Source organism: Pelophylax lessonae, assembly GCF_965119305.1.
Source record: "Pelophylax lessonae genome assembly, chromosome: 4".
NCBI lineage: Eukaryota > Metazoa > Chordata > Amphibia > Anura > Ranidae > Pelophylax > Pelophylax lessonae.
Genome location: NC_138771.1, coordinates 324,129,177 through 325,282,609, shown reverse-complemented (window position 1 = coordinate 325,282,609; position 1,153,433 = coordinate 324,129,177). Strand labels below are relative to the sequence as shown.

Genomic DNA, 1,153,433 nt, shown 5'->3' with positions numbered 1-1,153,433 from the left:
ATGGTCACCAGGGTGGACATGAATTCGGAGGGTCCCGCAGCCTCTGAGAGTGGGTCCGGTGGTGACACATGCTCTGAGGGTTCCATTGAACTGCCTGGGATCACAAGATTTTGAAAAAATAAAAATAATATAAAATAAATAATAATAAATAAAAAATGTGTTCCACCACTTTAAATATGGCACTACAGGTCCCAGCTAACGCTACAGCAGGAAAGAGGGGTAGCATGCACCCCTGGAGACTCACCACACCATCACAGAGTGAGAGTCAGCAGCATCAGTCAGCCTGTTCCATGCCCTTCTCAGAGGAATTAGAACAGCCGTGTCACCACTAGAGGCCCCCACCACACACCGCTCCATATGACTACAGAAAAAGGGCCGCCCATAAACTTCTATGGAAGTCTCGAGAACATGGCCGCCAAGTGCAATAGAATGAGGCTACAATAACATGGCAGTGCAAACATATTAGTCAGCAAGGGGGGGCTTACCAGGGACCCCCAATCCAGACAAAAAAAGTCCTATATGCCATGGGAACCGCCCCACTGCGCTCCCAGCCCCTACCAGTCACAGCTCCCCATACACATTCATCACCACCAGCATTGCCTCCAGTTGGGGGGGGGGGATTAGCATGGAGGCCCTTTTTTGAAATAGTGTACCAGAGGGGTCAGATGGTCTCAGGAGGGACCGACCACCCAAAGTTTCCCCAGAGGAGAAAAAAGGGGAAACAAGTTACTCACCACACCTTTAGAGACCGTGTGGGCCCCACTCCAGGCAGAACACCTCCCTATCTTGGTATGGGGGAAGCTGTGGGCCAGGGGTACGCTGCAACTCAGGCCACAACCCAGTCGTGTTTGCTCTTGCGAGGTGTTCCACTCGCTGCCCAACCCCCATCTAGTGGGGCTATGTCGTGGCTGACTAAGAGTGGAACAGGCCAGACTGGGTGGACCATAAGGATTTACAATATCCAGTGCATAACCCAGTCTGGCAGTTGAACAGCTTGATTGTAGAAGGAAAAAAATCAAAAGGGAAAAAATGTTGTTTAAAATTGAGAAAAAATGTCAGGACCAGAGATCCCAGCAGGGAGCTAGGTCCTTACTCCTACTAGGCAGAAAAAAACTGACGTCCTAGAGCAGAAAGTGGGAGTATACCCCCTGGGACTGCCCATGGGCGTGGTCAAAGTCTTGTTAACTTTTGTTAACCCTTTTCCAACGTTCAATGAAGATATGAAGGTGTGTCTATCAATGAACGAAAGAGAAAATAGATCTTGCTCTATTTTTTCAATTGCAGCACACTGTAACACACAGAGCCCAATAGCATAGTTTGGGTTTGGCGCAATTAACAATGAATAGCAGTGCATGGCAACACATACATACTGTGCAATGCAGAGCCATGTGTGCATTAGAACTCGGAATGAGCTTTGAGTTCAAGTCGAACGTAAGTTTGACTTGAACATTGGTTGTTTGCTCATTTGTCGTATGATGAACAAATGGGCTTCTTCACAGAAACTTTGAGTTCCTGCATTATCATGGACCTCTGATTCCAATAAATCACCTTGCTGGCCAGGGGATTTGAACCCACAACCATCTCAATTGCAAGCCTAGCATTCTATCACCTATGCCACTGTCAAGCCTGCTTAGGTTGGACACACTCTCTCTAACATTTATCTCATCCACTGTGTTTAGGGTAAGATAGAAGTTAGTTAGTTAGGCAGGGAGAATGTGTTCCGCCTAAGCCTGCTTGACGGTGGCGTAGGTGGTAGAATACCAGGCTTGCAATTGTGAGGTTGTGGGTTTGAATCCCTTGGCCAGCGGTTGATTTATAAGTGGAATTCTACAGTTAATAATACATTGCTGGCAGGGAGAGAGATCAGATAGTGCAGTGTATACCACAAAGTTATATATATATATATATATATATATATATATATATATATAGGCACTTCAGTTTAAGTCAGTATTGCTGAAAGAAAATGGCGTGTAGTCCCCCCCCCAGTCCATAGCAGGCCCCAAGCCAAAATTTAAAAAAAATGGTGTGGGGTTCCCCCTAAAATCCATACCAGACCCTTATCTGAGCACACAACCTGGCTGGCCAGGATGGGGGTGGGAGCAAACAAGCCCCCCCTCCTGAACCATACCAGGCCATGTGCCCTCAACATGGGGGGGTGGGTGCTTTAAGGGCAGGGGGGCTCTGCCCCCCCACCCCAAAGCACCTTGCCCCCCATGTTGATGGGGACAGGGGTCTCTTCCCAACAACCCTGGGTTGTGGGGGTCTGCCTTATCGCAATCTGGAAGCCCCCTTTAGAAAGGGGGCCCCCAGATTCTGGCCCCCCTATGTGAATGGATATCAGGTATATCATCGTACCCCTACCCATTTACCAAAAAAGTGTACAAAAAAAATAAAGACAAAAGCCAGTTTTGGACGGGATCTGGGGGGCCCCCATGTTAAGGGGGGCTTCCAGATTCCTGTAAGCCTCCCCCCACAGACCCCCACAACCACAGCCCAGGGTTGTGGGTAAGAGACCACTGTCCCCATCAAAATGAGGGCAAGGTGCTTTGGGGTGGGGTGGGCAGAGCCCCCCTGCCCAAAAGCACCTTCCCCCCATGTTTAGGGCATGTGGCCTGGTATGGTTCAGGAGGGGGGGCGCTCGCTCGCCCCCACCCCCATCCTGGCTAGCCAGGCTGTGTGCCCATATAAGGGTCTGGTATTGATTGTAGGGGGAACCCCACGCCATTTTTTTATTTTGACGTGGGGTTTATTTGGGGGGGGGGCATGCCGTTTTTTAATTTCTTTTATCTTTATCGCCGGGAGCCGACAATACATTACAGCCGCAAGCAAGTTTAAACTACATTTTCTCCTTTAGAAATGTCAGTATTGCTGCAGCGGGCTACATACATTGCACAAATGTGCCACATTACAAGCACATCAAAGGGGCCCCCCAGGCACGATATTTAAAGGAATTTTTCATTTTTATTGTTTCATTTTAAGCATTATTAAAATCACTGCTCATGTAAAAACTATCTTTTTTAAAAAAAGAAAAATTGCATTGATTCATGAACCCCAGGGCAGTACCCAGGTCCCCATACACTTTTTTGGGACAATAACTTGCATTTAAGCCTTTAAAATTAGGACTTTTGATTTTTCATGTTCGTGTCCCATAGACTTTAATGGAGTTCACATGTTCGCAAGAACATTTCCCCTGTTCGAGATGTTCTGGTGCGAATTGAGCAGGGGGTTGTTCGGCTCATCATCACTAATTAGAACATACATTGTGTTGTAATGTTGTGAAGCCCTAAGATAATAAAGAATTATCCATTACAAATAAACACTTTATATTCGTGGAAAGTTTCCTTAAATACAGCTAGATTTTCCTTTATTACTTATATATTTATTTCAAGTTTTCAGTTGGGATAATGTGTGTGTGTGTGTGTGTGCATGGGCACACATATATCTAATTTAATATACTGTATATGAATATATATGTGTACATATATCGACATACAGTATAAGTGTAGGTACACATACACATGCACCATTTGTTGCCATTCTCAGCTAACACAACACAAGAGTATGCTTGGACATGAAACATTTCTGCAAATTTCTATTAAATTAATTTAACAGACTGAAACAAATAATCCCTAGAATGTGACATGTAGAAACGTTTGAAAACTCTTCCATTTTGAGCCACTATTGTTATTTGTTTAGGGGTTTCAGATTGTAGTTAACTTGCTAGTCTAAGTAAGGTGAATAATTACTATAAATTAATTTTTATGAACCTTAGAACCAATCAAGGTGTTTTGTATTCACCCAACAGCTATGGTTTTCTTCAAGCAACTGCGTGGGGATCTGAAAATTATTAATATTATTATACAGGACACTGCTCATTAGAGCTCTCAATCTAAAAGAAAAATAAAATAACTGACCATTACAAAGAAAAAGAAGAATACTATAAAAATCCATCTGCAGTTTTCTCTGCCCAAATTATCAGAAATGGAGTTTAGGACAAATTTGAAATAGAACAATTTTAAATTAGAGAGAATGAAAAAAAAATACCCATGTCACTGCAAAAGACATGCGGGAAGGTTTAGTGGTTATAGAAATAGTAGCGCAGCTGTGCCTTTTACATCATTACTTGTACAAGGATGATCTTCAAGGTGGATTAATCAGCAGGACACTATACCTGCAATTTCATCACTATAGCCCATTTGGAAGTATTTAACACAGCACTAAAATAGGCTAGTGGTCTTTTGGAACACTTGGAAGTATTGTGATCTAAAAAAAAAAAAGAAAACAAGTGCTGAACTATCTGGCTTCAATTGTCAAAGGTATTGTTGGAGAAAAAAAAGTAAATAATACTTTACCAACTGTTAACTTTAAAAAAGAGGATCATTTATTCTTCAAATATATGTGCAGCCAGTGGCACAGTAATTATTTTGTGGGTAGAGGACATACTTGAGGTTATGTCAATAAATTCTGAAAAGAGGTTGGGTATTCCAATAAGGCAATTATTGAAAGCACACCCAAAAAAACAAACATGAACTACATCAAGAAATACAATCTTATGGTTTTGGATTGGCTTTTTACAAATCATAGTTTCAATATACATAATTGAAACTCTGTAGATATTATCTCAAACGTGCAATGGATGTATGTTAATGTAAGAACCATTTTGGACTAGGATCATTCTTCAAGAAAGATTAGAACAAATTTGTTAAGCAGAAAAAAAATATTCTGGAAGGTATTTACAGAACACATTTAAAAATTGGGATTTGTGGCAAAAATAATGTTACCTATTTGTAAGCTACAGGATGTCTAAGCTTTTGCACATATCACATGCTTATTTTGTCTGGTCCAATAATTTCAGCAAATATGACATAACTGTATAAATGTTGTATACTCAAAGTGACAAGCCCTCTTTGAAGTTTGTGTCAGATGGTCAGATGGTGTCTGAGCTTACATAGGGTTGAGGGCCACTATGCATGGGCACTGCCTCGTTACTTGTTCTCTTATACCAAAATGTCTCAAGCTTTGATGGCTTATTCAAGAGATGTGAGAAATATAAAACTTTCAACAGTGCATTTAACTCTCTGGCATGTTTTTTTTTTTTTTTTTTTAAAGCCACCAGTACAACTGACTATTTAAAATATGCAAATCTATGCAAAGATGTTCAATAAATATTTTAACTCAATGATGACTTTGTGATGTGTTCTGTGAAGATTTATGCCATGGGTAAGCCATGCTCAACTTGGTAGGAATCTATTTGCAGCGCTAAGGTAACAGTTTGGGCTGGACTGGTTGGGTATTCATGTCATGCAATTACAGTGCAGCCAATACCTGTGGAGTGGGGAAATTGCAACCAGTTTTGGTCAGAAATGAGTGATAGCCTAGGTAAAGGGATTGTAAAGGCAGGTTTTTCTTTATCTTAATGCAATCTATGCTTTAGGATAAAACAACTTTCTGTGAGCAGTAGGCCTCTCATCCCCCCTAATACATACCTGAGCCAATCTTTATCCAGCGATGTTGCAGGAGTTTCTCAGCTGCCTGGGACTAACCTCCTCATTGGCTGAGGCAGCAGCGTGACGTGATTGGCTCCCATTGCTGTCAATCAAAGTCAGTCAGCCAATCAGGAGGGAGAGGGGTCGAGTGTGGTAAAGGTTCCATGTCTGAATGGACAGAGGAAGCTGTGACTCAGCTCGGGTGACCCCATAGCAAGCTGCTTGCTGTTGGGGAACTCAACAGGAGGGAAGGGCCAGGAGCACGCAAGACCCAAGAAGCCGAGGATCTTGGCTACCCTGTGCAAAACCAAGTACTACACAGTCGAGGTAAGTATACTGTGTTTGTTATTTTTTTTTTAAAAATCTCTTAGTTTACTTTGGGGGAAATGACAGACCGCACACAGGCAAAACATACAAACCTATCACCTCTACTGCATACAATGAGTTCTGTCACCCTAAATAAAATACTCAATTTAATATGCCTCTTACAGAGACCAGTTGATAAGTAAGGAACCAAGGCTTAGAATTTTTTTACATTTAGGAGGTCAGCTGACGTATACTAGCAAATAACTGATTACAAGAAAATGTTTTAGAGGCTACTGGTAGTAGGCAGAAAGTGATGTATCTTCACATCCATGCTATTTGTATAATGCAATGTAATCACTCCAGAGAAGAAATGCTTGTTTTCATTGAATCAATAGGGTGAACGTTGTTGATTGAAACTCTGGTTCTCTACTCATTAATAGAAGCTGAGGATAAACATGTGGTACGCTTTTTTTTCACATTATCTCCATCCCTTTTCTGTTACCACTATTTACATTTATTGGAGTATTCTAATACTATTTATCAAGCTGCCTGCTGTTAACACCTAATTTACAATCTTTAATTAGATTGCACAGGGATGGTGCATGGTAAGAAGAATTAGACTGTTGCATTTGAATTTCAGTAAAATATATTGCAATGCTGCTAAACTCTAATCATGATATATTTTTTAAATGCTTACTGTATAATGCACTATATTACTTGTGTTAATGGTAATGTCGATTTTTTTTTTTTTTTTTTTAATATTGAGTAAATTGCCCATTTTTTTTTTTTTTATAAGAGCATGAAGCTGAGAAATCTGCAAGAAAATATTTTAAATGGCAAAGAATTGCATAAAAAGAGAAAATAGGCAAAAACAAAAGGAAAAATAGGTGACATTGTAGTAACATTGGCAGAAAAGGTGAATATAGCAGCGAAATAAAAGATCCTTTTCTAGTTTTCCTCCTTCAGAATGATAAGATTATGGCAGCTCAGACATCCTGAAAGAAGCCTCAAAATATAGCAGATTATGGAGCGGGTGAAAAGTTTTTCATAAGGTTATAAGTAGGACCAAATCAATTACAGAACAGATTGAAGATGCCACGGTATTGAAAAGCAACAGAAAAAATAGCTTCAGCTTAATCTAAAAAAAGACTGAAAATAGAGATGTTAGCAAGAAAGAACATTACTAAAAAGAACTATGGGGTTGATCTACTAAAGGCAAATATACTGTGCACTACAAGTGCAGTTGCATCAAATCTTAGTAAATGAGGTAAAGCTTCACTTTGCAAAGAATACTCAATCACATGCAAGGAAAATAAAAAAAAGCAAAAGAAGTTCTTGAAGGATGCGGCAGTGGTGGCAATGGCAGGAGGTAAGTGTTTATGGGTGGTGGTGGGCGTGTTGTAAGTGTACAGGGCAACCTTTACATTAATCCTGTGAATGCATTAGGGTAAAAAAAAGCTTATCCCTTGGTATTACTTTAAGCAGCTATGGAAGACTGCAAGAGGTGCACATGTATAGGGTAATCATTACACATGGTTTTTTAAAGGCAGAGTATCAAAGAAGCTGTTTGCATAAGACTCTTCCGCTCTGATTGAAACATTTTAAGGATGGTCTGAGTAGAGGAGGCAAGAAAGCTTTATGAATGATGGCTCTGACTCATTTAGCGAGAAGTATTAATCAAAGCTTGGGCTATTGAGCTCTGTAAACATCAAGGTTTTTCATTAAAGCAGATAGGGATAGTTTTCTAATATATGTGAAAATTAAATTGTTGCACCACCTGCTCTTTGGAATGTAATATCGTATACACATGCAATATTCCGTGTTAAACTTACAAAAAGATTTCATGTTACCTTTTTAATCCTGGTTGTAATAAATAAAAAAGGAAACATATGCAAAAACATATGCAAAAAAAAAAAAAAAAACCTTTTTATGTTTCCCTGCAATTCCTACAACCTACAAGAGAATATACAAGGCAACAAAACCTGAATTCATGATATTATAAACCCCACTAATCTAACCAAATCATTATCATGGCAATTTTGTTGAGCTCCGCCTTAACGTTCTCCAATATTCTGTATTGCCTACTCTCTTACTTTTTGCCACCACAAGCACAGAAGATTGCTCTTTACAAGAGGGATGATGGTTGTTCTAGTCAGACATAGGATTTAAATGTTTCCCTTAAGGGTATAAAGAAATTCATGAAAATATGTGTTTTAATTTAATCTAATTTTTTCAACCCTCACTTTGGTTATTGTAATTTTTCATTTGAAAAACTTGTCATTGATTGGAAGAAAAACAAAAACAACCCTTAAAGCATATTCAGTATTTTGAGAATGGACTTCTACATGTAAACAGCTGCCATGGACTCTCACAGCGGGATATGCAGAAATGATTACATGGATCATCAAAGTCTTTTTTTTTTTCTTTTTTTTTTTAAACCAAAATTTATTGGATTTTCAACATATGACCAAGTATAATAACAGTCATACAATAAACAAAATGGATAGAACAAGATCATCATGACACTCAAAACAACCTTGAGCTTCAACAGGTGCATGTCCATCAGGATAAGTTCAGTAAACTGGGGGGAGGGAATGGGGAAAGGAAGGAGAAGAAGGAATGGGGGGGAGGGGTGGGGGAAGATGCAGAGGGGGTGGAAAGGTAAAATCCCCAACATGACTAATGTTTACTAAGACCATACTCAGCATGTCATATACTTTAGGAATTCGACAAATCAGCAACAGGGAACCTTGAATGATAAAGTTGCATACCGTCAATACTCATACCCTGGACATGTTTACACAGGTACCAATGAAAAGAAAGAAAAGATAAGAAAATAGAAATAATGTATCATATTATACTCATCAGAGGGGCCGTACGTCGGGATACAGAATAGAGGGGCATGTACTGCGTCCGAGAGTCTGATAAGAAGAGAGGACCGTGAAGATGCTGAGTGTCATAAACTATCCACCAAGCGCCTTGTGCGGAGGTGACTAATTCATCTTCATATTAGTCACAGAGAATATCGTGTAAGCTGAGACCAAAAGGTGGCTCAATGGCTGGTGGGAGTAAGGCAAGGTGGTAGCAGGACAGAGGGTCTTAAAGGAGCGTCAAGCATGCATTATTTGGCTGTAGAAGTTGAATTAGCAGTTTTAACATCCAAGGTCTCTCTTGCGTACAGTTGTTGCAGTCCCATTTGCACGTCTTTCAAGGCAGGGGGAGTAGGTTGGATCCATTTGGAGAGAATGGCTCTCCTGGCAATCATATAGCAGGTTGTCAACCAAGATTTATGAGCCGCAATGACCAGACAATGCCCTCTAGTGCATGTTTCAAGCAACACATCAAAGTTCCCAAAAAGAAGAAGGTAAGGGTTATCGTGAGGGGTCAGGCCCGTTACAGAAGCTACATATGATTCCACTGTATTCCAGAAGGAGTGAACTGGAGAACAGAACCAAAGTCTGTGTGCTAGAGACGGCTTGGGCGTTGCACAGAGTTGGCATCAAGTAGAGGAGGCCTGTGAGCCGTTACGCGTGTATGGAACATAACCGCGATGCATAATTTTGTACTGTTGTTCTCTCCAGAATTCGTTGGTAACAAATTTGCGGGTGGTTAGGTAACCAGCTAACAGTAAGTTGCGAGCCTCTGGGTTCGGGAAGTCCTTGTCCCATGGTGTAGAAGGAAACGAGGAGTTGCAGATTGAAGGAAAGGAGAGAAGCCTCTTGTATATATATCCAATATCTTGTGTAGATTTAGGTCATGAAGCGTGGACACTAGAGTTCGTTTGAAGCGTGTATGCCTATGGGGGCATGACTTGGCTAAAAAACTGACAGCTTGAAGTATACCAAGAGTGTGACCTTTAGGTAGCTGAAAGCGGTGTAGAACCTCAGATGTAGGTAAGGGTATACCCGAGTCCCGATCAAAGAGTTGTACAAAACTGTGAAGACCGAAATCCTGCCAGGTGCTGAACGGCAACAGTTGATAAGCTTGTGGGAATAGGGGATGACCCCTGATGGGTAGGTGTGGGGACATTGCTGGAGAAGCATGCATTTTCCGAGAGAATTCCCACCAGGTAATAGTGGTGTCCCTGAGTAAGATGTTATTTTTGAGATGAGTGGGGAAGGCTCTGAGGGGACAGTGAAGAAGCGCCGCTAGATCATAAGGGCTACAATCTGTGATTCTAAGGCATAATTCGAGTACCTAGAAGTTTTGCCAATCCAATCCAGCCCCACTCTGAGTATGCATGCAAGATTGTATAGGCGAGCGTTTGGGAGAGCCACCCCGCCCGCCCCCCTCGGCAGATATAATTTCTGTAGGGCTATGCGCGGCCTCCTGCCCGGCCATAGAAAGACGGAGACCGCTTTGTTAAGTCATTGAATGTCTTTGTATTTAAGCAGCAATGGTGTTGTTTGGAGAGGGTAGAGAAGTTTTGTGAAGCCCACCATCTTATACAAGTGACACCTGCCGAAGAGGGAGATGGGGAGACCCGCCCAAGTCTCCAATGCAGATATCATTTTGGATATCATGGAGGGAAAGTTAAGTTGGTAAATTGACGAGGGGGTCTGACCGATTTTGATCCCTAAATGTGATATAGTCCTTGGCAATAGCAAAATGCGGTGAAGAGTGCCACGGGTTATGTGCGGCACGAAGGAGGGGCAAAATTTAGCTCTTTGTGTAATTCATTTTAAGTCCCGAACATAGACGGAATTCCTCAAAGATGTGATGCACCAATTGAGAGTCATTCGGCGGATCTGATGTAAAGATCAGTATATCGTCCGCAAAAAGTGCTATACGTAACTCCGAATCGCCGACAGTGATGCCGTGTAAGTCAGGGTGTTGTAGGATGAATCTGGCCAGGGGTTCGAGAGCTAAGTTGAACAGGAGAGGGAATAATGGGCAACCCTGCCTAGTGCCTCGATGAAGTGTGAAGGGGGCCGAGACATGACCATTAGCCACAATATTCGCCGTTGGGTTAGTATACATTGCTTTGATAAGGTGGATAAATGGGCCCTGGAACCCGAAACGTTGTAGAACCAGTTGAAGCCAACCAATAGCCACCCTATCAAAAGCTTTTTCCGTATCAAGGGAAATAATTGCCATATCTGCGGAGCGGTGTTGTTGAGACATTTCCAGAGCCAGAAGAACCTTTCTGATGTTAGCGGCAGCAGATCTACCAGCGGTAAAACCTGTTTGGGCAGGGTTGATCAGGGTTGGCATTATTGGAGTTAGCCGATTAGCTATGATTTTAGATAGGATCTTCCCATCTAAGTTCAGAAGGGAGATAGGTCGATAAGAGACCGGTACAGTAGGATCTTTCCCTGGCTTTGGAATCAACTTAACATGTGCCTGAAGGCCAGTCGGGAAGTAGGGATGGCCATCAAGGATGTGCTGGTAGAGTGTTTGAAGTGTCGGAGCAATGGTGTCCGCCGAGGCTTTATAGAAATCAGAAGAGAATCCATCAGGGCCTGGTGCTTTCCCCGGGGGCAAGTGAGTTATAGTAGTCAGGATTTCCTCAAGCTGTATCGGGGCGTTAAGTGCTGTAAGAAGGTGGTCGTCAATAGTGGGCAATTGTATCCGTCTAACCAGGAGACTGAGGCCTTTTCATCCGAGGCTCCGCATTGTATAGGTCAGTGTAAAAACTAGCAAGGATGTTGGCAATCTCCGTGGGTGAAGTGGTGGTCGCCCCCTAGTCAGTTTTTAGTGCCACAATACGAGTGGGGGTGAAGGGGCCTTTACATAGTTTGGCCAGCAATTTGCCCGGTTTATTGCCGAATTTATGGTATTTTAAATCTTGTATAGAGGAATACATTCTCTTCTGCGTAGCCGCCCAAGCGTCAAAAGCCGCTTTAGCTTCTAGCCATTTCTGCCGGTTAGAGTGGTTATTGGACCGTGACAGCTCTGACTGAGCTAATCTCAAGTTTGTACTGGCTTCTGCATAAGCCTGCCTGATGGTTCTCTTACGGCCAGCTGCGTAGGAGAGGATCCTACCTCGCAACACAGCTTTCCCCGTTTCCCAAAAAAGGTTGGGGTCAGAGGTATGGGCTGTATTGGTTTCCGAAAATTCCCGCCATGTTTCATCAATTATGGAAGCCAGGTGGGGGTCCTGAGCCAAAAAGGACGGAAATCTCCATGCACTCGCCGGCACTTGAGAAGAAGGGTCCAGAAGCGACAGCGAGATAGGAGCATGGTCCAAAATCGGCAACTCATGTATCGCAGAGTCGGTGATCATAGTTTGTAGTGAAGGGTTAATGAAAAAGTAATCAATTCGTGAGAGGGAGTTGTGCGGATTGGAAAAAAAAAGAATACTCTCTACCCACAGGGTACATTAGCCACCAGATATCTGTCAATTTAAGGTTGAGTACAAATTGGGACAGGTGAGTCGGACTAGTCAAGGAGCAGGAGGGTGTAGTAGGAGTTGGGCATGATCTATCTTCCCCTACTTCCATTACTGAATTAAAGTCGCCAGCCAAAACGAGTGGCATATGGAGGAATGGGACCACTTGAGACGCCAGGGACTGAAAGTAATGTTTTGTGGGCGAATTGGGAGCATAAGTCGTGGCAATCGCCCATTCCCGGTGACCGAGTGAAAGTGTGACATCCAAGAACCGTCCGTCAGTGTCTGGGTGTGTGGAAGTGATTTTACAGGATAAGTGTTTATGTATAAGAATCATAACTCCGGCCTTGCCTTTAATGGCAGGGGAACCCAGTACCTGGCCAACCCACAACTTACGCATTCTCAGAAAGTCCTGCGCGGAGAGATGTGTCTCCTGCAAGACAGCAATATCGGCTTTCAACCGTTTTAGATGGCGAAGCACCGCCATTCGTTTATTGGGGGAGCGAAGGCCCTTAACATTCCAAGAAATGATCTGGATCATTTAGGCATGAGGGTGAGTGGTGAAATAGCTGATAATGTACATATTTGTGTACCTGTGTGTAGAGGTACGTTGTAGTAAGGTTCGTGGGGAAATATGATGCAAAAATAGGTCATGTCGTGGGATGGGGAGGAGGAGGGAGGTGAGTAGTGGAATGGCAAAACCTGTACAAGTATTACAGCAAAACAAAATTCCAAAACCTTACACTGGCGTGTCCAAGGGAGCACGTACTTCACTTCTTCCCACATGTGATCTACCGTCTACTACGGCGCTACCGGGGAAGGACAAATGAAACCCGAGCGGTGAGCCGCTCCCCCACTTACTGTTAGGTGGTGGCCGGCAGCAGGACAAGCGATAATACTATGAAGTCGACAGAGTGTGACTTTGTCCCGCTCATGATGGGTTGATCGTTCAGTGGCAGCGCCTTAGTAGTAAACATGAACAGAGCTGTAAAAGAAAAAAGAAAAAAAAACAAGAAAGAGCAAACCAGTAACGTTAAGGGAACATTACACGGATTACCTGAGGATATATCTCAATATGTTGTATAATAGAGGGAAGTGCGATTACGTAAACAGAGGGGGACCCTTTGAGCAACCTGATGATTTAAGCAGAGGTCCATCATTTTGGAGCGGTAGTGCAGAGCAGGTTACAAGAAAACCATCTTGGGCCCCTATAGGAGAATAAGAAAAGCAATAGGTAAAACAGTTGAAAATGCGACGGCGTGTCGCAGCCCATTCTGAAATATCGTAATCGCAAACTATGCGTTCACATGAAATTTAGGCGGGTTTGTGTTTTCCGGAGAGATCAGTAATGCGCAGCTTCTTTGCCGGATCCCCACGGGGGCTACGTTGATCCCTGGGGTACTGTTGTCTGGCAGAAGAGGTCATGGGCGGTGCAGAGGTGTCCATAGGTATGCGGAGGTTAGAATTAAGGTATTCCCAGGCTTCTTCCGGGTGGTGAAGGATTTGGACTGACCAGATGGATCCGTGAAACACAACGTGGCAGGGTATGCCAGAGTAAATTTAATGCCCTGTTGATAGAGGGTGTTGCAAACAGGTTGCAGAGCTTTGCGATGGCGGGAAACTTCTTGGGAATAATCTGCGAAAATCAAGAGTTTATGGCCGTCCAATTGCAGCGATTTGGAGTTACGGTAAGATTTTAGCAAGTTATTCCTGTCAGTGTAATTAAGGTACTTCACGATCACCGGGCGCCGATCATTTGATGGGGGACCCACCCGGTGGGCTCTTTCCATCACACACTGGTTAGTGACACACAGGGCCTGAGGTAAACGATGTGCGCATATATCCACTAGCGAGTCCGCGCCATAAGTCTCCGGAAGGCCTATTATGCGCAGATTATTTCTGCGGAACCTGTTTTCCAGGTCATCAACCTTCTCTAATAGGTACTGCTGTGTTTGTTTAATTTGAAGCTCTGCATGAAATGAGGCTTGGGTCTCCTCTTCAATTTCAGAGACTCTGCTCTCCAAGTCTGTGAGACGCAGGGCATGTTCCCCAATGTCTTTTCTAATTTGAGCTATCCCCACTGCCATAGCTCTGTCCACAACCGCTGTTATGGTAGGGGATAGCAGCGCTGCCACAGCCTGGGCAATGCCTGCATATTGATCCAGAGATGCAGCGAGGTTAGTTTCGTGTAGTACCGCTGTGTTCAGTGAGGTGGACATAGGGGGAGGCTGGCTGTGTGTCAGTGAGGGAGCTGGAGGAAGATGGAATAGAGATCGCAGCGGAGGCAGCAAGGGCCGGTCCGAGGCGCAGAAATTTGTCCATCAGGTGTTTCCCCTTGTCCCCGGTAAGTGTGGGGGGGGTCGCTGACTCACCGCTTCTGGTGATTTGCTGAATTTATATGCGATGGAGCCCGGAGCCGCCGCTTCCTGCTCCCTCACATCTGGCGCTGGAAGTGGAACAGAATCAAAGTCTTTTTTTACATCGGAGAGGGTTTGTAGCACATGCTTTAAGATTAGACTTTCTGCTGTCATAGAGAAACAGGTTCAAGAATGTGGGATATATTGGCAAATTTAACAACCATGAAAATATCATATACTAAATTGTTGAGTTGGGGATGAGCAACACATGGTAGCTCAAGCTCAACAATATCCAAGCTAAAGTGACTGATACTTAGCAATAAAGGATACCAAGATGTAAAAGCAGCCTGGGGATATGTGTAACCCAGTCCTTTGCTAATATGTGCAATTAACTTTGAGCTATGCTTAGAGCAGATGGAACAGACTTTTCAAAAATTGCTGAGAGGATTCACTGAGCCCTACAAGTGATACACTTCTATTTATTTAGGCCCCTTTCACATGGGCGGATGGAATAGAGCTTTAAGCTGCGGATAGATGAAGTTATCTACTGCAGCTAAACTGAGACAATGCCTTCCTATGACTCTATTAACACACAGCGTTTAGCAGCGGTTTCGTTTCATACAATTTTGTACGTTTAGAAAAAATACATTTTACTGCGTTCAGAACTAATTTATTGCAGCTATCTGAACATAATCATTGGTAATCGCAGTGCACTGTTTCAGATGTGGATAGCAATGGCAACAAAAGACAGAACGACAGGGAGCACATCTGAATTACAAGGTATACCTGGGAATGACAAAGGAAGTTGAAGAAGAGAGTGTATAGAGAGAGGAGCAATGGCGGCCCATGATATCTCTCATGAGGCCTGTCACGGACCCTACTATTTCTTTTGTCTTCCCTGCACCCCCAGGACTTTGCCATTTCCCCAGCATGGGATTTTCCTCCCCCCTGACCACTCACTCCATTGCCTGCCCCCCCTTGTGCTGTCCTTCTCCCCTCCCCAGCCAGGTGCCTGGAAGTCTGCTTCTCCGCCTTCACGCTCACTGTGGACAATGAACACATTCCTTGTGTGGGCTCAAGTAGAGCGGGGTGGGGCTGGTTGCTGGGGCAACTGGACGCCAGGCTGGGAGTTGCCTGGCCACCTGCTGGGACACAAGTCCTAAGATATTTAGCTGAGTGTGAGTGAGAGTCCCTCCTGTGTGTTGTTCATCTTTGCTGTTTGGAAGAGTGTGTGTCCCTGAGCTGCGGCCAGAGAACACAGAATCCCATATTGGTTCCTGCGGGCCTCTTCAAACCTGCCTGCCAACCTGGATTTTGGATTTACCCTGTCCCTTCCTACAACCTGGATTTAGGATTCATCCTGTACCTGCCTGCTGGTGAATGGATTAACACTGGGCCTACCAGAACTCTGCCTGGACTTTGTCACCTCATTGTTTGCCCTGCTCCGTGTGTGGCCCAATCCCTCGCTGGCCAGGACTTTGTCCATTCTATCGGGAGCCCCCTGTTACGGACTACCCCTGTTATCTGGAACTCTGTCCTACCCACGTTGGATCTGACCCTGGGCACCTTTGTTTGGCCCCTTTCTTTGTGAGCTTACCCACTACCAATCAATAAAAGGCTTTGTTGGCACTCCTGCTCTCCGTGTGTGTTCTGTCCCACCTACACTTCCGTCACAAGGCCATAAAAGTTTTGGTGCAGGACCGACCAGAGATTTGGGACCCTGAATGCCCAGGATACTCCGAGAGAGTCATGAAGAGGTTGAAATGGGAGGAGGTATACCGATTTCTGACTTCAAACTGGGAAAATATGTCTGCAAGTTAACAGGAGAACCGAGGTGAGTGGATTGATGAAATGTGTGGCAGTGCAGGGGTACACATACCGTACATGGGATCAGTTGCCTATAGCAACCATACCTAAAAAATAGCAAATGCAGTTTTCTAGAGTAAATTGTTTTCTTTGGTCAATTATTAGTGCTCCATCCATTATGTTTGTCATATGTTTAATTTTTTTTTTCAATGAAATATATTGCAGGAAATTAGATTTGTACAGGATGGAGGTCCCTACGTGACCGCTACAAGAAGGAACTCAATGAAGAGAGGTCTGCAGAGAGAAGTGGTGCACCTTCAACATGTTGTAGGCCTAACCCCCACGCAGAGGCTTTGTCATTTTTGAGGCGCACCACTGAAATGCGACCATAAGTTTATTTTGTTTTTTTGTTTTGTTTTTTTTTTTATCCAAGAAACTGCAGAAATTGTCAATCTTTTTAATTGTACCTTACTTTTTGCTTTGTTTATGTATAATATTGCCCTCTACTATCGTCAGCAGCAATCATTGCTTTAGCATATTATTCCTACAATTACTTCTTATGCAGAGAATAATCTGAGCGATATTTTGAAAGTTCCCTCGGCTGCTACAGGCTAATCATGTAGCTTACGCTTGACATGATTCTAATACATAATGTAAACACTGAAAGAACTATATAGAGACATTATCCATGAATCTTTGAATGCTATTATTTTTAACTAGAGCCGTCTCAAGCATCCCCACAAGAGCAAAGCGTGGAAGTATGTCATCAGACAATGGAATTAAAGCTGAAGCAAACCAAGAGACAAATGCAGAACCAGTTTCTCCTGATGAAAATCAACCACCCACTCAAGCACCAGTGGTATGTTTCTTTCAAAGTGTCACATATTGTCATGTCACAACATCCATCTGCAAACTACTTATTGCTGACACCTTTAAAAATGGCAGATGGTGTTAGTGCAGTGACATATTTGTAGAAAAGCTTTATCTGTATTCTCATTCTACTTACAGGCAAATATTGATAGGAGAATCCAGTCAAGTTCCACCACCCGTCAAACACGCGGTACTCATTAAGAGCCCCCTTTTGAAGAATATTTTGATCACTTACTTGAAGAAATGAGAAACCATTCTCAAACCTCTACCTCAAAAGATGATGATGAATTCCTCAAGATCTCGAACCCTGGTGTTTTGTTTTGCAGAATGTTACTGTCTGTAATCAGGGAGGTCCCTCTTGATAAGCCTACTGAGGTCAAGCGTGATATATATGCATATATTATGTATATAGTTTGCAATGAGCAATGCCCATTTCTTAGATTTCAGCCCTGGTGATTGGGTTTTAATACACCAAGTGGCTCTTTTACAAAATCACTGCCCGTCCATCATTACCATAACAGTACACCTGCCATGAGCCCTTACTCAGGATCCCCACCAATGTACACACCCTTCCCATCTTATCAGGGTTTTCAAAGAATGCATGAACAGCCAAACTCCTTATTATCCACCCTCCTCTTTATCTTCCCAATCTGAATCATCCATAGATGTGGGCAGGGAACAAAGCTATTCTTCCCTGCATTCTCCTTACCCGGTTTATGAAAGTTTTTAGTTTTGTTTATAGCTTCTAATTTGTTATTTATATGGCTGTTTTATTTTTATCTTGTGGTTTAATCTGACCTTTGCTGTAATCAGATATATCCAAACTCCTGTAGATTCTTATGTATGCTATCCCCACTAAAGACAGGTTTTCATCGTGGCATGGTCAAACTGCTTCAACTTTACCTTTTCAACTCCCCCCCCCATCCCCTTTATGTCCTCAGCTCCTGCCATCTTGTCTTCACACAGCCTGCTAAAACAGAATGTGTCCAGGTAAGATGAATGACAGTATACTTTTCACAATCCTGATAAATATTATATATGTACAAAGGTTGAGACATGATCCGAAATGTAGTGGTGCCACATCCCATAAAATAAGTGAACGGAAATTAGGGAGAAAGAAAAAGAACAGTAACCCCCAAGGATAGTAGGACTTTGTAGGCATCCACTGATTAATCTCACAGAAAACATACAATCTTAAGTAGTATAAATACAGACAAAATGTATTGATATAAAATTACATAAAAACCATCACAAAGATGAATATGCACAACTGTGCAATAGTATGCTCCTAAACCAAAAGAACCCATATGTGGTCTGACAAATAACAGGTTCTGTGTCTGAAGACCATAAATATGGTCGACCACCTGTGCCTGGATCAACAGGGTTCTAATGTGCAAGAATACCCAAGGAATCGCTACACGTTTCGCTATGCAGCTTCTTCAGGGCATTCCATTGGAACTAGGAGACATAGCATAATGAGTATATATTCTGTAGTATACAAAAATATTCATAAAAAAAACACAATATTCATTGAATAATGAAATCCTGATAAATCTTGCCAAACCAAATACAGATTTTTTTTCTTTTCGGAAATGAAGTGGAGGAGATGAAGGAGAGGTTACCAACACAAAATCACAACACACAATTTAATGACACATCTTACATGGGGGCATCTCTCAGCAAGAGGTTGGACACAGTTTAAAGTTTTTCAAGTTTTTTTTTTTTTAATTTACGTTTTTTCTAGCAATATTTGTGGCCACTGTAAGCCCTGTATGTGCCATTCAGTACACATAGTACTACACAGTGGTTGGTAATAAAGTTGTGATTTATGCAAGGGATTTATTGCGACTCATGATATCACACCTGCAATAAGGAGTCAAAAAAGTGTTGTATACTTGAAACTGAAAAACTTTTTTCTTTTACATGCAAGCATCAGAGTATTGCATTTTGAAGACCTAAGGTCCTTTTTCTTTGGTTACCAAGTTTGATACTTGTTTACATAAAGCAAACATAAAAATAAATCCAATATAATTCGACAAAGGTGTTGACTCTTTGTTATGTTATTAAGAAATGTATTAATAGAATAGTATCTACAGAAATGTAACTAAAAAGTAAATATGGTCAAAATTATAAAATGGTACAACAGTGGTAATTACAAGTTTACAACAGGGGAAAACTCTACAACAAAAAAAATGATATAAAGTTATTTTACCACGGAACCTGTTATCATCAGAAAGGAAGCAGTCCAGAAAATGTTTTTGTATCTGGAGGGCATTATTACTGGGACGAGTGCCAGTCTGATGACCTTGGGGCTCATTTGAGATTATTTCTGGAGATTCACTTGGCACATTCTTCTTTATCCTTAAAAAGTTATGTAGAGCACAGCATGCCAAAACTACATTCACCACATGCTCAACATCCAGGTGCATTGATGTTAATAAAACACGCCATTTCTATGTATATTCCAAAAGCACACTCCACTGTTCGGCGGGCTCTACTCAGTCAATAATTAAAAATGCGATTCCTGGAATCAGAGCCATGCCTCGTGTAGGGCCTGAGGAGGTAGGTGGATAAAGCAAATACCTCATCTTGCTACAACTACTAGAGGCAGATCGGGACCAGCAGCACTAGACAGAGGCCTTGATTGTGGCATGTCAAATTCCTTATATTGAAAATGCTGACCCATCACAGAATTAAGAAATATTCTAGAATCTCCAGAACTTCCATATGCCCCAACATCCACCATTTTAAATTTCATGTTGGCATCACTGAGTCCCAGCAGAACAATTGAGAAATACTTTTTGTAGTTAAAGAAGCGGGAACCAGAATTAGGTGGCTTGATGAGACTGATGAAACGGACTTGTTTACCATGGTGAAACCAGCAACCAGTGGCAAGGAACCTGCAATTAAATAATTGAGAAAAAATTAGAAATTTGAAGATAGATAATTATGCATATATTTTTTAAGCATCTGTTCAACATATCGAAAACCTACCTTAAAGTCACTAACAGCCATTCTTCCGCACTTATGCTTCTTCTCATGTTGGCTTGCCTTCGGTTCAGACGTCCTCTTACAAGGTCTAGTAACTGATCAAACGGCTCGGATCCCACTGAAGGTCCAACCATATTAGTGGGTGATTTCCAGCTTGGTGATATACCACCTCACTCCACCTCTGTGTCTTTTTTAGGGATCAGCCCCCACCTAAAGCAAAGGCTAAAAAGAAAATTCATAGAAGAGGATGTAGAGGAGGAAGGCACAAACACAAAAATAGGAGCCAAGGTGCGCAAACTATAAAATTATTTAATCTATCATCACAGGCCCTCACGCCTGCTGATGAAGCCCTACTCAGCAGAGGTCTTTCTTTTTCACCCACCACATATCCCAACTCTTTCCTCCTATTTAAAGATCTTAATCAATTTGTCAGAAAATTGACCCTCAATAGACACTTCAACATTAAGTCCAAGAAGGACTTGAGCAATACACCCCTCCTGGACAAGGACATACCCACTAGCACCTCTGATACTGAACTGCTTACCATTGAGGATGATGTTTTTAGCTTATATGAGGTTGATCCTGACCCCGATGACCCTGACCTCAACCTATACTTGTACACACAACACTTACAGACATCTCCCCCTGTCAAGCACACCAATCTATATCCCCCGTCAGTTTTCTATCCTACTAGGTCCAAAGGCCCGTATATTGAGTCTTTTTACAGAATGGTGTTTTCTGATCTCCAGCAGCTATGTCATCAGCCCTCTAATACTAAGAAATTAATTCACCACAACCTTACCCGCAACGAAACCCTTTCCCTTAAAAAATTTACCGACAATACAGATTTGGTCATTAAACCGGCCGACAAGGGTGGAGCTATAGTCATCCAGGACAGGGCCGATTACATCAGGGAAGCCCTCAGACTCTTGTCTGACACAAACACCTACGTCAAGCTAACCAAGGATCCGCTCCCCACCTTTAGATTAGAGGTGGAGTCTTTGATCTGTAACGCAGTTAGAGATAAAGTCCTTGATACCAAAGAAGCCGCTTTTCTTAAAAAGGAATACTACCATACACCTTATTTCTATCACCTTCCCAAGGTACATAAAGACCCCCTCTGCCCACCTGGTAGACCTATCGTTGCTGCCATGGATAGCATCACCAGCGGATTGTCACAGTACATTGATGTATTTTTGCAGCCACTCGCCCAGTCCCTGCAGTCTTATATCAGAGACTCTATCCACCTATTGGAGCTCTTAGCCCCATACTCTTGGGCGGATAGCTATCTTTGGTTGTCCCTGGACGTTAATTCCCTTTATACGTCCATCCCCCATGACATAGGTCTGCGGGCGACACAACACTTTTTATTAAAAGATCCTATGCTCAATAACCAACAAGCCACCTTTATCCTTGATGCCACCGATTTTTGTCTTAGGCATAACTACTTCTGTTTTAATGGCGACTTCTACCTTCAGACCCATGGTACCGCAATGGGCGCTAACTTTGCACCCTCCTACGCTAACCTGACCATGGGTTTCTGGGAAGAATCCTTCATTTGGCACAACAACCCCTTTGCTCAATATCTAGTTTTTTACGGCCGTTACATAGACGATATCATCATCATCTGGGACGGTCCTCCATCCTCGATTGATGATTTTGTCATCCACTGCAACACCAATGATTTCGGTCTCACCTTTACTTCTGTTTGTGATGCGGTTCATCTAGCCTTCCTGGACCTCGAGCTGGGTAGTGAAGGAACTTCCATTTTTGCCCGGAACTACACCAAGCCCACCGCTGGCAACTCGTACCTACACTATAGTAGTTGTCATCATCCCCAGTGGGTAAACAATATACCTAAAGGGCAGTTCTGTCGCCTTAGACAGAACTGTACCAGGGATATAGATTACATCACACAGAGTGATGCTTTGAGAGCCAAGTTTAGGGATAAGGGTTACCCTGACCAATTGGTAAATCAAGCTTACACCACCTTCCTGCCTGGTAAACCCCCCAAAAATACAGCTAAATATGATGAATCCACTCCGAGGTTCATCACCAGATTTCACTGCCGCTACAGGAAAATGGAATCCATACTACAGAAACACTGGAACATTTTATTACAGGACCCCCATCTTTTACCCAGTTTAGGTCACAAACCTAGAGTTACTTACCGTAGGGCTCCCACCCTAAAAAACAAAATTGCACCCAGTCGTCTCAAAACTAAAAAAGTCCATAATCCACTATGCCTCATTCCCTTAAAGGGCATGTATCGATGTAACAAGCCTTTATGTAAAACATGTGCCTTTGTGCGACATGGTAAAAAACAGTTCACCCATGAGAATAAGACTTACCGTTTGGAAGAATTCTACAACTGTTCTACTGATTACGTGATCTACTGCCTGACCTGTCCCTGTGGACTACTCTATGTTGGTCGCACCATCCGCCCACTACGGCAACGATTTGGTCGCCATCGCAGGTTTGTGGAGGAGGGTTGTGACCAACATAGCGTACCACGCCATTTCCTCGAGTTCCACAACAAGTCCACATCAGGATTGGAGGTTTGGGTAATAGAGTCTATCCCCAAACTTCCATCTGAGGCCGAACGATTTGCCAAATTATGCCAACGAGAGACATTTTGGATCTATACCCTGGATTCACTTTCACCCAAGGGTTTAAACGAAGAGCTAGATGTTAACACCATATTATGATTAGAGCCGATGTATGTCTTTTTACCTTGTTAAATAACCATTTTGTTTTTTTTTTTTTTTTTTTTTTTTCAATGCGATTTCATTTGTATGCGATTTTTTTTTTTTTTTTTTGTGTTTATTTTCTTATTGCCGCTTTAAGTATTGTGGTCCCACTGTCCAGCCCATTTACAATGGCCACTTTAAGTCCATCTGTATCCACCCAGCTTGAGTGCTGGCTTCCTATAAACTTGTTCAGCTCTTCTGTGTCATGCCACTGCACTTGAGAAAGGAGCGCGCACGCCCTGTGAGGCTACTGCGCACGCTCGGAAACGCGTTGTGCGTTTGGCTGCTGGATCTGTCACGCTGGGCTCCCCTATCTGTTGGCGCCGGATGTACTGAGGAGCAGGGCGCCCTTCTGAAGCCGACAGCCATTCTACCTAACGGTCTCTCGGCTCACCAGGTGTCTCCCTGAGGAACAGAACACCTTCCTGAAGCTGCTGACCATCCTACTATCTGGTCTCTTGGCTCTCCAGACATCTCCCTCCTTCAGCATCCCCTGCACCATCTCTTGGAGCTACTAACATCCAGCCGTGGACCCCTGTGTTCCTGCAGACCACCTAACAGATGAGCTATTTTATACTGTTTTAAATGTGAGCAGTTTTCCTGTACCTGCATTACCCTTTTAATTAAACTGATAACACTTAGAGGCGCTCTGCTTTTTGTTTTTATTTTCACTTTCAGAGCTGACTTCTCTCTGCAGCTGAGCTGGCCCTGAGTGTAATCTATTTCAGCCATCAACTACACCAGATTAATGACTATACATGAACTGCATACCCCATGATGCTATATAGGTATGTGTGATGCGCCAACTCTTATTCTGCTTGTTCATGTGCTTATTGAAGTTTGTTTTTGTTGTGCTGCTGACACTTTGCCTTTTTAGACATCCTAGCATGTCAGTCTGTATTTATTTGTTCATGTACCCATGCTTATTGCGGTTGATCTTTTAACTTAATGTTTTAATGTTTTAATCTATCTGTACCTAATATTTGTTTTTTTTTTTTTTTTTTGTTTCTTTCATTTTAATTCATATATATATATATATATATATATATATATATATATATATATAAAAAACACTTTTTTTTTTTTTTTTTTTTATTATTTTTTTTTTTTTTTTTTCTTTTTGCCATGGATTTTCTAAATAATTTGGAACTCCATAAATATGAGATCCTAGATACTCTGTTCTCCACGTTACCATCTGACCTTTTTCATAATTCTGTACAATTGCCCAAACCCACTCGTTACACGCTGTGTGGTAAATTTAAGAAACTTGAGAGACTCTTTCACACGGCTAACACTCACTGGTGGGATAGCTTTTTTCTCAAAAAATACGTAGAAGACAAAATTACACCTAGAGGTCTCCGTATTTTAAAATCCTGTTCATTCTTAGATCCAGCACATACCAAAGATTGGGAGGGCATTGCTGATTTCTGTACCTCCAAATTCATGAATGTCATCATTAGTCAACGCTGCATCAAATATGAAGACGCTGTGCATCACATTCAGATGTTGGTTGAGGATATTCTGTCCTTCAACCAATCTGTTCCCTCCTCATGGTCCGACACCCTCCAAAAGAATACACGGAAAAAAGAGGACAACATGATCCGCACAAAGCTAGGCAAATTCAAACGCGATCTGGGTGATTACCAACATAATAAGGTTTTTTCCTGGAAGCAACATCCTTTAATAACCCCCCTCATGGATCTTCCTTCTTTCCCCCCTCCCCACCACCCAGTCCCTGGTCCTCTTCACCCTCCCATTTGCCCTCCCCCTCTATCCACTGCTCATAGAAACCCGCCACCATACCCCAACAATAAGACCAGAAAGACCCCCCTACGAAAACAACTAACACCAGGACTTCCAAAGAGTCTATTTGTTCCAAAACAGAAAAAAGTAGGCACTAATATTGCAAGCATGTCAGGTGGGTTGGCCACACACAAGGTGAGCACCTCTCCCCCTACTGCCACTACCCATAGAGGGAATACACCCCTCAACAAAACATCCTCAATGCCCACCAGTCAGCAATGCATCCCACCTAATCCTCCGACTGGCCCCCCTCCATGCACCACCCAGTTAGTCCCTCTCCCGTCTGCAGACAATATAAGCCAAGACCCCCACTCACTTAATGAGAACACTGGCTCAGATCCCACTGAAGGTCCAACCATATTAGTGGGTGATTTCCAGCTTGGTGATATACCACCTCACTCCACCTCTGTGTCTTTTTTAGGGATCAGCCCCCACCTAAAGCAAAGGCTAAAAAGAAAATTCATAGAAGAGGATGTAGAGGAGGAAGGCACAAACACAAAAATAGGAGCCAAGGTGCGCAAACTATAAAATTATTTAATCTATCATCACAGGCCCTCACGCCTGCTGATGAAGCCCTACTCAGCAGAGGTCTTTCTTTTTCACCCACCACATATCCCAACTCTTTCCTCCTATTTAAAGATCTTAATCAATTTGTCAGAAAATTGACCCTCAATAGACACTTCAACATTAAGTCCAAGAAGGACTTGAGCAATACACCCCTCCTGGACAAGGACATACCCACTAGCACCTCTGATACTGAACTGCTTACCATTGAGGATGATGTTTTTAGCTTATATGAGGTTGATCCTGACCCCGATGACCCTGACCTCAACCTATACTTGTACACACAACACTTACAGACATCTCCCCCTGTCAAGCACACCAATCTATATCCCCCGTCAGTTTTCTATCCTACTAGGTCCAAAGGCCCGTATATTGAGTCTTTTTACAGAATGGTGTTTTCTGATCTCCAGCAGCTATGTCATCAGCCCTCTAATACTAAGAAATTAATTCACCACAACCTTACCCGCAACGAAACCCTTTCCCTTAAAAAATTTACCGACAATACAGATTTGGTCATTAAACCGGCCGACAAGGGTGGAGCTATAGTCATCCAGGACAGGGCCGATTACATCAGGGAAGCCCTCAGACTCTTGTCTGACACAAACACCTACGTCAAGCTAACCAAGGATCCGCTCCCCACCTTTAGATTAGAGGTGGAGTCTTTGATCTGTAACGCAGTTAGAGATAAAGTCCTTGATACCAAAGAAGCCGCTTTTCTTAAAAAGGAATACTACCATACACCTTATTTCTATCACCTTCCCAAGGTACATAAAGACCCCCTCTGCCCACCTGGTAGACCTATCGTTGCTGCCATGGATAGCATCACCAGCGGATTGTCACAGTACATTGATGTATTTTTGCAGCCACTCGCCCAGTCCCTGCAGTCTTATATCAGAGACTCTATCCACCTATTGGAGCTCTTAGCCCCATACTCTTGGGCGGATAGCTATCTTTGGTTGTCCCTGGACGTTAATTCCCTTTATACGTCCATCCCCCATGACATAGGTCTGCGGGCGACACAACACTTTTTATTAAAAGATCCTATGCTCAATAACCAACAAGCCACCTTTATCCTTGATGCCACCGATTTTTGTCTTAGGCATAACTACTTCTGTTTTAATGGCGACTTCTACCTTCAGACCCATGGTACCGCAATGGGCGCTAACTTTGCACCCTCCTACGCTAACCTGACCATGGGTTTCTGGGAAGAATCCTTCATTTGGCACAACAACCCCTTTGCTCAATATCTAGTTTTTTACGGCCGTTACATAGACGATATCATCATCATCTGGGACGGTCCTCCATCCTCGATTGATGATTTTGTCATCCACTGCAACACCAATGATTTCGGTCTCACCTTTACTTCTGTTTGTGATGCGGTTCATCTAGCCTTCCTGGACCTCGAGCTGGGTAGTGAAGGAACTTCCATTTTTGCCCGGAACTACACCAAGCCCACCGCTGGCAACTCGTACCTACACTATAGTAGTTGTCATCATCCCCAGTGGGTAAACAATATACCTAAAGGGCAGTTCTGTTGCCTTAGACAGAACTGTACCAGGGATATAGATTACATCACACAGAGTGATGCTTTGAGAGCCAAGTTTAGGGATAAGGGTTACCCTGACCAATTGGTCAATCAAGCTTACACCACCTTCCTGCCTGGTAAACCCCCCAAAAATACAGCTAAATATGATGAATCCACTCCGAGGTTCATCACCAGATTCCACTGCCGCTACAGGAAAATGGAATCCATACTACAGAAACACTGGAACATTTTATTACAGGACCCCCATCTTTTACCCAGTTTAGGTCACAAACCTAGAGTTACTTACCGTAGGGCTCCCACCCTAAAAAACAAAATTGCACCCAGTCGTCTCAAAACTAAAAAAGTCCATAATCCACTATGCCTCATTCCCTTAAAGGGCATGTATCGATGTAACAAGCCTTTATGTAAAACATGTGCCTTTGTGCGACATGGTAAAAAACAGTTCACCCATGAGAATAAGACTTACCGTTTGGAAGAATTCTACAACTGTTCTACTGATTACGTGATCTACTGCCTGACCTGTCCCTGTGGACTACTCTATGTTGGTCGCACCATCCGCCCACTACGGCAACGATTTGGTCGCCATCGCAGGTTTGTGGAGGAGGGTTGTGACCAACATAGCGTACCACGCCATTTCCTCGAGTTCCACAACAAGTCCACATCAGGATTGGAGGTTTGGGTAATAGAGTCTATCCCCAAACTTCCATCTGAGGCCGAACGATTTGCCAAATTATGCCAACGAGAGACATTTTGGATCTATACCCTGGATTCACTTTCACCCAAGGGTTTAAACGAAGAGCTAGATGTTAACACCATATTATGATTAGAGCCGATGTATGTCTTTTTACCTTGTTAAATAACCATTTTGTTTTTTTTGTTTTTTTTTTTTTTTTTTTTTCAATGCGATTTCATTTGTATGCGATTTTTTTTTTTTTTTTTTATTTTTTTTTTTTTTTTGTGTTTATTTTCTTATTGCCGCTTTAAGTATTGTGGTCCCACTGTCCAGCCCATTTACAATGGCCACTTTAAGTCCATCTGTATCCACCCAGCTTGAGTGCTGGCTTCCTATAAACTTGTTCAGCTCTTCTGTGTCATGCCACTGCACTTGAGAAAGGAGCGCGCACGCCCTGTGAGGCTACTGCACACGCTCGGAAACGCGTTGTGCGTTTGGCTGCTGGATCTGTCACGCTGGGCTCCCCTATCTGTTGGCGCCGGATGTACTGAGGAGCAGGGCGCCCTTCTGAAGCCGACAGCCATTCTACCTAACGGTCTCTCGGCTCACCAGGTGTCTCCCTGAGGAACAGAACACCTTCCTGAAGCTGCTGACCATCCTACTATCTGGTCTCTTGGCTCTCCAGACATCTCCCTCCTTCAGCATCCCCTGCACCATCTCTTGGAGCTACTAACATCCAGCCGTGGACCCCTGTGTTCCTGCAGACCACCTAACAGATGAGCTATTTTATACTGTTTTAAATGTGAGCAGTTTTCCTGTACCTGCATTACCCTTTTAATTAAACTGATAACACTTAGAGGCGCTCTGCTTTTTGTTTTTATAGTAACTGATCAAAGGTTGTCGCTGACATCCTAGTAAAATTGTAGAACTTGTCTTGGTGAGTACGCAGTTCTCCAAACATGAGGGCAAAGTAGCCAATAGATGGATGCTGGGAGGTCAAGGGATGTACCCAGTAAAGACAAAGTCTCCTCCGCTGAATCAGACCCATCTGTCTCCTTCTTTTCATTCTCATAAGCAGCAATATGGGCATTTATAATCAGATGTCTTCCGTAATCCACAATCAATGCTCACACTTCAACAAGGATTCAAGCCCTCTCAATGAACAAAGAAACAGGCACTGAACAAAGACACAGGAATTGTGTGGGCAGAAATGCACTATGGGTAGTCAAGGGACAAAAAATAAACATAGTTGCTATGGAAATTACAAAAATTGTTCCACCGCAGCTAAACGCATGTAAACGCAAGTAATCGTAATGTACACCGCAAGTGATTGTTGTGCTTGGAGTCTTGGGATTTCAACATAGCAAAAACATGCTTTTACCAACGGCAGAACAACCGCCCGTGTGAAGAGGCCTTAAGGTACTTATATAGTGTTGTCAATGTACGCAGCACTATATATATATATATATATATATATATACATACTGTACATTCAGATCAGTTCCTGCTCTCAAGAAGCTTAGAGTCTAAGGTCCCTAACACACATACACATACTAGGGCCAATTTAGACAGGAGCCAATTAGCCTACCAGCATGTCTTTAGAGTGTGGGAGAAAACCCACGCAGGCACAGGCAGAACATGCAACCTCCACACAGGTAATGCTGTGGTTGGAATTTGAACGGATGACCCTAGTGCTGCCAGGCCGAGGTGCTAACCACTTAGCCACTGTGCTGCCCACTTCTACTGTAAATGCCCATATAATCTAACTTCCAAAGATGTTGAAAACCAAGAGGATAATACTATTTCTCATCAGCTTGGTTGGTATGTACTTTAAAGTGGAACAAAACCCTTCTATCCTTTACAGTATTTACCAAGGAAGCTGCCATCTTAGCCTTTGTTTGATCAGCAGTTGCCATAATGCTGCACATATGACCAGTTATGATACAAGCCATTTGTTAGCTAGTCAGCTCAGTTGAGGGCACAAACATTTGTGTCAGTTATCATTCATCTGTATTTCTGTTTCTAGCAACAGTTAAGTTCCGCAGTCCACATTTAAATCAGCAGAATTGTAGGTCCTTTCTGTTCCTAAAAGGGGACTATTTGAAACTGATTACTACTTAATTTGGGACGCAAGGAGAGCTAAATGAATCCCTTGCAGTGCTGAGCTGCAGTGACCATTTTTGGGGAAGATCATGAACAATGCTCAGCCCTGGGGTTGGCCATTTTGGGTAAGTCAATATGTAGGCTGGATGGATTATGATTAGCCAAAGCAGGACACAGAGCAAGGGATATGGACTATTGTGCATGTTGGGAATGACAAGAGCCTGCTGGGAGGAATTGAGACTTGTATGAGATGTAGTCCCAGAGCAGACTGAGCCTATGTATCATATACTGATTAACAGGGAAATGGTGTAATACAGACTGACAAGCTGTAATATTAGCATTGCCTCTTAGGCAGGTCCATCCCTAGTAAAAAGGCTCCGAGGTCATAATTAGGACCATTGACCTTATATCAATGATATATCCTATTTTGCTATTGTTTTAGTTATTTGTGTGAGGGACTATTGGCATTTCCCTTTTTGTGGTTATTGTAGTATTGAATATATTATTGCACTAAGCATCACCTCTTCAGCCCGGGTGTGTCAGAGACTGCAGTGCTGCTTACAATCATGAAAACAGGGGACCCAAAAAAACAGCGACTCCTTTGGGGGTAATCCCCAAAACACCCCTCTCGATTGTTCCTTTCCTTACCTGCTGGGCTGCATGCTTGGATAAGGGTCTGGTAAGGATTTTTTTTTTTTTATTTTGGTTCCCCCTTTAAAATCTATAATAGACCCGAAGGGCCTGGTAAGGCCTGGAGGGGGACCTCCACGTTTTTTTTTTTTTTACATTTTTCTATTGCTGGCAATGGTATTGTATTGCCGGGAATTTAAATGTAATTTCATTAATTTCTTTTTTTTTTTACATGTTAGTTTTGCTGTAGTAGATTCTATCCACGGTACAGATGTGCCACTTTACATGCAGACTAAGGACTGGGACCCCATCAGGCACTATATTTAAAGGAATTTTTCATTTTTATTGTTTCACCTTAGGCATCATTAACCACTTCCCGCAAACTCATGTAGCTCTACGTCAGCTTCAAGAAGTGGTTGTACCGGGGTGATGCCTGCAGCTAGAGGCATCATCCCGGTACCATCTTTTAAAGTCGGCGGTCAGCTTTCAGGTGGTATGGGCCGATGTGGCTCGGTAGCCACTCGGTCATTACACCAGCGAGTGGGAGGGGATGCCCCCCTCCCGCCGCCTTCCGCGGCTCTGCCCCGGTCTCCCCTCCCACCGAGAGACACGAGCAACCCAACTCCGCTGGCTGGTTGGAGTCCCAATCAAAGCTGGATTCAGCTTCGATCGGGTCATCCGATGATGTAACCCGGAAGCGGCATCTATGACGTCACGTCCGGGTTACTCAGAGGCTAAAGGCGCTGAATTTAAAAAAGTGACAGTATTCAAAAATGCAGTTTTCGGCATTTTGAATACATTGAAGTGCAGTGGAGGGGTCTGGGATCTTTTAGACCCCGATCCCTCCATAAAGAGTACCTGTCACTGCCTATTGCTGTCACAAGGGATGTTTACATTGCTTGTGACAGCAATTAAAGTGATCAGTTTTTTTGTTTTTTTTTTAAACCTGTGTTAAAATTAAAAAAAGAAATAACTCTAATAGGAAAAAAAATGTAAAGCGCCCCCTGTCGCCATGAGCTCACGCACAAAAGAAAACGTATACAGAAGTTGCGCCCGCAAATTAAAGTGCTGTTCAAATCACACATATGAGGTAAAAAAAAAGAGCTACTCTGTAACTCTAAACTGGTAACCAGTAAAAATGTTTAAAGTGTCGCCTATGGAGATTTTTATTGACCGTAGTTTGTCGCCATTCCGTGGGTGTTCACAATTTTAAACCATAACATATTAGGTATTTACTCAGCGTGACATCATCTTTCACAATATACAAAAAAAAATGGGCTAACTTTACTGTTTAGTTTTTTTAAATGCAGTGAAATGTATTCTTTCCAAAAAAATGGCGTTTGAAAGACCACTGCGCAAATAACGCGTGACAAAAAATATTGCAACGACCGCCATTTTATTCTCCAGAGTCTTTGCTAAAAAAAAATATATATATAATGTTTGGGGGTTCTAAGTAATTTTCTAGCAAAAATACAGATTTGAACTTGTAAACAACACATGTCAGAAATGGGCTCGGTCCAGAAGTGGTTAAAATCACTGCTCCTGTAAAAATTATCTTTTAAAAAAAAATGTTTTGCATTGATACATGTCCCCCAGGGCAGTATCCGGAACCCCATACCCTTTTGATGGCCAATAACTTGCATATAAGCCTCCAAAATTGGGACTTTTACATTTTCAAGTTCGGGTCCTATAGACTTTAAAGTGATTGTAAAGTCTCGTGTTTAAAAAAAAAAAAATAACAAACATGTTATACTTAGTTCCTCTGTGCAGTTGGTTTTGCACAGAGCAGCCAAGATCCTCCTCTTCTTGGGTTGCTCTTTGCTGATCCTGGCCTCCCCTCCTGTTGAGTGCCCCCACAGGTGGTAGCTTGCTATGGGGGCACCAGAGCTGAGCTGCAGCTCCATGTGTCCATTCAGACACAGAGCTGCCATTCAGCCCCACCCCCTCTCTCTCCTGATTGGCTAACTGACTTTAATTGACAGCAGCGGGAGCAAATGGCGCTGCTGCTGTGTCTCAGCCAATCAGGAGGGAGGGCCGCCGAGCGACTCATGGACATCACTGGATAGAAATGGGGCTCAGGAAAGTATTAGGGGGTGCTGGGGCGGCTTCTACACACAGGCAGCTTTTTATCTTAATGCATATAATGCATTAAGATAAAAAACCTTCTGCCTTTACAACTCTTTTATTAGGGTTCGCCGTTCCAGTAAGAACCATTTGTTTGCTCGGGAGTTCTGATGCAAACTGAACAGGGGGGTGTTTGGCCCATCCTCCTTGTATGAGGAGTCTTGATTCTCCTCTGACTGTCCTATGAGGCTGCATGACTCCTGACCCTCTGTCTGGACAGTACTGATTGGCCCTGTGCGGATCACATGCACCCTTCCAAAAAAAAAAAACCCCAAAAAACTCTCTAGTAGTACACACCAAACTGAGCATGTGCAGAGTGCCTCCATTGTCCTCTTTTATCAGCAGAAGGATTGGGGACAGTAAAAGAAGGGAAGGATCAGAGAAGACTGGATCAAATAGCCTTTTTACACAAAGGTTCCACAGGTAAGTATAACAAGCATGCTTTACTGCATATACTGTATATACTGTATATATACAGACTTTTAATGTTGTGGGTTTAGTAACACTTTAGGAATATTTAAATAATCTAATGTCAATAGACTGTTCTCAGGTTAACATAATGTGTGAACCTTGAAAATATGTAGTGAGATTTTAATTGTTCCTACTGTCATCTAAATGGAGGTTACTTTATATTAGCATTCTAGGCTAACTTTACTGTTCAAGCCAGCATTAATTAGTTAGAACTTTTGTTCCTCTTAGGAGAAAACTGAAAGATCTTCTGCACCACTCATTCTGTTCTTGCATTGATAGCTTATTATTAGGGATGGGCAAACAGTTGGGCCAAACATTTGCCTGTTCGGTCATTCGCTAAACGCCCTAATTCGCAGAGTTCGCCCCGACGAAAACCCTGCAATACACTGAGCACTGCACAGTGCATTCTGCTTCCTGATTAAGTAAATCAGTATATGCTGGTTGTTGAAGAGAAGGACCGGGAAGCCGATCGCAGCGTCCTTAACAACCGATGAGTCATCAGCTGTCAAATTCAATGGGTTTCCCCACTGACAGTTGAATTAAAAAATTGGCGATAAAAAAAAAAAAGAAAAAAAAAAAAGAGTGGGGCCCCCCCAGTCCATGCTAGACCCTTTTAAAAAGACGGTGTGGTATACCCCTTAAAACCCATACCAGACCCTTATCCGGGCATGCAGCCTGGCAGCTCAGGAAGGGGGGGGCGAATGAGCAAGCGACCTCCCCTGAACCATACCAGGCCACATGCCCTCACCATGGAGGGGTGGGTGCTTTGGGACAGGGGGGACTCTCCCCCTCCACCCCAAACCACCTTGCCCCCATGTTGATGAGGACAAGGGCCTCTTACTGACAACCCTGGGCTGTGGTTGTCGGGGTCTGCGAGTGGGGGGGCTTATTCGAATCTGGAAGCCCCCTTTAACTAGGAGGCCTCCTTGTTGAACCAAGGAGGTTTTCTTTTCTTTAGAAATGTATTTTTTGCTGTAGCATGTTCTATGCATGCTACAGATGTGCCATTTTACAGGTACGTTAAGGGGACTCCCCAGGCACTATATTTAAAGCAAAGTTCCACTCAAAAGTTAGGGAGCAGAAGTTCTCCCCCTCTCTCCCTGCAATCTTCTGTGACACGTCACAGGTCCCAGAAGATTGCCTGTCCACTCAGGACGTTTAGCGCGACTCGCGCATGGACCTACACACCCAACTGTGAAGCCGCAAGCTGTCGCAGCCAGATGCCCACAGTAGTGATGCCGGCGCCACGGGCAATAGAGGGAGAAAACCAAGGCTCCAGCCGGCCACATCGCATGACCGTGGGACAGGTGAGTGCGGGTTTATTTAAAGTCAGCTGCTACACTTTTTGTAGCTACTGGCTTTTAACTACCTCAATACTGGGCACTTAAACCCCCTTCCTTCCCAGACCAATTTTCAGCTTTTAGCGCTGTTGCATTTTGAATGACAATTGCGCGGTCATGCAACACTGTACCTAAACCAAATTGATGTCATTTTTTCCCCACAAATAGAGCTTTCTTTTGGTGGTATTTGATCACCGCCAGGTTTTTTCTTTTTTGGTGCACAAATAAAAAAGACCGAAAATTTTGAAAAAAAAAAAAGTTTTTTTGTTTAGGTTATAAAATTTTGTAAATAGATAAGTTTTTTCCTGCACTGATGAGCACTGATGATGCCGCACTGACAGGCACTGATGAGGAGACACTGATGGGGTGGCACTGATGGGGTGGCACTGATAGGGTGGCACTGATATGCAGCACTGATGGGCACTGATAGGTAGCACTGATATGCAGCACTGATGGGCACTGATATGTGGCACTGATAGATAGCACTGATATGCAGAATTGGTGGGCACTGATAGGCAGCGCTGATGGGCACTGATAGGCAGCACTGATGGGCACTGATGGGTGGCACTGATGGGCACTGATAGGCGGCACTGATGGGCACTGATGGGTGGCACTGATGGGCGGCACTGATCGGCACTGATGGGGGGCACTGATGGGCACTGATAGGCAGCACTGGTGGGCAATAATGGGCACTGGTGGGCGGCACTGATAGATGGCAATAACGGGCACTGGTGGGCAGCACTGATAGATGGCATTGGTGGGCAGCACTGATAGGGGGGCACCACTGGCAGGCTCTCTGAGCCCTGTTTGCCATCCCTGGTGGTCATGGTGGGCATCCCTGGTGGTCATGGGTGGGCATCCCTGGTGGCTCTAGTGGCATCCCCTCCCCCCAGGGCTGCACTGGTAATCAATCATCTGATTACCAGCACAGACCCCCCCTGTGATCAGTGAGTAATTAGAAATACTCACTGATCACCCCCCCCCGGCTGCAGAATCGATCCTCTGATCTTCTCCTCACTGACAGGATCTGTCAGGAGGAGAAGAGATCAATGCCGTTACAACGGCTGTATTGACATTACATGACGGATGTGATTGGTCACAGCCGTCATGTGATCAGGAGGGCCAATCACAGGGCCCTCCTGCCGAGTCTTGTTGCTCTGTGTCCTAGGGACACAGGCACATCGAGATCGCGCCGCTGCGCATGCCCGCAGCGGCGCGATCTCTCTCCTTCCGAAGGACGTTCCGGAACGTCCATTCAGAAGGACGAGACTCCCACCCGGCCGTATATGTACTATGGCCCGGGTGGGAGGTGGTTAATAAACACAAAAACCAGTGGAACTCCACTTTAAAGGAATTTCTCATTTTTGTTGTTGCATAATTAAAATTAAAGCTCCTGAAAAAATTATCTTTTTTTTTTGTTTTGAACATGTCCCCCAGAGCAGTACCCAGACCCCCATGCCCCTTTTATGGCCAATTAATTGTATATAAGCTTTCAAAATAGGCACTTTTGATTTTTCCTGTTGGGCTCCCATAGACTTAACCGTTCGGGTTAGAGCATTTCCCCTGTTCAGGAGTTCTGCTGCAAATTGAACAGGGGGGTGCTCAGCCCATCCTTTCTTATTATTATCATGTTATTTTATTAATACTCTAGTCAGAAATAATTTATATACATATAATAATGAATACCAATGTTTACTTACATGGAAATCCTTTCTCCTTCCCATGTTAGATATTCTTGCAACGTATTTGAAGGTGCATGATTGGCTGCACATACAAAAATGAATGTAGCTAGCATATTACAAGGCTTTTGTTTTTCTATTCTGGTGTCATGATTTCTGTTGTTCTAGACCCAGGAATTCCCATATGGGAGTGCAGGAGTCAAATACTCAATTTCTGTGTATTGATTTATTTTTGTTGTTGAAGTGCAGACAAATGTATTCTGTGTCGCCTCTGTAACCATTCAGCATCATTTGGAATGTCAGAAAGTCATGTCAGGATCAGAACGAAGTGCATTGCTCCTGTACATTTATCACTATCTCCATTCTCCCAGGACCAGCCTGTCCACTATAATTGAAGAAAAGAAGAAATAAATAGTACTGACTTGGTATCCATCACCTTCCTATAAACCACAGCAAGCAACAGTTGCTGAAGTCAACTGTGCTAAACTTCAGCAATGCATTTTTAGTCATATTCCTGTTCTAGAATAAATACAAAAAAATAACTGATGTTTCAGATTAAAGCTAAATTCCAGGCAAACAGCTGAAGACACAGATGTAAATAAAGAGAGATGTTTTACCTGCCAAATATTTTTTTTTTTGCCTGTCCATCCTGGCAAAGCAGTAGACGGAGTTGCTCATCTCACTGCTCTCTCCTCTTATCGGCATGCTCCTGCACTCTGGCACAACTGATTGACTTCTTTTGCTTCTTTGCCGTCTCTGTTCTTTTATACAGGCACTGCAAAACTCTGATACATAGTCAAATTCAGATATCTAGGCTCACCTTGTTTAAAGTACAGAGACCGTGCAAGCGGATATGAAAGAAGAGCAGGAGGACTGGCAAAGCTGAAGCTGGCAGATCCAGGAACCAGGCCAAAGGTCAGGGAAGGAGGCAGTAAGTGAATCCAGAGAGAGAGAGAGAGAGAGAGAGAGAGAGCCAAAGTTGGGATGTGAATGCAGACCACAGAGCATGCAAGGAACCAGATAGGGTCACAAAAATTGCAGTAATAAGTAGGATCACAGGAAGTCATGAACTAGGAACAAAGACCGCAGCTAAGGCGCAGAGAACCTGGGGCTAGGGATAATCTTTGGTTAGGGCATTGGAGCTGATTTGAGCATACTTAAATAATGTGGAATATTGGGAGGCTGAGCAGAAGTTACCAAGGAGCAAAGTATTTTCATCAGCAGGGGCACCAGAAAAAACACAGCAGTTAGGATTTAAGGACAAATACATAGTTACATAGTAGTTGAGGTTGAATAAAGACAATAGTCCATGCAGTTCAACCTGTGTAGGTGTGTGTGGACGTATTATTTTCCCATACCCCTGAATATTGTGATCTTTTGGGATGTACATCAAAGAGTCTTTTAAAAGTAGCCATACTCCCCACAGTTACCACCATTTGTGGAAGAGATTTCCACAATCTTATTGCCCTTACTGTAAAAAAAAGCCTTACACAGCCTAAGGTTAAATCGCTTCTCCTCTAATCGCATTGTGTGGCAACATGTCCTCTTACATTCCTTAGGACTGAATATTTTTTTTTTTCTATGCTGAGATCACCATTGAGGTATTTGTAAATCGCTATCATGTCCCCTCTCAGGCGTCTCTTCTCCAGGGAGAATAAATCAAGCGATTGTAAACGCTCCGCATAATTAAGGCCCTCCAATCCCCTAATAAGTTTAGTTGCCCTTCTCTGGACTCTTTCCAGTTTCAACACATCCTTTCTGAGGATTGGCGACCAGAACTGGACAGAGTACTCCAGATGCGGCCATGGCTGGTATATAGCTTTATCTCTAGAATAAATCCCCTTCCTTATGCATGCTAATATTCTGTCGGCTTTGGCAGCTGCAGCTTGACATCTCATGCTATTGGTTAGTCTATCTTCTACTAAGACTCCCAGATCTTTCTCCATTCTCGATTCCCCTAGAGGTAAGTGCAGTACCTTACATTTCTCCACATTAAACCTCATTTGCACAATGTTGCCCACTCTGTTATTTTGTTCAGGTCATTCTGTAAGATTTCTATATCTTGATGAGAAGTTATTGCCCTGCTTATGTTTGTGTCATCCGCAAAAACTGAGATTGAGCTAATGATCCCATCCTCAATGCTATTTATGAATAAATTGAACAAAATTGGTCCCAGGACTGAGCCTTGGGGGACCCCATTTACCACTCTGAGTACGACCAGTCTGAGTACGCAATATTTATCACCACTCTTTGGACACGCCCCTTTAACCAATTTTCTATCCAAGAACAAACCTTGTGGTTGATGCTTGCAGACCTTAGTTTGTAGATTAAGCGTTTGTGGGGAACTGTAACGAATGCCTTAGCAAAATCAAGATACACCACATCCACAGGTCTCCCCCTATCTAGCTCACAGCTCACCTCCTCATAGAATGTTAATAGATTAGTTTGACAAGAACGTCCTTTTGTAAACCTGTACTGATTACTACTGATGATACTGTTGACTTTAGCAAATTCTTGAATATAGTCCCTTATCATCCCTTCCAGTAATTTACATACTATTGACGTCAGGCTGACCGGCCTATAATTTCCCGAGATATGCCTCTGCCCTTTTTTAAATATTGGTTACACATTGGCTTTCCTCCAGTCACCTGGTACAGCTCCTGTCAAAATGCTATCTGCAGAGATCAGGAACAGCGGTCTAGATATAACCTTACTGAGTTCTTTGAGTACTCTCGGATGCCCGCCACCCGGTCCTGGTGATTTATTTGTGTAAATGTTATCAAGCCTTTTAATGATTTCACTCTGTTAGCCATAGCGGCAAGTCCTGTGATTTGCTGCTAACCATACAGTCATGGTCAGTATACCCTTCCTTTTCCTGTGTAAAGACTGTGGAGAAGAAAGCATTTAGCACTTGCCTTCTCTGTGTCCTCTGTAACCATCCTCCCATCATCGTTAATTATGTGTGCAACGTGCTCTGACCTCGCTTTTTTGCTATCAATATATTTAAAGAATTTCTTTGGGTTCTTTTTACTTTCCTCTGTTATTTGTCTCTCGAAGTCGATTTAAGCCTTCTTGATTTTGTTTTTAAATTTCTTATTTGATTCTTTGTATTGGTGGAAAGCCGATAATGTCCCTCCCGATTTATATTTCTTAAAGGCCATTTTTTTCTCTAATAAGCTTTTTACATTACGGTTTAGCCACTCTGGTTTGACCTTGGCTCTTCTAAATTTCCCGTAGGAATGCACTGTGAGATGCTTTTGTTTAATATGTTCCTAAAGCATTTCCATTTTTTCTCCGTGGTCAGTGTTCCTAGGTTTTGGTCCCAGTTTATTTTCTCAATTGTTGAGCACAGTTGAGGAAAGTTTGCCCTTCTGAAGTTTAGGGTTCTTATGTTCCCCTCTTGCCTTGCTATCTTGTGATTTACGCTAAATGTGATCATTCCGTGATCGCTAGAACCCAAGTTGTCCCGGACTCCTACATCTGTGATTAGATCTGGGTCATTTGTAATTAATAGATCTAGCAATGCATTCTTTATAGTAGGAGAATCCACCAACTGAGACATGAAGTTGTCCTGTAAGACATTCATGAAATGACGGGCCTTTAGTAAGTGGGCAGTCCCCTCTTCCCAGTCAATGTCGGGATAATAGAAGTCCCCCAATATGATGACTTGCCCCAGCTTTGATGCGTTACCCAACTGTGATAGAAATTCCAGCTCTACATCCTCCCTTTGGTTGGGCGGCCTATAGCATACCCCCACTATTACTTTCCCCCTTACTTCTTCCCTATTGAGTTCTACCCACACAGATTCCACCTCCGCACTCGTTCCTTCCATAATGTCACTCCCCTCTACCATCCTTACATTATTTTTGACATAGAGACATACCCCTCCACCTCTATTTCCTTCCCTGTCCTTACGATACACAGAATACTCTTAAATATTGGCCAGCCAGTCGTGTGAGGGGTCGAACCAAGTTTCTGTTATTCCCACAAGGTCTATGTCCTCCTCATGTACTAACAGTTCCTATTCATCCATTTTGTTAGTTAGACTTCTGAAATTTGCGTATACCTATTCCTAGTGTTGTAGAAGTGGATAGTGGTTTATACTTAAGTTTATTCCTGCTTGGTTTGTGGTTTGTCCGCAAATTCCCCCCAGTGGTTGTCGTTACAGTTGTATTGTTGCTGCTGACTCCCATAATACCTTCTGTCCTTTTCTCCCTACTAACTGACTCTACCTCTGAGCCCTCCGCCCCAACACCTAGTTTAAAAGCCCCTCCAACTTTGTGGTCATCTTTCTCCCCAATAGAGCTGTACCATCTCCATTAGGGGCAGCCCATCCTTACTAGAGAGCCAGTAGCCGACTGAGAAGTCAGCCCAGTTCTCCAAGAACCCAAACCCCTCCTTCCTACACCAGTTCCTCAGCCACTTGTTCAGTTCCCTAAGCTCCTTCTGCCTCTCTGGTGTGGCTCGAGGTACAGGCAGTATTTTAGAGAAAACCAACCTTGGAGGTCTTTTACTCAATCTATTCCCTAAGTCCCTAAAATCATTTTTTAGGATCCTCCACCTTCCTCTTACTTTGTCATTGGTGCCTATATGCGCCATGACCACTGGGTCTTCCACAGCCCCGCCCAATAATCTGTCCACCCGATCCGCGATGTGCCAAACTCGAGCGCCCAGTAAACAACAAACTGTTTGGCGACCATGATCATTTTGACAGATTGCCCTCTCTGTCCTCTTGATAATTGTGTCCCCTAGTACCACTACCTGTCTAACGGTTCCTGAGTCTCTGTCCCCCTCCTTCCTGGAGCCGCCGATCCCTGGCAGCTAGGGGAGGGAGCCTGCTCCAGCACTGCCACCCCTGAGCTGATATCCCCATCATTGTGCAACATGGCATATTAGTTGAGGTGTACTAACTCAGGACTGGCCTCCCTTGCACTCTTCCCTCTTCCCCTCCTTCTAACTGTCACCCAACTGCCTATCTCCTGCTCCTGAGTCTCCACGTCTCCACCCTCCTCTACGCTGGCCCCCACCAGCACCTGCTGGGAAATGTCCAAGATCCTTTCCAGGTTGTTGATGCTACGCAGTTTTGCCACCTTGTTTTCTAGATCTAGGATCAGTGCTTCCAGAGAAACAAGTCGCTCAAATCTTACATAGCAGTATTCGCTGTAGATTGGTTCATCAAGGAACGCATACATGCAGCAAGAAGTGCACTGAGTGGCATTACAAGCTTGTGGAACCACACGTGGCAGATGCTCTGCAGCTGATCTGTGACAATACCTTTCTGCACTAACCCTTCACAAACAGAAAGGTGCTTGCAACATTGATAGGATTGTAAGCGGCATATTAAATAAACAAACATGCATAGAACTGCTTTAATGAAAACAACCAAAACCAATATTGGATTAAAACGGGCCACTGCATGGTTTATTGGTTTTATTTTTTCAAACCATTTTATTTACAATCATAACTTTTCTTCATACCAATAACTTAAATATTTTAAATTGAATAACAAATTCAGCTTAGTCACTTATGCCCCCTATGATCCAATCTTGTTCTTATATAAGGTTCGAAGACCATTCTGGAATGTTCTGGGAGGTCACCTGACCTTGACTGACCTATCCCTTACTGACTTACTGACCTTCCAGAATATTCCTGTACATGTGACCTCAACTGACCTGTCACAATAAGCCCCATTGAAAACCATTAAAAAAAAAGAGGCTTGTTATGACACCGCCGTGTTGCCACGGGCAAAAAGGGGGGCCTATAAAAGGCTAGCCCCTTTTTCCTGCCAATCTCTTGGTTCTGTATAAGGAATAAGTGGAGTTCTACAGATTAGAAAGCCTATTCTGTGCATTGTTTAGTTTAGTTGGTTCCTGCCTATGTTATCTGGACCCGCCTCCCTCCTCCTCCCCTGCAATTAATTTTTGCTTAAAGCGGTTGTAAACTACAGCTGTTGTAAAAAAAAAAAAAAAAACAGCTGCAAGGCAATGACATAATGTGCTAGTATGCATTGTATACTAACACAATATGAAATACTCACCTTGGAATGAAGCCCTCCAGCGCTGTACTGTTACTGCTGAGAGGGATAACATCTTCCCCCAGTCTTTCTTCCTGGTTCATGCACTCTTGCTATGTGTCTGGCCAGAGCCGCGATGACATTACTCCCGTGAATGTGCGTGGGTCCTCCATTTTGGCACAAAGCTCTGAAGGTATGACGGACTCTTAGAGCACATGCGCCAGTGACGTAATTGGCTGCAGCCATGGTGGTATCTCCTAAACGGTGCACGTTTCGGAGATATTCATTTTACCTACAGTAAGTCTTATTATAGGCTTACCTGTAGGTAAAAATGACCAAGGGGATTTACTACAAAGTATTTATGTTTATGTAAAGCACCCCGGGAACCATGCTGGATGGCATTCAGACTGTGCCTGCATTAAAGTCATGCTCAGAGCAAGCCATGCATCGAGATTCCACTATTATGTTTGTTGCCCTAAGGCTTCCACCACTGGAGCCTACTGGCATACAACCTTTGGTTCTCCCCCATAAAATCACCCTGTGCTGGAATCACCACTTTTAGCAAAACATTTTCTCTGCACCATTGTCACTTATAGGCTCAAATTTATAGTGTATAATGGTAAAGGCTATTTAAAGCCAACACTTTCTTTCCCATTTTAGATAGAGTAGGGGGTGATTATAATATATGTACTGCTGTAAAAATCATTTTAGTAACCTAGTGTAAAAGCAAAATTGGTTTCTTTTTTATTGTCTGTTGCAAAAATGATGCCTTGCTAGAACCCACATTTAAATAAGAGGGCCAGACCAGCACCCAAATGCAGCAAGTGTCACAGGCAAAATATAACTAGCATGAAACCCTTTAAATAGTATCCACGGCAACAGCCCAGCATGGAGTGAAGGATTTTCTTAAAGCTCCTCGAGTGATTACCATATTTTGATCTATTCATCCAAAAAAAGCAAACATCAGATCAAAGAGTGTGTCCTTCCCTGGCATGGCACCATCCCTAGGACAGACCTTTCCCTCTCAACAGGTGCAGTGGAAGTTTACAATGGTAAGAGTACACAGAGGGATATAAAAAATAGGAAACACATATAGCTAAATTTATTTGCATCTACTTAATTCTATCTGTTACATACAATGCCTTCTGGAAAACATTTATAAATTCATATCTGCTGCATTCAGCAATATTAAACCCAAATTATAAGCAGATGTAGCACTACCCCCAAAGGATCTGCTGGTTAAGATGGATCCCCTGTAGCTGACTTCAAAGACCTCAGCCCCCCTGACACACCAGGCTGAGTACTCAAACACACACTTTAACAGAGAAATCAATGAAAGTGACATTACTACCCAGCTCTAATGCTATTTTTAAACAACGCAAGTACCAGACCATTTAGTAAAACAAGCTAAATATATTGTCAAAAAATAAAATAAATAAAAGTTGGCAATGGTAAGGGGTGAAATGAATAACAATAGTAGTAATACATTTAAAATACAGAATAATTGCAGGTAACTGGGCCCAGGTTTCCCAACCAGATTAAACTGTAACAAGGTCATCCAAAGTATCATAAAGGGCAGCTAGGAATGGATATTATCAACCCCTTGGAGGCTATGCTGCCTTAGGCCCTGAAGTGTCTTTGCTAGGTCCAAGTCTGTCTGCAGGATTTAAGTGTATCATAATGTAAAAAAAATGGTTAGAGTCTATGGAAATATTAGAAAGCAGAGAGGAATAACCTTCAGCTGAGGAAAAAAAAAAAATATATAGTTATTTCTACGGGCGTGATTGGGGCCCATATGGTGGTGCACTAGTTATGATTAGAGTTGAGCGGACACCTGGATGTCCGTGTTCGGCGGGTTTGGCCGAACTTTAAAAAAAAGTCCGGGTCCGTGTCCCAGACTTTTGCCGAACTTTTCCCGGACACCGAACCCCATTGAAGTCAATGGGGACCCGAACTTTCAGGCACTAAAATGGCTCTAAAACACCAAAGGAAAGGGCTAGAGTGCTGCAAATGGCAGCAAAACGTAGTTAAGAGCATGGCAAGTGCTCTGCAAACAAATGTGGATAGGGAAATAACTTAAAACAACAAAAAAAAACAGAAAAATAAAACAATGTTCTTCATCTCTGAAGGACGAGGCCCATATGGAGTAGGAGGGAGGTTGAGGTGGTGGTGGATGTGGCGGTGTCATAGGCGTGCGCACAGGGTGTGCCGGGTGTACCTGGGCACACCCTAATCACCTAGGGCACATTAGCATTATCGCTCTGTTTGCCAGTGAGGAGATGGGAAAGATCTCCCTCGGACCTGCTCTGCTCTATTTCACTTTGCCAGCAGAGAGAGTAATGTATCGGGGCCACGTACATGTAGGCAAACACATGCATGTGTATTTAAACTTTGGGGTGCACACCCTAATGCAATAGGCTGCGCACACCTATGGGCGGTGTAGGTGGAAGCGGCGGTGGAGGAGGAGGACGAGGTAGCCAACACTGCTTCTTTTCACAAATTTTAAATGCGGGTACACCCCAAAAGAGTGAGAAAGAGCAAAAATGGAACAATGGGTGGGTAAGGTCGGTATCCATCGCTATTCTGCACAAGGTACGGAAAAGTCCCGTGGGATCCATGCCTGGTTCATTTTAATGAACGTGAGCTTGTCCACATTGTCTCTGGACAGGCGGCTGCGCTTGTCTGTTATAACGCCCCCAGCCGTGCTAAATACCCGTTCAGATAATACACTGGCTGCAGGGCACGCCAGCACCTCCAAGGCATAAACGGCAAGCTCAGGCCATGTGCCCAATTTGGAGACCCAGAAGTTGAAGGGGGCAGACCCGTCATTCACTACATGTAGGCGTGTGCACACATACTGCTCCACCATGTTGGTAAAATGCTGCCTCCTGCTAAGACGTTCCATCTGAGCTGCTGGTGCTGCTGTTTGTTGTGGCGTGCTGACAAAGCTTTTCCACATTTTGGCCATGCTAACCCTGCCTTCTGAGGTGCTGGCGGTGCCCTGGTTGCGTTGGCGACCTCTTCCTCCTCCTCCTCCTCTGCCTTGTGCTTCCACTGTGGCCCCGCTGTCAGGTGGGAATGCCAGCAGCATCGCGTCTACCAGCGTGCGCTTGTACTCGCGCATCTTGCGATCGCGCTCCAGTGAGTGAATTAAGGATGGTACGTTGTCCTTGTAACGGGGATCCAGCAGCGTGGCCACCCAGTAATCAGCACAAGTTAGAATGTGGGCAACTCGGCGGTCGTTGTGGAGACACTGCAGCATGTAATCGCTCATGTGTGCCAGGCTGCCCAGAGGCAACGAAAGGCTGTCCTCTGTGGGAGGTGTTTCGTCCGTGTCCTCTGTATCCCCCCATCCAAGCACCAGTGATGGCCATGAGCTGGCCTGGGTGCCACCCTGCTGTGAACATGGTTCCATCTCCTCCTCCAGCTCCTCCTCCTCATCCTCCTCATCCTCCAGAACTGTGCCCCTGCTGGACAATTGTGTCCCTGGCGTTTGTGTGTGCAGGAACCCACCCTCGGAGCCCCTTGCGAATGACTGCCCTGAAAGCCTTGGAAATGTTACCTCCTCATCCTCCTCCTCCTCCTCATCCTGTGCCACATCCTCTTCCATCATCGCCCGAATTGTTTTTTCAAGGAGGCATAGAAGTGGGATAGTTAAGCTGAGAATGGCGTCATCGGCACTGGCCATGTTGGTGGAGTACTCAAAACAGCGCAACAAGGCACACAGGTCTCGCATGGAGGCCCAGTTATTGGTGGTGAAGTGGTGCTGTTCCGCAGAGCGACTCACGCGTGCGTGCTGCAGCTGAAACTCCACTATGGCCTGCTGCTGCTCGCACAGTCTTTGCAGCATGTGCAAGGTGGAGTTCCACCTTGTGGGCCCGTCACATATGAGGCGGTGAGCGGGAAGGCCGAAGTTACGCTGCAGCGCTGACAGGCGAGCAGCAGCAGGGTGAGAACGCCGAAAGTGCGCACAGACGGCCCGCACTTTCTGCAGCAGCTCTGACATATCGAGGTAGTTTTTAAGGAAACCTCTGCACCACCAAATTCAGCACATGCGCCAGGCAAGGGATGTGCGTCAAACCGGCTAGGCCCAGAGCTGCTATGAGATTTCGCCCGTTATCGCACACCACCAGGCCGGGCTTGAGGCTCGCTGGCAGCAACCACTCATTTGTCTGCTGTTCCATGCTCCTCCACAACTCCTGCGCGGTGTGTGGTTTGTCCCCCAAACAGGCAAGTTGTAAAACTGCCTGCTGTCGTTTACCCCTGGCCGTGCTGAAGTTGGTGGTGAAGGTGTTACGCTGTCCGGATGAGGAGGCGGTAGAGGATGAGGAAGCGGAGTAGGAGGAGTTAGGAACAGGAGGCAAACTGAAGCGCCCTGCAATCCTCGGTGGTGGAAGGACATGCGCCAAATTGCTATCCGCCTCAGGCCCATCCGCCACTGCATTTACCCAGTGTGCCGTTAGGGAGATATAACGCCCCTGACCGTGCTTACTGGTCCACGTATCGGTAGTTAGGTGGACCTTGGCACAGATGGCGTTGCGCAGTGCACACCTGATTTTTTTTCCCCCACTTGGTTGTGCAGGGAAGGGATGGCTTGCCTGGAAAAGTAGTGGCGGCTGACGTACTGTGGGACAGCCACCGACATAAGGTTTTTAAAACTGTGCGTCTCCACCAGACGGAATGACAGCATTTCAAAGGCCAATAATTTTGAAATGCTGGCATTCAGGGCCAGGAATCGCGGGTGGGTAGGGGGGTACTTCCTCTTCCTCTCAAGTGTTTGGGATATGGAAAGCTGAACGCTTCCACGGGACATTGTGGAGATGGTTGGTGACCCAGGTGGTGGTGTTGCTGACAGATCGTCTGTTTGCGGGGTGGCAGGTGCCGGTATCACTACAGATGTGGCTGGAGCGGCCGAGACTGCAGCAGAAGAGGAAGCAGGATGAGCCAGAGACGTTTCTTGGTTTTGAAGGTGTCTACTCCACTGCAGCTCGTGCTTTGCACTTAGATGCCTGATCATGCAGGTTGTGCTCAGGTTGAGAAGGTTTATGCCTCGCTTAAGGCTCTGATTGCACAGGGTGCAAACCACTCGTTTCCTGTCATCAGCACATTTTCTAAAGAACTTCCACGCTAGAGAACTCCTTTGAGCTGACTTTGGTGCGCTCGTTCCCTTGCTGCGTTGGGCAGTAGCGGGCGTAGTGTCTAGGGCACGGCCGCTCCGCTTCTGCACCCTGCTCCCTCTTCTGCTGTGCTGGTGGCTCTGTGCGACCACCGCCTCTTCCTCCAAACTACTCAGGTCACCTGCATGACGTTTATTCCATGTGGGGTCGAGGACCTCATCGTCCTCCACATCATCTTCCACCCAGTCTTCACCCCTGCCCTCCTTGTCGGTCTCCACAATGCTGAACGCCACAGCAGTTGGCACCTGCGTTTCGTCATCATCGGAGACGTGCTGCGATGGTCCTTGCATGTACTCATCTTGGGAAATAAGTGGTTGGGCATCGCTGCACTCAATCTCTTCAACTTCTGGGGCAGGGCTAGGTGGATGGCCCTGGGAAACCCTGCTGACAGAGTCCTCAAAAAGAAGAAGAGACTGTTGTATGGATTGGGGCTCAGACTGCTTGCCTGATTTCCAAGGGGGTGTGGTGAAAGACGGTTGAACATTGGCTGCAGGTGCCAACTCTGACCTTTCTGCAGTAGACTGGGTGGGAGACAATGTGAAGGAACTGGAGGCACTGTCAGCAACCCAATCTACCATCGCCTGTACTTCTTCAGGCCTCATCACGTCTAGAGGCGCATGATGCCCTATCAAATACTGATGCAGGTTCTGTCGCCTACTCACACTTGTGGAAGGTGTTTCACTTGTGCGTGTAGCTGGCACAGATCGACCACGTCCTCTCCTTGCAACAGGAGCTCTACCAGCAGCACCACGACCCAGGCCACGGCCCCTATTTGACGGTCTCCTCATATTTCTGTAATTTATGATCTTGACCTAGAAAGGTGTTTATTGAATAGCGGAACAAAAGAACAACAGTATCGCACGGGTGTATCTCACAGTCAAATATGCAAACTATGCCGCAATTTAATGTTTTTTACTCCAAAAGGGTGTATATTGAATAGCGGAATAGGAAAAAGGATAAAAAAACGGTGTATCTCACACGTACAAACACAGACTAGGCCCCGATTCAAATTTTTTGTACCCTAAAGGGAGGATGAGGAAGAGGAGTAGGAGGAGTTGGGAACAGGAGGCAAACTGAAGCGCCCTGCAATCCTCTGCGGTAGAAGGAGATGCGCCAAACCAATTTAAAAAGGTGTATCTCACATGTACCGGTACAGACTATCCCGCAATTTAATTTTTTACACTCAAACAAGGTGTATATTGAATAGCGGAATAGGACAAATTTTACAAAACGGTGTATCTCACACGTACAAACACCAACTAGGCCCTGATTACAATTTTTTGTACCCTAAAGGCAGGATGAGGAAGAGGAGTAGGAGGAGTTGGGAACAGGAGGCAAACTGAAGCGCCTTGCAATCCTCGGCGGTAGAAGGAGATGCGCCAAACCAATTTAAAAAGGTGTATCTCACATGTACCGGTACAGACTATCCCGCAATTTAATTTTTGACACTCAAACAGGGTGTATATTGAATAGCGGAATAGGACAAATTTTACAAAACGGTGTATCTCACACGTACAAACACCAACTAGGCCCCGATTACAATTTTTTGTACCCTAAAGGCAGGATGAGGAAGAGGAGTAGGAGGAGTTGGGAACAGGAGGCAAACTGAAGCGCCCTGCAATCCTCGGCGGTAGAAGGAGATGCGCCAAACCAATTTAAAAAGGTGTATCTCACATGTACCGGTACAGACTATCCCACAATTTAATTTTTTACACTCAAACAGGGTGTATATTGAATAGCGGAATAGGACAAATTTTACAAAACGGTGTATCTCACACGTACAAACACCAACTAGGCCCCGATTACAATTTTTTGTACCCTAAAGGCAGGATGAGGAAGAGGAGTAGGAGGAGTTGGGAACAGGAGGCAAACTGAAGCGCCCTGCAATCCTCGGCGGTAGAAGGAGATGCGCCAAACAAATTTAAAAAGGTGTATCTCACATGTACCGGTACAGACTATCCCACAATTTAATTTTTTACACTCAAAGAGGGTGTATATTGAATAGGGGAATAGGACAAATTTTACAAAACGGTGTATCTCACACGTACAAACACAAACTAGGCCCCGATTACAATTTTTTCTACCCTAAAGGCAGGATGAGGAGTAGGAGGAGTTCGTAACAGGCAGGAGGCAGACTGAAGCACCCTCAAATCCTCGGCAGTATGAGATGCGCCCCAAAAATTGGAAAGGTGTATCTCACACGTACCAACACAGACTATCACGCAATTTAATTGTTTATACCCAAAGGTTTTGATTAAATAGCGGAATAGAAAATATGATCCAAAAAAAAGTGTATGTATATCACACGTACACAACCACACTAGGCCCCAATTACTATTGTTTGTACCCCTAAAGGCAGGATGAGGAGTAGGAGGAGTTTGGAACAGGCAGCACCCTCAAATCTTTAGAAGTATGAGATGAACCCCAAAAACTTGAAAAGGTTGATCTCACACGTACCAACACAGACTATCCCGCAATTTAATTGATCCCCAAAGGTTTTTATTGAATAGCGGAATAGGAAATATGATCAAAAAAAGTGTATGTATATCACACGTACACAACCACACTAGGCCCCAATTACTATTGTTTGTACCCCTTAAAGGCTGGATGAGGAGTAGGGGGGTGTATGGAACAGGCAGCACCCTCAAATCTTCAGAAGTATGAGATGAACCCCAAAAACTTGGAAAGGTGTATCTCACACGTACCAACACAGACTATCCCCCAATTTAACTGATCCCCAAAGGTTTTTGATTAAATAGCGGAATAGAAAATATGATCAAAAAAAGTGTATGTATATCACACGTACACAACCACACTAGGCCCCAATTACTATTGTTTGTACCCCTAAAAGGCTCGATGAGGAGTAGGGGGGAGTATGGAACAGGCAGCACCCTCAAATCTTCAGAAGTATGAGATGAACCCCAAAAACTTGGAAAGGTGGATCTCTCTCACACGTACCAACACAGACTATCCCCCAATTTAACTGATCCCCAAAGGTTTTTGATTAAATAGCGGAATAGAAAATATGATAAAAAAAAGTGTATGTATATCACACGTACACAACCACACTAGGCCCCAATTACTATTGTTTGTACCCCTAAAAGGCTGGATGAGGAGTAGGGGGGAGTATGGAACAGGCAGCACCCTCAAATCTTCAGAAGTATGAGATGAACCCCAAAAACTTGGAAAGGTGGATCTCTCTCACACGTACCAACACAGACTATCCCCCAATTTAACTGATCCCCAAAGGTTTTTGATTAAATAGCGGAATAGAAAATATGATCAAAAAAAGTGTATGTATATCACACGTACACAACCACACTAGGCCCCAATTACTATTGTTTGTACCCCTAAAAGGCTGGATGAGGAGTAGGGGGAGTAAGGAACAGGCAGCACCCTCAAATCTTCAGAAGTATGAGATGAACCCCAAAAACTTGGAAAGATGGATCTCACACGTACCAACACAGACTATCCCGCAATTTAATTGATCCCCAAAGGTTTTTATTGAATAGCGGAATAGGAAATATGATCAAAAAAGTGTATGTATCTCACACGTACACAACCACGCTAGGCCCCAATTACTATTGTTTGTACACCTTAAAGGCTGGATGAGGAGTAGGGGGGTGTATGGAACAGGCAGCACCCTCAAATCTTCAGAAGTATGAGATGAACCCCAAAAACTTTGAAAGGTGGATCTCTCTCACACGTACCAACACAGACTATCCCCCAATTTAACTGATCCCCAAAGGTTTTTGATTAAATAGCGGAATAGAAAATATGATCAAAAAAAGTGTATGTATATCACACGTACACAACCACACTAGGCCCCAATTACTATTGTTTGTACCCCTAAAAGGCTGGATGAGGAGTAGGGGGGGAGTATGGAACAGGCAGCACCCTCAAATCTTCAGAAGTATGAGATGAACCCCAAAAACTTGGAAAGGTGGATCTCTCTCACACGTACCAACACAGACTATCCCCCAATTTAACTGATCCCCAAAGGTTTTTGATTAAATAGCGGAATAGAAAATATGATCAAAAAAAGTCTATGTATATCACACGTACACAACCACACTAGGCCCCAATTACTATTGTTTGTACCCCTAAAAGGCTGGATGAGGAGTAGGGGGGAGTATGGAACAGGCAGCACCCTCAAATCTTCAGAAGTATGAGATGAACCCCAAAAACCCCAAATATCATTCAGCTCTGCTGCAGGCCACAACTTAATTTTTTTTAACCCAAGGCTGTATATTGAATAGTGAGATAGAAAAAAAGTGTATGATTTTTGAAACCACCCAATATTAGCACATGTGAACTGAACACAGCAGTGTATGATCAGTCACTCAGCACAGCACAGCTGAAGGAAAAACGCTGCACACAGTGACTGATAGAAAAATACTTTTCTCCCTCCTCCTCAGTGGGCAAAAAAGATTGTGTTCACTGCACCCCAAAAAGATTGTGTTCACTGTACCCCAAAAAGATTGCGTTCACTGCACCCCAAAAAGATTGTGTTCACTGCACCCCAAAAAGATTGCATTCACTGCACCCCAAAAAGATTGCGTTCACTGCACCCCAAAAAGATTGTGTTCACTGCACCCCAAAAAGATTGTGTTCACTGCAGCCCACACACAGCAAAATGGATGTGGACCACTGACACCTGCCTATCTCCTATCCCACACCACACAGCAATATCGATTGTAGTTTGTAGAACACACTTTCCCTAAAAATCAGCAGACTCTATCCCTAACAGGATTGATAAGATCGTAGATCGGGTGACTGCAAACCCCACCCCACACAGCAATATCGATTGTAGTTTGTAGAACACACTTTCCCTAAAAATCAGCAGACTCTATCCCTAACAGGATTGATAAGATCGTAGATCGGGTGACTGCAAACCCCACCCCACACAGCAATATCGATTGTAGTTTGTAGAACACACTTTCCCTAAAAATCAGCAGACTCTATCCCTAACAGGATTGATAAGATCGTAGATCGGGTGACTGCAAACCCCACCCCACACAGCAATGTCGATTGTAGTTTGTAGAACGCACTGTCCCTAAAATCAGCAGACTCTCTCCCTAAAATGCCTACAACTCGCCCTGCCTAACACACTCCGACCTGTCCCTCAATTCTATCCGGACACAAATGTTTTTTTTTTCCTGTCTGTCCCTAATCAGCAGCCAGCATGTTGATGTGTGCTCTCTCCCTGATCTAAACAGCAGAATGACGCCGCAGCGGCGCTGCCTCGAACTTATAAAGACTTGGTCACATGCTTCAGACGGCCAATCACAGCTACTGATACATTTGCAGGCATGGCTGGGATGGCTTAGGCACACCAGTTAAACGCTTGTTGATTGGCTGTTGAAAGCCCGCCATGAAAAGCGCGCCAAAGCATGCAAAACCCGGAAATAAAACGACCGAACACGGATTTTTACCCGAATATACAGTAAAGTGTTCGTGTCCGTGTTCGGGTAAAAAAAATCCAATTATTCGGTACGAACATGAATAATACAGTCCGTGTTCGCTCAACCCTAGTTATGATGCTTTGTGACTTTGAGATACCCCCAGTTTAGGGAGCTGAAGACTTGATGAATAGTTCTGGCAGGAGAAACTTGAACAAGGTTTAACAGTAATAAAAGGGGTCAGTAGAAAGTGCAAATAAATAATAGAGTAATCCAGGACAGGTTAAATGACATTTCTCAGTGGTGTACAGCATAAATATGGTAGTGTCTAAGGAGAAAAGTGGTAAATTGTGTAACTTGAGTCTTGCTTACTTCTGTGGTGCAAAGTGTTTGGTGAGTTGGCAACCGTCTCACCAATTCTGCACTTCCGTGGAGGATACCGGTGGTGGAGGTGCCCCTTGTGGAACAATGGCATGAGCTCCAGTGAAGCCACTCTGTATGGCTGCAGTCGCAGATGATGACCAGTAAGCCCGCCCTGTAAGGCTGTAGAGTGTACTGGAGCTCAGCATTCACCCTAGATGTCTGCTACTTTCCTGGACAGGAAGTGTTAACTACCCCTTTACTCCTCTTTAGTCTCTTAGTCCTCTGGGATCTGTAGTTCTGTAGCTGATCAGTATAATATAGTTCTCTTTCCACGGGAATACACATCACAGTAATCCAACTCCTCTCCCCCTTGTCTCTGGGGGAGCTGTGGCTGCAAGAGGGAGTACTCTGAGGGAAAAGATAGTAAAAGTGTCCTTATATACAGCTGCTGCACTGTATCCCTCTGTGCAGTGGCAGCAGGGGGCAAGTGAGGGGTAAACAGCCCGCAGCCAGAGAGTCTCCTCCAGATTTCTCACTACCTGCATCAGCGGGGGAGGGAGAATGGGGGGTCGCATAGAGCAGCTGGCAACCGCCTACAGAGATATCAAGGGAGCAGATAAATGCAGCTTGTATCACCAAATGTATTTTCTTTAACAGGTGTAGCACCCTCCCAGTTAGTGTAGGTTGTTAGGCAAATTCAGTCTGAAGGCTGGAGCAGAGTGTTTTTGGAACCTGGGGTTGAGCCCTGCCACAGGAGTTCCCTGTCTGAGGGGCTCTGCCTCTCTGGGAACTCTGCTGGAGGTCATTAGGGGCCCTGCTATAATCGTATAATATAAGTTTGGGTGCCCTTTATTCTACAGTCTGGGATTTCCCCCTTACAGTCTGGAGAGCTCACTGGAGAATACCCGGTGGAGGGTGCAGGGTGCAGGGTGCAGGGCAGAGTGTCCAGTGGTCCTGTGAGTCTGTGTTTATCCCACCGAAGAGTGCTCAGGGGATATCAGAAGGAGGCAAATGATAACCTTGTGGCATTGTGAGGTCTGACCTAATGCTGTGTCCTAGAGACTGTGTGCATTTATCAGTTCTACATAGAAGCAAGTCTCAGGCATTCTCCTAGCAAGTAATGAACTGTGTGGAAGGTCTCTGTCAGAATAGTGAGAAGAGAGGTGTGCTTTGTTGATTTTGTTCCTTTGGGGTATCTCATGTCTTCTTAATACCCGTTAAAGTCCAACTAAGGTCTGGTAACTGGACAATCAAAACCAGCAGCTGAGTTTATGATAAAGACCAAAAAAAGAGAAGTGGTGCAGCGCTAAATAATAAATGACAAAAGACCATTGAAAAGTCCACATCCATTAAGTTATTCCCAGAGGGTTTCATATGATAGAGTGCAGCTTATAACAGTGTACAGAGGCCACCACTGACACCCAATTACACAGCCTCTTATCATCCAATCATGACCCTCACTACAAAGGTCTGAACCAGCGGTATATGTATCTCCAGCGGGCCCTTGGACTGCCCGCAACCTCTCTCCTCCTCTCAAGAGATCTCCCCAGGACTTAGATGACTGATATACATAGTATAGCACATTTGCTGGGACACTTAGGAAGTCTTTGATCATATATACTTACAATTATTATCATTTTGCACCATTAGTACACCTATTGGAACACCTAAGGAGCTTTGAATGGTTAATATTAATAATTTTATAGTAAGAGGTATATTCTTTATGCACATGGAAAGGAATAGGCGCAGCAACATTTATTATTATTATTATTTTTTTTTTTTTGGGGGGATAAGCATTGTTTGCTGCCACTCATTGATCACTATAGGGAACATTATTATATAGGCCAGAACAGGTAGCGTGGGATAACACACTTTCTCTCTAACCCTACTTGTATTCCAAACCAAAATTCCATGACTACATAATCCAAAATCGGAGAATAGTTTCCTGTAAAAGTCATGTACCTATAAAGGGTCCTGTCCTCATGACTACTCCCTTTCTATGTACTAATACATGATTAATACCTTATTGTTATTATTATAAATTCTGATAATCCTAAGAAATAATGCCGTAAAACCTAAAAATGTGAGAATATATTGAGATTAAAAATACTATCATTAAGGTATCTTTTTTCTCCACATCACCAGAAGCAGGATATACAAGCAGTTACAGTACAGTGACCAAGATCTGACACAGAAATTACTTTTACCATCTTTATGGATTAACGAAAGTTCATTTGGGGTCAAATGCTGCTATAAGAAGGGTACGACAGAAGCTCGCTTCTTTAATGAAAAATCCTTAGCAGACATCTGTTGCAGTACACACAGTTTGCTGTAGCTGATGAGGTTTCATTACTAGTTGGCTTCACAGTATGACATCATCTACTGTTTAACGAAACCCTGGGGCCTTTCTCTAATTTAAAAAAAAAAAGGTGACATCAGTCTGATTTATGCCCTTTGCATGGTAAATATCATGGTTTTAGGAATAATCAGTTGTCAATCACAATAATATCAGGGGGCACACGCATGTATTTTATTGTGTAATGAACCGTACCTGTTCTAAATGATGATATACAAGCTGTCATGACTGCATATGTTCTCAGTCAATCTAATCTTGCAGATTAACTCATGAGTCGTCTATAAATAAAATGTAATAACTCGCCAATCATAATTTTCTGTGGAGCTTTTGTATGTAAAATATAATAACTTTGTGCGATTATACAAGGCCTTTATACAGTATCTTACAAAAGTGAGTACACCCCTCACATTTTTGTAAATATTTTATTATATATTTTATTTTAATAAAATATTTTATTATATTTTTTAAATACACCCTTAAGTAAAAATGTCAAAACTGGGCCCAAAGTGTCAATATTTTGTGTGGCCACCATTATTTTCCAGCACTGTCTTAACCTTCTTGGAGTTCACCAGAGCTTCACAGGTTGCCACTGGAGTCCTCTTCCACTCCTCCATGACAACATCGCAGAGCTGGTGGTGCGCTCCCCCTATTCCTTTTTAGCCACTACTGTTGAACTACTGTTATGGAATGTGGATGTAGTTGGCAGTAACTATCATCAATACCAATGCCAATTTTCTCTATAATGACACACTGATGAACTGTGCAAAGTTAGGTTTAATAGAATTTCCACAATTCCTACTATGTTGGAGTTGTATTTTTCAAAAGTGATTACAGGGATGCATGAGAATATTCCAATCTGTTAGACCAAATATGTCTAGGCTAGGCAGGCGAATGGATTATATTAGATCACCTACTAGATATATGTATCCAATTTTTATAATATTTGGTTTCTATCAAATCATAATTTCATTCTGTTCAATAATATGTTGGTTGACAGATTGCAGTGATTACACAGATGCATGAGAAGATTCCAATCTGTTAGACCAAATATGTCTTGGCTATAATGTCTCGCAGGCAAATTAATAATTTTAGATCATCTAAGCCAGCCCTCAAAATTTCTACTCGCCTGCTCGCATTTGGCGAGTGGAAATAAGGTTAGGGCGAGTGTGGAGCAGCATTGGGGGGGGGGCAATTCTCCTCCCAGCGATTGGCCAGGAAACTGTGAGGATGGGAGAGGAGAGGAAGAGGAGAGATGGCCAGATCACACAGAGCGAGGATCTACCGCTGTGACACAGCTTGGATCTGAAGCACTGACCGCTGTAAAACAAAGCTCTGCCTCCTGGACCAGCTCCTATAATAGACAGCATACTGTTCCAATGCTAGGAAACTGAAGTAATGTGACGTGTATTATAGGAGCTGGTCCAGGAGGCGGGACTTTGTTTGACAATGGCCGGCATTTCAGATCCAAGCTGTGTCTCAGCAGGAGATCCCCACTCTGTGGGATATGGCCAGCTCTCCTCCCAATACCTCCCCATGATCCCCAGTGATAGGCTGCATTAATGGGCACTGATGGGCACTTATAAGCTGCATTGATGGGCACTGATTGGCTGCAGTGATGCGCACTGATAGGCTGCATTTATGGGCACTGATGAGGCTGCACTGATGGGCACTGATAAGGCTGCATCGATGGGCACTGGTGAGGCTGCATCAATGGGCACTGGTGAGGCTGCATTGCTGGGCAATGATTAATAAGGCTACACTGAAGGGCACCGATGAGGCTGCATTGATCGGCACCGATGAGACTGCAATGATGGGCACCGATGAGGCTGCACTGATTGGCACCGATGAGGCTGCACTGATGGGCTCTGATGAGGCTGCACTGATGGGCACTGATGAGGCTGCACTGATGGGCACTGATAAGCTGCATTTATGGGCATTGATGGGCACTGATGACAACTAAAGTTGTTGTTAATATTTATTTTTGTAACTTAATTCTGCATAAAACTTTTAACAGTGTAATTTCATGAGATATTTTATGAGGGCCTGTTTAGAGGTGGATTTAGGGGGGGCGGGCGGGGCAGGGTATAGCTTGAGTGTGGCAACCGGTGGCGAGTTTAAGCCGACAGACACAAATGCCGCTGGGTCTTGTAGTTTTCCATTCACAAAGAACTGTGAATGAGTGATGTGGCCTGGTGGGGGTGGAGCCCAGCTTGGCTATATTTAAAAAAAATTTTGACAGCTAGCAGGGGGAGAAGATTCCTGCTGGTTGTTAGAGTGGAAGATCGAGGTGGAGCTGGGGTCGGTCCATTCGTAACATGTTATATATGGATGTAGCATGTAATACGTAATGAAAGGTGAACTTTTCCTTTAAATCCTAAGTAAAACAAAAAATCAACACAAGGGACATTATTTACTTCTAGTGAGAGGTATCCTTAGTGCCACTGTGTCCTCCTTTTGCTGAAATCTTACTCCTTCAATGCCCCACCCCCACCATAATCTTTATGTGTGGTGGGGGTTGACAGTCACTCATCAAGAGGGGGGCAGACCTATCAATTATCTGTTCAACTTGTATTCATAGGCTTGTTTCATTTATGGAAACTGTAGTAACAACTTCTATGATTGGAGCAGCTGGGCAGAAAAGGCAAGCATAGTTGGGAACTCAATGAGTGCCTGTCACAGCCAATTAATAATGTTTACTAAGCCATCTAGTTGCTGATTTTATTTCAGTCATTTATAAACGGTACTGAGTAAAAACCAGGCCACGACCCACCTTTTAAAGACGTTCCCTGGTAAAAAAAAAAGGTGGTTATCTGTGCTATTTTATCAACTTCTTGGAACACTTAAACAGTGTTTTGATTAGTTGTTGGGGAGGCTTTGTACTGGTTTTGCGCAAGCATCTCAAAGCATACAAAAAAAAAAAAAAAAATTTACATAAGCAAAAAAAAAGTTGTAGAAGCATTTCAAATCGCCGGTAATGACAACGAGTAGATTCAGAGATAGAAGCAACTGAATTTATATGCAAATGTTGACTTCTGGAAAATTAAAACTTGGCACTTCCTCCTAAGCTTCCATAGGCTGCCCATGAAATAAAAGGAGTAGTCTCGATACTGTGAGAGAGTTCATATTAACAGTTAAAAGTTCAATAACATATCAGGTGTCCAAGGACAGATGTAAAATTTGTTAATACTGTGCATTTGCGCAAGGGCTATCTAGGACGTAGGGGCCCATTTATCCTAGAAGATGGACAGATAGTTGCTGGGACCCCCAATGGCTGACCTGAACATTACTCATTTGTAGAACAGAGGAGAAGAGGGAGTCATTCTTCAAAATGCTGTGGCCATGCTCCTGGCTTGTAATATCCAACTGCTATTGGGCATTGGGCATTGGGCACCTCCATCATTCTCTTTTTGTCGAGCACTGAGACATGCAGAAATCTTCTCTCATTTCCTTTTAATGCTATTTGGATTGGAAATGAAGATAGTGATTAATATTTTACCTTAATTGCATATCATCAATCAATAGATAATCAGAGCACCACAAAGACTACTCTGCGTCTTCATCTATCTATTTTTTATTGTCTAGCCCAGGGATTCCCAAACTACGACCCTGCAGCTATTCAGGAACTACAATTTCCATCATGCCTAGTCATGTATATGACTGCCAGAGTTTTACAAAGCCTCATGGGATGTGTAGTTCTGCAAAACTGCAGGGCCATAGTTTGGGAATCCCTGGTCTTGCCTAAATGTCTAGCATCTATCAGTCCGATTATACATAGGAAATAGTGTTTGTACATAGAATTTTTTCTTGCCTAGGTGTTGGTTTCCACCACTTCAGGTTTAAAAAGTGAATAGTGACCTCTGCTTTTTTTTTTTTTTTTTTTTTTTTCATTATAGGCTTAATTTGAAGTACCCATGTTTGTGAAAGGTTTACTTTAAGGTTTACTCTACTATTAGCCAATTGTTCATTTTCTCCTAATCCCCTTCTGAAAGCTTAGCCTCGCCCAGGTATTATAAAGTTCTCTGAATGTTTATTAAAAACAAAAGTTATACCCAACTTTGTTGTGTATAAGCATAATCTCCAGCTGCACAGTTATTTACTGAAAGGATCATACATGATTAAAAAACTGCCATGTTTGTATAATTAGCTCAAACTGTGAACAAAAGTATGTTATTCATTTCCATGCTTGCCATCCACACACTGATTACTGAGTATTATGAAACATTGAGTTTTGGAGCATAGTTGTTCCTCTTTCACTGTTCCATAGGGAACACAGATTACAATTAAAACACAGTTTCTGTTTTTGATGATCACGAGGTGTCCTGTGATCACATTTGAAGTTTGCAACCACCTTCGATCAGAATTAAATTTTTTCTTTTCAAGTTTTGTATTTTGGTTTCAGGAGGAAAAACAAATATGTCACTTGGTTATCTTAGCTGATCTGTATGCAAACAGCTACAATCCAGAGATAAAATACATATATGGGACCTGTTTTACCTGTCAAAGAATGTGGGGAAAAGGGGATAGCAGTTTCAAGGCCCCCCCTTTTCCTCATGGTACCACTGCAGCTAGAAGGAGTTTCAAGTCTCCCCCTCAGGTGAGGGCGTGGTCTCTGGGGGAGTCTTGCACCTGATAGGTTAGGAAGGGAGAAAATGATAGAAACCGCTAGAAGCCGCCAGGGGGCTTATAAATAGGGGGTCATGACTGGAATTTGCGCCAGACGTCGTGGGAAAAAGACAAGCGGCGGAGCCCAGGTAAGAGAGCGTTTCTGTCATACCCAGTGCCACACACTGCGGCAAGCATGAAGACACTGCTTCGGCAACTTATTGAAAGGGCTGGGGCTGAAGGTGGAGAAGTCTGGCTGTGGTGGTGTTTGAACTCACCGGCGGGTCAAGATGACGCGAGTGAAGGCGACGGGGGACCCGGTGCGGAACTTCAACCTGCTGAAGAGACTAGAAGAGGCGCAGGCAGCGGAGCTGAGTCCATAGTGAATGAAGAAGAGCTGGAGGTGACAGAGCGACATGGAGGAGTGGCGAGGGGAAGAGCCGCGGAAGATGCGAGGCCGGACCGGAGGCGGAGAGTTCCAAGGAAGCCTTACAGCCCGCCTGCCCCACCTAGAAGAGCGGGTGAGAGAGGTACTGCAGCATCTTCTGGAAAAAGAGGAAGGAGCAGTGAGAGAAAGGCAGGGGAGAAGCAAAGATCAGGCAAGTCCCGCCAGGATGCAGCGCCCTAAGCAAGATGCAGAATTAGGACAGGTCGTGGGTTCGATCCCAGGCTATGTCAGGAGCAAGGCAAAAAGAGAAGAGATGGCTGATGTATCCACTGCAATGGATGAGCATGAAAGTTTAAGCGCTGGTGAGTGTGGGAGTTAGGTGTGCTGTCCTCTCTGTCCTCAACACTTTTGTAACTATCCGCAGCTCCCACAAAAAATATTAGCAGGCAATGCAGTGAAGATTTAGCGTCAGTATGGGTGGGTAATGCTGGGACAGAGCATTTTAAAAAAGAAGTGGGATTAGCAGTTGACTCACCAGCATCAGGCATAGGTAGGGAATTTATGCCTTGTATACTTTCGCCGCTAGCTTTTCATGTTGGTGCTAATACAAAAGAAAGGATCTGGTGGCAGGAGTATATTGAAATTCTTTCTTTACTTCCCAATCAAAAAGAGTATTATTATAAATTTGAAAAAGAAAAAAGTGATGAGGATAAAAAAAGGCCAGTCACTAGGTCATTCAATAATTGGCTTCAAGCCTCTGTTATTTTCTCAAGTATTATGTGTGAGAGACTCAAATATATATATAAACTTAGACACCAACTGTCAAGTCCAAATATCTTTGCGCTTTAGGAGGAGTCAGTCACTTGACTGCTATAATGTGGAAACACTGCTGCTACTTAAACAAATACTGGATAATATTTGGAAGTACAAAAATGGAAAAGAAGTAGCGCATAAAATCACTATTAGATGACTTAAAGTGTAAAAAGCATGCTTGTCAAAGATACTGCTTGATGAACACTCAAAAACATATAAAGAAAAGCAATGTCCTTAAAGTCCATAAATCCAGGAGTGCGTGAAGTATATAAATGGATCACCATCCACCACCAGGTGTCACACCGATAGATAGCAGAAATGGCAACTCACCAGAAAACGATGCTCAAGTGTTCTCACACCAGAGCAAACTGAGCAGGGATACCATACAGATGTAGGGAATACACGCATGGAAGACCAGAGTCTCTTCACCACTGCCGCATAAAAGTGTCCTTCACACACTTTCCTCAATGTAATGGTATTATGGAGAAAGAGAAGGGCTCCAAATAGTGAAGTACCATCAAAACACTTGCTTTATTAAAACATAAAAATTTTGCACTCACATGTAAAAGCATATGGGTAGGCATTGAATGTCATATCTCCAGTCAAAGATGACGCCTCCAGTTGAAGTCGGACATGACGAAACCGGTCGGGGCGTGACCTGACGACACATCCGACATCACGTGACACGGCAGAGGAGCTACCCGGAAGGGACTGGGCTGGCGTGGAGTTAGCCCAGTACACTGGACGAGATAGGCTTCCTCTTTGACCGGAGATATGACATTCAATGCCTACCCATATGCTTTTACATGTGAGTGCAAAATTTTTATGTTTTAATAAAGCAAGTGTTTTGATGGTACTTCACTATTTGGAGCCCTTCTCTTTCTCCATAATACCATTACATTGAGGAAAGTGTGTGAAGGATACTTTTATGCGGCAGTGGTGAAGAGACTCTGGTCTTCCATGCGTGTATTCCCTACATCTGTATGGTATCCCTGCTCAGTTTGCTCTGGTGTGAGAACACTTGAGCATCGTTTTCTGGTGAGTTGCCATTTCTGCTATCTATCGGTGTGACACCTGGTGGTGGATGGTGATCCATTTATATACTTCACGCACTCCTGGATTTATGGACTTTAAGGACTTTAAGGACATTGCTTTTCTTTATATGTTTTTGAGTGTTCATCAAGCAGTATCTTTGACAAGCATGCTTTTTACACTTTAAGTCATCTAATAGTGATTTTATGCGCTACTTCTTTTCCAATTATGTGTGAGAGGTTTCCCGAAAATAGCACAGGCTTATTTAAACACATAGACATAATATTGGAAGCGTACAAACAATTTGGTGGGTTGTCTTGGTATTTATATGATGAAGCTTAGGTTATAATTTGGATCTTCCTAAAGCTGAGTTTCGCGTATGGTGGTATGGTAATCATGGTATGCAATGGACTTATTTTACGTGAAACATTTATGATTCCTGGCCTACTCCTCAGTCCCTTATTTTCCATTTGGCTGATAATGACATTGGTTGCCTAAAGACTTTAGACATTATTGCACAGATCAAGATTACCTTGTCATGCATCCATTCTGTTCTGCCCAGTACTGTCCTGGTCTTTTCTGAGATCATTCCACGCTTAAAGTGGCTGGAATGATCTAAACTTAAGAATTTTAAATAAGATATGTAAATGTATGAATAGGTCTGTGGCAAAATTAATGTTTAGTTTACATGGTATTTCATTCCGTCATGTTGACCTGAAAGGTGGGCTAAATGGATTTTATAGATCTGGTTATATTCATCTGTCTGAAATTACATTAGACAATTTCAGACAGATGGTCCGGGTGGGGGTGCCAGGCTCATTGTGAATGAGCCTGGAATTTGGGCTGTAAACGCTATGTTACTGTTACTATTGGCTATGTAGATACAGTATACTGTAATATTTGTGTCATTTAAATATAAATATAATAGTTTTTCACATTTGTATTAAATTATTTTTAATTGTCTATAATAAGAGCCGCAGCCATTAAGTTCCAAAATGGTTTTGGTGTTGAATTATTATTATTATTTTATATGGCAATGTATTTCATTGTTCTGCCTATGGTCCTATATAAAGTGGAGGCGGGGCAAGCAATTGTCCCATGCCCTCAACCTATGGGAAAATCTCCAAAAGGCATCAAATTACAGATTAGACATTCTTATAATATGTCAACAAAAGTTAGATTTTATTTCCATCATTGACACTTTCAAAATAACAGAAAACAAAAAAATGGTGTCTGCAAAAGTTTGGGCACCCTGCAGAGTTAATATCTTGTACTGCCCCCTTTTGCAAGTATCACAGCTTGTAAACGCTTTTTGTAGCCAGCCAAGAGTCTTTCAATTCTTATTTGAGGTATCTTTGCCCATTCTTCCTTACAAAAGTCTTCCAGTTCTTTGAGATTTCTGGGCTGTCTGTCACGCACTGCTCTTTTAAGGTCTATCCATAGATTTTCAATTATTTTGAGGTCAGGAGAATGTGAAGGCCATGGCAAAACCTTCAGTTTACGCCTCTTGATGTAATCCCCTGTGGATTTCAAGGTGTGTTTAGGATCATTATCCATTTATAGAAGCCATCCTCTCTTTAACTTCAGCTTTTTCATAGATGGCATCAAGTTACCATCCAAAATTTGCTGAAATTTTATTGAATCCATTTTTCCTTCTACTCGTGAGATGTTCCCTGTGCCAATGGCTGCAATACAACCCTAAAGCTTGATTGATCCACCCCCATGCTTAACAGTTGGACAGAGGTTCTTTTCATTAAATTCTGCACCCCTTCTTCTCCAAACGTAACTTTGCTCATTCCCGCCAAAAAGTTAAATTTTAACCTCATCGGTCCACAGAACTTGTTTCCAAAATGCATCAGGCTTGTCTATATGTTCATTTGCAAAGTTCAAACGCTGATTTTTGTGGTGAGGACATAGAAGAGGTTTTCTTCTGGTGACTCTTCCATGAAGACCATATTTGTACAAGTATCTCTTTATAGTGGAATAGTGTACCACAACTCCAGTGTCTGCCAGATCTTTCTGGAGGGATCGTGCAGTCAAATATTGGTTTTGAATTGTTTTTCTCACAATCCTGCGAACTGTTCTGTCTGATATTTTTCTTGGTCTTCCAGATCTTGCTTTAACTTCCACTGTTCCTGATGACTGCCATTTCTTAATTACATTCTGAACAGAGGATATTGACATCTGAAAACGCTTTGCTATCTTCTTATAGCCTTCTCCAGCTTTGTGAGCGTCAACTATTTTCAGTTTCAGTTTTCTAAACAACTGCTTAGAAGATCCCATGGTGCTGATTATTGGGGCAAGGTCAGATGAGTCTGGGCATTTAAAACCTTTGAGATTGACATCACCTGGTCTTCCCAGACGATGATTAAGAACAATCCATGACACTGGCAGGTCTCAGCCTTGCAAAGGGGCAGTGCATGCTATAAATTCTGCAGGGTGCCCAAACTTTTGCAGACGCCATTTTTTTGTTTTCTGTAATTTTGAAAGTGTCAATGATGGAAGTAAAATCTAACTTTTGTTGACATATTATAAGAATGTCTAATCTGTAATTTGATTCCTTTTGGAGATTTTTCCATCTTTCCTTGGCTTCTTTATGCACATTAATACAAATTTTTACCTGGGGTGCCCAAACTTTCGATCCCCACTGTATATATCAAATACATTGCAATGATAAATCCAATGGCTCATAAGCTCTTTCATAAATAATCAGTAATCCGTATCCTGATAAATCTTCATATTTTTTTGGCTCTACGCATTTCATGAAGTTATCATCCACTCTTCAGGAGCTTGGTACAAATTTTCTGTAAATATGGACTGGTTTAAGCTCAAAAAATCTCATATAAATACAATAAGTCGCGCTAAATTGATACAAAACAATATAAATTGTCCAACAAAAGTCCCAAATAGTGAATGTGAGTAAATGGAGAAAATAATTGAAAATCTTGATCAGCACACAAGCAAACTGGATTCCCTTAGGAAATGTGCTTACCAGACAGGCAATTCAAAATCGCAAAATTCATATGCCAAGATGACTTGATTGCGTAAAGTTTCAACGTTGAGGTACTCGATGTGAAAGTGTCATAAATCATATAAAAAAGAAAGAACACTCCATAGCGTAATACCGTACAATAATGTTATTCAAAAAGCAAATTCCACCACCACATAAAGGTGTGAGTATCCGTCACCAGTTGTGAAACTGCTTACCAGAAGGATGTATATCACAGACATAGATATCTATCCCAGTGATGAGAAAGGAGAAAGAACCACCACCGACCATATAGCCTCTTACCAGATTGAAAAGTATGATTTGCAGAATTCAGAGATAAAAAGGTTTCAGGTACATCTGATCATCAAACGTCCCAAATAGTGAACGTGGATAAATAAATATTGATAATCTTGATCAGCACACACAGCAATCTACAGTCCCATAGGAAATGTGCTTACCAGACAGGCACTCAAAAATAGCAAAATTCATATGCCAAGGTAAATTTCATATGCCCAGGAGACTTGATTGCGTGAAGTTCCAGATTGAATATAAGATCAGCAGAGTTCAGATGTGATCCGAGTCTGTCTAATCACCAGCGTGACACCCAAAGACACCATAAGCCTCTTACCAGACCACAAATAAGATGCACAAATGTAGTCTCTCTATGCGCTCCCCCAACGTAAAGACAGGTAACCTCAGGGACCCAAATGATGCCGATGGATGTAGCCAATATGAATCTCAGTGACCAGGGTATTGCCAATGGATGGAGCCCGACCAGCCCGGACAAAGAGAAAAGGCGCGCTGACTTCATCCCCGGAAGCGTATTGAGGGAGTGGATGCGCTTTGCCGTCCGGCCGGCGGCTCCACATCCCTTCGTGACTGTATCTACTAATCGCTTGTAAGTGCATTTCTTTTAACAATAAAGTGGTGTTTGAAGTTTTTACACTATTTGCGCCTTTTCTCTTTGTCCGGATCAGATGTACCTGAAACCTTTTTATCTCTGAATTCTGCTAATCATACTTTTCAATCTGGTAAGAGGCTATATGGTCGGTGGTGGTTCTTTCTCCTTTCTCATCACTGGGATAGATATCTATGTCTGTGATATACATCCTTCTGGTAAGCAGTTTCACAACTGGTGACGGATACTCACACCTTTATGTGGTGGTGGAATTTGCTTTTTGAAAAACATTATTGTACGGTATCACGCTATGGAGTGTTCTTTCTTTCTTATATGATTTATGACACTTTCACATCGAGTACCTCAACGTTGAAACTTCACGCAATCAAGTCACCTTGGCATGTGAATTTTGCGATTTTGAATTGCCTGTCTGGTAAGCACATTTCCTAAGGGAATCCAGTTTGCTTGTGTGCTGATCAAGATTTTCAACTATTTTCTCCATTTACTCACGTTCACTATTTGGGACTTTTGTTGGACAATTTATATTGTTTTGTATCAATTTAGCGCGACTTATTGTATTTATATTGATTTGAGGGTGTGGTCACACTTGAAGTCGCTGCTTCACTAATTTTTCTTTTACCTTTAGAGCAGTTGTTACCCCCTTTTTTTTCAAAAAATCTCATATGGATAAGGAAACACACCGATAAGTTCCCTCAAAAATGTCAAAAGTCTAGAGTTCTGATACTAACATATAAAAAACAACAGAGAAAGTCGCATCGTCTCCCTTTGCTGAGTGCACTGTGTGGATGTACGCCTGATCCGGGGCTGAGGCAGGTAAACGCCACTTAGTCCAAATGGGGGAGGGGGGGAGAGAGAGGAGGGAAAAAAACTAGACAGAAGAAATAGAGGAACCAGTGATTTCAGCACATCAGTGACCAAGTAATCTAATCAAGGAGATAAAGTTTAAATATAAATGTGTCCATATTTCTTATTAAAGTCTTATTCGTTGAGTCTTTTTCAGATATTGGTGTTGTGTGTGATATAAAAAGGTGGGAGGACATTAGTAGAAAATACCTATATACCAAGTGCAGCATAACTTAGATCCAGGAAGCAGACCAAAAAAAAACAGAGTGCAGAGCATGGAAAAAGTGAAAATGCTATGGTTCCATAATGTTTCTACATGTTGGACTTTGTAATGTCTTTTGTACTTGTTCAAGTAAAGTTTGAAACTTTGTTCCTGACTAAAAGGGGTGTAATGCAATTAACTGGCACCATTCCATAGTTCAGGTCACTAAGGTATGAAGATCTCATTACAAGAGTAAAACAGTGTAAAGACACAGGGGTTGCCAAGGGTAAGATAAGCAACAAACAGCCTGTTGTTAAGTGTGTGCCTGAGATGGGATAGCCTCTTGCAGTAGGGAGTTCTTGTCAGCATTCCCTCCATGATTGGCCTTTCTGCCATAGCAATAGGAGCAGACTCATGCCGCAGAGTTCCCCAACCTGCCCAAGTACAGAAGAGATAAGTAAAGGGAAATGCATGTATGGAGTCTGCACTATGTGCACAGCATGACCCTATACTATTACTGGCAGTGATGTAGTGGTGGTATGCTGGACAAATAGATGTGGATAAGGCTCAGCGTGTCCCTCCTAAATGCAAGCTAGAAAGGAAATTGTAATCGGGACCCAAGAGTTGACTGGAGAACAGTTACAGTGCAAGTGTACACAGTGCACATTCAACTATAAAAGCAGAGACACGCCTTAAGGGCAAGTACACCCCCATGATGGCTTAAGCCTTTTCCCAGGGCATTAATGAAATTGGCACAGAAAAAAAAAGGTACCCCATGAAATCGGCACAGAAAAAAAGGTACCCCATGTAAAGTAAAGTGATCCTGTTGCAGGTTTCTAGCATAGCCCAGAAGAACCCACCCTGGGGTAGGCCTCTCATGTGACCCTTGCTTAGCGCCAAAAAGGAAGGAAACATAGGGAACATGATGACCACCTGTCATGGTCTTACCTTCTTGCTGCTCTCCTTCGTTTGACATGTGCTGGCGGCCATCTTGGTTTCTGGGTTTCTTGTAGCCTCCCACCCTGCGTCTCCTCCTTTCCACTGGGAGGAGCTGGATGCCTAGCTCATATATATAGGAGGTCTGTGGCTTCAGTTCCCTGCTTGGTCCTCCTGTGTTCACATGCTTCTAAGACTGCTGCTGCTTCTGGTTCCTGTTCCTGGCTTCGTCTGACTACCCTGCTGGTTCCTGATCCTGACTTCGTCTGACTACCCTGCTGGTTCCTGTTCCTGGCTTCGTCTGACTACCCTGCTGGTTCCTGACCCCTGGCTTCGCAAAAGACTCTGCATCAGTTTCGCCATCCGTTTGGACTTTTGCTTTACAGCTTGTTTTTAAATAAAGCTTTCTATTTTCACTTATCTGTTGTTGTACGTCTGGTTCATGGTTCCGTGACATTAGGACCAAGCCATGAATTCTGACGGTACAGGGCCATCCTCGCTACCCACGCTGGTTGCCAGACTTGATCAGCAGGATCACCTGTTGGGTCGGTTCGCCGTGGCGTTGCAAACCCTGCTTGAACGCACGGTACCACAGGCCATGAATTCTGACGGTACAGGGCCATCCTCACTACCCTCGCTGGTTGCCAGACTTGATCAGCAGGATCACCTGTTGGGTCAGTTCGCCGTGGCGTTGCAAACCCTGCTTGAACGCACGGCTCATTTCTCTCCCGTTGCCGATGGGTCGGTTGTCGCTCCTGGGCCCGCTCCTACTGCCGCTCCGGTTGTTGCGCCAGAGTCTACCCCGACACCTGTTGTTGCGCCTGCGGTGTTTCGGGGTATGTCCGGTTCTGCCCCCCTTCCACAGCGCTTTGGGGGAGAGCCAACTCAGTGCCGAGGTTTCCTTAACCAGGTGGGCATTTATTTCGAGTTGCTGCCACATGCCTTTCCTACTGAGAGATCAAAGGTGGGCTTCTTAATCTCGCTGCTCTCGGACAAGGCCTTGGCCTGGGCCAGCCCTTTATGGGAGAACAACAATCCGGTGGTTGCCGAGTTTTCCGGTTTTGTTGCTTCTCTTCGGAAGGTATTCGATGTGCCGGCTCGTGCTGCCTCTGCTGCGAAGCTCCTTATGTCCATCAGACAGGGTTCACGACCGTAGCTGAATACGCCATTGAGTTTCGTACCCTGGCAGCAGAGGTGGGCTGGAATAATGAGGCTCTGGTCGCTGCTTTCTCTCATGGTCTCTCGGATGCCTTGAAGGATGAGGTTGCAGCTAAGGACCTACCAGTGGAGCTCGAGTCTCTTATTTCTTTCCTGATTTTGATTGACACCAGACTCAGGGAGAGACCTTCCTTTAAGGAGAGTCTGCGGAGGCCTCCTAACAGATTGGCGCCTACCTTTGTTGTCCCACCCGTGCCTCCCTCTCCTCCCACGCCTCCTGGGGATGACTTGTCTGGGGGTGAACCCATGCAGCTGGGGTTTGCTCGCCTGTCCGAGGGGGAGAAGGTACTCCGGAGACGCGAGGGCCGATGCATGTACTGTGGTCTCGGTGGGCATTTTCGGTTGGCATGTCCGAACCGTCCGGGAAACGCTCGCACCTGAGATCCTGTCGGGGGCAGATCTTGGGTGGAGTCTCCTCGTCCCCGGTTTCCCGTGTTGACAAACCACTGATCACTGTTGTCCTCTCCTGGGTCGGGGGCTCGGTGACGACCCAGGCGTTGGTGGACTCTGGTGCTGGTGGTTTGTTCATTGATAGTGTGTTCGCTGCCGCCAATTCCATTCCTCTGCAGGCTCGAGGTTCTCCTCTGGCTCTTGAGGCGATAGACGGCAGACCCCTTCTGCCGCCACACGTGACTCATGAGACCCTTCCAGTGGGGTTAGCCATTGGTGCCGTCCACAGAGAGTCGGTCTGCTTCCAGGTTATTTCGTCTCCACACTACTCGGTGGTCTTGGGGTACCCCTGGCTCCAGAAGCATAATCCGATTTTCGATTGGAGATCGGCCGAGATCCTCTCGTGGTCACCGCAGTGTGGGGCTAGTTGCATCCATGGGCCTGTCAAGTTGCTGTGTACTTCCTCGGACTCTCTGTTGCCCCCTGAATACGAGGAGTACCGGGATGTATTCGATAAGGTGCGCGCGGTTGCCCTACCTCCGCACCGCCCATACGATTGTGCCATCGAGTTACAATCTGGTGCCGTTCCTCCTCGTGGCAAAGACTATCCACTGTCGGTAGCGGAGAATGAGGCCATGGAGGAGTACGTGAGGGAGGCGCTTTCACGCGGACACATTCGCAAATCCTCGTCCCCGGCAGGGGCTGGATTTTTCTTTGTGAAAAAGAAGGGCGGTGAGTTGAGGCCTTGCATCGATTACAGGGGTCTCAATCGTCGCATCACGATCAAGAACGCTTACCCGATACCCTTGATTTCCGAGCTGTTCGATCGCCTTAAAGGGGCCACGGTCTTTACCAAACTCGACCTGAGGGCGGCATATAACCTCGTAAGGATCAAGGCGGGCGATGAGTGGAAGACCGCGTTTAACACCAGGACCGGTCATTATGAATCCTTGGTTATGCCCTTTGGGCTGTGCAATGCGCCCGCAGTCTTTCAGGAATTCATCAACGATGTTTTCCGTGACCTGTTGCAGCAGTGTGTGGTGGTCTATTTGGATGACATCTTGGTATATTCTGAGTCCATGGAGACCCACATTCTGGATGTCAAACGAGTGTTGCAACGGTTACGAGAGAACAAGCTGTTCGGTAAGCTTGAGAAATGCGAATTTCACCGATCCCAGGTAACCTTCTTAGGTTACATCATTTCCGCTGAGGGGTTCTCCATGGATCCTGAGAAGGTTTCGGCTGTCTTACAGTGGCCCCAGCCCAGTGGTCTTCGCTCCCTGCAGCGCTTTTTGGGCTTCGCCAATTATTATCGGAAGTTCATCAGGGACTTTTCCATGCTAGCCAAGCCTCTCACGGATCTGACCAGGAAGGGCAGTAATTCCCAGGTCTGGCCGCCCGAGGCCATCCGAGCTTTTGAGGCTCTAAAGTCCGCCTTTGTGTCAGCTCCGATTCTGTCGCATCCCAACCCTGGGTTGCCCTTTGTCCTCGAGGTGGACGCGTCTGAGACGGGAGTAGGCGCCCTTCTGTCTCAGCGTAGAACACCAGAGGGTCCTCTGCTTCCTTGTGGGTTTTACTCCCGGAAACTGTCTTCCGCGGAGTGCAACTACCAGATTGGTGACAGGGAGTTATTGGCCATCGTGCAGGCTCTTAAAGAATGGAGGCACTTGCTCGAGGGTTCGGTGGTTCCGGTCCTCATCCTGACGGACCACAAGAATCTGACCTACCTCTCTGAGGCCAAGAGATTGACACCATGTCAGGCCAGATGGGCTCTGTTCTTGTCACGTTTTAATTACGTGGTCTCCTACTTACCCGGTTCCAAGAACATCAGGGCGGATGCCTTATCACGGCAGTACTCCGACCTGTCCAGGGAGGAGTTGATTCCGACTTCGGTCATACCTCCGAATCAGATCCTGGCCGCCATTCGCACCAGCCTGACCTCTCCCCTGGGTGAGCAGATTTTGGCGGCTCAATCTGGTGCTCCCTCTGGGAGACCCAACGGCAAATGTTTTGTGCCTGAGGAGTTGCGCACTCGGTTTTTGCGAACCTACCATAACTCCAAGACCGCGGGGCATCCTGGAAAGAATCAGCTGTCCTGGGCTGTTTCACGTCTGTTCTGGTGGCCTTCCCTACGTTCCGACATCGCCGCATATGTAGCGGCATGCTCCGTTTGTGCCCAGAGTAAGTCTCCTCGACACCTTCCGTTGGGCCTTCTGCAACCCTTAGCCACCGGGGAGCGCCCATGGTCACACCTGGGGATGGATTTCATTGTGGACCTCCCTGCATCCCGAGGCCATACGGTCATTCTCATGATTGTGGATCGGTTTTCCAAAATGTGCCACTGTGTTCCTCTCAAGAAGTTACCCTCTGCACAGGAGTTGGCCACGATTTTTGCCAGGGAGGTCTTCCGGTTGCACGGTTTGCCCAAGGAGATTGTGTCGGATCGGGGGAGTCAGTTTGTGTCCAGGTTCTGGCGCGCCTTTTGCTCCCAGTTGGGGATTCATCTCTCCTTCTCCTCGGCCTACCACCCTCAGTCCAATGGGGCCGCAGAACGATCCAATCAGGCCTTGGAGCAATTCCTTCGTTGCTATGTCTCCGATCACCAAGACAATTGGGTTGACCTCCTGCCTTGGGCTGAGTTTGCCAGGAACACGGCGGTGAACTCTTCCTCTGGGACGTCTCCCTTCATGGCCAACTATGGGTTCCAACCTGCCGTGTTACCGGAGGTATTCTCTCCCCAGGATATTCCGGCTGTGGAGGATCACCTTTCCGTCCTACGTGCTTCTTGGGTACAGATCCAGAGGTCCCTTGAGGTCTCTGCGCAGCGCCAGAGACTCCAGGCTGATCGCAGACGAGCGCCTGCTCCTTCCTACCAGGCCGGAGACCGTGTATGGTTGTCCACCCGCAACCTCAACCTTCGAGTGCCCACTCCCAAGCTGGCGCCTCGCTTTGTTGGTCCCTTCCGAGTGCTTCGCAGGGTAAACCCGGTAGCCTATGCCCTTGCGCTTCCTCCTGGCATGCGGATCTCCAACGTGTTTCATGTCTCCCTGTTGAAGCCACTGGTGTGTAATCGTTTCACTTCCTCGGTTCCTCTGCCTCGTCCGGTCCGAGTGGGCAATCGTGAGGAGTATGAGGTGAGCAATATCCTGGACTCACGCCTGGTCCGCGGTCGGGTGCAGTTTTTGGTTCATTGGCGTGGTTATGGTCCAGAGGAGCGTTCCTGGGTTCCCTCCGCAGATGTCCATGCTCCTGCCTTGCTCCGAGCCTTCCATGCACGCTTCCCTCAGAAACCGTTCTTTACTCCGCGGAGGAGGGGCCCTTGAGGGGGAGGTACTGTCATGGTCTTACCTTCTTGCTGCTCTCCTTCGTTTGACATGTGCTGGCGGCCATCTTGGTTTCTGGGTTTCTTGTAGCCTCCCACCCTGCGGCTCCTCCTTCCCACTGGGAGGAGCTGGATGCCTAGCTCATATATATAGGAGGTCTGTGGCTTCAGTTCCCTGCTTGGTCCTCCTGTGTTCACATGCTTCTAAGACTGCTGCTGCTTCTGGTTCCTGTTCCTGGCTTCGTCTGACTACCCTGCTGGTTCCTGATCCTGGCTTTGTCTGACTACCCTGCTGGTTCCTGTTCCTGGCTTCGTCTGACTACCCTGCTGGTTCCTGACCCCTGGCTTCGCAAAAGACTCTGCATCAGTTTCGCCATCCGTTTGGACTTTTGCTTTACAGCTTGTTTTTAAATAAAGCTTTCTATTTTCACTTATCTGTTGTTGTACGTCTGGTTCATGGTTCCGTGACACCACCCCACAGCTCTACCAGCCTCCACTTCCAACAAGTTAATTATCACATATGCTGGTACGACTACTGAATACCTGGAAAAGGCAAAGTAAGGAAAAAAGGAGAGACTCTTATAAATATCTGAGGAGACATTTTTTCTAAAGGGTAATTGCATTTTATTAAATCTTGTAAGAGAGATATTGTTTGTCTGAAGAACTACTCCGTAGGGTAAAATACCCCCTTTTCTCTTTTTTTTTTTTTATCTCCCATATACGGGGGAGATTGGGGCAAAGGGGGTTATAAACGGGGAAGCAGTGAAGGATGGAAGCGTACCACGATGGAATCATTCTTTCCCTAGTATCAGCTGACTGCTGAGGGGCAAATTACTGCTCCTAGGAGGGAAAGTGATCTCTAAAAAAATAAAAAAAAGGTGTAACCTAGGACTCACACCGTGGATTAATAATCCCCCCCCCGAGACTGCGTTACTGGTCACTCCGGAAAAAAACATTGCTAAAAATATAGGAGAGAACCCCACAAAAGACTCTACGGGACACTCCTCTAAAGATTGCCCCTTTAGAATTTCCATCATATAAACTCTATAAACTGGGTATATTCTCCTATGGATTAAAAGACTAGGGTTCTTTCATAGGCAACTCCCTAAAGACTGGAGGAGGATATCCAGACATAATCTCCAAGGGAACTCATTGGATTCTAGGGGGTCAAGTCAGCCCTGAGCGAAACAGCAAGAGTACAGATATAATCAATAGCCTTATACAAAAGGAACCAATATGTCTAAAATTAAGAACAAACAGACAAAGGAGACGACAGGGAAACCTGCAAAAATTACGGCCAGCCCTGGGACTATCAAAATGTACATGACCCAGGAAGGGAAAGGACAAAATGGAACATCTGAAGACCAACCAGTGGTAAGATTAAAACAAACCAGTGATGGAAACAAAAAGACTAAAGGAACAAAGGCATCAGGAGAACTAGGAGAGGAGAGCCTAGAACTATCCAGAGAGAGCACACAAATAATAGAGGACAATGATCCTGTGAAGGAAGAAGACCTAAGAGGGAAGGACCAACCCCCGACAAAATCAGAAATGATGGAAATGTTCTCGAATCTGGATAGATCAATTAAAACCGAAATGGCCACTCTATATAGAGACCTGGGTCATACACTGATAAGAGTAGAGGAAACTGAAACGAAGATAAATACCCATGGGAAAAAGTTATCTAAATTAAAAGAACAAATGAAGAAACTGCAATTAGAACAGAGGAATATTCTATACAAGATGGAGGACCAAGAGAATAGAAATAGAAGGAAGAATCTGCGGATCAGAGGATTACCGGAAAAAGACAAAGAAGAAAAATTACAGCAAATGCTTGAAAGCGTATTTAATCCGATTCTTGGAAATCCTACAACAGATAAAATAGAATTCGAAAGAGTACACAGAATACGGAAACCTCTAAACGCCCCGAAAGAAAAACCAAGAGACGTGATAGCGAGATTTCATAAATACGAAGTGAGAGCGCAAATCTGGGAAAAAATGAGAGATAGACCATTAATGAGATATGAGGGAGAAGATCTACAAATTTTTCCAGACCTCTCATAGGAAACACTTAATAGAAAACGTATTTTAAAACCGGTGGTGGAAGAGTTAAAGAAGCAAAATATACAGTACTTTTGGAGCCACCCGCCAGGACTGGGAGTGCGAAGAGAAGGAAAGACGGCTATATTGAGGTTCCCAGAAGATATTCCAACCTTCTGTGAGACGTTAAAGATACCAGAACTAGATATCCCAGGATGGTCAGACCAAGGAAATCTCGAGGAAGAATCAGAGGAAGAAACTCTGTGGTAGGAGAAGATAAAGAAAGACATGAAAACTAAAGAAAAAAGAAATTAAGAGCAAGAGAGTAGACTGTGGGAGTTACGAGTGAGGGAGGGTGGGGGGGTGCGAGGGAGGGTGGAGGAGGTAGGAGGGGAAAATAATCAGAAATCTAAAAAGGACGGCCCCATGGCAGGTTAGCAGGCAGAATCCTTTCTCCCCAATTATGGGAAGGAAGGAAGGGAAGGGCGAGCAAGGGCAGAGCTCAACCCTGGGAGAATGTCGATTGAAATGGAGGGGGGGTAAATCGACTACCCTAGTAAAGGGGAAAGAGAGAACTAGGGCCCCACTAGGATGGAGAATGGGAGAGGGGGGGGGAGGGAAGAGGAGGGGGGGAGGGGAGGGAGGGAAGGGGGGAAGTAGGAAAAACAACAATAAGAAAGTACCCTGCCCACAAAATCAAATACTTCTCGCACCTAAAGTGGGAACATACTCTTGGAGATATAACCCCAGGCAAACCTAGTAAATGAAAATGAGTGTAGTAAATTATTTATCATATAATGTACGAGGAATGAATTCACCCATAAAGAGACAAAAAATCTTAGGGGAAATTAAGTACCTAAAAGCAGATGTAATATTCTTACAGGAGACCCATATTATGCATGAATCAAATATCAGACTGTATTCCCCTAACCACCCTACTTGGTTTTACGCAGACACATTTAAAAAAAAATCAAGTGGTGTAGCTATTGTCCTCGCTAGAGGGACTAGATTTATCCTAGAAGACAGGTTAGCCGACCCGGAGGGTAGATATCTCTTCCTGAAGGGGATGTTAAATGGAGAAGAGGTTACATTAGTAAACATCTATAGCCCCAATGAAGGACAAATTGCCTTCCTGGGAAAGATCCTAGGGAAACTAACAAACTTTAAGAAAGGAGGGGTGATCTTAGCCAGGGACCTCAACCTGAGCCTCGACCCAAAAATGGATAATACATCACGATACCAAAGGTGCTCGAATCATCAGACTAAGGAACTCAGGACAAAATTATATCAGAACCAACTAGCAGATATTTGGAGAATACTTAATCCTAAAGAGAGAGATTATACTTATTATTCAAGTATACACAAGACTTATTCCAGAATAGATTATTTTCTTATAGAACACCGATGGATCGAGAAAGTTTCAGAGGCAAGGGTTGGGATTAGGACCTGGTCAGATCACTCCCCCATCTCAGTAAAAATAAAAATGGGTAAAGAACTATCAAGAAGGTCCACTTGGAAAATAAATGAGGAATTGATTAGAGACAAAAAATGGGGTAAGGAAATAGAAAAAGAACTGGAATTTTACTTTCAAATGAACGATATTGAGGAAACATCTAAAAATATTATATGGGAAGCACAAAAAGCATACATGCGGGGTATATTCATTTCAAAAGGAGTTCAAAGGGAAAAAGAAAGATCGAAAAAAAAGATAGATTAATGAGAGAGATATACGATTTAGAACAAAAACAAAAAAAAAACAATAACAACAACAATAAATAAAAAAGATCTATCCCCCCTGTTAGAAAGGAAAAAAGAAGACCTAAAAGAACTATTAGAACATGAAATTAGACAAGAATTTAATAAAGTAGCGAGAGAGAGAAATATGTGGAGGGTAAAAAGATTGGAAAAAATCTGGCAAGAATTCTTAAAAAAAAAAATCAATAAACTTCATACACAAAATCAGAAATAGAGGTGGGGACTTGGTCCACTCATCCACTGAGATAGCAGGGGAGTTCCAAAAATATTACGGTAATTTATACGCGGTAGGGGGGGTTGGTAAACAAGAAGACAACCCTGATAGAGAAGAGAAGATAAAAAACTACTTGGAAAACGCAAGAATGAAAAAAATAGAGAAGGAAAAAATAACACTCCTTGAGGCACCAATTACGGAGCAAGAAATAGAAAAAGCTATAAAAGACACTCCAGTAGGTAAAAGCCCAGGACCCGACGGCTTCACTATCAGTTATTATAAATAATATAAAGATCTTTTAATCCCAAGGTTAAGGGGGTATATGAACGGCCTGGGCTCCCAATTTGATATGAGTAGAGAGGCACTCCTAGCTTTGATTATAGTTATCTTAAAAGAAGAGAAAGACCCAACGTTGTGCTCAAGTTATAGGCCGATTTCTCTCTCGAACGCCGACACCAAGTTGTTTACAAAAATACTAGCAACTAGGATGAAAGGGTTGTTGGAGGACTGGATCCACGACGACCAGGCGGGCTTTACACCTGGTAGACAGGGGAAAGACAATGGGATTAGAACAATCCTATTGATAGATCAAATGTTAAGAAACAGAGACTCAAGTCTCAACTGGGAGTTCATGTTAAGAACCCTAGAGGAAATGGGCATTGGTCCTAGAATGATGGCATGGATCGGTACATTGTACAGTCGACCATCAGCAAAAATAAAAATAAATGGGACAATGTCCGAATCGTTTGACATGTACAACGGAACAAGACAGGGATGCCCCCTGTCTCCAATGTTGTTTGTGATTTCTTTGGAACCCCTGCTGGCAACAATAAGAGAATGCCCGGATATTAAAGGGGTGGTAGTTGGGGGGGGGGGTAGAGCACAAAGTGGCGGTGTTTGCCGACGACCTGTTACTTTACGTCTCCAACCCAAGGATCTCCCTGCCAAACATAATTAAAATCTTTAAGCAATATGGAGAACTCTCAAATTTAAAAATTAATCAAACAAAGTCAGAAATATTAAGTATAAAAATGAGCACTCAAGAGAGAATTGGGCTAAAAACTGAATTTCCTTTAATCCCAAGAGCTACATCATGGATGGGTAGAATAAATGTAATAAAAATGACGATCCTCCCAAAAATCTCATATAAGTTCCAAATGATACCAATACAGATTCCAGAAGCATTTTTTAAGACACTAAAGGCACTAATAACTAAGTTTGTTTGGAAACATAAAAAACCAAGAATAAAATACACAACACTAAGTAGAAGTAAAAATGAGGCGGGACTGGCACTACCAGACATTAAAAAATATTACCAAGCTTCAATTCTTACACGGGTGATGGAATGGGGGAAAAAAGAAAGTAGGAAAAATTGGGTTAAAATTGAAGACACTATAAGTGGTACAAAATTAGGTAAAATTATTTGGATTCCACCAAAATATAGAGAATTGAAAAATGACACACACATTATTACACGACAAGCACTAAAAATGTGGGACCTAACATATAATAGAGTAAAATGGGAGTACAACTCACCACTAATACCACTACAGGATACAAAATTTTTCGCACCAGGAGTAGGAAAAGAACACGGAAACTGGTTAGGAGAAGGAGACATAAGATTAAAAGACATAATGGAGAAGAGAAAAATACATACTTTATCTGAGCTTAAAACAAAGAAAATTAATTGGAACTTAGATGAGTGGAGGTATCGTCATCTTAGACATTTTGTAGCATCTCTCCCCCATCCAATAAGAGAAATAAATTATCTTAATCCATACGAAAAAATATGCACATCCGAAAAAAATAAGAATAACATCTCAAATATATATAAAATTCTGAATAAGGCCGAGCAGCAGGTAGTCTCCCTAATGGTGGAGAAATGGGAGAGCGAACTAGGAGCTCAAAGGGAGGGACTCCAGTAGGATAAATGCATAAGGTTGGCCCATAATTCCGCGATAGATATCAGTACGGCGGGAATGAATTACAAATTGCTCTCCAGATGGTATAAAACCCCCGACAAAGTGGGGAGATACCATCTGGAGACTTCAAAATTCTGCTGGAGAGGATGTAAGGTAATGGGTACAATGGCACACATTTGGTGGGATTGTCCAAAAATCAAGAAATATTGGAAGGAGGTACTTTCATTAATTAAAAGAATTACCAACATAGAGGTTAAAGAAGATCCATGGACATGTCTCTTCCATGGGACGACAATGTCGATTAAACATTACAAAAAAACTTTAACCCCCAATTTGTTAAATTCAGCGAAAAGTTTAATACCATTATATTGGAAGAAAACAGAAGCTCCTTCATATAAAGAATGGATTGTACGGGTGGAGAAAACAAGAAAATTAGAACTACTAAGACCCTGGGGAGAACAGGAGTATGAAAATAGAGTTGAGATTTGGGAGGTATGGCAAGATTATAAAAAGGAGAATCAAGGGTTCATAAATTGATTTCCGGAATGGGGAGGAGGGGCGGGGGAAAAAAACAAGATCGTTATATGCACATAGTTATATCCTCCCAATTACGGGAGAGATTGTATTAATAAATTTTGTATGTTGAAAATCTTTAATAAAGAAATAAAAAAAAAAAAAAAGAGATGTCCCGAACTGTTCGCCGGCGGAGAGTTCCCGGCGAACATCTCTTATTCGCGTCCTCCGCTGCGGGCGAACATATGCAATGTTCGGTCTGCCCCCTCTACTTCATCATTGAGGCAAACTTTGACCCTGTACCTCACAGTCAGCAGACACATTCCAGCCAATCAGCATACCCTCCCTCCCACACCCTCCCACCTCCTATAAAAAAGCAAGGGCAGCATCCATCTTAGATCATTCTGAAGCAGTGTGTTAGTGAGAGCAGGGAGAGTGCTGCTGCTGTTAATAGCTAGGGACAGTTAGTCAGTGTTCTCGGTCCACTCCTGCTGTAAGGACAGCATCCTGACAGCACCCCAAAAAGCCCTTTTTAGGGCTGGTATTTGAGTAATTTTTATATATAAATATATATATATATATATATATATTGTCCCCAAAAAGCCCTTTTTAGGGCTGGTATTTGAGTAATTTATATATATATATATATATATATATATATATATATATATATATATATATTGTGCAGTTGCCTGCCCGCCGTGTGTGAGAGGCCACAGACCCACCACAGACTGCACACTACACTCATTTCGGGTGGCACAGGCACAGTACCTTGCAGTTTAAAAAATATTTTTTTTTTTCCTCTGTCATAATTGCAGTGAGTGTCAGGTCCACAGAGTGTACTGTGCCCACTGCAGTGCCCACCACTGATATATATACGGTGGCACAGCAACTTGCAAATTAAAAATATATATATTTTTTTTATAATTGCAGTTGCCTGGCCTGCCAGTGACTGTCAGGTCCACAGAGTGTACTGTGCCCACTGCAGTGCCCACCACTCATATATACGGTGGCACAGCAGCTTGCAAATTAAAAATATATATATTTTTTTAAAATTGCAGTTGCCTGGCCTGCCATTGACTGTCAGGTCCACAGAGTGTACTGTGCCCACTGCAGTGCCCACCATTCATATATACGGTGGCACAGCAGCTTGCAAATTAAAAATATATATATTTTTTTATAATTGCAGTTGCCTGGCCTGCCAGTGACTGTCAGGTCCACAGAGTGTACTGTGCCCACTGCAGTGCCCACCACTGATATATATATACGGTGGCACAGCAGTTTGCAAATTAAAAATATACATATTTTTTTAAAATTGCAGTTGCCTGGCCTGCCAGTGACTGTCAGGTCCACAGAGTGTACTGTGCCCACTGCAGTGCCCACCACTCATATATACGGTGGCACAGCAGCTTGCAAATTAAAAATATATATATTTTTTTATAATTGCAGTTGCCTGGCCTGCCAGTGACTGTCAGGTCCACAGAGTGTACTGTGCCCACTGCAGTGCCCACCATTCATATATACGGTGGCACAGCAGCTTGCAAATTAAAAATATATTTTTTTTTTTATAATTGCAGTTGCCTGGCCTGCCAGTGACTGTCAGGTCCACAGAGTGTACTGTGCCCACTGCAGTGCCCACCACTCATATATACGGTGGCACAGCAGCTTGCAAATTAAAAATATATATATTTTTTATAATTGCAGTTGCCTGGCCTGCCAGTGACTGTCAGGTCCACAGAGGGTACTGTGCCCACTGCAGTGCCCACCACTCATATATACGGTGGCATAGCAGCTTGCACGCATAGTATCACAAATCTAAAAGAAAATGACAGGCAGAGGCAGGACACCCCGCAGGGGCCGTCGTGGTCGTGGTGCTGTGATTTCCTTTGGCCCTAGAATAATGCCCAGTGTTCAGAAGCCACGTACCCTGAACTCAAAAAATTCTGAGGACATAGTTGACTGGCTTACACAGGACACCCAATCTTCTACAGCTTCCGCTCGGAACCTTAATGCACCATCCTCCTCCAGCTCAGCTTCGGGCACCTCTCAATTTACCACTCGCCCGCCCGCCCGCCGGCACCACCACCAACACTAGCACCACAGCCGCTTCACTTGATCTGTCAGAGGAGTTATTTACACATCAGTTGGAAGAAATAAGTGATGCGCAACCATTAGTGCCAGAGGATGTAGATAACAGGGGATATGTCTCAGTCAGGCAGCATTATACACATGGACGTACATTGTGATGATGATGATGATGATGTTGTACCTGCTGCTGCTGCCTTTGCTGAGTTGTCAAGTCAAGCGGCTGATGATGACGATGTGTCCGTGGATGTCACCTGGGTGCCTGCAGAAGAAGAGGGGGGAAGTTCAGATGGGGAGACAGAGAGGAGGAGGAGACGAGTTGGAAGCAGGGGGAGGTCATCGCAAGGAGCTAGTGGCACAGTCAGACAGCATGTATCGGCACCCGGGGTCAGCAAAGCTCAGCAGTGTGGCATTTTTTTTGTGTGTCTGCCTCTGATAGCAGCGATGCCATTTGCAACCTGTGCCAAAAGAAACTGAGTCGTGGGAAGTCCAACACCCACCTAGGTACAACTGCTTTGCGAAGGCACATGATCTCACATCACAAACGCGTATGGGATCAACACATGAGTAAAAGCAGCACACAAACTCAAAGCCACCATCCTCCTCCTGGTCCAGCATCTTCAGCCACGTCAACCACTGCTGTCCTCCTTGCCCCCTATCAACAACCCGCCAGTGCCGCCACTCCACCTCTCACCTTCAGCAGTTCCTGCTCATCTGCCCACAGTCAGGTGTCTGTCAAGGAAATGTTTGAGCGTAAGAAGCCAATCTCACAGAGTCACCCCCTTGCCCGGCGTCTGACAGCTGGCTTGTCGGAACTCTTTGCCCGCCAGCTTTTACCATACAAGCTGGTGGAGTCTGAGGCCTTCAAAAAATTTGTCGCTATTGGGACACCGCAGTGAAAGGTACCCGGCCGAAAAAAATTTTCACAAAAGGCAATCCCCAACCTGTACTCTGTTGTGGAAAAGTCAGTCATGTCATGTCTGGCACACAGTGTTGGGGCAAGGGTCCATCTGACCACTGATAGCTGGTCTGCAAAGCACGGTCAGGGCAGGTATATCACTTACACTGCGCATTGGGTAAACCTGCTGGCGGTTGCCAAGCATGGAATGCGTGGCTCTGCAGTGGAATTGGTGACACCGCCACGAATTGCAGGCAGGCCTGCTGCCACCTCCTCTACTCCTCCTACTCCATCCTCTTTGCTAACCTCCTCGGCTGAGTCCTCTTCTGCTGTTGCGTCTTGCTCCACACCAACTGCACCCCCCCTGCTCCCCAGGGGCTATTCCACATGCCGGATGTGACAGTGTCATGCTATCTTGGGGTTGACTTGCCTGAAAGCAGAGAGTCACACCGGACCAGCACTACTGTCCGCCCTGAACGCACAGGTGGATCAGTGGCTGACCCCGCATCAACTGGAGATCGGCAAAGTGGTGTGTGACAACGGAAGCAATTTGTTGGCGGCATTGAATTTGGGCAAGTTGACACATGTGCCGTGCATGGCACATGTGTTGAATCTGATTGTACAACGCTTTGTGCATAAGTACCCAGGCTTACAGGACGTCCTCAAGCAGGCCAGGAAGGTGTGTGGCCATTTCAGGCATTCCTACACGGCCATGGCGCACTTTTCAGATATTCAGTGGCAAAACAACATGCCAGTGAGGCGCTTGATTTGCGACAGCCCAACACGTTGGAATTCAACACTCCTGATGTTCGACCGCCTGCTCCAACAAGAAAAATCGGTCAACGAGTATTTGTATGACCGGGGTGCTAGGACAGCCTCTGCGGAGCTGGGTATTTTTTTGCTACGTTACTGGACGCTCATGCGCAATGCCTTTAGGCTCATGCGTCCTTTTGAGGAGGTGACAAACCTAGTCAGTGGCACCGAAGGCACCATCAGCGACATTATCCCATATGTTTTCTTCCTGGAGCGTGCCTGCGAAGAGTGCTGGATCAGGCCGTAGATGAGCGTTATGAGGAAGAGTTGTGGTCACCATCACAACCAGAAACAGCCTTACCATCGCTTGCTGGACCTGCGGCAACGCTGGAAGAGGAGTCTGAGGAAGAGGAGTCAGAGGAGGAATGTGGCTTTGAGGAGGAGGAAGACCAACCACAGCAGGCATCCCAGGGTGCTTGTTGTCACCTATCTGGTACCCGTGGTGTTGTACGTGGCTAGGGGGAAGAACACACCTTCAATGACATCAGTGAGGATGAGGAATTGGACATGAGTAGCTCGGCATCCAACCTTGTGCAAATGGGGTCTTTCATGCTGTCATGCCTGTTGAGGGACCCTCGTATAAAAAGGCTGAAGGAGAACGACCTGTACTGGGTGGCCACACTACTAGACCCCCGGTATAAGCAGAAAGTGTCTGATATGTTACCGAATTACCAGCAGCTACAAAATAAGTTAAAAAGTATGCTTTACACAGCGTATAAGGGTGATGTCACAGCACAACGGGAATCTAACAGGGGAAGAGGTGAAAGTAATCCTCCTCCTACCACAACCACGCCTGGCAAGGACAGGACGCTTTACAGACGTCTTGTTGATGGAGGACATACGGAGCTTTTTAAGTCCTACGCATCGCCACAGCCCTTCAGGGTCCACCCTCAGAGAACGACTCGACCGACAGGTAGCAGACTACCTTGCCTTAACTGCAGATATCGACACTCTGAGGAGCGATGAACCCCTTGACTACTGGGTGTGCAGGCTTGACCTGTGGCCTGAGCTATCCCAATTTGCGATAGAACTTCTGGCCTGCCCCGCTTCAAGTGTCCTGTCAGAAAGGACCTTCAGCGCAGCAGGAGGTATTGTCACTGAGAAGAGAAGTCGCCTAGGTCAAAAAAGTCTAGATTACCTCACCTTTATTAAGATGAATGAGGCGTGGATCCCGAAGGGACTGACAGTGGGGGATGCATTTGACTAAAAAAGGCCTGATGAGATGCCTTGGGCTAAAAATGGTCCACTCGCTGCTGTATTTAATCTCTGCATGCCGGATGACTTACGTGACTTCTCCGCCACCAACTACGGTTCAAGCCGCAATGTTTTAGTGAACTTTCTACCTGGAAAACCTCAATTTTTCCGGCCGCTGCTACAGCAGCGGCTGCAACAATACCTACTTTTTCAGGCATGTGTACATGCCTAATTTTTCTGGCCTCTGGTGCTACACTGTGGCTGCAAAAAACAAAACACAAAAAAAAGGCACATACATGTGTCAATTCCCCTTCGTGATCGTTACCTTGTTGTGGTGAAGGGGCTTGCGTATCACAATGAAGTGATCACCTCTAGGAGTGTGTTGGCAATGTTGGCACACCCCAGATGATAAGGTCATTGCTTCATTGTGAACAGACCAAAAGCGATCCGCTGGATAATTTTTCATACAAAAAAACATTAATTTTCTTTATGATCATCTTGGGTGATCATTAAAGCCTACTAGGCCAACAATGGGCCCAAACTGCAGAATCATTGTTTTCTGGGTCACTTAATTGTCACTGAACTACCTCAGCACGACCATAGGCTTTGAAAAACCGCCATCGCCTGCAATCTCCCAAACGTGTGCATGAGCACAGTCATCACTACAGCAAGATTGACGCATAGAGGAATAAAATTTATGCCATGAGTGTGTCAACTATTGACAACTCTTTGCGGTTGTCTAAAATCTATTCCCTGATAGGGGACGTAACAGGGATTAAACTGATAAGAATAGTACCACTTAACACACCACTCATATAGGATGGCACAGTACATTGCAAGGCGCACGCGCAGTGCACAAAATTGGAAGTAAGAGGACAGACCAACCATCCTTTTCCATCTCCCGGTTCCTAAAATCTATTCCGTACACAGGCCCCTGATAGGGGGCGTAACGTAACAGGGATTAAACTGATAAGAACAGATTTTTTTAATTAAAAAAAAAGGACAGCCTCTGCGGAGCTGGGTATTTGTTGGCTGTGTTACTGAATGCTCATGCACAATGGCTGTAGGCTCATGCGTCCTTTTGCGGAGGTGACAAACCTGGTCAGTCAAACCCAAGGCAACATCATCGACCTCATCCCATATGCGTTTTTTCTGGAGCTTGCCCTGCGAAGAGTGCTGGATCAGGCCGTAGATGAGCATGAAGAGGAAGAGTTGTGGTCCCCATCACCACCAGAAGCAGCCTTGTCGTTGTCGATTGCTGCACCTGTGGCAACGCAGAGAGAGGAGTCTGAAGAAGAGAAGTCAGAGGAGGAAGGTGGCTTTGAGGAGGTGGAAGACCAACCACAGCAGGCGTCCCAGGGGGCTTGTTGTCACCTTTCGGGGACCCTTGGTGTTGTACGTGGCTGGGTGGAGGAAGAGACCTTCAATGACGTCAGTGAGGACAAGGAACTGTACATGGCTAGCTTGGTATCCAACCTTGTGCAAATGGGGAGTTTGCGGTTGTGCAAATGGACTGACTGACTGTTAAACGGAGAGTTTGGTCTGTCACAGTTTGGTCTGTCACTGTGAAGTGGGCGTAACCCTTACACTACCTGATCAATACAACATCATACCTGATCGTATACACTTTACACACACTGGATGTTTTAAAGCACGTTATTCCAAACAATTTAGGAATGTTAGGCGATTTATGCCCTTTATGGATTAAAACCCGACTCTGCGTCAACTACGTAATTTTCCATGGGAGTTTTGCCATGGATCCCCCTCCGGCATGCCACAGTCCAGGTGTTAGTCCCCTGGAAACAACTTTTCCATCACTATTGTGGCCAGAAAGAGTCCCTGTGGGTTTTAAAATTCGCCTGCCTATTGAAGTCTATGGCGGTTCGCCCGGTTCGCCGGTTCCCGAACATTCGCAGAGGTTCGCGTTCGCAGTTCGCGAACGGCAAATTTTAGGTTCGCGAAGTCACTACTGGCCATACACTGAATGAAATTTGTCAGCTTTAGCAGAGACTGACCAACTTCGGATCAGTGTGTGGCTGTCTCTCCTCATTTAGAAAACATGCTGTAAAAATGTTCTCGGTCAGCGATCAAAGTATTCTCTCAGCAGCGGGAGCTGATTTTTCCTTTCACCTCTTTTGTGTGGATGGAGGAATAAAAAAAAAAAGCTAATAGTATATGGCCAGCTTTACAGATCTTGTCCCTTCTACAGCATGTGATTGTTCAGTTAAAGAAGAAGCAGCAGCTCAATGAGCTCATCTATTTGTCATGCTTTGGCACTCTGCTCTCTGGCTCTTGTTAGCACAGGAACATTGCAGCACAAATGTTCCCTTGTGCTTCTTTTTACTCTCCTGGTCTGGGCTTTTTAGTACAGAGGATTGCAATTACCAAGTGAAATGATGGTACCTAAACTGTTTGCATTTAAAACATACATTTAACTGTGCATTACTGCTCCATGAATTCAGTGTTAACTTTGTTTTCCCTGATATGAGCCTGGCTTTCAGACATCTGGCCTTGTTTATTTGGCTTTTGCTTTATTGTGTTTATTTATTTATCTATGGTCTTTGCCTATGAATAGGCATTATTCTCTAAAATTAGCCTTCTATCTCTTAGCTTTTCCAGCCTTTGTTTTCTCTGTAGCAAATAGTCCTATTTCTAGAAATCACACCAGCCCATCTGCTTGTATGCTCAGTGTTGCACATATTGAAAGTACACATTAAAATTAAAGCTGAATTCCAGAAAGCCATTTTGTAAAATGTGCTGAATTACTAGGGAGGGCATAAGTCCAAAAATATGAATGCCACCTCATGGACTTATCTTGTTCATTTACACTGCCACAGGTCCAGAAATGTCACAAGAATTGTTGAATGTGTTTATGTATCTGAAAAATGCTATGGTTGTAGCGCCTGTACTGGGCCTCCAACATTATGGAAAAATGTTTTGTGTTTATGCAAGGGACAATTGTAAGACCATAGCAGGTGTACTTGCCCAGGAGTATGGTGGTAAACTTTGCCCTATAGTTTTTTTTCTCAGAGATGGTTTCAGTCCAGGACTAAGGCATACCTGAAGTGACTCCAAGCATAACCATCTTGTGTGATGGTACTGGGGATGGCCACATCATATACCCTAGGTAGGCCCCAGTTTTAAATGGGTTACTGGGATTAAAGGGTGTGTTACACCACAATATGATTGTATAGACATAATATATCAGGACACGTCTCCAGGGGATGTGTCCTCCATAGCCATAGAAGGAGCAGAGGATGTTTCTGTAGATGATTCCTGCTCCAGGCCAAAAGATCACACATTGTTAGAAGCTACAAACGCATGCTACAGAACAGGTTTTAAGGAATTGGGTGATGATTTAGAAAAAGTTGAGAATTACCTTTTTCTAAAAGAGGGGAGCTCTTGTATGTATCCCCGCAGCTAGCGCCCCCACTATTTATTGCCTAGTATTATGGAATAGGACACAGGGGGTGGGAAAGAACATATGAAGTATTACTGAGTTTTTTTTTTTTTATATTTGCAGGCATCTCCAATACCCATCAACCCCATTCACACATCTACAAATAGGTTTTCACATATAGGCCCAAAGCAGGGAAGAAATAAAACTTCCTTTTAGTCAATAGTGGACGGGTTCAGCAGATAAGTGGAAGCTTTTAAGACCACAAAAGGGAGATGCCCACACGGTGGCACACATTCTTAGTCAGGAGATTATTCCTGGATGGGGGTGCCTGCTTTGAATTAGTTCTAATAATGGTCCAGCTTTCATATCAAAAAGATGCCAGGAACCAGTTAAAATCCTGAAAATAGATTGTCACAGAGTTCAGGTATAGTGGAAAGGATGAATAAGACAAGTTGAGAAAAGAGTAATTGAAATTTTGAATCAAGTGGAACGAAAAGTTGCTCGCACCTTTCTTTTCTCTTCACAGGTACCAACCCATTCCTTGAAGGAGGGAGATGAAGTAGTGATCAAGCTGTCACCAGGACCGCCGTTCTGACTGAGCACAGCCCCACCTGGATCCACGCCACCCGAGTGAAGCTGGTACGGAAGGGATCGGAGCCAGAGGAGCCAGAGGAACCAGAGGAACCAGAGCCAAGAGAGGGGGTGCTAACGGGGGCAGAAAGCCCTGACCCCGAACAGGATAGGCAAGAAAAGGGGGTAGTAACGGGGGCAGAAAGCCCTGACCCTGTAGAAAATGACTTTCCTAATCTCACCAGATAATGCTGGCTCCTGATAATGCTGACCTCGTCTTCAGTATTTTTCCTTGTATGGACTATAACTAACTGTATATATCACCCAGCGGATCTGGTGCCCCTTGGAAGAATTTCACCAGCCCAGATATAGTATCCGAGACACCTCAGAAAAGGAATAAAAGAGCCCTGTCCCATAGTTCACCCTCCCAGGTAGCCAACACGCAAACAAATGGCATGACATAACTTTGGTGTAATTCCTCTAACACACAAGTAGCTACTTTTATATTGCCTTATGAAGCAATACTCCCTGGTAGTGATGATACCATAGGGTATAATGATAGGAGATTAGGCCCACAAACTGTATTTATATGTGTCACGGACAAATGTTGGGGAGACAGTTGTGACTATTGGGGATCAGTAGGTTGGAACATGGAAGACGATTGGGAGAACAAATCTACTACTAGCAAGGATAAAAATGGAAAGATATTTATAAGCAGAATGATAATTGTTAAATATCATGTTCCCGAGCAATTTAGATTAGCTACTCCAGAAGATAGTGGAACTTGCGTTTTGGGCATCTGGTGGATATCAGGGTACATTAGCTTCAGAAAGCCTTTTTAACTAAAAGACATGTATGGCTCTTCTGAGTGGCCATCACAGGTACAAGAGATGAATCCTTTAAGGCCCCGTGTGCAGAGTTTGGGAGAAATGGTAGCTATAGCAAATCCCATCTTTGAGGATACTATGCCCATAGAGACAGGGTTCTCTGATGTAAACCTAGGGTTAGAATGGATGAGGTATAGTGCTAGCTCACATAACATGTCAGATTGCTATGTCTGTGGAGGAGCTAGGCCGCACTTGGGTACGGTATCCCTTAACATTCCTGAGAATGTAGAAACTTGTTTTCTTAGCCTCTATATCAATACCTCTAGTAACCATTCTAGCTGTGAAACATGAAAAAAGGAATATCCCATCATCGCTGAAAAATCTAGGCCCACTGGGTCTATCACCATTTACCTAGGTAATTATACATGTTACTTCAGACATAGTGGTGGGGGCAGGTATTTAGAGAACTTTACAGAGGGATATTGCTCCACCTACAGGTCCACTAAAATAGAGAATCAAACAATGTCTCTGGGAGACATTTACTGGATATGTGGAGATATGAAAATAAGCACTAGGCTGCCTTTGATGTGGACAGGAGAGTGTGCCCTTGCCAAAGTGATAAGGCCCCTACACATATTTACTGAAAATGACAAAAAAACATATCAGATTAAGGGGAACACTAGAACTACATGAAAAGAGAAAGGCTCCCATAGGAAGTTTTGACCCACATATATATATATATATATATATATATATATAGATGCCATTGGGGCCCCAAGAGGGGTCCCAAATGAGTTAAAGGCGAGAAACCGGGTTAAAGCCGGTTTTGAGTTCTTTATCTCTCCCTTTGTCACCATAAATAAAAATGTAGATTGGATAAATTATATCTATTATAATAATCAGCAGAGATTTGTTAACTATACAAGGGATGCCCTAAAGGGCATAGCAGAACAACTAGAAGCCACTTCCCAGGTGGCATTCCAGAACAGAATGGCTCTGGATATAATCCTTGCAGAAAAAGATGGTGCCTGTGTGTATATTGATAAAGTAGATGGATGCTGTACTTACATTCCTGGTAATACTAGCCCCAATGGTAAGGTCACTCTGGCCATTCTGTGGAACTAAAGAAGAATTCTGGAATTGACAACCCTTGGGATCAGTATTTTGGATGGTTTAATAGTTGGAAACAAGCCTTAGTGCAGCTAGGAATTATCATTGTTATTATATTTGTTATAATCTGTGTCATAATACTTTGTGTAGTCACGATCATATGAGTAATGGGTAACAATAAGGAGGGACACATACTTTTAACATTTTAGGCCAATTTGTTTTCTGCTACATATTTTTGGTAAAAAAAATCCCGATAAATGTTTTTTGATTGGTTTGTGCAAAAGTTATCGCGTTTACTAACTACGGGAAAGATTTATGTCATTTTTATTGTTTTTTTTTTACTATTAATGGCAGCGATCTGTGATTTTTAGCGGGACTGCGACATTGCGGCGCAAAGATCGGACCCCTAACTGACATTTTTGACCAGTGACATTACTATAGTAATCAGTGCTAAAAATATGCACTGTTACTGTAATAATGACACTCACAAGGAAGGAGTTAACCCTATGGGTGATCAATGGGTTAAATGTATGCCTCATGCTTACTGAGGTATGTAGGGGAGGGGGTTCTGTGACAGAGAAAGAGATTGCAGGCTCAGCTATGCTGAATCCTGTGATCTCCTCCTGTCTGTAACTCCGAAGATCCGCCTGCTTTGTTTACATAAGCAGGTGGGTCTTCTCACCATTTCCCCGACTCCCGCTGTTTCTAAACACAGTGGGAGCGAGCCTCCAGCAGCACGTGGGTGCCGCCAAAATCACTAAGAGTGCAGCGACATAGGTCTACGTCGTTGGACCCAGGGGTGCCGCACTACCGCAGTAGGATTACTATGAGCAGTCGGCAAGTGGTTAACTGTGAGTGGTTAATATTTATTATAATAAATCTATGCATATGACTACACTATGAGGAGCAATTATTTTATTTCCACATATATATATCCGTTTAATGGTGGAATCGTGCCTTTACGATCTGCAAGTGGATCCATTTAAAGTGGAATATTGAATATCTCTCCGGGATCCTCACTGAGCCTTTTATGACAGAGGATTATATTCATCATGCTTCTATGGATCTCTGTAATGGGGGTCTATATCCTCTGGTAAGCGGCTGTGTGATTGCGTGCTGGTGAAGGCTTTTCCACTGAATCTCAGATCTACTTCCACCTACCTTTACATGGTTCCTTCATTATGGACTTTGGCTTTTAATAAATTATTTTTAGCGCTGCACCCCTTTTCTTTGTATCACTAGAAGCTGCTATGCCTGCTACTCCCCTCTCCTGGTCCAATCACAGTGAGCTTTGTACTATGTGAATCCATTCACAGACTACAAAGTCTTCTGTGAATGAACAGCAGAGAAGAGGGGTGGGCAAAACTGCTGTGTGTGAGAAGACAGCCTTCCACAGTGCTGAGAGTGTAGCAATAGCTGTATCCTCAGCACTCAAAAAAACTGTCAATTGTAATTAGAAGAGATAAGTCCAAAAGGTGGCATGCACCTTGTTGCACTTAACGCGTAGTAAACCAGCAGATTTTACAAAGCGGCTAAGTTTTTGGAATTCAGCTTTAAACTCTAAAAAAAAACACTAAAAGTAAACTCTGTTAATTTTTTTTACCTCTTTTACAAATTGTGCAGGTTTAATTTCAAATATTGCCTTTTTAGCCTCCACGATTTTGCCTCACATGTCTTACCAAGTCTTATGCCTTTTGGACTGTGCAATATTTACAATTCTCCTAGGAAAATCCTACCTAGAAGAAGGATATAAAAAAACACTGTGTTGTCTAACAGGAGTTACAGTAAAAGATGCAGCTAGGATGGCTTCTATTACTTAAGGGCAAGGAAGCAAAACAGTGGAAATTTTGTATATACTGTTTTGACTTAAGAAATACTCAGTATCAAGGCTTCAGCAATGGAAGGTACTGCCACCGCAGAGGAAAGCAAAGCACAAAGACAGCACTTACAACAGGGAACACACCTCATAGCTTAAAGGTGGAGTCCTTCACTGGGTGCTCTGGCTCAAATGGCCTCCAGCCATTGAAAACATAGCTCCAAGAAAGATGTAGCCAGCAACACCAGAATCCCTTGAAAATCTTTATTTGCTACATAAAGGTCAAGATTAAAAACAGCTGACGCATTTCGGCATACAGTCTTGTTCACAGCATATTTACAAAAGGAATGACTGAACATTTATACTACATACCTCATATGAGGAAGAGCAGTGTCAATAAAACAATTTTCAATAAAAAAAAATGGTAGATGACAGAAAAATTGTTTTGATATGCTGAATGTTTTCATAGTATTGTAAGCCCACATCTAATATGGAAATAATCCAGTCCTGCATTTTTCTGTCATCTGGCAGTTTTTTATTTTAATTGAAGAATTGTTAGGATTAACTTCACCTCCTGGTGGTACTGTGCTGCTCTGGGCTGATTGCTGCAGTTCAAGTGTCCACCAACAGGTGTCTCCCAGGAGCCCACAGGCTGTAATGATCACTTACTCCTGTGTTTAGCTGCCAGGTAGCTATTTAGGGCTGCTCTTCCCTTTCCCCAGTGCATCAATAGTCTGATTGCCTCCTTCTTGCCAGAGCCTTGTTCCTGAGATCCTGATCTATCCTGCACCCTACCCTGCTTCCTTGCTCTTGTTTCCCCTCTTCCTTGCTTCCCTGTTACCCGTGTTCCTTATACTGTAAATATTTGTAGATAGTCAGTTCTTAGGTTCTTTAGTTATTTTTTTCTTTGGGGTTGGTTCTTATTTGCTAGAGTTACCTATGTTCATTGTTTGCTGTCTATGCTTGTTTGTGTTTTCCACTGTAAATAAATCTCACTTTAAAAGATGGTTGGTCTCAGTTTCCTTGTGTAGATACACATATCTGGTCTCCCTAGCTGCTGAATCCTGACAATAATTGTTTTATTGACACTGCTTTTCCTCATATGAGGTATGTAGTATATACCGTATTTTGCGCCGTATAAGACGCACCGGCATATAAGACGCACCCAATTTTAAAGGAGGAAAATCTAGAAAAAAAGATTCTGAACCAAATACTGCACTAAAATATTTTATATCAACAGGTGATGGTATAGGCATGGCATAGGCATGGTACAGGCATGGCACAGGTGAGGGTACAGGCATGGCACAGGTGGTGGTTTAGGCATGGCACAGGTGGTGGTTTAGGCTTGGCACAGGTGGTGGTTTAGGCATGGCACAGGTGGTGGTTTAGGCATGACACAGGTGGTGGTTTAGGCATGGCACAGCTGGTGGTACAGGCATTGCACAGGTGGTGGTACAGGCATGGCACAGGTCGGCTCACTTACCTGCTCTCCTGGGCTGCCTGCGAGACGTCCACGGCGCTCTCCTCTCGTCCTCTTCTTCTGACGGTGGCGGGATTCCTGGAACCATCCACGGGGCTGCTCCTCTCGTCCTCTTCTGTCTTCGTTCTTTGACGGCGGCTCTCTCGGTCCGGCGGGAAGGAGATCGGGCGGTGACGGTGCGTGACTGACGCACGCACCGGCACCGCCCCCATTGGACGTCAGGACTCAGCACAGGCAGCAGGAAAAATGTGTATTTGCCGTATAAGACGCACCAACTTTTCCCCCCCAGTTTTGGGGAAGAAAAAGTGCGTCTTATACGGCGAAAAATACTGCATATGTTCTGACATTTAATTTGTGAATATGCTGTGAGCAAGGCTGTATTCCGAAACGCGTCAACTGTTTTTAATCTTGACCTTTATGTAGCAAACAAAGATTTTTTTTATGGGATTCTGGAGTTGCCAGTTACATCTACACAGCATCTGAGCACCACAAATTAAAAACGCAATTTAATTCATTTTTTAATATTCAAAGCAAACTCACCCATCCATTAATGACTCCATGCTTTCTTTGTCTTTTTTTTTTTTTCTTTTTAAATCACTTTGAAAAACACCTCCCTAGCATTTCTTAAGTAAGGGCTGATGATTCATGTACAATTTATTTCCTGAAAGAATTAGTACTTAGTAACACACTACTGCTGAATGCATTATGAATATTACTGTATGTAATGTCAGGAGTATCAGTGCTGATTGATACCTGACTTTCTTACAGAAAAAAATGAGCAGACGGTCCTCTTCTAATTGTAGAAATGCATACCAACTAACTGATAGCCACAACAATTATGGAGTTTATAAATGTTTATATTTAAACCAAGGTCATCTGAGTTCTTCTGAACACAAAGCTTTTATCAGCTCCGAATTATGAACATTACCTATTAGTTACTAAGGGCCAGTTGATTGGTCCAAACCCAGAAACTGGTTCACTGGAACTAGAGAAAAAGGAAATCTGTACAAAATTTAAACAGGCCTCACTTTCATCTTCATTTTATGTTTAGCAAGAATTCATATTGGCTTACTATAAACTACAACTCCACTTTTGTGCTTATATACTTTTATTAATCGAATCCTTAAGGCTCAGTTCATACTTCTGCGACATGAGATCCGATTTGTGAGACCCCAAGTTGCATGACATATCAAATTCAATATTTCCGCATGAAAGCCTTCTTAACTGATGCTACAGATGTCATTCCTACTTTAGAAAATGTTCCTGCACTACTTTGCTCAGACTTAAGTGTGATTTCAGCCCTTGTACAGGCTCCTAAATAACATCCAAGTCCGATCAAGTCGGAAGAAAGTCACAGGGCAAAGTCGCAGGCAAAGTCGTACGATTTTGCATGTCGCAGTAGTGTGAACCAAAACCTTAAATTGTTCCTAAACTCACAACAGTAAAATCAGTGTGTATATGCAGTAAAGCATGCTTGTTATACTCACTGTGGAACCTAAGGGGTTAAACCTCTACATTGTGTAAAAAGGCTGTTTGATCCTCTCTTCTCTGATCCTCCCCTTCTTTCACAGTGCCCAATCCATCTCCTGATAAGACAGAACCCTTGGAGGCACTCTGCACATGCTCAGTTTGGTGTGTATTGCTAGAGAGTTTTTTTTTTTTTTTTCTTGGGAGTTTGCATGTGATCAGCACAGGGCCAATCAGCACTGTCCAAAGAGAGAGTAGGAAGAATTTTTATTCTACCCTGGCTGTCCTATGAGGCTGCAGGGCCCTTGACCCTGACAGAGGGTCAGGGGCCCTGCAGCCTCATAGGGCAGCCAGGGTAGAATAAAAACTCCTCCTACAAGCTTTACTAGGAACTGATACAAATCACAAGACTGCTATATACTGCTGATGAGGATATTTTAGCAGTTTATATTTACTAAAATAATTGCATTTCCATATTCTGTGTACTGTAGGAGATCGGATATAGTGAATGCAGGCTCCTGGGTTTAGTAACACTTTAATGGCATTTGGGTGTTGGGGCTGTTAAATGTGACTTTATTTATTCATTACCAATTGACAGAAACATTAAATTGCATTTACATTTTCAGCTGGCTAATCATTCCAGTTTGTTTAAGGATGTCTTTCATAGCTATTCCTACCAAGTATATGTCCAATTGTAACCCTAATCTTTTGAAACCATAGATCTCAGCTGACAGTTAAGACAGCTGTATATGTGAGAACTACGTACCACAGCTGTATTTTCCCAAAATCGAATAATTATTCCTATTGGACAAATTTATTTTATACCAGTTCTTTTCCTATTCACACTCATATTAACAATATCAGTTATTATGTAAAGGAATGTGTATTTTCTTATTACTTGTTTGTATAATATACCAAAGTATCAGTGGAATCAGTCCAAAGGAAGACAGCCAGGTTTGGCTTCTGGGATTGTTACATGTCATGCTTTATGTCAGCTTAATAATATCAGTGAACAAACCAGAGGCTTAATAAAAATCAATAATTAGGTTATATATATAATTAATTTACACACTCCAATTTAATCTGAGATTCTATTTCATTAGCTATCTCTACATACACCTGTAATTCATTTTGTCTGTTAATGTTGAGGACAGTTCATTTATTTGTATCTTGGTTGTTACCATACTTCATGGTATAATGTATAGTACATACATGTGAAGTAGAAATTTATACTGCAGAACATCTACACATATTTAGTATTTCATCCAAAGAAGAACAATAGAGTCCTTATTTTTGCATTAAAAAAAGGCTGTTCCCAAAAAAACAAAAATGCATGTTTGCCTTTTTTTTCTTTTGACTAAAAAGACTACAACAATAATGTACATTTAAAATATCCATAAACCCAGTCACTAACATTTAATATAAATGTTAAAATTTTTAGGAATTTCAAAAATAGATTTTAAATATATTAACACTATTTTTGAATAGTTTAATACATATTAAAAACTAGCTTTTTATTAATATGGTACCTCTAGATCCTGCCATGAAGGTCTTTTTTCAGGCTCTTCCTGTTACAGGGTGTCAACTCTCTGTCCTTATCTTGCATTTATGCACACACATTTAACAAGCATAGTCCACTATTTATTCCATCAGCAAATGTACCTTAAAAATGCCACATAGCCACCCTTGGAATACATGTACAGTATGTGACTGGAAAGAGGTTATATGTAGTGCTACCCCTGTAGATACACTGGTATTAACTGGTTGTTCCCTAAAAGCAGAGGCTGCATGTGTATTTTTAAGATTTATTACTTGGGGAAACGTTAACAGGAAAGGAGTTAGGGCATTGGATACTTCAAAACGATTTGTACTTAGCAATTAGAGGACAGTCTTCTCCTTTAGGCTGGTTTCACACAGGCACTGTCTTGCTGTTCTCTATGGTACCGACTGTACGTTTCCATTTGACTATCATCTGATCCACTGTTTTTGAAGGCAGGATCGGATTGGATGCCGGCAGGTATCAGCTACTCCACAGATTGCCATAGATGATCCGATCTGGTCCACCAGAAAATTTGACAGGCAGACCTGATTGGACAGCCCGTGTAAAACCAGCCTAAGCATTTGTCGGTGTTGGACAGACTAATGGTTCCCAGCTGGAGACCATGAGGCAGGTTTCTGAGCAGCCTAAGACCTCACATCTGAACACCATGAGGCAAGTCTCTTTGGCATCTGGCTACCTGGTGCCAAAGCACAATTGTTGGTTTTGAGTAAGATCTCTAGAACACTACAAAGTCACAGGGATCAATCTAGGATCCTTACTCACAAGTCCTCGGAACAGCTGCCACCTTTGAGCTTCCTCCAGACATGGTCCAGTTAGTGAGACATTTCTTCACCAGACTAGATCCCTTATGGTGATCTTCTGCAATCAGCTTCAGGCCTCTAAACAACTGCATAGTCCATGGGCTGCCTGAAGGCAGCAGTCCCTCAGGCTCTGGATCCCTCTTGTGAAGATAGAACCTAGCTCTCCAGTACTTCAGACTATTTATCACCTTTCTAGCCCCCTGCTGAACACTCCTCTCCAGGGATTGGCTGGAGCATGATACATATCCAGGCTGTTTTCTTTTTTTTTTTTTTTTGCATCTCCCTCCATATCGTCTGGAAGCTTCTTCCAGAGGCAAGGGGAGCAATTGAACTCCCACCTTTTGAAATCCTGAATAGACCAGGACAAAAGAGCACTGCACCCTTAACCTCACTGGTGGTCTGATTATGTCAGAATTTTTTTTATCTCAGAGTGGTACATTGTTTTGCATGGAAATCTGTTCTTTTATGATTTAGGGCTGTAATTCTTAGGAATATCTCACTTAAATCTGTCCAAACAAGAGTCTAGTAGACATCCCGGGTATGACAACATTTGAATTACAAAATTATAAATTATAATATAATAATAATACATTTAAATAAAATGTCAACTTTGATCACTGGTTCCCACTTTCTGCATCTTGAAAACATCTGATGCGTAGCCAATTGTTGCTCTTTGTACCGGTTTGTCTCAGTAACTATTTTTTCAATAACCTCATTGGTCAGAAATAATTGTAGCTATGCCATGGGGTTGTCATGGTCAACGTCAACTTTCATACCAGGTGCTCCAGTAAATGGGAATCTTGGGGGCGCTGCCTGATCCGTACCGCAGTCAATAGAGCACCAAATTTTCACATCACTGAGCTCAGTCGCAGAATCGTCGCTGTTGTCACTTTCAGTACCTGATGACAAATTTTCCCACAAATCACTATCGCTCAGTTCTTCAAATAATTCAGATTCATTGTTGCTGTTTTCCAGTTCTTCTAAAAGCGCTTTTGAGCTAAAAGAACGCTTTTTGGACGCCATGGACTTTCCCAATTTTCCAGGCACAAAGAACCGCAAAAAGTACAGGCAGGGCAGTGGAAAAGTCACTAGGTGAAAAGCTGGGGTAAAATGGCTTGATACAAAGTTGTAATCCTAACAGATTACACTGTATCAATGTCATTTGTTTTATTTATTTTTTAAATTTCCCACCGCTTCTACCCTCTGTGTCGCGGTACTCGCAGGGAAGAGAACCGGAAGACAGGTGCCGGCATCGGACAGATCACACAGCGGGAGGATGGCTGGAGGATGGCGGGGGAGGACAGCAGGGGATCGTAGTGGAAGGTAAGTGTAATTGTGGGGTAATCCCACGTGTGGCTCGGGGTTACCTCTTTTTGCCCTGTATATTAACCCTGAGCCACACTCGGGAATACTGCCAGGGAGGTTAATTACAGAAGGAGCCCAAAACAAAATTTACCTAGCATTCTATGCTAGGAGGGTTCTACATGTAGTAGCAGCAGCAGGAAGATACAACAAAAGCTAGAAATTGTTTATGACACATATTGGTTTAACAAACTAAATGTCATTCAGCTGGGGTACATCTATTTACTGCATAAAAAATATTTTCTGGGTCACTGAAACCTAATGTGTGTGAAAAAGAACAATATATATACAGTATCTCACAAAAGTGAGTGCACCCCTCACATTTTTGTAAATATTTTATTATATCTTTTCACGTGACAACACTGAAGAAATGACACTTTGCTACAATTTAAAGTAGTGAGTGTACAGCTTGTATAACAGTGTAAATTTTCTGTCCCCTCAAAATAACTCAACACACAGCCATTATTGTCTAAACCGCTGGTAACAAAGGTGAGTACACCCCTAAGTGGGCCCAATGAGCCATTTTCCCTTCCCAGCGTCATGTGACTGGTTAGTGATACAAGGTCTCAGATGCGAATGGGGAGCAGGTGTGTTCAATTTGGTGTTATCGCTCTCACTCTCTCATACTGGTTACTGGAAGTTCAAAATGGCACCTCATGGCAAAGAACTCTGAGGATCTGAAAAAAAGAGTTGTTGCTCTACATAAAGATGGCCTAGGCTATAAGAAGATTCCCAAGACCCTGAATGTGAGCTGCAGCATGGTGGCCAAGACAATACAGTGGTTTAACAGGACAGGTTCCACTCTGAACAGGCTTCGCCATGGTCGACCAAAGAAGTTGTGTGCACATGCTCAACGTCCTATCGAGAGGTTGTCTTTGGGAAATAGACGTATAGAGTGCTGCAGAGGTTGAAGAGGTGGGGGGGGTCAGCCTGCCAGTGCTCAGACCATACGCCGCACACTGCATCAAATTGGTCTGCATGGCTGACTTCCCAGAAGGAAGCCTCTTCTAAAGATGATGCATAAGAAAGCCCGCAAATAGTTTGCTGAGACAAGCAGACTAAGGTTATGGATAGCTGGAATCATGTCCTGTGGTCTGTTGAGACCAAGATAGACTTATTTGGTTCAGACGGTGCCAATCGCGTGTGGCAGCAATCAGGTGAGGAGTACAAAGACAAGTGTGTCTTGCCTACAGTCAAGCATGGTAGTAGGAGTGTCATTGTCTGGGGCTGCATGAGTGCTGTCAGCACTGGGGAGCTACAGTTCATTGAGGGAACCATGAATGCCAACATGTCCGGTGACATACTAAAGCAGAGCATGATCCCCTCCCTTCAGAAACTGGGCTGTAGGGCAGTATTCCAACATGATAATGACCCCAAACACACCTCCAAGACAACCACTGCCTTGCTAAAGAAGCTGAGGGTAAAGGTGATGGACTGGTCAAGCATTTCTCCAGACTTAAATCCTATTGAGCATCTGTGGGGCATCTTGAAACCAAAGGGGGAGGAGCGCAAGGTCTCTAACAACCACCAGCTCCGTGATGTCGTCATGGAGGAGTGGAAGAGGACTCCAGTGGCAACCTGTGAAGCTCTGGTGAACTCCATGCCCAAGAGGGTTAAGGCAGTGCTGGAAATGTATGGTGGTCACACAAAATATTGACACTTTGGGCCCAATTTGGACATTTTCAGTTAGGAGTGTATTCACTTTTGTTGCCAGCAGTTTCAGACATTAATGGCTGTGTGTTGAGTTATTTTGAGGGGACAGCAAATTTACACTGTTAAACAAGCTGTGCACTCATTACTTTACATTGCAGGAAAGTATCATTTCTGCAGTGTTGTCACATGAAAAGATATAATAAAATAGTTACAAAAATGTGAGGGGTGTACTCACTTTTGTGAGATACAGTGTGTGTGTGTGTGTATATATATATATATATATATATATATATATATATATAATTCTGTCTTTCTAAATGAGAAAGCCAAGCAATGGTTGTCTATATTTTGACTTTTTCAGCCTATCTGAAAATTTCAAAAGGGCTATGTGTGCAGAAGAGAGAGGGAGGGGTGTGTCTCCTCTGTGACTCGCACGGTTGTGTGTGTGTGATTTGAGCTCCTGCTGTTGAGATCTTTTCAGAATATTTACTGCAAAGGAATAATGCCATCCTGTGGTAAATATAAAATATTCATATTCAATATGAATATTTATCTGAATACATTTTTAGTGTTTAACATATTAAAACATATTATATATTCCCTATTTTTCCAATTGCTCTGACCTTTACTTAGATAGTCAGTTGCATGTGGGTCAATGGTCAAGTCCTACTCAGCCACTAAAGCAAGTGAAGAGAAGTAATAATAAGAATATGCAAAGCTAGCACAACTAGGTAATTAGCAAATTCCTGTCAATGTCTGCATGGCGAAACGTATCAAAAAAGACACAGTTGCTGTGGTTAGACACTGAAAAGAAAACTGCTTTTGATTTTTTAGTTTGCGCCCATTGAGTTATGTGAATATTTTACTAAAAATACGAAAATGGGCTATTGCAGGATGCATGATGCCTGTTGTACATATAGAGATACTTTTTTAGTGGTTCTAACCTCCAAAAAGGAAAAAGAAAAGATTGTTTCATGTTTCCTTAACTACAAAGATGATCCTGAACGCTCACAACATCCCCTGCACCTCTGCCGCCCACAGTTATGTTGCTGATTATGTAAAGCTGAGGGCCAAAGGAGCAGTGCTGCAAGAGAAAGCCAGGAGACTGAAGGGAGGATTGATTTGTTATGACAATGGAGTGTTGAAAATCCCAAGTATTAGCATTAAATGAAAAGCCACTGCACTTGCCCCTCATTGCAGGTTGGTAGTATTTAATCACTAAGAACACCCAGTGAGCAGCTGTTTGCAGCTTTGACAGTAGTTTAGTAGCTGGGACCTTGAAGCCTCCAAGCAGCTGACCAAGAGGGGTCTGAGTGCTAAGACTCCTGCTGGTCTGTATTGGTAGTTAGCAGTAAACAGCCTGTCCAATTTCTTGTTGCAATAAGAAAACCCCTTCAATATATTAACAGAAAACCCATAGGCTATTCTTGAGTAATATTTTATGTGCAGTCTCAGGTAACAAATTGAGAGATTGAGTACACTGGAGAAATAATTATTTATTGATCCAATCCAAAGCTACTCATGAATAAGAGTTGGCAACCAGAAGATTCAGCCATAAGGTTAACATTCTTACCATTTGACATATCTCAGGGGGAGCATAATGAGAGCCAGGAGGTGTCCACAGAGGTTGCACATTGCTACCAGGCAAATGACTTTTAATAGCAGACTATATGTGATGAATAATGTGAGCACTTTTAGGAAAAGTTGTAAAAACCCAAAGTCACATATTAAACAGCTCTATGCAGTGATAAGTGAAGGACTTCATATATGCATGTGGTGATATGCCTGTTTCTTTATGGATATACCATTTTTTTTTTATACTTTTCCCTTTAATTAGTATTTGTCTCCTCTAAGCTGGTACTTGCTTGAAACTTCCATGTTTATAGCAGCAAACAGAAGTGAGACTTTCCATAATAATAATAATAAAAGGATAAACCTTGCCAGCCAATCAGCAATGTTGTTGTTGTTCTGACTAAATTATAGAATGGAAAAATTATAATATTATAATATTATATATAATATATAATATATAATAATTATATAATTTAATAGGTTGGTCATGAAGCTCATTGAGTTATGGTCCCTAATTGGTCTTTAAACTATAAAAAGTGTGTAATGATTCTAATCCCTAGTGCATGCTATTGGTTCCTTCATTTTATATATCACTACTGTTCTTTGCAGAGACTTTTAATAATTGAATAAATATACTCAATAAGTCTATGAACAACAAATCTCATGTCATTTAATAAATGGACATTTTCTTTTCAATGTGGGGATATTGTAATATACAATGTTACAGATTATTACATGTCTAAAACTGTAGAAATCCTTGCTAGTGTTTGACTTAGAGAGTGAACTGTACTGCCATATGTAGCAAGTGGTACATTGTCAGTAAACCGCAAGACATAGTCCCCCTGGTATTTACAAGTCGCTAGTGCCAAAAACATGTGCTTTGCCAACAAATCCTGTTACTGTGTAAGGAATTACAAACATGTCAGATTGTGTAAAAGTATAAAAATCTGTCATGCATTACTTTAGTCTGTAAAAAAATGATTACATTTCTTTAAAGCTCAAGTTTATTCTGCTTATGTTTTGCCCTTCTTGGTTCCCTCTTTGACAAACTATTACATTTCTAAGGTCATTGGGTCTCTGTGCTTCTCTATACAATGCAGGCACATACTCACTGGTGGGAGGCCTAGGGCAGTACATAGCTTCCCGAAAATATCTCAGCACCCTGCCTTAGTACTCCCCTAAAGATCCCCCAGCCTTGATACAAGCAGTGGGTTGGTTCTGCTAAGTCCCTGATTTCTACTTCGGGCCCTTTTTTTAATTTTAATGAAAATAATTGTGGCAGTAGAAGTCTATACAACTGCCATTTGCAACAGATTAATCCATTCATCACAAAGTAAGGACCTGAAGTAGAAAGTGCACAAACAGTAACAACTGAGCTAACAGTACCACTGTGGTTGTAGGTGGCATGCAGGGTGGTGCTGCGGTAATAACACACTTAGTCCAAGTGCGAGGAAAGAACTTGTATTAAAATAACCCAAAGACAGTTCACAAATAACCTAGTGAAAAGGCAGCCCAGCTGGGAACACTAACAGGTCCAACAGTTTGTAGCGAACAGATTTCATCCGAACTGACAGCACCTGTTGAGAGGAGCAAGATGCGGCCTCTGTGTCTTGTACCCAAGCAAGAAGATGTCCAGGGAAGTTGTGAGCCCTACGCTTTCCCTCAAGCACCTTTCCCTGCTGTTAGTTCAGGCCCTACCATGTGGGATACCTGTTACTACTCTACCCACTCGCAAAATGTCCACAAAACTTGGGAGCCATGGCCTTAAAAAGGCTCTACCTGACCCAAAATGGCTGCTAGAGTCACATGGGGCAGCAGCATCCAATATGATAGCTTCCCTAGTGCCCCAGGAAACCAAAGAGGAATCGTGTTCCTCTTGAGTTCCTTTTCAACTGCAGTGCTGCTGTAGAAGATCGCCACCTGCAGTGGAAAAAGTAGACAGCATCTGCCTACATGCTACCAGCACAGTTCAAGGAGAGTTGTATATCAAAGGTAGGTGTATTTAGCACATTACACTTACATTCCATTATCTGTTCTCACAGCAATTTCATGGAGCTCTCCTTTAACATTGAAAAAGTTGCCATCTGTTCTTAATGTATATGGGTGCTCTGATATTTATCTGATTGTTCATCCAATATTTAATAGTGTTTGAAACTGGAACTGTCCATTTGTAAATATGTAATTAACCACCTGAGGCTGGGTTCTTCCCACAGTCTGCAGGTGACTCATTCCCCACCTCTCCAGTTTGAAATTCTCTTCAGAATTGATCAAACATACTGTCGTTTTTCTGGGTATCTGCTGGCAGATAGTCAGCATGGCCACACTAGTAACACCCTGTCCAAATCTGCTAGTCCATCATTCCTTTATGTGAGTGTTTTTTTTAATAATAATATGAACTTTAAAAATACTATGTTATGGGATCTGTTCTTTAGTTGCTTTCATTTTTATTACAAGTTTGATTTAGGATTGCTGCATAACCAGGATAATGGAGTGTATTATAGCTGTGTGTCAGCCAGGCGTAGCAGTGGTGGGACCGTTTTGGGGCACAGTTTTATTTGCTGTGTGGGCACCCGATTTTCCAATAATGTAGATTGCAAGATAAATTTATATATTGGGACTTTTACTCATTGTTTTGCACACCATTATCATTTTTATGTACATGAGTTCCAGGTTATGATAAGGTCATTAATTTTTCGTTTGGCACAATTCACTTTATTTAAAGAGATAACATGCCTATTTATGTTTGCATATTTAAAAAACATGTGCAGAATGAAAAATTGTGTTTAGTTTCTGATCGATGCATTAAGTTACTGATTTTGTTTCATTTAATTTGTAACAAAATGGGGTTAGTTTCATTTCATTTACGGTATTTGTTTTCTACAGAATTCAAATTGTTCAATGCATTTTAAATTCCAATTGAAAATTAGAATTTCGGAAAATGGCTATATTCTTTCTATTTTATTCTATTATATTCTATAATAAATTGAAATTCAAAATTCAAATTTCAGAAGACAGCTATATTCTTTATATTTTTTTCTATTCAATGCAAAAATCAAATTTCCGAAGACAGCTATATTCGTTCTATCTTATTCCATTTTATTTGAAAATCGAAATTAAAATTTTGAATTTAAGAAGATGGCTAAATTCTTTCTGTTTTATTTTATTCTATTCTATTCCATTCTATTTTTTTCTTTTTATGTATATTCTTTTCGAGTTTATTCTATTATATTTGAAATGTTATAATTGTAAAACAGCTAAATTCTTTCTATTCCATTTTATTCAGAATTAAAATTTGAATTTCAAAATTTGAATTTCGGAAGAAGGTTATATTATCTCTATTTTATTCTATTCAAAATTTTATTTTCAGAAGACAGCTATATTCTTTCTATTTTATTCTATTCGAAATTCGAAATTTGAATTTCAGAAGATGGCTATGTTCTTTATATTTAATTCTATTCTTGTCTGTTCTTTCTATTTCTTTATTTTTCATATATATATTCTATTATATTCTTTTATTTTCTACTCACTTATTTTTATTTTTTATTTTTATTATATTCCATTCCTTTCTGTTCTATTCTATTCTATTTTATTCTGTTTTATTCTATACAATTATTTCTAGTCTATTCTTTTCTATTCTATTCTATAAAGCAGCCTAAGTAGGATTTATCTTATTTCATTTTTATGGCTTATTGTATTTTTTTGCAATATGCTTCCATTTTGAATTTAAATTTGTTTTCTAATTCAAATTTATTTTCCAATTTGAATTCAAATGCATTTTCAAATTTAAGTTTGAATTGAATTTGGATAATCTGAGAATTTTTCTAAGAATTACAGTCAGCAATGGGCAATCTCTAAAGAACTTAGGTCACCAACGAAACCAGTAATACATGAGTCTTTCTCCCATTTTATCTAGTGGTGGTGCTATCTATGTCCTCCTATGATGGATGGACTCAGACTCTTACTTTTACACATGGTATGAAGCCTTTATGATTTGAGTTTCTGTTTGAGTATGGGGGGCTATTGTATATTTGCCTCTACTTTTGTAACCTGCTTAATGGGCTCCTAGCTAATTAGCTTGACATCTGAGCCATGTATATAAAGTCTTGGTGGTCCCTGTAGAAATCTGCATGTGGATATTCGAGGACTACTAATGAAAGTTTAAATCAACCTTGAGATTGGTTGATGATGTGCCAATTGTACAAGCCATGTATGCACACATCTATGCCCTACATATAAGGTCTTGATGCTCCCTGTAGAAACCTGCACGTGGACATTTGTATACTACTAGTGACAGGTTAAATCCACCTGGAGACTGGATAATGTTGCACCTACTACCATATACAGTTTTCTGGATAACAGCATTCATAGATTGGCTATGTCAACTCGATGTACTGGTTTTAACCTTTTAAAGTGCTACATCCTCTGGATGATATATTACTCTAATTTAGCCATGGAAGAAATGCATGGTAATCACAATATGTATATAGAATATACATCACGGCTTTGCAGTGGTTTACCGGGGCTATGGCTAAAGCTATCAGCCAAACCCCGATATTTTTTTTTTCAGCCAGCAATTCTCTTTTTTCAGAAAAGCAATATGAGCGGCTGATTAGCCACTGGATCACTTTTAGAAGTAGCGGAAGGGGCTGTTCTTACCTGCGAGAAACAATCTGACAGTTTGCAAGAAACAATCTGACGCTGTTCACAGAGGTGAGGAGAGACCAGATCATTTCTCCCCATCTTTATGATCTAGGAGGACCATAGCAACGTTATGACGTCACTTCCAGGCTTTTTTTAAGCATTAAATCAATGGGGTTTTTTTTATCTTTTGCTTTCAAAGGTCTTATAAACCCCAGATCTCTCCATAAAGAGGATCTGACATCCTTATTTCTATTACAAGGGAGGAATGTTTACATTCTTTGTAATAGGAATAAAAGTGATTAAAAAAAATTAAAGGGACAGTGTAAAAGAAAAAAAAAATTGTATGTAAATCGCCCCATCCCTCCGTGCTCACGCGCAGAAACAAACGTAAGTCACGGTGTTCGCACCGAATGTGAGGTATCATGAGAGCAATAATTCTAATGCTAGACCTCCACTGTAACTCTAAACAGGTAACCTGTAAATATTTTTAGGTATCACAGTTTGTTGCCATTCCACGAGCGTGTCCAATTTTAAAGCATGACATGTTAGGTATCTATTTACTTGGCATAACATCATCTTTTATATTTTACCAAAATATTTGGTTATATATGTATTGTGTTTTTTTGCATAAAAATTCAATAAAGTGTATTACCTAAAAAAATGCATTTGAAAAACCGCTGCACAAATGCTGTGTGGCATAAAAAATGTCAGCGTTCATCATTTTATTCTCTAGGGTCTATGCTTAAAAACAAATGACATAATGTTTGGGGGTTCTAAGTAATTTTCTAGCAAAAAATACAGACTTGGTCCTTAAAATGGATGTGAAGTGCTTGACCCCATTCATACAATTTGAACTAGGCACATATATCTGTAGTGTTTACTTATCTCTCTTCAAAGCCCTACGTCTCGTGTTTTCCTGCTGCTCTGTTCCTCTGTTATCAGCATGATAACTTCTGACAAGTTCTCTGACACAGGAGGTAAAAGCAGCTGGAAATTTGTGTCAGGGTGGGTGCAAAGAGATAAATTAGCAGGCAGCTGGTCTATTCACAGCACGGCTCTGCATGTTTCTTCCATCCTCTGCCTATGTGGAGGGGGGGGGGGTGCCTTTCTCCCAATCAGGTCACACGCAGTGTATGCCAAGACTCCACACCCAGTGCTGGAACAGGAAGAAAAAAATGTAACATGATGTTCATTTTCTAAACAGTGTAGAAAGCTGAAGACAGCAGATATACAAATAAAACTTATCTAGGGAGATTTGTTTCATCTCTGTGTATCATCTGAGGTTGTTCAATTCACTGGGTATATGTGAGGGTTTACATCCACTTTAAATGGGCATATTGTTGATTTGCCACGCTTTTGGTGCCCTAGTGGTTGTAGGATTAACCATTTCACTCACAGAGCCTTTTAGCCACTTCAATACTGGGCACTTTTACCCCCTTCCTGCCCAGGCCAAGTTTCAGCTTTCAACACTGTTGCACAATTGCACAGTAATGCAAACTGTACCCATATGAAATTTGTATCATTTTGTTCAAACAACTAGAGCTTTGTTGTGGTGGTTTTTAATCACCACTGGGTTTTTCATTTTTTTGCTAAATAAACAAAATAAAAACTAACATTTTGAAAATATTTTTTTTTTCTTACTTTCTGTTATACAATTATGCAAATAAATAATTATTCTTCATAAACTTAAGCCAAAATGTATTCAGCTACATTTCATTGGTGAAAATAACCCAAATCAGTATATATTATTTAGTCTGTAGGAAAGTTATAGAGTCCACAAACTATAGGATATATCTGAAAATTGATCAATCCTGATGTACTGATGGCCATTCTCAATCCTTTAGGCCCAAAAATAGTATGATAACCCCCCAAATTACCCCTTTTTGCAAAGTAGACAGTCCAAGGTATTTAGTAAGAGGCATAGTGAGTTTTTTAAAGTTGTACTTTTTTGTCATAATTTTTTGGAATTTTAAGAAATGAAAAAAAAAATGTCTCAATTTTTTTTCGTACATACTGTCACTAGTGCAGTACAGCGTCATCATATAACTGGGGTTGTGATCAGGGATATTGACTGGTGACAGTACCAAAAAAAAGTAATTGGTCACAGTGGTCACATGGTACTGACAGTGAGTCGGTACACTGGCTAAGGAACTGTTGCTATTTTGAGAGGTTACCACTACTATTGTTATATATGATTATTATACTCTTATCTGTATATTTGATATACGTTTTTTGATGAATCAATTTATACTGTAGGGTGTATTTATAAATGTTTTGAAAATTGTTTTGGAAGAATCTTAGATTTTAGTAGGTACAGTAAACCCCCCTCCATTGCGGGGGTTACGTTCCGTACCCACCCGCGAAAAGTGAAAATCCACAAAATAGAAAAACTCTATTAAAATACACTGTAGGCGTGTTTTTTTTTACTGTCACTGTACTTTTAAAAGCATTTTAAGGTCTTTAAATACACTTTTAAAACAATAGAAACTCATTTAAACACATAAAAGATACTGAGAGACATAGCAAGAGCTATGGAAAACACAAAAATATTTAATTTTCAATGATTTATATAGTAAAATAACATTACAGAAAAAAACGCAATAAACCGGGACCACAAAAACAGAACCGCGACGGAGCGGGGGTTTACTGTATAGCTTTGTTTTTAATTTATTTGTATCTGTGTGTCTTTATACTTTCTATGAAATAAAATGTATTTATTTATTATACAGTTAGCTGCACACGCCTGGGTTGTGTGGCATATTACATAGTTACATAGTTACATAGTTACATAGTTAGTGAGGCTGAAAAAAGACACAAGTCCATCCAGTTCAACCTATGATGTGTGTGTGTGTTTGCTTTTAACCGTACATTGTATACCCCTGTATGTTGTGGTCTTTAAGGTGTCCATCCAATAGTTTTTTGAAACTATCAATGCTCCCCGCTGATACGACTGCTTGCGGAAGAGAATTCCACATCCTTACCGCTCTTACAGTGAAGAACCCCTTACACACTTAAGGTTAAACCGCCTTTCCTCAAGTTTTAGTGAGTGGCCACGTGTCTTATTGTATCTCCTTTCTCTGAATAGTTTGTTCCTTATGCTAGGGTCGCCAGTACAGTATTTGTACATTGATATCATATCCCCCCTCAATCGTCTCTTCTCCAGAGTTCAGTGCTTGTAGTCTTTCCTCATAGCTGATGTCCTCCATTCCCCTAATTATTTTTGTTGCCCTTCTCTGGACTTTCTCCAGTTCCAGCACATCCTTCCTGAGGACCGGTGCCCAGAACTGGACAGCATACTCCAGATGTGGCCGGACCAGAGTCTTGTAGAGTGGAAGAATAATCTCTTTATTTCTGGAGTGAATCCCCTTTTTTATACAACCCAGTATTCTGTTGGCTTTGCTTGCGGCGGCTTGGCATTGCATGCCACTTCCAAGCCTGTTGTCTACCAGTACCCCCAGGTCCCTTTCCATCCTAGACTCACCCAGAGGTTCCCCCCCTAGTGAGTAGCTTGCTTTCTGGTTTCTGGCCCCCAAGTGCATTACTTTACATTTTTCTACATTAAATCTCATCTGCCATGTAGTTGCCGACCCCGTTATTTTGTTCAGGTCTGCTTGCAAGATTTCCACATCCTGCATAGAAGATATTGGCATGCCTAATTTAGTATCATCTGCAAATACTGAGATTGTACTCGATATCCCCTCCTCTAGATCATTTATGAATAAATTAAACAGGATTGGTCCCAGGACAGAACCCTGGGGGACCCCACTTTCCACACCCGCCCAATCAGAGTACTCCCCATTACTCACCACCCTCTGGACTCTCCCCTGGAGCCAGTTCTCTATCCAGGTACTCACCCTATGGTCCATACCTATCTTCCTTAGTTTGTACAGTAAGCATTTGTGGGGAACGGTGTCAAAGGCCTTTGCAAAGTCCAGATACACCACATCCACAGGCTTACCTTTATCTAAGTGGCCGCTCACTTCATCGTAGAAGGTTAATAGATTGGTTTGGCATGAACGATTTTTCATGAAATCATATTGCATGTGACTCGCACAGGAAACATTTCTGCGCAAATCACATGCGATGTCTATGTGGTGTGATTTGAGCCATTCATTTTGTATGGCTCAAATTGCACTGCATTCACACAAAAAAGGTGCAGGACCGTTTTAAAGGCTTTGAATTCTGTCTTCTTCTGTTCTCTTTCAAATGCCTTTTAATGCATTGACATACCTCCTTAGACCCAGTGGGGGAGATTTACCAAAACTGATGCACACAGAATCTGGTGCAGCTGTGCATAATAACCAATCAGCTTCTAGATGTTATTGTCAAAGCTTAATTGAACAAGCTGAAGTTAGAAGCTGATCTTTACTATGCACAGTTGCACCAGATTCTGTGTGCACCAGTTTTAGTACATCCCCCCCAGTCTGTCCTGACAGATGCTTCTCCAGTCTTTTGAAGTGTAATGCCCCGTACACACGTGCAGATTATCTGCAGACTTTTGTCAGCAGACTTACCTTTTCTATGTAGTGCAAGGGCCTGCCGGATTGCATACAAATTGAAAGTGTTTAGGTTTGACCTCATATTATATGGTTTTGGTAAGTCTGCAGACAAAAGTCTGCAGATAATCTGCACGTGTGTATGGGGCATAAGAAGACAATGACTTTCCTGTCTCTGTGAATAACTAACACTGACTGAGGAAACATGGAAGAAGTGGGGAGGGTCTAGCTAAGACAAAAACCAACTAGTACTAAACAGCATACCTCCAAACTGTCCCGGATTCCACAGGGTAGGTCCAGGCTGCATCCCGGAGGGGAAGGCTGGAACAAGTTCCCAGCTCCCCTAACCTAATTTGCATGCAGGCGACAGGGAGAGATTCAGGCTACTGCAGTGGCGGCTGGCAGGGGACCAAAGACAGGGAAATCAGTGCACCATGTAGGAGATGCAGGGGGATTTCAGAGCCGGGACAAGCAGATGGGGTGCACCATGCAAGCGTCTTATATACCACTAAGTGCCCTGGGTTCAGACTGCATTCTACAGTTACTAACAGTTCCCTGCAGCAGTGCTTCACCAAGCAGCTAGAGTGATCACCTTGGTGAGCACAGCCTCGTGGATGCTGCACACACAGAACAGTCCTGCCTTGAGGCTCAGGTGAGCAAAGAGGAAAGCAGGGCATGGAGAGGATCAGAGGAGGGATTGGGATGCAGAGATTAGCACAAAGAGTGGGGTGTAAAAGTAAGCCAAGAGGGGATTTTGGGTGTGGTGATGAGCAGAGGAGGGGGGGGGGGGTCTGAGGTGCAGAGGGGAGTTTAGGGTACAGAGATGAGAAGAGGAAGGGATTGCAGGGTGGGAGGTGGTGCAAAAGTGAGCAGGGGGGGTTGGAGGTCCAGGGCGGTATTAGGGTGTAGCGTTTAGCAGAGACAGTGGGGTGCAACAGTGAGCAGAGAGGGAAACAGGGGTTAGGAGAAGGGGTGGAGTTGTGGTGCAAAGGTGAGTGTAGAAATAAGCAGAGTAGAGGTGCAGAAATGATCAGTGAGGGAGGTTTGGGGAACAGAGGTTAGCACAGGGCTGGGGGTTTTGGGTGCAGAGTTTAGTAGAGAAGGGGGTTTTGGGTGTAAAGGCAAGCAGATGGAGGTGCAGAGGCAAGCAGAGTGGGCATAGGGGGAACAGAGGTTAAAAGAGGGGGAGGGCTTGTGGTGCATAAGTTAGTGGGGTGGGAGTGCAGCTGTAAGCAAAAAGAGGGGTTGGGGTGCAACTTTTCCCCCAGAAATCATACTCCCAAAGGGAGTACAGGGAGGAGGGCAGAGTATACAGAGAGGAGGCAATGTGTACAGGGACAGGTTTTAGTTTGAAAAGGGAGTGGGAGCAGTTATAAAGCCATGCCCAATATTGAGCATAACTTAACCAAACACACTTTTGCCACAGCTCGCCACAGGCGTGTCGCAGGTTGCTGTCTCCTTAATGTGTCCCTCATTCTCAAGTCCAGAAGTTAGAAGGTATGCTAAACAGGAGGGGAGGACAGGGGAACATACCAAAACCACATTAGTAAACAAGCTGTAGTGGCCTAAAAGCGCCATTAGATGTCAACATACTGCAGAAAATTGATAACCTCATGCAGAATAATACAAGACAAAAAATACATGAAAGAGGTGCAGTACAATATTGCTATGCAATATAATCTAGATAATGTTTATAATTATTATTATTATACAGGATTTATATAGCACCAACATTTTACACAGCACTTTACAAAATAAAACCGTAAAACATATTACAAATATCCTTCAGTATGCTTTTTCTAAAGCAACATTCTAAATAGCAAATAGAAAGTGTAGAAAAAGACTTGGAGAAGATTTTTCACTAAGAGATAATAGGTAATACCCCATGTAGTTTGATTCAAGGGATCTTGATGTACTTTGTAGCTCTGCACTTTAATGATCCAGTATGGTATAGGATGAGCCTTGCAGAGCATCCATTTAGGAGATGGTGAGTCATCAGTGTATAAGAATTACGCTCCTACACCGTGGAATTCAGTAAAAAGCTCCTAAGGACTTTTTATTCTTCAAAGTAACTGATTGCTGGAGCGTGCATGCTTCAACATACATTCACCACAATCTGACAACTAAAATATTACATCATTGCAAAACGCTGCTACTATATGTGTGGGCTGTCAATGAAGCTTTGCTAGTCTTTTGCAACTTCTAAATTAAGTACTTTAGTGTTCTTGTCAAGCAGTTTAGAAGATTGTTATTTGTACAACCTAAGTAATAGACTCCCCTGGATACAATTAGCACTACTATGATTTTCCAGAGAAAAAAAAAGGATTTATACAGCACCACACCACTTTGTGTCTAACCCAAAAATAAAAATAGAATATATTACAGTTTAGCAGCCTTTAGATGAGGTGGCTGCATTTTTTTTCTTTTTTCAGGCTTTTTTTCCCCTGGTACACTCATTTCTTAATTGTATCTATGCTGGGAACCATGTTTGTTACCCAGGCTGGACTTCAGATATACAGTGCCTTGCGAAAGTATTCGGCCCCCTTGAACTTTTCGACCTTTTGCCACATTTCAGGCTTCAAACGTAAAGATATAAAACTGTCATTTTTTGTGAAGAATCAACAAAAAGTGGGACACAATCATGAAGTGGAATGAAATTTATTGGATATTTCAAACTTTTTTAACAAATAAAAAACTGAAAAATTGGGCGTGCAAAATTATTCAGCCCCTTTACTTTCAGTGCAGCAAACTCTCTCCAGAAGTTCAGTGAGGATCTCTGAATGATCCAATGTTGACCTAAATGACTAATGATGATAAATAGAATCCACCTGTGTGTAATCAAGTCTCCGTATAAATGCACCTGCACTGTGATAGTCTCAGAGGTCCGTTTAAAGCGCAGAGAGCATCATGAAGAACAAGGAACACACCAAGCAGGTCCGAGATACTGTTGTGGAGAAGTTTAAAGCTGGATTTGGATACAAAAAGATTTCCCAAGCTTTAAACATCCCAAGGAGCACTGTGCAAGCGATAATATTGAAATGGAAGGAGTATCAGACCACTGCAAATCTATGAAGACCTGGCCGTCCCTCTAAACTTTCAGCTCATACAAGGAGAAGACTGATCAGAGATGCAGCCAAGAGGCCCATGATCCCTCTGGATGAACTGCAGAGATCTACAGCTGAGGTGGAAGACTCTGTCCATAGGACAACAATCAGTCGTATACTGCACAAATCTGGCCTTTATGGAAGAGTGGCAAGAAGAAAGCCATTTCTTAAAGATATCCATAAAAGTGTCATTTAAAGTTTGCCACAAGCCACCTGGGAGACACACCAAATTATGTGGAAGAAGGTGCTCTGGTCAGATGAAACCAAAATCAAACTTTTTGGCAACAATGCAAAATGTTATGTTTGGCGTAAAAGCAACACAGCTCATCACCTTGAACACACCATCCCCACTGTCAAACATGGTGGTGGCAGCATCATGGTTTGGGCCTGCTTTTCTTCAGCAGGGACAGGGAAGATGGTTAAAATTGATGGGAAGATGGATGGAGCCAAATACAGGACCATTCTGGAAGAAAACCTGATGGAGTCTGCAAAAGACCTGAGACTGGGACGGAGATTTATCTTCCAACAAGACAATGATCCAAAACATAAAGCAAATTCTACAATGGAATGGTTCACAAATAAACATATCCAGGTGTTAGAATGGCCAAGTCAAAGTCCAGACCTGAATCCAATCGAGAATCTGTGTAAAGAACTGAAAACTGCTGTTCACAAACGCTCTCCATCCAACCTCACTGTGTTTGAGCTGTTTTGTAAGGAGGAATGGGCAAAAATTTCAGTCTCTCGATGTGCAAAACTGATAGAGACATACCCCAAGCGACTTACAGCTGTAATCTCAGCAAAAGGTGGCGCTACAAAGTATTAACTTAAGGGGGCTGAATAATTTTGCACGCCCAATTTTTCAGTTTTTTATTTGTTAAAAAAGTTTGAAATATCCAATAAATTCCGTTCCACTTCATGATTGTGTCCCACTTGTTGATTCTTCACAAAAAATTACAGTTTTATATCTTTATGTTTGAAGCCTGAAATGTGGCAAAAGGTCAAAAAGTTCAAGGGGGCCGAATACTTTCGCAAGGCACTGTATTTATCTAGCACCCTCTATTGTGTGATAAAAGTAATGATAGAGTTTAAAGTAGGTAAATTAAGTTTAGCTCAGGGCTAAGCCTTGGCTATGGAATCTGGGTCAGGATTCAGTGAAGTTCAGGGCTAGATGACTTATCCCTGATGCTCCACTTGTGCCTCCCCCTGTTTCTGAGAATTTTCTTGAGCTAATGGGCAAGGGTTAGGAGGAGCTGCTTTGAATACTTATGAGGCCTTAGCCAATCCCCAGTAGTGGGCTGGCAGGGGGCAGAGCTTACAGTTCATTGAGTGAACCATGAATGCCAACTTGTACTGTGACATACTGAAGCAGAGTATGATGCCCTCCCTTTGGAGACTGGGCCGCATGGCAGTATTCCAACATAATAACCACCCCAAACACACCTCCAGGACGACCACTGCCTCGCTAAAGAAGCTGAGGGTAAATAAAGGTGAAGGACTGGCAAAGCATTTCTCTAGACCTAAACCATATTAAGCATATGTGGGGCATCCTCAAATGGAAGGTGGAGGAGTGCAAGGTCTCTAACATTCACCAGCTCTGTGATGTCGTCATGGAGGAGTGGAAGAGGATTCAAATGGCAACCTGTGAAACTCTGGTGAACTCCATGCCCAAGAGGGTTAAGGCAATGCTGGAAAATAATGGTGGCCACACAAAATATTGATACTTTGGGCCCAATTTGGACATTTTCACTTAGGGGTGTACTCACTTTTGGTTCCAGTGGTTTAGACATTAATGGCTGTGTGTTGAGTTATTTTGAGGGGACAGAAAATTTACACTGTTATACAAGCTGTACACTCACTACTTTTCATTGTAGCAAAGTGTCATTTCTTCAGTGTTGTCACATGAAAACATATAATAAAATGTTTACAAAAATTTGAGGGGTGTACTCACTTTTGTGAGATACTGTGTATATATATATATATATATATATATATATATATATATATATATATATATATATATATAATGATTGGGGGTTCTAAGTAATTTTCTAGCAGCAATTATTGATTTTTACTTGTATATAACTAGTGTTGGAAAAAGGCCCTGTTGTACGTTTTCTTCTGCATTGAGAGCAATTTTCAGGCATTTTCAGGTGTTTTTATTTGAACATTTTTTCACTCCCATATACAAACGTTTTAGGAGTGTTCGTATCTGGGAACTGTTTTTGTTTTACTAATTTTTAGATGTGATGGCTGCATTTGTTTTCATTTGTAGGCTTTCTTTTTTTTTTGTTTTCACCCGTTAATGTAGCCAGTAAGTCTGTTGTTTTTTAAAAGAACAAGCAGTCCTGAAGATGAAGCAGTTGCAGGGTTGAGACAAATCGTTTACTGCTGATAGGGGTGCTTACAATGATCAACTTTTATTCATTTATTTAAAATCCAAAAGGAAAAAAATGTTCACTGTAAATGCTTATAAAGGATTAGCCAGAGTTCCCTCCAGACTGATAATGCTGCCATCCAGAGGTGCCCCTATGCTCCTTCATCCAGAGTTGGGGCTCATACAGGAGGCGAGTTACTGGCCAGATCACCAGGTGAAAACAGGGGGGGAGCCTAAAAAAACAAAAGCAGCAACCACATCAATGATCAGTAAAAAGCAATATATTCGATATTTGGTTTATTATCTTGTAGCACTACCCTCTTAAGGGCCATTGGATTTTAAGGTTCCCTGCCCCTGCACAGCCAGGCAACACACATTTTCCACTCTCAGGCAGACACAAGAAACAGTCCATGGGCTTGGTTTTAGGATTTATTAGGGAATTCAACTTGACAGGGTAAAGGAGTTATGGGATGCCCAACTTGACTCGAAGAAAAACAAAATGAGGACAACTTCCTTTTCTAGCATACTGCAAATGACCGATACTTGACTATATTCCCTCAGGAACAGCAATGGTCTTTGACAAAAGTAATTGAGTGGATATTTAGCAAAGTCCTAACTTGTAGGAGCTCTTGGTCCCATTAGTGAAAAGTACCAGCCCACCTGGCTATGGTATCTGATCCCAAGGCAAGGGATTGGGTAAGCAATAAACTGTTCCCTGAAGACTTGCCAAGAACTTGCATCTAGCAGACTTCTCTCTTATAGGCCTTGGGAGTGTAGAAGTGCTCACATTGTCCCTGGAAATCCTGCTGCTTCAGAATAGATTACTGTACAGTCCTCCTGCTGTTCAGGTCCTTCTATGCAATCCAGGATCTCTCAGAAGATATGGCAGGGTAGTGATGTACCCTCTGTCCTTCTTAGCTCTCAGCTCCCACCCTGGAGGCAGAGCCCTCTTCAGCCCAGGGGCCCCCTCCCTGGCTAAACGACACAGCTTCCTTCCTCCGTCTTCCATCTGACTCCCCCTTGCTGGCCAGGATCCAAAATATTTATGAGCCTGTCTGACTGCCCTGGCAAGCCTCCCCCCTGGAGATTGGTTTGACTCACATAAATATTCAGATCCCTGCCTCTATACTCCCACCCACTTGCTTCTAGAAGTTTCCATGAAACCTCCAGAACCAGGGGGAGGCAATAGAGGGATGGTCTGTAGAGCTTTCCAGCCTGACCTGCATCTGAACCATGACCCAATGAACAGACTCATCCAACTACTTTGAGTCAAGTAAATTTTCGTACATCTTTTATAGCCCTAGAGGGTGCTACAACCTCTTTAAGGATTGGTAAGCTGCAAGATATTACATTTTTGTTTTGGGGTTTAATACCTCTTTAATGTGCATCTGTTTAGAGTAGAAATCTGTCATATATTCAGCAATAAATCTGTCTTTGAACTTTGCAAACTGTTGCTTTGGCTGCCCAGGTCTGTAAAACTGTTGCAGAGACTTTGCTAAAGAAGAGTCTGATTTGTGACTAATTGTGTTGCTAATTTGAATAATTGCCCCCCTATGTATGGAGTGTCTTTTTATCTGACTCTTAATTATTTACAATTTATGGTAGACCTCATAATCTGATTTATTGGCATGCACTGCATTCCTGGTCAGACACTAGAAGAATTTCCTGTGTAATGGAGAGGTCCACCCTACTTTCAGCAGAGTAGGAGAAGATGAAGCTAATGTGATTTGAATCTCAACTGTGATCTTACTGAGCTCCAGTGCCTCTACCTCTATCCATTGGAGTCTTTGCAATATACCCAGTGCTTCCAGGTATTGGGGAGCCCCTAACTCTTGCCAGAGTACAGTGCTCAGCCCTGAGATACCAATTGCTGACCTAAAACAAGTTTACAAATCATTATTGTTGGGCACAATGGGACCTCATTTACTGAGTGTTGGCTCTTGGTCAATGACTCAAACGAATAAAGCCAATAAGCCCAGACAGCTAGAATTTTCATTTCAGCAGCTGTTTTTCTTTAACTACAGGTTTACCTTATGGAAACCTGCTTAAAATCTGCTCATGTGAGAAAGAAGATTGTGTGTTGACAAACGGCCCTCAAAGGTGCTAGAAAACCTTGTTGTTTTTTTTCTGCTGAAAATGTCAGATATTTGCCTTAGGCTAGCGCACAAATAAAAAGGAAAAGAAGCTTAGTTTGTTCCTAGGACCTACATCTAAGTTATAGCAATGGTAAAGTATGTTTTTGTATAGTATTTTTCTTATCCAAAATGAGAAGGAAAGACAGTTAATTCTAAAATGATATATTCTGCATTTTGAGGATTTAATCTCTTTTTCATGTGCTTGTTTTACAGGGATTATGTTGTAGAATGTCTTGTACTGTATGCTTGTAGATATACAGTTGAGTAAAATATGTGAATATAATGTACCAAAGGGGAACCTAGAGTGTTTTGAGGCTTAAGTGGCCTTTCTACAAATTGATGCCTTATTATTAACCTATTAAAGGAAAGAAGAGACATCCTTCCTATTTATTTGACCTTAGCAGCTGACTTATGAAAATGGAGAAAATTAAAGTGAAAGGGTTGCAATGTAGTAGAGTTTCATAAACAAACAGACTACTTCCTTATACAGTAAGACCACAGTGGTGAGGAATTGTCATCTTAAGCATCCAGTGATGTCATCTGACACAATAATTTGCTGGCCAGGAATCTCCAGCCATTTAAAAAAAGAGCATGGTCATATTTGTTCAATGATGTCAGCCCCCATGCCTGCTTTTTTGTTTACATTGCACATGACCGCTTAGGGAGCTGTCATTAGTCGCGAGGAGAACAACCAGTGCGCCAGGTCGGCAGGATTGATTGGATTTATTTTTCAGCTTTTGGCAGGTGTCCTTTATCATGAATGACAGGGGGTCAGATATCTGGGGCCCATTATCTGGGGATGTCCAGATTTCATTAGGTTCCCCACACAACTTATGGGAATCTGGAGAGGGCATGGATGGTGGCTGACATCACTGACCAAATAGGGCCATGGAAATGGACCAATATGACTATGGCTATATCTGGTGAGTGATGTCAGTCACCATCTCCTTTCTTTACATCCCACATGACAGCTCAGGTAGATGTCATTAGCTGTGGAGGGTACAATGGGTGTGGCCAGGTTGCCAGGACCAGCAGGATTTATAGATGGGGGGGGGGGTCAAATACTGGGGGTCTTTATCCTAAATAGGGCTTTCAGATTTCCAAAGGACACCCCTACAACCACTGGGACAGGGTTGTAGGGGAGGGGCCCTTGTCCTTATTGACATGGGCCCCCTTCATGTTGAGGGCATTTGGCCTGGTATAGTTGAGGAGGTGGGCTTTCCCCCTGTGCTAGCCTGCACGATTACTTGCTCAGTTTGGGGCCTGGATATAGTTTCTATCTTTGGCATGCTAGATTTTAAATTCTAATCTTATTGCATTATTATTAATATTTTGCTTAGAGCCTGCAAAGCATTGCAACCTTGGTCAGTAGATTGCATGTGCAATGTTTAGGCTCCTGCAGATTATTTCTCCAGCTCAGGTCAGCATCGAGGTATGGACCTTTGGCACCTTTGTTTTATTTACATCTATGAGTCCCTCTGCCACAGAGTAAGATGGAACTCAGTCTTTATTTACAGATCCTCTGAATGAATGATGCAGCTGTGCAGGCGGAGCCAAGTAACAGCATATCAAGTTCAGATTGCATTAAGCAGGTGTTTCACCAAGGAGAAGTGATGCTTTAATTTAGACAGTGGGCTGAGGTGCAGGAAACATGCAGCTGGGTTCTGTTCTAGGGACAAATTAGTGAGATCATAAATCAGGACAAAGACATCTTGCTAAAAGGGATGGACGTGACCTTAAAAATGTTGAATATAATGCCTTTCGCCATGCCACATCTCTAGCAGTTGGGGCTAAAATCTGGGAACATGCAGTGTAATCTACCACCGGGCTAGGAGCTTGTAACCTGATTCCTGTAACCTTAAAGAAATGAACGACTTATGCGTAAAAAAAAAAAAAAATAATAATTTCTAGTTGTTCAGTAGTCAGGTGTAGATCTAAATCCTTTTCCCACTCAGCAAAGAATCAGAGAGGAGGAGGAGAAGTTTCATCAAAGGAGAAGTCAACGTGACATGAGCCACAGAGAGGTTTTACCTAAGAGGAATAGCAGAGATGCAACTATATTCAAAATACGTGGGTGGTAGAAACGGGGCTTGTTGATGTGAAATGGGGAGTAGATAGTGACTGGATTAGTAAGCCTGCCAAGTGAGGGGAGGGCAAGCATGGACTAGATGTATATGACAGATTTCTAGCTTCCCTTATTCCAAAAGTCTTGTAATCTTAATTTGCCAACCATTGCAACCTGGTGCCGAGGAGAACCAGGGGGAATTCTGGGTTCCTGAGTACAGGCAACATCAAAGAGTCCAGTCCTGAGTTGGTTATCGCTGGAGAGGTCATGAAAGTGATTTTATAAGCGGTACCCAGGATAGGTTGGTCTCGTACCGAGGTTGGACAGGTGTTCCTCAGCGAAGAGATAGCTTTTAGGCCTTGTTCACACCTGAACGTATTCAAGCTCGTAAAGCGCTCATCTATGAAGTCTCAAAATGCCCAAAAAGCAAAATCCCAGTCATTTCAATTGCCCCTGTTCACATCTGAGTGTTTTGTTGCCTGTTGCCTGAAGCAAAAAGCCTGAAGCTCAAAAAAGTACATGAGTTTTTTTGGCAGATTACCAGCATTTTTGATAGATGTTAATGACTGCCTCCAAACACCTTTAAAAAAACACCTGAAAAAATCCAGAAAAAACACCCGAAAAAAGCCCCAAAAAAGCCTGAAAAAAGCCCGAAAAATGCCTGAAAAGGATACGCTCAGTTGGGAATAGAGCCATAGGGTACCAGGAGACATAGCCTATTCAAGAGAAACCCGGCTCTTGCAGGTAGCATGTTTACACCAATCTAATATTCTCGCCTAGGTGGCTTAATGGTAACGAACAGGATCTGGGAAACCAAGTCCTTCTAATTGTTTGGGTAATCTAAGTATGTCAGTTTTAACTCTAGGGGGACAGCCAGCCCAAAGAAATCATATCAACCAGTGGCGGCTGGTGCTCAACATTTTTTGGGGGGGCGCAAACAGAAAAATGTAAAAGGCATTGCTTTGCGGCAAAAAACACTGTAAAAAATTGCGTGACTTTGAGGTCACAAAAGTGTGAAAGGGGCCTTCAGTAATCAAGGTGTAGTGTTCCCCCTTCAATGCAGACAGACCAGCGTTGCCCTTTCAATGCAGACAGACCAGGGTGCCCCATTCAATGCAGAATGACCAGCGTGCCCCCTTCCAATGCAGAATGACCAGCGTGCCCCCTTTCAATGCAAACAGAGCAGCGTGCCCCCTTTAAATGCAGACAGAGCAGCGTGCCCCCTTCAATACAGACAGACCAGCGTGCCCACTTTCAATGCAGAATGACCAGCGTGCCCCCTTTGAATGCAGAATGACCAGCGTGCCCCCTTTGAATGCAGAGAGAGATCAGTGTGCCCCCATTCAATGCAGAGAGAGATCAGTGTGCCCCCTTTAATGCAGAGAGGGATTAGTGTGCCCCCTTTAATGCAGAGAGAGATCAGTGTGCTCCCTTTAATGCAGAGAGAGATCAGTGTGCCCCCTTGAATGCAGAGAGAGATCAGTGTTCCCCCTTCAATGCAGAGAGAGATCAGTGTGCCCCCTTTAATGCAGAGAGAGATCAGTGTGCCCCCTTTAATGCAGAGAGAGATCAGTGTGCCCCCTTCAATGCAGAGAGCGATCAGTGTGCCCCCTCTAATGTAGAGAGAGATCAGTCAGGACTCTTCTATTCCTGCAGCCATGTGACTGGTGATTATTTTTGCTCTATCCCAAACAAAGGATCATGAGTGGTACAGGAAAATTAGCCAACAGGCGTCACCTGACAGCAAAGAACTTGATTTTCTGTGGCTGGATGTACATTAGGCATACACAGGATACAGAAGTAAGTGCCGGCCAGTACAGGCCCCAAAAATTAGCCAACAGGCATTCACCTGACAGCAAAGAACTTGGTATTCTGTGGCTGGAGGTACATTAGGCATTCACAGGATAAATAGGTGTCGGCCATTACAGGCCCCAGAAATTAGGCATTCAACGGACATAAAAGGCCTTTTACCTAAGACAGGGACCATGAATTGTTATGGGTGGTGGCGGATATTTGTGGGCTGTCATGAGGAATTTGAATCAAACATGGTCTACTGGTCACATGTGTTGAATTCCTCCGAGATCCATGCCTCATTCATTTATATAAATGTGAGGTAGTCAACACTGTCATGAGCTATCGGTCACGATCCCCCCTGCTGCGCTGAACGTCCTTTCGGACAGGACACAGGATGAGGGGCAAGCCAACAGTTCCATTGCAAATTCTGCAATCTCTGGCCAGAGATCAAGCCTGCCCAGCCAGTAGTCCAGGGGTTCATCACTTCTCAGAGCGTCCAAATCCGCCGTTAACCCAATGTAGTCGGACACCTGTCGGTCTAGGCGTTCCCTGATGCTGGATCCGGAGAACAGCTGTGGATGGGTCGGCAGAAAGATTGATCTCATATCAGAAGTGACCAACACATCTTCAAACCGCCCTCTTCTTGCAGGCACTGTTGGTATGCTACCTGCAACTGTTTCTCTGGGAGTGGAAATTCCTCTGCCAGCACACGCAAAAGAAGAATGCAACATTTCCCGAAGCAAGGCCTGGAAGTGCTGCATTCTGACCGCCCTCTGTGATGGTGGTAACATTTCTGCCATTTTTTGTTTGTACCGGGGGTCTAAGTACGTTGCCACCCAGTACAGGTCCTTGCCCTTTATGCTTTTTATACGGGGTCCCTCTTAAAACACTGGAGCATGAAGGCCCCCATTTGCACTAAACTGTAAGCGATGTAGGGGCCTGGCTCCTGCTCATCATCCAAGATAATGTCGTCCTCGTTCTCCTCCCCCCATCCACGGACAACACCAGGGATCCCAGAAAGGTTTAAAGCATGCTCTTCTTGCTCCTCCTCATCCGCCCCGGCACCATCCTCCTCTGACTCCTCTTCAGACTCCTGTAGTTGACTTGTCTCATATGGAGTAGCCCCCCCTGGGAATTCATCCAGCATTGCAACTTCCTCATCTTCCTGCTCCTTGATGGCTTGATCAACGACACAACGCAATGCACGCTCCAGAAAGAAGGCGTAAGGTACGATGTCATTGATGGTGCCCTGGCTGCGACTGACCAGTTTGGTGATCTCATCAAATGGCCACAGAAGTCTGCATGCGTCGCGCATGAGCAGTCACTGGCGCTGTGAAAAAAACCCAAGCTCCCCAGAACCTTTCCTGCAACAGAGTTCGTACAGGTAGTCGTTAACTGCACGTTTCTGCTGGAGCAGCCTATCAAGCATATACAAGGTTGAGTTCCATTGCGTTGGGCAGTCACAATAAAGACGTCTGTTGGGCAGGTTGTGTCACCGCTGAATGTCAGCAAGGCGAGCCATGGCTGTGTAAGATCTTCTGAAAAGGGCCGAGATTTTCCTGGCCTGTCGCAAGATGGCCTGGACCCCCTGGGTATTTGACAACGAATTGCTGCACGACCAAGTTCAGGACGTGTGCCGTGCATGGCATGTGTGTAATTTTGCCCTGCTTCAGCGTGCTCAGCAGATTGGCACCGTTGTCGCACACCACTTTACCAACTGTCAAATTGAGCGGTGTTAGCCACTGATCTGCCTGTGAACGCAAAGCTGAAATGAGTGCAGAACCAGTGTGGCTCTTGGCTTCCAGGCACAACAGACGCAGCACAGCATGGCAACGTCTCACCTGGCATGTCAAATAGCTTCTGGGGATCTTGGGCGGCGCAGCGGAAGAGAAGGAGTCAGCCAAGGAGGAGAGGGAGGATGGTGGAGGAGAAGAAGAGGCAGGCCTGTATGGTAAAACCAAATCTACATGGGTGCCACGGGTTACATGCTTGACGGTCTTCAGAAGGTTCACCCAGTGGGCAGTAAATGTTATATACCTTCCCTGCCCGTGTTAGCTAGACCAAGTGTCTGTGGTCAGATGTATCTTGGCACCGACAGATATACATTCACTTGCCGCTGAACATGGCCATATAGCTCTGGGATGCCCTTCTGCGAGAAATATTTCCTTCTTGGGACCTTCCATTGTGGTGTTCCAATGGCCACCAATTTTCTAAAGGCCTCTGAGTCCACCAGTTTATAAGGCAGTAGTTGGCGGTTCCGACAAGCCAGCGGTCAACCGTCTTTATTTTTTTACGCTCCAACATTTGGGCCACAGAAGCCTGCCTTTTTCTAGAAAAACCTGAGGACGGCATGATGGAAGGTGGAGTGGAGGACAATTGTGAGGAGAGAGGAGAAGGATAAGAGGCTGGATGGTGAGAGCTTGGAGTGTGGCTTTGTGGGTTCTGACAGCGATAGTCCCTAGGTGAGTGTTGGGCTTACCGCGACTTATGCGTTGACTGCCAAGGCTGCAGATGGCAACACTATTGTCAGCAGCAGACAGGTTAAAAAAAGCCCACACTGCGGAGCCATGTGCCGGAGTCCTGGGAGCGCCAGATGTGACCGTACATGGTTGATGGCTCGCTCCTGATACATTACCAGTCTGGTTTGTCCCTCCTGTGCAATGTAAGTTCGGCCTGCTTTTCCTCCCTATCTTCTGGTCCATCTCTCCCTATTGAACTCCCCTCCTCTTCCTCCCTTGTGGGCACCCACGTGACGTCCAAAATCTCGGAATAGGTAGCAACAGTGGGGACCAACCTCCTTGAACTGATCTGGGTACTGTCGTCAGACTGCCGAGTGGCGGCTGTTACTACCTTCTCTTCCTGATCCGATGCCAACAGTGGCTGCACATCGCAAATGTCTTGTGATGGATCGGAAAATAATTCCTGTGACTAAAGCGGAGGGTACATGGTTTTGTTGGTGGTGTTGGTGGTGGTGTCTTTGCGGGTGCACACAGCAGAGAGTGAAGAGGGTGCAGAGAGAGAGGATGAGGAGGGTGCAGAAGAGGAAGGCTGAGTGACCCACTCAACCAAGTCTGGTGCGCCCTTTGACATAATCGAATGCACCTTCTGCAACTTCCCACTTTGGCTCCGGCCTGGGGCTCCTGCCCTACCCCTACCACCCCTGCCTCTTCCTCTGCCTGTCATTTTTTAGATGACCCTGTGACAAAAGTCTCTAGAGAGGCGCAGTTAATGTGGAAGAAGGTATATAACAATCTGTTGTTTTGGGGGGGGGGGGGCAGGGGCACTGGTTTATCACACTAGTTATGAAAAATATTTTCTAGTAACTTTTTTCACTGTGTGTAGCAGAGTTAACGCAGCGAAAGGGGCAACATTTGCAGTACCCAAAAATACTATTATGAAAGTATAACACCCTGCTTTAATCTGTCGTTTTGGGGGGCCACTGTTTTATCACACCAGTTATGAAAAATATTTTCTAGTAACTTTTGTCACTGTGTGTAGCAGAGTTAACGCAGCGAAAGAGGCAAAATGTCTGCAGTACCCAAAAACACTATTATGAAAGTATAACACCCCACTTCAATCTATCGTTTTGGGGGGCCACTGGTTTATCACACCAGTTATGAAAAATATTTTCTAGTAACTTTTGTCACTGTGTGTAGCAGAGTTAACGCACCGAAAGAGGCAACATTTCTGCAGTACCCAAAAACACTATTATGAAAGTATAACACCCCACTTCAATCTGTAGTTTTGGGGGGCCACTGGTTTATCACACCAGTTATGAAAAATATTTTATAGTAACTTTTGTCATTGTGTGTAGCAGAGTTAACGCAGCAAAAGAGGCAAAATTTCTGCAGTACCCAAAAACACTAAGGAGGTGGGGAGGGGTATGTCTGTATATTAAGAACAATGTACAGGTAAATATGAGCGATGATAATAATAGTGGAGGTAGAATCCCTACGGGTAGAACTTCAAAGGGAAGGCACAATGGGAAAAGTAATATTGGGCGTATACTATGGACCCCCCCAACCAGAGGGAGGAGGGGGAGGAGGACCTCCTTTCACAGATTGGATTGGCGAGGATGGGAAATGCCATGATAATGGGGGACTTTAATTATCCAGATATAGACTGGGCAGAAGGAACCGCACATTCATCCAAGGCTTGGCAGTTCCTAAATGTTTTGCAGGACAATTTCATGGGTCAGATTGTGAACGTACCGACAAGAAACAATGCAGTACTAGACCTACTGATTACTAACAATACAGACCTGATCACGGATATAGAAATACGGGGCAACTTAGGAAGCAGTGACCATAGGTCAATTAGTTTCAGTATTAATCATAGTAATAGGAAACACAAGGGTATTATAAGGACACTGAATTTCAAAAGAGTCAATTTCCCTAAACTGCGCTCTTTGCTAGAAAATATCAAATGGGATAGAACCCTGGGAACAAAGAACACGAAGGAAAAATGGGAGTGCTTCAAGAGCATACTCAACAAAGGGATTGGCCAGTGCATTCCAAAGGGGAATAAATTTAAAAGAGCAAAAGTAAACCCTGGGTGGCTAAACTCCAACATAAAAATGCATATTAATACTAAAGAGAATGCCTTCAAAAAATTAAATAAAAGAAAATAAAGTGCAGCGCTATAAAATTACAAAAAGTGCATAAAATCATTCACATTAAAATGTATAAAATGCACAATAAAAAGCATGTGGATCATAAATCATAAAGTCCTTAAAAGCTGATTTCCAAAGTGAAAAGCAGGAATAATTAAAACCACACTGCAAACGTGACTCCTCCACCACAGATAATACAGCCTCTCACCTCCTGTATTCGACCACTAGGGGTCACAACACTTTGTATCAGTATCAATATGGAGACAGCCAGAAGATCTGTATATCCAGGATCCAACAGGTTCTCAGAAACTCATGTATGGCAATCCGGAAAAGATAAATAAAACGATCTAATGCTCTCCGCTTAATTAAGGACATTTATTAAAGTAAAAAATAAAGCATCACACTCACAAGCAAGGCACTGTCACAGTGCCAGATGAAAGCGAAAGTGCAGACATGTGTTCTAGGATCTCAGAGAGCTGCGGGTGACGTCAGACTCCTTCCCCCGTATGCATTACGTCAATAGGCATGACTTCCTCAGCAGGGGTAAGGAGGGAGACTGCACTCGCTCATTATAAAGGCGTCTCATAGCAACCAGAAGCCAGGTCATTACAAAGCAGGAAGTGAAGGGGAATGGAAATCCTCCGCCCCCTTCAACCAAGGACAAGCCCAGCTTCCTGTAGACACAGGAAATAAGAATAACAGAGCTGAACAGCAGTGCTCAGAGGAAATATACAACACGGATTAACCCCTGAAGCTCCGTTGCAGCTCACCATTAGTGACTAAATAAATTATGGCAATATAATTGGAAATGCCCGAATAATTCACTGCCTAACATAGACAGTCGAGCAAAATATTAAAATAAATATCCAATTTAAAACCAATATAAAATCGGTATATGACAACAGCCGCAGCTCTCCGATTGGAACATCATACAGATTAAAAACATATACATATAAAACCTGCGCATAGAGAAATACATATATGTATAAATATAAATATAAAACATACAATATGCATGACCTACATGATACATGCAATAAAATTCCAAAAGAAAAACTGAATAATAAATAAAACAGATCTATTAACTATTAGAGATAAAACAATTCAAATCAAAATCGGCTTTTAAACCTCCTGGTGACAGCACATGCGTCCGATAAATCCAGAAGGATTCTCTGCGACTCAATTGTCGCACGAAATTCCCACCCCTCCAATGATGGGCTGTTTTTTCAATGCCCCAAAATTTTAAACTGGTAGGGTTGCAATTGTGGCGTTTCTTAAAGTGTCTCGACACGCTATGATTAGTCTTTCCTTTCCTGATCTTACTCATATGCTCACCTATGCGTACATGGAGCGGTCTAGTAGTTCTACCCACGTATTGCAACCCACACCCACACTGGAGCATATAAGCTACACCCCGTGTGGTGCAGGTGACAAAATATTTTATTACGTGGGTCTCATGAGTGGCAGTAGCAATAAACTCCTTTCTCCTTTTTAGATTTGCTTTAGAAGTCTTGCAAGCGGCACATCTGCCATAAGCGTAAAACCCCTTTAAATCTGGGAACAACCTGTTCTCAGCTCTAGACGGGGGGTCAACAACCCCAGGTGCTAAGCGATCCCTGAGAGTCGGAGCCCTCCTATAAATGAACTTAGGTCGTTCTGGAAGGGCGGGGCCTAAAATACGATCGCTTTTTAATATGGGCCAATGTTTAGCTACAATGCCCTCAAACTTTTTAAACTGGACATTATAGTCCAGAACCAGACTGAATTCATTGTTGGCAGGTGTCCTTTGCGTTCCAGCAAGGACTACCTCCCTATTCACTGAGCTGACCTTCACTATTTCATTATCAATAAGTGCCGGATCATAACCCTTCTCAAGAACCCTCTTAGTAAGTACTTGCGACTGAGACCGGAAATCCTCTTCCGAGGAGCAGTTGCACTTAATGCGCATGAATTGCCCTCTCGGGATATTACATAGCCACAGATGGTGATGGCAGCTGTTCTTAGGTATGTAGGAGTTCCGGTCCGTCGGCTTGAAATAGGAGGTTTTAGGGCTCCATTTTCCTTAAATATCTCCAGATCCAAAAACACAATTTTTTGAATCGCTAACATTCCATGTTAACTTAATGTTTTTGATATTGGCATCAAGCCTCTGCATAAATCATTCCAAACTGGACATATCACCCTTCCATACCAAGACCAGATCGTCTATATAACGACGATAGCAGCTTAACTGGGGGGGGGGCGGTTAGCAAAAATGGCTTCCTCCTCCCAGTGTGACATAAAGATCTGTCGAATCCTGCAGAGTATTCAAGGAGTTTGACTAAATTTGAAGGATATTGCTGGAGAGAAGGAGCGCTGTCATACACGCTTTCTTTACTATACAGTTTACTATTGTCCCCGCTGGATAACTCTTCTTTGCCTTGGTTGACCAAATGGGCATCTGATCTACACCGCACCTTTACACCATCACAAATACAGAATATGATTTCGTTGGCTTTTAAAACGTCTATCTGCACTAAAATTCAAGAGACCAACTTTAAGGTATTGACCAGGTGGTATTACACACGTATCAGCGAACTGCTGGCGATGCGGGGGAGAGGATGAAACGATACTTCATATTTTCTGGTCTTGCCCGAAACTCTTAGGATATTGGTCTGAGGTTAAATCTATTGTTCAAAAATTTACGGAATATCCTATTCAGGAGGATCCGGCTTTCTTTTTGCTTCACTTATCAGACATTCCCATACAGAGATATGAGAAATCAGTGGTGCGTCATTTGGTTAACGGGGGGAAAGGCTTGTATCCCTGCGTTATTGAAAAGTCAATGCCCTCCTATGATAAAAGACTGGCTACGTAGGGTAGAGGCTATTAATAAAATGGAAGATTTGGTGCTGACATCACATTGCAAACGAGGACTGTATAGTGAGATTTGGGAGCTCTGGAACACCTTTATTTTGTCAGATGAGGGGGCCAATTTGTTGCGTTCGTGAGTGGAGATGAGGGAGAGACCCCCATGGTCAGAGATGGTGAGGGGAAAAGAAAAAATCTTTAATTTTTTTTAAAAAAATTCTCTTCTCTTTTTCCTTTTAGTTGTTGGTTGTTTTCGGCGTTTGTTTGTTTGTTGTTTGTTTGTTTGTTTTAATTAAACGGGGTAATAAGGACTAGACGGGTAAGCTAAGGGTTGTCTTAATGCTCGAAGTGATTATAGGTGGTGGGAAGGTATATAAATTTAATAACTTAAGAGACCTCCCCGTGGGGATACACGGTGGGGGGGGGGGGGGGGGTTAGGATTGGAGCTGCCTTTAACGTATGCCGGACCTTTTCTGTTGTTACAACTGGACCGTTATGTATTTATTTATTTGATTCGCTGTAAACCCCTTTTTGTGTTTCGAAAAAAAGAATAAAAGATATATTTGAAAAAAAAATAAAAATATAAACAAAATGTCCAAAAGGGAAAGAATTAAAAGGGATGTTTTATTTTAAATTGTAATGATCCAAACTGTTTTTACTTTTATCTTTATCTACGTATGCATCTATCTATATTCTGATTAGTATCTGATTCTATATATTATCCTATGTGGTGATATTCCATGTTTGATAAATGTGAGGGATTTTTTATATTTTATTATTTTCTTAGGATTCCATTTTTGTTTCCTCCAAATGTGTTAATATGCTGCTTTCTGACAAAAATCGTCTTGTTGTTACTTTTCTACATAAAATTGTTTATTAATTTAATGTTTCTTGAATGGTTTTAAAAAAAAAAAAAAATTTTTTTTTGGTAAGGAAAAGGTATTAAAGTAGGTGAGGGGAGATTTAGTTAAAACCTATATAAATCTAAGATCAATTCCTACTTCTATGTATAAAAGGTTCTTTCTGGAAGGAATAAAAAATATGTAAAATATGTGCATTTGCGATTTTGCACATATTTAATATATTGGAATTTATTGCTGTAATTTTTATTGATTTACATTTCATTCTTTATCACTGAATGCACAGAGCACTTTTTAGAAGCACGTAGAAGAAGCACTAAACAATTTCAGCATTTAATATTTTTATTATTTTTTCAACAAAGTCACATGATACTTATCAAGCACTTTATATTTATTTTACATACAATAAAATATAGTTTGGAATATATGTAACAGGATTGTATGAATTTTATACACAGATCATTGATTTTAGAGGTGAATTATTACACACAAGCACTTTTACATTTTGTAACACCCCGAAGCGCATCACAACCCCCCTTATCAGTATCTTACAAAACTGTTTCATAGTACCAGTTCCTGTGGTGCAGCATTAGGGTGGCTGGAAGAATCCAAGATAGCGCAGGAACCATATATTAAATATATACTGTTAAATAACACCCCGCTTCAATATGTGCTATTGGGGGGCCACTGGTCTATCACACCAGTTGTTCAAAAAATTGGCCAGGGAGTTTGGCACTGTTTGTATCAGAGTTAACACAGCAAAAGAGGCAATATTGTTGCAGGACACAAATACACTTGTAAAAGTATACTCAGATAACACCCCACTTCAATATGTGGTATTGGGGTGCCACTGGTTTATCACACCAGTTGTTCAAAAAATTGGCCAGTGAGTTTGGCACTGTGTGTGCCAGACTTCACTCAGCAAAAGAGGCAATATTGTTGCAGGACACAAATACACTTGAAAAAGTTTACTCAGATAACACCCCACTTTAATATGTGGCATTGGGGGGGAGCATTGGTGTAGTACACCAGTTCAAAAAATTGGCCAGTGAGTTTGGCACTGTGTGTGCCAGACTTCACTCAGAAAACTAGGCAATATTGTTGCATTACACAAATACACTTGAAAAAGTTTACTCAGATAACACCCCACTTCAATATGTGGCATTGGGGGGGGGGGGGGCAATTGGTCTATCACACCAGTTATAATACATTATAAGTGCTTTTGTCACCGTGTGTAGTGTTGCTGCAGAAACGCTCAGTCTCACCACCACACCTGTCACAATGCTGCACAGTGCACAATAATAGTACTAATCCACTATAATATGCTTTCTACAAAGTATATTATACTGTGGATTACCCCCCCCCCCCCCTTTTAGTGCACTGCACAGCAATACCAAAAACAATTGCAGCCCTTTACATGACTTTTGTGGACATTAATAGAGCAATTTTAGTGTGACTGCAGCCGATCTCTAACTGCCCCTAAAGCAACCACTGGATACCTGGCCCTTTAGTAAAGAGACTGTAATAGACCCTAAAATGACATTGGAGCATTTTAAATGACTTTTGTGGACATTGTCAAAGCGATTTCTGTGTGACTGCAGCCGATCTCTAACTGCCCCTAAAGCAACCACAAGATACCTGCCTCTATAGTAAAGAGACAGTAATAGACCCTATAATGACATTGGAGCATTTTAAATGACTTTTCTGGACATTGACAAAGCGATTTCTGTGTGACTGCAGCCAATCTCTAACTGCCCCTAAAGCAAGCACAGGATACCTCTCCCTAAGCTCAAAAGATACTAGACCTATACCGAAATACCAGCCCTGAAAAGGACTTTTGTGGATCTTCACAGCGCTATATGTGTCTAGCAAGCTCTCCCTGATGAGCAAAGCAGACCTCTGCCTACACTGGCAGAAAGCAGAATGTGAAATGGCCGCTAGATCGGGTCTATTTATAGGGTAGGGGGACTGTCTATATGCTGGAATGTTTCAATTGGCTGTCCCGTTCCACCTGACGGCTGTGTCATGGGTCAAAGTTCTTCTGAATGTAAAAGAAAATGGCGACGCGGACATATTCGCGAACATCGGCAAAAGTCCGACTTTTTGCGAATTTGCGAACAAGCAAAATTCGCCGCAAACCGACCGAACCAACCGCCGGGCGAACCGCAAGGCCATCTCTAGTCAGCACATGTCACTTTGTTCAAAATAATCATTTTTAGCATAGTGAAGTCACTTTATTGTATGAACATAGTGTTTATTAATTATTGGTTTTTATGCATGAGTTAAAGCACATTGTAATTGTTTATCTATATATATATATATATATATATATATATATATATATATATATATACATATACATATATATATATATATATATATATATACATATATATATATATATATATATATATACATATATATATATATATATATATATATATATATAAAAATCGTAGTACAGTCACTTTAACTCTCAAAAGCATAATGAGCTCCCTCCAGTGGTCAACACTAGAAGGACATTATAACAGGCACTTAGTTACCATTGTATGCAAAAAGAGCTGTTTTCAAAATGATATATATATATATATATATCTGTATATATCTATATATAAATATAAATAAATATATATATATTTTTTTTTATATTTGGGATCTAAAGTTTTGGTTGCCGAAGGCTATAGTGATTAATGGTTTGGGAATTAGATTATTACAAAAATTTGGAGTATTCTTCATTGGCTCTTGATTACCCATTGTTTTTCATTGTGTATAACAGGGGTCTCCAAACTTTACAGAGCGCCAGTTTACTGCGGATGCATTTCTAAATATATAAAATATACTGTCTCTTGATAACTAATATTTAGATATAGCATACCTCCCAACTGTCCCTGATTTCGAGGGACTGTCCCTGATTTGGAACAAAGTTCCTCTGTCCCTCTTTCCTCCTCATTTTTCCCTCATTATGGTCTGATCTATTTGGTTGTATATAAAATGCACTTTTTATCTATCAAAAAGTGTTTCCCAGCGCTAAACTTTTCATCCAATTTCTAATTGGTGCATTTGTACATTTTAAAAGCCAGTATATGCAGTAAGGGTATAGTAAGAGTAAAAAAAAGTACTTGTGGGTTTAATCAATCATTTTTTTGTACAATTCTCTTTTAAGGGGGAGGGCAGGGGGTGTGTCCTATGCCTACATACTTTTGCTAATAGGTATCCCTCCTTCCTTTTTCATAATGTTGGGAGGTATGGCTATAGTAACGCCAGGTGTTGTTTATCCAGCAAATATCTGATTGCCGCCTGGGAGATCAGGAAGGAATTTTTTCCCGCTAAAACAAATTGGAACATGCTTTAGTGAGGTTTATTGCCTTCCTCTGGATCATCTGTGGGTATAGGGTTGTGTGATTGAGGTTCTCTATTTGCATGTTTCTTTCTATTGGTTAAACTAGATGTGCTTTTGCCTTTTTTTTTCAGCCTAACTATGAAACTATGTAGCATATGTTCCCATCATTTGGATAAAATTTCTCTCACTTTCTGTTGTGTCTCTGAGATGGGAAGTGAAGGGAAATACCCTTTTTTTAATTATTATTTTATCAAAAAGCAAACAAAATGTTGGTTATAGATACACTATCTACATACCCTGTCTATTAACCACTTAAATAAAGGCCACTTCCACCCCCTCCCTGCCCAGGCCAATTTTCAGCTTTCAGCGCTGTCACACTTTGAATGACAATTGCGCGGACATGCAATGCTGCACCCAAATGAAAATCTTATCATTTTTTTTCACACAAATTGAGTTTTCTTGTGATGATATTTAATCACAGCTGGATTTTTTTATTTTTTACTAAAAAAAAAGAAAATAGAAAATTTTGAAAAAAATAAGTTTTTCTGTCAGTAAATTTTGTAAATAAGTAATTTTTCTCCTTCACTGATGTGCGCTGATGAGGCGACACTGATGGGCATCAATGGGCTGCACTGATGGGCACTGATGGGCACTGATGAGGTGGCACTTATGGGCACTGATGAGGTGGCACTGAAGGGCACTGATTAGGTGGCACTGATGAGGTGGCACTAATATGCCACACTGATAGGTGGCACTGATGGGCACTGATAGGTGACACTGATGGGCACTGGTGGATGGCACTAATGGGCACTGACTGTCGGCACTGATGGGCACTGATGGGTAGCACTGGTGGGCACTGATAGGCAGCACTGGTGGGTACACATGGACGGCACTGGTGGAAACTGATGCGACGCACTGATGGGCAGCACAGATTAGTAGGCACTGACAGGCACTGACTGGCGTCACTAGTGGGCACTGAATGGGTGCACTGATTGGCACTGATTGAGTTAACTGATGTGCCATCTTTGATGTCATTCTTGTGCCTTTATTTTACTGTATTGTAATCAGGGCACTGATCATCAGTGCCCTGATTACTTGTCTTGTACTCCCCTTCGAGGAGGAGCCGCTGTTCAGCTCTCCTCGCCACACACTTTGATAGTGTGTGGCGAGGAGAGTCGAAAAACGGCACCTCCTCATTTACATGTGACTGGCTGTGATTGGATACAGCCGATCACACGGGTAAAGAGCCACGTCATTGGCTCTTTACTAAGATCGGGGTCCTAGGACACGGCTTAGCCACGATCGCCACACTGTGCGCCCCCACGGGTGCGTGAGAGCTGCCATTCTGGAGCACCATCATATGACGTCGTCCCAGAACGAGAGCCGCACCGCTCTGCCATCATACCTGATTAGCCACTACAAAAACTCCTTTTTTGAATCATTAGGGCTTTCTATCAATAGACACTTTATGCTTGTCTGTAAACATGTATCGCATTAAACTGGCCATTCCTAAATCAAAATTTGTCCGGTTTAGCATGGGCTGCCCATGAATTTTGATCCATGCATCGGCAGGGAGTTGTACAGAAGTTGATTTACTGATCGACTTCTGTATAGTCGCCCTGTCGGACTTTCCCCGCTCACAGTGCTGCAGGCTATAGACTGTGTATTCTGATGGAGGGGGAGTCTTCCCACTGTCAGAATACAATAGGGCAGTGGGCAGGATTTCCCCATCTACCTCGAATCTGTTTGGTGCGGCAATCGAGTTGGTTTTTAGTCATTCAACAGGCTGGTTGAATAAAAAAACTGATCCTTGTATGGGTTGTCTTAGGCTCCATGCATACACAAACATCTCTAAAACACACAGATTATCTGTCACTTTTCTTGCCCAGTTTGCCATGACCCCATCTATATCCTGTGATCACCTAATTAGGCTTTATTCTACTTGTGCAGTTTACCTCTGGACTGGATGCTTCAAGATAAGTACAAACACCATTATAAATAAATGAACAGATGTACAGTACTAGTGCTATAGCGAGCAGCATGTTCATTATCAAAGTAAAAAGTTCTAGTATAATTATACAGTGCCGCATGTACTTTATTAGTGCATAGATAATTACAGATTGGAGGCATATAATAAACTTCTTGGCATACACTGTACTAATACATAAATAGACATTTCTGGATGGCATAGATAAAAAAAATACTGCTGTAATCAGGGAAATACAATTTTGTACCATAAATTAAGGAAAATGACTTCCCGTGTGTGTGTTTCAACCATGCATGAATGCAAAACTAACCAGCATTGAAGTAATGTAAGTGTGATCTAAGTGTATATTTATTAATTTCTGCTCTAAGCATTCTAAATAATTTTGATATGATTTTTACGTATCATGGTTGCAACTGCAATGTGTTTTATACCATAAACCAATGAATTGCACTTAATTTTGTAAATTGAGGTAAGGTTAAGAGACAGAATAATTATTCTGCTTTTAGATTCGCAAGCTAGATGAGATGCTGAAAAGGTCACTTAAAGGGTAACTCCACTTTGGGGAAAAAAATAGCAAATAAAGAAAAAATAATATAGCGTATAAAATTGCCGCACAAGTTATATTGTAATTGAATGTTATTAAAATGTACTTTTCCTTCAATCTGCAGCCACTGTAATTTTCTGAAGGCCACCTGGAGGTGTTCTGTACTGACCACTCCCCAGAGACATCAGTTCCTGCTTGTGTGATTGGCTCACTGATTTTCCCAGAAGTCTATACTAAGATACAAGTCAGATTTCTGGCATCCCCTGTAACAAAAATGTCATTTTTGGTGAGATACTCCTAATAGGAACATGTCTAAAGGGATGCAGAGCCCTGCAGGTGCCACAGCTGACAGATAATTATGAAAACACTCCCATTAGACCCACTCAGAGGAACAAACAATGATTTCTTTAGTATAGCAAAAGGTAGGAATCTGCAACAAAGTTTGTTAAAATCCTTGCAATGTACAGAGATCACCCAGAGGGGAATGTGTTTTTTCTCAACAAAAGTGGAGTTAGCCTTTAAAGTCAGTGTTAATTTTGACATCGAATTTTGATTTAGTTATAGTCTTTTGACTAAAATGCCATTTTATTTTTAGTCCCATTTTAATCATTGTATTTTAGTAGACTAAAGTCGCCAGTACATTTTAGTCGAATAAAATAATTTTAGTCAAGCAAATTCTAATGTGTATAGTTAAATTGTAGTGCACTATTTAAGCATTTTTATAGAATTTCCAAACTCATTATTTACTCCTGGAGTAAAAAAATCTAATATCATGTTATTATTTATGGTATTAAGGTTTGAACAAACTGACAGATACAGATTTAGCCACTCTGGATGGTCTGAGGAGGCCTGTAATGCTGCAGAGTGCTCTGGACGGTGGTCTGAGGAGGCCTGTAATGCTGCAGAGTGCTCTGGACGGTGGTCTGAGGAGGCCTGTAATTCTGCAGAATGCTGGATGGTGGTCTCACGTCTAAGGGATGGCCTGTATTACACAGTGCCCTGGATGCCACTGCCAGTGGTCAGAGGAGCCCTGTAATGCACACACAGTGCTCTGGACAGATGGTGGTCTGAGGGGAGGCCTCACCTCAGGCCTGCTGTAATTGTAATGTATACTACACACTCACAGTGGGTGCTATATCTTCTCTCTGCTCTGGAAGTGGGCGGTCATCGTGAGTCGGGACTCGGGGGTGGGACTCTTGTTGGGACTCTGGAGGCCTGGCTGTAATGCACAGTGCTATTCTGGTCTATGGCAGTTGTACTTGTCATGGTGTGAGAATCAGAGGCCTGTAATGCTGGCTGCACACATTTGCTTGTTTGCTGCGAGCGGAAGCAAGCGGAGCTTCATGGAAACCGGAAGTTCACGTGGGTAAACGTCTCTGCCTCATATTTTTGTTTCGTTTTTATTTGTTAACGAAAACGGAATTGATTTTCGGCATAGTTTTCATCACTGTAAAAATGGTGCTAATGAAAATGTTGACGAAAATGTTTTCGTTGACGAAATAACACTGCTTAAAGTATCATCTTGTGTAGAACACTCCTGCTAGGCTGCTAGGATCTTGGTAATGCAAATTTAGTTTTTGGCTCTCCTGTAGTCAGCAGAGCACTGATTGCTTTAGGCTGCTCTGGGTTCTTTAGACTGCTAGTCTGGCTGCTTTATCCAGTTTCTGGAACTTTCCAGAATATAGTGGGGAGAAGAGTCAGATAGGCAACCCGAATATTTATGCAGCCCCAGCAATCCTTGGAGAAGTGTTTCCAGATGGTGGCTAGGGAGTGTATAAAAAGTCTGGAGCCCAAAGGCCTAGGTTCTTGTCCAGGAGGAGAGGTTCCCAGCCAGGGAGGGCTCTCTGCTGTCCTGGCTGCATTGCTGAAGGTCCATCCTGCTTATCTGAATACCAGCCAATGCTGAGGCGGCCTGCTCAGCCGCAAACCCTTTCAGGGACCAAAGATGGGTACCACTGAACACCTGCCTTGAGAGTTCACGGGGAGAGCCTGTCTGGAAACATTTGCATTATGTTCTGGAAAAACACTGTGAGTAGTGACGCAAAGGGGGAAAGAATTCTCAGGGACTGTCGCTTTTATCACCCCTACTGCTCAAAGTACACGGCTTGCCTGGCTTAGGTCATTGCTATCGTTGCACCAGTACTGTACTTAATGTTCCACTGCCTGAGGGACTATTCAACAGAGTTACTACAAGGAAGAGTATCCTCACTGTTCCAGTTAGTAATGTTAGTAATCCCACAGCTCCCTGAACCCATCTAAGTTAATACTGCAAGAAAGCTTTTAAACAGGCGACCCTTATCAACTTTGTTTCCTGAATCGGAGCATGAAGATGCTGTTTGTCTTTCTGCTGCACTACATAGTTACATAGTAGTTGAGGTTGAATAAAGACAACAATCCATCCAGTTCAACCTGTGTAGGTGTGTGTGTGTGTGTCAGTGACGTGATCATTTCCCATAACCCTGAATGTTGTGATCTGTGAGATGCATGTCCAAGAGTCTTTAAAAGTAGCCATACTCCCCACAGCTACCACCAATTGTGGAAGAGAGTTTCACATTCTCATCGCCCTTACAGTGAAAAACCCTTTACGCAGCTTAAGGTTAAACCGCCTCTCCTAGTTTTTTTCCTGTGCTGGGATCACCATTGAGGTATTTGTAAATCGCTATCATGTCCCCTGTCAGGCATTTCCTCGCCAGGGGGAATAAATAAGGCACTTTTAATCGCTCCTTGTAATTAAGGTCCTCTAATCCCCTAATTAGTTTAGTTGCCCTTGACATTGCATTACATGCTTGACATTGCATGCTAGTCTATCTTCTACTAGAACCTCCAGATCTTTCTCCATCCTGGATTGCCCCAGAGGTTCCCCCCCAGAGCATAATTTGCCTTTTGTTTTTAGCCCCAAGTGCAATACCCTACATTTCTCTACATTAAACCTCATTTGCCATGTAGTTGCCCACTCTGTTATTTTGTTCAGGTAATTCTGTAAGATTTCTATATCTTGAATATCTTGATGAGAAGTTATTGCCCTACCTATTTTTATGTCATCCGCGAAAACTGAGATTGAGCTAATAATCCCGTCCACTATGTTATTAATGAATAAATTAAAAAACAAAAAGGAAAGGTTAGGACTTTGAGTAAGGCATAGGACTGAATCTGATTGTAAGACACAAAAATGTAAAGTATAAAGTACAATATCAAATTTATTGAGTACAGCAGATAGTAAAAATGCATAAAGTCACATACATAAATGATAATAGTATGACAAAGTCATGTTAAAAATATACAATGTATCAATAATCTACTTTCATAGTGAAATGAGACAATGGTAAAGGACAGACACATGTACAATTATATAAAAAATATAATTTCATGACGATTTCATCCTGTAATTCTCTACGCGTTTTGTGTTTCCACACTCTTCAGGAGCAGAAGCAATTGGTTATCTACCAAAAAATGATGTACATGTCAGAAAAAATATGACAAAAGTGTCTAGCAGTGTCATCGCCTGATAAGGGCAATGTCTATCACGATGAATGATTTTATTACAAAATTATATGAATCGTCGCCACATGGGGCTTAATGAATGGGGGTCCTCTGAGACCGTCTAACCCGGGAGCTGTGGAAGCACTGCCATGTGGATATGGGGATTGAAGCAAAGATGTGAAACAAAACCATCTCCATTAGAGGAAAACCACAGCCTCAGCTAAACGTCCAATATGGTCCTGGAATTGTATATATTGAAATGAGTATGTACATATACAAAAAAAAAGTATAGATATCATGGAGTATAGATGTATTAGCTGAATACCTTGCATGGTGAGGCTGGGGGTAAATTCCAAAACCAGGAGGGAAAAGAAAGGAGAGAGAACTATACAGAAAGTCTGTGCGTAGGGTAAGTATATGCACCATACTGTGGTGATGGGAACTGAGAAAAATAAATTAAGTGCAGTGAACGTGAGTAGAAAATACCCAAGAAAGATCACTGGTGTAGCAAGCAAAAAGAGAGTAACGAAGTGATAAAGAAGGGGGTGAAGTAGCAATGGATGTGAAGGTGACCTAAACCCAAGACACCCCCATGGGGTTAAAGAGTGAAAGAAAATACACATGAGGAAGTCAAGTGACAAATAACATGGGGAGATTACCTTATGTAAGAAAGTAGTATCGTGGGAATGGTCAGAAAACAAATGTGCATCCAAGAAGTGCCCAGCAAGAGTCCCCAATTGAGTAGGTACATATATACCCCCTCAAACTCACGCCAGATATGCTCCCAGCGTCATGCAGCAGTTCATGGGAGGGGGTGCACGCCAATCCTGTAAGAGAACCCGACAGGCATATGGCGCCAAAACTCCCGCATGAATGAATGCTGATGGAAATGTCAGCGTGCCGGAGACACGACACCACGGTAGTGGCGTCACGTCCGGCACGAATGGGGTGTGGCGCTGATGTGCTGCGGCCGCAACCCGCCCACATCATATCCCCGTCACCAAAGGAAGGAGAAGGGAGTGAGCAGAGAGCGGCAGGGGCGCTTTGCTGCTCCCGGAACAAGGGAGCAAAAGGACCCTCCATTCCTTCATGGTCAAATAAGGCTGAAGCCAGGAATCAATGTCAGGATCATATCACAATGAATGTAAAAAAAAAAAAAAAAAATCTATATATGTGTGTGTAAACAACAAATGAATAAAAATATAAAAAATATGTACTTGCGGACCCAAATGTGAAATAGGGCCAGCCCCTGGATGTCATTGGACATCAAACAAGTAACAGGGTACAATCGGGATAGGTCAAATGCCTCCATCCCTGGGACATATATATATATATATATATATATATATATATATATATATATACATACAGTATGTGGAGGGAAGAGGAGTTTGGGACTTTGAATGAGGTTACAACAAACAGTTGTACCTCCATCCCTATAGTCGAAAACAAAAAGGAGAGGTTGGGACTTTGAGTGAGGCATAGGACTGAATCTGATTGTAAAACACAATAATGTAAAGTATAAAGTACAATATCAAATTTATTGAGTACAGCAGATAGTAAAAATGCATAGTCACACATACATAAATGATAATAGTATGACCAAGACATGTTAAAAATATACAATGTATCAATAATCTACTTTCATAGTGAAATGAGACAATGGTAAAGGACAGACATATGTACAATTATATAAAAAATATAATTTCATGACAATTTCATCCTGTAATTCTCTACGTGTTTTGTGTTTCCACACTCTTCAGGAGCAGAAGCACCAAAAAATTATGTAATGTAATGAATAAATTGAACAAAATTGGTCCCAGGACTGAGCCTTGGGGGACCCCACTTACCACTTGGCACTCCAGACCAGTCTGAGTATGCATTATTTATCACCACCCTTTGGACACGCCCATGTAACCAGTTTTCTATCCAAGAACAAACCTTGTCGTCAATGCCTGCAGACCTTAGTTTGTAGATTAAGCCTTTGTGGGGAACTGTGTCAAATGCCTTAGCAAAATCCAGATACACCACATCCACAGGTCTCCTATCTAGCTCACATCTCATTCCTCACTAGTGGGACTAGAACATGGGATATCAGCAGCAACAATCAAGGGTAGCACTTCAGCCAGTAAAATGCGGGCGCTTTTCTCCTGTCAGTAAATGCCAGTGACAGGAAAAAGTTGCCAGTAAAAAATGTGGCTGTGATGCTCGGCTCGAAACTGCGCTGTGCAGTTGAGGTTCAGAGCTGGCATATAACATCCACTTGCCTTTTCTACAGTGTGTTCAGGCAGTGGAGGTGATGGATGGAGGTGGTCCCTGAGTGTGTCATGTGATGTCATGGTGCAAAGGAGCCGAGCGGAGCGGCCAGAGTCTCGTGTATGTGTCTGTGGGACAGGAGAAAGGCAAGCTGGGAGTGGGACTGTCAGTGCTGTTTAGACTGGAGTGGACTGAAGGGACCACCTGGCATGGAGAGTGTCACTGTGACTCAGGAGGGGACATGTTGTGTCGGTGAAGTGTCGTCATCATCTGTGCTGCTGCACACTGCTGTCAGTGTCCCCGTGAGAGTCAGTTTCATGCGTGTGTGCCTACCCATTCTAATTTTTTGCCCTCCTAAGTCCTGTCCCTGAGTTACTTCATTTCTATATCAAAATTAAAGAAGAAATATGTTTTTTCCCTTAATATCTACTTAAATCACATTGCTAATTGCTTATTGTGCTTCTTTGTAGCCTAAATACTTACATTTGCAGTTAAAACTGTAATTTTGTAACTTTTGGAGATGCCAGTAAAAACTTGGCTGTGCCAGGAAATTTTGGGTGTCATGTCAGTAAATTTCAATCTATTAGGTTGGCAACACTGCGCTTCACTTAAACCATAGTAAAGATGGTTGTTTCTGTAACTCCCATAATTTGATGGGTTAGGTGGTGTCGGAGGGACTGCACATGTTACATTCTGAGCCTGTTTTCTGCTATATCAAGAGCTTCTATACATAGGTATTTGTTGATGTCAAAACCTATTTTCTACCAGTACAACTCAATTGGAATGCAAAAACAGCTTGATACAGCTTAATGTAGCTCAGAAGGTAGTTGAGAAGGAGGTCAAAAGCACCTTTGAAAGAACTCCAAAGGACATTAGAAGCATCTCAAACTGTCCTCAAGTGCAAGCTGAAGGCAAACAGCTTGCTGTGCTATTGGAAAAGCAGCAAAACAAAAGTGCTTTATTTTTTATGAAATTCTAACATTTTGCTGCCCCCCTGTGTTCATCATCACTTCCTGTATGGTCATTGATTATTATATTATTTTTCCCAGCATTGAAAATACCTTTTTTTTTTTTGCGTCCCAGACTTCCGCATTACCTTGCCACGGCGAGGTACATCATGTCCGGCTGCCCATTGGCTCCTGGGATATGAGTGTCATCTATCCCAGCAGTCAATGCGTCTCTGCCGCTATGGCAACCTAAACACAATTAAAGCACTGCACATGCGCAAGGTCGGGAAGTACATTTACTAAACCGACATGTTATATTAATGCAAATTGATATGGGATTCACTGGAAACATGTTTAAAAAAAAAAGTCGAAAAACTCAGCTTTAATGATTAGTGAACTAGGCAAAGTTTGGTTTACTGGACTTCATTAAACCCAGTGGGAAGTTTGCAAACACCAATTCTAACCCCGAACCCCATTGAAGTCTATGAGAACCAAATCTTCCAGGGTTTTTTTCTGGCTTTTTTTCCAGGGTAATTTGCAAGTTTTTGCTAAAAAGAAGGTAAGGGTAGCTGGATACTGGCATGTGGGATGTGTACTAATGCAAAATGTTTTTTGTAAATATCATTCAGCAGGGAGAGGGCAATTTATATGGCTTAAAAGGAAAAAATAAAAATACATAAATCCTTCAAATAACAAGCTTTGGGGATGCTTTAAGCCTTGCACATGAAGTTGTGGAGCAGTCCTATATATTCATTTAGGAGTGACATTGTTTGTTTACAGACAGCAGCCAGGGATTTGTCATTCAGTGGCAGCAGCACCACTGCTGCTAAACCACAGATAGCCTGCTTACCTCTGTTGGTCTATTAATAAATAAAACAGGGGAACTGTCATTTAGCAGCAGTAGCATCACTATTGCAGAATTACAGATCAGAAGCTGGCTGGGGATCAGTTTTTTAGTGGCAGATCAGATTTGATCAATTATATCCCCCAGTACCCCCGTTGGTTTTTTTTAGATACACAAAACCAGACAAGGGTTTTTAATCTTTGACAGAACTACCAGCATGTTAATCTCATCAGATGCCAGATATTTCAAATACTGCTCCTGGCGAGATCGGGCGACACACTCCACAATCATATCTTAGGTGCTGGCTCAGCATAACTCCACCGAAGCAATCATTTGTTCCAGCAAGATGGAAAATAATAATATTCCTTAACCACTTCCTGCAAAATCACGTACCTGTAAGTCATTCTAAGGAAGAGGTTGTAGCGTGGTGATGCCTGCAGCTAGAGGCATCACCCCAGTACCGTTTTTTGGAGCTGATGGTCGGCATTCAGGTGATAACAACCAATGCGGCTAAGCAGCTGCTCGGCTGCTATCACAAGCTTTCACTGCTTTGCCCAAGTCTCCCATCCCACCAGAAAACCCAAGCGACCAGGCGGCACGTCTAGCGGCTGGCTGGAGACCCGAACTAAGCCAGAATCAGCATCGATTAGGTCTATGATGTAGTAACCTGGAAACTATGTAACACCGTCACTTCCGGTTTACTTAACAGCCAACGGCGCCAATTTTAAAGAATCCACAGTATTCAAAAAAATGCAGATTTTGGCGTTCTGAAGTGCAGAGGAGGGTTTTGGGGTCTTTTAGACCCCAGATCCCTCCATAAAGAGTACCTGTCACTGCCTATTACCATTACAAGGGATGTTTACATTCCTTGTGACAGAAATAAAAGTAAAATGCTTGCATAAGTCCAATTTACAAATGTAAACAGTGTTCAAATCACACATGTGCAATATCGCCGCGATCGTTAGAGCAAGAGCAACATTTCTAGCAAAAGACCTCCTCTGTAACTTTAAATTGGTAACTGTTAAAAAATGTTAAAGAGTCGCTTATGGAGATTGTTTATGTACTGTTGTTTGTTGCCATTCCATGAGTGCGTACAATTTTAAAGCGTAACATGTTAGGTATCTATTTACTCGGCATACCCAAATATGGCTAGTTTGTTCACACATTTGTCAAACTGTAAACAGGCTGGGTTTGGGTCAAACACATGTCCAACCAGAGCCCAAACGTGTTTCAAAAATAGTTAGCAAATGTAAAGTGATGTAAAGTAGATGTAAATCTAACAAATTCCTCCCATGAGCAAAACCACCGAGCGCGTATTTATAAACAGGTTGAAATCATAAGGAAACAAAAATTCACCAAAAAAGTGTGCACAGGTATGCAATACCTTATAAATAAAGTCTATAAACATGGCATTTTAGAAAATATATATTAAAAGAAAATGCATAAAAAATACTTGCTTTAGTCCTGAGTTCTGTCCAATTTCTGTTTCCTGTCACTGAAGTCTCTTCACAGAGGGAAAGCTCAGGATCTTAATTCTCACAAAATGACCCTACAGCCCTATAGAGAAGTGTGTTCTCAAAAGAATTGGGAGCTTCAACTTTCCCAGGATCCTGCAAGACCCACTGACATTTCCCTTGACTAGGCAAGCTAGCCAGAACCCTGGGAGTATTTTTCACATTTTCTCCCAAAGTGTCTTTTTTTCATATGTGCTATAAAAGCAGGGGGTTGCTTCAGAGCTTAGTAAATCAGGTAAACCTTCACTTTGCAAAGAAAACCCAATCACATGCCAGGGAAATTAAAAAAAACAGCATTTTTGCTTGCACACGATTGGATGATAGAAGTCAGCAGAGCTCCTGCATATTTGCTACGCTCTGGAGCAACTTCACTTGCAGAGTGCAACTGCATTTTGTGAAGTGCACAATCTGTTTCGCTTTAGTCAATCCACCCCAAAGATCTGGTATGCATGTGGCGGGGCTCTACCCATTTTTTTTTAACCCCCCTAGCGGTATTCCCGAGTGTGGCTCGGGGTTGACTTTCAGTACCAAAAGGGGTGACCCCGAGCCACACTCGGGATTACCCCGCAATGTTACTCCCCTTCCCTGCTATCCCCCGCCATCCTCCCCAGCGTCCTCACACTCTCTCCCCGCTCTGTGCACGGCCGATTGCCGGCACTTGCCTTCCGGTTCTCTTCCCTGTGAGTGTTGCGACGCAGGGGGGTGGAACCGGCGGCAAATTCAAAAGTGTAAAAATACTAAATGACATCACACAAAGCTGTGATCCTAACAGATCACACTGTATCATGCCATTTCACCAAAGGATTGCACCTGGTGACTTTATGCTTTGTGCCTGGAAAATTTTGAACGACCATGGCATCCAAAAAGCCTTCTTTTTGCGCAAAAGCGCTTTTAGACAAACTGGAAAACTGCAACGGTGAAACTAAGTTACTTGAAGAACTGAGCGATAGTGATTCGTGGGAAAATTCGTCATCAGGTACAGAAAGTGACAACGATGATTCTGATGTCTCTTTCTGGCACAGCAGGGGAAAAATTCCTTCCTGATCCCCCAAGAGACAAGTGGATATTCCCTGGATTAACATTATCTATAAATATTAGTGTAACAAGGTTTCCAGGCCTGTGGCCTGATGTGGGTCTGCCATTGTTACCGGTTACCTCTCCAGCCCATGTGAGCTGCGATCCTGGGTGTGAGAACTGAGACATTGACAACTTCGGCATCTTTGTTTTGTGGTTTTATTTTAGATAAGGGGATGGGAGAAGGGAATGAGTGGGATACTCCTTAGGCTCAACTAAATACACTTGGGACTTTATCCAAGAAAAATGTCTGTTAACTCTGCCTTAAGGCCAGTCGACGCTAGCCAACGCTCACTGACTCTCAGAACACACTGTAACTTGATAGAAATGCTGAATCCTCGATTTTAAGTTCAGAAGATCCAGGACTGTGGATTATAGAACTACTGACACTGCGGTACTGCAAAGTCACTGACTACTTTCCCCCCAGTCTTGCACTGGCTTGAGGTAGTTTGTTGTAGGTTACTGTATGGCTGCAACTCTCAACTGACACTCTGTACAATTCAGGGCCCAAACTGCAGGTGCCCCCTTTAACCTTGAACTCTTCGGAGTTCACTGACTGTTTACCCCCTCTGTAACTTCAGGGTCCTCAACCTAGGTACCCCCTTTTCCTCAGCTAGCTGACACTAGATCCCAGAACCTCTTCCGGAGTGGTCCCCTCTGGCTCTTGGCAGACCCCCAGGGGCAATCTTCAGTAACCTTGACCTGTGTAGGCTTTCCTGGGACTGAACCCCTCTCGCTCTCCGCAGGTTCTCGGCACACCAGATCCTCTCAGCTCACCTCAGCACTCTCTGAATTCCCAGGCGACATCCCGAGACATCCACTTCCTCAGACAGGAAGAGAGACAGCAGCTCTCTCCCTCCTGGGACTCCCGCCAAAGACACCATGTCACGCACTTTTCCCAAACTTATATCCACTCTCAGAATCCTTTGCGGCATAATCTGCCTCCTGGGGTAGTTACAAGCTTGAATGTGTCCCCTGATTGGGCTTCCTCCACTACCCTATGAGAAGCCTCTCATAGGAGACAGTGGGGAGACCTCCCCCTCAGCAAACACATCTGGAACCCATGACACCCTAACTAACAATAATCACGGCCCTGCTGTTAGGCAGGCAAGGTCCACTATACATTTACCTAGCGACTTTGCACCTGGTGGCTTTGTGCTTTGTGCCTGGAAAATTTTGAACGACCATGGCATCCAAAAAGCGTTCTTTTTGCGCAAAAGCGCTATTAGACAAATTGGAAAACTGCAACGGCGAAACTAAGTTACTTGAAGAACTGAGCGATAGCGGTTCTACACCCACCCCACACCAAAATAAGTCAGGTCCCTCTGACTCTGAGGCAACCGCCTCCTATCAAAATTCTGCCAAAAAAATCAGGAGTATCCCACAAACCTGGAAAACGGGAAAATGGAAAAATGAATTTACAAATAAATTAGCATGACAAAATATATCTTTACACTCTGCTGTACATGTATGATACACAGTTTAAGGTGCATGGTAACTGATGCACCCACCACCAAATGAACTCACTTGGTGGAGAACAACAAAGAAAAATGTGATGCGAATATCCTGAATATCTCTAAGGTGGTCCCACCTATATAGAGAAAAAGGAAGCAAAAGTTAGTCAACTACGTCATATATGAAATACAAGCCTAACTATCTGAACAGTTGAATGGAAAGATACTCCTTCATTGAACGCAAGGGCGACCTTTCCATTCCCTCCCTGACTGCCTCTGACAACCAGTGTCTTGACACGCTGGCGTCCTCCTTTATCTGGAAGAGTTTGTCCCCTAACACTAACTGTCTGGACAGAGTTCTTTTTGTTGAAGTGAAGTACAGCACCCTCTGCCGTCCTTCCAAGCACTTCAGTGAGGAAACAGGACAGGTCACAGTCTCTCATGACCTACAGTCCTGCTGAGGCAGGGAAACATCACAGGGGTCCAGCAGGGCACCCCTCACCAAAGTTCTCGGACACTTGAATTCTGTAGCAACATCTTCATCTGTAAAGACTGTGGATGAAGTCCCACACAGCTATTTGTAATCAATAAAAAGGTCCTGGCCAGATGGCCCAAGGGACCTAGCACACAAAAATCATTTCCCAGAAGACCTGGACCCGATGGTCCCAAAAGGTCTGACATTACAGCACTCGACTTTTCCAAGGACCCTGGCCCGATGGCCCAAGGGGTTGATTTTAAACTTCAAACAGCATCACATCACTTTAAAAGTTTCCTTGGTCAGTTGTGGTAGCCAGCCGGCCACACAAATGTTTTCTTATTCCTGCATCTCCTCTATTAAATGGGTTGACAATCCTCAAATGTAGTACTCAGGGTGGGGCACTTGAACATACTCCCCTTGCTCATTTTTGACCCGGTTGAACCAGGTATGTCTGGACCCATCTGGGCGACAGACCTCCATTCTATCTATATAGATGGAGTGCCCGTAATACCACTGGACTTTCACTTTGTTGAACTTCTTCTTTAGTCTCTCTTCTGGAGAGTCCTGGTAGGGCTTCGGGACAAATAGAAAGTGCCAGACTAGTTCATCACACCATAAATCCCGGAATTTTTCTACCAGAAGCATTACCTCCCTGGGGGCATAATGGGTTATTAATGTCGTACTCCAGTGCAACTTTCTTCTGCATCTACCGTTGCATCCTGGACAACCGGGGGAGGGTCCTCCTGTTTCCTCTCCCTGGTGGAGAAAATGGAGTACATACCCTCTGTATCATTTCCTCATGCGCTGTGTTCTGGTCTCTGACCCTGGCAATGTTCTCCGGTGGGGTGAGGTCTGGGACTCTTACAACATAGGCGTCGCAGAACCCCAATTTCTGTGCAAGTTCCCCACTCTCAATAGCCTCCTTGGCTTCCTGGTCTACAGGCATAGTCACTTCGGGACCTGGGGAGCTGCTCCCAGCCTCTGACCCTCATTCCCACTCGGTCTCATCAATCGATCCCCACTCCTCCATGCCGTCTTCAAATGATCCGTACTTCATATAGAATGATGGGGAATTGACTCTAACAGGGCATCTCCCACCCTCACTGCTGGTGCTGGAAGAGGACACCTGGGTGACTTCTGTCTTGACAGTCTGTGGAACAGTAATACCGTAGGGGCAGATCCCATTAGGGCCCTTGCTGTAGGCATCTCTGGCCACTCTCCTACAGTTTGGGTGGACACGGATCCCCTCCCTATGGAGCTCTGCGGCCGAACTCCCATCCTGCAGACCGTAGGCCCACCAACTGCTGGCAGGGCCTCTAGCTGCATCATCAGCCTGAACATGCCCCTTCCTGCTCCGCGGAGGAACTTTGACTCATTCCCCGTCACCTCCTGGGTGAGGCCGGTCTCCCACATAACAGTAAGCTTCCTGGGACAGCCCTCGCCCTTCTCTGCCCTGAGCAGCAGATCACCACATTGCCCACATTGAACCCACACCTGCACTTTCAGAGTAATGGTGGTACACTGGGGACATACCACTCCAAGGAACTCTCAACCTCCTCCTGTGCACAACGTGAGTCCGCCGTCCGGCACCATCCGGATACCAGTATCCCAGACTAGGGGGGGATGGGGCTGTTGGATCTGATCCGGGCTTTGCTCCGCAGGGTTTTCACCCATGGTGGCAGTAATAGTGGGAACACTCTTCGCTCCTCTGATGAACGACATGCCTCCTTCTCCTACACGTGTCTCCCGCACGGCCGCACCCGAAGGAGGGGATATTAATAGAGTCCCCTGGATCACTCCTGATTGGCCAGAGGTTCCCACTATCTCCACCCTTTCGCCATATTGGGCGGTTACTCCTCTCACTGGGCAAACCTGCACGTGGCGCGCTTTCCCACGCGGTACTGTAACTCTTCCCCTGCCATGCTGCTTCGCTGCAAACCTTTGGGAAGTAGCTGCAAAGTGGATTGTGTCACTTGCTAGACACACATCCACCTATCTCAATTGCACTGGGGCCTCCACTGCGCTTTTCCTGACTGAAGCCAGCTGTCCCTTCCTGCTCAGCAAGAGTAGCATCCCGATGCCGGTTGCACAGCTGATACTCCTCTTCCTTGCCACACACGTGCAATTCTACTCTTCCATACTGGCTCCGGGACTAGCCCCACTGCCCTTCTAGGCATGGCCGACTACCATCCCCACAGTATGTGTGCAGCAACTATAAAGAATAAATGTCCCCTGTCAAATGCCTGGTCAACATCCTTCCACATAGCATGCACAATCACCAGGACCCTGGCACCTCTCTTCCCATGCCCCTGGCCTCCATCTTCACCGTCCACACTAAGACCTCCGGCATCCACTTCTCTGTCCTCGCCAGGATCTTTGACGCCATCTTCACTGCCCACCCTGGGACTTCTCACTGTTAAGCAGTTGCAGCATTCATACATTCGGACACACTTTCCTCCTGCTCTACATTTTCTGATAGCAGAATACATTTTAAAGTTCATATGAAAAGTCTTGGTCACATTACAATCCCTTTTGGAGCATTTTCGTTGCCACAAACATCCTTCCATGTGGAAGCAACTTCAACCCACTCTCCCTGCCTCCCGCAGTTGCAGTCTCACACCCGGCCTGACGCTTGAATAGCAGTTCCGGACACAAAAATTTACTTTTTGGACGTTTCTTTTTGCATTTGCCAAGGGCAACTGGCCCAATAACTAATGGCAAAATCCCGGACGAGCCCCCAAATGTAGCAACTTTCCAGGCCTGTGGCCTGATGTGGGTCTGCCATTGTTACCGGTTACCTCTCCAGCCTATGTGAGCTGCGACCCTGGGTGTGAGAACTGAGACATGGACAACTCCGGCATCTTTGTTTTGTGGATTTATTGTAGATAAAGGGATGGGAGAAGGGAATGAGTGGGATACTCCTTAGGCTCAACTAAACACACTTGTGACTTTATCCAAGAAAAATGTCTGTTAATGCTGCCTTGACGCCAGCTGACACTAGCCAACGCTCACTGACTCTCAGAACACACTGTAACTTGATAGAAGTGCTGAATCCTCGACTTTAAGTCCAGAAGATCCAGGACTGTGGATTATAGAACTACTGACACTGCAGTACTGCAAAGTTACTGACTACTTTCCCCCCAGCCTTGCACTGGCTTGAGGTAGTTTGTTTTAGGTTCCTGTATGGCTGCAACTCTCAACTGACACTCTGTACAATTCAGGGCCCAAACTTCAGGGGCCCCCTTTAACCTTGAACTCTTCGGGGTTCACTGACTGTTTACCCCCCTCCTTAGCTTCAGGGTTCTCAACCTAGGTACCCCCTTTTCCTCAGCTAGCTGACACTAGATCCCAGAGCCTCTTCCGGAGTGGCCCCCTCTGACTCTTGGCAGACCCCCAGGGGCAATCCTCAATACTCACGACCTGTGCAGGTTTTCCTGGGACTGGACCCCTCTCGCTCTCCGCAGGTTCTCGGAACACCGGATCCCCTCAGCTCACCTCAGCACTCTCTCGATTCCCAGGTGACATCCTGAGACATCCACTTCCTCAGACAGGAGGAGAGACAGCCGTTCTCTCCCTCCTGGGACTCTGCTCCCGCCAAAGACACCGTGTCACACACTTTCCCAAAACTTATATCCATTCCCAGAATCCTTTGTGGCATAATCTGCCTCCTGGGGTAGCTACAAGCTTGAATGTGTCCCCTGATTGGGCTTCCTCCACTACCCTATGAGAAGCCTCTCATAGGAGCCAGTGGGGAGACTTCCCCCTCAGCAAACACATCTGGAGCCCATGACACCCTAACTAGCAGAAATCACAGCCCTGCTGTTAGGCAGGCAAGGCCCAATATATATTTACCTAGCACCTACCTGTAGGGTGCTACACCAGTATCTAGTTATATTATATGTATCTAGGAATTAATCCAGTCCTTTCTTAACCACTTGCCGACCGCCGCACGACTATCTACGTGGGCGGTCAGCCCCTCACAGGCAAAGTGACGTAGGTCTACGTCGCTCGCCTGTGAGGGTTTAGGGAGCGAGCGCGCGCCGCCGGAGGCGCGCTCCCGCTCCCGCGTGGTCACGGACCCCCCCGCGCGCGTGACCGGCGGACCCGATCGCCGCCGGCCACTCTGCGATCGGCGGGGGAGAGGGAGATAGTCAGGCAGCTTGTGTAAACAAGCTGCCTGTCATTCTCCTCTCTGTATGAGAGCTGATCACATGGATCTACTATGTAGATCCATTGATCACTCCTCATACAGTTGAAGCCACAGCCAATCACAGTTAGAATCACGCCCCTAGGGACACACACAGCCCCTCCCTCTCAAATAAAGTTAACCCCTTCACTACCAGTGCATTTTTACAGTAACAGTGCATATGTATAGCACTGATTACTGTAGAAATGTCACTGGTAACCCCAAAAGTGTCAAAAATGTCAGTCAAGGGTCCGATCTGTCCGCCGCAATGTCGCAGTACCGCAAAAAAAATCGCAGATCGCCGCCATTACGCGTTAAAAAAAAAAACAACAAAAATGACAAAAATCTTTCCCTTTGTTAGTAAACGCAATAACTTTTGCGCAAACCAATCAAAATACGCTTTTTGCAATTTTTTTTACCAAACATAGGTAGCATAAAACAAATTGGCCGAAAATATTAAAAAATTTTGATTTTTACATTTTTTTTTGGGGGAATTTCATATAAAAAAAAGGGAAAAATATTGCTATTTTTGCAAAATTTACGCTCTTTTTTTGTTTATAGCGCGTGATCAAAAAATCGCACAGGTGATCAAATACCACCAAAAGAAAGCTCTGTTTGTGGGAAAAAAAGGACGCCAAATTCGTTTCGGTACAGCGTCGCACGACCGCGCAATTGTCCGTTAAAGTCACGCAGTGCCGAATCGCAAAATGCCCTCTGGTCGTTTAGCAGCCAAATCCTCCGGGGCTTAAGTGGTTAAAACATTCTACTGAGCTCCCTAGAACCAGCTCTTGACGGAGTCTATACCACATCTTCACAGCTCTTAGTGTGAAAGAGCCTTCCTGTATTTGGAGATAGATAAAATCTATTTTCCTCAAGACGTAAAGAGTGCCCCCCCATCCTCTGTGAGGACCTTAAAGTGAATAACTCAACACAAAGTTCACTATATGGACCACTTATGTATTTTCACATGTTGATCATATCCCCCTTAAATCTCCTCCTCGAGAGAATTAATTCAGTTCCTCTAATCTTTCCTCTATTCCTTTAATCAGTTTGGTTGCCCTTCTCTGAACTCTCTAGTTGACCAATATCCTTTTTATGAACTGGTGCCCAAAACTGAACTGCATATTCCAGAATCCAGATGAGGTCTTATTATTGATTTGTACAGGGGCAAAATGATATCTCTCTCTGCAGTCTATACTTCTCAATACAAGAAAGGATTTTACTCACTTTGGAAACTGCAGCTTAGCTTTGCTTGCCATTAAGCTTATGATCTACCAGAACCCCCAGATCCTTCATCGTTGACTTCCCCAGCTGTTCTCCTCCTAGTATGTATGATGCATGCACGTTTTTAGCCCCCAAGTGCATAACTCTACATTTATCAACATCAAACCTCATTTGCTACACAGCTGCCCAATGAAACAGTGCATTTCACATGCTGGGTGAATGTACATAGAAATTACCCCCCCCCCCCCAAAAAAAAGAAAATCCTCAGTAGGCTTTGTTACAGCAAATGTAACATTTTACAAAGAAAAAAAATATATACAATTTAAATGTCTTCTACGTCATATTTCATTGCCATTTAAAAAAAAAAAACACCCTCCAATGTCACCCAAAATACAAAAAAAGACTGCTATATACAAGGATACAAGTGCAGCACAGAAAGTAATTCAAAAGTGGGTATACATTTTTTAACTTACATAGGTCATTAAAATTTCACATGTTGGTAGAGTAACCCTTCTTCTACAGTAACTATTTTTCTTTTTCATTGCAGTTAAATAATGGATTCCAAGCAGAAGCAACATGCTGTCACTAACTCCTTGACAAAGGAAGGGTGCAGGCTGTCATCCACAGATGGCTACAGAATGCTTACAGAGATGACACCATTGACAAGAGCAATGTTCACAAATGGATGAAAAAGTGTAATGACAGGAAAGCCAGCATTGAAGATAAACCACTCAGTGGGAAAGCATCAACTGCAACCACTGACGCAAATTGTCAGCAAGTGGGCCAATTGATTTCCATGGACAGTTGAGTCACAGTTGAGTCACAATGTGTGAGCTTGCTGTACAAACTGTACTGTTATCGCAATGCCATAAATAAGATTGTACTTAGGGTATGAGAAAATGTGTGCAAAGTGGGTACCTCAGCAGTTGACACCAGTTTTAAAAGAGAGAAGGGTGGACGTCTGCTCTGATCTAATATAAGCATTGGAAGCTAATGAAATAAAGACACTTTTTTGCCGATCTGGTGACAGGGCCCTCAGATTTCCACTTGCTCAATTCAATGAAGGATAGTCTTCAGGGACAATTTGATTTGATGACAAGAGTGAGGTGGCTGTGAAGATACAGCAGTGCACTCCTGAATTTTTTCAAAGAAGATTCAAGAGTTGGGTTCATTATGGCATTGCTTGTGATGGAGATTATGTTGAGTAGCACTTTTGTATAGAGGTAGAGTTACTCTACCGACATATGAAATTTGAATGATGTAAGTTAAAGTGTTACTAAACCCAGGATCCTGCAATCACTATATCTGGTCTCACACAGTACACAGAACATGGAAAGGCAATAGTTTTAGTAATGTAACCCAAAAGTGCAGCGCTAACATAAATAAATTGCAATTGATACGTTTCAAAATTCAAAAGGGGAGTGGTGTCCAAATTAATGAATACAGTCCCACATAAATATTGTAGAAATTTGAAAAGAAAAAAAGAAAAAAAGGGAGGAGGGGAATAGTGTCCAAATTAATGAATACAGTCCCACAAAAAAAATAAGTGTAAATGCTGTAGGTCCACATGCAGGATATTCAAGACAAGGAAGAAGCCTCTTTCCAATAACACCAAGGGGAAGTGTGAGAAGGGGACACCTCTGTGTGCGGGTATAGAAACAGAGGCCCATAGCGTAATCCCGTAAAATAAGGCAATATTTATTTAGACAAAAGGCTACTCACACGTTACAGATGAAAAACAGGCATATACAAGCTGATCCTGGGTGAAAACAAGAATCAATGCAGCCGGCTTCGACGCCCAGACGACGTCTTTTGATGACGAAACGTTGGCGACTCCAGACGTAACATCAACACGCCCCCTATACGAAGCCGGCTGCATTGATTCTTGTATGCTGTTTGGGAGATTTGCGGGACGCCGCGGTTTTCACCCAGGATCAGCTTGTATATGCCTGTTTTTCATCTGTAACGTGTGAGTAGCCTTTTGTCTAAATAAATATTGCCTTATTTTACGGGATTACGCTATGGGCCTCTGTTTCTTTTCCTGCATATCCACCTACACTTGTTGGAGTAATTGAGGAGGATCAAGCCTGCCACCCATTTACTATACTCGATATATCAACTTGCCTGGAGAGGCTGCCCCTTCCTAAAAACTGAGTTCTGAAGTGCCTGAGTCTGACAACTTCTGACCACACTAGTTTAAATTACTAGCTGGGAGAGGCTGTCTCATTTATTTGAGCAGCCACTGAGTTCTGGTAAGCTGCTTGCTATACCCGCACACAGAGGTGTCCCCTTCTCACACTTCCCCTTGGTGTTATTGGAAAGAGGCTTCTTCCTTGTCTTGAATATCCTGCATGTGGACCTACAGCATTTACACTTATTTTTTTTGTGGGACTGTATTCATTAATTTGGACACTATTCCCCTCCCCCCTTTTTTTCTTTTTTTCTTTTCAAATTTCTACAATATTTATGTGGGACTGTATTGATTTTGTGCTAGCTGCTTATATTTCTATTTTATCACTGATTTTATTGTCACATTAGCGCGGAAATTCTTCTTATTAAATTTGTAATAGTTTTAGTAAATAAAAACTGATAAATACCTTTTCTTATCAGCAGGTTAGAGCAGTCTTGTAAAATCCTATCAGTATCCAGCAAAGCACTGGTTAAAGCTTTTAGGAGGTATTTTTCTTTCTCCCCTGATTGTCCTATGTGGCTGCAGGACCCCTGATCTTCTGTCTGGACAGTCCTGATTGGTCCTGTACTGAATACATGTACTCTACCAAGAAACAAACAAAAGAAAAAAAAAACTCTGTAGCAATATACACTTGGGCTTCGTTCACATGTGGGCGTAGCGGATCACGGGCAGAATCTCTGCGATTCTGCCCGCGATCCGGAATAATTGCAAATCGCGGGACGCCTGTGCGATGCCCGTGATTTGCAATGGTACCCCAAACACTGTGCGATGTTGCCGCGATTTCCGCCTGCCGAATGGCGGTAACATCGCTCAAACAGAATCGCGGGACGCATGACGCACAAAAGAAGCTCCTGTACTTTTTCTATGCGTCCCGCAATTCTGTTTGCGCGATGTTACCGCTGTTCGGCAGGCGGAAATCGCGGCAACATCGCACAGCGTTTGGGGTGCCATTGGAAATCACGTGCATTTGAACAGGCGTCCCGCGATTTGCAATGATTCCGGATCGCGGGCAGAATCGCGGTGATTCTGCCCATGATCCACTACGCCCACATGTGAACGTAGCCTAAACTATGCATGTGCAGAGTGCCCCAAGGCTCTGTACTATCAGGAGACGGATTGGGGACTGTGGAAGAAGGAGAGGATCAGAGAAGACAGACTCAAACAGCCTTTTTACACAATGTGGAGGATTAACCCCTTTGGTTCCACACTAAGTATAACAAGCATGCTTTACTGCATATACTGTACACACTGGTTTTGCTGTTGTGAGTTTAGTAACACTTGAATAAAAAAAATAAATAAATAAAACATTTGCATCTTTTCTGTAGAGCCTTTGTATTTTTGGGGAACTTTAGAGGAATCTGAGTGTTTTTCTTTTAAACATCAGTAATTTAAAAGCACTGCTCCCTGCCAAATTGATTTTTTTTTTATATATTTTATGTACTGGTACATGTTACCCATGGCAGTAACCACACCCATGTTTTTTTTTGACAATCCTTTGCCTATTAGAACAGAAAAATGGCATTTTTGATTTGACAGTTTCGGCTCCCATAGATTTAATGAGGCTAGGGTTTAGGGTTTGGCAGCTGAACCTCTTTGAAGTTCACCAAACCTTGCTGGAACCTAACCTAGAGCAGTTTGGCTCATTCCTAATGGTGATTAGTGCCTCTGCTCTTGAAATGCCTCGGCGGTGAGCTGCAGTGTCTGGAATTGGGAGCATGTGAAACACAAGGGAAGGAGGATTACATTCAGTAAGGCTCCATTCACACCTGAGCGTATCGTTTTCAGGCGTTTTCTTGGGCTTTTTTTCAGGCGTTTTTTTTTTACGGGCTTTTTACGGGCGTTTTTTTCTGGCTTTTTCATGCGTTTTTTGCAGGTGTTTGTAGGCAGGCATTGACATCTAACAAAAACGCTGGTAATCAGCCAAAAAAGAAGCTCATGTACTTTCTTGAGCTTCAGGAGACGATACGCTCATATGGGAACAGGGGCCATTGAAATGAATGGGATTTTGCTTGTTGGGCGTTTTGACACTTCAGAGATGAGCATTTTACGAGCTGAAATACGCTCAGGTGTGAACAGGGCCTCAGAAAAGATAAAGAAAGTTCTTTTTTACTTTATGAGGCTACTTTATCACATAGTAATTAGCTTTTGAACTTTAGTTTAGTCTATCACACAGGAGCCTTAAAGCCTAAATGTTTTAACTAATGTTAAATAGCGAGTTTGGACCAAGCTGGTCGAAACTAATTTTTTCCTCCACTGACTCATGCAGAGACTGTTAGCACTGTATGTAGCACAAAAAGAATGTTTCACAAAATATTGGCATTTTTTTTAGGCCCCATGCACACGGGGCGTTTTTAACGCCGCTGTAAGCAGCGTCAGACGTTTTCCTCTTGCAGCCTAAAAACGCCCCTCCATGTTATTCTATGGCCTCATGCACACAAAGACGTTTTTAAGCTGTAAGTGGCCTAAGCGTTTTTCAGCTGCAACAAGAACCCACGGCCTGCGCGTTCTGAGGCCCAGCGTTAGAGCGTTAAAAGCGCTTGACGCTATTTAATGCTATTTAACGTTTTTATCGGCGTTTTCCAGCGTCCGGCGTTATTAAGCTGTAGAAATTTTCAGAAATGTGATTGGTCACTGTAATGGAGTAAAAACACAGGAAATGCATTTTTACATTTCCCAAGTGTCCTTTGCTCAGCCGTGTAGGTGGGTGGGTGTGTCTGTGTGGACATACAGGAGAGAGGGACAATGGCTGCTGACATAGGTCAGACAGAGCTTATCTCTGCAGTTGAGGCCCATCCAGAGCTGTGGGATGTCTCCCATCCCTTCTATAGTGACAGGATTACAAAATCAAAAACCTGGATGGATATATCTGAAGCCCTAACACCAGGCTGGGACCGATTGAGCACCGCAGAGAAGAAGGAAAGAAGTACGTTTTTCAGAAATGCATGACTTGTGTGCTGTATAATTACAAAGAATGCATATTTTAACCTTACTTCACTTTTCTTCTTAGGCAAAATTTTCCAAAAGAGGTGGAAGTCCCTGCGTGATCGGGTCAGGAGGGATCTGACAGAGGAGGAAAAAGCTAACACAAGTGGTGCAGCTGCCTCCCACAAAAGAAGACACGTGTACCACAACCACCTGGCATTCCTGCGTCAAGCAATGATAGCCAGCAGTAGAGAGTAAGTCGCACATACTGTATTTTTGACTTACATATAGGGGTGCTCAGAGCATCGTTTTCTGTGAATGTATTGCTATTCTGCAGCCATTTTTTTTTACATATTTTTCAGGACAACATCTAATATTGCGGACCTGACTCAGGATGCTAGTCAGGAGGTGGTTGAAGAACCAGAGGACAGACCCCCCAGTGCTGCCACTGAAAACAGTGACATGACGATCCAATCCAGTGGATCTCATGTCTGCGATGAATCCACAATACAGGTTAGTGTCTGTCTAGTCTGTCTGCCATTCTTTTCTTCATTGTATGTATGTGACAAACTGAACCTTTTTCTTTCTTAACAGGAATCCAGGGACCAGGAATGTGTTGTGGAAGAAATTCCCGATAGTGGTGTGGGGCGTGGCCGTGGCGAGGTACCCGTTCGTGGCAACGAGGTATGTGTGCGTGGCCGTGGCGCTGTGCGTGGCCGTGGCCGCAATCAGCGTCAGAGGGGTGGCGGTATTGTCCCTCAAAACGAGGACGGGGTGTTAGCGTTGCTGCAGGAAGTGCGGCAGGAGAGGCGCAGTGGGGATGTGTTCCTCGATCCTGGCAACTCACGCGCCGCCTTCTGCCGTGCTGCATACTACATCCTGGAGGACATTGGGGGACCTGAAGAAAAGCTTTGTATGGATCGTGTGCTCGCCATCATGACACAATATAGGCATGCAAAACTAAGTGGTGGCCCGCCACCATCAAACGATCCATTCAACACTTTTCTTGATCCCCCAATGCCCTCTGTGACCTCAGCAACGCTAACACCCCACTTTCAATGCCGCCCCCCTCCGCAACGCCACCTACCTACCTTGTCCCCTCCGCAACGCCACCCAACACCTGTCTTGTCCACGCCCTCCTATTTCCCACCCCACTCCTCTATTGATTTCTCCCAACCACCTACCCAGTACCCGCCACCAAACTTACCTGGACCCCCTTACCACCATGAGGTTGCGCAGGAACGACATGTCCAAGCCACCCACTCGCATCCTGACATCAGCTATCCACGTTCGAAGTCACCGCGGTCAAGCCAGGATGATCAGTCAGGATACACCTACCAGCATTTGTGATTTTTTTCTTTTTTTTGTGTTTATTTGAATAAAAACCTTTTTTTGAAATGATATTTTGCCTCATTTTTTTTTTAAAGTTGTATGTTGAAATAGAAGTACATCTGCACAGGCCATTGGGCTGGCACACACTTGCCACATGCAGAAGGAAACCCCCCTCCTTCTTCTGCATGTGGCAAGTGTATGCACAGGCCATTGGGCTGGCACACACTTGCCACATGCAGAAGGAAACCCCCCTCCTTCTTCTGCATGTGGCAAGTGTATGCACAAGCCATTGGGCTGGCACACACTTGCCACATGCAGAAGGAAACCCCCCTCCTTCTTCTGCATGTGGCAAGTGTATGCACAGACCAGGGCTGGCACACACTTGCCACATGCAGAAGGAAACCCCTCTCCTTCTTCTGCATGTGGCAAGTGTATGCACAGGCCATTGGGCTGGCACACACTTGCCACATGCAGAAGGAAACCCCCCTCCTTCTTCTGCATGTGGCAAGTGTATGCACAGGCCATTGGGCTGGCACACACTTGCCACATGCAGAAGGAAACCCCCCTCCTTCTTCTGCATGTGGCAAGTGTATGCACAGGCCATTGGGCTGGCACACACTTGCCACATGCAGAAGGAAACCCCCCTCCTTCTTCTGCATGTGGCAAGTGTATGCACAGGCCATTGGGCTGGCACACACTTGCCACATGCAGAAGGAAACCCCCCTCCTTCTTCTGCATGTGGCAAGTGTATGCACAGACCAGGGCTGGCACACACTTGCCACATGCAGAAGGAAACCCCCCTCCTTCTTCTGCATGTGGCAAGTGTATGCACAGGCCATTGGGCTGGCACACACTTGCCACATGCAGAAGGAAACCCCCCTCCTTCTTCTGCATGTGGCAAGTGTATACACAGGCCATTGGGCTGGCACACACTTGCCACATGCAGAAGGAAACCCCCCTCCTTCTTCTGCATGTGGCAAGTGTATGCACAGACCAGGGCTGGCACACACTTGCCACATGCAGAAGGAAACCCCCCTCCTTCTTCTGCATGTGGCAAGTGTATGCACAGGCCATTGGGCTGGCACACACTTGCCACATGCAGAAGGAAACCCCCCTCCTTCTTCTGCATGTGGCAAGTGTATGCACAGGCCATTGGGCTGGCACACACTTGCCACATGCAGAAGGAAACCCCCCTCCTTCTTCTGCATGTGGCAAGTGTATGCACAGACCAGGGCTGGCACACACTTGCCACATGCAGAAGGAAACCCCCCTCCTTCTTCTGCATGTGGCAAGTGTATGCACAGGCCATTGGGCTGGCACACACTTGCCACATGCAGAAGGAAACCCCCCTCCTTCTTCTGCATGTGGCAAGTGTATGCACAGGCCATTGGGCTGGCACACACTTGCCACATGCAACATTGAACTGGAACAATGGAAGCATGATAGACATCAAAAGAACTGACATACATGTTTAATAAAAGCTGTATGTGAAGATATCACAAAGTTTACAAGATGAATGATTTTAGACAAAATTATCCTGCCATGCCACTTCCCCATCAGGCGAGACAAAGAAATCCGCAAACTTATCTCTGATGGTCATGACTCGTGCTGTTGTTCGTAAGTCCATAAACTGCACGCGGTGCATGGGGTTACGTGGCTCTGGTTCAACGCTGCTCCTGTCGCTTCTCCTTAGGAAATTGTGCAAAACACAGCAGGCCAGGACAACCTTGGTGGCATTGTCAACATCCAGTTGCATACATGACAGCAAAACCCTCCATTTTGCTGAGCACACACCAAACGCACACTCCACAACACGACGAGCTCGGCTCAGCCGATAATTGAATATACGTTTGGTGTGACTCAGTCCATAGCCACTGTATGGCCTCATCAGATTTTCTGCCAGTCCAAATGCTTCGTCGGCCACCATGACCAATGGCAAGCTTGGTTCCTCAGTACACGGTAGCGGCCTGCTTGTTGGTATGTTGAGTCGTCCTTCGTGTAGCCGACGTCCAAAGGCCGATTCTCGAAAGATGCGGGCATCACCCTGGCTGCCATATGCTCCTACATCAACAGCAAGGAATTGAAGATGGGCATCAGACAATGCCAGGAGTACCACAGAAAAATATTTCTTGTAGTTAAAGTATGCAGAGCCGGAATGGGGGGGGCTTCTTCACCCTGATGTGTTTTCCATCAAGGGCACCGATACAGTTGGGGAACTGGGTTTTCTCCCAAAATTCGTCGACAACTGCTTCCCACATCTCTTCAGTCGGCTCCTTCAACTGCTCCCATATTGCCGCACATGTCTCCTTAACAATTTTGGCCACCGTGGAGACACCTAGCAGAAAATAGTGGTGTAAGGAGACAAAGCTTTGGCCAGTAGCAAGAAACCTAAAATAAAAATAAAAAATGATTACATATTACATCTATCTTTCAAAAATACATTGAAAATGTTTTAACTAGGACCTCACCACCTAACCCTCTTAACCCAAGTACTAACCCTATACAAAACACCCACAAATGATTTCACTTACCGAAGTGTCACAAGCAGCCTTTCCTCCGGTGACACACTGCTTCGCATGTTCGTGTCCATCCTGGATAGCCTTGGCCTGAGCTTCTCCAGCAGGTCATCGAAAAGCGGAACGGACATACGTGAGAAGTTGTACCACTTGTCCGGATACATGCGGAGTTGGGTGTACATGGTGGTAAAGTACCCCACGGACAGACGCTGCAACATGACAGGATGCACCCAGAACCTTCGCCGTCTGCTCCTCTCATTCTCCTCCTCCAACTGTCTCCTTCTACGCATCCTTCTCAAGATGATGAGCAGGATCGCCTCATCAACCTTCTGCATAACAGGATCCATGACTCAGAAATGCAAAAAATACTCCGAAAATACAAGAAACACTCTCAACTGATCTGAAAATGCTCTCTTCTCTCTCTCTCTCCTACCAAAATGGCTTCCACACATTGCATTGTGGTTATTTTGGGTGTGGAAAATGGAGGAGTACTGATTTTTTAAAAAAACGCTATTTAGCGCTGACGCGGCTTAACGCGGCTTAACGCTCATTAACATAATTTGAGAAACGCTGTTTAACGCGCGTTTTTAACGCCGGTTTTTCCCGTCGTTATAACTAGCTTGGACGTACGTTTTTTTGAACGCCCCGTGTGCATGGGGCCTTAAAGTTAAATTGGGATTGTATTATTTAGCTATTTTACATACAGATATACAGTATCAGTGTCTATTTACAAACATTTAGCATAACTATTTTCGAGTGAATTCAGCATTTGATTGTTAATTCCCCATAATTCTCTTTAGCCACTTCTGGACTGGAAGGTTTTACCCCCTTAATGACCAGGCCATTTTTTGCGATTCGGCACTTCGTTAATTTAACAGACAATTGCACGGTCGCCTGACGCTGTACCTAAATAAAATTGATGTCCTTTTTTCCCACAAATAGAGCTTTCTTTTGGTGGTATTTGAATACCTGTGCAATTTTTATTTTTTGCGCTATAAACAAAAAAAGAGCGACAATTCTCAAAAAAAAACCCAAAAAACAATATTTCTCACTTTCTGCTATATAGCATTGCCAATAAAAAAAAAAAAAAAAATAATGTTTTCATCATTTTAGGCAAATTTGTATTCTGTTACATATTTTTGGTAAAAAAAATCCCAATAAGCGTATTTTGATTGGTTTGCTCAAAAGCTATCACGTCTACAAACTAGAGAAAAGATTTATGTCATTTTTATTTATTTATTTATTTTTTTACTAGTAATGGCAGTGATCTGCGATTTTTACCATGCCTGTGACATTGCGGCGGACAGATCGGACCCCTAACTGACATTTTGGACTCTTTTGGGGGGGACCAGTGACATTACTACAGTAATCAGTGCTAAAAATATGCAGTTACTGTACAATGACACTGGCAGGGAAGGGGTTAACCCAGGGGTGATCAAAAGGTTAAGTGTGAGCCTAGGGAGTGTTTTCTAACTATGAGGGTGATGGGCTTGTGGAATAAACACAGAGACCTGTGATCCTCAATAGGAGGAACACAGGCGCTCTGTGTTCATTCCAGAGAGAACAATGGCCTGCTGTATTTTCAACAGCAGACCGTCGCTCTCTCTCCATGGGGAACGACCGCGGGTGCCCGGCGGTAATCGCAGCCACCGGCCCCATGGATCAGCTTCCCTGCTGCCTAATGGGAGAGCGAGTGCGCCTCCAGCGGCGCGCGCACCTCCAGGAGCGCTCCCAGGAACCGACGTATAGGTACGTCGGTTCGCGCAGCCTTGCCAGCCTGCCGCAGTATATCTGCGGCGGGTGGTCGGCAAGTGCCTAGAATTGTAACCGTGTATCTCCAGTTATAAAGATATGTGTATTTCCTATGCTTTTCGGCTCCATCTAGTGGCCATACTGTGACATTTTGCTACTGCCCATTTTAGGACAACATTTGTTCGGAAGGGAAATAGCCTAAAGAACAGCGTTTGCCAATTTGCACAGGAGAAATGTGCACTAAGATTCATTGGATGAATGACTATGCATTTTTTTTTTTATAAATAGAACACACATATATATATAAAGACGTATTTAATACCACTGATAAAACGAAAGTGATTTGCTGTCACAAATAAGTGATTTTAGTTTCCATCAGTTATTGCTCCTCAGTGCTCGGCACTATGTTACTAAATTAGTGTAAATACACATTTTAAACTTAGTCCCTGAATTCCAATTTACAATACAGCTATATAAAGCAAAGGGCATCACACACCGGATTGTATGCATGAACATTTAAAAAACGAAGATATAAAAAAGTTAAGTTAAACAATGACAAATCTATGTAAACGAAACTGGAGATGTAAGCAAACAGAACATTCTTTCATGAACAAGGCATCATATTGACTTAAAGATAACTATTGCACAAATATTGTATTGCTATGACTAATGTATATGTGGCTAACATATGATAGAATTCAGTATTTTCATTCCTTTCTTCACACTTGTGTTTTAATATTTTCCTCCATATTTACACGCTGATCAAGCTTAGGCTCCGTTCCCATATTGATGTCCTGGATCGAGGGCAGAATCACCACGATTCTGCCTGCGACCCTGAATTACTGCAAATTGCAGGTCGCCCACACGATTACCATCTTTTCCAATGGCACCCCAAAGGTGGCGCAATTTTGCTGCCATTGTCGCCCCAAGAATAATGGTAAAATCGCGCAAAAGAATAGCGGGACTCCTGTCGCCCTAAAGAAGATCTTGTACTTCTTTTGGGCGACAGGCTTCCAGCGATTCTATTTGCGCGATTTTACCACAATTCATCAGGTGGCAATCGCAGCAAAATCGCGCCACATTGGGGGTGTCATTGGAAGTGACGGGAATCGTATGGGCATTCTGCAATTTCCCGTGATTTGGGATCGCGGATAGAATCGGGGCCATTATGGGCCAATATGTGAATGGAGCCTACTTGCAAAAGTCACAATGGCAAGCAATGGGACAACTTATAACACTGCTATGGGTGTTTACAATATTTATCGCTATTCCTGTGGTTTAAAGTAAAGTTGTATGTTTAATTTGATATTAAATGGTTTGTACGGGCCAAGCAGACCCAAGCCAACGTTTTCTAGTACATAACTATGCTGTATCTGGGTGTGCTATAATATACTGCAGTAGGATTTGTAACATATAGTATGTGGTGCAGTGTTTCAGCAGCAATATAGGTGACTACCCGTCTGCTGCCAGAATTAGTCGGGCTAAATGCTCCTCTGCCATGCGGGAAAAGCCTATAATTTTCATCAATTCATTCAAGTCTTTCACTGATTTGCTAAAGTGGAAAGGTGGGCGAATGACATCATACTTCCCACCTTGGCCAGTCAGAGGAAGCCTTGCATTTACTGATAAAAATACAGCCGTCAGGTGGCGTTTGTCTTCACCATCCTAACATTGACTGCTCAAGTCCTGAAGAAAGGGGGTGGGCTATTTACCCCCAAAAGGCCTTGCCTGTTATTGATGCATTTAACCATTAAGTGAGATGAACTTTTGTATTATGTGCTCCTCAGTACACATAAAGGATATTTGAATTGCTTCCATAATAAAGCATGGCAAATTATCTTTCCTTAAAAATAAATTTCTTTCCTTAAAATAGATTATAAATATATATATATATATATATATATATATATATATATACACACAGGGGTCAAGTCCTGGAAAATAAAGTGTGGGAACTCACCCAAGATTACCACACCCAACCTCATAAATAAAAAAAGTGTGTGTTCGTGTATACCGTATATACCTCTCTGTCTCTCATGTCTCTCTCTCTCATGTCTCTCTCATGTCTCTCTCTCTCTCTTATGTCTCTCTCTCTCATGTCTCTCTCTCTCTCTCATGTCTCTCTCTCTCTAATCTCTCTCTCATGTCTCTCTCTCATGTCTCTCTCTCTCTCATGTCTCTCTAATGTCTCTCCTCTCAGTCGTGTCTCTCTCCTCTCATGTCTCTCTCCTCTCATGTCTCTCTCCTCTCTGTCATGTCTCTCTCCTCTCATGTCTCTCTCCTCTCATGTCTCTCTCTTCACATGTCTCTCTCCTCTCATGTCTCTCTCTTCATATGTCTCTCTCTTCACATGTCTGTCTCCTCATGTCTCTCTCTCTCTTGTCCTCTCATGTCTCTCTCTCTCTTGTCCTCTCATGTCTCTCTCTCTTGTGTCTCTCTCTCCTCATATGTCTCTCTCCTCTCATGTCTCTCTCCTCTCATGTCTCTCTCCTCTCATATCTCTCTCCTCACATGTCTCTCTCTTCACATGTCTCTCTCCTCTCATGTCTCTCTCTTCACATGTCTCTCTCTTCACATGTCTGTCTCCTCATGTCTCTCTCTCTCTTGTCCTCTCATGTCTCTCTCTCTTGTCCTCTCATGTCTCTCTCTCTTGTGTCTCTCTCTCCTCATGTCTCTCTCCTCTCGTGTCTCTCTCCTCTCATGTCTCTCTCCTCTCATGTCTCTCTCCTCTCATGTCTCTCTCTTCACATGTCTCTCTCTTCACGTGTCTCTCTGTTCACATGTCTTTCTCTCTCATGTCCTCGTATGTCTCTCTCTTGTCCTCTCATGTCTCTCTCTCTTGTCCTCTCATGTCTCTCTCTTTCTCTTGTCCTCGTATGTCTCTCTCTCTTGTCCTCTCATGTCTCTCTATCTCTCTTGTCCTCTCATGTCTCTCTCTCTTGTCCTCTCATGTCTCTCTCTCTTGTCCTCTCATGTCTCTCTCTCTCTCTCTTGTCCTCTCATGTCTCTCTCTCTTGTCCTCTCATGTCTCTCTCTCTTGTCCTCTCATGTCTCTCTCTCTTGTCCTCTCATGTCTCTCTCTCATGTCCGCTCATGTCTCTCTCTCTTGTCCTCTCATGTCTCTCTCTCTTGTCCTCTCATGTCTCTCTCTCTTGTCCTCTCATGTCTCTCTCTCCTGTCCTCTCATGTCTCTCTCTCTTGTCCTCTCATGTCTCTCTCTCTTGTCCTCTCATGTCTCTCTCTCTTGTCCTCTCATGTCTCTCTCTCTCTTGTCCTCTCATGTCTCTCTCTCTTGTCCTCTCATGTCTCTCTCTCTCTTGTCCTCTCATGTCTCTCTCTCCTGTCCTCTCATGTCTCTCTCTCTTGTCCTCTCATGTCTCTCTCTCTTGTCCTCTCATGTCTCTCTCTCTCTTGTCCTCTCATGTCTCTCTTTCTTGTTCTCTCGTGTCTCTGTCCTCTCATGTCTCTCTCTCTTGTCCTCTCATGTCTCTCTCTCTTGTCCTCTCATGTCTCTCTCTCTTGTCCTCTCATGTCTCTCTTTCTTGTTCTCTCGTGTCTCTGTCCTCTCATGTCTCTCTCTCTTGTCCTCTCATGTCTCTCTCTTGTCCTCTCATGTCTCTCTCTCTTGTCCTCTCATGTCTCTCTTTCTTGTTCTCTCGTGTCTCTGTCCTCTCATGTCTCTCCTTACCTCCCTCCCTCCCATCTGCAGAGTCGATTTTTCCTCTATGGCTCCTATGCCCTGTCACAGGTGGAGTACATTTGATATCACTCCACCTGTGACAGAAGCCGGCGCTATACAGGAAGCATCTGCTCTGCTTCCTGTAGTGCCTCCGGCTATGTTTACAGCGATGCTCGGGGATGGCGGGTTGGGGACCCGCAATCTGGGCTTACCGACCTGCCATCCCAGAGCAGGAGGTGGCGCTGGGATCGTGTCGGGGCTCGGGGGGAACGGGAACGGCGTTCCTGTTGTAGAATAAGTACAGGGACGCCGTTCCCATGCGTTCCCGCAGGACTCGAGCCCAGTATATATGTATACACACACTGTATTGTAAAAAGTATTGGGATGCCTGCCTTTAGACGAACGTCTTTCACACGGCCGTTCAGTTTTTTTTATCCGCTTTTTTTTTTTTTTTTCTACACGGAGCGCTGACATCCGCAATCCCATAGACATTCATTATGTCCGTAAATCATCCGCAAACGGATGGGGTGATTTACGGACATACGGAACGTCCGTATGAAAGAGCCCTAATGTTCTTAGTCCATAGGATTCAATATTAAGTTGGCCCACCTTTTGCAAGGTATAACAGCTTCAACTCTTCTGGGAAGGCTGTCCACAAGATTTAGGAGTGTGTTTATGGGAATGTTTGACCATTCTTCAAGAAAAACATTTGTAAGTCCTGGCACTGATGTTGAACGAGAAGGCAGTCTCCACCCTAATTCATCCCAAAGGTGCTCTTTCAGGTTGAGATCAGGACCCTTTGCAGGCCAGTCAAGTTCCACCACCCCAAACTCACTCATCCATTATGGACCTTGCTTTGTGCACTGGTGTGCAGCCATGTTGAAACAGGAAGGGACCATCCCCAAACTGTTCCCACAAAGTTGGGAGCATGAAATTGTTCAAATATTCTTGGTATGCGACGGCTTAAGAGTTCCCTTCGCTGGAACTAAGGGGTCAAGCCCAACTCCTGAAAAACTACCCCACACCATAATCCTCCCTCCACCAAATGATTTGTACCAGTGCACAAAGCAAGGTCCATAAAGACATGGATGAGCGAGTTTGGGTTGGAGGAACTTGACTGGCCTGCACAGAGTCCTGACCTCCACCCGATAGAACACCTTTGGGATGAATTAGAGCAGAGACAACAAGCCATGCCTTCTCATCCAACATCAGTGTTTGACGTCATAAATGCACTTCTGGAAGAATGGTTAAACATTCTCATAGACATACTCCTAAACCTTGTGGACAGCCGTCCCAGAAGAGTTGAGGCTGTTATAGCTGCAAAGGGTGGGCTAACTCATTATTGTGCCCTACGAACTAAGATTGGGTGCCATTAAAGTTCATGTGGGTGTAAAGGCAGGCGTCCCAATACTTTTGGTAATATAGTGTGTGTATATATATATATATATATATACACACACAGTACTGTGCAAAAGTTTTAGGCAGGCCTAAAGAAATGCTGTATAGCAAGAATGTTTTCAAAAATACATATTTTAATTGGTTATTTTTTATCCATTTACAAAATGCAAAGTAGCGAGATAACAGAAGAAATATCTAAGGTAAATCAATATTTGGTGCGACTACCCTTTGGCTTCAAACCAACATCAATTTTTCTAGGTACAATTGTAGAGAGTTTTTGAAATAACTTGGTAGGTAATTTGTTCCAAACATCAGGAGGATTTAATCACTGATCTTCTGTGGATGTAGGCTGCCTCACATCCTTCTGTTTTTTCAAGTAATCCCAGAAAGACTTGTTGTGATCAGGACTCTGTGGGGGCCAAACCATCACTTCCAGGACTCCTTGTTCTTCTTTACGCTGAAGATAATTCTTAATGACATTGGTTGTATGTTTGGGTTGTTGCAGAATACATTTGGGGCCAGTCACCTGCCTTCCTGATGGTATGGCATAATGGATAAGTATCCATCTGTGTTTTTCAGCATTGAGGACAAAAAATGTATACATTGAAATATGACACATCATCTTTCTGATGCAATGGGACAAACACTGTGCACTGGCATAATATTAGCAAAACATAATGTCATAGACTTAAAAAACTCAAAATGATAAATGTATGATCGACTTATGTGGCTCCTAGAGTCCCTAATTGCTGGGAGTTCCCAACATCAAGGCCATCACCTAGTAATCCATTATCTGGCCATGTTCAAGAGCTGGAATCCTGCAGAAATAGATTTATTTTGATCAGATACCCCAGCCTTCTCTGTCCCTTGTGACTTTAGTCGCTCATGCCTTCGCTTCTCTGTCCGCAGCATTTAAGGTTGTGTAGGGATGTGCTTTTGGGTCGAACCCCTTCCTCAACCCCCTGGATTTCACTCCATTTTACGCTTGATCTACTGTTATAATGTCTTAATAAATTGGATGGATTTCAATTATTTATCCAAATAACTAAGCCAATAGTATTTACATTTACTTGAATACTCAGATGTTTTAACACATTGTATAACCCCAATAGGGTTCGCGCTGACCAAAAGAGCAACAACCTTTTTTTTTTTGTGGATTCCAGAAGGCAGTCATTATAAAACATTTCTAAATATTTTATTTTTTTTTAATGAAAAACTAGCCTTTAAGAGCCGGTTCACACTGGGGTGACCTGGTCGCCTGACAAGTCGACGTGGGTCGCCTGCCATAGATTAGCACAGGACCCGTTCTAATAGGAGCGACACAAGTCGCTCCGACTTAGAAAAAGGGTCCTGAGCTACTTTGGGGCGACCTGGAGCGACCTGCATTGACTTCAATGATATGAAGTCCATGCATGCCGCTCCGAGGTCGCGGTGCGAGCTGCGCACCGCGACTTCACAGGTCGCCCTGGCAAGTCGGGTCGCGCCTATGTGAACCGGCTCTTACTTTTGAAAACGAATTTGTAGCCTTCAGAATGTAGGTGTAATTACACTTTTGTATTAACTACTGTTCTCCAAAAACCTTGTTTTCTAATCAGTGCTTGGTTGTGTAGCACACCTTAGCAGCGTTTCAATGACACCTCTACTAAAAAAGACCACATGTTCAACTCACTTACTTTTCCAATCCAGTTTGGCCATTATCTTTTTAAAATGTTACCAGAGGAACATATAAGCCTATACAAATGACTTACCTGTACTTCCTGCGGTATTTGCCCCCTAAAGTAAGTATAGTCTCCCGCAAAGCAGTTCGGAATAGAAATATTGAGCTATGCAATGTCTATCTTCAAGTGAGGCAGTTTAGTATCAGAGATGTTCAGTGCACACAACAAGAAACAAATATATCTGCCACTTTGAAGCTTCTCCAGTGTGAACCGAGCCTAAGTGTCATGAATTATTTGTACTATTTACTTCATAGAGTATGTATCATGAAAGTCATTAGGTGAAGTAACCAGAATTTTTCAAAACATGAACCGTATTATAGAGTGTGGCCTCTCTGTAGGCTTATTCCAGTGAATTTCAATGCATAAATTATATGAATACACCAAGGAGTCCCTGGCTTACAAATGCCCTCTTCCACATTGTTGCATTTAGATATTGCACACATTAGGTCATGTATGGGCTGCATACATTTTGCCATCCTATCGGGGAGGAAATAAAAATGTATTTGCATAGATAGTAATTGTTTCCGGCAGCAAAAAAATATTTTAGTATCTTAAATTAATTTTCCATTTAGAACTTTTTTCTAACATCAGGAATGAAAAGCATATATACCAAATTAAAATATAAAATAGTAAAGGACAATTTAAAAAAAAAAAAAAACGAACTAAATGAATATGTAAATACATTAAATATTTACAATAGTAAAATAAATACAAAAATTGAATATTTTTAAAAGTTACAATGCAATTTTAAGACAATATGAAGTTATTAGAAATATAATTGCTATCATTTAACCAAAATTGCTAAATGCATATTAATACATATTAAATACATTTTTGCACAGAAAGGAACCAAATCACAGAGGGATTTAGAGTCACATTTAATCTTTTTATGTATGCAATCCATCAGAAATCTCCAAGGGCCATGTTAAACTATGATCTCTAGCCTCAGTACTAACCCCAAGCCATACTTAGCAGGAAAGCTGGCCTCCAACAAAGTGAAGTACTTGGTCATCCAATGGCATTGTACTGACCTTCTTCTAAGTAGCTCACTTACTTCCATTCATTTTTTGTTCAGCGAAAATCTAGAACTGCAGACAAAGAACAGCAATGTCCTTTAAAGAACAGGACAACATTAATCAGACAGTATTGTTTCCAGTCTTCAACGTATACATATGCATGAGGTTTGCAACAATAAATAGATTTTCATCTATACTTATTTGTTTTAACCACAGAAAGCCCTTTCAAATACAAATATGTCCTCAATAAACACCCAAGAAATCATACAGCTTCAAATTGAACTTTGCAAATCAAATTCAGCAAAGTTTGTACTCTACCCCAGTCGTATGCCAACTGCTTTTTGCCCAGGTTGGGTCAAATTTTTAAAATCCATTGGAATATAGAGGAGGATGCTTTACATTTAACAAGTAAATGTCCTCAGACTGGAAAATTTAAATGGGACACATGATGAAAAATACAGAAGCAGGGGTTACCTTCATGTAGGACCGCATGTCAGCAGATAAGTAGATAAACATGGCCCTACCCTTCTTGCCTCCTGAGTTCTACTATTGTTCAGATAGGTCCACCATCACAGTGAAGGACCAATGGGAATTCTTAGGTCTCCCTCAGGATTCTATTGGTTTCATGTAAAATGGAGAATGTCTTTCAAGACTGAACTACTGACTAATAACTTTCTAAATAACTACTGTAAGCTCCAGTTCCAAACTTTGATTGCACAGCTTGCATTCACCAGAATTTACTATGTGTTTAAACCCAAAGTAAAACCAGGTTATAAACACATCTGTTATATGGCAGTCAAAGGCAAATATTGTACATTGTACATACAGTAGTTTCTTTATAGAGAACTTTAAGACAAACCCTTAAACAATATTGACATTCACTTGTCTGTACCTATGGACTGTGCTTTGAGTCTTATCTGAGAAGAGCTCCTTAAAATGTTTGTTTTGTTATAAAAGGAGACCTGTAAAGATAGAGGGGCTACATTTAGGCTGCATTCCCACATGGGCGTTTTGAATCGCTGGCTATTCTGCCCGCGATTCTAAAACACCCAGGTGTAAATGACAAATCGCACAACGCACATTTCAGATGCCGTTCATTTGAATGGCACCTAAAAATCGCTGCGCTGTTCTGCCGCGATTGTTGTAATGATAAATAGTGCTCCAATTGTGGCAAACCGCATCGTGTGCAGCATGTTGCCCAAAAGAAGCTCCTTAACTTTTTTTGGGCGAAAAGCTTCACGCAATGCAGTTTGCTGCGATTGCAGTGCGATTTATCATGCGACTATCGCGGCAGAACCGCACTGCATTTTTAGGTGCCATTCAAATGAGTAGAAACTGATTTCTGAAAAAAAAAAAAAAAAAGAAACTGAAATGTGCCTTGCGCGATTTATCGCAGACAGAATCCCGGCTATTTTGCCCATAATTCAAAATGTTTAAACTAGGAATTGCAGATAACAACTACAATCCAAGCAGCGCAATATTCCTATTTGAACACTAAAGTGCATCCGTGCTACTCAATACATAAATAATAATTAAATGTGCTGTATATTCGCATATACTAAATTTGCCAAATATAAGTGATACAATTATAAATATGATATTGAATTATGATAAAGTGCATACAAATATAAAAGGAATGTGCAAAAATAAAATGCTTCAGTGCTCTGTGCAAAAACTGTCCAAAAAGTAAATAGTCCAGGCAACTTGTGCCTTAACGAACGAAAGCATCCATGTGATATATCCAAATCATGCAGGTGATAGGAAATTAGTGGTGGTGGGAACCTTCAAACACCTACAGAGTGTGGGAGAAATAAAGGCTTACCAGGAGGTTGTGGATCCCTGTTACCATATGGGGATCATACAGCGCTCAAGATATATCCAGACTCAGAGTCCACTGTACCAGATCTCCTTCTCATCAGGATCTCCTCATAGTGTGGTATGTTGGTATATTAATTCAAGTTTATTTAAAATAAATATATAAAAACAGCCACAAGGGCATCATCCAGCTACTGTGCTGCTGTGTATACAGTACACATATTATACGACCTTACAGCCATGCGTACTATTGCTGTTCATGATCTCCTGCTCCTACACTTCAAGCTGTCTACTCCAGGAAGTAGGTAAACCGCTGTGCGTTCCACAGCAAGGTCGAAGATCAAGGCAGCGTGCGCGTCAGCTTGATGCATTTCGTCACCCCGTTGACGTCTTCGGAAGCTCAATGATTCCAAATGCCTATGGGTGAATGCAGCCTTACTGACTTGCTTTAAAAGGCTGCAGAATTTAGGCCTGTCATTCTGACTTTTTTTTAGGAAATAGTTTGAACCTTAAAGTGGAGTTCCGGCCTCAAAACCGATAAAATAGATTTTGGGCCATCCGCTTGCTGAGGGCAACCTGAAAAAGAAATGGATACTGGCAATTTTTTTTTGGTCACTTACCTTATTATAGAAGAAAATATACTTACCTTCCTTCCACTTCCTCCCTCTGTGGCCGCGGCCCGCGCCGTCACTTCCGGTTTGCGATGATTCCTGGGAGCTGAATGTCATCGCTCCCAGGAATCAATGCGCCTGCACTTCCGGTGCAGGCGCAGCATTCACTGCTAAACAGCTTCTGGGCATGCCCAGAAGCTGTGCAGAGATGACACGCCTGCACCGGAAGTGACGATCGGGGCCGGTGCAGGGCATTGTGGGACTCCGATGTCACAAAAGAGGACACGAAGAGGGACGCTGCGGCTTCAGCTGCCCACACCTGAGATGGCAGCGCTGGAGAAGAAATTTTCAAGGTAAGTATTTCTTCTTACAGGTAAGTGCGACCCGGGATAGTTCAGAGGCTATCTATTATGGAATGTACTAGCCCTGACTGTCCTGGGGGTATTTTTAGCTCAAATTGACCCCCGAGGCCGGAACTCCGCCTTAAGTCAGGTTCTTATCACTGTTTGTATCTCTTTGACATTTTTTCCCCCACATGTGCCAGGGTTCCCTGAAATTATAGTGAGTCTAATTGCTTTCAGACCATTTGCAGGAGGGCAAGAACATTTGAGGAGAAACTTTTTTTTATGGTTCATTTGACAAAATCCATAAGCCACTCAAGATCAACTTCATGTACCCTCCAGCCAATAGATGGTAATGGTATATATGCTTAGTGGGACAAAATAACAAGCTTTATACATACACATACCTGTATCATGGGATCAAATCAGAACTTTAAGTGTGCCATCACAGACAAGAAAAAAAAAACAAAAACAAAATAAAAGTGCACCTCCTCATTATTTTATCTTTTGGTGCCTCTGTGTACTTTTCATAATCTGCAGAAAATATGTGACCATAGACAAGTGACCATAGTCTTCATAACTATTAGGACCCATTCATTCAGTGTTTTGATAGGATAACATTAACCACTTGCCGCCCACCCATGGTAGTTGTACTGCAAGTGGGCGGTAGCTGCAGGCCGAGCAACATACTGGTACATTGCAACCTTTCTTCTGGGCTTGGGACACACATACACAGGCTTCCTACCAACCTGTGCTGGGATTGAACACAACACGAGTTTGGCAGCTGATTTCAGCTAATGATTTTGGCTGAAGTCAGCTGATCGGCTGTGGCCAATCACACACAGAGCACAGAGTTCTGTGTTTACAAAAACACTGTTTACAAAAGCACTGTTCACTATATTAGTGTCACTATTGATGTAAGTTATTTAGCTAGCACCAGATTGTCCGCCACACTATCACAGTCCCACTATAAGTCATTGATCACCGCTATTACTAATGTAGTGTCAAAACTACGTAAATTCTAGTATATACTGTATACAATAATTTGTAGACGCTATAACTTTTATATAAACCAATTATTATACACTTATTCGTTTTTGTTTTTTTTTACCAAAAACACACGAAGGAGAATACATTTTAATTTAACGAAGAAGTTACTTTTTTTTTTTTTATTGGATATGTTTTATAACAGAATGTAGAAAATATTGTTTTTTTTCTCCAACGTTGTAGTCTTTTTTTCATTTAAATCACGAAAAATAAAAAACACATTGGTGATCCACTACTACCAAAAGAAAGCTCTATTTTTGTAAAAAAGATAAAAAGTTCACTTGCATACAGTGTTGTATGACCGTGCCCAGGGCTGAATAGCAAAAAATGCCCTGGTCAAAAAAATACCCTGGTCATGAAGGGGGTAGAAATATCCGGCGGTTAATGTGCATTTTGTTACCACAACATAACACCACAACAATGCAGGGTATGTGTGTTCTAGAGCACTACAGTTGCATACTACTGTATTATTTACCACAATATGGTATACGGTGTAGTAAATTGTGATAAAATGTGCACTTTACCATGCAATACCTTAATGGATCTATCAAAATGGAGCCTTACTGCTTGGTCTAGCTAAGAAGAGACAGTTCACTGAAAACACTCCCAGGCCAGTATATCTAAGGCAAGCATTATAGGTTAAAACCACCCTCTGTCTGCCTACTGTATATGAACACAGAGGGTGAAGGTTTCAAGGTGATGTTTTGATTTAAAACTTAATTTCCTTTTGGACAGCACAGAGTACAAAAAATGTACAGAGCCAATGAGAGTGGATCTGTACTGTGTGATTGCTGCGACCACAAAATATAAACAATGACTGCAATTAGCAGTTGACTCACTTTTTCACTCTTACACAGAAATCAGTTGTGAGAGAAAAGGGAGAGATTCACTTCTAATCTTAGCCAGCACCAGTACTAGCGCCAGCCAGAACCAGCACTGTTTAGTAACATCCTCCATTCTGTACCAGTGCCAGCTAGAACCAGTGAAAGTCAGTGCCAGTGCCATCCAGTACTACTGTCATGCAGTACCAGCGTCAACGAGAACCAGAGCCTGTACAGCAGTGTACTTTTAGCAAAAATATTGTTTTGATAAAAATCAGATGGCCTTAAAAATTAGTAGCACCTTCTTTTTATGCTACTGATCATGTGCTTTCAGAAAATGTATGGTATGGGGGGATCTTTTATAAACTCTGAAAGCTTTAAGAGAAAAATAAAAAAACAAAAAGTTGCAAAAATGGTCTGGCCACGAGAGTTTAAAAGTGGAACACAGAGCCTGGCATTAAAAGGGTTACATTTATAAAGAAATATTGTTTATTTGCAATGTATTTTAACAGAAACAAAAGGAAACAGAAAAGTCCAGGAAATAACAGAAAATAGGAAAATTCTATACATAGTAAAAACAAAAAAATTAAAAAAGGGTGATTAAACACAACCAAATGAAAGCTCTGTCTGTTTAAAAAAAATGATATAGAGTTCATGTGGGTATAGTGTTGCATGACTAAGTAATTGTAAGCCAAACTTAACAGCCCTAAAAAGTGAAAAATGGCCTGCAAGGAAGGGAGTCGTCAAGTGCTTAAACAAGGTTTTCCTATACTATCCTATCACTACTTTTACATATGAGCCATAATTCACCAAACCTGTGGCTAAACTAAAAGTATAGTGGATACTCCCATGCTATCACTTTAAGTGGGATATGGTGTTGATAAATGACTAGCTGCTGCAGGCACAGATTAGCTTATCCGCGGCTAACGTGACAGTTGACGGTGATCCCCTGATGAAGTCCTGTGGGTGTGACGTAATGCGTAGGGTGTGAGCGGAGGCATATCGGAAATGGCACCAGCGGTATTATGAGTTAGGCGCTTGTGGATTATATGCACTGTCATTGCATTTAAAGGGGAGTAAAAAGATGTTTTTAACCTGAATAAACCTTTTGAAAACATTAATACACTATGGGGAGTCAATTTTATATATGCATTTAAATCTTGACTGGCATCAAGAGAGAGTACCCAGGATTACCATAGAGGAGACACATTTACCATAGAGATCCAGTAGCCGGGGAAGTTCACTAGAGGACCCCTAGAGGTGAGCATAGAGAAATTAATCATCAGATTGAGACAACTACTATATGCTGTAACCTTACAGCAGTAAGGTGAGAGGCTAGAGAGCACAGAGGTGTCACAACAGTGGAAAGACTAGACACCACATATAATTTAATTTCCTTGAATGGTGAAGGGACACACCATTGATCTAAAGCAGGGATATGTAAACTGTGGCCCTCCAGATGTTGCAGAACTACAATTACCATGAGGCATAGCAAGACTCTGACACCCACAAGCATGACACCCAGAGGCAGAGGCATGATGGGACTTGTAGTTTTGCTACAGCTAGAGGTCCACAGTTTGCATATCCCTGACCTAAAGGATCACAGTAGATTGCACTTGTTGATTTTTATGGACCCATTTAGTTCACTATTTATTGTTAATTTCATGTTGTCCACATCAGTCACAGAATATTGGTAGATGAGTTATATGTTTTTTATATTTATTTGTGGTATTTGCACCTTTTTATTATTATATACTGCATCAATATACATCAGCAATATTAGGCAAAACATGTATGTGAGTATATGAACTGTTTAGGTTTCTAAATATTTATTTGCGGAGCTGCACATTATCACATCACCATTGTCTGCACATTCACATATCAGCACCAATAAGTATTGTTTCAGTACATTTCACGTAACTTTTATAGAATTACTCTAACAGCGCAGCACCAATGTTCCATCTAGTAAACTAAAAGTAAAGAGCTAAAATCCCAAGGAGCTAGCATAAATGTTCATCTTATTTTGTTACAATTTATATGAGAAAAAGAATTAGGGACTTTTGAGGTACCAGAAAGAGTCATAAATTGGATACAGTATAATAAAGTTAATAGTTTAGGCAGTCATAAAATAGTGCATAATCAAGTCTGATGCAACAAGACTCACACATAGTAAAACACTACACTACCATACTCATATTCCCCAGGTTGTTTGTCTATTATTCCAAGTAATGAGAACACTGTCTTCCAAAAGTCGATTTACAGCATAATCGGAACATTATTGGAGAAAGATGAGCAATGGACCATACGCGTTTCGTTGATTTACAACCACTCCAAGAGGTGCTTGTGGGTAAACAGTCTAACGTGTACAATACAAAATTATAAATTATTACAAATATCAATATTTTATACAAACTTAAGTACAAATGTCTTAAAACCTTATGTTTTCTTACGCGCAAGATAAAAACCATCCAGGTGTAATCATGTGGAGATAAGCATTTACAAGGCAGGAATAAATGGAAGCACTGCCAGGGACCACAGGAGAACACAACACCGAAGATCTAGATATATTTATTTAAACATTATTTCTATTTAATAGGGTTTTTAAATAAGCAGATAGATCGAGTACCCTCACACATAACTATGTACAATTTCATCAATCATGTAAAACTCGTCTCTACCTAAGGAAGAGTAATTGGCCCTAAATAGTCCACTGGAAATAAACACTTGGAAGAACACTTTAAACAAAGTAAGTGTATGTGAAACTTTGTATATTACAACCTTTCGGAGTCTTCCAGAAGCTTCAAGTGAAACTACATCCAACTAAATCCTAAAATAGATAGTCAGTCAAATATATATCTGAACTCACTAAAAGGGTTTCCCAATTAAACAGAAATGGAAATATTAATGCCCAACTGGTAAGTGTCTGTTCCCCTCATTGTTGTCCTGCAATCATTTGTGATCAAGGCAAAGAGTCCTTGTTGGGATGTATCTCCCTTATATGTTGCCAGCGTGTGCTGGAGCCCTACACAGTGGTTTCCCAGTGTCAGGGCAGATTTAGACCTTGGCGTGCCCGGGGCACTTTAAGTTCTGGGGGCCTCTCAAACACAGAGTCGGTTTACATTCTCAATGACCATCATACATTTTCAAAATGCATGACACATCATTCTGAGGTCATGCGTGCACACATACACACGCAGTCATAGCGTGGTTTACTTGAGCTACCAACATTTTTTAAGATACATTTAATAAAAGGATTTTTTTTAAATATATATATATATATATATATATATATATATATATATATATATATAAATAATTATTTTATTATTATATATTTTATATAATTTTTATATTGTTTTAAATTATTTTTTATAGAAGGGAGCCCCTTCTGTCCAGGGGCCAGGGCAGTTGCCCTTTTTGCCACTTTTTTAAATCCGGCATTGCCTAGGGTGTTCCATCTGTGACATCTTGTTATGGCATAATTATACCCCTGTACCACCCAGAGACCTTGATGGTCCTGGCAGTACAGATTAGGGGCCACCCTTGCTGCCATCCCACAGTTCCTGGCCATTGCAAATCTAATGTTTGCATTATATAGGCAGGTAGTAGGCTACATAGATTCAGTGGTAGCAGGATTGTAATATCTCAATGTATGTGGGATTTAGACTCAGAAGTAAAATTCCACTGGACAAAACGTAAAGGCCGAAGCCTTAGCACTTATATCACACTGTTGTATTGGGTCCTGATCAGCGGTCATGTATGTGAGTTTTACTTGCTGAAATTCCTTGTTTGAATGCTTTTTTGTTGCCCAGATGTTTTAATAAATAATACTGCACCATGGTCCATGGGCGTCCGCAGAACTTTTTTCGGGGGGGGCAACATTTTAAGGTCACCCATGCTCCATCCTTTTTCAACAGTGTCATTATACTTATTTTGAGCATTTATTTTTAAAGAGCAAACAGCAGCATTTATTTTTAAAGCATTTGTTAACCTGAAAAAAAAAAAAAAATGATCCTGTTCCCTTAAAGCATGGTATACAGCGCATTGCTGTATAATTTGGCCACTTCTATCACCTAAAATACCTGGCTGATCCTGCCTGGCTATGTCCTCCCCTCTGAGCCCTGACACTGTGGTCAGTTTACGTGCCTCCGTCATCCTGTGTGCCCCTGTGTTTTGTAAAAATAAGCCATTCTTTACAAATTTTCATAACGCCACTCACCGCTCACGTGACCCAACACCTCTCTCCTCCTCTCCCCCTCCTCCCGACTGACATCAGGGAGGAATCCTCGGCCTGGCCCGCTGCAGGTAGCTGTCAGACGGGGAGAGGAGAGAGCTGACGGGTCACGTGAGTGACACTTGACCCTCTTAAAACTGGTAAAGAGCGGCTTATTTTTTTAAAACACAGACACCAGGGCACACAGGATTAATAAACAGACCAGACAGGATGGTATAAAGTGGCTTAAAGTGGAGTTCCAGCCTTTTCTGTGTTTATTAAAGGTCAGCAGCTACAAAAAGTGTAGCTGCTGACTTTTAATAAACACACACTCACCTGTCCCCCGGTCCAGCGATGCGGCCGCCCGAAGCTTTGATCCTCTCCCTCTGGTCTCAGTGGCGCCGGTATCACTGGTGTGGGCACCCGGCTGTGACAGTTTGTGGCTTCACAGCCGGGTACGCACTGCGCATGCGCGAGTTGCGCTGCATGTCTTGATTGGCCGGCAATCTTCTGGGACCTCTGACATGTCCCAGAAGATTACAGGGAGGGAGGGGGAGAGGAGAACTTCCCCTCAGGGCGCCGCGGCGCTCCGAGCGGAAGTGGGAGCGGGTATTTGTCAAAACTAGGTACCCGCTCCCCCCCCCCCAAAAAAAATTACATGCCAAATGTGGCATGTCAGGAGGTTAAGACTACCTAAAGCAGAAGTTCCATTTTTGGGTGGAACTCCGCTTTAAAAATCATTTGAAAGGGGAACTTGAGATTCCAGGGGGGGGGGGGCATTTGCCCCCCCTTGCCCCTACCTGCGGATGCCCTTGCCATGGTCCTGCTTTGTGTTCTTTGTGTGTGAGCCTTACAGAACAGCCGCTTGTGCTTGTATATACCACTGGGATCAGTTGGAACTGTCGCATGTTGCATCCTCACTGAGTGAGAAGGGGAAAGCAGCTGCAGGAGATCAGTGTGCTATGTTGTGCACTTGCTGCTTTTATTTCTGGTGAGTGCTCAATTCACCTAGTGGTGTGGTATGTCCATATACAGGATTTAGTGGCAGAAGATTATTAATACATTTTTACCTGCATTTGGGTTTGCGCATTGTTTAGAGGCATTTATGGGATTTTTTTCTTGTGCATTGTTATAGACATTTTTTTGTAATTTATGCAGTACATAAGTATGTCTGTGAATTATTGAGTTATATTACGATTTGTTTCATATTGCCCATTATTGTGTATTTTGTGTGGTATTACTAAATATTTGTTGACATTTTTTTGCACTTTGAGCACTTTAGAAATTATGCATTGTTCATTTTCTATGATATATTTTTAAATGATAGGCACTGTAATTACATCTCTACAAATAGGGAAAATAAATTACTTTTGAGTTGCTTTGACTTTCTTCCGTGTTGCTCATGATTAGCTTTTGAACTCCAAGTTGCTACTGATTTGCTTTGAGCTGCTTTTTGTTTGCTTTTATTTCCTTCTGTATTTCTTTTACCTTGATTTGTAGGTGACGATAAATTATCAAATTATCATAAAATGATCGTTTATGGTCAATGATTTTACCCAGGAATTCCCTGGAGTCAGATAAGGTTTGAAAATGAAAGTGACAGCTCAGCTCTTATGCTGCGATTCTTGTTACAGGGTTGATTCTGCTCGGTAAGAGTGTTCTGTAGAATAGAACTACCACACAATGGCTTTTAGGTTCATACCATTGTTTTGTTCCACTTTAACCACTTAAGGACCAAGCCTATTTCTGACACATGTCGTTTACAAGTTAAAATCTGTATTTTTTGCTAGAAAATGACTTATAACCCCCAAACATTATATATATATATATATATATATATATATATATACATTTTCTTCGGTGTGTGAGCACATGGGGACGGCGGCGCTTTAAATGTTTTTCTTTTTTTTTTCACTGTTCCTTAAAAAAAAAAAATCTGATCACTTTTATTGATGTAACAAGGACTGTAAATATCCCTTGTGACAGTATTAGGCAGTGACAGGTACTCTTTTTGGAAGGGGGTGTGTGTGATCCCTGCGCTGTCTGAGGTGGCCAGAGACTCCCTGCTGCAGCGCCACTGGGACTGATACTAAAGCAGTAAATGATATAATTCAAAGGGTAGTGGTGCGCTTCAGGGATTGGCTCTAATGGATCTCTATTTGGGTTGGTGGCAGTGATGTGTACAATTCTTGCTTTAAAGGTGCTCCGCGTGATAAATATAATATTTATGTTTTTAGGTGATGAAAGTGCAGGTGTATTAATCAAATCAGTCAATATCAAGGTTTTCTTAAAATAAATAAATATATGAGTACGGTGTGTATCAATGGATAAATAAATAAATAAATAAATATCAGAGTGCTACTTCTTTACCAGTGATATCAATAAATAAATTATATAAATCCAGTGTTGGTCTTCAATCTGATTCATAAACAGTAAAACACATATATATTGTGCTCAAAATAAAGTGCTACATGCAATTTTCTATTAAAACGGTGCTAGAAAAGATGTCTGTGAATAATTCAATTGTAATTCTTCAGATATAAATATTTAAATGAAATAGTCCAAAAGAAAAAAATTATATAGAGAACATCCAAAATAGCTTGTGTGAATACGTTCCTCGCTTATATCCGTGCTTCACTCATGCAATTAAGTGACTAAGATCTCCTTCACCTTGTGTGTCACCTCTGAGTGCTCTAGCCTCTCACCTTATAGGCAAGATCAATTTGCCTTTGGTATCTATCCAAGCTCAACGATAGACTCAATTTCTCTCAATCCAGGTCCTTTCTTACTTAGTGGAGCTGCTTTCTTGGATCCCTCTAAATGTTTGTCTTGATCGTTTTTTGTACTATCCTCTTTGTCCGATCTTTAGTGTGCCAGCAACTTTGTTTTTATAAGTCCTCCAGGACAGCCTGATTGCCACCCTTGTTTTATGATGTTTTGTTTAGAGTTTGTCCTTTGGTTCTTGTTTTAAAACAAGAACCAAAGGACAAACTCTAAACAAAACATCATAAAACAAGGGTGGCAATCAGGCTGTCCTGGAGGACTTATAAAAACAAAGTTGCTGGCACACTAAAGATCGGACAAAGAGGATAGTACAAAAAACGATCAAGACAAACATTTAGAGGGATCCAAGAAAGCAGCTCCACTAAGTAAGAAAGGACCTGGATTGAGAGAAATTGAGTCTATCGTTGAGCTTGGATAGATACCAAAGGCAAATTGATCTTGCCTATAAGGTGAGAGGCTAGAGCACTCAGAGGTGACACACAAGGTGAAGGAGATCTTAGTCACTTAATTGCATGAGTGAAGCACGGATATAAGCGAGGAACGTATTCACACAAGCTATTTTGGATGTTCTCTATATAATTTTTTTCTTTTGGACTATTTCATTTAAATATTTATATCTGAAGAATTACAATTGAATTATTCACAGACATCTTTTCTAGCACCGTTTTAATAGAAAATTGCATGTAGCACTTTATTTTGAGCACAATATATATGTGTTTTACTGTTTATGAATCAGATTGAAGACCAACACTGGATTTATATAATTTATTTATTGATATCACTGGTAAAGAAGTAGCACTCTGATATTTATTTATTTATTTATTTATCCATTGATACACACCGTACTCATATATTTATTTATTTTAAGAAAACCTTGATATTGACTGATTTGATTAATACACCTGCACTTTCATCACCTAAAAACATAAATATTATATTTATCACGCGGAGCACCTTTAAAGCAAGAATTGTACACATCACTGCCACCAACCCAAATAGAGATCCATTAGAGCCAATCCCTGAAGCGCACCACTACCCTTTGAATTATACTCTTTTTGGAAGGATCAGGTGTCTAAAGGACCCCAAATCCCTCCTTTGCACTTAAAAGCTTTAAAAATGCCAAAATCAGCATTTTTAAATACTGACATTTTTTTTTAAACCGGCACCATTGGCGGCAGAAAAACGAAAGTAACATTGTGACGTTGCTTCCGGGTTACTTCATCGGAGACCCGATCAAAGCCGAATTACAGCTTTGTTCGGGACTCTGACCAGCCGGCGAACGTGCCAGCTGGTTGCTCAGGTCTCTTGTGGGACATAGTGGCAGAAGGGGGAGGGCAGGGATGTCTCCTCCCGCTCCCTGTGATAACAGTCGAGCAGCTGCTGAGCCACATCAGTTATTATCATTAGAAAGCCGACTGCCGGCTCTAAAAAACAGTACTGGGGTAATGCCCTTATCTGCAGGTCCTCTTGTAGGGGGCCCCAGCACACAGGGAGCCCACATAGGGAGGGGGAATCGTGATGAACGACATTCACAGAAATCTTCCTCCAGCTGCTGAAAGCTGATCTCTCTCCCTGCTGCCAGCTTTTATCTGCTGAGAAAAAGACAGTTGCCACTCACTAATCCCCCTCCCTGCGTGCCCCCCCCTCCCAGCCCTGGCTCTAATGTTAGCTCTGCTAGGTGAGTTTGTTAACTCTGTAACTTTGTTTCTCTCCCTGCAGTTCTTCCCATACTCCTTGTCCCAGCCTGAATATTTTTTTCATCTCTCTCCCCCATTGCTCTGTCTTCCTGACACAGTCACAGCTGATCAGCTGCATTCCTATGGGGTGAAGAATTTACTGCTACACTGGTTCCATTCCTGCCTGTTATCTTGTTTAAAAGTTTAGTGTGCTTTATGTAGCTGGGCTTTCCACTCCTCTCCCCCAGACTGCTTCCTGATCCTGATGATATGCAACTTTCCTGGCAGTCTCCATGGCAGCCTACGTGTGTGTTAACCCCGCCTCCACTCCAAGGGTATAGGACCCCCCTCCCATACATTTCAGCTATCAGGTACAGCAGGTGTTCCTTTTTTGTCCTCCTCCAAGGACCTACAATTCTGATGTCTTACTTTGTCCGGCTTACCTCAGGATACTTTGGATGGTGTCTGCATGTCCAGGGCCAAGCCACGGGCGGGTGAGTGACATTTAAAATTCCCCAGCTCTCTGCGGTTGACTGAAGCTTGGCCGGCATTCTCTGACAGGGTCTGAAGATTCTCATTACAGCTCTTCATGGCAGCGGTATTTGTGACTTATGTTTACTTTGTATGTGTCTTTCTCTATCGCTGTGCAGCGTTTCTTGTAGCCCCAATGGCGCTGGAACGCTTCTTGAGCTCCAGCAATCCTTCCTCTTCCTCCTCTGCTGTCTGCGGCCAATCGGTGGACGCTTCGTGGTCCTGCACATGCGCAGTGCGTTGCGAACGAAGCCGAGGCTTGGTTCGCGCATGCGCACTAGCGGTCGCGGACGCATCACCGCTGACGTCATTCTGGCGGGGGATTTAAACAGCTGTCAGTTCCCCTGTACTTTGGGAAGTACTGTGGGTGTTGCGGCAGCTTCCCTGTGTCTCTGGATTCCTTGCTACAGGTAGGTGCAACGGATGCTTGACTTGCAGAGGGGGGGATGGATTGTTGCTACCTTACACTATATCACTATATTGTCCTGGTGTCTGATGTTTATTACCTTTCTTTATCAGTCTGGTTGTTTGGCCTGAAGTATGGATCCTGCGTCACCGCCCTCCTGTGGCCAGCCCTCTCATAACAGGTGGGTGCTGGCATTTTCAAGGGGGGGCTGGGAAGGGCTAGCTGGTCCCTGTTTCATGGCTAAATCCAGTGTCTCCCCGATTTTCTCTTTTTCCATCAGCTCTTCCAGGCCTGGTTTATCTCAGGAAAGAGACCCTGTCAGATCACGTGGGAGTTCATCCTCCAGATCAAAGCGCCATGAATCTCCATCAGGGAGTAGGCAGCAGGGGAGACGCTCTAATTCCTCCCCCAGACACCATAAACAACGTCAGAGTCACCGCACACACCAGAGAGCTTGTTGGGGTTGTGGGGCGCATGTCCCGGAGGACAAGTCCCTATGTTTTGCTCAGGCAGCCGGTGAGAGGGAGCCCGAGGACCACAGATTGGAATCCCTGGTAAAGAGGATAGTGCAACAGTCCCTGAAAGAATGGGGTACGGTCCCAGCACTTGGTCCCGCTACATCTAGTTCTCCAGCTGAAGCGCCGGAAGATCAAGGCCCCTCTCAACCGAGCATTACTTCTGCAAAATCATCTGACAGTGATTCGGAAGAAGAAGGGGCAGTAGACGGCTTTGAGTTTGCCCTGGTTTCACCCCTGGTCAGAGCCATTAAGGAAGCTCTAAAATGGGAGGATCCTGTGTCTCCCCAGAAAAAACAGCGGAAGTTCTTCAAGCACCTTGGCAAGGAGCGCATTAACTTCCCTTCCCTCTCTGAATTACAAGAAGTGATTACTGAGGAATGGAGTAAGGGGAATGGTAAGTCTTCCCTATCCTCCAAACTTGGGAAACTATATCCCTTCAAACCTGAAGATGTCGCTCGTCTGGAGTCTGCTCCCCTTGTGGATGCTGCAGTCACAAGATTGGCAAAGCATGTTACTCTACCCCTGGATGATGCGGTTTCCTTCAGAGATCCCATGGACAGGAAAATAGATTTAGACCTGAAGAGAATCTATGTTACGGCCGGAGCGGCCTGCAAACCTGTGATGGCATTAGCAACGATGTCTAAAGCCATGGAAGTCTGGGTGTCTGATATTGAGACCAAACTTGGGAGCACCTCGGAAGAAGCTGTGGAGAGCTCTCCTATTCATGAACTCAAGTTGGCTTCAGTGTTTCTAGGAGAAGCATCTATTGATGTTCTGCGCCTTTTGTCCAGATCAATGTTATCATCAGTGACGGCAAAAAGGGCCTTATGGCTCCGTCCCTGGCTTGCTGATCCAGCCTCCAAACAGGCGTGGTGCAAGATCCCTTTCGAGGGTACTTCCCTTTTCGGAAATAAATTGGACAGCGCCATTGCAAAGGCCGCTGGCGGAAAGTCGGTTTTCCTTCCGCAAGATAAATGCCTATTTGGCCAGAAGAAGCCTCAACCTAGGAGGCAATACACTGAGAGATCAAGAGATGCCCGCTCTTACAAACCTACTAGAGACTTTCGGAGAAATTGGAGAGGAGGCCAATCTTCTTCTCGAAGATCATCCAAGAATCCAGCTCCTGCTGGACAAGAATCCACTAAATCTTTTTGAGATTGGGCCCGTTCAGACATGCCAGGTGGGGGCACGTCTTCTGCATTTTCAGCGTGTCTGGACGGCCTCAATCACGGACTTTTGGACCGTCAAGACGGTCTCTATAGGCCACAAATGGTCTTTTCTGGCAGATGCGGTTCCACGGTTCATTCCAACTCGCTTGCCCTGTCTAGAAGAGAGAAGAAAAGTCTTGCTCGTTTATGTAAATGCTTTGGTGGCTCAAGGAGCAGTAATTCTGGTTCCAGAGCAGGAAAAATTTTAGGGTGTTTACTCACCCCTCTTCTTGGTCCAGAAGAAGAACGGAGCTTGTAGGCCCGTTATAGACCTCACATATCTGAACAAGTTCACAAAGAACAAAAAATTCTAAATGGAAACTCTCTCCACCATTCAGAAGGCAGTACTGCCAGGGGACTGGCTCGCCTCAATAGATCTGAAAGATGCGTACTTTCATGTACCTGTGGCAGTCGACTTTCACAAATATCTCCGCTTCTGTGTTCTGAACCGACATCTTCAATTCATTTGTCTACCTTTCGGCCTCTCTACCTCGCCCAGAGTGTTCTCCAAAGTTCTCCTGGCTGTAGTGGCCCTCATATGGTTAAAAGGAATACGTCTACATCATTACCTAGACGATCTTCTGCTGCTGTCTCAAGACAAAGATCAGTTATTGGCACACAGAGATCAGGTCATATTGACCCTCAAAGAATTTGGCTGGCTGTTGAACTTACAAAAGAGCCAGCTGGAGCTCACTCAGCGCCTAGTCTATCTCGGGGCGCAATTCAACACCATCGAGAATTCAATCTCTCTCCCATTAGAGAAGATACCGGTGGTGCGGGAGAGAATCCTTCCAGCCCTTTCTTCCTCCTGGCTGAAAGCCTCTCAGTGCCTCAAAATCATTGGCACCATGGTGTTCACGGCTCCGATGGTCAAATGGGCTCTTTGGCGTATGAGGCCTTTCCAGAAAGGCCTCCTACAACAGTGGAACCCGGAAGAGGGGGAGCAATACATTCACATCTCCTCCAGCATGAGATTCAGTCTTCTTTGGTGGCTGCAACGCAAGAATCTGCTCAACTGCCACTCTGATTCCAGTCTCATGGACCGTAATCACAACAGACGTCAGCAACTCGGGTTAGGGGGCTCATTGTCTGTCGGAAATAGCCCAAGGAAAATGGTCTTCTCAGAGACACACGCCAGTCTCCAATATACTGGAGCTCTGGGCGGAATATCAGGCCCTTCGCTCCTTTCAACACCTGGTGGAAGGGAAATCGGTAATGATTCGGATGGACAACACCATGGCAGTGTCTTATGTGAAGAGACAAGGTGGGACACGGAGTCTCTCTCTATTACGAGAATTAGACCCAATTATGTCTTGGGCTCAGGCTCATCTAGTCCATATCTCAGCAGTGTACATTCCAGGTCCTCAGAATGTTCAAGCAGATTTCCTGTCCAGGGTCCAGTTGAACCACAACGAGTGGTCTCTCCATGTGGAGTCGTTCAAATGGATCCTATCATTGGGAGTGTCTCCCGAAGTCGACCTGTTCGCCTCTTCTTGCAACCACAAGTTGGAGAAGTATGTCATGAGAGGCAGGTGCCATCAGGCCTATGGGACGGATGCGCTAACCGACAGGTGGGAGTTCAACAGGGCATATGCCTTTCCTCCAGTACCCATCATTCTCAAATTCCTGCAGAGACTTCAAGCGGAAGATGTAGAGATAGTGATGGTGGCGCCTTTCTGGCCAAACAGGCCATGGTTTCCATTACTCCTACAACTAAGTTACCGGGACCCGATCCCTCTTCCCCTCAGACCAGACCTGCTCCTACAGGGAATGTCAGTACACCCCTGTCCTGCAATACTCCGGTTGACGGTCTTGTTCTTGAGAGGGAAAGGTTGGAATCGCTCGGCTGCCCACCTACAGCCATTTTCACCTTAATGAATGCTAGACGACCGAGTACAAATAAGGTATACTGCAGAATCTGGTCAAGATTCATGAAGTCTGCATATCCAGAAGGTATGTCTTCCTCGGTTCCTGGGATTCAAGAAATACTAAGTTTTCTTCAGGCTGCCTTAGATATGCCCCTTTCAGTAGCAACTCTAAGAGTCCAAATATCGGCATTATCTGCCTTCTCTGGGATCATGTGGGCTCAACACCCACTTATTCAACAGTTCTTTAAAAGAGCAGCTAGGCTCAAACCTCAAAGAAAACCTAGGTTTCCAAAATGGGACCTTCCTCTTATCCTAAATGCCTTCTCAAAAACAGGCATAGAATCCTCTTCTTCTATCAAGGACCTGACCATCCGGACTGTCTTCCTGGTAGCCATCACTTCGGCTAAAAGGGTCTCTGAAATAAGTTCCCTCAGCTATAGAGAACCATTCCTGACTTTCTTCCCAGATCGGGTAGTGCTGATACCCATGCTGAATTAAAATCCGAAAGTCACCTCATTGTTTCACCAGAACCAGGAGATCGTCCTGCCTACTTTTCGGTCTTCTGATGAATCTAATCCTCATCCGTTGGATGTAGGAGCGTCCTTAAAAGTTTATCTTCAAGCAACTGCACCATTCAGGCAGTCTGACAACCTCTTTATCCTGTTCTGGGGGAAGAACAGAGGTAAACGTGCTTCATCCAGAACTATTGCATCATGGATAGTGGCGGCTATCCAACAGGCCTATAGAGCAGAGGGTTTGGCTCCCCCAGAGGCGGTGACGGCGCACTCTACAAGGAGTATTTCTACGTCCTGGGCGGCCTCGCGACACGTGGCTCCAGATATGATTGTCAGAGCGGCTTCATGGTCTTCGGTCAATACTTTTATGACCCACTATTGTGTGGAGCCTGCTTCTCTGTCTTCAGTTAATTTTGGTTTAACTGTTTTGTCTGTAAATAGCATGAATTAAAGTTTCTTTGCTAAAGTATTCCCACCCGTGTGGCGTGAGCTAGTTATTTCCCACACGTAGGCTGCCATGGAGACTGCCAGGAAAACGGAAAATTCCTATCAAATACTTACCGTAATTTTCCTTTCCTGATTTCCTGAATCTCCATGGCAGCCGGAGTTCCCACCCTCTCGTCTTGGATTCGGCTAAGATATGGAACACCTGCTGTACCTGAGAGCTGAAATTTATGGGAGGGGGGTCCTATACCCTTGGAGTGGAGGCCGGGTTAACCCACACGTAGGCTGCCATGGAGACTATCAGGAAAGGAAAATTACGGTAAGTATTTGATAAGAATTTTCTGTTTTGCTTCTTCTCCCCTACACTGTCAGTTCCCTCTGCATTTATGTATAATCTCTTTTTATTTAACCATTTACTAACTGATCTGGCAGTAGTAAATTCTATTTTTTATCTTGTATCTACAGGTAATCCTATAATAGGGCTTACCTGTAGGTACAGAGAATATCTCCTAAATGTAGCAGCTGGTGATAGCACCGGCGCATGTGCACTGCGCCCTCAATGGATGACATACAATCCATTAAGAGAGCCGTGCTGTGACCATGACGCCCACGCACATGCATGTGAGTTACATCATCGTAGTTTAGCCAAATGACTGGAGCCCAAGAAACCAGAGAGAAGACCAGACGAAGATGGAATCCCTCTTAGTAGTGACAGCACACCACTGGAGAGATCTGTTTTTTAGGTTAGAAAAATACAATTAGGGGCTCATTTACACAGGTACTCTGGCTGTGTGAAGGAGCCACCTGTCATTCTATGGGGATGCAGCGCCTGTAGGAACACAGCCGCAGGCCCATATTGGACAGGTGTGCAGGTGAGTGGCCCCCAAATGTACACTGTCTGTTTACGGGCCGCACACCTGCATCCCCAAGCCTATCAAATTTGGACCTGCAGCTGTGTTCATATAGCTCCAGATGGCTCAAGCCACATAAATGAACCATTGATTCACACTGTACAGACCACAGCACCCATGTGCATGAGCCCCAACACCTCCCCCACACTCACTCAGATTTATTTATCAACTCAGTTTCATCTTTTAGATTTAGCGGGAATTCTGTGAGTTATGTTGTATTTGTGTCTGCTATGAAAGATTTTATTGTATTTTTATCAAAATTTAGCTTTAATATTTTTTTTTTGGGGGGGGGGGCTGTCATGTAGTCTGTACGGGCCCCCTGATTTCTATCAGCAGCCCTGGCTGAAGGCATCACCCCGGTACAACCACTTCTTCAAGACAACGAACAGGTAGGTTGGTTTGCGAGAAGTGCACCTGGAATCCAACTTTTTTTAAAAAAATTGTCAGACATTAATGCACACTGATATAGATATCAGTTTCATATGAAAAGCTATCAGATTCCCACAGCGCACACTAATTCATTGTGTGCATTGCAGTACAGTGTATTAATTTAAAATACAACAAAAACTCTGCTTACCTATAACTATTTTATAAATCCTTAACCAGCAGCTGTAGAAATAACAAGTAGATATTAAATATGAATAGATTTTAATCCTTAATCTCCCACTTTGGGAGAAGGTATACTGTGGAAATTTTTAAAGATTGTGAAACCAAATATCTACTCTTATTTATATCTAAGATATATCTAAGATATTAATTCCTATACCTTCCTTTCCAAACTTCTGGACCGATGATTACATTTTGTTTTTTGCTAATGCTTTGATCACACTAATTTTGCTAATGCTTTGATCACACTATCAATATTCCTTATTTTCTCCTACCCTTTTAACTGTGAATAGACATCTACAAATTGATTGGATGGTTGTTAGAGATTTAAAATGGATATATTGGTCAGACCACTATGTTTATACTGAGATATAGGGTCACTATTCCTAGATTTATGATAAATATTTCCTAATGTTAGGTTTCAATGTGAATTTCTGTATACTGATATAACTGTTAAATGTATTAAGTGCTTTCCTGGGGGCATTTTTATTCCCCAGCTCTAGAACTCTAAGTTCTTCTTTGGTAAGTGCACTATTGTTTAACCACTTCAGCTCCGAAAGGTTTTACCCCCTTAAAGCGGAGTTCCGGGCACAAAAACTATATTTTTTTTTGTGCCCCTCCGCTAAGTAGACCTCACCTGAAAAGGAATTGGATAGTTATTTTTTTTTTTGTTTACTTACCTTGTAATTGAAGATCGAAGATACTCACCTCAGAGTACTTCCTCCCTCGGAGCCGCGGCTCACCCCGTCACTTCCTGTCTCGCTATGATTCCTGGGAGCTGAAAGTCATAGCTCCCAGGAATCAATGCGACGGCGCCGGCCCTGCTCGTCATTTCCGGGCGACGCACCGGAAGTGACGAGAGGGGCCGGTGCAGGCGCATTCTGGGACAAGAAGACGCGGAAGAAGACACAGAAGAGGACCGCGCCGGCTTCAGCTGCCCACAAGAGAGATGGAAACGTTGTGGAAGAAATTTTATAAGTGAGTATTTCTTCTAAAAGGTAAGTGCGAACCGGGACAGATCAGAGGCTAGCCATTGTGGAATGTGCTAGCCCTGACTGTCCCGGGGGTATGTTTAGTAAAAAATGACTTCTGTGCCCGGAACTCCGCTTTAATGACCACTTTTTGCGATTAGGCACAGTGTTACTTTAATGAAAAATTGCGCGATCGTGTGACGCTGTACCCAAAAACAATTGATGTCCTTTTTTCCCCCACAAATAGAGCTTTCTTTTGGTGGTTTGTGATCACCTCTGCGGTTTTTAGATTTTGCGCTATAAACAAAAAAAGAGGGACAATTTTGAAAAAGACACAATATATTTTACTTTCTGCTATAAAACATTCCCAATAAAAAAAATTAAAAAATCTATTTTTTTATAATTTTAGGCCAATTTGTATTCTGCTACATATTTTTGGTAAAAAAAAATCCCAAACAGCGTATTTTAATTGGTTTGCGCAAAAGTTATAGCATTTACAAACTACGGATAGATTTTTGGACTTTTTTGTTTTTGTTTTGTTTTTATTAGTAATGGCGGCGATCAGCAATTTTTAGCGGGACTGCGACATTGTGGCAGACAGATCGGACCCATAACTGACATTTTTTACACTTTTTGGAGACCAGTGACATTAATACAGTAATCAGTGCTAAATAATATGCACTGTTACTGTATAAATGACACTGGCAGGGAAGGGGTTAACACTGGGTGTGATCAAAGGGGTTAATGCATGCCTAACTGTGCTTACTGACTTGGGGGGGGGGGGGGCTCTGTGATAGGCACAGAGAGATCAGTGATTCAGCTTAGCTGAAACCCCTGATCTCTCCCTGCCTGTGTGACAGAAGGCTCACCTGCTTTGTTTACATAAGCAGACGGGTCTTCTGTCAGTTTCTCTGACAATCGTGGGAGGCCGGTGGCGATCACCGCTGTTCCTCCCACGGCCTGGCTCCCACCGTGTCTTAACACAGCAGGAGCGCAGCTCTGGCGGCACGCGCCGCCAAGACTGCGTGCACAAAATCAGGTAGATCTACGTGATTTTGCGCAGCCGAGTCTCCCTGCCACAGTAAATCTGCACGGGGCGATTTATTCTTTCTGCCTCCTCGCATCTCCTCCTCCTGATTTCTCTCTCCATCTGTGTCGAGTTCCTCAGTCTAATCCCTACTGTTTTCCTCCTCTGATCCTGTTGGGTCCCCATTAATTTGGGATCCCATAGTTGTCCTCACAGGTACCCTTCTGAGGTCTCCTGTTTGTTTCCCATCTCCTCCAATTCTGTGGTTCCCTAAACATAATATACCTCCTAAAAAAATGTGGATTTGGAGTGTTCTTTGGTGAGCAACCATCTATAAAAGGTTTAAATGATATATCTAGATAGTAATTCCCTCCATTGTTGGAGGAGCTGTTGCTGTCTCCAGCAATAATATAGTTAACACAATTGCATTTATGTTCACTACTTTTGTTTTTTCACTGTTAATTGATTATGGTTACACTGCCACCCTGTGACCACTGTGTTAAATCCACTAATTTTCTGTGATCCCTTTTTGCATGATGTCACTTCCTTTCTCCCTTATTGGGATTTCCTGTATTGTTCCTTCAAGATGCCCATTAGGGCTTGAAAAGAAACATTCCTTTTGACCATAAACACTGCAAATTTCAACATTTACTGCATCATATTGTTTACCTCAACCCTTCTGCATGTAATGTATGCCAAGAGCTTGGTGAGTTCAACTATCTGATGAAGAATGTCCACAATCATTGTCTCTGCTACATTCAGGCCAGGCATAGAAGTCTACGGAAGGGAAAAGTCACTATTACAACAAATGGAGTCAGAATAAACAGCCCCCTCCCCACTGAATGAATCTTTCCCTTTTAAATTATCTTGGTTGTCCTCTCTTCTGTTCTTCACCCAATCTCTATTATCTCTAACTACCAAAGCACCCCCATTCTTCTCTGGGCCCAACAGGGATTATGTTTGTTGGCAACTGGAGAGAAAACCTGAGAAAAGTGAGGAGATTGTAGACTCCTGGAGAGAAAAGTGCGGAGTCTACAATCTCCTCACTTTTCCCATAGACTTGTCATTTGGAAACCTGTCTTTTTTTTTTTTTTTAACATGAGGCATCTCTAATTTATTTCTTAATCTTCCCTATCTAGTGTAGTGAGAAAGTCCTGTCATTTCTTAGATAAGTCTGTATAGTCAAATAATTCCCTAAATTCCTTTTTCTCCTAAATCTTGACTTCTAATTTTGTTTTTCTTTCTTTCTTCCTTTTCTGTATAAGTACAGCATAAACTTCCTCTTACAATTCTTTAAAAAAAAACAAAAGAACATTCCTCTAGATTTTTTATTTTTTTTTGAACAATAACATTTTTATTGAGATATGTCTTTTACATAAAATAACATACTCATTTTAGCATTAATATACATGAAAAGTGAGAATAAAATAAACAAAATGCAAAAAGAAAACAAAAAAGGGGGGTAACTGCCGGTTCACACTGTTCCGACTTGTCAGGTGACTTGGTCGCCTGACAAGTAGCGGTCCATGCTGTGCAATGGAACCGTTCTAATAGGAGCGACTCAAGCCGCTTCCGACTTAGAAAAAGGTTCCTGCACCTTTTTTTTTGCAAAGTCGGAGCGACTTGCCTTGACTTCCATTATGTGAAGTCGTTGCAAGCCGCGCCGAAGTTGCGGTGCACGGGAGACGGCATTGGTCGCCTGAAGTCGGGTCGGATCAGTGTGAACTGACACTAATGGTATAATGAGCATTGAAGGTGACATGGATAGGATTTTCTTTTTTTTTTTTTTTATCATTAATGACATCATTGGGATATTTGTCTTGGATTTATTCCTTCCTTAAGATACTTTTGTAGTGTAACCATATCCCTTCATGTTCTCATCTGTTTATCCAAAACAAGCTTCAGTTGCTTCAATGTTTCTTCTAAATCCTTAGGTCTGCAACCCTTCGGCATAGCATTGAAGACGTTATCAATAATAATAACTCTAGTGCTCATATACTCAATGGATCCATTGTTTGCAAAATCCACCGTGAAGTGCAATAGTGTCCAAAATGTGCAAAATCAATGAATGGAATATTAAATCAAAGACTACAAAGTTAACAGGTATCAGGTACAGAATTGCAACATCTCCAAAAAAAAAGTCCTGGCACTCAGGGGGATAATGGGAGGAAAAGACTCCTGCAAATAAAAGGATATAGGGAACAAAATGCTCTGGGAATTCGAGGGGGATATGGGAAGGAAAAGGCGTTTGGACTCCGGGGCATATAGAGTGGAAAAGGCTTTGGGACTCAGGGGGATTTGGAAACAAAAATGTTTTGGGACCCTAGGGAGGTGAGGCGAAAAAGACTCTGAAACTCAAAGGGATATAAGGAGAAGGTCACTGAGACTTAAAGGTTTACCTTAATGTGTCCGTCTTCAGCTGTTCTCCTTTTTTCCCCACTTTCACAGGCTTTGCTTCACAGGCATTGGCTCCTGCTGCCGTCAGTCAAATCCTGTGACAAGTAGGCAGGGGGCAGGGCAGAGGCTACGAGCCAGGCCTTCTCATCCGACATCTGTGCCTGACATCATAAATGCACTTCTGAAATATTTGTTACACATTCCCATTGACACACTCCTAAACCATGTGGACAGCCTTCCCAGAAGAGTTGAAGCTGTTATAGCATCAAGGGGTGGGCTAACTCAATATGGAACCCTACAGTCTAACACTGGGGTGCCATTAAAGTTCCTTGTGTGTGTAAAGGCAGGCATACAAATATTTTTGACAATATAATAGAGTATATAAGGAAAAAATGTCTCTGGGACTCAAGGGGATATAGGGGGGAAAAAAGGCTCTTGGACCCTTGGGGATACAGAGAGGAAAAGCCTCTAGGTTTCGGAGGGATAGGATAAAAAAAAGGCTCTGAATAACAGGAAATATATACGAAAGAAAGGTCTCTGGGATTCAAGGGGATATAAAGGAAAAAAGTCTCTTGGACCCTTGGGGATACAGAGAGGAAAAGCCACTAGGATTCGGAGGGATAGGATGAAAAAGGCTCTGAATCTCAGGAAATGTATACGAAAGAAAGGTCTCCGGGACTCATGGGGATATAGAGGAAAAAAGGCTCTTGGACCCTTGGGGATACAGAGAGGAAAAGCCTCTAGGATTCGGAGGGATAGGATGAAAAAGGCTCTGAATCTCAGGAAATGTATACGAAAGAAAGGTCTCCGGGACTCATGGGGATATAGAGGAAAAAAGGCTCTTGGACCCTTGGGGATACAGAGAGGAAAAGCCTCTAAGATTCGGAGGGATAGGATAAAAAAGGCTCGGAATAACAGGAAATATATACGAAAGAAAGGTCTCTGGGATTCAAGGGGATATAAAGGAAAAAAGGCTCTTGGACCCTTGGGGACACAGAGAGGAAAAGCCTCTAGGATCTGGAGGGATAGGATAAAAAAGGCTCTGAATAACAGGTAATATATACGAAAGAAAGGTCTCTGGGATTAAAGGGGATATAAAGGAAAAAAGGCTCTTGGACCCTTGGGGATACAGAGAGGAAAAGCCTCTAGGATTCAGAGGGATAGGATGAAAAAGGCTCTGAATCTCAGGAAATGTATACGAAATAAAGGTCTCCGGGACTCATGGGGATATAGAGGGAAAAAGGCTCTTGGACCCTTGGGGATACAGAGAGGAAATGTATACGAAAGAAAGGTCTCTGGGACTCATGGGGATATAGAGGAAAAAAGGCTCTTGGACCCTTGGGAATACAGAGAGGAAAAGCCGGAGGGAGAGGATGAAAAGGGCTCTGAATATCAGGAAATATATACGAAAGAAAGGTCTCTGGGACTCAAGGAGATATAAGAAGTAAAAGGCACTTGGGTTTGAGGTGATAAAGGTAAGGAAAGGGCTCTGAGAATAAAGAGGATTTTAGGGAGAAAAAGGCTTTGGGATTCAGGAAGAAAGGATGGAAAATTATTTAGGATGCAAGAGGGGATATAGTGAGGAAAGACTCAAGGGGGATATAGGGAGAAAAAACTCTGGGACTCAGAAGGATATAGGGAATAAATGGCTTTAGGACTGGGGGATATAAGGAGGAAATAGCTCTGGCACTAAGGGCCAGTTCACACCATTAAAACGCAGTCCGGATGTGTTCCCGATGCTTTTCTGCATGCGCGTTTTTGATGCGTTTTTGGTGCGCTTTTGATGCAGTCCAGTGCATTTTTCCCCCCTCTTTTTTCTTAACCTTAAATAAGGTCATGTGTGTTCCTGTGCATTTTTGGTGCGTTTAGGTGTTTTCCAGTGCATAATCTATGCGTTTTACAGCATTTCAGTACAGTCCAGTGCATAAAAAAAATGCAGCATGTTCTACTTTTTTTTTTTCTGGAACTGGAACGTGCTGGAACTGGAAGCTCTGGTGTGAACTATGCCTTCAGAAACCATATAACCTACTTTCCATGTGTTTTTGATGCAGAAAAAACGCACTGGACTGCATGTGGTGTGAACTGTCCCTTAATAGGTTAAATGAGCTTGTGAGGAACACAAAGCACCCTTTCACCACCAAACTGCTTTTCTTAGTGCTTCTATCACCTATGCACACTTTGATTTGACAAGATACTTTGCAAATAGTCCAGTTGGTATAACGATAGCTTCATTTTAAAGGATCGATCCAAATATAGATTACTATTATTAGGTGTGCATTATAAATGAAGCGCTGCTTCTAATTTTAGATTAGTACCTTCATCAATAGAGCCACACGTTTTGTTATATTGCCCTATAGCCATGCACCTAATGATTAACTAGTCTCGGGGATTTTGCTGCATATGACCTCTGCACAGCGTACATTAACCCCTTTTCCTTGACTTCACAGGAGAAAAAAAACGGAGAGCTTTATTTGACATTTAGCCTAGGGCAGGGAGAAGATTGGTAATTAGTTTGGAAGCAGCAAAGGTCATTAGAGAGGTGAGGATGATGCGCTGGACTGGCTGTCAGTGTACTGCTGCGCTCGCCCCGTAGTGTAATGCAGCGCTGTACTCGCTGTCAGTGTACTGCTGCGCTCGCCCCGTAGTGTAATGCAGCGCTGTACTCGCTGTCAGAGTACTGCTGCGCTCGCCCCGTAGTGTACTGCTGCGCTTTACTCGTTGTCAGTGTAATGCTGCGCTGTAGAGGTCCGATCCTCGTCCTGTGCTGCAAGCATCCCATTGGCTCGCTCTCTCAATGAATGTGTATACAAGGCAGAGCTGAGCAGTGTGCTCACTAAGTGCTCAGCACAGACAACGTCTGCACTTCCCAGGTAGCTCCACTTGCTGCGAAGCTGTAGACACATCTGAAAACTTCCAGGCTAGAGGAAAACTATACTGGGGCTAACATGGACAGGAATGAGCCTTATATATGGAATAACTGAGACTGCAAAGGGAAGGAGCATCATCATCCTCTGGATCCAAAGGGCATCCCATCATTTTGTGTTTCTGGATGCAGGACTAAGAATGAGGACTGTGATCAGCAAGTGGTAATCCTAACATGCATTTAGGACTTCCCTCTGCACCCTCACTGCAATGGTAAGAATCATATCCCTTGTGTTATACTGTATATACCTTCTGTTTGATATTTCTGCTGGCTGCCTGTCAAAACTGCAGCATCTTCTGTCACCCATGTAAAGGAGATCTTGTGTATCTGTCTGCAATATAGCCTTTATACAGAATTTGTACTGTAAAATCTACTTTATTTCATTTCCCTTTAAAATACAACTAAGGCTGGCCATACATTATAAAATGTTCTTGTACAATTTTCCCATATATAATACAAAGCACTTTCAATTTGAATGTAATCAAGCAAGCTCTTGCACTCAGTGCTGGGACAAGGTTATCCAGTGCCCAGGGCGAAGATGCCAAATTGTGCCCCCTCCCCTTCCCTCAGGGTTAGGGTCAGAGCGCCCCTATCCATGCAATAAACCATTATGCTCAGGGCAGCTGTCCCTTCTGCCCTGCTTGCACTACATAGTTGAAGGTAAATCTAAAGGAAATTGGACAAGAAAATTGTATAATGTATGGCCAGCTTAAGTCAACAAAATGTAGCCTGGAGCCATAGGGTGGTGGTATGTGGGTATTGGAGCACAGAGAAGCAAAAGTCATTACCTAAAGCAACCGGTCTGGTTTGGACTCTATGACATACTGCAGGTATGGAATTTGATAAGTTGCTCTGGGCAACACATTACTTTTCTCTACTGCAATTTTTAGAACTCAGATACAACATAGCAAAATGTACTTTTTTTTCAGTAGGTAGAAGTGGTGGTAATACTCCAATATGCCTCTGATCACTGGCACTGGCCATGTGTTTGTGAGCTGTTAAGGCAACTTTATAGCTTTTTATAGTAACACAGTTTGTGCTTAAACTAAGATCTTGTGCCAGTGATTAAAAAAAAAAAAAAAAAAAAGAAGGCGGAATTCAAGAACCTTTATATCTCTGCAGTGAAATCTCTAAAAGCATCTGGTGTCAGGGTCTGTGTCACTGGATAAATAGCTAGAAACCAGCTGAGTATCAGCAGGAGTCAAATCTATGGGAAAAGAGACGTAATGAGCTTCTCTAGTTCTTCAGCAGCAAATGTAGGATATAATTATATATATGTATATATATATATATATATATATATATATATATATATACATATATATATATATATTATACACATACATATGTATACACACATATATATATTATAATATATATATATATATATATATATATATATATAAATATATATATATATATATATATATATATATATAAATATATATAAAATTAAATTAAAATAGAGACATGTGGTAATCAGGTGACACAAATAGCCATCTATATGCTATAACGGAAAAGCAAAATGATCCGCTCAGCTTATATAAGTACAGCACTGTTTCTGGGTAAGACAGGATGGAAGTTCCAGTATTACATGCTTGTTTCTCAAGGTTAAGCAAATTATCAGTGTGTGTGAACTGTAGTTTCTTTAAAACAGGTCCTTCTTTTCTACAAAGTAATAAAATGCAAACTACTCAACCTCTTTAAAACAGAAAACACCTGCAGACTTAGCAGATAGTGGAAAGCGCAATGAAAATGTGCAAATTGCAGTCACTCATGGCAACCAATCAAAATTCCCTTGATTGTAGTTACACCACTTATGAGATGATTTTGGATTCTTTTCTTTTGGTTGCCAGATTTTACACCGCATGATCTTGGATCTTTGCACTATACCTTAATGAGCCCAATATTGTTTAAAGGGAGTTTGTCAGAATAGAAATAGGAGAGCCATCATCGCTGTAATGAAAGTCCAATTTTTAGGGTTGTCATCCTTATCATTCCTTTACTTTTGAGTGAGCTATGAACCTAAAACAAGTCAGGTGCAAATTGGATGTACCCAGTGTTTCCAAAATCCAATTTCACTAACAGATCACAGATTTCCTTATACAGGTACCTGTAATTAAAAAAGAAAAAATGTGTAAAAGAGTTCCTATGTAAAGCAAAGTATGCTGGTCTAAGTTTGAAATAGGTTATTGGAGGGACAGACCCTCTATCACAACCAACACTCAGTGTTCCTCAATCCTATTCAGTTTTCCATCTTTTTAGGCATACAACTCTCTCTCTCTCTTTTGTAATACAGTAATCCCCCGCTCCATCGCGGTTCAGTTTTTGCGGTCCCGGTAATTCGCGTTTTTTTTTGTAATGTTATTTTACTATATAAATCATTAAAAATGAAAGATTTTTGTGTTTTTCATAGCTCTTGCTCTGTCTCTTAGTATCTTTTATGTGTTTAAATAAGTTTCTATTGTTTTAAAAGTGTGTTTAAAGACCTTAAAATGCTTCTACACGTACAGTGACAGTAAAATAAACATGCCTACAATGCATTTTAATAGGGTTTTTCTATTTCGCGGAATTTCACTTTTCGCGGCTGGGTCCGGAACGTAACCCCCGCAATGGAGGGGGGTTTACTGCATATATATATATATATATACAGATGGTCCCCAGGTTACAAACAAGATAGAAGATAGGGTCTGTAGGTTTGTTCTTAGGTTGAATATATTTCTCAACAGGTACATTTTTTAAGCTTAGCTCCAGCCAAAAAAAAAAACTGTTTACGTTTTTTTGGATAGCATAGGGAAGGGGTTAACACCCCTGTAATGTTAGTTTTGCTGTCTATGTCCCCGTTCAGAAGATTTCACCTCACTTTCTACCCCCGTGACAATTGGATTTTGAAAATTTTGTGTTGTTGTGGAAACAAGGATTGGTGATAAAACTTCATTGGAGACACCTTTTTCCTATGAGAACTCTTATAGGAGTGAATTTCCATTCCTAGGGATAGATTTCCTCTTACTTCTTGTTGTCTCCCTCTTTAAGTAGGAGTCGTTAGTAAGTTGGATGTTTGTAACCCAGGGACCACCTGTATATATATATATATATATATGTGTATATGTATATGTGAATGTACAATGTATATGTAAAGCGCTGCGTAAATTGACAGTGCTACATAAGTACCTGAAATATATATATATATCTATATATATATATATATATATATATATATATATATATATATATATATATATAGATATATATATAGAAATAAAGGTACTATTTAATTGCTTTGTTATAGTTCATTAAAATTCTATTTACCTTTCAGATTATGACAATTGTTCTTGTTAATATAAAGAAGAACTGGTATAAAAAATAAAAAAACTGGTGGGTCTAAATGTTCATTGTTTGCACATTATACTCCGTATGGTAGAGGAAGTGTGCTTTAGTAAGTTTTACAGTGAAAGCTTTCCCTTTGCTCTATATCAGAAAGTTTGGAGGTATGCTACAAATAAATGAATATGATGTACTAATTCACCATTATAGCAAAAAACTTAAAAAGAAGACACAATGGGGGAGAATTACTAAAACTGGTGCACACAGAATCTGGTGTGGCTATGCATAGTAACCACAGCTGCACCAGATTTTGCACTCTCCAATTTTAGTAAATCAACCCCAATATTATTACCAGATTGTTAACAGTCATTTCTTCTTCAGGAGTGGGAATACAGTTTTACCTACATTCACACTAAAGTCACTAGGAGGTTTTTCAAGTCCACTCCAATTGCAATAGGTGGCAGTGAGTGTTTACAATCCTGTTGTTGTTGGTTAATATCACATCGGAACCAGTGTACCCGTATAGGTCAGTCCACCAAAAACAGATATTTCAGCTCTTGTTCGATGATAGAACGTTAAACCACATACTGGTTCCTTCAGTCTGTTGTGGACACTGGTGGGAAGATCCCTGTTTTAAATGTTAAGGATTTACACAGTTGACCTGGCCATTATGAAGGGGGTTCTGCATTCCACAATTGATTTTTTTAAATTATTTTCCCATTAAAGAGAATACAACATGATGAGTGGGAACAAGTAAAGGTAACTAGAAACACCCAAAAAGTCTAAAGGTGGGAAAAGAAGAGAGATATCGTAGCTGGATTCTAAGTCATTTGGTTACTTGATGGAAAAGCCTTTTTATTTTTCATGCACACTTTTCACAATCAACTGGCAATATTATTTTGCATTTCAACAGATTCTAAACTAAAAGAAAAATTAGAATTTTAGCACAATAGGCACACACCTTCACATACAAACTGACTGCAGCAAATATTCAAATGATTTAGTGTGTGTAGTATATGGTCCCTAATGCCCCATACACACGTGCAGATTATCTGCAGACTTTTGTCTGCAGACTTACCTTTTCTATGTAGTGCAAGGGCCTGCCGGATTGCATACAAATTGAAAGTGTTTAGGTTTGACCTCATATTATATGGTTTTGGTAAGTCTGCAGACAAAAGTCTGCAGATAATCTGCACGTGTGTATGGGGCATTAGTTGAGCTACATAAGAATACATTTGCTTCTCTCTATCAAGGGTATCAAATTAAATTACATTGCGGGCTGCATCTGCGATACGCTTGCCTTTAATGGGCCGGTTGTATTTGTACGACTATAAAAATGTATCTACTCTTTATCTTTATAAATAATTGCCTCTACATTTGCTTGTTACTGGTTTCAGCAATAACTTAAGACTTAAGCTGTGAAGGGCAGGTGCACATTGGCATGGAACCCACTCACACTCCTGTAGCAGAGACGTGTCTCTCCGCAGCTGCATAGAGAAGCACAGGATCTGGCAGAGGAGTTCTGTCCTCCTCTCTGCTGTTGTCTCCTGAGACAAGGTGGAGGTGGATACATGGTGATGCCGCAGGTATAGGAGAGGTGTGAGAGCCACATGAAATGGCCTGGCAGGCTGGATTCAGCACAAGGGCCTTGCGTTTGACACATGTTGTACACGAAAATGTAAATTAAAATGTGCATACCAATGCAAGTGTTTGTAATATATGTAGGGTGTGTGTTTCCTGGTGCCACTGTTGTATGTTATTTTTTGCTGGTGTCACAAGGTTCTGTATGCATAAAAAGTGACTATTTATTGGTAGGATGTGAATTTTATAAGACACTGCAAAACCAAACCTTCTCATACACACAGGTGTTATTTGGCATACAGCATAAATTGTGGGCATATTTCTATGACTATCGGCTGACTTCATTCAGCTAGTCTAGGCTCGGGAAAGATCCTGACTATATAGTCCGGATCCACCCAGAAGCCTGGGCTGGCACATGGCTCAGCCTCTCAGTGATCTGCTGAGAGCCTGAGCCAGCCCCTCCCTCCCTCTTCATAGCCCAGCGCTTCAGTAAATGCTGGAGGGGAAAGCAGAGAGCCGCTGACTGACAGTCACGGCTCTCTGTTCAGAGCGGAGGGGGAGAACTGATCAATCAGCTTTGTTTAAGCTCTCACTGCAGAGCCAAGGGGGGACAGACGTTGCATTTATCTAGGTAAATATGATTGTTTTTTTTTTTTAAATCCCAAATTTCTCTTTTAATAATGAATAACTGTATGCTCCTGTACACTGGTTTATGCCACTACTTGCATAAACCCAAGCAAACTGTCTGCGTCCAGGGTTGTACGCCCATACATTTGTGTGAGTTTACGCAAGCAGTGCCATATAACCACTTAAGCTGCAAACAGCCTTCATTACTGTGGTCAGCTGTACATGGCAGTTGTGTATCCTGGGAGCAGAGCGATACCCACAATTTATGTTAAGTAGCCTCATGCTTCTATGTGCAAGGTGTTGGTGAACTAAAGTATGTCAGTCAATGTAAAGTGACTAGATGCATTAATTTCACGTCCTAGTTCTCCTTGACCATACTGTCACATGCCTTTTGGAACACCCCGGGAGTCCTGAAATAAGGGGCTCTCCAATACACAGGAGTCAACACTGGTAGCATAAAGGGCTGGCCTGCCTCCTCCCATATCCCCATTGGTCACAAAAGTGATCCTTCATACTGAGGTACAAATAGGGAGGTATTTGGGAGGATTTGCAAGCCCCTAACATTACCAGGAGGTATTGAAGTTTGTAAATGTGAGGTTTTTTGACCCTTTAGGCACCTTTAGGCACATTATACTTGTGCTCACTTGACTTTTTTTGCCATGTGTTGTTAATTTGTACAGCCCCTTGAATAACTGTCTATCTGTAGATCTACGAAATTAAAGAGAATTTTTTTTTTCACGTACCTTGCTGGAGATTACATAGCTACTGATCTTTTGCCAAAGTTTGAAGCCAATGCTAGGTTTGGGGAGGAAGCATTTTGGCCATTGTTAGCAATATAAATCAATAAGGCTTACGTTTTCAGTGCCATTTTATGTACTGTTTTACTTTTGTCACAAGTTGTTCTTGTACGTACAACAAATAGTCTCTCCTAAGCGGATCTACCTGTACACTTAATCCTCTGTTTAGTACCACTTGCACTCTTTCATCATGGTACTTCCTGTTTTGTAGACTTTTCAGGGTTTCAGTATGGAGTAGTGTCCACTTGTATTGTTTTACAGCCAACTATTCACATTATATTAGGTTTATTTTTGGTTATAACATTGATGTGTATACAATTTGACTAGCTGACTTTTCCCTATAGTTATGGACACTGGCATGCTTTTTCTGCTACAAGAAATATCTGATTAAATATAGTTGTCATGTACACCGACATGAAGGATGCTTACATGGGCTTTAGTAAATGCTTTCTTCCTTACCAATGTTTCATTATACAATAAAAAATGAGTTTTGTTTCTTGTTACTTAAAGCTGAACTCCAGGCAACGAGCTAAGCACACAGATGAAAAACATAAAAGAGAGCTGTTTTACTTGGAAAAAATATTTTTATTTATACAGTGCTGACAATTTATGCAGTGCTTTACATATTGTACATTCACATCAGTCCTGCCCTCAAGGAGCTTACAATCTAAGGTCCTTACTTCATAATAGGGCCAATTTAGAGAGGAGCCAGTTACCTACCAGCATATCTTCGAAGCGTGGGAAGAAACCAACACAAGCACAGGGAGAATATGTAAACTCCATATAGGTGGTGTCCTCCTGGTTGTGATTCAAACAAAGGACCCTAGTGCTATTGATTTGGATTTGGACCAGAACAGTCCGAAAATATATATATATCTGCTCCTTCCTAATGTCATTTGCACGCAAATGAATCAACCAAGCTGACACAGACAGTTCAGTCAAAAAGTTCATTCATTTTAATTGATCCTCTTTTGTCCTTATAAAGACTGAGGAAAATCCATTACAGGAAATAGTCATATATAATACGTATAAGCTAGCGATTGGAGTATCTATGTATCTAAGATTTTCTTCCAGGATATGACAGCCTTCTCTTTTGAGTGGAGTCTCTCTCTGGAGGCGCCATCTTGCTTCTCCGAAGGGAGGGGTGATCTAACAATCATTTTTGAGTAAGGAACAAAATGCAGCTGTAACATATATATACACACAGAGTATGCATCTTAAACTGAGATAGGCATTTCACTTTAACCATCAATTTCAGGATTACATCCATTAAATTATAAGAAAGAAACGCTAACTGTTAAGCCACTATGCTATCCATTTGTATTTCTGTCTATCTAGGTTGGAGTTTTTTACCGCTCTGCTACATAGCAGATCCCTGTCTGACGTGGGGAAAGGGGGAGACTTGATTTTTGTCTGCTGCAGTTCAGTACTGCTTGCAGGTCTCCTCTCCACTCCCACCCTCTGACTGGACAGCAGCAGACTGATGAACTCATCTCTCTGTCACACTGCTCTCTCCTTTTCTCTATACATGCTTCTTCCACTGGAACACAACTGATGTGTGCTGGGAGACTGCATATATTCTGTGAATACACTGAACTCAGGGTCTTTTCCTGGAGAGGACTAGTCCAGCCTGGAGGTCACACTGCCCTCCCAGCATTGCTGCTATGTCTGCTGTTGTGAGGTCTCAGATGGGTGACCTGAGGGCCTGGATGCTGGGACCCTGGAACTAAAGAGAATTGACTGAGGGGGCTGTCTGCTGAAGATCTGGGCTGAAATCATTAAAGTAAGCTGTTGATTGGAAGTTGGAATGAGACAACCAGCTGTCCTTGGGCCTTGAGTGAGTACAGACACTTTGAGATATTTTGGGAACCTATGTGCTTTTACCACCCCTCTGGTGCTAGAGATTTAGCCGCGGGTCAAGCTAGTCGTCTACTTAAAGGGACTCTTCTCTTGTGGCTCTAAGAAAGAAATTTATATTTACTACTACTTCTATCTTAAAGCTGAAGTGTACTGTTTGCTACAACAAGCATGGACTTTAATATAGCTTGTTCTGGAGAATAACTAAGTCCTCAAGTTGTACATAGTTCTTGTTTTTGAAGTATCCCTTTCAATCCCCTCAACCCTATCCAAGTTCTCCAAAAATAAAAACAGCACCCCTAGACTGGTCATAGAAGAAAAATATGAATAAGCCTGTGGCGAAGCCCTGTAGAGTATTCCTGTGGGTCCTTAGGGAGTAGTGCTACACGTATATAGCACCATCAATTTATACAAAGTTTTACATATATATTGTAAATTCACATCAGTCCCTAACCTTAAAGGAGCTTACAATCTAAGGTCACTAACTCACATTCATACTTACACATACTAGGGCCAATTTAGACCGGAGCCAATTAACCTACTGGCATGTTTTTGCAGTGTTGGAGAAAATCAGAGTACCCAGGGGAAACCCAGGCAGGCACAGGGAGAACATGCAAACTCAATGGTTGGGATTCAAACCGACGACCCTGGTGATAGGTGGAAGTGCTAACCAGTTAACCACTGTGCTACAAATAGAAGTGTCATTTGAGCTATGTCGTATTTGAAACAAATATAATATTTGTAGCTTTCCTGCCTTAGATGTAGCTGTTTTTTTCACTTTTATTCCTTTATTTTTAGCTAGTGATTCTGCTTGGTTGCTTAGCTTGGTACAGAAAATTAGGAACTAAAATAATTTTTTGCAGTTGCATATATCGAACAAATATAACAAAAAACAGCAAATTAAAATATTGATTGTTTTTATACACTTTACTCCAAAAACTAACCTTTAAAATGATTCCTTCATACACTTCCCGCTAACTTTACCTTGCAGTGTTGCATTCTGAAGAATAAGGCTGGCAATACACCGGTAGAATTTTGTTTGAAAATTTTCATTTTTAGAACGTTTGTTTGATTTTCTAATAGTAGGATCAAATTGATGTACATTTTTGACCATAGTGAAAAAGGAGCATGGTGGAATTTTTTTTTCTTTAATACCAAATTCTAACCGTGAATGTGGATTTAATTTGGGAAAAATTATATATATTGTAACAAAACCTGTTTATTATGTCTGGCATTCTATTTAAAATCTACATGAAATTCTAAGGGTTATCAAACTCAATTAGTTGACTTAATGATGGGAAGAAAGAAGGGTCTGATGAACTGATTTTTTACACAAACGTTTGATCGAAAATCTAGCTCTATGGCCAGATGAGGCTCTGTTTACACTGGTGAATTTTCAGATGTGACATGTGTCGCACAGAATCGCATGTCAATCGAAATCACATTGTTTTCAATGGTGCCCATTCACATCAATGCAACTCAGCACAGTGCGATTTCGGAAAAGGTTCCTGTACTACTTTGGTGTGATTCCAGCATGATTTTGGCCCCATAGAATATACAAACCACATCCAAGTTGTACTACATAATTGCATCTAAATTGGATCGCAGCTGTGTAATGTTTGATCGAAAATCTAGCTCTATGGCCAGATGAGGCTCTGTTTACACTGGTGAATTTTCAGATGTGACATGTGTCGCACAGAATCGCATGTCAATCGAAATCACATTGTTTTCAATGGTGCCCATTCACATCAATGCAACTCAGCACAGTGCGATTTCGGAAAAGGTTCCTGTACTACTTTGGTGTGATTCCAGCATGATTTTGGCCCCATAGAATATACAAACCACATCCAAGTTGTACTACATAATTGCATCTAAATTGGATCGCAGCTGTGTAAACCTTAAAGAGGTTCTAAAGGATCAAGGTTTTTTACCTTCATGCATTCCATGCATGAAGGTAAAAAACCTTCTCTGTGCAGCAGCCCCTCAGCCCTCCTAATACTTACCAGAGCCCCATCGTGACCCAACATTGTGAATGAGAGCCTCGGCTCTCTCCGGGGACTCTCCCTCCTCACTGGCTGAGCCAGTGGCTCCTGCTGCTGTCAATCAAAGCCAGTGAGCCAATAAGGGGAGATGGGGGGCAGGGCTGTGCCACAGCTTTGTGTGTGAATGGACATACAGGGCAGTGGCTTGGGTGCCCCCGCAGCAAGCTGCTTGCTGTGGGGGCACTCAACAGGAGGGAGGAGCCTGGAGCACCAGCAGTAACTCAAGAAGGGCAGGATTGGGGCTGCCCTGTGTAAAACCAAGGCGCAGAGCAGGTAAGTGTAACAGGTTTGTTATTTAAAAAAAAAATGCCTTTAATATCACTTTAAGATTAAATAGCTCTGAAATCAAAGTCTTAGAGGAAAACACTTTGTCAAATCACACAGTTGATTTGCAGCACATGCGTATATCCTGCACTATAGTCAGCTAAAATCAGACCCTCGTTCATCTCTGCTGTAGAAAGACCTGACAGCATTAGGGAATTGTGACCAGCCAGTCAGCAACCTGTGTGCTTGACAAAATGAGTTGGACTTAACACGCATTACCCTCTCATTCAAAATAACATTATCAATTCTTAGTATATAATAGCAGGATAGGAATTATAAATACAGGCAGACTGTCTGATTGAATTGCTCATTGAACACTTTGAAATGATTAAAACTGGAGTTCATACATTATTTCTAATTCATATTCCTCCGGTGGATAATAAGCTGATTTGCAGTTTATGGAATTTAATGTTGGTTCTGAATTTCAATGGCATTAATGCATATATTAAAACTGTCAATGCAATATTTGCTAGTGAGTTACAGATATCAGCTGGTCTTCTTCAGTTCATATTGAGAAGATAGTACTTTGGGCTCTTTAGTTTTCCTTCTTTGCTTATAAAAAAGATAGATAAATCATATCATTCAGATTACTTTATCTGAGCCAAGATGTAATGTATCCACCCCTACCCTGTTATTGCACAGTAAGGGTGAAGCAGCACACAATGATGAGCTCATTTCTCTGTCACTTTGCTTTCTCCTCCTATCAGCATGCTCTTTATCAACACATAAACTAATTGGCTACTTGTACTGCCTCTTCCTCTCACACTCTAAATAGCCATCACTAAATAGGAGACCGTTATGTGGACCCAAATCCAGTGATAGTCCTATCCCAACTTGGCGGTCAGCAAGCCAATCCCCAGCACATGTTCTCCTCCTCCTTTGCAGTCATTGATTGCTAGAATTGCTGGTATCCTAACAATCAAAGATGCCACATGTTTGCCCTGCCCCTAGCATCACTGGAGGATGGAATTGGAACTTCCTTGTATCCAGACCTGCAGCCTGCTTTGTTTCCTGGCTTCTATCCTCTACCTGATGCTAAAAGATACAGTGGGCACTATGATGGGGGCACTCTGATAGGAACATCTGATGTAAGTGGCACACTGATGGGGACACCTATTGTAAGAGGGCACTCAGATAGGGAAACCTGAAGTCAGTGGGCATAGTGATGGGGTACCTGATGTAAGGGAGCACTGTGATAGGGACACCCAATGTAAGGGGCATTCTTATGGGGACACCTATTGTAAGAGGGCACTTTCATAGGGAAACCTAATGTAAGGTAGGGCACAGTGATGAGGATACCTTATGTAAGGGGCAATGTGATGGGGGACATCTGATGTAAGAGGCACCATGATGGCTAGACTTAATTTAAGGGCGTACTATGATAGGGACACCTGATGTAGGGGAGTACTGTATTGAGGGTCTTTTTGTTAAAGTGGTAGTAAGCTTCGCTTTTTATCTTGTACTTACAAGTAAGCCAATAATAAGGCTTACCTGTAGATACAGTGAATGTCTCCTAAACATGCAATGTGTATAAGCTGATGGAGTCAACGACGCATGCACACTGCACTTTCAATGGACGGCACACACGGCCATTTGAATGGCCGGAGCTGGTGAACACTGAAGGAGGATCGGGTGAATATTTAATCCCTGTCAGTGGTGACCAGAGTTGTATAAAGTACTCGAAACCCATACTTGAGTAAAAGTACAAGTGCTCGATCAAAAAGTGACTTGAGTAGAAGTGGAAGTGCTCAATCAAAAAGTGACTTGAGTAGAAGTACTAAAGTATTCAACATTTTTTGTACTTAAGTATTGCAAGTAGTTTTTTAAAAAATTTTGCTACTCAAGTACTGAAAGTAAAAGTACAAGTAATGTAGTTATTAAAGAAAGAAGTCAAAAGTTTGAACATCATATTGGTTTTTATTATTTCAAATGCAGCTTTTATTTATACATACAGTAGCATTTATTTTCATATGCGCTGATAATACACATGTTTTGAGCTTCATGAAACCTGCCATCTACTGTTCTGGCAGTGGTAATTTTTATAATTGTAACGAGTAACTATGCAGCACAAAAAAAAAAATATTGGAGTAGAAGTATTGAAATCATCGAAAAAATGTAGTGAAGTAAAAGTGGAAGTAGGAGAAAAAAATTCTACTCTAGGAAAGTACAGATACCGCCTTTCGGTACTTAAGTACAGTAGTGAAGTAGTTCTACTTAGTTACTATACATCTCTGATGGTGATTGGTGACAGCATGCCTCTGGAAGGATCCGTTTTATAGGTAAGTCTGACATAATGTACTAGTATGCAATATATACTAGCACATTATGGGGTTGATTTATTATAACAGATAGACTGTGCACTTTGCAAAATGCAGTTGTACTCCACAAGTGCATTTGCCCCACAGCGTATTAAATGAGGTGAAGCTTTACTTTATAAAGAGTACTCAATCAAGAGCAAAGAAAAAAAAAACAGATTTTTTGCTTGCACGTGATTAGATGATGAACTTCTGCTCATTTACTAAGCTCTGGAGCAACTTGCAAATGGCAGTGTATTTGCCTTTAGTAAATAAGCCCCTATGACTTAACTTTAATAAAAACACAATAGCTACATATACAGTACTGTGCAAACATTTAAAGCAGGTGTGAAGAAATGCTGTAAAATAAGAATGCTTTAAAAATACAGTGCGTATGAAAAGTATTCAGACCCCCTTAAATTTTTCACTCTTTGTTATATTGCAGCCATTTGCTAAAATCATTTAAGTTCATTCTTCTTCCTCATGAATGTACACATAGCACCCCATACTGACAGAAAAACACAGAATTGTTGACATTGTTGCAGATTTATTAAAAAAGAAAAACTGAAATATCACATGGTCCTAAGTATTCAGACCCTTTGCTCAGTATTTAGCAGAAGCCCCTTTTGATCTAATACAGCCAGGAGTCTTTTTGGGAAAGATGCAACAAGTCTTTCACACCTGGATTTGGGGATCCTCTGCCATTCCTCCTTGCAGATCCTCTCCAGTTCTGTCAGGTTGGATGGTAAACATTGGTGGACAGCCATTTTTAGGTCTCTCCAGAGATGCTCAATTGGGTTTAAGTCAGGGCTCTGGCTGGGCCATTCAAGAACAGTCACAGAGTTGTTGTGAAGCCACTCCTTCGTTATTTTAGCTGTGTGCTTAGGGTCATTGTCTTGTTGGAAGGTAAACCTTCGGCCCAGTCTGAGGTCCAGAGCACTCTGGAGAAGGTTTTTGTCCAGGATATCCCTGTACTTGGCCGCATTCATCTTTCCCTCAATTGCAACCAGTCGTCTTGTCCCTGCAGCTGAAAAACACCCCACAGCATGATGCTGCCACCACCATGCTTCACTGTTGGGACTGTATTGGATAGGTGATGAGCAGTGCCTGGTTTTTTCCACACATACCGCTTTGAATTAAGGCTAAAAAGTTCTATTTTGGTCTCATCAGACCAGAGAATCTTATTTCTCACCATCTTGGAGTCCTTCAGGTGTTTTTTAGCAAACTCCATGCGGGCTTTCATGTGTCTTACACTGAGGAGAGGCTTCCGTCGGGCCACTCTGCCATAAAGCCCCGACTGGTGGAGGGCTGCAGTGATGGTTGACTTTCTACAACTTTCTCCCATCTCCTGACTGCATCTCTGGAGCTCAGCCACAGTGATCTTTGGGTTCTTCTTTACCTCTCTCACCAAGGCTCTTCTCCCCCGATAGCTCAGTTTGGCCGGACGGCCAGCTCTAGGAAGGGTTCTGGTCGTCCCAAACGTCTTCCATTTGAGGATTATGGAGGCCACTGTGCTCTTAGGAACCTTAAGTGCAGCAGAAATCTTTTTGTAACCTTGGCCAGATCTGTGCCTTGCCACAATTCTGTCTCTGAGCTTTTCAGGCAGTTCCTTTGACCTCATGATTCTCATTTGCTCTGACATGCATTGTGATCTGGAAGGTCTTATATAGACAGGTGTGTGGCTTTCCTAATCAAGTCCAATCAGTATAATCAAACACAGCTGGACTCAAATGAAGGTGTAGAACCATCTCAAGGATGATCAGAAGAAATGGAAAGCACCTGAGTTAAATATATGAGTGTCACAGCAAAGGGTCTGAATACTTAGGACCATGTGATATTTCAGTTTTTCTTTTTTAATAAATCTGCAACAATGTCAACAATTCTGTGTTTTTCCGTCAATATGGGGAGCTGTGTGTACATTCATAAGGAAGAAGAATGAACTTAAATGATTTTAGCAAATGGCGGCAATATAACAAAGAGTGAAAAATTTAAGGGGGTCTGAATACTTTTCGTACCCACTGTATATATTTTAATTGTTTATTTTTATCAATTTACAAACTGCAAGGTGGGAGAATAGAAATAAAATCTATATCAAATCAATATTTGGTGTGACTACTGTTTGGCTTCAAACCACCATCGATTCTTACACTTGCACATTTTGAACACTTGCACAAAGGCATCAATTTTGTATGATAAGAGTCAGGTGTATAACTAACCAAATACTGTATAACAAGCAGGTACAAATGATCATCAATTCAATATGTAGCTTGAAGCATAGTTATTACCTGAAAAAGAAACAGCTGTGTGGGAGGCTTAAACCTTAGTGAGGAACAGCCAAACTCTGCTGCTAAGGGGAGGTTGTGGAATACCGCTTCATGTCACAGGTTATACACCATGGCAAGACTGAACATACAAGGTAGTTATACTGCATCAGCAAGGTCTCTGTCAGGGAAAAATTTCAAAGCATACTTCAAGATATGCTGTTCAAGCCCTTTTAAAGAAGTAAAAACATATGGGCAATGTTGAAGACCATAGATGCAGGGGTCGGCCAAAGCAGCAGATGAAAGACACAATATGGTTACTTCCCTTTAACATTGGAAGATATCCAGTACTGCCATTAGCACAGAACTGGGGGAAATCAGTGGGACCCAGGCACAGCAATCTACTGTCCAGGTAGTGGTTTGGCCAGAAGTGGTCTTCATGAAAGAATTGTGGCCAAAAACCATACTTTTGACAACTATGCACAAAAACATGAGAACTGGGGTGCAGAAAAATGGCAGCAGGTGCTCTGGACTAGTGAGTCAAAATGTTAAATATTTGGCTATACTAGGAGGCAGTTGCTTGCCAAAGGGTTGTAAAGCAGTACAATGAGTGTCTGCAGGCAACCATGAAGCATGACGGAGTGTCCTTGCAATATTAGGGCTGCATTTCTGGAGTTAAATATTTGGTCATGCGGCAAAAGCCTTCATTCCACTTCACTAGAACTCCCAAACTACCCCTTCGACAAAGGAATGGGCTGACAAAGTCAAACTGCTTTATGAAATGGAAGAAATTGTAGCCATTAAGAAATAAAATGATATTGTTTTTCATAAAATATGGAGACCTTGGACAGAGTTTATACTGTCTGATGCTTATTCAAACCTCATCACCCATTAGACGATTTGTTGGAATTTGAGTACTACTTTTATAGACAAACTGGACTCTATTTCCTTCACCCCCTGTCCCTCCCTCACCACACACATCCTCAATCCCACATCCCATGCTCTTTATTCTCGCATCTTTATCTCGTTTCTAGGCCCCTTGGTGTGGACTTCTCTGGGTCCATACCTTATACATGTTACAATGGTCTCTTGTGATGTATATCTAGGTTTTAGTATATGGTTTGTACTGGATGGCTTTTGCCTACTTTTTCTGATGCCTGGATGTATTTCATTATAGTTTTATTATGTCACATTTGACAAGCTATTTCATTGTTGCTAATGTTTGCTTAATTAATCTCAATAAAGCTCTTTATTGCAAAAAAAAAAATATTTGGTCAGGATGGATCAATGGTGTCCTCAATGCTGAGAAATACAGGCAGATAATTATCCATCATGCCATATCATCAGGGAAGCGTGTGATTGGCCCCAAATTTATTATGAAGCAGGACAATGACACCAAACATACAGCCAATGTCATTAAGAACTACCTTTAGCAGTGTCCTGGAAGTGATGGTTTGGCCCAAACGGAACCCTGATCTCAACATCATTGAGCCTGTCTGGAATTACATGAAGAGACAGAAGGATATGAGTCAGCCTACATCCACAGAAGAGCTGTGTTTAGATATCTAAGATAGTTGGAACAACCTACCTGCCGAGTTCCTTCAAAAACTGTGTGCAAGTGTACCTAGAAGAAGTAATGCTGTTTTGAAGGCAAAGAGTGGTCACACCAAATATTGATTTGATTTGAATTTCTCTTCTATTCATTTATTTTTTTTACTCGTTTTGTTCATTGATAAAAATAAATGATAAATACTTCTATTTCTGAAACGATTAATAATTCTTTATCTGAAAGCTTTCCTAAACCTTTGCACATTAGTGTATACTATCATAGCACAGCATAGCACAAACATGAGATTCAGCTCTCTGCTGGAATAAAATGTTACTGATTAGACCTCCTTGAATTTTATTTCAATACCCATGCTCTAAATTCTGCTATATCGTGTAACAAGTGGCTGCTTACAAGTCAAACTCAGATACTTACAGCTGAAAATAAATTCACTGATGCAGTGAACAAAAAATATTTTTTTTTTATGTCTACCTAGAGTTCAACTCCACACAGTTCACAGATGCATGTACACTATTGTATATGTCATAATACCATTGCTTTTATTTTGTGATCCAGCTATCTGCTAAAGCAAGGCTATATCTGTCCCATTGATGATTTGTATCTGCAAAGCAGCATAATCCCACTACAAACAGATTCAATTTGATCACCTTTAGCCCAATGTTCCCCACTGAGATCATTTATCTCTGCTGAAGGCTGAAGTCAGAACTCACGGACACCTTGCTGAGCAGAGAAGGTATTTAGGTGTTCATTTCCATCAAAATGCTAAAAAAAACAACAGTTTGATAGAGATAAAAGGAGTCATGCAATCATTCCTGGAAGATAGCAACTGTTTGTTTATAGCACAAATAGACCCTAGAATAAGGTGTCCTATAGCCTGTATACCATGAAAGTAGCGTTCCAGGAAAACAGCTAAATGCACAGTTGAAATAAACATTTTTTTTATTGTTTTTACCTGAAAACGAACCATAGTTTCACAACGCCAATACAGCTAGGTAGGTGACAACAAACGTTTTTTCTACTTTAGTCATTTACATTCTTATGTTACCACTCCATGTCAAGCCTTATCACTGTACATTAAGTCAGGATCATCACCTCTGTCTGGAAAGCAGGGAGCTGATCCAGGAAGCAATAATGCTAAGCGAGAGGAGGGTAACCGAGTAGTGATCGCCCCGACTAACAGAGGTATGTGTCATGATAATGGCTTCTTAAAATTGGGAAGCCTTTGGTCGCTAAAGTGTCTAAATAACCAAAGCTTTTCTTTTTAGTTTTGGATAGAGTAGGGAAAGGCTAAAACTCCAGCAAGTTTACTTTTTGTTACTTGCGTCACCTACATCTTCATAGCTCTTCTTTACCTTCACCAGAGATGCAACAGGAAGTAAAAGGAAATCTCATTTAGATGAGGAGCATTCCCCACATGGCCAACAAGAAGACATACGGAGATCAGAGCCTACTATACGTAAACACTTTCCCAGGACTCACAGCTGCTGCCTATCAACATCAGTTAGAAGATGTGGCCTGCAAAATCAATTTGAAGATATGGCAGGTGTACAATATCTGCCCTTGGGACATACATCTGTGCGGGTGCTTTACTTAATCTCCAGTGCATAACTAATTAATGTCTATGGGTGGCTGTGTGCAGCACCTGCTGGTCCCAGAAAAGTCTTCAAGAAAGCTTTGGCCGTGTGTATAAACCATTTGACATTTGTTACTAGTGCAGGTATCTCTATTAGAAGATCTCCTGTCATCTTCTTGCGTTTTGGTGACATCTTCAAAAGTTTGGCTTTTCCATCACTTTCTGTTTTGGAGGTAAGGGTCACAAGTACCAATGGAGAGGGGTGAAGCTTCCTAAATAGCAATGAAAACCTGACAGGGGGCTCTAATCTTCCCCCACTCTATTTAAAGAAGCTAACTGAAGAAAATGGTTTTAGCTCTAGATACACTTTAAACTTCCTAGCGGTATTCCCGAGCGTGACTCGGGGTTAGATTTTAGAGCCAAAAGCGGTAACCCCGAGCCACACTCGGGGTAGTGCTGGGAAGATCGCTGGATCCTGGTGGGGTTTTACTTACCTTTTCTCCGGGATCCAGCGAAGAATGCGGGCGGTATGCGGCGGCGGAGCTTCCTCCCGATCGTCTGCGAGCCCCGGCTTCCGTCTCCGGCGACGTGACACCCCCCGGCGGCAAATTCAAATGTAAAAACACACCAAACACACTGATACCATTCAAAATAAAAAAAAAATTCACATTACATTGTGCCCTTTCCTGCAGTTTTACTGTACTTTTTATATATATATATATATATATATGTAATTCTTGTGAATGAGCAGCCCAAACCAACTGTGTATATATAAAAATATATATATATATATATATATAAATAATATATGTATATATATATATATATATATATATACACACACACACATACATACACACACATAGATATATATATATATATATATATATATATATATAATAAATGTATACAGTTGGTTTGGGCTGCTCATTCACAAGAATTACATGCAGAATAATGGTACCGCTTTCAGCACCTAAAATCCAAAAGAATCATACCGCCAGGGAGATTAAGAAAGTATACATATATTTATTTAGCTATTTATCTTGAGTTCCACTTGTGGTGGGCTTTTTGGTTTTTGTTGCCTATGTTACTATGGCTTAAAGGATTATATTATCTCAACTGATGAATGTTCAATACACTTCAAAAGCTTCTTAACAAACTATGTGTGATATACTCTTATATAGTGAGTGCAGCTGCATTACCTTGGAGGTCAATGGTTCTGTAATGTGCTATATAATAATTGAATTTTTCCTCAGCACATAGATAAAGGTCCATCAAACAGTGAGATAATTGAGAGACAGAGAATCGAAGAAAAATCAATGTCGCATCATTTAAAGTGAGGCTTTCAATATGAAGATTTCTGTTGAGTTTGGAGAGACAAAATGGGGAGAATTCATATAGGGTGTCAGAGACAAGTTTATGGATTTGTTAGAGTCTAGCACTGAGGTTGGATTGTCCATACTTTCATAGAATCACAGCTGGGATATCTGATGCTGTTCTCTTATACATGTTAATAATTAAAGTGTCATTGCCCTTACCTGGTAATAGATAAATTATATTAATAAAGTGATGTCAGCACCCGATATAAATATCAGCAGCGTGCAATTAGTGCCAATATACCAACACTAGTGTGAATATAAAAAAGAGGAATTGCAGCGCTATAAACAAACAAAAATAATATCTACAAAAGTAATAAATCTCAAATCATAATAAAGTGTCCATCATTGAATCCACGTGAACAAACAAAGTTTCAAATCACAATAATGTGTCCATAATTCCAGTGAAAAAAAGGATTCCAAAGTTGCCCAGTGCGTGATAAAAGTTCAGGTGTCTCCCATGGTGTCTTGCCTTCACCAAACAGTTAAAATGCAAACTCACCAGAAGGTATTGCTGTCTATATTATAGGACAGCAATCTCATGTAGGATATGGAAATCTCTGTTGAGACTGACCAAACCGGTGGCAATCCCGCACATAAAGATGAAGTCAGCAAAGAGCCCAGTGGAATAATTTATCTATCGGGCATGAGAAAGAAATAGATTTTCATTGTGTAGTATTTAATTAAGCCAAAAACATATTAAAATAAAACCACGGTATGACTGGAGCTCACATTAAAAACTAAAACATCAGTACATATGCAGAAAACACTGGTAGTAAGGATAATAGAAGGTCCATAAAGTACATAAAAATGACCAATACACCTACTGTTAGTGCCGCCAACCTAGACCTTTGATGGCGGCGGGACCTCAGGCATAAATCTCTGCTCAATGGCCGTTTCACGCCAAGTGCATTATCAGGAGCTCAGAGAATATAGCCTTTGGTGTTATATATATATATATATATATATATATATATATATATATATATATATATATATATGTAGTCCTCAGCTTATGCTGGATTTCCTTGATTGGGGACATAAAACACATAAAATACAGCAAAACATCACTTCCTGTTTCGCCGTCATCTTATTGGCGTAATTTCCGGTGTCAGTGTCATATTGCTGTAAACCAGCAACATGACATACGGTCTGGAGCCATTTTCTAGAGAACTATGATGGCGGTTTTTTTATCCCATAGCTCAATTCTATACAGTAGCATAAAAAAAAAAGGGCCAGACTGTCACAATTATAATAAGAAGCTTCTGTTACAAAAAAATCTGACCGTTATGTTAAAAGCGAACTCGCAAAATGTCGCTTCCAGTTTCGCCGCCATCTTAGTGACGTAATTTCCGGTGTCCGTGTCATGTTGCTATGCAGCACCATGACATCCTGCCCAGCGCTATTTTATAGAAGACCATCGCGGTGGTTTAACCCTCTCACAGCTACATTATAGTTATAAGAACAATCTATCAAAAGGGGACAAACATGTTAAATTTAAAACATACTGTATGTCAAAAATAAAATATTTATATATTTCTGTGTACAATCTAGTGTTATATAAGGCCTGTATATATTCACATAACTAATCTCTACAGAAGAGTACTATGTGCAGATATACAATATAAAATTAAAAAAATACAAAAGTATAAAAAATATATATATATATAAAAAAAAATTTAAATTTTTTTACCGTCCTCAGGAATATAAGGGAGGTCTAACAGTAAACTGGATGAGATGTCAAATGTTACCAGATTAGCTCAACTGATGTCTATAAAAGAGTTGACATCCCACTCCACATTCAGCCCCAGAGGGATGTAACATTTTATGTCATATAACCATTTCATCTCTAGCTTGGAAATCTCGCTAGTATGGAGATATCCCCTCCAATGGGGTTTTAATTTGGCTATGCCTATAAATTTGAGGGAACTTAGATCCCTCCCATGGCAGGTTCTATATTGAGCAGATAAGCTATGATGTCTATTACCTTTTCTTATGTTATATACATGTTCACGTAGTATAGCTCCTGGTAGTCCTGCCCACATATTGTTTTTGACAAGGGCATTCCAGGAGATACACTACGTATCTCCACGGGAGGGATCCCCCGTTGGCACCTGTCGTGTTGCTGGTTTACAGCAATATGACACGGACACCGGAAATTACATGAATAAGATTGGCGTGAAACAGGAATTGATGTTTCGCCGTGCTTTATGTCCCCAATCAAGGAAATCCAGCATAAGGTGAGGACTACATACATATACATATATATATATATATATATATATATATATATATATATATATATATATATATATATATATATATAGCGAACACCACAGGCTAGACTCTCTGATCTCCTGATGATGCGCTTGGTGCAAAATGGCCATTGAGCAGAGATATATGTTTAGGTCCAGCCGCCATTCTAGGTCTAGTTTGGCAGCACTCTCAGTAAGTGTATTGGACTTTTTATGCACTTTATGGACCTCCTATTATCTTTACTACCAGTGTTTTCTGCATATGTATTGGTGTTTTAGATTTTTATGTGAGTTTCAGTCTTACCGTGGTTTTATTTTAATAGGTTTTTGGCTTAATTAAATACTACACAATGAAAATCTATTTCTTTCTCATGCCTGATGATTTATTCCATTGAACTCTTTGCTGATTTCATCTTTATGTGCAGGAGTGCCAGCGGTTTGGTCAGTCTCAACAGAGATTTCTATATCCTACACGAGACTGCTGTCCTATAATAAAGACAGCGATACCTTCTGGTGAGTTTGCATTTTAACTGTTTGGTGAAGGCAAGACACCATAGGTGACACCTGAAATTTTATCACGCACTGGGCAACTTTTGATTTATTTTTTTCACTGGAGTTATGGATACTTTATTGTGATTTGAAACTTTGTTTGCTTGGATTCAATGATGGACACTTTATGATTTGAGATTTATTACTTTTGTAAAAATTCTTTTTGTAATAGGGGAATACTTACACTGTTAGGCTAGTCATAGGTGGCTCAAATTTTGGCACTTTTCAGCTTAGTGTTAGGTGAACTGTCCAGGCCGAGCAAAAGTTCGACCCGAACATCGCCTGTTCGCGGACACCAAAATTTCATGTATGTCCGGCCCCCTTGTGATGTCACCAATCCAGCACGCACTGGTCGGTGATGTCACGAGGGGGGTGGGGTCACCAGGTGACATGATCAGGTGTCCTTGTCTCTTACCTATTTAGGAACTGTTAGATGGCAGAGGAAGCATTCGGTGGTCTGCCGTCGACGAGTGTGAAGCCTTATTTTTTTTCTTGTTTTGAATCCAGGGATGCAGCGGGTGTCGTGACTGAAGATTGATCTACATCAGAGGACAATGTTTTTTATTGTTTATTATTTATTTTTTTATTTAATAAAGGACCCTGCAGTTTTTTTGGTGAATGAGTAGGGGTAAAAAGTACCCCATTCTCATTCCCATGGGGGGCGGGATCTGGGGAATCTTCCAGATTCCGATAAGCCCCCTGCCTGAAGACCCTCCCAACCACCATCCAGGGTTGTCAGGAAGAGGCCCTTGTCCATATCAACATGGGAACAAGGTACTTTGGAGGGCCCTGTCCCAGAGCACCTACCCCCCCCCCCTCATGTTGAGGGCATATGGCCTGGTATGGTTCGCTTTTTTTAAAACATTTTGGCATGATATGGACAGGAGATTTTATTCCTTATTTTTTTAAATAGCCAGGTGCCGGTAATTGGTAATTGCGACTGCGAGTCAATTTAAATGTGATTTTTGCTGCAGCAGGTTCTATACATGCTACAGATGTGCTACTTTACAGGCAGACTAATGAGACCCCCATGTATATATTTAGAGGAATTTTTCATTTATACTGTTTCACTTGAAGCCTCATTAAAATAACTGCTCCTTTAGAAACAATTGTTTAAAAAATAAAACTTGTTATGGCCAATAACTTGCATAAAAGCCTACAAAATGGGGACTTTTGATTTCTTATGTTCGGCTCCCAAAGACTTCAATGGAGTTCCTGGTTTGGGGCAGATTTCCCGAACAGGGGGGTGTTCGGCCCATCTCTATTTCTGCTGAATCTGGCAAAATGTAAGCCAAGGGTAGCTCTTCAATTGAAGCCAAGGGTAGCTCTTCAAACACGTCGAAAATTATTTATCGGCAGAGCTACGACTGCATCCTATCAGATATAGTCACTTTCAGCAATGCTATTGTATTCAGGTGACCTGGACTGATAAGGATACCTAAATACAACACCTACCAATAGAGATTCCCCCCATTGACACTGTTTGATGTGGATGGGGGGTTTTATTGATTTTTCCTTTATCATCCCCCTGGCTGATTCAAAGAATGTGTATGGCTAGATTTAGCTTAGGCCTGGGCTACACTAGTAATTACTTTTTTTTTTGCTACTGAGAAATTTAACAGCTTGTTTAAAGTAATCTTATTAGTACAAAGTACAACAAAAAACTTGTGTGGGTTATCTCATTAGCATCACATTGATTTTAATGCTCTGAGGTGAATGCCTGAAAGTAGTTACATCTAGTATCCAAGAGATTTAATTGCCTGTGTTGTCCTCTAACCCTAATAGGCCTTGATGACTATAGTAGAGTACTATAATTGTAATGCAGTGTCTGTCATTATAAGGATGTCTATACAATAAGAGATTGTTGGACAACACAAATGACTGAATTGCACAAAAATCCCGTTATGAATAGTAGCCTTACAATGTAGTAGAACCGGGTTCAAGGACACTATCTTCCTGCAGTCTGTACATCTTCTTATGTAAATGTACTTCAAGCGCTTGAAATGTTTCCTTTGTCAAAAAATATGAGTAGCTAAGGAGCCAGCGTTAAACATTCTCAATTTATTCATTGCTTCATCATTCTGATTTAATCTGGCTTCAGCCCATTGGTCCAATATTGTGTACTATACTTGAGACATTGTAATCTCCCTTTAGTGGAGGGGGGGGGGGTTGCTGCACACAGAAGACTTTTTATCTTAATGCATGATGTTGATCAGCTGAAACCTGCTGACAAATTTATGCTGCGTCCGATAACATCAAGGGTCAGCAGGGGGTGTGTGCATGCACACCCATAAACGAGGAAGTTCACTGAGACGTACAGGTAGGTCGCAGTGCCTGGCTGTGCCACCCACTCACAATAAATGTATTGTGAATGGGTAACAAGTGGTAAAAAAAGTACACATATAGGTGGGTGGAGTGAGGAAAAGCTCTCCTTTGTTGTAGGCTAGGGGGCCCATCTTACTGTATGATCTTACATACGTTCATGTTCAGAATGGCTTTTGTACTATGTAAAGAGTGGTGTCATTTGTTAGCACTACAGTATATGAGTAAGTTAAATAGTGAGTCTGAGCATGAAGACCAGCTGTTCTCTGATGAGAAGAAAGCAGGAGGCCAACTGACAAGTATGTAATACAAAATGTGCCTGTTGGGTGCAGCTGAGATCCCATTATTCGGAGACCAATTATGACATCCTCTCACGTAGGGCGACCATGAAGTCATTTTTCAGACTGAGATGTTGTTGACCAGTAATACATTTTCAAAAGCTTGTTCTTGAAGATTTTGGCCAAATGCCAAATTAAGTATAGTTTAACTTTTTAGACATGTATTGTTCACTTATGTTCACAGCATGACTCATTTGGTGTAGCAAATTCATTTATAAACCTAGTGCAAAATGTCTTTCATTCAGCCAACTGACAAGCTGTCAATGGAAGGTTTGCAGAGAACCTTTTAGCTGTTGGACCTCGTTCACATGGGGCGTACAAAAGCATATACTATACCATGGAGGGCTGTGTTTATTTGCGGGGGATTCACATACAGGCAGTCCCACTGATGTCAGTTGGGACACAACAGCTGCATGGGCACAGCCGCTGCTCCCATTTTTACATCCATGTGGGTGCTTGTGCATGCTTTCGAACTTACACACCTATACCTACATGGATCTCAAGTTGGGAGCAGTGGCTGTGTCTGTGCAGCCTCTGGATCCCAAATGGAAATTAATGGGACTGCCTGCACAGGGCAGCACAGAACACCTGTGCATCCCCATGTGGGTAAACATGGCCCCCCCATGGGTATACACTTTAGTAGGGTGTCTTATAAGAATTTATCTGTTGCTTAACCACTTTGAGCATGATTACATTGCCCGTATTTGGACTCAGGAGTACAGCTATGATGTTGCCATTGAGCTGAGCCATCTATATGGGCAATTCTTTCAGAATGCTCAAAAAGAGCAAAAAAGGGACCAAAGTCCACAACAGACTTAGCGGCAACTAGTCTAAATATTCCTTAACCTCCCTGGCGGTATTATTCTTTCTGATTTTAGGTGCTGAAAGTGGTACAATTATGTTGCATGTAATTCTTAAGAGTGAGCAGCCCAAACCAACTATTTACATATGATTTTTTTTTTTACTGTGCGTTCTTCTTTATAACATCTCGGGTATGATAAAGTTTGAAACACAAAATCATAAATTATAATATAATAAATTACTATAAATAAGTTAAAGTATGTATGAATATATATATATATATATATATATATATATATATATATATATATATATATATATATACAGTAAAACCTTGGTTTGAGAGTAACTTGGTTTAAGAGCGCTTTGCAAGACAAGCAAAATTTTCTAATGAGTTTTGACTTGGTTTACAAGCGATGTCTTGATATACAAGTAGCCTCAAGTCACAGCTGAGTATAAAAGAGAAGAGAGGCACCTCTAAGTGTAGCAATATGGTTAAATTTAATGAAGGTACAACATTTAGCAACTCACATGGTTGATGATTGGAACAGGCACATCTAAGGATGCAGGCATGCAGGCTAAAGCTGTCCACATAGACCATCTTCCACACCACCATCTACGTCATCCCGTCCATGCTGCCCCTTGCTTTCAGATCGCTTTACTCCAGGGTGGTCTTCCCGGTCAGGATTACAGACTGGCAGCCGGCGGTGCAGAAGATGGTCTATGTGGATAGCTTTACCCCGGATGCCTGCATACTTAGATGTGCCTGTTTTATTCATCAACCATGTGAGTTTCTAAATGTTGAACATTCATTAAATGGAACCATATTGCTCACTTAGAGGCGCCTCTCTTCTCTTTGATACTCTGTAGCTCCTGCTGGATTTTGCTTCTAATCCCCTTGTGGAAGCGGCTATTTGTGGATGGACATTTTATGGTTATATAACCTATCGCAATGCTATAATCTTTTTATATGGACTATAAACTGAAGGACTTATGAATAAATGGTTGTGGAACGAATCATCTGAGTTTCCATTATTTCTTATGGGGAAATTTGCTTTGATATAAGAGTGCTTTGGATTACAAGCATGTTTCCGGAACTAATTATGCTCGCATACCAAGGTTTTACTGTATACGCATATATATATATATATATATATATATATAAAGTACAGCAAAACTGCAGAAAAGGGCACTGGGGGGCAATCTAATGTGAATTTATTTTATTTTGTAATGTATCAGTGTGTTTGGTGTGTTTTACTTTTGAATTTGCCGCCGGTTCCATCCCCCTGCGAGCGTCATGTTGCAGGAGATGGTAGCCGGGGCACAGAGAGCATCGGGAGGAAGATCTGCCCCCGCATACATCGCTGGATCCCAGTGACAAGGTAAGTAACCCCTCTATCAGGATCCAGCGATGCTTCTGGCGGTACACTGAGTGTGGCTCGGGGTTACCGCTTTTGGCACTGAAGCCACTCTCGGGAATACCGCTAGGAAGGTTAAAAGTAACCTGTACTAAGAGATATATTTAGCCTGCCAATCTTGCTTTTTAAAGTACAGTAGGCTGCTTGTCCTGTTGATTTAATCTGTGTCTTCAAAGTGAAACAAGTACAGATATCAGGATTTCTGATCCCACTCACCATGCCAGTTGCAGGTCAGTAAATTAAACTAATGTAGCCAGAGACTCAGCATTACAGCCAGGCAACTAGCATTTTCAGAAGTAGTTCAGCAATGGCAGCATCTGAAATTTCTCAGCTCTCTCAAATGTCAGAAATAATGAAGCTTCTATTCATGACTTGTTTTTAATGTGCAGACCCAGAGCTCTTTATTTCAACTTTTCTTCTCCCTCTGACAAATCTCCAAACTAGAACAAGTGTGTTAATGTATAAAGGCACCTGATCTCCTCAAGCTTGATCCTGGACACTGGGGACTGGCTCACACTGATGCAGTTTAGATGCAACTTGGGTCACACTGAATCGCATGACAGTGGAAATAACATTGCTTCCAATGGTGCCCGTCCACACCAATGCAGCTAAGCTGTGATGCGACTTTGGGTAAGGGTCCTGTGCTAGTTGCAGTGTGATTTGTGTTCCATATACACTATATTATCAAAAGTATTGGAAATGCCAGCACTTACATGTACATGAACTTTAATGGCATCCCAGTCTTAGTCCGTAGGGTTCGATATTGAGTTGGTCCACCCTTTGGAGCTATAACAGCTTCAGCTCTTCTGGGAAGGCTGTCCACAAGGTTTAGGAGTGTGTTTATGGGAATTTTTGACCATTCTTCTAGAATCGCATTTGTGAGGTCAGGCACTAATGTTGACATTAAAGCCTGGCTCGCAGTCTCCACTCTAATTCATCCCAACGGTGTTCTGTTGAGGTCAGGACTCAATGCAGGCCAGTCAAGTTCCTCCACCCCAAACTCGCTCATCTATGACTTTATGGACCTTGCTTTGTGCACTGGTCCAGATCATTGAGTGGAGTGCGGAGCATGATGTAGGGTTGGGCCTGGCCCCTTAGTTCGAGTGAAAGAAACTCTTAAGGCATCAGCATACCAAGACAATTTGGACAATTTTATTCTCCCAACTTTCTGGAAACAGTTTGGGGATGGCCCCTTCCTGTTCCAACGTGACTGTGCACCAGTGCACAAAGCAAGGTCCATAAAGACATGGATGAGCGAGTTTGGGGTGGAGGAACTTGACTGGTCTGCACAGAATCCTGAACTCAACCCGTTAGAACACCTTTGGAAAGGATTAGAGTGGAGAATGTGAGCCAGTCCGACTCGTCCACATCAGTGCTTGATCTCACAAATGATCAAAGAAGAATGGAAGAATGATCAAACATTCCCATAGACACACTCCTAAACCTTGTGGACAGCCTTCCTAGAAGAGTTGAAGCTGTTATAGCTGCAAAGGGTGGGCCAACTCAATATTAAACCCTACGGACTAAGGCTGGGATGCCATTAAAGTTCATGTGCATGTAAAGGCAGGTGTTACAATACTTTTGGTAATATAGTGTACTCCAATGGAAACACATCAAAATCACATCTACATGCATTTTTTGATGTATTTTTGTGTACAATTTGTGCTGGTTGTTAAGAGCCGTCACTCACAGCAGGGATGAGTCATCTCAGCTATCAGCAGGGGATTTCCTGCTGACATCAGGATGTAAACAAAAGAGCCAGTATTTTAAAATAAAAATAGCGTGAGCCCCCCCCCAATCCATTAATGGATTGACTCGCCCCCTATGATGTCAAGCAGCAGGGTCTCTGCGGAGCTTCATAGCGGCAGGGTCAATCAGTGATGTCACCGTATGACCCCACCCCTTTGTTTACTTAGTGGCAGTGGGAAGCGTTGCTGTCATTTGGCGAGTGTCAAGTGATAGGGGCGGTCATGTTCTGTTTTTTTTTATTTTTTTTTTATACTTGTTGTGCTGAGACATTGGAAGAGCAGATATGGACACCGGGACAGGATGAATCTCCCCAATAAGGATGCAGTAAAAAATATATATATCAGATACCACTCTATACAAAACTAACAGAGAGGTTTTGGCTCAGAGTTCAACGCTAAATAGACAGAGACAACCATATAATGTGACGACAAGCAAAGTTTTAAGCAGCGTAGTAGAGACGTTGCGGAAGTGTCAGAGTGAGCTGCCTCTTTAATATGAACTTGCTATTCCATTTTATTACTTGTTAAGATAGAAGACTAATAAACTGGCGGCACCTTTCTGCCTTGGCTGTCTGGCATCACAAGTGAAAGAAAATGGCATCACTTGACTTCTTGGCATTTCTGGAAAGCATCATGCTTCCATTAACCTCCTCACAGTCTGTGTACTGAAAATGTTTTGACTCGTATGGAAATCAGCTCTTCTGAATACATGTATTTCAAATAAACAAATTAAAAAAAAGAAAAACCTGTTGTTATAGTGATTTTATCATTTTAGAGGTGATAAAAGCAAACCATATAACAAGATACGTGTGGATAATGTCAATATACATAGAAATTTGACAGATGGAACAGAATCTTTATGACACTATGGGGGAGATTTACTGAAACTGGTGCACACAGAATGTAGTGCAGCTATGCAAAGTAACCAATCAGCTTTCAGGTTTTATTGTCAAAGCTTAGTTGAACAAGCTGAAGTTAAAGGCTGATTGGTTACTATTCACAGCTGCACCAGATTCAGTGTGCCCCAGCTTCAGTAAATCTCCCTCTAAGCCTCGGTTCACACTGAGGGCGGGTTTGAAATTGCGCCGAACTCGCACAATTTCAAACCGGCATTTTCAGTCAGACTTTAGGGACGATTTTACAGACATCTGGGCAGTTTCCTGCCCAGATGTCTATTGAAATTGCCCCCCAATGTCGTCAAAAGTAGTACAGAAATGAATTTTGGGAATCAATGCGGCCCCACGAAGTCGATGTTGCACTGATTTGGACAGCGCTTTTGGATTGCATTGCATTGCATATATGTCAAATCGCATGTCAAATCAGCCCAATGTGAATATGGGCTAAGGGTTCTATTTATAAATATTTTCAACCAAGATTCACACAATTTTCACCTAAGGTTCCTGTATTTTCTACATTTGTGTAACTGAATTCAGTTGGAAAAATGTGTGAATCCTGGTTGAAGTGGTACTTTAGGTAAGAAAAAAAGTTGTGAAACAGGTAGGATTTTAAATGCAGAAGAGGCAGACTATAAGGCCCCTTTCACACGGATCGGACCATATTGCGATCCGCTCCGGCACTTTTTTTTTTTTTTCACGGACACGGATGACATTTGTGTCATCCGGTCCGTATGTCCGCATATCATCCCATCCATTTGCGGATATATCATAATGTATGTATATCATAATGCATGGCTATGGGATTGCGGATGTAAGCGGATGACACCGCTGACATCCGATTTTGCGTCCTTTCCGTTTTTTAAACGGAAGAAAAAAATAGGGTTCTGTTCCATTCCAAAAAACGTAACAGAACTGAAAGGACGCAAATCGGATGTCAGCGGATGGTCATTGACATGCATTATGTCCATATATCACCCGCAAATGGATGGGGTGATATACGGACATACGGAACGCCCGTGTGAAAGGGGCCTAAGGTCTCTTCTTGAAATTTCTTAGCTGTGCAGCTCAGTGCACAATTTTGGCAATGTCAAGCCTACTGAACTTTTGCGCAAGCACAAGGAGTGACGTCACCTTGGCCCGGCAAATAAAAATGGCTGGAGATCGGTACCTGGAAGCCTCCCAACTGAAGATGACAGCGGCCCTGACAGTGCAGCGTTGGAGTGAATTGAAGTATAGTTCCGCTTTAAAGTGTTTCTTACCCTAACATTTTATATTCCTGATACCATTCCATCAGATTTCATGTACTAGTAAGAAAAAGTATCCTGTCCTCTTTGTATTGCTTCCTTTGTGTGAAATCCCTGATGTTCCTGCCAGTCCCTCTGCTTTCCTATTAAAAAATGACCACACTAAGCAGGAGAACATATAGTGGACAGTTCTCTAGTAGGGATGATCGAACATTTCGGAATTCAGCAACCAGAACTGACCAAAATGCAATGGGACAGGAACTGGGCTTTAAAAGCCCGTGATTGGACCAGAACCATCAGTAAAAGCCAATTAAGGGGGCAGGAGAATGCTAGGAATGTGATTGGAGTGACTAGGGGGTCCAGAGGCCAATCATTAGTGAATACGCCCCCCAGTATATAAGATAGCCCCAGCAAATTCCTAGCATTGTAATACAGGGACATGGAAGAGAGTGGAAGCAGTTCTGTTACTTCTGCTTCAAAGTGTCATTTAGCAATTATTAGTGTGAGGAAAGGGATATCTAGTGTAGTTAGGGTACTATTTTCCACTATAGTTAGATTTAATAATCTAGTTTCTGTAGGGAAAGTGTTAAGTGTAAGGGGACCGTAGTGTAGTGTAGGGTTAACTGACTCTGACTGCTATGGCAGGGTGACAAAACTCTTCCATGTCAGGGTGACCGCTATAGAGAAAAGATTGTTTCTCTTAGAACACTTACAGAACCGGATAGTGGCTTCGCCCCTGTCACCCTGCTTTTTGTTGCAGGCGTTTATAGGGCTTTTTTGAGGACATGTTTGGAGTCAGGCATGACATCTGAACTTCTGTGTAGGGGTATATATACACACACACATGTATGTATATATACACATATACATATATAGGTGTGAAAGTTGCAGAAACCTATGCTTGTGCTAATGAAATAATTAACACCCATATGGCTTCTCTGCTATAACACCTATATGTGTGTATGTGTATAAATACATATAAGTGTGTGTGTATATATACCCCTATACAGAAGTTCAGATGTTTTGCCTGCCTCCAAAGACCCCAAAAAAATGCCAAAAAAAACGCCTGCTGCGAAAACACACCTGGGCGTTTTTGTAGCTGGCGTTTTTTTGGGTATTTTTTGGGCGTCTTTGGAGGCAGGCATAACATCAGAACTTCTGTGTAGGGGTATATATACACACACACATGTATGTATATATACACATACACACATATAGGTGTGGAAATGGCAGAAACCTATGCTTGCGCTAATGAAATAATTAACACCCATACGGCTTCTCTGCTATAACACCTATATGTGTGTATGTGTATAAATACATATAAGCGTGTGTGTATATATACCCCTATACAGAAGTTCAGATGTTTTGCCTGCCTCCAAAGACCCCAAAAAAATGCCCAAAAAAAACACCTGCTGCAAAAACACACCTGGGCGTTTTTGTAGCTGGCGTTTTTTTGGGTATTTTTTGGGCGTCTTTGGAGGCAGGCATAACATCAGAACTTCTGTGTAGGGGTATATATATACACACACACACATATAGGTGTGAAAATAGCAGAAACCTATGCTTGCGCTAATGAAATAATTAACACCCATATGGCTTCTCTGCTATAACACCTATATGTGTGTATGTGTATGAATACATATAAGTGTGTGTGTATATATATATATATACCCCTATACAGAAGTTCAAATGCTATGCTTGCCTCCAAAGATCCCCACAAATGCCCAAAAAAAAACGCCTGCAATAACACACCTGGGCGTTTTTTTTGGCGCAGGCGTTTTTTTGGGCATTTTTGGGGGGTCTTTGGAGGCAGGCAAAACATCTGAAATTCTGTATAGGGGTATATATACACACACACTTATATGTATTTATACACATACACACATATAGGTGTTATAGCAGAGAAGCCATATGGGTGTTAATTATTTCATTAGCGCAAGCATAGGTTTCTGCTACTTTCACACCTATATATGTGTATGTGTATATATACATACATGTGTGTGTGTATATATACCCCTACACAGAAGTTCTGATGTTATGCCTGCCTCCAAAGATGCCCAAAAAATGCCCAAAAAAACTCCAGCTACAAAAACGCCCAGGTGTGTTTTTGCAGCAGGCGTTTTTTTGGGGAATTTTTTTGGGGTCTTCGGAGGCAGGCAAAACATCTAAACTTCTGTATAGGGGTATATATACACACACGCTTATATGTATTTATACACATACACACATATAGGTGTTATAGCAGAGAAGCCATATGGGTGTTAATTATTTCATTAGCGCAAGCATAGGTTTCTGCTATTTTCACACCTATATGTGTGTATGTGTATATATACATACATGTGTGTGTGTGTATATATACCCCTACACAGAAGTTCTGATGTTATGCCTGCCTCCAAAGAAGCCCAAAAAATGCCCAAAAAATGCCAGCTACAAAAACGCCCAGGTGTGTTTTTGGAGCAGGCGTTTTTTTGGGCATTTTTTTGGGGTCTTTGGAGGCAGGCAAAACATCTGAACTTCTATATAGGGGTATATATACACACACACTTATATGTATTTATACACATACACACATATAGGTGTTATAGAGAAGCCATATGGGTGTTATAGAGAAGCCATATGGGTGTTAATTATTTCATTAGCGCAAGCATAGGTTTCTGCTACTTTCACACCTATATATGTGTATATATACATACATGTGTGTGTGTATATATACCCCTACACAGAAGTTCTGATGTTATGCCCGCCTCCAATAAACCCCAAAAAATGCCCAAAAAAACGCCAGCTACAAAACCGGCAAGGTGTGAAAATAGCGGAGCCATATGCCTGTTCTATTGCAATTCTAATACAAACAAACTTTTTTTCTGGTTCTGGGCATGCTACAGAGCTGAAACTTCACAGGTACAATTTTTAGACCCCCCAGACACTAAATCCAAAGAAATCTCATTTTTTTTTTCAATAATTTTTTCAATAATTGGCTCTCTATCAAAAATGACAATTTTTAGAACTTTTTTGTGTGATTAATAGTCCCTGGGGCATGACCCAGAACCCTAGGCACTTTTTAGGGGCATTTATTGGGTTTTAGGGCTTCAAAATTGTGTTTTTTGATTACCGAAGTTTGGGTCCCATTGATTTCAATGGGGTTCTGAAATCCGGGCCGAACTTTCGGGAAGTTCGGGTGTTCTGGACGAACCAAACTTTTGAAAAGTTCGATCATCCCTATTCTCTAGCTGTGCTGGGAACTAAGCCTGCTCTCCAATGATCAGACTTGTCCTGATTCATCCCCCCCCCCCTCCCACTGCATAGCCTTTCACTGGCAAGCTCAGTGCCCTGTTGCTTCTCCTCTCCCTGCTTTTATGCAGCTGAGAACAGAGGGAAAGCAGGGAATCGAATCACATACAAAAAGGGGAAAAAAGTATTGATAATGTTTTTTTTTTTAATATCTTTACACAAATGTTTTGCCTTTCATTTCCATTTGAAACTGAACGGGCTGTTTTACAAGGTGATCATTTACAATCACTTTAAGAGCTACAATAGCACAGTGGGTAGGATTCCTCTATCCACCTCGATTGTGTTGATGGGGGAATCCAATTGTTTTTTTTTTTTTTTTATCAGCCCTTTGGCTGATAAAAAACCTGATCCATCTTTGGCCAGTTTGACTCAAGTGATTAATGGATTGCATAGTCAACTTCTGAAATAGTAAAGTGGAGGTAACACCAAAAGTGTAGTTTGTTAGTACAATGTCTATCCAACTAAATACTGTAAATATTTATGGGGCTTTATTTGGACTGTTTAGTCACTCTGCCCTCACCTAATATTTACTCCGGTCACATGAGACCATTTTGAGTTACTGCGAAGTTTATAATGTTTAATTTGTCCTGCTTCCTCTCTGTATAGCAGTCTTACTAGGCAGATCATAAGCAGTGCACTACCATTGACAGGGCAATTGAATATACAGCCTGGGACAGCCTTTCTGGGCTTCATCACACTGTCACACAACCAGACAACCAGATGGCTTTTTGGGTTATGCATCTGAAGGTGACAAAAGTGTGAAGTTGCTGAACAGCATTTAACACATCAGATAACCCCATGTTTATTATACATCCCTATACAGCTTTCAGTCACAAGATCTTATTTTTTTACAAAATAATTTTAAAATTAAAATTCATTTATTAACCGCTTTCGGACCGCCCGCCGCAGAAATACTGCGGCAGGCTGGCCCTCTTGCGCAAACCACCGTAGGTATACGTTGGTCGCGCGCCTGCAGCCAGGAGGCGAGCGCGAACTCCGATGCACGGGGCAGGCAGCTCCAATTGCCGCCTGACACCGGCGATCGTTTCCTGCTTAGAGAGAAGAACAGTCAGCTGTTGTAAACACAGCTGACTGTTCTTCTCTCTGGAACGATCCCAGAGCTCCTGTGATCCTTCCATAAAGGATCACAGGTCTCTGTGATCAATTCACAAGCCATGCCCCCATACAGTTAGAAACACACCTCTAGGTACACATTTAACCCTTTGATTGCCCCTGGGTTAACCACTTCCCTGCCAATGGCATTATTACAGCAACAGTGCATATTTTTTAGAGTCACTGGTCCCCCCAAAAGTGTCAAAAATGTCAGTTAGGGGTCCAATCTCTCTGCCGCAATGTCGCAGTCCCGTAAAAGTCGCAGATCGCCAACATTACTAGTAAAAAAAGAAAAAAAACAATAATGACAAATCTTTCCTGTAGTTAGTAGACTCGATAACTTTTGCGCAAACCAATCAAAATACGCTTATTGCAATTTTTTTTTTACCAAAAATATGTAGCAGAAAACAAATTGGCCTAAAATGTTTAAAAAAATTTATTTTTAAATTCGTTTTTTTGGGAATGTTATATAGCAGAATGTGAAAATTATTTTGGATTACCCACCCTGTCACCTTTCAGATTTCCCCTGCTTGTCATTTGCTTTGGCCCCCCTGCTGAACTGATGGGGCCATAGAATGCATCAAGATAAAAAAAAAAAAACCTTCTGACATTACAACTTCTTCAGGGCCAGTTCACACCAAATGCAGTCCAGTGCGTTTTTTTTTTTTTTTTCTGCATCAAAAACCTATATCTAATAGGATATATGGTTTCCAATGGCATAGTTCACACCAGTGCTTGCAGTTTCAGTGTGTTCCAGCACTAGAAAAAAAATAGAACATGCTGCATTTTTCCTGCACAGGACTTTACTAGAATGCTGTAAAGCGCATCAAAAGTGCACTGGAACGCACCAGAACACACCTACAAGCACCAAAGGCGTACTGGAACACACATGTCTTTACTTAGGGTTAAGAAAAAAGAAGGTAGAAAAATGCATTGGACTGCATCAAAAACACACCAAAAATACATTAAAAAATGCACTGGAACGCATCTAAAACCCGCAGGCAGAAAAGCATCTGGAACGCATCCGGACTGCGATTCGATGGTGTGAACTGGCCCTCAAAACGGAGTTTCAGGCTAAAACACAACTATGTCTTGAAAAATAGACTCTACCCCCACTCGTTTTTTGGTATAGTTTTTTTTTTTTGTTTTTTGTTTTGTACCTATTTTGATGTCTTCAAGCTGTAATTCTGTCACACCTCTCCGCGGCGAGGTACATCATTTCCTCTTTTGCATCGGATCCTAGGCTTGCTATGTCATCAATCCCAGGAGTCAATGGTCAAACACCCCCCCCCCCCCCCCCACGCAGCTATGGAAACCTTGGTGACATAAAGTGGGGCTGTGCTTCCTTTTCACTGCACATGCGCGAGATTGGGTAGCCAGCAGGCACCTAATCCCAAAAGAGAGACCCAGTGGGCTTCAGATGCCCAGAGTCAGGATGGCTGCGCTATGTATAAGGAGATCCAAGTAAGCAAACAATGCTGCACCACTAACAAAAAGGGGACACTTTGGAGTATAGCTAATTGGTAAAGATCGAGCAGTGACTGTCACAGGTGTAGTTTTTTATATATATATATATATATATATATATATATATATATATATATATATATATATATATGATATAAGCTATCTATCTATCTATCTATCTATCTATCTATCTATCTATCTATCTATCTATCTATCTATCTATCTATCTATCTATCTATCTATCTATCTATCTATCTATCTATCTATCTATCTATCTATCTATCTATCTATCTATCTATCTATCTATCTATCTATCTATCTATCTATCTATCTATCTATCTATCTTTCTATCTCTATATATATCTATATAGATATATATACAGAGAGAGAGAGAGAGATAGATAGATAGATAGATAGATAGATATATCTGTATATATATATTGTAAGCTCTAACAAGCAGGGTCCTCTGATTCCTACTGTATTAAAGTGTATTGTATTTGTACTGTCTACCCTCGAGTTGTAAAGTGCTGCGTAAACTGTCGGCGCTATATAAATACTATATAATAATAATAATAATATATATATATATATATATATATATATATATATATATATATATATATATATATATATATATATATATATATATATGTAGATAGATAGATAGATAGATAGATAGATAGATAGATAGATAGATAGATAGATAGATAGATAGATAGATAGATAGATAGATAGATAGAAAGATAGATAAAAACGGCTGGAACTCTGCTTTAAAGTAGAAGATGCTGTTTACTTACTAAGAATAGCAGGCTTTATGGCTCTGTAATTTTTAATATACTTATCAAAAACAGGATGTAGGAAACCAATATGGGATAAAGGTTGTATATAAGCACTTCCTTCTATTATATATTTCTATTTAAAATAAAAATGGAATAGCTTTCCCTTAGTATTTTCTAGGCTATAATCTCCCACGCAGTCTTTTATTTTGATTCCCTTTCTGATTTGTGGCTTTTACTAGAGCATCTTAGCAGTACTACGTGGTCTCAGCATGCCTTGATGAAAAGCAGTCTGGTGCTGTGTTTCCCATGGGAAGTATCAATGTTGGTGTATAGCCAGTGTCTTGTAGTGGACAGGAGAACAGAGGTGCAGTGTTCTATCTGAATTGTAGGCAATAAAGGTGACTTCCTGAAAAGACTACATGCAGTTGCTCTGCAGTGTTTGTGACATTGCTTATCCGTACCAGCTAACCCCTGAGGCTCGCATGCATCCAACTCTTTGATTTGAAAAGTACTGGCATATGGCAATGCCCAGATGCTGCTTCTGTAACAAGTACAAACACTGTCGCACAAATGCCATGGCTCCCTAGTGTCCAATATACGTTGTAGCAATTCACTTGGCAGGTGAGGTGATTTAAAGAACAAACCATGGCACCTTATGCAGTTTGCATTATGTAACCCTTCTTTTTTTTTATTTATTTTTTTATAGTATCTGGAATACAGCAAGATGTTTCCTAATGCAACTGAAAAGAGGACATGATAATAAAAGATCATATTTACTTTAAGGGTGTTGTTAGAAACATAGGTGACAATACTACTTTCCAGGGCATGTTGTTGCCGGGCAACCATATCTCTACGCCTTGACAGAATTAAGATTTAGGTTATTTTTCTACCTTACACAGAGGAAGACTGCCAAGCTTTCTGTGTTTTCTGAAGCATTATCTGTTCTGTATGCAAAGTGAAATCTGTGATCATGCCTACGTTTTTGGTGGCTTTTTGCCACTTAGGACTTCATGTGATCTCCAGGCAAAACTCCAGGCAAAATTGAAAATGAAACCTTGAAAAGTATAGGGCTCACATCCTTCCTGTGAAGTAGTTCCGTTTTTTTTCATCCGGACATTGCTTGAGTGCTCCTGTCCATCCTGGTTTGTTTTTGTGTGTAATTGGTGATCCTGGAGCGCGCCTACTGGTGATGCTGGAACACCATCCTTGCTGCTTCTCGTGTGTAGAAATCCTCATGTAAAAAGAAGTTTCTTATAGCCAGCAATCAGATCAAAGCCTACTTTGGACATCTAAATGTGACTCGTGATGAAGGAAACAGAGAGAAAAAGAGGAACTTGCACAGCCCAGGAAGTACACTCCTACAGATCATGTATAGAAATGTATGTGATTATTATGCAGGACATTACACAGAACAAAATTTAAAGAGGCGTACCAACCCCCCCACCCCCCAAGTTAAAAGTTAGAAGCTACAAATACTGTAGCTGCTGACTTTTACTAGTAGGGCACTTACCTGTCCAGGCATCCAGCAATGTCCTCACCTGAGCCTACAGATCATGTATAGAAATGTATAGAAATGTATGTGATTATTATGCAGGACATTACACAGAACAAATTTAAAGAGGAGTACCACCCCCCACCCCACCCCCCCAAGTTAAAAGTCAGCAGCTACAAATACTGTAGCTGCTGACTTTTAGTAGTAGGGCACTTACCTGTCCAGGCATCCAGCAATGTACTCACCTGAGCCGATTCTTAAATAGGCTTTTGGGTGCTGGCACTACTCTCTTGGTTAAGGGAAACTGTCAGTGAAGCCTTGCGACTCCACACTTGGTTTCCGACTGCGAATTTGTCAATGTGCCAGCTGGGGGAGGGGGGACTGAACAGGAAGTGGAGCGGGTACCTGTCAAAACCAGGTACCCACGGAGCTTCCTTTTTTGGGTGGAGCTCCACTTTAAAGTTGTTCTACAGTCATTTTTTTCACTAAATTAAAAAAAGGTGATATGCTTACTTGCTCTGTGCAAGGGTATCGCACAAAACAGCCCAGAAATCCCTCTTCTGGGGTTCCCCACCTGTGCCTCTTTTCTGTGCGCCACCATAGGAAGTCACTTTCTATGGTTGGACATGTGCAGAAGTGCTGCTGAGCCAGGCTGTGTGCATCTATAAACACACAGAGCATCTCTCCCAACTTTTTGAGATGGGAACGAGGGACACCTATTAGCAAATGTATGTAGACATAGGGCACACCCCCTTCCATGCCCTCTTTAAAGGAGATATATATTAAAAAGAAGACCCAGATAAACCCACAAGTGCTTTTTTACCACTACTGTTCCTTTATATTGGCTTTTTGAAATTTACAAATGCAGAAATTTAGAAATTGGATTAAAGGTTTAGCACTGGAAAACACTTTTTTGAAAGATAAATAGTGCATTTTATATACAACTATATAGATCAGACCAAAATGAGGGACGAATGAGGGGGAAAGAGGGACAGAGGGACTTTGTTCCAAATCAGGGACAGTTGGGAGCTTCGAGTGTCTTGGCCTGCCTCCTGATCCCTCCTCACAGGGTTTGTGATAATGGCTCTTGCTGTTCTCAGCCAAGCTTATGAGAGCAAAGAGAGGGAAGAGAACTGCACAGGGGCACAGCGCTCAATCAATACAGGATTCAAGTAAGTATTTGGGGGAAATGAATAGCAACTGGAAGGTTTTTACCTGAATGTATAGACTTTAGAACCACTTTAACCACTTCCCGTCCACCATACGTACGTCTGCAATGATGGGTATATAATTGTTTAGGGCCAGCGATTCTGCACAAGGTTAATGGAGGCCCCTTGACCCCATCATCTAGGGAAAGGGAGCCTTGTCTGTTGGAAACTTGGCAGCTATGTGGGCGTTCTGATAAACGGGGAATTTAGGTGAATTCAACGGGATTGGCCATCAAGGCACGAGGTGATGGGGTGGAGCCTGAACTCTAGAAAAAGGGGCTACGCAAGGGCATGTTCCACCACTCTGAGGAGATTCTGACGTCACAAGTGTTGCCCGCCCATTGCGAATTTGTCACAGCTTTGTTGGCGGTTTTACCTTGCCATCGATGGGTATTCCTTTATGGGCCATGCCCTCAAGTTTAAATCTTGGATCAGTTTAATGCCTGTCTCGCACTGATGGTGGAGACAGGCCTATTAGACTATCTGTGTTTGTTATGATGCTCACGGTATAGACTGTGACTGGCATCGTTATGTGGTAATTTAATATTGTTACAGTTGAATAATAATAAAGTTCAATAAAGCTGTGGCCTTGCCCTAATTCCAACTTAAACAAGTCTGTGTTTCTTTTCTGGTAGGCAAGGTCTTGTGTTTGTAGTAACTGGTTAGAATGGGCCTAAGCTTATCAGCAGTCAAGTGTTCCAAGCAACTATACAGCCACTCAATCACTTTTACAGGCGGAGAAAGGAGATTACCTCCGCGGCCACACCAAGTGGTCGGGGAGCCTGGTACTACCACTGCTTGGTGTACTGGGGGGAGGAGAGAGGAAGAAGGTACATCTATACCTGCCTTCCCTCTGTGATGTGAGAAAACAGAAGCTTGTAAAGCATCTGATCAAGCTGATCTTGGTTTGATCAGAGGCTCTGGAGGCCAGAGGAGACCCCAGATCTCTCCAAAAAAGCCTTGTCAGGGCCCATACTATCACAAGGGATGTTGTCCATGATAGTAATAAAGTTCAATCCCAAAAAATAAAGGTACAGTGTAAAAAAAAAAAATGTTTTAAATGTATAGAACCCTCGCGCTTAAGTATAAATACGTACAAATGCAAACTCGTACGTAGGTCCCACACGCAAAATCACACACATGTAAGGTATTACTGAGAAAAAGTAAAAGCAATAATTCTAATGCCGGACCTCCTGTGTATTTCTAAACCGGTAACCTCTATAAAAACTCTACTTTGAAAATATCACTCATGGAGATTTGAATGTGCCATAGTTTGGAGCCTTTCCACGGATGTATGCAGTTTTAAAGTGTGTCATGTTGGGTATCTATTTACTCGGTGTAACTTCATCTTTTGTGAGTTACCAAAAATTTACTAACATTGTGTTTGTGTGCACTAAAATTAATTTCAGTGTATTTTTTGCTGAAAATTTGCATTTGATAAACCACTACGCAAATATCATGCAACATTCATAAAAAATTGCAACCATTTTATTCTCCAAGGCCTCTGCTTAAAAAAATATATAATGTTTGGGGATTTTTAGTAGTATTTTAGGGGGAAAAAAATGCTGATTTTTACAGAGAAATGTCAAAATTCGCCCAGAAGCAGTTTAACCGCTTGCCGACCGCCGCACGACTATTTACTGCAGCGGTCAGCCCCTCACAGGCAAAGCGACGTAGGGCTACATCGCTAGCCTGTGAGGCTCTAGGGAGAGAGCGCACGCCCCCAGAGGCGCGCTCCTGCACGGTCACGGACCCCCCCCCCCGCGCGTGTGCCGTGGGCACTCACGATCGTCTGTTACACCGGAAGAAAGGCAGGCGGCTAATGTAAACAAAGCCGCCTGTCATTCTTCCCTGTGTAAGAATGGAGATCACACGGTTCTACTATGTAGGACTGTTGATCTCTGTTCTTACACTAGAAGCCACATCCAATCACAGTTAGAATCACGCCCCTAGGGACACACTTAACCCCTCCCTCTCAAAAAAAAGTTAACCCCTTCACTGCCAGTGTCATTTTTACAGAAACAGTGCATATATATAGCACTGATTACTGTAGTAATGTCACTGGTAACCCCAAAAGTGTCACAAATGTCAGTCAAGGGTCCGATCTGTCCGCCGCAATGTCGCAGTCCCGCAAAAAAAATCGCAGATCGCCGCCATTACTCGTTAAAAAAAAAAAACAACAAAAATGACAAAAATCTTTCCCTTAGTTAGTAAACGCAATAACTTTTGCGCAAACCAATCAAAATACGCTTTTTGCGATTTTTTTTTACCAAACATATGTAGCATAAAACAAATGGCCTAAAATGTTAAAAAAATTTGATTTTTACATTTTTTTGGGAGGGAATTTCATATAAAAAAAAATGTGAAAAATATTGTTATTTTTGCAAAATTGACGTTCTTTTTTTGTTTATAGCGCATGATCAAAAAATCGCACAGGTGATCAAATACCACCAAAAGAAAGCTCTCTTTTTGGGAAAAAAAGGACGTCAAATTCGTTTAGCTACAGCGTCGCACGACCGCGCAATTGTCTGTTAAAGTCACGTAGTGCCGAATCGCAAAATAGGCCCTGGTCAGGAAGGGGGTAAAATCTTCCGGGGGTTAAGTGGTTAAAGCCAGATTCTAGTTTTTTTTTTTTTTTTGCATTTACATGCGTTTATGTGCATTGCGTTAAAATGCAGACAAGTTGCATAACATAACGTAATGTGAACTGCGGGTATAGGATTGTGTATATGGGTTTGTATGGTTGGGTTTTCTTTGCTGTTTTTTGTTTTTTTTATTGGTTGAGCCAGATGGACTTGTTTTTTTTTTTTTTTTTTTTTTTTTTAAACCTGACTAACTTTGTAACTAGATAAGGCACATAGAACATTTTTCTAGGTACCATTGCAATGACCTGCATCAATTTGATGTGAAAAAATACAGTGAACTTTCTGACTTCAGTGCAGTTGTAGCATTTACTGTGTAGCTACAGTAGCCCGCTGAATACTTTCACTTGTTGCCTGTACTGTAATTGCTCTTTAATACTGGTATCCATGCAGTAAATTACATTGTATTTATCTCTCTGTGTTCTTTGTAAATATTTTATTGTGTCCTGGAGGTATCTAGGCTCCTGGCATTAGACATTAGTAAAACTTTGAAGTTGCATCACCCTTATGCAGCATTTATGGTTATAAATCAACTTGTTTATAGTTGTCCGTTGATCCAAATGAAAGCCAGCCTTCCTATTAAAAGAAAGGACAGGTCTGTCTACTATGCGGGAAATGGTTTCCACCAGAGCTCATGTATAGCAATCAAGTTAAAGCAGAAGGGAGGAGGCCCCGAAAATGGAACCAATGTGTGGTCAGAAGAGACACCTGTTTAATAAAAAAAGGTGCTTCCAAATGGTTTCTTCAGGAAGGTCAATATTAATTGATCATAAGAACAGGTTAATAACACACCATCGATGTGTTTTGTGGCTCTTTAGTGGCCTTTTTGTCAGGAAGAAGTGTACAGTACAGTAATAGGTAGGATCTCGGGGTATTCCTTTAGTCCAGAGTACCATAAGGTTTATTGATGGGCATCTCTGCTGCTTATCACGCATTGGTTCCATTTTGAGGCCTCAACCTATGTATCATTGTTTACCACAACCTTAGGTTCGGTTCACATATATGCGTATCAGAGGCGTTTTGAACTGCATCCAATTCGCATAATATGTGAGCCGGACCAGCTTGCAATGGAGTTGGTTCACCCATGTCTGGGACGGCCTCAGTCCATTTTTGAAAAGAGTCCTGTGCGATTTTAAGTCTGGTTTAGGTGCGAATTTGTACTTGAAATCGCACCTGAATCACACCTGAATGGGTGAACAAAGCTGCACCATACTCCTTTTAAACTCTAACTGCAAACCGCAGCCTGACATGTGTGACCCTAGCCTTAGTGTAAGCCAGGAACCATTCGGTAAACCCAGACAAACACCCAAATTCTGCATGAAGACATTCATATTCTCTGCATGTGCTAAAATAGGTTACTTAACCCTTGGATATATATCCAGGCTACCGTATGAATGTGAGCATACATCTACCACACTTTTTGCAATCATTTCCATACATGAATAGCTAAACAGTACATTTAAGATTGGCATTCAAAATGTGTCTGTTTCAGCAGTTATTGACTTTTGTCAAATAGACACCCTGGAAAGCTTTTGTCGATCAGCAGATGCATCCCCTGATCACTGTATCCTTACAGCAGTGGTGGAACCACCAGGGTCACAAAGGTCGCACTTGTGACCGGACCCTGGTGTTTCGCCACTGTCTGAGGGCCCCAGCAGGGTTGTTCGCTGCAGGGCTCTGAGCTGAGAGCATCTCGCTCATACATCCCAGAGTCTACACTGGTGCACATTATGAATGTGAGTAGCTCATTGTTTAGTCATTAAATTTTAAAAAGATTTCAGCACTATCTAGTTTTTTTCCTTCATATGATTTCAACGTTGCACCAGAGGGAGAGATATCCCATAGAGGATCATTAGGGCAAAAAAACACCAAAGCTCCTAAACTCAACTTTAGAAGCTCTAGTGTAGGCTAGTGAGTGTACATGAAGCCTTAAATTGTTTTTTTTTTTTTTTTACTGTGTTCGTCTGCCCCTTGTAATGTCCTACATGAGCTCCGAACCCCCCCCCCCCCTTACCACTCCCCCCTTCCATTCAGAGGCGTAACTAGAGCCTTCAGGGCCCCGATGCAAGAAACCATGAAGGCCCCCCCCAGATCCCTGGCCGGGGGCCCTTCCCTTCAAGCCCAGGGCTCTTCCCACTAATCCTGGGGCTCTTTATTCTCGTTGCATGGCCTTTTATTACGGTCCCGCAGCAGGATCCTTTCACAAGTTCTGCAGTGGGCTCCCTTCCTGCAATCTTGGGGCCTCCCCACAGTGGTGCAATGCCAGGGCCCGGTCGCAAGTGTGACTTTTGCAATCCTGGAAGTTCACCCACTGGTTTGCTACTGGGCCCCCTGGAGCATGGGGCCCGGTAGCAATCGCAACCCCTGCAACCCCTGTAGTTACGCCCCTGCTTCCATTTGTTTGGAACAAGCAGTGCACATTAGTCATGTGCACTGTTCCATGCACACTACAATACCATAGTCTCTAGCTCAACTTGGGAGTGAACAAGAGATTGTAGCTTTTGTGACTATGTTCCTGCATACAGCGGACCAAAATAGGCAACAGCAGCAAAAAAAAAAATGTAATTTGGTAGCGTTGGAGGAGGCTGAAAGCAATTTAAGGTCCTATCACACCAGTTGCAATGCAGCAGTTGGTGTGCAGTGTGGTCCAGGTGAACCAGTGCAATGGGTTTTTTCTTTTTTACAAACTTTACATAGCGACATTTCATAGAGTTCTATCAGTCAGCGTGAAGTGACCTGCTTTGTACTGGAAAAAAGTACTGCACCCATTACTGTTTTTCAGCGCACACCACCTGCACACCATCACAAAACAGTGGTGTGACTTGGCCACACTGGAAACATTGAATAGCCACCACCGTCCTACCACACTTGGTGTGAATAGATCCAATAAACACATGGTTCAATAGATTTCTTCTTTTTTTTTTTTTTTTTTTAAACCAGAGTCTCGTTTCACATTAAGCCATTGGATCATCATAGCGGCCAACATGGTTCAATAGATTTCTTCTTTTTTTTTTTTTTTTTTTTAAACCAGAGTCTCGTTTCACATTAAGCCATTGGATCATCTTAGCGGCCAACATGGTTCAATAGATTTCTTCTTTTTTTTTTTTTTTTACACCAGAGTTTAGTTTCACATTAAGCCAAGCCATTGGATCATCATGGTGGCCAGGATGGTTCAATAGATTTATTCTTCTTTTTTTTTTTTTCTTTTTTAAAACCAGAGTTTAGTTTCACATTAAGCCATTGGATCATCATTGCGGCCAACATGGTTCAATAGATTTCTTTTTTTTTAACCAGAGTTTAGTGTCACATTAAGCCAATGAATCATCATGGTGGCCAGGCCACAATCATTTTCAGAATAAGGAATAAGAGGTTAGCAATAGTAGTCTGCATATTCTCCAACTACTGTTTTCCTTGAGCAATCTAAAAATAGAGGCAATATAAGTCATTCCACAAAAAAAAAAAAAAAGCAGAACAACTTGCTCATAATGAATTCCGTAAAGCAAACGATTGCTTTTAACTAAACTTTCAGGAAAAACAAAAGAGCTGTTCTGATCCTGCGATGAAGATGCCTAGCACAGTCTAGAGCTGTAGGGTATCTGTCATTATATTTATGTTCGTTGTCATGGCAACTAGGATCATTTAAACATTGAGCAATGGAAGCAAGCAGGCTAATTGGTCACTTTCACTTTATGTTTCTGGTAGAGGGTCTATCCTTTCGCCCTTTCTTTTTTCACACGCTCTCCTATGTAAAACCTTTTCCTCTTCTGTTTCTGCTCAGCAATGACAGGATTTTGCACATATGCATAATTAGGGATTTCGAACAGATCAGCAAAGGGCTGCTGGTTACAGTTGTAGAAACGTTAGTCTCTGATTTACTGTGACACCAAGAATTTTTTTTTTCCATGCACATGGTAATTATATACAATTATGTAAATGTTAGGTGTTGTTGTAACCTATTTATGCATACTTAGCAATGTTGGGGCATTGAGAAGTAAGAGTACTTTTTATTTATTTTTTTCTTTGGACAAATGGTGGTGGGATTAACTGTGGGACATGTGGAACAAGACTGATAATTGGGGCTAACTGATTGTCGGAAATTCATTTTTCGAAACAGGTTCCATAAGAAAAAAACATGTTGATGGTCCCAAAACAATGGCATGCTTATAATTGAGGTCCCAGAAAATGATATACATAAAAAAAAAAAAATGCATCCAAACATAAAAAAGAACACTTATAAGCTAGATCCTAGTTAAAGTACAATTTCAGAATTCCCAGTCCACTGTCTATCCACCTCTATGTCTGTCTGTCTGTCTGTCTATCTATCTATCTATCTATCTATCTATCTGTCTGTCTGTCTGTCTGTCTGTCTGTCTGTCTGTCTGTCTGTCTGTCTGTCTGTCTGTCTGTCTGTCTGTCTGTCTGTCTGTCTGTCTGTCTGTCTAACTGTCTGTCTATCTGTCTGTCTGTCTATCTGTCTGTCTGTCTATCTGTCTGTCTATCTGTCTGTCTAACTGTCTGTCTGTCTGTCTGTCTGTCTGTCTGTCTAACTGTCTGTCTATCTGTCTGTCTGTCTATCTGTCTGTCTGTCTAACTGTCTGTCTGTCTGTCTAACTGTCTATATATGTTTTCTATCCATGTGTGGTTGCAATCCTTTTAATTTACTAACCTGAATACCAACCAGGAGATTCTAGTAAAATAAAAATTTCAGGTATGGCATTTTTTTACATAGTTACACTGGACCAATGTAGCTATGTATATACCATACCCATGTAATCGTTCTATTAGCTAGAAATTGCATTTTACCAACTGAGAAAATGCAAAGTTTCTGAATGGCACCTGTTCCCAGCAGCCGACTGGACCCAGACTGTAAAAAAATGCCATACCTAGAATTCTTCATGAAAGTCCAACTCCAAGCTCAAGATCCCTAATCCCCCCCCCCCTCCTCCCCGCTGCTCTTCCCGTTTCATCCAGTGTGGCATAATTCCATTTAGAAGAATGAGGACATCCTTTGGTGGAATGGGATTACTGGATTACTGTGGTGGACAGCACACGATAGAAAAAGTTGAGTATTGTAGCCAGATCAGTTTTAAACACTAGCTGCAGCTCCTTTCTCTTAAAAAAAAAAAAAAAGCCCGGAGTTGGCCTTTAAAGTGAATCCATCATATACTGCTTGAGGCAATGTCACAGCACTATAAAGCAGAATGCGACACCGCAGGTAAAGAAGTTTACATTATAAATGTATGCTGCCATTGTCAGGAAACAGCATTGGATGTACAGTGACATCTAAGCAGTTTTTGTTTCTGGCAGGTTCCGTTTAATGTCTGTGAAAAAAAAAAAACAAGTAGAAAGATCTATCTGTCTGACTATCTATCTATATCTAATATATATATCCTTTCTAAATTACAAAGGTGGAATAAGTATGCTATTTAGGAATTCAAGCTCTACCTCCTCTTTCTGTGTTTGTTTGTGCCAATGATTTAGAAGGCATTAAAGCCACTAGATTACAATGACAGATGGGTGCAACAATGGTTGCTTTTGTACTTCCCTAATGCAGGTTTCCTTTAAAGATTAATTTAAATTTATACTTTTCATTATTCTTAGTACAGGTCTCCTTTAAATGAGCAGGGCATTGGAACGCATACCAAGACTTAACCATTAAAGACGTCAATGCGGAGTGAAGCCAGCAGGCACACTTTCACATTGGCAACACAAGTTATTTGTTATACAGTCAGTTGACATTAACAAAGCAGAAGATCAAAAATACAGTACTGCACAAGGCTGACTACAATAAGCGTAAAATGTTACATAATACTATAGTACTGTACTTAATCGATAGAGAGTACTATGCAAGTGCCAATTCATTTATTGCAACATCTTAAAGGGATTCAAAAGTCTCATGTATTGTTAGGACAGGATCACTGTGAACTTCATCAGGATTAGCCATCTTTGTATTGATATGTAGCCGCCTATGTATTGGCATGAGAGAGCGGGATCAGAAATAGGATGGTCACGGCTTGCATATCATTTTAGCTGCCTACTGTATGTCTCAGGATCTACTGATCATTTTATTATGATGTTTTCACTAAAGGTAACCCCATCATATGTATTTTTTATCATATTCTCTGTTTTAATTACTGAGGTTTAGATATTTTGTTACTTGTAGTTAGGGAATTGCTGCATGTCCAAGGATGCTTATCTTAGTGACATCTACTGTATGTAAGTAGAGGGTTCATGTTTTGCACATGTAAAGGTTGCCAGTATACTGTATGTTATGTATTACCATTTTGAATGTGTATGTACCATGGATGTACAAAGAAGCTGAAGAGCTCATCATTATTGCAGAATTGCAGAAATAGTGGAAATCTGCTGGTTTTTGCTGCCTTTCCGTGTGGTAACAGCAGTGCTGTATCGTGGCCTAGGCCTACAAGTCCCAGGCCTGGGGCGGAACATTGCAGGGGGGCAGCAAAAAAGCTAAGTGTGAAACTTGTATTTGGGATTTGGGACTGTTACCCAGTGGTGTATTTAGGTTTTGTGCTGCTCTAGGCCTAACTAAACTTGGGCACCCCTAATTTAAATATGACCCACCCCTTCCTGTAAAGGCCACACCCTTTTCTGTTTATGACCCACCTTTTCATCTGTAAACCACAGACCACAACCACAGTCTATTAGTGCCCATCAGTGCAGCCTCATCAGTTTCCATAAGTTCAGCTTCATCAGTACCCATCAGTACAGCCTTATCAGTGCTCATCAGTGCAGCCTCATTACTGCCCATCAGTGCAGCCTCATCAGTGCGGCATATCAGTGCAGCCTCATAAGTGGCCATCAGTACAGCCCCATCACTGGCAACCAGTGCAGCCTCTCAGTGCCCATTAGTGCAGCCTATCAGGGCATCATATCAGTGCGAATCAGTGATGCCTTATCAGTGCAGCCCTATCAGTGCAGCTTATCAGTCCTGCCTCATCAGTGGCCATCAGTGCAGTCTATTAGTGCCCATCAGTGCAACATATTAGTGCCCATCAGGGCAGCATATCAGTGCAGCCCCATCAGCTTTTTTGCTGCCCCCCTGCAAAGTGCTGCCCTATGCCTGGGCCTTGTTGGGGAATGCCCCAGGTGCAGATGAGTGGCCTCATACAGATAATAGCTATCTGCTGGGCTCACACACAACGGTTCTGATCCTGGCCCGAACGCACCTAAGCTCTTTACCCATATGAAGGAGCATGTGATTTTCTCCCAGAATGAATGCGTCTAGGCCTTAGCAGCCATTTGTCATGTAAAGGCACAGTCACTTGATAAGGAGGGAAAAGAAGCTACCCCATGTAAGCTCTGACACCATCCAAAAAGGAGGAAAAAGTTACTCTATGTAAGCTCTAACACCATCCAACAAGGAGAAGGAAGATTTTACTCCATGTAATCTTGTAAGCAGGTGCCTCCAAAGGGTTTACTGCATTGTGTATGTGTATTTTATATATGTTTTTTATTATTTTGAATTCTTGAGTTTGAATGTCTTGGTAAAACTGCATTGTAATGTGAATGAATTGCACTGTTTAGTTGTCTGTGCTTAGCTGAGGTAGTACTCCTTCAAAGGTAAAGATTATCTCTGCTGGCCAGGTTTTCTGGGCTTTTTGGGGAACTACTGCCCTCTTCTGGGGCAGTCACATAAAAAGAGAAGGAACCACCTCTATTGAGTGCTGAAGAAATTAGGATGACTTTTCAATGTCTCCCCATTTAAGGAACTGAATGCTGCTAAGGAGGTGAACTACTTTGGCACTTAGATGAAGTCACGTGATCCTGACGTAACGTGTAGGACGTGAGCAGAGACAGTGCAGAACGGAAGACTATATTGTCGTTGCTAAAAACTACTGTACAAGTGTCAACTGCGTAAGCAGTCAGCCGAGTGGGTAGTGGTGACTTGGCAAAGGCGACGAAGGCCCTGGTAGTGAAGTAGCTTTTGTGCTTAGGTTTCTTCCCTAGCAATCAGAACCCTAATATTGGGTCTGATATCATGGCACGGGGCATCCTAGGGACCCAGCCTGAGAGAAGATGGAGTGAGGCCTTAGAAAAGAGTAAGCAGGTTACTGGGCTGGTAGAGTCTGGTACAGGCTCAGTGGTAATGGCCTAGAAATGCTCAACAACTAAAGTGAGAGAAGAGTTATGAAGTGTAATAAAGAACTTTTTTTTAGTGCATAGAGTGTAATGAGGAACTGATATTTGAACAATATAAAGAGTACAGAAGTTAGGCCACGGATTACAAGGAATTAATTATGTATACTTGTGAAGAAGCATCGCTTTTAATTTGGAGTGCTGCCTTAAATGCCAGCCTTTCATTGTACAGCAGCCTCAGCCCGCGTTTTGGAGGGGGGGGGGGGGGATAGTAGGCACAAAGGCAACGTATCTCAGTTTTATATACACTATATTACCAAAAGTATTGGGACGCCTGCCTTTACATGCACGTGAACTTTATTAGCACCCCAGTCTTAGTCCGTAGGGTTCACTATTGAGTTGGCCCACCCTTTGCAGCTATAACAGCTTCAACACTTCTGGGAAGACTGTCCACAAAGTTTAGGAGTGTATCTATGGGCATTTTTGTGAGGTCAGGCACTGATGTTGCATGAGAGGGCCTTGCTCAAAGTCAGCGCTCTAATTCATCCCAAAGGTGTTCTATTGGGTTGAGGTCAGGACTCAAGTGCCATCCATGTCTTCATGTACATGAGTTTATTAGGTGCTATTTTATGTTTGAGGTTTGGAGCTCTTCTGTGACTTTGGGTTTCTTTTGGATGGTTTCTTGGAGGTGTGAATCTTGGAGGAGGATGGATCAGTGTTTCTGGAGGATGGATTCCGTTTTATGTTTGTTATGGAAACATGTTATGAATCTGACTGATATGTCATTTTCTCTGGTTGGTGTTTTATATTGTTTCCCATATAAGTAATGGAAATAAGCTGATTCTACTAAGTCATCAGGGTATCCTTTGTCTGTGAATTATCTCTTGAGGAGGGTACTTTGTACCGCCTTTTGGGGGCACTAGCAAGTGCTTTCTTTGGGTCTTTACTTGGCCACAGTAAGCCCCATTCACAAGCTCTGACACCATCCAACAAGATCGCTTTCTGCATGCTTTTTCTGGTCAGGTGCAGAGAACTTAAGCAAGGAACAGCCCGGCCACTAGCATTTTTAGTTATGTCAGCCCTCCTTTTACTGATAGATTTCCCTAGGCATGATAGTTGAGTGGTAGGCTTTTAGTTCTGCAAACATTGTAGATGTAGACTCTTTCTTATCTTGGTTCCTCAATGACACAATTTCTGGACTGCCCAGACAATGCTGTGTATATTATGAACCCTGATTATGCAAGTGCAAGAATTTACTGTTTGGAGACACAGCAAGGTTACATCTTGTAACAGTTTATGACATTGTTTGGTTGCCAACAACCATTGGATCCAAAATGAATCATGATGCATTGCGTTGTGAGTGGTGGAAGAATGATGTATTAAATCACCAAGACAGTGAAACACATGAGCCAGAACAAGGATTTTACTTCCTTAACAAAACACTGATTAACCACTTCTGGACTGGAAGAATTTCCCCCTTAATGACCAGGCTATTTTTTGCGATTCGGCACTGTGTTACTTTAACGGACAATTACACATTCGTGCGACGCTGTATTCAAATAAAATTGATGTCCTTTTTTCCCACAAATAGAGCTTTCTTTTGGGGGTATTTGATCACCTGTGCAATTTTTATTTTTTGTGCTATAAATAAAAAAAAGAGCGACAATTCTGGAAAAAAATATATTTTTTTACGTTCTGCTGTATAACTTTCCCAATAAAAATGTAAAAATCTATTTTTTTCATCATTTAGGCCAATTTGTTTTCTGCTACATATTTTTGGTAAAAAGAAAATCCCAATAAGCATATTTTGATTGGTTTGCGCAAAAGTTATCGCGTCTACAAACTATTTTTATTTATTTATTTATTTATTTTACTAGGATGTGCTTTAGCCTGCCATGGCCAGCAGTCGGGCTTAAAGGGGAACCAAACCCTCCGATCCTTTACAGCCGAAGAAGCTGTCATCCTTATCCTCTGTTTTATCAGCAGTTGCCATGATGTTGCACATTTGATTGATTATGTCACCAGCTATTTGATGGCTTGACAGTTCGGATGGGAACACAACCAACTGTGACAGCCATGATTCACGGCATTTTAAATCTAGGGGTTTAGTTCCAATTTAAAGTGATACTAAACACACACTGTTTAATCTACATTAGTTCTTCTCTTTCTGTATGCTAATGATGGTACTGTAATTATTTAAATAAAAAAAAAAAATCTAAGTACATTTTTTTCTAATTGATATGCAGCTAACAAATGACCCAGCTCTTTCCCAGCCTGTCTGTAAGGAGGAGCTTCTAGTCATCTGCTGCTGGTCACATGTTTAAAATAAAAAATAAACAGCCTTTGGAATACGGAGTAAAAATAATTAGTTTATATCAATAAACTGTTTTAAATTGTCATGCAAATATATATTTGAAATCAAATATTAATTTTTTTGGGCAGTAACATGGTGTGGGTGGATTTCTGCTATTCACAGGCATGTCAGTCTGTGTCCAGTCTGTGTCTTAGAATAACAGGGAGATGAAGCCTCCATCAATCAAGATGTAATATAACACCCCCATTTTAGCTAGTTAGTGGGCATGGAGGAGGAAAGAGTGAGTGGACTGTCATTTACCACTGTGTATATGCCTACATACACTATATTCACTATATTACCAAAAGTATTGGGACACCTGCCTTTACACTCACATGAACTTTAATTGCATCCCAGTCTTGGACTGTAGGGTTCAATACTGAGTTGGCCCACCCTTTGCCACTATAACAGCTTCAACTCTTATGGAAAGGCTGTTCACAAGGTTTAGAAGTGTGTGTTGTTTGACCATTCTTTCAGAAGAACATTTGTGAGGTCAGGCACTGATGTTGGACAAGAAGGCCTGACTTTCATAGCGGCTCCTGGCGATCACGTAGAGGGGCGATCAGGTAGAGCGAGAGGAGGAGAGGAGAGAGAGAGCTGACCAGTCATGTGATCGCCTGAAACTTCTCTGAAATACGGTAAAGGCGGCATTTTTTTTTTAAACACAGAGACAGGAGCACTTGTAATCAGGGTACAGAGAGGATTATAGAGAATCATAAAAGTTATTTTAGCAGCAGGACGGGAGGGCGCGGGCACTGACAAAGGAGGAGACAGGCAGGGAGGAGAGGGGGGAAAAGACAGAGGAGAGCACAGAGGAGAACAGCAGAGCTGCGGATGATGGAGGCACGTAACCTGACCACAGTTGTTAAGGCTCAGCAGCCATGTTACACTGTGGTCAGTTTACAGAGGGGAGGGTAGAAACTGGCAGGATCTTCTGTTTTTTGTTTTTTAGGTGATACAGGGGGCCAAGTTACACAGCACAATCACTGTGCTGTATAGCTGTATAACATGCTTTAACGGAACAGGATCTTTTATTCTTTTTTTTTGGGGGGGGGGGGATAATCAATGCTTTATGGGGTCAGCATACCAAGACATTTTAGACAATTTAATTTTCCCAACTTTGTGGGCACAGTTCGGAGATGGCCCCTTCCTGTTCCAACATGACTGCACACCAGTGCACAAAGCAAGGTCCATAAAGACATTGATGAGCAAGTTTGGGGGGATGGAACTTGACTGGCCTGCACAGAGTCCTGACGTCAGCCCGATAGAAAGAACACCTTTGGGATGAATTAGAGCAGAGTCTACAAGCAAACATCAGTGCCTGACCTAACAAATGTCCTTCTAGAAGAATGGTCAAACATTCCCATAAACACACTCCTAAGCCTCATGGACAGCCTTCCCAGAAGAGTTGAATCTGTTATAACTGCAAAGGGTAGGCCAACTCAATATTGAACCCTAAAGACTAAGACTGAGATTCCATTAAAGTTCATGTGCGTGTAAGGTCGGTGTCCCAATACTTTTGGTAATATAGTATATCTGGGTTAATGTCACAAGGGCATGTTTCATCACACCCTCGTAACTTTATTAGAGGGTGTGACGAAACATGTCAGGGAGGGTCCTATGATGTAATGGTGTCTAATCGGAAATGTTGCTGGATTGCTGGAAATAGGTGATGCTGAGGTTTAGCCTTAAGGGGTCACTGTACCCAAATATTGTGGCAAAAGTTCAAAGTGGTGCACTGCTGTCTGAGTGCACCTATCTTGTGAGTGTACATATTTTAATCTTTTTAACTAAGGGATTTTGTGTTATAATAGTAGAGCACTATGCTATTTTTTTTTTTTTTTTTTAAACGGAGGAGCAAGCGAGGGCTGCATATTAGCAGTGATTCACACAGGAGCCAGAAAAGAGATCCCCAGGAGGAAGAGAGTGATGCAGCCCTGGGAATAGACCCCTTAAAGGGGTAGGCTCATTTGACCTATTGACCTATTGCCTACCCTAATAGGTTCACAAGTTCAGGTAAAAGCAGGTAATGAAGGGTGGTGGAACTCACTTATTGTCTCCAAAGATTGTGATGTAACTTTATTTAATTACGGTGTATTGCCTCCTCCTTTTGTTTGGACATTAACCCTTTCCTTTCTTTTTGCTTTCATTTGAGCTCAAACACTCAGATTCTGCATCATGTCCCTTTAAAATTCTCCTTCTCCTCCACATGTTTTCTGACAGCTGAAGCTTGGTGAAACTTGAAAAAATACTGGAGTGCCAGGCTGTTGAGTGGTTGGGAGCAGCTGGTTCAGACTGTGAGAGACTGAAAAAATGTTTATGAATTGATAATTTGGCTACTTTGGTTCGACAACCTATGGTTGTGTTAGTTATTGTACGTTTTATTCTGACATAAAGTAAGATATTGATTTTAAGTCTGATGGAAATTGCTACTGCACTAGATAACTAGATAAAATATCACGCATAGAGCACTTCAGCTGCTGATTCTAAGGCATGCGTCTGAACGCGTTATTGCACTTTCCTGTATGCTCTTTCCAGATGCTGTTCTTTCCTTAGTAAGTGTTCTAGATCAGGTTTTAAGGTCTGAGATCCCTGCGAGACCAAGCATAGTCTCTCTGTATTCTCGCAGGCCCTCAAGGGTAGGTTACCCTTCATTGCCAAACACAAACATATCTGTAAGGCTCTCCCACAGCAATCCAGGGTTGCCAAAGTCATATCCCTCCAGAGAGAATTCTGAGGTCTTTCCTAAATAGAGCACTAAGACCTCATTCGCTTGGGATTTTAGTATAATCTACAGCAAGAATTTAGCTAGTCCTTGCAGCTAGAATTAGAAGTGGACGTAGATAGTAGCAGTCTTTGGTCTCCATGTCGGCTTTTCATGTGACAACACTGAAGAAATGACCCTTTGCTACAATGTAAAGCAGTGAGTATGCAGCTTGTATAACAGTGTACATTTGCTGTCCCTTCAAAACAACTCAACACACAGCTATTAATGTCTAAACTGTTGGCATCAAAAGTGAGTACATCCCTAGGTGAAAATGTCTAAATTGGGCTCAATTAGCTATTTTCCCTCCCAGTGTCATGTGACTCGTTAGTGTTACAACGTCTCAGGCGTGAATGGGGAGCAGGTGTGTTAAATTTGGTGTTATCGCCCTCACTCTCTCATACTGGTCACTGGAAGTTCAACATGGCACCTCATGGCAAAGAACTCTGAAAATGAGCTGCAGCACGGTGGTCAAGACCATACAGCGGTTTAACAGGACAGGTTCCACTGAGAACAGGCCTCGCAATGGTCGACCAAAGAAGTTGAGTGCACGTGCTCAGCGTCATATCCTGAGGTTGTCTTTGGGAAATTGACGTATGAATGCTTCCAGCATTGCTGAAGAGGTTAAAGGGGTGTGGGGGTCAGCCTGTCAGTGCTCCGCCTATATGCCGCACACTGCATCAAATTGGTCTGCATGCCTGTCGTCCCAGAAGGAAGCCTCTTCTAAAGATGATGCACAAGAAAGCCCACAAACAGTTTGCTGATGACAAGCAGACTAAGGACTTGGATTACTGGAACCATGTCTTGTGGTCTGATAAGACCAAGATAAAGTTATTTGGTTCAGATGGTGTCAAGCGTGTGTGGCGGGAGTACAAAGACAAGTGTGTCTTGCCTACAGCCAAGCATGGTGGTAGGAGCGTCATGGTCTGGGGCTGCATGAGTGCTGCCGGCACTGGGGGGCTACAGTTCATTGAGGGATCCATGAATTCCAACATGTACTGTGATATACTGGAGCAGAGCATAATCCCATCACTTTAGAGACAGGGCCACAGGGCAGTATTCCAACATGATAATGACCCCAAACACACCTCCAAGAAGACCATTGCCTTGCTAAAGAAGCTGAGGGTAAAGGTGATGGACTGGCCAGGCATGTCTCCAGACCTAAATCCTATTAAGTATCTGTGGAACATCCTCAAACGGAAGGTGGAGGAGTGCAAGGTCTCTAACATCCACCCACTCTATGATGTCGTCATGGAGGAGTGGAAGAGGACTCCAGTGACAACCTGTGAAGCTCTGGTGAACTCCATGCCCAAGAAGGTTAAGGCAGTGCTGGAAAATAATGGTGGCCACACCAAATATTGACACTTTGGGCAATCTTGACTTAGGGACATTTTGATTTAGGGACATTTTGACTTAAGGGTGTACTCACCTTTGTTTCAAGCGGTTTAGACATTAATGGCTGTGTGTGGAGTTATTTTGAGGGGACAGCAAATTTACACTGTTATACAAGCTGTACACTCACTACTTTACATTGTAGCAAAGTGTCATTTCTTCAGTGTTGTCACATAAAAGATATAATAAAATATTTACACAAATGTGAGGGGTGTACTCACTTTTGTGGGATACTGTAACTTTAAATTGACACCCCCAGCGATTTACAGATTTCAGTGTGAACCACTGTGCAATTCTGGTGTGATGCAGGAACCGGCACTGATTCACAGGGTTTCCCGCATTGCACCAGTGTGAACTGGGACTCCATCATGATTTGGCCACTACCCTTTACTTCAACTTTTATCTTTTTGTCACAGCTCGGTGTGAGGCTGAGATGGCAAACGGCTACATCATACAGAACTGTGATTTGTTAATTGCTTTGTCAAACTTTGGAAAATCATTTTCATTTCATAATAAACAGGACAAACCACAGAACAAAATGTATGCACTGTATCTACAGTAACTCCAGTTGTTTCAAAACTGTGACTTTTTCTATATACTTTTATACTAAATATAAAAAATCACAACTCCAAATAACCTTTTTTTTGTCCTAAATATAAATTGTATTACTTTACAATTACAGATAGAAGCAACGTTTTTGGCTCATAGCTGAAATGTAAACATATGGGGTGAACTGGAATGTAAGCTGAACTGGGTACCTAATAAGAGCTTAGCTTAGCCTTGAACTTATCGATCCTGGTTGTATCTATGTTGAACTTAAAGCGGTTGTAAACCTACATGGACCACCAGACTCCGCTGTGGGAGCTGACATGATCCCTTGGCATCTCTTCCAGGTTCGGCGGCTCCGGCGCTGTGATTGGCCAGAGCTGCGATGACGTCACTGCCGCGCATGCTCGTGGTAGTCATTTTCCGGCAAGCTCCCGGCAAGGAAAGCTGAAGGTCCGCCGGACCTTTAGAACGCATGCGCCGCTCGTGTGAGCGGCTGCATGCAGTGCAAATATCTCCTAAACCGTGCCTTATTATAGGCTTACCTGTAGTTAAAAGTGGAAAAAAGCGGTATACTACCGCTTTAAAATGATACTAAAGTCTCGTTTTTTTTTTTTTTTTTTCTTTAAAAATAACAGACGTGTTATACTTACCTCCTCTGTGTAATAGTTTTGAACAGAGAGCATCCCCGATCCTCCTCTTTTTAGGTCCCCCGTCAGTGCTCCTGGCTCTTCCCTCCTTTTGAGTGCCCTTACAGCAAGCAGCTTGCTATGTGGGCACCTGAGCTAAGCCACTGCACTGTGCGCCCCCTCTCTCACTCCATTGGCTAACTGACTTTGATTGATAGCAGCGGGAGCCAATGGCGCCGCTTCAGCCAATCAGGAGGGAGAGTTTAGGACGGCTGAGGCACTCATGTACATCGCTGGATAGAAATGGGGCTCAGGTAAGTTTTAGGGGGGCTGCTGCACACTGAAGGTTTTTTATCCTAATGAATAAAATGCATTAGGATAAAAAAAACCCTTCTGCCTTTACAACCACTTTAACTGCTTGCCGACCGCCTGTTGCAGATATACTGTAGCAGGCTGGCTCGGCTGCGCGAACCGACGTATGGGTATGGAGCCCGCGTGCCCACCCCTATTAGGTAGCAGAAAAGCCGATCCATGGGACCGGTGGCTGCGATTGCCGCCGGGCACCTGCAATCGCTCCCTGCTGAGAGAGAACGGCGGTCTGCTGTTTCAAACAGGAATGAACACAGAGAGCCTGTGATCCTCCTATTTAGGAACACAGGTCTCTGTGTTAATTCCACACGTCTATCCCCAATACAGTTAGAAAACACCCCCTAGGCTCACACTTTTTTTTTATTATGTTTTTTATTGTTTTAATCAAGTTATACAAAAAACACCATATAAAAAAAGAGATGCAATTATTTTATAACATTTATAACATTTGTTTATATAACTCCAGCCTTATTCCCTCCCTAGGCACACACTCAACCCTTTGATCACCCCTGAGTTAACCCCTTCCCTGCCAGTGTCATTAGTACAGTAACAGTGCATATTTTTAGCACTGATTACTGTAGTAATGTCACTGGTCCCCCCAAAAGTGTAAAAAATGTCAGTTAGGGGGTCCGATCTGTCTGCCGCAATGTTGCAGTCCCACTAAAAATCGCTGATCGTTGCCATTACTAGTAAAAAAATAAATAAATAAATAAAAATGACATAAATCTTTCCCCTAGTTTGTAGACACGATAACTTTTGCGCAAACCAATCATAATATGCTTATTGAGATTTTTTTCTTTTCAACCAAAAATATGTAGCAGAAAACAAAATGATGAAAAAATTAGATTTTTAATTTTTTTTTTTAATTGGGAATGTTTTATATATATATATATATATATATATATATATATATATATATATATATATATATATATATATATCAGAATGTGAAATCTATTTATATATATATTTTTTCAGAATTGTCAGTCTTTTTTTGTTTATAGTGCAAAAAATAAAAATCGCACAGGTGATCAAATACCACCAAAAGAAAGCTCTATTTGTGGGAAAAAAAAGGACATAAATTTTATTTGGGTACAGCATCGCACGACTGCGCAATTGTCTGTTAAAGTAACGCAGTGCCACATTGCACAAAAAGGCCTGATCATTAAGGGGGCAAAACCTTCTGGTCCAGAAGTGGTTAAAGGTCCTACTAGATAGTTTCAGTAGGGATGTCAGTGCTGTAACTTGAATTGTGGTACTTTCTCCTTTGATCTATTTATCCTATGTAAATACTGTGTTAGAGCAGAACTAATGCCAAATATGACTTTATAGATCTGGTATTCTATGAAACAGTTACAAAAAAGTACTGACATACGGTACTTAGTCAAAGGAAAAGAATGATCTAAGAAAGTTTGTTAGTTTTTCTAATGATTAGTGGGGTAAAATGGACGTATGTATTTTGAACAGGAAAACTTGAAGGAGCAAGATGGAAATTTTTTCTCAGAATAATTTCTAACAGTGTATGTGGTTTTAGTTTGGAAAAACCCATTCCTTCCAAAATAAAAAAAAACAAAAAACAAACTATTTTGAACAAGATTTTTAAATGTACTGAGAATTTTCATACAAATATTCATTCAAAGTTCTATCCATCTATGGCCAGCTTTACCTATCAGCTAGTGCAGATTTGACCCCCATTATGGAGACTTGTTCTCTTTAATTAGCCTCATCACCAAAGTCCCAGGAAATAACAGTGAGGATAAATCCAAAATCTGAAGTTTCCACAGCAATAAAAGATCTTCCAATGAATACACTTGATCCCTTGACAACTGACACATTGGAAAGATATCCAAATGCTATTGTAATGACATTTATGGTAAAAGTGACTGAGTTTACACATACTTTAAAGAGGAAGTAAAGCCTAAAGAATAATTTGTACCTATAGGTAAGCCTATAATAAGGCTTACCTATAGGTACTGTAAATATCTTCTAAACATGTACTGTTTAGGAGATATTTACATTGCATGTGCCGATGATGTCATCAGCGCATGCGCTCTGAAGGAACAGCCACCGTGCCATTCCTTCAGATAACTGTGCCGTAAATGAAGTCATCGCAGCTCTAGCCTGTCACACATTCTGAGTTCGCAGAGCCAGAAGGAAGACCTGGAGAAAATGGACGCTGCCTCCAGCAACTACATTGCATCACTGGAGGGCTTTGTTTTCAGGTAAGTTTCACATAATGTGTTAGCATGCGATGCATACAAGCACCTTATGCCTTTACCTTGCAGGTCCTAAAAAAAAAAAAGTAACCAGTGGTTTACAACCGCATTAAAAGTAATAGTAAGTAATTAGTAAGTAATTTGTTTAAAAATAGTAAACACTTACAGTTACACTTACCTTCTTTGTGCAAACGATTTGCACAGAAAAGCCCCGATCCTCCTCTTCTTGGGTCCCTTGCCAGAGCTTCTGGTTACACCTCCTCGCTGAGTGTCCCCCGTAGCAAGCCACTTGCTATGGGGCACTCGTGTGTGCTCACTTCTTAGCCCTGTTTTGAGTGTCTATAAGACACGCAGAGTGAGACTTGGCCCCACCCTTCGCTCCCTCCCCACTGGCTCTGATTGCCAGCAGCAGGACCCAATGTAACGCTCCTGCGTTTTACGTATGATGTGGATTTTCAGCTGCAGAAATATTCCACTTCAGTAGTCATGTAGAGAAACGCTGAGACACCATTCCCAACTCTCAATGACTCATCATGTGTGGATGATCTCAATTCAGCAAGTAATATTCAATAAGATGTTTCCTAGAGTGACTTATGTATATAGTAACACAGTGATGATAGGCTGAAGAGACAGGTTGGGTAGAGATGGTAGATGACAGACACTTGAAAGGAAATGTTCTTGAAAGTAAGATAGTAGCAGATGGGATGCAGATAGGTTTAGCAATCATGTATGGTAGCAGATGACAGAGTAGCAGGTGGACATACAAGAGAGATCAACCCAGTGCAAGAACAGGTGGTAGTAGGCTCAAGAGCTAGCAATCTTAGATAATGCAGATGTAGTAATAGTCCTAAGTATGCAGAGCTAGATAGTGTAAGCTTTAGTATAAAGGTTATAGAGGTTTCCCCTGTGGGGTACTTATCACTAATAGCAATGTAGCAGAGGAGAGGTTCGGCAAGAGCGGATGATCCGGTAGCGGGGTACAGGGATCAGCGCAGCGTGGTTCCGACAGCGAGGTATGCTTGCAAGCATGTGAGCTTCAAGACAGGTTAGCATCAAGGCACAAAGCAGTTTGAACGAACACATGTGAGTGAGAGCTGGCGATCTAAATAGCCATCCAGTCCGGCGCTCAGTGATGACAGCATCAGTCTTAAAGGTGTATGCGCACCTTACCAAAAGAGAATGGTGGGGCGCATACACTTATGAAAGAGTAATTAGGGTACCCAAAGGTACCAGAACATTACACCCAACAGCTGTATCTGAGCTAATATCTGGGCTAATTCTGTAGCTGTGCTAATTCCCGGGAATCCAGGATTCCCTGGAAGAAGTCACGAAGCACGTGACGTAACACGTAGGGCAGAGACAGAGCATACCCGGAAGCGGAAGTGACGTCCATACCAACACGAGCTGAACACTCGTATTACTGCCGATTACAGAGATTCTTATATGTGAGTTTTTAATGCTTCTTTCTTAATAAAATATTCAAATTACTACACCATGAGAGGGTTTTCTTTATCCCCACCTCTAAGAGAAAGTATAGATGAAACAGTGTAATTAGTGATTACCATACATAGTGGCAGGAGCTGTATCGGATGGGCTATCTGTATCCAGGACTCTCCAGAGAGGCCTATTACAAGAAAAAAAGAGGTGAGAGGCTAGTGAGCACTGGGTTGGTGGTACTCTGATGAAGATACCATCACTTACCTCTAGACATCTATTGATGGTGAAGGGGTTCACCAAATACATCCCACAGGATATTCACTTTCATATTGATTTTCTTTATTTATTCATCTATTATTTACTTTGGGGCATTTTTCTTCCACTGAGTATATTGATTCAGTTTCTGGCACGGTTATACGTGGATTGATCACTGTTGGATATTCACATTATCATTGATACACTAACATATGGACACTTAACACTTGGTTGGACTATCGCATTTTTTTGTTATACACGTTGGATATTTGAGCACATGAATATGTTTATTATTTATTATATGTATTTTCTTATAATGGATACACTATTTTAGTATATCACCTAACACACAGGTATCTATATATACTTTTCTAGCTACACCTAGCTCTATATCTGTAAGAGGTAGCGCTTCACTATATTGAACACTGTATTAGGGGACGACTGCAGGGGAGTCTACATGCAGAAGGTTTATTACCTTACTGCATAGAATCTGCCTTTAAAACCACTTTATGTGTCAAAGTCAAAGCAACATGCTATAGCTAGAAACCATGTAAACTTTTATTTAATTACATTTCAAATATCACAAAGCAATGACATGACAAATAATGTGTAAAAAGCCAACCTGTAAACGTTCCAAGAGTCACAAGGTATGCATCACTTTAAAGAAAATGTATTCAAACTGCATAGCACTTCTATCTTGTTTTTTCTCCATGTTTCTCTCATTATGGTTTTACTTTTCTTTAAATGTGTTAATATACAGTACGTGGCGTGCAGATTTTTCCTGCCCTTCTTTGAGAGCTGTAGTACGATTATTAAGCCTTGGTTCACATTTATGCGGTGCGGAAAACCCTGCACCGCATTCAAATAGTACTGCCCTTGCAATCTGGCACTTGTGTCAGTGCAATCCTAATTACACCCCAAACAAAGGTTGCAAATGCAGTGCGTTTGCCCACACAGGATCGCATGGTAAAAAAGTACTATGCGTTCCGGTTGCAGTGTGGTTTCAAATTTGGTGCATGCCTGACTTTGGTGCGATGCAGTGCAATATGAGCCCTTTCAAAATGAATAGACTCAAATCGCACTGTACTAAATCGCATGTGAATTGAACAGGAATGACTGTGATTCCTGTGGGATTCACATTCCGTTCATAGTGTGAACCAAGGCTAAAGGTCTTGCCAGTTTGAAAAATATTTTATTTGCTGATGTCTTCAGACACGGGGACATATGCATGGAGGGTGACATCAGTCTTCTCATGCATGCTCCTTGGGAAAATAAATACCTATTAGGCTCCATTCACATCTAGGCATTTTTGGGCGATTTTCTGCTCTAATCCTCAGCTCTAAAAACATCCAACAAGACAAATCCTATTCATTTCAATGGCCTCTGTTCACATCTGAGCGTTCTGTCACCTTAAGCAAAACGCACGTCGCTCAAAAAAGTACACAAGCTTCTTTTTTGGCAGATTTCAGGCGTTTTACTGCTCTTCATTGATCACTTGTCAATTCAAAATGCCTGCACAAAAACGCTGCAAAAACACAAAAAAAAAAAAGCCACAATGTACAAATTTACAAATTACCCCCTCCCTGTACACGCTGCTCCCTCCTGTACATATTACCTCCTCCCTGTACACACTTCCCCCTCCAGTAAATATTACTCCTTCCCTGTGCACACTGCCCCCCAATGTACATATTACCCCCTCCTTGTACACACTTCCCCCTCCTGTACATATTTACTCCTTCCCTGTGCACACTGCCCCCCAAAGTACATATTACCCCCTCCTTGTACACACTTCCCCCTCCTGTACATATTACCTCCTCCCTGTACACACTTCCCCCTCCAGTAAATATTACTCCTTCCCTGTGCACACTGCCCCCCAATGTACATATTACCCCCTCCTTGTACACACTTCCCCCTCCTGTACATATTACCTCCTCCCTGTACACACTTCCCCCTCCAGTACATATTACTCCTTCCCTGTGCACACTGCCCCCCAATGTACATATTACCCCCTCCTTGTACACAGTTCCCCCTCCTGTACATATTACCTCCTCCCTGTACACACTTCCCCCTCCTGTACATATTACCCCCTCCCTGTGCACACTGCCCCCTCCAGTACATATTACTCCTTCCCTGTGCACACTGCCCCCCAAAGTACATATTACCCCCTCCTTGTACACACTTCCCCCTCCTGTACATATTACCTCCTCCCTGTACACACTTCCCCCTCCAGTAAATATTACTCCTTCCCTGTGCACACTGCCCCCCAATGTACATATTACCCCCTCCTTGTACACACTTCCCCCTCCTGTACATATTACCTCCTCCCTGTACACACTTCCCCCTCCAGTACATATTACTCCTTCCCTGTGCACACTGCCCCCCAATGTACATATTACCCCCTCCTTGTACACAGTTCCCCCTCCTGTACATATTACCTCCTCCCTGTACACACTTCCCCCTCCTGTACATATTACCCCCTCCCTGTGCACACTGCCCCCTCCAGTACATATTACTCCTTCCCTGTGCACACTGCCCCCCAAAGTACATATTACCCCCTCCTTGTACACACTTCCCCCTCCTGTACATATTACCTCCTCCCTGTACACACTTCCCCCTCCTGTACATATTACCCCCTCCCTGTGCACACTGCCCCCTCCAGTACATATTACTCCTTCCCTGTGCACACTGCCCCCCAAAGTGCGTATTACCCCCACCTTGTACACACTTCCCCCTCCTGTACATATTACCCCCTCCCTGTGCACACTGCCCCCTCCAGTACATATTACTCCCTCCCTGTGCACACTGCCCCCAAAAGTACATATTACCCGACCCCCCACCCCCGTACACACTGGCCCTTCATGTACACACTGCCCCCTCCAGGCCATATTACCCCCTCCCTGTACACACTGCCCACTCCTGTACATATTACCCCCTCCCTGTGCACACTGCCCTCTCCAGTACATATTACTCCCTCCCTGTGCGCACTGCCCCCCCAAAGTACATATTACCCACCCCCATACACACTGGCCCTTCAGGTACACACTGCCCCCTCCAGTACATAATACCCCCTCCCTGTACACACTACCCCCTCCTGTACATATTACTCCCTCCTGTACATATTACCCCCTCCCTGTGCAGACTGCCCGATCCAGTACATATTAATCCACCCCCGTACACACTGCCCCGTCCTGTACCTATTACCCCCTCGGTGTACATACTGCCCCCTCCTGTACATATTACCCCCCTCCTTGTACACACTGCCCCTAATGTACATAATACCCCCTCCCTGTACACACTGCCCCTAATGTACATAATACCGCCTCCCTGTACACATTGCCCCAAATGTACATAGTACCCCCTTTCTGTACTCACTGCCCCCTCCAGTACATATTACTCCCTCCCTGTACACAATGCCCCCTCCTGTACATATTACCCCCTCTCTGTACACACTGCCCCCTCCTGTACATATTACCCGACCCCCCACCCCCGTACACACTGCCCCCTCCTTTACATATTACCCCCTCTCTGTACACAATGCCCCTTCCTGTACATATTACCCCCTCCCTGTACACAATGCCCCTTCCTGTACATATTACCCTCTCCCTGTACACAAATCCCCCTCCTGTACATATTACCCCCTCACTGTACAATGCCCCCTCCTGTACATATTACCCTCTCACTGTACACAATGCCCCCTGCTGTACAAATTTCCCCCTCCCTGTACACACTGCTCCCTCCTGTACATATTACCCCCTCCCTGTACACAATGCCCCCTCCTGTACATATTGCCCCCTCCCTGTACACAATGCCCCTTCCTGTACATATTACCCCCTCCCTGTACACAATGCCCCTTCCTGTACATATTACCCTCTCCCTGTACACAATGCCCCCTCCTGTACATATTACCCCCTCACTGTACAATGCCCCCTCCTGTACATATTACCCTCTCACTATACACAATGCCCCCTCCTGTACAAATTACCCCCTCCCTGTACACACTGCTCCCTCCTGTACATATTACCCCCTCCCTGTACACAATGCCCCCTCCTGTAAATATTACCCCCTCTTGTACATATTACCCCCTCCCTGTACACAATGCCCCCTCCTGTAAATATTACCCCCTCCTGTACATATTACCCACTCACTGTACACAATGCCCTCTCCTGTACATATCTCCCTCCCTGAATTTATATCCTCAGTCCCTGTCTCAGTCTCCAAAGTGAGACATCAGGGGTCTGTTTGGATCCCTGATATTTCACCAAAGTCCACCCCAACAACAAAAAAATTAAAATAATTAAAAAATTAAAAATATGTAAAACAAATAAATGTAAAATATAATTTAAAATGAAGGGCTCATTTACACTCGTTCTCTGTTGTAAATAAGTACCGGTAGTTTACTTGTGGGGCTGAAGCTGCCTACTCTATGAGAACGCAGCTGCCGTATAAACACTGCCATAGGCCCTAATTTGACAGGTGTGCAGGTTCTGGTGAGTGGCCTCAAATGCACACGGTCTGTGTTCGGGGCAATACACCTGCATCCACACACCTGTCAAATTAGGACCTGCGGCTGTGTTTGTACAGCTACCCATAGGTTAATGAAGCCTGACTTCACACAGCTCCAGCCACATTAAAAAACACTGCTTAACACTGTAAAGTACCCAGCACCCAAGTGAATGAGCCCCAAGACCTCATTCACACAGAGAGCTTTATTTAACTCACTACACTTTTATCTTTTAGTTTTACAGTAGCAGGTATTTGTAAGTTATGTTGTGTTTGTGTCCGCTAATAATGACTTTATGTATTTTTAGCCAAAGTATTGTTTTGCTTTGTTGGGAGGGGGGCTGTTAGGTAGGTTGTATGGGACCCTGTGGTGTCTTTCAGCAGCCCTGCCCACAATGGCTAGCTTTTATTTACTTAAGTAAAACCTTTATCCTTAAAGGAAAACAAAATCAGTGCCGGTTCATACTAGGTCGCTCCGACTTAGGGGGCGACCTGTGAAGTCGCGTGCAGCGCGACTTCGGCGCGACTTGCACGGACTTCATAAAATGAATGTCTATGCAAGTCACCTCCAGGTCGCCCCAAAGTAGTACAGGACCCTTTTTCTAAGTCGGAGCGACTTGTGTCGCTCCTATTAGAACGGCTCCTGTATTACACAATGGGAGCGTGACGGACCGCGACTTGTCAGGCTGACCAAGTCGCGTTCCAAGTCGGATCAGTGTGAACCGACACTAAAAAATGGTAGCTGGAGATTTAATTTGTTAGTTACTTATGTAAATCTATTAGTCCATCTAGCACTACCCTCTTCAGACTGCATTGCTGTCCAAGGGTGACTCTTGTACTCCTCTGTAGATAGAGGAGCCACCCTAGAACAGGAAGTGTGTTACCAGAACACCAAGTGAAAATAAAGGAAAAAAAAAAAGAATGCAGTAAAAAGCAATATATTACATTTTTGGGGGTTTCATACCAGTTTAATGAATAAGCCATTTATTGTTGCTCAAATGTACGTCTGGCATTCTATAAGATGGACCTAGTACATAGCGTTCATTGAGCATAACAAATATTTAGAGGCAAAGTTAAGCATGGTCTAAGTTCAAAGGCATTTACCTGCTTCTGTGCCATCTGACAGAATGTACATAATTATCCAGTAATGAGGCAGACTCACTGGGGAAATGCTGTGACAGAACAGCAGGGCTCAGGATAATGACCCACAATTGCACAATTCCTACTTCCCAATGGGAAAGCCAGTGCATGCTCTCTTTAACCCTGCTGATACTGCCAAATATTGACACAAACAAATACTATTGCTAAAGAATAAATATGTCTCTATGAAAAAACAGACTTCTTTTTAGTTAAAAAGGAAGTAAAGTCTAGAAAAACGTTTTCTTTTTGTTTACCTGCACAGTAAATGCATAATGTGCTAGTATGCAATACATACTAGCACATTATGTAACACTTACCTACAAACGAAGTCTGCGTCGTCCCCGCTGGAGGCCACATCCATCTTCGCCCGTCTTCCTTCTGGATCTGTGGACTCTGGCTCTGCTAGTGGCTATTGCTAGAGAGTTTTTTTTTTCTTGGGAGAGTGCATGTGATTATTATTATTATGATTATTTTTATAAAAGTACATATATCATACTCACAAAGGAGATAAAATAACAGGCAAAATAAAAGTGTAGTTCCACCGGAAATCTCCACTCAGCATAGTCCTCTAGTACAAGCAGTGGAATGTAAATGTCCAAATGTAGGTGACGCATTTCGAGGGTGCCCCCCCCTTCTTCAGAGTCCTGCATCCTGATAGGACAGCTAGTGCATTTTGAAAACTCCTCCTACAAGCTATAACCAGGTACTGAGAGAAGTCACAAGACTGCTATAACTGCTGATGAGAAAAGGTATTTAGCAGTTTATATTTATTAAAATAATTGCATTTCCATGTTCTGTGTACTGTGAGAGACCAGATATAGTGAATGCAGGCTCCTGGGTTTAGTAACACTTATCCTATAAAATATTATTCATAATATTTTATACTTATACCTCAGCATTTGGCTCATGCTTGTGCAATATTTTATTTTTCTTTAATCTATAGCATATAAAGCAGTGTTACAGTTTTTAAACTCATATAGTTTTTTTCCTGTCTATTTACTAGTGAAATGAGAGGGTTTGGCACCTGTTATTTAAAGTGTAACTTTACTCTCTCAATCATCATATTCTCTTGTTTTAAACTTTTTATATATATATATATATATATATATATATATATATATATATATATATATATATATTTCTTCATTTGCTTCCTGGTTTCTGGCCTATGCCAAAATGATGTCATATATCTCAGGAGTCTTCTTGAGCATTTTTTTCTTTCATCTGGAAGGGAGAACGATGGGCTTTCTCAGCTAAGCACACCCTCCTGCCTGCATACCTGAGTTAAATCGGCGTTCTACCCAAAAGCGGAACTTCCACTTTAAGCACTCCACATTTGGCATTGAGGTTTTTATTTTTTGTGTGTGTGGGGGGGGGGTACCTAGTTTTGACAGGTATCCACTTCCACTTCCGCTCGGGTCACCTAGGCGGCTCGAACGGAAGTTCTCCTCTCCCCCTCTTCTGGGACACGTCAGAGGCCCGGCCGCTTATGAAGTACAGAGCGATTCGTGCATGTGCCATGCGCACTGGCTGTGAATCTGCAAGCTGTCACAGCCGGGTGCCCACACTTGTAATGCCAGCTCCGGGGGTGAGAGAGAAGAGCGAAGATTTGGCCTCATCGCTGGATCGTGGGACAGGTGAGCGTGTGTATATTAAAAGTCAGCAGCTACACTTTTTGTAGCTGCTGACTTTTAATAAACATAAAAAGAGTGGAACTCCACTGTAAGGGCAGATGGCTTCTAGGAAGTCAATGCTGTATGAATCATCTGCCCTTATGGAAGAAAGCCGTGGCTAGATATGCTGGGGGGGGGGTTCAAAGTAATTTCTCAACAAAATAAAGCATGGAGACATGGGTGGATGGGTGAGCTTGCTTTGAATACTGAAAATGATTTAAATAGCATTTATGGTTTGTGATGCTTAGATACAGTTTAGTTCCGCTTTAAGTTCCAGACAGAAACTGTGTACTGCAAATGCAATTGATGTTATGGTTTGATTTGACCCTTCCTGGGTAATAATAAAGTTATATTTGCAAAAAAAGAAATCTGCATTGGTCTGGATTTGTACACTACAAATAATTATTTACGATGGCTGAGCAAAGCAAAATTAGTGCAGACATTGAAAGGCTAAAAAAGGTTACTTTAATTATTGAATGACATATTTTTACAGGTAATATAATTCCCTATAAAATGTCTGATCTATTGTTCCCTTTTTAGCTTACAGAATCTTACATTATTTTCTTGTATAGTTTTGTTGTCGCTAAACTATCATGCAGTGAATGGGCTAATTACTGTTGTAGTAGCATCACAGGTTTCATGCTACAGTTCAGACATGTCACTTCATTCTATGTTATTTTAACTGCATGTGTTAGTAAAAATGTAAATGAACTTTAAAGTATAATGCATCAATAGGAACCTCCTGGTGTGTGTATATTGTTAACCACTTCTGGACCAGAATGTTTTCCCTCTTAATGACCAGGCCATTTTTTTGCGATACGGCACTGCGATAATTTAACTGACAATTGCGTGGCCGTGCAGCGCTGTACCCAAATAATATTGATGTGCTTTTTCCCCCCCCCACAAATAGAGCTTTTTTTTGGTGGTATTTGATCACCTGTGCGATTTTTATTTTTTGCCCTAGAAACAAAAAAATAGCGACAATTCTGAAAAAAAAATCTATTTTTTTCATAATTTTAGGCCAATTTGCATTCTGCTACATGTTTTTGGTAAAAAAAAAAAAAAAAAATATCAATAAGAGTATATTGATTGGTTTGAGCAAAAGTTATCACATCTACAAACTAGCGGAAAGATTTATGTCATTTTTATTATTTTATTTTTTTTCTACTAGTGCCATTTTTAGCGGGACTGCGACATTGCGGCAGACAGATCGGACACCTAACTGACATTTTTGACACTTTTGGGGGGACCAGTGACATTACTACAGTAATCAATGCTAAATATATGCACTGCTACTGTACTAATGACACTGGCAGGGAAGAGGTTAACACCAGGGGCGATCAAACGGTTAAATGTGCCCCTAGGGGGTGATTTCTAACTGTGTGGGGGAAAGACTTATGGAATGAACACAGGGACCCATGTTCCTAAATAGGAGGAACACAGGAGCCCTGTATTCATTGCTGACAGAACAGCGGTCTGCTGTGTGCACAACGGCAGACCGCCATTCTTTCTCAACGGGGAGCGATCACTGGTGTCCGGAGGCAATCACGGCCGCCGGCCCCGCAGATCAGCCCCCCCCCTTCCCTACGAGCGCTCCCGCGAAGGGACGTATGGGTACGTTGTTTAGCGGGAATCCGCCGATCTGACGCAGTATATGTACCGCGGCTGGTCGACAAGTGGTTAACAAAGTAATATTTATTGCACACTGACATTCTAAATGAAATCATACTTTATGGGCATCTTTGTTCAGATTACCTTACAGTTCATATAGATGTCAAGAGTTCAATTATTTATTGCATAAGGAATCGTAGGTAAACATGTTAAGGCTTGTACCGGCCTCTCAACCCAGTCAAGGCAACTGTGCAATAGAATGAGGACTGTGACGCCAATGCCAACAGTGAATGTTGTTCCAAGCACTCCTCTGCATTGCTCTTTTGCCTCAGTGATTTGTGATTGCTATCCAATCTGCCAACGGACCCCTGGCCTCTATTCTACTAGTTATTCCTTTTAATTTTCTTCTGTAGATTTCAGCCTGACATCAAAGTCGTATGAGCTAGTATCCCCATTGAGGAAAAACTGTGACCATATTTGACCCCCAACATGTTGCATATTAGCAGAGGTGAATCACCCACCAGGCAACCCAGGCAAGGCTTTAAGGCCCAGTGGTTATCCAGTGGACTCAGCTACAACCTTCATGTTCCTGGTGTGAAGCAGGGGGATAGTGCAGTTGGTCAAATCTGTGCACATGCCTGTCATTCCACAAGGAAGGGTATACTTGTAGTGTCTGGTGTCTGATGGGGCCTCCCTGAGTCTATTCCAATCCTTATCAATGTCAGTTAATATTTGGCACACCCTGCATGGTAAATGGGTAAGGGTTATTTGATAAAGGACTGGCACGCTATTTAGACTCCCCTCTAGTGCTTCTGACTCTTAGCAAGTAGACCCTTCACTGGGCCCCAATCACACTTGGCGATTTGAAATTCATTTTTAATGGCAACCCAAACACGGTGCAAATTTCCAGCAATTTTAGCACAACAGAATCACAGCAATCACAGCAATCACAGCAAAATGCACATTTATGAATCTCACGAAACTCATCACCCAAAAAGGTGCATGAGTTTCTTTTGTGTGACAAACTCAAGTGAGCGGGCTGCCCTATGCATGTGTAGCAGGATTTCCAGCCTTTGTGCTGGATGTGGGTCTGCCAGGGTTACTGCTAGTAACAACAGCACATTTAAGCATGTTCTCCAAGTGTGAGCACTGAGACAAGAAACAGTCCAGCATCTTTGTTTTTTGAATTTATTTTTGGAACTTGGTTGGGAGAAAGGAATGAGTGGGATACTCCTCTGGCTCGACTATACACAATAGAATGCTACTCTTGACGCTGACTTAACACTGGCTGAATGCCGGTCAACGCCCGTTGGCGCTTGTTAACACTGACTTGCTGTCTGTGAACTTGAACTGACTTCTGACACTTCCTTGTGAATCAAAAGTCCTTTGTACTGCTCCCTGTAGCCTTCCTGGCTGTGGTAGCTATTTGTAAGCACTGCAGCAACTCTTAACACTTCAGGGCCCACACTGGCACCCTCTCTCACTGAATTATCTTCAGAGTTTAGACTCATGCACCCCCTTTCTAAGCTTCCTCCTGGTTAGCTGGCTCCTGGATCCATCTGACCTCCTGGAGTGGTCTCCTATCCTAGGCAGACCCCGGGGCAGTTCACATTACTCACGACCCTGCTTTGCTGGAAACTCCAACCCCAACAGCTCCACACGGTCTTCAGCACACTGGATTCCTCTCTGCAGCTCAGCTCAACCTTCTGTCCTCTAGGCCGACCGCCAAGGACACCTTTCCTCTCACCAAGAGGAGGAGAGACAGACGTCACCCTCCTCCTGGGACTCTGCTTCCCACCAAAAACACCCTGTCATGTGCTCCTCTCAGACTTATATCCCCCTACCCGGATGCATTGCGGCAGAATCTGCTCTCTGGGATGGATACAAGCCCTGGTGTGCTATTGGTCAGGTTTCCTCCACTGTCCAATGAGAGCCCTTATTGGATACAGTGGGGAGACTCCCCAAATCAACAGTCACACCTGAGAACACATGACAGCCTGACTGAATAATTGGACCCTGCTGATAAGCAGACAAGGTCTCCCCTATAGGTTACCTAGCACCTACCTAGGAGAGTGCTTCACATGGCATGTGGAAACACGTGGAAATTATACTAGAAAAATTGTGAGGGGGAAGATGGGTTTCTGCTACGTGAAATATGAACTGAGCCTTATTTTTGACCCTATTTTGACAGTCAACAAAAATACTAAAATCACAGACATTGTCTGAGACTTCTTCATTCTGCACATATTTTATAAATATCTCCCTTTGATGGGTGGTTGGTACCTTTTCTATGTGCAAATATGAACACCTATCCTATTAATGAGGATATAAATTAGTCTTACTTTCTGGCATTGCTAACACTCTAATTAAAAGGGATATATTTGTGGTAAAGGTTATGGCGATTCCCAAACTTTGTGCAAACCATGGCCAGAGTTTAGGGTTTTAGGCTCTGCCCCTTACTGAATTCCCATATCATGCATTCCCTACACCAGGGATCCTCAAAACAATGGCTCACTAGCTATTGCAGAACTACACATCCCATGAGACATTGTAAAATTCTGACATTCACAGACATGACTAGGCATGATGGGAATTGTAGTTTCTCAATAGCTGGAGGGCCATAGTTTGAAGACCCTTGCCCTAAACTGTGCTGTTTATCATCAAACTTACAACTTACATTCATGGCTCTTTCATCCTCCAAAGATCGCATATTGGAGTGCAGCCAGTAGAGTGACACTCATGCAATTGCTGAGGTAAACCTTGTGAAGCTGCAACATCACTAAGAAAGTTTAAAAATGAAGAAGGGGTTTTGGTATCTGAGCAAGTTTCAACTTTCTGAAAGAAAACACATACATATTCAATTTGGGGACAAAGTGGTGGATATGGGTGATGAAGGAGCATAGAAAAGGTCCATTTTGACTTTTTATGGAGTCTGATGTCATGCAAATCTTTTTTTCTCTAGTCCTAGCAAAATATGGATTGGCTTTAAATATTATATCTATTGTGCATTGCAGATTGTAGCTGTGTGAAAATGCATCCCTTTGCAACTGAGTCCTAAATAAGAAAAAGGGTTTGCAGTATCAGATTTTTCTAAAGAGTATGCATGTATCCAAATGAGTAGGCATGTGCACTGGATCTGGCAAATAGCACAACATAGTTAGTGAACATTAAAGCCTACGTTTACCTAATAAAAATACTGAGGAACATTACTTACCTTCAGTGTGATGTGTCCCTTGTATATCTGTATCCTAATTCAGTAAAAATCTTCCTCCTCCAATGCCCCCCCCCCCCACCCCTGCCACTGTAATCTTCCAGTTCAGCAGGGATTAATAGGCTCTCATCAAGAGTGCCCAGCTATGCCTGCCTTCTCTGCCCAGCTCCTCCATTCTTAGAAGCTGGTACAATAGCTTCTATGAATGAAACACCATCTATATATGGAGATGATTGAAAGGTCTCCTACCTCCATTTATAGATCCTGTGTCATTCATAGAAGCTGTAGTACATCTTCTATAGATAGAGGAGCTAGGCGGAATGGCGGGTATAGTCAAACACTCTTGTTGAGTGCCTGTGACAGCTCCTCTGTTCGGGTCATCGAATGAGGAAGATTACTACTGAAATAGAAGATAGAAGCACAAGGAACATATCTTAGGTAAACTCAGGCTTTAGGCCTTATACATAGGGGCGTATGCCTGTGCAAGGGTCATGTTTGCTCAAGTTGGGATGCAGAGATGTTTCGTGCATCCCCGTGTAGGCAGTCTTATTGTGTTAATTGGGACACAATCATTGCATTGACACAGTTATTGCTCCGTGCCAATGCAGGTGTAAATGCAGAGAGTGGCCTGAAAATGGGGCCTTAAATTAAGATGACCAGATTTTTAAAATGAAATCCGGGGACATATTTTTTTTTATATTGGCAAATGGCACAGGACTGCATAATGCACACAGCACTGGGCATAGGACTGCATAATACACAGAGCGCTGGGCACAGGACTGCATAATACACAAAGCACTGGGCACAGGACTGCATAATACACAGAGCTCTGGGCACAGGACTACATAATACACAGATCGTTGGGTTCGAGACTGCATAATACACAATACGCTGGGTACAGGACTGCATAATACACAGATCACTGGGCACAGGACTACATAATACACAGAGCGCTGGGCACAAGACTGCATAATACACAGAGCTCTGGCACAGGACTACATAATACACAGAGCGTTGGGTTCGGGACTGCATAATACACAGAGCACTGGGAAAAAGACTGCATATTACACAGACCGCTGGGTTGTGAACTGCATAATACACAGAGCTTTGGGTACAGGACCACATAATACACAGAGCACTGGGCACAGGACTACATATTACACAGACTGCTGGGTTGTGGACTGCATAATACACAGAGCTTTGGGTACAGGACCAAATAATACACAGAGCACTGGGCACAGGACTGCATAATACAAAGAGCGCTGGGCACAGGACTGTATAATACACAAAGTTCTGGGCACAGGACTACATAATATACAGGAGGTGTTAGGCATAGAGTGCAGGGTTCAGAGGTTTGCTATGCACAGAGGACACTTCTGCCCCCACATTCATAGCTCACCTCTGCACCACAGATTATCTCTGCAGCCTCCTCTTAGCCCTTCCCCCAAAAAAGCTAAACTCTCCATCTCTCCATGCAGCTGCATCAGCTCTGACCCCTGCTCCCCCATTGCCCTCACCTGTGTACAAACAGACCCCCCCCCCCCATCTGCTCACCTCCCGGTCTCAGCCTTCCACACAGTCAATTTTTGGCTCTGCCTCTCCTCCACTGAACAGCATTAGGAGTGGCAGTGAGATCGTTAATCAGGGGATATTGGCTTCCGAGCTACCAGGCTGGGATGCCCTGTCTACGTAAATCTAGCCCTGAATCTGGGGACAAAACAGGGACAGACTTAATCTGGGGACAGTGTCCTCAATCCGGGGACGTCTGGTCACCCTACCATAAATTCACAGTAATATTGCTGATTATTAGAAGCTCCCCATGCACTAGCGGTCAACAGAAGCAGAATATAAGTCTAGTGTAGCCTTTCTCCACCTTTTTATCCAAAGGGAAGCCTTAAAATAATTTTCAGGGTTCAGGGAACCCCTGCTAAAATAAATTCATTGGGAATCACTGGGAAAATGCTCCTTACATTATTAGTTAGTTGGAAGAATGCCCCCTTACAGTTGTAGTCAGTTTACCACCTTATAGCTGCTAAAAAAACCTGTTTCTTATGCTCTGCCAAGTACATTATGCCTGGAACTATGCAGGCACTTTTAGAAGAAAGGTCAATCAGCTACAGCTCAAAGAACCCCAAGGAACCTCTGCAGGAGCCCTGGTTGAGAATGGCTGTTCTAGGGATTGTCCTATGATATCAACTCTTAGAAGTTTAAAGCCTCATCTACATTTTCCATTTTGGAAATATACTATATTGAAGAGCAAAACTCATGAAAACCTAGGTTTTTGGTTCCCCACATGTGTTCATGAATAAAACATAGAAATGTATTAATCAATATATGACATTTTTTATCATAATCATATATATTTTTAAGTATGTAAACTATGTGCTCACAGCATTAAAGTGTTTGTAACTTTAAAAAAAAAAAGAAAAGAAAAAAAAGGACCCTGTTCCCTTAACCCATGAGTACTTATGCTGTGTAATTTGGCCCCCTGTGTAATCTAAAATACCTGGCTGATCCTGGCTGGTTCGGCCCTCCTCTTTGTATACTGACAACGGTTTATCATGACTGCTGAGCCCTGACACTGTGGTCAGTTTATGTGCCTCTATCATCCACAGCTCTCCTCTGTCCTCCTCTCCGCCCTCCTCCCTGCCTGTCAGTTTGTAACAGTGCGGCTCTGCTCCCCATCCCTTCCCTTGCTGCTGCTAAAGTAGTTTGGTTATATTCCAACAATTGCCTGTTAGATAATGATATGTGCCCCACTATATGTGCTGTATAAAAAAAAAAAAAAATAGATTTCTACCTTATTTCAGAGCACCACTCATGTGACCGCCCGCCTCTCGCCCATTTATTTATTTTTTTTGAGTGCCTTTCTTTAGTTGGACCTCTTTTGACCCCTTTGGGAAGCCTTAGCACTTCTGTTACTTGATCTACCTTAGCCATATTTCAGTCAGTGCATTTGGCTATCGATCCAGAGGAAGAGCCCCTGACCTCAAATCAAGTCAGATATTTAGTGTACTGCCTGATTGGATACATGCATGGTAGGCGAGATGATACATAAAAAAATTCAAACATTGATTAGTGCATGCATGCATTTTCTACTTATGTTATTAATAACACAAATGTACAGGCAAAAAATTTGGGGGAGCATACCCATGTATTTCCAAAGCTGCTGCAGCTATGAACCAAAAGACATGTATATTAAAAAAGAATAGCGCGCAAATGCAAAAGAAATTACTACCAAATCTGAAGAGAGTCCATAAATAAAAATGGGGGTTTGGTCCCACCATATGGCCATATCGTGCTCAAGCCCACTACTGCGTCAAAGTACCCCATTATCAGTGGGTCCTACACTATCCATGAAAAAGAGATGAATCCAGCCCTTCTAACCCTTGGAGACAACACTCCTTGCTGGGAAAAATGTGCAAATGCACTACAGGGGACTCCTCCTATATCCATTTGATGGTGGACACTGATTGAGTACAGGTGTATGTGGGGGTTGGGGAGGGCTGCTCAACCTCGATAGTCTGGTCAGACCGAATACATAATAAACAGGCAAAAAATTTGGGGGAGCATACCCATGTATTTCCAAAGCTGCTGCAGCTATGAACCAAAAGACATGTATATTAAAAAAGAATAGCGCGCAAATGCAAAAGAAATTACTACCAAATCTGAAGAGAGTCCATAAATAAAAATGGGGGTTTGGTCCCACCATATGGCCATATCGTGCTCAAGCCCACTACTGCGTCAAAGTACCCCATTATCAGTGGGTCCTACACTATCCATGAAAAAGAGATGAATCCAGCCCTTCTAACCCTTGGAGACAACACTCCTTGCTGGGAAAAATGTGCAAATGCACTACAGGGGACTCCTCCTATATCCATTTGATGGTGGACACTGATTGAGTACAGGTGTATGTGGGGGGTGGGGAGGGCTGCTCAACCTCGATAGTCTGGTCAGACCGAATACATAATAAACAGGCAAAAAATTTGGGGGAGCATACCCATGTATTTCCAAAGCTGCTGCAGCTATGAACCAAAAGACATGTATATTAAAAAAGAATAGCGCGCAAATGCAAAAGAAATTACTACCAAATCTGAAGAGAGTCCATAAATAAAAATGGGGGTTTGGTCCCACCATATGGCCATATCGTGCTCAAGCCCACTACTGCGTCAAAGTACCCCATTATCAGTGGGTCCTACACTATCCATGAAAAAGAGATGAATCCAGCCCTTCTAACCCTTGGAGACAACACTCCTTGCTGGGAAAAATGTGCAAATGCACTACAGGGGACTCCTCCTATATCCATTTGATGGTGGACACTGATTGAGTACAGGTGTATGTGGGGGGTGGGGAGGGCTGCTCAACCTCGATAGTCTGGTCAGACCGAATACATAATAAACAGGCAAAAAATTTGGGGGAGCATACCCATGTATTTCCAAAGCTGCTGCAGCTATGAACCAAGAGACATGTATATTAAAAAAGAATAGCGCGCAAATGCAAAAGAAATTACTACCAAATCTGAAGAGAGTCCATAAATAAAAATGGGGGTTTGGTCCCACCATATGGCCATATCGTGCTCAAGCCCACTACTGCGTCAAAGTACCCCATTATCAGTGGGTCCTACACTATCCATGAAAAAGAGATGAATCCAGCCCTTCTAACCCTTGGAGACAACACTCCTTGCTGGGAAAAATGTGCAAATGCACTACAGGGGACTCCTCCTATATCCATTTGATGGTGGACACTGATTGAGTACAGGTGTATGTGGGGGGTGGGGAGGGCTGCTCAACCTCGATAGTCTGGTCAGACCGAATACATAATAAACAGGCAAAAAATTTGGGGGAGCATACCCATGTATTTCCAAAGCTGCTGCAGCTATGAACCAAAAGACATGTATATTAAAAAAGAATAGCGCGCAAATGCAAAAGAAATTACTACCAAATCTGAAGAGAGTCCATAAATAAAAATGGGGGTTTGGTCCCACCATATGGCCATATCGTGCTCAAGCCCACTACTGCGTCAAAGTACCCCATTATCAGTGGGTCCTACACTATCCATGAAAAAGAGATGAATCCAGCCCTTCTAACCCTTGGAGACAACACTCCTTGCTGGGAAAAATGTGCAAATGCACTACAGGGGACTCCTCCTATATGCATTTGATGGTGGACACTGATTGAGTACAGGTGTATGTGGGGGGTGGGGAGGGCTGCTCAACCTCGATAGTCTGGTCAGACCGAATACATAATAAACAGGCAAAAAATTTGGGGGAGCATACCCATGTATTTCCAAAGCTGCTGCAGCTATGAACCAAAAGACATGTATATTAAAAAAGAATAGCGCGCAAATGCAAAAGAAATTACTACCAAATCTGAAGAGAGTCCATAAATAAAAATGGGGGTTTGGTCCCACCATATGGCCATATCGTGCTCAAGCCCACTACTGCGTCAAAGTACCCCATTATCAGTGGGTCCTACACTATGCATGAAAAAGAGATGAATCCAGCCCTTCTAACCCTTGGAGACAACACTCCTTGCTGGGAAAAATGTGCAAATGCACTACAGGGGACTCCTCCTATATCCATTTGATGGTGGACACTGATTGAGTACAGGTGTATGTGGGGGGTGGGGAGGGCTGCTCAACCTCGATAGTCTGGTCAGACCGAATACATAATAAACAGGCAAAAAATTTGGGGGAGCATACCCATGTATTTCCAAAGCTGCTGCAGCTATGAACCAAAAGACATGTATATTAAAAAAGAATAGCGCGCAAATGCAAAAGAAATTACTACCAAATCTGAAGAGAGTCCATAAATAAAAATGGGGGTTTGGTCCCACCATATGGCCATATCGTGCTCAAGCCCACTACTGCGTCAAAGTACCCCATTATCAGTGGGTCCTACACTATCCATGAAAAAGAGATGAATCCAGCCCTTCTAACCCTTGGAGACAACACTCCTTGCTGGGAAAAATGTGCAAATGCACTACAGGGGACTCCTCCTATATCCATTTGATGGTGGACACTGATTGAGTACAGGTGTATGTGGGGGGTGGGGAGGGCTGCTCAACCTCGATAGTCTGGTCAGACCGAATACATAATAAACAGGCAAAAAATTTGGGGGAGCATACCCATGTATTTCCAAAGCTGCTGCAGCTATGAACCAAAAGACATGTATATTAAAAAAGAATAGCGCGCAAATGCAAAAGAAATTACTACCAAATCTGAAGAGAGTCCATAAATAAAAATGGGGGTTTGGTCCCACCATATGGCCATATCGTGCTCAAGCCCACTACTGCGTCAAAGTACCCCATTATCAGTGGGTCCTACACTATCCATGAAAAAGAGATGAATCCAGCCCTTCTAACCCTTGGAGACAACACTCCTTGCTGGGAAAAATGTGCAAATGCACTACAGGGGACTCCTCCTATATCCATTTGATGGTGGACACTGATTGAGTACAGGTGTATGTGGGGGGTGGGGAGGGCTGCTCAACCTCGATAGTCTGGTCAGGCCGAATACATAATAAACAGGCAAAAAATTTGGGGGAGCATACCCATGTATTTCCAAAGCTGCTGCAGCTATGAACCAAAAGACATGTATATTAAAAAAGAATAGCGCGCAAATGCAAAAGAAATTACTACCAAATCTGAAGAGAGTCCATAAATAAAAATGGGGGTTTGGTCCCACCATATGGCCATATCGTGCTCAAGCCCACTACTGCGTCAAAGTACCCCATTATCAGTGGGTCCTACACTATCAGCTTTGGAAATACATGGGTATGCTCCCCCAAATTTTTTGCCTGTTTATTATGTATTCGGTCTGACCAGACTATCGAGGTTGAGCAGCCCTCCCCACCCCCCACACACACCTGTACTCAATCAGTGTCCACCATCAAGTGGATATAGGAGGAGTCCCCTGTAGTGCATTTGCACATCTCTCCCAGCAAGGAGTATTGTCTCCAAGGGTTAGAAGGGCTGGATTCATCTCTTTTTCATGGATAGTGTAGGACCCACTGATAATGGGGTACTTTGACGCAGTAGTGGGCTTGAGCACGATATGGCCATATGGTGGGACCAAACCCCCATTTTTATTTATGGACTCTCTTCAGATTTGGTAGTAATTTCTTTCGCATTTGCGCGCTATTCTTTTTTAATATACATGTCTTTTGGTTCATAGCTGCAGCAGCTTTGGAAATACATGGGTATGCTCCCCCAAATTTTTTGCCTGTTTATTATGTATTCGGTCTGACCAGACTATCGAGGTTGAGCAGCCCTCCCCACCCCCCACACACACCTGTACTCAATCAGTGTCCACCATCAAGTGGATATAGGAGGAGTCCCCTGTAGTGCATTTGCACATCTCTCCCAGCAAGGAGTATTGTCTCCAAGGGTTAGAAGGGCTGGATTCATCTCTTTTTCATGGATAGTGTAGGACCCACTGATAATGGGGTACTTTGACGCAGTAGTGGGCTTGAGCACGATATGGCCATATGGTGGGACCAAACCCCCATTTTTATTTATGGACTCTCTTCAGATTTGGTAGTAATTTCTTTTGCATTTGCGCGCTATTCTTTTTTAATAACACAAATGTACATGTTCTTGTTTAAAGTGTCTTTTAAATAACACAAAAAAATGTAAAGCTTCCGCTGTCTGAATTTTATTCACTTTGGCTGCTCATTTATTTTTTAACTGAGGTCATGGCTACCATCCAGTAGAAAAGCTGACGTGGGAGAAATGTAATTGCTGTAAGTTTTTATTTCTTATCAAATTCAGCCTTGTTTTGACAGAGGGTAAAAGCAGTGACATTCCCTGTAGTCTGTGATCATGCTCTGATTGCTCAGCAGTGCAAGTAAGGGCTATTACCATGGTACAAAGTAATCATCAAACGTTGTGCACTGAATTTGGGACTGATGGCCTAAGAAACTCTCTAGACCACATTCCCCCTATGTTAATTTTTATACAGAAAAAGGCAGCATAGCTGTTTGAATGTCTGCCAATGCTGAGCTTTTATAATGTATACAGTAGCTTCTTAATACAAAACTAAACTGTAAATCTGGCTATAGATGGATCGAAAATCAGCCAGTTCAGCAAGGACCGGCCGATGTTCCATTTATCTTTTTCCATTCCTGCTCGAGAGAAGCCAATCTAATGATCACCTCACTCAAACGGGAATGTCCGTAAAAATATTTCTACAAACATTTGTACAAAAATGTTGTATATATCGATGATTGGATGAATGTTATTCAAAAGTACTTCAAAACGTAGTTTGCTTTTAACATTGATTGAACATCAGTTTTAGAATAAATGTAACTTGCAGAAAGAAAGCCACATACTGTATACTGTGTAGCAGAGCATCCCAGACGGAGCCTGGGAAAATCCCGTTCAGGGTTTATAGATCTCCCAGGTTCCTCTCATATACATTTGGATCTCTGATACAGGGTGCAGTGCAGGGTTTACTCCTCTCCCCACTGGCAATTTAATCTCACCTGGAACCTGTAGCCAGAGCTCTCGGCCTGAGGATCAGACAAGTCCTGTCTGGGAAAGCTGAAAGGTTGGTAAAAGCTAACTAGCTGTGGAGGCTTACAACACAGTACAGCACCTGTGAATAGACTTGTATATAGCACCAGTAAACACTGCACTGTTTGTCACTACCTCACTGGATTTGATATCTGTGCCTGAGAGACTGCTTACCCCTTATGTATCGGCTACCTATCCTCAGCTCACAACTGTTAGACATTTGTTTGCTTGTTCAGCTTCTGTTATCACTGTGGTCCAAAATGAACACTAATTTGAGTCCACTAATAATTTGAAAATGTAGTGAATGCTCTTAAAATGATAAATTTCAGAAGAAATTCTACTAGTGTATGGCCAGCTTAAAGTGGTTCTAAAGTCAGAAGGTTTTTTTTTATTTATTTGTTTCCATAAATTTTTATTTTTTTAATTTATTTTTTCATAAAAAGAGCAGAAGTTTTATTTTTACCTTAATGCATTCTATGCATTAGGGTAAAAACCTCCCCCAGAACCACCCCTTATACATACCTGAGCCCAATCTCATTTCAATTATGCGCACATGAGATAAGGGCTCTCTCTCCTCACTGGCTCAGACACAGCCAGTGAGGAGGGGAAAGGGGGGCATGACTAATCCATGCTCTGTGTGTCTTAGACACACAGGAACTGCTCGAGAGCAAGCATGCACACACAAGTGCCCCAAAAGTAAGCAGTTTGCTCTTGGGGGGAGGAGCCAGGAGTGCTGGCGAGGGACCTCAGAAGAGGAGGATCGGGGCTGCTCTGTGCAAAACCATTGCCCAGAGCAGGTAAGTATAACATGTTTGTCATTTTTAAAAAAATAAAAAAAATGCGCCCATGGAATTACTGTAAGTGTTCTCTTTGAATGATTCAGAAGCATTGAAGCCAGGAGGTCAACATTACAACTAGGAAAATTTCATTTTTAAAAGGAGGTCAACATGGGAAGCTCTCATGAGTCTCTAAAGCAATGTAACTGAATTATGCAGCACACCCAATTTAGCAAAATACTCTTAAAAATACATTTAGTTAAAAACATTTAATATAGGAAATAACAAAAAGGTCACTAACTATTCACCTTTTAAATGCAGCAAAACTTGAATTCCAATTCACTGGACATCCTCGTATATACCAACAATTAAAGATTGGCTGGCAAAGGTAAACAGTATATATTATATGGAAGAAACCCTGGGCATGCAAAAAGAGTCCACCACCAGATTTCACAAAACATGGAGCAATTGGCTTTTGTTCACCTTGTCTGAAGAATATGAAACTATAAATAAATAGGAGCTGCATGGCTCACTAGAGTATCATCACTCTCACTTATCCACATTACACCTCTGTTGGATTGCTGGCTCACTCATTTGAGAACTTGTATGTAGAGAACATACTTACGACACCAGTAGCATATTTCCCTTATATATTGATATTATCATATTATCAACATTACATTGTCCCTTACCTATGTGTTATTTATAACTCATATTAATGAGGCCATTTATGATATTTGATTTTATTTCATTTGGATTTTGTTTATGTATTTTATTCCACCTTTTTTCATACCATATTTTTTTTCTTCTTTATTTTTTTCTTTCCTATCCACAATCAAAACTCATGCACTCTAACCATTACTCTCAGAAATATCTTGTGCTTATATACGTTGTTAGTATTTGTGTTTGTATACACTTTTGTTGTACAAGTTATATATTACCTTATATAATGTAACATTTTTACTTACTTTTAATAAAGATCTATTGTGGAAAAAGAAAAAAAACATTTTAGCCTATGAATTGTGACCTAGGATGCAATACTCTATGAGATCAAGAATAGGAAGCATCGCATAATCTGGCACTATGATGTACATACAGGAAAGAGAAAGCTGCTTCATTAGTTTGCCTGGCAACCAACACCTCTTGCACCGTTAAAGGAAACCTAAAAAATTAAAGCAAAGAAACAAACCAAAAAAAATACACCAGGTAAAACAAGTATAGTTCAATAAGCTTATATCTAGAGTAAAACAGCCTAAAGCTTGGGAGTTCAGTGACTTCTTCTTTCCTATGCTGTGATCATCATATTTTGCTGAGTTGTTCAGGTGTTTTACAAAAAAAGGTCTAAGAAAATCTCTTGTGACAATAAAACACAATTCTTAGCTAAACCTTTGCCTGGTTCTCTGCTGGCTTATGTTTCTTTGGATAGCTTAGCTCCAAGCGTGTTGGAAGGCTGAAATCACAGCGAGAGAATAGATCCACTCTGTCTTCTAGAATTCTAGTGGATTTTCATTGTAGATGCACATTGTTCCTTTTTTCTGACATTGGTCAAATGCCGGAGACAGCTACTGAATTAATTCTGACAGCTGCGGGAGTTCAGGCAAATATGATCAATCCAACAGCAAGCAGGTATGATGTGATGCATAATTTGTTCTGTGCACACGACTTGCTATGTAGCTGCTCCAAACATAATCACATGGGTTCCTGTGGTTGCTAACTGTACAACTAGGTCAATCAGTTAGGGACATAAATAATTATAGCAAAAAGTACAGGAAGGAGATGAAAGCACAGTGCCAGTCAACAAGTAATAATAATCAGAAAGCTGATAATGTAATCCAGCAAACACCAGCAAAACATGCTGCAATTTTCTGCAGCTCACAGGATGGAACCGCAGAGGTGTTGCTGTGCAGAAACCTGAGTAGAGTGTACACTTCCAAAAAATAAAAAAAAAATCCAAGACACTGGTTGTTAGTGGTTGCATTCCCCTTCTAAAATCCCACAAGGGGAGAGAAAAACAACAGGGGCAATGGTCACCATAGTGTAGTATTAAAAAGCAAACACTTTACTAAAACATAGTAGGTTGCACTCACAAGAGCAAGACAGGTGGAAATGACAAGATTCACAGTGTGGCCATGAGGAAAGCTGACATGTGAAATGCGTCAACTGTCTGTGGCTCATCTGCTGTGTTACATCCGATTCATGTAAGCAATAAAAATATATGTCATATAAAAAATGAATACAGTAAACCAATGTCTAAAACCAGTATATGGTGCAATGTACAAATGCCCAATAATAAATATTAATAAATAAATATACATTAATATGGTGAATAAGTGCAGAAATTGGTGGCAGTGACCGTATCAATTATGAATAAAATCTAGTATAAAAAATATATATGTAATGTGACCATATAAATATATAAGTGAATATTATATAAAAAACAGTTGGTAAATTAATGGAAAAATATTGTGAACGGAAATAAACGTGAAAGCACTAGCCACTTTGCTAGGTGTAGCCAATTGGGATTGACAGAAAATATATAATAAAGTGAATAAGTGAAAAAATAGTGGGCTATATATTATATACACATATGTGGTGCATATAATTACAATAAAAATTCCATAGGAAGTTCACAAAAAATATATATTAAATGTGAAACGACATCTTATTAAATTTGTGAAAGTCCATAAACAAGTGGATAAAATTCCAGGGAGATTGAAAAAGGGTGAATCCCGAGGTGGTCCGAAGAACGCGGGTGCTGGGTGAGGAAACCAGTGCTCCCCTCTTATAACTTCCCGCACTCACCAGAGGGCGGCACCCTGTAGGGGTAACCAGTGTATAAGGTATTAGAATAAGCCCCTCAGCCAGGTCGCGCACTCCACTCTCGTCAGGTTAAACACATTTGCACTCTCCCATAGGTAAATATTATGGACGATAAATCCTCATATGTATAGTGCATCCATCAACAGTATGGGCAGATTCCAGACAGTGCAAGGAAGAAAAACTCCATATAGTGAAGTACTGTATAAAACTATTTGTTTATTAAATAAAAATATAAAGTACTCACATTTAAAAGCAATGAACTATGCACGCAGGTAATAGGGACCGCAAACCCCTCGTGTAGCGGTAATTTCCGGGACGCTGTGCGTTCCAGCGACCGGATCTGCGTCTCACTCAGGGGGAACTGACGTAGCTACGCTCATTTTTTGACATACCACATCTTATTTATTTCCTTTCACTGATTGTGATATAACACCTGGCAGCGCCAAATTACCTCCCCATTCACCATATTTATGAATATAGCTTCACACTATATTTTGAGGTAGGCAGCAGTCATTTTTTCATTTATCCATTAGCGCGGAATTCTTTATTTTATATAAATAATAATATATATTTTATCCTTCATATGCTGGAGTGCAGTCAAACCTTTTTGTACGATGGATTTGCTCAGACTGCGGACTGGACCTGCACCTAGTCTTTGAAGGGTGGATCTCTCTCACCTGAAGTGGCGTACACCCTGTTCTTTCCTGAAAGCTGGCATGTGACAGCCATAGTGATGGTGTTGGGCACTGGGTGTCGCTGTATAGAAACTAGGACTCATCCGTCCAATCAGAAATCGGCTGCGATGAAAGGAAGCATACTTCTCTGCCTGGAGCTGACGTCACTCAATGAGCGTGCACAGTCAATGAATGCATTTCTAGGCATAGCTGCCTCTTCATCAACAACCCTTCTAAAACCCAGACAGATCGTTTCGGCTTGCAGTTGGTGTGAACATACCATATGCTCAGATTCACACTAATGAAGCCCATGAATGTGGTCATGAAATGTGCCATAAAAAGTGTGCCTTGCTTGCAGTCCTGCTCAGTGTAAATGGCACCATAAACATAGCAAGCAAGATGTTCATTTTTGCTTGCAAAAAACCATATGACAAAGTAGACTTGTGCAATTTCTTTAGTTACTAACTAATTTTCGGACGAAATTCGGCATATTCGTTTATTCACGACATCCGAATGAACTAATGACTTTTTTGATGAATGCGTACAAATAAAGAATCACTGAGACGAAAATCCAAAAGAACAAAAATACGAAACAATAAAAGACAATTCGACCTAAGAGTTTACCAATTACATTCGGATCATTTTGTTTTTCGTATATTCATTCTTTATGACTATTCGTTGCTGAATATAAAGAAGTAATTTATGAATGCATTTGTATTCATATTCCTTTTGGATATATATGGATTAATTCGATTTTTGGATGGGCAGTATTATCTGTGGCCAATGAGCTTGTCCCTTAGTCCAGACAGGGTGTGGTGGGCCGGTGGCAATGTTTTGTTGGATTTGTGAGTAAACGTATAAAAGTAAAATATCCAAACTAACAAAGGTTACAAACGATTACAAATACAACCACCACTGTTCGAATGAACGAAGGGTCCGAGCCTGATGTAATGAATGCTGTATCCAAACGAATGGAACGTAACAAATACGAATGCACTCAAAGTTACAAAGTAACTAATGCCGCATCTAAAAAATGAAAAATAATGCATCCAAAGTTAGGAACAAACTGAAGTAACGAACGCCACATCTAAATTAATGCAATGGTGTGAACATGAATGCATCTGAAGTTATTAATGATTTGCACTAACGAATGCAGATCATAGCGAATGAGCCGATAAACAAAAAAAAAGAAACAAACAAAGAACATTTTTCGGTAGTGAACATGTCTATGACAAACATAGTAAAATGGATGCCTAAAAACACTCAATGCTCAAAAAGACACTTGCGCTTCTTTGCAACATTTGTAGCAAATAGAGCAGCCAATTGAAATGAATCAGCTGCCCTACGCGTAAAGCACGACAATGTGCAAGAGCGTTGATATGCACCAGTGTAGAGCGAATTAGGGCTAAAGGTCATGTCGGGACTAATGCCATACAGGAGAGTGCTTAAGCTGGTGCTGTGTTGCCAACCGTCAGTATTTTTACTGGCAGCCAGTAAAAAATTAGCATTTTACTCCTGCCAGTAAATGCCAGTGACAGGAAAAGGTTACCAGTAAAAAATATGGCTGTGATGCTCAGCATGCTCAGTTCTGGTCTGGAGCCGACTGAGACCATCTGAGTCACTGCTACAGTGTGTTTGGGTGGCACCAGCAGGGGGCAGGTCTAGCGGGGGCGGTGCCTTAGTGTGTTGTGTGATGTCATAGTGCAAGGGAGCTGAGTAGAGTGGCCAGAGCCTTGTGTGCAGGTCTGCAGGAGGGGAGCAAGGCAAGGTGGGAGCAGGACTGTTAGTGCTGTTTGGAATAGAGTAGACTGGCCTCCTGAGTCCTGTCTCTGAGCTACTTACTATATCGAATATAAAATCAGAAATATGTTTTTTTTTTTCTTAATATCTACCTTAAATCGCATTGCTAAATGCATATTGTACTTGTTTGTAGCCTAAACAATTACATTTGCACTTAAACCGGTAATTTTGTAACATTTGTAAATGCCAGGGTGTGCCAGTAAATTTTGGGTGTCGTATCAGTAAATTTCTATCTGGTAGGTTGGCAACACTGGGCTGGTGTTAGATAGCACAGAAGTGCTGAGAAGGGCTGAAGATTTACTGTAACAGTCTGTATACAGTGGGGATTATATCAAATGGTTGTTGCTTGGGTGTTCTGACCCAATAATCTTTCTCTAAAAGTGGATATAATGCAACTTTTTGTTTCTCTTTCTATTACCCACGAATAAAAAAAACTGTGCCAAATCTGGAGGTGTTGCAGATGTTCCAAATCTATATGATCAAAAGCATTACACAATACCAAAACCAAAACTTTGTCAGTTCACTTAGCTTGAGCTGTCCAATTTATAACCAGATTAACTTTAAACAAGGTTTGAACAACCTCACTATCTAATAATTTTATGATAATTACTTTCACACATGTATTGTATTTTAAAGATAAAACATGATTGAATTTTTATAATATTAACACATTACATAATATGTAACAGAGATTCCGCACAGATTAAAATTGATTAATCTAAAACACAAATTAAAGGACAGGTAATACAAAAGAAAAATCTACCCTGTCAAGTGGAACGTTTTTTCCCATCTACCATACAAAGCAGGACTGACTGACTCTATTCTCAGAAGGTAAGGAGACAGTGCAAGTAGCAGATAATTCAATTAAGATGAAGATTAAGTCACTAGCTTGATGTTCATATGGTTGACCATACTGATAGTGTCTTTTAATTCTATCCACACTGCTGCATTAACATTGATAATTGAAGCAATGACCGATCTTATGGAAGTGCTGTCGTGGACAATTAAATTAGTAAAGATACAGGGTTTTAAAGCTTTGGCAGTATCAATATGAATACATGTGGCAAACACATGCTCATGGAGGTTAATGAACATGTAGAGAATTGAATTTATATAGGCTGCATCATAGTAATATAGGCAGGGTAATAGTTTATTACTTATATATCTAATTATAATTTATCAATTATAGGAGGTTACAGGGATGTTAAAGGATCAATAGTCCTGGAAAAAAGCAGAAGCATTGCATTAGAAGTATAATTTTTTTCTTACATCTTATACTTGTTTGCTGCATGAGTGACAATCTAATTTCTTCAAATGCATTAGCACATGTTATTTTTTAATCCCTAAAACTGAAATATTGGCTGATAATTATTAAGATAATTTAATAATACACCGTCCACTGTGTAACAGCCAATATCAAGCAATTAGAGTTTGTCTATACTGACCTGACTATGGATAACTGATTAGATGTTTTAGGTTACTGCAAATAACAATGTCTCTTTGCTGTTTTAGAATAGATAAACCCACGAAAATTGCGATTTAGTTTTCTCATTATGTGTGTTCCTGTTGAGAAAGTCTTTGGATTTTTTATTTTTTTTTATTTTAAAGGCTAAGAACCTAAAATAAATCATGGCTTTGGAAAATTATTAGTAATAAAGCACACATTAGCCGCTCATAGTGGCCAGTTTTGGGTAGGTTTGGTTAACATAGCAGGTGGTTGTACAGATGTTGAAAAACTAGGGTGATTCTAAACTGAATGTAGCCGGGTTTGATTTGCTGAAATGAGTATCATTCCAGTGTTCCACTGGAATTGGAGTTGGAAGTTGATGTTTTATAGTCCTGCCTGTGTAGTCTTGGCATTTGTCTTTTTAGCCCGAGTAGGAGGAATTGGGAAGATCTGACGTCTGTGTGTTTGAATCAAGGTGGTTATTGAAGGTAGAGTGGAGTGTAAAACTCTTTTAGGTTGGGTTATGGCCAACATGCTTTAGTGTGCATGTTTTTAGGAGTATCTGACAACTTAAGGTGAGTGTAAGGTGCTGTAAATTTGTCAGAGGTAAGCAAGGATGCTTCCTTACCTGTCTAGCTCGGATATTTGCTTTTCAATTCATCGGAATGTCCACTGCGGACCAATACCATTTTTGTAAATTATTCAAAGGCAATTTTGCTAACTCTAATCTCTCTTGTCAGGTGACTGCTACCTAGAAAAATATCTGTCCCATTCTTCAACTCCTAAGCAAGGACTGTGCTTTGGTTCAGCGGTTAAACAGTAAAATTCCATCCCCTGTGTGGATTAAATTACTTTTCTCTAGTTTACAACAGAGTTTAAAACCTGCATAGTGGGGTTGATTTACTAAAACTGAGGAGTGCAAAATCTGGTGCAGCTGTGCATGGTAGCCAATCAGCTTCTAACTTTAGCCTGTTCAATTAAGCCTGGCAGAGCTGTACCAAATTTTGCACTCTCCAGTTTTAGTATATCAGCCCTAGTGTGTGCGAAACAAGGACCGTGTTTATCTTGTGATGGAAGTGCTGGATAATTTACTAAAAGGTAATGAAAACTATGCTATCGATCACAGGTCTGTATGTCAAAATAGACTTGGTATATGTTTGACATATGTGATTAGTTTCCTTGGTGAAAAATAGCACTGAAACCTCTATCACACACTAGATGGTTTATGTCAGCTATTGGCTAAAATACTGAATCACTACAGAAGAGAACACTTAGTAGTTTTATCTTGTCTTAAAGTAAACCTGTTCTTTGCCTATGACGAGTAATACAGGAGAGCCACTTTATCACCTACCCTTGTGGCAGAAAATATTTACCTTCCCTTCACTCCATCACTGCTCCATTCATCAATGTAGCATGAAGAAGAAGCCCTACTGTATGTACATTATCTCACAAAAGTGAGTACACCCCTCACATTTTTGTAAATATTATATTATATCTTTTCATGTGACAACACTGAAGAAATTACACTTTGCTACAATGTAAAGTAGTGAGTGTACAGCCTGTATTACAGTGTCAATTAGATTTCCCCTCAAAATAACTCAACACACGGCCATTACTGTCTAAACCGATGGCAACAATAGTGAGTACACCCCTAAGTGAAAATGTCAAAATTGGCCCAGCACTGCCTTAACCCTCTTGGGCATGGAGTTCACCAGAGCTTCATAGGTTGCCACTGGAGTCCTCTTCTACTCCTCCATGACGAAATCATGGAGCTGGTGAATGTAAGGGACCTTGCGCTCCTCCACCTTCAGTTTGAGGATGCCCCACAGATGCTTAATAGGGTTTGGGTCTTGAGACATGCTTGGCCAGTCCATCGAATTGGCTTCAGCTTCTGTAGCAAGGCAGTGGTCATCTTCGAGGTGTGTTTGGGGTCATTATCATGTTGGAATACTGCCCTGCGGCCCAGTCTCCGAAGGGAGGGGATCATGCTCTGCTTCAGTATGTCACAGTACATGTATATATTGGTGTGATTCTCGCGCTGTCCTGAGAGATACCCTTGAAGCACGGTACTCCCCCCCTTAATCCTATGTCACAGTACATATTGGCATTCATGGTTCCCTCAATGAACTGCAGCTCCCCAGTGCCAACAGCACTCATGCAGCCCCAGACCATGACACTCCCACTACCATGCTTGACTGTAGGCAAGACACGCTTGTCTTTGTACTCCTCACCTGGTTTCTGCCACACACGCTTGACACCATCTGAACCAAATAAGTTTATCTTTATCTCATCAGACCACAGAATATGGTTCCAGTAATTCATGTCCTTGGTCTTCTTGTCTTCAGCAAACTGTTTGCGGGCTTTCTTGTGCATCATCTTTAGAAAAGGCTTCCTTCTGGGATAGCAGCCATGCAGACCAATTCGATGCAGTGTGCGGTGTATCTGAGCACTAACAGGCTGACCCCCCAGCCCTTCAACCTTGGCAGCATTGCTGGCAGCACTCATACTTCCATTTCCCAAAGATATGGATATGACGCTGAGCATGTGCACTCAGCTTCTTTGATCGACCATGGTAAGACCTGTTCTGAGTGGAACCTGCCCGGTTAAACCGCTGTATGGTATTGGCCACCGTGCTGCAGCTCAGTTCCAGGGTCTTGGCAATCTTCTTATAGTCTAGCCCATCTTTATGCAGAGCAACAATTCTTTTTTTCAGATCCTCAGAGAGTTCTTTGCCATGAGGTACCATGTGGAACTTCCAATGACCAGTATGAGAAAGTGAGAGCGATAACACCAAATTTAACACACCCGATTCCCATTCACACATGAGACCTTGTAGCAATACGAGTCACATGACATCGGGGGGGGGGGCTAATTGGGCCCTATTTTGACATTTTAACTTAGGGGTGTACTCACTTTTGTTGCCAGCGGTTTAGACATTAATGGCTGCGTGTTGAGTTGTTTTGAGGGGACAGCAAATTTACACTGTTATACAAGCTGTACACTCACTACTTTACATTGTAGCAAAGTGTCATTTCTTCAGTGTTGTCACATAAAAAGATATAATAAAATATTTACAAAAATGTAAGGGGTGTACTCGCTTTTGTGAGATACTGTATAAACTAGGCAGTTACACAAGTTACACATTCTATGCATTTTATTAGGCTGAATTTACAGAGCAAAACTATTTTACTAAAATTTGCACTGAATGTTGAAACCTCTACCGAAATTTCCATGTCCTACTTGTTCATGGAAGTTTCCTCTTTCTTATTTAGTCTTGGAATTTATCTTTTATATGGAGAGTTCTATTGGCTTTCTATTTTTAACACACTTAAGAAAAATGTATGCCTGCTTTTAGAACACTCCTTATTAACTTTGAATTGCTCAACTATATTATTTTGAATATTGAGGTCATTGATTGGGTATTTCTTTTTCATTGTGATCAAATTTGTTAGTGATAAAAAAAAAAAAAAACATCCAGCTGGTACAATAAATAAACAAAATAATTTTAAAAATGTATAGTAGTTTTTCTTTTGTCTTTTAAAGACCAGAAAGTGGAATCTGAGAACTGGACTCAGAAACGGAAACACTATTAAATCATCTACATGTTTTAGAGGTCTGCTTGTTTAACTTCCAGTCAACAATTGAGGCTATTAACGTTTACTGCAAAGCTTTGTGGATATTAGAGGCACTTTGCTGTTCACTCGTGTTATAAATCTGTGGCCAATTGACTTAGTCACAAGTATAGCAATCTTTGGGCCAAACAGTTTTATGCAGAATCAAAAGATTTAGTAGAAATAAACAAAGTATGGTGATTGTTCAAGGATGAAGGGGGTTAAGGTAATTCCAATACGTTTATTATTTTTGAACAAGTGATTTAGTTGTCTGATACATAGTTGATTCAAGCAGATGTAATTTAAAGGGATTTTAAGGGCAGAAGGTTTTTTTCTTTTATCCTAATGCATTCTATGCATTAAGATAAAAAAAAACCTTCTGTGTGCAGCAACCCCCTTCAGCCCCCCTATCACTTACCTGAGCCCATATTTATCCACCGATGTTGCAGTGTCTCAGCTGCCTGGGACAGCAACACGGCGTGATTGTCTCATACTGCTGTCAATCAAAGTCAGTCAGCCAACCAGGAGAGAGAGGGGCAGGCCTGGGTCCCGGTTCCCTGGTCAGAATGGACACAAGGAGCTGTGGCTCGCCTCGGGTACCCCCATAGCAAGCTTCTTTCTGTGTGGGCACTCAACAGGAGGGAGGGGCCAGGAGCACACCAGAAGAGGGACCCAAGCAAATAATGCTTTCCTATGGGGAGGTCAGCCGGCAGGGGAGACCTAATGCGCATGCGTGGCAAAGGAGAGTAGGCAGAGCCTGACCCAGCACCGAGGTAAGTCACTGAAGAGGTTTTAACCCCTTCAGCAACTTGGGGTGTGAGGGAGAGAGGAGCACTTAACGAAACATACAATTTGAACTATGTTTTATCAGGTTCATTTATAAAAGTGTGAATTTGGGGGAATCAAAGTGAGCATCACAATAGTCAAATGGGGGTAAACAACAAATTTCAACCAATTGCCAGATTGTGATGTCCCATCATGGGCTGAGCATATGGGGGGTGGCAATTTTTATTTTTCCTAGGGCGGCAAAAATACTTGCACCAGAGCGCTCCCGCAAACTGGCATACAGGTACGGCGGTTCGCGCAGCCGAGCCAGCCTGCCACAGTATATCTGCGGCGTGGACGGTTGGCAAGCAGTTATGATGTATGTCCAGGCATTAACCAACTCATCCCAAAAACTTCTCTTTTCCACTATAGAGCATGTCCCAGCATTATTCTCCCTTTTACCTTGATCCTGCATTTAATACTCCCTGTGACATCACCACCAGGCTTGTAAAATGCTTGCAGGGACAGCCGCTGGCAGGTAATTTCCTATTAACATAGGCAAATCTCCAGAACTACATCACCCAAGAGCTTTTCTCCTGCACAGTGTGTGGGCAGGAGTGAGACATAAAGAGAGCGTGTCAGAGCCTGGATTTGAACCCAGAACCTCTGCTGTGTCAGACAATGCCTCTTTCTGAGCCACCTGGAATGCTGGACAGCTACTTGGACAATTTCCAATGTCTCTGCACTTCCTGTTTGACAGATTATTGTGCACTCTTCAATCAGTATCTCACTGTCTTTCTGCTACCGTCCATATTTTTTTCCTAGCATTTGTTATTGTTATTGACCCTTTGCTTGTTCCTCAACTACGCTTCTGCCAGATTCCAACCTGCGACTACTGGTTGTTTTCCTGACTACGCTTTGGCTCGATCCTTCCCTGCTTATCCGCTACTGGTCCCCGGCTTCCTCACCTCCTGGGATCCTGAGGGCCGCAACATGCAGAAAAGCCATCTCCACCATCAAGAGCTCTGGTGAACACTGAATAGTACTTCGATTCCGCATCTCAGTTGATCCCACATCATCCACCAGGGTGACTTGCCTGTGTACCTATCCTGTTATTTGGTGATAGTCCCAGTAATGCTATAGTAACTGGTCTTCGAGCCTGACCACTGATCATGACACAAGGATTGATGGAGTTATGTAGAGTGGCAGGCAAGGTTGACAATCAAGGTTGGGATTTCAATAAGTTAGGACCACATTGGCAGGTCAGGAAGTACTTGCATCATTCTTATTAGGATAAAACATGGGAAAATGTGCATGTATTGCAAAGATATATTACATATTTTTTGCCCTGACAAACTTTTTAACTTACCTGAAAAAAGTTTTGGATTGCACAAGCAAACCACACTACCCTATAGAAACCCACACACATTCAGTAAATTCAGCCCCTGCTGTCTACACAGAAATCCATACTCTTTCTTTCTTTCAGGAACCATTTAAGGAAAATTAGACACTAGAACCACATATACTGAAATTTATCTAGAAAGAGGAAATGGATAATTATATTATTAAAATGATTTTTGTCTTGGTACCATACTAAGGTGGCCCTAAACAGCCTACTACTGTATTTATTTGAAGTATTCCTGATTTGAACATAGCTTGCATCAATTGCATCAATCAAAAGACTGTGTTTTTTATCTCATTGGAAGCACAATAATATTTAGAAAAACAAAATGGATCATTCCATTATTGCTTTTGACAATCAAGCGATTTCAACGCTAATTAGAACCACATACAGTAGATTAACTTTTATTTGAGAAAGAGAAAATAGATAGTTCTACCATTTAAAACATTGTCTTCCTAATGCCAAATTGAGGCAACAATCTGCTATTTACAATCAATTCTTACAATTTGACCATTGTGTATGATAATCCGCCATTTCTGTGCTAATTAGGAGCATACAATAAGCATCTCTGTGCTCCTTATGCTCAAAAATGTCCGTTTTCCATGGAAGGTACAGCAAGAATAGAGTACCAAATGTGCATTATTTTGCATTGTTGCCTAAGTATTTTATCATGATAGTCTACCAACAGTTTAAAGGGAAATTATAATAGTTTTGGTTACACTTCACTTGTTATTTTTTAATTATACATTGTAGATTTTTATTTCATAATTCTGCTGGAAAACTGCAATTGTCATCAGTTATGTCTGACACCTACTGAATCTGTGGTATATATTTTGACCTTCTAAAATGACTTTAGGTAACTAGTCTACTCCCACCCCCCCCCCCCCTACACACACACTCCAAACTGCATTAAATAGTGGGCATGGTCAATTTTCACTAACAGTAGGAGGCTTTTAGAGACCAGGAGTACATTATGTACAGAGTGCAAAGCTCGGGGGGGGGGGGGGGTTGAGGGTTTACAAATACAGTGCAGAGTTTGGGGGTGCGTCACATATATAGTGCAGAGTTCAGCATTCTTCCACAACTGCTTACCTCTGCATTCCCCATCCACATGGGGAGATCATCCAGTGGGGTTGTCTGAATCTGCACTGCACCCCGGTCACCTGCATCTCCCTTGTCCCCATCCTGCACTCAGTGAGAGACACTAAGGAGATCAGATCTGTGGGAGTTGTTTGGAGACAATGTGTCACTTGTAAACACAGAAGCTGGACTTTTGGGTTTACAAGTGATAGTGGTGAGAAGAAAGCAGAGTACCTCACCCAAAGATGGTGGAACTGAGTTCCACCAAGTTCCAGCTGAAAAAAAAGCCCTGAGTCTACTTAGATGATACAGTATGCTTACAGAGTACACCATACACACTGATGTTTACTCACAAGTGATTTATAATAAGTCAAGGTAACACATTTGAACCTATTTTTTATGGCTGTGCACAGAGTTTGTTCTAACAAAACTAAACAATTACGCATGATGGTGACAGCTCTGCAAATTAACTACATATATAACTGTAAGGCAAAGACTTTTCAAATAAACATTTTGCTTAGATTGTGTGTAGGATCATCCTGTAATACTTCTTTCTACATTCTTTTAACTCTCTATATTGAAAAGAGAAGAGGAACGAATAATACATATAATTTTTGCTGTTAAATAGGCTGTGGCTGTATTCTAGAAACTGACTTTTAGCAGGGTTTGCTCTGATTAATTTGCTGGCAACATTAAAACAACTATTTAAAAAGGTCTATCAGCATATGGAAAGTAGTGGTAATGGTACTTGTATGATTCTGCATAAAGGTTCTTTAAACATCATGTCTAACCACCCAAACATTCATTAGTTTGTCACCTAGAGCTATAAAAGACATATAACAGGGTACAGTGTTAAATATACATTGGTCACATTGACTGCATCCACACATAGGTGTGAGTCTAATTTGAAGATCCTGGGACCCAGATTTGCCCCACCATCTCAGCAACATTCCCAGAATTTCTAAACCTGTAAATGTGCAGCCATGTATAGTGTATATTTTATTCAAAATTCACACACTAAAATAACAGCATTAGAGCAGAAAAAAAGATTTGTATAAATAAATGTTTAAACCCTTTCCAAAAAGCTAGGTTCCAAAAATTTTAAAGTAATAATACAAAAAAGGGTGGTATCTATCCCTAAAAATATAGTGAAAAGTCAACAGAGGGACAAGGGGGGAATTGGGACTATGCAATGTCAAATAAAGAAAAATGTAACAGAGAGTAGAAATGTAAATATTGGAAATTAATATTCTAAAAAAGATTTTTTATTTATACAAAATGCAAAAAAATACATCAATGAAAGATCATTGTTGGGTAAGAAAAAAACCACGAAAGCATACAAGAGGACATTAATGTATATATACGGGAAGGCCCCTGATAAAAATACAAATGCAGATGTCGAAAGTAGTGGACACAGAAGCACCGACGCATTTCAACCTGAAGTCTTCTTCTGAGGGTAGATGTCCACTTTACAGAGTTATCTACAACAATTATATCAAAAGAGATAATGACCATACAAGCATTTAAATAGAAAATAAAGCAACAATACTAAAGCAAAATACAACATCCCATCAAACACTACTTACAGTGAATAAATCAACATATAAAAATAAATCTGTAAAAATGGTCAGGAAACCAACTGTGTGTCAGAGACTCCAAAAGGACCTTAACGGGATGACCTTAAACCTCAGGGTTCCCAAAACCGCACAAGGGATCAAGGAGCAAAAAGGCGACAGGGTCTCAAATTCGGCAAATGTAAATGTAAAAATTACACACACAAAAAAATTATATATTGTAGTCCACAAAGGAGGCACCATAGGTGTCCCAAATAAAAGTGCCCCAAATATGAACCAAAACCTCTATGAAAAAAAAAAATGCAACAAAGATGTCCCAAATAGAAGCCAAAGCCTCTATAAGGAGAAAAATAAATAAGTAAATACAAGAGAGAGGTAAACTCTTTTAGACCTGTAATTAGACCACACAGCAAAAGTGAGTCTTCCCCTAGTAGGGAAAGAATGTGACTGAAAGTTTCAGAACTGGTATATAAGGATACACTGAAGTTTCACATGGAAAAAAAAGCCAATCCGATTGTGAGAATGTTAAAACCACATACCTGTAGTATAGTAGCCTGATTGCCCAATCATGGAGACAGGCTTCTCTCCAAGTATCCCCAGCCGACCTCTCCACATCCCGGTGCAGTAGCAACCAGCATCAAATCCGGAATCCAGATCAGCGAAGGGCGAAAACGAGGCTTGGTTTCGTGACTGCCAACAGGAAGTACACAAACCACCATGATGGAAAAAGGCAGGAGGTGGAGAGCGGCGCCAACACGAATAACCTGTGTAAAAACAGTGATCAAAGACCAGTGTTCCACATGTGCATCAAAAGGGGCCCAAGGGGGCTCCACATGATGTTAAGGTGCCCCTACCAAAGAAGGGCTACACGTGCCAGGTGCAATAAAGGGGACACTGCATCATCCTAGAGAGCCCATCAAATCCAGGACACACAGCTGTTACAGAGGAAAAACTGATAAACATATCAATTTATATATATATATATGTAAATACATAATATAGATATATAGTAAAAATAATCAATAAACCCCCCAAAAAAAGAAAGGGGGATTCACATGAGATGTTCAGAACGGCAACAAATGAACCCTTCTAAGAACAGTCTATAGATAAGAATTTAATTAAGGCCAGGGGGACGGGTAGCCCTAAGAGTGTATATCCAACAGGATTCTTTCTGTAGAAGAAGTTCATTCCAATCACCCCCCCCCCCCCCCCTGGAATCAGGGGTGATGATTTCCAAAGCCCAAAAGAGCAAATGAGGCACATGATAGTTATGGGTATGGGCTATATGCCTACCTATAGTGGTATAAATATCTCCAATTTCAGCTGCCTGTATGTGTTTAAAAGAAATGGATTATTCAGCGCTATGATCAAATGGATGAGGAAGCAGCTATGCGCCAGGATAAGCCAAACCTAACAATACCTATAATAGACAATAAAAGGAAAAATAGTGCAGCGCTAAACATAAACAGTGCATATAAACATTAAAATGTATAAAATGCATAAAAAGAGTCCAAGAAGTCCTTAAAGATGGCAAATCTCCAGTGGGAGAAAGGTAGGTTTAATACACCACTGCAACCGTGATTCCTCCACCACAGATAATACAGCCTCTCACCTCCTGCATTCGACCACCAGGGGTAACTAAGCTTATTCAGTAATAGAAGATAGCCAAAGGACCAACCGAGCAGCGATCTCCAAGATTCTCAGGATTCCAAAGGACTCATATTCAGATATCCAGAAAAATAAATAGAGGGAGATCTAATGCTCTCAGTTTGATATTGCATTTATTAAACAAGCATAAAAAGAATTGCACTCACATAGACGGCACTGTCACAGTGCTCACATGCAGGCATGGGTTCAGATCATCGGAGCGCCGCGGATGATGTCAGACTCCTCCCCCCGCGATCCAGATCAACGTATATAACACCCAATATGGAGCAATCTAGAAAATGGTTAGGTTTGTGTTTGAAATTATTGGGTAGAATATGAGAGTCCACATTCCTCACATATTGGCACCATTGGCAAGAATTGCACGAATAGGTGCCGCAAGTTGGTATCGAAGTCATAGCAGATGGAGAGAAATTACTAGATACCAATTTATCTTTAATGGAGGGGATATAGAGGAGTGGGGGGGGGGATAATTTTAGCAATCTTGGCATCAGACTGGAGCAAATGCCAGTATTTGGAAATGTGTTTCTTAACTAAGACATGTTGAGTATTATAGGAAGTAATGATTCTAAAAGGTGGTTGAGTAGAAGATATACAATTTGTAGACTTGCTTATTAGGAGTCCAGTACGAGGTTGTAAAAAAGCCCAGTTATAAGCCTTATGTAAACATGTTTTGGAATAACCTCTAGCTAGTAAACGGTCTTTAAGTTGTGCAGCTGCCCATTTAAACTTCATATCATCACTACAGTTCCCGCAAAGCCGTATGTATTGAGAATAAGGGATAGACTGAAGAAGGGGCTTCGGGTGAAAACTATCAGCTCAGAGGATGGTATTGCCTGCAGAGGGTTTGCGTTATAGATCACTCATCAACATACCCTCTGTTGTAATCTCAATCAATACATCCAAAAATTAGACCCTATAAGAGTCAAACGACATGGTAAACGTAAGATTGTAGCAATTAGGGTTCATCGAATCAAAACAGCGATGAAGTAAATCAGCTGGGCCGTCCCGCAGCAGGAAAATATCATCTATGTAACAAAGTCATAAAAGAAGTGGACATCTACCCCCAGAAGAAGACTTCAGGTTGAAACGCGTCTGTGCTTCTGTGTCCACTACTTTCGGTATCTGTATTTGAATTTATATCAGGAGCCTTCCAGAATATATACATTAATGTCCTCTTGTATGCTTTCATGGTTTTTTATCGTACCCAACAATGATCTTTCATTGATGTATTTTACTGCTTTTTGTATAAATAAAATATCTTTTTTAGAATATTAATTTCCAATATTTACATTTCTACTCCCTCTTACATTCTTTATTTGACATTGCATAGTCCCAATTCCTGCCTCGTCCCTCTGTGGACTTTTAACTAAATGTTTAAACCCGGTATTGAAATATATATATATATAGAAAAGTAACCACCCACATGGGTGAAAAAAGTGCTGCTCGCCCCAAAATATATATAACAAAAAAACAAAAAGGGCTCCCAAGGGCTTTCGGGCAGCAAAAAAAATCAAACTGATATGAAAATATATATGTAGAAAGAGATTCTTTGGTATTAATACAAAAAGATATTTAATAAAAAATTCAACATAACTGAGTTAAAACATGAGCTATGGCATACACAACCTCTAACAAAGAGATTGTTTTTATGGCAGAAAACACATTTGTACATGGAAATTTTCAACTTATTATTACTGCCAGAAAGAACCCCAACGCGTTTCGATTTGGATAATCAAAATCTTCCTCAGGGGGATGAGGACATCTAGATTATAAAACACATCAAATTTAAGCATTTGCATAAGAGAAGCATGTATAACATATTGGGGAATGTCGCAAATTATTTGTATACCCCTATGGGAATGTATACTGTCTCAATGGGAATGTTTGACCCTTCTTCCAGAAGCGCATTTGTGAGGTCAGGCACTGATATTGGACGAGAAGGCCTGGCTCGCAGTCTCCACTATTTATTTATCCCAAAGTTTTTTTATCGGGTTGAAGTCAGACTTCTGTGCAGGCCAGTCAAGTTCCTCCACCCGAAACTCTCTCATCCATGTCTTTATGGACCTTGCTTTGTGTGTGCACTGTAGTGCAGTCATGTTGGAGCAGGAAGGGGTCATCCCCAAACTGTTCCCACAAAGTTGGGAGCATGAAATTGTCCAAAATGTCTTGGTATGCCTACACCTTAAGAGTTCCCTTCACTGGAACTTAGGGGCCAAGCTCAATCCCTGAAAAACAACCGCACACCATAATCACCTCCTCCACCAAATAATTTGGACCAGTGCACAAAGCAAGGTCCATAAAGACATAGATGAGTGAGTTTAGGGAGGAGGAACTTGACTGACCTGCACAGAGTCCTGACCTCAATCTGATAGAACACCTTTGGGATGAATTTGATCGGAGACTTCGAGCCAACACCAGTGCCAGACCTCACAAATGTGCTTCTGGAAGAATGGTCAAACATTCACATAGGCCCACTCCTATACATTGTGGACAGCCTTCCGAGAAAGAGTTGAAGGTGTTATAGCTGCAAAGTTCATGTGTGTGTAAAGGCAGGAATCCCAATACTTATGACAATATAGTGTACATAAATTACGAGGCCTTTGAGCAAACCGCGTTACAAATTCTTACCTACTTCTGCTTTGTTGATATAAGTGCACTTGCTCAAAGTAGATAATAAACAAAAAAAGTCTTTCTATGATAACATGAGCATGTGGGAAACGCTGCTTCCCTGAAATTTCTGTAGGTAGTATGCAAACACCATTGACCACTGTTTTACCGAAGATGAAAGGCCAACTGCAGTAAACCCAATCCCATTCATGAGGATGTCTAAAATGTTACCTTAGGCTCTGTGCAGGCTGCCAGCAATATCAATACAAGCAGGTGAATGAGAATTCTGGAAATCTGTGATTAGACTACTGTTGTCATGCCTGCATAAAAGTAAAAATTTCAATTTTTGGGGGTTTTTGAAAATAGTAGCTGGCTTCAAACTAAAATAGAACGGCAACTGTGAATAGCTTTAAATACAAAATAATCTTTATTTAGTTGTTTAATGGAAGTGAAGTTTATTTTTATTTTATTTTTATTGAATAAAATGAAAAAGTCATACAGCAGATATGAAAAACATATCAAACATTAAATGTAAAATATTGAAACATACAATATAAAGTTTGACAATTGCATAACAAAGTGTCAAGTTTTCAAAAAAAGTTTGACAATTGCATAACAATAATGTCAGGGAAGCAGCGTTTCCCACATGCTCATGTTATCATAGACAGACTTTTTTTGTTTATTATCTACTTTGAGCAAGTGCACTTATATCATATCCAACATACATTAGAAATCCCGAAGGTGGAGATCAAACAAGATTAAGAAACTGAGAAGCAATTTGAACTAAATCGAAACTTTATGTATGGAAACCCCAGGTTGCATTAATGAATGAACATATGTATAGAGTCAGAAAAAGGAACATTACAACTGGGTTAGTTGAGTAGGAATTTAAGCGAGTAGTCTATTACAAAGAGGAATTGTGGGAATCGTGGTTAATCTCGCTGAAACAGGTATAAATGGTATGAACGTTCGAGTCGAAGTATGGGTGAGTATAGGACCGAACCTATACGGGAGGATGGGTGAGGATATAAGAGAAGAAAATGGATATAAAGAGACACTGTAAATTAGTAACTAAGTTTTGCTGTATGCGAAAGTGTAGAGGGGAGAGAAGGGGCCCAGCTGCAAGAACTGGTCCCGAATCCTCTCTCCACTCCTAAAGAATTAGCAAATTATGTGAGCGAAAAGGTAGGGAAAGAGAGAGAGGAAGGGATGGAGGGAAGTAGAGGGTGGGGGAAAGGGGTGGGGGGGAAAAGGGTGGGGAAGAGGGATTATAGCTTGACTTGGCCTCTGTCCCGTCCATATATGTTCTGAAAAGAGAGTTTAAGAAAAAAAAGGAAACAACGGGAATAAGGTCCCAGGGGAGGATGAATATTTGAATAATCAGGAAATGTTTCAAGAGGGGGAGGGTCTTTCGTGCTGGGAAGACTCTCACTTTCTACCCTTGTTTAGGGGTGAGAGCGTTCTCCCAAATAGGGTTAGGAAGGAGTAGGGATCAGACCCAAAGTGCTCGTAGCAGTAAAGCGCTATGTGAATGGGTTAAGATGTGTTGCACAGGTTGCAGTCTATAAGTTGGGAGAGAATATCAGGGGGAATATAATATATCAGTTTAATAAGGAGTTGTAGGTACTAGAGGAAGTGAAGGTGGACCATGTGTCCCAGATACGGGCAAATTTGGCAGTTGAGTCGTGTGCAATCGCAATCAATTATTTTTTAGCTTTTAGCTGTGAACTTGTCCCTGTAAATCAATGAAAAATAAAACAATGCATATGGCTTGCTAGTGAATTATGAATGCTACACATTTTACTTACAATTAACCTTGTATTATGAAATCATGGCCAAGGACTTACATGTTTATCCTGGATGATACCCTAATTTATTCATTAATACATAAATTGAAAAGTGGTTCCTGAAAGAAAAATGTAACAATCCTTTTCAGTGCCAGGCTGGTTGTCAATAGTTAAAGTGGAACTTTAATCAGGTAATTAAAGTATAACTTAAAGTGATTGTAAAGTCTCGTTTTTTTATTTTTAATAACAAACATGTCATACTTACCTCCTCTGTGCAGTTGGTTTTTAGCACAGAGCAACCCGGATTCTCCTTTTCTCAGGTCCCTCTTGCTGCTCCTGGCCCCTCCCTCCTGTCGAGTTCCCCCACCGCAAGCAGCTTGCTATGGGGCACCCGAGCCGAGCTACAGCTCCATGTGTCCATTCAGTCCATTCAGACATGGAGCTACCGTTCGCCCTTCTCTCCCCTGATTGGCTAACTTACTTGACAGCCACGGGAGATAATGGCACAGCGGCTGTGTCTCAGCCAATCAGGAAGGAGAATCCTGGACAGCCGAGGGACTCATAGACATCGCTGGACAGAGATGGGGTTCAGGTAAGTATTAGGGGGTGCTGGGGAGGCTGCTGCACACATAAGGCTTTTTATCCTAATGCATAGAATGCATTAAGATAAAAAACCTTCTGACTTTACAACTTCTTTAAGGCAAAACTTATTTTTTTTTTTTTTTGAATAGAGCAGAGAGGGATTAGAACATCTGTCAGTTTTTATTGCTCTGTGCCCCCGTTAAGACACCCTTTACATTTGTCCTATTTACCATTATCATTGAAAGTTAAAGTAGAATTTTAAAAGGAAACTCCACATTTTGGGTTGTCCCCAGAAAAGTAATAGAGGGGAAATCTTCCAATGAGGACACTAATTCTGGTGACCTGGGGGTCCCCAAGAAATTAACTTAATTTGCAGGTATTTCTCCTCACTTCCTGTTTGGCTATGGAGCAGGAAGTGAAGGGAAATATCCGCAATGGGACAGAGATGGCGAAAAAAAAATCGAATAGGGGTTATAGCCCTCCCTTGCTTTATCCAAAATGGAAAAAAAAAGTTTTGCCCATAGTTCTACTTTAAGTCTTGATACAGCTTACAAACTTTAACCCTTTCAAGCCTAAGCCTTTTTCTGACACTTTTTAATTAAGGTAAAATCAGTATTTTTTGCTTGAAAATTAATTAGAACCCCCAAACATTATATATATATATATATATATATATATATATATATATATATATATATATATATACATTTTTTTTTTTTTTTTTTTTTTAGCATTTAGCAGAGACCCTAGAGAATAAAATTGTTATTGTTGCAATATTGTATGTCACACTGTATTTGCGCGACGGTCTTTCAAATGCATTTTTTTTAAAGAAATACATTTTCGAGATTTAAAAAAAAAAAACAAAACAGTAAAGTTAGCCCAATATTTTGTATAACGTGAAAGATTATGTTACGCAGAGTAAATGGATACCCAACATGTCATGCTTTAGGATTGCGCACAATGGAATGGCGACAGAATTCGGTACTTAAAAATCTCCGTAGGCGACGCTTTAAAATTTTTTACCGGATATCTGTTTCAATTTACAGAGGGGTTCTAGTGCTAGAATTATTGCTCTTGCTCTAACGATCTCGACGATAACTCACATGTGTGGTTTGAACACTGTTTATATTTGTGGGCACGACTTACATATGTGTTCACTTTTGTGCATCAGCACGGAAGGATGAAGAGCTTCAAATTTTTTTTTTTGTTTTTATTAATTAATTTTTATTTTTACACTGTACATTTTTTATCACTTTTATTGCTGTCACAAGGAAAGTAAACATTGCTTGTGACAGTAATAGGTAGTGACAGGTACTCTTTATGGAGGGATCTGGGGTCTATAAGAGCATTTAAAATGCCAAGTTTGGCTGTTTTGAATATCGTAATTTTTTTTTAAATTTGGCGCCTTTAAGTGATGTCATGACATTGCTTCAGGGTTACTAGATCCAAGACCTGATCAAAGCCAATTCCGGATTTGTCTCTTGCCAGCCAGTGAGATGGGAGACCCAGGCAGAGTGGTGGAGGGCTGCAGGAGGGGGGGACATCCCCTCCGGCTGCTTGTGATAATGGCCGAGCGGCTAATTAGCCACATCGGTTGTTATCCCAAGAAAGACGGCTGACCGCTCTAGAAAACGGAACTGGGGTAATGATTGCAGCTGCAAGCATCACCCCAGTACAACCCCTTGAAGTCGAAGGATGCATATTTGTGTTACATTGGTGTGAAGAGGTTGAATTAAAATTAAATGGTTACACTCATAATTGCAAAAAATCCCACAAAAAACTTTAGTCAGATAATTAAGTCCCAATAGATCACTTCAGGCCCTTTTGTAGGTGTAGTTATATAAAACATTAAACATAGGTGCCTATACTGTTTATAATCCAGCAATGCTCTGTCCCACCCTGCTCTGAACATGCTCAGTTGCTCTCTATTCCCGGCACTGAACCTAAAAATAGAGCTACTAGAAGCCAATCAGCTGACAGCTTTAAGATTTACTGTTGCTGAATGGGAAGAAAGCAACAGGAATGACACAGACTGTGTGGAGGGAAACATAGATTAGGGAGGGAGAAAAAAAAAGCAGGAGAGGTAACAGGACAAACTCTGCTGCCAGGGAGACACAAAAGAGTTCCTCTGTATCTGAGGCACCACATACAACCAAAAACTAGAAATGTACATATTTTAGTTACAGAAAATGAAATACAGTTTTTGAGACCAAGGAGAAAGGGAGAGATTCCAATATGGAAGTGACTAATCTGGGCTTCAACAAAATGGCGGCCTCTAGCAAGGAGAAACAGGAGGAATGCTGGAGACAATTTACAGCACACCCTAAGTTTGGTAACATAATTATTCATGTGGAATCTGCTAAATAGTGTTAAAAAAACATAATTGTTATCAAACTGCTATGGTTAATATTTCGCTTTAATCTGAAGATATTTTTTTTTTCTAAGTTAGTAAAAATAATTAGGGATAAGGAAATGGATATCAGTCAAATTCATTTGGCAGCAAATTTACAAATCTTGTTTTTTGCTGTAGTGGAAAAGTTTCAGTTTGTTTACTTTACCTTTTTAAGTGAAATTTGTTTGAAAAATAAAATATAATGTTAATATTTTGTGTGTTTCGATTGTTTCTGGCTGTACTTAGAGTAGTTTAATTTATTTCATATAGTGTTATTTGCACCTGGATTTTTTTATCCCTTTTTCTGTACTTCATCATTATTTGTATACTCTCGCATTTTTTTTTTTATGAAAAAAAAAGGAAAATGAGGCTCACAAGGATTTGTTTATGACATGGTCACAGGTCCAGAAAAATTAAAATCAGTTTCTGTAACAATCAGAAGCCCTTTAAAGCTCATTGCACCCTTAACAGCTAACAAAAAGGACTATCATTTCGCCTTTACCAATTACTCCAAAACATTTAGCCAAAATGGTGAAATTTCCCTGAATCTCATTTTTGCTCATCCTTAAAAATAAAAGACAGTAATAAAGTAAAATGTGACAGAGGATGTAAAATTGACAGAGGTTGTAACCTTTATCCTCCCTATCAAAGGGTAAAAAAAAAAAAAGAAATTTAGCCAGACTTTAAAGTGTATTTCCACTTTTGTAGTCAAATTTTTGTTCCTAGTAATTTTTTAAAATGTTTCTAACTTTTTAGATGTTTGTGAGGAAAAGGAATTATGACTGACTTCAAGCATTTCTCAGCTAGCTTAGAATAATATGTTGCAATAGCTGTGCTGGGGACCAGCTAAATCCAGTTCTCATTGCAAAAACTGCAAAAATTTGCAATTTATTTTTTACGCTTTGCTTTTTGAATAGGGACATGTTACAATATAGTAGGTAGTATCTCAATTTGGCTGCAAGAGAGGAAATACGCTTTAAGTGAGGTTTTATCTTTACACTTTTAACATACTCCTGGCGCTGTAAAATAGATTAAAGTATTTTATAGCCGTGTAAGTACAACTTCCTTTTTAAGACTGGGAGCAACAGTAACACAGATGATCTAAAAAATGAATAGCCCCATATTGAAATCTAACTAGTCCTATAGGTAACATCATAATAATGTATAAATTGCTACAAAATTATTAGCAGAAAACTAAAATGAGTAGTAATTTAAGAATTGCTCAGAAATATTAAATTATCTTGAATTTAAAAATGTAATTGATAATTAGAAACTGATAAGTACACTGCTAGTATTACTCATAATCATCCTTACATAATTTGTTCTAAAAATAATGCACATGGTAATCAAATAAGCAATTAGAGATGCTAAAGCAATTACATTCAAAGATAGTGATAGTACATGATACCATGACACTTCCATTAAGTATAGAGTAATTTGTACTCACATGAAACTCAGCAGTACCTAGGCTTATCGGTATGTGAAAGTCAACAAAAAAAAAAGAAAATCTTTGTCCCCTACACACACATCCAGACTTTGGGGGAAAAAGGTAATGCAGCAATGGTTCTCATGATGCTGAAAATATATTGTAGACCTAAAATATACCTATACTCAAAAAGTTATTTGCTATCTTAACTACTTGACGACCAGCCGCCATACTACTTATACTGCTGCAGGTCAGGACAGCTAGTGGGGGGGGGGTGCGCACCCGCCGATTGGCCACAGATTGAGCCAATCATGCGACCACGATTGCCGCTAGGCACCCACAATAGCTCCCCACGGAGACAGAACGGTTGTTCTGTCAGTAATGAACACAGGGATCCTGTGTTCCTCCTATTTAGGAACACATGTCTCTGTGTTCATCCAGCAAGCCCATCCCCCACACAGTTAGAAAGCACCCCTTAGGGACATTTAACCCTTTAATTGCCCTTGGTGTTAACCCCTTCCCTGCCAGTGTCCTTAGTACAGTAACAGTGCATATTTTTAGCACTGATTACTGTAGTAATGTCACTGGTCTCCCCAAAAGTGTCAAAAATGTCATTTAGGGGTCCAATTTGTCCGCCGTAATGTCGCAGTCCCGCTAAAAAATGCAGATCACCGCCATTACTAGTAAAAAATAAATAAATAAAAAATTACATAAATCTTTCCCCTAGTTTGTAGACGTGATAACTTTTGCTCAAACCAATCAATGTACACTTATTGGGATTTTTTTTTTATCAAAAATATGTAGCAGAATACATATTGGCCTAAAATGATGAAAAAATTAGATTTTTAAAATGTATTTGTTGGGAATGTTTTTTAGCAGAAAGTTTTATATATATATATATATATATATATATATATATATATATATATTCAGATTTGTCACTCTTTTTTTGTTTATAGTGCAAAATATAAAAATCGCAGAGGTGATCAAATACCACCAAAAAGCTCTATTTGTGGAATAAAAAGGACATCAATTTTATGTGGGTACAGCGTCGCACGACCACGCAATGTAAGTTAAGTTAATGCAGTGCTGTATCACAAAAAATGGCCTTGTCATTAAGGGGGTAAAACCTTCCGGTCCAGAAGTGGTTAAGGGCATTATCTAGTTAAGTTTATTGTGGCTAAGCGGTTCTTTAAAAAGGCTATATGTACTTTGAATTCTTCATGAGAACTTGCCGTGCACTTCCTAAAACATGATGTTACCTAAGTACTCCTGAGTACTCCTGAGCCATAACCCATGCCTGGGCTGCAGCCGCTCAAGCTGGCCCATTCATCTGTACAAAAGGCCGACAACCCAGTATTGAAATCTCTAAAATCTTCAAAAATAAATAGATAAAAGGACCTGATACTGAGAAAGATTGATGCGTTTCAGCTCGGGTGGGCTTTGATCATAAAATTATGACTAAAGCCTACCTGGGCTGAAACGTGTTAACCTTGGAAACCTGAGCTTTCAATACTTGATACACACATACCTTTAGTCTCAAAGCTGCATATCTGCAGTGTAATGTTATCTAAAGAATATTCTTGTCACTTCCACCTCTAACGCCTTTTCCACTGATCAGTACGGTTCAATTCGGTACGGTACGCAATTTTTGCCAATTCCATTGTCAAAAGTTGTGAATGGTACCCTAATTCCGAACCGTACCGTACCACTTTTTTGGGACCCTTTTTTTGGGGTAACAAGCACATTAGTAAGGTACCAATAGGGTGGAGCTACACTGTTGAGGTACTGCTAAGCTGAGGTACTGTTGGCGATGGAAACGCAAGCCTGATCAAGGTGTACCATTCCGAACCGTACTGAACTGTACCGAACCGAACTGTACCGCTTAGTGGAAACGAGGCATAACTGCTGCTATTTTTATGATTTTTGGTTCCTTTCCCAGTGACTGTTGATTATGTAATTTATTTGCTGCCCATAGTCTTTGTGAGGGTCTGCTAGGAAGTTGTGCTTGAGGACTTACACCTTATAGTTCTTTAATCTTCAACTTATTACATTTTATTGATCTGTGCTTCCTTCACCTCTCCTGCTTCCTATTGATCATCCCCCCACCAGTCCTTAGTCCTCCATTAATCAGTCTTTTAGACAGTCTATCAGTAAAATAATAACCTAAAGCATTGTATGGCAAATGTATAGGAAGAAAGCCACTGCACACCAGAGGGATCATTGGTGGCACATTTATTAGGAAGGATATCCACAAGCTTGACATTGACAGTTATTGTCTAGGACCATCCTTTTATACGCTTTGCATCTCTACGGCTATGCCCTATGGGTGAAAAGCATTAGGGGGCAGTCCTATACAAGAGCTGTTGATTATAAGATTGTGGATATCCTTCCTAATAAATGTGGACATCATAGATCCCTTTGCTGTGTGGTGGCTTTCTTCTTAGCACTTGATCTGTGAATGAAGATTACTCTTATAACCTTGGCACCCAGGTTTAAAGCGACAGTGAGGAGGAGCGTCCTGGAGCGGAGAATTATATGTCCAAGCATTCATATCTCAAAGTATGTTAACATAAAAATATCACTTCTGCAGCGTAAATTAACACAGCTTTTTGAGTTATAGCTGTTTGAAATATATATTAATATGACTTTATTATTTGAATTGAAAGTTGCTTTGCTGTCAGATGTTGTTCAAAGACCAGGTGTAGTGTAGCAACAGTAAATGTATAAATGAAAAAAAAGGACTTTACAGAAGAATATTATGATTTAAAAAAAACTTTCAGCCTGAAGAGATTAAGTCCTTAAACTGAGCAATAGCTTGTAATGTTATAACCCAGAAAAAGAGAGAGTAAAGTGATTGTAAAGTCTTTTTTTTTTTCTTAAATAACAAACATGTTATACTTACCTGCTCTATGCAGTTGGTTTTGCACAAAGCAGGCCGGATCATCCTCTTCTTGGGTCCCTCTTCGGCTCTCCTGGCCCCTCCCTCCTGTTGAGTGCCCCCATAGCAAGCAGCCGAGTAACAGCTCCCTGCGTTCATTCAGACACAGAGCTGTGGCCCGCCCCCTCTCTCTCCTGATTGGCTGAATGACTTTGATTGACAGCAGCTGGAGCCAATCGTGCCGTGCTGCTGTCTCAGCCAATGAGGAGGGGAGTCCCAGGCAGCTTAGACACCCCTGCAACATTGCTGGATAATGATAGGCTCAGGTAAGTTTTGGGGGCTAGGGAGAGCTGCTGCACATAGAAAGTATTTTTTTTATCTTAATGCATAGAATGCATTAGGATAAAAAAAAACCTTCTGCCTTTACAATCCCTAAGTTGATTGTCCAACAGCTACATGTACAGTATGTCATTGTGGGAGATGATATTAAAATTAAAAAGTCCCCTTATCAAGATCCATTTGCAGTGCTTTCTGACTTTTCTTTTTATAGGACTCTTGTCATAAGAGAAATACCTGTAGTACTACTGTATAATTGAATTCAGAAAATGGTAGTTGCTATGCTGTTAAATAGATGATCTATCTTTTTATATAGGGAATCACTGAGCAAAACAAGTATGTAACTAGAATTGTTTTAAGCTTAGTAACACTGACTCACTAAGTAGTAATTCCAAGGAATTAACTTGACAGACAGACAGCCATTATCTTCAAAAGGAGGTTAGGAATAGCAGCACAATTGTATTACTTTTGACAGCTGCAAGGAGCTCCTGGTAATGTTCCCCCTGGGGGGCATTACAGAAAAATGCTATGGGTTTGGGACACCACAGGGTTTCACTGACATGTGACCACTCCAGGTATTGCTTTTTCTTTTAGAGGCTTCTTGGACAAGCCTGTTGGCTAGTCCACAGCAATAATCATACTGGCCAGAAGTAATGCACTTGGATCTTTTTATTTATTGTTCATTAACTTACTTGCATTACACAGATAGGTTTATTTTTTTACTCATAGTGATGGGGGATGCAGGTTTATCAGCCCTGATGTCAGGGAGAGAATTTGTGACTTTCAGGTGTTTTCCCCTTCCCAATCGGGGGGGCTGTCTTCTGTAGAGCCCTCACCAAGTACTTGGAAGACCTTCTTCGACAAGTCCTTAAAGAGAGGGATCCTGCTTGGCTTTGGCCTAGGTGGACTAGAGTACCTTGGCCCTGTCAGGAGCTTTGGACGATGGTGGGGATCAGAGGTTGAGGAAACCCTTCCTTTTTGGATATTGGTCTTTTATTGTACCCTTGTGCATTTTTCCTAGTTCATCTTTTTTTTTTTCACAGGCTTTTAAAAAGTACTGCACTGTGGAGCTCTGTTAAATTTAAATTGCCAGTTAAAGCGGTAGTATACCGCTTTTTGCGACTTTTAACTACAGGTAAGCCTATAATAAGGCTTACCTGTAGTTACAATTAATATCTCCTAAACCTGCACGGTTTAGGAGATATTTGCACTGCATGCAGCCGTTCTCGCATGCGGCGCATGCGCTCTGAAGGTCTGGCGGATCTTCAGCGTTCCTCGCCGGGAACTTGCCGAAAAATGACTCCCACGCACATGCCCGAGAGTGACGTCATTGCGGCTCCGGCCAATCACAGCGCCGGAGCCGCCGAACCAGGAAGAGACGCCGAGGGATCATGTCAGCTCCCACAGCGGTGTCCGGGGGTCCGTGTCGGGGCTTCGTTCTAAGGTAAGTTTTTCATAATGAGCTAGTATGCGATGCATACTAGCTTATTATGCCTTTGTCTTGCAGGGTTTTGTTTTTTTTAGGTATACTCCCAAGTATGTTTTTCTCATTTCTGCTGATGTTTTTCAAATTTCTTTTTAATCCTTTAAAAGTTATCAGAAGTAGATAAAGCAGCTTGTAAGCATAAAATACTTCCATGTATATATTGAATTGTACTGATCCTGGCTGTGTCACCGTCAAATACAGAATAGGTAAAAAATGGTTGGGTGCCTGAGAAGACAACTTTATCTTGATCCTCGCGCACTAATGAATGATCCAGTGTCACTCACTTGTGTATGCTAGTTTACAGTCACCATCCCCTTCTTTTTTATCTGTGTTCATTTCTGTCATTGTCAGGGAAGGATAGACAGGTTATGTACCCAGCCATTGATGCTAATGTCTTGGGAGGCAAGATACAAGAACTAGAAATGCATTTTGACCATGCAATCTCTACAATTTTAGAAGATTTGTCAAATAATTGAGGATGTGCTTTATGATGCCCATGCATACCTCAATAAAAGATTTATTTATTTTTGATTGATCTCCTATGATGAAATAATCAATCTATAATCAAAACCCATGCACTCAATATGTCCCCACACAGGGAAGTGGATCTCAATTGATAGTTTAGGCGAGATCATAACTTACAACCAAAAGTTATTGATTGCATCTCCATTTTTACTTGTAATTTCATAATCTAATTGACAAAATGAGATTGTATTCATGAACAAAGTATCTCAGTGCTGCCATTCGATGCAAAACAGTCAACAATTATCCACCCTGGCAGACACAGTTTGACCATATCCATTCTACATTGAGTTTAAATCGTAAGGCACGTTATGCCTATTCAATTGTTTGCAGATTTCATTGTTTAAGTTTAATTACACATTAGTCAGATAATAAAACCGAAGCGTGTATGGCCACCTTCAAAAAGCACAGTAGTTTGTAGCAAAAAAAATAAATACTTGCAATGAGATTATTATTAATACCGTTTGTTGTTTACACCTGGGAAAAATTATTACAAGAATGAAATAACTTAGGTTTACACCGCCTTTGAATTTTTGATGAATGCAGAACATTGTAACCTATAAAGTTATTGATTTCAAATCCCCTTTGGTCTGATTGTTTTAATGTAACAATACAAAAACTTGCAATGAAAATGACTTATGCTGTGCTGATTTAGTTGCGCAATAAAAACAAGAAAAATGAAAGCTGTTTTTTTTGTAAATTAACTATTGCGTTTGCTGTAAGGGATTTTGCAGCTTTCAGATTTAGGTTCCCAGAATGTAATTGAAGTGAGTTTATACTTTTTTCAGTTATGGCTGGTGTGGGGAAAGGTTAGAGCCCCTGTCAGTTTTTATTTTGTATCTGAGGCTCTGTTAGAGAGATTTTCTTTCACTTTCTGTTCTGGGAGAAACTTTGTATTGGACAGAAAGAAAGGAAAAATTTACAAGAGGGAAACAGACAACAACAAGAAACTGACAGGGCCTTTCTCCACTTAAAGTGGTCCTAAACCAAAAACAAACATTTAAATTCAACTTACCAATAAGATGTATTAACTGCATTTTTTTTTCATTTTTTTTCATTCAGCCAGTATGCCAGAGAAATGTCTTAATGTCTAAACAATTATTTTAATTAGCTAAAGTGATTGAGTAATTCATTGATGAACCACAGTGCCTCCAATATAAAAATAATTTATATAAATGAATTAGGATGACTTTAATAATTATTTCTGAGTTATTTTGCCATGCATAAATTCCTTGAATAATACAATAAAATCAGTGTAAGTTTATAGGCTGTAGACTTTGAAAAATAAATTAACCACTTCTGGACCTTAATGACCAGGCCATTTTTTTCGATATTTCACTGCGTTACTTTAACTGAAAAGTTTGCGGTCGTGCAACGCTGTACCCAAACAAAATTTATGTCTTTTTTTCCCACAAATAGAGATTTCTTTTGGTGGTATTTGATCCCCTCTGCGGTTTTTATTTTTTGCGCTATAAACAAAAAAAGAGCAATAATTCTGAAAAAAAAAACAATATTTTTCACTTTCTGCTATAAAACATTCCCAATAAAAAGATGTAAAAAATAAAACATTTTCATCATTTAGGCTACATATTTTTGGTAAAAAAAAAAAAAAATCCTAAAAAGCGTATATTGATTGGTTTGCACAAAATTTATCGCGTCTACACTAGGGAAAAAATGTATGTAACTTTTATTCCTTTTTTTTCTTTTTTACTTGTAATGGCGGCGATCAGTGATTTTTAGCAGGACTGCGACATTGCTGCGGACAGATAGGACACCTAATTAACATTTTTTACACTTTTATTTTTTTTGGGGGGGGGGGGGGCAGTGACATTACTATAGTAATCAGTGCTAAAAATATGCACTGTTACTGTAATAATGACACTAGCAGGGAAGGGGTTAACACCAGGGACGCTCAAAGGGTTAAATGTGGGGATGGGCTTCCTGCATGAACACAGAGACCTGTGTTCCTAAATAAGAGGAACTCATGATCCCTGTGTTTACAACGGCAGATTGCAGCTTTGTCTCCACGGGGAGCGATCGCGGGGGCTCCGCGGCAATCTCAGCCGCCAGACCCTCTATTTGGCTCAGCCTGTAGCCAATCAGTATATGCGCACCCCCAGAAAGTGGTCCAGCGAAACGACGTACAGTTAAGTCGTTTTGCGGGACAGAGCTGACCTGCCGCAGTATATGTACTGCTGGCGATCAGAAAGTGGTTAATATTTATTTACAAAAAAAATCACTTTACAAACAGCAGTCGGATTAGGAGGTTTACACAGACACTAAATTACCTTCACAATAAATTGCTTTAGACATTCCGCTAAAACTTTGGTATATTTGTTTGATTAAACTAAATAATCAGTTTCCCCTTATAGACAGCATAACCAATGATAACTACCTGGCAGATAATAATCTGTGTTTTATGTATTCCAACTGTTATGGTTTTGCAGAAAGCATAATTGTTAAAATAGGTAAAAGTGTTTCGCCAAGACGGACAAAAAAAAAAATAACAAAAATACATGTTTAAAAAATTACCTAACGCTAGTGGTTATGTTATTGTGAACCCATGGTGTGTATGTGAGCCATTCAGGCTGCAAGGACTTAGGTAGGTAGGAGATAGTCCTGTGCCTACTACTGTGAGTGCTGGCCGGGAAGGAGCCTGCCCACACTCCAGACAATGGTAGATAAGAGCTGAAGGTCCTGGGAGCCGCTGTTTGTGAATTTTGTTATGTTATCATGGGAGAATTACTGAGTTATGGCAAGGATTATTGCAATTGGCTTATTTATTAAGGCAAAAAAAAATCACAAAGAAACAAATATATTATATTTACCCTCCAAGTATATCAGGTAGGCTCTGAAATGACTGTGGACCATATTCTCTCACAAGATGACTGCCAATACGTGGGTGTGGTTTGTCTTCCTCAAAATGGCATCTAGCGAAGTTGTAGCTGCGTGCTCTGGCTTCAAGGAAATGTGTCAGAAGATGAGTCTCTGCATTTTCAATGAGATGCGTGAAGATTCCCAGTAGATGATGGACATCTGTTCTCATGATGAGGTGTGTGTTGTCTCTTGATGATGAAGTGTGTCCTAGATAAGGCAGTGTTATCCAAAGTGTTTATCCCCCTGTCACGTGACTCGCTATTTTTATTTAGTGGCAAATAATATACTAAATAAAACTCCAGAAACCTAACCCAAAAGGTGTGATCTTCTTTCCTATTGGTGGATCAATTATGTCTTTATACAAGCATTAGCTCTCTTGGCCACCCGGTGGCCCGCCGAGCCACACTGACTATCACACTAATGTATCATCATGAGTTGTAGATATAGTCATTTTTAGCATGGGTTCCCTGAGACCAGAAAGTTATTTCAAGGGTTCCTTTGTGTTAAAAAGTTTGAAAAAGGCTGGGCTACACATTTACATGTGTACGTGTTTAGGCACGTTTATACACGCTTATACAAGCTTCACCCTTTCACATCTAAGGGTAAAACAAATCGGAATATCTAAGCTCAATTTTGCAACTTTGATATGTGTTAGTAAAACTGTACGTATTGTCACAACTACTTAGTGTATCTAGATGGATTATACCTTATTTTTTCAGGAAAAATTGGGCTTTCTTTATGTGGTCAATGGTAATGGATAGCTCCTGTTTTTTTTTATCATCAAACGAAAACTGCCCAAAATGGTAAAAAAAATTTTTTTTTTTTTTTTTTCAATTTAGCTGTTTATTTCTTGCTATTATCATAATTTACCAACAAAGAACAACCAAAAATGAATTTTCCTGCTCCTCATGATTGCAGCGATACCACATATATGTATGTTAGTTGTCGTTTGTACCCCTGGTACAGCCCAGAAAGTATGGTGCGCTTTTATTTTTAGTTTTTTTTTTTATCCTACCTAAAATACACTGACGCTGACTCTAACTGATACTGATACCAATTAAATATTTTTTTTTTTTAAATTCCACCTAAAATATGCTGACCATGACCTTTGACCCTGAGCTTGGCCCTAACAATTACCCTGGCAACCTTAAGTGCCGGTTCACATTATTGCGGCTGCGGAGATCGCATGTAATTCGGAGCGCACTGCTCCTTCATTACATGCGATCTCATGTGCGGATGCAAATTCAGCCATACACTTTGTATGGCTGAATTCGCACTGTATCCGCACCAAAGACGCACAGGACCCTTTTTTTCAGCCGCATCAGGATCGGATCGCACAGTGGTTCACACTTGCGCAATCCGATCCTGTGTGAACTGTCAGATCGCACTGCGATATGCGATCAAACTGGGGGTATCGTTAAAATTTAATTGACACCCCCTGCGTATCGCATATGGCAGTGTGAACTGCCAGATGTGCGGATGCGATGCGAGAACAGGCTGCGAATTCGCAGCCTTCCCGCATCGCACAAGTGTGAACCGAGCCTGATCTTGTTATTTTTTCCCTCATTTTTAATTTATTTTTTTATTCTTTATTTTTAACTTTTTTTTGTTTTATGTTTTTTTGGTTTGTTTACAATTCCTCTGCTGCAAGAAGAGGAAGATACAATGTATTTTTCTCTTCATTCAGAAGAGGAAGGAAACCCACAGGCGGGCTCACAGTGACTGCTCACTGTGATAGCCAATCAGATTCTATCACAGCGATCAGGTGACCCAGAACTGACAGTCCTGGGTCCCAATCATTCGTACGAGATGCGGAGTTCTCGGCGAGAGTCCAGTCTCAGTGCTCGTAGCATGCTGGGCGGCGCACTCCCAGCACAAAAGGAGATGCGCATATATGTGGCCCCACCAAAAATGGCCCACTTCCATGAGGCTTCCATGAGGCCATGTGTGGTCAGCACAGAAGGGTTAAGCACATTTAAGCACGATCTCACGCAAAATCTGCAGAACTGTGTGTACTTGGAAACAGAGGTATCTTTTTTTTTTTTCTGTATATCAAAATGCATAGCACATGCAGATAGGCACAGCTGTGGGCTTATTGATTACTACAGTGCTGCATTTAGATGCTGTATTTTTTTTGCCCGTTTGAATGAGCCCTTACACAAAATGATATACGTTGAAAATCTACATTAAACAAGGTATTTGACATACTGTATGTGAGCCATTGAAACATCATTGATCTCCTTTCTTATATTAGTGCATAGAAATGCTTTGCTGCTGTCAGATCTATTTACCGCCTGTGAGATAATGGATTAAGTAAGTTCTGCAACTCCCCTCTCCTGATTAAGAGCATTGTCTGAGTTTACACTGACACATCATTTTTGATTTCCAACTAAATGTGAAGTTGTATTCTGTGAAATGATTGCTAGGTAACTGATCACAGTTGGCTTATACACATGTGCTAAAGACTAGAACTGGCTCTCCAAATGAATAGTGTTTTTAGTATAATACCAAATATGATTGTTTAGGCTGTCAGCTGTCATGCCACACTATTCTGTTCAATTAGATGTCCGATATAAGCATACTCTGACTTCTTAAGCATAATGTCAAGATATCAGTGTGAATTTCATTACCCAGCATCTGGTGACAGCTCACAGGATGTAATCATTATTGTGGTCATGAATCATGTGTTGAGCGAACACGGACTGTATTATTCGTGTTCGTACCGAATAATTGGATTTTTTGTACCCGAACACGGACACGGACACTTTACTGTATGTTCGGGTAAAAATCCGTGTTCGGTCGTTTTATTTCCGGGTTTTGCATGCTTTGGCGCTCTTTTCATGGCGGGCTTTCAACAGCCAATCAACAATCGTTTAACTGGTGTGCCTTAAGCCATCCCAGCCATGCCTGCAAATGTCTCAGTAGCTGTGATTGGCCGTCTGAAGCATGTGACCAAGTCTTTATAAGTTCGAGGCAGCCGCAGCGGCGTCATTATGCTGCTTAGATTCAGGGACAGAGCACACATCAACGTGCTGGCTGCTGATTAGGGAAAGATAGGCAGGAAAAAACCATTTGTGTCCGGATAGAATTGAGGGACAGGTCGGAGTGTTTAGGCAGGGCGAGTTGTAGGCATTTTAGGGATAGAGTCTGCTGAATTATATAGGGTCAGTGTCTTCTACAAACTACAATCGATATTGCTGTGTGGGGGGTGGGGTCTGCACTCAATCCTGATCTACGATCTCTTCTCAATCCTGTTAGGGACAGAGTCTGCTGAATTTTAGGGAAACTGTGTTCTACAAACTACAATCGATATTGCTGTGTGGTGTGGGATTGGAGATAGGCAGGTGTCAGTGATCCACATCCATTTTTCTGTGTGTGAGCTGCAGTGAACACAATCTTTTTGGGCTGCAGTGAACACAATCTTTTTGGGCTGCAGTGAACACAATCTTTTTGGGCTGCAGTGAACACAATCTTTTTGGGCTGCAGTGAACACAATCTTTTTGGGCTGCAGTGAACACAATCTTTTTGGGGTGCAGTGAACAAAATCTTTTTGGGGTGCAGTGAACACAATCCTTTTTGGTGTGCAGTGAACACAATCTTTGTGGGGTGCAGTGAACAAAATCCTTTGTGGGGTGCAGTGAACACAATCTTTTTGGGGTGCAGTGAACAAAATCCTTTTTGGGGTGCAGTGAACAACATCCTTTTTGGGGTGCAGTGAACACAATCTTTTTGGGGTGCAGTGAACAAAATCCTTTGTGGGGTGCAGTGAACACAATCTTTTTGGGGTGCAGTGAACACAATCTTTTTGGGGTGGAGTGAACAACATCCTTTTTGGGGTGCAGTGAACAAAATCCTTTTTGGGGTGCAGTGAACAAAATCATTTTTGGGGTGCAGTGAACACAATCTTTTTGGGGTGCAGTGAACACAATCTTTGTGGGGTGCAGTGAACACAATCTTTTTGGGGTGGAGTGAACAACATCCTTTTTGGGGTGCAGTGAACAACATCCTTTTTGGGGTGCAGTGAACACAATCTTTTTGGGGTGCAGTGAACACAATCTTTGTGGGGTACAGTGAACACAATCTTTGTGGGGTGCAGTGAACACAATCTTTGGGGGGTACAGTGAACACAATCTTTGTGAGGTGCAGTGAACACAATCTTTGTGGGGTGCAGTGAACACAATCATTGTGGGGTGCAGTGAACTCAATCTTTGTGGGGTACAGTGAACACAATCTCATACTGAAGGTTTGAGGGTGCTGCCTGTTCCATACTCCCCCTACTCCTCATCTAGCCTTTTAGGGGTACAAACAATAGTAATTGGGGCCTAGTGTGGTTGTGTACGTGTGATATACATACACTTTTTTGGGATCATATTTTCTATTCCGCTATTTAATCAAAAACCTCTGGGGATCAGTTAAATTGGGGGATAGTCTGTGTTGGTACGTGTGAGAGAGATCCACCTTTCCAAGTTGTTGGGGTTCATCTCATACTTCTGAAGGTTTGAGGGTGCTGCCTGTTCCATACTCCCCCTACTCCTAGCCTTTTAGGGGTACAAACAATAGTAATTGGGGCCTAGTGTGGTTGTGTACGTGTGATATACATACACTTTTTTGGGATCATATTTTCTATTCCGCTATTTAATCAAAAACCTCTGGGGATCAGTTAAATTGGGGGATAGTCTGTGTTGGTACGTGTGAGAGAGATCCACCTTTCCAAGTTGTTGGGGTTCATCTCATACTTCTGAAGGTTTGAGGGTGCTGCCTGTTCCATACTCCCCCTACTCCTAGCCTTTTAGGGGTACAAACAATAGTAATTGGGGCCTAGTGTGGTTGTGTACGTGTGATATACATACACTTTTTTGGGATCATATTTTCTATTCCGCTATTTAATCAAAAACCTTTGGGGATCAGTTAAATTGGGGGATAGTCTGTGTTGGTACGTGTGAGAGAGATCCACCTTTCCAAGTTGTTGAGGTTCATCTCATACTTCTGAAGGTTTGAGGGTGCTGCCTGTTCCATACTCCCCCTACTCCTAGCCTTTTAGGGGTACAAACAATAGTAATTGGGGCCTAGTGTGGTTGTGTACGTGTGATATACATACACTTTTTTGGGATCATATTTTCTATTCCGCTATTTAATCAAAAACCTTTGGGGATCAGTTAAATTGGGGGATAGTCTGTGTTGGTACGTGTGAGAGAGATCCACCTTTCCAAGTTGTTGGGGTTCATCTCATACTTCTGAAGGTTTGAGGGTGCTGCCTGTTCCATACTCCCCCTACTCCTAGCCTTTTAGGGGTACAAACAATAGTAATTGGGGCCTAGTGTGGTTGTGTACGTGTGATATACATACACTTTTTTGGGATCATATTTTCTATTCCGCTATTTAATCAAAAACCTTTGGGGATCAGTTAAATTGGGGGATAGTCTGTGTTGGTACGTGTGAGAGAGATCCACCTTTCCAAGTTGTTGAGGTTCATCTCATACTTCTGAAGGTTTGAGGGTGCTGCCTGTTCCATACTCCCCCTACTCCTAGCCTTTTAGGGGTACAAACAATAGTAATTGGGGCCTAGTGTGGTTGTGTACGTGTGATATACATACACTTTTTTGGGATCATATTTTCTATTCCGCTATTTAATCAAAAACCTTTGGGGATCAGTTAAATTGGGGGATAGTCTGTGTTGGTACGTGTGAGAGAGATCCACCTTTCCAAGTTGTTGGGGTTCATCTCATACTTCTGAAGGTTTGAGGGTGCTGCCTGTTACATACTCCCCCTACTCCTAGCCTTTTAGGGGTACAAACAATAGTAATTGGGGCCTAGTGTGGTTGTGTACGTGTGATATACATACACTTTTTTGGGATCATATTTTCTATTCCGCTATTTAATCAAAAACCTTTGGGGATCAGTTAAATTGGGGGATAGTCTGTGTTGGTACGTGTGAGAGAGATCCACCTTTCCAAGTTGTTGAGGTTCATCTCATACTTCTGAAGGTTTGAGGGTGCTGCCTGTTCCATACTCCCCCTACTCCTAGCCTTTTAGGGGTACAAACAATAGTAATTGGGGCCTAGTGTGGTTGTGTACGTGTGATATACATACACTTTTTTGGGATCATATTTTCTATTCCGCTATTTAATCAAAAACCTTTGGGGATCAGTTAAATTGGGGGATAGTCTGTGTTGGTACGTGTGAGAGAGATCCACCTTTCCAAGTTGTTGGGGTTCATCTCATACTTCTGAAGGTTTGAGGGTGCTGCCTGTTCCATACCCCCCCTACTCCTCATCTAGCCTTTTAGGGGTACAAACAATAGTAATTGGGGCCTAGTGTGGTTGTGTACGTGCGAGATACATACACTTTTTTTGATCATATTTCCTATTCCGCTATTCAATAAAAACCTTTGAGGATCAATTGAATTGCGGGATAGTCTGTGTCGGTACGTGTGAGAGAGATCCACCTTTCCAAGTTGTTGGGGTTCATCTCATACTTCTGAAGGTTTGAGGGTGCTGCCTGTTCCATACCCCCCCTACTCCTCATCTAGCCTTTTAGGGGTACAAACAATAGTAATTGGGGCCTAGTGTGGTTGTGTACGTGCGAGATACATACACTTTTTTTGATCATATTTCCTATTCCGCTATTCAATAAAAACCTTTGAGGATCAATTGAATTGCGGGATAGTCTGTGTCGGTACGTGTGAGAGAGATCCACCTTTCCAAGTTGTTGGGGTTCATCTCATACTTCTGAAGGTTTGAGGGTGCTGCCTGTTCCATACCCCCCCTACTCCTCATCTAGCCTTTTAGGGGTACAAACAATAGTAATTGGGGCCTAGTGTGGTTGTGTACGTGCGAGATACATACACTTTTTTTGATCATATTTCCTATTCCGCTATTCAATAAAAACCTTTGAGGATCAATTGAATTGCGGGATAGTCTGTGTCGGTACGTGTGAGAGAGATCCACCTTTCCAAGTTGTTGGGGTTCATCTCATACTTCTGAAGGTTTGAGGGTGCTGCCTGTTCCATACCCCCCCTACTCCTCATCTAGCCTTTTAGGGGTACAAACAATAGTAATTGGGGCCTAGTGTGGTTGTGTACGTGCGAGATACATACACTTTTTTTGATCATATTTCCTATTCCGCTATTCAATAAAAACCTTTGAGGATCAATTGAATTGCGGGATAGTCTGTGTCGGTACGTGTGAGAGAGATCCACCTTTCCAAGTTGTTGGGGTTCATCTCATACTTCTGAAGGTTTGAGGGTGCTGCCTGTTCCATACCCCCCCTACTCCTCATCTAGCCTTTTAGGGGTACAAACAATAGTAATTGGGGCCTAGTGTGGTTGTGTACGTGCGAGATACATACACTTTTTTTGATCATATTTCCTATTCCGCTATTCAATAAAAACCTTTGAGGATCAATTGAATTGCGGGATAGTCTGTGTCGGTACGTGTGAGAGAGATCCACCTTTCCAAGTTGTTGGGGTTCATCTCATACTTCTGAAGGTTTGAGGGTGCTGCCTGTTCCATACTCCCCCTACTCCTCATCTAGCCTTTTAGGGGTACAAACAATAGTAATTGGGGCCTAGTGTGGTTGTGTACGTGTGATATACATACACTTTTTTTGGATCATATTTTCTATTCCGCTATTTAATTTAACTGGGCCTCCATGCGAGACCTGTGTGCCTTGTTGCGCTGTTTTGAGTACTCCACCAACATGGCCAGTGGCAATGACGCCGTTCTCAGCTTAACTATCCCACTTCTATGCCTCCTTGAAAAAACAATTCGGGCGATGATGGAAGAGGATGTGGCACAGGATGAGGAGGAGGAGGAGGATGAAGAGGTAACATTTCCAAGGCTTTCAGGGCAGTCATTCGCAAGGGGCTCCGAGGGTGGGTTCCTGCACACACAAACGCCAGGGACGCAATTGTCCAGCAGGGGCACAGTTCTGGAGGATGAGGAGGAGGAGGAGCTGGAGGAGGAGATGGAACCATGTTCACAGCAGGGTGGCACCCAGGCCAGCTCATGGCCATCACTGGTGCGTGGCTGGGGGGATACAGAGGACACGGACCATACACCTCCCACAGAGGACAGCCTTTCGTTGCCTCTGGGCAGCCTGGCACACATGAGCGATTACATGCTGCAGTGTCTCCACAACGACCGCCGAGTTGCCCACATTCTAACTTGTGCTGATTACTGGGTGGCCACGCTGCTGGATCCCCGTTACAAGGACAACGTACCGTCCTTAATTCACTCACTGGAGCGCGATCGCAAGATGCGCGAGTACAAGCGCACGCTGGTAGACGCCATGCTGCTGGCATTCCCATCTGACAGCGGGGCCACAGTGGAAGCACAAGGCAGAGGAGGAGGAGGAGGAGGTCGCCAACGCAACCAGGGCACCGCCAGCACCTCAGAAGGCAGGGTTAGCATGGCCGAAATGTGGAAAAGCTTTGTCAGCACGCCACAACAAACAGCAGCACCAGCAGCTCAGATGGAACGTCTTAGCAGGAGGCAGCATTTTACCAACATGGTGGAGCAGTATGTGTGCACACGCCTACATGTAGTGAATGACGGGTCTGCCCCCTTCAACTTCTGGGTCTCCAAATTGGGCACATGGCCTGAGCTTGCCCTTTACGCCTTGGAGGTGCTGGCGTGCCCTGCAGCCAGTGTATTATCTGAACGGGTATTTAGCACGGCTGGGGGCGTTATAACAGACAAGCGCAGCCGCCTGTCCAGAGACAATGTGGACAAGCTCACGTTCATTAAAATGAACCAGGCATGGATCCCACGGGACTTTTCCGTACCTTATGCAGAATAGCAATGGATACCGACCTTACCCACCCATTGTTCCATTTTTGCTCTTTCTCACTCTTTTGGGGTGTACCCTCATTTAAAATTTGTGAAAAGAAGCAGTGTTGGCTACCTCGTCCTCCTCCTCAGGGCCAGATTAATGTAGGGGCTATTGGAGCTGCAGCTCCAGGCCCCTACCTTTTATATAGGCCCCGGGTTGGCCATATTCACTGTTACCGCTCTTCTGTCACTTGTAAACACAGAAGTCTGGCTTCTATGCTCGCTTCCCCAGGCAGCACCCTCAGAACCTCCCCACACAGCGTGAAGGCCGGACAAGGAGGGACAGTTGGCGATGCATGGATGTGTTTATGGGCTTCAGAGACAGCATCCCATGTTGAATTAGGCATGCATGGCTGCACCCTTCCTCCTCTGGGTGCATGGCAAGGCACGGCCCTAAGGCCCTTCAAAATCCTCAGCACCAAGCCCATGATGCTGTTAATCCGGCCCTGGTCCTCCTCCACCGCCGCTTCCACCTACACCGCCCATAGGTGTGCGCAGCCTATTGCATTAAGGTGTGCACCCCAAAGTTGAAATACACATGCATGTGTTTGCCAGCAGGGAGAGTAATGTATCGGGGCCATGTACCTGTAGGCAAGGAGAAATAGAGCAGAGCAGGTCCCAGGGAGATCTTTCCCATCTCCTCACTGGCAATGCTATGTGCCCTAGGTGATTAGGGTGTGCCCAGGCACACCCAGCACACCCTGTGCGCACGCCTATGTCACCGCCACATCCACCACCACCTTAACCTCCCTCCTACTCCATATGGGCCTCGTCCTTCAGAGATGAAGAAGAACATTGTTTTATTTTTCTGTTTTTTTTTGTTGTTTTAAGTTATTTCCCTATCCACATTTGTTTGCAGAGCACTTGCCATGCTCTTAATTACGTTTTGCTGCCATTTGCAGCACTCTAGCCCTTTCCTTTGGTGTTTTAGAGCCATTTTAGTGCCTTAAAGTTCGGGTCCCCATTGACTTCAATGGGGTTCGGTGTCCGGGAAAAGTTCGGTAAAAGTCCGGGACACGGACCCGGACTTTTTTTTAAAGTTCGGCCGAACCCGTCGAACACGGACATCTAGGTGTTCGCTCAACCCTAGTCATGATAGAAGCAGAAAAATATATATCATGGATTTTTCCCCTTTGGGATGAATTAAGGCGGAGACTGCGAGCCAGGCCTTTTCATCCAACATCAGTGCCTGACCCTGAGGAGTTTTTAAAAATACACTAAAAAGTTGGTGTTTTTTCATCTGCACTGAGTTTGTCCCTAACAGAAGTGAGTTTTGGTTCGGTCCAAACACAAACTTGGACCAAACCTTAGCTGTTCGGGCATTGGGATGATCATGTGGTGTGGGGGTTCCCCATTAAGACCCTCATCTAGGATAAGGGTATGAACGGAATCCCTTGTCTTTCTGTTTACTTGCAAATCAAAGTGGCTAGGAGCTGTCATTTTGCCAACAAAAAATACATTTTTTTTGCTGTTGTAGGAGGTATGCATTGCACAAGTCTGCCAATTTACAGGCAGGCTTAGGGCATCCCCCAGTCATGTTATTTTTATATTTCAATCTGTTTATTGAGTTTTCCGCATGTACAGAGGAAGAAAACTACATTGTTCAACCCAAAGAGGGCTCATAAGTAAAAAATACAAGAACATATAAAAGATAACAATAGTCAGTACAAAGGTAAGGCTCAAGACAGCATTCGGCAGTTTCTAGCTGTTTCTTACCCACTAGTAGAGTAAAGAACTAAACATTCCACACCACAAAAATAAACTTAAAGTAGTCCTGATAGACCAACCATCATTTTGGGCATCAAAAGTTCTGCAACATTGTACCCATTAGTGCTTATAGGAATAGAAAAGAAAAGAGAAAAGTGAGGTTGCCAAGAATAACGAGGAGGACTTTCTCCCAGGTCCCCTTAGTGTGGTTAAAGGTATCTAATCCAGGGGTCCCAGGTCTTATCAAATTTGGTGTTAATATTCTGGGGGGTACATGTAAGGTTACCAGTTGTAATCCAGTTTAATTTTTAATGGACATAGTCCATGTGCACCATAGCCAAATAGTCCATTTAGGAATGGCAGTGTCTAATTTCTGGAACCAGGCCATTTCTGGAGATCTGTGAATATTTGTGCCCGTAACTGACTAGAGGAAGGTAAAATCTTTTTATCCAAAATCTGGATACTTTGGGACATTACCACCAGACATGGTGCATGGTAAGTACTCTGATGACCGCAATGTCTTCATTTGAGCGATCATGGTCAGCACTAGATACCATTGTAAAAGAGTTTTATAATTTGATTCTATCAGGGTTGTATTGATAGAGACTTTAACCACCTCAATACAGGGCACTTAAACCCCCTTCATTCCCAGACCAATTTTCAGCTTTTAGTGCTGTTGCATTTTGAATAACAATTGCGCGGTCATGCAACACTGTACCTAAACCAAATTTGTGTCATTTTTTTCCCCACAAATAGAGATTTCTTTTGGTGGTATTTGATCACTGCCAGATTTTTTCTTTTTTGGTGCACAAATAAAAAAAGACCGAAAAGTTTGAAAAAAAAGTTTTTTTTGTTTAGGTTATAAAACTTTGTAAATGGATACGTTTTTTCCTGCACTGATGAGCACTGATGATGCCGCACTGACAGGCACTGATGAGGAGACACTGATGGGGTGGCACTGATGGGGTGGCACTGATGGGGTGGCACTGATATGCAGCACTGATGGGCACTGATAGGTAGCACTGATACGCAGCACTGATGGGCACTGATATGTGGCACTGATAGATAGCACTGATATGCAGCATTGGTGGGCACTGATAGGCAGCGCTGATGGGCACTGATAGGCAGCACTGATGGGGACTGATTGGCGGCACTGATGGGCACTGATAGGCGGCACTGATGGGCACTGATAGGTGGCACTGATGGGCGGGACTGATCGGCACTGATGGGGGGCACTGATGGGCACTGATAGGCAGCACTGGTGGGCAATAATGGGCACTGGTGGGCGGCACTGATAGATGGCAATAACGGGCACTGGTGGGCAGCACTGATAGATGGCATTGGTGGGCAGCACTGATAGGGGGGCACCACTGGCAGGCTCTCTGAGCCCTGTTTGCCATCCCTGGTGGCCATGGTGGGCATCCCTGGTGGTCATGGGTGGGCATCCCTGGTGGCTCTAGTGGCACCCCCTCCCCCCAGGGCTGCACTGGTAATCAATCATCTGATTACCAGCACAGACCCCCCCCTGTGATCAGTGAGTAATCAGAAATACTCACTGATCACCCCGGCTGCAGAATCGATCCTCTGCTCTTCTCCTCACTGACAGGATCTGTCAGGAGGAGAAGAGATCGAAGCCGTTACAACGGCTGTATTGACATTACATGACGGCTGTGATTGGACACAGCCGTCATGTGATCAGGAGGGCCAATCACAGGGCCCTCCTGCCGAGTCTTGTTGCTCTGTGTCCTAGGGATATATCTACAATGGCCCGGGTGGGAGGTGGTTAATAAGGGTTACATATGGATATCTAGCTCTTTTACCTTGCCAAAGGTAGGAGGTGATAAGCTTCTTAAGAGCAGCAAAAAAGGAGGCCAGGACAGCTATTCGTAATGCTCTGAACACAGATAATTTTGGGGAGTAGGAGCATCTTGAATGCAGCCAGCCTGCCGGACCCAGACAAATAGAACCTAGCCAATCTGTCAAGTTCCTGTCTAGGGTTGCATAGTAGAGGTCCATAATTAGTTTGGTATAATTGTTATATGGGGATAGTGAGCTCTATACCTCTACATATGTCATAGATGAGGAAGACCACCTAAAGGGAAATTGTGCATGTAGAGTGTCAACTGTTCGAGTAGCCAAACCCATACTAAGCATAGTGGACATAGATTCATTAAAGCGGAGTTCCGGGCACAGAAACCATTTTTCAATAAACATACCCCCGGGACAGTCAGGGCTAGCACATTCCACCATGGCTAGCCTCTGATCTGTCCCAGTTCGCACTTACCTGCAAGAAGAAATACTTACTTATAAAATTTCTTCCACAGCGTTTCCATCTCTCTTGTGGGCAGCTGAAGCCGGCGCGATCCTCTTTCGCGTCTTCTTCCGCATCCTCTTCTCCCAGAATGCGCCTGCACCGGCCCCTCTCGTCACTTCCGGTGCATCGCCCCGGAAGTGACGAGCAAGGCCGGTGCCGTCGCATTGATTCCTGGGAGCGATGACGTTCAGCTCCCAGTAATCATTGCAAGCCCGGAAGCGACGGAGGAGCCGCGGCACAGAGGGAGGAAGTGAAGAATAGGTGAGTATCTTCGATCTACAATTACAAGGTGAGTACAAAAAAAAAAAAAAACCTAACTATCCAATTCTGTTTCAGGTGAAGGTGAACAAGCGGACGGGCACAAAAAAAAAAAGATTGATTTTGTGCCCGGAACTCCGCTTTAATATTATAGTATGAAACAGAACTAAATTCTTGTTGAATGGAACAAGCCTCTTTCAGAGAACAAGCCGGGCCTGTGAGTGTCAGGATTACGTTGCCTGCAAATACCGCTATTTTGTGTTTCTAGCCCTGTATCCAAGCTCCCCAGACAGAACCCCAGTTCCTGTGCCAGAGGTTCCATTAACACTGATAGAGAACTTGGATAGATTGTTGGCAATATCCTGCCATTCCGGTTAGTTGAAACTCTAATTTAGATTAGTTTGATTAGCAAGTTATATACTATAGAGACTTGTCCCTTCACCAAGAACCTAGACTAGCAGTATATTTCCAACAATGTCAAAGTCGGGGGGGCTGTCATGGGGCCAAAATTTGACTCCGACATAGGACAAAAGTTGAGTACATTGAAAAGTTTCATGGGGGGGGGGGGCTTTGCAGGGCCGCTTGATAATGAGCTAGAGTGTATAATTTGCACCACCGAGAAAGTCCCTTATGCATAAATGCTCTTATTCATCCACCATTGTAAACAAGATGGTCTCAGACCTGGTTCAAACTTCAGGTTACCAAAAACAGGAGCTGGGGGGTATGTGAAGAAGCAAGGGGTCTTCTGGCTTTATGCCTGTCCCAGAAAGATAAGAAGAAGGACGTGGTAGGACATAGGATAGGAGGACGCAACCTGCTATGCATCCGCATGTGCCAATAGAGCAAGGAGAGCAAGAAAGAGCTTTAATAATTACCCAATGAGGTGCTGGGCCTTTGGCTGTGGTAAAGGCTAGCTGAGCAATTTGGACTGTATTTTTAGTATTTCACTTTCATAGTTACATAGTAGGTGAGGTTGAATAAAGACAATAGTCCATCCAGTTCAACCTGTGTAGGTGTGTGTGGCCGTAATCATCTCTCATACCCCTGAATGGTCTGATCCTTGAGATGTACGTCTAAGAGTCTTTTGAAAGCCACCATACTTCCTGCAGAAACCACCTCTTGTGGTAGAGAATTCCACAATCTTGTAGCCCGCACAGTAAAGAACCCCCCACGTTGCCTGAGGTTAAAACGCTTCTCCTCTAATCGCATTGTATGCCCTCGAGTCCTCATGCAATCCTTTCGACTGAATAGCTTTTTTCTATGCTGAGATCACCATTGAGATATCTATAAATTACCATCATGTCCCCTCTCAGGCGTCTCTTCTCCAGGGAGAATAAATCAAGTGATTTCTCTTCATAAATAAGGTCCTCCAATCCCCTAATTAGTTTAGTTACCCTTCTCTGGACTCTCTCCAGCTCCAACACATCCCTCCTGAGGACTGGCGACCAGAACTGGACAGAATACTCCAGATGTGGTCGGACCAGAGTTTTATAAAGTGGAAGGATTATAGTTTTATCTCTGGAATACATCCCTTTCAGTTTTGTTAAAGCAGAACTCAATCTTTAAAGGGATGTTCCGCTGATTGTCCTCCTCCCTCTTTCACGTTTGGCAGTTTTTTTTGAGCGGGTATTTCTGGCAGGTAACATTTAAAAATATGCTCTACCAGCATGTTTCCTTAAGGCCCGTACACATGATAATAAAATTGGCAATAAAATTTCATACGGCAAACGTTTTGCCGTTTTTTGGACAGCCGATTATAAATCTACGTACCACAAAAGCTGAATGTGCAGGCTATAAAAATTTTAATCGTACGTGAACGCGCAATGTCCGATTTTTCCTTTAATTAGTACAGTTTTCATTTGAAAAAAAATTGTAAAAGCAAGACTAGTCATGCTCAGAAACACATACAAAACAATTCAACACATTACATCACTTCTGAAGTTGAATTCTGTCGTAGGAGAATTTTCGTATGAAAGTAACACTTCAATTTTGATTTGAGACTAGCATGCAACAAAAAAGGGATCAAAATCCGTCTGATAATCTGATCATGTGTATAAGGCTTTAGTAAGAGGGCTGCTAATAACGCACCTCGACCCTGTGTGTATTAGATCTTTCAATATAATACAATATAATATATACAATATATAATACAATCAGCCCTATCTCTCTCTCTCCCTCAGTGGAAGCTCAAGGTTAATAGTTTCAGATTTCAAACCATACAATCCCTCAATTGACCAGTAACCCAATCTGACAATGTTAGTTTAATATTGTCACATTGGGTTACTAGTCAGTTGAGGTATTGTAAGGTTTGAGATCTGAAACTATTAACACTGAGGTTCCACTGAGGGAGAGAGAGAGCGCTGATTGAAGTAATGTTGAGATTTCCGGCAGGTACCCGCTCCCACTTTTACTCGGATCTCCTAACCAATCACTGCAGGAGAGGAGCTTTTGAGCAGAAAAAACACTTGATGTGCATTAACGCTTGAGGGTTCATTCATTCCAGTAGCCAGAATAAATTAATATTCTGCCCAATGGAATCCGTTAACGTTGGACACATCTAAACAGACCTAAATGCATGTGCAATATGGAGCTTTAGGCATTTATTTTAAGCAGCTTTTTCCTTCCAGCAGTAAAAGGCGTTCAAAGGAGAAAATCAAATGCCCAGGAAACATTTGGATATTCCTTGGATCAACTACCCGTGGTGTTATTATCTATAAATGTTAATAATTTCTATAAATTGTCATTTTCAGAAAATTACCGCCTCTAAATATAGAGCTTCTTTATATTTCTTTTTACAAGCATTTTCACATATTCTTAGAAAAATCGCAAAAGCACAAATTACTTCTAACAATGCTTTTCCACGTACAATGTACATTTCCTAAATTTAAACAATAAAGAAATATATTATAAGGAGACCTTTTCATTACCTTGCCATTTATACTGCTCTCTGTGTATCAAATACCATGACATTTCCCACGTATACATCAATTTGATTTTAAAATAATGAATGGTTGTGTTGTAAAGAATTGGAAACTGGTCATTCATCAGAGGTTTTTACGCAGCTTATAGGAGATTTCATCTGCTATTAAACTTTATGCTTAGCTGTAAGCATTTGAATCCAAATATGTACATGAAAAGTAAACTACCAATATTCATACAGTCAGTAAATTGATTTGATGTCTTTTACCTGGTATCCGGATAATAGGAGCTGAAATTGTTTCCAACTAAATGTTGCCTTCAATGGTTCCTCTTCCCCCTCCTCATCAGTATGCTAATTGAATTTTTTAAATAAAACCTTTCTGTTTCTAAATTATACCTGATTTAAGACTCTTTAAGGTCTTTGTGCTTCTCTATGTAATTCTCTATGTAAATCCTGGCTGATAGGAGGCACTGGTAGGGTGGTACACATAGCTTCCCAAAAACAGGAATCTGTGGTAATGCCTATAAATTATGCTGAACCTCCATGATTGAAAGAACTAAAATCTAATGAATGAAATTGGTGGGCCAAAGGGCATTAAGGTAAAGGTCTTTATGATGATGGATGTCCCCCAGCCAGAAAATTTATCTGATTAGCTGCAGCTTCTACCAGAGTGAGCAATTTTAGTATAAGAAAGGAGCCTATACAATTGTGCAAGACTGAAGATGAGGATGGTGGAATAGGGAGGTGTGAAAGAATGCAATTCCAAATTTTGAACCACAAGGATTTGGATTATAAGGTACAGTGGCGGCTGGTGTATTGGGGGCGCAGGGGCGCTGCCCCCCCTATCCATGCATCCGACCCCCTAATCTACATGCAGGGGCACCGGACGCATGGAGTTCAATGGGGCTTTTTTTTTTTTTTAGCCATGTGATTAGAGCCAGAGGTTCTAATAGGCTTAAAAAAAAGGGTGGGCTCGGGTGAGTCCCGAGTCCACCCAGTTGTGTGACAATAGCGAATGAAAATTCGCTATTGTCACATGGATCCTCCTCCTGGCCAATCAAGAAGCGGATCGTGAGACCCGTTTCCTGATTGGCCGAAATTTGAAGCTATGCCATTGGGCATGGAGGAGGAGGGAGGAGACACTGAAGACCAAGAAGGGAAGAAGCCGAAGTTGCTGCCCCCCACTGCACTTGTCCAGATGTCACGTCCAGGCAGGGTAAATGAGCCGGGGGGTGTATGTTGCGGTCCGTCTACCGCCCCCCCCCCCCCCCCCCCACGGCCCATGGAGCACCAGTCACCACTGATAAGGTACTTTATTTTTTTTTTGGGACTCCAAGGGTTTTAAACAGGAGTGCATTTAAAGCTGAAATTATCCTTACCTTCCTACCTTTCTTACCTCTACCTTCCATCCTGGGGCGGGTGATGTCATGGTCCCTTTGGCGAGATCCTGGGAACAATTAAGGATCTACTTATAAAAAGTTTGCTTTGCATTTGTCTCAGCATTCATGCAAAAGCCATGAATAATTCCTATAACATTGGTAATTAGTGTGAAATGTCAGTGTCTCTTTGTTGTCTTTTGCAGAGTAAATGTCACATTCGATCACTAGAAAAAAAAACCTTAGGAACATTCGACCAGAAGAGTTATAATATTCGGCTGATAGAGAAAATAGCCTAACACTATAGGATAAAAGTATTTGACCAGTAGAGGAAATATGAGGGAGACCTCTGCTCGGTTGCTCTGTATACAAAGTGTATGTAGATTACTTTTTTGGTCACTCTGTTATTTCACTTAGGTAATCTGTGAAGGGATTCAGTCAGGTACACAAAACAATTGAATTCTGTCCACAATTTTGTATCAATTTTGTATAGCAGTTTATTTGTATTTACATATATCTACATGATTACTTGTACCTTTTATTTTTGTTATTAGATCGTGTGCTTAATGATGTATTTATATAGTTTATTCATTTAAATAGAGCTGTACATGATAACTAGTGCGTGTATATTTGTATAATAATATGTGCTCAGCTATCTCTGTGTATAACTTTGAATTCTGCTATTTGTATACATAGTGCATAAATTAAGATATATATATATATATATATATATATTATTTATTTATTTATTTATTTTTAATTGCCTTTAATAGTGGGGAAAAAAATCCATATATAATATTAGTGAGAAGGTTATTACAGACAAGCAGCACAGAGAAACGCTGTTGTTTCCTGGGAGAAACTGATGATAGAGGCAAAAACCAGAAACTGTACCAGGAAAATAAAAATGGATGACAATATTGATTATCTGTTTAAGGTAATAAATAAAATACCTCCAAACAATAATGGCAGTAAACTGTGTGAAAAATACAGTGGAAATATGGTAAGATTTGTCATTAGCAATAACATTTTTAATATTGTTAAAACATTAAATGTGCTATCAACACCTCAATGCAGTGTCTAATTGGGCGACCATGTGACAAATAGAGTTTAATGTTAATAAATGTAAAGTTATGCACTTGGGGGCTAATAATATGCATTCATCATACATACTAGGCGGAGTAGAACTGGGGGAATCCATAATGGAGAAGGATCTGGGTGTTCTGGTAGATCCTAAGCTTAATATTAGCATGCATTTCAAGCTGCGTTTTCCAAAGCAAGCAAAGTCCTTTCTTGTATTAAGAGAGGTATGAACTCAAGAAAGAGAGATATCATTTTGCCCCTGTACAAATCATTAGTAAGACCTCATCTGGAATATGCAGTTCAGTTTTGGGCATCAGTTCTCAAAAAGGATATCGGGGAACTGGAGAAAGTGCAGAGAAGGGCAACCAAACTGATAAGAGGCATGGAGGAGCTAAGCTATGAGAAAATATTAGAGTAACTGAATTTATTCTTTCTTGAGAAGAAGAGGTTAAGGGGGGATATGATCAACATGTACAAATACATAAGTTGTCCATATAGTGAACTTGATGTTGAGTTATTCACTTTAAGGACATCACAGAGGACAAGGGGGCACTCTTTACGTCTAAAGGAAAAGCGATTTCATCCCCAAATATGGAAAGGTTTCTTCACCGTAAAAGCTGTGAATATGTGGAATAGACTCCCTCCAGAGGTGGTTCTGGCAAGCTCAGCAGATTGCTTCAAAAAAGGCCTGGATTATTTCCTAAATAAACATAATATAACTGGGTACTAACTATAGGTAAAGTTGATCCAGGGAATATCCGATTGCCTCTAGGGGGATCAGTAAAGAATTTTTTCCCCTGCTGGAGCAAATTGGATAATGCTTTGCTGGGGTTTTTTTGTCTTTCTTTTTTGCCTTTCTTTTGTCTTGGATCAAATGTGGGTATAGAATTATGCATATAGGATTGTGTGGTTGTTTTTTTTAATTGGTTAAACTAGATGGACTGGTGTCATTTTCCAACCTGACTATGTAACTATGTAACATACATTGCACTTAGAGTTGATCCTAAAATTTGGATGACCTTAGATACACACAGAATTTCATGGATTCAAATGTCCTAGTTAAATTGAGGTGTTATTTATTGCAGTTTAGAATAAAGAAAAAAAAAAACTATGAGGATAAAGCAACCAAAAGCTTATTTAAAGGCTGCTTCTGTTGTTGCCTGGGCACCCTTAGTATGACTGCTAGTGTCACCATATCCCACCCTTCTATCTTAGCATACCTGGTATAAGGAAATTAATCATATATGGCCCAGTGATTTCATCCAAAAGGGTTACCAGCAGTAACACACTTTTCTGGCGCTTGGTTCAGATTCCTATTGAATTCAATGAGAAGGATTGCTAGTTCTGGAATGAAACATTTGATTGGAGCACAGTTAATTCAACTCATCTCTAATTTTGATGTTGGATTAGCAAAGATGGCGCCTATAAAATACATTAACTCGTACTTGGTGTATTCACTGTTGTGTGAAAAACAATGTGCAAAGTAAAGTGAGGCACAGCAACTGTCAGCTTTCTGTGGTAGTCCCTTGTAGAACACAAACCCAGGGTTCTCCACGGAGCTTAAGCCTCAGCCTGCTTCTTCACCTGTGCCCCTGATGGTGAGGATGGATATGCAGTAGGCTGGAACCAGGTCACAGCCCCAGGTGCGCCATAGATATGGAGACCACTAGCGTATGCAGAGTACAGATGGCAGGAGACAGAAAAGGATCTGGGAAATGGGCCGATGTCAGACAAACACAAATGGAAGATGTAGCCAGGATTGGTACAGACACTGAATACACAAAACTTTAGGCAAACGAGCTCAGAGAACTAGGAAGTTGCTCAGGCAACGCAAGACTGCACTGTGCATGCCTTATATGGTAATAGCAAACCAAGAGGTGGGCAAGAAAGTGAAAAAGGGAAGGAAATCAAAACCCACAGTTCAGCAGACGATGCTCATAGGTGACCACAGCAGAAAAACAGCACATGTGAAAAGAATCAGAGGCCTAACTGAACTACTGCAGCAAGAAACTGCAGGCTAAACTGTGACACAACCAATCAGAAATTATCTTTTTCTTTTTTAGTCTAAGTAGACAAAACAGTTAGATGGTGAAAATCATTTTTTTCATTCAGCATATTATCATTGAATTTTGCACTGCCCTATCACTAAAATATGCTTTTTTGTTATAGCCTGCAAAGTGTCAAAGACCCGGTACAATTGTTGGTATTATTTGTGTACTCACAGTGAATATTTTTGTATTCAGTAACGTCTGGAAGTCTGGTATTCGCAAATTCAAGAAAACATAATAAATCCAGGGGTTAATTACATGGTTTGACCTATTAAATCCCATTGTCTGCTTTTTACTTGCATCAGAGCTAGAAGTTCTCTGGTTGCTATGCTATGTAAGTCTTAATTTCAAAATGTGTTATTTTAAAAAGGGAAAGCAAAAATTTGACTTTAACTCTAATACCAAAAATGCAGGCAATTTAGGATTTGTATTGCTTTGCATTCTGTTTATACCCAGAATCTGCTGTGCTGACCTTTACTACCATGATGCAGATATTTTGTTGGACAGTGTGGAAAGTGGTCAGGAAAATAAATCTATCTCATTAGTCGAGAAAACTATATTTTCACGAAGTAAATTGACTCAGTACATTTCCGTTGACCTTTTTAAGACCAAGCAGTAAATTCATACACCCAAATGAATCTAGAGGAATGTGATAATTTTAGAACTTAATATTTAGGAACAGAAAACTTTGGCTGATTGTGCAAACTTATATTGGTTGTCAAACATTGTCTGCCAATCAGAGCATAGTTCAGTTTATTTATAATAAATCTCTGTTGGTCTGCTGATTCTTTTATTTATATATTTATTTTTTTAATTATTTGGTTATACTTTTTATTTACTTATTTTTTATTTTATTTGTTTATTTATTTATTTATAATTTTTTTTGGGGGGGGGGGTTAAAATTCTTTATTAGTGATTTTAAAGAAGATACAGTTGTTGTGCATTAAATACAAGAGAATGTGAACTGTAAATATTGTAACTTACTGGCCACAACCGATACATATTCAGGTGGATCCCAAAGATTGACTTGTCAGTAAAACTCTAGACACCAAGAAAGGGGAAAGCATTCAGTTTGTTCTTTCTTCCAGTAGACAGAGGGATAAAAATGGTGGGACCCCCCCCCCCTTTCAAGTCACCTTTTCTAAAAGATTGAGGAGGGATAAGACTTGCATCTGTTAACAAGTAAAGGGTAATTTGGGTAGAAGCTTACTCCTGCATAAATGCACTGCCTACCATTCAGCTTAGTAAGTAAACAAGGTTATATGGGATTGGGAGGTGTGCCCTTTTTGAAGTTAATCTAAACTTAATCATTAAAATCTCCAGTACATTTTTATTTCGTTTTAATACCATTTCAAACATTGTTTTCAATCTTTTTTGTTCTGCAGCTTTCAATAAAAGAATACTTGGTAAATCTGCCATTAAGGTCCTTGTTCAGGCATTTCCTAGAATGGCAACTGTCTACCAGTTATGCTTCTGTGCCTCCACCCTGTGATATGTGCCCCTGGTGGATATGCACATACATGCCACACATGCGTTGGCATGGTCCACTGTTGTCATTAGCATAAAGCCAAGTTCAGAGCAATAATGTGCAGCCAGTGCTGGAGAGCAGCAATGTGGTTAGGAAGTAGCAGAAATTAGCTGGAGGAAATCAGTGGTAATTAGATACAAAAAAAGGACGAATACGGTGAACATTGTATTTCTTTCTGAACACAAGGCAATTGTTATGATTCAGAGTCAGATAGCATCCAGTTAGGGATTACATCTACTTTTACTTTAATTTCCACCACTATAATGCCATATACATGGCAGTGTTCTGGCATGTTCAGCTCTTTAAACCAGTTTTTGCATGTGAAAGTAATCAAATAATTAGTGCAATATACCAGTATCTCAGCCTTTTAGATATAAATACAGGTATATGAAAACTGGTGTTATGTTGCTTTGTTTGACTATGTTTGAAATCTTGTTGGATTTCATTGAAATGACATACAGATAACACATAATTGTAGCCTTAAATTTTTTTTGCGGATACTTTTATTTACCGGGTAGAAACACTTTTTGTATTAAATCTACTTACTTATTTGTCCCTACTCTGTCTATGCAAGTATTTTTTTGTCATCTACATAAAACCTCATACAGAACCAAATGGCAGAGAGCAAGATGTTTCCCACTGGGCACAGCATCCAATATAAGGTAGGCTTCATCTAAGGAAATAAGCATTATTAAATTATACAAAGCTGATTATTTTGCTTTCCTGCTTTACTCCCCTTCTCAGAAACCTTTTTAGTGCTTTGGTTTAAAGGGTACAAATTAAATATATCTGTGTCCAGTTATGATGAAGGAGAAAGGGTAGAGATGTTCATTTTTTTTTCTTGATATTTGTATCATAGATTATGACTGTTATAAAAAGAAACATTTAAAAACCCTGCTGGTAGAATAATCATTAAATGGAAAACATTCTGTGTTATTCCATGATCAGTTGCATATTTAAGGCATGCGGAACCCATTTATGAAAGATTAGGAATTTTTTAGTTAAGACTCATAAAATGTATTATGCAGTCAATGAAAGTATTATTACTAAGTTGCCCCTTAATAAAACCACCACCCTATTGAGTGCAGACAGGCTGGAGTAAGACTTACCTGCATAAAAGAAAAGGGTTGTGACATGGGACATTATATGAGGCTCATACATAGATGTGCCTCCATCCCTATGTCTGAGAAAGACCAAAAAGAGAAGTTTGGGACTTTATATGAGGTGTGCATCCACCCGTAGGTGTACTTCATGGACATGTTATACATGTACAAAAAGAGGATAAACGTATAATGGAATCAGTTATTTATTGGAATCTATAGGTGGATAGTAACATTGAATGTAATAAATATATCCACTAAATCAGCTATGTCCAAACTATGGCCCTCCAGCTGTTCAGGAACTACAATTCCCATCATGCCTGTGAATGTCAGAGATTTACAATGCCTCATGGGAATTGTAGTTCCTGAACAGCTGGAGGGTCGTAGTTTGGACACCCCTGCACTAAATTGAGCATTATAGAATACAATCTCTGTGGTTTTTATGATGTAACATCTATATTTCTGTACATATATCAATTTTTGTCCATCATGTATATTTATTATTCCATTTACTTATCAGTGTTTTTATTGTGCCATGGCTCTACCATATCACCTATGTACCTAAGATATTTTTTGAACGCTCTAAATATGGCATTCAATGTTGCTATCCATCTATAGATTCCAATAAATAACTGATTCCATTATACGTTTATCCTCTGGAGTTAGACTTACCTTACCTTTAGCACCGATCCAGAGATCTCACTACTGAAAAAGTCGCAGCCAGTTCCTATTCATTCTCTTTATTCTTCATGTTGGCTGCACCCCTATTCTTTCTGTATAGGTAACTATGCTTGTGTTTGTCTCCAATACAAGAAGAATGTAAATACCCAATTTCTTGCTACCCAATGCTGCCAAAAGCAGCTCTATTGGGAAGAATATGCCTCTAGAAATCTCTTAAAAAATTCACAACTCTGGGAGTATCAATTACCTGGTCCCCTGCTGTGCTCAGTTGTTCCTCCCACTGACCCTCACATCCCTATAAGACATACTAGTGATGTAGAGATGAGTGGTAGGAACCACTGAGCGCAGTGGGGAATGCTATCTGCATTCCTGGAAATGTTGGCTTCAGAACCAACATCAAGCAGTGAGTTATTTTCAACAGAGTGATAATCAGCCACACGGGTGGATCAGGCATGAGAATTTGCATTCTTCTTTTCAAACAGAGCTTTTTGTGGAATTTATTTACTCGACAGGCTCATTAAAGAAAAGGCTGGCAAAGAGCAATAGTGTATTTCAAAAAATGTTGTTTAACCTCCCTGGCGGTATGATTCTTTTGGATTTTAGGTGCTAAAAGCGGTACCATTATTTTGCATGAAATTCTTGTGAATGAGCAGCCCAAACCAACTGTATACATTATATATATATATATATATATATATATATACATATATTATGTATATATATATATATATATATATATATATATATATATAAATATATATATATATATATATATATATATATATATATATATATATATATATAATGTATACAGTTGGTTTGGGCTTCTCATTCACAAGAATTATGTATATATATATATATATATATATATACGTGTGTATATATATATATATATATATACATATATATATATATACGTATATATATATATATATATATATATATATATATATATATATATATATATATATATATATATATATATATATATATATACGTATATATATATATATATATATATATATATATGTATATATATATATATATATATATATATATATATATACATATATATGTATATATATATATATATATATATATATATATATATATATATATATATACACATATATTTACATAAAAAGTACAGTAAAACTGCAGGAAAGGGCACTGGGGGGCAATGTAATGTGATTTTTTTTATTTTGAATGGTATCAGTGTGTTTGGTGTGTTTTACATTCAAATTTGCTGCCGGTTCCACCCCCCCGGCGGACGTCACGTCGCCAGGGATGGAAGCTCCGCCGCCGCATACCGCCCGCATTCTTCGCTGGATCCCGGAGAAAAGGTAAGTAAAACCTCTACCAGGATCCAGCGATCTTCCTAGCGCTACCCCGAGTGTGGCTCGGGGTTACCGCTTTTGGCTCTAAAATCTAACCCCGAGTCACGCTCGGGAATACCGCTAGGAAGGTTAAAGCAAAAGTGGACATTTTTTATTAAATAAAGAAATATCATAAGACTGCTCCCCTCCCCTCATGAAGTTTTGCTATCTTAATTTTGGGCCTGCGTGACAAGTCCACAAGTGAAAGTAGTTGTAAGACCTGGTTCACAGCTATGCATTTTTTTGTGTGTTTTCAGTTTTGCAGAAACACACTACAGTCCATTTAACATGGTTTCCTATGGGTTACGTTCACATCTGTGCATTTTATGGAAAAGGTCGAGGACGTTTTTTAGGTTTTTGGTTCCATAGTCTTTAATGGACCAAAAAATGCATATTGAAAAATGCAAATAACACCTGGAATATGCAAACTGCAACCTGCATAGGCGTCAACCAGGCCCAAAGTCTAAATGTTTTTTTTTTTTTTTTTTTACCTTAATGCATTCTCTGCATTATTTGTAAAAAACCCTTACAAATCCTCCCCCCTCCCCAAATATTTACCTGTCCAGAGTCCTATCTGTATCCAACACTGTGCCTGAGAACTCTCTCTCCTAACAGGTCTCAAATTTAGTATATCTGGATGAGAATGCTTGGAGGCAAAGGTGTGCTTTCTGATCACATGGTTGGAAGCTGCTGATCGTAATATATCAGGAGCTGTCCATGACAGCCTAATTACTGTATTGGGAGCATGCAATAAGCATCATGGATGCATATGTGAAGCCTACTCGCCCAGCCCACTCGCACAACCAGCCCAAACGGGTAAATGTTTTACAGTTAGTGTCTCACTGGTGGAGATTTCACTTTGATCTTTATTATTATAATAACAGTTTAAAGAGATGACACTAAACTTTAAAAAAATCTGTTCAACTATGCATTCAAAACTCAGTAAAAGTACCTTCTATTGCTCTCAGCTTTTTCCAAATCTACAAATGCTTTTTTCCGCTGCTGTGATCTGACCTACTGTTAGAGGTTGGCTATGATTGTTCTGCATGGTCCCAGTGTAGGAATGTAGCCACCATTTCTTGTTCACTGCTGAGATGCACTATGGATTGTGGGGTTTGTAATGTGCAGAGAGTACATGACTGAAACTAATGGGCACTGCTTGTTCCAGAAAAGGAGAGGTTCAGAAGCTTTCAAAGGATGTTAGAAGGAGGCAGAAAAACACAGGAAGAAATTACTTCTTGAAAAATAGATTACAGGGCCATTATTTTTTGGAGAATAGGAATATTGTTTAGTGTCACTTTGCTGCTGAACTCTAGGCAAACAACTACGGTAAGTATGCAGATGAAATGCATATATTGGGGGCTGTTTTACCTGCAAAAGTATTTGTATTTTCGTCCATTCTCTCCTAAGATTTATACAGTCCTCTCTGGCTGGTAGAGATTAAAGTGGTTGTACGCTATGCATGCATGAAGCTAAAAAACCTTCTGTGTGCAGCAGCCCCCCTAATACTTACCTGAGCCCCCTCTCAATGCAGCAATGTCCATGAGAACCTTGGCTCTCTGCTGACTCTCCCTCTTTATTAGTATTTGGCAGCAACGGGAGCCATCAGCTGCCAATCACAGCCAGTGAGCCAATCAGGAGAAGGAGGGGGTGGGGCCGAGCCACAGTTCCATGTGTGAATGGATACACAGAGCCATGCCCCAGGAGCATGCCTGCTTGGGTGCCCCCACAGCAGGAAGGAGGGGTTAGGAGCACTGGCGTGGGACCCAAGAAGAGGAGGATCCATGCTGCTCTGTGCAAAACCATTGCACAGAGCAGGTACCTATAACATGTTTGTTATTTTAATGTAAATATAATGAGGGTTTAGTAACACTTTAACAATCTTTTTGATGCTGCAAGCAATAAACACTATAGATCCTTTTCTATCCCCAGCCTGTGACTTCACAGCAACATCGATCAACACATCCCTCCCCAGTTAACATACCTCTACTAACAGAAGATCTTTCCATATCTTTCAAGCCCCCCACTCACAGCTTATTTCCAGCCAACACCCCCTTTTGCCTGCATGTACTGTGCCCACACCCAAACTCATAGCACATTTGCTCCTCACCTGGCCCCTGTGCACATTCCACCCCAGTCACCACACCCCTACTCAAAGCATGCCTCTTCTGCTCACAGTGCACACTCATCTGCTACTTATAGCGCACATATTCCTACCCTCACAGTGCACCACCTTTTTCCCCAAGCACTGCAAATCCCTCATTCAGCACATCTCTACTACCGGCATGCCTCTGTCCTGTTTATAGTGCACCCTATCACTCCCCACTGACAGCACATCTGTACTCGTTTACCCCAGTGCACACCATCTCATACTCTACTAATGGACAGCTCTTGCCAGCTGCTAGACCAATTGACAATGCATAACTCACCAGCCATCTACCACCCCCCCCTTCTCCATTCCCTACAACTAATTCCCCACTTCCATCAAGAACAACCTATCGCTCATGTCCTCTCCTTTACATAAATCTTGCTGTCGTATGCTCTTCACTCATTTTACATACTGCCTGTCATCATACCCTTTGCTCTCCTTTCTTGTACATAGTGTCCAATGTCATACACTCTGCTCTTCTCTCCTGCACATACCATCCACCGTCATGCCCTTTGCAGTTTTTTTTGACTGGGCTGCCATTGTGTTGATCTTGAAATCATCAGAGCTGTGTTTGCCTAATTTTCTTTGTTAGGAACGCACTTATGGTAAGTGCATTTCCTGAGTGCGGTGGAGGGCACTTGGTGTTGAAGATTATTTTCCTGTAATACTACATGGTTGAGAAAATGTAAGGATCGTACACGATTGGACTTTTTTGCCATCACATACATTATTATTGTATTTGTTTTTTATTTTTATTTTTTGTTATTTATTTCCGTTTGCATGTTTTATTTTCACAATGCTCACATAAGGCTTTCTAGATTGTTCATTTATTGGTTATAATCAGCGCGATTCTGTTGATATATTTATATTACTGAGGCTTGATTTATATATGGCTGCTGATTATAATTGTTTTCTACAATTTTACATTAGGGTCATTTTTTATTTTAGCGCGGAGGGATTTTATTCATTTTCATACTGCTTCACTTACTTTCGGCTGTTATATACTTCTTACTCCTGCACATACTGGTCATCAGCATACCCTCTCAAATCCTCTCCTGCACATGGCCACCCATGTCATACCCTCCACACTGTTCTTCTGCACATCTAAAACAATTAATACATGTTTTTTTTAGTGTTATACTCAGCCTTGGCTTTAAAAGAACAGGCACACCTTTCCTAGTATAAATAAATAAAAAAAAAATTGAATGATGTATTAACAAATGCAGAGATAGATAAACTGTGTTTTTTATAACCGCCTGGAGTTCAGCTTTACAACAGAAAATCTATTTAACAGTTCTTTAGTAAATTATCTCCTTATTGTAATCTTACTCTGCAAAAATAAGTGAGATATTTACAGCCATATAAAATGTCTTTCTTACTGGAAGGTACTACTTACACACAATAAATTACTACAATGAAAGGTATAAGGTTGTATTTGTTATGCTTTATCATGTGATCCTCATAGTATAAACATCTCTGTGCTCAGCGAAAGTAAACCTCAAAAAAGGTGCAGTTTAGCTGTCTAACATGCCTGCAGGCATCAATACTTTTTACTTTCATATTCTAGAGTAAAGAAAGAAAGGGAGACAATAGAAAATTGTGATTGATTCCTAGCACAGCTACATATATATATATATATATATATATATATATATATATTTTTTTTTGTGAGTTCTTTTTTTGTGAGTTCTCGGATGTCCTTTTCAAAGAATTCACTTTATTTTCTCCCTTCCTTTTTTACCTTTTCTTATTTTTTTTCTTTTTTCCTTTATCTAATTTTTTTTTTCTTCCACTTTTTTCCTGTTCTTTCCTTTCTTTCAAGTGTGTCTTTTTTTTTCTTTTCTTTTCTTTTCTTTTTTTCTTTTCTTTTCTTTTCTTTTATTTACTTTTCTTTTTCTTTTCTTTTCTTTTCTTTCCTATTCTTCTTTTCTTTTCTTTTCTATTGTTATTTTCTTTTCTTTTCTATTCTTCTTTCCTTTTCTTTTCTTATCTCTTTCTGATACCAGAGACAGCCATTAGAGCTTTACATCATCAAAGAGACCATGTTGATTGGTACGATACTGGCAGTTTGTAGTGTCCACTATCAATAGTGTATACCAGGTTCAGATTCAGTTGGATCCGCTGGTGTGCTTACTGGGCGGCTTGGATGAAACGCTATACCATCCACATGTTCTTGTGGCTCTACTCAGACTTCTATACTTAGCCAAAAAGCTGATCGCTAGAGTGTGGATGTCTTCCAACCCCCCCACTGGTGCGCAGTGGATCCAATCTGTCAATTCTATTCTGATACGTGAAAAACACACTCATTATCACAGAAAAGCGTATATGGGGCTCCTGGTTGGCTTCCCCGGCGGTAGCTCCTCCTCAACTTGTCTTAAATCTTTTGCTTATGTATTGGATAGAATGCTTTTGGCAGCGAACTGTTAGCAGCAACAAGTGTTTGGTGGCTTTTATTGTTCTTACTTTTTATGTCCTTTTCACTGATGTGTATGGAATGGCAATGCTGCTCTTTCTTTTCTGTTGAGTTCAATTTGTTCTGGACAACATTGTATTTCGGAATCCTGTATGGTTGTGTATTTTACTTTATGTATTTCTTGTGCAATGTTTTATTGACTTATGCCATGTCAATAAAGTTATTTTTTCTGATTAACAAAAAAAGAGACCATGTTGCTGCAGAAACTGTCCCACGGCTGGCAAGGTGGAATGAAATAAAACTGCAAAAATCAGCACTATAATTCTGGATTGTAGCTGCAGAGATGTACAAAGAAGATTAATTAGAATAGCTAAATGAAGTTTACCATTTTTGGTGCTTTTTTTTTTTTTTTGTCTTGTGATATGCCATATCATTTCAAATGTCACCAGGAGAGGTACATATTATTTCCCCACCCCAATGGGTGGCCTTTGAAGAATCTCCGTTGCATTCAGCAGTAGTAATGGCATTCCAGACCCCAAGCCACCAACTGTCAAAATGTTCACATTGCCTCTTACTATACACAAAGAAAAATGAAAATAATTTTAAACCAAATATAACCTTTAAATACAAAAATCGAGCTACCACAACATGGGCTAGCAGAAACGTGCCAAAAGATCGCAGTCTCTCTATTATGTATGCTCATGACCACTATTCCACCTTGCCTTCTAGCATCACTCTGTTATATTTAGGTCTGATAATTATGTTTTTAGACTGAAAAGTACTGTAATTTGAACTTATAAAATGCATACCACCTTTTTAATTACATAGCAGTCAATTTTCTGCTTGAAAAAACAAACAGTCCTCATACAAACTGGACTGATATTACCTAGCTAGAGAAATATTTGAAAGCGGCAGACAAACTCTGAACCACCCTTATGAATCTGGCATTCCTATGTGGAGAAGCTGTGTCATTTTAACAACATAAATGCAGCAGTATATCTATTAAGATGTCCTCTAGGTAGCTCAGCCCTTGCCAAATCACAACAGCAATTGTAATTTAATGTCAATATGAACTGTAATTAAAACAAGTATTACTCGACCCTTTCTCATCTTTTATTCTGTTTGTATGCACTAAATTAATTTAAATGTATTTTTTTTATTGAAAATATAGATTTGATAAAAAGTAGTATAAATATAGTGTGACATAAAAAATTGCAACTGCCATCATTTTTTTTTCTACAGGGCCTATGCTTTTTAAAAATATAGTATGTTTTGGGGGTTTTTGTATAATAAGAATAAAAATAATAATAATAATATTAATAATCTATTGACCTAAAATGTACACATTGACATGCATGCACAAAGTGTGCATGCATACTGCTCCAGCTGTGCAAGGGAACTGCAGCAAAAATGTATTGGTTTTGTTCTGGATAGATTAAAGAACTACTATAGCCAAGTTTCACTGCAGACTGTGTCTCCTTCGAGTAGTTCATTCACTACTTTCACCCTTGGTGGTACAAAGGAAAGCAAGGAAGTAAATTTAGTAGGGAGTACAAAGATGACTGAGGTATAAATACTTTGCATGGTATTGATAAAAATGCTGTCATTGCTGTCTGTGTGGCATTCTCAACAGTGACAACCTCCATATTGCTTTCATGACACGTTTTCTTTAAGCTGTGTTCCATAGTAATGGCCCTGTCAGATGTATTGGATAATAGATAAATCTCCCCACGGAACTCGTAAGATTAAGCATCTACTACCCCACACTGCATTGCCAATGTTGGTTAGATATACAGAGAGTTTAAAAATAGTCAGTAAATTTAAAAATTGGAAAGGTTGTCAAACTATTCACTGTTTAATAAATATACTGACAGCACCTTGTCTTTATAGAGGCATTTAGCTGGAGGTAGTGTTTAATATTTTATTCTCTGCCCTATGGTCACCAAAAATGAAAATAGGCAAACAATAAAATGGAGCAGTACAATTATTTTAATAGTTGTTTCTGTATGTCCTTAGCTTAGTCAGTAGGATATTTAAAGATTGTATCCATACATTGAAAATGCATTGAAAATTTAGTGTTTGATGGAACTTAACTTCATGAAGCACAAACCAGTTGTTTCACTGCTATTACTGTTAATGTTATTGTAGCACCCTCCTAGATAGGTGCTAGGCAGGTAAAATATAGTTTGCTCTGTATGCTTATCAGGGGAGCCTGATCAGTAGTTAGGCCTGCTCAGTTGCTCAGTGTGCAATTCGTGTGGGCTGAGGGAGTGTCCCCACTGTATCCAATGAAAATGTTTTTTGGACAGTGGAGGAAACCTGGCCAATGACGCCCAGGCTCTTGTAATGCCCCATACACACGTGCAGATTATCTGCAGACTTTTGTCTGCAGACTTACCAAAACCATATAATATGAGGTCAAACCTAAACACTTTCAATTTGTATGCAATCCGGCAGGCCCTGGCACTACATAGAAAAGGTAAGTCTGCAGACAAAAGTCTGCAGATAATCTGCACTTGTGTACGGGGCATAACTGTCCCAGTGGGTTGGCACAGAGAGAAGTGCATCCTGGAATATGGTATAAAAGCCAAGACCACATGAGGCAGGGGGTCTTTGGGTGGGAATGCAGGTCCCGGAAGGAGGATGATGGCTGTCTCTCCTTCTGTAGTTATGGATGGGGTCACAGGCAGTCGGCCTGGTGAACCAGACAGTGTGGCTGAACCCAGAGGTCCTGGAGATGCTGACTAAAGGATTTGAGGCTGAAGTAAATCTGGAAAAACAGTGTTTGTGAGTACAGAGGAACTTCCCCAGGGGTCTGCCTAGGAAGGGGACCACACCTTGGACGGGTGTCAGCACACAGACAGAGAGTGAAGTGGGGTGCCAAGTTTAAAACCCTGAAGAGAATTTCAAACAAGAACACTTAAAATACCTTCACCTTAGTAGCAGAGCGAAGCAGCGGCCTTGCCACACTCTAAAGTCAGTTGTCCTCAATATTGTAAATAGTTGTCAGTTGGAGTATCCCACTCATCCCTTCTCCTATCCAAGTTCTCAATAAAAACACAAAAACAACATCCCCTGGACTGATTATTGACTGAGCTAAGTACTTAAAGTACTAATTTACTGCTATCAGTTGCTAAGGGTAACCCAGGGGAATTCATAAAGTGTAATTTTCAGCAGTCCCATAGGGGGCAGAACTACATTATGAATTACATATTATTTATCTGTACTCCTAATCAATACTATCTCAAAATGCATAATTTCACTTTTGTATCAAAGTGAGAAAGTGCTTTGACCACATTGGCCATTCTTTCGGTTTCAGGAACCTATGGCGGATGCCTACTTTGTCTTCCCCTACCTCTTGGCGCACTACAGAAAAAGGTAAGACAGAGGCTGTGGTCAGAGGTCTAGTAGGAGTAGGAAGCGAAAAGGCAAAACAAGCAGCAGATGAACAATACTCCATAAAGGAACTGGGGAGGTCCAGAGCTTTAAGTGTTATACAAAGAAAATTTGCAATAACATCAAATGATAACTTAACACAATTTTACACAGTTGCAACATGCAGGAAATGTTTGACTCTTAGTGGATCACAGCCATTTGGAGTCCTTTGGTTATCCCTCCCTTATGCACAATATAATCACACTTTTCTTTAAGCCAGATGATAACAGTCTCAGCAGATCATCAGCGGTGTGGCTTAACCCTGTAGATAACCCTTTACACACACGAACAATAGCTGCCACCATTTGTTTAAATGGAAACACACGCAATTCTTTGTATCTGTTCTAACAAATCCAACCTTTAGGAAATGTCTCTGACACTCTCACTGTCCATTGACAGGAAGGTAACAGACTTTAAAATATGGAACACCCTTCAAAGTTACAAGGATTTTCTAAATTATGTTTAGAGCAGGGTTATCCAACCTTTTGACCTCCCTGGACCACATTGGAAGAGGAGGAATCGTCTTGGGCCACACATAAAATACACTAACTATAAGGATAGCTTATGAACAGAAAATGTCAGACAGATCACAAATAAAGTAGTTGTAAACCTTGCTAGTATCAACACCAAGCTGAAATGGACTGTGAGTTTTGTTCTTTAAATAAACTTGCCTATACAACACTGTTCAGCCTCATACCTGCAGGCTACGTGATCTCTCTCGGTTCCACAGCGATGCAAGGACCTGCCGGTGGGTGTGTCTATTGTCCGGGCAGTTAGGTCAGTACCAGAAGTCTGGCAGAGAAAGGAAAATGATGAGAGAGAGAGAAAGGGAGGGGGAAGGGAAAATGCCAGTAGATCCTGGAAATGGGGATTTAAATGTGCCCAAAATACCAAGAAACCAAAAATAAAAAATACAAAAAGAGGAGGTTCCCCTAATTGGGACTTTTCAGGCACATAGAAATTTGAAAACTTGTATAGTGCAAACAATAATTTTATTAGATATAAAAATGAAAACAAGTTTTTGGATAAAAACATGTACAAGCATTGAACAGATAGGGAGGAAACCCATACACTAGAACCTAGCAACCCGACATGTTTCGAAGATATATACTTTCTCCTTCTTCAGGGGTAGTTCATAATGGTACTAGGGTTAATCCTATCTGGACTTTACATGCTTGTAGAGAGATAAAAACATCTGGTTGATCTTGATCTGACTGGCGGTGTATATAGAGGTTTAGTTGTGATTTAATCAGATATGTGGAACCACAGTGAGTGAGGTCAAACGGGTGCCCCCAAATACATAGCCATCTGAAGTCCTAAATGTAGGAAGCCAGGAGTGGTGCCATGCAAATTTTCCTCCAATGTAGTTTTGGCAATCTTAAAATGGTTCAATAGGTGTTTGGTCGTCCTCTCCAGCCAGCAACCAGCAACAAATATACACAAATTCTATTCAATAATACAAAGGATAAAATAACAGTTAAGAATAACATGTCAGAATCATTGTCCGTTGAGCATCACATCATATGGCAGGTGGATTGATGCGTTTCCCTTAAAGGAATGAGCTTCTTCAGGATCCAAATGCGTATGCACCTTCACACAGTAAAACCCTTAGCATAGACCAATCTATTGCATGGGTGACAAGGTCTTGAATTATAAAGTAGGTTTGGCTGCATAATATAACCATAAAGAGGAGGAATGTACCTCCAAAAGAGCAACTCTGCCTATTCTAGGAAGAAGGGGACTTTACCCTTCTTTATGGACCAACGGCAGTTGAATTTGGGTAGTTTCATTCATTTGCACACTTGGATTGCTCCAAAAACCATGATTGATGCTATTATACTCTTTTGGCTGTGACTTATATTAAAATATGAACATTAGGCATCCTGATTGCTTATTTTAGACATTCAAATAACTATTTAATTGAGGAATCTGTATATAAAAATGTAAAATGGCTAAAAAACAAAAGCAAGTTAAAAACTAGTTCCACCATGTTACCTTTAAAACCTGAATACAAACATTGTGTCCTCAATTTGCATGGTAAATTTTACCTTGAATGTATGACATTTAGATATCAGTCTATTAAACCTGGTAAGATTTATTGTTAGTAACAAATAATGACTGCAGCTTTCAATTTATTTTGAGCAAGTCCTTTGCTTAGAAAAATCCCATACAGTTAATATACAATATTGGTTCTTGAAAAATGCATGTTTTTCATACAATGGCCAATAGTATGTGAGGGAATAAGTATATAGGACTAGTTCACATTAGCGGCAGCATCCCTCTAATAAAGTGATTTGTGGTGGATCACTTCACCACCTGTTTTAACCCTGAAATGCCTGTATTACAGCACTGCAACATTGTACATTATAACAGTTGCAGGGCAGTTGTGGCACAACTGAATTGGTTGTGTTTGGCAGTGCTACTGCCCACCGAATGCAACATGGGTCTATAATTTTTGCCCTAGGCTACGAAGCAAAGTATCATGGCCACAGTTTCTGTATAGCCACCATTGAAACTAAAAGGGGAATTTGAGGCCCGCGGCTCAACTGCCTATTTTTACAGTTCCCTGGTCATCCGTGTGAAGGAGCCCAGCTTGTGCTGTTGCGGTTTCTTTTTACAATCATATATTGTTTCAGTGATTCATTTGTGATAAATAGCTGTTTTCTTAGTAACATAGTCTACCTGAAAATGTGTTATCTTTGAAAGTATAATTGTTGGCTCCGAACCTTCTCCTTAAAGTGAATCCGTTTCTAGGCTATGAAAATTCAACTATTTCTTATCGGAACTCCAGAGAAAGTTTACAAACTTCCCTTGCAGTGGAGCTCTTCTCACACTACAAATGTTAAATACTTAAATATTATTTGTCTAGGGTAAATTTAAATGCAGTTTTATATACCTTATCACTCCCGCACAGTTTCTCCTCTCCAGTCCACTGGATTTTCTTCATCACCTTCTAGGTCACAGGCACTGACTTCATCATGTACAATGCAGTATCAGCAGTCCTACATTGTAAGTGAGGACACAGTGGGCCTGCTGGCACCCTGAACATGAGAGGGGAAAGTGACGGAGAACCTAAGTAAACCTGTTTAATGGTACCCTAGACAAAAACAATAATTTAACCCTTGCAGTGAAGGGGAGCCTCAGTGCAGGGAAAGTTTGGAATTTTTGGAGATTCGTTAATAGTAAATGAGCTGCAGGCTCTGTGGGTCAGCTCATTCTCAACATTTGCAGCAGAAGCATTGAAGTCATTAAAGTCATTATTTCAGCAGCTCAGCCCTCCTTGTAGCAGTGCCAGTGACTAGTTAGCCTTCTGATTTCTAGTTTTCTAATAAAGCCTTCTGTATTTCTTTCTGCTGACCCCAAGTCATTACTGTATCCTGTTGTGATGTAGATGTCAGCAGGAGGAACCAGAAAGCATTACTGGGCCTCAGAAATCTAACATACCTTGAAATACTGAACTCTGAGAGGTCTTCAGGGTACAATTTCTCTTCCAGACAGCAGTTTTTGGTGACACAAGAGGCAGGAGAACCGAGCATTGTCTTTCTCCCATTGTCGTCAGTGCACAGCGCACGTGATAAAAATGGATGTAACCCAGAGAAAATGGGGTAATAGCTTAAGCTAATGGGTGAGAGTGTTGTTGGAACACTGCAAATCTAGCAGAAGAATTGATGGGGGAATAGTAGAAGGACTTCTGAAAGAATTTATCATATCATCTGCAGCTCAGGAAATTTGCTGCCATAGGCTCTGCAAAGATCCATGGGCTGCACAATTCAGCATGAACTCTACATATTTTGAATTTTAATTTATAAAATTCTATAAAACAATTATTACTAAGCGTTTTATATTGAATTATACTTTGCACATTACATGCTATAATGGAAAGTCTTAGGTTTGATGGCACAGAAGTATTAGTCTGGACTGCCCTGTGTGTGTACCTGATAACATAGTTTGTATGGTGCCAAATAGTTATCCACATGGAGGGTCAGTCTATGAATGGTGCATGAAGTCTGTCTAGTACAGTGTTTCTCAACTCCGGTCCTTAGAGCACACTAACAGGCCAGGTTTCCAAGAAAACTGAAATTCATCACAGGTGATATCATTTGCTGCTCAGTGATTGCAGTATTCTAGTGTGCATCTCCTCAAGGTAATACTTAAAATCTGGCCTGTTAGTGTGCCCTGAGGATCGGAGTTGAGAAACACTGGTCTAGTATGTCAGGACATGTGGGCACAAGGATTTGAGTGCAAAAAAAGGCAAAAAACGAAATTTCACTCTATATGCCTATGTCATCAATTATCCCTACAACATATTCTTAAAAAAAAAATGTTGCCTGCTCCTTTCCATGTCCTGCACACCTTACCTACCCCCTAAAATGTACTCTCTGTAAATCCAAGATAGTTGAAATGAAAAAAAAAAACTCAGCACAAGGGACAGTACTTCCTATTAAGACAATGTGTCCCATCTGCTGCTGGCTCCTGCATTCCTTGAAATTATCCTTTGTTGACCCCCCCCCCCCCTTACCACCAATGCCTTAATATTCTATTGCCAAGGGGGTTCATAGAACTGAAAGAGCTGTGACAGGCACTCATCAAGACCGCCTTCCCTTTCTACCCAGCCCCTCCATTCATAGAAGCCATACTATCACTTCTGTGAATGAAATGTGATCTATGAATGGAGGATGGGTGGATAAATGAAAGTTCCCTTCCATCCAAAGTTCATGTTTCATTTAAAGAAGCGATAATTGAGTGCATTTCTCAGCGGCCTCAGCTCTATGAGTCCCAGCTGACCCTGAAGATTATGGCAGTGGGGGTAGGAGGGCATCAGAGGACAAAGATTTTAAGGAATGCAGGAGCCAGCAGCACAAGATTATTAGAAAGTAATTCCCCTTGCGCTAATTTTGTTTTCTTTTTACTTAATCTAAACTTTAAAACTTAACCTACCCTAATTTTTTTAAATATTTTTTTATTTAACAATACAAACTATTTTCTCATTACAGCTTGCTTATTATTTTCTCAGCAAGGAAAAACACTTGTAATAAATATTTGTGGTGACTACTGAAAAAATAAAATGATCATGTTGTACGCTTATCACAAATTACATGGTTCTGTCTCTTTCTTATTTTCAGTAACCTACAGCAACCAATATATCAGTTTTTTCAATGTACTATAGTTAGCATAATAATTAGTTGATTGTTGCACGGATGACAGTACATCACTGATTTTGGACTATGACCTGTTGTAGTAAAAAAAAGTTTACATAAATGCTGCGTAAGGTTATAAGTTGATGCTAAAGTCCTATGCTGCCTTTGCATTGCATAGCCAGGATTAGGGATGGCCTGTGTGTTCGACTTGAACATCAGCTGTTTGTGTGTTCGCTGAACACACGAACAAATGGGGCGATCGGCGGGAAGTTTGCCCGCCAATTAGTGCCCCATAATGCACTGCACTCTTGCAGTGCATTGATTGCTGATGATTGGCCAAAGCATGCACCTGACCTGTATGCTTTGCCCAACCACACTACAATGTACTGTGAGAGTCATGATTGGCCAAAGGATTTGGCCAATCATGGCTCGGGCTAAGTCCACGCCCCACACTATATAAGGCTGCTGCCTACTCAACAGCCGTGTATAGTGTGTGACAATAGAGATTAGGAAGGTAGTTAGTAGTTAGTGGATAGTGTGTTTAGACAGTTTATTGCAGTCAGTTCAGTGTAGAGGCAGAGACCCCCCCTTCCCCAAAGCACCCACCCCCCTTATGTTTAGAGCATGTGGCCTTGTATGGTTCAGGAGGCTCACTCGCCCCCCCCTTTCCTGTCCTGACAGGCTGCATGCTCAGGACAGGGTCCAGTATGGATTTTTTTTGGGGGGGGCCCACGCCATTTATTCAATTTGATTTTATCTGTATTACCAGGAGCCGGCAATAAATTACAGCCGCGAGCAAGTTTAAATTACATTTTTTTTCTTTAGAAATGTCAGTATTGCTGCAGCAGGCCCCATACCTCGTACAGATGTGCCACGTTACCATACCTCGTACAGATGTGCCACTTTACCATACCTCGTACAGATACGGCAGGCACAATATTTAAAGGAATTTTTCATTTTTATTGTTTCACTTTAGACATCATTAAAATCATTGCTCCTTTAAAAAGGATCGTCTTAAAAAAAATTTTTTTGCATTGATACATGTCCCCCAGTGCAGTACCCAGGTCTCCATACACTTTTTATTGCAATAATTTGCATATAAGCTTTAAGAATGAGGACTTTTGATTTTTAATGTTCGTATCCCATAAACTTTTATAGAGTTTGCATGTTCGCTAGAACTTTTTCCCTGTTTGAAATGTTCTGGTGCAAACTGAACAGGGGGGTGTTTGGCCCATCCCTAGCCAGGATATACAGTATCTCACAAAAGTGAGTACAACCCTCACATTTTTCTAAATATTTTATTATATATCTTTTTATGTGATAACACTGAAGAAATGACACTTTGCTACAATGTAATGTAGTGAGTGTACGGCTTGTAGAAGAGTGTAAATTTGCTGTCCCTTCAAAATAACTCAACACACAGCCATTAATGTCTAAACTGTTGGCAACAAAAGTGACTAAAACCCTAAGTGAAAATGTCCAAATTGGGCCCAATTAGCCATTTTCCCTCCCTGGTGTCATGTGACTCATTAGTGTTACAAGGTTTCAGGTGTAAATGGGGAGCGGGTGTGTTAAATTTGGTGTTATTGATCTCACTCTCTCATACTGGTCACTGGAAGTTCAACATGGCACCTCATGGCAAAGAACTCTCTGAGCATCAGAAAAAAAGAATTGTTGCTCTGCATAAAGATAGCCTAGGCTATAAGAAGACTGCCAAGATCCTGAAACTGAGTTGCAGTACGTTGGCCAAGACCATACAGCGGTTTAACAGGACAGGTTCCACTAAGAACAGGCCTCCCCATGGTCGACCAGAGTGCACATGCTCAGCATCATATCCAGAGGTTGTCTTTGGGAAACAGACGTATGAGTGCTGCTGGCATTGCTGCAGAGGTTAAAATGGTGGGGGATCAGTCTGTCCGTGTTTAGACCATACGCCGCACACTGCATCAAATTGATCTGCATGTCTGTCATCCCAGAGGGAAACCTCTTCTAAAGATGATGCACAAGAAAGCCTGCAAACAGCTTGCTGAAGACAAGAAGACTAAGGATTACTGGAACATGTCCTGTGGTCTAATGAGACCAAGATAAACGTATTTGGTTCAGATGGTGTCAAGCATGTGTGGCCGCAACCAGTTGAGGAGAGCAAAGACAAGTGTGTGTTGCCTACAGTCAATCGTGGTGGGAGTGTCATGGTCTGGGGCTGCATGAGTGCTGCTGGCACTGGAGAGCTACAGTTCATTCAAGGGAACCTTGAATGCCAACATGTACTGTGACATACTGAGGCAGAGCATGATCCCCTCCCTTCAGAGACTGAGCCTCAGGGCAGTATTCCAACGAGATAACGCCCACAAACACAGCTCCAAGATGACCACTACCTTGCTAAAGAAGCTGAGGGTAAAGGTGATGAACTGGCCAAGCATGTCTCCAGACCTAAACCCTATTGGGCATCTGTGGGGCATCCTTAAATGGAAAGTGGAGGAGCGCAAGGTGGTTGATGTCGTCAAGGAGGAGTGGAAGAGGACTCCAGTGGCAACCTGTAAAGCTCTGGTGAACTCCATGCCCAAGAGGGTTAGGGCAGTGCTGGAAAATAATGGTGGCCACACAAAATATTGACACTTTAAGCCCAATTTGGACATTTCCACTTAGGGGTGTACTCACTTTTGTTGTCAGTGGTTTAGACATTAATGGCTGTGTATATATCATAGGTAAAAAGGCGCTGGTAATCTGAATATATCACGTGTTATAAAAATTAATAGGTGATTTAAAGTGTAATATATGTGATTAAAAATTGCTACAAATATATATATGATCTACTATTGGTGCAATTAGCAAAGAAAAGTGCATACCAGTGCAATTTCAATTCAGAAGTGTTTGTGCTTCTCAAAGTAAATTAATCCACAAAGGTGTGGATCAGTGAACCAATAAATAGATATATAAAGAATTCCATACAAAAATCACATAAGAATATATAAAAATATAAATATATAAATGTGCTCCAAGTAGTGTTTAAAAATCCAGGCAATAGCATGCAATCAAAATTGTGCTTGGTGGATTCTTATTAATCCCTTCACAGTGCTCCAGGTGCTGGGATGTGACAACCGTCAATTAAGAAGTGCTTGTGCTTCTCAAAGTAAATTAATCCACAAAGGTGTGGATCAGTGAACCAATAAATAAATATATAAAGAATTCCATACAAAAATCACATAAGGATATATAAAAAAATCACATAAGAATATATAAAAAAGTATAAATATATAAATGTGCTCCAAGTAGTGTTTAAAAGTCCAAGCAATAGCATGCAATCAAAATTGTGCTTGGTGAATTCTTATTAATCCATTCACAGTGCTCCAGGTGCTGGGATGTGACAACCGTGGCCTCTTACCAGCTAGCAGCAGGTCACAAGGACCCCCAACGCCTGTGATCCCTTTATTGGGTGGATCAGACCTCTCCTCGATTGCTTAGATCTCTGGCTCCTATATTACTCGAGTTGGACCATGTAGTCCCCCCATACACATAAAGATATAGAAGAACAAATAGCCTCCAATAGTGAAATACTGTTTTATTCTCCAAAAAACATACACTATAAGGTGACAATTAGCCTCTTACTATTTGTTGTGCCCTCCTGGCACTGGGCAATTCGGCAGTACAAAATCGTTTTTTTGGGTCTTAGGAAGATATTCTCCGGGGATCTGCAGCACCCTGTATCTCCTTTCCCCCTTTCTTTGTATTGCAGCGGTGGATGTGTATCCCAGCCTCTGTTCCGAATGCCTCTGTGTGTTACTTCCGGGTTAGCATTGACCACAATGCATTTCGCTTAACGAGCGTCCTCAGGCTGCCTGAGGACGCTCGTTAAGCGAAATGCATTGTGGTCAATGCTAACCCGGAAGTAACACACAGAGGCATTCGGAACAGAGGCTGGGATACACATCCACCGCTGCAATACAAAGAAAGGGGGAAAGGAGATACAGGGTGCTGCAGATCCCCGGAGAATATCTTCCTAAGACCCAAAAAAACGATTTTGTACTGCCGAATTGCCCAGTGCCAGGAGGGCACAACAAATAGTAAGAGGCTAATTGTCACCTTATAGTGTATGTTTTTTGGAGAATAAAACAGTATTTCACTATTGGAGGCTATTTGTTCTTCTATATCTTTATGTGTATGGGGGGACTACATGGTCCAACTCGAGTAATATAGGAGCCAGAGATCTAAGCAATCGAGGAGAGGTCTGATCCACCCAATAAAGGGATCACAGGCGTTGGGGGTCCTTGTGACCTGCTGCTAGCTGGTAAGAGGCCACGGTTGTCACATCCCAGCACCTGGAGCACTGTGAATGGATTAATAAGAATTCACCAAGCACAATTTTGATTGCATGCTATTGCTTGGACTTTTAAACACTACTTGGAGCACATTTATATATTTATACTTTTTTATATATTCTTATGTGATTTTTTTATATATCCTTATGTGATTTTTGTATGGAATTCTTTATATATTTATTTATTGGTTCACTGATCCACACCTTTGTGGATTAATTTACTTTGAGAAGCACAAGCACTTCTTAATTGACGGTTGTCACATCCCAGCACCTGGAGCACTGTGAAGGGATTAATAAGAATCCACCAAGCACAATTTTGATTGCATGCTATTGCCTGGATTTTTAAACACTACTTGGAGCACATTTATATATTTATATTTTTATATATTCTTATGTGATTTTTGTATGGAATTCTTTATATATCTATTTATTGGTTCACTGATCCACACCTTTGTGGATTAATTTACTTTGAGAAGCACAAACACTTCTGAATTGAAATTGCACTGGTATGCACTTTTCTTTGCTAATTGCACCAATAGTAGATCATATATATATTTGTAGCAATTTTTAATCACATATATTACACTTTAAATCACCTATTAATTTTTATAACACGTGATATATTAAGATTACCAGCGCCTTTTTACCTATGATATATACCTATTTATTGTTTTATTACAATTAAAAGGGCAGCAGGTTCAACAATCTTTTATTTAAAGGGCCAGGCGCCTTTTCTTTTCTTTTTATTAATGGCTGTGTGTTGGGTTATTTTGAGTGGACAACACATTTACACCATTATACAAGCTGTACACTCACTATTTTACATTGTAGCAAAGTGCCATTTCTTCAGTGTTGTCACATGAAAAGATATAATAAAATATTTGCAAAAATGTGAAGGGTGTACTCACTTTTGTGTATTTAGCTGATTGTATTGACCACAAAGGTGTACAGGCACAGCTGCAAATAATGGGATATTTTCTCTTTCACAGGCTTCACAATAGACTCATTCTTATACTTATTGTTACACAGCCATGTATGTAGTCATGTTCAATAGTTCAAACATGAGAGCAATTCTGCAGTACTGGCTGAAATCCATTTCATACATAGATCCACCTTATTTACTTTCAGGGTACTTATAAATCATTACTTCCATTAGGATATTTTTAGCATAATGTATCTGTAGTGTATTGTTTCCTTGTTTTAATAACTAAATGAGTGATTTTATTGCTTTTGATTTGGATGGATTCCCAGCAAGGTAGTGGTGAATGATGACTAGTATGGCAGAGTCAGGTTTTACAAAACAATATTCTATTTATTCACCTTTGTCTGTATTTCTTAAGTTGATCCAATTTTGCCATCTGACAACAAACAGAAATTACTTTTGGTTTGCTTATGCTCTCAACTGACCCCAAACTGACTTTATGGTTGGTTATGGATACTGCTTGTCTTTTATAACCCTAATTCATTCCATTGCAGAGCTCTCCCTAGCAGAATATCGAGCTGTGTAATTTGCAATGAATGAATCTCTGGCTTTATGCTTCGGCAAGAGAAATCTTTCTGTTTCATTCTCAGCAATGTATTTTACAAAATGTCTTTGTAATGATCATGGCAGGTGGGTGAACTCAGGAGATAAGCCATCAAGCTTGAATGCTGGAGAATATACAGTAACAAACTGATTGGTGGTTCATGCCTTCAGCATGGATATACGGGGGATTTATTACATTTTTAGTGAAGTAACCCTTACATTGAAAGATTATTATTCATGTTAATAAATATCAGTTCACAGTTTTCCAAGACTGTCTTCATTCTCCATGACAAACTCTCTATATCAGGGATTCCCAAACTACGCCCTGTAGTTGTTCAGGAACTACAATTCCCATCATTGCCTAGTCATTAGCGGTCGACCAATTATCGGCAAAGCCGATATATCGAGGGCCGATATGCACTTTGCCCGATATATCGGAATCGCACTTTTAAATTAACCAATATTGCCGATATTTCGGGAAAGTGCTTGTACCAAGGAGATGCCTGCAGCTAGAGGCATCACCCCAGTACTGGTGTCCATAGCCGATGGTCGGCTGTCTTGTAATGACAACCGATGTGGCTGAGAAGCCGCTCGGCTGTCATTCCAAGGAGCGGGAGGGGACGCCCCCCCCCTCCCGCTGCCTTACACGGCTCGCCTGGGTCTCCTGTCCCCCCGGGAGACCCAGGCATCCTACCTTCACCGCCGCCATCTGACCGGGTCTCCATTACTTTGAATTTGGCACCGCCGAGTACCCGGAAGTGATGTCATGACATGACATCACTTCGGGGTACTGGCGGCGCCAAATTAAAATACTTACAGCATTCAAAACAGCCAAACTTGGCGTTTTGAATGCTTTTAAGTGCAGAGGAGGGGTTTGGGGTCTTTTTGACCCCCAGATCCCTCCACCACAGTACCTGTAGACATTAAAAAAAGAAATAAAAATTTTAATGTCTGAAAATATCGGCCAATATCGGCCGATACCGATATCCGATGACCAAAATATCGGTAATGGTATCGCCGGTAAAAAAAACGATATTGGTCTACTAATACTAGTCATGTATGTGAATGTCCGAGTTTTACAATCCCTCATGGGATGTGTAGTTCTGCAACAGATGCAGGGCCGTAGTTTGAGGATCCCTGCTTTATATTATATTACAGTTTTGGTCAATCTCATTTTATTGATTTTTCAGGGATGATGGAGGGTTCAAAATGTCAGAAAAAAAAGGGGGGGGGGGGTATACAAGAGGTATATTTGTACGGCATAATACATCAACACTAAAAAGATAGCCATTGATACCAAAACTTGTCACATGAGTGTAATGCAGCCACCACATATGGAAAATGAAGGCAGCAGCAAATCCTGGCTGTACATATCAAGATGCCTGTAGGCTTTCAGGTATAGGATGTATGATAATAGGAATACTTCTGGGAAGTATAAAGAGGTGAGGATCCCAAGCTATCAGAGGTAGTACCGCCACAGCAGCCATTGACCATTGAAAGTTTGGCCACACTTCATGAGAGACTCCTATAGTTCACAAATATTTGTCTCTGGATTCAGTTTTGTGATATCTTACAATTTACCTGTCATATACTTCATATACTACTGACACAGTCATTTTTAGGCTAAAATATAATGCAACGTTTGAACCTTATGGCACTGCAATATGCTAGGAATGCTAGGAAATGTTTCTACATCAACAAGGTGTCTATCCCTGAATGGGTGAGTATCATTAATAAATAAGTCAATAATGTGTGGCTAATGCCAATATAATAAATTAAATGCAAAATTATCCTTTAAATAAATATCTTATTAAATAAATACCATACCATGTGTTATAAAGTGCTCAGTGATAGAAAACTCATTATCATGAATATATAAGTCCAAGCAAATATCCAAAACATATCCAAAAACATTATAAGTTATAAAGTGCTATGTATTAATGCCATTAAGCTCATTAGTGTAAACATATAATTAATGTCAATATTAAAGTGTCCAGTGCTCGGTGACAATGAATAAATTAATAATCCTGTTCATGCAAAAAGTGCTCTGTGCTTGTCTGCTGTCTTACACCAGAGATGATTAAAGTGCTCAGTGCTCAAATTTCGGGGTGCTCCCCTCTCAGTCCCCTACTCACCGGACTGTAAGAGGGTTCAAGCCTTATAAGCAAAAAAACACTGGCCAGGATCCCAGGAAATCACCAGATTATCAGCACCTCAGAACAATCTCCTCACCAATTGATTGCAGCAGTTTCCAATAAAGAATCATCCAGGAATAGATTCACCATAAAATTCAAATGGAGAGAGACCTCATCGTGCAGTATTATCAACTTTATTAAAAAACAATTAAGATTGCACTTACAGCGTATCAAATCACAATATGCGGTAACAGCTCCTATCTCGGGGACGCCGATCTTTCCTCAGCGTTCCACCCGCTCGTACCGGAAGTGACGTAGTGCGTGAGAGTAACGGCTTGACGCGTTTCGCTCTGCCAATCAGAGCATTCTTAAAAGCGATTACGTCAGCCTCACGCACTGCTATATATATCCCAGCTACACCCATTGTTAGCAAATGGATTGCAGTGATCTGGCGGAACCGGAAGCTTACTCGCCTCCATATTGGTACACCTTACTCAATATTCTCCCTATTGGCACCACCATCTTAGTACACCATTATATGTCGGCATTAATATGACCCAAATACAGAGTCAAAAGCAAAAACAAAAACAAAAGCTGGCATTGTTAAAAACAAAGTGATGTCACTAATTGTTAACCCCATATGGCCTATAATGTTGATTGTCCCTCCAAATAAGTTGCCATTCCTATTAATAATACCTAACATCGTAAAAGATTCATTACCATAATATTGTTCCTATTTACTTCATATGTATAAATAAACATAACTATTACCTAATAAATACATACATAGTTACATGAATGAAGATTAATATAAATACACAATAATTTATATGGGTATCAAATATATATATTACATAAATTAATTTTAAATATTAAACAGCACCTCTCATTAGTTATTATTTAAGCATTATATACTACATAAATTAATTAGCATCTCTCATTGTCATACAATTTAATCCTGATTCCTCAATTTCATATTAAATCCATCAATCCAATTGAATTCAAATCCATTAAAATAATAAGTATTAATTTGTGTTAAAATTTAAGATTTTTTATAACATTTCTAAAAATTATTTATGATACAATTCATATCGAGTTCTACATTTAAACCTGCAGGCGCCATACATTTTAATTTTTGTATCCATTTCGTCTCATTTTGGGATATGGGCCTTTTCATATGAGTACCTCTCCAGTGAGGATTAATCTTATCTAACCCACAGAAAGTCAATTTACTGGGGTCTCTATTGTGACAAAGTCTAAAATGGTTAGAGAGGCTGTGGTTATGAAAACCTTTCCTTATAATATTTAAATGCTCTCTGAGCCTTACCTTCAATTGCCTGGTGGTACGGCCTACATATTGAAGGCCGCACTCACATTCTAGTAGGTAGGTCATATGTGTATCCCTGTTGTTAAAACCTAACACAGGAAAAAAGGGAACTGACATAGAAATGTTTTAGAAAAATACAAAATACAATATTAATAATTTTATTTACTATATTTTATATTTTTGTAATAAATTTGAGCTACCTATATGTTGGTGTCAGATCTCTATTTTCCTGTCTTTTTTTTAGTCAATTCTAGGGGTGCTGTTTGGGTAGGGCACAGCATGTCATCAACTGCATGGGAAATCCTGGGACCATTGTTTTTGTTTAGTATGCCTATCCCTGTTGTGTATATCTTGCAAGTATGCTTTAACGTGAACCCGTGCTTTTAACACATAAAGAAAAACAACAGCTTCATCCTAATTAAAACCTCCCCTGTGGTATATACTTACCTTCTTTCCACCCCCTCCCTTCTTGAAAAGTCTTGTGTAAGTGTTTAGATGAAACTTGCACATGGTTAGTGGCTGTCCCTGTGAGAGCACTGTGCTTTGAAAATGTAGGGGGAAATAACAGGTTCAAATTAACCACTTGCCGATCGATTTACTGCGACAGGCTGGCTCAACTGCGCGAACCGACGTTGGTCACGCGCGTGGTGCTGGGGGGGGGGGGGGCGAGCGTGCCTCTAGGCAAATGAGAGTGCCGATGCAAGAGGCCAGCAGCCAAAATTGCTGCTGGCCACCCACGATCGCTCCCCGCTAAGAGAGAAGAACGGTCAGCTGTTGTAAACACAGCTGACTGTTCTTCTCCCTGAAATGATCACAGAGCATCTGTGATCCTTCTATACAGTATAGGATCACAGGTCTCTATGCTCATTTCACAAACCCCTCCCCCCACAGTGAGTAAACATTCCCCTAGGCTCACATTTAACCCTTTGATCACCCACTATGTTAACCCCTTCCCTGCCAGTGTCATTATTACAGTAACAGTGCACATTTGTATCACTGATTACTGTAGTAATGTCATTGGTCCCCCCAAAAGTGTCAAAAATGTCAGTTAGGGGTCTGATCTATCCGCCACAATGTTGCAGTCCCGCTAAAAATTACAGATCGCCGCCATTACTAGTAAAAAAAATAAAATAAAAACGTTTGCGCAAACCAATCAATTTTTTTACCAAAAATTTACAGATTTTTATTTTTTTTTTTTACAATAAATATGTAAATATGTAGCAGAATACAAATTGGCCTAAAAGGATGAAAAATTTAGATTTTTTAATTTTTTGGGGAATGCTATATAGCAGAATGTAAAAACTATTGTTTTTTTTTTTCAGAACTGTCACTCTTTCTTTGTTTATAGCGCAAAAAATAAAAATCGCAGAGGTGATCAAATACCAAAAGAAAGCTCTATTTGTGGGGAAAAAAGGACATCAATTTTATTTCAGTACAGTGTCGCACGAACACACAATTTTCCGATAAAGTAAAACAGTGACAAATCGCAAAACATGGCCTGGTCATTTAGGGGGCAAATCCTTTCCGGTCCAGAACTAGTTAATTTAGACCTCCCCTGTGGCAGATACTTACCTTCCTTCCACCCCCTCCCTTCTCTAAAAGTCTTGTGTAAGTGTTGAGTTGAAGCTTGCACATGGTTAGTGACTGTCCCTGTGACAGCATTCTGCTTTGAAAGTGTAGGGGGAATTAACAGGTTCAAATTAATTTAGACCCCCCCCCCCATGGCAGATACTTACCTTCCTTTCATCCCCTCCCTCCTAGAAAAGTGTTGAGTTGAAACTTACACAGGGCAAATGGCTCCCCCGTGACAGCGCTGTCACATGGAGTGGGTCAAATGCTCTTTTATATCCAAAAGTTAAAGAGTATTTTTTGGCAACAGGGGAGCAAAGAAAAGGTAAGTGTATGCTGGTGATGGGGGTATTATCGTCATCGAAAACCTGTTGCTTTGACCTGAATGGGAAAGTACAAGCTTAATTAAAGCCAAAAATACAAATAGGTCTTAAACAAAAGACCAATTCTCTCTCCCCCCCCCTCATTTTTGGATGAATTTTTTTTTCTATTTATTTTGTATCTTATCCGGAGTACAAAGATGTACTTCGGCAAGGTACTTAATTTCCCCATCTGCATCGGCCCCTTCTCCTTTCCCCCAAACTGCCTTCTCTGACCTGTGTGTGTCCCAGAAGACAAAGGGGCCATTCAGAAAGCGCAGCGCGTCTTGCGCATGCACACTAGGAAATCGGCTGTGAAGCCTGCCGGTTTCCCTGTTGCAATGGCGGCACCTGCACCCGAGGAGATGGACTCGGCTTTGGGGGGGCCGACATCACGGGATCCCTGGACAGATACGTCCTTATTTTAAAAGTCAGCAGCTACAGTATTTGTAGCTGATAACTTTTAATTGTTTTTTTTTTTTTGAGGCTGGAACTCTGCTTTAAGGTATACTGTATTAGTAGACTTTATACTTAAATTTTTTATTTGACTGGACAATATTTGGACATGGGACTTCTGACACCATTTATAACTCTATACAAAGTACAAATGTAACCGTGGCACATTAAAAATAAGAACGGGGATGGTTTGATTTGTTCTGTTGCTTAGTAGAGAAAAATAATTAGAAATAATCTCCTTTTCTACCTTCCGTTAAAAATAAACAATACAAATATCAATCTTTTATTTATTTTTTTTTTCATTTTACAAAGTACTTGCTTCATATATCCCTTTTATTTTTTTAAAACTTTTTTTAAGGTTGGCTTGCCATTTTATTTTACTCTTTTTAACTATAAAATAGAACCATGATGAAAAGGAGAGGAGACAAACAGAGACCTTGACATTGTGAGTAAGCCTCCAAATCACATTACCATGGCTGACTGTCACTTGAAAAATATATCTATAGTTTCATGGAACTTTAAACTGATATAAATGTTCTTTATATAACAATAAATTCCATAATCTGTATTCATGTTAGAACACTGTAGAACTTTAATGCCTGCTTCATTTTATTATGTTTTCTTTTTTTTTTTCTTCTTTATGTTTTTCATGTCACAAGCTGTATTGCTACCAATTTTCCATTTAGCATTCAAAAAAAGGGGGGGGGGGTGGTCTAGCTGAAATAGTTGGGTGTGATATCCCTGGTGACACCGCAAGTATAGCGGTCCTTCCCCTGGCTCTACGACATGGGCAGAAAAAAAGCTATACTGGAAGGCACCAGTAGACAAAAAGAGAGCCTTTTGAGGATGGATAATGAAACCACAGGGTCACGAGTTGGTCAAATAGAATGTTTTTTATTGGTGTAAATAATACACAGTTTTAGACTATGGTTCAAGCAGAGGAGTACAGAGGTGTGGATAGTGCAAATAAGGGGGTATATAGACTAACATTTGTGGTGTAACCAACGTAGTGAGAGGTGGTAAAAATAATCAAGTCATGTGATAAACAATACGATACAGTAAGATGTATAAGTTTACATATAGATTGCAATGAATCAAAGAGTACAGTACAATAAGATGTATAAGGCTGGCCATACATGTTCAACTTTTGTTGTACAATTTTCTGTTAGATCCACCACAAACAACATAATGTGAGGTCAAAGCTAAACAACACTTTCACCTGTATCCAATTAGGCATGCCTTCGTACTACATACTTGAAGGTAAATTTCAAGAAAATTGTACAGAAAATTGTATGAAAATTGTATCATGTATGGCCAGCCTAAGTTACATATAGATTGCAATGAATCAATCGGACATCTGTTGGGGGGGATGGTACTGGTAGAGAGATCCCTCAGGCTTAGTGCCTAGAAAAAACTGTGTGGATAATCGGTATGAAGGGGGAACATAGGTAACCAGTGTCAATGACAGGACTATGGTATCCACGGGCTGGAAGTGCCAGAGGTTGGAAAAGATACACTGGATTTCCAATGAGCAGTGTAGTATCATTATGTTTTTCATGTCACAAGCTGTATTGCTACCAATTTTCCATTTACGGATACATTTCATTATAGATGGCAATTTCTTAAAATTCACACCAGTGGTGATTTGGTCTTCCACCATGTGTTTGGAAGGTTTGCTTCCACCCGTCTTTTTGTTTTTGTTTTTTTTGTTATGTTTTATGCTGATACCAGCCTATGCCTTTCACCATTGTTGGGTGCTTCAACAGAAAGATAAAAGTTAATGGGAAAAAAAATAAAAAAAAAATGGATGTAAGAGCAAATTTTTGGGATCTTAAGGGGATCCTTAATCAGTAATGTATAGTCCCAAAACTTTGCTTATCTATGTGATCATACAATAAAAGAAGCATTGCACTGTATCTTATCCATGTTATGCACAATTACTAGTTGCAGCTGTTATAGAACCCTAATTACTATAGTGTTAATTGGAGGTACATGATGGCTATATACTACCGATTTTTTGTACAGGGCACGCTTTGAGTTTGGAGGGGGAGAATCCCATTTTCATGAACCCACCGAATACTAAAGGGCACACAGGTTGTTGTTAGAATAGGGAAAAGAAAGCTTACACACCTGTATGCTCCAGCTTCAGTGATGCCATTCAATATACTTGGGGGCTTGAAAGCATGGGATGAAACTGTGCTTATTTCAAATATTTTAAATGTTGAAAAAAATAAGAAAACGCAAATTGCATTATGTATACTGGTGGGAAAAGCAATTTTTAGATATCTACTGGCGGTAAATCAGCCAGTAACCTTGAACGGGTTGATTCAGTCAACTCTAAATATAAATAATAATGTCTTCATCTCAATACAAGGCAAAAGATTGACAAGTTCCCACACAGGAGGTCAAAAGAAAAAAAACATTTTTTGATCAAATAAATTGAAATAGATATACAGTAAGTAACAAAATAAAAGTAGCTAGAGAGAAGATGATATACTAGGGGTCATCATAACTTGATAGTAACTGGTAACACAAATGAAAAATACATTATATATAATTCTTTCAGTACATTTGACTTGGTTTGTCTAAAATTAACTCTGTCTCTCTATCTCTCTTTTTCATGTATGCTTTAATTACCCATAATATTGTTTATTTTTTCTCATATGGATAACATCAAAAGGTTTTTTTTTTTTTTTTTACATGAACTAACAATGCGTATTATAGTTTCTTTGCAAGGTTCCATGCAAATAAATTGTATCAGAGCCTATTACCTATCCCTTTCATCCTTTTTCCCAACAGATATATAATTATTGAAAGCTTGCAGAATACTAGGTACTAAATAATCTATGTAAAGCAATCTTCTACATGTTTCTAAAAGAGAACCATTATAGCTAGCTTGAGAAATAGTTTCACAACACTGTATTTATCTAATCTGTGCACAGCGTATTCCATTCCACCATAGGATTTTACTTGATATTCACTGTTGGTTTGTTAAAAATAAAATAGAGAACAGCTTTTTTTTTCTAAAGGTATTTGAAAGACAAAAGAAATCAATTTTTAGTTTCCCTTGCTCTATTAAAAGTTGCTTTAAAGTATATAATTAATTATTGCGTTTCTCAAGTTATATTTCCCATTTACAAATCATGAAATGTAGGAAGCCCTACTTACAAATAAGGAACTGATTGTGCTTGCAGGAAAATATTAAAAGCTGCAAAAAAAAAAAAAAAATGTCCACATACGCAAAAAAGCTTACATTTTTATTTGACATATGTATTATAAAAGTCTCCTTTACATCAGTGTAACATATACTGTACTGTATATAATCATACAACCTTTTGCACCATATTTGGGAAAATGGTACATATTATTAACTACCCAAGCAGAGTAGTGCCCATCTATGTTAACACATTTCATGGTCCCACAGTTTCTTCAGGACCGAGCCATACATGACATACTTTTTTTTTTAATAGGTGTTAACGTTTTTGCATAAACACATGCAGATAAACAGTGAACAAAGGCACCAGTCAAAACATACAAATTTGGTATATAAGGCAAATATAAATACAGCTTCAGGAGTAAACCTAAGCATTTACACACCCATGGAATTTGCATAGCCCACAATAAGGGGGGAAAGGGCAATGGGGCGACCATACTAAAAAGCTGTGGGTGCCAAAGACTCCTGTACACATCCACACATTTACTGCATGAAATACTTTAATTACAAAAGATTGATCCAATATTATAATGCTGCATCAGCGTTTTGGTGCAGTTTTAAAGGGTAGCTACACTTGTCAATCAGACCTAACAATCACACAGAAAAGAAGTAAAACATCAAAAGAAAAAGTAAAGTATGGTTGCACCAATGAGACCCTGCCAGTACCTCTCAGGGGCATCTATGGCTCTTTCAACATGTGGGGGAATCCCAAATGTGTATACTGAAGTTCCAAGAAACAATTACAAGGAGGATACATGTTGTACTATATAGCCACTACATTACACCAAGACCAGATAATATATAGACCAAACCAGGTATAACGCATTACAAACATACCACTAAGGAATACATATGGTGGAATGTGTTTATTCTTTGTTTATTACTTCCATTAAGTTTCAACCTGGACTTTGGTGTCAAAGGGAGTTTAATAATAACAATAACTATAAATGCACCTTCAATGTCAAAATGCAGCACAAAGAGAAATATTAAAAATACACAAATCCTTAAAATAACATGCTTTGAGGATGCTCTAAACCTGGATGTGAAGTTATGGAGAAGTATGATGTACTATTTGAATAGTGGGATTGGTTGTTTACAAACAGTGGACGGGGATCAGCCAAATAGGGATTAACGACCTTCGGGAGCATCCCCACCCAAGCTATATAAATACAAATCGAAAGCCAGCGCTAAAATATATCAATCCAAGATCAGAGTCTGTAGGCTATTATGAACTTTCGCCAGATCTAAAGACCCTTCATACATATGGGTCAAATCCTGATTAATGAATCAATAAGTGTTTCTTCTCCTTATTTCATCATCTTCCACTCTTTCTTAGACTATGGTTCCATCCAATACAAAAACTATCACAAAAAATGTGTGTATATATATATATATATGTATATATATATATATAGTGTTAGTGTAGTATGCTTCAATAGCATCACAATCATCAACCAAATATTATCCAAAATGGGGTAGAAGGGTAAGAGAGACCTCAAATTCCCCGCATCAAGAGGTACTCAATGGGATAAAGGGAAGGGGAATGGGAGTTGTTTCTGGATTTTTGGGTACCGGTATCTACTGATTATAAATTAGTATAACATATAGTATAAAAAATATCTTTATTCCATATAAAATTAAACACACGGACATACATAGTGACAAAGAGTGTAGTATAGTGTATGTCCATTTTGGATATTGTCTATTATCTGGAAGTTGGTACCCTTTACAAGTCAACTATTTTTAGGCTTTCAATATTATCAACCAAATATTGTTCTGCTCACATTATGTAAGTGTATTAGTGTCAGGAATTAGCCAGTGCTCTTGGTGATATTCACTCCCCTTTGTATCTTCCACTCTTACCAAACACAAACCCAAACATTCGGCTGACATATCACATATTCTTCTCATCCAAGTTCAAAATCAGTGTTGAAGATAAGAAAAAAACAAAAATCAAAAATAGTGTAATATCGTCCGCTTGTAACAATAACATTCCATAAATCAAAATGCTCAGATTTTAAGTAAATCTTTGTTTAATGCATAAAGAAACCATCAACATCACATGTGTTCAATCTCCACACCTCCGTGCATCCCCATGTGAATTAGTGCACCTTAAGGACCATATACCCACTGTTGTAAGGGCTGTAAATGTACACTTAGTATAATCCCATATTTTCACCAATCTCTTGTCTCCAATATTTCTCAAGAGTATAGTAAGTAACAACATGCAAAAGACATTAAAAAAGGACCAAAGTGCAGCATATACATCTCAAAAACATTTATTGTATAAAAATATGCTTACATGCAGGAAATAAAAACATAAAACCAAATAAATCCCAAATTTAAGAGGGCCAACAGGGTATCCACAACATTGGTGATGAGATGCCTTGATAGGCAGGGAGGCTTTGCAAGGCATCCTATAAATTTTGAAGTCATGTGGTCTGCTATGGTTCATTCAATGTCCTTCCCCCCCTTTCCTGGCTGTGTGCCTGGATAAGGGCTGTTCCTAATTCTTCAGAAGGCCACCATTTTTGTTTTAAATGTATTGAAATATTAATAAATTAAAAAAGTAAAAAGAAGTTTATGAAATATTCCTAGCCAAAAACGTCCATGCATACTCTAAATTGAGACAACTATGGAATCCTTGGTCATCTTGGTACGAGGCGTTTACCAAAAGGTAAAGAGTCTACGACTATGACATGCAGTCCCTCTCCCCCCCCCCCCCCCCCTCTCAACCCTTCCCTCCTCTCCTCTCCTCTCCCTTACTTTACCTCTCCCTATTATCCAACTCAACCCTATAAATACCTTAATGCACAGGGTTACTTCGACTGGTTTTCTGTTTCGATTGAATGAATCTCATATCTCGTCTTATACGGAATCAATAATGTTACTGTTTACGCATTTTCATTGATGTAAATACTGAAATGTGACTCTATCACAATGTAACCTGTTATGTTTTCCCTTGCAAATGCTCAATAAAAAAGATTGAAACGTAAAAAAAAAAAAAAAAAGAAGAGAGACTGCGCACATCCAAAAAAAGTCAAAAGTGAATAAAAACACCCACATCGTGAATAAAGTCATTTATGAGGAAAAAATAAACACTCTCCACTTGTAAATCCAACATCAATCATGTCATCCAGCTTTTTAGATCATGCTGATCTGCTGATGCAATGACCTGCTGCCTGACAATGTACACCCACTGCTGTTCCTGGTACAAATGACAAATCCCCAATGTCACCCAGGATCCCTGGCCCATTTGTTTAAAAACAGAAGCCATCAGAGATGTGTCATTTAGAGGTAGCACTGATTATGATCCTAAGCCGGAAAATACATTTATTTCACCTGCTTTAGATACATATTGTATCCACCAAGCTTCTTTGCTTTAATTTTTTTTTAGTGAATATTATTTTATGCAGTTGCAAACTGCCTGTGGTGCCTCCATCCTCTAGCAAACAGCTTCTTACAATTTCACACAGCGCATTATAAACAAGTTTGGCATTTTTAAAACATTTATACATAGATCAAATATATTTTTTACATTTGCCTGGAGATCTCTTTTAACTCAATAAACAGATTTATTCAAGTTTAATTTGTTACAATATCTTTTTGAGGTTGCTCATCTAAGATGGAAAATGATCCTTTTTTTTGCTATTGCTTTTTCAAATATTTGAAAATAGATGAGTAAAGTCTTCGAATATTAGATCATATATTATGCACCACTCTTTTCTGTAATATTCTTCTAACAGGAGCTACAGTTATTAAAGGAACAAAATGTATGTTCCATAAAAATAAAATCTACAAATGGTTCCTGATGAGGGGTACATGTGATAAATGCACTATACATTTATTGGTATTATCGCTCCAAAACCTAACAACACATACCGTTATCTTCTGAACTTTATTTGCCTACAAGGAAATCTGCTGCACTCCACACAGATAATATTTACCATGGTTATATTCCAAGGAAGATTTGCTTTGCTTGAAACTGGGAAACATTCAGCCTGTGCTCAATAACAAATGTCAGCTGTTCTTTCCTGATAATTGATATAAATTCAGCCTGTAATTATGGCTCATGCATGAAAAAACTTCCTGGTGAATGTGTTTATTTTGCATTTATATATATCAATTAAATTTGCATTTAAAAAAGTATGACATTTAGAAAAACAGTTTACACTTATTTAAAGCTATAATTTATTTGCCGACTGGTTCTATCTATCTATCTATCTATCTATCTATCTATCTATCTATCTATCTATCTATCTATCTATCTATCTATCTATCTATCTATCTATCTATCTATCTATCTATCTATCTATCTATCTATCTATCTATCTATCTATCTATCTATCTATCTATCTATCTATCTATCTATCTATCTATCTATCTATCTATCTATCTATCTATCTATCTATCTATCTATCTATCTATCTATCTATCTATCTATCTATCTATCTATCTATCTATCTATCTTATTCAGTGAACAAGGTTTAATGTGAATAGATGTAAACATCTTTGTGAAAATGCATAATATGTTGGTGATATGATAATGCTAAACAATACAATAAAGATGACCTTCAGTCATTTTTTCATCTTTCCATCTGTTAAATCTTCTGCCCTTGTTGTTTTAACTTTGGATAGTAAAACATTATTTTTCCGCCAGTAAATACCTTATACAGCCCACTTCTTCTTTCTTGTCTGGTATTTTGTCTAGGCTAATGACATCATGCACAGCTCTCTCTCCAACTCTCATGAGGGGGGGCTGGATGAAGGTGGAGATAACAGGAAACTGCAGAGATCCATGTGTATTCATCCTGAGAAGAGAAATGTGCAGACAAGCAGTGGTGTTAGTGCGTCTGTGTATATGTGAATGTGTATATGTGTGTATGTATAAATGTGTGTGTGTGTGTATATATACAGTATGTGTGTGTGTGTGTGTGTCTGTGTGCCTCTGTGTAAATCCGGGACGTGAACAGGCAGTAGCTTCAGCTGCCCACAGTTAAAATGGTTGCAGCCAGACTTAATGGAAGGAGATTTCTGCAGCATATTTGGCAAGTACAGAATCACAGTATATATAAAATAATATGCAGAGTGGTTGGAGGGAAGCTTCAGAATAGCAAAGATGTTTTTATTACAAATTATGTGAGCAGACTGCAGTTCCTCTTTAATAACAATGCATCAGGGTAGCTGGCTAAGTAATGATGGTCTCCTTAAATTTAGTTTTGCCTGACTTGAATGAAAGGCAGATTAAATTTAACTGTGGAGCCCTACTGTTTACCTGTAACACTGGGAAATACAACTGGTGACCTTTTTGGATACCTACACATACTACACTATGAAGTGCTTTCCTCTTCTTATATATGCCTGAGAACCATTAGGGATCTAAAATAAAATATTCTTTGCTGAAAACTGGCTGAGACCTTTGGATGGTAATACTGCTAAGGCTGGATGCAGATGATACCCTCTCTCTCCTTATCAGGGTCTGTTGGATGTTCAGAAAAGCGATTGAGATCTCTATAATTTAAGATCCAGAATTTCTGGTAAGAGGTGTGTTTTTTTTTTGTTGGAATGGCCTTCCTATGAGACCCCTTTCATGTTGTGTTTGCTGTTCTTTTTACAGCGATAAATCACTGGGATACTCACTATCCAATTGGACTGATTTTAGTGGATTTATATAAACTATATTTAATAATATGCAACAGATATTCAGCGCAAAGACAAACCTATCAAACATTTAATTGCAAGCTAAGCAATAAAAAGGTCAACACAATACCTCTATAACACATACAAATCAAAATAGTGCAGTGCAAAAAAATACATCAATAAAGAGAGAAGCATAATGTCCATGTAAAGGGAATCATCCTCCTCAAAGATCAGCTGCTGTATGATAAACTGCTTAGCACAGTGCATCCAGCCTCTTCACCTTCACCTCCACCTCCACCTCCACTGTCTGCTCACCTCCTACGTGCGACCCATAGGATCTATCGACGCATTCCTACAATTGGGGGTATTAAGTCTTCTCTGACCTGTCTATGGCCCAGTCGATGATTCCTCCATGCATTTAAAAATAAAAGGACATCTAATGCTCTCCGTAATATACACAGCATTTATTAAAAGTGAAAATAAAACTTACAAATGTGGCACTTGTTCCAAGTACCCAGTGTTTTTAATGTGGAAGGCGGAGTGCCACTTTATTTTTATTAAATGTTGTTTTTGTATCTATTGGTCTGGACAGAGCTACTGCGGTGTGCATTGGACCGGGCTCCCAGGGTTCCAAATGGTCCTATGTGTTTTAGCGATCTTGTTCCTTTCCAGTTTGCTGCCTGTTATTTTGAGTCTTAGTTCCGACGTCTGGTTTCCATGGTGCCAGAGAGTCTATTTACAGAGGCAGGTTGACTGTGCAGCTTAATTCATGATGATGAAGTCCCACCCAGGGACGTAACGTATACAGGGGTGGAGCTATGAAGACCATCTTTCGAATATACGGTTGTATCGAGTGCTCACGATATGCACTTGGAACAAGTGCCACATTTTTAAGTTTTATTTTCACTTTTAATAAATGCTGTGTATTTTACGGAGAGCACTAGATGTCCTTATATTTTTTTAAATGCACAGAGGAATCATCCGGGCAGAAGAATTAATACCCCCAATTGTGGGAATGCATTAATAGAATGGGTCGCATGTGGGAGGTGAGCAGATAGTGGAGGTGAAGTTGAAGAGGCTGGATGCACTGTGCCACTTGCATGTCCCCTGAGCACTTTATCACACAGTGACTGATATACACTATATTACCAAAAGTATTGTGACACCTGCCTTTACACGCGGATGAACTTTAGTAGCATCCCTGTCTTAGTCCGTAGGGTTCAATATTGAGTTGGCCCACCCTTTTCAGCTATAACAGCTTCAACTTTTCTGGGAAGGCTGTTCACAAGGATTATGAGTGTGTCTATGGGAATGTTTGACCATTCTTCCAGAAGTGCATTTGTGAGGTCAGGCACTGATGAGGACGAGAAGGCCTGGTTTGCAGTGTCGGCTCTAAGTCATCCCAAAGGTGTTCTATCGGGTTGAGGTCAGGACTCTGTGCAGGCCAGTCAAGTTCCTCCACCCCAAACTTGCTCATCCATTTCTTTATTAGCCTTGCTTTGTGCACTGGTGCGTAGTCACGTTGGAACAGAAAGGGGGCCATCCCCAAACTGTTCCCACAAAGTTGGGAGCATGAAATTGTCTAAAATGTCTTGGTATGCTGACATTAATATTTCTCTTCACTGGAACTAGGGGGCCAAGCCCAACCCCTGAAAAACAACCCAACGCCATAATCCCCCCTCCACTAAATGATTTGGACCAGTGAACAAACAAGGTCCATAAAGACATGCATGAGTGAATTTGGGGTGGATGAACCTGACCGGCCTGCACAGAGTCCTGACCTAACCCGATAGAACACTTTTGGGATGAATTAGAGTGCAAACTGCGAGCCAGGCCTTCTCGTCCACATCTAGAAGAATAGTCAAACACTCCTATAGACACACTCCTAAACCTTGTGAAAAGCCTTTTCAGAAGAGTTGAAGCTGTATTAGCTGCAAAAGGTGGGCCAACTCAATATTAAACCCTACAGACTAATACTGGGATGCCATGAAAGTTCATGTGAGTATAAATGCAGACGTCCCAATACTTTTGATAATATTGTGTATGTTAATCGCTAAGATGGACTTTCATATAAACAATTGGTTGATAATGCACTTTATTTACAGTATCTCACAAAAGTGAGTACACCCCTCACATTTTTGTAAATATTTTATTCTATCTTTTCATGTGACAACACGGAAGAAATTACACTTTGCTACAATGTAAAGTAGTGAGTGTACAGCTTGTATAACAGTGTAAATTTGCTATCCCTTTAAAAATAACTCAACACACTATCATTAATGTCTAAACCACTGGCAACAAAAGTGAGTACAACCCTAACGGCAACAAAAGTGAGTACACCCCTAACTGAAAATGCCGAAACTGGGCCCAAAGTATCAATATTTTGTGTGGCCACCATTATTTTCCATCATTGCCTTAACCCTCTTGGGCATGGAGTTCACCAGAGCTTCACAGGTTGCCACTGGAGTCCTCTTCCACTTCTCCATGACAACATCACGCAGCTGGTGGATGTTAGAGTCCTTGCGCTCCTCCACCTTCCATTTGAGGATGCCCCGCAGATGCTCAATAGGGTTTAGGTCTGGAGACATGCTTGGCCGGTCTATCGCCTTTACCTTCAGCTTCTTTATCAAGGCAGTGGTTGTCTTGGATGTGTGTTTGGGGTTGTGATCATGTTGGAATACTGCCCTGGGGCCCTGCCTCCAAATGGAGGGGATCATGCTCTGCTTCAGTATGTCACAGTACATGTTGGCATTCATAGTTCTCTCAATGAACTGTAGCTCCCCAGTGCCGGCAGCACTCATGCAGCCTCAGACCATGACACTCCCACCACCATGCTTGGCTGTAGGCAAGACTCACTTGTCTTTGTACTCCTCACCTGATTGCCACCACACACACTTGACACCATCTGAGCAAAATACATTTATTTTGGTCTCATCAGACTACAGGACATGGTTCCAGTAATCCATGCCCTTAGTCTGCTGGTCTTCAGCAAACTTTTTGCAGGCTTTCTTGTGCATCATCGTTAGAACAGGCTTCTTTCTGGGACAACAGCCATGCAGACCCATTTGATGCAGTGTGCAGCGTATGGTTTAAGCACTGACAGGCTGACCCCCCACCCCTTCAACCTCTGCAGCAATGCTGGCAGCACTCATACATCTATTTCCCAAAGACAACCTCTGGATATGACGCTGGGCACGTGCACTCAGCTTCTTTGGTCGACTATGGCAAGGTCTGTTCTGAGTGGAACCTGTCCTGTTAAACCGCTGTATGATCTCGGCCACCGTGCTGCAGCTCAGTTTCAGGGTCTTGGCAATCTTCTTACAGCCTAGGCCAGCTTTATGTAGAGCAACAATTCTTTTTTTCAGATCCTCAGAGATTTCTTTGCCATGAGGTGCCATGTTGAACTTTTTGAACTTCCAGTTACCAGTATGAGAGAGTAAGAGCGATAACACAAATTTAACACATCTGCTCCCCATTCACACCTGAGACCTTGTAACACTAACAAGTCACATGACACCAGGGAGGGAAAATGGCTAATTGGTCCCAATTTGGACTTTTCACTTAGGGGTGCACTCACTTATGTTGCCAGCGGTTTAGACAATACTGGCTGTGTGTTGAGTTATTTTGAGGGGACAGCAAATTGACACTGTTATACAAGCTGTACATTCACTACTTTACATTGTAGCCAAGTGTCATTCCTTCAGTGTGGTCACATGAAAATATCTAATAAATTATGTGAGATACTGTATGTTTTTATTTTTTAATAACATTAGATGCATTTGTAAATATAATATACCGTATTTGTTGATCACGCAGAGAAGGACATCAAGTCACTTTTAAACAATTTGAGTCATGTATTCGGACCTATTGGGTTGTGGCTCCCATATTTTGATTATATGATACATATTTTTGATTTGTTTGTTTGATTTTTCCTGTTTTTTTGTATAGGATAATTTTGAAGGTGGGATAAGCGCAGGATTGTTAGATAAAACTTTTTAGATCCCGGCTCCTGGTGCTCAAAATGATTGAACGGTCTGCGAAATTTGCATGACAAGCTAGAGCATCACTATTAAAATTTAGAGTTTGCAGGTTTGAAGTTTTGGACACTTCCAATTACTTTAAGTACTCTTTACTACAGTAAGATATTTCTCACCATGCTGGAAAAAAATTTTGACAACCAGACATTTAGTTTTTCCCTTTACTTTTTGGATAAAGACTAGAAATGAATGTTACTTTGATTACTGGTTTATTTCCCAGGAAGGGAATCTTCTCTGTTCACAGAGGCCCTGTCTTGGGCAGAGGCACTGCCAGCTTTATTATCAAACCCACTTCCACTTAGTTAATGGTCTGGTTTTCATAATTACCTACAGGTTTTCTGCAATATACTGTTTGGGAAGTGTCAATTCTAGTACCCCTCCCCCCCCCCCAAGAGTTTCACAATGATATAAAATCATTCTAAATTCATTAAACTAATGAATGTAAAATTACTGTTTTCCACTTTCTGCTTTTTTTAGGCACTGTTAATGTCACCCTGGCCTCACAGCTGCATCCTGGGAAGTGCATGTCACATGTCCCGGGAAGCAGACCCAGAGTTCCAGGAAGTAAAGGGAGACAGTTTCATATGTCCTTAGTAAACAAAGCCACCATGTGAAGAATGGGAGGAAAAGAAAAATAGGGTATGCAAAGAATAAAAACCTTCAATTATCTATAAATATCTGTTGCATTTGTTTGTGGCTTTTTCACACTTGACTAAATTTCTAACGTGTAACAAACGCGCCTATAGCATTAGAATGGAAGTTAAACACGCGTTAATGAGCTTTAGTATGGGCATTGGACTGGCATTTTGCAAGCATTAAGGACGAGTTTAAAATGCTCCCCAAATGCCCCATGGGCAGTTTTGAAGTGTTTGATGAGCGTTAAGGCGCGTTAAAACTGCTCCACAAATGCCTATTCCATTACAGGTAATAAACGAATCTTAATGGCCCAAAACCGCACTGCAACTGCCTGCCTGAACGTTTGCAAAATGTTACCATAGACTTGATTGGGAGGCGTCAAAAGGCTTCAAATACCTCTTGAATCGTCACGAGGCTTCCATTTGGAAGCAACACGATGCTAACGCTTCATGTTTTGATATTGTGAAAAGCCCCATCTGCTGTCCATTTTATCATTTGCATAGGCTTTTTTAACGGCTCTCAAATGCCTGCTTTTAATGTAAGTGTGAACTTACCCTAAAGGTGTCTTTATTGTAATTTTTATGATAAGGATGAAGTTCCTGTTTAATCCCTTGAGGTGACTTCTTTATTGTGACTTCTGTGATTGGCTCCACAGTGGTTACACGATTAGGAGCCCATCCCACTAGCTCCCAATCAGAGGCCTTGATAAAGCTGTCTCATGATGCAACCTGTGGCCACATATGCATGACAGCTAGGGGTTAAATCCCATTTTTCTTGTTTTGTCTATGCATTACGTGGTTGGCAAGAGGTTAAAAGATTTAACAAGAAGAACTCAATAAATAGACATATTTTGTTTTTGAATCAACACTTTAAAATGTAAGCACTTCTTCAACACCTGTCACACTCTTTCTGCAATCTCGCCGTCACAGTTCCATCGGTTTCTGGCATTAAGCCTCTCTCGGGATTCAGTGTGTATCCATCCAGTTAGAAAGTGAAATGAAGCCCGTTCTTCAGTTACTGTGTCACCAAGTTATATTTTTACTGCGTGATATAAGAATGAGGGCATCATCATAAAAGAAACCAGTGTGCCAGTTGGCTATTGCTGATGAAAGTCCCTGCTTCCACTTTTCATTAAATAGGGACGCGCACACATTAGAGTCACTCTGAGTAAGGAGTCTACCCTGAAAGCAAAGCTAGACATTCACTCATAGACTTTTTTTTTGTTTAGCCTTTTGGCTGAGCGAAAGAATTTCTAATCGGTTCCAATGTCCATGCTTCAAACTGCATGTATGGACAAATCTCCTTTGCTGGCCCTGTATTCTTATAGCAGGCTCCAGAGTTTGTCAGATCACCCAAACAGTGCCTGCATTTGTTTGGAGGCACGCACTGCTCAGCCAACATCTCTCCTCCTGGCTTCTTCAACAAAAGTCAATTGTTGGCTCAAATTTCAGAGAGTCCAGCTTGAATCAGCTAAACATGGAGGCTTTGATGGCAGCCTTAAAGAGGTTCTGAATTCAAAATGTTTTTGATTTTACCTTAACCACTTGCCGCCCATAGGCCATCATACGACGTCCTGGACTTTGAGTGGAGATATCTGAATGATGACCACAGCTACAGGCATCATCCAGATATCTTTTTTTTTTTTTTTTTCAGCCGGAAATTTTCTCACATGTAAAAGCCATCATAGAGGCTGTTTAGCTGCTTGATGGCTTTTACAGGCAGCGGAAAGGGGACCAGTCTCTCCAGTGCAATTGGGGAGCCGGAGAATAAATCTGCCGGCGGCAGCGGTTTAGAGCAGGCAGCGAACCTGATAGTCCCCGGCCATATATATGACCCTCAAATATCACTCCCAGCTATGGCAGATGTAAACACTGCCAATTTTTTTGCTGGAAAGCCTGAGATTATATATATTTTTTTTTTATCCTAGCCTTTCCAGCATAAAGGAGAGATGTGGGGACTTATAGACTCCAGATTTCTCCATAAAGAGGACCTGTCACGCCTATTCCTATTATAAGAGATGTTTACATTCCTTGTAATAGTAAAAAAAATTATCAAAAAATAGAAAAATTAAAGGGAAATGTAAAAACATAAAAGTAAAATAAACAATACATTTTTTTTTTTAAAGCGCCCCCAACCCCTCATGCTCACACGCATAAGTGAACACATACTTCGGTCATGCCCAGATTTGTAAACGGCGTTCAAACCACACATGTGAGGTATCGCCACAAATGTTAGAGTGGGAACGATAATTCTAGCACAAGACCTCCTCTGTATCTCTAAACTGGTAACCTGTAAACATTTTTAGAGCATCTCTATTTTATATATAAAATGTGGGGGTTCCAAGTAATTTTTCCAGCAAAAAAAAACACAGATTTTTACATATATGAGAAAAATGTCAGAACTGGCCCATAGGCAAGTGCTTAAAGTGGTTGTAAACCCAAAATGTAAAAAAAAAAAAAAAAAAAAAAACACCTGCAAGACAAAGGCATAATGAGCTAGTATGCATCGCATACTAGCTCATTATGTATTACTTACCTTAGAACGAAGCCCCGACACGGACCACCGGACATCGCTGCAGGCGCTGCCATGATCCCTCGCCGTCTCTTCAGGGTTCGGCGGCTCCGGCGCTGTGATTGGCCGCAGCTGCGATGACGTCACTCACGCGCATGTGTGCGGGAGTGATTTTCCGGCAAGCTCCCTGCAAGCAAAACTGAAGGTCCCCCCGGACCTTCAGAGCGCATTCGCGACTCGCGTGAGCGGCTGCATGCACTGCAAATATCTCCTAAACCGTGCCGGTTTAGGAGATATTAATTGTACCTACAGGTAAGCCTTATTATAGGCTTACCTGTAGGTAAAAGTGTAAAAAAGCATTATACTACCGCTTTAATACATTTTCAGCATTAAAGGTAGAAAAACACCCACCTCCCTGTCCTTCACCCCCCCCCCCCCATCCGCCAATAAACACCTACCTGGCTTTATCACCGCTCCAATTCTGTCTCTGGGTCCAGCACCACTCCCATCAGGAGACGCTGAGGACAGTGGAGTCATAGGCTACTGCTGTACCCCTCAAATTGCTTTGATGATGGAGCGGGGGCATAGCTTACCGGCACTGTCACAGGAACCAGTGGGAATGCACATGCACAGCTTGCTACAGGAGGCCCTCCAAGGAGGGAGCAGCCAACAGCACAGATGGGGACTGCCAGAAGAGGAGGCAAGCAAGGTAAGAATAACTTTTTTTATTAAAAAAACTGTGCCTTTAGTATCACTTTAAGAATCAGTTTCAAGGTAAACATATATATGTTTATATGTACACTGCTCAAAAAAAATGAAAGGAACTCTTTGATAACACATCAGATCTTAATGTGGAAAAATATCATGCTGGATATCTATACTGTTATGGACTGGGTAATGTGTTAGGAATGAAAGCATGCCAAATGGTTTGATGGAAATGAAAATTATCAAGCTACAGAGGGCTGAATTTAAAGACACCCTAGAAATCAAAGGAAAAAATCATGCAGAAGGCTAGTCCATTTTGCTAAAATGTCATTGCAGCAACTCAAAATGGTACTTAGTATTTTGTATGGCCCCAAATGCTTGTATGCATGCCTGACAATGTTGGTGAATGTTCCTAATGAGACTATGGATGGTGCTCTTTGGTATTTCCTCCCTGATCTGAAACAGGGCATCACTGAGCTCCTGAACAGACTGAGGTGCAACCTGGCAGCGTCGGATGAACCAAAACATAATGTCCCAGAGGTGTTATATTGGATTTAGCTCAGGCGAGCGTGGTGGCCATTCAATGGTGTAAATTCCTTCATCCTCCAGGAACTGGCTGAATACTCTCACCACATGAGGCCAGGCATTGTGCACCAGGAGGAACCCAGGACCCACTGCACCAGTATAGGATCTGACAATGGGACCAATGATTTCATCCTGATACCTAATGGCAGTCAGCGTGCCATTGTCTAGCCTGTAGAGGTCTGTGGGTCTCTCCATGAATATGCCTCCCCAGACCATCACGGACACACCAGCAAGCTGGTCATGCTGAACGATGTTACAGGCAGCATAACATTCTCCACGGCTTCTCCAGACCCTTTCATGTCTGTCACATGTGCTCATGGTGAACCTGCTCTCATCTGTTAAACGCACAGCGAGTCAGTGGCAGACCTGCCAATTCTGGTGTTCAATGGCAAATGCCAATCGAGCTCCATGGTGCCGGGCAGTGAACACAGGGTCCACTAGAGGATTTTGGGCCCTCAGACCACCCTTTATGAAATCTGTTTCTGATTGTTTGGTCAGAGACATTCACACCATTGGTCTGCTGGAGGTCATTTTGTAGGGCTCTGTCACAGCTCATCATGTTCCTACTTGCACAAAGGTGCAGATACCGGTCCTGCTAATTGGTTAAGGACCTTCTACAGCCCTGTCCAGCTCTCCTTGAGTAACTACCTGTCTCTTGGAATCTCTTCCATGCTTTTGAGACTGTGCTGGGAGACAAAGAAAACCTTCTGACAATGGCACGTATTGATGTACCATCCTGGATGGCGCCCCAAACTTCTATGGGGTCCGGGTATCGCCTCATGCTACCAGTGGTGACACTGACCGTAGCCAAATGCAAAACTAGTGAAAACAGTGAAGACAGAGTCAGAGTAGGGAAAAAAATGTCAGTGGCATCCACCTGTAAAACCACTCCTGTTTTGGAGGTCATATCATTGTTGCCCATCTAGTTCACCTGTTAATTTCATTAACACCAAAGCAGCTGAAACTGATTAATAACCCCCTCTGCTACTTAACTGACCAGAGCAATACCTCAGGAGTTTAATTGACTTGATGCTATACTCTGAATAAAAAGGGTTTCTTATATTATTTTTTTTGAGTAGTGTATTATGACATCAACATTAGGGTTGATTTACTAAAGCTAGATAGTGCAAAATCTGGGGCAGCTCTGCTAAGAAGCCAATCAGCATTTTGCACTCTCCAGTTTTTGTAAATCAACCTCATTATATACATATATTTTATACATTAACATTTGTACTAACATGGTGGCTGCTTCTTTCTCTTTTACTTTTTCTTGCAGTCTCCTACTTTGTTCAGCTTCCTTGGTTTTGATACTTTTGCTGTCTCCTCTGCAGAGCCTACTTGCTTTTCACATCTCTGACACACCGTGAAGTCCTTCTCTCTTAATTGTTCTTCGTATACCTTTTACTTTTACTCCACAGTGCCATATTTGTTCGGCTTTTCCTTTATTACATAATTCTGATCTCCTCTTCTTTGAGCTGTCAGTCCTCAAACCATTTCCATATATCCTTATTCAATCAGAGCAATGGCACTGGAAAAAAAACTGTTGCTCTTTGCTCATGGCAGCTATGGGGTCCCCTTTAGCTGGCCAGTAGTTCTATTGGAATCGGAGCGATATTGCAAAGCAAAGATCTTTTTGCTTCCGATTCAGCGATAACATCATGTGCTTACACTGTACCCTTGTATACTGCCATTTGAAAGTACAGATGGGTCAGAAGGAAGCCACAGCTATAACCACTACATGTAATAGCTACTCCCACAGAAGAAATAGCTTTAGATTCAGATCCTTTAACCCTTTTGAAAACTGTAGTGAGAACTGAAGAATATAGGAAATCATTCTTCCAGAATAAAAATTTTAATAAAACTTACGGAGGTTTTGACACATTTACATGCATTTAGGCACGTCAGGCATTTCGTTTTTGCAGCAAATTGCCCCTTTCCTGAACTTGCTGGCTGGCTTTTTCTCTGCCTCTAAACACTCCTGCCCCTAAATGCCTGTAAATGCTTATGTGTGCACAGACACATGGGCTAACATAGAGAGATGTTTAGAGGCAGAAAAAAAAATCAAATGCCCTTAAAAGTATTGATGTCCAGTGTTTATGAGGCCTTGAAGGTAAAATCCTGTTCACATTATCGACCCTGCTTTGAAAGAAGAGCTCACACCTTGTACTAATGTAACATTACACATAGCTTTTTCCTTCTGCAAATTCTAAGAGACTGTTTAAGCACAAGCTGAAACTAATAATTTTAGCTAGTTTTAAACTGGGCACATGCATTGTTATCTATGCAATTGCCTTTACATTTACTAACAATCCAGCCAATTTAATTCCAATAAAGTAGGCAGTTGCTAAATCCACAGCAGGTTGTATAGTCACATTGTAATGTATGTGGCCAGCTTCTAACCTTCTAGCAGCACTATCTTATATTATCTTCATGGCAACAATGTTGTGTATTTACTGCTGCTAATTTTGTTAAAGCGGAGTTCCACCCTGGGAAAGTTTTTTTTAATAAAAATACCCCCGGGACAGTCAGGGCAAGTGCATTCCACAATGATCTGTCCCGGGTTGCACTTACCTTTTAGAAGAAATACTTACCTTGAAAAAGCATTGTCTAGCGCTGCCATCTCAGGTGTGGGCAGCTTGAAGCCAGCGCGATCCTCTTCTGTGTCCTCTTCTGTCTTCTTCGGTCCCACGATGCACTGCACCGGCCCCGCCGTCACTTCCGGTGCTGCAGCGTCATCCCTGCACAGGTTCTGGGCATGCCCAGAAGCTGTTTAGCAAGGTATGACGGCGCCTGCACCGGAACTGACGTCGGGCCAGTGCAGGCGCATTGTTTCCTGGGAGCGATGACGTTCAGCTCCCAGGAATCATTGCAAGCCAGGAAGTGACAAATCGCCGTGGCCGCTGAGGGGAGGAAGAGGAAGTAAGGTAAGTATATTTACTTCTAAACAAGGTAAGTAAAAAAAAAAAATTGTGATTATCCATTTGTTTTTCAGGTGACCCGGAGCAAGAAGATGGAGGTAAGTATAATTTTAGGGTGGAACTCCGCTTTAAGTGTCTGCTTCATCTTATGCATGTACTTTATCTTTTTCTTTATTACTATACATGTAAACCCAAACAATTAACTTCCCTTTAGTCTTAAATCCACCATTAAACGCTTTTTGTTATATGTGTAGTGCTCACCCCTGCAGGAGCCGCTGCTGCTGATGGGTGCTCTGTTCTGGCACGACTCAGTAAATGTCTCATTCCCCAATGATACACCTGGCTGTGGATTGAGCCTAGTTCACACCTGTGGAACGTACACATTAATAAGCTATACCACTTTATAACAATGCACAGAAATTAGGCCACAGACCACCAGAGGATAGATTTAGTAACCTTACTATAACGAAGCAGGTAAGCAGTGTGTAGATTGGCATCAAACAATAGAGCTCTTTAAAGTTGTAAAATTAGGTCAATTGAACTCTAGCCTATGACAGGATAAAACAACAGAACAGTAGAAATATTGAATCAAATTTGAACTAAGGTAACTAGCAGTGAGCGTTATCAGACCCAGTTAACACACTAGAAATGTTCTTGCGTGCACTCCAAACTGATACCCCAGCTGTGGGTATCTATAAGTGTTCCTAAACCAGGTACCCCCAGAAGGTGATTGCAAAGTACCTGGCGCCTGAATGTTGATGTTAGTCAGCTTCTATTGGAGTTTTTCTATAGGTGATGCACATGAACTATCCCTTTAAGAGTATGGGTAATGAATAGCATATTGGCTGCTGAATTGGAGCAGTCTCTATTTGAGTGGGCAATGTATAGCAGATGTCTAAGGCGTATAGTCCACCTCACCACTCCTGGCCGGCAGCAGGTCTGCTCCCAGGCACTTGGTGGTATGCTGTCTGAGAACTTTCAGGCCTCCCGATCTGGTCCTCACTGGCTCACCCAGGCTGAAAGCATATGTGCCAAGGATCCCTCCAGCATTCGTTGCAGTGTGGCTGGATAGCTCTTGGTGACTCATTTCCCCTAATGGTCTCTGATTATCGGCACCCACACCCATCATTGATTCTGCCCTGCTCCAGGTCCCCACACATTTGAAAAGTCCACAGCGGTTCAGTCTCTCAGCTTTCTGGGATCTGTGGATGCAGACACTCCTGATAGCAGGTCCTCGCTCACTAATCTTGCCACCCTCTCTTTTAGTTTGCCTTGGCAAATTATCTAGCTCCCCTCCTATGGATGCAGGGATTTATGGGAATTAGAGTCCACAGCCTGTCAGTCTCTATTTACATATATAGTGCAGCGCCCCTTTCAGGACTACAGTTCCCAGTATCCTTTGCACTACTACACCCCTCTGCAGTGGAAGGGAAATCTTGCAGCCTGCAGCCATGCTGTCACTCTGCACAGTAGCAAGTGAGCAGAGAGAGACAGCCAGTAATCACACAGCCCAGCGCTCCTCTTTGTGACTCCTTGGTAGCGTGTGTGTGTTTGGGGGGGGGGGGGGGAGTTTGAGACACAAGCCAACAATACTTAGCTACACATGTGTTCAGTAAGTGCAGATAATATCCGCTGTGCACTCTGCGATTCTTTCTCAAGCAGTGTTGCTTTTGTGAATTTTAGAACACCTCCCCCTATGTTATGGAGATAATGAAAAGGAAAGGAGTTTAAAAGCTCTAAAGTCCTAAAGCTCAACCTGCATGTTACAATCTCAATGTACAATCTCTTTTAGATCCACCAAAAATGATGCAGTGTGAGGACTTGCCTGACTGGACACAGATTGATTGTATAATTAAAGAACTATGGGCAAAACTTTTTTCATTTTGGATAGCACACGGGAGTATCCCATTGTGGAGAATTCCTTTCACTTCACGTCCCATAGCCAAACAGGAAGTGAGAGGAAATCCCTGCAAATTAAGGGAATCTTTTGGGGACCCCAGGTCCCCAGAACAAGTGTCCCCATTGGAAAATTTCCCCTCTATTACTTTTCTGGGGACAACCCAAAATTTGGGGTTTTCTTTTCCTTTCACTTTCAATGATAATAGTAAACAGGTCAAACAGAGAGGGAAAATCTCCCTAATGGGGGAGCAGACAGAAAAAAAAAACCCAAAAGCATTCTTATCCCTCTCCACTCTGTCCAAAACGAAAAATAAAGTTTTGCCTTTAGTTATAAGGTTGGTGCTCATATTACATAGTTTTGTTAAATCTTAAGTTGATTGTGCAGAGATTGTATGGTCAGATTGTGTATTGAGAATTCAATACCCATTCCATAGGGTGACAGCACTCCTCCTCCAATGGTACAGTACAGCGAGTTAGTGTTGTCACCTAAGGAAATGTCCTACTGGGAGGATCACCAAGTGAAAATGAAGCCTGCAAAACAAGGACTGGCAAATTATATATATTACATTTTTTCCTTGGATTTAGATAAACTTTAAGCCTTCAGTAAAGAATTATCTTTTGACTACAGTTCCACTGTCAGCCTAAAATGAGGAACCACAAACTTCAAAGAAAGACAAATCCATGGTGTTAAAAAAAGACTTCAATGGGTTGCTAACGCACTATTGCCCTTTGGTCAATGTTACCAGGCAATCAAATAAGTATCCAGTAAAAAATTAATAAAACAGATACTATTACCTAATTCATAACCTGGTGCTTAGTTTGTTTTGTTTCACAGTTCAAATCTTTATATCAGTGTTATAAAATATGAAATGTAAACGACAGTCTGCATTTGTAGATGATTAAAAGTTACTGTAGTCCCTGTTCCTGTTTCTGTTCATGAAGGCAGCACTGTTGCTATAGGAACAAAAATGATCATGAAAAAAAAAAAAGTATAAATTCAGTGTAATTAAGGAGAAACAAAATAGGGCAGTAAAACTTCAGCAATCAGTCTGTAAGTCATATATATACTTCTGATGAAAGGATCCTGCTCTTGATGGGTACAATATGTCCATTAGTTGTCCTTTGCTAATTGCTTTTTGTAAAAAAAAAATGTTTCTTAGTATTCTGCATATATCAGAACCTGATATGATTACCCTACATAATTACCAGTGCTGTCTATAAAAAAAAAAAATGGCAATAGAGAACACAGGTGAACAATGGGGCATCATCTAAAGGTGCTTCCAGCTTATGTGGAGGGGAATTACTAAACCCAGGAGGTTACCTGAATAAATTCAGCTTGTAGCAACATTCAATTACAGATTGCAAACTGTTATAGAGGTCTTAACAGACTGATAACACTTTGCAAGCACAGGGCAGGTTTTCTTGCTAATTAGAGTTTAAGCCATTTTCTCTTGCAAGAGGAATGCTGATTCCAAGCTGGAAATCAGAAAAGAGTTTGCAAGTCATTTAATAAAATTGTTATGTGAAAGCAGAAGTTTGAGCTGTAACGGCTACTTTGAATTGTATAGTATATCTGTATGCAAAAGCTTGTAAATTTAACTAGGCTGTACCTTGAATGCCCTAGAGCCTTTCTGCGTGGAGCACACCCCACAGGTGTTGCTGCCGGGGTCTAGTGTCAGCTTGGCAGTTGAAGTCCTGATCTGTGTATCTGATTTGCTGTTGGCGGCTAATAATTGTACACAGGTATTTCCCCATCAATGTTTGTTAAAATGTAAGCAAAAATGAATATACTGTTATTAGCTGCAGCTTTTACAGAAGTTAAAGCAAACCTAAAAGTAGGAAAAAATGGGTTTTTATTTCTTTAATTTAAATAAAACTAACTAGTTAGGTAGCCCTTAAAAATGTATGCCACATTTTTTTGGGGTGACCCCACTTTAATTTCGGCCCTTTCTTCCTCAGAGGTTTTCTCAGGGTGGCATGCTAATAAGTGTATCACTCTTTCTGCCTCCCATGTGTGTGTGTGTGTGGGGGGGGGGGGGGGGGTTAGCTCCTTTGACTCTATAAATGTACTTTGGTTTTTCTTTCTTTTTGCCTCTGGTGCAGAATTTTCATTATTTGTTAAGTCATTTACTTACCTACGTACACAGAAGAATGCCCCAAGCTATGAGTTTTATCACTATTTGCAATTTAGACACTTTTATTCCGTCCACTATGGTCTCTCCCCTGCTCCATTCTTTACACCTTTTGAAAGGCTTTGCCATTAATCTCCCAAAGCGAAAGGGCTTATTTGGGACCTCTATCGGTCTGTTATTGGTACCTTGTTTCCTAACTCCTTATATGTCTAAGTGGGAGACTGATTGTGCCACCCAATTTTCTTCTGAAGACTGGGATACTATGTTGGATAATTTGCGCAAATGTACAAAATCGCTGTCAGTCAGGAAGACTGCCTTTAAGTTACTTGCCAGATGGTATTACACTCCCTCCCCACTCCCTAAACTTCATATTATCTACCCAGGAGTCTCGGAAATTGTGCTTTCGTGAATCTTTAAAATGTATATTTTGGAACTGTGATAAATTGTCCCCAGTATGGCATAAAATCTCCTTTATAGCTTCTGCAATTGGACCATCCCCTTAGCCTAATCGTGCCTTCTTGGTGCTTCTATCCCAGGGATTTCAGGTAGGGAGAAGAGACTTATCCATACTATTTGTGTAGCAACAATATGGGCCATTGCCTTGCAATAAAAATCATCCGCGGCCCCCTTGTTTTTGGTAATGGATAGGATTGATGGTATTATGCTAATGGGAAGGATCCTTTATACTTTAAAAGATAGAGTGCACTTGTTCTTGCTTACGTGGGATGCTTGGACTATCCAACGTCAGAGGCTTATACCTTTGGTTGAGGTTTTTTTCCCCTGTATAAGTGCCTTATGTTATGGATTACTAGAGTGGATTATTTAAGGCTCTTCTACCTGTTGCGCCTTATTTTTTCTCTTTAAGGCTTCTTTCACACGGTCCGCCTCCGCAGGCGGATCCGTGTTGCTCAGCGGGGATCGATCCGCGATCCCCGCTGAGCCGGGCGGATGACAGCTCCGTCTCCGCTTGCAGAGCGGAGAGGGAGGTGTCTCAGCACCCGCTGCCCTCTATGGAGGATCGGAGGAGAGCGGACTGCTTGTCCGCTCTCATCAGATCTGCTCCGCTCCGATTACTGAACGGATGGAAAAATAGGGTTTCCATCCGTCCAGATTTCAGCACAGGATCGGATGCGGATGGCAGCGGGTGTCAGCGGAGGTGACCTCCGCTGACACCCGCTGCCCCATAGAGCTGCATGGAGGATCCGATCAGATCCGCCTAAAAAACTGACAGGCGGATCTGATCGGACCGCCCGTGTGAAAGAGCCCTAACTCTTTGATAACATCATGTGTTTTATTTGATGCTATATATTAGATTTTTAGACTTTTCCAATAAACAAAAACTAAAAAAATGATGCCACATTTTTCTCTATTTCTAACATATATATATATATATATATATATATATATATATATATATATATATATATATATACATATATATATAAACAAACAAAGGTTTGGGGGGGAGAGGGGCACATCCTAAACATGCATAATATATATATTGTGCTTTTGTTACTTATCTTATCTTGACTTAAAAATAGAAATTCTGCTCTTCATCCTCTTTCTCATTTCTCTTCTACTTTTGGAGGTACCTAGATTTAACAGGTACACCCTTACTACTTTGCCTAGGCAATTCATTTGAAAGCCCCCTCCATCCCTGCAATCTTCTGGGACATGTCTAAGGTCCCAGGAGGCTGCAGAACTATTCACACAGTACAGTGGGGCTTGCGGATGCACATTGAAAGCCACAAGACTTCACAGCTGGCTTCTCACACTCAAAATGGTAGCACTGGGGACCTGAAGACTGGTTAAGAACTGGTCTGGGTAAGTACAGCACTGGATCCCTGGACATGTAGGTGTCTTATTATTAAAATTCAGCAGCTACAGTGTTTGTAGCTACTGACTTTTAATTATTTAAATCTGAAAGATGGATTATCTGTCCCTACGCTACCCACATGCAAAATGCGTGCCAAGCCCAGGAGCTAGGGTCTTAAAAAGACTCTGCTTGATCCAAGATGGCCACCATAGTCACATTGGGAGCCAGCATCCAATTGAATAGCTGCCCAAGTGACCCAGGAAGCTATAGAGAAACTAAGTTCCTCTTGACTTCCTCTATCTCAGCAAAGTCGCTGCAGTCTGAGCGCCACCTGCACTGGAGAAAACATACTGCACCTGCCTGCTTGCCTGAAGTTGATTGACCATACGGCATTGCAAACTATAGTCTGAGTAAAGGGGGGACTTCTTTGTACCACTACAATAAAATTCACCACTAATGATAAACATCAGCTGTAAATACTGTATCTACATCTCTCAATGCCTGAATGTCAGATCTTACAGAGACAACTATTATATTTAATCACATGTAATAATTTAAATTCAGTATGCTGAGAAATTGAAAAAAGAGAAGGCAAGGTTTAAACAGGCACAGTAAACTTGCTGTGTCAGAAAATTTGCTGTTCACACTTTTACCAATAACCTTTACTGTTTTTTTGGTGCAGGAATTGGCTAAAGTGTTTATATCTATGACACATGGCTAACAAAATACATATACAGCATAATGCATATGTAGTTATACATTGATTTGATATACTATTGTGGTTAGGTAACAAACCCACTTTAAATCCAAAACCGTTGTCCATTTTGCAGATATTAGCCTAGCTGCTCGGTACAACCGTTTCTCATCACTTTCTTTTGCTTGTAATCTGGTGATTCTTTTTCTCCTCTTGTTCTTCCTTTTTCACTGGTGAAGGCTGAACAGATTGGAAATAAAAGATAAGCAAATATATATTTCCTAATTTTAGGGGCAGGCAGAGTGATTTCAAAGATCTCAAAAAAAGAAAGAAAATGGGTCTCTAAATGCATGGTAAAATACCTTGAATTGTTTTTTCAATAAACCACAAACGTATTTTTGCAATAAAACCCCCTTATTTATTTACTCCCTCACGCATATTAACCTGGTGAAATCTCCCCATCAGGCACTTCTGGGCAAACCGATTGAGGGGGTACCAAAACATACCAAGCGCCTTATAGCATTCGTATTCACAGCTGCCAAAATAGTGATAGCCCGCTCATGGCGGACTCCGGTGGTGCCAAACAAGCTGCTGAAGGCCAAGCTGACCTGGCTCATGATAAATGATAGGATGGTGACAATGCTCCGAGACACAATTCACCTCTTTGAGAAAACATGGGACCCTTGGGTGCTGTACCTAGCCGGCCCTCCATGATCTGATGAGGAGCCCTCATTTGACAGGACAACATAGTTTGCTTGGGATCCCTGACCCCGGGCTCTTGAATCTGGATGTCGACACTTCCCACTATTACTACTTACTATCTCCTATCTTCTTCTTTCTTTTCCTTTTCCCTTCTTTTATCCTTTCCTTATTTCTCCCTTATCTCCTCATCTTCCTTCTTTAAAATGTTCAAAAAATGACATGGATGTTAATGGACCACTCTTGGTCCTCAGCCTCTACATATCGCGGCCTCTACCTATACCTGGCATACAGATGGCACCTCTATGGAATTATCGGTGGTAGACGCCTCCTTGGTTAGTCATAGTGTTATGGGTTGGGGGGTCAGGCGGTCACTCTCCCCCTTGGTGCGCAGTAAATTCCCATGGGGGGCGCCGGAGAGGGGGGGCGGGGCCTGGGCCGGCCGACGCAGATTTAGTTGGCATGGGGGGGGGGGCTACACATTTTGTCAATGTATATGCCACTGTTCTATTGTTCTGCACTCCACTCCATGTCAAATGTTTTGGATGGTTTTTCTTTGTTGTTTTACTCTATGGTCATGGACAAATTTGTACCTTTATGACTTATTTCTTGAAAAATTAATAAAAATATTGATATCTAAAACCCCCTTATTCTTTTTTTTTTTTTTTTTGTGCCTTGCTGCTTCTCTGCTTTTTCCCTATTTCTGGGTGCTGCTTTTGCTAAGTGGTAGCAAAGCTGAACTAATGCAAAGCGTTCTCTGATTGGATGAGGTGGGGTGGTAACATCACAATCTCCACCTTATCCAATCCGATAAGCTTTGCATTCATTCAGAAAATGCAAAGCAATCTCTGAATGGCACAGGTGCTGAGCTGCCGACCTCTTGTATAAACAATACAGCAGGGCAACGGTTCGGCACAGAACCTGGAAGCAAGTGGAGATCACTGGAGTAGTAGTAGGTGTACTTTAGTGCTTTCCAGCTTCCAGGGGCATTGGTCAGGTAAGGCATATACAAAGTTACAATGCTCCAAGCTAGACCAATGTATTTATGTATAAAATATCCATAAATGGGGTTCTTCTTTAATGCAGATTATTGCAAAATAATCTATAGACTTTAGTTATATAGAAATGTGTACTGAGAAAATGTATTTGCTGCCATTGTTAAACGCCTTTAAAATTTACATTACTAGTTGGCTTGAGTTACTAACCTATAAAATACAGTATATAAAGTTCAAATGCTCTTCTTTAGCTGCATGCTTGCTCCAAGTGAGAGACAGGCAACTAGTATTGCAGAAGGTGGGCCTCAAATATTTCTCAGTACGGGTTTCTTCAAAGACAGTTTCTGAAAAGGTTATGACCAAGAAATTGGTTAAGCCAACACAATAAGCAACAGTGGAATACATAGTATTTACTTTGTGCAATGGAGACTTATTGGATTTTTTCCACTTGTAGGCAACAGCCGTATCTATCACAGGTTGGAACGTGTGTTTATAATGGCATCACGGTGACCAAAGAAACAAAGCGTTCTGTCTTTTGTTGTTGGTTGTTATTTTTAGTAGTTCTCTAAATAGAAGAAATTGTTTTTAAGACTTAAAACTGACCTCACAGAATGAAGTGATTATACTGGTGTATCGGCTAATAATAGTGTTGTAGTTAAAATTTTGGATATTAATGCAGGTCTAAGCCAAGGATACTAATAACCCTTTAAATGGATTCCCGGGACCACATTTATTTCACTAAAGAATTGTTTTTTCCCCATTTTACATTGTTTTGAATTTTAGTATACGCCTTACCTACTAACAATATTGTTTTTTTTGTTTTTTTTTTAATTTCGAATAGTCAGAATTTGAAATCATAGTCTGTGTTATGCTATGTGAACAGGACAAGTAAAACAGCGTTAATACATAAAATGTCAAATCAAGTTGAACCCCAGCTTCAAATTTAAAAAGAAATCTGCATGCAATAATTCACATATATACTTGTAATAAAAAACAGTAAATATATTATTATAATAATATATTGTTAAAGTAAATTCTGCTGAAGTGAATACTGTATATGCTGAGAGAAAACAAGCTGATAGGAGGAGGAAGAAGAATAAGCTATGGGCTGGTGTTGCCTCTGTTCCACTGCTCCTTTGTTTTGCAGTCATAGGCTGGGGGTGTGCTGCAAATGGAGTGAAGGTACAGCACTTGCTGTGCTCTCTGGCAGGAGTATCTGGATCACAATTCTAATAAATATAATTCAAATATATATGTGCCTGTATGGAATTTAACTTCATACCAAGGTGGCGATTGACAAAATAATAATAATAAATTGTTGTTACTTAATGGGTAACTCAAGTCCGAAGTCTGAAATGTGGATCAGAAAAATGAAGAATTTAGCATATTATGTCACTAATCACATGGCCCTAAGTGTTTTAGGTATGGCTTGGCCTTTTACTGCTTTGGTGAGCTAACTCACCTGTAATGAATGATGTCCTCTGTTGTGAAGGCACCTGGATCCTGTAGAAATCGTCTGTGCAAGGATACCCTGTCCTGTTCCAAGGGGCGGACTGGGCTGGGGGGTAGGGTGGAAATTTCCCCCCAGGCTGTTGACATTTTCTTTTTTTTTGTAGAGGAAGTCAGCCACCACGGCAGCCGATTGGCTGTGTTGCTGCCGCACTGCATTGCGGGAGCTGTAGTCCGGACCATGCTCAAGTTCCTGGTGGCAGTGGGTATAGAGAATTGAGCAGGGGCGGGCAGCAGGAAACTACAACTCCCGGAGACAGGATTCTTTAGAGGCAGGCAGAGGCGGGGGGGGGGGGGGACGGGTCACGCATGTCCTGTGACCAACTTGGGCTGGGGCTGGGCACTGGATGGCTACAGCAGTGCAACCTGAAGAGAGATTGAGAACAGCTTACTTTTACACTACAACTCCCGGAGTCTTTGGACTGGAGGCAGGCAGAGGCAGGGCATGCCAGCCTCCAAGGAGACGCACGTGACTGGCTTGGGCTGGGCGTGGGCTGCAACTTAAAGTTGTCATCACCCCCCCCCAGGAGGCCGTGCAAGGAGCTGCAATTGGAATCGCTGAGGTGAGAGACCCTGACACCCTCAGCTGACCCCCTAATCCCATCCCCCCATTCATCCCATTTACCCTGCCCCAGTGCTCTGCCCACCCAGTCACCTTAAAATAGGAAATAGCCCTCAACACTGTCTGGCTGTCAGGTCCCGTGCTGGCCATGGCCTGTTGGTCCTGCTGGCCATTGCCTGTGGGTCCTGCTGCTCATGGACTGTTGGTCCTGCTGGGAGCTGGCCATGGCCCATGGATCCTGCTGGCCATTGCCTGTGGGTCCTGCTGGACATGGACTGTTGGTCCTGCTAAGAGCTGGACATGGCCTGTGGTTCCTGTTGTCCATTGCCTGTGGGTCCTGCTGGCCATGGACTGTTGGTCCTGCTGGGAACTGGCCATGGCCTTTGGGTCCTGCTGGGTGCTGTACATGGCCTGTGGGTCCTGCTGGGAGATGACCATGGCTTGTTGGCCTTGTCTGTAGGTTCTGCTGGGAGCTGGCCTTGGCCTGTTGGTCCTTCTGGCCATGGCACTTGGGTCCTGCTGGGAGCTGGCTATTGCCTGTTGGTCCTGCTGGCCATGGCCTGTTGGTCCTGATGGCCATGGCCTGTGGCTGCTGGTGGCCATGGCCTGTGGATTCTGCTGGGAGCTGGCCATGGCCTGTAGCCCACAGGCCATGGCCAGCTCCCAGCAGAACCTACAGACAAGCAGCAATCATGACCCACAGGCCATGATCAGCTCCCAGCAGAACCTACAGGCCAGCAGGACCCACAGGCCACGGCCAGCTCCCAGGAGAACCTACTAGCCAGCAGGACTCACAGTGATGGGCACTAGTGAGGCTACATTGATGGGCACTTATCAAGATGCACTGATGGGCACCAGTGAGGCTGCATTGATGGGCACTGTTCAGGCTGCATTGATGGACACTGGTGAGGCTACATTGATAGGCACTGATCAGGCTCCATTGATAGGCACTGGTGATGCTGCACTGATAGGCATTGATCAGGCTGCACTGATTAGGCTGAGCTGATGGGCACTGGTGAGGCTTCATTGATGGGCACTGGTGAGGCTGAATTGATGGGAACAGGTTAAACTGCACTAATGGGCACTGATCAGGCTGAGCTGATGGGCACTGGTGAGGCTGCACTGATGGGCACTAGTCAGGCTGCACTGATGGGCACTGATAAGGCTGAGCTGATGGGCACTGATAAAGCTCCACTGATGAGGTTGCATTGATGGACACTGATGAGGCTGCATTGATGGGCACTGATGGGGTATCATTGGTGGCACTGTTGTGGCTGCATTGATGGGCACTGATGAGGCTGCACTGATGGGCACTGATGAGGCTGCATCAGTGTCATCTATTAGTGCCCATCAGTACCCGTGAGTGCTACCTATAAGTGCCCTTCAGTGCCACCTACCAGTGCCCTTCAGTGCCCATCGGTGCCACCCATTAGTGTCACCTATTAGTGCTGCCTTATCAGTGCCACCTTATCAGTGCCCATCAGTGCCACCTTATCAGTGCCCATCAGTGTCGCCTATCAGTGCCCACCAGTGTCGCCTATCAGTGCCCACCAGTGTAGCCTATCAGTGCCCATCAGTGCAGCCTATCAGTGTCCAACAGTGCAGCCTATCAGTGCAGCCTACCAGTACCTATCAGGGCCCATCAGTGCAGCCTCATCAGCACACATCAATGAAGGAGAAAAATTACCTCTTTGCAAAATTTTATAACTATAAAAACTGTTTTTTTTTTCAAAATTTTCGGCCTTCTTTCACTTGTTCAGCAAAAAATGAAAATCCCAGTAGTGATTAAATACCACCAAAAGAAAGCTCTATTTGTTTGAAAAAAAATTATAAAAATTTAATTTGGGTACTGTATTGCATGACTGCGCAATTGTCATTCAAATTGCGACAGCGCTGAAAGCTGAAAATCGGCCAGGGCCGGAGAGGGGTTTAAGTGCCCTGTAGGCAAGTGGTTAAACAATAATGACAAAAATCAATAAATAAATAAATAAAAATTAATAAATAAAAAAAAAATCCAGTTCATATTAATACTAACACTCCTGCTACTTCCAAACTTCTCAACTAACCTCCACTTTTGACCTGAAGCAAGGGATACATGCTTCTACTCACTCTTATGGCAACACCTTTTCGCCTTTTTTTCTCCTACCTATGCACTCTCCAACAATCCTTTTCCTCTCTCTGATCACCACCCTATTAGTTTTGCTCTTTCCCTGTCTTCCACCTCCTCTCCCTCCAACCACCTAACAGTTACCCGTAGAAACCTCACCTTAACCCTTCTCTTCTCTACTCTGCTACTGACCACCTCCAATGACAAAATCTCACTCCTGTCCTGCTACAACACTTCACTGTCATCCTCCCTGGACACACTAGCCCCCTTCACTACACATAGAATCAGGCACTGACCCCTACAACCTTGGCAAACAAATGACACCAGGAGTCTGAAAAAACCTAACCGCGCTCTTGAGCACCTGTGGAGTAAGACTCAGAATGTTTTCAACCAATATAGATCTGCCCTCCGAAAATACAATGCCTGCCTCCTCACTGCCAAGCAGACCTATTTTATCACTCTGTTTAACAACTTATACTGTCCCCGTCAACACTTCTCTACCTCTAACTCTCTTCTTCGTCTTCCACTGCTCAGGAGATTGCCAATCACTTCAAAATTAAGAATGATACAATTTGTGAAGAGATCTCCATTGTACAGATACCTTCCCTACTTAATACTCCATGTTCACAGGTACACTCATGATGTCCCTCCTTCAACCCCACTACTATAGAAGAGGTTGATTAACTTTTTTCTAACATCCACCTAACCACCTGCCCCCGGAAGCTGTTCCCTCGCAAATGGTACAGTCACCTTCTGGCTCTATCCTTCACTCTTTAACTCACACATTCAATCTCTCCCTCTCTTCTCGCATCTTCCCCAATACTCTTAAACATGCACTAGTCAACCCATACCTAAAAAGCCTCATTGGACCCAACCAATCTTAACAACCTACACCTCATCTTTCTCCCTTTTTATCCAAACTCCTTGAATATCTAGTCTACAACAAACTGAGCAACCACCTCACTAAGAATAACTTTCTTGATCCCCTTCAGTCTGGATTTCAACCTCAACACTCCACAGAGACTGCTCTCCAAAACTCACAAACAATCTACTAACAGATAAAATCAATGGACACTATTCTGTACTCCTACTCCTGGACTTCTCTGCTGCCTTTGACACATTAGACCACCCCTCCTCCTTAAAAACTCCATGCCTTTGGTGTCTGGGACTGTACTCTTTGCTGGTTCTCATCCCACCTATCCAATAGCACCTTTAGTGTTACTTACAATTCTACATTCTCCTGTCCTCATCCATTTTCTGTTGGGGTCCTCCAAGGTGCTGTACTTGAATCTCTCCTATTCTCAGGGTACATCTCCTCCCTGGGTCAGTTGATAGCCTCCAATGGATTCCAATACTATTTCCGCTGATGACACCCAAATTATTCTCTCTACCGCTCAGCTCAAACCATCCACTGCTCACGCATCACTAATTTACTAACATATCAGCCTGGATTTCACACCACTTCCTCAAACTCTATCTATCCAAAACCGAGTGCATAATATTTCCTCCCCGCGTGTCTCTTCCCCTAATTTCTCTGTCAAGATCGATGGCACAACTATCAACCCGTCCCCACATGCCAAGGTAGTAGGTTAAATTCTGGACTCTGAACTTTCCTTTTGGCCCCACATCCTATCCCTGTGAAAAGCTTGCTGCCTCAACCTCAGCAACATCTCCAAAATACACCCCTTCCTAACCAATGACACCACTAAGCTTTTAATTCACTCCCTGGTCATCTCTCACCTAGACTTCTGCAACTCCCTCCTCATTTGATTACCTTTACAAAGGCCACCCCTTTCTATCCCGATCACCTTACCAACCATTCAGTGTCTGCTACTCCTTTCTATCATTCCCTCTATTGGCTTTCAACTTACAAAGCCATCCACAACTTGGCCCCCCAGCTACATCAATAACCTAGTTTTAAAATACTAACCAAATCATTCTCTATATTCCTCCCAAGTCCTCATGCTCTCTAGCTCCTTCATCTCTTCCCATGGTCTCCTCCAGGGCTTTTCCCAAGACTCTCCAAACCTATGGAACTCCCTACCCCAATCTGTTTGACTATCACCTACTCTATTAGCTTTTAGACAATCCCTGAAAACCCTCCTCTTCAGAGAAGCCTATCCTGCCCCCACCTAACAATTGTATATTTATTTTCTCCATCAGCTCATCCCCCACAGCTATTACCTTTTGTATCACGTGGCCCTCCCTCTTAGATTGTAAGGTCTATTGAGCACAGGGCCCTTTGATTCCTTCTGTATTGAATTGCATTGTAACTGTACTGTTTGCCCTCATGTTTTCAAGCGCTGTGCAAACTGTTGGCACAGTAAAAAACCTGTATAATAATAATACTCACTGAATTAATTTTAATAATCGCACATTTTTATTCTGCAAAAATATATACATTTATTATTTTCTCTCAAAAGGTGAACTTAGCCTTTTAGACTGCTTAACTTTCCTTGAATTCACTTAGGCATTACAGAGTTAAACAAACCAATATAACACAGCCAAGCGTTTACTATGAGTAAGCAGAGCACAGAAAAACATTAGCTGTGAACATGACTGATATAATGCGTGACTCTAAAACTTCACTGTAGACCAAATATCTTAAAATTGATTGTCTTCTATGAACTGTGACAAAATCTAACACTTTCAAAGATCTTGGTGTTGCTATTTTATCTCATTCGCAACAGCTGCAGAAAAATAAGCAGTATGCTTTTTCTGAAGAAAACCAAAGAAAACTGCTAAAAAAAAAAAAAAAAACAGATTTCTCTGCGTTAATTTTACACAGTTCAATAAAGTTTGCATGATGTAAAACTTAAATAGACTTTATTGGAGCCCACTTACAAAAATCACATAAACATTAATATGGTAAAGTCATTTTTGGTACTTTTAAATCTTCAGCTTTAATTAAAATAATACCCTATTATCCTGCCATGAAAGTCCTTCTCAGGCACTTTCACTTACTGGATGACAATACTCTGTTCTCTTTCCCCCAATAGTGCTCCTGTGTTGTTACCCTTTCACATAGGCTGCCAAAGGAGACTACACTTCTTTACACACAGATTACACAGGCATGGTCAACTATTGTTGTCATGATGAAGAAAACTTGTCCGGAGAACTACCATGCAGCCAAGAAATTGGTGGCTGCAATAATGCTGCAAGAAATCAACAGAACTGAGATGCAACAAAGGATGAAAAAAAAAAGTTAAAATAAGTAATTTATTTATTTTAAAAAATGGCAGATGTTCATGTTACATAGTGCTTTAACAAACAAAATGCCATTCAGTTATGGTTTGTATTCACTACACTCCAAAGGGTTTTTTTTTTTTTTTTTAATCTTGTTTAACATACAGTAGAATAAGGTATGAATGTCTGTTAAGCTTTTATTGTCTTGTTTGGGAGATTTTCCTTTACTTCTGTTCATATTACAGAAAAATATCTCAGAAACAAGGAGAATATATTTAAAATTGAACTTTATTTATTCAATTGACATGAGCTATTTTTAATCCTTATGCAGATAGGAATTTACAGCATATTTTATTTACTTGTTTTTTTTTTTTTTTACATTTCTTCAGTTGCTTCCTGGTTTCTGGCCTAGGCCAAAATTATGTCATATACCCCAGGTCATTTTTTTTTTTTTTGGCACCTTCTACTAATGGTTGGAAAGTGGGGATATTGCAGTGTTTCTCAACTCCGGTCCTCAGGGCACACTAATGGTGCTTTTCCACTGCATGGAACCGAACGGTTCGGCTCGCTTTTGTGCTTTTCCACTGCTGGTACCGCATGGTATAGTGTAGGAACGGTTCGGTACGGTACGGTACGGCAGCACTTTTCCACTGCATGGAACAGTACCTACTCGATTGTGGTTCCAAGAGGTACCATACCCGGTACCATATCCCACAATCCTTTGCATGCAGTCACTACTAGCCACTGATTGGTCAGAGAATCCCACCCACCCCATTGTTATCCCACCCACTTAACTTTAGTACTACTTTAGTGGAAAAGCAAACCATACCGTACCGTACCGAACCGTTCGCTTTTGTGCTTTTCCACTGCTGGTACCGCATGGTATAGTGTAGGAACGGTTCGGTACGGTACGGTACGGCAGCACTTTTCCACTGCATGGAACAGTACCTACTCGATTGTGGTTCCAAGAGGTACCATACCCGGTACCATATCCCACAATCCTTTGCATGCAGTCACTACTAGCCACTGATTGGTCAGAGAATCCCACCCACCCCATTGTTATCCCACCCACTTAACTTTAGTACTACTTTAGTGGAAAAGCAAACCATACCGTACCGTACCGAACCGTTCGCTTTTGTGCTTTTCCACTGCTGGTACCGCATGGTATAGTGTAGGAACGGTTCGGTACGGTACGGTACGGCAGCACTTTTCCACTGCATGGAACAGTACCTACTTGATTGTGGTTCCAAGAGGTACCATACCCGGTACCATATCCCACAATCCTTTGCATGCAGTCACTACTAGCCACTGATTGGTCAGAGAATCACACCCACCCTGTTGTTATCCCACCAACTTAACTTTAGTACTACTTTAGTGGAAAAGCAAACCATACCGTACCGTACCGAACCGTTCCAACACCGTACCATGCGGTACCAGCAGTGGAAAAGCAAACCGGGCCAAGCAGGGCCGAGTAGAGCCGAGCCAGTACTTGCAGTGGAAAAGTGCCATAACAGGCCAGGTTTGCAAGAAAACTGAAATACATCACAGGGGATATAATTTGCTGCTTAGTGATTGCAGTATTCTAGTCTGCATCTCCCCAAGGTAATACCTAGAATCTGGCCTGTTAGTGTGCCCTGAGGACAGGAGTTGAGAAACACTGATCTAGAGTTTATCTATATATATATACATTATATACACACACACACACACACACACACACACTATATTGTCAAAAGTATTGGGACACCTGCCTTTACATCCACATGAATAATGGCATCCCAGTCTTAGTCCCTAGAGTTAAATATTGACTTGGCCCACCCTTTGCAGCTATAACAGCTTCAACTCTTCTGGGAAGGCTGTCCACAAGGTTTAGGAGTGTGCCTATGGGAATTTATGACCATTCGTCCATAAGTGCATTTGTGAGGTCAGGCACTGATGGTAATGAAGGCCAGGCTTGCAGGCTTCACTCTAATTCATCCCAAAGGTGTTCTATCGGGTTGAGGTCAGGACTCTATGTAGGCCAGTCAAGTTCCTCCACTCCAAACTTGCTCATCTATGTCATCTATGTCTTTATGGACCTTGCTTTGTTTTCCCCAATAGGTTAGACAATATAGTGTACGTGTATGTGTATATATATATATATATATATATATATATATATATATATATATATATATATATATGAACTGTCTCTTTTGCCTTTTTTTTTTACAAGGACAACTTTCCTCTTAGTGGCTCTCACAGATCACTGCCTACCCTGTACTCATGGCAAGGACAAGGGAGATGCATGTGCAGTTTAGGAGGTGGCATCAAGTGGTAAGCTGCACCGTGATCCCCATCTGTGCCAGGGTGCACATATGACGACCAATGATCTCCCTACACTGATGAAAAGTACTACAGCTGGGCCAGGGTAGGTGAGATGCGAGGAAGCTTTTTTGGGGGTGGAGCGTCGGAGAGATAAAGTCTGTGGAGGGAGATATGTAAAGAGGTGGAGGATGGGGGAGAGTGGTGCTGGAGTCAGAGCTGAGGAGGGGTGGAAGTGAGATATGGACAGCCTGTAGAAAAGAGCTGAACCCTGCACACTGTACATAGAGCACACCTGAACCCTGCACTCTGTACATAGAGCATCTCTGAGCTCTGCACTCTGTACATAAGACACCCCTGAAACTGCACACCTGAACGCTGCACTAAGTACGTAGCACACCCCTGAACTCTGCACACTGTACGTAGTGCACTCCTGAACTCTGCACTCTGTACATAGTGCACCCCTGAAACTGCATTCGTAACATCACTGAATCCAACACATAATACACTCCTGGTATTTATTGCCCTTTTAAGATACTCCTACTGTTAGTGCAATTTGGCCACACCCACCATTCGATGCAGTTTGACCGGGGGGGGGGAGTGTTGAGTCCCTGCACTAAATGTTTGAGGAAAAAAAAGCCATGGATAAATTTATATACAGTAGTCTTACAGATACAACCCACCCTAAGAGCAATCATAATGCTGATATGGCTGCTATAGAATTGAGTTTGACACCCCCGTCTAATACAGTACTTTTTATTTGGCTTCTAAGGAAGGGTCCTTGCAGGGTGTTTGAAGAGAAAAAACACAGGGAAAAGTATCTGTATTGCAGACTCTATTTTCTTATCTTTCACTTGTTTTTTCGTTCGCATCAACGAACACTTTAATATGTCTGAATATCATGTACATGATTAACGTTTACCACTAACGCGCTTTGCTTTTGTCATACTGCAATTAGTGTACTGTATTTGTCATTGTTCCCTGGTTTCTTTTTTTTTGCTTCAAGAGTGAAAGTTCTTGTACTGGGAATTATGAAACAGTTATGTCAATTCTACATGAGCATAGCAAGATACTTTAAACTTAGTCTAATGAAAAATTTCCTTAACCAGTTCTGGACCGGAAGGATTTTCCCCCTTAATGACCAGGCCATTTTTTTTTTGCGATTCAGCACTGCGTTATTTTACGTACAATTGCGTGGTCGCGTGATGCTGTATCCAAATAAAATTGATGTTTTTTTTCTCCTACAGATAGAGCTTTCTTTTGGTGGTATTTGATCACCTGTTCGATTTTTATTTTTTTGCATTTTAAACAAAAAAGAGTGACAAGTCTGAAAAATAAAAACAATATTTTTCACATTTTGCTACATAACTTTACCCCCCCAAAAATATATAAAAATCAAATGTTTTCATCCTTTTAGGCCAATTTGTATTCTGCTACATATTTTTAGTAAAAAAAAAAAAAAAACGTATTTTGATTTGTTTGTGCAAAAGTTATCGCGTCTACAAACTAGGGGAGAGATTTTTTTTTTTTTACTAGTAATGGCTGTGATCTTTAGCGGGATGATAGAAAAAAGATAGTGTTGCGCTATTCTATAATAATAAAAGGACTATAAGACAGATCTCCTCCAACTGTATACCTCACACCTATAGAGAGCCTGGGGGACTAAAACCCCCATCCTGCTCCTTATCCGGAAGTGGTCATGGGAGGTCGTGCCCCGTGAGCCTCGTGTGAGACTCCCTCCCTTGCCAGCTACCCAGCCGGAAAATGCTCCGAGGGAGCCGCATGTAAACCGCGACGTGAGGACGGCACGCGCCGCACGGACATCCTCTCCCCTACTTCGGTCAGCCGTGAGCGGTAAGAGCGCAGAGTCGGAACTCCAGCGCCCGCCGCAGACAGCCTGCCAAGCAGAGGACCGGAGCCTAGAAAGCAGGACGAGCTCGGCGTGGCCTCACACACCTGAAGCCCTGTATAAAGAGAAGGGAGAGAACGGGAGCGAGGCCAGTGCGGAGGCAGTAGCGGACGCCACAAGTCCATGTGGAGTGACAGTCCCCCCTCTGGGTACTACAACCGAGGGTCTGTAAAGCAGCCAGTCTCAACAGATAGATGCAACTGATTGCTCGAGAGCCCTATAAAAGCCCCAGTTGAAAGTGGGGGGATCACCCTATATTCCCCACTCAACTTTCTGGGCTGCATGGTCTAACACAGGCAATTGGAGAAGAACACAGTCCCAGATGCACAGGATCCACCTGAAGACAGAGGACTGGAGAGCGGATCCCTACTTCTTCAAACCGTGAGTGAAACCCCCTGACATCTATTAAGAATTTTATGAATAAATTAAACTGCCAGAGTTCTCTACAGTGTAGCATAAATATATGGCTACATGGGAGACAGACCTGGAAGGGGGTAGAAGAGGACGTGATTTGTAAAACTAGAAACAAAGCTAACTGCCCCTTAACACCAGTGGACTGATAGAAAGCAAAGGGGAAAGGCTAACACAGATCTGGAACACTGGGAGGAACCTGTAAATGCTGAAGTTGTGATGAGGGGTACATAAACCTGGGAACACACACGGTTTGATAAAGTACTCCAGAAAACGGAAGGGTGCCCCTGATTGTTACATCACTGAATTATTTCCCGTAAGATAAAGAACTAGTATGACACTTACAAAAAAACGCAAGGTTAAAAAGAACACTGGGAAAACCCCAGGGAAGCCAGAAGGAGAGATAAGGAAATTCCTTTCTACTAGCCTAAAAACCACAACAGCAAGCAATATGGCGGAGATGGGGGACACACAGACAGATTGGGAATCTAGTGATATCACAGACTCTAGAGCCACGTCACCCCTAGAGGAAAGGGACCTGGGGCCAGACTCCAAATTCCAAAAAGAGCAAACCCTACCCTCCCCGAACGCCCAGTGGTCAGCGCAAATGGCGGAATTTAGAGCCATGATTAGCTCGCTTCCGACCAAAAAGGATATGGAACTGCTAGTGAATCGGGTGGAGGAGACACATAAAAAGGAAATTCAGCTCATTAAAACAGAGCTTCAAGTACTGTCCTCTAACCAAAGAAAGGAAGACGCAGAAATTGCTGCAATAAAAGAACGGCTAGCAGTACTGGAGAGGAAGGCAGATCACCAGAGTGGAAATGAGGCTAGGGTACAACTTCAGATGGAGGATATGGAGAATCGAAGCCGTCGCAATAATTTAAGAATTCGAGGCCTGGCAGAGTCACTGAAAGATATACAGTTGGAAGATACAGTGAACAACTTATGGAAGGAGATTATGGGGGCAAGCTACCCGGGTAAAATAGAGTTTGACAGAATCCACAGGGCTCTGGGCCCACTGAAGAGAGATCAGGAAAGACCAAGAGACGTAATATGCAAATTGCATTATTATGCCCAGAAAGAACTGATATTGAGGTTGGCCCGGAACACTAGAGAGTGGAAAATGGAGGGAATGACCATTCAGGTTTTCTCAGATATCTCTAAAGGAACTCTAAAAAGAAGAGCTATGCTGAAACCCATTTTGGAATTAGCTAAGCGAGAGGGATGCACATATAGATGGGGGTTCCCGTTTACAGTAACATTTAACAGAGATGGCCATTTCTTCACGTTGCGCAATTTTCAAGACCGGACGGCTTTGTTTGACTTCCTAGGGGTCCCAGCGATAGAGATCCCTAATTGGTTGGTGAAAATCAATGGGAACCCGCTTAGAGACCTTCCGCAAACCCGAGAGAAGGAGGGGAGGAGGGTGGGAAGGGATTAGAGTTCTAGAGATACCAGTCTAGGGGCCATGAGGGACCAGACCTCTGGGGGGTCCCGGAGATCAGTAAGGACGAGGATGGATGCAACCCTGTTGGTAGTGAGAGGGGAGGGGTCGAGGATGAAGGGGATAAACCCCCTCGTCTAGACCCCCCCCCCCCCCCGTTTACTCTATGGAGGAGATTTGGGGGTGTTATAATTTTTTTTTTTTCCTTTTTTTTTTTTTTTTTTTCTTTCTGCACCCAAGAGTATATGGAAATAAGGGGAATTTCTGCACTAATGTAATAATTCTGAATAGGAGTGTTTTCGTAATAATTTTTTTTTTTTTTCTGCACTAAGATTATATGGAAATTAGGGGTATATTTTTCTTCACTATATTAATTGTTAATAGTAGTGTTGTTGCTATGGTTCTGGGGGTTTTAAACATTTTTTTTTTTTTTTTTTTTTTCTTCTGGTTTTCGCACCAAGAGTACACAGAAACTAGAGATATATTCTTCACTAACGTATTAATATTTTAATTGAAGTGTTGTTGCAACTTTTTTGCCTTTCGTTCACTTATTGCACTAAGAGTAGATGGAAATTAAGGGGTAGATTCTTTTTCACTATATTAACTTTCAATAGAAGTTTTTTTTTTTTTTTTGGGGTGTTTTATGTAGTAGTATATAATAGAGCTCAGAATTGAATATAGAATAGGCCAACAGAGAATGTGGAAAGCTTGGGTGACTAGACCCCCCAGACCCCCGCTCTAAATTAATAGACTTTTAAAACTTAATTGGAAAAGGGAGATAGAGAGATTCAGCATCAGTACCACAGGAGGAAAAAAAAAGAACGGATTAGGATGATTAAATATGAAAGCTGCACTTGGTATAGGCCTTGCTTTAGCTTTGCTGACCTCCTAATCCCCCAGGTTTTAATATTATACACTCCCCTTTTTTTTTTTTTTTTTTTTTTTTACATAGTCATAATTATTAGGCGTACTTAAGGGTTCTTCTTTTTTTTTTTTTTTTCTTTCTTTCACGATGAATTCAGGGTATAATACCCCATATTAAGATACATAGTCGGTACTAATTACCACGCGCACTTAAGGGTTTTTTTTTTTTTTTTTTTTTTTCTTTCACGATGAATTCAGGGTATAATACCCCATATTAAGATACATAGTCGGTACTAATTACCACGCGCACTTAAGGGTTTTTTTTTTTTTTTGCACAGGACTAACTTGGGGGCACACTAGCCCTTACCAAATAGAGTATAAGGGATTTGAGAGAATGGGAAATTCACGTGTTATTGAGTTATTGATATTTAGGGGGTGGGGTGTTTTTTTTTTTTCTCTCTCGTAGCCGTTTTTGGGGAAGGTACGGTTAGATATCAAGGCTCTAAGATAAACTAAGACAATATAGAGGTATAAGAGGGTAATAATTCAGAGGTATAGGAACAAGGGGGTTAAGTAGGGAGAGAGGCCCGGAAGAGGGGAAAGAAATTTTCGGTGGGTAGACATAAAGAAATAAAAGTAAACAAGCATATAAATAAGTATAGGGAGGGAGAAACGGGGACAGAGGGAATTGCCTTAGGTATTTCCTTGAAAAAGTTAGAACACACAGGTGGCGGTAAAACGCCGTGTGTTAGAAGGATTCAATAATCCGACCTGGGATCTGACCGGGAAGAGCTATTAGCCCTACCCGTTAGGGTAAAGATCCACAGGGAAGGGCACGAGAGTGAATGAAATAGTGTGAGGTGGTTGAACAAAAGATTGAGTGAGTGATTGTTTTGTGAGATTCAATTTTTTTTTTTTTTTCTCTCTTTCCCCCCTCTTACCTCCTTGCCCCTCAGTTTCTGCTTAAGTACTACAACTCGTCAGGTAGAATGGAAAATATAAAAATTGTCTCAATCAATGTAAAGGGTCTAAATACACCCGAAAAAAGGCGAATATTATTAGCAGAACTCAAAAGAATGAAGGCGAATATAGCATTTATACAAGAGACGCATTTTAGATTGGGGAACTTACCATATCTAAAAAGTAATGCATTCCCATACATATATCACTCAACCTTCCCACAATCAAAATCAAGAGGGGTATCAATATTAATTGATAGTAAGGTGCCATGGCAGCTGGAGGAGAAACTATGTGATGACAGCGGTAGATATCTCTTCCTAAAAGGGAAAATAGGAGAACTGCAGATGACATTTGCAACATTATACTCTCCCAACAAGCAACAGGACAGATTTGTCGCTAAAACATTGAATGTACTCAGAGAATTTACTCAAGGTCAATTGATTCTGGGAGGAGATTTCAATACACCCCTGTCTCCCTTAGTTAATGCCTCCAGAACCAAATCTACTTCATCTGCTGAGATGTGTCGGCGGATGAGGAAGAATATACATAAAGAACAGTTGATAGATGTATGGCGCCTCCAACACCCAACTGAAAAGGAGTATACTTTCTTTTCGCACCCACATGGCACTTACTCGAGAATAGATTTTTTTTTGGTGCCACATGCCCATCTCTTAGCGGTAAAACACACGGACATCGACAGCATTTCATGGTCAGACCATGCAATGGTGTCGATGATCTATAACATTTCTTCAGTCAAATCAACTAAACAAAGATTCTGGAAACTAAATGAAAGTTTACTACAGATAGAGGAAGTAAGATCAGAGGTACAAAAAGAACTTAAGTATTACTTTGATCTTAATGATATACCGGGCTGTGCGATAGGTACATTATGGGAGGCACATAAATCAGTGATAAGGGGAATCCTAATTAAACACGGTGCAAGATTAAAAAGGGAAAGGAACAAACAATTACTAGCATTATTGGACAAGCTTAAAATATTACAAACAGAACACAAACAAAAAAAGGGAAATATAACAGTAGGGGAATTGACCCTCGTAAGAAAGCAAATACTCGACTTAATGCATTATAAAGCTAAAGCAGCGATACAAGTATCAAAGAAAATTATGTACGAGTCAGGGAACAAATGCGGAAAAACGTTAGCAAGATCAGTGCATAATCAAAAAGTAAGATCCTATATCCCACAAATTGTTTCCCCAGAAGGAGTTAAAAAAATACTGCCGGGTCAAATAACGGAGGAATTCAGGAATTTTTATTCACTGCTTTATAATCTGCCGGAAATAGGAAAAGAGCAAAAGGAAATAGATGACTACTTGGTACAATCAGGAATACCAAAACTCTCTGAGGAAGATAAAGAAGACCTAGAAAGACATATTTCACAGAAAGAAATAGAACAAACCATAAAAAGTATGAAAAATGGCAAAGCGCCAGGCCCAGATGGCCTGACTCCACAGTACTTCCATGTATTGGCCCCCATTTTGGGACCATGCATGGAGAGACTGTTTAATGAGAGAGGCCCAGGGGGAACACTACCTAGGGATACATTAACGGCCTATTTAACGTTAATATTGAAAGAGGGTAAGGACCCTTCGAATTGCGGAAGCTATAGGCCCATTTCGCTCCTGAATCTGGACTTAAAAATCTATACAAAAATTATAGCGGCAAGAATGGCAAAGGCACTTCCTAAAATAATACATTTAGACCAAGTGGGCTTCATGGCGGCGAGGGAAGCAAAGGATAGTACCACTAGAGTTCTTAATCTAATTCACATAGTTACCAAAACAGAAACACCGTGTATCGTATTGAGCACCGACGCAGAAAAGGCCTTCGACAGAGTTGAATGGACCTTCATGCAGTCGGTGCTCAAGTATATAGGAGTAGGAGAAATAATGCGCGAGAGAATAACTAGGGTATATTCCAACCCAACTGCAAGAGTAAAGGCAAATGGGGTGCTATCGGAACCCTTGAGTATAAAAAATGGCACGAGACAGGGGTGCCCATTGTCCCCCCTGCTATTTGTGCTGACATTAGAGCCTCTTTTGAATAAAGTCAGACTAAACCAGGATATAAAAGGAGTTAAGGTAGGTAAGGAACATTATAAGACTGCAGCTTATGCTGATGATTTGCTGTTCACGTTGACAGAGCCAGAAATATCGCTACCAGTTCTCCTAGAGGAAATCAAACAATATGGAGAATTATCAAACTTCAAAATAAATTATAAGAAATCTGAAGCAATGGGTGTGGGAGTATCAAAAGCAAGTAAGGACAGATTAAAGAGCAATTTTGGATTTGCATGGGTAGAGAAAGCAGTGAAATACCTAGGGACTCACATACCCGCAAAGCTAGCCCAGATATATGAACTAAACTTCACCCCCCTGATTGGAGAGACAAAGAAAATCTTGGAACAATGGAGGGGTGGCCTCCATTCATGGTTTGGAAGAGGCAACCTGATTAAAATGAATGTTTTGCCAAAATATTTATATATTATGAGAGCTCTCCCAGTTAATATTCCTAACAGTTTTTTCAGAATTATGCAGGGTGTGTTTGGGGGATATATCTGGGCGGGTAAAAAACCACGTATAGCGCGTAACATTATAACACTTCCCAAAAATATGGGTGGGTTAGCCATACCTGATCTGCGTAGATACTACCATGCCATCCATTTAAACAGAATAATGGACTGGTGGCATCATCAGGAAACGAAAAGGTGGGTCCAAATGGAACAAGCTCAAACGACGATCTCATTAAAGAGAGCAATTTGGTGCTATAAGACACTCCCCAAATCTTTGAAAACACATCCTCTGTGGGGAAACACAATAAAAATAGGATATCAGCAGACCCTGAGACAAAACCTAACTTCAATCGAATCTCCTCTATACCCGATCTTGGGAAATCCTGAATTCCCCCCAGGCTTAGAGAGACAGCATTTTAAAAAACTGTGGGAAACAGGACAAGATGGCATCAAAACTTTTACGAGTCAGCAGATGTGGCCTCCAATTGGTAGATTAACAGATGAGGAGGGACCATATAGGTTACTCTTATGGGAAGCATTCCAATTGCGACATTTTTTAGAGTCGCTGCCGGAACCGGGAAAATTTAAGAAACCACTGACACATTTTGAGAAACTATGTGAGAAAATAGGAGGTATAGATCGCCCATTATCTATTCTATATAAAATGCTGAACACTCCATTAGACCATCCGAAGCTGAAATGGTTGGAAAAATGGAAAGCGGATCTAAATATAGAAATAACAGATACACAGAAACAGAGCATGTTCAGGGCAATATTTAGACCAACTAAATGTACTAAAATTCAGGAAATAAACTATAAAATCCTGACGAGGTGGTACCACACACCAGTCAAAATGCATAGGTGGTACACCCAAGAATCAGACAGGTGTTGGAGATGTGGAGAAGGAGAAGGCACCTTATACCACATCTTTTGGAATTGCCCAGAGATAAAGAAGTTTTGGTCAGAGATTGGGGACATAGTTCAAGAAGTAACAGACTTCAAAATCGAGGGAAAAGCCGCCTTCTGCATCCTACAGATATCAGGGCAGATAGAGAGGAAATATGCAAGATCAGTACTACCACACATGATGAATGCTGCAAGAGCATGCATCCCCCAACATTGGAGAAAAAAACAAGCCCCTTCATTGCTTGAATGGGTAAGAAAACTAGAACATATTAATAAAATGGAGGATTTATTGCTTTCTTTACAACACAAACAGGAGCAATATAAAAAGACATGGAGAATATGGAATTCACTTATAGCTTCGGATAGAGGCAAACAATTGTTGGCACCATCATCTCAAAACACAGAAGGAGCCCTTAGTCCCAGTAGAGGGGGAGGGGAGTTGTAGGGAAGGAGAGGAGAATTAGGTTGTATTTTTTTTTTTTTTTCTCTCTTTTCTTTCTCCCGTTGCGGTCACTGTTGGTATGGGAATGTGAGTTGAATAACTGGGGGTATGAATGGGGGGACTGAGGTTGAGAGATGGGGGAGTAATTAGGGGGGAAAAAAAAAAAAGGGAAAGAAGAAAAGGGGGGGTAATGAAGAGTATGAATGGATAGAAAGAATAATGGGGGAACAAGGACAAGAGCAGAGACCTAGGGTCATTTAAAGCACAATGTAGTAAACAAAAGGCAAGGAGCGAATGAGTAAGCACAGAGAAGGAGACTTGATGTCTTAACAATATCTTGCCTTGGCTGACTATGACTATTTGATAAAGGACTATATATCATTGAGTTGGAAATCTCGGGAGGATGTTATTAGATCCCGGAGATGAGAAAACTAGTGTGGATAATGTCTTTGTAACCCATTAATTTAATACGGTGTTATATATTCTGTAATGACTTCTTTGAAAATTCAAATAAAATGATAAATATTAAAAAAAAAAAAAAGGACTATTAGACAGGTGCGCTAGGTCTTAGACTAAATACCAAATGAAATATCCCAAAATTAATGGCATATGGTAAAATATTCATCAGGGATCCCCTGATGAAGTCACGTGATGGTAACAACACGCGTAGGGCAGCTGATAGTACCAGATCTGTTGCCGGAGGACAAGCCGGCTATCCACGCTCTGTATTCCACTTGTTACTTTCCTTAATGTAAGTTTTAGCTTGTTTTTGCAAAATAAACTATAAAACTCTATTACACTATTGGAGCCTTCTCTCTGCTACACACTCCCATGCGAGACATCCACTAGGATTATTCAACGACGCCAGGGCAGAGGACGTATACATCAGCCTTATTGAATATCCCCAGGAATACTGCGGTGCAAGCAGGAGGATCCTGGAGTGCAGACCCACCGTGGTGCTGGATTACATGCTGTTACCTTACAGCTGTAAGGTACGGCAAGCAGTTAGCACAGCCATATCTACCTGGGATCTCTGCCCCTTTTCTTTCCGCTATCTACCGCTGCCGGCTTGGGAGACCCCCATTTTTTTGTAAAGACACAGTTGGAAGGCGTTTTTGTTTATATTATCCTTCTTTATAGAACTTCACCTATGGACCTATTTATTAAGATAGCTTAATTTGTTATCCCATCAGAGCTATGAGTTGTCTTTTGGCTCACGTATCTGCTTTTTGTTCTACATTTCAGCAGCCATTTTTTTTATGTTATTTTACTCCAGTGAACATTTCCTCTTTTTCTTGAGCGTCTTTCTGCCTATTTAACATTGGATAAGGCCATATATCTTCTTTATTAAGCATAATTAGAATATCCATCACTGTGTTTTTACTTTGAAAATTCAGCACCTTGTATATATTTTTTAATTTGAGCTTCAAGATACATCTTTTGATCCTTATCTGTACCTTATTAATTGTGCACTTCTGTCACTTTGCATTATTTTATTTATTATTCAGGCACTTTCATACAATAGGAGAGTCATCACTCGTGCACTCTATTATATATTATATATTTCTGTTTTACAAGTTTACCATATTTTATTCATCACTCAGGCACTGTCATACAACAGGAGATTCAGCACTTGTGCACCTTATTATTTAATTCTTATCCACAATTTTACCATATGCCATTAATTTTGGAATACTTCATTTGGTATTTAGTCTAAGACCTAGCGCACCTGTCTTATAGTCCTTTTATTAATATAGAAAAGCATAGCACTATCTTTTTTCTATCATTTTGCTTTACTTGACATAAGGAATTTGTCATTTCTGGAGTTTGCAGCTATTCTTCTGAGTTTATACTGTTGAACGTGATAGCGTGAAGGTACCCTCCCAGTTTGATCTTTAGCGGGACTTCGACATTGCGGCGGACAGATCGGACCCCTAACTGACATTTTTGACACTTTTGGGGGGGGGGGGGGGGGTAGTGACATTACTACAGTAATCAGTGCTAAAAATATGCACTGTTACTGTAATAATGACACTGGCAGTAAGGGGGTTAACCTATGGGGTGATCAAAGGGCTAAGTGTGAGCCTAGGGGAGTGCTTTCTAACTGTGGGGGAGGGGCTTGTGAAATGATCACAGAGACCTGTGTTCCTATATAGAAGGATCACAGGCACTCTGTGATTATTTCAGAGAGAACAACGGTCAGCTGTGTTTGCAAAAGCTGACCTGTGTTCTCTCTCAGCGGGTAGTGATCGCGGGTGTCCCGCGGCAATCAGTGCCACTTGTCCCATGCATCGGCATCCCCGCTGCCTAGTGGACCCCTACGTTGGTTTGCGTAGCCGAGCTAGCCTGCCGCAGTAAATCGGCAAGTGTTTTTATGTGATACTAAACAGAGAAGTGTTAAGTGCCATAATTCATTCACATAAATCCTATATAGCATGACACTCTATTTTGTTTTTTGTTTTTTTGTTTTTTTTTTTTACTCCTCTATGTACCTTATTCTTGCAAAGAAAAAATAATTCAGTTTAAAGTGAGCAATTCAAATAAAATTATGGATATCAAAACATTGTTTTGCAGCTCACTATAAATCTCCCTATAAATGGGGTGTAAGGCAAATGTTTTTTTTCCTTTTTATTTTTATTTATTTATTTATTTATTTGCATTATTGTAGCATTTTGTAATCGGGAGGTGAGGGCTATTACTTAATCAGAAGTATTTTAGCACAAAGTCTGCTTTTAAAATGTACATATCACCAAATTCCAGCATAGCGCTAGCTTTGCAAATCCATAAGCAGTTTTTTCCAATGCTCCCTCCTCTCTTTTCATTAAAGAACAAGTATATTTTAAAAAGCAGTAGTAGGAACTAACACACAGGGAGAACAACAGTGGAAAAATATTAATATAGTTAATATTGGGGGGCGTGGCCTGGCGCAGCATGTGAGAGGACGTGTGTGAGAGGAGCTCCGCCGGACCGATATCCTTCACCGCTAATCCTGCAGCCCTTCGGGCACGATAATCCTTCCTTCACCTCCCGCACACCCGCGGCACCGACCTCCGCATGTCTCCGCCGAAGAAAGGCTCTGAAGCTGCGGCAAAACTGGCTGCATTCCGGAGGCTGGAGAAGGAGGCCCCGATCCAAGATGGCGCCGGCCCGTCGCTCGTGGTGGAGGAGCCTGAGAGCCCTGCTACATCCAAGGTTTTGGAGGCGATTGCTACTTGCCAGACCATGCTGACTACTAAAATCGAGGAGGTGAAGGTAGATATATCTTTGATGCGTCAGGATATGCAGAAGCTGAGGGACAGAGTTGGTGAGGCTGAACACAGAATTAGTGAGGTGGAAGACTCCCTCCCCCCATTGCAAAGCTCCTCAGACAGGCTGCAGCAACAAGTACACCTTATCCTCCAAAAACAAGATGACATGGAGAATAGGCTGCGCCGCTGTAACCTGCGGTTCATCGGCCTCCCGGAGGGCTCTGAAGGTGCTGACCCCTCATCATATTTGGAACAATTGCTCACTCAGACTTATGGCAGAGAATCCTTTTCACCCACTTTTGTTGTGGAACGTGCACATCGCCTCTCAGGGCGCCCCCCCCCTCAGGGTGCACCCCCCCGCACGTTCATCGCTAAATTCCTGAACTACCGGGACCGTGATGCCATATTGCGCCTGGCCAGGGTTAAGGGGAACATTCCATTTGGAAATCACAAAATAGCGATTTTCCCCGACTTCTCTGCTGAGGTCCAGAGGCGCCGCAAGAGCTTTTTGGAGGTCAAACGCAGACTGCGTATCAAGAATATCAAGTACTCCATGTTGTATCCGGCCCGTCTTAGAGTGGAGGGCGAGGACCGAGCCCACTTCTTTGAGGATCCGGAAGCCGCCATCTCCTGGCTAGAAGGCCTGGAAGCTAGAGCCTGACCACCTTGCCCTGGCGACTTCATGATACTTTCTCCCTGATGGCCTATACCTTAAGCTGCTGCAAGAGCGGAGGAGGGGTTTTGTAGATCCTGTGGAACTCAAGACTTTGCATCCCCCTTCCCCCCCCCCTCCCCCCTCATTTTCCTGCACTATTGCTCCTGTGTTTGACCGGCGGAGCGCCCTAGCTCCACAGATGGAACTGATTTCTCTGTTCTCTTCCTATGGACTTCCACCTGCCCATAGGCTTTGCTACCCAGCGATACACCTGTTGGTTTTCGCCCCCTACACCCGCTAAGGCGTGTGTTTGTGCCCAACTCCCCTGTTGCCCCCTGCGACTTCTGCTGGACCTGGGCCCCCCGGGCCCCCTTGTTTATTCTATTTGTATTTTGCTGTATTTTTGCTGCATACCTTGGGGGTCCCTGGCCTCCTGATCTTGCTCTTTCCCAGTCGCATGTGGGCCTGTTCTGGTTGAGGCACTTGTTTGGGAACATGCCCGCACAAGTTGGGGTTGGTGCAGGGCAGGGAGGGGGGATTGGGGTGTTATCATTGTTTATGATTTATATTTGGTACAATCTCTATACTGTTTCTGTTTTATGCACATTGACCTCAAGTAATAATTATTTGCTCTTTTGCTGTTGTATATCGCCGCTGGTGTGTGACCGTGGACTTGTTGGTTCCGCGGCCTTACTGCCTGAGATCCTGGGAGCCTCCGCTCCGCGCTCTGTACTACCCCTGCCATGGCCGCATTGAAATTGTTGACGTGGAATGTCAGGGGTATGCGTGATAAGATTAAACGAACGGCTGTCTTTAATGTCCTACGCCGTGTACGGGCTGATATTATAGTTCTGGTGGAGACACATTTGGAGGGCCGTGTACAACAGTCCCTCAAACGTCCCTGGGTTGGTTGGGTGCAACACTCTGCTTATAGCTCACACTCCAGGGGTGTGGCGCTACTGGTGGCCAAATCGGTACAATTCCAGCTCCTAGGATCTCAGGTCGACCCAATGGGTAGATATGTTTTTCTCAAAACGTCAGTCTATGGGGAATTGATGTTACTGATGGCTTTCTATGTGCCCCCCCCTTACTCTGCTGTGATTATTATGGAGGGACTGGCGTTTATGGCACAGAGCCCAGGGGCCCCGGTGATCTGGCTGGGTGACTTTAACAATGTGATGGACTCGGGTCTGGATAGGTCCGGTGGCGCCTCCCAGGTGCCGCCGGGGTCGTCCCCGACCAGGTTCTCCCGATTGTTGGAGAGCTTTGGTTTGGCCGACTCTTGGCGCAGCAAATACCCCGCGCAGCGCGCATACTCCTGTTTTTCGGCTGCACACCACTCTATGTCACGCATTGATCTGATATTGCTGTCTCGAACCCTGCTCCCCAGGTTACTGGCGGCAGGCTTCGCCCCACGGACTCTGTCTGATCACTGCCCTTATTGGATACTGTTGTCCTTGCCCTGCAATAGACCTCCCCCGGCCTGGCGCCTGAATCCCGCCTGGCTCCCCTTGGTGTCGGATGGGAACGACATTGAGGGGACCTGGACACAATTCTTTTCTGACAATGAGGGCACTGCCTCCCCGGCTGCGGTGTGGGAGGCGTTTAAACTGTTCGCCAGATCCACTATGATTTCCAAAATCAAGGCTGTTAGAGCGCGGGCTGCTGAGGAGATCTCCAGGGCAACGACAAATCTAATTGAAGCTGAACAGGCCTTTCTGGGGGACCCGACTCCGGCACATGAATCTCAGTATAAATTGACCTCTAAAGTCCTTTCCCAACTTGACTACGAGAGGGCGAAATCTAAGATGTTTTTTCAGAAGCAGAATCTGTTTGCACATGGTGAGCGGGCGGGGAAACTTCTCGCATATTTAGTCCATTGTGAGGATAGGCCCCCGGTAGTTATTACTTTGAAGGATGACCTGGGTAATGAGATCGCTGATCCTGCTGCGGTGACACAGTGTTTCCGCTCATTTTTTAGTACTCTTTACACCTCTAGGGCTCCCGCTGACTGCACTGACATGCATGACTTTTTGGACTCTATTGACTTTCCCACTTTGACACCCGACCAGTTGGCGACCCTCGAGGCACCCATCTCTGTGGAAGAGATTGCAGCAGCCGTGTCCAAGTTCCCTAGGTCTAAGGCCCCCGGCCTGGACGGCCTCCCGATTGAATTTTTCTCCCAATATTCGGAACTCCTCTCTCCTAAATTATTGGCTTTGTTTCAATCTCTATTCAAAGATGCAACCCTACCCCCTTCTATGTGGGAGGCGCTAATTGTGCTCATTCCCAAGCCGGGCAAGGATGTACACGCCCCAGAGTCTTACCGTCCCATCTCTTTGCTCCCAGTAGACACTAAAATCCTTGCGAAAATTTTATCCCTCCGCCTTAACAAGGTGATCCTTTCACTCATACACTCGGACCAGGCCGGGTTCATGCCTGGGAGGAACACCTCATTTAATCTTCGCCGGTTATTTATGAATCTCCAGGCACGGCACGACGGAATGGGTGGCAGGGTGGTGGTCTCATTGGACACGGCTAAAGCATTTGACTCGGTAGAGTGGCCGTTTCTGTGGACCTGTCTGGACCGGTACGGCTTTGGACCTAATTTTATTAAGTGGGTCAAACTTTTATATAGCGCCCCGGTAGCTAGGGTCCTGGCAAATGGCTGGCAGTCGACCGCCTTCCCTTTATCCCGTGGCACTCGACAGGGGTGCCCCCTCTCCCCCCTGCTGTATGCCCTGGCCGCGGAACCTCTGGCGATGGCCATTAGAGCACATCCCGGGATTCGAGGCCTACGTAAGGGACCGTTGGAGGAGAAGATCAGCATGTATGCAGATGACACTTTGTTATATTTGGAGGACTCTCGGGAATCCCTACTCACGGCCCTTTCTTTAATTGAACGGTATGGACGATTCTCCGGTTTTCAGATAAACTGGGATAAGTCACAAATTCTCCCGCTTGACGAGAGCCCACAGGCAATCACCCCCGCAAGCCCAGCCCTACAATGTGTATCCCGCATTAAATACTTAGGGATTCAAGTGACAGCTAACTCAGCAGATTATGTCCCGGATAACGTTCAACCCCTGTTCCCTCTGCTTAAGGCTAAAATTCAAGTATGGTCCAAATTACCTCTGGGAGTGATGGGTAGAGTCAATTTAATTAAAATGATTCTCCTTCCCAAAATACTTTATGTTGTATGGCACTCTCCTATTTACCTGCCACTCAAGCTGTTTAAGCAGATGGAATCACTCCTCAAGACCTTTGTTTGGGGTGCTGACCGGCACAAGATCTCCTGGCGCAAACTCAAGAATCCTACAAACCTAGGGGGATTGGCCCTGCCGGATTTTAATCTGTACTATCTGGCAGCTCAGTTGTCCCAGTTCTTTCATATAGATAAAACGGATAGAGAACGTTTTTTGACCCTGCTCTGCCCTGGGTGGGCTCATCCCCTCGGGGACCCCCTCCTAGTTATCCTTAGGGGTGTCAGGGGCTCACCGGAGCCCTTGTGCCCCAGATCTCTTCTATACCACTATTGTCGGATCTGGGAGGTGGTAGCGTCCAGGCTTCGGTGCCCTCCATTTCACACATTCACCCCTCTGTGGCATAACAGCGCATTACACGAGTTCCTTTCCATCCCTGACCTGTCGATATGGAGCGGGAGGGGTATCCTTCTCCTTAGCCATATCTCCACGACCACTGGTCTGCGGTCTTACGAGGCCTTGCAGGATCAGTTTGCGATCCAGGGCCCCATGCACTACAGATACTTACAGCTTTCCCATGCCTATAGATCTCAATTCCCTGATGGCCCTCCTGAGCTAGAATCGGTTACCACCCTTGAGATTGTTAAAAGTACAGCACCCAGTCACCTTATTTCCATGTTCTACTCTGAACTTCACACACCTTCCTCGACCACCTTGGCTTTTGCACTTAAGACCCGCTGGGAGCGCAGTGTGGGGGCCATGGAGGATGAGGAATGGGAGGATGCCCTGGAGACGTGCCGCAGAGTGTCGCCAAAACTGTCGGATCGCCTAACTCAGACCTTTATAATACACCAGGCTTATCTCACCCCACTTAGACTGTCCAAATATCACCCTGACTTGGTCCCTTCTTGTCCTATGTGTGGAGACCCTGACGCCTCCTTCTTTCATCTCTTGTGGAGCTGTCCCCAATTACAGACTCTATGGCAACAAGTAGTCACATTCCTCCATGACAAGATGGGGTCTCCTCTGCAACTCTCCCCTAAGGAGTGTCTCCTGGGGGTTTACCCAGATGGAGAGATGCCCAAATCCACTGTCATATTTCTTCAGGAAACTTTGTTTATAGTACGTAAACTGATAGCCAGGAGGTGGATGAGACCTACTCCTCCTACTCTAGGTTTGTGGATTAAGGAGGTTAATGGTGTCATCCCCTTTCATAAACTTTTGTATAAACATAGGGGGTGCCCTCAGAAGTTCAACAAGATTTGGGACAAATGGGTGCAGTGCCCTGATACGGCTCGGTAATGCAGTGGGTAACTATTCTATGTTGACCGCCCCTGGTAAATCAATATTTTCTGTTCGAGGGTTGGATCGACGGAGAGCCACTGACTACTGTTTTGTTTTTTACTATGCCTGTTCTGTCTCTCGGTGCTGATCATTTTGTATATTTGTATTTTTGTACCCCAATGTGTTATGAACCTGATTGCAGTTTCAATGCACGGTTTATTTTTGTATTGTACCAAAAATTTCAATAAACCTCACTGTTTTGAAAAAAAAATATAGTTAATATTTCGTTGTTTGGTTCATTTGCCTTTTAAGTATATTATGTTTTTCAGATATTGACATGAATATGCTCCTTAGTGTGAATTTATCTTGTGGAAAGGTTTTTAGCTTTACTAATAAAGAACAAATGTATTTCATTTAAATTATACAGAAAACTTTATGGAGAATTTATCCAGTAAATTGATCTAGAAATACAACTTTTGCAAATGCTAACATAGCCATGTACTTGCTGAACACTTTTTAAGTGGTTTGAAACGACATCTGTAGTATTGGTCTGTATAACCTTTTTACTTACAGACTTTCTAAGAATGCACACTAAACACACTAGTTAAAGTATACCATAGCGAGATAATAACACAAATACTAAAAGTACTTCCATGTTTAAAAAACAGATGCTATATACCTAGCTATATACCATAGCAAGATAATAACACAAATACTAAAAGCACTTCCATGTTTAACCACTTGCCTACTGTGCACTTAAACCCCCTTCCCATCCAGACCAATTTTTAGCTTTCAGTGCTCTCACACTTTGAATGACAATTGCGCAGTCATGCAACACTGAACCCATATGAATTTTTCGTCCTTTTTTTCATAGAAATAGAGCTTTCTTTTGATGGTATTTATTCACCACTGGGCTTTTTATTTTGTGTGCTATAAATGAAAAAAGACCGAAAATTTAAAAAAAAAAAAACGTTTTTTTTTAGTTTCTGTTATAAAATTTTGCAAATTAGTAATTTTTCTTCATAAATTTTGGCCAAAATTTATACTTCTACATATCTTTGGTAAAAAATAACCCAAATAAGTGTATATTATTTGGTCTGCGTGAAAGTTAGAGAGTCTACAAGCTATTATGCTAATCATTGAAAATTGATCACACCTAATGTACTGACAGCCTATCTAATTTCTTGAGACCCTAACAAGCCAGGAAAGTACAAATGACCCCCAAATGACCCCTTTTTGGAAAGTAGACATTCCAAGGTATTTAATAAGAGGCACGGTGAGTTTTTTTGAAGATGTCATTTTTTCCCACAATTCTTTGCAAAATTAATTTTTTTTTTTTTTTACAAAATTTTCATATTCAACAGGTTATTTCTCTCACATGGCATATGCATACTTACAACTACACCCCAAAACACATTCTGCTACTCCTCCTGAGTATGGCGATACCACATGTGTGAGACTTTTTTACAGTCTACTCATATAGAGAGGCCCAACATGCAAGGAGCACCATCAGGCATTCTAGGAGCATAAACTACACATCTTACTTGTTGACCACCTTTTACACTTTTGAAGGCCCTGGAGCACCAGGACAATGGAAACGCCCACTAAATGACCCCATTTTGGAAAGCAAACACCCCAACGTATAATCTATGAGGCATAATGAGTCTTTTGAACATGTCATTTTTTTGCAGAAGTTTTTGGAAAATGTGGAAAAAAAATGAAAACGCATTTTTTTTACACAAAGTTGTCCATTTATAAGATATTTCCAACACATAGCATGTACATAGCAAAAATGACACCCCAAATCACATTCTGCTACTCCTCCTGAGTATGGCGATACCACATGTGTGAGACTTTTTTACAGCCAGGCCACATACAGAGGTCCAACATTGAAGTAACCCCTCCAGGCGTTCTAGGAGCATAAAATACACTTTTCATTTCTCAACCACCTATTACACTTTTGAAGGCCCTGGAGCACCAGCACAATGGAAAAACCCACTAAATGACCCCATTTTGGAAAGAAAATACTCTAATGTATAATCTATGAGGCATAATGAGGCTTTTGAACATGTCATTTTTTTCCAGAAGTTTTTGGAAAATGTGCATAGCAAAAATGACACCCCAAAATACATTCTGCTACTCCTCCCGAGTATGGCGATACCACATGTGTGAGACTTTTTTATAACCAGGCCACATACAGAGGTCCAACATTGAAGTAGCACCTCCAGGCGTTCTCGGAGCATAAAATACACTTTTCATTTCTCAACCACCTACTACACTTTTGAAGGCCCTGGAGCACCAGCACAATGGAAAAGCCCACTAAATGACCCCATTTTGGAAAGCAAACACCCCAACTTATAATCTATGAGGCATAATGAGTCTTTTGAACATGTCATTTTTTTTCCAGAATCTTTCGGAAAATGTGGAAAAAAAATGAAAACGCATTTTTTTTACACAAAGTTGTCCATTAATAAGATATTTCCAAAACATAGCATGTACATAGCAAAAATGACACCCCAAAATACATTCTGCTACTCCTCCCGAGTATGGTGATACCACATGTGTGAGACTTTTTTATAGCCAGGCCAGATACAGAGGTCCAACATTGAAGTAGCACCTCCAGGCGTTCTCGGAGCATAAAATACACTTTTCATTTCTCAACCACCTATTACACTTTTGAAGGCCCTGGAGCACTAGCACAATGAAAAAACCCACTAAATGACCCCATTTCGGAAAGCAAACACCCCAACGTATAATCTATGAGGCATAATGAGTCTTTTTAGAAAAAAAATGAAAACGCATTTTTTTTACACAAAGTTGTCCATTAATAAGATATTTCCAACACATAGCATGTACAAAGCAAAAATGACACCCCAAAATACATTCTGCTACTCCTCCTGAGTATGGCGATACCACATGTGTGAGACTTTTATGCAGTCAGGTCACATACAGAGGCCCAACATGCAAAGAACACCATCAGGTGTTCTAGGGACACATAGCATGCACATACCATGAATTACCATGAATTACACCCCAAAATACATTCTGCTGAGCAAAGGGTAAACAAAAGCTTACCTGTAGTTTTAGAAGCGCAGTTGTCCACAGGAGTTGAGTCCAGGCAGCAGGCAGGGACTTGGTCAGCAACAGTGCATGCAATTCTCCAGGCAAGGATACCAGTCCAGTGTCAGTGCAGGCCGAGATATTGTGAGCAGTGCTGGTGTGGTCAGTTCATGTGGCAGGCAGAGGCATGATTGTGGTAAGTCCTGCAGGCAGAAGTAGGGCCTCTGTCGGGATAGAATGGGGACAGGGGTAGAGGATTCTCCCACCCAAATCGCTTTGAAGCCTCCGGGATCCAGACCCTAATCTGAGAAGAAGAAAAACAAAAAAAATAGTTTTCTTCATCCAGAAAAACAATTCTGGTCCCCTCACATATGCGAGACCCCTGTGGTATGAATCCCACTACTTCAAGAGGCAGGCAAAAATCGTAGTCAAACAGTCCAGGGTCAGTTCCAGAGCAGGCAGAGGTATGTACAAAATCAGCAGGCAAAGGCGTGGTCAAATAACAGTCCAGGGTCAGTTCCAGATCAGGCAGAGGTATAAACAGAATCAGCAGGCAGAAGCATGGTCAAAAAACAGGCCAGGGTCAGTTCCGGAGCAGGCAGACATATGTACAAAATCAGCAGGCAAAGGCGTCGTTGAATAACAGGCCAGGGTAATTTCAGGAGCATACAGTGGCATAAGGGGTGAAGGTGGAGGACTACGTTTACCATACTTCACTAATAATTTAGACAAGTATGGTAACGGCGGAAACAGTCTTCTACACAGAGGCCTGGTTGGGAAGGACACTGGGGACAATAATAACGAGTGTCTTTTCTAACTCCTGCCTTGGTACACACCCTACATTTTTTCTGCCGTTTTTTGTCTGTTTGTGTGGGAGGGATTTTACTGGGAAAATGGCGTTCAGAAAGTCTACTGATTACGTCAGATCGAATGTTTTCTGGTGGGCAGTTTGGAAATATAAGGGCAGTGAAGATTTCCTCCAGGTAATGAAGGAAGGGTTGGGGGCTTTCGGTGGACTTGGCCAAATGAAAAAGATAAATTGATACTTTTTTGTACCAATGATATGTACGTCTTGTGGGTAGATAGGGTTCCATCATTTGGTCGTTGAAGTCCACTCCCCCTATGAACAAGTTGTACTCATGTACACACGTTGGCTTTCGGATTGGGCCATTCCTTCTCCGGACTTCCACGTAGTTGTTATTGTGGATTGAAGACAGCATGTACACGTCTCTTCTGTCCCTCCACTTCACAGCCAGAACGTCCTCATTTCTCAGACTCGCCGTCTCCCCTCTTCTCAGCTTGGTGTTAACGAGCTTTTGAGGAAAGCCTTTCCTGTTTTTTTGGACCGTGCCACATGCAGGAGTCTTCTTCCTGTGAAGGTTGTGGAACAGGGGCAAACTTGTGTAGAAGTTATCTACGTAAAAGTGGTAGCCTTTTTCTAGGAGAGGGTAAATGAGGTCCCAAACAACTTTCCCGCTTGATCCCAAGTAGTCCGGACATTCAGGGGGATGCAGCTGGGTGTCCTTCCCTTTGTACACCCTGAAGGCATATGTGTAGCCTGTGGCTCGGTCACATAATTTATACACCTTCACCCCATAGCGGGCCCGTTTGGTGGAAATAAATTGTTTGATGCCCAGCCTGCCGGTACATTTAACCAGGGACTCATCCACACATACATGTTGGTCTGGGGTAAATAATTGAGGGAATATTTCCAAAAAATAATTTAGAAGTGGCCGAATTTTATAAAGCTTGTCAAATGCTGGGGAATTTCGGGGAGGGCACTGGGTATTGTCATTAAAATGGAGGAACCTCATTATCATCAAATATCTGGCCCTGGGCATTACTGCAGAGCAGATGGGCATATGGTAGATAGGTTTGGTTGAACAATATGCATGCAATTCATTTTTTTTATTGAGTCCCATGTTGAAGGTGAGGCCTAAAAAGATCTTGAACTCCTCCACCGTTAGGTCTCTCCACTCAAAGGGACTGGAATAAAATGACGTGGGGTTACTCCAAATAAATTGTTGTGCATACAGGTTGCACTGGGCCACAATGGACGTCAGCAGGTCCTCCGTAAAAATTAAACTGAAGAAGTCTATTGGGGCAAAGTTCTCCGTGTTAACCTGGACTCCTGACTGGGCAGTGAAAGGGGGGATGATGGCTTCTCCTGAGTTGGGAGGAAGCCACAAGGGGTTCTGACATAGGGAAGGCTGGCGTTGGTCCTAACCCTTTGGGGGCGAGGTGACACCCCACTTGAACTTGGCCTTTCTTGCCGAGGCACTGTGGTGCTGGTGGATGGCACTGCGGAGCTGGTGGATGGCACTGCGGAGCTGGTGGATGGCACTGTGGAGCTGCCTCCTCCTCACCATAACGCCTTCGTTTGGCAGGCACGCAATATTCTTCCTTGTCGGAGTCGGTCTGCGTCCCACTGCTTATGACCGGCTCGTAATTTACTTCGGAGTCAGACTCTGACTCCAAAGAAGATTCCGAAGCAGAGAGCTCCCTGTTGATATCCTCGTCCACACTCAGGATATTGAAGGCCTCCTCGGCTGAAAAAAATGTCTTTGCCATCGTTGGTGATCCTACACACTGGCACGGTGACACTAATGGCACTGATGACACTGAACTGTAGGCCCTTTTGACACGGTGAGACGTGACACTGGTGACACTGATGACTGATGGTGCACGGTGACACTGATGGGCATGGTGACACTGATGGGCACGGTGACACTGATGGGCACAGTGACACTGATGGGCACTGTGACACTGATTGGCACACTGATAGGCACTGTGAGACTGATGGGCACTGTGACACTGGCACACTGATGGGCACTGTGATGGGCACACTGGCACTGTGGGCACACTGATGGGAACTGTGGGCACACTGATGAGCACACTGATGAGCACTGTGGGCACACTGATGAGCACTGTGGGCACACTGATATGCACTGTGGGCACACTGATGGGCACTGTGGGCACACTGATGAGCACTGGGCACACTGATATGCACTGTGGGCACAGATGGGCATAGCTGGGCACTGATGGGCACACTGGTGGACACTGTGGGCACTGTGGGCAACTCAGCTAATACACTGTGAACTCACGATCTCTCCTCTCCTCACACTGCAGTTTGTGTGTGAGGAAGGAGAGCTGGCAATGAGAGATGATCTCATATGTTTACATTTGAGATCATCTCTCATTGGATGCCTTGATCGAGTGACGAATGGCCGCTGTGATTGGCCATTCGCCACGATCTGTGATTGGCTGTGTCCAAGGGACACGGCCAACACAGATTTTCCCCGATGCGCGCTCGCGGGAGCACGCAGGGAGCGTGTTACTGGGAGGCCGTTTGAAGACGGCCTCCCGAAAATTCAAGTCCGCGCTGCAGCCGTCTTTCGGCTATAGCGCGGACCGGAAGCGGTTAAAAAACAGATGCTATATACCTAGCTATATACCATAGCAAGATAATAACACAAATACTAAAAGTACTTCCATGTTTAAAAAACAGATGCTATATACCTAGCTATATACCATACCAAGATAATAACACAAATACTAAAAGTACTTCCATATTTAAAAAACAGATGAGTAATTGCAAAAGAATTCAAAGATGGGAAGAGGTAAACTAGTTATCACTGTTCTGTAAATTTTAGATAGTCAGCTCCTATCATATTGATTAGTGGTTCCAAATGAATAACTACTGCAGTAGGGAATAGACACTAAAAGATACACTCGGCATCTTTCCAAAATAACTATTCTGTTTTATTTGAACCAATAAAGGTTTTTATACACATGATTACATAGGTATCACATTAATATTAAAATTGTACTTTTGTGATAACAAGGGGCGTAACATAGGCAGGCTAATTCAAATCAGGACTCGAAAGAATGCAAACATGTAATGAAAATATTATTAGTGCCATGTGCACAATGAGTGCAGTATGCAATACATACAAAATAGAATACAATAATATACAGAATTTACAAATTTTCTTTATACCACATATTGGTGCATCAACATTTATGTGGACCTATGTACAGAGATTCTAAAAATGAAACTTGCAAAACAGGCAGACTTGAAAAATATAGAAATGGTCTTAAATAATAATAAACACACATGCCTAGCTTATACAGTATATAGAACAACAGTACCTACCAAACCCAATATCAGTACTGTTTATGAACAGACAGCCTTGAGTATATAACTAAGCAAAGGAATCAAGTCCAAAAATAAGCAGAAATGTATACACACTTCCCGTTGTTTTTCCAAAGAATTTAACACAGATATATGATTCAACATTGGCTGATTTCTGAAATTCGCATTGATATTTTAAGCGTGACTACAGAATAAATACTAGTCCCTATAGGTTCACTGTAAAAAATAACATATGCATCAAGTCTACATTAACACATTTACTGGATGCAAATGTACCAATAAATGTGCTTTAGTTTGACACAAAGGTTTGCAAATATTGGTAATGCATAGCAAAATTCACAAATCTTGACAGGCACATCACAGGAAAACCATTTTTGTTCTGATTTACTTACATCCATAACATTTTATGGCTATATAAGACTATATTAACATTTTTTTTTGTATCCCTCTGAGTATTTTGAGTAATATAGTAGCCAGATGATCTCACTTGCTTATCACATAGCAGATCAAGAAGGGGATTACTTAAAGGAAAACTGCATTTGCACAGAAAATCTATATAACTTATTTTTAAAAACTATATAAATAATTTGGTAATTTTTATGTTATTAACCACTTGCCGACCAGTCGCCTTAGTTATACTGCGGCAGGTTGGCTCTGTTACGTGAAACAACATGCATGTACGTCGTTTCGTGTAGGAGTTAGTGTGGGCACACCCCTAGAGAGGGAGCCAATCAGCGGGTCCGATGGCCGGGATGTCCCCCGGGCACCCGCGTTCGCTCCCCATGGAGACAGAACTCCGGTCTGCTGATGTAAACATGGCAGATCGCTGTTCTGTCAGTGATGAACACAGGGATCCTGTGGTTTCTCCTATTAGGAACACAGGTCTCTGTGTTCCTCCAGTGAGCCCATCCCCCACGCAGTTAGAAAGCATCCCCTAGGCACACATTTAACCCATTATTCACTCCCGGGGTTAGCCCCTTCCCTGCCAGTGTCATTAGTAAAGTAACAGCTCAAATTTTTAGCACTGATTACTGTAGTAATGTCGCTGGTTCCCCCAAAAGTGTCAAAAGTGTCAGTTACGTGTCAAAACCCAATAAATTCCCAGCTCAACTCACCAACCAGTCTGCTTAGCAACTGAATGAACCTGTCTAACAATATGTGTTAAAAACAGGGGTTTCGTTAGCACATATTTGCAAACGCATTCGTAAGCTGCAGGGCAACTTCATGGCACCCTGTATTACCTGCAGTCCTAACTCTTGTTAATTTATGAGAGTCTCCAGGTTTCTGCTACAGTAGAAGCTGCACATGGTGAAATACTCTCTAGGCTAATCCTCACCTAAAATGATGCATACTCTTTAGCTTTTCTTTTTACAAGACTTAAGCCTTCTACACACGATGAGAACATTAGATGAATGATGGTCCGTTTTTCTTAATTTGCATGCTAATCTCATATCAAAAATGAAGAGGTTACTTAAGTTATGAAAATTCTCGTACGGCAGAATACAACTTCAGAAGTGATGTAATGTATTCTTTTCTTTCTGAGCATGTGCGGTGTTGGTAGATCTGGTTATTGTCGCGCTTGTCCTTTTGACTAATTTCACATAAACCTTTGCGATCAGCTCTCGAAAGCTGTGTACTAAGGATAAGATTATCATATGATCATTTTGAAAGCTGTTTTTTCTTTCGTGCAATTTTCTCGTGTGTACTAGGCATTAGAATGCTTCAGGTTGTATTGCTTCTGTTCAGAAATAATTTTGGGAAAGTATATGGTAACTCATACAGAAGTTTGTTTGTAATTTATTTAGATTACCTTAATGGGATCTCTTTCATCTAAAAAGAAAGTGTAGGTATACTTTTACCCAGGTTTTGTGAATTTTTTTAATGCCCACACAATCTATGCCCATGTAGATCCTGCACTGACTTGTACATATACCAGTTAGACACATTGTACATGTGAATATAGACCAAACCTGGGAGTTATTAATAACTCTTCCTCATTTCTCTATGCCATTTGGTGGCAACCATATATGCCTATTGTTTTTGTATAATTAATCCTGGCAGGGAAGTGCTTCCAACTGTTAATATGGCTCATACACTACTCTCTAATTATAGCATGGTCCAGTCCCTTTGACTGTATTCTGAGAAGGTCGGCACTAGTGGCAATTTTCCAACTTCCCAAAAAGAATTTGAAGAGACAGTGGTTGGAAGAAATAATGCATTTAACATGTGGCACCATTGCAGCTATTAGTGGGTGTTTTGAAAAGATGGATATGGCTTTCAAAAGCACATTGCATACGTGCCAATTCTGCTTCTAATTGTGTTCTTTATATTTTATATAGGCTTTAAAATACAATTTGTTAACTTGCAGAATCTTTCTTACTGATATTTGATTTAATCCCTGCCACTTTTGAAATAGAACAGCCATTTCTCATTTGAAGCAGTTCAGCATTTGTTTTTTTGTTTTTTTACAAGCAGCATCAAATTCTATGAAACTGCCCAGGGGAGCACATAGTACTCTCCAGGTACCCCACAGGCTTCACCTTAGGTAGGAGAGGAGGTTCACATGACTGCTGGTAGTAGGTCTTGCTGATAATGAAAAGGTAAATGCCCACTGAGAGCTCTCTGGTACATTTCACTACAATGAACTACTCCTCCCTTTAATCAGTATCCTTTATCTCCTTTTACATGCCAGCACACTCCTAGTAGTCCAACCAACTGATGTGTGAAGAAGCCTTCTCTCAGATAAATCCACTATTCAATATTCCAATGAACAATATGTCTCTATAAAACTCTAGAAACACCTTGTTCTAGTCCAGATAAAGGAAATTAACCCATCTTTCCTTGCAACAGAATTTCTAGAACCCATTAGAAAAGTAAAATATCCCTACTTTGATGGGGCCTCTCTTTCTTCTGGGCTGCTGTGCAACATCATGTTCTAGATAGAAAATGTATCCTCTACTTGACCTGTAGTTTCGTTTCTAGCTGAAAGACACACGCAGTCTCATATCAAGACCCCAAATCCTAAAAGGTGATAAGGGATCAGATCATCATCACACTTGCCTGGGTAGAATTGGTTAAAAGCTTTGCAAAGAAGAAAATCTTTGCTCATACAAAATTATGTCAGGGCTGTTTAAATTTATACACTCAACTCTTTCGGTAATAGAATGTCTTGCAAAACACATTAAGAACCAGAAGGAACCTGGTAATAGTCAAGTTTTTTTTTTCTTACATAAAGTATGAAGCTCTTTATCTGTAGGTTCTTTCAGCTCATTTAAAGAAGGTTGCTGTGACTTCTTTTTCCTATTTTCAGATTTCTAACTCTGTTGCAATTCCCCCTGGACATTCAGGTTCCCCTTCAATCTTTACTTATGTTACATTTTAAATTACTAAACGTCAAACCCAGCTCCAGAGCTATATAGCACATACACATTTATGGATGTGTGTTATTTTTTAAACCACAGGAAACTAAGCAGTAAATACAAAATTTTAAAGTACAACTAGGATGTGTATACAAAACGCAATAGCTTGGGATTGCATATAGACCCATTATGTCTAGGTGATCTTTGTTAGAGATGATTCTTGCACATTTTTTTCTTTTTATATTCTTTTCTCTCTAAACACCTACTTCCTCAGTAATCATTAGGGCTGCTATCAATAAAGCCAAAGACTGGCAGCACTTTAGCAGACACAAATTTGACATTTATGTGTGTGTATATATATATATATATATATATATATATAGATATAGAGATAGATAGATAGATAGATAGATAGATAGATAGATAGATAGATAGATAGATAGATAGATAGATAGATAGATAGATAGATAGATAGATAGATAGATAGATAGATAGATAGATAGATAGATAGATAGATAGATAGATAGATAGATAGATAGATAGATAGATAGATAGATAGATAGATAGATAGATAGATAGATAGATAGATAGATAGATAGATAGATAGATAGATAGATAGATTAGATAGATAGATAGATAGATTAGATAGATTAGATAGATTAGATAGACTAGATAGACAGACAGACAGACAGACAGATAGATAGATAGATAGATATACATACATATGCAGTGGGTGAAATAAGTATTGAACACGTTACCATATTTTTAGGAAAATATATTTCTAAAGATGCTATTGACATTACATTTTCACCACATGGTAACAACCCATGCAATTCATACATACAAATAAACCGAACAAATACATTTGGAAATGAAGTTATGTGTACTAAAATGGAAAGACACAGGGAAAAAGTATTGAACACTGTAACTGAAATGTATTTAACACCTCGTACAAAATCCTTTGTTGACAATAACAGCTTCAAGTCGCATCCTGTATGGAGAAACTAGTCGCATGTATTACTTAGGTGTGATTTTGGTCCATTCTTCTACACAAACAGTCTTCAAATCTTGAAGGTTCTGTGTACCTCTTTTATGAACTCTGATCGTTAGTTCTTTTCATTGATTTTCTATTGAATTCAAGTCAGGTGATTGGCTCTGCCATTCTAGCAGCTTTAACGTATTTCTTTGAAACCAATTGAGAGTTTCCTTGGCTTTGTGTTTTGGATCATTGTCTTGCTGAAATGTCCACCCTCGTTTCATCTTCATCATCCTGGTAGATGGCAGCAGATGTTTATCAAGAATGTCTTGGTACGTTTTTCCATTCATCCTTCCTTCAATGTAATGAAGTTTGCCGGTACCGTTTGCTGAAAAACCAGCCCCACACTATGATGTTCCCACCTCCAAACTTCACTGTTGGTACGGTGCTTTTGGGGTGATGTGCAGTGCCATTTGACCTCCAAACATGGTGTGTATTATGGCATCCAAAGAGCCCAATTTTGGTCTCATCTGACCAGACTATATTTCCCAGTATTTCACAGGCTTGTCTAAATGTTGTGCAGCAAAATTTAAATTCGATTTTTTTTTTTTTTTTGGCGACTGGTGGGACAAAATTTAAATGAGATTTAACATGATTTTTCTTCTTGCATGGTGAGAGTGCGTACAGGCCATGGTTAAGTGCTGTACTTGCTAATTCCAAGTCTTTCTGAAGCTTTCCACAAGTGGTCTTTGGCTCTTGGACAACTATTCTTATAATTCTTTTCACTCCTCTGTCAGAAATCTTGCGAGGGGCACCTGGTCGTGACCAGTTTATGGTGAAATGATGTTCTTTCCACTTCCAGATTATGGCCCCAACAGTGCTCACTGGAACATTCAGAAGTTTAGAATTCCTTTTGTAACCAATGCCATCAGTATGTTTTACAACAATAGGGTTGAAAAGGTCTTGAGAGAACTCTTTGTTTTTACTCATCATGATATGTTTCTTGTGTGACATGTTGGTAATGAGACACCTTTTTATAGGCCATCAGTTGAGAATGAACCTGCTGATACAATATTTTTGCACTGACAAGGGACAAGATTGCTTTCTAACTGCTGATATATTTCAGTTAGTGTCTTGGCTTTCCTTGCCTTTTTGCACCTCCCTTTCTTCATGTGTACTTTTTTCTGTGTCATTCTATTGTTCTACACATAACTTAATTTCTGAACTTTGACCATTCTTCCTGATGAACATTTTTGAGCTCAGACACTGATGTGGACGAGAAGACCTGGCTTGCAATCTATGCTTTTATTCATCCCAAAGGTGTTCTGTCGGGTTGAGGTCAGGACTCTGTGCAGGCCAGTTAAGTTCCTCCACTGCAAACTCTTATCTATGTCTTTATGGACCTTGTTTGTGCACTAGTGTGCAGTCATATTGGAACAGGAAGGGACCATCCCCAAACTGTTCCCACAAAGTTGGGAGCATGAAATTGTCCAAAATGTCTTGGTATACTGACACCTTAAGAGATCCCTTCACTAGAAGTAAGGGGCTAGGCCCAACCCCTGGAAAAAAAAAAAACCCACACCATAATCTCCCCTCCACCAAATGATTTGGACCAGTGCACAATGCAAGGTCCATAAAGACACGGATTAGCGAGTCTGTGGTGGGGGAACTTGACTGGACTGCACAGAGTCCTGACCTCAACCCAATAGAACACCTTTGGAATGAATTAGAGCACAGAGAGTGAGCCAGGCCTTCTCGCCCACATAAGTGCCTGACCTCACAAATGTGCTTCTGTAAGAATGCTCAAACATTCCCATAGACACACTCCTAAACCTTGTGGACAGCCTTCCCAGAAGAGTTGAATCTGTTATAGCTGCAAAGGGTGGGCCAATTCAATATTGAACCCTACGGACAAAGACTGGGGTGCCATTAAAGGTCATGTGCGTGTAAAGGAAGGTGTTCCCCAATACTTTTAGTAATTTAGTATATATCTGGACTATAATGTGAAGCACTATTGTGGACGGTGTGTATGTGTCACATAGGTTTCTCATCGGCCCATGGTAAGCATGTCCAGGGTTTAAAACTGAAGTGGAGAAACATACTTTTTTGTCTTTTCAGAATCTGAATAAGCTCTGTTCTGTATCCTTGAGCCTGGAGACTTTGTAGAGCTTTGGGTGAGCCTCTATTCCATTCTGTTTAGCAGCCAGAACTAGTCTCAGCTGTCCCCAGGTCCAATTGTATTTGAGTTAACTAAAGCTCGGGGACCTCTTTTTCTCACTCTCTCTCTCTCTGCTGTGGGAGCCTTTTGCTGGGTGAAAAGGCTGAGTGCTCATAAAACACTAAACAGGTATAAAAATGCTGCCTGCTAGTTTTGGGGAAATAGGAGGGGGAGGGGGGCACCCTGTTAGTCAGAGTGATAATAATTTAGTTAGTGGCTAGGACAAGCAGATGTACCAAGCCCTCTTGAACTGAAACAGTGTTTATTTGCTGCCTTGCTAAATACACATGCAGGACAAACCTGTTTGGACTGTTTCTGTCTCATGCATGGTATACTGCTGTGCATGGTTTACCAATGCCAGAGCCCCCCTTCCCCCCAAATATATAGTATATATAGTACATCAGTGTCAGGGTAGATAAAGTCTATACTTGTATGTGTTATGGTAGATTTAACAACTAATAAGCAGAGAGGCACACTTTGGCAATCTTAGTAAATACAAAAAAGCTACATACCATTAGAGTTTCCAGCCAGACAGGAATGTAGTTGTTGGTTGTCTTGTGATGGATTATGAATGATGCATTTACAGACGCTTATTAGATTACTGCTTAACCTGCCACCAAAGTGCTTGGCTTAAAGGGAACTTTGTCTTTTACACTTTTGAGTGTTTGTAACTGACAAATACAGCACTGGTCTTGGAAACGGATCATAGAACGTCATTGGAGTTGTATGTCAAACGTTTCCAACATATAATATTGAATAAACATATGATGAGGCTCACTATTACTAATTTACAATATGCCTTTTACGTTGTAGATTTAGTATTTATCTAGAATGTAAAGTTTGCACAGTTCATTATCTGTTGAAGGTCATCTATGTGGATGGACCACCTTTCTAAATGTCAGTACATTTATTAACCTTTTTCTTTTTATTTAAACAATCAAAAACTCATACTCAGATAAATTTTTTGTATGCAGATTATCATTTGGTAAACTCTCTAAAGTGTCAGTATACCCTATCAGTATAGGGTTTCATGTATGTACAACATACAGTACCTACTAAAAGAAGACTGCACATAATTGCCTTTCTTGAAAAACTTCCACTTCACTTCTCTCCAGGTCCTTGCCATACTTCCTGGTGTGTGAATGTCACTACAGGATGTAAGATCCGGAAGGAGGAACCGCAGTGTGCAACCAGGATGAGCAGGTATTTGATCCATCTAACCCAGGGGTGTCCAAACTAAGGCCATCCAGCTGTTCAGGAACTATGATTCCCAAGAGGCATTGTAAATCTCTGACATTCACAGACATAACTAGGCATTATGAGATTTGTAGTTCCTGAACAGTTGGAGGGCCATAGTTTAGACATAGCTGGTCTAACCGGTCAAATACTTGCAGAGAACAGGAAGCAGTGAAGCTGCAGCTTTCCAAGAAAGGGGCCACCAGAAATGTAAGCACAGTAATACCTTGGATTGTGGGCATAATTTGTTCCGGAAACATGCTTGTAATCCAAAGCACTCATATATCAAAGCAAATTCCCCCATAAGAAACCATGGAAACTCAGGTATTTATTTTCACAGCCATTTATAGGTCCTTCAGTTTATAGTCCATATAAAAATATAGCAATGTGAATGGTTGTGGAACCCTAAAATGTCAATCCACAAATGGCAGCCTCCACAGGGGGATTAGAAGCAAAATCCAGCAGGAGCTACAGAGTATAAAAGAGAAGAGAGGCGCCTCTAAGTGTAGCAATATGGTTACATTTAATGAAGGTACAACATTTAGCAACTCACATAGCGGATGATTAAAAAAGGCACATCTAAGTATGCAGGCATCTGGGGTAAAGCTGTCCACATAGACCATCCTCTGCACCGCCAGCTCTCACTGGTGGCAGGCTGCAATCGTTACCGGGAAGACTACCCTACAGTAGAGTGATCTGAAAGTGAGGCTTGAATCGCTCGTGGAGCACAGCATGGAAGGGATGAAGTCGATGGCGGTGTGGAGGATGGTCTATGTCAGTGGTTCTCAAACCACTAGCAGGCCAGGTTTGCAAGATAACTGTAATACATCCCAGGTGATATAATTTGCTGCTTAGTGATTGCAGTACTCTAGTCTGCATCTCCACAAGGTAATACCTAAAATCTGGCCTGTTAGTGGGTCCTGAGGAATGGAGTTGAGAACCACTGGTCTATGTGGACAGCTTTACCCTGGATGCCTGCATACTTCGATGTGCCTTTTTTAATTATCAACCATGCGAGTTGCTAAATGTCGTACAATGTAACCATATTGCTACACTTAGAGGCGCCTCTCTTCGCTTTTATACTCAGTTTTGACGTGACGCTACTTGTATATCAAAACACTGCTTATTTATCAAGTCAAAATTTATAAACAAATTTTGCTTGTCTTTCAAAACACCCTCAGGCCAATGTACTCTCAATCCAAGGTTTTACTGTATATGCAGTTTTTTTTTAGCAGGAATGTTGCAAATACAAGATACTCTGCGCTGACAGGGTCACTTTATTTGGGACAGTTAATTCACTTTAAAGGGATAGTGTTTTCAGTGAGCATGTATTTTGCAAAATTATTAGAGTGTTTTCCTAATATAAATTATTTAATGTGATTTTTACATTTTACATGCTTGTTCATCTGTTTTTAATATTTTTTTTAAATGCAAAGATGTGTAGATTAGCCACCAGAGGGAGCTCTGTAGTTTGCTTCAATCACTCTGCCTTCCTGGTTCATAACTAATTACTAATTACATAAGATATCATCCACATAGAGAGTATACAAAGGGAAAAAATAGCAAGACAAAACCATTGTGTAACACTGCAAACAGAAATCAGAGCTGGCCTATGTAATGAGCATATACAGTATGTCCATGTCCATGTCCATGTTCTTGTGAATATACTGTATTAATACAAATATATAAAGAAACAATAGGAGACATTTATCAATCCTGTTGCAAGGCAAAGCAACGTTAAACAGGTGCAAATAAAGACATTTATTTTTTTTTTTTTACAAGGGTGCAGCCTCTTTGATTGATCCAAAGTAGAACTTGTGGCTGATTGAAAGCTGACCCTGACCACTGCTTAATTATGCATCTATTTAGAGTGAAAATCTGTACCAGCAGACCTGCATTGTACGTGAGGATGTTGAGGGTCATCCACAGCCCAGGATTCCGAGCAGTAGAGGAGAGCACTGGCTGCTGGGGGAATATGGTAAGTATTACTGTTTATTCAAAACCCCAAAAACAAATCAAACAGGGCAATAGAAATTGTACAGGCCACAATAAAAGGAGGCCACATAAAAGGAAAACACACTTGTGAGAGCTTCCATTGCTCACTTGCTGTTGCAGGTGTAATATTCAAGGCTGTCATTAGCCTTTCACTACTTTGTGAGTCACTGACCTAAAACAGACATGTGCATAATGGGTCAGGACACTTAAAATGAATGTACTTGTTCCTGGTAACGTGAGGCTAATTTATTAAAGGAACACAAGCTCTTTGCTTTGCAAGGGAATTTCCATCAGCTTAGTGAATGTGGTGAAAATTCACTTAGCAAAGTAGACCAAATCTCATTTTCATTTATTTATTGCTCTTGCTAAATCCAGTCAATGATTTTTCTCATTAGACAACTTGCATAGATGCATCTACTATACAACCTTCATAAGGGGAACCAGTAAATTAAAAAAAAAAATGGAAATTTTCCTGCTTAGGTTTTGTTCTACTGTTTATTTGCATCTTTATTGCATATATGGATGTGTGTAGGGGTGATGACCAACTGGAACAAATTTGCAGTACTGTGGTCCCTGTATTCTTTAAAACAGCACACACAATTTTATGATCCAACTGATTAACAAATAATATATGCAAAAAATATTTAAATCATGTAAATTTGGCTCATGTTAAAGCCAGCTCTAGCCAACCCTAGCCATTAAACACAATTTTAGCTGCCTCTATCTCTGCATGTACAGATCTTTTTGATATGATGTTTTTAAGAAAGGTTGCCTCTGTGTATACATCTTTCAGTAAAGTACAATTGGCATTGGCCGAATTGGTGGCAGGTACACTTTAAAATTACCTATTTTTATTTATCTCATAGATCTACTATTATTTACACACGTTATATTAGCTGTCAATAATATTCGTATCATAATAACATGTTTAATCTGTTTTTATTGTAATTTTCAAGACTAAAAGAAAGGAAACATGTACATTCGGCAGATCAATAAAGGCATATGACATAACCAGAAATTCAGAAACTTAACGATTAGTTTACTAAAACTGGAGAGTACAAAATCTGGTGTAGCTCTGCATTGAAACGAATCACCTAGAGGCTGATTAGTTTCAATGCAGAGCTACACCAGATTTTGTAGAAAAACTGATTTTGCACTCTCCAGTTTTAGCAAATAATTAACATAGAGTCAAGAAATATGTGTTGATTTACTAAAAGAAAAACGATTATGCTCTTTGCAAGTGCAGTTGCTCCAAAACTTAGTAAATGAGGTGAAGATTCACTTTGGAAAAAAATGCCCAATCACATGCAAGGACAATACAAAAACAGCATTTTTGCCTACACATGATTGGATGATGGAAGTAATCAGAGCTTTCAATCATTTACTAAGCGCTGAAGCAACTTCACTTGCAAAGTGCACAGTCTATTTGACTTTAGTAAATCAACTGCATTTATGTACATCACAATATGATATGTATATGTAACAAAGAAATAATAAACATGTTTCAAAGAAACCAATAGTACTCTATATAGTAAAGCCAGGTATACTGTATATATCCAAAACACATGTACGCAAACATTTGTCTTAAAAATTGGGCCACAGCCAAAGATAGATGATTTTGTGGCCCAAATAACCCCACAATCAGGTAAGGACATGGAAGGAACACAGAGCTTGCATTGAGAGGGAAGTGTGCAACCAGGTGAAAAAAACAAAGAAGGGAAGCATGAGAAAAAAAAGTAAGGAGATAAGAAAACTATCATTAAAATACTTGTGGTTAGACTCTGCCTGTGCCACATCCCTCATGAACTATACAAAATTGTTTTCTCTGAATATTGGGACTTTTATAGGCACTTTATGTTTACTCATACAAATGAAAAAATGTTTATAAAAATATATATTTTATTAATACATGTTAAAAAATTGGTTATTATATATATACATAATACATGACAATGTTCACATGAGACAATGTATACATATTACAATGGAATGTGGATACACCAACTGTGAAGGATGCAATGATGAAGTTGTAACTTCCTCCCCCCGACGTGTTTCAGAGAGCAAAAACTCTCCTTCATCAGGGGTATGGGAGGTGTCACCTAAAGTCAATCACATACTACACACAATATTGATAATAACTAGTTTCCAGGGAATTCAATACTTGATTTATAATTTTGGAATTTTTTGTGGTAAAACAGCCACAAGTATGGAAAACAGGTGTCACTGAGACCAAAGACTATAATGGATGTGCTCAGGTTGGATTCACATATTGAATTCCCTGGAAACTAGTTGTTATCAGGATTGTGTGTAGTAAGGTGTCATCGGTTGGAAGCCCAGGTTTTGGAAAAATTCCAAAATTCTAAAATTATTACTCCCTCCATTGTTTTCCTATGAACAAGCCTCATATAGGGTGTCAAAAATTGGGTGGACAAGCAAAAGCTTTAGATTTTGTCTTTAGGAGGATACATGTAATTTCTACGTGCAATGCCATGTGATTGACTTTGAGTGAAACCTCCCATACCCCTGATGAAGGAGAGTTTTTGCTCTCTGAAACACATCGGGTAGAGGAAATTACAACTCATCATCGCATCCTTCACAGTTGGTGTATCCACAATCCATCATAATATGTATACATATGTGTCATGCATTTTTTGTATATGTAATAACCAATTTTTTAACATGTTTTTTATTACAATATATAATTTTTTATAAACATTTTTTCATTTTTATGATCAAACATAAAAGTGCCTAAAAAGTCCCAATATTCAGGGAAAACTATTTTGTAGAGATAAGAAAACTAAAATGGATCCAGACACTGCCCATAACTTGTCCTGAACCCAGGATAAGAGTGATCCCAATGAGTAAGTATCTAAAATGATTCCATACTGTCCAAGTGAGTTTATATGCCTCTGAAATAAGCTTCCTGTGGGATATTAAATGACACAAAATGGTTCCATCAGCTCACATCCATGACAAAAAGTGAGATTTATGCAAGGCCAGAGGAAATGCAGAACTGCCAAACAGAAGCATGTCATGGGGCTTGCTATGCCTTATGCGCACAAAAGAATCCCCAGGTATGGAGTGCAGCTGACACTAAAATATGCAAGGAGTCACTGGGAGGTCTATGTGCAGTAGCTGTCCATGGTAAAAATATGAGGCCTGATACAACTAGGTCATCCTCTAGACTGGTCCACAATTTGGTGGACCTACTATGATACCAATCTATTATTCTTAATAGTGAAGACACTTGGAGATAGAGAGCTATGTTTGGAAGTACTACACCATCCTTATTTTTTGGCAGCCATAAAATAGAACTTAATTGTGGGTTTTTTATGGGTCCATATGAATTTGCATATAGCAGTATTGAGGCTAGTGACAAATCCTACAGGTGGGGGTACTGGTATCATTTGAGACACGAACAGTAATTTAGATAAGATATCCATTTAACTTTATAAATGCGTCCAAACCAGGAAAAGTTGGATATATCATAAGAATGGAGATATGTAAGAATTGTACATAGTTATGGATTAAAGTTTAAATCTGCAATAATGGATAAGGATGTCAGTATGTGTATGTCCAAATACTTAATGGACATTCTCTGCCATAAAGCAGAAATTTGATTTTATACTGGATATTTCCCAAGGCAAAATAGATATTAAAGCGGAGTCCCAGCCTCAAAAAACACTTTGGGCCATCTGCTTGCTGAAAATCATCTGAAAAAGAAATGGATAGTCCCGATTTTTTTTTTTTTTTGTTTACTTACCTTGTTATTGAAGAAAATACACTTACCTTTCTTCCACTTCCTCCCTCTGCGGCCGCGGCTCGCGCAGTCTCTTCCTGCTTGCATTGACTCCTGGGAGCTGAACGTCATTGCTCCCAGGAATCAATGCGCCTGCACCGGCCCCGCTCGTCAGTTCCGGTGCAGGCACGTCATTCCCTGCTAAACAGCTTCTGGGCATGCCCAGGAGCTGTGCAGGGATGACGCGCCTGCACCGGAACTGACGAGCAGGGCCGGTGCAGGGCATTCTGGGACCGAAGAGGACACGGAAGAGGACACCGAAGAGGACGCTCTGGCTTCAGCTGCCCACACCTGAGATGGTAGTGCTGGACAAGAAATTTTCAAGGTAAGTATTTCTTCAAAAAGGTAAGTGCAACCTGGGACAGTTCAGAGGCTATCCATTATGAAATGCAGTAGCCCCGACTGTCCCAGGGGAATATTATTATCTAAAAATCTATTATCTAAAAAACTAGGCCATAACTCTGCTTTGAGGGCTTCAGCCTTGTCGTAAACACCCAAAGACTTCAAATTTGTGTATAATGGATGGAATGAACCTTTTGCTTGTGAAGATCATAGAGGATCTGTGATCTCTTGGAGGGTTCATTCCGACTAAGTGCAATAAATGAGCAGAGTTGGTTAATATTCATCTTATCCAAGTTGACAAGTTTAGCACATAGGCAGTGTCTGATAACCAAAAAAAAAATAAAAAAAAATAAAAAACAAGAAAAGGGAGAGTAAATTTTTTAGGAAAACTAAACAAATGGCTAATAGTAGCCAGTAGAGTTCTGCTTGCCCCAATATTATAGGGAGCAAATGGAGTCTCCAAAAGGTATGTGAGGAAAAGAAAACCTAGCAATGTCACAGGTGCCTGTCAATTGAGAGTACATTTGAGACATTATTAAACACAGAGAACATTCTCTATAAATTTGCCTGGTAACAAAGAGTGCACTAGAGAACAATAAAAAACTTTATGGTCCATTTCCATCTGGAATACCAATGAGGTACACACCCATATATAACCCTCCATCTCATGAGAAGAGCATAATGGAGCCGCATTTGCAATCATACTGGGGAAAATAAAACAAAGAAGACCCACAGAAGGAAGGAGATGATGTACTGAGAAGAAAGTGTATATTACTCTCTAGGTCTGTTAAATCAAATGGGTTCAAAGTCATAAAAAGTAAGGCAGTATAGGAAAAAAAACAGGCAATAACAGCAATATGCTAGAGTAGAGATAATCTAGTCACAAATATGCAAAGGTTATTACACTCATTCACAGCTGGAGAGAAGGGGTGCATAGTAATCCACGGCCATTTCAAAACATTGAGACAATAATATGTAATAGCGAAGGAAGTCTTCATAGAGGTAGACTTTATCTTACAATGGTAAGTCAGTGTAGTAGAAAGGCTTGGTGTACAAATCACTATGGAGACAGGAGGCAGTACACGAGTACAATAAAGTACCGGTAGGCATAAACAGTGTACACTGAGAAAAAGGGAAAGAAGAATGTGAACACAATAGATATGGAAGGGTACTCCCTCCTGTCTCCTAAAATACCAACTCCACCACTGTTAATGACAGGGTCCTAAAAGTAGCAAATATGGGTCCATGTGCTAGTGTGACTTGACCTGCATTCTGCTATAGCAAGGTATATTGGCCAAATCCAGATAGCGTAGGAGCACCAGAAAGTAATTTGCATAACATGTGTGGCTGATAGGAAAGGCCTGCCAAGGGTATGAACCAATAGGATGCAAAGCAAAAACAGCCTTCATCAAGTAGATGCAGCATTGATAGTAATAGGACACTGTTAAAGCAGTATGCAGACGGACAGGATCTGCTCCGGCTGAAGATTGTCCTCCGTCTGCGTTGTGGAAATGGTCTCACTGCCAGAATAACCTAAGTTATAACCCAACCAGGTACACCTATTGGGTCTATGGCCAGAAACCAAAAAAAAAGAGCTTGGTCGAGCTATTAGAATATAATTGATCACCATTCAAATGGAATGGTAAGCTGAAAGGGTAGCCCCTGTTAGATCTGCCGCATTCTCTGATTTTGTACAGTAGGGAGCAGAGTTGGCACCGCATTGGCAAGCTAGCTTCTTCATGTCGCATAGCTTAGCCATACCCCAGATCATATTATTATATGATGTTCTTGGCTTTGGAGTTGTAAACATCCACGGTTCTGTAAGATTGCCAGTAAATGTTTAGCTCCCTTTTCAAAGCCCTTTAGTATACATGTGGTATTCATTAATAAAGATAATACTAACAGTATTTTTATTTTTTTTTAATTTTGCACTACAGTTTCATATAATGTATTTTACATTTAAACTTACCAATTCTGGAAAGATTGTTCAGCCTACAACGAGTCTAGTAGTGTTTTCTCCATTTCTTCTATTGTACTTACTGACAGTCTAAAAAAAAAAAAATAGCTGTTTACCTATGACCTAAGAGTTCACTGAGTCAGCCAGATAAATGTATACCACGTCTGTTTAATCTCATTGGATTATGTTATCCTGAGTTCACGTATAAATCCCCTGGATTCTCTTAATGCCTATTCTAAAACAACAGTCTGCAATATTTATTTATTTATATATATACAATTTCAGCCTACATTAGTGGGAATGATAGAGCTGCAGGGCCCCTGTTCTCCTCAAATGACATTGTGGCAGGGCAGAAAAGCATCATGTCTTATAATGTAATATACTACACAGTAGTGTAGGCATTTTAATGGGGTCATAATGCAACAATCCTATTTATTTAAACTAATGAAAAACAAATATGACTGCAATACCCTCTAAAATGACAAACTCTGATGTGTGACTTGCCTACAGATAGCTAACATCACTCTGAAAATAGACCCGTGTTCACTGAGTAAATGTAAAATTATATATACTGTATATATATATATATATATATATATATATATATATATGGTATCTCACAAAAGTGAGTACACCTCTCACATTTTTGTAAATATTTTATTATATCTTTTCATGTGAAAACACTGAAGAAATAACACTTTGCTACAATGTAAAGTTGTGAGTGTACAGCTTGTATAACAGTGTACATTTGCTGTCCCCTCAAAATAACTCAACACACAGTCATTAATGTCTAAACTGCTGGCAACAATAGTGAGTACACTAAAGCGAAAACGTCCAAATTGGGCTCAATGAGCCATTTTCCCTCCCTGGTGACATGTGACTCGTTAGTGTTACAAGGTCTCAACTGTGATTGGGGAACAAGTGTGTTAAATTTGGTGTTATCGCTCTCAGTCTATCATACTGGTTACTGGAGGTTCAACATGGCACCTCATGGCAAAGAACTCTCTAAGGATCTGACAAAAAGAATTGTTGCTCTACATAAAGATGGCCTAGGCTATAAGAAGATTGCCAAAACCCTGAAACTGAGCTGCAGCTTGGTGGCCAAGACCATACAATGGTTTAACAGGACAGGTTCCACTCAGAACAGGCCTCGCCATGGTGGACCAAAGAGGTAGAGTGCATGTGCTCAGCATCATATCCAGAGGTTGTCTTTGGGAAAAATACGTATGAGTGTTGCCAGCATTGCTGCAGAGGTTGAAGGGGGGAGGGGGGTCAACCTGTCAGTGCTTAGACCATACGCCGCCCACTGCATCAAATTGTTCTGCATGGCTGTCGTCTCAGAAGGAAGCGTCTTCTAGATGATAATGATGCACAAGAAAGCCCTCAAACAGTTTTCTGAAGACAAGCAGACTAAGGACATGGATTACTGGAACCATGTCCTATGGTCTGATGAGACCAAGGTAAACACAATTGCTTCAGATGGTGTCAAGCGTGTGTGGAGGCAACCAGGTGAGGAGAACAAAGACAAGTGTGTCTTGCCTACAGTCAAGCATGGTGGTGGGAGTGTCATGGTCTGAGGCTACATTAGTGCTGCAGGCACTGAGAAGCTACAGTTCATTGAGGGAACCATGAATGCCAACATGTACTGTGACATACTGAAGCAGAGCATAATCCCCTCCCTTTGGAGACTGTGATGCAGGGCAGTATTCCAACATGATAACGACCCCAAACACACCTCTAAGACGACCACTGCCTTGCTAAAGAAGCTGAGGGTAAAAGGTGATGGACTGGCCAAGTATGTCTCCAGACCTAAACCCTATTAAGCATTTGTGGGGAATCCTAAAACAGAAGGTGGAGGAGCGCAAGTTCTCTAACATCCACCAGCTCCATGATTTCATCATGGAGGAGTGGAAGAGGACTCCAGTGGCAACCTGTGAAGCTCTGGTGAACTCCATGCCCAAGAGGGTTAATTCAGTGCTGGAAAATAATGGTGGCTGCACAAAATATACTCACTTTTATTGCCAGTGGTTTAGACATTATTGGCTGTGTTAACACAAGATAAAAGCAATGTGGGACTTTAAATGAGGTGTGTCCAGCTGTAAAATTAAATTATAAATATATAATAGAAAAAACCAGATAATTGGCTGTGTGTTGAGTTATTTTGAGGGGACAGCAAATTTACACTGAGATATTGTGTATATTATATATATATATATATATATATATATATATATATATATATATATATATATATATATATATATATATATATATATATATATATATATATATATATATTACAGAAGGAAGGCAAACAACTTTTATAAAGCATGGTCCATTTTACAACGACAGGTTAAATATTAATAAGTCCATGTTTTTATGGAACTGTTCAAACAAAAAAAACACCTAAGCCCTAGAACTAGTTCCTGTGAAAGTGTATCTCAAATGTCCCACTTCTTACAATAATAAACCCATGTACTCCAAAATATATTTTCTTCCAAGTGTAAAGGGTGCCCCTTTGTTTTTTGCAATGGCCTTAAAGTAAACTTGTGGTCAGGCCACAGACAGTCAACCATTTAAATCTGCGTAAGAAGCATCAAATTACTTTTACAACAAGGCCTCTCTGACTCCAATTGCTGCAGGCAATGTAGAACAACTCAAGTGGAAATTCACAGTTAGAACAACTTCCATTCAAGTCGATCCCTCTGGCTTCCCTGCTAACCGTATTGACTGACCCTCTTCTATATTTTATTGCAAGTGTAAAAGGTGCCCCTTTGTCTTTTGCAATGGCCTTAAAGTAAACTGGTGGCCAGGCCGCAGAGAGTCAACCATTATATCTGCATAACAAGGCCTCCCTGACTCCAAAATCTGCAGGCAATGTAGAACTTGCTCAAGTGGAAATTCACAGCTAGAACGACTTGCATTTAAGTTGAAAACTCTGGCTTCCCTGCTAACCCTACTAACTGACTCTCCCATCTTTGTGACCCTTCCATTAATTTCCACACTCTATCTGAGAGTGTGTGCAAACAGGGGATTCTGTAATTCAGAATACAAAGAGCTCTTGGAGGAATCCAACCTGCCCACATCCACTGTTGAGAAGGAGAAGATTTTGGGCTTTCTTTAACCAACTCAATAATGGGCACTTTGACCCTCTTCCTTCCCAGGCCAATTTTCAGCTTTCAGCGCTCTTACAATTTGAATGACAATTATGCTGTCTCGCAACACTATACCCAAATGAAATGTTTATAATTTTTTTCACACAAATAAAGCTTTCTGTTGGTGGTATTTATTCACCACTGGAGTTACAGCGCTACAAATGAAAAAAGACTGATTTTTTTTTAAAAAAAATTTGTTTTTCCTTGTTTCTGTTATACAATTTTGCAAATAAGAAATTTCTCTTCATAAATTTTGACCAAAATTTATACTGCTACATTTCTTTGGTAAAAATAATCCAAATCAGGGTATATTATTTGTTCTGTGTGAAAGTTATAGAGTTTAGAAGCTATGGTACCAATCACTAAAAATTGATCACACCTAATGTACTGATGGCCTATCACATTTCTTGAGGCTCTAACATGTCAAGACAAACATATACTCCCCAAATTACCCCTTTTTGGAAAGTAGACAGTCCAGGGTATATAGTAAGAGGCATGGCAAGTTTTTTGAAGTTGTAATTTTTTCCCACAAATCTTTGAAAAATGAAGAAAATATTATTATTATTCTTATTTTTTTTAAAAAAAAATTCATAATAACAAGTTATTTCTCACACACAGCATTGCCATATTTGCAACTACACCCCAAAACACATTCTGCTACTCCTCCTGAATATGGGGATACCACACTTGTGAGACTTTGTCACAGCCTGACCACATAGATAAGCGCAACATCCAAATAGCACCTTTAGCCATAATCCACTTTAAGACCAGGCCTTCTTCTGACCCTTTTTGTTTACAAGTAAAAATATGTATTTTTGCTAGAAAATTACTTAGAACCCCCCCCCCCCCCCAAACATTATATTTTTTGTACCAGAGGCCCTGGAGGATAAAATGGTGGGTTTTTCAAATTTTAATATCACACAGTATTTGCGCAGCAGTTTTTTCGATCCCAATTTTACTTACTAATACATTACATACCGTAAACACATTTTAATAAATTGAAATGCACACAGAGACAATATAATACCCAAATGTTCTGTAAAATATAAAATATGGCGTTGCGCTGGGTAAATAAATACCAATAAATACCAAACATATCACACTTTAGGGCCATACTAATGTTTTGTACAGGATTGAAATTATGTCTCTACATTGAGTTTATGAGGAAGATTGTCGAACAGCAAGGCAATACAAAGCATTACCAGTAGTAGTGAGACAGATATATATTATTATAAAACAGATTTACTATGAGATAGCAGCTTGATACACATAATCTGAGTGCGGACCGGAGGTTGCAGAGAAGGCAGCCTTGTGCAGCGGCGTTGGGATGGGTATGTCTCTGGGAGTCAGTATAGAGTATGGGCAGGAGAGAGCAGAGCTACCAGCAGTTTAATAGAGCCGGGGTGGGTAAGGATGGATGTGAGGAGAAAAGAAAAAGTGTGGATGAAATATTTTCCCATATGTCCCCAGGCCTAATTCCCCTTGGTCCCAGAATGTTTTTTTTTTTTTTTTTTTTTTTGTTTCAGCAGTGTCTTAGTTCTGCACATTATAGTTTTTATCATTTGGAGTCAACCCTAACGTATGAAACATCTTTTTTTTTTTTTTTTTTTTTTTTTATGACACATAAAGCTTTAGTTTGGCAACAAATTATAAATTATATATTTATATTTTCTTCTTTTTTATTGGGAATAAATAATAAAATAAAAGCAATTTCCTGTAATTTTCCCAATGCAACATATACATAATTTGTCCAATCCCTATATATTTACTTCTAAATGTACATAATTTGTCCAATCCCTTTATATTTACTTCTAAATGTAAACAACAAAGTCTGATGATCAAAATGATATCACATTTGTGTGACTTTTTTTTAACCTAGCACAATGGTAAGGCTCAAAGTGAACATATGCATTTTAATTTAGGAGTGTTTCATCTTCCATTCAATATTACATTGCAATGCACACAGTCGAAAAAAAAAAAAAAGTTTCTGTAAATTGTAAGCATAACATTAAGATAAGATTTAAATGACCTCATGCACACTAGACATTTTTAACGCTGCTCCTAGGGGTGTTTGGCGTTTTTTTTTTTTTCTGCCTCTAAATGCCCCTAAATGTTAGCCTATGTGTGCACACACACATAGGTGTTTAGAGAAGTTTAAAAACAGGGGCATTTAGAAGTAGAAAAAAAACTCCACTGCCAGTGCGTCCAGGAGCAGCGGCAGAAAAAATGTTTGATGCCTGTAAATGCATCTAAACACACTAGTAAAAAAGTTCATATCTGTGCTTACATCCAAGAATAGCAGCAACTATAATGTGAGATAACCACAGATAACAATAAAAAACAAATAAAGTTGCGCTGAATCAAAAAAGTCCTTGTGACAAAACAAAAATGTGAAAAAAGTCCTATAAATGTAAAATATAAACGTAATTGAGCGTGAAATATTAAACGTGATGAGTCCATACACATCTATAAAAACACCATTAGTGAAGTGAATATTTAACTCCAATCTTCATATCCTTGCAACATTGGGTGACTTCCAACACTCAAGGTTTCGAAAGTTCCTCCACCAAATTAAGTTGGCCTCTTACCATAGAATAAGGACCTGTAAGGTCAGCAACACTTGTGGCTTAATCCTGCCAGGGCCCCTTGAATACAGAGGACACATTTATGCCAGGTGAGTTTAACACTTGGGCGTTAACGGGGTTGTAAAGTCAGAAGGTTTTTTATCTTAATGCATTTGTTTGCACTAACATAAAAAACTTTCTGTGTTCAGCAGCCCCCCTTGACCCTCCCTAACACTTACCTGAGGTCCCTCTCTGTCCAGCGATGTCCACGAGTGTCTCAGCCATCTGAGATTCTCCCTCCTGATTGGCTGAGACACAGCAATGGTGCCATTGGCTGCCGCTGCTGTCAATCAAAGTCAGGGCGGGGCTCCATATCTGAATGGACACAGGGAGCTGTGACTCGACTCGGGTGCCCCCGTAGCAAACTGCTTGCTATGGGGGCACTGAACAGGAGGGAGGAGCCAGGAGCACACAAGAGGGACCCAAAAAGAGGAGGATCCGGCCTGCTCTGTGCAAATCCACTGCAACAGAGCAGGTAAGTATAACATGTTTGGTATTTTTATAGGAAAAAAAACGAGACTTTACAATCACTTTAACTTATTTTAATGGTCAAAATAAATCATTATTCTGGCCAACAAAAAAAAATGATTGCCCAAGGGCCTGGTTCTCCAAAGCGCACCCAAATGGGTTGCCTATGCGTTTACAAGCATTAAGCATTTTTTTCTGCCAAAGCGCCACTTCTAGAAAGGGGCCTAGGAGAGATGGCCAAAGCGTTCAATGTACATAAGACCTAAAGCCCTTTTTTTCCCCATAAGATGCTTATAGTAGGACTTATATGTTCTTGTTGTTCTGTTTAAAAATTCCTGCTTAGTCCTGTCGGCTGTGGTGGCCTTTGGTATGTGTGTGCTGGTACTTCAGGTACGTCGTGCCCCCTGGAATTCCCTCCAGAGTCTTCAGTTTGTGCGTACTCCCATTTAGAACTACAACCTTATGTGCTACTGTTCCCAGTGCACACACACAGGGAGAGCGAGAGAGACACAGGACCAAAGCCTTGCCTCTTCTCCATAGCGGTGAATGACAGCAGCACCTGAATCAGGCGCTCTGTTGGCTCATTGTGCCTCTTGCTGAAGTCAGTTAGCATGGCCAGGCCACAGGTAGTGAAGCCAGAACAAAGGAGACATTTTTTTAAAGAATAGCAGGAGCATGTAAATCCTACTATGAGCATCCTTATAAAATATATGTGTATATATATATATATATATATATATATATATATAAATTTTATGTTGAGTTAATGAAGGCCAGTTTTTTACAGGTTTGCAATTGCTGAACACTGAGATTAAATTGCATTCACATACATTAACTTTTGATGCTGATGCTCATAGATGCAAATTTCATACAGATCATTCAACATGGGAATTATTCTGGGAAGGGAATATATTTTTTTTTGTTTTAGATATGTGTCTGTGTAAATTACATGTGCAGTGAATACTGTACATATTTGCAGATCCAGACCCCCCTTCCCCTTGAAGCTGTGCAGCAGTAGATTACTTCTAATAGTGATCTATAGCTTCAGGGAGAGGATGGAAAAAGCTGCACCATCTCTGCCTGAGCCTTTGTGAGGATGGGAAGTGCAATGACATCATGTATGATGTCATTACACTATCGATGTAAACAGATTGCAGAAACATTCTGTTTACATTTGCTTCTACAGAGCATCAAGCCTAGTATACGTGGTCTGAAGGTTGGGGGCATCAACCAGTTTAATAGAAACATTTGGCCTGTGAGTATGGCAGCCGGAGGGCCATGAACAAAAAAGGTCTGCCGACAGGCTCCCTATCACCGCTTTCAGCCAATAGCTCAGAGTGATGACTGGAGTGTTCTGGCGGGGTGTGTACGAGGCTTTACAATTAGCAATTTTTAGAAGTTGGAAGCCTAGGAGCCGATTATTTTGACTCCTAATTAGTGCTGGATGCAGTCTGTCAGCAGCCAGTGGTTCCAGCATTAACGATGGGGTCGTCTACTGCCAGCAGAAAAAGTGTCAGGTACCACCCCTGGCAATACAACTTTACAGAATCAAAAAAGGTAATATTACCATTCCAGCTAATAATATTTCTGCAACATTTACCCTTTGCAATTTACCTATATCTGCAATTTGCTTGCTTGTGTTTTTTGTTGGCCTGGAGTAACCTGTTGGAGTATAGATCACATTCTTCTCAAAGCAAAACTAATTTGAGATAAACCACGTCAACTATGTCATTTAACCACTTCTGGATTGGAAGATTTTCCCCCTAATGACCAGGCCATCTTTTGAGATTCGGCACTGTGTAAATTTAACTGACAATTGCACGGGCGTGCGACGCTGTACCCCAAAAAAATAAATGTCCTTTTTTTTCCCCCCACAAATAGAGCTTTCTTTTGGTCGTATTTGATCACCTGTGCGATTTTTTTTTTTTCGCGCTATAAACCAAAAAAAAGCAATAATTCTGAAAAAAAAAACAATATTTTTCACATCTGCTATATAACATTGCCAATAAAAAAAATGTAAAAATCAAACTTTTTCATAATTTTAGCCTAATTTGTATTCTGCTACATATTTTTGGTAAAAAAACATCCCAATAGGCATATATTGATTGGTTTGCGCAAAAGTTATCACATCTACAAACTAGGGGAAAGATTTATGTAATTTTAATTTTTTATATATTTTTTTACTAGTAATGGCGTTGATCAGAGGTTTTTAGTGGGACTGCGAAATTGCGGCGGACAGATCGGACACCTAACCGACATTTTTGATACTTTTGGGGGGACCAGTGATATTACTACAGCAATCAGTGCTAAAAATATGCACTGTTACTGTACTAATGACACGGGCAAGGAAGGGGTTAACCCAGGGGTGATCAAAAGGTTACATTTATGCCTAGGGGGGGTTTTCTAAATGCAGAGGGGATGGGCTTATGGAATCATCACAGGGACCTGTGTTCCTAAATAGGAGGAACACAGGAGCCCTGTGATAATTACTGAGAGAACAACGGTCCGCTGTGTTTACAACAGCAGACCGCCGTTCTCTCTCCACGGAGAGCGATCGCGGGTGCCCGGCCTCAAACATGACTGCTGGCCCCATAGATCGGCTTCTCCACTGGTTAGTGGGCGTTCAGGTACAGCATATCATGCGAACCTGCCGACCTGCTGAAGTATATAGGCGACTGGTTGGTAAGTGGTTAAATAAGAACCTTATATAGTAAAGATGCCTTGACATCAGTTTTTTGGCTTTATTGTACATATGTAAATATTTGGTGTTGTGACCTGATGTGGTCAGATATTAGAGACCATGGAATTGATTTACTAAAGGCAAATAGGCTGGTTGCTTTGAAAGAGAGGTTGTACTTTGCAAGGGAATTTTCCCCAGAGCTTAGTGAATAAGGTGAAGCTCTGCTGGCTTCTATCATCTAATTATGTACAAGCAAAAATATTGTTTTTTTTTTTTTATATTTTCCTTGCATGTAATTGGGTATTCTTTGCAGAGTGAAACTTTACCAAATTCACTAAGCTCTGGGGCAAATTCCCTTTAAATGTGAAACTTCTCTTGCAAAGCGAGCAGCCTATTTGCCTTTAGTAAATCAACTCCAGATTACAAAAGGCTGTAATGCTGTCATAGTGCAATGCCACATGTTTGTAAGGCCCCTTTCACACGGCTCCGTTCCATCTACGGAGTCCGTCTGCTCAGCGGGAGATCGATCCGCCAATCCCTCCCCGCTGAGCATGCGGAGACGGAGCTGTCAGATCCCCGTTGTCCTCTATGGGGGAATCGGATGAGAGCGGACCGCCTGCCCATTCTCATCCGATCTGCCAGACAGATGGAAAATAGGGTTTCCATCCATCCAGATTTGACGGACAGGATGGGATCAGATGGCAGCGGGTGTCAGCGGAGATGTCTCTACTGACATCCGCTGCCCCATAGGGATCCATAGGGCATCCAATCAGGTCCGCCTGAAAAACTGGCAGGTGGATCTGATTGTTAGTGTGAAAGGGGCCTTAAGGGTGATCAAAAATCCCCTATCATTCCTTCATTGCATTTTCCTAGTGTCCTGGAAAGGCCTGCTTCTTCTTTTCATTGGAATGCTGGCTGTGGCGGTTGACAGAGTTTTCTATGATTAAGGTTCTTTGTGAGCAGAAACGCATAAGGGGACTGTACTTAGGATGTTTTTTCATGGTTTGCAATAAAGTGTTCTATACAGTTCTGTTGTGGAGTGCCGGCTTAATTTTCAATGACAGAGCTTTCTAATACCTCAATGGCATTTTATTGGCTTTTATAGAAGATGTTATAAGGAGGTTGTTGGAACCTGATCTTTATCAGTCTGTGCTAAGATTGTTTTGCCTGGACATCTGCATAGCTCATGTTTCCATTAGGATGTTTTGTGTTGGGCAAAATAGCCAAGAGCACATGCACACAGACGGACCAGAGCCAGATTTAGACCTTTAGGGCTCCGGGAACTTCAGGTTCAGATTTTTAATGACAGTCACACATTTTTAAAATACATGACACAATGTAATTCTGAGGTCACACATGCCCACACACACGCAGTCATAGTGCCCCTATCTGTGGTTTGCTTGAGCGGCCAAAATTCATTTGTGAAAAACGATACAATATATCAGTCCAAAGTTTTACAGATGATAGCCGGGAAAAAATTACTTCCCAAGATACATTTAAAAAAGAAAGTATTTTTTTTATTATACATTTGATATTGTTTTATTATTATGTATTTGTTATTATTTTGTATATAACCTTTTATGTTGTTTTATATAATTTTGTATAGAGGGGCCCCTTTTGTTAGGGGGTGCCTGGGCAGTGTGCTCTATGTTTATAGAGGCTGGGCCCTTCCTGCTCTCCCTCACAGCTATCCCCGTGTCCTATGTGGTGAACTCCATGAGTGCGGCCTCTGATGTATGCAGCCATTGGTCTAGGTTATTTATGCATGTAAGCCGGATTCTGGAGATAGCTTTTCCTGGAATTGTTTGGGCATGCATCACTGGCGGAGATCCATCCAGAGCAAGGATACATTCCAAAGGCACATTTTATCATATATTCGGTGACTGAGCACTACCTAAGGGGGGTCACGCGGTGCGGTGAAAGCTTTGTGTTCTCAACTTCACTTCGTGGTGTTTGGCCATCCCACCATTTGGACTTTTTGTGGACTTACCTGTGTAAATTCCTGTGTGGGTTTACACGATTATTCCAGCGCTGCTTATGTGTTTGAGTTTTCTGTCTCGATTGACACTGGAGGAGATATGCACATTTGTTTGTTTAATTGTTAATTTATAAGGCAGCAGCTACAATACAATGTATTGTCTTATACTTTTAATATTTAATTGAGATTGAATATTTGTGTACATTAATTTTATATGATTTCCAGAGCGCAGGGTGATTGAGATACATTTGGTCTACACCTATTATTCTCAGTCTTGTTTGACTAAAGGAAACTAATGAACCCTAACCTTGGACTGAACCTGCAATCCATACATTTGAAGGGCTATGTTTTACAGAGTACAAGTACCAGTGAGTTTAGCTGATGGGAAGATGGAGGTAGAACTGTAAAGGGCTCCAGTTAATAACTGGTTGATCCCTAATAGTATAGAGGCTGTCCACCACCACAAGCACCAGTCCATTCATAAAATCTCCAATTGCACTGTCTAGGGGATTGTGTTTTTAAGATGTATTGCTTGAAGAAGCAGGAGAGGGGTTAGGGCATTGGAAACTCCAAAACAATTAGCGCAGAGCAATTAGAGGACAATCTTCTCAGTAAAGGTAAATGTTGGAAAATGTAAACCTCCACAGCTGAAGGTAAGTTTCTGAATAGGCTAAGATCTCACAGCTGGAGATCATGAGGTGAGTTTCTTTGACAAACGAAAAAGTATTCTGCGCTAGGCCACTAAAGTGTTGTGAACTACTGCAACACAAATCCTGTGACGTGGAGACTGCTGAGGGTCGATGATTCAAAGAAGCAGCTACACAGGGTCGCAGCTATGGTCCTGGACAGGGAGATAGAGCGTAAGATTCCCAAGGGTGTGGAGACTAAGAGCCAGTAGGTTTTCACCAGAGCATCTTATGGTGAGGATGGACTTGGCTGCAGCTGACTCCAGGACATGGCCCCCAGGGTCTCCTAGCTCACGCTCGTGGCTGGCTCTGGTGGATAGAGAGGAAACAGCAGTACAGGGCCACAAGGGATAGTCAGGAGAACAAGCCAAATGTCGTGGCAACAAGCGGACAGGGATGGTCAGAATGACAAGCCGAAGGTTGGGGCAACAAGCAGACAGGGATGGTCAGGTGAACAAGCCAAAGTGGGTACACAGAGATCAGACGTAGAGCACACGGCAAAAAAGACTCAGGAAAGCCTTCACACAATTGTTTCTCGGGCAAAGATGGCTTGCAATGTGCGGGTTAATATAGTGTTTCCTGGTAGAGGCTGGGGTGGAGCCATGCTGAGAAAAGATTACTTAAACACACAGAGAGGTAAGCAGACAGTCAGGACGTGAAACATTACTTCAGATTCATGACAGCTCTGTTCCTTTAAATCAAACATAAACAGGTGGTATGATCCAAACTCAATGTACCTAACACAATCTTTTCAATAAAATAAATAAAGGGCAAGTGCTATTGCACTGTATGATGTGCAATGCAAATTATCAAAATGACATACAGTATAATCAGAAAAATATTATAGAATTATCATATAATCAAAAAACAAATAAATCCAATAGTCCACTGTGTATATGCCAATGCAATAAAGTGCTCAGTGCGTCTGATCCAATGTCACTCTAAAAGTTATACAGTGCTGAAAAACATGCTTCTTAGTGTAAAGAAATGACCTCTTAGCAAACAGCATGGATCTCGAATTACAGAGATCAAAGCCAACCTACACTCAATCTCCACAATGGAAGCTTCACATTAGACATGACTGTTTAGCACTCTCACAGAAATCTTTCTTTGGGTGAGATCCACTCACCAAGGAAGCACATATAAAATGCAAACAGGGAGAATCCTCATAGGGTAAAACAGTTGGTATGTTTATTGAAATAAGAGAAACACACTTACAATGAGGCAATGAAATTCGAGCAGTAAAAACAAGCCAGCCGCGGTGTCATCCATCCTGCCAGCTGTGATGACGTCACACGTGAGCTCCACCCATCGCGTTTCCCCCAAAATGGTGTCTTCTGGGATTGGACATCTGGTTGCCTTGCGCCTACGCAGAACTTCTGGTACCCAATGCAATTTTTCACAGTCACAGGGATCTCTTTAGGGTCTTTACAAGTCCACAGGATAGTTGCCACCTTCCAGTGAGTGAGACAGTCCTTCTCCAGATCAGATCCCTTGTGGTGAGGTCTTGCAAATTGGCTTCTAAGGAGATCCATCCAGGCCCTCATCCCTGAAACCGCTGAGGCTTAAAGAACAGCTGCACAGTCCATGGGCTGCCTAAGGGCAGCAGCCCATCAGGCTCTAGAACCCTCCTGGGGAGAGTAACCCAGCTCTCCAGTACTTCAGACTATTAATCACCTTTCCAGCACCCTTTTGGATCTTGAACAGGCCAGGACAGACAACCACTACTCCCTTGATGACCAAAGAAGGACCAAAAACAAAATGTACCCTGCTTTCTATGCTAGAAGGGTGGTACAGCAAGCATTAGAGTGAGAGACAGGTAGATTTTTATGATTTTACTTTGCCATACACATCTCATTCTTTGTGCACTATCCACAATGAAAGTGATTAGTATGCAGGCAAGTTAACTCTCTTCCAGCATGCAGGAACAGCACATCCAGCAGAGCACTCTCCTACAGACAGGGTTTCAGACCAGTGATTGATTCCAGAGCCAAGCTCACAACTTGTAAACATGCACAGGTGCTGACCAAAGGCATCTGCCCCACCCTCCTGGTGCATAGTCTTGTTAACCCCCTTATCACCCAGAATACCTCCCACTCAGAGCCCTATGATTACTCATGGTCCAGGTTAGGGCTCAGGAAATCCAACCAAAGACCCAGGGCCCATGCCACACAGGAGTCCAGGTCACTTGAAATGTGTTACATGAGGGAAATCTTCTCTCACCACTAGGAGCATGACTCCTGTCCCCTAACCACCCCTTGCTCCTTGGTCAACTAGGCTTGCACAGTTATTTACCACTTTAAATTTTCCTTTACACTGCAGCTTAAATAGACTCACAGCCTTGGTTAAACACTATTACTTGGCAGAGTCACTAAAGAGGGAAGGATTCACTTTGCTTAATCATTACTCAACTCCTTCTAAAAGGTAACAGGTTACAACAGTCCTTACAGTGGCGGTGCGTATTGCATACATATGAGTCCACAACTTGGCTATAAAGTACAAAACAATACTCTCCATATCTTTGGTTATTGATGAATAGGGTTGAGCGGACACCTAGATGTCCGTGTTCGACGGGTTCGGCCGAACTTTAAAAAAAAGTCCGGGTCCGTGTCCCGGACTTTTACCGAACTTTTCCCGGACACCGAACCCCATTGAAGTCAATGGGGACCCGAACTTTAAGGCACTAAAATGGCTCTAAAACACCAAAGGAAAGGGCTAGAGTGCTGCAAATGGCAGCAAAACGTAATTAAGAGCATGGCAAGTGCTCTGCAAACAAATGTGGATAGGGAAATAACTTAAAACAACAAAAAAAAACAGAAAAATAAAACAATGTTCTTCTTCATCTCTGAAGGACGAGGCCCATATGGAGTAGGAGGGAGGTTGAGGTGGTGGTGGATGTGGCGGTGACATAGGCGTGCGCACAGGGTGTGCTGGGTGTGCCTGGGCACACCCTAATCACCTAGGGCACATAGCATTGCCAGTGAGGAGATGGGAAAGATCTCCCTGGGACCTGCTCTGCTCTATTTCTCCTTGCCTACAGGTACATGGCCCCGATACATTACTCTCCCTGCTGGCAAACACATGCATGTGTATTTCAACTTTGGGGTGCACACCTTAATGCAATAGGCTGCGCACACCTATGGGCGGTGTAGGTGGAAGCGGCGGTGGAGGAGGACCAGGGCTGGATTAACAGCATCATGGGCTTGGTGCTGAGGATTTTGAAGGGCCTTAGGGCCGTGCCTTGCCATGCACCCAGAGGAGGAAGGGTGCAGCCATGCATGCCTAATTCAACATGGGATGCTGTCTCTGAAGCCCATAAACACATCCATGCATCGCCAACTGTCCCTCCTTGTCCGGCCTTCACGCTGTGTGGGGAGGTTCTGAGGGTGCTGCCTGGGGAAGCGAGCATAGAAGCCAGACTTCTGTGTTTACAAGTGACAGAAGAGCGGTAACAGTGAATATGGCCAACCCGGGGCCTATATAAAAGGTAGGGGCCTGGAGCTGCAGCTCCAATAGACCCTACATTAATCTGGCCCTGAGGAGGAGGACGAGGTAGCCAACACTGCTTCTTTTCACAAATTTTAAATGAGGGTACACCCCAAAAGAGTGAGAAAGAGCAAAAATGGAACAATGGGTGGGTAAGGTCGGTATCCATTGCTATTCTGCATAAGGTACGGAAAAGTCCCGTGGGATCCATGCCTGGTTCATTTTAATGAACGTGAGCTTGTCCACATTGTCTCTGGACAGGCGGCTGCGCTTGTCTGTTATAACGCCCCCAGCCGTGCTAAATACCCGTTCAGATAATACACTGGCTGCAGGGCACGCCAGCACCTCCAAGGCGTAAAGGGCAAGCTCAGGCCATGTGCCCAATTTGGAGACCCAGAAGTTGAAGGGGGCAGACCCGTCATTCACTACATGTAGGCGTGTGCACACATACTGCTCCACCATGTTGGTAAAATGCTGCCTCCTGCTAAGACGTTCCATCTGAGCTGCTGGTGCTGCTGTTTGTTGTGGCGTGCTGACAAAGCTTTTCCACATTTCGGCCATGCTAACCCTGCCTTCTGAGGTGCTGGCGGTGCCCTGGTTGCGTTGGCGACCTCCTCCTCCTCCTCCTCTGCCTTGTGCTTCCACTGTGGCCCCGCTGTCAGATGGGAATGCCAGCAGCATGGCGTCTACCAGCGTGCGCTTGTACTCGCGCATCTTGCGATCGCGCTCCAGTGAGTGAATTAAGGACGGTACGTTGTCCTTGTAACGGGGATCCAGCAGCGTGGCCACCCAGTAATCAGCACAAGTTAGAATGTGGGCAACTCGGCGGTCGTTGTGGAGACACTGCAGCATGTAATCGCTCATGTGTGCCAGGCTGCCCAGAGGCAACGAAAGGCTGTCCTCTGTGGGAGGTGTATGGTCCGTGTCCTCTGTATCCCCCCAGCCACGCACCAGTGATGGCCATGAGCTGGCCTGGGTGCCACCCTGCTGTGAACATGGTTCCATCTCCTCCTCCAGCTCCTCCTCCTCCTCATCCTCCTCATCCTCCAGAACTGTGCCCCTGCTGGACAATTGCGTCCCTGGCGTTTGCGTGTGCAGGAACCCACCCTCGGAGCCCCTTGCGAATGACTGCCCTGAAAGCCTTGGAAATGTTACCTCTTCATCCTCCTCCTCCTCCTCATCCTGTGCCACATCCTCTTCCATCATCGCCCGAATTGTTTTTTCAAGGAGGCATAGAAGTGGGATAGTTAAGCTGAGAACGGCGTCATTGCCACTGGCCATGTTGGTGGAGTACTCAAAACAGCGCAACAAGGCACACAGGTCTCGCATGGAGGCCCAGTTATTGGTGGTGAAGTGGTGCTGTTCCGCAGAGCGACTCACGCGTGCGTGCTGCAGCTGAAACTCCACTATGGCCTGCTGCTGCTCGCACAGTCTTTCCAGCATGTGCAAGGTGGAGTTCCACCTTGTGGGCACGTCACATATGAGGCGGTGAGCGGGAAGGCCGAAGTTACGCTGCAGCGCTGCCAGGCGAGCAGCAGCAGGATGAGAACGCCGAAAGTGCGCACAAACGGCCCGCACTTTCTGCAGCAGCTCTGACATATCGGGGTAGTTTTTAAAGAACCTCTGCACCACCAAATTCAGCACATGCGCCAGGCAAGGGATGTGCGTCAAACCGGCTAGGCCCAGAGCTGCTATGAGATTTCGCCCGTTATCGCACACCACCAGGCCGGGCTTGAGGCTCGCTGGCAGCAACCACTCATTTGTCTGCTGTTCCATGCTCCTCCACAACTCCTGCGCGGTGTGTGGTTTGTCCCCCAAACAGGCAAGTTGTAAAACTGCCTGCTGTCGTTTACCCCTGGCCGTGCTGAAGTTGGTGGTGAAGGTGTTACGCTGTCCGGATGAGGAGGCGGTAGAGGATGAGGAAGCGGAGTAGGAGGAGTTAGGAACAGGAGGCAAACTGAAGCGCCCTGCAATCCTCGGTGGTGGAAGGACATGCGCCAAATTGCTATCCGCCTCAGGCCCATCCGCCACTGCATTTACCCAGTGTGCCGTTAGGGAGATATAACGCCCCTGACCGTGCTTACTGGTCCACGTATCCGTAGTTAGGTGGACCTTGGCACAGATGGCGTTGCGCAGTGCACACCTGATTTTTTCCCCCACTTGGTTGTGCAGGGAAGGGATGGCTTGCCTGGAAAAGTAGTGGCGGCTGGGCACGACGTACTGTGGGACAGCCACCGACATAAGGTTTTTAAAACTGTGCGTCTCCACCAGACGGAATGACAGCATTTCAAAGGCCAATAATTTTGAAATGCTGGCATTCAGGGCCAGGGATCGCGGGTGGGTAGGGGGGTACTTCCTCTTCCTCTCAAGTGTTTGGGAGATGGAAAGCTGAACGCTTCCACGGGACATTGTGGAGATGGTTGTTGGTGACCCAGGTGGTGGTGTTGCTGACAGATCCTCTGTTTGCGGGGTGGCAGGTGCCGGTATCACTACAGATGTGGCTGGAGCGGCCGAGACTGCAGCAGAAGAGGAAGCAGGATGAGCCAGAGACGTTTCTTGGTTTTGAAGGTGTGTACTCCACTGCAGCTCGTGCTTTGCACTTAGATGCCTGATCATGCAGGTTGTGCTCAGGTTGAGAAGGTTCATGCCTCGCTTCAAGCTCTGATTGCACAGGGTGCAAACCACTCGTGTCCTGTCATCAGCACATTTTCTAAAGAACTTCCACGCTAGAGAACTCCTTTGAGCTGACTTTGGTGCGCTCGTTCCCTTGCTGCGTTGGGCAGTAGCGGGCGTAGTGTCTAGGGCACGGCCGCTCCGCTTCTGCACCCTGCTCCCTCTTCTGCTGTGCTGGTGGCTCTGTGCGACCACCGCCTCTTCCTCCAAACTACTCAGTTCACCTGCATGACGTTCATTCCATGTGGGGTCGAGGACCTCATCGTCCTCCACATCATCTTCCACCCAGTCTTCACCCCTGCCCTCCTTGTCGGTCTCCACAATGCTGAACGCCGCAGCAGTTGGCACCTGCGTTTCGTCATCATCGGAGACGTGCTGCGATGATCCTTGCATGTACTCATCTTGAGGAATAAGTGGTTGGGCATCGCTGCACTCAATCTCTTCCACTTCTGGGGCAGGGCTAGGTGGATGGCCCTGGGAAACCCTGCTGACAGAGTCCTCAAAAAGAATAAGAGACTGCTGTATGGCTTGGGGCTCAGACTGCTGGCCTGATTTGCAAGGGGGTGAGGTGAAAGACGGTTGGACATTGGCTGCAGGTGCCAACTCTGACCTTTCTGCAGTAGACTGGGTGGGAGACAATGTGAAGGAACTGGAGGCACTGTCAGCAGCAAACCAATCTACTATCGCCTCAACTTGTTCTGGCCTCATCACTTCTAGGGGCGTTTGATGCCCTACCAAATACTGATGCAGGTTCTGTCGCCTACTCACACTTGAGGAAGGTGTTTCACTTGTGCGTGTAGCTGGCACAGATCGACCATGTCCTCTCCTTGCAACAGGAGCTCTACCAGCAGCACCACGACCCAGGCCACGGCCCTTATTTGACGGTCTCCTCATATTTCTGTAATTTAAGATCTTGCCCTAGAAAGGTTTTTATTGAATAGCGGAATAGAAAATATGATCCAAAAAAAGTGTATGTATATCACACGTACACAACCACACTAGGCCCCAATTACTATTGTTTGTACCCCTAAAAGGCTAGATGAGGAGTAGGGGGAGTATGGAACAGGCAGCACCCTCAAACCTTCAGAAGTATGAGATGAACCCCAACAACTTGGAAAGGTGGATCTCTCTCACACGTACCGACACAGACTATCCCGCAATTCAATTGATCCTCAAAGGTTTTTATTGAATAGCGGAATAGGAAATATGATCAAAAAAAGTGTATGTATCTCGCACGTACACAACCACACTAGGCCCCAATTACTATTGTTTGTACCCCTAAAAGGCTAGATGAGGAGTAGGGGGGGTATGGAACAGGCAGCACCCTCAAACCTTCAGAAGTATGAGATGAACCCCAACAACTTGGAAAGGTGGATCTCTCTCACACGTACCGACACAGACTATCCCGCAATTCAATTGATCCCCAAAGGTTTTTATTGAATAGCGGAATAGGAAATATGATCAAAAAAAGTGTATGTATCTCACACGTACAGAAACACACTAGGCCCCAATTACTATTGTTTGTACACCTAAAAGGATGGATGAGGAGGAGGAGGAGTATGGAACAGGCAGCACCCTCAAAGCTTCAGAAGTATGAGATGAACCCCAAAAACTTGGAAAGGTGGATCTCACACGTACCGACACAGACTATTCCGCAATTTAATTGATCCCCAAAGGTTTTTATTGAATAGCGGAATAGGAAATATGATCAAAAAATGTGTATGTATCTCACACGTACAGAAGCACACTAGGCCCCAATTACTATTGTTTGTACACCTAAAAGGATGGATGAGGAGGAGGAGGAGTATGGAACAGGCAGCACCCTCAAAGCTTCAGAAGTATGAGATGAACCCCAAAAACTTGGAAAGGTGGATCTCACACGTACCGACACAGACTATCCCGCAATTTAATTGATCCCCAAAGGTTTTTATTGAATAGCGGAATAGGAAATATGATCAAAAAATGTGTATGTATCTCACACGTACAGAAGCACACTAGGCCCCAATTACTATTGTTTGTACACCTAAAAGGATGGATGAGGAGGAGGAGGAGTATGGAACAGGCAGCACCCTCAAAGCTTCAGAAGTATGAGATGAACCCCAAAAACTTGGAAAGGTGGATCTCACACGTACCGACACAGACTATTCCGCAATTTAATTGATCCCCAAAGGTTTTTATTGAATAGCGGAATAGGAAATATGATCAAAAAATGTGTATGTATCTCACACGTACAGAAGCACACTAGGCCCCAATTACTATTGTTTGTACACCTAAAAGGATGGATGAGGAGGAGGAGGAGTATGGAACAGGCAGCACCCTCAAAGCTTCAGAAGTATGAGATGAACCCCAAAAACTTGGAAAGGTGGATCTCACACGTACCGACACAGACTATTCCGCAATTTAATTGATCCCCAAAGGTTTTTATTGAATAGCGGAATAGGAAATATGATCAAAAAATGTGTATGTATCTCACACGTACAGAAGCACACTAGGCCCCAATTACTATTGTTTGTACACCTAAAAGGATGGATGAGGAGGAGGAGGAGTATGGAACAGGCAGCACCCTCAAAGCTTCAGAAGTATGAGATGAACCCCAAAAACTTGGAAAGGTGGATCTCACACGTACCGACACAGACTATCCCGCAATTTAATTGATCCCCAAAGGTTTTTATTGAATAGCGGAATAGGAAATATGATCAAAAAAAGTGTATGTATCTCGCACGTACACAACCACACTAGGCCCCAATTACTATTGTTTGTACCCCTAAAAGGCTAGATGAGGATTAGGGGGGGTATGGAACAGGCAGCACCCTCAAACCTTCAGAAGTATGAGATGAACCCCAACAACTTGGAAAGGTGGATCTCTCTCACACGTACCGACACAGACTATCCCGCAATTCAATTGATCCTCAAAGGTTTTTATTGAATAGCGGAATAGGAAATATGATCAAAAAAAGTGTATGTATCTCGCACGTACACAACCACACTAGGCCCCAATTACTATTGTTTGTACCCCTAAAAGGCTAGATGAGGAGTAGGGGGGGTATGGAACAGGCAGCACCCTCAAACCTTCAGAAGTATGAGATGAACCCCAACAACTTGGAAAGGTGGATCTCTCTCACACGTACCGACACAGACTATCCCGCAATTCAATTGATCCTCAAAGGTTTTTATTGAATAGCGGAATAGGAAATATGATCAAAAAAAGTGTATGTATCTCGCACGTACACAACCACACTAGGCCCCAATTACTATTGTTTGTACCCCTAAAAGGCTAGATGAGGAGTAGGGGGAGTATGGAACAGGCAGCACCCTCAAACCTTCAGAAGTATGAGATGAACCCCAACAACTTGGAAAGGTGGATCTCTCTCACACGTACCAACACAGACTATCCCCCAATTTAACTGATCCCCAAAGGTTTTTGATTAAATAGCGGAATAGAAAATATGATCCCAAAAAAGTGTATGTATATCACACGTACACAACCACACTAGGCCCCAATTACTATTGTTTGTACCCCTAAAAGGCTAGATGAGGAGTAGGGGGAGTATGGAACAGGCAGCACCCTCAAACCTTCAGAAGTATGAGATGAACCCCAACAACTTGGAAAGGTGGATCTCTCTCACACGTACCGACACAGACTATCCCGCAATTCAATTGATCCTCAAAGGTTTTTATTGAATAGCGGAATAGGAAATATGATCAAAAAAAGTGTATGTATCTCGCACGTACACAACCACACTAGGCCCCAATTACTATTGTTTGTACCCCTAAAAGGCTAGATGAGGAGTAGGGGGGGTATGGAACAGGCAGCACCCTCAAACCTTCAGAAGTATGAGATGAACCCCAACAACTTGGAAAGGTGGATCTCTCTCACACGTACCGACACAGACTATCCCGCAATTCAATTGATCCTCAAAGGTTTTTATTGAATAGCGGAATAGGAAATATGATCAAAAAAAGTGTATGTATCTCGCACGTACACAACCACACTAGGCCCCAATTACTATTGTTTGTACCCCTAAAAGGCTAGATGAGGAGTAGGGGGAGTATGGAACAGGCAGCACCCTCAAACCTTCAGAAGTATGAGATGAACCCCAACAACTTGGAAAGGTGGATCTCTCTCACACGTACCAACACAGACTATCCCCCAATTTAACTGATCCCCAAAGGTTTTTGATTAAATAGCGGAATAGAAAATATGATCCCAAAAAAGTGTATGTATATCACACGTACACAACCACACTAGGCCCCAATTACTATTGTTTGTACCCCTAAAAGGCTAGGAGTAGGGGGGAGTATGGAACAGGCAGCACCCTCAAACCTTCAGAAGTATGAGATGAACCCCAACAACTTGGAAAGGTGGATCTCTCTCACACGTACCAACACAGACTATCCCCCAATTTAACTGATCCCCAGAGGTTTTTGATTAAATAGCGGAATAGAAAATATGATCCCAAAAAAGTGTATGTATATCACACGTACACAACCACACTAGGCCCCAATTACTATTGTTTGTACCCCTAAAAGGCTAGGAGTAGGGGGAGTATGGAACAGGCAGCACCCTCAAACCTTCAGAAGTATGAGATGAACCCCAACAACTTGGAAAGGTGGATCTCTCTCACACGTACCAACACAGACTATCCCCCAATTTAACTGATCCCCAAAGGTTTTTGATTAAATAGCGGAATAGAAAATATGATCCCAAAAAAGTGTATGTATATCACACGTACACAACCACACTAGGCCCCAATTACTATTGTTTGTACCCCTAAAAGGCTAGGAGTAGGGGGGAGTATGGAACAGGCAGCACCCTCAAACCTTCAGAAGTATGAGATGAACCCCAACAACTTGGAAAGGTGGATCTCTCTCACACGTACCAACACAGACTATCCCCCAATTTAACTGATCCCCAAAGGTTTTTGATTAAATAGCGGAATAGAAAATATGATCCCAAAAAAGTGTATGTATATCACACGTACACAACCACACTAGGCCCCAATTACTATTGTTTGTACCCCTAAAAGGCTAGGAGTAGGGGGAGTATGGAACAGGCAGCACCCTCAAACCTTCAGAAGTATGAGATGAACCCCAACAACTTGGAAAGGTGGATCTCTCTCACACGTACCAACACAGACTATCCCCCAATTTAACTGATCCCCAGAGGTTTTTGATTAAATAGCGGAATAGAAAATATGATCCCAAAAAAGTGTATGTATATCACACGTACACAACCACACTAGGCCCCAATTACTATTGTTTGTACCCCTAAAAGGCTAGGAGTAGGGGGAGTATGGAACAGGCAGCACCCTCAAACCTTCAGAAGTATGAGATGAACCCCAACAACTTGGAAAGGTGGATCTCTCTCACACGTACCAACACAGACTATCCCCCAATTTAACTGATCCCCAGAGGTTTTTGATTAAATAGCGGAATAGAAAATATGATCCCAAAAAAGTGTATGTATATCACACGTACACAACCACACTAGGCCCCAATTACTATTGTTTGTACCCCTAAAAGGCTAGGAGTAGGGGGAGTATGGAACAGGCAGCACCCTCAAACCTTCAGAAGTATGAGATGAACCCCAACAACTTGGAAAGGTGGATCTCTCTCACACGTACCAACACAGACTATCCCCCAATTTAACTGATCCCCAAAGGTTTTTGATTAAATAGCGGAATAGAAAATATGATCCCAAAAAAGTGTATGTATATCACACGTACACAACCACACTAGGCCCCAATTACTATTGTTTGTACCCCTAAAAGGCTAGGAGTAGGGGGAGTATGGAACAGGCAGCACCCTCAAACCTTCAGAAGTATGAGATGAACCCCAACAACTTGGAAAGGTGGATCTCTCTCACACGTACCAACACAGACTATCCCCCAATTTAACTGATCCCCAGAGGTTTTTGATTAAATAGCGGAATAGAAAATATGATCCCAAAAAAGTGTATGTATATCACACGTACACAACCACACTAGGCCCCAATTACTATTGTTTGTACCCCTAAAAGGCTAGGAGTAGGGGGAGTATGGAACAGGCAGCACCCTCAAACCTTCAGAAGTATGAGATGAACCCCAACAACTTGGAAAGGTGGATCTCTCTCACACGTACCAACACAGACTATCCCCCAATTTAACTGATCCCCAAAGGTTTTTGATTAAATAGCGGAATAGAAAATATGATCCCAAAAAAGTGTATGTATATCACACGTACACAACCACACTAGGCCCCAATTACTATTGTTTGTACCCCTAAAAGGCTAGGAGTAGGGGGGAGTATGGAACAGGCAGCACCCTCAAACCTTCAGAAGTATGAGATGAACCCCAACAACTTGGAAAGGTGGATCTCTCTCACACGTACCAACACAGACTATCCCCCAATTTAACTGATCCCCAAAGGTTTTTGATTAAATAGCGGAATAGAAAATATGATCCCAAAAAAGTGTATGTATATCACACGTACACAACCACACTAGGCCCCAATTACTATTGTTTGTACCCCTAAAAGGCTAGGAGTAGGGGGAGTATGGAACAGGCAGCACCCTCAAACCTTCAGAAGTATGAGATGAACCCCAACAACTTGGAAAGGTGGATCTCTCTCACACGTACCAACACAGACTATCCCCCAATTTAACTGATCCCCAGAGGTTTTTGATTAAATAGCGGAATAGAAAATATGATCCCAAAAAAGTGTATGTATATCACACGTACACAACCACACTAGGCCCCAATTACTATTGTTTGTACCCCTAAAAGGCTAGGAGTAGGGGGAGTATGGAACAGGCAGCACCCTCAAACCTTCAGAAGTATGAGATGAACCCCAACAACTTGGAAAGGTGGATCTCTCTCACACGTACCAACACAGACTATCCCCCAATTTAACTGATCCCCAGAGGTTTTTGATTAAATAGCGGAATAGAAAATATGATCCCAAAAAAGTGTATGTATATCACACGTACACAACCACACTAGGCCCCAATTACTATTGTTTGTACCCCTAAAAGGCTAGGAGTAGGGGGAGTATGGAACAGGCAGCACCCTCAAACCTTCAGAAGTATGAGATGAACCCCAACAACTTGGAAAGGTGGATCTCTCTCACACGTACCAACACAGACTATCCCCCAATTTAACTGATCCCCAAAGGTTTTTGATTAAATAGCGGAATAGAAAATATGATCCCAAAAAAGTGTATGTATATCACACGTACACAACCACACTAGGCCCCAATTACTATTGTTTGTACCCCTAAAAGGCTAGGAGTAGGGGGAGTATGGAACAGGCAGCACCCTCAAACCTTCAGAAGTATGAGATGAACCCCAACAACTTGGAAAGGTGGATCTCTCTCACACGTACCAACACAGACTATCCCCCAATTTAACTGATCCCCAGAGGTTTTTGATTAAATAGCGGAATAGAAAATATGATCCCAAAAAAGTGTATGTATATCACACGTACACAACCACACTAGGCCCCAATTACTATTGTTTGTACCCCTAAAAGGCTAGGAGTAGGGGGAGTATGGAACAGGCAGCACCCTCAAACCTTCAGAAGTATGAGATGAACCCCAACAACTTGGAAAGGTGGATCTCTCTCACACGTACCAACACAGACTATCCCCCAATTTAACTGATCCCCAGAGGTTTTTGATTAAATAGCGGAATAGAAAATATGATCCCAAAAAAGTGTATGTATATCACACGTACACAACCACACTAGGCCCCAATTACTATTGTTTGTACCCCTAAAAGGCTAGGAGTAGGGGGAGTATGGAACAGGCAGCACCCTCAAACCTTCAGAAGTATGAGATGAACCCCAACAACTTGGAAAGGTGGATCTCTCTCACACGTACCAACACAGACTATCCCCCAATTTAACTGATCCCCAGAGGTTTTTGATTAAATAGCGGAATAGAAAATATGATCCCAAAAAAGTGTATGTATATCACACGTACACAACCACACTAGGCCCCAATTACTATTGTTTGTACCCCTAAAAGGCTAGGAGTAGGGGGGAGTATGGAACAGGCAGCACCCTCAAACCTTCAGAAGTATGAGATGAACCCCAACAACTTGGAAAGGTGGATCTCTCTCACACGTACCAACACAGACTATCCCCCAATTTAACTGATCCCCAAAGGTTTTTGATTAAATAGCGGAATAGAAAATATGATCCCAAAAAAGTGTATGTATATCACACGTACACAACCACACTAGGCCCCAATTACTATTGTTTGTACCCCTAAAAGGCTAGATGAGGAGTAGGGGGAGTATGGAACAGGCAGCACCCTCAAACCTTCAGTATGAGATTGTGTTCACTGTACCCCACAAAGATTGAGTTCACTGCACCCCACAATGATTGTGTTCACTGCACCCCACAAAGATTGTGTTCACTGCACCTCACAAAGATTGTGTTCACTGTACCCCCCAAAGATTGTGTTCACTGCACCCCACAAAGATTCTGTTCACTGTACCCCACAAAGATTGTGTTCACTGCACCCCAAAAAGATTGTGTTCACTGCACCCCAAAAAGGATGTTGTTCACTGCACCCCAAAAAGGATGTTGTTCACTCCACCCCAAAAAGATTGTGTTCACTGCACCCCACAAAGATTGTGTTCACTGCACCCCAAAAAGATTGTGTTCACTGCACCCCAAAAATGATTTTGTTCACTGCACCCCAAAAAGGATTTTGTTCACTGCACCCCAAAAAGGATGTTGTTCACTCCACCCCAAAAAGATTGTGTTCACTGCACCCCAAAAAGATTGTGTTCACTGCACCCCACAAAGGATTTTGTTCACTGCACCCCAAAACGATTGTGTTCACTGCACCCCAAAAAGGATGTTGTTCACTGCACCCCAAAAAGGATTTTGTTCACTGCACCCCAAAAAGATTGTGTTCACTGCACCCCACAAAGGATTTTGTTCACTGCACCCCACAAAGATTGTGTTCACTGCACACCAAAAAGGATTGTGTTCACTGCACCCCAAAAAGATTTTGTTCACTGCACCCCAAAAAGATTGTGTTCACTGCAGCCCAAAAAGATTGTGTTCACTGCAGCCCAAAAAGATTGTGTTCACTGCAGCCCAAAAAGATTGTGTTCACTGCAGCTCACACACAGAAAAATGGATGTGGATCACTGACACCTGCCTATCTCCAATCCCACACCACACAGCAATATCGATTGTAGTTTGTAGAACACAGTTTCCCTAAAATTCAGCAGACTCTGTCCCTAACAGGATTGAGAAGAGATCGTAGATCAGGATTGAGTGCAGATTCACCCCACCCCCCACACAGCAATATCGATTGTAGTTTGTAGAACACAGTTTCCCTAAAATTCAGCAGACTCTGTCCCTAACAGGATTGAGAAGAGATCGTAGATCAGGATTGAGTGCAGATTCACCCCACCCCCCACACAGCAATATCGATTGTAGTTTGTAGAACACAGTTTCCCTAAAATTCAGCAGACTCTGTCCCTAACAGGATTGAGAAGAGATCGTAGATCAGGATTGAGTGCAGATTCACCCCACCCCCCACACAGCAATATCGATTGTAGTTTGTAGAAGACACTGACCCTATATAATTCAGCAGACTCTATCCCTAAAATGCCTACAACTCGCCCTGCCTAAACACTCCGACCTGTCCCTCAATTCTATCCGGACACAAATGGTTTTTTCCTGCCTATCTTTCCCTAATCAGCAGCCAGCACGTTGATGTGTGCTCTGTCCCTGAATCTAAGCAGCATAATGACGCCGCTGCGGCTGCCTCGAACTTATAAAGACTTGGTCACATGCTTCAGACGGCCAATCACAGCTACTGAGACATTTGCAGGCATGGCTGGGATGGCTTAAGGCACACCAGTTAAACGATTGTTGATTGGCTGTTGAAAGCCCGCCATGAAAAGAGCGCCAAAGCATGCAAAACCCGGAAATAAAACGACCGAACACGGATTTTTACCCGAACATACAGTAAAGTGTCCGTGTCCGTGTTCGGGTACAAAAAATCCAATTATTCGGTACGAACACGAATAATACAGTCCGTGTTCGCTCAACACTATTGATGAACAGTCAAGCTATAGACAGGAGGGGTGCTGTGGTGCTACTTACAGTTCAGGCATGCTGCTCATTGTTATGTAGGCTATAGATATCCACTGGTCCCCATAGCTTACTCCAGGCCCTGGTTATAGACAGAAGGCTGGGCCAACCCAAAGATCACCTCAGGATGTCCACAGATAAAGGGGAATACTAAATGTAACCAATGCTTACATATAGAATAAAGTGAAAGCATATATTATGTTTATTGAATAAAGCATAACGATGTTTGTCTGTTATATTTTGTAGCAGAGCAATAGCTATTCAGCTGGGGAAGAATAAGGAGCATAGGGCTTGGAACTAGGTAATAAATGGAGAGAAGAAAGACAAGAAGAGTGGGGATTCAAACAAGCTAGTAGGAGTAGGTGATGGTTGTATGTGTTCCCCAGTGACACAGAAACGGGTAACAAAACTACATTCTTCATTCATTTAGAGTTTCTAATTGGTTTCTGGACACGCATAATTTTATTTTCTCTGAGCGCAGCTAAACTGACTGCGCCTACCGGCTCATTGTGAATGGCATTGCAAGATCATTACATGCATTTATATTCATTTAGAAATGTCCTCTAAATGAATATAAATTCAGGTTTGACCATGCCAGTATGCATGAGGCCAATGTTTATTGGTGATTTTTCACAATGGTAGCTCATCTTTAGCAAAGACTAGATTTTCCAGGGACAGTAGGTCTGTCATTGGTAGAAACATAATATTTTTTTATATAAGCTTATTAAAACATGTAACTGTTTCAGATGCAGTTTGGACAAGTTAAATAGAAATGTTCTGTGTAAAAGAGATCCTAGCAGAATGATTTGCTTTAGATCCAAAAATGTGTGTGGTTGCAGGCTCCAGTAATCTGTCTTGTGTAGTTAAAATAATACCAGCCCTGTTTGCAGAAATGGTCCTGACTATTAATAAAGAGAAGCCCAGTGTAACTCTAGTTAAAAGATACATAAAATAAATCAATTTTACAGAACAAAACAGCTTCAGGGCTTATCTGTAGGTCTAGTCTTCCCTGCTATAGCAAGGGTCTTTTGGCAGATCTTTTAGTGGAGGTCTCACAGCTGTTGGTTTGTAATCACTCCTCTAACTTCATAGCCCTGCTGAGATGTTCTCTGTATTGCACAATGGTGGACTCCGCGACTCCCTTTACCAGTTTCTGTAATACAAATTATAGTGATGTTACTGATAAAAAAAAAAACTTTCCAGTCTTTACATGAAAATCTAGCCATTGAACATTCAACAGAAAGAAATAGCAGACTATTTAAAGGCTAATTTATTATTTTTAAGATGTGGATTGTTATGTGGTAATCAGGGCTGAAATTAAAATTAGATATCTGCTTAGAACAGCTGTGTTTGGCAAGAAAGGTGAGCACTGCTGACAATCTTTCAGACTTTTCTCTCTTAGCTGAAGGTGAGGAGGAGGAAAGGAAATGCTTTGTATTAAAAACCCATATACACTTAACCAAACTTGACCTGCACATACAGTACATCGTTAAATATAAATTTGATAAAAATATAGTATTCTGGATGGTAGCGTTCAGTTTGGTTAATTTTTCAGTTTGCTTTTATTGGTAATTTGTACAAACGATAATTTGTAATCTGTGTTTATTAGTAGTTTTATAAAAGTGCAGATAACACTAAATTACCAAAAAAGGCAAAGTGAATTATTTTTGTATTATTCTTTGGGGTTCTATGGTTGTCTAATGTGTTTGGGTCCTCTATTGCTCAGTGTGGTACATTGAGCTCCTCATGGAGATCAGTAAGAAAAAAGGGGCAGAGTAAGAAGACAGAAAATAACAAGTGTGAGATGAGAATAAATGATAGAAGAGTGGAACAAAAAAACCTTCCTGTGAATAGGATAAGGGGGGGGGGGGGGGGAAGTACCGCGCTTCAAAGGTTATGTGTAGTATAAGGTGACTCAGTGATAAATAATAAATTAATTAATTAATACATGATTCCACTGATTTCTAATGTGTTGATTAAATGTAATAAAATAATTCATATAATCAAACAATAAAGTGCTAGTATTGTTGAATGTGTAAAATTATCTAAAATTCTATATCATAAAATTCATTTTCATTATCTTCTTTAAAAAACAAACGCATATCCAAACATCAAAGGTGCTTATGGTGATTCAATATATAAATAAATACAATAAAGGTTATAATCACGTGCCAATAAAGTGCTCTGTGCTCTGCCTGAATGCATCTCAATATGTAACAATTGTGATTAGATGCCTACATGCATCATAAAGTGCTCAAGTGTCCCAAATAATGATAATAGCGTGAATCTTCCTCTTCTGTGTATTAAAGTAACTTCTTCCACCTATACACTTTGTGCATACGGGTGCTCTTCGGTGCTCGTCACCTCTAGGTGTGCTAAATGCTCACCTCCATGCCTCAGGTAATGTGCCTTTAAGATCTATCAGGGGGTCCACTCCTTTCTCCTCTCCTCCTCTGAACATATATACTGGGTAAAGGGGATGGTGGTATGTTCCTCCTTGCAGGGATCCACTTAAAGGTTCTCTGGTAGTACCACGGATCTCGAAATAAGGGGGCCAATATAGTGTAGTAATGCCAAACAATTTTATTCAAAAAAATTTTGCCACTCACATATAAAACTTCGACAGTGCGTCTATCTGCTGCGGGACTAATCCTTCCCGTTCCCCGCCATGTCACTTCTGCCGGTGCTCTGCCATATGCTTTACGTCACGACCACACGTGACTTCTTCCTGTGTATAGCCCCTGATCATAGTATACCTTTCTGTGTCACTAGGTGATACCTGATGTTGCTTATAAATATAGTTAAAAGCCTACAAATTATTTAAAATGGTTCCACATGAACCAAGAGCCCATACGCCTTTTGGTGGCTTCTTGATCCTGGGAGATCACTTGTTTCATATGTGGAATCAAGTTGTTTTCACACACCCAATTGTTGGAGCTTCTGCTTTCAGGCTGGGTCTAGATTTATTTTGCATGCTACAGATAGGAAATGTAACAAAAGAGTAATTTTATTATGGTTGTAGGATCCTGGAATGACAGATAAAATGATAATTTTGGGATCATTAGGTATCTTTATATGTGTAATCTTCTTGTACATCCCCAAAATCTTGCCCCAATAGAGTTGTAATTAAGGGAGTATTCCCCAAATGTGAGTCATAGTATGAATGTCTGCTGGGTAATATACAATGGATAATGAGCATGTTACAGGCTAGTGATTATTTTTTGAAAACTTTGAAGCGTTGCTCAAATAGAAGTAGGCAAAAAAGAGAGTTTTATCTTGTTCAGGGCTTAAGTTCTACAGCATCACATAAATAGACTATTGAATATAATGAAAAAGAAGAAAAAGAAACATTTTATTTATTTGTACTTTAATAATTGTAATACTTTAATAATTGTAATATTTCCTCCAAAAAAAAAAAAAACATTTGGGGCCTTCAGAGTTTACTGTATATAACTCTACTTGTGATGCAGATGTAGCGCCCTCTAGATAGGCTGTTAGGTAAATTTCATTTTGTAGTTTAATTATAGTGAATGGAGCATTGATTGATTGTGTTGGTCTGTTTGGGGTTTTTCAGAGGTGAGAGTTTAATTAGTTCCTCCGACCTCTGAAAGAAGCTTCCAGAGCATAGGTAGGTAGATTCAAATGATCAATTATTTAAAATGGTTCCACATGAACCAGGAGCCCATACGCCTTTTGGTGGCTTCTTGATCCTGGGAGATCACTTGTTTCATATGTGGAATCAAGTTGTTTTCACACACCCAATTGTTGGAGCTTCTGCTTTCAGGCTGGGTCTAGATTTATTTTGCATGCTACAGATAGGAAATGTAACAAAAGAGTAATTTTATTATGGTTGTAGGATCCTGGAATGACAGATAAAACGATAATTTTGGGATCATTAGGTATCTTTATATGTGTAATCTTCTTGTACATCCCCAAAATCTTGCCCCAATAGAGTTGTAATTAAGGGAGTATTCCCCAAATGTGAGTCATAGTATGAATGTCTGCTGGGTAATATACAATGGATAATGAGCATGTTACAGGCTAGTGATTATTTTTTGAAAACTTTGAAGCGTTGCTCAAATAGAAGTAGGCAAAAAAGAGAGTTTTATCTTGTTCAGGGCTTAAGTTCTACAGCATCACATAAATAGACTATTGAATATAATGAAAAAGAAGAAAAAGAAACATTTTATTTATTTGTACTTTAATAATTGTAATACTTTAATAATTGTAATATTTCCTCCAAAAAAAAAAAACATTTGGGGCCTTCAGAGTTTACTGTATATAACTCTACTTGTGATGCAGATGTAGCGCCCTCTAGATAGGCTGTTAGGTAAATTTCATTTTGTAGTTTAATTATAGTGAATGGAGCATTGATTGATTGTGTTGGTCTGTTTGGGGTTTTTCAGAGGTGAGAGTTTAATTAGTTCCTCCGACCTCTGAAAGAAGCTTCCAGAGCATAGGTAGGTAGATTCAAATGATCAATTATTTAAAATGGTTCCACATGAACCAGGAGCCCATACGCCTTTTGGTGGCTTCTTGATCCTGGGAGATCACTTGTTTCATATGTGGAATCAAGTTGTTTTCACACACCCAATTGTTGGAGCTTCTGCTTTCAGGCTGGGTCTAGATTTATTTTGCATGCTACAGATAGGAAATGTAACAAAAGAGTAATTTTATTATGGTTGTAGGATCCTGGAATGACAGATAAAACGATAATTTTGGGATCATTAGGTATCTTTATATGTGTAATCTTCTTGTACATCCCCAAAATCTTGCCCCAATAGAGTTGTAATTAAGGGAGTATTCCCCAAATGTGAGTCATAGTATGAATGTCTGCTGGGTAATATACAATGGATAATGAGCATGTTACAGGCTAATGATTATTTTTTGAAAACTTTGAAGCGTTGCTCAAATAGAAGTAGGCAAAAAAGAGAGTTTTATCTTGTTCAGGGCTTAAGTTCTACAGCATCACATAAATAGACTATTGAATATAATGAAAAAGAAGAAAAAGAAACATTTTATTTATTTGTACTTTAATAATTGTAATACTTTAATAATTGTAATATTTCCTCCAAAAAAAAAAAACATTTGGGGCCTTCAGAGTTTACTGTATATAACTCTACTTGTGATGCAGATGTAGCGCCCTCTAGATAGGCTGTTAGGTAAATTTCATTTTGTAGTTTAATTATAGTGAATGGAGCATTGATTGATTGTGTTGGTCTGTTTGGGGTTTTTCAGAGGTGAGAGTTTAATTAGTTCCTCCGACCTCTGAAAGAAGCTTCCAGAGCATAGGTAGGTAGATTCAAATGATCAGTTGAATACTAATCATGGCCCAACCATTTCCTGGAAGGAACTTGCTGGGGATTGTTCATTGTGCAAGTGCCAGAAAGGAACTAAGTGCCGGAGATTGCTATATGGACTGCTACAGTAGGCTCCTAGATATATTCGCCATTATCTGCTACTTCCACAAAAGCTGCTATTTGAAGATTGGAGAGAAGATTGTCCTCCTATCGTTACTGATCATTCTGGAGTATCCTGTGACGCTAAACCCCTCTTTTGTCTAAGTTCCCAACCAATAAATATTAAAAAGACATCCCCTAGACTGAGCCTGAATTGTCGGTGTGCATGGGACTGGTCTCATAATTGGCAGTCTCTGTATCAATATGGGAGAACCTGGGCACATTCTCAGCATCCCTTTCAGAGATGAGTGCTACATGATAATTTGAGGACACTGGGGCTATAGGCAGCCATTAACAGATCATGTAGTATTGGGCACTGTGGATTGTGTTTGTAGAAAAAGAAATAGGTTGCACTTCGTCATGGAATGAAGTTGCTTGAATTTATTAAAGTATCGTCATGCCAAACATCCAAACAGACAGGAACTGTTAATGTTTCACATGGGTCTCTCGGATGTTTGGCATGACGATACTTCAATAAATTCAAGCAACTTCATTCCATGACGGAGTGCAACCTATTTCTTTTTCTACAAATTCTTTCACGTTGGTGAGCTGAGGTGGGCATCCAGCTGGTTTGCAGAGCACAGCTGATTAAGCCTAAACGGTGTTGCTCTTTTCTTTTCATCACTGTGGATTGTGGACAGTGTGTATGCATCACCTAGGGTTTTCACTCCCAGAATCTTTTAGAACTTAGATACAATAAGGTCTTGATCTCAGGAGGTGGTGTAAGTGTGCTACGGAGAAACCTCTATTTGACTGTAATAGGAAATATGAAGAAGGTTCCTGTACAGAGATGCCTTATTGGACACAATTGTGGTTGGAGCTACAGTATATACTTGCGTTATTCGGGTTTTCTGTATATATGTAAAGAAGAATTCTAGGTGTGGATATTTTATACAAAGTTACATTGGTCCAGTCTGGGCAAGGTAGAGAGACAGGACAGTGATGTCACATTCTCCACCTCACCCAATCAGAGAATGTTTTGCATTCTTTCAGAAAATGCAAAGCATTCTCTGAATAGTGCCCAAGCCTAGTGGCCGACCTTCTGTGTTCACAATGCATTAGGGTAGCAACTCTGCTCAGAACCTGGAAGCAGGTGGGGATCACTGGAATAGAGGCAGCAGAACTCCCAGAAAGGGGAAATGTTCTTACCCGAACAGTGAACACTATTGTAGTCTATGGGAGTGGAACAGGAAAAATTGAAGTGCCCATGGAAGTGCCCATGGAAGTGCCCATTTTGCAGGCTTATATGCAAATAATTGGCCATAAAATGGGAATGGGGGTCTGGGTAATGCCCTGGGGGACATGTATCTATACATTTTTTTTTAAACTATAGTTTTTTCAGGAGCAGTGATTTTAATTATGCTTAAAGTGCAACAATAAAAATAAATATTTTTTTTTTTTTTTTAAGTATATTGCTTAGGGGGTCTTCTTAGTCTGCTTGTAAAGTGGAACATCTGTAACACGCATAAAACATGCTGCTGCAAAAATGATATTTCTTCTGACATCATGGACTGGTGCATTTTGAGCCTGTGATGTCAGAAGGGGCGATGCCACCGAGTGACCGTGGCCCCGCCCCTTACCTATATAAGAAATTTCAAAGTGCAGAGCAGGCATTAAGCGGGAGGCCATTCCAGGTGGCGGAGCACTTTTGATTTTTTTGACGGGCGGCGTGATTGACGATGAACTATTTATTTTTTAATGAAGTCAAAGTTGTCAAAAACTTCTCTTGTTTTTATTACTTTTTGACACTTTTTTGGTGAATGTGTAGGGGTACTATGTACCCGATACTCATTCAGAGAGGGGAGGCCAGGATCTTGGAGCCCCATTGTTAAAGTAGGTTTCCAGATTCTGATAAGCCCCCTGCCTGCAGACCCCCACAACCACCGGCCATGGTTGTGGGGATGAGGCCCTTACCCCCATAAACACAGGGTCCCCCCTGCCCCAAAGCACTAACCCTACATGTTGAGGGCATGTGGCCTGGTATTGATCAGGAGGGGGTGCGCTCGCTCATTCCCCCCCCCCTTTCCTAACCTGTCAGGCTGCATTCCCAGGTAAGGGCCTGGTATGGACTGGGGACCCCACACCATTTTTGTTTTTTTAACTGCCACTTTTTTTATATTCAGTTGTCAGCGGGGAAACCCATTGACAGCTGATTACTCATCGGTTGTTCCCGCCCCCACCCCTCGCACTGCGCCCTGATTGGGCAAAGCTTTGCCCAATCTGGGAGCAGAATGCACTGTGCAGCGCTCAGTGCATTACAGGGTGTGATCAGGGCGAACACCCGGCGAATGCCCTGCAAATTGGGGTGTTCAGCGAATTTGCTTGTTCGGCCCAAACTCATGCTTGGGCCAAACCATTTGCCCATCCCTAATACATAGTTACATGGTTCAAGCTAAAACAATTTAACTATATAAAAAATATCCATACCTGGAATTCTTTAAATTTACTTTGACAGAAAGTCTATAAGGCTTAGTTTACACTTGCAAATTGGGGGCGGTAAAAAACAGGCTGTTGAGCCGCAATTTTAACCAACCCAACCACATGTATGGCGCTGTGCAGTGTCCTGGGCAAAGATGCCAAATTGCTCCTAAAGGGGGCACCCCTGATTGTCTTCTGCTGCTAGGATCTATGATAGTAGCACTTTACTGCAAAGGCAGCTGTATGAGGGTATACACATACCACAGCAAGGATGCTTTGCATTGCGGCACTGAAAAAATGATTCCCCCTGCTGTGTTTGGGGTCTAGAACTATGCATTGAAAATTGTGGAACCGCACACAGGTAGATGAAAGCAAAATGGTAAGCGGCCGTTCGTGCCGTGAAACGCGTCAACCTTGGACTCGTCTGTTCCTTACACTGTCTGTCTGTTCATGATGATTTTTGAAGAATAAAGACACCATATTGCTTTCATCTACCTGTGTGCGGTTCCACAATTTTCAATGCATGTTTCCGGATGGCTGATCTAACCAGCACCAGGTTGGGCTTACACCTGAGCGGCTTTTCTCCCCTTGATTACCCTGGGGTCTAGAACTGCCTGTTGAACAGGAAACATTCAAGTAAATAGGGCCATGCTGAAACTGTCCTGCAAACATATGCAATGCATGTGATTGCGGTGCAATGGCGCAGGCTCTTAAGGGTAAAAACAGTTGGTAAGTTGGTAAGTTGGTAAGGAGATAAGTTGGTAAGGATAATGGGATTGATTTACTACCAGGCAAAATGCACTACTCTGCAAATGCAGTTGCTCCAGAGCTTAGTAAATGACGTAAAGCATCACTTTGCAAAGAATACCCAATCACCTGCAAGGGAAATTGAAGAAAAAAACCTGTGTTTTTGCTTGCACATGATTGGATGATGGAAGTCAGCAGAACTGAGCTCTGCAGCAACTGCACTCGAAGAGTGCAACTGCACTTTGCAAAGTGCACAGTCAATTTGCCTTTAGTAAATCAACCCCAATGCTTTTTTGCTGCCTGTCAAATGCCCTCTGAAAAGTGATCTACCACAGATCACTCTTCAGAGGGCTAGAGATAACACACCATGATTCATTCAAATAAGCAACGTGCAGCACTTCATAGCAAGTTACCACTCAGAATTTAGTTAGACCAGATCTAGACAGGTTTTAACTGGGTACGGCATTGTTACATTGTATAAGTGTGATGATCCAAATTTTTTTTGTTCTTAAACTTTTATAATAATGCTTTCTCTCATTTTTATGCGAATAGTAAATGACCTTTTCTCACGATTTTGTGGATTTTAGTTTTACCTGTGCACTGGGTCCTTGTACAAAGCAGTAATTCAGTGTGTAGGCACATTGAGCTCTATATGTTTTGTCAGCTCACAGTATCATTGCAATATACAGTATAGCAATAGCTGGTTTTCTGAATTTGTATGGCAAGAAAATGTCAAGGCCAAAGGGAATCTATCTTTTCCTATGAAAAAAATCAAATCTGTTTAGTCAATCAGCCGCTTAACTACTTCTTAATGAAGATGTCTCTGTGATATTATTAAAGGTCTCTCGCTATTCCAGTCAATAAACCCAGACTGTAAGATCAGCAAAAATGTGTAGCTACTGCACATAACAGGTGCTCAGAAATCACTTCAGCCATGCTAATCCTGTGAAATAATGTTGAGAAATTACAAGCTTTAAATGGCTCGCTGAAGCCCATTCCCTTGGTTCATATTTATGTGCATAGACTCCGGCGCCTTTTTCTCTCTGACGATCGCGGCAGGTGTGTGCAGGATTTTTTCTGTTTCATAATTAATTTGTCAGTTATGTCTAAAAGCTCCTTTGGTGAAGTTGATGTAATCCAGCTCTCTGCTAAATTTACTGAAGAGATGGAAATTGCCATAAATTGAGCAAGCCGGAGTAAATTCTTCCTTTGCACAGCATTCAAAAAAAAGCAAAATCCTTATTTCCAAGTAATAAATATATGCATTATATTAAAGTGAAGTTGTGCGGTGCATTTACATTAAATCACACAGATTTTACCATGTGCAATATTAACATTGAATGATGTCAAAAACACCAAAAAAGAAAAAACTACAATATTATAAAAATACCAAAATAAAGTCCTTCTACATCGATAATTCAACACCAGTGCAAAAAAAATTGTTCAAACACAATTTTCAAAGTATATCTTCCCCATGACGGTAAATTCTTCCATCACCAAGTGTGATATCCTCCACCAAGACAAGATTGCCTGCTTATCAGAAAATATTGACCTCACAGGTCAATAACACTTATGGCTTAAACCCAGCCAAGGCCTTGTGTCTCCAGAGGGGTTAACGGACTACTTAAATCTCCTTTGCAAACATCTGGAAAGTGGTCCAACTTCAAAACCTCTCAGAAGGCAACACTCCCCATAAATGTAATTAAAAATTTGCCATAGTGTAAAAACCTAATAAACTTTAATATCAGATAAAATCAAATTGCACTTACAATAGCGCAGAATAAATCTACATGAATAGCATAACCAGCCGGCTGTAACACTCTCTCCCGTCCTTCTGGGACCTCAGTAGCAGGATGATGTCAGCACGTTACTGAACCCAGCGCGCTTCGTCACAATCTGACGTTGTCCTGGGCCATACATGCATGCCTAGTATGTAGTGATTAGCACTAGGTATGTGTTGATGCTCAGTGTGAAGGTGTGTTTCTGGGTAAACTATAAACTGTATATGGAACAGTTTTACATATCGCTCCTCTATTTTCCTCTTTTTTTTTTATTTTGCTCTGGTTTTTGAACACCTGCTGTAATTTTTGAGTATGAATGGTGCTGCACAGTACTGGTATAAGGTCATCCAGTGCCTAGAGCAAAGATGTCAAACTTTCTATCCCTCTAATGTGGGCACTGGGCACCCCCAATTGCATTTTGCAGCTGGGATCTATGATAGTAGCATTGCAGTGCTGCTTCCGCCTATCTGACAGTTGCAAGGTGCAAAAAAAAAATTTGTCAGCCAGACAGCCAGCACCCCCAGAGTTCTGGTACCTAGGGTAGACCACAGCCCCATAAGTACATCACTGGTGCAGACATTGGACGTCATAGAAACTTAGAACAGTGACGGCACAAAAAAGACAGAGTAATCCATCAAACCTTCCCATTTTTATTTTTCATACATTTATTTTTTTGAAACATAGAAAAAAGAGCAATCACCACCAGAGACATCACTCTGCTATGGCTCCTCCTGTGTGGTAGGCCAGCCCCTGAGCAGTAGGGCCAATTAGAAGGATGGAAGAGGTGAGGGCAGGCTCTCAGCTTAGTTGAATGTATCTACTGCCTACTGCCCCATGGTGTCCCCCCCCCCACAAAGACAATATGCCCAAATAAGCTGCCCCTCCTGACCTCATCCCCCTCCAGTCCCAGGCCTTATGCTATGTAAGATAAGATATTAGCATTCAAAACACCACAGCCTATTCAGATCTGTGTAGTGTTGTAATGCCCATTAAAACATATGGTACTGCAACTAAAGCCTAGGAGATTATCGGACCATAGTTACATAGTTACATAGTTAGTCAGGTTGAAAAAAGACATAAGTCCATCTGGCTCAACTAATTAAAAACAAAAAACAGTAAAGAAAACCCAACCATACAATCCCATATACATAATCCTATACCCTCAGTTGATCCAGAGGAAGGTGAAAAAACCCCAGCAAAGCATGATCCAATTTGCTACAGCAGGGGAAAAAAATTCCTTCCTGATCCCCAGAGAGGCAATCGGCAAGTCCCTGGATGAACTTTATCTATAAATATTAGTGTCCAGCTATAATACTGTATGTACACCTAGGAAAGAATCCAGGCCTTTTTTAAAGCAATCTAGGAAGCTAGCCAGAACCAATAGTTGTTGTCTTTTTTTTTGCATGCTAGTCTCCACATAATAATAAGTATGAAAATTCTCGTATGACAGAAAAAAAAAAAATTGTAAGTAATGTAATGTATTTGTGTTAGGTGTATTGTCAGCCCATTCAAAATGAAAGGGTTTCCTTAACCGCTTCCGGACCGCCCGCCGACTTTTTATTACGGCAGTGCGGACCTCCTGCACAACCGACGTAGACCTACGTCAGTCGCGTGCAGGCAGCTAGGGAGCGAGCGCACGCCACCGCTGGAAGCCGATGCACGGGGCAGGTAACTCCGATTGCCGCCTGACACCCGTGATCACTCCCTGCTGAGAGAAAAGAACGGTCAGCTGTTGTAAACACAGCTGACCGTTCTTCTCCCTGGAATGATCACAGAGCCCCTGTGATCCCTCTATATAGGATCACAGGGCTCTATGATAATTTCACAAGCCACGCCCCCCACACAGTTAGAATCACTCCCCTAGGTTCACATTTAACCCCTTGATCACCCACAATGTTAACCCCTTCCCTGCCAGTGTCATTATTACAGTAACAGTGCATATTTTTAGCTCTGATTACTGTAGTAATGTCACTGGTCCACCCAAAAGTGTCAAAAATATCAGTTAGGGGTCCGATCTGTCCTCTGCAATGTCGCAGTCCGGCTAAAAATCGCAGAACGCCACCATTACAAGTAAAAAAATAAAACAATAAAAATGACATAAATCTTTCCCGTAGTTAGTAGACGCAATAACTTTGATGCAAACCAATCAAAATACGCTTATTGCAATTTTTTTTACCAAAAAATGTAGCAGAAAACAAATTGCACTTAAATGTTAAAAAATTTTGATTTTTAAATTTAATTTTTTTGAGAATGTTATATAGCAGAATGTGAAAAATATTGCTTTTTTTTTTTTTTTTTTTTCAGAATTGTCGCTCTTTTTTTGTTTATAGCGCAAAAAAATCAAAATTGCACAGGTGATCAAATGCCACCAAAAGAAAGCTCTATTTGTGGGAAAAAAAGGACATCAATTTTATTTGGGAACAGCGTCGCACGGCCGCGCAATTGTCCGTTAAATTAATGCAGTGCCGAATCGCAAAATAGGGCCTGGTCATTAGGGGGAAAATCCTTCTGGTCCAGAAGTGGTTAACGCAGTGCGCCGAAATTCAAAAACAAAGTATGTGCACCAATTTCTTATGCTTGTTGTGAATAGGTCAAAATGGATAAATCCAAACAAAAGAAACAAAATTTGTTTGGCTTTTGCATTTCTATAGCATCAGCTGTAGCATTCCTGTTTACTGTGCAGCACTACAAAGTCGTGTGGGGGGGGGGATAAAATGCAAGTTATTCAGTGCTGGGACAAAATTATCCAGCGTCCAGGGCAAAGATGCCAATCTGTGCCCCCCCAAATGATGTTCTAGCTTGATTAACTTCTACAACTAGGTCCAACTCCTAGCTTCCCCTGCTTGTCTCAGCATCACTGTACAACTCTGAATTGGCCAGTAAGGTTCCAAGTTGAAGTTACCTTGTAGGATCTTCCTGGTGTTCTCTGCCTCGTCTGATCTTCTTGATTATGAATAGCACTGGACTGGCCAGAGGCAAAAAAAAAAAGGCAGAGCACACATGCCAGTCACAGTGGAGTTTGTAGCTGCACATATTAGAAGTGATGGGTTGTTTATGTAGGATAACATACCTATGAAGTAAGTATTAAGAAGCTAAAATAGGCCTGAAAAAAACAATTGCAGCTTTACCATTAGATGTATGCTTGTGTTTAAAATGTGCAAATTTAATTTATTTTTGTACAACAAAAATATGCACAAAATGTAGAAAAGTTATTTTATATTCCTGTGTTCATAATTTCTTTTTTTATTTACATTTGGATTTGTGCTTGTAAGCAAATTCATTCATAGTTCTGATTTCTGAACTGAGTACAGTGGTGATTCACCAGTGTTCTAACTTCAGATTTCTACATTTATATGAATCACATTGTTTACCTGCATACTGAGTCATACAGTACAGTTCTAAAGATAATCAAAACCTTTTATAAAAGTGATACCCAGAGGTTTCCATTGTGCAAGTTGGAGAGAAGTGCTGTCAGTTTGGAACTGTACTAAGGACCTTGCATCATGTTAATTCAAGAGTGTTGTCAGATAACCTGCCCCTTGCCCATAGAGGCAGTCTAGGGAAGAGGTAGCCGGGGATGTAAAATGGCAGTCAAAAGATGCAGGAAGGGGGCAGGTAAGCAAATCCTGCATAGACCTGGTCTTACAGTGCTTCTTTATTAACTCGCCCGCAGCTGTGTTTACATGGGTTTTGCACTGGCAGGAAGAAAGAGCTGGAAGGGGAGAGAGAGAACAGCATGCACCTCCTCCTGGCTTTCCTCTCCTTTCCATAGTTTGCTTCCTGCTTCCAGCACTCAGCTGACATGAGTAGTGATGCTGCTGTCACTACTCCTCTCAGCTAGTATTAGAGAGATCTTGCCACACGGAGCCCTCACACATATATGAGGACATGCTGGTAGGTTAATTGGATCCTGTATAAAAAAAAATGGCCCTACTGTGTATGTATGTGAGTTAGGGACCTTAGATTGTAAGGTCCTGGAGGGCAGGGACTGATGTGAATGTACAATGTATATGTAAAGCGATGCGTAAATTGACAGCGCTATATAAGTACCTGAAATAAAATAAATAAAAATATATTAAACCACTGCTCCCGGCCCGGGCAGCTGCCCCTCCTGCCCTCTCCCTTGTCCTGGTGCTACTCTTATTCAATGACACTCCATAGGCTGCTGTCCAAAATTTCAATATTTGTCATGACAGAAATAGCCCTTTTTAACTTTTTAATCATATCCTGTTATATAAAGTCTGTTCTGCTTTCAAGGACCTAGGCATGCAAAATATTGGTGTAAAATTATAGTAGGATAATGGACAGCATTGACAGGTAAAACAGCCACAACTAGGTGCCCCCCACCCAAAAAAAAAAAAAAAAAAAACAACAACAACCCACCCAAATAAAGAAAAGGGAGTTACAGCACAGTAATAAGTGGCTACACTTCTTTACAATCTCATGTGGTGTAAAAAAAAAAATGGAAGCTATTTAGTATCTGAACATGCCTATCATTTTCACTAAATAGTGCAGGTTAGTAATTAATTTCTGTCAAATACAGTCACAAGATCTATATTCCTGGTGTTTCCACACATTGTATTAATGATCAGTTTCAACAGCTAAAATCTATTAGCGAATTGCTGATAATAACAGTAAACTTTGGAGCTGTCATTAAATTAAGAAGTGCATACATTCACCAAAATCCGAATTTTATGTAATTTACAGCAATCAGATTCCAAAGCGTTCTGTTTCCTCAATCTTTGCTGTGTAAGGTTCATTGTGCATGTTGCACTCATTAGTACACTCAAATTTGTAGCGCCCTGGCCTAGTCAAGCTAAAGTTTGTTTTTGACTCAGCTGTACTCAGTGGAGCAGGAGTCTATTTTCTAGGTCTGCCCAGGTTTCCCTAAGTCCCTAGGGATCTTGGTGGTTGATTGTTTAAGTCTGCCTTTGAAAGAAGTTATCAGAAATAGAGTAGGAGAATCAGCTGCTAGGTAATGAATATATTTTTGACCTCAGCCAATCCCTGTGAGGGAGTGTCCACAAGGCGACTGTGGAGAAGAGATGTTTGGGAAGCCTGTTCACTGGAGCATTCTCCGGGGGCTTCTGCCCTTGGATGGCAGCCTGTGTACTGAAGAGCTGTTATTAGGCCTCAGCATATGTTTGGCTAAGCACCTTGAATAACTTGAACTGAAAGATATCTGCTGGAGGACAACACATGTGGAGCTGGACTAGAAAAGGTCCTTTCCTCTCACTGAAGAGTGTTTCATGGAAACTGAGTGGATGACAGCTGTCATTGGATATTGCAAGCAGGACCTTTGCCTACGATTCCAGGTGTGCATGTGTTTTTGGGGTTGAATGCCATAGGTTCCTACACAGATTGGGACTGCTCATACAGAGTTTCGGATTAGCTGGCTATCCCCTCTACCTCTAGCAAAGACTGCTGCTAAATGATTTGTGCTTGAGAATCTGTCCTCCTATACCCGTTTTGCATTTTGGAGTACCCCGAACCCAGGGCCGGTGCTTGACTATTTTGTGTCCTAGGCAAGGCCAACTACTTGCACCCTCCCAAAAAAAATTAAACAAATAAAGACTCTAAATGCAGCCTGTACAGGAATGCTTTCTCCCCCTCCTCCCCATCGTTAGCTCAGTGTGCAAACTGACTGGGGATCTGGGAAGAAGTGATGTTGCGTGTAGCATGGCTTGTGCGGCACCTCCTTGGCTGAATACCCCTTCTTCATGGATTGGCTGAAGTTTGCAGGAGAAGGCTTCCCCCTGCAACCCTGAAGCGGTATGTGGAACATTGGCACAGTGTGTGGGGAACAGAGCAGCCATCAGAAATGTTGGGGTCTCTTACACAACTTTAGGCCTGGGCACCCCGGGCCTGACCCCCTTTCACAACTTATATTAAGGTCCCCAAAGTGCCCCCCCCCCCCTTACATCAGAGTCCCCAGCAAAAACCAAGGAAAACCTGCAGCCCCTAGTTCAGCCTAGCCAAAACCCTGAATAGCTATTAAAACAGTAAGATAATGAAGCTGCTTCCCTTACATTAGTATTTCAAAGTCCTCTCCTTACATTAGTGTTTCCAAAGCCTCTCTGATAGTGGCTTTACCCTAGGCAGCAGTGTGCCCTAGGCGGCTGCCTAGTTCGCCTAGTGGTAGCACCGGCCCTGCCCGCACCCTCATCCTCTCTCTTCTGTTTGAAGGACTGCAATAAATCTGCAAAATGACTAAGCTGGTGTGTGTTGTTTTGTTTGGAAGGGCTATCTGAACCTGACAGCTTCTAACTAGGTAAGGGATACCTTGGTTATTTCCAGTGGCTCCTTCAGAGGTAAATGTTACAGTTTGTACAGTATCTGTTTTCTTTATAAAAAGTATACGATATGATGACTTACCTTATCAATTTATTCAATTTATATCAAGCCAGGCAGGCCCCCTCACCACGTAGTCTTAGGTAAACAACTTTACCAAAACTAACTTATTACCCATTGATATATCATGCTCTTTGGACTTTGGATGTACCAAGAAACCTATGGTGACTGTGTTTGGGAATACAGTAACTGTCCTGCAATACAGAAGGATAACTAAAATGGGGTGCTCAGATCACTGCCTGCAATTCAGCTTTGTTCTTCTATTTTGGTTGGATTTGATTTTGCTTGGATGGTGCCTCTTTGTTGCTGTATATTGGGGTTGGAAACTTTATTTTTATTTTAGTTGAAACAACCATGAAGGCAATCATTATTTTTCTTTTGAAGATTTTTTCTTTGTATCCGTAATTATATTAAAAGCAAGTATGATACGAGGAAAAAAAAACAGGAGGGGGTCACATTTTTCAGTTTTGTAGCTTCAGATATCTGTTTTCACAGATACAGAAAATTTTGTTATTTTAGGCTTTCTGTTCTTCATGCCCACTAAATGACTATATCAATTATGATACATATGTATATACTGTATATGTTACTCTACTGTCTTTGTTAGGAAAATACAAGCAAAATTCACATGTCACTGCAATACATGCTTGTATAACAACTAGACGTCTCTTGTTTTAAAAAAAAGTTTGTTATGCATCACTGGGAAAAGAAAACCAAAAAAGGCAAAAAAAGATAATACAGTAATACAAGGGGTATATATATTCTACTTTATTTGGGCATATTCTAAATCAATCTTAGGAAGTAACAAAAATAAAAGCTTACAGGTTGCTATTTTATCGGATCCGATTTCAATGAGTAATTCTCTTTTAGATCATTTTTCCCACAAGATTTCATCGCCTGACAAAACAAGCCTCATGAATTAGTATGCTTTATCTGAAACTGAAAGTCACAATTGCTGGAACATTCTGCTACATTTTGTTAAAGTCTGATTTAAGTTTCAGGGGAAAACTTTAAAAAAAGGTGGTGTGCAAGAAAACAGTAAATTCTCAGTCATAACATTTATTTGTTTTGTAAAGGAGCCCCAGTGGGAGTATAAAATGCAGTGTCATGCACTATGTTGCAAAAAAAAAAAACCATTGATGTCTATGTGAAAGCAGCAGGCTTTCTGCTGCAGTCTAAAATCCCCAGAGGCACAGCTAGTGCCCACAAATACGCAAACATCATGCTCCCTGCTGATTACTGGGCTCTAAATGTGACTTAGTGGGAAGACATGTCAGACTGTAAAGTTATCTGCTTACCTGCAGAAAACAGTGGACCTGCTCTGCATCATACTGCAGGACATTGGATTTCATACCCTAATGGGGCTGAGAGTTCAACATACACACCTATTTTATTTAAAGCATTACTCCTGAAACCTCATTTGGGCTATAAAGTCTTAATTCAGTATTCACTGCGGGTTTTAGTGACTGCATGGGTTAATCTTTGGGCTCTAAAAAAAAAAGGGGCATGATCCCCAAAACACTTCAGCAATCCAACCATTTGGTCCTAGGATAATGCTTGCTGCATCTCAGCTGGAGTATATCAGCTTTTATTGATGTTTTTTATTTGTATATGAGTATCCACTTGTCTTTGTGGGTTCAATAAACTTATTTATGGTAACGCACAAGGTGTCTGCACCCTCCTGTGTGTTTTTTGCAGCTTATTTGGAAGAGCTCCTGTTCTGTGGAGGGCTGCACCCTTGACTGGCATTGTGAAAAGAGGCAAGATTGAAGAAATCCCTTGGTCTCCACTGGAGTGTTTTTTTGGAGAACATGGGTTAATCTATGACAAAATGCTGACTAGAGAAGTTTGTGTTCCTCTTGTTGTTCACTAGACCCCCCTCTCCCTGATCTGTCTTGTGGAAATGTTATCACTATTTGCTTTTAGAGTTGCCACATTTATCTCATGCTGTTTTGGCTTGATCACATTTGCTAGGGTGTTTACTAGCATAACACATGCTATAGCATCTAGTACAAACATTATTATTATTAATGTCTTAATTTAGAGCTTATGCTACCTACCTGCTGCCTACGTCTTTAAACTGTGAAGCAGTGGCTGCCTAATACTGCAGTGCTGATTATAAATGCCGCTGCAGTAATAAATGTGGCCCGTGCCCATTAATGCCTTTGACATTGTGTACAGAGCTGATGTGACCGATTCCGTACCTTGGAATCACTGTGATTAGTCACAGAGAGACCAATCACAAATGTAAATAGTGTAGTGTTTACATTTGTGAGTCCTCCCCTTCCTCTCACAATTAATGAATTGGAGGAAATAGGGAATGGTGGCCGCAGAAGATTCAAGTAAAATGTTTTAACTATTTCACCCCCCTTATACATCTGATCTCTACACTGTATATATAATAACCTATATATTAACCCTTTACCTCACTTGCCCTACAGATCTGCACATTATCTTCTCACCATCTCCTTTTGCGTGTGACCTGTATCACTGTATCTAGTGCACCATTAACAACATCCAAGTTTAATCACTCAAAATAATTGTGGCAAAAAAATTAGATCACCTTGGATAATAAAAACCCCCCAAAATGAAGCTCTATCTCAAAACAAATTATATAAAATTCATTTGGTTTCAATTCCATAAGGAACATGAGTGAGAGAGATGGGGGCCCCCATTTGGAATCTAGGAGGTGACACTTACCTGAAAGGAGAAGCAGGATCGTGAATGCATCTAGTAGAGACTACATGATGTCTGGATTTTTGAACCACAATCTATCTATTGATTATTGAGCACTGATGCGGTTATACCATTATTCATAGTACTACAGCCATAGAGTAATCCATCTTGACCTTAAGTACTAGTAGTCAAAAAATGGGAACAAGCTAAATTATATACCCCCATCTACTTGATTGTGGGACGATTTCAGCTATCCCCACTTAATCTGATGCAATCTTATGCGTTACTTTTTTGAGTAATCTGTTTTTATGTGATGAGGATATTGATTGTCCCAAACTGACAAGATCCTGAAGAAGCGCTAGGGCGCGAAACATGTAGAACCAAGTGTCATAATTGAGGGCACCTTGTCAATGTTGGCATCTATCATCATTGTTTGCTCCTGGTTAGGGGTTGAGGTATCGTTCAGGCCTGAGGGTGACCTCTGCCTGCATCGACCCATTAAGGTGTATCCCATGGCTGTTCTATTTTAGATAAGGTTTGATGTATTGTCAAAAAACATTTTTGTAAGTATATTGTATGTTGTCTTTTGAAGATTTGAAACTGAAATATTAAAAATGTATATATTTTTTACAAAAATGTATGGTTAATTGTAAACTATGTTGTGCCACTAAAGTCCATCTGGTTACTTAAAAATATTATATTGGTGAGAGGGCGGGGGGGGGGGTTGGGGTTTAAGGGGAATTATAGAAGGAGAGAGGAAAGGAGTGGTCAGTACTAACTGTAATAGGCTCTTGATGTTCAGAAAAATTAAACAATAAGATGGGTATGTCCAGAATGTGCTAGTAAATAGTGTGTAATACAGGGCTCCCAGATTTTGTGAAATTTGGATAGCCTACCATCCAACGTGGCATTCATTTTTCTTATATGTCATGCACAAGCATTGTTTAATGAGATTTAAGCTCCTCGAACGGGATATTTGATTTTCTCCAGAACCTACCTTTGGTCTCTTACTGCAGTGAAAATGTGGGTCAGTAAATTTAATTTTGGTTTAAAAAGTCAACCGACTTCTTATTCATAAGGGCTTTTACTGGGGTTTTCTGCAAGGGACTATTTAGAATTGTATAGATTATTTGGTAAGTGTAAGACGAAAAATGATGGCTCTTTGGGCAGTTCCACCGAATAATTTTTAAGGTGCCATCTAACACAATGGGAGTGTCACATGCAAAAAGACTGAAGGGTACTAAGCACCAATGCATTGGCATCTTATAATTGTTTTTGTAGCTAGGATATTGATAGAGCTCTTCAAAGTATAGAACCATTCCTGCTATTCCTAAAGCAATATAGGAGACTCTAGATCTAATTCCCAGTAGATCAATTATTTAATATTTAAAAAATTACTTTCTGTCAGTCTACTGACAAGCAGGACAGGTTCAGTTCAGGTCACTCCTCAAAATCCATGAGGTGTTGTTGACCACTAATCCTTTTTTGCCCACTTCTGTGCAAAATTGATCTTGCACAGGACACTGGCATGGCTGACACCAGTTTAATAGTATTGACATATGCTGTAAGACAGTGGTGTCCAAACTTTCAAAGAGGGCCAGATTTGATGAAGGAACATGCGTGAGGGCCGACCATTTTGCCTGACATTTGAACCATTAAAATATATATATATATATATATATATATATATATATATATATATATATATATATATAAAACACACACACATATATATATATATATATATATATATAGGAAATAATAAGCATCAGTACTTTATGAATAAAATCCCACTTACAGAAACCGGTAGTAGGTTTGTAGAAGTGACACCTCCTCGGTCAGCTCCATACATACATACATACACACACACACACACACACACACACACACACACACACACACACACACACACACACATAAATACATACATACATACACACACACACACATAGATACACACACATACATACATACATACATACATACATACACACACACACACACACATACATACATACACTTACATACACATACATACATACACACACACATACACTTACATACACATACATACATGCATACATACACACGCACATACATCCACACAAAAATACACACCAACACATACATACACACACACACATACATACATACATACATACATACACACACACACACACACACACACACACACACACACATACATACATACATACACACACACACACACACACACACACACACACACACACACACACACACACACACACATACACATACACATACATTACATACATACATACACATACATACATACATACACATACATTGCATACATACACACACACACACACACACACACACACACATACATACATACATACATACATACATACACATACATACACACATACATACACACACATGCATACATACACACACATACTGTCAGAATATTTATACACACATACATACACACACACATACATACATACACACACACACACATGCATACATACATACATACATACACACACACACACACACACACACACACGGGCCGGACTTTGGACATGACTGCTGTAAGATGAAGGGGATAATGGGTTATTCTACAGGTGTTTTTTTTTCCGATTCCGGTCATTCTGAAGGGCCTCCTTATATGCATCCATGATTAATTGTCATCTCCTAGACTTAAAGGGACACAAATACCCTACTTTGGTCCTGCAATGGATTATGTCATAATTTATCACTTTATTTGTACAGACCGTTGCAGCTCAGTTGGTTGATGGTAAATTCAGTCTGGTGAAGCAGGGCTTGGATTACTTTGAGTATTTTGAGTGGGGTAAAAACTATTTAAAAATCCACTTATGTTGCATGGTATGTCCCTACAACTAGTGTAAAGCCCCGTACACACGCACAGATCGTCGTCATACAAACGTCGGCGGACGAAAGATCTGCCGATTGTACGCGTGTTAGTATGGTGCCTCCGACAGCTGTCTGCACACAATCCGCGGACAAGAGTCTTTCTTGCAAACATGAAATTTTTTGTCTGCGGACACCAGAACGGACGATTGTTCGCCTGTCAGTACAGAAATCAGCCGACAGACCGCAGATTTGCAAGACTGGGCATGCTCAGAAAATAAAAAACACAGGGAAAGTTAACCATTACATGACATCACTTCTGCAGTCAGCTGAAGTCTGCGGACAAAATTCTTGTGCTGTCCTTGTGCTGTCTTTGCACTTTTCAACAGACACCGACATCCCGGGGAGAAAAGACGAACATTTGTATGACGACGATCTGTGCGTGTGTACGGGGCTGAAGTGCTTGAATTAGACTTAAAGTTTGTCTTTTGCAATTTCCAGTGCAGCTGCACTAGGAGAGGCTAAAAGCCAAAAAGTTTTGCTGCATACGTAAGTGAGTGAGTGAGCAGAGGGATGACCCTAATCAGTCTGCTGCTTTTTATTCACTATCCAATTAGGGATGATCGAACGGTTCGGGTCGACCATCGGTTCGACCCGAACATTGACTGTTCATAATTCGGCCGAATTCTGAACTTTTTGCGGAAAAGTTCGAAATTCGGCAACCAGAACTGACCAAAATGCAATGGGACAGGAACTGGGCTTTAAAAGCCCATGATTGGACCAGAAACATTAGTAAAAGCCAATTGAGGGGGCAGGAGGATGCTAGGAATGTGATTGAAATGACTAGGGGGTCCAGAGGCCAATCAGTAGTGAATACGCCCCCCCCCCCCAGTATATAACATAGCCCCGCCAAATCTCTAGCACTGTAATACAGGGGCTGTGGAAGAGAGTGGAAGCAGTTCTGTTACTCCTGCTTCAAAAGTGTCATTTAGCAATTATTAGTGTGAGGAAAGGGATATGCAGTGTAGTTAGGGTACTATTTTCCACTATAGTTAGATTCAATAATCTAGTTTCTGTAGGGAAAGTGTTACGTGTCAGGGTGACCGTAGTGTAGTGTAGGGTGAACTGACTCTGACTGCTATGGCAGGGTGACCAAACTCTTCCATGTCAGGGTGAACGCCATAGCAAAAATTTTGTGTGTCTTAGAATTGCAGTAGAGCAGGGTTAGGGCTCCTCTACTTTCACACCTGGCCGTTTTTCTTGCAGGCGTTTATTGGGCTTTTTTGTGGACGTCTTTGGAGGCAGGCATGACATCTGAACTTCTGTGTAGGGGTATATATATACACACACACATATATGTATATATACACATACACACATATAGGTGTGAAAGTAGTGGAACCCTATGCCTGCATTAGTGAAATTATTTGCAGGCATGTGGCTCCACTCCTATCACACCTATATGTGTGTATGTGTATATATACATATACATATATGTGTGTGTGTATATATACCCCTATACAGAAGTTCAGATGTTATGCCTGCCTCCAAAGACACCCAAAAAATGCCCAAAAAAACGCCTGCAACAACACACCTGGGCGTTTTTGTTGCAGGCGTTTTTTTTGGGCATTTTTTGGGCGTCTTTGGAGGCAGGCATAACATCTGAACTTCTGTATAGGGGTATATATATATACACACACACATATATGTATATATACACATACACACATATAGGTGTGATAGGAGCGGAGCCACATGCCTGCAAATAATTTCATTAGCTCAGGCATAGGGTTCTGCTACTTTCACACCTATATGTGTGTATGTGTATATATACATATATGTGTGTGTGTATATATACCCCTACACAGAAGTTCAGATATCATGCCTGCCTCCAAAGACGTCCAAAAAAAAGCCCAATAAACGCCTGCAAGAAAAACGGCCAGGTGTGAAAGTAGCGGAGCCCTATCCCTGCTCTACTGCAATTCTAAAACAAACAATCTTTTTTTTCTGGTTCTGGACATGCTATAGAGCTGAAACTTCACAGGTACACTTTTTAGACCCCCCAGACACAATAATTTTTTCAATAATTGGCTCTCTATCAAAAACGACAATTTTTAAGAACTTTTTTGTGTGATTAATAGTCCCTGGGGCATGACCCAGAACCCTAGGCACTTTTTAGGGGCATTTATTGGGTTTTAGGGCTTCAAAATGGTGTTTTTTGATTACCCAAGTTCGGGTCCCATTTATTTCAATGGGGTTCTGGAATCCGGACCCGAACTTTCAGGAAGTTCGGGTGTTCTGGTCGAACTGAACTTTTCAAAAGTTCGATCATCCCTATATCCAATCAGCAGGTTGTGGTTGGAAAGAAGACACCACTGTATTCCTTACATATTAGTGGTATCCTCCATCTAGCTGTACTGTATGGTAGGGCTGTGTAAATCCCATGACTTCATAACCAAAAATACAAAACTTTGAGCGGATAAAACCGCTCCCTTACTGTATATGTATTTCATCTGTGTAAGTTTTCCTGCAGTTCAGCGTTTACTACTTTTGACATTTATCAGAAAAAGTGAAAAAGGGATTACAAGTCTTGCTAATTTATATAAAATGTCAGACAAATACAATTTACAATAAAAAATCCTAAGTATAAGCCTGGTGGAATGACTTTCCAGCAAAAAAAAGGATTTATATCCAGTACCTCTTCTAGCAGATCTCTCTTTTAATGCTTTCTCTAAGTCTTATTTAGCAAACATAAATTCCACATGGCTATGTTTTGACATCTATTTGTTAGTCTCGTTACATTGATGTTATCATTGAAATCTTAAGGAATATCTTTGTTGCGTGTTTGACTATCTCCTCTGAAAGGATGCACCTAATGGCATACAGTTATCATGAACAGATTGCTTGCTTAGAGCAAAGTGAATGGAACCTGCTAACAGGACAGCATCATTTTCCACTTGTCAGTCCGCCATCAGAACTCTTTGAAAGGAAACAATAGGACATAATTGTTCAGAAGAGTATTTTCCAGTGAAATGGCTTGTCAGAGCTGGCTGTGTTCAGCTAGAGTTGGCCACCTACTGCACAGGAGCAGTCACTGTGATGTGAAGAAGAAATGAAAAAGGCTCTCTGTCATGGACACAGATTGGATCCTTAGCTAGATGTATCCTCTGGGCTGGAAGAAAGAAAGAAAGAAAAAAATAAACTTTCCCGAGCTCTAAGTAGCCACTAGTCAGAACAATCCTTTCAGAAATATTTCATTTATTTTAAAAGGTGATTTAAAAAAAAAGACATCATGAATCATGAAGATTGTCATGTATTTCATATTGTGTATAACAGTAAGTCATTTTCCATAAAACTATTATGTTCTTAGCTTGACTGAACACCATACCAAAACACATATATGTGTATGTACTGTAGACAAGGGGTCTCCAAACTTTCTAAACAAAAGGCCAGTTTACTGTTTTTCAAACTTTGAGGTGGTCAGACTGTGGCCAGTGGGAGTAGGAATGACCTGACATTAAAATGGATAAACAATGCCCCATCATTGATATCAGTGGGAGGCATTGTTCCCTATTACTGAAATTGGTAGAAGGAGTAGTGCCCCATTGCTTGTATTGGGGAAGGAATAGTGCCCTATCATTGGTGTCAGTAGGAGGAACAGGGCCCCGACGCTTCTGTCAGTGGGAGGAAGAATAGTGCCCTATTGCTGGTGTCAGTGAAAGAAATAGTGCCCTACTGTTGGTTTCAGTGGGAGGAATAGCGTCCCATCATTGGTATCAGTGGGGGGAATGGTGCCCCACTGTTCATATCAGTGGGAGGAATAGTGCCCCATCATTGGTATCAGTGGGAGAAATAGTGTCCCATTATTGGTATTGGTGGGAGGAATAGTGCCCCATCATTGGTATTGGTGGGAGGAATAGTGTCCCATTATTGGTATTGGTGGGAGGAATAGTGCCCCATCATTGGTATTGGTGGGAGGAATAGTGCCCCATCATTGGCATTAGCAGGAGAAATAGTGCCCCATCATTGGTATCAGTGGGAGAAATACAGTGGGGATCGAAAGTTTGGGCACCCCAGGTAAAAATTTGTATTAATGTGCATAAAGAAGCCAAGGAAAGATGGAAAAATCTCCAAAAGGCATCAAATTACAGATTAGACATTCTTATAATATGTCAACAAAAGTTAGATTTTATTTCCATCATTGACACTTTCAAAATGACAGAAAACAAAAAAATGGCATCTGTAAGAGTTTGGGCACCCTGCAGAATTTATAGCATGCACTGCCCCCTTTTCAAAGCTGAGACCTGCCAATGTCATGGATTGTTCTCAATCATTGTCTGGGAAGACCAGGTGATGTCAATCACAAAGGTTTTAAATGCCCAGATTCCTCTGACCTTGCCCCAACAATCAGCACCAACTGAAACTGAAAATAGTTGACGCTCACAAAGCTGGAGAAGGCTTTAAGAAGATAGCAAAGCATTTTCAGATGTCAATATCCTCTGTTAGGAATGTAATTAAGAAATGGCAGTCATCAGGAACAGTGGAAGTTAAATCAATATCTGGAAGACCAAGAAAAATATCAGACAGAACAGCTCGCAGTATTGTGAGAAAAACAATTTAAAACCCACGTTTGACTGCACGATCCCTCCAGAAAGATCTGGCAGACACTGGAGTTGTGGTACACTATTCCACTATAAAGAGATACTTGTACGAATATGGTCTTCATTGAAGAGTCATCAGAAGAAAACCTCTTCTACGTCCTCACCACAAAAATCAGCGTTTGAACTTTGCAAATGAACAAGCCTGGTGCATTTTGGAAACAAGTTCTGTGGACTGATGAGGTTAAAATTGCACTTTTTGGCCGGAATGAGCAAAGGTACGTTTGGACAAGAAGGGGCACAGAATTTAATGAAAGGAACCTCCTTCCAACTGTTAAGCATGGGGGTGGATCAATCATGCTTTGGGGTTGTATTGCAGCCAGTGGCACAGGGAACATCTCACGAATAGAAGGAAAAATGGATTCAATAAAATTTCAGCAAATTTTGGATGGTAACTTGATGCCATCTGCGAAAAAGCTGAAGTTAAAGAGAGGATGGCTTCTACAAATGGATAATGATCCTAAACACCACCTCGAAATCCACGGGGGATTACATCAAGAGGCATAAACTGAAGGTTTTGCCATGGCCTTCACAATCTCCTGACCTCAACATAATTGAAAATCTATGGCTAGACCTTAAAAGAGCAGTGCGTGACAGACAGTCCAGAAATCTCAAAGAACTGGAAGACTTTTGTAAGGAAGAATGGGCAAAGATACCTCTCAAACAAGAATTGAAAGACTCTTGGCTGGCTAGAAAAAGCGTTTACAAGCTGTGATACTTGCCAAAGGGGGCAATACAAGATATTAACTCTGCAGGGTGCCCAAACTTTTGCAGACGCCATTTTTTTGTTTTCTGTTATTTTGAAAGTGTAAATGATGGAAATAAAATCTAACTTTTGTTTTGTAATTTGATGCCTTTTGGATATTTTTCCATCTTTCCTTGGCTTCTTTATGCACATTAATACAAATTTTTACCTGGGGTTTCCAAACTTTCAATCCCCACTGTAGTGCCTCATCCTTGGTATTGGTGGGAGGAATAGTGCCCCATTGTTTGTCTTAGTGGAAGGAATAGTGCCCTATCATTATTGTCAGTGGAAGAAATAGCATCCCATTGTTGGTGTCAGTGGGAAGAGTAATAGTGCCATGTTGTTGGTGTCATTGGAAGGAATAGTGTCCCACTGTTAGAGTCAGTAGGTGGAATAGTACCCCAAGGGCTAGATAGAGGCAAGCAAAGGGCCACATCTGGCCCCCAAGCCACAGTTTGGAGACCACTGGCGTAGATCAATAGAAAGTAGTAGAGACGCACACAGGTCTTAAGAAGGAGTACATCTCCAACCAAGAGGAGTTTATTCTATTCAACTTTCTGATAGATCACAATCAAGGCACTTTGACTTAGATGAAGTGTGATCCATTGAAATGTTGGTAAGAATAAACTCTTCTTGTTTGGAGAAACACACCTGCTCAAAAACAGTGAGTGCCTCTACTACTATAGTGACGTTACTTTGCTGCAGTGCTCCTGCCCTGGACAGTGGGTAGTGAGTGACACCCAATGGACTTTGTTTTTATGTACATACTATATATATATATACCAGTATATTTTCGTGCCTAAATTTTGGCACAGGGTGGTCTTGGTGCTGATAGGTAATTGTTCTTTTAGCAGTTACATTAATGTTAGGGATTTGTTTAGGGATTAGGCCCAAGGGTTAGGATTAAAGATTTATTTCAGCCAAAATGTAAATTTAAACATGAAAGCGGTATTAAAAACCCAAAACCAAAAATGTATTATATTGCAGTTTACAAGTCATTAATTGCGACAGTTTTCTTGTTGGCTTGTTCCCTCTGTTTTCACTTGGTGATCTGGCCAATAAAACACCTCCTATATTAGTGAGATACAGCTTTATATGAACAAGTACAGGAGGCAGAGCAGACAGCCGCATTGTCAGTCTGGGGGGTGGTGTTAAACGTATTGGAAGATTTAAATACACTAACAAATTTAAGCCAAACTCCAGCTCACACTTTAGAATCAGTTACAGCAAATTGTTTTTTTTTTTTTTTTCCCCTTTTTTGGATTAAGGTTTTGCATGATTAAATAAAAGCTGATCATTTTAATCACCCCCTGCCAGTGTTAAGTGGTTTGTCTCATCCATGTTAACTGATACATTCTGGAGAGCTTGTGCTTTTGAAAAACAACAGACTCGCTGGCTGGATCACCAGATAAAAATAAAAGAAAGCATAAAAAAGAAAACAAGTACAGCCATCACATCTAAGAATTTATAAGCTGCAATATAATAGTTTTGCTTTTGGGTTTAATTGCACTTTAAAATGTATATATGAAGCATAGCCTACCTATTGAATAGTTTGGTTTGTTATTCAAGCCAGGCCTCACCCCTTCCAACATACTTATTGGTCAGGTGGTCAGTTCATCACAATAAGGGCCAGTAGGAAGACTCAGGTGGTGAGAAGGGGTGGGCACAAATTACTTGTGAATTGCCCATGCATTATGACATCTTTAGTCAGGATTGAAGTATATCTAAACCCAAAAACATCAATTTAATATATTGCAGCTTACTAGTCCTAAGATGTGGCGGCTGCATTTGTTTTATTTTTTAGGCTTTTTTTTTCTATATTGTCACTTGATGATCCTGCTGGCTAGTGGTTAACACACATCCTGTCTTGGGGTGACAAAACTCACCATACAGTATGGAGGAGCAATGTTGTCCTTCTAAGACAGGAAATGTGTTTGGACTACAGAAAATTTACTCCTTCCCCTTTCACTGTGTTTTAACCCCCGTTCACACTGAATCTGACTTTGAAATTGCGCAACTTCACTTAAACTCACACGATTTCAAAGCCGCATGTCAGTGCGACTTCAGGTATGACTTGACTGACATCTATGTGACTTCATATACAGATGTCTATGCACCTGGAATCGTAAAGCATAGTGCAGGAACCTTGGTTTCAAATCGGAGTGGCACTGCATTGCTGACAATAGGGTGCGACTTGTCATGCAATTTGGACCTGTCGAATCACATGACAAGTCACACTGGTGTGAATGGGGGTTTAAAGTTAACAGATGCAACCTCTATTAGATTAACCAAGGCTGATAAAACTGTTGAGATAATCCAACAGAGTGCACAGGACAAATGAAAGCTCTGTATCTCTGGTGGGCTTTATGGGTCTTTTTTGCACTTATCCAACAAAAAGCTTTCAATATAATTACAGACCAAAAGGAAGACAATTAGAGAAGTTCATTGCTGGAGTTAAAGTGAATGTAAATGATCACCTTGTAAAACAACCCATTTAGTCTAAAATAGAAATGAAAGGCAAAACATTTGTGTATAGATATAAAAAACATCATAAATACCCTTTTTTCCTTTTTTATAAGTGATCCCATTCCCTCTGTTCCCAGCTGCATGAGAGCTGGGGGAAGAGAAGCAGCAGCATATTAAGCTTACCAGTAAATGGGTGTGCAGCGGGGGCGTGTCAGAACAAGTCACATAATTGGAGAGATCAGGCTGAGTTCCCAGCATGGCTAAAGAACTGACTATGCTGTGCTCTTCTGCTTAGTACTGAAGGGAGAAAACGCTGCTCCAGGTGTGTGATGGTAGCTTGGAGGTGGAATATCCCACAGAGTGCTAGCCCCAGCCCGCCTCCGTGGAAAACTTGTAAGAAAAGAAACGGCCGCACATCCAGGAATTCCAATTGCCTTTAATTTCCAAAGTGATGACACCAAAGACACTAACATAGGGTCACATAGACGCGTTTCACACATACATCTTGTGCTTAATCATTACTGCTTAGTGTGGTCAGTTTTTAATAGGAAATGAAAGGGACTGGTTGGAACACCTGGAATTTCACACAAAGGAATCAATACAAAGAGAACGGGGTACTTTCTCATACAAGTACATGGTACAGCAGGCACATATCAGGAATATGAAGTGTCGGGGTAACAAATGCTTTAAGTCAGATTGTGGAATAGAAATAGCTTAAAAATCAAGATTGTTTTTCTACACAATATAATTTTCTCATCTCACTCCCTGCTTCAAGAACTAACAACCCTGGTCTCCTGGTTGCAACACCCCCCCCCTTTTTTTTTTTTCATTGAGAGTTGAGATCTTGGAGCAATGCTTTTAGTCCTGAGGAAATGCACACTTTTCTCGTATTCTGTGCTCATTCATCAGCTCAAGAACTCAAGTTTGCTGTCATCAAAGTTAAAAATGTATAAAGGGTGCGCTGATATGGTGAATAAAGCTGCAACCAAAGATCCAAATAGTGGTTTGGAAATAATTGAAAGAAATAGTTGGTATCACTCTAAAGCAGGGGTCTTCAAACTATGGCCCTCCAGTTGTTCATGAACTACAATTCCCATCATGCCTAGTCATATCTGTGAATGTCAGAGTTTTACAGTGCCTCATGGGATGTGTAGTTCCACAACAGCTGGAGGGCCGTAGTTTGAAGAACCCTGCTCTAAAGTGTCAAAACACAAGGAGACAAATAGAATTAATAGTGCACTGTAGCAAGTGTAACCTTATAGTTTCCACAAATTAATGGTAAATCGTGAAATACCCTCTCTGGGGTGTGATATATAAACACAAATAAACAATTAACAATTGCCCGGGTGTCTCAATTCCAACATAGAAATAAATGTGCAATAATCCCAAAGGGATGTGCAAAAAGTCCCGTATATAGTGTCTCAAATATAAAGTCCGTTAGATCCAAATGTTGAGAAACAAACGTAGATAACTCCAGGTGATAGGATGAAGATAAGATAAATTTGGTGCTCAAAACAAAACCACATGTCTAACACTTATATCTTGTGTACCACCACCTTTAGGGTTTGCTTCTTACCAGCAGGTAGAAGTATAGGGCAGAAAAAGCAGCCACCTCAAGAATATTGACTCCTTGTGTTGTGTTTTCTGCCCTATACTTCTCCTGCTGGTAAGAAGCAAACCCTAAAGGTGGTGGTACACAAGATATTAGTGTTAGACATGTAGTTTTGTTTTGAGCACCCAATTTATCTTATCTTCATCCTATCACCTGGAGTTATCTATGTTTGTTTCTCAAAATTTGGATCTAACAGACTTTATATTTGAGACACTATATACGGGACTTTTTGCACATCCCTTTGGGATTATTGCACATTTATTTCTATGTTGGAATTGAGACACCCGGGCAATTGTTAATTGTTTATTTGTGTTTATATAACACACCCCAGAGAGGGTATTTCACGATTTACCATTTATTTGTGGAAACTATAAGGGAGCATGAGACCGTAGACTCTCGGGTTGGCGGAACGCAAGCATGGAGCGGCGTTCTATACACCAACTAACCGAGATTCTGATTGCAATAAGGCGGACTATTATACGATATGTAGTAAGTGCAACTTGTATCAATAAAATGTTGGTTATACTGATATGCTGCACTATGAGAGTCTCCTTTTTATTGCCCCTATATGTCCTCTAACTTGGAGTTCCACTATTATCTGGTCATACATCCTTGCTAGTGAGAGGAAAAGCTATGTGGATGATCTGGATTCGTTGTGGATACCAATGTTTGTTGTGACCCCCTATAATCAAGGGGTCATATCCTTCTGGTAAGGAGTATTTATTAAGAACACTGGGTGAAGGTGTGGAGGTGAAGGTTTTTAACACCACTTCTATCAAGTCTGTGCTTTTAATCACTGCTGCGGTTAACCATATAATCACCTTGATATTTTAAGCACCAAAATGACTTTTATTCTACTATTTATTCATTTATGCTGGGTTTGTGCTTTCATCAATTGTTATTAAGCACATTTGGACTGTTTCATATAAGTATTTAATTATTTATTTATATGCACCCATGCATTTTTTGTGAATATTGTTGCTGAGCGCAATATATACACTCAAATTTTCACATTGAACACCATACATCGTCTATGGTTCTTTTTAGGGTTAAATTGCAGGTCTCGAACAAAAATGCAGGGAGGGGGGTCAAGAGTACAGGATACCTAAGTCACACAAACCTTGGGGCACAGCTTCCTGAATATCTTGTCTCAGCAGTATTAGGTCATGTAGTTACATCATTAAAAAATGATGCTGTTGGAGAGGGGACAGCCAAGTAAATCTGTAACCCTATGCGAGCATAGTCCATTAACAGCAACTACTGGTGTCTCACCCTCAAAAAGTACTTCCACACCTGGAGGTTCAGGCAAAAGGTCCCACCTCTCCAGTCCAGCTCCCATGGGTAGGTTTCCTTAAGGCCCCCAGGCCATAGCATCTGCTGAGTTCTAGTAGCAGTAGCTTCTCTGAAACAATCATATGCTTTCTTCCAAGGGGAAGAATGGCTGTACACCAAGCGGCACAGGGAGCCCAGATGATTGGTGGGAAAAGAGTTAAAGGAGCCTGGGCCTGCATCTGAGCATCGTAGCATCGTAAATAAAGGAGCTCTTCGCTTTATGTGAAAAAAAAAAAGACAACACTGTGCTAATACAAAGGTGTGCTTATGAAGATTCCAACTTCCTTTGGATGTGTCAATAATGTTTTCACTGTATATCACATGCATAGAAAATATTTTGATTCTTCTTCTAAAGTCAAAAGGTTTTTACCTTGACGCTTTCCCTGCAATAAGCTAAAAAACCTTCCACTAGCTGTTCCAACCCCCCCCCCCCCTAAATACTTACCTGTCACCTCTGTTGATCCAGCACCGTGTCCTTTCTGCCCTTACAGCATAGACTGAAAGCAGTGGAGCCATTGGCTCCTGCTGCTGTCAGTCAACTCCTTTGAGGAGTGAGTGAGGAGGCGTGGCTTAGCTGCACTGTGTTTGTCCATGGACACTCACAGTCTGGCTCAAGAGTGCACCCACACGTTTTCTCCCATAGCACATGGCTTGCTATGGTCGCACATGCAGGAGAGGAGGACCAGACAGTGGTAGGGGACCCTAGAAGGGATGTAAGGGGTTGCTCTGTGCGAAATCCTTGTGGAGAGCAGGTGAGTGAGGACGTTTAGGAAAAAAATAGGGACATTTAATATCACTTTAATTACTAATCACAGTGAAAATATACTAAACTAGTAAGGGACTGTTGACATTCATCCTAACAGACATTTTGTGAAATCGCATTTTTTGCCATTTGTATGCTTAGGGGCGAAAACATCCCATTCTTACCAGTGACATTTATTTTACAGCTGCTTTTTTGTTCTGCCTTCCTCTAGAGAAAGACATTTAGAATATAGAAAAGGATGACCTGGCTGAATGTAGATAAATATATATGAATAGCGAAGTGAAGGCCTCATATCTTTACAAAGTTTGTATGAATGCATTTGTGGCATGTCACAATATCCAGCAACAGGATACTTTTATTAGAAAAAGAGCTCTACCTGATATCACTAAAAAAAGTAATTGAGCTAATCCAGTCAAATGTATAAATGTACCATTGAAATATAGGGGCTATTTAGCTGACAAAAGTTTTAAAATGTAAGTAGAGATGTATCAGAGTAGACACTCATTATTTGCTCCACTGTGTAAAAATTTACTTTTCCTAGCATAATAGTAAGCTAGTAAAAGTGGTCCAAAGAAACCACTTAGCAGCTCACTATGTAGCATCTCGGTGGCCACAGAACCCACTGGCCCTTGTAACACTGGGTGTCCTCAAGATGCACAGCAGGATCCATTGGGAGTCCCACTTTTAAAGAAAGTCTTTTCGGAAAGAAACATGCCATCACTGACTTATTTTTGATGCTGACTACATTGATAGTTCCTGTTTCCAGCTGTTTTTTCAACTAAAAAAAGAGATAAATAACATTTGTTTTAAAACATATGTAGCACCCTCCTAGGTAGGTGCTAGGTAAAGCATAGAGCGGCCCTGTCTGCTTATCAGGAGGGTCTGATCTGTTAGTTAGCCTGTCACATGCTTCCAGGTGTGACCTGTTGAGTCTGGGGAGTCTCCACACTGTATCCAATGAGGGACCTTGTTGGACAGTGGAGGAAACCTAGCCAATAGCACACCAGGGTTTTTGACTGTCCCAGTGGGTGGGCATTGCCGCAATGCATCCTGGTATTGGGAATAAATCCGGGGGGGGGGGGGGGGCATGTGACAGGGAGTCTTTTGGCAGGAGCAAAGTCCCAGGAGGAGGTGGACAGCGGTCTCTCCTCCTGCTGAAGTGAGGAATGTGGTCTGGGCAATCGGCCTAGGGACCCGGGGTTGAGCTGTGCTGCAGAGGATCCAGTGTGCTGGCCAGTGGAGCTGCTGGGCAGAAGACTTCAGGAAAAACAGTGTCGTGAGTACTCAAGGATCTGTCCAGGGGTCTGCCTAAGAGAGAGGACCACTCCAGAGTGGTCAAGGGGATCACGGAGTCAGCTAACCCAGAGTGTGACAGTAAAGGGGGTGCCAAGTTGTTAAGCCCTGAAGATTAGGGATAAAGGGGGCACCAGGAAGAGCCCCAAAGTTGTTCAGCAGTACAGTCTACCTCAAGTAATAGTTTGCCTTAGGAAAGAATTACCTCAGGAAGCTTAAAGTGAACCTTTCACAGCCAAGGGCAAAGTGAAGCAGTGGCCTAGCCGTGACTAGCTCTATCAGAGCTAACCAGCATTAGCTATCGTTAACTAGCATCCATCAGCATTTTTCTTGATGGTCCTGCCTATTGTGCATAGTTCAGTTCAGTTGGAGTATGCCACTCATCCCCTACTCCTATCCAAGTTCCAAATAAAACATAAAAACCAAAGAAACCGGACTGGTCCTTGTCTGAGGTAAAAACACTTAGAAACATGTCGGAATGTTCTAATGTTGCTAATAGTAACCCTGGGGAACCCATCACCAGCAGCTCCCATGGGAGTAGTGCTACACATATAACATGGTAACTTTTGCTATGCTGTTTCATTGAAAACTACAATGGTTTTTGGACACTTTCGTTTTATTTTTTGGTTCCAGTGTTCCAAGCATTTTTTTTGATCATTTGTTGAAATCTTTTTTTTTTCTAATACAGGTCACTTTGCTAATTTTGGTTTTCTGGAGCATTCTGGGTTTTACAGAAAGACCAGCTCTGCCCTTTCCACTTGTTGACTGCTTGTGTCCAAATGAAAATCCATATAGATGGAAAACAAATCAGGAGAGACTTTAGGAACTTAAAGTGGTAGTATACTCCACTTTTTACCTTTTACCTACAGGTAAGCCTATAATAAGGCTTACCTGTAGGTATGATTAATATCTCCTAAACCTGCAAGGTTTAGGAGATATTCGTCCTGCATGCAGCTGCTGAAACCAGTGGTGCATGTGCTCTGAAGGTCCAGTGGATCCTTGCCGGAAAATTACTCCCGCGCTGGATTGACGTCATTGCGGCCCCCCGGAAACTCACAGCGCCAAAGGCGCTGAACCAGGTAGAGACGCTGAGGGAACATGCAGCTTATACTATAGCCATTAGGGGTGTGGCCTCCTGCTGACATCAGGAGACCACGCCCCCTTATGTCACAGATGACGCCCTTGTCCTCATCAACATGGGGGCAAGGTGCTTTGGGGTGGGGGGCCGCTCGCTCTTCCCCTCCCCTTTCCTGGCCTGCCGGGCTGCATGCTTGGATAAGGGTTTGGTATGGATTTTGGGGGGGGAACGCATGCCGTTTTTCTCGGCGTGGGGGCTCCCCTCAAAATCCATACCAGACCCAAAGGGCCTGGTTTGGAACCTGGGGGGGACCCCACACCGTTTTTTTCCCATTTTGGCGTGGAGTTCCCCTTCAAGATTCTTAGAGCGCAAGTCGGATCATCCTCATCCGACTTGCGATGTGCCTTCTATTCAAATCAATAGGCTCCTATAGGGAAAAATTGATTTTGAATGTAAAAAAAAAAAACGTATGACGTGGCTTAACGCTGTATAAGCAACGTTAAGCAACGTTATTCAGCCTTTAGCAGCATCACATGTTTTTACAGCTTGACGCTGCAGCTCCAGAATGCACTGGTCCTGGGTTTTTTTTGCAGCTATTAAACGCCTATGCCACTTGGAGCTCCTAAAAGCTCTATGTGTGCATAAGGCCATAGAATAACATGGATGGACGTTTTGCAGCTGCAAAAAAAAAAACGTCTGACGCTCCTAACAGCAGCTGCAAAAATGCCCTGTGTGCATGGGGCCTAAGTGTTACAAGGTCTCAGGTGTGAATGGGGGGCAGGTGTGTTAAGTTTGGTGTTATCGCTCTCACTCTCTCATACTGGTCACTGGAAGTACAATATGGCAAAGAACTCTTTGAAGATCTGAAAAAAAAGAATTGTTGCTCTACATAAAGATGGTCCAGGCTATAAGAAGTTTGCCAAGACCCTGAAACTGAGCGGCCAGGACCATACAGTGGTTTAACAGGACAGGTTCCACTCAGAACAGGCCTCACCATGATTGACCAAGGAAGTTGAGTGCACGTGGTCAGCATCATATCCAGAGGTTGTCTTTGGGAAATAGATGTATGAGTGCTGCCAGCATTGCTTCAGAGGTTGCGGGGTAGCCTGTCAGTGTTCAGACCATACGCTGCTCACTGCATCAAATTGGTCTGCATGGCTGTCGTCCCAGAAGGAAGCCTCTTCTAAAGATGTTGCACAAGAAAGCCCGAAAACAGTTTGCTGAAGACAAGCAGACTAAGGACATGGATTACTGGAACCATGTCCTGTGGTCTAATGAGACCAAGATAAACTTATTTGGTTCAGATGGCAGAAACAAGGTGAGGAGTATAAAGACAAGTGTGTCTTGCCTACAGTCAAGCATGGTGATGGGAGTGTCATGGTCTGGGGCTTCATGAATGCTGCCGGCACTGGGGAACTACAGTTCATTGATGGAACCATGAAAACCAACATGTACTGTGACATACTGAAGCAGAGCATAATCCCCTCCCTTTGAAGACAGGACAGTATTCCAACATGATAATGACCCAAACACACCTCCAAGATGACCACTGCCTTGCTAATGAAGCTGAAGGTAAAAGGTGATGGACTGGCCAAGCATGTCTCCAGACCTAAACCCTATTGAGCATCTTGGGGGCATCCTCAAACAGAAGGTGGAGGAGTGCAAGGTCTCTAACATCCACTAGCTCCATGATGTCGTAATGGAGGAGTGGAAGAGGACTCCAGTGGCAACTTGTGAAGCTCTGGTGAACTCCATGCTCAGGAAGGTTAAGGCAGTACTGTAAAATAATGGTGGACACACAAAATATTTACACTTATGGGCCCAATTTGGACATTTTCACTTAGGGGTGTACTCACTTTTTTTGCCAGCGGTTTAGACATTAATGGCTGTTTGTTGAATTTACTCACTTTTTTAAGATACTGTATGTATAAATATACAGTATCTCTAAAAAGTGAGTACACCCCTCACATTTTTGTAAATATTTTATTATATCTTTTCATGTGATAACACTGAAGAAATGACACTTTTCTACAATGTCAAGTAGTGAGTGCAAAGCTTGTATAACGGTGTAAATTTGCTGTCCCCTCAAAATAACACCATTGGCAAATAAAGTGAGTACGCCCCCTAAGTGACAATGTCCAAATTTTGCCCAATTAGCCATTTCCCCTCCCCGGTTTCATGTGACTCGTTAGTGTTACAAGGTCTCAGGTGTGAATGGGGAGCAGGGGTTTTCAATTTGGTGTTATCACTCTCATTTCCTCATACTGGTCACTGAAAGTTCAACATGGCACCTCATGGCAAATAATTCTCTGAGGATCTGAAAAAAAGAATTGTTGCTCTACATAAAGATGACCTAAGCTAGAAGAAGATTGCCAAGACCCTGAAATTGAGCTGCAGCAGGGCGGCCAAGACCATACAGCAGTTTAACAGGACAGGTTCCACTCAGAACAGGCCTCACCATGGTCAACCAAAGAAGTTGAGTGCACGTGCTCAGTGTCATATCTAGAAGTTGTCTTTTGGAAATAGATATATGAGTGCTGCCAGCATTGCTGCAGAGGTTGAAGGGATTGGGGGGGGGGGGGGGATCAGCCTGTCAGTGTTCAGACCATATCTATATATATCTATATATATAGATAGACATACATTTTTTTTTACTATACATTCCCTTTAGCAGAAAATTTTACACCATGTTATAGTTTTTAAAAGTTAACATGGTAGGCAAAGCAAACAAAAAAGTGGAGCACATTATAGTTTAATGTGTGTTACTTAGTATTTGAGGTCACCAATTATTTCTGTAGCATCTGACGTTATTTCAAGCTATATTTAGTTTAAAACTACAGGATGTAAAGTACAGTTCTCTTTCCCTGCTTCAACTAGTCATCTAGGTCTATAATTCCAAACCACTGTGAAGATTGATTCTTAGGAACCTATTTATAGATCTAAATCATTGTCTTTTTTTCACAAACTTTACCCTATTTTGCCACATTTTTTCCTCCAGTTCATAAGTTTCAAATTTTGCAATGTCAAAGTGATTGGAATTATAAAAAGCTCACAGATTGGCTAAAATGCTAAACAAAAGAAATGTACAGATTATTTAATGACACCACTTAAAACCGCTTCAATACAGGACACTTTGCCACCTTCCTGCCCAGGCCAATTTTTAGTTTTCAGTCACATTTTGAATGACAATTGCACGGTCATGCAACACTGTACCATATGAAATTTTTATAAATGTTGGTGGTGTTGAATCACCCCTAGGTTTTTTATTTTTTTGCTAAATAACTGAAAAAAGACAAAAGACAATTTTGAAAAATAAATGTGTTTTTCTGTTGTTACATTTTCAAATAAGTAATCTTTCTTCATAAATTCATAAATTTAAGCCAAAATATATACTGCTACATTTCTTTGGGGGAAAAAAACCCCCAAATCAGTGTATAATATTTAGTCTGTAGGAAAGTTATAGAGTTCTCATTTCTTGAGGCCCAAAAATACCGGGACAGTACGCATATCCTCTTAAAGACCCCTTTTGGGAAAGTAGACAGTCCGAGGTATTTAGTAGGAGGCATGGCAAGTTTTTTGAAGTTGCAATTTTTTTTTTCCAAATGTTTTGGATAATGAAGGAATGAAAAAAAAATTTTTTTTTTCACAATTTTTAAAAAAAATTTTACATACTGTCACCACAGCAATACAGCGTCATCATATAACTGGTGTAGCGGGATCAGGGACACTGATTAGTGACAGTATGTAAAAAAACAATAATACATTTTTTAAAAAAATATATATATTTTTAATAAAACATTTTTCTTTTACTTTTTTTAACAACATACAGTAACCAGAGCAATACAGTGTTACCATAGTACCATATTAACACTGTACTACTCTGGGGAGGTGATCAGGATAATTTAATACACACTATGACTGCTTATAACTGTACATTTTACAGTTATAAACAACCATTTTTTCTGAATGAAAACTATACATTCTGTGTTTACTATTGTGATTAGCTGTGATTGGCCACAGCTAATTACATTGTACAGATGGGCTGTGATTTTCCCTGTCTGTATCATGTAAAAAAGCCATTCATTGTGTACAATTGTCATGTGATCTGATGTGATTGGCCACATTGATCACATGGTACTGGCCAGTATAGTGATCTGTCAAGTGGACACAGCATGTGACAAATCGTGCCAGAGCGTGGTCTGTGGGGCATGCATGAGGCACGATCCTAGGAGGACTTCATATGATGTTCTCCCAAGCTAATGGTATTCCTGCCTGGCCATCATATTACAATAGGCTGGGTGGGAAGGGGTTAAAGTATATGTAATTCCTAAACCTACTTTTCATTATGTGTGGCATCATGCCTCACTCTATATATGCAGTTTTCTTGCACATTGTTTTTTCGTGAATCTAGTGTAACATTTCTTAGCTGGAGATCGTAATAATAACAAAACTGTCTGTTTCCAGCTGACAACGCTAGGCAACTCCCTCTCAGTTAAAAGCAGCTTTGTCAACCTGCCAACCTGCATTGAGGTGATATAAAATTTTGAAACATTTTGCCAAAAAAAAAAAAAAACGAAGAGGTAAAAAAGTTCACCTTTTAAAATATGACAAAAAGGGTGGGCTAATTATCTAGTGTAGCCTAATAAGTAAGGAGAACTGTTGGGAATGATATTTCTCATGAAAAAAAGATCAAAATATAAATTTTGACCTTTAAAAAAAGGTCCTTTAAATGTTAGGTTCTGTGCAATGGTATGGCATTAACTGCCAATAAGGTAATATTGGAAGGAAAGGAAATTATACTTAAAGTGTAAGTGTAGGCAAACAGCTAAATACAAAGTTGAAATATATTATTGTGAACCATCTTACCAGCCAAAATATAAATAATTTTAGCTTGTTTTCTAATCTAGAATTCCAGAGACCCATGGCAGACACTTGAGCTGACCGGTCAATTTTCTGCACTGCGGTCAAAGCAATAAAACTTGGTCAAAACTGAGATAGAATAATGAAAGAGCAGTGGCTAATTCCTGAGGTAATTTACATCTTTCCATAAAATACATGCAAAGGGAAGAAGGTGGGGTTTGGGGTGAGATCAAGGGGGTGTGGGTAAGGCTTTAAAATTTCGGTCAGGTTTTTTCACCATCTGTATCCCAACTGGATAGGGAGAGCCCCCGCTTACTGTAAGAACTTACTTAAAAAAAAATATTTTATTTACTATAGATCATAGATTTCGATATTGTGGTTATGAAAAATTAATAAAAAGAGATTAAAAAAAAAAAAGAACTTACTTAAAAATGTTGATTCTTATTTTTCATTTTTTGGAAAAATGCATATACACTTAGCGAATAAGGCAGAAGACAAATTTAACAGTGTCTCTTTACTGGACTTTTATAAGTTTTATCTTCCCAAAGAAAAATATCCCACTCTTCACAATCACGCCTTATTCATATCATCAGTTTTCAGCAGCACCTGTATTTGTGAGCAAATATTTTCTAGAATGGAGCACGCAAAGGGTAATATTACAACCAAAATAATCTGATGACACCTTGCAAATTCATTGAGAATTGCTACTACATCCATCGAACCAGATATTGGGGTTTTAGTTTATCAAAAGCAGTGTCAAATATTAAACTAGTTTTAATTTTGCCTCTTTTAAATTTAAAAAAAAAAATATTTCGGAAAATGTAAGTTTTATTACTCAGATAGGTACATTATCTATATAAGAGATCATTAACTTGTGATCTGCCTGACTTTCTCTGCTCATCAGCCATCCTTATTGTAAGCCCCGGTTCACACTTCTGCGTGTGTGGGGTTCGCATGTAATGTCGGAGCGCACTGCTCCGACATTACATGCGATCAGCTGTGCGGTGCGAGTTTAGCCATACAGTTTGTATGGCTAAATTCGCATCGCACCCGCAGCAAACACGCACAGGAGGCATTTTTGCAGCCGCATCAGGATCGGATCGCACAGCGGTTCACACTTGTGCGATCCGATCCTGTGCGAACTGCACGATCGCACCGCGATATGCGATCAAACTGGGGGTGTCGTTAAGATTACATTGACACCCCCAGCGGATCGCATATGGCAGTGTGAACTGCCGGGGGTGCGTGTGCGATGCGGGAACAGGCTGCGAATTCGCAGCCTTCCCGCATCGCATAAATGTGAACCGAGCCTTAGTGTATTTATTGTATGGCCCAGGACAATTCCTCTTCTTCCAGTGTGACCCAGGAAGGTCAAAATGCTGGACACCCCTGGATTAGAAGTTCTGATTACAAATGCTAAAAGATGTGTGGCTGCTTTTGTGCATTGTTTGGGAGGTTGAAGTTGAGTGAGCCATTTTGCTGCCTCCAGTAGCACCCAACAGTCACAAGTGAGCACAGCATCAGCCTAGAAGGGTGTCCATTATAGGTATGCGCAGCCTATGGCATTAGGGTGTGCACCCCAGAAAACAAACACACTCTAATTTCATTTTGTTGCATTCGTAGCAAAATTTGTTTAGTGTATATCAGTAGAGTAGGGGACTGTGCCATTAGAGCAGAAATTGATGTCAGAAGGGCAGTGGACGATGTCAGTATTTTTCATTTTGATACTTTTTTTCAAATTGTATTTATTGAATTATTTTTTACAATATTTTTAATTATTTTTAAAACATTTTTAACCCCTTCACTCCTAAGCCTTTGTTACACTGTATTTATGCAGCGGTCTTTCAAATGCAATTTTTTTTGGAAGAAATACACTTTCATAAATTAAAAAAAAAGAAAAATTTGCCCAATTTTTGGTATAATGTAAAAGATGATATTACGCGCAAATAGTAAATGAGTAAATGAGTAAATAGATAACTAACATGTCATGCTTTAAAATTTCTCACACTTATGGAATGGCGACAAACTATGGTACCTAAAAATCTCCAAAGGTGATACTTTAAAAAATGTTAACAGTTACCTGTTTAGAGTTGCAGAGAAGGTCTTGTGCTAGAATCATTGCTCTCACTTTAACGATCGCGGAAATACTTTACATATGGGGTTTGAACACCGTTTACATATGCGGGCGAGACTTACATATGCGTTTGTTTCTGCATGAGAGCACAGTGGGACAGAGCATTTTAATTTTTTTTTTCTTATTTATTTTCTTATTTATTTATTTTTTTACACTATATCTTTAATTTTTTTTTCATCACTTTTATTGCTGTCACAAGGAATGTATACTGTACATCCCTTGTGACAGTAATAGGCAGGGACAGGTACTCTCTGCACTTGAAAGCATTCAAAATGCCAAGTTTGGCTGTTTTGAATACTGTCATATTTTTAAAATCTGGAGCCTTTAAGGCTCCAGTAACTGGAAGTGATGTCATGACATCGCTACCGGGTTTCTACATTGGAGACCTAATCAGAACCTGAATCTGGCTTTGTTCAGATCTTCAGTTGGCCGTTGTACATGCCAGCTGGTTTCTTGGGTCTCCCAGTGGGACGGGAGACCCGGAAAACCATGGGAGATGGCGGGAGGGGGGGGGGATGTCCCCTCCTGCTCCTTGTAATAACAACCAAGTGGCTGCTTAGCCTGGTTGTTATTACTGGAAAGCCGACCATTGGCTCTAAAAAACGGTACCAGGGTGATGCCTCTAGCTGCATAGGACAGAGCTTCCCCAGTCCCTTTCTCTGCAGCCTCAGCTGCATTGTACAGTGAACAAATAGGAAGTGCTCAGTGCTGAGCTGTTTCCTGTTCATTCACAAATTAAAGTATAGTAAACACGGTTTACTATGCTTCAGTTGAGAATGAACACAGGAGTGATTGGTACAGATCACTAACTGTGTTCATTAATTCATCCATCCTGAATCATCCCCCGCAGCAGTGGGTGGGAGAGGAGAGGAGGGAATCTGGCAGCACTGCAGGGGGGAGACAGGGGATACCAGGAAGTCGAGGGAATCGTCACTGCACAGGGTGATTAGGGTGTGCCCAGGCACACCCGGCACACACTGTGCACACGCCTATGGTGTTCATATGTATGTTTTATAACTAGAAATATACATACTGTACATGCATAGTTATGCATACATTCTTGTGCCTTAAATAAAGCCCTGGGGATTCTATTATCCTTGATTCAGTGTCAATCTGAATAGAAAAAGTATCACATTTGCCTGCAGTTCTTTCAGCACAATGTTTGCCAAGAAAATACTTTATTTCTTTAACCAAAACAGCATTTTAGTTACAATTTTGCAGTCCTTAACTTTTAAATTAGAACAAATAACATGGGAAAACCGAAGCAAGAATACTGTGTAGTATGGGTAATTAAATTGACATTAATCTTTCCATTTACCAAGCCACTGTTAAGTACCAAATGAATGGATGTTTGTAAACTACTAAGCTGATCATTGTTGTCTTCAGTGGAAATACCCATAGTAATTAAATCTTGCTTTAACCTCCTGTTCCTTTCAGAAGTAAAACATATTGACCATAGCCAGCATTACATTGTATGCAAGGTGAACCTTCACTCTTTAAACATATGAAACTGCTGAAATTACCATGAGTTCAAATAAATTATATACTTGATTCTGAATGTGTTTTGGCCAGGAGTTATTAATCAAACTAATGGATTCCTAAAAATCTTTCCATGATTGGCTGATAATCATAATAGCACATTTAGCATATAGAATAGTGTATACATTTTTTTGTATTGTATTTTTTGTACTGTTGACAGGCTTTAAAATATGTAAATTACGGTTTTTTTTTTTTTTACTAATTTAAATTATATATACAGTACAAACACATACTGCATATATATATATATATATATATATATATATATATACAGTGGGTACGGAAAGTATTCAGACCCCCTTAAATTTTTCACTCTTTGTTATATTGCAGCCATTTGCTAAAATCATTTAAGTTCATTCTTCTTCCTCATGAATGTACACATAGCACCCCATACTGACAGAAAAACACAGAATTGTTGACATTGTTGCAGATTTATTAAAAAAGAAAAACTTAAATATCACATGGTCCTAAGTATTCAGACCCTTTGCTGTGACACTCATATATTTAACTCAGGTGCTTTCCATTTCTTCTGATCATCCTTGAGATGGTTCTACACCTTCATTTGAGTCCAGCTGTGTTGGATTATACTGATTGGACTTGATTAGGAAAGCCACACACCTGTCTATATAAGACCTTCCAGATCACAATGCATGTCAGAGCAAATGAGAATCATGAGGTCAAAGGAACTGCCTGAAGAGCTCAGAGACAGAATTGTGGCAAGGCACAGATCTGGCCAAGGTTACAAAAAGATTTCTGCTGCACTTAAGGTTCCTAAGAGCACAGTGGCCTCCATAATCCTCAAATGGAAGACGTTTGGGACGACCAGAACCCTTCCTAGAGCTGGCCATCCGGCCAAACTGAGCTATCGGGGGAGAAGAGCCTTGGTGAGAGAGGTAAAGAAGAACCCAAAGATCACTGTGGCTGAGCTCCAGAGATGCAGTCAGGAGATGGGAGAAAGTTGTAGAAAGTCAACCATCACTGCAGCCCTCCACCAGTCGGGGCTTTATGGCAGAGTGGCCCGACGGAAGCCTCTCCTCAGTGTAAGACACATGAAAGCCCGCATGGAGTTTGCTAAAAAACACCTGAAGGACTCCAAGATGGTGAGAAATAAGATTCTCTGGTCTGATGAGACCAAAATAGAACTTTTTGGCCTTAATTCTAAGCGGTATGTGTGGAGAAAACCAGGCACTGCTCATCACCTGTCCAATACAGTCCCAACAGTGAAGCATGGTGGTGGCAGCATCATGCTGTGGGGGTGTTTTTCAGCTGCAGGGACAGGACGACTGGTTGCAATCGAGGGAAAGATGAATGCGGCCAAGTACAGGGATATCCTGGACAAAAACCTTCTCCAGAGTGCTCTGGACCTCAGACTGGGCCGAAGGTTTACCTTCCAACAAGACAATGACCCTAAGCACACAGCTAAAATAACGAAGGAGTGGCTTCACAACAACTCCGTGACTGTTCTTGAATGGCCCAGCCAGAGCCCTGACTTAAACCCAATTGAGCATCTCTGGAGAGACCTAAAAATGTCTGTCCACCAACGTTTACCATCCAACCTGACAGAACTGGAGAGGATCTGCAAGGAGGAATGGCAGAGGATCCCCAAATCCAGGTGTGAAAGACTTGTTGCATCTTTCCCAAAAAGACTCCTGGCTGTATTAGATCAAAAGGGGGCTTCTACTAAATACTGAGCAAAGGGTCTGAATACTTAGGACCATGTGATATTTCAGTTTTTCTTTTTTAATAAATCTGCAATAATGTCAACAATTCTGTGTTTTTCTGTCAGTATGGGGTGCTATGTGTACATTCATGTGGAAGAAGAATGAACTTAAATGATTTTAGCAAATGGCTGCAATATAACAAAGAGTGAAACATTTAAGGGGGTCTGAATACTTTCCGTACCCACTGTATATACTAATAGCGAAATGTGCTGCGCAAAAAATGTGATTAGGGTATCACCGAGTATGACATTAGTGCTTAGAAATATTATCATAAATCAGCAAATACATTTAAGCGTATGTGCTATCTAATACATGTATCCAAGAAACAGTCCATGCAAAAAAGTGAAAAAATTAATGAAGAATCTGAATCCAAAAAACAGAAAGTCCTCAGTCATATAGTATGGTGAATAGAGAATTCAAAAAATAAACCACAAGTCCCAGTAATTGTTACATCCACAGGGTATGTTGAAGATGAAAAAAAAAAAACACCGATGTGCAGATCACCATGTGCATAAGTAAGTTGGAAGCTTACCAGATTGAATGGGTCACTCAAATTAAAGCGGAGTTCCAGCCTCAAATACCTTTTTTAACTAAAAATACCCCCATAATACTAATCAATCGCCCTTTACAGAACCGCTATTCTCATACTTACAAGGTGTACAATATTGGATTTTAGTCAAAATCTTACTTTTAAAAATGCTGTCTGGGCGCGGCCATATTGGATGTGGGCATCTGAAGCCGCAGTGTAATCTGCTGTGCCCTTCTCCCTGATTCCAGGGAGTGTTCTGGGAGTTCTTACCGTTTCCAGCCTCCTGGGAGTGATGACAAACAGCTCCCAGGATGCAATGCAAAGGCGGAAGTGATGTCTGTGACCGTGGCCACAGAGGGGAGGAGAAGGAGGAAGTACAATCAAAAATGCCCTGAAAATAAGGTAAGGGACCCCCGAAAAAAATTTAGAATGCCCAATTGTTGATCAGCATAAGGAGCACTCCAGGAATCACTAAAGTTGTAAAATAGGCCGGAACTCCACTTTAATGAGTAAACCTATATGAGCTTTTTAGATGGTAATACCAGGAACAGCCAGAAGGTGTCACCTCACCGACTCAAACCAGATATCCACATAGTATAAACAGTATAAACAGGAAAAGATGATGACAGGGACATAGCGTAATACCGTAAATAAAATCCATTTATTAAATTAAAAGAAAGTATCACACTCATATTTTAGATGAATGTCATAGGCAGGTAAAGCTGTAAGCCAACGCTTAGAAGAGAACGAACATCTCCTACGGTCTGGCAAATTGTGGAAGCCGGCTGTTGGGGGCGTGGTTGTGTCACGTCTGACTCACTCGACTGGTTTCGTCATACGCTTGACATCATCAGGGGCGTGATATATATATACAGTATCTCACAAAAGTGAGTACACCCCTGACATTTTTGTAAATATTTTATTATATCTTTTCATGTGACAACACTGAAGAAATGACACTTTGCTACAATGTAAAGTAGTGAGTGTACAGCTTGTATAACAGTGTACATTTGCTGTCCCCTCAAAATAATCCAACACACAGCCATTAATGTCTAAACCGCTGGCAACAAAAGTGAGTACACCCCTTAGTTAAGATGTCCAAATTGGGCCCAAAGTGTCAATAGTTTGTGTGGCCACCATTATTTTCCAGCACTGCCCTAACTCTCTTGGGCATGGAGTTCACCAGAGCTTCACAGTTTGCCACTGGAGTCCTCTTCCTCTCCTCCATGACAACATCACAGAGCTGGTGGTTGTTAGAGACCTTGCGCTCCTCCACCTTCCATTTGAGGATGCCCCACAGGTGCTCAATAGGGTTTAGGTCTGGAGACATGCTTGGCAAGTCCATCACCTTTACCCTCAGCTTCTTTAGCAAGACAGTGGTAATTTTGGAGGTGTGTTTGGGGTCGATATCATGTTGGAATACGGCCCTGCGGCCCAGTCTCCGAAGGGAGGGGATCATGCTCTGCTTCAATATGTCATAGTATATGTTGGCATTCATGGTTCCCTCAATGAACTGTAGCTCCCCAGTGCCGGCAGCAATCATGCAACCCCAGACCATGACACTCCCACCGCCATGAGATGCCATGTTGAACATCCAGTGACCAGTATGAGAGCCATACTACCAAATTGAACACACCTGCTCCCCATTCACACCTGAGACCTTGTAACACTAACAAGTCACATGACACCATGGAGGGAAAATGGCTAGATGGGCCCAATTTGGACAGTATCACTTAGGGGTGTACTCACTTTTGTTGGCAGCGGTTTAGACATTAATGGCTGTGTGTTAAGTTATTTTGAGGGGACAGCAAATTTTCACTGTTATACAAGCTGTACACTCACTACTTTACATTGTAGCAAAGTGTGCTTTCTTCAGTGTTGTCACATGAAAAGATATAATAAAATATTTGCAAAAATGTGAGGGGTGTTGGAAACATTCCTCAGAGATTTTGGTCCATATTGACATGATGGCATCATGCAGGTGCTGCAGATTTGTCGGCTGCACATCCATGATGTGAACCTCCCGTTCCACCACATCCCAAAGATGTTCTGTTGGATTGAGATCTGGTGACTGTGGAGGCCATTGGAGTACAGTGTTTTCACTGCCATGTTCAAGAAACCAGTTTAAGATAATCTGAGCTATGTGACATGGTGCATTATCCTGCTGGAAGTAGCCATCAGAAGATTGTAGAAGTATTTATAAAGGTATGGACATGATCAGCAACAATACTCAGGCAGGCCGTGGAGATTAAACAATGCTCAATTGGTACTAAGGGGTCCAAAGTGTGCCAAGGAAATATCCCATTCCCCAAACCATTACTTCACCCACCACCAACCTGAACGGTTGCTACAAGGCAGGATTGATCCATGCTTTCATGCTGTTTACACCCAATTCTGACCCCACCATCTGAATGTCGCAGCTGAAATCAAGACTCATCAGACCAGGCAACATTTTTCCAATCTTCTATTGTCCAATTTTCTTTGCTTCCATTTGCTTCAGTTTCCTGTTCTTATCTGACAGGAGTGGCACCCGGTGTGGTCTTCTGCTACGGTAGCCCATCTGCTGCAAGATTTGATGTGTTGGGCATTCAGAGATGGTATTCTGCATACCTTAGTTATAACGAGTGGTTATTTGATTAACTGTTGCCTTTCTATCTTCTCAAACCAGTCTTCCCATTCTCCTCTGACCTCTGACATCAAGAACGCATTTACGTCCACACAACTGCCACTCACTGGATATTTTTTTTTTCAAGCCTTTCTCTGTAAAACCTAGATATTGTTGTGTGTAAAAATCTCAGAAGATCAGCAGTTTTTGAAATACTCAGACCAGCCCGTCTGGCACCAACAACCATGCCAAGTTCAAAGTCACTTAAATTCCCTTTCTTCCCCATTCTGATGCTCAGTTTAAACTTCAGCAAGTTGTCTTCACCACATCTTGATGTTTAAATGAATCGAGTTTCTGCCATGTGATTGGCTGATTAGCAATTTGTAAAGAAAGAAGAAAATAAATAATCAGCACTACGCCTTCAAAATAGCTGCTAGCAATAGAGGAAATGCACCACCCTCAAGCAAGTATAAAATTAAAATTGCAGCGCTTAACAATATGACAAATCAAATAGTTTCAAAAAGTTCATATAAAGTGAAATGTTAGGAAATCAGAATAATAATATGAACCAATAGGAAAGTTCATATAAACAGTCCATAAAAGTGCAGTGCTCCTTTAAATTTGCATTAATAGAAGTAACCACTCACCAGACACAGTTGCAATCAAGAGAACAGCTTACATGCTTAATTCAATATTATGCAGGTGTATTTCTTTACGTAAATTCACGTCTGGTGTCATACGCTGTCAATTCCTCCAAATCATATGCAATCCAGTACCAGCGTTGTAAACAAAAAAAAAAAATGTATAGTGTACTATTAAGTGAATATTCAAATGTAACAAATGAAATAAATCATGCGTGAAAATGAGAAACACTGATGAATCCGGGTATCGCTCTGCCTTCCCCACAAAGACTGCACACTCACCAGAGGGAATATAGAGCCATGCAATATACTGCCCACTTTAACAGGTAGATGAGATGATTGATTGAGAGTACTGGGCTCAGCAGACATTGGAGATGGGTGTCTGGAACCAAAAAAACTAAATACTGTCTGGAATCAAAAAAAGCAAAAAAAGCACCGTTTTGCTTTATAAAAAAAATTCCCTGACCCTTTTTAAAAATGCAACTGCTGAAAAAAGCATAGATGTGAATGGGTACCATAAGAAACCATGTTAACCACTTCTGGACCGGAAGGATTTGCCCCCTTAATGACCAGGTCCTTTTTTGCGATTCGGCACTGCGTTAATTAAACGGACAATTGCGCGGTCGTGCGATGCTGTACCCAAATACACTTGATATCCTTTTTTCCCACAAATAGAGCTTTCTTTTGGTGGTATTTGATCACCTCTGTGCTATAAACAAAAAATAGCGACAATTCTGAAAAAAAAAATAATAATTTTCACATTCTGTTATATAACATTCCCATAAAAAAAATTAAAAATCAATTTTTTTTAACATTTTAGGCCAATTTGTATTCTGCTACGTATTTTTGGTAAAAAAAATCCCAATAAGCATATTTTGATTGGTTTGCGCAAATGTTATTGCGTCTACAAACTAGGGCAAAGATTTATGTAATTTTTATTTATTTTTACTAGTAATAGCGGTGATCATCGATTTTTAGCGGGACTGAGACATTGCAACGGACATATTGGACCCCTCAGTGACATTTTTCACACTTTTGGGAGGACCAATGACATTACTACAGTAATCAGTGCTAAAAATATGCACTGTTACTGTAATAATGACACTGGCAGGAAAGGGGTTAACCCAGGGGCGATCAAAAGGTTAAATGTGAGCCTAGGGGATGTTTTCTAACTGGGGGGGGGGGGGCTTGTGAAATCAACACAGAGACCTGTGTTTCTAAATAGGAGGAGCAAAGGAGCTCTGAATTTATTCCTGAAAGAACAATGGTCTGCTGTGTTTACAACAGCAGACCGCCGTTGTCTCTTCACGGGGAGCGATCGTGGGTGCCCGGCGGCAATTGTGGCCACCGGCCCCATGGATCGGCTTCCCCACAGGTACAGTGATTGGTGGGAACCTGCCAACCTTCCGCCGTATATAGGTGGCAGCTGGTCGGCAAGTGGTTAATAAAGGAATTTTCAAAAACTTGTTTACTGTCTTTACTCACTTCTTACACATTTTTGGTGAATGGGTAGGGGTACTATGTACTATTGATCGACCGATATTGTTTTTGTATTGCCGATACCGATATTTTGGTCATTGCATATCGGTATCGGCCGATATCATCCGATATTTTTGGACATTTAAAACATTTTTTATTTAATTAAATTTTTTTACACAGGTACTCTTGAGGAGGGATCTGGGGGTCTAAAAGACCCAAAACCCTCTTCTGCGCTTAAAAGCATTCAAAACGCCAAGTTTGGCTGTTTTGAATGGTGTCATTTTTTTGAATTTGGCGCAGGATACCCGGAAGTGATGTCATAACACAGAGACCCAATCAGAGCCGAATGTGGCTTTGATCGGGTCTTCGGCAGCCGTGCAGGTAGGATGCCAGGGTCTCCTGGTGGGACAGGAGACCCCGACGAGCCGCAAAAGGTGGCGGGAGGGGGGGGACGTCCCCTCCCGCTCCTTGTAATGACAGCCGAGCGGCTTCTCAGCCGCATCGTTTGTCATTACAAGACAGCCGACCGTTGGCTATGGACGTCGGTACCGGGGTGATGCCTCTAGCTGCAGGCATCAGTCCGGTACATGCAGTTTTCAGAAATATCGGCAATATTGGTAACCTCCAGGGCCGATTCCGATATATCGGGGAAAGTGCATATCAGCCTTCAATATATCAGCTTTGCCGATAATCAGTTGATCCCTACTATGTACCCCCATACTCATTCACATGAGGGTAGGGGGGGTAGGATCTGGGGGCTCCCAGATTCCGACAAGTCCCCAGACCTCTACAACCAACTGCCAAAGTTGTGGGGATGAGGCCCTTGTCCCCATCAACCTCCTGTTTTTCATGTAATTTTTGTACCTGTGCCAAGTTTTCAATAAAGGAACATTTTTATTGTTAAAAGTATGTACAAAGTATGTGCAAAGATATGTACAGTTTTACTAACACATGCCATCGTTGTCACTAAAATATTTATGTGGCCCTTAACCACTTCTGGACCAAAAGATTTTCCCCCTTAATGACTAGGCCATATTTTGCGATTCAGCACTGCGTTATTTTAACGGACAATTGTACATTTGTACAACGCTGTACCCAAATAAAATCAATGTACTTTTTTTCACACAAATAGAGCTTTCTTTTTGTGGTATTTGATTACCTCTGCGATTTTTATTTTTTACGCTATAAACAAGAAAAGAGCGTCAATTCAGAAAAAACAATATTTTTCACATTCTGCTATATGACATTCTGAAAAAAAAAATTAAAATTTTTTTAACATTTTAGGCCAATTTGTTTTCTGTTACAAATTTTTAGTAAAAAAAAATCGCAATAAGCGTATTTTGATTGGTTTGCGTAAAAGTTATCGCGTCTACTAACTACGGGAAAGATTTGTCTTTTTTTTTTTACTAGTAATGACAGTGATCTGCGATTTTTAGCGGGACTGTGACATTGCAGTGGACAGGTTGGACCCCTAACTGACATTTTCCGGGGGACCAGTAACATTACTACATTAATAAGTGCTAAAAAAATATGCACTGTTACTGTAATAATTACGCTGGCAGGGAAGGGGTTAACACTGTGGGTGATCAAGGGGTTAAATGTGAGCCTAGGAGAGTAATTCTAACTGTGGGGGGGGGCGTGGCTTGTGAAATGATCACATAGACCTGTGATCCTATATAGAAGGATCTCAGGCGCTCTGTGATCATTCCAGAGAGAAGAACAGTCAGCTGTGTTTACAACAGCTGACTGTTTTTCTCTCTCAGCGGAGATTGATCATGGGTGGCAGGCAATCAGAGCTGCCTGCCCCGTGCATCGATGTCCCTGCTGCCAAGTGGGGGTGGAAGCGCAGCGGCGGCGGTGCGCGCTCACCCCTAGCTGCAGTTGCCGGCCAATGTAGGTCTACATCGTTTCCTGCAGGAGGGCCATCCTGCTGCCGTAAATCGGCAGTGGGCTGTCCAGAAACCGGTTAAAGGAGAAGTATTTCCAAAGCTATAAAGGAGTTCATTTTTAGCTGACAACTGGTCTAAAGTCCTCTGTTGGCTAACGTCACTCAGCCGAGCCAGGCTCAGGAAAGATCCTATCTTTACAGTCCAGGTCCAACCATATGCCTGGACCGGCAGCTGGCTCAGCCTCTCAGTAAGCCGATGAGAGCCTGAGCCAGCTGCTCATGCCCCCTCTACAGCCCAGCTCTCCAGTGAGCACTGGAGAGGCAGAGCAGAGAGCCGGTGACTGACAGGGGTACAGATGCAGCATCGGATCGATGTTGCATCCATGTAGGTGAGTATTAATGTTTTAATGTTTTATTTTAAAAGCCCATACTTTTCTTTTAAAACCATGGTAAAAGACCTTCTCTCCACCAAACGGTCTTTTTTGAAAATATTTTTTCCTATTGGTACATGTCCCCTATGGCAGTGGCCAGCTAAACCATTTACAACAAAAGCTTACAAAATAATTCTGATAAAGGCCAGAAAAAATAATAAGAAGATTTATCTTCCTTAGACTTTATTCGAGTTCAGCTATTTTCAGTGTTAGTGAACTTCCCTCTGGATTCATCGAGCATCGAGCAAACCATGCCATGCCCTGTTCATTCATTGCTATTATGTGCAATGTGGGACTAACAGTACTGCAATATAAGTGAGGACCTTGACAGCTGGTCCACAATCTCAAGCTTCAGAGAGACAAGGAGCTCAAAAAGCTGTAGGAGTGTGGGATAAGTATGTTTTCTGTTTCTCTTAAGGGCCATACACACTATAAGATTTTCTGAAGACTTTTTCCTTTAGACTTACCAAAACCATATAATATGAGGTCAAACCTAAACACTTTCAATTTGTATGCAATCAGGCAGGCCCTTGTACTACATAGAAAAGGTAAATCTGAAGGAAATCTAACCACAAAAGTTGGATAGTGTGTATCCAGCTTTAGTCAAAAAGGAGCATTTAAACCTTGAAGTGCATGAAAGCCCCACTTCAAGGGTAAGTTTTTATTTTTTCTCAGAGTTCAGCCTAAAACTGGGAGAGATAAGTTACAGTTACAGTCACCCCATTGGGGCTGACCTATTTTCCTCAAGGCAAAATCTCACTGCCTTGACCCTTAAGAGAAATTAACCACTTCTGGACCGGAAGGATTTGCCCCCTTAATGACCAGGCCATTTTTTGCGATTCAACACTGCGTTACTTTAATGGAAAATTGCGCAGTCGTTTGACACTGTACCAAAATAAAATGAATGTCCTTTTTTCCCCACAAATAGAGCTTTCTTTTGGTAGTATTTGATCACCTGTGCAATTATTTTTTTTTTGCGCTATAAACAAAAAAAAAAAACGACAATTCTGAAAAAAGAATAAAAACAATATTTTTCACATTCTGCTATATGACATCCCCCCCCCCCCCCCCCCCAAAATAATGAAAAATCAACAGTTTTCATCCTTTTAGGCCAATTTGTATTCTGCTACATATTTGTGGTAAAAGAAATCGCAATAAGCGTATTTTGATTGGTTTGCGCAAAAGTTATCGTGTCTACAAACTAGAGGAAAGATTTATGTCATTTTTATTTATCTATTTATTTTTTACTAGTAATGGCCCCGATCAGCGATTTTCAGCGGGACTGTGACATTGTGGCGGACAGATTGGACCCCTAAGTGACATTTTTGACACTTTTGGAGTGACATTACTACAGTAATCAGTGCTAAAAATATGCACTGTTACTGTAATAATGACATTGGCAGGGAAGAGATTAACCTAGAGGTGATCAAAGGGTTAAGTGTGAGCCTAGGGGAGTGTTTAGTAACTGTGGGGGGATGGGCTTATGAAATGACCAGAGAGACCTTTGATCCTATATAGGAGGATCACATGAGCTCTGTGATCATTTCAGAGAGAAGAACGTGTGAGAAGAGTGTTTACAACAGCTGACTGTCCTTCTCCCTCAGTGGGGAGCGATTACGGGTGCCGCCGCCGGCTCCGAGGATCGGCATCCCTGCTGCCTAGTGGGGGCAGGAGTATGCTGGCGGCAGTCCGTGCTCGCCCCCAGCACAACACGTGCGACCGACATAGGGCTACGTTGGTTAGCGAAGGAGAGCCAGCCTGCTGCAGTAAATATGCGATGGGCAGTTAAAAGCCAGTGATTAAACCTGTCATCAAATAAACAAAAATTACATTTTTAGAATATTTGAAATTGCAATTTCAGATATTACTGAAAGTGAACTTGACATCAGTCCAAATATATTTTAGTGATTGGGTTTACGTGTACAGCATTTAAAACCCTTGTCTGATAAATACCTCCATTTCAGATTCGTCAACAAGGATTTAAGCTTATGCCGGGGAATGATTAAAATGACATGTGAGATAAGCCCTTAACACATTCTGAGTGCAAATGTGGAGGATTTGAATGGTCTCTCTGACATCAGAATCATTATTACAGCTGATAGACTAAACAGAAAAAGGATATCTTTCAATTGTGGGTAATTTAGGCTATATCTGCATAAAATCATGAAGCCATAATCTGCTTCAAACAAATGTAATTAGAGTTAATTAACCAATTACATGTCTCTGTAAAAACTATTAACAAGTCTTAAAAAGGATTAAAAATAGCAGCCTGTACTACATGTCAGCTTCTTTTCAATCTCTGAACAGCACTTCAGTATTTAATAATCTGCTTTTGTTATATATGTATAAAAAAAAAAAAAAACAGTCTTTTAAGTGTGATGACAACCAATGGCAGTATTTAATGCTTTTTAAGTATGATTCATAGATTCATGGAAATGTGCTGGGAGACCTTTGTTGTGACTCGATATATGTCAATTTATAGCTTTGCTGCTGGGATCGCTGAGATTACACAATTATCATTGCTTCAAATCTAAATGAATCTGTCATTTGAAGAGGGGTTCAGGTTCTAAATCTACAACATTTCCTAACAAAAGGAACTGATATTCCTACCTCCTAATCTTTACAGCAGTTCGTACTGCACAAAACCTTCTTAAAGAGAGTTCCTAAGAAATTGGGTTTATGAAACTTCATAGTGAGTAGAAACATGGAACCATAAAAATGAAATTATGATGCAAATATATGTTATTATCTGGTATGACCCACTTTAACCCAGATCCTCAGCAAATCAGGCCACTCAGAGATCCGAGATTTACCAGGTAACATTCTGGACTATTTTTGGTAATTTCTCACAATCGGATTGCACAATGGCCTTCCTGTCTTTTCTCTCTTCCAAGCTTTGGGTCTCTCACAAATCCTCGGTGTCTTTTGAACCATTTACTGGTGCACTTCCTTAGCTCAAATTGTGTCTTGGTGTGTGGGCTATCCTCCCAGTGTAATTTTGGACACATTAATGGGCAAATAAAACTTACAGGTGTACCTTTACCTTTGGACTGCACAAACTGCTTTGCTTATTTTAACTTAGGTCCAAATAAGGGCAACTAAGTCATAACGGTGCACCACATTATGAATATATAGTAAAACACACGTGATCAATGAAGGTGTGCGGAGGGGATGCCTATATTCAAATGGCGCTTTTCCACTGCATGGAACCGAATGGTTCGGTTTGCTTTTGTGCTTTTCCATTGCTGATACCGCATGGTACGGTGTAGGAACGGTTCGGTATGGTACGGCGGCGCTTTTCCACTACTTGAAACCGAATGGTACAGCTCGCTTAAACAGTACCACATCAGTTGTGGTTCCAACAGGGCCGTACCGGTACCATATCCCACAATCCTTTGCATGCAGCCTTGACTGTTTGTCACTACTAGCCACTGATTGGTCAGAGAATCATTGTTATCCCACCTACTTAACTTTAGTGCAAAAGCAAACAGTACCCAACCGTTCCAACACCGTACCATGCGGTACCATGCAGTGGAAAACCAACAGAGCCAAGCAGGGCCAAGCAGGGCCGAGTGGAGCCGAGCCGGTACTTGCAGTGGAAAAGTGCCAAAAGTGTGAGAGTGGTGGGCCAGCCTTTATGTAATGAGACACTACTTTCAAACAAAGCATAGGTTATGGAGGTGGACTGGTAAGGGTTCCAAATAACCCCTATTAACAGACAAGAGCTCAGACTGAAAGGAGAAGGCCACTATTTTGAGACATTATTTGTAAGCTCTAATGAGCAGGGCCCTCTGATTCCTCCTGTATTGAATTGTACTGTAACTGTTTTGTCTTCCCTCACATTGTAAAGCGCTGTGCAAACTGTTGGCGCTATATAAATCCTGTATAATAATAATAATTATTAGGGCTCTCTTGCACTGCACAAGGCTGTCATAGTTTGATTACAGGAGGGAAGTTCACATGGATGACCACATGGGGAGATAAAACATCTTTATGATTTAATCAGCCGACTGGGGACAGGGATTTGCGAGTTTATACATCTGAGGTGTGGGAATTAAAAATACCTAAAAACCTTAAAGGGTTTGTAAAGGCAGAAGGTTTTTTTAATCTTAATGCATTCTATGCATTAGGATAAAAAAACCTTCTGTGTGCAGAAACCCTCCTCAGCCCCTCTAATACTTACTTGACACATCTTTATCCAGCGATGTTACTGGAGTGTCTTAGCTGCCCGGGACTCCCCTCCCCATTGGTTGAGACAGCGGCACGGTGCCATTGCCTCCCGCTGCTGTCAATCAAAGTCAGTCAGCCAATCAGGAGAAAGTGGAGGGGCGGGCCGGGTCACGGCTCCGTGTCTAAATGGACCCAGGAAGCTGTACCTCGGCTCGGTTGCCGCATAGAAGGCTACTTTCTCTGGGGGCACTCAACAGGAGACAGGGGCCAGGAGAGCCGAAGAGGGACCCAAGAAGAGAAAGGATCCGTGATGCTCTGTGCAAAACCACTTCACAGAGCAGGTAAGTATAACATAATTGTTATTTAAAAAAAAAACGAGACTTTACAATCACTCTAACAATTTTAAACAAGGTAGAGCCTTAACCTCCTTTGTTATATCATTTTTTTTTCTTTTTTTCTATGCCCAGAAGATAGTAATTCTTGCAGATATGATTCCTTTCCTTTACAACTGAAGGAAGAGCTGCGATCAGAGACTATATTAGGCAGGCGATATACTGTACAGTTCGAATCTCAGGTGGTTCAGCGGGCAGGCTGAATGTACTAAGTTGATTATGTTATGACAAGTGATGGGCTTAAGTGAAGAAGCACATCTCCAGCAACCGTTTAGACCAGCATGCTCCTTCCTGCTAGTCACTGGATGGTGCAGACTTTACTTGTGCAGTGATGATCAGTTGCTTGATTACTGTTTCAAATGCAGGTATCAGAATGTAATCAAGCAAATGCTGGGCTTACTGCATAGCTAAGGTCTACATCATCCACTGACCAACTTTCTCCCTGGACCATGCACATCTAAAGGGTGTCGGGGATGTGTTTTTTTCCCTTTTGCATTCATCAGGAAGTTTATGTATCACTCCCCCTGCTGGCAGTTATGAAGAGCCAATAAACAGCAGCTGGACTGAGAATATGCACACATTTTCATAGTAAGGAAAAATATTACAATGTTTTGTTTTAGTGGTTAATGTTTTTTTTTACTACTTAATGTAATAAATGTGACTTTAGTACTCATTTAAATCTCCTCTCAGATGTGAAAGATATTCTGTTATGTAACACCACCCTCATAGGAGCTGCTAGAATCCTCTTTGCTTCAACTTTTCAGCCAGGCACACAGTATTTTCCACAGTAAGTCACAGTCACGGTCACAGTCATGGTTGCTTTGATGTTTTATTGAGAACTTGGATAGGGAAGGGAATGTGGTGGGCTACTGCAGATTCAACTAATTAGATGGAGGACAACTTCTTCAACTTGACTGTGGAATTCCTACTTGAAACTACTTGCACTCTTGAGCAAGTCCTCTGTGAGAAGGATGGACTGTTGCTCTTCAGGACACTAGCCAGTATCCAGTACAGTGTACCCAGTAGCTGACTTTCCTAGCACAGAGGGGTAGCCTAAAAAGAACAGGCCCCTAAATCTTTGGTCTGTACTGCCAGGAGTTGCAAACAGATCCTCTCAGGCATAGCCCCCCCCCCCCTCAGTCAGCTCTTCTGAACACATGGGTCCGCTCTCCTTCTTTCAGGCCTCCAGCCTGAAGTCTCATGGCAGCAGGTGTTGAGAAAGGCAAGGCGCCCCCTCCTCAACTGGACTCACCTCTCCAGGCAAAAAACACTTCTTGTGTGTCTCACTGAATATAAATACCCCTTTCTAGCATGCATAGGGGCCCCTTTGTCTGTAATTGGCTGGGATGGCATTCGTATTCATGCAACGGATCTGCATGAGCCACTCCTGTCCACCCAGCAATTTCCAAAACTGTCTGGATACAGATGAGTCAATGCAAATTCAGTAACACTTGTTAATTACACAGGACTCCCTGGCTGCACAAATTTAGCCTTCCTGTGAGGCAGGAAAACTGTTATATTTTACCTTAGTCTCCTGTTAAGCATCCTAGAAACCTACCTAGTAGGGTGTTATACTTACTTTCTGACATGTCTCTAGGACAGGAAATTATGGGAAATCTCCTCATTGAGACACAGAAGACCAAAGATTAAAAAAACTTGACAGGGGTTCCAAACCTCCCTTACTATAACAAAAATAATAAGGGAATAAAATAGAAATACATGTGTTGAATAATCCTAAGAAAGCGATTTTGAAAAAACAACGCCTGTCATTTTTTACAGTTCATAAATCTCACAACCCCCACTGAATCCCACATCACCCACAATATCAATATCCACATAACGTTAACAGGTGGAATTGTGGAAGGGCCAATTTGACCACTGTGGAGCTCCCCTACTCTTTCTTTATTTCTTTAGCAGATCTCTTTGATCTTTTGATATCCAAACAGATAAGTCCTTTTGTCAGAGCGTCTGCCACACTCTTATTTGTCAGTCTCTTCACACCTGTACAATATTTGTACTGGCTTCAGTTTGGCAGGGAATTGCAATATTCCTTGCATTGTAGAAGTTGACTGGATTTTCAAGCAGCTCATAATAGGAAATTATTTATTATGCTTTTATTCATATTTATATGAATTCTATTGTTAGTCATTGTTTCATATCTCAATATCTAATTTTTGCCTTTTTTTAGGGAAAGCTTGATCACAAGGGCACCAACTTCCCAGCCTCCCATGCCTACTGACTGTGATGGAAGAACTTGATAGTAATGTGAGGTAAGACAGCTTAAAGCAACATTAAAGCTTTGTTTTGTATTTTGTTTTGTTTTTTATAAAAATAACAAACATGTTAAACTTACTTGCTCTGTGCAATGGTTTTGCACAGAGCAGCCCCAATCCACTTCTTCTGGTGTTCCCCCACTGGCGCTCCAGACTCCTCTGCTCTGGCAAAGCCCCTAAGGAAAGCCACTTTCCATGGGAGCACCCGTGTGTGCTTTCTCCTCAACCGCCCTACCTGCGTCTGTTGACATAGAGCAGGCGGCTCAGCCCCATTCCCTCTCACTCAGCACAGCATTTAATTGACAACATTGGTGAGCCGATGGTCCCCACTGCCATCAATCTGCACAGAGAGGAGGGGGGCAGTGGTAAGAGCCGCTACTCTCATGTACATCGCTGGATCGGATCTGGCGATAAGGTGGGGCGGGGGGGGGGATTTGCATCAGAGAAGGTTTTCCAACCTAATGCATAGAATGCATTAAGGTGAAAAACCTTAAGGCTTTAGAACCATGTTAAGAAAATGTTTGACAGTCTATGAATGGCCACCACCCACAACCCGACCCATCCATCCATCTTACCCCCTCTTCCACATTGCTTGTGTGACATTATAATACTTCCAGGAAGATTCTTGTAAAATATAGAACTATAAATATAAATTCCACAAGAAGATACTCAAGTCTATTGCAAGACCATGAGGTTTGATCTGCTCTCTATTAAACGCAACACTTTTCTTCTTGCTGGAAGAAATGTGACTTCACCCTACCCTAGGCACAGTGGGCAGAACACACAGGTAAGGTAAGCATAAATATACATTTTGTCTTGTTCATACTGTATACAGAAGATTGATTGGGGGTGGGAGGGGGATGTTTAGAGCCTAGACAGGTTTTGCACCGTCCGATTTAAAGCGGAGTTCCGGGCACAGAATCGTTTTTTTTTTTTCAATCTCCCCCTAACAATCACCCTTACACATCGATACATCCGCTAATCCTGGTTAGAATGGTGAAATAATGAGTTTGCAAGAATAAAATCTTACTTTATATAATTTCTGATGTGCGGCGCCATCTTTGTTGTGGATTGCCGAGTCCGTTGTGGGGAAATGTCTTCCCTTCTTCCTGATTCCAGGGGGCGTAGGCCTGTGAGTCAAGAAATGAGAACAGTGGTCGGCCACCCATGTGACTGCAAAGTGCATCATGGGAGGGCCGAGGAAGAGCTCCCAGGACGCATTGCGGCAGGAAGTGACGAGGAGAGCCGAGGCACAGGAGGGAGGAAGTCCTTTGAAAGGTGAGTATACAAACCTCTGTAAACAGGTAAGTGAAAAAAAAAAACTATGGGAATATCCAATTCTGACTCAGCAGAGAGTAAGGAATACAATGCAGTAATTATTAGAAATTGAATTTTGTGCCCGGAACTCCGCTTTAACTGCAAGACCAGGAAATCTATGAACCTATTGTTTGTGTTTTCTCCCATAGTCTGTTGAAAGAGCTGCTTGAATGTCTGAATTACATATTTTTAGCAAATCTTCAGTCCTCCTTCCAAGAAAATAAAATAAAGATTTTTTCAGCCAGACAGCCATTATATACTTTTAGCTGGTAACAATTACTCAATTGATTAAATCGTTCTGGGGTGCTTTTATTTTGTTCTGATGTGCAATTTCTTGTCTTAGTATGTAGAGTATTTCACAGGAATACAGTTATTTTTATAACAATAGTATAATAGTACTTTCAAAGGATTGTCTACTATTTAGATAATGATGATAAGTTGATAACCAAATAAGCATTCGGTTATGGTAATAACAAGACAAGTGTGTGCCATATCCATAGTTGATGTTCCTAGTTCAGCCTTAAAGATATACTTGCATTAGAAAAAAAAAATCACTCAATACTGTATATTTAAATGATGCATGCATTTTTGTAAAAAAAAAAAAATGTTTATCAATACTTACGCATTTGATACCCAATAAAAGTATTTTGGGAAAAAAAAAAAGTTGACCTTAAAGTAAAACAGAAGGACCATTTTCTTTCTTTTTTTTTTTTTTTGGATAGAATGGGGATATCAGGAATCATTAGATAGATCTCACTATTTACATTGTATCATCCTGACAATAGCTACAGATGTCCTGGGCTCATAGGAGGCCAAGGTGAACTGTGTAAATGATTGGATGGCTTTTCATAAACCAAAAGCATGCCTATTTCGAAAGGCCTACAATGGGCTCAGTCCTCATAAATTGGCACCCACATGCAGCAGATGGCAAGGGTAGTGTGTTCACGTGCTGCTTGGGAAACACGCACACAGCGCACCTTAGCTGCACCAACCATGCGCTGGTATGAACTGGCCCTCACTCAACCAGGTATAATAGGGAGCCCCCACACATGATGTGAGCATGACATTTACAGTCAACTTTAGAATTTACAATCAATCCCGCATACAACCCAGTGATCTCCAAAGCTACATGCAGTCTCTCCACAGGAAGGAGGAGAGGACAGGGTGTCCGGACTGGGACTCCCCTGTGACCTGCACACAGTCTGGCCAGGGTGCACCCTACGGCAGAATCCCCAGAGTGGCACCTTCCATCTGTGTCCCTTAAACACACCTTTTCACCTTAGTGCTTGCTGTGGTAGGCAGCTGGAAGGAAAAAGTTTAAAAAAAAAATGCACCTGTTACAGGCTCTGAACTGCGCATGTGCAGTCATTGAGCCAGTGGAACAGTGAACTGCTGTGGTTGGCCTCAGATCAGGCAATGGTGCTTGTGAATAAAAGAAACGCTTGATTTGTGCCATGGTGTCACTGCACTGGTGCACAGGTATGTACCCAGAGCTGCCCTGCTACCTGATCCAAAGCTGAGCTCAGCAGTGCCTCCAAATGGCAACAAGTGGATTTTTCTCCTCTCTGTGGACGGTTGGCAACACAGCCACTGATTGAGCATCTTTTTTCCAACATATCTGTTCAACAGAAGTCCATTGTTAGATCAAATTCTGTTGAGCGGCAGTGGGCACAGATGGATCACGCACACATACTTAGGCAAGATTTAAAGGGTTCTTGGCCATTTTTCTGAGAATATGAATGATAACACAAAAACTTTTCTTCCACTCATGGTTAGTGTTGGGCTGAAGCCATTAATTATCAATCAATTGTGTTTACTCTTTTAAATCATAATGACAACAGAAACTACCGAAATGTCCCTGATCATAAGTTTACATACCCAGGTGATTTTGGCCTGATAACATGCACACAAGTTTACACAAAGGGGTTTGAATGGCTATTAAAGGTAACCATCCTCACCTGTGATTGGTTTGCTTGTAATTAGTGTGTGTGTGTATAAAAGGTCAATGAGTTTCTGGACTCTTGACAGACCCTTGCATCTTTCATTCAGTGCTGCACTGATGTTTCTTGATTCTGAGTCATGGGGAAAGCAAAAGAATTGTCAAAGGATCTGCGGGAAAAGGTAGTTGAACTGTATAAAACAGGAAAAGGATATAAAAAGATATCCAAGGAATTGAGAATGCCAATCAGCAGTGTTCAAACTCTAATCAAGAAGTGAAAAATGAGGGGTTCTATTGAAACCAAACCCCAGTCAGGTAGAAATTTTAGCCACAACTGCCAGGAAAATTGTTCAGGATGCAAAGAAAAACCCACAAATAACTTCAGGTGAAATGCAGGACTGTCTGAAAACATGTGGTGTGGCTGCTGCGAGATGCACAATAAAGAGGCACTTGAAGAAAGATGGGCTGCATGGTTGAGTCGCCAGAAGAAAGCCATTACTACAAAAATGCCACAAAGTATCCCGCTTACAATATGCCAAACAGCACAGAGACAAGCCTCAAACCTTCTGCCACAAAGTCATTTGGAGTGATGAGACCAAAATTGAGCTTTTTGGCCACAACAATAAACGCTACATTTGGAGAGGAGTCAACAAAGTCTATGATTAAAGGTACACCATTCCTACTGTGAAACACGGAGGTGGATCGCTGATGTTTTGGGGATATATGAGCTAGAAAGGCACAGGAAATGTGGTCACATTTTTTTTTAATATACATTTTTATTCCATTTTTCAAGTAATATTCATATAATTAATAATCTATGAACCAAATATCACATTACCATCATAAAACATGTCCCATAGTAAAACCATTTCTTCTTCAGTGAGTATAACCACATAGCCTTCCCCCCCTCCCAACCCTCCTATTCCAATTACCCAAACATTAAACTTAATCTGGGCTCCCTCCTCTTCTCTTCCTATCACCTTTTCCTCTCCCTCCCCTTACTTGTCTTATTTACATACCTCCAACTTCCACATACCTTTCTTTACTTTTAAACTCTTTCCAAGCTTTCCATATTGACGCTAAATTTTCTAATTTATTTTCATCTCTAAAATACAGCTCTTCCAAATTATATATGTTATCTACCTTCCTTACCCAATCTTTTACCAATGGGCTTTCAGGTCTATACCACATCTTTGGAATTAGGTATTTTGCAGCATTTATTAAATGAGGTATCAATGACCTTTTATATTGTTTTATTGTAAACTAGGTATTATAAACTAAATAAATTTGGCCATAATGGAGGGCAAGATGAATGCAGTATGTTATCAAAAAATACTGGAGGAAAATTTGCATTCATCAGCCCGGAAGTTGCGCATGGGACGTACTTTTGACATTACAACATGTCAATGATCCTAAACACAAGGCCAAGTCGACCTGTCATTGGCTTCAGCAGAATGAAGTGAAGGTTCTGGAGTGGCCATCTCAGTCTACTAACCTCAATATCATTGAGCCACTCTGGGGAAATCTCAAATGTGCAGTTCATGCAAGAAAGCCCAAGAATTTACAGGAACTGGAGGCTTTTTGCCAGGAAGAATGGGCAGCTTTGCCATCTGAGAAGATGAAGAGCCTCATCCACAAATACCACAAAAGACTTCAAGCTGTCATTGACGTTAAAGGGGGTAATGCACAGTATTAAGAACTGGGGTATGTAAACTTTTGATCAAAGGGTCATTTGGGTAGTTTCTGTTATTATGATTTAAAAAGAGTAAACACAGTTGATTGATAATAAATGGCTTCAGCCAAACACTAACCATGAGTGAAAGAAAAGTTTTTGTGTTGTTATTCATATTCTCGGAAAAATGGTCAAGAAATCAAATATTCTGCCAGGGTATGCAAACCTTTTAGCACAACTGTACACACACACACACACACACACACACACACACACACACACAGACCCACAGTGTATACACACACACAGTATACACACACACACACTATACACACACACACAGACCCACAGTATACACACACCGTATACTCACAAACAGTATACAAACACAGACCGACAGTATACACACACACACAGTTTACTCACACACAGACCAACAATAAACACACACACACACAGTATACTCACACACAGTATACACACATATACACACAGTATACTAACACACAGTATACACACACACACACACACAGTATACACACACAGTATACTCACACACAGTATACACACACACACACACACAGTATACTCACACACAGTATACACACACACATACACACACAGTATACACACACACACACACTCACAGTATACTCACACACAATATACACATACAGTATACACACATAGTATACACACACAGTACACACAAACACACACACACAGACCCACAGTATACACACACACACACACAGTATACTCACACACAGTATAAACACAGACCCACAGTATACAGACACACACCCACATACACACACACATACACACACACACACTCACTATACACACACACAATACACACACACAGTATATACACACACACACATGCTGTATACACACACATACGCTGTATACTCACACACACAAACCCACAGTATACACAGTTTTTGTAGCTGCTGACTTTTATAATTTCCACAGGTGACTGGAACTCCACTTTAAGAACGTGTAAATACTAGTCCATAGTCTGGGCACAGGTTATTGTTTTTTCTACTCTCTAGACTAGAGCATCAGGGGTTGAGTTATGAGCTGTATTACTGAATCACAATCTAGGCTCTATATTACTTGCAATTGGTGGCTTAGTGTCCTGCTAAGCCTGGGACAAATACCTTGTGTCACATCATTGTTTTTCTTCATATGCGCTGCAAAACTGACTCCTTTACAGAAACATTTATCAAACATTACCGGCTTGCCTTGAAAGTATGCTTTAATCGTCATTGACTGTCATTGGAAATAAAACGTTACATATATCTACTATAACAATACATGGAGTATATGTACTGTATATGCAAAGAGTTTATTTCTATGGCAACATATGAGGTCTAGTGTGTGTTTGCTAATAGTTGAGGACAACTTGGATTTATGAGCAGACAACAATTCCCAGCATATGAGCAGCACGTGGAAGATACTGGCAGGAAGCATACGGAAATATAGGCTATTTGGCCACATGCCAAGCCGTTCTACAAATCTGAAGATGTGAACACTGAACAAAGTCACTGAATGCTAAATGTTACATGCTGTAAAGTAAGTAAAGCATTGGCTAAAATATTTCCATCTTTAAAAGGGTCACATGCTGAATAAATAATTTTAATTTGTGATGCTACTTGACAGAAAATACCAGGATAATACCAGGATAAAAAGGGGATTACATGGATGTTCTAATATAAACAGTCTTTTTTTACAGGCTTTAAAACCACATTGTGCTGCACTTTGCTGGCACGATCAGTGACAGACAAAGGTTGAACACATTGGGGTGAATTAACAAAGAGAAATAATATATATTGTCAATAGTATTGGGACATCTGCCTTTACACACACATGAACTTTAATGGCATCCCAGTCTTAGTCTATAAGGTTCAATATTGAGTTGGCCCACCCTTTGCAGCTATAACAGCTTCACCTCTTCTGGGAAGACTGTCCAGAAGGTTTAGGAGTGTGTCTATGGGAATGTTTGATCATTCTTCCAGGAGCGCATTTTAAAGGTCAGATACTGATGTTGCATGAGAAGGCCTGGCTCGCAGTCTTCGATCAAATTCATCCCAAAGGAGTTCTATCGGGTTGAGGTCAGGACTCTGTGCAGGCCAGTCAAGTTCCTCCACCCCAATCATGCCACTGTCAGAACTAGCATGGAGAAACCTAATAGCACACAACTATAGCATAAAAGAGCCAGCTACTGTGGGAAGCTATTCCCTGATTGCTAGCAGAATACTCCATTTCCAGTGGGGTCGCCCTTTACCCTTGGGTCTTGGATCCTTCCAACTGTTCATCTGTGTTTCCAGAATTACCCTGGACTCCACTTGAGAGAGATGAGGATAATTGCAAGTAACTGTTTGTGTCCAGAATCAATTTACTGAGAAAGTGATTCTCAGCTAGGCTCGAGTCTTCTAGAGACTACGCTATGCAGCCACATTACCTTGAATGAGCCACAAAGATATTGCTGTGAAGAGTCCATGTTTGTGCAGCTTTCATAATCTGTTTTGTATAATTTACAGTGTGTATGTATACCTTTTACCATTCTAAACCTGTTTTGCATTTACCCCTTCCCGCCAACCGCACACGTATATGCAGCCTCATGGAAGTGGGCTTTTTTAGTGGGGCCGCATAAACATGCTTAAACACACAGCGCGCTGCCAGCACAGAGACTGGGCTCGTACTAATGATTGGGACCTGGGATTGTCTGTTCTGGGTCAACTGATCGCTGGGATGGCCTCTGATTGGCTATCACCATGATCAGTCACTGTGAGACTTCCTCTTCGGAATGGAGAGAAAAATACATTGTATCTTCCTCTTCTTGCAGGAGACAAACAAAAAATAAAGAATGAAAAAAAAAAACTAAAAACAAATTCAGATCAACAGTTGCAGGGGTTAGTGTTAGGGTCAAGGATGGGGTCAAAGGTCAATGTTGAGGTCAAAAGTTAAGGTCAGCATATTTTGGGTAGAATAAAAAAAAAAAATGTTAAATTGTTATCAGTGTCAGTTAGTGTCAGTGTCAGTGTGTTTTAGGCAGCGTAAAGAAAAATGAATAATGCTCACCATTGTTTCTGAGCTGTACTACGGGTACAAACAATAACTAACATACGCATATATGGTATCACTGCAATCATCATTTTAAACATTTGTTTTGTTTTTTCTTACTATTTTGAGCCAATTTTCCTTTGATAATAATAATAAAAAAAAATCAGGAGATATTTATTACCATATACCACCAAAAGAAAGCCACATATGTCCTGAAAAAAACAAGGTATAATCCACATGGGTACACTAAATAGTTGTGACGATATGTAAGGTTTTACTAACACATGTCAAAGTTGCACAATTGTGCTTAAGCATTTAGATTTGTTTAATTAACTTTGCACCTTTTTAGTAAACAGCAATTTACAGTTAGTTCCAGCAAAATCATTTGTCTGAATACCTAGTCTGTTAAAATCATGGCTTAAATGTATAAGTATAGGTTTCCATTTAACCCTTTTACTGCCACCGATGTAGAAACCAGTGGCTGTGTGTAAATCTGACAAGCTGACTGTTGACTGTCAGATGGAAGCTACCTGCTGAACCCCATTACTCTGGTTCCCCACCCTGCCATGTTTCCTTGGCTCCATGCGCTCATCAGCAGATCTGTTACCAGCATGGCGGGTGCTGTCGGGTAGAAGCAAGGGATATCCCCCTCCTGTTGCTGACCCAGAAGCAACGCATAAAATGTTACTTCCAGTTGCTGGTGTCACTGTCCTTACCCAGTATGGTTGGGTTAGAAGGTAATGGAATTCTCTCTGCATTCTATTAGCTTCAAAGAAGGATGGGTGAAACATCTTGTAGACCCCTGATGTCTCATTACATAGATGACCTGTGCGATCTAAAAAAATGAATTAAAAAAGTAAGAAAAGGTATAAAAAATGAACGTTACCTCCAAGCACTTAAAATCCCCCCCACCCCCCAAAAAAAAAAGTTTTTGAGCCTCCAACACCCCAACATACATGCACTTATGAACGTAAATGCACATGTCAGAGGTATCTACACGAAAATTTTTATTGCTATGTGCATGTTACATATTGACACAGGAAAAACTCTAGGACCATTATTTATAGGTTAAACGAGTTGTAAAGTCTCAAGGTTTTTCACTTTAATGGATTCTATGCATTTAGGTGGAAAACCTTCTCGGTTGCAGCTGCCTCCCAGATCCCCTGTTATTCCTACCTGAACGCGAACGTTCCAGCGACAAGCACGAGCCCAGAAAAGGAGAATCAGGGCTACTCTGTGTAAAACCCTTGCACAGATCAGGTAAGTATAACTTGTTTGTTATTTCAAATAATAAAAAAAAAATAACCTTTACAAACATTTTTACTCTAAACAGATAACCTGTAGGGGCTTTTAAAGCAGTGCCTATGAAAAATATATGATACTGAAGTTTGTTGCTGTTTTGAAGATGCACGTAGGTTTAACATATTGGAAATCTATTTATTCTACACAACCTTATCTTTTATATTTTACCCAAAAATTGCTTTTGTGTGCCAGAAATTTAACTTTAGTGTAATGTTAATTGAAATTTTATGTTTGCTAAACTGCTGCGATAATATAGTTTGACATAAAAAAGTTGGAACTATTACAATTTTATTCTCTAGGTTGTCTGCTTTGAGTAACCTTCAGGCCTAAAACTAAAATTAAGCCCGGGACCGCTGGCCAACCTGGTGGCCGGTTTGGGGCTCTGCTCTGACCCTGACTTGGGCTGCCATTCCATGACTTATTCTGTTTATATTGAGTTTCTTACTCCGGCTATATCTGTGTCAGTTGTGCTTCAATTTACATTTTGAGAATTTTATGCTATCTCTGTTGTATATGACCAAGCCTTATAGGCACACTTTGCACTGTTGTATATTTTGTTTACCTTTTCGTAAAACTTTAATAAAAAATATTGGAAAATAAAATTAAAATTAAATTTAAACATGTAAACATAAAAGGCAAAAACGGCTCTGCCAGCGAAAGCGTTAAAGTACAGGTGAGGATTTAATCAAATTTAGCAAAATTCCAATTAAAAAATTAAAAATTTAACGCAGTGGAGTTTCTTTTAAAACATACCATTTTCATCTCTTTACAGTGCTCTGTAAACCATAAGCAGACATAGTAATCATTTTTAGCCACAGTGATCACATTAAGGGCTATTTGGTTATTATAAAAGGTAGACAGCAGTGTCTGTCTTGCTTGTAGAATCTTGATTAGTCTTGCACAAAATAACATCAGGGTACAAAGTGAAATTATGAATATGGAAAAAGTAGGAGACAAATCAAACGGATGCCAGTCAACCATGTTTGCTAGACTCAAGGTGACAGAATCCAGACTCTGCAATAACAAATGAGAATTTCTAATTTTACCAGCAACTGTGGGCATGCATGAATAATGACAGTAGTATTGTACAGACAGTGGGAGTCTGGAAGGTTTGAGAAATTACTCTGCAAAGGGGTGTCATATTCAATCATTTAGGGAAACAGGGTGAAAACCTATAAATAGATCAGTTATATAAAGTTAACAGAAATATAAAATAAAAAAATATAAATAATAAAATGTAAAATTCCTCCTGTCTATGTGTGCCTAATATATATATATACAGTGCCTTGAAAAAGTATTCATACCCATTGAAATGTTCCACATTTTTTCATGTTACAACTAAAAACGTAAATGTATTTTATTGGGATTTTATGTGATAAACCAACACAAAGTGGCACAGATCAAGATACCCCTACAGGGGTAACAGGCGTGGTATGTTTCAAGGATAAATTCTCCTCAGGGACATCAATAAACATGGGTTGGAGGTCCCGACCATGTCCCCTCCTTTTTAAGGAGCACTGTCAATTTAATTCGGAATTGCACCTTATCACCATTGCACTTTTTTATGTTATCATTTTGAGGGATAAATGTTATTTATTCATTTGTATATTTTCTATTATTCATTTTACCTCCTTTATCTTGGAATCGCATTCTAGCACTTTACCACCCTATTAAGTCATTTTTTGGAGAGATATATGTACATGGATATTCATATCTACCCATTTGTATGTATTTTGTTTGTTTGCCTAGTACCAATTTATTTATCGGCAGCGCCAATTACCTTCCTCTTTATTTCTCTCTTTTGGTATACTGCCTCTTTGGAGGCATATACTTTTTCTGAAGGTAGGCTGCAGCCGTGTACCCCTTTTCTCCATAAGCGCGGATTTTTTACATTTCTGATTTTCAAAATTATTTAGAAATATTATTTACAAATAAATATCTGAAAAGTGTGTCATGCATGTGTATTTGTTCTCAGCCCTCTTTAGTGCCGGTTCACACTTGTGCGATGCAGGAACGCTGCGAATATGCAGCCTGTTCCCGCATCGCATCCACACCTCTGGCAGTTCCCACTGCCATATGCGATACGCATGTTAACGACACCCCCAGTTTGATCGCATATCGGAGTGCGATCTGACAGTTTGCACAGAATCGGATTGCACAAATGTGAACCACTGTGCGATCCCATTCTGATGCAGCTGAAAAAAAGGGTCCTGTGCGTGTTTGGTGCAGATACAGTGCGAATTCAGCCATACAAAGTGTATGGCTGAATTCGCATCCGCACATGAGATCGCATGTAATGAAGGAGCAGTGCGCTCCGAATTACATGCGATCTCGCAAGCCGCACAAATGTGAACCGGCACTTACTCTGATACCCCTGAAATCTAGTGGCAACAATTGTGTTCAGAAGTCGCCTAATTAGTAAATAGAGTACACCTGTGTATAATTTATTTTCAGTATAAATACAGATATTCTGTGATGCCCCTAGAGGTTTGTTAGAGAACCATAGTGAACAAACAGCATCATGAAGTCCAAGGAACACACCAGACAGTTCAGAGATAAAGTTGTGGAGAAGTGTAAAGCAGGGTTAGGTTATAAAAAAATATTCCAAACTTCAATCCATCTCCAAAAATGGAAAGAGTATGGCACAACTGCAAACCTACCAAGACATAGTCGCCCACCTAAACTGACAGGCTGGGCAAGGAGAGCATCAATCAGAGAAGCAGCCAAGAGGCCCTTGAAAATCTGGAGGAGCTGCAAAGATCCACAGCTCAGGTAGGAGAATCTGTACACAGGACAACTATTAGTTGTGCACTCCACAAATCTGGCCTTAATGGAGAAGTGGCAAGAAGAAAGCCATTGTTGAAAGAATGCTAAAGAAGTCCTGTTTGAGGTTTGAGACCAAAATTTAACTTTTTGGCTTAAATGCAAAGCACTATGCGTGGCAAAAAAATAACACTGCCCATCACCCTGCACACACCATTCCAAATGTGAAAAATGTTGGTGGCAGCATCATGTTGTGGGGATGTATTTCTTCAGCAGGGACAGGAAAGCTAGTCAGAATTGATAGGAAGATGGTTGGAGCCAAATACAGGGCAATTTTAGAAGAAAACCTGTTAGAGTCTGCAAAAGAGAGATTGGGGCAGAGGTTCACCTTCCAGCAGGACAACGACCCAAAACATACAGCCAGAGCTACAATGGAATGGTTTAGATCAAAGCATATTCATGTGTTAGAATGGCCCAGTCAAAGACCAGACCTAATTTCAATTGAGAATCTGTGGCTAGACTTGAAAGTTGCTGTTCGCAGACGCTCTCCATCGTATCTGACAGAGCTTGAGCTATTTTGCAGAGAAGAATAGGCAAAAAATCCACTCTTAAGATGTGCAAAGCTGGTAAAAAAAGACTTGCAGCTGTAATTGCAGCGAAAGGTGGTTCTACAAAGTATTGACTCAGGGGGATGAATACAAATGCACGCCACACTTTTCATATATTTATTTATAAACAATGTGAAAACCATTTATCATTTTCCCTCAACTTCACAAATGTGCCACTTTGTGTTGGTTTATCACATACATTCCCAATAAAATACATTTACGTTTTTGGTTATAACATGACAAAATGTGGAAAATTTCAAAGGGTATGAACTCTTTATCAAGGCATATATATCCAGGCCAAACATACAGGAAATTATTGCACTGCAGTTGGATCTAAAAAACAAAAACATATTTTGAGAATTGAAGAGTGAATGCCTTATGAACTTCAATACCTGGCGTCTTGCTTGTGAGTAAATGCAGATACATAAGCCATTTTGTAGACATCAAGGAAACCTGAAGATGCCACAGCTAAAGTACTGTACACGATCCCCTCAAACAGTGGATTGTGGCCTTCCCTTTGTTGTTGTGACTCAGCCTCTAACAATAAAGCATAAATACAATATTATTAAGGATCTTTTTCATAAAGAACTTTCCAAAGTATTCTGCTTCACCCCAGATCAGTCCAGTAAGTGTGTGCCATTTTGCTACAACAATATGATCTTCTACAAATCCTTGAATAATCTGAATATCCTTAAAGTATTAGTTCATTTTATCTATCAAAATATAAATTAGACTAAGACTAAGGCTTGCTATAAGTTAAGCTGCTAGCCATTTTTATTCTTTCTATACATACTGGATATTTCTACATCTGTTACTGTGATGTGCTGTGCTAGATACAGAAACATTTTGAAGCACTCAAGTATGTGCAAATATATATGCATATGTGTCATTGTGTTACTAACATTATTAGAGAGATAGCAGACATCCTTGCCCAATCTCTCTAAAAATCGTATAAACAAAAGTGCTGCGCTAAATATTAGGTCAAATAAATGCCTCTCAAAAGAAAATAGACCATGTGCAAAATAATTAACTAGTGAGAAATTGAAATTTCAAATTCTTCCTTAAAAAGGATGAAAATAAGAAAGCACGAGGAAACGAAAACCTTCACCTAATAAGGTACCTCCGACCCACACTGTACTTGTGGTCTTCCGTCGGAATATGGCTTCCTTATAGTTATGAACATATATAGATATTCCAGCCGCCCTCCATACAAAGCTAGCCTGACACTTAGCTTGTACTAGAATCACACTTTATTGAACAGTCACACAGAATTTATATACAGCATGGACTTCCCCCTCCTGATCATTTTACCACATACAGGTCAGGGGTTGCCCAATTACATTATCATATGCAGATGAAATTGTATACAGGAACAGAAATAGCCTGAACCAATTATCTAGCCATCTGGACAGAACAATGTGAGGTCATTAACATTTAACAATGGAATAGGCAGACTTAACACAATACACATTATCTCAATACACAAAAAATAGGGAGAGCCTGTATGACATTGAAGTTCAAAACACATTAGCACAAGTGTAAATACAGACCCCATTTAAAGCAATCAAAACCATTAAGTATCTTTCTTTCAGTTCCAGTGTTAATACCGTCACAACCACCACCAATGGAGCCAAATGTACGCTTACCATGTGGCGGGGACCTTCAAGTTAAAAAAGGGTCAAACAAGCTGTTTGTAGTATGTCCCCACACAACATCATCCTTCTTTCAAACAGCTATATATGAACACCCAATGATTCTGCATGGACATGTAAAGAAGAAAGCACTGGATGGTGTAAAATCTTTTAAAACCATTTTTATTGTAGTTAAAATATCGCTCACATAAGATAAAATGATATGCGCATATTCCCAGCTGGTAACAAAGCATTTACTGTCACTTGCGGTGGACATGTTGATGCTAGCACGTCGCTCTACCCGGCGCTTTCATCACCAAAGGACTTCTTCCAGGGCACGGATACCATGTTGCATCATCGTTTATATACAATTAGATAAAAACCAAGCCTCGCTCTCATCTGTACTGCAAAAAAAAAACACCCACAGGACCAAGTCTTGATTTAAATTGCATGTAAAAAGAAACCAAGCCTCATTTTCACCGAAGCTCAAGGAAAACCTTGGACGTCATAAACACATCATCCAATCGAGGCTCCCTGCTCAAAAAGAGGTGGTCACAACGTTTAAACAATAGGGATAAAAAGCAAAAAAAAATATATAAAATACAATACAGTAGGAGCAAGGAAATTAAATATAAAAAAAAAAAACACCTGACATAAAATAAATTTATTAACATAATGCAGTATTACAAACAAGGCTTGGTTTCTTTTTACATGTTCATGCAGAATAATTAGGCGTTCCTCTAAAGCTGCCCAAAAAGACTGTGGATGGTGTGTGGGGACATACTCCAAACAGCTTGTTTGACCTTTCTTTGACTAGAAGGTCCCAGCCACATGGTAAGCATACATCTGACTCCGTTGGTGGTGGTCTACCTTATGAGGGGAAGGTTTTTGGTTCATTACGCTTTCACATTTTCATCTTTCTTTAGGAAGAATTTGGAACTTTATATTTCTCACTTGTTAATTATTTTACACATGAACTATTTTCTTTTAGAGACATTTATTTGACTTAATATTTATCACTGCACTTTGTTTATAAGATGCATTAGCTGTGATAAATATCTTACGGTATGTCTGCAGCTATTATTATGTATTAATTTTCCATTTGTTATGCACTAGCACTGTATTTTTCTTGTTTTTGCTTATCTCTCTAACAATTTAGCAAGCTAAAAAAAAAAACGTACTAAAACAAAAACAAAAAAAAAAAAACAAATGCGATAGACACTTGTAAAAAGTGCATTTTAAAATGTGGAAGACAGATTATAGCACAATACCTTCTAACAAAATATTCTACTGCCGCCGCTTTCTAAAACCTTTTCCCACTCAGGTCACATAAAATCTCCATACATGTCACTTTCACTTTTTTCCTTTATCTAACTCGCTGAAAGTTTTTCTCTGAAGTACCAAAAATACAGTAAAAAAAATTATATAAAACAGCTGCCTAGACATTTACTAAGAAATCTATCCAAAGTTGTGAAGCCTCCTTACAATAGTCATCTAGATGAAACATATATTTTAATCTGAAACTATATTAATTTTGGCTCAATTACATTTTTTTCATTTATACACTTTTTAAATGTTGTTTATGTCCTTTTTGTGATATACACATGCAATCAAACATTTTATGCATAACAAATAATTACTAGAGCGCGAAGGACTACTGAAAAAAAAGATGGCACAGCAGATGTAGTTACAGGGCAATAAAGCTGTACACTTTGCAAGCGAGTTTTAACTTGGCAGGAGAATTTTCCTTTCGCCTTCGACATTAAATCATAAACACTCTTTTTTAAATTTTCCTTGCCCATGATTGGGTATTATTTGCAAAGTAAAGTTTAATTGAATTCACAAGTTGTGAGAAAATTTCCTCACAAAGTGAAAATTCTCATGCAAGTTGAAAACCCTATTTGCCCTTAATATATCAAGCCCTGTGTCTCAGATTCTTAGGCTTCATCTATACAGAGGGAAGGAAGGGAAGTGGGGGAGCTACTGCTGTGATTAATTCACTTATGTGTGTAAATTTCAGGTTGAACTATTGATCTCTGTAAAGGAACCTGCAGCTCCACCTGGTGGATGAAAATTTATTAATGTAATTATAAAATGCAGTAAGTATTTTAAGTTTACGTATCAACCTCAAGAGCAGGCATTTTCACCCACCTTCTGTCCAGGCCATTTTTCAGCTTTTAGAGCTGTCTCAGTTTGAATGACAATTATTCAGTCATGCAACACTGTACTCAAATGAAATTATTATATTTTTTTTAGACAGATGAATTGGTTGGTTGAATTACCACTAAGATTTTTTATTTTTTTTGTCCTGAGAAGGGACTTCTCATAGGGTTAACTCCTAGTAAAGCGCTTAGGGACCCCACGGGGATGCTTGGGTCGCCCCCACTCTTTAGCGACAATTCTGTCAAAATAGGCAGGGAAAGGAAACACATTTGGCACTTTGGATGGATTGTGAGTGCCAAAGGGCTTCTGCGCCTCCCTCGCAGCTTCAGCTCCGTCCTCCATCTTCAGGGTCTCGCGCACAGATACAATCAGTGCATCCACCACCATCTTTTCGTGTGCGGTTGCAGATGTGGAGGGATCATACTCACTAACGGAGGATTCCGAGCGCATGGTTGCAGACCCAGCAGGGTGACCCACACCCGCGGTGGCCGAATCAGATTCAGGATCTGATTAGACAGATGAGGTAGGGGAAAGCGGGAGGCACTTGTTGCTAGCCCGTGGCCCGCAAGCCACCTCCGTTCGGGACACAAGGGACTCCAGGACCGCCGTCAGTGCATGGATGAATGGTTGGGACCCAAAGGGCCCTGCAGCCTAAGAGAGGGGATCAAGTGGGGAAACATGCTTCAAAGACTCCATGAGTCACCAGAAGGACCCCACAAAAAGTGTAAAACACTGTTAAGAGACAACCCACACCGCGCTAGAAACACCACCCGGTCGCCAGGCACAAAGCACCAAGCGATCCTCAGCAGAGAGGGAAAGGACCCCACAAGACTCACCACCCACAGCAACAGGCACCTGCAGCCACCAGAGGAACCTGCACCACATGTGCGGTGATCAGGAAGTAAAATTATCCAGGAGTCAACACCAGGGGATGAGGAAGGGCTCCCACCACAAAAATCGCCACCCACAGGGCTCCACTGTCAATGGCAAACCACAAGAAAATGGCCGCTGGACTAAACAAACATGGCCACACAGGCTACATCAAAATGGCTGCCCCATGCAGCACCACAAGGCATACAGGGATCCAGGAGGGAGACCAGGCTTCAAGGGAAGAAGAGGAACCCAGGGTCCGATTATCCCAAGGAGAGGCCCACGTCCACCCTAAACCCTCCAGGGGGAGAGGGAGGACAGCTACTCACCATACCAGGAACACCAGGGCACCGCTCCAGACAAAACCCATCTCCATTGAAATGGGGGGCTGTTGGTCAGGAGGAACGCTGTGACTCGGGCCGAGACCTGGTCGTATGCGACCTTGCGAGGTGTTTAACTCGCAGGTCAGCCCCCATCCAGCGGGGATATGTCATGGCCAACCTAGGGCGGAGCTAAGATCGCTGGCCAGTCTGGGATGACCACTGGATCTAGATCATCCAGCCCATCGCCCAGTCTGGCAGTTGAATGTACAGGAAAAAAATCCAAGAGGAAAAAAATGTTCTATCTAAAGAATGTTGCCAGGACCAAAGATCCCAGCAGGGAAATAGGTCCTTACTCCTGACTAGGCAGAAAAAAACAGAGTGGCTTTAGCAGAGTGAGGGAGTATATCTCCTGGGACTGCCCATGGGTGTAGCCAGAATTATTTTCTGCCTAGTGTCCTACTCCTGTAGGGGGCAGTATAACCAATGGTTCTGAATATCAGGAGCTGTGTCTGTCAATGAACAAAAGAGAAATGACTGGTGTGGGGGTGATCAGGGACAATATGACTGGTGTGGCAGTGATTAGGGGCATTGTGAGTAGGTGGCGATTATTATAGACGCTGACTGGTGCAGTGGTGATTAGGGATACTGACTGGCAGCACTTGACATTGTCAGTTGGGATAATAGTGTTATTCATCTTAACTAAAACTATGCCTTAATCAAATAAAGGCATTAGAAGAGCATTTAACATAATCAGTACAGTACTAGAGCTATACAAGAAGTTGCCAGAGAAGAGCAGTAGTGAAGAAAGTTAACATTTAATCTTTATTCTTCAGCTAGTTACTCACCAGATGCTCACCATATTTTTTCAGCATCAACTGATCTTTGCTGGAGTATAAAATCTTAGGGCTTTGCTGTAAATTGTAAGTCCTCTCACCCCTTTTATGACCCCAGCCAGGAAGTGCTGAACACTATGGTTTAGTAGTCAGTAAACAAAAAAGAAATATTATTTTCATTTATATTATTACTACTTTTTTCAGAATTATAAACCTGAAATGTCTTATTTTTTTAGCTGAGAAGAAAGTCTGTGATTTTCAGCCGCAGAAATACTATGTTATGCATCCAGGGTTAATGTGGTGTCAAAGCATTAAGCTGTGCATTTCATGTCAGCCTTTCTGCAATGTAGACATCAGATAACCTCCCTTCCCACAACTGTGTAGCGACAAAAGGAAAAGGGCAATCCCCATAGTGTAGCATGTAAATAAGAAATGATTTATTAAATAATAAAACTGCACTCACAATAAGAATAGCATGTGTTCAGTGTGGCTAACCGAGAAGTCTTTGGACCGGGTGTACCAGGAAAGTAGCTTTCCTGGAACACCTGTTCCAGGGATTTCTTGAATAGTCACGGTCAGCATATGGCATTCTTTTTGTGAGTACCCTTTTTTTAAAATTATTAAATAATTTCTTATTTACATGCTACACTATGGGGTTTGCCATTTTTCTATTTACTTTTGTCTCTGCACAGTTTTGGAAGTGAGCATCCACCCAGACTCCAAAGCAGCACTTCCATAGAGTAGTTGATCTCTATTTGGCACTCTAGGCTACCCCCACTTTTGATTGCTATATATATATATATATATATATATATACTAATTTAGTATGATACATTCACATGCCAGACAGTAAGGGGTTGATTTACTAACACTGGAGAGTAGGGATGATCGAACGGTTCGGGTCGACCATCGGTTCGACCCAAACATTGACTGTTCGAAATTCGGCCGAATTCCGAACTTTTTGCTGAAAAAGTTCGGAATTCAGCAACCAGAACCGACCAGAATGCAATGGGACAGGAACTGGGCTTTAAAAGCCAGTGATTGGACCAAAACCATCAGTAAAAGCCAATTGAGGGGGCAGGAGAATGCTAGGAACGTGATTGGAGTGACTAGGGGATCCAGAGGCCAATCATAGTGAATACGCCCCCCAGTATATAAGATAGCCCCGCCAAATCTCTAGCATTGTAATACAGGGACGTGGAAGAGAGTGGAAGCAGTTCTGTTACTTCTGCTTCAAAGTGTCATTTAGCAATTATTAGTGTGAGGAAAGGGATATCTAGTGTAGTTAGGGTACTATTTTCCACTATAGTTAGATTTAATAATCTAGTTTCTGTAGGGAAAGTGTTAAGTGCCAGGGGACCATAGTGTAGTGTAGGGTTAACTGACTCTGACTGCTATGGCAGGGTGACAAAACCCTTCCATGTCAGGGTGACCGCTATAGAGAAAAGTTTGTTTCTCTTAGAACACTTACAGAACAGGATGGCGGCTTCACCCCTGTCACCCTGCTTTTTGTTGCAGGCGTTTATAGGGCTTTTTTGAGGACATGTTTGGAGTCAGGCATGACATCAGAACTTCTGTGTAGGGGTATATATATACACACACACACATGTATGTATATATACACATACACATATATAGGTGTGAAAGTAGCAGAAACCTATGCTTGCGCTAATGAAATAATTAACAGACATATGGCTTCTCTGCTATAACACCTATATGTGTGTATGTGTATAAATACATATAAGTGTGTGTGTATATATACCCCTATACAGAAGTTCAGATGTTTTGCCTGCCTCCAAAGACCCCCAAAAAATGACCAAAAAAAACGCCTGCTGCAAAAACACACCTGGGCGTTTTTGTAGCTGGCATTTTTTGGGCGTCTTTGGAGGCAGGCATAACATCAGAACTTCTGTGTAGGGGTATATATACACACACACATATATGTATATATACACATACACATATATAGGTGTGAAAGTAGCAGAAACCTATGCTTGCGCTAATGAAATAATTAACAGACATATGGCTTCTCTGCTATAACACCTATATGTGTGTATGTGTATAAATACATATAAGTGTGTGTGTATATATACCCCTATACAGAAGTTCAGATGTTTTGCCTGCCTCCAAAGACCCCCAAAAAATGCCCAAAAAAAACGCCTGCTGCAAAAACACACCTGGGCCTTTTTGTAGCTGGCGTTTTTTTGGCCATTTTTTGGGTGTCTTTGGAGGCAGGCATAACATCAGAACTTCTGTGTAGGGGTATATATACACACACACATATATGTATATATACACATACACATATATAGGTGTGAAAGTAGCAGAAACCTATGCTTGCGCTAATGAAATAATTAACAGGCATATGGCTTCTCTGCTATAACACCTATATATGTGTATGTGTATAAATACATATAAGTGTGTGTGTATATATATACCCTTATACAGAAGCTCAGATGTTATGCCTGCCTCCAAAGACCCCCAAAAAATGCCCCAAAAAAACGCCTGCAACAACACACCTGGGTGTTTTTTTTTGGCGCAGGTGTTTTTTTTGGGCATTTTTTGGTCGTCTTTGGAGGCAGGCATAACATCTGAACTCAAACGCCTGCAATAAAAAGCCGGGTGTAAAAGTAGCGAAGCTACTAACCTGTTCTATATTAATTCTAATACAAACAAACTTTTTTTTCTGGTTCTGGACACGCTACAGAGCTGAAACTTCACAGGTACACTTTTTAGACCCCCCAGACACTAAATCCAAAGAAATCTCATTTTTTTTTTCTCAATAATTTTTTAAATAATTGGCTCTCTATCAAAAATGACAATTTTTAAGAACTTTTTTTGTGTGATTAATAGTCCCTGGGGCATGACCCAGAACCCTAGGCACTTTTTAACGGCATTTATTGGGTTTTAGGGCTTCAAAATGGTGTTTTTTGATTACTGAAGTTCGGGTCCCATTGATTTCAATGGGGTTCTGAAATCCAGGCCAAACTTTCGGGAAGTTTGGGTGTTCTGGTCGACCCGAACTTTTGAAAAGTTCGATCATCCCTACTGGAGAGTGCAAAACCTGATGCAGCTGTGCATGGCAGCCAAATAGCTTCTAACTTCAGCTTGTTCAATTAAGCTTTGACAAAGAAAACCTGGAAGCTCTCCAATTTTAGTAAATCAACCCCTAAGTGCCTGCATAGTTAGTCATCATTATTACTTTAACTCCCACAAATTATTTTTGTCAGGTCAGTCACAGGGCCAACACAGTCTCACCTAACTTGGATCATGGTTAACTCTACTGGTGTTGAGCACTGTGTGTTACTAGGGCTTTTTTAAGCCTATCTTCCCTTTGCTTCTTACCCTTGGGACCCATAGCAGTTGTGTGGGCTGATGTGGCTATATTTACACCACTGCGAGTCTCTAATACATTTCTCCTCTCCAGAAAGGCAACATTCACAAGCTTCCTCACTGGCACCAACATCGTCACTGAGTCTTCTTCTGGGTTTGACATTTTCAGCCATTTTGATGGACTTACCCAAGATGATGTAACTTGTGTGCATGCATACATGGGGATGGGCCCTTTATGTCCTCACTCACAATGCAGGACTGCTGGTTCTGCATTGCAAGTAATGATGTAAGAGCGCCTGCAAGTGGTGAAGAGAAGTGACTTCAGGGGACTGATCATAAAGCTGAGTGGAAGACTGCGGTAACAAGGAATAAGCTAAGCAAAACTGCTTTTTATTTTTCCCCGAAACAATTTTAGGGTAATTATACATGAAGGCTACTACTGCATGTATATTCATATTATGTGGTAGTCATTGATATTGTATATTGAAATGCATTGTAAAGCCCTGTAATGACATTGGTCGGCAATCCATTAATTTGAGCTAAATAAAGCAAATCTAGGTTTTAATGTCTTTTTTTGTCACCCAGAACATACAGCGCTGTACACACTTTGGTGTATTTTTTTCTTCATCTCAGAATAGTTTTCTTTTAAACAAACTGTTTTTTACAGCATACTGTACTAGGAACAAATATACCACATACATGAGAATCAATTCACAGTATATACAGGCACTAGAACACAACTGAGAGATGCTTCTACTGCCTGCAGATCAGCAATACAAACAAATATGATTGAGCATAAACCCCAGAAATACATTACTGCGTTCATCATGCAGGATTTTAATGATCATAAATAAAACTGATTTACGGAAATTAATGCAAATGTAATGTATTTCTGAGCATAATTTATGAATAAAAAGGACAATAACTGATAGGACACTTGACTTTTTATTCTTAATGTAAACTTTGTACATTTATTAGACAATGCAAACAATAAATATAAAAGCAAAAAATAAAACACACTGAAAATAATTTATTTGCTCTAACTAATAGATATCTATGACATAGCATTTATGAAAATGTTTAATGTAATAAATGCAAATTCAATGCAAATGCAGTTTTTTATTTGTTTTTGTCATGCTTTAGTATTTTTTTTTCAATGTTTTTATTTATTCATGCTTATTGTTTTATCTCAGAATAATTATTAGCCTCGCAGAATTTTTCAAAGTAAAAATCTTGTTTCCAGGGAGACAATTTATAGCATTATTTATCAATATAGCCTTCTGAATGGATCAACCAACACTTAACTAATGGAACATTTAAATCCAGTTCCAGCAAATGTCACTTAATATAGCACTCAAGAAAACCCATGGAATTTAATTCAGGAGATAAAGTGGTGGCAAGGAATTGTGCTTTGGCATTTTAGCTGAGCACACTGTCAAGAAATGCATCTTTCACTATGAAGAAAAGGTTAGACTGCGTCTATATAAAATTTCTATGTTGGATATTGACACTTCTTTCAAAGAATTTTTGATGTACATCTTCATTTATTCAGACTCTAAGGTATACTTTTACGAGACCTCCCGTGCTGCTCTTTGAACATCAAATTGTTCTGCATCTCAGGCAATATTCAAAGCGATCCTTACGGGTAAAAGTGATAATTCCTGAGACACATCCTTAAATTTAGATAGTAGTTCTAATATTACAAACATGGTAACATTTTTATACAAATGACTTATGGTTTACTGTTGATAGATTGGTGATTAGTGCCAGCTTGATTCAATGCAAATCCTGACCCCTTCATTACTTCTTGTCAACATGTAACCCTGTGTCAACATAGTTGTCAGCATGAGTGTAAATCACTTGCGTACAAGTAGAGATAATCAAACAATTTGCATGAATCAAGATATGACCCACATTGGATTACACCAATTTGGCAAAAGTGGATTGAAATCTCTGCTCTGATAGGAAGAGAATACACCTAAATAATAACTTACACACACTTATGCCTGAGAGGTATAACCTCCCTTAAGGCTCGTACACACTTGATGAGAATCAAACAAAATATCCTCCGATTTTTCTCTCTCATGCTCAGCGGTCATAACCGTTTTTAGTTGACAGTGCATAATGTTCACAAAATTTCTCGTCCGATTTTTTTTTTTTTTTGGGACGTTTGTTCCTAGACTTCCAGGTCATCAGCAACTTCAGATCATGCGCGGACTTTCGTATCCGATTTTTCACGGACGTACTACATATACACGGACGTACTACATATACATTAAACAATTGGTCGTGCTGGGGACGGAAAATGTTGGCATCGGCTGCTGAAAGTTGTTTACACACTAGCCGAAAATTGTACAATTTTACCTTGGACGGGAGTTTTCGGCAGATTTTCTACTAGTGTGTACCCCACTTTAGGAAGAAGACCTGGTCCCCACCTTTGACTCATTTAGTCGTTTTTTTTTTTTTTAATTTGTGCTTGATCTAGTGAGCTCTGTAACCAAATTAAGCATCTAAGAACAGACAGGTAAACATCTGAAACGCCACGTGTTCACTGACTAGAACTGTAAATATGAAATATTCATATGCAATTGAACATTTTTCCTAACTTTACAGTCTATGCTATTTATAAAAGAGATTTCACATGTTAGCTCTCAAGTACTGTATTTGTAAGACTTCATGACTTCCCTTAAACCTTTGCAGTATATTCCTCAAGTTTAACAGACTTCTCCGTATTTATAAAGGAAAGAGGTCAGCAAGTTTGCTTGAAAAATGCTCAGATATTTTTTAAAGTAGTATACTTTTGTACAGTAACCCACGGAGAATACAAATCGTCAAAGTTCTAAAGAGTGACCTGTATATATTTCCCAAACCTCTTTATATAAAATGTATGTTTCTGCTAACATTTTCCATTTCTAATATCTATATTTAATCTCTTTATAAAGTTAATGTTAGAGAACTTTTTCCCAAAATGCCTTTTATGATTTGAAACAAAATATTTGGTGTGACTTGAATAATATAAATAATTTTATGAAATAATACAACCCTGTCTTCCAAGCAGGTGTTAAGCATAAATAACATCCATCGTGTTGCATTACTGGCAGGTGACTTCACATTGTTTTGAACTTCATAGGCTCACATGAAACCATTTTATGATAGGTGAAAATTACTGTGAAGCCGTATGGGTTTGCAAGCTGTGTTTAAAATGGGTCAGGTCAAATATGAACCCTGCCTCCCAAAAACTTAATAACATTTTGAAAAATGTAGCTTACATACTGTTTGTTAAATTAAACCATGGTGTCCTTCCCATGCAACCTATAAAATCTACTACAGATCAGCAGTAACCTCATCCAAGGGATGTGACTTATGCTAAGCCCTTATATAGGTCTTCCATCAGTGCCACTGGGCCACAATGAACTGTAAATGTGTCACTCATGATCCCTAGACTATAATTGAAAAGCCATCTATTTACAATTTTGCAGATACTGGTTAATAGCTATACCGTTAGGGTCTATGGACTCATTGGAGGGAATGCAAGAGCCACCCAACCCAGCAATGGCCTTTGGACAAGCTTACGCACTGATCTGAGGTCTATCATAATGAAAATATATGGCATAGGGAGGACCTTTTAGGCTCATATGTTATGATTTTCATCATTCTTTACCTAGACCTTTTGCAGTGCTTATAGTTGGGGAAGTGTGGTGTGCCAAACCTGTGACTACAATTTAACACTGTCTGTATTTACTCCATTTGGGTTTTATCAGCAGTTCAATGATTCTTAGATGATAAAACTTGGCCACTCACCTCCTCACTGGATATTACACACCAATGTTTATTTTGTTTTAAGTCTGGATGTGAAATATATTTCCAACTCTGTCAGGAAAATAAGAGTTTCATATTAGAAATACTTATGTAATGTTTTTAAAAAGATCTCATGACTGAATGTCACCTTTTCCTACTTCACTGTGAAGAAATGCAAGACAGCAATCACCTAATACTGTACATCTACAATTAAAGAAAATATCTTGACTCAAACTGTCTGGCACAAAATGTATTTGGACTGACATCATGCAAAAATCTATCCTTGTTACAATACAATGTGTTAATAACAAAAAGCTTAAGGGATACAAATCTTTAATTAACAAAGGAACACTGTGGGCTGCTTTCTTGGAAAGTTTAAGCCATTAAAGAACAATTAACTTGGAAAGAGGCCATATATCTACACAAATATGACCATATAGGCTTATTCAATAAGGCAAAGAGCAATATGTAAAGTTCAATAACCCATTGTGTTATTTCCTTCATGTAAAAATTTACAAAAATGTATGATGAAACTATGATAATCGCCACAGAAAAACTTAGCTTATGACAAAAACGTATACATATGCATCATTTTTTGACAGGTTTATATGATTTTTATACAGCGTTATACAATTTTCCTACATGAATATACAGACAAGAATGAGTGGCAGAAATTTGCAGGCGCTGACACAGTACAGCTGCAAGAACAGATATATATATATATATATATATATATATATCCCAAAAGAGAGAGCGGCACCCATGGGTCTTGAAAGGTGAACGCACGATAAAACAGTTTTGTTTCGACGAGGCACAAGCTTGTCCTCCTCAGGATAACAAACAAGTGAAGCAACATATCATATATACCCTAAAACCATTCCCATCATTATCACCCACATGTGATGACATCAAAAAATGCAAAGTTCCAGCTAAAAACAACCATGGGAAAATGTCCAAATCTGGGAGAACAGAAAAACAACAACAAACGTACCTGCAAAATAGACATAAAAAAAGAAAGAAAATCCAGGCAGGAAATGACAGAAGATCATGCTACCTATGGCTGCCCATGCTAAGGCAGAGATGGAAAAAAAGAGCATGGTGAACATGTAATTTGTATAGGAAAAAGTAGAAGGGGGCAATACAGAGCAGCCTGCAGCACCAGCAACGTAGATTAGGAGACCGGTACAAAACCAGACATGAACCCAGTGTAAAGTCACCAAATAAATGTGCTGAAGGTGAAAATAAACAAATAAGTGATAAATTAAAAACAATTTAAGCTCAGAACAGGGAGAGCACCGAAGGTGCCAACACCCATAGCAGAGTAATCCCACTGGTCGCAAAGAAAATTAATAAGGAAGAGTCTCCACTTCCTTATTTGTTTTCCTTGCGACCAGTGGGACTACTCTGTTATGAGTGTAAGGCTCCTTTCACACGGCCGCTCCGTGTGAAAGGTCCGCTGCGGGACTTTTTTTTTTTTTTTTACCACGGAGCGGATGACATTTCTGTCATCCGCTCCGTGTGCCCGCATATCATCCCATCCATTTGCGGATGATATGCGGACATAATGTAAGTCTATGGCACTGCGGATGTCAGCGGATGACACCGCTGACATCCGATTTTCCTTCCTTTCCGTGTTTTACACGGAAGAAAAAATGGGTTCTGTTCCATTTGTAAAAACGGAACAGAACTGAATGGAGGAAAATCGGGTGTCAGCGGGTGGTATTCCGCTGACACCCGCAGTGCCATTCACTTACATTATGTCCGCAAATCATCCGCAAACGGATTGGATGATTTGCGGACACACGGAGCGGCCGTGTGAAAGGAGCCTAACAGAGTAAATGTATTTTATTGGGATTTTATGTGACAGACTAACACAAAGTGGCACATAATTGTGAAATGGAAGGAAAATGATAAATGGTTTACAAAAGTTTTTACAAATAAATATGTGAAAAGTGTGGCGTGCATTTGTATTCCGCCCCCCTGAGTCAATACTTTATAGAACCACCTTTCGCAGCAATTACAGCTGCAATTCTTTTTAAGTATGTCTCTATCATCTTTGCACATCTAGAGAGTGAAATATTTGTCCATTCTACTTTGCAAAATAGTTCAAGCTCTGTCAGATTGGATGGAGAGCACCTGTGAACAGCAATTTTCAAGTCTTGCAACAGATTCTCACTTGGATTTAGGTCTGTACTGGGCCATTCTAACACATGAATATGCTTTGATCTAAACAATTCCATTGTAGCTCTGGCTGTATGTTTAGGGTCTTTATCCTGCTGGGAGGTGAACCTCCGCCCCAGTCTCAAGTCTTGCAAATCGAACAGGTTTTCTTCTAAGATTGCCCTGTGTTTGGCTTTATCCAACTTCCCATCAACTCTGACCATCTTCCCTGTCCCTGCTGAAGAAAAGCATCCACACAACATGATGCTGCCACCACCATGTTTCACGGTGGGGACGGTGTGTTCAGGGTCAATTTTGGTCTCATCTACCCAGAGCACCTTCTTCCACATGTTTGCTGTGTCCCCCACATGGCTTTTCGCCAGTGATGGAAGTAACTGCGTTAAAGTAAACGGCGTTACTTAACGCAGTTACTTTAGAGGGTAACGAGTAATCTAACTGACTACTCGTCCCGTCAAGGTAATGCCGTTGAAATTACTTTGACTGCGTTACCACAATTACATCTACCGCCACTAGATGGCAGTAGTGTAATTCCTCCTCTCTATGACCGAGGCCAGCGCTGTCCGCAGCACTGGCCTCAGTCAATGAGAGAGAGAGAAGCAGCAGCACAGGCCTGGAGGAGGAGGACGCAGCCAGACAGACCCCAGTGTGCTGGGCTGGCCACCACCACCACAAGCAGCTAGGCAGCACCTCCACCAGCAGCCAGGCAGCCAGGCAGCCAGCATCTCCACCAGCAGCCAGCCAGCCAGCATCTCCACCAGCAGCAAGGCAGCCAGCATCTCCACCAGCAGCCAGCCAGCATCTCCACCAGCAGCCAGCATCTCCACCAGCAGCCAGCCAGCCAGCATCTCCACCAGCAGCCAGCCAGCCAGCATCTCCACCAGCAGCCAGGCAGCCAGCATCTCCACCAGCAGCCAGGCAGCCAGCATCTCCACCAGCAGCACAACAGGTACCAAAACAAAAAAAACTCAGTAACAGTCAAGACAGGAGGACTCAGGACTCAGACCCACACAGTGCACCACACCACCATCAGCCACCCCCACCTACCCACCCTATACACCCACTGACCCCTATATACACCTACCCACCCTCCCTATACACCCACTGACCCCTATATACACCTACCCACCCACTCTATACACCCATTGACCCCCTATATACCCCTACCTACCCACCCTATACACCCACTGACCCCTATATACACCTACCCACCCTCCCTATACACCCACTGACCCCTATATACACCTACCCACCCTCCCTATACACCGACTGACCCCTATATACACCTACCTACCCACCCTATACACCCACTGACCCCTATATACACCTACCCACCCACTGACCCCCTATATACCCCTACCTACCCACCCTATACATCCACTGACCCCTATATACACCTACCTACCCACCCTATACACCCACTGACCCCTATATACACCTACCCACCCACTCTATACACCCACTGACCCCCTATATACCCCTACCTACCCACCCTGTACACCCACTGACCCCTATATACACCTACCCACGCACTCTATACACCCACTGACCCCCTATATACACCTACCTACCCACCCTATACACCCACTGACCCCTATATACACCTACCCACCCACTCTATACACCCACTGACCCCCTATATACCCCTACCTACCCACCCTATACACCCACTGACCCCTATATACACCTACCCACCCACTCTATACACCCACTGACCCCTATATACACCTACCTACCCGCCCTATGCACCCACTGACCCCTATATACACCTACCCACCCACTCTATACATCCACTGACCCCCTATATACCCCTACCTACCCACCCTATACACCCACTGACCCCTATATACATATACCCACCCTCCCTATACACCCACTGACCCCTATATACACCTACCCACCCTCCCTATACACCCACTGACCCTATATTCACCTACCTACCCACCCTATACACCCACTGACCCCTATATACACCTACCCACCCACTCTATACACCCACTGACCCCCTATATACCCCTACCTACCCACCCTATACACCCACTGACCCCTATATACACCTACCCACGCACTCTATACACCCACTGACCCCCTATATACACCTACCTACCCACCCTATACACCCACTGACCCCTATATACACCTACCCACCCACTCTATACACCCACTGACCCCCTATATACCCCTACCTACCCACACTATACACCCACTGACCCCTATATACACCTACCCACCCACTCTATACACCCACTGACCCCTATATACACCTACCTACCCACCCTATACACCCACTGACCCCTATATACACCTACCCACCCACTCTATACATCCACTTACCCCCTATATACCCCTACCTACCCACCCTATACACCCACTGACCCCTATATACACCTACTCACCCACTCTATACACCCACTGACCCCTATATACACCTACCTACCCACCCTATACACCCACTGACCCCTATATACACCTACCCACCCACTCTATACACCCACTGACCCCCTATATACCCCTACCTACCCACCCTATACACCTACTGACCCCTATATACACCTACCCACCCACTCTATACACCCACTGACCCCTATATACACCTACCCACCCTCCCTATACACCCACTGACCCCTATATACACCTACCCACCCACTCTATACACCCACTGACCCCTATATACACCTACCCACCCACCATATATACCCACTGACCCCTAAATACACCTACCCACCCACTCTATACACCCACTGACCCCTATATACACCTACCCACCCTCCCTATACACCCACTGACCCCTATATACACCTACCCACCCACCCTATCTACCCACTGACCCCTATATACACCTACCCACCCACTCTATACACCCACTGACCCCTATATACACCTACACACTGACCCCTATATACACCTACCCACCCACCCTATACACCCACTGACCCCTATATACACCTACCCACCCTCCCTATACACCCACTGACCCCTATATACACCTACCCACCCACCCTATACACCCACTGACCCCTATATACATCTACCTTCCCACCCTATACACCCACTGACCCCTATATACACCTACCCACCCACTCTATACACCCACTGACCCCTATATACACCTACCCACCCTCCCTATACACCCACTGACCCCTATATACACCTACCTACCCACCCTATACACCAGCAGTTTACCACGCAGGTACTACAGTGCCACTCTCAGCAAATACCACGCAGGTACCACTAACCAAATACCACGCATACAAGGGGCATATAAGTTATTTGACATATTTAAATATTTTTTTAAAGTAACGCAATAGTTACTTTCCCTGGTAATTAGTTACTTTTTTACTGCTGTAACTCAGTCACTAACTTTATAGTTACTAGTTACTTTTTGGGAGAAGTAACTAGTAACTATAACTAATTACTTTTTTTAGTTTACATGACCAACACTGCTTTTCGCAAACTGCAAACTGGACTCCTTTTGGCTCTTTCTTTTAAAAATGGCTTTCCTCGTGCCACTCTTCCATAAAGGCCAGATTTGTGCAGTGCACACCTAATAGTTGTCCTGTGGACAGATTCTCCCACCTGAGCTGTGGATTTCTACAGCTACTCCAGATTGGGCTTTTTGGCTGCTTCTCTGATTAATGCTCTCCTTGGCTGACCTGTCAGTTTAGGTGGACGACCATGTCTTGGTAGGTTTGCAGTTGTGCCATACTCTTTCCATTTTCGGATGATGAATTGAACAGTGCTCTGTGAGATGTTCAAAGCTTGGAATATTTTTTTTTATAATCTAACCCTGCTTTAAACTTCTCCACAAATGTATCCCTGACCTGGCTGGTGTGTTCCTTGGCCTTCATGATGCTGTTTGTTCACTAAGGTTCTCTAACAAACTTATGATGGCTTCACGGAACAGCTGTATTTATATTGAGATAAAATTACACACAGGTGGACTCTATTTACTAAATAAGTGACTTCTGAAGGCAATTGGTCCCACTAGATTTTAGTTAGGGGTATTAGAGTAAAGGGGGCTGAATACAAATGCACGCCACACTTTTCAGGTATTTGTAAAAAAAAATGTGAAAATCATTTATCATTTTTCTTCCACTTCACAACTATGTGCCACTTTGTGTTGGTCTATCACATAAAATAGTAATAAACTATATTTATGTTTTTGGTTGTAACATGATAAAATGTGAACAATTGCAAGGGGTATGAATACTTTTTCAAGGCACTGTATTTTATACAGGCTTTATTGAGTTTAAAGTGGTTGTAAACTTCAGACATGAAATATGAACAAAGCATATCCCTCTATAGTATGTATTTGTCTCAATTAAGAGCACTAAGTGTCACTTTTGTCTGCTTCTTTATTCCTCTGCTATCAGCATAAGTCATTTCTGACAAGCTTTTCTGACAAAAGAGATAAATGGTGACAGGGGAGAAAGCTCCAGCTGATTGATAACCTCAGCTCTGTTCCTGTAAGCTGTGTGGAGGGGGGTGTGTCCCTTCCCTCCAATCGGCTATCAGAACTCTCTTCACTGAGCTCTGCAGAGTGTAACTTCAGCTCTCCTCCCCCTTTTCTTCAAACCGCATGGACAAGCTTTACAATTCAGCGCTTTGAGCAGATGTAGAGAAGAGAGGGGTGCAGATAGACAGGTACAGCTTATGTAGGATGATTTGTTTAGTCTCTGTCTATCACCTGAGGCCAGTCACTTCATTGGGTATATGCAAGGATTTACAACCACTGTTTATAAAGCAGAAAATAGAATGTTTACAAGCATATTCTGGTGGAGAACCATCTGAGTCCAAGTGTTTTAAATGCATGTGACTGATTTTCTTCCAGCTTATGATTGTAAAAGTCACTTTCTCTCCTTTATAAATAGACCCCTAAATGTTTGCCATGGCGCTTTTTATTTTTAGGTATTATTATTTGCATATAACAAAAATATTCCCCAATTCTTTACAGTTTACAGGTTTACAAAATACAAGCATTAGTATGATAAATGTTAATATAAGATATGAGGAGCAAGTTATTTTAAAGAAATGGCCAGCCATTTTCATATTAACTACTTCAATACCGGGCACTTTCACCCCCTTCCTGCTCACGCCAATTTTCAGCTTTTAACGCTGTTGCATTTTGAATGACAATTGCGCGGTCATGCAACACTGTACCTAGACCAAATTTATGTCATTTTCCCCCACAAATAGAGCTTTCTTTTGGTGGTATTTGATCACCACAAGGTTTTTTCTTTTTTTGCTAAAAAAATAAAAAAAGACTGAAAAGTTTGAAAAAAATTTTTTTGTTGTTTATGTTATAAAATTTTGTAAATAAATATGTTTTTTCCTGCACTGATGAGCACTGATGAGGCCGCATTGACAGGTAGTGATGAGGAGGCACTGATGGGGGTGGCACTGATTATGAGGCACTGATATGCAGCACTGATGGGCACTGATAGGCGGCACTGATATGCAGCACTGATGGCAACTGATATGTGGCACTGATAGATAGCACTGATATGCAGCATTGCACTGATAGGCGGCACTGGTGGGCACTGATAGGCGACAGTGATGGGCACTGATGGGCACTGATAGGTGGCATTTATGGGCACTAATAGGTGGCACTGATGGGCACTGCTAAGCGGCACTGATAGGTGGCACTGATGGGCACTGATGTGATGCACTGCTTGGCACTGATAGGCAGCACTGATGGGCGTAGGTGGGCAGCACTGATAGATGGCAATGATGGGCACTGGTGGGCGGCACTGATAGATGGCAATGATGGGCAGCACTGATGAGGAGGGCACTGATTGGACACAGCTGGTCACATGGTAAAGAGCCTACGTCATAGGCTCTTTACTGGGATCAGAGATGCAGTGTGTCATAGTGACACACCGCACCACCGATAGCCGCTCTGCGCGCCCCCTGGGGACGCCCAGTCAGGATTGTGCAACCACTTTGCCGACGTCATTTTTCTATATTACGGGTGGCAAGTGGTTAAAGTGTAGGTAAATGTTACAAGACAACAGAACATACTGAGATGGGCATAATAACTACCTGATATAATTTCCTTGTGGCTGTGAGAATGTTAAAAATCCAGTTTTATATTCTTTAGTGTATGCCAAAGTTTAGTAAAGAGTACTACTGAGTAACCAGAGAACTGAAAGATAAGTACTGTAACTTGTGTAGTACATTTTAATAATGAGGTTCTCTTTTTTGCACCATTTGGTCTGTTATATATACCATAGAAAGCGTTTTTGATAAGTTAAATTAAAAAAAGAAAAAACTATGAGCCAGTTCCTATGAGCTCTTAACTTCCTGTGTACTCTACCTCTGCTTCCCCGGGATTCCAAGATGTGAGTAGAGGGTCTGTAGTCATTTGTATCACACTTCCTGTTCTAGTTGACTAGTTACAGTACAGTAAGAGAGCATTGCCATCCTAGGGCTGCAAGTGTGTTAATTAAAGTGGTTGTAAAGGCTCATGGTTTTCTTTACCTTACATGCACAAAGGTACAAAACCTTCTGGATGCAGCTCCCCCCAATACTCACCTGAGTCCCCTCTCGATCCAGAGATGTGCACAATGTCCTCAGCTGCCCCAGGGCTCCCTCTCCTCATTGGCTGAGGAAAAAGCAGGAGCCATTGGCTCCCACTGCTTTCAATCACAGCCAGTGAGCTAATGAGGAGAGAGCAGGAGCTGGGCCGTCTGCATCTCTATGTGTCTTATGGATGCATAGAGTAGGGCTTGGGAGCAAGCACATAGCAGTGCGGCCATAGCATGCGGCTTGCTATTGGGGCACTGGTCAAGAGGGAGGAGCCAGAAGCGCCGGCGGGGGACTCAAGAAGAGGATCAGGGCTGCATGGTGCAAAACCACTGCACAGAGCAAGTAAGTATGCCATGTTTGTTTTTGTTTTTTAAAAGCCAAAACTTTATTACCACCAATTCTAAAAAAATAAAGCTAATGCAGTCACCACATCTATGGACTGGTAAGCTAAAATATTATTATATATTTTTATTCTTGAGTTAACCAAAACTTTAATTGATAATGTGCCAGATAGCTATCTAGATTCCTGGGAAAGAACAAAAGAAAAGTGCAGTTGGCTGCGTGTGCTGGTAAAAGGGGGTAACTTTGAGTGGCATAGAGTTAACACATTGGAAAAACAGGTTCTAGGATTAGGGGGCGTTTTGGAAGATTCCTTAAAATGTGTTAAGAGTGTGCTTGTTATTTTTAACATTGAAGACCATCTGAATTGTTTAGTAGTAAAGGAAACACAGCCAAAACAATATCCTAAATACAAGGGTGGGCATTGTAGGAAAGGTAGGAGGCTAGGAGGTTGAGAATTAAATAGTATATAATGTACTATTCTCCGTGAAAGTAGTCCAGCAGATATATGGAAGTCATTTTATATCACCCCTTATCTTACTTGCTTCTCTTAGCCTTAGTTATATTTTTCTCCTTTTCCCTTGACCCTCTGCCTTTGTATATAGATCCATTTAATTGAATGGAACAAAACAAACTGCTTCTCACACACATAAGTGTAAATTCTTTCATTAGAAATGGTACTTCAGAATACCTAGATAATGATGCTATATATAGAAAGAAAATGCCTTTCCTTGTTCTGAGATGCAAGATTTAGTTCTATTAAATATTTTATTGTTCTGTGCTCACATTCAACTTTTTATTTGATTTCAGGCGTCCCAATACTTTTGACAATATTGTGTGTGTATATATATATATATATATATATATATATATATATATATATATATATATATAGTACAGACCAAAAGTTTGGACACACCTTCTCATTTAAAGAGTTTTCTTTTTTTTCATGACTATGAAAATTGTAGAGATAAGCCTTGTACACACGCACCGATTGTTGGCCGACCAATCGGCCATCTTTTGTCCAGTGTTGTTTTGTTGGTTGAAATGTGCTCTAGACTGCACACGAATTTTGTCGGCCAACAACCAACTGCAGAAGTGATGTCATGTTCTGGTCTACTTTTCGTGTGTTTTTTCTTCTCTGAGCATGCCCAGTCTTGCTCATCTGACTGACCGAAATCTGTACTGACTGACGAACAATCGGCCATTCTGGTGACGGGCAACAAAAATTTTATAGCATGCACACCAGATTTTGTTCGGCCGAAAAGTCGCAGTCGGTTGTCGGAAGCATCATACTAACAAGCCGACAACCGGCCGATCGGACGTTGGCCAAAAATTTACGGCCAACAATCGGTGCGTGTGTACGGGGCTTTACACTTCAAGAGGTAGTCACCTGAAATGGTTTTCACTTCACAGGTGTGCCCTGTCAGGTTTAATAAGTGTGATTTCTTGCCTTATAAATGGGGTTGGGACCATCAGTTTTGTTGTGCAGAAGTCAGGTGGATACACAGCTGATAGTCCTACTGAATAGACTGTTAGAATTTGTATTATGGCAAGAAAAAAGCAGTACAGGAAAACGAGTGGCCATCATTACTTTAAGAAATTAAGGTCAGTCAGTCCGAAAAATTGAGAAAACTTTGAAAGTGTCCCCAAGTGCAGTCACAAAAACCATCAAGTGCTACAAAGAAACTGGCTCACATGCGGGCCGCCCCAGGAAAGGAAGACCAAGAGTCACCTCTGCTGCGGAGGATAAGTTCATCTGAGTCACCAGCCTCAGAAATCGCAGGTTAACAGCAGCTCAGATTAGAGACCAGGTCAATGGCACACGGAGTTCTAGCAGCAGACACATCTCTAGAACAACTGTTAAGAGGAGACTGTGTGAATCAGGCCTTCATGGTAGAATATCTGCTAGGAAACCACTGCTAAAGAAAGGCAACAAGAAGAAGAGACTTGTTTGGGCTAAAGAACACAAGGAATGGACATTAGACCAGTGGAAATCTGTGCTTTGGTCTGATGAGTCCAAATTTGAGATCTTTGGTTCCAACCACCGTGTCTTTGTGCGACGCAGAAAAGGTGAATGGATGGACTCTACATGCCTGGTTCCCACCGTGAAGCATGGAGGAGGTGTGGGGGTGCTTTGCTGGTGACACTGTTGGGGATTTATTCAAAATTGAAGGCATACTGAACCAGCATGGCTAATACAGCATCTTGCAGCGGCATGCTATTCCATCCGGTTTGCATTTAGTTGGACCATCATTTATTTTTCAACAGGACAATTACCCCAAACACACCTCCAGGCTGTGTAAGGGCTATTTGATCAAGAAGGAGAGTGATGGGGTGCTGCGCCAGATGACTTGGCCTCCACAGTCACCGGACCTGAACCCAATCGAGATGGTTTGGGGTGAGCTGGACCGCAGAGTGAAGGCAAAAGGGCCAACAAGTGCTAAGCATCTCTGGGAACTCCTTCAAGACTGTTGGAAGACCATTTCAGGTGACTACCTCTTGAAGTGTGACTCTACAATTTTCATAGGCATGAAAATAAAGAAAACTCTTTGAATGAGAAGGTGATTCCAAACTTTTGGTATGTACTGTATATATATATATATATATATATATATAATATTGTCAAAAGTATTGGGTCATCTGCCTTTACACGCACCTGAACTTTAATGGCCTCTGACAAACAACCCCACACCATAGTCCCCCCTCCACCAAATAGTTTGGACCAGTGCACAAAGCAATAAAGACATAATTGAGCAAGTTTGGGGAGGAGGAACTTGACTGGCCTCTACAGAATCCTAACCTCAACCCAATAGAACACCTTTGGAATTAATTAGAGCGGAGTCTGCGAGAAAGGCCTTCTCGTCCAACATTAGTGCCTGACCTTACAAATGCGCTTCTGGAAAAATGGTCAAACATTCCCATAGACACACTCCTAAACCTTGTGGACAGCCTTCCCAGAAGAGTTGAAGCTGTTATAGCTGCAAAAGGGTGGGCCAACTCAATATTTATCCATACAGACTAAAACCTCGTACACACGATCAGATTATCGAACGATCTGTCGTCCATTTTTTGCTGCATGCTAGTCTCATGTGGAAAGTGAAGAGGTTACTTTCATACGAAAATTCCCGTACAAAAAAATTCAAATGCAGAAGTGATGTCATGTGTTTAATTGTTTTTTATGTGTTCTTTCGTTTCTAAGCATGCCTTACGATTTTTTTTGGACGAAAACTGTACTAATTAAACGAAAATCGGACATTGTGTTGATGTACAATAAAAATTTCATAGCCTGCACATCCAGTTTTTGTTGTCCAAAAATCCGTAATCGGCTGTTGAAAGCACTATACTAATAATCCGAAAATCGACAGATCGTTCGCCGGACGAAATGTTCCTTCTGATTTTCGTATCCTGTGTACGGGCCTTAACCCCCCTGGCGGTAATCCCGAGCTTGACTCGGGGTGGATTTTTTAGTGCATATATATATATATATAAAATTATATTATTGATTCGATTATAATTATATATATATATATATATATATATATATATATATATATATATATATTAATATATATAATTATAATCGAATCAATAATATAATTTTATATATATATATATATATATATTATATATATATATATATTTATATATATATATATACGTGTGTATATAGGTATATATATATATATATATATATATATATATATATATATATACATACATATATACACATATACACATATATACATATATATGTATATATATATATATATATATATATATATATATATATATATATATATATATATGTATGTATATATATATATATATATATATATATATATATATGTATATATATATATATATATATATATATATAACGCATGAATTATTATCTAATCAATAATATAATTTTATTATACATATTATATATTATATAATAAAATTATATTATTGATTTGATTATAATTCATGCGTTTGTGTTTCAAATTTATCACATCTGGGATGTCTACTAGAGTCTTGTTTTGGTCAGGTTTAAGTCAGTAATTACTAAGAATTGTAGGCCTATAATACATAACGCCAAATTTCCATGAAAAAAATTGTACCGCTTTTGGTATATAATTCCTGACATAATCATACCGCCAGGGAGGTTAAGACTGGGATGCCATTAAAGTTCATGTGCATGTAAAGGCAGGCATCGCAATTGACAATATAGTGTATATATATTTACTGGTCTCTTTATTAGGTACGTGGGAGAGAGAAGCACAAAGCCACCTATAGTGCAGTAACATTTTACTAACAAGATTGAAATGTAAAGCGCAATATATGCACTCACATAGTGTCCAGTAAAAAAGGCTTGTCAAGTCTACAGTGTCAGAGCGAGGAAGCCCAGATGTCAGCAGTAGACGCCACACATCAGTCTCAGCCGGCGGGATCTCTCAAAGCTTGGTTCAGAATAGAGTATAGCTGGCCAATCGGAACACATTTCAGAGGCAAGGCCACGCCTCCTTCATCAGCCTGGGCTCCCTCGCTCTGATCTCTGATACTCCCCCGGCACTATTATAGATTTACCACCTGGATTCAATTATAAACAGCCAGCATTATTTATATGCTGTGTATATCATCTGCAGCCAGTAGATTTTAGCGCTGAGTCTCACACTTCTTGTGTGCTACCTCCACTTTATTCGGTACACCTGTTCAGTTGCGTGGTAACTCAAATTGCTAATCAGCCAATCACATGGCAGCAACGCAATGCATTTAGACATCTAGATGTGGTGAAAATGCCTTGCTGAAGTTCAAACCGAGCATCAGAATGGGGAAGAAAGGGGATTTAAGTGACTTTGAACATAGCATGGTTGTTGGTGCCAGACGAGCTGGTCTGAGTAATTCAAAAACTGCTGATCTATGGGGATTTTTACACACAACCATACGTAGGGTTTACAGAGGATGTTTTGAAAAAGGTCAGAGGAGAATGGGCAAACTGGTTTGAGATGATAGAAAGGCAAAAGTAATTCAAATAACCACTAAATTACAACCAAGGTATACAGAAAACCTTCTCTGATCGCACAACACATCAAACCTTGAAGCAGATGGTCTACAGCAGAAGAAGACCACACCGGTGCCACTCCTGTCAGCTAAGAAGAGGAAACTGAGGCTACAATTCACAAATTGGAAAAGCTTGAAGAAATGTTGCCTGGTCTGATGAGTCTTGATTTCAGCTGCAACATTCAGATGGTAGGGCCATAATTTTGGTTCAGGCTGGTGGTGGTGGTGGTGTAATGGTATGGGGGATATTTTCTTGGCATACTTTGGGCCCCTTAGTACCAATTGAGCATTGTTTAACCACTTAAGTCCCGGAGAATTTGGCTGCTCAATGACCAGGCCCTAGTTTGCGATTCCGCACTGCGTGATTTTAACGGACAATTGCGCAGTCGTGCGATGCTGTACCAAAATGAAATTGATGTCCTTTTTTTCCCACAAAAAGAGCTTTCTTTCGGTGGTATTTGATCACCTGTGCGATTTTTATTTTTTGCGCTATAAACAAAAAAAGAGCGACAATTTTGAAATAATAATAATATTTTTCAAATTTTTTTATATGAAATTCTCAAAAAAAAATGTAAAAATCTAAATTTTTTAACATTTTAGGCCAATTTGTTTTCTGCTACATATTTTTTGGTAAAAAGAAAATCGCAATAAGCGTATTTTGATTGGTTTGCACAAATGTTATGGCGTTTACTAACTACGGGAAAGATTTATGTCATTTTTATTGTTTTTTTTTTTACTAGTAATGGCGGCGTTTTTTTGCATCATTGCAACATTGTGGCGGACAGTTTGGACCCCTGACTGACATTTTTGACACTTTTGGGGGTACCAGTGACATTACTACAGTAATCAGTGCTATAAATATGCACTGTTCCTGTAAAAAGGACACTGGCAGGAAAGGGGTTAACTTTATTGGTGATCAAGGGGTCAAGTGTGTCCCTAGGGGCGTGATTCTAACTGTTAGGGGGCGTAACTAGTGAAGTAATCACAGAGACATACGATCCTATATAGCAGGATTACATAGCCTCTGTCATTACTTCAGGGAGTATGACAGACGGTTGTGTTTACATCAGCCGTCTGTCTTTCTCCCTCTCCTGAGGGAGATCGCGAGTGGCCAGCGGACATCAGAATCACACGCGCTGGCTAGGCAGGGAACGATCGGGGGAAGGAGTGCGGCACCGGCGGCGCGCGCTCGCCCCCTACAAGCTCGTGGACGTCACAGTAAATAGTCCTGCAGCAGTCGGCAAGTGGTTAACAGCCTTCCCATAAGAGTTGCAGCTGTTGTAGCTGGACCGAACTTATAACAATTTGTGCGGTGATTTACAATTTAAAGGGAAACAATACAGTTACGATACGAGAGGGTTAAGAGATCTCTGTTCATAAGAGCTTATAATCTATTAGGGTGGAGCAAGTCGTACAAAAGATAATAACTGTGGGGATGGACTTATGGAAGAATTAAAAGTTCAGTTGTTAGCTGAAGGTGAGATAGGCTTCCCTGAAAAGATGAGTTTTCAGGGATTGCCTAATGGTAGCCAGGGTAGGTTATGGTTATGTCACACAAGCCCCACGTAAAACCACAGCAAAAACACTTATATATTAAAATTCCAAGTGCTGCACAATGCCTACCTAAAGTGGATATAGCATCAAATATATTTTTACATGTTAACTATTATGTAAGTGTAACATTTCCTGGTTACCTTTCACAGAGATCACAGTACTTTCCTTGACAATGCCTCTGCTTTTGTCTCCAGAAGGATGCTGCCATCTCTGTTCGAAAAAATTGCAGGGTCATCATCATCATCTACTTCCTGGATGCTGGCTTACTGATGGCACAATCATGTGCACCATAGTACCTGTGCAAAAAAGTGTCTGACACAGACCAGCACATGCCGCTGCATCTCATATTGTGACTTTCTACAAAGTTACAATCTGCAGCCTGATATTTGGGAAGAGGAGACTAAGGATATGCTTCCCTATGCCTGCAAGAGATTGATGACATCATCTCAGCCTAGGCAATGCCCCCTGTCTGTATTGCTTTTCATGATAAAAGGTGAAAGCTGTTTTTTTTTTTTTCTAATAATACTGTTGCTCTATATTGTGACAGGCCAGGATTTAATAATGCAGATTTGTAAAGTTACTTACTTTAAAGTCCACTTTAAATAAGCATATTGCCTGTGTCAAAAATGTATAAGGATCCTTAGACTTTATTACATCCATAATCCTAGTAATCCATTCTAGTGCCATCCTTTAGACCTCATCACATTAGCAAGCCACTCAAACTTTTTCTAAACCAGTACTAGCTGTCACTAAACGATAATTTCTCTAGATTTTGTTATGATGATATCACACATTTTGTGCACAAAAACAGGCTTTTAGCACAATCAAATTTACATACTTTAAAACCCTTTTGGCCTAAAAATTACTCAACTTTTTCCTTTTTGTATTGCAACCATAGACCATCCTAATCACACATATTTCTAATTTAAAATTGCTTTTCTTAGCTTGTGCTGAAATAAAGGATATGCAAATCCAAGAACAATAAATATATTAGAGATCGACCGATTATCGGCAACACCGATATGTTGGGTGCCAATATGCACTTTCCCTGATATATCTGTATCGGCGTTTGGATTTGCAGATATTGCCGATATTTAGGGAAAGTGCATGTACTGGGGTGATGCCTGCAGCTTGAGGCATCACCCCGGTACCAGCGTCCATAGCCGACGGACGGCTGACTTGTAATGACAACCAATGCAGCTGAGAAGCCGCTCGGCTGTCATTACAAGGAGCGGGAGGGGACATCCCCCCCTCCTGCCACCTTCTGCGGCTCGCCCGGATCTCCCATCCCACCGGGAGACCCAGGCATCCTACCTCCACCGCCGCCACCGCCGCAGAAGAGAAGACCCGGGTCTACATGTAAAAAAAACGCAAGTGATGTCATGACATTACTTCCTGGTACTCGGCACCAAATTCAAAAAATTGACAGCATTCAAAATGAATGCTTTTCAGTGCCGATGAGGGGTTTGGGGTCTTTTAGACCAGTGGTCCTCAACTCTGGTCCTCGGGGCCCACTAACAGGCCAGATTTTAAGTATTACCTTGGGGAGATGCAGACTAGAATACTGCAATCACTGAGCAGCAAATGAGATCACCTATGATGTAATTTAGTTATCTTGCAAACTTGGCCAGTTAGTTGGCCCCCAAGGACCGGAGTTGACCCCCAGATCCCTCCACAAGGAGTACTTAAAAAAAATAAAAAATATAAAAAAAAATGATTTTTTAATGTCCGAAAATATCGGCAGATATCGGCCGATACCGATATCTGATGACCAAAATATCGGTATTGGCATTAAAAAAAACTATATCGGTCAATCACTTAAATATATATTGCAGCATCCAAGTCATTAGGTGCGATAGCTGCATTAGGTTTCATTTTTTAGGGTAAGAAATTTTTCATCAAGGACAGAAAATACCAGTTGATCTTGCTAAAAAAGCAATGGGGTTGATGTATTAAAGTGGTAGTAAAGTCAGCTTGTTTATTTATACCTACAGGTAAGCCTATAATAAGGAGATATTTACTTTAGTAGCAGCTGGTGACATCACCGGTGCATGCACACTGCACTCCATTCAGAGCTCTGTGCCGAGCTCCCGTGCGCATGCGCAGGAGTCATGTAATTGCGGCTTGGCCACTTAAACAGCTGAAACCAGTGAACCTGGAAGAAAGACAAGGTGAAGAAAGAAGCCCCTAGCAGAAGTGACAGCACGCCGCTGGAGAGCTTTGTTTTAAGGCAAGTTTGTCATTATGTGTTAATATGCAATTTTTTTTTTTTGCAGTTTACTACTGCTTTAATGCAAATACACTTTGCACTTTGCAGGTGCGGTTGCTTCAGAGCTTAGTAAATGAGGTGAAGCTTCACTTTGCAAAAAATACCCAATCGCATGCAAGGAAAAAAATAATAATTTTGCTTGTACATGGTTGGATAATGGAAGTCAGCAAAGCTTCCCCTCATTCAATAAGCTCTGGAACAACTATTCTTTCAATGTACACAGTCTATTTGCATTTAGTAAATCAGTTCCAGTGTCTGCCATTTCCACTGAGCTGAACTCACATAAAGCTGAGTTTATCTGCCTTCTAAGGTGTCATCTAAAAAGCATTAATTCCCTAGCCCCCTTCCCTAGAAAACACATTTAAAGTCCAAATCAGGAGTGCAGCCTGGGTGACAAGTAAGCATAGCAACACAAGGACAGAAAATGTGTTATTCAGGATTACCTAGTAAAATTAAATTTAAAAAAAACCTAAAAAAACAAAAAAAAAAAAACAAATGCAGCCACCTCACCTAAGGATTGGTAGGTTGTCATACATTACATTTTTGTTTTTTGTTTTAGATATACTTTAACAATGGTTTTCACAGAGGACACATCAGTCCAAAAAATCTAAAAAACATGTTATTGCAGTATATTGGTTTCAAATTTGCATATACAGTAATTAGACTTCTTCACTAACAGTGTGAGAAAGAAGAAATAAATATTTTCTGTGCAGACTAAGGTTTTGTATTAATCTGCAAAATATAGTATTTGTCATTTTTTTTTTTCAATATAGAGCACACAAAAATGCAAGTACGAAAATAATCAACATTTATATAATAGTATTTTGCTGCTAGGTAAGAAAAAAATTTCTGTATGTTTTGTGCCTAATCATTTTTTTCAAAAGCTTTACTTGAACTATACAAACCTTTACATTTTTACAATTAATCTGGGAGGCTTAAAAAATAAACATCTTTTTTCTGCAGTGTTCAAGAAAATGTATATAAAAATTACACTTCTCTGATACCACTGAGGGCAAGTGTACAGTGAGTAAGCTATTTGGTTTGAAAGCAAAATTAGCACATATATTGATTGACCAAACATACCTAAATAACTGATACACAGATTTAAAGTGAGGGCTAAGTGCTATAAAAAATTATTAATCATAAATAAAAAAAATTCTATAATAAAATTAATTTGTACAGCTGTGAATGACTCAAAGTACAAACAATGAACGTGATCCCACATGATTCTCATGTCAATTAAAGTACGTAGACTGTATTAACATCCTCAAATAAAGTGTATAAACAATAAACAATTAATCAGTTTGAAATCATCATAAATATTTTCAACATAACAGAAATCAAAAGTAGGCACTAGCCCTTTTGTTCAATATAAAAACAATACTTATCATTTTATAAAGTCAAAACATCCTTGAATACGGTGTAATGTCCAACTACAGTACATGAAATAGAGAACAGTCCCTGATCACCGTGATCTTGTGAAATCAAGTGTGAAGTAACTATTTCGTCTGTGATTAGAAGGGTTCTTTTCCACGTGCCCAGGTGAAATTTGAAGTCACCAGATGCTTGCAGCCCTCAAAGCAGCCAACAAGCCTTGTGTGTTATAGATCTTGTACATAGAATTTCAGATCTTCTCCATAGAAGTCCAAATTCCAGGCAGCTTACGGGTGTCGCTATTATAAATTCTCATTAACTTATTTGAGTAAACAAGAAATCCAGAGATATTTTAGAGTGAAGTATGTTTTTTTAAAATGATTAAAATGCATTTACATTCAGAAGGTGCCAGTAGGGCACCAACACAACCAGCTTGATTACTAATATCCCTTGCACCGCCACTCGTATTCCCAAAGCCAGCATGTGTTCCAAGAGACCCGATGTGACGTGGGTGAAAGACTGGATATGACGTCAGCGGCTCAGCATCAATGTAATTTGCGCACAGCGTGTCTTCAGGAAGCTCCTCCATAACTAGCCAACATACTGAATGCAAAATGTATATAGCACCATATTGAACATCGGGAACAGATAAAAAAAAAAAAGAGAGGAATAAACCAATGCTGTATATAAATCAAAAGTGTATAGAAAGAACTTTATTGTTGAAAAAAACAGAAGATAAAACATAAAATTGTGAGACGCTGTGTAAAAAAGAGATGTTAATAACATGTCACGGAAAGATAATTTACATAATCACATCCTTTTCAAAGAAAACATTATAAAGCATGGCAGAGCAAAAATTGGCAGAGAAAAATTGTTTATGTATGTATAAATTAAAGAAAATAGTAAAAACCAAGATGCATATCACCCTTCAAAGTATAATAGAGGGCCAATACCCACAAGCAGCGCTAATATGGTTCCTACATAGGGAACTCTAAGAAAAAAGCATAGCACACAGTCCACAGAGTGTCCGTAGAAAGTCCAATAGGACCATAAACTAGGTCCACCGGTCAAACAATGTCCGTTTAGAATCCAAGGAAGGGATGATCACCCGTGCTGGAGCAGGTATTTTACAAAGCCCCTTCACCTCACCAAGTGCACCTCACCCTAAGGAAACTCCTCCACGGCTCATCTGTACTGGAACAATCCACAGCTTCGCATGAGATATGAAGTAATATCCTGTTCCTGGCGTAGCTCACGTACAAGGACAGTGCATATGGGAGTAAAACAAAGAGGGCACATAGAGCAGTATTCCCAGAACAAATATACTTTATTGATCCTCTGCCCCCTCTCACATATGCACTTACAACATAAAAAGCATTAAAAGCGTGTAAAATGTATATACTGGAGGCTAAGCGTAGACGATAGAACAGCCTACCGGGCATCCGTCCCGCTCGTCAGCGTCTGGAAGTCCACGAGTATTTCCGAGGCTGCCGCTTGCCTGGGCAGTTACCAAGGCAACGGGACGCTAAGCGGCAGCCTCAGAAATACTCGTGGACTTCCAGACGCTGACGAGCAGGACGGATGCCCGGTAGACTGTTCTATCGTCTACGTTTAGCCTCCAGTATATACATTTTCCCCGCTTTTAATGCTTTTTATGTTGTAAGTGCATATGTGAGAGGGGGGGGGGGCGCAGGATCATGCACATTGGACGTTTTTACAGCTCCTGTTTTTGGCGTCAGACGTTTTTTTCTGCAGTCAGTAAACTCTCCAGCATGTTATCCTATGTGTCCATGCACACATAGACTGTTATCAGCAGTTTTTGGCAGGGGCATCTTCTGGCTGTAAAAAAACAAAAAACAAAACTAGTGGGTTTTAGGAGGCATTTTTCAGCTGTAATAACGCACTAACTTTAATAAAAGCTAAAAAATATTTGACATTTTTGCTTTATGGGATCGCAGGCAGTATTTTTTATTAACCTGGACACATCAAAAATAACTAAGACACTGTAAATAAATTTGAAATATTTATTTGGAAATAATTTGGCCGCGGCTTTAATATTGGTATACATATATATTCAACCAAAATTAAAATATCATATTCACTCAAACAGTAAAACAGTTCAGCCACTAAGACTCGAACCATTATAAAAACATATGAAAACAATATCAAATAAATAAAATTAGTCCCCTCTAAATTAAAAATACAAGAGGGACCACACCACATAAAAAGCCACGACAAGGGGAAGGGGGGGGGGGGGGGGTGCTGTTGGATGTCTTCTTCCAGGATAACTGACAAAACCGTTGGAGTGCTGCCCATATTTATAGAGGAAATTATTGACATTTCTTGGAATTTCATTGGCTATTGTTTTATTGACCTATCCCAAATTAGTAAATTAAAACTAACCAATCAATTAATGCCATTTTGAAACCACTAGTGAAAAGCTTTGAATTATTTAACTGCTTGAGTTATTTAACTGCCACGATCCCATAAGGAAAAGGGGGCCTAATACAGGCATATCCCCTTTTCCCCTCATTCTCAAAGAACCAAATTGATGCCTGCTAAAGCTAATTTTACTATTTAGGTAACAACAGCTTCTAAATATACACATGAAAGTGCAGCACAATCAATAAACTACAGCATATAAATGAATGCCACACAAACAGGTATGAACAAATATAAAAGAATATATCTGTAGTTCATGCAAAACAGCAAGAGAGCCAAACAAAGTCCATAGTTATCCACGTGAGGGAAAAGGGATCGTGCCGTAGATCGCCCAAAAGTCCCTTGACCTACAGACAAAATGCTTGCACACCTTAATTTATAGACCCCTGAACCAACAGAAGGTCATAGGCACCTGTCCCATATAGGAAATTATAGGAAATGTTTGAATGAAGCGGCAGCACTGTCCCGGCTCGCGACCTCAGCACGGATGCATAGACATGGAATGAGAGGAAAAGGGACGGCAGAATATACCCTCTTTTCCTCATGGGAGAGTGGCGGGAAAGAGGTCAAGCTTAGGTCAGGCAGTTTTCCCTCCTTTTTTTCTCAGGGAAAAAAGGGTGGGAAGGGATAGTGCTATCCTGAGGTAATCAGCTGTGGAGAGGTCATATTGCACTGCAGGTGACACGTCTCACCTGCAGGGGCACGTGACAGCTGGAGAAGCTTCTAGAGCCCCCTGGGGGCTCGGTAAAAAGAGATCGTCTCAGCGGGGCTCATTCGCCTCAGAAGGCATACCTGTGGTGTTCCCCATCCCTCCCTCCCTTGTCACGGCTGTTTTTATGTGGTGAGTCACCTTTGTGGTAAACAAAGGGGGACGTTTTTCTTGATATAAACTTGGAAGTGATGATTTTTATCTGAACATATTTATTTATGCAGCCTGAGCGGTGGTGGCTGGGTTGTTAAGAGTGTGTTGTGTTTGATTATTTATTTAATAAAGTTTTAAAACCAATATAAACGGCCGTGACCTATTATTTTCCAAAAGTAAGTGGTGTCTGCTTCTTTTTATTTAGAGTAAGTTAAAGTAAAAAATCCTGCCTACTATCCCAAGAAACACACATCTATTTTTCTCTTGTTTGATAGCATAAAAAGTTGCACAATGGTTTCATCAAGTACAGCCACTCTTGTGTCGGCAAGACGGGATAGCCGCTGATGAAGTCCCGTTGGATGTGACGAGAATGGGGGGAGGAGTTGCTTTTGATGACATCACTAGGGTTGAGCGAACACGGACTGTATTATTCGTGTTCGTACCGAATAATTGGATTTTTGTTACCCAAACACGGACCCGAAAACTTTACTGTATATTCGGGTAAAAATCCGGGTTCGGTCGTTTTATTTCTGGGTTTTGCATGCATTGGCGCGCTTTTCATGGCGGGCTTTCAACAGCCAATCAACAAGCGTTTAACTGGTGTGCCTAAGCCATCCCAGCCATGCCTACAAATGTATTAGTAGCTGTGATTGGCCGTCTGAAGCATGTGACCAAGTCTTTATAAGTTTGAGGCAGGGCTGCTGCGGCGTCATTCTGCTGTTTAGTTCAACGTGCTGGTGGCTGATTTGGGACAGACAGGAAAAAAAAAAACATTTGTGTCCGGATAGAATTGAGGGACAGGTCGGAGTGTGTTAGGCAGGGCGAGTTGCAGGCATTTTAGGGCGAGGCTGCTGCTGATTTTTAGGGTCAGTGTGTTCTACAGACTACAATCGATATTGCTGTGTGGGGTGGGGTTTGCAGTCACCCGATCTACGATCATCATCTTATCAATCCTTTTAGGGAGAGAGTCTGCTGATTTTTAGGGTCAGACAGTGTGTTCTACAAACTACAATCGATATTGCTGTGTGGGGTGGGGTTTGAAGTCACCCGATCTACGATCATCATCTTATCAATCCTTTTAGGGAGAGAGTCTGCTGATTTTTAGGGTCAGACAGTGTGTTCTACAAACTACAATCGATATTGCTGTGTGGGGTGGGGTTTGCAGTCACCCGATCTACGATCATCATCTTATCAATCCTTTTAGGGAGAGAGTCTGCTGATTTTTAGGGTCAGACAGTGTGTTCTGCAAACTACAATCGATATTGCTATGTGGGGGGGGGGGGGTTTGCAGTCACCCGATCTACAATCTTATCAATCCTTTTAGGGAGAGAGTCTGCTGATTTTTAGGGTCAGACAGTGTGTTCTACAAACTACAATCGATATTGCTGTGTGGGGTGGGATAGGAGATAAGCAGGTGTCAGTGGTCCACATCCATTTTGCTGTGTGTGGGCTGCAGTGAACACAATCTTTTTGGGGTGCAGTGAACACAATCTTTTTGGGGTGCAGTGAACACAATCTTTTTGGGGTGCAGTGAACACAATCTTTTTTGCCCACTGAGGAGGAGGGAGAAAAGTATTTTTCTATCAGTCACTGTGTGCAGCATTTTTCCTTCAGCTGTGCTGTGCTGACTGATCATACACTGCTGTGTTCAGTTCACATGTGCTATTATTGAGTGGTTTCAAAAATCATACACTTTTTTTCTATTCCACTATTCAATATACAGCCTTGGGTTAAAAAAAATTAAATTGTGGCCTGCAGCAGAGCTGAATGATATTTGGGGTTTTTGGGGTTCATCTCATACTTCTGAAGATTTGAGGGTGCTGCCTGTTCCAAACTCCTCCTACTCCTCATCCAGCCTTTTAGGGGTACAAACAATAGTAATTGGGGCCTAGTGTGCTTATGTACGTGTGAGATACATACACTTTTTTTGATCATATTTTCTATTCGGCTATTCAATAAAAACCTTTGGGGATCAGTTAAATTGCGGGATAGTCTGCGTTGGTACGTGTGAGATACACCTTTCCAAGTTTTTGGGGTTCATCTCATACTTCTGAAGATTTGAGGGTGCTGCCTGTTCCATACTCCTCCTACTCCTCATCCAGGCTTTTAGGGGTACAAACAATAGTAATTGGGGCCTAGTGTGGTTTTGTACGTGTGAGATACATACACTTTTTTTGATCATATTTTCTATTCCGCTATTCAATAAAAACCTTTGGGGATCAGTTAAATTGCGGGATAGTCTGTGTTGGTACGTGTGAGATCCACCTTTCCAAGTTTTTGGGGTTCATCTCATACTTCTGAAGATTTGAGGGTGCTGCCTGTTCCAAACTCCTCCTACTCCTCATCCTGCCTTTAGGGGTACAAACAATAGTAATTGGGGCCTAGTGTGCTTCTGTGCGTGTGAGATACATACACTTTTTTTGATCATATTTTCTATTCCGCTATTCAATAAAAACCTTTGGGGATCAGTTAAATTGCGGGATAGTCTGCGTTGGTACGTGTGAGATACACCTTTCCAAGTTTTTGGGGTTCATCTCATACTTATGAAGATTTGAGGGTGCTGCCTGTTACAAACTCCTCCTACTCCTCATCCTGCCTTTAGGGGTACAAACAATAGTAATTAGGGCCTAGTGTGGTTCTGTACGTGTGAGATACATACACTTTTTTTGATCATATTTTCTATTCCGCTATTCAATAAAAACCTTTGGGGATCAATTAAATTGCGGGATAGTCTGTGTTGGTACGTGTGAGATACACCTTTCCAAGTTTTTGGGGTTCATCTCATACTTCTGAAGATTTGAGGGTGCTGCCTGTTCCAAACTCCTCCTACTCCTCATCCTGCCTTTAGGGGTACAAACAATAGTAATTGGGGCCTAGTGTGCTTCTGTACGTGTGAGATACATACACTTTTTTTGATCATATTTCCTATTCCGCTATTCAATAAAAACCTTTGGGGATCAATTAAATTGTGGGATAGTCTGTGTTGGTACGTGTGAGATACACCTTTCCAAGTTTTTGGGGTTCATCTCATACTTCTGAAGATTTGAGGGTGCTGAATGTTCCATACTCCTCCTACTCCTCATCCAGCCTTTTAGGGGTACAAACAATAGTAATTGGGGCCTAGTGTGGTTTTGTACGTGTGAGATACATACACTTTTTTTGATCATATTTTCTATTCCGCTATTCAATAAAAACCTTTGGGGATCAATTAAATTTCGGGATAGTCTGTGTTGGTATGTGTGAGATCCACCTTTCCAAGTTTTTGGGGTTCATCTCATACTTCTGAAGATTTGAGGGTGCTGCCTGTTCCATACTCCTCCTACTCCTCATCCAGCCTTTTAGGGGTACAAACAATAGTAATTGGAGCCTAGTGTGGTTTTGTACGTGTGAGATACATACACTTTTTTTGATCATATTTTCTATTCCGCTATTCAATAAAAACCTTTGGGGATCAGTTAAATTGCGGGATAGTCTGTGTTGGTACGTGTGAGATCCACCTTTCCAAGTTTTTGGGGTTCATCTCATACTTCTGAAGATTTGAGGGTGCTGCCTGTTCCATACTCCTCCTACTCCTCATCCTGCCTTTAGGGGTACAAACAATAGTAATTGGGGCCTAGTGTGGTTCTGTACGTGTGAGATACATACACTTTTTTTGATCATATTTTCCATTCCGCTATTCAATAAAAACCTTTGGGGATCAAATAAATTGCGGGATAGTCTGTGTTGGTACGTGTGAGATACACCTTTCCAAGTTTTTGGGGTTCATCTCATACTTCTAAAGATTTGAGGGTGCTGCCTGTTCCAAACTCCTCCTACTCCTCATCCTGCCTTTAGGGGTACAAACAATAGTAATTGGGGCCTAGTGTGCTTCTGTACGTGTGAGATACATACACTTTTTTTGATCATATCTCCTATTCCGCTATTCAATAAAAACCTTTGGGGATCAATTAAATTGCGGGATAGTCTGTGTTGGTACGTGTGAGATACAACTTTCCAAGTTTTTGGGGTTCATCTCATACTTCTGAAGATTTGAGGGTGCTGCCTGTTCCATACTCCTCCTACTCCTCATCCTGCCTTTAGGGGTACAAACAATAGTAATTGGGGCCTAGTGTGGTTCTGTACGTGTGAGATACATACACTTTTTTTTGATCATATTTCCTATTCCGCTATTCAATAAAAACCTTTGGGGATCAATTAAATTGCAGGATAGTCTGTGTTGGTACGTGTGAGATACACCTTTCCAAGTTTTTGGGGTTCATCTCATACTTCTGAAGATTTGAGGGTGCTGCCTGTTCCAAACTCCTCCTACTCCTCATCCTGCCTTTAGGGGTACAAACAATAGTAATTGGGGCCTAGTGTGCTTCTGTACGTGTGAGATACATACACTTTTTTTGATCATATTTTCTATTCCGCTATTCAATAAAAACCTTTGGGGATCAGTTAAATTGCGGGATAGTCTGTGTTGGTACGTGTGAGATACACCTTTCCAAGTTTTTGGGGTTCATCTCATACTTCTGAAGATTTGAGGGTGCTGCGTGTTCCATACTCCTCCTACTCCTCATCCAGCCTTTTAGGGGTACAAACAATAGTAATTGGGGCCTAGTGTGGTTTTGTACGTGTGAGATACATACACTTTTTTTGATCATATTTTCTATTCCGCTATTCAATAAAAACCTTTGGGGATCAGTTAAATTGCGGGATAGTCTGTGTTGGTACGTGTGAGATACACCTTTCCAAGTTTTTGGGGTTCATCTCATACTTCTGAAGATTTAAGGGTGCTGCCTGTTCCAAACTCCTCCTACTCCTCATCCTGCCTTTAGGGGTACAAACAATAGTAATTGGGGCCTAGTGTGGTTTTGTACGTGTGAGATACATACACTTTTTTTGATCATATTTTCTATTCCGCTATTCAATAAAAACCTTTGGGGATCAGTTAAATTGCGGGATAGTCTGTGTTGGTACGTGTGAGATACACCTTTCCACGTTTTCGGGGTTCATCTCATACTTCTGAAGATTTGAGGGTGCTGCCTGTTCCATACTCCTCCTACTCCTCATCCAGCCTTTTAGGGGTACAAACAATAGTAATTGGGGCCTAGTGTGGTTTTGTACGTGTGAGATACATACACTTTTTTTGATCATATTTTCTATTCCGCTATTCAATAAAAACCTTTGGAGATCAGTTAAATTGCGGGATAGTCTGTGTTGGTATGTGTGAGATCCACCTTTCCAAGTTTTTGGGGTTCATCTCATACTTCTGAAGATTTGAGGGTGCTGCCTGTTCCAAACTCCTCCTACTCCTCATCCTGCCTTTAGGGGTACAAACAATAGTAATTGGGGCCTAGTGTGGTTCTGTACGCGTGAGATACATACACTTTTTTTGATCATATTTTCTATTGCGCTATTCAATAAAAACCTTTGGGGATCAATTAAATTGCGGGATAGTCTGTGTTGGTACGTGTGAGATACACCTTTCCAAGTTTTTGGGGTTCATCTCATACTTCTGAAGATTTAAGGGTGCTGCCTGTTCCAAACTCCTCCTACTCCTCATCCAGCCTTTTAGGGGTACAGACAATAGTAATTGGGGCCTAGTGTGGTTTTGTACGTGTGAGATACATACACTTTTTTTGATCATATTTTCTATTCCGCTATTCAATAAAAACCTTTGGGGATCAGTTAAATTGCGGGATAGTCTGTGTTGGTACGTGTGAGATCCACCTTTCCAAGTTTTTGGGGTTCATCTCATACTTCTGAAGATTTGAGGGTGCTGCCTGTTCCAAACTCCTCCTATTCCTCATCCTGCCTTTAGGGGTACAAACAATAGTAATTGGGGCCTAGTGTGGTTTTGTACGTGTGAGATACATACACTTTTTTTGATCATATTTTCTATTCCGCTATTCAATAAAAACCTTTGGGGATCAGTTAAATTGCGGGATAGTCTGTGTTGGTATGTGTGAGATCCACCTTTCCAAGTTTTTGGGGTTCATCTCATACTTCTGAAGATTTGAGGGTGCTGCCTGTTCCAAACTCCTCCTACTCCTCATCCTGCCTTTAGGGGTACAAACAATAGTAATTGGGGCCTAGTGTGGTTCTGTACGCGTGAGATACATACACTTTTTTTGATCATATTTTCTATTCCGCTATTCAATAAACACCTTTGGGGATCAATTAAATTGCGGGATAGTCTGTGTTGGTACGTGTGAGATACACCTTTCCAAGTTTTTGGGGTTCATCTCATACTTCTGAAGATTTAAGGGTGCTGCCTGTTCCAAACTCCTCCTACTCCTCATCCAGCCTTTTAGGGGTACAAACAATAGTAATTGGGGCCTAGTGTGGTTTTGTACGTGTGAGATACATACACTTTTTTTGATCATATTTTCTATTCCGCTATTCAATAAAAACCTTTGGGGATCAGTTAAATTGCGGGATAGTCTGTGTTGGTACGTGTGAGATACATACACTTTTTTTGATCATATTTTCTATTCCGCTATTTAATCAAAACCTTTGGTTATAAACAATTAAATTGTGGGATAGTCTGTGTCGGTACGTGTGAGATACACCTTTCCAATTTTTGGGGCGCATCTTATACTGCCGAGGATTTGAGGGTGCTTCAGTCTGCCTCCTGCCTGTTCCGAACTCCTCCTACTCCTCATCCTGCCTTTAGGGTACAAAAAATTGTAATCGGGGCCTAGATTGTGTTTGTACGTGTGAGATACACCGTTTTGTAAAATTTGTCCTATTCCGCTATTCAATATACACCCTGTTTGAGTGTAAAAAATTAAATTGCGGGATAGTCTGTATCAGTACATGTGAGATCCACCTTTTTAAATTTGTTTGGCGCATCTCCTTCTACCGCCGAGGATTGCAGGGCGCTTCAGTTTGCCTCCTGTTCCCAACTCCTCCTACTCCTCTTCCTCATCCTGCCTTTAGGGTACAAAAAATTTTAATCGGGGCCTAGTCTGTGTTTGTACGTGTGAGATACACCGTATTATAAAATTTTTCCTATTCCGCTATTCAATATACACCCTTTTGGACTGTAAAAAAATTAAATTACGGCATAGTCTGTATCGGTAAGTGTGAGATACACCTTTTAAATTTGTTTGGCGCATCTCCTTCCCCCGCCAAGGACTGCAGGGCGCTTCAGTTTGCCTCCTGTTCCCAACTCCTCCTACTCCTCTTCCTCATCCTGCCTTTAGGGTACAAAAAATTTTAATCGGGGCCTAGTCTGTGTTTGTACGTGTGAGATACACCGTATTATAAAATTTTTCCTATTCCGCTATTCAATATACACCCTTTTGGAGTGTAAAAAAATTAAATTACGGCATAGTCTGTATCGGTACGTGTGAGATACACCTTTTAAATTTGTTTGGCGCATCTCCTTCCCCCGCCAAGGATTGCAGGGCGCTTCAGTTTGCCTCCTGTTCCCAACTCCTCCTACTCCTCTACCTCATCCTCCCTTTAGGGTACAAAAAATTTTAATCGGGGCCTAGTCTGTGTTTGTACGTGTGAGATACACCGTTTTTTATCCTATTCCGCTATTCAATATACACCCTTTTGGGGTAAAAAACATTAAATTGTGGCATAGTTTGCATATTTGACTGTGAGATACACCCGTGCGATACTGTTGTTGTTTTGCTCCGCTATTCAATAAACACCTTTCTAGGGCAAGATCTTAAATTACAGAAATATGAGGAGACAGTCAAATAGGGGCCGTGGCCTGGGTCGTGGTGCTGCTGGTAGAGCTCCTGTTGCAAGGAGAGGACGTGGTCGATCTGTGCCAGCTACACGCACAAGTGAAACACCTTCCTCAAGTGTTAGTAGGCGACAGAACCTGCATCAGTATTTGGTAGGGCATCATACGCCTCTAGAAGTGATGAGGCCAGAACATAGAGAGGCGATAGTAGATTGGTTTGCTGCTGACAGTGCCTCCAGTTCCTTCACATTGTCTCCCATCCAGTCTACTGCAGAAAGGTCAGAGTTGGCACCTGCAGCCGATGTCCAACCATCTTTCACCTCGCCCCCTTGCTAAACAGGCAAGCAGTCTGAGCCCCAAGCCATACAGCAGTCTCTTGTTCTTTTTGAGGACTCTGTCAGCAGGGTTTCCCAGGGCCATCCACCTAGCCCTGCCCCAGAAGTGGAAGAGATTGAGTGCAGCGATGCCCAACCACTTATTTCTCAAGATGAGTACATGCAAGGACCATCGCAGCACGTCTCCGATGATGACGAAACGCAGGTGCCAACTGTTGCGGCGTTCAGCATTGTGGAGACCGACAAGGAGGGCAGGGGTGAAGACTGGGTGGAAGATGATGTGGAGGATGATGAGGTCCTCGACCCCACATGGAATGAACGTCATGCAGGTGACCTGAGTAGTTTGGAGGAAGAGGCGGTGGTCACACAGAGCCACCAGCACAGCAGAAGAGGGAGCAGGGTGCAGAAGCGGAGCGGCCGTGCCCTAGACACTACGCCTGCTACTGCCCAATAGACCACTTCCGAAGACGTCACATCTCTGACGAAACGCGTCAAGTTGGTACGCACGCTGCCTCGCTCTGAGCTATCGCTGGACCGCACGCCGCCACACCACTTCCGGGTACGGCGAACCCAGCGGTGATCACACAGCGTCCAGACTTACCGTGCCGCGAGGCACTATGGAAGCTCAGCAGCGGTACTAGTATCCATATGGGTACCCCACACTTTTTGCTGTGACCTATCACGGTTTTTCTTTGCGTTATTTGCACGAGAGTTTCTGGAGTTCATCACAGTTTTTAAGGACTTTTTACTGGATGTGTTTTTATATGAAGAGTGTGTTTTTATGCATGTGTTCGAGTAATAAAGGTCGTTACCTTTCTACACTATGAGGAGCATTTCTCTTTCTTGTTTATCCCGAGTACATATGGGCCAAACACAGAACCGGACCATCCGAGGTTAGGAGAAACACACAAGCGTTTATAGATTCTTTTTGGCGTACGCCATAAGAATCCACCATATCTGGTAAGTGGGCTACCTTACCTTCGAGCACTGGAGGGTGATCAAAGGGTCACAGGAGTCACCACCGTTTGAAATCTGCACAAAAGACTTTTTTTTCCCAGCACTTTGCACTTTAGTCACGTTAAACGGACTGTCACCATTTTAAGTCATATTTTTAATGTATGTTGTTGTTGCACCATTCTTTGATATTTATACTTGTATTGTTATTATATATTTCTTTTTATGTCATATGGGTATTATTGCACTTTATATTTGAGTTTGGAGTGATCCATACTTACGCATTTATTTATTTTTATTCACCATACTGCACTCTGTTAATCAACAACCCATACTAAGAGCTGTTCACTAGCTAAAAGGGTAGCGCAGTAAGCTTTTTTCTGTACACTGCCCAACGCAGCAAGGGAACGAGCGCACCAAAGTCATCTCAAAGGAGTTCTCTAGCGTGGAAGTTCTTTAGAAAATGTGCTGATGACAGGACACGAGTGGTTTGCACCCTGTGCAATCAGAGCCTGAAGCGAGGCATAAACCTTCTCAACCTGAGCACAACCTGCATGATCAGGCATCTAAGTGCAAAGCACGAGCTGCAGTGGAGTAGACACCTTCAAAACCAAGAAACGTCTCTGGCTCATCCTGCTTCCTCTTCTGCTGCAGTCTCGGCCGCTCCAGCCACATCTGTAGTGATACCGGCACCTGCCACCCCGCAAACAGAGAATCTGTCAGCAACACCACCACCTGGGTCACCAACCATCTCCACAATGTCCTGTGGAAGCGTTCAGCTTTCCATCTCCCAATCACTTGAGAGGAAGAGGAAGTACCCCCCTACCTACCCGCGATCCCTGGCCCTCAATGCCAGCATTTCAAAATTCTTGGCCTTTGAAATGCTGTCATTCCGTCTGGTGGAGACGCACAGTTTTAAAAACCTTATGTCGGTGGCTGTCCCACAGTACGTCGTGCCCAGCCGCCACCAATTTTTTCAGGCAAGCCATCCCTTCCCTGCACAACCAAGTGTGGGGAAAAAATCAGGTGTGCACTGCGCAACGCCATCTGTGGCAAGGTCCACCTAACTACCGATACGTGGACCAGTAAGCACGGTCAGGGGCGTTATATCTCCCTAACGGCAAACTGGGTAAATGCAGTGGCGGATGGGCCTGAGGCGGATAGCAATTTGGCGCATGTCCTTCCACCACCGAGGATTGCAGGGCGCTTCAGTTTGCCTCCTGTTCCTAACTCCTTCTACTCCGCTTCCTCATCCTCTACCACCTCCTCATCCGGACAGCATAACACCTTCACCACCAACTTCAGCACGGCCAGGGGTAAACGACAGCAGACAGTTTTAAAACTTGCCTGTTTGGGGGACAAACCACACACTGCGCAGGAGTTGTGGAGGAGCATGGAACAGCAGACAAATGAGTGGTTGCTGCCAGCGAGCCTCAAGCCCGGCCTGGTGGTGTGCGATATTGGGCGAAATCTCATAGCAGCTCTGGGCCTAGCCGGTTTGACCCACATCCCTTGCCTGGCGCATGTGCTGAATTTGGTGGTGCAGAGGTTCCTTAAAAACTACCCCGATATGTCAGAGCTGCTGCAGAAAGTGCGGGCCGTCTGTGCGCACTTTCGGCGTTCTCACCCTGCTGCTGCTCGCCTGTCAGCGCTGCAGCGTAACTTTGGCCTTCCCGCTCACCGCCTCATATGTGACGTGCCCACAAGGTGGAACTCCACCTTGAACATGCTGCAAAGACTGTGCGAGCAGCAGTAGGCCATAGTCGAGTTTCAGCTGCAGCACGCACGCGTGAGTCGCTCTGCGGAACAGCACCACTTCACCACCAATAACTGGGCCTCCATGCGAGACCTGTGTGCCTTGTTGCGCTGTTTTGAGTACTCCGCCAACATGGCCAGTGCCGATGACGCAGTTCTCAGCTTAACTATCCCACTTCTATGCCTCCTTGAAAAAACAATTCGGGCGATGATGGAAGAGGATGTGGCACAGGATGAGGAGGAGGAGGAGGAGGAGGATGAAGAGGTAACATTTCCAAGGCTTTCAGGGCAGTCATTCGCAAGGGGCTCCGAGGGTGGGTTCCTGCACACACAAACGCCAGGGACACAATTGTCCAGCAGGGGCACAGTTCTGGAGGATGAGGAGGATGAGGAGGAGGAGCTGGAGGAGGAGATGGAACCATGTTCACAGCAGGGTGGCACCCAGGCCAGCTCATGGCCATCACTGGTGCGTGGCTGGGGGGATACAGAGGACACGGACGATACACCTCCCACAGAGGACAGCCTTTCGTTGCCTCTGGGCAGCCTGGCACACATGAGCGATTACATGCTGCAGTGTCTCTACAACGACCGCCGAGTTGCCCACATTCTAACTTGTGCTGATTACTGGGTGGCCACGCTGCTGGATCCCCGTTACAAGGACAACGTACCGTCCTTAATTCACTCACTGGAGCGCGATCGCAAGATGCGCGAGTACAAGCGCACGCTGGTAGACGCCATGCTGCTGGCATTCCCACCTGACAGAGGGGCCACAGTGGAAGCACAAGGCAGAGGAGGAGGAGGAGGAAGAGGTCGCCAACGCAACCAGGGCACCGCCAGCACCTCAGAAGGCAGGGTTAGCATGGCCGAAATGTGGAAAAGCTTTGTCAGCACGCCACAACAAACAGCAGCACCAGCAGCTCATATGGAACATCTTAGCAGGAGGCGGCATTTCACCAACATGGTGGAGCAGCATGTGTGCACACGCCTAGACGTAATGAATGAGGGGTCTGCCCCCTTCAACTTCTGGGTCTTCAAGTTGGGCACATGGCCTGAGCTTGCCCTTTACGCCTTGGAGGTGCTGGCGTGCCCTGCAGCCAGTGTATTATCTGAACGGGTATTTAGCACGGCTGGGGGCGTTATCACAGACAAGCGCAACCGCCTGTCCAGAGACAATGTGGACAAGCTCACGTTCATTAAAATGAACCAGGCATGGATCCCACGGGACTTTTCCGTACCTTGTGCAGAATAGCGATGGATACCGACCTTACCCAGCCATTGTTCCATTTTTGCTCTTTCTCACTCTTTTGGGGTGTACCCTCATTTAAAATTTGTGAAAAGAAGCAGTGTTGGCTACCTCGTCCTCCTCAGGGCCAGATTAACGTGGGGGCTATTGGAGCTGCAGCTCCAGGCCCCTACCTTTATATAGGCTACGGGTTGGCCATATTCACTGTTACCGCTCTTCTGTCACTTGTAAACACAGAAGTCTGGCTTCTATGCTCGCTTCCCCAGGCAGCTCCCTCAGAACCTCCCCACACAGCACGAAGGCCGGACAAGGAGGGACAGTTGCCGATGCATGGATGTGTTCATGGGCTTCAGAGACAGCATCCCATGTTGAATTAGGCATGCATGGCTGCACCCTTCCTCCTCTGGGTGCATGCCAAGGCACGGCCCTTAAGGCCCTTCAAAATCCTCAGCACCAAGCCCATGATGCTCTTAATCCGGCCCTGGTCCTCCTCCACCGCCGCTTCCACCTACACCGCCCATAGGTGTGCGCAGCCTATTGCATTAGGGTGTGCACCCCAAAGTTGAAATACACATGCATGTGTTTGCCTACATGTACATGGCCCCGATACATTACTCTCCCTGCTGGCAAAGAGAAATAGAGCAGAGCAGGTCCGAGGGAGATCTTTCCCATCTCCTCACTGGCAAACAGAGCGATAATGCTATGTGCCCTAGGTGATTAAGGTGTGCCCAGGCACATCCGGCACACCCTGTGCGCACGCCTATGAGACCGCCACATCCACCACCACCTCAACCTCCCTCCTACTCCATATGGGCCTCGTCCTTCAGAGATGAAGAACATTGTTTTATTTTTATGTTTTTTTTTTGTTGTTTTAAGTTATTTCCCTATCCACATTTATTTGCATAGCACTTGCCATGCTCTTAACAACGTTTTGCTGCCATTTGCAGCACTCTAGCCCTTTCCATTGGTGTTTTAGAGCCATTTTAGTGCCTGAAAGTTCGGGTCCCCATTGACTTCAATGGGGTTCGGTCTCCGGGAAAAGTTCGGCAAAAGTCCGGGACACGGACCCGGACTTTTTTTTAAAGTTCGGCCGAACCCGCCGAACACGGACATTCAGGTGTCCGCTCAACTCTAGACATCACCTGCCACTATCCCGTCTTGCTGCTTCATTTACTCATTCTCTTTATGGGACAAGGCCTATGACCTTCTGTTGGTTCAGGGGTCTATAGATTAAGGTCTGTAGGTGGAAGGACTTTAAATCTGTTGGGCGATCTACGCCAGGATCCCTTTTCACTCTTGTGGATAACTATGGACTTTGTTTGGCGCTCTAGCTGTTTTGCATGAACTATGGATCTATTCTTTTATATTTATTCATATCTGTTTGTCTTGCATTAATTTATATGCTGTATTTTATTGATTGCGCTGCACTTTAATGTTTATATTTATATCTTTGGGGTGAATGGTGAAATCAATGTTCAGCTTGCAATCCAGAAAATTTCATTATATTTGCGCTGATTGTTTTGTTTATTGTTTTAATAACAGCTTCTAGTTGTTTATATATTGAAACCAGGCTATAATGTACATGTACATGATGTGTGTAGTAACCTCAGCAAGCACATGTGCATCTGTTCTGCAGAAATTAAGAAACATCAGTGCAGTGGTTAACACAAGATTGATAGATTACAGAAACGTTTAGAATTGTTTTATGATGTAGGAACGCTGAACCTTATGTTGTATTTGTTACATTGTGATGGGTGGTGTGCGGTGCTAGAGGCTGCTCACCAGAAAATATGGTGTCCTGCTGGACCCTCAAAAGAGTCAACTAAAATAGACAGAATGGGAGCACCCCACTAGCTTGCGCAGCCCTTTGAATTAATTTATTTTGCTACAGTCAATGGGTTTCGGGGGCTCAGCACTTCATCAGGACTAAACGCTTCAGGCAAAATAAGTACCTTGAATAGACTCAAAATAGTGCTTTCCTATGTGAATCTATGTAGGGAAGCTAATTCCTGGACTAGGAGAGTTACTAGCCAGCAGCATGTGCATAGACAATCAAAATAAGAAACTTTCAGCACTTTAAAAACATTTAAAAGGCTTTTCTTGCTAAAACACACAATCAACATTAATGAAATACATTTTCATATTTTTACAGTATCGTGCATCCATTAGGTTGGGGAAAAAAAGACACATAATCCATTCTAACATATAAATTCCACTCTATTTGTCTGTGAACTCTAATCTACTCTTTGTAGCTCAGTTTTAATAATACGGTTCCTAGGGGAAATTAGATTGAGATTGCTCATGATTACCCACCTATAGACAGACAGTTTAGAAACACTGTTATGAGTAGCAAATATACAGAACAAGCAAAAGAGCAATTGTCTGGGACACAAATACATGGTTCTATTCTTGGGATAACATCTGCAGAAAGGATCTGCCATTTCCATTTGCATAATAGCTTATAAAAATAAATGTAATAGAATGGTTTAGAGTGATTGTAAGGATTGCATGCTGGCATTTTCTATTCCAGGGTGCAAATTCCTTTAAGCTTATAAAATATGACCGAAAAACATGTCCTATGATTGCTAAAAAAAAATAGCATACAACAAAAAGGTATTGAAAATCCAGTAAACTTACAGTGAACCTCCTTTTTCTGGTGAGAAAAAAATAATTCCATTCATGTCTGTTATATTCCTGATTAGCAGACTTTATCCTTACCTTTATCTGTACTGATACTCAAATAAGCCATTCAAATTCAAGTGCATATGCTAAAATCTTTCAAGAATGAATAGTACAGTACAGTATACAGTAGCTCGCAAAAGTGAGTACACCCTTCACATTTATGTAAATATTGTATTATATCTTTTCATGTGATAACACTGAAGAAATTACACTTTGCTACAATGTAAAGTAGTGAGTGTACAGCTTGTATAACAGTGTATATTTGCTGTCCCTTCAAAATAACTCAATAACTCAACACACAGCCATTAATGTCTAAACTGCTGGCAACAAAAGTGGGTACACCCCTAAGTGACAATGTTAAAATTGGGCCCAAAGTGTCAATATTTTTAACCCTGTATATTATTTTAACCCTCTTGGGCATGGAGTTCACCAGAGCTTTACAGGTTGCCACTGGAGTCCTCTTCCACTCCTCTATGATGATATCACAGAGCTGGTGGATGTTAGAGACCTTGCACTCCTCCACCTTCTGTATGAGGATGACCCACAGATGTTCAATAGGGTTTAGGTTTGGAGATGTGCTTGGTCAGTCCATCACCTTTACCCTCAGCTTCTTTAGCAAGGCAGTGGTTGTCTTGGAGGTGTGTTTGGGGTCGTTATCATGTTGGAATACTACCCTGCAGCCCAGTCTCCGAAAGGAGGGGATCATGCTCTGCTTCAGTATGTCACAGTACATGTTGGCATTCATGGTTCCCTCAATGAACTGTAGCTTCCCAGTGCAGGTAGCATTCATGCAGCCCCAGACCATGACACTTCCACCACCATGCTTGACTGTAGGCAAGACACACTTGTCTTTGTACTCTTTACCTGGTTGGCGCCACACACGCCTGACATCATCTGAACCAAATACCTTTATCTTGGTCTCATTAGACCACAGGACATGGTTCCAGTAATCCATGTTCTTAGTCTGCTTGTCTTCAGAAAACTGTTTACGGGCTTTCTTGTGCATCATCTTTAGACAAGGCTTCCTTCTGGGACGACAGCCATGCAGACCAATTTGATGCAGTGTGCGGCGTATGGTCTGAGCACTGACAGGCTGACCCCCCACCCCTTCAACCTTTGCAGCAATGCTGGCAGCACTCATATGCCTATTTCTCAAAGACAGCCTCTGGATATAACGCTGAGCACATGCACTCATCTTCTTTGGTTGACCATGGCAAGACCTGTTCTGAGTGGAACCTGTTCTGTTAAACCACTGTATGGTCTTGGACACCGTGCTGCAGCTCAGTTTCAAGGTCTTGGCGATCTTCTTATAGCTTAGGCCATCTTTATGTAGAGAAACAATTCTTTTTTTTCAGATACTCAGAGAGTTCTTTGCCATGAGGTGCCATGTGAGAGTGAGAGCGATAACACCAAAATTAACACACCTGCTCCCCATCCACACCTGAGACCTTGTAACACTAACGAGTCACATGACACCGGGGAGGGAAAATGGCTATTTGGGCTCAATTCAGACATTTCCACTTAGGGGTGTACTCACTTTTGTTGCCAGCGGTTTAGACACTAATGGCTGTGGGTTGAGTTAATTTGAGGGAACAGCAAATTTACACTGTTATGCAAGCGGTACACTCACTACTTTACATTGTAGCAAAGTGTAATTTCTTCAGCCTTTTCACATGAAAAGATATAATAAAATATTTACAAAAATGTGAGGAGTGTACTCATTTTTGTGAGATATTGTATATATATATATATATATATATATATAATGCCTTGTTTTCCCCTTTTTTCTAAGTGATCACATTCCCTCTGTTCTGCTGCATACATGCTAGGGGAAGAGAAGCAGCAGCACACTGAAGCTGAATGACTGTGCAGGAGGGGGCATGTCAGGACAAGTCTGATCATTGAGGAGAGCAGGCTGAGTTCCCAGCATAGCTATAAAACTGACTACAGTGTGTTCTCCTGCTTAGTGTGGTCAGTGTTTAAGAGAAAAGCAGAGGAACTGGCAGGAACACCAGGGATTTCACAGGAAAGGAAGCAGTGCAAAGAGGACACATACAAGTACGTGGTATGGCAGACACATATCAGGAATATGAAATGTTGGGCTAACAAACGCTTTAAGTCAGAATTAGTTGCTTACATGAGTTTATTACACATTTAAAGGCTGAGTGGACCTTTTCAAGAAATTAGCTTATGCAGTCAGTCAAAGGGCCCCATTAGGTATGAAAAAATGTACAGTACAGCTTTGTAAACTGTTAATTCAGGGTGGCTTCACACTGCCCAGATGTAGTCCTACTGCACTTTAGGCATAGTTTGGGCAAGCTTCATGCAGCTTAGCTGTACTTTCCTATGCACTTGTATGATGTTACATGGTTTTTGTGCAGTTTCATAAAGCCCACCAAATATGCATCGTACAGGAGTTTTGGTACTCTTTCTGAAACCACACCAAAACCGCAGGACCTCATAGAAGTCTATAGGAAAGCGCAGCTAACCCACATGGAAACCATGGGTGAGCAAAAACACAGCAGGGCGGGGTGAAGTCATCCTAATTTTATTGCCATACTGGCAGGCTATTTGGGCCCCTATAAGCCTGGACAAAAAAAAAAAACAATTCCAGTCAGCAACAATCTTGTCCTACCTTGTTTCTAGGATGTAAAAAATGTTGGACACTTACTCCCAGCATTACATGATTGAAGACCAATGGTTTTCATGTTCTAGCATGCCATTGGGAGTTGCTAACTGGAAATTTTTTTAGTCAGGCTTCCAGGGGACTCAAATGGCTTACAGGTAGGATAATATAATTAAAGAACATTTTACAAAGCTGGACATAATATGTAACTGCATCAACTAATATACTGTAATATCTGCCCAGATTTAAATAAAAGTGGACTTTCTTTTAACAAAGCTCTCTAACATGATGCTGGATGCAATTTTGTTTGATTAAAAAGTTCATTACAGCACTAAGTCAATAAGATAACTGCATTATGATGACAACATTTCTGATACTTAAGGACTTTTCTCAATGGTTAACTGGGTATTTGACCTTTTAAATTGGTTGGTATAATTCTAAAGAACTGTACTCTCAAGCATTAATTAAATAAAATGACTAATGCATAAAAACTACTGCCGGGAATGTGGTATTCTTGACGTTAGTGCAATCATAAAAAATAATAGTCCATTACTGCCAAGAAAAAGATTACATCAAAACTATCAGGAATTAAAATGAATAAAATAATATTAATAAAGAAGATGTAATGTTTCTTCTAAGTGGCGATGTTGCAAGATCAATAGGATTTTGGCAATAATGACATCCAGTTCTTTGGCTGTTAGTGTATAGGTCTTCTTCACCATCTTGTTCCTGGTCAGATTTAGTTATCTAACGCTTTAAAGTAGTTCAAAACCCTTACATTTACCCAGTGAAGGGGTTGGCCTCAGGTGATACACAGAGTTGAAGCAAATCCTCATAGATAAGTTGCACCTGTTTATCTGCTGTCTTCTCTTCCCTACGACTCCTCCAAAGTGTAGAGTTTTTTTAACCAATTGCCGACCGCTCACATGGGTACTACTGCGGCAAAGTGGCTCGCTATCGCCCAGCGACATAGACCTACGTCGCTGGACTCCTCCCCTTGTGGGCGGCGCGTGTGTTCAGTCACAGCGGGAGTCGGGCCAGGGGATGAGCGGCGGTGATCACCACTGCTCTTCCCCGATTGTCGGGGATCGAGTGTGGAGATCCGCCCGCTTGTGTAAACAAAGCGGGCGGATCTCCTAAGTGACAGGCAGGGTCAGATTGCATGATTCAGCATAGCTGAACCTGCGATCTGTGCCTGTGTCACATAGTCCCCTCCCCCCACACACGTTAGTAAGCACCAGGCATACATTAACCCCTTGATCACCAATAAAAGTTAACCCCTTCCCTGCCAGTGTCATTTTTACAGTAACAGTGCATATTTATAGCACTGATTACTGCAGTAATGTCACTGGTACCCCCAAAAGTGTCAAAAATGTCAGTCAAGGGTCCGTTCTGTCCACCGCAATGTCGCAGTCCCGCAAAAAAAATTGCAGATCGCCGCCATTACTAGTTAAAAAAGAAAACAATAAAAATGACATAAATTTCCCGTAGTTAGTAGCTGCGATAACTTTTGAGCAAACCAATCAAAATACGCTTATTGCAATTTTTTTTTACCAAAAATATGTAGCAGAAAACAAATTGGCCTAAAATGTTAAAAAATTTAGATTTTTACATTTTTTTTGGGAGGGGGGGGGGGGGGGGTTTCATATAAAAAAATTTGAAAAATATTGTTATGTTTTCAAAATTGTCACTTTTTTTTGTTTATAGCGCAAAAAGTAAAAATCGCACAGGTGATCAAATACCACCAAAAGAAAGCTCTATTTGTGGGGAAAGAAAGGACGTCAATTTAATTTGGGTACAGCCTCGCTCGACTGTGCAATTGTCCGTTAAAGTAACACAGTGCCGAATCGCAAAATATGACCTGGTCAGGAATGGGGTAAAATCTTCCGGTCTTAAAGCGGTTAAAAATACACTCATTGAGAATTTTTTGGTCAAAGACATGTAGCTAAATACATTTTGGCCTAAATATATGACAAAAATTGAATATATTGGATATTTTTTAACTGTCAAAGTAGAAAAATATTGTTATTTTTTCAAAATTGTCGCTTTTTTTTTTATTAATATCGCAAAAAATTAAAATCGCACAGGTGATCAAAAATACAAAAAATCAAATACCACCAAAAGAAAGCTCTGTTTGTGGGAAAAAAAGGACGTCAATTTTGTTTGGGTACGGAGTTGCATGACCGCGCAATTGTCAGTAAAGTCGCACAGTGCCGAATCGCAAAAAGTGGCCTGGACGTAAGACGGCAAAATCCTCCGGTGGTAAAGTGGTTAAAGCTTGTCTGAGCTGCCAGAAAACAGGGGGCAGAAAGCTGAAGTTACACACTGCAGAGCTCAGTGATGAGAGCTTTGGTTTCTAATTGGTGGAAAGAGACGCACCCCTTCACACAACATACAGGAACAGAGCTGATGCTGTTAACCACAGGCCATGTGCTGGAGCTCCCTCCCCTGTCACAATTTTTCTCTTGGTGTCAGGAAAACTTGTCAGAAGTGACCCATGCTGATAGCAGAGAAACAAAACAGCAAACAGAAATGACACTCAGTGCTCTATACACACTATAGAGGGATATGCTTTGTTCATATTTACAACCACTTTATTAAGAGTCCTTCCGTTTTTACCCAATGCAGTTCTTCCCAAACCTTCATGGATCACAAACTAGCCATATTTTATACATTTCTGTGTTTGTTAATTAGTAACATCCTAATTTTAGACCTCATATATCAGTATCACATGTCACATATAAGTTGAGTACACACCAGGGATCAAATAAAAATTGTATTGCTTTGGGCTGAAGCATGTTTATGTGGTTCTCCCCAGCAGGTACCCTGGCTTTAATGACACCTAGGGGTGCATTAAAGTAATTTTAAAGGTAATTAGAAAAAAAATAAAAAAAATAAAACAAACATGTCTACACTTACCTGCCCCGTGCAATGGAATGGAACGGAGCGGCCGCGAACCTCCTCTTTTCGGGGGCCACGCTGTTGCTCCTGGCCCCTCCTCACTGTCCAGTGCCCCCATGGGAAGCCACTTCCCATGGGGGCACTCCTAAATGCTTACATCCAAGCCTTTCTGTTGCATCCATTGACACCTAAACATTTTTTACCTAATTTAGGCTTTACAACAACTTTAATAAAAAAATGTGAATTGCAATTCATCTAGTGCATGTACATTTTTTCTGTGGGAATGGGACAAAAAAATAATTATTAGGTTATTTCCTATGCTGGTATAGCCCCTAGCAATAATCACTGTGTTCTCCTGGCAGGTACAGTTTCCCCTGTCCCTCTGCCAGAAAAACACAATGGCTCTGTGGGAGGGATTCGCCTGTCAATGAAGGAATTAAGCAAATTACCTTTCTTCAACCTGTCTATGGCTGGCCCTAGAACCCCTAGATCCAAATCATGGGGGGTATGGAATGTGCCACACCCTATAATTAGTTGCAATCACAAAAAGACTTAAAGAGGAGCTCCAGGAACCTATAAAAAAATAAAAGATAAAAGTCAGCAGCTACCAAAAGCTGACTTTTAAAAAACAGCCACTCATCTGTCCCACGGTCCGGCGGTGAACTCACCCCAGCCATCTTTATCCTTTGTCCTTCCTCGGCAGCGCCGGCATCTTCACTTTGGGCACCCAGCTGTGACAGCTTGAGCCCATTGATTTGCATGGAAGTCGCATCACAAGTCGGATAAGGTTCCAAACAAGGCCCTTCAGGTCTGGTATTGATTTTGAGGGGAGCCCCACGCTGAATAAACGGCGTGGGGTCCCCCCCCCAAGATCCCTACCAGACCCTTATCCGAGCATGCAGCCTGGCAGCTCAGGAAAGGGGAGGGGAGGGGACGAGCAAGCGGGGGGTGGGTGCTTTTTATCCCCAGGGGAGCTCTGCACCCCCCACCCCAAAGCACCTTGTCCCCATGTTGATGAGGACAAGGGCCTCTTCCCGACAACCCTGGGTGATGGTTGTGGGGGTCTTCGGGCAGGGGGCTTATCGGAATCTGGAAGCCCCCTTTAACAAGGGGGCCCCCAGATCCCGGACCCCCTACCTATGTGAATGAGTATGGGGTACATTGTACTCCTACCCATTCATCCCAAAAAAAGGCAGTGTATGTAAATAATGACGAGACAGTTTTGAGAAGCATTATTAAAAATCTTCCTCCAATCTTCTCCTCCAGTCTTCTCCCCTCCAATCTTCTCCCTCTGGTCTTCTCCCCTCCGATCTTCTCCCTCTATCTTCTCCCTCTATCTTCTCCCTCTGTCTTCTCCCACTGTCTTCTCCCTCTGGTCTTCATCCTCTGGTCTTCTCCCTTCGGTCTTCATCCTCTGGTCTTCTCCCTTCGGTCTTCATCCTCTGGTCTTCTCCCTCCGGTCCTCCTCCGACGATGTCTCCGATGATTATGCCGCCTCCGGTCTATGCAGCTTGTTATATAGCCATTAGGGGCGTGGCCTCCCGGTGACGTCAATTGGTGGCCCCGCTCCCTTATGTCATCACGCCCCTGATGGCTATATAACAAGCTGCATAGACCGGAGCCGGCATAATCACCGGAGACATCGCCAGAGGAGGACCGGAGGGAGAAGACCAGAGGAGGACAGGAGGGAGAAGACCAGAGGATGAAGCCCGGAGGGAGAAGACAGAGGGGAGAAGACAGAGGGGAAAAGATAGAGGGGAGAAGACCAGAGGGAGAAGATCAGAGGGGAGAAGCCCGGAGAAGATCGTAGGATCGGAATATTTTTAATAAAGCTTCTCAAAACTGTCTCGACATTATTTACATACACTGCCTTTTTTGGGGTGAATGGGTAGGGGTACAATGTACCCCATACTCATTCTTATAGGGAGGGGGTCCGGGATCTGGGGGCCCTCTTGTTGAATGGGGCTTCCAGATTCCAATAAGCCCCCTGCCCGAAGACCCCCACATCCACCACCCAGGGTTGTCTGGAAGAGGCCCTTGTCCTCATCAACATGGGGACAAGGTGCTTTGGGGTGGGGGGTGCAGAGCAGAGAAGTATTATTTGCAGAATTCACAGGAAAGAACACAATTAGAAGGCACACACACACATTACTTAGGAATAAATCCACTTTCAACACGAAAATCACCAACAACAAATGTATAGACATGTTCATCCCTCTGCCACTGATCCCATCCCTCTACCACCATCCCATCGCCCCTACCATCCCTCTGCCCCAATCCCATCCCTCCATTCCATTCCCCTCACCATCCTTCTGCCCCTGATCCGAACCTTCTACCACCATCAACACCCCCCCACCATCTCTCTGCCACTGATCCCATCTATCCCCCCACCATCCCTCTGCCACTGATCCCATCCCTCTACCACCATCCCTCTGCCACTTATTCCATCCCACCATGCCTCTGCCCATGATCTCATCCCTCCCACCATCCCATTGCCCCCACCATCCCTCTGCCACTGATCCCATCCCTCCCACCATCCCTCTGTCAATGATCCTTTCCCTCCACCACCATCCCATCTCCCCACCATTCCTCTGCCACTGATCCCATCCCTACGCCACTGACCCTATTCCTCCCACCATCCCTCTGCTACTGATCCCATCCCTCCACCAACATCCTATCCCTCCACCACCATCCCTCTGCCATTGATCCCATCCCTCTCACCATCCCTCTGTCACTGATTACATCCCCCGCCACCATTTCTCTGCCACTGATCCCACCCCCCCATAACTATCCCTCTGCCACTGACCCCCCCCACCGTCAATGATCCCACCACCACCACTGATTCCATTCACCTGCCACTGATCCCATCCCTCCCTACCACCACTACCACTGATCCCACCCGCCCCCCACAACCACTACTGCCACTGACCCCAAGGGGTCTCAGGAGGATGTAAGGGGGCACTCTGCAGGTACTGTGTTAGTACCTGCAGAGTGCCCCCTTAAATTTTCCAGAGTGCTCCCTTACAGCCTTCAAAATGCCCGCTAGCAATAGTAAGGTCAGTGGCAAAACAACCAGGGTCTTAAAGGTCGCACTTGCGACTGAACCCTGGCGTTCCACCACCATGTGGGGGCCTCAAGACAGCACGAGGGGGCCTGCTGCAAAACATGAGAAAGGGCCCCAGGATTGGGTCGGGCCCTTCATGGTTTCTTGCACTGGGACCCTTAAGGTTGCAGTTACGCATCTGCTTTATGCAAAGGTCTAACTTTAATTACAATTTATTTTTTTTTATTATGAGTTTATGTTTCAGTTTTGGTTGAAGCGCAGCACAATTGTAGTTTGGGATGACACACCTGCCATTTTTATTCCATTAACCACTTTAGCTCGGGAAGATTTACCTCCCTTTCGTGCAACACTGTATGTATGTAATTTTTCCCCCACAAATAGAGGTTTCTTTGGGTGGTATTTGATAACCTCTACATTTTTAATTTTTTGCACTATAAACAAAAAAAGACTGAAAATGTAAAAAATATAAATTTTTTTACTTTCTGCTGTGAAACATATCCATAAAAAAATATAAAAAATCTACTTTCTTCATCAATTTTGGCCAATATGTATTCTGAAATTTTTTTTTGGTAAAAATAATCCCAATAAGTGTATATTAATTGGCTTGCGCAAAAGTTATAGCTATGGGAACTAAGGTATATACAGTATGTATGGAATGTTTATTTATATTTTACAGTGACTTATATAGTGGGACTGCCATATTGCACTCGCTTTTTGGGAACCAGTGACGATAAGACAGTGATCAGTGCTAAAAATATGCACTGGGAAGAGTTTAACATCAGGGGCGATCAAAGGGTTAACTCTGTGCCTAGCCAGTGTTTTATTACAGTGTGAGAGGTGCTTTTACTAGGGGAAGAAATGGATTTATGTTCCTGCTTTCCAAAGACACAGGATCCCTGTCTTCCATCCTATTAGAATGACGTTCTGCCTCTGTACTGAACAATCGGCAGGTGACGGTGGACATTGAGTCTGCGGTACCGCTGATTAGCTCCCATTGTGTATAATCACAGCAGGAGCGAGTCGCTGGCAACCCGCATTCATGCCCCCTACCCAGAAGTCCAGGATCACACACATACACACACACACACACACACACACATATATATATCTATATCTATATATAGATATATATATATAGATATATATGTATGATCCTGCGTACAAGCAGCTGTACTGTAGCAGTAAAACTGCTATAAGGCGGTCGGCAAGTCTTTAACCACTTTAGCCCCAGCCCTATTTCGGACACTTTTTGTTCACAAGTTAAAACCAGTATTTTTTCCTAGAAAACTACTTAGAACCCCCAAACATTATATATATTTTTTTAGCAAAGACTCTGGAGAATAAAATGTCGGTCATTGCAAAATTTTTTGTCACGCGGTATTTGCGCAGCGGTCTTTAAAACGCCATTTTTTTGGAAAAAATTTGAAAAATCACATTTCACTGCATTTAAAAAATACTAAACAGTAAAGTTAGCCCATTTTTTTTGTATATTGTGAAAGATGATGTCACGCCGAGTAAATAGATACCAAACATGTTACGGTTTAAAATTGCGCCCCCCCGTGGGATGGCGACAAACTACGGTCAATAGAGATCTCAATCTGCGACGCTTTAAATTTATTTAACGGTTACCAGTTTAGAGTTAGAGTGTAGCTCTTTTTTTTTAATTATTGCCCACGCTCTGGCAATCGCGGCGATACCTCACATGTGTGGTTTGAACAGCGATTTCATTTGCGGCTCGACTTGCGTATACGTTTTTTTTTGTGCGCGAGCTAACGGTGACGGGGACGGCTAAATTTTTTTTTTTTTTTTTTCCTATTTATTTTTTCTTTTTTTTTAAACTTTATTACAGGTTTTTAAAAAAAAAAAAAATCTGATCACTTTTATTGCTGTCACAAGCAATGTAAACATCCCTGGTGACAGCAATATGTCGTGACAGGTACTCTTTATGGAGGGATCGAGGGTCTAAAAGACCCTAGACCCCTCCACTACACTTCCCTGTATGCAAAACGCCGAAAACGGCATTTTTGCATACAGCCGTTTTTCAAATCTGCCGCCTTTTGCAGCACAGTAACCCGGACGTGACGTCATGGACGCCGCCTCCGGGTTACGTCATCGGAGACCCGATCGATGCCGTTTCCGGCATTCATCGGGACTCCATCCAGCCGGCGGACGTGCCGGCTGGGTGCTCGGGGCTCCCGGTGGGACGGTAGCCCCGAGCAAAGCCGCGGAAGGCGGCGGGAGGGGGGGGACGTCCCCTCCCGCCCCCCCGGGTAACGATCGAGCGGCTCCCGAGCCGCATCGATCATTACCGACGGAAAGCCGACCGTCGGCTTCAAACAACGGTACCGGGATGATGCCTCTAGCTAGAGGCATCATCCCGGTATAACCCCGCAAAGTCTGATGACGTAGAGGTTACGTGACTGGTAGTAAAGTGGTTAAAGTCCAGGAGTTGTTTTACATACAGCACAAAGCACACGTTCAGTTCAGTGGAAGGGGTTCTACCTCCAGTACTTGACACACTCACATAGGTGGTTCTGCATTCCCAGATTACCATAAGAAACATTGCAACCATCAAAATGTGTGCATCGTTATGGACACCATAACTAACATCAACAGATTTCACACAGTACTCATACCCTGTTTAGAACACCCAAACATATATGCTTTACTTTGACATATTTGCTTTTTGCTACGAGTTCAGTTTGGCAGTTGTGAATTTTAATGTGGATACATTGAGAAGATGATATCTGTTTATTTTAACATGATCATTTTTACAGTGAGCTGAGTAGACACAACCATCCAGACTACTTTTAGATTTCATTATCGGAAGTCGGACTCTACCTTTGTGCTCTCTCTCTCTCCTTTCAGTAGAAGAACACAAAGCGGCACATTTTCCATTTTTCTATGTTAGGGGAACAGAGAGAGCTATAACATTAACATGCTTGCATGCTGCGTCACGTCAGGAATAGGACTCCTTTAAAACATCACGGCACAGCATACCTTGCTGCCAAGTCTTCCATTAATGCTTGTCACTGAAAGAGCAAGTTTGAATATTTGTACTTCTAGAATTGGGAACGAGCCCAGAGTCTGTGGGAGAGTGGGAAATCTGTCACTGATGCGTGCTTCTTTCTATTGTTAAATAAAACTGTGATCTTTCTATTATCCACCACCAGTTCATCATATGGCAGTTAAAAAGTTTTAAATATGCAGTTTGTGAAGGAAATTATTATCTTAAAACATCACATAAAAAGGGCAATGTTCTAAGTGCAGAAACCCAGAGGAACTAAAGAGATTTTAAATAAAAGGTTTACTTGTATGTCCAATTAACGTGAAGGGTACCTTCTTTTGCTCTTAGTCTCCTTCATACCTCAAAATTTCTATTTTTTGCTGCAGTGATCTGACTTCCTAAAGGGAGGCATGCGCAGGGGGTGTGCCTGGGGACACCCTAATCACCATATGCGCCAGGGCCGCTGATAAGGCAGTACAGCCTGCCCTCCTGTACTAGGCTTGTGTCCTATTAATTCAAAAGGGCAGCCCAGGCACCTCCCGAGCAGAAGGACCAGCTGTACTGCCTTATTGCAGATACCAATCCTTGTCTCCCCCCTCCTCCCCCCCCCCGCAGCGCTGCTGGCTTCTCTTCCTCTCCCTCCACCCAGCTGCACTGCAGGGGGATCAGTTGAAGCATATGCGCCTCCATCCTGTCCTCAGTCTCTTTCTCAGTCTTAAATGTAGGACATCAGGGGTCTGTGTAGAACCCTGATTTTACACCAAAGCCCCCCAAAAGGGCAGTTTAAAAAAAATGTAAAAAAAAAAAATGAAGGACTCATTCGCATGTGCTTTGCACTCTGTAATTTCTGCCATGGCTGTAAAGCATAGCCACTGCATCTGTTGATCTGTGTTTGAGCTTTGTAGTGAAGACTCTATTGCAATAGGCTGTTCACACCTATGCTGCAACCAGGGCCACTGATAAGGCAGTACAACTGGTCCTGTTGTACTGGGCCCAGGCCTCGCCAGCTAAGCAGGGGGGCCCAGGGCAGCTTTATGGTGCATTTCTTCCTAAAATAATAAATTGTTTTTACTAGACCACACCCCTGGTCCTACTTGCTTACCAGGGCTTAAATTACATTTCCCTGAGCCCCATCAGGTCAACAGAGGGGTCTAGGGGGTGGGAGTAGGGATGATGGAACGGTTCGGGTCGACCATCGGTTCGTCCCAAACATTGGGTGTTCGAAATTCGGCCGAATTCCGAACTTTTTGCGGTAAAAGTTTGGAATTCGGCCACCAGAACCGCCCAAAATGCAATGGGAGAGGAACTGAGCTTTAAAAGCCCGTGATTTACCCAGAAACATCAGCCGATTGGAGTGACTAGGGGGTCCAGAGGCCAATCAGGAGTGAATACGCCCCCCATACGCCCCCCAGTATATAACATAACCCTGCCAAAACTCTAGCACTATAATAGAGAGGCTGTGGAATAGAGTGGAAGGATTTCTGTTACTCCTGCTGCTCCAGTGTCATTTTGCAATTATTAGTATGAGGAAAGGGATATGCAGTGTAGTTAGGGTACTATATATCACTATAGTTAGATTCAATAATCTAGTTTTTGTAGGGAAAGTTTTAGGTGTCAGGGTGACCATAGTGTAGTTTAAGGTGAACTGACTCTGCTATGCCAGTGTGACCGAACTCTGTCATGTCAGGGTGACCGTAGTGTAGTTTAGGGTGAACTGACTCTGCTATGCCAGGGTGACCCCACTATGCAGATTCTGGGTTAGGGGTACACATATATATATATATATATATATATATATGTATATATATGTGTATATATATGTATATGTATATATACACACACACACACACACATATATATATATATTCAGATGTCATGCATGCCTCCAAAGACGCCCAAAAAACGCCCAATAAACGCCCGAAACAAAAACACCCAGGTGTGAAAAGAGGGTAACACCATCCCTGCGCTACTGAAATTCTGAGAAAAATAATCTGTTTTTTTTTCTGGTTCTGAACATGCTACAGAGCTGAAACTTCACAGGTACACTTTTTAGACCCCCCCAGACACTAAATCCAAAGAAATCTAATTTTTTTAAAAAAATGTTTTCAATAATTGGCTCTCTATCAAAAACAACAATTTTTAAGAACTTTTTTTGTGTGATTCATAGTCCCTGGGGCATGACCCAGAACCCTAGGAACCCTAGGGGCTTCAAAATGGTGTTTTTTGATTCCAGAAGTTCGGGTCCCATTGATTTCAATGGGGTTCTGGAATCATATCCGAACTTTCGGGAAATTCGGGTGTTCTGGCCGAACCGAACTTTTCAAAAGTTTGATCATCCCTAGGTGGGAGCAGAGGAGGGACTTTTTTTTAAATTTCGGGTTGTAGGTGGAAAAAGTCAGGGCTGCCGTTCTGCTGCACCTCTGGGGGGTGGAGGTGGGGTTGGGTGGGCCCCCGCTGGAAGACTGTACAGGGCCCCACGATTCCTAACATCAGCCCTGGCTGCAACTAACGTGCAAGCAAATAGAAGTGATAGGGAAAATAAGAGATGCAGGAGTTAGCAGAGGATGTGACAAGGATGCAGAAAAAAAGTAAGAAACTTTTTAATGAAAAGTAGATCACAGGGCCATTAGGTAATAGATATGTATTTATTTTTGTTGGGAAATAAGGATATTGTTTTGTGTCACTTTAAACAAATCCATAAGATACTTACTTGCTCTGCAAAAAACGCTTCCCTATGCTCTCAAAGAGACAGTCACTTGCCGGTGACAGTTGTATACAAAGGCCAGTCACCTTCCACGTGATTGCCTGCTAGTGAATGGGAGAAATAAAAGTAGAGGTTGGAGAGGTATGTAGGTGATTCTCAGATAGTGTGTTACCGTAATCCCTAAATACGTTTATAAAAGAAAGAAAGGACCCCCTAAGAAGGGTGGGACTTTAAAGGTAACTAATAAGGATCTCTCTTGAGAAAGATAAGTTTAGATAAAATAAACAATTTATTGGAACAATTGTGGTTGTAAAAGGATCAATCAAATTAGTAATGATACATTCAAAATACGATACAGTATAATTGCAGATGCATGGCAGAATCCAACGCGTTTCGAAATTGTGTAATACCAGAGTCTTCCTCAGGGAATCTGCATGTCTTCCTGGAAAGCATAATCATATGCCACAAATAAATCCAAGAAAACAGAACAAAATATAATAACATACACTTTGTATATCACATCATCCATATCAGAGTTTCTTGCAGTTGCGACAACATATTATTTCATTTTGTAAGGTAATATCACTTATTTGGTTAGTTGTAAATATACCAAAATAACATTCCCAGAAAAAAAAAAAGGGGGGGGGAGAGAAAAAGTACACAGAGTACCACACGGTAGGTGTTTACATACCAGCAGATATTCGAAGCCACTCATATTGTCCAGAGGGGGAGATATGTTTGAGACCCGCACGGTAGGAGCTAGAGTCAGGTGTTTGTATTGATTATGTATCCTCTTTACCTGCGAATAACAATTCAATATCAGGGAAATTCACTTAATGAGTAAAATTCCCTGTGTATCTGTGATTTCGGGTCACTTCACCTGTTGTAATGATCCAAAAGGGGGATAAGTGATGTGTGGGGACGGGGAGGAGAAAGGTCCTCAAATGATGGAAAGGATTCCAATCACCTTTCCAATAGTCGACCTCAAGTGGGTGTGCCTATTGGAACTTTAATAAGTAGTGACCCCTAAAGGCGGATAGAAAAACACAAAAAGAAAAAGCGGGTACTAGAAAAAAGAAAGGAAAAGAAGGGCTTAAAAAATGGATTGTCCTCAAATAGAATATATAATAAAGCCCTTTGTTGTTTGGGGTATCTTACCTCCGTATTGGAGTGGGACATCCAAAGTGCCTCAAGCGGCTTAGATGGATAGAGAGTCCACCAGGATGTGGATAGAAAATATAGCTATAATATATTCCAAAACTTCAGATAGATATCATTTGCCTGGAATACATATATAGAAATATTGCATATGAATATATATACTTATAGATGTATATTAATGGAGTAAGGGCATATACCCACTGAGTAGTGAGTTTATTTCTATGCAATTGCCTTACCTCCGTATTAGTATGGGTTAACTATCATATCCGGACAAGTTCAGAGGATGCAATATCCACTAGGGAATGCACTACTGTTCCAGAGTAGTTCAATGTCAGTGTTTTGCTTTGCCTAAAATATAGAAAATTATAATGTATATATCTGATTGCCTATCCAAGACGCCATATCAGCAGATAATGTCCACAATAAAACAGATTGTATGTATAAGTACCGTCTGATGAAAGAGAGCAGCAAACACACAATGGCATCATCCGCCAGCGAGGACAGCCCAGGATCCCAAGGCTGGCGACACAACTGATGGGATTCACCTACCGACCCAAAAGAATATATGTGTAAGGAAAAATTCTCCTCAGTCAATGTGCAGAAAGCGTTCTGGCAACCAAGGGTCCCCCAAGGGTACTTACTGATTAGTGAAGAGGCTTAGAGGAACATCAATTCTGTCCTTTTACGGAGAGATCACTCACCGGACTGGCTCTCGGCGTTCCCTTAAGTATCAAAACGAGGTCCGTGATTTCCCGTTGAGTATCGCGGGATTACGTAGAAATGAAAAGTCGACCTTAAGTGATGTCGTCATGTCCGTCTGTTTAGTATCGCGGAAAATGCCGCGAGTCTTGACGGTGACATCACATCCGGTTTGGGTATATCCTACAGCGTTCCACGGAGCATTAGCCACGGTGGTGGACTTCCGCCCTGACTCACCGATGGGCGTGATTGCAATATCCGCCCTTAATTCTAATGGTCCGTGGAGTTATATAGAGGGAAAGCATGGAGCAATAGGGCTATAGGGCATATTTAAAATAAAGGATCAATTCCAAGAATATATATAAAGTAGAGGTTGACCATTACTGCCTGAAATCTAAGCCCCAACATCTGTAATCTCATGAATTCAAATCAATGTCAAATGTGGTCATGTCTTTGGCTCGTGTTTGAGTTGAGGGTTTCTGGGTTTTTCCAGCTTCTTGACATAAAGTTAGACCATCATGAAAGGAATATGGGGACTCTTATTGCTCTTCTCCATCCGCTACTAGCCAGTTACTGCTGGCAAACTTTATTAAAGCAATTGTAAAATCTAATTTTTTCCTATAAAAATAACAAACATGTTATACTTACAATGGAGCCTGGCCTGACCCCGCCCCCCTCTCTCTCCTGATTGGCTAGCTGACTTTGACTGACAGCAGCAGCAGTCAATGGTCCCACTGCTGTGTCTCAGCCAATCGGGAGGGAGAATCTCGGACGGCTGCACACAGAAGGTTTTTTATTGCAGGTCTCATAGACCCCAATGATATGGTTGCATTTCCACCAGCTTCTCCTCCAGGCCATTCACAAAATAGAGCCTGGAGCTGTATGTTATTTGAGTGACCTGGAGAAGAGGCGCATGGAGATACAACTTTAGCACTGGGGTCTATGAGACCTGCAAAACTTACATCAAAGCAGAGCTTCCCACATGTAAAAGAACAGATTTGACAGCTGTAAAATAAACCCAGCATAATGAAAGGTTTCTTTTCAGCCCACAGAATGTATAACTGCTGTAATACTGAATGTTTTTTTTTTTTTTTTGTGCATGGAACTGGGCTTTAAAGATATTGGATGTGCAGGAGCATGGGATTTTCTTTTTCTAGAGCAGTGCTCTACAAACAAATTTTGACTTGAGGGCTGCTTCTGACTAAAGGAGCCAGACTGTGGCCAGTGTGAGAGGAAAATGTTCTGGCATCACTGGGCAGTGGTAGTAAACAAAATTGCATAGTGCCTGTGATCCATAAGGAAGAATAAGAAGGAATAGTGCCCCATCATTGATATCAGTGGGATGAATGGTTTCCCCCTTATTGGTATTAGTGGGAGGAATAGTGCCCTATCACTAATATTGGTGAGAGGAATAGTACTCCATCATTGGTATCAGTGGGAGGAATAGTGCCCCATCGTTGGTATTACTGGGGGAAATAGTGCTCCATCATTGGTATTAGTGAAGGGAATAGTGTCCGATTGTTCATATCAGTGGAAGTAATAGTGTCCCATGATTGGTGTCAATGGAAGGAATAGTACACCATGATTGGTACCAGTGGTAGAAATAGTGCCATTGGAAGAGATGGTTTCTTATTGTTTGTGTCAGTAGGAGAAATACTGCCCCAACTGTTGGTGTCATTGGAAGGAATAGAGCCTCATTGTTGGTGTCAGTGGGAGGAATAGTTTCCCACTGTTGATGTCATTGGAAGAAATGGCACTTCATTGTTTTAGTGTCAGTGGTAGTAAAAGTGCCCCATATCAGGGAGAGGAACACTGCTCCACTGTTGGTATCATTGGAAGGAATGGAGCCTCATTGTTGATGTCAGTGGGAGGAATAGTGCCCCATATCAGTGGGAGGAATAGTTTCCAACTGTTGATGTCATTGGAAGAAATGGCACCTCATTGTTTTTGTGTCAGTGGGAGTAAAAGTGCCCCATATCAGGGAGAGAAACACAGCCCAACTGTTAGTGTCATTGGAAGGAATGGTACTTCATTGTTGGTATCAGTAGGAGGAATAGTGCCTTTTATTAGTGGGAGGAATAGCTCCCCAAGGGTGAGATAAATTCAAGGCAAAGGGCCTGAGTTTGGAGACCACAGATCTGGATACCTGCAGTGAGAGAATTCAATAGCATATTTATCTATAGTCTATAAAGCACACATCAAAAAATTCAAGTTGGATTCATGTTACTTTATAAAGAAAGACTTGCCCTGTATCCTTTTTATGTTCAGTGGTGTGCCTTTTGTGCAAAAGGATGAAGTCTAAATGAAGAGAGTTCATTTTAATGAAGAAAATTTTGCTACAGAACAAGTTGAAGGATCTAAGATGAGCACACTATTCCTTTGGCATCAAAGAAATAGTATTAGAAATAATTTGTTTTTTCATTTGAATACCCTTTTGAACACCTTGGGGAGCGTTGTGGAGAGCAGCACAACTGCTAATGCACCAGTATCAAAGCAAGTCTATTCTGTTGGGGACAGTACTCATATTCTAAAGTGTGTGCCTGTGCTTTCAATTTGCATAAAAGGCTCTGAATGTATGCAAATCATTTAAAATTATGCAGGATGTCACTTATTTAAAGTCCTACAGCTTTTTCTTAAAGTACACACTTGACATCCAAAGCATGCCTCTGACATACAGGGCATCCCTTGTGTCCCATCTATCATTTTGAAATGTATCTCTAAACTACATTTTCTTGATAAAAAAAATACATTCTTTATACTTAATAATATATTGTATGGGATAAATAGGATCGTGGACACAATATAAATGTGAGAACTAGATTTGCAGGCAGAGTAGTTCATGACCTGTGACCACAGGCATTAAATAAATTAGCACAGGACCTAATGGGAGGCCACAAAATCTATGCGACTGCTCTGTTCTAAGAGCATTCCAAGATCCTTAAACGGGTAGGCATAAAGGAATCCTGAATGTCTTTAGTATGTGGGCATACATATAAAATGTATTCTTCATCTTTGCTGATAAGCTAATTTGTATGGCTCATTTAACAAATTAAGTATATACAATATAATCACTAAAATGTAATATAAACTTTAACATATTGCATTAAAATAATTTCAAAATTAAATTTTAATGTTTTTAAATCCGCAGCTTGCATTAAAATATTACTTAGTGATCCTTTTATGAAGGCCCAAGTATTCCTGATATAGCTTGACAATTCTCTGTCTCTTTTTCCCAGTTGGGCTCCTGTGTTTTCATTCTGACACATAAGCTTCTGTTAGGGACTACAAGTGGCCATTTCAACACTCATTACACAGGCATGGTCCACTGTTGTCATCGTCAAGAATGCTGCCCCGAGATGGACAAAAGATAAAAAAGCAGAAGTGTATTTAGCTAAAAGCAGGAAAATTTTATTTGATGCTCAATATTTTAGAAAACTAAGTGCCATTTAGTTAGACTTTTCATCTTCTGTAATGGATTGCTTATTATTTATTTATTTTGCTAATGTTAAAATGAGAACCCATTTAAAAAATATAGTCATATTTCTGTATTGGGGACATAAACTACGACTTAGGGCAACAGAGCTGCCAGAGGTTGCACACAGCTACCTGCACATTATGCTGCTTTTAAGGCAATAAGATATTCTCATCTATATCAACCACTTCAGAGAGGCCCGGAGTAAAGGAGAGAAGAGACATGGATGGAGGGCCGGCATGACTGGGGTTAAAAGGGGTTTGGGACAGATGGGGTTTTCAGCTCAGAACGATGGTGCAAATTTATACTTGGTAGGGATCCGTCTGAGGTACGGCTCCCAGATGGTGCAAACTTATACTTGGTTGGGACACGTCTGAGGTACAGCTCCCAGATGGTGCAAACTTATACTTGGTAGGGACCCGTCTGAGGTACAACTCCCAGATGGCGCAAACTTATACTTGGTAGGGACCCGTCTGAGGTACGGTTCCCAGATGGTGCAAACTTATACTTGGTAGGGACCCGTCTGAGGTACAGCTCCCAGATAGTGCAAACTTACACTTGGTAGGGACCCATCTGAGGTACAACTCCCAGATGGTGCAAACTTACACTTGGTAGGGACCCGTCTGAGGTACAGCTCCCAGATGGTGCAAACTTACACTTGGTAGGGACCCGTCTGAGGTACAGCTCCCAGATGGTGCAAACTTACACTTGGTAGGGACCCGTCTGAGGTACAGCTCCCAGATGGTGCAAACTTACACTTGGTAGGGACCTGTCTGAGGTACGACTCCCAGATGGTGCAAACTTATACTTGGTAGGGACCCGTCTGAGGTACGGCTCCCTGTAGTTGGTATGTTGGTACCTGGGACTAGTTGTCTCCGAGCCGGTGCTGTGGGGGCTGGAGGCCTAATTAAGTCGGACGCAGGTACCTTCTTCTTTGATGCCTACCGGGACCTTGAGGCTCCAGTAAAAAAAATGGGTTTAACGTGTTATTTACCTGTTATGTATATTTGTTAATAAAAGGCTGCTATGGCCATTTAACTCCAGCCTGTGGTCATGTGGTTATTTATAATGGAGGAGGAGAGTGATGGTCAGAGCAGAATGGAGATAAATCATCTTTAATCCCCTAGTCAAGGTTTTTCCCCTTAATGACCAGGCCCTTTTTTTGCGATTCGGCACTGCGTTACTTTAACTGACAATTGCGTGCTTGTGCAATGCTGTACCCAAATAAAATGGATGTCCTTTTTTCCCCACAAATAGAGCTTTCTTTTAGTGGTATTTGATCACCTCTGCAATTTTTATTTTTACGCTATAAACAAAAAAGAGTGAAATTTCTGAAAAAGAAAACAATATTTTTCACTTTCTGCTATATAACATTCCCAATAAAAAAAAATAAAAAATCTAATTTTTTCATAATTTTAAGCTAATTTATATGCTGCTACTTATTTTTGGTAAAAAAAATTGCAATAAGAGTATTTTTATTGGTTTGTGCAAAAGTTATCATGTCTACAAACTAGGGGAAAGATTTTTGTCATATTTATTTATTTATTTTTTTACTAGTAATGGCGGCGAGCAGCGATTTTTTTCGGCGGACAGAGCGGACACATAACTGACACTTTTGACACTTTTGGGGGGACCAGTGACATTACTACAGTAATCAGTGCTAAAAATATGCACTGTTACTGTACTAATGACACTGGCAGGGAAGGGGTTAACACCAGGGGCGATCAAAGGCTTAAATGTGTGCCTAGGGGGTGCTTATGGAATGAACACAGGGACCTGTGTTCCTAAATTAGAGGAACACAGGAGCCCTGTGTTCATTGCTGACAGAACAGCGGTCTGCCGTGTTTACAGCGACAGAGCGCCGTTCTGTCTCCACGGGGAGCAATTGCAGGTGCCCATTGGTAACCGCGGACCCCGGCCCCGCAGATCAGCTTCCACTTCAGCAAATGGACACACACGCCCCTACGAGCGCTTCCGCGAATCGAAGTACGGGTACGTCATTTAGCGGGAACCTGCCGCTGTATATGTATGGTGGTTGGTTGGCAAGTGGTTAAGCATTTCCAGACTGCTGTCCCTGAATTGTATGAAATTCAGTCATTCTCTGATTGGACAAGGTGAAGATTGTGAAGTCAACAGCCTGCCTTTTCACCTCAGCCAATTAGAGAACACTTTGTATTAATTGAAAAGAAATATAAGGCTTCCTCTGAATGGCAGCAGCGCCATGAAGGCAACCCCCTGTGGTCGATATGCAAAATTGCAGCCACTCGGCACTGGACACAGAAGACTGCTGCACTCTCTGTAGTAGTAGCAACTACTATAGTGATTTACAGCTTACACAGAGATCAGTTAGATATCAAATATGAATAGTTACATCGGTCCAAGCTGGACCAATGTAACTATGCTATAAAAATCATACGTAGATTACAGCTTTATTTTCATTATCATTTCCATTCACTGATTGGTACATATCTATGGAGTAAGGGAAGCCTCCCAAAGCTGACAGGTACATACAAGAGCATATGTTACCTCTTTGTATCAGTAATTTGTGTATCTCAAATATACACTACAACTCAAAAATAAAATGTCCCTAGAAAATATTTCATTATGTTGTATTAATGGCCTGTTTCTACTTTTAGTTCAACCATGTTTTAAATGGCCTAAAACTGGAATAGTGATACCTGTGACTGCCTGAGAAGGGACTAATAAAATACCTGAATTTATACTTTAATAAACTACACACCTAGGCAAAGTTGTGCTATCTGTTTTCACATATATAAGGATAGTCTAGTTTCATTGCGGAGAAAATACAAGGGGTTGGAGTTGCTGTAGCAGACTGTATGATACTTGACAAAATCCTTCTTCTTATATATTTTTTTCTTTTCTGCGGGGAATAAAAGCTTTAAGAAAGAAAGCAACCCTTTAGTTTATCATTAGCCAATATTGAAATCAATTTCTGTGCAATTTAAAGATATTCAGAAAGGAATGTGTAAATTGAAGTAATGCATGGGGTATAATGACAGGTTTGTGAGCTATAAGAAATGTGAACAGCTGGAGTTACAGAATAATTTTTGGAGGCACATAATTCAGTTTTGTTCTGGTGTGTGGCGGGGCGTGGCACAGATACGTTGTCCATAATTGTGCCACCAGCAAAGCTGCTCGTCTTTCAGTGTCAGAGAGTTGTCTTATTTCCTTCACCATGTGCAGATCAACATTCATTGAGATCAGACTACATCCCTTTTGTCACTTACACAATAAACTCAACATATGTCTCATTTGTTTCTGCTTAGGAAAAACATTTTTGTCTTTATCATGGCTTCCAATAAATTCCATTCAACTACTTATGTTGATAAAAAGTCTTGATCTTTGAATGTAATATTAGGCACTATTAACATCCCAGCTGTTAGAGGCTATAATTGCCTAAACCGCCACTGGCTCCTTTAACGGCTTCAATACAGGGCACTTTCAACCCCTTCCTGCCCAGGACAATTTTCAGCTTTCAGAGCTGTTGCGCTTTGAATGACAATTACGGAGTTATGCAACGCTGTACCCAAATTATTTTTTTTTTCCCCACACAAATAGAGCTTTCTTTTGGTGGTATTTATTCACCACTGGGTTTTTATTTTTTTGCTAAAAAACTAAACAAAAAAAAGGCCGAAAATTTGGGGGGGAAAAAAGTTTTTCTTAGTTTCTATTAGAAAATGTTGTAAATAAGTATTTTTTCTCTTTCACTTATGTGCGCTGATAAGGCTGCTCTGACAGATACTGATAGACAGCACCGAGGGGCACTGATGGGCACTGATGAGGTGGCACTGATGAGGAGGCACTGATAGGTGGCACTGATGGGCACTGATAGGTGGCACTGATATGCAGCACTGATGAGGTGGCACTGAGGAGGAGGCACCGATAGTCAGCATTGATGGGCACTGATAGTTGGCACCGATGGGCACTAATAGGCAGCACTTATGGGCACTGATAGGCAGCATGAGTAAGCAGCACTGATAGACACTGATTGGCAACACTGATGGGCCCTGATTGGGATCACTGATGGGCACTGCCTGGCATCACTGATGGGCACTGTTAGGGCTTCACTGATCATCAAGGCACTGACGATCAGTGCCCTGATTATCTGTGCAGGTCTCCCCTGTGAGGAAATGCTGCCGATAGGCTCTCCTCACCTCACACTCTGATATGAGATAAATTTGTGTCTGGGGGGGGGGGGACTCAGAATATAACTTGTCTATTTAGAACACAGTCCTTCTGCTGTGTGAAGGGGGGGGGGGTGTTTCTTTTTTGCACACTGTAACTGCAGTTTTTCCATCCCCTCCTTTGTGCTCCTGACAGATGAAGAAAGATGTTTAACATGATCTGCCCTTTTGAATGGGTATAGAGTGGGGAATACTGCAGATAAATAAGTAAAACCTATGTAGGAGGATTTGTTTTATCTCTGTATATCATCTGAGGCTGTTCATTTCACTGGGAATTTGTGAGGATTTATAACCACTTTAAGTATGGAAAAGATTCATTATTACCATTAAACACGTGACAGGACATAAAAGATACTCATCTGAGGTAGAATGACAACCTTGCAGTCTACTCCTGACATGACATTTGACATCAAAGTAGAATTTAAGTATTTTTTAGAGGGGGGGGGGGGCAACTTTAACCTTATAAACAACATAGATTATCACTTAATAACAAATTTATTTGAAAAGCTAATATGCAAAAAGTCTAAAAAAACACATCAGTCTTAACTTTGACAGCTAAAAAAATGTGATGAAGGCACAAAATCAGGCAGAACAACATATTCCTGGATATTTTTAAAAAGCACACCCCCAGCTGGTTTTCCTTCCATTAAAGAGTAACTTTACTCCTTCTCTTAAAAATTTAAGTCAGCAGCTCCAAAAACTGTAGCTGCTAACTTTAACAATTTGTTACTTACCAGCCCATGGAGTTCAGCACTGTCTTCTGTAGGGTTGATTCTTTGCTGGGTTTGAATTCCCAAGCACCATCTTGCATGTAGGAGCATCATGCCAGATCCCGCAGTGCTGAAGGACCTGTCCCAGGAGTCTTCAGGCAGGGATAGAAGGAGGGCAAGACTAATGTCATCCTCTCCTAGGCAAGGTTTGGGGAAGTGGGATCAAGTACCTGTCAAAAAAATGTCCCTGTTCTCCAAAAAAAGAAAAACACTGCAGAACTGATAGACACGGGACAGAGAAGGAGGAGACGCCTGAGGGGGGACATGATAGCAATTTATAAATATCTCAATGGGGATCTCGGCATAGAAAAACAGCTATTCAGTTGAAGGGATTGCATGAGGACTCTAGGGCATACAATTCGATTAGAGGAGAAGCGTTTTAACCTCAGGCAACGTGGGGGGGTTCTTTACTGTTAGGGCTACAAGATTGTGGAATTCTCTACCACAAGAGGTGGTTTCTGCGGGAAGTATGGTGGCTTTCAAAAGACTCTTAGATGTACATCTCAAGGATCAGAACATTCAGGGCTATGTGAGAGGATTACGGCCACACACACCTACACAGGTTGAACTGGATGGACTATTGTCTTATTCAACCTCACCTACTATTTAACTATGTAACTTTCACTTTTGAATGAATGTCTACTTTCAACCACTGACAACCAAATGTCACCACTTTCCTGACTTTATGCCTAAGCCCTGCCAACTACCATTAGACTATCCAAACAGATACCCCCTTTGATGGTGGTAGCTGGTGGAGGTTTGCAATGGCATCAGGGAAAGTCACACTGTAGTTACAGTCTAAGTCATAGGTGCACAAAATAATTTTTTTGGGGGCGAATATCAGTAGTATCAGACATCTTACAATGTCTGCTCTTAGGTGGGACATTTGATTTAAAAAAAAATTAAATGGAGTACAGGTCCCCTTTAGGCAAACATAAGTCAATGCTTCACATTAAACCCTATCAGAAGATCTATAAACTGTGCAATATGAGGAAAAAGAGCCCGAAAATAATAACAAAGCAACCAGTTACCTTAATAAATGGTCAAGTTTATCTGTGCCCACAGCAGATTTTTTTTGGGTGGATGTCTGCTACAAGAATTCTAGCATCCAGCCATAGACAACATTTTAATTTAACATGCCAAACAGTAATTACTATTGGCATAGAAGCATGAAAATCAGGAACAAACTTTACTTGCAGGGCCTTTTTAAAAACAGAATAAAAGGAACATTTTAGATTCTCAGGCATAAAGAAAAATGTCACACTTATATGATATCCATGAAAGCCTGGTTTGTTAGTTCTAGGAAGTTTATTCTGGGCACAACCTGTATAACAAACTCAAGTGAGAAAGTAGTATTTGCTTGTTATGTCTGGATAAAATGATCTTGTGAAATCAGACCATATCTTACAGCTGTAAAGCCACAGATTGGATTGGACATGCCAACTCACAAGGGCCCTGAATGATGGAAGGTCACAAGGTCATCTGGTACAAAAGCTTGGTCATCACACGATGAACACGGTGACCGGGAAAAAAAAATTCATATGCTGTGTCTGTATCTAACTATCTTATTGGTAGAGGTTTGGCACTGTTTTAGTTTACTGCCTTTTTATTGTTTTTCCTGTAGTAGACTTTAGACACAGTAGGAGTTCACTATATGGGAAATGCAGCATCTCTTGTTCCTTAATATTGCTAAGCCGAATGTTAGAAATTGAAGTTTCCAGATCTGCAAGTGGGTATTGCAGGGTCCCAATCTGCAAGTAAGTATTGCAGGGTCCCAATCTGCAAGTAAGTATTGCAGGGTCCCAATCTACAAGTGAGTATTGCATAGTCCCAATCTGCAAGTGAGTATTGCATAGTCCCAATCTGCAAGTAAGTATTGCAGGGTCCCATTCTACAAGTGAGTATTGCATAGTACCAATCTGCAAGTGAGTATTGCAGGGTCCCAATCTGCAAGTGAGTATTGCAGGGTCCCAATCTGCAAGTGAGTATTGCAGGGTCCCAATCTACAAGTGAGTATTGCATAGTCCCAATCTGCTAGTGAGTATTGCAGGGTCCCAATCTACAAGTGAGTATTGCAGGGTCCCAATCTACAAGTGAGTATTGCATAGTCCCAATCTGCAAGTGAGTATTGCAGGGTCCCAATCTACAAGTGAGTATTGCATAGTCCCAATCTGCAAGTGAGTATTGCAGGGTCCCAATCTACAAGTGAGTATTGCATAGTCCCAATCTGCAAGTGAGTATTGCATAGTCCCAATCTGCTAGTGAGTATTGCAGGGTCCCAATCTACAAGTGAGTATTGCATAGTCCCAATCTGCTAGTGAGTATTGCAGGGTCCCAATCTACAAGTGAGTATTGCATAGTCCCAATCTGCAAGTGAGTATTGCATAATCCCAATCTGCAAATGAGTATTGTAGGGTCCCAATCTACAAGTGAGTATTGCATAGTCCCAATCTGCAAGTGAGTATTGTAGGGTCCCAATCTACAAGTGAGTATTGCATAGTCCCAATCTGCAAGTGAGTATTGCATAATCCCAATCTACAAGTGAGTATTGCAGGGTCCCAATCTACAAGTGAGTATTGCATAGTCCCAATCTGCAAGTGAGTATTGTAGGGTCCCGATCTACAAGTAAGTATTGTATAGTCCCAATCTGCAAGTAAGTATTGCAGGGTCCCAATCTGCGAGTATTGCATAGTCCCGATCTGCAAGTGAGTATTGCACAGTCCCGATCTGCAAGTGAGTATTGTAGGGTCCCGATCTACAAGTAAATATTGTATAGTCCCAATCTGCAAGTAAGTATTGCAGGGTCCCAATCTGCAAGTGAGTATTGCATAGTCCCGATCTGCAAGTGAGTATTGCATAGTCCCGATCTGCAAGTGAGTATTGTAGGGTCCCGATCTACAAGTAAATATTGTATAGTCCCAATCTGCAAGTAAGTATTGCAGGGTCCCAATCTACAAGTGAGTATTACATAGTCCCGATCTGCAAGTGAGTATTGTAATGCCTGTCATGTATTTTAGAAAAGGGCTCAACTATTTTATAAATGATAAAGGCTGTAAAAATCTTTAACTGTAAACAGATAGGAGAATCCAGTGGTGGACACAGAACAGTGAAAACCTACTTTATGTAATATATTTATTGTATAGCTAAAATGTACATTCATAGTATCATGGACCTCTGAGATGATGCAAATTAATGTTTAAAATGCTGTGAACATACAGTATGTGGACTTATTCAGTGACGACATGTAAATTGCAATAATCAATAGGAATCAGAGTTCAGTTTGACAGTTAAGGAAGGGCCTTTAAATAATTACTTTGTATTATGATTGATCTTTGTGATGCCTGAGGCCCCTTTAACACTTGTGCACCTTATCCTGCAACTTGGGACTGCAAAGTCGCTTGACAAGTCGTACTTCATGATTTCCAATGAGCACTGTTCATATATATGTGTGACTTCAAGTAGCAATGACTTTAAAGTAGTCCCTGCACTACTTTGGTCTGGCTTTGATGCGTTTTGAGGTCCATAGACATAGGCATTGCTTCAAGTCCAGTGAAAATGGTGGCAAAGAAATTTTGGCAAAATCGCGCAACTTTTATGTTGCAAAAGTGTGAAATGGGCACCTGGATTTTTTTAATGGTGTACAGATATTGGCAGAATGGAGCCGTTATGGTGTCAATGTGTTGATTTGATAGGAGTTGATTGTTCCAGTGGATGTGTATATTTTGGCAGGGACATGTTAAAACTGTATGTTGTGTAATTTAAAGTGTTAACCACTTCCCGATCACCCGCCGCAGTTTTACTGCGGCAGGGTGGCTCTCCTGCGCAAACCGACGTAGGTCTACATCGGTCGCGCGCGGGAAACTAGGGGGCAAGCGCGTGCCGCCGCCGGCACGCTCCCGCCCCCACTCGGCAGCGGGGAAGCCGATGCATGGGTCAGGCGGCTATGATTGCTGCTTGACACCCGCGATCGCTCCCCGTTGAGAGAGAAGGACGGTCGGTTGTTGTAAATTTTTATAATTTCGGAAAATTTTACAATGCTACATCTGTTAGAACTAAATATGAGAAAGAGTCTGAGGTCCCAAAAGGAAAAGAACATTACAGTTGCATTAGTGAAAGCTGAGAGCAACTATTCCTCAGCTACAGTAAATATTAAGTTCAGTCCAAGTAAAATATATGTGATTGTGAGGGATCTGTGTACTATCCCATTTTTTAAAAAGGATATTAGGAGATGAGCGGTGAATAGATAAAGTAAATCATGAGAGGTAAATAGATCTAAATTGGGGTAAGTAGAGGAGTTTTCTCCTCATTAAAGAAAAGGTGGTGGTGGGGGTGGGGGGTATAGAAGTGAGCGAAGGAGGGAGAGTGAAAGAAAAGGAGAGGAAAAAACAGAAAAAAAAACAAAAGAGATGGGGGGATTGGTTGTTGTGAAAGGATGGAGAATATGGGGACTTTTCCCGGGGTGTAATGCACTAGAGGACTTTTTCGATTCCCAGCTTTATTTTTCTCTAAAAATTTAAATTTGATCCAGTGAAACTAGGTTTTTGTGTATATTTTCGGTTCTGTGGGGAAAAGGCTAGGTCCTCCATACATTTGATATCTTCTACTTTGCATAACCAAAGTGAGACTGAAGGGGGATTAGGGTCCTTCCACTTTAAAGGAATGCAGGTATCACGTACCTGGAGATGAGCCTGACACTGTGAGGAAGGCCTCCCTTGTGCCTCCGACTCGGGACCCCTGATAGTGCAGACAGGGGACACCTGAGTGTAGAGTAGCACGAGCGCCTGGAGACTTGCTTGGAGCGGACGATGGCTACTGGTGAAGGTTGCCAGAGAAGTCCGATGAGCAGGGTGTTGAGCAGGTAGCAGGTGCTGGAGGCAGGGGTTCCTGGGTAACCGGAGGAGCTTCCTGTGCAGGATGAACGGATCTGGGAATGACAGAAGCGTAGTAAGACAAGCCGGGTCAGGAGTCAATCGGTACCTTAAAAGCCAGTAGGAGCAGACAGGAAGAGAGGTCATGGGACAAGCCAAGGTCGGTGCAGGTGGAGATCAGAGAATCGTCAGGACAAGCCGGGTCTGGAACTAGGAACAAGATGCAGGTAAACAGGTAACAGGTATCCAAGGCTGAAGACAAAGCAGCACTAGAGCAGTGCAATGGCTGGGTTTAAATAGTCCCTTTGGCGCCAATGTCTAACGTACGTTCGCGTACCCGCGAACGTGTGTGCGCAGTGCACGTTCGTGTACTCGCGAACGTGCGTGCGCGGTTGCGCGAGTTCGCACATGCGCATTGGCCATTGTCCGGTTTCTGACAGGAACATGTCTTTGTACAGCAAACGTTCTCTTACATTGCCCCCTCCCAATGGGCAGCCTCCGGATGCCCAACCGGGCCAACCTTTCTGGGTGAGTACGCTTGAAAGCCTGGATTAAGTCTTTTGCATGGATATTGTCTACTGGCTCCCAAGAGTTCTCTTCAGGTCCATAATCCTTCCATTTAATCAAATATTGAATTTGATTACCCCTTCTTCTGCAATCAACAATGGCTTCAACCTCAAACTCCTCTTCATCGTCGATTATCACAGGTTCAGGGGGACCATTGTCCCTTTCAGGAAAGGCGTTCGGTAATGCAGGTTTTAACAGAGACACGTGGAAAACAGGGTGGATTTTGAAAGAATCAGGTAGTACCAGTTCATAAGAGACGTCATTGATTCTTCTTTTGATAGGGAAGGGACCCACAAATTTTGGTCGAGTTTTCTTGAGGGACAGGTAAGTTTCAAATTGGTTGTGGCCAACCATACCTGATCACCAGGTTCCAATATCAGCTCTCCCTTTCTTTTCCTGTCAAAGAATTTCTTATTATTTTCTTGAGCTTTAGCCATGGTTTCCCGAAGTAACTCAGTGTTGGATGCAAAAAAGTTTACTGTATCCTGGACAGCAGGGACAGGGCATTCAGGTACAGTTTTGATCAGAAAGGAAGGGTGGTAACCATAATTGGTAAAAAATGGAGTCTGCTTGGTAGTTGAATGTTCAGAGTTGTTGTATGCGAACTCCGCTAGTGGCAATAGCGTCACCCAATCTTCCTGGGAAAAGGACGAGAAACAGCGTAAATACTGTTCTAGTGTCTGATTGGTCCTTTCCGTTTGACCATTGGTCTGTGGGTGGTATGCTGAAGAAAAGGACAGTTCAATATCCAATTTCTCACAAAGGGATTTCCAAAATCTAGAGGTGAACTGAACTCCACGGTCGGATACTATGTTGGCAGGAACTCCATGCAGTCTCACAATCTCTTTGATGAACAACTTAGCTGTATCCATGGCCGAGGGGGTGCCCTTTGTGACGAGACCAATCTCGCCACTGGGCGTTGGAGAAGCCTGGTTGCTTGCCTCCTGCAATATGACTATGGACCTAGGGGCTTTTACCCCTTTAAGACTGTATTTGGGCATGAAAACGTGCCTGCGGTCGGTCAGAAAAGGACTTCCGTCTAACTTTTTAACCCCTGGAGGGATTTCTATGATTTTTGGTTATGTTTGCATTTGAAGTATGCTGATTCTGGAAATGTAAGTTTTATTTGAATGTGATGCATATTTTAGAAGTTATGAAAATGTTGCTTTTGGTCTGAGGTGGCTTTGCATTCACCTATTGTCGGGTGTGCTAAGTATTCCTGTGTCATTCTTACATGCTAATGACCTTGCATTGTTCTGGCCAGGTGGCTAGATAATTAGTTTAGTGTTATTTTGTGCCTGTTTACAAATTTATCTGCATATGCTAATGCAATGAGACTCACATTACCTGATAGTGTATATAATGTGTTTGTGTGGATTTAATAATCAGTTCTAAGTCAGACCACTGCTTGAGCCTCACACGGAGCCTTGTCTCGTTCTTGGGGGGATTCACTGTAGGCTGTTGGAGACTGATTGCTAGGAGTGTAAGCTGATGTATGCTTTTCCTGTTCGTCTGCTAGCAGCTATTCGTGAGGTTCCAGGTTGGAGTGCTATTTTGTATCCAGTTCAGGAGTTTGGTGTCCTGCAAGTAGCTGTGCCTGTCTCTCAGAAAGGGGCATATCGCCTAAACTGATTTTAACCCCTTGTCTGCTGAAACGGTCCGTTACACCCTTCATGGGCAAAAAATGCGCCATCTTGGATAGACGGTCTACCACCACGAAGATGGTAGTGTAGCCTTCAGATGGCGGAAGTTCAACGATGAAGTCCATCAAAATCATTTTCCATGTTCTGTCAGGGACTGGTAAGGGTTTGAGCAAGCCCCAAGACTTAGACCTGGGGGTCTTGTTCCGGGTACATGTAACACAAGTTTCAATGTATTTTTACAGTCCTTCTGTAGATCAGGCCACCAAAAGGTGCGTTGAAGCAACTCAGAGGTCTTATGGACTCCAAAATGACCTGCAAGGGAATGGTCATGGCAGAGACCCAGGACAGGGACCCGCAATCTTTCAGGTACGAATATCTTGTCATTGTGCCATAAGAATCCGTCCTTAACTTGTAAAGACACTCCGGGAAGTGGGGAAATATCCTCAGAGGCCTGTCTGAGCCGTAGTAGTAAGTTCTCTTGTAGCAACAGGAAGTTTCCTGACGACAGAATTGTATCTGGGACTACAAATCTCTCAGCATCAGAAAACATACGGGATAATGCATCCGGTTTTGTGTTTTGATCCCGGCCTGTAAGTGACATGAAAGGAAAATCTAGAGAAAAAGAGAGCCCACCTGGCCTGGCGAGGTTTCAAGCGTTTAGCTGCTCGTAAATATTCTAGATTCTTGTGATCTGTGTACACTAGAATTGGATGGGCTGCCCCTTCTAGGAGGTATCTCCACTCTTCCAGGGCTGCCTTAATTGCCAAGAGTTCTCGATCACCGACGTCATAATTCCTTTCTGCCGGAGATAACTTGTGTGAGAAGAAGGCAACGGGGTTTAACAGAGCTTTGGCTCCATGCCGCTGTGATAATACTGCTCCTACAGCCGACTCAGATGCGTCCACTTCTAGGACGTAAGGCAGGCCAGGATCTGGGTGCCGAAGGACCGGTGCTGAGGTGAAGAAGGCTTTTAGAGTTTCAAATGCGGTCTGCGCCTCAGGAGTCCACAGGAACCGGGTACCTTGTCTGGTTAACTGAGTGATGGGGGAGATGATTGCAGAGAAATTTTTGATAAACTTCCGATAAAAGTTTGAGAACCCTACAAACCATTGCACCCCTTTCTTATCAGAGGGGACCGGCCAGTGTAAAATGGCAGAAACCTTTTCAGGATCCATTTTAATACCTTCTGTGGAGAGGATCAGACCCAGGATTTAGATACTCTGACGATTGAACTCACACTTCTCAGGTTTTGCGTATAAGCCATGCTGTCTGAGACGGGCTAGGACACTTCTTACGTGTTCATGATGGTCTTCTATGGTGGAGGAAAATATCAAAATGTCATCAAGACAAACAATAACAAATAAGTCCAGAAAATCTCGGAAAATGTCATTAACAAAGTGCTGGAAGGTGGCCGGGGCGTTGCAAAGCCCAAAGGGCATCACTAGGTACTCATAGTGCCCGAAACGGGTGCGAAATGCTGTTTTCCACTCGTCACCTTCGCTGATTCGCACTAGATTATATGCCCCCCATAAGTCCAACTTTGTAAAAATGGTGGCACAGCGGAGTCTCTGGAATAGTTCTGGCACCAATGGTAACGGGTAACGATTTTTGATCGTAATTTTATTTAGATCACGATAGTCCACACAGGGGTGGAGCGAGTGGTCCTTTTTTTCTACAAAGAAAATCCCAGCTCCTGCCGGGTATGTGGAAGGACGGATAAACCCCTTTCTCAGGCTATCATCAAGGTATTCCTTTAGTGCTGCAAGTTCAAGTTCAGTGAGGGGAAAAATCCGTCTGAAGGGTATTTCGGCTCCGGGAAGAAGCTCGATAGGGCAATTGAATGGTCTGTGAGGGGGAAGAGTCTCTGCTCCCTTCTTGCTGAAGACATCTAAGAAATCGTGGTAGGTTGCAGGCACAGAGGAGCATGATTCGGTATCAGAGTCCATGCACAGTAATGAAGACAGGGGGTCTTGTGGTTGGAAGCAGCAGAGTTGTTGACAGTAAGATGACTGGAATTTAATCTCCCCTGTTTTCCAATTAATGCAGTGATTGTGTGCCTGCAGCCATGGCATGCCCAGAATGATGGGAAATAGAGGTGAGGTGATGACATCTAGGCGTAGTAGCTCCTGGTGGTTACCAGATATGGTAGCATGCAAGGGGAGAGTCTCTTGTGTGACAGGTCCAGATCTGATACGAGATCCATCGGCCAAATGGATAGTCAGTCCCTGTGATCTGGGCCTTAGCGGAACTTTTAGCTGAGTTGCAAATTTCAGATCAATAAAACAGCTACAGGCTCCTGAATCAATAATGGCGGGTGCCTGGATAGCCCCCTCTGGAAGCTGTAATGAGATAAGAACAGTCAGGTGAGATGAATTGTGGGGGCACAAGCCTTGGTTAGTAGAGGAAAGGGTTAGGCACTTACGGCTCTTAGCTGGACAAAACCTCACATAGTGTCCATCTTCTCCACAATACAGGCACAAGTTATTCAGTCGCCGGCGTTGACGTTCTTCTGGGGTGAGAGAAGGACGGATTATGCCAAGCTGCATTGGTTCAGAAGAGTCAGTAGTGGGAGGAGCGGATGCTAAGGGTGTCAGACCTGAAGGTCTGAAGACTCGAGGCATCATCCATACGGGTCGGGATTGACCGGATGATCTTTCTGCACGGCGTTCTCTTAGGCGTCTATCAATCTGGATCGCCAGTTGTATCAGGGCTTCCAGAGTATCTGGTACCACTACGCGGGCCAATTCGTCTTTCAGAGAGTCAGATAGTCCCATCCGAAATTGGTGGCAGAGGGCAGCATCATTCCAGTTAGTATCAGCACTCCACCTTCTACAGTCAGAGTTTTGCTAAAAAGAGCTAAAAAAATACTAATGCAAAAAAACTGCAAAATGTGGCAAAACTCGTGTTTTTCATGCAGCATTCTACAGCTAAAGCTACTGGCATTTTTATAACAGCCAGTGTGCATAAGGCCTTAAAGTTTGTTCTGAGAGCATGTGTTTGGGACTGAGGAGGGTATAGAAACACCCTTGTAACGTATGTCAAAGTTGAGTAGTTAAAATAGCTGAGTCCTTAGGATAATTTTGAGAAACTTTAGATCTAAATTTGGGTAAATGGGTCTTTAACTTCTTGAGGAATGACTGCCATGTGGGCCACCCGGGAGTCCCAAGAGAAGTTGTGAGTCCTGTGTGAAAGAATTGAGAGCTTAAAGAGGAAGTAAACTGTTAGCTCAATTCCCGTCAGGAGGCAATCATGATGATATTACAGCCCTTCAGTTGCTAACGCCCCCAATCAATAATGGATTCACCCTCCAACCAGCTGGGAGTTATGACGACACATCGTACTCAAACTTCGTGCAGTCACAACTGTTTATTTCAAGTTTCGTGCTCCCATTTAAAGGGTATTTCGGCGGCAAAAACGGCTTGAAACTGGTTTACAAGCCGAAGTCAATTGAACAGTACAACATCACTCATAGAAACAGTTACATGAAAAGGATATTGTGTCCTATACATCTGTGACAATATGTGGGGTGTCGTGTGTTTGAAGATTGTGTCTTGTGGGGCAGACACTTGGTCTGTGTTCAGCTGTCATGTGTTAATGTAAGCAATTGTCAAATGTGTACAGGTGGAGTCCGTAATTTCCATGCGCAGACTTAACTTTGTCAAGTGTCCCAATGAATGAATGAACAGGTGTTTACATGTCATCTAAATGCAAAACATAGCTGTCTGCTGACCAAGGTGGATGAATGGTTTTCAGTCTTAGCTCGTTAATATGTGAATGCAAGGGGGCCACAGTCTATAGTAGAATGAGCATGAACTGAAATATATATCTGAAACATCATACGGCATATTAATACAATCTTTCAACCCAACCTTTGATCCCAGCTTATTTATAACGGTGGGATCACTTAGAGTCTCTGAATAGCACAAAACAGGTGACATTATATTCCAAGGTGTATGTAGGCTGGCGACTTGGTTGTGTGCACATAGGGATATAGCTTCTATTGCAGGTCATGTTGTAACATACCTCAGCGGAGGTTACATATCCTGTATCTATCTCTACCATTGTCTCTGTGAGTGAATATGAGGATCTGTCACTACGATAAGCATATAGATTTGGATGAGTGTATACATCAGTGTCTTCTATACTTGAGTCAGCCCACACCCCACTATAATAGACTTTTAAAACATTAACTGGGGTAGGAACAGCTAGCAGGCAAGTAGAGAACAAATCATTAGAATTGTAGTGATCAGAAAGGCAAAAGTCAGAAGAGTTCAGTATGTTGGTAGCAATAAACATCCATATGTTGTCCTTTGTGTCCAATAAACTTGACTTTAACTGTAAAGTGGAGACATGAATGTCTCGTGTCTCTCTCCTTTCCTGGGGTGAGGAAGGGCAAAATGAGGAGAGGTTCTCAGGGTGGTGAGCACATGTTGCCAGTAACCAAACAGTGGCTACTAGTGTTGAGCTTGCTGTAAACAGTACCACTGCTGCAAAAATGGGAAGTTTTACAGGAGTAGGGGTGTCCGTTGGCATTGTACCAATGCGTCTGTCTGGATCCAACTGGAATTCGTCTGGTGCGCGTCACAATCTCCGGTCCGTCGTCGTGGGGTCCAGGGGTGGGGCTTCCGTCTGTCTGGATCCAACTGGAATTCGTCTGGTGCGCGTCACAATCTCCGGTCCGTCGTCGTGGGGTCCAGGGGTGGGGCTTCCTTCAGTCGCGATGCTTGGATCCAAACCGGGGAGTCGTCTGTCAGTACCGCTGTTCTGGTCACTGCTTGAACTATTGCAGGGGGTCCGTAGGATCGGTCTAGCGACGTCAGCTTATGGAGGGGCCTTCACCAGGATTCTGTCACCAGGCTTGAATGGGTGGGTTGGTGCACCTGTTGGCAAAGGAAACGAGAGCGAGAGATCACCATAATCACTGTTTAATTTTCCAATTAATTAATTCTGCCACATTTTCCTCTTGCAAAATCTCTAGATATGAGAATAAATGGACTCATGGGGTTGAGACGGGTCTGAAGTCATTCTGACTTTAGCAAGAATAGCAGGTAAGTACAGAGACAAAAATACAAGTTTTACAAGAATGGCAGGAGTATTTTGCGCCACTTGGCGTCTGGCCTATAGACAGGCAGCAAAAATAAATGCTAGTGAAGCTACTCGCAGCACTGAGGTTTAGGGCCTACAGGAAGGCAGGTAACAGGAAGGATACTTAATGGCACTGTTGTGGGAGAACACATCATGTCTACACATGCAACAATGGTGAGGACCCTTGGAGGGGTTGAACTGCCTTGTATTCCTCCAAAGGTGGAGATGGGTTAAATTGCAGTCCTCTGACTCACCCAAGCAGGAAGCTACATAGAACTGAGTATCCCTTGCATGGCTAAGATGCTGTGATCACTGAACAACAGGGAGTGAAATTCAAGCTGTCTTGTGTACATGGACACATAGAGACACACAAAACAGCTAGAAGTCAGTACTCATGCAGACATAAATCTATAAGTGATTGCACAGTTTGCTTGGTGACACCTGAACAGGAAATTGAAACCAAATGGCCCTGGAGACACAAAATCTGACTTCAAGAACCATTCATATGCAAAACCTGGGCAGTGAGTCACTTTCAGGATGAAAAGAGATCAACTAATTGAATTCACTGCAGGAGGTTTACCTTTCAAAGTAGTAACGCTGGCATAAATTCATTTTAATTCTTAGCATACTATCAACAAGCCAACCACTTCCATCCTATTTTTTTTTTTTTTTTTTTGAATGACAGCTTTCTATTCTACTATTTAACAATACAGATTTCACATACTGCACATCTGATAACGTGCTGTGACATATAAATGACAATCAGCTCACTAGTTTCCAGAGCTACATATGGTATATGTACACAAATCTGTAAAATTTCATTTGTATCCAAGATCATAATATAAGAGTAGTACTACAGTATCTGCCTGAGCACATTATCCCATACCAATAATCTTGTCAAGAGAAAAGGTAGTAAAAGCATAAGTGCATAAATTCAAAAATTAGTGTTTAGCACCAGAATACAAAAGTATGTACCAATATACCAAAGGAAAACTCTAAAAAAAGACCAGAGATGCTTAATTATCTAAAGCATAGCACCTCATTTATGCCAGAGCTCATATATGTCAAATTTAGAACACATCAAATATCTGACACCCAATAAATAAAAACTTTCTAACACCCATAAAAACAGTCTAATCAATCAGGAAAAAATCTATTTGGAAACAATACTCCCATATGATTGGTTGTTGTTGAAGGCTGTGCTTGGTCGTTCTGAAAATCTCAAATTTCACTTATCTGAGGAATAAGCATCAGAAAGGTTTAGTAACAAAACATTTTACTTTTCCTCCTAAAAATAAACCAACGGTTAGAGGCATTGAGCATACAGTAAGCATATCAAACATTGAATGCACTTTTCTAATACCAAAAATTGTTGACGTCAAATTAATTATTACCACGTGGATTTCTATATTTTTTGTTATTATTATGGTATACCATAAACTTAAAGAAAAAAATTATTATTGTTCACCATGGTTGAAAAAAAAACGAGCAGCTCAAAATATTAGTAATTTCACATTTGAAATACAAGAACCCATACGTCACCCATTCTTTAGCAATTCGGAACATTCCTTAAAACTTGTTTTCTCTACAAGGCAAAACTGATCGTTAATTTGTATGACAATACAGCTGTTTACAGTCCCTTTGCAGTTACCTGTGTCACAGACCGAAAGAGGTGGGGGGGGGGGGGGGAGGGGGGGTTTGTTTGCTAAAAAGGCACTTAGAAAATATATATTTTTTTAAAAAGGCCAGTGAAGAAAGAAAAGTTGGTGACACAAAACCTTAATGATGAAAGTTCAAAATTGCTTACGATTTTAGGATAGAGATACAATTTTTAGTCCTTAAGGTCACACTTTACACACCAAATATATATTTCCTTGCTTCTAAAAGCTGCCATGACCAGCATAGTATGGCAAAATCACATCACTTTTAAAACATAAGTAATAACCACAAAACAAATTATTATGCAACCAACATTCATTCAATGTTATGAAATGCTTTGTTGATACAGCAGCACCTATAGGGACAGTGTTAAAACGAACACAACATAACGATTCATGGATCTAAGGTTGCCCATACACGATACAATTTTCATACAATCTTCCTAAACGTAAATTTCATCATTTTCTCGGAATTCTCCTTACCTTGAAAATTTCCCATTATCTTAAGCTCAGAATACAACGTGAGATCAGCTGAGTTTGAAAGTTTATATATCTATGGGTAGTGACATCAGTGTTTATACTTTATTGGAAAAACCTAGTTTCCCAATTTATGTGGTTTCATGCGTCTAAATAATCAGATTTATGCATATCCAACTCATGGTCTGCTGATTAACTATCCTTGGTGGGCAAGACTATACCTTCAAGCTCAGCTTAATATCACATACAATCTCCACATACATCTATACAATGGCATGCAATCTTATATAACGACTAAATACACTTAAGTGTCTATACAAATATATACAAGGTTTTTGGAGGGGGAATCCACCATCACACACAGTACTGCTTTGTAACCGAGTTCCAAACCCCATTTTATCTTTGGCGCTTCAGACGCGCTGGAGTACCAGACCCCATCTTTGGGAATTTCAGATTCCCGGGAGTTGCTAAAATTAGCGGTTAACTGGGTACCGTTTATCTGCTCTGACAGTATAGGGTAGTAATAATAATAATAGAAAATATGATTACTTACCCCATACTGTTTTTGGCAGATCTCACTTTCTGACACCAAAACTGTTAGCTCAATTCCCGTCAGGAGGCAATCATGATGATATTACAGCCCTTCAGTTGCTAACGCCCCCAATCAATAATGGATTCACCCTCCAACCAGCTGGGAGTTATGACGACACATCGTACTCAAACTTCGTGCAGTCACAACTGTTTATTTCAAGTTTCGTGCTCCCATTTAAAGGGTATTTCGGCGGCAAAAACGGCTTGAAACTGGTTTACAAGCCGAAGTCAATTGAACAGTACAACATCACTCATAGAAACAGTTACATGAAAAGGATATTGTGTCCTATACATCTGTGACAATATGTGGGGTGTCGTGTGTTTGAAGATTGTGTCTTGTGGGGCAGACACTTGGTCTGTGTTCAGCTGTCATGTGTTAATGTAAGCAATTGTCAAATGTGTACAGGTGGAGTCCGTAATTTCCATGCGCAGACTTAACTTTGTCAAGTGTCCCAATGAATGAATGAACAGGTGTTTACATGTCGTCTAAATGCAAAACATAGCTGTCTGCTGACCAAGGTGGATGAATGGTTTTCAGTCTTAGCTCGTTAATATGTGAATGCAAGGGGGCCACAGTCTATCGTAGAATGAGCATGAACTGAAATATATATCTGAAACATCATACGGCATATTAATACAATCTTTCATAAACCCTCCTCTGCAACTTGTACCTATAGGTAAGCCAATATTAAGGCTTACCTTTTGGTACTGTAAATATCTCCTAAACATGTACCGTTTAGGAGATATTTACTTTGCATGCAGCCAGTGACATCACTGGCGCATGCGCTCTGAAGGAACGGACGCTCAAGCCGTTCCTTCAGAGCCCCGTGCCCTAATGTCATCGCGGCTCCAGCCAATCAGATGGCCGGATGCCGCAAACCCGGAAGAAGGGCGACACAACATGTCACCCATGAGAGAGGTGAGCGGTCGGCACTTCGGGGCTTCGTTCTAGCTCATTATGTGTTTGTCTTACAGGTGTTCATTTTTATAAAAAAAAATTCTGAGGTCTACAACCTCTTTAAGTAAATAAGGGAGCAAATGAATAATGTCTTGTTTTGTTTTTTTCATTTAGCATTTTACAGTAACCTTAAGCTATACAATAAGCTTTACTAGTGCATTAGAAAATGTGAATGTAACTTTTACTGTGCTGTATTATTAGCAAAATGAATATAAATATATACATTTAGTACCAAAGGTTTACTTCTTTAAGACTGACCCAAGTATCACAAAAGAAAGACGAATGTCAAAGAATATGTATTGAACACATGCCTGTATAATATATAATTTTCCTTTCTGCATTTTGAGTATCCAGAGTACACAAGCTTAAAATGACCTGGCTTGACACCAGTGAATTCCCAAATGGGCCCCAAGCCAATGAGTCCAAGTTTTTAGGTCTACTATCAGGCATTTAACTGCCCCATTTTCATATTAGACAGCTGCCTGTTTGATTTTTCAGCGAGATGAAAGAATGAGGCGTGAGGATTGTAAGCCAGTAGAGTATAGTCATCCAGCAATTACAGACAGAATCTGCATTCTGACATGTAGACATTGGCTATGCTAAGAACTAGAAAAATGTCACTGAAATCAACATAAAAAGCTTTGTTGGGCTCTGTGTGTCTTATTTAAGAAGATAACTACTTAGAGATGCCAAAAAGAGAAAACAGCCAGTCAGAATTCATCTTCTTCTGGACTTACTTTGGCACAGCAAATTTTAATTCTGCTTCTGCACTAAAACAGAAAATACAATTAGGCTATGTGAATAAAAAGGGTACCATAATGAAACACGTGCAATGGGCAGTTGAAGGGAATCTTTGTTGTCCTAAAGAGGTAGAAGCACTTCCAAATGTGAAGGTGCTTTTAGCTTGGCAAAAGAGTGAAAAATGCCTTTTGATGGTGGCCTACTGGTAAGTGTACAGTACATATATTTAAAGAGACATGGTTGTTAGGAAATGTATCTTAGCAAAAGTGTCTATTCAAGAATTCTTGAATAAGGGGTCAATTACACCCGCACTGAAAAAAAAAAGCAATTTTCCTGTGCAAGCCGGTTTCTGTTCTGTACGAGTAGTGGTGGAATGGGTGGTGCCATGCGTTTTTACCTTTAGTGACAATTAATTCCCCTCTATTGTAGCATGCGCAGGGCACATAAAACAAAAAACAATTGTTTTCTGTATGCTCCTATGGAGACCAGCTTTTGTCAAGTGCATAAAAAATGCAGGTCATGCACAAGCATGAACGAGCCCTAAGGAATTAATATTTTTTTAAATATATTTTAGATATATTGTACATATATTGTACATATAGTAAAGTTATAAATAATGTTATCAGTTTGTGTTAATGCCATCTTAGCCTCTGTTTGATCTGCAGTTGCCTTTGTGCTGCACATGTGCTCATCAAAGAAACCAGGCATTTGATGGCTTGACTGTTCGGTTGAGAGCCTTGGTCTTGAGAAACAACAAAGGCATAGTCCACCCTTCCCAGAAAGTTGCTTATACAGATAAGGGACATCTGTAGATGTAAACAAGCTGTGCAACTTTGACCAAAGCCAAATAATGTCCTTGCTATAGGCGTAAGCCATTTACATACCTCATGAGGCCTGACTAGAAAACTTCTAGGACATTGCTAAGAGACACTTATGCCCCGTACACACGCATCGATTATTGGCCGGGAATTTTCGACCAACGTCCGATCGGCCGATTTTCGGCTTGTTAGTACGATGCTTTCGACAACCGACTACGACTTTTCGGCCGAATAAAATCTAGTGTGCAGGCTATAAAATTTTTGTTGGCCTTCAACACAACGGCCGATTTTCCATTAGTCAGTACAGATTTCGGCAGACAAAAATCTGATGAGCAAGACTGGTCATGCTCAGAGAAGAAAAAACACACGGAAAGTAAACCAGCACATGACATCACTTCTGAAGTTGGTTTTTGTTGGCCGTGTGCAGTCTAGAGCACATTTCAACCAACATAACAACACTGGACAAAAGTCGGCCGATCGGTCGGCCGATAATCGTTGCGTGTGTACGAGGCTTTAGCTGTTACTTTTCACCATCACAGGAGTGAGCTCTTTCTCTGATTTAAGCCCCTTGTGTGCATTATCTCTCCCCTGATGCAGTAGCTTTGAGCTCAGAATTTGAGAGCTCACTCCTGTGATGGTGAAGGTGAACAGTTTGGTGTCTTTTAGCAATGTCCTTAGCAATGTCCTGGGACCTTTTTATTCAGGCTTCAGGAGGTAGGTAAATCGGCTACACCGATAGCAAGAGCAGTATTCAACTATGGTGGAAACTGCCCAGCTTGTTTTCATTTACAGAAGCACCTTGTCTGCATAGGCAGTTTTTTTTTTTGTTAAAAAAAGTGAACTAACCCTTTAGGCTCCGTTCACATGTCAGCGTATGGATCGCGGGCAGAACCGCCACGGTTCCGCCTGCGATCCGGAGATTATTGCAAATCGCGGGACGCCTGTGCGTTGCCCGTTGATTTGCAATAGCCCCCCAAACGCTGAGCGATGTTGCCGCGATTTCCGCCTGCCGAATCGCGGTAACATCGCGCAAAAAAAATTGCAGGACGCAATACGCTCCAAAGAAGCTCTTGTACTTTTTTGGGCATAATGCGTCCCACGATTTTTTTTGCGCGATGTTACCGCGATTCGGCAGGCGGAAATCGCGGCAACATCGCTCAGCGTTTGGGGGGCTATTGCAAATCAACGGGCAACGCACAGGCGTCCCGCGATTTGCAATAATCTCCGGATCGCGGGCGGAACCGCGGCGGTTCTGCCCGCGATCCATACGCTAACATGTGAACGGAGCCTTAAAGTGGAACTAAACACATTTTTTGTATTTTTTAAATTGTATTTATTTTTACAAAATAAACATTAAAATATATGACCATATGACATATTTCTACAGTATATACCGTTACTATTATCTCCCCCCCCCCTCCTTCCTTACCCTTCCTAGTGCCCCCTACTATTCCCCCATCTTCTCCTTTCAGTCCCCATTCTCTTCCCTATTCCTTTTTTTCTCCGCACATATTTCCACATATTTACTCATTTTCTTAAAAACTCGAATTTTCCCAAATTTCCCAAATCGAATTTTCCCAAATTTCGGAGAATCTCTTAATTCTATCTTCCTCACTACTACATACTGTAGATATTCCTTATTATATATGTATTCAATTATTTTAAACCATTCCTTGACTGTCTTTCTGAATCTAACCATTTTTTGGGAATTATACCTTTTGCAGCATTTAACGTATATGGTAGTACTGTACACCTATATTGTTTTATTTGTATTATGGAATAGACCAGTGCCATCTTAAGAGCATTATAGGCCCCCATGCGATGCAGTGCACTTGGGCCCCGCCTACACAATCACCCACGTAAATAAAAATGCAAATTATCGATAAGGCTATATTTATTGGTACAGAAGTGCCAGGCTAATGACAGATTCCTAGTTGGGTGGCTGGGTCCGGTGAACACACATGGACGGGAGTCAGACTTGACTGTCCTGTGTGTGCCTGTTCCCATGGAGACGGACAGGCATTCCTGCAGTTGTGGGCTCCCCCTCCACGGCCCAAGTGGCCTGACAGCAGCGCAGGGCCGACAGGTGCTTACCACCTGCTAAGTTCAGCGGCAGGATACCCACACGGGAATTGGGCCTAATGCTTGGCTGTGGCTGGGTCGCTGGGCAGGTGGGGCCCCCGGGCAACTGCCCAGCGTACCCATCCAGTAAGATGGCCCTGGAATAGACATCTCCATGGTTCGTCAGTAATCTCTATACCTGTAGTTTCTTTTATATATTGTTCTACTTCCTGACAATAGTTTGATTTAACTGTTTCCCAAAACAGTTGCATTCAAGGCATGCCCTAAATAACTCTCATAGTTGCTTGTGTTCTCAACCCAACTGTCCAGCGATCAAATGGCTGGTGGCAAAACTGATCACACGTGCAGCACCATTGCAACTGCAGATCAAGCAGAGACTAAGATGGTAGCTTCCTTGGTTGTAAAAGATAAGAGGGTTTAATTTAGAATCATTGCACTCCCTGTGTAGCCACATCAGTAATTACGTTAGGTAAAAACTGTGATTATAATTCAAAAGATACTGTATACTCACTACAATCACATTATATGCTCCATTTATTTGAAAGGCAGAAAGAACTAAAAGCAATATAAATGTTTTATGACACCAATCCTTTTTATTGTGTTAACTGGCCATTTATTACAGTGATTAAAATTGTGGTATTGCATTTCAATTAATCTGCGGGGGTTACATAATGCCATTAATCCTAAATAAATCGAATAACATTAGGCAATCATATATAATGTTCATTGCGAGGAAACACATTCTCCGCATTCATTTTCTATTTATTTGATTTCAGAATCCTTTTCACAGGAATAAATAAGCTTACCATTGCATGCTGGTTAAACACTATTAACCTCCATGATTCTTGCCTTTAATAGCAAAACAAACATGTCAGCCATTTCGCTCCAGAGTGATCTAAGCTGAAATCTGTTCTGGATAAAAGGCACTCATGTGGAAAGAAAACAGGATAGCCAGCGTGGATTCTAAGTAGGCAGGGGGTTCCCTAGGTACGCAGATCATCACAAATACAGTACAGGGAAGCAATCATTCTAAGACACTATTTCCTATGTGACAGACATTAAAAAGAATGCACAATACTTTGACATGCTGTGGGATTTGTTAGTTATTTCTACAGATATTAGAAGCCAATGTATTTCAGTGGTCCTGCAGACTTGGCAGAGTGATTCAATCTATTGAAGCATTTTAGATGTCTTTAAACAAAAATGGCAACTTCCCCCATTTATAACTAGCTTTAAAAACTGGCTAATAATTTGCTTTAAAACAGATGTATGTTTAATATCTTTTAACTGCTTAAATTTGGATATTTTACCTTTGCAGTGGGACCCCAACAGGCAAAGGGGCTTATTCAAACATTGCACAAAATTTTGGGACAAATTGTACCTGTAGCAAATACAAATTAGGGTTTCTGCTGTTCTCTATGAATCACAGTTGTATTAGCAGTGGAAGTAATGATTTTAAAGCAGGAGAGGTTATTGAAAATACTTTGGGATGTATTGATAAAAAAAAGGTTGCATAGCAATTCAATAAATTGCACATACATTTGTTCCACTAATGGGGTAAAACATTTATGTTATTAGGCTATTTACTGTGCTGTTCCAATATTTTTTTATTGATCTGAAAACAGAAAGAACAGCATTTGGCCACTAGATGGAGAAAAGTATCATGAGAATATGCTATGATACTTAGCGCCATCTAATGACCAAATGTGATATTTGCAATTTTTAATGAGTCCCTTTGCTTTATATGGGGCTCCTTTGCAAAGGCATAATCTGCAAAGGTAAGGTATCCAAATCTATGCAGCTACAGTAAAAGAGAAACATTGTAATAATATGCTATTTTATGTTCTTTCATTTTATCATTACAATTTTACATTGAACAAAGACATATTTTTAACGCAAATTGTTAAACAAATGTTAATAGGTGCTGTTATATTGTAAGGAACATAACCACAGTAAAGATTTGCAATGAAAACCCTGAAAGAAGAACATGAGCATGTAGTTGGGCAGAAATTATGGGCATTTATTTGTGGCTCAGTCTGTTCTTCTGCAACACGGCTTTTTAAATCAATGTATCTGGTATCTTGCAGACCTGAATTAGAAGAATCCAGTTTACAAGCACTAAAGTTTTAAAAAGACTTAACGTTGACAGTAACATAGTGCATTGAATAGGAAGTTTCCCTGATGCATAGCAAGATTTGTAATCTGCAGCAGCCATATGCACATTTTTACATTGCGATAATAACTTATTTTTGAGTACAGCTGTCTGCTACTGTATCACTTTGTAAGCAAATACATAGTCAGGTTTTATTTACAGCCATAGGCCAGTGCCTAGGACAGGTTACATGCTTACATACAGTGCCTTGCAAAAGTATTCGGCCCCCTTGACCTTTGCGACCTTTTGCCACATTTCAGGCTTCAAACATAAAGATATAAAACTGTAATTTTTTGTGAAGAATCAACAACAAGTGGGACACAATCATGAAGTGGAACGACATTTATTGGATATTTCGAACTTTTTTAACAAATAAAAAACTGAAAAATTGGGCGTGCAAAATGATTCAGCCCCCTTAAGTTAATACTTTGTAGCGCCACCTTTTGCTGCGATTACAGCTGTAAGTCACTTGGTGTATGTCTTTATCAGTTTTGCACATCGAGAGACTGAAATTTTTGCCCATTCCCCCTTGCAAAACAGCTCGAGCTCAGTAAGGTTGGATGGAGAGCGTTTGTGAACATCAGTTTTCAGTTCTTTCCACAGATTCTCGATTGGATTCAGGTTTGGACTTTGACTTGGCCATTCTAACACCTGGATATGTTTATTTGTGAACCATTCCATTGTAGATTTTGCTTTATGTTTTGGACCATTGTCTTGTTGGAAGACAAATCTCTGTCCCAGTATCAGGTCTTTTGCAGACTCTATCAGGTTTTCTTCCAGAATGGTCCTGTATTTGGCTCCATCCATCTTCCCATCAATTTTAACCATCTTCCCTGTCCCTGCTGAAGAAAAGCAGGTCCAAACCATGATGCTGCCACCACCATGTTTGACAGTGGGGATGGTGTGTTCCAGGTGATGAGCTGTGTTGCTTTTACACAAACATAACGTTTTGCATTGTTGCCAAAAAGTTTGATTTTGGTTTCACCTGACCAGAGCACCTTCTTCCACATGTTTGGTGTGTCTCCCAGGTGGCTTGTGGCAAACTTTATATGACGCTTTTTATGGATATCTTTAAGAAATGGCTTTCTTCTTGCCACTCTTCCATAAAGGCCAGATTTGTGCAGTATACGACTGATTGTTGTCCTATGGACAGAGTCTCCCACCTCAGCTGTAGATCTCTGCAGTTCATCCAGAGTGATCATGGGCCTCTTGGCTGCATCTCTGATCAGTCTTCTCCTTGTATGAGCTGAAAGTTTAGAGGGACGGCCAGGTCTTCGTAGATTTGCAGTGGTCTGATACTCCTTCCATTTCAATATTATCGCACAGTGCTCCTTGGGATGTTTAAAGCTTGGGAAATCCGGCTTTAAACTTCTCCACAACAGTATATTGGACCTGCCTGGTGTGTTCCTTGTTCTTCATGATGCTCTCTGCACTTTAAACAGACCTCTGAGACTATCACAGTGCAGGTGCATTTATACGGAGACTTTATTACACACAGGTGGATTCTATTTATCATCATTAGTCATTTAGGTCAACATTGGATCATTCAGAGATCCTCACTGAACTTCTGGAGAGAGTTTGCCGCACTAAAAGTAAAGGGGCTGAATAATTTTGCCCCCCCCCCCCAATTTTTCAGTTTTTTATTTGTTAACAAAGTTTGAAATATCCAATACATTTCATTCCACTTCATGATTGTGTCCCACTTGTTGTTGATTCTTCACAAAAAATTACAGTTTTATATCTTTATGTTTGAAGCCTGAAATGTGGCAAAAGGTCGCAAAGTTCAAGGGGGCCGAATATATTCGCAAGGCACTGTATAGGAGTTGAGGTTAAATGAAGACAATGGTCCATCCAGTTCAAACTGTGTGGGTGTGTATGGACGTATTAATTTCCCATACCCCTGAATGTTTTGATCTTTGAGATGTACGTCCAGGAGTCTTTTAAAAGTATTCCCCGCAGTTACCACCATTTGTGATAGAGAGTTCCACAATCTTATAGCGCTTACTGTAAAAAAAAAAACCTGCGTAGCCTTAGGTAAAATCGCTACTCCTCTAATCGGATTGTATGTCCTCGTGTCCTCTTACATTCCTTGCGACTGAATAGTTTTTTTCTATGCTGAGATCACCATTGAGGTATTTGTAATATTTGTAAAAAGGGTAAAGAGGGCAGCACCAAGCCTTGAAATTCACTAGATGGGCTTATCCATTGGTCTGTTCTATTAGTAAAGCAAACTTTTCCATAGACAAATATGGGGGCTTCCATTGCAAAGCCCCTTCTGAAGATGCTGTGTTCTGGCCAGTACACTCGCCGGCTGGGCCTACTTTGAGTATGAATATCTGTGCAAAGAAAAATCAGACATCCCTATTTACATATCCACATGCATATCCAAGGGGCATATAGTTTTGAAGCAGGTGCATAAATTAGCACTGGCAGAATGGGATGAAGTAAAAGAAGCCTCCCTCTCTTTCTCTAGAATTTGCTTTTGCTAAAATATTTGCATGATTAAAGGCAAAGTAGAAGCAAAGCTTTTTTTGGCCCTACTTCTATGGATAACAGGAGTACAGTTTGTTCTGCACTTCTGTGACCCATTTTCGGGCTAAGGCCCGCTGTCGGCTGACGTCACTCAGTGGGTCCAGGCACTGGATTGATCCCGACTTTACAGTCAGAATCCACTCAGGAGCCTGGACTAGCAGCTCACTCAGCCTCACAGCAAGCCACTGAGAACCCAAGCCAGCACCCCACCCCCCCTCCCTCCCCCTCACACGCCTCTCCACAGCCCAGCGCTCCAGTGAGTGACTGACAGTCATGGCTCTCTGCTCTGAGCAGAGGGGAGAACTGAGTAAAACTTTCATGAATGCATTAAAGGGACCCTGGCATGGCAGCAACTTAAAAAATGCAGATAAAAACACACATAAAAATTAAGTATTTTAAATGCTTTCTTGTAGCGTTTCCCTTTTTTTTTCCCTTTCCATAAAGGTTATTTTTAATTGACTTGCAATATACCTCTAAAATATGCTATCAAATGTGATTACATAAGTAAGAGTCAAATCCCTAGCACGTCCATTTCCATCCTTAAATGTCAAAGCTCTCTGTTCTTCTAGTGGTGTCTAATCACTGTCTGTACTGCCCCCCCCCCCTACCCTTCTACATAACCCTTTGTGTAGCAGCATAGGGAGGAGTGAAGGGGGATACTATAGAGTGTCACTTAAGTGACAGTTTTAAGTCTGTTGGGGCTGCTGATATCACATCCAAGGTGATGACCAGTAGCACTGTCAGGATTTTTGAATGTCTATACTATGGAGACTTTTATAAGTAAATAACAAGCAAAATATACAAAGCATGATAACAATCTTATGGGAAGATTATTTTAGAAGTAAACAGCAAAATTATTTCATATACAGAATCAGTAAGAGGCTGGCCATACACTGTTGTACAAAGCTTAAAGTGGTTCTAAAGGCAGAAGGTTTTTTTTATCTTAATGCATTCTGTGTGTAGCAGCCACCCCAGCACCCCCTAATACTTACCTGAGTCCCACCTCGATCCAGCGATTTTGCATGAGAGCCTCGACTGTCCAGGACTCTCCCTCCTGATTGGCTGAGACACAGCAGTGGGTGCCATTGGCTCCCAATGCTTTCAATCAAAGTCAATGAGCCAATGAGGAGAGAGAGGGGGCGGGTTGAGCCATGGCTCCATGTCTGAATGGACACACAGAGCAGCTGCTTGGCTCCGGAGTCCTTGCAGTGGGGGCACCCAGCAGGAGAGAGGGACAGGATCACCAGCGAGGGACCCGAGTAGAGGAATTGGGCTACTGTGTGCATAACCACTGTACAAAGCAGGTAAGTATTGTATGTTGTTTTCATACAAAAAAAAAGAAAACAAGACTTTAATATCACTTTAACTATTAATTGATCCTCTGTTGCTTTGGCAGGCCACATGAGGGATTCGGTGTGGGGGAGAAGATAGTTCTCATCACCTTCATCTCAACAGTAATTCTGATGACCACTCTGGGTAACCTTCTAGTGATGGTGGCAGTATGCCGGGATAGGCAACTGAGGTGAGTCATGAAACTTCTTGATCTTTAACATATTTATGGTGATAAAAATATTGCTACAGAATAAAGGTAATGCATTTTTTACATAGTGTAAAGGTCAAGTCTACCAAAAAGCTAATATTTCAGTTTTGGGGTTGTAAATTAAATCATCCACTAGCATCAATTCATGAGAATTTAACATTTTCACCCTCCCACTTTGTTGGACTCCAAGATACTAAAAAGTAACTGGTGTTGGAATAACTTTTTGATAAATACCATTTTACATACCAGGAAAGTAAGTGATTGTTTCAGTTACAATTTCATTACATGACAGAGTTTTAGATGACTAAGAACACAACTTGTGATTAGAACTTTTTATCCACCTAAATCTAACAATGTCTCCCTACTTGTGCTTAATACTCCAGAAAACTGTGAATAATCCATGTTCATTTTTATTGGTGACCATTTAAACTTGTATTATACTTTTTTTAGCTTTTTTTAAATTAACTTGTACATTTGTAGAATTCTGTTTTGTTCTGGAGACAATTGACTACTGTCCGTGATACTTTTTTTATTTGCACTAACATACAATTTTTCAGGACAAGCTTTCGGGGTATGTCCCCTTCATCAAGATCCAAGCAGTACTGATTCACAAAATGTTTAGCAGAATGGTAAAAAAACACACAATCTCTAAGCCAAAGGAAAAAAAGAGAAAACGAAACAAACATAAACAAAATTAACTGGCAATGGTAATAAAACTAGCATAGTTAGTGAGATAAGACAGAGGGAGAGCTGAAGACATGGGGGAAGGTGGGGGGGGGGATAGTCACAGAAGGGGTAGTAAAACTGTAGGATAATGAGTAAGGAAACCCATATCTAAATTTAAGCCGTTATTTTTTGTGTCAAAAAGAAGTATCATTCTGAAGAAGAGGCGCTGCCTCGAAACACGTAAGCCTATACAGCGTAGGGGGGCGATCCAATCCCGATCTCGATGCTGATGATTTTTATACTTTGTTTGATGTGCTTTTTATCAAGAACTCGTTTGTGAGTATTTTTATTCTATTACTTTTAATAAACCTGCTTAAAGGATAATGCACTAGGCCAGTGCGCCCTTGTGTTTGTTTGTCGTTTTTAGAGTTCCCAGACCACCCTGGTCTTGTGAAGGGGCTGCAATGCTAAAGCATTCCAAGATTGCCTTGTCAATAGTTCTCGACATCTGCAAGTCTGTAGCCAAGTTGGGTAGAGGATTGCATCACTCAGAGCGCAGGGGACAGGTGTTTTGCACCAACAGTTTATTGTCTAGAATGTTGGAGAATCCTCTAAAATTAGTGGGTGGAGATTAGGTGGAGCTGCCTTCAATATTTATGGAGCCTCAGCCAATTCAGATAGGCTGGCAGGGGGCTGAGGCCACTCCATAAATAGACACGGGCCATGCCAGCAGGGGCAGTCAGGTGGAAGATGGACCCCCTAGTCTATGGGGGGGGGGTGTGCCCTGCTTTGGGCCGGGGCTCGGGTGCTGGAAGGTTCCTTCTACACCACACTCCGGAGGAGGCTTCCTGGAGGCACGGAAACAAGAGAGGACAGAGTGAGTAGCAACACTGTTGGGGACTAACAAGGGGGGGGGGAGACTGCCACATGTAGCCAGTCTCCCTGAAGACAGTAGTGTACTTAAGTCTTCATCCTTCCCTAAGAGATCTCCTGAGAGTCAGCTGGGTGGGCTGGAGAAGAGTCAGTCTAGAGGACTGGTGAGGAGAATTACCCTGGAGGGCTAGTGAAAGGGGCAGCTGCAGCCAGGTGGATTGGCAGTGTCTAAAGAGGTGGTGCTGGGATCAGTGACACCGAAGAGAAGTGACAAGCTGTTTCACTAAATTTTTGCTGCACAACATGTGGCAGCGAGTTTCTGCCTGTATAGGGCTATTGCTATAAATCTGACTGGGAGCCTGTCAGATTACTCTACAGTGATTCAGCTGAAACAAGCAAGTGTGTACAGAAAGCAAGTGAAGGAGACTGTATATAGATTGTATATAGGAAGATGTTTCCGAAGTTGTTGTTGAAGTTTTGCTGAAGTCAAGTGGGCATCCCATAACCTCCTATGCTATCCAACTCTACAGAGATTCAGTTGAAACAAGCAAGTGTGTGCAGAAAGCAAATGAAGGAGACTGTGTATAGATTGTATATAGGAAGATGTCCCTGAAGTTGTTGTTGAAGTTTTGCTGAAGTCAAGTAGGCATCCTATAACCTCCTACCCTATCCAACTCTACAGCGGTTCAGCTGAAACAAGCAAGTGTGTGCAGAAAGCAAGTGAAGGAGACTGTATATAGATTGTATATAGGAAGATGTCCCTGAAGTTGTTGTTGAAGTTTTGCTGAAGTCAAGTGGGTATCCCATAACCTCCTACCCTATCCAAGATATTACCCCCAATAAATACAGTAACCAAAGTCACAGACTGTTCTCCGACTCTGGAGTGAAAATTTGGTGTGCATGGCTGTGCAGGAGTAGGGGGATCCCTGTTCATTTGCGGATCCTACGTGGGATGCACTACATAAGTCTTCTGCACTTGTGAACCCTTGGTTTCCTCCAGAGGTTGTTAGGGTTTCCTTGAGCTGTAGCCATTTGACCTGCCATTTGATGCTGTCTGCAAAGTTCCAGGGGCAATGTCACTTGATAATGTCAGCAGCATGACACCAATGATCCTTTTTGGCTATCTGAAACGGGGACATTCTGACTACAATATCGACTGCTGATTAATTGGTTTTAGTAGGGATTCTCAGAAACCTGAAAATTAATTTAAGAGGGGAAAGAGCCTGAGAAAGGCTGATTTAGACACTTCTTGCAGAAGTAGTTTAACCTTCGCATGAGAAAAAAAGCAAAGCCTTTGTCTGTATTGCCCTACAACTGCGTGCTAAATTCTTAGTGCAGAAATTACCAGCCTGGAACTGAAGGTATACAGAGCCATACTTCTTCCCTATGAAAAGCCAATTTTCATCTGTGGCTATCTAGGTTTTTGACAGAAATAGCTAAAGGGTGTTCTGTACAATAGATCGTTTCTTATCACTGTGACTTAGACAACTAGCCAGGCTTGGCTGAGATCATCCTAAACAGTAGAGCATTAAAAAAGCTGAAGATGTATCTTTTCTTTAAGTTTCCTGAACCACAAAGCGCCTTCTCCTCCGTAGAGAACCAACCACTAATTAAAGCCAATAAAAGTGCTGTCATATTCCTAGAGTCTCATTAAACAGGGACTCGACCCTGTCTGTAATTTTAGATAAATATATCATGGAAATTAGGCTGTTGCTGCTTGTTCTTTCAGCTAATTCTTCTAAGTTTGTCACCTGTCAGGATTCGAGGAATGAACATAATGAATCTGTGATCTCTTAAGAGAGCAAAGAAAAAGCTCAAATGTTTATTGTTACAGATGTTACGAAAGTTTAATGCAATGAACTAGACTATTAATCATTAATAATAAAAGCTGAAGACTGCATCTGTTGAAGAAAAAGTTTGTAACGCTAAAGGCTGACATATAAAACATAATTTAATCTAGTTATGCAATGCATTCAATAAAATATACGTCTGTGATGGTTTTCATTTATCCAGGTCATGGTATAGCTAACAGTAGTTAATCACATTCATCTGGACTTGTTTTAAAATGTTGAACATGTTTCACCTTTCATCCAAGTGGTTTTTGTGGTCTGGACTAAGGAAGGAAGATTGGCAAAATCTGTATAGATGAATGTGATGAACTATTACTGGCTAAAATTATATATGTTTTTACAAATAACTAGTATCATAGGGTACAGAGAAAAACTGAGAACTTTAGAGGCAAACACACCAACTAGTCCTTATATGTTAGGGACAGTTTCCAATGAGCAAAGGAAAGTGTGCCGCATTACATATGCTTATGGTGAAAGGTGTAGATTTATGGGATAAATAGATAATAAGAGTAATACTTTGTTTATCGTACATCACGGGATACAGAGCCATATTCATTACATATTGGTTATAGGCCACCTTCAGGTGAATGGTCACTGGCAACCAATCAGACAGGAAGTCCCCCTATATAACCCCTCCTATACAGGAAGTACTTCAGTTTTTTCGCCAGTGTCTTAACCACTTGCCGACCGCCGCACGACTATCTACGTCGGCGGTCAGCCCCTCACAGGCAAACTGACGTAGGTCTACGTCGCTTGCTTGTGAGGGTCTAGGGAGCGAGCGCGCGCCCCCGGAGGCGCGCTCCCGCGTGGTCACGGACCCCCCCGCGCGTGTGACCGGCGGACCCGATGTCCGCCGGTCACTCTGCGATCGGCGGGGGAGAGGGAGAAAGTCAGGCGGCTTGTGTAAACAAGCTGCCTGTCATTCTCCCCTGTGTATGAATGAGGATCATACGGTTCTACTATGTAGAACCGTTGATCACCGTTCATACAGCTGAAGCCACAGCCAATCACAGTAGAAAGCACGCCCCTAGGGACACACATAGCCCCTCCCTTACAAAAAAGTTAACCCCTTCACTGCCAGTGTATTTTTACAGTAACAGTGCATATGTATAGCACTGATTACTGTAGAAATGTCACTGGTACCCCCAAAAGTGTCAAAAATGTCAGTCAAGGGTCCGATCTGTCCGCCGCAATGTCGCAGTACCGCAAAAAAAATCGCAGATCGCCGCCATTACGCGTTAAAAAAAAAACAACAAAAATGACAAAAATCTTTCCCTTTGTTAGTAAACGCGATAACTTTTGCGCAAACCAATCAAAATACACTTTTTGCGATTTTTTTTACCAAACATAGGTAGCATAAAACAAATTGGCCGAAAATGTTAAAAAATTTTGATTTTTACATTTTTTTTGGGGGGGAATTTCATATAAAAAAATTTGAAAAATATTGCTATTTTTGTAAAATTTACGCTCTTTTTTTGTTTATAGCGCATGATCAAAAGATCGCACAGGTGATCAAATACCACCAAAAGAAAGCTCTGTTTGTGGGAAAAAAAGGACGCCAAATTCGTTTAGATACAGTGTCGCACGACTGCGCAATTGTCCGTTAAAGTCACGCAGTGCCGAATCGCAAAATACCCCCTGGTCAGGAAGGGGGTAAAATCTTCCGGGGCTTAAGTGGTTAAAGGTGATGGTCACGTGGACAAGCTCTCCACATTTTATGTTTTTTCTAAAGAAGAAGAAAGAAGATTATGCTACATACCCCGATCAAAGATCACTAAATCTAAGGAGTTAGCAATTAGATCCATCCAAAAAAGTAAAAGACTAAAAAGATGGTACCTGAGCTTTCGGCAAAGTAGATACAAGATTTTGCCTGTAACGTTGTCCTTTTTAGGCACTGGACCCTGGGATCCGGACCCTTGGTAAAATCAATACCAAAGGTGCTCTGGCAGGGTGCTCTACAGGTCCAAGGGAGTGGCCCCTCTAAAACAAGGGAACCCGGTCCTTGGATGTCAGCAAGTGACTGTAACTCACTGTGATGAGTGAAGATTTGATTCTTGTTACAAAACAGATTCCTGCAGCAGGACTGCTAAGTCCACTTTGAAAATATTTGTAAAAGTATTTTTATGCACTGTTTCCTTTAAGATAACAGATACCGAGTGCCATGTTAGTCTCTACAAGAGACAATAGGTGTATTAGCTATATCAAAGCACACCTGGTTTGTTTAAAAAATTTTGCTCTCCCTGTGCATAGCAGTAGGTGTATCAGATGTGGTAAAGCGCGCCTTGTTTGTTTAAACATTTTTCTTTGCTCCCTATGCAAAACAGTAGGTGTATCAGCTATGTTAAAGCACACCTTGTTTGTTTAAACATAATTTTTTCACCCTGGGCTCATCATCTGTAAGGTATCAGCTGTGACAAAGCGTGATTGGTTGCTTATGCTGTTCTCACCCCATGTTGTTTGGTGTGTAGCTTTTGCCTTGGTGCGAAAGCACCTGCGCATCCGTCTCCTTGGAAGCTCCGGATCAAGCAGCGCCTTCAGGGGTGTGTCTGTAGTGAAGGTTATCCGGGCATGAATATTCGCCATTTAAAAACAAGTGCACGCATGGGGCAGGAGGAGCCTGTAATGACGCGATTGGCGTGCACGTAGACACCACATAGCATGACGCGCAGTACAACTGCACATGGCGTGATTTTAAAAGGAGATTCTTCCTATGTGCAAGCCTCTGTCAAGAGCCTGGAGGGACACAGCAGCAGCAGCTTGGTTGCATGAGTCACTGTGGGTGCATGTTTACAGGCACAGTCAGGTTCTGTACCTTTGGGATAATCAATGCTTTGTTTGATAAGCTGTATAGCTTAGCACAAGCCTTGAGTACACTAAAGTTAGTACCTCAAGTTTGTCTTGCCTAAGAGCAATGTCTTCCCGAAAAAGGAGTGGGGGGCACAGCTGGAAGAGGCACTATGGTGCTACCGTCAGACCTTGAAGGAGAAAACGTGATAGATCCCTACTCACCTGAGCCACCCCCTGAGTTAGTTCAGGATTGGGCAGAATATGTAGAAGAAGTAGCTGTAAATTACCCTATAGAAGGTCAAGCTGAGGTTTCCACTTCTGGGCAGTCAGGATCTGAGGAGTCATATTCGACCTCTCAATCTCAGATATTGTTATTTCAGTCTCTCACTGAAATGGTCCGGTTTGGATACAAGTTACCTCCCTTAGAGATGTCTGAAGTCTCTTTTTCCTTTCTAGGTTCATTGTTCCCTCCTCGTAGTCCTCAGGCTTTTCCCTTACATCCGCTTTTGGAGCAGATAATGTTGGGATACAAACTGGAATTTTGGGTGTTCCCGCATCCTCGGTTTGTAAAGTCAAACATAGCTGCAGATCCTCTAAAAAGAAGATCTCTCTTTATGGCTCTGGACCATTTAAGGTCCCAAAAAGTGAATACAGAAGTGCCGGAGGATGAAAGATTCAGGGGTTTTTACTCTTTTCGTAGTCCCAAAGCCACAGAGACATGAGATCTATTCTGGTTCTCAAAGCTCTAAACCAGTTTCTTAGAATGTCTGGATTAGAAGCTGAACTTGGCAAAGTCAGTATTACAGCCGGTCCAGCATCTGGAATATCTGGATTTCCTTGTGGACACAATACAGGCAAAGGTATTCTTGCCATCAAGAAAGGTCACAGACCTGAAGGATCCGGTTCGAACCGTAAGAAGGCAAAAGTATCCTTCTGTACGTCTTTGCATGAAGTTATTAGGGAAGATGGTGTCCTCATTTGAAGCAATTCCTTATGCTCAATTCCATGCCAGACCCTTGCAGAACAACATTCTGTCAGCATGGTCCAGAAAGGTCCAGTCCCTAGACTGGTGCATGTGTCAAGAGTATGTCAGAGTCTACGTTGGTAGTTGTTAACCAAAAATTTGGAAAAAGGGAAATCCTTTCTTCCAGTAGTCTGCAAAGTAGTGACTACAGATGCCAGTCTCTTTCTTTGGGGAGCAGTTCTGGAGGGGGGCCACGGTCCAAGAAAAGTGATCCTGGGTAGAAAAAAGTCTCCCCATCAATGTCTTGGAAATTCAAACAGTTTGTCGGGCTTTAAAATTCCGTTCGCCCCGACTTCGGGGTTACCCTGTCAGGGTATAATCCGACAATGCCACAGTTGTGGCTTATTTCAGCCATCAAAGAGGGCATCAAAAGTTGGTCAGCCCAGAAAGAGGTAGTAGTGTAGTTCTGTTGGCATCCAGGTTCAACATCAAGTTGAAGAGATTTGTGTCCAGAACCAGGGATCCACTCGCAGATGCTTTGGTGACTCCTTGGGAGGAGTTTTCCCTGATCTGGTTGAGCTGCTGCCGCGTCTATTATGCAGAATCCAGCTAGAGGGAAAACCAGTAATCCTCGTAGCTCCACCATGGCCGAAGAGGTTTTGGTATGCACAAATTAAAAAACTGGCAGTGGCAAGGCCTTGGGTTCTTCCACTGCGTCCAGATCTGCTCTCTCAAGGTCCCATATTTCACCCTGCTTTTCAGTCTCTACAATTGACAGCTTGGCTATTGAAGCCTTGATTTTAAAAGAGCGGGGTATATCTGGCCCTACAGTTTCTATCCTGATAAATGCTAGAAAACCAGTCTCTAGAGGCATTTATTACAGAGTCTGGAAATCTTAAATTACCTGGTGTGAAGCAAGGAAATGGCATCCCCGCAAGTAAATCATCAGGAGAGTTCTAGTTTTCTTGCAAGTAGGGGTAGATATGAAATTAGCCTTAAGCACTATTAAGGGCCAAATTTCAGCCTTGTCGGTTTTGTTCCAGAGACCGATTGCTTCGCATTCCTTGGTTCAAACCTTTGTTCAAGGGATATTTCGTATGTTTCCTCCTGTGCAGCCACCATTGTGTCCTTGGGACCTAAATTTGGTGCTGGCAGTTTTACAGAAACAGCCTTTTGAGCCCATCGGGTATATTCCCCTGGTTCTTTTGATCAGAAAATTTGTCTTTTTGATTGCGATAACTTCAGCCAGAAGAGTATCAGAACTAGCAACTCTTTCTTGTAAATAGCCATTCTTCATTTTACATCAAGATAGGGTCACTCTACGTCCACACCCAGGCTTTTTTGCCCAAGGTGGTGTCCGCATTTCATTTGAATCAGGATATTGTTCTGCCTTCCTTTTTTCCAGATTCTCAAACAAAGGAGGAAAGGTTACTACATTCTCTTGATGTAGTACATGCTCTAAAGACTTACTTGAAAATGTCGGCTCAGATTCGTACTGTTCATACTGCCAGAAGGGCCAGAAGACAGTTTGCCATCAAGCTTCTATGGCTCAGATTTGCAAAACTGCAACTTGGTCGTTAGTGCACACGTTCACTAAATTCTATCAAGTGGATGTTAGGACCCAGGATCAGTGTGCATTTGGCCACATTGTTCTGCAGGCAGCTATGTATACCTTTTTGTGGTCTGATGGCAGTATTGATGGTGTCCCCCTCAGGTGCATTACTATAGAACTGTCCATACTGTATGTAATGAATATGGCTCTGTGTCCCATGATGTACGATAAACAAATATGGAGTACAATACGGGACACAGAGGTCCCTCCCCTCTCATATGGGGTATATATTGCTTGCTACAAAACCGAGGTACTTCCTGTATAGGGTGGTCATATAGGAGGACTTCCTGTCTAATTGGTTACCATTGTGGCCTATAACCCATATGTAATGAATATGGCTCTGTGTCCCATGATGTACTCCAAGAAATGGATTTTACAGTTAAGCTATAGAATAAATCCATATTTTGGTTTGTGTTGTAATTGAAAAATTATTACTTCTATTGCCTGTACCCATAGGCAGAGCTTGAGGGGTTGAAAGGGTTACAATGGTGACCTTGTCCATGCTCCAGGGGGGCCCATGCGGTCTCCCTGTCACATGAGGTTTTACATTAGATATCACTAAATGGTGGACCATGGTCCGATCTGGACCGAGTCACTCTCCCACCTGGACCTCCGCAGTCCCACCATTTAGGGGCCAAGTCTTCCCCCAGCCATCATCACTGTCACTGTCCAGACAGCGTGAGACAGGACAGTCCTGGATGGAGGGCGGGAGGTGCCCGAGTTAACAAGCAGGTGCAGGAGTCAGTGGGTATCGTCATATCCCACAAGATATGACGTACCTCGCCACGGTAGCCTAAACAGGAAGAAAAAACAATACACCATGGAAACAAGGTAAATCCAGCTGAAAAAAAAATGCCAAATTTTTAGTTTGCTGTTCAGAAGTGGATGCTATAAAATGTAAATGTGGGTGGAACTCTGCATTAATATGTGAATGGGGAGGCAGATATATAAAAGCAGAACGGACGTCATGTTTTACAAAAAATGCTGACAGGTAGGCTTTTTTTAACAGAAGACTGTCTGTCTCTTTTGTACTACGTGTTTTTACCTGCTGGCCAGAATTGTTTTCCAAGCATTTCTATTTTTAAAGTATTCCCCAAGTCACCTTATCCCAGCCTGGCCAAGTCAAGATGGTCAAAGACTTCAGAAGATCAGAAGAAGCTGGAAGTACTGGCAACAGAGCACAAGGGGGAATACTACTGAATGCAGGAGACAGGCACTTAAAGTCTGCCATATTGTATAAATATAATACCATACTTGCAGATTATGGCAAATGCTCCTGGCGGCTGGAAATTTTCCAAGCTGTTTTGTTCTCCTTGTATTGGACCTTGCTTTTTACTGCAAGGTCCATTTTAAGATATTAATGCCTGGAATTCATGTGCCATTTTTTCCAAAACTCCTACTCTAAAACAACCTTGTCAAGCTTAATAAGCAAAAAATATACTTACTGTAACAAAGCTAAATTTTTCATGTAACTTCAGCTAAATCAAAATTTCTGTGTATTCAAATATTTTATGTTTCTCAAAAATGTATTCACCTTTAAAGTATCTTATAAGATAATCCACAACGAAGGTTCATGCATGCATTGGATATCATTCAGGGACCCCAATGGGGAATACCACTTCTAGGTATCTGATTCTCTGAAGTAGACTAGAACCTTATGGGCCCATTCACATCCAGGCATATTCAATACAGTGCTTAATAATGCACAAACACAGATATAAAAGAGTAAAATATCTATTATTTTCATGCAGTAAAATTAATGTGTTAAAGTGTGATTAGCCCCTAAAGCCCATATTTTTCACAATGAAAATCCAGAAGTCAAGGCTAGAGTGATTATGAGCCACAGTTGGAGCTGCAGTCCCCGATTGGTAAAAGCAGTGGCATCACTAGGGTTGGTGTTACTTGGTGCAGTAAAACATGGTGTCCCCCCCCCCCCAGCCTTAGTACAGACTCAACAGCCTTCCAGTAGCCCCCTTCCCCAGCATAGAACTGTATATATCTCTAGACTGAGCCTCTTCCATTGGCTCTGAGGGCTCTGTGAGGCAGTTAGAGGCAGTGCTGTAGTGCACATACAACATCCACTTGCAGCACCATGAAACACACACCAAAAAACATTGTTGAGCAGTTGCTGAATAATCACCATGCATTTCCTCTATAGTCTTCAGGAAGCTCACCTTATGCAGACTCTTAGCTTCACTGAATGCTATAGAAGTCTCCTTCTTTGCTGCCCACACTTCTGCCCACTTTGCAAACTCTGGATCTTACTCTCCACTCAACCTACCCTGTCACACTGTGTCACTAGAAAAAAGTAAACCCAGATGGCCCAGGGCAGAAGGGAGCCCTCTGTTGCATCCCATGACTGTACAACAACACAAAGCACCATGGGAATTGTAGTCCATCCCTCACCACAGTGCCCGGTCTTGTATGCAGGAAAAAACTACAAATCCTGGCCAGCCCTCTGAGTTTAATTTTCCCCAGTGACACCTTTTGACAAGGAATAATGTGACGGGGCCCCTGGATCAGGGGCAGGGTCACAATTGCAGTTCCTGTGACTCCTGTAGCTACGCCAGTGGGTTTTACCCCTCTGGCGGATGTCACTTAGGTGTGGTCCACAACCCCTGTCCCCCCATAGCAACGCCACTGGTTATAAGCATCCAGAAAGTTATAGAATCACACTTATCCATAACAGATTTATTTTGCTTGGACTTAATCAGTCTTCTACTATGTGTAACATTGTATATTTTAATTTACAGGAAAATAAAAACCAATTATTTCATTGTGTCACTTGCATTTGCTGACTTACTGGTGTCAGTATTAGTGATGCCATTTGGAGCCATTGAGTTAATCCAGGACAAGTGGATTTATGGGGAGATGTTCTGCTTAGTACGGACCTCACTTGATGTTCTCCTAACCACAGCTTCTATCCTGCACCTCTGCTGTATTTCACTAGACAGGTATGTGCCATGAATGGCTACAAGTAACCGAATAAAATGAATGTAATACTAAAGTTATCAATGTAAAACATAGAATCTTTAAATGGCCTGTGGGCCAATTGTCTGCAATACAATATATTTTGTACGTTTGGTGCCTAAAAGTCTTCTTTTATCTATAGCAGTTTTTCAGGGGTTTTTTTTTTAACCTTTCAGGCTCTGTGAAATGTTTTACAATGCTAATTTTAAAATTCTGTTCAGTCTCTATGGTAACATGGATCTTTTCCTTATATATGTTAAAGCAGCAGAAAATGGTTAGGTATCTGAAGTACAATATATTTTTGGAACTCACTGTCATCATTTATAAAAAATTAAGAGAGTGAAATCTTTATTGCTTTTTGTCATTTACCAGTCAAAATTTGTTCTGTTTATTTATATTTTTAGGGGAAAAAAAGGACTGTAATGTAATATTGTAAATGAGAAACAATAATTGACCCTACTAGTTCCTTTTCAGTTGTGCATGAAGACAGGAGACAGCATACAACATGCTGGAACTTTGCATAATTTTTTGATAGGTGTGAAAGGTTTAAATTGTAACTCTTCCATCTAGTTATGTCCCTTTTAGAAACATCATTGTACAGTCCTAGCTACTGCTCATCCTACTGATACTGACACTTTCCAAAGAAATTTTCCCCTAACTTAGTAAATGTGGCGAAAAATAACTTCGCAAAAAATACCCAGTCATGCGCAAGGAAAATAAACAGTATTTTTATTTGCATATTACTGATATTACTGAGTGATGGAAAACAGTGCAGCTTCACCCAATTCACTGTTTTCCCTGTGAGAGTATCTGACCAAAAATGACATTTTTGTTGCAGGGGATGTCAAATATCTGACTTGTATCTTAGTGCAGACATCTGGGAAAATCATAAAGCCAATCATTCAGGCCCCGTTCACATTGCAGCGACCCGACTTTGCCGGGCGACCTCACAGGTCGCGGCGCGCTGCTCGCCCCGCGACCTCGGAGCGGCCGGCACGGACTTCATAACATTGAAGTCTATGCAGGTCGCTCCGGGTCGCCCCAAAGAAGCTCCGGACCCTTTTTCTAAGTCGGAGCGACTTGTGTCGCTCCTATTAGAACGGATCCATAGCTTCTGTATGGCAGGTCGCCCCAGTGTGAACGGGGGCTCAAGGAAATTACATTTTTAGAGTGCATCTCATAAAATTAGAATATCTTCAAAAAGCTAATTTATTTCAATAATTCAATTCAAAAAGTGAAACTCATACTTTATATAGATGTGTTACACACAGAGTGATATGGTTCAAGCATTTCTTTCTTTTAATTTTGATGATTGTGGCTTACAGCTAATGAAAACCCAAAATTCAGTATCTCAGAAAACTAGAATTACATAAGACCAATAAAAAAAAAGGATTTTTAATACAGAAACGTTGGCTTACTGAAAAGTATGTGGCACTGATGAGGTGTTATGATTGAAAGGTTGCTTTGATAGTGGCTTTAAGCTCATCTGCATTGTTGGCACCGGTGTCTCTCATCTTCCTCTTGACAATGGTTAAAAAGGAAGGTTGGGGTGCACCTGCACTACGGAATGTGTATTTAAACACAAATACTGAACTTGTTAACCCTCCTCTTATGTTAGAATTCCGTTACTATCCATGATGTTAGGGTCAGTTTTGACCCGTGTTTTAAATCAGACATAAAATACCCTCTGAATAATTATTTATCATCAAATTTGTTTCTTACCTCTTGGTTACCATGTTAGGCTTCTTTATCCTTGAAAAGATTGGTTTTAATATTTTTGGTGTGACCCCTAGACCTTTCTTTTGATAGCATACCTCTCATTGTCAAATTTAAAAAATGGTAAAATAAAGTCAGCAACTCTGAAATGAATTTGTCCTATGTTTCTTCACTTTATTTAGAGAAGCAGACAAGCAGGAAAAGAGATAGGCCCCTCCTTAACTACAGCTCACAGGGTTGAGAGGGGATTGGCTGTCACTGTTACTAAGCAGAGAGAGTGTTTATGATTTCAGTTTTGGCACTTATTAGTGTCCTAAAATCCTATATTATAACTGGGTCAGAATTGACCCTAACACCATGAACGTCTTAATTTTCACCACAGTATTTTATAATTTAGTGAAAAGGATTATTTTTCTATTACATTGTTTAAATAGAGGTTCCTGACAAAGTAAAAAAATCTTGATGCAATAAACAAATTTATGTGATACTTATAGACATTCAAAACCTGAAAACGGGTCAGTTTTGACCCTAACACAAGAGGAGGGTTAAAAGGGGGGACCAGACCATTATGCTGCCTCCAACTTACCACTTGGGTAAAAAATATTGGGGGTTGGGATGTGTTGGTTTGGGGCGCTACCACCTTGCAAAATAGATAGTGTATTCGGTCCCATAAAGTGCACTGTGCTCTCTTAAGTTAGCAAAAAGTGCAGAAAATATTTAAAATTGTAAGGTGCTGCGTGCTATCTATAGTACTAAAGGTGCGATGAGTGCAAAGATTGTACTTTCAAAGGTGTGCTTGTGCTGAATAGGTTGGACCATCTATGTATCAATCGTCAGATGCAAATTGTATAGCAACCACCTGAACACTGATCAGTGAAAAAAGTGCCGAGGTGCTAATAAGTGAATAGACAGTTATATTTTAAACTTTTATTGTGACTTCCCCTTGCGGGGGTGAAACCTTACAACCGTGATCACGCCAATAATAATAAATAAAGTGCTAAGTGAGTTGCGCCCATATGGCGCGTGCTGTGAGTGAGAGTGCTAATATCGGAGGTAAAGCACTTACCAGAGGCTCTCCCTTAATAAAAAGCCGACCTGGTTAATTGTCTTTCCCCTTTGATGCCTGCAGGGCTCCTAAGTTGCGTTCAATCATTCACAGGTATTGTTGCAAAAGCATCTAGGGAGTCAGTATACAAAAACCAAGAAGGCTTCCATTGCGTAGTATAGTAGTATATCAGGGAGAAAGGTTAGTATCAACTCACTGTTAGGAAGTTCACTGTCAGCTTGTCTGGTGTTACCCTGGCGTTCGGGCGTGCGGTGCTTCCGCATTCCACCGGCCGAAACCACCTCACCGGCAGTGACGAATGACGTTGTGTTGCCGCTCTATAGATATTCTATGGGGTTTAGATCAAGCGATCAAGTTTGCTAGTATAGAGAGGGGGGGGGGGGGGGAAGACGCTCAGGTGCAAGCCCAACCTGGTGCTGGCTAGATCCGCCATCCGGAAGCATGCATTGTAGATTTTGAAGCCGCACACAGGTAGATGAAAACAAAAGGTGTCTTTATTCTTCAAAAAAGGACAAACAGACAGTGTGAGGAACAGATGAGTCCAAGGTAGACACGTTTCACAGCACAAACGGCCGCTTACTCATTACCACGGTGAAGGATAACGGAAATCGGTCATTATTTAAGGATGAACAAGCCAGAGAGTTAATTGGTGCGAATGCTCGCAACTGTGTATCATTAACTGATTAATCACATAAAGAATCCGATGTTTCCATGATCCAACACCTGGGACATATCAAAACACACATGAAACAACTTAAAAAGTGAAGAAACAAATACAAGATATTCTATGGGGTTTAGATCAAGCGATCAAGTTTGCTAGCCAATCAAGCACGGTGATACCATGTCAGTGATTATTTGGGGATCCATGTCATCTGCTGGTGTTGGTCCACTGTGTTTTATTAAGTCCAAAGTCAGCCCAGCCCTCTACCAGGAAATTCTAGAGCACTTCATGCTTCCCTCTGTTGACCAGCTTTGTGGAGATGCTGATTTAATTCTCCAGCAGGACTTGGCACCTGCCCACACGGCCAAAAGCACCAATACCTGGTTTAATGATCGCCTCCATGCCACGCCACACTGATGCAGTAATTCATGCATCAATGAATCAATGAATCAGTAATTCATTCATGGCTCAAGTATTGATTGCATACTATACTGTACATGGATATCATTTTCAGTAAACCAACATTTCTGTATTAAAAATCCTTTTTTTTTTATTGGTCTTATGTAATATTCTCATTTCAGGAGATACTGAATTTTGGGTTTTCACTAGCTGTAAGCCATAATCATCAAAATTAAAAGAAATAAATGTTTGAAATATGTGTGTAACGCATCTACAGTATATACAATATATGAGTTTCACTTTTTGAATTGAATTACTGAAATAAATGTACTTTTTAATGATATTCTAATTTTTACGAGATTCACCTGTATATGCTATATTGTTTTTTTTTTTTTATTTGCTAATTTTTTTCTCATGAAAGTGGAGTTAAATCCATGCAACAGTAAAATAAGAAGGTGGGGCTCTAGAGTTTAAATTTCGTTAATTAGCTTGCAGTATATGTCAAAAAGATTTCCTACTTGAGCAAAACAGCCTTATTAACAGTATTAGTATTGTTAAAATGCATCTGCTCTCTTTACCTTATGAAATAAGCCATAAAAGTGGACAACAGTGAACAAAAGATACAAGTATGCAGGTCTGAATTTTATGAATGATGTACATAGTTACATAGTTGTAAGGTTGAATAAAGACACCACTCCATCCAGTTAAATCAGAGGTGTGTGTGTTTTCGAGTTTATGTCAATGTTAAAGTTTTAGCCCCCGTTCACACTGGGGCGACCTGTGAGGCGACCTGGTCGCCTCACAGGTCACCGCAGGTCGCCTCCCATAGGGAAGCTGCGGACCCGTTCTAATAGGAGCGACACAAGTCGCTCCGACTCAGAAAAAGGGTCCGGAGCTTCTTTGGGGCGACCAGGAGGCGACCGCCATAGACTTCAATGTTACGAAGTCCGTGGCGGCCGCTCCGAGGTAGCGGCGCGCTGCTCGCACCGCGACCTCGGAGGTCGCGGTGCGAAGTAGCGTCGCCCCAGTGTGAATGGGGGCTTACTAACCCCAAGACCCTGCATTCACTATTGGTTTCCCACAATACACAGAACATGCAATTATTTTAAAAGATATAAACTGCTAAATTCCTTTTTCTTATCGGCCGTATATAGTAGTCTTGTGACTTAAATCAGTGTCTGGTTAAAGCTTTTAGGAGGAGTTTTCTGACTGTCCTATGAGACTGCAGGACCCCTGACCCTCTGTCTGGACAGTGCTGATTGGCCCTGTGCTGATCACATGCACCCTCGCAAGAAAAAAAAACTTTCTAGCAATACACACCAAACTGAACATGCACAGCCTGCACTCCATAGACTCTGTGTTATCAGGAAACTATTAGGAGTCAGGGGAAGGAGAGGATGATCAGAGAAGACAGGATCAAACAGTCTTTTTACACAATGCAGAGGACTAACCCCTTAGGTTCCACAGTGAACATAACAAGCATGCTTTACTGCATATACAGACTGATTTTACTGTTGTGTGTGTAGTAACACTTTAAATCCAATGTCTTTGTATGGTATGATCGTTAAGATGACCATATACAAGTTTTTTTAAACTATTGACACTCCCTGCTGACACCACTACTTGTGGAAGGGAGTTCCACATCCTCACCACTTTCACAGTAAAGAACCCTCTACCCAGTTTAAGGTTAAACTGCTTATCTTCCAGTTTCAATGAATGTCCATGTGTCTTTTTAAGCTCCCTCCCTCTAAAAAGTTTTTTTCCCTATGCTAGATTCACAAGTAAGGTATTTGTATATCGTTATAATAATAATGTAGTACTGTATTGGTTATTTACTTTTTATGAGATTATGTGGTTTTCATTGAAAAAAATTACATTTCCTTTTTTTTTAATTAAAATTATTATTTTTTTTCACATGCATTGCTTTTAAGTAAAGTACACGGATATCTCTTTCTTAAAAATGCTAGATGCGTAGTATATTTTTCAATGCAAATTCAATTTAAAGAAAAACATCATACTACAGCACCTGATAAGTCATGAAATTTGGATGTTATCGTTGACATATAAAGAAAATCCTTCTGTGTTTTACTTCCTGATAGATTTGTAGTACGTCTTTCTGTTGATGGCATTTATTTAACAGCCTGCTTCAAGGATCGGTAAATGCGTGTCATCATGTGACATTTACACACCAGTTATTGACTGCCCCTCTTTGCCAATCGGAAATCATGGGATAGAGACTTGACACTGACAGTTAGGGTTTAAAATTAGACATTTTCACACTAAAATGTCTCTTACAGCAGCTGGCAGGTGTGAAAATTGTTGGCTTACCTGTTAAGCTAAAAATAGGGGACAGGAATGGCCCATGTTTACTGCACAGCTTCCCATTCAAAGAAGCCTAACACGTACCAAAGATTCATTCGTTTCTTCTTTGATCAAACCCTTAATTACATTTCTATCTTTCTACTGAATAAAGGTATGAATGTTATTCTGGTGGAGAACATGATGGAACTGGCACAAAACAACTATTGCTGATTGTTATTACAATCCTTATAGCGAGAGAGCGACTGAGCCTGGCTTTGTAGCAATGACTTTTGAATTGTTATAATTGAAATCTCCTCTATTGTACAGGCTATGCCAAAGATGATATTTATCTCACACAATGCAAGAGCCCTTTAGATCCAGCTGTCGGCATACAGAAAGCTCTTGTGGTACTGACCTCACGCTATATTTTTCCCTGCAAGCTTTTATGCCAGCACTCTCTGATCTATCCTTTTCTGTTCTCTAGGCATAAAAAAGAAAGCAACTTTTTAATGGGCGAACCAGATACATGGCTATGTATTAGAAATAGGTTCTCGGTTCCAGGTTTGTCTGGGTTTCCCGTAGCAACCAGACAGATTTCATAACTTATTTTTCTTCCAGGATGAAAAAAATTCTAGCAGGTCTGATTTATATATATAAAAAAAAAAGTTGAACAAAGTTAGTAATGATAAAAAGAAAGTCTTTTTTTTTTTTTTAAATGTATTGACATGCAGGATTTTTTTTTTAGGATGGAAGTGACTGTGTTGTCTCTTCTGTCACAGATGTCAATTCTTTTTTCTATTTGTCTATAAGTTGAGAAAGCACAGCTCAGTGTAGTCTTGGCACTATTTTGTGCTGGGATGGAGCAACTGCTGTGCACATGCATGAGCATTATGTCATTTAGGCCCAGCCAATCAAAACATTGAAGACTCTGAAACTAGAAAAAGGCTGAGAGAAGATAAAAGCACTGGAGACACAGAAAAGCACTGACATACGTAACATAAGGGATTACATTGTTAGGCAAGTCTGCCAAAAGTTGCAAATATGCTGTGATTACTTGTGCATTAGGGATGGGTAGAACACCCAAACAGGGGGAAAATGTTCTAACCTGAACGGCGATCCCTATTGAAGTCTATGGGAGCCGAACAGGAAAAATAAAAAAACTGCCCCTCTGGCCCCGCTCCTTAACCACTTTACCTCCGCCCACAGTAATATTACTGCGGCAGAGTGGCTCGTTATCGTCTGACGACGTAGTACTACGTCGTCAGACACTCCCCCTTCTGGGCGGCGCTTGCGCGCCGCCGGAGGCTCGCTCCCGCTGTTTTCATTCACAGCGGGAGTCGGCCCAGGGGAGGAGCAGCGGCGATCGCCGCTGCTCTGCCCCGATCGCCGGGGATCTAGTGTGGATATCCGCCCGCCTGTGTAAACACAAGCGGGCGGATCTCCATAGTGACAGGGAGTGACAGATCGGACTGTTCAGCATAGCTGGACATCCAATCTGTCCATGACTCACTCAGTCACCTCACACGTCAGTAAGCACCAGGCATACATTAACCCCTCCCTCTCCAATAAAATTAACCCCTTCCCTGCCAGTGTCATTTTTACAGTATCAGTGCATATATATAGCACTGATTACTGCAGTAATGTCACTGGTACCCCCAAAAGTGTCAAAAATGTCAGTCAAGGGTCCGATCTGTCCGCCGCAATGTCGCAGTCCCGCAAAAAAAATCGCAGATTGCCGCCATTACGCGTTAAAAAAAAAACACCAAAAATGACAGAAATCTTTCCCTTTGTTAGTAAACGCAATAACTTTTGCGCAAACCAATCAAAATATGCTTATTGCGATTTTTTTTACCAAGCATAGGTAGCAGAAAACAAATTGGCCAAAAATTTTTAAAAAAATTGGTTTTTACATCTTTTTTGGGGGGAATTTCATATAAAAAAAATGTTAAAAATATTGTTATTTTTTCAAAATAAACGCTCTTTTTTTGTTTATAGCGCAAAAAGTAAAAATTGCACAGGTGATCAAATACCACCAAAAGAAAGCTCTGTTTGTGGGAAAAAAAGGACGTAAATTTCGTTTGGGTACGGCTTCGCACGACCGCGCAATTGTCAGTTGAAGTTGCACAGCGCCGAATCGCAAAAAGTGGCCTGGACGGAAGACAGCAAAATCCTCCGGTGGTAAAGTGGTTAAAGCATTCCGGCCTCAAAATGCACTTTGGGCCATCTGCTTGCTCAGTGTCACCTGTAAAATAAACGGCTAGCCACATTATTTTTTTTGGTTTACTTACCTTGTTATTGAAGAAAATATACTTACATTTCTTCCACTTCCTCCCTCTGGGGCTGCGCCATCACTTCCTGCTTGCATTGATTCCTGGGAGCTGATCATCATTGCTCCCAGGAATCAATGCGCTTGCACCGGCCCCGCTCGTCAGTTCCGGTGCAGGTGCGTCATTCCCTGCTAAACAGCTTCAGGGATGATGCGCCTGCCCCAGAACTGACGAGCGGGGCCGGTGCAGGCGCATTCTGGGACGAAGAGGACACCGAAGAGGATGCCCTGGCTTCAGCTGCCCACACCTAAGATGGCAGCGCTGGTGAAGACATTTTCAAGGTAAGTATTTCTTCTAAAAGGTAAGTGCGACCTGGGACAGTTCAGAGGCTAACCATTGTGGAATGTACTAGCCCTGACTTTTCTGGGGGTATTTTTATTGAAAAATACTTTCAGAGGCCGGAATTCCACTTTAACAACCAGCTTACACCGAAAAACTCTGCCCAATCAGGGTGCAGAATGCACCGTGCAGCACTCAGTCTATTGCAGAATGTTCATCGGGTGAACCCCCCTGCAAATTTTAGTGTTTAGCAAACAGCCAAATAGGCAAATGTTCTGCCTGAACTCATGCTCGGGCTGAACCATTCACCTATTCCTATTGCACATTATTGCAAACACCTCCTGGGGCTGAACATTTTATTGCCCCAATAGTAAACAGCATGTAAAATTGTATTCTCAACACAGACATAACAAGTATAACAAGTATTATAGATACTTTATAGATACATCATAGATGTTTACACTGTTTTACACAAAAGAACACATTCCTGCCAAACCCCGTTATGTGGACCATGGAGAATTAATATGGAAAAGATTTTTCCTTAATGCTGGCTTTATAAAATAACAAATGCAATATGTTAGGCTTTAAATGAAAGGTTAAATGTAATATAATACTTTTGGTAAATTGTACATTTATATAAAAAGAAAGGAAGGATGAGGAAATGTTGGTTCCAAAAGCGGCACTGCGTTACTTTAACTGACAATTGTGTGGTCGTGCGACACTGTACCCAAATTAAATTGATGTCTTTTTTTCTACAAACAGAGCTTTCTTTTGGTGGTATTTGATCACCTCTGTGGTTTTATTTTTTTGCGCTATAAAAAAAAATACAGACAATTTTGAAAGAAAAAAAAACAATATTTTTTACTTTCTGCTATAAAACACATCCAATTAAAAAAAAAAAATAAAAAAATCTAATTTCTTCATTAGTTTAGGCCAGTATGTATCCTGCTACATGTTATTGGTAAAAAAAAAAAAAATCCCAATAAGCGTATATTGATTTGTTTGTGCAACAGTTATTGCGTCTACAAACTATGGGATATTTTTATGGCATTTTTATTTATTTATTTTTACTAGTAATGGTGGCGATCAGTGATTTATAGCAGGAATGTAACATTGCAGTGGATAAATCGAACACTAACTGACACTTTTGACATTTTTATGGGGACCAGTGACATTATTACAGTGATCAGTGCTAAAAACAAAGAGGTACGTGATTTCGTGCAATAGAGCAGACCTGCCGCAGTGCATGTACGTTAGGCAGTAGGCAAGTGGTTCATCTGCATTAGTCTGTGTTTTTTATATCAGCCTTGAGTTCTGCATCAAGAGACTGAATTTTTATTGCAGTACAGATATCAATATTTTTTTGGGGTATTTTGGCAAATATAGCATACCAACAGCACAGACTGTGTGGGAACAAAAGAAATCACATTTGAAAAGTCACTTCTCCCATTTCTCATTGTGACATTATTTCATTACCAGATGACTGATAGAAAACTCTTCCATCACTCTGTTAATTATGGAAACAACATCTTGCGCTGTGGTTTTTCCAGCCTGCAGCTCATTTCTCCATATCATCCTGCAAGGGCACAGAAATCAAATATGCTCCGCTCATGAGGATTTTTCAAAATCTTACTTTGTAGTGGTAATGGAACAAGGTGCACCGAGGTAGCTGATATAGCAAGTCTTACCAAGCTTGTTCCAGGTCCTATGGCTAAAATCATAGATGATTTATTATTACTGTTATATTATTACACAGGAGAAATATTGCTTCTGCTGTTCAAACTTAGATAGTGGTATAGTCTGACAGACCACAAGTGACATTTTCTAATGTGTAGTTATTAATCTAATGTTGTATTTGAAAAGTGCATATACAGTATACATTAAAACCTTGGATTGAGAGTAACTTGGTATGAGAGCATTTTGCAGGACAAGCAACATTTTTTTACAAATCTTGACTTGATAAACAAGATACGTCAAGTAGCGTCACGTCACAACAGAGTATAAAAGAAAAGAGAGGCGCCTCTAAGTGTAGCAGTATGGTTACATTTAACCTCCCTGGCGGTATGATTTTTTCGGATTTTAGGTGCTGAAAGCCGTACCATTATTTTGCATGTAATTCTTAAGAATGAGCATCCCAACCAACTATTTACATATGATTTTTTTTTTACTGTGCGTTCTTCTTTATAACATCTCGGGTATGATAAAGTTTGAAACACAAAATCATAAATTATAATATAATAAAAAACTATAAATAAGTTAAAGTATGTATGTATGTATATATATATATATATATACATAAAACGTACAGTAAAACTGCAGGAAAGGGCACTGGGGGGGCAAACTAATGTGAATTTATTTTATTTTGAATTGTATCAGTGTGGTGTGTTTTACATTTGAATTTGCCGTCGGTTCCACCCCACAACGAACGTCACGTCCCAGGAGACAGAAGCCGGGGCACACAGAGCATCGGGAGGAAGATCCACCGCCACACACCGCCGGGATACATCCCTGGATCCCGGTGACAAGGTAAGTAACCAGTCTACCAGGATCCAGCGATCTTCCTAGCGGTACCCCGAGTGTGGCTCGGGGTTACCGCTTTTGGCACTGAAATTTAACCCCGAGCCACACTCGGGAATACCGCTAGGAAGGTTAATGAAGGTAAAACATTTAGCAACTCGCATGGTTGATGATTAACCAATTTAAAGCGGAGTTCCAGCCATTCACTCACCTGTCCAACGGTCCAGCGATGCGGCCGCCCGAAGCCTCGATCCTCTCCCTCGGCGCCGGCATCACTGCTGTGGGCACCCGGCTGTGACAGTTTGCGGCTTCACAGCCGGGTACCCACTGCGCATGCGCGATTCGCGCTGCGCGCCGTGATTGGCCGGCAATCTTCGGGGACCTCTGACGTGTCCCAGAAGATTGCAGGGAGGGAGGGGGAGAGGTGAACTACCGTTCAGGGCGCCGCGGCGCTCCGAGCGGAAATGGGAGCGGGTACATGTCAAAACTAGGTACCCGCTCCCCCCCCCAAAAAAATGACATGCCAAATGTGGCATGTCAGGGGGTCAGGACTCCCTAAAGCGGAAGTTCCACTTTTGGGTGGAACTCCGCTTTAAGACCGGAAGGATTTGCCCCCTTAATGACCAGGCCCTATTTTGCAATTCAGCACTGCGTTACTTTGACGGACAATTGCGCAGTCGTGCGACGCTGTACCCAAATAAAATTGATGTCCTTTTTCCCAAAAATAGAGCTTTCTTTTGGTGGTATTTGATCACCTCTGCAATTTTTATTTTTTGCTCTATGAACAAAAAAAGAGCGAAAATTTTGAAAATAAAAAACAATATTTTTCACATTCTGCTATATGACATTCTCAAAAAAAAAATTTAAAATCTAAATTTTTTAACATTTTAGGCCAATTTGTTTTCTGCTACATATTTTTGGTAAAAAAAATCGCAATAAGCGTATTTTGATTGGTTTATGCAAAAGTTATCGCACCTACTAACTACGGGAAAGATTTATGTCTTTTTTATTGTTTTTTTTTTTACTAGTAATGGCGGCGATCTGCGGTTTTTTGCTGGACTGCGACTTTGTGGCGGACAGATCGGACCCATAACTGACATTTTTTACACTTTTGGGGGTACCAGTGACATTACTACAGTAATCAGTGCTAAAAACATACACTGTTACTGTAATAATGAAACTGGCAGGGAAGGGGTTAACCCTATGGGTGATCAATGGGTGAAATGTGAGCCTAGGGGAGTGATTCTAACTGTGGGGGGGGGCGTGGCTTGTTAAATGACCATAGAGACATGTGATCCTATATAGAAGGATCACAGGGGCTCTATGATCATTCCAGGGAGAAGAATGGTCAGCTGTGTTGACAGCTGACTGTCCTTCTCTCTCAGCGGGGAACGATCGCAGGTGTCAGGCGGCAATTGGAGCCACCTGCCCTGTGCATCAGCTTCTCCGCTGCCGAGTGGGGGCGGGAGCGCGCCACTGGCAGCGCGCGCTCGCCCCCTAGCTTCCCGCGCAGGACCGACGTAGACCTACGTTGATTTGCGCAGGAGAGACACCCAGTCACAGTAAATAGGTGGCGGGTGGTTGGGAAGTGGTTAAAACAGTCACATCTAAGTATGCAGGCATCCGGGGTAAAGCTGTCCATATACAGTAGATCATTCTCCGCACTGCCATTATTCCTTCCACGCTGTGCTCCACAAGCGCTTCAAGCCTCACTTTCAGATCGCTCTACTGCAGGGTAGTCTTCCCGGTCACGACTGCAGACTGAAGACGTTGGGAGCCGACGGTGTGGAGGATGGTCTATGTGGACAGCTTTACCCCAGGTGCCTGCATTCTTAGATGTGCCTCTTTTAATCATCAACCATGTGAGTTGCTAAATGTTGAAACTTCATTAAATGTAACCATATTGCTAAACTTAGAGGCGCCTCTCTTCTCTTTTATACTATGTAGCTCCTGCTGGATTTTGCTTCTAATCCTCTTGTGGAGGCTGCCATTTGTCGATGGACATTTCATGGTTACACAATCTATCACATTGCTATAATCTTTTTATATGAACTATAAACTGAAGGACTTTTAAATAAATGGTTGTGGAATGAATCATCTGAGTTTCCATTATTTCTTTTGGGGAAATTTTCTTTGATATGAGAGTGCTTTGGATTACAAGCACATTTCTGGAGCAAATTATGCTTGCAATCCAAGGTTTTACTGTATTACTGATTCAGTACACACATGTTTTTTCTGGTTTTTATTTAGAAATGTGAAAAGTTTAATGCCTAAGTTGTACCAGTGTGCTTTGAAAATAAATTCCAGTTGAAGCTTTGTATATTGTTATTGTAATGCAGTCAGTCTGCATAAACAGTAAAAAATGATGGGCTTCTTTATTTTTTAACAGTACGTTTTGTATTTAAAATAGCCTGTGTTAGCATTGTGTGTGTGTGAAGGGCCCATTGAAAATCAACAGGCATGTTCAACACAACACATGCCAACAAAAATGTGTGTCACTGCACACAAAAGTTTGAATTGGTCCTAAAGAAGACTGATCATTAAGGAAACATGAAAACTGACACTGCTGACTTTTTCTTCTGACAATGCTAGTTTTCTGACTTTCATGCTAACTTTGAGCTTCGACCCTCTGCAGATAACATTTCCTAATCTGTGTAGTTGTTCTGGGTCGGTAAATCAGAAGACATTGAACCCAGAGGGTCCTAATAGTCAAGCAACTAGCATTCTCAAAACAAAGCCAAAAGTTCTAATCCTTCACCACTCTTTCATATGTCTCTTCCATTTACCTAATTTGTTGCCTTGTACTCAGGCCTGAACACACAGCGAAAACCCCTCAGTGGGCACACAGACAGCATTAAAACCTGATAGAGGTTATATGCCCCCTCCACTCTATCCTAAAGTAAAAAAAAAAAAAAGTTTTTTCCTGAAGTTGGACTTTAAAGTGAACATGTTGCTTTAATGCTTGAACACCACCCTACTGAAAAGAAGTGGTCCTCCAAAATCCTCTGATAAACAGGCATTCCCAGGAGTGTCCATGTCTTGGGTCCCTTACAGCTTTCACTTTTTCCTCCATATCACTGTATGATACAGTAGTAATGTGTAGGATAACAGGAGGAACCTGTAAGAGTTGTGGGGAACCAAGAGATGGACACTCCCAGGCATGGGAGGGACCAATCTCTCAGCAATGGTGACATGTTTAGCGGTGGATGCAGGGCTGGCCCAAGATATTATGCTGCCTGGGTCCAAGAATTTGATGCTGCCCCCCCCCCCCCAAAAAAAACAAAAAAAAAACAAGCCCACCAAAAGGCCCCCACATCCATTATTTTATATCATGGAAACTAAAGTAAATTTATCAGGAAGCAACCCTACTTCACATCAGGAGTCCCCCCTTAACATCAGGAGATCCAGCATGCCTACATCACCTCCTGTCCCCAGCATCTTCTGTCTCCATTACCTCCTGTGTCCATCACCTCCTCCCTCCATCACCTCCTGTCTGCATCCCTCCATTCCTCCTTCACCTCCTGATCCCATCACCTGTCTCCATCATTCTATCCAATTGTCCATCCTACCATCCCTCTGTTGTAGGTCCCTCCAACCTCTTCACCCTCCATCACTCTCATCCCTCTGTTACTCTCTCCCTCCCTCTATCCCTCCTTTCATCTTTCCATAACTCCATCACAACATCCTTTTAGCTCTTACTCCATCCCTCCATCATACAGTCCATCCAATAATCCTTGTGTCCTATTTCCCTCCACCCTTTCTATTCTCCATTACTTTCATCCGTATATTATTCTGTCTCCATCACCCCATCCCTCTATCCTTCACTCCATCACCCCATCCCTCTATCCTTTGCTCCATCACCCCATCCCTCTATCCTTTGCTCCATCACCCCATCCCTCTATCCTTTGCTCCATCACCCCATCCCTCTATCCTTTGCTCCATCACCCCATCCTTTTCTCATTCACTCCATCCCTCTATCCTTTGCTCCATCACTCCATCCCTCTATCCTTTGCTCCATCACCCCATCCCTCTATCCTTTGCTCCATCACCCCATCCCTCTATCCTTTGCTCCTTCACCCCATCCCTCTATCCTTTTCTCCATCACCCCATCCCTCTATCCTTTGCTCCATCACCCCACCCCTCTATCCTTTTCTTCATCACCCCATCCCTCTATCCTTTTCTCCATCACCCCATCCCTCTATCCTTCGCTCCATCACCCATCCCTCTATCCTTTTCTCCATAACCCCATCCCTCTATCCTTTGCTCCATCACCCCATCCCTCTATCGTTTGCTCCATCACCCCATCCCTCTATCCTTCGCTCCATCACACCATTCCTCTATCCTTCGCTCCATCACCCCATTCCTCTATCCTTTGCTCCTTCACCCCATCCCTCTATCCTTTTCTCCATCACCCCATCCCTCTATCCTTTTCTCCATCACCCCATCCCTCTATCCTTTTCTCCATCACCCCATCCCTCTATCCTTTTCTCCATCACCCCATCCCTCTATCCTTCGCTCCATCACCCCATCCCTCTATCCTTTGCTCCATCACCCCATCCCTCTATCCTTTGCTCCATCACCCCATCCCTCTATCCTTCCCTCCATCACACCATTCCTCTATCCTTCGCTCCATCACCCCATTCCTCTATCCTTTGCTCCTTCACCCCATTCCTCTATCCTTTGCTCCATCATCCCATCCCTCTATCCTTTGCTCCATCACCCCATTCCTCTATCCTTCGCTCCATTACTCACAAATACTATACACCAGCACTTTTCATCTAACAATCAGCCTGATCTGTCATATTGCTGCTGCTGCCTCCCCTCACCTGGCATGCTTGGATTTGTAGTGCCCCAGACACATGAGGCGGTCATACAGGAGAGGAGAATGTGCCTGTGTACTGGACTGGTTAGCAGGTAGTGGGTAGGGACTCTAGGGTGGTGTAATAAAGATTTGGGGAGATCTTAGAAAACATCTTCTCTTCAGAAGCAGAGCAGACACACAAAACAAAAAAACGATCTTAACAGCATCAGTGGAGTCTGCTACAGAGAGGCCCCCCTCCTCCCCCTCTTCCTGCACACTAAGACAAGCCACCGACATCACTACTATTTAGTCCAGAGGCAGCTTACCTTCTGCTAGGCTGACCTTATCGTCCACTCACTGCAGGCTCCACTCCTCCCCCTCCCGGCATCTGCTGTGATGAAATCAAAAGAGGCGCGCTGGGCAAGGGGGAGGGAACAAATAGCAGCAGAAGCACTCGGAATGTTCATTGGAGACTCTCAGCCGGCTCCAGAACTGGGCATGCGCAGTGGTGAATCAAGAGTGTTAGCGGTGCAATGCCGCTCTTCTTAAAGGGCCGCCTGGGTCCAATGGACCCAGCAGGACCCATGGTAGGGCCGGGCCCTGGGTGGATGTAGTACGGAAGGTAAGTATTGTGGTTTTTTGTTTACAGATACATGCTTGGCTGAGCCTCTTTACTCATGTAACAGTGTCAGTTTTAATTCTAACATAACATTAACTCTCATAAAGCTTTACAATAATAAGGATTTTTTTTTTTACATGTAATTTTTTGGAAACAGGGATCCACATTTTTTTGGAAACTAGGATCATTATCCTAGGGTTGATGGAAACCTGGATGTAGCAAACCATTTAAACAATTACTTCTGTTCAATCTTCTTGGAAATAAATTGTACTAACAATAACAATTTGGGAATTATATTGGTTCTAGTAATGATGGTTTATTCTCAGGATTTCCAGAGTAAGAGGTAGCAGAGTAACTAGCTTGGTTAAAGCTTAATAAAGCAATGGGTCCTGATGATATTCATCTCAGGGGGACAGCTAATATTGTACCAATCCACAAGAAGGGTAGCAAGGTAGAAGCTGGCAATTACAGGCCAGCAAGTTTAACATCTGTTGTAGTCAACGTAATTGAATCACTCCTGAAAAGAAGGATCATTGATCACTTAAAAAACACAATTTTCTGGACCCAAAGAGCATGGCTTTACTGAGGGCAGATCATGTCAGACTAATCTGATTACATTTTTTTACTATATCACTATTGTTTTAGAACAGGGTGGTGCTGTGGACATACTCTATCTTGATTTCAGCAAAGCATTTGATACAGTTCCACACAATAAGATAATGGAAAGTTGTACAAGCTAGGACTTAACTCTTGGGTGGTTCAGTGGATATACAGTTGACTAAAGAATAGGTACCAGAGTTTGGTTGCAAATGGGTTCATTCGGAATAGAGACCAGTCACTCACTAGTGTACTAAAGGACTCTGTTTTAGGTCTTGTTCTATTATACTTGTAAGTGATATAACTAAACGTTTAGTGAGTAAGGTATGTCCTTTGTTGATGACACATAGGTGTGCAATATGATTGATATCCCTAGAGGTGTCTGTAATATAGAACATAATTTGCATTGCTGAAAGATTGGTCAAAGCAGTTCAATTTTTCTAAATGTAAAATAATGCACTTGAGGGAAAAAAAACACCATTTTCAGATGAGTGTAAGATGAGCTTCAACAGAGGGACCACCAGCAGGAGGAAGTAAGTCCTGATTCTCCTATGTATATCTTTCGTTAGACATAATTTAAAATACTGGGGGAGATTTACTTAAATGGGCGCTCACATAGTGACCAGTTTCTAGGTTTTATTTTATTAGGTTTAATTGAACAGCTTGAAGTTAGAAGCTGATTTGGTTATATGCACAAATGCATCAGATTCTGTATGCACCAGTTTTAGTGTGTCCAGTTCTGGAGACTTCACTTAGAAAAATATATTGTTAGGAAAGAATGAGTCCAGAGACGGGCGACAAAAATAATCAGAATCAGAATGCTTTATTAATCCCAAAGGGGAGACATAATTGAAACCTTTAAACACATCAAAGGGTGAATAAAGTTCAGGAGGTCGTTATTTTCAATATGAAACCAAGATCAAGAACATGGGCATGTGTCTTTAAACTAGCAGCAGAAAAGTTCAAAAGCCAATCTTAGAAAGTATTTTACTGAAAGGGTAGTTTATGCTAAGATTACACATCCAGCAGAGGTAGTGAGTCAGTCAACAGTAAGTGGATTAAAATGTGCTTGGGACAAACATAGATCCATACTCAGACAAAATGGTAAAAAAAAAATGAAAAAAAATGAATATATATATATATATATATATATATATATATATATATATATATATATATATATATATATATATATATATATATATATATAAAATATATATATACAGTATATCAATTTAAAAAAATAGGGCAGACTCGATGGATCACTTGGGCTTTTTTCTGCTGTCGCTCTTATGCGTTTTAGCTTTGTAAATTGAGTCCACAATTGGATTACAGGTTAACATATGGAAAGAAGTGAAATAACATAACAGAAAATATGACAGCAAATACAGCATATACAGTTTAAATGTAATGACAAAATAGATGTACAGATTTAATTTATGCAAAATAGCATGCAGTATATGTTCTTCATGGACCCCAAGTATTTATTTACATAAGACGTCTGGGGCTTGTTCTAGAGAGAAGTGGAATTGCAATGAAAATCTGGAGTCCTTTTTACGTTACATCTGTCAGTTATGAGTCAAGATAACATTCCTTTATAATAATAGCAATTACTGGAGGTGAGAATGATCAATTTTATATTGAAGGTGACATTGATATGAGCAACAGGAAGGCAATTTTATTATCCTTTTAAAATCAAGGGAGGATGTAGTAAAAAGGAAACAAGTACGACATAATACACATAACCATTTTATTTCATTCCTTATGAAAAATTAAATCCATTCAGTATTTCTATGGGTGTAGTATATGGGTGTAGTATCAGACAACCAAGTTCAATGGCACAGCACCTCTCATACTGCAGAGCACAGACATTTCAAAGGAAACAGATTGGTGATATATGTTTAAGGTAGACGGTGACAACATGCAATTCGAGAAGTTCTAACCTGACAGTCACAGACAGGGAAAGCCTTGTTATGTAAGGAACGTAGACTGAATATTTTCCTAACCTGTGAAGGAAGAAAAAAATGTCGGTCAAGGACAAAATAGATGGTTAGTACGTGGTTATGTCCTTATTGGCTAACCTGTGTTTATAATTACACAGCCTTTCAAGACTTGTTACATTCATCCTGGAGGTATGACTTTCTATGAAAATATAGAAATGTGGCCTTGCGAAGACAAAGAAGTGGTTCATATCTAGAGGCGATGGTCAAGCCATATTTGTTAAAGCATGTGTAACTTTTTAAGAACTACTTAACCCCTTAATGTCCATAGGCAATGGATCTAAACCCAATGTGTGCTTGTGACATCGGAATCTGACTTTCTGGCAGCCTGAAGATTTGGTGGTACCCAATTATACCAATACACAGTTAAGGAATACCTGAAGGGGCCCATAGTAAAGTGAACAAGCAGTGTGATTAACAAAAAAAAGATAGATCCATTAGTTTTGGGCTTAAATAGAGAAAATACTTGTGCCAGAAATATACTCATTGGTAAATTAATGAATTTTGTACTCTCCTATGGTAAATTAAATAAGGCACATATAACAGAATGTATTATTTTGTCATTTAGAGCCTATTTATATATATATGCACTTCCACATATTTCCATTTTCCTAACCAAAATGAAATCTCTGTACGTTTTTGAGATCATGGAGTAGATTTACTAAAGCTGGAGCATGCAAAATCTGGTGCAGCTTTGCAAAGAAAATGAGTTTCCAGTTTTTTTGTAAAAGCTTAATTAAACAAGTTGAAGTTAGAAGCTGATTGGCTACCATGCACAGCTGAATCAGATTCTGAGTGCTCCGGTTTCAGTAAATCTTCGCCAATGTAACCAACTAAGAATAAATGGGAGTAACACATACTGTATATGTTTGGTTTTTCTATATTCAGAATGAATAGGATTTGTTAAGAGTTGTATTTCATCAACATAATCCCTTCACAATGAATTTTGAAGGAGACATTTAAATGGACCTGTGATTCACCCGTCTCATTACCCATGTAACAACATTGTCCCCAAACATCAGCATTGATACATGGGAGAAAGCGTAGTGAGCCACATGCTTCTCTATCCGTGGACATTGCTGGTATTGCTATTTGTTCTCAGAGAGTGAATAGAGGAACAGGGTCGTGAAGGGAGAGTGAGGAGTATGTGCAGCTAGGGATGAAGGTAATGGAAAATGTGTGCCACTCAAGCTACAAAGGAAAGCAATACTGTGTCCACCACTGTAAGTGCAGGCCTGGGAAGGAGTGCATTTTGGCTCCAAACAACTGTTGAGCAAAGGATGGCAGACCCAGGCATTTTAAACTGAGCAGCCAATTTTTCCAGGGACCGGGGGGGGGGGGTAGGCATTTGCGGGGGCGTTTGGTGATGGGATATTGGGATATTTAAAGATTTGGTCCACCATACTGTATTGTAAAGGGGACACTGTGATATAAAGGGGACTGCACTATAAAGGGACACTGTAAGTGCAGTCCCCTGTACATCTTAGTGTCCCTGTACATTACTGTGACCCTAGCAATCACAGGCCTCCATCACAGTTCCCCTTCCAATCATGCCCCCCTTTTTCTCTCTAATCACAGTGCCCCCTTTTAATCTCTGCTCACTGTGAAGATCTCCAGCTCCTGCCCCCTGCTCCCTTACATCAAAGTCCACACAGCCCCCTTACATTAAAGTCTGCAGAGCCCCCCCTTACATCACAATCCACAGAGCCCCGCTTACATTACAATCCACAGAACATCCCCTCACATCAGAGTCCACACAGACCCCCTTAGAGTCCACATAATTTCCACTTACACTGTAAGGGGGGAGCTCTGTGGACTCTAATGTAAAGGGGAACCCTGATTTAAGGGGGGCTCTAATGTAAGGGGGAATTCTGTAGACTCTGGTGTAAAGGGGAACTCTGATGTAAGGGGTAAGGGGGTTTCTGCTCACCAAAGCCCCCTTGCATCAGAATCCACAGAACACTGCTTATCCCCTTTGCACCGGTGCCTTTCGGCCCCTTAAGGGGTTTCTAAAACCGAGGTGGAGTTTATGATTATGTGACTGCTGTGATTGGCTGTCACGCTGGTCACATAATTGGAAAGCTCCTGATCTGAAGCAGCAATCGGGAGCTTTCCTTTAGCCATCAGAAATTGTGCGCCGGCCAGGGCGCATGCTTTTAGCACAGCCGTGTTTGCAGTGTGGTGCGCAAATTTGCAGCTGCTCGGCACCAAGGTCCATCTGCCGAGAGGCTGCACATTTGCGTACTGTCTGTGCAAAGGGGTAAATTAGTTTACACACTGAGAGGCAGGAGACAGAATGAGCTCACTCACCCAAGGATGGAGGCTCAGGCATAGGCTGTCAGCACCTTTTCTCTTCTGGTTTCGAACTTCCCATCCACACATCCCCGGGGTGGCTGGGCGGGGTAGATACAGGAGGAGAGGAGCAGGAAGAGGAGCAGATGAGCTCTCTCTCCTCTCCTGTCCGTGTGGATGGAGGAATAGGGGGAACTGTCAGTGCTGGCTCTGAGGCTGAGCTGTATGTGAGAGAGACACTTAGCTCAGTCCTGCAGCCAACAACCTCGCTGGTAGTTCCACTGGAGGAGACTCAGGCATGGCCGCATAGCAGAAGGGGAGGACTTTACATTTTTTCTACACCGTTCTCACCTTAATTTTTGGGACATTTCATTTTCTTTTATGTATTTAGATATAATTTCATTATTTAAAATTGTCTTTCCTTTCTGAACTGTGCACTTTATTACATCAGAATATATTCAGCCTTTATTGTTGAGATATATTTTTTTTTATATTTGATCTTACCATATTGCACTTGTGCACATGTGTATTCACTTTGATTTAACACACTTGATATTATTTATTTATTGTCATTTATCATACCTAGTGCAGCTACATTTTTTGTATTCTGTTCAGGTGGTTTTTTTTTCACTTCTAGCTGCAGCTTTATAATTTTGATTGTGTAGTAGTGCAGTTATTTTTTATAATTATCGAATTTAAATATCCAGTACACCTCCCTCTTACAAAGGAGGGAAAACCGATTGCCACCATGGGCAGGACAGTCTACCTTCTGTACAATCTTTACCCTATAGGATTGTACATTTTGGTGATGGAACAGATTAAAATGTTTAGCCAGTTTAGTATTTTTGACGGAATTTTGCTCTTATGTCACAGAAATGATCCCTCATTCTATCACTCAATCTTCTGGTTGTCCTGCCTATGTACTGAATGTTGCAAGCAGTACATGTGACCACATATATAAGATATTTAGTTTAGCAGTTAACCAGTAGTGTGATAGTTGAGGAAAACCATTAGAACATGAAGTGACAGCATGGGGATCACCCAGAACATTAGGTGACAGCATGGGGATCACCCAAGTGACTGCAACATGAACACTTGGCAGCTCCACACCTCTACCTGTCTGTGGTATCAGGGGCGTATCATGAAATCAATAGACTGGTGTGCAAGATAAAAAGTGGGCCCCAGGCAAAAAAAAGTGGCGTGCTTAGTGTGCCGTGGTGAAATTTGGGCATGGTCTAAATTGCGCTAAATATTGGGCATGGCTTAAAGGGGGTTTCCCCTTTGAGACAGAGAAAGGGACTGAGGACAAAGATTCCCCAGTCCCTTTCTCTATAGCCTCAGCATTAAACATGAATGGAGAGGAGAAAGAGTCTCCTGTTCATTCATAAACTAAAGCATAGTTTACTCTGCTTATTTAACACCGGACACAGGAGCGATCACTCACTGTGTCAAATTCAGAAAAGGAAGGGGCCGCAGCTGGCGGGAGATGAGAGGAGGGAAGCCGGCTGTGGGGGACGAGGGGGGGTGGAGGAGGAGGACACAGAGAGGGGCAGGAGGAGCACAAGGGGGGGGGTGGAGGAGGAAGAGGAGGACACAGGGGGGGCAAAGAAGGTGGACAGGGGGCCAGAGGAGTACAGGAGGGGCAGAGGAGGAGGACACAGGGAAAAGCTGGAGATTGGCACGGTAGGAGGGACAGCTGTGAACACGATCTCCCAACATGGCTTTTCAGCTGACAGCCACTGTAGGGAGAGGAGGAGAAGCGGCTATCAGCTGAAAAGCCATGCCAGGAGATTAGTACTCACAGCTGTCCTTCCTGCCGCTCCAGCTGCAAACCAGGGGACCATCCATGTGTGCAGGGTGGGTCACAGTGGGGGACACTATGTTGCAATGAGACAACTTCCCAAATAAAGTCAGTCAAACTAGAACAATTACATTTGACTCAGATGAATTGCCCTCTTAGAATTGTTTTAATAGTATGAGGGAGTGGCAACTAGATGCATTCAACAGTGTTTTTTTCAGGTGGGCTTTGTATAAGCACATACTGTCACACTCATATCCCTAACCAAACCAGACAAGGTGAGATCCTCGTGGCTTCACACCTATACGGTATTCAACCATGTACGTGTTGGTGGGTTAGAGATGTAAAGATTGGGGGACACCATGTTGCCTGTGGTGTGGCCCTTACAGGCTACATACCTGATACCCTGACCTGGTATCACCCTATAACTATCATCACCATACGGAATGGGAAGGTGTCTACATATAATGCATTTTATTTCTTGAAATTGTGAGTTGTATCTTGTGGAAAAAAAGGTAGGTCAATGCTTCTATTTCGCTTAGGGGATTGATTTGTCAGTAGAATATTTCTGCTAAGATTCCTGGCATCTAAGCAAGCTTGTTTAACACTAGGTTTTTTGTGGCCCCATTCACAAAATCTCTGTTCCAATGAGGCAGCTTCCCTATCAAGTTCGGTCAAACCAGAACAATTACGTCTGACCCTAATGAATTGCCCTCTTGGAATTGCCCTAATAGTATAAGGTATAAAGTGAAAACTAAATGCATGCAACCGTGTATTTTTTTGAGGTGGGCTTTCTATACACACACACACTGTCACAGTGTTGTCCCTAACTGAACCAGGCAAGGTGGGACCCAAGTAATTGATTCTACCATAATGTTACTCTGATGTAGACCTCAGATTTAAAGGATTGTTGTTTAAGTAGTTTAGAAATTCCATGGTGGGTAGGTTGCAGTACACAATAAAGATAGGTCATCAATATATCGAAAGTATGTGACGATGGAATTCCTATATTGGTTACATGAGTTGTAAACATATTGTTCTTCCAACCACCCCATGTATAAATTAGTATAGGTAGGGGAGAATTTAGCGCCCATAGAGGCCCCCTGTTTCTGTATGTACCATGTCTCATTAGAGAGAAAGAAGTTATGATGTAAAAATAGGTATGATGTAAAAGATACTCCTTCCAGGATGAACCACGTTTGGGGGAGTATTCTCTGTAGAGATCCATTTGATGTTTAAGGGATTGTAACCCGGTCCCTAAATGATGGTGTGTACTGGAATAGAGAGATCTAACATCACAAGTCAACCACTTTCTAACTTTACTCCAGGGGAGGTCCTCAAACACTGGTTTTCTTGGTGTCAAATAGATTAGATGGTATATGAGGGACCAGAGGTTGTAAAAGAGTATCCATGAGATTACTACGAGGCGCACTCAGTTAGCCAGTGCTCACCACAATAGGTCTACCCTGGTGTGAAAAATCAGTTTTGTGTGTCTATGGAAGATAATGAAAGATAAGTACAACAGGATGGGATGGTATCAGTTTCTTGGCCTTAGCATAGTTCAAAATCCCTACAGAAACAGCTTTACCAACAATGAATTCCAAACGTTTCTTGTAAGTTTCGGTGGGGTCTGAGGATAGGCGTGAGTGAGTTTCTTCATCTTAAAGTTGCCGTAAAGCCTCATTGATGTGTTCAGTGGGTTTAAGTATGACTACAGCTCCCCCTTCGTCTCAGCTTTTAATTACAATACAAGGGTCATCTTCACATTCCCCCCTTTCTGTTTTAGTGAGATTTAGGTGATGTTTGGGAAAGGTATCTGTAGAATTGGCTAGAGTCACACAATCATGTTCAACAGCTTTTGGGAAGATATCCTATTGTTTACCACTAGTGGGTATGGGGTAAAAGTCCAATTTACGGCTAGAAGAGATAGCAAGGCGGTCTAGTGGCCTCGTTTTGTCATTAATATGGATACCTGAGAATCCAAATGTGTCCAAGGTACTCATGTCATGAATCAAACAAAAATCTTTAAAATCAAACTAAAAAAAGTTGGTGATGAGAAAAGGAGATGTGGAGGTTGTGGCTTGGATGAGATTTTCATTATTTGGGCTGCTTATCTAAACAGGAGCACTATTTAAGAGGATATTTCTTATTTGGAAATGCATATGCAATTAGTCCAATGGCTGTAGCAGCATTACCAACTTTTCACTGAATACACTATATAACTCAGTTCTATGACTTATTTATTTGATTAGAACATGTACTACAATTCTATTTAGTTTTGTTGTTTTCCAACAGATTTTGGTGATCTGTCACATTAGTTTTAGATAACTTGGAGGTATTAGGCTTCCAAATACTTACCATTTTTGTTCATTTACACTTTGCTTTATAGGTATTTTTTTCTACATTGTTTATCCTATATTCCTCCAATTCAATGGAAAAGTGTCCTCCGGTGCTGAGACTAGGCAGTCTCATTGTTACCAGGGGGACTACATTCAAAATCATAGCCATTTATTTCCACCTGGTTATTTTTTAACATATGCACAATTCTTAAAGTTCACCTTTTTTTTATATTTCTAAAATCCAGCTCTCCTATGTACCAATGTACCATTAATGTACCTTGGTTGCAGAAAAATAAAAGCTTTCTTTGATTTTGAAAACAGGGCCCTTCACCATTGCTATATTTCTTAGAACACTTCAGAGATTCCCTGGTACACAGACAGAGACAGGGGAACCAGTAGGACACAAGAAGGAGTTTACCAGCTGACCTCATTAGCATACACCCTTTACCCATCACTTGCACCGCACTCCCAGAATTTCTCCACGAGTGCATTGCCTGGCTTCCCCAGTGTCCCTCCAGGTGGGCCCAGGCTGCATGCTAAACACCATAGGGCCACATGCAGCTCAACGGACACTCTTGATGTAATGCAAGGGCCTGTCTGATTAGATACAGAGTAATTGGATAGATGGTGTGTCCTTCTGTTATATGGTTTTGGTAAATAGTGATGGACGAACATCGGCTGGGGCGGTTTCGTGAACGCAAGCCGCAAATTTTCCCAAAGTCTGCGAACCGCGAATTCACGGCAGGCCCCATTGACTTTAATGGGAGGAGAACTTTAAAAACCTTTAGGTCATATTTGCAGGCACAAAAGACGTACCTGCTGTGCACAAATAGTCCCAGCACATGGACAATGTCATAACAGAAGTATTGCAATTGAAAAAGTTGCCCTAAATTTTTTTTATTTTTTTTTTTTACAGCAAAATATATATTTTTTTTTCATAAATCAGCCAGAACTGATAGCAGCCGGTAAATACATTGTCTAATACATATAGGGTCCATTCACACATCTGTAAAATGGGTCCGCATCCATTCCACAATTTGGCGGAACCTTTACAGATCCATTGTTTTTCATTTCCAGTCTGAAAAATTAGGCATTCACAGGATAAAGAAGTAAGTGTCGGCCATTCCAGGCCCCAAAAATTAACCCACATGCGTTTACCTGACAGCTAAGAACGTAGTATTCTGTGGCTGAAGGTACATTAGGCATTCACAGGATACAGAAGTAAGTGTCGCCCATTCCAGGCCCCAAACATTAGCCCACATGGGTTTACCTGACAGCTAAGTACATAGCATTCTGTGGCTGAAGGTACATTAGGCATTCACACAGTATACAGAAGTAAGTGTCGGCCTGTATAGGCTGCAAAAATTAGCTCACATGGTTTGAACTGACAGCAAAAAACTTAGTTTTTGATGGCTAGAGGTATGGTAGGTGTTCACAGTACACAGAACCGTAAGTGTCGGCCTGTATAGGCTCCAAAAATTAGCTTCCATGGGCTGAACTGACAGCAAAAAACTTAGTTTTTGATGGCTAGAGGTATGGTAGGTATTAACAGTACCCAGAACCGTAAGTGTCGGCCTGTATAGGCTCCAAAAATTAGCTCACATGGTTTGAACTGACAGCAAAAAACGTAGTATTTGGTGGCTGGAGGTACATTAGGCATTCACAGAAAAAATAATTGTCGGCCCTGAAAGTCCCCTAAAATTTGCCATTCAATGGACATGAAATGCCTTTTATGCCGCTGTATGTAGCGAAGCCAAGGACCAGGAATTGTTGTGGGTGGAGGAATTTCGATGAAACCTGGTCTACTGGTCACATGTGTTGAATTCCTCAGAGATCCATGCCTCATTCATTTTTATAAATGTGAGGTAGTCTACACTGTCATGAGATAGGTGAGTGCGCTTATTGGTCCCGACCCCCCCCTGCTGCGCTGAACGTCCTATCGGACAGGACACTGGATGGGGGGCAAGCCAACATTTACATTGCAAATTGTGCAAGCTCTGGCCAGAGGTCAAGCCTGCCCACCCAGTAGTCCAGGGGTTCATCACTCCTCAGAGCGTTTTCATCGGCCGTTAACCCGATGTAGTCGGACATCTGTTGGTCTAGGCGTTCCCTCATGCTGGATCGGGAGTACAGCTGTTGATGGTTCAGCTGAAAGAAGGATCTCATATCTGAAGTGACCAAGACATCTTCCAACCGCCCTCTTCTTGCAAGCGCTGTTGGATTGCTACCCGCAACTGTCTCTCTGTGACTGGAAATTCCTCTGCCAGCGCACGGAAAAGCAGAATGCAGCATTTCCCGCAGCAAGGCCTGGAAGTGCTGCATTCTGACCGCCCTCTGTGATTGTGGTAACATTTCCGCCATTTTGTGTTTGTACTGGGGGTCTAAGTACATTGCCACCCAGTACATGGTCCTTGGCCTTTATGCGTTTTAAAGGGGGGTCCCCCTTAAAACACTGCAGCATGTAGGCCCCCATTCCCACTAAACTGGAAGCGGTATAGTGGCCTGCTTCCAGCTCATCATCCAGGATAATGTCGTCCTCGTTCTCCTCCCCCTGCCCCCATCCACGAATAACTAGGGATGATCGAACGGTTCGGGTCCACCATCGGTTCGGCCCGAACATTGGGTGTTCGAGGTTCGGCCTAATTTAGAACTTTTTGCCCAAAAAGTTCGGAATTCGGCAACCAGAACCGACCAAAATGCAATGCTTCAGGAAATGGGCTTTAAAAGCCGTGATTGGACCAGAACCATTAGCAAAAGTCAATTGAGGGGGCAGGAGAATGCTAGGAATGTGATTGGAGTGACTAGGGGGTCCCTAGACCAATCATTAGTGAACACGCCCCCCAGTATATAAGATCGCCCCCGCCATATTCCTAGCATTGTTATACTGGACATGGAAGAGAGTGGAAGCAGTTCTGTTAATTTTACTTTAAAAGTGTCATTAAGCTATTTTTAGTGTGAGGAATGGGATATCTAGTGTAGTTAGAGTGCTCCTTTACACTTAAGTTAGCTTCAAAAATTTAGTTTCTGTAGGGAAAGTGTTAAGTGTAAAGGGACCGTAGTGTAGTGTAGGGTTAACTGACAGTGACTGCTATGGAAGGGTGACAAAACCCTTCCATAGCAGGGTGACCGCTATAGAGAAATGATCATTTCTCTGAGTTGCTTCGGGACAGGAATATGGCTTCTCACCAGCCAAGTATTTTTCATGCTGCAGGGGCTGCCACTGCCAGTGCTTTTTTGAGGACATGTTTGATGTCAGACATGACATCTGAACATGTGTATAGGGGGTATATATACACATATATGTCTGTATATATACCCCTAGACATATATAGGTGTGATAGCAGCAGAAATATATGCTTGCGCTAATGAAATCATTTACAGTAATATATTTCTGCTACTATCACACCTATATATGGCTAGGTGTCTATATACATATAATTATGTGTGTATATATACCACTATACACAAGTTCAGATGTTTTGCCTGCCTCAAAAGAACCCCAAAAAATGCCAAAAAAACGCTAGCGTCAAAAAAAAAAATGCCCAGGTGTGTTTTTGCTGGCATTTTTTGGGGGGTTTTGGAGGCAGGCAAAACATCTGAACTTGTGCACAGTACCACTATACACAAGTTCAGATGTTTTTCCTGACTGCAAAGAACCCAAAAAAATGCCTGCTATTAAACCGGCAAGGTGTTACAGCAGCGAAGCCAACCTCCTGTGCTGAAAGTTTTCTGATACAAACAATCTTTTTTTTTTATGGTTCTGGACATGCTACAGAGCTGAAACTTCACATGTACACTTTTTAGACCCCCCAGATACGAAATCCAAAGTCCAAAATCTCTTTTTTTTTTAAATTTTTCAATAATTGGCTTTTTTATCAAAAATGACAATTTTTAAGAACTTTTTTTGTGTGATTTTGTGTCTGGGGGGGGGGGGTCTAAAAGGTGTACCTGTGAAGTTTCAGCTCTGTAGCATGTCCAGAGCCAGAAAAAAAAAGATCATATAGGTGTAAAAGGAGGGTCCCACATCCCTGTTCTACTGAAAAATTATATATTTGTTTTCATGGTTCTGGACATGCTACAGAGCTGAAACTTCACATGTACACTTTTTAGACCCCCCAGATACTAAATCCAAAGTCAAAATCAAAAAATCTCTCTTTTTTTTTCAATAATTGGCTTTTTTATCAAAAATTACAATTTTTAAGAACTTTTTTTTGTGTGATTAATAGTTAATGGGGCATGACCCAGAACCCTAGGCACTTTTTAGGGGCATTTATTGGGTTTTAGGGCTTAAAAATGGTGTTTTTTGATTACCGAAGTTCGGGTCCCATTGATTTCAATGGGGTTCTGAAGTCCGGGCCGAACTTTCGGGAAGTTCGGATGTTCTGGCCGAACCGAACTTTTCAAAAGTTCGATCATCCCTACGAATAACACCAGGGATCCCAGAAAGGTTTAAAGCATGCTCTTCTTGCTGCACCTCATCCCCCCTAGCACCAGCCTCCTCATATGACTCCTCTTCAGACTCCTGCTGTTGATTTGTCTCAGATGGAGTAGCACCCCGTGGGAATTCATTCAACATTGCGACTTTCTGATCTTCCTGCTCCTGCTCCTCGACGGCTTGATCAATGACACAATGCAATGCACGCTCCAGAAAGAAGGCGTAAGGTATGATGTCACTTATGGCGCCCTGGCCATGACTGACCAGTTTGGCAATCTCATTGAATGGCCGCAGAAGTCTGTATGCGTCCCGCATGAGCAGCCACTGGCGAGGTGAAAAAAACCCAAGCTCCCCAGAACCTGTCCTGCCGCCGAGTTCGAACAGGTAGTCATTAACTGCACGTTTCTGCTAGAGCAGCCTATCGAGCATATGCAACGTTGAGTTCCATCGCGTTAAGAAGTCACAAATAAGACGCCTGAGGGGCAGGTTGTGTCGCCGTTGAATCTCAGCAAGGTGAGCCATGGCTGTGTAAGATCTTCGGAAATGGCCCGAGATTTTCCTGGCCTGCCGCAAGACGTCCTGGACCCAAGGTTATTTGGCAATGAATCGCTGCACCACCAAGTTCAGCACGTGTGCCATGCATGGCACATGTGTTATTTTGCCCTGTTTCAGTGCGCTCAGCAGATTGGCACCGTTGTCGCACACCACTTTACCAACTGACAAATTCAGCGGTGTCAGCCACTGATTTGCCTGTGAACGCAAAGCTGAAAGGAGTGCAGGACCAGTGTGGCTCTTGGCTTCCAGGCACAACAGACACAGCACAGCATGGCAACGTCTCACCTGGCATGTGGAATAGGTTCTGGGGATCTTGCGCGGCGCAGGAGAAGAGACAGTAGCAGCGGAAGAGGAGGAGTCAGCCGAGGAGGAGGAGAAGAAGAGGCAGGCCTGCTTGCAATCCGTAGCGGTACAACTAAATCTACACGGGTGCCACAGGTTGCATGCTTAACGGCCGTCAGAAGGTTCACCCACTGGGCAGTAAAAGTGATATACCTTCCCTGTCCGTGTTTGCTAGACCATGTGTCTGTATAGATAACACCCCACTTCAATCTGTGGTATTGGGGGGCCACAGGTTTATCACACCAGTTCTACAAATAATTGGCCAGTATCTGTTGTCAATGTGTGTAGCACAGTTAACACAGCAAAAGAGGCCAAATTTTTGCAGGACTAAAATACAATCTTAGAAAAGTATACTGTTAAATAACACCCAGCTTCAATATGTGCTATTGGGGGGTCACTGGTCTATCACACCAGTTGTTCAAAAAATTTGCCTGTGAATTTGGCACTGTTTGTATCAGAGTTAACACAGCAAAAGAGGCAATATTGTTGAAGGACACAAATACACTTGTAAAAGTATACTCAGATAACACCCCACTTCAATATGTGGTATTGGGGGGCCACTGGTTTATTACACCAGTTGTTCAAAAAATTGGCCAGTGAGTTTGGCACTGTGTGTATCAGACTTCACTCAGCAAAAGAGGTAATATTGTTGCAGGACACAAATACACTTGTGAAAGTATAGTCAGATTACACCCCATGTCAATATGTGGTATTGGGGGGGCCACTGGATTATCACACCAGTTGTTCAAAAAATTGGCCAGTGAGTTTGGCACTGTGTGTATCAGACTTAACTCAGCAAAAGAGGCAATATTGTTGCAGGAAACAAATACACTTGTAAAAGTATACTCAGATAGGCTCCAAAAATTAGCTCACATGGTTTGAACTGACAGCAAAGAACGTAGTATATGATGGCTAGAGGTGCAGTAGGCGTTCACAGTATACACAAGTTGGTGGCGGGCTGTATAGGCCGCAAAAATTAGCTCACATGGGTTGAACTGACAGCAAAGAACATAGTATATGATGGCTAGAGGTACAGTAGGCGTTCACAGTATACACAAGTAGGTGGCGGGCTGTTTAGGCCGCAAAAATGAGCTCACATGGGTTGAACTGACAGCAAAGAACGTAATATATGATTGCTAGAGGTACAGTAGGCATTCACAGTATACACAAGTAGGTGGCGGGCTGTTTAGGCCGCAAAAATGAGCTCACATGGGTTGAACTGACAGCAAAAAACGTAGTATATGATGGCTTGAGGTACAGTAGGTGTTTACAGTATACACAAGTAGGTGGTGGGCTGTTTAGGCCGCAAACATCAGCTCATATGGGTTGAACTGACAGCAAAGAACCTAGTATATGATTGCTAGAGGTACAGTAGGCGTTCACAGTATACACAAGTAGGTGGCGGGCTGTTTAGGCCGCAAAAATGAGCTTACATGGGTTGAACTGACACCAAAGAACGTAGTATATGATTGCTAGAGGTACAGTAGGCGTTCACTGTATACACAAGTTGGTGGTGGGCTGTTTGGGCCGCAAACATGCGCTCACACGGGTTGAACTGACAGTAAAGAACATAGTATATGATGGCTAGAGGTACAGTACGCGTTCACAGTATACACAAGTAGGTGGCGGGCTGTTTAGGCCGCAAAAATTAGCTCACATGGGTTGAACTGACAGCAAAGAACCTAGTATATGATTGCTAGAGGTACAGTAGGCGTTCTCAGTATACACAAGTAGGTGGCAGGCTGTTTAGGCTGCAAAAATTAGCTCACATGGGTTGAACTGACAGCAAAGAACGTAGTATATGATTGCTAGAGGTACAGTAAGCGTTCACTGTATACACAAGTTGGTGGCGGGCTGTTTAGGCCGCAAAAATGAGCTCACATGGGTTGAACTGACAGCAAAGAACATAGTATATGATTGCTAGAGGTACAGTAGGCGTTCACTGTATACACAAGTTGGTGGCGGGCTGTTTAGGCCGCAAAAATGAGCTCACATGGGTTGAACTGACAGCAAAAAACGTAGTATATGATGGCTTGAGGTACAGTAGGTGTTTACAGTATACACAAGTAGGTGGCGGGCTGTTTAGGCCGCAAACATCAGCTCACATGGGTTGAACTGACAGCAAAAAACGTAGTATATGATGGCTTGAGGTACAGTAGGTGTTTACAGTATACACAAGTAGGTGGTGGGCTGTTTAGGCCGCAAAAATAAGCTCACATGGGTTGAACTGACAGCAAAGAACATAGTACATGATTGCTAGAGGTACAGTAGGCGTTCACTGTATACACAAGTTGGTGGCAGGCTGTTTGGGCCGCAAACATGCGCTCACATGGGTTGAACTGACAGTAAAGAACATAGTATATGATGGCTAGAGGTTAGAGGTACAGTAGGCGTTCACTGTATACACAAGTTGGTGGTGGGCTGTTTGGGCCGCAAACATGCGCTCACATGGGTTGAACTGACAGTAAAGAACATAGTATATGATGGCTAGAGGTACAGTAGGCGTTCACAGTATACACAAGTAGGTGGCGGGCTGTTTAGGCCGCAAAAATTAGCTCACATGGGTTGAACTGACAGCAAAGAACGTAGTATATGATTGCTAGAGGTACAGTAGGCGTTCACAGTATACACAAGTAGGTGGCGGGCTGTTTAGGCCGCAAAAATGAGCTTACATGGGTTGAACTGACAGCAAGGAACGTAGTATATGATTGCTAGAGGTACAGTAGGCGTTCACTGTATACACAAGTTGGTGGCGGGCTGTTTGGGCCGCAAACATGCGCTCACATGGGTTGAACTGACAGTAAAGAACATAGTATATGATGGCTAGAGGTACAGTAGGCGTTCACAGTATACACAAGTAGGTGACGGGCTGTTTAGACGGCAAACATGAGCTCACATGGGTTGAACTGACAGCAAAGAATGTAGTATATGATTGCTAGAGGTACAGTTGGCGTTCACAGTATACACAAGTAGGTGGCGGGCTGTTTAGGCCGCAAAAATGAGCTCACATGGGTTGAATTGACAGCAAAGAACGTAGTATATGATTGCTAGAGGTACAGTAGGCGTTCACTGTATACACAAGTTAGTGGCGGGCTGTTTAGGCCGTAAACATGAGCTCACATGGGTTGAACTGACAGCAAAGAACGTAGTATATGATGGCTAGAGGTACAGTAGGCGTTCACAGTATACACAAGTTGGTGGCGGGCTGTTTAGGCTGCAAACATGAGCTCACATGGGTTGAATTGACAGCAAAGAACGTAGTATATGATTGCTAGAGGTACAGTAGGTGTTCACTGTATACACAAGTTGGTGGCGGGCTGTTTAGGCTGCAAACATGAGTTCACATGGGTTGAACTGACAGCAAAGAACGTAGTATATGATGGCTAGAGGTACAGTAGGCGTTCACAGTATACACAAGTTGGTGGCGGGCTGTTTAGGCCGCAAACATGAGCTCACATGGGTTGAACTGACACCTTTTTTTACGCTCCAACATTTGAGCCACAGAAGCCTGCCTTTTTCCAGAAAAATGTGACGATGGCATCATGGAAGGTGGAGTGTTGGACAACTGTAAGGAGACAGGAGAAGGAGAAGAGACTGGACGGTAAGAGCATGGAGTGTGGCTTTGTGGGTTCTGACAGTTTTGCTCCCACTGGGCTTGGTGATGGGATTTCAGGTGCCTTCTTAAGGTGGTTGTCCCTAGGTGAGTGTTGGGCTTACTGCGACTTATGCGTTGACTGCAAAGGCTGCAGATGGCAACACTGGTGTCAGCAACGGACACATTAATAAAAGCCCACACTGCGGAGCCATGTGCCGGCGTCCTGGGAGCACCAGATGTGACTGTACATGGTTGATGGCTCGCTCCTGATACATTTGCAGTCTGCTTTCTACCTCTTCTGCATTGCAAGTTCTGCCTGCCTCTCCTCCCTATCTGCCCGTCCGTCAGTCCGCCAGTTCTACAAATAATTGGCCAGTAACTGTTGTCACTGTGTGTAGCAGAGTTAACACAGCAAAAGAGGCCAAATGTTTGCAGGACTAAAATACAATCTTAGAAAAGTATACTGTTAAATAACACCTCAATTCAATATGTGGCATTGGGGGGGGGCACAGGTTTATTACACCAGTTCTACATATAATTGGCCAGTAAATGTTGTTACTGTGTGTAGCACTGTTTACACAGCGAGAGGCCACATTTTTGCAGGACTAAAATACACTCTTAGAAATGTATACTGTTAAATAACACCCCACTTCAATATGTGGCATTGGGGGGAGCATTGGTTTAGCACACCAGTTCAAAAAATTGGCCAGTGAGTTAGGCTCTGTGTGTACCACACTTCACTCAGCAAACTAGGCAATATTTTTGCATGACACAAATACACTTGAAAAAGCTTACTCAGAGAACACCCCTCTTCAATATGTGGCATTGGGGGGGGGGGGAGCATTGGTGTAGCACACCAGTTCAAAAAATTGGCCAGTGAATTAGGCGCTGTGTGTACCAGACTTCACTCAGCAAACTAGGCAATATTGTTGCATGACACAAATATACTTGAAAAAGTTTACTCAGATAACATCCCACTTTAATATGTGGCATTGGGGGGGAGCATTGGTGTAGCACACCAGTTCAAAAAATTGGCCAGTGAGTTAGGCGCTGTGTGTACCGGACTTCACTCAGCAAACTAGGCAATATTGTGTCATGACACAAATACACTTGAAAAAGTTTACTCAGATAACACCCCACTTCAATATGTGGCATGGGGGGGGGGGCAATTGGTCTATTACACCAGTTATAATACATTATAAGTGCTTTTGTCACTGTGTGTAGTGTTGCTGCAGAAACGCTCAGTCTCACCACCACACCTGTCACAATGCTGCACAGTGCACAATAATAGTACTAATCCACTATAATATGCTTTCTACAAAGTATATTATACTGTGGATTAACCCCCTCCCACCCCCCACCCCCCTTTTTAGTGCACTGCACAGCAATACCAAAAAATTTGCAGCCCTTTACATGACTTTTGTGGACATTACCAGAGCAATTCGTGTGTGACTGCAGCTGATCTCTAACTGCCCCTAAAGCAACCACTGGATACCTGCCCCTATAGTAAAGAGACTGTAATAGACCCTATAACAACATTGGAGCATTTTAAATGACTTTTGTGGACATTGAAAAAGCGATTTCTGTGTGACTGCAGCCGATCTCTAACTGCCCCTAAAGCAACTACAGGATACCTGGCCCTATAGTAAAGAGACAGTAATAGACCCTATAACAACATTGGAGCATTCTAAATGACATTTGTGGACATTGACAAGGCGATTTCTGTGTGACTGCAGCCGATCTCTAACTGCCCCTAAATCAACCACTGGATACCTCTCCCTAAGCTCAAAAGATACTAGTAGACCTATACCGAAAAATTCCAGCCCTGGAAAGGACATTTGTGGATCTTCACAATGCTATATGTGTCTAGCAAACTCTCCCTAACAAGCACAGCAGACCTCTCCCTACACTGACAGAAAGCGGAATGTGAAATGGCCGCCAGATCGGGTCTATTTATAGGGTAGGGGGGACTGTCCATGTGCTGGAATGTTTCAATTGGCTGTCCCGTTCCACCTGACGGCTGTGTCACGGGTCAAAGTTCTCCCCAATGTAAAAAAAATATGGCCGCCACGAACGACGCCATGTGTCCGAAAATTTGGTGGGTAGCGAACTAGCAAAATTCGCCGCAAACCGACCGCCGGGCGAACCGCAAGGCCATCTCTAGTCAATATGTACCTGGTAAATTAGCAATAGATCTATAACTAATTTTCCTACCCTAATATGTCCTTTGTTTCTTTAGGATATCTAAGGCTTTTATTTATAACAATATTAATTAAATAATAATAGAACTATGTTTTATAAATCCCCTGCTCTAATTTTTATTATATTTTGACAAATGGACAAAAATTTGAACATTTTATTAATTATATTTGTAACATTTACATTTTAATATTATTTTTATTATCTTTTATTACTGTATTTTTTAAAACATTCATTATTGCTCAGTTCGCAGAGATATTGACAGCAAGAGCTATAAAAAATTGTTTTTAGAAAACATTTAATTAAACATTTATAAACATAAAAATATTAAAAAAAGGGGCAACATAAAATATCATTAGCTTCCCCTAAAAAGGTAATAGGTTCTGTTTTATTATAATTGCTTTTCTGCATTTCTGGGTACCTTTAGACTTCTCAATACATTTGAACAGTTGTCCCTTTTAAAATCATGACTTTTTATCCCTATGTGCGTTTAGGGTTGCAAAAAAAGTACTAGTTCAAGGAAAAAAAATATGTGTGAAATCTTGAATAACTGTTTTCTTCTACACAGATTTGTAGCTTATTTTCTAAGAATCAGCTGTAAATGTGTATGTGGGCGAAATACAGATCAGAAGTTTATATTCTTCTTTTATTTTTGCTTTTCAAGATACTATGCTATCTGCTGCCAGCCTCTGGTTTACAGGAACAAAATGACCCCACTGAGGATAGCGTTGATGCTTGGTGGCTGTTGGATTATCCCAACATTTATATCATTCCTCCCAATTATGCAAGGATGGAACAGCATAGGCATTCTGGACTTGGTGAGTTAATAAACAGTTGTCTATGCAATGAGTAAAGTTGAACATAATGTGAGTTTAGATATTTTAAAGTGGTCTGTAATTACAATGGATTGTAAAGATGCAATGCACTTATACATGGCTCCTGAGAGTTACAGAAGCTTCTTTCAACTATCGCGGGCCTGTTCTTGTTCTTAAAAATAGTTCTGTATTTTAAACATTGCCTCATTAATTTGCTTTTTTTTTATTTATTTTTTACAGAAAAAAAAATAAAATAAGCATTTCTGGTGATAGTACACAATGTTCCAATACATGCACACACAAATACAAAGAAAACAAAATAAAATCATCCTAATACTCTGAACATACTGTACCTTAATAAAGATACCCATTAAGTTAAAATAAAAGTGCAAGCACATTTTGTTATTTTTTGTTTGCAAACTTTTTTTAAGTTTCAACAAAATACAGGTGTAAGAATAAGCAGGTAATGTCATGTACATAGAAATGGTGGTTGAGATGGGGCAGGGGTGAATGGCTATATTATTGTTTCTATAGAGAACTTCTTTAGCTCCCATCTGTATGTTTTATTGACCACAGTGTTGCATGTGTAGCAGAATCGCATCACCATGCTTCATCAGTAATGGTGTCATGCATTTGAGGACAGTAGAGAAAATACACAGTCCTTCCTAGCATGCAATTTCTCCCTTGTGAGCACATAACTGTAAATGAATCTGTATATTAAAGGCTTTTAATGAAAAGCATCTAAACCATGGGTGTCCAACCTTTTGGCTTCTCTGGGCCACATTGAGTGTAGAGAAATTTTCTTGGGCCGCATATAAAATATATACTATAGTTAAGGTATATAAGTAATAAAATGCTGCCACGCCCTTCCCGCGCCGCCACACCCCCCCGCACTAATTTAACATAACTAGAGGATGATCAAATGAAATGGAATCAGTATACAGAGGTTTACTTCTTCTGAGAGATATTAAAGGAACACTCTAACCACCATCACCACTTCAGTGATTTGAAGAAGTGGTCATCTTGGTAGGAGTCAGAAACACTACACATGCTCGCCTCCCCTCCGAGGCAACCTCTGCCTACTGTTAGTTGGAAGCCGCTGTGGCCATGACCCAGACCCGACTTCCTTCCTCCCCAGCAAAAAAAAAAAAAAATTGTCAGGGGGCAGTGGGCCGCATTGCCTGGGGTTCTGGGCCGCATGTGGCCCCCGGGCCACAGGTTGGACATGCCTGATCTAAACCATAATATAGGTTACCACAAAATGACCATAAATTGAAATAATCTCAAAAACAAAATGTGCCAACCTGTAGCTACTCAAATACAATGAAAAGCCTGAGGCAGGATATTTAATATTAAAATTGACAATTCGGTGAAGCATTCTTGAAACAAAGAAGACGCAGAACTGACAAGCATCTAAAGTAGAAGAAGTAACTTAGAAAGATAAGGTAGACATACTTTTATAAATGTCGAACATTAAACCTCAACATTTTTTAAGATCTACCTCACATTGGATAAAAAAAAAAAACAAGTATACTTTTATAAAATTAGGACTTGCACAAATACTAAAGAGGATATTTTGACCTACATTGATTGCAATGGGGGAGGAGGGGGCAGCTACCATGCCACCAAGTATCCAACACTGTCACATGCACCCGATTCATGTTCCAGCACCTAGTTTTGCCCTAAGTGTGCAGCTACTGTTTTTGTGCTTCCACTGGCACTGCGGTCAATCAAGGATGGGATGCTATCTTAGGGGGCTAGCATGCTGATTGTTCAGCATTCAAAACAGCACATTCACACACTAGCAGCTGGACCACCTGTGTTCCTATGTGACTTCTGTAGTGTTTACCAGTGCATTCCAGTGTTATCTCTATGGCCTCCAATGTTTCCAGTGTCTGTTCAGCCTGTACCCAGCTTTTTGTGTGCCTCCAGCAGTCCCCAGTGTTTTCTGTGTCTTTCTGTCTGTAATCTACTCTAGTGTGACCCTGTGCACTCCAGTTTTCTCCCTACTTCAGTGATCCCATGCACCCCTGCCTACAACTTGCTCCAGTGTGATCCTGTGCACTCCAGCTTGCAACTGTCATCCAATAGCATCATGTAACCCAAAGCATTTCAGCCTGCCTACTGTGACCTTGTGAGTTCACATGAGCACTAACCTGCTTCCAGTTTTCTAGTGTGTCCCTGTGCATTCCAGCCTCAACCCTGTCCCCGTAACCCTGTGCTCTCCTGACTGTGTTCTGCTCCAGTGATCCTCTGACTCCTGTCTAGACCCTACTTTTGTTCTGAGGTACCAGGATTCCTGTGCTACAAGAGACTCATCCCTGCCTAATTGTGCTCAGTCTCCAGTAGTCTGCCTTCTCGAGTGAGTCAGAGGGCAGCAACCTCAGGGCCATCAGCAGTCAAACCCTTCTCCGTAATCAAGAGCTCTGGTGAGGACAAGACAGCTCCTTTTTACCTGGCCTTGGCCCTTCTTAGGACTGTCACCTTCACAAATGAGCTTACTGTGTTTTCTCCATGGATTTTGCCACTGCCTTCCCCAGCTTTTAAAACCAATTCCTGGTTAGCCAGTCTGCCTCCCTTTGGGAATGGACTCCCATCTGTAACACTCATGACACTGTCTGTGAACTGACAACCCATATCAACAAGTTTGGGTTCACCACTCATAAGCTTTGTGTGGTCAGAACAATTAAAAAAATACTTTAGGTGTTTATTTATTATAGGTATTCATATAGAGCCAACAATTTACACAGCTCTAACCCAACCCCATTCTATGGAAAACTAAAATAAAATTTAGCTTTGAGGTATGCAATACAGTGTATGACAGGGAAAAAAAACAAATCTAACAATTAGTTTGTTGGTAAAATAAGAGAAGTTAATTGTCAGGGTTTACATACACTTTAGGATTACTTGTTTTTTATTGTGAAAGACTTCCTACTTCCTTCCATCTGATCCAGTAAATGATTGTGGGAGGATTGTTACATATTGTAGAATCAAGTTCAGTAATGCTGAATGGTTCTGGCTATTGCACACTCTTTCTAAGTTGAAAAAATATGAGTTACATATACACAATAATACACTTGCTATACTACACATTTTAAAATTCAAAAATGTAAACAACTTTCACAAGTATTTCAAGTTCTTTGATATTTGTGTGTACTGTGTATATATATATATATATATATATATATATAAATATACAACTATCTGAGCATCACTTTCCTACACTTGGCCTCATGCACACTGGGCGTCAAAAATACCACTTTTAAGGGTGTTTGATGTTTTTTTTCTGCCTCTCAAAGCTTATCTATGTTAGCCTATGTGTCCATGCACACAGAGGCATTTACAGGAGTTTAGAAGCAGGGGCATTTAGAGGCAGAAAAAAAATACTCAGAACCAGCGTGCTCAGAAGAGGAGAGCTTTGCTGCTAAAAACTGCCCAAACGCATATAATGCATTAATGCTAGGAGCGTCAAGTGATTATATGTTGAATACTTTCAATGGCCAGAATAAATTAATATTCTTGCCAATGAAATTCATGAACTCCCAAGCACTTGATATGCCTAAAAGCACCTTAGCACATTTACAAAAATGCAGCTTTAGGCGCGTTTTGGCACTGATTTTCTCCAGCTAGGAGAAAGGCATTTAGAAGAGCTGGGTAAATGGAGTGTGCACGGTGCCTCTTTTCACAGTTGGGACTGCATCTTTGTGGTCTCACCAATGATTGGAAATCTTCCTAGAGGAAAAGATCCCCCATCCCATGGAGGTCCAAGGTAATCCTACTTCAGATGCTTAATCATTTGTAGACTATTTCCAAGGCAGCTACATGTCAACCAAGCTCCTGTTTCTCACTCTCACCTATTTGAAATCAGGCTTGCAGTGGGAATGCGTAATTTGTAGATCAATGGATTGACTGAACCACATAGTTAGACCAATCAAGAATAAAATTGTAGCTAAAGGCTCTGCTAAACCATCTACTGGCCTTTCGGTGTTACCATGTGTGTTCCTATCCTCCTTGGGTCCTCCCCCTTGGGCCATACCTGCTTCCAGAAGAGAGATTGCACCCCTTGTAATTACTGTAGCAGTGGTGCAGATGTGGAAGCTCAAGCAAAGAAATCAAGGCCCTAAGAGACATTTTGAAAGCATTTAGTAGTTTTACTCACCAGCATCTGAGAAAAGTGGTACAGAATTAGTTTGGGTGGACTGATGTTTTAAACAAGATTACAAGAGAAAGGGGTCAGGGCTACAAACATTAGCATGCACCCTAATTGTCCACAGTGTAAACAGAAGACGGATAGTGGCATGGAGTCTGGAGAATGAGAGCTTCTGAAAAGCATTGCCATCCTCCTTATTCTATGCAGCCATATGTCACACTAGAGGCAGACCAGCCATATACTATGGCTAATTTAGACAGGCACCAATGAACCTACCAGCATATGTTTTGAGTGTTGGAGGAAATCAGAGTGCAAACAAAAAGCAACCACCCTAACCTTCAACTGGCCTTTACAGCAAGGAGCACATAGAAGGGCAATACATTAAAAAAAATTACCAGCTCACTTACCAGCCAGCCTGCAACAAACTGGTTTTTTGAAGGCTGGTTGGAAAGTGAGCTAGGCATTTTTGTTTTGTTTTTTTGGCAGGAAGTCAGAGTGCCCACAGAAAAAGGGAGAACATTCAAACTCCATGCAGGTAGTGCCTTGGCTGGAACTTGAAGCAATGACTGTAGCACCACAGGGCAGAAATGCTAATGGGCCATACACACTATAAGATTTTCTGAAGACTTTTTCCTTTAGACTTACCAAAACCATATAATATGAGGTCAAACCTAAACACTTTCAATTTGTATGCAATCTGGCAGGCCCTTGCACTACATAGAAAAGGTAAATCTGAAGGGAATCTACCAACAAAAGTTGGATAGTGTGTATCCAAGCTTTACTATCAAGCGATTATAATAGCTTACACCTGAAATAACAAAATTCTTCCTCCTCTTCTTCAAAGCCATGATATTATTTGACAATAATCATGCAGTAGCTTTTTTGTTAATTTAAATGTTTTCAAGTTACTGCTAATCCCTTTACAGAAAGTAATTTTATCCAAAATATTGACAATTATAAATCGAGGCCAAGAACTCTGAGTCACTCCACTGATAGCACATTGGTTTAACAGTTTCCTTACACTTTGTTCTATGCTCCTTCTATAAATACTGCACGTTTAAATTGTCAGATAAGCATTAAATTAATTTTAGAAATGCATTCAACTGCTGATACTTATAAGAATGAGTCATTGAAATGAACCAGAACCAGGATGTTAAAGGCAAAATCAAAGCCTTCTCTACTATCATAGTCTAGGCAAACACTTGGATCTGTGTGATTGACAGTGGGAACAAAGGGAGAGAATCAGGAGGATTATTATTAACAGGGCTAAAGGGAGTGCAGCAAGCCTAGCAGAATGTTCCCTAGAACGTTACTTCCCCTCTTACTCATCCCTGAAGTTTTATTCACAAGAAGAATCACATAGAACTAATTAAATTGAATTTATTACCTGTTCGTTTTTTTGTGATGCATTAAAAGATTTGAATATACCTGTGACAGGCAATTTCCATTTTTAAGCAGATAGCTATTTTATTAATTAAATGGTCGCTTTAGCAATAATATCCCATTTTGTAACTGAGAAATGCATTGTTGTATGATATAAACCTCCATTTTCTTCAATTTACATTTGGTGTTGAGGACTGTGTATGCTCGGTAGGTCATCAGGCTTTAAAGCAAGAGCTCTGGTTACATTATAATAGTTATATTCTTTACGGCCAAAAGTACAGTGCTATTCAAAGGCATTTCTAAAATTCTGTTTTCCCTTTGTAATTATGGGCTGCTGAGTGTAAATTAATGAGAAAAAATAAATTTAAATACCTGTAGTATCAGGCTGCAAAAAAAAAAAAAAATTAAAAAATGAAGGGGGTCTGGCTACTTTATGAATACACTGTATATAGGCACCCTTCCTCATTATTATTTTTTTATTTTTTATTCTTTATTTCGAAGAAGCAGCATATCATGTCCTTTCAACACAGACATATTACAGATTACGTTGCGAAAACAGATATTGCACACATAAACATAAAGGCAAATATAAATACTTAATAGACATTGGGCTCCAGTGTAGACCATATGTAATATGTGTATGCAGCAGGGCTTCTTGTACACACCACTGGGATATACTGTTTCCTCATACAGTTTCTGATTTTTTTTCCCCCAATATAAGTGTAGCGCTACCCCCGTAGGAGCCGCTGGTAAATAGGGATCCCCCACCATGCACAGCCCGGCACACTGCATTTTAACAGCACGCAAGAGTCAGGAAACAGTCCAGCAACTTTGTGTTGTTTTGTTGATTAGGGGTATTAAACTTGGATGGAGATAGAGGTTTTATGGGGTGCCCACTTGACTTCAAGAACAATTTTAAGGGACAACTTTCCTATATAAAGCTATATACACTCCTCATCTTCCTCCAGCACATAACTTGCTTGCAGAACACTCAGACCCAGCTGAAACACTGTTTTGGGGATCTGACAAGGCATTCAGCCAGATCCAGTAAGGCCCTTTACAGGCAGGGACCGTGGGCCCCTTTGATGTGTAGAAAAGTATTAGTCTCCAGCTGTCTTTTTGAGGCTACTAATCCCAGCACCACCTTTTCAGGCATTACCAGCCCACCTGGCTGCAGCTGCCCCTTTCACTAGCCCTCCTGGCTATTCTCCCACAGTCCGGTGTGTAGCAGACATGTGTGTAGAAGAAGAAACCCACTCATCCCGCTGGCCTGGAACCCCGAGAAACCTTGCACATCTAAGGATTGAGCTAATTGTCGCAAAGTCTCACTCCAGTCTATGGTTGGGAAGCTAGTATGGTCCGATCCTTATAAAAGAAGTAGGGGGTCCAAATTTTCCCTTCGCATCATCCTTTCACTTCATTGAGTTCATGAGTTTTCAGTGAACAATACTGTTAATGATACAACACAAATATATTTTTACCACTTCCATTTGTGGCAACAGTTTTTGAGGAGGGTCCTTTTCTTGTTCCAGCATGACTAGGCTCTTGTGCACAAAGCCAGTTCCATAAAAACAGTAAGTTTGATGTGGAGGAGCTCAAATTACCTGCACAGCCCTGACCTCAACCCTATAAAACACCTTTGGGATGAATTGAAATGTTGATTGCAAACCAGATCCTCTCATCCAACATACATATTTAAAGTGATTGTAAATCTTATTTTTCGTTTTCTTAAAAATTAAACGTTACACTTATTTGCTGTGTGCAATGCCTCTTCTGGGTTCCCCCATCCGTGCTCCTGGCTTCACCTCTTTGGCGAGTGCCCCAAAGAAGCAGCTTCCTTCTAGCTTCATGAAGGGGGCACTCATAGACACAGACAGCGTGGCTGGGTCCGACTCCCAACCTCTGCTACCTCATTAAAGAATTTGATAGACAGCAGCAGGAGCCAATGGATCCCACTGCTAGTAATCTGCCCTGTGAGGAAGGAGAGAGGGGGAGAGCTGCTGCTCTCCTTTACAGCCCTGAATCGAGAGTGGGCTATAGTACATATAAGGGTGGGCTGGGGGATCCTGCAGCACAGAAGGGTTTTTTCCCTAATGCAGAGCATGCATTAAGGTAAAAATCACTAAGACTGTAGATTCACTTTTAACTTTACAAATGCTTTTTTTTTATAGGTGAATTGATACCAATTCCCTTAGACAGACTCTAAAATCTTATAAATATCTCCATGTCCGTGATTTTCGAATGGAATGTCCAACAGGCTGTGTTCGGTGTAATAATCAGCCTCTTGCAAACTTCTCTAATTTTTGCTATTGTAACACCAACACCATATCTGCACAATGGCTTCACGTTCACTGGATGTTTGGACATCTTTTTAGATGCCTTTCCTCCTGGTAGCAGCGTTTTGGCAGAAAAACCTATTGTCGCTTGTAAACGTATGTAACGCGTTTAAGCGCATCAATCGCTTGGGCATTCATTCATTTTATTGGCCAGAATATTAATTTATTCTGACCAATAAAATGAATTCATATGTAAGCGCTAAACACGCCCAGCGCTAACTTGTGTTTACACGTGACAATTGTTCTTTCTGCCAAAACACTGCTGCTCCTGGCAGTGGTGTTTTTTTTGTCTCTAAATGCCTCTGCCTCTAAACACCTATGAGGCTGATTTACAAAAACTGGAGAGTGCAAAATCTCTTGTCAAACTGGAAGCTAAATGGTTCCTATGCAGAGCTGCACCAGATTTTGCATTCTCCAGTTTTAGTAAATCAACCCCTGTGTGTGCATGGACATACTGTTACTGGCTTACACTGGTCTGGTGAAACTGGGACTGGTGTAATGGTGATCAGGAACACTGTTAATTGTATACACTGGTCTGTTGACATTGTGACTGGTGTGGGAGGAAACTACTCAAAAGCTGCATCATGCAGCCTTTGTTTAAAGGTAAGATCGCTGTGATTGGTCACTGCAATCACATGTTACAGGGCCAATTGATCTGCACAGTTCCCCGATCTGTGATCATTACACAGTGAGCAAAGCATGCCCTGCAGTGGATGCAGGAGGTTGTGTCTATATATATGTCCTACGGCATCCAGGAAGCACCTGTACGGCCATTTATGCACAATGGCTGGAAGGGAAAGGGTTAAACACAGGCAGAGAAGCTTTAAAGCTATCTCCAAATAAACTTTTTTATTTCTATGTATAGTTTTATTGTTGTATATGACCCTCACAGAGGAGAAACTAAAAAAAATCACTCAGTTAAAGTAACGCAGTCCCATATCGCAAAAAAGGGCCTGGTCATGAAAGGGGGTAAACATCCTGGGGCTGAAGTGGTTAAACAGGAAAAATTAAAACATAAAACACATGATTTTTCTGTGCAGTAAAACTATTTTTATTTATTTTTATTTTTTTATACTAACACTGCTCAAAAAAAGAAAAAGCACCTTTTGTTTAGTTTTGTTACTTTAAGTCGTCTAAGGTTTGCGAGAAAAAGAAAAGACAATAGTTCATGAAAAAAAAAGCCTTGTTTGTCCTTAAAAGAACAATGCACTGTATGTATTACATTGTTCTCTTAAGTAATGACAACGTTTTTGCAGATACATATCAGAAATGTAAAAATTGCTCTGGTTCACAAGGGATAAACAGGTGTAAGAGGCAAAGTGGGTAATTTCTAAGGACTACATATCCCATGGTACCCTGCTGCCTGCAAGCAATTATTTCTTTACAGACTCCACCTTCTGAAACTGCTCCTCTCAGCACCTCTGTAGTTCAGAAGGCGGGCTCTGTGAAATGTGTGACCCAGCAGTGCCTACTCATAGGACATAGTGAATAATGTCACAGAATTAAAGGAAGTAAATGTGTAGGGATCTTCACAAAGTAAGTTTACAAACTTCAAGATCATTTCGATTCATAGGAGTAGGTTAGAAATAATTAAAATCCGATGTGAAAATGCATGCATGATTTTAAATGTTGCCCATTTATATGCTTTAAGTTACAAGATGGTTTTTGGGGCAGTTAATAAAAGGATCTTATGATGTGTACATAGCAGGAGAAAGGAATGTGACAGAATAGGATCAGTAAATTAATGAGAGAAATGCTAGAGTGGGTGGAATAGTGTGCACTGTGGACAAGCCGGTAAAGTAGATGCTGGAACAGATCATGAGACAATATCAGAGGAAAGGTCTCCCTGCAAAAGTTTGACAGGACCAAGCATTTTCTCCTATTTCTACACTAAGATGCTTCAGTAATTGTCATCTCAGTGAGGAATTTGAATGGTGTGAACTTCATTAAAAAAGAGAGAAAAAACGAGTAATGAACCATAAACGCTTGCTCTGCTAGTTTTTTTTTTTTTTTTTTGTAGTTTTTTTCAGTAATTGCAGTTTACAATGCGCATATTAAGTTTTTCTCCTGATTAAAATCACATTCCATCAATTCCATTCCTTGTGTCACATTATTTTCAGAGCCTCTACACAAGATATTTGCAATAGCACTACTCACTGATATCGCATGATCACACAATGCCACTGTTTAGTCACCTAACTGGAGCTATATTGGTGATACCTTTCTCTTGTTCTACCCCATAGACCTAAAAGACAATATATTAATAGTAAAAAATGGCCCATATAGTTTTTTTTTTCTACAATGATGTCATGTAGGACTAATCTAATGAGACTAATCCTATACAATCACCAGGTAGTCTCCTGCAGGAGCAATTATTATTATTTATTTTTTTTTCACAAGGAGTTTTTCACAAGGAGTTTTCCTGAAAAAAAAATATGTCCATGTAGCCCTAATTCTAAATGCATGTATAAACAAAACTTTTTTTTTTTATCTGGATGGAGTGTGGAAACAACTTCTGTCCATTGTTCATTGTTGAACTTCTATTGTGTCATCTTTGGAAATATTAATTCTTTATTTTTGTCCTGTTGACCATTATCACTGAAAGTGAAGGGAAAGTCATAATTTGGAACTCTCATAAGAATAATAAGAATAAGTTATACTGCGGCAGGCAGCCCCTCCTGCGCAAACCGACATAGGTATACGTCAGTCGTGGGCGTGCAGCTAGGGGGCGAGCGCGCGCCACCGGCACAACCGATGCACGGGGCAGGCGGCTCCGATTGCCGCCTGACACCCGCGATCGCTTCCCGCTGAAAGAGAAGACCGGTCAGCTGTTGTAAACACAGCTGACCGTCCTTCTCCCTGGAATGATCACAGAGCTCATGTGATCCTTCTATATAGGATCACAGGTCTCTGTGGTCATTTCACAAGCCCCACCCCCATACAGTTAGAATCACTAACCTAGGCTCACATTTAACCCCTTGATCACCCACAGTGTTAACCCCTTCCCTGCCAATGTCATTATTACAGTACCAGTGCATATTTATTACTGTAGTAATGTCACTGGTCCCCCCAAACATGTCAAAAATGTCAGTTAGGGGTCCGTTCTGTCCGCCGCAATGTCGCAGTCCAGCTAAAAATCGCAGATCACCGCCATTACTAGTAAAAAAAAAAAACGATAAAAATTACATAAATCTTGCCCGCAGTTTGTAGACACAATAACTTTTGTGCAATCCATACCAAAAATATGTAGCAGAAAACAAATTGGCCTAAAATGTTAAAAAAAATTAGATTTTTACATTTTTTTTGGGAATGTTATATAGCAGAATGTAAAAATGATTGTTTTTTTTTTCCAGAATTGTCGCTCTTTATTTGTTTATAGCGCAAAAAATAAAAATTGCAGAGGTGATCAAATACCACCAAAAGAAAGCTCTATTTGTGGGAAAAAAAAGAACATCAATTTTATTTAGGTAGAGCATCATAGGACCACGCAATTGTTCGTTAAAGTAACGCAGTGCCGAATTGCAAAAAATGGCCTGGTCATTAAGGGGGCAAATCCTTCCGGTCCTGAAGTGGTTAAAGGGGTTGTAAAGTCAGAAGGTTTTTTTTTTATCTTAATGCATTCTATACATTAAAGAGTAACTTTTGTCGGGGAAAAAAAATAGCAAATAAAGAAAAAATAATATAGCGTATACAATAGCGACACAAGTCATGACCTTTCCTTTTCCATCTGCAGCCGCTGTAATTTTCTGAAAATGCAATGCAATATGGCTTCCTGGAGCTGTTCTGTACACAGAATGTATACTGACCACACCCCAGAAACATCATTTCCTGCTTGTGCGATTGGCTCACTGCTTTTCCCAGAAGTCTGCCTAAGATACAAGTCAGATTTCAGGCATTGCCTGGAGCAAAAATGTCATTTTTGGTGATATACTCCCAATGGGAACACGTCTAAAGGGATGCAGGCCCAGTAGATTTCCTCATTAGTGCTCTGCAGCTGCACAGCTGATTGGACCACTCCCATTAGACCCACTCAGCACAGAGGAACAAATAGTGATTTCTTCAGAATAATAAAAGGTAGGAATCTGGAACAAAGATTGTTATAATCCTTGCAATGTACATAGATTACCCAGAAGGGAATGTTTTTTTCTCAACAAAAGTGTAGTTCCGCTTTAAGATAAAAAGCCTTCTGTGTGCCTCAGCCCCCCTAATACTTACCTGGGCCCCCTTCTATCCAGCGATGTCCGCGAATGCCTCAGCTGTCCGGGACTCTCTCTCCTGATTGGCACAGTAGCAGCACCATTAGCTCCCGCTACTGTCAATCAAACTCAGTAAGTCATTCAGGAGAGAGAGGGGGCAGGGCCAAATGGCAGCTCTGTGTCTGAATGGATACACCGAGCTGCAGCTTGGCTCGGGTGCCCCTAAAGCAAGCTGCTTGCTGTGGGGGAACTTAACAGGAGGGAAAGGCCAGGAGTGCCAATGAGGGACCCAAGAAGAGCAAGATCTTCCCTCTGCAAAACTATTACACAGGGCAGGTAAGTATAACATGTTTGTTATTTTTATATATAGAATAAAAAATGAGACTTTACAGTCAGTTTAGAATTTGTTGCCATGACAGCTTTCTAAGATGGCTTTTGAAACGGCGTACTCTTACTTCCTTTGCAGGACAAGAAGTGACGGCAAATCAGGACACAGGCAGCAGAATATAAATGGCATGAGCTTTAACCTTTCCTACATCAAAAAAGTTTGGCTATACAACAGTATATCAAAAATTATATAAAGAGTAACCGCGCTAGATAATGAACAAAACTCAAAGAGTTCAAAGCAGCAACTTAAAATGTGACAAACATCCAGAAAACATAATAAATAGAAAACCTGCGCTAAAATGAGAGGACTATAGATGAATTGAGTGCAAAAGTCCTAATAAAGTCCCATAATAAATTGTATTTTGAGTGAACAAAAGAATAAAGTGGAAATAAATAAGTCCAAATGCATCCAGATATTGTATAACTCTTCTAGAGGGATTGACACTAGATGTATATACTGCTTACCAGAAACAGCAAATTCAATCGCCTGATAAGATGATAATGGCACTCCGGATCCACTGTATAACCAGGGAAAGACCCTTAGGAGGGATTTCAGGCCTCAGACGACACGATACATTCAATAGGCGTCAATCATGTGTATATAAGATAAAATATTCATAGGGTGATACTGTATTTGTAACAGAAGTGCATATACCAGGCATAGAATCACCTATGTGTATAAATTGAGAGTAAGTGCTAGTTAGAAGTAGAAGACCACCACCAACTTCACAGGCTGCTTACCAGACATATATGTGTTGATAGCACAAAAAGAAAATAAATCCAAAACTGCCAGAGTTCAATCACATGTGACAAAATCCAGTCCACAGCTATGACCACCACCAACATATACCACTGCTCACCAGAAATAAATTAAAATGATGCAGGCAACAGTCTAGGAACCAAGAAGTTGGAAATCCCTAATGGAGTGCTCCTCAGAATCGCAGAGTACACCGGTCCCAACCAAAGGAGGAGTTGAATCCAAAGATATTCTCACGTGTCAATTGTGCGGTCATATGTAGAAAATAAAATGCCCCATAGCGTAAAACCATTTACATTAATTAGCATAAAAAAGAGTTACACTTACAAAGTATCAAGAAGTAAGCGCTGAATGAAAGGCGCCGGCCGGTCGGCTCCAAACACCCGTCCTCATGTCTCATGTAGGGTGACTCAATTCATCTATAGTCCTCTAATTTTAGCGCAGCTTTTCTATTTATTATACAACAGTATATACACTTTAAATGGAATCCAAAGCCAAAACATGTTCTGTCATTTTGGATCTACTGTAGAGTAGGGAGTAGGGAAGAATTAGAACCTCTGTCAAGCTTTTTATTGCTGTTGGTATCTACACTGGGGAGATTCACCCTCTCTATTTGTCCTGAAGACTATTTTCACTAGTACAGAATGTGATTGCAAATACAAGCTTTTGGAGATGCCACTGGAACAGGAGGGGAGCAGAAATCTTCGAGCAGTGGCATCTCTTTCAGCCATGTAAGAAGAGATGTCCCCTTTCTGTAATGTCATCTGGGACATGAAGGTTAAAGGAAATCTCCCCAAGGGAACATAGACACCAAAAAAACTGAAAGGGGGCTAAATATTTTCTGTTCTACCTAAAATAAAATAAAAATGTTTTTTCTTTAGATAAACCGAATCCTAATGAGGGAATACTGTCCGTGATACTTTATTCTTTATTTGCACTATCATTCAAATTGTCATTCAAAATTTTGGGGTGTATCCCCTTCAGCTAAGGTCTGTGCAGTGCTCAAGCACCTCAGGGTAAGAAGTTGAAAAAATATGTGAATCATCACCTAATGTATCCAGTCCCTTGAGGAGCAAATTTCCTGATCACTTTTAAATAACCAATTATGCACAGATTCTTTTCACATGATTAGAAAATTGGAGTGGATATTCACATGATTTTTTCAGTGTAGATTCTCTACATCTGTAGTAAATCAGCTTCGGTGACATCAAAGTGTTGCGATTAAAGTGACTGTCAATGGTGTGTTGATTTCATGATACCGTGCAACAAATGATTTGAAGGAAGCAGGTCAAGGTAAAGACTTTGACAACTGGTTGGTGCGGATAAAAAGCCTTTGCCCACGCTTCTCGTAAGTGTATTAAAAAAAAAAAAAAAGCAGCACTGCTGTTCCCTGGAATTTTCACTGAAAACTTGCCAACAAAAAGTGGTGACAACTGATGTTTCCTAATTGACATATCTACTTACATGTCAGAATGTCTTCTACCACTGACTATTTGAAGTAAGATGTCAGGTTTTTAGTAAAAGTTTCAGTGAGCAGCAGATCCTGTGTGTGGATATTCATTTTGTATAATCAGTTAAAGCTGAAAAGCAGGCAAGCAACTAAATACACAACTAAAATGCATGGGAACCTGCCAAAAGACTCAGTATGTCATTCTATGTAACAAGCCTTCTATTTCCCCTACCAGAGAGAGCAGCCTGGTACCTACCCAAGTGGCAAACTCTGTAGGTCACACTGTGGTTGAGCAGTACAGACTGGTCTGGTACCCCCATTCAACCTGTAATTGGATGGATCATCTCTGCAATAATTCTCTAGGGAAGCTGCCAGTATTATGCAAGTGGCACTGGGCAAATTAGTACAACCTGCTTGGTATACATTGCTGCCTCTTCCTCTCCCAGTCAAAACCATTGGGGATTACAGGAAGTCGATATTAAGATTCTTTTTATTAAATCAGTAGTTGGAATAAATGCTGGTTTAGGCATGTACCTTGTGTTCAGCTTTAAAGATATATTGTGTAACTGGTTAATGAAGGATCGTGTGGAATAATGGTCTGGGTCAGGGGTTTCCAAACATTTTTTAAAAAAGGCAAGTTTACTGTCCTTCAGAGTTTAGGGGGACCGTTTTTTGGCCATTGGGAGTAGAAAAGTTCCCAATATCAGTAGGAAAAAACAATGCACTGAATTGTGCCCCATCATTGGTGTCATTTGGTCCAGTTGTTGAGGTCATTGTGAAGAATTGTGCCCCATAGTTTGTGTCATTGGGGGGAATTGTGCCCCATTATTGGTGTCATTCAGCCCAATTGTTGGTGTCATTGGGAGGAATTGTGCCTCAACCAGGGCTGTCTTTAATACTGATTGGACCCTGGGCAATTTTTTTCTTGGGCCCTCCAAAATCCACTTATCAACTATTTGCAGGCAGCGCGGGCTCAAGGGACAGCTGCTTTGGGCCCGCCAACAATGACTGGGCCCAGGGCAGCTGCCCCTTTTGCCCTGTGTTAAAGACGGCCCTGGCCTCAACGCTGGTGTCATTGGGCCCAACTGTTGATATTATTGGGAGAAATTGTGCCCCATCATTGGTGTCATTGGGCCCAATTGTTGATGTCATTGGGTGGAATTGTGCCCCATCGTTGGTGTCAATGGGAGGAATTGTGCCCCATCACTTGTGTCTTGGGGGGAAATTATGCCCTATGGTTGGTATCAGTGAATGAAACAGTGCCCTAAGGGCCGGATAAAAGCAAGCAAAGGGCCACATCTGCCCCTCCGTCCTCAGTTTGGAGACCACTGGTTCAGTTTAAAATTTTTATGACTTCCTATTGTTTGTTTTTCATTGCTTTTCAGTACATTTAAGTACATTTTGAATTAAATGAACCCATAAAAATTCTCTTTTTCATCCTTTTCTTCCAGATAGAAAAGAGAAAATTCAGCAAAGACTCAAATTCAACATATTGTATTTTTATGGTGAACAAGCCCTATGCTATAACATGTTCAGTGGTAGCTTTTTACATTCCTTTTTTCTTGATGGTGCTTGCTTACTACCGAATTTATGTCACAGCACGAGAACATGCCAGACAGATTGGAGTATTACAGCGGGCAGGAGCACCAGCAGACCATCGACATCAGCATCCTGATCAACACACTACTCACAGGATGAAGACAGAGACCAAAGCTGCTAAGACATTGTGCATTATAATGGGCTGTTTCTGCCTGTGCTGGGCACCATTTTTTATCACCAATGTCATTGACCCTTTCATAAACTACAGTGTACCAGGGCAGCTTTGGACAGCTTTTCTTTGGTTAGGCTATATAAATTCAGGGTTGAACCCTTTCCTCTATGCCTTTTTGAACAAGTCTTTCAGGCGTGCCTTCCTCATCATTTTGTGCTGCGGAGATGAGAAGTACAGAAGGCCTTCCATACTAGGGCAAACAGTCCCCTGTTCAACCACAACAATTAATGGATCCACACATGTTCTAAGGTCAGTACACTCTATTCTATATAATAATGTTATTAGAATACCTTATAAACTTTTATATCTGTATATTATGCATGTGACTCCTACAGTTCCAAACACTCTTCTGAACAGAACTCATAAACAGGTAATAGGAATACGTTTCTGCTACTTTCTATGTGAAGCACACCCTAAGTACACACAGCTATGGCTCAAATGAACCTAAAGGAGACCAATCTGGCCTTGTGCTTTTTGCCAATTTAGCTGTAATTAAAATATACAGATCTAAAGCCAAAACTTTTTTTATTTGGTGTGGAAGGGTCAAAGTCACTGTCAGCTTTTTATCGCTCTCTGTGTCCCCACTTTGGAGGTTCACACTTTCTATTTGTTCAGCTGACCAACATCCTAAGAATGAACATGCTGGGAAATAAGACCTTTCCCTCTGGATAGGTTGCCTCTCACTTCTTGTTGTGTGTTTGCAGGAGGAAGTGAAGGGAATTCAACTCAGCGGAACACAGACTTATATGATATCTAAGCCCAGGAACAGAAAATTGTAATTTATTGCAGCTTACCAGTCCTTAGATATGATGGCTGCATCAGTTTTGATTTTTCAGTATGAGAGTATTTTCAGTAAGCACACAAAATTCCTGTCAGAAATACAGTATCTTTGGCACTTCCTGCAAGATGAGCTTAAAACAGAAACATTGCTATTGTCCTTCTATAAACTAGTAACCCCCCATCCCTCATGTAATAGAGGCATATTTGCCTGGGTTACAGTAATGGTCCATATACAGTCAGGTCCATAAACGGCTTGTGCCGTTCCTTCAGAGGCCCGTGCCGTGACCGTCGCCTCCCGTGTGCGTGCGCGTCACCAATCAGATGGCCGGATGCCGGGATCCAGGAAGACGGGCGAATGGACATGTCGCCCGTCATAGAGGTAAGCGGGCGGCATGGCGGGGGCTCGTTCTGAGGTAAGTATTTCATAATGAGCTAGTATGCGATGCATACTAGCTCATTATGTGTTTCTCTTGCAGGTTGAAAAAAAAAATGTGGGGTTTACAACCTCTTTAACTGCAGACTTTCAGCTTTAATTTGAGGGTATTTACAGTGGGTACGGAAAGTATTCAGACCCCCTTAAATTTTTCACTCTTTGTTATATTGCAGCCATTTGCTAAAATCATTTAGGTTCATTCTTCTTCCTCATGAATGTACGCATAGCACCCCATACTGACAGAAAAACACAGAATTGTTGACATTGTTGCAGATTTATTAAAAAAGAAAAACTGAAATATCACATGGTCCTAAGTATTCAGACCCTTTGCTGTGACACTCATATATTTAACTCAGGTGCTTTCCATTTCTTCTGATCATCCTTGAGATGGTTCTACACCTTCATTTGAGTCCAGCTGTGTTTGATTATACTGATTGGACTTGATTAGGAAAGCCACACACCTGTCTATATAAGACCTTCCAGATCACAATGCATGTCAGAGCAAATGAGAATCATGAGGTCAAAGGAACTGCCTGAAGATCTCAGAGACAGAATTGTGGCAAGGCACAGATCTGGCCAAGGTTACAAAAAGATTTCTGCTGCACTTAAGGTTCCTAAGAGCACAGTGGCCTCCATAATCCTCAAATGGAAGACGTTTGGGACGACCAGAACCCTTCCTAGAGCTGGCCTTCCGGCCAAACTGAGCTATCGGGGAGAAGAGCCTTGGTGAGAGAGGTAAAGAAGAACCCAAAGATCACTGTGGCTGAGCTCCAGAGATGCAGTCAGGAGATGGGAGAAAGTTGTAGAAAGTCAACCATCACTGCAGCCCTCCACCAGTCAGGGCTTTATGGCAGAGTGGCCCGACGGAAGCCTCTCCTCAGTGTAAGACACATGAAAGCCCGCATGGAGTTTGCTAAAAAACACTTGAAGGACTCCAAGATGGTGAGAAATAAGATTCTCTGGTCTGATGAGTCCAAAATAGAACTTTTTGGCCTTAATTCTAAGCAGTATGTGTGGAGAAAACCAGGCACTGCTCATCACCTGTCCAATACAGTCCCAACAGTGAAGCATGGTGGTGGCAGCATCATGCTGTGGGGGTGTTTTTCAGCTGCAGGGACAGGACGACTGGTTGCAATCGAGGGAAAGATGAATGCGGCCAAGTACAGGGATATCCTGGACAAAAACCTTCTCCAGAGGGCTCTGGACCTCAGACTGGGCCGAAGGTTTACCTTCCAACAACACAATGACCCTAAGCACACAGCTAAAATAAAGAAGGAGTGGCTTCACAACAACTCCGTGACTGTTCTTGAATGGCCCAGCCAGAGCCCTGACTTAAACCCAATTGAGCATCTCTGGAGAGACCTAAAAATGTCTGTCCACCAACGTTTACCATCCAACCTGACAGAACTGGAGAGGATCTGCAAGGAGGAATGGCAGAGGATCCCCAAATCCAGGTGTGAAAGACTTGTTGCATCTTTCCCAAAAAGACTCCTGGCTGTATTAGATCAAAAGGGGGCTTCTACTAAATACTGAGCAAAGGGTCTGAATACTTAGGACCATGTGATATTTCAGTTTTTCTTTTTTAATAAATCTGCAACAATGTCAACAATTCTGTGTTTTTCTGTCAGTATGGGGTGCTATGTGTACATTCATGAGGAAGAAGAATGAACTTAAATGATTTTAGCAAATGGCTGCAATATAACAAAGAGTGAAAAATTTAAGGGGGTCTGAATACTTTCCGTACCCACTGTACATCCAAATCAGGTGAAAGGTGTAGGAATTACAACAGTTTGTATATGTGCCTCCCACTTTTTAAGGGACCAAAAGTAATGGGACAGATTATGGGCAGAGCATCACCAGGGATAAAACTGCTGTAATTGACTGCAAAGGATTTGCAACCAAGTATTAACCAAGTATTAAAAAGTGAAAGTTTGATTTATGATTGTTAATCTGTCCCATCACTTTTGGTCCCTTAAAAAGTGGGAGGCACATATACAAACTATTGTAATTCCTACACCGTTCACCTGATTTGGATGTAAATACCCTCAAATTAAAGCTGAAAGTCTGCATTTAAAGTACAACTTGTTTGTTTCATTTCAAATCCATTGTGGTGGTGTATAGAGCAAAAAAGATTAGAATTGTGTCAATGTCCCAATATTTATGGACCTGACTGTAGATCCATAGATGCAGTGGAGGCGTGAACATCCCTTCCCTAGGACAGAATGTGTGTATTGTTGATCACCAGTTGAAAATAAATGGAAAAAAAAACCCCCAGAAAAATAATGGAACCACCACATCAAAGGCTGCAATATACACCTTTTTTTTTTTTGGGGGGGGGGGGGGGAGACTTTGAAATATTTAAGCCCAAACATTTTTTTTTTTTTGCTTTGCATAGAGCTGAGAGAGATTTAAAACCCCAAACAGGTTATTTTTTGCTGCCTGTGTTCTGTTGAGGATGGGATCTGCTCCCTTTACTCCCTGTTCTGGAGACCCCTCAGGATATAAGGGGAAATCTCTCCAAAGTGAATGGAATACCCATATTAAAACTTTCTTGGGGATGCATGTCCCAATTGGATGATTTCCCTTCACTTGTTGCTCTGGTAAATACGCTAACAGTTTGGATTCCCCATCACTTTCTATCTCAGTGACAATGGTCAGCAGGACAAATAGAGGGGTGTCAGCGATAAAAAACCAACGTGATGGGGGGGGGGGCTATCCCTTTCCAACTCTAAAAAAAAAAAATGCCTTTGCATACATTTAAAAAATACATGGACTTTTACCTATTCCTTGCTTTGAACACAATTTTAAATATAAAGAAAAGAAGAAAGATCCGCGCTTAGGATAAACTATCTATAAAATAGTGCGTAAAATTTCTATAAATAAAACACTAATGGCTGCTGCCCACTCCAAAAGATGCACCCCCAATGGGGGAGCGTCAGGTGTAAATGTCAAAAAGGGGAGTGATTGGCGCTGCCAGGAAGTTAGGTTAATGGGAAATCTGGGTTAGGCTCCTATAGTTCAAGACCAAGTTCAACACATGCAAATGCACATAGAATGTATGTGGGAATGAGAACTATATAAGTAATAGGATATAAAAACACAATGGGTGTGTAATATGTGTGTAAAATTAACACTATGTGCTGATACCAAATCAATAAATAAATAAATGTGTTCAATACCTAATCGGCTTATTGAGACTCAACATAAATATGCAAATATATGTAAATGTAGGTATAAAAATATAAAAGCATATAAAGATAGTATTAATAAATTATGGTGATATAGAGAGTTAGTGTGCAAAGGTGCTAAAAAATAAATATAGTGCACTAATCAAACTAAATAAGGTGCATTCCGAATAGTCATAACCATCTATTCAATAAAGTGCAACTGCATACTCATAAGCAATGAAAATAAATAAGTGGGTGAACTATGTGCATCCCACACTGGTGACAATATAAACACTAGTAAATAAATAAGTGCAGCCGTGCAAATAACTATATAAATTATGAAAGTGAGAACCATATAAATTCAAAGGCTCAAAAAGCAGGTTCTGTGTATTTTAAAATTGTCCAAAAATAGTGCAATCAGAGTTGGTACAGAAATCATAAAGTTCTATAGTCCATATAAGGATGGAGTAAGGTGCTCTTTTTTTCTATGAAGCCGGGAGTGCAGTGAGTGATTGGAAGATAGGGTGCTCCCCCTCTCCTGGGGTCCTGTGCTTACCGGATGTCCGTACCCCTACAGGGGTAAATGGCGGGTCGATAACAGGGATCGCTCCCATACACCGGCAATCTGGTTCCGTCCTATCCTTCCTATTACCACTCGTATCCACTCCTTGCTCCGGTACACATAGGGGTTAAAGCATCAGGGAGAGAGCTCCAGTACAATTCCCGGGTATATGAAAAAGGGGAAAAACAGAAGCCTCCGATAGTGCAGGATTGCCTTTAAAACTTTTATTTAGATTCCAAAAAAGACATGTACTCACATAAAATCAACATGCAGCGCATCCGTATGGCATAGGGTCCGCAACTACCTCGTTCGCGGTGCTCGCCTGGGATCAGCGTGCGTTCCTAGCCTCGGGATCGTTCAGACGGAAGTGATGTGGTCACGTTCTCGACGCGTTTCGTCACACTGACGTCATCTGGAGAAGCGTTGACCACGTCTATTCCGTCTGTTTAAGTATTAAGCGGTTACCAGGCAACTTAGTGGGGGAATGTGCAAATGTAAATTCTCCGGCCAATCATCGCAAGGGGCCATGTAATGTCATCTATTGCTAGGCAAACATATTAACATTAAAAATAACATTAAAAATCTACTCGCTATTTGGCAAATAGAAAAAGAGGGGATATCTGAATATCATCTGTTGCTAGGCAGAATTGTATTACTGAAAAACGGGCTAATGGATGGTAAACAAAGAGACAGGAAACCTGTGTGCTCAAGTTCCGTCTCCCAATGCTCACTTACTCACATAAGTAGCATATTTGTTGGCGGCGTATATGTAATTAATCTCAAGGGGGATTCATATATAATATATGTCAATAAGGACTAGTCTATGCAAATACCGATAAAAAGAATTAATTAAAAACGGGGTTATTTTATATTACAAATAATAAAAATAATTGATCAGGCATTATGTAATATGGAATTCGGGGGGTATTTTTTATAATTATTTGGATGAGGTCCAGAGAAGGCATATTATATGTATAGTATAATGATGGAACTATTTAATCTGATACAATGTTATTATGTTAATTGGACTTTGCTTAATGGTCATCATAGGGGGATTAATTTAAGTCAGGGTAGTTCTATCTCAAAATAGGTTAAAAATTATTGTATAAAAATACTTAAAAAATCTTAAAAAATCATTCAATTAATGCTATCCAAGGAACAGATTTTTTATATAATCTATGTATAATCAGATAAACTTTGGCACCAGTGGACTGGTAAACTCTCAATACTATAATTAATATGTTAATCACAATTACCAATACAGGAATAATATATGAAAAATATATATATACATATATAAATACAAATAATAAAAATAAATTTAGATGAATAAAAAAAATAATAAATATAGCAGGCCTCTCTAGGTCAAGATCATGAAAGACACTAAGAAGTGAAAGTCGAATTATATGTGTAATATGTGCTAGAGGGCCCAAAAATGAAAATAAGTGGAAAAAATAGATGTGACCCTTATAGAACTAAAATTAAAGGTGAACAGTAGTGTATATACTAAAGACTAAAAATGTGCTTAAAAGATTAAATATAGAAGGTGTAAAATTATATAGATATTGTAAAAATTTAAATAAATAAAAATAGATAAAATTATGGCATAACTTGGTTGCAGTATAAAATTGGTAAAACCTGACATAGCAATTCAAACATAATTAATTTAGTGGTTGGAAATGAAGCAATTCAGATCTATATCAAGGTTCAACCCTCCAGGTTGGAGTGATTCCAATTGGAAAATCCATTTCGTTTCGTTTTTAGAGATTTTTCTCGTTTTATTCTCTCCCCTCCAATGTGCTCTTATAGTATCGATGCCATAAAATAATAGTCCCTTGGGATTCTTATCGTGCGTTTCCAGAAAATGTCTGGATAACCCATGTTTGGGGAAACCCTTTTTGATGTTTTTAATATGTTCTCTTATACGCACATATAGCGGTCTAGTGGTCCTGCCCACGTATTGTTTATGGCACGGGCACTCAATAACGTAAGTGACGTGAGTGCTGGAGCATGTAATCAGCTCATTAATTTTGAATTTCCGTTTATTGGCAAAGGATCTAAATTCCGTCATCTTTCTTGGTTGTGCTGTATTATTTTTGCACGCAAGGCATTTACGGCATCTTATAAACCCTTTTAGATCGGGAAAGATTTTTATTTGTTTGGGTGGGTCTATCACATTATGAACTAACCTCTTCCTGAGTGCAGGTGCTTTCCGATAGATAAATTAACATAATAGTCCAATTAACATAATAACATTGTATCAGATTAAATAGTTCCATCATTATACTATACATATAATATGCCTTCTCTGGACCTCATCCAAATAATTATAAAAAATACCCCCCGAATTCCATATTACATAATGCCTGATCAATTATTTTTATTATTTGTAATATAAAATAACCCCGTTTTTAATTAATTCTTTTTATCGGTATTTGCATAGACTAGTCCTTATTGACATATATTATATATGAATCCCCCTTGAGATTAATTACATATACGCCGCCAACAAATATGCTACTTATGTGAGTAAGTGAGCATTGGGAGACGGAACTTGAGCACACAGGTTTCCTGTCTCTTTGTTTACCATCCATTAGCCCGTTTTTCAGTAATACAATTCTGCCTAGCAACAGATGATATTCAGATATCCCCTCTTTTTCTATTTGCCAAATAGCGAGTAGATTTTTAATGTTATTTTTAATGTTAATATGTTTGCCTAGCAATAGATGACATTACATGGCCCCTTGCGATGATTGGCCGGAGAATTTACATTTGCACATTCCCCCACTAAGTTGCCTGGTAACCGCTTAATACTTAAACAGACGGAATAGACGTGGTCAACGCTTCTCCAGATGACGTCAGTGTGACGAAACGCGTCGAGAACGTGACCACATCACTTCCGTCTGAACGATCCCAAGGCTAGGAACGCACGCTGATCCCAGGCGAGCACCGCGAACGAGGTAGTTGCGGACCCTATGCCATACGGATGCGCTGCATGTTGATTTTATGTGAGTACATGTCTTTTTTGGAATCTAAATAAAAGTTTTAAAGGCAATCCTGCACTATCGGAGGCTTCTGTTTTTCCCCTTTTTCATATACCCGGGAATTGTACTGGAGCTCTCTCCCTGATGCTTTAACCCCTATGTGTACCGGAGCAAGGAGTGGATACGAGTGGTAATAGGAAGGATAGGACGGAACCAGATTGCCGGTGTATGGGAGCGATCCCTGTTATCGACCCGCCATTTACCCCTGTAGGGGTACGGACATCCGGTAAGCACAGGACCCCAGGAGAGGGGGAGCACCCTATCTTCCAATCACTCACTGCACTCCCGGCTTCATAGAAAAAAAGAGCACCTTACTCCATCCTTATATGGACTATAGAACTTTATGATTTCTGTACCAACTCTGATTGCACTATTTTTGGACAATTTTAAAATACACAGAACCTGCTTTTTGAGCCTTTGAATTTATATGGTTCTCACTTTCATAATTTATATAGTTATTTGCACGGCTGCACTTATTTATTTACTAGTGTTTATATTGTCACCAGTGTGGGATGCACATAGTTCACCCACTTATTTATTTTCATTGCTTATGAGTATGCAGTTGCACTTTATTGAATAGATGGTTATGACTATTCGGAATGCACCTTATTTAGTTTGATTAGTGCACTATATTTATTTTTTAGCACCTTTGCACACTAACTCTCTATATCACCATAATTTATTAATACTATCTTTATATGCTTTTATATTTTTATACCTACATTTACATATATTTGCATATTTATGTTGAGTCTCAATAAGCCGATTAGGTATTGAACACATTTATTTATTTATTGATTTGGTATCAGCACATAGTGTTAATTTTACACAGATATTACACACCCATTGTGTTTTTATATCCTATTACTTATATAGTTCTCATTCCCACATACATTCTATGTGCATTTGCATGTGTTGAACTTGGTCTTGAACTATAGGAGCCTAATCCAGATTTCCCATTAACCTAACTTCCTGGCAGCGCCAATCACTCCCCTTTTTGACATTTACAATTTTAAATATATTTAAGGGAAACCTGTTTTGAGAGAAAAACAAGGACTGTCATTGTTGATCATCTTATGAAAATAATAGTTGATAACTGTTGTGGCAATTATCTTCATCATAATGGAACAAGCATGCAGTAAATTAAGTCACAGTGAAGCCATAGCACCTGATCTGCATATTGATTCCAGGCTAGTGACTCAGACAGGGTTGAACTTGGAAGATGATTGCGAGGCAACGGGCATTTTTAAAAGGAGAGGTCAGCAATGGCAGCCATCATTTTCTTTAGCATAAATTTTCTTTAGGTAAGCCTGTTAAAACTGGTTTCACTCATGTAGGATTCAGTCTTAAGTGATTCATGCTCTAAAATGGGCTCTGTACTCAAAGTAGCAAACAGAATAAAAACTGAAGTATCATCAAGGTCCTATACAGAACACTTGTGTGTATGAGTCTTTCATCTTGAAAAATAATATTTTGTTGTAATGTTTTTCAATTGTTTCTTATTTATGCTCAAGAAGAACTCCAACAATTGCCAATTGTATTTTAATGGCATTATTATGTAACATTATTGTTATTTTAAAGGGACTCTATAGCTTCAAAAAAAACCAAAAAAAGGGCCAAAAGCAGTCTGCAAGAGAAGATACTCCCTTACCTAATTGCTACCAGTGCTTGTTCCACAGAACTGTGCTCTCTAAAGCCTTGTACACACGAGTCAAAATTTGGCCGGGAATTTTCATCCGACGACCGATCTGCCGATTTTCGGCTTGTTAGTATGATGCTTCCGACAACCGACTCCGACTTTTCGGCCAAAAAAATCCTGGTGTGCAGGCTATATCATTTTTGTCGACCGTCAAAACACGTCCGATTTTCGTCTCATCATTAGTACAGATTTCAATGGGGAAAAATCTTATGAGCAAGACTAGGCATGCTCAGAGATGAAAGAACACAAAGAAAGCAATCCAACACATGACATCACTTCTGAAGTAGAATTCTGTCATGTGGGAAAATTTGTGTGCAGTCTAGAGCACATTCCAACCAACAGACACCACTCTGGACAAAAGACGGACGACCGGTCGGCGGAAATTCGTTGCGTGTGTACGAGGCTTTACAAAGCTATGGCCTCCAGCAGAATCTTTGCATCAGACACTGATGTCTAGACCCTCACGAGTGTCGTATTCCATCCTCAGACCCAACATCATTAAAGGGCACAATAGTAATGTAGGGACTGGTGGATAGAGCCAAAATTCCCAGCAGAAGGACTTAGATATCCAACACATTTTGAATTGTTGGATGTATTCGGCAAGAGAGCAAGGATCAATGGAAAGGGCAGTGGAATAAGTGAAAGGTAATGGTCTTGCTTTTAGGCATTTTTTTTGTATATCAAGGTACAGTTTATGGGGATCCAGACAAGTTTGATTTTTTGGGGCTCCTCTGTAGTTCCCTACTGGTCTTTGTGTTTAATACATTGTAAAAGATAAATCTGCAAACTGTTGGTATTTTCTGAAATTTAGCATATTTAGCACTTCATCACTCCTATATGCAACGAGCAGTAAGAGCTCTAAATATTGCAGGTAGAATATTCCTCAAACTCTATTAAATACTAAATGTGTTATGTGCAACAAGGCTAATAAGTTTGACAGATTTCACAAAGCCCATGTGTTCCCTCTTTGGTTTTATGCTTTTCTGAGCTATAGTCATTAAAATTGACTTGAAATCCGACTACTACCTTATACTTTCTTGAGGCTAGCCTGGAGGGCACTGTCACTTGAAGACTGGAATTTAGAAATATAGTCAATTTTCAGACTTCATTTAAAGTAGGTAACATACTTTACTGTTAGATTAGTTATTTTAGGTAAAGTAGGACATGCAACACTTCACATAATACAACACTAAGGGCCTGCTTGGCTAATCACCAGTGGCAATAGCTGTTACAAGGGACATTACATGCTTTTGGCTCCACCAAAACTAGCAATTATAAAAGAATTTATACAGTTGAAAACTATTCATTGAGATTCTAATTGGTCATTTATTGCGGTGCATATACAGTATGTGTATTGTTTTCGTTCAGACTGGTCATCCTACATTAACTGATTTGTTTTGATAATATTCAGGTGTTTTGGTGAAAGTATGGAATGTGCCAAAGAGGAATACTTTTAAGAACAGAGCATACTGAAAAATTGCCTTCAGTGAATTGGCCTTGGCTACATGTGTTTGCGTTTTTGTATATATTCTTTGTACTAGAGGAATTCTTCAATAGGGATATTAAGTATATAAGTATAATCTGTATGGTCAGATGCTGATAAATGATAAGGCTTTACTAGAGGGCACTGAGTGCAATTCACATATACAGTAAACCTGTACAATTAATGAACACTTGTTTTTGAATGGACTGGGATTACTTGCAGGAGCCACTAAAGCCTCGTACACACGCAACGATTGTTGGCGGTGAATTTTCGGCCAACGTCCGATCCGCCGATTTTCGGCTTGTTAGTATGATGCTTCCGACAACCGACTGCGACTTTTCGGCCAAACAACATCTGGTGTGCAGGCTATAAAATTTTTGTTGGCCGTCAACAGAACGGCCGATTTTTCGTCAGTCAGTACAGATTTCGGCAGACAAAAATGTGATGAGCAAGACTCGGCATGCTCAGAGAAGAAAAAACACACGAAAAGTAAACCAGAACATGACATCACTTCTGAAGTTGGTTTTTGTTGGCAGCTAAAATTCGTGTGCAGTCTAGAGCAAATTTCAACCAACACAACAACAATGTCAGCCGATAATCGTTGCGTGTGTACGAGGCATTAGTGTATAGCATATAATACATTTTAATAGAATAGATAAAAGGAGTGTTACTCACGAGAGTCGCAAAATCAAGAGCAAATAGCACTGTAGATAGTGGTCCTCAACATCAGTGTCCCAGGGGTGTCCGACTGGGGTGTGTAGCTGGGTTCCTGCATTCAGTATCTCTGGTGGGTTCCAGTGCTTCCTGAGTCTGTGGAAAGCACAGTTGACCATTACTACTCTAGGAACTCTAGGCTTGGACAAAGTACCCACATTTTGCACCAATTATTGTTTTTATTGTTTTTGGATATCCATGTAGCCATCACAGGCCATTGCTTATAGCACCATATGCTAAGTTATTAATGCATTCTTATTTAGCCAAATGTTTCAGACCACTGCAATGCCTTAGAGTACAATACAGTTGTTATCCTTATTGCTGTCTTTTTATAGTTTTGTATTTTATTGTTGGTGAAACAGTGTCCATGCTGCCTCTGTACACTGAGAAACAATCTGATAGCAGAGTAGATGTATTTGCCTTACTCCTCTAGCCATCAATTCCAGATGTACTGAACCAGAGTTGGCAAACTGTCTCTACCTGCATCTCCACTCCAAGGCCATCAACGCTACCCAGTTGACTTGGGGGATGCTTGCTGTTGGCACAAGGCTATTGTCCAAGGGGACAGGAAGTATCAATCCAGAAATGGACCCAAAACAGTACTTAGGAGACCAGTACTATGTATTAATGAGCCCAAACAGTGTGATATGATACATCTGTGCTACTCATCTGTGGTAATTACAAAGCGTCTCAGTCGCTGGTAACTACTAACTTTCCAAACAGGTCTGTCTTATTTTAACCGCACAAAGAAATACAGAATGCCCAAAAATGATTAATACATTATAAGAATAGAAGTTTAAAGTGTTACTAAACCAAAGGCCCTGCATTCTTTTCATCTGGTCTCCCACAGTACAAAGAAAATGGAAATGCAATTATTTTAGTAAATATAAACTGCTAAATACCTTTTCTCATCAGCAGTATATAGCAGTCTTGTGACTTCTATTAGTGTCTGGTGAAAGCTTGTAGGGGGAGTTTTCATTCTGCTGCAGGACCCCTGACCTTCTGTCTGAACAGTGCTGATTGGCCCTGTGCTGATCACATGCACCCAAAAAAAAAAAAAAAAAAAATTCTCTAGCAATACACACCAAACCGAGCATGTCCTGAGTGTCTCCAAGGCTCTGTAATATCAGGAGATGGATTGGGGACAGTAAATGAAGGGGAGGATCAGAGAAGACAGGATCAAACAGCTTTTTTGCACAATGCGGAGTATTAACCCCTTAGGTTCCACAGAGAGTATAACAAGCATGCTTTACTGCATATACAGACTGATTTTACTGTTTTGGGTTTAGTAACACTTTAACCACTTACGGACCACCCATCACAGTTTTTACATTGGTACTTTGATGTTAAATACCAGGGTTATGGCAGCAGATAGCTGCCATAACCCTGGTATTTTCTTACAGGGCGGGCGGTAGCAGGGAAAACTATCCAGTCTGTCCATGTCCCAGGCAGGAAGTCGAGTGAGGGCAAGATGGCCCCCACTCGACTCTATGGCCTTAGAGGACCGGAGCGACGTCATACGTCACTTCCTCCCAACAGCCTTAAAGGGCCCATTTTTTTCCCCTTTAAGTGTAGATGCGAGATCTAAGGTCTTTTTGACCCCAGATCTCACAATAAAGAGGACCTGTCCTGTTATTTCTATTACAAGGGATGTTTAAATTCCTTGTAATAGGAATGAAAGTGATCAAAAAAAAAAAAAAAAAAAAGTTAAAGGGACAGTGTAAAAACAAAAAATAAAAGGTAAAATAAATAATAATAACATTTTTTTTTTTTTTTAAAGTACCCCGTCCCTCCGAGCTTGTGCGCAGAAGCGAATGCATACGCAAGTCGCGACCAGATATGTAAACAGTGTTCAAACCACTAATCTGAGGTATTACCACGATCTTTAGAGCCAGAGCAACAATTCGAACCCTAAGTGTCGGTTCACACTATGGCGATCCGACTTTGGGGGCGACTAGTGAAGTCGCCCTGCACCGCGACTTCGGCGCAACTTGCACGGACTTCACATAATGGAAGTCAATGCAAGTCGCTCCGACTTCTGTCAAAAGTAGTACAGGAACTATTTTCTAAGTCGGAGCGACTTGAGCCGCTCCTATTAGAACGGTTCCCATAGCACTGAATGGACCACGACTTGTCAGGCAACCAAGTCGCCTGACAAGTCGCGGTAGTGTGAACCGGGACTTAACCTCCTCTGAATCTCTAAACTGATAACCTGTTTAAAACGTTGCCTTTGGAGATTTTTAGGTACCAATGTTTGTCGCCATTCCAAGAGCGTGAAGCGTGACATCTATTTACTTGGTGTAACATTATCTATCACATTATAGAAAAAAATTGGGCTAATTTTACTGTTTTCTTTTTTTTTTTATTAAAAAAGTGTATTTTTTTAAAAAACAATTGCATTTGTAAGACTGCTGCGCAAATACGGTATGACATAAAGTATTGCAGCGATCTCCCTTTTATTCTCTAGGGTCTCTGCTAAGAAAAAAAAAATGTATAATGTTTGGGGGTTCTAAGTAATTTTCTAGCAAAAAATATTGATTTTAATTTGTAAATGACAAGTGTCAGAAATAGGCCTGGTCCTTATGTGGTTAATAGTACAGACTTGGGAAATACATTGTTTGGTCTCTTCCAGCCTTACATAGTAGTTTACAACTGTCAGTTGTCATTTTGATTACATACCATTTAGATCTGTCATTTCTATTGTGCATACTTATGCTTCTTTTACATAATTACCACGTCTCTGTTTCTGTATCTTTGTGTGCCATCCATGTGTAATATGTTTGTGCAATTGAGTCACTTGCTCTATTTTGTGTGAGTGACTTTTATTTAAATTCACGTTCTGTTATGCTTCCCACATGCTACTATATATGAAGGGTGACATTTTTTCCCTACAAGCTGCTGTTATATTTAAGCAATGCCTAGTTGTCTTTGCTCTTGTTCTTATCCTGGAGTATGTTGCCAGGTGCTGTCAGAACAGTGCAGAATTATCACGATTAGGGTTGAGCGAACACCTAGATGTCCGTGTTCGACGGGTTCGGCCGAACTTTAAAAAAAAGTCCGGGTCCGTGTCCCGGACTTTTACCGAACTTTTCCCGGACACCGAACCCCATTGAAGTCAATGGGGACCCGAACTTTAAGGCACTAAAATGGCTCTAAAACACCAAAGGAAAGGGCTAGAGTGCTGCAAATGGCAGCAAAACGTAATTAAGAGCATGGCAAGTGCTCTGCAAACAAATGTGGATAGGGAAATAACTTAAAACAACAAAAAAAAACAGAAAAATAAAACAATGTTCTTCTTCATCTCTGAAGGACGAGGCCCATATGGAGTAGGAGGGAGGTTAAGGTGGTGGTGGATGTGGCGGTGACATAGGCGTGCGCACAGGGTGTGCTGGGTGTGCCTGGGCACACCCTAATCACCTAGGGCACATAGCATTGCCAGTGAGGAGATGGGAAAGATCTCCCTGGGACCTGCTCTGCTCTATTTCTCCTTGCCTACAGGTACATGGCCCCGATACATTACTCTCCCTGCTGGCAAACACATGCATGTGTATTTCAACTTTGGGGTGCACACCTTAATGCAATAGGCTGCGCACACCTATGGGCGGTGTAGGTGGAAGCGGCGGTGGAGGAGGACCAGGGCCGGATTAACAGCATCATGGGCTTGGTGCTGAGGATTTTGAAGGGCCTTAGGGCCGTGCCTTGCCATGCACCCAGAGGAGGAAGGGTGCAGCCATGCATGCCTAATTCAACATGGGATGCTGTCTCTGAAGCCCATAAACACATCCATGCATCGCCAACTGTCCCTCCTTGTCCGGCCTTCACGCTGTGTGGGGAGGTTCTGAGGGTGCTGCCTGGGGAAGCGAGCATAGAAGCCAGACTTCTGTGTTTACAAGTGACAGAAGAGCGGTAACAGTGAATATGGCCAACCCGGGGCCTATATAAAAGGTAGGGGCCTGGAGCTGCAGCTCCAATAGCCCCTACATTAATCTGGCCCTGAGGAGGAGGACGAGGTAGCCAACACTGCTTCTTTTCACAAATTTTAAATGAGGGTACACCCCAAAAGAGTGAGAAAGAGCAAAAATGGAACAATGGGTGGGTAAGGTCGGTATCCATTGCTATTCTGCATAAGGTACGGAAAAGTCCCGTGGGATCCATGCCTGGTTCATTTTAATGAACGTGAGCTTGTCCACATTGTCTCTGGACAGGCGGCTGCGCTTGTCTGTTATAACGCCCCCAGCCGTGCTAAATACCCGTTCAGATAATACACTGGCTGCAGGGCACGCCAGCACCTCCAAGGCGTAAAGGGCAAGCTCAGGCCATGTGCCCAATTTGGAGACCCAGAAGTTGAAGGGGGCAGACCCGTCATTCACTACATGTAGGCGTGTGCACACATACTGCTCCACCATGTTGGTAAAATGCTGCCTCCTGCTAAGACGTTCCATCTGAGCTGCTGGTGCTGCTGTTTGTTGTGGCGTGCTGACAAAGCTTTTCCACATTTCGGCCATGCTAACCCTGCCTTCTGAGGTGCTGGCGGTGCCCTGGTTGCGTTGGCGACCTCCTCCTCCTCCTCCTCTGCCTTGTGCTTCCACTGTGGCCCCGCTGTCAGATGGGAATGCCAGCAGCATGGCGTCTACCAGCGTGCGCTTGTACTCGCGCATCTTGCGATCGCGCTCCAGTGAGTGAATTAAGGACGGTACGTTGTCCTTGTAACGGGGATCCAGCAGCGTGGCCACCCAGTAATCAGCACAAGTTAGAATGTGGGCAACTCGGCGGTCGTTGTGGAGACACTGCAGCATGTAATCGCTCATGTGTGCCAGGCTGCCCAGAGGCAACGAAAGGCTGTCCTCTGTGGGAGGTGTATGGTCCGTGTCCTCTGTATCCCCCCAGCCACGCACCAGTGATGGCCATGAGCTGGCCTGGGTGCCACCCTGCTGTGAACATGGTTCCATCTCCTCCTCCAGCTCCTCCTCCTCCTCATCCTCCTCATCCTCCAGAACTGTGCCCCTGCTGGACAATTGCGTCCCTGGCGTTTGCGTGTGCAGGAACCCACCCTCGGAGCCCCTTGCGAATGACTGCCCTGAAAGCCTTGGAAATGTTACCTCTTCATCCTCCTCCTCCTCCTCATCCTGTGCCACATCCTCTTCCATCATCGCCCGAATTGTTTTTTCAAGGAGGCATAGAAGTGGGATAGTTAAGCTGAGAACGGCGTCATTGCCACTGGCCATGTTGGTGGAGTACTCAAAACAGCGCAACAAGGCACACAGGTCTCGCATGGAGGCCCAGTTAAATTAAATAGCAGAATAGAAAATATGATCCAAAAAAAGTGTATGTATATCACACGTACACAACCACACTAGGCCCCAATTACTATTGTTTGTACCCCTAAAAGGCTAGATGAGGAGTAGGGGGAGTATGGAACAGGCAGCACCCTCAAACCTTCAGAAGTATGAGATGAACCCCAACAACTTGGAAAGGTGGATCTCTCTCACACGTACCGACACAGACTATCCCGCAATTCAATTGATCCTCAAAGGTTTTTATTGAATAGCGGAATAGGAAATATGATCAAAAAAAGTGTATGTATCTCGCACGTACACAACCACACTAGGCCCCAATTACTATTGTTTGTACCCCTAAAAGGCTAGATGAGGAGTAGGGGGGGTATGGAACAGGCAGCACCCTCAAACCTTCAGAAGTATGAGATGAACCCCAACAACTTGGAAAGGTGGATCTCTCTCACACGTACCGACACAGACTATCCCGCAATTCAATTGATCCTCAAAGGTTTTTATTGAATAGCGGAATAGGAAATATGATCAAAAAAAGTGTATGTATCTCGCACGTACACAACCACACTAGGCCCCAATTACTATTGTTTGTACCCCTAAAAGGCTAGATGAGGAGTAGGGGGGGTATGGAACAGGCAGCACCCTCAAACCTTCAGAAGTATGAGATGAACCCCAACAACTTGGAAAGGTGGATCTCTCTCACACGTACCGACACAGACTATCCCGCAATTCAATTGATCCTCAAAGGTTTTTATTGAATAGCGGAATAGGAAATATGATCAAAAAAAGTGTATGTATCTCGCACGTACACAACCACACTAGGCCCCAATTACTATTGTTTGTACCCCTAAAAGGCTAGATGAGGAGTAGGGGGGGTATGGAACAGGCAGCACCCTCAAACCTTCAGAAGTATGAGATGAACCCCAACAACTTGGAAAGGTGGATCTCTCTCACACGTACCGACACAGACTATCCCGCAATTCAATTGATCCTCAAAGGTTTTTATTGAATAGCGGAATAGGAAATATGATCAAAAAAAGTGTATGTATCTCGCACGTACACAACCACACTAGGCCCCAATTACTATTGTTTGTACCCCTAAAAGGCTAGATGAGGAGTAGGGGGGGTATGGAACAGGCAGCACCCTCAAACCTTCAGAAGTATGAGATGAACCCCAACAACTTGGAAAGGTGGATCTCTCTCACACGTACCGACACAGACTATCCCGCAATTCAATTGTTTCTCAAAGGTTTTTATTGAATAGCGGAATAGGAAATATGATCAAAAAAAGTGTATGTATCTCGCACGTACACAACCACACTAGGCCCCAATTACTATTGTTTGTACCCCTAAAAGGCTAGATGAGGAGTAGGGGGGGTATGGAACAGGCAGCACCCTCAAACCTTCAGAAGTATGAGATGAACCCCAACAACTTGGAAAGGTGGATCTCTCTCACACGTACCGACACAGACTATCCCGCAATTCAATTGATCCTCAAAGGTTTTTATTGAATAGCGGAATAGGAAATATGATCAAAAAAAGTGTATGTATCTCGCACGTACACAACCACACTAGGCCCCAATTACTATTGTTTGTACCCCTAAAAGGCTAGATGAGGAGTAGGGGGGGTATGGAACAGGCAGCACCCTCAAACCTTCAGAAGTATGAGATGAACCCCAACAACTTGGAAAGGTGGATCTCTCTCACACGTACCGACACAGACTATCCCGCAATTCAATTGATCCTCAAAGGTTTTTATTGAATAGCGGAATAGGAAATATGATCAAAAAAAGTGTATGTATCTCGCACGTACACAACCACACTAGGCCCCAATTACTATTGTTTGTACCCCTAAAAGGCTAGATGAGGAGTAGGGGGGGTATGGAACAGGCAGCACCCTCAAACCTTCAGAAGTATGAGATGAACCCCAACAACTTGGAAAGGTGGATCTCTCTCACACGTACCGACACAGACTATCCCGCAATTCAATTGATCCTCAAAGGTTTTTATTGAATAGCGGAATAGGAAATATGATCAAAAAAAGTGTATGTATCTCGCACGTACACAACCACACTAGGCCCCAATTACTATTGTTTGTACCCCTAAAAGGCTAGATGAGGAGTAGGGGGGGTATGGAACAGGCAGCACCCTCAAACCTTCAGAAGTATGAGATGAACCCCAACAACTTGGAAAGGTGGATCTCTCTCACACGTACCGACACAGACTATCCCGCAATTCAATTGATCCTCAAAGGTTTTTATTGAATAGCGGAATAGGAAATATGATCAAAAAAAGTGTATGTATCTCGCACGTACACAACCACACTAGGCCCCAATTACTATTGTTTGTACCCCTAAAAGGCTAGATGAGGAGTAGGGGGGGTATGGAACAGGCAGCACCCTCAAACCTTCAGAAGTATGAGATGAACCCCAACAACTTGGAAAGGTGGATCTCTCTCACACGTACCAACACAGACTATCCCCCAATTTAACTGATCCCCAAAGGTTTTTGATTAAATAGCGGAATAGAAAATATGATCCCAAAAAAGTGTATGTATATCACACGTACACAACCACACTAGGCCCCAATTACTATTGTTTGTACCCCTAAAAGGCTAGGAGTAGGGGGAGTATGGAACAGGCAGCACCCTCAAACCTTCAGAAGTATGAGATGAACCCCAACAACTTGGAAAGGTGGATCTCTCTCACACGTACCAACACAGACTATCCCCCAATTTAACTGATCCCCAGAGGTTTTTGATTAAATAGCGGAATAGAAAATATGATCCCAAAAAAGTGTATGTATATCACACGTACACAACCACACTAGGCCCCAATTACTATTGTTTGTACCCCTAAAAGGCTAGGAGTAGGGGGAGTATGGAACAGGCAGCACCCTCAAACCTTCAGAAGTATGAGATGAACCCCAACAACTTGGAAAGGTGGATCTCTCTCACACGTACCAACACAGACTATCCCCCAATTTAACTGATTCCCAGAGGTTTTTGATTAAATAGCGGAATAGAAAATATGATCCCAAAAAAGTGTATGTATATCACACGTACACAACCACACTAGGCCCCAATTACTATTGTTTGTACCCCTAAAAGGCTAGGAGTAGGGGGAGTATGGAACAGGCAGCACCCTCAAACCTTCAGAAGTATGAGATGAACCCCAACAACTTGGAAAGGTGGATCTCTCTCACACGTACCAACACAGACTATCCCCCAATTTAACTGATCCCCAAAGGTTTTTGATTAAATAGCGGAATAGAAAATATGATCCCAAAAAAGTGTATGTATATCACACGTACACAACCACACTAGGCCCCAATTACTATTGTTTGTACCCCTAAAAGGCTAGGAGTAGGGGGAGTATGGAACAGGCAGCACCCTCAAACCTTCAGAAGTATGAGATGAACCCCAACAACTTGGAAAGGTGGATCTCTCTCACACGTACCAACACAGACTATCCCCCAATTTAACTGATCCCCAGAGGTTTTTGATTAAATAGCGGAATAGAAAATATGATCCCAAAAAAGTGTATGTATATCACACGTACACAACCACACTAGGCCCCAATTACTATTGTTTGTACCCCTAAAAGGCTAGGAGTAGGGGGAGTATGGAACAGGCAGCACCCTCAAACCTTCAGAAGTATGAGATGAACCCCAACAACTTGGAAAGGTGGATCTCTCTCACACGTACCAACACAGACTATCCCCCAATTTAACTGATCCCCAAAGGTTTTTGATTAAATAGCGGAATAGAAAATATGATCCCAAAAAAGTGTATGTATATCACACGTACACAACCACACTAGGCCCCAATTACTATTGTTTGTACCCCTAAAAGGCTAGGAGTAGGGGGAGTATGGAACAGGCAGCACCCTCAAACCTTCAGAAGTATGAGATGAACCCCAACAACTTGGAAAGGTGGATCTCTCTCACACGTACCAACACAGACTATCCCCCAATTTAACTGATCCCCAAAGGTTTTTGATTAAATAGCGGAATAGAAAATATGATCCCAAAAAAGTGTATGTATATCACACGTACACAACCACACTAGGCCCCAATTACTATTGTTTGTACCCCTAAAAGGCTAGATGAGGAGTAGGGGGAGTATGGAACAGGCAGCACCCTCAAACCTTCAGTATGAGATTGTGTTCACTGTACCCCACAAAGATTGAGTTCACTGCACCCCACAATGATTGTGTTCACTGCACCCCACAAAGATTGTGTTCACTGCACCTCACAAAGATTGTGTTCACTGTACCCCCCAAAGATTGTGTTCACTGCACCCCACAAAGATTCTGTTCACTGTACCCCACAAAGATTGTGTTCACTGCACCCCAAAAAGATTGTGTTCACTGCACCCCAAAAAGGATGTTGTTCACTGCACCCCAAAAAGGATGTTGTTCACTCCACCCCAAAAAGATTGTGTTCACTGCACCCCACAAAGATTGTGTTCACTGCACCCCAAAAAGATTGTGTTCACTGCACCCCAAAAATGATTTTGTTCACTGCACCCCAAAAAGGATTTTGTTCACTGCACCCCAAAAAGGATGTTGTTCACTCCACCCCAAAAAGATTGTGTTCACTGCACCCCAAAAAGATTGTGTTCACTGCACCCCACAAAGGATTTTGTTCACTGCACCCCAAAAAGATTGTGTTCACTGCACCCCAAAAAGGATGTTGTTCACTGCACCCCAAAAAGGATTTTGTTCACTGCACCCCAAAAAGATTGTGTTCACTGCACCCCACAAAGGATTTTGTTCACTGCACCCCACAAAGATTGTGTTCACTGCACACCAAAAAGGATTGTGTTCACTGCACCCCAAAAAGATTTTGTTCACTGCACCCCAAAAAGATTGTGTTCACTGCAGCCCAAAAAGATTGTGTTCACTGCAGCCCAAAAAGATTGTGTTCACTGCAGCCCAAAAAGATTGTGTTCACTGCAGCCCAAAAAGATTGTGTTCACTGCAGCCCAAAAAGATTGTGTTCACTGCAGCTCACACACAGAAAAATGGATGTGGATCACTGACACCTGCCTATCTCCAATCCCACACCACACAGCAATATCGATTGTAGTTTGTAGAACACAGTTTCCCTAAAATTCAGCAGACTCTGTCCCTAACAGGATTGAGAAGAGATCGTAGATCAGGATTGAGTGCAGACCCCACCCCCCACACAGCAATATCGATTGTAGTTTGTAGAAGACACTGACCCTATATAATTCAGCAGACTCTATCCCTAAAATGCCTACAACTCGCCCTGCCTAAACACTCCGACCTGTCCCTCAATTCTATCCGGACACAAATGGTTTTTTCCTGCCTATCTTTCCCTAATCAGCAGCCAGCACGTTGATGTGTGCTCTGTCCCTGAATCTAAGCAGCATAATGACGCCGCTGCGGCTGCCTCGAACTTATAAAGACTTGGTCACATGCTTCAGACGGCCAATCACAGCTACTGAGACATTTGCAGGCATGGCTGGGATGGCTTAAGGCACACCAGTTAAACGATTGTTGATTGGCTGTTGAAAGCCCGCCATGAAAAGAGCGCCAAAGCATGCAAAACCCGGAAATAAAACGACCGAACACGGATTTTTACCCGAACATACAGTAAAGTGTCCGTGTCCGTGTTCGGGTACAAAAAATCCAATTATTCGGTACGAACACGAATAATACAGTCCGTGTTCGCTCAACACTAATCACGATGAGAGACAAAATAATGAATTCAGTACCATAATGTGGCCAGTTAGACTATACTCTGTCTTGTCTCCTAAGAACTAGTACTTATACCTCATCAGTTACTACGTTCATGTGCACCTAAAGCTATCAGGTACACTTAAGCTACATTTTTCCAGGGTGAAATTATTTTTGCAATTTTGGTAAAGTGACAGGGTAGCTTAATGTTTTTGAGGACACTTTCTGTTTAAATAAGAGGTAAGTTACATAGAGACCGCATGGTGGTTAACTGGTAGACTTACAAATTAAAATGTAATAATATGAGGATGGAGTTATAGGGGTGCACTTACATTTAATTTTAAATGTATTATGCAATAAAGAGTCAACAATATTTAAAAAAATTGTTATATGGAGTAAAAAAATTTTGGTGAAAAAAATCGCAATAAGCGTATTTTGATTGGTTTACGCAAAAGTTATTGCGTTTACTAACTACGGGAAAGATTTATGTCATTTTTATTGTTTTTTTTTTTAACTAGTAATGGCGGCGATCTGCGATTTTTTTGCAGGACTGCGACATTGCGGCGCACAGATCGGACCCTTGACTGACATTTTTGACACTTTTGGGGGTACCATTGACATTACTATAGTAATCAGTGCTATAAATATGCACTGTTACTGTAAAAATGACACTGGCAGGGAAGGGGTTAACTTTATTGGGGATCAGTGGGTTAAATGTATCCCTAGGGGCGTGATTCTAACTGTGGGGGGCATGGCTTGTGATGTAACCACAGAGACATACGATCCTACATAGCAGGATCGTATGATCTCTGCAGTTACACCAGGGAGAATGACAGGTGGCTTTGTTTACATTAGCCGCCTGCCTTTCTCCCTCTCCAGCGGGAGATCGCGAGTGACCGGCGGACATCGGAGCCACCAGTCACTCGCGCAGGGATGTTAGTGACCGAGCTGGGACGGGAGCGCGCCTCCAGCGGCGCGCGCTCGTCCCCTAGAGGCTCGTGGGCGAGCGACGTAGTACTATGTCGCTTTGCCCAGTAGGGGCTGACTGCTGCAGTAAATAGTCGTGCGGCGGTCGGCAAGTGGTTAATTATGTTAGAATTATTTTTTTTTTCGTAATTTGTTTAGTTTTCATTTCATTTTTTTCGTTTTTGCGTTTTGATTTAAAATGTTCATCCTTATTCGAATCACATTTGAATTGGAATTGAATCATTCAGAAATTAATAGACTATTTAAATATTTGTGATTTTAGCAGATAAAAATACATTTTCACATGGAAGCCTCAATTATGGGCCCAACAGAATGTAAAACATGAAATTATAGGTAAGTTATCATCATTATAATTTATAAATAATTGTTGAACTACAAGAGTATTAACATGTGCTGGACCCCAAACACCTTGATGTTATTCGTGAAATACCACCAAATGCTTCCATTGGAAATTGTGGCGGAAACTTTATGTGTTGTAAAAAAAATCAATTACCATTACTCACAGGATCGAAGACACACATACATACATAATTAAGTTGAGTATAGTCATTACAAGCATGTTATGCCTTCACTTGTGCACACCATCCACTGCTGCCAGAAAAAAAAGGACAGGGGGGAAACAAGGAGCATTCAAATTAGTATACTATATATATATATATATATATATATATGCAATGCCATTTAGGAAGTTCTGATGAGTTAAATACTGGTAATGGATTGGATATGTACTGTACAATAAATTCCGATTTTATCTTTGGTATAATTTATGTACAGTAGATCTGTGCCGCTGCATTTTAAGACAGCTCGCCCTCTCATCATCAAGTAATATAATCTATGAAAATAAGGGTGGCAGTTTTATTGGGTTAGTTAGTGCAAGTAATAGTACAGTGCAGTAATAGTAACCCTAGCCCATGCCAAATCATGGCATTCATTTTTCAGTAGAGATAGATTCTTGGAAAGTTTTTCAAGTTGTTGAATATGAATAAGAATATTTTTAATTTATATATCAATATTAGCTCTTGCCATGTGCAGATACAGTAATACAGTATCTCACAAAAGTGAGTACACCCCTCACATTTTTGTAAATATTTTATTATATCTTTTCATGTGACAACCCTGAAGAAATGACACTTTGCTACAATGTAAAGTAGTGAGTGTACAGCTTGTATAACAGTGTAAATTTGCTGTCTCCTCAAAATAACTCAACACACAGCCATTAATGTCTAAACCTCTGGCAACAAAAGTGAGTACACCCCTAAGTGAAAATGTCCAAATTGGGCCCAATTAGCAATTTTTCCTCCCAGGTGTCATGTGACTCGTTAGTGTTACAAGGTCTCAGGTGTGAATGGGGAGCAGGTGTGTTACATTTGGTGTTATCGCTCTCACTCTCTCTTGCTGTTTACTGGAAGTTCAACATGGCACTTCATGGTAAAGAACTCTCTGAGGACCTGGAAAAAATAATTGTTGCTTCATATAAAGATGGCCTAGGCTAAAAGAAGATTGGCAAGACCCTGAAAATGAGCTGCAGCATGCTGGCCAAGACTATACAGTGGTTTAACAGGAAGGGTTCCACTCAGAACAGGCCTCGCCATGGTCCTTAACCCAATAGAACATCTTTGGGATGAATTCGAGTAGAGACTTCAAGCCAGGCCTTCTCATCCAACATCAGTGCCTGACCTCACAAATGCACTTCTGGAAGAATGGTTAAACATTACTGTATACACACTCCTAAACCTTGTGGACAGCCTTCCCTGAAGAGTTGAAGCTGTTCTAGCTGCAAAGGGTGGGCCAGCTCAATATTGAAACCTACGGACTAAGACTGGGATGTCATGAAAGTTAATGTATGTGTAAAGGCAGGCATCCCAGTTAGTTTGACAATATAGTGTGTGTGTGTGTGTGTATATATATATATATATATATATATATATATCCAAATATGTTTTTATCTAGTGGATGAGGATATTTACCTTTAGCTCTTCAGCTAATCACATACCTAAATACAATAGTGGATCTACTTTACTTACCAAAAGATTTGTGATTCTGTAAGCTGGTTTTGTGATCCAAATACCCCTGCCAGATAGCACAGCCAGGTCTTCAGTCATTCCTGCAAAACAACAAAAGCTTGCCTAAGAACACAGCCCAGCGTTCTGATTGGACAGTACAGGAGCATCATTCAGCTTTCTGCTCTTGTTACAATGTGCGTACTGCAGCAGCACCTCGGTGCTTTCTAGTGCTCATCCTCCCTCACCCAGACCTGCAATACAGTGGATCATTATCAGGACCAAATAAGGTATATACACTAATTGAATATACAAATAAACTGATGGATTTTTTTGTATCTGTTTGGAGTTCAGTTTCAAAAAAGTTATTAACCGTATAGTTACAAATGAAATGTACTTGATTATATTTACCTTTACTAGCTTATGCACTCAGTTCAGAATAACAGCAATATAGAAGGAAATTGAAAGTGGTTTCTACATACACTGAGTCATAGCTTTTGATTTTGGTGCACTCAACCACTTTAATAAATAATACTAGGAATATAACAAATTCAGGAAAATACCTGTGTACTGTAGTGAAAGTCAAAGTGAACTCAGAGCCCTGATCCACATACAGTATGTGTTCCAGATTTTTTAGAAAGTATTATTTATGTCTGTTATTTGACAACTATACCAAGGGACAACAGAAAGCAGTGCTTCAAGATTTTTGTAGTAGTCAAACAAACCATAATTAACACTTGGAGTGAATGTTTCATTCCACCCTTCTAAGAAAGTTAGACTAAATGGCTTCATAATAAACATACTTCTATATCTGGAAAACTTTGATTCATGTGCTTTTCTAAATATAGATTCAAGCCACTTAAAGCGGTAGTAAACCACACCAATTTTTTCTCTTTTTTTCAACCCTGCAAGGTAAAGTCATAATGTGTACAAAAACTGGGGAAAGGGAAATGAACCACCAGGAAATCACTCAAACGCCCTGAAAAATCCTGGGGCGTGAGGATGTGACAACAAGTGCTTAGATAACCATCCAAATACCTAACGGTATATAACCGGCGAGCCAAGCAACTGAAGACATATAGAAAAAATAAGAAAAAAGAAGTTGCATAGACAGGCTCAAACAGGGGTATAAGGTTGATAAAAGAAATGGTACTTTCTTGAAACAGGATAAAAATGCAAAAACAATATATAAATACAGAATACATATAGCTCATGGACACTGGATAAAACCAAACACAGTAGATCCTGCCTCTAAGATGATGCTGGTGACACCCCACTGAGGCTCCATCCACCACCCAATCAACACAGAAGCCACCTGGATGAAAGTCATAATGTGCTAGCATGTATCACTGTCCCCGGACATGCTGACCTGCTCTTGCTGTCTGCACCCGAGCCCTAGGCCCAAAGTCACCTCCAAAAAACAACAATATCTCTCCTGCGCTCGAGTGGTATGCGGGAAGGTGAATCTTCTAGGCGGTTTTATGACACAAAAGAAGTGGTTTGCTGCCCCCCTCAGGACCAAGGGTATCCAAAAGGCACTACAAGAAAACAACAAGAGAAGGGCGCACCGACCTTGTGCATTACCACTTAAAAGTTTATTAAAATCAAAGAAGGGTGGTGTACAATATACTCACAAACGTAGCATATGAACAAGCATATAGGAAATGGGCGCCGCTCGCTTCCAGGACACTTCTCTACTGCTGGATAGCGTGATGGCGTCCTCAAAACCTGATGTGGCTTACGCGTTTCGAGGGAGGACCCTCTTCCTCAGAGCCAAAATCGCCACCTCCCTTCAGGCTAGGGGGTGACCTCAGGGGCCACTAACAGCCTCCTCAGCACTCCATCTCCATCTGGAGGACTTTATCGGGAAGGTGAAGAAGTGTGTAGAGGGAGGGGGAGTAAGGCAGGGGATGAAATGAGCTGGTGTAGCAGGACTGATAAGTAAAAGTAACTTACCAGGAAGGAAGGTAGGATGACCAGGGAAGGAGATCGAGTGGAGAGAGTTTTTTGATGGAGGAGAGGAGTTACTAAGTTGCAGCAGTACAAGAGATAAGGCAGAGTTGGTGTGTCTCCAAGAGTTGGGGAATCTAGACAATCTAGACAGTCACTCCTGCTGAAGCTCCCAATGCCAGATGTGGGTATGAGACTCCTTTACAGCACAGCAATATACGGAGTATGTTTTGGGTGTAAGCTCTGCAGACTGTGTACAGTGTATGTTGGACAGTATGCAAAACCGAGAGAATTCCAAGCTCAACTTACTGACTAGTCTACAACAAACCGAATTATCCTGTCTAACAGTATGCGTTAAAATAAGGGTTTTGTTTGCACACATTTGAAAATACATGTGTAAGCTACAGAGCCCTGTCAAGGTACCCCAATATTTTCTATAGTCCTAACTCAAAATTTTTAGAGCCTCCCTCCGCAGTAAAAAAAAACACATGCAGTATAATGGATAGGAAGAGAGCAGGTGAGCCTTGAGGGAGCCTGTGACGGTGTTCACCGTCACTGGAATTTAAGGACAGATGGGTGATGGTTTGGATTGCTTCATATTTGTCAGCAATGTCTCCATGTAGAAATATTGAGACTTGTTTCCATTTGCCATGAGGTCTTTGGCCAGGAAGTACAACTCCTAATATGGTCATTCCAGGAAGTTCAATGAGGAGACTGACTGTCTAACAATGTTGCTTTTGTCTGAGGTGGGTTTCCATTCACCTATTGTCGGGTGTGCTAATGAACTCACCTGCTGTCTGCTAAGGGATGTATTGACACTCAGAGTAATGTGTATTGGGGGCTCGTTAGGGAACCATTGTTCTGTGTCTGGCTATTGTGTACATTGATTGACCCCTGGGGCTTCTGTCTCATTACACATAACAGTCCTTCTGGTCAAGCTATCCAAGCTGGACCAATCCCTGCTGACTCATTTTCAAGTCTTCATTTGCATGGCTAAAGAGGACCTGAAGAGGAACTGCAGGTACTTTGCAATTGACCAATAGGAGGGCGGTTGTTGGGGGCAGGATGTTCCAAATTCTGTATAAAAGTGTGCTATGTTCTTCCAATAAATTGTCTTCCTGTTTGAACTTACATACAGCTTGCTTGGTGTTTCTTCTAATGGATTCCGGACGGCACATAGCTGTAGTTCGGATCCCAGATCCTTGGTTGACCGAACCATCAGACGTTGCGATCTGCAAGCTGACTGACTAGAAACAGAGGAGTGTCGGGAGAGCGGAAGCGAGCGAGCAAGGGTCTCGTCACAGAGCCCAACCTTCCTTAAAGGCACGGAGGTGAACTGGACATCCGGCATATAGCACAATGGCAGCAAAGGTGTCCAGTACATCCCCTCACCAATATTTCAACAGTTTAAATAAATGGCCACTGCCCCCTATAACTGGCCTTTGCAGAAAGGAGTACATGGAAGGGCAACGCATGCAAAACAGAACCAAAGAAATTCCCAGCTCAACTTACAGACCAACCTGCAACCAACCCAATTATCATGTCTAACAGTACATGTTAAAAACAGGGTTTTGTTTGTTTGGCCTTTGCAGCAAGGAGTACATGGAATTTGTTATGTTATACAATATGTAGGTTTTTAATAACACTCCTAATAAGCCACACCAAATATTTATCACAGTTTAACGATGTTCACCACATCCAGCACAATTTAGCAACGTGCACACCACATATGTTCTCCAACCCTGCCTTTTTTAAGTTTAAAAGTTGGGTGGTATGCTTAAGACTGTCATGCAGAAGCTTTACACTTCAACAACTCCCTAGAAAGCATACTGACAGGGCCCCTGAAGATGATTTCTCTTTCTCTTCCCCTTTGGGCTAGTCTCAGTTCAGCATTATTTCTAGAATAATAAAAGTTTTGCCTTCAAGAGCAACTCATCTTAACAAACCTTCTGGTTGTCAACTACCAACCTGTCAGTTTCAGGTAAAAGATAACTATGTTAAATGCTCCTCTGCAACATTTTTATTTTCCATAAAACATTTTTTTTTTTGTGAGTTACAGTGTACCTCCAAACCTGCTAAGGAATTACTCTCCAGAAAGGGTTAATTTCTCTTGAATGCCTCCATCCCCCTTGCACATCATAGCCCTCTATTTATGGAAGTCAGCCAGGGAGGAGCAAAGGGGAATTCTTGAGTGATGGCTCTGAGTCTGCAAAGGCTGCTGACATCTTATCCAAGATGGGAGTACCCAGCAGCAGTCTCAGGGATTTTGGATGTCTACACAATGGAGGCTTTTACAGGTTAATACCTTGCATGAAGTACAATAAAGTGGTTCTAAGGGGTGAAAGTTTTTTACCTTCATACATTCTATGCATGAAGGTAAAATACCTTCTGTGTGCAGTGGCCCCCCTTTAGCCCCCCCCCCCCCCCAATCCTTACTTAAGCTCCCTTTGATCCAGCAATGTCCACAACAGCCTTGGCTGTCCCGGGACTCTCTCTCCTCATTGGCTGAGACAGCAGCAGGAGCCCATTGGCTTTCACTGCTGTCAATTAAAGCCAGTGAGTCAATGAGGAGAGAGTGGGGTGCGTGGCCGAGCTGCGGCTCTATGTGTCTTATGGATGCATGCAGTAGCAGCTAGGGAGCGAGCACGTAGCAGTGCCCAAGGGTAAGCGGCTTTCTCTTGGGGCACTGCTCGAGGGAAAGGAGCCAGGAGCGCCGATGGGGGACCCGAAAAGAAGAGGATCAGAGCTGCTCTGGGCAAAACCACTAAACAGTGCAGGTAAGTATGACATGTTTGTTATTAAAGAAATAAAAATATGGACAGATTTTTATTGAAATGAATTGTTTGGTAACAGTGTTTCTTTAAACTTGTTAGTGAAGTACAGTTTACTACCTACAACTAAATGGTGACGTTTGTAGCATAATTAGATAGCAGTGGCTTCTTGTCATAACAATAGAGGACCGTGTTCCCTCACTCACACTTTTTATGCTGCAAACATTTCAGTTCTTTTTCATCCTATACTTAGTTTAAACTACGGTATGTTTGAACATATACATTCTTATTGTATGCAACTCTGTACATTTGTAAAATTTGATATACACCCAAAAACTAAAATCTGATATAATCTTCACCATTTCAATGTAATTTCAAAAGTTGTTTTCAATCATTTTCAATTTGCAGCTCTCATTAACATAATCCCTAGTAATGCTGTCATTAGGTTTCTTTTTTAGTCACTTATTGTTATAGGGGGACACCTTTCCCTCAGTTTTACCCCGGCATTGTCACCCTGTAAGTTACAAGTGGCTGTGCTGATACACATTGCACAGGCATGATCTGTCATTGTCACTATCAGGAGGCCAGTCCATTGATGTGAAAGCAATGTTGAAGCGAGTACATGTAGGCAGAAAGTGTCTGAAAGAGCCTGGGGGAGGTCAGTAGCACTGAAATGCTAGAAAGAGTAAAAAAAGGATGAAATCTGTACTTTAGCAAAAACCAAACCTGGCACTTGTTTATGCTACATCATACTTTAGCTAAGTAAACATTGACCAATTAGAGTTTAGATCTTCTTTAACAAAAAAAAAAAAATCAATGTATTGTACCCAATTTTTTTCCAACATTTTGGAACCCGAATTAAAAAAAAAAAATTATCAAAAAAAAAAAACAACTGCAAATTGAGAACCCCTTTATATTTACTATATATGTACATAAGATTTTTTTCAATGTTGTCAAACATCATGGAAAAAATGGAAGTGTAATGCTAGAATACTCTGTAACCTTTTGTACTTCCTTAGCTATAAATGGTGAGCTGGCAGTTACTGTAAAAAAAACTGTACAGCAAGAGGGATTTTTATCTTAAGGTCCCAGCATCTTGCTGCTGGCAGGCACATTTGTCTTTCTGCAAATTAAGATGTTAGACATGATGATCGGTCTGGAGAAAGTTGGCATTGCTGCATAGAGGAGACATTTCTTTCCTCCCCGGAGAACTTAATTTGCAAAGCTTGCTAGTTTTGGACACCTAACAAAAACATTATTTGAATTACCAAATCACACTTTCGATTTTGTCACGTCCACATAGAGAAATAACAATTTCAGAGATAGCTAAATAACTCTGAGAGCCCTTCATGTAAATTGTGGAACTTAGGAAACTTTAAATGTTAAACCCTGGCTCTCCTTCATGTGAATTAGTCCTCAGTAGATGTGACTAAAGTGATTAACAAACACGATAAATGTTATATTTTTCAGTGTAATTGAACACTTCTGACTTGCTTGAATATGGGCAAGCATAAATATTTGACTTCCCAGTTTTACATATTTACAGAACTGCTCAATTTTACAGCTGGAAAGTTTCTCCCAATATTTAAGCAACAGAAACAATAATAATAAAAAAACTAAGCTTTCTATGATTTTGTCAATTTACAAAGAATTACATTTTTTTTCCTATGATTTGACTGATGATTTAAACCATTGTAAACTGGGCATAACCCATAATTTTTATTAGAAGGGAGCTCAAGATGTGCAGTAACTATAATTGAAAGAGTAGTTCCATTCTAAGCATCCTTCCAATAAAAATAATGGATTATTTACAATTGTTTGTTTTTATCAGTGAAATCTTAAAAGGAAATTCTTCTGTAGAAAGACAATCGCCATTGCTGACTTATCCTTCCAAATATGCTATTTGCTTGGCTGTTGTGTCAGGTAAAGAAATCCATGCACCGCACATCAATGGCAGACCTGTGTGTAGAGAAGTGAACGGCAGAATCAGCCTGGGCTACAACCAGACCACGAACCCAATGCATTTCTCACCGCCCCTTAGAGCTTTATCATTGGGATACGGGTTTTTGAGTAAGAGAGGGAGTCTTAAGAACAGGGCTTTTTTTTCAGCTGGAACTTGGTGGAATTTATTTCCACCGCTTCTGGCTCAGGCCCTCTGTTCCCTGATCACCACTATCACTTGTAAACATAGAAGTTTGGCTTCTGTGTTTACAAGTGATAGCTTGTTCCCCAGTGGCTCCCACTGAGTTTGGGATCGGGACAAGGGAGATGCAGGTGCCCAGGGGGGAGTCTGGATGCAGACACCCCCACTGGATGATCTCACTGCAAGTGAGAGAGGCGTAGTCACCTACAGTGTGCAGGGAGTTACTAGAGCCGACTGGATGCTTCAGCTCAATACAGCAACAAAAGTAAGAAATGTGGCAGACGGTGGAGCTTTAAAGAAGGGGAAGAAGATGAGGATAGTGGAGGGGGCTGCATGCATCAATTTATTAAAGCCAATAAAAACCAACAATATTTATTAAGAATACATTTAAAAATCTGTATGTTAGCTCAATAGAACAAAAATAACAAAAAAGAGACTCCTGAGTGGCATCTAATGGAAAAATAACAGGAGTCAATTAGATCACTAATATAAGGAGAGTCAGTTCAAACCATAGTTTGAAAAATATATGCGTCTCTCATAAAACACATATTTCTCAGACGTATAATGTGATATTTACCACTATTGTGTATGACAGGGTGGTGTTATGAGACAAATGAGTGACAAAGGAATGTTCAGAATATCATGATATGTGAATAAATGAAGAGAAGACAAAATAATGGGTAATATCCTATACAAAGTTTAGGCCTATAGGTATGCTAGTATCCAAATTTAAAGATCCAAAATACTTCCCTCCTACACAGAATGGAGAATTAATCAACACCATGGATTGGTCGATCTATGCTTTTGACAAATTGGACCATGAGGGGTTGTATATTTTTTTGGTGAAGAAAACTGAAATGTCTAGCCAGACTGGTACTTTTGTTGAATTTAAAGCCTGAAAAATGGTCCCTCCTTCTGTAACTCAATCATCTGGTAGTTCTACCTACATATTGAATGCTGCATATGGTACATGACACCAGATATATGACAAACATTGTGTGACAGTTAACTAATTGTATAATGTTGGCAGATAAACATTTGAAGCAGGAAAAGATAGTATGAGGATCACCCAGATAGTCACAACATGAACATCTGGCTGCTCCTCATCTATACATACCAGTGGTATTAGGTGCATGATGGAGGGTTAGACAAAAATAAACTAGGAGAAATCATATCTTCTATAGTGCGTGCTCTCCTTGTTACAAATCTGACGCCACGACCAAATATCTTATGGTAGCTTTTATCACCATGTAAAATAGGGAGATGTCTAGATGTAATGCGTTTGATGGCCTGAAATTGTGAACTATAATGCATAGAGAATACAAGTGGACTAGTAGATACGACCTTGTTGGAAGAACATTGTGAAAGGAGGTCAGCTCTAAACAATCTTCTAGCATGTAAACGAGCTTGTCTAATGTTTGATTTTTTTTTGTAACCATGTTTACAGAATCTAGTTTCTAATGTAGTGGCCTCACTATCAAAATTGATAAGATTAGAATTGTTGCATTTGATCCTGATGGACTGATGTGCAGGGTGGCAACTAGACACATGTAGAAGTGCATTCTTAGAAGAGGGTTTTCTATATGCTCGTACTGTAATAACTTCTGTCTCAGTAGAGCCAGACAAAGTGTGGTCAAGATAATTAATTGTTGTATGGTGTTCTTCTGATGTAAATCTTAGATTTAAAGGATTGCTATTCAGATGATTCAAAAATTCAACAGTGGGTGTGTCAGGATTGACAATAAAGATCAGGTCATCTATCTATGTGTCACGTACCTGGTCCTGAAGCCGAAATGCCGAGAGGGCTCTCCTTGCGGCTGAGTGCTTGGTGTCCCTGAAGGTGGTAACAGGAAGCACGAAGCCCAAAGTAGCAGGGATTGCCAGCTGTGCCCCAGATGAGGGTTGATGGTAGGAATATATCTCTGCAGGTGAACACCAGAGGAGGTGAGCACTAGGACCCAGGAGTGCTGTGGTAGTTGCAGACTGCACACGGCTGGAAGTAGTTTGTAATGGAGAGTGCAGCTGGCAGGATCAACAGGTAAGTACTGGAAGCAGGTTCTGCAGGCTGGGTACAGCAGGTGGGCACCAAGGCAGATCACAGCAGACAAGGCACAGCCAAAGGCGTAGTCGGGGACAGAAGCAGAGGTCAGTAAGCCAGAGGTCAGCAGATCAGATAGCAGAGTCGTGGTTAGGCAAGCCGGGGTCATACACAGGGCAGATGACAAGAGAAGATCCGTGAACAATCCGAGGTCAGAGCTGGGAGCGAGACAAGAGGAATCCAAGAACAAGCCGGGTTGTCAACAGGTGATCAGAAGCAGCAACAAACACAGGAAGCAGGAAACAGGAAGCTGAAGACCAGTCAGCAATGTTCATGTGCCACAGATATCCTTTTAAAGGCCAGAGGGTGCTGGGATTGGACATCCACTTTGTGGGCCAGCACGCACACGTCTTCGCCCTAGCGGACGTGCGTTTGCAATACGTGCGTGCGTATTCATGCGGCTAGTTCCCTGACAGTGCCCCCCCCTTATGGGCAGCCTCCGGATGCCCAAACGTGACACCTTCTCAGGGTTTCTGTTGAAGAATTCTTGCAGTAACCTGGGGGCATGAATATTTACCTCAGACTCCCATGAATTTTCCTCAGGTGGATATCCCTTCCACTTAACAAGATACTGAATATGTCTTCCTCGCTTTCTGCAATCCAGTATTGCTTCCACCTCAAATTCAGTTTCCTCGCCAATAGTAATTGGAGGTGGCGGTGGGTTCTCCCTTCCTGGGAAACGATCTGGAACAGCAGGTTTAAGAAGAGACACATGGAAGACTGGGTGAATTTTGTAAGATTGCGGAAGAGAAAGTTCGAAAGCCACAGGATTGATGATTCTTTTAATTCCGAAAGGTCCGATGAACCTTGGTCCCAGCTTACGAGAAGGACAGGGGAGTTTTAGGTTGGCCGTAGACAGCCACACTCTGTCACCAACCTTGAAGGCCGGGTTCTCCCTTCTCTTCTTATCATAATTCCTTTTATAGTCATCCTGGGCCTTTTGTATTGCCTCCTGCAGGGTCTGGTAATTCGTAAAGATGGAGGTTAATCTATCTTGTACTGCGGGCACATCAGTTTCTGGCAGAGAATCTGGAAAAAAGCATGGATGAAAGCCATAGTTAGCCCAGAATGGGGTTTGGTTGGTGGCCGCGTGCACTGAGTTATTGTAGGCAAATTCAGCACAGGGGAGCAGAGATACCCAGTTGTCCTGTGAAAAGGTGGAGAAACACCGAAGATACTGCTCTAAGGTCTGGTTGGTCCTCTCTGTCTGACCATTGCTTTGTGGGTGGTAGGCTGAGGACAAGCAGACATCAATATTTAAAGCTTTGCAAAGGGTTCTCCAGAATTTGGAGGTAAATTGCACACCTCTGTCTGATACAATGCTTTTGGGCAAGCCGTGAAGTCTCACTACTTCTTTAATAAAAGCCTGAGCCGTGTCTGTGGCTGAAGGTGTGCCCACCATAGGCACAAAATGCGACATCTTAGATAATCGATCAATGACTACAAAGATGGATGTGAATCCCTCAGCCGGAGGCAGGTCCACTATAAAGTCCATTGACAACATCTTCCAGGGCAAATCAGGAATTGGTAACGGCCTTAGCAGGCCCCAGGCTCTGGTGTTACTTCCCTTATTACGAAGGCACGTAGTACAGGAGCCAACATAATCCTTACAGTCCTGATTCAGGCCTGGCCACCAAAAAGATCGTTGAATGAGCTCAATGGTCTTGTGTACCCCGAAATGACCCGCTAATTGATGGTCATGACATGCCTTCAGGACTAGGGTCCTTGCTTCTTGTGGAACGAAGATCTTGTTATTTTGCCAGAAAAAATTGTCTTGTTTTTTCAAGGAACAAACTTCAGACTCCGGACACTGAGTGGAAGCTTGCTGGATGGCTGATTTTAAATCAGGTTGCAACAACAAAAAGTTTTGTGGTGAAAGGATGGTACTGGAGGAGGCTATTTCAGGGGTCTCTGGAAACATTCGTGAAAGTGCATCGGCCTTGCCGTTTTTTGACCCTGGCCTGTAGGTGATATGAAAATTAAATCGGGAGAAGAACAAAGCCCACCGTGCTTGCCGAGGCCTAAGGCGTTTAGCAGTCCTAAGATATTCCAGATTCTTGTGATCTGTAAATATCATCACTGGATGGGCAGCTCCTTCCAAAAGATATCGCCATTCTTCTAAGGCTGTTTTGATAGCCAGTAGCTCCCGATCACCGACATCATAATTCCTTTCTGCTTGACTCAGCTTCCGAGAAAAAAAAGCTACCGGATGGAGCAAGGCTTTAGGCCCCATACGTTGTGACAAGATTGCCCCAGTGGCGACCTCGGAGGCATCAACCTCCAAGACATAAGGCAGAGCAGGGTCTGGGTGCCGAAGTATTGGAGCGGAGGTGAAAAGAGCTTTCAGTTTATTGAAGGCCGCCTGGGCTTCCTGGGACCACTGAAATCGGGAATGTTGACGTGTGAGCTGGGTAATGGGAGCAATAATGGATGAGAACCCTTTAATAAATCTCCTGTAAAAGTTGGCGAACCCCACAAATCTTTGGATTCCTTTTTTATCCACTGGGGCAGGCCATTCCAGGATGGAAGACACCTTTTGGGGGTCCATAGCGATACCATCAGTGGATATGATCAATCCTAGGAACTGGATGGTTTGTCTCTCAAATTCGCATTTCTCTGCCTTGGCGTAGAGTCCATGTTTCCTGAGGGTAGACAAGACTTTCTTTACGTGCACACGATGCAATTCAAGAGATGCAGAGAAAATGAGAATATCATCAAGATAGACTATAAGGAAGTAATCCAGAAATTCTCTAAAGATGTCATTTACAAGGTGTTGGAAAGTGGCTGGGGCATTGCAAAGTCCAAAAGGCATCACAAGGTATTCAAAATGTCCAAAACGGGTTCGGAAGGCCGTTTTCCACTCGTCGCCTTCTCTAATTCGGACTAAATTGTATGCACCTCGTAGATCCAGTTTAGTGAAAACTCGAGCAGCTCGAAATCGTTGAAACAGTTCTGGTATGAGAGGTAGCGGGTAGCGGTTCTTGACCGTAATTTTATTCAATTCCCTGTAATCTACACAAGGTCTGAGTGTATGATCCTTCTTTTGAACAAAGAAGATTCCTGCTCCTGCAGGGGAAGAGGATGGACGGATAAATCCTTTTTCCAGATTCTCGTTTATGTAGAGTCGTAGAGCCTCCAGCTCTATTTCTGATAATGGAAAAATCCGACCAAAAGGAATTTCTGCACCTGGAAGTAGTTCAATAGGACAGTCATAAGAGCGATGAGGTGGCAACACATCAGCTTTCTTCTTATCGAACACATCCAGGAAGTCATGATAGCTAGTAGGCACATACTGACCGATATCTGAGACTGCCTGAACGGTCAGGCAGCTGGGAGAGTCCAATGGTTCAGGAGCGAAACAATGCTGCTGGCAGTAGGCTGAAGGGAACATGATCTCCCCTTTAGACCAGTCAATCTTGGGATTATGGGCCCTCAACCAGGGAAGGCCGAGTATTACCGGAAACAAGGGGGAGTAGAGGACATCGAAACATAGGAACTCTTGATGTCCAGAGTCAGTAATCGTTAGAATTGGTTCAGTCTCTTGGGTAATGGGCCCCGACTTGGGAATGGTGCCGTCTGCCAGGTGAACAGTAAGACTCAGTGTTTTAGGTCTAAGTGGAATCTGTAATTTCTTAGCTAATGTAAGATCCAGAAAACAACTGCAGGCGCCTGAATCAACAATGGCTCGGAATTTGACTTCCCCTTCTGCCACTTGCAGTGAGACAGGCAAGATGATATGAGCGGGGGAGGATCCAGCGACCGAGGCATATGTGGGACGAGAGGACAGGAACTTACTGGGTCTCACAGGGCAGTTTCGAAGGAAATGTCCCGTACCGCCACAGTATAGACAAAGGTTGGCTTGCCGCCGGCGGATCCTCTCTTCAGGGGTCAGGGAAGGCCGCAACAGGCCGAATTGCATGGGTGTAGTGGTGGTTACTGGAGGTTTGTAAGATTGAGTCCGTTCAAAGCGCCGCTCCCGTAATCGGCGGTCAAGCTGTATAGCCAACTGTATAAGGCGTTCAAGGGTAGTGGGAGCTTCCACCCGGGCCAGTTCATCTTTGAGCGCCTCGGACAGACCAAGCCGGAACTGGTACTTGAGTGCGGCTTCATTCCAGTCTGTATCTGCTGACCATTTGCGGAATTCAACCGTATAGTCCTCTACAGGCCGATTCCCTTGCTGGAGTGTGTGCAGGGCCGCTTCGGCCGAAGCCATTCGCTGGGGGTCATCATACAGCTGTGCCATGGCTTCAAAAAAGGCTGAAACTGAGTCTAGGACTGGGTTACTTTGTTCCATAAGATGATGGGCCCAGGATTGAGGTTCTTCTGTCAGCAAGGAGATGATGAAACCGACTTTGACAGTTTCAAGGGAGAAAGTCCGTGGCTGCAGAGCTAGGTATAACTGACAAGCATTTTTAAACGCTCTGAATTTTCTTCGGTCCCCGGAGAAACGTTCGGGTATGGGGACCCTTGGTTCAGGTGGAGGTACCACTACTGTGGGTATGACAGCGGTGCGTTCAAAAACAGCAGAGGCTGGAGCAGAGACCTCATGTGCGGTATTCTGGCAAGCAGAAAAGGACGTAGAGGGTATGCTGTGCAGGCGACCTTCTAGTTGCATATAGCCTTCTTGTAAATTCTGTACGGCTTGTGTGAGGGCTGTAACTTGTTGGCACAAAGCCTCTAGCGGAGACGCACCTCTGTCGGCTTCAGACATTTTATGGCTGACTGGTACTGTCACGTACCTGGTCCTGAAGCCGAAATGCCGAGAGGGCTCTCCTTGCGGCTGAGTGCTTGGTGTCCCTGAAGGTGGTAACAGGAAGCACGAAGCCCAAAGTAGCAGGGATTGCCAGCTGTGCCCCAGATGAGGGTTGATGGTAGGAATATATCTCTGCAGGTGAACACCAGAGGAGGTGAGCACTAGGACCCAGGAGTGCTGTGGTAGTTGCAGACTGCACACGGCTGGAAGTAGTTTGTAATGGAGAGTGCAGCTGGCAGGATCAACAGGTAAGTACTGGAAGCAGGTTCTGCAGGCTGGGTACAGCAGGTGGGCACCAAGGCAGATCACAGCAGACAAGGCACAGCCAAAGGCGTAGTCGGGGACAGAAGCAGAGGTCAGTAAGCCAGAGGTCAGCAGATCAGATAGCAGAGTCGTGGTTAGGCAAGCCGGGGTCATACACAGGGCAGATGACAAGAGAAGATCCGTGAACAATCCGAGGTCAGAGCTGGGAGCGAGACAAGAGGAATCCAAGAACAAGCCGGGTTGTCAACAGGTGATCAGAAGCAGCAACAAACACAGGAAGCAGGAAACAGGAAGCTGAAGACCAGTCAGCAATGTTCATGTGCCACAGATATCCTTTTAAAGGCCAGAGGGTGCTGGGATTGGACATCCACTTTGTGGGCCAGCACGCACACGTCTTCGCCCTAGCGGACGTGCGTTTGCAATACGTGCGTGCGTATTCATGCGGCTAGTTCCCTGACACTATGTAGCAAAAATATGTGATGACGGAATCCCTGAATGGATTGTTAGCAACGTAGATGTATTGTTCCTCCCACCAACCCATGTATAAATTTGCATAGGTGGGGGAGAGCCTGGTGCCAATAGAGACCCCCATTTTTGTACATACCATTTCTTATCGAACAGGAAGTAATTGCGGTATGAGAGAAATTATACCACTTCCAAAATGAACCATTTCAATTCAAAAGAATATTTGGTGTAAAGATCTAAATGGTGTCTGTCACGGTACTAGTGGTGTGAGCCCACAGGCGAGCAAGTGACGCTGGAGCCCCCTGGGCATAGAATCTAAGGGCCAGCCAGTGTTCTGCCAGGGATCCCATCATGGGAGTTTGGACTTAGCTGCGTGCTGACCCCAGGTCACGACCCCCAGGTTCACCCTGCTCACGAGGAGAGTACCCAAAGACACAAAGATAGATGGAGCAAAAGGAGAGCCAGATAACAAGCCATTGTCAGGGTGGGCAGCAGTCAATGGAAATCAGAAGAACTAACTGAGTTGGTACACAAGAGATCAGTCCACGACAAGTCAGGTTAGGAATGATTGCGCGGAAGGGGCTCAGGAACAAGTGTTGTTCAAGCAACCAGAAACTGGTCTGAGTGGGATTTAAATAGGGAGACATATGGAAGTCTGGACAGGAAGTAGCAGGAAGGAAGGTATATTAACCATCAGGTGAAGCGGGCGACACCCATAGCTGCTAAGTCAGTGCAGAAAGAGCAGAGCACAAGCTTTTGGAACCACAGGTGCCAGCAGGCCTCCAGCAGCAAAAGGTAAAAAAATGTATGCAGACAGTAAGACAGCAAGATGAGCTCTGCAGCTGATCTGTGACAGTGTCTGAGTGAGTGGAGACTCAACTTACGAGGTATGCTAGAGTATAGAGTCATTTCATATTCCTGTTCCAATGTAAGCCTTCATATACCTGTACAGTGTGTTTATTGTCACATTGGTGAGAGGGTGTTCTATTGACCAAAGCCTGAAATAGAGTGTCCATCAGGTTACCAAGTGGTTCACACAAAGAACTGATATGTGCCACAAAGGGTTTACCTGAGGTAGAACTTAAGCTTAGCTATTCTCTTTAAAGTAAAGTAAGATCAGAGGGGAGGTGTGTATAGGTATACTCATAAGAAAGCTGTCGTAAAGTCTCATTAAGATAGTCGGAGGAACTGAGTATGACAACAGCTCCTCCCTTGTCAGATCCCTTAATCACAATTGTGGGGTCATTTTGTGGAGATTTCCTGATAATGTGAGGTTGTGGCAATGTTTAGTAGCATTGTTTGTCAATTTTGCTAAATCTACAAGGTCTTGTTTAACTAAACATCCAGTTGTTTACCTCTGGTATGCATGGGGTAGAATTCTGATTTAGAAGTAGAAGAAATGACAATGTGGTCTGAAGGCTCAATGTTATCATGTATGCAGATTCTGGAGTAAACTGAATGTGTCCAAAGTCCTCATATCGTGAATCAAGCAAAAGTCCTGAAAATCAAAACCCATAAGTTAAACAAAACAATTGAGTGACCAATCATGAAATGGATGTGAAGATGCCTCAGCATACAAAAAATTAAGAGTAGAAAAAAAGGTCAAAATTAATTGTGGGTGCAAAGTTTAGGCCTTTAGATAAGACATTGCTTTCTTTCTGTGAGAAAGTGTGATTAGAAAAATTCAAAATGTTTGAGGTGTGAGAAAAATGAGCATGATTGAGCCAGCAGCGTTTTTTTTACCTCTTCTTCTTTTTCTTTGTGTATTTTTTTGATGGATTAGGACCACTATCATCCAAAAAAGTATGAGCTTGCATTTCTTGTCTTGAATGCTGGTAGTTGAGGATGACGTAGGAGGGAACAGAAGTTTACCCTTTAGTTTCAGAGAAGCTAACCCTCTTGGATGTACTTGTGGTGGCTGATGGTGTTCTAAGAATGGAATTTTTTGATCCTCTAGATCTTTTCCTTCTGTGTCTAAACTGTTGGTTGGAGGTCTTCAAACTGTATACAACCCTTTCAATGTAGTCTGTTTTGTCTCTGAGAAACTTGAATCTTTTGTTTTGTGTAATGTCCTCTTCAAGTGTCTCCATAGCTTTCAAAATATGTTCTTTTTGCCTGAAACCTGGTAGATGTCGAAGTCCTTCTAAATCCTGCTGTGTGAGACTTATCTCCATCTTCACTGTGTCTATACGTGTCTCCTTGAATTTTATCACGAGTCTCATCAATCCTTTAGATGCTTCATCGGGTATACCAATCCATTGGGGTTTAAAATCTTCATCCTTCATTTCTTGATTATTAGTCTCCTTCCTAGGGATCCTATTTTCTTTCCTGTATTTTTCTAGAGAAGCTATGTCCCACCAAAGGCAGGATTCAGTGGACATGAGTCTTTCCAATTTGCGAAACAGAATGTTTAAATTTTCCTTATTATTCACTGGCTCTGTTGAAAAAAAATGATCTGCTCCTTTTAATTCTATCAATGTGTCTGTTGGAGTATCGGTCTCACTAGGATGGCAAGGGAGGAGACTGCACCATAACCCACTGTGAACTCAAATCAGATCAAAAAAGTATCAAAAACAATAAAAAAAAACTCTGGTAAGGTATGAATGAAATTAAATGTTTGGGAAATGGGTAGATGGGACATGAAATACTAAGAGTATACCATACAGAGAGTAAAAAAATTTAAGTTGTAGCCCCCCAGGCACTATGTGAGGTGTAGCCTGGACTTTACCTCGCACCTGAGCGGCACCCACATTTTACTATGTAGTTCATTGTTATGCTTACCTTCTGGCTTCAATACATTGTATTCCTCACCCTGAACAAGTATTATTGTGACCTACATGAACTAAATACAAATTCTGGGCATGCAACTCCAGAACAATTTTCAGAAGAAGGTTAAAGGTGCCCCCTGTATTGCTTTATCCAGAGTGAGGACACTCTAGAACAGGAGGTATGTTACTGGCAAGATCACTAGGTGAAAACAGAGGGAAAAATGGCTAAACTAATGCAGCCACCACATCTAATGATCAGTAAGATGCAATATATTATCTTCTTGGTTTTGGGTTTAATGCAACCTTAATGGTGGTTATTGCATGAGTTTATATTTTTCAGACTAAAATGATGTTGAGCAAACACATTTTAGCTAATACCCCACCCTCCATGTAAAGGAGATGAAAAAAGAGACATGTTTAAAGACTCACCTGGATGACAACCATGGCTCCCTCCATGGAGTAAATGATTGCAGCCTCCCAGTGACAGGAAGTGTGTTATTCAGAGCATTCCAAGGAGAAATTAACAGAAATATCCATGGAAAAAGAAAAATAATGCATGTAAAGACTGGTAAGCTTGAATATATTACATTTTGTTTTTGGGTTACGATATACTTTATGGTGGTGATTTTTCTTATTGACACTCTTTTACACCAATCTTAACTACCTGTTTTATACTACACTTTGCACCATAGTATTCAAACTTTAAATTTCAACTGTGAAACTTTTGAAAACTAGATAAAGAAGAAACATAATCTAAGCAGCTCCATACAAAGAAAAAGAAAGCTAGGAATATAAGAAAGTTAAGGAAGAAACCAATTATTTTACAGATAAATATGAGTAATAGAGCTCCCAAGAGAAAAATGGATTATGGGGGAGGACAGCTTCTCAGTTCCTGCGTTCTTATGTGCCAGTGAATTGTACCAATTTTATACAAGCACTGGACATAAGTCCTTAACGCAATTCAGTAAATGTATGAAAAAATATTTGTTGCATTTTTACATTTAATAATGTTTAACTTGTATTATACTCATTCATTTTAACTTGAATAGAGATGTTGTTAGTCCTTGAAAAGTAAGTACTTCACAATTACAGGTTAGGTCAGAAAATTCATGAGCTTAGATTCATGAACAAAATTTCTGATATTCAAGAAAATTGGTGATACCATAACAAGATATAAATTAGTTTCCATGTCTTGTTTTTTAAAGTTTCAGACTTTTTAAAGCAGTGCAAACATTTTTAGAACCATGTAATTTAAAAGTTAATAAGTTATGTTTGGAAAGTAGTTTGGATCTTAGGCTGCATATTAATTCACTGCTATACTGTATCTTATTTTAAAGACAGGACCAATTGTCCCTCCAGCAATGAAATGGTATAATGAAATTAACATATCAGAGAAAAACAAGATGTAAAGTAAAAGGAACTCATTATTTGTGCTGTCATCCTTGTAATAGGAAAACATGGCATGCAAAGGACCTTGATAATACCATCTCAAAAACCTCCTCCTTCCACATTCCAGTGCGTCTTGACAACAGAATTCCTACTGAATCAGCAATCAATCAGTGTGAAAGACATAGGTATTATTAGTGCAGGGCACCTGGGGTATGTGCCCAGCATCTCTTGCTGAGTGCCTCAGGTCTTGACACCTTGACCACAATTTAGTTTCCAAGTTTGCTTGTTGGCTACTGCTGCAGTACCACCCTAACCCAATAACCTTTTTATTATAGTTTTTATATCAATGTCTTGGGAACAGAACATTTTTGCTTAGTTGTTAACATGTATGCCTTTCAGTACTGGGTTCCTTGGTTTGAGTCCCAGTCAGGACACAATCTGCAGAGTTTTCATGTTCTCCCAGTGCTTGTTGGTTTCCTTCAGGTACTCTGGTGTACTTCCACATTTCAACAACACGCTGATAGGTTAATTGTCTTCTATCTAAAGTGGTCTAAGGAGTGTGGGCTTAAAAATCAGCTGCAGGTCCTGATGACACTCCAACAAGTGGCTAATGCAACTCTTGTACTCAATTCGAAACATTCAGCGACAGAAGTTAGTTTCCAAAATGTAAAGTGCACCAATGATCACAATGCATTTATGGTAGTGGATGGGATTTAATGCTGCCTTACACCCTACATTCAATTCACTGGCCTGGCCAGCAATGCCTGAAACTCTATGGATTCTCAAAGGTAAAGCTGCCCTGAGGCTTTGGAGAGCAAAGATGAAAGAAGGGGCAGTGGTGAGCAAAGAACAAATGTTTTGGAATGGAAAGTTGAGCAGAGATGGGTTTTGGGTGTGGAAGTGAGCAGAGATGGAGGGGATTTGGGGATCAGATGGATGGATATTTTTTCTAAGGGAGGTTTTTTTTTTTTTTTTTTTGGTGGGGGTTGGGTTACTGGGAAAGATTTATGCTTGGAGAAGAAATTTTGCTTATGGAGGGGATTGTTGATTGAAAGGGGAGATTTTGCCTTAGGGGAAGATCTTTGCTTGGAGGCAATTTTTTTTTTGAATGTCAGCACACTGACCTCTACACTCTGCATGCTGGAAGTGCAACCGTTGGCTGTGTGCAACTTACTGCAAATCATAAAGAGTGCAGAGGTCAGAATTATGTAACAATCCGGGTACAATACATACTCCTGACTTCCATACTCTGTACACTGTGCTGTACAGTACATATCCCTTACTGCTGAATATTACATTGGCAGTTGCACTATATGATACATACTGCTAACTACTGCATCCTGTATGTGTGCCTGTATATGACATACGTTTGACCACTGCACCCTTTACATTATGCACTCCTGACCTCTGTACTTGTACTGTAATTACATGTTCCTGACCAAAGTGTTTAATGTATGTCAAGCCAACATTATTTCTAGGGTTGGATATAGTAGAGAAGGATTAGAACTCCTGTCAGGTTTATTACTGTTATCCTGGGATCCATTATGGGGTATTTACTCACAGGTTCCATCCTGCTGACAATAGTTTCATCAGACATGAAATTAGGGAAAATCTGCAACTAGGAGACAGACAGAAATAAAAGGGGTGCTGGATTTTCCCTAGTCTACTAATAAATAAAATTTGTTTTATTTCTGTCTGTGTTGCTGTTAAAGGCCCCTCTGTATAGTGCAGTCCCAACTCTATTTTATGAGAGCCTTCATGTTGAAGCATACATCAATCAGCCATAACACTATGATGAACTACTTAACCACTTAAGCCCCGCAAGATTTTACCCCCTTCCTGACCAGGGGGTATTTTGCGATTCGGCACTGTGTGATTTTAACGGACAATTGCGCGGTCGTACGACGCTGTACCTAAACAAATTTGACGTCCTTTTTTTCCCACAAACAGAGCTTTCTTTTGGTGGTATTTGATCACCTGTGCGATTTTTTGATCATGCGCTATAAACAAAAAAAGAGCGTCAATTTTGCAAAAATAACAATATTTTTCACATTTTTTTATATGAAATTCCCAAAAAAAAAAAATTAAAAATCAAAATTTTTTAACATTTTCGGCCAATTTGTTTTATGCTACATATGTTTGGTAAAAAAAATTGCAAAAAGCGTATTTTGATTGGTTTGCGCAAAAGTTATTGCGTTTACTAACAAAGGGAAAGATTTTTGTCATTTTTGTTGTTTTTTTTTAAACACATAATGGCGGTGATCTGCGATTTTTTTTGCAGTACTGCGACATTGGGGCGGACAGATCGGACCCTTGACTGACATTTTTGACACTTTTGGGGTTACCAGTGACATTACTGCAGTAATCAGTGCTATACATATGCACTGTTACTGTAAAAATACACTGGTAGTGAAGGGGTTAACTTTATTTGAGAGGGAGGGGCTGTGTGTGTCCCTAGGGGCGTGATTCTAACTGTTATTGGCTGTGGCTTGAAGTGTAGGAACAATGATCAATGGTCCTAAATAGTAGAACCGTATGATCACTGTTTCTACACAGGGGAGAATGACAGGCAGCTTGTTTACACTAGCCACCTGCCTTTCTCCCGCTGTCATGGACGATTGTGAGTGAGCGGCGGACATCAGGTCTGCCGCTCACACGCGCGGGGGGGTCCGTGACCGCGCGGGAGTGGTAGCGCGCCCCCGGCGGCGGGCGCTTGCTCCCCAGAGCCTCACAGGCTAGTGACGTACCGGTACATCACTTTGCCTGTGAGGGGCTGACCGCCACAGTATATGTACTTGCGGCGGTCGGCAAGTGGTTAATAATGAGTAGGTCGCCCCTTTGCCTCCAAAACAGCCATGACCCATCAAGCCACTAGACCTCTGAAGGTATGCTGTGGTATCTGGCACCAAGCCATCAGTAGCAGGTCCATTAAATCCTATAAGTTGTGAGGTGGAACCTCAATGGATCAGACTTGTTTTCCCAGCACATCCCACAGATGTTGGATTGGATTGAGATCTGGAAAATTTGGAGGCTACCTCAAACCCACTGTGAAGCTCCTCAAAACATTTTTTAACCATTTTTGTAGTGTGGCAGGGTGCATTATCCTGCGGAAATAGGCCACTGCTGTCAGGGAAAACTGTTTTCATGTTTAGGTGGGTGGTATGTGTATGTGGTATGGTGGTAACATCCAGATAAATGGCAGGACCCAAGGTTTCCATACAGAACATTGCCCAAAACAACACAATGCTCTCACCAGCTTGCCTTCTTCCCATACTACATCCTGGTACCATCTCTTCTTCAGGTAAGCATCGCACATGCACCCAGCCATCCATATGATGTAAAAAAAAACATGATTCATAAGACCAGGCCACCTTCTTCCATCGCTTCGTGGTCCAGTTCTGATGCTCACTTGTTCATTGTAAATTCTTTTGACTGTGGACATGGATAAGCATAGGCACACTGACCAATGATCATGCCCACAGTTCACATTACCATCCTTCTTTGTTCTGAAGTGCCCAGGAGTGCCTCAGGTCTTTCACAATCCTAGAATTACCCCTGGCGATATTGGTGTTTATGCTGCAGCCTTATCTTTGATAATGCAAATAAACAGTGATGTACATTTATAGTACAGAGAAATGAGGAATTGGGAAAGTGATCGGAGAGGAATTAGGATTGGTCAGTTGTCTATGTGGAGATTGGTTGTTTAATACAATTACCTGGGTTGAGAGCACTGGGGTTACAATTATTATAGCAGGGAAGAGGGGTTCTCCTGCATTCCGAGCTTTGAAAATGCTGGGCCAGGCATTTTTAAAGCATATCTAAAGGCAAAACTTTTTTTAGATTTTAATAGAGTGGGAAAAAAGATTAAAAAGCATTTCAGGTTTTTATTGCTGTCTGTGCCCACATTAGGGAGATTCACCCTTTCTATCAGTCCTGTATATCATTATTACCGAAAGAGAAAGCAAAAGAAAGTCCTAAATTTTGTGTTGTCCCCAGAACAGGAATAGTGGAGGTATTTTCCAATGGGGACATTCGTTTTGGTGTCGCCGGTGACCACACCCTCACTTTGGAGGGATTTTCTCTCACTTCCTGTTTGGGCTGTGGGAAAGGTAGTGAGGGGAAAATCTTCCCAATGGTACACAGATTTAAAAAATAAACCTTACAAGGGTTATAACCCACCCTTAGTCTACTTTAGGAGTACAGCAAATTAACTTACTGTAGAAGTTTGGATTTAACCACAACCTTGCTTCAGTTCAGAGATCAGAAACGTCTACCTGTGTCAGAGAATAAATGCTGATGCCTTGTCCATGTGGCTCTTTTGTTTATATTATTTATATTTTAGCAACAATTATAAGTGTTGGAACATGAACTTAAAGTGGCTTTTGCCATTCCTATTGCTATTTAATCTTACAGTATCTGTGCATAGAGGCTGGTGTGAGCTGTTTATTGCTCCTTTCCTCATGACTCAATTCTTTAAAAATTCCCAGATAGCAGCTATGACATTGCAGTCTAAAAAATCTACATTACCTTCAAAAGTCTGATTTCTAGTGTGCCTGGATACAATTTTTTTTCCCAATCATCTTTTTTTTTCCCAATTGGCTGTAATTGTTATTATCATGAATATTAAAGTGATTGTAAATGATCCCCTTGTAAAACAACCCATTCAGTTTAAAACAGAAATAAAAGGCAAAACATTGAGTGTAGATATAAAAAAAACATTATAAATAGCTTTTTTTTCTCCTTTTTTTATAAGTGATCACATTCCCTCTGTTCTCAGCTGCATAAGAGCTGAGGGAGGAGAAGCAACAGTGCACTGATCTTCACAGTAAAAGGCTGTGCAGGGGGGGGGGGGCATGTCAGGAAAAGACTGATTATTCCCTGCACAGTTAGAGAGCTGTCCACACTGTGCTCTCCTGCTTATTGTGTTCAGTTAATAATAGGAAAGCAGAGGGACTAGCAGGATCACTAGGTATTTCACACAAAGTAAGCAATGCAAAGGGAAGAGGATCCTTTTTCATACAAGTACATGGTACAGCAGGAACATATCAGGAATATGAAATGTTGGGGTTACAGGCACTTTAAAACAAAATATTTCCAGCCACTGGGAAAAGGAGTGGTGAAGATAGGTAAAGTGAATTCGGGTATAGTTGAATACTACACAGCATTTCTCAACTACTATCTTGGGATTGTCAGAGAACTGTGACATGAGAGTTGGAGCAAGGAGAAGATTGAAACAAGAAGCCTATTAGCAGTTCTGTATTTTGGCCTAGGCCAACAAGGCCCAGGCCTAGGGCGGCACTTTGCAGGGGGGCAGCTAAATAGCTGCCCCCACCTCCACCTGGGAGTCTATTGGCCACTGTTTGCTAGAGCCGGCTGGCATCTAGCAACCAGTGACGTCACGGCCGTGACTCCCTGGCCCTGGTCTTGATTCAAAGTGGAGGAGGATTTAACTTCCTCCTCCTCCGCACCTAGTGCTCGTGGGGCCCAAAGAGTCCTGCCGGTCCGTTGACAGTGGGGTGCAGGGCAGCAAAGCGAAATTCACCAATCCACCGCCAACAGCAGCTGCTGCTGAGCTGCAACGTCTTTACACAGCGAGCGGGCAGTTGGCCGGCCCTGGAAACTAGCTAGAACTGAGAACCTGCGAGCGACTGCCACGGTGCCACCCTGTCCTAAGCAGCAGCAGGTGCAGCATCCCTGGTGCCTCCCAGAGTCTGCACTCCTTCTCAAGCCTCCTCTCCGCTCCCAGCTGGGACATCAACAGGCTGACCGAGGGCCCAAAAGACGAGGACGGGCGGGAGGTAGGTGCATCGCACACACCTACCCACAGACAGAGGGGAACAAGAGGGACTACAGGCAGGGCTAGGGGGTCTCCCACCCCCCTCTCTCTCTCTGCCCCTCACTCTCTGTCACCCCCCTCTTTCTCTCTCTCACCCCCTCCATCACCCATCCCCCTCTCTCTCTCCCACCCCCTCTCGCCCACCCACTTGTCTCTCTCTCACCCCCCCCTCGCATGAGATCTCAGTGGTTCTTGCTGGGACTTGTAGTCTTTCAATTTTGGAGGGCGTCGCATCCGTTAAATAGGAAGGGATTGGCAAATTTAAATAGGAGGGGGGGCGCCCAATTTTAGTCTTGCCTAGGGCAGCACAAAACCAAAATACACCACTGCATGTGCTAACAAAGAACATGCTGATAGTAGGAGAAAGCAAAGTGGCTGAGAGATGAGCTCATCATTGTGTTGCTTCCAGTTTACTGTCCAGTCACAGGCTGTGGGCAGATACATGACAGCTTGAGCTCAGAGGTAGTGGGCTAAAAGATTTTGGCTATTATTTAACTCAGAATACTAAAGACATCTTGTGTATTGAGTTCTAGCAGTCACTCTGCTTTGGCGAGTAGGTATAGAAGCACTGTCTAGATGGGAGTAATGGGTTGGTACTGGTCACAATTTTAAATTAGGGCCAGAGGACAGGGGCTCCTGTTGCCAGGAGTATGGCTCCTGTTTTAGAGTATAGATGCTGCTGTTCCATTTTCTAGGCAGGCATAGACCAAGGAATTTAATGAGGATTACAGAAATGTTAACCTTATATCCTGCATCATTTACAACAGTTAAAGTAAAACCATCCAAGGTCAAAATTCACTCCTTATTTCCAATTTTGAAATCTTTTTCTACATATTCTCATTATTTGTTCTTCCTGTTAAGTTTTTATATTTTCCAAAATCAACTAATGATATCTGTCTTTACAGCTATTTCTCCTAAGTTAGGGCCTTTACATAACGAGATATATAGTCATACCAGGTACAACATTAGAACTGTGGAATCATTTAGAAAAGAGGATCATGGTTGTAGCATCTTTATAAGTAATGTCCTGTCGGTAGTGTATGCCTCTGTGCAGCTTATATAAAAGCAATAACCTGTGTAGGTGTGAAGGGCTAGGTTTAGCGTTCCATAATCAGAAGGTTTTCGCTGACTTTCTCTCATCTTAGTGTTCACAGCGGGATGCCCAGATGCCATAGCATCTTTACAGCTCAACTGTTTTCTTTCGCTATTGAAAATTCCAGCTTCTAGACAGCAATACGGCTAAGATCTAATGAAATATGAGGCAAGCAGGCACAAACAGCACAAAGTGTGCCTGACTGTGCCATAATGGTAAATACAATGCTGCATCTCTAAAACAAAGCTACTGTATATAGTCTCTGTTGGATATAAAGCATGAGGATTCAGAACAAATACAATTACAATTGTTATTATGTGCCTTCAGCTGGCATACAAACAGTAGAAGTCAGCATCAAGCAATGGTGGCCAGCAGAGGTTATATAAATGTATAGTCTAACAAGAAAAAGACTGGAAATATAGCAAAGTTCCTGTGGATATAAGAAAAAGTATATTATTATTATTATACAGGATTTATATAGGGCCAACAGTTTGCGCAGCGCTTTACAACGTTAGGGAAAACAGTACAGTTACATAGCAATTCAATACAGGAGGAATTCGAGGGTCCTGCTCATTAGAGACTACAATATAAAAGGGAGGGCCAAGTAAAACAAAAGGTAATAACTGTGGGGGATGACCTCATGGAGAAAATAAAAATACAATTGTTTGGTGGAGGCAGGATAGGCTTTACTGGAGAGAAAAGTTTTCAGGGATCGCCTAAAAGTGAATAGAGTAGAAGATAGTCAGACAGATTGGGGTAGGGAATTCCAATCAACATATGTATATCAACATATTTCCAGGAGAATGTGCATTTTCTGGTTCCACTTACAATATCAGAGCTTGTGTACATCAGCCCTCATAGGCATCTGCACCAGAGATTGTATGACATAGGTAAAGCAGAGCTGTAAGGTACACTATTTACAGGGTGAATTTTACAGACATTTAGCTTTTCTGTTAAACTCAAGGCGATTGGCATACATCAATCTGCATTTATTAGTGCTCATTTACACAGCAGGAGCACTACACATAAGGTTAAAAAAACTCTAAGTAGTATCAGACTGTCTGTTTAAAGCGGAGTTCCGGCCTCCAATACCTTTTTTAACTAAAAATACCCCTATAATACTAATCCATCGCCCTTTACAGAACCGCTATTCTCATACTTACAAGGTGTACAGTAATGGATTATAGTCAAAATCTTACTTTTTAAAAACACTGTCTGAGCGCAGCCATCTTAGATGTGGGCATCTGAAGCCACAGTGTAATCTGCTGTGTCCTTCTTCCTGATTCCAGGGAGTGTTGTGGGATTTCTTCCTGATTCCAGCCTCCTGGGAGTGATGACAAACAGCTCCCAGGATGCAATGCAAAGGAGGAAGTGATGTCGGTGGCCGTGGCCACAGAGAGGGGAGAAGGAGGAAGTACAATCAAAAATGCCCTGAAAATAAGGTAAGGGATCCCCGAAAAAAATTGAAAATGCCCAATTGTTGATCAGCATAGCGAGCACTCCAGGAATCACTAAAGTTGCAAAATAGGATGGAACTCCACTTTAACTTGGTCAAACACAAATTAAATTGCAGTGGGGTTTAGGTACTCCATGAGCACCTGTGTGTGTAGTTACAGCACAGTGAATACTGCCGGTGGCCTCTCCATAGCATATAGAGTCCAGTCTAGGTGGCCCTGCAACATGTAGAACTGCAACATGCACAAAATGGATAACTCTAGTGGGCTACAACATTTACCCATAAGACCAAGCTCTGCCAGGGTTTTATAGAGGCAGCTCAATATATATATTTTTTTTTTTACAAGGGAATACAATATGAGGGGTTTAATGTGCTTTAACATAACATTTATAATTCACTTTTAAGAAAGTTCAACACAATAAAAAAAAGAAAATGTAATAGGCATCCCCACAACTTTTCGGCTTCAGTGAACCATCTGACTGCTGACACTGAAGTAATTCAGGAACTCTAGGGTTCGTGGCCTTCACTTCAGCTGATTCCAGTGGATTCCAACTGAATTTAAAGTTTGAATAATCAGACATATATACTTCTTGTTATCAGCAGAGAGTTTGTTGTCTAAAATCTCAAATGATATCCATTTATATAACATCTGAAGTGTGCTCCCCCAGACTGTTAATATAGTTTAAAGAAGAACAATAATTACATATCTTTTACATTTCTCTGCCCCCCCCCCCCCCCATAGGACAAAGTGCTTTCTAAATCTAGCTAGGAAGTCTGACCTGCTTTTTTGTAGAGCAAATCCAAAAACAGCCTGGATGGAGAAGGATTCAATGTATCTGCAACTTGCCTTGGCTCAGAGCACTTTCTGGAGACAAGAGAAATCCTGGGGGGGGGGGGGGTAAATTATCATTCTTCTGTTTCTCAGAATTGCTTCTGCCACAACCTGTCTCAGGGAAGTGCTCTGAGTTAAGACAAGCAACAGTTACGATGGATCCATCTCCTTCCACGTGGTTGTTTGATTTGCCATGCGGAGAGGGAAGGAGGTGGGGAAGGTTGGACTTCATAACTAGACTTAGGAAGTACCTAGCTACAGTACGTGCACTTTGTCCCGTGGGGGAAGAATAATGTAAAAAAATGATAATAATAGTTCTTCTTTAAACGTGGCTCTGTTAAACCCTCTGCTACTACAGTATTGCTTCTTACCATCCGTTCTATTTGCTCTCACTTTGTGATCGAGAGTGAATCAGCAGATGTTTGGCTGTACTTTTTATTTTGTGATAACTTCTGGCTTTAGCAATGTTTTGAGAATTTCACTAGGTAACCTAAGTTGAAGAGTCTGTTCTGACTTGAGTGTATGCAGATGAAACATTTATACTGGATGAGAGTGTTTCAGAATTGCTACATGTCTACATTAATACATATGCATAACAGTTTCAGAGTGTCTAGAACTATAGTGAACTAACTGAATTTGCCACTGGGAAGCAAAAGTGTATGCCACTTTACTGGAAAACAGCATGATGTCTGGTGCAGTCTGTTTTGAAACACCATGCCTTCAAAATACAAATCTGAACTTAAGAGTCGGTTCACACTGGGGCGACACGACTCCTTACTACTTCGGGGGCGACTTGTGCATTACAATGCACCATGACTTCGGAGCGACTTGCAGGGACTTCACATAATGGAAGTCTATGCAAGTCGCTCCGAGGTCGCCCCAAAGTAGTACAGGACCCTTTTTCTAAGTCGGAGCGACTTGTGTCGCTCCTATTAGAATGGGTCCTGTAGCGGTCAATAGTGTGAACCGGCTCTTAAATTTTGGTGTGCAATTTTATGACATTTTGAAAACATTTATGTATTAAAAAAAATTACTGACCATTGGCAAGAAGGTATATCATCTGAAGCAATTCTATCCATGGGTGGTTTTGTGACACCTTTTGGCAGGCTAATCAACTTTCTTGACAAATTTAGTATTTTTTCACCTCTTATATTTTTAATATACCAAGCCAACACATTATCATTCTAAACCTTGCTCTGAAGTGTTGAATGCCTTTGTGAGCTATATGTAGCTTTTTAGCATTTCATATGTAAAACCTTTTGGCAATTCAGTTCTTCTACCTGACATGAGTAGGTCATTGACAATTGAGAGCAAATGACAGAGTGGCTAAAAAACATGTAAGTTGTCAGGTATTTGTTTTTAATAAGTAACCTGCATGACTGCTGTCACAATGACATCCTTCTATCTCTGATTATTTTAAGTTTGCTGCAGCCAAGGATTTATTGGTTCCATTGTTTACAGAGAGCAAATATTTTTCTCAAAAAAATGTTTACATTATGTTTCAGGTGTCCCAATAATATGTTTCCGTATTTCATTTGAACAGTCTAGCTGTTAACTTGTGAATTACAGTAGATGTCTGCAGAGCTTGGTCTTTTAAATATATTAAGGTTGCCTTTTGCAGATTATTACAATGGGGCACATCATGCAGTGGCTTCTTGGATAAACTTAAACTCATTGAGGTTGATTTACTAAATGCAAATGGGCTGTTCACTTTCCAAAAGCATTTTCATTTTACAGGGAATTTTCCCTTAACATAAATGTGGTGAAGATTCAATTTGCAAAGGATACCCAGTCACATGCAAGGAAAAATAGTATTTTTTCTTGCACATAATTGGATGCAGAGCTCTCTCCATTCACTAGGCTGAAGGAAAAATGATATGCAACGTCAAAATTATCTTTCAACTTGAACAACCTACAATATTTGCCTTTAGCAATTTAACTATACTATGTCAGCTTGTCCTATGATTTGTGTAGTATAAGCAGGGCCTCCTTTAATGCTGGGCAAAAGGGCCAGCTGCCCCGGGCCTGGTCATTGTCGTGGGTCCCAGAGCAGCTGCCCCTTGAGCCCACCCTGCCTGCAAATACTTTTCCCAGTGTAGCCGGGCAGCTGAGCCTCCCCCACCCCCGACTCATCTACCTGCCTTTTCCCCTAGTTTTCTGTGCATGCAGTTGGCTGTGCTGTGACAGGGGAGAGGTGAGCTGTGGCTCGTCTGTAATTACCGGGGCCCTGTCAGCAGGGAGGGGGGAGGGCGGGGGTACAAGAAAATGTTTGCCCTGGGTACAATCAAAATAACTCTGCTAGCAGTTTCTCATTCAAAGCCAGATTATGGCATGTAAATATCTCTAAGCATTAGATAATCAATGTCTCTAAAGTCAGTCTTTACCTTGCAAAACAAAAACTCTCCAAAACACTCTCCAGCTATGAACTATTTCAATCTTTTAGGTGTAAGGACCTTGATCCTGCCCTAATCCCAGAACACACTCTCAGATCACTGACAGATCACCATACCAACACAAGTAACGTTAGTGCGTCGATCTCTCCCACTGTGCTACTGTATTGTGCCAACGGGACTCCCCCCCCCCCCCCCCGCTAGAATTCACTGATCAGAGCTGGCAGCTATTGGCTGTGAGTACTAATTGGATGCTGGATTTCCTAGTTTTAGTTAGACTGGCTTTTGTCAGACAAACTGCTGTATACACTGACCAAAAGTCAGTTTGTACCCAGCATTAGGTAGGTGTGTTCCTTCCTAGTCTAAATGTAGGTGTACACTTTTCAGAGATAAATTATCTCCTCTGGCACCCTATTTTTGAAGCGGAGAACTTCAGTTCTCACAGGGAGAACAGAGGAGAGGTTTTTCCTCTGAAAATGGCCGAGATCCAGCTTCATAAACTGGCCATTTCTGTCTGACCACACCCTCACCTTCATCTCACATCTGGCCATAGAGGCCACCTAACACAGTCATAGGTCAATAAAGTGATAGAAGGAGCAGGGCCAGGATTTTAACCATGGAAGCTTGTAAAATTGAAGTACTAGGGCACCCTGAGTTCTAGCCCTAGTAGGGCTCCTGATGGGTAGACAAAATGAAGGTGTCTATTTTCCTGGTATCTTTACTTTGAGTTCAGGAATGCTTTAGGGATCCCCCTACACTACTGTATATATACTGTACATAGTGCTATATGGCTCAAACCCTTCTTTTCTGATGATAGGCAGAAGTGTGGCTTTTTTCCTCTGGATATTTAGAAGTATTATTTGGATTCAGAAATAACTGTAAAATGTGTTGCAATGTCCACAGTTTTCATTGAGTTTTTTATGTTAATTTCAAAGGAATTGTAAGTATACACTGTCCCATATTTACAATGTATTCTTTTGTTTCTGAGTAAATACCCTTTCTGGTAAAGTACTGTATATAGTCTTGTCAATGTTACTCACAGCCCAGGTTGAGAATTAGCTGGATGATTATTCTGTAATAATGTATGATACTGCACATTACTGTGGTGTGTGGATAGAATTTTTATTGAAGACTTCAAAACAACAGAGCAGACAATTATTAAAACCCTAAAGATGGTTGTGCGTGAAAATCCCAAAAGATCAGCAGTTTTTGAACTGGCACCAACAACCATGCCCCATTCAAAGTCACTTAAATCCCCTTTCTTCCCCATTCTGATGCTCAGTTTGAACTTCAGCAAATCATCTTCACCACGTCTAGATGCCTAAATGTATTGAGTTGCTGCCATGTGATTGGCTGTTTAGCAATTAGTGTTATCAAGCAATTGGACAGGTGCACCTAATAAAGTGGCTGGTGAGTGTATATGATAATTCTGAAATGCCACAGATTGTCAGTGTCTGAGTGAAATATGTTAATGAAAAGATGCACTTTCTTTCCATATATTTTAAAAAGCCATGACGGAATTCTGCAGATTCTTAGCAGTGCTAAGTGCTAACAATTGCAACTTCGTTGTTTAAATCAAGTACATATTACTGTTTATTTAATAGCCATATATATAAAAAAAAAAGTTAAGACCTTCTGAGGACAATCTGAGCTGGTTAATGTAAAGTTGTAAGAAAAAGTTTGAGAATCTGTAGAAATTTTATGCATACAAGAAATGTATCTGAATAGGAAACACTTACGACAACACAGATGAGTACCGTAAGTGATGCTATTCCATTAACAGTTTTCAGTACATACTTTCTGGAGATCCACTATTTTCTTCTAATTACAGAAATATAAATTATTTCGATGTTTGCATGAAGGGCTTTTAAAATGGTAAGCATTCTTCTACAGCTTATTAAACAGACAGTCGTATTTAAAGTAAAACCCCAGCAAAGATTTATTATTGGTTTTTGGATCAAGAGTATTAGCAGCTTTTTCAGGCTGTTCCCTCATTGGCAAGTGTTATTCAATTAGCATCTCATTTCTCCCATTGGCAAGATTTTTCTTCCCATCTTGGCCAAAAGACATGACAGTATGTGAGTATTTCTCCCCAAATATGAGAGGAAAACTCACCTTTAACAGCTGTCATGGGAACTGGAGTGCCCATTGGAAGATATCCTTTCTACTCATATGACTGTGACAACAAGAAGCAAAGTGGCCACAATGACAGATAGTCAAGGTGGATCTTTCAACAGTAACACAAACAGCAATAGAAGCCCATCACTGGTAAAAAAAAACACCCACCTATTCTATTTATAACAAACAAAAACATTTTGACTAGCGTTCAGCTTTACAAAAGTAGACTTGGAATTATATGGAATTCTAGGATAATTGCAATGGTATTGCATAGAGCGGCCCCCAACATCCTCTGCTGAAGTTCTGTCCACTCACCCTCTTCCATGTCTGCCCTCAAAGCAAGCGCTTGGCACATAGCGCATCTCTTCCCTGCCCCTTCAGCACTGGATTTGTTTGAAATGGTGGGAGCCAGTTGGGAAAAAGGGAGAGAGCAACAGTGTTGTTCTCTGGCACAGCAAGCACTGGATCGAGATTGGGTTCTGATAGGTACTTGAGGGGGGGGGGCGCTGGGGAGAACTAATCTAGGAAGGTTTTTTACCTTAATGCAGCTAATGCATTAGGGTAAAAAAAATCCCTTAGCCTATACAACCACTTTAAGGGACTCTGTGTTTAGAAATAAAAAAAAAGAAAATGCCACGGGTATAAGCTGCAGGTACCTACATGTGCATTCACATACTTGCAGCTGCTTCAAAATGACTACAAATAAAGCTAAACAATGGGTTGCTGTAATAAGCTAGATTGGGCACTTCCTAATAGCGCCAACATTTGCCTCCTTTGTGCATATTTCTATTAGCCAGTGAGAAAGTCCACTGTAGTATGGACTAACAAGAGTGCAAAGGGACAAGAGTTATCAGAAAGCTCCAACACTGCCAAGAAGTGTTAAAGCTAGGGTTGCTACCTCATTCCTTTAAACGCAAGCACATATTAACTACACAGGTTCTGTGGCTGATTAAGGTGGTAATTAAACTCACTTAGTGCCCTATTTGCATTAAATTAGCCCCATAACCTGTGTAATTAATATGTGTTAGGGTTTAAGGGATGAGGTGGCAACACTAGTCATAGCTTTGCTTGTCAGATCAGGCAGTCATTCAGACGTATCTTTAGGTTTTTAAAAGCCACTGCAGGTATGCCTCTAGATGCACGTTATTCTTGTTTCTTCTTTTTTTCTAGGGACAGAGGGGTTAATTTAATAAAAGCAAATACGCTGTTCACTTTTCAAGAGAAGTTGCACTTTGAACAGGAATTTGCCCCAGAGCTCACTGAATGAGGTGAAGTCGTGCTAACGTCCATCATCCAATTATGTGCAAGCAAAATGTTTTTTTTTTATTATTTCTGTGACTGTGAATGTTGGATATTCTTTGCCCAACTTCACCGCATTCATTATTGTCAGGGAAAATTGAACACTGGACAGACAGATGTGCATGTCCATTTCTTAGTTTTGGCATCTGCCATGTACAGTTTTGGCATCTGCTGGCATGCACACTGCGATGTACACCACTGCGCTTGAGTAAGTTACACTTGAAATTCCTATTTTAACAAATGCCTGAAATCAAACTAGAACTAGACTTCAGGTAAAAGCAGTGAGCCACTCAAATAAGCAGAAATTAGCATTTCTTGGGAGATCTGTATGTATCCGTTTAAAGAACTCTCCCAGATTGCCAGATTGAAAGAAAGCAAGAGTTGACAGTTTGGGAAGGAAACAGGGCTAAAAATTGAACTTTAGCCCGAAAATGATCACGTTATGCTGGCCCCTTTTGCAGGTAGTTATGTAAAGCATTAAAAATAAGTGCAGATTTTTACTGTTTAAAATCCAGTAATACACTGTCTCACCCTGCTCTGCACATGCTTAGTTGCGCTCCATTTGTAGGCATTTTTTAGGCACTGCCAAATTTGTAGAGGCCGATCTGATGAAGCAGTCGATGAAGTCTTAAAGCAGAATTAAACCCTTCTATCCTTTACAGCCAAGGGAGCTGCTTCTGTTTGATCTGCAACTGCCATGGTGCTGCACATGTGATCAGTTATGACACTAGCCATTTGATGGTTTGACAGTTTGATTAAGGACACAAGCAAATGTGACAGTTGGCAGTGTCAGAATTCCAGGAATGTAACTGTCTTTTGAAACCATTAAATCAACGGGTTTAGTTCTGTTTTATGATTTACTGCTGTTCAGGGCCTCTGGGCTTCAGTAAAATGACAGCCTCCAGCAAGAAGAACCAGGAGCAATGCTGGAGGAAATTTACAGCACACACTAATTTTGGCAGCATAATTATAAATGTGGAATTTATGTTCCGCTGGAACTAAACCCTCCTATTGTTTTTAGCCAAGGAAGCTGCCATCTTGGACTCTGTTTGATCTTCCACTGCCATGGAATGGCACTCAGACATGTGATCAGTTATGACACCAGTCATTTAATAGCTTGATAGTTTTGTTTGGAACACAACCAATGTGACAGTTATTCTCCCAGCACCTGCCAGGAATGTAACTGTTTTTTGAAACTGTTAAATCGGTGGGTTTAGTTCCACTTTAAGTTTGAATTTTCAAGTATGTTTAATTACATACAGCCCCTGGTCAAACCGATGTGACTTGTCATGCGTTTTCATAATTTCAAATTGCATTACAAGACGCACCCTATTGTCCGCAATGGAAGATGTCAAATCAGTGCCACTCCTACTCCATCGGGGTCGCACAGATTTTAAAAGTAGTTCTTGCACTACTTTTTGCAAGTTCAGCTGCAACTTGCATAGACATCTGTGCATGAAGCCGCACAGATGCCTTCCAAGTTGCACCTGAAATCGCACTGACATGGGGCTTAGAAATCATTGTGACTTCAAGTGAAGTCACATGATTTTAAAGTCGCTTTCAGTGTGACCAAAGTCTAAATGTAAAAATGACTCATGTAGGCATCATATATTATAACCAATAGGCAAAATTGACATTGTCCTTTGAGATTTACATGGCTTTATCTGTTATTTAACCACTTAAGCCCCGGAGGATTTGGCTGCTAAAGGACCAGGGGTTTTTTTGCGATTTTTTACTGCGTGACTTTAACGGACAATTGCGCGGTCGTGCGACGCTGTACCTAAACAAATTTGACGTCCTTTTTTTCCCACAAACAGAGCTTTCTTTTGGTGGTATTTGATCACCTGTGCGGTTTTTTGATCACGCGCTATAAACAAAAAAAGAGCGTAAATTTTGCAAAAATAACAATATTTTTCACATTTTTTTATATGAAATTCCCCAAAAAAAAAAGTAAAAATCAAAATTTTTTAACATTTTTCGGCCAATTTGTTTTATGCTACCTATGTTTGGTAAAAAAAATCGCAAAAAGCGTATTTTGATTGGTTTGCGCAAAAGTTATCGCGTTTACTAACAAAGAGAAAGATTTTTGTCATTTTTGGTGTTTTTTTTTTAACGCATAATGGCGGCGATCTGCGATTTTTTTTTCGGTACTGCGACATTGCGGCGGACAGATCGGACCCTTGACTGACATTTTTGACACTTTTGGGGTTACCAGTGACATTACTGCAGTAATCAGTGCTATACATATGCACTGTTACTGCAAAAATGACACTGGCAGGGAAGGGGTTAACTTTATTGGACAGGGAGGGGTTAAGTGTGTCCTAGGGGCGTGCTTTCTACTGTGTAGGGACATGGCTATTGGTGTAAAAGCAAAGATCAACCGTTCTACATAGTAGAACGGTCAGATCTTCACTTTTACACAGGGAGAACTGACAGGCAGCTTGTTTACACAAGCTGCTCTGTCTTTCTCCCTTCACAGGAGCGATCGTAGTGTGGCCGGCGGACATCGAGTCCGCCGGTCACACGCACTGACTTGCCTGTGAACGAGCCGCGGCGGGCGCGCGCCCGCCCGCGATAGGCTCGCAAGTCAGTGACAGGCGAGTGACGTACCGATACGTCACTCTGCCTGGCCGGGGCTGACCGCCGCAGTATATAGTCGTGCGGCGGTCGGCAACCGGTTAAAGTAACACTATTTTCTTTGGCAAATGATTTCTTTTTTTTTTTTTTCCTTCACTGTTGTTTTCTGCAAAAAGATTGTTAAAATCTGCAGACCCTAAATCAATTAATAAGAAGTCTTATACTCCTATTGTTGCCATGGTAACATACCAGTGCAATGGTAAAATACCGTAAAAGCTCAACTAACGGACACAAATCAATCCTTAGCTCATCCTGAAAACATTATTTCTCACTTTCACTTAACAGAGCATCAACTCCGGTCAACATTATTATACACAAATAATCTCCTAATAGGTACTTATATACACTGCTCAAAACAATTAAAGTTACACTTTGAAAACACATCAGATCTTAATGGGGAAAAATATCATGCTGGATATCTATACTGATATGGACTGGGTAATGTGTTAGTAGGGGAGTCCACATTGTTTGATGGAAATTAATATGATCAACCTATAGGGGGCTGAATTCAAAGACACACCAAAAATCTAAGTGAAAAAATGATGCAGCAGGCTAGTCCATTTTGCTGAAATTTCATTGCAGCAATTCAGAATGGTACTCATTAGTTTGTATGGCCCCAACGTGCTTGTATGCATGCCTGACAACTCTCTTAATGAGAGATCAATGCTAGGCTGCGGTGCACAGATAAAGGCGAGACCCAGTCCCCAAAATTGTAAATTTCTATGCAAAAAGCAAATACCCATAAAACTTTTGAAGAGTTACACCAAGAAAAAGTGACAATGTCTCAAACATATATAAAAAAACAATTTTACATTTTTTTTCTCATTTTTTTTATATATTATTTAAAAACATACATAAAATATTCAAAAATGTATTAATTATGTGGTGTAATACATTGAAGTTGACATACAGTAAATGCATAAAACCAGAAATTTATGACATAAATCAGACACTAAGACATCCCTTTTCGATGCGTTTTGTGAGGCAAAGTTAAATTCCTCAGGAGAAAGGGTAAATTTCGAGCTGATAAGTAACATATGTAAAGAAACTATGTCATTAAAGCAATTAATATTGAAAAACATATATTCCCTCAAAACAAGGAGGGACAGAAAATGAGCTTGTATAAATAGAAAATACATTTCCTACCAAAAAGAAAAATAAAATATCATACTTACATATCCAACACTAAGTCAAAAGATCATCACTTGGTGCATCAAAAATATAATCTACAGTAAGTCACCTCTTGCATGGAAAACCCTTTTCCCTATGAGAGATGTCTTTGATTTTATATAAATATATATATATATATATATATATATATATATATATATATATTAAGCAATTAAAACATATCAAGCTAAAGAGAGGACTTGTTATGTTTCTCAGAAATGTCTAGGAACACTAGCTCAGTGTTCTCCCATTTAATGAAATCCCCTGCAGTGATCACCAAACCTGGCCCTCAAGGTGTTGATGGTGTGCCCTTCATACAGGAGCCCACATGGTCAGGTCAGACAGTACACAACATATTGAGAAGAAACATTCTAAAAGGATGTAATATAGAACATTTTTCCATTGCTAGTAAAAGGTTTTTATCCATGCATGATGAATTTACATGTCAGACACTTTTTCTTCCTGCATTGATAAACACTTATCAAGTTCCCAAACATGCTACCCCTACTGATAAGTGTTTTTTGTGGGTGGTACTTTTGTTGGTTGCTACTTTACCTTCAATATTAGATTTGGTTTGGTTTGGTTCTGGCGGGAGAGTTGATCCCAGATGTATTCTGTAAGAAAATCAGTGTTTGGAAAAGACCCTTTCCATTTTGTAATATTGATTGTAGAATAGTATCATGAATCTAATATTTTGGTCATCCCCTTTGCTGGTTCTCCTCTCTATATATGGTAGGATTAGATAAGTAAAGTAGACCTTTTAAACTAATTCACAAGGATAACATATTTCCAGGAATTTATTCTTGAGAACCTGGCTCTGTTGGATGTAATCTTTATACAAAATGAAATGATTTTTAAACCTGCAAAATTGGCTTTTTGGGATATTGTTAATCCATCTTGGATGGTGGCAGCTGGTAGAGGGCAGGTAGAAGTTCAGAGCCATAAATTTAAAGTTTTTTTTCTTTATTTTCCAATAGTTTTTATTGTTTTAGGAAGTGAAAAGAAATACAAACATTCAATTAAGACAGGTGTTCAAACTAAATCTCATAATTGGCACAGCAGATTCAAATTAGCATGGAGTATCACACAGTTATGCAGAACAAAAAGGTCTATAAGTCCTACAACCCTATGCAAGCAAATCATGCCAAATAAGGTTGGGCCTTGCTTCGAAGTCGAATAATCCACTGATGGTCGACTGAATGTACATTAACAAACAAGTGCAGCCTGCGGGGGATCATGTCCCGTGATTCAAACTTCCAATAAAGGTACATCAAGCAGTAGGTAAGAGAAGAGAAAAAAGAGAGAGAGAGAGGAAAAAAAGAAAAGAAGAAAGAGATGAATTTGAGGTATGTCCAGGATTTTTGCTTCCCATGTCGGGTCTCAGTGTCCCACTGTTTTCCCCTTATTAGTCTGTAGGTTGCAGATATCATAGCATAAGATTCCAGATCCTATCAAATCTGGTTTGCTTACCCTGAAGGAGTTGGCCAGCTTCTCATGGAGCATAATCGAAGAAAGTTTGTTTTTGGTGGTGGCTATTTGGACAGCTAGGGATTTCCATGCTTTAGCAATTAATATTTTTGCCCCCAGAAATATAAAAAATAATAAGGTCTGGGTATGTCTAGGGATATCTGCAATCGTTTCATTCAGAACCTCCGTCCTGGCATTTTTGGATATATTAACTTGTGTTACGGTGTGTATGAGAGTAAACATATTGGTACCAGTGTTAATTTGGTCAGCGAAAACATTTTCGGCAAAATTTTCGTCAGTGGTCTTTTAATGGTGATGAACACGTGTTTTCGTCCACTGATGAAAACCATGACAAAAATCAATACCTTTTTCGTTAGCAAACGAAAGTGAAATAAAAATGCGAGGGAGGGAAGTTTACCCTGGTGAACTTCCGGTTTCCATGGAGCTCCATGCTTAGCAGTTAGCACTGTGCAGCATCGCGGGCCTTCTCAAATGACCATCCAGAGCAGTACTGTGCGTTACAGGCCTCCTGAGTAGATTCCTGACTCATGACCATCCAGAGCAGAGCACTGTGAGTGCATACATTACACGCCTCCCTCAGATCACTTTCTAGAGCACTGTGTGCATTATAGGCCTCCTCTTACCATGGGCATCCAGAGCACTGTGCATTTCAGGCCTCCCCTTAGTCCACCATCCAGCACTGTGCAGCATTACAGGCCTTTCAGAACACATCCAAGAACACTGTGCATTACGGGTCTCCCCTCAGACCACCATCTAGAGCACTGAGCAGCATTACAGGCCCCCCCTCAGACCGTCATCCAGAGCACTGTGCAGCATTACAGGCCACTCATACCACTGTCCAGAGCACTGTGCATTACAAGCTTCCTGAGACCACTGTCCAAAACACTATGCAGCATTACAGCCCTCTCAGATAACCGTCCAGAGCACCGTCTAGAGCACTGTGTGCATTACAGGCCTCCTCAGACCACCATCCAAAGCACTGTGCAGCATTACAGGCCCCCTTCAAACCATCCAGAGAGGCCAAATCTGTATCTGTGAGTTTGTTCAATCCTTAATACCATAAATAATATCATATTAGAATTTTTTACTTCAGGAGTATAGAATAAGTTTGGAAATTCTAGAGAAATGTTTAAATAATGCATTACAATACGATTTTAGTCAACTAAATACTCCAGATTTAGTAGACTAAATCCGACTAAAACTAAAACAATTGCAGATGATTAAAATGGGTCTAAAACTAAAATGGCATTTTAGTCAAAAGACTAAGACTAAAACGAAATCGAAATTTGCTTCCAAAATTAACACTGATTGGTACAGAACCGTTAAACTTTGTGGCAATCAACCATGTACAATATGGAACATGGTGCCTTCTTGTCTACATCCCTGGAAACAAATAGGGGATGCTTTAGGGTAGATCTTAGCAAACCTGGAAGGGGCTAAGTACCGTCAGGACAGAATTTTATCATTTGCCTTGATCAGGGTTGTGTTAAGCATACCTTTCTGAATTCTGTTCGTCTATTTAATCCAGTCTTCATCCGTCATCATCCCTTGTAGCCTGAATTCCACATACAACTGGTTTCAAATAATGTTCTTGTAGTGATTTCATCAATTTCATGTTTGAGGGATCATAGGAAGTAATGTATTTGATGCACTCGGTACACCTCTAAAGGTGGCATCTCGTATGTCTGAAGAAAATATTTAGGGCATTTAACCCTCTATGAGAAGTGGTCAATGCAATGTAATCCCTTCTTAGAACACCAAGAAAAGTGTTGTGGAGTGAATCCTGGAAAAAAAGGAGAGTGTGACGGACCGCCTGGCACCCCGCCTGGGTTCCATCGCTAAGATACAGCTTCCTCCATTCTGAAACCACGAACAAGGTATTATACTGTAGATGAGAATTGCCCCCAAGAACTAGATGACACTAGCATAGGTGAAAAACATGAACTCCCTTTATTGAAAATTTGCACAGAATAGATACACCACACAAAATCAGATAAGAGCTTGGTCACATTATTCTAAACACTGCAAGCTTTAAACAGTAATATAATCAGTACATCTAACAGTACAGTTAATGAATAGCTAACAGTATCCTAATTAAACAGTGATCTAATTAACAGTAGGCTAATCAACAGCCAGGCACCCAGACCAGCTTTGATTAGTTAGGGAGCCCACCCCAGACATTCCAGAAATAAGCCCACAGCCCTGAATACACAAAGTACACAAATACACATTACACATGCTGTCTTTCAGGTGTTTGGCTTTCACTTGTGTAATCTGTCAACTAGAAAAGTCATCATAAGACAAAACTCATACATTGTTCCAGAAGTCACAAAAAGTGGAATTAACTTATCTTCATAGATTTTTTGAAGGACATTGTTGATAAAATAATTTCTATCCCAAGGGGAGGAGCTTCTCCAACCCAGTCGGCTACCATATTTCCTCTGACAATTAACTTGTACAAGATTATAATTACACCTTTCCATCCACTCCAGAAGGGAAACTTTTTTGTCTTTAATCAGGAAATTAATGCAAGCTTTGCTCTCAGCATCACCACAGTGTTGTCCATCATTAGAGAATGATCTGCTCTCTCCATGGGATCAGAGGCTGAGCTAAGCTCTTTTCCATACTCTGACTGGGAGAAACAGACAAAATCCCCCGTCTTCTCCATGGGCCATAGTCAGTGGGTAGAAGGTCCCCTCCAAAAGCCCCTGTTCCGGTTGGGTTTGTCACATTAAAGTATTTGATGCATTGTTATAATGCTTGTGATTCAACTGTGATCCATTCAGGTTTGCAAGAGGTAGCATATATTTGTATAGATGGATTAGTTGAGCTTCCTGGTAACATTGTAGCATGTGGGGCACTCTCAAGCCTCTGGATGATATATAGGCTTATAATGTTTTGCAGGACACCCTATAACCTCTGGATCCCCAAATGAATTTGAAAATATGGGACTGAAATTTCTTTAGATGCAGAGAGGGAATATGGATAGGCAAAGTGTGAAAGTAATATAATATTTTTGGTTGCAGATTCATTATGACAGCAGCTATTCTACCTATTACTAAAAGAGTATATGTTGACCATGTCCTCAGCTCCTCTTCTAGGTAGCATAGAGTGGTGTATAAATGGCTCTGTATAGCCATGTTATCTCTGAAGTGAGTTTGAAGCCTAGGTATGACAGGGTGCAAGGCGGAGAAGGGGATGAAGTCATAAGTAAAGTGAGAGTCTGGTCTGAGAGGTTGATATTAAGAGCTTTCGATTTGGTCTGATTAATACGAAGACCTGATTGTTCTCCAAATTTCATCAAGGTTTCTAGGAGGTTGAGCAGGGTAGTGATAGGTGAAGTTATAAACATCAAAAGATTGCGCACAAGGAAATCATATTTTGTTTGTTTTGTTTGCCAGCACTCTGGACTCCCTGTATATTTTGGATTGCTATTGGCAGCTTTTTAAACGCTATTACAAACAATAAGAATGATAATGGGCAGCTTTGCCTGGTGACTGTTTGTATGACTATTGGTTCCGATTTTTTAGCCATTAAAATGTATGTCTGTAGTGGGGTTTTAGTACAGGGTGCGCTATAGCAGGGGAAAATTGAGACTAAAACTCCATCGCTGCGGAACATGAAATAGGTAGGGGCCCGGACAAGGAGTCAAATGCTTTATGAGAATTCAGAGATAACAGCATGACCTGCCTTGTCCCAACACCATCCAAGGTTAAACCATATTAATGAGATGATGTTTTTGCCCTTCTGTTTTGGTCCTCCACCTGTCACCTAGGTATGAATCTGACCTGATCTATATGAATGTAACGTTCTAGAAACATGTTAGCATACATTTGTTTTACTTTATCAATGAGATAGGTCTGTCATTTGTCACATAGCTATGATCCTTGCTGGGTTTAGGCAAATTAGACAATCTGTATATAAGTGTTTTTTGTTTTTAAATTATCGTATGTTGGAGTGGCATCACACACGTGTGAAAGAGAGGCCAAAGACATTGCTATTACCATTGCTATTACCATCCCAAATGATCATAATATCATTTGTATATCAATATAATGTAATGTAAAATGCAAAGGAGTTATTATAAAAGATATGATAGGATTCCCAAAAACCCATTGTGAGGTTGGCATAACTTGGAGCAAAAGCAGGATGTAAATGACATATAAAGATGAGCAGGTAATGCACTGTCTGATCTGAAAGACATTGGCAGCTCTATCTACAAAGAAGGTTTGGCCATGATGGATAAATTGGAAGATAAGGGACCTAATATCCATCGGCCTGTCAATTCCTTGGATTTTGAGCTTGCTAGGTGCAATCATATTTCTGAGAGTGCGAGCCTTCCTGAAAGTGATTTGCAGGCTGTAGGTAAGATGGAACTTAGTTTGGGATCCAAATGTCTTAGTTTCAATGTTTAACCAGTCCTCATTTTAGTTTAATACGTTGTAAGTAATTTCCTTGGTCCTTACCTGTGCTTTTTAGGAATGTTTAAGAATTTCATTCACCTGCTGCATTGTAGTCCCTTCTATCTTTTAGGAGCACACTCCTAGAGAAGGCTTGAGAAAGAGGCCAGGTGGCTTGGCAACATGCTGCCATGACCCCACCCCCCCCCCCCACACCCAAGTTCGTCCCACAGTGTGTTACGTCATTGCTGGAGATTCCCACACTGTCAACCATTCTCGAATGTACAGTATCATCAGAGTCTGTGACAGCCCTTGTGCCTTCCACAACTGGCGGCTTTTCTCCCTGTGGCTGGGGAAGACATTGGTTCTAGTAATAAAATGACATATGCTCCTGTTTTCTTAACCATGTGATTGGCCATTTGTCATTTATACTTTATAATAAAGTTGTTAATACTACACTTAGATTGCAACCTCTACCTCTTGATGTCAGTTGGAGATGCCCCAAGATCTCTGAGAGGACCTGCTGCAAAAGTGATTTTGAATGAAACTTGATTAACCCTTGGTATTTTGCCACTTTTTACATAAGGACTTTCTGGACTTTTTCAATTACCTGTCTTAAGCACAAAGGGCATTTTTAGCACCACTCCTCCAATGTTATTTATTATTAGGAAAATTCCCATTTGCCAACTGTATTGCTGTTCTGGTGACAAAATTTTGGATATTCCCTTCACTCAGTCCCTGGTGGCAATGGTAACAGGGACACATAGACGGATTACATTTCCTAAATAAGGACACAGATAGCAATAAAACCTAGCCAACAAATCACTTCCGGTTCCGGGTCACTGCTTTCATCGACCCCGCTGTACACAGACATCTGCAAGGCTGCCCATCCAGGGAGCCTGTGCCACCTACAGCAGCAACCGGCACCTGTATCATAGACACTGTCACACAGCACAGGATCATTCAGCAGGTCCCCGGATCTGATCATCCCAGATGTGTCCCATTGCGAGTACCGTTCTTCATGGTTTACTGGCTGTATTTTGGATCGTTTGTACATGTAATTCACTACAATAAATTGTCATATTTCTCATACTATATTGTGACCTGGCGCCCTTTGTCTTCTTCCTTTTTTGAAAAATACATGGGTGACAATGGAGTGCCTTATACTGGCTTGGTGAATTAAAGTGTACTTTCACTTTCACAAATTAATTTGGATACCACCTACTTTAAATTTGTTATACTGTATATTCCGATTAACATAGCACAGCAAAAATGTTGCTTATCATTTTAAATGCCCTTTTCTGATAATTCTAGCTCTAAAACATTAAAGATCCCACCTAGTTCTCTTTATGAGGGGGTTGGGAAGCTGCATTTGCCATAATTAATAGAGATGGGCGAACAATACCCCCCCCCCCACCTGTTCGATTTGCAGCAGAACTCCCGAACAGGGGAAAAGTTCAGCCCCGAACTGTGCACTTAATTGACATCTATGGGAGCTGAACATGAAAAATCAACAGTCCCCATTTTAAAGGCTTATATGCAAGTAATTGGCCATAAAAAGGGTATGAGGGCCTGGGTACTGCCCTTAGGGGACATGTATCAATGCACAAAACATTTTTTGTGAAAAATTAAAACAATAAAAATGAAATACTTCTTTAAATACTGTGTAGTGCCTGGGGGTCCTTTTAGTCTGCCTGTAAAGTGCCACATCTCTAGCATGTATAGAACCTGCTGCAGCAAATATGACATTTCTAAAGAAAAAAAAAACAAGTCAAATAACATTTAAACTTATTTGCAGTTGCAACCCGGCTATTTAAAAAAAAAAATAAAGAAAAAAAATGTTGTGGGGATCCCTCCCCCAGTACATACCAGGCTCTTTTAGTCTGGTATAAATTTTAAGAGGAACCCTATGCCAAAATTGAAAAAAGAAAAAAAGGCTTGGGGTCCCTCCAAAATTCCTACTAGACCCTTATCAGAGCATGCAGCCCAGCAGGTCAGCAAGCGCCCCCTCCCCCTCCTAAACCATACCAGGCCATGTTGATGGGGACAAGGGCCTCTTCCCGAAAACCCTGGGCATGGTTGTTGGGGTCTGCCGCCAGGGGGATTATTGGAATCTAAAAGCCCCCAGATCCCGGCCCCCTCCAGAATGGGCAATGTTTGGGCCAAACTTTTGTAGTTGAATAATTGAAGTGATATTAATGTTTTTATTTTTTAAACAGCAAACATGTCATACCTACCTTTCTGTGCAGTGGATTTGCACAGATCAGCCCTGAGCCTCTGCTTCTCAGTTTCCTACACCTACACATGTAAGCGCACATCTTTTTATTTTTGTATGTGGAAATAAAAGCGGAGTTACACTATTTCCTGTTCCTTTTACCTTCTTTATTTGGTGGAGAGAAGTCTGTTCCATACTCTCTGGGAGTGTGTACATCTGACAGCCACTATTGAGAAATAAAGGAAAGGAGTGAGAGGAGATTATCCATATGTCCTTATCTGGAATTTCTGAGGAGCTTTATAGGTCCTAGTGACCTGCTTTGTTCTGGTGAGCATTTTAGTGTAGAACAGCTCACGAGGTGAAGTTTGTTTTGTCTTCAAGCACAGTGTTGGGCAAACTTTATGAACTATATTATTTGGAATTTCTACATTATTGATCACAAGATTTTACGGAAAATTTGATATATTCGAGGTTTTTGTACACTCAGCACTTTATATTATCCTTTACAAGGATTGCACTGATTTATGGTATATTTTATTTATGGTTATGATGGATATTTAACTGGTCACATATCAAGGTTTTTTTAGTATTAAGCACTATCCTGATGGAATTTATACGTATATGGCATATTTATTTATGTAGATGATTAATATTTGATTAATCCTTAGGGATTGGAGTTATTTATTTATTCATTTAGTTATTTGATATCACCAACCAGCGCCTACTTTTATTTACTGTTTTCCCTGTTTATGTTACTGTAAAGCCATCAGTCTTGTGCTGAAGAAGATGAAGAAGAGCCTGGATACAAAAAATCCCAGGAATATGACTCCTATTTCTCTGTAGTGGAAGCAGGCAAATCCTTATATCCATGTGCAGATGAATGTGTAGTGTGTCTCTGTGCACCATGGGCAGTAAAGCCTCACTTTCTTCTCCTTGTTACTGCAGGTAACATCCACTCCACTGCTATGGCTGGGCTCCTTCCTTGGCCTATATCTCCAGGAATGTAGCCGGAAAGTAGTGCTAATAAAAAGAAGGACAAAAGCCTCTTTCTTAAATAGTAAAACTATGCAGTTATTTAAAAAAGGTTACAACACTACTCACATATAGTTGTATGAAAATGAGCCTAAAATTTACAGCGTCACCAAGGTATTCCCATCAGGGGTCGGCTCCCTTCAGTGTTGACCCTGACAATAATGTTTGGATCCACTCAGATGCTTAACCAGCAGCTGGCTCAGCCTCTCCTCGTGCTGCTGAGAGCCTGAGCCAGCCACTTCTGCCCCCTCCCCAGGCAGGTGCTCCAGTGAGTTTTTGATCAGCTTTGACTGTCAGTCACTGCTCTGTACTCAAAGCTGACCAAAAAGCTGAATGATCTGTGGTCTTTGATTGCACATTTCTCGGTGTAGAGCTGGAAGGGGACAGCTGCAGTATTGGATAGATTCTGCAGCCATCTAGGTCAGTGGCGTAGCGACAGGGGTCACAATGGCGACCCCGCCTCTGCTCCAGGGGGCCCATGTGGTTTGTAAAGAGAAACTCCCCATCGTGCATCAGCACTGGGAGCTCTGTCAGACAGTGAACACAAAGGAGAGAGAGGTGTCTTCCCGAGTGCTGTGCTCTCTACCTCCCCCTACAGTGCAGTACCCAGCTGTGCTATTGAAGGTACTGTACTGCTTATTTGTTTTAAAGGCTGTGTATATACTGTATGTGCGTGTGATTGTGTGTGTGAGTATGTTTTTATATCTGTTTGTATGTGTGTATGTGAGCATTTCACCAATCACATGACACACTGCAGAGCATTCCACCCATCCCATGATACACTGCAAAGCATTCCATCTATCCCATGTTACTGAAGAGCATTTTACCCGTCCCATGTTACTGCAGAGCATTACACTCCTCCCGAGATTCACTGCATTCCACACATCCCATGACACACTGCAGAGCATTTCACCCATCCTATGACACATTGCAGAGTATTCCACCCATCCTATGATACACTGCAGAGCATTCCACCAATCACATGACACTGCAGAGCATTCCACCCATCTCCTGATACTGCAGAGAATTCCGCTCATCCCCTGATACGCTGAAGAGCATTCCACCCATCCCATGATACACTGCAGAGCATTACAACTATCCCATGATATAGTAAAACAATAGTGAAGTGCTCCAGTGTGAAAGTAATAAATCAATATTATAACAATAGTCTATAGAGAAACAGAATAAATGATCCAAAGAGTCCCAAATTATAAATAAGCTTCAGTGATCCCACAGCTGTGAGGGAAATAGGAATCTCAAGGAAGGCCAGATGACACCCTTCACTCTCATTCTCTGCTTACCGAAAGGACTTTGACCCCCTGATAAAAATGGTCACCACAAGCTCTTTAAACATAACCAAACCTGCATTCCACAGGCAGGAGGGTCCCTTTCAGGGTGGGGATCCAGCAACTCCAACATTTAAGCTGCGGCAGTACAGGTATACACCCATTCCAAAACCAGACCAAATATAAAATAAAACGCTCCAATAGTGTAATATTGTTAAAACTTACACTCCTTTAATTAATAGTAAAGATGCACTCACATGTCATCAGATAATGTTAGGCATAAATTCAGCATCAGTTTAGCATGACAAATTGCTGGCATAGTGGGGTTCTTCCCACAACAAAAAGGGTCGATGTGCGGCTGTGCATGTGTGATGATGTGTGTACATGGCTCCGCCCTACGCATTTCATCACATCTGACGTCACCAGGGGCACACTGCAGAACATTCCACTCATCCCATGATATACTGCAGAGTATTTAACCCAGTGGCAAAACTACCCGGGTCTCAAAGGTAGCATGTGTGAGCGGGCCCTGGTGTTACGCCACTGTGGGGGGCTGCAAGGTGGCTGGAAGGGTCCCGCTACAGAACATATGAAAGGGTCCAACTATGAGGTCATAATACCCCATCATGAGAGTTAAGGGGCTCAGGGCTCAGGGCTCAGAGGGAAGGGCCTCCGGACCAGTGGGTCAGGGGGGCCCTTTATGCTTTTTTGCACCAGGACCCTGACGGTTTTAGTTATGCCTCTGATCTAGGTGAATATGGTAGTTTATTTTTTCTCATTCCTTCACTTCTCTTTTAACTGTCTGAATGTTTTATTTTAAGAAAAAAGTACGCCACAGGCAAATACATGGACGTGACCATAAAATGGGTAGAAAGGCAGTTATAAATTATTGTTTTTTCAGTACTGTTCAGTACAATAACTAGTGACCAGGCTCAAAGAGCACATCCTGTACACATACTGTATGTCCATGTGAATTTTCCTAATTTTTAAGAGTTTTCCTTCGGTTTCTGTGCTTCCAGGGCCCTTGCCCCCTGATTTTAAAAGTTGATGTTACTCATGTTACATGCATTTTCAGTTTTTTTTTTTTAAACAGAAAATTTCTGTAATTTTGTACAGCTCATGTGTGAGGTGAGGTGCGATTTGCAGTTTAAGTACAAGATTACCCTGAAGGCAATGGTGGCATTGCCTTTTCAGAGAGCATTGTGCTCCCAGAACTATGTCACCAAAGTCTTCCAGGAAACCAGAAAATGAAAACTAAAGTTAGAATACATTTTTTTAAAGAAGGCAGTACTAGGCGATTCCACATTAGCATGCAGGTAGGAATTTTAAAGAAAGGGGGAAAGGTCCACTTTAAGCCTTGCCAACTCTAAAGTTTTAATGCTGTAGTTAGGTAGGGAAATTCTCAGCTAAGCTGCTCACACAAAGGCTTAAGTGAGGTCTGATCAATGTAATGTACTTTCATTTCCAAGACCTGCAGATATGTCAGATTATCAGTGGAGCATGCAATTAGAGCAGGATCTGATTTCCCTCAAGAACTGCACAATACCTCGATCTGTCCTGAACCCTATCTGCAAATTTAAACTTTATGAAACATCTGAACTGTAAAGATGTCAATGTATTTGCCTGACTACTCAACAATAATGTTAGTCACCTCAAAGGATCTTTGTGTAGTCCAAACTGTGCATAAACTGGGACACAAACCACTGAGTATACTGTATGTACCCTGTGTTATTTATACGCCTGAAAGTCCCACATTATCAACTCTAATGGAGTAAGAGGGCATCTGCCTTAGGGTTAACCATGGAAATACTGATTCTAGATCACTTGTAACAGTAATCTATAACAAAGATTTAGCATAAAAAAAAATGTTTTCCAACTGCCCCAAAATGATAGTACAATGCTCTGTGTAATCTCCGTACTAATTTTATTTCTATTGCATATTGCACATTCACAAAATATCGAACATGTCATTGTGTTCAGACAATTAGCACCATGGAAGTAATTTATGGAGCAAGAGTTTGCTCTCACACTGAATCAACTTACCTGCACAGTTTGCAGAACGTTTGGATGAATTAACTTGGAATTTGATAAAGTGATTTCTCAACAACAGCTAGTCCAGTGGAGTGTACGTGAAGTTTCAGCCAGCAATTAGACATGTGAAGAATGAAAAAATGTGTTTTGTTTTGATTTGTTAGGTACACAAATTAATTTAGTTAAATTTGTTTAATTTGTTTTCGGATTATATTATTTTATTTTCTATTCTATTTTTTTCTTTTGTATTCAAATTCAAATTTATTCTATTCTAAATTTGAATTTCAGAAAATGGATATATTGTTATATTTTTTTTATTCTATTATTTTCTTTTGTTTATTCTATTCAATTTTTTTCTATTCTTTTATTTTATTTTCTATTTTATTCTTTTCTATTCTTCTCTATTCTATTCAAAATTAGAATTTTGGAAGATGGTTATATTCTTTCGATTCCATTCTATTTATGTTTCTATTCTATTCTATTATTTTCTATTAAAGTCATTTCTTTTTTTTTCATTTTCAATTCTGTTCTTTTCTATTCCATTCAAATTCAAATTTATCCTATTCAATTTATGGAAAATGTTTGTATTACTTTTACTCTATTCTATTCTATTCTAGTCAATCATTTTCTTTCACTTTCTATTCTATTCTTTACTACCTATCAAATTTGAATTTATTATATTTGAAATTCAAATTTTGAATAAAGGTTATATTTTTTCTATAATTCTATGTTTTATTCTATTCTACTCCCTTTTTTCTATTCTATTTTATTCTGTACTTTTTTCTATTCTATCCCTTTATTTTTATTCAATTTTTTTCTATTATAATTTTTTTAATTTTTTTTATTTTGTATTCTGTTCTATTTTACTCTATTATATTTTATTCTTTTAAATTATTTTCTATTCCTTTATTTTCTAAACTATTTTATTCTTTTTGGAAATTTGAAATTTTGAATTCAAATTCGATTTGAAAACTATTTAAATTAAATTCAAAAACTATTCAAATTTCGTCTGGAATATTGTTTGTTATGTAGGATTAGTTTAAGTTGGTTACTATTGTAGATCAGAAATTAGGAAACATACAAATTTCTGAATAACAAACAAAGAGTCCACATTTTAATCTGAAAAGAAACAAACCGCACGTCTATCAGCGATCATTAACATGTGGTAGTCCTTAGTATAGTGGGTAAACCATATATTGTTCACCATACAGGTATACATAGTATTACAGGTCACATCCAGCCCACCCAGCCTCTCAACCACATTTAACATAGCCATTAGCATCTCTTAGCGAGCTACTTTTATAGGCCTAACCCTGGCATGTCCTTAGGTGGTGATGCATTGATTGTTGTGTGTTTTGAGTCACTTCAGGCAGGAGACAGTGCTGCCCAATACTTATGGTGGAGAAGGGTGTATTGAGGCAATATTAGCAGCAGACCTGTACTTTGAACAATGAGCAACATGTACCTCCCACCCCTTTACTCACTCACTGATGTGATATCCTATCAGAACGCCAAAGATTTCCATTTAACAGTTGACTTGATAGGCAAGTTGGTATTTACACAGGGCTATGATTTCAAACCTCCACCCAACCCCTTTCACATGATAGTTCCTGGTGTTTGGTACTGAACACTGTATTGTGAAAGAATGTCACATGTTTTCATATACCTGGAGATACCTGGTATTTCTTGGGTGTTATATCAGCAGATTCTTGTGGTGCCTCCTATGAAGTAAACCTGGTAATTTGTCTATAATTGCATAGTACAGTATCACATCAAAGTGCATCCAAACCCAAGACCTAAAATATAATGTATTATAGCTTACCTGTCTTTAGGGTCCATTCACACTAGGCGTCTTAAAAAAATGTCTCTTCTAGAGGAAGCAGTTTAAAAATACCCATAGTTGCTCATATTGTTCAAGAGTTTATGTACGTTTATGGACATTTTCTTTTATAGGCTTATTTTTCCAAAACATTCCCCTCTGCTCAATTTTCACTATAGTCGGTGTACAATTAAAAGACCGAATGCTCCTAAACACCGAATTTAGGCACGTTTATGCGCATAAAGCATTTTTTCTGCCTGAAAGCTAATCTCAAAAATGTTCATATGTATTAAATCAGTTGAGGGGCCCTGACACCTTGGAAAATTTTCTGTATCCCTCCTCTGTGACCAGAAAAACATTTTTGGGGATATGGTAGGACCTGTGTGCTATAAATAGTTGTGTTTGCCACTGCGTGGTAGATAGTGACATTTTAGGTATATTCTCCAATGCCCTTTCCCAGGCTTCTTCTGAAAGGCCCCCCAGATTGTGTCCCCACCCCTTTCTGCAGGGTAGAATAGTATTGTCTACATTGGTGTAGCACCCCTCTGACACCCCGAAGGCAGGTTAGCACCTCTAGAGGCAGGGCCGGGATAGCATTTCACCCCAGGGCTGAGTCCATGGTTAAAATGGGGGGGCCTGAGAGGGGATTTTGCTCATAAATCACTTTTGTCTTTTTAAAGTCTTATTGTAGAATGGTTAAGGAGGTGAGGGTTAGGGAGTCCCAAATACCATGGCAGATCTCTTACAGACTCTCCAGATCAATGTCCAGCTTCACAGTGTTAGAACCTTTAAGCTGGCCCAGCAACACTGTAAACATGTTCCCAAACTTTTAGTGCATCCCCCAAATCAGTCACCCCTGGGTCTCCTCCTTGGCACAGATTCCTCCCGTGCCAGGCAGGATAGCTTTGGGACGACTTCAGCACACATTAGGCTCCAAACCAGACTACTGGTCCTACCAGAGGCACTCATTTCAGCAGCACCTACTCAGGTCTCATCATGAGGAAAGAGAGAGCACATTTTCTGTCCCAAATATATATATCCTCCCACAGCATGCATGAGTGGCCTAAATCTCCTACTGGCTTGACTGATATAAATATAAATATTCATAACTTTGTTTTGTTTGTGAAATCTCATACTATATTTACTTTTGGTTGAAAAAAGACACAAAGTCCATCAAGCTCAACTAATAAAAAGGGGGAAACAAAACAATCCTATATACACAATCCCATACCCAGAGTTGATCCAGAGGAAGGCAAAAAAAAAAAAAGATCAGTGACTATAATCAGTTATACCAGTGACATCTACTGGCAGCTGTGAGAAATCACAAGCCAATTTAAGCTTAGGGAAAAAACAGGTGAAAACTTTACAATCAGTCCAAGCTAACAGCCCAGCCGAAAACAAAATTAACATAGTAGCCCCTGTTTAGGACAAGGGGCTACATGGGCGTTGTGTAACGACTGATAGATGTAAGAAATGACCCCCTTTTTAACTGTTGTAATGGCCAGCATTATGCTTTTGGTTTGTACCATCGGCATGTGCCTCAATTGCAAATACTGAAAAATTTATCTTTGGAAAATTTAAATTCTGCCTGCAATGATTGAAACCTCTTTAGTGTTTCACCAAAATACAATTGAAACAGATATTTTATTTCAGCCATGTACTTCGAGTCAAAATTGTCTAACTCTCCCAGTGGAGAGTTGTGCCATAATGGGCTATGGTGGTTATATACAGAATAATACATGATTTCTCTAATTGCAAGAAAATAGGACATCTGCTGGATCTGGTTAGCAAGATTTGCTGGTTAGGGTCATCCTTACATACCTACCCCTATCCCGCCATATGCTGTAATTGGGAGGCTAAAAAATAGGATATTGCATTGGAGAATTTCAAACCTCCTCTATTTTTAAGCATTTGTAAAGACTAAAGGTTTTTTTACCTTCATGCATTCTGTATATGAAGGTAAAAAACCTTCAGTGTTCAGCTGCCTCCCCAGCTACCCTTATACTTACCTAAGCTCGATCCCGATCCAGCGATGGGCAGAAAAGTTGAGGCTCCCCTGGGTCTCTCTCTCCTAAATAGCTGAAATACAGTAGAGGAGCCATCGGCTCCCGCTACTGTCAATCACAGCCAGTGAGGCGGTAGCAAAGGGGCTAGGCTGAGCCCTGCTCTCTTTGTCTTTTTGGACACAGAGAGTTTGCTTAGGAGCGAGCACGCACAAATGCCCCCATAGCGAGGGGGAGGGGCCCAAAGTGTTGGCGGGGGACCATAGAAGAGGAGGATTGGGGCTTCTCTCTGCAAAACCATTGCAAAGAGCAGGTAAGTATGACATGCTTGTTATATAAAAAAAAAAATATTTTCCTTTACAATTACTTTAAGGCATGAAAAATGTTGAAGCTATACAAATTAACTGTAATAATACAATGAAATATGTAAACAAATTATCTAAATAATCTATAAACAAAAATATATGTTCTTGTAAAACCAGGTCTTGCCTGGAATGATTTACTTATTTATGGAGAAAGAAAAATGTTTGCCATGGAGTAGTTAAGCATATCATAAAATTGGATTCACTTGACTCAACAGATTTTCCCCTTATTTGACAGAAGACATATTTAACTGCTTTCTGCACTTGCCCTGGGGACAGAAACCATCCAACAGACATGGACACATAGTAAATGGAAATATTGCAATGCTGATCTAATAATGGAACAATCTAAAGCTTGGCTTCCATAGTTATTTAATCATTTTCACTTTGCAGTACATTCTAAAAGCAAAATTAGGAATTTCATATTGAACACCAAGCAGATATCATAAGAGTGTGAATATTATTGCCAGCAATTTGTTTTCTTTGCTTACAGGTTTTCTAGTCTACTTGCCTCTGGCTGCTGGTTTTTAAGGGTTCCTTCAAGAAGGGGTAGATTATAAAGATTAGTAGATTAAATAAACAAAACAGAAAAAATGGGCTTTTCGAAATGCTGAAACCTTATGTCAGATTGAACTTACAAACACATATTAAAAAAAAAAAAAACAAGTTTTCATTACAAAATTCTATTTAAAAATGTATTGGTGTACCAAGCCCCTAAAAACTACACATGATGGTTGAGCAAACCATAGTCAGCTTAACAGCCCCCCAAAAAGAACATATTTATAACTTAGCTTGATTCCTATGATATATTGTACATGTGCAACATCACATTAGATTGGCAAATATATACATATCCAAAGGGGGTTTGCTATATCCCAACGTGTTCCACACTTAAGGCTTCCCCAGGGGTTTATGGGCTATGGAGGAATATGGTTCAGAAACAAATTTCAATAAACAACCCCAAAGGGGTATAATTCAAAATGGGTATTATCATATCTGGTAACAACCTCTCAAAATGTGGTAGTAAGCATGGAAAGTAAGGGATGGAAAGTATGTAGGAATGATATCCAAAGAACCAACCGGGACATCCTAGACAATGCCCAAGGTGGAGTCACAACAGCCTATCAATCCCAGATGGTGCAGTAGTCTGCATCCTGGAGACAGATCTTAAAGACTTCCGGTCGCTTAACATATGCTTCACTTATCAAAAATATCGAGATCACGCCACTGCAAGGTAATACCCAGGGAATATTCCTCTTCAGTTCTTACCTTACTTTTTCAAATAACTTCCTAACTATTGTGCTACATTGGTGTTAAGATTTTTTCATGTATGCCTAAGCAAACCCAAAAGGTTTCTACCATTCCTTACTCTTTGGGCAGGACTCTACCCTTTTCTATAGAGAACTTAACAGGAACCAGGTAAATGGATGCCATTTGATTTCTTAATGTTACATTTTTTCTGTGTATGATCCCACTACATTTAAATGCATGCATAGTATCTTCTACAGGTTTGCACACATATGGCAATGGAGTGTGCTGTCAAAAAATGAAATAGTGCGCTTACAATGTGGCATAGAGTGTATACAAGCAACAAGTCCATTTAAAAAAAACAATCTCTCAAAAGAATGCATAAGCGTGATAACACACAAAGAGTCTTTTAAAGAAAGAAGTGTCTTCCAATTAGACCACTGTGAGATGACAAATCTGTGACACAACGTGAATAAGATGGCCCCTTACCGGGGGCCATCTTAAAAAAGATGGCCCCTTACCGACTGGTAACAAGAGCCAGGTGCAATAAACTATAACCTCCACTCGTGCACAAAACTTGTCTGGTGTCACCCAAGTGGTATGCGTTGCTTCTTATTTTTCGATATTGCACTTACATGGCACCAAATGGATAAGACAAGGTTCCTGTAGCAAAATGTATTCGCCTGCAGCACGGTCCACGTGGTGTGATGGCGTGGCGGTTCCCCGACGCGTTTCTCCTTACTAGGCATCAGCTGGGACTGGAGCAGAGCAGACTCTGCTCCAGTCCCAGCTGACGCCATCACGCCACGTGGACCGCGCTGCAGGCGACCACATTTTGCTACAGGAACCTTGTCTTATCCATTTGATGCCATGTAAGTGCAATATAGCATTTAAATAAAGTGTTTTAATAAGGGTAACGCACTATTGGCCATTTTTCCTTTTCATCTTGGGGGAGCTTCATTTGAGACAGCTATATCCAGCCTCGGTTCTTAAAGGAGAGCGATACGCCCCTGGGAAGGGATAGACATCTATACCTTATGGTTGGGAGCTGACTTTGGATACTGTCCACACTACCCATATACCAACAGAGGTTCCAGGCCTACCCTCTTTAGAATTCAGGTAAGAAGCCATGCATACCACTTGGGTGACACCAGACATGTTTTATGCACGAGTGGAGGTTATAGTTTATTGCACCTGGCTCATGTTACCAGTCGGTAAGGGGCCATCTTTTTCACGTTTGTGTCACAGATTTGTCGTCTCACAGTGGTCTAATTGGAAGACATTTCTTTCTTTAAAAGACTCTTTGTGTGTTATCCCGCTTATGCATTCTTTTGAGAGATTGTTTGTTTAAATGGACTTTTGATGTATTTATTTTTTATAACCACTGTGTGGTTTAGTATCACTATATGATTTTTTGTGTTGATTGTATACACTCTATGCCACATTGTAAGCGCACTATTTAATTTTTTCACTGTTATTTTCACCTTTTCTAGTGCAGCTGCATATTATTTAGCTTAGCGCACCCTTATTTATTTTCAATGGAGTGTACTGGCCATCCAAGGCACATGCAAAGTGATGCAAAAATAGAGTTTTCTAAAATGATTCCCAGTTTATGTGCAACATCTTAGAAAGCTTTGGGACCATTGAAGCATGGAAAAAAATCAAGCTTAACCACTTAAGCCCCGGAAGATTTTACCCCCATTCCGACCAGGGGGTATTTTGCGATTCGGCACTGCGTGACTTTAACGGACAATTGCGCGGTCGTGCGACGCTGTACCTAAACAAATTTGGCGTCCTTTTTTTCCCACAAACAGAGCTTTCTTTTGGTGGTATTTGATCACCTGTGCGATTTTTTTATCACGCGCTATAAACAAAAAAAGAGCGTCAATTTTGCAAAAATAGCAATATTTTTCACATTTCTTTATATGAAATTCCCCAAAAAAAAAATGTAAAAATCAAAATTTTTTAACTTTTTCGGCCAATTTGTTTTATGCTACCTATGTTTGGTAAAAAAAATCGCAAAAAGCGTATTTTGATTGGTTTGCGCAAAAGTTATCGCGTTTACTAACAAAGGGAAAGATTTTTGTCATTTTTGTTGTTTTTTTTTTTAACATGTAATGGCGGCGATCTGCGATTTTTTTTGCGGTACTGCGACATTGGGGCGGACAGATCGGACCCTTGACTGACATTTTTGACACTTTTGGGGTTACCAGTGACATTTCTACAGTAATCAGTGCTATATATATGCACTGTTACTGTAAAAATACACTGGTAGTGAAGGGGTTAACTTTATTTGGGAGGGAGGGGCTGTGTGTATCCCTAGGGGCGTGCTTTCTACTGTGATTGGCTGTGGCTTCAGCTGTAAGGACACTGATCAACGGATCTACATACTAGATCCGAGTGATCAGTGTCTTAACAGCAAGGAGAATGACAGGTGGCTTGTTTACACAAGCTGCCTGACATTCTCCCTCTCCCCCGCCGATCGCCGAGTGACCGGCGGACATCGGGTCCGCCGGTCACACGCGCGGGGGGGTCCGTGACCACGCGGGAGCGCGCCTCCGGGGGCGCGCGCTCGCTCCCTAGACCCTCACAAGCTAGTGACGTAGCCCTACGTCACTTTGCCTGTGAGGGGCTGACTGCCGACGTAGATCGGCGTTAGGCAGTCGGCAAGTGGTTAATGGAAAAAGCAGTAGTGAGGTGGCAAAGTCTATACCTAAGGTTCCTTCAAATATTACTTCTCTCATTTCGTTTTAAAGTGACACTAAACTCACACTTTTTTTAAATAAAATACATTCATTATGTTTAAATATAAATAGAATGTACCTCCTATCTCTCTCTCTTCTTTTGTTTCATCTCTCAAATGCAACCATTTTTCTGCATTTTGTTCGTTCTCTATGCCCTCCTTGTGTAAGCGAAGGTGGCCACCCTTTCCTGCTCACCCCCCAAGATGGACTATACATCTACATGCAAACACATTCAGCTATATGGGAATTGTAGTACTGATAGAGCGGAGCACATGACCAAAAATACTGGCACTGCTTGCTCTACACTAGTAGCTGTGAGGGGCATTGGTGGAGAATATGGAACAAGCACAGGTCAAAAGAAGCCATATAAAGAAGAAAACAATGGCAAGAGACTTTTTAATTAAAAAAAAAAATAATTTAATTCATATTTAGAACAAAAGATGTAAAAGAATTGAAAAAGAAATTGAGTTTAATGTCAATTTAAAGAGGTGTTGCAACTTTTTCTACCTTAAACCCTATAGGGCACCAAGTAGGTGTTTAAGTGTGAGCTTCATTTCTTTAGGGGTGGGTTCACATTGCCGCACGGAGTGGCTCACAGCAGGGGTCCGGTGCATCCCTGTTCACCATTTTAGGTCCAATTTCAGTCAGAATTTTTGACTGAATTCGTACCTAAAATGGACCAGAAGACACACAGGACTCGTGTGCATTTCGCTCCAGAGCCGCTCCAGAGATATTTGAACTGGCTCCATAGAGAGTCGGTCACAATCTCCCGCATCCAATTCGCAATAGTGTGAACCCAGCCTAACCGAAAGCAGGTGATATTTAATTGCTGACAAGCAAAGTGGATCAATTGATGGAAGTTTAGGAAGAGTTAGGTTGGATTGTTGGTACATTTTGCCTGTTTTTCATGAGCTTATTTTTGTATGTGCACTAGCTTTGTAGGTGGAAATAACTGTTCTTGTAACTGCAAGAGAAAGCAGCATGGTTGTTTGAAAAAAAAAAAAAAAAAAACACTGTGCTAACCTATTATCTGCTGCAGTTTTCCTTTGGGTCTTGTGTGTGGTGTCTACCTGTATGTGGATGGACTTGTGTTCTGACACTACTTGCTAGCTGTTAGTAAATTTTCAAAAATAACCACAGTCTATTTTATTTTGTCTTCTGCCGTGTCTATGAAAAGCTGTTTCTTATTCCTCTGCACACATTTTTAAAACAAAGGCTAAAACAAAGGCCAAAACTGAAATAAAAGTGACTTTTTATTACTGTCATTTATTCTGGATTCCTTTTGTACATTATTGCCCAGGTCATGCTCATTATCTGTGCTTCATGAAATATTATAATTTGCATATGTCTTTACTAAGATATTTTTACAGGGATAACATCCTTATAAATGTTTGTTTAAAATTACCTTGAAAAGAACTTTACAGTAAGCTTACATGATGTCACGATAATCCACATGATAATCCACATGGCAGCGATATGCACATAAAGTCCTATTATGGCTTCTGTTTTGTTACTGAGGTCTGATAAGCGTCTTTTCAAGTCCGGTAGAATTAATGATTACAGAAGTCTCTGGGAAGGGAAAAAAGTAATTGAAGCTATGAAATACTGGGCTGCTGACTTTAGAGACAGGTTTTTATGAGCGTGTAGTTATCAACAAAGATTCAATGGCTGATTAGAGGTATAAAAAGGTTTATCCTTCACATAAAGATAACAAGCTGACTGGTGATCAAACTCTTCCAGAATCATTCTGCCAAACAAAAGTCACTTAGGGCTCATATTCAAAGCATTTCTGCTGTACCCAAGGCCAATGGAATGCTGTTTAGCTACTGGATGCTAATTGAAAATGTCCTCCAGGAATTTCCTAGAGAAAATCTATAAGATTCCTTGGTCAGCTCAGCTGTTCTCTATTGAAGAACAGAAATGCTATTCCTAGTTGGCCCAGATTACCAGACTTTTACAATGCACTCACTTTGGGAGATTAAAGCCCCGTACACACGTACCGATTGTCGGCCGTAAAGATTCGGCCGACAACCGATCGGCCGATTGTAGGCTTGTTAGTATGATGCTTCCGACAGCCGACAGCGCACTTTCGGCCGAAAAGAATCTGTCGTGCAGGCATTAAAATTTTTGTTGGCCAACACCAGAACGGCTGATTGTTCGCCAGTCAGTACAGAATTCGGCCGACAATCAGCAGATTTGCAAGACTGGCCATGCTCAGAGAAGAAAAAACACAGGGAAAGTTAACCATCACATGACATCACTTCTGCAGTCGGCGGACAAAATTCGTGTGCAGTCTTTTGCACTTTTCAGCGGACAGGACAGCCCTGGACAAAAGACGGCCGATCGGTCGGCCGACGATCGGTACGTGTGTACGAAGCATTACTCAAACTGGTGCACACAGAATCTGGTGCAGCTGTGCATAGTAACCAATCGGCTTCTAAGTTTTATTGGCTTATTTGAACAAGCTGAAGTTAGAAGCTGATTGGTTACTGTGCACAGCTACAGATTCTGCGTGCGCTAGTCCAGGTTTAGAAAATCAATTCATGCAGAAAGTCTGGAGTTTAGGTTATACTCTTTATTGGCTAACTTAAAGCATTTGTAAATGTACATTTTTTAAAAATAATAAACATGTTATACTTACCTGCTCTGTTCAATGGTATTGCACAGAGCAGTCCCGAACCCTCTCTTTTGGGGTCCCCTGCCGGTGCTCCAGGATCCTCTTCTTCTCAGTTTGCCACTATCGGAAGCCGCTTCCTATGGGGGCACACCTGTGGGCTCACTCCTGAGCCAGGCTGTGTGGATCTATAGACACATACAGTGGGGTTTAGCCTCGCCCCCCGCTCTCTGCTCACAGGATTTAATAGACAACAGCAGGAGACAATGACTCCCACTCCTGCCTCTCTGTCATGTGAGAAGAGAGAGAGGCTAGTGAGATAGAGAGAGATGTAGATTGGCACTTGATTGAGATAGGACTCAGGTAAGTATGGAGGGCGTAGGGAGGGGCGATACTACTACTGGAGAATTTTTTACTCTAAAGTAGGTAATGCATTTAGGTGAAAAAAACTAACCTGACCTAAACCCCACAGAAAATCTGTGGGGTATTGTCAAGAGGAAGATGAGAGACACCAGACCCAACAAAACAGATAAGCTGAAGACCACTATCAAAGAAACCTGGGATTCCATAACACTTCAGCAGTGCCACAGACTGCTCACCTCCATGCCACGTTGCATTGATGCAGTAATTCATGCAAAAGGAGCCCCGACCAAGTATTGAGTGCATACTATACTGTACATCAGGGGCGTCAAACTAAATGTAATCGTGGGCCGCATCAGCATTATGGTTGCCCACAAAGGGCCGGTTAGATCTGTAAGATTAGATTTCCAGAGCACCCCATGTCCCCTTACACCCTTACATGAGATGTCAAGAGCCCCCCCACCATCAGAAGTCAGTTACCTTGTGCTGCTGCCAGGAAGAAGATGCAGGTGGATATAGGAAGAAGTGCAGGGTCTGGAGTCAGCTTCCAGAGTCTGCTGAATACTGAGACCAGGGGAGGCAGAGGCAAGGTGGTGTTGCGGCTGCACAGAGAGGTGCAGGATCTGTAGGAGGAGTTCTGCCCTCCTCTCTTCTGTGGACTGCTGAGAAAGGGGAGGCAAAGGCAAGCCTTTCTGCAGCTGCGCAGAGGAGTGCAGGATCTGGCAAAGGAGTTCTGTCCTCTTTGCTGCCAACTACTGAGACAAGGTGGAGGCAGAGACCAGGGGGGTGCCGCAGCTGCAGGAGAGGTGCGAGGGTCACATGAAATGGTCAGGGGGCCGCATTTGGCCCACAGGCCTTGTGTTTGACACCTGTGCTGTACATGGACATACTTTTCAGTAAACTAAAATGTTTGTATTAATTAACCACTTTAGGACCGGAGGATTTTCCTGCTTTACGTCCAGGCCACTTTTTGCAACTTGGCACTGTGCGACTTTAACTGAAAATTGTGCGGTCGTGCAACGCTGTACCCAAACAAAATTTGCGTCCTTTTTTTCCCACAAACAGAGCTTTCTTTTGGTGGTATTTGATCACCTCTGCGCTTTTTATTTTTTGCTATATTAATAAAAAAAAAGAGCGACAATTTTGAAAAAATAACAATATTTTTCTACTTTGACAGTTAAAAAATATCCAATATATTCAATTTTTGTTATATATTTAGGCCAAATGTATTTAGCTACATGTCTTTGACAAAAAAATTCTCAATGAGCGCTTGAAGACCGGAAGATTTTACCCCATTCCTGACCAGGCCATATTTTGCGATTCGGCACTGCGTTACTTTAACGGACAATTGCGCGGTTGTGCGATGCTGTACCCAAATTAAATGTATGTCCTTTATTTCCCCACAAACAGAGCTTTCTTTTGGTGGTATTTAATCACCTGTGCGATTTTTACTTTTTTGCGGTATAAACAAAAAAAGAGCGACAATTTTGAAAAAATAACAATATTTTTCACATTTTTTTATATGAAATTCCCCAAAAAAATGTAAAAATCAAATTTTTTTAACATTTTAGGCCAATTTGTTTTCTGCTACATATGTTTGGTAACAAAAATCGCAATAAGCGTATTTTGATTGGTTTGCACAAAAGTTAACGCAGCTACTAACTACTGGAAAGATTTATGTCATTTTTATTGTTTTTTTTTTTTAAACGAGTAATGGCGGCGGTCTGCGATTTTTTTTGCGGGACTGCGACATTGCGACGGACAGATCGGACCCTTGACTGACATTTTTGACACCTTTGGGGGGACCAGTGACATTACTACAGTAATCAGTGCTATAAATATGCACTGTTACTGTAATAATGACACTGGCAGTGAAGGGGTTAACTTTATTGGTGATCAAGGGGTTAAATGTATGCCTGGTGCTTACTGACGTGTGTGGGGGGAGGAGATTGTGTGACACAGGGACAGATCGCAGGTTCAGCCATGCTGAATCCTGTAATCTGTCCCTGTCTGTCACATAGGAGATCCGCCTGCTTTGTTTACACAAGCGGGCGGATTTCCTCACTCGATCCCCGTCGATTGGGGAAGAGCGGTGGTGATCACCGCCTCTCCTTCCCTGGCCCAACTCCTGCTGTGTCTGAATACAGCGGAAGCGAGCCCAGTGACGTAGGTCTACGGCGCTGGACCGAATCGAGCCACTTTGCCGCAGTATGCTCAATGTGAGCTGTCGGCAAGTGGTTAAAAGAAAAATTTCAGCGGCGGCACCTAATCCACAAAAAAATAGCAGCTTGCAAAACAGTGTGAACATACAAACACCAGTGAAATAAATAAATAAAAGGTTGCAGCGCTAAACAATAATATGAAAAGTGTCTGAAAAAGTGTCTGAAAAATCCAAACAACTCATGAATCCAAGTGGAAGACAATATTCTGTGTCAATGTAAATTCAATACCAACATCAGCTAATGTTTCGCCACCAAAGTAAAAAGTGAATACTCACCGGACCTATATGCTGTCTTATCAGGACAGCTGAAAGCGTGTGAGATGAAGCCAGAGGAATCAAGCGGGGAATGATCTTCTTATCTCTTCAGCGGACATGCTTTCCTCAGATGTTAAATCCAGAGTGGCAAAATTAACAGGCAGGAGAGAAAAGTGACCTCCTCATGGTGTAGTATTTATTAAAACTTCCACAATGATTAAAAACAATGTACAAAACACAAAAGGGAGACCCATACAGTGCAACAACATATATGGCACTTACATATAAAGCCACCAGACTAAACCGACTGGTGGCTTATGGACCTCTGGCATATAACCCTGCTCTACGGCCGTTTCGCGCCACGTGATTCTTCAGGAGCATTTCTGTATTACATTTATTTTTTTTATTGGTCTTATGTAATATTCTAACTTTCTGAGATACTGAATTTCGGGTTTTCACTAGCTGTAAGCCATAATCATAAAAATTAAAAGAAAGAAATGCTTGAAATATACGTATCTGTATGTAAAACATCTATGAAAAATATATGAGTTTCACTTTTTAAATTGAATAACTGAATAAATTAACTTTTTGATGATATCTAATTTTATTAGATGCACCTGTATACAGGATGTATATATATATATATATATATATATATATATATATATATATATATATATATACTGTATATATATTGGCAGTCATATAAATAGCTCAGACACAGTGTAAGCATAAAAGAAGTGTGACCGTAAAAAAGATTGTCTAAACACAAAGCCTTCTCTTTTTTTGTTTTAGGCATTCTAACAATATATTTTTCACAGTGGCTTTTTTAATGGTTTGAGAATAATGGATTGTTTTAGGGCTGAGTTAAACAATATTTTGTTAGTTATTTTTATATAAAAATAAGTCAGCACGTTTTAAACTTTTCGTCTTTTACCTCTTATCACAAAGTATTTGTTGTTCTGTGCTCTGCTAACATAAATAATCCTCTTACTGGTTATTCTTTTATTATTACACTGTAAATCTGTGAACCTTCAGCTGAAGAAAACTAGCCACAAAGGTTTCCTGGATTAAGCAGCACGGACTGACCATAGGAGAGGAAAATGAATACAGGGTAAAGAGTCAGTCCACTCAAAAGTCATATCGTAGTTGAAGAGGCCCTGCCACTTTTCTAAAAGAAATATGGCAAGCTGCTTTATACAAAAAGCTGTATACCCACCCCTCCAGTGTGGCATGAGTGAAATCTTCATTGCCTTTATCAGATCTAGGTGCCCAGCTACCCAACACTTTTAGATGTATTGAACAGTGTGTCCCCACAGTGGGTACTCTGGATTCTCTCGCTGGCCACTATGTCACTAAAAGATCCACTTGCCAGCAGGTTTGACACACAGTGGCTGTGTATCAGTTATCCAACACTTGTGGGTGTGTCGGATAGTGTACCACCCACTGGACACCATAGGTGGAAGGAACTATGTAGCACAGTTAGCAGAGATGTATAGCAACTAATGGCGCTTTTCCACTGAATGGAACCGTACCGGTTCGGCACGCTTTTGTGCTTTTCCACTGCGGTACCGCATGGTATAGGGTCGGAACGGTTCGGTACGGTACGGTATAGGTTTGCTTTTCCACTGCATGGAACCGAACGGTACGGTACGGTACGGCTCTGAAAAAACAGTACCTACTCGATTGTGGTTCCAACAGGTACCATAACTGGTACCATATCCCACAATCCTTTGCATGCAGTCACTACTAGCCACTGATTGGTCAGAGAATCACACCCACCCGTTGTTATCCCACCCACTTAACTTTAGTACTACTTTAGTGGAAAAGCAAACCTATACCGTACCGTACCGAACCGTTCCTACACTATACCATGCGGTACCGCAGTGGAAAAGCAAACCGGGCCAAGCAGGGCCGAGTAGAGCCGAGCCGGTACTAGCCGGTACTTGCAGTGGAAAAGTGCCATAAGTAGAACTACTTCACTACTGTACTTAAGTACCGAAAGGCGGTATCTGTACTTTCCTAGAGTATAATTTTTTTCTCCTACTTCCAATTTTACTTCACTACATTTTTTCGATGATTTCAATACTTCTACTTCGATATTTTTTTTTTGTGCTGCATAGTTACTCGTTACTATTATAAAAATTACCACTGCCAGAACAGTAGATGGCAGGTTTCATGAAGCTCAAAACATGTGTATTATCAGCGCATACGAAAATAAATGCTACTGTATGTATAAATAAAAGCTGCATTTGAAATAATAAAAAACAATATGATGTTCAAACTTTTGACTTCTTTTCTTTAATAACTACATAACACAGTACTTGTACTTTTAGTTTCAGTACTTGAGTAGCAATTTTTTTTTCAAAACTACTGGTACTTTTACTTTCAGTACTTGAGTAGCAAAATTTAAAAAAAAAAAAACTACTTGCGATACTTAAGTACAAAAAATGTTGAATACTTTAGTACTTCTACTCAAGTCACTTTTTGATTGAGCACTTCCACTTCTACTTAAGTCACTTTTTGATCGAGCACTTGTACTTTTACTCAAGTATGGGTTTCGAGTACTTTATACAACTCTGGCAGTGAGGGACACATATAATATATATAGATATCATTTTACACACATCATCTGGAGGGTATGATGGCTTTAGAGGTCTTTTTTCTCTTCTCCTCTGGCTTGGTGGGCAGCAGTCCCTACTGCTGCACTGCACAGCACATGTTTAATACAGTAATATTCTGTACCCAGGCTGTGTGATCACACACCTCTATGGACAGGTCCTTGACAGCCTGGGCTCAAAGAAAGTAAGTTAAATGATGCTGGCTACTTTTGAACCCAGAAGACTAAGGGCATTTAAAGGTGTAGAAAAGTAATGTGGGGGAGGGGAGAGAATCAGCTTTAGATTGAAGGTGAAAATCCATAAAGCAGCAAAAGTTGACTTTTTCTTTAAAAAGGATCATAAATCTTTATTTTAACATTTACTGTATCATATGTAGGTACATATACATGGTTCAAGGTTCAAATGGGGAACCTGGAGAAACAGCGTGCTCATGCTCTTGCAGGTAAATGAACCAAGTACACAGACACTTATGTCTTCCATGCCAAGTCACCTCAGCTTGCTGACTGGCTGGCTACTATAATGCACATGGATGATGGTAATGTAGTTATTGCCAACGGCACACAACCCTCAAAGAGTTAACCCAACCACTCTTTAGGACACTGGTGCTGCATCTTCTTTTCACACTGTCTTGGCCCCTGACATGGCCATGTTATGTGAAAAGCTATGCATGCACCCCTTTTCATATATTGAAATAGCTTCAGACCATGTCCATAATGTCCATGTCCTGGGAACCCCAAATGGGTTTCCTCCAAGGGGAGAATACTTAAGCAAAGTTCAATCACATAGCAACATAATCTCATAATATCCTCTTTGGTTCCCATACACAGAGTGACAACAGCCCCTTTAAGCTGCTCTTCCCTTGTATTTATAGGCCAACAGTAGTGGACAACGCCATGAACACCCATGAAAGTTGGCAGCAAAGTTATTCACTAGCTACACATACATTGCATATTTTTACCAGTGCAGTAAATACAACATATTACAGTACAACAGACAAAAACTATTTTTGCCACCTGACTACATACATGTTCATGTATAATACATTAAAATGTGGTATGAATTAATAATATGTTTATCATTTTACTTATTTGCTTGTTTTCATCTTTAATGCATGTAGTAATTCATGTAGTTAATTACATCCTTTTCTTAACCAGGCCAATAAATTATAGAAATTGGTACAATTCATTTATTACTTACAACACTGTTTTTATAATTAATCAGTGACATTGTGACATTTTATGTAATGAAAAAAAATACTTTTGATTAATTTTGTTTGGAGTTAGTTTGATATTTCATTAATCAACTGGATGTTCAGAGGCCAAAATACATTGTACGATGTAAGGATGTAAGGCATTTTAGTTATAATCTGTAGCACTGTAACATTTGAGTATTGTTTTAAAATATATTTTTGTTAATTGTTTTTTTTTTTTTTTTTCTTAATTGATCGGCAATATCAGCATTTATTTAATAACTGTTTTTTTTTTCATCTTAATAATTTGAATACATTTTCTTTAAAGTGAATGTATAATACCTTAATTATTTTTAGATGTACAGTACAGTATAGGTAATACCGATCACCTGAATGTAAATCATGTTTCCAATGTGTCCTAATGGTTTAAGAAACCTTGCTACTAGGTATGGTTTGTAATGATATATTTAATTATGGACAGTCATACCTGGTCTACTACAACTGCAGGATCTGCATTCTGCTTTCCGTTGCTTCACTCTGGTTTTGTTTTACTGCTTCTGCTTATAATGCAGGTATATGGGGTTGATAAAGGCAAATAGACTTTGCAAGGGAAGTTGCACTTTGCATAGGAATTTTCCTAAGAGATAGTGGTGAAATCTCACTTTGCAAAGGATACCCAATCATGTGCAAGGAAAATTAAAAAAAAAAAACAAGCAGCATTTTTGCTTCAACATGATTGGATAATAGAAGTCAGAGGAGCTTCCACCTACAATCTAATTTTCTTTAGTAAATCAATCCCAATGAGTAAGTTAGCACTTTGAAAACAGTGCATTGTGTGTGTATCTTGCCTCAATTGTTGTTAAAGTGTTAACACGTTGTCTAAATGTACTCTCAAACTTCTCTATCCCCATCTTGGGAAAATCTCAGCATTTTTTTTTTCTTGTACCTTATTTCTATAGGGACTTAATACATTTCCATACAAACAGTGTGTTGGCAAGCTCTTGAGAGAATTGTTTTGCTGAAAATAAGGGTCCTTTCACACGGGGTTTTCCGCCCGGCGGACTCAGTTTTTCTCAGCGGGGATTCATACGCTGATCCCCACTAAGCAGGCAGATGACAGGTCCATCTCCGCTCTGTGTGCAGAGACAGACCTGTCAGATCCCCGCTCTCCTCTATGTGGGATCCGATGAAAACGGACCGCCTGTCCATTTTCATCCGATCCTATCCAGTTTAAAACTCCAGATGTATGGAAAATAGGGTTTCCATCCATCTAAATTTCACAGACAGGATCGGATCGGAGAGCAGCAGGTGTCAGCGGAGATGTCACCGCTGACATCCGCTGCCCCATAGAGGTGCATGGAGCATCTGATCAGGTCTGCCTAAAAAAAACTGACAGGCGGACCTGATCGGAAAGCCCGTGTGAAAGTGGCCTTAATCAATGTAAGGACATGGAGTTCGATATTAGTAAAATTTTGTAATTGAGCAGACAGGGCTGATAACGCTCTTTGAGATTTCAGAGCAGAAAAGGCACTGTGCCGTCAGTACAAGCAGGAAGTTAGGAGCTTGCTGAATTTCTGGAAGATCAACATGTATTTTCTGTTCTCATTTAAATGCAGAGCTGTCTCAATCAAGGATCCTACAGTCAGTTCCAGAAACTAATAATGATATCTCTTCATGCATAGGATGCACCAGCTCCTTACCAGATGGATTAACCCGCAGGACAGAATTGGGTCTAAAAAAGCATTTTTCATATACATATATTATTTATACATATTTTATCATATGAAAAAGTCCTAACTACCAGATTAAAAGAATGGATGCCTGAATGGATCCATGTAGATCAAACGGGATTTATCCCAGGGAGAGAAGAAAAGGATAACAGGATAAGAAGCCTGCTCCTAATGCAAAAAGCGGGAGATGATGGGTCCCCAGCTCTACTCCTGCCAATAGATGCTGAAAAAGCGTTTGACAGGGTAGACTGTGGATTCATGATGAATACAATAGAAGTGGTAGGTTTGGGCCCAAAGATGATCCAATGGATTAAAACATTATATAAACATCCAACTGCATCAGAAAAAGTAATGGAACTCTGTCTGCACCGTTTGAGATGCATAATGGAACAAGACAGTGATGTCCACTTTCCCCCCTCTTATTTGTGTTGTCATTGGAGCCACTTTTAGCTACCATATGGAGCAGCGCTAATATAGGAGGGGTAAAGATTGGAGATGTGGAACATAAGATCGTGGCATACGCCGATGATATTTTGTTTTATATATCCAAGCGAAGAATTACACTACCAAATTTAATAAAAGAAATAAAAAGTTATGGAGCACTATCAAATTTAAAAATTAATCCTGTAAAATATGAAATCTTAAATTTAAATATGAATAAGAAAGAAGAACTAGCCTTACAAGAAGAATTCCTATTTACCTGGGATAAATTTAACTTAACCCTCAAAAAACTTATATCAAGCAAACTATATACCACTACTGAATGAAATTAGAGCAGAAATAATAAAAAAAAAATAACAATAAAACCACTCTCATGGATGGGACGGATCAATATGATACAAATGTTTATAGTACTGAAAATTCTTTAAACATTTCAGATGTTACCTACACATTTTCACACAGAATTATTTTAACTAGTGTTGAGCGAACACGGACTGTATTATTCGTGTTCGTACCGAATAATTGGATTTTTGTTACCCGAACACGAACACGGACACTTTACTGTATATTCGGGTAAAAATCCGTGTTCGGTCGTTTTATTTCCGGGTTTTGCATGCTTTGGCGCTCTTTTCATGGCGGGCTTTCAACAGCCAATCAACAATCGTTTAACTGGTGTGCCTTAAGCCATCCCAGCCATGCCTGCAAATGTCTCAGTAGCTGTGATTGGCCGTCTGAAGCATGTGACCAGTGTCTTTATAAGTTCGAGGCAGCCGCAGCGGCGTCATTATGCTGCTTAGATCAGGGACAGAGCACACATCAACGTGCTGGCTGCTGATTAGGGAAAGATAGGCAGGAAAAAACCATTTGTGTCCGGATAGAATTGAGGGACAGGTCGGAGTGTTTAGGCAGGGCGAGTTGTAGGCATTTTAGGGATAGAGTCTGCTGAATTATAGGGTCAGTGTGTTCTACAAACTACAATCGATATTGCTGTGTGGGGTGGGGTCTGCACTTAGTTCTCCTGATCTACGATCTCTTCTCAATCCTGTTAGGGACAGAGTCTGCTGAATTTTAGGGAAAGTGTGTTCTACAAACTACAATCGATATTGCTGTGTGGTGTGGGATAGGAGATAGGCAGGAGTCAGTGATCCACATCCATTTTTTCTGTGTGTGGGCTGCAGTGAACACAATCTTTTTGGGGTGCAGTGAACACAATCCTTTTGGAGTGCAGTGAACAAAATCTTTGTGGGGTGCAGTGAACAAAACCTTTGTGGGGGTACAGTGAACACAATCTTTGTGGGGTGCAGTGAAGACAATCCTTGTGGGGTGCAGTGAAGACAATCCTTGTGGGGTGCAGTGAACAAAATCTTTGGGGGGTACAGTGAACACAATCTTTGTGGGGTGCAGAGAAGACAATCCTTGTGGGGTGCAGTGAACAAAATCTTTGGGGGGGTACAGTGAACACAATCTTTGTGGGGTGCAGTGAACAAAATCTTTGTGGGGTGCAGTGAACACAATCTTTGTGGGGTGCAGTGAACACAATCCTTGTGGGGTGCAGTGAAGACAATCCTTGTGGGGTGCAGTGAACAAAATCTTTGGGGGGTACAGTGAACACAATCTTTGTGGGGTGCAGTGAACAAAACCTTTGTGGGGTACAGTGAACACAATCTTTGTGGGGTGCAGTGAACAAAACCTTTGTGGGGTACAGTGAACACAATCTTTGTGGGGTGCAGTGAAGACAATCTTTGTGGGGTGCAGTGAACAAAACCTTTGTGGGGTGCAGTGAACACAACCTTTGTGGGGTACAGTGAACACAATCTTTGTGGGGTGCAGTGAACAAAACCTTTGTGGGGTGCAGTGAACAAAAACTTTGTGAGGTACAGTGAACACAATCTTTGTGGGGTGCAGTGAACACAATCTTTGTGGGTTGCAGTGAACAAAACCTTTGTGGGGTGCAGTGAACACAACCTTTGTGGGGTACAGTGAACACAATCTTTGTGGGGTGCAGTGAACAAAACCTTTGTGGGGTACAGTGAACACAATCTTTGTGGGGTACAGTGAACACAATCTTTGTGGGGTGCAGTGAACAAAACCTTTGTGGGGTACAGTGAACACAATCTTTGTGGGGTGCAGTGAACAAAACCTTTGTGGGGTACAGTGAACACAATCTTTGTGGGGTGCAGTGAAGACAATCCTTTTGGAGTGCAGTGAACAAAATCTTTGTGGGGTACAGTGAACACAATCTTTGTGGGGTGCAGTGAACAAAATCTTTGTGGGGTACAGTGAACACAATCTTTGTGGGGTGCAGTGAAGACAATCCTTGTGGGGTGCAGTGAAGACAATCCTTGTGGGGTGCAGTGAACAAAATCTTTGGGGGGTACAGTGAACACAATCTTTGTGGGGTACAGGGAACAAAACCTTTGTGGGGTACAGTGAACACAATCTTTGTGGGGTGCAGTGAACAAAACCTTTGTGGGGTACAGTGAACACAATCTTTGTGGGGTGCAGTGAAGACAATCCTTTTGGAGTGCAGTGAACACAATCTTTGTGGGGTACAGTGAACACAATCTTTGTGGGGTGCAGTGAACAAAACCTTTGTGGGGTACAGTGAACACAATCTTTGTGGGGTGCAGTGAACACAATCTTTGTGGGGTGCAGTGAACAAAACCTTTGTGGGGTGCAGTGAACACAACCTTTGTGGGGTACAGTGAACACAATCTTTGTGGGGTGCAGTGAACAAAACCTTTGTGGGGTACAGTGAACACAATCTTTGTGGGGTGCAGTGAACAAAACCTTTGTGGGGTGCAGTGAGCACAACCTTTGTGGGGTACAGTGAACACAATCTTTGTGGGGTGCAGTGAACAAAACCTTTGTGGGGTACAGTGAACACAATCTTTGTGGGGTACAGTGAACAAAATCTTTGTGGGGTGCAGTGAACAAAACCTTTGTGGGGTACAGTGAACACAATCTTTGTGGGGTGCAGTGAACAAAACCTTTGTGGGGTACAGTGAACACAATCTTTGTGGGGTGCAGTGAAGACAATCCTTTTGGAGTGCAGTGAACAAAATCTTTGTGGGGTACAGTGAACACAATCTTTGTGGGGTGCAGTGAACAAAATCTTTGGGGGGTACAGTGAACACAATCTTTGTGGGGTGCAGTGAAGACAATCCTTTTGGAGTGCAGTGAAGACAATCCTTGTGGGGTGCAGTGAAGACAATCCTTGTGGGGTGCAGTGAACAAAATCTTTGGGGGGTACAGTGAACACAATCTTTGTGGGGTGCAGTGAACAAAACCTTTGTGGGGTACAGTGAACACAATCTTTGTGGGGTGCAGTGAACAAAACCTTTGTGGGGTACAGTGAACACAATCTTTGTGGGGTGCAGTGAAGACAATCCTTTTGGAGTGCAGTGAACACAATCTTTGTGGGGTACAGTGAACAAAACCTTTGTGGGGAACAGTGAACACAATCTTTGTGGGGTGCAGAGAAGACAATCCTTTTGGGGTGCAGTGAACACAATCTTTGTGGGGTACAGTGAACACAATCTTTGTGGGGTGCAGTGAACAAAACCTTTGTGGGGTACAGTGAACACAATCTTTGTGGGGTGCAGTGAACAAAACCTTTGTGGGGTACAGTGAACACAATCTTTGTGGGGTACAGTGAACACAATCTTTGTGGGGTACAGTGAACACAATCTCATACTTCTGAAGCTTTGAGGGTGCTGCCTGTTCTATACTCCTCCTCCTCCTCCTCATCCATCCTTTTAGGTGTACAAACAATAGTAATTGGGGCCTAGTGTGCTTCTGTACGTGTGAAAAACATACACTTTATTTGATCATATTTCCTATTCCGTTATTCAATAAAAACCTTTGGGGCTCAATTAAATTGCGGAATAGTCTGTGTCGGTACGTGTGAGATCCACCTTTCCAAGTTTTTGGGGTTCATCTCATACTTCTGAAGCTTTGAGGGTGCTGCCTGTTCTATACTCCTCCTCCTCCTCTTCCTCATCCATCCTTTTAGGTGTACAAACAATAGTAATTGGGGCCTAGTGTGCTTCTGTACGTGTGAAAAACATACACTTTTTTTTTATCATATTTCCTATTCCGCTATTCAATAAAAACCTTTGGGGCTCAATTAAATTGCGGAATAGTCTGTGTCGGTACGTGTGAGATCCACCTTTCCAAGTTTTTGGGGTTCATCTCATACTTCTGAAGCTTTGAGGGTGCTGCCTGTTCTATACTCCTCCTCCTCCCCCTCCTCATCCATCCTTTTAGGTGTACAAACAATAGTAATTGGGGCCTAGTGTGCTTCTGTACGTGTGAAAAACATACACTTTTTTTTGATCATATTTCCTATTCCGCTATTCAATAAAAACCTTTGGGGCTCAATTAAATTGCGGAATAGTCTGTGTCGGTACGTGTGAGATCCACCTTTCCAAGTTTTTGGGGTTCATCTCATACTTCTGAAGCTTTGAGGGTGCTGCCTGTTCTATACTCCTCCTCCTCCTCTTCCTCAACCATCCTTTTAGGTGTACAAACAATAGTAATTGGGGCCTAGTGTGCTTCTGTACGTGTGAAAAACATACACTTTTTTTTGATCATATTTCCTATTCCGCTATTCAATAAAAACCTTTGGGGCTCAATTAAATTGCGGAATAGTCTGTGTCGGTACGTGTGAGATCCACCTTTCCAAGTTTTTGGGGTTCATCTCATACTTCTGAAGCTTTGAGGGTGCTGCCTGTTCTATACTCCTCCTCCTCCTCATCCATCCTTTTAGGTGTACAAACAATAGTAATTGGGGCCTAGTGTGCTTCTGTACGTGTGAAAAACATACACTTTTTTTTGATCATATTTCCTATTCCGCTATTCAATAAAAACCTTTGGGGCTCAATTAAATTGCGGAATAGTCTGTGTCGGTACGTGTGAGATCCACCTTTCCAAGTGTTTGGGGTTCATCTCATACTTCTGAAGCTTTGAGGGTGCTGCCTGTTCTATACTCCTCCTCCTCCTCCTCCTCATCCATCCTTTTAGGTGTACAAACAATAGTAATTGGGGCCTAGTGTGCTTCTGTACGAGTGAAAAACATACACTTTTTTTTGATCATATTTCCTATTCCGCTATTCAATAAAAACCTTTGGGGCTCAATTAAATTGCGGAATAGTCTGTGTCGGTACGTGTGAGATCCACCTTTCCAAGTTTTTGGGGTTCATCTCATACTTCTGAAGCTTTGAGGGTGCTGCCTGTTCTATACTCCTCCTCCTCCTCTTCCTCATCCATCCTTTTAGGTGTACAAACAATAGTAATTGGGGCCTAGTGTGCTTCTGTACGTGTGAAAAACATACACTTTTTTTTGATCATATTTCCTATTCCGCTATTCAATAAAAACCTTTGGGGCTCAATTAAATTGCGGAATAGTCTGTGTCGGTACGTGTGAGATCCACCTTTCCAAGTTTATGGGGTTCATCTCATACTTCTGAAGCTTTGAGGGTGCTGCCTGTTCTATACTCCTCCTCCTCCTCCTCCTCATCCATCCTTTTAGGTGTACAAACAATAGTAATTGGGGCCTAGTGTGCTTCTGTACGTGTGAAAAACATACACTTTTTTTGATCATATTTCCTATTCCGCTATTCAATAAAAACCTTTGGGGCTCAATTAAATTGCGGAATAGTCTGTGTCGGTACGTGTGAGATCCACCTTTCCAAGTTTTTGGGGTTCATCTCATACTTCTGAAGCTTTGAGGGTGCTGCCTGTTCTATACTCCTCCTCCTCCTCCTCCTCATCCATCCTTTTAGGTGTACAAACAATAGTAATTGGGGCCTAGTGTGCTTCTGTACGTGTGAAAAACATACACTTTTTTTTGATCATATTTCCTATTCCGCTATTCAATAAAAACCTTTGGGGCTCAATTAAATTGCGGAATAGTCTGTGTCGGTACGTGTGAGATCCACCTTTCCAAGTTTTTGGGGTTCATCTCATACTTCTGAAGCTTTGAGGGTGCTGCCTGTTCTATACTCCTCCTCCTCCTCATCCATCCTTTTAGGTGTACAAACAATAGTAATTGGGGCCTAGTGTGCTTCTGTACGTGTGAAAAACATACACTTTTTTTGATCATATTTCCTATTCCGTTATTCAATAAAAACCTTTGGGGCTCAATTAAATTGCGGAATAGTCTGTGTCGGTACGTGTGAGATCCACCTTTCCAAGTTTTTGGGGTTCATCTCATACTTCTGAAGCTTTGAGGGTGCTGCCTGTTCTATACTCCTCCTCCTCCTCTTCCTCATCCATCCTTTTAGGTGTACAAACAATAGTAATTGGGGCCTAGTGTGCTTCTGTACGTGTGAAAAACATACACTTTTTTTGATCATATTTCCTATTCCGCTATTCAATAAAAACCTTTGGGGCTCAATTAAATTGCGGAATAGTCTGTGTCGGTACGTGTGAGATCCACCTTTCCAAGTTTTTGGGGTTCATCTCATACTTCTGAAGCTTTGAGGGTGCTGCCTGTTCTAAACTCCTCCTCCTCCTCCTCCTCATCCATCCTTTTAGGTGTACAAACAATAGTAATTGGGGCCTAGTGTGCTTCTGTACGTGTGAAAAACATACACTTTTTTTTGATCATATTTCCTATTCCGCTATTCAATAAAAACCTTTGGGGCTCAATTAAATTGCGGAATAGTCTGTGTCGGTACGTGTGAGATCCACCTTTCCAAGTTTTTGGGGTTCATCTCATACTTCTGAAGCTTTGAGGGTGCTGCCTGTTCTATACTCCTCCTCCTCCTCTTCCTCATCCATCCTTTTAGGTGTACAAACAATAGTAATTGGGGCCTAGTGTGCTTCTGTACGTGTGAAAAACATACACTTTTTTTTTATCATATTTCCTATTCCGCTATTCAATAAAAACCTTTGGGGCTCAATTAAATTGCGGAATAGTCTGTGTCGGTACGTGTGAGATCCACCTTTCCAAGTTTTTGGGGTTCATCTCATACTTCTGAAGCTTTGAGGGTGCTGCCTGTTCTATACTCCTCCTCCTCCCCCTCCTCATCCATCCTTTTAGGTGTACAAACAATAGTAATTGGGGCCTAGTGTGCTTCTGTACGTGTGAAAAACATACACTTTTTTTTGATCATATTTCCTATTCCGCTATTCAATAAAAACCTTTGGGGCTCAATTAAATTGCGGAATAGTCTGTGTCGGTACGTGTGAGATCCACCTTTCCAAGTTTTTGGGGTTCATCTCATACTTCTGAAGCTTTGAGGGTGCTGCCTGTTCTATACTCCTCCTCCTCCTCTTCCTCAACCATCCTTTTAGGTGTACAAACAATAGTAATTGGGGCCTAGTGTGCTTCTGTACGTGTGAAAAACATACACTTTTTTTTGATCATATTTCCTATTCCGCTATTCAATAAAAACCTTTGGGGCTCAATTAAATTGCGGAATAGTCTGTGTCGGTACGTGTGAGATCCACCTTTCCAAGTGTTTGGGGTTCATCTCATACTTCTGAAGCTTTGAGGGTGCTGCCTGTTCTATACTCCTCCTCCTCCTCCTCCTCATCCATCCTTTTAGGTGTACAAACAATAGTAATTGGGGCCTAGTGTGCTTCTGTACGTGTGAAAAACATACACTTTTTTTGATCATATTTCCTATTCCGTTATTCAATAAAAACCTTTGGGGCTCAATTAAATTGCGGAATAGTCTGTGTCGGTACGTGTGAGATCCACCTTTCCAAGTTTTTGGGGTTCATCTCATACTTCTGAAGCTTTGAGGGTGCTGCCTGTTCTATACTCCTCCTCCTCCTCATCCATCCTTTTAGGTGTACAAACAATAGTAATTGGGGCCTAGTGTGCTTCTGTACGTGTGAAAAACATACACTTTTTTTTGATCATATTTCCTATTCCGCTATTCAATAAAAACCTTTGGGGCTCAATTAAATTGCGGAATAGTCTGTGTCGGTACGTGTGAGATCCACCTTTCCAAGTGTTTGGGGTTCATCTCATACTTCTGAAGCTTTGAGGGTGCTGCCTGTTCTATACTCCTCCTCCTCCTCCTCCTCATCCATCCTTTTAGGTGTACAAACAATAGTAATTGGGGCCTAGTGTGCTTCTGTACGTGTGAAAAACATACACTTTTTTTGATCATATTTCCTATTCCGTTATTCAATAAAAACCTTTGGGGCTCAATTAAATTGCGGAATAGTCTGTGTCGGTACGTGTGAGATCCACCTTTCCAAGTTTTTGGGGTTCATCTCATACTTCTGAAGCTTTGAGGGTGCTGCCTGTTCTATACTCCTCCTCCTCCTCTTCCTCATCCATCCTTTTAGGTGTACAAACAATAGTAATTGGGGCCTAGTGTGCTTCTGTACGTGTGAAAAACATACACTTTTTTTGATCATATTTCCTATTCCGCTATTCAATAAAAACCTTTGGGGCTCAATTAAATTGCGGAATAGTCTGTGTCGGTACGTGTGAGATCCACCTTTCCAAGTTTTTGGGGTTCATCTCATACTTCTGAAGCTTTGAGGGTGCTGCCTGTTCTAAACTCCTCCTCCTCCTCCTCCTCATCCATCCTTTTAGGTGTACAAACAATAGTAATTGGGGCCTAGTGTGCTTCTGTACGTGTGAAAAACATACACTTTTTTTTGATCATATTTCCTATTCCGCTATTCAATAAAAACCTTTGGGGCTCAATTAAATTGCGGAATAGTCTGTGTCGGTACGTGTGAGATCCACCTTTCCAAGTTTTTGGGGTTCATCTCATACTTCTGAAGCTTTGAGGGTGCTGCCTGTTCTATACTCCTCCTCCTCCTCTTCCTCATCCATCCTTTTAGGTGTACAAACAATAGTAATTGGGGCCTAGTGTGCTTCTGTACGTGTGAAAAACATACACTTTTTTTTTATCATATTTCCTATTCCGCTATTCAATAAAAACCTTTGGGGCTCAATTAAATTGCGGAATAGTCTGTGTCGGTACGTGTGAGATCCACCTTTCCAAGTTTTTGGGGTTCATCTCATACTTCTGAAGCTTTGAGGGTGCTGCCTGTTCTATACTCCTCCTCCTCCCCCTCCTCATCCATCCTTTTAGGTGTACAAACAATAGTAATTGGGGCCTAGTGTGCTTCTGTACGTGTGAAAAACATACACTTTTTTTTGATCATATTTCCTATTCCGCTATTCAATAAAAACCTTTGGGGCTCAATTAAATTGCGGAATAGTCTGTGTCGGTACGTGTGAGATCCACCTTTCCAAGTTTTTGGGGTTCATCTCATACTTCTGAAGCTTTGAGGGTGCTGCCTGTTCTATACTCCTCCTCCTCCTCTTCCTCAACCATCCTTTTAGGTGTACAAACAATAGTAATTGGGGCCTAGTGTGCTTCTGTACGTGTGAAAAACATACACTTTTTTTTGATCATATTTCCTATTCCGCTATTCAATAAAAACCTTTGGGGCTCAATTAAATTGCGGAATAGTCTGTGTCGGTACGTGTGAGATCCACCTTTCCAAGTTTTTGGGGTTCATCTCATACTTCTGAAGCTTTGAGGGTGCTGCCTGTTCTATACTCCTCCTCCTCCTCATCCATCCTTTTAGGTGTACAAACAATAGTAATTGGGGCCTAGTGTGCTTCTGTACGTGTGAAAAACATACACTTTTTTTTGATCATATTTCCTATTCCGCTATTCAATAAAAACCTTTGGGGCTCAATTAAATTGCGGAATAGTCTGTGTCGGTACGTGTGAGATCCACCTTTCCAAGTGTTTGGGGTTCATCTCATACTTCTGAAGCTTTGAGGGTGCTGCCTGTTCTATACTCCTCCTCCTCCTCCTCCTCATCCATCCTTTTAGGTGTACAAACAATAGTAATTGGGGCCTAGTGTGCTTCTGTACGAGTGAAAAACATACACTTTTTTTTGATCATATTTCCTATTCCGCTATTCAATAAAAACCTTTGGGGCTCAATTAAATTGCGGAATAGTCTGTGTCGGTACGTGTGAGATCCACCTTTCCAAGTGTTTGGGGTTCATCTCATACTTCTGAAGCTTTGAGGGTGCTGCCTGTTCTATACTCCTCCTCCTCCTCTTCCTCATCCATCCTTTTAGGTGTACAAACAATAGTAATTGGGGCCTAGTGTGCTTCTGTACGTGTGAAAAACATACACTTTTTTTTGATCATATTTCCTATTCCGCTATTCAATAAAAACCTTTGGGGCTCAATTAAATTGCGGAATAGTCTGTGTCGGTACGTGTGAGATCCACCTTTCCAAGTTTATGGGGTTCATCTCATACTTCTGAAGCTTTGAGGGTGCTGCCTGTTCTATACTCCTCCTCCTCCTCCTCCTCCTCATCCATCCTTTTAGGTGTACAAACAATAGTAATTGGGGCCTAGTGTGCTTCTGTACGTGTGAAAAACATACACTTTTTTTGATCATATTTCCTATTCCGCTATTCAATAAAAACCTTTGGGGCTCAATTAAATTGCGGAATAGTCTGTGTCGGTACGTGTGAGATCCACCTTTCCAAGTTTTTGGGGTTCATCTCATACTTCTGAAGCTTTGAGGGTGCTGCCTGTTCTATACTCCTCCTCCTCCTCCTCCTCATCCATCCTTTTAGGTGTACAAACAATAGTAATTGGGGCCTAGTGTGCTTCTGTACGTGTGAAAAACATACACTTTTTTTTTATCATATTTCCTATTCCGCTATTCAATAAAAACCTTTGGGGCTCAATTAAATTGCGGAATAGTCTGTGTCGGTACGTGTGAGATCCACCTTTCCAAGTTTTTGGGGTTCATCTCATACTTCTGAAGCTTTGAGGGTGCTGCCTGTTCTATACTCCTCCTCCTCCCCCTCCTCATCCATCCTTTTAGGTGTACAAACAATAGTAATTGGGGCCTAGTGTGCTTCTGTACGTGTGAAAAACATACACTTTTTTTTGATCATATTTCCTATTCCGCTATTCAATAAAAACCTTTGGGGCTCAATTAAATTGCGGAATAGTCTGTGTCGGTACGTGTGAGATCCACCTTTCCAAGTTTTTGGGGTTCATCTCATACTTCTGAAGCTTTGAGGGTGCTGCCTGTTCTATACTCCTCCTCCTCCTCTTCCTCAACCATCCTTTTAGGTGTACAAACAATAGTAATTGGGGCCTAGTGTGCTTCTGTACGTGTGAAAAACATACACTTTTTTTTGATCATATTTCCTATTCCGCTATTCAATAAAAACCTTTGGGGCTCAATTAAATTGCGGAATAGTCTGTGTCGGTACGTGTGAGATCCACCTTTCCAAGTTTTTGGGGTTCATCTCATACTTCTGAAGCTTTGAGGGTGCTGCCTGTTCTATACTCCTCCTCCTCCTCATCCATCCTTTTAGGTGTACAAACAATAGTAATTGGGGCCTAGTGTGCTTCTGTACGTGTGAAAAACATACACTTTTTTTTGATCATATTTCCTATTCCGCTATTCAATAAAAACCTTTGGGGCTCAATTAAATTGCGGAATAGTCTGTGTCGGTACGTGTGAGATCCACCTTTCCAAGTGTTTGGGGTTCATCTCATACTTCTGAAGCTTTGAGGGTGCTGCCTGTTCTATACTCCTCCTCCTCCTCCTCCTCATCCATCCTTTTAGGTGTACAAACAATAGTAATTGGGGCCTAGTGTGCTTCTGTACGAGTGAAAAACATACACTTTTTTTTGATCATATTTCCTATTCCGCTATTCAATAAAAACCTTTGGGGCTCAATTAAATTGCGGAATAGTCTGTGTCGGTACGTGTGAGATCCACCTTTCCAAGTGTTTGGGGTTCATCTCATACTTCTGAAGCTTTGAGGGTGCTGCCTGTTCTATACTCCTCCTCCTCCTCTTCCTCATCCATCCTTTTAGGTGTACAAACAATAGTAATTGGGGCCTAGTGTGCTTCTGTACGTGTGAAAAACATACACTTTTTTTTGATCATATTTCCTATTCCGCTATTCAATAAAAACCTTTGGGGCTCAATTAAATTGCGGAATAGTCTGTGTCGGTACGTGTGAGATCCACCTTTCCAAGTTTATGGGGTTCATCTCATACTTCTGAAGCTTTGAGGGTGCTGCCTGTTCTATACTCCTCCTCCTCCTCCTCCTCCTCATCCATCCTTTTAGGTGTACAAACAATAGTAATTGGGGCCTAGTGTGCTTCTGTACGTGTGAAAAACATACACTTTTTTTGATCATATTTCCTATTCCGCTATTCAATAAAAACCTTTGGGGCTCAATTAAATTGCGGAATAGTCTGTGTCGGTACGTGTGAGATCCACCTTTCCAAGTTTTTGGGGTTCATCTCATACTTCTGAAGCTTTGAGGGTGCTGCCTGTTCTATACTCCTCCTCCTCCTCCTCCTCATCCATCCTTTTAGGTGTACAAACAATAGTAATTGGGGCCTAGTGTGCTTCTGTACGTGTGAAAAACATACACTTTTTTTTGATCATATTTCCTATTCCGCTATTCAATAAAAACCTTTGGGGCTCAATTAAATTGCGGAATAGTCTGTGTCGGTACGTGTGAGATCCACCTTTCCAAGTTTTTGGGGTTCATCTCATACTTCTGAAGCTTTGAGGGTGCTGCCTGTTCTATACTCCTCCTCCTCCTCCTCCTCATCCATCCTTTTAGGTGTACAAACAATAGTAATTGGGGCCTAGTGTGCTTCTGTACGTGTGAAAAACATACACTTTTTTTGATCATATTTCCTATTCCGTTATTCAATAAAAACCTTTGGGGCTCAATTAAATTGCGGAATAGTCTGTGTCGGTACGTGTGAGATCCACCTTTCCAAGTTTTTGGGGTTCATCTCATACTTCTGAAGCTTTGAGGGTGCTGCCTGTTCTATACTCCTCCTCCTCCTCTTCCTCATCCATCCTTTTAGGTGTACAAACAATAGTAATTGGGGCCTAGTGTGCTTCTGTACGTGTGAAAAACATACACTTTTTTTGATCATATTTCCTATTCCGCTATTCAATAAAAACCTTTGGGGCTCAATTAAATTGCGGAATAGTCTGTGTCGGTACGTGTGAGATCCACCTTTCCAAGTTTTTGGGGTTCATCTCATACTTCTGAAGCTTTGAGGGTGCTGCCTGTTCTAAACTCCTCCTCCTCCTCCTCCTCATCCATCCTTTTAGGTGTACAAACAATAGTAATTGGGGCCTAGTGTGCTTCTGTACGTGTGAAAAACATACACTTTTTTTTGATCATATTTCCTATTCCGCTATTCAATAAAAACCTTTGGGGCTCAATTAAATTGCGGAATAGTCTGTGTCGGTACGTGTGAGATCCACCTTTCCAAGTTTTTGGGGTTCATCTCATACTTCTGAAGCTTTGAGGGTGCTGCCTGTTCTATACTCCTCCTCCTCCTCTTCCTCATCCATCCTTTTAGGTGTACAAACAATAGTAATTGGGGCCTAGTGTGCTTCTGTACGTGTGAAAAACATACACTTTTTTTTGATCATATTTCCTATTCCGCTATTCAATAAAAACCTTTGGGGCTCAATTAAATTGCGGAATAGTCTGTGTCGGTACGTGTGAGATCCACCTTTCCAAGTTTTTGGGGTTCATCTCATACTTCTGAAGCTTTGAGGGTGCTGCCTGTTCTATACTCCTCCTCCTCCTCCTCATCCATCCTTTTAGGTGTACAAACAATAGTAATTGGGGCCTAGTGTGCTTCTGTACGTGTGAAAAACATACACTTTTTTTTGATCATATTTCCTATTCCGCTATTCAATAAAAACCTTTGTGGCTCAATTAACTTGCGGAATAGTCTGTGTCGGTACGTGTGAGATCCACCTTTCCAAGTTTTTGGGGTTCATCTCATACTTCTGAAGATTTGAGGGTGCTGCCTGTTCCATACTCCTCTTCCTCATCCTCCCTTTAGGGTAGGAAAAAATTTAATCGGGCCTAGTCTGTGTTTGTACGTGTGAGATACACAGTTTTTTATCCTATTCCGCTATTCAATACACACCCTTTTGGTGTAAAAAACATTAAATTGCGGCATAGTTTGCATATTTGACTGTGAGATACACCCGTGCGATACTGTTGTTCTTTTGTTCCGCTATTCAATAAAGACCTTTCTAGGGCAAGATCTTAAATTTCAGAAATATGAGGAGAGCGTCAAATAGGGGCCGTGGCCTGGGTCGTGGTGGTGCTGCTGCTAGAGCTCCTGTTGCAAGGAGAGGACGTGGTCGATCTGTGCCAGCTACATGCACAAGTGAAACACCTTCCTCAAGTGTGAGTAGGCGACAGAACCTGCATCAGTATTTGGTAGGGCATCATACGCCCCTAGAAGTGATGAGGCCAGAACAAGTGGAGGCAATAGTAGATTGGTTTGCTGCTGACAGTGCCTCCAGTTCCTTCACATTGTCTCCCACCCAGTCTACTGCAGAAAGGTCACAGTTGGCACCTGCAGCCGATGTCCAACCGTCTTTCACCTCACCCCCTTGCAAATCAGGCAAGCAGTCTGAGCCCCAAGCCATACAGCAGTCTCTTCTTCTTTTTGATGACTCTGTCAGCAGGGTTTCCCAGGGCCATCCACCTAGCCCTGCCCCAGAAGTGGAAGAGATTGAGTGCAGCGATGCCCAACCACTTATTTCTCAAGATGAGTACATGCAAGGATCATCGCAGCACGTCTCCGATGATGACGAAACGCAGGTGCCAACTGTTGCGGCGTTCAGCATTGTGGAGACCGACAAGGAGGGCAGGGGTGAAGACTGGGTGGAAGATGATGTGGAGGACGATGAGGTCCTCGACCCCACATGGAATGAACGTCATGCAGGTGACCTGAGTAGTTTGGAGGAAGAGGCGGTGGTCGCACAGAGCCACCAGCACAGCAGAAGAGGGAGCAGGGTGCAGAAGCGGAGCGGCCGTGCCCTAGACACTACGCCCGCTACTGCCCAACGCAGCAAGGGAACGAGCGCACCAAAGTCAGCTCAAAGGAGTTCTCTAGCATGGAAGTTCTTTAGAAAATGTGCTGATGACAGGACACGAGTGGTTTGCACCCTGTGCAATCAGAGCTTGAAGCGAGGCATAAACCTTCTCAACCTGAGCACAACCTGCATGATCAGGCATCTAAGTGCAAAGCACGAGCTGCAGTGGAGTACACACCTTCAAAACCAAGAAACGTCTCTGGCTCATCCTGCTTCCTCTTCTGCTGCAGTCTCGGCCGCTCCAGCCACATCTGTAGTGATACCGGCACCTGCCACCCCGCAAACAGACGATCTGTCAGCAACACCACCACCTGGGTCACCAACAACCATCTCCACAATGTCCCGTGGAAGCGTTCAGCTTTCCATCTCCCAAACACTTGAGAGGAAGAGGAAGTACCCCCCTACCCACCCGCGATCCCTGGCCCTGAATGCCAGCATTTCAAAATTATTGGCCTTTGAAATGCTGTCATTCCGTCTGGTGGAGACGCACAGTTTTAAAAACCTTATGTCGGTGGCTGTCCCACAGTACGTCGTGCCCAGCCGCCACTACTTTTCCAGGCAAGCCATCCCTTCCCTGCACAACCAAGTGGGGGAAAAAATCAGGTGTGCACTGCGCAACGCCATCTGTGCCAAGGTCCACCTAACTACCGATACGTGGACCAGTAAGCACGGTCAGGGGCATTATATCTCCCTAACGGCACACTGGGTAAATGCAGTGGCGGATGGGCCTGAGGCGGATAGCAATTTGGCGCATGTCCTTCCACCACCGAGGATTGCAGGGCGCTTCAGTTTGCCTCCTGTTCCTAACTCCTCCTACTCCGCTTCCTCATCCTCTACCGCCTCCTCATCCGGACAGCGTAACACCTTCACCACCAACTTCAGCACGGCCAGGGGTAAACGACAGCAGGCAGTTTTACAACTTGCCTGTTTGGGGGACAAACCACACACCGCGCAGGAGTTGTGGAGGAGCATGGAACAGCAGACAAATGAGTGGTTGCTGCCAGCGAGCCTCAAGCCCGGCCTGGTGGTGTGCGATAACGGGAGAAATCTCATAGCAGCTCTGGGCCTAGCCGGTTTGACGCACATCCCTTGCCTGGCGCATGTGCTGAATTTGGTGGTGCAGAGGTTCCTTAAAAACTACCCCGATATGTCAGAGCTGCTGCAGAAAGTGCGGGCCGTTTGTGCGCACTTTCGGCGTTCTCACCCTGCTGCTGCTCGCCTGGCAGCGCTGCAGCGTAACTTCGGCCTTCCCGCTCACCGCCTCATATGTGACGTGCCCACAAGGTGGAACTCCACCTTGCACATGCTGGAAAGACTGTGCGAGCAGCAGCAGGCCATAGTGGAGTTTCAGCTGCAGCACGCACGCGTGAGTCGCTCTGCGGAACAGCACCACTTCACCACCAATAACTGGGCCTCCATGCGAGACCTGTGTGCCTTGTTGCGCTGTTTTGAGTACTCCACCAACATGGCCAGTGGCAATGACGCCGTTCTCAGCTTAACTATCCCACTTCTATGCCTCCTTGAAAAAACAATTCGGGCGATGATGGAAGAGGATGTGGCACAGGATGAGGAGGAGGAGGAGGAGGAGGAGGAGGATGAAGAGGTAACATTTCTAAGGCTTTCAGGGCAGTCATTCGCAAGGGGCTCCGAGGGTGGGTTCCTGCACACACAAACGCCAGGGACACAATTGTCCAGCAGGGGCACAGTTCTGGAGGATGAGGAGGATGAGGAGCTGGAGGAGGAGATGGAACCATGTTCACAGCAGGGTGGCACCCAGGCCAGCTCATGGCCATCACTGGTGCGTGGCTGGGGGGATACAGAGGACACGGACGATACACCTCCCACAGAGGACAGCCTTTCGTCGCCTCTGGGCAGCCTGGCACACATGAGCGATTACATGCTGCAGTGTCTCCACAACGACCGCCGAGTTGCCCACATTCTAACTTGTGCTGATTACTGGGTGGCCACGCTGCTGGATCCCCGTTACAAGGACAACGTACCGTCCTTAATTCACTCACTGGAGCGCGATCGCAAGATGCGTGAGTACAAGCGCAGGCTGGTAGACGCGATGCTGCTGGCATTCCCATCTGACAGCGGGGCCACAGTGAAAGCACAAGGCAGAGGAGGAGGAGGAGGAGGTCGCCAACTCAACCAGGGCACCGCCAGCACCTCAGAAGGCAGGGTTAGCATGGCCGAAATGTGGAAAAGCTTTGTCAGCACGCCACAACAAACAGCAGCACCAGCAGCTCAGATGGAACGTCTTAGCAGGAGGCAGCATTTTACCAACATGGTGGAGCAGTATGTGTGCACACGCCTACATGTAGTGAATGAGGGGTCTGCCCCCTTCAACTTCTGGGTCTCCAAATTGGGCACATGGCCTGAGCTTGCCCTTTACGCCTTGGAGGTGCTGGCGTGCCCTGCAGCCAGTGTATTATCTGAACGGGTATTTAGCACGGCTGGGGGTGTTATAACAGACAAGCGCAGCCGCCTGTCCAGAGACAATGTGGACAAGCTCACGTTCATTAAAATGAACCAGGCATGGATCCCACGGGACTTTTCCGTACCTTGTGCAGAATAGCAATGGATACCGACCTTACCCAGCCATTGTTCCATTTTTGCTCTTTCTCACTCTTTTGGGGTGTACCCTCATTTAAAATTTGTGAAAAGAAGCAGTGTTGGCTACCTCCTCCTCCTCCTCAGGGCCAGATTAACGTAGGGGCTATTGGAGCTGCAGCTCCATGCAGGCCCCTACCTTTTATATAGGCCCCGGGTTGGCCATATTCACTGTGACCGCTCTTCTGTCACTTGTAAACACAGAAGTCTGGCTTCTATGCTCGCTTCCCCAGGCAGCACCCTCAGAACCTCCCCACACAGCGTGAAGGCCGGACAAGGAGGGACAGTTGCCGATGCATGGATGTGTTTATGGGCTTCAGAGACAGCATCCCATGTTGAATTAGGCATGCATGGCTGCACCCTTCCTCCTCTGGGTGCATGCCAAGGCACGGCCCTTAAGGCCCTTCAAAATCCTCAGCACCAAGACCATGATGCTCTTAATACGGCCCTGGTCCTCCTCCACCGCCGCTTCCACCTACACCGCCCATAGGTGTGCGCACCCTATTGCATTAGGGTGTGCACCCCAAAGTTGAAATACACATGCATGTGTTTGCCTACATGTACATGGACCCGATACATTACTCTCCCTGCTGGCAAAGAGAAATAGAGCAGAGCAGGTGCGAGGGAGATATTTCCCATCTCCTCACTGGCAAACAGAGCGATAATGCTATGTGCCCTAGGTGATTAGGGTGTGCCCAGGTACACCAGGCACACCCTGTGCGCACGCCTATGACACTGCCACATCCACCACCACCTCAACCTCCCTCCTACTCCATATGGGCCTCGTCCTTCAGAGATGAAGAACATTGTTTTATTTTTCTGGTTTTTTTTTGTTGTTTTAAGTTATTTCCCTATCCACATTTGTTTGCAGAGCACTTGCCATGCTCTTAACTACGTTTTGCTGCCATTTGCAGCACTCTAGCCCTTTCCATTGGTGTTTTAGAGCCATTTTAGTGCCTTAAAGTTCGGGTCCCCATTGACTTCAATGGGGTTCGGTGTCCGGGAAAAGTTCGGTAAAAGTCCGGGACACGGACCCGGACTTTTTTTTAAAGTTCGGCCGAACCCGTCGAACACGGACATCTAGGTGTCCGCTCAACCCTAATTTTAACACATTAAAAGCAACGATAATAAAGTTTTTATGGCAGAACAAGAAACCAAGAATACAGTACTCAACACTAAGTAAAGACAAAGCACAAGGGGGATTAGCAGCACCCAAGTATTATAGTGCCATAGCAATATCATGATTGGTGGAGTGGGGGAAAACAAGAAGCGATAAATCATGGGTAAAAATTAAAAATTCACAGTAAAACACAGTTGGGTGATAACATAAGTACCACATAAGTACAGAAGGTTAGATGTAAATACACATGAGTTGATTAGAAATGCCTTTTGGATTTGGCATTTAATTTATAGACATGCAAAATGGGAGTATAATTCACTGTTAATTTCACTTACAGGGACAAATCATTTTTTACCAGGAAATGGGTAACAATTTGGAGGTTGAAAAATAGATAAAAATTCACAGATAAAGGATATAATGAAAAAGGGAAACATATGCTTTTATCAAGATTTGAAACACAAAAATGAATTAATGAATTTGAATGAATGGCGGTATCTTGAGCTAAGACACTTCTTAATAACACTACCTCAGCCCATTAGGTCAGAAGATGATCTCCTCCCATTTGAACATCTGTATAATTCACAGACAAAATCAAAACATTGTATATCTCAGATTTATAAAAAAATTTTAAAAGCAGAGCCGAGAAGACCGCCATTCATTGAAAAGTGGGAAAAAGAATTTGGATCACAGTTGGAGGAGCACCAATTAAGCAAAGTTATGAGAGCTGTCCATAACACAGCGGTAGATATAAACTCGATAGAGATTAACTGTAAATGTTTGGTTAGGTGGAATTTAACACCCGTGAATGCAAATAAATACCAATTAGAAAACCCCCATTGTGCTGGAGAGAGTGTGATCAGAACGGCACAATGGCGCATATATGGTGGGAGTGCCCAAAGATACAGGAGTATTGGCAAAGAGTGCAGCAGTTTATAAAGGAGATCACGGATTTAGAGATTAAAGATGACCCATGGTATGCATATTTCATAAAACAAACAGCCCAATAAAACAATATAGGGGCACGGTATTACCCCATATGTTGAGTATATTTATAAAAGGGAGTATTTAGGTAGCTGTGAAGAAGATCAATTACAGTGTTTTAACACCACCTTGGGAAAAATGGGTAGAATTTAAAAGAATGAGTAAATATGTGGAGATAAGGGGCGAGTAGAATTAGAAAGAGAGAGGGGAGGAAAATGAAAAAAAAGGTGGTCGAAGTGACAAAGTAACTGGTAAAATATGGAGTGGGGAAAGGTAGGAGGGAGTGGGAAGGGTTGGGGAGGGAGAAGGGAATAATGGTTCTTTTTTTTTTGTAATATGAATATATTGAATTGTTTACGATTTTATCACTTTTGGGTATATAAAAAAGAAAAAAAAGGAAAAAGTAAAAAAAAAAAAAAAAAAAAAAGCATTTTTCAAAAACTCACTGTTGAATACGCTCTTTCTCAGATGTCCTCATTTATATCCCAAGAATAGAAAAATCATATAGTGTAGTATGCTCACAGTAAATAAAGCATAATGCCAATTGTGCTCACATGTTTAAGTTTCACCCAGCCATTCAACACCACGAGATTTGTGTCTTCCTATGCATGAAGAGATACACTATATTGTCAAAAGTACTCGCTCCAATTCATCCAAAATGTGTTCTGAAGGGTTGAGGTAAGGACTCTGTGCAGGCCAGTCAAGTTCCTACACCCAAAACACGCTCATCCATGTCTTTTAAGACCTTGCTTTGTGCACTGGTGCGCAGTCATATTGAAACAGGAAGGGGCCGTCCCCAAACTGTTCCCACAAAGTGTGGAGCATTAAATTGTCCAAATTGTCTTGGTATGCCGACACCTTAAGAGTTCCCTTCACTGGAACTAAGGGGCCATTCTCAAACCCTGAAAAACAACCCCACACCATAATCTCCCCTCCACCAAATTATTTGAACCAGTGCACAAGCAAGAGTCCTGACCTCAACCCGATAAAACACCTTTGGGTTAAATTAGAGCGGAGACTGCAAGCCAGGCCTTCTTGTCCTTCTATGGTTAAACATTCCCATAGACACACTCTTAAACCTCGTGGACAGCCTTCGCAGAAGAGTTGAAGCTGTTATAGCTGCAAAGGGTGGGCCAACTCAATATTGAACCCTACGGACTAAGACTGGGATGCTAAAGTTCATGTGCATTTATAGGCAGGTGTCCCAACACTTATAATACAGTGTATCTTTAATAGTTGCTGGAGTTGACTGTGGGATCCTTGCTAGAGACAGTGCTGGGTTTAAAGCAGAAGAGTTTGTCCACCACCATGGGGTGTTGTGTATTCATTTAGTTGTTGTGGGACTACTGTTTGGAACACTCGAGCGCTGACAAAATTGCATATGCATTTTTCTGTACTTACAATACAAAATGTGTATGTACTTTTTTCCTATTTTGCCTTGACATGCATAGAGGTTTCATAAGTTGTAATCGAATATAAATCTCCCACTAGTGGTGGTAATCTACAAAACAAAAAATGAACTTACCTTTTTCTCATATAAGGCACTGTAAAATGTTCATTTCATAGCAGCCTTCAGTGCCGGTTCACACTATAGCGATAGCAGACATCGCATGTAATTCGCCCCGCACTACTCTGCAAATAACATGCGACATCTGTGCAAATTCAGCCAAAAAGATTATGTGGCTGAATTTGCATCGCATTCGGACCACAGTCGTGCAGGACCCTTTGTTTGGTCCGCACCAGAATCGGATTGCATAGGCGTTCCCACCTATGCAATCTGATTCCTGTCCGAATTGACAGTTCGCACTGCAATATGCAAACTAATCTGGGGGAGTCATTAACTTTGTATTGACAGACCCAGCTGTTTGCATATGGCAGTGTGAACTGCCTGCGAGTCGGGTGCGATGCGGGAACCAGCAGTGGATTCGCAGGGTTCCCGCATTGCACCAATGTGAACCAGCACTTATGCTTTCCCCCACCATCACACTATGAGAAATATCTTGAACTTTCAGACTTAGGGAAAGGTAGGCTTACAGCGCCTGCTATAAAGCAAACCTGTTAATTGTTTTGAACAAAGTTTACTCTCATACAGTAATGAAATATGGAAGAGCAAGTACGTAAAAATGCAAATGTTGCATTAAAAATGAAAAAAAAAAAAAAAACAGTGCAAAAACCAATCAAGCTGAATTTTCTGTATACAATAAATGCAGATTTTTTTTTTTTCTACCATCACATCCAAGTGTCACATTTGTTAAAGTGTCTAATCTGGGTTAACGATGCCATTAAACAGATAAAAACAAAACACTTCCATGCTGTTTATTCAGTGACATGATTGCTGGAAATTAGCTTATTAAACTAAACATTCTGTTCTTCAGCTCCATTGGGCAGATATCCATAAAGCATTCAATTATGCGCTGACATTTTTTTTCTGTACTTGCTAATTCCAACTTTCAGGCATGTGTTTCCCCCCTTAAACATTCTGTCAGGGATAAATTGTACCGCAGCAAATCATTATCTGTGATCTGAAACTTTTTGAACGTTACACAATGAAGTCTAGCTTCTATGTGAAATAGAGATGACAGGACCTATTTGCACAGATCACAGACTTACCAGACTATCAAAGAGCTCCCTCCTCACATCTTTCCATCAGATAATCATAATGATAATGTTCTTCTTTAATAGGTGGGTCATTTTCTGAACTACAGCAGAAAAATGTTCTGAATACAGAAACACTGAATCACGGCAATGCTACACCCTGATAAACTCTGCACAGCAGCAAATCCCAAATCATTTTTTATTCTGACACCAAATAACATGTTTAAGAACATACATTTTCCAGCCGTAATTTTATCATGTTGCTTGCTTCTTTCAGCGTATATTTATCATAAGACAGTCACTCATCAATGCCTAGGGCAGCATAGTGGTTAGCATTTCAGCCCTGTAGCACTAGTTTAAATTCCAGCTAAGACACTAACTGCATGGAATTTACATGTTTGTTCTGTACTTGTGTGGGTTTCTTTCAGTCTCCTCCCACATTCTAAAGACAGGCTGGCAGGTTAATTGGCACCTGTCTGAAATGGCCCTAATATTTATGTGTGTGAGTTAGGGAGCTTAGACTGTAAGCTCCTTAAAGCGGAGTTCCACGCTAAAAGAAATTTTTTAACAAACAATACCCCTAGGACAGTCAGGGCTAGTGCATTTAAGCAACGATAGCCTCTGACCTGTCCCCTGTTTAGCTTAGCTGTAAGAAGAAAAATGTACCTTTAAAATGTCTTGTTCAGCGCTGCCATCTCAGGTGTGGGCAGCTGAAGCCGGAGCGTCAATCTTCGTGTCCTCTTCCGTGATGTCGGAGTCCCAGAATTCCCTGCTCGTCCCTTCCGGTGCAGGCGCGTCATCCCGCAGCCGCAGCGGGTTCTGCGCATGCCCAGAAGCTGTTCTAATCCATCGGCAGAGAATGACACGCCTGCACCAAAAATGATGAGGGACACCGCTGCAGGCGCATTGACTCCTGGGATTGATGACGCTCATCTCCCAGGAGTCAATGCAAAGAAGGAAGTGATTTCGGGGGCCACGGCCGCAGAGGGAAGAAGTGGAAGGAAGGTAAGTTCATTTTCAGAAAAAATCAGGTAAGTGAAACAAAAAAAAATAATAACTATCCAATTCTTTTTCAGGATGTTTTCATCTAACGGAAACTGCAAAGTTCAAAAATAGGGTGGAACTCCGCTTTAACCAATTGATGCCCATGCTATAGCCGAAAGACAGGAACAGCGCTGGCCTAAATTGCTGGGAGGGAGTACATAGATGTCCTCTCATTCTTGCACTGCCCACATGCCCCCTGCGGTGTGTGGGGGGCATGCTTTTGTGATCACCAAGTCCTTGGGACTAGGCCCCTTACCATGTGATCAGCTGTCAGCCAATGACAGCTGATCACATGATTTAAACAGAAGCAAGTAATCACTGACAGCATAAGGAGAAAAAAGCCAATTATCAGCTTCTGTTAAAGGAACATGGGTCCCAAGAAGTGACCGCTAGTGCTACTAACCAATGCCCACCAGTGCTCCTAACTAGGGTTGAGCGAACCCGGTGTGGCAGGCGCAGCACTACAAAGTGCCTTATGCGCTGTGGCATTAGAAGAATTGAATCTCTCTGACTTCAGCCTAACCAGACTGTCTGTTACTCTATAAATTCCTCTAATACCGTTCTATGGAAAGCAGTAGGTTTAAAGAGCACACCAAACGCTTAAGATATCTTCTTTATTAACTTCAACTTTTCTTCATAGATAACAGTGACACTTTTGCAGCAGACAGTCCATGTACAACATGTGCTGAATACAGTATAACAAATGGTGGATATATTTCTCTCTGTATTACTGTTTGCTGTTTGAGTTTGTTTGCTTGGGTTTGTTTGCTTGGGTTTGTTTGAGTTTGATTTCGTGTTCGAGTTTGGTGGAACTACAAGTGAACACATAACTAGTTCAGTATACAGCTCTAATCACATTACTAACAATAGGAACATGTATAACTGTTAATTACCTATTTTTGGCCACTTGCTTCCATAAAACTGCTCTGTGGATCTGTGTGTCTATTCAGTTCTCTTCTGTAGTGGAAAATGAGAAGGCTGGCTGAAGCATGAGGCTTCAGAGAAAAATGGGTGTAAGGCTGGCTGTGATTGGCCAAGACTGTTGCTGAGTGTGAGATTGGCTGTGATTGGCCACAAACTCCTTATGGGTAATAAAGTTTAACTCTGTGCTTTCTGGTTTCAACTCTGCTGTGTCTGAGCTTACCTTACATGCATACAAATTAATCTTACTGGCATATTTTTCCTTTGTTTCTGTGAACACAACATACAACTGTTATGTGACATCCAAACATGAAATCACAGTAAATAACTCTGCTTTTGTCTCTCACATATAAACATATGCACTGTATTGAGGTTATTAACAGGTCTAGCTGTATATGCATGTAGGTCATATTAGCAACCTAGGACAGGTTCTAGCTGGCCAGCTACACCCGGACTGTATTATTCGTGTTCGTACCGGACTTTTGGGTATTTAGTAGCCGGACCCGAACCCGAACATTTCACTGTATGTTCGGGTACTGTCCGTTTTTCAGTAACGTTATTTAATGTTTTGACGCGGTTTTAATGGTTGGCTTTCAACAGGTGCAAGGCAGCCAATCAGCAAGAGTTTAACTAGTGTGCCCTAGAAGCCATCACAGCCATGTCTACTAATGGCATGGCTGTGATTGGCCAGTGCAGCATGTGACCCAGACTCTATATAGGCTGGAGTCACACAGCACCGCGCGTCATTCTGCTATAACTACTGTAGGGAGAGGTTCCTGACTGCTGCTGAGGGAGAGATAGGAGTTTACTGTAGGGCGAGGCTGGAGAGATTGCTTCCTATGAACATACCTGTCTGTGGTGACAGTGTGTGTTACAGACGACTACTCTAAAATCATATTTGGTATTGCTAAAATTACGAGTTTCCCCAGAGTGGGTGGTGGCAGTTAAATGGTTAATTGCTTAATTAGCCTAGTGACAATCGCTCTCAGCCTGCTGGCACCTAGACTGTGGCCCCGCCAGCTGGAAAATCTTTGTGCAGGGTGCAGCTGAGTGTGGCATTGTTAAGTAAGTGACAGTGGGGTGTGAGGTTGACTGGTCCTTTGTCACGAGTTAGTGAGAAGGACAGGGATCTGATATCCGCGTCCGTCACAGTTAGCAGTACTGGTGGGCACTAGTAGGTGTCACTGGTGGGCACTGGTTAGGAGTAGAGTTGAGCGAACACCTGGATGTTCGGGTTCGGCGGGTTCGACCGAACTTTAAAAAAAAGTCCGGGTTCGTGACCCGGACTTAACCCGAACTTTGTCCCGATCCCGAACCCCATTGAAGTCGGGGCTCTACAGGAGTACAGACTGAAAAACCATTCAGCAATAGTCCTATGCAGAACTAAGGTTTAAGTAGCCCGCAAGGTGCCAGTATCTGTGGTAGATATGGGCGCATGTATGTGAGCAAGTCATTATTCCCACTTCCCACATCAAGTTAGGCTTCAATGCCGGCAAACGTGCACGCTAATGTGTGTTATCCCATGTTGCTGACCACATAGTTTCTGACAAGAGGCTTGTAATAATGTGAGAAAGTGACTATGGTGGAGGTGAGGAGAAGGTCATATGCAGAATGAAGGCCATGCTTGGGATAGTATCTAGAAATGAGCAAGGGAATATATGAGTAGAAGCTTTGTAGAAAAGATAAACAATGTATTGATGTACCTGAGAGTCAGTAGAGAGACTGCCAGGGCAGAGTTCAGAATGAACTGGAGTGGAGCTAAGCTGGTAGACCCCAGAGGACAATGTTAAATAGATAAGCCATTATATGATGAGAACAGGAAGTAGAATTTTGAATATATTATTATGTATGAGTAGGGGATGGAAACTTGAATATGTTTTCAAGTTAGGGGGAGGCGGCATTTAAATCTCAGTCTAGCATGATGCAGAATCCCTCACAAAAAAATATACACTTTAATAATTTCAGACACATTCATTCTCTTTAATGTAAAAAACAAGAACAAGTTCTTGTGCTGGATTTTTTTTTTTTTTAAACAAATTTTATTAAGATTTTCAACACATGAACATGTATAATAACAGGTATTACAATGCATATGCTGGATTTTTGATAGCGTTGTAAATATGCTGAACACACAGTTTAGATGACATCATGAGCAACCTCTGTTTCAGGTTATTATGTATACACCATACTAATAGCATTGGAGTGGGATTTTGGGTTGAATCCACAGAGCACAAGTTCATTTTTGTTTTTCCTAATAGCTGCTTGTTTTAATTTTGCAGTGATTGTGTGACACTGGTAATTGCATGTGGCTGTATCCAAGTTACAACAATAAAAACCTTCTGACCAAATGGGCTCTGTGTATGAGACAAAGCCATGAAATGGTTTGGCTGGGGCAGAATGTTTGCTTACAAAGTCTGTAAAATGTGAGCATTGATGGGTACTCAGCAATTGGATCTGTGACTAATCTTTTTCTCAGCATATGTTTTCTACTGTTTGTTTGCTGTTTCAATGATGGGATTTGGGCAATGAAATATCATGCATTTCATGCCAAAACTGGAAGCTTATGTTGGAAGGGATGCTGAGAAATCTTTAAAAAGAGTACAATTGGAAAAAAATGTTTTCATACATAAAAACATGAACAGCAAACATTTAATTTGCGTCTTAGAAGTCTTTTGAAGATTATGTAGCACTTGCAGCAGTAAAATGCCATGTAAGTAAAAAGGGCCTATACACATGAGCACTATCTGATGTGCTCATGTGTGTATAAGTTGAGTGTGAAACTGTTCAATAGAGGAGAACGTTCCAAAACTTGTATGAGCTAAGTTGCGGCTAGCTTTGTATGGGGGCGGCTCGGATTTGATATCTATGTTCATGACTGCGAGGAAGCCGTATACTGACAGAAGTCCACATGTACAGTGTGGGTTGGCGGTTCCGTTACATTGGTGGCAAGCGGTGGGATGCTTCCTTCAGTCTGTGACATTCAAATTACCACCGGGATCCAAGGTCCAGATAGCAGAAGAGGAGAGGTACAGATATCAGCTGCCATGGAAGAGGAATTCGGAAGGAGGTTGCGAGAGATGCAGGTACAGCACAGGGGATCAGTGTTAGAGCAGGTCCTGCTAGGATGGCATAATTCTGTGCACTTGGATCTCTGGAAGGAAACGCTAGCCCGTGAGCAGTGCCACCAGGGAAAAATCCTCTCCTCCATCCAGAAAAGGTACTGGTCATGGTATGGATTGTGGGAGCTGTTTTTGGAAGATACACCGCACAAGGAGCAGACAGCTGAGTTAAGCAGCTGGTCTGGGCAGAGATGTGGTTGGAAGAGAGCTATAGAGCCCTCCAGTGGCATGTATCCCAAATATGCCCTTGGATAGCCAATGACAGCCCAACGGAAGGCTTTGGCTATGGCGGGCGGGGACTGTTGTACGAGAAGCTGTCAGGGGACCCTAACTTTATGAGCAATTTGGAGTGGCGATTAGAGGAAATTATGAATTACAGAGAAAGGATTCTGAACATCTCGCAAGTGTTTTGGGCACTGGAGGATATATAGTTTCTGGCCGATCAGGAATGGGAGCTAGAGATCGCCTACAGACGGCTGCTAGACTCGGCACAGCTCCAGGGCTGGGCTCCCCTTGCCTGGGAATATACCTAGAAGTACCAGCTGACAGTCCAGAAATCCTGACTGAAGAATCCACAATATACCACAGTAATAGTGTGCTTTGCTCACCTGCAACCACTGTCTTGGATGCGGAGGTCTTATGGCGGATGCAGCAAGTGCTGACTCACCTTGATGAACCTGTTTCTGAACAGGACGAGCTTGGATGGAGGAATGTGTCTGTCCAGCCACTGGATACAGGGGAGGGAGAAGAGGAAGCCATCTTCATTCCCCAACCACGGATCACAGATGTAATTGACTTTTCATCGGAGGATGTTATGGATGATAAGTCACCTGCCAAAGTTTTGGCACTGGGCCCAAGTGCCACCAGCCCATGCCCTGGACTTTCAGCAATTCCAGAGACTGGGGATTTAATAGATTTTTCAGCTGAGGAGGAACGTCCCAGTGAGCCTATAGCAGAAGAGCAGGCATCCAGGCCTATTGCTGCTGACCTCTGCCTGCAACAATTGGTGACCCAGGAAGATGTGTGCAAGGCCACCAACTTTCAGTTTACTTTCCTGCAGAACAGCTGGCAACAGGGCAGAGTGCTACCAACCTCTGCCCTGCACTCGCAAAAGCTACAGAGTTCCAGAAAGCTGGGGAAATCGGACCCTCTCCCCAGTGACAAGCTGATGAAGATAAGCTTCTAGTACACAGTAACAGAGAAAGGTTGTCCCAACAGCCAGATGAGGGTAAGGATGATGGAGCAGCTGAATCCCCTTCCCAGCAGCAGACGGCACCCCAGAATGATGACACTAACCCTGCAGAAGAGCTGGCAACAGAGCAGAGTGTGGCTGGCCTCTGCCCTCAACATACAAAATATGGAGTTCCTGTGGTAGTGGATGGGACTGTGGCCTTCACCTCTATATCCCAGGGATGCCGGGCAGTCAGCTCAGGTCCCCAACAGCATGAGGGAGTGAGCCCAGCCACCCTGTCTTCTCTCCAACGGCTGACAGGACTCCAGGGAGAAGGGGCAGTCCATGGGTCTTCCCCGCAGCGGATAAGTTGTACGAGAGAGGCAGAGGTTGGCTAGGTGAGTAACGCTGTTTTCCAGACAATTTTTTGGGGTACTGGGTGGGTGCAGACATTTGGAGGACCCGTGGAACACAGCCTACCTTACAGAGGTTGGAAAATCCCTCTCTCAGCCCCCTAGGCCCATCTTATGTCTAAGTCCAATCTGGCCTGCCCAAACCAGACTTCCACAGACTGATCGGCTATGAGAGCTCCATGCGCCCTGCTGAGACTAACTTACAAACTATGTGGAACTTTGTCAAGGAAGCTGCCATGATAGATTGACTCTTTGGGACTTGTTACCCGACTAACTCAGGCACAGAACGATTGGAGGTCTGGTACCTGGTTACTCTACCTTTGGGGGGGAAGATATGTGACAGTACTCCCTGTCACTGGGAATGAAAGACAGACAATATGCTAATATTATCAGCTCAACCACCTGTCTTCCAGACATCGTTGAATATGCTGATTTACTCACCTGTTATCTACAATAGGTTCTGTATTTACACCTATTGTTTGTGTATTGTATTGTAGGAGCTTGAGGACAGCCGTCTGCTACATAATTGGCTCAGGTTGATTGAATCACTGTCATCTATTAGTTGCTGAGTGGAAATATACTGTTTGTGTTGGTTGTTTTTTAGATATGTTAATTATATTCTGTATACAATTTCATCTGCATATGATAATGTAACCAGGGGACCCCTGACCTGTGTGTAGTAATTTGATCAGGAGGGGGATGTGCTCATGTGTGTATAAATTGAGTGTGAAACTGTTCAATAGAGGAGAAGGTTCCAAAACTTTTATGAGCTAAGTTGTGGCTAGCTTTGTATGGGGGCGTCTCGGATTTGATATCTATGTTCATGACTGTGAGGAAGCCATATACTGATGGAAGTCCACAAGTACAGTGTGGGTCGGCGGTTCTGTTACACTGTACTTATGAGAAGTATTTAGCACATTTTAGTAAGCATTTAGCAGATTTAATCAGCCATTGAACAGTCTACACTGGGCATTCAGCAAGCAGTAAGAACATGTTTACAGAGAGGTCATTCTATCAACCTTCCAGAGAAAGCTGCTTGGAAAATCTACAATATATACATGTGCCTGTGTGTTTTTATAATTGTTTATTTTAAAAATGTTTACATTTTATTATTAAAACCTTAAAATACAATGTTAGGTTATTATTGTTTTTAGGTAGCTCTCATTGCAGTACTCGCCTCCTCTCTAGCACTACCCCCATAGCAAAGTCTCTTCACCACTACATGTCCTCACTCTTCCAGGTCTTTAGGATTCAGGCACATTTACCTGGAAGACTGATGACATGCTTGAGATTGCAGGGCATCATGTACCAGCCCTTTGTGGGCCTGTCACTATGGGTTCTTGTCAAAAAGTGTAATGATACAGAGAGCAACTTTGATATTATCACATCACTGCCACTCTTTGCATCATTAAGGATTGCCAAACTCTGGAAAAGAGTCAAAGAGGAGGAAGACTCTGTGTTTCCCCTGACCAGGAATCTGAAAAAGCATAAAACTTCCTCTGCCTTGGAGGTGTCCAGGTGGTGGTGGTCATGGGTGTGGGGTGTGTAGGATGCAGAGCTCAGAGTTATTAACTTTAATCTTTCTTTAAATAAAATTCTTGTCATCTTTTATACACCAGCAAAAATGTCAAATACTTTCAACAATGAGGGGAGGTGAAAAGGGATGTTAATTGATACAAAACCATATTTGCAGTCATTATGCAAGTCTATCGGTGACACATTTTAGACACAGGTCCTGGATAGGGTAGGTGTCTAGAATTCAGATATACTTCAGGAAAGAGTCAGAGACATTTCTGGCTAAAGTATCCCTAGTGCCTGAGATACTGAAGACAAGACCTGTATGCACCAATGAAATAATATTCCACAACTAGACAAGGCCCATTGTAAAGGTACCCTCTAGAAAAATACTGAAAATAAAATGTAAGATGTATACAGGGAAGAAATTCTTTCTTTTAGTTAGTTCAATTTCTCATCTAGTCATTGCTGTAATGTGCCAGTATGCATTATGGCCCACTTAACCTCCAAGGTGCCTCCTCCAGTGATGCGATGTCTGTGTTTCCTCTCGGCCCTTCATCGCCACCACTAATGATGTAACCATTTCACATGTGCACTTGAGTTACATTGTACCAGTACCTAGGTCCATTCTGAACCACCACTGAAGGTGATCTAAAAACAGTATAAACTGCTAGGAGTACGGCAGACTATAGATGATTGCTCGATTCCCCAATCAACACAGTCAGTGTTAATGGAGGAATTCCTCCCACAGATTAGTTGTGTTCTCCTGGTGGGGAGCATATGGAGCTGTCCCTGCCAGGAGAACACAGTGCTTATTGCTAGCGGTCATAGCAGCTGGCAATCATCACATCCTAAAAATCCAACGTGCTGGTTGTACCCCAGTTTATCAATCTGCTTCAGTTGCCTTGATAATAAAGCTATGCCTAATTTCCTACCTAAATAATGTTTACATTATCTAAAGAGATATTATTTTTTATTTGGTATACTATTTTATTGGAATCTTATTTATGCTTTAGAAACCTGCCACATCCCAAATAAATCTGTACATAGGTAAGGTGTCAATTAAATGACAGCATTTTTAAGCCACAACTCTCACAAAATAGATTAAGTTAAAATTTCATATCCTTTAATACAAAAATCATAAAGTTAAAAATTCAATGAGAACATGGCTTTAAAGTAACCTCTATATGCCGTCGGCATATAGAGGTTATTTTAAAGTCATGTTCTCATTGAATTTTTAACTTCATGATTTTTTTATAATAAAGGATTTCGAATTTTAATTTAATCCACCTGTAGTTTGTGAGAGTTGTGCCTCAAAAATCCTGCCATTTAATTTACACCTTTTCTATCTACTATTTTGAACATCGCTGCTCATTTATTACCGTCATAAGCAAACATATGGCCAAACATTTTTAAAAATATAATTGTTTGTACTTTACACAGTTATTAATTACATTTTTTAGCTATTCAATTTTTTTTTTACACCCTAATGCTAAGTGACAGCTGCAGAATGCTGGGGAATCATACATGAGGAGCTAAATCTACAGATTTAGGGCTTTTATTTGTTACCTGGAATTGCTTTAAAAAAAAAAAAATAGTTTTCTATTAAATATGTGTTCCTGTTGAATTTGGCTTTCACTTATTGAACCAGATTCAGTAATGAATAGGTTAATATTGGCTTTTTTTGTGTCACTCAGGCAAGCTGGCAGGAAGGATAGAAAGAGATTATCAACTTGGAGCAGCAGGTAGCAGAGATTTCATTTTTGTTTGCATGTAATGGATTTCATGTACGTCACTAAGACTGCTGTTATCTGATGCATCAGGCCCATTGTTGTTAATACAAACCTATCCTTGTCCCTTGTTCCTCTCTCTGTGTCACAGAGCCTTTAAAAATATTTCGTAGACCACAATGTCCTATTCACCATCTAAGTATAATGCAAAGATTTCTTGGATCTGAATAAACCCAGCCGACCTATTTGTATACAATAAAGACTATCGATCACTGCTTAAAAATGTCCCTTTCCAGGCCTTTTCTTTAACTTGAATAACAATGCATTACAAAATGCTTGAATAATGATACTTTGTATTGTTGCTTGGTGGATATGTTCACATTGTGATACAATCTTTTGCAATTACCGCTACACAGCTGGCATTGAAATGCTACTCTATAAAAGTGGTTTATTGTGCTATAAATGGTTATGCCAATTGTGACTATAAATTAAAGTTGTCAGAAATGGTTTAAGTAGTTCTTTAGGGATAAGGTTACATTTGAGGTCCTGTTGTATTTCTAATGCGTTCACTGTGCTAAAGTGTCTCCATCATTACATGCACAAAAAAAAGGGTAAAAGATTCACCCACTTAGGAAGAAAGATCTTTATATTAGTAAGAACAGCTATAGACTGGTAATCATGTAGGTGACTCCAATGAAATATCCTATTCCAACAGTGATCCCTATGTGATTATTAGTCAGTTCTGTTGATCTACGCTAGCAAAATGAACTGGGAAAAAAAGCTATGGGTTGGAAATAGATTTAGGGCACAGCACAGGAAATGAATGTCAAGCAAAAAGTATAAGAGTTGTTTGATTTCCCCTTGCTAGACTCCCTATTAATGTGTGTCTCTCTTCTTCTCCACCCCCTTTTTGTTTTCACCTGTCTCTCTCCTGCTCCTCTCTATTCCCCTCTCCATATATAAAGTGGCTGTTCCTCTGTCTCCAAGTTCCTCCTGCTCTTCTGCAATAGACCAGTTCCCGTGTGAGTTCTGAACATGCGCTGTAAGTCTTCCTCTTTCACCCTGTTCTTGTTCATGTGTCTTTAACTATAATTGTTGACAATGGTTGCATGCTTTGTCTGCTCAAATTCCTTTACTTTAAATGCATCAATGTTGTCACTCTTCATTACTGTTTATGAATTATGCTAGTATGATAAATTAGGGAAAATATAGCCCTAAAAGCCTTTCCCTAAAGGTCACTAGTAAGTTTCATATCATGTATGTCCATAAGTAGACATCTCAAATCAAATATCAAGTACCATTAAGAATATCAGAGGTATTTGATTTGTGTTGATAAATGGTACACTTTATTTTATAAGCATAAGACTACAGGTTCAGAAATGAAAATTGTGTTGACTTGGTTGCTACCTAAAAAAAATAATACTCAGTAATACTCAGTAATACTGAGTTCTCAAAAAAGGATGGATAAGCTGTATTTTTTAACTAATATTTTGCATACCGTGAGATACGTATTACTGCTGGCACTTGTCCTTTATGTAGGTGGTATTGAGAATTCTTTGGATGTATGGGTAATACCCCAGTATAGTAAAATGTGTCACTGCTTTTCAGGGTACTACTGCAAGCATGACTATATGTTAGCTCTTCTAAAAAATCATTGGCCATATTTAGAGAGCAGTGAATTGGATATACACCAGTAGCAAATCATGAAAAGTTTGGATTGCATTTGAAGTCATTTGTTGTGTAAAGATAGCTGCCATGAGTAAAGCACTGTAGGGAGGTGGAACAAATGGTAGCTTTAATTATAATCAGTAATACCTTAGAGTTGTATTAGTGGAAAAAAGCGGCAGCTCCAGCCTGTACTTTTAGAGCTTTAGTGGAGAGAGTCAATTGTTGTAGGTTCTGTTCCCCAAACCCAACCCCCCCATCTCTGGTACAAAAATGTCTGTTCATTTCTAAAAGTGAATACATGTGTTAGGGTCTGGAAGCAAATGTGCATTTCTGAAAGATGTCCACACTTCAGAAACACTTTAGCATTTACCCAAATTCCCAAACATTGCTGTTCAGTTTAAAGTTGAATATGTCAGCTTCCCTTTTGAAAATCTGTGATATCCAAGATTACTACACCCTTTATATACTGTAACCTATTTTACCTGGGGAGGTCTATTTGAACTTTGGCATTCCCTTGTTATTGTAGAAAAAAAAAAGTTGGAGCAACCAAAAAATATTGTGTTTGGCCTAAATTGTCCACGAAAGGGTTGCTTTCTACAAAGTCAAAGGTTTATTAAGTATTGTACTTCTAAGCAATAGATCAGTGATGGGGAACCTTGGCACCCCAGATGTTTTGGAACTACATTTTCCATGATGCTCATGCACTCTGCAGTGTAGTTGAGCATCATGGGAAATGTAGTTCCAAAACATCTGGGGTGCCAAGGTTCGCCATCACTGCAATAGATATTTCAATGTCTTATTTATTTAATGCAGACAGATTCCTGATAAAAAATGCTGATTGGGTAGAATATTAGTCTCAGATTAGGTACCCCACTCATATTTTTTTTTAGCAACCTTTAAAGGAAGGCAATGCATATTAATAAACAAATTAAACAAGAGTTAATGTGCATGTGTTAACACAACAGACAAAACAGACTGGTATGGTCAGACCTAAATGGGCTCTAAGAATCTTGGTGGACCTCATCACATGCAGACTTCATGGGGTCATTTTATTTAGTTTCCTAGTTTTAGCGTGTCATAGTTTCAGTACAGATTTAATATCTTACAACACTGCTCAAGAAATATATTCATATGCTGCTACACTCTGTCAGCCAGCAGTGCTCTAATCTTTTCCTTGTGTGCTGCAAAGGAAACTGTCAAGAAGTGTTTACAGGCACTATGATGTCACTGTAAAATCTGTCTGACAGAGCACATTAGCAACACATACACACAGCATGCTTTGGCTGTCTAGCCGCTTGCCGACCAGCTGCCGTACTTATACGGTGACAGGTCGGCTCTGTGAAACGACGTACCTTTAAGTCATTTCACGGGACAGCTAGTAGGGGGCGCGATGTCGGGTGGGCACCCGCGATCGCTCCCCGTGAAGACAGAACGGCGGCGTGCCGATGCAAACACAGCAGACCGCTGTTCTGTCAGTGATGAACACAGGGATCCTTTGTTCCTCCTATTTAGGAACACGGGTCTCTGTGTTCATCTAGCAAGTCCATCCCCCACACAGTAAGAAAGCATCCCCTAAGGACACATTAAATACTTTGATCGCCCCTGGTCTTAACCCCTTCCCTGCCAGTGTCATTTGTACAGTAACAGTGCATATTTTTAGCACTTATTACTGCAGTAATGTCACTGGTCCCCCCAAAAGTGTCAAAAATGTCAGTTAGGTGTCTGATCTGTCCTCCGCAATGTCGCAGTCCTGCTAAAAATCGCAGATCGCCACCATTACTAGTAAAAAATAAATAAATAAAAATCACATAAATATTTCCCCTAGTTTGTAGATGCGATGACTTTTCCGCAAACCAACCATTATACACTTATTCGGAATTTTCTTACCAAAAATATGTAGCAGAATACAAATTGACCTAACATAATGAAAAAATTCGATTTTTAATTTTTTTCATTGGGAATGTTTTATACCAGAAAGAACAAAATATAGTTTTGTTTTTTTTTTTTTTTGTTTTTTTTCAGATTTTTCACTCTTTTTTGTTTATAGTGCAAACAAAAAAAAAATCGCAGAGGTGATCAAATATCACCAAAATAAAGCTCTATTTGTAGGAAAAAAAAGGACATCAATTTTATTTGGGACCAGCGTCGCACGACCGCGCAATTGTCAGTTAAAGTAGTGCAGTGCCGTATCGCAAAAAATGGCCTGGTCACTAGAGGGTAAAACCTTCCGATCCAGAAGTGGCTAATAGTTCCAGTTTTCATTTCCTGAAGGCGAGTCCAGTTTTGGTGATTTCTAGTACAAAAAATAACCAAATGTAATTAAAACAATAATAAAATGCAGTAAACATTCTTATTTGCTGCAATGTTATTTATGATGTAATTTTCAAATACCATTCCTCGGAAAAGAAAAAAGTAGTTGGATTCAGGAATTTGCATTTTAGAATGTAAGCTGTTACAACTGTAGTTGATAAAAGGGTCGGCCTTCGGTTGTTGAGAAACTGTACTTTGATTCCCCCTTCCCACCTAGACAACTGACTTCGCAGGACAAACCCCAGTCCCCACCCACCTCATTCCTGGAACCCTGGTCTCCTCCTGCGTCTCAGTGCCACAATTATTCTATCCTTGCCATCACTGCAAAATAAAATATAGGTGCATGATACAGTATCACACAAATAGCCTCCATCTACATCTAAAGTCCCCAAAGTATTCATTAATTATACTGTGAGGGAGAAATGTGTTGTTGGACCATGGTTTCTCTATTCACCTTACATCTATACCAAACTCTTAACTGTGATACAACCTGGAAGATTTGTGGCAATATTATGTTGCAGTATAATGTGATAAGCTTCATACTCACGCCTCTGCACCATGTGTTAGCTTTTTATACATGAAATTTAATAAAAATATTGTAATAGAATAAGAAACACCGGGTTAATCTTTGTCATTTAAAAAATCACTGTAACTCATTTATCAAAAAATCCACATGATCCAACAAATACATTGTCTTGGCACCCAGTTCTTACTTCTTTCTAGGCATCTTACAAATGTATGCACAGCAGACAGTGTATAATTATATAAAAAAAAAATTAGATATATATATATCTGCTAATAATGCTTTCAATGTTTAATTTGTACCCCTTTAACTCACAGGGTTAATACCCTTTAAATTTGCATTTCTGCTCTCCATGGATTATTTTTTTTCAGAGTTTTTCATTAGTCTTCTAGCTCTTACGGACCTCAATAGGGATGTTTCCTTGCCATATTTTTATGATTCTATTACCCCCAACCTTGAAAACTCCAAACTACTGTCAACTTGGATATGTATAGAATTTTTGTAATAAGATCAGTCTAAAGAGGTAAAGACTAACTCAAAAATACAATAGATATAAAGAAAACTGCTGCGCTTGAACAGGAGTCCACTAATGCAACCTCTCAAACCTTTTCAGATGTTTCCACTTTTATAAAATAAAAGTAGAAGACTAGGGCTGCATGGGAGATTTTTAATCCCATAGACTAAAAAATAATATTCAAATGCAGTCCTTACTTGGTGCAACATCAAGAGCTTTTTGGGGGATTGTTAAGAGATACATCTTATAAAATTAATCTCACAGGAATATAATATATCAGATCAGAGGACATCAGTCAGTTAAGATTTGACTGTGACGCTCCCAGAAAAATGTAATCATGCTAATTATTTTGTATGTACAGTTGACCAATGGGGTGAACAAAAGAATAATTTGAATGGCTGTGGCCACTGTCCTAAAATGTGGAAGAATCCTCATATTCCTGCTGTTCAAAGAAGGCTCTACTGTAGTGTTGGGTGAACAGTTCAGTCCAAGTATGAATTTGGGCCGAACATTGGCTGTTTGGCCGTATGGCGAACACTCGAATTGTTGGGTGTTCGACCGTTTGTTTGGCCCGCTGAAGGTCCCAAAATGCACTGCGCGTTGCACAGTGTATTGGAAGCCCTGATTGGCTGAAACAATAACAATGAAGGCTTTGCCCAATCAGGGCACATAGCACTTTCAGAGCAATGATTGGACACAGTCAGGATGACTCTCTCCAATCATGGCTCATTGCTCATAGCCCCACCCCACACTATAAAAGGTTCCTTCCCAGAGCAGCCTTTTTCAGTGTGATATTGGAGTGAAGATAGATAGAACAGGGCTCTGTTGATTGCTACTATTGAGTTTGTGTGCTATAGTGTGCTATTGTGATTCTTTTGTGAGTGTAAAGTATCAGTGTAGTGTGAATATAGTGATAGTGCAGTGTGAGCGTAGTGCGACCGTTCATTTTTACTGTAGTTTCAGTTTAGTGTTTCAGGGCAGGTTTACTGCAGTATATTGAAGTGTGTCAGGTTAGAGTGTCAGGGCAGGGCAGTTTTACTGCAATATTTTGTAGTGCACCACGGCAGTTTTACTGCAGTGTAGTAGTGTATCAGGGCACTTTTACTGCAGTGTATTGAAGTGCATTAGAGCACTTTTACTGCAGTATATTGCAGTGCTTTAGTACACTTTTACTGCGGTATATTGAAGTGCATTAGTGCACGTTTACTGCAGTATATTGAAGTGCAATAGTGCACGTTTACTGCAGTATATTGAAGTGTGTTAGTGCACGTTTACTGCAGTATATTGAAGTGCGTTAGTGCACTTTTACTGCAGTATATTGAATTGCATTAGTGCACTTTAGTGCAGTATATTGAAGTGTGTCAGTCCAGGTTTACTGCAGTATCTTGAAGTGCATCAGTGCAGTTTTACTGCAGTATATTGTAGTGTATCAGTGGAGTGCGTCTATGTATTGAGTACTCAAGTTAAAGTGCACCAAAACACCACTTTCCATTGATTAAAGTGCATCAAAGTACACAATTTCCTGTTTCTATTACATTTCAGTATTAAGCCCCCCCCCCCCCCCATTGTGTCTGGAAGGCCAACAAGGAAAGGCAGATGTTCCCATGGCACTGCGAGGGGGCCAGCAGCGTATGTGTCCACAGGCAAAGGAGGGTGTGGTCCAGCAACAGCATGCAGAAGGTGGAAGGTAGATATGGTGGTGGACTGGCTTACTAACCATCCTCATCCTCCTCATCCTCTATCACCCAAGCAGAGACTAGTGCACAGTCCACTGCAGCTGCCAGAGTGGCTTATTATGCCTCTTTGTCCACTACCAACACCCAAAGCCCAATGTTTCCGCTAATGTTTGACTGGGGCATATAATTTCAATTTTTTCCAGCAAGGCCAATTTTTGCTTTCATTAGGAGTACCTCTATATGGTTACAGTGTGAAGACACCAACAACACCCAAAACCCAATTTTTCCGCACCTGTTTCTTCTATCCAAAGTCTGTGAAACAGACACCAGAGTTTATCCAAAAAAATCTCTAATCTTGTTCATAGTGCACTACATTGTGGCCTCATCATATAGACTGGCTCCCCAAGTCATTGTTTACAAAATAAAGAAAGCTTGAAGGGCAAATTTAATTTATTTGGCTTTATAAATGTCATTTTTTGCTGCAGCAGGATCTTTACATGGTACAGATGTGCCACTTTACATGCAGACTAAATCACTGCTCATTTAAAAATGATGTTTTTTACAAACTTTTTTTTCATTGATACATGTCCCCCAGGACAGTACCCTGACTCCATACCATTGTATGCCCAATAACTTTCATCTAAGCCTTCCAAATGGGCAATTTTGATTTTTCCAGTTCAGGGTCTTCAATGGGGTTTCTTATTCAGCTCCAAACTTTCATGGTGTTTGAGAGTTCTGGCGCAAACTGAAATGGGGGGATGTTTGGCCCATCTATACTCTACTTTGCTACACACTGGTTCAATTGAGGGTCCCACCTCATCATAACCTTATAAGTTATACTTTTTCTTTGCTCCCCAAGTCTCATCCCATAGAAGCCATGATTTCCATACATTGCACATACAGTATAATGGCCAATAAACCTGTATGCAAGTTGGAATCAATGGCTTAATAATATTATGCTGTATCTGTAATTTAGAACAGCAGTTCTGGATGTACAGTTGGTTAGTGGGGTATAAAGGAATAATTGACATGGCTCTGGCCACCATCCTGAAAGAGGAATAATCACATTAGCAAATAGATTATTCTCTTGAGCTACTAACAGGGAATGTTGATCCTTATGTTTGGTACAGTCAGTGTGTACATTAAAGGCCCGTACACACGTATCGATTGTTGGCCCTGAATTTTCGGCCGCCGCCGATTATCGACTTGTTAGTATGATGCTTCCGACAACCGACTGCGACTTTTCGACCAAACAAAATCTGGTGTGCAGGCTATAAAATTTTTGTTGGCCGTCACCAGAACGGCCGATTGTTCGTCAGTCAGTACAGATTTCGGCCGACAAAAGCCAGATGAGCAAGACTGGGCATGCTCAGAGAAGAAAAAACACACAGAAAGTTAACCATCACATGACATCACTTCTGCAGTTGGTTGTTGTTGGCCGACAAAATTTGTGTGCAGTCTAGAGCACATTTCAACCAACAAAACAACACTGGACAAAAGACGGCCGATCGGTCGGCCAACAATCGGTACGTGTTTACGGGGCTTAAGAATGCAAATGCTGTTTTTAGTGAACTGATTTAATAAACTGATTTTTTTTTTCTAGTGAAATATTTGCTATTAATTTTATAGAAAACAAGACATACATTTTAAACAAATGTTTTAGAAGTTCCAAATGAAATTAGTTGTAAGTCAGCAGGGTAGTTATTTGTCCCAGGCTACCATTTTTCTACTGCCAAGAAATATTGATTTAAAATAACCTACGGTGCATCATCAAATAATATGCACTGTCTATACAGCAATATGACATATTCAATGTCAGTTTTCTCATTGCATTAAATGGCAATTCCTCAAGCAGCATTGTGCATCACAACTATTAGGTATTTTATCAAATTCAAATTATGAATACCATGCAAACACACATAAATCAGCTAAACAAATGACAGCTCTAATTAAATTTTAACTTATTTGATGTATGGCTTTATGGACAGGTAATATTGCTAGGCTGATAATATCAATAGACTCCTGTGTCTTATTAGATCATACTTAAAAAGCGATTTTGATGGGGTTTTTTTTAACCCTGTAAATACTTGTCCACATTTATTACCAATGTAAGATACTCTAAAATATCTTCATTCGTAGTTATAAATTTATATTTTTTTTATTTACATAAATACTGGTAACAGGCTTTAGAGGAATATAAACTCTTCTCTGTTTTAATATGTCCTAAACAAATGTACAAAAAAAAAAAACCCACATAGTACCATGTAAGACCCCCTTTTGCCTTCAGAACTGCCTTAATTCTTCATGGCATAGATTCAACAAGGTGTTGGAAACATTCCTCAGAGATTTTGGTCCATACTGACATGATAGCATCACGCAGTTGCTGCAGATTTGTTGGCTTCACATCCATACAAATCTCCCACTCCACCACATCCCAAATGTGCTCTATTGGATTGAGATCTGGTTACTGTGGAGGCCATTGGAGTACAGTGAACTCCTTGTCATGTCCAAGAAACCAGTGGTGAGATGATTTGAGCTTTGTGACATGGTGCATTATCCTGCTGGAAGTTGCCATCAGAAGATGTTTACACTGTAGTCATAAAAGGATGGACATGGTCAGCAACAATACTCAGGTAGGCCGTGGCATTTAAATGATGCTCAATTGGTACTGAGGGGCCCAAAGTGTGGCAAGAACATATTCCTTCCATCATTGCACCACCACCACCACTGCCAGCCTGATACAAGGCAGGATAGATCCATGCTTTCATGTTGTTTACGCCAAATTCTAACCCTACCATCTGAATGTTGCAGCTGTAATCATGACTCATCAGACCAGGCAACATTTTTCCAATCTTTTATTTTCCAATTTTGGTGAGCCTGTGCAAATTGTAGCCTCAGTTTCCTGTTCTTAGCTGACAGGAGTGGCACCCATTGTGGCCTTCTGCTGATGTAGCTGTACATTCAGAGATGGTATTCTGTATACCTTGGTTGTAACTAGTGAGTATTTGAGTTACTGTTGTCTTTCTATCATCTCAAACCAGTCTGCCCATTCTCCTCTGACCTCTGACATCAACAAGGCATTTTCATTCACACAACTGCCTCTCACTGGATATTTTCTCTTTTTTGAACCATTCTCTGTAAACCCTAAAGATGGTTATGCATGAAAATCCCAGTAGATCAGCAGTTTTTGAAATACACAGACCAGCTCGTCTGGCACCAACAATCATGCCACATTCAAAGTTACTTAAATCCCATTTCTTCCCCATTCTGCTGCTCGTTTTGAACTTCAGCAAGTCATCTTCGCCACATCTAGAAGTTGCTGCCATGTGATTGGCTGTTCAAGGTCTCAGGTGTGAATGGGGAGTAGGTGTGTTAAATTTGTTGTTATCGCTCTCACTCTCTCATACTGGTCACTGGACGTTCAACATGGCACCTCATGGCAAGGAACTCTCTGAAGATCTGAAAAAAGAATTGTTGCTCTACATAAAGATGGCCTAGGCTATAAGAAGATTGCCAATACCCTGAAACTGAGCTGCAGCACAGTGGCTAAGACCATACAGTGGTTTAACAGGACAGGTTCCACTCAGAACAGGTCTTGCCATGGTCGACCAAAGAAGTTGAGTGCACGTGGTCAGCGTCATATCCAGAGGTTGTCTTTGGGAAATAGACGTATGAGTGCTGCCAGCATTGCTGCAGAGGTTGAAGGAGTGGGGGGTCAGCCTGTCAGTGCTCAGACTATACGCAGCACACTGCATCAAATTGGTCTGCGTGGCTGTCATCCCAGAAGGAAGCCTCTTCTAAAGATGATGCACAAGAAAGCTTACAAACATTTTGTTAAAGACAAGGAGTATAAGGACATGGATTACTGGAACCATGTCCTGTGGTCCGATGAGACCAAGATAAACTTATTTGGTTCAGATGGTGTCAAGCGTGTCTGGCGGCAACCAAGTGAGGAGTACACAGACAAGTGTGTCTTGTCTACAGTCAAGCATGGTGGTGGGGGTGTCATGGTCTGGGGCTGCATGAGTGCTGCCGGCACTGGGTAACTACAGTTTATTGAGGGAACCATAAATGCCAACATGTCCTGTGACATACTGAAGCAGAGCATGATCCCCTTCCTTTGGAGACTGGGCCGCAGGGCAGCATTCCAACATGATAACGACCCCAAACACACCTCATAGATGACATCTGTGTGGAATTCTCAAATGGAAGGTGGAGGAGCACAAGGTCTCTAATATCCATCACTCCGTGATGTCATCATGGAGGAGTGGAAGAGGACTCCAGTGGCAACCAGTGAAGCTCTGGTGAACTCCATGTCCAAGAGGGTTAAGGCAGTGCTGGAAAATAATAGTAGCCACACAAAATATTGACACTTTGGGCCCAATTTGGACATTTTCACATGTACTCACTTTTGTTGCCAGTAGTTTAGACATTAATGGCTATGTGTTGTGTTATTTTGAGGAGACAGCAAATTTACACTGCTATACAAGCTTTAAACTCACTACTTTACATTGTAGCAAAGTGTCATTTCTTCCGTTTTGTCACATGAAAAGATATAATAAAATATTTACAAAAATGTGAGGGGTGTACTCACTTTTGTGAGATACTGTATATATATATATATATATATATATATATATATATATATATATATATATATATATATATAATATACTGTTTGTTTTTTTTTTGGGTGAATGAACCTCCACTATGTTATCAAACATCATTATCAGTAACAGCCTTGTCTGACAGTTAGGAGTTGTGCTCACAATTGGCTGCTAGCCAACAAAATCAGGATAGAGAATCATGTTCCCTCAGTGTAAGGCCTCCTGCAAGGGAATGTTACTCCATAGATTGCAATTTTAGTATACAGTATATAATGTATATTTTACATGCTTGCTCTTGCAGACCCCTTAGATTTTAATTGTGCCCATGCCCCCAGAATATACTAGTTTGAAAGCCGCTGAGCCTTGCCAGTTGATAAGACACAGATTCCCTCTCCTCCCCATTGCTAAAATAGATAGCATGGCGTAGAAACCGACAGAGGGTAGAAAGCTACAATGTGTGGCTGTGCAGACCTTAGCCCTGTTGATCAAAACACCAACTGCAACCCTCCTGCTGTCTCTCACATTCAGAAAGTCTAATAAAAAAAAACAAATGTATAAAAAGATGTCAGTTACCCCAACCTCCTACTCATCCCCCAATCTCAGAAATTTCCAGGCATGGTGATCAGCTATGACATCAGCCATTTGAGGGCTTGAAAGATCAGTTGAGAGCTGACATAAGCACACTGGCAGCTGTGACAGTGATCACTAGAGGCATGCCTTAAAGCGGAGTTCCGGGCACGAAAACGTTTTTTCAATAAACATACCCCCGGGACAGTCAGGGCTAGTACATTCCACAATGGCTAGCCTCTGATCTGTCCCGGTTCGCACTTACCTGCAAGAAGAAATACTCACTTATAAAATTTCTTCTCCAGCGTTGCCATCTCTGTTGTGGGCAGCTGAAGCCGGCGCGATCCTCTTCTGCGTCCTCTTCCGTGTCTTCTTCTCCCAGAATGTGCCTGCACCGGCCCCTCTCGTCACTTCCGGTGCGGCGCCGCATTCCTCCGCAGCTTCTGGGCATGCCCAGAAGCTGTTTAGCAGGGAATGCGGCGTTGCCCCGGAAGTGACGAGCGGGGCCGGTGCCGTCACATTGATTCCTGGGAGCGATTACGTTCAGCTCCCAGGAATCATCGCAAGACAGGAAGTGATGGCGGAGCCGCGGCACAGAGGGAGGAAGTGGAGAATAGGTGAGTATTTTCTATCTACAATTACAAGGTGAGTAAAAAAAAAAAAATATACCTAACTATCCAATTCCTTTTCAGGTGAAGAAGATCCAGCGGATGGGCACAAAATCGATTAGGTCGATTTTGTGCCCGGAACTCCGCTTTAAATGTAGCATATACTGCATATGCACTAGTAGGCAGAATGTAAATGAAAACACTGCAGAAAATAACATTGTTAAGTTTGATTAGTAATTTTTACCAATTGGTGAATATTTCTAACTTTCTTTTGGAAAATTATTACATTGATATGTTTAGTTTTGCTTTAGGATTCGGGTTATGGTGACTGGATTAGGCTTATTTTCTGTATTGACAAGATCTATGTGTGTTGTTCATCCAAGATAACTTTTGAAATGTAAAGACTTGGTAAAGATAAAAAAAACACAAAAATGTGAATTACCAGGGAAAGGTAAATTCATGTAAAATACAAATTCAGAGCAAATACATCACAGATAAAAAATTATTAAACAATAGAAATTGGGTCTCTTATACCATGCAATGTATAACAGACTGACTTTTTGTTCCAGCATTGACAAGGTTAATTTCTATAGCTGTTTCTAAACTCCCACTCACTGCGTGGGATCATAGCTCATTATGGCAGATTTCCCTGTCAAACTGGTTTCTTTTGTCTCTGTAGTCTCAGTGGGACCACCCTTCATAAAAAAAATAAAAAATAATAATTTGCTTCTGCCCCTTTCACCTATCACAAACATCACCCCTGGCGAAGCCAAGCTGTGACTACCATTGTACATCTGCTGGAATTTTACCCGTGCAAAGGCTTGTGAATAGGAATAATGACCCAAGCAATCATACCTTGGTAATAAAAGTTTGCCTTTATAATGTCATATAACAGAAACATGAATTTTGCAACACGCTAAGCTCAATTTACTACAGGTGTCATTCAAGTCACAGCGGCAATGGAAGTGGGAAGCCCCACAAAAGCAATGGCGCTTGTCAGATTCAATCAGGAATAATAGTGTCATGGAGCAACCTTGTTGTACTACACACAGTTCCTGCCAGTCACCATCCAGGTTTCCCTTTTGCTTTTGCTTTTATTTATTTTTTTGCTCAACTTGAGTATTGTGCATCGCACAAAACATCTATTCTTGTCGGCTTGTTTTTATTCTACATACAACCTGCGGAGGGGCATGAAAAACACATTGAATTCACTCCTTCAGGCAGACGCATCCAGCTTCGCTCTGAAAATAATCTAAGAAAAAAAAATACATAAAGGAAGCGCTGCTTCAAGCACCTTCTATACAAATCGAATCTTGCATAATGATCTGCTGTTTGTTTATTGTATGTACAGTATGTTAAATGGGAAAAAAAGGAAAGGTACACAGCGTTGTTTTTCAAGCTGTGTTTCGATTGATTCGTAACCACATGATCGGCAGATAACACAGCAATGAAGTTACCACTATAACAGGAAAAAGTAATTGGGATCTAAAGGGTAACTCCACTTTCATGGGGAAAAAAATAGCATATATAGAAAAAAATAATAAAGCATGTACAATTGCGACACAAGTTATATTGTAATTGAATGTTATTAAAAATGACCTTTTACTTTTTAATCTGCAGCTTTGTAATTTTCTGAAAATGCAATGCAATATGGCTACCTTGAGTAGTTCTGTACACAGAATGTATACTGACCACACCCCAAAAACATCATTTCCTGCTTGTGTGATTGGCTCACTAATTTCCCAGAAATCTGCACTAAGATACAAGTCGGATTTTTGGTATCCACTGCAACAAAAATTTACTTTTTGGTGAGAAACTTCCAATAGGAAATCACGTCTAAATGGATGCAGGCCCAGCAGCTTTTCTCATTAGAGCCCTGCAGGTATCCTGTTTCCCTGAAAGTAAGCCCTACCCCAAAAATAGGACCTAGCGTTAATTTTGGGGATGGCTGCAATATAAGTCCTACCCCGAAAATAAGCCCTAATTAAAGTCATTGTAAAAACATGTAATCCATTTTGTAAAAAGATTATATAATGTGCAGTGTGCCTTCTTTTGTAACTTTATTGTGGTAAATACCTTATTCACATGACCCAAGGTAGATCTTCTCCTCTCCTCCCGGTTGACGTCAGCAGCCCCTTACTCTGCAGTGCTCAAAGCAGGAAAGAAGAGCTCCGGTGGGTCATGTGAGCACCCAACGGCACTGTAAATAAGGTATTTTCCACTATAAAGTTACAAAAGGAGACACACTGCGTATTCTATAATATTTTTACAAAACGGATTACATAATTTCAAAATGCCTTTAATCAAGGTGTATTTTTGGGATTACAGATTGTCCTAATGCTGACTTCTGAGCCGACAGGGGAAGAGAAGACAGGGGACACTTTTTTAAAAACATTTTATTGTTTTTTCCAGGTTTTTTAGAACAAAGGGAGGGGTAGATGACACAGTACAAGTACTGTGCTGTCTAACATGCTTTAAAGGATCAGGGATTTTTTTTTCGTTAGGCTTACAACCACTTTAAGATCGTCATGATGACATGACTGTTTTTGAATAAATGTAAATTATTGTACATACGTAAATAAATAGGATACCCCCCTGAAAATAAGCCCTAGTGTGCTTTTTGTAGCCAAATATAACATAAGACCCGGTCCTATTTTTGGGCAATCATGGTACACAGCTGGTTGAAAATTATGAAACCACTCCCACGAGACTCACTTTCCAGTAGGAAATCATGTCTAAACAGATGCAGGCCCAGCAGCATTTCTCATTAGAGCCCTGCAAGTACACAGCTGGTTGAAAATTACGAAACCACTCCCATTAGACTCACTTTCCCACAGGGACACAGACAAACACACAGTGGTTTTTTCAGAATAACAAAAGGTAGGAATCTGCAACAAAATTTGTTATCAGGTTGCCCACCACACTCTGTTTATTTACTGCGGCAGTGTGGCTCTCCCAGGCAAACCGACAAAGGGCTACGTCGGTCACGAGCAGGGAGCTAGGGGGCTCCGATTGCAGCGGGGAAGTTGATGCACGGGGCAGGCAGCTCCGATTGCCACCTGACACTCTCCCCGCTGAGAGAGAAGAACAGTCAGCTGTTGTAAACACAGCTGACCGTTCTTCTCCCTGGAATGATCATAGAGCTCATGTAGGATCACATGTCTCTATGGTGATTTCAGAAGCCACGCCCCCCCCCCACAGTTAGAATCACATGCCTAGGCTCACATTTAAGCCCTTGATCACCCATAATGTTAACCCCTTTCCTGCCAGTGTCATTATTACAATAACAGTGCATATTTTTAGCACTGATTACTGTAGTAATGTCACTGGTTCCCCCCAACAGTGTCAAAAATGTCATTCAGGGGTCCGATCTGTCCATCACAATGTCGCAGTCCCGCAAAAAATCGCAGATTGTCGCCATTACTAGTTTAAAAAAAAAAATGACATAAATCTTTCCCGTAGTTAGTAGACGCGATAACTTTTGCGCAAACCAATCTAAATATGCTTATTGCAATTTTTTTTACCAAAAATATGTAGCAGAAAACAAATTGGCCTAAAATATTAAAAAATTTTGATTTTTAATTTTTTTTTTTTTGAGAATGTCATATGTTAAAATTTTATTTGCACATAGGTTAAGCCAAAAAATTGTACGATCAAAGACATGTATAGTAAAAACACCGTCACATATGGGGCTGTGGAGTGGAGAGCGGTAACTACCGGTTTGCTTTCCACCCAGCTCCTGTGACGTCACGACGTGCGTTCCAGCTTACGCGTTTTGTCACTGCATTGACGTCTTCCGAGATCAAAATTTTAAAGTGATACTGCACTATTTGGAGCTCTTCCTTTTTTATATAACATACCTGGCTGGATAAGGGCAAGAGAGAAGCGATAACTGCCATTTGAGCAAGCGGAGGCACCTACCCGGAGGGGACCCCATCCTGGGCCAGGTGGCCAACTAATCGGTTCTGGTCTTTATGCCATAAGGCAATTAAGACCCACTTGTTCCGGTGAGTGAGCCATTTTACTATTAGCCACAATGGAATAAGGAGTGACACCAAATCCGATTGGGGAGCCTGACACAGAGCGCTTGCACTTTATCTCTTGTATGACACAGAGATATATGTTTTTTTTTTAACAATCTCACAAGAAGTCACCTTTTTCTATATATGAACTGTGTGGAGCACTTATGAGACTTTTACACGTCTCATGCACTTTACATGAACTTTGAGTTCTTGCACTTATGAAATAATTTTATTTACAATGTGCACCTTATACTGCATTGGTATAACCCAGTACATCACTGGATATATATTTGTATTTATCTGGCATAGTATTTGTTTTTTTTTTTTTTTCAAATATGATTTTATTGTAAAAGTTGAACCAGATAAACAGTACAGTACAGTGTAATATAACCAAAAACATGTAAATCACCGAGGCAAGTATCAAGTAAATAGAAAGAAAGCACGCACATACGTGCTGTTAGTGCAAAGGTCAGGACAAATACGGGAGCATCAACAGAGGAAAACAAGTGTGTCATATTAGCATCGACAAATACAAATAATCAAGTTTCCGGGGCACTAGGCCCATGTGGAGGCATGCAAGGTTGTTGTGCGCTAGTACCAAATAAGTGACAGTGACCAATGCAGACTCATCGTCTGCGCAGCACAGTTCCAGTTCAAGGTTTAGGAAATAAGGCTAAGACAGCATTAGAGAGATAAAAGAAAGAGCAGGAAAGAGAAAGAAGAGGACAGACAGAGTGGGGGACAAACACACATCGACAGGGGGGGGCAAGGGGATAGGGGGGAGGGGGGGAAGGAAGGGGAAAAGAGGGGGAGGTGGGGGGGGACCGTTCCGCACCGGATCCCGGGGACCACTCCCTCCGAGGACGACTTTCTCGGCCAGACTCAGGAGCCCAACAGAGAGGTTCCCCGTTCTGACAGGACGAAAACCCTCCAGTATCCCCATACCTTCTCATACTTCTCACGCTGGTGGAGCACTGTAAGGGTCAGATCTTCCAGTCTGTTCACCTCTACCAGCCTCCGCATGCAGTCCCTGATGGTGGGCGATCGGGAGGTCTTCCAGTACTGCGGAATGCAGGATTTAGCCGCACAGAGGACATGGGGCACTATAGAAAGTTTATATTTCCTCAGGGGGATGCTGGTGCGTTGTAAGAGGAAAAATTCCGGCGTGTCCGGAATAGTATATTCGGTCAGATCACGTAGTAGGGAGCCCACCGCGGTCCAAAAGTCTCGCAGTTTCGGGCAGGACCAGAACACATGAAGCAGGGTACCCCTGTCTTCCTGACAGCGCCAACAGGTATCGGAGGTCCCCGGAAAGATTTTGCTCAGACGGGAAGGGACCCTGTACCACCTGGTGAGTAACTTATAGTTGGACTCCTGCAGTCTGGTACAGGTCGGCGTCTTTAAAGCTATTGTGCAGATGTTGAGCTTCTGCGTCGGTGAGAGAGAAATCTGGAGATCCTGTTCCCATTTGGAAAGGAAAGGAGGGGTGAAATCCTCCGGCGGGGAGATCAGGAGGTGATAAGCCTGAGACAGTGTGTGTGGGAGCATTCCCTCACCTTCGCAAAGTTCCTCAAAAGGGGTCAATTCCCTGTTGAAAAGGTCAGGTTCCGGGAGAGAAAGGAGAAAGTGGTGTAATTGCACAGCCGGCCAAAAGGTAAGGGCAAAGTGCCCCGTCGGGTCTGACAGTTCTGCTATGGAGGGCCAGCCACCTGGACACGTAAAGCGAGAAGCCACTCTCTCATCACGGTCAACCAGCGGTTGGAACGTCCGATCTATCAGGCCCGGAGAGAACGCCGGATTCCCCAAAATCGGAAACAGCGGGGAAGTTGCAGAAGAAATAGCAGGGTTAAGGATTACCGGGGACAACACAGAGAGGGTAACCCCAATCGTAGGGTGGGATACCAGAGCAGGTGGCCAGTGCCCCTTACACCAGGGGGCGCCCCCTAGGGGTATCGTAGATTGCGCCAGTTCCAGGCCAACCCACAACTTGTATGTGGAGTGCCTGCGCCAGTCGAGAAGGCGACCGAGGTGCGTCGCCAAGTAATATTTGTGCACATCCGGCAGGGCCAGGCCGCCACAGTGCTTGGGTAACGTCAAAAGTGCCCGGGACAAGCGTGGGGCACCCGTGGCCCAGATGAACCGTACAAAGAGAGAGTGCAGCTGTTTAAAAAAGGCAGATGGAAGTTTGATTGGGAGAGCCTGAAGCAGGTACAAAACCTTAGGGAGGACCGTCATCTTCAGCAGGTTGCACCTCCCGAACCAGGAGTGAAGGCCGGTTGACCAGGCCTCAAGGAGGTGGCGGACCGTGACGAGCAGTGGGGCGAAGTTGAGCTCGTAAAGCTGCGAGATAATCGGCGCTATACGGGTGCCCAGGTACGTAAGCGCCCCTTTGGTCCAGCGGAAAGGCAGCGAGGAAGAAATGGTGGCCATTAAGGTCGGGGGGATAGCGATCGCCTCTGACTTACCGAAGTTGATCTTCAGGTTAGCATGTGTACCGTATAGCGTCAACTCCTTGAGAAGGTTAGTATTTGTTTTTAACCATATTTGCATTGTTTGCACCTACATTTATGCAACTCATTTTAAGCACCAATTTCTAGCATTGAACCATATTTGTACTATATGCACCTTATTTGTTATTATCAAGCAAGCGCTATAGGTAACCTTTCCTATTAAGGTTATTTACACTTAACTAACCTGCTAGCATTAGTAAATGAATTTGAAAATATATTATATTTACTTGCTTTTTTTATATGTCTTCAGTTACTTCCTGGTTTCCGAGCCTGAGCAAATGATTTGACATCCCAAGAGTCTTTAGGAAGGAAGGAGGGGTTTCTCAGCTAAGCATACCCTCCACCTGCATGCCTGAGCTAAGGACAGATAGATTCAAAGTAAATGCTACATGAATCATCTGCCCTTACTCAAGATGGCCACTGCCAGAGATGCTAGGGGGTTGTTTTTCAAAGTGATTTCTCAGCGTTTTTGGTTTGTGGTGCTCAGATGCTGTGTAGTTCTGATTTAAACCCACATAATCAATAATCCCTTGATTATTTAAACACATCGTTATTATAACATTCTATTTTGCAACATAAAATAAATATATAAAAATAAAAGCATTTTTTACAACATAAATAATTATTATAGAATTTGCATTGGAATGTATATTGTGCTACATCACAACAATAAATACATAAATAAATAAAATGCAAAAATAAAATGTAGCAATAAAAAAAAGGGAAATACACAAAACAAATGCAATTTGTTCATTTTCACAGCACACAGCCAGATCAATGAGCTGACAGTCCAAAAACTTTGTTTGGTAAAGTATATTTTCGGAAAAGCAATATAAAACACAACACTTTTTGTAATGAGGTCAACAGAGGTCAGCATGGTCTTGTTTTAAGGCATTTTACTGCTTATTTAGAAAATGTAAATTGTTTGATGTCCATAGGCTTGCTGCATTTCTACTTTTCAGTTTATTTCTACTTTTGCAGTCAAATTTGATAAACCCCCACTATATGTTTGTTTTATGCTCCCATTCCCACAGCCTCCCTACAAATAATTTTACCTCTCTAGTTTTTTCTTTGGAGCAGGAGTATACTTAGGACTCCATAGCAGCTTGTATTTTTCAGAATAGCTTGCAGTGTGCATTTAAAGGACAGACTGGGGACCAGTTTTTTAAAGTGCATTGAACCACCCAAGCCTTGAGATCTCTAACCCCATAGCAGACAGTGTGCACATCTAGTTAAAGTGGAGTTCCGGCCAATTTTGCAACTTTAGTGATTCCTGGAGTGCTCGATATGCTGATCAACAATTGGGCATTTTCAATTTTTTTTCGGGGATCCCTTACCTTATTTTTAGGTCATTTTTGATTGTACTTCCTCCTTCTCCCCCCTCTGTGGCCACGGCCAACGACATCACTTCCGCCTTTGCATTGCATCCTGGGAGCTGTTTGTCATCACTCCCAGGAGGCTGGAATCAGGAAGAACTCCCAGAACACATACTGGAATCAGGAAGAAGGACACAGCAGATTACACTGTGGCTTCAGATGCCCACGTCTAAGATGGCCGCGCTCAGACAGCATTTTTAAAAGTAAGATTTTGACTAAAATCCAATACGGTACACCTTGTAAGTATGAGGATAGCGGTTCTGTAAAGGGTGATGGATTACTATTATAGGGGTATTTTTAGTTAAAAAAGGTATTTGAGGCCGGAACTCCGCTTTAACGGTAATTAGGATCTGCCAACACAATACAGACATAATTAAAGTGCCATTAAACCCAAAAGTAAATATTTATTATAATGCATTTTACAAAAATCTTAGCTGTGATGGCTGTATTCGTTTTCTTTTTTCTTTTATTTTCACCTGGTGATCTTGGCAGTAAGTCTGTTGTATTTCAACAGAATAAGCTGTCCTGTAGATGTATAAGTTAGAGGGTTGATGCTTACGACGGCTAGCTTTTATTTATTTAAAACCTTTATTCCAAAAGGAACAAAACAGTTTGCAGTAACTGCTTATAAATTGTGAGCTGGAATTTGTCTTTAATTTGTTAGTGTCTTTAAATATGCTAGTGCATCTAACACTATACAACCCAAGCAGTCACTCTGTTGGGAATTGTAGGCATGCTGCTCTCCTTAGGTGGGGAAACTCCAAAAAACAGAAAACAGACAAGAAAGGAGGCGCAAACGCCTAGTGCATTACCCTTCGACACCTTTAAAAAAATGTATTGAAAAGCCAAAAACATACTTACAAGACATGAAGAGGAAAATCACATATCACAGATTAACCCCTATGGGGAAAAGGACATGTCCCTGTGCTTGGACGGCTAACGCGTTTCGGGAGACATGCTCTTTTTCTTAGAGCTAACACTACTCTTCCAGAGACTGACAATGCTGCTGTTCAGAGGTGCTACTGATGCTTCATCATCCAGAGCGTAGGCACTCTAATACAGGAGGTGTGTTACTGGCCTGATTGGCAGGTGAAACCAGAGGGGAAAAAGCCTAAAAAAAGAAAACAAATGCAGCCACTACATCTGTTGATTGGTAAGCTGCAATATACTGTATTACATTTTTGGTTTTGGGTTTAATAATGTACTATTTACCGCAAAGATAACTGCCCAGTACCCTACCCCATTACATAGAAGGGAAAGCTTAGTAAAATTTTTCAATAAGTAAAGGTAAACAGCATTTATTAAAAATGTGATAGGGAACATGTAACAAAATATACAGTAGGTATAATCCCAATCTGGCTGCAAAAGTATAAATTCACTTTAGGAGATTTTTATCTTTATAGTCATAGCAAATTAAAGTTGTACTAGTATAATATTACATACTAACAGTTATGAATGCCTATGTAGACATATGGATGAAATGCTTTTTTTTAAACATTTTGCTGTATTTTGCTATTTGCTGAACTCTTAATGGAATTTCTCAGACTATAACTGTAACTATGCTCATCTGGTTGTAGCTTGCTCCTCCTTTCAGTGGTACAGATGGCAGCGCCATTTTCTGAGCTATAACATTATGATTGTCATAGCTCTTTGAATGGTACTACCATATGTGCTGACAAATCAGCGAATGGCTTACAATCAATGACTCCAGTGGACTATCGCCTACAAAGTAGATGGGTAAATATAATGAGCCTTCGGAGAAGAACTGAAATATTGATTTTACCAGTTTTTTTTTAATTACAACTTGAAAGAAGAACTTCAGAGTAATCAAACAAATTAGTCAATTTAAAATTTAAGTAACCGTTCAAATAAACAATAATAACCAAATTGTCTTTTCTTGTACTGTATTGATATATGTTGATGGAAAAGGAGATAGAAAGGAAATTAGAGCATTTAGGTCCTGAAAACCGGCTGGTCTACATGTCGATGTCTCCCGATGTTGATCTTATTAATTGACAGCATACTTACTTAAGGAAGCTTTCAGACTCTTGTTTGTACAGAAATTCTGAGAGCCTGGCTGTTCTACTAAATATGCTAGTGAAAGCAAGGTTTTCTAGATAAGCCAGTCTTAACCTCTTAAATATAAAGAAACTATTTAAATAATTTTCAGGCCTATGAGAATCTCTGCCTATAATTGTATCTACAGCTCATAAAATATTACCATAAGCTCTGGATATAAAAATGATCTCAGGGCTGCTCTACATGACAAAATTATTTTCAGTACTAAAAATGAAATAAAACAAATAATGACTAAAAAAAAAAAAATTGTATTTCTCCTCACAATGGTGGTTGGTGGAATAGTTCCCCCATACATCGATAAGTGGAAAAGTGCCTTTATTTGTGGTCAGTTTAATGCCCCCTTACATTGGTGGTCAGCCTCCTTTATTTGGTGGTGAGTGAATTCCTCCATTACAATGGTGATCAGTGGAGAAGGGGCTCATTTAACTTGTTAGTGAATGGGAGAGTGACACCCCTTACGCCTAGTACTCAGGGGCCGAATGTCAGGTGGCATCGGCCAGTTCAATAGAAACCGACCGACATTCAGCCCGTGATTACTTCAGCCGATGCAACAGAAGCTGGCTGTTCGACCAGCTTCTGTAAAAGGGGCATGACCGAAAAAGGTCTGCTGATCAGCTCTCGATCATAGCTTTCAGGCAATGGACAATGAGAGCGCTGACCAGAGTATTCTGGCAGGGGGGGGGGGGGGGCATCCCCCCGGTCAGAACACAATAGCTAGCAGGAGAGATCGCTGTATTAACATTGCATAGTTAGTATAGAAGTTTCTCCTGAGCTGTCAGGTTTTTTTTTAGCCCTGCTGGGTTGAACCAAAAAAAAAACTAGTAGTGTGTACTAGGCTCGGATTTGGCAGTCAGTGGGAGAAAGACCTGCTTACATAAGGGGCTTGTTTATATTAGTGGTTAAGAGATGGTAAAACCACAGAGCTGAGTCCCCCTTTAGCTGCAAAGGCAGTGGCAGGGGGGTATACACATGCCACAGAAGGAATTATACCCTCTGTTGCATTTGATAGGTAAATACGGCTATGCTGCAGCCTCCCCACAACCGTGTGCAATGCACATGGTTGCTGTGTCATAGTGCGGAGTGAGGGTTAAAACAGGCGGTGAGGATACGATACAATGCCTCCTCACAGCCTATCAAATGTTCTCTGAAGTGCAATTCAAACATTGTTCACTTTTCAGAGAGATATACTAGTGTAAATGAGCCCTAGAGTCAGTGGGAGAAGGAGCCCCCTTACATTGGTCATCATTGGAAAGAATTCTTGGTAAATTGGTGGTCAGTGGGAAAAAAATGCTTTTCAAGTAGTAGTCATTAGGAAGAATGTCTCCCTTAGAGATCTCTGAAGAGATCATTGGTATCACTGGTAGCTTATCTGAGAAGTAGAAATTACTACATTTTTTTTTTTTTTTTTGTAAACCCCTACCAACATCTAGAAAAATCCTTGGGTTCCATAGAGCCCTGGTGGAGATAGGATACTCTGAAAAGATCTTTTGAAAAGAATCATATGTAGAATAAATTTACAGCCATATGCAAAATAATAATAATATTTTTTTTTTAGTAGTTTTGCGAAAATTATGATATTCTGTTAACTAGATAATTGAGATGCAGTTAGTACTTTGTCACTTGACATTTTTGTGCAGTGCCTATCAGCTTTCACCAAGTGAGTTCGTTTAAAATGATGACATAGGAAAAAGCATACGAAGCAATGCCAATAGGGAAAAAACCTTTGAAGTTCTGACTTTCTTGATCAGCTGCTAAGTGAACTGATGGGAGTACTTGTAAAGAAACAAATATACATATATACAGGTGCATCTCAAAAAAATTAAAATATCATCAAAAAGTTAATTTTTTTCAGTAATTCAATTCACAAAGTGAAACATATATTTTATATAGATTCATTACACACAGAGTGATATATTTCAAGCATATCTTTCTTTTAATTTTGATGACTGTGGCTTACAGCTAGTGAAGAAAATTAGAATCTTACATAAGATTTAGAAAAAAAGGATTTTTAATACAGAAATGTTGGCTTAATGCCAAGTACAGTATAGTATGCACTCAAAACTTGGCCAGGGCTCCTTTTGCATGAAATACTACATCAATGTGATGTGGCATGGAGGCGATTAGCCTATGACACTGTGGAGATGTTATGGAAGCCCAGGTTGCTTTGATAGCGGTCTTCAGCTCGTCTGCATTGTTGGGTCTGGTGTCTTTCCTTGTCCTCTTGACAATACTCCACAGATTCTCTGTGGGGTTTAGGTCAGGCGAGCTTGCTGGCCAATCAGGCACAGTGATACCATGATCATTGAACCAGGTATCTGTACTTTTGGCAGTGTAGGCAGGTGCCAAGTCCTGCTGGAAAAATAAATCAGCATCTCCATCAAGTGCTCTAGAATTTCCTGCTGCGCTGACTGTGGACTTGATAAAACACAGCGGAATAACACCAGCAGATGACATGGCTTCCCAAATCATCACGGACTGTGGAAACTTCACACTGGACCTCACGCAACTTGGATTCTGTGCCTCTCCACTCTTCCTCCAGACTCTGGGACCTTGATTTCCAAATGAAATTAAAAATTTACTTTCATCTGAAAAAGAGGTCTTTGGATCACTGGGCAACAGTCCAGTCCTTTTTCCCCTTAGATCAGGTAAGACGCTTCTGACATTGTCTCTGGTTCAGAAATGGCTTGACACAAGGAATGCGACAGTTGTAGCCCATGTCCTGGATAGGTCTGTGTGTGGTGGCTCTTCAAGCACTAACACCAGCCGTAGTCCACTCTTTGTGAATCTCCCCCAAATTCTTGAATGGCTTTTGCTTCACAATCCTCTCAAGGCTGTGGTTATCCCTGTTGCTTGTGCACCTTTTTCTACCACACTTTTTCCTACCACTTAACTTTCCATGAATATGCTTGCAAACAGAGTAGTGAATGTGTGTCCAAACTGTGCTAACTAGTGAATAGTGAGTTGCCACCCCCTATGACTATGCCCTATTGGATCCAACTGTGAAGTCAGCAGTCTTCCCCATGATTGTGTAACCTACTGAACCAGACTGAGAGATCATTTAAAGGCTCAGGAAACCTTTACAGGTGATTTGAGTCAATAAGCTGATTAGAGTGTGACACCATGAATCTACAATATTGAACTTTTTCACAATATACTAATTTTCTGAGATACTGAATTTTGGGTTTTCACTGGCTGTAAGCCATAATCATCAAAATTAAAAGAAAGAAATGCTTGAAATATATCGCTCTCTGTGTAATTAATCCATATAATATGTGAGTTTCACTTTTTGAATTGAATTATTGAAACAAAATAACTTTTTGATAATGTTCAGATTTTTTTTAATGCACCTGTATATACATTATATTACCAAAAGTATAGGGATGTCTGCCTTTACTACCACTTGAACTTTAATTGCATCCCAGTCTTAATCCATAGCGTTCAATATTGAGTTGGCCCACACTTTGCAGCTATACCAGCTTCAACTCTTCTGGGATGGCTGTTCAAAGGTTTTATAGGAGTGTGTTTATGGGAATGTTTGACCATTCTTCTAGAAGCACATTTGTGAGGCCAGGCACTGATGTTGGACAAGAAGGCCTGGCTCTCAGTCTCTGCTCTAATTAATCCCAAAGGTGTTCTTTCAGGTTGAGGTCTCTGTGCAGGCCAGTCAATTTCCTCCACCAAAAATTCACTCATCAATGTCTTTATGGACCTTGCTTCGTGCACTGGTCCAAATCATTTGATGGAACGGGGATTTTGGTGTGGGGTTGCTTTTCAGGGGTTGGGCTTGGCCCCTTAGTTCCAGTGAAGGGAACTCATAAGGCATCAGCATACAAAGACATTTTGGACAATTTCATGCTCCCAACTTTGTGGGAACAGTTTAGGGATGGCCCCTTCCTGTTCCAACATGACTTCGCACCAATGCACAAAGTAAGGTCAGTAAAGACATGGATGAGCGAGTTTGAGGTGGAGGAACATGACTGACCTGCACAGAGTCCTAACATCAACCCGCTAGAACACCTTTAGGATCAATTAGAGTGCAGACTGCAAGCCAGGCCTTCTCTCCAACATCAGTGCCTAACCTAACAAATGCCCTCCTGGAAGAATGGCAAAATATTCCCATAGACACACTCCTAAACCTTGTGGAAAACCTTCCCAGAAGAGTTGAAGGTGTTATAGCTGCAAAGGGTAGGCAAACTCAATATTGAACCCTATGGACTAAGACTGGAATGCCATTAAAGTTCATGTGGGAGTAAAGGTAGGCATTTAATTACTTTTGGAAATATATTGTATAACTGTACACATTGTATATATCCTGGCTTATTGAAAAATTATGAATTTTACAATACATTTTGCTCTCTGAAATGGAACTCTTAAAAAACAATGCTAAATCTAACTATCGAGAGCTACAATGCACTCAAGGCTGCAAGGTACCCTGACAGAAGCAGTTTGTAGCCAATGTAAAGAGGGCCCTCACAGTTTTGCCTTCCTTTAGACTACCTGTGGGTATAGGATTGTGTAGATGGATGTTTTCTAATTTTATTCTGTTGATTGAACTGGATGGATGGTCTTTTTTTAACATGACTAACTATGTAACTATGTCAATATGTAGTAAATGCCATCAAACAAGACTTACTGATGCAGTACACAATTGGCTATCTGAAATGCTTCTGACGGCATTTGTGTTCTTCTATCTATCTTAAAAGTGCACCACAGATGAAGCAAGTCATCGATTGGACTGGTATGGGTTGATATGAGAAAAATCACATTCATTACCACTAGTGTTCTAAATAAAATTGCTACAACCACCTTGGGCTGAACAAATTTTGTCCCCCTAGGCCAGCTATCTTTTTCCAACTCTTTTATCCGGGTGAGCTGTTTACTACACGTTTCACATTAGCAAGATCAGATCATGGCCACATAAGGCACACCAGAGCTAAGGAATGGAAAAGCTGAAAAAGCCAGTTTACCCACATTTTTAAAGTAAATCTAGATTCAGTTTTCCTAGAAAAGCACAGAAGCTGTTGTCCTATCTTGCTAGCAGCCTGGTTCTAGGTGAACAAAACCAAATTGGGTGAAATGTAAGTATACAGTACAATATCCTACTAATCCAAATGCACGAGTTGTGAAGGAGTAGAAACAATGAGAGCATAGTGGGATAATGCCTTCAGGCAGGGCAATAATCTATGACACATAGTACCCAGTAACTAGTAGAAAGTGAGGAGCAGGGCATTGCTCTAGTCTCTGTTTACTAGCTTTTTAATGAATGGCGGAGCTATACTGCAAATCTGGCAGTTACAAAAGGTTCCTCTCTTTATCTGCCCCATCTCTTAAACCGTGTGGGCTAAAACAATTTTTACATCTTTGCATTGAGTCTTTTTATTCAGCAATAACTTGGCTATTTCTTAAGCTAGCGCAGAAACACATACAGTATATTGTTTTTTTTATTATTGTTTTTTTTATTTTTTTTTGGGGGGGGGGGCTTGGTTTTGTTGATATTTTCCTTCAACAATTATATTATTTTTAATGCAATGTATAGAAAAAATGAAAAAGAAAATTTTCTGCTTGGACTAGTGTTTAGTATAAACTGTTACTGTAGATATAATGGATATATTTTTTAATATTTTGTCCAGTTTGTAATGATACTAACATTTCATTTCTGCTATAAAACATTAAAAAGTTGCTTGCAAATGAAATAACAGCTTTTTTTTTTTTTCGATTTCCTGTTGTACATTTAGGTATTTCAGTAAAGTTTAGTTTAATGGTCCATTCACACTATTTCACTGTGTTAATACACATGCATTAACAAGCATTAAGCTCCGTGTTAACGTGTTTCCTTAAGGCAACCCATTCATTTGAACAGGCTGTCTAATGCACCGAACAAAAAAGCAGCAGGTAGGATTTCTGATAGCACTTTGCACGTAGGTGTGTTTTTGTGTGTTGCGCTGTACTGCAACACGTGTCCATTGGCAAGGTGCGTTGGAGTGCCATTCGGAATAAATTGCATCGCACCAGCACACGTTACTGCAGCACGGTAACGTGAAATAGAGTATATGTGAATTGAATGTTTTGATGAGAATATTATTATGTGATAAAATAAAAAACACCAATAAAATAAATAGTTTGGTCAGTAGACGGCACAGGTTGCCAGTTCTCTGAAGACATATCAAAAACTTGCGCTGAAACTTATTTTGATTTTCATTTAAAAATCAATATAAAATACAGTGTGTAACAAATTTGGATTTTGCTTTGGTATATTACTTTATATTACTATTAGCATCTTGTCATTTATCAGGTGTTTTAAATGTGAGTTGAGACTTGTACTAGATTGATACAGTTGTTGTTAATTAAAAATTACAAAGAGCAATGGCTTGCAATATTACCACAAAACAATTTAACTTTTGTTACTTTAAGAACCCAAAATGATAAAATGGAAAATCGTATCAAGGTTATGTTGTAATCTTCTTTTTGTGGTACCAAGCACAAATATAATAGTAGCCCCCACCTCCTTCCATCCACAGGACCAGTGCATAGCTATAAAATATTGACACTCACACAACAGCTTATTCACTGTACAATGCAAGGAATAAACTGGGTGGGTTTAGTATTCTGCCTTGAATTGGTGCCAGGAAAGGAAAATTACTTGGCAAGTATGATACAATTTTCTACTTTTATTGGCATCTACATTGCAGCATACATATGGTAGGCCAGTAACTCGCTACCAGGGTGGGAGGCTTAAGCAAAACCTATTTTATAAGAAACTGAGGAAGCTCCAGCCTTCCTGCCAAAATCAGCCGGTAGTGAAGAGCACAGAGCTCATTAGCAGTATTGAAGAAATGGGCTGTTGTGTGGGAGTCAACCCTTTAAAGCTATGCACTGGTCCTTTGGGTGGAAGTAGGTAGAATGCTAGCATATGTATGCTGCCATGTTGGCACAAGAAAAAAGCTAATGGCTGATAGACATGTGTGGTTTGTTTCGTTCCGAATAAATATTCGGGCAAATTTTTCGTCATTCGGAGAGTTGGATTTGTCCAAATACCTGAATCGCAGAATAATCTAAGTTTACAGAATGCTTCGATTAACGAAATGAAATTTGGCCAAATTCACATCAAATTCCATTTGAATTCCAACTGTAAACATACTTCTGAAATCAAAGACTGTGTGTGTTATTAGAGTATCATTTCAAAATAATGCTGTTTTTGTTAAGACAAAGATTATTTAAAGAGTCATTGTAATCATTTGATGAATATTTTTCTTTTGTTTGTTCACTTTGCCACAGTTGAATCGAAAAAAAAAATCTAAAGTTTTCGATTCGACCTCTTCAAAATTTATCGATTCGAACGTTTTGAATCGAAAAAAATCAGTAAATTTGAAGAACAAATTAGGAAAAGACATATAACAAATTGAATATATATATATATATATATATATATATACTGAATATAAATTTCAAATACAAATCCCACATACAAATTGAACAAATCAACCGAATTTAACAAAACAAAATAACTAGATTAACAAATCTCTAAACGAAACTAAACAAATTTTTTCGTCATGCACATGTCTAATAGTTGACTGATTGCTAACGCTTACTGAGCTTCACTGCTTCTTGCTCTGTGCTTTTGAAGAAATCTCCAGGAAACAGTATTTATAGCTTAAATTCTATTTTTTACAAACTCACAATGCGGTTTTGGAGAAAAACAAAACTCTATGGGATCTATAAAACATTCATTACACAAATGTCAAAAGCTTTCATACAAGCTGAATTAAATGTCACCGCAATTCTAAGAAAAAGGAGCTTTGAGATTTTTCTGTGATATTGGCCAACATCCCTAAAATACAATTCTGGCAGGGGTTGAATTCCCCCATATATGGGACTTTAAAGGCTCAAACACTATTGTATCATAAAATGTATACAATTCTGTTAAAAAAGAGAAAATTGTACAAATAACATTAAAAGCAAAAGAGCACAAAATCATCGGATACAGTAGTCTGCTTACTAATTGTGGTTTGTACATGCAGAGAAAAAAAAATCCAACGTGTTTCAGAGTCAAAATAGCTTTTTCAGGGAAAACTCTACAAGAACTGTAGTATGATGAGGTGCTCCTCATTCATAGGGTAAAAGTCAAATTCATGAAAATCAAAAGAAAGTGATTGCCAGATGTCATCACCGTTAACAGGTGTGCACACTCCCAAAAGAAAAAGGGAGAATAGATAAAAAGGACGAGGGATAAATGAGAGGATAGGGAGTCTTCAGCTCTCTGACAGGGCCCAAAAAGGTGCACATTGAGACCACATTGTATGCTATAAGGAGAGCCTCCAAGTCAACTTAATGGTGTAGGTAGGTATCCAGAGTATCTCACAAGATGTCTGTGGTGACTGATCTTGCATAAGGTGTTACAAAATGTTTTGCATGGTATGGTGGATCGAGCTGTAAGAATATCGTGTATAAATGTGTGCAACATCAATAAATAAAAGTACATACTAGACATCTACAAATCCTCCTCCTCCATCTCCCCAGACAACAGCCATGACTCATATGCAGACAGCTAATTATTCTGTATGTCACGTTTGCTGGGGGATCTCAATTAAATATGAATGACTTTGCTCTCAGCAGGTACAGAAAAGTTTTACTCAAAAACATTTCTTCATATTTACAGCATGTTTAAATGTATATTGCTTTTTTTGGCAGAACAGTGAGTTCTTAAAGCTGATGTTTAGTCATTTTTTTTTTTTTTTGCTATACAGGACCCTGTACAAAACTTATCTGTAATGAATTGTGCCCCATGTCCAGCTGCCTGCTGCGTGGTGTAGAAATTTTCTTCCCAAAGCCATGGGAAGCTTTACACAGCACTGATGTTCCAGCACTGCTAGGGTTTACATCAGCCACTGCAAATATGAACAAGTTTCACTACTCACCTACCTCTTCTGCTTGCCTCCTCCATTCATAGACCTCACAATATTCTTTCCCCAGAATGCAAAGTTTCCTGTGGTGAGAGGAGGCAGATTCTGCCATTTAATTGCCAGTTTTTCATTTATAGCATGCTTAGCATGCGGGCATAAAGTAGTACGAGTTTTAGAATGGAGAAGGCGGGTAGAAGGAGCCAGTGAGTAGCGTTAGGCACTGATGGGGGCATTCTCTAAAGCACCTCGTGTATTGTAAGAGTCAGCCTCAGAATGCTTTATGGGTACAGCTATTAATGGAATCCTATCCCTGAAAATTCCTTAGTTCTGGATTGGGCATGTTCCCCTGGATCCTGGCTGGCACTCTCCAGCTTGTCTGTATTGTGGATGCACAGCATCTTCAGGACCACCACTGTGATAAGTTAAGGACCTTGCACTTTACGGGAGCCTGGTGTATGCTTGGTACTAGTTGCAGGGGTTAACAGAGGTGCATCATAGTTATATAGTTAATCTGGTTGAAAAAAAACACAAGCCCATCCAGTTCAACCAACATAGAAAAGAAAAAACACACACACACAAACAGAAAACCTCCATACATATAATCCTATATCCAACAGTTGATCCAGAGGAAGGCAAAACAACCCCAATAAGACATGATCCAATTAGCTCCAGTGGGTGAAAAAAATGCCATCCTGATCCCTCAACAGGCAATCAGATATTCCAGTTGTCAATTTTACCAATATATATTAGTAACCAGTTAAAACAATCTACTGAGCTGGCTAGAGCCAGCTCTTAAGGGAATCTTTTTCACATTTCATAGCTCTTACTGTGAAGAAGCCTTTCCATATTTGGAGGTTAAACCTCTTTTCCTCTAGACGTAGAGTGCCCCTTGTCCTCTTTAATGACCTTAACACCGAGTTCACTATACGGACCACTTATGTATGTATACATGTTGATCGTATCCTCCCTAATCTCTCTCTTCTCAGAAGAGAATAAATTCAGTTCCTCTAATCTTTCCTCATAGCTGAGCTCCTTCATGCCTCTTATCAGTTTGGTTACTCTTCCTTGCACTTTCTCCAGTTCCCCGATATTCTTTTTGGGAACTGGTGCCAAAAACTGAACGGCGTATTCCAGATGAGGTCTTACTAATAATTTGTAAAGGGGCAAAATTATGTCTCTCTCTCTGGAGTCTATACCTCTCTTAATACAAGAAAAGATTTTGCTTGCTTTGGAAACTGCTGCTTGGCATTGCTTGCTAATATTAATCTTATGATCTACATAAGGCCTTTTTTCCCTCTAAGGTGATTTCTTCCTTTCACCTTAAATCAGGACATTGTGCTTCCATCTGCCATGCTCTGGGCCATCCCAGGAGATATCCCTTCATTGTTTGGAAGTGGTTCAAGTGGTTTTAGTTGAATTTTCAGTTACAGCTTCTTACTAATGGACTGACTCCTCCGTCATTTCCAAGGGTGCCCAGTGGTAACATCCCATTTCTCACTTCACTATTGCTGGGTAGCTTAGACAGCTCATCATTTAAGACTTTAGTTGAAAGGAATGGTTACCTGTTTTCTTGTCAATATACACTTCACTAGATCACTGAGCGCTTCTTGGGCCTTTCAGCATTAGGCACCTGTTTATAAAATTTGCAAGGTTGTCACCTGGTTTTCGGTTCTCACGTTTGCTAAGTTCTATTAGGTGGATGTTCAAGTCTCTTCTGATGCCAGCTTTTAGCGTAATGTCCTTCAGGTAGCTATTTGAACTGCTAGCTACCTTAGCTGTACATTGTTTTTAGAAGGGCTAAAGGTACACTTGGTGTGTTGTCCACCCCTGGTTTTGAACATCCCTCTTCCAACAGAATGAGTCCTGTATCCCCTATTGAACGGTAAAGAAAACAGGATTTTTGCACTGTAAAATACTTTTCTTGAACTTCATTAGAGGACCCAAGTTCCACCCATCTCTCTTCATGGTCCACTCCTACTACTGTTTTCCACAAAACTGGAGCTTAATGGGAGTGGGAGGGATTTTGTCTAGTTGATCAACAGCTTTGTCTGCTAGTGTCCAATCTCCTGTAGGCAGCACTATACCCTTCTTATATCATAAATAATCCTCTAATTTCTCTAATGAACTCCAAAAAGTTCCGGGCACATTTTAAAATTCCCATCATACATAACATTATCACATTCTAAAAACGAATTGAATATATATATATATATATATATATATATATATATATATATATTGGTTCACTTACCTTATTTTTAATGAAAAATCACTGCACTTTCTCCTTATGCGGCCGCCGATGTAATTTCCTGCTTTGCATTGACTCCTGGGAGATGAGTGTCATCAATCCCAGGATTCAACGTGCCTGCACCGGTGTCCCTCGTCACTTCCGGTGCAGGCGCGTCATTCTCTGCCGATGGATGGAGAATAGCTTCTGGGCATGCGCAATGACACGGAACCAGCTGTGGGATACGCGCCTGCTCGGGAAGTGACGAGGGTATAGCATTCTGGGACTCGCGAAATCCAGGAAGAGGGACACTGCCCACACCGCAGATGGCAGCGCTGGACAAGAACTTCACAAGGTAAGTAATTCATGCTGCATGTACACTAAACAGGGGACAGTTTAGAGGATATCTTTGTTTAAATGCACTAGCCCTGGCTATTCTAGGGGTATTTTGTGCTAAAAAAAAATAAATATTTGGCCAGAACTCCGCTTTAATAGGTAAGTACAAAAATCCTGTTTTTCACAGTTCACATGCTCATTCACTGTACATTTACAATCACTGAAAAATGTAATATGTGCCCTGTACTGTTAGTATATTATCAGTATACATACCAGATGTGATCAACTAGCAACCAACCAGCCATAATTTTACCTTCCACCAACAGCTTAATTCCTCCATCCATCAGTATACAGTGTAATCACCAGTCAGAAATACATACCTACCATCCAGCGATATACATCACCTTATCCAACAGAATAAAAACCTATGTAGAAACAAATACTCCAACCATCCCAAACCCCCCCACCCCCCAGCAGTATATACATCCTCAGCCAGCCCTATACAACAACTCTACAGCTTTATTCTACCACAATAATTCTAACAATTTCAGTACACAAACTCCCTTTTCACCAGCTGCTTTTATAACCTTTAACTAGGACCAATACTTTTTACCTAGCCGGCACTGGCTGTGTTACTATTAGAGAGCTGTCTCGGCTTGACCCTCTTATGTTTTTACAGGTCTTTATCAATTTATCATTGGCCTTGACACTGTGGGCAGCTGGTGCAGGGCAATGGGTTCACGTTTTTGGATAGTTTTAGCAGTACACACTTGTTAACTGCACTTGCTTGACCTGAGATGCAAAGTACCCACCAAGAGATCCAGGGCAAGTGTCTAAGGTGCTAGAGCCTAAGGTTATACTCAGTCAATGTGCAACAGTTGTACTTAAAAAAAAAAAAAAAAGCTGAAGCTATTTCAGTATATAGTTAATCTAGTCTGAATACTCTTGTGTTATGTTAATCAACCACGGCAAAGAGCTTGATACATACACCCTTGGAGGGTTTGGTGGAAATGTTCTAAATAATGGTGGAGTGGGGTTAGTAAAGAAAACTATGATATGTACAGTATATATATATATATATACACTGGTAGGTAGAGCTAGACTTAGGCCTCATGCACATTGGGCATAAGAAAAAAAATTGCTACTTATACAGGTGCTTGGCGTTTTGTTCTTTCAGCCTGTACAAGCAACTCTGTATTAGCTTATCTGGGCATTTACAGGCTGAAAAAAACCCACAAGTGTGTTTTTGAGAGGAACTTTTGGGCAGAAAAAATGCTTGACACTCCTAAACACGCATGAACGCTCCTTAAGATAGCATTTAGCAGCATCAATCTTTTTTACGTGTATGTTTTTCTAGTGGGGGAAAACGCTTATAAACACAAATGCGCGTAAACAAGTGTACAATATGCTCCATGGGAGAATTTTTTCGGCTGCTTTTTTCTGCCAGCAGTTCTGCCATTTTATCTGCTGCCCAGTGTGTTTGGACAAGCACAAATGAAAAATAAGCACTCTCTACTCCAGGGGCATAACTACAGGGGTTGCAATTGCAACTGGACCCCATACTCCCGGGGGCCTGTGCAGCTCCCCTGTGCACTTGGATAGGAGGTGCGGCGGGGAGAGCATGTAGAGAAATCACTGTCCATTTTCCTCCTGTAGCTGCAGGAGGAAAATGGAGGAGATTGGGTCCTCTGTATGCTGCCCCCGCTACTCCTCCTATCCAGTTCACTTGTGTTCTGCTGTCTCTGGACCCCTGTGTGCTCCTCTGATCCCCCTCACTGTGCTCCCTTCCCTCTCCTGCCAGCTGCTGCAGGGGATGTTTCACAACAGAGAACCAGGAAGGGGGCAGTAAATATGTAATTTACCAGCTCCTTCCTTTTGTGAATGGACAGAGTCATAGTCAGTGACATTGTAAAAAAAAAAATAAAATGATAAAAATAATACAATTAAAGTGCCAAAAAATAAAAACTACTGACACCAGTGGGTGAACTTCCAGGATCGCAAAGGTCACACTTGCGACCAGGCCCTGGCATTTCCCCACTGTGGCGAGGCCCCAAGATGGCAGGAAGGGGGCCCACTGCAGAACTTGTGAAAGGGTCCAGTTACGGGACCATAATAAAGGGCCTGCAATGAGAGTAAAGGGCCCCAGGATAATTGGGACGAGCCCCAGGCTTAAAGGGAAGGGCCCCCAGCCAGGGGGCCCTTCATGTCTTTTTGCACCGGGGCCCTGAAGGTTCTAATTACGCCTCTGCTCTACTCAAGATACCTATTAATAAAATTGCCATGCAGTTCCTTCTCTTTAATGTGAAAATTGTAACACTGTATGTTGCTGGTAATTACAAGGAACATTGGGAAGCAAAGCTAATGGTGCCACTAAAAAAAAGTGTTTTTTTCAGCTGCCAACATTTATTTTCTTAATTGAATCACCGTATATTTTTGTAATTAATGCCTTTTTTTTTACCTCAAAGCATGTGCCAGCAACTCAGAATGTGTGGGTAGCAATATTATGTTACTTTTGTAGTTTGTTCTAATGGTGTGCTTTGTGTGATTATGGTTAGCCTGTAGTGCAGAGCCCAGTAATTATGATACACAGGTAATTATAGCATAGAAGCAAGAAGCTTTTTGATTGTTCGCTGCCAAAGGACACCTTTTATGCTTTTACTATATATATGAACGTATTGTTCTTATTGAATTTCTGAAAAACAATGAGTAATGTAAAAAGAAGACTGTTATGAGAAGACAGGGTAATTATATCTTCTTATCAATAGCATTACCTTTGCTTTCTATTTTTTAATTTTCCGCTGCTAGGCAAACACATGAGAACAATGTATACACGCTATAGTAATTATTTGTGATACAAGGTCAGCATACTGTGAGGTTTTGTATATGGTAAATTCATGTAATACAATATAGTAGAGTTATAGTAGGTAGACAAAGATTAGAGTTATAGTAGGTAGACAAAGATTAGCTACTTAAAAAAAAAATAATTATAATGAAAATCATCTTAGTGAGTATTCAGTTGTTGTTATTATTGTAAAAATAACTTCACATTTACATTATTTAGGTTTTGTCCACATAGCATAATGCAGCATTTTACCATGCAGTCCTGTGCCTACGTAAGGTCCAGAAGAGGATGGCACAATGCACGTTTACCTTTTTTGTTTTCTATGTGCCCTAGCTGTGATCTGTGTTTTCCTTGTGCAGAAAAGTACAGGTCATCGCATATAGTGTGTAGGTACCCTTAGAGTCGGTTCACACTGGGGCGGCACGACTCTGTACTCCTTGGGGGGCGACTTGTGCATTCCCATGCACCACGACTTCGGAGCGACTTGCATGGACTTCACATAATGGAAGTCTATGCAAGGCGCTCCGAGGTCGCCCCGAAGTAGTACAGGACCCTTTTTCTAAGTCGGAGTGACTTGTGTCGCTCCTATTAGAACGGGTCCTGTAGCAGTCAATGGACCGCGAGGGAGCGCGACTTGTCAGTCTGACAAGTCGCGCTAGTGTGAATCGAGTCTTACTCTTAAATGTACAAAAAATAAAATAATATTGCATGCTCTTTAACTGCTTCCGGTCCGCGCTATAGCCTATATACGGCTGCAGCGCGGACTCGAATTTTCGGGAGGCCGTTTTCGGGAGGCGCGCATCGGGGAAATTCTGTGTCGGCCATGTCCCTTGGACACAGCCGATCACAGATCGTGGTGAATGGCCAATCACAGCGGCCATTCACCACGTGATCGTACCGTCCAATGAGAGATGATCTCATATGTAAACATATGAGATCATCGCCGGCGCTCCTTCCTCACACGGAGCCTGCAGTGTGAGGAAGGAGGGAGAGCCTCACAGCGCCAGGGACACAGAAGAAATGTAATCAGGGCACCGATCACCAGTGCCCTGATTACAAGAGGTAAAACACATACACAAATTGCCCACAGTGCTCGCCTACAGTGCCCCCCCCATCAGTGCCCACAATCAGTGCCCATAGTGCTGCCAGTCAGTGCCCATCAGTGCCTGCTCATCTAGGCACTGATGAGCACTGACTGGCAGCACTATGGGCACTGATGGTGCTGCCCATCAGTGCTCATCAGTGCCACCCGTCAGTGTCCATCAGTGCCATCCGCCAGTGCCCATCAGTGCCGCCTATCAGTGCCCATCAGTGCCGCCCGTCAGTGCCGCCTCTCAGTGCCCAGCAGTGCCACCTCTCAGTGCCACCTCTCAGTGCCCAGCAGTGCCACCTCTCAGTGCCCAGCAGTGCCACCTCTCAGTGCCCAGCAATGACGCCTATCAGTGCTCAGCAGTGCCGCCTATCAGTGATCATCAGTGCCGCCTATCAGTGCCGCCTATCAGTGCCGCCTATCAGTGCTCATCAGTGCGGCATATTAGTACCTCCTCATCAGTGCCCATAAGTGCCACCTCATCAGTGCCCATAAGTGCCACCTCATCAGTGCCTATCAGTGCAGCCTATCAGTGCCCATCAGTGCCGCCTCATCAGCGCACATCAGTGAAGGAGAAAAATTTATTTATTTTCAAAATTTACTCGCAGAAAATAAGAAAAACTTTTTTTTTTTTTCAAAATTTTCTGTCTTTTTTCTTCTTTTTGTAAAAAATAAAAAACCCAGAGGTGATTAAATACCACCAAAAGAAAGCTCTATTTGTGTGAAAAAAAATGATAAAAATTTCATATGGGTACAGTGTAGTATGACCGCGCAATTGTCAGTCAAAGTGTGAGAGCGCTGAAAGCTAAAAATTGGTCTGGATGGGAAGGGGGTTTAAGTGCACAGAAGGCAAGTGGTTAACAAACATTATGTAATGTACAGTACATTTCCACCTTTTGTGATGTAATGCTGTAGGAGAGTCTCCATTCAGTTGAATTGAATAGCAAACTACAGGTCAGCACACTCAAATTGGATATTTTCAAAATGAAACAAAATGCAGCAGGCTATGTGTAATCACATCTGGTACATATGAGCCACTAGTGAGATATAATATTTTCAGTAAAAGCTTGTATTCAGGGCATATACATTTTATTTGTATTATTTATTATAAGTATGCACAGTTTATAGCAGTAAAAAGAAGGAATTCTTAACCTTTTTTTCAGTCACCCATTAAAAGTATTTTTATTCTCAAGACACTTCAGTCTAAGAGCTCGAACACATATTATTGGGAGACGGTAAAAGTCAGTTGAGCCACGTTTTTACCACCCCCCTTTTTTACTGCAGAGGCAGGGTTGTACACATGCTGCAGCCATGATGCTTTGCTGCGGCAGGAATTATACATCCTGTCTCATTCAGCAGGCACTACCACGTGCTGATTCTGCAACCTATTCAGGTGAATAGGGCTGCACTGCAACTGCTCTGCAATGGTGGTGCTGTATTTAGGGGGATAAAACAGCCAGTTAGGAGGTAACATATCGCCTTCCCACCGCCTGTCAAATGCATCTGAAAAGCAATCTGAGTATGGATTGCTTTTTAGAGGACTGTCAGTCCTCCCCAGTATTGTGAACAAGTCCTAAAAAAGCAGTCCTGATCGTACAGGATTAGCGGGCAGGATTAAAATGAACATACATACACATACACATACTTACACACACACGCAGTACCTTCACCAACATGCATAAACTCACATACACACAGACAGACATACATATGTAAATTCACATACACAGACACACATACTGTACACACATAAACTCACATACACATAGACACACATACTGTACATACATAAACTCACATACACATAGACACACATAAACTCACATACATATCCAACATAGACAGCATAAATAAATAAACTCCCATACACATAGACACACATATATACATACATAAACTCACATGCACAGACACATATACTGTACATACATAAACTCACATAAACTCACATACACATAGACACACATACATACATAAACTCACATACACATAGACACACATACATACATAAACTCACATACACATAGACACACATACACATAGACACACATACATACATAAACTCACATACACATAGACACACATACACATAGACACACATACATACATAAACTCACATACACATAGACACACATACATACATAAACTCACATACACATAGACACACATACACATAGACACACATACATACATAAACTCACATACACATAGACACACATACACATAGACACACATACATACATAAACTCACATACACATAGACACACATAAACTCACATACACATCCAACATACACAGCATACATAAATAAACTCCCATACACATAGACACACATATATACATACATAAACTCCCATACACATAGACACACATATATACATACATAAACTCCCATACACATAGACACACATATATACATACATAAACTCACATACACATAGACATACATACATACATACATACATACATACATTCACATACAAACAGACACACATACATATATAAACTCACGTACACATAGACGCACATACATACGTACATACATAAACTCACATACACAGCACACATACATAAACCTACATACACACAAATATGTGAATGCATACACACACATACCTATGAACACACATATCGCCTTTTTGCCAGAGCATCCTGAGGTATCTGGGTGACCTTGTGTAAGTGTTTCTTCTGAGGAAACAGTCAGTTCTGTTCTGACTGACAAGGTAGCATGGACATTTCAGACTTTTTAACCACTTAAGCCCCGGAAGATTTTACCCCCATTCCGACCAGGGGGTATTTTGCGATTCGGCACTGCGTGAATTTAACGGACAATTGCGCGGTCGTGCGACTCTGTACCTAAACGAATTTGGCGTCCTTTCTTTCCTACAAACAGAGCTTTCTTTTGGTGGTATTTGATCACCTGTGCGATTTTTTGATCACGCGCTATAAACAAAAAAAGAGCGTCAATTTTGCAAAAATAGCAATATTTTTCACATTTTTTTATATGAAATTCCCCAAAAAAAAATGTAAAAATCAAAATTTTTTAACTTTTTCGGACAATTTGTTTTATGCTACCTATGTTTGGTAAAAAAAATCGCAAAAAGCGTATTTTGATTGGTTTGCGCAAAAGTTATCACGTTTACTAACAAAGGGAAAGATTTTTGTCATTTTTGTTGTTTTTTTTTTTAACGTGTAATGGCGGCGATCTGCGATTTTTTTTGCGGTACTGCGACATTGGGGCGGACAGATCGGACCCTTGACTGACATTTTTGACACTTTTGGGGTTACCAGTGACATTTCTACAGTAATCAGTGCTATATATATGCACTGTTACTGTAAAAATACACTGGTAGTGAAGGGGTTAACTTTATTTGGGAGGGAGGGGCTGTGTGTATCCCTAGGGGCGTGCTTTCTACTGTGATTGGCTGTGGCTTCAGCTGTAAGGACACTGATCAACGGATCTACATACTAGATCCGAGTGATCAGTGTCTTAACAGCAAGGAGAATGACAGGTGGCTTGTTTACACAAGCTGCCTGACATTCTCCCTCTCCCCCGCCGATCGCTGAGTGACCGGCGGACATCGGGTCCGCCGGTCACACGCGCGGGGGGGTCCGTGACCACGCGGGAGCGGGAGCGCGCCTCCGGGGGCGCGCGCTCGCTCCCTAGACCCTCACAAGCTAGTGACGTAGCCCTACATCACTTTGCCTGTGAGGGGCTGACTGCCGACGTAGATCGGCGTTAGGCAGTCGGCAAGTGGTTAAAAGGTTCAGGGGAATCCTAATCCTTCAGGAGTCTGCATTGGACCCAACTCATTGCTCAAGCCAGATTATTTTCGTCCACAAGAAGCACTTCAAACTCTCCTCTCGTATAGTCAGACCCTTCAGTGAAAGATCATCATAAAAGACTTCAGCCTCTCAGGCTTGGGGAAGCCCTGGAAACAGTGTCGGACTTATCCTATCATTCTGGAGCTCCAAGTGATTTCATTGTCCCTAAAATGCTGAGCATACAGTACCAACTAGAAAGTTATCTAGTCAGGGCTGAATAATACATCAGCAATCAGGGAGAAACCTGAAGTCTGCTGTAGCAAAAGAAGTAGAAACAACTCTGTCCTGGGAAGGACTTCGCGTTCTAGCATGATCTGCGTTTCTCATTCCAGAGGTAAACAATTGGTAGGCAGACAGAAGCGCCAGATGTGTTCCAGAAACTGTCACAGGTGGGGGGGGGGGACTGGATGTGGATCACCTGGCCTCCAGGTTCAACAACAAATCGTAAAGGCTTGCCTCCAGATCCAGCGATTTTCTGGCAGAAGCAGTGAATGCTTTGGTGGCCCTGTAGGATCAGTACTTCCTTATCTATGCCTCTCTAGCCCTTTCAGACTTCTTCCTCATCTGCTCTGCAGGATCACAAACGATCCTCATACCTCCAGACTTGCCCAGGCAGATGTGGTACTTTGAACTGAAAAGATACCTGGCAACTGCTCTGTGCACTCTTCCAATTTGACTAGACTTTCTATCTCAAGGATTGTTTTACCACCTTGCTTAGCAGTTGCTGGCTTTGTAAATTAAATTTACAAGTAAATTTACTGCGGCGGTCAGCCCTTCACAGGCAGAGTGACGTTAATTAACGTCACTAGCCTGGGAGGGTCTGGGGAGCGAGCGCGCGCCGCCGGAGGCGCTCTCCCGCTCCCGCGCGGTCACGGACCCCCCCGCGCGTGTGACCGGCAGACCCGATGTCCGCCGGTCACTCGGCGATCATCGGGGGAGAGGGAGAAAGTCAGGCAGTTTGTGTAAACAAGCTGCCTGTCATTCTCCTCGGTGTAAAAACACTGATCATACGGTTCTATTATGTAGAACCGTTGATCAGTGTCCTTACACCTCAAGTCACAGCCAATCACAGTAAGAATCACGCCCCTAGGGACACACCCAGCCCCTCCCTCTCAAATAAAGTTAACCCCTTCACTACCAGTGTATTTTTACAGTAACAGTGCATATTTATAGCACTGATTACTGTAGAAATGTCACTGGTAACCCCAAAAGTGTCAAAAATGTCAGTCAAGGGTCCGATCTGTCCACCCCAATGTCGCAGTACCGCAAAAAAAATCGCAGATCGCCGCCATTACGCGTTAAAAAAAAAAACAACAAAAATGACAAAAATCTTTCCCTTTGTTAGTAAACGCGATAACTTTTGCGCAAACCAATAAAAATACGCTTTTTGTGATTTTTTTTTATAGGTAGCATAAAACAAATTGGCCGAAAATGTTAAAAAATTTAGATTTTTACATTTTTTTGGGGGGGAATTTCATATAAAAAAATGTGAAAAATATTGTTATTTTTGCAAAACGCTCTTTTTTTGTTTATAGCGCGTGATCAAAAAATCACACAGGTGATCAAATACCACCAAAAGAAAGCTCTGTTTGTGGGAAAAAAAGGACATCAAATTTGTTTAGGTACAGCGTCGCACGACCGCGCAATTGTCCGTTAAAGTCACGCAGTGCCGAATCGCAAAATACCCCCTGGTCGTTTAGCAGCCAAATCCTCCGGGGCTTAAGTGGTTAAGCTCAGGTCTTGAAGGACAGGGGCCTCTCTAAATTAGCCTTGAAGTTCATTTCCTGAAAGGTCTACCATTGTATATAGAATACATATTTCACTTGGTACAAGGAAGGAAGCTTTTAATCTCAGGAAATATTTAGTGGGATGAATACTGATCTTTTTTTAATGAATTCTGGAATAGCAATTGGCCCAAAGTACTATCAAGGGTGCTTGAAATCTAATCTCCCATTCTTTGAATATGAATTTGTACTGGATAGTTCTCATATAGCTCCCAATATACTCCTATGCATGTCTCTGTGGGATTTAAATTTGTTTCTTTCGGTACTTCAAAACTGCTGTTTGAACTTATTAAGGATCTTCCCCTTTCCACTCACGAAGTTGTGTTCTTTGTACCCATTGCCATTGGGATGAGGATGTCTGAACTGAAGACTTTGTTCTGTAAAAAAAAAAACATTTTGGCCCTACATGAGGATGGGTCATATTGAGCCTAGAGACTCATTCCTTATTAAGCTTGTTTTAGCCTTAACCATCAACCAGGACATCATGCTTCTGTCCATCTCTCTGGCCCGACCGAGTACATCAGAAGAAGAATTTCCTTTATTGTCTTGATGCAGTTCAGGGTACAGTATGTATACCTTGCAGTAATTTCTTTAATTAGAAAGACCAAATCTGCCTTTGCCATTCCTGATGGAGACAACTTCTTGTTTTAACAATTCTTAGTGGCTCAGACAGATCATTGTTCAAGCTTATGATCTTACGGATTGGTCTTCACCCTTTGTTACTTTTCGTGCTTCTTGGGCTTTTCAGCATCAGGCGTCTGTTTCCCAGATTTCTAGCGCTACCATCTGGTCTTTTGTTCACATGCCTAGGTGGGTGTTCAGGCCTCATTTGATGGCAGCTTTGGGAGTAAAGTCCTTTAAGTTGCTCTTTATAGTGCTGCGAAACCCAGGAGCCTGCATTCACTATATCTGGTCTCCCACAGTACACAGAACACGGAAATATAGTAAATTTAAACTGCTAAATACCTTTTCTCATCAGCAGTTATAGCAATCCCATGACTTCTATCAGTGTCTGGCTGAGCACTGGTTAAAGCTTGAAGGAGGAGTTTTCAATCTCCTCTGACTGTCCTATGAGGCTGCATACACCCTGGCTCTCTGTCTGGACAGTGCGGATTGCCCCTCTCAAAAGAAAAATAAAATCTCTAACAATACACATCAAACTGAGCATGTGCAGAATGCCCCAAATGCTCGGTTCTATCAGCAGACGGATTGAGGACAGTAAAAGAAGGGGAGGATCAGAGAGGACAGAATCAAACAGCTTTTTTTACACAATGCAGAAGATTAACCCCTAAGGTTCCACTATGAGTATAACAACCATGCTTTAATGCATATACAAGCTGATTTTACTGTTGTGGGTTTAGTAACATTTTAAGCTGTAGGAAGTGCTAGTTTTTTCCGTTATTTATAGTTGGGCATGTTGGTGTTTTGTTTGCTGTGTTGCCTCCCCCTTAGTTGGACTGCTTTTGGATATCCCAGTTGTCTCTGAATTCCTAAATGAATGGGAAGGAAAAGTATATTTTCATACTCAGCCATAAAATCCTTTTTTTGGAGTTCATTGAGGAACACCAACTGTGTTTATGGTCTTGCTCTTGGCACTGCTTCTTACAAAGCACTTGCTGGATCAACTGTGGGTATAGAATAGTGTATATGGAGGTTTTGATTTGTGTGTGTTTTTTTTAAATCTGCTGATTGAACTGGATGGACTAGTGTCTATAACCAAATTAAATATGTAAAGTTGAGGCATGATGGTAGTGGGATGAGTTATACCAGTCTTGCCAATTTTTTTCCCCCTGTGTTTACTAATGAACTCCAATTTTATAGTGAGCACACAAATCCAACTTTGTTTTTACTCAGCATGATAACATGGCTTGATATAGCTAACATGCCCTACAGATTCATATAAAGTATGGATTTTAATAATAGATCCACTTTATTGTTTATAGCTCCACTTTAAGGCTTGTTTGCTTTTATTTTTAATATATGACATTACAGCTTTACCATTGCAGCTTATTTTTAGCGGAGAATCTTAACTTTAATTATAAATGGTATGCTCAGATAAATTCACAAGCAAATGGTGGTGAGTCAGACTGGAAAGGGATTTACAAAGGCTTAGGAGCTCTTTATACTGCCAGTCTACTTACTTATCCCATGACAATGAGCCCTTTAAGAACTGTAATGCAATCATTGCTCTCCTGTGATACAGAAAATTGTATGTGGCATATGACTTCCTACATTTCTTGCATCATTTATTGTTCATCTGTGGTTTTTGTTTACATATTTTTAGTTTAACCCTTCCTGTTATAATTGTTCGCCATTCATATAGTAAAATGTTTAAGATCATCAGAAATTCTATTCTATACTGATGTGTAATCTTGCAGGAGTATGGTATTTTGCACTTAAAGTCTATAATTATAACCATGTCTCTAGGGACTCACATTAGTATTACAACTAAGCCCTTATGCAGTATCAGCCAGCACCAGTGCATGCAGTATGACACTACCAGAGCTGCACATAGGTGAACATACAAATAGGATTTTATCCCGGCCATTCCAGCTCAACGCCATCTTTCCTATTTCAAGAGAACATGTCAGGACAGACATACGGTAGCTACAATGCTGACTTGATTTTAAAGTGAAGCTCCAGCCCCCCCCCCCCCATTAAAAGTCAGGAGCTACAACTACTGTAGCTGCTGACTTTTAAAATTAGGACACTTACCTGTCCAGGGATCCTGGGATGTTGGCACCAGTGTTGGGGGTAACTAGTTACAAAGTAACTGATTACAGTAACTACATTACTTTTTTTGGTAACTAAGTAATGTAACTAGTTACAATTAGTGTTGAGCGAACACGGACTGTATTATTCGTGTTCGTACCGAATAATTGGATTTTTTGTACCCGAACACGGACACGGACACTTTACTGTATGTTCGGGTAAAAATCCGTGTTCGGTCGTTTTATTTCCGGGTTTTGCATGCTTTGGCGCTCTTTTCATGGCGGGCTTTCAACAGCCAATCAACAATCGTTTAACTGGTGTGCCTTAAGCCATCCCAGCCATGCCTGCAAATGTCTCAGTAGCTGTGATTGGCCGTCTGAAGCATGTGACCAAGTCTTTATAAGTTCGAGGCAGCCGCAGCGGCGTCATTATGCTGCTTAGATTCAGGGACAGAGCACACATCAACGTGCTGGCTGCTGATTAGGGAAAGATAGGCAGGAAAAAACCATTTGTGTCCGGATAGAATTGAGGGACAGGTCGGAGTGTTTAGGCAGGGCGAGTTGTAGGCATTTTAGGGATAGAGTCTGCTGAATTATAGGGTCAGTGTCTTCTACAAACTACAATCGATATTGCTGTGTGGGGGGTGGGGTCTGCACTCAATCCTGATCTACGATCTCTTCTCAATCCTGTTAGGGACAGAGTCTGCTGAATTTTAGGGAAACTGTGTTCTACAAACTACAATCGATATTGCTGTGTGGTGTGGGATTGGAGATAGGCAGGTGTCAGTGATCCACATCCATTTTTCTGTGTGTGAGCTGCAGTGAACACAATCTTTTTGGGCTGCAGTGAACACAATCTTTTTGGGCTGCAGTGAACACAATCTTTTTGGGCTGCAGTGAACACAATCTTTTTGGGCTGCAGTGAACACAATCTTTTTGGGCTGCAGTGAACACAATCTTTTTGGGGTGCAGTGAACAAAATCTTTTTGGGGTGCAGTGAACACAATCCTTTTTGGTGTGCAGTGAACACAATCTTTGTGGGGTGCAGTGAACAAAATCCTTTGTGGGGTGCAGTGAACACAATCTTTTTGGGGTGCAGTGAACAAAATCCTTTTTGGGGTGCAGTGAACAACATCCTTTTTGGGGTGCAGTGAACACAATCTTTTTGGGGTGCAGTGAACAAAATCCTTTGTGGGGTGCAGTGAACACAATCTTTTTGGGGTGCAGTGAACACAATCTTTTTGGGGTGGAGTGAACAACATCCTTTTTGGGGTGCAGTGAACAAAATCCTTTTTGGGGTGCAGTGAACAAAATCATTTTTGGGGTGCAGTGAACACAATCTTTTTGGGGTGCAGTGAACACAATCTTTGTGGGGTGCAGTGAACACAATCTTTTTGGGGTGGAGTGAACAACATCCTTTTTGGGGTGCAGTGAACAACATCCTTTTTGGGGTGCAGTGAACACAATCTTTTTGGGGTGCAGTGAACACAATCTTTGTGGGGTACAGTGAACAGAATCTTTGTGGGGTGCAGTGAACACAATCTTTGGGGGGTACAGTGAACACAATCTTTGTGAGGTGCAGTGAACACAATCTTTGTGGGGTGCAGTGAACACAATCATTGTGGGGTGCAGTGAACTCAATCTTTGTGGGGTACAGTGAACACAATCTCATACTTCTGAAGGTTTGAGGGTGCTGCCTGTTCCATACTCCCCCTACTCCTCATCTAGCCTTTTAGGGGTACAAACAATAGTAATTGGGGCCTAGTGTGGTTGTGTACGTGTGATATACATACACTTTTTTGGGATCATATTTTCTATTCCGCTATTTAATCAAAAACCTTTGGGGATCAGTTAAATTGGGGGATAGTCTGTGTTGGTACGTGTGAGAGAGATCCACCTTTCCAAGTTGTTGGGGTTCATCTCATACTTCTGAAGGTTTGAGGGTGCTGCCTGTTCCATACTCCCCCTACTCCTAGCCTTTTAGGGGTACAAACAATAGTAATTGGGGCCTAGTGTGGTTGTGTACGTGTGATATACATACACTTTTTTGGGATCATATTTTCTATTCCGCTATTTAATCAAAAACCTTTGGGGATCAGTTAAATTGGGGGATAGTCTGTGTTGGTACGTGTGAGAGAGATCCACCTTTCCAAGTTGTTGGGGTTCATCTCATACTTCTGAAGGTTTGAGGGTGCTGCCTGTTCCATACTCCCCCTACTCCTAGCCTTTTAGGGGTACAAACAATAGTAATTGGGGCCTAGTGTGGTTGTGTACGTGTGATATACATACACTTTTTTGGGATCATATTTTCTATTCCGCTATTTAATCAAAAACCTTTGGGGATCAGTTAAATTGGGGGATAGTCTGTGTTGGTACGTGTGAGAGAGATCCACCTTTCCAAGTTGTTGGGGTTCATCTCATACTTCTGAAGGTTTGAGGGTGCTGCCTGTTCCATACTCCCCCTACTCCTAGCCTTTTAGGGGTACAAACAATAGTAATTGGGGCCTAGTGTGGTTGTGTACGTGTGATATACATACACTTTTTTGGGATCATATTTTCTATTCCGCTATTTAATCAAAAACCTTTGGGGATCAGTTAAATTGGGGGATAGTCTGTGTTGGTACGTGTGAGAGAGATCCACCTTTCCAAGTTGTTGGGGTTCATCTCATACTTCTGAAGGTTTGAGGGTGCTGCCTGTTCCATACTCCCCCTACTCCTAGCCTTTTAGGGGTACAAACAATAGTAATTGGGGCCTAGTGTGGTTGTGTACGTGTGATATACATACACTTTTTTGGGATCATATTTTCTATTCCGCTATTTAATCAAAAACCTTTGGGGATCAGTTAAATTGGGGGATAGTCTGTGTTGGTACGTGTGAGAGAGATCCACCTTTCCAAGTTGTTGGGGTTCATCTCATACTTCTGAAGGTTTGAGGGTGCTGCCTGTTCCATACTCCCCCTACTCCTAGCCTTTTAGGGGTACAAACAATAGTAATTGGGGCCTAGTGTGGTTGTGTACGTGTGATATACATACACTTTTTTGGGATCATATTTTCTATTCCGCTATTTAATCAAAAACCTTTGGGGATCAGTTAAATTGGGGGATAGTCTGTGTTGGTACGTGTGAGAGAGATCCACCTTTCCAAGTTGTTGGGGTTCATCTCATACTTCTGAAGGTTTGAGGGTGCTGCCTGTTCCATACTCCCCCTACTCCTAGCCTTTTAGGGGTACAAACAATAGTAATTGGGGCCTAGTGTGGTTGTGTACGTGTGATATACATACACTTTTTTGGGATCATATTTTCTATTCCGCTATTTAATCAAAAACCTTTGGGGATCAGTTAAATTGGGGGATAGTCTGTGTTGGTACGTGTGAGAGAGATCCACCTTTCCAAGTTGTTGGGGTTCATCTCATACTTCTGAAGGTTTGAGGGTGCTGCCTGTTCCATACTCCCCCTACTCCTCATCTAGCCTTTTAGGGGTACAAACAATAGTAATTGGGGCCTAGTGTGGTTGTGTACGTGCGAGATACATACACTTTTTTTGATCATATTTCCTATTCCGCTATTCAATAAAAACCTTTGAGGATCAATTGAATTGCGGGATAGTCTGTGTCGGTACGTGTGAGAGAGATCCACCTTTCCAAGTTGTTGGGGTTCATCTCATACTTCTGAAGGTTTGAGGGTGCTGCCTGTTCCATACTCCCCCTACTCCTCATCTAGCCTTTTAGGGGTACAAACAATAGTAATTGGGGCCTAGTGTGGTTGTGTACGTGTGATATACATACACTTTTTTTGGATCATATTTTCTATTCCGCTATTTAATCAAAAACCTTTGGGGATCAGTTAAATTGGGGGATAGTCTGTGTCGGTACGTGTGAGAGAGATCCACCTTTCCAAGTTGTTGGGGTTCATCTCATACTTCTGAAGGTTTGAGGGTGCTGCCTGTTCCATACTCCCCCTACTCCTCATCTAGCCTTTTAGGGGTACAAACAATAGTAATTGGGGCCTAGTGTGGTTGTGTACGTGCGAGATACATACACTTTTTTTGATCATATTTCCTATTCCGCTATTCAATAAAAACCTTTGAGGATCAGTTGAATTGCGGGATAGTCTGTGTCGGTACGTGTGAGAGAGATCCACCTTTCCAAGTTGTTGGGGTTCATCTCATACTTCTGAAGGTTTGAGGGTGCTGCCTGTTCCATACTCCCCCTACTCCTCATCTAGCCTTTTAGGGGTACAAACAATAGTAATTGGGGCCTAGTGTGGTTGTGTACGTGTGATATACATACACTTTTTTTGGATCATATTTTCTATTCCGCTATTTAATCAAAAACCTTTGGGGATCAGTTAAATTGGGGGATAGTCTGTGTTGGTACGTGTGAGAGAGATCCACCTTTCCAAGTTGTTGGGGTTCATCTCATACTTCTGAAGGTTTGAGGGTGCTGCCTGTTCCATACTCCCCCTACTCCTCATCTAGCCTTTTAGGGGTACAAACAATAGTAATTGGGGCCCAGTGTGGTTGTGTACGTGTGATATACATACACTTTTTTGGGATCATATTTTCTATTCCACTATTTAATCAAAAACCTTTGGGGATCAGTTAAATTGGGGGATAGTCTGTGTCGGTACGTGTGAGAGAGATCCACCTTTCCAAGTTGTTGGGGTTCATCTCATACTTCTGAAGGTTTGAGGGTGCTGCCTGTTCCATACCCCCCCTACTCCTCATCTAGCCTTTTAGGGGTACAAACAATAGTAATTGGGGCCTAGTGTGGTTGTGTACGTGCGAGATACATACACTTTTTTTGATCATATTTCCTATTCCGCTATTCAATAAAAACCTTTGAGGATCAATTGAATTGCGGGATAGTCTGTGTCGGTACGTGTGAGAGAGATCCACCTTTCCAAGTTGTTGGGGTTCATCTCATACTTCTGAAGGTTTGAGGGTGCTGCCTGTTCCATACTCCCCCTACTCCTCATCTAGCCTTTTAGGGGTACAAACAATAGTAATTGGGGCCTAGTGTGGTTGTGTACGTGTGATATACATACACTTTTTTTGGATCATATTTTCTATTCCGCTATTTAATCAAAAACCTTTGGGGATCAGTTAAATTGGGGGATAGTCTGTGTTGGTACGTGTGAGAGAGATCCACCTTTCCAAGTTGTTGGGGTTCATCTCATACTTCTGAAGGTTTGAGGGTGCTGCCTGTTCCATACTCCCCCTACTCCTCATCTAGCCTTTTAGGGGTACAAACAATAGTAATTGGGGCCCAGTGTGGTTGTGTACGTGTGATATACATACACTTTTTTGGGATCATATTTTCTATTCCGCTATTTAATCAAAAACCTTTGGGGATCAGTTAAATTGGGGGATAGTCTGTGTCGGTACGTGTGAGAGAGATCCACCTTTCCAAGTTGTTGGGGTTCATCTCATACTTCTGAAGGTTTGAGGGTGCTGCCTGTTCCATACCCCCCCTACTCCTCATCTAGCCTTTTAGGGGTACAAACAATAGTAATTGGGGCCTAGTGTGGTTGTGTACGTGTGATATACATACACTTTTTTTGGATCATATTTTCTATTCCGCTATTTAATCAAAAACCTTTGGGGATCAGTTAAATTGGGGGATAGTCTGTGTCGGTACGTGTGAGAGAGATCCACCTTTCCAAGTTGTTGGGGTTCATCTCATACTTCTGAAGGTTTGAGGGTGCTGCCTGTTCCATACCCCCCCTACTCCTCATCTAGCCTTTTAGGGGTACAAACAATAGTAATTGGGGCCTAGTGTGGTTGTGTACGTGCGAGATACATACACTTTTTTTGATCATATTTCCTATTCCGCTATTCAATAAAAACCTTTGAGGATCAATTGAATTGCGGGATAGTCTGTGTCGGTACGTGTGAGAGAGATCCACCTTTCCAAGTTGTTGGGGTTCATCTCATACTTCTGAAGGTTTGAGGGTGCTGCCTGTTCCATACTCCCCCTACTCCTCATCTAGCCTTTTAGGGGTACAAACAATAGTAATTGGGGCCTAGTGTGGTTGTGTACGTGTGATATACATACACTTTTTTTGGATCATATTTTCTATTCCGCTATTTAATCAAAAACCTTTGGGGATCAGTTAAATTGGGGGATAGTCTGTGTTGGTACGTGTGAGAGAGATCCACCTTTCCAAGTTGTTGGGGTTCATCTCATACTTCTGAAGGTTTGAGGGTGCTGCCTGTTCCATACCCCCCCTACTCCTCATCTAGCCTTTTAGGGGTACAAACAATAGTAATTGGGGCCTAGTGTGGTTGTGTACGTGCGAGATACATACACTTTTTTTGATCATATTTCCTATTCCGCTATTCAATAAAAACCTTTGAGGATCAATTGAATTGCGGGATAGTCTGTGTCGGTACGTGTGAGAGAGATCCACCTTTCCAAGTTGTTGGGGTTCATCTCATACTTCTGAAGGTTTGAGGGTGCTGCCTGTTCCATACTCCCCCTACTCCTCATCTAGCCTTTTAGGGGTACAAACAATAGTAATTGGGGCCCAGTGTGGTTGTGTACGTGTGATATACATACACTTTTTTTGGATCATATTTTCTATTCCGCTATTTAATTTAACTGGGCCTCCATGCGAGACCTGTGTGCCTTGTTGCGCTGTTTTGAGTACTCCACCAACATGGCCAGTGGCAATGACGCCGTTCTCAGCTTAACTATCCCACTTCTATGCCTCCTTGAAAAAAACAATTCGGGCGATGATGGAAGAGGATGTGGCACAGGATGAGGAGGAGGAGGAGGATGAAGAGGTAACATTTCCAAGGCTTTCAGGGCAGTCATTCGCAAGGGGCTCCGAGGGTGGGTTCCTGCACACGCAAACGCCAGGGACGCAATTGTCCAGCAGGGGCACAGTTCTGGAGGATGAGGAGGATGAGGAGGAGGAGGAGCTGGAGGAGGAGATGGAACCATGTTCACAGCAGGGTGGCACCCAGGCCAGCTCATGGCCATCACTGGTGCGTGGCTGGGGGGATACAGAGGACACGGACGATACACCTCCCACAGAGGACAGCCTTTCGTTGCCTCTGGGCAGCCTGGCACACATGAGCGATTACATGCTGCAGTGTCTCCACAACGACCGCCGAGTTGCCCACATTCTAACTTGTGCTGATTACTGGGTGGCCACGCTGCTGGATCCCCGTTACAAGGACAACGTACCGTCCTTAATTCACTCACTGGAGCGCGATCGCAAGATGCGCGAGTACAAGCGCACGCTGGTAGACGCCATGCTGCTGGCATTCCCATCTGACAGCGGGGCCACAGTGGAAGCACAAGGCAGAGGAGGAGGAGGAGGAGGTCGCCAACGCAACCAGGGCACCGCCAGCACCTCAGAAGGCAGGGTTAGCATGGCCGAAATGTGGAAAAGCTTTGTCAGCACGCCACAACAAAACAGCAGCACCAGCAGCTCAGATGGAACGTCTTAGCAGGAGGCAGCATTTTACCAACATGGTGGAGCAGTATGTGTGCACACGCCTACATGTAGTGAATGACGGGTCTGCCCCCTTCAACTTCTGGGTCTCCAAATTGGGCACATGGCTTGAGCTTGCCCTTTACGCCTTGGAGGTGCTGGCGTGCCCTGCAGCCAGTGTATTATCTGAACGGGTATTTAGCACGGCTGGGGGCGTTATAACAGACAAGCGCAGCCGCCTGTCCAGAGACAATGTGGACAAGCTCACGTTCATTAAAATGAACCAGGCATGGATCCCACGGGACTTTTCCGTACCTTATGCAGAATAGCAATGGATACCGACCTTACCCACCCATTGTTCCATTTTTGCTCTTTCTCACTCTTTTGGGGTGTACCCTCATTTAAAATTTTTGAAAAGAAGCAGTGTTGGCTACCTCGTCCTCCTCCTCAGGGCCAGATTAATGTAGGGGCTATTGGAGCTGCAGCTCCAGGCCCCTACCTTTTATATAGGCCCCGGGTTGGCCATATTCACTGTTACCGCTCTTCTGTCACTTGTAAACACAGAAGTCTGGCTTCTATGCTCGCTTCCCCAGGCAGCACCCTCAGAACCTCCCCACACAGCGTGAAGGCCGGACAAGGAGGGACAGTTGGCGATGCATGGATGTGTTTATGGGCTTCAGAGACAGCATCCCATGTTGAATTAGGCATGCATGGCTGCACCCTTCCTCCTCTGGGTGCATGGCAAGGCACGGCCCTTAAGGCCCTTCAAAATCCTCAGCACCAAGCCCATGATGCTGTTAATCCGGCCCTGGTCCTCCTCCACCGCCGCTTCCACCTACACCGCCCATAGGTGTGCGCAGCCTATTGCATTAAGGTGTGCACCCCAAAGTTGAAATACACATGCATGTGTTTGCCAGCAGGGAGAGTAATGTATCGGGGCCATGTACCTGTAGGCAAGGAGAAATAGAGCAGAGCAGGTCCCAGGGAGATCTTTCCCATCTCCTCACTGGCAATGCTATGTGCCCTAGGTGATTAGGGTGTGCCCAGGCACACCCAGCACACCCTGTGCGCACGCCTATGTCACCGCCACATCCACCACCACCTCAACCTCCCTCCTACTCCATATGGGCCTCGTCCTTCAGAGATGAAGAAGAACATTGTTTTATTTTTCTGTTTTTTTTTTGTTGTTTTAAGTTATTTCCCTATCCACATTTGTTTGCAGAGCACTTGCCATGCTCTTAATTACGTTTTGCTGCCATTTGCAGCACTCTAGCCCTTTCCTTTGGTGTTTTAGAGCCATTTTAGTGCCTTAAAGTTCGGGTCCCCATTGACTTCAATGGGGTTCGGTGTCCGGGAAAAGTTCGGTAAAAGTCCGGGACACGGACCCGGACTTTTTTTTAAAGTTCGGCCGAACCCGTCGAACACGGACATCTAGGTGTTCGCTCAACCCTAGTTACAATACTAATATTGGTAACTACACTACTTTACTAGGCTATAGGAGGTAACTACTCTACTTTACTAGGCTATAGGAACGCGCTTTCCTGCATTACCCAAGCCGTGCGATACAATCGTTATTTCGAAGAATAGAGAGGGATGAAGTTTATGAATTTTTGTTGCACTTTATGTTTTATTCTGTTTTTTTCAGCTTTTGTTCTCATGTTTCCCAAAGCCTGTGTTTATACAAAAAACTCTATGCAGAAAGAGTGTCATGTATCTTCTTCTACAGGGTCAATTAAGAAATGCAGTAACTAGTAAAGTAATCTCACTACAATTTACAGAAGTAACGTAGTAACGAGTTACATTTTTTGAGTAACTACCCCAACACTGGTTGGCACCCCAGACGATTTTTCAATCTGCTTTTTGGCACTGTTGCCACCATTTCTTGCTGGTGTACTACTGCGCATGCACGAAGCGTGCTAAGCTTTGTGATTGAAAAAAGTAGTACTAGTAGCACTAGAAGAATGTATTACAAATACATAATCAATAAAACATCATGGTATGATGAATCAGTCCATAATAAAAGTCCATTGAATAAAAGATGATCAGACAGCACCTGGAGGCAGTACCCTTAGAGCGAAACAGGTAATTCTGTATAGTGGAAACAGGAACAGAGGGGCACCAGACTAAGTGCAATATTAAAATCAACAGTTTATTGTAAGTAAGACAAATGGCAGCTCACGAAATAGATGAGTAATACAGGCACAATTGATATGATTGTCAGTCTCAGAGCCTCTCCAAACCATCTCGGTGTTGTGGCAGCCTCAAGCACTGGCTGTATTTCTGGATGGAAGCAGGAAGTGGACAATTGCTGCCATACCCAGAGTAGAACGCAGTATGGCGCCAGGCCCAAACTTTGGAAGTGGGGACTGGTACCTGTTTTTAAGATAGAGATTAAATGGATGAAATGCCTCCTTGCCACTGCTGGTTGAGGAGTGGGGTGGCTTGATCTGCTGAAAACGATTAAAGTGTTTGTAAAGTCACATTGTGACTTTACTGGTATCCCCTCTGGATTATGCAGTTATTAACTACTGTGTATGTGGTTTTTTTTTAATGACAGAGCTAAATACCTTTTCTCACACCACAGCTGTGAGATCACATGATCCCCCTCCACTCTCCTTCCCCGATATATGGAGAGCAGCAGGAAAGGCTAAGATTTCCCTGTGACGTCAGCCGGCTAGCAGAGGAAAGTCACGTGACTGCACAGTGGTGGTGTGAGAAAAGGTATTTAGCCTTGTCATTTAAAAATAAAAAACACATATGCAGTAGTTAATAACTGCATAATCCAGAGTGGATACAAGTATTTTTGCTGCATATTGCAGCAGAATAGCAGCGGAAGGGACAGGGAGGCTCGCACGCTAAAAGAGGCAGAGAGGGAGGGAGAGAGGGGAGAGACTCACAGCAAAGAGCAGGATGATGGAGGCATGTAAACTGACCATGGTGTCATGGCTATGCAGCCATGATTTACCATGGCCAGCACACACAGGGGGACACAGGAACAGGCAGGAATAACCAGGTATATTACAACATAGAAAGGGACAAATTACATGGCACAAGCACTGTGCTATAGATCATACCCTTTTAGGGTAAAAAGCACTTTAAATGATTGCATTATTACTTCAAAGCCCCTGCAGCTACAGAAGTCAGTGCAGGGTTGTTTTTAAGCTCATTTACTGTTTGTTAAAAATATGTATGTTTTTTAAAGTATATAGCCTGGCCACAGTTACACATTAAGGGCAATGTGTGTCATTCTCAAGTTGCCGGTTATATAATTTGTTAGCCCATTGGTGTGTTACTTACAGTATTTTAGAATGACCATAACTGTTGACCTTGCTTGCACTGATTTAGGTTAAATTGGGCATGCCCTGAACATCCCCCTTCCCTGTTCCCTCACAATCTATTACCTTGACAATGGTCAAATAAATCACTCCCTACTAATGATAATGGATTTAACCCCTGATCACAAATTTACCTTAAAGACAAATGTTTCAGTCAAGCAATACTTGCCACACAAGAACTAATATATCCAACAAGGACTCTGAAAAAAAGCATAGACTTCAAAAGCCTGAAACTTAGTAAGTGCCTATTTCATACCGGTGGATCTGAGCATAATTACCCATTCAAACTAGTCTACAAAAATCTTAAACTTCTTCCAAAATCCAAAATTACAAAGATAATCTTGATTTGGTCTGGTATTGGGCTTGTTTCCCTTGCATTACAAATTATGTGGCATAACGTTATTTGTCTTGGCCTGTAATTTTTGCTTTTCCTAAAGTTTATGCAAACCCTAACATCGAACTTCTCGTATTTACTCCCTTTTGGTCTCCTAAAAATACAATTGGAAGTGTTTTGTTATATCTGTTCTATAAGTGCAAAACATATTCGTTGATTTCGCCAAAAAGCAAATATGGCACTAACACAGGAATAGCATTAAAACAGTGTCGTGCATGTCAGTTCCATTGGTGGATTCATCTTGACAAATCTCTACTTGTTGGAATACTCTGCCTCCTTATACCATGTGCATGCTTGGCTAATATGACTTTACAGCATATCAGCAGTCAGTGGCACCATAGGCATTAATCGAGTAAGGAGCTGGATCTATTCAACAAATTTGTGTCCACATGTCCGGACAACACTTCCACGTGCTTCTAAGCCCCTGTCATGTGCACTTGTTTCCAGCTTGTTTCTTCCTTGGACTGACTTCTTGTGCACTTACCTCTGTTATCTGAAAAGTCCAAGGGAGAGAAGTTTCTGTGGGAGTGACCAATGTATGTTCTAGGGATTGGGGAAGGGGAGTGGGGGAGGTGATAATTAGTTTGGGGCATGTGTATTAATGCAAAATTCAGAACTGAGGCTAGAATCCCTTAGTGAGTAAACAAAACTTTATAAATGAACATTAATTCTTGAACCTAGACACTGAAAATTGATATATCTTCTTACAATGTTGGCCAGCATACTGTTTTCTTACATTGGTAGTGTAGTGTCACCTTACATTGTTCTGTGGAGAAGTGCCCAATCACGTTGATGGTCAGTGGATAACTGTCCCCATGATGGCTTGTGGAAACTTGTCTCCTAAAACTAGTGGCATGTGGAGAAGTGTCCCCATACATTGGTTGTCAAAAGAGTAGTGCCTGCTTACATTGGAGGTCAGTGGAGAGGTGTTCTTTTTACATTAGTCATAGGTAAAGAGGTGTCCTCTTACACTAGTGGTCAGTGGAGAGGTGTCCTCTTATACTGGTGGTTTAGGGAAAGGTGTCCTTCTAAATTGGTGGCCGGTGGAGTGATGGTACATGGCATACACTGGTGGTCTATGGCACAGTTCTTGCTAATATTGGCAGTTAGTGGAGAGGTGCCTGCCTAAACTGGTGGTCAGTTTAGAGCTGTCCCCTTAAATTGGAATTCTGTGGAAAAGAACCCCCCTCTACATAGAGGGAATGATCCTTAGATCTGAAGTTAGTGGGAAAAATGCTCTGTTATACTGGATTGCAAATGTGATGATCTTCTGTTGGTGTTGATTGAGAAGCATGCTTCCTACAGACAGCTCAAATGTTCTCTGCCATCAATAGCACCCACTTTTTGCCTGCATCTGGGTTGCCTGATCCGACTGCCCTGTCCTTGGTACACCTTGTAAGATTGCTAAATTCATATTCTGATATAAGAGATTGCTCTCAATGGCGACCCTGATGATGGTACCACATCCCAAAGGTATGCAAATGCAGAAATAGGGAGTTCCCCTATGGTGGGACTTTTCAGGCACTCTAGGGAAAATACAATAGTATAGTATAATACAAAATTAATTTTATTGAAAAGATAAGTTTATACATATAAAAGCATGGCAAGCAGTTATGGAAATACAAAAGTTGCAGACAACGTGAGTACTGTAGAAGCAGGGACCCAACGCGTTTCGAAGTGTAATACTTCTTCCTCAGGGGTACTCTTTAGCTTACAGTGTCTCTATTAACTGCGTTTGTATGACAAATATCTTGCTTGCACAATAATAACAGCAACCAAACTGTGGAGGTCCATGTGATAGGTTCAGATGATGGTATAAATAGTTGTAATAGCCCAATGATTCAGCCAAAGTGTGGGAAGACTACCAGCAAAGCCCATTGGGTAGCTGAAGTCCAAAGAAGGGAGCCCTTGGACTGAGATAAGCAGCTTCAAAGATTCATGACTACAGCTCACAAAGATCAGAAGCAAAGACCCTGATCTGTTTGTGTCCTCACATTAACCACTCTGCAACCGCTCACAGTAATACTACTGCGGCAGAGTGGTTCGTTATCGTCCAGCCACGTAGTATTAACGTGACTGGACACTCCCCCTTCTGGGCGGCGCTTGCGCGCCGCCGGAGGCTCGCTCCCGCTGTTTTCATTCACAGCGGGAGTCGGGCCAGGGGAGGAGCAGCGGCGATCGCCTCTGCTCTTACCCGATCGTCGGGGATCGAGTCTGGAGATCCGCCCGCTGTGTGTAAACACAGCGGGCGGATCTCCATAGTGACAGGGAGTGACAGATCGGACTGTTCAGCATAGCTGGACATCCGATCTGTCCATGAATCACTCAGTCACCTCCCCCCCTACACGTCAGTAAGCACCAGGCATACATTAACCCCTCCCTCTCCAATAAAATTAACCCCTTCCCTGCCAGTGTCATTTTTACAGTAACAGTGCATATTTATAGCACTGATTACTGCAGTAATGTCACTGGTACCCCCAAAAGTGTCAAAAATGTCAGTCAGGGGTCCGGTCTGTCCGCCGCAATGTCGCAGTCCCGCAAAAAAAAACGCAGATCGCCGCCATTACGCGTTAAAAAAAAAACACCAAAAATGACAGAAATCTTTCCCTTTGTTAGTAAACGCAATAACTTTTGCACAAACCAATCAAAATACGCTTATTGCGATTTTTTTTACCAAACATATGTAGCATAAAACAAATTGGCCAAAAAATTTTAAAAAAATTGGTTTTTACATCTTTTTTGGGGGGAATTTCATATAAAAAAATGTTAAAAATATTGTTATTTTTTCAAAATAAACGCTCTTTTTTTGTTTATAGCGCAAAAAGTAAAAATCGCACAGGTGATCAAATACCACCAAAAGAAAGCTCTGTTTGTGGGAAAAAAAGGACGTAAATTTCGTTTGGGTACGGCATCGCACGACCGCGCAATTGTCAGTTGAAGTCGCACAGCGCCGAATCGCAAAAAGTGGCCTGGACGGAAGACAGCAAAATCCTCCGGTGGTAAAGTGGTTAAGGACAGAGAATTAGTGATTCTGGAAATGCAAATAGTAAAGATGCTGAGTGATATAGGAACCCGCCACATTTTTCCACCTCAGCTAGTACAGCAGTGATTAAAAGATGGAACAGGGTTATGTAGGCTCTAAACACAACACTTTCATAAGTCAAAAACCTGCTACCTTGCCAATGCTTCATTTTCTATTTGTTTTTACTACTAAATACTAGATGCATTTGGTAACAGAGAACTCGCTAACAATTTCTATTAACAAAATCTAATTGTTGTATAAGAAAGATGATCCTAGCATTACCTTGCTTTTTATAGATATTCAGTATCAATCTTTGCGTAAACCCCGATAGGAGCATTCATAGAGCAGTATAAATATGGTTTTGATTGAAGAATGCACTTTGTTCCTTTTGGAAGACACAATAGAATAATGTTTACAGAAAGAAAATTAGAAGTGATTGCCTCCAGCTTTGTATACGCCTACATGTAGTGAATGACGGGTCTGCCCCCTTCAACTTCTGGGTCTCCAAATTGGGCACATGGCTTGAGCTTGCCCTTTACGCCTTGGAGGTGCTGGCGTGCCCTGCAGCCAGTGTATTATCTGAACGGGTATTTAGCACGGCTGGGGGCGTTATAACAGACAAGCGCAGCCGCCTGTCCAGAGACAATGTGGACAAGCTCACGTTCATTAAAATGAACCAGGCATGGATCCCACGGGACTTTTCCGTACCTTATGCAGAATAGCAATGGATACCGACCTTACCCACCCATTGTTCCATTTTTGCTCTTTCTCACTCTTTTGGGGTGTACCCTCATTTAAAATTTTTGAAAAGAAGCAGTGTTGGCTACCTCGTCCTCCTCCTCAGGGCCAGATTAATGTAGGGGCTATTGGAGCTGCAGCTCCAGGCCCCTACCTTTTATATAGGCCCCGGGTTGGCCATATTCACTGTTACCGCTCTTCTGTCACTTGTAAACACAGAAGTCTGGCTTCTATGCTCGCTTCCCCAGGCAGCACCCTCAGAACCTCCCCACACAGCGTGAAGGCCGGACAAGGAGGGACAGTTGGCGATGCATGGATGTGTTTATGGGCTTCAGAGACAGCATCCCATGTTGAATTAGGCATGCATGGCTGCACCCTTCCTCCTCTGGGTGCATGGCAAGGCACGGCCCTTAAGGCCCTTCAAAATCCTCAGCACCAAGCCCATGATGCTGTTAATCCGGCCCTGGTCCTCCTCCACCGCCGCTTCCACCTACACCGCCCATAGGTGTGCGCAGCCTATTGCATTAAGGTGTGCACCCCAAAGTTGAAATACACATGCATGTGTTTGCCAGCAGGGAGAGTAATGTATCGGGGCCATGTACCTGTAGGCAAGGAGAAATAGAGCAGAGCAGGTCCCAGGGAGATCTTTCCCATCTCCTCACTGGCAATGCTATGTGCCCTAGGTGATTAGGGTGTGCCCAGGCACACCCAGCACACCCTGTGCGCACGCCTATGTCACCGCCACATCCACCACCACCTCAACCTCCCTCCTACTCCATATGGGCCTCGTCCTTCAGAGATGAAGAAGAACATTGTTTTATTTTTCTGTTTTTTTTTTTGTTGTTTTAAGTTATTTCCCTATCCACATTTGTTTGCAGAGCACTTGCCATGCTCTTAATTACGTTTTGCTGCCATTTGCAGCACTCTAGCCCTTTCCTTTGGTGTTTTAGAGCCATTTTAGTGCCTTAAAGTTCGGGTCCCCATTGACTTCAATGGGGTTCGGTGTCCGGGAAAAGTTCGGTAAAAGTCCGGGACACGGACCCGGACTTTTTTTTAAAGTTCGGCCGAACCCGTCGAACACGGACATCTAGGTGTTCGCTCAACCCTAGTTACAATACTAATATTGGTAACTACACTACTTTACTAGGCTATAGGAGGTAACTACTCTACTTTACTAGGCTATAGGAACGCGCTTTCCTGCATTACCCAAGCCGTGCGATACAATCGTTATTTCGAAGAATAGAGAGGGATGAAGTTTATGAATTTTTGTTGCACTTTATGTTTTATTCTGTTTTTTTCAGCTTTTGTTCTCATGTTTCCCAAAGCCTGTGTTTATACAAAAAACTCTATGCAGAAAGAGTGTCATGTATCTTCTTCTACAGGGTCAATTAAGAAATGCAGTAACTAGTAAAGTAATCTCACTACAATTTACAGAAGTAACGTAGTAACGAGTTACATTTTTTGAGTAACTACCCCAACACTGGTTGGCACCCCAGACGATTTTTCAATCTGCTTTTTGGCACTGTTGCCACCATTTCTTGCTGGTGTACTACTGCGCATGCACGAAGCGTGCTAAGCTTTGTGATTGAAAAAAGTAGTACTAGTAGCACTAGAAGAATGTATTACAAATACATAATCAATAAAACATCATGGTATGATGAATCAGTCCATAATAAAAGTCCATTGAATAAAAGATGATCAGACAGCACCTGGAGGCAGTACCCTTAGAGCGAAACAGGTAATTCTGTATAGTGGAAACAGGAACAGAGGGGCACCAGACTAAGTGCAATATTAAAATCAACAGTTTATTGTAAGTAAGACAAATGGCAGCTCACGAAATAGATGAGTAATACAGGCACAATTGATATGATTGTCAGTCTCAGAGCCTCTCCAAACCATCTCGGTGTTGTGGCAGCCTCAAGCACTGGCTGTATTTCTGGATGGAAGCAGGAAGTGGACAATTGCTGCCATACCCAGAGTAGAACGCAGTATGGCGCCAGGCCCAAACTTTGGAAGTGGGGACTGGTACCTGTTTTTAAGATAGAGATTAAATGGATGAAATGCCTCCTTGCCACTGCTGGTTGAGGAGTGGGGTGGCTTGATCTGCTGAAAACGATTAAAGTGTTTGTAAAGTCACATTGTGACTTTACTGGTATCCCCTCTGGATTATGCAGTTATTAACTACTGTGTATGTGGTTTTTTTTTAATGACAGAGCTAAATACCTTTTCTCACACCACAGCTGTGAGATCACATGATCCCCCTCCACTCTCCTTCCCCGATATATGGAGAGCAGCAGGAAAGGCTAAGATTTCCCTGTGACGTCAGCCGGCTAGCAGAGGAAAGTCACGTGACTGCACAGTGGTGGTGTGAGAAAAGGTATTTAGCCTTGTCATTTAAAAATAAAAAACACATATGCAGTAGTTAATAACTGCATAATCCAGAGTGGATACAAGTATTTTTGCTGCATATTGCAGCAGAATAGCAGCGGAAGGGACAGGGAGGCTCGCACGCTAAAAGAGGCAGAGAGGGAGGGAGAGAGGGGAGAGACTCACAGCAAAGAGCAGGATGATGGAGGCATGTAAACTGACCATGGTGTCATGGCTATGCAGCCATGATTTACCATGGCCAGCACACACAGGGGGACACAGGAACAGGCAGGAATAACCAGGTATATTACAACATAGAAAGGGACAAATTACATGGCACAAGCACTGTGCTATAGATCATACCCTTTTAGGGTAAAAAGCACTTTAAATGATTGCATTATTACTTCAAAGCCCCTGCAGCTACAGAAGTCAGTGCAGGGTTGTTTTTAAGCTCATTTACTGTTTGTTAAAAATATGTATGTTTTTTAAAGTATATAGCCTGGCCACAGTTACACATTAAGGGCAATGTGTGTCATTCTCAAGTTGCCGGTTATATAATTTGTTAGCCCATTGGTGTGTTACTTACAGTATTTTAGAATGACCATAACTGTTGACCTTGCTTGCACTGATTTAGGTTAAATTGGGCATGCCCTGAACATCCCCCTTCCCTGTTCCCTCACAATCTATTACCTTGACAATGGTCAAATAAATCACTCCCTACTAATGATAATGGATTTAACCCCTGATCACAAATTTACCTTAAAGACAAATGTTTCAGTCAAGCAATACTTGCCACACAAGAACTAATATATCCAACAAGGACTCTGAAAAAAAGCATAGACTTCAAAAGCCTGAAACTTAGTAAGTGCCTATTTCATACCGGTGGATCTGAGCATAATTACCCATTCAAACTAGTCTACAAAAATCTTAAACTTCTTCCAAAATCCAAAATTACAAAGATAATCTTGATTTGGTCTGGTATTGGGCTTGTTTCCCTTGCATTACAAATTATGTGGCATAACGTTATTTGTCTTGGCCTGTAATTTTTGCTTTTCCTAAAGTTTATGCAAACCCTAACATCGAACTTCTCGTATTTACTCCCTTTTGGTCTCCTAAAAATACAATTGGAAGTGTTTTGTTATATCTGTTCTATAAGTGCAAAACATATTCGTTGATTTCGCCAAAAAGCAAATATGGCACTAACACAGGAATAGCATTAAAACAGTGTCGTGCATGTCAGTTCCATTGGTGGATTCATCTTGACAAATCTCTACTTGTTGGAATACTCTGCCTCCTTATACCATGTGCATGCTTGGCTAATATGACTTTACAGCATATCAGCAGTCAGTGGCACCATAGGCATTAATCGAGTAAGGAGCTGGATCTATTCAACAAATTTGTGTCCACATGTCCGGACAACACTTCCACGTGCTTCTAAGCCCCTGTCATGTGCACTTGTTTCCAGCTTGTTTCTTCCTTGGACTGACTTCTTGTGCACTTACCTCTGTTATCTGAAAAGTCCAAGGGAGAGAAGTTTCTGTGGGAGTGACCAATGTATGTTCTAGGGATTGGGGAAGGGGAGTGGGGGAGGTGATAATTAGTTTGGGGCATGTGTATTAATGCAAAATTCAGAACTGAGGCTAGAATCCCTTAGTGAGTAAACAAAACTTTATAAATGAACATTAATTCTTGAACCTAGACACTGAAAATTGATATATCTTCTTACAATGTTGGCCAGCATACTGTTTTCTTACATTGGTAGTGTAGTGTCACCTTACATTGTTCTGTGGAGAAGTGCCCAATCACGTTGATGGTCAGTGGATAACTGTCCCCATGATGGCTTGTGGAAACTTGTCTCCTAAAACTAGTGGCATGTGGAGAAGTGTCCCCATACATTGGTTGTCAAAAGAGTAGTGCCTGCTTACATTGGAGGTCAGTGGAGAGGTGTTCTTTTTACATTAGTCATAGGTAAAGAGGTGTCCTCTTACACTAGTGGTCAGTGGAGAGGTGTCCTCTTATACTGGTGGTTTAGGGAAAGGTGTCCTTCTAAATTGGTGGCCGGTGGAGTGATGGTACATGGCATACACTGGTGGTCTATGGCACAGTTCTTGCTAATATTGGCAGTTAGTGGAGAGGTGCCTGCCTAAACTGGTGGTCAGTTTAGAGCTGTCCCCTTAAATTGGAATTCTGTGGAAAAGAACCCCCCTCTACATAGAGGGAATGATCCTTAGATCTGAAGTTAGTGGGAAAAATGCTCTGTTATACTGGATTGCAAATGTGATGATCTTCTGTTGGTGTTGATTGAGAAGCATGCTTCCTACAGACAGCTCAAATGTTCTCTGCCATCAATAGCACCCACTTTTTGCCTGCATCTGGGTTGCCTGATCCGACTGCCCTGTCCTTGGTACACCTTGTAAGATTGCTAAATTCATATTCTGATATAAGAGATTGCTCTCAATGGCGACCCTGATGATGGTACCACATCCCAAAGGTATGCAAATGCAGAAATAGGGAGTTCCCCTATGGTGGGACTTTTCAGGCACTCTAGGGAAAATACAATAGTATAGTATAATACAAAATTAATTTTATTGAAAAGATAAGTTTATACATATAAAAGCATGGCAAGCAGTTATGGAAATACAAAAGTTGCAGACAACGTGAGTACTGTAGAAGCAGGGACCCAACGCGTTTCGAAGTGTAATACTTCTTCCTCAGGGGTACTCTTTAGCTTACAGTGTCTCTATTAACTGCGTTTGTATGACAAATATCTTGCTTGCACAATAATAACAGCAACCAAACTGTGGAGGTCCATGTGATAGGTTCAGATGATGGTATAAATAGTTGTAATAGCCCAATGATTCAGCCAAAGTGTGGGAAGACTACCAGCAAAGCCCATTGGGTAGCTGAAGTCCAAAGAAGGGAGCCCTTGGACTGAGATAAGCAGCTTCAAAGATTCATGACTACAGCTCACAAAGATCAGAAGCAAAGACCCTGATCTGTTTGTGTCCTCACATTAACCACTCTGCAACCGCTCACAGTAATACTACTGCGGCAGAGTGGTTCGTTATCGTCCAGCCACGTAGTATTAACGTGACTGGACACTCCCCCTTCTGGGCGGCGCTTGCGCGCCGCCGGAGGCTCGCTCCCGCTGTTTTCATTCACAGCGGGAGTCGGGCCAGGGGAGGAGCAGCGGCGATCGCCTCTGCTCTTACCCGATCGTCGGGGATCGAGTCTGGAGATCCGCCCGCTGTGTGTAAACACAGCGGGCGGATCTCCATAGTGACAGGGAGTGACAGATCGGACTGTTCAGCATAGCTGGACATCTGATCTGTCCATGAATCACTCAGTCACCTCCCCCCCTACACGTCAGTAAGCACCAGGCATACATTAACCCCTCCCTCTCCAATAAAATTAACCCCTTCCCTGCCAGTGTCATTTTTACAGTAACAGTGCATATTTATAGCACTGATTACTGCAGTAATGTCACTGGTACCCCCAAAAGTGTCAAAAATGTCAGTCAGGGGTCCGGTCTGTCCGCCGCAATGTCGCAGTCCCGCAAAAAAAAACGCAGATCGCCGCCATTACGCGTTAAAAAAAAAACACCAAAAATGACAGAAATCTTTCCCTTTGTTAGTAAACGCAATAACTTTTGCACAAACCAATCAAAATACGCTTATTGCGATTTTTTTTACCAAACATATGTAGCATAAAACAAATTGGCCAAAAAATTTTAAAAAAATTGGTTTTTACATCTTTTTTGGGGGGAATTTCATATAAAAAAATGTTAAAAATATTGTTATTTTTTCAAAATAAACGCTCTTTTTTTGTTTATAGCGCAAAAAGTAAAAATCGCACAGGTGATCAAATACCACCAAAAGAAAGCTCTGTTTGTGGGAAAAAAAGGACGTAAATTTCGTTTGGGTACGGCATCGCACGACCGCGCAATTGTCAGTTGAAGTCGCACAGCGCCGAATCGCAAAAAGTGGCCTGGACGGAAGACAGCAAAATCCTCCGGTGGTAAAGTGGTTAAGGACAGAGAATTAGTGATTCTGGAAATGCAAATAGTAAAGATGCTGAGTGATATAGGAACCCGCCACATTTTTCCACCTCAGCTAGTACAGCAGTGATTAAAAGATGGAACAGGGTTATGTAGGCTCTAAACACAACACTTTCATAAGTCAAAAACCTGCTACCTTGCCAATGCTTCATTTTCTATTTGTTTTTACTACTAAATACTAGATGCATTTGGTAACAGAGAACTCGCTAACAATTTCTATTAACAAAATCTAATTGTTGTATAAGAAAGATGATCCTAGCATTACCTTGCTTTTTATAGATATTCAGTATCAATCTTTGCGTAAACCCCGATAGGAGCATTCATAGAGCAGTATAAATATGGTTTTGATTGAAGAATGCACTTTGTTCCTTTTGGAAGACACAATAGAATAATTTTTACAGAAAGAAAATTAGAAGTGATTGCCTCCAGCTTTGTATACAGATGATACCCTGGTATGTTCTTTCTTAGTGTAAACGGTGGAAGCCATTTATGAGAATCTCAATAAACCATTCAATGTTTTCCTCAAAAGATATTTGGTCTGTTTGATGTAGGATGTTTGATTAAAACGTGACTTTATTGCAGACCTAAAATATTTCAAAGCAATAATATTTATTTTATACCTAAATCTGTAGGTGTTAGTTAATAACATACTGTTCATATGGCTTCTTTTAAGCTGCTTAGGAGGCTAACACCCTAAACAAAACTTAATTAAAAACGGGATCACAAAGCTGTTAAAGAAGAACTGTCATGTTAGAGACCAAGGACATTTTATACCATCGTGACTTGTACACTATGTCCTAAAAAGGACTGAGTCCCGAGATGCTCCCACTGAGCTGAGATTATTAAATCATAGGCATGCAATATGATAAACCCAGATGTCAGTCAGGAACACCAACTCATTCAAAAAGGGTGGCCTTTTTTCTGCAGACCTTTTGTCTCTGTATGTTAATGGTACATTCCTGCCATATTCAAAATGTAGCATTTCAAGATAGCTCACCTGCTGGTTCATTTCTTTTTTTATTGCTTGAACACCGCAGACCACCCTATTCTGAAATAACTCTACAGTTGCTGATAAGCTGGTAATGCTGCAGACACTGATCAATACAAAAAATTTGGAAAACTATTATCGATTAGTGTCTACAACATTGTCCAGCGCAGTCCCAACAAAGAATAAGGCAAAAGGGCTTGCTTTATTTAAAGCCTGTTCATCATTCTTACCCTCTGGTTGTTCACAGGTGTGTCTTAACAATCCTAGCAATGCCACTGATATCCAACAACTCCAGTCTAAAAATCATTTTAGATATATTGACTCATTCTCAAAATTCTGGGTTTGTAAATTTAACTCTGAAACTCATTGAGTCTATGGAGGAAATGGGGGGTTGTTATTTAATTCTTGACTCTAATAAGCCAATTGTTGTCAAAAAGGGATGAAAAGACATGCACTGTCATTGGGTAAAATGCCAAAATTTGAAGAAAAGAAAAAAAACAACATGGAGAAGGCCAATAGAAGAGGGAAATGATTATCGACACTGGCGCATGTACACCTACACAGGGTGAACTGGATGGATTATTATCTTTTTTGGTCAACCTTACCTACTATGTAATTATAAACAAAAAAAATGACCTAAGTCAGTAAGTCAGCACTCACCGACTCACAGTGGAAGGTAAATGCATAGACCATATGTGCAAAAAACACACAAGCATATATAAACATATAAAATGGTAAGGCAAAAAATTCTAAAGGAAGAGGGGGGAAAAATGTATATATAACAAACAAGTCAAAGATGGGAGTGCAAAAACCTCATCTATGAATGAAGTCCTTCCGCAGTCCGGAAAAAATCACAGTGTAGATGATTCCTTGTAGTGGATGGTCATGGAGTCCAAATCAAGGTGTATGTGGCATATAGAGTGCAGGCAGCTCCTCAGGAGGTGAGGGACCCTCCAGGCATATAGCAAAAAAGGAAGAAGACAAAGGGCGCCAGGTCACAATATAGTATGAGAAATATGACAATTTATTGTAGTGACTTACATGTACAAACAATCCAAAATACAGCCAGTAAACCATGAGCAACGGTACTCGCAATGGGACACATCCGGGGTGATCAGATCCGGGGATCTGATTTTTTGTACAATTTTTTGTACAATTTTTTGTACAATAATTTGTGTGTAGTTCATAGACAGGGTTTTTTCTCCCTTTTTATCTCATTGGTTTTAATTATTCACTGATATTGTTTTTATTGCAGCTAATTACAGTCATTGTTCATTTAATGGGCTTCCCTGCCTGTGTTTCCTATATAAGTGTTTCCAGTGGAGGGGCGGGCCTGCCTGATGAAGGAGGAGGACCTCCGAAACGACGTTGCGGCCCGCCCTCCACACTCTATCCAGCTCTCTGGTTCCTGTCAGACTCCGTGGAGGAACTGACAGGTCGCTGACGTCACTTCCGGTTCCGGGTCACTGCTTTCATCGACCCTGCTGTACACAGACATCTGCAAGGCTGCCCATCCAGGGAGCCTGCACCACCTACAGCAGCAACTGGCACCTGTATCATAGACACTGCCACACAGCACAGGATCGTTCAGGAGGTCCCCGGATCTGATCATCCCGGATGTGTCACATTGCGAGTACCGTTGTTCATGGTTTACTGGCTGTATTTTGGATTGTTTGTACATGTAAGTCACTACAATAAATTGTCATATTTCTCATACTATATTGTGACCTGGCGCCCTTTGTCTTCTTTCTTTTTTACTATGTAATTATGTAAGAGGTTTTAAGTATGTGCTGCGTTGGGTGCATTGTGATAAAATAATGCAGGTATGACCCACTGGAAATGTATGACATTTGTTCATATTTCAATTATAATCAATTTTTAGGAATTCTTTTAGTTTGTTTTACTAATCTTTGGCCTCTTGATGGCGACATGCGTGTGTTTTTTTGCAATATATTATTCCCAGCATGTTTACTAATTCTTTGCTAGTTGCCACATGATGGCGCTGATAGTAGGCCAAATTATGCTCTGGACATAATTGTCATTGGGCATAATTTTTATATAATTAGCCATTGCGACCCTTCCATTTGGGATGGGTCATCCAATCAAAGCGATCCTCCCAAGTGTTGTAGGGATATATTTGCGTGGTATTGGTGTGTGTGCGCGTCCCTGATAACGTCACGTATGATGCATGCATGGTCAATGTCGGCCATTTTGACTACTTGACAAACAGTTGTTGCCATTACACGCTTGTTTTGAAGCTGCGGAAGTGAGTGTTACTCTTTTTTACAAAACAAACTATCTTAACGGTAATATGCTATGTGAGAAGTTTTTTTTACGTCACCTGCGCGTCCTGAGCTTTCCTTTAGCACCTATACTGTGGTGTGAGGATATAATTGTTGTAAATGACCCCATGGTGTCATTTGTCCGGCTGGAGGAAATTATGTCCCAGTGATTTGGATCTCGGTTTATCTATTTACCAGAGTGAGTGAGGCCACCCTTATTAGGGGGTCACTTTTCATACGGTAAGCGCAGTGTGAAATCATGAGCTGGTGACACTTCCGATATCTTTCATCACTATTCACGGAGTGTGGGATCTTTTTCATTTCTTTGACACCTTTCAATGGGATTTTATTTTATGGACTTTCCTATGTTCATTATATCATTTGTTTATAGCGCTGCACTTTTATTTTAGTGTCAATCATTTTTATTGTGTTTTCAAAATTACAACATATACAGAAACATAAAAGGGGAGAAAAAACAAAGGGCTGGTATGAAGCATAATGTTACAAACATTCAAAACAGGAACAAGAGTTATAATGTGGAGAGACAACATTCTCAAACAATACAGGATACAGGCATTTTAGTTTACAATGTACAAAATGACGTCACATTGTGGGCTCTCAATCCCTGACATCCCAATTGGGGACAAACTGTGTCTAGGGAGAGAGCCCACCTGTATAACTGTCTGTTTATCTGCTCCTCAGTCCCTATTACCAAACTGGTGGTGTGTAAAGAGTAGGGGTTGTTTCAGCCTATTTTGTTGCTGGTATACTTACAGTCAAGGCAGCTGAGCTAGCTGGATTTCCAGTAGTGAATTTGTTGTACAACTCGAGCCACGGTGTCCAGGTAGACAATGTCTTTTGATATTTTTCCCTATCTGTAGATAAAGCTAACTCATAAGAGTGGTGTGTGTGAACTAGTTGGGCCGCGTCAAGGATAGTTGGCATGTCCTGGGATTTCCATTTATGGACAATAGAGAGTCTGGCATCTAATAATATGTGTGTTACAATCTTTCTTGCTGTGGATGGATACTGTTCTATGGCCACGTTTAAAATTGCCAGGGCTGGGTTGGATGTTACTGGAGTATTGGTGACTTGTTCAAGAGTATTAAATAGACCCCTCCAGAAGTCATGTAGTTAAGGGCATGACCACAGGACATGTAGTAATGTGCCTGTGGATCTGCAGTTTCTCCAGCAAAGGGCTGAGTGCCACTGAGGAAACCTAGATAGTATGTCGGGAGTTAAATACCAACGTTGGGTAATCCTCTGTGTTAGCTCCCACAGTGAGGTGCATGCTGTAGCTTTGTAGATAGAAGATAGGGCCACTTTACATTGGTTGGCAGAAAATGCTTGTTGCTTTTTCCCACTACTCTAATGGGGGGCAGTTTTGTAAAAGGAGTTTTTCCTCCCAGTATGGCATAGAAAATCGAAATACCTTTGCAGTTGTTATGGGTAGATGCAAATTAGATGGATGCTTGCATAGGCAATGAAAAAAAGATATGGGGATTGTGTTTCAAGCAGTTAGTTATTTAAATTAATTGGAAGTAATCTGTTGTCTTGAGGTTATATTCAGAACATAGGGCAGGGAAGGATTTGATTCTCCCTTGCTCGCAAATTGAATTAAACGACTCAATACCTTTGCTCGTCCAATTTGCAATGGAGATATCAGGTATAAGGTGTTTAAGACTTAAGAGTGGATATAGTCGCAATGTAGTCGTATGTATTTCTTTCCAAGTGGTCTGAGTCAATTTCCACCAGGCCTTGACGGGCGCTATGATGGTAGGGGATAAGTGAGTAGGAATGAATGAGTGGGGACGTAAGCTGTATGGCCAAGCTGGCATTCCCCTAAACAAGATATTTTCCTGTTCTATCCCTACCCATAAGGAGGAGGGGTTTGGGTCAAGCCAGGTTTTTAGCTGGTTTAAAATAGTCGCATGGTAATAATCATGTATGTTGGTGAAATTAGAGACTGCTACTGATCTATGTTTAAAGAGGGTGGATTTTGTGGCGCGTGGTTTCCTGCCCCGCCAGACATATCTATTTAGAGGAGCTGTAGGGAGTCTAAGTATTTCTTGGTGAGAGGAATAGTAAGGGATCTAAAGAGGTACAGAAGTTTGGGCAGTAGATTCATCTTAAATGCTGTGAGTCGGCCTCCCCATGAGAATTAAAATTTGGGTACAAGTAGGTCTGTGTGATCAAATTTCAAGTTATTCCATCCGTGCCTAGGTTGAGGATGTGGGATTTTGTTTCGTTAACCTTGTAGTGTGAAATCTCGCCAAACTCAGAAAGGGTCGAGTGGATGCGTTGCAGTGAGGTGAGTGGGGTGGTGATTATAAGGATAATGTCATCAACAAATAGGCTAATCTTGTGAAGTGTACAGCCGGTGATGAGGCCAGTAATGTTAGGGTCTGATGTAATACGCTCGGCAAGGGGTTCAATGGCTAGGTTAAAGATTAAAGGGGCCATCCTTGTCTAGTGCCATTGGATATTTTGAAGGGGTGAGAAATAATTTCATCATTGCTGAGGGGTTAGTATATAAGGCTAATATGGCTGACAGAATATTCCCCTCAAAGCCGAATTTCTTCAGCACAGCTGTCAAATATGAGCAGTTGACTCTATCGAACGCCTTCTCTGCCTCTAATAAGAGAAGCAGAGAAGCCGTTCAAGTGTGTTGCACTGAATGGATTATGTTTATGAGGTGGCTGGTGGCGCCAGACATTTGTCGCCTTTTGGTGATTCCCGATTGATCTTTGTGAATGAGAAAGGGGAGGAGGCGTGATATGCGAAGAGCTATAATTTTGGCGTACTATTTGAAGTCACTGTTTAGTAGAGAAAGTCGAATGTTTTAGGGAGTTGTGGGTTCTTTACCCGGTTTGGAGAGGGTAATAATTGTGGCTGACAGCATTTCAGCAGGGAAGAAGGAGGTTGAAATTGCGTGGTTAAAAAGGTTGCATAGATGAGGCACTAGAGTATGCTAAAACTGTTTATAATATTGTACCGGAAGGCCGTCAGGGCCCGGGGACTTATTGGAGGGCAGGGAGTTATCGTTTTAACAATTTCATCTACCGTAAATGGGTCATTAACCTCCCTGGCGGTATGATTATGTCAGGAATTACATACCAAAAGCGGTACAATAGTTTTCATGGAAATTTGGCGTTATGTATTATAGGCCTACAATTCTTAGTAATTACTGACTTAAACCTGACCAAAACAAGAGTCTAGTAGACATCCCAGATGTGATAAATTTGAAACACAAACACGTGAATTATAATCGAATCAATAATATTATTTTATTATTTAATATATAATATATATAATAAAATTATATTATTGATTAGATTATAATTCATGCATTATATATTATATATAGATATATGTGTGTGTGCATATATATATATATATATATATATGCGCATATATATATATATATATATATATATATATATATATATATATATATATATAATATAAAATGTGTTTTGTGTTTTGTGCAACGTTTTTTTTTTTTTTTTTTTTTGAATTTCCCTCCCTAGTTCCGCTCCCATGCAGCATTGCCGCTGCAGGGAACGGAACTAGGAAGTGATCAGACCGACGGAGACCGACGGAGGAGCGGCGGGACTCTCGGCTGGCGGTCACAGCAATGAGAGATCATCGCTGGATCGCCAGGATAAGGTAAGAGAACACTGCTGCGCTCTCTGCAATCCACCCCGAGCGTGACTCGGGGTTACCGCTCCTGATATGAAAAACCAACCCCGAGTCACGCTCGGGATTACCACTAAGGAGGTTAAGGTCCTGTAATTGTTCTGGGGTAAGGGAGGGTAGCTGGACGTGTTGTAAAAATTTAGTTATGGTCTCCAGAGAATGGGATGAAGGGCCATCTTGTATATTGTAGATTATTTCATAATATGCACTAAAGGTGTTAGATATCTATTGCAGATCTGAGAGTTTTTTGTGTGAGGTTGGGTGAATTCTAAAAGGGAGTTTAGATTTAGTGCAGATGCCCTTTATACGACGTGCCATTGTTTTACCTGCTTTGTTGCTGGTGGTATAATACATGGCTTTAAGCTTAAGTGTGCTTTTCTCATAGGGGTCTAAGAGGAGGGTTCTAAGTTCAAGGCGTAAGGCCATGAGTTTATGCAATGAGTCATGAGTCATGGGTAGGGGCCTTAGCATTGGAGGAGTTTAGGTTGTCTATTTCCCTGTGCAGGTAGTCAAGGCCCTGTGTCCTTCTTTTCCTGGCCCTAGAGCTAATTTGAATTAGCAAACCTCTCAACGCAGGCTCAGTATCAGACCTAAAACAGCTGGGTCCGATACCGAGCCTACGTTGTTCGCAAAAAATTCAGTAAGGTGAATATTAAAATCCTCAGCATAAGGAGATGATGTCATCACATAAGTGTTCGCCCTCCACAGTTTGTAAGGGCAAGGGGAGGAGGGGTTGTGGATGGTGATGCTGCCCGAAGCATGGTCAGACCAAGTGGTAGGCTCAATATTGGACTGCCCAATCTTTTGTAATAACCATTTATCTACCAAAAAATAGTCCAAATGAGAGTAAGAATTGTGAACAGATGACAAGTGGGTATAATCATGTTCCAAGGGATGGTGGCAACGCCAGATATCGTAGAGAGAGTTGCTGCGGATAAAGTTGGATAGGTCTGGTGTGCACCTGATACTCACACTGGTAGTGTCCATGGAGGAATCAGGGACAATGTTGTAGTCTCCACAGAGTATCGGGGAACCTTTCTGTACCTAACACAGCTTTTTCCATAATTTGTTAAGGAAATTAATTTGCTTTGTGTTGGGGGCATACAATGTCACGAGAGTTAACGGAGTCCCATTAAAGGAGCCGATTAGAATTATACATCTGCCTCCTGGGTCTATGATGGTGTCTTCTAGTTGGAGGGTCAGAGATGTGTGGATTGCTGCCATGACTCCTTTTTCTTCTTAGGACCAGAGGCTTTAAAGATGAGAGGAAAGTCTATATGGGTACAGATAGGGGACTCAGTGGCTTTTAAATGCATTTCCTGAACACAAAGGTATTGAGCAGGACAGACGCTTGGCCATTTGCCAAAGAGTCGACCACTTGGCCGGGTGGTTCAACCCGTTGGCATTAATCATCACACTCTTGATGGCCATTGGTGTAGGTGTTTGTAGTGCTGCAAGAGATAATCACAGCATCCTCAACATGCTAAGAGATGCTGGGTGCAGACTTGGAGTTGAGAATGTTGATTGTAGATTTCAATTTGACAGTTTGGATGTTGGAAAACGTAGTTCTGCTGGCAGAGTAGGTGATCAAATATGAGAATAGACTCTTGAATGCAGGTGCTGCAAAAACAAAGGGAAAGATAGGGGAAGAGGGGAAACAAAGAAAAAGATAGCAAAGGATCCATAGCCACCTCGGATAGCGAATACTCAGCATGTTGCGCTGCATATCCAGAGGATGGAGGGTAATGGATCCGGCTCTCGGATGTGGTCATCCGAGAGCCGGATTCTAGGCCTCCAATCTTCAAGTGTGAAGATCACTAGTGGTGATGAGAATGGGGTTTCCTGTTGGAGGAGTACCACGGAGGTGTAAGTTTGCCCGAGTGTTTGGGTGGGCTAGGTGGGGGGGCTTGTTCAGGGATAATATCCCAGGTATGAAGAAGATCCAGACCCCCCTTAACTTAAGATTATTACCCCGTGAGCGGTCTTCCAAGTCAACGAGCTTGGATTTAATCCAATTGTGTTCATCTAAGTTTTCTTCATGGGCATCGACTAGTTCATTTACAGTGGATGTCATATCTCCTATTGCATTCTCCATTTGATGAACTCTGCTGCAGAGGAGGTTAACCTCTGTAGTAAAATGCCTGGCGATAGATGTAAGTTCAGTTTTCAGGGATGTACGTAATGTAAGGAGCATTTCTTTGAGAAGCATATCCAAGACAGGTTGGTTAGAAGTTTGGATGTGAGCAATAGGAGAGGGTGCAGAAGTGAAGGCCTGTCTGTGCAAGCTGTCATTAGATGCAGGTAAGTCGGGTACTTCATAGTCCAAGCACTGCCTGGATTTGGCTGAGCTTCCACATGGGCTTGCCGCTGTGGAGGAGGAGGGAGCCGATTGTTTGTCTGCTTCTGCAAGCGGGCCATCTGGGAGCTCAGAGTAATATTTGTAGAGAGAGGGGGCGGAAGGCCGCCGTTCGGCTCCATCTTTGTTGCCTGTGCTGCCGTGTGGCTGAAAGAAGTTAATAAGTTTTTTCTGTGGAACGGAGCTCAGAGTCAGATGTCTATTTAGCCCACGCGCCGGCCACGCCCACTGCACTTTAATTTTATATACGCATTACATACAGAGTGCAGGGGTAAGGAGTGGGTAACACAGAGTGCAGGCATCAAGATTAAGTAGAGCTCAAGAGTGCATATTGGAAAGAGTGCAGGGGTCAGAAGTGGTTATCATAGAGAGTGCAATGGTCAGTAATGCATATCACACACAGCAGTGCATCACACACAGGCAAGTACACAGAGTACAACCAAAAAGGACAAAAATTACAAATTCCTCACAGTAAAGATATACCTGAGTGGTCCAAACAGTACAGGTCTTCTTTATAGCCCTAGCCCCCTATCCTGCATATGCCTCCTCCTCCGATTTTCCCCCCTAAGCCTATAAATAACTTCTTTGTACAGACCACCCTATTCCAGCCCCTTCTAAGTACAGACCCCAACATAAGTCATCCCTTCCAAGCCCATCCCCTCAGGACAAGAAACCCCACCCTTAAACTTGTTTATCAGATGCACCAGCAGTGGACAAAATTATTTGACCAAAGCCACGGAGCGTCCACTCTCATCCCTGAACTGCAGCTGTCGACGGGCAGAAGCAACACTGCAATGCAAATGCCATGATCACTGCAAAAATTTCAGCCAGTTTTATCTCTTGGATCTTTAAACATGTGGGATTTCTAGCACTAGTGACGCTCCTGTTGGATACAAAAGGTATCTCAAATGTTTTTCAAAACATTATGGCTTATGGGATCCTGTAAAAACGATTGACTTGTTTGGTGCAGCTGCCATGACCCTGACACATATACCAAGTGTCTAACCTGCAACAAGTATGCAGATTGGAAGGTCAGTCTTTTCAGACTTGGCAGCATTATTTTTGGCCAGGAACCAGGTTTAGGTTCTGAAGTAAGGCATAGGATGACCACCCCAGAGCCTTCATATTTTAAAAAAGAAGTCAGCATCAGCAGTTCCATATTTATATTTTCAAAGATTCACCTTCACAAGACCTAAATAAAACTTGACATATTGTTTTCACCATCCTAAATGAATGCACGCTTCCTCTAAAGTCTCAAAGGACTAGAATTTCCTCCTGTCTCATCTGCATTCTGTGAAATATGTTAACTTTTGCTCCTTTTCTCTGTTAGGCTTGTGCTTAGCAATCTCCCATTTCCTGGGAGTACAGAGATGTGTGGAGCTGGATGCAAGCATTTCAATCAGCTGCTACAAACAAATAATGCAATTATAATGAAAAGCTAATCATCTTGAGAGCCAATTAACTACTCTGAACAACATTTTGTATATTTTAGAACTCATGTGTTGCATCTACTTCCCATAAAGTTCTTCAGAGTTTGCAGAACTCACAAAATGTGTGTTCTTTAGTTTGCAACAAACAAGACAGTGCTGATTATCAAAATCTTTAGTGACATCAAGTAAGGTAAGCCCGCTATGCAAAACATGGCGATTGGGTTTTCATTAAAAATAGAAAAATGTCAACATCACTGAATTTTTTGAAGCCCAACGCCACTAACAACTAACATTTTTTTTTCCTTAAATGTTCCAAAAGAAGTATTCTCCCTCTTCATGCACCAGCGCTGCACTCCTCATCCTGTTCTACCCCAGGCAGCTACTCCTTTTCTGGGTTCAATGACTTTAAGCTTCATGCAACTCCTTTCTTCCTAAAAGCTTAGGATGTCATCAGGCCATTCTAGCCTCACAGGAGAATCAGGAGAATATTACCCAAATCACTGCATGAGCACGGTTCTCTGCATCACAGCAGACTGCCCTCTGCCACACCAAAAGCAGCCCCAAAAAAGATATGTTTCTTTTTTAGTGATCACAAAGTACTGGACTGTAAATGTATTATGCCACCAAGAATTTAGACAAAACCAAAGGGCTTTATCCAAAAAGGCTAAGTGGTTCATCAGTTGATAAGAGGTTCAGGTTAAAATAAAAGTACACTGCTCAAAAAAATGAAAGGAACACATCATTTTTATAACATCCAGTGTGCATGAGGCTCTAGAAACACTGCAGAAAAGAAAGAGCATGCAGAATTGGCACAGAGATAGGGAAAATTAGAACGGTAATTTTCGTCTATTAAATTACTGGTAGAAACAGAAGATATTACAGGCATAAAGGAGTCTTGGCCAATGGTAGCATAAAGGCTGAGACTTCTACAGGTTTTTGCCCCTCTGTGTGTACATGCTTGGCCCAAGAGAAAAAAACAGTTGTTCCATTTCAGGAAAAGTTCAATGGAGTAGTTCACCTTTACCACAAAACTGCCTATGCAGATAAGGGGCATCTGTAGGTAAACAAACAAACTGTAAACAAAATATTTTCTGTATAGATCACAGAAGGAAAGATAGGTTATTCGTCAGCAAAGAATAGGACGGGCTCTAAGTAAAGTGATCATAGACATTTATTAAAAAATCTGGGGTGTAATGCCCATGCAAGATAACAAAAAATAGTGGTTACAATCAGTGCAAAGACAAGAAACAAGACATACATAACATATAAACAATTAGTGACAAAAACCGGCCGGCATGTAAATTAACTTTCAAGATTCTTAAACAGATATGTGTTCAATCGATTGCAAATTTGCATTAATAAAGTTCTTGAAAAGGCTCCTTGTAGGGCAATGGGACGCCAATGAGGTTAATGGTTGAATTATACTGTTAATGTTGGACATTCATCCAGTGGTATCATTCAGAGTTAAACTATTGGTATGCCTCAGTTGAAAGGAAGCCGTTTAGGTTAGACAGTATAGCTGTTATAGGTGAGTTGCTGTATGGTGTTAAATCGTGGGTTGGTGCGGCTTTGTGGGGACTGTGCAGCGATCTGAGAATTGTTTGGATTGCTGACGGTATGTGACCGTTTTTTCACCCCTATTGGTGGCTAGGTGTCGCTTATGATTTCAGCTACTTTGCTGGTTTAGGTAATATGAGGGTATGCTTGGGTGCAGGGGGCTTAGCCAGAGCCAGCAGATGATCGTATTAAATGCTTCTGATTGCCATTGACTATTATTAACATGAGCGGTTGTTCTGTTTGCTCTGACGGCTAATAGCCGTTTCTTCACCCTTGCTGAGCAGATACCTTACTTTGCGGGGACTATGCAGAGATCTGTCCACAATGTCCTGATCCCTGACGGTATGTGACCGTTTCTTCACGCTGACCGTGAGTGAGACGAAGCTACGCAAGAGGAAGCGAAACGCGTCAACGTCACAGCCCGGCGGCACACTCTACCACTACTCCTCATAGACTACGGACGCCAGGATGCCAGGAAGAGCGGAAGCAAAGGACAGCCCGCACGGCGATCGGCAACGGAAAGGCAGGTGCACTCGCTCAAACGAACGACCGATAAGGTACTTGATGTTTGCTTAGCAGGGGTGAAGGAACGGCTCCACGCCGTCAGAGCAGGACCAACACTGCATCACCACACTGAACCGCCATACCTCACTCACGGTCAGCGGTAAACAGAAGCACCTGAATTGACCATTGACGGCTCTGACCTAAGTCCCTTGCACCACCCCATATCCCCACATCACCAATACCAATTGTATGGCCACAATAATGAGCGACACCTTACCTTAAATAGGGGTGAAGAAACGGTCACATACCGTCAGGGATCAGGACATTGTGGACAGATCTCTGCATAGTCCCCGCAAAGTAAGGTATCTGCTCAGCAAGGGTGAAGAAACGGCTATTAGCCGTCAGAGCAAACAGAACAACCGCTCATGTTAATAATAGTCAATGGCAATCAGAAGCATTTAATACGATCATCTGCTGGCTCTGGCTAAGCCCCCTGCACCCAAGCATACCCTCATATTACCTAAACCAGCAAAGTAGCTGAAATCATAAGCGACACCTAGCCACCAATAGGGGTGAAAAAACGGTCACATACCGTCAGCAATCCAGACAATTCTCAGATCGCTGCACAGTCCCCACAAAGCCGCACCAACCCACGATTTAACACCATACAGCAACTCACCTATAACAGCTATACTGTCTCACCTAAACGGCTTCCTTTCAACTGAGGCATACCAATAGTTTAACTCTGAATGATACCACTGGATGAATGTCCAACATTAACAGTATAATTCAACCATTAACCTCATTGGCGTCCCATTGCCCTACAAGGAGCCTTTTCAAGAACTTTATTAATGCAAATTTGCAATCGATTGAACACATATCTGTTTAAGAATCTTGAAAGTTAATTTATATGCCGGCCGGTTTTTGTCACTAATTGTTTATATGTTATGTATGTCTTGTTTCTTGTCTTTGCACTGATTGTAACCACTATTTTTTGTTATCTTGCATGGGCATTACACCCCAGATTTTTTAATAAATGTCTATGATCACTTTACTTAGAGCCCGTCCTATTCTCTGCTGACGAATAACCTATCTTTCCTTCTGTGATCTATACAGAAAATATTTTGTTTATATGCTGTTTTTTGGTTAAGCCAGCCAAACTTACATAGCCAACACGGGCATTTACATAGACTCAGCTAAACCATACTCCTAACAAACCACTTTTTTTGCAAACAAACAAACTGTGCAGCCTTGACTAAAGTTGAATAATGCCCTTGCTATAGGTGTAGACCATTTACATATCTTATGAAGCCTGACTGGAATACTCCCAGGACATTGCTAAATACTCAGCGGATGTTGCTAAGTGAGGCCTAGTCGTCAATGCTCACCTCCACCATCACAGGGGTGAGCTCTCAAACACTGAGCTCAAAGCTACAGCATCAGAGAGAAAGAACATCTGAGGGGTTTGAATCAGAGAAAAAGCTCACTCCTGTGAAGGTGGAGGTGGGCAGTGACGACTAGGCCTCACTTACGTCCTGGGAGTATTCCAGTTAGGCTTCATAAGAGACGTAAATGGCCTACACCCATAGCAAGGGCTTTATTCATCTTTAGTCAGAGTTGCACAATTTGATTTATTTTGCAAACATCCCTTACCTGCATAGGCAGGTTTTTGATGAAGGTGAACTATCCTTTTTAGCTGGATTGCCTGCTGGGGCAAAAGTATTTTGAGGACCCAAATTAACTAGAATGGCTAAAGAAAGAATTAAATCAGAAATAGGGGGATGGAACTGGGATATTTGTATTAAAGGGGGTAATGCTATATAGCTATTTTAGATGTAATATTAGTGGATGCACTTCCCAAAGAAACCGTTTATCGGGCTCAGTGGCCATTACAGCAATATTAACCCCAAAAGCAAACTTTTATTATATTGTAGCTTACCGATTCTTAGATGTGATGGCTGCATTTGTTTTCTTGTTTAGACTTTGTTTCTCTTATTTTCACCTAGTGATCTGGCCTGTTGTTTTTCAAAAGAACAAGCTGTCCTGCAGATAGATGGATGAGACAAATAATTTACCACTGACAGGGGTGCTTACATTGGTCAGCTTTTATTTATGTAAAAAGGAACAAAAACTGTAGCTGCTTATAAAATATTAGCTGGAGTTTAGATTCACTTTGTTAGGGTATTTAAATCCGCTAGTACATGTAATATTCCCCTCTCCACACTGGCAATGCTGCTGTCCAAAGGTGCCCCTTTGCTCCTTCATCCAGGATGGGGACATTTTAATACAGGAGGCATTTTACTGGCCTGGTCACCAGGGCAAACAGAAAGGAAAAAAGTCTAAAAAAAGGAAAATTAATGCAGCCACCACATCTAAGGATTGGTACGCTGCAGGGCTTTTTTTCAGCAGGAACGTGGGGGAACGCAGTTCCGGCACCTCTAGCGCTAAATGTATGTAATAGCAAGGGGTTTGGGGTGTGTTGGAGGGTCTCTTGATGCTGGCTGCCTGGGGATCTATTGTCACTGGTAAGGATCTGTTATTGTGTGAGGGTCTATTGTTGCTGCTAGTGGATATATTATTGCCAGGGGGTCTTATGTTGTTGGTAGAGATCTCCTGTTGAGGTAGAGATCTATTGTTGGCTGATCTATTGATACTGGTTGCTGGGAGAGCCGTTGTTGCTACTGGAGGGGGTCTAATGTTGCTGGGGTGGATCTTTTGTTGCTAGGTGAGGTATTTTGTTGTGCGTGGGAGGTGGGCAGGGGTTAAACCAAGGGACAGTGCTCAGAGGTAGGTAGTGGGTGGAGACAAGGGGTGACTAAGAAGGGGGGAGTTCCTGCACCTATTCTCCGAGAAAGAAAGCCCTGGTACGCTGTAATATTTTTACATTTTTCGTTTTGGGTTTAATATCACTTTAAGCTTAAAAAAAAAGATGGGTAAGGGAGTTGGTGTTCATTTATTATTCTTCAAAAAAAGGGTGTGGTAAAAGTGATCAGAAGAAGATGGATCTATGTAAAATTTATGCACTCAAGAATAAAGAAATCAACATTTTTTTTGATCCTTCACAAAAAAAAAAAAAAATTGGTAAAGATATTTTAAAATAACAAAGAATAACAAAGTTAGGGATATACACTCAATGGAAAGGGGCTGCAGCATAAAAAGGGAGATACTCTTCATATTTAATCCCAAGACGTTTGATCTTGATTGATGGCGAATACAACAACAAAATGTGGGAAGAAGTTAATTTGTCACTCAAGATAAAAAAAAAAATTCTCCTATAAATTATTTGATTTTAGGTAGATTTTTAGGGGTGGGAGTAAAAACTGAAATGCATGATTTTTTGTATTCAGGTCATTGCAGCAATTTCATTAGACTGGGAGACAGGGGAAAAAAATCAACAGATATGCTTTGGCGCTTTGCTATTAATTTGCAGAATAGAGCAGAATTTAGAAAATATATAATTACCAGGCACAAAAGAATTCTAAATGACAATATCTCATATAAAGGACAATCTCAATTGTAGAATATTATAATATATTTAAAAATCAGCCCTACATTTGCTTGAAGAAGGATGTTAAGGAATAAACATTATCATGACTTGATTATTAGAAGGGTGGACAGGTTAATCTGTCACAAAGATAGTGATTGTCAAACAGTTTGCTGTTTACTGAGTGATTACAGATTATTTGATGTGGTTGGGGAAAACCCAGTTGTCATGGTACACATTGGTACAAATGACAAAATTAGTAGAAGATGGAGGTGTTGTGGAATCTTTTACTTCAGGTACAGATACCTGACACCTGTTAGTCAGTGATACCAAATTCAAAAAAGTAATATGTAGCTACATAGAGACCAGACAGAATCAAGAAGTTTGAATTAACGGATCTGCTTTATTTTTCCGTGCTTCAGACTAAATACACAAAATGACGTATATGAGGTAGGTTGTGTCAAGATATAGCTTGATTAATCAAAGGTTAGTAAAATCTACAGCAAGCTTAGAGTTAATAATCTTGTGATTGTAGATCATCAAGGGGGTCACCATCGAGGGAGGTTTATTGCTTGTGGTTTTCCAGACAGCCATCTGGGTGATTTTCCAGGAACTTTTTGCAACAGGTTCATCAATTGTAAATCAAATGTTCCAGTAGTCATCAGAATTATTTACGGCCATGCCATATGCCAGTGAGCATGTAAGATAAAAACATAAGCTCAGATTATTATTCTCATTAAGAAAGCCATTTTGTTCTAAGCAGCCATCTTGCCACCTCAGAGGGTTCTAAAAGAAGATTTCAGAGACTTAGGTAAGAAGCTAAGGAAAAGGTTGTTCAAGGTAGTATTTTAATAAATACTACCTGTGCCATGAGCAACACCAGGCCAGGGGAGCTAAGGAATTGTACAAGTGGCTGAGAAACTGGTGTAAGAAGAAGGATTTTGGGTTCCTAGAAAACTAGGCTAACCTTTCAGTCAGATACTGGCTCTACTGTAGGGGTGGATTTCATCTAAATAGAGGGTAAAGCTCTGCTGAGGGAAAAAATATTTAGAAGTCCGGAAGTGCTTTTAACCTAGGATCTGAGAGAGAGGGGTCGGGGGAGAGAGACCGGGGAACAGGGATATGGCGGGCGGAAAATAATGGGGTAGTGGGGCTCAAACTAGACAGCAGGCAACCTGAAAAAGCTTTAAGATGTCTTCCTCAGGAAGCAGAATATATAGGACTATAGGAATTGTTAGAGAATAAAAACCATACATGCACAGGTTAAACTGGTTGGACCTATGTATTTTTTTCAACCTTATACACTCTGTAATTATGTAACTATGTAGCATAATAGATTACAAAATTTAGTTACTAAACCTTGGGATCAAGAGGAACTATGATGAATATGTAATAGTGAGGGAAGCATACTTGATAAGTATGGACAGTGAAAGGCAAATTTGGTGGTAAGCAAGATTTCTAAAGCTAAAAAAAAGAAAAAAGAAAACAAAAACAATAGTGTGTACTAGGCTTTAGACATGGGACTAAATTTGGGAAATTGATATCCAGCCTGGTCAAAATAAAGAGCATGAAAATGATAATTTAGAAGATAGAAAACAAGGTAAGCAGTACATACATCTCCGGGTAAACAGCTAAATTATTTAAGGAATATTTCAAAAATCTGCATAAATTTGTTGAGAATGAAAATTATAATGGACAGGTTTTTGGTCATATCAGCATAAACCTGACCAAAATATATTTATGAACTCCCCAATTAAAAAGGGGAGGTTGAAAATACAGTAACAGGATTCCTGTTGTTAACCACTTAAGGACTGGAAGGTTTTACCCCCTTAATGACCAGGCCATTAGATTTAGGGGAAATCTTTATGTCATTTTTATTTATTTTATTTTTTAAGACATGAAAAAAAAAACATAAACATAAAGACATGGACAGCCTTCTCAGAAGCTGATTTTGCTGCAAAGGGTGGGCCAACGCAATATCGAATCCTACAGGCTAAGACTGAGATGCCAGTAAAGTCCATGTGCGCGTAAAGGCAGACGTCCCAATACTTGTGACAATATAGTGCATATACTATACATATATATATATATATATATATATATATATATATATATATATATATATATATATATATAAATAGGCCCATACTGGAAATTTTAAAATTGCTATGGCACAGATTCAATTTCCAGCTTTCCAAGGATTACACAGGAGGGCGTGTGGCATTTCTAACCCCTAGATGCACAGGTGGAATTTGGGATTTAATGTAAGTATATTGCTTCTTTTTCTCCAATTTGCCTTTATTTTACAGGTAGCACTACATTTTTACATTGGGGGGGGGGGGGGGGTCATCCAGGGTCCATTTTTAGTTGCTCATACTGTAGAGTCAAAGGTTCCGTGCAGTCTTTTAATAGAACTTGGTTAAATCTCTTCATCGACCAAAATGTATATTTGACAGAAACTAATTTGCCTTTATCTGCAAGCTGAAAATGCAAAAATGATTTATAATATGCAGTCTTGTATTCTACATAAAAGGAATTATAATGAATAGTTTTCCTAGAACTTCCAATAGCACACAATGGAATGGAAAAATCAATATAAAAGAAAGTGAAGTGCTAATTGATTATTTAAAGAATTACAAGCAGAAGATGGAGCAACAGTCAAGCATGACCCCCAACCTCATGCTTTATGTTAAACAGTAGCAACTTAAAAGCTGCATGTTATTCAACAAATAGTACTGGTGAAATGAGATAAGAAAATCAATTCACAAATCAGGTGAATTGGCAAACTGCACATTTTTGGGTTGGCCTGAATGTCTATACTGTATACAGCTTTGCTTGGATTCCTGATTTGTGTAATTCTGTGCAATGTCCAATTACTGACCATAACTAAGAATTTGTTCTTAGTTAGGGAAACAAATAAGAAAATAAAAAATTCCAATTTTGGATTAAGCATCTTCACAAGTGCAACATTACATACTACATGCTGATTTTGTCTTGTTTCTTTTTATTTTTTAGATATACCGTTCTATATAATGGACGTCACCAGGAGCAAGACAAACTTCCTATCCATATTGATCCAGAATCACAAGAATCTTGTTTTTAGTTAGCAGCATACACACCCGAAGCCCAAACTGGTGGAATCCAAAGCTAAAGCCAAGCATATGGCATGAACGTTCTGTTATTAACTAGCCCAACTGTAGAAGTGGAATCAAAGTCAATTGTAGAATTCCACTGCATTACATCTAAGGTGGAGTTCAGTGAAAACACTACATATTTTCTCTCCAGAAGCTTTTTTTTCCCACACTGCTATTCAGACAAATACTCTCAAAACACCTCGGTCAGACAATCCACATATTCTGTTTGCTACAATAAATTTTCTATACTAATGCTTAGAGGTTTATACTTGTAGCTTAAGATTGTGAAGGCCAATGAGAATCCTAAATTGGGTGTGCCTGAACTTACACGGGAATACCAACCAAAGACTGGAGGCTGGATAATCAGAAGGTTTATGTTTTTATATGTACAATAAAAATATATAAATATATGTATTGTGTGTATATAAATATACACATGTATACTTCCCAGTGCCTACCCTTAAGGGTAACTATAATATAGGCATTGTGTCTACAGAGATCAGACAGGAGAACATCCATTACTGTGTATTATAAGGTGTTCCTGCATGTACTTTTTCAGCCTGACATCATTCATGTTAAATTGGTTGGTAAGATGGCATTCCCATCATTTATGCTTGTACAGTTTAGCTGATCAGCAATTGTTTCATCTGCAGGATCTTCCAAGAGCTTCCGTGTTCTTTGTTTTAAAAAAAAAAAAAAGCAGCTGAAATAGGTCCGTGATTATTTAAAGGTCAGTTTATTTTCCACAAAAAATGTTTCATATAAAAGTTGTGTTCCTGGGATTGTACTCTATAATAGAATCTTGTAAGGGACAAAGTATTTTGTGTATTTTATAGTAAGAGATAAAGCAATGAATTGCTGAAAAAGACCTATTTCATTTCCTTTTATATATGTACATTTATACAGTTACTGTTTACATGGATTGAGGCCATCTCCTCTCATTTTGCTTCATTTGCAATTTTTTAATTTTGTTTTTTACAATGTTATTATGGGTTAACATAGTGAATTGATGTACAGTGACCCATTACAACAAATCACTATCCAGTTTGCAGAAACCTGGTGTAGTCTGAATAATAAAAGGCAATTTTCAGTTGGCTGCAAAATTCCTGATCCATGTTGTGAGAAACTGCACATTGATCTTGCAGGACTATTTTTTTTAAAGAATAAACTGACACAATATACTGGATTCATGTAAGACATGACAAAGAATGATAACACTGTTCTGTATATTGACATATTTCTGAGCTCTAAATCAGCCTTATTTATCAAGGAGATATATTTATATGTAAAGAATATTTATAAATATTGCATATAAATGAAGCTATTATTTTCTTAATTAAGATGTAAGTATGCAGTATTTAACATATATATAGTGCCATTTTTGTGCAGTGCTTAAGCCCAACAAAAAGTGCCATAACATGGAATCTAAATTCCGCCACTAGAGAGGTACATGGAAGGACTTTCACATAAATTTAAATTTTGGCTTTTTTGTGATGCAAAAATATGTTTATATTGTAATTTAAGCATACCAATGACTAAGGAAAGCAAATTAGACATTGAAAAAACTCATACTCGTATCCTTTTCACTTTTAACTTTTTTGCTATTAAACCTAAATGGTATATATAGCCAAAACTTTATTTTTCTAGTTTTGAAAAAAAAAAAAGTAGAGAAGGGTTAAAAGGCTTAACACCCTTTTCAAACTTTCCATCTCTTTGCGGAGATTTCCCTTCAGTTTCTGTCCTGAAGATGCAACAGAAAATGTGAAAGAAAATCTCTATAAATTGAAGGGAATTCTCCTTTTTGGGTTCATTCACACTTGTGAGTGCACACTGTCTACACACTGTGCGCTTATATGCAAGCACCCCACTGAGAGTTCCTGCAATTAATTGCGAGAGGCAACCCCATTGATAGCAATGGGAGGCTGCTGGCTCTCACAGCTAATTGCACCCTCTTATGCAGCAATTACATACAAGTGATTATATATAAAGATGTAGTAGGGCCAAACACTAAATGACAAAACAAATATATTAGCAATGTGGAGTGTCCACAGAAAGTCCCAATAGTCCAAAAGATGGAGAGATAGTGGAGACCAATTCCCAGCTTCCGACTGTGTAGATGTAAAAAGCCAACACCCAGACGTGGAGTAACACCAACTGCTTACCAGATTTTAATGGATATGAGGCGGTGAAAACAGACTCAAGTAGGCCATCAATCAAACCATATAGTCTCATCAACTCCAATATGTTAAACGATCATGGCAACAGAGCGGTGAAATAGGCTTAAATCAAACCACCAGGCAAAACGTATGGTCTCAACAACTCCAGTTTACCTCGATAGAAAAGGCAGGACAATAGTGCAGACTGTACGAACACTCATTAGGCGACCTGGAGACGAGCAGCACGCCACCATATACCGCGGTTTTTAACCTTTTATGATGCTTTTATGTATCCACCTATGTGTGAGTATGTTTTTGGCATAAGCAATAAATGAGTGTTCGTACAGTCTGCACTATTGTCCTGCCTTTTCTATCGAGGTAAACTGGAGTTGTTGAGACCATACGTTTTGCCTGGTGGTTTGATTTAAGCCTATTTCACCGCTCTGTTACCATGATCGTTTAACATATTGGAGTTGATGAGACTATATGGTTTGATTGATGGCCTACTTGAGTCTGTTTTCACCGCCTCATATCCATTAAAATCTGGTAAGCAGTTGGTGTTACTCCACGTCTGGGTGTTGGCTTTTTACATCTACACAGTCGGAAGCTGGGAATTGGTCTCCACTATCTCTCCATCTTTTGGACTATTGGGACTTTCTGCGGACACTCCACATTGCTAATATATTTGTTTTGTCATTTAGTGTTTGGCGCTACTACATCTTTATATATGCCTACTTAGTCTGTAATCTACTATTTAGTTGGCTGCCTTCACATATTGTTTCATTTTGATCTTCATTGATCCTGATTTTGCTGTCCGAGCGCAGATTCTCCTCCATTTTTTACATACAAGTGATTGGCCCGGGATGAAGACTGAAGACTGCCTGTGTTGAGGTCCGATCATTCGCATGTGATTGTTGCATGAGAAATGACATGCAACCATGATCCTCTGATTGCTTTCCATGGGGCTGCCTCACACAGCTAATCGTGGGAACCCCAGCTGGGGTTCTTGCATATAATCGCAGCTAGGGTGCATTCAGAAGTGTAAATGCACCTAAGACAGTTGTCACTAGAATAGGTTTCACGTTTGGAAGATTTACCCTCACAGCCCCTCTCTTTTATGCAGCCATAACACACAGTGTACATATTTGTGGAAAACAAATCCTCTAAATTCTGTTTTTCAGATCTCTTCTGGCCGGTCACGTGACTCCTGGACGCTCTTCTACTCCTCTGTAGGGCAACAGTGGGAGGGGCCGAGATCTCCCTTTGACGTCATCCCGGGAGGTCACGTGACCACTGTGCTGGCCGTTTAGCCCCTCCCGCTGTATACCTTAGATAGAGGAGGAGAGTGGCCAGGAGCCACATGACCGGCCTGATGATCTCTAAAAAAGAGTATTTAGAGGCTTCATTTTCCATAAATATGTACACTGTGTGTTATGGCTGCATAAAAGAGAGGGGCTGGCAGTGACATGTTTTAAAATTAACTTTATTACGAATGGCCGCAGATGAGGGGGGGGGGGCAGCTCACAGACACAGGAGTGGACAGGCAGGTAGGGAGGGGGAGAGGGGGGAGAGAAGAGAGCTGCGGATAATGGAAGCATGTAAACTAACCATGGTAATCAGGGCTCAGCAGCCATGATTATCGTGGTTAGCACACAGAGGGAGACATGAGAGCCAGCAGGATCAGCCAGGTTTTTTTACTGCTTACAAAGGTGCAGGTTAGACAGCACAAGCACTGTGCTATTTAACCTGCTATGAGGCAACAGGATCTTTTTTTTTTTTTTTGAGTTTTAACCACTTTAATCTTCCAGACAGGAGGGTTCCATTTGTCACATGTGGTTTCAAGCAAAACTTATTCCCTCTGCAAAAATACCTTCCCTCAGCACTAAGCCCTAGCACCTCAACAAATTGTCATAGTCAATGATAAAACATTAATGGAAATCTTGTAATATTGCACTGTTTCTCCACAATATTAGCAGAGCTGAGGATTTCTCTATCTAATGCAACATTACAAAAAGTTACAAAAATATATTTATATTTGCATCATTTCATGCCCTGGACACCAGCTCATATTGTTATTGGTATAACTATAGCACCTTCTAGATGTACATTTTATTAAAAAGTGAATATTTATGTGAGCAAATACCAATGCAATGAATACATTAAATTTTATGTGTGACACATGTAATCAAAGCAGTCTGAATATGTCCTTATTTTTCAGATCTTTGTATGATGTAAGATGTACAAATACATATTATAAGGTGGCTTGATGGGAACACAACAATAAGACTGATATATTTTGAGTGAATCTGTGCCTGAGCAAAGAAATTGGTTCACTTTACCTTCATAGCAGCAAAGAAATATAGCCTTGTGTAAGATCTAGACGGATATCCAGTCAGAGCTTACACAGGGCTGATTTCTACCCTCCCTATGTGACATTGCCAGGTAAGTCACCAAGCATCAGTACCACTGCTGTCACATGGAGTAAACCACATTCTCTTTTATACCTGAAAGTAATGGATATTTTCTTCACTTCTGGCAGCTGAATGGGGTGAAGGAAATGGGAATATGTGCTGATGGGAACCTCCATGGGCAAAACAACAGGTGTGTTTTATTAATGATTATGGCTCTAGAATCTATTCGTCATGGATTCATTTACAATACAAGGCAGTACCTTGAAAAGTTATCCTATTGCTAATCATCATAATAAAGCACAAGAAAACAAAATGTACTGATAGCTATATAGGGCCTATCATTATTTACTTTTTTTCTAAAAATTATAGTTACCTGGCTTCTGCTGATTTATTTTTTTTTGTAACTGAAGCAAGCTTGCAGTAAGGGGGGGAGAGGGGGTGTGGCTACAATTTTTTATTACCCAGAATTCCACTTTATTCCATGAGACACAAGGAACAGTATTAAAGCAGTAATTCTGGATTCCATGAACCATTTTTCCTCAAGGGCAATCTATAACAGAGAAACTATCCATGCTAAAAATTGCATAAAAAAATGTAAATCAGCAGCTAGCATCTCATTTGTTTATTACAAATAAACCATATATCATAAAAACATGCAGCACTTGATATAAGTAGGGATGTATAAAATAACATGAAAAAGTTCTTATGGAGAACCAGCCAGAAGAAGGAATATCCCAGTACCAGCCTCAGTGTGACAGATAGAATCACACAACACCACTGTGATCAGGCAATTTCCCTTACCGGAAGGAGTGGACCCTCAAATTTTAGAGGGGTCAAAATCGTTTGGTAGGCATCAGATGGATTCTTTAATCCAAAGCAACTGTAACCTTTTTTACAAACAAAAAGATTCAAGGTAACAAAAAGTTCTCCGACCCCAGCATTAAGGAAGCACAGGATTCCCAAATAGCAATAGTACCTGGTGCTGCCACTATAATCACATAACATAAAACAATAGAACATTTAAATTAGTAAAAACCAATAAAATGTTTAGCAGTGCTCCTTAAAATTATCTAAATAACACCCGTGTTTTTTTCAAACAGTGAGTCCTAAGCAAAGTTCATCAATCCATCTCAGATGATTGAGTGAAATGATTCAATCAATGAAAATGCCTTTACCACACCGCGCGTGCACCACTTACCAATGAATATTGCACTCACCAGAAATCTGGTTAAATAAGCCTTGTATCAGTCACCTCCCATGGTGAAAGATCAAATGATAGCAAACTGAAGTAGAGATCTCCACATGTACTGCTATTCAACCATTAGATCAAGCTAGGCCCAGAGTAACACGACTCTAATACATATGCAAAGAAAAGAGGGAGCTACATAGCGTAATAACGTCAAATCAAATGTATTGAATAACCAAAACCCCCCTTCATAAATGCACTCACAGTGAATAAAATTAGCAAAGCATATCAATGTTGCCCAAACCTGATCCTCCCTTACTTTTACTCCAAGAGAGAGATCGGCAATCCCGGGTGGAGACTGAGCAGTCAGTGGCGTGGGTGTCGCGTGGTCACGCCCACATGCATTTCATCATTACGACTTCTTCGGCGGGCATGGCCACACAATGCAAACACCCTTATTTGTAAAGGGCTCTGGCCAATGGCTACGTGAGGCGGCCGAACCATCCCATGTCTACCCTATATGGGTTAGAAAGACAGGGCCACCTTCAGGCCTGGACGGCCATTCCTCGATGCCTCGCAATCATCCAATTCATCTATGATATCCAATGATATATCAAAAACCAAATTGGATCAAAGCCTTCAATATATTGTAATAAAATTACATTATACACAGCCAATTTCTAGGCTGCATTCAGCAAATGCATTTAATAGATTGTTACATCAACATTTACATCATACAACAAACCCATATTCAATACATATTACTAATACATTGGCCTAAATTACAACAATCATATATTGATAAAATTGAGAATAAATGTATAATCAAATCTCTAAAAAGTATCAAAATGTATAAAAAATATACATAGTTTATTAAAAATTACATATGATATTACAATTTATTAAAAAACTTTAATTTATATAAATAAAAACAAAAAGTCTAATAGTCACTAATGAAGAAATTTAGATCTAATTCTACATTTAACCCATTTGGACACAAAATATTGGTTAAATATATTCACTTAGTTTCACATTTAGCTAAATCTCTCACTCTGTTAGTGCCCCTCCACACAGGATGGGTCCTATCAATCCCCCAAAATGTTAAACCTGGCGGATCTCTCCTATGTTTCTGTCTGTGAAGTGGTTACAGTTCCTTTGGATTGCGGAATCCATCTATAATTTGAGGGTCCATTCCTACTGATAAGGGGAATTGCCTGTCACACGGAGGCTGGTGCTGGGATATTCCTTCTTCTCACTGGTTCTCCATAAGGACTTTTTCATGTTTTAAATATGCATCCCTACTTATATCAAGCGCTGAATGTTTTTATGCATGTTGCCCTAAAAGGTCAGGGAAAAAAATTGCAAGAAATAAATATTTTTATTTCAATTGTAATTAAAGTGTAGTGCGTCATTTTACACATTAAGTATCTCTGTGTGCTTCCTTCATTATATTAGGCTGCTTGACATGACAGTTCAAGACTAGTGTTGAGCGAACACGGACTGTATTATTGCTGAATTTTAGGGAAACTGTGTTCTACAAACTACAATCGATATTGCTGTGTGGTGTGGGATTGGAGATAGGCAGGTGTCAGTGATCCACATCCATTTTTCTGTGTGTGAGCTGCAGTGAACACAATCTTTTTGGGCTGCAGTGAACACAATCTTTTTGGGCTGCAGTGAACACAATCTTTTTGGGCTGCAGTGAACACAATCTTTTTGGGCTGCAGTGAACACAATCTTTTTGGGGTGCAGTGAACAAAATCTTTTTGGGGTGCAGTGAACACAATCCTTTTTGGTGTGCAGTGAACACAATCTTTGTGGGGTGCAGTGAACAAAATCCTTTGTGGGGTGCAGTGAACACAATCTTTTTGGGGTGCAGTGAACAAAATCCTTTTTGGGGTGCAGTGAACAACATCCTTTTTGGGGTGCAGTGAACACAATCTTTTTGGGGTGCAGTGAACAAAATCCTTTGTGGGGTGCAGTGAACACAATCTTTTTGGGGTGCAGTGAACACAATCTTTTTGGGGTGGAGTGAACAACATCCTTTTTGGGGTGCAGTGAACAAAATCCTTTTTGGGGTGCAGTGAACAAAATCATTTTTGGGGTGCAGTGAACACAATCTTTTTGGGGTGCAGTGAACACAATCTTTGTGGGGTGCAGTGAACACAATCTTTTTGGGGTGGAGTGAACAACATCCTTTTTGGGGTGCAGTGAACAACATCCTTTTTGGGGTGCAGTGAACACAATCTTTTTGGGGTGCAGTGAACACAATCTTTGTGGGGTACAGTGAACAGAATCTTTGTGGGGTGCAGTGAACACAATCTTTGGGGGGTACAGTGAACACAATCTTTTTGGGGTGCAGTGAACACAATCTTTGTGGGGTGCAGTGAACACAATCTTTTTGGGGTGGAGTGAACAAAATCATTTTTGGGGTGCAGTGAACAACATCCTTTTTGGGGTGCAGTGATCAAAATCCTTTTTGGGGTGCAGTGAACACAATCTTTTTGGGGTGCAGTGAACAAAATCCTTTGTGGGGTGCAGTGAACAGAATCTTTGTGGGGTGCAGTGAACACAATCTTTGGGGGGGGTACAGTGAACACAATCTTTTTGGGATGCAGTGAACACAATCTTTGTGGGGTACAGTGAACAGAATCTTTGTGGGGTGCAGTGAACACAATCTTTGGGGGGTACAGTGAACACAATCTTTTTGGGGTGCAGTGAACACAATCTTTGGGGGGTACAGTGAACACAATCTTTTTGGGGTGCAGTGAACACAATCTTTGTGGGGTGCAGTGAACACAATCTTTGGGGGGGTACAGTGAACACAATCTTTTTGGGGTGCAGTGAACAACATCCTTTTAGGGTGCAGTGAACACAATCTTTGTGGGGTGCAGTGAACAACATCCTTTTAGGGTGCAGTGAACACAATCTTTGTGGGGTACAGTGAACAGAATCTTTGTGGGGTGCAGTGAACACAATCTTTGGGGGGTACAGTGAACACAATCTTTGTGAGGTGCAGTGAACACAATCTTTGTGGGGTGCAGTGAACACAATCATTGTGGGGTGCAGTGAACTCAATCTTTGTGGGGTACAGTGAACACAATCTCATACTTCTGAAGATTTGAGGGTGCTGCCTGTTCCATACTCCCCCTACTCCTCATCTAGCCTTTTAGGGGTACAAACAATAGTAATTGGGGCCTAGTGTGGTTGTGTACGTGTGATATACATACACTTTTTTTGGATCATATTTTCTATTCCGCTATTTAATCAAAAACCTTTGGGGATCAGTTAAATTGGGGGATAGTCTGTGTTGGTACGTGTGAGAGAGATCCACCTTTCCAAGTTGTTGGGGTTCATCTCATACTTCTGAAGGTTTGAGGGTGCTGCCTGTTCCATACTCCCCCTACTCCTAGCCTTTTAGGGGTACAAACAATAGTAATTGGGGCCTAGTGTGGTTGTGTACGTGTGATATACATACACTTTTTTTGGATCATATTTTCTATTCCGCTATTTAATCAAAAACCTTTGGGGATCAGTTAAATTGGGGGATAGTCTGTGTTGGTACGTGTGAGAGAGATCCACCTTTCCAAGTTGTTGGGGTTCATCTCATACTTCTGAAGGTTTGAGGGTGCTGCCTGTTCCATACTCCCCCTACTCCTAGCCTTTTAGGGGTACAAACAATAGTAATTGGGGCCTAGTGTGGTTGTGTACGTGTGATATACATACACTTTTTTTGGATCATATTTTCTATTCCGCTATTTAATCAAAAACCTTTGGGGATCAGTTAAATTGGGGGATAGTCTGTGTTGGTACGTGTGAGAGAGATCCACCTTTCCAAGTTGTTGGGGTTCATCTCATACTTCTGAAGGTTTGAGGGTGCTGCCTGTTCCATACTCCCCCTACTCCTCATCTAGCCTTTTAGGGGTACAAACAATAGTAATTGGGGCCTAGTGTGGTTGTGTACGTGTGATATACATACACTTTTTTTGGATCATATTTTCTATTCCGCTATTTAATCAAAAACCTTTGGGGATCAGTTAAATTGGGGGATAGTCTGTGTTGGTACGTGTGAGAGAGATCCACCTTTCCAAGTTTTTGGGGTTCATCTCATACTTCTGAAGATTTGAGGGTGCTGCCTGTTCCATACCCCCCCTACTCCTCATCTAGCCTTTTAGGGGTACAAACAATAGTAATTGGGGCCTAGTGTGGTTGTGTACGTGTGATATACATACACTTTTTTTGGATCATATTTTCTATTCCGCTATTTAATCAAAAACCTTTGGGGATCAGTTAAATTGGGGGATAGTCTGTGTTGGTACGTGTGAGAGAGATCCACCTTTCCAAGTTGTTGGGGTTCATCTCATACTTCTGAAGGTTTGAGGGTGCTGCCTGTTCCATACTCCCCCTACTCCTCATCTAGCCTTTTAGGGGTACAAACAATAGTAATTGGGGCCTAGTGTGGTTGTGTACGTGTGATATACATACACTTTTTTTGGATCATATTTTCTATTCCGCTATTTAATCAAAAACCTTTGGGGATCAGTTAAATTGGGGGATAGTCTGTGTTGGTACGTGTGAGAGAGATCCACCTTTCCAAGTTGTTGGGGTTCATCTCATACTTCTGAAGGTTTGAGGGTGCTGCCTGTTCCATACTCCCCCTACTCCTAGCCTTTTAGGGGTACAAACAATAGTAATTGGGGCCTAGTGTGGTTGTGTACGTGTGATATACATACACTTTTTTTGGATCATATTTTCTATTCCGCTATTTAATCAAAAACCTTTGGGGATCAGTTAAATTGGGGGATAGTCTGTGTTGGTACGTGTGAGAGAGATCCACCTTTCCAAGTTGTTGGGGTTCATCTCATACTTCTGAAGGTTTGAGGGTGCTGCCTGTTCCATACTCCCCCTACTCCTAGCCTTTTAGGGGTACAAACAATAGTAATTGGGGCCTAGTGTGGTTGTGTACGTGTGATATACATACACTTTTTTTGGATCATATTTTCTATTCCGCTATTTAATCAAAAACCTTTGGGGATCAGTTAAATTGGGGGATAGTCTGTGTTGGTACGTGTGAGAGAGATCCACCTTTCCAAGTTGTTGGGGTTCATCTCATACTTCTGAAGGTTTGAGGGTGCTGCCTGTTCCATACTCCCCCTACTCCTAGCCTTTTAGGGGTACAAACAATAGTAATTGGGGCCTAGTGTGGTTGTGTACGTGTGATATACATACACTTTTTTTGGATCATATTTTCTATTCCGCTATTTAATCAAAAACCTTTGGGGATCAGTTAAATTGGGGGATAGTCTGTGTTGGTACGTGTGAGAGAGATCCACCTTTCCAAGTTGTTGGGGCTCATCTCATACTTCTGAAGGTTTGAGGGTGCTGCCTGTTCCATACTCCCCCTACTCCTAGCCTTTTAGGGGTACAAACAATAGTAATTGGGGCCTAGTGTGGTTGTGTACGTGTGATATACATACACTTTTTTTGGATCATATTTTCTATTCCGCTATTTAATCAAAAACCTTTGGGGATCAGTTAAATTGGGGGATAGTCTGTGTTGGTACGTGTGAGAGAGATCCACCTTTCCAAGTTGTTGGGGTTCATCTCATACTTCTGAAGGTTTGAGGGTGCTGCCTGTTCCATACCCCCCCTACTCCTCATCTAGCCTTTTAGGGGTACAAACAATAGTAATTGGGGCCTAGTGTGGTTGTGTACGTGTGATATACATACACTTTTTTTGGATCATATTTTCTATTCCGCTATTTAATCAAAAACCTTTGGGGATCAGTTAAATTGGGGGATAGTCTGTGTTGGTACGTGTGAGAGAGATCCACCTTTCCAAGTTGTTGGGGTTCATCTCATACTTCTGAAGGTTTGAGGGTGCTGCCTGTTCCATACTCCCCCTACTCCTCATCTAGCCTTTTAGGGGTACAAACAATAGTAATTGGGGCCTAGTGTGGTTGTGTACGTGTGATATACATACACTTTTTTTGGATCATATTTTCTATTCCGCTATTTAATCAAAAACCTTTGGGGATCAGTTAAATTGGGGGATAGTCTGTGTTGGTACGTGTGAGAGAGATCCACCTTTCCAAGTTTTTGGGGTTCATCTCATACTTCTGAAGATTTGAGGGTGCTGCCTGTTCCATACTCCTCCTCCTACTGCTCAACCATCCTTTTAGGGGTACAAACAATAGTAGTTGGGGCCTAGTGTGGTGGTGTACGTGCGAGATACATACACTTTCTTTTTGATCATATTTTCTATTCCGCTATTCAATTAAAACCTTTGGGGATCAATTCAATTGCGAGATAGTCTGTGTCGGTACGTGTGAGATCCACCTTTCCAAGTTGTTGGGGTTCATCTCATACTTCTGAAGATTTGAGGGTGCTGCCTGTTCCATACTCCTGCTCCTACTGCTCAACCATCCTTTTAGGGGTACAAACAATAGTAATTGGGGCCTAGTGTGGTTGTGTACGTGCGAGATACATACACTTTTTTTGATCATATTTCCTATTCCGCTATTCAATAAAAACCTTTGAGGATCAATTGAATTGCGGGATAGTCTGTGTCGGTACGTGTGAGATCCACCTTTCCAAGTTTTTGGGGTTCATCTCATACTTCTGAAGATTTGAGGGTGCTGCCTGTTCCATACTCCTCCTCCTACTCCTCATCCATCCTTTTAGGGGTACAAACAATAGTAATTGGGGCCTAGTGTGGTTGTGTACGTGCGAGATACATACACTTTTTTTGATCATATTTCCTATTCCGCTATTCAATAAAAACCTTTGAGGATCAATTGAATTGCGGGATAGTCTGTGTCGGTACGTGTGAGATCCACCTTTCCAAGTTTTTGGGGTTCATCTCATACTTCTGAAGATTTGAGGGTGCTGTCTGTTCCATACTCCTCCTACTCCTCATCCATCCTTTTAGGGGTAGAAACAATAGTAATTGGGGCCTAGTGTGGTTTTGTACGTGCGAGATACATACACTTTTTTGGATCATATTTCCTATTCCGCTATTCAATAAAAACCTTTCTAGGGCAAGATCTTAAATTACAGAAATATGAGGAGACCGTCAAATAAGGGCCGTAGCCTGGGTCGTGGTGCTGCTGGTAGAGCTCCTGTTGCAAGGAGAGGACGTGGTCGATCTGTGCCAGCTACACGCACAAGTGAAACACCTTCCTCAAGTGTGAGTAGGCGACAGAACCTGCATCAGTATTTGGTAGGGCATCAAACGCCCCTAGAAGTGATGAGGCCAGAACAAGTTGAGGCGATAGTAGATTGGTTTGCTGCTGACAGTGCCTCCAGTTCCTTCACATTGTCTCCCACCCAGTCTACTGCAGAAAGGTCAGAGTTGGCACCTGCAGCCAATGTCCAACCGTCTTTCACCTCACCCCCTTGCAAATCAGGCCAGCAGTCTGAGCCCCAAGCCATACAGCAGTCTCTTATTCTTTTTGAGGACTCTGTCAGCAGGGTTTCCCAGGGCCATCCACCTAGCCCTGCCCCAGAAGTGGAAGAGATTGAGTGCAGCGATGCCCAACCACTTATTTCTCAAGATGAGTACATGCAAGGATCATCGCAGCACGTCTCCGATGATGACGAAACGCAGGTGCCAACTGCTGCGGCGTTCAGCATTGTGGAGACCGACAAGGAGGGCAGGGGTGAAGACTGGGTGGAAGATGATGTGGAGGACGATGAGGTCCTCGACCCCACATGGAATGAACGTCATGCAGGTGACCTGAGTAGTTTGGAGGAAGAGGCGGTGGTCGCACAGAGCCACCAGCACAGCAGAAGAGGGAGCAGGGTGCAGAAGCGGAGCGGCCGTGCCCTAGACACTACGCCCGCTACTGCCCAACGCAGCAAGGGAACGAGCGCACCAAAGTCAGCTCAAAGGAGTTCTCTAGCGTGGAAGTTCTTTAGAAAATGTGCTGATGACAGGACACGAGTGGTTTGCACCCTGTGCAATCAGAGCTTGAAGCGAGGCATAAACCTTCTCAACCTGAGCACAACCTGCATGATCAGGCATCTAAGTGCAAAGCACGAGCTGCAGTGGAGTACACACCTTCAAAACCAAGAAACGTCTCTGGCTCATCCTGCTTCCTCTTCTGCTGCAGTCTCGGCCGCTCCAGCCACATCTGTAGTGATACCGGCACCTGCCACCCCGCAAACAGACGATCTGTCAGCAACACCACCACCTGGGTCACCAACAACCATCTCCACAATGTCCCGTGGAAGCGTTCAGCTTTCCATCTCCCAAACACTTGAGAGGAAGAGGAAGTACCCCCCTACCCACCCGCGATCCCTGGCCCTGAATGCCAGCATTTCAAAATTATTGGCCTTTGAAATGCTGTCATTCCGTCTGGTGGAGACGCACAGTTTTAAAAACCTTATGTCGGTGGCTGTCCCACAGTACGTCGTGCCCAGCCGCCACTACTTTTCCAGGCAAGCCATCCCTTCCCTGCACAACCAAGTGGGGGAAAATATCAGGTGTGCACTGCGCAACGCCATCTGTGCCAAGGTCCACCTAACTACGGATACGTGGACCAGTAAGCACGGTCAGGGGCGTTATATCTCCCTAACGGCACACTGGGTAAATGCAGTGGCGGATGGGCCTGAGGCGGATAGCAATTTGGCGCATGTCCTTCCACCACCGAGGATTGCAGGGCGCTTCAGTTTGCCTCCTGTTCCTAACTCCTCCTACTCCGCTTCCTCATCCTCTACCGCCTCCTCATCCGGACAGCGTAACACCTTCACCACCAACTTCAGCACGGCCAGGGGTAAACGACAGCAGGCAGTTTTACAACTTGCCTGTTTGGGGGACAAACCACACACCGCGCAGGAGTTGTGGAGGAGCATGGAACAGCAGACAAATGAGTGGTTGCTGCCAGCGAGCCTCAAGCCCGGCCTGGTGGTGTGCGATAACGGGCGAAATCTCATAGCAGCTCTGGGCCTAGCCGGTTTGACGCACATCCCTTGCCTGGCGCATGTGCTGAATTTGGTGGTGCAGAGGTTCCTTAAAAACTACCCCGATATGTCAGAGCTGCTGCAGAAAGTGCGGGCCGTTTGTGCGCACTTTCGGCGTTCTCACCCTGCTGCTGCTCGCCTGGCAGCGCTGCAGCGTAACTTCGGCCTTCCCGCTCACCGCCTCATATGTGACGTGCCCACAAGGTGGAACTCCACCTTGCACATGCTGGAAAGACTGTGCGAGCAGCAGCAGGCCATAGTGGAGTTTCAGCTGCAGCACGCACGCGTGAGTCGCTCTGCGGAACAGCACCACTTCACCACCAATAACTGGGCCTCCATGCGAGACCTGTGTGCCTTGTTGCGCTGTTTTGAGTACTCCACCAACATGGCCAGTGGCAATGACGCCGTTCTCAGCTTAACTATCCCACTTCTATGCCTCCTTGAAAAAACAATTCGGGCGATGATGGAAGAGGATGTGGCACAGGATGAGGAGGAGGAGGAGGATGAAGAGGTAACATTTCCAAGGCTTTCAGGGCAGTCATTCGCAAGGGGCTCCGAGGGTGGGTTCCTGCACACGCAAACGCCAGGGACGCAATTGTCCAGCAGGGGCACAGTTCTGGAGGATGAGGAGGATGAGGAGGAGGAGGAGCTGGAGGAGGAGATGGAACCATGTTCACAGCAGGGTGGCACCCAGGCCAGCTCATGGCCATCACTGGTGCGTGGCTGGGGGGATACAGAGGACACGGACGATACACCTCCCACAGAGGACAGCCTTTCGTCGCCTCTGGGCAGCCTGGCACAAATGAGCGATTACATGCTGCAGTGTCTCCACAACGACCGCCGAGTTGCCCACATTCTAACTTGTGCTGATTACTGGGTGGCCACGCTGCTGGATCCCCGTTACAAGGACAACGTACCGTCCTTAATTCACTCACTGGAGCGCGATCGCAAGATGCGCGAGTACAAGCGCACGCTGGTAGACGCCATGCTGCTGGCATTCCCATCTGACAGCGGGGCCACAGTGGAAGCACAAGGCAGAGGAGGAGGAGGAGGAGGTCGCCAACGCAACCAGGGCACCGTCAGCACCTCAGAAGGCAGGGTTAGCATGGCCGAAATGTGGAAAAGCTTTGTCAGCACGCCACAACAAACAGCAGCACCAGCAGCTCAGATGGAACGTCTTAGCAGGAGGCAGCATTTTACCAACATGGTGGAGCAGTATGTGTGCACACGCCTACATGTAGTGAATGACGGGTCTGCCCCCTTCAACTTCTGGGTCTCCAAATTGGGCACATGGCCTGAGCTTGTCCTTTACGCCTTGGAGGTGCTGGCGTGCCCTGCAGCCAGTGTATTATCTGAACGGGTATTTAGCACGGCTGGGGGCGTTATAACAGACAAGCGCAGCCGCCTGTCCAGAGACAATGTGGACAAGCTCACGTTCATTAAAATGAACCAGGCATGGATCCCACGGGACTTTTCCGTACCTTATGCAGAATAGCAATGGATACCGACCTTACCCACCCATTGTTCCATTTTTGCTCTTTCTCACTCTTTTGGGGTGTACCCTCATTTAAAATTTTTGAAAAGAAGCAGTGTTGGCTACCTCGTCCTCCTCCTCAGGGCCAGATTAATGTAGGGGCTATTGGAGCTGCAGCTCCAGGCCCCTACCTTTTATATAGGCCCCGGGTTGGCCATATTCACTGTTACCGCTCTTCTGTCACTTGTAAACACAGAAGTCTGGCTTCTATGCTCGCTTCCCCAGGCAGCACCCTCAGAACCTCCCCACACAGCGTGAAGGCCGGACAAGGAGGGACAGTTGGCGATGCATGGATGTGTTTATGGGCTTCAGAGACAGCATCCCATGTTGAATTAGGCATGCATGGCTGCACCCTTCCTCCTCTGGGTGCATGGCAAGGCACGGCCCTTAAGGCCCTTCAAAATCCTCAGCACCAAGCCCATGATGCTGTTAATCCGGCCCTGGTCCTCCTCCACCGCCGCTTCCACCTACACCGCCCATAGGTGTGCGCAGCCTATTGCATTAAGGTGTGCACCCCAAAGTTGAAATACACATGCATGTGTTTGCCAGCAGGGAGAGTAATGTATCGGGGCCATGTACCTGTAGGCAAGGAGAAATAGAGCAGAGCAGGTCCCAGGGAGATCTTTCCCATCTCCTCACTGGCAATGCTATGTGCCCTAGGTGATTAGGGTGTGCCCAGGCACACCCAGCACACCCTGTGCGCACGCCTATGTCACCGCCACATCCACCACCACCTCAACCTCCCTCCTACTCCATATGGGCCTCGTCCTTCAGAGATGAAGAAGAACATTGTTTTATTTTTCTGTTTTTTTTTGTTGTTTTAAGTTATTTCCCTATCCACATTTGTTTGCAGAGCACTTGCCATGCTCTTAATTACGTTTTGCTGCCATTTGCAGCACTCTAGCCCTTTCCTTTGGTGTTTTAGAGCCATTTTAGTGCCTTAAAGTTCGGGTCCCCATTGACTTCAATGGGGTTCGGTGTCCGGGAAAAGTTCGGTAAAAGTCCGGGACACGGACCCGGACTTTTTTTTAAAGTTCGGCCGAACCCGTCGAACACGGACATCTAGGTGTCCGCTCAACCCTATTCAAGACGAAGCAAAATTATGGCCCCAATTATAATTCATCATTTATTCTCTAGAATAGAAAATATTGCATCTGATTAGTCATCATGGCCAATTTCTCAATTTTTTTAGATTGCAGCTGCTTGTCATCATAATTATAATAACAAGTGTACTCAATAGTGGCTAAAGAGTAACTCCACTTTTGTTGAGAAAAAAAATCCTCTCTGGGCGATCAACTTACATTTGAAGGACTTTCAACAAACTTTGTTGCAGATTCTGACCTGTTTTTGTTCTTAAGAAAAAGCTATATGTTCAACTACTGTACGTCCTTGGAAGACTTATTCCTGAAGGGGAATGACTGTTTCCATTCTAATCAGCTGCAAATTGTAGTGCCTGCATCCCTTTAGTAATTAACCCTTTGGGAATATCTCACTAAAATTACATTTTTGTTGCAAAGGGTGCTTAAAATCTGACTAGTACCTTAGCAGGTACACAAGCAGGAAATTACATGTCTGGGGAAATTCTGTACACCAACGATGTAGAAGGGTCTCCAGGTTGCCATACTATTTGAAATTTGTTATTTGCTATATTTTTTTCCCACAAAAGAGAAGTTGCTCTTTAAATTAAATGAAAAAAATCAAGGTCATGTAGCTTAAGTTCATACCATAAAAGTAAAGGTGCACGCAGACATAGGATTTTAAGATAAAATGTTATTTTGTTTGATCCAGCTGGTTTTTACTAGATTATCAAACTATAGAATGACATGGGCAGTCATATTATTCCAACTTCTACAGAAGCCCCTTGACTATATACAGCATGACCAAGTGTATCGTAGCTGTACATAAGATTTTCTTTCTTTTTCTCCTTAGAAAAGATAAGAAACAGTGCCCATATGTATATGCAGGTTTTACACAAAAAATAGAAAAGCTCTATGTGTAATAACTATTGCTTATGGTTGGTAGATGTTGCTAAGTTGTAGTTAGTCTTGTAGCTAATGTTTAGTTTGGACCAAATCTGGACTGTTTCTGTGTTTGGTTTACAACTAAAGCTACACCCTGAACCCAAAAAGAATAATCTACAAGGGTATACGTTTCCCTGGTTGAGATGCTTTGGTCTGACATGCTCTATAAACAGGTTGTTATATTGCTAATCCTGTTAAAAATCATAAATAGCAAACAACAAGCAGCCGGAGTATCTATTGGCCTGGCGTTTTCTGCTTTTCCTACATTGAGTCTCTAAACCCAACTAAGGAAGTGAAATCAGAATTTTTGGTCAACATACTTGTTCCAGGTCAGTTGGGTGACTTGGGAATCTTTTAAAGCCAGAGGATCAGCAAGACAGTCAGACATTTAGCATGTTCAAAAAGGGGTCTAGAAAAGAGAATATGAATTTGTCTTATGATGCATTTCTTTTAAAAATCCTCAAAGACACTTTAGAGGTTGATTTACTAAACCTGGAGAGTGCAAAATCTGGTGCAGCTGTGCATGGTATCCAATCAGCTTCTAACTTCCGCGTGTTCAATTAAGCTTTGGCAAGAAAACCTGAAAGCTGATTGGTTTATATCCAGATTTTGCACTCCTCTGGGGTTGATTTAAAATCAAATGGATCTATCATTTTGCAAAGAACAAATGCACTTTAAAAATAAATTTTTCTCAGAGCTTAGTGAATGAGGTGAAGCTTATTTGACTTTCATAATCCAGTAATTTTCAAGCAAAAACACTTTTTTTCCCATATACAAGATTAGATATTCTATATAGACAGATGTTTGTTTGTATAATAGTATTATGGTACCAACATCCCTAATAATAATGCAAAAAAACAAGGAGTTGAGTGAAAGCCCTGGTGTGAGGGTCGAACACAGACACCTTGTTTGAAGTGAGGAAGGTCTAGAAATAATGAAGAAAAGGAATGAAAATAGTGAAATTTGGCAGAAAAAAGGAGAATGGGGAAAAGTTGAAAGAAAAAGGGAAAACAAGAGGGCTGAAAGAAAAATGGTGGAGGGGAAAGAAGGAAAAAGAGGGAGGGAGTAAAGGGAAAGGGGGAAATAGAAAAAAGGAAGGAAAGAGGAGGGAGGAGGGGGGGGGGGAAAGAAGGAAAGGGGAGGAGAGGGAAAGAAAAGAAAGGCAGAGGGTTGGATGGGGAGGGAAAGGGGGAAATAGGAAGGAAAATTAGTAGAGGGTTAGTGGGATTTTAACGGTACTTAAATCAACGATGGAAAAACCACCATGTATAAAAATATATAAATTTTATTATTCCATTAAAAATTACATACAGAAAGAAGAGAAAAAGATTATTGTAAAATAAAAAATTGTACAGAATAGATTACCATCATAGTCATATCAATTACATACAGTTCTGAACATTGCAGGCAGTATCGATGTTATGCAAGCTCCGATAGCCCCAAACCAGGGTACCGGGCATTAACCCAACATGTTTCGCGGGTTTCAACACTCCGCTTCTTCAGGGGTGTAAAATTGTACACTATATTGGTTGCCTTAGAGTTCCTGTGCAATAGAAATATGTTATGAGAACATTGTAATCAACAGTTTTATGCAGAGGGGTTATTTGCATGCACAAACACATACAGGTCCAGGGTTCCCACCACCAAAACACATGCAGGGGTATCCACCCAGTGAACGCCTCACCCACGGATGTGGAGGGGGTCATTAGGGTAGCGTGATTTTAATAATAAAGGTTATGTGTGACATTGTCACAATACCTGTATGTGATAGTATCAGTATCTGGTAGGTCATAGAATGCCCATGAGGTTGTATGGCCAGACAAAGTGGCACTTCTTTCTGTTGAGCATAAAAATATTTATGTAATGCCGTAGCCAAGGGGGGGCTCTAGGCCTTTAAGGACACACAGCTCCATTAAGATTAAAGCTTACCAAACTTGAGTTGGAAGTATACAAGTGTATCTATAAATACATCATGATGTCCCAAGTAGTTCTTTTTTGGCTCCAAGTTTGCATATAAGCAATTATGGAGGGATGTATGGGTGTTCCGGATAAAGGCTCCCTTTAAGGAGGTAAGAGGCACTTGAATGCCTGTATAGTAAAAAACAGATTGTATATAGATTAGGAGAGCATGAATCTAGGCATATGCAAGTCTGTCATATCCAAAGAATGGCTCCCAGCGCTTACCTCGTGTCTGGTCTGCTAGTGTATACCCCGGCATCTGCAAGGGAATTGTTTGCCCGCCACCTTATGAACATCCCCTCAACCCGGCGTGTATGCGCACCTCCGGGCGGAAGTGACGACATCGCGTCGGGTCAGGTCTCTAACGGCGCTCGCCAATGCGCAGGCGCGCGCCGTGCTGCGTAATCCACAACCGCAAGAGCAGCTGTACGCAGCCACATGATCAGACATGGGCGGGGACATAGCCCCATAAGTCTGTTAGTCCAGAGACCACACATCCGTTGGGAGTGCTGAGTGATATCGCCCCCCGCAGTTGGATAGTGGGAAGTAGAGGACAATGAATGTGCATACCAAAGCTCCAATGCGGAAATCAGATCCTGTATAGGTGGAAAATGATTCTTATGAATATTAGAAAAATACAACAATATGACAATAATATATACATATATGAACATGAAACACCAATACTGAAGAAATATTTGCAAAAATACATATATTAAAGGGTATATTGTAGGATGCTGAGATTGTTCCCAATCATAACAGCACCAACAATAACTAGTACTAGGCATCACACAGAAAGATTTTTTTGTGTGGCCTGTCATATCAAATTATTACAACATAGTCTAAATTTTGGCTGCTGATCTGTAATAAAGAGTAAATATTAGCAAATCCAGGGAAAATAATAAAATGAGAATATGAAGAAGAAGAGGGAAATAAACAAACATATATTGTAAAGTACAATATATGTAAGGTAAGATTGTTTAAAGTGATCCCTCGATTGAATGTAAATCGAGGGAAGCTCTCATGGTCCAAATTTGTCCCATATACATGCAGATCGCGGCTGCAATAGGCGGCCCTATGGATCCCTCCATGGGGGTCCCGGATGGTACTATGCAGAGTACAAGATGTGGTAATGTGCCACCTATTCAGCCAAGAAATGGTTTATAAGTAATCATTTCGTTGATACCTGGGGGTTGTGTAGCATTCAATGTTTCAATCCAATAGCATTCTTTTTGAAGAATGCGCTTGTCCCAATTACCCCCACGGGGATCCTGGGGAATAACTTCTAGGACAAAAAATGATACAACGGAATTATCAAATTTATGGTACAGATTAATGTGTCTAGTGACACTGGTTTGATAAGTGCCTCCCTCCGAATGATAGACATGGTCCCCAATTCTTTGTCCTAGTTTGCGAATTGTCTTGCCGACATAGTAAGAGCCACATCGACAAGTCATTAAATAAACCAGTCCCTGTGTATTGCAGTCAGCATATTGTTTAGATTTTAGCCATTGGCCATTGGGCAGGCGGATACTATTACCACTGTGGATCCAAGGGCATCTACTGCAGGATCCGCAGGGGTATGTGCCTTTTTTATTACCATAGTAAGGGCTCTGAGTTGTATAATGACTTTTAACAAGATTATCCCTGAGGGATGTGGCTCTTCTGAAGACTAAATCGGGTCTAGGTTTGACATATTTATTTAGCGTGTAATCCTGTGTGAGGATAGGCCAGTGTTTGCGCAGGACATCACGAAGAATTTCCTCATGTGCGGAAAATCTCGTGATGAACCTCACATTCTCTTGGTCATCCCTAGAGGCGGTTTTATACAGAAGTTCAGATCTTGATTTTGCCTTTGCCCGGTTAAATGCTTTTCTCAAGAGACTTTTTGAATAACCTCTGGCCAATAGCCTAGATCTTAGATGATTGGCCTGAGTATGGAACTTCATGTCGGTTGCACAATTTCTACGAATTCTGAGGTATTGCGCATATGGTATGCTTTTTATCAGGGGGGCGGGATGGGCACTCGCTGCGCACAGTATGGTGTTGCCTGCGCTGGGTTTTCGGTACAGATCTGTGTCGATATGGCCATTAGGCAGCAGAGAGATATTGAGATCCAAAAAAGAAATTTGATGATGGCTGATGGTGTGTGTAAATTTTAAATTAAGATCATTGTTGTCCAATGCTAATAAAAATTTCTCTAAGTCCTCTCTGCTGCCTGTCCAGATCAGTAGTAAATCGTCAATAAATCTGTACCAAATGAGGACATGGGACAGCCATTGCTCCATGTCCTCATTGGAAAACACCAGACGCTCCCAGCCACCAAGGTAAAGGTTGGCATAGGACGGTGCGCAGCAAGTGCCCATCGCGACCCCCTGTATTTGCAAATATATCTGTTCTAAAAAAGTAAAATAATTTCTAGTCAAAATAAATCTGAGTAATTCAAGGACAAAATCCATAAGGGGCCAGGTAGTATGGTCTTGTTCTTTTAAGAAGGATTCAGTCATCCGGATGCCCTGCTCGTGCGGGATACTCGAGTATAAAGCCTCGATATCAATGGCTACGAGCAGGGCATCCGGAGGAACTTGAATCTCTTCCAAATGTTTGAGAAGATCAGTGGTATCACGTATGTATGAAGGTAAACCGCATACGTGAGGAATGAGGAATGAGTCGACAAATTTGCTGGCATTCTCAGTTAGTGATTCGTTACCGGATATGATCGGTCTACCTGGAGGGGATGAGATGTCTTTATGAACTTTCGGTAACGTATAGAACGTAGGAGTTTTTGGAAACTTGACGTTTAAAAATTTGTACACGTCTTTGTCTATTAATCCGGCTGTATAAGCATTGTTACAAAGAGATTTAAATTCTTCAATAAATCCTTGAATGCGTGTGGATTGAATGGGACGATACCAATCAGGGTTTTCCAGGACCTTCATGCACATCTGTTCATATTGACAAGGTGACATGATCACGATGTTGCCACCTTTGTCTGATGGCTTTATCAGTATGTTTTTGTTTGCTTTTAACTGTTTTAATGCAGTTTCTTGTTCGTGTGTTAAATTGCTAGTTACAGGTGGCCAAGAAGTAGATTTCAGGTCCTGGGAAACCCTTTGGACGAAAGTCCAGATGTGAGGATTAATGGTTAGATCAGGAAATTTTTCTGATTTAGGTTTGAAAGTTTTTTTAGGGATCAAGGTACCCTGTGTGTGGGGGGGTTTTTTAGTGGAGGTCGAGGCATCAAAGACAGAGACCACCTCTGTGTTGCCCTCCTCATACAGGAGAACCAAATCTTTGAGGGCTCTGCTTTCGGCCATGGTAAGATGTTTAGTTTGTTCCGCTATTTGTCGTTCAAATTGTTTTTGTTTCCTATCGGTATCGAATATGTATCTAAACGTAAGGTTTCTTGCAAAAAGGTGCAAGTCCTTAATAGTTTCTGGGGTGTCGATGGATTTTGAAGGACAAAAGCCAAGGCCTAACCCTAGAACATCTTCTTGTGCCTTTGTGAGATTGAAGTCAGTTAGATTAATGATATTAAAATTTTTTTTGGTGTTGTCAGTATTTGAACAGGAAATTAATTTGTTTGTGGTTTTATATAGATATCCAGGTTGCCCTGTTTGGAAATCTTGGTGATTGGGGTTTGGGGTAGCACTAAAAAACCATCATCATTTTCAGTTTGAGTATTGGAGTTAAGGCCTTTTGAGAGGATTTTTTGAACAGTTGGTGTCAAGTTTGGCATTTGTGAGGGTGTGAGAAGTTGTGCATGAGTGTCTGGTTTTTTCTTGCTATTTTTGTTAGATTGGTTAGGTGAGGGGCCCATTCCTCCCCTTCCACGTTTTTGTGATTTAGTGTGATTGTGTGTGGCTGTGACACTGTGTCTTGAGCCCTGTGATAAATGTGATACAGAACTGGAAAGTGAGGAGTCAGACTCCATGTGTTCTTCTGTGTTCTCTGTGGTGTTACGTGTTGGGGGTCTACGTGACCGTGAGGGGTGATTCTTTGTGGTCCATCTGTAGGCATAGCCTTCTACAAAGGCCTGTTTATCTTTATTGTATTTTTGTTGTTTTTTGGTAAAAATTTCCTTGTTTAAAGCTTCCAACTTGTTTTTGACCTCTTGCCAACTAGTGACAAAGGTAGGTATATCAAATACATGTTCGAATTGAGTGTTCATGACTTCAATCTCCTTGTCCAGCACTACCATGTCTGATTTGTGCTGGGTCACCAGAGCCTTCATTAAATCTGTACTACATGTATTTAGAATGCCCTCCCATTCTTTTTTGAAACTTTCTGTAGGATCTCGTAAAATTTATATATTTTTATACATGGTGGTTTTTCCATCGTTGATTTAAGTACCGTTAAAATCCCACTAGCCCTCTACTAATTTTCCTTCCTATTTCCCCCTTTCCCTCCCCATCCAACCCTCTGCCTTTCTTTTCTTTCCCTCTCCTCCCCTTTCCTTCTTTCCCCCCCCCCCCTCCTCCCTCCTCTTTCCTTCCTTTTTTCTATTTCTATTTCCTTTTTTCTATTTCCTTTTTTCTATTTCCCCCTTTCCCTTTACTCCCTCCCTCTTTTTTCCTTCTTTCCCCTCCACCATGCAAGAGGTCAAAAACAAGTTGGAAGCTTTAAACAAGGAAATTTTTACCAAAAAACAACAAAAATACAATAAAGATAAACAGGCCTTTGTAGAAGGCTATGCCTACAGATGGACCACAAAGAATCACCCCTCACGGTCACGTAGACCCCCAACACGTAACACCACAGAGAACACAGAAGAACACATGGAGTCTGACTCCTCACTTTCCAGTTCTGTATCACATTTATCACAGGGCTCAAGACACAGTGTCACAGCCACACACAATCGCACTAAATCACAAAAACGTGGAAGGGGAGGAATGGGCCCCTCACCTAACCAATCTAACAAAAATAGCAAGAAAAAACCAGACACTCATGCACAACTTCTCACACCCTCACAAATGCCAAACTTGACACCGACTGTTCAAAAAATCCTCTCAAAAGGCCTTAACTCCAATACTCAAACTGAAAATGATGATGGTTTTTTAGTGCTACCCCAAACCCCAATCACCAAGATTTCCAAACAGGGCAACCTGGATATCTATATAAAACCACAAACAAATTAATTTCCTGTTCAAATACTGACAACACCAAAAAAAATTTTAATATCATTAATCTAACTGACTTCAATCTCACAAAGGCACAAGAAGATGTTCTAGGGTTAGGCCTTGGCTTTTGTCCTTCAAAATCCATCGACACCCCAGAAACTATTAAGGACTTGCACCTTTTTGCAAGAAACCTTACGTTTAGATACATATTCGATACCGATAGGAAACAAAAACAATTTGAACGACAAATAGCGGAACAAACTAAACATCTTACCATGGCCGAAAGCAGAGCCCTCAAAGATTTGGTTCTCCTGTATGAGGAGGGCAACACAGAGGTGGTCTCTGTCTTTGATGCCTCGACCTCCACTAAAAAACCCCCCCACACACAGGGTACCTTGATCCCTAAAAAAACTTTCAAACCTAAATCAGAAAAATTTCCTGATCTAACCATTAATCCTCACATCTGGACTTTCGTCCAAAGGGTTTCCCAGGACCTGAAATCTACTTCTTGGCCACCTGTAACTAGCAATTTAACACACGAACAAGAAACTGCATTAAAACAGTTAAAAGCAAACAAAAACATACTGATAAAGCCATCAGACAAAGGTGGCAACATCGTGATCATGTCACCTTGTCAATATGAACAGATGTGCATGAAGGTCCTGGAAAACCCTGATTGGTATCGTCCCATTCAATCCACACGCATTCAAGGATTTATTGAAGAATTTAAATCTCTTTGTAACAATGCTTATACAGCCGGATTAATAGACAAAGACGTGTACAAATTTTTAAACGTCAAGTTTCCAAAAACTCCTACGTTCTATACGTTACCGAAAGTTCATAAAGACATCTCATCCCCTCCAGGTAGACCGATCATATCCGGTAACGAATCACTAACTGAGAATGCCAGCAAATTTGTCGACTCATTCCTCATTCCTCACGTATGCGGTTTACCTTCATACATACGTGATACCACTGATCTTCTCAAACATTTGGAAGAGATTCAAGTTCCTCCGGATGCCCTGCTCGTAGCCATTGATATCGAGGCTTTATACTCGAGTATCCCGCACGAGCAGGGCATCCGGATGACTGAATCCTTCTTAAAAGAACAAGACCATACTACCTGGCCCCTTATGGATTTTGTCCTTGAATTACTCAGATTTATTTTGACTAGAAATTATTTTACTTTTTTAGAACAGATATATTTGCAAATACAGGGGGTCGCGATGGGCACTTGCTGCGCACCGTCCTATGCCAACCTTTACCTTGGTGGCTGGGAGCGTCTGGTGTTTTCCAATGAGGACATGGAGCAATGGCTGTCCCATGTCCTCATTTGGTACAGATTTATTGACGATTTACTACTGATCTGGACAGGCAGCAGAGAGGACTTAGAGAAATTTTTATTAGCATTGGACAACAATGATCTTAATTTAAAATTTACACACACCATCAGCCATCATCAAATTTCTTTTTTGGATCTCAATATCTCTCTGCTGCCTAATGGCCATATCGACACAGATCTGTACCGAAAACCCAGCGCAGGCAACACCATACTGTGCGCAGCGAGTGCCCATCCCGCCCCCCTGATAAAAAGCATACCATATGCGCAATACCTCAGAATTCGTAGAAATTGTGCAACCGACATGAAGTTCCATACTCAGGCCAATCATCTAAGATCTAGGCTATTGGCCAGAGGTTATTCAAAAAGTCTCTTGAGAAAAGCATTTAACCGGGCAAAGGCAAAATCAAGATCTGAACTTCTGTATAAAACCGCCTCTAGGGATGACCAAGAGAATGTGAGGTTCATCACGAGATTTTCCGCACATGAGGAAATTCTTCGTGATGTCCTGCGCAAACACTGGCCTATCCTCACACAGGATTACACGCTAAATAAATATGTCAAACCTAGACCCGATTTAGTCTTCAGAAGAGCCACATCCCTCAGGGATAATCTTGTTAAAAGTCATTATACAACTCAGAGCCCTTACTATGGTAATAAAAAAGGCACATACCCCTGCGGATCCTGCAGTAGATGCCCTTGGATCCACAGTGGTAATAGTATCCGCCTGCCCAATGGCCAATGGCTAAAATCTAAACAATATGCTGACTGCAATACACAGGGACTGGTTTATTTAATGACTTGTCGATGTGGCTCTTACTATGTCGGCAAGACAATTCGCAAACTAGGACAAAGAATTGGGGACCATGTCTATCATTCGGAGGGAGGCACTTATCAAACCAGTGTCACTAAACACATTAATCTGTACCATAAATTTGATAATTCCGTTGTATCATTTTTTGTCCTAGAAGTTATTCCCCAGGATCCCCGTGGGGGTAATTGGGACAAGCGCATTCTTCAAAAAGAATGCTATTGGATTGAAACATTGAATGCTACACAACCCCCAGGTATCAACGAAATGATTACTTATAAACCATTTCTTGGCTGAATAGGTGGCACATTACCACATCTTGTACTCTGCATAGTACCATCCGGGACCCCCATGGAGGGATCCATAGGGCCGCCTATTGCAGCCGCGATCTGCATGTATATGGGACAAATTTGGACCATGAGAGCTTCCCTCGATTTACATTCAATCGAGGGATCACTTTAAACAATCTTACCTTACATATATTGTACTTTACAATATATGTTTGTTTATTTCCCTCTTCTTCTTCATATTCTCATTTTATTATTTTCCCTGGATTTGCTAATATTTACTCTTTATTACAGATCAGCAGCCAAAATTTAGACTATGTTGTAATAATTTGATATGACAGGCCACACAAAAAAATCTTTCTGTGTGATGCCTAGTACTAGTTATTGTTGGTGCTGTTATGATTGGGAACAATCTCAGCATCCTACAATATACCCTTTAATATATGTATTTTTGCAAATATTTCTTCAGTATTGGTGTTTCATGTTCATATATGTATATATTATTGTCATATTGTTGTATTTTTCTAATATTCATAAGAATCATTTTCCACCTATACAGGATCTGATTTCCGCATTGGAGCTTTGGTATGCACATTCATTGTCCTCTACTTCCCACTATCCAACTGCGGGGGGCGATATCACTCAGCACTCCCAACGGATGTGTGGTCTCTGGACTAACAGACTTATGGGGCTATGTCCCCGCCCATGTCTGATCATGTGGCTGCGTACAGCTGCTCTTGCGGTTGTGGATTACGCAGCACGGCGCGCGCCTGCGCATTGGCGAGCGCCGTTAGAGACCTGACCCGACGCGATGTCGTCACTTCCGCCCGGAGGTGCGCATACACGCCGGGTTGAGGGGATGTTCATAAGGTGGCGGGCAAACAATTCCCTTGCAGATGCCGGGGTATACACTAGCAGACCAGACACGAGGTAAGCGCTGGGAGCCATTCTTTGGATATGACAGACTTGCATATGCCTAGATTCATGCTCTCCTAATCTATATACAATCTGTTTTTTACTATACAGGCATTCAAGTGCCTCTTACCTCCTTAAAGGGAGCCTTTATCCGGAACACCCATACATCCCTCCATAATTGCTTATATGCAAACTTGGAGCCAAAAAAGAACTACTTGGGACATCATGATGTATTTATAGATACACTTGTATACTTCCAACTCAAGTTTGGTAAGCTTTAATCTTAATGGAGCTGTGTGTCCTTAAAGGCCTAGAGCCCCCCCTTGGCTACGGCATTACATAAATATTTTTATGCTCAACAGAAAGAAGTGCCACTTTGTCTGGCCATACAACCTCATGGGCATTCTATGACCTACCAGATACTGATACTATCACATACAGGTATTGTGACAATGTCACACATAACCTTTATTATTAAAATCACGCTACCCTAATGACCCCCTCCACATCCGTGGGTGAGGCGTTCACTGGGTGGATACCCCTGCATGTGTTTTGGTGGTGGGAACCCTGGACCTGTATGTGTTTGTGCATGCAAATAACCCCTCTGCATAAAACTGTTGATTACAATGTTCTCATAACATATTTCTATTGCACAGGAACTCTAAGGCAACCAATATAGTGTACAATTTTACACCCCTGAAGAAGCGGAGTGTTGAAACCCGCGAAACATGTTGGGTTAATGCCCGGTACCCTGGTTTGGGGCTATCGGAGCTTGCATAACATCGATACTGCCTGCAATGTTCAGAACTGTATGTAATTGATATGACTATGATGGTAATCTATTCTGTACAATTTTTTATTTTACAATAATCTTTTTCTCTTCTTTCTGTATGTAATTTTTAATGGAATAATAAAATTTATATATTTTTATACATGGTGGTTTTTCCATCGTTGATTTAAGTACCGTTAAAATCCCACTAGCCCTCTACTAATTTTCCTTCCTATTTCCCCCTTTCCCTCCCCATCCAACCCTCTGCCTTTCTTTTCTTTCCCTCTCCTCCCCTTTCCTTCTTCCCCCCCCCCCCTCCTCCCTCCTCTTTCCTTCCTTTTTTCTATTTCCCCCTTTCCCTTTACTCCCTCCCTCTTTTTCCTTCTTTCCCCTCCACCATTTTTCTTTCAGCCCTCTTGTTTTCCCTTTTTCTTTCAACTTTTCCCCATTCTCCTTTTTTCTGCCAAATTTCACTATTTTCATTCCTTTTCTTCATTATTTCTAGACCTTCCTCACTTCAAACAAGGTGTCTGTGTTCGACCCTCACACCAGGGCTTTCACTCAACTCCTTGTTTTTTTGCAAGATTAGATATTCTTTAAAAATTAAAACTTCACCACATTTACTAAACTCTGTGGCAAATTCCCTTGCAAAGTGAATAACCTAATTGTCTGTTGTAAAACAATCCCTCTGTCTCTAGAGGAAAAAAAAGACTTCTTCAAGTTTAAAATGTAGGCACCTAGAGGGTAGTGTTGGTGAGTTCTGCCCCCTCACAATCCTACTGGCCCCTCACTGGCCAGTAGTAATGTGTATGTAGCACTACCCCTGTTGGGGTTGCAGATGACAGGGTTCCCCACTGCTGCACAGCCAGGCAATAAGTAACACTTTCTCCAGATACAAGGAACAGTCTTTGAGCTTTGTTTTGATGTTTTATTAGGGGGTAATAACCTTGATGGGGAATAGGCATTATTAGATGCCCAACTTGATAGCAACAAAACCATTGACAAATTCCACCCTATGTACAACTCCAATTTATTCTTCTCCTTTGCGCTGTACAACTCTGATTAATTCCTCTTTCTTATTATGTACAGCTCTGATTGATTCCCCTTTTTGGTAGCTACCAGTCTACAACCCCTTATGGACTAAGACCTCTCAGTTTCTTTAGAAAGTAGCAAAAAGTGTTGTGAACTGCATCCTGGAGCACTTCCAGCTCCCTTGTAGACACTGGTCCCAGCTCTACCTACTGCAGGAAATTCTACCACCTGGCAGCATTTTCACCAGCCCACCCCTGGCTGCTTCTTCACCAGTCTGCCTGACTGACTCTTCAATAATCTACCCAACTGACTGGAGATCTCCCAAGGCAAGGTTTGGGAAGAGTTAAGCACACCGCTATTTCCAGAGTGACCTGTTTAATGTGGCAATCTCTCCCCTTGTAAGTCCCTGCACCATGCTGTAGTACTCACACTGTCCTCCTTGCTCCTGCTGCCTCCCGGAGAAGACACATTCCAAGCTTCTCCTGTTGTCAGCATCCTCCCAGGCCAGCACTTGAGCTCCCGTCTGAGACAGACCCCCCAGCCTAGGGGGTTCGCCTCAAAGGCCACGACCACCCCCTCAGCACTTCATCTCCATCTTCCATCTGACTCCCCTGCCAGGCCCACCGCCTGGGGATTGGCTAAGCTCCTCTAAATATGCAGAAAAACCCTCCTAGCATCCGCCCCCTGCTTCCAGAATGTTCTCCAACTTTTCAGAACCAGGGGGAGGCCCCAGAGAGCTGACTGCATGAGTCATCCAGCCCTGAACTCCAGTAAACCCTGACCCAGTTTTCATGACTCAGCCCTGAGTCAGACTATGATTTTCCTACTCTGACACTAGTAGCACACTAGAGGGTTCTACATGTAGAAAAGGTAGGAAGCTTTGGCATTATCAGGGAGTGCCAATGCTTGCCTGTCAGAATGGCCATAGAATTCAGAATTGTAATAATTTATTATCATTTTACAATGAAAATCATACAATGAAATGCAGATGCAGCCTCCTCACATAAAAGACATCACATACCTTACATGTAATTAGTTGCATAAAAACAACACATACATTTTAACACATACTGCATATTTAATTTAACCCTAAAGGCCTTAGCTTCATGTACAGGCTTTTTGAGGCTGCTGTAGATACATGTGCACTCACCTCTTGGTGCCTACAATTTATACCCACAGCAGTTTAAAAAAAGGCCTTGTGCTAATATTTTGGAATGGTCTTCTGTTATGGAAGCACTACAGGAGGTCTATTAGCATAGCTCCTTAATAAGCCTACACTAAGCAGAACTGTACAATCAAGTTTAGACATGCTTTTTAATTATGGATAACTGTAAGGTTAAAATGCATCCATAATTCCATCATTGATATTACAAATATCAATTCAAAGCAATGACCAACATACTTGAGCAAGTGGTAATTTAAATTTCTAGAACAAGGTCCAAATGATTAGTTATATTGGTAAAAAAACTCACTTAATGTAAGATATTAAGTAGAAATTTAACAATGACAAAAGTATATAAGAGATTAAATAGGTTTAAAATAATCCTGCACAAATGTACATGGGATGTGTCACACCTCTGTAATAGATAGTAATGTAATCATTTAATTCTCTTTATTCATTCAGAGTTTACCTTTACTGTCACAATCCAATTAACACAGTGCCAGCAGTGTTTGGCATTTCTATAGAGTTTCACAGATTATACAGGTGCAAGAGTGTGTTGCTGGGTTCGTGTTGTTGTTATTGCTTAATGAGACAAAAAATTAATGACAGTCTTCAGCCTTTACATCCTCTCCCCACCAATTAGAGGTATTTATTCCATCACCTGTCCTGTGATGTGTTGTTTTCAAGGATTGTATCCAAGCACCCAACACGCAGGCAAGTAATGACTACGGATCTTATATTAACAACACATTTCCTCATTTCATAAACATTGCTGCATACATCTTATCGAGGTGGGATACTATTAACTAATTTTTTAAATATCTTCTCTCCATGGGGACATGTTTAACACAGTTCTGCACTTGTTGTAACAGTTCTATATATGAAGCCTAACTCCAGGGTTAATACGATAACCAACAGCTTTCTTCCTCTACCCTCCCTCCACAACGCTTTTTAATTTATAGACTTTGCTAAAATGAATAATCCATTGAAAGAAGTCACATTACCACCTACTTTTTTTCCTTTGCTTGCTATATAGACAGGCTTGAACAGCAATTGTAGATCATCATTTGTTTTTTTTTTTTGTAAGACTGTAAAGACAGTCAAGACCAATAAGAAAGAGGATGGTGCTAGGTGTCATCTTGCTAAGAAGTGGGACGGCAGGAGTGGAGGAATGGGGAAGAGTGGACTTGTACCATGGCATAGGTAAGATTTTTTTTTTTAGTTGAGGGGAAATAGGCTTTCTTCATGTGTCTTCATTAATATATAGACCCCTTTAACTTAAACATTGAGCCTTTTCTATACTTTTACCATACCATTTTCATTATTATACCACTGATTTATGACACAATTACTAGGTTATCAAAGAATAAATAATGTAAAACAGTGTGTAAAATTACACAAAATAACTTTAATAGGCAGGAGAATAATAGAAAAATGACCTCCCTTCTGGATTGAACAGGTTGCCTTGATAAGACGGCAAAGTTCACAGCCTATATCCATGTGTGCATGAACTGAGTTCAGGAGTTGAAATCAACTGCATAAATATTCCACCAACTAGGCTTTGGTCAAGCGGTAGGGTAGAGTCATCTGGGCATACTGGATTTTTGGCAAAACCAGTGGGAAGTCCACAAACCCTAAACATGACTACAAATTGAATAAAGTCTACAGGATACAAATACTGTAACAAGAACATACCCAATTCCAAAGATTCGCTCAAGACTCACTCTTCTCATCACAATCAGACAACCTGGGTGCTGGCTGCTAGCTGCCGGCAGCCTGTCTCCACCCTTCGTCAAAGATATGAAAAATAATAGCATTACTCAATGCTTAGCTCCTCTTTCTGAATTTATCGAGTGTCAGAAAATACTGCATATAATCATATCTCCACCTGAAAACTAACCTTCCATGATGCATTTCACCACATCTGGCTGGTTTACAAGGATAGCGGAAGTTCAATCCTTGTGAGCAAGCCAGGAGGGGTGAAATGCATTAAGGAAGGTTGGTTTTCAGGTGAAGACATAATTGTATGCAGTCTTTTCTGGCATTCAATAAATACAGAAAGTGAAAACTTGTAGTGCAGCTAATATGTTTCAAATCTTAGACAAATCTCGTAATTTTCTTTCTGCTCTAATTTAAGGCTAATTAGCTTGCTTTTGGTGTAGCTGGGCACTGCCAGAGGGAATGTGTATCAATACTAACATTTTCCCAGCAGTGTGAACAGATTCACTGTGGCTGGCACTGCCTGTAAGATTAAACTAATTCTTTATGGATTAGGAATACACTTTGCATGGGCCATTCATGGCAGAACCAAGAACCAACGTGTCCCTGTCTGCATTCCCATATGGGTTTGAGGGGTTGGTGGGGGACTTGAGCTTTGCTTAACTATAGAGACTGATCTCTCATCCTATTAGCCAAAAGAAACCCTGATTTCAATTTGAGAATACAAGCCTACTGTTGTTCCCCGGCTTCTCATCTGAAATCCAGCAGTGCTGGAGAACCTTTCTAAAAGTCAGGTGATGGTTGTGGGTAAAAGGTATTGTATACAGCATGCTATATTCAAGTAAATTCAGGGTGGTCGTTGTGGGATCTACAAAGGTTTTTGATGCGCCAGAGGCAGCTACTAAGTAGATGAACATAGTGCATTATGATAAATGCACACTTCTTATTACTGGAAACCAAATGTTATCCTCAAAGCAGTCATTTCATACTCAATCATCTGGATCGCTGACTCCCAGCCCCATTTAACTTAGTAATATAATACTGTAGACATCAGGATGTGACTTGAAACTGAACAAACGACGCCACCCCTCTCCAATTAGCAATAGAAATTGAAAGGAAATTTGGGAAATTTATCATAGTGCAATTGAAGTACATATATTTAAATATCCATATCATGACATAAGAGTAGATGCTGAAGTATGCCCAGCTTGACCTTTATATGCAGTATAGTCAGTGAGAGTGATTTGCTTATCAGCCAAGATACTTACATACAACTTTAATACAGTTTATGGACCCCAAAAGACTTGGACGAGGCATGTAAGAATAGAGACACACACAAGCGCATTCTCAGTGGGGCTATTGTGGCTGGTAGCACACTGTGGCATATCCTCCATCATCTATTTGCACCGTGATGTAATAAAAGTACATGCCCTTGGGTCCTTGCATATGTCTTTACTCTTGCATGCCTCATCCAAGTCTTTCTGGGATTGTTTTAGGTACCTTGACTGATAAGCAAATCACTCTCACAGACTATATATGAAGGTCATGTTATGTCCTGATGAAGATCTACTCAAAACATGTTGGGGGGATACTGTACCATCTGCTCTTATATCATGATATGGACACTTAAGTATACATACTTTGATTGCAATATGATTGCGATGTCAATAGAAGATAATAGCTGTTCATTTTCATTAGTGATACTATGGGGGTTATTTACTAAAACTGTAGTGAGCAAAATCTGGTGTAGCTCTGCACTGAAACAAATCAGCTTCCAGGTTTTATTGCCAAAGTGGTTGTAAAGGCACAAGTTTTTTTACCTTCACCTTCAGCCCTTCCTCCCCAGACCCCCTCCTTAATACTTACCTGAGCCTCCTCTCAATCCAGCAATGTCCACAAGAGCCTTGCCTCTCTGGGGACTCTGGGGACTCACACTCCTGATTGGCTTTTGGCAGCAGCGGGAGCCATTGGCTCCCACTGCTGTCAATCACAGCCAGTGAGCTAATCAGGAGACGGAGGAGGTAGGGCCACACAGCCACTCAGTATGTGAATGGACACACAGAGCTGCGGTTTGGGATTGAACCTGCTTTGGTGCCCCCAGACCAAGCTGCTTGCTGTGGGAGAACACAGCAGGAAGGAGGAGCCAGGAGCGCTGGTGTGGGACCCGAGAAGAAGAAGATGCTGCTCTGTGCAAAAATCACTGCACAGAGCAGGTAAGTATTTTCTCTTTTTTTAAATCTATATTGCTGGGAGCCAGCAGTACACTACAGCCTTGAACAAGTTTAAATTACATTTTTTCCTTTAGAATTTAGCATTATTGCTGCAGCATGTTCTATACATCGTACTGATGCACCACTTCACAGGCAGACTAAGGGGGCCCCCCAGGTAAAATATTTAATAAAGGCATTTTTCATTTGTATTGTTTCACTTTAGGCATTATTAAAATCACTTTTAAAACAATCTACAACGATGTAAAAAAAAAAGGACAAAAAAAACCCATAAAAAGGGTTGGTGGTAGGGAGATCTCTCTGCAGGTGAACACCAGAGGCTGGGGCATTGCAAAGCCCAAAAGGCATCACAAGGTATTCAAAATGTCGGAAACGGGTTTGGAAGGCCATTTTCCACTCATTTCCTTCTCTAATTCGGACTAAGTTGTATGCACCTCGTAGATCCAGTTTAGTGAAAACTCGAGCTGCTCGAAATCGTTGAAACAGTTCTGGAATGAGAGGGAGCGGGTAGCGGTTCTTGATGGTAATTTTATTTAATTCCCTGTAATCTAAACAAGGTCTGAGTGTATGATCCTTCTTTTGAACAAAGAAGATTCCTGCTCCTGCAGGGGAAGAGGATGGACGGATAAATCCTTTTTCCAGATTCTCATTTATGTAGAGTCGTAGAGCCTCCAGCTCTACTTCTGATAATGGGAAAGTCCAACCAAAAGGAATTTCTGCACCTGGAAGTAGCTCAATAGGACAGTCACAGGAGCGATGAGGTGGCAACACGTCGGCTTCCTTCTTATTGAACACATCCAGGAATTCATGATAGCTGGTAGGCACATACTCAATATCTGAGACTGCGTGAACAGTCAGGCAGCTGGGAGAGTCCAATGGTTCAGGAGCGAAACAGTGCTGCTGGCAGTAGACTGAATAGAACACGATCTCCCCTTTAGATCAGTCAATCTTGGGATTATTAGCCCGCAACCAGGGAATGCCGAGTATTACAGGAAACAAGGGGGAGTAGAGGACATCGAAACATAGGAACTCTTGATGTCCAGAGTCAGTAATCATTAGAATTGGTTCAATTTCTTGGGTAATGGGCCCCGACTTGGGAATGGTGCCGTCTGCCAGGTGAACAGTAAGACTCTAAGATCTAAGTGGAATCAGTCATTTCTTAGCTAATGTAAGATCCAGAAAACAACTGCAGGCGCCTGAATCAACTATGGCTCGGAATTTGACTTCCACTTCTGCCACTTGCAGTGAGACAGGCAAGATGATATGAGCGGGGGAGGATCCAGCGACCGAGGCATATGTGGGATGAGAGGACAGGAACTTACTGGGTCTCACAGGGCAGTTTTGAAGAAAATGTCCAGTACCGCCACAGTATAGACAAAGGCTGGCTTGCCGCCGGCAGATCCTCTCTTCAGGGGTCAGGGAAGGCCGCAACAGGCCGAATTGCATGGGTGTAGTGGTGGTTACTGGAGGTTTGTAAGATTGAGTCAGTTCAAAGCACCGCTCCCATAATTGGCGGTCAAGCTGCATAGCCAATTTTATAAGGCGTTCAAGGGCAGTGGGAGCTTCCACCTGGACCAGTTCATCTTTGAGCACCTCGGACAGACGAAGCCGGAACTGGTACTTGAGTGCGGCTTCATTCCAGTCTGTATCTGCTGACCATTTGCGCAATTCAACCGTATAGTCCTCTACAGGCCGGTTCCCATGCTGGAGTGTGTGCAGGGCTGCCTCGGCCGAAGCCATTCGCTGGGGGTCTTCATAGAGCTGTGACATGGCTCAAAAAAAGGCTGAAACTGAGTCTAGGACCGGGTTAGTTTGTTCCATTAGATGATGGGCCCAGGATTGAGTTTCTTCTGTGAGCAAGGAGATGATGAAAACGACTTTGACAGTTTCAAGGGAGAAAGTCCATGGCTGCAGAGCTAGTTATAACTGACAAGCATTTTTAAACGCTCTGAATTTTCTTCGGTCCCCGGAGAAACGTTCTGGTATGGGGACTCTTGGTTCAGGTGGAGGTACCACTACCATGGGTATGACAGCGGTGCGTTAAAAAACAGCAGAAGCTGGAGCAGAGACCACATGTTCAGTATTCTGGTAAGCAGAAGAGGACGTAGAGGGTATGCTGTGCAGGCGACCTTCTAGTTGCATATAGCCTTCTTGTAGCTTCTGTACGGCTTGTGCGAGGGCACAAAGCCTCTAGTGGAGATGCACCTCTGTTGGCTTCAGACATCTTATGGCTGACTGGTACTGTCACATACCTGGTCCTGAAGCCGAAATGCTGAGAGGGCTCTCCTTGCGGCTGAGTTCTCAGTGTCCCTGAAGGTGGTAACAGAAAGCACGAAGCCCAAAGTAGCAGGGATTGCCAGCTGTGCCCCAGATGAGGGTTGGTGGTAGGGAGATCTCTCTGCAGGTGAACACCAGAGGAGGTGAGCACTAGGACCCAGGAGTGCTGAGGAGGTTGCAGACTGCACACGGCTGGAAGTAGTTTGTAATGGAAAGTGCAGCTGGCAGGATCAACAGGTAAGTACTGGAGGCAGGTACTGCAGGCTGGGTACAGCAGGTGGGCACCAAGGCGAATCACAGCAGACAAGGCACAGCCGAAGGGGTAGTCGGGGACAGAAGCAGAGGTCAGTAAGCCAGTGGTCAGCAGAGCAGATAGCAGAGTCGTGGTTAGGCAAGCCGGGGTCATACACAGGGCAGATGACAAGAGAAGATCCGTGAATAATCCGAGGTCAGAGCTGGGAGCGAGCCAAGAGGAATCCAAGAGCAAGCCGGGTTGACAACAGGTGATCAAAAGCAGCAGCAAACACAGGAACAGGAAGCAGGAAACAGGAAGCTGAAGACCAGTCAGCAATGTTCATGTGCCACAGATATCCTTTTAAAGGCCAGAGGGTGCTGGGACTGGACGTCCACTTTTTGCGCCAGCACGCACACGTCTTTGCCCTAGTGAACGTGCGTTTGCAAAACGTGTGTGCGCGCGGCCATGTTGAGAATTTGCTAATGTGCCAGGTCTATGAGCGATTATTCTCCGGCTAGTTCCCTGACAGTTATAATCTGACAGTTATAATCTTTTTTACCAGAACCCGCATTCCTCTATTAAAATAGAACACATGGTTTCTGTACCTCTAGAGGTAAAGAGGGTCACATGTCAGGGGTGTCACTTGTCACCTACTATTTTTGCTGTAATGATGGAGCCCATAGTAATGGCGCTTAGATCCAGTCCCCAAGAGAGAGATCTTTAGGTAAAAAAACAGAAGAAAGTTGCAATATAAACATACAATATGCTCCACTTCCTCCAATAACCAAGCCAATCCTTAATATGTGCCCTATCTATACTGAAGGAGTTCTCCATCTTCTCTGGACTTAAAATGCTTTGAGGGGAGTCCCAAATTCTCCCTATTGACCCTATCCCAGCCGTGACACCAAATATAACCCTGCCCCTTCAGTGGGTGGCTAGAATCAAATATTTTAGAATCCATGTGACAAATAGTGTCTGATTATGTTACACCAAATCTCTTACTCCTAAATTTTGCTAAAGTTAAACTTGAAATAGAAAAGACAAGGGCATAATTGGTTTAAACTCGATAGTGGAAATGCCTTGGTTGTAGTGGAGGAGAAAGCTTACGTAGGTTTGTATGAGGACCTGCATCATCTGTTAAATAGAGGCTGTAGCGCACCATATCACTTCACCCATACTATGAAAACAACAATCAAAGCCACAGGTCCACTCTAAAATCTATAAGGCTTTACAAAACCAGGTGATCCCAATTATGAATAAGTGTCAGAAGTCCTGGTCACAGGATATAACAAGCTTGGACAATGATGACTGGGAAGGTGCCTGGGAATACCTGTTCCAACATTTAACCACTTTACCACCGGAGGATTTTGCTGTCTTACGTCTGGGCCACTTTTTGCGATTCGGCACTGTGCGACTTTAACTGACAATTGCGTGGTCATGCAACGTCGTACCCAAACGAAATTTACGTCCTTTTTTTCCCACAAACAGAGCTTTCTTTTGGTGGTATTTGATCACCTGTGTGATTTTTACTTTTTGTGCTATAAACAAAAAAACAGCGACAATTTTGAAAAAATAACAATATTTTTCACATTTTTTTATATGAAATCCCCCCCCCCCAAAGAAAATGTAAAAATCTAAATTTTTTATCATTTTAGGCCAATTTGTTTTCTGCTACATATTTTTGGTAAAAAAAATCGCAATAAGCGTATTTTGATTGGTTTGCGCAAAAGTTATTGCGTTTACTAACTAAGGGAAAGATTTCTGTCGTTGTTGGTGTTTTTTTTTTTTAACGAGTAATGGCGGCGATCTGCGATTTTTTTTGTGGGACTGCGACATTGCGGCGGACAGATCGGACCCTTGACTGACATTTTTGACACTTTTGGGGGTACCAGTGACATTACTACAGTAATCAGTGCTATAAATATGCACTGTTACTGTAAAAATGACACTGGCAGGGAAGGGGTTAATTTTTATTGGTGATCAAGGGGTTAATGTATGCCTGGTGCTTACTGATGTGTGTGGGGGGAGGGAACTATGTGACACAGGCACAGATCGCAGGTTCAGCTATGCTGAACCCTGCAATCTGACCTTGCCTGTCACTTAGGAGATCCGTCCGCTTGTGTTTACACAAGCAGGCGGATCTCCACACTCGATTCCCCGAGGATCGGGGAAGAGCAGCGGCGATCACTGCCGCTCCTCCCCCGGCCCGACTCCCGCTGTGACTGAATACACTGGGAGCGAGCCTCCGGCGGCGCGCGCGTGCCGCCGAGAGAGGGGAATGTACATTGTTCACTTCAGCTCCGGAAGGTTTTACCCCCTTCCTGACCAGAGCACTTTTTGCAATTTGGCACTGCGCTGCTTTAACTGGTAACTGTGCAGTCAAGCAACACTGTACCCAAATGAAATTTGCATCCTTTTTTTTCACAAGTAGAGCTTTCGTTTGGTGGTATTTGATCACCACTGAGATTTTTATTTTTTTGCAATATAAATGAAAAAAGACCAAAATTGAAAGAAAAAAAATTATATTTTCTACTTTTTTGTTATAAAAAAATCCACTAAAGTCAATTTAGGCCAAAATGTATACAGCCACATGTCTCGGGTAAAAAAAGAGCTCAAAAGCATATATTTATTGGTTTGCGCAAAAGTTATAGCGTCTACAAACTTTAGTACATCTACTTGAATTTACGCAGCTTTTAGTTTTTGGCTGCCGATCTCATTTCTTGAGGTGCTAAAATGTCAACCCCCCTCCCCCCCAAATTTCAAAATTGGAAAGTAGACACCCCAAGGAATTTGCTGAGAGGCATTTTGAGCCCATTGAAATATTGTGATACTTTTTGGGAGCCTAGCCATATACAGGACCCCGAAAATCAATCACCGCCTTCAGAATTTCAAGAAGTTGAAAAATACTCACCATGCCTCTTAGCAAATACCTTGGGGTGTCTACTTTCTGAAAAGGGGTAATTTTGGGGGGGCGGGGGTTGTGCTATCTTGGTATTTCATGGTCCCTAAAACTGTGATAGGTAGTGTGGAGTGACTAGAAAAAAAAAAGAAAAAAAATGGGAATGCTAATAAATTAGAATGTAGTGAACACCCTCTAGTAACCTAGTAGTGTGGAGTGAAATCAATAATTTACGCCCTTAGAAAGCCTGAAGGCGGCGATTGGTTTTCGGGGCCCCGTACACAGCTAGGCTCCTAAAAAGTCTCACACATGTGGTATCCCTATATTTGGGGGAAGCAGCAGAATGTATTTTGGGGTGTCATCGCACATATACCCATGGCATGTGTGAGCAATATATAATTTAGTGACAACTTTGTGAAAAAAAAAAAGTGTCCTTTTCCCAAAACTTGTGGCGAAATATTAAATATTCCATAGCCTCAACATGCCTCTCAGCAAATAGCTTGAGGTGTCTACTTTCCAAAAAAAGAGGTCATTTGGGGGGGGGGGGGTTAACTGTCCTGGCATTTTATGCTAAATATTAGAAGCTTATGCCACACATCACCGCCGCAATGACGCAGTTCCGCAAAAAAAAATCGCAGATCGCCGCCATTACTAGTAAAAAAAAAATAAACAATAAAAATGACATCCCTGTAGTTAGTAAACTCGATAACCTTTGTGCAAACCAATCAAAATACGCTTATTGTGATTTTTTTTACCAAAAATATGTAGCAGAAAACAAATTGGCCTAAAATGTTAAAAAATTTTGATTTGTAAATTTTTTGGGGGGAATGTTATATCAGAATGTGAAAAATATTGTTTTGTTTTTTTCAAAATTGTCGCTTTTTTTTTCAAAAATTAAAAATCTCACAGCTGATCAAATACCACCAAAAGAAAACTCTATTTGTGGGGGAAAAAAAAGGAAGTAAATTAAATTTGGGTACAGCGTTGCACGACAGCGCAATTGTCCGTTAACCACTTTCTGACCGCTCACGTTGCTGCTACTGCAGCAGAGCGGCTTTGCTAGGTCCAGGAACATAGACCTACGTCGGGCGCATTCACGGCTCGCAGGGCGCGCTCCCGTGCACCCTGTAAGCCGATCCTGGTCTGATTCGGCTCAGAACAGATCAGTCACCAGATGCAGACCAATGATTTTTGGTCTAGATCTGGTGATGGGTTCTTGCCAATGGCATTGTGTCCTCTGCCTGTGTAATGTAAACACAAGCAGGGGAAGTGATGTAATTTTCCCTCCTGGAGCGCTTTCGGTTCCAGGAGAAGAAGGAGAGAAAGCTAAACGTGAGTTCCACCAACACTACACTGACACTAACACACATAGGTACACATTTAACCCCTTCATAACCCCTGATCACCCCCCAAACCCCTCACAGTGAACACTATATACAGTGGTATACAAATCGTTTACTGATTACTGTATTTAGTGTCACTTGTGACCCTAAATCGTGCTTGCGCTAGGCCCAAATAGGTTAAGGCCACCCGCCATCTATCCCCTAAAAAGGTTTAACCCCTTGATCTCCCCCAGTTAACCCCTTCACTGTCCTGTCACAGTGTTCACTATATACAGTGATTACCGATCACTGTATTAGTGTCACGGGTGACGCTAGTTAGGCTAGTTAGCATCAGGGTCCCACCACACCACCGTTATTTAGCATCAGTTAGAGTCAATCACACTAACACACACACACACACACACACCTCCATTACTAGTATAGTGTTTGAACAGATCAATATCTGATCTGATCAGAACTATACTAGTGTCCCCATAGTTTAGTGTTCCCAAAACGCGGTGTTTGCACGATCAGCACTGATTCCTGCCAGCACCTGCGTTTAGCCCCTCCGACCAGCCCACCCTACCCAGGCAAGTGCAGTAATCAATAGATTACTGTCACTACCAAAAAACACAAATCACACAAAACTGCTGCGTTAGCAGAGTCAGGCCTGATCTCTGCTAGCACTAGCAGGTTTTTTTTTGTAGCGACCAAATAGTCCTTGACAACCAGGTGCTTTTTTACCTGTTAGTCACACTACTGTACCTTTAAATTTAGTTGATAAAATGTCCAAACGGTGGTACAGTAGTGCAAAGGCATGTCAGATGAGAGCGATGGGGAAGCCTCACTGGCAGAATCAGGGTCAGTATATGAACCTTTAGAGAACAGCGGCTCCCTGACAGATAGCTCCGACGAAGGATGGATCCCTGCTAAGGTCAGGCATACCCGACCCCATTCTGGAGTTGCTGAGATGCAAGAACTGGATGTTTCTCGTATGCAGCAGAGTGCCAGTACTAGTGCCGCTCACACTTCTCGTGATCTGGCAAGCACGAGCGGCCTAGTACACCCTGGACATAGACATACCAGCACTGCAGTAAGACTTGGATGACGTGGCGAGTCCCATAACTGCAGTTGAAGATGGTGCGGTGGCTAGCACGAGTAGTGGCCCGCAGCCACCGCGTATTCGAAGACAGGCCTGTAGAGCTCATAGTGCCCTCCCTGAAGCATATCCTAATTGGCAGCCCACAGATTCTACAGTGCCGTACTTCCCCCATTCACTGCCCAACCCGGAATTTGAGTGGAAACAGCTGGTTTTAATCCCCTTAATTTTTTTGAGCTGTTTTTCACTGAAGATCTTAATAGATCTATTGTGGATCAAAATAATTTGCACGCTAGTCAATTTATTGCCGCCAATCCAAATTAGCCCCTTGCCAAAGAATTCGGTTTCTGAAATTTAAGACCTTTCTGGGCCTATCCTTCAACATGGGCATTACAAAAAAGAGTGAATTGTGGTTATATTGGTCTATTGACCCAATTCACCAAATGCGCGTGTTCTCTGCTGCTATGTCCAGGGCTCGATACGAACAAATATTTTGGTTCATGCATTTCAACGACAATGAACTCTGTCATCCTCAGGGAGACCCTGAATATGACCGGATCCACAAAATTTGGCCCCTCGTAGACCACTTCAATCAGCAGTTTGCAGCCTTGTTTACCCCCGAACAAGATGTCTGTGTTGACAAGTCCCTGATAAAGTTTACTGGCCGCGTTGCTATCAAACAGTATCTCCCCAGCAAGCGTGCCAGATATGGGGTCAAACTGTATAAGCTGTGTGACAGGGCCACAGGCTATACAGTTAGTTTCCGTGTCTATGAGGGAAAAGATAGCACTGTGGAGCCCCCCAACTGCCCAGACTACATAGGGAGCAGCGGTAAGGTAGTTTGGGACTTGGTGTCACCCTTATTCGGAAAGGGGTACCACTTGTACATGGACAATTTTTATTTGGGCGTGCCACTTTTTCGACACCTCTTTCAATTACAAATTGGCGCTTGTGGCACCGGTCGATCTAATCGCCGGGCCTTCCCCCAACGGCTAGTAAATGCCCCACTGAGTCCGGGGGAGAGAGCCTGCTTGTCATGTATATCCGCCATTAAATAAGTGGGTTTGGATGTTTGGGCAGTTAATGGTGCGTATACTACACGATTTTCCTGTGGAGATTTCTGTTAGGTTCTCTTTTTTTGTTCAGCCCACAGGCTGCATGAAAAATAAAAAAACTTCACTATATGCCCAACAAGGACCAGCAATGTACTGGTACGTTGCTGGACTTTGAGTGGTTATACCAGGATGATGCCTGCAGATTTAGGCATCATCTTGGTATCATTTTTTACAGCCAGCGGTCGGCTTACATGTAAAAGCAATCCTAGATAATTGGCCGCTAGACTGCTTTTACAAGCAGTGGGAGGGGCCTCCCCCCCTCCCACCGGCTTCCGCGGTTTTTCTCGGGCTCTCCTGTCCCACCGGTAAACCCGAGAGTGCAGCCGGGGGTTCAATTATCTAACCATAGAGCTGATTGGAAATGAAAATGGCTCCAATCATCTCTATGGCCTAAGATACCGGAAGCTATGAGCATTTCATGACTTCTGTTTCGCCAGAAATAATCAGCGCCATTGGGAAATTGGGAAAACATTTTATCACACCAATTTTTGTGTGCTCAGATGTGTTGAGGTCAGAGGAGAGATATAGAGTCTAAAAGACCCCAATTTTTTTGAAAAAAGAGTACCTGTCACTACAGATTGCTATCATAGGGGATATTTAAGTTCACTGTGATAACAATAAAAATGATTTTAAAAAAATGAAAGGAAAGTTGTCAAAAATAACATAAAAAAGCAAAATAAATTTAAAAAAAATCAAGCCCCCCTGTCCCCCCGTGGTTGCGCGCAAAGGCGCACGCAATCGCTGGTCTAGTGTCATATGTAAACCACAATTGCAGGATGCATGTAAGGTATCCCCACGAACGCCAGGTCAAGGGCAGTAATTCTTGCAGTAGACCTCCTCTGTAAGTCTAAAGTGGTAACCTGTAAAGACTTTTAAAGGCTTTTAAAACCGTACCTAGTTTGTTGCCTCTGCACGGGCATGCACAATTTTTAAAACATGTCATGTTTGGTGTCTATGCACTTGGCATAAGATCATCTTTTAAATTTTACCAAACAATTAGGAATTATATAGTGTATTTCTGCATTAAATATAAAAAAAGTGTTTTTTTCTGCAAAAATTGAGTTTGGAAAATCAGTGCGCAAATACCGTGTGAAGAAAAAAATTGCAACTTCCACCATTTTGTTCTGTAGGGCCTCTGCTTAAAAAAATATATAATGTTTGGGGGTTCAAAGTAGTTTTCTAGTAAATAAAAATATGACCTCATTTTGCAAAGTAGACACTCCAAGCTATTCGCTGAGAGGCATGCCGAGTATTTTGCAGCCCTCAATTTCCAAAACTTTGTGACAAAAAGCGAGATCTGCAAAACACTCAACATGCCTCTCAGCAAATAGCTTGGAGTGTCTACTTTGCAAAATGGGGTAATTTGGGGGGGGGGGTTTGTGCTATCTTGGCATTTCATGGCCTTCAAAACTGTGATAGGTAGTAAGGAGTGAAATCAACAACTTGGAAAACCTTAAGGTGGCGATTGGTTTTCGGGGTCCTGTACTCGGCTAGACTGCAAAAAAAGTCTCACACATGGGGTATCCTAATACCCAGGAGAAGCAGCAGAATGTATTTTGGGGTGTCATTTCACATATACACATGGCATGTGTGAGCAATATATCATTTAGTGACAACATTGTGTAAAAAAAATAAATAAATAATAATAATAATTTTCCCGGAACTTGTGGCAAAATATAAAATATTCCATGGCCTTATCATGGCTCTCAGCAAATAGCTTTGAGTGTCTACTTTTCAAAATGGGGTCATTTGGGGGGGGGTTGTGCTATCTTGAAATTTCAGGGCCTCTGAAACTGTGACAGGTAGTGCGGAGGTGAAATGCACAATTTACGCCATTAGAAAACCTGAAGGCAGTGATTGGTTTTCGGGGGCCCGTACACAGCTAGGCTCCCAAAAATTCTCACACATGTGGTATCCCTGTACTCAGGAGAAGCAGCAGAATATATTTTGGGGTGTAATTAAACATATGCCCTTGGCATGCGTGAGCAATATATAATTTCAATGACAATTTTTTTTTTTTTTTTCAAACACCTGTGACAAAAAAAATTAAATATTCAATGAGCTCAACATGCCTCTCATTACATTCCTTAGGATGTGTACTTTCCAAAAAGTGGTAATTTGGGGGGGGTTTGTACTGCCCTGCCATTTTAGCACTTCAGGAATTGCGATAGGCAGTCAGAAATTAAAGCTGCGTAAATTCCAGTATTTACACCATAGTTTGTAGACACTATAACTTTTGTGCAAACCAATACAAAATTCGCTCATTGAGAATTTTTTGTCAAAGACATGTAGCTAAATACATTTTGGCCTAAATATATGACAAAAATTGAATATATTGGATATTTTTTAACTGTCAAAGTAGAAAATGTCAATTTTTGGCAAGATTTTTGTTATTTTTTTATTAATTTCGCAAAAAATAAAAAGTGCAGAGGGGATCAAATACCACCAAAAGAAAGCTCTGTTTGTGGGAAAAAAAGGACATACATTTTGTTTGGGTACAGCATTGCATGACCGCGCAATTGTCAGTTAAAGTCGCACAGTGCCAAGTTGAAAAAAGTGGCCTGGACGTTAAGCAGGAAAATCCTCCGGTCTTAACCACTTACCGCAAAGTGACGTAGGACTACGTCGGCAAACTTTGCGGTAGTATACCGGGATAATGCCTCTAGTTGGAGACACCATCCCGGTGTGGTTTAAAGCCGGCGGTCGGCTTTCCGTCGATAACGACCGATGAGGCTCGAGAGCCGCTCGATCGTTACACGAGTGAGCGGGAGGGGACGTCCCCCCCCTCCCGCCGCCTTCCGTGACTTTGCTCGGGGCTCCCGTCCCACCGCCGGCTGGATGGAGTCCCGATCAAAGCCGGAAACGGCTTTGATTGGGTCTCCGATGACCTAACCCGGAGGCGGCATCACTTCCGGGTTACTGTGCTGCAAAAGGCGGCAAATTTTAAAAATGGCTGTATGCAAAAACGCAGTTTTCGGCGTTTTGCATACATGGAATTGTAGTGGAGGGATCGAGGGTCTTTTAGACCCTCGATCCCTCCATAAAGAGTACCTGTCTCTGCATATTGGTGTCACAAGGGATGTTTACATTGCTTGTGACAGCAATAAAAGTGATCAGATTTTTTTTTTTTAAAACCTGGAATAAAGTTAAATAAAAATATAAAATAAATAGGAAAAAAAACTTTTTAGCCGCCCCCGTCACCGTTAGCTCGCGCACAAAAAAACGTATACGGAAGTCGAGCCGCGAATGAAATCGCTGTTCAAACCACACAAAACGGAGATAATGCATATCAGCGACATCCACAATCCCATTGACATGCATTATCTCTGTTTATCATCCGCAAACAGATGGGATGAAAAACGGACATACGGACCGCCTGTGTAAAAGGACCCTTAAACGCCTTTTTCAGGCAAGATTTTGAATATCTCCTCAGCAGTAACCTCCTAGTGAGTTCATCAGCTTCCATTTGGAAATAGTCATATGTAGTACAGTTCTATTTAATGCGTAAAAAATTGGCTTTAGGAATTTAATTTTTTTAACGATTGTGGATGGAAGCTGTTGGCATGTAGCAAGGTGTTACCAGCTGTTTCCTTTCTATATAGTTTACTGCTGAGTCGTCCAACCGAATCTTTACAGATGCAAACATCCAGGAACCTGTTGTTAATTATAGGTCATTGTAAAAAACAAATTCCAGTTATTTTGGTTCATTTTTCCCAAATATTCTTTGAGTAAATATTCTGGGCCATTCCAAACGATTAAGATATCATCTATGTATTTTTGCCACATAAGAATGTGGCAAGTATACATAGACAAATGGTCGTTGGACAAAAAATCCTGCTCCCACACCCCCAGGTACAGGTTGGTGTAGGACGGGGCACAGCTAGTCTCCAACACTACGCAACAAGCCTGGAGGTATTGGGAGCCTTAAAATGAAAAACATTGTGGTATATTATGTATTCAAGCAACTGCAGGATAAACTCATTGAATTTTGAGTCATCCATGCTATGTTGACACAGGACGCGCCTAACTGCGGCCAGTCCTTTGTCATGCGGTGTGCAATTATACAGTGACTCAACATCAATAGTTACCAAGAAGGCTGTTTCAGAAATCTCCATATAATCTAACATTTGCAGGAGATGCATCGTATCCTTCGTACTAGTGACATGGGGCCTTAGACGTGCGTCAATTACTTGACTCATCCCTTCTGAGATGCATGCTTTTCTGGGATTATTTGCAAAAAGAAATGTAAGAGCGCAATCAAGGCGGCTAAAATAGAACACAAAGGGCACATAGCCGCAAAGAGTAAAAAAAAAAAATATTTAAGTATATAAATAGTAAGAAAGTGAGGCCAGAACACATTGGCCTCATAAAAGACGACGAAGGGAATCTGGCTACAAAAAACAGAGATAAGGCAAAGGTGCTAAATAAATTCTTCTCCTCAGTCTTCACAAAAGAATTAGGGGGATACAGTAACCTAGACTGTAATGTTAAAGTTAATAACAGATCACAGGAAGCACCCTCATGGTTAACAGACTCAGAACTAGACTTGAAAAACTTAACATAAATAAGTCACCGGGACCAGATGGCTTACACCCGAGGGTCCTTAAAGAACTCCTTAAATAACAGGTGATAGCCAGACCATTTTCCCTAATTTTTATGGATAGTCTCCTGACGGGAATGGCCCCACCTGATTGGAAAAAAGCCAACGTGGTACCAATATTTAAAAAGGGGCTGAGATATATCCCTGAGAACTACAGGCCGGTTAGCCTAACATCAATAGTCTGTAAAATATTGGAGGGGATTATAAGGGACTATATACAAGACTTTAGTAATGAAAACGGTATCATTAGTAGTAATCATCGTGGATTCATGAGAAATCGCTCTTGTCAGACCAATCTATTAACCTTCTATGAAGAAGTGAGCTGACATCTAGATAAAGGAAGGCCTCTGGATGTGGTGTATCTGGATTTTGCAAAGGCATTTGATACAGTTCCTCACAAACTTTACTGTGCAAACTAAGGTACGTAGGTATGGACCATAGAGTGAGTACCTCGAGTAAAAGCTGGCTTCAGGGGCAAGTCCAAAGAGTGGTGATAAATGGGGAGTACTCGGAATGGTCTGGTGTGGAAAGTGGGGTCCCCCAAGGATCTGTCCTGGGACCAATCCTATTTAATTTATTCATTAACGACCTAGAGGATGGGATAAACAGCTCAATCTCCGTATTTGCGGACGATACTAAATTAAGCAGGGCAATGAACAAAATAATGGGGTGGGCATCTACATGGCAAATGAGGTTTAATGTTGAAAAATGTAAGGTAATAGCTTTAGGTGTCAGAAATACGAACACAGGTTACTCACTAGGGGGAGAGCCTTTGGAGAAAACTAAGATGGAAAAGGACCTGGGGGTCCTAGTAGATGGCAAGCTCAGCAATGGAATGCAATGTCAAGTTTCTGCAAGCAAAGTCAACAGAATACTGGCATGTATTAAAAAGGGGATTCACTCCAGAGATAAAACGATAATTCTCCCACTCTACAAGACTCTGGTCCGGCCGCATCTTGTGTATGCGGTCCAGTTTTGGACACCGGTCCTCAGGAAGGATGTGCTGGAACTGGAGAGAGTCCAGAGAAGGGCAACAAAGATTAGGGGACTGGAGGATCTCAGCTATGGGGAAAGTCTACCAACATTGAACTTATTCTCTCTGGAGAAGAGATGCTTGAGAGGGAATATGATATCAATGTATAAATACCGTACTGGCGACCCTAGCATAGGGAACAAACTATTCAGCAAAAGGGAATATAAAAGGACTTGTGGTCTTTGGCTAAAATTAGAAGAAAAGCGGTTTAGCCTTAAGTTGCGTAAAGGGTTCTATACCGTCAGATCGGTAAGGATGTGGAATTCTCTTCCACAAGCAGTAGTGTCAGCGGGGAGCATCGATAGTTTCAAAAAGCTAATGGATGGGCACCCTAACAACCACAACATACAGGGGTATACAATGTACTATTGACATTAACACTTATACACACACTCATCATAGGTTGAACTGGATGGGCTTGTGTCTTTTTTCAATCTCACTAACTATGTACCTATGTAACACACACACACACACACTAAACTAAAAACTAGGTTATACTTACCTGCTCTGTGCAACACCATTGCACAGAATGGTCCCTTACCTTCTCTTCTGGAGTTCCCTGCAGGTGCTCTCAGCTCCTTCTTTCTTCAGGTGCCTCCAGAGCAAGCCATGGGGGCACCAGTGCAGATGCACTCCCGAGCCAGGCTGTGTATGCCCATTGATAGACACAGCATGGCTCAGCCACACCCCCCCCCCCCCACTTCCTCCTAACAGGATTTGACTGATGTCAGCAGGAGCCAATGGCTCCCACTGATTTCAGTGAAGTTTGTGGGAGCAGGAAAAAGAGCTGCAGATGGGACAGTACTGGACTGATAGAGGACTCAGGTGTGTGTTTGGGGTAAGGGGGGGGGGGGATTTTTGTATCTTAATGCAGAGAATGCATTAAGGTAAAACAAAATATATGAATTTCTTCAGTTGCTTCATGGTTTGTGACCGAGGCCAAAGTGATTGATGTCATATATCCCAGTTGTCTTCATGGGCATTATTTCATTATTCTGGAGGAGGAGCTTCTCAGCTAAGAAAATCCTCCTGTATGCATGCTTGAGCTAAGGGCAGATGGAGTCCAGGAAGTAAATTCTACATGGATCATCTGTCCTTACTCAATGGCCACAGCTAGAAAAGCTGGAGGGGGGTTTTTCAATTTTTTTTTTTTTTTTACAAAATAAAGCATAGAGACATGGATAAATGGGTTTGCTTTGAATATTAAAAATGAATTAAATAGTGCTTTCAGTTTGTTATGTTCAGATCCACGCAATATTGCCAAAAGTATTGGGCCACCCCCCAAATTATTTGAAGGAGGGGGGATTATGGTGTGGTGTGGTTTTTCAGGGGTTGGGCTTGGCCGCTCAGTTACAGTGAAGGGAGTTCTTAAGGTGTCATCATATCAAGACATTTTGGACATTTACATGCTCCCAACTTTGTGGGAATAGTTTGGGGATGGCCCTTTCCTGTCCCAACATGACTGCGCACCAGTGCACACAGCAAGGTCCATCAGGACATGGATGAGTAAGTTTGGGGTGGAGGATTTTGACTGGCCTGCAAAGAGTCTTGACCTCAACCCGAAAGAAAACCTTTGGGATGAATTCAAGCCCAGACTGCGAGCCAGGCCTTTCATCCGTCATCAGTGCCTGACCTCACAAATGCGCTTTTGAAAGAATGGTCAAACATTCCCTTAGACACACTCCCAGAAGAGTTGAAGCTGTTATAGCTGCTAAGGGTGGGCCAACTCAGTATTTAACCCTACCCTACGGACTAAGACTGGGATGCCATTAACCACTTACCGCATACTAACGTAGATCTACGTCGGCAGACTTTTTCGGTAGTATACCGGGATGATGCCTCTAGCTAGAGACACCATCCTGGTACTGTGGTTTAGAGCCGACGGACGGCTTTCCGTCGGTAATGACCGATGCAGCTCGGGAGCCGCTCGATCGTTACCGGGTGACCGGGAGGGGACGTCCCCCCCCTCCTGCCGCCTTCCGTGGCTTTGCTCAGGGCTCCCGTCCCACCGAGCACCCAGCCAGCACGTCCGCCGATGACATAACACGGAGGCGGCGTCCATGACATCACTTCCGGGTTACTGTGCTGCAAAAGGCGGCAAATTTAAAAAACGGCTGTATGCAAAAAAACGCTGTTTTCGGCGTTTTGCATACATGGAAGTGTAGTGGAGGGGTCTAGGGTCTTTTAGACCCTCGATCCCTCCATAAAGAGTACCTGTCACTGCATATTGGTGTCACAAGGGATGTTTTGATTGCTTGTGACACCAATAAAAGTGATCAGAATTTTTTTTAATTAAAAACCTGTAATAAAGTTAAAAAAAAAAATCAAATAAATAGGAAAAAAAAAACGTATACGGAAGTCGAGCCGCGAATGAAATCGCTGTTCAAACCACACATGTGAGGTATCGCCGCGATCGCCAGAGCATGGGCAATAATTAAAAAAAAGAGCTACACTCTAACTCTAAACTGGTAACCGTTAAATAAATTTAAAATGTCGCCTATTGAGATCTCTATTGACCGTAGTTTGTCGCCATCCCACGGGGGGGCGCCAGTTTAAACGATAACATGTTGGGTATCTATTTACTCGGCGTGACATCGTCTTTCACAATAAAAAAAATGGGCTAACTTTACTGTTTAGTATTTTTTAAATGCAGTGAAATGTGAATTTTCAAAATTTTTCCAAAAAAATGGTGTTTTAAAGACCGCTGCGCAAATACCGCGTGACAAAAAATATTGCAATGACCGACATTTTATTCTCCAGTGTCTTTGCTAAAAAAATATATATAATGTTTTGGGGTTCTAAGTAGTTTTCTAGGAAAAAATACTGGTTTTAACTTGTAAACAAAAAGTGTCCGAAATAGGGCTGGGGCTTAAGTGGTTAAAGTTCATGTGCATGTAAAGGCAGGTGTCCCAATACTTTTGGCAATATATTGTTTAAACACACACACACATAGACACTACTAGGTAAGCTATGCTGATACTGTATTTCCAGTGTCACAGTAAGAAGAAAAGAAACTAGGAGTCCCAAGGCATCATTAATACTTACTTAACTGCATCTACCTATCTACGATAACAATCATAAAGTTCATAATAAAATATGAACCCTGTTTCTTCTTAGTACCAGATCCTTGTACCACAGGTCATTACTGGTATTTGAGGAAGAATAAAATTACAAAAGGGAATAACACATAACAGAACAATACATCTTTACAGACATTTTATTGCCCATTGGTAACCTAAATTGGCTTTGAATGAGGAGGATCTGATTTTGAAATGTGCCCTTTTACGATATTCTACTATCTCTAGAAACACCTTGCGTATTTATTCACTGATACTGAACTATCAAACAGCAGTTTTGCTTTTTGTGGTGAGGAATCAATTGGCTCTGATGAAAAAAAAGCTTGTATCTAAAAATTGTGTTCTTTGCGCATCAATAAATGACCTGTGGGCACAATAAAGTAAGAATAAATAGCACTTGAAAGTTAAGGTACTAAATTGAAGAAAAGTTCTTAAATGTTTTCAAAGCAACAATTTTATTTATTATGGAATCAAGTATTAACCATTTTCATGTTTTTTTTTTTTCCATCTAAGCTTTTTTTCTGGAATGCTTGTCATCTTGCTTGATTTTAGCAGTGTTCTATAATTTTGGAATTTCAGCAATACTAATGCTTGTTGTAAAAAAAAAAAAAAATAGCAATGGAGAGCTACTTTAAAAAAAAAAAAAAATGTGCACCTGAAAATGTAGATATTTATTATTTATGTGAAGGTGGTCCGCTATTCTGAATAAAATGAAAAATGATAATAAAAATAAAAGTGCTTATCAATTTGCAAAAGCATATTCAAACTCACACAGCTAATACAAATATATAAGCATATACATGTGCTGATCATGCACCATGCAATACATCCAAAGTAGGTGTAAAGGAGTTCATACAAATAGATAACAAATGACAACGTATTGTGAAGAGTATTATCGAACAAATATTGCATCCGTGAATCCCTTTTGACATGCAGTGCTTCTTCAAAAAAACTTGCTCAATGTGCTAAATTCATCCACCAGGTGTCCACCTTTGGGTGCAATGCGTGCTCACCTGCAGCACAAAGGTAATTTGCAGTATGTAGTAAGCCAATCCACCTGGGGGAGTCCTATGGTTTCCCTGGTATCCTCCTCATGAATCAGACTGGGTATGCTCATTCATTCATCATGTGAACTCATATGAATTACACTGTTTAGGCCTTAGGGCAGGTGCACCAAGATGGCCGCCGTGTCCGGCCCCCAAGAGGTGCACCAAGATGGCGACAGCCCAGCCTATAAAAAGACAGGGAGTAGCGCTAGACGGCACGCTCCAGATGACGTCGAATGACGAAACGCGTAGGGCGTGGTTGTAGTACGTCAGCACGTCACTTCCGGGAACGGTGGTTTGAGCCAGTGGAACGCGGAAGCGGCTCGGCGAACACCTAAGCTGATAGTGAACTCCCTAAATGTGAGTGGATGCTATGCTACTTTAACATTTCCAACATATACTACGCAATGGAGGCTTATTTTCTATTTCAGTGACCGAGGAGGACTGAGTGATCTACTTTACAAGTGCGGTAAGCAGCGGCGTAACAGGTGGAGATCCACTGGTGCCATATACTGTCACAAACATAGAATCACTCACGTGGTTAATGGTATTAACATTACTCAGCACTTTATATTTATATTTGCCTATGTATATGTGATATATGGTACACTGAGCACAGCCCATGATAATTTATTGAAGTTTTTACTAGCACGCAGCACTTTTGCAATTTTAAACGCACTGTATGCACTAAATGCACTTTCACAATACGTATGATTCGTGCAGGTTTTGAGACTGCACAAACACACAATTTTTGATTTAAAGTGGTAGCGCCGGTCCCAACTTTCTTGCAACTTTTTTCCAACACACTACCTCAAAGGTAGGTTGGGGGCAGCTTACACCACAGTAACCACTATCCTGGTTCAATTAAGGTACTGAGACTCCATAGCGCTGGTATTTAAGCCTTTTACAATTTCCGACCGCCCAACATGGATCGCACTGTGGACAGACAAGAAGGCTGATGTCACTGGATCCTCCTACGCGTTGCGTCACTAGTCATGTGACTGAAAAATCTTTTACTGAATAAATGTTTTAAAAACCTACTACACTATGATATCATTCTGTTCACATACATATAACCGTGGAGCATATCCACTCTGATTCATGAGGAGGATACCAGGGAAACCATAGGACTGCCACAGGTGGATTGGCTTACTATACACTGCACATTACCTTTGTGCTGCAGGTGAGCGCGCATTGCACTCAAAGGTGGACACCTGGTGGAGGAATTTAGCACATTGAGCACTAAAGAAGCACTCCATGTCAAAAGTGATTCACGGATGCACTATTTATTGGATAATACGCTTCACAATACGTTGCCATTTGTTTTCTATTTGTATGAACTCATTTACACCCACTTTGGATTTACATGATTATATTGTATTAGCTGTGTGAGTAATTCTCATTTTCCATTCAGAATAGGGCACCACCTTCGCATGAATAGTAAATATTATAGTCAAGGTTTGAGTACTTGATTTTAGTGGTTGCAGCAATTCACATTCTTTTAGTCACTACGTCTTCACCCATGGCATTTTCCCATCAGCCAGCTGTAGCAGTGCACTAGTGTCCGTATATTTTACATGAAAATTTTAGGTAGAACTGTGGGCAAGCAGATAATACACTGTTTAACCAGTTCCTTACCGGGCCATTGTAAAATGATGCTGGCAGGAACACTTTGTCGATCCGGGCGGGTGTCATATGACGTCCGCCCAGATCCGCTGCTCTCCCGCTCCCCCGGGGGCACGCAGCGCGGCGATCCGGGATGCGGCGTGTCACAGCCGGCCACATGCACTTTCCTCGTGCACGCCGCTCCCGCGCCCCCCAAGGGATAGTCCGTCGGTACATCAGGTGTGATCAATTTTCAATGATTGGCACCATAGCTTGTAGACTCTATAACTTTCACACAGACTAAATAATAACCACTAATTTGGGTTATTTTTACCAAAGATATGTAGTAGTATAAATTTTGGCCCAAATTTATGGAAAAAAAAATTACTTTTTTGCAAAAAATTATAATGGAAACTAAAACAAAATGTTTTTTTTTTTTTCAAAATGTTTGCTCTTTTTTCACTTATATCGCAAAAAATAAAAAACCCAGTGGTGATTAAATACTACCAAAAGAAAGCTCTATTTGTGTGAAGAAAATTAAAAAAAATTTGATTGGGTACAGTGTTGCATGACTGAGTAATTATCATTCAAAGTGTGAGAGCGCTGAAAGCTGAAAATTGGTCTGGGCAGGAAGGGGGTGTAACTGCTCTGTATGGAAGTGGTTAATAATATATATGTGAACATTTTACCTGAAAAATGATTTTTAATTCTGTTCATTCACCCTTGAGATTCCCACATCCATAGCCATTGTGGACTGGTCCGCTTTATTTTTTGTTTGTTCAATAAATGTTTATTGAGAAGAATTTTGTAATAAACAAGAACATGTTACAGAAGAACACTTTTATCAGACTTGTATAAAGTACTCAAAATTTCTACTTGAGTAAAAGTACAAGTGCTCGATCAAAAAGTGACTTGAGTAGAAGTGGAAGTGCTCACAGAAAAAGTTACTTAAGTAGAAGTACTAAAGTATTCAACATTTTTTTTACTTAAGTATTGCAAGTAGTTTTTTCAAAAAATTTGCTACTTAAGTACTAAAAGTAAAAAGTACCAGTAGTTTTGAAAAAAAAATTCTACTCAAGTACTGAAAGTAGAAGTACAAGTACTGTGTTATGTAGTTATTAAAGAAAGAAGTCAAAAGTTTGAACATCATATTGTTTTTTATTATTTCAAATGATTTATTCAAATGATTAACCTGTGTTTGTTAGTAGTTTCTTGATGCACTTTAAGCGCTGTAGCACCATTTATTTGTTTGTTTCATATTTTCTTTTTATTGGAAAGATTTGGTATAGCAGCTTTTATTATACACAGCCTTTATTTTCGTATGCGCTGATTTACAAATGACATTATACACATTTTTTTGAGCTTTATGCAACCTGCCATCTACTGTTCTGGCAGTGGTAATTTTTTTAAAAGTAACGAGTAACTATGCAGCACAAAAAAAAAATACTTGAGTAGAAGTATCGAAACTTACTTAAGTACTTACGAAAACGTACTTAAGTAGTTCTACTTCGTTACTATACATCTCTGACTTTTATCAAACACAAAATGATAAATCAATGAAACTTACAAAATGGTGAGCGTCCAAGATGGTAAATCAATGTAGAGCATACGGTAGTAATCAAACTAATATACAAGATCACATGTATTCCACATGTATTCCCAGTAAGACAAGAGAGTGATAATTACTACATTGAACTGAATGTAAGTCTCAAATGACCAACGAATGCAGTGGTCTGCAGTCTTATATGCATTTTGTGAACTAATCCAGTGTAGTTTGTACATTTTTTTTATTTTCAATTAACTATAGAAAGAGTGTAGGAAAGTAAAAGAGAAAGGAGTGGTCTGAAAGATGACAGTGAGGCATTAATATTGTCACACCATCATCCAAAAAGTTAACAGTTTTGAGATATATCCAAGTATCGCATATCATCCATTAATGATTCTATCATATTCATTTGAATATTTGAAAGTAACCCATGTCCTCCATGTTTTGTTGAAATTGTCTGTGGTTTCATTCGCTGTGGCCCTTATCTCTTTCATTGCGTAAATATTTTCTACAGAATGAACCCAGTCCAAAAGTCTAGGGGAGTCTTTAGATTTCCAAAACCTTAGAATCAAAGATTTTGCCGCAGTAAGTAGTTGTCTGTTCAGGAACCTTTTGTATTTCCTCATGGTAATGTTTGAAATATGCAAAGAACAACAGGGTGCATTTAGTTGAATTGGGGTTTCTGTTATTCGTTTTAACGTTGCTATGACTTTATGCCAGTATGTTTGAGTAAGTGTGCATTCCCACCATATATGAAACAAAGTGCCTTGTTCTTGGCTACATCACCAACATCTGTCAGGAATGTTGGGAAACCATCGATGGAGTTTGTCAGGGGTATAATACCAATGGGTAAAAAGTTTCAAAGAGGTTTCCTGTAGGCGAGTGCTGATGGGCAAATACACAAGCGTGTAAACATTGCTTGTCACTGAATTCTGTATTTATTGCTTTTCCCCAGAGTGATTTATGACTCTTCAGTCCCGCTGTGTTTGGCGTTTGCAGCCAGGAGTATATCAAGGATGTGGTTTTGTCTATCTTCGAACCCTCAAAGCAAATTGCTTCTAGTGGGGTCATACTCCTGTTAAAATTCAGGAGTCTGTGTGTGTTAGAAATATAATTATGAAGTTGTCGGTAGATGCATTTTGTCATATTGTTGCTGCTACCCTGTTCTTGCTTTAAGGTGGTATAATGTTTAATTTTGCCTCTTTGTATGCAATGTTTAGCTAGAAGGGGTTTGGATTTGAATGTATATGCATCTGTCTGTGTTTTTAAGCTTTGCATGAAGTTCGGGTTGGAACCTAGTGGTGTCAGGGGCCCTGGTGAAGATAAAATGGCAGTTTCCTTTATAACTCTTTCAAATATCTTAAGTGATATCAGTGGGGGATTCTTTAGCATGGGTGGACAGGCTTCCCAAGGAATCCATGGTGAGTAAGTCACAGGGTTTGTGCCAGTTTTGTTTTCCAGGGCTACCCAGTCTTTATTTTCAGCATGACAGTTCCAGTCTATGATTCTGGTGATGTGGGAAACGTAATAATAATTTTAAAAAATGGGGAAGCCCATTCCACCAGTCTGTCTTGTGTAAGTAAGCGTAAGCTAATGCGTGGTTTCCCTAGGGCCCATAGAAACCTCCTTAACATTGACTGTAGGGTCTGAAAGAAACTCTTTGGTGTTGATATTGGTATGGTCTGGAACAGATATAGAACCTTAGGTAAGATCGTCATCTTAATTATTGCCGCCCTGCCAAACCATGAAAAGTATTTCAATGTCCACCTTTCCAGGTCTTTGTTTATATTTTGGAGTAAAGGTTTAAAGTTTGCAGCATACATGGATTTTAAATTTGGAGTGAGCCATACAACAAGGTACTTAATTGTGTGAGGTGACAGTCCACGGTAGAGAGGGAAATTGCCTTTTAAGACCTTATCCTATATTTGGAAAATTGTGTAGGATGTCATCTGGTCTCTTGTCAGTAGATGGCACCAGAGGAACACAGACGGAGTGCAACGTAGAAACTAAGATGGGTAAAAGTTTTAACAAGTAATTTGTAGTAACCTTTTAAACTTAAAACTCTGAATGGAACAGGGTCCAATCATGTCCTATCTAGGGTTGAGCGAACACCTAGATGTCCGTGTTCGACGGGTTCGGCCGAACTTTAAAAAAAGTCCGGGTCCGTGTCCCGGACTTTTACCGAACTTTTCCCGGACACCGAACCCCATTGAAGTCAATGGGGACCCGAACTTTAAGGCACTAAAATGGCTCTAAAACACCAAAGGAAAGGGCTAGAGTGCTGCAAATGGCAGCAAAACGTAATTAAGAGCATGGCAAGTGCTCTGCAAACAAATGTGGATAGGGAAATAACTTAAAACAACAAAAAAAAAACAGAAAAATAAAACAATGTTCTTCTTCATCTCTGAAGGACGAGGCCCATATGGAGTAGGAGGGAGGTTGAGGTGGTGGTGGATGTGGCGGTGACATAGGCGTGCGCACAGGGTGTGCTGGGTGTGCCTGGGCACACCCTAATCACCTAGGGCACATAGCATTGCCAGTGAGGAGATGGGAAAGATCTCCCTGGGACCTGCTCTGCTCTATTTCTCCTTGCCTACAGGTACATGGCCCCGATACATTACTCTCCCTGCTGGCAAACACATGCATGTGTATTTCAACTTTGGGGTGCACACCTTAATGCAATAGGCTGCGCACACCTATGGGCGGTGTAGGTGGAAGCGGCGGTGGAGGAGGACCAGGGCCGGATTAACAGCATCATGGGCTTGGTGCTGAGGATTTTGAAGGGCCTTAAGGGCCGTGCCTTGCCATGCACCCAGAGGAGGAAGGGTGCAGCCATGCATGCCTAATTCAACATGGGATGCTGTCTCTGAAGCCCATAAACACATCCATGCATCGCCAACTGTCCCTCCTTGTCCGGCCTTCACGCTGTGTGGGGAGGTTCTGAGGGTGCTGCCTGGGGAAGCGAGCATAGAAGCCAGACTTCTGTGTTTACAAGTGACAGAAGAGCGGTAACAGTGAATATGGCCAACCCGGGGCCTATATAAAAGGTAGGGGCCTGGAGCTGCAGCTCCAATAGCCCCTACATTAATCTGGCCCTGAGGAGGAGGACGAGGTAGCCAACACTGCTTCTTTTCAAAAATTTTAAATGAGGGTACACCCCAAAAGAGTGAGAAAGAGCAAAAATGGAACAATGGGTGGGTAAGGTCGGTATCCATTGCTATTCTGCATAAGGTACGGAAAAGTCCCGTGGGATCCATGCCTGGTTCATTTTAATGAACGTGAGCTTGTCCACATTGTCTCTGGACAGGCGGCTGCGCTTGTCTGTTATAACGCCCCCAGCCGTGCTAAATACCCGTTCAGATAATACACTGGCTGCAGGGCACGCCAGCACCTCCAAGGCGTAAAGGGCAAGCTCAGGCCATGTGCCCAATTTGGAGACCCAGAAGTTGAAGGGGGCAGACCCGTCATTCACTACATGTAGGCGTGTGCACACATACTGCTCCACCATGTTGGTAAAATGCTGCCTCCTGCTAAGACGTTCCATCTGAGCTGCTGGTGCTGCTGTTTGTTGTGGCGTGCTGACAAAGCTTTTCCACATTTCGGCCATGCTAACCCTGCCTTCTGAGGTGCTGGCGGTGCCCTGGTTGCGTTGGCGACCTCCTCCTCCTCCTCCTCTGCCTTGTGCTTCCACTGTGGCCCCGCTGTCAGATGGGAATGCCAGCAGCATGGCGTCTACCAGCGTGCGCTTGTACTCGCGCATCTTGCGATCGCGCTCCAGTGAGTGAATTAAGGACGGTACGTTGTCCTTGTAACGGGGATCCAGCAGCGTGGCCACCCAGTAATCAGCACAAGTTAGAATGTGGGCAACTCGGCGGTCGTTGTGGAGACACTGCAGCATGTAATCGCTCATGTGTGCCAGGCTGCCCAGAGGCGACGAAAGGCTGTCCTCTGTGGGAGGTGTATCGTCCGTGTCCTCTGTATCCCCCCAGCCACGCACCAGTGATGGCCATGAGCTGGCCTGGGTGCCACCCTGCTGTGAACATGGTTCCATCTCCTCCTCCAGCTCCTCCTCCTCCTCATCCTCCTCATCCTCCAGAACTGTGCCCCTGCTGGACAATTGCGTCCCTGGCGTTTGCGTGTGCAGGAACCCACCCTCGGAGCCCCTTGCGAATGACTGCCCTGAAAGCCTTGGAAATGTTACCTCTTCATCCTCCTCCTCATCCTGTGCCACATCCTCTTCCATCATCGCCCGAATTGTTTTTTCAAGGAGGCATAGAAGTGGGATAGTTAAGCTGAGAACGGCGTCATTGCCACTGGCCATGTTGGTGGAGTACTCAAAACAGCGCAACAAGGCACACAGGTCTCGCATGGAGGCCCAGTTATTGGTGGTGAAGTGGTGCTGTTCCGCAGAGCGACTCACGCGTGCGTGCTGCAGCTGAAGCTCCACTATGGCCTGCTGCTGCTCGCACAGTCTTTCCAGCATGTGCAAGGTGGAGTTCCACCTTGTGGGCACGTCACATATGAGGCGGTGAGCGGGAAGGCCGAAGTTACGCTGCAGCGCTGCCAGGCGAGCAGCAGCAGGGTGAGAACGCCGAAAGTGCGCACAAACGGCCCGCACTTTCTGCAGCAGCTCTGACATATCGGGGTAGTTTTTAAGGAACCTCTGCACCACCAAATTCAGCACATGCGCCAGGCAAGGGATGTGCGTCAAACCGGCTAGGCCCAGAGCTGCTATGAGATTTCGCCCGTTATCACACACCACCAGGCCGGGCTTGAGGCTCGCTGGCAGCAACCACTCATTTGTCTGCTGTTCCATGCTCCTCCACAACTCCTGCGCGGTGTGTGGTTTGTCCCCCAAACAGGCAAGTTGTAAAACTGCCTGCTGTCGTTTACCCCTGGCCGTGCTGAAGTTGGTGGTGAAGGTGTTACGCTGTCCGGATGAGGAGGCGGTAGAGGATGAGGAAGCGGAGTAGGAGGAGTTACGAACAGGAGGCAAACTGAAGCGCCCTGCAATCCTCGGTGGTGGAAGGACATGCGCCAAATTGCTATCCGCCTCAGGCCCATCCGCCACTGCATTTACCCAGTGTGCCGTTAGGGAGATATAACGCCCCTGACCGTGCTTACTGGTCCACGTATCCGTAGTTAGGTGGACCTTGGCACAGATGGCGTTGCGCAGTGCACACCTGATATTTTCCCCCACTTGGTTGTGCAGGGAAGGGATGGCTTGCCTGGAAAAGTAGTGGCGGCTGGGCACGACGTACTGTGGGACAGCCACCGACATAAGGTTTTTAAAACTGTGCGTCTCCACCAGACGGAATGACAGCATTTCAAAGGCCAATAATTTTGAAATGCTGGCATTCAGGGCCAGGGATCGCGGGTGGGTAGGGGGGTACTTCCTCTTCCTCTCAAGTGTTTGGGAGATGGAAAGCTGAACGCTTCCACGGGACATTGTGGAGATGGTTGTTGGTGACCCAGGTGGTGGTGTTGCTGACAGATCGTCTGTTTGCGGGGTGGCAGGTGCCGGTATCACTACAGATGTGGCTGGAGCGGCCGAGACTGCAGCAGAAGAGGAAGCAGGATGAGCCAGAGACGTTTCTTGGTTTTGAAGGTGTGTACTCCACTGCAGCTCGTGCTTTGCACTTAGATGCCTGATCATGCAGGTTGTGCTCAGGTTGAGAAGGTTCATGCCTCGCTTCAAGCTCTGATTGCACAGGGTGCAAACCACTCGTGTCCTGTCATCAGCACATTTTCTAAAGAACTTCCACGCTAGAGAACTCCTTTGAGCTGACTTTGGTGCGCTCGTTCCCTTGCTGCGTTGGGCAGTAGCGGGCGTAGTGTCTAGGGCACGGCCGCTCCGCTTCTGCACCCTGCTCCCTCTTCTGCTGTGCTGGTGGCTCTGTGCGACCACCGCCTCTTCCTCCAAACTACTCAGGTCACCTGCATGACGTTCATTCCATGTGGGGTCGAGGACCTCATCGTCCTCCACATCATCTTCCACCCAGTCTTCACCCCTGCCCTCCTTGTCGGTCTCCACAATGCTGAACGCCGCAGCAGTTGGCACCTGCGTTTCGTCATCATCGGAGACGTGCTGCGATGATCCTTGCATGTACTCATCTTGAGAAATAAGTGGTTGGGCATCGCTGCACTCAATCTCTTCCACTTCTGGGGCAGGGCTAGGTGGATGGCCCTGGGAAACCCTGCTGACAGAGTCCTCAAAAAGAATAAGAGACTGCTGTATGGCTTGGGGCTCAGACTGCTGGCCTGATTTGCAAGGGGGTGAGGTGAAAGACGGTTGGACATTGGCTGCAGGTGCCAACTCTGACCTTTCTGCAGTAGACTGGGTGGGAGACAATGTGAAGGAACTGGAGGCACTGTCAGCAGCAAACCAATCTACTATCGCCTCAACTTGTTCTGGCCTCATCACTTCTAGGGGCGTTTGATGCCCTACCAAATACTGATGCAGGTTCTGTCGCCTACTCACACTTGAGGAAGGTGTTTCACTTGTGCGTGTAGCTGGCACAGATCGACCATGTCCTCTCCTTGCAACAGGAGCTCTACCAGCAGCACCACGACCCAGGCCACGGCCCTTATTTGACGGTCTCCTCATATTTCTGTAATTTAAGATCTTGCCCTAGAAAGGTTTTTATTGAATAGCGGAATAGAAAATATGATCCAAAAAAAGTGTATGTATATCACACGTACACAACCACACTAGGCCCCAATTACTATTGTTTGTACCCCTAAAAGGCTAGATGAGGAGTAGGGGGAGTATGGAACAGGCAGCACCCTCAAACCTTCAGAAGTATGAGATGAACCCCAACAACTTGGAAAGGTGGATCTCTCTCACACGTACCGACACAGACTATCCCGCAATTCAATTGATCCTCAAAGGTTTTTATTGAATAGCGGAATAGGAAATATGATCAAAAAAAGTGTATGTATCTCGCACGTACACAACCACACTAGGCCCCAATTACTATTGTTTGTACCCCTAAAAGGCTAGATGAGGAGTAGGGGGGGTATGGAACAGGCAGCACCCTCAAACCTTCAGAAGTATGAGATGAACCCCAACAACTTGGAAAGGTGGATCTCTCTCACACGTACCGACACAGACTATCCCGCAATTCAATTGATCCTCAAAGGTTTTTATTGAATAGCGGAATAGGAAATATGATCAAAAAAAGTGTATGTATCTCGCACGTACACAACCACACTAGGCCCCAATTACTATTGTTTGTACCCCTAAAAGGCTAGATGAGGAGTAGGGGGGGTATGGAACAGGCAGCACCCTCAAACCTTCAGAAGTATGAGATGAACCCCAACAACTTGGAAAGGTGGATCTCTCTCACACGTACCGACACAGACTATCCCGCAATTCAATTGATCCTCAAAGGTTTTTATTGAATAGCGGAATAGGAAATATGATCAAAAAAAGTGTATGTATCTCGCACGTACACAACCACACTAGGCCCCAATTACTATTGTTTGTACCCCTAAAAGGCTAGATGAGGAGTAGGGGGAGTATGGAACAGGCAGCACCCTCAAACCTTCAGAAGTATGAGATGAACCCCAACAACTTGGAAAGGTGGATCTCTCTCACACGTACCAACACAGACTATCCCCCAATTTAACTGATCCCCAAAGGTTTTTGATTAAATAGCGGAATAGAAAATATGATCCAAAAAAAGTGTATGTATATCACACGTACACAACCACACTAGGCCCCAATTACTATTGTTTGTACCCCTAAAAGGCTAGATGAGGAGTAGGGGGAGTATGGAACAGGCAGCACCCTCAAACCTTCAGAAGTATGAGATGAACCCCAACAACTTGGAAAGGTGGATCTCTCTCACACGTACCGACACAGACTATCCCGCAATTCAATTGATCCTCAAAGGTTTTTATTGAATAGCGGAATAGGAAATATGATCAAAAAAAGTGTATGTATCTCGCACGTACACAACCACACTAGGCCCCAATTACTATTGTTTGTACCCCTAAAAGGCTAGATGAGGAGTAGGGGGAGTATGGAACAGGCAGCACCCTCAAACCTTCAGAAGTATGAGATGAACCCCAACAACTTGGAAAGGTGGATCTCTCTCACACGTACCAACACAGACTATCCCCCAATTTAACTGATCCCCAAAGGTTTTTGATTAAATAGCGGAATAGAAAATATGATCCCAAAAAAGTGTATGTATATCACACGTACACAACCACACTAGGCCCCAATTACTATTGTTTGTACCCCTAAAAGGCTAGGAGTAGGGGGAGTATGGAACAGGCAGCACCCTCAAACCTTCAGAAGTATGAGATGAACCCCAACAACTTGGAAAGGTGGATCTCTCTCACACGTACCAACACAGACTATCCCCCAATTTAACTGATCCCCAGAGGTTTTTGATTAAATAGCGGAATAGAAAATATGATCCCAAAAAAGTGTATGTATATCACACGTACACAACCACACTAGGCCCCAATTACTATTGTTTGTACCCCTAAAAGGCTAGGAGTAGGGGGAGTATGGAACAGGCAGCACCCTCAAACCTTCAGAAGTATGAGATGAACCCCAACAACTTGGAAAGGTGGATCTCTCTCACACGTACCAACACAGACTATCCCCCAATTTAACTGATCCCCAAAGGTTTTTGATTAAATAGCGGAATAGAAAATATGATCCCAAAAAAGTGTATGTATATCACACGTACACAACCACACTAGGCCCCAATTACTATTGTTTGTACCCCTAAAAGGCTAGATGAGGAGTAGGGGGAGTATGGAACAGGCAGCACCCTCAAACCTTCAGAAGTATGAGATTGTGTTCACTGTACCCCACAAAGATTGAGTTCACTGCACCCCACAATGATTGTGTTCACTGCACCCCACAAAGATTGTGTTCACTGCACCTCACAAAGATTGTGTTCACTGTACCCCCCAAAGATTGTGTTCACTGCACCCCACAAAGATTCTGTTCACTGTACCCCACAAAGATTGTGTTCACTGCACCCCAAAAAGATTGTGTTCACTGCACCCCAAAAAGGATGTTGTTCACTGCACCCCAAAAAGGATGTTGTTCACTCCACCCCAAAAAGATTGTGTTCACTGCACCCCACAAAGATTGTGTTCACTGCACCCCAAAAAGATTGTGTTCACTGCACCCCAAAAATGATTTTGTTCACTGCACCCCAAAAAGGATTTTGTTCACTGCACCCCAAAAAGGATGTTGTTCACTCCACCCCAAAAAGATTGTGTTCACTGCACCCCAAAAAGATTGTGTTCACTGCACCCCACAAAGGATTTTGTTCACTGCACCCCAAAAAGATTGTGTTCACTGCACCCCAAAAAGGATGTTGTTCACTGCACCCCAAAAAGGATTTTGTTCACTGCACCCCAAAAAGATTGTGTTCACTGCACCCCACAAAGGATTTTGTTCACTGCACCCCACAAAGATTGTGTTCACTGCACACCAAAAAGGATTGTGTTCACTGCACCCCAAAAAGATTGTGTTCACTGCAGCCCAAAAAGATTGTGTTCACTGCAGCCCAAAAAGATTGTGTTCACTGCAGCCCAAAAAGATTGTGTTCACTGCAGCCCAAAAAGATTGTGTTCACTGCAGCCCAAAAAGATTGTGTTCACTGCAGCTCACACACAGAAAAATGGATGTGGATCACTGACACCTGCCTATCTCCAATCCCACACCACACAGCAATATCGATTGTAGTTTGTAGAACACAGTTTCCCTAAAATTCAGCAGACTCTGTCCCTAACAGGATTGAGAAGAGATCGTAGATCAGGATTGAGTGCAGACCCCACCCCCCACACAGCAATATCGATTGTAGTTTGTAGAAGACACTGACCCTATAATTCAGCAGACTCTATCCCTAAAATGCCTACAACTCGCCCTGCCTAAACACTCCGACCTGTCCCTCAATTCTATCCGGACACAAATGGTTTTTTCCTGCCTATCTTTCCCTAATCAGCAGCCAGCACGTTGATGTGTGCTCTGTCCCTGAATCTAAGCAGCATAATGACGCCGCTGCGGCTGCCTCGAACTTATAAAGACTTGGTCACATGCTTCAGACGGCCAATCACAGCTACTGAGACATTTGCAGGCATGGCTGGGATGGCTTAAGGCACACCAGTTAAACGATTGTTGATTGGCTGTTGAAAGCCCGCCATGAAAAGAGCGCCAAAGCATGCAAAACCCGGAAATAAAACGACCGAACACGGATTTTTACCCGAACATACAGTAAAGTGTCCGTGTCCGTGTTCGGGTACAAAAAATCCAATTATTCGGTACGAACACGAATAATACAGTCCGTGTTCGCTCAACACTAGTCCTATCATCTGTAGTCCAAATTCCAGTTTATTCTTCAAGAAAGGTCGAATTTCTCAATCTGGTTAGAGAATACTTGTTGAAAAGTGCCATGTTCAATTCAAGTGTTATCTCTGTATTTGGATCCTTTGGTCATATAAGGAGATCGACTAGGTTTTGAGCCTGTGCTTTTTCCAAATTTTGGTTTCTTGGAAGAGGGAGGTTTGGTCGGGGATGTCTGAGTGGTAGGTGGGGTAGTAATGAGTTTGGAATACGGAATTGCTTATACCATTCTGGTAGATCAATCAGTGGTATATTTAGCTGCTCACAAAAGGTGGGGATCTCGTCTGGCATTTTCAGATAGTGCTGTTTCCCATTAAAGTAGCATTCAAAGCAAAAGGTATCCCACTCTCACTGAGCTGGTCCAACAATGGGCGGTGAGCACATCTGTTTTGTAAAAAAATGGGTTAAAGATCTTGAAATGAGGTAATGACATGGCCGTCAAAGTGGATTTGATCGTTCCTTCTAGCTTTACTGAGAGCCCCCTCTTTAAGTTTGAAGGTTTGAAGGCAGCAGATGATGTCCCGGGGGGGGGGGGGGGGGGGACATTATCAGGGGGCTTTGGTTTGAGAGCTCTGTATGCTCTGACAAAGTAATTTGCAGTATCCTTGGTCGATCGAATAGCTCATTGAAAATCGCCTGCAAGACCGATTTGGTCTGTGAGGGTTCAACTGACTCAGGAATGCCATGGATTCTTATGTTTTGTCTCATGCCCCTGTAGTCTAAAGCCCCGTACACACGTACTGATCGTCGGCCAAACGATCGGCCGTCTTTTGTCCAGGGCTGTCGTATCTGTTGAAAACTGCAAAAGACTGCACACAAATTTTTTCGGCCAACAACAGCCGGCTGCAGAAGTGATGTCATGTGATGGTTAACTTTCCTTGTCTTTTTTCTTTTCTGAGCATGCCCAGTCTTGCTAATCTGCTGTCTGTCGGCCGAAATCTGTACTGACTGGCGAACAATCGGCCGTTCTGGTGACGGCCAACAAATATTTTAAAGTCTGCACGACAGATTCTGTTCGCCCAAAAATGCGATGTCGCCTGTCGGAAGCATCATACTAACAAGCCTACAATCGGCCAATCTGTCGAATATTTACAGCCGACAATCGGTACATGTGTACGGGGCTTTAGTCCTCCAAATGTCTGTTCATGAGAATAAGGTGTGTAGCATGTGTGGATATTACTGTCTCCAAGTGCTCCACGGCCGTGTCTCTCTTGGCATCTGCCCTTTCAGTGTCAGAGATCCTCTCGGTCAGTGTTAGGATTTCTGCTTTCAATTCTGTGAATGCCATGGAAAAGGTATTTTTTATATCTGCTGCTATCTTGGTCATTTCTGATAGTTACAAAGGGTGATCATCATGCTGAGATTCTCTTACCAGCTCCTTTCAAGCAGATATAGAGTCCTCTCTGTGTTCTCCCTCGTGTATCATCGGTGCCATCTTGGTTGCAGGCCAACCGCTTGGTTGAGAGCAGAATATGTCCGCAATGCTGCGGGTTCCAGGAGTGGAAGACGATCTATGTGGTCGAGAGCTCGGAGTAGCTTTGTTGGTCTGCCCATTACCGAATTTGTGTGGCTGGAAAAGGCAATGTAGGCTGCGGGAGTGCGGAGCTCCTCTATGCTTCTTCTATTCCCGTTGCGTGTTAAGCCATGCCCTCCCGACTGATCCACTTTATGACCAATGGAATGACTATGACCAGTGGAATGACTATGACCATTATATATGGTATAACCCCAAAATATTTCTGGTTACAGGTGGATAATGTGGCTTCAATGTACTGATCTTTGAAATCTGAAAACTGGCAATAGCCATCTATTTCGAACACGTGGCTATTCAACCCATATAAAGTATGCATGAGTGAATTTTCATTACCAGTATGTATTTGTGTTGTTTTCACTATTTAAAATGTATATGGCTACTGAAGGGAAAAGGGGTAAAGAAATTTAAGAGATGCCATTGTTAACTTTTTTATTTTATTTGTCACTGTGATTCAAACTGCACTGCCTAATAAGGTACTGATCTGGAGCAAGTATGCAACCAGTGAAATCTGAAAAGTAGACTGACATCCTGCGTGCTTGTTCTAGGTAAACCAAAGGAAAGGAAAACAGCCTGGTAGACCATACATGTTAAAACGCAAGTTAGTAATGACAATATGTATATGAAATAATGAAAGAATTCCTCTGCAAGTAAGAAGACACATAAAGAGATAGTTTTAGGTTTAGCTTTATAAAAATAATTCATAGTGTGTGTCTATTTGGTGAAAAAATGTGTATGCACCAACCTCCTCTCTGTATACCTAGCTTTAATGCAAATCTTTTTAAAGCTCAATGCAGCTGCAATATACAGCTTCTATTTGGAGCTGTCCTCCACAGAAGGTCTACTTCATCCTGCTGTCTCCAGGCTTCCAGGTAAAAGATGATGCTCAGTATTAACGTATTGTCCGTTGGACCAGTGTGCCAAAGATCTGCCCCTTGGGGGTGTGAAATCACGCTGCTCTGGGCCCTCAATATTGTTGTCCTGAACACTTACATGTTGGTAAATGAGTGCTGGTCAGTCACATGAATGCGCAGTGTGCTTTCTCATCCCATTTGCAGAAGTGTTGAGCTCAGCCATTGCATTAACAAGGGGCAGAACTTGACATGCACAGATCTTAAGAGGGAGAGTGCCCATTTCAGCAATGCTAGGAGCTCCCCCAGCATATGGGATGTCCCAGATCGCAGGCAGTATGCCGCAAATCCCTTCTATTTGTAGTTTACAGTCAGGCTATTAATAGGCCGTGATGTGCCCTTATGGCACTTAAATTAACTTTACATTTTAAAGCTACCCAGTGTTTTTAAATCACAGAAGCCCATTGACTGCATAGTGCTTTTTTTTTTTTTTTTTTAAAAAGGTGAACTTATCCTTTATTCATATATTAAAATAGGAGCAAAGCTGCAAAACACCTGCCAAACCACTTTTAAGTAAAATTCCAGGCAAAAGTTTTTTTCTATATTAGAGCAGATTGATGGATAGAAAATGAGAGTAAATCCAAAATTATACAGGTGCAACCAATACAAGAGTCAGGGAAAATCTACTCATGAGACATCTTTTAAACTAAAGCCCCGTACACACGTACCGATTGTCGGCCGTAAATATTCGGCCGAACGATCGGCCGATTGTCGGCTTGTTAGTATGATGCTTCCGACAACCGACAGCGACTTTTCGGCCGAACAGAATCGGGTGTGCAGGCTATAAAATTTTTGTTGGCCATCGCCAGAAAGGCCGATTGTTCGCCAGTCAGTACAGAATTCGGCAGACAAACAGCAGATGAGCAAGACTGGGCATGCTCAGAAAAGAAAAAACACACGGAAAGTCAACCATCACATGACATCACTTCTGCAGTCGGCCAACAAAATTTGTGTGCAGTCTTTTGCACTTTTCAGCCGACAGGACAGCACCGGACAAAAGACGGCCGATCGTTCGGCCGACATTCGGTACGTGTGTACGGGGCTTTACAGGTAATAAAAGTGGAGTTTCGCACAACTTGGGGAGATTTTCAGTCACTTCCTATTGATTATCTTGAAGAGGAAATATGGATTCAGGACATATGAACCAGTGACAGAAACTTTTAAAATGTATGCTTTTTCTTTGGGTACACTATTATTTTTCTATAAACCAATATATATGGATTCAGGACATGGTAAGTGACAGAAATGTATTTGATTGTGCAGTTTGGTCTTATGACCTAAAGGAGCGAAAGCTATATTTTTCTGGATTTTAAGAGACCTGCTTTATTTTTTTTTTAAAAATTTAACTTTTTTTAATATATGCATAAAGGAATATTAAATATTTTTTTCAGCTTTTGAATAAACTGAGCAATGATAAGAAACTTTGTAAGGTTGCTGTCTGAGTCCCTGTTGATATTTTATGATATTTTTGTTGTATAGAAATATAAACCCAGAAGAGAAAGAAACATTTTTCACACTAAAATAAATAAGCAAAGTATGAATTTAGGAGATAGATATTTTTCAATAGCTTCTAGTCACTAGACAATTTTGTTTTATTTGATTAATGCAGTCCCGTCAGTGCATTTTTCTTCTGAAAATAATCCTATAAATTTTTCCAGCCCTGGATTAATTGTACTTGTCTATAAATATGCACTTGAGCTCTGGTTACAATTTCAGTAATATATCAAGAAAGGTAGAATAATTTAAAAGTGCTCTTAGCCAGACATGTCTAAGAGCCAATTCTGTCAAAATGACAGTTACAGGAAAGTCTTCCTTATTCCAGCATGTTATGTTTTTTCTTCGGACAAGGAACAACTGGCGTGGTGACGCTGTGACACAACAGATGGATGCGTATCTGTGACAGATGGCGCTGTGTGCAATTTTTACATTTTAACATTTTGTGTGTTTCAATTTGTGTGACTGCAGGAGATTAAAGGTCATTTGGGCAGTAGGTTAAAAGTGACAACTTTATTTTACCTTTAGAGACAGACGTTTACTCTTTAAGATTTATATAAACCTTTGTCAAGAAAAAAATGTAAACATTTAGAAACTGTCCAATAAGCTCAACAATTTTAAAAATAAAAAGCTTGACAGCCATCTTTGTAAGTGCTCTCTCTGTAATTTTATGATGCGATTGCTCCTGGAGCTATACTACAGTAATGTTACCAATTTGGCTAGATTTTATTGCTTTTTAATCTCTTTTGAGCTGCATTAACCACTTTACCACCGGAGGATTTTCCTGCTAAAAGACCAGGGGTTTTTTTGCGATTTTTTACTGCGTGATTTTAACGGACAATTGCGCGGTCGTGCGACGCTGTACCTAAACGAATTTCATGTCCTTTTTTTCCCATAAACAGAGCTTTCTTTTGGTGGTATTTGATCACCTGTGCGATTTTTTGATCACGCGCTATAAACAAAAAAAGAGCGTAATTTTTGCAAAAACAACAATATTTTTCACTTTTTTTTATGTGAAATTCCCCCCCAAAAAAATGTAAAAAACTAAATTTTTTAACATTTTCGGCCAATTTGTTTTACGCTACCTATGTTTGGTAAAAAAAATCGCAAAAAGCGTATTTTGATTGGTTTGCGCAAAAGTTATCGCGTTTACTAACAAAGGGAAAGATTTTTGTCATTTTTGGTGTTTTTTTCTTTAACGAGTAATGGCGGCGATCTGCGATTTTTTTTGCGGTACTGCGACATTGCGGCGGACAGATCGGACCCTTGACTGACATTTTTGACACTTTTGGGGGTACCAGTGACATTACTGCAGTAATCAGTGCTATATATATGCACTGTTGCTGCAAAAATGACACTGGCAGGGAAGGGGTTAACAGTATTGGACAGGGAGGGGTTAAGTGTGTCCTAGGGGCGTGATTCTAACTGTGCAGGGATAGGTTTACTAGTGTAAAAACAAAGATCAACAGTTCTACATAGTAGAACTGTCTGATCTTCACTTTTACACAGGGAGAACTGACAGGCGGCTTGTTTACATAAGCGGCTCTGTCTTTCTCCCGCTGTACCGGCGATCGTAGTGTGACCGGCGGACATCGGGTCCGCTAGTCACACTCCCGCACTCCTCCGTGAACGAGCCGAGGCGGGCGCACGCCCGCCCGCAATTGGCTCTAGAAGGAGTGACAGGCGAGCGACGTAGACCTACGTCACTCTGCCTGGCCGGGGCCGACTGCCGCAGTAAATATACTGTGCGCAGTCGGCAAACGGTTAAAGTATAACTCCACTTTTGTTGAGAAAAAAACATTCCCCTCTGGGTGTCAGGGAATCCCTGTGAGATGTCTGGCACATAGATATGCGCATGCGCAGGGTATTTTCAGAAGAATGGCTAACATGCGCGCGGGAATTCACAAACACGAATGCACGACCACGAGTGCTTAACCCAATAGATTATATAAATTAAAATTACCAAATATTATCAACATGTGATGCTCATAAATTACAACATAATATGTGAATACAAAAAAATAAAAATTGTGAATTATAAATCCTTTTTAAGTCCATTTAAAAAGTCCCAGTGAAAATGCCAAATGAATTCAAAAGTAAAAATATTGGTATTAAGAACCACAAGTTCCAGTATATAAATGCCACTCAGTTTACTGGATAGAAAAGACACTCTAGGATGTGATACAAAAAGGCTGCTTACCAGATGTGGATGGTCATCCAATTTAAAGGATAGACCTCAGCACGCTTAAGTGAAAATGAAGGGATCCACCAGTAGGGATGATCGAACGGTTCGGGTCGACCATCAGTTCGACCCGAACATTGACTGTTAGAAATTCGGCCGAATTCCGAACTTTTTGCGGAAAAAGTTCGAAATTCGGCAACCTGAACCAGAACCATCAGTAAAAGCCAATTGAGGGGGCAGGAGGATGCTAGGAATGTGATTGGAGTGACTAGGGGGTCCAGAGGCCAATCGGTAGTGAATACGCCCCCCAGTATATAACATAGCCCCGCCAAATCTCTAGCACTGTAATACAGGGGCTGTGGAAGAGAGTGGAAGCAGTTCTGTTACGCCTGTTTTAAAAGTGTCATTTAGCAATTATTAGTGTGAGGAAAGGGATATCTAGTGTAGTTAGGGTACTATTTTCCACTATAGTTAGATTCAATAATCTAGTTTCTGTAGGGAAAGTGTTAAGTGTCAGGGTGACCGTAGTGTAGTGTAGGGTGAACTGACTCTGACTGCTATGGCAGGGTGACCAAACTCTTCCATTTCAGGGTGACCGCCATAGAAAAAAAATCGTTTGTCTTAGAATTGCAGTAGAGCAGGCATATGGCTCTGCTGCTTTCACACCTGGCCGTTTTTGTTGCAGGCGTTTATTAGGCTTTTTTGTGGACGTCTTTGGAGGCAGGCATGACATCTGAACTTCTGTGTAGGGGTATATATACACACACACATATATGTATATATACACATACACACATATAGGTGTGAAAGTAGCAGAACCCAATGCCTGCACTAATGAAATTATTTGCAGGCATAGGGCTCCGCTCCTATCACACCTACAGTATATGTGTGTATGTGTATATATACATATATGTGTGTGTGTATATATACCCCTATACAGAAGTTCAGATGTTATGCCTGCCTCCAAAGACGCCCAAAAAATGCCCAAAAAAACGCCTCCAACAACACACCTGGGCGTTTTTGTTGCAGGCGTTTTTTTGGGCATTTTTTGGGTGTCTTTGGAGGCAGGCATAACATCTGAACTTCTGTATAGGGGTATGTATACACAAACACACATATATGTATATATACACATACACACATATAGGTGTGAAAGTAGCAGAACCCTATGCCTGCACTAATGAAATTATTTGTATATATACAAATTATGTATTTATGTGTATATATACATATATGTGTGTGTGTATATATACCCCTACACAGAAGTTCAGATGTCATGCCTGCCTCCAAAGACGTACACAAAAAAGCCCAATAAACGCCTGCAACAAAAACGGCCAGGTGTGAAAATAGCAGAGCCATATCCCTGCTCTACTGCAATTCTAAGACAAACAATCGAATCCGGACCCGAACTTTCGGGAAGTTCGGGTGTTCTGGTCGAATCGAACTTTTTAAAAGTTCGATCATCCCTATTCACCAGGTATAATTCAATACGGTATGACCATATGTACGGAGACCATATGTAAAAAAAGGGGTTTAAGGACATAGCGTGATACCGTACACACAATCACATGAAAAAAAAGAACAAGGTATTGCACTCGCATATAAAAACTTCATTAATAAGCATATATCCCATGCAAAAAACAAGACCAGGAAGAGGAACCACAGATCCCAGCAGGCAAGACACCCCTCCGTTGATGAATGAATGAGATGTAAAGCACCCGTGAATAGGTCACCAAAAACATCAAAAAAGGCCGCTTACCAAATGTATGTGGCCACCCAATTGAATGGATAGACCTCAGCTGGCTTACGGTAATTATCATCAGGGGAATCGGCCAGATATAGTTCAATATAGCATGTGTTTGTGAAGATATTCAGTATAGAAGCTCAGATGCCAAAAAGACAAAAAATGGGCAAGGACATAGCGTGATAAAGTACAATAACTGAAACTCATCATACAGATTAGTGGCATGATTGCATCCTTTCTGGGTGATGACAGTTCCACAAACACAGGTACTTGTTTAGGGAGGTGATGGAACAATTACTTACAGGAGACAGGAAGTGCATTAAAAGAAGTTGATTAAATTCCCTGTTTGTAGTAAGGTATTAATAGCCTTCTCTAGGGATTCTGCATGATGGATTTCAGTTATTGTTCAGTGAACTGGCTACATAATTGATATCCCAATCTGGAATGAGGACAGACATTTCCAATATTAAAATAGAGGAGCTCATGGGCCACGTGTGTGCTTTTTTCATTTAGCTAATAACAACATTGGTATTTGGTGACAGGTGGAGGTTTAATGCATTTTTAACCACTTCAGCCCCGGAAGATTTTACCCCCTTCCTGACCAGGCCCAATTTTGCGATTCGGCACTGCGTTAGTTTAACGAACAATTGCGCAGTCGTGTGATGCTGTACCCAAACAAAATTTATGTCCTTTTTTTCCCACAAATAGAACTTCCTTTTGGTGGTATTTGATCACCTGTGCGATTTTTATTTTTTGTGCTATAAACAAAAAAAGAGCGACAATTTTGAAAAAAAAAAACAATATTTTTCACTTTCTGCTATATGACATTCCCAAAAGAACAATTTAAAAATCAAAATGTATTAACATTTTAGGCCTATTTGTTTTCTGCTACATATAGGAGAAGACCATTTCATCCGTGTATCCATTGGGGGCTATGAGGAGTTCCTGTAAGGTGCACTGAGATCCCTGTAATGGGGATCATATGACTCCGGTAAGAGGCCACACTTATTGGTGTCTGGTGGAGGCTTTATCTTTATATTCACCACCTGGTCTACAGGATTTCCTCTAGGACTCCTTTCTATATGGACTTTCATTTATTGAGTGATTCATTGATTTACATATAGTCTGTATGGATTCACCTTTATCTTAAGCTTTTGCTGAGATTGAGATTACTGTGTCAAGCGCTGTATACCTTGTTTTTATTCTTTTTATAGTTGAGGTCCTACAACTGTTTTATATTAGCTGCTGATACCATATCTCTACAATTTTATCTATCAAGCGCAGTGTATTTTGTTTTATACATATTTTTGGTAAAAAAAATTGCAATAATCGTATTTTGATTGGTTTGCACAAAATGTATCGCGTCTACTAACTACAGGAAAGATTTATGTCATTTTTATTGTTTTTTTTTTTTTTTCTAGTAATGGCGGCGATCTGCAATTTTTTGTGGGACTGCGACATTGCGGCGTACAGATCGGACCCCTAACTGACATTTTTGACACTTTTGGGGGTACCAGTGACATTACTACAGTAATCAGTGCTAAAAATATGCACTGTTATAACTGTAATAATGACATTGGCAGGGAAGGCGTTAACAGTATTGGTGATTAAGGGGTTAAATGTGACCCTAGGGGAGTGATTCTAACTGTATGGGGGTTGGGCTTCTGAAATGATCACAGAGACATGTGATCCTATATAGCAGGATCACATGAGCTCTGTGATCATCCCAGGGAGAAGGATGGTCGGCTGTGTTTACAACAGCCGACCATCCTTCTCTCTCAGCGGGGAACGATGGCGGGTGTCAGGCGGCAATCGGAGCCGCCTGACACACGCATTGGCTTCCCTGCTGATGAGCGGGGGGCGGGAGCGAACCTCTGGCGGCGCACGCTTGCCCCCTAGACTCCCCAGAGCAAGCGCTGTACATGTACAGCGATTTGGCTTGGAGTGGCTGCCTGCCGCAGTAATGTCTGTTTTCAATTATGTTCTGAGTCAAATAAACTCTTTCAATTTTGTTACTACATAATCGTCTGGGGTCACTTTATACCTTCTGTCCTGGGAATATTTTTTATTATTATGTATTGATACAGTTCCTCTTTCTGGTATGTAGACCCACCCCTCAGTTGGGGGAATGACGGATGCTGAAAAAGTTCCACAGTGATTTCCCTTAACTGCTGCTATAGTATATTGGTACACAGAATATATTTAAAATATGATGTCTTTATTATAAAGCTAAAGTAATTATTTATAAAACCTTGCTCATTACAATAAATTAAAAATGTACAAACCATGTACCCATTCACTTGACCATGGCTTCCACAGCAATATCAGTCCCCGTGTGTTGACTCAATGACAGTCTGCTTCAAGATCAGGAATACACCTTCCCCTCTCCGACGCTGTGGGAAGCCCACAAATCACTAATGCTATTCAGAAAACATGGAGCCAGTTTGGAGAAGCAACATTCTTGTCAGTGCCATACCCTGTAAATCCAAAATTTAGAATCTCTTCTTTAGAATTTCTTCACAGGAAGTCTCTTGTTTCCGTGGTGCACCATGAGCTTCTGGCTCTTCAGAAGAAATTGAATTTGCTTGATATTTGATATCCTCAAACAGAAACGCCTGAAGGTTCTTAAGTCCTTCTATGAATTCTCCAACAAATTGAGCCACATGTTGACAACAGAAAACCTACATTTGCACCATTACTCCAACAGGTGCCCAATACGTCACATCAGCTTGGGAATTCCAATCTTACTACCACAAATTATACAACCTATCCCCATCATCACACTCTGCAGTGACCAAACATTCCGCTATAGGCCATTTCTCTAAGCTTGTGCCATTGCTGTCCAAAGAAACTTGAGAATCTCTTGACGCTCCAATTTCAGATGTGAAATTCCATATGGTCATCGCACCAGCTAAACCGCGTAAAGGTCCTGGTGGCCTTAGCCTATCAATTTTGTTTTGCATAATGTCACGCCTTGGCTGGGAATTGATCTTGTGGTCTGGATCGTTTCCCTGCTGCCTGAGCCACTGGGTGATTCCTTTCCTATACTGGGCTTGCTTCTCACTATCATCTACCTTTTGGTATGAGACTCTTGCTCCACCCAGTGGCCAGCTGTAGTCGGTTATTTCATCCCCTGACCTATATATACCCTCTTTCACTTCCTGCTAGTGCCTTAGTATAAAGTAGGTTAGCTTCCTGTTGACTACTGTTTTGTTTGATCTCCTTTACTGACCTTGGCTATTCCTGACCTTTCTTTGGATCACTCCTTCGGACTATACGGAGTCAGGTTATCGAACTCGGCTGGATCTTGACCTTTCTACGGATCACCCCTTTGGACTATACGGACTTTGGTTATCAAACTCGCTGGCTCTTAACCTTTCTTCGGATCACCCCTTTGGACTATACGGACTCCGGTTATCAACTCAGCACACCCCTGACCTCTCTCCTGGACTTCTCTTACTTGGAACTCAGCTTCAGACCTATCTCTCCTAACTGTGAGTCCTTTACGTTTGTTGTTTCTGAGGTTTTGCTTGCCGCACTCACATTTGTGGTCCCAATATTTCGGCTGCAGGACTCCATCCTCCCCTCCACCTGACACCGGGATAACAAGACTACCGGTCAGGAATCCGGAGGGACGGGTGGCGTTCCTGGTTGGCCTAACACATAACATTAAGAGATGGCCTCACATCTTATTTTCTCTGTGCTTTCAATTCCAGTCGATACCCTCAGGGCACATATCACAGTGCTTCCTAAAGAAGGAAAGGATCCCTCACAATGTAGTAGTTACAGATCAATCGTCCTTCTAAGTGTGGACCTTAAACTTCTCCCTAAAATTCTTGCTAACAGACTGCTCCGTCACATTGCTTCAGTCATCCACCCATTAACTAGGTAGGGTTTATCCCTCAACATGATGCACATGACAACACTACCAGGGTCAATGACCTTATGCCCTTAGCTAGATTGAGGGCCTCTCTGCTTATGCTTCTGTCCACTATGTGGAGAAGGCCTCCAATAATGTTGACTGTCATTTTCTGCGCTCAACCCTTTCATAAATAAGCCTTGGGACGTTATATGCTTGCTCAACCCTACTGGCTGCAGTGTGGGTTAACAAGACATGCTTCAGCTATTTCAAATTGTTGAAAGTCACCCGACAAAGCTGCCCTTTATTTTTGTGTTGACGCTAGAACCATTATTGTGCTCTGTCCAGACTAATCCAAATATTAACTACGTGTCTACTGGGCACTTTTAACTTCTTCCTGCCCAGGCCAATTTTCATGCAAAGCTGTACCCAAATACATTTTTTGTCTTTTTTTTTTACAATTAGAGCTTTCTTTTGGTGGTATTTAATCACTACTTGTTTTTTTTTTTTTTGCTAAAAAAAATGTAAAAATGTTTTTTTTAGTTTTTGTTATAATATTTTGTGAATAAGTCATTTTTCTCCTTTGCTGATGTGTGCTGATGAGGCTGCACTGATGGGCACTGATGAGACATCACTGAAGGGCACTGATGAGGAGGCACTAAAATGCAGCACTGATAGGCACTAATGTGTACTGATAGGCGGCACTGATATGCAGCACTGGTGGGCACAGATAGGGGGCACTAATGGGCACTGATAGGTGGCACTGATTGTCAGCACTAATGGGCAGGCACTGAAAAGCAGCAATGACTGGCATCACTGATAGGCACTGATTGGCATTACTGAAGGGCAAAGGCTGGCATCACTGCTGGGCACTGTTGGGGCTGCACTGATAATCAGGGCATTGATGATCAGTGCACTGATTGTCTGTGCAGATCCCCCTTGTGAGGAAATGTCACTGATCAGCTCTCCTCTCCTCACACGCTGTCAGTGTGAGGGGAGGAATGCTGATAAATAGCATTTTCTTGTTTACATGTAATCAGCTGCGATTGGACACAGTTGATCACATAGGTAAAGAGCCTCATCATCGGCTCTTTACCGAGATCGGTGATGTGCCAAGCCTCAGAGACAAAGCGCGCCACGATCACTGTGCGGTGAGAGTGCTACAACGTCATATGACGTCGTCCCAGAACAAGAGACCCACCCTGCGCCCATCAATTTACAATACAGCGGGTAGGAGATGGTTAAAGTGACATTAAACCAACAATTTACATTTTTTTTTATAATAACAAACATGCTATACTTACCTGTTCTGTGCAATGGTTTTCCACAGAGCAGCCCTGATCCTCCTCTTCTAGGGCCCCCCCGCCAGCGCTCTGGGCACCTTCTACCTGTGAGTGCCCCTATGGCAAGCAGCTTGCTATGGGGGCACTCGAGCATGCTCCCTCCCATTCCACATCTGTGTGTGTCTATGGAACACACAAAGCGTGGCTCAGTCCTGTCCCAATCCCTCCTCCCTGGCTGTGATTGTGAAGTCAATGGCTCCCGCTTCTGTGTCTTAGCCAATGAGGAGCCAGAGTTTCTGGAGATTATCGGCTCTCGCACATATCGCTGGATCACAATCTGGCTCAGGTAAGTACTGGGGATCGGGGTCTGGAGGAAAGCTGCATGCAGAAGGTGCATGCACCGCTGTCCCCGCGGTGTGCTGATTTGTTTCAGAAATGATCAATCATCAAGTCAAGGCCAATGATTTTGTCCTGAACCTGGTGATCAGTTATGACCAATTGCAGAACGTCCCATGCCTGTGTAATGTAAACACAGTCACAGAAAATTATGCAATCTTCTCTCCTGGAGCCCTTTTTTTGGTTCCAACTTGAGAGAAGAGAACATCATACAGTGAGTACACACACAAGCACTACACTGACACCAGTACACATAGGCACATTTTTCACCCCCTGATCACCCCTCAGTTAACCCTTTCACTCCCTGTCACAGTGTCACTATATACAGTATACAGATAATTTACTGATCACTGTATTAGTGTAATTTGTGACGCAAGTTAGTTTGAGAGGCAGTTAGTGGTAGTTAGTGTCTGTTCCAGATAGGTTAAGGGGACCTTCCATATATTCCCTTATAAAGATTTATCCACTTATCACCCCCAGTTAACCCCTTCATTGCCCTGTCACAGTGTCACTATCATAGTGTACAGATCTTTTTTCTGATCACTGTATTAGTGTCACACATGACATCAGTTAGCATTAACGCTAGTTAGTGTCAATTCAGGACAGCGTCAAATTTCCCACCGCAGATTTAGTAATACAATTTAACCATTTGATTGCCAGTGACACACACGCACTTAACACCTCCATTACTAGTATAGTGTCTGAATGGTTCAATATCTTTGATCTGATCAGAACTATACTAGCGCCCCCAATAGTTTAGTATAGTGTTTCCAAAATGCAGCAATAGCAGGATAGAAACATAGAAACATAGAAACATAGAATGTGTCGGCAGATAAGAACCATTTGGCCCATCTAGTCTGCCCAATATATCTGAATCCTATGAATAGTCCCTGGCCCTATCTTATATGAAGGATAGCCTTATGCCTATCCCATGCATGCTTAAACTCCTTCACTGTATTTGCAGCTACCACTTCTGCAGGAAGGTTATTCCATGCATCCACTACTCTCTCAGTAAAGTAATACTTCCTCATATTACTTTTAAACCTTTGCCCCTCTAATTTAAAACTGTATCCTCTTGTGGTAGTTTTTCTTCTTTTAAATATGCTCTCCTCCTTTACCGAGTTGATTCCCTTTATGTATTTAAAAGTTTCAATCATATCCCCTCTGTCTCTTCTTTCTTCCAAGCTATAGGTGTTGAGGATCAGCCTCAACACCTGCCAGCACCTGCGTTTAGCCCCTCCATTCATCCTCCAAGAAGTGCAGTATCAGCAGATTACTGTCACTTTTAATACACAGCACACAAAACTGCAGCCTGATCTCTGCTAGCACTATCAGTTACATTTTTTGGTAGCGGTTCAAATAGTAGCGGTTCAAATAGTTCTTGACAACCAGGTGCTTTTTTACCTGTCAGCCACATTAGGTACCTATACATTTATTGGACAAGTGTCCAAACAGAGGTACACTAGTGAAGAGGCCTTCATGATGCTATGCATGACAGATGAGAGCGATGGGGAAGCCCCACTGCATAAATTCCAGTATATACAGCATAGTTTGCAGACGCTATAACTTTTGCGCAAAACAATAAATATACACTTATTGAGATATTTTTTTTTTTTTTTTTTTATCAAGGACATGTAGCTAAATCCATTTTGGCCTAAATGTATGACAAAAATTGAGTTTATTGGATATTTTTTTTTATTAGAAAAAGTAGAAAATGTAATTTGTTATACCACCAAAAGAAACATACATTTAGTTTGGTACAGCACTGCATAACTGCGCAATTACCAGTTAAAGTCATGCAGTGCCAAATTGCAAAAAATGGCCTGGTCATTAAGGGGGTAAAACCTTCCGGGTTCATAAGTAGTTAAGAAGGTCTCCAGTAAGTCAGGCTACCATAAGCTCATATGTGAAGTAATCTGTTTATATAGGATTACCTATAGCGCTTGCTTAATTTATATTGTTACAATATTAAGAAAATGTAAAGTGCGTATAAACCCCGTGGTCTGATGCAGGTGGTATATAAAAAAATATATATAAATGTACTTAAATAAGATTGCAATAATTAATAAATATGATAATAAATATAAATATAATTATGAAAAGTCAAAAATGGTGCAAGTTCATATATAGTGCAAGAAGTATATAAGTACTCTCATAAGATTTCCTTGGACTGGATTGGCTCGGATGCAGGCGGGTGTAAACAGACACATGTCCATTTACATCAGCCTCTCCATAAAAAACAATGGGTGATCTGATTGGGCCTACTTGAAAGACAGACAGGCAGACCCGAACAGTCTGCTTGTGTGTGTAGCAGGATTTCCAGGCTTTGAGCCTGATGTGGGTCTGCCATTGTTACCGGTGACACTTCCAACGCATTTAAGTTGTGAACCCAAGTGTGAGAGTTGAGACAATGACCACTCCGTCATCTTTGGTTGGTTGTGTTTATTGTGTTTTGGGGATGGGAGAAGGGAATGAGTGGGATACTCCTCTGGCTCAAATAGGTTAACTGGGACTCTATGCAAAAATGCCCGTTGGCGCTGTCTTGACTAGGGATGATCGAACGTTTCGGGTCGACCATCGGTTCAACTCGAACATTGACTGTTCGAAATTCTGCCGAATTCCAAACTTTTTGCTGAAAAAGTTCGGAATTCGGTAACCAGAACCGACCAAAATGCAATGGGACAGGAACTGGGCTTTAAAAGCCCGTGATTGGACCAGAACCATCAGTAAAAGCCAATTGAGGGGGCAGGAGAATGCTAGGAATGTGATTGGAGTGACTAGGGGGTCCAGAGGCCAATCATTAGTGAATACACCTCCGAGTATATAAGATAGCCCCACCAAATCTCTAGCATTTTAATACAGGGATGTGGAAGAGAGTGGAAGCAGTTCTGTTACTTCTGCTCTCAAAGTGTCATTTAGCAATTATTAGTGTGAGGAAAGGGATATCTAGTGTAGTTAGGGTACTATTTTCCACTATAGTTAGATTTAATAATCTAGTTTCTGTAGGGAAAGTGTTAAGTGCCAGGGTGACCGTAGTGTAGTGTAGGGTTAACTGACTCTGACTGCTATGGCAGGGTGACCAAACCCTTCCATGTCAGGGTGACCGCTATAGAGAAAAGATCGTTTCTCTTAGAACACTTATAGAACATGATGGTGGCTTCGCCCCTGTCACCTGGCTTTTTATTGCAGGCATTTTATTTGGCTTTTTTGTGGACATGTTTGGAGTCAGGCATGACATCTGAACTTCTGTGTAGGGGTATATATACACACACATGTATGTATATATACACATACACATATATAGGTGTGAAAGTAGCAGAAACCTATGCTTGCACTAATGAAATAATTAACAGGCATAGGTCTCCGCTCCTATAACACCTATATGTGTGTATGTGTATAAATACATATAAGTGTGTGTGTATATATACCCCGATACAGAATTTCAGATGTTTTGCCTGTCTCCAAAGATAGGAGCGGAGAAATATGCCTGTTAATTATTTCATTAGCGCAAGCATAGGTTTCTGCTTCTTTCACACCTATATATATGTGTATGTGTATATATACATACATGTGTGTGTGTGTATATACCCCTACACAGAAGTTCAGATGTCATGCCTGACTCCAAACATGTCCTAAAAAAAGCCCAATAAAACCCCTGCAACAAAAAGCCAGGTGACAGGGGCGAAGCCACCATCATGTTCTATATTAATTCTAATACAAACAAACTTTTTTTTCTGGTTCTGGACATGCTACAGAGCTGAAACTTCACAGGTACACTTTTTAGACCCCCCAGACACTAAATCCAAAGAAATCTCTTTTTTTTTTCAATAATTTTTTCAATAATTGGCTCTCTATCAAAAATGACAATTTTTAAGAACTTATTTTTGTGTGATTAATAGTCCCTGGGGCATGACCCAGAACCCTAGGCACTTTTTAGGGCATTTATTGGGTTTTAGGGCTTCAAAATTGTGTTTTTTGATTACCGAAGTTCGGGTCCCATTGATTTCAATGGGCTTCTGAAATCCGGGCCGAACTTTCGGCAAGTTCGGTGTTCTGGTCGAACCGAACTTTTGAAAAGTTCAATCATCCCTAGTCTTGACGCCGGCTGAATGCCGACCAGCGCTTCCTGGCGCTTGAAGATACTGTTAGGCTGAACTTGTGCTGGAACTTCGACTTTAACTTGTTTGTTAACTCAGAAGATCTAGGACTGTAGAACACTTGACTTCTGACACTCAATTTGGCTCAAAAGTCACTTAACAGCTCCCTTCAGTCACTCACTGACCGAGGTAGCTCCTTATCAATGCTTGTGCCGCTGCAACTCTTAACTCCGTACACTGCACACTGTACACATTAGCTCTCCAGGGCCCAACCGCTGGCGCCCTCTCTCCATTTCAGGGTCCTCTAACTAGGCACCCCCTCTAATACTTCAGGGTCCTCTGACTAGGCACCCCCTTTACAGCTAGCTGACTCCTGGATCCCTTGAACCTTCTCTGGAGTGGCCCCCTCTAGAATTGGCAGACCCCTAGGGGCAGTTCACAGTACTCACGACCTTGGCAGGATTTTTTGGAACTGAACCCCTTTTCCTCCACTGGTCTTCGGTACATCGGATCCCCTCTGCAGCTCAACTCAGCATTCTCTGGATTCCCAGGCAGCCACCCGAGACACCCAATCCTTCTGACAGGAGGAGAGACAGCCGTACCCTCCCTCCTGGGACTCTGCTTCCTGCCAAAGACACTGTGTCATGCGCTCCCCTCAAACTTATACCCACTCCCAGACTCCTCTGCAGCAGAATCTGCCTTCTGGGGTAGATAAAGGCCTGAATGTGTCTCTGATTGGATTTCCTCCACTGCCCAATGAGAATCCTCCCATGGAGCCAGTGGGGAGACTACCCTCTCAACAGACACACCTGGGAGACGTGACAGCCCAGCTGAAATAAGGGCCCTGCTGTTAGGCAGCCAAGGCCCACTATACTTTTACCTAGCACCTACCCTGTAGGGTGCTACATCCACCCCACACCAAAAATGAGTCAGGTCCCTCTGACTCTAAGGCAACAGCCTCCTATTAAAACACTGCCAAAAACACAGGAGTATCCCACAAACCTGGAAAGGGGGAGAAGGGAAAAAAATGAATGTACAAATAAATTAAGGTGAAAAAATATAGCTTTACACTCTGCTGTACAAATATACAAACATTTTTAAGGTGCATGAGAACTGATGCACCCCCCACCAAACAAACTCGATTGGTGAGAACCACGAAGAAAAATACAATGCAAATCTCCTAACTAACTATCTCTAAGATGATCCCACCTATAGAGAGAAATGGAAGCAAAAGTTAGTCAACTGCATACACATAGGAAAATGCAAGCCTAACTATCTTGACAGTTGAGTGGAAAGACCCTCCTTTTAACTCTAAGGGTGACCTTTCCACTCCCTTCCCTGACTACCTCTGATGACCAGTATCTTGACTCGCCGGGGTCCACTCCTTTCCGATGAGAAGTCTGTACCCTGTCACTGGCTAACTATTCAGAGTCCTTAAATGAAGTGAAACACAGTGCCCTCTTGCTGACTTTCTTGCTGAAGTACTTCTTGAAGGAACAGGGCAAGTCACAGTTCTGTATGACCCGCAGTCCTGCTGAGTCAGGGAATTAACACAGGGGTCTTGCAGGACACCCCCCATCAAAGTTCCTGGATACTTGAACTTTGCAACAACTTTGTCAGAACTGTGGACGACATCCCACACAGTTATTTGTAATCCACAGAGACCCTGGTCCGATGGCCCAAGGGGTCTAGCATAGCAACATTCTCTCCAAGACCCTGGCCCAATGGCCTAAGGGGTCCACATGAAACTTGAACACTTTCAAACTTGTGAATTCAGCATTATACTTTTAAAGTTCCTTGGTCAGTTGTCGTAGCCAGCCGGCCAACACAGTTTTCTTGCTTTTGAAATATCTTCTTTTTAGACAAAACACTTGCTGCCCTCAAATATCATAGTCAGGGTGAGGGACCTGAACATAGACTCCTTGTTCATTCTTGACTCCGATGGACCAGGCACGACTTGATCCATCCGGGCGACGAACCTCCACTCTGTCTATGTAAAGGGAGAGCCCAAAGTTCCATTGAGCTTTCACACTGTTGAACTTTTCCTTACATTTTTCCTCTGGTGAGTCCCTGTAAGGCTTGGGGACAAACATGAAATCCCAGATCATTTCGTCACACCAAAAGTCTCTGAATTTCTCTATCATTAACATCACCTCCCTGGGTGCATACGAATAATCGTATCTATACTCAAGTGCCACTTTTTTCTGCAACCACCTCTGCATGCGAGATAATCCGTGGAGAGTCTTCCTGTTACCTCTCCCCTGTGGAGAAAACGGAGTGCACACCTTTTGTATCATGTGTTCATAGGCCGCATTCTGGTCTCTGGCCCTGGCAATGTTTCCTGGAGGGGTGAGGTCTGGGATCCTTTCAACATATGCATTGCAGAATCCCAATTTCTGAGCCAAGTCCCCCCTCTCTACTGCTTCCTTAGCCTATTGATCAAGTGTCACTGCCATGTCAGGACCTGGGGAGCTGCTCCCAGCTTCTGACCCCCAGTCCCACTCGGTTTCATCTACGGACCCCCAATCATCCACCCATTCTTCTATTGATCCATATTTGTGTTGAATAAATGGGGAATCAATACGTATGGGGCATTTGTCTCCCTCACTGCTAGTGCTAGTAGGTGAGGCTTGAATTATTGCAGGTTTTTCAAGCTGCCGTATGCCAATGGGGGTGGATCCTGCCATGACCACTGAGGTAGTTCTGTCCTCCGGCCACCCTCGGATCACCGGTGCGGGCATGTATCCCCTCCCTATGGAACTCTGCGACCGAGTCCCCCTTCCACATATTGAAGGCCCACCGACTGCTGGCAGGGCCTCCAGCTGCATCATCAGCCGCATCATGCCCCTCCCGCCTCCGCTGAGCAACTTGGATTCAGTCCCGGTCACTTCCTGAGTAAGGCCTGATTCCCATGTAACAGAGAGCATTTTGTGTCGGCTTTCACTCCTTTTTGCCCGGAGCAGCAGATAACCACACTGCCCACACTGGATCCACGCCTGTACTCTTAGCACAACAGTAGCACACTGAGGACATACCACTTCTAGGAACTCCCGGCCGCATCCCGTGCATAGCGCGAGTCTGACGTCCGGCACCATCCGGATACCGGTGTCCCAGACTAGGGACAGATCAGGTTGGTGGATCTGATTCTGGTTCTGCCTTGCAGAGTTGTCACCCATGGTGGCAGTGATAGCAGGTACACTCTTCATTTCTCTCACAAATGACATGCTCCTCTCTCCTCTTTTTATTCTACCAGTCCTATGCTTTCAGAAAATATATGGTTTGGGGGGGGTCTTTAACAAACTCTGAAAGCTGTAAGGGAACGAAAGCCTTCAGATTTTTTGAGAAATCTGGTTATTTACATTTTTGCGTACGTTCAATTTTCACCATTTTGCAAAAAGGTATAATTAAAAAATTACAAATATTTGTAATTTATTAGCTTAATACAGGTTAAGCTTTTATATTTAGTAGGAATTTAGCAGGAATTTTGTGGAATTTGTTTGTGTTTAGGTTTACTAAAAATATAAAAAAATATATATACTGTATATAGTTTTGATAAACATTTACGCAAATATCGCAGGGAGTTAAAATCAGTAGCACCTTCTTTTTTATTCTACAGGTCATGTGCTTTCAGAAAATATATGGTTTGTGGGGTCTTAAACAAACTCTGAAAGCTGTAAGGGAACAATTTCAACCTCTAGATTTTTTGAGAAATTTGGATATTTCAATTTTTGTATATGTTCGATTTTCACCATTTTGCAAAAAGGCGCAATCCAAAATTTACAAATAGTGGTTATTTATTAACTCAATACAGGTTAGCTTTTATATTTAGCAGGAATTTTGTAAAATGTGCTTTGTTTTTATCTGCTACTTATGATTTTAGTGTATTTTTAGCAAAAATAATGTTTTGATAAACATTTGCCCAAATATCGTTGTGCCCTAAAAGTTAGGGTTAGGCGGTAAAAACAGGGAGATGAGCAGTGGCTTTACAGCACCACGGCTGCCCACCGTAACCCTAACAATACAGCTGGAGAAGCCTGTACACATGCTGCAGCTATGATCATTTGTTTCCCAGCTGAAGCTTTTTTAATTTGGGCTGCAGAGTTTGACAAATGGCATTGCCTGTCAAACTTGCCCATTGAGTTCAATGAGGCAGCATCACAACTGCAAGCCAATTGGGGCATGTAAAATTGCATTAAAATAATTGTTTAAAAAAAGAGGTGTTAGTAGCATCTCCTGAATGTCTGTCAGCTGCTGCTATATCTGAAAAGTGGTCCATCTTGGATTGCTTTTCAGAGGGCAGTAAACGTTGCTGCAAATGTGAAGGAAGGCTAAGGCATTATCACCAGAGACTGCTGCTAAGTGATCAGTTTCTACTGACTAGGAAAGCCTCCAGAACGTCATCTCCCAAGAGTCCTTTAATTTTGCACAGTATGTGGGCAGGCTCTTGGGGGTCAAGACAGAAGCATTGAAAAATAATTAAATGTATGCAAGCGGAGGGGGACAGAGAGGGGTGGGCAATAAGCAGAGTTTAGTCCACAGGCAGGGTTGAGGATTTCAGTGCAGCAAAGGTACTGTGTTATAAGCCCAAACAGGAAGTGAGAAACACATTGTAGAGCTGGCTAATGAACAGGTATTTTTCCTATACTTACAATATTTTTTAAGGGATGAAACATGGACAAATGTACATTTTTTTTTTTTTTTTTTACGTTCTATAAGTTTTATTATTATGACAAGGTAACATTCAAATCAGTAAAGGTATAAGAAATAAAGTAGAACTAAGGAGAGACATTATCCCGCACCAGCCAATGAGGATGGCTGCACCAAGAAGTAGCCAAGTACAAGATGCCTGCGAGGGATGTCGGACCATTGAGCGGAGGTAAGTTTAACAGAGTTTAGCTGAACTTTAAAGAGACTTATGGCCAAAGCTTTTTTCTTTCTGGGTGACAGGACTTGCACTTACTTGTGGTGGCTGACATCACAGAGTTGCTCCAAGCTCTGTAAGGAGACAAACCATAATGTCCACCCAGATGCCTGATCAGCAGCCTCCTCAGGCTCTCAGCATGACGCTGAGAGCTTGAGCCAGCTGTTTCCACCCCCTTTACAGCCCAGCGTCCCAGTGAGCACTGGAAGGGCAAAGCAGAGAGCAATGACCGACAAGCACTGCACTCTGCTCAGAGCAGACAGTGAACTGAGCGACCATGTGATTGCTCAGTTATTTGGCTTATAGACGGGGGGGACGGAAATGAGTATGTATGCTTGTTTTTATGCATTCCCACACTTCTCCTTGTAATTACAATAGGTAGAAAATCATATAATTTTTTTTATATTGTGCCATGACATACCTTTCAATACCTAAACCTTGGGAGTAAAAACTGTTGTAAACACTCCTTGCATTATTATGGGTTGCCTCAACCCTTGCCACTGTCACATTTGCTGCTCAGCCTGGTCTGCATTGATTTCTTTTTAAGAGTGGCTACAGTAATAAATTAATATACTAAATACTACAATTACATTTAATAACAGAATACTGGTATTACAGCCAGTATTTTGCATGCTGGTGCTTCTTTAAAGGTAAAACTAAGAGCAAGGCTTTTTTTTTCAACTTGGATAGAGTAAGGGAGGGTTATAATCCATTTCATATGTTTTTTTGCCCTCTGTGTCCCATTGGGGAGATCTCCATTCACTTCCTTTGCCATAGCCAAAGCAAGGAGTGAGAGAAAATCCCTTCAATAGTGAGGGAACCTGGTTGTCTTCAGGGTGACCAGAACTAGTGTCCCTAAGAAGATTTCTCCATTATTACCGCTCAGGTGACAACTCAAGATTTTGGGAATTTCTTTCCTTTTTGGTGAAAACAGGACAAAATGAGAGGGTAAATCTCCCTAAAGGAGACACAAAAAGCAATAAAGACCAGACAGGTGGTCTAATCCCTCTCCCCTCTATCCAAAAGGAAAAAAAAAAAGTTTTCTATTTAGTTACACTTTATTATTCAAAACATAATTTCCCATCTATTAACGCCATGTTTTGTAGATTTTTTTAAGTAATGAAAAGAAATGTTATTCAAACTTGGTAATATCCCCACCTAAGCACCGCCCTTCAAGCAACCGTAGCCCACTTAGATTGTATCATTATAATAAAGCTACAGAATTCATGTACCATAAAAAAATTGCTAAGCTGATGACGTGATGTTTGATTTTTTTTAAACAAACTTCATAAATAAAACTGCAATACTTGAATTTTTGATCTATCTCAAACTAGGCAAGCCTTCTATAACAAGTTCTTACTGTATCCTCAAATGTTTGATCCAGGTCATACTAGCTTGAAGCTACAGATCCAAATTCCTTTATACATTCAAATGCCAGACGACCATTAAAATGTTTACTGCTGCAAGTCCACAACATTTATAACATAGCATGTCTTCAGGCTGCCAATCAAATCAATACATCCATGTTTTTTTATGTCAAGCTAACACAATAAAAGAAACCTGTAAAATACAAATATGAGAGCAACAAATGCTGATTTATTTGTTATCCTGCAGAATCTTGGGCTGTCTTCCTTGGCCTTTCCTTCCTTATTTGTTGAATCAATGCCAAAACACTTGAAAAAAAAATGCAACACCAGTAAATATTTATTAAAAAATAAAAATTTTATTATATATAAAGCATAAAATTCATACAAAAACTAGTTTGATATACATTACATGTACATTATTGTGAATGTTAGGCCATGACAATACCATTCAAGTACCATTAGCTTTAACCTTTGTCAATCTGCATAACTGCTGGATCTGCTTCTTCCGCTTAGGGTACTGTACCCAGTATAGAAAAGAGATTAATTCAATGGTCCAAACTATCCTGAAACAACATAAAGATTTATATATATATTGTAACGGAACAGGGCACCCGACCAGGCACCTCTGTTGACAGAGGCTCCTAGTGCTTCCCGAGGGGCTCCAAGAACTCCACCAGACACCGTAACCACTTCAGACCCCACGAACCGCCACAGCTTGGTTAGGGTCTCGCAATCTCCTACCCACCCTGGACCTACGACAAGGCTCCAGGTTCCTGTGGGTGAACCTCCTTCTCCTTAGAGTGCAGCACGAACAAGCTCTTACACTAGCTCTTACAAGAGCTTAGGGATTCTCTAAGGGAGTATGGAGGACCATAGCAATCCCTTGCAGCAGATTCCCCCAATACGAGACAAGACTCTAGATTGAAGGTGAAGAACTAACTCTAGAACAACTTTATTGAACAGACTTATATACAGTTTTCACCCACAAGGTTACCACCCAGATGGACCTTGTTGAAAACTGAACGTGATATTCACAATCCAATAGGAACAGTTTTACACTCTCATACAGTGTACACAATCCCTCCCCTCTGGCTGATTACAGAAGCATATACAGATGAAAGTGTATACAGGGACTAAACTAATTATCTAGCCATCTGGACAGAACAATGTGAGGTCCTTAACATTTAACAATGGAACAGACAGGTAAACTTCATCACAATACACATTCCCTTCCAATACACAAACAATAGGGAAGTCTGCGAATGAAAGTCTTTGTGTCTCTCACAGCCAAGCATGGAATACACTGTGTAAGGTGGTATTAAATCTTCATATTTCTATATGAAGGTTTTGCTGACAAATATTTAAGCAATCCAAACCATTACTTATCTGTCTTTCACTCATAGTGACGGTTAGTACCGTCACATATATCACATCTGAATTCTCCCAAAAGCATGTGGGAAAATATGTTATGGTCTGATGAAACAAAGGTTGAAATTTTTGGCCATAATTTCAAAAGATTTGTGGTGCAAAAACAGCACTGCACATCGCCAAAAGAACACCTTACCCACAGTTGAAGCATTGTGGTGGCAGCATTATGCTTTGGGGCAGTTTTTCTTCAGCTGGGACATGGGCCTTAGTCAAGGTAGAGGGAAATAAGAATAGTTCCAAATAGCCAATATTGGCACAAAACCTTCAGGCTTCTGCTAGAAAGCTGAACAGAAAGAGGAACTTCATCCTTCAGCATGACAATGACCCAGAGCATACGATCAAACCAACAAAGGAATGGCTTCATCAGAAGAATATTAACGTTTTAGAATGGCCCAGCCAGGGCCCAGACCTAAATCGGATTGAAAATCTGTAAGGTGATCTGAAGAGGGCTGTGCACAGGAGATGCCCTTGCAATCTGACAGATTTGGAGTGTTTTTGCAAAGAGGAGTGGGCAAATATTTCCAGGTCAAGATGTGCCATGCTGATAGACTCATACCCAAAAAGACTGAGTGCTATAATAAAATCAAAAGGTGCTTCAACAAAGTGTTAGTTTAAGGGTGTGCATACTTAAGCAACCATAATATTTTAGTTTTCTATTTTTACTTCCCTCCACCTAAAAAAATTAAATTTGTTGTACAGTTTATAGGTCACATTAAAGGGGGAAAAAGTTCTGAAATTATTTATCTTTGTCTCATTACAGAAACTTGACATTTTAACAAGGATGTGTAGACTTTTTATTTTTGTATGTATATTTGTTTAACCACTTACCGCCCGCCCGCCGTCATATGACGGCGGGACGGTGCGGCTATTATCCTGGGCGGACGTCATATGACGTGACCCAGGAAATGCACGGCAGGCGCGCGATTGCGGGCGCGCCGCCGTGCACTGCCGGTGTCGGCGTGTCCCCGGGACACAGCCGGTCACCGGCAGGGGGGAAACAGCCACTGGGCGTGGCTGTTTCCCACGTGATCGGCTGTGTTCCAATGACACAGCCGATCACAATGGAGGCGGCCAGGAGATGACCGCGCACGCGCGATCGGGAGCGCGCAGCGCGGTCATGTCGGTGGTACTGTGTTCCGTAGGAACACAGCTGTCACCGGCAGTAGTAAACAGTCACTGAGAGTGACTGTTTACTATGTGATCGGCTGTGAATCCATTCACAGCCGATCAGAAAATGTAAACAAAGAGCAGTAACTCAGTGTTACTAGCTCTTCTCCCCTCATACAGTTTCCAGTATGAGGGGAGAAGAACTAGAAATAGTGAGTTACTGCTCTGTTTACCTGCAAAAGTAAAATCACACTGAAATCACACTAATAAAGGTCCCCACACAGTCCTCAGCCCCCCCCCCCCCAATGCCACCTGTCACCCAACAGTCACCTCATCAGTGCCCAGAAATTGACACCCATAACGTTCACATGTGAGCGCAGCGATCGCGGGCAGAATCACCGCGATTCAGCCCGCAATCCGGAAATCATTGCAAATTGCGGGGACGCCTGTGCGTTGCCCGTGATTTGCAATAGCACCCCAAACGCTGTGCAATGTTGCCGCCATTTTCGCCTGCCGAATCGCGGTAACATCGCGCAAACAACGCATGACGCCCAAAAAAGGTACAAGAGCTTCTTTGGGGCATCATGCGTTGTTTGCGTGATGTTACCGCGATTCGGCAGGCGGAAATCGCAGCAACATCGCACAGCGTTTGGGGTGCTATTGCAAATCACGGGCAACGCACAGGCGTCCCGCGATTTGCAATGATTTCTGGATCACGGGCAGAATCGCAGTGATTCTGCCCGCGATCGCTACGCTCACATGTGAACGTAGCCTAAAATTCACCGGTCACCAGAGACTGCCATCAGTACCGCCGTGCACCATCGCCCGTCACCTGTCACCCATCAGTGACCATCGCCCGTCACCTGTCACCCCATCAATCACCGTCACCTGTCACCCCATCAGTCATCGTCACCTGTCACCCCATCAGTCATCGTCATCTGTCACCCTATCAATCATCGTCACTTGACACCCCATCAGTGATCGTCACTTGTCACCCCATCAATCATCGTCACATGTCACCCCGTCAGTGATTGTCATCTGTCACCCCATTAATCATCGTCACTTGTCACCTCATCAATCATCGTCACCTGTCACCTCATCAGTCATCATCACCTGTCACCCCATCAGTCATCGTCACCTGTCACCCCATCAGTCATCGTCACCTGTCACCCCATCAGTCATTGTCACCTGTCACCCCATCAGTCATCGTCACCTGTCACCCCATCAGTCATCGTCACCTGTTTGCCATATACATGCAATCACTTACTGACCGCCTAACGACTATATGCGTCGGCCATTAAAAGCTAAATACTGGGGTTATGGCAGCAGATAGCCCCCATAACCCCGGTATTTTTTGAAACGGCGGGTGGTCGGCTTTCAGATAAGGGTGGTCCCAGTGGCAGATTCGCCGCGGAATTACCCTTACGGTGCAGGGGAAGAGGTGACCCCCCCCTCCTGCCGCGTTCCAGACGTTTTCCCAGCTTACCGAACCCGCCGGCAGCGGGGAAAACTATTCGGTCCCGGATCCTCAGAGACAGGAAGTCGAGTGAGGGCAAGATGGCCCTCACTCAACTCTATGGTCTTGGAGGACCGGAGCTACGTCAAAAGACGTTGCCTAGCAACCGGTTTAAAGGGCCGCTTTTTTTTTTTTCCTCTTTCAACAATTTTTTTTTTCTTTTCTTTTTTAGTGTAGTTGTGAGGTGTGAGGTCTTTTTGACCCCAGATCTCACAATAAAGAGGACCTGTCATGCCTATTTCTATTACAAGGGATGTTTACATTCCTTGTAATAGGAATAAAAATGATCAAAACATTTTTTTTTTTAACTGTGTAAAAATAAAAAAATAATAAATAAAATAAATAGGAAAAAAAAAAAAAAAAATTAAAGCGCCCTGTCCCCGTTAGCTCGCGCGCAGAAGCAAACGCATACGCAAGTCCCGCCCACATATGTAAACGGTATTCAAACCATACATGTGAGGTATCTCCGCGATCGTTAGAGCGAGAGCAATAATTTGAGCCCTAGACCTCCTCTGTAACTCTAAGCTAGTAACCTGCAGAAATTTTTAAAATGTTGCCTATGGGGATTTTTAAGTACCAATGTTTGGCGCCATTCTGTGAGCATGCGCAATTTTGAAGCATGACATGTTGGGTATCTAATTACTCGGCGTAACATTATCTTTCACATTATGGAAAAAAATTGTGCTAAATTTACTGTTTTCTTATTTTTTAGTTCAAAAAAGTGAATTTTTTTCAAAAAAAATCGCATCTGGAAGACTGCTGCGCAAATATGGTGTGATAAAAAATATTGCAACGATCTCCATTTTATTCTCTAGGGTCTCTGCTAAAAAAAATATATAATGTTTGGGGGTTCCAAGTAATTTTCTAGCAAAAACAATTATTTTAGCTTGTAAACACCAAGTGTCAAAAATAGGCCCAGTCTTAAAGTGGATAAATGGACAACTTTGTGTAAAGCGCTACTTGGATGTTAGGCCTATGTATGTGGCCAGGCTGTGAAAAAGTGTTACACATGTGGTATCGCCATACTCAGGAGGAATAGCAGAATGTATTTTGGGGTGCAATTTTTGCTATGTACATGCTATGTGTTAGAAATATTGCATAAATGGACAGCTTTGTGTAAAAAAAAATGTGTTTTCATTTTCTTTCCACATTTTCCAAAAACTTGTGGAAAAAAATGACATATTCAAAAGACTCATTATGCCTCAAAAATTATACGTTGGGCTGTTTGCTTTCCAAAATGGGGTCATTTTATGGGGGTTTCCATTGTCCTGGTGCTCCAGGGCCTTCAAAAGTGCAATAGGTTGTCAGGAAATTATATGTGTAATTTGTGCTCCTAGAATGCCGGACGGGGCTACTTGAATGTTAGGCCTCTGTATGTGGCCAGGCTGTGAAAAAGTCTCACACATGTGGTATCGCCATACTCAGGAGGAGTAGTAGAATGTGTTTTGGGGTGTAGTTGCAAGTATACATGTGCTGTGTGAGAGAAATAACCTGTTAATATGGCAATTTGTAAAAAAAAAAAAAAAATCTTCATTTTGCAAAGCATTGTGGGAAAAAATTACAACTTCAAAAAACTCACCATGCCCCTTATTAAATACCTTGGAATGTCTACTTTCCAAAAAGGGGTCATTTGGGGGGTATTTTTACTTTCCTGACTTTTTAGTGTCTCAAGAAATGAGATAGGCCTTCAGTACATCAGGTGTGGTCAAGTGTGATCAATTTTCAATGATTCGCACCATAGCTTGTGGACTCTATAACTTTCACAAAGACCAAATAATATACAATTACTTAGGTTATTTTTACCAAAGATAATTAGCAGTATAAATTTTGGCCAAAATTTGTGAAGAAAAATGACTAATTTGCAAAATTTTATGACAGAAACAAAGAAAAATGTGTTTTTTCACGATATTTTCAGTCTTTTTTTATTTATAGCACAAAAAATAAAAAACCCAGTATTGATCAAATACCATCAAAAGAAAGCTCTATTTGTGTGAAAAAAAGGACACAATTTTTGTATGGGTACAGTGTTGCATGACTGAGTAATTCTCAGTCAAAGTGTGAGAGCGTTGAAAGCTGAAAATCGGTCTGGGCAGGAAGGGGGTGAAAGTGCACTGTAGGCAAGTGGTTAAATACTGTTAATTAAGATTAGTGCTATCGCAGTTATAATTAATAGGAGTAATGAGTGAGGCGCTGCTACTCAGCACACATTCATGTGATCATTTGTAAAAAAACCATGTTATGAGGTATCCGAGTGACATCACTTCCGGTTCGAGGCAGGTCCTAGTGGGGTGGAACGCAGTTGGAACGCAAGCTGTTTGTGGAGCTGCGATTCCTTACTTTATCGACTTATGCAAGCACAGAGTGCCATTGGAAGCACTTATAAATGGAAGTGTATCGCGATTTTAATTGCTATTCAATTTTTAATAAAGGGCATTGCACAATGATGTCTTTTTAATCTTTTCTTGAGATAATATATCCTTGGATTGTGACACTCCCTATATGGGATTCTGGCTACTATAAGTGGATTTGCCTTCCAGCTAAAGGGACACTACAGGCACTATAGATCCTTAGCGGCCTGAGTGCATTTGGTGAGGGGACAATTTTGCACTAAGTGGAACAAGCTACACCAGCACAAAGTTCTTTTTTTTTTTTTTTAATAAGAACACCAATCACCTATTATTACTGTCTTGGATGGACTTTTTGGATTGATCACCATTTGTTCGATTTTTCATAATTTTAGAAAAGACATTGGGCACTTTAATCACTTTCAGATGTGGCATTGGGTTGTGCATGTAGTTATCGTTGCACTTTATTGTTGAATACACCCATATTCATCTGCACATTTATTTATTTATAATTTTTTATTCATCTGCACATCAGTGCCATCTTAAAAGCATTAAAGGACCCCGGGCAATGAAGTACACTGGGGCTCCGCCTACACAATCACCCATGAGAATAAAAATGCAAATTATCGATAAGGTGATATTTATTGGTACAACAGTGCCAGGCTAATGACAGCTTCCAAGTTCGGTGACTGGGTCCAGTGAACACACACACATGGACGGGAGTCAGACTCGACTTTCCTGTGTGTGCCTGTTCCCGTGGCGGTGGACAGGCATTCCTGCAGTTGTGGCCTCCCCCTCCAGGGCCCAAGTGGCCTGACAGCAGCACAGGGCCGACAGGCGCTTGCCACCTGCTAAGTTCAGCGGTGGAATGCACACGGGAATAGGGACTAATGCTTGGCTGGGGCTGGGGCTGGGTCGCTGGACAGGTGGGGCCCCCGGGCAACTGCCCAGCATGCCCATTCGGTAAGATGGCCCTGCTGCACATATATCAATTTTATGTAGCATCATTTTTATGTATGTCTGATTCTGCACATATATTCTATTTTTCGAAGATCTTTGATGCATTGTATTCATGTAGCATTTCCTAATGTACTTATCTTTCAGCACTGAACATACAGCACATCATTTATTTATTAATCATTATTGATCATTGAGCACAAATCACTTTATTAATACTGTAGCACAATTTTTTTACAAATTATCTCATAAATGTGTGCTAATGAGTAGCAGCGCCTCACTCATTACTCAAGTCACATCACTTAAATTGAAGGCAGCTCTACATTAAGCTATATAGCACCAAAAAGGGAGAGGCACCATTTTTCTTTACTATAAAGTCATAACTAATAGTATTTGTGTGTACGTATTTAATTTATGTTGTATAAGTTGTTACATATGTGTTACATACGTAGACTTTTCGTATAGTCAGGTTTCAGTACAAGAATAGATTGTTGAACGTTAGCTTGTCAATCAAAGTCTATATATATCTTGGAATTTAGCTCCTGCTCTAGTCTAAGAAATTGCTGAAGTTAACTTCTGCAAATTTCTGTTTGCCACACGAGGTTCTGAGCTTTGTGGAGCTATGACGTCTACATGGAACATAAAATGACAAGAGACCCATATTCAAGGAGGATACAGACAAACAAACAAACACGAAGACACATGGAAGGCTATTCATAATACTCTTTGACAATTTAAGACAGATGCTTTCACTCAGAAACCTAAGACAATGTCATATCCTGCTTCTTCTGGCTTACAGTACGAAGCATGGAGACATGAGGCACACATGCTTCCATAAGCTTGTCACGTCTGTAGCATCCTCCTAGGAAGGTGCTAGGAAAGAGCATATGTGTGGCTCTGTCTGCTTATCGGGGGGGCTGATCATTTAGTTAGGCTTTTACATGTTTCCAGGTGTGATCTGTTGAGTCTGGGGAGTCTCCCCACTGTTTACAATGAGGGCTCTTATTGGACAGTGGAGGAAACCTGGCCAATAGCACACCAGGGCTTATAGCTGTCTCAGTGGAAGGAGTTTGCCACAATGCACCCTGAGATGAGTTATAAGTCTGAGGGGAGCATGTGACAGGGCGTCTTAGGCGGGAAGTTTCCAGGAAAACTATGTTGTGAGTACTCAAAACTGCCCAGGGGTATGCCTGAGAAAGGGGGGCCACTCCAGAAGGTCAAAGGGATCCAGGAGCCAGCTAACCAGTAGTTGTAATATAGAAAGGGGGTGCCAGTGTATAAGCCCTGAAGATTAGTGAGAGAAAGAGGGCGCCGGTGCGGGCCCTGAAGTGTTCAGCAGTGGAGCAGTGTATTCACATAAGTACCTCAGCAGGAGTGCTTAGGGGGAGCTTAAAAGAGGACTTCTTTATAGAAAAAGCAGTCACAAGTCAAGTCAGCGTTAACAGGCATCTGGCCAGCGTTAACTAGCCTCAAGTCAGCGTTGATAGGCATTCCGCCAGCGTCAAGTCAGCGCCAAACAGCAGTGTTCAAGTGTCCCCACCGAACTAGCCTAGTTTAGTTCCAGGAGTATCCCATTCATCCCTTCTCCCATCCAAGTTACCAAATAAATACCAAAAATCCAAAGATACTGGACTGGTCATTGTCTCAGTGCTCACACTTGGAGAACATGCTTAAATGTGCTGTTGTTGCTATCTGTAACTGTAACCCAGGGGGACCCATATCCAGCAAAACGGCTGGGAATTTGGCTACACATCTTTATAATTACGTATTTTATTTCTTATATTTTTACCTACACTGAACTGAAGTGTTATACTTTTTATATTGCATTTATGATGCCAATTGTGTGACAATAAAAGCGCTTTGTTTTGAAGTCAGTCTGGTTATCAAACTAACCATCCAGCAATGCCTAAAAGATCCTAAAATATTAAATGTATCTTTGAATATTTAACAGAAGGCAAAAGGGGTTCCAACCCAGTATTAGCAAGGTGTACCTAATAAAGTGGCCGGTGAGTGTAAATCTAAACTCAAACATGCCCCCCCCCCCCCAGGGTTTCCATAAGGACCACCTTCAATATAGTAGGAACAAGAGTCACAAGTCTCACAGTTGCGTTGCTGACCTGGAACAAGCATGTTCGTATCAGGTAATAGGACAGCCCCAAAGCTTGCTCCTTCAAGAACAAGGTCGGCAATGGTAGAACTATACCCAATAATTACCATTATCTGGTTGGAATACTATTTTTCCTAAAAGTGCATCATGGTAATAGGAATGGATGATGACTCTTCCTTCCTGAAGGCCAGCACAGCCCTCTACTCTGAAAACTTGATTCAGTGCTCTTTTATTCAGTAGTAGTTTCGATTTTAAGCCTTTTATACACAGATGTGGATAAACACATCCATCATGAAACTTCATTCTGGTATTATTCAAAATAAATAACCTGCAGTAATCCTGCCTTCCCGTGTTTTTATTGCTTGTTAAATCCCATATGTACTTTCATGAAAGGTCAACAGAAAAGGAAAATTAGAATATCTTAAAATCCATATTTGAGTCACTCATCAGTAATCTGAGTAAAAAACCATACTTGGCTATACACTGCTCTGTTTATGTATTTTGAACCAGACAGAGAGCTATATGATGGTGCTCACAGTTGATCACAACAGGAAACCAAAAAAATTTGCAATGCAAGTAATTGGCTTTTTAACTAATTCTCACTGGATTTATTCTGTAGCACTGAGCAGCTGGATTGACAGCTGGTTTCCAGCCAGCAGTTGGTGTCATATCAGATAATAACATGCTAGTCAGGTTTCTGTGCAAGAAGTCTGAGGGGAGCATGTGACAGGGCATCTTTTTCGGGAAGTTTCCAGGAAAAACAATGTTGTGAGTACTCAAAACTGCCCAGGGGTCTGCATGAGAGAGGGGGGCCACTCCAGAAGGTCAAAGGGATCCAGGAGCCAGCTAACCAGTAGTTGTAATATAGAAAGGGGGTGCCAGTGTATAAGCCCTGAAGATTAGTGAGAGAAAGAGGGTGTCGGTGCGGGCCCTGAAGTGTTCAGCAGTGCAGCAGTGTATTCACATAGGTACCTCAGCAGGAGTGCTTAGGGCGAGCTTAAAAGAGGACTTCTTTACAGAAAAAGCAGTCACAAGTAGTGTTGAGCGAACACGGACTGTATTATTTGTGTTCGTACCGAATAATTGGATTTTTGTTACCCGAACACGGACCCGAAAACTTTACTGTATGTTCGGGTTTAAAATCCGTGTTCGGTCATTTTATTTCCGTGTTTGTATGTATTGGCGCGCTTTTAATGGCGGGCTTTCAACAGCCAATCAACAAGCGTTTAACTGGTGTGCCTTAAGCCATCCCAGCCATGCCTACAAATGTATTAGTAGCTGTGATTGGCCATCTGAAGCATGTGACCAAGTCTTTATAAGTTCGAGACCGAGCGCCGCTGCGTCATTCTGCTGTAGTACAGGGACAGAGCACACATCATACGTGCTGGCTGCTGATTAGGGACAGACAGTCATAAATTGTAATGTGTCCGAAAAGAATTCTGAATCAGGGACAGGTCGGAGTGCTGCAGGCAGGGCGAGTTGTTAGGGCATTTTAGGGCGAGGCTGGAGATAGGCAGGGTCAGTGTTCTACAATCGATTTTGCTGTGTGGGGGGGTTTGCAGTGCCGGAAGTGACCGATCTTATCGATCATTTTAGGGCCAGGCTTGAGATAGGCAGGGTCAGTGGTCCACATCGATTTTGCTGTGTGTGGGGTGGTGTGAACACAATCTTTTTGCCCGCTGAGTGTGTGCAGCGTTTTTCCTTCAGTGCTGCTGACTGTGATAATACACTGCTGTGTTCACATGTGCTATTATTGAGTGATTTCAAAATGTATACACTTTTTTCTATTCCACTATTCAATATACACCCTTTTGGGTTAAAAAAATTAAATTCTGGCATAGTCTGTACTAATCTATTTAAAAATTACAAACTTAAAAGGGGAATTTTCTTCTTTTTTTCCCTCCATAGCCTGCAGCAGAGCTGACTGATATAAGACACTGCTGTTCACATGTGCTATTGAAAAATCACCAATTTTATATCATATTTTCTATTCCGCTATTCAATCTACACCCTTGGGGTAAAAACAATTAAATTGCGAGATAGTCTGTATCGGTACGTGTGAGATACACCTTTCCAATTTTTGGGGCGCATCTCATACTGCAGAGGATTGCAGGGTGCTTCAGTGTGCCTCCTGCCTGTTCCGAACTCCTCCTACTCCTCATCCTGCCTTTGGGGGTACAAAAAATAGTAATTTGGGCCTAGTCTGGGTCTGTACGTGTGAGATACATACACCTTTTGATATCATATTTTCTATTCCGCTATTCAATCTACACCTTTGGGGTAAAAACAATTAAATTGCGGGATAGTCTGTATCGGTACGTGTGAGATACACCTTTCCAATTTTTGGGGCGCATCTCATACCGCCGAGGATTGCAGGGTGCTTCAGTCTGCCTCCTGCCTGTTCCGAACTCCTCCTACTCCTCATCCTGCCTTTGGGGGTACAAAAAATAGTAATTTGGGCCTAGTCTGGGTCTGTACGTGTGAGATACATACACCTTTTGATATCATATTTTCTATTCCGCTATTCAATCTACACCTTTGGGGTAAAAACAATTAAATTGCGGGATAGTCTGTATCGGTACGTGTGAGATACACCTTTCCAATTTTTGGGGCGCATCTCATACCGCCGAGGATTGCAGGGTGCTTCAGTGTGCCTCCTGCCTGTTCCGAACTCCTCCTACTCCTCATCCTGCCTTTGGGGGTACAAAAATTAGTAATTTGGGCCTAGTCTGGGTCTGTACGTGTGAGATACATACACCTTTTGATATCATATTTTCTATTCCGCTATTCAATCTACACCTTTGGGGTAAAAACAATTAAATTGCGGGATAGTCTGTATCGGTACGTGTGAGATACACCTTTCCAATTTTTGGGGCGCATCTCATACCGCCGAGGATTGCAGGGTGCTTCAGTCTGCCTCCTGCCTGTTCCGAACTCCTCCTACTCCTCATCCTGCCTTTGGGGGTACAAAAAACAGTAATTTGGGCCTAGTCTGGGTCTGTACGTGTGAGATACATACACCTTTTGATATTATATTTTCTATTCCGCTATTCAATCTACACCTTTGGGGTAAAAACAATTAAATTGCGGGATAGTCTGTATCGGTACGTGTGAGATACACCTTTCCAATTTTTGAGGCGCAGCTCATACTGCCGAGGATTGCAGGGTGCTTCAGTGTGCCTCCTGCCTGTTCCGAACTCCTCCTACTCCTCATCCTGCCTTTGGGGGTACAAAAAAGTAATTTGGGCCTAGTCTGGGTCTGTACATGTGAGATACATACACCTTTTGATATCATATTTTCTATTCCGCTATTAAATCTACACCTTTGGGGTAAAAACAATTAAATTGCGGGATAGTCTGTATCGGTACATGTGAGATACACCTTTCCAATTTTTGGGGCGCATCTCATACCGCTGAGGATTGCAGGGTGCTTCAGTGTGCCTCCTGCCTGTTCCGAACTCCTCCTACTCCTCATCCTGCCTTTGGGGGGTACAAAAAATAGTAATTTGGGCCTAGTCTGGGTCTGTACGTGTGAGATACATACACCTTTTGATATCATATTTTCTATTCCGCTATTCAATCTACACCTTTGGGGTAAAAACAATTAAATTGCAGGATAGTCTGTATCGGTACGTGCGAGATACACCTTTCCAATTTTTGGGGCGCATCTCATACTGCCGAGGATTGCAGGGTGCTTCAGTCTGCCTCCTGCCTGTTCCGAACTCCTCCTACTCCTCACTCTGCCTTTGGGGGTACAAAAAATAGTAATTTGGGCCTAGTCTGGGTCTGTACATGTGAGATACATACACCTTTTGATATCATATTTTCTATTCCGCTATTCAATCTACACCCTTGGGGTAAAAACAATTAAATTGCGGGATAGTCTGTATCGGTACGTGTGAGATACACCTTTCCAATTTTTGGGGCGCATCTCATACCGCTGAGGATTGTAGGGTGCTTCAGTGTGCCTCCTGCCTGTTCCGAACTCCTCCTACTCCTCATCCTGCCTTTGGGGGGTACAAAAAATAGTAATTTGGGCCTAGTCTGGGTCTGTACGTGTGAGATACATACACCTTTTGATATCATATTTTCTATTCCGCTATTCAATCTACACCTTTGGGGTAAAAACAATTAAATTGCGGGATAGTCTGTATCGGTACGTGTGAGATACACCTTTCCAATTTTTGGGGCGCATCTCATACTGCCGAGGATTGCAGGGTGCTTCAGTGTGCCTCCTGCCTGTTCCGAACTCCTCCTACTCCTCATCCTGCCTTTGGGGGTACAAAAAATAGTAATTTGGGCCTAGTCTGGGTCTGTACGTGTGATATACATACACCTTTTGATATCATATTTTCTATTCCGCTATTCAATCTACACCTTTGGGGTAAAAACAATTAAATTGCGGGATAGTCTGTATCGGTACGTGTGAGATACACCTTTCCAATTTTTGAGGCGCATCTCATACTGCCGAGGATTGCAGGGTGCTTCAGTGTGCCTCCTGCCTGTTCCGAACTCCTCCTACTCCTCATCCTGCCTTTGGGGGTACAAAAAAAGTAATTTGGGCCTAGTCTGGGTCTGTACATGTGAGATACATACACCTTTTGATATCATATTTTCTATTCCGCTATTCAATCTACACCTTTGGGGTAAAAACAATTAAATTGCGGGATAGTCTGTATCGGTACGTGTGAGATACACCTTTCCAATTTTTGGGGCGCATCTCATACCGCTGAGGATTGTAGGGTGCTTCAGTGTGCCTCCTGCCTGTTCCGAACTCCTCCTACTCCTCATCCTGCCTTTGGGGGGTACAAAAAATAGTAATTTGGGCCTAGTCTGGGTCTGTACGTGTGAGATACATACACCTTTTGATATCATATTTTCTATTCCGCTATTCAATCTACACCTTTGGGGTAAAAACAATTAAATTGCGGGATAGTCTGTATCGGTACGTGTGAGATACACCTTTCCAATTTTTGGGGCGCATCTCATACTGCCGAGGATTGCAGGGTGCTTCAGTGTGCCTCCTGCCTGTTCCGAACTCCTCCTACTCCTCATCCTGCCTTTGGGGGTACAAAAAATAGTAATTTGGGCCTAGTCTGGGTCTGTACGTGTGAGATACATACACCTTTTGATATCATATTTTCTATTCCGCTATTCAATCTACACCTTTGGGCTAAAAACAATTAAATTGCGGGATAGTCTGCATCGGTACGTGTGAGATACACCTTTCCAATTTTTGGGGCGCATCTCATATTCTTGAGGATTGCAGGGTGCTTTAGTTAGCCTCCTGTTCGGACCTCCTCCTACTCCTCATCCTGCCTTTGGGGGTACAAAAAATAGTAATCGGGGCCTAGTCTGGGTCTGTACCTGTGAGATACATACACCTTTTGATATCATATTTTCTATTCCGCTATTCAATCTACACCCTTGGGGTAAAAACAATTAAATTGCGGGATAGTCTGTATCGGTTCATGTGAGATACACCTTTCCAATTTTTGGGGCACATCTCATACCGCCGAGGATTGCAGGGTGCTTAATTTTGCCTCCTGTTCGGACCTCCTCCTACTCCTCATCCTCATCCTGCCTTTAGGGTACAAAAAATTGTAATCAGGGCCTAGTCTGTGTTTGTACGTGTGAGATACACCGTTTTGTAAAATTTTTCCTATTCCGCTATTCAATATACACCCTGTTTGAGTGTAAAAAATTAAATTACGGCATAGTCTGTATCGGTACATGTGAGATACACCTTTTTAAATTTGTTTGGCGCATCTCCTTCCACCGCCGAGGATTGCAGGGCGCTTCAGTTTGCCTCCTGTTCCGAACTCCTCCTACTCCTCTTCCTCATCCTGCCTTTAGGGTACAAAAAATTGTAATCGGGGCAAAGTCTGTGTTTGTACGTGTGAGATACACCGTTTTATAAAATTTTTCCTATTCCGCTATTCAATATACACCCTGTTTGAGTGTAAAAAATTAAATTACGGCATAGTCTGTATCGGTACGTGTGAGATACACCTTTTAAATTTGTATGGCGCATCTCCTTCCACCGCCAAGGATTGCAGGGCGCTTCAGTTTGCCTCCTTTTCCGAACTCTTCCTACTCCTCTTCCTCATCCTCCCTTTAGGGTACAAAAAATTTTAAACGGGGCCTAGTCTTTGTTTGTACGTGTGAGATACACCGTTTTTATCCTTTTTTCTATTCCGCTATTCAATATACATCCTTTTGGGGTAAAAAAAATGAAATTGCGGCATAGTTTGCATATTTGACTGTGAGATACACCCGTGCGATATTGTTATTGTTTTGTTCCGCTATTCAATAAACACCTTTCTAGGGCAAGATCATAAATTACAGAAATATGAGGAGACCGTCAAATAGGGGCCATGGCCTGGGTCGTGGTGCTGCTGGTAGAGCTCCTGTTGCAAGGAGAGGACGTAGTCGATCTGTGCCAGCTACACGCACAAGTGAAACACCTTCCTCAAGTGTGAGTAGGCGACAGAACCTGCAGCAGTATTTGGTAGGGCATCATACACCTCTAGAAGTGATGAGGCCAGAAGAAGTAGAGGCGATAGTAGATTGGGTTGCTGACAGTGCCTCCAGTTCCTTCAAATTGTCTCCCACCCAGTCTACTGCAGAAAGGTCAGAGTTGGCACCTGCAGCCAATGTCCAACCGTCTTTCACCTCACCCCCTTGCAAATCAGGCAAGCAGTCTGAGCCCCAAGTCATGCAGCAGTCTCTTCTTCTTTTTGATGACTCTGTCAGCAGGGTTTCCCAGGGCCATCCACCTAGCCCTGCCCCAGAAGTGGAAGAGATTGAGTGCAGCGATGCCCAACCACTTATTTCTCAAGATGAGTACATGGAAGGACCATCGCAGCACGTCTCCGATGATGACGAAACGCAGGTGTCCACTGCTGCGGCATTCAGAATTGTGGAGACCGACAAGGAGGGCAGAGGTGAAGACTGGGTGGAAGATGATGTGGAGGACGATGAGGTTCTCGACCCCACATGAAATGAAGGTCATGCAGGTGACCTGAGTAGTTTGGAGGAAGAGGCGGTGGTCGCACAGAGCCACCAGCACAGCAGAAGAGGGAGCAGGGTGCAGAAGCGGAGCGGCCATGCAGTAGACACTACGCCTGCTACTGCCCAATGCAGCAAGGGAACGAGCGCACCAAAGCGAGCTCAAAGGAGTTCTCTAGTGTGGAAGTTCTTCAGAAAATGTGCTGATGACAGGACACGAGTGGTTTGCACCCTGTGCAATCAAAGCCTGAAGCAAGGCATAAACCTTCTCAACCTGAGCACAACCTGCAAGATCAGGCATCTAAGAGCAAAGCACGAGCTGCAGTGGAGTAGACACCTTCAAAACCAAGAAAGGCCTCTGGCTCCTCCTGCTTCCTCTTCTGCTGCAGTCTCGGCCTCTCCATCCACATCTGTAGTGATACTGGCACCTGCCACCCCGCAAACAGACGATCTGTCAGCAACACCACCACCTGGGTCACCAACCATCTCCACAATGTCCCGTGGAAGCGTTCAGCTTTCCATCTCCCAAACACTTCAGAGGAAGAGGAAGTACCCCAATACCCACCCGCGATCCCTGGCCCTGAATGCCAGCATTTCAAAATTCTTGGCCTTTGAAATGCTGTCATTCCGTCTGGTGGAGACGCACAGTTTTAAAAGCCTTATGTCGGTGGCTGTCCCACAGTACGTCGTGCCCAGCCGCCACTACTTTTCCAGGCAAGCCATCCCTTCCCTGCACAACCAAGTGGGGGAAAAAAATCAGGTGTGCACTGCGCAACGCCATCTGTGCCAAGGTCCACCTAACTACCGATACGTGGACCAGTAAGCACGGTCAGGGGCTTTATATTTCCCTAACGGCACACTGGGTAAATGCAGTGGCGGATGGGCCTGAGGCGGATAGCAATTTGGCGCACGTCCTTCCACCACCGAGGATTGCCTCCTGTTCCTAACTCCTCCTACTCCGCTTCCTCAGCCTCTACCGCCTCCTCATCCGGTCAGCGTAACACCTTCACCACCAACTTCAGCACAGCCAGGGGTAAACGACAGCAGGCAGTTTTAAAACTTGCCTGTTTGGGGGAAAAACCACAGGAGTTGTGGAGGAGCATGGAACAGCAGACAAATGAGTGGTTGCTGCCAGCGAGCCTCAAGCCCGGCCTGGTGGTGTGCGATAACGGGCGAAATCTCATAGCAGCTCTAGGCCTAGCCGGTTTGACGCACATCCCTTGCCTGGCGCATGTGCTGAATTTGGTGGTGCAGAGGTTCCTTAAAAATTACCCCGATATGTCAGAGCTGCTGCAGAAAGTGCGGGCCGTCTGTGCGCACTTTCGGCGTTCTCACCCTGCTGCTGCTCGCCTGTTAGCGTTGCAGCGTAACTTCGGCCTTCCCGCTCACCGCCTCATATGTGACGTGCCCACAAGGTGGAACTCCACCTTGCACCTGCTGGAAAGACTGTGCGAGCAGCAGCAGGCCATAGTGGAGTTTCAGCTGCAGCACGCACGCGTGAGTCACTCTGTGGAACAGCACCACTTCACCACCAATAACTGGGCCTCCATGCGAGACCTGTGTGCCTTGTTGCTGTAACGCTCCTGCGTTTTATGTATGATGTGGATTTTCAGCTGCAGAAATATTCCACTTCAGTAGTCATGTAGAGAAACGCTGAGACACCAATCCCAACTCTCAATGACTCATCATGTGTGGATGATCTCAATTCAGCAAGTAAATACACACACTCAATAAGATGTTTCCTAGAGTGACTTATGTATATAGTAACACAGTGATGATAGGCTGAAGAGACAGGTTGGGTAGAGATGGTAGATGACAGACACTTGAAAGGAAATGTTCTTGAAAGTAAGATAGTAGCAGATGGGATGCAGATAGGTTTAGCAATCATGTATGGTAGCAGATGACAGAGTAGCAGGTGGACATACAAGAGAGATCAACCCAGTGCAAGAACAGGTGGTAGTAGGCTCAAGAGCTAGCAATCTTAGATAATGCAGATGTAGTAATAGTCCTTAGTATGCAGAGCTAGATAGTGTAAGCTTTAGTATGAAAGTTATAGAGGTTTCCCCTGTGGGGTACTTATCACTAATAGCAATGTAGCAGAGGAGAGGTTCGGCAAGAGCGGATGATCCGGTAGCGGCATACAGGGATCAGCGCAGCGTGGTTCCGACAGCGAGGTATGCTTGCAAGCATGAGAGCTTCAAGACAGGTTAGCATCAAGGCACAAAGCAGTTTGAACGAACACATGTGAGTGAGAGCCGGCGATCTAAATAGCCATCCAGTCCGGCGCTCAGTGATGACAGCATCAGTCTTAAAGGTGTATGCGCACCTTACCAAAAGAGAATGGTGGGCCGCATACACTTATGAAAGAGTAATTAGGGTACCCAAAGGTACCAGAACATTACACAGTGTCTCCACAATGACCGCCGAGTTGCCCACATTCTAACCTGTGCTGATTACTGGGTGGCCACGCTGCTGGATCCCCGTTACCAGGACAACGTACCGTCCTTAATTCACTCACTGGAGCGCGATCGCAAGATGCGCGAGTACAAGCGCACGCTGGTAGACGTGATGCTGCTGGCATTCCCACCTGACAGCGGGGCCACAGTGGAAGCACAAGGCCAAGGCAGAGGAGGAGGAGGAAGAGGTCGCCAACGCAACCAGGGCACCGCCAGCACCTCAGAAGGCAGGGTTAGCATGGCCGAAATGTGGAAAAGCTTTGTCAGCATGCCACAACAAACAGCAGCACCAGCAGCTCATATGGAACATCTTAGCAGGAGGCAGCATTTCACCAACATGGTGGAGCAGTATGTGTGCACACGCCTGCATGTAGTGAATGACGGGTCTGCCCCCTTCAACTTCTGGGTCTATAAATTGGGCACATGGCCTGAGCTTGCCCTTTACGCCTTGGAGGTGCTGGCGTGCCCTGCAGCCAGTGTATTATCTGAACGTGTATTTAGCACGGCTGGGGGCGTTATCACAGACAAGCGCAGCCGCCTGTCCAGAGACAATGTGGACAAGCTCACGTTCATTAAAATGAACCAGGCATGGATCCCACAGGACTTTTCCGTACCGTGTGCAGAATAGAGATGGATACCGACCTTACCCAGCCATTGTTCTATTTTTGATCCTTCTCACTCTTTTGGGGTGTACCCTCATTTAAAATCACTGAAAAAAAGCAGTGTTGGCTACTTCGTCCTCCTCCACCGCCGCTTCCACCTACACCGCCCATAGGTGTGCGCAGCCTATTGCATTAGGGTGTGCACCCCAAAGTTTAAATACACATGCATGTGTTTGCCTACATGTATATGGCCCCGGTACATTACTCTCCCTGCTGGCAAAGTGATATAGAAGTGTGTGGCACTTCTCTTATGGCAGAGCAGGTCCGAGGGAGATCTTTCCCATCTCCTCACTGGCAAACAGAGCGATAATGCTAATGTGCCCTAGGTGATTAGGGTGTGCCCAGGCACACCCGGCACACCCTGTGTGCACGCCTATGACACCCCCACATCCACCACCACCTTAACCTCCCTCCTACTCCATATGGGCCTCGTCCTTCACAGATGAAGAACATTGTTTTATTTTTGTTGTTTTAAGTTATTTCCCTATCCACATTTGTTTGCAGAGCACTCGCCATGCTCTTAACTATGGTTTGCTGCCATTTGCAGCACTCTAGCCCTTTCCATTGGTGTTTTAGAGCCATTTTAGTGCCTGAAAGTTCGGGTCCCCATTGACTTCAATGGGGTTCGGTGTCCGGGTAAAGTTCGGAAAAAGGCCGGGACGCGGACCCGGACTTTTTTTTCAAATTCGGCCAAACCCGCCGAACACGGACATCCAGGTGTCCGCTCAACTCTAGTCACAAGTCAAGTCAGCGTTAACAGGCACCTGGCCAGCGTTAACTATGCCACCAATTGGAAACCACGACCATGTTGTCAGTTGCCTCAAGTATTTTAATTATTTATGTTTCTGGAAATTAATCAAGCTGCCAATGTTCTCTCTAATCCTTTGACTGAGCTAAAAGCATATGTTCACTTTTGCAGCCAAATTGGGATAAAACAAACTAGAGTTATGCTTTGCAAATAGGGGCATGTAACAAATAAATAAAAATATTTAAAAAGTGAAGCTTACCTTTTTTTTATGCCATTTTCTGGAAACTCTAGGAAATTTGTTTATAAGGGGACTGGGAAGCTGTGTTTACTATAATTAACACTGTCTGCACTGTGCTGGCAGATGCCATTTCACCAGATGTCAACTAAGTTTGAACACTGTCTGTCCTAACAAAGGACATGGGCTTCTATATGGTATGGTAACGAGAGGGAGCTCATCCTGTCTACAACCTCTCTATGCTGTGTACAGACTTGGACAGATTGGAATAGGCTCATTCTAACATTGTTCAAAAAACTTTGCAGTCAGCTATGACACCTTTTCCTGAGAAACATCTAAAACGTAAGAAATATAAAAAAAGAAAGCAAAATAGGAATGCTGCGTGAGTGGGAACACATAACACACATATAGTGGTTTTCTCAGATTTGACTACAAAAGTTATAATACACTTTAAACCTTATTTTCCACTTTTGTACATTGTATGAAGAGTGTGGGTGGTTAAGTCTATTTGGGAGTCTAGGAGTTAGATGGCCCTCATCCCTGCATTAAACAAATAGGCAAAAAGGAGATACCCCCTAAATGGGACTGTTACGGGCAACCACTCATGTAGGTAAAAATGTTAGTTTTATTGGTACTTAGTAAAAAAACATATAGAAATACACATATACATATATATAACTATAAAAAGAATTTGGTGACTGGATGTAAACAGATTGGTGACCATGAAATTACATAGAGGGACCCTGGAAGGCCACAAAGATCCAATGCGTTTCGATTTCGCGCATATTAATTCTTCTTCAGTGGTCTTACAACGTAGGTCCACTGAAGGATATCTAAGGTAAGAATAAAGATATTCAAATATAGGTAATGTCACATATATATACTCTTTTATAGCATCAAAATATCAACAATATTGAAATCAATAAAGAAGATTATAAAGTAAATAGACATACCCTGAATTTTGGTCACTATTGTAAGAACAGTCGCTTGATTAAAATATTGACTGCAACACACCAGGAAAGAATGCCAGGGAATCCCACGAGCCACGCACTGTCTGAGTCGCACGTTACCCCACATGAAGTGGGGAGAGGAGACATGGCAATGGGGTGGACACTGAGTATGGAAGTGGGGGGCAGACCACAAACTCCACAAGGGGTCCAAATTGGGACGCAGAGAGGGTCACACTGAGGGTATGGTTAATTCTGCAAACAACAAAGCATATAGTGCAGTAAGTATAGAGTAATAAAGGAAAAAATGGGGATAATAGTGGTGTCCTAAGTAATATTTGTATGGATTGCTCTATCCAGCGTTGGATGTATAAATGCGCACGAAGACCTGCATATAACATGCGTATGTCAATGGTGCCATTATCCAAATGTCTGGAAAGCGACAACTCAATAGAGGTTTTACATTTATTTACTGTTATATGGACCCACCTCGTCTTGGAGAGAAAAGGTTGATTGTTTGCGGGTTGAAAATTGGCAATCATACAGGGAGAGAATTGCGTTTCAGACATGAGAGTTTGGGGAGGCGTATTTACTAAGTATCCTCTGTGTGGAATAGCAGATGGTATACATCTATATCCAAAACAGAAGTAGGGAGAATGACATGTGTTGTACATATAATAGAAGTGTATTAGAGTTTACAAGTACATGTCCAGTATAAAAAAATAAGTATTTTGACTCTGTATAGAGTACATTGAATGGGAAAATCTAGATATAGGAATTAGATGTATTGTTATTACCTCAATCCAAAGGTTTGTCTACAGAAAGTATCCCTCCTGGCTAGTGTGTCTCAGTCTTAGAGGGAGACACTGCTCTATATATGTCTTACCTGATAAGCCTGGATGTGCATCAGTTGCGTCCATGGGGCCCCTGGGTGGGTGGTGCACAAGGCGGCCACAGGTGATCCCATCTAAAAACCCCCCGTCATCATGTAGGACCTGCCCTCCCACGTGGCCACACCCATTGACGCGGCCCGCGTTTGGCCAGTCATCATGGCGATCCGGGGAGGAGGGGGCCGTGGAGCCGAAAGGTGCATCACCCGCCCACCGACGCACGGGATAGAGGCCGCGGCGGTCACAGAAGAGACCGCCTTAGCCTGTTAAGCCACCCAACCCCGGGAGTGATCCCGTGGAGATGGGTGGCCTACGTGCGTCGGGTGGAGCCGTGAATCCCCGCCCAAAACTGCCCATACCCAGTCCAATACGTGCAGACACAGGCACAGTGCAGGGAATCATCGGAAGTCCTCGGCCTACACTTCCCATAATGCGTGCAGTCATGTTGCCGTGGCAACATATCAACAATACTTGTACATAGGAGAAAGGAGAAAAAGAGAAGTTCATCGATTACAAAGCATAAAGATATCATTATGGCATGGATTTAGACACAAACCTAATACAGAGAGTAATTACAAAAAGATATAGATCATAGAATGAATCCAGAATACCTTAGATCTTCTGATATTTTCTGTACATTGTATGTGTTCTCATTTATACAGAATTCCTATCTTTTAAAAATATTTCTTATGCTTCAGATGTTTCTCAGGAAAAGGTGTTATGGCTGACTGCAAAGTTTTTTGAACAATGTTTGAATGAGCCTATTCCAAGTCTGTACACAGCATAGCTATTTTTTTCTGTTTCAATATTTTTATTAAAGGTTTTCACAAAGAGTAGAAAAATACCAATGTAGAAGATTGAATAATACAAAGTTAACACAATCTGAAGTGCTCGTATACTTACAAAAGAAAGTGTTTGCATTATTAGACAAAGGGGAAAAAGCAGAAGGCGTATAGCCCCGAGCCCCACCTTAGCTATAGACTTTTCCCTTAGAAGTGCCACTCCCAGGCATATTCATGGCATTTAATTGCGAACATATGAGTTTTTGCACAAACATTGTTGAACCAACAATGATGTCTTGCAAAGAGACTGCAAGTACACAGCCAATGTAATAGCTAGATAAATGTTTATTAGCTAATATGGGACCATGGAGTTTGGGATTTGCCCCCCCCCCCAGTGTTTTGGAGGAGAAGGTGCCCACTTCCATGGAGAGGGGATCCCCTATAATCTGTTACTAGAATCTTATATTTAAAACCTTACCTGAACCTCAGATGGTATATCAGCCCAACAAGAATAGCTAGATTTTCTCCACAGATGTCCTCTATCTGCTGGAGGGGGTGCAGAATCACTGGATCGTTGATCCATATGCTCTGGGAATGCCCGAAACTGACCGCTTTCTGGAATGACATCTCCATCCTTTTAACCAAACGCTGGGAATCACTCTTCCTCTGTCCTCGGCTATGGCATTATGCTCTCTGGGGATAGAGAAAGTGCTCCCCCAATTCAGGACGGTTCTAGTTCACATTTTGCTGGCGGCCCGCCTGATGATCCTGCGCCACTGGAAAACACTAGACTCCCTTCAAGTAGACAAAACCATCCGTACCCATGCCTCCTATGAGATAATGTTTGCTTCCTCCGAGAACAGACTCCAACTGTGTGCTAAACTGTGGGAACCCTGGACATCCCAGTATGCCTCCACTTAGTTGTGACTGTGTACTTTCCTCTTCCCTACCCCCCCTTTCCCCTTCCCCCTCTATTTGCCCCAACAGTTTGAAGTCGGGGACATCATGCGTTTTCACACTTGAATCTATGTATAGAGAAGGTGAGCTCGGCTTCCTCGAGTCTTGACTGGTCACGCTTTGTCCTGGCCCTGGTCTTCCTGACCACTTTGAGAGGTTTGGGGCTCGGGATGGGATGGGTGTGGTGTGAGGTCGCACTCCCTGCAGAAAGATTGCCACAATATATGTTGAAATGTTTCACGACTCTGTTCATAATTTGCATGTGGTTGCGCAGCTTATTTCCTGTTTTCCTCTGTTATGCTGACCTGCGAGTCATGCACCCTTCATGACTGTTTATATGTTTTATTCTTTCTTGAAACTCAAATAAACATTTATTGAATATTAAAACCTTACAAGCACATAGTTCATAAAAGCTAGAAGGGGAGAAGAGGGAGGGGGGAGGGAAGGGAAAGGAGAAGACCTTGCGCTCCGGCAGCAGTTTTTTTTTTTTTTTTTTTATATTTCTTACTTTTTTACATTTTAGAAGACGTCATGGCTGAACGCATGCATTCCAAATGAGCCTATTCCAAGTCTGTCCTCATTAACATATAATATAAACACCTTTAACCCTTTGTTAGGATAGACAGTGTTAAAATCTAGCTACAATTGATAATGAAGATCTACCTGCACAGCTGTCCAGCCTCCTCATAAAGAAGGAAAACTATCTAGGATATTTTGCTGGAGGGTCTAGAAAAGAGCATCTAAAAGCTAAGTTGTAATTTTTAATTATGCTCTGTGAATAGGGACAAATAATGAAAATAAAGTAGGTGTTATCCCTATTTCGCTGCAAAAGTGGAAATACACTTTAAGTTATGTAGCAATATTTCCAAGCCTTGAGCCTGATGTGGGTCTGCCATTTTTACTGGTGACACTTCCAACACATTTAAGTTGTGAACCCAAGTGTGAGAATTGAGACAATGATCACTCCAGCATCTTTGGTTGGTTTTGTTTATTGTATTTTGGGGATGGGAGAAGGCAATGAGTGGGATACTCCTCTGGCTCAACTAGGTTAACTGGGACTTTATACAAAAATGGCCATTGGCGCTGTCTTGACGCCAGCTGAATGACAACCAGTGCTTCCTGGCGTTTGAAGATACTATTATGCTGAACTTGTGCTGGAACTTCGACTTTAACTTGTTTGTTAACTCAGAAGATCCAGGCCTGTAGAACACTTGACTCCTGACACTCAATCTAGCTCAAAATTCACTGAACAGCTTCCTTCAGTCCTTCACTAACGAAGGTAGCTCCTTGTCACTGCTTGTGCCGCTGCAACTTATAACTCTGTACACTGCACACTGTACACATTAGCTCTTCCGGGCCCAACCGCTGGCACCCCCTCTACACTTCAGGGTCCTCTAACTAGGCACCCCCTCTAACACTTCAGGGTCCTCTGACTAGGCATCCCCTTTACAGCTAGCTGACTCCTGGATCCTTCGCTGGAGTGGTCCCCTTGGCAGGCTTCCTTGGAACTGAACTCCTCTTCCTCCACTGGTCCTCAGCACACCGGATCCCCTCTGCAGCTCAACTCAGCATTCTCTGGATTCCCCGAGACACCTGATCCTTCTGACAGGAGGAGAGACAGCCGTACTCTTCCTTGTGGGACTCTGCTTCCTGCCAAAGACTCTGCGTCATGCATTCCTCTCAAACTTATACCCACTCCCAGAATCTTCTGCGGCAGAATCTGCCTTCTGGGGTAGATACAGGCCTGAATGTGTCTCTGATTGGATTTCCTCCACTGCCCAATGAGAATCCTCTCATGGAGCCAGTGGGGAGACTCCCCTCTCAGCAGACACACCTGGGAGACATGACAGCCCAACTGAAATAATGGCCCTGCTGTTAGGCAGCCAAGGTCCACTATACTTTCACCTAGCACCTACCCTGTAGGGTGCTACATGCACCCCATACCAAAATTGGATTTTTGACTTACCGCAAAAACCCATTTCTCTAAAGTTCTTTGATGGACTGATCTTCATAACCATTGGGTTATACCGCCCCTACAGGAATAGGACACTAGGCAGAAAAAAGAATCGGGCAGTCCCAGGGGTATACTCCTCTCTCTGCAATAGGTACTCAGTTTTGTTACAAGCAGTGGCAGAAGAAATACAACTCCACCGAGGGGTGGGTGCAGTGTCCATCAATGAAAATCAGAGAAATGGATTTTACGGAAAGTCAAAAATCCCATTTTCTCTTTCTTTCATTAACGGACACAGCGCATTATCTTCATAACCATTGGCACATCCCGAAGCAGTGTTAAACATGAGGGGTGGGAACAGCAAGAAAATTCCCAAGGCTAAACAGTAGCCAACTAGGCAACAGGATCTAAACCAAAACAGCTGGAGCCCACCTGAAAAAAAACAATACACCTTCAAAAAGAGGATCAGGTCCTCTAAACAGCAGCCAAAAGAAGCATTCTCAGATGCCCACACATCCCCTTTATAGAACTTTGTGAAAGTGTGCGCCGATGACCAGGTGACCACCTTGCAAACCTGCATCACTGACGCCTGATGACAGAAGGCCAAGGAGGCACTAAGTAGAGTGCGCCTTGATAGGGAAAGGAGAACCTGACCCCTGATGGAGGAATGAATAACCGTCTGTCTGATCTATCTGGAAATGGTCGCAGAGGAGGCGGACATCCCTTTCCGAGGCTCATCCGTGAGCATAAATAGTGAGTCTGACTTCCTAAAAGACTCTGTAGCTGCCAGGTACACCCTAATTGCCCAGACCACATCCAAGGCATGCAAAGTAATTTCCTTTGGATGTTTTGGCCTGGGACACAGGGAAGGCAACACAATGTCTTCATTCAAATGAAAATCAGAGACAACCTTTGGGAGGAATGAAAGACAGGGACGAAGAACCACCTTATCTCTGTGAATCACCAAGTAAGGTGAACGACAGGATAACGTCACCAGTTCCGACACCCTGCGCGCAGAGGTGATAGCCACCGAAAAATCCACCTTCTGAGACAGCGTAAGCAAGGGAATCTCCCGAAGATTCTCAATGGGAGGCTTCTGGAGAACGGAAAGAACCAAATTGAGATCCCAAGGCGGCAACGGAGACCACACTGGAGGAACCAAATGTCAAACACCCTGAAGAAAGATACGTACTAGAAAGTGTGTGGCCAAGGGTGGTTTGAAGAAGACCGCCAAAGGCGACACCTGGCCCTTGATGGTACACAAGGTAAATTTCTGTTCAACCTCTGTTGAAGAAAGGTCAAGATCCGAGCCACCGAAAAGGAGCGAGGATGAACCTCAAGAGACTCACACCATCCAATGTACGTCTTCCACCTACAATTGTAGATCTTCCTAGAAGTAGATTTCCTAGCTTTTAATAGCGTTGGAATCACCGACTCAGGTAAACCTCTATCCATCAGCACCTGATATTCAACAGCCAAGCCGTCAATGCCAGCGACTGTAAAGCAGGACGGAAGATTGTGGTGACTAATATATATACACATATACATACACATATACATACACACACACATATATATATATATATATATATATATATATATATATATATATATACACACACACACCCACACATACATACTGTATAAACATATATATGTTTTCTTTTTTCCTTCTTTCTACTTGGAACCATTTTTTTTTCGGCCTCTTCAAGAATTATTGTGCTCCAGTGACTGTGTAATTGCATTGTTTTATTTTGCATTGTTGCTGTTGTTTTTCTTTGATGTTATTCTCAAAAAGTCTGATAAATCAGGGCCCTTGAGTGCTATACAGTGGTCTCCTTATTGGATTTTCTGTAACTTGCAATTGTAGGAGGTAACAAAAAAAGAAAAAAGGTTTAACCCTTATCTACAAAAACAGAACATTTTGGGGTATACTGTACATAACTTTGGTTAAGAAGGAATCCCAATAAGCTGCACCATGCTTTTTTTCTGCAATATAGGACTACAAATCTCTGCCATTTATCACATATGAATGTTTATTTCCTGTTCTAATATCCGAATGAAAAACAAAAATGATAATTATCCGATAAAACAAGAGGAGTTGACTATTTAACCAGTTCACGACTCAAGCAATTTTTCATTTTCTGCAAAAGTGTTAAAATCTCTATTTTGGGCTATAAAATGACATATTACCCCTTTATATTTTCTAAAAAAAAAAAGCAGATGACTTGTACTCTAAAAGATGTTTTCACAACTGTTTATTAAAATCTATATTTTTTTGGGATGACAGATGTAGCTCCCTACAAGGTAGGTGCTAGGTAAAGTATGGTGGGCCTTGTCTGCTTAACAGCATGGCCATGATTTTCAGATGGCCTGTCATGTCTCCCAGGTGTGGCTGTTGAGACTGGAGAGTCTCCCCACTGTGCTCCGTGAGAGGGTTCTCATCGGGCAGTGGAGGAAACCCAGCCAATGGCACACTCAGGCCTGTATCTACCCCAGAAAGGCAGATTCTGCCGCACAGCATTCTGGGAGTGGGTATAAGTTTGAGGGGAGCACATGACGCAGCGTCTTTGGCGGGAAGCAGAGTCCCAGGAGGGAGAGTGCGGCTGTCTCTCCTCCTGTCAGAGGAATTGGTGTCCCAGGCGGCTTGCCTGAGGGGGCAGAAGGCTGAGCTGCAGAGATGATTCGGTGCGGAGGACCAGCGGAGCTGAGAGGGGTCAAGTTTCAGGAAAGCATTCCCAGTTCATGGGTACTGCAAACTGCCCCTGGGGGTCTGCCTAGAGAGAGAGGGGACCACTCCTGTGAAGGTCCAGGAGCTAGCTAGCCGGTGCAGGAGCAAAAGTAAAAGGGGGTGCCAGTGTTGACCCTGAAGAGAAGCGGAGAGGGTGCCAGTGTGTGGACCCTGAATTGTAGAGGAGGTGCCTAGTGAAACGATCACATGGACTAATCCGGACATTTGGGCAACTGAGCTCGATATGATATATTTACATCTATGTCTGTGAGTAGCCATTTTTAAATGTTACACGAATAAAGCCTTTTATGGAGGATAATGCGCTAGGTCGGTGCGCCCTTTCTTTGTTTTCTTTGCCTAGTGAAAGGACCCTGAAGTGTAGAGGGGGTGCCTAGTAAGAGGACCCTGAAGTACAGAGGGGACGCCATCGGTTGGGCCCTGAAGTATTAAAGTGTACAGCGTGCAGTGTACAGTGATGAGAGTTGCAGCAGCAGAAGCAGTATACAGAGGCTACCTCAGTCAGCAAGGACTGGAAGGAGCAGTGTTCGAGACTTGTGAGCTAACCAGAGTATCAGAAGTCAAGTTCAAGTACAGTTCAGCAAGTCAGCATTTTTCAAGCGCCAGCAAGCGTTGGTCGGCATCTAGCCAGCGTCAAGAAAGCGCTGAAAGGCATTTTTTCTTCAAAGTGTCCCATTTGTACCTAGTTGAGCCAGAGGAGTATCCCACTCATTCCCTTCTCCCATCCCCTATATCAAATAAATAAAACAAACTGAAGATGCCAGACTGGTCTTTGACTAAAACCTCACACTTGGGTACTCAGCTTAAAGGGGCTGCTGGCGTTTCCAGTAACCATGGCAGCAGGGCTGGCCCAAGGCATAGTGCTGCCTGGGTCCAATAAAATTCTGCCCCCCCCCCCTCTAAAAAAAAATCACGCCCACCAAAATGCTCCCACATCCATCCATGATTATTAAAACTAGAAATCACTTGTCAACTTGCCAGTTCAGCTCATGCTGCTGTGGTGTCTCTCTCTCCTCTCGTGCTGCATCGGTGGTAAAGGGCCGCTGTCATTGCCCTTTACCTGGATTAGTGATGCGCTAGGTCCTGCAGACCCAGCCATCATGGACACTTCCACGTGTGTAAACGGGGGGCCGCTATATGATGGCCTCCCAGAACTAGCCGGCTGCGCTGTAGCCATCAATCATAATGAGTAAACACATTAAAAAGAGCAACCAAGTCAGCCACTCACATTATTAACTAGATTTCTTAGAACCCACTCACCAGCAAAGGCAGCGCTAACTCCTCCTAGTGAATGAAGTGCTCCACTATTCCAAAATGCAAATGCTGTGCAAACTACAAGTGCATCTTGCCCGCTGAGATCACTAACAAGAATTCCATCCATTGGGACACAAGCCATCTAACCCACGGAGATTCCAAAGCACTTTTTGATCTTTAGTTGACATAAGCCAACAAAGATCAACTCCATCCGGTGAGTCTGCATTTTTTACACAGTTTTGCCACCACTACTGTTTGTACAACATACAGTCACCACGTTTTGGCTGCCACATATTTGCACATGGGACTTACAGTTTGGACTACTCATTGTTTCTAGCTCATGATGATTAGTAATTGTGTGACTTTACACATATATATATATATATATATATATATATATATATATATATATACCAAATGCACTTGAGCATTTTTTTTTCACAATAGCACCTTGTCCCGCTCGGCCAGTCAGCGGCATAGGGAGGTCGCGGACCACGGTGACACTCTGAGTGAGACACTATGGAGCAGAGACAGAGACGGCGCAGCGTCCAGTGTAATTAAAATACTCCCATCTGCGGCCGCTACACTTACTTAAACGGTTACTGCTGGCAATGAATTTACCTTTCTTCTACACTGGCTGTCAGAGGGATGTGGTGACGTGGCGGCTGCGCTGCGGCTGCCTCTGCTCAACTGCCGCCTGGGTCCAATGGACCCACTGGGACCCATTGTAGGGCCGGCCATGCATGGCAGACCCTCATCAGACCCAATGCCTGGAAAATCCTGCTACACATAAAAGATGAGGTTGTGTTGAGTAAATAAATACTAAACATGTCAAGCTTCAAAACTGTGTGTACCTGCAAAACAACAAAAATATACAATAACCAAAACTATCAATAGTAGATATTTAAAATGTCTTTACAGCTTATCAGTTTACAGTTAACCGTGTATGAGGGATGTAGAATTATTTCTCTCTATGTGCATGTTTTGCATTCATATGTGAGTGCGTGGAGTGGCGGGGGTGCATTTAATATTAATTATAGGTTAATTTTTTAACATTTTTTTTTTCCCACTTAATCTTATTGCTATCACAAGGGGGTGTACAAGTCCCCTAACTGATAGCATTAGGCAGGTGACTTGTGTTGAGTGAATACTAATAAATAATAATTAGGAAATTATTGTTCTTGTCATGGAAACAGGAAGCACCTAGGTAGAATGCAACCTTGTTAAAGCAACCCCAGTTCTTTTCCAGAAAGTGTAGCGTTTATTAGATCCCAGCAACAGATGACAAGTCCTTCAGAGTATATACAAAATAATACAATAAAATAACAAGACCTTTGAATCCCCTTCAGAATACTCAGTCCTTCTGTTCATGTTGTAGCAAGTATATAGACACTCGACACATCCAGCATATATACAGTGCCTTGCGAAAGTATTCGGCCCCCTTGAACTTTGCAACCTTTTGCCACATTTCAGGCTTCAAACATAAAGATATAAAACTGTAATTTTTTGTGAAGAATCAACAACAAGTCAGAAACAATCATGAAGTGGAACGAAATTTATTGAATATTTCAAACTTTTTTAACAAATAAAAAACTGAAAAAATGGGCGTGCAAAATTATTCAGCCCCCTTAAGTTAATACTTTGTCGTGCCAACTTTTGCTGAGATTACAGCTGTAAGTCGCTTGGGGTATGCCTCTATCAGTTTTGCACATCGAGAGACTGAAATTTTTGCCCATTCCTCCTTGCAAAACAGCTCGAGCTCAGTGAGGTTGGATGGAGAGCGTTTGTGAACAGTAGTTTTCAGTTCTTTCCACAGATTCTCGATTGGATTCATGTCTGGACTTTGACTTGGCCATTCTAACACCTGGATATGTTTATTTGTGAACCATTCCATAGTAGATATTGCTTTATGTTTTGGATCATTGTCGTGTTGGAAAACAAATCTCCGTCCCAGTCTCAGCTCTTTTGCAGACTCCATCAGGTTTTCTTCCAGAATGGTCCTGTATTTGGCTCCATCCATCTTCCCATCAATTTTAACCATCTTCCCTGTCCCTGCTGAAGAAAAGCAGGCCCAAGCCATGATGCTGCCACCACCATGTTTGACAGTGGGGATGGTGTGTTCAGGGTGATGAGCTGTTTTGCTTTTACGCCAAACATAACGTTTTGCACTGTTGCCAAAAAGTTTGATTTTGGTTTCATCTGACCAGAGCACCTTCTTCCACATGTTTGGTGTGTCTGCCAGGTGGCTTGTGGTAAACTTTATACGACACTTTTTATGGATATCATTAACCACTTAAGCCCCGGAGGATTTGGCTGCTAAAGGACCAGGGTTTTTTTTGCGATTTTTTACTCCGTGACTTTAACGGACAATTGCGCGGTCGTGCGACGCTGTACCTAAACGAATTTGACGTCCTTTTTTTCCCACAAACAGAGCTTTCTTTTGGTGGTATTTGATCACCTGTGCGATTTTTTGATCACGCGCTATAAACAAAAAAAGAGCGTAAATTTTGCAAAAATAACAATATTTTTCACATTTTTTTTATATGAAATTCCCCAAAAAAAAAAGTAAAAATCAAAATTTTTTAACATTTTTCGGCCAATTTGTTTTATGCTACATATGTTTGGTAAAAAAAATCGCAAAAAGCGTATTTTGATTGGTTTGCGCAAAAGTTATCGCGTTTACTAACAAAGAGAAAGATTTTTGTCATTTTTGGTGTTTTTTTTTTAACGCGTAATGGCGGCGATCTGCGATTTTTTTTTCGGTACTGCGACATTGCGGCGGACAGATCGGACCCTTGACTGACATTTTTGACACTTTTGGGGTTACCAGTGACATTACTGCAGTAATCAGTGCTATACATATGCACTGTTACTGCAAAAATTACACTGGCAGGGAAGGGGTTAACTTTATTGGACAGGGAGGGGTTAAGTGTGTCCTAGGGGCGTGCTTTCTACTGTGTAGGGACATTCCTATTGGTGTAAAAGCAAAGATCAACCGTTCTACATAGTAGAACGGTCAGATCTTTACTTTTACACAGGGAGAACTGACAGGCAGCTTGTTTACACAAGCTGCTCTGTCTTTCTCCCTTCACAGGAGCGATCGCAGTGTGACTGGCGGACATCGAGTCCGCCGGTCACACGCACTGACTTGCCTGTGAACGAGCCGCGGCGGGCGCGCGCCTCGGCGGGCGCGCGCCCGCCCGCGATAGGCTCGCAAGTCAGTGACAGGCGAGTGACGTACCGATACGTCACTCTGCCTGGCCGGGGCTGACCGCCGCAGTATATAGTCGTGCGGCGGTCGGCAACCGGTTAAGAAATGGCATTCTTCTTGCCACTCTTCCATAAAGGTCAGATTTGTGCAGTATACGACTGATTGTTGTCCTATGGACAGAGTCTCCCACCTCAGCTGTAGATCTCTGCAGTTCATCCAGAGTGATCATGGGCCTCTTGGCTGCATCTCTGATCAGTCTTCTCCTTGTATGAGCTTAAAATTTAGAGGGACGGCCAGGTCTTCGTAGATTTGCAGTGGTCTGATACTCCTTCCATTTCAATATTATCGCTTGCACAGTGCTCCTTGGGATGTTTAAAGCTTGGGAAATCTTTTTGTATCCAAATCCGGCTTTAAACTTCTCCACAACAGTATCTCGGACCTGCCTGGTGTGTTTCTTGTTCTTCATGATGCTCTCTGCGCTTTAAACGGACCTCTGAGACTATCACAGTGCAGGTGCATTTATACGGAGACTTGATTACACACAGGTGGATTCTATTTATCATCATTAGTAGGGTTGAGCGGACACCTAGATGTCCGTGTTCGACGGGTTCGGCCGAACTTTAAAAAAAAGTCCGGGTCCGTGTCCCGGACTTTTACCGAACCTTTCCCGGACACCGAACCCCATTGAAGTCAATGGGGACCCGAACTTTAAGGCACTAAAATGGCTCTAAAACACCAATGGAAAGGGCTAGAGTGCTGCAAATGGCAGCAAAACGTAGTTAAGAGCATGGCAAGTGCTCTGCAAACAAATGTGGATAGGGAAATAACTTAAAACAACAAAAAAAAAACAGAAAAATAAAACAATGTTCTTCATCTCTGAAGGACGAGGCCCATATGGAGTAGGAGGGAGGTTGAGGTGGTGGTGGATGTGGCGGTGTCATAAGCGTGCGCACAGGGTGTGCCTGGTGTACCTGGGCACACCCTAATCACCTAGGGCACATAGCATTATCGCTCTGTTTGCCAGTGAGGAGATGGGAAAGATCTCCCTCGCACCTGCTCTGCTCTATTTCTCTTTGCCAGCAGGGAGAGTAATGTATCGGGGCCATGTACATGTAGGCAAACACATGCATGTGTATTTCAACTTTGGGGTGCACACCCTAATGCAATAGGCTGCGCACACCTATGGGCGGTGTAGGTGGAAGCGGCGGTGGAGGAGGACCAGGGCTGGATTAAGAGCATCATGGTCTTGGTGCTGAGGATTTTGAAGGGCCTTAAGGGCCGTGCCTTGGCATGCACCCAGAGGAGGAAGGGTGCAGCCATGCATGCCTAATTCAACATGGGATGCTGTCTCTGAAGCCCATAAACACATCCATGCATCGGCAACTGTCCCTCCTTGTCCGGCCTTCGCGCTGTGTGGGGAGGTTCTGAGGGTGCTGCCTGGGGAAGCGAGCATAGAAACCAGACTTCTGTGTTTACAAGTGACAGAAGAGCGGTCACAGTGAATATGGCCAACCCGGGGCCTATATAAAAGGTAGGGGCCTGCATGGAGCTGCAGCTCCAATAGCCCCTACGTTAATCTGGCCCTGAGGAGGAGGACGAGGTAGCCAACACTGCTTCTTTTCACAAATTTTAAATGAGGGTACACCCCAAAAGAGTGAGAAAGAGCAAAAATGGAACAATGGCTGGGTAAGGTCGGTATCCATTGCTATTCTGCACAAGGTACGGAAAAGTCCCGTGGGATCCATGCCTGGTTCATTTTAATGAACGTGAGCTTGTCCACATTGTCTCTGGACAGGCGGCTGCGCTTGTCTGTTATAACACCCCCAGCCGTGCTAAATACCCGTTCAGATAATACACTGGCTGCAGGGCACGCCAGCACCTCCAAGGCGTAAAGGGCAAGCTCAGGCCATGTGCCCAATTTGGAGACCCAGAAGTTGAAGGGGGCAGACCCCTCATTCACTACATGTAGGCGTGTGCACACATACTGCTCCACCATGTTGGTAAAATGCTGCCTCCTGCTAAGACGTTCCATCTGAGCTGCTGGTGCTGCTGTTTGTTGTGGCGTGCTGACAAAGCTTTTCCACATTTCGGCCATGCTAACCCTGCCTTCTGAGGTGCTGGCGGTGCCCTGGTTGAGTTGGCGACCTCCTCCTCCTCCTCCTCCTCCTCCTCTGCCTTGTGCTTCCACTGTGGCCCCGCTGTCAGATGGGAATGCCAGCAGCATCGCGTCTACCAGCGTGCGCTTGTACTCGCGCATCTTGCGATCGCGCTCCAGTGAGTGAATTAAGGACGGTACGTTGTCCTTGTAACGGGGATCCAGAAGCGTGGCCACCCAGTAATCAGCACAAGTTAGAATGTGGGCAACTCGGCGGTCGTTGTGGAGACACTGCAGCATGTAATCGCTCATGTGTGCCAGGCTGCCCAGAGGCGACGAAAGGCTGTCCTCTGTGGGAGGTGTATCGTCCGTGTCCTCTGTATCCCCCCAGCCACGCACCAGTGATGGCCATGAGCTGGCCTGGGTGCCACCCTGCTGTGAACATGGTTCCATCTCCTCCTCCAGCTCCTCCTCCTCCTCATCCTCCTCATCCTCCAGAACTGTGCCCCTGCTGGACAATTGTGTCCCTGGCGTTTGTGTGTGCAGGAACCCACCCTCGGAGCCCCTTGCGAATGACTGCCCTGAAAGCCTTTGAAATGTTACCTCTTCATCCTCCTCCTCCTCCTCATCCTGTGCCACATCCTCTTCCATCATCGCCCGAATTGTTTTTTCAAGGAGGCATAGAAGGGGGATAGTTAAGCTGAGAACGGCGTCATTGCCACTGGCCATGTTGGTGGAGTACTCAAAACAGCGCAACAAGGCACACAGGTCTCGCATGGAGGCCCAGTTATTGGTGGTGAAGTGGTGCTGTTCCGCAGAGCGACTCACGCGTGCGTGCTGCAGCTGAAACTCCACTATGGCCTGCTGCTGCTCGCACAGTCTTTGCAGCATGTGCAAGGTGGAGTTCCACCTTGTGGGCACGTCACATATGAGGCGGTGAGCGGGAAGGCCGAAGTTACGCTGCAGCCCTGCCAGGTGAGCAGCAGCAGGGTGAGAACGCCGAAAGTGCGCACAGACGGCCCGCACTTTCTGCAGCAGCTTTGACATATCGGGGTAGTTTTTAAGGAACCTCTGCACCACCAAATTCAGCACATGCGCCAGGCAAGGGATGTGCGTCAAACCGGCTAGGCCCAGAGCTGCTATGAGATTTCGCACGTTATCGCACACCACCAGGCCAGGCTTGAGGTTTGCTGGCAGCAACCACTCATTTGTCTGCTGTTCCATGCTCCTCCACAACTCCTGCGCGGTGTGTGGTTTGTCCCCCAAACAGGCAAGTTGTAAAACTGCCTGCTGTCGTTTAGCCCTGGCCGTGCTGAAGTTGGTGGTGAAGGTATTACGCTGTCCGGATGAGGAGGCGGTAGAGGATGAGGTAGCGGAGTAGGATGAGTTAGGAACAGGAGGCAAACTGAAGCACCCTGCAATCCTCGGTGGTGGAAGGACATGTGCCAAATTGCTATCCGCCTCAGGCCCATCCGCCACTGCATTTACCCAGTGTGCCGTTAGGGAGATATAACGCCCCTGACCGTGCTTACTGGTCCACGTATCGGTAGTTAGGTGGACCTTGGCACAGATGGCGTTGCGCAGTGCACACCTGATTTTTTCCCCCACTTGGTTGTGCAGGGAAGGGATGGCTTGCCTGGAAAAGTAGTGGCGGCTGGGCACGACGTACTGTGGGACAGCCACCGACATAAGCTTTTTAAAACTGGGCGTCTCCACCAGACGGAATGACAGCATTTCAAAGGCCAATAATTGTGAAATGCTGGCATTCAGGGCCAGGGATCGCGGGTGGGTAGGGGGGTACTTCCTCTTCCTCTCAAGTGTTTGGGAGATGGAAAGCTGAACGCTTCCACGGGACATTGTGGAGATGGTTGTTGGTGACCCAGGTGGTGGTGTTGCTGACAGATCGTCTGTTTGCGGGGTGGCAGGTGCCAGTATGACTACAGAGGTGGCTGGAGCGGCCGAGACTGCAGCAGAAGAGGAAGCAGGATGAGCCAGAGACGTTTCTTGGTTTTGAAGGTGTGTACTGCACTGCAGCTCGTGCTTTGCACTTAGATGCCTGATCATGCAGGTTGTGCTCAGGTTGAGAAGGTTTATGCCTCGCTTCAGGCACCTGCGTTTCGTCATCATCGGAGACGTGCTGTGATGGTCCTTCCATGTACTCATCTTGAGAAATAAGTGGTTGGGCATCGCTGCACTCAATCTCTTCCACTTCTGGGGCAGGGCTAGGTGGATGGCCCTGGGAAACCCTGCTGACAGAGTCATCAAAAAGAAGAAGAGACTGCTGTATGGCTTGGGGCTCAGACTGCTTGCCTGATTTGCAAGGGGGTGAGGTGAAAGACTGTTGGACATTGGCTGCAGGTGCCAACTCTGACCTTTCTGCAGTAGACTGGGTGGGAGACAATGTGAAGGAACTGGAGGCACTGTCAGCAGCAAACCAATCTACTATCGCCTCTCTGTGTTCTGGCCTCATCACTTCTAGAGGCGTATGATGCCCTACCAAATACTGATGCAGGTTCTGTCGCCTACTCACACTTGAGGAAGGTGTTTCACTTGTGCGTGTAGCTGGCACAGATCGACCACGTCCTCTCCTTGCAACAGGAGCTCTAGCAGCAGCACCACCACGACCCAGGCCACGGCTCGTATTTGACGCTCTCCTCATATTTCTGAAATTTAAGATCTTGCCCTAGAAAGGTCTTTATTGAATAGCGGAACAAAAGAACAACAGTATCGCACGGGTGTATCTCACAGTCAAATATGCAAACTATGCCGCAATTTAATGTTTTTTACACCAAAAGGGTGTGTATTGAATAGCGGAATAGGATAAAAAACTGTGTATCTCACACGTACAAACACAGACTAGGCCCGATTAAATTCTTTCCTACCCTAAAGGGAGGATGAGGAAGAGGAGTATGGAACAGGCAGCACCCTCAAATCTTCAGAAGTATGAAATGAACCCCAAAAACTTGGAAAGGTGGATCTCACACGTACCGACACAGACTATTCCGCAATTTAATTGAGCCACAAAGGTTTTTATTGAATAGCGGAATAGGAAATATGATCAAAAAAAAGTGTATGTTTTTCACACGTACAGAAGCACACTAGGCCCCAATTACTATTGTTTGTACACCTAAAAGGATGGATGAGGAGGAGGAGGAGGAGTTGTATAGAACAGGCAGCACCCTCAAAGCTTCAGAAGTATGAGATGAACCCCAAAAACTTGGAAAGGTGGATCTCACACGTACCGACACAGACTATTCCGCAATTTAATTGAGCCCCAAAGGTTTTTATTGAATAGCGGAATAGGAAATATGATCAAAAAAAAGTGTATGTTTTTCACACGTACAGAAGCACACTAGGCCCCAATTACTATTGTTTGTACACCTAAAAGGATGGATGAGGAGGAGGAGGAGGAGGAGTATAGAACAGGCAGCACCCTCAAAGCTTCAGAAGTATGAGATGAACCCCAAAAACTTGGAAAGGTGGATCTCACACGTACCGACACAGACTATTCCGCAATTTAATTGAGCCCCAAAGGTTTTTATTGAATAGCGGAATAGGAAATATGATCAAAAAAAAGTGTATGTTTTTCACACGTACAGAAGCACACTAGGCCCCAATTACTATTGTTTGTACACCTAAAAGGATGGATGAGGAGGAGGAGGAGGAGAAGTATAGAACAGGCAGCACCCTCAAAGCTTCAGAAGTATGAGATGAACCCCAAAAACTTGGAAAGGTGGATCTCACACGTACCGACACAGACTATTCCGCAATTTAATTGAGCCCCAAAGGTTTTTATTGAATAGCGGAATAGGAAATATGATCAAAAAAAAGTGTATGTTTTTCACACGTACAGAAGCACACTAGGCCCCAATTACTATTGTTTGTACACCTAAAAGGATGGATGAGGAAGAGGAGGAGGAGGAGTATAGAACAGGCAGCACCCTAAAAGCTTCAGAAGTATGAGATGAACCCCAAAAACTTGGAAAGGTGGATCTCACACGTACCGACACAGACTATTCCGCAATTTAATTGAGCCCCAAAGGTTTTTATGGAATAGCGGAATAGGAAATATGATCAAAAAAAAGTGTATGTTTTTCACACGTACAGAAGCACACTAGGCCCCAATTACTATTGTTTGTACACCTAAAAGGATGGATGAGGAGGAGGAGGAGGAGGAGTATAGAACAGGCAGCACCCTCAAAGCTTCAGAAGTATGAGATGAACCCCAAAAACTTGGAAAGGTGGATCTCACACGTACCGACACAGACTATTCCGCAATTTAATTGAGCCCCAAAGGTTTTTATTGAATAGCGGAATAGGAAATATGATCAAAAAAAAGTGTATGTTTTTCACACGTACAGAAGCACACTAGGCCCCAATTACTATTGTTTGTACACCTAAAAGGATGGATGAGGAAGAGGAGGAGGAGGAGTATAGAACAGGCAGCACCCTAAAAGCTTCAGAAGTATGAGATGAACCCCAAAAACTTGGAAAGGTGGATCTCACACGTACCGACACAGACTATTCCGCAATTTAATTGAGCCCCAAAGATTTTTATTGAATAACGGAATAGGAAATATGATCAAAAAAAGTGTATGTTTTTCACACGTACAGAAGCACACTAGGCCCCAATTACTATTGTTTGTACACCTAAAAGGATGGATGAGGAGGAGGAGGAGGAGGAGTATAGAACAGGCAGCACCCTCAAAGCTTCAGAAGTATGAGATGAACCCCAAAAACTTGGAAAGGTGGATCTCACACGTACCGACACAGACTATTCCGCAATTTAATTGAGCCCCAAAGGTTTTTATTGAATAGCGGAATAGGAAATATGATCAAAAAAAAGTGTATGTTTTTCACACGTACAGAAGCACACTAGGCCCCAATTACTATTGTTTGTACACCTAAAAGGATGGATGAGGAAGAGGAGGAGGAGGAGTATAGAACAGGCAGCACCCTCAAAGCTTCAGAAGTATGAGATGAACCCCAAAAACTTGGAAAGGTGGATCTCACACGTACCAACACAGACTATTCCGCAATTTAATTGAGCCCCAAAGGTTTTTATTGAATAGCGGAATAGGAAATATGATAAAAAAAAGTGTATGTTTTTCACACGTACAGAAGCACACTAGGCCCCAATTACTATTGTTTGTACACCTAAAAGGATGGATGAGGAAGAGGAGGAGGAGGAGTATAGAACAGGCAGCACCCTCAAAGCTTCAGAAGTATGAGATGAACCCCAAAAACTTGAAAAGGTGGATCTCACACGTACCGACACAGACTATTCCGCAATTTAATTGAGCCCCAAAGGTTTTTATTGAATAACGGAATAGGAAATATGATCAAAAAAAGTGTATGTTTTTCACACGTACAGAAGCACACTAGGCCCCAATTACTATTGTTTGTACACCTAAAAGGATGGATGAGGAGGAGGAGGAGGAGTATAGAACAGGCAGCACCCTCAAAGCTTCAGAAGTATGAGATGAACCCCAAAAACTTGGAAAGGTGGATCTCACACGTACCGACACAGACTATTCCGCAATTTAATTGAGCCCCAAAGGTTTTTATTGAATAGCGGAATAGGAAATATGATCAAAAAAAAGTGTATGTTTTTCACACGTACAGAAGCACACTAGGCCCCAATTACTATTGTTTGTACACCTAAAAGGATGGATGAGGAAGAGGAGGAGGAGGAGTATAGAACAGGCAGCACCCTCAAAGCTTCAGAAGTATGAGATGAACCCCAAAAACTTGGAAAGGTGGATCTCACACGTACCGACACAGACTATTCCGCAATTTAATTGAGCCCCAAAGGTTTTTATTGAATAGCGGAATAGGAAATATGATAAAAAAAAAGTGTATGTTTTTCACACGTACAGAAGCACACTAGGCCCCAATTACTATTGTTTGTACACCTAAAAGGATGGATGAGGAGGAGGAGGAGGAGGAGTATGGAACAGGCAGCACCCTCAAATCTTCAGAAGTATGAGATGAACCCCAAAAACTTGGAAAGGTGGATCTCACACGTACCGACACAGACTATTCCGCAATTTAATTTAGCCCCAAAGGTTTTTATTGAATAGCGGAATAGGAAATATGATAAAAAAAAAGTGTATGTTTTTCACACGTACAGAAGCACACTAGGCCCCAATTACTATTGTTTGTACACCTAAAAGGATGGATGAGGAAGAGGAGGAGGAGGAGTATAGAACAGGCAGCATCCTCAAAGCTTCAGAAGTATGAGATTGTGTTCACTGTACCCCACAAAGATTGTGTTCACTGTACCCCACAAAGATTGTGTTCACTGTACCCCACAAAGGTTTTGTTCACTGCACCCCACAAAGATTGTGTTCACTGTACCCCACAAAGGTTTTGTTCTCCTGCACCCCACAAAGATTGTGTTCACTGTACCCCACAAAGATTGTGTTCACTGCACCCCAAAAGGATTGTCTTCTCTGCACCCCACAAAGATTGTGTTCACTGTACCCCACAAAGGTTTTGTTCACTGTACCCCACAAAGATTGTGTTCACTGCACTCCAAAAGGATTGTCTTCACTGCACCCCACAAAGATTGTGTTCACTGTACCCCACAAAGGTTTTGTTCACTGCACCCCACAAAGATTGTGTTCACTGTACCCCACAAAGGTTTTGTTCACTGCACCCCACAAAGATTGTGTTCACTGTACCCCCCAAAGATTTTGTTCACTGCACCCCACAAGGATTGTTTGTCTTCACTGCACCCCACAAGGATTGTCTTCACTGCACCCCACAAAGATTGTGTTCACTGCACCCCACAAAGGTTTTGTTCACTGCACCCCACAAAGATTGTGTTCACTGCACCCCACAAAGATTGTGTTCACTGTACCCCACAAAGATTGTGTTCACTGCACCCCAAAAGGATTGTCTTCTCTGCACCCCACAAAGATTGTGTTCACTGTACCCCACAAAGGTTTTGTTCACTGCACCCCACAAAGATTGTGTTCACTGTACCCCACAAAGGTTTTGTTCACTGCACCCCACAAAGATTGTGTTCACTGTACCCCACAAAGATTGTGTTCACTGTACCCCACAAAGGTTTTGTTCACTGCACCCCACAAAGATTGTGTTCACTGTACCCCACAAAGGTTGTGTTCACTGCACCCCACAAAGATTGTGTTCACTGCACCCCACAAAGATTGTGTTCACTGTACCCCACAAAGGTTTTGTTCACTGCACCCCACAAAGGTTTTGTTCACTGCACCCCACAAAGATTGTGTTCACTGTACCCCACAAAGATTGTGTTCACTGCACTCCAAAAGGATTGTCTTCACTGCACCCCACAAAGATTGTGTTCACTGTACCCCACAAAGGTTTTGTTCACTGCACCCCACAAAGATTGTGTTCACTGTACCCCCCAAAGATTTTGTTCACTGCACCCCACAAGGATTGTCTTCACTGCACCCCACAAAGATTGTGTTCACTGTACCCCACAAAGATTGTGTTCACTGCACTCCAAAAGGATTGTCTTCACTGCACCCCACAAAGATTGTGTTCACTGCACCCCACAAAGATTGTGTTCACTGTACCCCCCAAAGATTTTGTTCACTGCACCCCACAAGGATTGTCTTCACTGCACCCCACAAGGATTGTCTTCACTGCACCCCACAAAGATTGTGTTCACTGTACCCCACAAAGATTTTGTTCACTGCACCCCACAAAGATTGTGTTCACTGTACCCCACAAAGATTTTGTTCACTGCACTCCAAAAGGATTGTCTTCACTGCACCCCACAAAGATTGTGTTCACTGTACCCCACAAAGGTTTTGTTCACTGCACCCCACAAAGATTGTGTTCACTGTACCCCACAAAGATTGTGTTCACTGTACCCCATAAAGGTTTTGTTCACTGCACCCCACAAAGATTGTGTTTACTGTACCCCACAAAGGTTGTGTTCACTGCACCCCACAAAGGTTTTGTTCACTGCACCCCACAAAGATTGTGTTCACTGCACCCCACAAAGATTGTGTTCACTGAACCCCACAAAGGTTTTGTTCACTGCACCCCACAAAGATTGTGTTCACTGTACCCCACAAAGATTGTGTTCACTGCACTCCAAAAGGATTGTCTTCACTGCACCCCACAAAGATTGTGTTCACTGTACCCCACAAAGGTTTTGTTCACTGCACCCCACAAAGATTGTGTTCACTGTACCCCACAAAGGTTTTGTTCACTGCACCCCACAAAGATTGTGTTCACTGTACCCCCCCAAATATTTTGTTCACTGCACCCCACAAGGATTGTCTTCACTGCACCCCACAAGGATTGTCTTCACTGCACCCCACAAGGATTGTCTTCACTGCACCCCACAAAGATTGTGTTCACTGTACCCCACAAAGATTTTGTTCACTGCACCCCACAAAGATTTTGTTCACTGCACTCCAAAAGGATTGTCTTCACTGCACCCCACAAAGATTGTGTTCACTGTACCCCACAAAGGTTTTGTTCACTGCACCCCACAAAGATTGTGTTCACTGTACCCCACAAAGGTTTTGTTCACTGCACCCCACAAAGATTGTGTTCACTGTACCCCACAAAGATTGTGTTCACTGTACCCCACAAAGGTTTTGTTCACTGCACCCCACAAAGATTGTGTTCACTGTACCCCACAAAGGTTGTGTTCACTGCACCCCACAAAGGTTTTGTTCACTGCACCCCACAAAGATTGTGTTCACTGCACCCCACAAAGATTGTGTTCACTGTACCCCACAAAGGTTTTGTTCACTGCACCCCACAAAGATTGTGTTCACTGTACCCCACAAAGATTGTGTTCACTGCACTCCAAAAGGATTGTCTTCACTGCACCCCACAAAGATTGTGTTCACTGTACCCCACAAAGGTTTTGTTCACTGCACCCCACAAAGATTGTGTTCACTGTACCCCACAAAGGTTTTGTTCACTGCACCCCACAAAGATTGTGTTCACTGTACCCCCCAAAGATTTTGTTCACTGAACCCCACAAGGATTGTCTTCACTGCACCCCACAAGGATTGTCTTCACTGCACCCCACAAAGATTGTGTTCACTGCACCCCACAAAGGTTTTGTTCACTGCACCCCACAAAGATTGTGTTCACTGTACCCCCCCAAAGATTTTGTTCACTGCACCCCACAAGGATTGTCTTCTCTGCACCCCACAAAGATTGTGTTCACTGTACCCCCCAAAGATTTTGTTCACTGCACCCCACAAGGATTGTCTTCACTGCACCCCACAAGGATTGTCTTCACTGCACCCCACAAAGATTGTGTTCACTGTACCCCCACAAAGGTTTTGTTCACTGCACCCCACAAAGATTTTGTTCACTGCACTCCAAAAGGATTGTGTTCACTGCACCCCAAAAAGATTGTGTTCACTGCAGCCCACACACAGAAAAATGGATGTGGATCACTGACACCTGCCTATCTCCTATCCCACACCACACAGCAATATCGATTGTAGTTTGTAGAACACACTTTCCCTAAAATTCAGCAGACTCTGTCCCTAACAGGATTGAGAAGAGATCGTAGATCAGGAGAACTAAGTGCAGACCCCACCCCACACAGCAATATCGATTGTAGTTTGTAGAACACACTGACCCTATAATTCAGCAGACTCTATCCCTAAAATGCCTACAACTCGCCCTGCCTAAACACTCCGACCTGTCCCTCAATTCTATCCGGACACAAATGTTTTTTTTTCCTGCCTATCTTTCCCTAATCAGCAGCCAGCACGTTGATGTGTGCTCTGTCCCTGATCTAAGCAGCATAATGACGCCGCTGCGGCTGCCTCGAACTTATAAAGACTTGGTCACATGCTTCAGACGGCCAATCACAGCTACTGAGACATTTGCAGGCATGGCTGGGATGGCTTAAGGCACACCAGTTAAACGATTGTTGATTGGCTGTTGAAAGCCCGCCATGAAAAGGAGCGCCAAAGCATGCAAAACCCGGAAATAAAACGACCGGACACGGATTTTTACCCGAATATACAGTAAAGTGTCCGTGTTCGTGTTCGGGTAACAAAAATCCAATTATTCGGTACGAACACGAATAATACAGTCCGTGTTCGCTCAACACTAATCATTAGTCATTTAGGTCAACATTGGATCATTCAGAGATCCTCACTGAACTTCTGGAGAGAGTTTGCTGCACTGAAAGTAAAGGGGCTGAATAATTTTGCACGCCCAATTTTTCAGTTTTTTATTTGTTAAAAAAGTTTGAAATATCCAATAAATTTCGTTCCACTTCATGATTGTGTCCCACTTGTTGTTGATTCTTCACAAAAAATTACAGTTTTATATCTTTATGTTTAAAGCCTGAAATGTGGCAAAAGGTCGCAAAGTTCAAGGGGGCCGAATACTTTCGCAAGGCATTGTATATACTGTATATATAGGGGATTTAGGTGACTTTGAACGTGGAATGGTTGTTGGTGCCAGATAGGCTGGTCTGAGTATTTTTTAAAAAATGCCAAAATATCTAGCGAGTAGCAGTTGTGTGGACTAAAATGTATTGTTGATATCAGAGGAGGTTGGGCAGACTGGTTTGAGATAATAGTAAGGCAACAGTAACTCAAATAACCACTCATTACAACCAAGGTACGCAGAATACCATCTCTGAATGCACAACACATCAAACCCTTATGCAGATGGACTACAGCAGCAGAAGACCACACCGGGTGCCACTTCTTTCAGCTAAGAACAAGAAACTGAGGCTACAATTTGCACAGGCTCACTGAAATTGGACAATAGCAGATTGGAAAAATGTTGCCTGGTCTGATGAGTCTCCATCCTGTCTTATATTAATGGTTCAGGCTGATGGTATAATAGTGTGGGGGATATTTTCTTGGCACACTTTGGGCTCCTTAGTACCAATTGAGCATCGTTAAACCACTTGACGACCGGCCGCCACAGATTTACTGCGGCAGGCAGCCGCTCCTGGGCAAAGCAACCTAGCTCTACGTCGCTCACTCTCAGGAGGCTAGGGGGCGAGCGCGCGCCACCACCGGTGCTCTCCTGCCCCTGCTCGTCAGCCGGGGAGCCAGTGCGTGTATCAGGCGGCTCAGATTACCGCCTGACACCGGCGATCTCCCCCCACTGACAGAGAAGGACGGACGGCTGATGTAAACACAACCGTCCGTCCTTCTCCCTGCAATGATCACAGAGACCATGTGATCCTGCTATATAGGATCGCATGTCTCTGTGATCATCTCACAAGCCCAACCCCCCCACAGTTAGAATCACTCCCCTAGGTTTACATTTAACCCCTTGATCACCAATAGTATTAGCCCCTTCTCTGCCAATGGCATTATTACAGTAACAGTGCATATTTTTAGCACTGATTACTTTAGTAATGTCACCGGTACCCCCAAAGTGTCAAAAATGTCAGTTAGGGGTCCGATCTGTAGGCCACAATGTCGCAGTCCAGGAAAAAATCGCAGATCCCTGCCATTACTAGTAAAAAAAACAAAAGTGACATAAATCTTTCCTGTAGTTAGTAGACGCAATAACCTTTGCACAAAACAATCAAAATACGCTTATTGCAATTTTTTTACCAAAAATATGTAGCAAACAATGTTAAAAAATTTTGATTTTCACATATTTTTTTGGGGAATGTTACTGTATATAGCAGAATGTGAAAAATATTATTTTTTTTTTTTCAAAATTGACGCTTTTTTGTTTAGAAGAACTGAATAGAATGATCAATCCCAGCCTGGATCATACTACCTCTGGGCCATATTGATCTGTTGTCTGCAAATCTGACATTCTGGGTTTAGTTGTGGCTTTGTATCATGTGACACTCTGTATAGCATGCTGATAGACTCTATCCCTTCCACAGCCACTTCTTGCAGCAGCTAGAGTCTGTAACACACCCCTCTGTATTCTTTCAGACTCCGCAAATGACGTAACTTCCTTCACAGCTCTAATGTTGGGTGGGAATAAATACATCCTAATTAGCATTCCGTCCCACCCAATCACAGCTCCAGGAAGAGTTTAAACCTCCTAAGTCCCACCTCACAATATTACTCAAGAAGGAAACGCCTTCATACACAGCCTGTTCTAAAAGCTAGCTGTGCTGCTGCTAGACAGGATTAAATGGATTACAAGTAGCATTTAATCCTGCCCAGTTAAATATGGGGACCAATGTGAACAGGGAGAGTCAAACCCCTCAGATCCTGCACCCCCAGAGCCCTGCTCTCTGTGAAGTCATTAATTTACATATGAAAGTAACACCTTCATAATAACCTCCCATAGCCCTTCCTCTGCAGTCTTGCAGTAAGCCTTTATTTGTCATGCATACCAAGTCAGGTATGACGCATTTACACCTTTCACCACCCACATGAAGGTCCAGCAACACCCACAGTAACCCTAGGACCCATGCACATCAACTCCCAGAACTGGTACAAGTAACCCCCATTACCCACCCTGAAACTACAGAGGCTCAAAGGATCATGAGATACCTAATATTAGAACTGGAAAGAAGGAAAACAAGAAGTCAGAGAAATGTGAAATTTAGCGAGGAGGAGTGACATCACAGACACAGAAACCTGTTGAATACAGCTAAAGGAGGTAAGTTACACACAAACTGACAGCGGGGTTGTGATTCATTTACATATACAACACATCTGGCGTTTTGGGGATGAAAAGCTGGAGTTCTTGAGTTCTTCTTTAAATCATCCCCTTAATCATTCATGTTTAGTTTATCTAAACCTGTACCTCCGCTTGAATTGAGATACCTTCATTTTTTTTTTATTTTGTCCTTACAGTATACCCTGACTGTTTTTCTTTTGTACAGAATGTGATTTTCTATTGGTATTGTTATGTTCTATTATATATAAAAAAACAAATTGAACAATTAATCATCATCTTGATATACAGGTTAATATCAGTAATTAACACTGGATGGGTTTCTGATTGGCAGATCTGATAGTTGTTATGATGCTATATGAATTAAAATAATCAAATTAACAATTAACTTTATTGTGGCAATTAACTAAATAGGATTCCTTCTGAAGAAAATTCTCTACAGTGATTTCCGTTATGTACAGTCACACAAGGCTTTGGTCACAATCCCAACTGGTCAGGAAGTTAATCAAAACAAAGACCTAGTTAGCATAGTACTGAGGTGTCTTCACCCTTCAGCTACAAAAATACTGACCACTATTTGCAGTATATATTTTCAGGTACCCCCCCAGGTATACTGTATTAGCAAACCTACCAACCACAAATATCCCATATCTTACTGCAACTTGTATCCTTAATTTAAGCAAGACCCATAATGCTTCTCCTATCCTCTCTACCAGCCAGTTGAGCAGAGACTGTGCTTGATCATCTGTTTACTTGGCTGAACAGCTGGAATTTTAAAAGCTGTGTACCGGGAAGTGCTCAGGGCTGAGTGCTTCTGGGTTGACACTATGCAGTAAATAGATACCCCCACTGCACAAGCCTCCTTGACAGGAACCTGTTGTACATAATAGCACAAGCTCATGGCAGCTGCTGCAGCTATGAACTTGTTTTGACCCTTTAACAATCTTGGATGTATGGGATATACCCAAGGTCCTTAAATGGGTATAGTACAACTAAAGGCTCTTGTATTGTTGTCTAAACATGTACCCAATCCAGTTACTATGAATACACATAAAGTAAAGAAAAAAAAAAAAACATTTAGCGTCCCTGACTGAGCCAAATCCTTATTTATTCATGTCTCACATGCTCTCCCTCCTAGACACTGCAGATCACAGCAACAGGGACAGGGCTGTCTTCCAGAAAGCAGTGAGCAAGACTGGGCAGGGCATGATGGTAATTAGCAAGCTATAGACTTCCAAATCCACAATGGTAATGCTGATATCCACACCACTGCATCATTTTCTAATCTCATTGTAATGAAGACAAGCAAAGCATGACAGTTGCAACTCTAAATTCAGCTCACAGTTCTACTTCAAAAGCGCATAAAAACGTTTTACCATTCCAACAAAGGGGTCACTTTTTGTGACATACATCATTTTTGTTGGCTGCTCTTGATTTCCAGGGACAAGTCCAGATTTTCATAAATTATACTTGAAAGTTTCTGTCAATGAAAAAGTCCATGGGTTTTCTTTTTAAACATCTGAACAGTAAAGTTCGCCTTTTTTATGTGGTAATAATATTGTTTTATCGTTGGTTGATGGCTGTTTTCAAAGGCAGCAAGTCACATATAAACCACCCCAAATGACGCAAAGGAGATGGTCACAGCAGCAGTGGCCTTAGGACATAGTTTAAAAAGTTTAGCAACTGTACATACAGCACAACTATAAAGAAATAATTTATAATGACACATTCACTATAAAAGAATAGATATGATTGCGAAACTTTTTCTTTTTATGCTTATAACACATTAAACATACAGTATATATTTCCCAAAAAGAAAAAGCAGACAACAGAGTACAAACCAGTACTTTTTAAAAAGAAAATTGAAAAAGATTATATAGTAATTACGAAAAAGCTATTAACATATTGAGTGATTGATTACAGCATACGTCTTGCTGTTTTGTATAGAGGACATGGTTTAAAGAGTGGAAACATCAGCTATGGAATTGAATCAGTCTCCAGAAAATTCTGCCCAGTCTTGCACTGTCACAGAAAACTTGGCTGCACATCAGCATTGTTCGTGCTGAAAGAATACATCAATTGCAATTACACAAATTATTTTATAGCATGTTACAAAAGGTTGCAGCTAGATGCCAGAAAGACTTTCCATATAATGGTATGGAGACTATTTAACAACACTGACATCAAGTGCTGAAGTATGTAACAGCAGTCTATACTTTTAAAGTAGAGATGGGGGTCAGCCCATTCAAGTTAAGCAGGAAAAGAAGGTGGGTTGTATCATCTGATGGCCTATTTAGTCCCTCAGTGACTTAAAGCCAAACTCCAAGGAAAGTTCCCCCTTCAATTGTGGCTACTCTTGCATGCAAGGGTTAAGTACTTACTTAGGTCTAGGTGACAAGAAAATTGAATTTTTAACTTACCGTAAAATCTATTTCTCTGTGTTCATGGATGGATACAGCTCCTTAGGATTGTTAGATTCTCTACTATAGGTCCTCAGTTTAGTAACAAGCAGTGTCAGAAGTATTACAACTCCAGAGATGGGTGGGTGCTGTGTCTGTCAATGAATGCAGAGAAATGGATTTTACTAAGTCAAAAATCCCATTTTCTCTTTTGTTCATTGATGGACACAGCTCCTTACGATTCTTGACCATTGGGATGTCCCAAAGCAGTGCATGAGGGGTGGGACAACAAAAAGTCCGAAGGCTAAACAGTAGCCAACCATATAACAGGAGCTCAACAAAAAACAACTGGAGCCAACAAGAACAATACACCCCTAAACAGGGAACAGACCCTCTAAACAGCAGCCTGCAAAACCTTGCTGCCAAAGGAAGCATCCGCAGAGGCCAACTGTAACGCTCCTGCGTTTTACGTATGATGTGAATTTTCAGCTGCAGAAATATTCCACTTCAGTAGTCATGTAGAGAAACGCTGAGACACCAATCCCAACTCTCAATGACTCATCATGTGTGGATGATCTCAATTCAGCAAGTAAATACACACACTCAATAAGACTTATGTAGTAGAGTGACTTATGAAGCAGAATGGGGGGTCCCCCTAGGGTGTGGGACTTTAACGGCAAACACACTTCCACAAGTAGATAAAAATAAATCGTTTTATTAAACAAGGTTTAAAATTGATCTTACATAGATCGAACGGGTATAAAGGTCACAAAGGTTGTACAGATAGTGTAGATGGGTATAATTAACAAAAAAGAAATGATGAGACTTGTATTGCATATACTCAAAGGTACATATTAGCTTCTTGAAGGAAATCCTCCCACCCGACGCGTTTCAGGCACGCAGGCCTTTCTTCAGGGGTCTGAAGTGGGGAGATTTGTGATTTCCTACATGACATGATAAATATTGTTTAGATTAGTTGCATAAATATATTATCCAATACAATATAAGTATACAGTATAAGTAAATTATCAGATATACATTGTATATATTGCACGTATAGGTGAAGCTTGGATTCTTGAAAATTCCTACCTGTAAGCTACTGAAGAAGTGACAAGAGAGTCACGGCTGTTAAATGAAAGGAAAGAAAAGAGTTCCGCTGTGCAGGATACCGACGTGGGCGCCAACTGGGTCCCTGAGGCTGCAGGTCCTCCCGTATGTGGCCCCAGCGAGGATGCCTAGGTTGGGGTCACACTGGCGTCTGTGTAAATGTATATGCAAAGGAATGGTTCGCATTGTGTTCTCTGCGTAGGTAGTATATTTTTGAATAAGAAAAAAAGGGAAGGGGAGATACCTTCTGGTAGTTGTCTCAGCACCTATGCTTAAAGGGGTTGTGGAGTGTCTGTTCCACTGAGAGTCGAAAGGTAGAGGAAGTTTTATTTGTTTCTGGAAAATAGAAATAAAAAAATAAATAAAAAATTGTATCTATTTTCAATGGGGTGTTTTGGTTAGATTGTGTCAAACGGTTAGTAGTAACCATGTATGTGTTGTACTCATACCTTGTAGTATTTGTATCCAAGAAGGGACTTTGTGCCCGAGGGAGTAGAGAATTGTGTGGTTGGTTCCCGATGGGTGAAGGACGAATGGTCCTGAGAGACTATTACAATGGGAACATAACAGAGTATGTAATATTTACTGGAATATGTGTCTGGAAATTAGGGGGATAATGTAGACAATATACAAGGTAAGATATATTAAGGAGGGGAGGGTGTCCAGGAGTAAAAAAGAGAGGTCAAGCTGGTAGATTACCTGATATTGTTCAGAGGTGATGTAATTTTTGTTAAGGGAATAGGTCTCCCTGTTGGTTCCTGAAATTGTAAAATCCGTGTTAGGTCATCTTCAGCTACATGTTTGGTTGGGTGAAAGGGATAAAATCCAGGTATTTACCTTAGGGAGTAGTTGCGGATGAATTTGCAGTGTCAGCAGCGGCGGATGCTGTGTCTAGTGTCCGCCGCTGTTTATATGTGGAGTGAGAGACGCCGGAGCATGCGCAGTGCGTGCCACGCGCTCGCTCCGGCGCTGAAGGTGACCAATGGCATCCCCCGCCGATGGAACGCAGGCCACGCCCCCAGATGCGGAAGCGTGGCCTGCGTTCCAGCGGCGCCGACGCAGTGACTGGCTCAACCATAGCGGGCGGGGCCGAGATGATCGGGTGGTGTCCGCAGGAGGAGCCAGGATGTAGGGGGAGCCCGCATGTATGTTGCGTGCCCCCCCCGGGTGCGCCGGGTGGAGCAACAGGGAGAGCAACAGCCAAAGGGGGTGGAAAATTAGGGCGGAGTCGGCCTATGCATATCGGAATGTTAGTGTGAAGAGAGGAGCAGAGAGCAGGTCAGGAAAGGTGGGGGAAAAGGAAAGCAATGAAGGTGGATAGTGGGGATGGCTGTTGTGGATCCCTGGGGGATCCATTCTGATATTCAAACACATTTTGTTGCATTGTTCCATATGTGAAGAAGACAACACATTATATAACAGGTGAATATAGTATGAAAATATTATACAGTATATACGTAGAAAACACTTTGTTTATATATACAGAATATCTCCGAGGCTAGCAACAGCTCACTATATCAGTGTTATTAAAGGTAAACAGTATATATTTAATGATCTGTGCGAGTGGTTTGATTTCTATATCTTATCCATCACTTTGTGTGTGTCTACGTTATATGGTGCACATATATGAATAGTGTATAGAAAGACAAAAAAAAAAAAAAAAAAAAAAAAAGGGAAAGGGAATCAATATAGAGAATACTGAAATACCTGAAACCAGGGACCTCAAGTGGTCTGGGAGCAGCAGACCTATTTGGTATAAACACAGTAATGAGCAAATCATGTAGAAGTTACTGATAGCATACATGTGTTTCTGTGGGGGAAGGAAAAAAGTTTAGTTCAATATTTTTAGGCACATTCTGCATACTGATGGATGGGAAATGGGGGGGGGGGGGGGGGGGGGGAAATTGTTGATGTGAGCTGGTAAAGAATGGGGGAGAAAAGGGGGGGGGGGGAAGGAGAATGGGGGAGGGGGAACAGGGTTGTTGGAGGAAGATGAGTGGGGTGGTGTGAGTTCACTTTTCACAGCCTCCAGAGGAGAACCCCTCTAGAAAGGGTCTAAAGCTGAGAGAGTCATTAAGGCCTGGAGGTGAAGTGGCATTCAGTTCTATTATCCATCGTGTTTCGCGTTGTAGGAGTGTTTTGTTCCAGTCTCCCCCTCTTTTGTTTGGGTGTATTCTGTCTAGAATTAAAAACTGGATAGCGGGGAAGTGGCCATAATGGAAATCTCTTACGTGCCTGCCAAGGGGTAGGTCTGGATTTGCTGTCTTCATACTTAAAATGTGTCTGTAGGCTCTGTTGTGAAATTCAAGTTTTGTTTTGCCTACATAGTACCCACCGCATGGGCAGAGTAGTAAGTATACTACCCCGATGGTCTTGCAGTTGGCGTAGTGGCGGGGTTTATACTTTTTACCATTAGGAAGGATGATGTTGGGGTTAATGCACATATACTGACAATATGTGCATCCGCCGCAACGAAAGGTTCCTGGTCTTTTACAGGGGTCTCGTCTCGGTTCACCAGTGTATTCACTGTGGACTAGCATATCCTTCAATGACTTCGTTTTTCTAAATGTTATAGCAGGGGTCTGTTGTATATGTGGATTAAGGGTGGGATCGATTGTTAGGAGATGCCAGTATTTATTAATGATTTTCCTGACTTTGGTGTGATCTTTTGTGTATTTTGTAATAATGCGGGTAGTTTCCGATTTCCTTGTTGTAGGTTGTTGTGGTAGTTTGGGAAATAGTAAATCTGCTCTGTTTTGTGCTGCCGCCCGTTTAAAGGCTCTTTTTAAACAGGTGTTGGAGTATCCCCGTGTATGGAGTCTTTCTCTTAGTTTGTCGGCTTCAATTTTGAATTTTACATCGTCTGAGCAATTTCGGCGGGTCCTAAGGTACTGGCTGTAGGGGATGGATCTCAACAGAGGGGCTGGGTGTGAACTGGTGGAGTGTAGAATGGTATTTCCAGCAGTGGGTTTGCGATATATGGAACTGGTAAGTAAGCCATCTGTGTTTTTTTCGATGGTGACGTCAAGAAAATTGATTGTTTTTTGGTGACATGTCATGGTGAATGATAGGTTAAAGTTATTTTTGTTCATGCATGTTATGCAGTCAAGTAATAGTTTCTGGGGTCCAGTCCATATGATGAACACGTCATCAATATATCTGTACCATGACAGGATGTGATCCGTGAAATGGGTGAGTGTAGAGTCTAGAAGAAATGAGCGTTCCCACTCCCCCAGGTACAGGTTGGCATATGATGGGGCACAGCCCGTCCCCATTGCCACGCCCTGCACCTGGAGGTAGTGGGAGCCATTGAAGGAAAAAGAGTTGTGGGTCAGGATGTATTCAAGAGCTTGAATTAAGAATTCATTGAATGGAGTTGGTATTGGGTTGGATTGTTGGAGGACCCTTCGAATGGCCGTGATGCCCTGTGCATGTGGTATGGAGCTGTATAGAGCTTCCACGTCCACTGCCACCAATAAAGATTCCAGAGGTATTACCAGGCCTTCGATGATTTGTAGTAAATGAATAGTGTCTTTCACGTATGAGGAAAGGTCTTCTACATATGGTCTTAGTTTTTCGTCAATGAGTCTACTTAGATTCTCCGAGATGCTTCCTCTGCCTGATACAATGGGTCTCCCTGGTGGGCTTTCTAGGTTTTTATGTACCTTGGGCAGACTGTAAAATGTGGGGATTTTGGGATGACTTGTACGGATATACTCCCAACATTGTTTGTCTATTGCGTTATGGTAGTATGCAGTGTCTACAAGTAAGTAAAATTCCTGGTGGTGTTTGTCAATTGTGGATTTGTTTATGGATCTGTACCAGTCTGAGTTTTGTAAAATTTTATCGCACATTGCAGTATATTGGCTGTTGTGCATGATGACAATATTGCCTCCCTTGTCGGAGGGTTTGATGGTAAGTTCAGATTGTTTTAATAGGGTGTCTAATGCTTTTTTCTCAGAGGTTGGGAAGTTGGAACTTGATGTGGATGTTTTCAGTTTTTTAATGTCTTGAATCGTCATTGTTAGAAAGGCGTTTAGGTTCGGATTGAGGGAAGGGGAAGGGAATTTGTCTGATTTTTTCTTGAGTTTTGTCATATTGGATGCACTCGTTGGTGCAGGATCGACATGTGCGTTGAGGAGGGATTCTAGGTCGATCTTGTCGATCAGGTCTAGATCTTCCTGTTCCTCTAGTAATGAAATGAGTGTATCTAATGCTGCATTTTCTACTGATATTTTTTCTTTGGGTTTTGTGTGAAAGCTTTTTAGCAATAGTTTCCTGGCAAAGATTTGGAGGTCTTTTATTACCTCAAAATTATCCGTCTTTGACTCAGGGCAAAAACTTAGACCCTTAGTGAGAAGGTTTAATTGGTCCTCAGTTAAGGGGTAGTCAGAGAGATTGATAATATTCAGAGGATTGGTCATGGGTTCCGTGATAGGTGCGTGTCATGATAGGTGTGATGGTGCTGAGGGGAGTGTGGGGGGTGGTCCTTCTGGTTGATTGGAAGGTGTGATTGGGGGCGCTGGAGTGCTCGTGGTTTTGAAAATGGGTGCTGTGGTTGGTCTGTTTGTGCCGTTGCGTAGGGTACCTGTATTACGTGAAGAGGGCGTTCCTGTTGGTGCGCGTGCGGGTGGTTGTGAGGGGACGTGCGAATCGGTGATATGTTTCTTGAACAGTTGGTCTTCATTGTCTTGAGGGGTCCTCTTCGTTTTCTGTTTTCTGTTTCCGTGAGACTGCTGTGAGGATGAAGAAATAGAGGAATTAATGGAGGAATCTGACCCATGAAAATACTTTTTATCTCTCGTGTTGCGTGTTTGGGATATTGTTTTTTGCCATCTGTAGGCTTTTTGTTCAGCAAACGCTGTTTTGTCTCGCCAGAATTTTCTCTCTTTCGTAGCAATGGTTTCTTTTACTATATGGTCCAAGTGGAGTTTAATCTTTTCCTCTTGTTCCCGATAGTTAGCTAGTGGTTGGAAAGGGGTAAGTTTTTCATAGATCTTATTGATGTCTATTTCTAAGGAGGTAATACGTTTACGATATTCCTCCATAAGTAGTTGCATCATGGTTTTAGTACATTGTTGTAAGTTTTGTTCCCATTTACTTTTAAAGGTTTCATCAAGATTGTCGAGAGTGGGGAAAATTTGAATGCGTAAGCCAAACGGATTGATGTTCTCAAGAATATACTGTTCAAAGCTATCAATGTGGAGTGCCTGGGTTAGCTTTTTTTCAACTACTTTTTTCAATTGGGTGAACAAGGAAATCATCTCGGATTCCTTTGCTCCTATTTTACTTTGTTCCTTATATGATGTCAGGAGTTTGGCGAAGCCTTGCTCTTTAAACATATTTGAGGTGGCTGGGGAGAATTGGTAGGTTTGAGTAGATCGTTGTGGAGTTATAGAATATTCTACAGATTGTTTGTAGAATTTGAATTAGAGGGAGGAAAAGATCCAAGCTGTCTAAGTCTGCAATACCAATGGAAGGGGTGTATTGAGAAATAGTCACGTGGGTGTTTCAAATAGCTGAAGATAAAGGGGGCGGGGGATGGGTATTTGCTACCCTGATCTATAATTTAGAAGTTGAATACCCCAGCTATATGAAAGCTTAGAAGTGGTTTGCCAACATCCCTGTAAACTGAACAAGCAGAATGGGGGGTCCCCCTAGGGTGTGGGACTTTAACGGCAAACACACTTCCACAAGTAGATAAAAATAAATCGTTTTATTAAACAAGGTTTAAAATTGATCTTACATAGATCGAACGGGTATAAAGGTCACAAAGGTTGTACAGATAGTGTAGATGGGTATAATTAACAAAAAAGAAATGATGAGACTTGTATTGCATATACTCAAAGGTACATATTAGCTTCTTGAAGGAAATCCTCCCACCCGACGCGTTTCAGGCACGCAGGCCTTTCTTCAGGGGTCTGAAGTGGGGAGATTTGTGATTTCCTACATGACATGATAAATATTGTTTAGATTAGTTGCATAAATATATTATCCAATACAATATAAGTATACAGTATAAGTAAATTATCAGATATACATTGTATATATTGCACGTATAGGTGAAGCTTGGATTCTTGAAAATTCCTACCTGTAAGCTACTGAAGAAGTGACAAGAGAGTCACGGCTGTTAAATGAAAGGAAAGAAAAGAGTTCTCCCTGTTGCTCCACCCGGCGCACCCGGGGGGGGCACGCAACATACATGCGGGCTCCCCCTACATCCTGGCTCCTCCTGCGGACACCACCCGATCATCTCGGCCCCGCCCGCTATGGTTGAGCCAGTCACTGCGTCGGCGCCGCTGGAACGCAGGCCACGCTTCCGCATCTGGGGGCGTGGCCTGCGTTCCATCGGCGGGGGATGCCATTGGTCACCTTCAGCGCCGGAGCGAGCGCGTGGCACGCACTGCGCATGCTCCGGCGTCTCTCACTCCACATATAAACAGCGGCGGACACTAGACACAGCATCCGCCGCTGCTGACACTGCAAATTCATCCGCAACTACTCCCTAAGGTAAATACCTGGATTTTATCCCTTTCACCCAACCAAACATGTAGCTGAAGATGACCTAACACGGATTTTACAATTTCAGGAACCAACAGGGAGACCTATTCCCTTAACAAAAATTACATCACCTCTGAACAATATCAGGTAATCTACCAGCTTGACCTCTCTTTTTTACTCCTGGACACCCTCCCCTCCTTAATATATCTTACCTTGTATATTGTCTACATTATCCCCCTAATTTCCAGACACATATTCCAGTAAATATTACATACTCTGTTATGTTCCCATTGTAATAGTCTCTCAGGACCATTCGTCCTTCACCCATCGGGAACCAACCACACAATTCTCTACTCCCTCGGGCACAAAGTCCCTTCTTGGATACAAATACTACAAGGTATGAGTACAACACATACATGGTTACTACTAACCGTTTGACACAATCTAACCAAAACACCCCATTGAAAATAGATACAATTTTTTATTTATTTTTTTATTTCTATTTTCCAGAAACAAATAAAACTTCCTCTACCTTTCGACTCTCAGTGGAACAGACACTCCACAACCCCTTTAAGCATAGGTGCTGAGACAACTACCAGAAGGTATCTCCCCTTCCCTTTTTTTCTTATTCAAAAATATACTACCTACGCAGAGAACACAATGCGAACCATTCCTTTGCATATACATTTACACAGACGCCAGTGTGACCCCAACCTAGGCATCCTCGCTGGGGCCACATACGGGAGGACCTGCAGCCTCAGGGACCCAGTTGGCGCCCACGTCGGTATCCTGCACAGCGGAACTCTTTTCTTTCCTTTCATTTAACAGCCGTGACTCTCTTGTCACTTCTTCAGTAGCTTACAGGTAGGAATTTTCAAGAATCCAAGCTTCACCTATACGTGCAATATATACAATGTATATCTGATAATTTACTTATACTGTATACTTATATTGTATTGGATAATATATTTATGCAACTAATCTAAACAATATTTATCATGTCATGTAGGAAATCACAAATCTCCCCACTTCAGACCCCTGAAGAAAGGCCTGCGTGCCTGAAACGCGTCGGGTGGGAGGATTTCCTTCAAGAAGCTAATATGTACCTTTGAGTATATGCAATACAAGTCTCATCATTTCTTTTTTGTTAATTATACCCATCTACACTATCTGTACAACCTTTGTGACCTTTATACCCGTTCGATCTATGTAAGATCAATTTTAAACCTTGTTTAATAAAACGATTTATTTTTATCTACTTGTGGAAGTGTGTTTGCCGTTAAAGTCCCACACCCTAGGGGGACCCCCCATTCTGCTTGTTCAGTTTACAGGGATGTTGGCAAACCACTTCTAAGCTTTCATATAGCTGGGGTATTCAACTTCTAAATTAGAGTGACTTATGTATATAGTAACACAGTGATGATAGGCTGAAGAGACAGGTTGGGTAGAGATGGTAGATGACAGACACTTGAAAGGAAATGTTCTTGAAAGTAAGAGATAGTAGCAGATGGGATGCAGATAGGTTTAGCAATCATGTATGGTAGTAGATGACAGAGTAGCAGGTGGACATACAAGAGAGATCAACCCAGTGCAAGAACAGGTGGTAGTAGGCTCAAGAGCTAGCAATCTTAGATAATGCAGATGTAGTAATAGTCCTTAGTATGCAGAGCTAGATAGTGTAAGCTTTAGTATAAAGGTTATAGAGGTTTCCCCTGTGGGGTACTTATCACTAATAGCAATGTAGCAGAGGAGAGGTTCGGCAAGAGCGGATGATCCGGTAGCGGGATACAGGGATCAGCGCAGCGTGGTTCCGACAGCGAGGTATGCTTGCAAGCATGAGAGCTTCAAGACAGGTTAGCATCAAGGCACAAAGCAGTTTGAACGAACACATGTGAGTGAGAGCCGGCGATCTCAATAGCCATCCAGTCCGGCGCTCAGTGATGACAGCATCAGTCTTCAAGGTGTATGCGCACCTTACCAAAAGAGAATGGTGGGGCGCATACACTTATGAAAGAGTAATTAGGGTACCCAAAGGTACCAGAACATTACAGTACCCCCCCTTAAGGCCGGCTCCTGAAGGCCTCTGGAGCTGGTTTGTCTGGGTACTTCGCATGAAAATTGCGGATTAATCTAGAGGCATGTATGTCAGAGGTGTTTAGCCAGGTGTCGTCTTGGGGCCCATAGTTCTTCCATCGAACCAAGTACTGAAGTCTTCCTCTGTGGATACGAGAATCCAGAATCTCTTTTATCTCATATTCTTCTCCACCTTCAACTTGTACAGGAGGAGGAGGTGGGATAGTAGGCATTATTCCTTGGTCAGGAACATGGGGCTTCAGTAGCGACACATGGAAAATGGGATGTATTTTGAGGTCTATTGGCAATGTAAGCTGTACTGCAGCTTTTCCAATAAGTTTCTTGATTGGGAAAGGTCCCAAGAACAGAGGTCCAAGCTTTTTGCTAGGGATTTTCAGTCTTAAATTTTTTGTTGAGAGCCAAACGAGGTCCCCGATAGCGTACTGAGGAGAAGGTCTTCTGCAAAGATCATAGTACTTCTTTTGTTGACTATGAGCGTGTGCAATGGTAGTATTAAGCAAACCCAGAGAGTCCTTTATTTGGGTAAGATAGTCTGAAGCTACTGGGTTATTTGAAGGAAGGATGCATGGTGGAAGAATAGAGGGATGAAACCCATAGTTCAAGTAGAACGGACTCTGCTTGGTCGTACTGTGGGTTGCGTTGTTGTAGGCAAATTCTGCCAGAGGGAGAAGATCCACCCAATCATCCTGTTGGTAAGAAGTGTAACAACGTAAATATTGCTCAATGCATTGGTTGACTCTTTCAGTCTGTTCGTTTGTCTGCGGATGGTAAGGAGAAGTGAGCTTCCGCTCGATCCGTAGTATGTGACATAGTTCTTGCCAGAACTTGGAAATAAATTGTGATCCACGGTCAGACAGAAGAGTTTTTGGGATACCATGTAACTTAAAGACATGTTTCATCAGGAGTTCTGCCGTTTGTTTGGACGAAGGTAGTCTGCGAATAGCAATGAAATGTGCCATTTTTGTCAGATGGTCCACTGACACTAAGATGGTATTAAATCCTTTGGAAGGAGGCAATTCCACTATAAAGTCCAAGGACACAACTTCCCATGGAGTTTGGGGTATTGGTAGACTGCATAGTAGACCGGATGGTCTCGTAGTGTCAATTTTGGACCTGGCACAGACATTGCATGAAGAGACGAATTTTTGTATAGATGTTTTCATGTCAGGCCACCAGAATTGCCTGGTAATCAGATTAAGAGTCTTTGTCATACCCATATGTCCTGCCATAGGCACATCATGCGATAATTCCAAGATCTTGGTGCGTATGGTAGGTGGTATGTAAAGTTTGTCGTTGTAGTAGAGGAAGCCTTCTGCATCAGTATTTAGTTGTGGTGGGGGTGAATCCAAACTTATACCATGCAAAACCTCTTCCTTCAAGGAACGGACAACTCCAATAATGCGTTTGTGAGATATTATAGGAACGGAAGGGATTTCGAAGTAGTTTTCTTCAGTTAGTCGTGATAGTGCATCCGCCTTTTTGTTCTTATCTGCAGGTGTGTAGGTCACTAGGAAGTTAAACCTTAGAAAGAATAGGGACCATCGTACCTGTCGGTGCGAGAGAGTTTTGTTAGTCTGAAGATATTGGAGATTTTTATGGTCCGTGTATATAAGTATTGGTAATTGGGTGCCTTCGAGTAGATGTCGCCAATTCTCCAGAGCCAATTTTATAGCAAGCAGTTCCTTTTCACCCACGGGGTAATTTATCTCTGGACTGCTTAGGGATTTCGAAAAAAAGGCGACTGGATGAAGTGGTGAAGTGTGAGTTGGTCGTTGGGAGAGTATTGCTCCTACTGCCATGTTTGACGCATCTACTTCCAGAATGTATTGGAGGGATGGGTCTGGATGGCGTAGTATGGGAGCAGAAGTAAACCTTGTCTTTAACAGGTGAAAAGCTTTATTTGCTTCATCTGACCATTTGAATGGTTTTTTAATGCTAGTGAGCTGTGTGAGGGGTCTCACAATGGCAGAGAAGTTTCTAATGAACTTCCTGTAGAAATTCGAAAATCCAAGGAATCGCTGTAGCGCCTTGCGTGTGGTTGGTGTAGGCCAATCCTGAATGCAGGATATCTTACTCATGTCCATCTCGATTCCTGTTTTGGATATGATGTAGCCTAGAAACAGTACCTCTTCTTTATGAAACAAGCATTTTTTCAGTTTCACATAAAGGTTGTGTGCAAGCAATCTCGATAATACTAGTCTTACATGTCTTATGTGTTCAGACAGGGATCGTGAATATATAAGTATATCGTCCAGATATACCACAACACAGACATCTAGTAAGTCTCTGAAAATATCGTTTATAAATCATTGAAAAACTGCAGGGGCGTTGCATAGCCCGAATGGCATTACAAGATATTCGAACAATCCGTATCTGGTTCTGAATGCAGTCTTCCACTCGTGTCCATCACGGATTCGAATGAGATTGTATGCTCCTTTCAGGTCCAATTTTGAAAAATACGTAGCTCCACGCACCTGCTCAATGAGCTCAGGGATAAGCGGTAGAGGATAGCGATCTTTTATTGTAATAGCATTCAATTGCCTATAGTCGATGATAGGCCTGAGACTTGAGTCCTTATTGCGGACAAAAAAGAGTCCTGCTGCTGTGGAAGAAGTGGAAGGTCTAATAAAACCTTTTTCCAAATTCTCATCCAAATAGTCTTTGAGATGGGAAAGTTCATCCTGTGAAAGAGGATAAACATGACCGAACGGCAATTTGCTATTTGGGAGTAGATCAATGCTACAATCATAGTCTCGATGGGGAGGTAGTGCTTGAGCATTTTTCTCAAGAAAAACCTCAGAGAGATCCTGATAACATAGTGGTGCAATCTCATCTGTCACCACAGACAGGATCTTCCCGAAAGACGGGAGGTTACACGTACCCTCGCAATAGCAAGAGTGGAAGGTCAGTGTCCGTTCCTTCCAATCTATGGTTGGTTGATGTGTGTGCAACCAGGGAAGTCCCAAAACAATGGGAAAGTGGGGTGAAGGTATTAGATCGAAGGTAGTGGTCTCCATATGAGACCCATTAGTAGTGACTAGGAGTGCCTGTGTCTGATCAGTGATCGGGCCAGAGGATAAAGGAACACCATTAATAAGACTCACTGAGACAGGTTTAAGTTTAGAAATAATAGGAACTTTATTTAAAGCAGCAAAACGTATGTCAATATAATTTCCACAAGATCCTGTGTCAATCATGGCCTTAGTAGTAATCCTGTTCTGGTCCCACTGTAATGTTAAGCAAACAGAAAGGTAAGGGTTAGTGATTGAAGTTGTCAATCCCCCTAGGAGGACATGTGAACACTCACCCTTCTTTTTGTAGACTAGGGGACAGACGTTTATCTTGTGATCCGGGGATGCACAGTACAAGCAGAGATTACCAGATCATCTTCTGGCTCTTTCCATAGTTGATAGAGGTGGGCGTATGGTTCCTACCTCCATAGGAACGGGGTCAACGGCCGAAATCCGAGAAGAACTGAATAATGGCATTCCATTTTCTCAGCCTTTCTTTCTCGTAGTCTTCTATCTATGGTGATACTGAGTTGTATCAATGCATCCAGGGTTTTTGGCAGATCCGCTCGGGCAAGCTCGTCTTTAACGGCCTCTGATAGGCCAAGCCTAAATTGGGATTTCAGAGATGCATCATTCCATTCTGAATCAAGGGTCCATCTCTTGAATTCTGCGACAAAGTCTTCTACAGGTCTCCCACCTTGTTTCAAGGATCTTAATTGAAGATCGGCACTACTCTGCCTATTGGGATCATCATATAGGCTAGTGAGTCCTGCTAGGAACAAGGCATAGGAGTTGAGAAGCTGGTCGCTTTTCTCAAAAAGAGAGTCTGCCCAGGCCCGAGGATCGCCTGTTAGGTAAGAAATAATAGTACAAACCTTAATGTGATCAGTAAGGTAGGTACGGGGTTTTAGCAAGAAAAGTAACTCACATGCGTTTTTAAATTCGCAAAATTTTTTGCGATCGCCTGTAAATACCAAAGGAGGATTTATTTTGGGTTCAGGGGACTGAGCAGTGGTAAGTTGTGTCAGTCTAATTACCTGCTGCGACAGGGCCTGATTGTCTTCTTTTAATTCAGCAAGTGTGTGTATTAACGCAGGTACTTGCTGTTTTAATTGTGTCATCTGAGTGGTTATTTCTGCTGAATCCATTTGTGGTTCGTTCAATCTGTAACGCTCCTGCGTTTTACGTATGATGTGGATTTTCAGCTGCAGAAATATTCCACTTCAGTAGTCATGTAGAGAAACGCTGAGACACCAATCCCAACTCTCAATGACTCATCATGTGTGGATGATCTCAATTCAGCAAGTAAATACACACACTCAATAAGATGTTTCCTAGAGTGACTTATGTATATAGTAACACAGTGATGATAGGCTGAAGAGACAGGTTGGGTAGAGATGGTAGATGACAGACACTTGAAAGGAAATGTTCTTGAAAGTAAGATAGTAGCAGATGGGATGCAGATAGGTTTAGCAATCATGTATGGTAGTAGATGACAGAGTAGCAGGTGGACATACAAGAGAGATCAACCCAGTGCAAGAACAGGTGGTAGTAGGCTCAAGAGCTAGCAATCTTAGATAATGCAGATGTAGTAATAGTCCTTAGTATGCAGAGCTAGATAGTGTAAGATTTAGTATAAAGGTTATAGAGGTTTCCCCTGTGGGGTACTTATCACTAATAGCAATGTAGCAGAGGAGAGGTTCGGCAAGAGCGGATGATCCGGTAGCGGGATACAGGGATCAGCGCAGCGTGGTTCCGACAGCGAGGTATGCTTGCAAGCATGAGAGCTTCAAGACAGGTTAGCATCAAGGCACAAAGCAGTTTGAACGAACACATGTGAGTGAGAGCCGGCGATCTAAATAGCCATCCAGTCCGGCGCTCAGTGATGACAGCATCAGTCTTAAAGGTGTATGCGCACCTTACCAAAAGAGAATGGTGGGGCGCATACACTTATGAAAGAGTAATTAGGGTACCCAAAGGTACCAGAACATTACACCAACACATCCACTTTATAGAAGTTAGTAAAAGTGTGCACCGACAACCAGGTGGCCGCCTTGCAAACCTGCGCCACTGATGCCTGATGACAGAAGGCCTAAGAAGCACTAAGCGCCCCAGTAGAGTGCGCTGTGGCAGGGAAAGGAGGAACCTGACCCCTGATTGAATAGGCCTGAGTCACTGACTGATCCATCTGGAAATGGTCGCAGAAGAAGCAGACAGCCCTTTTCTTGGCCCAATCCGTGAGCACAAACAGTCTGACTTCTGAAAAGACTCCGTAGCTGCCAGGTACACCCGAATCGTACAATGGTTGATCTTCCTAGAGGTAGACTTCCTATCTTTCAGCATCTCCTTTCCAGGCAAACCTCTATCCTTTAGCACCTGGCTTTCAACAGCCAAGCTGCCAAAGACAGCGACTGTAAAGCAGGATGGAAGATTGGCCCTTGGGACAGCAGATCCCCCGAGAGGCAGTCTCCAAGGGACATCAGCGACAAGCCACACCAGGTTGGCGTACCAAGACAAGCGATGCCAGTCCGGGGCCACGAGAATGAGCGGAATCCCTTTTGCCTTGATTCTACGCAAGAGCCTCGGCAGAAGCTTGAGAGGAAGGAAAGCGTAGATCAGATGGTACTGGCCCCACAGGGCTACAAGAGCATCTGTGGCGTTTGCCAGAGGATCTTGTGACTGTGCCACAAACCTCAAAACTTTTCTGTTGAGCCGTGATGCCAACAGGGTTTATATGTCTAGGAGTTTCTGTCTAGGAAAAGACATATAAACCCTGCTTTCACCTTACCCATTTTTGTCTCCTGCACCTGGGAGCAGGACCCTGATTTACATAATCTGTTTCTAAGCAATAATAAGGGGATACTTCTTGGAGGATCCATGTATGCATATTGAAGTCTCCAGGTATTATGGAGGATCTGAAGTATATACACCTGGCATATTGTGATTTGAGGAGAGAAGGAGTGGAGGTGGTTCACACTGATTCCTGGTGATATTTCATGCTGTTTGACCCTGTAGGGTCATAAGGATAAGGTGAGAGGCAGAAAGTGATAGGTGGCGGGATCTTTTGAGCACCTGTTCGGATTGTCGTTGAATTGATAGCTGCTCTAGGACCATTGACCACTGGGATAGTCACCTCTTCCTTTTCTACACTGGCACCTGAGTTCTTGGGACTTTCTTTCTGGAGTATGTTAATATATAATTTATGATGCATCATTAGGATTGCGCTGCACTATTGTATAACATATTTCATAAGGTGTTTGTTTGGATTGCCCTTGAGTGTTCAGCTACTAGTCCATCTATATGGTGTTATAGGCCCAGCGCTGAATATAATTTTATGTTTTACTTAGCAGTGCATTACCTACAGGATGCAGGGCTCAGCAGTACCTTACCTACAGCATGCAGGGCTCAGCAGTTCCAGTCCAGTTCGATCCAGGTTGGATTGATGCAGATTTGCAAAGCCTTGTATGTGAGTGCATTTATAGGGGTGCTGGAGAGAAATGGGGGGGGGGTGCTTCAGCAGGTGAAAATAAAACGGGGACAGCGTCCTCAGTCCGGGGGAATGTCCCCCTACTTTGGAGACTGTATCTCTTTTAATACAAGAAGGAATTTTGCTTGCTTTAGAAGCTGCAGCTTGGCATTGCATACTATTATTAAGTCTATGATCTACCAGAAAACCCAGACTCTTCTCATACATTAACTCCCCTAGTTTTACTCCTCCTAGAATGTAGGATGTATGCATGTTTTTGACCATCACACGCTTAACTTTACATTAATCATAATCAACATTAAATCTTATTCGCCATGTAGCTGCCCAAATAAACAGTGCATTAACCACCTCCTTTCAAGCCTATTCTGACATTTCACTCTAGGGGTGTACTCACTTTTGTTGCCAGTGGTTTAGACAATAATGGCTGTGTGTTAAGTTATTTTGAGGGGAGAGCAAATTTACACTGTTATACAAGCTGTACACTCACTAATTTACATTGTAGCAAAGTGCCATTTCTTCAGTGTTGTCACATGAAAAGGTATAATAAAATATTTACAGACATGTGAGGGGATTATTCACTTTTGTGAGATACTGTAAATAGCCAAAGGCAAATTGTTTCACATTGGGGTCCTAGTTGACGCGATGCCCCCAACTTGAGGGGAGCAGCGTGACCAACCCGATGTCCAAGGGTAGAAGTAAAGCTAGGTGAAGGGTCCCTGGGGAGGAAGCCCTCTGGTGGTAAGCCCTAATCACCTTTTGGTCTTAATACTGAAAATATAAAACACATAATGCATTAACAGATGGACTAGTTAGCAACCGTCCCATCCTTCCCATCAGAGAGAGGTGGGAGTCCTTTAAACTGACCAAAACTGGGAAATAAAAACATGTCTATGTGGAGCATGAGTCAACAGATGAAGGTGGGGGACCTTTCAAATGTGAAGAAAAGTGTGGCAGTGACCTCATCGGATCCCGTTCTACCTAATCAGCGAGGGCAAGAGTCTTTTGATCTCTTTGATTATCGTTTCTGCCATAGGGGACAGAGCAGGCTTGGAGGTGGGGGCCATTTAGATGAGCTTGAGTTCTGATGAGATGGAGTTGCCGGTGGATCCTGGGAGATCTGGTCCAACTGAAACAGAAGACGTTCACTGTTGGGGAATGAGGAAAAACTGTGGATTTCTGCTGGTAGGATGAAACTGAGGCAAAAGGGGAAGGACCACCAGTATTTGATGTTCTTCTGTGAGAGCACAATCAGAAGGGGTTTGAGAGTCCATCTCTTTTAAATAGTGGGAGGTGAGATATCTGCAAAGATTTGGACCGGGTGACCTTGGATGGTAAGATGTTCGAAATTTCTGGAGAGCTTCATAACTTCCTCTTTGACATCGTAAAAGTGGGGTTTGACCACGATATCCCTTGGAAGGCCATCCGAACGGGGAGGTTGGGGTGCTCTGTGGGCTCTGTCTAGTTCCAGGCAGTGGCTAGAAATGTCAGGCAGAAGATCTTTGATGAATGAGCTCACTGCAGAATGGCCAACCTGATCATGAAGTTGCAATTCCTAGACCTATTTTCCAGGTCATCTATTTTAGAAAGGCAGAGTCCAGTTGATCCTGCAAATCCTGAATCCTGGCTGTATTTTGTTTTCTTCTCGAACCGGTGTGGTCTGTCTTTTGTTCAATAGCTTCAATCTGCGCCCCCAAATTTTGAAGGTCAGCTTGGATTGCTGAGGAAATTTGGGAGGCAGTCTGGGACAGGCCTCCAGCTAGCATTTTAGAGAAAGTAGCTAACAGAGGGTTGAGGCCTGTGGGGCTGGCGAGGCTGCTTTTTGGAAGCTCCCCAGCTAGGCCTGGGCTGGCTGGCAGATCTCCCACAGGGAAGTGTAAGAGATCCTCCAGGATCCTTTCTTTCAGGGATTCTGTTGAGGCATAGGAGTACAGGGCTAGGGCTGGTGCTGGTAGGCCGCAAGGCTCCGATCCAAAATGTCCTCTTCCTCTCCCACTGCATCCCTGCCATGTGAAGCTCCGGCTGCCGGTGGTTCAGTGGCTAAAATGCAGGAGAGATTCCTCCTTGCTGATCCCCCGGACATCGGTGAGGGTCTCTGGAGCCTTCCCCGGTGTGTGGATCGGGGGAATGTGCTAATTAGCAGCTACTATGGGCGATGACAGGCTGGAGTGGGCCGGAGCTCTCTGCCTAAGCGTCCATGCAGAGAGCCTCCATGTATTTGCATGTGCGTAGCGGTTTTTAAAACACAATTTTTTGGAAAAAAAAAGAAAACGCTTTCATGAATAATAAAAAAAAAAAACAGTAAAGTTAGCCCAATTTTTAGTTACATAGTAGGTGAGGTTGAATAAAGACAATAGTCCATCCAGTTTAACCTGTGTAGGTGTGTGTGGACGTATTCATTTCTCATACCCCTGAAGGTTTCGATCCTTGAGATATACGTCCAAGAGTCTTTTAAAAGTAGCCATACTCCCCTCAGTTACTACCATTTGTGGCAGGGAATTCCACAATCTTGTAGCCCTTACAGTAAAGAACCCCCTGCGCAGCCTGAAGTTAAATCTCTTCTCCTCTAAATACATTCAATTACCTTGTGTCCTCATGCATTCCTTGTGACTGAATAGTTTTTTTTCTATGCTCTGATCACTGTTGAGGTATTTGTAAATCGCTATCATGTCCCCTCTCACGCGTCTCTTCTTCAGGGAGAATAAATCTAGTGCTTCTAAACGCTCTTCGTGATTAAGGTCCTCTAATCTCTCAAGCTCCAATATATCCCTTCTAGGGACGGGCGACCAGAACTGGACAGAATACTCCAGATGTGGTCGGACCAGAGTTTTATAAAGTGGTAGGATTATAGTATTATCTCTGGAATACATCCCCTTCCTTATGCATGCCAAAATTCTGCCAGCTTTGGCAGCTGCAACTTGACATTGCATGCTATTGGCTAATCTATCTTCCACTAAGACCCCCAAATCTTTCTCCATTTTTGATACCCCCAGAGATCCCCCCCTAGCTTGCATATTGCTTTTATGTTATTGGTCCCTAAGTGCAATGCCTTGCACTTATCCACATTAAACCTCATTTGCCATGTAGTTGCCCACTCAGTTATTTTGTTCAGGTCATTCTGTAAGATTTCTGCCTCATGATGTGAAGTTATTGTCCTGCTTAATTTTGTGTCATCTGCAAAAACTGAGATTGAGCTACTGATCCCGTCCTCAATGGTATTTATGAATAAATTGAACAAAATTGGTCCCAGAACTGAGCCTTGGAGGATCCCACTTACCACCCCAGACCAGCCTGAGTATGCGTTGTTTATTACCACCTTTTGGACACGCCCCTTTAACCAGTTCCGTATCCAAGAGCAAACCTTGTGGTCGATGCCTGTCGTCCTTAATTTATAAATCAAGCGTTTGTGGGGAACTGTATCAAACGCCTTAGCAAAATCCAGGTACACCACATCCACAGGTCTCCCACTGTCTAGCTCACAACTAACCTCCTCATAGAATGTTAACAGATTGGTTTGACAAGAACGCCCCTTTGTAAACCCGTGCTGATTACTGCTGATGGTGTTGCTTTCTTTAGCAAACTCTTGAATATAGTCCCTTTTCATCCCCTCCAGAAGTTTACATATGATTGATGTCAGGCTGAACGGCCTATAATTTCCTGGGACATGCCTCTGCCTTTTTTTGAATATCTGCAAAGGAAAAAACTCCACTGGTAGGGAACGGGACTTTAAAGGCCAAAATAACACCACAATTGTAAAATGTAAAACATAATTTTAATGGATAAACATAAAATCAACATAATAGTAGAAAAAGACACCTTTATCACAATACATATATCACGATAAAATACATGTCATGATGAGACGAGGATATGCTAAAGCATAGACTTCCAATGGGCACCCGACACCCTACGTGTTGCGGGAATACCCTTCATCAGGGGTGTCAGCAATGGAATTCAAAATGCATATGTACATGTATTTCTGCAATAGAAGATACAAGTAATACAAAGAGTATATATAACGGTGAAAATATCTTAAAGATACATTATATCCAAAAGACAAAAATATATATCACAAAAAATGTAAGACAAAAGATATGTTGAATTAAACAACGTACCCTGAAAAGATGACCAAGTCAAGGTGGAAGAAGGATCCAAAAGAGATGACTAAGAAGAAGAATAAAGGAACATCGATAGTGGAGATGAGGAGATGGCCATAAAATGTCTCCAAACACAGGTCCACTAGGAGTCCATGTGCAGGTAAAAATAAGGTAAGTAAATACATAGGTAAAAAAATGGTATGTATAAAGGGGGGGGGGAGGAGAGGAGGGTGGTGGAAAGGGAGGGAGGAGAGGAAGGGAAAGGGAAGGGAAAAGAAGGGGAAGGAAAAGGGAAAGAAAGGAGGGGGGGTATAAGGGAGGGGTAGGGGAAAAAAATGGGTGAGAAAAAATAATATATCATGATGATGATATGAAAAAATAAAAAATGTAATAGATGAATAAATGAATAAAGTTTAAGTAACAGACAGGTGTACCTGTATAGGGGAATTATTCGACTGGATTATTAAAAGAATCCCAGATGAAATTGTATGTAGTTTATATGTGAAACGTCCTTGTTCAAGCCCATATACAGGTGGTGCTGTTGGATCATGGCACTGGTCACATAATGTAGGAAAAACAAGTAGTCCAATCCTGAAAGCCCCAAATACTAAAACAGTGAGCTGCAGGAAAATAATAATAGTAAATAGACCAAGAAAGAGGATGAGAGTGCCGCTGCTAATAAACATTTATAGCGGGGACAAACATCCCTGCTATCAATCAATGCCAAAATAAAAGTATATGAAAAGAATATATTCATATATTCACCTTCCAAGAAGAGGATAGTGGAAAACGCCATCTGGGTCAGTGAGACCAGCAGACTGGCAGGACGCAGGACTCCTAATATGGCCGCCGGACGCCGGAGCATGCGCCGTGCAGACGGATCGCAATGGGCATGCACAGAGACACCAGCCAATGGGGGCCTGTAGACCGTGGAGCGCACGGCGCCGCCCCGAAAGATGGTGGGGGCAGCGCCCTGCGCTCCAAAGCCTCCAACGCAGCAACCAGGCCCAGAAGGTGGTGATCTGGCAGAGAGCCGCCTCATTGACACAGAGAAAGGGGGGAGGAGACAGAGCGGAGGACGGGGCGTGGCCCGAAATACAGGAAACTAAGCAAGTTACCCATCCATCCATGTTATCCCCCCTGGGTGCGTCGGATGGAGACACAATAGAAGACCACCTGAGAAAAAGAAAAAGAAAAAAGAGGGAAAAAGAAAAGAAGGAAAAAAGGGGTGCTGGAGGAAATAAAAAAGATAATGAAGGAGATGGAAAATGTAAAAAAAAAAAGAAAAAAGAAAAAAAGAGAAAAAAGCGAAGGGAAAAAAGGGAAGGGAAGAAAAAAAAAAGGAAAGGGAAAAAAAGGGGGGATAATGAGGTGGAAAGAGTAATGGGATGGTAAATAGATATGGAAAATAAAGTAATGAAGGGAAAAATTAATCTGTGAAAAAATAAAAATAAATAAAAATAAGGACTATGAAAAAAAGAAATAAATAAAAATGAAAATAGGCAAAAAACAAAAATACAAATGAATAAATATGAAATAAATAAATAAATAAAAATTGAATGAAAATAATAATGGAAAAAATTAAATAAAGTTGTCTGTGTACGAAATAAAAGAATGTAACAAAAAATATATAATGAATAAATGGATAATGAGTGATGTACAAATACTGTATATAGCATATAATAATTTATATGGTCTAGATATGCATGCGTATGCATGTATAGGCATGCATAAACGTATAGGTGTGTATCAAGAAGGTATATGACCGCACTGAAGAATATTTAAGTTTGACAAAAAAAAAAAAATATATATATATATATATATATATATATATATATATATATATACACATATATTTTTTTAAATAAGGGAAAGAATTTAGAAATGGTCCAAAAAATTTTTTTACTTGTTAAACCATCCTCCGGAGGAAAAGCCCTCCAGGATTGGACGGAAAGTGATGACTTTGTTTAAGTCCGGAGGGGAGGAGGCCTTTAATGCCATGATCCAGTGAGTCTCGTGCTGGAGCAAGGTCTTATCCCAGTCACCACCTCTCGGACTGGGATGAATGTGATCTAACACCAAAAATTTTACTGGAGGAAAAACTTTTTGATGGACATCTCTGACATGTCTGCCCAGAGGGAAGTCAGGATTACTGGTCTTCATGATATGGATATGTTTATAGATTCCTGCTTCATCTTTCCGATGTAAAAACAACCACATGGACAAGAAAGTAAATAGACCACGCCGATGGTCTGGCAATTAACGTAATGTTTTGATCTAAAACTCATACCATTAGGAAGTTTGAAGTGTGGTTGTAAGTACAGTGGGTACGAAAAGTATTCAGACCCCCTTAAATTTTTCACTCTTTGTTATATTGCAGCCATTTGCTAAAATCATTTAAGTTCATTCTTCTTCCTCATGAATGTACACATAGCACCCCATACTGACAGAAAAACACAGAATTGTTGACATTGTTGCAGATTTATTAAAAAAGAAAAACTGAAATATCACATGGTCAAGTATTCAGACCCTTTTCTCAGTATTTAGTAGAAGCCCCCTTTTGATCTAATACAGCCAGGAGTCTTTTTGGGAAAGATGCAACAAGTCTTTCACACCTGGATTTGGGGATCCTCTGCCATTCCTCCTTGCAGATCCTCTCCAGTTCTGTCAGGTTGGATGGTAAACGTTGGTGGACAGCCATTTTTAGGTCTCTCCAGAGATGCTCAATTGGGTTTAAGTTAGGGCTCTGGGTGGGCAATTCAAGAGCAGACACGGAGTTGTTGTGAAGCCACTCCTTCGTTATTTTAGCTGTGTGCTTAGGGTCATTGTCTTGTTGGAAGGTAAACCTTCGGCCCAGTCTGAGGTCCAGAGCACTCTGGAGAAGGTTTTTGTCCAGGATATCCCTGTACTTGGCCGCATTCATCTTTCCCTCGATTGCAACCAGTCGTCCTGTCCCTGCAGCTGAAAAACACCCCCACAGAATGATGCTGCCACCACCATGCTTCACTGTTGGGACTGTATTGGACAGGTGATGAGCAGTGCCTGGTTTTCTCCACACACACCGATTAGAATTAAGGCCAAAAAGTTCTATTTTGGTCTCATCAGACCAGAGAATCTTATTTCTCACCATCTTGGAGTCCTTCAGGTGTTTTTTAGCAAACTCCATGCGGGCTTTCATGTGTCTTACACTGAGGAGAGGCTTCCGTCGGGCCACTCTGCCATAAAGCCCCGACTGGTGGAGGGCTGCAGTGATGGTTGACTTTCTACAACTTTCTCCCATCTCCTGACTGCATCTCTGGAGCTCAGCCACAGTGATCTTCTCCCCTGATAGCTCAGTTTGGCCGGATAGCTCTAGGAAGGGTTCTGGTCGTCCCAAACGTCTTCCATTTGAGGATTATGGAAGCCACTGTGCTCTTAGGAACCTTAAGTGCAGCTGTAACCTTGGCCAGATCTGTGCCACAATTCTGTCTCTGAGCTCTTCAGGCAGATCCTTTGACCTCATGATTCTCATTTGCTCTGACATGCATTGTGATCTGGAAGGTCTTATATAGACAGGTGTGTGGCTTTCCTAATCAAGTCCAATCAGTATAATCAAACACAGCTGGACTCAAATGAAGGTGTAGAACCATCTCAAGGATGATCAGAAGAAATGGAAAGCACCTGAGTTAAATATATGAGTGTCACAGCAAAGGGTCTGAATACTTAGGACCATGTGATATTTCAGTTTTTCTTTTTTAATAAATCTGCAACAATGTCAACAATTCTGTGTTTTTCTGTCAGTATGGGGTGCTATGTGTACATTCATGAGGAAGAAGAATGAACTTAAATGATTTTAGCAAATGGCTGCAATATAACAAAGAGTGAAAAATTTAAGGGGTTCTGAATACTTTTCGTACCCACTGTATATATATATATATATATATATATATATATATATATATATATCCTTTTGAGAGGCTTTTCTAGGACTTGCTTTAAAAAAGCCTACAGTAAATCCCGACAACAGTTACTAAAAAAGCCCAACGACAACTCTATTCAACAAGATCAAGTACGTATCGTTACACGGTACACACCATAACACCATGAAGTCCAAAAAATTCTAGCCAAACATTGGCACATCCTCCAAATCGACCCTTCCTTCAAACCATTCCTTGCTTCAAACCCCTCTATTACATACAAAAAGGATGGAATAATCTGATGCTGGATATCTTGAACAACTTGAATGGAAGTCTGCCTTATTCTGGCATATCAAATCTTTTGAAAGATATGTGAACGAGAACATTAATCCAGTTGGTCTCAGGATACAGATTTTCCCAACAATGGATAACATAACAACAATAATGAAAAAAGAATGGGAGGATGTGTTAAACGAATGCTCACGAAAATTGATGATCCTCCTCCAAGACGAATATACACGACAAATGAAAAACCTAGACGAAGACATAAAACTGATTTATGAAAAACTGAACCCCCTGAGAAGTGTATCCCTGTATAGCGAGCAGGAAAACAAACTAAAAGAGCACATTGAGGAATTTAGTAAAGAAATATTAAAGAAAAAAGAACAAAAATACTGGAGGGACAAAAATGCGTTCTCACAAAATCGCGCCTATAAATGGGTCAACAACAGGCAAACAAGAAGAGCCGCATATAAAACAACAAGAAATACAGGCCCCCAGTACTCATCAGACTCCTTGGCATACACCTCAGGAACAGAACAACAACAACGCAGACGAAGGGGCCCAAACAAACCCCCTATAAACCGGCAAACAGAAATTGAAGATAACGATGATCCATCCTCACAAGACATGGAGGAACCAAGCACTTCTGAAACCAATGCACCAAATAATGAAGGAGGTAGCGCCCCCATTAAACATCATCAAATATTTACTAGGTCACAAAAGACAAAAGAAGGAAACCCGAAACAACAGAAGGCTTTTTTAGGCCACAAAACAAAATCGCAACAGCCCACAAAGTGATCCAAGATGAGACTACAGACCAAGAAGGCCTGACAATAATAAATCTATCAACCCATACACTAACCAAAGACCAAATAGAAGTACTATCTCTTGGACTCTCCTTCTGCCCCAATAGAGTCACAGACAGCTTTGAAATCATAAAAGATGTCAATCTCTTTGCAAGAAATCTACTCTTAAAAGTGAAATATAATCGTAAAACAACTAACGAAGTACTCCAAACAAACCTGACAGCAGCCGAATTTAGGGCAATCAGAGATCTAAACCTTTTATTAGAAGAAGGAGCTTTAGAAGACTGGACAGAGGATGACACACCGATAGAGAGCGAGGAGGAGGAGGAAGATAAAACCCAAGGAACCCAACGACCCGTCTTTAAGAAAAAATCGCAGATATTTCCCTCCCTGAATGAAAATCCAGCAATTGCCCTTTTTGTCAGGGCAACGACAAAAGATTTGGAAAAATTAAAAAGAGACAACACGATGCAAAATCTCACCAAAAAACAGAAAATAGCTCTGAAGGAACTAGAGAGCAATGAGGGAATCACAACAAAACCCTCAGATAAGGGGGGTAATATTGTGCTCATGGACAATGAGAATTATAAAGCAATGTGCCAAAAAATCCTAAATAATACATCATGTTACAAAAAAATACTGCCTATTATGACTGAGTCCTATAAAGAGGACTTCTATAAGAAAATTGATGCAGCGTTGAACCAAGGGGCGATCTCACAATCACTATGGCATTTTATGAGGACTAAGCATGCAAAGACCCCTACGTTTTACGCATTACCTAAAATCCATAAGAACAGTAAGAACCCCCCGGGAAGGCCAATAATATCCGGGAACGGTAACCTGACAAAAAACATGAGCCAAGTAATAGACGCCTACCTAAGACCTCATGTGACTAAATTACCCTCATATACAAGAAACACGGTACACCTCCTCCAAATCCTAGACGGTATTACCATACCGGAAAAAGCCTTTCTTATCACGATCGAAGTAGAATCGTTGTATAACAACATTCCACACAAAAAAGGAATGGAAGTAATAAAACAAACGCTGGAGGAACAAAGTGAGCATGATAAAAAGTTTAACGATTTTATTATAATGATGCTTGACTTCATTTTGAATCACAACTTTTTTGTATTCGGTGGCTCCTACTACTTGCAAACGTATGGCGTAGCGATGGGCACAAGTTCTGCACCCTCCTACGCCAATATCTATCTAGGAGCATGGAAGCAGGAATTCCTGGCCAAAGAAGAGAATAGTGCCTTTGCCAACAACATCATCTTATGGCAAAGGTTCATAGATGATATATTCATCATATGGACAGGATCGGAAAACATGATAAAGAACTGCTTAAAAGCCATGAATAACAATAACTACAATATGTTTTTTACCCTAAATTACGACCAGGAAAAAATCTCCTTTCTAGACACATGGATTATCAAGGATAAAGATGGTTTACTAAGAACAACCTTGTATAGGAAGGAAACAGTGGGAAATTCCATCCTGCATGCGTCAAGCTTCCACCCTACCCCCTTAAAAAACGCAATCCCGTATAGTCAGTTCCTTAGACTGAAAAGAAACTGTACAACGGAACAAGATTTTCAAAAAGAGGCAAACCTTCTTACCGCAAGATTAACAAAAAGAGGATATACCAAGACTACCTTGAGAAAAGCGTACAACAGGGTAAAAAAGAAAGAGAGACATGAGATCTTATTCAAAAACCAGGACAAACAAAAACCTAAAGAACAAGAAGACAAAACTCTGATAATTATGAGGTTTACGAACGACCATCGAAAAATAAAAAAATGTACTCGCTAAACACTGGCTGATCTTTAAAGAGGACCCCACAGTTAAACCCTTCATATCAGAAAATCCACAAGTGACATACCGGAAAGCAGGATCTATGAAACAAACACTAATCCATAGTGAGTACAAGGAAAGTAAAAAAGACCCCTGTAGGGAAAAGGGGACCTTCCCGTGTGGGAGCTGCGGGCAATGCAGTGTAATTCAGAAATGTACAAACACAGTACTCCCCAATGGGGAGACTTTCAAACCTCGACACTTTGTCAATTGTAGGACAAGAGGGGTTGTGTACCTCATGAGGTGCGAATGTGGATCCTATTATGTAGGAAAAACTAAACAAGAACTGGGCAAACGGGTAAATAAACATATTAACAGCATGCAGATATGCAACTTTTATTTACCCCTTGGCAGGCATGTGGCTCACTACCACAAAAATAGAATGCCAAATGTGACATTCATCGCATTGGAAAGGATACATGTACCACAGCGAGGGGGGGATTGGAATAAAAAACTCCTACAGATGGAAATGAGGTGGATTAGACACCTCCGGGCCACACAACCACCGGGACTGAATGAAAACGAAAGCTTTCGCCCCTTCCTTGAAGGCTTTGCATCCGGCAAAACGGACTAACAAATACATAAATCTGATCGTTTTGATTCGTGACCCTTCACAGGCCAGTTCTTTCCCCCTCTTTTCCCCTTTTTTCCTTCATCTACTCCAAAGTCGCACAAAAATGACACACTTCTTGTAGCCCACATAAAATAAAAAAACTATAATCACAATTGCCTAAGAAACACCAAATAGGCTGTCCTTAATCCCTGAAATCCCTGAAGTAATGAATCTATTATTCCTAACATCTAATTGCCCGATATCATGAAGCTTTTCATCACATGACTCTAGAGAAATTTCTGGCATGATCCAGAAATCTGAACTTTCCATCAACATTCTCCTCTATCCATATACCTGTGGATGACATCAATATAAGACTGCTGTTTAAATATCCATTCTTTACAAACTTGTTTATTGATAAAATGATTATCTATTTACTGGTAATAATATACTAGTGTCATAATATACCAGTGGCAGAAATATAAGATTGTACAGGTATATGCAATACCTCTGCTTTGTTTTTACCTAATGCCCAGCAATCACACCCGACACGGTAAGCCCCTGCAAATGCAGGGGTTAATCGGGACCACTCTGTTCTCCTACGGGAGACGATGGCCCCTTCCTTACGTGTTGGCGGCCGCAGAGTGTTTGCAGATGGACTCGAGCCTGCGCGCGCATCCACATAGCGCAGGCGCAGTCACTGATGCCACGTGTCACGCTCACCGGAAGTCCAAGTACGTGCAGCGCATTAGTGCGCATGCGCGAAGGGCTTCTTAAGGCCGGGGAATCAGCGTCTATCCTCACTTCCCTCGCTGAGAGGGGAGAGGACGGACAGGAACAGCGCCAGCCGGAAGAAAAAACTCCATACATCTCTGAAAAACAACTTGGAATCCCCCGTTTTTTGCAGAAAAATGTAAGTGGAAGCTGATGCTTTAGCATCCACATCTTCCAAAAGAAGTCACTTATTATAAACCACCTATGTATAACCAAAAGTCACCATAACCACTGGCACAAAAATAATAAAAAATAAAAAATGGTACAAATTTACCTATACTGCAGATTAAAAGCCTGCCCGAGGAAAAAATCCCCAGGACGCTGGAGAATGCCCACTCCACCAGCTAACACTCTCTGTAAGTGAAGGAATTTTCTTCTCTTGATAGAAATAAAGACAAAAATACTAACTATTCTTACATAACCTCAGGCTACACGCATCATATGATTCCCGCTGTGACTGCTAAATGGACATAGGATTATAATCGCAGAGATAAAGGCTATACCCATGTATGTATTTCCAATATATATATATATATATATATATATTTTGCTTATTTGCTTTGAGACAATTTTCAATAACTAAAATGTTATTGCTATATTGTTATAGATCACAGACTGTGTGACTAAACTCTTTGAAAAAGGCTCATAACAGAGCCGAAACGCGTCAATAATCTTGGATTATCAACTTTCCTAGGAACACCTACAGGAAATACAGAGAGAAAAAATCCATGCTTTATGTCACCAGATTTACATCTGTCACAGATTCATCTGAATCTTCTTTATCTTTCTTCACACTTGGGTTCTCTACCCAAGCACCTTTATCACCCATTGTTTCTTTTGTAATTATATTATGTAAATAAATCTTTTATATATACCCATGTATATATTTACTTGCCCATAAAGTCCCACCCCCCCTTGGTTTGAGGCACCAACAACCCCCACAAAACTCATACAATTAGGAAGTTTGAAGTGTGGTTGTATGTTTATATATTGACAATAAGAGCATCCTCCACACTTGTAAGTCCCAAATCTTTTACAGGGGTGCCCTCTAAATTCCCCTTTAAATTCACTTGAAATCAAGATGTCACTAATTGATTTTGCCTTTTTGTATGTAATAGAGGGGTTTGAAGCAAGGAATGGTTTCAAGGAAGGGTCGATTTGGAGGATGTGCCAATGTTTGGCTAGAATTTTTTGGACTTTTTTTGGACTTTTGGACAAAGTAACTGTTGTCGGGATTTACTGTAGGCTTTTTTAAAGCAAGTCCTAGATTAGCCTCTCAAAAGGATATATATATACATACAACCACACTTCAAACTTCCTAATGGTATGAGTTTTAGATCAAAACATTACGTTAATTGCCAGACCATCGGCGTGGTCTATTTACTTTCCTGTCCATGAGGTTGTTTTTACGTCGGAAAGACGAAGCAGGAGTTCTGGAAGAGAATCTATAAACATATCCATATCATGAAGACCAGTAATCCTGACTTCCCTCTGGGCAGGCATGTCAGAGATGTCCATCAAAAAGTTTTTCCTCCAGTAAAATTTTTGGCATTAGATCGCATTCATCCCAGTTCGAGAGGTGGTGACTGGGATAATACCTTGCTCCAGCACGAGGCTCGCTGGATCATGGCCTTAAAGGCCACCTCCCCTCCGGGCTTAAACAAAGTCATCCGTTTCCGTCCATTCCTGGAGGGCTTTTCCTCCGGAGGATGGTTTAATGAGAAAAAAATAATTTTTGGACCATTTCTCACTTCTTTCCCTTATTTAAAAAAAAAATATATATATATATATTTTTGTCAAACTTAAATATTCTTCAGTGCGGTCATATACCTTCTTGATACACACCTATACGCTTATTTATGCCTATACATGCATACGCATGCATATCCAGACCATATAAATTATTATATGCTATATATTTGTACATCACTCATTATCCATTTATTCATTATATATTTTTTGTTCCATTCTTTTATTTCATATACATACAACTTTTATTTTATTTAATTTTTTCCATTATTATTTTCATTTCATTTTTATTTATTTTTCATATTTATTCATTTGTATTTTTGTTTTTTGATATTTTCATTTATTTATTATTTTCATGTTCATTATTTTTATTTTTTCACATATTAATTTTTCCCTTCATTACTTTATTTTCCATATCTATTTACCATCCCATTACTCTTTCCACCTCATTATCCCCCCTTTTTTTCCATTTCCTTTTTTTTTTCTTCCCTTCCCTTTTTTCCCTTCGCTTTTTTCTCTTTTTTCCTTTTAATTTTTCCATCTCCTTCATTATCTTTTTTATTTACTCCAGCGCCCCTTTTTTCCTTCTCCTTTTCTTTTTCCCTCTTTTTTCTTTTTCTCAGGTGGTCTTCTATTTTGTCTCCACCCGGCGCACCCAGGGGGGATAACATGGATGGATGGGTAGCGTGCTTAGTTACCTGCATTCCGTGCCGCGTCCCATCCCTCACTCTGTCCCCTTTCTCTGTGTCAATGAGGCGGCTCTCTGCCAGAGCACCGCCTTCTGGGCCTGGCTGCTGCGTCAGAGGCTTTGTAGCACAGGGCACTGCCCCCACCATCTTTCGGAGCAGCGCTGTGCGCTCCACGGTCTACAGGCCCCCATTGGCTGGTGTCTCTGCACATGCCCGTTGCGATCCGTCTGCATGGCGCATGCTCCGGCGGCCATATTAGGAGTCCTGCGTCCTGCCAGTCTGCTGGTCTGACTGACCCAGACGGCGTTTTCCACTATCCTCTTCTTGGAAGATGAATATATGAATATATTCTTTTCATATACTTTTATTTTGGCATTGATTGATAGCAGGGATGTTTGTCCCCGCTATAAATGTTTATTAGCAGCGGCACTCTCATCCTCAATCTTGATCTATTTACTATTATTATTTTCCTGCAGCTCACTGTTTTAGTATTTGGGGCTTTCAGGATTGGACTACTTGTTTTTCCTACATTATGTGACCAGTGCCATGATCTAACAGCGCCACCTGTATATGGGCTTGAAAAAGGACGTTTCACATATAAACTAAATACAATTTCATCTGGGATTCTTTTAATAATCCAGTCAAATAATTTCCCTATACAGGTATACCTGTCTGTTACTTACACTTTATTCATTTATTCATCTATTACATTTTTTATTTTTATCATCATCAAGATATATTATTTTTTTCACCCTCATTTTTTCCCCTACCCCTCCCTTATGCCCCCCCTCCTTTCTTTCCCTTTCCCTCCTCCCCTCCTTTCCCCCCCTTAATACATACCATATCTTTACCTATGTATTTACTTATTTTTACCTGCACATGGACTCCTAGGGGACCTGTGTTTGGAGACATTTTCGGCCATCTCCTCCTCTCCACTCTCGACGTTCCTTTATTCTTCTTCTTAGTCATCTCTTTTGGATCCTTCTTCCACCTTGACTTGGTCATCTTTTCAGGGTACGTTGTTTAATTCAACATATCTTTTGTCTTACATTTTTTGTGATATATATTTTTGTCTTTTGGATGTAATGTATCTTTAAGACATTTTCACCGTTATATATACTCTTTGTATTAACTTTATTGCAGAAATACATGTACATATGCATTCTGAATTCCATTGCTGACACCCCTGATGAAGGGTATTCCCGCAACGCGTAGGATGTCGCGTGCCCATTGGAAATCTATGCTTTATCATATCCTTCTCTCATCATGACAAGTATTTTATCGTTATATATGTTTTGTGATAAAGGTGTCTTTTTCTACTATTATGTTGATTTTATGTTTATCCATTAAAATTATGTTTTAAATTTTACAATTGTGGTGTTATTTTGCCTTTAAAGTCCAGTTTTTTCCTTTGCAGTTTATTTGGGATGTCGGCCATATAACACCTCGCTCTACCTAGATGAGTGCTTTTCCTTATCCACTTTTCGGGTAGCAAATACCCATCCCCCCGCGCTCACTCATCTAGCTAGAGCCCAACTTTTGTTACTCTTTTTATGTTACTCTGTTTATTCAAGTCATGTTGATTATATTTTCAGTTGTGCCCTGACAATTTTTGTCTTCTTGTCTTGTATGGTTCAAGGTTCCATCCCCCCCCCCCTATTTTTTTTCTCCTTCTTTACAATCTCATCATGTTTAAGGGTAAATGCTTTGAGTCACTTATGAGCCAATATAAAGAACATGGCAAAACCGAGACTAGGGAAACTGAGTCACTTATGAGCCAATATAAAGAACATGGCAAAACCGAGACTAGGGAAACGGAGATGGCCTCTATCTTTTTTCAATTACAAAAACTGGTTGAAAAGAAGGCTCAGCTCTTTTGGCATATTGACAGTTTTCAGCGCTATTTAGACAAAGACATTAACCCATTGGGTTTACGTATAAAAATCTTTCCAACTATTGATAACGTTGATGAAATCTTCAAGAGAAGATGGGAGAATAATTTTCATCAGTGTACTAAAAACATGATGAAATTATTGTCCCAGGAATATACCAAATGTATTGGGTCACTTGAAAAAGAAATTGATGCAATATATTTAAAAATAGATCCTTTCAAAGAGACATCCACTTTCAAAACTCATGAAGATTCCATCATAGTGAAACTTGACTCTCTGGTTAGAGAGACTATGATAGTCAAAGATAAAAAATTCTGGAGAGATAAAAGAGCCTTCCAGGAAGGCCGGGCTTATAAGTAGCACCAAGAGAAACCCTATAGAAACATCAGGCAAGGGTATTTCAAAGGTAACAAAACAGATGGTGGCTCCAATACTTCAATCAATTCTAACATTTCCTCTTCCTCTTCACAGTCTACTACTAAGAATACTAAAAAAACAGAAACGCACCTCAACTTCTGTTAAAAACAATTAATCCAAGAAGCATTTATCTGAGTCTCATTTGAGGACACCTATCTCTGCTGCCAACACAGGTGAAGGTATGAGCACTGTAACATCAGACAGTACACGTGGTGGCCCCTCTGGGCAAGTATATTCTGTTCTCTAATCCTGCACAAACATCTTCCACTTCTGCCCATACAAACACAAATCACAATCCGCCCACCCAGGAGGAACACTGACTATGTCCCCATGATGGTACTTTACCTTCCCTCCTTGACGGACCTTCATTTCCATCTATGGCACAATCCTCTGTCACCAAAGATATTCCAGAAAACACAATCAAATTGGACATTGTCAATTTGTCCGACTACACACTTTCCACACCCGAAGCTACCTTACTTTCTAAAGGTCTCAGTTTCTGTCCTGATTCACACCTCGACAAGTTTGAGATGATTAAGGACTTACAAATGTTTGCACGCAGACTGATATTAAAAAGTCTATACTCTAAACAAACACTTCATAGCCCTGAAGACTCTGCTACTCAAAAAGCCCTTAGTGACTTACTTACCTTGTTAGAGGAACAAGATGATGAAAACCTTATTGACAAAATTGACAGAGGCTTTATTGGAGGAACACCTTGACAAAGACCCACCTCCTGGTCTCACTAGCACTACTCTAAAAAATAAATCAAACAAATTTGCTTCTCCCTATAATAATCATAAATTGGGTGCTTTTCTCGCTGCTACCACACTGGACATTGAGGTTTAAAATTACTTCTAATGTCACAAATCTTTCCTCTGATGAACAAAAAGCTATGAACAACCTCACTAGTCAACATCATCTGACTATTAAACCTGCCGACAAAGGGGCAAACATTGTAGTCATGCATATCCAACAATATAGAGCCATGTGCACCAAAATCTTACGAAATAAGGACTGGTTCAAACCGATGTCTAAGTCGGTAATAGAAAAATTTAATGAAGAATTCTGTCTTTTGGGGGATATGGCCTATCTAAACAATTCCACCAGTAAACAAACATGGGAATTCATTCTTACCACACATCCCAAAATACCCACCCTCTACTGCCTTCCTAAGGTACATAAGGACAAAAAAAAAACCCCTGGTCACCCCTTTGTGTCTGGCCGAGGAGGAATATCAGAAAATCTCAGCCGCTTTATTTCCGAGCAGCTGAGATCATTTGTGACATGTTTACCATCCTACATCAAAGACACAATACATCTGTTACAGATTTTGGATGGCCTACATGTACCCTCCACGGCTTTGTTGGTAGCAATTGACGTGGAGGCTCTTTACAGCTCCATCCCACACCATCAGGGTCTCGCGGTCATCAAACATATACTCTTGCAAAAACACAAAAAATCCAGTGACCTATGTTCCTTCATGGTCTCTTCACTTGAGTATATTTTGACACACAACATTTTTTCGTTTGATGGTTCCCACTTCCTCCAGGTACAGGGCGTAGCGATGGGCACATGTTCTGCCCCATCCTACTCCAATCTATACCTGGGGGAGTGGGAACGTTTCTTACTTCATGGGGAAACCTTTTCAAATTTCACAGCTCATGTGATGAGCTGGCATCGATATATTGATGACATCCTGATGGTGTGGGATGGACCTTTTGAGCTTCTACAGGACTTCATGTTAGCCATGAATCTGAATTCATGGAACCTCAAATTCACACACACCTCAAGTCCTTCTACCACCACATTGCTCAATGTCACTATCATCAAGGAGTCTGATGGTAAACTATCCAGCACTCTTTTCCACAAACCTACTGCTGGCAATCTTATACTTCATGCCAACAGTTCACATCCAGCTCCCATAATTCGATCCATTCCGTTTGGGCAATATTTGTGTCTAAGACGTAACTGTTCCAAAGAGCAACTATTTTTACATGAAAAGCCAATAAAATGAGAAACGGGATCCTTTTGAGAGGCTATTCTAGGACTTGCCTTAAAAAAGCCTTTTAAAAAGCCTACAGTAAATCCCGACAACAGTTACTTTTCGGTGTAAAAAAGCCCAAAGACAACTCTATTCAACAAGATCAAGTACGTATCGTTACACGGTACACACAACAATACCATGAAGTCCAAAAAATTCTAGCCAAACATTGGCACATCCTCCAAATCGACCCTTCCTTGAAACCATTCCTTGCTTAAAACCTCTCTATTCCATACAAAAAGGCAAAATCAATTAGTGACATCTTGATTTCAAGTGAATTTAAAGGGGAATTTAGAGGGGACCCCTGTAAAAGATTTGGGACTTACAAGTGTGGAGGATGCTCTTATTGTCAATATATAAACATACAACCACACTTCAAACTTCCTAATTGTATGAGTTTTAGATCAAAACATTACGTTAATTGCCAGACCATCGGCGTGGTCTATTTACTTTCTTGCCCATGTGGTTGTTTTTATGTCGGAAAGACGAAGCAGGAGTTCTGGAAGAGAATCTATAAACATATCCATATCATGAAGACCAGTAATCCTGACTTCCCTCTGGGCAGGCATGTCAGAGATGTCCATCAAAAAGTTTTTCCTCCAGTAAAATTTTTGGCGTTAGATCGCATTCATCCCAGTCTGAGAGGTGGTGACTGGGATAAGACCTTGCTCCAGCACGAGGCTCGCTGGATCATGGCCTTAAAGGCCTCCTCCCCTCCGGGCATAAACAAAGTCATCTGTTTCCGTCCATTCCTAGAGGGCTTTTCCTCCGGAGGATGGTTTAACGAGTAAAAAAAATTTTTAGACTATTTCTCACTTCTTTCCCTTATTTAAAAAATATATATATATAATTTTTTTTTGTCAAACTTAAATATTCTTCAGTGCGGTCATATACCTTCTTGATACACACCTATACATGCATATCCAGACAATATAAATTATTATATGCTATATATTTGTACATCACTCATTATTCATTTATTCATTATATATTTTTTGTTACATTTTTATTTTGTACACATACAACTTTAATTTTATTAAATTTTTTCCATTATTATTTTCATTTCATTTTTATTTATTTTTTTTTATAGTCATTATTTTATTTTTTCACATATTAATTTTTCCCTTAATTACTTTATTTTCCATATCTATTTACCATCCCATTACTCTTTCCACCTCATTATCCCCCCTTTTTTTCCCTTTCCTTTTTTTTTTCTTCCTTTCCTTTTTTTCACTTCACTTTTTTCTTTTAGTTTTTCCATCTCCTTCATTATCTTTTTTATTTCCTCCAGCACCCCTTTTTTCCTTCTCCTTTTCTTTTTCCCTCTTTTTTCTTTTTCTCAGGTGGTCTTCTATTTTGTCTGCACCTGGCGCACCCAGGGGGGATGACATGGATGGATGGGTAGTGTGCTTAAGCGGAGTTCCGGGCACAAAATTCAATTTCTAATAATTACTGCATTGTATTCCTTACTCTCCGCTGAGTCAGAATTGGATATTCCCATAGTTTTTTTTTTTTTCACTTACCTGTTTACAGAGGTTTGTATACTCACCTTTCAAAGGACTTCCTCCCTCCTGTGCCTCGGCTCTCCTCGTCACTTCCTGCCGCAATGCGTCCTGGGAGCTCTTCCTCGGCCCTCCCATGATGCACTTTGCAGTCACATGGGCGGCCGACCACTGTTCTCATTTCTTGACTCACAGGCCTACGCCCACTGGAATCAGGAAGAAGGGAAGACATTTCCCCACAATGGACTCGGCAATCCACAACAAAGATGGCGCCGCACATCAGAAATTATATAAAGTAAGATTTTATTCTTGCAAACTCATTATTTCACCATTCTAACCAGGATTAGCGGATGTATCGATGTGTAAGGGTGATTGTTAGGGGGAGATTGAAAAAAAAAAAACGATTCTGTGCCCGGAACTCCGCTTTAGTTTCCTGCATTCCGGCCCGTGTCCCGTCCTCTGCTCTGTCTCCTCCCCCCTTTCTCAGTGTCCATGAGGCGGCTCTCTGCCAGAGCACCGCCTTCTGGGCCTAGTTGCTGCGTCGCAGGCTTTGGAGCGCAGGGCGCTGCCCCCACAATCTTTCGGGGTAGCGCCATGCACTCCACAGTCTACAGGCCCTCATTGGCTGGGGTCTCTGCACATGCCCATTGCGATCCGTCCGCATGCTCCAGTGGCCATATTAGGAGTCCTGCCAGACTGCTGGTCTCACTGACCCAGACCGTGTTTTCCACTATCCTCTTCTTGGAAGGTGAATATATTCTTTTCATATACTTTTATTTTGGCATTGATTGATAGCAGGTATGTTTGTCCCCACTATAAATGTTTATTAGCAGCGGCACTCCCATCCTCTTTTTTGGTCTATTTACTATTATTATTTTCCTGCAGCTCACTGTTTTAGTACTTGGGGCTTTCAGGATTGGACTACTTGTTTTTCCTACATTATGTGACCAGTGCCATGATCTAACAGCGCCACCTGTATATGGGCTTGAACAAGGACGTTTCACATATAAAACTACATACAATTTCATCTGGGATTCTTTTAATAATCCAGTCGAATAATTCCCCTATACAGGTACACCTGTCTGTTACTTACACTTTATTCATCTATTACATTTTTTATTTTTTCATATCATCATCATGATATATTATTTTTTCTCACCCCTCATTTTTTCCCTACCCCTCCCTTATATCCCCCCCTCCTTTATTTCCCTTTCCTCCCCTCCCCCTATATACATACCTTTTCTTCCCCTATGTATTTACTTACCTTATTTTTACCTGCACATTGACTCCTAGGGGACCTGTGTTTGGAGACATTTTTCAGGCCATCTCCTCATCTCCACTCTCGACGTTCATTTATTCTTCTTCTTCGTCATCTCTTTTGGATCCTTCTTCCACCTTGACTTGGTCATCTTTTCAGGGTACGTTGTTTAATTCAACATATCTTTTGTCTCACATTTTTTGTGATATATATTTTTGTCTTTTGGATGTAATGTATCTTTAAGACATTTTCACCGTTATATATACTCTTTGTATTACTTGTTGTATCTTCTATTGCAGAAATACATGTACATATGCATTTTGAATTCCATTGCTCACACCCCTGATGAAGGGTATTCGCGAAACACGTAGGGTGCCCATTGGAAGTCTATGCTTTATCATATCCTTGTCTCATCATGACAAGTATTTTATCGTGATATATGTATTGTGATATATGTGTCTTTTTCTACTATTATGTTGATTTTATGTTTATCCAATAAAATTATGTTTTAAATTTTACAATTGTGGTGTTATTTTGGCCTTCAAAGTCCCGTTCCCTACCAGGGGTTTTATTTCCTTTGCAGTTTATTTGGGATGTCGGCCATATAACACCTCGCTCTACCTGGATGAGTGCTTTTCCTTATCCACTTTTCGGGTAGCAAATACCCATCCCCCCGCTCTCACTCATTTAGCTAGAGCCAAACTTTTGTTACTCTATTTTTTCAAGTCATATTGATTATATTTTCAGTTGTGCCCTGACGATTTTTGTCTTCTTGTCTTATATGGTTCAAGGTTCAATCTCCCCTTTTTTTTTTTTTCTCCTTCTTTACAATTTTATCATGTTTAAGGGTAAATGCTTTGAGTCACTTATGAGTCAATATAAAGAACATGGCAAAACCGAGACTAGGGAAACGGAGATGGCCTCTATCTTTTTTCAATTACAAAAACTGTTTGAAAAGAAGGCTCAGCTCTTTTGGCATATTGACAGTTTTCAGCGCTATTTAGACGAAGACATTAACCCATTGGGTTTACGTATAAAAATCTTTCCAACTATTGATAACGTTAATGAAATCTTCAAGAGAAGATGGGAGAATAATCTTCATCAGTGTACTAAAAACATGATGAAATTATTGTCCAAGGAATATACCAAATGTATTGGGTCACTTGAAAATGTTGATTTTATGTTTATCCATTAAAATTATGTTTTACATTTTACAATTGTGGTGTTATTTTGGCCTTTAAAGTCCCGTTCCTTACCAGGGTTTTTTTTCCTTTGCAGTTTATTTGGGATGTCAGCCATATAACACCTCGCTCTACCTAGATGAGTGCTTTTCCTTATCCCTTTTTTGAATGTCAGTATCACGTTAGCTTTTCTCCAGTCCCTTGGTACATTTCCTGTCAAAATACTGTCAGCAAAGATCAGGAACAGTGGTCTAGATATAACCTTACTGAGTTCTTTGAGTACTCTCGGATGTGCGCCATCCGGGCCTGGTGATTTACTTGGGTTAATTTTATCTAGCCTTTCCCTTATTTCACCCTTTGATAGCCATAGTGGCAAGTCCTGTGAAGTACTGCTAACCAAACCATCATGGTCAGTGCACCCCTCCTTTTCTTGTGTAAAGACTGAGGAGAAGAAAGCATTAAGCACAGTTGCCTTATCCGTGTCCTCTGTAACCATCCTCCCATCATCGTTAATTATGTGTGCAACATGTTCTGACCTCGTTTTTTTTGCTGTTGATATATTTAAAGAATTTCTTGGGATTCTTTTTACTATCCTCCGGCTATTTGTCTCTCAAAGTTGATTTTAGCCATTTTGATTTCAGATTTACATTTCTTATTTAATTCCTTGTATAGCTGGAAAGCCGATAACGTCCCCTCCGATTTATATTTCTTGAAGGCCATTTTTTTTCCTAATAAGTTTATGTACATTACGGCTAAGCCAGCCAGGTTTGGCTTTGGCTCTTTTAAATTTATTTCCCATTGGAATGCACTGTGGGATGCTTTTGTTTAATATGTTCCTAAAGCATTCCCATTTTTCCTCTGTGGTCAGTGTTCCTAAGGTTTGGCCCCAGTTTATTTCCTCTATCATTGACCACAATTTGGGAAAGTTTTGCTTTCTGAAGTTTAGGGTTCTTATGTTCCCCTCATGCCTTGCTATGTTGTAATTTACGCTAAATGTGATTGTCCTGTGATCGCTAGAACCCAGGATGTCAGGGACTCCTACATCTGAGATTAGATCTGGGTCATTAGTAATTAATAGATCCAACACTGCATTAATTCTAGTAGGAGAATCCACCAACTGAGACATGTAGTTGTCCTGTAAGGTTTCCATAAAGAGACGGGCCTTTAGTGAGTGTGCAGTCCCCTCTTCCCAATTAATGTCGGGATAGTTGAAGTCCCCTAATATGATGACTGGCCCCAGCTTTGCCACACTACCCAACATTGACATAAATTCCAACTCTACCTCCTCCCTTTGGTTTGGTGGCCTATAACAAACCCCCACAATTACTTTCCCCTTTTCATCTTCCCTACGGAGCTCTACCCACACGGATTCTAACTTCGTACTCATCCCTTCCATAATATCACTCCTTTCCACCACCCTTACATTATTCCTGACATAGAGACATACCCCTCCACCTCTTTTTTCTTCCCTGTCCCTCCGATACACAGAATACCCTTGGATATTGGCCAGACAGTCGGGTGAGGAGTTGAACCAAGTTTCTGTTATTTCCAAAGGGTCTATGTTCTCCTCATGTGCTAACATTTCCAACTCATCCATTGTATTAGCTTGGCTCCTGACATTTGCATATATCCCTTAGTTTTGTGGAAGTTAATATTACATAGTGCTTAAATTTCTGTTTGGTCTGAGGTTTGTCCGCACAGACCCCCCAATTTTAGACGCTACGTACCTACTGTCGCTTCTGCCCTCAATAATACTCTCTGTCCTCAGCTCCCTCCTAACTGACTCTACCACTGGGCCCTCTCCCCCTCCTCCTATTTTAAAAGCCCCCTCCAATTTGGTGGCCATCTTTCTCCCCAAAAGAGCTGTACCATCCCCATTAAGGTGCAGCCCGTCCTTACTAAAGAGCCAGTAGCTGACTGAGAAGTCAGCCCAGTTCTCCAGGAACCCGAACCCCTCCTTCCTACACCGGTTTCTCAGCCACTTGTTCAGTTCCCTAAGCTCCTTCTGCCTCTCTGGTGTGGCTCAAGGAACAGGCAGTATTTCAGAGAAAACCACCTTGGAGGTCCTATTGCTCAACCTATTCCCTAACTCCCTGAAATCATTCTTTAGGATCCTCCACCTTCCTCTTGCTTGGTCATTGGTGCCAACATGCACCATCACAGCTGGGTCTTCCCCAGCCCCGCCCAATAATCTGTCTACTCAATCCGTGACGTGCCGATCTCGAGCACCCAGTAAATAACATACAGTTCAGCTACCGCCTTCGTTTTGACAGATTGCCCTATCTGTCCTCTTGATAATTGAGTCCCCCACTACCAGAACCTGTCTAACCTTTCCTGAGTCACGGCCCCCCTTCTTCCTGGAGCCGCCACTCCCCTGGCAGCTGGGGGGGGGGGCGCCTGCTCCAGCACTGCCACCCCTGAGCTGATATCCCCATCATCATCCAACTTGGCAGATTTGTTGGGGTGAATCAACTCAGGACTGGCCTCACTGGCGCTCTTCCCTCTACCCCTCCTTCTGTCACCCAACTGCCTACCTCTGTTGCCTGCTTCTCCATCCTCCTCTATGCCGGCCCTTGCCAGCACCCGATGGGTAATGTCCAAGCTCCTTTCCAGGTTGTTGATGCTATGTAGTGTTGCCACTTTGTTCTCTAGATCCAGGATGTGGGCTTCCAGAGAAACAAGTCGCTCACATCTTGCACAGCAGTATTCACCCTCGATTGGTTCATCAAGGAACTCATACATGCAGCAAGAAGTGCACTGAGTGGTATCCCAATCCTGCCGGACATTATTACCCACTAATCTATGGGGATAATTAGGATACCTGCTATTCCTTACCTACACTACCTCTATCTCCCCTGGTACTAAACCTGGGGTACTCACCAGTCGCCTACGGTCACTAGGTCCTCCTAGTCGCTAGGGTTATCCACCAGTCATTAAGGGTACTCCCAGTCGCAAGATATACCCGGTCCCAGACGCTACAATATCTACCAAGGCACTGAGGTTACTACCAGACGCTAACTTACTCCTTAGTTGCTAAGGTTTACACCCAGTCGCTAAGGCTACACGCCTTGTCACTAAATATTCACCCAGTTGCTAACTCCGAGCTGCTAACACCCAGTCGCTAACCCCAAGCAGCTAACACCCAGTCACTAGGCTACACTCCTTGTCAATAAATATTCCCCTCTGGCTCCCCCCTCCCCAAGTGGCTGACCAGCTGATCAGTCACTTACTTACATCCCTGCTGCTGTCGCTCCCTCTGTCCTTCTGACCATCTCCCGCAGCTCTTCTTCCTCCTCACACACAACACAGCACTCAGCAACCCTCGTTGCACGCACAAACACTGCACACAGCTCCGGCTTCTCTCAGCGCCAACTCCTGTGAGATCTCCTTCTCCTCACACAGCGCGATCTGTTACACTGAGTAGATACCGAATATGTCATGCTTTAAAATTGCAGCTGCCCGTGAAATGGCAGCAAACGATGGTGCTTAAAATTCTCCATAGGTGATGCTTTAAACGATTTTACAAGTTACCAGTTTAGAGTTGCACAGGTCTGGTGCTAGAATTATTGCTCTTGCTCTGATGTTCGTGACAATACCTCAAGTATGGTGCGACCACCATTTACATATGCGTGTAGGAGTAACATATGTGTTCGTAACATGGTGAAATGGGGTGCTTACATTTTTTTTATTATTTTATACAAAAAATGTTTTATTTACGTAGCACCCTCCTAGATAGGTGCTAGAGAGTGAGTATAGTTTTTGGCTTGGTCTGCCTATCAGAGGAGCAGCAGGTAAATTCTATATTCTCTCTCTGCTTAACAGGAAGCAGGATCTGTGCGTTAGGTCTGCTCAATGTGTGATTAATTTGGTCTGAGGGAGTGTCCCCACTGATCCAATGGGGAGGCACATTAGATAGTGGAGAAAACCTGGCCAATGAGTACACAGGCTTGGATACAGCCCCAGGGATTGGCACAGACTGCTGTCTCGCTGCATTGTGGGGTGTAGTATAAAAAGCCAGGAGCACATGTGCTCAAGGTTTTGGCTGGTGAGCAGAGTCCTAGAAGGAGGGTAGTGGCTGCCTCCTCTTCTGCAGTGGTTGGCGTATGGTCACAGGCAGTCAGTGGACGGGTGTCAGCTGGTGGATAGAAAAGGGGGTACTAAGTGTGTGCCGTGAAGATAAGTACTAAAAGGAACATTATCTCAGATTCATCTAGTGGCAGGATGAAGCTGCGACCTGGCCGCATTCTCAGAAGTCCTCAGCATTGTGAATAGTTCCAGTGTTGGGAGTATCCCACTCATCCCTTCTCCCATCCCAATATCAAATAAAACAACAAAAACAACAATCGCCCTAGACTGTTCATTGACTGAGCCAAGAAAGTAAAGTGTTAGATTCTCCTGGGTTACCTGTAGCAACTGCATGCAGAATCTTAAGTGTGAAAAACCAGCAGCTCTTAAGGGGGCAGTGCTACATTTATTTATTTTATACTAACTTTATTGCTATCACAAGGGATGAGCGACATCCCTTGTGACAGCATGGGTCATGACAGGTCCTCTTCATGGAGAGATTTGGGGTCTATTAGAACCCAAATCTCTCCTCTGGCCCCCCATGCAGTCATTTAGACCGAAATCGGGGTGGAACCAGACGTGGCCAATTACTCGTCGCTCCTGGTTTCCAGGGTTACAGAGAGAGGGGAATGAGGTCAGTTCCTTTATCAGTTTACATGGCAGCATCGCTCCCAGCCTCTGTGATGAGACCGGAGAGCCCAGGAGAGGCGGAGGCAGGAGAGTGGGATCCCTTTCCGCCACCTGCAGAAGGGATTGAGTGTCTAATTAGCCACTCCGATCACTTCTGCCTTGTACAGAATCGCTGGCTGCAAAGAATGATAATGGAATGATGCCTGTAGGTGCAGGCATTATCCCGGTATTCTCACTGAAACCCAACGACATACGGGTCCTTTTGGGAAAATGGTTAAAGGGATGGTAATGGCAGTTTTTTTTTTTTATATCTTAATGCATTCTATGAGAAAGAGAGGGGGGGGGGGCAGGTCACAGCTCTGTGTCTGAATGGACACAGAAAGCTATGACTCTGCTGGAGAAATTGTTGCTAATCTCAAACGTTATCATTTTTAAATAGGTTAAAAGTATCCCAACACTGAACCTGGAGGTATACCACTAATCACCGTACACCCATTCAGAGTATCAATCAATTATTACTCTCTGCATATAGTGCATAAAATACTGTTTCCTAGCAAGAATTCCCCAGTATCTTCCCATCTATAGAATATAAACGAACTTGTCTGTAGTAACTTGGTAAAGACTTTGATAACTTTTAAATATAGGCACCACATTGGCTTTGCAACAATGTAGTTGTACAGAGGCAGTCATTAGAAAGTCTCTAAAAAACTTGAAAAAATGGCTTTGAAAGAACTACTCAAAGAAAGATCCAACTTTGAGGAAACAGGATCCTAAGCCTTCCAGTGCAGGTGCTTTATTCACCTTTAAATTGGTCTAAACGTTTCTGGAACCATATCAATATCGAACGACTGGGGTTCTTGTAGGGCTATGTCAATACTATCCCCATTATGGACTTGAGCGCTCCCCATTTTCCTTAATATACGGTGCCTTGAAAAAGTATTCATATTCCTTATAATTTTCCACATTTTGTCATGTTAAACCAAAAACATAAATGTATTTTATTGGGATTTTTTTGTGATAGACCAACATAAAGTGGCACATAATTGTGAAGTGAAAAGAAAATGATAAATGGTTTTCAAAATATCTGAAAGGTGTGGCATGCATTTGTATTCAGCCCCCTTTACTCTGATACTGTTAACTAAAATCTAGTGGAACCAATTACCTTCAGAAGCCACCTAATTAGTAAACAGAGTCCACCTGTATGTAATTTATTCTTCGTATAAATACAAATGTTCTGTGAAGCCCTCAAAGGTTTGTTAGAGAACCTTAATGAACAAATAGTATCATGAGGGCCAAGGAACACACCAGACAGGTCAGGGATAAAGTTGTGGAGAAGTTTAAAGAAGGGTCAGGTTATTAAAAAAAAATAAAAATATCCCAAGCTTTGAACATTTTACAGAGCACGGTTTTTAATCCATCATCCAAAAATGGAAAGAGCATGGCACAACTGCAAACCTACCAAGACATGGTCGCCCACCTAAACTAACAGGCAGGGTAAGGAGAGCATTAATCAGAAAAGCAGCCAAGAGGCTCATGGTAGCTCTGGAGGAGCTGCAGAGATCTACAGCTCAGGTGGGAGACTCTGTCCACAGGACAACTATTAGTCGTGCACTCTACAAATCTGGCCTTCATGGAAGAGCGGTAAGAAGAAAGTCATTGTTGAAAAAAAGCCATAAGAAGTCCCGTTTGCGAGAAGCCATTGGGGGGGACACAGCAAACATGAGGAAGAAGGTGCTCTGGTCAGATAGGTCCAAAACTGAACTTTTTGGCCTAAAAGCAAAATGCTATGTGTGGTGGAAAACTAACACTGCACATCACCCTGAACATTCCATCGTGAAACATGGTGGTGGCATCATGTTGTGGGGATGCTTTTCTTCAGCAGGGACAGGAAAGCTGGTCAGAGTTTATGGGAAGATCGATGGAACCAAATACAGGGCAATCTTTGAAGGAAATTTGCTCGAGAGACTGAGACAGAGGTTCACCTTCTAGCAGGATAACAACCCTAAACCTACAGTGGAATGGTTTATATGTAAAGCATATTCATCTGTTATAATGGTCTAGTCAAAGTCCAGACCTAAATCCAATTGAGAATCTGTGGCAAAACTTGAAAATTGCTGTGCACAGATGCTCTCCATCCAATCTGACAGTACGTGAGCTATTTTGCAAAGAAGAATGGGCAAAAATGTTACACTCTAGCTGGGCAAAGCTGGTAAAGACCCAAAAAGACTTGCAGCTGTAATTGCAGCACAAGGTGGTTCTACAAAGTATTGACTCAGGGGGGCTGAATACAAATGCAGGTCACACTTTTCAAATATTTGTAAAAAAAATTGAAAACCATTTTAGCATTTTCCTTCCACTTCACAACTATGTGCCACCTTGTGTTGGTCTATTACATAAAATCCCAATAAAATATATTTATGTTTTTGGATGTAACATGCCAAAATGTGGAAAATTTCAAGGAGTATGATAACGTTTTCAAGGCACTGTACAAAGTGCTGAAAAAGGTATCTAATACATTTGCTTTCTCTTTGTTCCACTCACAAACTCTAAACTATCTTGTAAAGAAAGGAAAGGGCCTACATGCTCGGACCTGACCTTTTTTCTATTAATATAGTTGAATAATTTTTTGGGGTTTGTCCTCTTTCATAACCTGTTAATTTTAAATGTTTACAGACTTTATACCTTTTTAGATATTCTGTTATATTCTTTGTAGCTTTCAATGAGTGTTCATTTTTTTTTTTTTTTTTTTTTTAATGCTTGGAAAATGTACTCTCCCAAAAGGAAGTGTTTTAAATCATTGCAGTATGTATTTGTTGTTTACAGCTCACAATAAATTATATTGGACTTGTATGGCTTGTAAATGTAGAATGGTAAAGTACTGCATTTGCAGGAGAATACACTAACACTGTACAACTTTTGAATGTTGCCCATATACAGACATCTATTAATGTACAATCAGTGTTGAAGCATGGCCAGTGTAGAAAGGTGCACTGTCATGTACACAAGGGGTGTCTGGCATGTACAGTATAAATGTACAATGAACACAGGCGCTATCCAGTTAAGTATACACATTGGTTCACTGTAATAGATGTACAAGCATGCCACAGGTGTCATAAAACTCCATCCGGTAATGCAAGTTTTGTATTCGGTCACAGTTTTCCTATAATATCATGTTATAGATGTGTACAGAAGTTTAGCAGGAATCCTGAAAGAACTATGTCTATTGTCACCATTAAACACTATGTAATATACAGTATGTCTTGATATAAACTTCATTAAGGATGCAACATGCATGACTTTTTTTTTTTTATCCGTACTGCAACAGAGATGTGAGAAAGAAACAATAGTTATTAGCGGTTTCCGTTCCTGTTAAACCCACATTTCCAGAAACTATTACTCCACCTCCACAACTAACTAACATTGCTCTGTAGTTCCAAAATTGCATAAAAAATGTCATGGCTTTTTTTATATTTTAACTTTGATAAACAAAGCTTATATTTATATGATGCACTTCAATCATCCAGGATAATAAATCTGCATGAGGTCGTCACCTTCAGATTTTCCTCTGTAATTAGGCATTACATACAGATTATGTAATTAGGCATTAGATAAAAAAAAAAAAAAAAAAAAAAAAGGTAAAAATGTGATTATATAGAAAATGTAAAAATGCAATGTACTGGTATGAGGCTGCTTCTCAAGGCCTAAAGGCTTTGTTCACACAGGCTGCAGCTTGTACAAGAACAGCATGTATGGCAAGCTTTGTTGAAGCCTTTGAAGATCAATGGGAATACTAAACATGAATCATAATAGGATTGCTGATCGTCACTTTAAAAAAAGCTGTTAGTAGGCTTCAGGAAGCTTCAGCACAACTTGAAGTATGTTGAAAGCCTACTGAAGCTTGCTTAAAGTGACATGTCAAACTCCCATTAGGATCAGTTTAATGTTCCCAGGCAGAAACTGAACAGTTTTTTAAAGGCTTTAACAAAGCTGCTCTTATCTTGCTTTGCTTTACCAAAGCTTGTTCCACACACTGCTCTTATAAAAGCTAAAATTCATCTGAACAAAAAAAAAAAAAAAAAAAAAAAATTTACAGGAAAACTTTACTGAGAAATACTAAAACCGCCATTACTAATCACTATCTTTAAATCCTAAGTATTTGAGTAGCTCGTACATGTGGGGTTCCGCACTGAACTGACTTATCCTGTTGGGGGTCTGTGGGTTGGCAATGGTGGGAGCATGTTGGGGAGTTTGTGCCCGATAAATATGGCCCAACTTGACAGAAAAGTGGAGGTGAGCCCTATAAAGGGTCTTGGGCTGCTACCTCTGGGTACGGCCTCGAGGTAGTTTCCGCATGTACTCGTGGGGGTAGGTGAAAGGAGTGCCCGGTGTCCAATTAGAAGTCAAAGGGAGGTGAATATATAATATACATTCACCTCCCTTTGACTTCTAATTGGACACCGGGCGCTCATTTCACCTACCCCCATAGGTATTTGAATGGCTCTGGATTCAATACTTTTGGTCACTAAACTAGAATAGGCATACAGATCAGAAAGTCAGACTCACGTTGAATAATTTTCTGAGGTATTGACCTGGAACAAGTATGCAAAACTGGAGTTCTGACTTCAGCTTTCAAATGTACCAGATTGTTTTAGGTCAGTGCCTAAGAAAGTGGTATTAGCCAGGTAACCAGCATGTTCAGAAGATTAGGTCTGCAACAACAGCCTCTGTATTCTCTCGGTACATGCTCTAATGGATTTACAACTGTATGAGCTTAAAATATTTGTAGTTATGGGCCCTGAACAGCAATACACAGCAGACTGGGAAGGAGGGTGTGCTGTATTGGATCTATGCTGCCTGGTCATGAGAAGAATTGTATTTTATATTCTTTTACTAAGATAAATTACAAAACAGTAAATATGAAAGCAATACTATAAATGAAGGGGTTGAATCACCAGAAATGTTTTGGAAGTCTACAGCTACTTGTGAAAATGACTAAATCCAAGGATACTAGTTCTGATTGCCTTAGAAGACTCCAAATGAAAATCACAAACTGACAAGTTGACGAGTCCAATGAGCTTTTACTTGATGCCGTTATTTGGAAGGTGTAGAGTATGGATTTAAAAATCGACACAAAGCTTATGGAAAAAGTTTACAAACTTATTTGTAATTAGGAAACAAAAATACAGGAAATATACAAACTTTTTTCAGCTCTAGGAACTGCTCATTTATATCCTGATTTGCCTTCAATTCAGTGCAAAAGTCATGGTTCGAGGCCAACGCCACTCAAAAGTGCCACTTCAGCTTCAGGTGGTTGGTGGCTGACTGATCCAAAAGGGTCCCCCATTCTCTCTTTGGGATGACGATGACTACACAGCTCACCAAAAAGCCTTATTTCCAATGAGCGCCAGCAGCTATTACAAAGCAAGATAATGGTGTCAGGTTTTCATACTGGATTCCTCAATGTAGAACAAAGTAAATCCATTTTGTGGGAGGAAAGAACTGCTGCAGGGAAATCATCTTATTTGATTCTTCAAGAGTCAGACGTTAAGTTTAGTGGACAATTCAACCCACTGGCATACAACCAAACATGACAGTAATTTAATGTGGAGTTTGCTTTAAAAAGGAAAAAAAATGTAAAATCTACTTTGTATTGAACAAAGAAATGTGTGTAACCCATGGAACACAGTCAATGCTGCATATTTAGCATATTCTCTTGCAAATCAGTTGTTTCTAATATTGATGAAGTCAGGTGCTCAATGTTTACAGAGATTCACTTGGTGGGCAGTATATTCTGGTACCAGTTATCCATTCCCAGCATGTGCCTCACTGTAATCTTTCAGCCAAATCACCACAACTGCTGTAAAAAGGGCTCATTAAAACTAAAAAATCAACACGAAATGTAAGACTTTGACAATGGCAACTCAACATGATCTCACTTTATGCAACATTTAAGCAAGAATTGCACCATGGGCAGCAAATTCGGTTTTACACTTCTTTTCTTTGAAATTCAGAAGCTCCATACTGTCACTATAGCTTTACCAACTTACTTTTTATTAAGACACTTAAGACATTGCCTTGTGATATTTAAATTCTAAGGACAAATGCTTCATTTCTATTAGGTATTGGTTACCAGAAGGTACTGACAAAGCCCAGATATCTCCTGCAGAGTGTTTATTCTATACATGGTTCTTCCTGGTATAATATCAGAATACCTTGTAACAAAGAAGAAGGTTAGTCAGGCCAAAGATAATTACAACTATGTCTGCTTAGCTGTTCCTTACTTCAGTTGTGAGCCTCACAAATCTCTTTCCTGAACATTAAAGTGAGCCGGTCATAAGCTCAATGCTAACTTCCTCAATAGACAGTGCACTGGAAATCAAAGTTGTCCTAATTCCATTTGTTTATTTAGAATGGCTCACTAAGCTAAATACCCATCTGCTGGTAGCTACCTGTGCCTGACTTACAAATCCCCCCCCCCCTCTTTACTCACAGTGATGCTTAACTGCTGCTGCACTGCTCTGGGATTATCATGTAGCTCGAGTCAGAAAGGTATCTAGCTTGATGAGATATTCCTTTCACGTATTACCCAACAGCACTGGTTTTGCGTATGTCTGCTTTGCCTCGGACTACCCAGTGAGCAGGATAATGGTGTAGAACGAGGACCCATAAATATGCTCAGAATTACTTGTGACACTTGGGCTGTAAAAGACAATCTACTGTGGATTGGTGTCTCCTGCATCCAAACATAAAATGCAGACATAGATAAACAGCTTTTCCAGTGGTTTAAATTCATTTTGTATTCACCTGAGGTTTTTCTCTAAGTAGCCAGGATTTTATGAGGCCTATGCAGCCACGTATAAGGATTAGTGAAGACTTGTTCAGATGCAAGTGCACCACTGTCACCAACACAGTGTCAGAGCTTCCAGGAAGACGTAGTACCAATAAAATAAAGGGCCTAGCGCTGCTTTCGTAGACTTTCTGGTCTTCAACGAAATATCCACCTGAACTTGAGCTACACGGATTGCTTTCAGCCAAGTGGTCCAATGGAAATGTTCATTTTCGTGGATCTCCTCTTGGTCTCTCTGTGCCTCCAGCAGAATCACAAGACTGACTATTTTACCTCTATATATAGTCATCTTCTACAGGTTCACCATTAACATCACAGTAATGTATAAATATGGCAACAACTCTCTGGAATACTCCTTTCTTCATCTGCCGCAGCTCTGAAATTTCCTCACCAATTGTTTCCATACAGATGTCAGCTGAAAGTTGTCCTTTTCTTCGGGGAGCATATATGGTAGCTGGGATCAAGAAAAAATGCATAGTTTATCAAATTACCAGAACAGCCAAAGGAAGCATTAAGCACATTCTACTTCTTAAAAGGAAGACACAAAGGTCTGCAACAGAAATCTGCCATAAAATTCCATGTTTAGGAAACCTCAGAGGGTCTCTGCCACTCTAACTGCCAAGCTGTGTAATAGTTACAAGGCGGTGACACAAACTCATCAGCAAGAGAGTGCTTCAATATGCATTTCTGAAATTAGAGAGTGCCAGTGTCCCCTATGGCAACTATTTTACTACATGACAGATTTCATTTAGAAAGGTTTTCAAAATTAGAATATATCAATTCACCCACAAAACAGGCTTTCATCAATTACATTCTTCAACTCAACTGTACTAGGGGTGTGTGTAATTTGAACCATCTCTGAGACAGTAGTGTTAGAGATGGTGCTATCATAAGGATTAACATATCTAGACAGGTGACTACAGCAGTTGTTCCCAAAATAGTGATTTTAACCACCCTAGTAGATCCAGCATCTGTATACTCCATATGGACCAGAGCAAATTCCCATCTATTGCCTCAGCAATACCTCTACTCATTATCTACAATGTAGCCAAAACATTTTCTTGTTTTGACAGAGTAGGGAAGAAGTAAAACGGTGTTCACCCAAGGGTTGCAAATATTGTTCTGTATATGAAATACTAGAGGACTGTCAAAGTACACACAAGCGCCTACTAAGTGTAGCTTTAGGAAACTTTAATGGGTTAAAAAGAGTGCTACTCGCAATAGTGATAAAATCATAGGCACAGTAATAGTGACAGTAATTACATTGCATTACATCTCATTACATTGCCCATTAAGCCCAGAGCCCACCTGCGTTTGCGCCAATTCTTCCCCTCTTTTTTATGTACACACATACTCATATACATACAGTATGTATCCTGCTGTGGCCGAGGAATAAGCTAATTGAGTGTGATCTGTGCTCCATTCCATTAGCTTCAATTAAAGGCAAGTCTAAAAAACCTCCGGATGTGTGAACCTTTTAAAACAAATATCACCACATAAACGGGACCAAAAAAATAAAGGTTAGTGATATAGAAAAAATAAATAAATAAATAAAAAAGGTAAAAAAATAAGGTTAGACTCAAGCATGTAAAAGCCCGCCATGAAACCATTTTGCGCCCCCACTGTTCACATTTGTACAAGTGAACAGTGTGTTAAAAGCTAAAAAACACAACACAATCAGGGGTGCCTACTTACAAGAATATTTCTTGCCAAAGTGAAAACTATATTCTAGGACGGGGCTTTTAAATAATCTCCTACAGAAATTTAGGGTACAGATCGTTGCTGCTATTTCACAGGCACATGTAATTTTGAAGAAAAATAAGTACTGAAAAATCGAAGAGTCGAAATAGTGTAACTTAAAACAATTATTTTGTATGGGATATGTTAAACTACGGGGTTTTTTTTTTTTTTTTTTTTTTTTAAAGGGACCACATGGGGTAAGTAGTACGTTTCCCAACCTTCCCCAGCAGCTTTCCAAAGGCCTCATGCACATGGGTGTACTTAAGCATATACCTGTATGAGAGCCATGTTTTGCCTCCATGGGATGTACAAGTGTTGTGTATCCGAGTGCAGAAGCCCCATTCATGTCAACTGGGAAGCAATAGTTGCGCCGACACAGCCATTGCTGCCAATGTGACATCCATGTGGGTGCATGTGTATGTCCCTGAACTCGCACTCTCTGCGTTTGGGGACATGCACCCGCACCCATGTAGATATGAAATTGGGGGCAGCGTCTGTGCAGTCACTGTATCCCAATTGACAGAAATGGACTTCCTGCACGCGGATACATGAAACATCTGTGAATCCCATGGGAGGCAAAACTCGTCTCTCACAAGGGTGTACACTTAAGTATGATCGTGTGAACGAGACCTAAGAAATATCCGATACTTCTAGCTATGGAAAAAATGCAGCCCTTCACCCACACCTATCAAACAATCAGGTCCTGGGACCAAATCGGCCAGGTTTACGTACAGTCACTTGGGGATAGTATGATAAATGGTAAGTACAGCCAACTTAGGCAGCCTTTAATATATTTGAATACATATGCATGTTTATATCTTCAATTGCTTGTCTTGTCAGGAATTCTGATTTCGCATTCATCACTTCAATAACTGAATATTTACTTGCTGCTGGTTGGCTGGTAAGGTCTAGGATGACTTGTGTGCTGGCACTTTATACAAGGACTAATGTGTAAGCACAACTATTTACTAGCTTACTTTTTTCATCATCCTCAAAGTCATATCTCGCATAGCTGTTCGGTTCAGCAGTTCTGAGCGATCGCAGCCATGGAAAATCTGTGATCATGGAGTATGGAGCACCATCTACAATGCCTTAGGGAAGAGAAATGAAAAATTCAGCTAGCGTTCAGAGTTACAGCCATATAAATCAATTCAGCTAGCGTTCAGAGTTACAGCCATATAAATCAATTGAAGTTAAATGGCAACCTTATGCTTCTTTCATAACAGGTTTCTTTGGAGGTAGTTGTTCAATTCAAATACATTTTATAAAAATTTTTAATACAGCAAATTTTATGGTAGATGTTTACATAGATGGACACAGTTAACAGCATTTAATCGTAGTCCCCTGTTCCCACTAGTGGGAGAATCTATAAACTTACATATGTAATGCAGCAATTGTAAAAATGCCACAAGCATAAAATACACTGAACAAAATTATAAAAATTACCACTTGTTTTTGCCCCCATTTTTCATGAGCTGAACTCAAAGTTCTAAGACTTTCTATGTATGCAATGGCCTATTTCTCTCAAATATTGTTCACAAATCTGTCTAAATCTGTGTTAGTGAGCACTTCTCCTTTGCCAAGATAATCCATCCACCTCACAGGTGTGGCATATCAAGATGCTGATTAGACAGCATGATTATTGCACAGGTGTGCCTTAGGCTGGCCACAATAAAAGGCCACTCTAAACCATGCATTTTTATCACACAGCACAATGCCACAGATGTCACAAGTTTTGAGAGAGCGTGCAACTGGCACGCTGACAAGGAATGTCCAACAGAGCTGTTGCTCCTGAATTGAATGTTCATTTCTCTACCATAAGCAGTCTCCAAAGGAGAATTTGGCATCACAACCGCCGACCAAGTTGTAACCACACCGGCCCAGGACCTCCACATCCAGCATCTTCACCTCCAAGATTGTCTGAGACCAGCCACCTGGACAGCTGCTGCAACAATCGGTTTGCATAACCAAAGAATTTCTGAACAAACAGTCAGAAACTGTCTCAGGGAAGTTTATCTGCATGTTCGCCGTCCTCATCTGGGTCTCAACTTGATTGCAGTTTGTCACCCTAACCAATTAGAGTGAGCAAATGCTCACATTTGATGGAGTTTGGCACTTTGGAGAGGTGTTCTCTTCACGGATAAATTCCGGTTTTCACTGTACAGGGCAGATGGCAGACACAGTGTATAGCGTTGTGTGGGTGAGCGGTTTGCTGATGTCAACGTTGTGGATCACGTGGCCCATGGTGGCGGTGGGATTATGGTATGGGCAGGCGTATGTTATGGACAACAAACACAGGTGCATTTTATTGATGGCATTTTGAATGCACTGAGATACCGTGACGAGATCCCGAGGCCCATTGTTGTGCCATTCATCCACTACCATCACCTGATGTTGCAGCATAATGCAAGGCCCCATATTGCAAGGATCTGTACACAATTCCTGGAAGCTGAAAACATCCCAAGTTCTTGCATGACCAACATACTCACCGGACATGTCACCCATTGAGCATGTTTGGGATGCTCTGGATTGGCGTATAAGACAGCGTGTTCCAGGTCCTGCCAACATCCAGCAACTTCGAACAGCCATTGAAGAGGAGTGGACCAACATTCCACAGGCCACAATCAACAAGCTGATCAACTATGCAAAGGAGATGTGTTGAGGCAAATGGTGGTCACACCAGATACTGACTGGTTTTCGGACTCTCCCTCCCCCCCCCCCCCCCCCCAATACAGTAAAACTGCACATTTTAGAGCGGCTTTCATTGTAGCCAGCCTAAAGCACACCTGTGCAATAATTATGCTGTCTAATCAGCATCTTGATATGCCACACCTGTGAGGTGAAAGGATTATCTCAGCAAAGGAGAAGTGCTCACTAACAAGATGTATACAGATTTATGAACAATATTGAAATAGGCCTTTTGTGTGCATAGAAAAAAAGTCTTCGATCCTTGAGTTCAGCTCATGAAAAATGGGGGCAAGAAAACAAAAAAGTGTTGCGTTTATAATTTTGTTTACTGCAGGTGAAAAATCACATTGAAATGAATTCAGGGCCTGTTCACATTGCCCTACTTCAGAACCGTACAGCAGGGGGCGGTGTGATGTGTGTGTTATCCCATCACACAGCTTCCATTAAGGACATAACTATATACAGTATGAAGTGTACAAAATTACCATTCCTGTCACTGCACACGGACATGAAAAGCAGTGAGAGTTTATGTAAATGTATTGCTCTTAATGGAAGTTAAGCTTAGATTGATTTTTTCGTATGCAACTTCGATTAGATGCTATGAAAAATGGGATTACCTGGGATGCTGAAAATGAATATAGTGGTCCATTCTACATATAGTGATAGCCGTGAGCTTCTGGATGATGCTCCAGCAGCTTCCCATTGGCACACTGAACACAGGGTTGCTCACTGCCTCCAGTTAGAAAACACCTTGTATTTTTTCAGTAAAAAAAGCATTCTCTGATTGGACGAGGAGAAGATTGTGACTAGATGCCCCTGGTCTCCGCCTCGTTCAATCACAGGACACCTGGTATGCACTGAAGAATGTGATTGACCATTTTTTCTGATGTTTACTGGAGGGACACAGCTCCTGGTATTCATAACCACTAGGTTATACTGTTCCCTACAGGAGTAGGACACTAGGCAGATATAAAAATTCTGGCTACACCCATGGGCAGTCCCAGGGGGTATACTCCCTCTCTCTGCTATAGGCACTCAGTTTTGTAACAAGCAGTGTCAGGAGAATAACTCCGCAGAGGGGTAGGTGCTGTGTCCGACAAACAGAGAAATTGATTTTACGGTAAGTCAAAAATCACATTTTCTCTTTTGTTCATTGACTGACACAGCTCCTGGTATTCATAACCATTGGGACATCCGCAGCTCCCAACAAACTCCACACCATGCTATTACAGCACTTCCTGCTTCACACAAAATGTAACAGCACCACCTGCTTGATGAACTCTATAGAACTCTATGGTAAAATATAAAATGTAATCTCTTCCTCAAAGAGGTCATCCAGGGTAGCTCCAAACAGGCGATCAGTCAAGGCCTTTTTTGAAGTCTGATCCGCAGACCAGCACTTGAGCCAAAAGATATGCTGAAGGACCACTGCCAAAACAGAGGCGAGCCATCAGGGGAGTCACATCCAAAGAGGCATCGCATATAAACAGCCCATGGACCAGCTGGTCCGCCAGCTCGGCAAAGGCAGGGGGAGCGGTTCCCCCTCCAGGTCACGGCGTAAGAGCCTAGCCCACTCGGTCAGAGTTTGTGACACTAGGGCAATGGTGAACACCGGCCTCATTGCCGAACCAGCCATGTACATGTGGTGAGCCACAGCCTCCACCTTCCCATCAGCCGGATCCTTAAAGGCTGGGACTCCTTAACCGGAATTGTTGCCTTGTTCAATCTGGAAACCGACAGGTCCACCACCGATGGAACAGTCCACTTCTTAAGAAGGGACTCCTCATAGGGGTAATGCCTAGTAATGCGCTTAGTGACCCCACGGGGATGCTTTGGTCGTCCCCACTCTTTAGCGACAATTCTGTCAAAATAGGCAGGTAGTATGAAAAAAGGGGGACAGCTATCGGATATGAATCACAAGAGGTAAAAGTGTCCACGTCCCAATTTGAATGAAAGACAGAAAAGGAATGGGCCAGGGGGACTTTTAAGGGGACACTGTCATCAAAGACAAATAGCCAAAATCAACCATATATATATAAAATTAAACAAATTTTATTATATCAAAGAACAAAGAAAAAAGAAACAAAGAACAATTTTAAAAATTATTATTGTGTTAGCACACACTAATAATAATAGTGGACATACACAGCAATTGATAATAATCATATAATGACATGCAACAAAAAAGCTCAGAGAGCCAAATATCCACGGAGGGATGATGTAGATCACACTATCCAATAACGACCTATAGGCAGGTAAAGGAAATACCTTAGCCACTCTGGATGGCTTGCGAGTGCCAAAGGGTACCCGCGCCTCTCCCGCAGCTTCAGCTGCATCCTCTATCTTCAGGGTCTCACGCACAGATACAATCAGTGCATCCACCAGTGCCTTTTTGTGCGTGGTCACACTATCAGAGGATTCCAGGCATGTGGTTGCAGACCCAGCAGGGTGACCCACGTCTATGGTGGTCCAATCAGATTAAGGCTCTGATGAGACAGGGGATGCTTTTTGCAAACCCGTCGCCCGCAAGCCACCTTCACCTTGGACACAGGGGACTCCAGGACCGCCATCAGTGGATGGATGGATGAATGGTTGGGACCCGGAGGGCCCTGCAGCCGCAGAGAGGGGATCAGGTGGGGAAATGTGCGCCAAAGACTCCATGAGTCACCTGGGAGACCCCCACAAAAAAGTGTAACACACTGCTAAGTGATAACCCCCACCGCCCTGGCAGCACCACCCAGACGCCAGGCACAAAGCACAAAGTGATCCTCAGCAGAGAGCGAGAGGACCACACCAGCCTTCCCACCCGCAGAGACAAGCACCTGCAGCCACCAGGATAATCTGCACTACACGTGCGGCGATCAGAGAGTAAAATGATCCAGGGGTCAGCACCAGGGGATGAGGAGGGGCTCCTACCGCTGAAATCGCTGCTCACATGGCTCCACTGCCATGGCTGCCGCTATTTTCAATGGCAAACCACAGCAAAATGGCCACCAAACTACACAAACATAGCCACCTTGTATAGAACACAGGCTACAACAAAATGGCAGCACCACGAGGCATACAGGGATCCAGATTGGGAGACCAGGCCTCAGGGACAGATCCAGGCAGGACGGGGGGCCATGGCAGGAGCCCCTTTTGGGTAAACCCCTCCCCGCACAGTCGATCGTCCGGTCCCCGGCAGCGCACCCCCCCTCCTGATCGCCAGTCAGCGCCATGCCTCCACACCCTGGAAAGTGTCCAGACCATCCGAAAAGCCCCAGCTTATGTTAAAAGGGGTGGGGGCAGGATGAAGGGCTCGGCCATGGGGGGGGCCCTGCGGGAAGGAGGGGAACCTGGGGGTCTGACTGTCCCAAGGAGGGGCCCATGTCCACCCCAAAACCCTCCAGGGGGAGAGGGGGACCGCTATTCACCATACCAGGAACCAGCCGGGCACCGCTCCAGACAGAACCCCTCTCCACCGAAATGGGGGGCTATTGGCCCAAAGGAACGCTGCGACTTGGGCCGAGACCCGGTCAATGACCTCGTGAGGCGTTTAACTCACAGGCCAGCCCCCGTCCAGTGGGGCTATGTCGCAGCCGACCTAACCTGGAGCGGAGGTCTGTGCGCGATCGCTGGCCAGACTGGGGTGACCACTGGATCTAGATTATCCAGCCCATCGCCCAGTCCGCCAGTTGATTGTAGATCTCAAAGGAAAAATCCAGGAGGAGAAAAAAAAAAAAAAAAAAAGATCCCAGCAAGGAACTAGGTCCTTACTCCTGACTAGACAGAAAAAAAAAACTGAGTGGCTATAGCAGACAGAGTATACTCCCTGGGACTGTCCGTGGATGTAGCCATAATTTTTCCCTGCCTAGTGTCCTACTGCTGTAGGGGGCAGTATAACCCAATGGTTATGAATACCAGCAGCTGTGTCCATCAATGAACGAAAGAGAAATTAACATAATGGGTATTTGAAAAGTGCTCTTTAACACTTCTAAGTGCTGTGACATTTGTGAGGTCAAACATTAATAAATAAGTGCTTGTGCCACAGAAAATTTTTTTTGGACTTTTTTGTCATTTTATCTCAGTATTAATGGTCACCAGGATGAAAAGAAAGGGTGTATCTGCCGAGCAGGGACACAGACAGCATTAAAACATAAGTTCTAAAGCTTCCCTACACTAGCCAAAACTGGGAAAGAACAGTTTGCACTATACATACACCAATACATAAAAGCTCATGAAAGAAACGTGAAGGTTAGGTTATGTCCTCTCTTCCATTTGGCTGCATCCTTGTACATATATCATTACAAAATATTCACAGAAACAAGGCTATAAAACATTAAAATACATTGATAGAATTATGTACAATTAAGGGTGACTCTATGCAATAAAATAAGTAAACTGATCATAAGAACAACATGGAGATACCTGCACATACATGGAAGTAAACACACACACACACACACAACTGAACTCTACTGGAGAAACCCTTCAGATCCTTTTGGAATACAATTTTCACCTTACAGAATAATAGGGGTTAATGTCTGCAATGCAGTTTATTGCCATTAACAGACCAAATCACCGCCTCTTACGTGAGCAGCTAAGTATCATAAGATAAAGTCCGAAAATCTACTTGATAACCATGCCTTAACTTTGCCAAAAAATTTTTATTCTCTTTTTAACATGCAATTTTGCACTACTAGAAATTGACACTTCCCAAAGTGTCAGCTAGTACTAGCTCCCCTTGCTCACGCTTTTTCCTACTTCCATGTCATAGCCATGTTTTTCAGCGCAGTCTCATGCAACCTGTTGATATAAGCTATGTGCAATAGCGACAAGTATTAGTAAAGAACACAACTCCCTTTCGCTTTTTCGTTCCACTGTACTCCTGTGTTGTTACATGACTGTAGAACACTACAATAGGCACCAAGAACACACATTCTTTCTTGCATGTGCGAGATCAGTGCTGCATCATTGGACAGACTGAATTGTTATTTACCCTTAAATCTGAATAGCGAACGTGAAAAAAAAAAAAAAAAAGAGAATTAGTCATTACGAAGCAGAACTAAAGTCAAAAGGTTGTTTTTTCTCTGTTTGGATAGGGTAAAGGAGAGATATAACCCCTTTCAGTTTTTTTTTTTTGTCATCTGCGTCCAATTGGGAGGGGGGGGTTCCCTTTACTTCCAGTCCCATAGCTCAGTGGTCCTCAACTCCGGGCCTCAGGGCCCACTAACAGGCCATATTTTAAGTATTACCTTGGGGAGATGCAGACTATAGAGTACTGCAATCACTGAGCAGCAAATATTATCACCTGGGATGTATTTCAGTTATCTTGCAAACCTGGCCTGTTAGTGGGTCCTGTAGGCCAGGGTTGAGGACCCCTGCCATAGCTGAAACAGGGGAGTGTGAGGAAATCTCTCCAACGGGAGGGAATTCTGGGGCGTCACCAGAACAAGTGTCCTCATTGGAAGATTTCCCTGTTATCCCTGTTCTGGTGTCAACACAAAATTTGTGATTTTCTTTTACTTTCACTTTGATAACAATAAACAGAACTAATAGAGAGGGTGATACTTCCTAAAAGGGGCACAGACAGCAATAAAACCTGACATGTGCTGTAATACTTCTCTATCCAAAACCAACTATTCCGTAATTCTTACACACTCCTCAGTGGTTGGGGGGAGGCAGATACATACCTTCTAGTGTGTATATGTCCCGGCCCCAAGGATACTTTGTATATTTTTTAACCTCATCTTCTGTCCGAGTAGCCTCAGGAAAGAATTCGTATTTAATGAGCTCCCTGTGGAAAGGAGATCAAGGAGAGATTACCAATCAAAGCAGAGAGAAAAAGGAAGAACATGTCTGGGATAGAAAAAGTAAAGTGTAATAGTCTGATGATTTGACAGAAAAAAAACAAAAAGGGTTTAAATCAGAAAGGAAAATATTTACCTAAAAATAGTTACTGCAGATCTAATTTTTTAACCAGGTTAAATTCTCTTACTTGGTTGGAACTGGTACTGCTGTTTCCTCTATACATGTGAGGGCATCAAAAAAGCAGACATTATGTAAATACTCACTGATTGATGTTCGCTATGGTGTCCATCCAGCTCCGCACACGTACTTTATTTCTTACATTAGGTGGATTGCTAAACTCATGTATGATACAGATGTGGTAAGGATATGGTCCACTAAATATCTGTCTCTCCAAGGTCAATGTATCTACCTGTTTGGAAGAAAAATAAGAATTGATTTAAAAAAAATAGAATTTTTGTAAAATCTTACTGTAAAATTATTTTCTCTGAGACTTCTGACAGTCGCCGCCCATTCATAGTCTTCATGATTGGGTAATGGCCTTTCTCCGCAGGAGAAAGCTAGGCAGTAATTTTGTTAATACAACATTAACAGACACACCCACAGGGGGCTGTCCCTCTGGCCTATATGCTCCAGCCAGTACCACTCTAATCCAGTTAAGTAGCAAGCAGTCCATGAAAAACCGTCAACCCTAAAGAGAGGAGCGGGGGCGGCAAATGTCAGAGGACTCAGAGAAAATTATTTTACGTTAAGATTTTACAAAAATTCTTTTTTCTCTTACGCCCTCTGACAGTCGCCACCCATTCATACAGTCTTCACGATTGGGACATCCCAAAGCAGTGTAGATGTGAGGGGTGGGAAAACGCAACCCTAAAATAGGCAACGCAGAACCCAGGTCAGAGAAAAAAAAAAAAAAAAATGAACTGAACCAGTGGGGTAAGTAAAGCTCAACAGGAGCTAACCCAGGAAAAAAAAAAAAATGAAATAAACCCCATGACTAAGAGACCGTAAAAAAATAGCGTGTCTCTTTAAACCACTGCCGCACTCAAAACCTTGCAGCCAAAAGAAGCATCCGAAGATGCCAACACATTAAGTTTGTAAAACTTAAAAAAGGTGTGTACAGACGACCAGGTTGCCGCTTTGCACACCTGAGCCACCAACGTCTGGTGGCGAAAAGCCCAAGACGCATTAACCGCTCTAGTGGAGTGCGCCTTAACAGGGAAGGGAGGAACCCGACCCTTAATCGAATAGGCCTGCACAATCGTCCGTCTGATCCATTTGGAAATGGTTGCCGCAGACACCGCTGTACCCTTCCGAGGTCCTTCAGGAAGGACAAACAGACAATCCGACTTCGCGGACAATCAGACAATCTGACCAAGGAATGCAAGTCAAATTCCTTCGGATGCTTAGGCTTCGCACAAAGCGAAGGCAACACAATATCCTCATTGAGGTGGAAGGCTGAAACCACCTTAGGAAGAAAAGACTGATTTGGTCGCAGGACCACTCTATCCCTATGAACAACCAGATGGGGGAGCGGAAGGACAGAGCCGCCAACTCAGACACTCTGCGAGCAGATGTGATTGCCACTAGAAAGGCAACTTTCTGTGACAACACAGGCAGAGGGATCTCTCTGATGTTCTCAAAGGGAGGTCGTTGTAAAAGGGACAGAACCAGATTCAGGTCCCAGGGAGGTAAGGGAGCCTTACTCGGGGGAGCCAGATGACGCACCCCCTGAATAAAGGTGCGAATCAAGGAATAAGACGCCAAAGGGCGCTGAAAAAGAATGGCCAAGGCCGACAAGTGGCCTTTGATCGTGGTCAGCGCCAGGTGCTGATTCACCTTAGTCTGTAGGAAGGCCAAAACCCTCGCCACTGAAAAGGAGCGGGGGTGAACACCTTGTGACTCACACCAGGTAAAATATGCCCTCCAGGTGCGATGATAAATCTTCCCAGAGGAAGCTTTTAGCAGGGTAGGAATGACAGCCGACGGGGTACCCCTGTCTCTCAAGACTTGGCTTTCAACAGCCAAGCCGTCAAAGCCAGCGACTGTAAAGCAGGATGGAAGATCGGTCCTTGAGACAGAAGATCGTTTCTTAGTGCAAGCCACCAGGGAGGTTCGACAACCATCTGCATAATGTCCGCGTATCAAGACCGACGTGGCCAGTCTGGAGCTACCAGTATCACCAGCGTCCGTTCGGAGGCTAACCTGCGGAGGAACCTGGACAACATTTGAATTGGAGGAAAGGCATATATCAGCCGATACCGATGCCACGGCACCACTAACGCGTCTGAGGCGTCCGCCAGAGGATCGCGAGATCAAGCCACGAACCTTTCCACTTTTTTGTTGAGACGGGATGAGAACAGATCCACGTCCGGAGACCCCTACCGGATACAATGAAGGTGAAACACTTCTGGGTGTAAGGACCATTCCCCCTGGTCCAGGGTCTGGCGACTCGGATATTCCGTCTGCCAGTTTTCAACACCTGGAATGTGGACGGCCGAAATCACCGGAACATGCGATTCGGCCCAAGACAGAATCTCGGCCACTTCCCTGGCCGCCCGGGCACTCCTGGTGCCCCCCTGATTATTGATGTATGCCACCGCTGTGGCGTTGTCCGTCTGCACTCGTACAGGGCAGCCCTGAATCTGAGCCAACCAACGGAACAAACAGAGCTTGATTGCCCGGAGCTCCAGGACATCGGTAGGGAGAACTCCTCCCCGACCACGTCCCCTGGACAAATCGTGCCCAGAACTCCACCCCAGCCTGACAGGCTGGCATCCGTGGAGAGCCCCGTCCACAATAACGGCCAGAAGGACTTGCCTTGGGTCAGAATCTGTGACTGAAGCCACCACAAGAGATCCGATCTCACCTGGTGGCTTAGAGAAATCCTTCTGTCCATGGCGGAGGATGCCTGTCCCACCTGGTAAGGATCTCTGCCCCGTAGCAGAGCCAACACAGGAGCCAAAACCTTGGTGAACACCATTGGAGCCGAAGCGAGACTGAAGGGCAACGCCACAAACTGGTAATCCTCCTCTGCGATTGCGAAGCGGAGATACCGCTGATGACCCTCGTAAAAAGGGATGTGCAGATATGCATCTTTTAGGTAGATGGAGGCCATGAATTCCCCTGGACTCAGATGCCACCACCGACCGAATGGATTCCATCCGGAACTTCTGTACCCGCACAAAGCGGTTCAGTAACTTTAGGTCCAAAATCAGACGCACCTTGCCCTCTTTTCTGGGCACTTAACAGATTGGAGTAAAACCCCGAAACCTGTCCCACGGAGGGACCGGCACGATGACCCCTTGGACGAGAAGATTTTGAACCACCCTTTGTAGATCCCGGAAACGATCAGGAGTCAGATGGAGATTTGATGGAAAGAATCTGTGGGGCGAGAACGGAACTCGATCTTGTACCCTGAACGAATGAGCTCGCAGACCCACCTGTCCTGAATGTCGGACAGCCAGGGCTCGGGAAAACAAAGCAGACATCCCCCCCCCACCCTTGATACGGGTGAGGGCATCCCTTCAGGAAGGGGTGGACTGGGTTGCCTGCCCAGCTTGACCCGTTTTGGGCTTACCCGCCCAAAATTTCTTGTGACCACCGGAGGCCTTGAAGGACTTACCCTTTTTCTGTGCCCCGAAGGCATGAAAAGACCCCCGGTTAGTCTTAAGGGAGGGACCCCGCTTAGCGTAGGGAGATTTACCTTTCAAGACTTGAGGCAAGAGAGTACTCTTACCCCCAGTAAGCCCCTTGATCAGCTCATCCAGAGAGTCACCAAAGACAATCCCCCGCATAAGGGATGTCAGACACTGTCTTCTTAGAAGCGTGGTCGGCCGACCAGCTTTTCAGCCAAATAATGAAGCGGATTGCAATCCCAACCGCAGATAGACGTACGACCAAAGGAGCCTCATCCAAAGCCACGTTCCCACAGGTACATCAAGGCTTGTGCCATTTGATCCAACATGTCCAGCGCAGCAGCAGAAACTGACTCTGCTACCAGAGTGCGCCTAAGCACCTTGGCCCATTCTGCAATAGTCAGAGACCATCACTGAGGCGAACACCGGTTTCAGCAGGGAACCCGCCACCATATACATGGTGTCAAATGGAGGAAAAGCACTTCGAAAATGGCCACTGCCCAGACAGGACATCCGCCCACACTAAAGATGGCGCCCGATCAGCGCAGGCAATGATGATGGAAAATGGCCGCTGCCCTCACTCTGAGGCCACAAAGCCAGCCCTTACCAAACATGGCGGCAGGGCGGAACAGCGCCAAACGCCGCAGAAAACGCCCGCACTGGCCCCCACCGGGATCTGCACAGAGCACTACCGGGGAGAAGGAAGCCCCCACACCCCCCCGTATGGCTGTCTGCACCGCAGGAGCGCCCCCGCAGGGACAGAGAAGGTAAGACACAGGGGTCCATCCCACGGCCATGAGGGGGATATTACAGCAAACTTTACATGTACCGCCATCCCCAGAGTGGGCCCAATCAACACCCCCTCAAAAACCTGTTCCCAGGGACAGAGGGGTAGTAGTATTCACCATACCACAAACGTGGGCACCGCTCAGACACGGGAGACCTCCCACGTGGGTGGGGGTGCTGTCAGCCAGGAAAGATGCTAGCAACCCCGGGCGTTCCGACGTTGAGACATCCCAGCGAAGAGAGAAAAACTTTGCAGGCTCGTACTCGCTTCTAGGGGCACTGTCGTGTAGGGGCGAGGCCTGGGCGTACCAAAAGCCTGAGACACTCGATGGCAGACTGGGACTCGGTAAGGTTCTATATTAACCAGTATGAGGCCCAGTTCTGCTGACGCATGTAGTGCTCCAAATTCTAACTAGCATAGGTGAGAAAAAACACTTTTCAGAAAAAAAACTGAGACACTAGGTCCCAGCAAGGAAGACCTAGCCTACTCCTGACACTAGGCAGCAAAGAACTGGATTAGAGTGGTACTGGCTGGAGGATATAGGCCAGAGGGATGGCCCCCTGTGGGTGTGTCTATATGTTAATGTTTGTTGTATTAACAAAATTACTGCCTAGCTTGCTCCTGCGGAGAAGGCCAATACCCAATCGTGAAGACTGTATGAATGGGCGGCGACTGTCAAGAGGACGTAAGAGAAATACAGTTTACATGGGGAGCATTTCAAAAAAAAAAAAAAAAAAACTTTATCCCAGGTCTATCAAATGTCCATGTATGGGCTATATCCTAGGTTTAGTCCATGCTTTCATCATACTTTTATGATTTGACCCCTATATGCACTTCCTGAACCACAGCCATGCATATAACTGATTCTTAATAAATTAGTAGGACACATCCATTTAACCTTTCGCTGCCAGGTCAGTTTGGCGTACGGACCTACAGCATGCCTCCAGATGGCCAGGTCCATATGCTGTACAGACCTAGTGTTCCTCCTCCTGCTATAAGCTTATGGTCACTTCAGTGATCCATGTTGAGAGCTTCAGTGATCATGATCGGGGCTATTCACCTAAAATGTGAACCTGTCCCCATCCAGGGGTTTTCTGCTCTACAACCCCACCTGCAGTGGACCCCCTTCCTCACTGATCCTTTGTGCACCCTCCATGCAGCGCTGTTTGGCTTCCCCACCTCCCTGCCCGCTGGCTGCAACTGCTGCTGGGGTGGGAGATCGGTGTCAAGATGGAGGGGGAGAGGGAGCTGCTAAACACAGGTTTACCAGCCCCCTTCCTTTCCTGAATGAATACAGTGAGTGATCCCTCCTGTGTTCACTCATCAATGAAGCATAGTAAATGGGGTTTCAAAAATATGACACTAGGGGTCTGTTTAGACCCATATCTCCCAAAGACCTAAAAAAATAACTAAAATAAAATTGTACATGTCAAAAAAATAATTGAATAACCTAGTAGGCCCTTGTCCATGCTGGGCATATTACAGCGAGACCATGTTTAGCTGCATAGGGATGCACGGATGTTCCATGCATACCTGTGCAAACAGTCATATTCATGTGAATTGGGATGCAGTGGCTGCATGGACCTGAACTTACACTGTGTGCACCTACACCCACACAGATGTCAGATGGTGAGCAGCAGCTCTGTCCTTGCCGCCACTGTGTCCAAATTCACATGAAATGGCACTATATCCCTTTTTTTTCTCCTGGTTCTATGCTTTCAGAAAATATATAGTTTGGTTTGTTGGGGGGGGGGGGGGGGGGGGCGATCTTGTACAAACTCTGAAAACTACGTGAATAATGAAAAACCTCCAGTTTAGTGTGTCTTTCATTTTTTCACCATTTTGCAAAAAGGAGCAAATTAAAATGTACACATTTAATATTTATTGACTCAGTAAGTGTTTAGCTTTTTTATTTAGTAGGAATTTAGTAAAATTGCTGTGTTTGTATCTGCTAAAAAAAGATTTTAGTGTATTTTTAGCGAAAATATGGTTTTGATAAACATTTGTGCAAGTATTATGGGGCTTTAAAAATCAGCAGCACCTTCTTTTTATTCTACTGGTCCTATGCTTTCATAAAATGTATTGTTTAGGGGGTATTTCAGATTCTGAAAGCTGTAAAGGAAAAAATAAAAAAGCAAATGGAAAAATTGCAAAAATGGTCTGACCACAAGAGTTTAGTAGAGTACAGGGCCAGACAGGGAAAGGGTTAAAGTATAACTAAAGGCAAGACTTCTGATGTATATTTTTTTTCCTTCATCAGGTCATATAGGAAAGGTATATCTCCCCCAACAGGGACACCAATGCTGTGACTGACAGCAGCAGGAGCTAATGGCTCCCTCAGCTGCCTCTCTGTCTAGTGAAGGGAGAGCGCACCAAGAGCAGCTGCTCTTGTGCAGAGCACTGAATTGAAATTGAGATCAGTCTCTGGTAAGCATTAGGGGGCTGGGGGGGGGGGGGGTGGAAGCTGCATACAGAAGGTTTTATCTTGATGCAAGGAATGCATTAAAATAAGAAAAACCTTCTGCCTTAAGAACCACTTTAAAGCCAAAGTGTAGCTAAAACTAGAATTAGCCTTAGGGACATAAAACTTACCGTCAGTATAATGTGTCCCTTAGCAAGATTTCTACTGAAATAAGAATCTGGATGTGTCCTAACATTCTGCCCCCATAAGTTTCATTGTGGTGGGAGTTAGTACAACTAGTGGGCTGTCAGAAGCTCTCATCAAGAGTTTCACTATGCCCACCCTTTACTACAGCTTCTATGAATGACACAGGATCTGTGAATGGAGGGAACTGAGCTATCATCCAACTGTCCCCCATTCAAAGCTCATATGCCATTCAGAGAAACTGTAGTAAAGGGTGGGCAAAGTCAAACTCTCTCGATAAAAGCTGACAGTCCACTAATTGTAATAAGTTTCCGCACCGGAAAATGGCAGAAGTGGCAAAATAATGAGGGTAGGACAAATAGAACACAGCAAGATTTATACTGAAAGCAGAAGAATCTAGAGAAGATACACATTATATTGACTAAGTTATGTCTTTTGTGCTGGTTCTTGTTTAGTTGTAGGTAACCTATGCTTTAGGTCATTAATCCTCCATTTTACTGGAAAAAGATGAATTTTGACATACTTTTAAATCCTATATCGTGGAGTACAGTACAGTACAGGTTATCGATTCATAAACCATGGGACATCTACAAGAAATAATCAAGGAGTGGGCAAAATTACAGGTAAACCACTACAATATGCCCACAAGAAAAAACAGGCCAACACACCAAATAAGCTTTAAACAGTAAAAGCACCTCGCTACTGGAGCAACCGACAGTGGAGACAACAGCCTAGCACACAAAGGCTTGGGAGAAACCAAACAAAAATTCAGGCGGTGGCTATGATCAAAGGAGTATAGACACTTGGTGCTGTATAGACCCCAGAACCTGACCACAATCAGGCAATGAAGGACACAGGACAGAAACCCCATAAAGCAACAAAATAACTACCCAGCCGAGTGGAAGCAGAGGGAGGAACCCGAAGGAAAGCGTCCTGTAAGGAATTTAAGAGAAAAAGGGGGTATGGAGGGGGGGGGGGCGGAGGGAGACATGGCACATAGCTATAGATGTCATGCCTGACCCTTAAAGTATAACTAAAGGCAAAATGTTTTTCTTTTTTTAAGTTTTGGATAGTGTAGATACTGTAGATTTGAACACCTGTCAGTTTTTATTGCTGTCTATGCCCCCATTAGGAAGATTCAGCCTCTCTATTTGTCTTGATTACCATTATCATTGAAACTGAAAGTAAAAAAATATCCCAAATTTTGGGTTGTCTTAAAAAAAAAAAAAAAAAAAGTAATAGCGGGGAAATTTTAATAGGGACACTAGTTCTGGTGACCTGGAGGTCCCCAAGTAATTCTCTTCATTTGCAGGGGTTGTGTGTCACTTAGGCTCCATGTACACGGGACGTTGTTAAAAGTCCCTTTGAATGCTGGAATTTTTAGGACGTTTGAAACGTCCGTTCGGTCGCGTTTGTACCCGCGTTTAGCAGCGTTTGCGTTTAGAAGCGTTCCTAGAGGTCAAAAAATTATTCCCCTTTAAAATGGAAAAACGCGAACGCTAAACGCGGGTCATCGCGTTCAGACGCGTTCGGACGCGCTTGAAACGCCGGGAAACACACGTTCGAACGCAAATAATTGCGTTCTAAAAAAAGTCCCTGAACGCAACTGCCTGCAAATGACTGTAAACGACCTGGTGTACATGGACAGATAAGAAAATGTAGATGGGTTCAGGGGCTTCTGAAAAAAACGCCCAACCGCTCCTAAACGGCCATTTCCAGCGTCCCGTGTACATGGACCCTTACTGTTTGACTACGGGACAGGAAGTAAAGCAAAATCTCCATAATGGAATACAGCTGAAGGAAAAAAAAATAAATCTGACAGGGGTTATAAAAAAGTTTTGCCCATAGCTCTATTTTAACCCCCAAGGGAAACAAACAAAATGCCATGTTGTCTTAACAGGAAATGGCAGAGAAATAATAGAAGCTCCTAACCAAAAGGAATCTTAAGGGAAACAAGCAGAGAATCAGTCTCCAGGCTACCATGTGGAAGAAGATGGAAGAACCCAAGGAAAAAGCACCGCTGCTGGTGGAAACAGAAGTATAAGGATCCGATTTTACAAGGATCACACAAAAAAAGGGAACCCCTTTAAATCAAAGGCAGGGCTTGGTTTGGCAACCAAGTCCTCCAAAATTCCTAGCGGGTCACAAGAAAATGTCATTTTCAGCAAAGTGTTACACAGGAGGTGCTCTCAGGAGATAGGGAGAGGATGTACAGAATAAAAATGAGTAGAAAAACTCCAGATGAGGTTCCATATCAGACTACGAAGTGAACTTGTCCTAGAGACTACAGAGCAAGGAAACAACCTGCATAAAAGAGGATGTAAGAGGGGCATCCAAAGCATGTAATGTGCTAATAGAGGAAATATTTGGGTAGTAGGGATATCAGGACACGACTGGCTGGGCTAAGGATGAAAGCTGAGCTATCAAGTGCCAAAGCTTCTACAGGGAGTGCAGAATTATTAGGCAAATGAGTATTTTTGAGGATTAATTTTATTATTGAACAACAACCATGTTCTCAATGAACCCAAAAAAACTAATTAATATCAAAGCTGACTATTTTTGGAAGTAGTTTTTAGTTTTAGCTATTTTAGGGGGATATCTGTGTGTGCAGGTGACTATTCCTGTGCATATTAGGCAACTTAACAAAAATCAAATATACAGTATACCCATTTCAATTATTTATTTTTACCAGTGAAACCAATATAACATCTCAACATTCACAAATATACATTTCTGACATTCAAAAACAAAACAAAAACAAATCAGTGACCAATATAGCCACCTTTCTTTGCAAGGACACTCAAAAGCCTGCCATACATGGATTCTGTCAGTGTTTTGATCTGTTCACCATCAACATTGCGTGCAGCAGCAACCACAGCCTCCCAGATACTGTTCAGAGAGGTGTACTGTTTTCCCTCCTTGTAAATCTCCCATTTGATGATGGACCACAGGTTCTCAATGGGGTTCAGATCAGGTGAACAAGGAGGCCATGTCATTAGCTTTTCTTCTTTTATACCCTTTCTTGCCAGCCACGCTGTGGAGTACTTGGACACGTGTGATGGAGCATTGTCCTGCATGAAAATCATGTTTTTCTTGAAGGATGCAGACTTCTTCCTGTACCACTGCTTGAAGAAGGTGTCTTCCAGAAACTGGCAGTAGGACTGGGAGTTGAGCTTGACTCCATCCTCAACCCGAAAAGGCCCCACAAGCTCATCTTTGATGATACCAGCCCAAACCAGTACTCCACCTCCACCTTGCTGGCGTCTGAGTCGGACTGGAGCTCTCTGCCCTTTACCAATCCAGCCACGGGCCCATCCATCTGGCCCATCAAGACTCACTCTCATTTCATCAGTCCATAAAACCTTTGAAAAATCAGTCTTGAGATATTTCTTGGCCCAGTCTTGACGTTTCAGCTTGTGTGTCTTGTTCAGTGGTGGTTGTCTTTCAGCCTTTCTTACCTTGGCCATGTCTCTGAGTATTGCACACCTTGTGTTTTTGGGCACTCCAGTGATGTTGCAGCTCTAAAATATGGCCAAACTGGTGGCAAGTGGCATCTGCACGCTTGACTTTTCTCAGTTCATGGGCTGTTATTTTGTGCCTTGGTTTTTCCACAAGCTTCTTGCGACCCTGTTGACTATTTTGAATGAAATGCTTGATTGTTCGATGATCACGCTTCGGAAGCTTTGCAATTTTAAGAGTGCTGCATCCCTCTGCAAGATATCTCACTATTTTTGACTTTTCTGAGCCTGTCAAGTCCTTCTTTTGACCCATTTTGCCCAAGGAAAGGAAGTTGCCTAATAATTATGCACACCTGATATAGGGTGTTGATGTCATTAGACCACACCCCTTCTCATTACAGAGATGCACATCACCTAATATGCTTAATTGGTAGTAGGCTTTCGAGCCTATACAGCTTGGAGTAAGACAATATGCATAAGGAGGATGATGTGGTCAAAATACTCATTTGCCTAATAATTCTGCACTCCCTGTATAGAGAGTAAAGGTACCCAAAGTAACTCTGGAAACAGGGGGGGGGAACCTTTCCAATACAAAACCAGCAATACAAAACCAGCAATTAAGTCACCTGATCAAGACCTAGGGAAGAAAGGGCAGGGTAGTCGCTGTAGACCGAAAAGTGTAAGTTGGTGATCCGCAACCATGGAAAGGGTCAGGAAGGGCCATGGCAAAATTGAGTAGCAGTCACTTAAAGTTGTGGAACTAACTTCCTTGGGTGCAGTTTTGCCAGTGCCCAACCTGAAGGTAACAGTAAAAACCCCAGGGTTTATGAATCTATTCCTGTGTCCTGCACTGTACGATAAAGATAAGAATTTACAGAACTCAAGCTGAAATTTACAAACAAGAACGAAGAGATGTTACTTTGTCAGACAGCTTAGTTAACATTTCAATCAAACTAGAGCATTTGGTGTGTCTGCTGTATGGGCTCAGTCTAGCTATCCCATTATTTATATTATACACACATACTGTAAAAAAATAGGCATACAAAAGTATAATAATAAAAAAAAAAAAAAAACTTTAAATAAAAACTGACACAAAACTATCATGCTTTATGTACACACAGATTAAGTTGACCGCCGGTCGCAGGAAAACACAAAAATGTGGCAAAAATCATGCAGTGATTTTGCGGCCAGCGGTCAAAATGTTCCTAACAGGAACGTGGATATTCTGCGTTCAGCAAAGAGAGGTATATAATATATATATATATATATATATATATATATATATATATATATATATATATATATATATATAATCAATGAATAAATGAATGAAATAGGTGATAAAATGCATAATATATAAATACAAAATTAAGAAAAGTCCATTAATTCATCCAGTGCAAGAGTTCCACCACAATTGTGACAAAGTGCTCAAACAGGTCCTCTTATTTATAAATGCTTGGCCGCTGGTCAACTTCCTGATGACGCGTTGTTGCAAAATGCATTGAGGTTGATCCAGAGGCCACTACTTCCGGGTTCGTCAAATCCACTCTTTGCTGGAACACACCTTGAACGCACACCGGAATTGAGCGGCGTTCAGCTATCTTCTCCACGGCTGTTTATGTGTGCCGCTATCAGCACTTCTATGACCCCGTTCACACTGGGGCGACCTGTCAGTCGACCTGGTCGCCTGCCATAGAGTAGCTGTGGACCCGTTCTAATAGGAGCGACACAAGTCGCTCCGACTTAGAAAAAGGGTCCGGAGCTTCTTTGGGGCGACCTGCATTGACTTCAATGATGTGAAGTCCGTGCCGGCCGCTCCTAGGTCGCGGTGCGAGCTGCGCACCGCGACCTATGAGGTCTCCCCAGCAAGTAGCGTTGCCCCAGTGTAAACAGGGTCTAAATCTGAGTTGTTTACCTCGGTTTTTGTTTTAATAAATACCAAACGATATTGCGCAATTATCTGTTTTTATATATCCATTTGGAAAACAGCCTAACCATATGATCGGTGGACAAGCTTATGATCTTTTGTGAGCCCAGGGGGCCATCTATCACAATATATCCTTTAACCAAGGAGGTTATTAATAGAACGAGCTGGGTCCTGGAGGCCCTCTGTTTTCTGGCGAGTTACCCTTATACCAACGGGTGAAGGATAACACAAGCACTTGGAAGTGCAGCCACTGTAGCTCTGAGGGGGACATGGAAGGACAATAAAAAAAAACAGCATTTTTGCTTGTACATGATTTGATGATAGAAATCAGCAGTACTGTACAGTGGATTTGCCTTTAGTAAATCTATCCCATAGGCTTTTATAGAATTTTGCGGCTTTGGAAAAAAAAAAAAAAAAAAAACACCAAAAGCTCCTAAACACAAGTTTATAAGCTCTAGTGTACATCAGACCTTACAGTAGTTAAGAAATTAGCATTTGGGAAGAACTGCAGTTACTTACTTGCTGCATTGGACGCAAGTAGATTATGCGATTCCTCTCAGGAGGCATTCTAAGAATCTGGTCCAATACCTGTTCCATATTTAGCTTCTTACATTGTGCATAGTCAAAGCGATTCACAATGGGAGCATTTTCAACCTTCAAGTGCTTTAAAACACGGCATCTTGTGGCTTTAAAAAAAAAAAAAAAAAAAAGATTTATACAGTGTAGAAGTTTTTATTTGCTCTCTATTTATTAGTCCTCATTGACACCAGTGCGATGCAACGCTTTTTTTTTCGTGTGATAAAATGCAGGACAGCCAAGAAAAGTACAGCAGTGCAAATGCATTTTGCAACATTTTATACCAGGTTTCTGAAAACACAGGCAGAAACAAGTGATTTTTCCTGCGTTTTCCGAATGCCTAGGTGTGAAGGCAGCCTTAGGGCCCATCAATAAGTCAACAATATATACAGCTGACCAGTCAGGTTTCCCCAGTGAGATTACATGCAAAAAGCTAATATTTGAGTGAAGTGTATTATGTCAAGTGCCATACAAATAGAAGCTCAAATTTTAACCTATTTACCAGAACCCACCATTTAATGTGTATGTAAACCCCAACAATGCACTCTTATTTGGTCCTTTTCAGTCTGTTAAGCATACAACCGAGTTATGTCTGTTTAATAAGTTTTAAAATTACTGTTGATCCTTTCAGAACTCTTGTGAGCCGATAACACCCCCCCCCCCCCCCCCCCACGCTCCGTGTCTGTGGCTACTGTTATCAATTAAATTGATCAAGAACTACAGAACCACACCCTTTGATGGGATGGGATGGACAATAGGAGAAGGACAACGTTCCCTAGTAATAACTCTTTTCTGATACAGACAGGACAGTGTTGTCATCCTAGGGCAGGAAGTCTGTCGCTGCTGGCTCTTCAGGCAAAAATAAAGAAGAACTTCCTCTTCCAATCATCTAGGCTGCGCCCCTTCAGCCCAAAAGCTCCATTTCAAACAGGAGCGGGGGAGTAGGCCATAAAGTAGAACTTCCCCTTTTGGGCAGAGCTCCGCTTTAATTCTACTCTTATCAAGGAAACTACATCACTGTATCGGATTTTTTATTTTCTCCATGGAAATAATATGAAACTACTCAACAGTACCATGTTATTTACTGGGCTATAAAAAAAATATATATCACAGAAGAGATACTATTGTATATATGTATTATACCTATTTACATATCTTTTACTCACCGTGAATGAACATCATTTTTGGGCAATCCTTAAGAACCAAATCAGTAATGCCACAATTGGTTAGTGTAATACCCACAAGATTCTTGGATTTAAGGTTCAAAACCTGGGTGAGGGATAAAAGGCAAAGGAGTCAAGAGTGAACTCACGCACCGTTTTTCCAAATGGGTGTACATTACTGCATTCAAATTATGCACAAAAGTATGTAGATAACTGATAAAAAAAAAACCAAGGGGCATGCTTGACCTGCATAAACTACTAAAGGTTTCAAATCTTGAACATGCTATTTGCAACCTAAGTAAACTGCTTAAAAAAAACAAAACACAAATGTTGCTGGTATAATGTGCAGGTAATCTGAAGCAAGAAAAACCTTTAGCAGTTTGTATGCCCAATTGCTGTGCCATTGTGATCCAGGCTCTGGAGCTATGTTTTTACGATAGAGCTTGCCTGCTCTTTCCACCTCTTATGCATGCCTATTGGTCAATGAGAAAGTCCCTAAGAATTATGGGTACAACAGAAGTGTAGGGGTGGAGAGCAGACATGCAGCAACACTACACACAATAGTTTCAGCTTTACCTATTCCAAACACCCTTGCTTTTGGGTGTAGAGGCTGCTGCAGTTACTTGCAAGCATGTTTAGGTGCCTGAACACTATACTTGCTGTTGGCTTTTTGGGTTAGGTACTTAAACGTATTAAAACCATTGGATCAGCACCATAGCCATACAATCAGCTCCAATTCAGAAGGAAATGTCAGCAATTTTCAAAACTTTGATTTCAATTATAGTGTACCTAACAAAGAATATATTATACCAATTAAAGTGGAAGTAAACTTTCCCACACAACTTTATCATATTGTAATCCTCAAAAAACACCACTCATAATTGCTGCTCAGAACTGTCTTCTTACTTGTTTTTTGTAATCTGTCCCTTTTTCATAAATGACATCACCGGCAGATGCGCTTCCTATTTGGTTGATTCATGGCATGCTCTGTGTGCGGTCTGCCCATTGACTGAAAGAAGTGAATATGATTTCCTCTCTGCGGCACAGACATTTAAGCTCAAGATACGGCAGTGTTTTCTAGCTTTCTGGTACTCCCCATGTGACGTCACATGGGGAGTAAACCTTGGCAATTGTACTGACTTCTAGAGCAGTGATCAGCTGCAGCAGGACTGACAGGCACAGATGCCCAGAACAGCTAAGCACGACTATGTAATTTAGCAACAGATCGGCTATGCCGTGAAGAAGGAGCGCGGCTGCCCTCCCCCAGGCAGCAAGCACGCTCGGAAACACGTCACATGCAGATGACATCATCCAGGTTCGACTAGCCACCAAGCCTCGCTGTCAAGCAAACACACCGAGCCTACTTCCTGGTTCTAACCTTGCCGTACAAGCCGGTCACGACGAAAGGATTTTCGGCTCCAGCAGGACGGATGTCCATGACCGGATGATGTACACTTCTCCACACTGGAACCTTGTTTTATGGGCATGAATATATGCTTACTAACGTGAGTGCATAATTTTATTCATTAAACCTGTTGCATAAAGTCCACACTTTTGGTTTCTGGATGGCTGCCCTACATGGTGGACTTTCTCCCGCTGTGCCATTAATGACTTTTAACATTATGGACTTTTGGTTTGATATGTGATCAAGCGCCTGTTAACATTGTGTCATTAGTACAGTGACAGTGTATATTATTAGCACTGATTATTAGTGTCACTGGAGATGCCAGTCTCCATTTCCGCAAAGTGTCAGAATGCCTGCCGCACTATCACAGTCCCACTAGGAGTCGCTGATCGCTGCCATTACTAGTATTTATATATATATATATATATATATATATATATATATATATATATATATATATATATATATATATATATATATATATATATATAGCTAGATAGATAATACACACACACCACAGTTTGTAGACACTATTTCATGCAAACCAATTATTATACATTTACGGGAATTTATTTACCAAAGACATGTAGCAAAATATATTTTGGCACAAAATGAAGGCATTTGATATGTTTTTAAATTGTTAAATATGTTTTGTTTTATAGGAGAATGTGAAAATTGTTTATTATTTAGATCATTTTATTTATATCCCCTGTGGTGATCAAATACCAACAAAAGAAAGCTCTATTTGTGTGAAAAAGAATGATATACATTTTTTTGGGCACACAGTGTTGCATGACTGCACAGCTGCCAGTTAAATTAGTGCAGTGCTGAATAGCAAAAAATGGCTTAGTCATGAAGGGGGTAAAACCTTCCAGAGCTGAGGCAATTTAACAAATAGTTATTAATGCAGAACACGCAACACATGTATATAACAATACAGAAAGGCTTCACCACACTCTATACCTGTACATGGTCATCCTCAATGACTGGATCACTAGTGCTGGTAGACTTATCTGCAGTGCGTTTCCTCTTCACAGCTTTCCTGTTATTTGGTGTCGCTTCTTAAAGACAAACATGAAACAAAAAATATTTGTTCTCAAAAAGGTAAGAAACTAAACAATTAGTCCCCGTTCACACTGGGGAGACCCTGTGAGGCGACCTGGTCGCCTCACAGGTCGCCGTAGGTCGCCTTCCATAGGGAAGCTGCGGACCCGTTCTAATAGGAGCGACACAAGTCGCTCCGACTTAGAAAAAGGGTCCGGAGCTTCTTTGGGGCGACCGTCATAGACTTCAATGTTATGAAGTCCGTGCCGGCCGCTCCGAGGTCGCGGGGCGAGCAGCACCCCGGGAAGTAGCGTCGCTGCTATGTGAACGAGGCCTTACAACAATAAGTTGAGCCAAAAGGATAAAAATGTAAAAACAGACAAGCAGTAAAAGGCACTCACCACCATCAGACACCAGTGACACCTGAGAAAGCCTTGATCTTGCCCTTGTGAGAGGCCTCTGGGGATTTCGTTCATGCTGTTCTGCCCGGCATAAGGCAGAGGAAGGAGTTGAATCTGTTTCTGTATTAGTCCTTTGTGCTGCACTTTGTGGAGTCCTGAGAGTGTACTCTGGTCCATTTCCTGGAAAAGACCGACTAGTGGAGGGCTGAGACCCTTCGCCACTATTTCCTCTTTGCATTGTCAGCTCCAGGTTGATATTTCTGGAACAACGGGGGCACCGTGCGCTAGATGCTTGCTCTGGAGCAGAACTGGGTTCTCCGGTCCTATTGCATGTACAAAAATCAGATTCTTCAGAAAGGTCAGAACTTTCATTTAAAGAATGATCGCTGTCCAAATGTTGCGGAGCAGATTCACAAGCATTTATAACTCCACCTGCTGTGCCCACCTCACCACAACCATCTTTGCCTTTGTTCCTCTCAGATGGATCGCTGGCGGCCTTCATATCTGCCTTGATCTGTTCACTAGTTACCTGACACCCTTTTTCACAGCTACTCTCTTCACTTGGCGTGGCCTGCTCTGGAGGACTCTTGGCTGTAACGCTGCACTTCTTACGCAAGGGTGCTTTGCCTTTCCCGCTTACAGCTGCAAATAATGTAGGTACATAGTGAAAAGCACAGTAAAGCTTCTTCAAATGTTATTAACACTAGCTGTCATAGCCACACTATAGAGGTGCTTTCAAGTTTGAGTATAGCCAAAACTTTTAATTTATGGATTGAATAGGGAAGGGCTATATACCTGCCAGTTAATATTTTGCTGCCTGTGAGTCATTGGGGACATTTTCCTTCACTTTCTGTCCCACATATGCAAACAGAAGTTAGAGGAATTCTACCTAAGTGAGGGGAATTTCCCTCTTAGCGTTGTCAAGGAAACATTTTGTTTTCCATTCCTGTAGCAATGGTTACCAGTACTGATCGACCGATTATCGAGGGTCGATATGCACTTTCCCCAATATATCGGAAAGTGGCCGATATTTCGGAAAGTGCTTGTACCGGAGTGATGCCTGCAGCTAGAGGCATCACCCCAGTAACGGCGTCCATAGCAGATGGTCGGCTGTCTTGTGATGACAACCAATGCGGCTGAGAAGCCGTCCGGCTGTCATTACAAGGAGCGGGAGGGGACGCCCCCACCCCCCTTCCGTGGCTCGCCCGGGGCTTAAGTCCCCCTGGGAGACCCGGGCAATCAGCCTGCACGACACCTGAAGACCCAATCAAAGCAGCATTCGGCTTGGATCGGGTCCCCATGTAAAAACCCAGAAGTGATGTCATGACATCACTTCCAAGTACTCGGCGCCAGATTAAAAAAAATGACAGCATTCAAAACAGCCAAACTTGGTGTTTTGAATGCTTTTAAGTGCAGAGGAGGGGTTTGGGGTCTTTTAGATCCCCCAGATCCCTCCACTAGAGTACCTGTCAAGTGATATAAACAGAAAAAAAAAAAAAAAAAAATGGATTTTTGTAAAATCCTTTTCTCTTAGCTCATTGACAGACGTAGTCCTCGGTGATTCAGCACCTTCGGGTTATGCTGCCCTCCACAGGAGTAGGACTAGACCGGAAATAAAATGTTCTGGCCACACCCTAGGGGCAGTCCCCGAGGGTATATCCTCTCTCTCTCTGCCACAGCAAATCAGTTATGTCACAAAGCAGTGTTTAGAGAATTTAACCCAACCCAACTCCAAAACAGAGGGGCGGGTACTACGTCTGTCAATGAGCTAAGAGAAAAGGATTTTACGGTAAGATTTTACAAAAATCCATTTTTCTCTATCGCTCATTGACAGACGTAATCCTCGGTGATTCAGCACCTTCGGGACGTCCCAAAGCAGTACCACAAATGAGGGGTGGGAAAAATGGAAATTAAATCCAATCTAGAAGGTCCAACCGGTGCCAACTAGAAGTTTTACAATGCTCATCCTCAATGATGAGACTCAACAAAAAATTTTTCAACAGAAAAAATCCTCGAGGTAGACCACCGGTCTCCTCAAATTGCGGCCTGCAAAACCTTGCGGCCAAATGAGGCATCCCCCGATGCCATCACATCAATTTTATAAAATTTTGTAAAGGTATGTACCGACGACCAGGTGGCCGCCTTACATACCTGGACCACTGACGCCTGATGGCGGAAGGCCCAGGAAGTACTGAGCGCTCGAGTGGAGTGCGCCCTAACAGGGAACGGAGGACTCCGACCCTTAATAGAATAAGCCTGTACCACCGTCTGTCTAATCCATTTGGCGATAGTCGCGGCAGATGCAGGCAACCCCTTTCTGGGGCCATCCGTGATCACAAAAAGTGAATCCGTCTCACGGAACGATTCCGTAGCCTTCAGGTATACCCCGATTGCCCGAACCACATCCAAGGAATGCAACGCATGTTCCCGATGATGATTGGGCTGAGGACACAAGGAAGGTAGTACAATATCTTCATTCAGATGAAAATCTGAAACCACCTTAGGAAGAAAGGATGGCTTAGGATGAAGTACTACCTTATCCCTATGAATCACTAAGTATGGGGACTGGCATGATAAAGCAGCCAGTTCTGACACCCTGCGTGCAGAAGTGATAGCCACCAAGAAGGCCACCTTCTGGGATAAAGTAAGCAAGGGAATCTCCCTGATGTTTTCAAAGGGAGGTTTCTGTAGAACCGACAAAACCAAATTAAGATCCCAGGGCGGTAAGGGCGCGCGGACTGGTGGAGCCAGATGCCGCACCCCCTGGATGAAATTCCGCACCAAGGACTTGGTAGCTAAAGGTTTCTGAAAGAAGATTGCTAATGCTGAAACTTGACCCTTGATGGTGCTCAAGGCTAGTTTCTGCTCAACCCGTTTTTGCAAAAAGGCCAATATTCGAGTCACCGAATAGGTACGTGGAGGAAATCCTAAAGATTCGCACCACGCGATATAAGTCTTCCATGTGTGATAATAGACTCTGCTGGAAGTCGCTTTCCTTGCTTTAATAAGGGTAGGAATGACTGAAGCTGACAACCCTCTGTCCTTCAGTACTTGGGTCTCAATGGCCAGGCCATTAAAACCAACGACTGTAAAGCACGATGGTAGATTGGTCCTTGAGACCGCAGATACTCCCTGAGACGAAGTTCCCACGGAACGTCCGCGACTAGCATGTCCAAGTCGGCCAGGCCGGCTTGACGAGGCCAGCCTAGAATTTCTAGGACCACTGGCGCTGACTGGATCTGAACCAGGCGTCCCTAGAGCTATCTGGCCCCGACCATCCGACAAAGTCTGGTCGTTTTCTGTTCCCACACATTTATCAGACACCTGATTGCTATCAGGAACGGTGATCTTTCCTGGTTGAACCTCAGGGACCGAAGTCACCTGGCTAGAGGCTTCTTGGTCTGTCTGGTCAAC

At 42.0% G+C, this 1,153,433-nt stretch overlaps 2 protein-coding genes across 5 annotated transcripts in view; one reads left to right on the top strand and one right to left on the bottom strand.

Moving 5' to 3' along the window:
- Window positions 1–200,131: 200,131 nt before the first annotated feature.
- HTR4 (5-hydroxytryptamine receptor 4) lies at window positions 200,132–930,355 on the top strand. Of its 3 annotated transcripts, none has more exons than XM_082253259.1 (8): window positions 200,132–200,478; window positions 441,594–441,702; window positions 536,483–536,564; window positions 649,620–649,745; window positions 661,269–661,469; window positions 698,988–699,141; window positions 715,249–715,817; window positions 929,912–930,355. In XM_082253259.1, the coding sequence occupies exons 3-8, from the start codon at window positions 536,539–536,541 to the stop codon at window positions 929,997–929,999; spliced, it is 1,164 nt and encodes a 387-aa protein (XP_082109385.1). In that variant the 5' UTR covers window positions 200,132–200,478; window positions 441,594–441,702; window positions 536,483–536,538; the 3' UTR covers window positions 930,000–930,355. The 3 variants fall into 3 exon arrangements, with proteins under 3 accessions (XP_082109385.1, XP_082109386.1, XP_082109384.1); XM_082253260.1 differs by lacking the exon at window positions 441,594–441,702 and adding an exon at window positions 844,031–844,107 and having other exon boundaries at window positions 200,133–200,478; XM_082253258.1 differs by lacking the exon at window positions 441,594–441,702 and having other exon boundaries at window positions 200,133–200,478.
- A 192,142-nt stretch (window positions 930,356–1,122,497) lies between these two features.
- Window positions 1,122,498–1,153,433, bottom strand: part of FBXO38 (F-box protein 38) — a 124,297-nt gene continuing 93,361 nt past the window's right edge. The window contains exons 15-22 of one of the 2 annotated variants that reach the window (XM_082253254.1): window positions 1,150,020–1,150,661; window positions 1,149,538–1,149,635; window positions 1,147,173–1,147,275; window positions 1,145,950–1,146,116; window positions 1,133,282–1,133,427; window positions 1,132,901–1,133,004; window positions 1,125,518–1,125,631; window positions 1,122,498–1,123,254 (exon numbers count right to left, since the gene is read on the bottom strand). In XM_082253254.1, coding sequence (XP_082109380.1) covers window positions 1,123,076–1,123,254; window positions 1,125,518–1,125,631; window positions 1,132,901–1,133,004; window positions 1,133,282–1,133,427; window positions 1,145,950–1,146,116; window positions 1,147,173–1,147,275; window positions 1,149,538–1,149,635; window positions 1,150,020–1,150,661 — 1,553 coding nt within the window. In that variant the 3' untranslated portion in view covers window positions 1,122,498–1,123,075. The remainder of the gene's footprint in view (window positions 1,123,255–1,125,517; window positions 1,125,632–1,132,900; window positions 1,133,005–1,133,281; window positions 1,133,428–1,145,949; window positions 1,146,117–1,147,172; window positions 1,147,276–1,149,537; window positions 1,149,636–1,150,019; window positions 1,150,662–1,153,433) is intronic. The other variant, XM_082253255.1, reaches the window with a different exon arrangement.

Coding starts and splice junctions, on each gene's coding strand:
- HTR4 (XM_082253259.1), top strand. CDS start 536,539: ATGGAAGAACTTGATAGTAATGTGAG. Junction 699,142..715,248: donor GCATAGGCATTCTGGACTTG/GTGAGTTAATAA, acceptor CTTTTCTTCCAG/ATAGAAAAGAGAAAATTCAG. Junction 715,818..929,911: donor GGATCCACACATGTTCTAAG/GTCAGTACACTC, acceptor TTTATTTTTTAG/ATATACCGTTCTATATAATG.